The sequence below is a fragment of the Coregonus clupeaformis genome, chromosome 39, assembly GCF_020615455.1.
Source record: "Coregonus clupeaformis isolate EN_2021a chromosome 39, ASM2061545v1, whole genome shotgun sequence".
Classification (NCBI taxonomy): domain Eukaryota; kingdom Metazoa; phylum Chordata; class Actinopteri; order Salmoniformes; family Salmonidae; genus Coregonus; species Coregonus clupeaformis.
Window position 1 is genome coordinate 18758124 of NC_059230.1, and position 875229 is coordinate 19633352.

The 875229-nt window shown below is 43.9% G+C and overlaps 1 protein-coding gene, 1 long non-coding RNA gene and 1 other non-coding gene across 3 annotated transcripts; 1 reads left to right on the forward strand and 2 right to left on the reverse strand.

The window, feature by feature from the left end:
* Positions 1–132503: 132503 nt before the first annotated feature.
* Positions 132504–723837, reverse strand: LOC121554278 (neurexin-2-like). Its single transcript, XM_041867756.2, has 18 exons — positions 723678–723837; positions 593938–595350; positions 523023–523043; positions 450508–450537; positions 395460–395477; positions 250432–250733; positions 226338–226361; positions 213890–214051; positions 202500–202938; positions 200740–201123; positions 198757–198960; positions 195716–195742; positions 172794–172913; positions 170657–171038; positions 168781–168971; positions 140256–140429; positions 132601–132720; positions 132504–132517 (listed from the first exon to the last, which is right to left on the reverse strand). The coding sequence occupies exons 2-18, from the start codon at positions 594647–594649 to the stop codon at positions 132504–132506; spliced, it is 3324 nt and encodes a 1107-aa protein (XP_041723690.2). The 5' UTR covers positions 594650–595350; positions 723678–723837.
* On the reverse strand, positions 679392–679446 carry LOC121554759. The gene has a single exon (XR_005997772.1). It is a non-coding gene; the product is annotated as a U7 small nuclear RNA (small nuclear RNA).
* A 28409-nt stretch (positions 723838–752246) lies between the features above and the next one.
* Positions 752247–752575, forward strand: LOC121554291. The gene is made up of 2 exons (XR_005997656.1): positions 752247–752277; positions 752460–752575. It is a non-coding gene; the product is annotated as an uncharacterized LOC121554291 (long non-coding RNA).
* The last annotated feature ends 122654 nt before the right edge of the window (positions 752576–875229 follow it).

Below are 875229 nucleotides of genomic sequence, written 5' to 3' on the forward strand. Positions count from 1 at the left end.
AAAAAGTTCTATTTTGGTTTCATCTGACCATATGACATTCTTCCAATCCTCTTCTGGATCATCCAAATGCACTCTAGCAAACTTCAGACGGGCCTGGACATGTACTGGCTTAAGCAGGGGTACACGTCTGGCACTGCAGTATTTGAGACCCTGGCGGCGTAGTGTGTTACTGATGGTAGGCTTTGTTACTTTGGTCCCAGCTCTCTGCAGGTCATTCACTAGGTCCCCCCGTGTGGTTCTGGGATTTTTGCTCACCGTTCTTGTGATCATTTTGACCCCACGGGGTGAGATCTTGCGTGGAGCCCCAGATCGAGGGAGATTATCAGTGGTCTTGTATGTCTTCCATTTCCTAATAATTGCTCCCACAGTTGATTTCTTCAAACCAAGCTGCTTACCTATTGCAGATTCAGTCTTCCCAGCCTGGTGCAGGTCTACAATTTTGTTTCTGGTGTCCTTTGACAGCTCTTTGGTCTTGGCCATAGTGGAGTTTGGAGTGTGACTGTTTGAGGTTGTGGACAGGTGTCTTTTATACTGATAACAAGTTCAAACAGGTGCCATTAATACAGGTAACGAGTGGAGGACAGAGGAGCCTCTTAAAGAAGAAGTTACAGGTCTGTGAGAGACAGAAATCTTGCTTGTTTGTAGGTGACCAAATACTTATTCTCCACCATAATTTGAAAATAAATTCACTAAAAATCCTACAATGTGATTTTCTGGATTTTATTTCCTCAATTTGTCTGTCATAGTTGACGTGTACCTATGAGGAAAATTACAGGCCTCTCTCATATTTTTAAGTGGGAGAACTTGCACAATTGGTGGCTGACTAAATACTTTTTTCCCCCACTGTAGATGACGGACAGAGGGGAGGACCAAGATAAAGGAAGAGGGAGAGACAGAGAGCGAATGAACAGAGGGAGGGAGGGAGGGAGGGAGCGAGAGAAGGTGAGAGAGAGAGCAAGAAGGTGAGAGAGAGGGAGAGGTGAGCGAGAGGGAGAGAGAGAAGGTGAGAGAGAAGGAGAGAGATACAGAGAAAGAGAGAAGGTGAGAGAAAGAGAGAGAGAGAGAGCTAGAGAGAGAGAGAGAGAGAGAGAGGGCTTGAAAAAATGGGCAAACAGAATAAGCCAGCACCACTCTTCCCTCTGTGACAGGAGGACAGGGCCACACTATCATTCAGATACACACTCACATGCGCACACACACACAGGCCCCCAGCAGCCATTACCAGGTGGGCTCGCCTAACAGTGAAAGGCGGAGGCACACCAAGGGCTATCTGGGTGATGGAGGTTGGACACCCGGGTCAGGGTGAGTTACGATACGGGCCTGACCCAGACACCTGTCTGGAGCTGGCAGGTGTGGAACCAAGGGAGCATGTCACAATTCACCCGGCCACTCAGCCAGCCGTCTGTGGTGGGCCTAGGCCGTCTACAGTGGGCCAGCAGTTAGCGCTAGTCTAGGGAGAGTATCTCCAATATGGAAAGAGGTGGAACACTTCGCTTCGCAGATGGGTGCTAAAAAGGGAGCTAGAGCTGTGTTAGCCAGTATTAAATACTATTGTGTATGTAATTGCATATAGATACTTGTCCTGAGAAACGACTTACAGCCGAAATGTTGACGATAAGAAGTCCATCTACTATACAAGGAACAGACACACACACTGGACAAAACACTCCCATAGAGACGTGTTTTTTCCACGAAGGTGATGGGTGAAAGGTGTGTGAGGGGTAACTCAACATGATGAAATACACAATGGGCCTGCTACAGCTGCTGCTGGATGTCCCGAAAGACTTAGTGAAAACATACACATACTGAGGCCCAGGAGAGTGTCATCCTCACCTGCCCCCCTGTCCTCCACTTCTAGGTGATGCTACAGTGTAGCTACTCACTCCGCAAGGCAATTCAACTGGAAAAACATCAGTATAGAGACAAAGGCTCAGACACGAGACGTATGTGGCGGGGTCTACAGACAATCACGGACTACAAAAGGAAAACCAGCCACGTCGCCGACACCGACGTCTCGCTTCCAGACAAGCTAAACACCTTCTTCGCCCGCTTTGAGGATAACACAGTGCCACTGACGAGGCCCACTACCAAGGACTGTGGCCTCTCCTTCTCCATGGCTGACGTGATTAAGACATTTAAGCATGTTAACCCCCGCAAGGCTGCTGGCCCAGACGGCATCCCTAGCCGTGTCCTCAGAGCACGCGCAGACCAGCTGGCTGGTGTGTTTATGGACATATTCAATCTCTCCCTTTCCCGGTCTGCTGTTCCCACATGCTTCAAGATGGTCACCATTGTTCCTGTTCCCATGAAAGCAAAGGTAACTGAACTAAATGACTATCGCCCTGTAGCACTCACCTCTGTCATCATGAAGTGCTTTGATAGACTAGTCAAAGATCATATCACCTTTACCTTACCTGTCACCCTAGACCCACTTCAATTTGCTTACCACCCCAATAGATCCACAGACGATGCAATCGCCATTACACTGCACACTGCCCTATCCCATCTGGACAAGAGGAATACCTATGTAAGAATGCTGTTCATTGACTATAGCTCAGCATTCAACACCATAGTACCCTCCAAGCTCATCATTAAGCTCGAGGCCCTGGGTCTGAACCACGCCCTGTGCAACTGGGTCCTGGACTACCTGACGGGCCACCCCCAGGTGGTGAAGGTAGGAAACAACATCTCCACTTCGCTGATCCTCAACATTGGGGCCCCACAAGGGTGCGTGCTCAGCCCCCTCCTGTACTCCCTGTTCACCCATGACTGCGTGGCCAAGCACGCCTCCAACTCAATCATCAAGTTTGCAGACGACACAACAGTAGTAGGCTTGATTACCAACAATGACGAGACCGCCTACAGGGAGGAGGTGAGGGCTCTGGGAGTGTGGTGCCAGGAAAATAACATCTCACTCAATATCAACAAAACAAAGGAGATGATCGTGGACTTCAGGAAACAGCAGAGGGTGCACCCCCCTATCCACATCGATGGGAACGCAGTGGAGAAGGTGGAAAGCTTCAAGTTCCTTGGCGTACACATCACCGGCAAACTGAAATGGTCCACCCACGCAGACAGTGTGGTGAAGAAGGCGCAACAGAGCCTCTTCAACCTCAGGAGGCTGAAGAAATTCGGCTTAGCACCTAAAACCCTCACAAATTTGTACAGATGCACAATTGAGAGCATCCTGTCGGGCTGTATCACCGCCTGGTACGGCAACTGCACTGCCCACAACCGCAGGGCTCTCCAGAGGGTGGTGCGGTCTGCCGAACGCATTACCGGGGCCAAACTACCCGCCCTCCAAGACACATACAACACCCGATGTCACAGGAAGGCCAAAAAGATCATCAAGGACATTAACCACCCGAGCCACTACCTGTTCACCCCGCTATCATCCAGAACGTAAGGTCAGTACAGGTGCATCAAAGCTGGGACCGAGAGAATGAAAAACAGCTTCTATCTCAAGGCCATCAGACTGTTAAATAGCCATCACTAGCATATTAGAGGCTGCTGCTGCCTGTTGAAATCACTGGCCACTTTAAGAAATGGAACACTAGTCACTTTAATAATGTTTACATATCTTGCACTACTCATCTCATATGTATATATGGTCCTCTGTAGCTCAGCTGGTAGAGCACGGCGCTTGTAACGCCAGGGTAGTGGGTTCAATCCCCGGGACCACCCATACACAAAAATGTATGCACGCATGACTGTAAGTCGCTTTGGATAAAAGCGTCTGCTAAATGGCATATTATTATATTATATACTGCATTCTATTCTATAATATTCTACTGTATCTTAGTCCATGCCGCTCTGTCATTGCTTGTCCATATATGTATATATTCTTAAATCCCATTCCTTACTAGTTTTGTGTGCATTGGGTATATGTTGTGAAATTGTTAGATATTACTTGTTAGATATTACTTCACTGTCGGAGCTAGAAGCACAAGCATTTCGTTACACCTACTATAACATCTGCTAAACACGTGTATGTGACAAAATGTGATTTTGATTTGATTTGATTTGCAAGGCAGGCAAGCCACTTGCTGCTTCTGGCATTATTGTATACCCCTGTTTAATACCCCCCGCACACTATCCCCAAAGGGAAGTGAGGTCAGAGAGAGAGGAAGTAGGATTACAGTTCCTGGTGGTGGATCAATGACTCCCCTCTGCTTCTAATGCCTCTCTCCCTACCTCCTAATCCCGAGAAACCTATTCTCCCATACCCACATAATTAACTACACTCCCTCATCCTGACCATCCATAAAGAGTGGGTGTTGGGCCGGGGGGCATCAAAAAAGAGCGTTGTTGAGGAGAACGTGTTGGAGTAATGGAGCGTTCTTATAACAATAGGACTACAGGGATTTAGCAAGCCTGAGAAATCAGTGTTTACATGTGGGGAAATTCACATCTCCAGGATGTGGCTAAGTCATAGGACGGTTATGAGTCAACGTTTTTGAAATTTGTCCTTCACACTGAAGGCGAAAGCCGAAACATCTGTGTATTTTACCCTCACTTTTTAGTTATCTGAATTCCCGGGTTTTACGCACCAAACTACTTTTTGGGAGAGTGCAATGGTGCTCTTTGATTTGGATTTTTCCTTCTCCAAAGAGGTCAGGAAAATAGGACATACTGAATCCCTTTGCTCACACAGCAGGGGAGGCGTAAACACACAAAGCAAGTCATCACTTTTTAACTCCCGGCTCCCATTTGGACGATTTGATAACTTTTTCTCCAAATCAAATGTTAGCCACTTACGTAAGTGAACTTTGTGGAGAAGCTCAAGCTGTGAACTATGTATTCTGCAGATAATGGGACACACTAGCAACACACAGACACTCGATTAGTCAGTTTAGCAACATGATGTAAGAATTACCATCAGTTAGAGTACAGCACAGTATGTATTCTGTAGCATTGCACAAGTAGAGGCTACACGATGTGAAGTTCAGTTTAGCAACTAGTTAACTAGCTAGCAATGGCTATGGACTAGCTAATAGCTAGCCCGCTTACAGTAAGACATATGAGGCTATACGCTGTGTTTTACAAAAAGCTAACTAGCTATGGAGACATACTAGCTAGTCGTTGCTATGGATTAGCTCGTAGCTACAAATAGCTCTGGCTATTTTGATACAGTTGATTAAGTACCTGGCTAAGGTAATGATTTGTTTATAATAACGCAGACATAATGTTATCACTGCTGGGGAAAATAGAGAGAGAGAGAGAGACACATAGCTTATGGTGGGCTGTAATCTAATTGCACCGTTTATGTACTTACTCTTATATTCTGCTCTCAGGGAGCTGGGTAATTAAAATCTATCGGTTTTTCACAAGCCCCACATCCATTTCACTGCTTCCCTTCTGCCTGTACCCAGACATATCCACCCACCATCCCTCATTCATAGCCACACACAGAGAGGGAGAGAGAGAGGGAAGAGGGGAGGAATGAGAGAGAGAACAATTGAGAATCGCTAAGTTCATTACAAGACAAGGAGAGACAAATGAATCTGCTAATAACATCATGGCCTCACTACCTGTGAAGAAGGCTCAGTATCGGGTTGCCACTCAGATACAACAGTGTTGCCAAAGGCCAATGATCTTTCCTGTTCTCACCGCTCACAGGATGATGCGATCATATAAATAAACACGTCTTTATGTAATAACGCACGCATGAGCAAGAGACAGACAGGCGAGGGAAGGAGTGAGAGACAGAGAGAGGGAGGGAGCATGCTGTAGGTAAAAAGGGAGGAGGAGAGGAGAGAGGGGGTGGCATGGTGGAGCATGGTGGAGCCTGCCTGTTTCACACATCTTAATCAGTATGAAAAAGAAAAGAAAATGTATGCACTCACTCTGGATAAGTGCGTCTGCTAAATGACTCAAATGTAAAATGTAAAATCAACTATGACGATGCATCCCAGAGAGAAGCAGGAAGAGGGACCCCAACATTAATAACTGGCAAACCAACTAGCACCATTTCAGCCAATCAGATTGCATATTTCTTTGAACCCATTTTATAAAACCCCATTTACAATACAGGCACAATAAACCACTTCGTCTTGGAGAGAAGACCATGATGGTGGTGTTATCGGGCGATGTTTCCACGTTATTAATTAGCTGGCATTTATCACTCCGGTCTTGCTGCTGAATATTTAAAGAGCTCAGGTTGAGGGGTTCCCCAGGGCACAATAGGTGTAGTCTCAGAAGCTGAATCAGCGTTTGTGTCTGATCAGAACATTAACTGCCTTCAATAGCCACTAGAGATCTCTGAGAATAATTAGTTCATTTCAGGAAAAATACCCATTATTTTTTCCCCAACAACCTCCACCGACATACTCCTATTTTTGTCAATGTAACACCCACCTATCTAAATCAGATACAGTGAGAAAAATATCAAACCGATATTAACATTTTTCACATCTCAGTATCACCATGAGGATGAAACTACTACAGGCATCCTTTAATCTCTCGTTCTCGCTCGTTTCTCAATTCCTTTACATCCCTCTAGCCATCTATCCATATTTGGACCCTGATGCTTCACAGTGAGTCATCTGTCACTGTCTGTCCCTCCAGCTGTGGACCCAGCTGTCCCAGGCAGATGGGCCCTGTCTCCCCCTCACTGTCCCTGGGCAGTGAACTCAGGGAGAAGCCCCTAACCTGGAGCCTTGGGCCACCAGGCCCTGGAGCTCAATCTACCACTGAACCAGGACCACAAGATGGCTGCCATGGGCTATTCTAGCCCTGGTTGAAAATATACAGGTTAAGACGTTGTCACAAATCACAAAAAACTACCGGCGCTGTTGCTAACTAGCATTGCTGGAACCATTGTTGCAAAGTGTTATTGGATATTAGAATCACGTTGTCTTAACCTTTGTCATCTTCAACCTAGAATCTAGCTAAACATCAACACATAATACTATATGTCTGTGTGTCTGTTTGAGATTTTACCGTGACCAAAGGGATCTTTCCTATAGTATCGTTCCATTGTGAGTACTATAATGGGGGGACATGGGAAAGGGGTTGGCTAGGAGTGTGAGCAGCGGCAAAGGCAATTCCAGAAGAATACAAGCTGGTAGTAATCTGCTGCACAGGAGGACAAAAGAGAGTCTATTTTGACAAGGATTTAAAATATTATTTCAATAGGCAATGCCGGCTCAACAATGCTGCCAGCTAGAGAGAGCGGGATGGAGAGAGAGGGAGAGAGAGAGAGAGTGAGGGAGAGAGAGGGAGAGAGAGTGAGCGAGAGAGATGGAGAGAGACAGTGGCGGCTTCCTGAAGGACCAGATTGCTGTGCTCTCGGGTATGAGACGCCACAGTGTTTAAAACGCCAACTGAATCACATCTAATTTATCCCCTGCCAGAAAATATGTGAAGAGGAACTGCTGATAACTGCTGGAAGACAGAGAGAGAAGGGATGGAGAGTGAGAGAGAGATGGAGAGGGAGGGGGTGACAGGAAAAAAAGAGACGAGAGAGGGAGAGAAAGAGAGAAAGAGAGAGAGAAAGAGAGAGCGAGACAAGGGAGGAGGGAGGAGGGAGAGAAAGAGAGAGAGAACAATGTCTAGTACGGCTTATTTAAGACATAAGCTATTCTGGAAGTTTTGTGGGAGTTTAGATTCAAGAAACGGGACGCGGCTATCGGTTTAGGCTCCAGATAGCGAGCGGAGATTCGAGTCCTGTTTCACAGAGATTAACACAGAACACAACAAGAAGTCAACTGAGAACTCCTTCCCTATGCCTCTCTTTATCTACACGAGAGTTCAGAGAAAGATATGCACGCCACACTGAGGTAAAATCACATCAGATACTACTGCTGTGCTGATAGTATTTCCTGTTTCCGATGCCAACAGCCTCAAAAATAAGAAGACACAATTAGAAATACGGACTCTCCCTATTCAGACCCCAAGGTTATTAAATGAAGGTATGATGGTACATTGACTCTTAGTCACATAGCAGAAGTTGCAGCAGTACCCAAATAGAGTGACCTGTCAATGGAGAGAACTGCAGGTATCCTTGTGTTGAAGGTATTCTTGTATTTAATTCCTTGCAAAATTGGACGAATTTCAACTTGACTAATATATACCACTGGAGATCTCTCTTTGCTACAATTTTGACTGAATTCACAGATCTTAGACAAATGTGTTGGACTAATGAGGCTGCAGAGTTCCATATTCAAAGGTGGCTTATAAGCTTTCTGTAATAGTCATACCTCTCATGTTAATCTCTTTCTGAATACAGAATCCACACTGTGAAGTCTTACTGCAAAATCCAGGGAGGACTCAGTGATCAGGTCAAATACTGTGCAGTTTAAGACTGATGCTCAAACTATACCACGACAGAGGGAATTCAGAATGAGCCTCCACTCTTTTATATATCGGTCTGTAAAAGGCCAGCTCAATTTCCTTTTTCACAGCCTCACTTAAAAGTTCATTGAAAATATTTCAACATTGTTTACAGGTCCACTAGTTTATCATTCACTAGCTGTGAGTTTCAGTTCGGTCATAATCCGCTTTCCTCGGCCCATATCAGAAAGCTGGACCACCCAAAGCAGAACACCCACCTTACTCATTCCTTTATCAATAATTTTTCCATGGGGTCAAAAACATTTCCCTCAACTTTCTCTCTGTATCCCTCATCACCTATCAATGTGGAGCCCAGGTAATGACAAAAAGAGGTAGAAGAACTATTGGGTTTGTTATGAATTTCCTTCAGAGCCAGAGCCTGAGCTCCTTTCTGGCAGTGTAGCAAGCATGTCCGCGGCGCAGAGGCTGCACCGAAAATCAGGATTTCAGAGTTAAAGGCCAGGCTGACTGGTGCCTCACTGGAGGTGTCAGACTGGGTTACAAGCCTGGCACGCAGACGCCCGCTATGCCCAGGGAGCCTGGGGTTGAGCTTTAGGGACAGATAGAAACCCAGCCAAAACCTTGAATCAGAACAGGGAACACAGAGCTAGCCTTTAGCCTAGACATCCTTTACTATAGTATATCACACCCTACACAGATACAGGTGCATCAAAGCTTGGACCGAGAGACTGATAAACAGCTTCTATCTCCAGGCCATCAGACTGTTACACAATCACCATTAGCTGGCCTCCGCCCAGTACCTGCCATGAACTTAGTCACTGTTACTAGCCGGCTACCACCAGGTACTCCACCCTGCACCTTAGAGACTGCTGACCTATGTACATAGTCATTGAACACTGGTCACTTTAATAATGTTTACATACGGTTTTACCCACTTTATATATATATATATACACTCCCAGTTAAAAGTTTGGACACATCTACTCATTCAAGGTTTTTTCTTTATTTTTACTATTTTTTACATTGTAGAATAATAGTGAAGACATCAAAACTATGAAATAACACATATGGAATCATGTAGTAACTAAAAAAGTGTTAAACAAATCAAAACATTTTTTATATTTGAGATTCTTCAAATAGCCACCCTTTGCCTTGAGGACAGCTTTGCACACTCTTCATGAGGTGTCACCTGGAATGCATTTCAATTAACAGTTGTGCCTTCTTAAAAGTTAATATATATATACACAGCAATGTCAGAGTCCGGAATATATATACACTGAGTGTACAAAACATTAACGACACCTCCTCTTTCCATGACGTAGACTGACCAGGTGAATGGGATGTATTGGAGTCAACATGAGCTTTTGACACCTTGTAGAGTCCCATGCCCCGATGAATTGAGGCTGTTCTGAGGGCAAGGGGGGGATATTAGGAAGGTGTCCCTAATGTTTGGTATATTCACTCTGACATCGCTCGTTCTGATATTTCTTAATTTCTTTCTTTTTACTTTTTGGATTATGTGTGTATTGTTTTGTATTGCTAGGTATTATTATTGCACTGTTGGAGCTAGAAACACAAGCATTTCACTGCACCTGCGATAACATCTGCAAATCTGTGTACTTGACCAATAAACTTTAATTTGATTGGATTTGATTTGAAATAGCCACTGGTGTGATATTGTAGGGATGTTTGTTATGTTGTTTTGGTCTCAGGTAACTAACATACTGACATTGATAAAACATGAAAGGGCCATCCGGGGAATTTTCCTTTGTTTGTCCTTGTGAATGGAGCCTGCTGTTAGTGGCGTGTGTGTGAGTGTGTGTGTGTGAGTGTGCATACATGAATGCACGAGTGAGTTTGTGTGTACTTTACTTAGTATTCATGTGTATGTCCAGGGTGCGTGTACGTGTGTATGTGTGTGTGCACGCCGCATTTCATCCGAGCCACAAAGGTAAGCAAAGCCTCCAAAATATATCCTTGATGGTGTTTAATGGCGCAGCCCTCTGAGGCGGTTTCCAGTCACCTGTGTCAGAGTCCTACAAAGCCCGTCCCTTCACACCGCCACAACTCTAACCAGATTACACACAACTAGAATTATGGGTCAGGGGCTTGGATTAAACCCATTGTTGGGTGGGTCTATAGGCCCAACCTGGCAACCTCACTGTAAATGCCCCATATCATATCTCTCGATCTATCGCCCCCACTTCAAACACAAACACGCCATACATGTTATATGTATAATAGGATTAGCGTTACAGTTACCGCTAGTGCGCCCCCTGCTGTTAAAGATAGGAAGTTATTTGAGGAAGCGAGTTGAAGCCTAGTCGTGATCGGGAAAAATATTTGATTTATTTTTGACGATATATCGTATTCTTTTGACAATATCACAATATTATTTTTGCGCTAGTTGGCTGTACCTGCACCAAAACTCCAGTATTTTTCCTTAGGTTGTTCTCCATCTTCTTTTTAAATAAGGAGGCAATTTGTTTTCAGCATTTATTTCCATTACTGATCAAACCTCATTTTCTTATGGCTCTCTCTTGTCCCTTTGCAGTAGACATATGGTGAGTAATATCTTTGGAACGTCGAATCGCAATAAAATTACAGTATCGAATCACAATACATATAGAATCGGCACTTAAGTATAGTGATATTATCGTATCATGAGGTCCCTGTTAATTCCCAGCCCTAACGCCTAGATGTGGAGGGTTGAAAGCTCTCTCAGAACTTTGGGAACACGCGGTCTGGGCGCTGGGGAGGATTAAGATCAGTGGTGATTTATTTTTCCGCTTTCTGATACAGTATTCTGTGTGAGAGAAAGGAAGAGAGGAAGAGAGAGAGAGAGAGAGAGAGAGAGAGAGAGAGAGAGAGAGAGAGAGAGAGAGAGAGAGAGAGAGAGAGAGAGAGAGAGAGAGAGAGAGAGAGAGAGAGAGAGAGAGAGACAGAGAGACAGAGACAGAGAGAGACAGAGAGACAGAGAGAGAGAGAGAGAGAGAGAGAGAGAGAGAGAGAGAGAGAGAGAGAGAGAGAGAGAGAGAGAGAGAGAGAGAGAGAGAGAGAAATGGCTCAAGGAAATGTTCATGACATTTCTGCAGTGTGTTGTCTACTCACCTCTGGCTAAAGCATCTGCATTGGAATGCTCAATACTGTCCGTTTTAACCCTTTATATACTGCTTCGTTTAATCAAGCCACAACACATGGGTTCATTAGAAGAAGATCCTGATAGAGACATTGAGTGGGAGAGCTTATCTAATGGCGACCAAAAGGGAAGGTTAAAGGGCTAACTAATTCAGGTTATCGTTAGAGAGGAAACATGCTTTGCATATGCAAGTGTAGCTTTTCCATCAGCTGATACATTTATGTTGTCGATCTAGGCGGAGTACTGTATGTGATGTGCTAAACATTTCAATCACAATATAGATAGTAGGCTATAGTCTTCAATTAAGGAGATGCAAAGTGATTTGATATCCTATTCACACACACACACAGCAAACAGCCTTCCAACCCAAGGCATTTTCCTAGCCTTTGGGGAGTACATTAGATGGGAAGGAGAAGGCGGTGACAGCCATGGTGTAATTAATAATAAAGCAGGCTTTTCAGGAACTTAATGACCTAGAGTAGATACATCACTTTGATTTAATTAAGTCTTGGGAAGAAGCCTTGCTCTTCTGAAGCCAGCAGACCAAGAAAGACATAATGTAAAGACAGCCATTCAAACACGTTGACACAAAATGACACACAAACACCAATGCAAGAGCATTAGTTTGAGAAAGACATGGTGGCAGTGGCTGTTCCTACGTGATCAATGTTCATCATTGATGATGCGTTCGTTTGACAGAGAACACGCATTCTGTCGTTGCCGAGAATACATTCCATTTTCCGAGGCGTTCTCTCCTCGCTCAGGAAATATGAAGGAGAATAAATGTTTTCATTCGCTGAGAAAGGAATCGCGATTTCAAATAGATTTTTCTGTCCTTGAATGAAATTGAAAGTGCCTTTTTGACAAAGGAAAAAAAGAAGAGCAAATAACAACATCAACCCTTGGGGGTGGGGGGGAGAACAACAACTTGACAAGTTGTTGGGTGCAGACAGGAAATTGAATGGCTTGACATTTTGCCTCACTGCTGGGTCTGGTTCAGGAGTGTCAGGTGTGGGGGGATTATTCTGTAGGAGCCCTCGAATGAACGAGTCAATCACTCGACATGCACCCCCGTTGATCTCTGTCAGTTTTACACATCAGCAAACGCTCACTAACAGAGCTATCTCTATATCATGGCTATCCAACCCCGTTCCTGGAGAGCTACCGTCCTGTAGGTTTTCACTCCAACCCTAATCAAGCGCACCTGATTCTAATAATTACCTGGTTGATAGCTGAAGCGGGTTAGTTACAACTGGGGTTATAACGAAAACCTACAGGAGGGCAGCTCTCCGGGAACAGGGTTGGAGCGCCCTGCTCTAGCAAGTGAGAGTAGAGAGGTGAGTTTATATACAAATTTGGAAAAGCGCAACTGTGGGTAGTGGCGTGGGGTATGTTTGATTGTTCACCATCAGTGGTGACAAAAGTACCCAATTGTCATACTTGAGTAAAAGTAAAGATACCTTAATAGAAAATGACAAGTAAAAGCGAAAGTCACCCAGTAAACTACTACTACAGTAAAAGTCTAAAAGTAATTGTTTTTAAATATACCTACAGTGGGGGAAAAAAGTATTTAGTCAGCCACCAATTCTGCAAGTTCTCCCACTTAAAAAGATGAGAGAGGCCTGTAATTTTCATCATAGGTACACGTCAACTATGACAGACAAAATGAGATTTTTTTTTCTCAGAAAATCACATTGTAGGATTTTTAATGAATTTATTTGCAAATTATGGTGGAAAATAAGTATTTGGTCAATAACAAAAGTTTCTCAATACTTTGTTATATACCCTTTGTTGGCAATGACACAGGTCAAACGTTTTCTGTAAGTCTTCACAAGGTTTTCACACACTGTTGCTGGTATTTTGGCCCATTCCTCCATGCAGATCTCCTCTAGAGCAATGATGTTTTGGGGCTGTCACTGGGCAACACGGACTTTCAACTCCCTCCAAAGATTTTCTATGGGGTTGAGATCTGGAGACTGGCTAGGCCACTCCAGGACCTTGAAATGCTTCTTACGAAGCCACTCCTTCGTTGCCCGGGCGGTGTGTTTGGGATCATTGTCATGCTGAAAGACCCAGCCACGTTTCATCTTCAATGCCCTTGCTGATGGAAGGAGGTTTTCACTAAAAATCTCACGATACATGGCCCCATTCATTCTTTCCTTTACACGGATCAGTCGTCCTGGTCCCTTTGCAGAAAAACAGCCCCAAAGCATGATGTTTCCACCCCCATGCTTCACAGTAGGTATGGTGTTCTTTGGATGCAACTCACCATTCTTTGTCCTCCAAACACGACGAGTTGAGTTTTTACCAACAAGTTCTATTTTGGTTTCATCTGACCATATGACATTCTCCCAATCCTCTTCTGGATCATCCAAATGCACTCTAGCAAACTTCAGACGGGCCTGGACATGTACTGTCTTAAGCAGGGGGACACGTCTGGCACTGCAGGATTTGAGTCCCTGGCGGCGTAGTGTGTTACTGATGGTAGGCTTTGTTACTTTGGTCCCAGCTCTCTGCAGGTCATTCACTAGGTCCCCCCGTGTGGTTCTGGGATTTTTGCTCACCGTTCTTGTGATCATTTTGACCCCACGGGGTGAGATCTTGCGTGGAGCCCCAGATCGAGGGAGATTATCAGTGGTCTTGTATGTCTTCCATTTCCTAATAATTGCTCCCACAGTTGATTTCTTCAAACCAAGCTGCTTACCTATTGCAGATTCAGTCTTCCCAGCCTGGTGCAGGTATACAATTTTGTTTCTGGTGTCCTTTGACAGCTCTTTGGTCTTGGCCATAGTGGAGTTTGGAGTGTGACTGTTTGAGGTTGTGGACAGGTGTCTTTTATACTGATAACAAGTTCAAACAGGTGCCATTAATACAGGTAACGAGTGGAGGACAGAGGAGCCTCGTAAAGAAAAAGTTACAGGTCTGTGAGAGCCAGAAATCTTGCTTGTTTGTAGGTGACCAAATACTTATTTTCCACCATAATTTGCAAATAAATTCATAAAAAATCCTACAATGTGATTTTCTGGGAAAAAAATTCTCAATTTGTCTGTCATAGTTGACGTGTACATATGATGAAAATTACAGGCCTCTCTTATCTTTTTAAGTGGGAGAACTTGCACAATTGGTGGCTGACTAAATACTTTTTTCCCCCACTGTAAGTATCAAAATTAAACGTAATTGAAAAAATATACTTAAGTATCAAAAGTAAAAGTATAAATCATTTCAAATTGCTTATATTAAGCAATCCAGACTGAACAATTTTCTTGTTTTTAATTTACGGATAGCCAGGGGCACACCAACACTCAGACATAATTTACAAACGAAGCATAGTGAGTTCGCCAGATCAGAGGCAGTAGAGATGACCAGGAATGTTCTCTTGATAAGTACGTGAATTTGACTATTTTCCTGTCCTGCTAAGCATTCAAAATGTAATGAGTACTTTTGGGTGTCAGGAAAAATGTTAGGCCTAAAAAAAAAAAATTGTAAAGTAGATATACCCCCCAAAAAAGGGGTCTGAATATTTTCCGAATGCACTGTATATGGACACACACACACAAATGCCTTTGCTTTGTATGCCTTCACTTGTCTCCTATATGCACATGAGTCATGACATACCATTACTTATTACTGTACATGTACACAGGCGAAGTAAACTCACATCATGTACCAGTTCAATAATTCACAGGGCTTTGTGATGAGTCTACAGGTGAGGTCATGATCTGACTCGTCCTCCCGAGTGGCGCAGTGGTCTAAGGCACTGCATAGCAGTGCTAGCTGTGCCACTAGAGATCCTGGTTCGAATCCAGGCTCTGTCATAGCCGGTCGCGACTGGGAGACCCATGGGGCGGCGCACAATTGGACCAGCGTAGTCCAAGGTAGGGGAGGGAATGACCGGCAGGGATGTAGCTCAGTTTGATTGTTATAACATTATCGTGCCAATTTTATGGTGGAAACTTTATAATTATATATAACAATTTTAATATATAATATAATAATAATAATATATTATTTTTTTTCATTATTCAATGTACATAAATTTTGTAATCCTATATTAACTCTATAATCCTGCCCTTGTGTAATAAATCAAGACCCTCCAAGTTATTAGGGCAGCCGGGGGGTCATCTTGTTTAATGAGGTATTAGCATAGTAATGCATAAGAGAAGAGAGGGTGTAGAGACTAAAGCAACTAGCGAAAGGCATCTCTGCATGGTCTGAGCTGAGCATGATACATGCTCCATTCCAATCACCATCCCATGGCCAGCAGGCATAATATACTGCATCGCTTATCAAATGCCAAGATGGCACATTTAATTAAAGATATGGCCATTTTTAATTGAATTGGCCTGGGCTAGAAGGCTTAAAGAAATCTCTGTGTGCCGGAGACTGATAAAGTCATTACACTGCCGTCATCCTCAACGGGGTCGGAATAAAACTGACGCATCCGGTTTTCAGGGGAAATGGAAAGAGAGCCTGACTTCCGCTTTTGGACGTTAACAAGGCGACTCTCCATCTTAACTCCTCCTCCACATTTACTGGATCGGTTGAACAGTGCAGAAGAGAACCTCCCGACAGTTTTTTGTTTTCTCGCCAGGACCAGAGAGAAAAAACATGTATCACACCTGCTACTTTAGGTTACACTGCTGTAGTCATCATCATAGTCTGTGGACATGTGTGTGTGTGTGTGTTCCTTTGTTCACCATACACATGAAGCCCACTGCAAAAAGTTACATCTAAGCAAAGTCTAAATATTGACATTTACGTCATCTTATTCAGAGCGACTTACAGTAGTGAGGGGATACATGTTCTTACCTTTTGTCCATACTGGTCCCCCGTGGGAATCAAATCCACAACCCTGGCATGCAAGTGCCATGCTCTACCAACTGAGCCACATGGGACCTTATCTTACATTGAGTGATAATTCACTTAAAATTAGTGGCGTTTCTTCTTGTTGTTTCTTACCAAGCTAAATTATTTAATGTCATTGGCAGATAATTTAGCTTATTTTAACCAAAAAAAGGCAAAATACAAGTAATTTATCTTATTTCAATATCTTTTTCAAGATTTTTTACCTACTTGGGTTAAAATAAGCAATATGATATGCCAATTACGTTAGATAATTTAGCTTAAAAAAACAAAACAAAAAAACACTAATTGTATACGATATTTAGGCTTGCTTAGATTTCACTTTTTGCAGTGCAGTTGTAACGCTGAACATAATTTAAGGATGCGTATGACTGCCTGTGTTATTTGGTCCACCATGAGATATACCATTTCACACATGTAACAAGATTAGAAATACTTGTGTAACGGAAATAAAAATGTGCATATGTTTAATAATCCCCTCAACAATGATTTATCTGAAGCAGTGAGATGCTTGAGAAAGCATCCATAATCCGGTACACACTTTCTCTGTCCCTCATGCCTTCTTTCGTCTTCTTGATGTGTTTGCGGGCATCTATTTTACATGGCTGTGTAAACATGCCTGCTGGTGATTGGATTGGTCTGCCCGGCCCTGGGAGGTCAGTGCTGGCCCCGCCCCCAAGCTCCCTGCAGACGAGACACCCCATGGGTCAAAGAACCTTGAAATTGAAAATGACGTGCTGCTTTCCAGGGAGACCGGCTTTGTTTGGCCCCTTAACAGTCTCCATACTATGTATTAAAAGCTTTTTTTCCTCTCCATTCTTTCTCTCTCACGGTGCGTACGTTTGTATAATTTAATTTGTGAAGCCTGGCTAGGTAATCATTTTTTCCCCCTCTTTCTCTCTCTTTTTCTCTCTTCTTTCTCCCTCTCCCGAGCGCATCGTCTTTTCTGTCGCATCCGCTTTTAACCTCTACAGGATCGGTGTCCCGTATACGGGATGGTTGAGCTAACGTGCGCTAATGTGATTAGCATGACTGTTGTAAGTAACAGCAAACTTTCCAGGACATAGACATGTCTTATATGGGCAGAAAGCTTAAATTCTTGTTAATCTAACTGCACTATTACAGTGAACAAATACCATGCTATTGTTTGAGGAGAGTGCACAACAACAAAAAACTTATCACGGCAACTGGTTTGATACATTCACCTCTGAAGGTAAATAATGTACTTACATTCAGTAATCTTGCTCTGATTTGTCATCCTAAGGGTCCCAGAGATAAAATGTAGCATAGTTTTGTTTGATAAAAATCCATTTTTATATTCAAATGTAGGAAATGGGTTCTACAGTTTGAACCCCTGCTGTCTCTGGCTCCACACACACCCCGCCCGGCCATCTAGATGTGTGAAAGTTAGTGTATGAGCTAATGATCCATCATGTATGACATTCCTGGGAGTGTGTAAACTTACATTTTGTATTACCATATCATTTTTGTATGCTCTCTATAGTTATGTACTTGAAAATGTATCAATTGACCAATTCTGCACATTTGGGCAGACTTGATACAAAATAGTCCAGTATTGCAACGCTTCACTGGATCAATCTGAAACTCTTTCATTTCAAAGATGATGTAAAAAAGTAAAAAAGTAAAAAAACACGTTTTTTTGTTTGTATTATCTTTTACCAGATCTAATGTGTTATATTCTCCTACATTAATTTCACATTTCCACAAACTTAAAAGTGTTTCCTTTCAAATGGTATCAATAATATGCATATCCTTGCTTCAGGTCCTGAGCTACTTGCAGTTAGATCTGGGTATGTCATTTTAGGTGAAAATTGAAAAAAATAAGTGTCCGATCCTTAAGAGGTTAATAAGAAATAGGCAACCTTTTAAAGGTGGCCACTAACTTTGATTCCAAAACCTAATCTCTCTGTGTGACATCCATTCACACATGAGAGGGAGTTGCAACCAACTGCTCTTCCCAACCTCTTTGGTGAAGCGCTATTAATTATCAGTGGCCACTTGGCACCATTCAATAGCTAAGTGGTTGCGTCCTTCCTCTCATCGAAGGCATTTTGCTCAACCATAAAAGCCTTTGCCTCTTCAGCTATTCATCATGAAATGTCCATCCCCCACAATTCTCACACACACACACACACACCACTTCCTGGTTGGCTGATACACCTTCATATCGTGTCGGCGTAAGCTCCCCCTTTTATCAAGGCTTTATTGAAAATGAGAGACGGTTAAATTCCCTTTTGCCCTCCAGCGCCAGATTAAGATATGCCTAGGACCCGGCCTAGGGAACCCTCTAAGACTAATCAAGGGCAATTAACCACGCACAAATAGCGTATTGCCTCCCATCTCGGTGGATCTGGGGGTCACCGCAGAGATGGATACAGTTTATCTACCCCTCCAGACCCTCAGACACACACACACACACACAGGAGCACAGCATGACATGGTTCGACTTAAGTCTATAGGCTATATCAGATCAGAGTAAGGCTTTGAGGACCCCATGGTTAGATTTTTCCCCCAGGAACATTGTCATTACCTGCACCTTTCCAATTACAGTTCAAAGACGAGCTTCGGGGATGCATTTCCTGGAGAGTAAGTGAGCCGCTGCCTGTAGAGACAGGTAGGAAGCCTGGTTGTTCAAACACTGGAACAGACAGCTACCTGGATAGATAGGGTTCTCTCTGGAGCAAGGCATACTATCCACTGGCGTAACGCAGTTTCTCTGGACCCCCCCACCACTGCATCCCCCCAAAAAAGAGAAAAAAAAACACGTGTCATCCAGACAGCTACTCACAAACCGATCGCTGTCCATGGTGCTGAAATTGCGACGTCTATGCGGCTGCATACCTAATGAATCGATGATAGGATTTCTGTGGTGCAAGGGCATGTATAGCTTTGCTTTACCTAATGGATAAATGTTTATTGGAAGGCCTATTATGTTGTAATTTTCTCATGTTAAGCCTAACATTTCGTAAAGCTATATATGGTGTCGCAATGCTGCCATTTCTAAACTACTGGCTTGTGGCAATAAAGTAATTAAAGTTGGAAATTCAAACATTGCAGATTGTAAAATACATTTTCGACACAACAGCATACTAATCATCTACCAAATAGATTTTTTATAATATACAACTGTCCTGTACAGGCTACCTGAACCTGCAGGACATGAGCCGTCCTCACGCTCTCTCCCAGCTTGGATACCAAGTTGTGGTGCGTAAAACCAGTCTATTTATGCCGAATAATACAGTCAGTCCACCCTCAAAACACAAGCGTACTAGGGATTGTTTCATTATGCAGTATACTATCTACAGCTATACAGTATACCGTATTTAGCTGCTATTTATAAACGTTTTATAACAATTACACATAATATAGCCAAACAATGGGGGAAAAAGTAGTTGGCTTGAGGATAAATGCAGCCACTATTTATTGTTAAACTCAGCAGGTTTTAATAGCCTACATGATTTTGCTGCAATATTCAAGGTCAATTCAATTAAATCCACCTTGAGACACTCCCCTGGTGTCCAGAAGTCCTCCTTTTTTGTGTGCAAATGTTTTCACCACGGCCTGTTGGTCCAGGTTGCGGGCTGTTTTCTATACTGAGTATTGCCAACCCAGACAGTCTTTCCTGAGACATTGTGCATTATAGGCCTATGTCCACTTCACTGCACACAATTTAAACTTAGTCTTGAGTGATGCATGCCAAGATATACCAGAGATAAGGGACTGTTGATATTTGTAACCACTCAACTCAAACGCCGGTTCACCAGTATGAACGAGATCGCAAACCGCTTTTTTTGTTGTCTGCCCTCATGAACTGTTGTCCGCTAAATATGATCATCTGTTTGGATCTGCCAATTTATTGGCTATCCAGTATCCAGACGACCTGTCCCCAGAGCTTGCTATACAGTTAATCTCTTTCCGTATTGAGGACGGCAATTAAGGAGAATGAGAGGCTCAATTAAAGATGTTGCAGAACTGCTGTATTTGAAGCACAACTCCGTTCTGCCCAGTTTCCCTGATGTTGGTACAGCAATCAAGCTGTTTTTACCATCATGTAACTGCTGCTTCTGAGGAGAGATCGTTTTCTAAACTAAAACTCATAAAGAACTACCTAAGAAGCATTAGGCTCTCGGTCTGATATGTGCTTTTGAACATCTGAGTAAGCGCCACTCATTGCACTGGCACCGTCGTAGCCTTGACCACGGCATTTGTTCACTGATATCCCCTTATACGTTCAATCAGTTAAATGTTTTATTTTTCAAGGCCTGAGACATACACCTTAGCCAAATACATTTAAAGTTTTTCACAATTCCTGACATTTAATCCTAGTACAAATTCCCTGTCTTAGGTCAGTTAGGATCACCACTTTATTTTAAGAATGTGAAATGTCACAATAATAGTAGAGAGAATGATTTATTTCAGCTTTTAATTCTTTCATCACATTCCCAGTGGGTCAGAAGTTTACATACACTCAATTAGTATTTGGTAGCATTGCCTTTAAATTGTTTAACTTGGGTCAAATGTTTCGGGTAGCCTTCCACAAGCTTCCCACAATAAGTTGGGTGAATTTGGGCCCATTCCTCCTGACAGAGCTGGTGTAACTGAGTCAGGTTTGTAGGCCTCCTTGCTCGCACACGCTTTTTCAGAACCGCCCACAAATTTTCTATAGGATTGAGGTCAGGGCTTTGTGATGGCCACTCCAATACCTTGACTTTGTTGTCCTTAAGCCATTTTTCCACAACTTTGGAATTATGCTTGGGGTCATTGTCCATTTGGAAGACCCATTTGCGACCAAGCTTTACCTTCCTGACTGATGTCTTGAGATGTTGCTTCAATATATCCACATAACTTTCCTTCCTCATGGTGCCATCTATTTTGTGAAGAGCACCAGTCCCTCCTGCAGCAAAGCACCCCCACAGCATGATGCTGCCATCCCAGTGCTTCACGGTTGGGATGGTGTTCTTCGGCTTGCAAGTAACCCCCTTTTTCCTCCAAACATAACGATGGTCATTATGGCCAAACAGTTCTATTTTTGTTTCATCAGACCAGAGGACATTTCTCCAAAAAGCACGATCTTTATCCCCATGTGCAGTTGCAAACCGTAGTCTGCCTTTTTTATGGCGGTTTTGGAGCAGTGCCTTCTTCCTTGCTGAGCGGCCTTTCAGGTTATGTCGATATAGGACTCATTTTACTGTGGATATAGATACTTTTGTACCCGTTTCCTCCAGCATCTTCACAAGGTCCTTAGCTGTTGTTCTGTGATTGATTTGCACTTTTCGCACCAAAGTACGTTCATCTCTAGGAGACAGAACGCGTTTCCTTCCTGAGCGGAATGACGGCTGCGTGGTCCCATGGTGTTTATACTTGCGTACTATTGTTTGTACAGATGAACGTGGTACCTTCAGGCGTTTGGAAATTGCTCCCAAGGATGAACCAGACTTGTGGAGGTCTACATTTTTTTTTCTGAAGTCTTGGCTGATTTCTTTTGATTTTCCCATGATGTCAAGCAAAGAGGCACTGAGTTTGAAGGTAGGCCTTGAAATACATCCGCAGGTACACCTCCAATTGACTCAAATGATGTTAATTAGCCTATCAGAGGCTTCTAAAGCCATGACATCATTTTCTGGAATGTTCCAAGCTGTTTAAAGGCACAGTCAACTTAGTGTATGTAAACTTCTGACCCACTGGAATTGTGACACAGTGAATTATAAGTGGAATAATCTGTCTGTAAACAATTGTTGGAAAAATTCCTTCTGTCATGCAAAAAGTAACTAAATGACTTGCCAAAACTATAGTTTGTTAACAAGACATTTGTGGAGTGGTTAAAAAACGAGTTTTAATGACTCCAACCTAAGTGTATGTAAACTTCCAACTTCAACTGTACGTATGGAAATGAAAAAGGTTAACATGAATGACTTTTTGGAGGGTTACTGTCAAATTTATATATTAAATTAAAATAAAATAGACATTGATGACAGGATCATGGGCCTCCAGTTCTCGTGGACCACCCTGCCTTGCAGGGGTGTCTGGTAAGCCAGTGACACAATCGGCCTATGTGTTGCGTTTTAGATTGGCTAACCTTAGATAACCTCTCACTAAGGACTGGTGGTTGGAAACACACAGCTCCCTTGGAAGGGGTTCTATTTGGAGTATGTGATGGCTAACCTTAGCAAACCTCTAACTAAGGCCTTAGCTGCCACTCACACATGGAGCAGCAGAGCATACCACTTCCCAGTGGTAGGTTAAATGTGTCTGTATATCCTCGCATGACCAGACAACTGACACTGCTACGGTATAAAAATCTTATCAAATCAAATTGTATTTGTCACATACACGTGTTTAGCAGATGTTATAGCGGGTGTTGCGAAATGCTTGTGCTTCTAGCTCCAACAGTGCAGTAATATCTAACAAGTAATATCTAACAATTTCACAACATTCAGTGGGGAAAAAAAGTATTTAGTCAGCCACCAATTGTGCAAGTTCTCCCACTTAAAAAGATGAGAGAGGCCTGTAATTTTCATCATAGGTACACGTCACTATGACAGACAAATTGAGAAAAAAACATCCAGAAAATCACATTATAGGATTTTTAATGAATTTATTTGCAAATTATGGTGGAAAATAAGTATTTGGGAGTTGGTGCGATTATTCGCAAATGAAAGAAACACAAAATAACTGTCAATCTCCCTCGGCCTGGGTCTCCATGCAATATCTCACCTCGTGGAGTTGCAATGATCATGAGAATGGTGAGGAATCAGCCCAGAACTACACGGGAGGATATTGTCAATGATCTCAAGGCAGCTGGGACCATAGTCACCAAGAAAACAATTGGTAACACACTACGCCGTGAAGAACTGAAATCCTGCAGCGCCCGCAAGGTCCCCCTGCTCAAGAAAGCACATATACATGCCCATCTGAAGTTTGCCAATGAACATCTGAATGATTCAGAGGAGAACTGGGTGAAAGTGTTGTGGTCAGATGAGACCAAAATGGAGCTCTTTGGCATCAACTCAACTCGCCGTGTTTGGAGGAGGAGGAATGTTGCCCATGACCCCAAGAACACCATCCCCACCGTCAAACATGGAGGTGGAAACATTATGCTTTGGGGGTGTTTTTCTGCTAAGGGGACAGGACAACTTCACCGCATCAAAAGGACGATGGACGGGGCCATGTACCGTCAAATATTGGGTGAGAACCTCCTTCCCTCAGCCAGGGCATTGAAAATGGGTCGTGGATGGGTATTCAAGCATGACAATGACCCAAAACACACGGCCAAGGCAACAAAGGAGTGGCTCAAGAAGCAGCACATTAAGGTCCTGGAGTGGCCTAGCCAGTCTCCAGACCTTAATCCCATAGAAAATCTGTGGAGGGAGCTGAAGGTTCGAGTTGCCAAACGTCAGCCTCAAAACCTTAATGACTTGGAGAAGATCTGCAAAGAGGAGTGGGACAAAATCCCTCCTGAGATGTGTGCAAACCTGGTGGCCAACTACAAGAAACGTCTGACCTCTGTAATTGCCAACAAGGGTTTTGCCACCAAGTACTAAGTCATGTTTTACAGAGGGGTCAAATACTTATTTCTCTCATTAAAAAATGCAAATCAATTTATAACATTTTTGACATGCGTTTTTCAGGATTTTTTTGTTGTTATTCTGTCTCTCACTGTTCAAATAAACCTACCATTACAAGTATAGACTTATCATTTCTTTGTCATTGGGCAAACGTACAAAATCAGCAGGGGATCTGTCACGATCGTCATTCATAGAGGAGGACCAAGGCGCAGCGTTGAATGCGAACATTTTATTTATTAGAATGATCACACGATCAAAACAACAAAACGAAACGTGACGTCCCTGGTTACATAAACAAACCAACACGGAACAAGAAACCACAAATAATGAATGCCTAACGGCTACCTAAGTATGACTCCCAATCAGAGACAACGAGCTACAGCCGTCTCTGATTGGGAGCCACCCTGGCCAACATAGATATACAACAACTAGAACATAAACAAATGAAAACTCACACCCTGGCTCAACATACTAGAGTCCCCAGAGCCAGGGCGTGACAGTACCCCCCCCCCCTAAAGGCGCGGACTCCGACCGCGCCAACCAAATACAACAGGGGAGGGACCGGGTGGGCACTCCGCCTCGGCGGCGGATCCGGCTCCGGACATGACCCCCACTCCTTCTCTAACCCCCCAAAGTACCCCTGGTCCGGTCTGGCCCTGCTGACCAGAGCTGAACTGAACACTGGTGGAGCGGATTGCTCTAGCTCCGGCGTGATGCAGCACCTGACCGGTGCCGGACCCGCCACCGGTGGAACAGGCACGGGCCGTGCCGGACTGACGACGCACACCACTGGCTTGGTGTGGGGAGCAGGAGCGGGCCGAGCCGGGCTGATGAAACACACCACTGACTTGGTGCGGGGAGCAGGAGCGGGCCGGACCGGGCTGACGGGCGCACCACCGACTTGGTGCGGGGAGCAGGAACGGGACGTGCCGGGCTGACGACGCCGCACCACTGACTTGGTGCGGGAGCAGGAACGGGCCGGACAGGGCTGACGAAACGCACCACTGACTTGGTGCGGGGAGCAGGAATGGGCCGGACTGGGCTGGCGACGCGCACCACAGACTTGGTGCGGAGAGCAGGAACGGGCCGGACAGGGCTGACGCAAACGCACCACAGACTTGGTGCGGGAGCAGGAATGGGCCGGACTGGGCTGGCGACGCGCACCACAGACTTGGTGCGGAGAGCAGGAACGGGCCGGACAGGGCTGACGCAAACGCACCACTGACTTGGTGCGGGGAGCAGGAATGGGCCGGGCCGAGCTGGCGTGCGCACCGTAGACTTGGTGCGAGTGGCAGGAGCAGGCCGGACCGTACTGGGAACACACACCACTGGCCCTACGTGGGGATCAGGAACAGGCCGGACCGGACTGGCAACACACGCCAGTACCTCTCGCCGTGCCTCTACATCTTCCACCCCCTCTTCGACCAGTGGCCCCCGTAACCTGGCGGCCTCCTCTGCCAATCCGCTGGGCCGCTCTGCCGCGGTCTCCTGCTGGCCCGTCGTCCACGGCGTTAGCCCCCCCCTAAAAAATTTCTGGGCGTCTCCCCTACCCGTGGACCAGGTCTCCATGTCCCTCGCCAGCCTTTCGCCCTTCTGCCACAATGTCAAGCCCTTCTCTTCCTCACTCGGCTTGACCCAGTCGAGGAGGCGAAGGAGATCTGTTAGGGATCTCCTGGCGATGGCTCCTGGACACGCTGCTTGGTCACATCTTGGTGGTTTCTTCTGTCACGATCGTCATTCATAGAGGAGGACCAAGGCGCAGCGTTGAATGCGAACATTTTATTTATTAGAATGATCACACGATCAAAACAACAAAACGAAACGTGACGTCCCTGGTTACATAAACAAACCAACACGGAACAAGAAACCACAAATAATGAATGCCTAACGGCTACCTAAGTATGACTCCCAATCAGAGACAACGAGCTACAGCCGTCTCTGATTGGGAGCCACCCTGGCCAACATAGATATACAACAACTAGAACATAAACAAATGAAAACTCACACCCTGGCTCAACATACTAGAGTCCCCAGAGCCAGGGCGTGACAGGATCAAATACTTTTTTCCCTCACTGTACATATATGGACAAGCAATGACAGAGCGGCCTGGACTAAGATACAGTAGAATATTATAGAATAGAATGCAGTATATACATATGAGATGAGTAGTGCAAGATATGTAAACATTATTAAAGTGACTAGTGTTCCATTTCTTAAAGTGGCCAGTGATTTCAATAGGCAGCAGCAGCCTCTAATGTGCTAGAGATGGCTATTTAACAGTCTGATGGCCTTGAGATAGAAGCTGTTTTTCATTCTCTCGGTCCCAGCTTTGATGCACCTTTACTGACCTCATCTTCTGGATGATAGCGGGGTGAAAAGGCAGTGGCTCGGGTGGTTGATGTCCTTGATGATCTTTTTGGCCTTCCTGTGACATCGGGTGCTGTATGTGTCTTGGAGGGCGGATAGTTTGCCCCCGATAATGCGTTCGGCAGACCGCACCACCCTCTGGAGAGCCCTGCGGTTGTGGCCGGTGCAGTTGCCGTACCAGGCGATGATACAGCCCGACAGGATGCTCTCAATTGTGAATCTGTAAAAGTTTGTGAGGGTTTTAGGTGCTAAGCCGAATTTCTTCAGCCTCCTGAGGTTGAAGAGGCTCTGTTACGCCTTCTTCACCACACTGTCTGCGTGGGTGGACCATTTCAGTTTGTCAGTGATGTGTACGCCAAGGAACCTGAAGCTTTCTACCTTCTCCACTGTGGTCCCGTCGATGTGGATAGGGGGGTGCACCCTCTGCTGTTTCCTGAAGTCCACGATCATCTCCTTTGTTTTGTTGATGTTGAGTGAGATGTTATTTTCCTGGCACCACACTCCCAGAGCCCTCACCTCCTCCCTGTAGGCGGTCTCATCATTGTTGGTAATCAAGCCTACTACTGTTGTGTCGTCTGCAAACTTGATGATTGAGTTGGAGGCGTGCTTGGCCACGCAGTCATGGGTGAACAGGGAGTACAGGAGGGGGCTGAGCACGCACCCTTGAGGGGCCCCAGTGTTGAGGATCAGCGAAGTGGAGATGTTGTTTCCTACCTTTACCACCTGGGAACGGCCCGTCAGGAAGTCCAGGACCCAGTTGCACAGGGCGGGGTTCAGACCCAGGGCCTCGAGCTTAATGATGAGCTTGGAGGGTACTATGGTGTTGAATGCTGAGCTATAGTCAATGAACAGCATTCTTACATAGGTATTCCTCTTGTCCAGATGGGATAGGGCAGTGTGCAGTGTGATGCGATTGCATCGTCTGTGGATCTATTGGGTCGGTAGGCAAATTGAAGTGGGTCTAGGGTGACAGGTAAGGTAGAGGTGATATGATCCTTGACTCTCAAAGCACTTCATGATGACAGAGGTGAGTACTACAGGGCGATAGACATTTAGTTCAGTTACCTTTGCTTTCTTGGGTACAGTAATAATGGTGGCCATCTTGAAGCATGTGGGAACAGCAGACTGGGAAAGGGAGAGATTGAATATGTCCATAAACACACCACCCAACTGGTCTGCGCATGCTCTGAGGATGCGGCTAGGGATGCCGTCTGGGCCGGCAGCGTTGCGGGGGTTAACATGCTTAAATGTCTTAATCACGTCAGCCACAGAGAAGGAGAGGCCACAGTCCTTGGTAGTGGGCCTTATCACTGGCACTGTGTTATCCTCAAAGCAGGCGAAGAAGGCGTTTAGCTTGTCTGGAAGCGAGACGTCGGTGTCGGCGACGTGGCTGGTTTTCTTTTTATAGTCTGTGATTGTCTGTAGACCCTGCCACATACGTCTCGTGTCCGAGCCGTTGATTTGCGACTCCACTTTGGCTCTATACTGATGTTTTCCAGTTTAATTGCCTTGCGGAGTGAGTAGCTACACTATTTGTATTCTGCCATATTCCCAGTCACCTTGCCATGGTTGAATGCGGTGGTTTGCGCTTTCAGATTTGCGCGAATGCTGCCGTCTATCCACGGTTTCTGGTTAGGGTAGGTTTTAATAGTCACAGTGGGCACAACATCACCTATACACTTCCTGATAAACTCAGTCACCGTTTCAGTGTATACGTCTAGATTATTTTCGGAAGCTACCCGGAACATATCCCAGTCCGCGTGATCAAAACAATCTTGAAGCGTGGATTCGGATTGGTCAGACCAGCGTTGAATAGTCCTTAGCACTGGTTCAATTTAGGTACAAAAGGAGCCTGCATGTTCCATGATACATGTATTCCATTTTAAACGTCCTCCTGTGAGGTAGTCTTATAAAACATGTTTCTCTTATGCAATGTCTTACTAAACTAACTTAGTGAACCCAAACAGGACACATGAGGAGCGAGGGGAAGGGAGGAGAGAGGGAGTACTGGAGAAATTGCAGACTGCAGAGAATTCCCAGCGCTCTCCTCCCACAGTGTTGGCACAGCAGCGACAGTTTGACGACCAATTAGCAATGAATGGCGGGCAGGTGGAGACCCCTCGGCCTGGCAAACTCTGCTCACATCTCCCTCTCTCTCCTTCTCTCTCTCTGTGTCTCATCCTCCCTCAATGGCCATCCTCTCATCAGGAGAATGTATATCTGGGCCTCTCTCCTCTACAGGCCTGTAACAGCCAGATGGCACTCAGTGAAGTCATGCTGTGTCTGTCTCCCATTCTGCCACTCCTAAGCCCATAAACCCATCAGAGATGGACTTCAGTGGACAGAGTGTCACTGGTGAGAAGGTGCTAGGGCAAGCATGACCGCCTCTAGTTGAGTGGGGGGCCCAGGGTGGCCGATTTCCCTTGTTTACAAGCCTGTGCTGGCTAAAGAGCTCTATATGAGCACTACACAAGGTCTGTGTGAGAGGGATGGTGAGACAGTGATGGAGGAGTGTGGATGAGGAGGACACACTATAAACCCATGACCCACATACATACAGTATGATGCCCTTAGCGTTTGCTGGACAGGGGAAGGAATGGATTCTTCCGTATTCATTACGGAAACGGTTTACCGTTTAAGAACCAAACCGAGAAAACGGAACGAAACGAGGAGGGACATACAAAACATTTTGCAAAATGCCCAGGCCTACCTCAGCACATTAACACATTATCTTACATCACTGCATCGCCCACTATAACATACACCGACATTTTATAATGTGCTGTGTACGTACCCTGTGAATGCTGACTCACTAGAATACCACATAAACAACTAAAAACGTATCATTTTGCTATTTCTACCAACCCTGTGTTTTGACATTGCACCTATCCAAGCCCCTGTGGTCTAGTTCTTGAGTAGCAGTGTTTCTGTGGCCAATAGAAGAGCTCCACAGTGCCCTATCCCTCTACGAGGATTCCCCTGTCTCTAGGCCCTGGTTGTTCACTGGCTGCTACACACTCCATCTTGCTTTACACTAATGGCCGTCATCTAAGCTACCATTCTCCCACGTCTGTATTTTCCACCCCATTTCCCCCACCTTGCCACTCACCCTCGGCTGCTTTGACACAATGTTCCCTCTACCTTTTCCCCTCTGAATCATTCATCAGTGTGAACACAGCCAGGATGTATTGTTGTATACAAACTCACTGCCAATGTCTACTGGCTTATAGTAAAACTGATATTCAGCTGTACTGTAACACAAGCAAATGTTTTAGGGCGGTTGCTTGGAGGAGAGACTAAATACCCACTCCAAGTCCTTTCTCATGATAGAGAACTCACGCTGCAAGAGTACAATGGTATTCTAATATTATGCAAATGTGATTTAGTAATATGCATATAACGCAATATGTATTCATTATGTAAATATGTACAGTATTACTCCTGGGACTGTCCAGGGTTCCAGTTCCCGGTGGGGTTTTATTTTCTACCAAAAGCAGGATATGAATCTGGGTTGCGCTGCGTTGGCTGAACTCCAAACTAATTATATATTCATTTTGGGGCAGAAGCCTCTCCTCCATTAGTATTCTGGAAGTATTTGTGTGTGTGACATCAATCAATCTATTTCACAGGAGCCTGCAGTTTCTCATCAGCTGATATCAATCAAGATCAGGTTAATGGCCGTTCAGCATTAATCCGGGGACGAGAAAGATACTCAGGAAAGCAACACGTGACCCGCCAGCTAAACACACAAATGAAAAAATCAGTGTTGCTGCAAGGGTCAGGTATGGAATGCGTGCATGCAGGGCTAAATACCATGAAATAATCATTCATAGTCACACAAACATGTATTGTTTGGTTGCTGTTTTCACAAATACAAAATAATGACAAATGGCACCTTTGTCCTCTCGAGTGTGCAAACACATACAGACACCCTCACATTATAAACAGGCACTGGGTTGCACGCACACATTACTCTACAGAGGGTCGCATACTGTAGTGTACACCCACTCACACAAACAGCCCGTCAGCTAACACAAGCAGACAGTGCTAGCCCCGAACACACACACACATACACATACACATACATGTATAGACACACACACACACACACACTGTGCCCTGTCGGCGTCAATGGTGGAGTGGCCGGTGCTCCTCATCTCCCCTTCCCTAACCCTCTGGGGAAGGCTATTATAGTCCCACTCCACTATAATTATCCTCCATCTCCATTGCCCCTGGTAGTGGAGGACCTTCTCACAACACAACCAAGGCTGTGATTCACTTCCTCAGCCAGCTAGCCAGGAGAATGAGGGGACATTACATAAGCTCATTATTTCTCAATGAGATGGCAGACCAGACCACATCTTATTGCATGTGTGAGGAACAAACAACAAGCTCACCGGCATGGCAAGAAAACCACTGGCGTAGATCTTTCTCATTGCATATTATGTTCTATGGAGTAAAATCATTGCCCCGCTATTTTCTCTGCTCCATCAACGTCTGTTGTGCTCACCTGACCCACTTCCATTACAAACTCTGTTTGTGATGGGCCCTGCGTGTGTGTTCTGCATAACGCACAGGGAGAAACAGCAGACGCCTCCTGCTACTCCGCAGTATTGTGTTCAAGTCAGGTCAGTGATGCACGGTGCGGTGCTTTTCTAATCATTATTTGAACACATGGCTCACTGATGAATCTGGGGGGCCAATAGGGGTGATCTCTATTGTATTTATTCATGGTATGGATGTCTAGACCAGTGATGAAGGAAGTGACTGGCTTTTAGGGCCCGCAGATAGGCTACACCTGTATATGGCATTCTAGACACGCACAGCCTCATTTAAAGGTTCCACAGAAGACGGTAAAAGGACTGAAAGTAGGTGTTGTCGCAGGAAACTGGACATTTCACAGTTCACAACATAGCGTTATTTCCAGTTACAAGAGTAACCACCCTATTTACCGTCTCCATTCCCTTTCAGTGGCAGCCATTCTGTCCTGTTTCATGATTGGCCCAGTTAAACCAGGAGACGAGACATGAGAGATGCTCTGTAAAAGCTCAGTGCATGTAAAGCTCGGGGGTCGGAAGGCCTGGGGGGAAACGGGGGAAATTATATTTTGTGGGAGTAGAGGGAAGAGCGGCCCGTTCTCCATCACGCCCTTTTTACACGACGGCCGGCGGGTTTTATGGGTAGTGGAGGAGTGGGGGACACTGGGAAGGTTGAGTTGAGCGGGGGGATGGCTGCATGTGATCAGGGACTAGCCAATTACATGAAGTGCAACGGAGTGAAGCTTCGAGCATCCTAGAGAAAAAGCCTCTTGTTCAGACTTCGTAATGAAGGAACACCCAAAGTGTAATTAAAACATGGGGTGTCCTTCAGCGCTGGAACTCTACCCGACGGAACAAATCACTTTAATGTCCTATCAGCCTGGGTCAGAAGTTATCTAAAGCGTAGGAGTGTGCTGATTAAACAGAGCTAGGTGGAAGTAATCACTTAGTTTTTTCTCCATCACCTCATATCTCTGCTTTTTTACCTGGCACTCACTTCGTTTACGTCAGGGAGGGTGTCAGACGACACCGGGACGACGACGGGCAGATTTGCAATGATAAGCAGGTGATGAATCTCTCTGTCCCTTCGCCTTTCACGCTCCATATTTCACACCTTTGAACGTCTCAGGGAATGCCCCCCACTCAACCCGCTCAACCACCCATTACACCCCATAATCACCCTCCATCTCTCTCGCCCTCCATCTCTCGCTCTCTCTCAGAGGAACTTTTTCCTGGCTTGGCCCAGACAACCGCTTGCTTGAAATTCATCACTCCTACACTTGTCCCTTTTCTTGCTAAATTAGACTGTGCCTCTGAGCCATTGGGAATTTTAAAGATCTAGCCTGTCTGATTCTGGTGACAGATTTGGGGCTGCTCCTCCTGAACCTGAAGATAAGGGTCATTCCGGGGCGAACGGGGTCGCTGACCTATGAAGATGGGTTCACATTTATCGGTAGATTCCTCACACCTGAGAGATGAGCCAGTATTTCAATGGTAGGGCTGGGCCAAAATATCATATCACAGTATAAAAAAAATTATAATGACGGTATGCTGGTATTTGACGGTATTTAATTTTTTTGAATAATAAAAGTTCTACATTTGCATATGAGTAGGGCATGACCTTAGGTGGCAACACATTTTAAGTGATTTCAATGGGTCTCTCTCCATTCTGATTGTTTTATACTGTTAAATTCAACTTCAACCAAAAATAATTTTCAGCATTTCCATCAATTTCTGCATTTTCTGCACTCATTTGAGATCATTTCCACACTGCTATGTAGGGCTGCACGATATGGGCAAAATATCTAGGCCTCATTTTTAACCAAATGTTGCAATTGTGATTTTACTTGCGATTTAGAGCAAAACACTTGGGTGAACTGTTGGAATCATGGAAATAGAATGATTATTCTAATTCTATAGTTAGAATATAATAGTGGGCACTTTGAATACAGTGTTGTTTGACATGACAACGAATGAAAATGCCAGGGAGGAGTTAGTGTTTCCTAGGAGACCCTATAATCTTTGGCTACATTTAATGTTTTCTCTTAGCTACTTCATGTAGCTAACATATTCATGCTTTGCGTATTCCTCTTTGATTTAGAAGATACTGTTGCACAAACAACATGTGGATTTAGTTCTACACCATCACTGGTATTATCAGGCTGTATAGCTAATTACGTCTAGCCAGTTAACTAGCGATTAGCATTAGCAGCTAACACGATTTAGGCCCAACTTGCTAAAAAAAGACAAACTAGCTGTTTGCAGACATAAGAAACAAACTAATAGTGTAATTATAGAACGCTAGCGGATTTATATTAAAAAGCAAAGTGAAAACAGCATTGTTGTCATCAACATTGTTGCATGGGCTGCATTGACCATGCAGATACTGAACGCAAATGTCTCCTGGTCGAGGAACAACAAACTCGCTCCTTGAGTGTCAGGGGGCGGGGCTAGGTCTGTGTGGAAAGCGGCATGGAGAGAGAGAAAGCGGAGAGAGATGACTCGAGTAGCAAAGTAAACTATAAAAATGGACGTTACACACAGCGTATCACATTTAACAAACCAAACATTCAAATATCGTTATAGAAGGTAAAGTAAAAACCCAAACTGGTCCGTGCATCAAAACCGGTATATCTTAAAATAAAGTATACTGCCCAGCCCTATTCCATGGCGCATCCAATACTCACTGTTATAGTTATTTTCCGTCCAAGATGTACTGAGGGGTTATGTGTTTTTTCAACCCCAGCCAAGCCCCAAGTGCTCTGCTAAGATGGCCTTGAGAGCATCTTATTTATGACTAAAACTAATTTTAACACCACACTCCCTCAATGGACTGCGTATTAGCCTAGATTAAGTCCTGCAGAAAAGAGGCCCCCCTCGTTCGCCAGCTGTCTGACCGCTGCCATCCCTCTCGCCAGTCTGGCATTACGGCTGATATAAGGCCGAGAAATGTGTTCAGAGATGGATACCATTTCCCTTAATATCCTGCTCCGTGACCCCGACACAAGATCCTGTTAGACAGACGAGGGTTGTAAAATGAAGCTCCCTTGCTGGCTGCTGAGACGCCATTTTGTTTCTGTCTCTTTACAACCTCAAACTCGGTCTCTTTTTTTTTACACTATTTGTTGTTCTTACGCTACTCTATGTGTTGAGCCAACCCCTTCAGCAGTCACTACTGTACTGACCCATTGTCAACAAAGGAGGAGTTGTAAGCACACACACAAAGCGCACGCAGTCACACACAGAGAAATGTAAATCCACTCTTCCTTCGCAATACCACTGTTCATCCTTCACACTCCAATTTCCTATTACAATCTCCATGTTCTCTAACAATTCCATATGTCCTTCACACCAACACCCCCCGATTCCCCTCTTCCCCATCCACAGTATTACAACCGATCTCTGCAAGACAAATTACTACTGCATTCCACTGGTCAGAGTTCTGTGGTTTAGGCCCACTCTGTATTCTCATTCCTGTGTCATGGATTGTCTATGCTGATCAAAAGGGGACCATCACGCTCTCCCAGAAGCTTGGCTGGTGAGTAAAACCCGTGAATTCAGACAAACATAAGGTGTAATGGGTCCGCACTAAAAAAGATGTCGCATAAAGCTTACTTCATATTGGATTTTTATTTTAATTTTTCACTACATCAGGGTTAGCGTACACAGACGTTTCGGCTTTACTTCAGTGTGTAGGTAACATTTTTGATGAATTCAAAACAGCATTTGTAAGGAACAACAGATGATCAGCAGGTGCTTCTAATCAGGGTTGCCACTCATCTGCCAATCAGGGATGTGGCTTTTCTGGTCTACCTGTATACAAGTTAGTCACAAAGAAATACAGAATTATAGGGTATGGGAGCGGGCACAAAGGGCAATTAAGGGAATCAGGCGTGAACCATTCATGAATCAATTGCCTTACGTGTCTGCTCACTTGGATACATTATATTAATTAATGAAATAGCTTACCACAAAGGACAGCAGGCTCAGCCGTTCATAAATATGTGGGGCTAACTCATAAACGATATGCAAAATCTAATATGGACAGTATTCTTGTATAACAGTCTAAATTTGGCCTATAGGAAGGAGGTGAAATCTAGTTCTTTGTTTAAACCGTGTGGAGATACAGAATATAATCTATAAATCCACATGGCTTCTCTTTAGGGTCATTTGTTTTCATAATCACCTCTGCATGGTGGATGAACTTTTTAGATCCCGACTCAACACAATTCATTAATAGAATGATTTTGTTCTATAAAGTGTCTCGCAACTGGCGAGGTGATTATCTTGACATCTGATAGTGGATTCATGTTCTCCAAAGAGTACTTTCAAGGCACGGGATGTTTTTCCAATATAAATCTTATTGCAAGAACACTGTAACATATAAATAACTCCTTTAGTAGTGCAAGTTATACATTACTTTATCTCATAGGTCCTAGAAGTCTGAGGGCATACAAAGTTAGAACATTTCCTTATGGTGCTACATGAGAGGCGTGTACAAAGCTCTCCCATGCCCTCCATTAGGCAAATCTGACCATAATTATATCCTCCTGATTACCGCTTACGAGCAAAATCTATAGCAGGAAGCACCAGTGACTCGGTCAATAAATAAGTGGTCAGATGAAAGAGATGCTAAGCGACAGGACTGTTTTGCTAGCACAGACTGGAATATGTTCCGGGATTCTTCCGATGGCAATGAGGAGTACACCACATTAGTCACTGGCTTCATCAATAAGTGCATCGATGACGTCGTCCCCACAGTGACCGTACATACATACCCCAACCAGAAGCCATGGATTACAGGCAACATCCACACTGAGCTAAAGGGTAGAGCTGCTGCAAGGAGCGGGACTCTAACCCGGACGCTTATAAGAAATCCAGCTATGCCCTCCGACGAACCATCAAACAGGCAAAGCGTCAATACAGGACTAAGATTGAATCGTACTTCACCGGCTCCGACGCTCGTCGGATGTGGCAGGGCTTGCAAACTATTACAGACTACAAAGGGAAGCACAGCCGCGAGCTGCCCAGTGACTACCAGACAAGCTAAATCACTTCTATGCTCACTTCGAGGCAAGCAACATTGAAGCATGCATTAGAGCATCAGCTGTTCCGGACAACTGTGTGATCACGCTCTCCGTGGTCAACATTCACAAGGCCGCAGGGCCAAACGAATTACCAGGACGTGTCCTCCGAGTATGCGCTGACCAACTGGCAAGTGTCTTCACTAACATTTTCAACCTGTCCCTGACTGAGTCTGTAATACCAAAATTTTTCAAGCAGACCACCATAGTCCCTGTGCCCAAGAACACTAAGGTAACCTGTCTAAATGACTACAGACCTGTAGCACTCACGTCTGTAACCATGAAGTGCTTTGAAAGGCTGGTCATGGCTCACATCAACACCATTAACTCAGAAACCCTAGACCCACTAAAATATCTATTGCACTCCACACTGCCCTTTCCCACCTGGACAAAAGGAACACCTACGTGAGAATCCTATTAATTGACTACAGCTCAGCGTTCAACACCATAGTGCCCTCAAAGCTCATCACTAAGCTGAGGACCCTGGGACTAAACACCTCCCTCTGCAACTGGATTCTGGACTTCCTGAAAGGCCGCCCCCAGGTGGTAAGGGTAGGTAACAACACATCTGCCACGCTGATCCTCAACACGGGGCCCCCTCAGGGGTGCGTGCTCAGTCCCCTCCTGTACTCCCTGTTCACCCATGATTGCATGGCCAGGCATGACTCCAACATCATCATTAAGTTTGCCGGCGACACAACAGTGGTAGGCCTGATCACCGACAATGATGAGACAGCCTATAGGGAGGAGGTCAGAGACCTGGCCGTGTGGTGCCAGGATAACAACCTCTCCCTCAATGTGATCAAGACAAAGGAGATGATCGTGGACTACAGGAAAAGAAGGACCGAGTAGGCCCCCATTCTCATCGACGGGGCTGTAGTGGGGCAGGTTGAGAGCTTCAAGTTCCTTGGTGTCCACATCACCAACAAACTATCATGGTCCAAACACATCAAGACAGTCATGAAGAGGGCACGACAAAGCCTATTCCCCCTCAGGAGACTGAAATGATTTGGCATGGGTCCTCAGATCCTCAAAAAGTTATACAGCTGCACCATCGAGAGCATCCTGACTGGTTGCATCACTACCTGGTATGGCAACTGCTCGGCCTCCGACTGCAAGGCACTACAGAGGGTAGTGCGTACGGCCCAGTACATCACTGGGGCCAAGCTTCCTGCCATCCAGGACCACTATACCAGGCGGTGTCAGAGGAAGGCCCTAAAAATTGTCAAAGACTCCAGCCACCCTAGTCATAGACTGTTCTCTCTGCTACCACACGGCAAGCAGTACCAGAGCGCCAAGTCTAGGTCCAAAAGGCTTCGTAACAGCTTCTACCCCCAAGCCATAAAACTCCTGAACAGCTAATCACTACTTGCATTGTCCGTCCCCCCTCTTTTACGCTGCTGCTACTCTCTGTTTATTATCTATGCATAGTCACTTTAACTATACCTACATGTAGATATTACCTCAATTACGTCGACTAACCGGTGCCCCCGCAGATTGACTCTGTACCGGTACCCCCAGTATACAGCCTCGCTACTGTTATTTTTACTGTTATTTTACTGCTTTAATTTTTTACTTAACTATTGGATACTTTTCTTAAAACTGCATTGTTGGTTAAGGGCTTGTAAGTAAGCGTTTCACTGTAAAGTCTACACCTGTTGTATTCGGCGCATGTGACAAATACAATTTGATTTGATTTGATCTACAGGGGAATCATCCTTTTATGAATGCCTATTTTCTCTCTCTCTGACCACATCTGATTTAACCAATATGTTTGATAGATTTCTTGATTGTTGATAGGTATATAAAGGTGGATTCTGGAAGGCAGAATTTAAAGAGTCTGATGATAATATGACAGTGTTTATTGACAATTGACTTGATGCCATTACAGCTATCATTGAAAGTACACTGAACAAAAATATAAACGTAAGTGTTGGTCCCAAGTTTCATGAGCTGAAATAAAATAAAAAATCCCATACATTTTTGGAACGCACAAGAAGCTTATTTCTCTCTAATTTTGTGCACACGTTTGTTTACATCCCTGTTACTGAGCATTTCCCCTTTGCCAAGATAATCCATCCACCTGACAGGTGTGGCAAATCAAGAGGCTGATTAAACAGCATGGTCATTACACAGGTGCACCTTGTGCTGGGGACAATAAAAGGCCACTTTAAAATGAGCAGTTTTGTCACACAACACAATGCCACAGATGTTTCAAGTTTTGAGGGAGCGTGCAATTGGCATGCTGACTGCAGGAATGTCCACCAGAGCTGTTGCCAGATAATTGAATGTTAATTTCTCTACCATAAGATGCCTCCAACGTCGTTTTAGAGAATTTGGCTGTTCATCCAACCGGCCTCACCACCGCAGCCCAAGACCTCCACATCCGGCTTTTTCACCTGTGGGATCGTCTGAGGGGGTTGTCTGTAATAAAGCCCTTTTGTGGGGAAAAACTCATTCTGATTGGCTGTGCCTGGCTCCCCAGTGGGTGGGCCTATGCCCTCCAAGGCCCACCCATGGCTGCACCCCTGCACAGTCATGTGAAATACATAATGAATTTATTTCGTTCCTTATATGAACTGTAGCTAAGTAAAATCTTTGAAATTGTTGCATGTTGCGTTTATTTTTGTTCAGTATAACTATATGGGTTACAGAAAACTGTTTATTTATTTTTTGTTGGGATTTATTAAGTAACTGGTTTCTGTTCAAGCTTTGAACTTGTTTCTTTAGCTTTATTAAGCCAGCTATCGGGGTATCCTCTCAAGCTAAAACTCTCAAGGAGAGAATTTGATTGTCTGACAAATTCTTCCTCTGTGTCACAGATGCGACATAGTCTATGAAGTTGGCTGACTGGCAAACCTCTTTTTAGGGGGAGAGGGTGATAACTTTCAGCTGTCAGTATAGTATTTTTATCTGTAGGTTTTCTGTAAACTGTAGTACTTAAAGATTGTCCCTTCTTTGTAAGAAGTACATCTAAGAGATGTAAAGAGTTAATGTTATTTTCCATAGTGAAGGAAATTGATTGTACTCGAGTTAATGTAGTTAAGATATTTGTTTAATTTAATTTCGGAACCCGTCCAGATCATAAAGCAATCGTCTACAGTGAGGGAAATAAGTATTTGACCCCCTCTCAATCAGAAAGATTTCTGGCTCCCAGGTGTCTTTTATACAGGTAACGAGCTGAGATTAGGAGCACACTCTTAAAGGGAATGCTCCTCATCTCAGCTTGTTACCTGTATAAAAGACACCTGTCCACAGAAGCAATCAATCAATCAGATTCCAAACTTTCCACCATGGCCAAGACCAAAGAGCTCTCCAAGGATGTCAGGGACAAGATTGTAGACCTACACAAGGCTGGAATGGGCTACAAGACCATCGCCAAGCAGCTTGGTGAGAAGGTGACAACAGTTGGTGTGATTATTCGCAAATGGAAGAAACACAAAATAACTGTCAATCTCCCTCGGCCTGGGGCTCCATGCAAAATCTCACCTCGTGGAGTTGCAATGATCATGAGAATGGTGAGGAATCAGCCCAGAATTACACGGGAGGATCTTGTCAATGATCTCAAGGCAGCTTGGACCATAGTCACCAAGAAAACAATTGGTAACACACTACGCCGTGAAGAACTGAAATCCTGCAACGCCTGCAAGGTCCCCCTGCTCAAGAAAGCACATATATAGGCCCGTCTGAAGTTTGCCAATGAACATCTGAATGATTCAGAGGAGAACTGGGTGAAGGTGTTGTGGTCAGATGAGACCAAAATCGAGCTCTTTGGCTGTAACTCAACTCGCCGTGCTTGGAGGAGGAGGAATGCTGCCTATGACCCCAAGAACACCATCCCCACCGTCAAACATGGAGGTGGAAACATTATGCTTTGGGGGTGTTTTTCTGCTAAGGGGACAGGACAACTTCACCGCATCAAAGGGACGATGGACGGGGCCATGTACCATCAAATATTGGGTGAGAACCTCCTTCCCTCAGCCAGGGCATTGAAAATGGGTCGTGGATGGGTATTCCAGCATGACAATGACCCAAAACACACGGCCAAGGCAGCAAAGGAGTGGCTCAAGAAGAAGCACATTAAGGTCCTGGAGTGGCCTAGCCAGTCTCCAGACCTTAATCCCATAGAAAATCTGTGGAGGGAGCTGAAGGTTCGAGTTGCCAAACGTCAGACTCGAAACCTTAATGACTTGGAGAAGATCTGCAAAGAGGAGTGGGACAAAATCCCTCCTGAGATGTGTGCAAACCTGGTGGCCAACTACAAGAAACGTCTGACCTCTGTGATTGCCAACAAGGGTTTTGCCACCAAGTACTGAGTCATGTTTTGCAGAGGGGTCAAATACTTATTTCCCTCATTAAAATGCAAATCAATTTATACAAGTTTTTCTGGATTTTTTTGTTGTTATTCTGTCTCTCACTGTTCAAATAAACCTACCATTAAAATTATAGACTGATCATGTCTTTGTCAGTGGGCAAATATACAAAATCAGCAGGGGATCAAATACTTTTTTCCCTCACTCACGCAGGTCCAATATTTAACATGATCTTTGTAAGGATTATTTTCATAAATAAAATCCAATTAGAATTTCCCCATGAAGAGATTTGCGTAGCTAGGAGCTAATGGGGTTCCCATTGCTGTTCCAAAGGTCTGTAGATAGTAATATTTATCAAATAGAAAATAGTTTTTAGAAAGCACTAGTTGTGCAAGCTCAATTATATACTTTTTAGGCACATCGCTTAAGCGGTTGGAGAAGAAGAATTTGAGGGCCTCCATACCTCCATCATTCGGAATATTGGTACTCTATATAGCAATGAGACATCAAGAGTGAATAGCCAATCTCCTTCGCTAATAACTGATATACTTTGTAGTTTCGTCAGTCAGTGGTGTCTTTTAAATAGGATTGCAACTGTTTGACTAATGGACAAATGTGAAAGTCCACATAAGGAGACACTTTTTCAGTTTATGGAGCCAATACCTGAAACGATAGGTCATAGTGAAGGGTCTGTGGTTGATTTGTGAACCTTAAACAGACCATAAAGGATCAAAACTGTTAATTCCTGTTCTGTCAACCATTTATTTTGTAGTCCTTTATCGAGGACTTTATTCACTTAAATTATATAGTTAGAGGTAGGATCGAAAATCAATTTCTTGTAAAAAAAATTCTCATCCAACATGCTATATATATTTTTTATATAAATGTATTAGAAAGAGTGCAGTGGATGGTTGGATGGGCTTGAGTGGTGCTAAGGACGGTGCAGGTATAACTGAAGGGGACGATGTGGTGGAGGTTGGGGAGGTGGCCTTGCTTGACTTGTCGGTGGCGCATATCCTCCAACCCAACGCTTGCTCCTGTGTACACGACCAGATGTCTGGCTGGAAATCCATTACCTTTCCAATTAACCACAGCCAAGTGGCCCCTGCTCCACTGCAGCCAGCCACAACCACTTCTGACAGGCCGGCCTGATTTAACATCTAACGGAAGGAACAGGGGAGCGCAATCTAAGGGGCGGTGTGTCAGACATGCTTATGTGTGAGAATGTCTGTGAGGGTTGGGGAGGAGGGGAGGGGAGTCATTAAGGAAATAAAAGTGTGTCTCCCTACAATCATCTCCATCGCTTATCTCGCCCGGGCCAGGTAGCGGTACGGAGGGGCCACGAGTAGAGGAGGGTAATCATTCGCTAGCGTTTTTTGATCTGTCTCTGTTATGCACGTCCTGATGCGCCCCCCTCACCACTCCCTCTCCCTCCACCCACGTTAACCCCGGAGCTTCCTGCCGCCGCCGCCGCATCCATCACAGTGCCCCCACTCCCGGCGCTCCATCAACCCCGGGTGTGACAGCCGGTTGAAGGATGGCGGGCTGCTTGTCATATCATATCGGCAGCAGAGCCTTCATTTGTAAGTGTGATAGATCTCCGCTCTGCCCCTCTCCTCTCCTCGTGTGCCTTTCTCACTAATCAGGTTCTAAAGCCAACTGTTGCCTGCTGAATTAAAGGCACTCCTACAGTAAGTGTTCACACTTCACTGAGGAAAGATAGTGATTGCTTTAGCAGAGGTGCTCTCCCTCTATCTCCCTCTCTCTCCATGTGGGGCTGCTGCCAGGGTGTGTTCCTACAACAGATTCTACTACAGAGGTGGAGAAGACAAAATGGTGGATGTGATAGTGAAGCCAATGTCCATAATAAAATAATTAGGTTTTAGTAACACTGCATCAGTTCGCTATAAAACAAAGACAAAAATACCCTAGAATGAACCCAGATAAATGCAAGGCTTCTTTGCCACTTAAGCTAGGGATTTGTGAAACTAAACTTTTTCTTTACAAACTTCTTGTGTGGGCAATGCATGAATAAACTCAAACTACAGGTAACTGTCAAAATAAAGGAAACACCAACATAAAGCGTCTTAATAGGTGTTGGGGCACCACAAGCCGCCAAAACAGCTTCAATGTGCCTTGGCATACACTGTAGATGCTACAAGTGTCTGGAACTCTATTGGAGGGATGCAACACCCTTCTTCCATGAGAAATTCCATAATTTGGTGTTTTGTTGATGGTGTTGGAAAACATTGTCTCAGGTGCCGCTCCAGAATCTCCCATAAGTGTTCAATTGGGTTGAGATCTGGTGACTGACAAAAGCACGCACGCACGCACGCACGCACGCACGCACACACACCCTCATTTACTCATGTGTTTCCTTTATTTTGGCAGTTACCTGTAAATAAGAAATCCATAAACACTGATTCCCCACACCAAAAACTCTCGCAACAAAACAGATGGGGGGTGATCCACCCTGACCACCCAAGAGGCAAGATTTTTCCCTCCAGATATGTGAAGCTGGGTTTACTCCCCCCCCCCGTCTACCCTCTGGGGGCCCTGCTAGAGCGGAGGGGCATGGCTCAACGCAACACTCATTATTATCTGCATTATTCATGGCCACTAATGGAGGCTTGGAGAGTGTCCCACCGGCCGACGCTTAGCAGGAAAAATGAGCCCGAGAGGGGATGAAGAGGGATTTTCTTTTGCCTTTTCTTTTTCCCTGTGTGTTGCGGAGTGCTGATGCAGGGCTTTGGTCCAGGGTGATGAGTAAGAGCTCTCCAGGCTGCTATGTGAGTAATGGGCCACATGGGGTGTCTGGAGGCAAAGGGGGAACTGGGGAAGGGGAAAAGGAGGGGGGGGTCTGCCGCCCTGGACCCTCCACCACCTCACGCTTCCACCAAGACAGAGTCCATAGTCCCTCGCCTGAGCCTCACATTGCAATTCAAATGCAGAGGACGAGTTCAAGTAGCATTTCGTAATTTGAATATAAAGAAAAAGAATCAGCTAAACCTCTTAGTCGCTGCCATTTTTTCAGAGATGAGAAATGCTTTATAAGATTTGCTTTATAAGACCCCAGACTTTAAGCTTAGTCTTAGTCGTAGAGCTCCTAGACTACAGCATGTGAGGCGGCGGCTGCTTCATCATCCTAAGCAGATACATTAGCCTATACATTATTCACCTCCTAGGAGAATGCTCTGATTCCGAGTAATAATGGGGGTACTGAAATGGCACTGCGCCTCTCACGTCTCATATATATTTCAGCCCTTGGTACAAGCTTGTCACGCAAGCAGGAACCTCACTGCTCCTCGCTCCAGAGACCATCGCCGCAATGGAACCGAGATTGAACAGGGTACGAGGGTAGACGGGGTGTGCGCTCGCACTACCCCCATTTTCCATGTATAGTAACGAGGAGGCCAAAATGTTAAACTACAGCACATTAGGCGCACATGTGCAACCATCAAATCGCTCCTTATTTATGCACCAGTAAACAAACCACTTCCTTAGATACAGGGGAAGTGGTTGCGTGGGCGTTCGTTTCTGCAGTGTCAGTTATAGTACAAATCTAAAGAGCCTGTCCCATCTCATTTTCCCATCTGGTGCCATTAGACGTGACATGACATTTTGTCCGTCTCTACCACTATATCTTGGACACCACTCTGGAAATTGTCAGTAAAGAGAAACTGTGCTTTCATCTTCACTGTAGCCTCTGAACAGGGAGAGGCCTGGCAGTCATGTAAAAAAATTCAGTCATACACCATCATCCTGTAGTGCCAACTCAACTCAATTTTCTCTGCAACCTTTTCTACATGACAAAATAATACATAAATCATTACATATATATACATCTGGCCCTTCATTGGACACTGTGTTACCAAACCTCCAAACAAGCTTCAATGCCATACAACACTACTTCCGTAGCCTCCAACTGCTCTTAAACACTAGTAAAACTAAATGCATGCTCTTCAATCGAACGCTGCTTGCACCTGCACACCCGACTAGAATCACTACTCTCGGCGGGTCTGACCTAGAGTATGTGGACAACTACAAATACCTAGGTGTCTGGTTAGACTGTAAACTCTCCTTCCAGACTCACATTAAGCATCTCTAATCAAAAGTTAAATCTAGAATCGGCTTTCTATTTCGCAACAAAGCCTCCTTCACTCATGCTGCCAAACATGCCCTCGTAAAACTGACAATCCTACCGATCCTTGACTTCGGCGATGTCATTTACAAAATAGCCTCCAGCACTCTACTCAGCAAATTGGATGTAGTCTATCACAGTGCCATCCGTTTTGTCACCAAAGCCCCATATACTACCCACTATTGTGACCTGTGCGCTCTTGTTGGCTGGCCCTCACTACATATTTGTCGCCAAACCCACTGGCTCCAGGTCATCTATAAATCACTGCTAGGCAAATCCCTGTCTTATCTTAGCTCACTGGTCACCATAGCAACACCCACCCGTAGTCTACGCTCCAGCAGGTATATCTCTGTGACACTCTGGCTCCACGGACCTTGATATTTGAGCCAGGGTTGTTTAGTTTCATTGTTTGGGTGTATTTCTAGTGTTGGGGATTTCGGGTTGTGCATTTTCTATGTTTGGTTAATTGTTCTTGATTAGTCTGATGACTCCCAATCGGAGGTAACGAGTGTCAGCTGTCGGCTCGTTATCTCTGATTGGGAGCCATATTTATACTGTGTGAGTTCACTTTGTGTTGTGGGTTATTGTTTCTTTGTTGCTGTTAGTAGTATTCAGTATAGAACTTCACGGATCGTCATTTGTTGTTTTCTTCGTGGTTGCTTTAAGTTAATAAAGTCATCATGTTCACTCCGTAACGCTGCGCATTGGTCTCCTCCTTTCGACGATCGTGACAGAATAACCCACCAAAAGAGGACCAAGCAGCGCGTCCAGGAGCAGGGGGTCTGGACACAGGAGTTATGGATGCCTCTAAGGACTTTTGGACATGGGAGGAGATTCGGGCTGGAAAGGGTCCTTGGGCACAACCGGAGGAACATCATCGCCCTCGTGAAGAGCTGGAGGCAGCTGCAGCCGAGAGGAGGTGGTCTGAGGAGGAATATCACCGCCCTCGTGAAGAGCTGGAGGCAGCTGCAGCCGAGAGGAGGTGGTATGAAGAGGAAGCGTTGAGTCGAGGCTGAAGCCCGTGGTTACTCCCCAAAACATTTTTTGGGGGGCACATGGCTTTGGGCGCCTGGGCAGCAGGAGGCTGCCACAGGAGAAAAGGAGAGAAGGCTATCGGATTACGAGCCATTGGCGAGTAGAGGGAGGGAAGTTGTTGTGGCACGGCAGAGAGACTGAAGTGTGTTCCCAGTCTGGTCGGTCCGTTCTTGATCCCCAGATTAAGGCCAGTGGTGGGTGTTCCCGGTACGGTCCGGCCTGTTCCTACTCACGCACCAGGTCCACGATGTAGCGGTCGCCAGCCCGGCCTGAACTGGCCGTCTGCCCAACGCCGTCTGAACTGCCCGTCTGCCCAACGCCGTCCTGAACTGGCCGTCTGCCCAAACGCCCGTCTGAACTGGCCGTCTGCCCAACGCCGTCTGAACTGCCCGTCTGCCCACGCCGTCTGAACTGCCCGTCTGCCTAACGCCGTCTGAACTGCCCGTCTGCCAACGCCGTCTGAACTGTCCGTCTGCCCAACGCCCGTCTGAACTGCCCGTCTGTACTGAGCCTGCAAGCCGCCGTCTGCCGCCATGAGCCTTCAGAGCCGTCCGCCAGACCGGGCCGCTAGAGCTCTCCGCCAGACAGGATCAGCCAGAGCCTTCCGCCAGACAGGATCAGTCAGAGCCTTCCCGCCAGACAGGATCAGCCAGAGCCTTCCGCCAGACAGGAGCAGCCAGAGCCTTCCGTCAGACCGGATCAGCCAGAGCCTTCCGCCAGACAGGATCAGCCAGGAGCCTTCCGCCAGACAGGAGCAGCCAGAGCCTTCCGCCAGACAGGAGCAGCCAGAGCCTTCCGTCAGACCGGATCAGCCAGAGCCTTCCGTCAGACCGGAGCCGCTAGAGCTCTCCGCCAGACAGGATCAGCCAGAGCCTTCCGCCAGACAGGATCAGCCAGAGCCTTCCGCCAGACAGGATCAGCCAGAGCCTTCCGCCAGACAGGAGCAGCCAGAGCCTTCCGTCAGACCCGGATCAGCCAGAGCCTTCCGCCAGCCACGAGCAGCCAGATCCGTCAGCCAGCCGCGAGCAGCCAGATCCGTCCAGCCAGCGCCATGAGCAGCCAGATCCGTCAGCCAGCCAGCGAGCAGCCAGATCCGTCAGCCAGCCATGAGCAGCCAGATCCGTCAGCCAGCCATGAGCAGCCAGATCCGTCAGCCAGCCACGAGCAGCCAGATCCGTCAGCCAGCCATGAGCAGCCAGATCCGTCAGCCCGCCAGGATCCGCCATCTAGTCAGGTACTGCCCCTGAGTCCGGTGCTGCCCCTTGGCCCGGTACTGCCCCCTTAGTCCTGTACTGCCCTTTAGTCCGGTACTGCCCGTAGGCCGGTGCTGCCCCTTAAACCAGTGGGGGGTCATTTGGAGGAACCTACGTAGCGGGTAGTGACGATGGTGGGGTGGTGGTCTAGGCCGGAGCCAGAACCGCCACCGAGGACAGACGCCCACCCAGACCCTCCCGAGACTGTATGCTGGTGCGCCCCGGAGGTCGCACCTTTAGGGGGTAATGTGACACTCTAGCTCACGGACCTTGATATTTGAGCCAGGGTTGTTTAGTTTCATTGTTTGGGTGTATTTCTATGTTGGGGATTTCGGGTTGTGCATTTTCTATGTTTGGTTAATTGTTCTTGATTAGTCGATGACTCCCAATCGGAGTGTAACGAGTGTCAGCCTGTCGGCTCGTTATCTCTGATTGGGAGCCATATTTATACTGTGTGAGTTCACTTTGTGTTGTGGGTTATTGTTTCTTTGTTGCTGTTAGTAGTATTCAGTATAGAACTTCACGGATCGTCATTTGTTGTTTTCTTCGTGGTTGCTTTGGGTTAATAAAGTCATCATGTTCACTCGCAACGCTGCGCATTGGTCTCCTCCTTCAGGACGGTCGTGACAATCTCACTGGTCATCCCCAAAGCCAACAACTCCTTTGGCCGCCATTCCTTCCAGTTCTCTGCTGCCAATGACTGGAACGAACTGCAAAAATCTCTGAAGCTGGAGACTCTTATCTCCCTCACTAACTTTAAGCATCAGTTGTCAGAGCAGCTTACCGATCACTGCACCTGTACACAGCCATTCTGAAATTAGCCCACCCAACTACTTCATCCCCATCTTGTTATTTATTTTGCTAATTTGCACCCCAGTATCTCTATTTGCACATCATCTTTTGCACATCTATCATTCCAGTGTTAATTACAAAATTGTAACTATTTTTGCACTATGGCCTATTTATTTATTGCCTTACCTCCATAACTTACTACATTCGTACACAATGTACATTTACATTACATTTTAGTCATTTAGCAGACGCTCTTATCCAGAGCGACTTACAGTTAGTGAATACATATTTTTTATTTTTAGTAATGTTTTTTTTTTTTTTTATACTGGCCCCCCGTGGGAATCGAACCCACAACCCTGGCGTTGCAAACACCATGCTCTATCAACTGAGCTACATCCCTGCCGGCCATTCCCTCCCCTACCCTGGACGACGCTGGGCCAATTGTGCGCCGTCCATGAGTCTCCCGGTCGCGGCCGGCTGCGACAGAGCCTGGATTCAAACCAGGATCTCTAGTGGCACAGTTAGCACTGCGATGCAGTGCCTTAGACCACTGCGCCACATATATTTTTGGTTGTATTTTTGACTTTATGTTTTGTTTACCCCATATGTAACTCTGTGTTGTTTTTATCGCACTGCTTTGCTTTATCGTGGCCAGGTCGCAGTTGTAAATGAGAACTTGTTCTCAACTGGCTTACCTGGTTAAATAAAGTTTAAATAAAATAAATAAAATAAAAAACATAGTGGCAGTATTTTTCCAACCGCGTTATTTTCTATCCCTTTCTCCTTTGACATTTCTATTCTTCGATCGGTCCGTTGTAAGCTTCTCAAAGGGCATCTTGAACACCTAGCTGTTTCAAATGATACAAAGAGACAAGACGCCGTAAAAGAGAGCCATTTGAGGCTGAGAAACGCGCTGTTTCTCTCCCCGTTACACGGCTCCTCTGATGTTCTGCTGCTCGCTTTCCTGGCTGCGTAATTGCCAACTGCAAATTCTTCCGACTCAGCACTTCCAGTGGGTTGTGATGAGGAGGAATACAGGCTCGTCGGGGCAGAGGCCGAGTCAGACAGGAGCACAGAGGACACAGCCCACCAGGGCTCTGCACTGACCAGCCTACTGCCAAAACCAACCCCAGGGGGTGTAAAGGGAGAGATTGAGGAGACAGGTTGTATAGCCAGTGAGCTGATTACTGGATTGGGTAAGGTAGAGTAGTTGGAATGTGGCCAAGGTAACAAAACAAAGTGACAAGAAGGTATACCTGCATGTGTGTAAGAGAGATGTGGTGTGTATGGGTCATTAGTGTGTGACAATGTATGGCTGTGCATGTGTACGTGTGTGTTACGGTATATGCACAGATGGTATTACCTAAGCTGATTTATTTGTTTATGTTTGTGAGTGCGTGATGAACTGCAACTGTGTTCGCACATCATGTGAATGTGGGTGTGTTTACCCAGGGTTTTGATAGTGTTCGCCAGCGCTTGGTGTCTGAACACATAGCATCAGACCTCTCTGTGCCGCGGTTTGTTATTATTATCAGTCGTCCATATTTACTACTGCAAAAGTACATCTCCAACTGATGCATTTCAGCTCACGCTCCACGGAAGAAAGAATACACAGGTTAAACGCAAACGAGAGAGGAAAGGACAAGTAGGAAGAGGATGACATTCACTTTGACTTTCCCTACAGCAATGCTCTTAAGAACTTCTTAGTATTAACACAAAAGCATAATTGGATTTTCCAAGTGTCCATAGATAAATATTCAGATGTGTTATTAAACTACCTCACGGTATGTCTGCTTCACAACACCACCATGATACTCGATGAGCCACTTTAATCAATACATGGCCATTACATTTGAAATGTTTTTAAAGGGGATTACAGAATTACTCAACTGGTGCACGTCGCAAATGTGGACATTGGACAACACAACAAATGGAGACAGCTGTTGTTCCTGCTTCTGCCAGAAACTCAGGCTCTTGGGTCTTTTTACATTTTAATGGCATTCCCGTACTCTTGTGCTTGTAGTCTAGACATGACTTAAAATAAATCTGTCTAAAGTATTCAAACACATTCAGGAGGGGTATAGGGATGTGGTATTCTACCCCCATTGCTAGCTGTCCTTGGGACACCTTGTGTAGAGAAATTGGTTTGATACAAGCAGCTTTTCTGTTCAAGTCTCAATGAGTAACATTAAGAAAGGGACAGATTGGTCTAAGTCAGGCTTTGTGGCTCTAACCAAGGGTTGATTTTATCACAAGATCAAAGAGAAGTGAGAGGAAATGTATAGGATGTTGAGGATAATTTGATCAAAGAGAAGTGAGAGGAAATGTATAGGATGTTGAGGATAATTTGATAATATATCTCTCACACACACCGATCTGACGCATGTGTACGTGAATGCATGAATAAACTCAAACTACAGGTAACTGTCAAAATAAAGGAAACACCAACATAAAGCGTCTTAATAGGTGTTGGGGCACCACGAGCCGCCAAAACAGCTTCAATGTGCCTTGGCATACACTGTAGATGCTACAAGTGTCTGGAACTCTATTGGAGGGATGCAACACCATTCTTCCACGAGAAATTCCATAATTTGGTGTTTTGTTGATGGTGTTGGAAAACATTGTCTCAGGCACCGCTCCAGAATCTCCCATAAGTGTTCAATTGGGTTGAGATCTGGTGACTGACAAAAGCACGCACGCACGCACACACACACACACACACACACACACACACACACACACACACACACACACACACACACACACACACACACACACAGAGACACACAGACACACACAGACACACCCTATGCTCCTTTGAGACCCCTCTTTCAAAGCCACTGAGATCTCTTCTAGCCATGGTAGCCAAAATAATGGGCAACTGGGCATTTTTATACATGGCCCTAAGCATGATGAGATGTTAATTGCTTAATTAACTCAGGAACCACAACTGCGTGGAAGCACCTGCTTTCAATATACTTTGTATCCCTCATTTACTCATGTGTTTCCTTTATTTTGGCAGTTACCTGTAGATAAGAAATCCATAAACACTAATTCCCCACACCAAAAACTCTCGCAACAAGACAGATGGGGGGTGATGACCATCCAAGAGGAAATGTATAGGATGATGAGGATAATTTGATAATATATCTCTCACACACACCGATCTGACGCATGTGTACGTGAATGCATTTTTGAATCATATTTGTAAGTCGCTCTGGATAAGAGCGTCTGCTAAGAGCGTCTGCTAAATGACGTAAATGTAAATGTAAATATCTCTTACACACACCGATCTGACGCATGTGTATGTGAACACACACACACACACACACACACACACACACACAGGATCAATGTATAGGAACACAGCGAAACCTATATATCCCATAATCTCCCCTGTAAGCTTCTTTCTCTCTTTCTTCCTGCTGCACCTCAAAGGCAGAGACATTCGTATCCCAAAAACAAAAAGTCACCCTCACCTATCTATCTGATTATGTTCCCCCCACCTGCCCCACCCCAGCCTGCCTCTAGCTGGCTTTGTGTTATTTGTTTGGTTCTCTTCTGTTTCATTATGTGTCCATTAGGCCTGCATGGCTTTAGTTGTTCTGCTAATGGAACTCTGATTAATGGCAGGGACAGCTCAGAGCCATTAGCTCCCCGCCTCCCATGAGGGCCACTTACGGCAAAGCAGGAGAGAGGGGAGAGGTCCACTGGGCGTGGGGCCAATGGAGAGAGAGAGGCTGCACTGCAGGGACACACGCTAGCCTACCAACAGGTAACATATTAAACTTTCTAAAGCATCTAAGGATACAGGAGGAGAAAGGAGGGAATGAGAGATGAATTGACTAACTACCCAACAGGTTAGACATAAAGATATCTAATGCTACAGGTAGGCCTACTGTAAGTCATTTCTGACCCATGCTCATTGCTTAGACACTTGTTTCTCATTAGAAGCAACTTTTCTTTGTACTGACTAATGTTCAAATCCTTCACCTGTGTACCACTGTCCACATGGAAAAGAAAAGGAGAGCCGCACACTCTAGGAGCTCGTATGCAATAATTTAATAACCTAATAACTAACGTTTCGACAGACAAGCTGTCTTCATCAGGGTATAATGACAAACACTGCGGGTCAATTGTTTATATTGTTAGGCTATGGTTCAACCCAGCACTCAGAGAAACAACACGACAAAGGGAGTGGAAGAAACAAAATATTTAATCAAAGTTAAAATTGTCTTAGTCCAAAAACAACTGAAGTAAAGGAACAGAGTGGGCTAGTCGGCTCCGGAGGAAGGAGAGGCTGAGGCAGGCAGGCAGGCAGGCAGGCAGGCAGGCAGGCAGGCAGGCAGACCGACAGGCAGGAAGGCAGGCAGGTTGGGAGATATGTCCGAAACGCTCTGGTAAGAACAACGATCTGGCGCCGGTGGAGAGCCATGCCCAGGAATAAGTAGTGCAGGTTGATGAGAGAATAGGATGCAGCTGCGTAGGCAGGAATCACTGGAAACAACCCGCAGCTGCACAGGGAGAGGCAGATCCTGAGCACGCCCTGATCCACTCCAGACACACCCACATAAAGGGGACAAACACACATACAGATACAACAGAAAAAGAGGGGACAAAACAAGGAGGAAGGGAAACAGAAAAGGGAGAGACAAGCTGCCCACATAACAGTACCCCCCTCAATGGTCGCCACCTGGCGACCCACCAGGCCTGTCAGGGTTGTCATGATGGAAGTCCGTGATCAGCTGAGGATCCAACACAAAACGCTTAGGGACCCAAGACCTCTCCTCTGGTCCATAACCTTCCCAATCGACTAGGTATTGGAGACCCCTACCCCGCCTCCGAGAGTCCAGGAGCCTACTGACGGTGTAGGCCGGATGGTCGTCAATGAGGCGAACAGGTGGAGGTGGATCAGCCGGCGGACACAAAAGGCTGGAGGACACAGGTTTCAGTTGGGAGACGTGGAAAGTAGGGTGTATCTTCATGGCTGAAGGCAACTTCAAACGAACCGCAGCGGGGTTAATGATGGACTCCACCACAAACGGACCCAGGTACCGAGGAGACAGCTTGCGTGATTTGGTACGAAGAGGTACGTTCTTAGATGACAGCCAAACCTCTTGACCAGGATGAAACACAGGTGCGGGAGTCCTGCTCCTATCCGCTGTTGTCTTGTTCCTGTCGGTGGTCCGAAGCAATGCTTCCCGAGCGTCGCTCCACACTCTCTGGCAGCGGCGGAGGTTCTCCTGAACCGAAGGAACAGCCAATTCCTTCTCCTGAGCAGGAAACAGAGGGGGTTGATAACCCATGGTAACCTCGAAGGGTGAAAGACCGGTGGCAGAGGCGGTGAGGGAGTTGTGGGCGTACTCTATCCAGGGCAGATGTTTGGCCCAGGATGATGGATGTTGAGCAGCCACACAACGAAGGGTTGCTTTCGAGGTTTTGATTGGCTCTTTCTGTTTGACCGTTGGTCTGGGGATGAAACCCTGAGGACAGACTAACGGGAAGCACCCAAAGCAGAACAGAAAACCTTCCAAACACGGGAAGTAAACTGTGGGCCTCTATCAGATACGATGTCCACAGGTATTCCATGGGGACGGAATACATGTTGGACTAGGAGGTCCGCTGTCTCACTGGCAAGGCGGTGAGGGTAATTTTGGTAATGCTATATAGTGGACAGATTTAGAGAATCTGTCCACAATGGTAAGTATAGTATCATTACCTTCAGACTTGGGTAGGCCGGTGACAAAATCCACGGCAATGTGGGACCAGGGACGGCTGGGAACTGGGAGGGGTAGCAGCAGCCCCGAAGGGGACTGATGGGAGGCTTTGCCCGAGCACAGGTTGAACAGGCTGCCACAAAAGCCCGAACGTCAGTTTCCATTGAAGGCCACCAAAAATGTCTCCTAAGCAGCGTCAACGTGCGTCTCATCCCAGGGTGACCAGCAAAACGGGAGGTGTGAATCCACTGCAACACCTGAGACCGGACCGTCTCGGGAACAAAGAGTAGGTTGGGAGGTCCATCACCCGGTCCTGGGTCCGTGGCAAGTGCAGTCTTCACAAGAGACTCAATCTCCCACTGAACAGCCGCCACGACGCATGAGGAAGGCAGGACTGCCTCAGGCTCGCTGGTCTCCGAAGGGTCAGCAAACTGGCGGGACAAAGCATCTGGTTTAACATTTCTTGACCCCCGGTCTGTAGTGTAAGAATAAAGTTAAACCTACTAAAAAACAGGGCCCATCTGGCTTGGCGTGAGTTGAGTCTCTTAGTGGCTTGGATGTAAGCCAAGTTTTTGTGGTCAGTCCAGACCACAAACGGCAGTTCAGCTCCATCCAGCCAGTGCCGCCATTCTTCCAGTGCAAGCTTGACCGCCAGCAGTTCCCGGTTTCCAACGTCGTAATTCCGTTCTGTGGGTGACAATTTCTTGGAGAAAAAAGCACAGGGGTGAAGCTTTTGGTCAGTGGGGGAGCGCTGGGAGAGGACTGCTCCCACACCTGAGTCCGACGCGTCCACCTCCACAACAAACTGCAGAGAGGTATTGGGGTGTATCAACACGGGGGAGGTGGAAAACAGTTCCTTCAAAAACCCCCTACCGCCTGCTCCGCCTCAGGGGACCACCGAAAAGGACTTTAGGAGATGTGAGTCTTGTAAGGGGTGCCACCACTCTACTAAAACCCTTAATGAATCTACGGTAGAAGTTAGCAAAGCCCAAAAATCGTTGAAGTTGCTTACGGGTGGTGGGTGTGGGCCATTCCGTCACTGCCCGGATCTTCTCGGGGTCCGCCTTCACCTGCCCGCTCTCAATTAGGAATCCAAGGAACGATGTAGACTGTTTGTGGAACTCACACTTCTCTGCTTTGACGTACAGCTTGTTCTCCAAGAGCCGTTGAAGGACTTGACGGACGTGTGACTCATGCTCCTCGGGTGACTTGGAAAAAACAAGAATATCATCCAGGTATACAAAGACAAAACGGTTCAAAAAATCCCTAAGAACATCGTTCACCATGGCTTGAAAACCGCAGGGGCATTTGAAAGCCCAAAGGGCATGACCAAATACTCAAAATGTCCCAGTGGAGTGTTGAAAGCGGTTTTCCACTCATCTCCCTTTCGGATTCGGACAAGGTGATAAGCATTCCTGAGGTCGAGCTTGGAAAACACTGTGGCGCCATGCAGAGGTTCAAAAGCTGAGTTGATGAGTGGAAGGGGATACTTGTTTTTAACAGTTATGTTGTTTAAACCCCTGAAATCGATACAGGGGCGTAACGACTTGTCCTTCTTTTCCACGAAAAGAAACCTGCACCCAAAGGAGACGATCGAGGGACGGATTATGCCCGAGACCAGAGAATCACCAATGTACTGCTCCATTGCCTCTCTTTCCGGTCGGGACAGATTGTATAACCGACTAGAGGGCAAGGGAGCACCAGGAAGCAGTTCAATAGGGCAATCATAAGGCCTATGTGGTGGTAGAGACAGAGCCTTGTCCTTACTGAAAACCTCCGCTAAGTCATGGTATTCTTTGGGGACAAATGACAGATCAAGAGGAGCTGAGGGAGGAGTTGGGTTACACTTAGTGGGGGAACCGCTGACCTCAGGCACTCGGAATGGCAGTTAGTGCTCCAACTGAGAATGGTGTGACGTGTCCAATCAATTTGTGGGTTGTGAAGAGCCAACCAGGGGAAGCCAAGGATTAGGGAGGTAGCTGAGCCAGACATAACTCTTAGCTGAATGCTTTCACAATGATTGCCAGAAATCACTAGGGAAACGGGGGTGGTTTGATGAGTTATCTCCGCGAGGAGGCGCCCATCAAGGGCTGTGACCCGAATGGGGGTAGGTAGTGGCTCCATGGGGATACGAGCTTGTGTAACGAACTGGTGGCTAATAAAGTTATCTTCTGCACCTGAGTCTATGAGAGCTGAGAGTGGCAGGGAATGACTCTGGAAACGTAAGGTTACAGGTACTTGTAATCGGGAATGATGGGTTCAGGATCTAACTCTGGGCTCGCAAGTAGACCCACCGTTACGAGCGAGCCTTGTCTTTTGGCCGCTTAGGGCATGTAGCCAGAATGTGTGTGGCGTCTCCACAGTACAGGCACTCACCCGCCTGAGGCGCCGTTGCCGCTCTGCTGGAGGTAGTCGAGCTCGACCCACTTGCATAGGTTCCTCCTCTGTGCTCGGGATGGAATCAGGAACAAGAAGCTGCCGACTCCGGAGAGGCGAGACTCGAGTGGTTGAAGGCTGGGGAACTCGTCCTCCTAGATGTGGCCGATCGCCTCTCTCCCGACGCCTCTCCCGCAACCGATTGTCAAGCTTGATGGACAGGGAAACGAGAGAATGTAAATCATGTGGCTCATCACGAGCAGCCAGTTCATCATTAATGGCTTCATTCAAACCGTTTAGAAATGCTCCTTGAAGTGCCACATTGTTCCACTTGGAGTCCGCTGCCAACGTCCAGAACTCAATAGAGTACTCTGCCACACTGTTAGAACCCTGCCTCAAATTAAAAAGTATCTTGGAGGAATTACCCACATGGTCAGGATGGTCAAAAACAGTCTTCAATTTAGCAGAGAAATCAGCAAAAGTCAATCCAGTCAAAGTTTGATCTGAGCACACAGCCTCAGCCCAAACCAGAGCTTTCCCTCTTAACAGCCCCAGAACATAATGTACCTTAGATGCATCAGTAGAAAACGACAGTGGTCTCTGCCGAAAAATCAAGTCACACTGAAGCAAAATCCCCGGCACTTGTCCAATTCTCCATTGAACGGTTCAGGCGACGTGACAGGGGGTTCCCGACGGAACGAAGCCTGCCTAGTGTCCGAGGAAACAACTTGGGGTGCATCAAACTGGGGGTCAGAGAGAGATGGAGAACTGATAACAGACAATTTAGAGACGTGTGTAGTTAACTGAGTCACCTGGTTCAGCAGTTGATGATTATCTTCCACAAGAGTCCGAATCAACTGGTCATGCTGTCCTAGCAACGTTCCTTGAGCCTGGATAGCTTGTTGGAAGCTGTCTTTGTTTGCCCCGTGCTGTTTCTCTGTTGGGTCCATGGCCAGATCGTTCTGTTAGGCTATGGTTCAACCCAGCACTCAGAGAAACAACACGACAAAGGGAGTGGAAGAAACAAAATATTTAATCAAAGTTAAAATTGTCTTAGTCCAAAAACAACTGAAGTAAAGGAACAGAGTGGGCTAGTCGGCTCCGGAGGAAGGAGAGGCTGAGGCAGGCAGGCAGGCAGGCAGGCAGGCAGGCAGGCAGGCAGGCAGGCAGACCGACAGGCAGGAAGGCAGGCAGGTTGGGAGATATGTCCGAAACGCTCTGGTAAGAACAACGATCTGGCGCCGGTGGAGAGCCATGCCCAGGAATAAGTAGTGCAGGTTGATGAGAGAATAGGATGCAGCTGCGTAGGCAGGAATCACTGGAAACAACCCGCAGCTGCACAGGAGAGGCAGATCCTGAGCACGCCCCCTGATCCACTCCAGACACACCCACATAAAGGGGACAAACACACATACAGATACAACAGAAAAAGAGGGGACAAAACAAGGAGGAAGGGAAACAGAAAAGGGAGAGACAAGCTGCCCACATAACATATATGGTGTCAAAGGACACACACAGGTGTCTGTAATCATGGCCTGATTGTGGCCTGATATCATTGGTTAATTCACAGATAAACAGAGCATACAAAAAACATGAATAGATAGCATACGATCATAGATACAACTTGGCTACATAGGCCCACAAACATTTACAATGAATAGAAAAATCACAATAATCACAAGAATGGCTTCAAATCAAAGTCTACGTTGAGACCGAAGGGAGCAAGGGTCTTTAAATTAAAGATCCAGGCAGCCTCTTGTTTTAACATTAAGTTGTCGAGGTCACCCCCTCTCCTAGGGAGGGTGACTTGTTCGATGCCGATATAACGTTGGGACGAAATCGAGTGGTTCGCTTCCAAAAAGTGGTCCGCGACTGGGTATGTCGAGTTTTTGCACCTAATGGTGCTACGATGCTCCGAGATTCGTACTTTTAATTCACGCTTTGTTTTACCCACATAATTTTTACCACAAGGACAAGTCAAGTGTTCTACTCCGTTAGCCAACACCTCACCTAAATAGGAGTGCGTTTCTTTCGCCTCCATTCTACTGTCCACAAACATACACATTGACCACTGCACTACACACAGGATACTATTTATCCTAAAAAGAGTTAGGATATTTGCAGGTTTGTAACACAAACAAGTTTCAAAACAAAAATAATGAAACTGATATCACAGCTTTAATCCTCCGAAAAATCAACAAGCACACTACAGCCACTGCATCTCATCTCGACTAAAGCAGACGAAGGGCCTTTCCCCAACCCGGGGGCCAAACAGATGCCTCTTGATTTGTAGATGCGCTCGTGCGATCGTAGAATTCCTGCCCATTTGGGGGCATAACTTTATGCAACATATTTTTGAGCGCGAACCCAATTACACCTTTTTGTTTGACTGAATTCACGGGTTTTACACACCAGCCAAGCTTCTGGGAGAGCGCGATGGTTCTCTTTTGACTAGGCATTTCCTCTCTTTCCTTATATTGTGACCTGATGAGATTCATCAGTAAAAGAGGAGCAGAGAGGAAGGGTCCATCCCTCTAAACCGTGCTCCGCTCAAGACAGTCCAAGCCTTATTATGTGGTTGTTACAAGCCCATTCACAGAAGCAGAAAGGCCATTAAAGTGATTTAACAGAGCGCTAGAGCAGAGTGGGGGAGAGTAGGAAGACCTGTGGCTAAGACACAGACAACAACCATCACAGGGCAAGGTTTAGAAAGAGAGAGAGAGAGGAAGAGAAGAGGGAATGAAGGAGAGGGGGTGGAAAGGGAGGGCGAGAGTGGGTATGAAAAAGAGAGAAAATTAGACATGAAACTAAATGGGTTTTATCGCCCATAAATCTGTCAATTATATCTTGATTTAATTGAATTTGGCTTTTGTATCCTTATTTCCAATTCAACTATTTCACAGTATCCCCTTGAGCTTCATACAATCATTTTGTTGATTACAAAACTATACTTGAACTACATGGGCCTTTTCTTTCTCTATTCTATTCCATGTCACATCTGCAATGACAGGAAGGAGATGACATTGATTGAGGGCTCTCTCTAGCTGACTTGGTAACTCAATATCATGTACCAACGTTCCGCTCAGGCATAGATAGGAATAGAAGCCATATTGCCTGAAATGATGAGAAATGTCCCTGTCGATCAGTTCAGGTTTGACAGAGAAAAGAGAGTGTATTCAGTAAATAACTTGAAGAACATATTTGTTCTGACAGGGCCCCCTGACTTAACGTCAGACGCTGCCATTTGCTGGTTTGTTTTCTCTTCCTGGGAGGTATGCTTGTCGTTGTGCATTTCCCTTGTGGGTTCCTATTTGTCATAATTCATCTTTGGGACAATATTATTCTCTACCGGCGCTACAGAGCAGCTGAGACAGGAGCTCAGAGAAGGAGAAGCTGGAGGGATGGAGGGAGGGAGGAAAGAAAGAAAGAGGGGAGAACAGCGATGTCCTCTAATACTTGCAATCACAGACGGTGGGGCTGGTACGCGGCTGTGCACTCGGCCCGGTGGTAAATGTTATTTGCATTTAGATTTCAACAGAGGGAGTGGAATGAGCCGATCTGAGGGGACAAAAAATCTATTTATTTTCCTCATTTGAGCAACAGATCTAATTTTATGTGGGCTCTAAAAAACAAAACAAAAGAGAGAAGGGCTAGCACATCATGATGTGGATCGACAGCCCTTGAAATAACAAGTTACTGCATGGCCACTCCTCATGTAGGGCCCTATATAATCCGCGATGTGGAGAACGCAGACAGAATCACGGAATCCAGACATTAAAATGGAATTGAACAATATAAATGTTTTTATTGGAACTTTGTAGGAAATCAACTAAATGTATTGAATTTATTAGAAATTAGCCCAAGATTATCATAAGACATTAAGAACTTTCTGAAGAGGCAAAGCAGGAAATGCCCCTCTCTGTGCGCATTTGTCTACCACTTTGTGTAGCATGTGTAGTCATTAGTAATGATGGTAATAAAAAACCTTCTATATGAAATGGTAACTACTACAAAGTACCCTATGCCTACCTGCCAGAATGATATCATGATTATTTGCATCAATCCAGTGGCAATTTGTTCAGCAAACTCTGCAATCTCATGTGAGCTACAGAAAACACTGCTAACCAAACCAGTCTATTGCTGGTGCACACTTGAATTAAAGGGTATCTACACCCAAAAATGAGGTCTCCTGATGTGGTTTAAGCATTGTCGTGGACTTAGAACATGCGTTCTCAAAGTGGGGTCCACGGACCCCTAGGTACTGCAGGGGGTCTGCGGATAGATCTCAAAAGATTGACCGTTTTTTTAATGAATATGACTAATAACAGATTTTGGAAGTTTAGAGGGTGTAATACAATACAATGCAATATTAATAATCTACAATTTATGTTCTTAACCCTGGGCATCATGGTCCTGGGAGGCTCACACAGGGTTATTATATCCACAGTACTCCACCAATTATATATATCGTTTTACATAAAAGCACTGTAATTTAAGCTTGAAAACTACAAAGTTTTCTCTCTGCCTCATGGCAAAATGTGTCGAATTGCAGGATATTGGCTTTTTAAAGCTGTAACAACAAAATCTCTGCCCCATGACACAATTTGTAGAATTGCAGGAAATTTGCTTGAAAACTGTAACATGTTCTCTCCAATGCCAAGAGCTTTTTAAAATGTTTCTTCCCAGGGCCTGAAACTTGGTTTTTCCATCCATACATTGCCGAAGTCATAGTATAACTCCCTGATGAATTTGCTATCACGAAAGGGGTCCCCAGCCCCAAAAGGTTTGAAAACCCTTTACTTAGAATATCACATTTTGTTTCTTTTCTATTTTATAAAAGAGTGATTTTGAAAGCGTAAACTAGGAAAATAATCGTAAAAACCAGGAGAAAAAAAACACTGAGAAAATGGAATTTGGAAAAAAATGGAATTTGGCAAAAAAATTTAATGGATTCTATAGTGTCCTACTCTTACGTTCAAGCCTTGTTGAATCATTTATATTAAGTAAAGAAGACTGCAGGACAAGGTGGCAAAGGGAGAAATAGACGCATGATCATGCATAAACACAGAAAGAAGGAGAGAAGAAAAGACTGGTCTATCATGTCGAAGCATCTGACATGCATGTACGTGCATGCACAAGTGTCCAGCAGCTAAACACTGTGTTACATCTCTCATGAAAAGAGTACATGGACATCATAGCCACTTCTACATGGAAGGTCTCTTGCTAGTTAAAAACATAATATATCACACATAGACAAACATCACACAGAGTAAACAAGCGCATACTACAGATTTGATCAAACTTCATCAAAACACATCTACTTCCAGACCATCGTCTCTCTGATTAGTCTATGTGTGACGGGCGCCAGTGATAATTGGCTCAGTGTGCATCCAACTTCCTGTGCCAGAGTTGGGCTCTGCTGACATCAGGACGGAGGGGAGTGACAGCTTGTCCTTTCCTCTGACCTTACGCCAAACTGTTCTAGCCTGGGACTCAGTGCAGTTTCAATAGGCTCATTACCGGCTGATTCCTCAAATGAGTGCCAGGCTGAAACCCCCTGTCTAACTTCACAGAGATGTCAAGGCGGTGGTACGGACCTGCACCTGCATGCCAACTAAGACCTGTGCTGACTTGGATGTCTGTGTACAGTAGACAGAGGTTTATCATGCAGTCTCCTCTGGTATCCCTTTGGGTTTCAGTAGCGTGTAGAATTAGATGAGACTTATGCCACGTGACCATATGCATTTGAGAGTGTTATAATGTGGCATTATAATGTGGGTTGACTGACACAGAGTACAATACTTACAGGCATTCACTAGGAATGTGTGTAGAATGACTAGGTAATGTACCTTTACCAGACACCTTGCACAAAGCTCCTCCCCAAAATGGCATCACTTACATGACTGCTTTTCACACTTTACAAAAGCAACAAAGTTCTACTCAACGCCTGTGTTCTGTCAAAGAAAACTGAGGATGAAGTGGTTGGTGAGTGATGTATCCAGTCGTCAACACTCTTAAAGACCCATTCATTTCAACAATCAAAGTATGTACTACGTCTGTGTGCCTGTGGGTTTGTACAGGTCACCGTAACCCTAGAGATAAATGTCATGCAGTCAAGGCCTTGTCAGTGAAAACCAATCACAAACACACCAATCATTGCAATAAAATAAGGATTCCTAAGATTTCTACTTCTCTTCATATCTTCATCTTGTTCTCGCTCACTCTGCCTCCCTCTCTCTCCTTCTCTGGCCTGCAAGCTTTTCAAAGAGGATAACAAATCATTTTAACTCACAGATCCTTACAGCCAAGAGTGAGGCAGAAAATGGAGATAGCGAGAGAGAGAGAGAGAGAGAGAGAGAGAGAGAGAGAGGGCAGAGAGAGAGGTAGAGAGAGGGAAAACAGAGAAGACAAGGGAAAGAGTGAAAGCCAGTGAAAAGGTGAACAAGTGGAGGAGTGTGCAGGAAGAAAGGACCAGAAAAAAACAGCTAAGATGTCTGCTTTCCTTTTTCTTCCCTACCAACATTTATGGCTCAAGCAATGCTGTGTTCTTTTTTGGTTTCTTATAGCAAAAAGGAAATGAAAAGACATCGGACTAAAACGCCAATAACGGGAAATTAGGTAATCTCAAGGTCCCTGCTGAATTGCACACAGTCAATTCCACCAGTCTTAAAAGGGCTTAGAGAGACCACAGCCTGTCTGTATACGAAAGAGAAACTGTGAGATACACACACTGCCTACTGTGAAACCCTCTCCTTCTGCTATTCAGACTAGCCAACACACTGCAATCAGATTACTGCTTGCATGCTATGTCGACTGGCAGTGGTTCAGCACTAGTTTGCTGTTAGCATTCCACAGGCTAAATGGTAGATGCGTGGGGAGGAGTGTAGCCTAGTCAATGCTAGCAGCTAAACGTCTTGGATAGTCAAGGAGGTTTCTGTGTGGAAGGCCAAGGCTGTGTACTGGAGAGCTGCCCATCGTTCAGACCTTACTGGGAGGAACAGATGGGGATTTTAAGACGTCTGTCCCTGTGGGGGTTGGCTAGGCGATGCAGCTAGCCTAGCGGTTAGTGTCAACGTTGCCTGGATCAGGCATTGACTACCTGCACGGCATGGGCCTCCTTCCATATGAAATCCCTCTGATCCAAGACAAAGACGTCCGGAGACAGAGCTTCTGAACAGCTGGGGAATGGGAATATCTTAAGTGCACTGTCGATAGCTCTCTCTGTGCATTGATATTTTCATATCTGATCCCATCTCCTTATTTTAGAGGATAGGGGTTAAACCATATGAGAAACCCTCTGAGTCTTGGATAACTCCCAGCAGGCATGCCGTATGATGCCCACCCCTGCTAGCTCTGAAGGTAAAGAAAAACCATAGCTTTTCTTCAGGGAAATGTAAACGGAAAGGGATAAGGAGCCGTGGGTTCTATCAAACAGCATTCTACAGGATATGCCAGGATATGTTATTGACTCTGCCTTGCAGCTTACTGGGTTTACCTTAGTTGTATTACATGTCACATTTAGATGTTTTGCGGCTTAACCATGAAAACCAAACAGGATACCAGACATTCTGTCATAAATGGTAGCTTCTGGACTAGCACTATGCAGCTAATACAACCCAATACTTAACCCAGGCCCCACCTATCACACTAAGTGGCTGTGTGAGGTACATTAAAAGGCATGATGGCAATGTATAATGACAATGATTCAAATGAATAGCTACACAATTATATCTAGAGGGGTCAGAATGTAGAGGACGGAATAAAAACACATTAACAGGGAATTAAACTAGGGCCTTGGTTACAGTGAGCTGGTTATGTGAGCGGCTGCTAAGGAATTCATTATCCAGTTTATAAAGGCGCTCTGCAAGGCCACAGTGGGGAAACAGCAGAGAGCAAACAGTGCTGCTGAGACCATGTGAGGATAACAGCAAAGGCAATTAAGGCACACTGTAGAAACTGTGTGCAAGTGCAAATATGCTCACGCTAAGAAACACTCAAGGACACACACAAGAGCACACGCAAACACATTAATATGCAAACACTCACACACATGCACACCTACAATCACACACACATCCATAATCATACATAACACTATGGCTCATGTAACATACAGTACACACAATCCTCCTTAGCTCAGAGAACCACGGCTCTCCCCAGCAGGTTATAATATAATATAATATAATATAATATAATATAATATAATATAATATAATATGCCATTTAGCAGACGCTTTTATCCAAAGCGACTTACAGTCATGTGTGCATACATTTTTACGTATGGCTGGTCCCGGGAATCGAACCCACTACCCTGGCGTTACAAGGGCCATGCTCTACCAATTGAGCTACAGCTACAGAGGACCCTCTCTTCCCTGGGGTGTGTTGAAGTTTAGGGAGGTTCCAGACCTGGCAGCCCCGTCTCTCCCCTGGGGCATGTGGGCGTCAGCGGGACCCTGGGCCCTCCGCCAGACCCGGCCCGGCTCCAGACACAGCCCCTTCAGCTGTAAATCTAGCCTGCAGCCAGGCACAACCGTGGTCCTGACAGCCCGGGACAGGCCCCTGACAGATACAAATTCCCACGTCAAGCCATCAATTATTTAAAGGGAGAGGGAGCGGGGAGAGGCGACACGAGGCAAGGTGCACTGCCGCAGCACAAAAGAGGGCAAACGAAAAAGAAAAAAAACAGCACTAGTCCTAATGGAGGAAGGAGAGCGGGATGGAGGAGGAAGAGAGGGTAGAAAGAAAGGAGAGAGTCCCACAGGACAGGAAATAGAGACAGCTAGGCTATCAGCCCTGGGACTAAAGCAGGGTTGAGAGGTAGAGCACAGGGGTTCTTTGGGTTTGACGTGACAGCATGAATGGATGAAAGGGGATCTCCACTATAGGGGGAGCTGGGGTGGCGATAGCTCTTGGACAGCAGTAAACACTGAGGTACACTCATTTGGTCTGAATTGATGGAGGTTGGAGAGGAAGGGGTAAAGATGCTGGGGTGCAGTACAACACTATAGTAGTTTGGAATCCACAGCGAGGAGCGTTACAGGGTTCAAACTTCCCTTCACACCGAAATGTAGTTAATTTGTACCCCAAGAACAACATTGGATGAGGAACTGACACTTAAAACATCTCTATCACATACAAGCCAGTTGGCCAAGTTCACAGCAATCTCCACCTCGATCGCCATTCTTCTGCAGCCCATCTCTTATGCCTTGAGTCTTCCCCTTGAGGTTAGCCCTGACCTCTAGTCCACCCCTCTATCCTTCCACCCGGTCTCCCCCTTCACTTCTCCTGATCTCATTGGGTTCTGCTGATAAAGCGGCTTGGGGTAAGGGGGATAACCCCAGGGCTAAGAGCCCTGTTTGGAGGGGCTGAGCTTGGACATTGGAGGCAGCAGCTCCTGTCTGTGTGAGGGGATAAGCATGGAGCTTTGGATCCCGGGGCTCTCCCAGGCTCTTTCCTTACCCAGTAAGGCATAGTGATCTAAGGCAGGGAGCTGGCTGGACGCAGCCCAGGCGAAGAGTGATGAAGCCATTAAATGAAGCCATGGGGAGACCGAGATTGAGGTGGGCCTTGTAATTTGTATATGTGTATATCAATGACAAGGGGACAATGGTAAGGTCAAATGTAAGGTCAAATACAAGCCCGCTTGGCTGAGACAACCAAGTGATTGCTTAATAGAGTCCGGGATACTGCTTATTTGGCCCTCGAATAGTGTTTAACGGTTGGCTAAAAATTAAAATATTGGAAGTATTGAATTTCCCAAATGAATTACATGGAGGGCGGAGGCCCTGGTTGATTTTTACTGTATCAGTAGCTTGGTTTACATCCAATTGGCGACATATTTTTCAAGGAAATATGTACATTTTCCCACCAGTGGTGTGTTTCCACCAAACAGTGCATGATGACGTAGTGCACACACATTTTTCATATATCAAATAAACATCTAAAGTTCAATGCGTTTCCATCGCATTTTCAACTCTACCGATTGTTTTGTCACAAAAACTGTTGCGTTAAATAGCAAATGTGCCTACTCTGGCTGTGCGGGTAGGCCAGTCTACATTATGAGATTATTATGGATAAGAGCGAGAATATGTTAAACGGCAGTCAGGCATCGATCATCATGTAACCAGAATAAGACCATCGATATTTATTGGAAAGGAGCATCAAGATCACTGTGTACTTTCACCACCCTGTGAAGTTCATCATAACTTATTTAATCTGTAGCCTAACAAACTGCATGGTTTCCCGAGCCGTAGTGGGAGGACCACACACCATATCCTCGCGTGACTCCAAGTTTACTTCGATATGATGGTTATTATTTTACATTTTAGTCATTTAGCAGATGATCCAGAGCGATTTACAGGAGGGATTATGGTTAAGTGCCTGGCTCAAGGGCACATCAACAGAGCCTTGCCAGCTCGGGATTCAAACCAGCAACCTTTCAGTTACTGGCCCAACGCTCTAACCGCTAGGCTACCTGCATAAAGGGGTTTCCCCTGCCATTTCTCGCATTATTAATTTTAACGACACAAAAAGATACCACCAAGTCGAATTAACAAATTATCTGTCAGCATTTATAAAATTATACCGAAACGTCCTGTTTCAATCACAGCTGTCGTGATTTTTTTTTATATGACTTTCCTCGCATAAAAACTGTGGATGGAAACGTGGTTACTGAAACTGCAGAAAAGGTTGATTGATTCATTAATTATGGGGCTGTCAACAACCCATTCCTTTCCTTCACACATACAGTGCAGGTCCCCATCAACTTACACAAGGAGCACAGTACTACTATACCAAACAGAGAAATGCGACATTAGCTAGACTTCACTCTGTGGGGTGTGTGCATAAAAGTAAGTTTGCTATTTGTTATTGCGCTTATTGCAATGTGTGATAGCTTAGCTGTGTTTAATTAGTTACCCCTTGTTGTTATTGAGTTATTGCCAATATTATTGTCCACAATAATAAGTCACTACTGTATGTCCTACCCATATTTATAATTTGCTTCATAAAGTATTTTGTTCATCACTGTGAAATACCATTCACCTACTACGTGTTACAGTCCTTGTTATTGTCTATTACTGTGTAATAGACTTCTATTTACTATACATTCCTTTGCTCCTGCTGTTCCTGCTATTGTTGTTGCATGTTATTGCTTGTCTTCATCCATTCATAGTATTCTATTCATCTATGCTTTCCCCCTGCTATTCTACTCATTACTTGTGCATTGTATTTACTGATCTCTATTTCTAGTCCTGTTTAGACCATTCGCGTCGGCATATCATGTCAATTAAATCCTATGTAAATAATAATAATACATCATCTGGAATTTGCCTTGTATCTCTAATAGGAGATTGTTGTCAGCGAGTCACAGACCAGTTCAATCTGTTGGGATATCCTCAGAGAGGGAAGAAGAAAGAGGGGTTTCCAAAGGCCCAAGCCTCCTGTGATGTGCAGATTCACTCTATTCCGTGTTCAAAGTGTACATATTAATTATGAGAGCAAAGCCTAAGTCTCGGATGGCCTCTTTTATTCATGGGATACTGGGATATTTCTGTCTCATGTCTCTGCCGAGGACACAAGGCCTGAATGAGGGAAGGGATGGCGGGAAGAGGAGAAAAGGGCCAAAATATAAATACATGAACCAAAAGATAAGTGAAAAGCAAGCATTCATGTATTGATGAAAGAATGAATAGATACAACAACATGGATTTCCTAACCCCTGTGTATTCAGTGGTGTAAATGTACAATTCTTCACGCGTCTGAATTACATTTGGAGCAAGGTCATGCTGACCGTGTTTGGCCGGTACCTGGCCTCGCCAAATCCAAAAAAACAAGCTTCAGCAGCACCCCTGCTTTTGAAAAATAATCCCACGGGCAGGAGTGTGGTGAGGGAAAAGAGAACAAAGCGCCAAACCGATTCTCCAGCCCTCGCTGGGCTTTAAAATCATCATTTAACCAGGACAGTGAGAGAGTTCGAAAAATTCATGGGTGAAAAGACGACAGAGGGGAAGGGAGAGGAAAAGAGAGCAGTGGGACAGAAAAGTGACTTCATAGATTTGTGATTGGAGGAACTTGCGCACTTGCGAGGCAAGTCAGGGGGGACAATATGTCGCCTGCTCTCTTGCAGTACAATGTAATGAAGCCGGGCTGAGCACTCAATTACACAGGCACTCAACGGCAGCTGGAGAGGAGAGGAGAGGCGCTTTTCCTGTTTTTACTTAGTCCATCAGGTAGAAAAACATGGGAGACTGCTTTATCAGGGCCAGGAGTTTTTCCTGTCTACTCTGGCTAGAAAAAAACGGATGGGACCTAGTTATACAAGGATACACTGAGCCATAGTGTCTCAGGCTATAAATTAACTAGGACACACAGTTTTTAATTTCTTTGGATTATCTTTGGAGGGGAAATTAGAGAGAGTGAAAGAAAACTCATCGTTCTTGTCTAATCGCAAGGCCCATTAAGGACACAGCTCTGAAATCGGTTTGAGTAATTAAAGATGATGAAATTAATGATCATCACCGAGGTTGCTCAAATAAAAACAAACAATGCATTAGTGTTTGATTTATCACGTAGTGTGGGTAATAGAGACAAATAGTTCTTCAGAGATATTTTCATTAGAATGTCTAGATTTTAATGTTTACACAGCACTTGACACAAAGGCAACTTTAGTATACTAGAGACTGATCTAAGGTCCGTTTTGCAGTTTCCCACCCTTATAAGGTTAGGATTAGGGGAAGGTACATTGATCCTAAACCTGTATCAAAGGACAATTTCTAGCCAGATCCTCTTTGGTGCGTCTTAAAATGGCCGCCACAGTTCCTCTAGGTCCTCTTGGCAGCCTGATTCGTCTGTGTGGGTGATGGGTCAGTGCAGCAGTCCGTGGTGTTCTGCCTGTCACGGATGGAGAGAGGAGAGAGATTCTGTGGATGGCTCTTACGCCCTGGCTGCTCTGATAACCTTACATGAGCATTAGCATGAGTAGCGGCCATGCTGTGATCTCTCAGTTTACTGTCTCTGCCATCTGAAATGTGCTCACATTACCTATACATGCTACCACCTGCCTGGCAGTGCCAACAGTCACCCCATGCACCCGCCTGTAATAATATACAGGAACTGTTGTAAAGACAGCTAGTAAACAAGAGTTACGCCAGTTGTTGTAGTTGACAGGTCACAGTAAAGTTACATTCCAATGGCCTCTCGTGTCAGAATCGGATTATTTCTGAATAACATTACACCACCCACTGGTGAGTGATCCCTATGGAGACGAGTCTAAGTGCACTAAGCTGTTTAATAGAATCATATTATCTATGTGGTGCAACAAACTATTTGGTTTTCTTTCACGTTCCAAAATATATTGCCAGGATCTTTTCTTGACCATGTGACCTGATCATCTCATGGCCAAAAGAGATCAAATAAATCATTCTGACAGTTATATATCATAGCACTTCAATCTCCTCTAGAGTATAGTGTGATGTCTTGAGAAAGATAGGGGGAAATATATAGAGTGCCTTCAGAAAATATTCACACACGTTGACTTTATCAAAATGTTGTTGTGTTACAGCCTGGACTTAACATTTATTACATTGAGATTTTATGTCACTGGTCTACACATAATACCCCATTTAATGTAAAAGTGGAATTATGTTTTTCAAAATATGTACAGATTAATTAAAAATGAAAAGCTAAAATGTCTTGAGGCAATAAATATTCAACCCCTTTGTTATGGCTAGTGTAAATACATTCAGGAGTAAAAATGTGCTTTGCATGGACTAACTCTGTGTGCAATAATAGTATTTAACATGATTTTTGAATGACTACCTCATCTCTGTACCCCCCACATACAATTATCAGTCGAGCAGTGAATTTCAAACACAGATTCAACCACAAAGACCAGAGGATTTCCAATGCCTCGCAAAGAAGGGCACTTATTGGTAGATGGGTAAAAATGTCAAAAAGAAGACATTGAATATCCCTTTGAGCATGGTGAAGTTATTATACTGAATAAAAATATAAACACAACATTCAACAATTTCAACGATTTTACTGAGTTACAGTTCATATAAGGAAATCAGTAAATTGAAATACATTGATTAGGCCTTAATCTATGGATTTCACATCACTGGGCAGGGGAGCAGCCATATGCCCACCCAATTGGGAGTCAGGCCCACCCACTGGGGAGCCAGGACCAGCCAATCAGAATGAGTTTTTCCCCACAAAAGGGTATTATTATAGACAGAAATACTCCTCAGTTTCATCGGGTGGCTGGTCTCAGATGATCTCGCAGGTGAAGAAGCCGGATGTGCAGGTCTTGGGCTGGCGTGGTTAAAATTGGTCTGCGGTTGTGAGACCGGTTGGACGTACTGCCAAATTCTCAGAAATGACGTTGGAGGCGGCTTATGGTAGAGAAATTAACATTAAATTATCTTGCAACAGCTCTGGTGGACATTCCTGCAGTCAGTATGACAAAACTGCACATTTAAGAGTGACCTTTTATTGTCCCCAGCACAAGGTGCACCTGTGTAATGATCATGCTGTTTAATCAGCTTCTTGATATGCCACACCTGTCAGGTGGATGGATTATCTTGGCAAAGGATGCTCACTAACAGGGATGTAAACAAATTTGTGCCAAAAATGTGAGAGAAATAAGCTTTTTGTGCGTATGGAACATTTCAGGGATATTTTATTTCAGCTCATGAAACATGGGACCAACACTTGTCACTACATGTTACGCTTATATTTTTGTTCAGTATAATTACACTTTGGATGTATCAATATACCCAGACACTACAAAGATACAGCCGTCCTTCCTAACTCAGTTGCCGGAGAGGAATTCAGCATGAGGCCAATGGTGACTTTTAAACAGTTACAGAGTTGAATGGCTATGATAGGAGAAAACTGAGGATGGATCAACAGCATCGTAGTTACTCCACAATACTAACCTATTTGACAGAGTGAAAAGAAGGAAGCCTGTACAGAATATTCCAAAACATGCATCCTGTTTGCAACAAGGAACTAAAGTAATACTGCAAAATATGTGGCAAAACGATTAACTTTTCGTCCTGAATACAACGTTTTATGTTTGGGGCAAATCCAATACAACACATTACTGAGTACCACTCTCCATATTTTCAAGCATAGTGGTGGCTGCATCATATTATGGGTATGCTTGAAATCGTTAAGGACTGTGGAGTTTTTTGGGATAAAAAAAATAAATAATAATAATCCTAGAGGAAAACCTTGTTCAGTCTGCTTTCCACTAGACACTGGGAGATTAATTCACCTTTCAGTAGGACAATAACCAAAAACACACGGCCAAATCTACACTGGAGTTGTAGAAGACCTGAAAATGGTTGTCTAGCAATGATCAACAACCAACTTGACAGAGCAAATATCATACAATCCAGGTGTGCAATGCTCTTAGAGACTTACCCAGAAAGACACAGCTGTAATCACTGCCAAAGGTGATTCTAACATGTATTGAATCAGGGGTGTGAAGACTTACGTAAATGAGATGTTTCTGTATTTCCTTTTCAATATATTTGCAAAAATTTCTAAAAACATGTTTTCACTTTGTCATTATGGGGTATTGTGTGTAGATGGGTGAGAGAAAAAAATATATTTAATCCATTTTGAATTCAGGCTGTAACACAACAAAAAGTTAAGGGGTATGAATACTTTCTGAATGCACTGTATTTATGCATCATTGCCCCAGGCGTTAAAAATTATGTTTGGATGAAGAGGTAGACCGGGGAATACACTTCTTCACTTAGTCTAACACCTTCAAAGGGGCAAACCTTCCCTCACCGCTGTGCCTGTTTACTCACACTGGCCTGTGTAGATCCTGGCTGCTGTGTAGATCCTGGCTGCTGTACTCAGCCAGGCCTCATCCTGTCAATGTCACGTCGCCCCGCTGTGTTGATTCACACTTAACCACAGCGCACCTGTCACTCTCCTACCTTAATGTGCCTCAGTCTGCTAGACAAAAGAGGTCATCAGTGTATTCTTTTAGGCTGGCTGTGCCTGCGTGTGTGTGAAGGAGAGCGAGAGTATGGGTGTGTGTTGTGTGATAGAGTATGTCCATGAGTGACAGGCACAAGGCCGTACTTTCGTAACAGTTTGCAACTCAAACATCAATAAAGATGTTCCTAATGTTTTGTATATTAAGTGTATAGCAGCAACTAGTCAAGAACAAAACAGTGCAAAGGTAGCAGGAAAACAACAGAATTTTCTTAAATAACCAGAACATTCCCTCATGAACCATAACATCATTAAATAAGCATGAAGTGCACAACCCACGTACTTGTGAAAGGCAGCTTTACCAATCATCCTACTGTAAAGGTGAAACATGGAACTATGAGTGTAAGAGTTACTATGGTTCCAGCATCAATTGAACAGTCTATTTATGGTCCTGCTGGTCCTATAGAGGGATGAGCTCCCCTGACCAGTCTCCCATTAAGGGCTTGTAAGTCAGTATTTCACTGTAATGTCTACACCTGTTGTATTCGGCGCATGTGACAAATAACATTTGATTTGATTTGATTACACCTGAAAGCCCTGAGCCTGTCAATACGCTGAGTATCAAAGAGGAAGTTATTGTTCGAACTAAAGGAGAGAGGCAAGGGGAGATCGAGAGAGAGAGAGAGAGAGAGAGAGAGAGAGAGAGAGAGAGAAATAGAAAACTATAAACAAGACAAGAGGAGAAAGAGGTAAGTAGTGAGAGGGAGGGAGAGAGAAAGAAGGAGAGAGATAGAATAGATAGAAAGAGAGGAAAAAATTGGGAGAGCAGTCTAGCATACAATGGTAAAATCGTTACAGTTGTTAATGATAACCCAGTCTCCTTTCCTTTGGCCAGTCAGCTCGCCGGTCATCACCGTTACCCACATGCCTGTCATTGCAGACTACGCCACTCCTGTCATTACAGACGCTGACGCTCAATCGAACACAGGCGGCTGGTCACTCTGGTCTGGTCTCCAACCATTGATTAACGGAACAGAACGTACCCAATGCCTTCGTTAATGACGGCGCCAAGCCACGCGCCTGCCTCTGCTAAACAACGCCGCTCATCTTTTATTAACCTTTTCACATGTACCAACAAACGGGTGTGATCATTCTACAGTGGTCCCTGCAGCGTACGATCAAACCGGTTTGATTAGAACGTCCAGTTTCGATTGACGCAATAGTCTGCATTGTTTTTTTTTCACAGAAACATTTCGCACAGACACAGTCCTTATGTCCTGAATGTGACCAGTTTATTTTTGGATGCAATGTTAAGATATTCACAGAAGTAGCGACAGCATACACAATCATCCAAATCTGAAAATGTAGGCTACATTAGTCCTAGCTCTAACTGAGGAAAGATTGACATAACACAAGAGGTCATATTTAGAGAACTCTCGGCTGACAGAAACCACAATATGAATTAGCTAATAGCAATTCATCACATCACGGGTGAGCTCACCATTGATAAAAATACTTGAGTAAAACACTTTCTAGTAATCGAAAGTAATCCGACGATGTGTAGTTTGTGCGCGCCGCCATATTTGTTTTTTCGCTTCAACCAAAGATAATAAGAGGAGACAAGATGAGTTTGGTCTGTTTGCAGTATGCATGTTGAAGGGGGTGTGTCATCTAGGATCATTTACTTCCCTTCATTCACTTCCGGAAGTTTACTCGAAAGATGAGAGAACCATTCCTTCACCTCAGTATACATTTGGTCTGACAGACGTTTACGTGACACCCAGAATGCATTGTATAATGTCAACAAACATGGCGCCACACATAACTGGCAAGTAGCTTAGCATTAGCTCATTATAATCAGTACAACCTTCAGAAAAGTATTTTACACACATCATAGGTGTCCATTACAATCTATCCAATAATCAGAATGCATTAGCTGTCACCAGTACTTGAAAACATGCCAGCCAGAAAATGTGCCAGTTCGTGCAAGACTGGGCTCTCCTTGAAAAGAGAAGTTTGTCCGGCTCAGTAAAGCCTCAAACATAAATTGTCTGCAACACTGAAATGGGCTACTTCTATGTGAATTAATGAGGAGGCAGAACACACCTCAATTCAAACTGTTGTTAGAAAATAAAACGAATTAGAAATTGACAAGTTGAAACATAGCCTATAGATAATTAGCAGGCAGCTTGTGTTAACTGTCCTGTTGTGTAACAATCACAGTATGATAATGTATGCACTCACTAACTGTAAGTCGCTCTGGATAAGAGCGTCTGCTAAATGACTAAAATGTAAATGTAAATTATGGAACAGTGTGCATTCTGAAGTCACATGCATAAAACAACTCAAGCTGGGTGCGACCGTTAGAGATATTTGGAACTCACATGTGAAAAGGTTAACATGCCCCAGTAGAGAAGGAGAAAAAATTATTCTGCTAGGGGGGAAACAACAACAATCCTAAAAGTAATCGATCACAATCACAATAGGCGTTTGGCTGATTTGAGATGAGATGTGTTTCCTAATTGGTCCATTTGCCCAGCAGATGGGACTCTCGGTGTAAAACTTCCTGGATTCCTGCCTGGTTGAGGAGTATGTGGATTGTGTGTGTGTGTTAGGGGAGGGTATGTGTGTATGTTTCCTAGTGAGGAGTTTAGATGGTAATTGTTCTCCCACCAGATTCCTGAGTGATTCGCTGAGCGAGACAATGCTAGAGGCAGTGCTTGATTAACAAACTCTCCGACACACTCACACACGTCAACAGAAACATGCAGATGTACACAAAAACACACACTCTCTCGCACTTACTCACTCTGACACTTTCTCTCTCTTTGGATTCCCAGAAATGACAGCAATTACGGACCATATTAGCATGCAAAGGTCTAAACAGAATGAGATGGGCGCTCAGATTGAGCATAGGGGGCAATCAAATGCTGTCAAAGTGGGAAGTGTTGAGTGATACAGCGACACATTCACAGTCTATAGAAAAATTTATCGATGCCTTGACGTCTATCGTGCTTCCCAGATCAAACTAAAAGGCCCTCTAGCTAGACATCAGACAGGGTTTTGAACTAGTGAGTCAGATTTAAAACTATTCACACACACACACTCACACGCAAGCACACGGTCACCTCTTCTGACCAAACACATTTGCAACCTCTCTTTAGCATTGGTGGCCGACTGCTTTCACAATTATGATTGGACAAAAACACACTATTTTTCTAAGGACATGTTGTTGGTTACCTCTGCCAATAGAATTTTTTAGAATAATTATGTAGCTATTTCACTTGGTTTTTAATCCACAGTGTAACTATGTTTAATTACCTGATTGCAGTACCCATTGAATTAGACTAAGGCATACCTACAAGCCAGTGGTGTTCTCAGAATAACTATATCTTCCCACCTTAATGACTCAATATGATCATTTTTTCAGTTCTATTTGAAGATTATATTAAAGCATGTGAGCTATATTATACCCAAACCTCTACTATAACTCCTTGTGGGCAGAATTCTCTGATTTGCTAGTCTAATTTCCATCTGTAGCTCCTTAGGCATAGTCTGGCTCTATCTGTGGAGAACGAGGCAGACGGCAGGGTAAGTCTGCTTGCATCGCACCCCTGTGGCCGGCCAGTTTCAGTAGCATATGCAACAAACAGCCTCGACGCCTTAGGATCACAAACACAAATCTGGGCCATGCTTGACCACACATTCTCTATGTGGCTTAACGCGGCGCATGACATGGGGAATTTAGCCCTTTCAGGATAACACAATGGCCTACACGTGCAGACAATCATGCCCCGCATGTTCGTATGCATGGTTGAGCAAACACACACACACACACACACACACACACACAGACACACCATACAAATAAGCACGCAGCACTTAATTCCTCAAAAACAATCGCTGTGTGTGTGTACAAAACAGAACAAAACTGGCTGAGCTAATGCAATTTCCCAGCAATGCAATCTGTTGCCCCCCTCGTGGCAGGCTTGGAAATGAAGGCGGTGGTGCAGAATTCACATCTTTATCTCAGCCCATTAAAAGCACATCCAAATCCTGCTAGGGTAAGCAGTGCTACAGGGCTTTGAATTGAAACCTATGTGGCTCCTTCAAAAGAAAAGCAGCCCTTCCTTCCTAGCTCCAAGCCTTGGTTCCTGACACAATTGTACGACTCAGTGCTGGGTCTGATGAATCTGACACAGTTTATCTGAATGCGGTGCAAAATGCAGTGCTTTATTTTCAAAAGGAAGAAAGCATTTAGCCAGTGTGGTCGTGTGCCTTTTGAAATAGAAAATGGGTTTTTGTTTGAGCATTGCATGTGTATAAGTATTTATGTTTGCGTCAATGGCATAGTTGTACAGATATTCATCCTGAGGGGATGTAAGCGCTCTCGTCTTGTGCTTGTCATTTTGTTGATATAAAACTGGCATCTTAATAATAACAACTGTAGCACCATCATTACAACGCCCACATCACTCTGACAGTGGTTATAATGATAAACCTAAGGGCAAAACATTCTCAAGGAATCTACAACACACACATGCACGCAAATGCGCACACAATCATACACCCCACCCCACACACACACACACACACACACACACACACACACACACACACTCACATTAAGCACTCCCTGCTGTTTCCGTGCTGCTATTTCCCAGTGTCAGCAGGGGCTGCTCATGTGGGACCAGCAGAACACAGTCAACAGCAGAGTGTGAGGAGGTGTAGAACACCCAAGAGGGGCACTGTAACAACAACGGAACACACTCCTTCTCCTTCCATAATCTGTCAACCCACCGCTAACAACAGCCAACAACAACAAAAGCAGCCTACACCTCCAACACATACCTGGGGCAAGACTTAAGCTGCTAGCTCAATGCTAGAGTGTAGCATTGACATACAGTAAGAGCTCATCCCTATTTACTTCGTATTGACGTAGCTAACATGGATGTACTGTACAATCAATTCTATTAAACGCCTGGATAGGGCTAAGAAGAGGACACTGGACTTAATGTGATGCTACAAAATTCAATGAACACATATACGCTGCTAATCAGCTAAAGCTGACTGGGGGATTGACATCTTTAAGTGCCATCTACCATGGAGCCAAGTCAGCAGCTACACTCCTTTAAGCTACAACCCCTTAGGGACTCGGTCTCAGAATGGACTGGAACCTGTGTAGTAGGTAGAGTGAGAGGGGGTCAAATGCTGACAAATGGACAGTGTGTGCCTGCACCACAGTGAAGAGGGGTGAGACACCAGCTATTCATAATATTTCCCTGGTACTGCCATAGACAGAGGTCAGCTCCTCTATGGCTCTCTCACTCATTTATTCTATAGCTCGCTCTCTCTTTTCTTGATATTCTACTTCTCCCTTTCTTTATTTATCCTCTTTCTCCTCCACTCACCACTTTCTCTAACAGCCTTCCTGTCATTTCTACTTTAGTCGCTGTGACTGACAGTGGCACTAGACTGTAGAGACCCAGAGAGGACAGTGAGGTCACAATCTGCTTCTTAAACAAGCCTCTGGTGACCTAGTATGACCTAAGGTGTGTTCAACAAGGGAAATAGTTTTGAAAAAATAGAAAAAAAACATTCAATTTGTTTTGTGTTAGCCGCGAACATTGGCTAACGTTGGCCAACAGTCTGAGAAGGTAGTGTGCGGCGAACGTACGTTTCTGCTTCGGGGTCTAAACTGTCACATCAAATAATCTATTACATGTAGTAGGAATAGCAATCCTTTTCAGTTTGAATATTCCTGCTAAAAAGCCACAGTAATCCTTACAAAAATGAGCTTTTTGCGGCTTCAAGTAACATTCATATAGTTCAACTGAAATTGTTACTAAGCAATATATTTGCCCCAAACATCACCCTTGTTGAACTCACCTCTTGTATGGACCCAGCTAACAAACATCAGTTAAATGGATTCCTATTAGTCTTGACAAATGTATGCAGCTATTTTCAACCTATAACTGCCATGTATTATACTCATTATATCTGAGATCTATGAGTCATGGGAATTGACAATACCGCTCTGTGAGGCCAGAATGATAATCATATGAATGGTCTGATTGATTGGAATATGCATGGAGGGATGATCCCAATGATCAGCCACTAGGTTTGACAAGGCCCTGATGAGGGGACGAGTGAGTGATGAGGGAGCGATTGACTCTGTCTGCCCCAGACAGTGATTAGAGGGTGTAGGAGGAGGTAAAGATGGCCGCTCTGGCTCACTAGGTGGGAGCTGATTACCTATCCAGCCAGACAGGCAGGCAGGCCTGGACAAAACGTGCCTTTCCTCACAACCGGCCAATAAGGTCCTCTCGTCTGCATCACAGGAGGGGAAGAAGTGGAAGACGGGGAAGAAGTGGAAGACCGAGAGAGCGATACAGACGAAGGGAGAGAGAGAGCGAGAGAGAGAGCGAGAGAGAGAGAGAGAGAGAGAGAGAGAGGGGGGAGAGAGTGTGTGTGTGTATGTGTGTGTGTGTGTGTGTGTGTGTGTGTGTGCGTGCATGCGTGCGTGAGAGAAGTAGGGAGAGCGAAAGCAAGGGAGAAAGAAGCCCATAGACTCAGTCCCCATGATGGAGGGATTAGGGAAGACAAGCGGAAGGCGAAGAAGGAGGACGGTGCGAATTGTGAATCGATGGAAAACAAAACCCCACAGTCACACATCACTAGTGCCACCAACACGCACCGAGCTTAAGAGCCTGATACACAACACATGTCTATGTTTTTGATTTCTATTCCATTTTCACCTCTTCGCTATGAAGATAAGGGGATACTAGAGTGATGTATGACCCCCCTATCCTCGCTCATTAAGGACACGTAGCCACACGCACACACACGCACTTAAGCACCACCACTCATTCTGTTACAAGGCTTAAGACAAATGCTAAGTTACTTCTTCGCCCTTAACGGATCATTGTTCCAGGTTCAGAGGAATCTGGAAAGCCTTCATGGCTTTCTCTCCCAGTATGAGATTACAAATAACCTTGAGATGTAAGGGCAAAAATAAATAACTTCAGCTATATGCATTTTTTCAATGCTTGTCGTGAGTAGCCGCAGGTCCAATTGGTATTTTCTGTGGGTAGTGGGAGGAGGATCGAGTGTTTGATGCTCAAAGAGTGCAAAATGGCCTCCTCTAGCGTGCCCACACACACAAGGACATACACATCCACCGACACAGACACGCACACCAGAACTCTCTCTGGCCCTCTACAACTAGTGTAACTAACTGACAAGCGCCTTCTTTTACTTCCAACACGCAACCCAGGTCCAATGTGAACAGTCAAACCGTGCCACCAGGCACCATCCACTAATTGCAAACTCTTCCCGTGTCATATGACTAGCGCCTATCAATTAGAGAAACTTTCTTTCCATGTCCATGGGCAACGGTGGGATCTCATTTGGGTAGCTCACATGTGAGAGTCTGCTGCTGAGGGAATCGGTGCACGCAAGCTTTACTCAGTAACTAAGGGTGGAGGGTGGACTCACTCTACTGGGAACTTTGCCTATTCCTGTGAGGTAACTTGTTTTTTTAACAGCTAACCAATTTTCCAGTAGTTCACAGGATAACAAAACGGCAAGACAAGAACATGCTATTGGGGTTGTGAAGCACTACATGATTCATTTATAAGCAACACAACTTCTGAGGAGCTGTCTGAGAGTAACACAGACAAAATATTGGTTATTTAATATCAGTATTTGAATTCAGAGTTGCACAGGGCTGACAAGTGGGGAACCATAAATTGTTGAGTCAAGGCAAGCAGTTTTTTATATATATATATACACACACATACACACATATACTGTACATACAGTGGGGAGAACAAGTATTTGATACACTGCCGATTTCGCAGGTTTTCCTACTTACAAAGCATGTAGAGGTCTGTAATTTTTATAATAGGTACACTTCAACTGTGAGAGACGGAATCTAAAACAAAAATCCAGAAAATCACATTGTATGATTTTTAAGTAATTAATTTGCATTTTCTTGCATGACATAAGTATTTGATACATCAGAAAAGCAGAACTTAATATTTGGTACAGAAACCTTTGTTTGCAATTACAGAGATCATATGTTTCCTGTAGGCCTTGACCAGGTTTGCACACACTGCAGCAGGGATTTTGGCCCACTCCTCCATACAGACCTTCTCCAGATCCTTCAGGTTTCGGGGCTGTCGCTGGGCAATACGGACTTTCAGCTCCCTCCAAAGATTTTCTATTGGGTTCAGGTCTGGAGACTGGCTAGGCCACTCCAGGACCTTGAGATGCTTCTTACGGAGCCACTCCTTAGTTTCCCTGGCTGTGTGTTTCGGGTCGTTGTCATGCTGGAAGACTCAGCCACGACCCATCTTCAATGCTCTTACTGAGGGAAGGAGGTTGTTGGCCAAGATCTCGCGATACATGGCCCCATCCATTCTCCCCTCAATACGTTGCAGTCGTCCTTTCCCCTTTGCAGAAAAGCATCCCCAAAGAATGATGTTTCCACCTCCATGCTTCACGGTTGGGATGGTGTTCTTGGGGTTGTACTCATCCTTCTTCTTCCTCCAAACACGGCGAGTGGAGTTTAGACCAAAAAGCTCTATTTTTGTCTCATCAGACCACATGACCTTCTCCCATTCCTCCTCTGGATCATCCAGATGGTCATTTGCAAACTTCAGACGGGCCTGGACATGCGCTGGCTTGAGCAGGGGGACCTTGCGTGCGCTGCAGGATTTTAATCCATGACGGCGTAGTGTGTTACTAATGGTTTTCTTTGAGACTGTGGTCCCAGCTCTCTTCAGGTCATTGACCAGGTCCTGCCGTGTAGTTCTGGGCTGATCCTCACCTTCCTCATGATCATTGATGCCCCACGAGGTGAGATCTTGCATGGAGCCCCAGACCGAGGGTTGATTGACCGTCATCTTGAACTTCTTCCATTTTCTAATAATTGCGCCAACAGTTGTTGCCTTCTCACCAAGCTGCTTGCCTATTGTCCTGTAGCCCATCACAGCATTGTGCAGGTCTACAATTTTATCCCTGATGTCCTTACACAGCTCTCTGGTCTTGGCCATTGTGGAGAGGTTGGAGTCTGTTTGATTGAGTGTGTGGACAGGTGTCTTTTATACAGGTAACGAGTTCAAACAGGTGCAGTTAATACTGGTAATGAGTGGAGAACAGGAGGGCTTCTTAAAGAAAAACTAACAGGTCTGTGAGAGCCGGAATTCTTACTGGTTGGTAGGTGATCAAATACTTATGTAATGCAATAAAATGCAAATTAATTACTTAAAAATCATACAATGTGATTTTCTGGATTTTTGTTTTAGATTCTGTCTCTCACAATTGAAGTGTACCTATGATAAAAAGTACAGACCTCTACATGCTTTGTAAGTAGGAAAACCTGCAAAATCGGCAGTGTATCAAATACTTGTTCTCCCCACTGTACATTTTATGGACACAGACAATTTTACAATAATTATATTTTGTTTGTTTTTTACTCCTGAACTTCCTCTACCCTCAACCTCTCCGATCATTTTCATGATGTCCATCCGGTTTGCTTCTATATGCCATATCTTTCTAACTGTGTTCTTTCACAAAAGCTCTCAACCTATAACCTATATACTTATTATGGACACAGTATGCTTTACATTAGTTATCTTGTTGTTATTAGTTGTTATTAGTCCCATCCTTCAGCTCCATTCAACACTTCCCATCTATCTCTTAACACCAACCATATTGGATTTCTATTTGCCATATATTTTATCAACTGTACAGTGATGTTTCACAAAAGTTCTGAACCCTTCTATTCTTATTGTTTCTACAGATTGTAAATTTAAAATAACCATTTTTGCTAAAAGTATTATTATATTATTGATTGATTGACTATGACTTTTCAGATCACTCAGTAGGGCTATCTGCAGGGTTAGCTCCAAGTAAATATTGCAATCCTTCAGCCATTCCTGGACCTGTGTCCAAAAACAAGCTACAAATGGACAGTACCAAAACAAATGATCTAATGATTCTGTCTCTTCACAGCAAAATCTGCAGAGCTGGGAAGATTGTATCCCCCATAGAAATAACATTCTATTGGTAACAAGAATTTTGTATAATAATTTTAATTGAAAAATTATACGTTTTGAATCCGGCGTCGTTTTGCGCATCAGTTCATAAACACTATGCCATGGAATCGGTACGTCAAAAATCTCTTCCCAACTATTTTGCAATCTATATGGGACGGCTGTCAATCCTTTGGTCCTTAAATGAAACTGGTATACTTTTTTATTTATCACAATTTTCTTTAACCGATTAAGTTCTTTGATGCAGGGCCGACAGACAAGTTCCTTACTTTTTCCCCCTTCCACTTTCCTCTTCCATTTTTGCAGTAATGCTGCAATTATTTGGTTGTAATTTTGGGTAGAGCAGACATTTGCATATGTTTTTGTTAGCTGTATGTGCGACATAACTCCACCAGTCCTACCTATGATATCATTTACAAAGATTATACTTTTTTTTTTCTTGTATAAACAAATAACGTTTTTTTATCAATTAGTATATTTGAGTTTAACCACAATATTTGATGCATTATTTGTTCTGTCGTTTCTGGAGGATTAAATTGAAATTGCAACCAACTTTCTATGGCTTGTTTTAGAAATAGTGATATTTGGGAGATTATTTACTTTTCAAATAACTGAAAGTGAGAGGTTGTAATCTGAATAAAGGGAAAAAGGCCATTCTTGAACATGGGGTGAGACAATCTTACTAATTTGCTAGAGAACCAGTTCGGATTTAAGTATAACTTTTGTATGACTGAAGCTTTTAGTGATAGGTCTAATGCTTTAATATTTAATAATTTCTGTCCTCCGAATTCATATTCATTATATAAGTAGGCCCGTTTAATTTTGTCTGGTTTGCCGTTCAAAATAAAATGGAATCTATTTTTATCATATAATTTAAAAAACTGTTCACTAGGCATAGGCAAGACCATAAGCAAATAGGTAAACTGGGATAATACTAAAGAGTTAATCAGGGTGATTTTTCCACAAATAGACAGGTATTTACCTTTCCATGGTAGCAAGATCTTATCTATTTTTGCTAACTTTCTATTGAAATGTATTGGAGTGAGATCATTTATTTCATTTGGGATATATATTCCGAGTATATCCACATCACCATCAGACCATTTTATTGGTAAACTACAAGGTAATGTAAAAATTTAATTTTTTTGTGATCCAATACATAATATAGTACATTTATCATAATTTGGTTGTAATCCAGAGAGGTTAGACAATGTATCTAGATCCTCTATGAGTCTGTGGAGGGATTCAAGTTGTGGATTTAAAAGAAAACATGAATCATCAGCGTACAATGACACTTTTGTTTTTAAGCCCTGGATTTCTAATCCCTTGATATTATTATTGGATCTGATTTTAATAGCTAACATTTCGATGGCCATAATAAATAGATATGCTGATAGTGGACAACCTTGTTTTACTCCTCTTAACAGTTTAAAACTTTCTGAGAAATAGCCATTATTTACTATTTTACACCTAGGGTTACTATACATGATTTTAACTCATTTTATAAGAGATTCTCCAAAATTGAAATGCTCCAGGCATTTATATATAAACTCCAGTTGTACTTTATCAAATGCCTTTTCAAAGTCTGCTATGAATAGTAGGCCTGGTTTCCCAGATTTGTCATAGTGTTCTATTGTTTCCAGTACTTGCCTTATATTAACTCCAATGTATCGTCCATGTAAAAAAAACCTGTCTGATTAGAATGAATAATGTCAGACAATACCTTTTTAATTCTATGCGCTATACATTTTGCTAGAATTTTTGCATCACAACACTGAAGTGTAAGGGGCCTCCAATTTTTTAAATGGAGGCAAGCGTTTGAATTAAAGCTCAATCAATACTACGCTTGAAAACTTTTCACCTTCTCAACACCTCGAAACATCAAACAGTCTGCAACATCTCTGAGTAAGACAGTCAGTTCTTGTTTCCCCCACCGCCAAGTAAAAACATTTCAGCACAGAAAATTGCTCCCACATAAACAAGTGAAAGCTAGATAGCGCAGCATATCAAAAGCTATACAGACACCCACACTGTCTGTCAGTATGCATCACCTCACAGTGTGAGCTGTCATTCAGTGACACATTTCACTCTCATAGGAAGTTGTCTCCAAAATGGCCACCAACAGTTTCACCAGTTCACACAAACTCTCCCTGGCCTGAATAACTGCAGCCACGCCCATCGATCAGCCCACCCTCTCTCGCTCTCCCTTGACCGGTCTATTGTTCCTCCTCCATCCCCTGTTCCGAGGCACTAGACATCTCCTGCTACCATGGCAGCCAACCGGAGGGGAGGACAAGGCGGCTGATTCATCTATTAATAACCCAGGAAGGCAGTAAGTTGCTGCTAGTGGTGGTGGTGGTGTAGGGGAAGCAGGGACCTACGGAGACCTGAGAGCTGATGAAAGTCTGCTTGGCTCTCCGAGTGGGAGGAAGGAAGGGATGGGACGGATGTGTAAAGAGGACACAATGTCAGAAGGAGAACGCTGGCCATTGCGAGAGTGGGCTGGAAACTTATCTGCCATATTGCAGTGACCCTTGGTGTACTCTAGTAAACTAACTCTTCAGAGGAGGATCTCAGAGAAGTTGTTTGTTTAGCGTTATGATAGAGCATCAGCTCCTAGAGCACCGTTTCCCAACTCTAGTCCTCAAGTACACCCAACAACACAGATTTTTGTTGTAGCCACAGACAAACTCGCTTGATTCAACTTAACGAGGGCTTGATGATTAGTTGACAAGTTGAATCAGGTGAGCTTGTCCAGGGCTACAATCTTAATGTGTACTGTTGGGGGGACTCAAGGCATGGAGTTGGGAAACACTGTCCGAAAGCACTGTTTCTCAAGTTCCAGTCCATGAACCAGCACTGGTTCCAAGGATGTTCCAAACTGGCTCTTCACAGTTAGCTGGCTTTGATTTAGAAAGCTCTCAAGTGAAAATGTTAATCTGACCTCATGCTAAGGCCAAATCTAAGTGACTAACCATATTGACAGCTCGCGTCTCGTTATACATATTTTCCCCGTTACTGGGTCATGACCTCTGTAACACATGGGATCATGTTCACCCCTCTCTTAATATGTCACCATCCCTTTATAATGCCACTGGGTGTTAATGTGTACCCGGGGTCCCTGGAGGTGCGGTCTTATCCGATTAGGCCCTGACTGAGCACTTCCTCATCACCAACGCTGGAACTTCCTCATCTGTCACCCGTCGCCACGGCGCATTGTCAGCCACTGATGGGCCGGATAAGTGACAGGTGATTAGCATCCCCCTCCCCCATTGGCCCTAGCAGAGAGTGGAGGCGGACGGGGTCGCATCGTTAGTGCCAAAGGGGCCGTGGAAATGAGATGTGACTGACGTTCCAGGACATTACTTACACACACTGACATGAGAGGAGAGCCAGGCTATAAATACCAGCTCTGAAGGCATTTTAGACACAGACATAGATGTTGCATGGGAGGGAAGCTCTCATTCATTCTCCCATTAAAAAACGGAGCAATGTCAAAGGTATTACAGTATGTTGCAACGCTATGTATTAGCACTGGAGCAAAAGCCTGCACACCATGTGGGTCTCCAAGACCAAGATTGAAGAAGAGAGTGAAGATCTCATTCTCGCACTTAATCTCTCATTCAACATCTGACCTCTTCTCATAGCAGAGCATACTGAACTGTCCTGTCCACTGCTACTGAACTGTCCATGTTCAGCAAGCTTTTATGTTCAGATGGGTTGAAAAAAATAATAATGGCGGACGGCGAGGCGAGTTCAAGGCCCAATGGCATTTTCCTGCAGCCAGAGCGTAATTAACAAGCGAAAAAAAAAAATGTCTCAGCCTATCGTCCTCTCTATCAGTCTCGCCTTTTGTCTCCCTCCTCTGTAAGTCAGGCCTTTTAAGTCAAGTTGGAGCGGCAGAAACGCTCACCGCGGCTTCCCCCCCTCACCCTTATCGGGCGACTCGACGGAGGCCCCGATTGTTTCTCATGGGATCCGGTAATGGGACCGAGTAATTTCTCATTTGTAATAATATCAAAAAGCAATTACCACTGCCGTGAATAAAAGTCACTGAACAACGGTGGCCATCAATCATCTGAGAGGAAGCATGGGACGAGAGAGAGTGTTTTCAGCTGAGTGTTTCTTTTTTTGTTTGTTCCCTTTGACGGTAAAGTCAGCTGTTTATATTTGTTTGTTGATTATTGTGAAAAGGCAATGACCTGTGGCAGAGATGCAAAATATGCATTTAATTAAGAGTATAGTCTGAGCAAATGTCATGCGGCAACCTATACAGTGGATTGTGACTTGTTTTTCGCTTTTGTATTGGAGTTGTGTGTGTGTATGGGTGAACTCCGATAATAGGGATTTGTTATAGGACCACTCTGACCATCCTTCCTTTTTACATATAATATACAATCTCTGCATGCCCTCCATTCTCTGCCCCCCCCCCCATCTCTCTGAATAATCCAAGGTCTTCATTAGAGCTCTCTAGGTAAAGGTGAAATGTCTGCCACTTCCTAATGCTGTCTGTCACTGTTGTCCCCAATCTCACCAACCACCCTGAAATAAACATGAGCCTGTGGGAGTGTGAAAGGAGAGAGAGAGAGCAATAGGGGGAGAGAGAGACAGATTGAGAGAGAAAGAAAGAGAGATTGAGAGAGAGAGGGGGGGGGCCAAAGAGGGAGAGAGAGGAGGAGGGGAGAGGGAGAGCTATACAGTGGCGCTGTATTACAACATCTTAATATCAAGGAGCAGCTTGTAAATGTGCTTATTTGTTTAAGAGAAGAGACATGAAGCACTAGAAGGTTTAGCTTGTAATGTTGTTATAAAACTCAGGTCACTAGATATCGTCTTCGCAACCATGTGACAAGACACCCTATAATCTTAAAAGCACACATGGATATAATTATGCAGAGCTGAGTGAATGGATAGAGCCACCCTCCCAGCATTTCCAGAGGTCTAATTTTAAAATTGCTATCGACTTTTTTATCCCCCCATATAATCCAAATTAATCCCCCCACATAGCCCCATATATTTAATATTAAATGATAAGATTGATCGTTAGCCTGAAAGGGGCCTTAAGGCTCGTATTGACAAGTTGAAGGGATAAAGTCGTTCATGTTAGCATGCTAGCAGATACCCATAGACTTCCAGGCATTGCACTAACGCTAGGCTTGCAAAACTACCTCTAACTTCCTTCATACTGGACACAGAGACATAAAAATGGTATCCACAAGTTCACCTGACTCTGGGGAAGTAGAATATTATCCATTTAACCCCTTGAATACCCTAAAATAACTACCGGTGCTGGAACCCTGTCAGAGTAATGTTTATGCAAACTGGCAGCATCTAATGAGGATTCTACTCTGTGTTGGACGAGGTGAGTTTTTATATTTTACTATGTAAAGTGCTTTGAACATCTGGAATGGAACAGCGCTATATAAATCCAATGAATTATATTATTATTATTATTTATAATAGTTTAGTAAGAGGCTTTCTATGATTGTATTCGATCATGGGGGGAAAATAGGTACATAAATACTGCAATGTCAGTTTTGTTTGATTCAATTGAATCCACAGTTGCTGACATCTTCTTTCCTTTCCTCGCCACCATCATCCTTATTACTCCCCACCTTCAACCCTTAGCGTGCACCGTGTCTCTCGGTTCCATTTCCTGTCCGCGCTTCATACGGTGACAGCTCACAGCTAGTGTCAACACTATGACACTGTATTGCCCTCACCTCTCCCTCCCCATTTCCTCTCCTCCTCTCCAGGCCCTGTTCCACAGCAGGTCATCCTTCCTGTGAGAGGAGCATGGATGCCATTAACCTTTGTCATGTGATCTCATCAAGGGCGGACACTGAGGTCCCCCGGCGGTTTAGAGGGTCTATTGGAAAAAAGTGTGCGTGTACACGTGTGAGTGTGCGTCTGTCTGCATGAGTGTGTGCGTGTTTGCGTGCACGTGTTTGCATCAGCCTCTGAGAGGCTGTATGGAGGTGACCCTCCCAGTTGATTTCGTTAGCATTTCAGCCAGGCATCCGGCAGTAGGAGGCTGGCCCAGCCATAAAGAGAGAGGGCCACCCGGGAGGCATTAGAACAGAGCAGAGCCAGGGGACAGGACATAATCTGCTGTGTGTCAGCGGGAAAGCCTGATGCTATTAGACCACAACTGTAAGGTTACGACCCCGACACAGGGCCTGAGTGCCCCTGTGTTCCTCTATACGCCCTAGACAGGCTGACCTCTAAGTCAGATAGAGCCAAGATAGAGACGGGCTGATGATGTTGTTTACAGTCAGTGTACTCTACTTTTTCAGGAAAAAGATGCACTTTAATGACTTGATGAGGTTTGTGTCTCACTTGGGCATGGTATGAGAAATACAAAATAAATACTAAAAGTAAAGGCCACATGTACTCTGCCTCTGTCTATCACTCTGTCTTTAGCCCTCTCCCTCCCCCCATCGCTCGTCCTCTCACCCCCTCTCTCCCTCTCCTTCACATTAACACTTGCTCAGTCTCTCTCTCTCTCAATCTGGACATATGAAAGTCAGCAGTGGAGACAGACAGAGATAGGATGATTACTAAGCATGTAGATTCAACAAAGACCAGATCAAGCTACAGAGAGGGAGCTAACATATACCGAAGCCAGAAATTTCTTAACCATCAAGTTTGCCGAAAGAGTAGCTTGTTGTCATCTTTCCCCCTTTGAAGTGTGATCTGACAAACTTGACTTTACACAATCGTTGACATGTTAAAGACAGACAGATCCATGTTTTCTCAAAAGGTTTCAACCATGGCAGAATATGAACAGAAATAGATGACTGCCAATCGTTGCCTACGTGTTTGCATAACCTGTGTGTCTGAAAGCAAGTGAGTGACATGGTGGGAAGAGAGGCAGCATCAGCAGACAATTGAGTGGGTAGGGGCTGTAGGTGAGTTGGAGGTGTTAAAAAAAGCCTGGATGAGCTGACAAATATTTAATCGTTAGACTGGGCACTCCCTCTGGCCACTGTGCCTGGTTCACAGAGGAACTGATGGAGCAGAGGGTGATCTCTACCTGTGTGTGTGTTTGTGTCTGTCAAATCAAATTGTATTTGTCACATACTTCGTAAACAACAGGTGTAGACTAACAGTGGCATGCTTACTTACGGGCCTTTCTCAACAATGCAGAGAGAAAAAATGAGAAATAATAGAAAAAGGAATAAATAAATAAATAAATAAATACACAATGAGTAATGATAACTTGGCTATATACACGGGGTCTGTCTGTGTGACTGTGTGTGACTCTGTGTGTGTGTGACTGTGTGTGTGTATGTGTGTGCCTCAGGGTATCTCCTCATTACCATAAGCCCAGTGTGCCAACACACACCTCAAGGATGGACACAGTGGTAGGGCTGGGCGATATGGCCAAAATAGGACCCTAGGGTGGCAACACATACATTCTAAGTGATTTCAAATGGGGCTTTCTCTGTTCTGATTGTTTTATGCTGTTCAATCAAAGTTCAACCAAAAACTATTTTCTGCATTTTCATCAATTTCTGCATTTCCTGCATTCATTTGAGATAATTTCCACACTGCCACACAGGGCTGCACGATATGGGCCCAAAATCTAGGACTTATTTGCAATTTAGATCAAAACACTTGTTGGAATCATGGAAATAGAAGGATTATTCAAATTCTATAGTTAGAATATAATAGTGGGAACTTTGAATACAGTGTTGTTTGACATAACAATGAATGAAAAAGCAAGGGAGCAGTTATTGTAACAGGGTAGGAACCAACTTGTTGGTCAGTGTTTGTAGGTGACCTTGTAATCTTTGGTTGCGTGAAATGTTTTCTCAGCTACTTCATGTAGCTAACATATTCATGCTTTGCCTATTCCTCTCTGATTTAGAAGATACTGTTGCACAAACAACATGTGGATTTAGGCCTACACCATCACTGGTATTCAGGCAGTATTAGCTAGCTATGTTTGCTCTGACTCAGTACATTAGCTAACTAGCTACTAGCAAGTTGTGGCAAAAATAAATAGTTAGCCGCTAATGCTAAGACAAACTAGCTGTTTGCAGACAGTAAGATACACAAACTAATAGTGTAATTATAGAACGCTTGTGGATTTATATATAAGAAGCAAAGCAGCATCGTTGTCAGCAACATATTGTTGCATGTGCTACATTGACCAAGCAGACTGAAAGCAAGTGGTCTCGTAGTCGAGCACCAACATCTGCGCTCCTTGAGTGACAGGGGGCAGGCCTTGGTCTGTGTGGAAAGCGGCATGGAGAAAGAAAGAGAGGGAGAGCAGAGAGACGGCTCAAGTAGAGGAGTAAAAGCTAATTTATGCTTGATCTGGAAAATGCGGACCGGAGGCTCTGTACGGAGGATGTGACGCAATTGCGGCGCCTCCGGATGCTTGCTGAGGCCAAATTGAGTGCCGTACGGGGATGCCGTGCTCCTCCCAAATGTTTTAACAATGCAGAGGGCTCCATATAGCTCCACATTGACATGATTGGTTGACGGTAGGTGGGAGCGGTACATCCTGTGTAAACACAAACTCACTTCCTTGACAACTTCCTTCACAACAGCTCTGCTCAACTGCTCTGCGAAGTGCAAGAAGTATGCCCTGACTAACTGCAGAGGCCGTATCACTGTAAATGCTGTACGGCCAATTCAGATTCCGGATTGACCATGCAGAGCCTTTAAACTCTAATAACGGACATTACACACGGCAGAGTAGGGTGTCACATCTAACAAACCAAACATTGAAATACCGTTATAGAAGGTCAAGTAAAAACCCAAACCGGTCCGTGCCTTAATACCGGTATATACAAATACAGTATATCGCCCAGCCCTACACAGTGGCCTAGGGTCAACAGACACACTCACTTCTACAATTGAGGGGCAACTACAGTAGGAACCTTCACATACCAAAACTGAGGCTTTTTCTCTCTTACCCTTCTCGGGCAGTTTGGGTTTTCGGAGATGCTTGCCAAGATTTAAGCGCAGCGCGGTGCCAAAGTAAAACTGTGCTGGATTTAAAGTGGAAGGCAGTGTGCTGGTGCTACTGCAGAGCTTGCCTTCGCTAACGTGTTACTGATATAATTAGTCACGACAGCGCCAGGAGATAAAGCATTTGATCAGAGTTGGGAGTCCACAGCTACATTTATATGTGCATCTACTTACAGAGGAGAGGCTGGGACATCCATGTGTGTCTGTGTGTTTGTGAGTGAGTGAGTGCGTGCGTGCGTGTGAGCGTGTGTCCCGATGTGCGTGTGCGTGTATGAGTAAAAGTATGAATGTGTGTGTAGAGTGGTATAAGGGGAGTATGCCAAGGCTATAATAGAACTAGGTCTACTACTTGTTCGTTATGAAGCCATTCTGAAGGTTCATCCAGAGTACCTCATTACAAATCCCCCTCCCGTCCCGTAATCTCCAGCTGTGGAGTATTAGGCCCTCTGCGACATCGCTTACCTGAGAGACGAGCAATCAATAAGGAGAAGCCACATTTTGAATTGTCCACTCCTTTCTCCGCACGATTCCCCGTCCCTCTATCCTCCTCTATGACTATCCTTATCCCTCGCTATCCCCACCCTTATTTTCCCTCCGTTTCTCTTTGTTGTTCTTCTGTATGGATTATTCACAGCCGAGTGCAATTAGTCCAGAGCATACTCACTATGCCACTGGCCTCCCACGTCCCGGCCGACCGATAACCAACAGCCTCATTTGGGCCCATTATTTATTATTTATGACCCATTCTCTGGGTGAACACCGGGCAGCCCCCGAGCCAGCTAATTGCGTCCGGAGCTGATTGTCATGCACACAAAAAGAACTCGCCCCCATAAAGAACAATTACGCAGAGCACCTAGTCAAAAGGGGGTGGGAGGAAGGGGGGATTGGGTTGAAGGGTGAGGGGATGTTGGCTAGTGATAAGTGAAAGCCCTATAGGCACTGAGCTGTTGGGAGTTTCCTTAGGCATGATCATATTCTTGCCAACTGTCCTCAGGTCAATGATCCAGGTCGTCAGGGTGGACATCATTAAGATCAGGTTGACCTGCGGTCAGTATCGACTGATCTGGATTCAGACAGAGCATAGCCTCTCTTTACCATTTGAGTGGTTTTAATAATTACAATTACTATTGGCCGACTACAGACCAGTGTTCCAGATAGATGTTTTGCTTCAATGCCAAAAGCCTAGTGTATTTCACTGCTCCTGGCTGCCTAAGCTTGTTAGCGTCCAGAGTCCTTGAAGGATGACTGGATATATGCAAAGTGACACCTTTTTGGACAGTCAATGGCCCAGTATATGTAGAAGAAAATGAAAACCTGATTTCCCAGTGAAAGATTGCGATAGAGAACAGGACAGAGAGAAAGAAAAGGATAGATTGAACAAAAGATCACAAAGAAGAAAGTTATTGGGAATAAGAGGAGAGCTACGGGTTGGAGAGTACAGAAAGAGAGCAGAGAGAGAAAGAAAGAGAGAATAGAGAGCAAATATGGTAAGAAGGAAGATAGGGAATGCAGCCAGGACAGTAGGGTCATTGAGGAATGTAGCTCGGGACCGTGTGACTCATTAAAGCAATGAGTCACTTCGCTCTCTCACCCTCACACACATGAATATATGAGGCTTGGGCAGGAGCCGCAGCTCAAAGCACTGAGTGACTTCTGAGAGCTGAAAACACATGCTGCATCTCAAACTCATCTCACCTTTTACCCCCTGGTCCCCCCACCACATCTTATCCAGTGACGGGAGTGAGGGGACGAGTTATACAGATGTAAGATCTTAATTTGATCACTATTTTGTTGCTGATAATTGTCCTGCACCACAGGAAATGCAGATGATCTTTGTGACTTACATAAATTCTAATCCACACTAACATTACAGTATTGCACTTTCCATGTAGCCTTTTTTTATTTTTTTGTTATTTAGCAAATGCTCTTATCCAGAGCGACTTACAGTAGTGAGTGCGTACATTTTCATACTGGTCCCCTGTGGGAATCGAACCCACGACCTTGGCGTTGCAAGCACCATGCTCTACCAACTGAGCCACACGGGACCGTGTAACATCACTGACTAAACTTTCAAATCTTATTGCTGCAGGATTATTTTCCTGTGACAATTTAGGTCAAATTAAAATCCTACACCTGTAAGACCAACGCCTACACAAAATATAATCTTCTCTCCCACACTCTCCATTTCTCTGCCTCTCTCTTTGAGAAGGCCCAGAGGTAGATAGCTAATGGCAATAGTAAGATATTACTGAAGAGGAAAGCGAGAGGGAGGGAGAGGGAGAATGAGAGAGATGCATCATATTGCTGTCATTCTCCTCTCTTTTTTCTTTCTCTGTCTCTCACTCTCCTCACTCATTCTGAGAAGGCCCAGTGGAGGTAGGCGAGGGCACAAGAAGGAACTCTCTACCTTTCTTTCACTCCCCTTCTCTCTCTCTGGAACACTTCCTGATGGATTCTCCACTGTCACTGTGATGTAGTTTCTCTCGCTGTACCCTGACAGCTGCTGTAACTGGATCTCATGATGTCACCAAGGGAGGGCGCTGGAGTGGACAGACAGTGATACAGATGACTGATGTCGAAGAGGAGACTGGGAAGTGTGGTGACATTAGCTGGAGACATAGAGGTAGTGCTGAGCGACTAACCAAAATGTTGGTTATTTTTCGTTTTTTTAAACAACTGACATCAGTTAAATTCTTTGAAATCCATTTTGCTCATATTTTTTCTGTGAGCTCAATGCACACATTGCACAGTTTCTCTACCGATAAATCCGATCCAGCCTGAACTGTGTGATGTAGTAGTGAGATGTAGTTTCCAACAGGCCAATATTCTACATAGTTTAGTGCAGAAAATGTGGTAATTCCTGTAACTACAATGACCATAATCCATTGCACATCTACTTGTTCGGTCTGTGTTTTACGCCTGCTACAGAAGAGGGAAGAATGCGCGACCATGAGGTGATATAGAGAGCAGCTGTTGCATCGCAAGGTATCTCTACCTGAAAATACATGTTCTAAGTGATTGATAGCAGGTATTCAGCAGTCATCAGTAGTGGTGTGTGGTAAAATCACTGAGGAAGCCAAGTCAGGAAAAAAATCCATATTACAACCTGTGTTGTGATAATTGCGCTGTTTCCTCTATAACCTGTTAGTTCATATACCTTTTCACCGTGATATATAGGCCTACATTCAACCACACCTTTGTTTCATCACAAAACCGGAGAGCAGCATCTGTCCAGTGAAGTTCACAAACAAACAGTTACATGACCTACTACAGCATGGTCAAGCAAGTTAATGTTTCTGACATTTTTGGACTAGTCCAAATCTCCATCCATGGCTAATTTAGGAAAGGGAAGATTTTAGCTAGCTAGCTAGTCACCGGAGGACAACGACACAATGAGATGAAACAATTCAAGTTTTTTTCTGTAAATTACGTTTGGCTTGTGATTGGCGTAAAGCCAAATCCAAACTGGCTTGCCTTGACACTTTTTTTTGGTGCACCAGGACCATTCACAGTTGAGCTCACTCAGCTTAGCTCAACGCTGATTGGCTATTTTATTTTTTATCAAGGGAAGCCAAATGCTTGCTGGCTTCCCTTGCATTCAATGTTATGGGCAGCAACAATGTCATACTCTTTTTGACCAGACAGCATCAGATAGATGGCCTACACATACTGAGACAGAGGGGCACTGTTTCACTCACTCGGATGCTTCCTCCGGTGAGATACATTCAGCCACTTTTGTGAATTGAAGGAAAGTTATGAAACACAGAGAGACTAAATATATATATAAAATAATCTTGGTACATTTTGGGGGGGAAGCCTGGCTTCCCTTGGCATCCATGAATACACGCTACTGGCAGTCATAAAAGTATGCCTTATTCATAACTACAAAATAGTGATTTTGTCAGACAGCATAGGCAGCAGCTCTATAGAGATGAGATGATGACTTGGAATGAAATAATAAAGTCATCAAATAAAACAAAGATAATATACACAACAATTAAAATATTTTATGAAAGTAAAGTAATGTGAATAAATGATGGTTAATAAGTGATAAGCAGTAATGTGCAGTCACTCGCATAATGGGACTTTTATAAAAAATAAAACAAATCTGTGTTGTTAGAGCATTTAACCCACATAATGCATAGTGCATTAAATATAAATATTTTATTTTAAATAAACCGAAATTGAAAAAATAAAAATAATAATAGAACCGAAACCGAACAGACATCAAAAATAATTAATCGCTCAGCACTACAAAGCGGAGAGAGCTTTTATTTAGCCCTGCCAGCTAATTATCGCAGCCTCATGCGTCATGCTCAAGTGGGATACTGACTTGTTAAGTTATAAGGTGAAGTTGGAATTTGTCAGAGTGTGTGTGTGTCTGTGTGTCTCTCTGTGTGCGTGTGAACTTCCTGACACTTCTTTTTCCACATGGCATATACCCCAAGAGACCAGGCAGTGATGCAATCATCTCCTCCTACACACTGAGAACACTTTCACCTGTCCTCTTCCTCGTCATGTAGACATCTCCGCCTCTCACTTGCTCTTTGTCTCGCAGTTCTTATTACATCAATTCTACCACCCTGTTCTACTTCTTGGTCACAGAAAGTGTTCCACAGGTTTTTTTCCTATTAAGAGACTTGTCTTGGGCTGTGTTCTGAGTTCTGCTGTTGAGATGAATCACAGGCACACAGGGCTTACAGTACAGGGGGGAGGGGGAGGGGGAGGGGAGCGGAGAAGGGGGGTTATAGTACCTGTTAGGTATTCATTATGGGGACATGACGGCTCGTAGATGCCTGTGAGACCACACCACCTGGCTGGCTGCCTGCCTTCCAGCCTCCCTGCCTGCCAGGAACAAAGTACCTGTGAGCATAGGGCCTGCTTCCCACCTTCACTATATCCCTCTCTCTCACACACAGCCAGCTGCATTGCTTAGTTAGGGCAATTCCTCAAAACAAATCTGTGATAGAACTACATGAATAAAAGTTGTGAGTAAGCAAATACATTAACAGTTCATTGCTTTTGTAATGTCGAAACAGTTCTTTGTACTTCTGTGTCAACCGTTGGTCGACATCAGGGATACAAGGGAGATTGTCACATCAGCAATGCAGGGAAGTAGGATACCAGTAGAAAACAGACAACAAAGTAAGATGAAGAAAGAGAGGAGTGATTGAATAAGGCATGAGAGAGGAAGACAGGCGGGCGCTGGGAAGGTTGGGGATGGAGGGATGGGGGGAGTGGAGGAGGGGGGTACTGGCGGTTATGGGGTCAGCCTTTCTTCTTTAAGCGGAATAACTAAAGAGCGACGACGATCTTGTGAGATGAAAACCATTTCAATATTTAATATCATCTGGCGCAAGGCGCCAGCGGGTCCTGAAGTGGGAAGTTTTGATTCATGGCCTTGGCTAAGTGCCTCTGAGGACAACTGGTGTAGAGGGTGTAAAGAGGGCCTGTTGGGATTATATCTACTGTATTTAGAGCTGGCAATTGCCAGAGACCTCATGACGATATTATCACGATACTTAGGTGCCGATATGGTATGTCTTGCGATTCTCACTATTCTAGCGATTCTATATGTATTGTGATTCGATACTGCCATTTTATTGCGATTCAATGTTCCAAACATATTGCTCACCATGTCTGCTGGAGAGGGACAAGAGAGAGCCATGAGAAAACGAGTTTTGATCAGTCATAGTGCTCACCATTTAAAAAAAAGATGGAAAACAAGCTAGAGAAGCAGAAATACCACGCAGGTACAGCCGACAAGTCATAGAATCGATATATAATATTGTCAAAATTAATATTGCGATACTCTATTGTACACATTTTTCCCACATCACTAACTGTATTAATTGGCAATTACTTATTTTTTCTTTTGAATCAGAGGAGAGCTTAAACAGCATACAGACCAGGGGTAGGCAACCCTGGTCCTGGAGTGTTTCTGATTTAACCGACCTGGATGACCAGGTGCGTTGAATTTAGGTAATCACTGAACTGATCAATTAGCTCAGTTGGTCAGGTGTGGTGCCTAGTTGGAACAAAGTACCTGCGGCACTCCAGGAACAGGGTTACCTACCCCTGATATAGACCATGGGAATGTTAGGACTTTCATGTAAATGTGTGTACATTAGGGATGGGCACAGTTAATTGATTAATCGAATATCTGAACGGACATTACTATTCGATGACTTGTGAGAGTATACATTTTTGGGAGAAAACCTATTATACGCCTATTTTAACAATGAAAATGATCCATGTGACATTGCTGCATACAAGTATATACTATGATATTTGACATTCTTCATTTAATAAAACAAACTTTTGAATGTAGTTTTTATGACACGCGCCCCATAATGCACACGTTTCACGTGTATAGCTTGTTGTTTATGTCATGCAATCAAAGCGCCACTACAGTCAGAGGCTCAATATGTAGACTAGCAGTTGAAGTGGGATATTTCTAATCAATGCAAAATGGAATTAAAATGATGGAATTAAGTTACCTTATTTAGGAGTAGACTACAACAAGCAACCAACCGGTAGGCTGTTAAATCGGAATAGAGCTGTTGTAGACAAGGACGGGGAGTGCAGTAAAATAGCATTAATTAGCCTTACTAGCTAGCTAGTTGGCTAACTTAGCTGGCTAGCATAGCTAGCTTGTTTCCATTGATTTGATGCAGTCAAGACAGGCACTATCAGATGGTATGATAGATAACCTATGGCAGCAACAAGTGGTCCTCTGTAGCTCAGCTGGTAGAGCACGGCGCTTGTAACGCTAAGGTAGTGGGTTCGATCCCCGGGACCACCCATACACAAAAAAAAAATTTATGCACGCATGACTAAGTCGCTTTGGATAAAAGCGTCTGCTAAATGGCATATTATTATTATTTAACTAGCGCGAGTATGGCAACTTTTTATATTTTTCCCTCCCGTGTCACACACACACACCAGCTCCTGCCTATCTCCTGCACTGCTGCAGCAGCAAGCAGAGAGCAAGTCGCTCAGGCTGCGCAGCAAGCATATGCCAAAGTTTTAAGAAAATATTTAAAATGCCCATCCCTAGTGTACATCTCCAAGTCACTTCTTTCCCTAGTGCAGCGAGAAGAAGCGAAGGAGGCAGACATCAAACAGCAGGGGTGTAATCATTAGTCCAAAACGTTTTGCAAAGGAAAGCGTTTACTCCAAACTGAAAACATTTTGCAACGAAAATTTGCTTTTCTATTGGAGAAACTCAGGTAGGTCGCTCCCCGTTTCGTTCCGTTTGGTTTCTAGTGAATACACTCCAAGACTGGAGAAGGCACCCCGCGGTTGGAGCTGCTGTTTAAAACGGCCATATTTCTGCCACACACCGCTTGCACTTCCCCTTGTTTACACAAAGCCCCGGCTGGCCTAGGGGGCCCGGGAGGGAGCGCTGGAGCACTTAAAACTAAAAACAAACATCCCTCCCTCGTTCCCTCCATTACATATTCCCCCCGCGTGGAAATTCCAGGCGTTCCGGAATGGACTGGTGTGAACTATACATCACAATAGGGGCACTCTAGTGAGCATGTGCAGAAATCCAAGAGTTTGCATACATGTAAATATACCTACAGGGAATTTGTTTTTGGGGAATATGACCCCATATGACATGACATCAAATTAATATATATGCATCTGCTAGGGTCCCTGAAGTGTAAACGTAAAGCTTTGAGTGTGAAGGCTACATAGACTATTCATGATAGTGTGCTACGTGCTAGCTAGGCTATTTCTAATCTGACTCCACTTAAGTGGTTTCAGAAGAACCATCTCACCTCTCTCACCTTTTCTGAGCAGCATATTACATCACTGCTGACTGACTCAGGCTAGCGCTAATCAAGGTCAGGGCTGTCAGGGCTGCAATAGTGCAAACATCAAACTCCATAGATTAAGCAATGTGTACCTCACAGACCTCAACCCAGATACCACAAAATGGATCCAAGATGGAGGTCAATTAGATTGATGTTCAGTCCTAGGGCTCACTGGCCGTGGTCTAGGCCCATTGGTGGGATGAGAGGTCATTTGGCTTGGGTCCGGAGCCATGGGATTTCAAATTGCTCATTATATTTGAGAGAAAGAGAGAAGGCTACCCCCCAAAAGTAGCACTCTCTCAATGGAACCTCATGACAACTAATGGTGTGTGTGTGTGTGCGTGTGTGTGCGTGTGTGTGGGCGAGAGCGAGTGTGTGCGTGTGTGTCAGAGAGAGATGATTGAGGGGGGTCCAATCGAAACACACTTAATGCTCATACGCTGACTACTCAAGCATGCTATCAGTAGTCAAGACGATGGAGCTTTTGTGCAGTCTATACAGACTCCCTGTCTTTAGAAAACAAAATAATAGTTCTCCCATAAAACAAATAGTTAATGGGTATGAATAAAAAACAGAAAGAGATTTCTGTTTCTGCTCGTGAAAGGCATGAATATATGGGAGTTTGCTTATTTCCAAGTCACAGTGCTTAGCGAGGATAGTGGTGGTAACAACAAATGTCCTCACTGAGGGGCGACATGGAGAAAGATAGACGAGAGAGAGAGGGAAAAAGAAAAGAAAGAGAGAGAGAGAGAGAGAGAGAGAGAGAGAGAGAGATGGACCAGAAAGAACGGCCAGACAAAGGAGAAGTGATAAGTTATAGAGAAAGGGAACAGTACTTGAGAAAAGGGGCGGAGACAGGGGTTGCAGCAGAGAGAGGTTGGGGCTATTTACTGCCAGATTTCACGCAGCGCTTCATTTAATCCGTCAATTGCGTAATTTCCATCCCTTTGATGGGGACGGGGAAGAGGCCCTTACTATCCATTAAGTTAATTACTGGAGTAAAAGTTGAAGGGCAGCAATGGTCGTCGGTTGCCAGGTCTGCTACAGAGATGGCCTGAGGGAGAGTGAAGGAAAGGTGGGATAGGAGGTTGTGGGGAGGGAATGGTTATTACATATACTATAATGTCCACCTTCCCATGCATCACCATGGAAACAATCACACCAACTTGCTGACCGCCACCACCTTCACCAATCACATAATGGGGATTGATGGGAGTTTTATGAGGGTGTCTTTACAACACTGGCAACCCAAAATGTATCTTAAAGTGGTGGTGCCACTCCCCGCTCTCGTCCTGACAGTTAACCCAGAGACGAGTTAATGGTCGGATGGCTCGTGTGTCTCCATCTTGGGTCAAGTCATTAGACATGGCGAAGGGAGAGTCTGAATGTCACTTCAGAATTGCCACTGTGAAAAGCGATGCGCCGACCTCTGTAAGAGACATCTGTCACTCTCTCTGTATTCTGGTCACTTCCTGAGATTATTTCAGTTAAAGGCCCCTGGAGGAGTCCGTGCAGGGAAAGGTCAGGACACGACCAACTCAGTCCGGTCCCCCGTTTGGAATTTAAAAGACCAATCTGCGACTCCTCATCCCCTCATCCCTCCCTTATTTATTTTCATCCTCTCTTCCACTCTCCCTCGTTCAATGCCACGTGGAGTCCTGGGGTGTATTCATTACGTCTTGCAACCGTTTAAGAACCAAACGGAAGCAAACAGAGCAAACAGAACGAAACGGGGAGGGTCCTACCTGAATTTGTCCAATAGAAACTCTCATTTTCGTTGCAAAACAGTTTCCGTTTGGAATAAAAGGTTTCTGTTGCAAAACGTTTAGCAACAGATTAAACGTTTTGCAACAGAATCTGCACAGTGAATACACCCCATGGTTGTTCCTGTAGTCTGTCCTCAAATGATACATGGGCTGGTCCCTGTGCATCTCTCTAGGGTTGCCTCTCTGGGAGCCTCCATTCGCTCTCCTCTTTCTCACTCTGTTACTCTCCCTCTCTGTTACGCTCAGTCTCTTTCTCCCACACACTTTCTCACAATTTTTCCTATCCCTCAATTTACTCCCTTGATCATTTAATCATCCTGCTTTTCTATAAGCAGGCTACAAGAAAGAAACAGACTGCATTACCATTTAAACCAGCCTTATAATGACCTCATCATCTAAAATTCAGGGGACATGGGAGGTCTCTTAGGCGTCACAGCTTATGTACACAGCTAAAACTCTAGGTAAGGAGCTGGTGGACAAGGGGACAACATTAGAATAGCTTTCAGACCCTACTTCGTTACAACCCCACCTCCCTTTCTTTTTAAAGCACTTACTGTAGGAAATGTTGTCAGGGGTGGCCCCAGCAGTGCCCGAACTAAAACACAAGCTGACTGGGCGGCCCCGTGTGCGCCGTGGCTACTCTAATTACAAGCATTTGTCCCATGAATAATACAACACTAAAGCTCAAGCCCCAGACAGAAAAAAAGGGCCAGCCTTACCTCCGCCGCCAGGCAAAAACAAATAATACACTATGGGATTGTAAGGTTCTGTATTTTATTTTCTTAGTTCCCCTTGTGTTCTTGAACGTAGCCCTGTTTCTTTGTGTTCTTGAATGTAGCCCTGTCTTTCATTTTTGTTCATTGATTTCACCTGTGTTAGTTACTCACCTGGTCTCATCAGCTCCTTCTTTAGTTCAGTTCATTCTGTTTGTGCCTTGTGAGGTATTCGTAGTCGTTTTGACTCTACTAAGCCTTTTCCTAGCTCGTTTGTGAGAACCAGTTATAGTCTTCAGTCCTAGTTTTTGATTATCCTGCCTGTTTGCCTACCTGTGTATGACCATTGCCTGCCTGCGACCACGATTCCCGCCTTCTGTGAAGGCGTAATAAACACCTGCCGTGCTCTGCGCGTGAATCTACACATTTTTCCCACTGAGTATTCATTACAGGGTTGAAATACTGTAAAATTAATCTCTGTCAATGACCCGGTTACAAATTCTACCGAATGCCTGCTTTTGGTGGAAGGTGAATTTTAGATTTTTATATTGTGAAACCTATGAAACAATATTCTGGCCACAGATCGTAAAACTACTACACCTGATAATGATGTGTCCTGAACCCTTTAGAGTACAAAATAAATCATTTTGCCAAAAGTTTGCAATGTCAATTCTTCCCAAAGGGGTTAGGTTTCTCTGTGTATATTGTTAAGCCCAATACATATTCAGAGTACAGAGCTGTCTGTACTGTCAACGTAATACGCTTTCTCCATGCTCAAGGACATTGCGCTGTTTTGTAATGCCTGTGCGTCAACCTCACATCGATTCACTCATCCTCAAATGCACTGCAAGAATAGTGTGTGTGGTGATGAATAACATTCATCAATCATTCCATGATCTTCTCATCATTATTACAGCGATAGGAGACACTGATTCAATGGGAAGTGTGTTACAAATGGAACACATCTGACAAGGAGCAGGCAAATGTCCTCAGGAATGAAATTAAAATCTACTGGCGGAGTATTACATTTTACTGATTACTGCAGCTGAAGTGTCTCCGCTATTACAAAATGAGGACACACTGTAAAAGAAAAGGAAGCTTTCCATATGTTAGAGCGAGGAGAGAGAGAGAGAGAGAGAGAGAGAGAGAGAGAGAGAGAGAGAGAGAGAGAGAGAGAGAGAGAGAGACTTGCTGTATTACAGCGTCCTTAAAGCATCAAAAGGAGCAGTTTGTAACTTGTTCATACAGAACAATATATGGGATACACTCCACATTTCTGGGAATAACACCTTTCCATCCCCAATTACATTTACATTTTAGTCATTTAGCAGACGCTCTTATCCAGAGCGACTTACAGTTAGTGAGTGCATACATTATTATTTTTCATACTGGCCCCCCGTGGGAATCGAACCCACAACCCTGGCGTTGCAAACGCCATGCTCTACCAACTGAGCTACATCCCTGCCGGCCATTCCCTCCCCTACCCTGGACGACCCTGGACGACGCTGGGCCAATTGGGTCTCCCGGTCACGGCCGGCTACGACAGAGCCTGGATTCGAACCAGACCACTGCGCCACTCAGCAAAGCACGAACTAATTAGACAAGTCCAAATCACCTATTTAGGTCTTTCAAGAAACCATCTTGGATTGCATTTCACATCTCAAAGCAGTTTTTCAATCAAGAGTACGTCTGATTTCCCCACTGTAAAACATGAATGTGTCATATCGGAATGCCGCTTATATAAATCAATACTGTGTCATTTGTGAATGTTATGTCATTAGGGTGGGTGAATTGATATTGATAATGTTGATAATGTTAATGTTGTCAGAGGACGGCCCCAAAAATGGTCAAAGACCCCAGCCAACCAAGCCATAGACTGTTCTCTCTGCTACCGCACGGCAAGCGGTACCAGTGCACAAAATCTGGAACCAACAGGACCCTAAACAGCTTCTACCCCAAGCCATAAGACGGCTCAACAAGACTGCTAAATAGCTAATCAAATGGCTACCTGGACTACCTGCGAACAGATGCATACTGATGCCACACACATATGCTGACACACACACACACACACTGCTGCTACTGTCTGTTATCTATCCTGCTGCTTAGTCACTTTACCCTTACCTATATGTACATAACTACCTCGTACCCCTGCACATCGACTCGGTACTGGTATATAGCCATGTTATTTTTACTCTTTATTGTTATTCACTGTGTATTTATTCCTTGTGTCAATATTTCTATTTTTATATCTTTATTTTTAACAGCATTTTTGGAAAAGGACCCGTAAGTAAGCATTTCACAGTTAGTCTACACCTGTTATTTTACGAAGCATGTGACAAATAACATTTGATTTGATTTTGATTTGATAATTGGCATATGACTATTGGAAAGGGATTCTGTATTCTCAGTGATCTTAATAGGAGAGTTAAAAATAAATAAAGTGGGCCTCCCGAGTGGTGCAGCGGTGGTCTAAGGCACTGCATCGCAGTGCTTGAGGTGTCACTACAGACCCGGGTTTGATCCTGGGCTGTGTCACAACCGGCCGTGACCGGGAGTCCCATAGGGCGGCGCACAATTGGCCCAGCGTCGTCCGGGTTAGGGGACTCCTTGTGGCGTGCTGGGTGCCTGCAGGCTGGCGGTGTTTCCTCTGACACATTGGTGCGGCTGGCTTCCGGATTAAGTGTGCGGGTGTTAAGGAGCGCGGTTTGGTTGGTCATGTTTCGGAGAAAAGATTGTAATTGGGGAGAAAAAGTAGGAAAATACAAATAAATAAATAAAGTGGACGGGTAAAAAAATAGCATTGATCCATGTTTGATATGATGCCTTGGTGGAGTTTGCTGCATTAAATGGGTTTTGATTTGGAATTCCTAAGAAAGCATCAATAGATGAATGTTCATCTCATGATGGTGTAGGAACCTAGGATTTAGAGTCATGCCATATCAGCATTAAACCTCAATGCATGGAGATCTTCTGTCAGAACAAAGACTGTCACTGAAGATTTTTTATGTGAGAGGAAGAGAAAGCTGGGTTTACAGCATTAAATATTCCCACAGTGAGTCTAACTTTCCCTCGACAGCAGAGGGGTGACTTTGAAAGAAGAGTGTTTTTTTCAGTCTCTCCAATCATCTGTTTGAGACTACAAATCAAAGCAATGTAAATGAACTGATAATGCAGTACGAGACACCCTACTCAGAGTGCACCAATGTATTAACTAGAGCACACACACAATAACCCCACTCCCCTCATTCCACACACACACTCGAATTATGACTTCTCTGAATTCAATTAAATCTGGACGAGTGAAAAGGGCCTTAATCAAACGAGACAGAGGGAGTGCACCGGCTCCAGTTCCAACTGTGTTCCAGTTGAAGGTTAGAGTTTACGGTTTACAAGCATCGCCTGTAAATAAGCATGCCTGTACTCCCGCTGCTCGTGAAAAGGAGCAAAATATCAATAGCATTCTTCTCAGGCTCTCCGGATGGATTTTAATAACTGCAAATGCCGTAAAAATTGACCCAGGCCAAAAGAGAGAAAAATCCAATAAAACGTCACTGGCTGGATCTGTGCAGTTAAACATTAAACGCGGCACAATGTATATTAGGAGGCCCGGCAGAGATCGATTATTTATCGTTTGCCCTGGCCATTATTTATGATCTCACTAGCCTTTAAAATGGCTGTTTGTTTTACACGTTACAGATTCCATTACAGATTTAGTGATACAGCAGGACTGGGGGTTTTCAGGGAGGGGTGTAGGGGAGGTGGTGGGATAGAGTCCTGATGGACAGGGATACACACACACCCTAGCCAGGCCTGGATGGAGGGAACAAAGCAAGGCCAGTGAAGAGGAGTGGGATGAGGGTGTCCAACCTGATGATCTATGAACAAAAATGTAAACGCAACATGTAAAGTGGTGGTCACATGTTTCATGAGCTGAAATAAGCTGAGAAGCTTATTTCTCTCAAATTTTGTGCACAAAATTGTGCATTTCTCATTTGCCAAGATAATCCATCCATCTGACAGGTGTGGCATATCAACAAGCCGATTAAACAGCATGATCATTGTGCTGGGGACAATAAAAGGCCACTGCAGTTCAGTGTCAGAACCGACTTCGATGGCCACTGGCACGCTGGAGAAGTGTGGTCTTCACGAACGAATCACGGTTTCAACTGCACTAGGAAGATGGCAGACAGCGTGTATGGTACTGTGTGGGCGAGCGGTTTGCTGATGTCAACGTTGTGAACAGAGATTCCCATGGTGGCAGTGGGGTTATGGTATGAGCAGGCATAAGCTACGGACAACGAACACAATTGCATTTTATCAATGGCAATTTGAATGCACAGAGATACCGTGATAAGATCCTGAGGCCCATTGTAGTGCCATTCATCCGCCTCCATCACCTCATGTTTCAGCATGATAATGCACGGCCCCATGTCACAAGGATCTGTACACAATTCCTGGAAGCTGGCCTGCATACTCACCAGACATGTCACCCATTGAGCAAGTTTGGGATGCTCTGGATCACCGTGTACGACAGCATGTTCCAGTTCCTGTCAATATCCAGCAACTTTGCACAGCCATTGAAGAGGAGTAGGACAACATTTCACAGGCCACAATCAACAGCCTGATCAATTCTATGCGAAGGAGATGTGTCGCACTGTATGAGACAAATGGTGGTCACTCCAGATACTGACTGGTTTTCTGATCCATGCCCCTACTTAAAAAAAAAAGGGATCTGTGACCAACAGATGCATATCTGTATTCATAGTCATGCGAAATCGATAGATTAGGGCCTAATGAATTTATTTCAATTGACTGATTTCCTTATAGGAACTGCAACTCAGTAAAATCTTTGAAATTGTTGCATGTTGCGTTTATATTTTTGTTCAGTTTAAGATGCCAGGATGTGTTAGCGTCTGATTCCTGACTGATATCCTAAGGCAAAAGTGACATTCGTAGTGAATGGAATGTGCGTTTGAGTGAGGGAGTGAGAGAGAGAAAATAACCAAGAACCCAAGACAGCAGAAAGAAGATGTAGGTAAGCTACGGTGGAAGGTGACAATATTTATTTACCCCATATTCAATATTCAAAGAATAATATCTAATAATAAGTAATAGTCCCAGTCAAAACTCCCCTACAGCAAAATGCCATTATTTCAGGCTGTCAGTGGCTCCACGGACAAATTCTTTCTCCTCCTGCTTGCACACACTGTATCAACCATCATGACTCAGTGAGCAGCGAGTCAGTATACAAATGTATCCATTCATATGAGTCGTTATCACAGCCACAAAGTCATAAACCCCGCCTATTTCTACAATGTATCTTCTTAAAATCTGATTTTAGACCTAACCACACTGCTACCCTTATGCCTGACCCTAATCTTAAATTAAGCCCAAAAAGCACATTTTTGTTTGAATGAATTTATACTATATAGCCGATATGCTGACTTTGAGGCTGTGCCATCTAGTGGAAACCGAGTAATACTGTTCTGATGAGGGTTACGCTAGGCTGACTGGTTGGCTGCAGACATCGAGTGGGGCCTGTGCGCGTGCGTGTGTTTATGTCGGCCAGAAGGACAGAGAGAGACAGCCTCCTTAATGACTTTCTGTCTCTGCGTGTCTGGGCCCACTCTGGCTCCAGATCACTGCACTGAGGCGAACAGACAGTGGAGACACCAACACCACTGACACAGACCACCACAGAGTAACACTCAACCACTAAATGATGCCTGAACCAAACCCCAGGGTGTATGTCTGTGGATTAGACGGTCTCAGTATGTGTATGGTATTTGTGTAGTGTGTGTGTGTGTGTAAGTCGGAGACATAGTGTGAGTATGTGTGTGTGTGTGTGTATGCATGTGAGTGAGTATGTGTACTGCATGCAATGTTCTCCTGAACACCTTTAAACCTGTATATGCCTTGGTGTACGTGTCCATTGATCTGTGTATTGTGTCGGCTCGACCGCCCCGACATTGCGGTGCATTGATTTGCTCATGGCTGTGTGAAGATGCACAGAGGCCTCACAAGAGAGAGAGAGGCCGTTTTAATTTAAGCTATGGAACAACATCACGATAGGACGACCAGGTAAAGCAAACAGCCCAGTGGGAGAGGTAAAGGGAAGGAAGAATAGATGGAGGGAGATGTGGAGGGATGTTGTTGTCCTTGGGTTTCCCCTGCAGTGGAGATATGCTGTTCCAGCCATTGGCTTAATCACTAAGGCGGGGTCGACTTAGCCAGCCCCTTCCTTACTGGGGAGATCACTTGTCATTTCCATCATGTACAGGAAAGGAAACCATTAGAGAAGGAACAACAGCCATGGAGAGCCAATGGTGGGACATTCCATCCCAGCGTGGGCCGAAAATATTTTGGTATCACAGATTGTTCTGGCAATTCTCACAGAAACTTAATTGGGAGAACGGATGTTTGATACAGTGCCTTCAGAAAGCATTCATACCCCTTGGCTTATTCCACATTTTGTTGTGTTACAGCCTGAATTCAAAATTGATTAAATATCTATTTTAAATCACACATCTACACACAATACCCCATAATGAGAAAGCAAAAACATGTTTTTAGAAATGTTAGCAAATTTATTGAAAATTAAATACAGAAATATCTAATTTATATCAAATCAAAGTCTATTTGTCACAAACACGTGTTTAGCAGATGTTATTGCGGGTGTAGTGAAATGCTTGTGCTTCTAGCTCCGACAGTGCAGTAATATCTAACAAGTAATATCCAACAATTTCACAACATATACCCAATACACACAAAGGAATGGAATTAAGAATACATATATGGACGAGCAATGACAGAGCGGAATGGACTAAGATACAGTAGAATATTATAGAACACAGTATATACAGTTGAAGTCGGAAGTTTACATACACTTAGGTTGGAGTCATTAAAACTAATTTTTTCAACCACTCCACAAATGTCTTGTTAACAAACTATAGTTTTGGCAAGTCGGTTAGGACATCTACTTTGTGCATGAAACAAGTAATTTTTCCAACAATTGTTTACAGACAGATTATTTCACTTATAATTCACTGTGTCACAATTCCAGTGGGTCAGAAGTTTACATACACTAAGTTGACTGTGCCTTTAAACAGCTTGGAAAATTATAGAAAATGATGTCATGGCTTTAGAAGCTTCTGACATGATTTGAGTCAATTGGAGGTGTACCTGTGGATGTATTTCAAGGCCTACCTTCAAACTCAATGCCTCTTTGCTTGACATCATGGGAAAATCAAAAGAAATCAGCCAAGACCTCAGAAAAAAGATTATAGACCCCCACAAGTCTGGTGGATCCTTGGGAGCAATTTCCAAACGCCTGAAGGTACCACGTTCATCTGTACAAACAATAGTACGCAAGTATAAACACCATGGCACCACGCAGCCGTCATACCGCTCAGGAAAGAGACGCGTTCTGTCTCCTAGAGATGAACGTACTTTGGTGCGAAAAGTGCAAATGAATCCCAGAACAACAGCAAAGGACCTTGTGAAGATGCTGGAGGAAACAGGTACAAAAGTATCTATATCCACAGTAAAATGAGTCCTATATCGATATAACCTGAAAGGCCGCTCAGCAAGGAAGTAGCCATTGCTCCAAAACCGCCATAAAAAAGCCAGACTACTGTTTGCAACAGCACATGGGGACAAAGATCGTACCTTTTGGAGAAATGTCCTCTGGTCTGATGAAACAAAAATAGAACTGTTTGGCCATAATGACCATCGTTATGTTTGGAGGAAAAAGGGGCATGCTTGCAAGCCGAAGAACACCATCCCAACCGTGAAGCACGGGGGTGGCAGCATCATGATGTGGGGGTGCTTTACTGCAGGAGGGGCTGGTGCACTTCACAAAATAGATGGCATCATGAGGAAGGAAAATCATGTGGATATGTTGAAGCAACATCTCAAGACATCAGTCAGGAAGTTAAAGCTTGGTCACAAATGGGTCTTCCAAATGGACAATGACCCCAAGCATACTTCCAAAGTTGTGACAAAATGGCTTAAGGACAACAAAGTCAAGGTATTGGAGTGGCCATCACAAAGCCGTGACCTCAATCCTATAGAACATTTGTGTGCAGAACTGACAAAGCGTGTGTGAGCAAGGAGGCCTACAAACCTGACTCAGTTACACCATCTCTGTCAGGAGGAATGGGCCAAAATTCACCCAACTTATTGTGGGAAGCTTGTGGAAGGCTACCCGAAACGTTTGACCCAAGTTAAACAATTTAAAGGCAATGCTACCAAATACTAATTGAGTGTATGTAAACTTCTGACCCACTGGGAATGTGATGAAAGAAATAAAAGCTGAAATAAATCATTCGCTCTACTATTACTGTCAGGAATTGTGAAAAACTGAGTTTAAATGTATTTAGCTAAGGTGTATGTAAACTTCCGACTTCAACTGTACATATGAGATGAGTAATGCAAGATATGTAAACATTATTAAAATGACTAGTGTTCCATTTCTTAAAGTGGCCAGTGATTTCTGCAGCTGCAGCCTCGAATGTGCTAGTGATGGCTATTTAACAGTCTGTTTTTCAGTCTCTCGTTCCCAGCTTTGATGCACCTGTACTGACCTCGCCTTCTGAATGATAGCGGGGTGAACAGGCAGTGGCTCGGGTGGTTGATGTCCTTGATGATCTTTTTGGCCTTCCTGTGACATCGGGTGCTGTAGGAGTCCTGGAGGGCGGGTAGTTTGCCCCCGGTAATGCGTTCGGCAGACCGCACCCCCCTCTGGAGAGCCCTGCGATTGCGGGCGGTGCAGTTGCCGTACAGCCATACAGCCCGACAGGATGCTCTCAATTGTGCATCTGTAAAAGTTTGTGAGGGTTTTCTTCAGGCTCCTGAGGTTGAAGAGGCTCTGTTGCGCCTTCTTCACCACACTGTCTGCGTGGGTGGACCATTTCAGTTTGTCAGTGATGTGTACACCAAGGAACTTGAAGCTTTCCACCTACTCCACTGCGGTCCCGTCGATGTGGATAGGGGGGGTGCACCCTCTGCTGTTTCCTGAAGTCCACGATCATCTCCTTTGTTTTGTTGACGTTGATTTGAGAGGTTATTTTCCTGGCACCACACTCCCAGAGCCCTCACCTCCTCCCTGTAGGCTGTCTCGTTATTGTTGTTTAATCAAGCCTACTACTGTTGTGTCGTCTGCAAACTTGATGGTTGAGTTGGAGGCTAGCTTGGCCACGCAGTCATGGGTGAATAGGGAGTACAGGAGGGGGCTGAGCACGCACCCTTGTGGGGCCCCAATGTTGAGGATCAGCAAAGTGGAGGTGTTGTTTCCTACCTTCACCACCTGGGGGCGGCCCGTCAGGAAGTCCATGACCCAGTTGCACAGGGTGGGGTTCAGACCCAGGGCCTCGAGCTTAATGATGAGCTTGGAGGGTACTATGGTGTTGAATGCTGAGCTATAGTCAATGAACAGCATTCTTACATAGGTATTCCTCTTGTCCAGATGGGATAGGGCAGTGTGCAGTGTGATGGCGATTGCATCGTCTGTGGATCTATTGGGGCGGTAAGCAAAATGAAGTGGGCACTTCATGATGACAGAGGTGAGTGCTACGGGGCGATAGTCATTTAGTTCAGTTACCTTTGCTTTCTTGGGAACAGGAACAATGGTGGCCATCTTGAAGCAGGTGGGGACAGCAGACTGGGATAGGGAGAGTTTGAATATGTCCATAAACACACCAGCCAGCTGGTCTGCGCATACTCTGAGGACATGGCTAGGGATGTCGTCTGGGCCGGCAGCCTTGCGGGGGTTAACATGCTTAAATGTCTTACTCACATCGGCCATGGAGAAGGAGAGCCCACAGTCCTTGGTAGTGGGCCGCGTCGGTGGCACTGTGTTGTCCTCAAAGCGGGCGAAGAAGGTGTTTAGCTTGTCCGGAAGCAAAACGTCAGTGTCGTCGACGTGGCTGGTTTTCCTTTTGTAGTCCGTGATTGTCTGTAGACCCTGCCACATACGTCTCGTGTCTGAGCCATTGAATTGCGACTCCACTTTGTCTCTATACTAATGTTTTGCCTGTTTAATTGCCTTGCTGAGTGAATAGCTATTTGTATTCTGCCATATTCCCAGTCACCTTGCCATGGTTAAACGCGGTGGTTCGCGCTTTCAGTTTTGCGTGAATACTGCCATCTATCCACGGTTTCTGGTTAGGGTAGGTTTTATTAGTCACAGTGGGCACAACATCTCCTATACACTTCCTGATAAACTCAGTCACCGTTTCAGTGTATTCGTCAAAATTATTTTCGCAAGCTACCCGGAACATATCCCAGTCCGTGTGATCAAAACAATCTTGAAGCGTGGATTCCGATTGGTCAGACCAGCGTTGAATAGTCCTTAGCACGGGTACTTCCTGTTTGAGTTTCTGCCTATAGGAAGGAAGGAGCAAAATGAAGTTGTGGTCAGATTTGCCGAAAGGAGGGCGGGGGAGGGCCTTATAAGCATCCCGGAAGTTTGAATTGCAATGGTCGAGAATTTTAGCAGCCCAAGTATAACAGTCGATATGTTGACAGAACTTTGGCAGCCTAGTCCTCAAATTTGCTTTGTTAAAATCCCCTGCTACAATAAATGCAGCCTCAGGATATGTTTCCAGTTTGCATAAAGTCCAGTAATGTTCTTTGAGGGCCGTCGTGGTATCGGCTTGAGGGGGGATATATACGGCCGTGACTATAACCAAATAAAATTATCTTGGGAGATAATACGGTCTGCATTTGATTGTGAGGTATTCTAGGTCGGGTGAACAAAATAACTTGAGTTCCTGTACGTTACTACAATTACACCATGAGTCGTTAATCATGAAACACACACCTCCGCCCTTCTGCTTCCCGGAGAGATATTTATTTCTGTCTGCGCAATAAACTGAGAACCCATCTGGCTGGACCGATTTCCACAGAATATCCTGAGAGAGCCATGTTTCCGTGAAACAAAGTATGTTACAGGCCCTGATGTCTCTCTGGAAAGAAATCCTTGCCCTGAGCTCATCGACTTTGTTATCCAAAGACTGAACATTAGGGAGTAATATACTTGGAAGCGGTGGGTGGTGTGCGCGCCTCCCACCGGTTTCACACCCCTGAGTCAATACATGTTAGAATCACCTTTGGCAGCGATTACAGCTGTGAGTCTTTCTGGGTAAGTCTGTAAGAGCTTTGCACACCTGGATTGTACAATATTTGCACATTCTTTTTTTATTTTATTATTCAAGCTCTGTCAAGTTGTTTGTTAATCATTAGTAGAGTCATTAGTAGAGCCATTTTCAAGTCTTGCTTCAGATTTTCAAGCAGATTTAAGTCAAAACTATAACTACACCACTCAGGAACATTCAATGTCGTCTTGTACAGGCTTCCTTCTATTTACTCTGTCAATTAGGTTAGTATTGTGGAGTAACTACAATGTTGTTGATCCATCCTCAGTTTTCTTCTATCACAGCCATTAAACTCTGTAACTGTTTTAATGTCACCATTGGCCTCATGGTAAAATCCCTGAGCAGTTTACTTCCTCTCCGGCAACTGGGTTACTGGGTGACTGGGTGTATTGATACACCATCCAAAGTGTAATTAATAACTTCACCATGGTCAAAGGGATATTTAATGTCTGCTATTTTTTACCCATCTACCAATAGGTGCCCTTCTTTGCAAGGGATTGGAAAACCTCCTTGTTCTTTGTGGTTGACTCTGTGTTTGAAATTCACTGCTCGACTGAGGGACCTTACAGATAATTGTATGTGTGGGGTACAGAGATGAGGTAGTCATTAAAAAATCATGTTAAACGCTATTATTGCACACTATTATTGGACACAGAGTCCATGAAAGTTATTATGTGACTTGTTAAGCAAAGTTTTACTTCTGAACTTATTTAGGCTTGCCATAACAAAGGGGTTGAATACTTATTGACTCGAGACAATTCAACTTTTAATTTTAATCCACTTTGACATTATGGGGTATTCTGTGTATGCCAGTGACACAAAACCTAAATTTAATCAATTTTAAATTCAGGCTGTAACAACAACATGTGGAAAAAGTTAAGGGGTGTGAATACTTTCTGAAGGCACTGTATGCTATTTACATTTGTATCACAAACAATTTGAGAAAATTGTGATTAAAGTGGCCATTTTAGGCCCTTTTTCGAGCTATACATGCATCCAGTGAGACCCCTATGATCCGTGAACCGTACATGATACAGACAACATATTAGTGCTCCAAAAAATTTAGTATGTCTAGATTCAAAAAAATAAATTATCCCATTCATTTATTTAACATTAAAAATATTAATTTGAATATAGCAAAAGCATCCCTTTAGTTTTTTCTTATATTTAGACATATTGTTTGGAACTATATACTCTCTGATATTATTATTTTTGGGACCCATTTTACACATAGCAATGAACCAATCACAACCCTCATTAACCAATCACAACCCTCCTTTGGGATTGCACATTCAGCAAATCACCAGCAGAGGGAGTTCCCTTTGAAACCATTTTCCCATTCACTGTGTAGGTGGTGCTCATATAATTGTATTATTACTTCAAAAGTAGCATAGAGCACACTCTAGAAATATTATGCACTCGTAGAGTAAATTGTTTTAAACAATGTCAAAAAATTCACTATATCAAAAAGGGTACTTTTGAGATATTCATGTTCTTAATGTTTAATAAATGTATGTGAAAATGTGTATTTCTAGACATACTCCATATTTTTTAGCACACTAAGGAGTATAATGACACCAAGATGTTGTCTGTATCTGTCACGACCTCCTCCGAAGCTGCCTCCTCTCCTTGTTCGGGCAGGCTTCGGCGTTCGTCGTCACCGGCCTTCTAGCCACTGCCGCTCCTCTTTTCATAATTCCATTTGTTTTGTCTTGTTTTCCACACACACCTGGTTCATATCCCCTCATCAGTCTCTGTATAAGTATTCCCTCTGCTCCCCATGTCTTTGTGTGTTATTGTTTCCATGTGGTGTCGTCGCTAGCTCGGTTGAGCATTATGTACTTTTGTCGCCGGGATAGTCTCCCGAGTGGCGCAGTGGTCTAAGGCACTGCATCGCAGTGCTAGCTGTGCCACTAGAGATCCTGGTTCGAATCCAGGCTCTGTCGTAGCCGGCCGCGACCGGGAGATCCATGGGGCGGTGCACAATTGGCCCAGCGTCGTCCAGGTTAGGGGAGGGAATGGCCGGCAGGGGATGTAGCTCAGTTGGTAGAGCATGGCGTTTGCAACGCCAGGGTTGTGGTTTCGATAAAATAATGTATGTGCTAACTGTAAGTCGCTCTGGATAAGAGCGTCTGCTAAATGACGTAAATGTAAATGTAATATTCACCCGTGTGTTTTTGTTTTCCCAGTATGCATTGAAGGTGCACTGTATTTGGTTTACACATTGCTGCTAACTGCTGTATTGGACGAATAAACCATATTCTGTGATTCACACCTCCTGCGCCTGACTCCGTCCGAATCACCCACTACATTATCATGTACGGTTCACAGATCATAGGGTCTTAGAGGAGGCATAGGTCTAAAAGGAGCTTAAAATGGCCACTTTCGTCATGATTTTTTTAAATTGTTTGTAATACAAATATAAAAAGCGTATAAAAAATCCTTACTCCCAATGAACTTTCTATGTGAGAATTGCCAGAACAATCTGAGATACCCAAAACATTTTCGGGTCACACTGGCGTGGAATCACCCTGGTTCCTTTGAAGCACATACAGTCTTGTGACGTCAAATGTGTTAAAGATCTCCGAATCTATGGCAAAAGAGTTGGATAAGAAGCCAAGGACATTGGGCCTAGAAGTAAAGAATATTGGTATAAAGAACATTAGCTACCACCACTGTATAGTATTTTTAGGAGGAGTTACTGTGCTGTAGTGTTATCAGTGTTTGCTTGTGGTAGATACATACAGTACAGCTACTTAATACGCTGGTCATGATAGCACCACAATGTATTCCATAAACATAATAGGTATTAACTCATTCAATTTCAGTCGCATTCTTGCAGAGATGTATTTATATTTTTAATATGAGATTTGTAAAGACACGTGTTCTGCAGCTCATGTCTCTTCCTTTTGCAAAGAATGGCATTAACAGGACATCATGGTGTGTTGGGAGTATTCTCAATCACACTAACCAGCTGCAACTGTGTATGTGAGTAAATGTCATGCCGTGCGTATGTGTTGTTTGGTGTGTGGGAGGGGGGCTCACAAAATGCTTGAAGCGACAAAAAGGAAAGAGGGGAAAAAGAGGAGAAATTATGTAAGCTCTCAATCATTTCTTACCTACTGTCAGGGACGCCCCATACCTCCGTCCTCCTCCTTCCATCCCTCCTTTATTTACCCATTCATCCTCCTCTCCTCTGAAAAGAGAGAGAGGTGTATGCCTGCCACTCGATCAACAGCCTCTCACTCTGGGTCTCTTCTACACACAAAGGAAGGTGATGGCCTCTGATGTACTCTGCCCTAGGTTTGGATAGTGGCTGAGGAAAACGTGGCATTGTGCTACATAGTGTAGGAAAGCCATGAATGATGGCTGTTTATATTGTCATTGTATCATCCATCTGAGGTTTATGTCTGCGCCGGCACAGACGTTGGTGACGTCGTCACGTTTATTCAATAAAACACTGTGTGTTTCGATAGAGACTTCCTGTTTTTTGCATGGGCAGTGTCGCATTCCACTGAATCCGCATGTATCGGCCGTTCGCATATGCGGTAGATAGGTGCTTATCAGAGCCTGTGTTTGTCAGACGGCAAAAAGTTACTTTTCACAAAATCGTTTGTCTAGTCCGAACGGTTTGAGAAAAGCGAACGAACACGTAGATGTCGGCTGTTTTGTGCTATGATCCCCCACTGAAGGTTACCCAGTACTGGGAGGTAAACATTTACAAAAGTGAATGGGGGTAGAATGTGCCAATAACAAAGGGGTAAAAAATAAAATAATTCAGAGCTTTCTTTTATCTCATAGATATAGGAAAGACACTTCAAAACCTACTTTTTGCTATCTGTTTTGTCATGTATGAATGTGTTATTTAATGTGTTTCTGTGGGCTAATAGCAGTAAGACCAAATTCAATGTTTCAACAATAAAATAAATCCGAAAATAATTACACCTACAGGGGTCGTAAAATTCTAAATCAAATAGGTAAAAGATCCTATAGAGGGTCATAACAGGTGAATGTGACAGTGACGCAATGCAAGATACAATCTTCCCAGCTCTGCAGATTTTGCTGCGAAGAGACAGAATCATTGGATCATTTGTTTTGGTACTGTCGATTTGTAGCTTTTTTTGGTCACAGGTCCAGGAATGACTGAAGGATTGCAATATTTACCTGGAACTAACCCTGCAGATAGCACTACTGGGTGATCTGAAAAGTCATAGTCAATCTATCAATAATATAATAATATTTAAATTTCAATCTGTAGAAACAATGAGAATGGAAGGGTTCAGAACTTTTGTGAAGCATAACAGTACAGTTGAATAATATATGGAAAATAGAAATCCAATATGGATGGTGTTAAGAGATAGATGGGAGGTGTTGAATGGAGCTGAAGGATGGACAAATAACAACTAACAACAACTAATAACAACAAGATAACTAATGTAAAGCATACTGTGTCCATAATAAGTACAGAACCTTGCAAAAGTATTCATCCCCCTTGGAGTTTTTCATATTTTGTTGCATTACAACCTGTAATTTAAATGGATTTGGATTTAATTTAATGGACATACACAAAATAGTCCAAAATGGTGAAGTGGAATGAAAAAAAATAACTTGTTTCAAAAATAGGAAAAGTGGTGCGTGCATATGTATTCATCCCCTTTGCTATGAAGCTCCTAAATAAGATATGGTGCAACCAATTACCTTCAGAAGTCACATAATTAGTTAAATAAAGTCCACCTGTGTGCAATCTAAGTGTCACATGATCTGTCACATGATCTCAGTATATATACACGTGTTCTAAAATGCCCCAGAGTCTGCAACACCACTAAGCAAGGGGCACCATCAAGCAAGCGGCACCATGAAGACCAAGGAGCTCTCCAAACAGGTCAGTACAGATCAGGGTTGGGTTATAAAAAAATATCAGAAACTTTGAACATCCCACGGAGCACCATTACATTTATTATTAAAAAAATAGAAATAATATGGCACCACAACAAACCTGCCAAGAGAGGGCCACCCACCAAAACCCACGGACCAGGCAAGGAGGGCATTAATCTGAGAGGCAACAAAGACACCCTGAAGGAGCTGCAAAGCTCCACAGCGGAGATTGGAGTATCTGTCCATAGGACCACTTTAAGCCGTACACTCCACAGATCTGGGCTTTACGGAAGAGTGGCCAGAAAAAAGCCATTGCTTAAAGAAAAAAATAAGCAAACACATTTGGTGTTCGCCAAAAGGCATGTGGGAGACTCCCCAAACATATGGAAGAAGGTACTCTGGTCAGATGAGACTAAAATTGAGCTTTTTGGCCATCAAGGAAAACGCTATGTCTGGCGCAAACCCAACACCTCTCATCACCCCGAGAACACCATCCCCACAGTGAAGCATGGTGGTGCCAGCATCCTGCTGTGGGGATGTTTTTCATCGGCAGGGACTGGGAAACTGATCAGAATTGAAGGAATGATGGATGGCACTAAATACGGGGAATTCCTTGAGGGAAACCTGTTTCAGTCTTCCAGAGATTTGAGACTGTGACGGAGGTTCACCTTCCAGCAGGACAATGACCCTAAGCATACTGCTAAAGCAACACTCGAGTGGTTTCAGGGGAAACATTTAAATGTCTTGGAATGGCCTAGTCAAAGCCCATACCTCAATCCAATTGAGAATCTGTGGTATGACTTAAAGATTGCTGTACACCAGCGGAACCCATCCAACTTGAAGGAGCTGGAGCAGTTTTGCCTTGAAGAATGGGCAAAAATCCCAGTGGCTAGATGTGCCAAGCTTATAGAGACATAACCCAAGATACTTGCTGCTGTAATTGCTGCAAAAGGTGGCTCTACAAAGTATTGACTTTGGGGGGTGAATAGTTATGCACGCTCAAGTTCTCTTTTTTTGTGTTATTTCTTATTTGTTTCACACACAAAAATATTTTGCATCTTCAAAGTGGTAGGCATTTTGTGTAAATCAAATGATACAAACCACCCAAAAATCAATTTTAATTTCAGGTTGTAAGGCAACAAATCAGGAAACATGCCAAGGGGGGTGAATACTTTATAGGTTGAGAGCTTTATAGGTATATAGTTTATAGGTTGAGAGCTTTTGTGAAAGAGCATAGTTAGAAAGATATGGCATATAGAAGCAAACCGGATGGACATCGCAAAAATGATCGGAGAGGTTGAGGGTAGAGGAAGTTCAGGAGTAAAAACAAACAAAATAGAATTATTGTAAAATTGACTTTGCGTTGTTGTTCACTAGTTTACTCCAATTAGGGAACGGGTGGTGGGGTTGGAAAGTAATAAAGGGAAATATGTTTTTTTAAATGATATGTATATGTATTTATATGTATGTATGTGTATATGTATGTGTAGGTATGTGTATATATATATATATATGTGGGGGGAAAAACATATGGGGGATTGGAAGTGATGCAGACAATTACATTGATGGAAGTTACAATCTATCTGCAATATTAAAGCTGATCTACCCCCCCAAAAAAACAGTTCTGGTTCTCTCCCTTTACTGCTCTACAAACAATACTTGACAATTGAGCCCACTCCCCAAATGCAAATTAATGAAATCAACAGTAATTTTTGCCATTTTGGTTGTACGAGTTGATCACCGATGCCATTTCTCTGACCCTAATCACAATAGTGAAAGAGCTATTTTCTATACAGATGCTAATTTTTTAAGCATATTATTTTTACTTATTTAATATAATGCAGTGGCAAGCAACCTTGAATCAGGACAACCTCCCAAATGTGACAAAACACCTATATGTGAGTTTAAAGGATCAATCAGCAGTAGAAACAAAGCGTATCCTCCCCGCCACTGTTTCGGTAAAAAGCTGAGGGAGGGGGCTAGAGAAATTCATACACAGAGCTATGATATCGAAATGTATATTGTAACTATGTTTTGTGGCTTTACAGTGTTTGTTTACATTTATTTTGTTTACAAACATTGGACTAAAACAAGCTTATATTTTGGGTTCTGATGGGGTACGACAGTTGAACTAAGCTCATGAGGCATTTATAAGTTATATTTTCAAGAATCAATAGGTACATATCATTAATGTATAAGTCAAAAAATTGATGTAGCAACGGCTGAATGTCGTTTTATAAATGTACAGATTTGCCTTCTGAGTTGCTCAGCGGTCTAAGGCACTGCATCGCAGTGCTTGAGGCGTCACTACAGACCCTGGTTCGATCCCAGGCTGTGTCACAACCGGCCGTGACCGGGAGTCCCATAGGGCGCCGCACAATTGGCCCAGCGCTGTCCGGGTTAGGGGAGGGTTTGGCCGGAGGGGGCTTTACTTGTCCCATCGTGCTCTAGTGACTCCTTGTGGTGGGCCGTTGCCTGCAAGCTGACTTTACAATGATTGTCTTTCATAATTTGGTCAGATATACTTGGATGTGTAGTGTCAGCAATTGTTGCTGGCATGTCATGCCTAAGTTTGCTAATCTTGCCATTGAAAAAATTATTAAAGTAGTTGGCAATATCAGTTGGTTTTGTGTTGAATGAGCCATCTGATTCAATGAATGATGGAGCTGAGTTTGCCTTTTTTCCCCAACATTTCATTTAAGGTGCTCCAAAGCTTTTTACTATCATTCTTTATGTCATTTATCCTTGTTTAAAGCGAAGTGAGAGAAGTCAAGTCACAGAGTTCCAGCCATCCTGTGTTTTCCCACCAGTTAGTAGTTTTGTGTTAGCCACCAAGGCCAGTGTGCATCCTTGCAGATATGCAAGTAGATATTTAATATCTTTCCTGTGTTTATGTCAGTGGATGCACTTGCTGAAATGCTAATTAGGCACTTCTACTTCGGATATGTAGCCTAGGATACGCATGGTGTGTTGTCCCCCAGTGTCTTTTTACAAGCCCTTCAATTGTATACTTTATATGGGTATTTCATTGTGAATTGTATTAAAGGGGGAATTCAAGTTCATTGTGCAGTTGTAGCCCTGTTACGGTGCTATGCTTTGTAGAAGACGTGCGGCAGCACCACTTTAAACACTAATTAGTGGAGTCACGTTGTATGGCGCTGTTTTGTCCTGTATAGCATTAAGCCATTATTTCCATGTTATTATTACATGCATATTGTTTATAGTATAGTGAATTAGAGATTGTATCATGTATACACTGAGTGTACAAAACACTGTGCGACTGTATTTCTCTGTCTTGTCATCATTGCCCTTACCAGCACACGGAAGCGAACACATAACCTAAAGAACACACAGTCCAAAAAGTCCTCACTTACAGTTATAGACAGAAGCCTGTGACATGACAGACCATTGAGGACTCATCTCTTGGCATGTCCAACTCCATTATCTCAGCCAATCATGGCTAGCCAGGAAGGATCATGTCTTTCTCATTATATAGGTCAGTGCTTTCTCCTTGGCTAAACTCGTAATTTAACATTTCATTCATAATTACGAACCCATACGAGTTTGTAATTAAGGCACATGAAAGTTTACGTTTAAAATAAAAAATGAAAAATAGAAGAAGAAAAAAAATGTAGCATCAAATGCCCCTGATCCTGTAACATGCCCAAAATGCAGGGAATTGAAGAACTAGAGAAGCCTTGAGTGGTTGAAATGATGAGGGTTTCCTTGCCTGATCTTAGAATTTAAGGCAAGAAAGCACACACATAATGAAATAAATAGTCTACCCCATCCTTAGCCACAGAATGGACTGTGTGTGTGTGTGTGTGTGTGTGTGTGTGTGTGTGTGTGTGTGTGTCTGTGTGTGTGTGTGTGTGTCTGTGTGTGTGCAGGCACGTGTGTATTCATACAGAATGTGTCACGACAGCCATTCAGGTCTGGCACTCTCACTAATCAAAGGTTTGACACTGTGATCTACAAACCACAACAAACGCAATTGACTAATATAACACGTGAGCTGAGTGCTCCTAGAAATAATTGCTTTCCCGCTGTTTTCTTACACCCTTTTCCTCTCTTCTCCTCCGTCTCTCTTCCCTCCCTTCTTCTCGTTTTTGCTGTGTAGTGAGATGCTATGCCTTTGATATCGCTAGCGAGTGGAGGAGCGGGTCTCGAAGTCATTCCCTCCACCATTTATTGCTCTTTAATATGTGTTACGGTTAAGAAGCAATCAGTTTAGTAATTATGCCATGATGACTTGGAAATCGTCACCATTTCATTCCATTTCACCACACAGCCTAGACCCTGGGCCTTTTTGATTGGAGGTCAGCGTTCAGTCGTGCATGCCGAGAACACGATTGGCCTGATGCTAGCTATGCTAACCTGCCAAAACTAGGCCTACACTGCCGGTAAACTGGCTACCAGACAAATGGGGATGGAGAGGGAAGGTGACAAAGCAATCTAGCTTTGATGGATATATCAGGTTCTAAGAGCTTCAGTGTGTGGAAAGAAAAACCACGCCTACCAAGGATGTAATACATGGAAATGAAAAGGGGTGGTAGATGGAATGGACAGCAGAGGTTGATTGAACCACATTCAGATTACAACTGGAACATATGGAATAGACAATGTTTTACCTCATCTTTTTGATCAGGCTTTGCTGGCAGTTATTTCCATGAACAACCCTTCAATATGTGCATAAAAGAAGCCATTATCCACCATCATAGCCATGCGTGTGACATCACTACTCTCCCAGGGGACATGCCAGTGGTGGCATCCCATTTCTCTACCACTCCACCACCTTGTCTCCTGAGAACCACAAAGTCCATTCAACCACCACCAACCACTAATCCTACGGCGCCCGTGACTCCAACCCAATGTGCTTTTCCTTCCTTACCATTTTGGGAGGCCAGAATTGTCTCTCTACCGTATGCTCCAACCCCATTTCACTCCACTCTCTCTCCGCCTCTCCTTTCATCACTACAGTCCCCTAGTGTCTGGGTCGGAGCAGATAGTGATCCCTTCGCTGTCGATTTTTCTTGTCCCAGAAGATTCTCGCCCAATACAAGCTTTGCATTGTTTTTTTTTTTACAGTCCTGTAAAAACTTCAGCCACGCAATTACACGCGGTTCACGCCGTGTTTTTCGACTAATGAGCAGCTTGATAATTGCTCGGGGCGGGCGCCGTCTCTCAGACGGCCCTGTCTAACAAATGCACTGGAAAAGACATGAGCAGCGGCAGCGGTGGGAATATAAACAACAACAACGAGATGAGAGAAGAGGGGAGTGAGGACAGAAAGAGAGTAAGAAATAAAGAAAGAGAGAGAGGGTGTGATGGTGCTAATGCAAAGCCATTCTTTTAAGGTGCCTTTACGCAGCTCTGGTGAGAAGTGTGTCTTTATTGGATCAGGGGTTCTGGGGAGCGGCTTTTTCTGCTTTCTGACTCACAACCCTGCCTACTAATGTCTTCAGTGTTTACTATTCTGTTTTTAAAGGGGAAAATGGACACAGACAATATTAATATCTCTTTATACTCTCTTGTGCCAACGAGTGTCCAGGCTATGTGTTCCACGTTAAGGTCGCGTTGACCTTCATCTGAACAGAGTACGGCTGCAAATGTTCAGGCTCGAATTTCAAATGACAGAGACAGAGACAAGAGATCTGACCTCTCTAATGAATCTATTTCATTTCAGGCCTCTCAGGAGAAGATTGGCCACTTTCAGAGACGTCCCAGTTTAGTTGGAGGGGGAATGAGACCCAGCGATGATCAGCCAATGATTCCTGTCAGCGTTGCACGATGCTGCATGCATCTCAATAATCAGCTCTGATCAAGAGAGAGACTACTGAGAGGGAGAGAGTGATGCTGCTGCTGGTATGTGTGAGTTATGGCTGTTAAAAAGGCGGTTACCACCAATCTTTTTCCTATAGACCATATATAGACTACACTATTAGCCTAGCTAGAACATGGACTGAAACTGCCTGATTGACAGGACTGATTCTGGGCCTATAGGCACGAGCTAGCGAGATCCTATTGGCGCATTCTAGCATCATCGGCATATTTCCGTTAGGGAACGCCTACTCTGTGAAATGCGCGTGTGCAATAACTCAATTCACCTTTGCACTCCTTCTAAACAACGCGATTTTTAAAAACTTTTGCAAAGGGTAAAGTCTACATACCTTAGTCCACTCTGTTCATAATATATTCTAGTTTTGGGAACAGAAAACTGTATTGAGATCAAATGTTTCAGCGATGAGAACATTTGCAGAATGTCGGCCAAAATACATCTCGTTCCATCTTCTCGCACTGCCCGCCAGTGGGCTTCCTCTCACTACCATATTTGGTACTGAGTGGAAACGCCAAGCGGATGCTTCATATTTAAACATCCAGTGAAATATCTGTCTCGTTGTTCTAGCTGTGCTTATACATGTCACAGGGTAAGCTACATCACCACTCTCCCTACACCAGCAGGCTAACCATGACAATACGCTCACTGAGGAGAGGAAGATGGAGCGCCTCATGGAGGCAGGGAGAGATGGAGGGAAGAGTGAAGAAGGTGGAGAGAAGAGTGCGTCTGAGAACTGGGGTATTGCTGACCGACAGGCAGCACATTTAGTATGCTAGATGGCACGGCGCACAAGCAGCCAGCTTCATTAAAACAATGCACCATGCAAACACACGTACAGACACGTACAGACACAACTGAACACACACACGCACACACACACACACACACACCACACAAAGTATTCTCTATTGATACCATCCCTGAAGGATTGAGAGTGGAAAAACAACGGGTCATCAAATCCATGAAAACAAAAGGATCCCCTCAACACCAGTGACTAACAAGGCCAGACTTGTCATTCCTAACAAACGCTACATATACGCCACCTGAGAACCATGGAGAAAAACATGTGTGGGAGGAAATTAAGAGATAGCAGCATCAGGTTAGAAATGATATGGTGTAGACATGCACGTACACATACACGCACAACCACAGACAACCACCCACGCGCACAGAAAGCTGAAACCTAAGCCACACATTGCATGCACTTCCACAACAGTGCTGTCTGACTCAGTTACTTCTACTGTAGAATATAAAGTGCTCCACTTATACGCTATGCACAGACAAATGGACCAGTCAATCACCTGACACTTCCTCTGAATAAGTTTGCTCACTGAGTGTGTGTGTGTGCGCGCGTACGCGTGCGAGCACAACATGTGCGGTGGAATGTGAAAGCGGCACGTTAACCAATTGCCGTTGTATCTCTCCTTCCCACGCGTTCATCCAACAGAGATATCAGACGTCCATATGAGTCGGCCTCTTCGGCTCAACATGGCGGGTCTGTCAAACAGATCAACTCACTGATAACATAAACAACACCCCTCTACAGAACAAAAACTGGAGGACCTCCAACAGGAAGCATCTCCAAATGACCCCGTTGGATTGCCTTTGTCTCATGCTCAACTAAGTTAGCTCAGCTGGTAGAGCACGGCGCTTGTAACGCCAAGGTAGTGGGTTCGATCCCCGGGACCACAAAAATGTATGCACGCATGACTGTAAGTCGCTTTGGATAAAAGCGTCTGCTAAATGGCATATTATATTATTATATAAAGGAAGGAGCACTTGGTACACGGCGGACTCTTTTTCTTTTCGGCAAATGGACTAGGGTTGATAGGGTTGAATGGCGATAACCCGGTTACCGAGATCTACCGGGATTTACCTCCCAAAACCACTCCCTTTTCCCAGGATAAATAACTGCGAGAAACCGGTAAATTATAATAAATTATTTACATGAACAGCATGGCGTGAAATGGAACTGTTAAATTATATGCAATGTCTAAATATGGCTTCCCTACGGCCTCTGCATGATGAGTCAACGCTCAGGGTGGGGACAGACAGCCCATTCAGTATGGAGCGCAGTTCACAATGCATGTAGACCTAAAGTATTATCTCGTCATGGTAACTTTTTTCCTTGTGACAGGTAGGCCTGCATTTGCTGCAGCATAGCCTATGCTACAGTAATACAAAGACCGAATGCGCGTCTAATTTACCCATCTCCCATCTGGCTTTCGGGGTCACCTTGTTTTTTAATTGTAAAGATTATAATTGTTTTAATTGCAGCTCCAGAATTTAAAACAGCCTATCACTAAAATATTGTTGCTTTAAATCAGTGCACGCGCACACTCTCTCCCAGTCTCTCTCTCGCCATCAACTCCAATTGCATCCAAAATAGAGAATCCTGTTCTAGATTGATATATAGCCCTGTATATAGATGCCCTAGCTTACCTCTTTCAGGTAATACATTCAATGCAGTATTAGCCTTATATTTAGCTAATTAATGATTGGTTATGCATAATAAGCTTCTAACTTATAGCCTCTGTCTCTTGCGTAATATGCATGCACCTGTGCTCCGCTGGCCTCTCCTTAAGAAACGCTCCTTAGCTCTTGGAGTCCCATGCAGGAAAAGCTAGACTAGAATAGCTTGTTGGATATCATTTTTTTTAGCATTTATTATACCAATAAACTATTCGAAGAGGGACACAACCTCTTTTTTGCTGAATGTTAAATACAGCAGCCAATAGAACTCACGGGTAGTTTGAATGAAAAGCAAACACACGATGGTGGTATGCTATGGCAGTTACTTATTCAGACCCCTAACCATTCAATCTTTATGAAGAGAAGTGAAAGCCTTCTGCATCTAATTCTATATTATTCAAGGATGTCATTAGAATGATGAAGACAAGGACAACGAAATTCTGCTTGCAGGAGTCGCTAGAGTGAGATGAGCCAAGTAAAGCCCCCCTACCAAACCCTCCCCTAACGCGGACGACGCTGGGCCAATTGTGCGCCGCCCTATGGGACACAGCTGGGGATCGAACCCCAGGCAGTAGTGACGCCACAACACTGTGATGCAGTGCATTAGACTGCTGCACCACACGGGAGGCAACAAAACCTATTTAATTGAACTGTTGAAAGCGAGGAAGGAATGAAGCAACAATAGAGAGAGAAAGAGGAGGTATGCTAATAACATTAGGGGAAATACTATGAAAGGTACAGTTGAAGTCGGAAGTTTACATACACTTAGGTTGGAGTCATTAAAACTTGTTTTTCAACCACTCCACAAATTTCATGTTAACAAACTATGGTTTTGGCAAGTCAGTTAAGACATCTACTTTGTGCAGTAATTTTTCCAACAATTGTTTACAGACAGATTATTTCACTTATAATTCACTGTATCACAATTCCAGTAGGTCAGAAGTTTACATACACTAAGTTGACTGTGCCTGTAAACAGCTTGGAAAATTCCAGAAAATGAAGTCATGTCTTTAGAAGCTTCTGATAGGCTAATTGACATCATTTGAGTCAATTGGAGGTATACCTGTGGATGTATGTCAAGGCCTACCTTCAAACTCAGTGCCTCTTTGCTTGACATCATGGGAAAATGAAAAGAAATCAGCCAAGGCCTCAGAAAAAAATGGTAGACCTCCACAAGTTCATCCTTGGGAGCAATTTCCAAACGCCTGAAGGTACCACGTTCATCTGTACAAACAATAGTACGTAAGTATAAACACCACGGGACCACACAGCCGTCATACCGCTCAGGAAGGAGACACATTCTGTCTCCTAGAGATGAACGTACTTTGGTGCGAAAATGCAAATCAATCCCAGAACAACAGCAAAGGACCTTGTGAAGATGCTGGAGGAAACAGGTACAAAAGTATCCATATCCACAGTAAAACGAGTCCTATATCGACATAACCTGAAAGGCCGCTCAGCAAGGAAGAAGCCACTGCTCCAAAACCGCCATGAAAAAGCCAGACTACGGTTTGCAACTGCACATGGGGACAAAGATCATACTTTTTGGAGAAATGTCCTCTGGTCTGAAGAAACAAAAATAGAACTGTTTGGCCATAATGACCATCGTTATGTTTGGAGGAAAAAGGCGGCAGCTTGCAAGCTTAAGAACACCATCCCAACTGTGAAGCATGGGGTTGGCAGCATCATGCTGTGGGGGTGCTTTGCTGCAGGAGGGACTGGTGCACTTCACAAAATAGATGGCATCATGAGGAAGGAAAATTATGTGGATATATTGAAGCAACATTCTCAAGACATCAGTCAGGAAGTTAAACCTTGGTCGCAAATGGGTCTTCCAAATGGACAATGACCCCAAGCATACTTCCAAAGTTGTGGAAAAATGGCTTAAGGACAACAAAGTCAAGGTATTGGAGTGGCCATCACAAAGCCCTGACCTCAATCCTATAGAAAATGTGTGGGCAGAACTGAAAAAGCGTGTGTGAGCAAGGAGGCCTACAAACCTGACTCATTTACACCAGCTCTGTCAGGAGAAATGGGCCAAAATTCACCCAACTTATTTTGGGAAGCTTGTGGAAGGCTACCTGAAACATTTGACCCAAGTTAAACAATTTAAAGGCAATGTTACCAAATACTAATTGAGTGTATGTAAACTTCTGACCCACTGGGAATGTGATGAAAGAAATAAAAGCTTAAATAAATCATTCTCTCTATCTACTATTATTCTGACATTTCACATTCTTAAAATAATGTGGTGATTTTAAATGACCTAAGACAGGGAATTTTTACTAGGATTAAATGTCAGGAATTGTGAAAAAACTGAGTTTAAATGTATTTGGCTAAGGTGTATGTAAACTTCCGACTTCAACTGTATGCGTCAGCCTACTAATTATACAAATAGTCCCTATTACATTTCCAAAGTTAAATCAAATTCGCTAGCCTATACTTGTAACTTTGTAGGCCACATGTGCTGCACCAGAATCGCATGTTCTCTTCTGCTTTACCATGGTTTGAACGATGTGCGTAATTCCTGTCCATATAATACAGTATAATACAATACAGTACAGTAATACAGTTCACATTCAAAAATATTAGCCTACTGGAGCTAGTTTCATTTATTTACCCAAGAGAGCATATAGCTAGCTACAGTACATCTATGGGCTTTTATGTTTTTCTGTCTTGCGTAATGTGCAGTTGCCTATATCATATACAGTATGCATTAGATAATGGCACAATTAATTGTTGTTAATGTAGGGCTCATAAAATGTATTTACTATATGGCTCATCAGGCTCAGGTAGCATCAGGTTTTAATTTTCATGCTGATCAAAGAGCCAATCAAGTCCAGACATAATTATATGCTTTATAATGCTTTTGAATGACACTTCCGGTTTTGGTGTGAAATACTGGGTTACCCGGGAGAAAAGTGATTTATTCTTGGGATGGAACATTTGTAAAATACCGGGAAAATATTCAACCCTAAAATGGACGAGAGGAAGCAAACAGGCTGTTCTGTATCTTTGGTGCAACCTCCAGAAGCTAGTAGTGAATTCATCTCTGTTGGTGGTCTCCACTGGTCTTCTGTTGTCTTTAAGGAAGCTCTCATAAATATTTCATATAGATACAAGAGGAAAACTGGAGAGAGAGAGCAGGAGGTCTCCAGTCTGATAAGATTTAGTGTGGTGGAAAACATGTTTATCTTTTATCCAGGTATTGGATTTTTATGTGTGTTTCCTCTCATATAACTTAAATAGAATAGGAAAATGTATACCCATCTTTTTATTTAAATATAATTACCCAAAATACTTTCCAAGTTGCCTTTACCCCAAAACTGCTTGACTCTGTAGTCGGACTCAAACGAGCAGAGCACTTCATGAGTGTAAAAGTAAAATATGAGTCTGTGAGGAGAATGGCTAATACTAGGAGAGACTGGGGAAAGGTACACAGAAGTGTGTGTGACGAAAGCCCGGAAATCCCACATCTCCAGTACATTATAGAAGTACTGGAGGAGATTATGAGCCTAAACAACAGGCCTCAGAACAGCCCTTAAAACAGATAACCTGGGGACTTTATCGCCCACCGCCTCCATGCGTCACTCTATTATGTCCCTTAGGGAACGAAGATGTGTGAATCTTCAAAGAGACCTACCTCCGGATCAGAGGAGGCTGGTGGGAGGAGCTATAGGAGGACAGGCTCATTATAATGGCTGGAATGGAATAAATGGAATGGTACCAAACACATCAAACACATGGAAACAATGTGTTGGACTCTATTCCATTTGTTTCATTCCAGCCATTACAATGAGCCTGTCCTCCTATAGCTCCTCCCACCAGCCTCCTCTGCTCCAGATAGATTGTGACACATGCTGACACATGCCCATGCCAGTAATGGCTTTGGCCTTAACATGCATTTATCAGGCAATTAAGATGATGATTCGACTAATGAGGACATTAAAAGGTGTGTTGTTTTTGTCCAGACGTTGTGTTTCTGTGGCATTTATAGGGGTTTAAGGGAAATATCATCATCGGACCCCAGGAAGACTAGCTGTCGTCATTGGCACCGGCTAATGGGGATCCTAATAAAAATCATAGATCATAAAATTATAACCATCACTGTCAAATATTGTGTGGTAAACTCCTTACAACAGCAGTCTCTCCCGGCAGTTTTGCAGGAAACATTCATATGCCTCATATGTATTCATAAACAGTGAGTGGAGCAACAATGCTTTTTGACATCCAGGCTAGCGTAGGATTTTAATTGAGTGCACTCTTGAAATTTGAAGATCATTTAGAAAATAAGCCTCTCCTGCCCAAAGTAAGGAGTCGGAAACAAATGAACATTATCTCGCTGTGCATCTGCCTCTCTACCAACCAGTGTGTGTGTGTGTGTGGGGGGCTCTTGCCCACCCCTTTCAAATTGAGCGAGGCTCATCTCCTCTGCAGCCATCTGGCTGAAGTGATAGAGTGCGCCGGGCGGGGATCTTACACACACACACACACACACACAGTTACACACACACTGGCTCCCACAGTTCAGGCCTCGCTCCTCTTTACAGCCAACAAGGGGGTCTGGACGGCCACAAAGAGCACAGGGAGCAGGCTAGGGAGAATCATTATGTTAATTTAAGACTCCGGCTGCAGTGAAAATGGCCTGCCTTTCCTATTCAAATTCTTTATTCCTCTTTGAGGGAAATTAAATTGATTTTCATATCTCTTTTGAGGGGCGGTAAGGGGATGTGTGTGGGTGGGTGTTTGGAAAGGGGGCAGTGGGGGTCGATGTGTGTGTGTGTGTGTGTGTGTGTGTGTGTGTGTGCACGTGAGTGTGTGCCTGTATGTCTCAGTACGCAACTGTGTGGAAGGGTTAGATAACATTATTGCTAGTCTTTGACTGATGGTGTGCATGTGATCAAGAGTGCAGTCACGTGTGTAGCTGTGCTTGTGAGATGCATTTTATTATCAGGTACATTTCAACCTAGCTGCCTTCAGATCAGACACGTCTGTTCTCTCAGATGAATGGGATGGATACAGAGAATCCACCTGCACAGCTGCAGCAGAATACGCCCCAGACTGGCCCTTAATGCACCAAAAACGCACCACCGGGGACCACACACACTCTGCAGTATACTAAACATATACCAGCTTCAAAGCGTTGAAAACAAACGCACCGCTAGAGCAAAGGAACTGCCGGTGTCCAACTTTAAAATCACCTGTACGACAAGGAAATAAAATAACTTCAGATGGGATGTTAAAGACTGCTGAGGGTGCCTGGGTGAATGTTGTGTGTGTGTGTGTGTGTGTGTTTAAAGTAATCATCAAGTAACCTTAGATGCCCTAAAAGCTATTCAAATGTTCAACACCTACTTCTTTGAAAAGCATAACACATGTTATCAGTGAAAAAGCTTTTCTTTTCAAACCAATGGCTAGCAAGTTATTTGTGGACACATACAATGAGATATGGAATGTAAAGTAAATGCAGGAGAAGAATCATGCCCTATTAAGAGTCCATTGTAAACCGAACACATCTTCAAAGCAGTTACTATACACTTCTAACCATTACTATTTTGGAATTCACAATGGTATAGGCACAAAGAGCTGGAGAACATCAGTGGCTTGACGTGTACACACTCCTACCTTGTATTGGTGGAGATGCTTGAAGGAAAATTCCTTGAAAAGTGACACATTCAGTCTTCAAAACAATGTTATATAAGCCAAGATAGCTGAAGGATAGTCTTCAAAACATTGTAACAAGGTTGGAACATCACTGAGAACAGGTATGTTCAAGTGAAAGGATGATTACTTTGCCTCTTCTCAAAGATGGCAGTAAAGGAAGACTCTTCGGCTTTTTAGAATGAAGAGACGATAATTGTGGGGCTACGGAGGAAACACAGACAGGAATACAAGAGTGATAACCAGCCGAGCATGCAAATATTCAAACTTATTTAAAGTGAGAGGAGAGGTGAGACCTAGCCAGCAGCCAATAATACGCTCAGTTTAACGAATGGGTGTGAGCATTCCTGAAAAATACCTACAATCAGTCAATTGAGCCAATCAAATTTGATGAAAAATAACACCACTTTTGCCCTTGAAAAACAAGTATTGTACTTAATTATTTTTTAGAACGTTCCGTCACAGCAAACAAAGGAATGGGGAGGTTATTAGCTAGGTCAAGTGGTCTAGTGACTGTGTGCTGTGTCAGTTGGAAACCATTGATTGATGGAAGTCTTCCATTAGACATTGTCAGTACAACTGGTTTAACCAGAACTAAATGACTCCCTAAGTGTTAGTCCTCACTCCTCAGTCACTGCTTTAACCATCTCAGCTCTGCACTTTAGAGGATACGATTAGACAAGCTAATGTCAACGTCGATATTCTCTTGGTTAGGGGGTTGGCGAATAGACTTGAAACAATGTTTTACTGGGTGCTTTGTCATGTGGTAGCCATTGCTATAGAATGAGCTTGATCTCTTGGAGATATTTTGGTTGTTTGTAAATGTGAAGAGACCTAGGGCTGGCTGCTGGAGGGATCACTATCTCCCTCTCTCTCTACACACACACACACACACACACGCTCACTAGCCTCCTTGACCGCTTCTGGGTGTTTTGAGCAAGTAGTGCGAGGCCTCATGCTGGCTCAGCGCCACACACGCCTATCTCTCCAATCTTTAAAGAAATCAGGATATTAAACTCACTAATACCCCCACGGTCTCTGAGCTAGGAGAGCAAAGGCATCGGCGTGCCTCTCCCCCCTCCTCCCCTCTCTCACCCTCTTATCTTTCAAGGAGCGAGGGATGGGATCTCTGTTTATCTCACCACGGCTGTCGTTCACAGGCAGACGTTATCGTCCTCCTCTCTTCATCTCTCTCTTCCTGGAGCGAACACACTGCTACATCCTGGTCCTAATCAGCACCTGACTGTCATAGCCAATCATTGTCTCTCTAACAAACACCATTGACAACAAAAACAACTCCCTCAGCTAGGCAAATTTTTCTACCCTCAAACTTATCATAGGCAAGATAAGATGGAGTGTTCAAAGGGGGTTTGAAGGGAGGGGGAGGTCAATTGATTATGGATCTGAGCTTAACTCCTTAACAAGCTAACAAAGAAGTAGGCCCACTGCTCTATTAACCTTGGACCTTGTCTCTCTGTCCCTGTTGTAGATTAATTTAGCCTGTTGGGGATATTGATAGAATGTCAACTCACTCTCATACAAACAAGTGTAAATCTCTCCATGTGCCCACTAGGGAGGCGCTAAAGAGTTAGCAAATATAGACTTAAAATAGACTACAAAACAAACACTAAATATTACACCTTTGAAAGTCACCTACATCTATGCAACCAAGCCAACCAATCCACCATAAGCCCTACACAACACAACCTTCACACAACATACACAACCTTCACACAACATACATAAAACCCAGCACGGTGACGTCGGCGAGAGATTGTATGTGTACTCACGGTCGCTACAGAAGGAGCCTCCATAGGACGTCATGGTGCAGTCGCAGGAGAAGCCCTCCCACTGCTGGAGACACACGCCCTGATTGTAGCAGGAGTCCTCCGTACAGGTGGTGCTAGGTCCTGGAGGGACAGTTTGGAACACAGGGTCAATATACAACACGCACACATCCACTTGTTATGTCAATGTATGTGAAGACATTGGGAAATAACTGTAATCATGAATCCTAAGGCTATTAAGTTGTCAATATATACAGCCCTACTGCTTTCTTTTGCCGATGTGTGCAAACTGTAATCCCACTGTAGGTTCTAAGGATGCTCTGGGGAACACGTTCAATTCATAAAGTCCTTTTTATGTCAATATGGGAACATAGGGCAATAACTGTAATCAAATCCAGGCCTCCTGTAGCTCAGTTGGTAGAGCATAGCGCTTGCAACGCCAGGGTTGTGGGTTCGATTCCCACGGGGGGCCAGTATGAAAAATGTATGCACTCGCTAACTGTAAGTTGCTCTGGATAAGAGCGTCTGCTAAATTGCTGAAATGTAAAAAAAATAACACTGGTCATTTGGTTCATACTGATTTCATCAAGGCTGGTGGTTAAAAAGTGTTAAGGTTGTATTTTACATTTATTCTGGCGGGCCACAAACAGGCAAATAATGGCCCAGTACAACAGTGGTGTGCAGAACGGCATCTCGGAACGCACAACTAGTCGGTCCTTGTCACAGCTAAAAACAAGAAGAAGCGGCTCCAGCGGGCACACGATCACCAACACTGGACAATTGAGGAGTAGATAAATATCGCCTGGTCCGTTGTGTCATGCTGATGGCAGTGTCAGGATTTGGAGTAAGCAGCATGAGTCCATGGACCCATCCTGCCTAGTGTCAATGGTACAGGCTGGTGGCGGTGGTGTAATGGTGTGGGGAATGTTTTCCTGGCACACGTTAGGTCCCTTGATACCAATTGAGCAACGTTTGAACGCCACACCTTGTAGAATCATGCCCCTAAGAATACAGGCTGTTCTGGAGGCAAACGGGGGGTGTCCGACCCGGTACTAGATGGGTGTACCTAATAAACTGGTCACTGAGTGTATGTTGATGTTAGGGTGGTGCTGGAGATGATGAACATGACACTGAAATTTTTTTGAAATGTCCCTTTAAAAGGTATAAGTCAATTGCATCTACTGGTATGCGATTAAAAAAATGGAAGCTCAATTTATTATTCGACAGGCAAACCTGTTTAATGAAATCCTGCCTTATAATAAAAGGTATATTTGTAAATGTTTTGTTCAATGGTCGGTGCTTTAAAAATAAGTGATTTAAGATAAAAAATGTAATGAAGCCATGGAAAACTTTGCTTATTATAAACTGACTTGTGCACTTGCAAAGCATGTACTTCAATGCCATAATCGTTTCAAGAGATAAACAAAACATGTTACTATTTACACATTTTAAGAGCAGCCCAATTAACCCAAAAAATTGTCTAATTTATGAGAGCGCCAGCCATTTCATCAACATTATTCTAAAATGGCCACTTCAAATGAGATGTCTCCATTTTATCAGTTCATGTTTTAATTGCCCACTGCAGTGATTACTCCATCAATCAGCGCTTAATACAAGAACCCTAGAGGCTCTAATTACACATATTGCTGTAATTATTACTGAAGTCAATCACAATATTATCAGTGTTACACTTCCCTCCACTATCGATCAGGTGCTGCAACAACCAGTGCATATAGTTTAGACTTGAGTTTAGAGTCTATAGAGTATGGAGTTGTAAACTTGTCATTGAAATGCCTTGTGTTTCGGTGTGAGCAGTAGAGTTGTAAACGTCTCATTGAAATGCCTTGTGTTTTTAGTGTGAGCAGGAGAGTTGTAAACTTGGCATTGAGATGCCTTGTGTTTCGATGTGAGCATTAGAGTTGTAAACATATTTAAATGCCTTTTGGAGCGAGGCATAAACCCCCCCTGTTAAATCTGTAGCTGTGTTTTATTAAAGGAATTGGAAGAATGAGCAGCATATTAGCTGCTAGGGCGCTAACAGCCTTCTTGTGTAACCTGCCTTAACACACATCTCAACCCTGCGTAGCAACATGACACCTGTATCTGGAACTAACAGCTTGGGAGAGAATGAGACATCTGTGTATACCCTCCACCCACCCACCCTGATGCGCATCTCCCCCTTCCACCACCTTCTGACTCCCTCCCTCTCTCTCTCTCTCCTCCCTCCTGTCTCGCTCACTCCCCCCCCACCTTCCCTATCCTCCCTCTCACCTTCCTCGGTCTTCCTCCCAAATCCCAGATGTGAGTCAGCAACTCAGCATAGTGAAGAACACAGAGTGAACAGTTGTTAAGCCATAGGCTGCAGCTCTCTGCTCTCGCTGCTGCAGGGAGAGATTAGCTGAGTCAGGCAGCTACAGGAGAACAAGCTGCCCCCTTGACCCTGTTGGATGTCTGGGGATGCAGCCATACAGGCCACCCCCTGACTCCTAACCTCTGGTTCCAACTCCTGATCCACCAGGTCCACTGACCTGCTCTGGAGGACCGGTTAAAGCCTTGGCCTGACATACTGAACAGAGGGTCTGGCTACTGTTGGAGTGTGCATTAAAAATAGTCAGGTTGCAGGGCTGTGCGTGCTTTTGCCAACTCAATGTCCTTTGTTGTCTTGTTGTCATGCTATAGCCCTTTGTGTTTGACATGTCAACAGACATGACAACAGACATGAAAGGGGACTTGTCTAAAGCACAACCACATCTGCCACTAGGCTACACTATCAATAGTAATTTGTATTGGCTTCTATTGAATTTAAACTTTCTATTGGTTTTTGTTATCAGGCTATGGGGAAACGATTCCATTAAAAGAGTAGTTGATGCTATGGAACTTATTGTTACCTCTTACAACCTGCCGTTTGAGATTTTAAGGGAGTAGATGTGATAGCCTAATGCAGTTTTAGATCTCTTTTAAAATGGAAGTAATTGCGCCGTATAACTGTAGGCAGGTAATAAGCCAGGCTGGCAGGCAGAGGTTGCAGCGTTTGTGTTTAGAATGGGAGCGGGCAGCGAGACCTCTGGGAAATCAGACAGTGTGAATGCTACTGCTGCCGCAGCCTGCAGGTGTCACAAACACAATTAACTAGCAGCCAGAGACACCACAACACCGGTGACGTCCGTCCAGCCCAAAAAGCTGAGCCCCTTCCAAATGCAGGATTGAGGAGTCTAGGCACTGCGTAAAATGGCCTGTTTGTAAATGTGTGTCAGAATGATAACAAGTTAAAACTCAGTATTGAGAAGTCATGATAAAAACAGAGCTTGACCAGTGAGCTCTGGAAGGACATGGATCTTTATATTTATTTTAATCTTTACTCATGCTAATACTGTAACACCTTGTCCATTGTCCCCCACTGCATATGACTCTTGTCATGTCATCATCAATTAAAGTTCCAATATCAAATCAAACTTTATTTCAAACTTTATTTGAAGTGCATTTAAAATAGCAACACACTTAAAGCAATAAAAACAAGAACAAACACAAGGCAATAAAATAGATGAATCGAAGAACATAAAACACAAAGGCCTCATTAATTAAAGAACAAGCTAAATATTCAGGTTTTCAAACGGGATTTTAACACCTCAAGTACAGTGGGGGAAAAAAGTATTTAGTCAGCCACCAATTGTGCAAGTTCTCCCACTTAAAAAGATGAGAGAGGCCTGTAATTTTCATCATAGGTACACGTCAACTATGACAGACAAAATGAGGAAAAAAAATCCAGAAAATCACATTGTAGGATTTTTAATGAATTTATTTGCAAATTATGGTGGAAAATAAGTATATGGTCAATAACAAAAGTTTCTCAATACTTTGTTATATACCCTTTGTTGGCAATGACACAGGTCAAACGTTTTCCGTAAGTCTTCACAAGGTTTTCACACACTGTTGCTGGTATTTTGGCCCATTCCACCATGTAGATCTCCTATAGAGCAGTGATGTTTTGGGGCTGTCGCTGGGCAACACGGACTTTCAACTCCCTCCAAAGATTTTCTATGGGGTTGAGATCTGGAGACTGGCTAGGCCACTCCAGGACCTTGAAATGATTCTTACGAAGCCACTCCTTCGTTGCCCGGGCGGTGTGTTTGGGATCATTGTCATGCTGAAAGACCCAGCCACGTTTCATCTTCAATGCCCTTGCTGATGGAAGGAGGTTTTCACTCAAAATCTCACGATACATGGCCCCATTCATTCTTTCCTTTACACGGATCAGTCGTCCAGGTCCCTTTGCAGAAAAACAGCCCCAAAGCATGATGTTTCCACCCCCATGCTTCACAGTAGATATGGTGTTCTTTGGATGCAACTCAGCATTCTTTGTCCTCCAAACACAACGAGTTGAGTTTTTACCAAAAAGTTATATTTTGGTTTCATCTGACCATATGACATTCTCCCAATCCTCTTCTGGATCATCCAAATGCACTCTAGCAAACTTCAGACGGGCCTGGACATGTACTGGCTTAAGCAGGGGGACACGTCTGGCACTGCAGGATTTGAGTCCCTGGCGGCATAGTGTGTTACTGATGGTAGGCTTTGTTACTTTGGTCCCAGCTCTCTGCAGGTCATTCACTACGTCCCCCCGTGTGGTTCTGGGATTTTTGCTCACCGTTCTTGTAATCATTTTGACCCCACGGGGCGATATCTTGTGGTCCTCTGTAGCTCAGCTGGTAGAGCACGGCGCTTGTAACGCCAAGGTAGTGGGTTCGATCCCCGGGACCACCCATACACAAAAAATGTTTTATGCACGCATGACTGTAAGTCGCTTTGGATAAAAGCGTCTGCTAAATGGCATATTATTATTATATCTTGCATGGAGCCCCAGATCGAGGGAGATTATCAGTGGTCTTGTATGTCATCCATTTCCTAATAATTGCTCCCACAGTTGATTTCTTCAAACCAAGCTGCTTACCTATTGCAGATTCAGTCTTCCCAGGCCTGGTGCAGGTCTACAATTTTGTTTCTGGTGTCCTTTGACAGCTCTTTGGTCTTGGCCATTGTGGAGTTTGGAGTGTGACTGTTTGAGGTTGTGGACAGGTGTCTTTTATACTGATAACAAGTTCAAACAGGTGCCATTAATACAGGTAACGAGTGGAGGACAGAGGAGCCTCTTAAAGAAGAAGTTACAGGTCTGTGAGAGCCAGAAATCTTGCTTGTTTGTAGGTGACCAAATACTTATTTTGCACCATAATTTGCAAATAAATTCATTAAAAATCCTACAATGTGATTTTCTGGAGAAAAAAAATCTCAATTTGTCTGTCATAGTTGACGTGTACCTATGATGAAAATTACAGGCCTCTCTCATCTTTTTAAGTGGGAGAACTTGCACAATTGGTGGCTGACTAAATACTTTTTTTCCCCACTGTAGTTTCACAGTACAATGCAAAGTTCCATATAAAAAAGGATAATAAAACGTATGAAAAGTATGATAAACTTGATAAAATATACACAAACAATTATGAATAATCAAGCAATTTAAGAAATACACAGTAGCTTTGCTCTCAAATCCCAATGCTAGGCCCCTTGATTTCTTATAGTTTCACCTCCAAGAAGCCCAATGCCTAAAAAGCAGCCCTGCTTGAAACTGTTACAACCACAGTTACGGTCTCTGTATTCCTTGTAAACTGCACAGTGAGCGATGCAGGGTGGCTGGCAATAACAGAGGCAGAGATACCTTCTGTAGGTTTCATGGTGCAATAGAGTGGGGAAGAGACTAAAGAATGCTTCGAGCACTGAGTCTGAGGGTGGAGTCAAACTATATATCTCACCTGTGTATGATGAGACTGGGAGGAGAAAATAGCTTCAAATGGGGTGGTAAAGTCTGCTAAGGTAGTCTAGGTGAATGTCAGGGCGGATTGGCCGTCTGGCAATTCTGGCAAATGCCAGATGGGCTGGACAATGTTTTTGTTTTTTGTTGGGTGTGCTGGTCGAAATTGAAAAAGATAGCCCATGGGCCTGTTTTTGTGCAATTTCTTTGTTATACTAATCTATAATGAGCATTTGGCTGATCAGTGGGGAACGGCTGGCCCCCCTACCAAGATGGGCCAGCCCGGTTTTCTGACAGACTGAGCTGAGGTCACGCAAACTCATATTCAAAGTAAAACACGGCATCAGCAAAGAGACCTGTTCCAACTCTGTCATCAATTAGACAGCCAAGATCATGTATCGTAAAAAATGGAAAGTACCTATAAACGTAGAAACATCCAGTTTTTTGGGCAGCTAAAACCATGATTTGATAAAACAGTAAAGTGCATTATCCTCATGATTCCTGTAATGTGGGGCCTTCTGCTGTGATGAGCAAGCCACTCTCTTCTCCACCCATGTGCTTGAGAGAAAAATGCAGTCTGATCATTAGAACATTTCAAAATGCAATTGCGGGAAAAACACAGCTTTGAAAGCTTTGTCCCCTTGTCCCTGTCAAAGAGTGGATGGTCTCAGCTTTCTGTAGGTATAATGTATATTTCTCAACTCAATATTCAGCTCAATAGCAACTATTTTACAACCAATATATTTATTTTGGCTTTGTGATATGGAGCAGTGCACGCACAAAATGTGCCCTGGCCATTGAGAGGGCATAGGCCTTTAGGTCTCATGGGTAGTAGCCTACAACTGCAAGTTTTTTTTAGGACATTTAATTTACTGTTGGGATCATGAATACATGGCTACTAGCAGTAGGTATTATATTTAGAGTTAGCGATCTAGTTAATGTGTTTTAAGTTTCCATTTCCTCAGGTGTTGAACCACAAATTAATTAGCCTACGATATTATTTAGTGTACATAAAGATGAATGTAATTCAGCTCAATTGAACAAAACTAAATAAAAGTCCTATTTTTACAGTAAAATATAGCAACTATAGTCTAATTGTCCACCCAAAATTCATGACAATCACTGGATTAGGTTGCACATCAAAATATATTGAATCAAGCATTATTGCTTGGACGTGTTAAGACGAAAACAACGTATTTCTTGAATACCTCAGTAGTCTATTTATTACCGTTCTTAATAAAGCACTACGAATGACTTTAGAAGATGATCACTCATGATTTGGGTCTGACCAAATGATGTCACTGGTGCCACCAACTGTAGAAGTTAGTGGCACCAGTGACACCAGGGGAAAAGGTTAGTCTGGAGACCTGTAATAGTAATTCACACTAAGGCTAGGTGTTGATTCAGGGGAACTGATATACCAAACACTCATTTGCAACATAGCCTAAGACATTAGCTTGGCTTTTATAACGTATAAAGCAGACAGACAGATAACAAGAAGACACACAGAGTAACAGCAGAGAAGATGCTGAGACAGATAGACAGCACAACAGGGAGGCAAACAAAGGTGAGTTGGCGGCACACAGTGATGTGGGCTGGTGTGGATAAAATGCCAGGGCCGGATTCTTGTCTAAGTCTGCCCCTGGTAAATGCCAAGTGTGTGTGTGTGTTATATTGCATGTGTTTGTGCATGCGTTCACGTGTGTGTGTGTGCATACATGGGCATAATGTGTGTTTGTGTGCCTGTGTGTGTGTCCGTGTGCATGTATGTGTATGTGTGTGGTTTGTGTGTGTGTGTGCTTGCGTGCATCCTTGTGCGTGTACAGTATGTGCATGTGTGTGAGCATCAACTCACCGTCGCAGCCTCGCTCCACCTGGCCCACCCTGTGGAGGGCGTCTGCGATCAGGTCTGGCAGTCTCCCGTTGAGGTCCACCGAAGCCAGGCAGCCCTGGTACCCATCCCGGGACGCGATCAGCTTGGGCAGACTGTTGTACATGCTCTTCCCCACGCCACCGATGTACAGCTCCCCTGGAGAGGAGAAGACAATAACAACATGAGGAAAACTGGCCTACATTCAATCAAACTCACAATGCAGAATCTCTCAGGTATGATTTGTAGGGGGGTGGACTTTAAGAAAGCCTCCTGAGAAAGGTATTGACTGGCTATAGCAACAGCTACATACAAGGACTAGTGGTATTTCCAGGTGTATGTTAGGCTATTGGTCTGTAGGAGGCAATACTGGTCCAATAATCATAGTGAAAATTTGCAATTTGTAATCCCACCCCCCCCACCCTTTGTCATTGTTGTTCCGAACCCACAAGTCGTTGTCAAGTTCGCCACCCCCCACCCTGTCCGTTGGTTGGTTGCGCCAGTTGATCTGCCCTGTGCGGAGCTCGCGCGCCCGGTTGCGCCTTTCCCAGTCTGCCCTGTACAGAGATGTCCCATGCCCGGTATCCAAACATACAGTGCATGGCGTGAGAGATGTCGTCACCGGTCGAGTGTGTGTAGCTACCTAGTTTAAATATCAACAGTACAGCCACAGCAGCATAACATTTGATTAACACTTAATTTAACCGACATCATCATCAATATATATATCATTCATATTCGGTCTGGTCTGCGCAGTAGAGAGGCAGAAAGACAAAGAGGTAAATTGCAATCAGCTGATAGCCCACCCTCTTTTCCCGATGTCAATCATGTCTTTAGGAGACACTGTATAGCTTGCTTACAATTTGTGATGATGAGTCAATGTGTTGTTGCAGAAATAAATAGGCATATGCTTACATTTTTTATTTTTGCTACAGAGGCATTTGGTATGTTAGGAATTTCGAGATATGGGGGTAGGTGCCTTTTTTTAAATATATTTTTTGCAGCTGCCCCCTGAAAGGTATGCATGGCCCTGCAGCAAACTAACATGGTCATAGTATTACACCTGATTCTGAGTGTTTCATGTGCTTGCAACTGGCTGAAAAAGTAGGCTATCCTTGGCTATAGAACTGAAGAAATGTATTAGGCAATAATTGTAGCCTAATTGATTGCTTCAAAAACAAAATGAAAAACATCAAGCAAATCTCAACAATGTTGTTGTTGGCTCAATCACCTGCACTCATGTTAGGTTAAAGAAATTGTGTAGGTAGCATTGCATCAGTAAGTGAGCACATAAAGACAGCCTTATGAAGATGAAATTCACATCGTTTTTGGTGACTGAATCTAAACCTGTGCTTCTAGCTAACCTTTTAGAAACCTGATTAGAATACAATAAATTATATACTACAGCCATTATTACAATTTACCTTACCACGCGACCATATTATTTATTCTGTCTGTTGTGTCTTATTTTGGTATTTCACTGACAACAATCCGGTGTTGAATGGCACCCCCGCGCGCTGAATTGTTTCCGCTGTCACGACTTCGGCCGAGGCTGCCTCCCCTCCTTGTTCGGGCAGGCTTCGGCGTTCGTCGTCACCGGCTTACTAACCACTGCCACCCCAATCATCATCACATTTGTCTTGTCTTGTCAATCACACACACCTGGTTCTAATCCCCTCATTAGTCCGTGTATAAGTGTTCCCTCTGCCCCCTTGTCCTTGTGGGTGATTGTTATTTGTGAGAATAGTGTAGCTCGGTGGAGCTACTCGTACATTTTGTTGCCAGGGTAGATTTTCCCCTGTGCCTATGTATTATTGGATTCTACCGTTACAGTGTATTTGCCAGGGATGAGAGAGTTTCCCCCTGTGCCTGTGTCTTTGAGCGCATTTGTGTGTCCACGAAGGAATAAACTCTGTATTCGGTGATTACTGTATGCGCCTGACTCCTTCCATCACACCCGCCTATTTTTAATAGGCACTATGCGCTTGCGTGTGATATAAAAAAGATTGGCTTTGTGTAGCCTAGGTTTTAGTTTTTAGAATGAAAGTATGTGTGTGAGGGAAATAGTTTGTAAACAATCATTGACTAAACAGCTGTGACTGATTTGATGGAATGCCACTCCCACTTGCAACTGTTCATTACTCAATTTCTTCCCGTACAGCAAATGTTTGCTCTTGTTTATTTATCATGCTGGCGTTTTCCAGCACATTCCTACTGCTAGACAACCAACATTATTATACAAAAACACACGCCAGTAGACATTTTGGAAGAAGAGTTGAAGTTAGATCTACACATTCTTTGTCGCCGACAGCGGAATATTTGTGGACTGATTAGGCAAGCGTGCGCATATATATACAATGGTCTATATGACTGTGGAGTTTTTTCTTTCCTAATGTATTTATTCGCCAAAATGGGGATTCTCCAGTTGAAACAATAACAAAGAATCCCCGCCCGTTTCTGTAAAAAGCTGAGGGATGGGGCTGGAGAAATGTAACCACTCAAATGTATAAACAGCGCTATGGATGCATGGACTGACCAGCCATGATATCAAAATTATAGTTTTAATCATTGTGACGTCACGAGAGGCTACACAGCTTTCAGCGGGATTGCTCAAGTAGTGCAAGGAGACAAGGTTCAAACAAAACAAGGATTTTATTATAGGTCTTGGGAAATTAACGAAAATATAACAAAATTCTGTTCTCTTGTGGCTCTTTAAGGGTTAACAGTTCAGGGATGTCTCTTCCACATCCAAAATCATAATTCTCACTCGCTCAGATAACTTTTCCCCAGCCTTACTGTAGTCCACGTTGCAGCTAGTGGCCAACCCAGCAAAAAGTCCTTCCAAATGTCTCTCACGTATTTCCACAGGTGCATATATCCAAAGGTGAGTATTTCCCAAAGGTAAGTATCTCCAAATCCTTATATTCCTCATGGAAGTGGACGTGCAGCACTCTTGTCCTCCAGAGAGCCCAGGTTGGAGACTGTGTCTCTTCACAACCCACACACTCCCTCAGTGTGTCTCTTCCCTTCCCAAAACCTTCAGCTCATCAGCTCCTGATTTGTTTCAGCTGCGTGGGAAGATTGGCCATAGAGGGGTGGAGTTCCCGACCATACCAGCAGATGGAGCCATAGCTGTCTGGGTTTGCAGCCACCTCAGGGGGATGTAACGTCCCTCCAGGACACAGCCTCTCGTGACATCACACATCCCCCTCCTCGGGACCGACGTCCTCGTCGGGGTAAAGGCAGCGAAGAAGGCATCACGCCGGGAGAGGGCGTCCGCATTGCCGTGGTGCTTGCCAGCCTGCTCTCTCTTCAACTCCTCCACCTCTAGGACCAGGGACTCAGCCTCCTGTTGTCTCTCCTTGAGTTTCTTACTGAACGCATCAGCCTTGGTTTTAGCAGAGTTTAGCTTCTGTTGAGCAGCTTTCAGTTCCTTCTCTCTCTCTGCCTCCGCATTCTTCATCTTGTTCTCCAACACCTTGTACTTCTCCTCTGCCTTCTTCTGGACCTCCTTACTACTGCGCAGGGTCTCCTCACACTCCTCGATGGTCCTGCGCAGCCTCTCCAGCTCCTCCTGTTGCTTATGGAAGGAGCTCTGTTGGAGTTTAGCCTGGAGGATATCTAACTCTTCTGTCTTCATGTCTAACTGTTGCTTTAACAAACGATACCTCTCAGCGGTCCCCTTCAGACCAGACAGTTCTTTGTCCAGATTCTGTAGCTCCGTCTCTGTGTCGGTCTGGGCACCTGCCCTCCCTATCAGAGCCCGGGCGGGAGTGAGTAATTCGGAGGATTGCACCGGAGCCTTCCCAGGATGAGTCTTGCCTCTCCGTTTCCGAGGTACTCGGGTTATCCTCTCCTGAGACTCTCTCCAGAGTGGGTAAAAGGCTGGGCAGTCTCGTCCAATTAGGACAGGGACGGGGAGGGAATCAACCACCCCGCCGTCGTGTGTATGGTTCCCCGTGTGCTGGTCATTGTAAGTTCAGTAATGGGGTATTCTCTGGTGTCCCCATGGACACAGGAAACTGGGAGGACTTTCCCCGGGGTCAGACACGTTGGGCCCACCAAATCCTTACGCACCAGGGTGGCCCGGCTACCAGAATCCAGTAAGGCCTCCACATCATGGTGATTCACAGTTACCGGGCAGGTGGGGGGTCGATCTGGGCCGCCATCTACGACTCCCAAGAGCGAGGCAAAACGGTGTGTGGGTGCTGAGCTGGAGGACTCCGCAGTGGGCATAGGTTCATCGGCTGATTTCCCACACTGCCAGGAGATATGTCCCATCTCCCCACACCGGTAACACTGTCGAGTTTCCCCCTCCTGGTGTACTCTTCTTGGACCCGCCGGGTTTCTGGCTCCCCCTGGAGCCGGGATAAGTCCTGACGTGGCTGGGTTCGAGACCTTGGGGTCCTTTGGACGGGTTCTTCCCATTTGTGGTGGGGCCGCACTCCTGGGGTCTTTTCGGGAAGCATTCAGCATCTCCGCTGTGGCCTGGTACTTTTCCACAGCTTCCACGGTCAGATCAGCCGTGGTCAAGGCCTGTTGACTGATGAACCGTTTTGCCTCATAAGGCAGGGGGCGCGTAGGTAACGATCCACCACAACGGCCTCCACCACCGCCGCTGCTGTATTCCTCTGCGGATCCAGCCATTTCCTTGCGATTCGGACAAGTTCATGCATCTGCGCCCGAGGAGGTTGGTCTGGTTGGAAGGTCCAGCTGTGAAAGCGCTGGGCCATACCAAACTTTGTGAGTCCATATCTGCTGAGGATCTCAGACTTCAGGGCATCATAGTCAGTAACCTGGTCAGGGCCCAGGTCCTGGACAGCATTCAGCGATTCCCCAGTTAGAAAGGGGGCTAACAGACCAACCCACTGTTGCTTGGGCCAGGCTTCCCTAGTGGCCGTGGCCTCAAATGCATGCAGGTATGCCTCAATGTCATCGGTAGCTCCCATCTTAGATATAAAGTCACTTGCCTTTATTGGGCGGGTATTTTGGACCACCCTCTGTCTCTGCAACTGCAACTCCTCTGCCTTCAGAAGGTTGGCTTTCTTTTGCTCCTCCAAGAGAGCCACGTTTGCTTGCATCTGGGCTTGCTGGCCAGCAACAAGGGCTTTCAATATGTCCTCCATTTCAGTCGGGCGGGGAGCCTACGGCCAACTTGGAAAACTGGGTGATCAAACCTTCGGGTATCCTCCTCTGACATGCACTATTAACGCTTGAGCGTGCCCGTATTCTCCACCATCTGTGACGTCACGAGAGGCTACACAGCTTTCAGCGGGATTGCTCAAGTAGTGCAAGGAGACAAGGTTCAAACAAAACAAGGATTTTATTATAGGTCTTGGGAAATTAACGAAAATATAACAAAATTCTGTTCTCTTGTGGCTCTTTAAGGGTTAACAGTTCAGGGATGTCTCTTCCACATCCAAAATCATAATTCTCACTCGCTCAGATAACTTTTCCCCAGCCTTACTGTAGTCCACGTTGCAGCTAGTGGCCAACCCAGCAAAAAGTCCTTCCAAATGTCTCTCACGTATTTCCACAGGTGCATATATCCAAAGGTGAGTATTTCCCAAAGGTAAGTATCTCCAAATCCTTATATTCCTCATGGAAGTGGACGTGCAGCACTCTTGTCCTCCAGAGAGCCCAGGTTGGAGACTGTGTCTCTTCACAACCCACACACTCCCTCAGTGTGTCTCTTCCCTTCCCAAAACCTTCAGCTCATCAGCTCCTGATTTGTTTCAGCTGCGTGGGAAGATTGGCCATAGAGGGGTGGAGTTCCCGACCATACCAGCAGATGGAGCCATAGCTGTCTGGGTTTGCAGCCACCTCAGGGGGATGTAACGTCCCTCCAGGACACAGCCTCTCGTGACATCACATCATGTTTTGAGGCTATATAGTGTTTGTTCATATTTACTTTGTTTACAAACATTGGTGTAAAACAAGCTTATATTTTGGGTTCTGATGGGGTACAACAGTTGAACTAAGCTCATGAGGCATTTATAAGTTATATTGGTAGGCCTACATATAATTAATGTATAAATCCAAAAATGTATGTATTAACTGCAGATTGTCCCTTTAAAAGTTTGTTTTAATTATGCCTACTGTATGTTCTGATATGTTGAAAACGGCTATTGGCCATTGATATTCAAACTATCAAAAAGTAGGCCTATTAAATATACAAATAATTGTAAAACATTTTTAAAATAATTGAAAAAGAAAGATTTCTACATAAAACTAAAAAATAGGAGGAGAAAATGAAGTGACCACCCAAAGGGAGGGGATTGAGAAATAATTGAATTGATATAATTTGTAATAAATTAAGCTTTGCAGACATTTGGAACTCATTCCTGTGCTAAAGCCGGACGCGACCGGGAGACTCATGGGCGGCGCACAATTGGCCCAGCGTCGTCCAGGGTAGGGGAGGGAATGGCCGGCAGGGATGTAGCTCAGTTGATAGAGCATGGCGTTTGCAACGCCAGGGTTGTGGGTTCGATTCCCACGGGGGGCCAGTACAAAAAAAAAAAAAAAAAAAAAATGTCTTCACTAACTGTAAGTCGCTCTGGATAAGAGCGTCTGCTAAATGACTAAAATGTAAATGTAAATGTAAGACAGACCAGAGAGGACAAATCAATACAACAGAGGAAACAGACTGCAAATCAGCACATGTAGTTTAACAGTTCAACTCAAACAACATCTGTCAGAAATAGATAAAGTTGCATTGGAGAAAATAAACTAAGAATAGGGATTTTAAGACTACCCTGTGGATATCTCTCCCCCCCTTGAGAAGTTGACATGCTGGCAGTGGCACTTCCTATTGGAGCAGACAGGACTTTCATGTCACAACAGCTGTTGATTCAGGTAGCCTGCCTGTAAACACTGATCATCATAATGGAGTGGACCAGAGGATTGACATTTAGAACCAGCTATAAGTGGTGAGGTATACTCCTGGGATCGTGTTCCACTCTCATCGTTATGGAATAGAGTGCATGTAACATGTCTCCACTGAACTGATTCATGGCATTGAGTTAAGGGGACTGAGAAAGGGTACTGTACACAGGATTGGGATTGATGTTTGATGCAGACACAGTATTCCTGTCAATATTCCTTTGTGAGCTCTTAAATTCACATAACACTGTGTCTTTGGGAGGTGAGGGTTTGTGATTTTTCAAGCCAGAGATTGGCCGTTATTGAAGATAGGCCAATTAAATACTGTCAATCTAAAGTAAAGCCATTGTATTTAAAAAAAATATTATTTATGCATTTACTTTTTATCTGTTTCTTACTCAAATTAATTTTGTTTAAAAAGTTAGTTTTTCTGCTCAAAAGATATTGCAAAAGGATTTGGTGAGAATGCCAAACTAAATTATGAAGAATCAGTACATCAAAACTCCTTTGATGTAAGTACAATAAGAATAAAACAACTATTTTGCTCCTGGCATTTCTTATCATCTCCATTTTTCATTCAGCCTTTATCTAAACCAGGAAGTCCCATTGAAATGAAAAAATGCATTGTGGGTCTATATTTCCCAAGGAACCATTGGCTAAAAGGGCAACCCTAGCAAAATAAATACAGGGCCAAAGAAAATTAATATTTGGCTTTGAGATAAGCAATAAGCCCACTAGGTCAAATAGTGTCAGAGTAATTTAATAAGTAAATTATGGTTTGCATGAATGTGTGTTTGACACTAAATGCATCTCAGTCAAGGCTGTAAGGCATTCTAATCAATACTGTGGATTCATTAGCTGCATAACTGAACAATGCCCTCAAATTGTAGAGAAGAAGAATCGCTTCTCAAATGTGCATTTTTATTGCTGACTTAATCCAAAAAGTGCAAAGCAGTTTTTGAAAAGTTAGCAGACATTTTCAAGAGTAAGTGGACTGACTATAATGCATTCAGTTGAGGAGAAATAACCATTATTTGTGTCAACGATGTAAAAAAACTGTTTTTGTCTGGTTTAGAAGATTGAGCACCCGTGCGCGCGCACACACACACACACACACACACACACACACACACACACACACACACTCACTCACTCACTCACACACAGACCTGTGTGTGGGGTATTGTGTGTCCCATTCCAGCTGCGTTCATCCCTGGGTCCCTTCATTGTGTTGGTAATTGGTCTGTGGTAATTCGTGATCTCACTCTCCATCTCGCTCCCTCTCTCTCCCTCTGTCTGGCTCTCAGCATGCCCACAGAATGTCACCTCTTTTGGGTCGACCTTCCTCTTGCCTGTTAGGAGCACTTACTTTGGACTTTGTGTGTGAGCGTTCTGTAATGTATTTTGACTCCTCTTAGAAACATTGTAAGACATTTGTTGCCAGTGTTTTAGGTCCTATTTGCTTGAGTAATAGTTTTGGGCTACGTATCCCTTCGTGAGAGATAGTAAGAGAGTTCTGTGCTCTATTATGGGTCCTCTGTGAGCTACTGTGAGAATGTTCTGTGCTCCATTTCAACTCTTAGTGTTTTATAAGGTAACAGAGTTGTGGTCAGTGTTTTGATTCTTCTCCCCAGCCCAGGCAGTGATGAATGTTCTAGTGCACAGGTTCTGCATCCCAAATGTCACTCTATTCCTTATATAGTGCATTACTTTTGACCAGGGCCTATTGGGCTCTGGTGAAAAGTAGTGCACTATATAGGGGAGTAGGGTGCCATTTGGGATGCAGCCGGGGTCTAGAGGTCCACCAGAGGGGACCAATTACAGCCTCTCAGACACAGCCGGGGCTACTTCCACTGTGCATCTGCGGTTACCATAACAGCCTCTTAGGGGCCCCTGTGTAGGGCCGCGCTGCATCTGAGCAGAGAGAGGGCTGCTGGGATAGGGCCCCTGGAGGGCCACTACAAGCAAGCTCAGTAACACCTGTGTCTGGTACGCTAGTGACTTCATATTTGAAGTTTGTTTTTACTGTAGTCAAACACTTTAGTCTACACAACTCTTCTATAGTCTTCTAAAAAAAGATTGAAAAACATCTTGTATCACAGCGCTTCTGCTCTTTCTAAAAATCTAATTTATCTGTACTGTATATAACAATATGAATATGTACAGTATATGCCTGCAGTGCCAGGATTGTAGGTTCTATTCCCACAGGGGACCAGTTCGAAAAAAGCATCTGCTAAATTACAATATATATATATATGAATAGTGTTTAAATAGTATTTTTGTTGTCTCTTGGTGTCTTTCCAATATATAACTTTTATTTTATTTAGAATTCAATATAATATCTTATGTTGTTCTTGTCTATTACTGTTCTGTACTTTGTCAAGTATTTGTATATTTGATGTGGACCCCAGGAAGAGTGCATGTGCAGAAGCTAATGGGGATCCTAATCAACTAAACTATAGCACTGACCAACCTCAGTTCACTTGACCTGCAGTCAATCAACTCACTTACAGTATCATATCAATTCATAATGATAACCTCATCATGAAAAACTCCATAGAACATTTTCTTGCCACATTTCCCTAAAATAGACTGCTTTTGTCAAGCAGCTGTCCCTTAGACCAAGGCCACTGTGAAATCCAAAGATACTCCTTAGACACTGTCCCTTCAAATCGTCTACATAACACAGAAACAGCCATTAAGTCTCATTAAATAGTCTATTATGCACCTCTCCCTCCCGCTATCTGGTTTATTGGCAACCTTGTTGATTTCCCTCCAGTCATCACAAGAAGAGAGTATTTGTCTGGCTGGCGCTAACTGCCTCTAATTGACACAAATTGAATGGACGTTGATGCTGACACACACACACACACACACACACACACACACACACACGCTGGATGAATGGATGGCAGAAGCTGTGCAGTAGAGGGCCAAGGCTGGAGGATGTCAATGGGAGTATTGTATAGGAACAGGCAGGGAATCTTTGATTGTAAATTACATTGCAGTTCGACTCAGCAGTGTGCCACAACAAACTGATTGCAGGAAATTAATGTTGTTGCCGCTTGGAGTGTTAACTGATGACACCAAATTATTGGTTGTATTATTATTATTATTATTATTATTATTGTGTCCCATATTGTGCTTGTGAGTGAGTGTGTGACAACTCCACGTGTAGGGATTCAAGTCGAGCAAAAATACTTGACTACCTGCAGGTGAGTTTAGAAATGTAGTTTCAAATGATGCGTTGGAAGGTTAATCTCGCTGTGTTCATTAGGCTACTTTTAATTGGTGACGTGCGCTTTCTGGTTCTCTCTATGAAATCTCGGATGCCATTTTGATCGGTGTTGTTGTGTCTGTCAGAAATGGCCTCCACACAGTACAATAGAACCACAACAAAAAGGACGGCATTTCTGTCACGTCGACGTCCTGCTTTGTGGCAGTACTCAACCCCCTTCCCTTGCTCACACACCTCGACGTCCTTCCGCCATTGTTCTACACGCACGCACACACAAGCACGCACACACACATACCTCAGTGGATTTGTCCTTTCTTTACAAGCCCAGTTCTGAGTGCCCTACATAATGAAATCACCTGGGTGCTCTGTATATCCACTGCCCTCCAGTCTAGTCAAGAGAGGTGAGGGAGAGGATGAAATGGAGGGAGGGAGAGAGGGAGAGGAGGCAGAGCGAGAAAGAGAGAGAGAGAGAGAGAGAGGGGGGGAATGGAGGCAGAAAGAGAGAGGCAGAGGATAGAGAGAGAGAAAGGTAGAGGAAAGCGAGAGAGAGAGAGAGAGAGAAAGCGAGCGAGCGAGAGAGAGAACGAACGCAGGCGTGCCAAGTAGGAGTGTCTCATCTGCTCCAAATCCACTCTCTTTCACAATGACTAGCCATACAGTATGGGTCCCTATGGGCCTCCCTGGCCCACATGGTTCTTCCACCCAGGCATGGTACTAAGTGGGGCATCAGTGAAGCAGTATCCTGGGGAAGGGCATCATAGCTACAGGCCTTCTCGGGCAGCCAAGCCCAGGAGAGAGCAGTCTTCATGGGCCATAAACGCAGTCTGGCTGACACGCATCAAAGCTTTTTATACACACACTGTGTGTGTGTGTATTTGTCTCTCTCTCTTTGTAGTTTGTGAACACACACACACATCCACGTGACACGCCTACACTCTCCAATAGCCTCTCTCCTGTCTTCAACTCCCTGATCCAACAGCTCGGGACAAAAGCCCTAGTTCTCACTCACGTTTCCACATAATACCTCCACAACAGGCCTTCAAGTCTCCAATAGCACAGGCTGTGCCTCCACATTCACACTCCTATTGAGAGATGTTTGTCAGGCATAACTGCTAACAGCCAGACCCTGGGAGCTTTTCAACTGCACTGAATGGAAGCCTCTGTTTAACTGTGACACTCTCCGAGATTGGATAGAGTAAAACTGACAGGCGTCATTACCTGCTTTCTCTCCCTTGCTAAATCTCTCTCTCTCTCTCTCTCTCTCTCTCTCTCTCTCTCTCTCTCTCTCGCTGTCAGCAGGGTGATGGAGGGTGGGACACACGCCTGTTAAAACACAAGTGCGTCTCCGCGACAACGCCCGTCCGTCAAGGGGACATTTTTACTGGGCAGCCCTGTCAGAGGGAAGAGCCCAGCCAATCGGAAGCTGGGGATTTATGACTGATGGGGGATTTGGCCACTGTTGTTGTCTCCTAAATCAACTGCCCTCCCCTCTGCTCGCCTCACTGCGCTGTAGTAGTCAGCAGTATAGGGTGTCAAACTGGATAATGTGCTGCTATCCACTGAGTTGTGGTCAACACACTCTCTCCCACACAAACCAAAACAGAGGGAAAGGCGGCCATTTTGTTATGGCTGAACTACACTGCAAAATCAATGACTCAAGGTAACCCTGAACTCATTGTGAAACGCTTTATGAAACTCTGCTTTCCCCAACCACTCGCCAACCGCGATTCGCTCCAGTGGAAATCGATGTGACAAAAACCAGCACAAGAAAGGCCATTTTGAACAAAGTTTTTGTCCTCTGCTAAACCTTAACCCACAGCTATCCTCAATGTACCTGCTTATATCCCCTAATGGGAGTCATTGATTTTAGGACTTTATTTTGTTACTTGCTTTAACAGACACACAACACACACTTGGTTTCTGCTGTGTCTCTCACAAACACGCAGCAAACACACGTGCGTAAACACACCAAAACAGTGCCTTTCCTCTCCCTCTGTTTTCTAGCAGCCAGCAGGCGAGGAGAAGCGGGGAGGAGGGAGGGAGGGAAAATGGCCACCGCTCTGAGTAATACCACAGTAAATTGTGGTCTACAACAGGTCAGTGGAAAAAGGAAAAACACTGCTCAATCGCAGCACTCAAGCGGCTTCGCCTATCACTTATTTACAGAGCACTGCCAGGGAGGAAGGAAGGAGTGGAGAAGAAAGAGAGAGGGCTAGTAAGATATAAATGCATAATAATACATATTTATAAGCGAGGGAGAAACATTTTATGATGATGTTGATCATGAAAGTTCTGACAATGTTGATTATGTTGATAATCATTACAAAGGGAAAAGAAACTACATCCTAATATGCTCATAGGATACCAATGGAGTTAGGCGCCGTACTATTTATTTGAGATTATTATGCAAATACACGCAAGCTCTGCTTCAGCATATCTTCATCAAATCTCCGCCCACCTTTCACTTCCCTCTCAAAATGGTGAAGACTCGAGATGATTTAATAGAAAGTAAATGAAACACACATATGCACCGATCCTCAGTCACCCACACACACATCCTAAAATAATATGTCTCATACACATACAGTCATCAGTCTGTCAAATAAACTATATGAGTTCATAATATGTACCGTGTACATATTACATAGTTTATTTGACAGACAGATGACTATCTCCGAAAGGAACAGATATGAAGAGGCTGAATGTTGAATGGCGAAAACAGAATTATTTCCTTCCTTCTCCCTCCTACATGCTAATGATAAACAGTGGGAGTAGAGAGGGGCTCCAGGAGCAATTATAGGGCCATGGTCGATACTGTCTCTGCATATGTATGACAGTATGTGTATCTCTGTGTGTGAAGGCTATGTAAGAGGTCTTTCCATTAGGTTGGCTTAAAACTCCCCCTTCGTTTAACAGGCCTTAAAAACAAGTTACGTTTCAACACACAGAGACTTCCTTGGGGAAGGCCGCATGATGTTAGATAAAAATGCACTTCTTCTCTACCACAGTTTTCCATAGGGATACTCTGTGATACTTCACAACTCACATTCAATTACCAGTCCTTTACTCCTCCCATCGCTCCCCCACTGCGAGTGGACCGCACAGAGCTACTCTGTATGGAGCGAGGGAGGAGAGAAGAGAGGGAGGCTACATCTATTTTTCCCACATAATGGAATAGAACTGACATGGTAGAAATGACATTTCCTCTCCACCAGAATAATGGAGGACCAATATCCCCTTTGGACATGCGTGTGTAGCATTGGAAGGGGCTCAATTGGCAGGGTTTTACATGTACATCATGCCTGACACAATGGGATTTGAATGGATGTATAATGTCAATTGTGTTGGGGCCACTATGATCAAGGCTGAGTGTGCATTGGCATTTATGGCATTGTCTTCAATACAGTCAAAACCCATATTGAACAATACTGTTATGTGCTTAAGTTTGTGTAATTACAAGGTTGGCGGGTATTCACACACACACGCAACTCGTACCCCCATCCCCACTCCCCCCACCATACAAAGTAAGTTCACAGTCATACACTGAGCCCCCCACATACACAAACACACTTGGTGTCCCCCCCCCCCCCTCTGGGTTGATGGTCGATAGCCATTACAGTAAGGGGCGCTGATCGATGCAGGCCCAATTTAGCAGCCAGTGGAGGTGTGGGCGGCACATGGCCACAGCTAGTTAAAGACATCAACCAGGACCATACGTCACCACCAAGCACCAACACAACGTGCCCACCTCAGGGACCCGGCCAATCATCTGGTCCCGCTCCTCTGTAACCAACGACAACCAACAAACACCAACCAGTCAGGGTTAATTCCTTCTTGACAACAGAGAGACCCCACCACAAAGACAGAGTAACAGAGTAGTATGGCCTCCAATTCTACATGCTACAGACCTAATTAGTTTCAGAGCACCAACAGTAATAAGACATAGTACAGCAGGACACAATTACTCTCAAGCGTTTTTCACCTTTACTCTGATCTGAACCTAACGCTTGGTGCTAATCGATTCTATAGCGAGAGTGTCATTCTAACTACTGAACATTATGTATTGGCGATGCTAGCGCTACAGTGTGGGCGTCTCCTTAGTAATTATGTTTTAGTACTACTGCAGGTGTCATTACAGTAAGGTTAATTGGCTAAATCGCCATTGTTGGAAAAGAGATAGGTAGTTAACACTTTACTTGACACCCAGCGTCATAACACGTTATGACACAGTCATAACCATATCATAATATGTCATAACAGCTGACATAACTTGTCATAACCTGTTATAATATGGTCAAAACACTGTCATGACATATATTTACACCTTATATTTCAGGAGCAGGACACCTTCTTTTTGACTGATGACTGACATAAGGGCATGTACATGATAGGCCTATCTGGCTTATATGATTCTGATGGTCATAATGCTTCTCGACAGTTTCATAAAGTGTATTTTCTTGGTCCAAGTAAAGTGACACAAGATGGTCATAATGCTTTATGACAGTGTCATGAAGTGTATTTTCTACAATTTATTTAAAATATGATGAAAAAAAACATGACTGTAAAGAATTCAATACAATAACAAAGGATTCAAACGAAAGGAAACTTCTTGGCAAGGAAAAATGTGGGTTTTGACACTCTTACGTAGGTGTCATAACCAGCCATAAAATAACACAATACATGTCACAACAGGTGTAAATATTTGGGTTATAGACAGTGTTATTATGACCATATTATGACAGGTTATGACAAGTTATGTCAGCTGTTATGACATATGACATGATTATGACCGTGTCATAACACGTTATGACACTGGGTGTCAAGTGTTACCCTGAGATCATATTAAACACATTGGTTTTAAAAGACAATCGGCTGGAGTATTAAAGCCGTAATTTCTTCCTACTCAATAGGTCAGCGTGAATTGGGAGCCAAATTCCACATAATACCCTCAATGTTTTCTGTGCAAATATCAGATTTCTCTCTCTAGCAGAGATTAATTAATTATAGTAGCAAGCTAACACTTCCTACTGCTGTCCAACAACAACATTACCTCCACTTCCCAAGCTATTCTAGCATGCCAGTCGGTCAGGTTTTGGGTAATTGAGGAAAACAACACATTTCTCTATCAGCCATTCACCAGTTGAATGGGACAGCGATGGGGAGGTTTATTTCTGCTACGTCGGGGCCACAGCTTTATCCCTGCAGAGAACACATGGCCTTGATGGGGAACTGGGAGACAATGGCTAGCGGTTAGTAGGCAAGCCACAGAGCTAAGGTATAAAGAGGTTTCTGTATTGTATGACAGGATTAGCAGCTAGCGACAGATTAGCGGCCAGCATTTTCGGCGAAAACCCAGCTAAGGGGTGATGAAACAGGTAATCTCAATTTTACCGCTGGAAAGCACATTCCTCATTAATATGTGGGTACCTACTTCTTCCCCTCCCTCCCTCCCTCCCTCCCTCCCTTCCTTCCCACCCTTCCTTTTTCCTTCCCACCCCTCCCTTCACATTTATTTCGTCCTGCTTTGGGCAAAAACACTAATTTATTAGTCCTCTGCTGCTGCTATGGTGTTTCAACAAGGATATCCTTCGCAAAGAGGAATGTTTAGAGAACACGGGGCAGGTAGTACTACAAAAGGATCAGGTGTAACTTATTTAACCCTTTTTTATTTGATTTTTTTCTCTCTTGTTCTGGGTAACATCATTTTTCTGAATAACTTACAAGATCCCTGGTTGTTTTTATTCATCCCCCATCCCTGTATTAAATATAGACAGCATTATCTTTGTCATTGTCTTTCTATTAGCATAATGAGGCTAGGCTATCCCCTAAGGGCAATGTGTATTTTTGGTTTGTGTTTACAGGAAGCACTTCTCAATTAAAATGACCAGCATCATTTACTTCAACTTCATCTTAGGGGGAAGAAAGCAGACCTCCCATTACATTAAATCAAACAGCATCCACAACCCACAGAGAAAACATGTTTTTTGTGTGTCAGTTTGTTACTTCTCTAAAATATGTATGCTTAACCATAGGGGTGTTAGTAATAGGTGTTAATGTGTGTTCCTTTCCTTCTTTCGGTGCTGAGCTACTTTCTAGCCCCTGATTTGGAGCCGTTATTGGAGTGCAATGCGTTAGCGGGGAATGATACAACGAGGGATAGTCAAATCTCTAGAGAAGAGGATTAGAGAACGCACTCTCCTGCTCCTCTCTCTCGACGTACTAGACCTAAAGACAAATGCCAATTTGTTTGCAAGCCTGATTTGAGGCTAATGCACTCTGGTAAGGATACAAGTGGGGACACATTTTAATAGCCTTGAACAATATTTGCGAGAGTAGCTAGCGGAGAATGAAGGGAGAAACAAAAAAGAAATGTCAGGCAAAAGCTAAGCTGCAAAGTCTGATGCATTTTCCTATCTGGCACTAGGGATGTGTTTACTAGCGGAAAACATTTCCTGCCTTTTGATTTCCATTCAGGGCTAATTAGCCTATGGTAATCACAGAGGAGCAGAGGTTAGGGAGAGGGATCATACTGGAGCATAGTAAAGGGTTGGCGGGTCTGAAAAGCCAGTCGGACCACAACAAAGCTACTCATAGCTGGGCACTGTACTAACTGTGTAATTACATGACAATCTGTATAATGATTCTGTATGTTTCTGATACCATATAGGCCAGGGCTACCCAACCCTGGTCCTGGAGAGCTACCTTCCTGTAGGTTTTCGCTCCAACCCTAATCTAGCACACTAAATTCTAACTGGTTCTAATAATTAGCTGGTTGATAAGCTGAATCAGTTTAGTTACAAACTAAACTGGGGTTGGGGTTGAAGCGAAAACCTGGTATGTGCAGTAGCCAATAAAGTATGGCATGGCATGAGAAAAAAACATAGAAGAGTAGGCTACAACACATATGGGATTTAGAAATATAAGAATATTGTGGATAAAAGTAGCTAAAATGCATGTTATTTGCACTAACCTCAAAGCTAACAATGGTAATAGTGATAACCCACTGATTCTATGGCCTTGAAGGCTAATGCTATTGATGTGAGCCAGGTATCCATTTTACATTGTGCTCTTCAGGCTTTCATACACAAAGACAGTGCTCGCTTCATCCTACATCTGTGTTTCTTCAACATCTGTTCCTTGGTGACTGTGCAATCACCACTGCCGCTGCTGCCACATATAAGAAACAAAACAGGATCCACTTCCCCTCTCCTGTGGGACTCCATATTGGTTGTATACAGTGAGGGAAAAAAGTATTTGATCCCCTGCTGATTTTGTACATTTGCCCACTGACAAAGAAATGATCAGTCTATAATTTTAATGGTAGGTTCATTTGAACAGTGAGAGACAGAATAACAACCAAAAAAATCCAGAAAAACATGTCAAAAATGTTATAAATTGATTTGCATTTTAATGAGGGAAATAAGTATTTGACCCCCTCTCAATCAGAAAGATGTCTGGCTCCCAGGTGTCTTTTATACAGGTAACGAGCTGAGATTAGGAGCACCCTCTTAAAGGGAGTACTCCTAATCTCAGCTTGCTACCTGTATAAAAGACACCTGTCCACAGAAGCAATCAATCAATCAGATTCCAAACTCTCCACCATGGCCAAGACCAAAGAGCTCTCCAAGGATGTCAGGGACAGGATTGTAGACCTACACAAGGCTGGAATGGGCTACAAGACCATCGCCAAGCAGCTTGGTGAGAAGGTGACAACAGATGGTGTGATTATTCACAAATGGAAGAAACACAAAAGAACTGTCAATCTCCCTCGGCCTGGGGCTCCATGCAAGATCTCACCTCGTGGAGTTGCAATGATCATGAGAACCGTGAGGAATCAGCCCAGAACTACACGGGAGGATCTTGTCAATGATCTCAAGGCAGCTGGGACCATAGTCACCAAGAAAACAATTGGTAACACACTACGCCGTGAAGGACTGAAATCCTGCAGCGCCCACAAGGTCCCCCTGCTCAAGAAAGCACATATAGAGGGCTGTCTGAAGTTTGCCAATGAACATCTGAATGATTCAGAGGAGAACTGGGTGAAAGTGTTGTGGTCAGATAAGACCAAAATGGAGCTCTTTGGCAGCAACTCAACTCGCCGTGTTTGGAGGAGGAGGAATGCTGCCTATGACCCCAAGAACACCATCCCCACCGTCAAACATGGAGGTGGAAACATTATGCTTTGGGGGTGTTTTTTTGCTAAGGGGACAGGACAACTTCACTGCATCAAAGGGACGATGGATGGGGCCATGTACCGTCAAATCTTGGGTGAGAACCTCCTTCCCTCAGCTAGGGCATTGAAAATGGGTCGTGGATGGGTATTCCAGCATGACAATGACCCAAAACACACGGCCAAGGCAAAAAAGGAGTGGCTCAAGAAGAAGCACATTAAAGTCCTGGAGTGGCCTAGCCAGTCTCCAGACCTTAATCCCATATAAAATCTGTGGAGGGAGCTGAAGGTTCGAGTTGCCAAACGTCAGACTCAAAACCTTAATGACTTGGAGAAGATCTGCAAAGAGGAGTGGGACAAAATCCCTCCTGAGATGTGTGCAAACCTGGTGGAGAACTACAAGAAACGTCTGACCTCTGTGATTGCCAACAAGGGTTTTGCCACCAAGTACTAAGTCAAGTTTTGCAGAGGGGTCAAATACTTATTTCCCTCATTAAAATGCAAATCAATTCATAAAATTTTTGACATGCGTTTTTCTGGATTTTGTTGTTGTTATTCTGTCTCTCACTGTTCAAATAAACCTACCATTACAATTATAGACTGATCATGTCTTTGTCAGTGGGCAAACGTACAAAATCAGCAGGGGATCAAATACTTTTTTCCCTCACTGTATATGTGAGAGAGAGTTGGTGCATTCGTGCATGTGTGGGGCATGCGTGTGTGTCTCTGCAGATGTTCTGCTCTCCATGTGTCCATGTCTGTGTATTGGATAGAGATGTGATGGTAGAGATGGGAGTTGCCAACGTCTCGGTCTGGGAATTGGGCGAGGACTTCAGAAAACCGTCTGAATGTACAATTAGACTAGGGGATTGTGGATATACACATCACTCCCTAGTAAAGGTCCTCCGAAACAAGATTTACACCGATTTCTCTTCCCACCAGCGCTGCGGCTCTTGCAGCCTCTATCCGCTGCAGGCTGGAGCACATCAGACAAATATAATGGCCCGGAAGAGAAATAAGAATAAAACAACACACAAAGCCTAATGCTAGATTAATGCTAGTGAGAGGGTAGTCCCATGCTTTCTACAGGCGTGTGGATTCAGTGTTTATAGTAACGCCTCGGCTAGCGCCGGTGAGCCAAAGAAGACCCACCATGTCGCTTGGCAATGAAAAGGGAAAATGGCTGCCCCTCCTTGTCTTCACAAATTGCCAAGCCTTCTTTTTCCTTTACGGCACGTGTCGAACTCATTCCACAGAGGGCCAAGTGTCTGCGGGTTTTCATCCCATCCTTGTACTTGATTGATGAATCCTTGATAAATTAAGGTCACTAATTAGTAAGGAACTCCCCTCAACTGGTTGTCTGAGTCTTAATTGAAAGGAAAAAACTAAAACCCGCAGACACTTGGCCCTCCGTGGAATGAGTTTGGCACCCCTGCTTTACATAGACAAATAGTTCAATTGGACGTAGGTAATTTCACACATTTTCCAATATGCAAATAAGACTGTTAGCGACATAGGGTCTTTAGTGGGAGGCAGAGAGGCTTGTTGACGACACATGCTTTGTTTGTGACGGCCATTTATATGCCCATACTGAATCTCAAGTCTTCCTCTCCTCCTCGACTTCATATGCACTGATCTGAAAGGACAGGAGAGGTGAAAACCATGTTGCTTACACCCTTCCTGTGTTGTCAGGTCAGTGCAGTTGAAGGCGACGAGACAGAGTAATCTATTTTAGACTATTGAGATACTCTTCCCCAGTTTGAGGCTGTGAGTAATCTCTTATCTTCTGACCCTCATCTTGTTTTTCCTCCCTGGCTCTCTTCTGTCACAAGTCTGCCTCTTGACTGACAGCTGTCACTCTGTCATAGATAGTCACCAATCATGAATAGCCTTTTTGACAAACTCCATCCAAAAGACAGAGATAAAGTATATCATTTTGTCATTTTAGTAAATCATTGGGGCAGCAAAAGGAGCATGGATATGACTGTGGGGATGAGAGTGTTTCATCTACAAGTCTGATCGCATACTTTGAGATCTATATGCATGCAAATCAGGCTGCTTGCTATAGAAAGCCCTCCCTGCTTATACCTGTTCTCTATCCATGTGACTCCTGATTCTTCCCTCTTATCAACTACATCCAGAGGTATGTGTGCTCACTATCCTCCCCATTCTACCTGGCACTGCGCCAGTCCTCTAAAACCGCCCAACTCATGATTAATACAGCCCATTGCACCAGTAATCCATGTACTGTAGATGAAGGTACTGGCAGAGAGAGAAGGACGTACCCCATCAATAAACCATGCCTTGAACAAGCCCAGGTTTGCTTTTTGATCTTTTGACTTCTCAGATCTGCCGGTACACTTGGGAGGGCCCCTCTGCTTCCTTAGCCCCCCTCCTGTCCCAAACTCAAGGTTATCACAGAGACATAAAAGTGAATGAGTCACCAACAAGTCCCCACATTCCTGCCGATGACATCAGACACCACTAAGGGAGACGAAAGACGCACCCATCTTCCTCCACCCCTCCCTCCCTCCCTCCCTCCCTCCCTCACCCCACCCATATTTTTCTTCCACGTCAGAGGGAGCGCTCGCGTCTCCTCTCTCCTAAGCTGGGCCCGCCTCACTCTCCGAGTCTGAATACCACATTGGAGAACTTCGACTTTCTTCTCATCTGGAGTGCAATTACTGCTGGCCCCAATCTTCTGAGCCGTAACAATGGGACACACGATCACACTTAAGTGCCTTTTATCCAGAGCTATTATATTAAAGAGGATTTACCCCAGTCAGAGGTTTTTACCACGTCGGTGGAAGAAAAAGAGGCTTCTCTCTGAAAAGTGATTGTGATAGTCGTCGTCATATCTCTGATGAAAGTCAAGTGTACCTGAGGTATTTTGTTTTTCACCGTCTAACCTCCAGAATAATTACAAATAGAGACATGTCTAAAGGTATCATAAGAACACTTCAGATCCCAATGTGAAACAAGAATTTCAAAAGATCAAGAATGAAATAGATTAAATGTAATCACAAGAAATACAGAAGAAGCTCCTATTCCTCAAACAGGGGTACTAAGTAGGCAGTAAGTCTATAAAACTGTTAGCCTATAGATTGCGAAAACAACAAGCAGATAATACTATCTATGAGATAAGCAACCCCCAAACCAAAATATTTCAACATAACGTAGAAGGATACAACAGAGCTTTGAAATGTTTTACAGAAACCTATACTCCCAACCACACTTTTGACAATGATTTACAGATAGACACATTTTTGAACTGACTGAATTTACCTACCATCACTGAGGAACAGAACGGGTTGCTAGTCTCTGAAATTACCACAGAGGAATTTAACACAGCTATTACTAGACTAAAAGCAAACAAATCCCTGGGTACAGATGGTTTCACCTCTGAATGGTATAAATCATTTAGAGAGCAGATTATCCCAAGTTTACTTGCGGCCTGTAACTGGGCATTTCAGAAAGGTGAGATCCCCTCCTCATGGATACAGGCCATCATTTCAGTTATACTGAAAGAAGGGAAAGATAGACTACATTGTTGAAAATACAGGCCAATCTCGGTCCTAAACTTGGATTACAAACTACACTGAACAAAAACATAAATGCAAAAAGTAAAGTGTTGGTCCCATGATTCATGAGCTGAAATAAAAGATCCCAGAAATTTTCCATACGCACAAGAAGCTTATTTCTCTCAAATTTTGTGCACAAGTTTGTTTACATCCCTGTTGTACATTTCTCCTTTGCCAAGATAATCCATCCACCTGACAGGTGTGGCATATCAAGAAACTGATTAAACAGCATGATCATTACACAGGTGCACCTTGTGCTGGGGACAATAAAAGCCACTCTAAAATGTGCAGTTTTGTCACACAACAATGCCACAGATGTCAAGTTTTGAGGGAGTGTGCAATTGGAATGCTGACTGCAGGAATGTCCGCCAGAGCTGTTGCCATAGAATTGAATGTTCATTTCTCTACCATAAGCCACTTCCAACATCGTTTTCGAGAATTTGGCAGTACGTCCAACCACCCTCACAACCGCCGACCACGTGTATGGCATTGTGTGGGCGAGCGGTTTGCTGATGTTGACGTTGTGAACAGAGTGCCCCATGGTGGCGGTGGGGTTATGGTATGGGCAGGCATAAGCTACAGACAACAAACACAATTGCATTTTATTGAAGGCAATTTGAATGCACAGTGATCCGGAGGCCCATTGTTGTGCCATTCATCCACCGCCATCACATCATGTTTCAGCCAATATCCAGCAACTTCGCACAGCCATTGAAGATGAGTAGGACAACATTCCACAGGCCAAAATCAACAACCTGATCAACTCTATGCGAAGGAGATGTGTCGCACTGCATGAGGCAAATGGTGGTCACACCAGATACTGACTGGTTTTCTGATCCACGCCACTACCTTTTTTTTAAGGTATCTGTGACCAACAGATGCATATCTGTATTGCCAGTCATGTGAAATCCATAGATTAGGGCTTAATGAATTCATTTCAATTGACTGTTTTCCTTTGAAATTGTTGCATGTTGTGTTTATATTTTTGTTCAGTATATATACAGTAAATCTATTCTAGCCAGAATAGAAAATATATCTTACCAGAGCTCATTCACTTAGACCAGACAGGCTTTATCCAACAAAGACAGACTCAGGATAGTATTAGACGAACACTCCACATTATGAGACATATCCAAGAGAATAAGATAGAAGACATTCTATTTGGCCTGGATGCTGGGAAGGCCTTCGATTCTGTCAGATGGGCCTCCCTCTATAAGGTCTTATATAGATTTAGATTCCATGAGGACATTATTAAAGCGTTTCAGGCATTATATGATAGACCATTAACAATAATTAAAATCAATGTTGACCTCTCAAACTAATTTACATTAGAACAGGGATGTAGACAGGGATGCCCTGTGTACCACTTTCTCTTCACCCTATTTATAGAACCCCTGAATCAATGGATTAGACAAAATAATAGCATCAAAGGGATAGATATGACGGGTGTTTTCTGGGATAACCTAACAATCATTCCCAGAACTGAATACACTTCTGGAAGTGTATTGGTCCCTCTCAGGTTATAAACTGAATTTACAGAAATCTTAGGTTATTTAGTTCAAATACAACCCCCTGGCGGACAGCAGGGACAAGTATGGTCTTTAATGGGATGCAGAGTCTATGAAATATCTTGGAGTTCACTTACCTAAAGACATTGCAAAACTGTCAATCGTTAACTACAGGCCTCTGAATTCCAAAATCAGCAGATGTCCTAAGATGGGTCCTTATCCCCTTCCTTAGCATGAGTGGGAGGATTGAGTCCGTTGAGATGAATATATTACCACGTTTACTATATCTCTTCCAGACTCTCCCAGTAGAGGTGCCTGTGCAGCAATTCACGGAGTGGGACAAGTTCATCTCTAGATACATATGGCAAAGGAAACAGCCTAGAATCAGACATAAAACCTTGCAGTTATAAAAAGGGAATTGAGGAATGGTTCTCCCAGTCTAAGAGAATACTATTATGCAGCACAGATAAGGCCACTGGTTTTCTGGTGCAACCCAATCTACACAGCAACGTGGGAGGAAATTGAGTGTGAAACTACCAGGGGAGTGCCAATACAGGCTATGATAGCAGACAGGAAGTTGATAGATAACCTCATAGTTAAAGAGAATCCCTGGATCAATTTACCTTTGAAGATTTGGCATGAAGTATCATTTGAAAGATTCAGAGAAAATGCTAAGATGGTGTCCTATGATATCGATTTGGCTCCCAATAGAATAGATCATCGGTTTAAAGGATGGGCAACAAGAGAGCCAAGGATTAGAAGGTCAAGATTTCTAGAGATATCTGAACCATGCAGCAAAATTATCTCTAGACTATTCAATGGCTTCTTAAAGTCCAAATCTGAAAATACACTATACATAAAAGAGAAATGGGAAAGGGAGGGGATCGTGGTAATTTCTGTAGAGGAGTGGGAAACCTTATGCCAATCACAATTGAAATTAACAAGCTTATTGCCTTGGAGGGAATTTGGATGGAAAATATTATGCGATTCTTCACCACTCCTCAGCAGAAAAGACATCAGGCTAATGGAATGGGATGTTGGAGATTATGTGGCTCTAATGAGGCAAACCATTACCACATATTTTGGGAATGCCCTCAGCTTGTCCCATATTGGCAGGATGTGCATAAATGCATGGAAGCCATATTTAAGGTTGATGTCCCATGCAGAGGTGAGGTCATTACATTTGATCTCAGGGACGCTTTAGACAAACATTTGATTGGGTTACTCCTACTAGCAAGTAAGAAAAAATGGCTACAATTGGAGGTGCCCGTGGCAGATGAGTGGATAGATGTAATAAATGAGATCTATGTGATGGAGAGGCTGACCTCTTCTCTGAGACTACAGATTTGGTCAAAATGGATTGGTCAAACCTTTAAGATCTGACTTTGTTTAATGCTCAAAGTGGAAAAATCGTGTACTGTAATAACATCCCCCTGTTCAACTGTTAATAGTTACTGTAGAAAAAAAAGAGAAAAAAATTCATTGGGAAATGCAGAATTATTGAGACCTTTGAGCTGGAGACTTATCTCCCTCACTAACTTTAAGCGTCAGTTGTCAGAGCAGCTTACCGATCACTGCAACTGTACACAGCCATTCTGAAATTAGCCCACCCAACTACCTCATCCCCATATTGTTATTTATTTTGCTAATTTGCACCCCAGTATCTCTATTTGCACATCATCTTTTGCACATCTATCATTCCAGTGTTAATACTAAATTGTAATTATTTTGCACTATGGCCTATTTATTGCCTTACCTCCATAACTTACTACATTCGCACACGCTGTATATATATTTTCTGTTGTATTTTTGACTTTATGTTTTGTTTACCCCATATGTAACTCTGTGTTGTTGTTTTTAATCGCACTGCTTTGCTTTATCTTGGCCAGGTCGCAGTTGTAAATGAGAACTTGTTCTCAACTGGCTTAACTGGTTAAATAAAGGTTAAATAAAAATACATGTATGACACACTGAATTCCTGAATGTCTTCATTTTTGTTTTATGCGTTTCAACTTCTATTGTGCTCTTTTTCTTTATACTTAATGTGAAAATGCCTCTTGTCCACTTGTCTGGCAGGCAGATTTGCTCTTGGCACCGGGAGTAGGTTTCACTACTCTGCCTAACCTTAACGCAGCCCGAAGCCTCCTGAGCTGGCATACATTTGAAAGCTGAACAAATAGAATAAAAATGAATAACTAACAGTGCGCACGTACAGACATTTGTACAGTCTTATGCATACACAAAGGGAGCATACAGGTACACACACACCAGGACTTTACTGTAGACCATGAGATAGTCAGCAACTTTGCAGCACTTTGAGACTTTTCTACTTATCGTTGCGTGACAGTACATGAAAGACATGTCACTGAGTGACAACCACGAGTCATATCCATGTTAAAGTACCGGCTGAGTGAGTGTGAAGACAGCTCAGTCTTGACATTACTCTATGGGGATCTTTCTTTCATAAGACACAGCTGGTTGTCTCAGTGAGCATTCTCTGCCAACATGGTTGAATATTTCAGACTGTGCATGCCACGGGAACACCACTTAAAACAAAGTAGAATCCCTGAGTAACTCACTGAAAGCTAGAGAGAACTAAAGACAGAAGGCCCAAATGAGGGGATATTGGAGCTATGTGCCCAATATTGACTTGATTAAAGAGATTCTCTGGTACATTTGTATCCTTTTTAGCCAGTAACGTAGTTCTGAAAGTAGCACTTACGGTGCCCAGAAATTGCGTACTATGTCACATATACATTTTTACATTTGTGATTTTAGTCATTTAGCAGACGCTCTTAGCCAGAGCGACTTAATAAGTGCATCGACAACATCTTCCCCACAGTGAATGTACGTACATATCACTAAGGAATTATCATGGTCCACACACACATATACAGTCATAAAGACTTTCTGCAGCTGCACCATTGAGAGCATCTTGTATGACAACTGCTTGATAGCCAACTGCAAGGCGCTACAGAGGGTAATGCGTACGCCCCAGTACGTCACTGGGGCCGAGCTCCCTGTCTTCCAGGACCTCTATACCAGGCGGTGTCAGAGGAAGGCCCAAAAAGTTGTGAAAGACTCCCAAGTCCTAGACTGTTCTATCTGCTACCGCACGACAAGCGGTACCGATGCAGCAAGTCTGGAACCAACAGGACCCTGAACAGATTCTACCCTCAAGCTATAAGACTGCTAAATAGTTAGTCCAGGTAGCTATTGGTTAACTATCCGCATTCACCCTTTTTACACTACCTCTTTTGACTGCTGCTAGTGTTTATTATATATCCTGTTGCCTAGTCACTTTATCCCTACCTACAGTATATGTACATATCTACCTCAATTACCTCGTACCCCTGCACATCGACTCGGTACTGGTATCCCGTGTATATAGCCAAGTTTTCGTTACTCATTGTGTATTTATTCCTAGTGTTATTATTTTTCTATGATTTCTCTTTTTTCTCTCTGCATTGTTGGGAAGGGCCCGTAAGTAAGCATGTCACTGTTAGTCTACACCTGTTGTTTACGAAGCATGTGACAAATAACATTTTATTTCATTTTGATTACAGGTTGCGTTTTGTAAAGCCTATTCAGGTAATCAAGTATATTTATGTTTCATGTGTCCATTCATGTATTCATATTGTGTAATTTGTCTAGTTGATCATATTGTGTTTATTAGTATTTAGAAATGTAACTTAGATGTAATGGGAAACGTCATGTGTATAAGCATGTGAATTTAATGGACTTTGAGTGGATACAAGAAAGAAGAATTCGGCCTTGAGCTGAGCCTCTAGTGCCTGAAGCGATGAGGAATCAGCAGCAAATCACTCCTTTGTGCGGTATGTGTCGTGTACTGGACAGCTATGGAAAATTGCGAGTTGTGCGGGAGTCATGTGCTGGGTGGGAAAGTATATTAGAGCTTTCTGTAACATTCAGATTTGGTGCATTTGCTTATGATACCCTTGGTGAATAAACGTTTGAAAGTCACAGAGAGCACTTTTGTCTCTTGTTCTATTAAGAGGAACAGTATTAGAAATGGAGTACAAAAGTTATCATTTAATCAAGGGGCAATTAGAGTTAAGTGCCTTGCTCAAGGGTACAGACATATTTTTCACCTAGTTGTCTCTGGGATTTGAACCAGCAACCTTTCGGTTACTGGCCCACCGCTCTTAACCAGTAGGTTACCTGTATAGGTGCAGATATGTGCACCATGTCATTGCTCTCACTCTGCTCCGTGTGAATCTTGCCAGTTGTCACTCAAATGACAAGGGGCTGAAGTTCATTGGCTTGAACTTGAATTGCTAGGAGGCTGACCCATATGGATGAACATTTTGGGGAAATGGCACCGCAAAGCTTCCAGAAAACAGTCGCTTTCAAACTAGGGATTTCGTAGCTAACTGACAGTAATTCAGGTCATAGATTATTCATGTATGAGGTACACATTGAAACTTCCAGCTCAAAGCGGGAGGTTTAAAAAATCCTTACCAGTCATCAAAGTTTCTGAAACATGTTTTAAAGAGCCATCCCTATATGGCGTCTAAAACCTTCCCAAAAAGTATACAGAGATTGATCAACATTGTTCAACTCCAAATGCACTCACACACAAATATGCTTGCTTCAGCTGTTTAAAGGGGCAATCTGCATTTAAAACAATAACAAAGTAGACACACCGCCACAGTTTTCATAAACAGCTGAGGAATGGGGCCGGAGAAATATAACCACTCTCAAATTCATAGACGGGGCTGTGAATGCAAGGACTGACCATCCATTAAATCAAAATGATAGTTGAGGCTTTATAGTGTTTGTTTACAATTAAATTGTTTACAAACAGTGGAGTAAAACAAGCTTATATGTTGGGTTCTGATGGGGTACGACAGGCATTTATAAGTTATATTCTCCAAGAATCAATAGGTATATATCATTAATTCAAAATAAAACATTTGGGTGTAGCAATCGCATATTGCTGCTAATAGTATTTATATATAGTATTATATAGTATATTTTATGTAGGAGTTGTTGTAGTACTAATAGTGACAGCAATGACGATAGTAGTAGAAAGGTCAATGAGCCACGGAGGACCCATCAGCTACAGTAGTAGCCTACAGAAAAGGGGATATAGAATAGAGCCCCCTACCTTTGAGGTCCAGGTTGCGGGCTCCATTGGAGTGCTGGGTGACGGTGCGGGAGTCGATCTTGAGCGTGTGCACGTTGTTGGCATCCCGGGAGACCACCACGTTGTGCCACTGGTTGTCGTTGAGCGGCTTGTCCGAGTTACCCTTCATCAGCGACGGGCCGTTGCCGAGGTCAAAGACATAATGGACGTAGCTATAAGCACAGATTGGAAGAGACTTTTAGGAAATAACTCTAGGTGTGTGTGTGTGTGTGTGTATATGAGACAGAAATAAAGAATGAAAGGGACAAAGGGGAAAAGGTGCTTCAAATGGGAAAATATTTATATCAATAACACCTCATCCGTCACAGTCAGTTTGACCAAACTAAAATCAAAATGTTACCCACAGAACATAGCTCTTCGAAAGAGGTATAAACCAGACAAAGCCAGATCTAGCCCAGCAAGCTGAATAATTTTGTGTTTGGCTCTTTTGAAAAATGACCCCAAGTTTCTTCAGTCAAAGACGACTCCATAAATGTTCAGTACTTTCAGGATAGTTAAGGCTGTTCAATGGACGAGGCCAGAGTCCAAGGCGGCAGGGTGAGTCGGTCTCACTCCAACCCAGGTTATATATAAACAGCAGTCTTTTCACTCAGCCCCTGGTGCCTATCTTGGACCTATTATAAAGGGGATGGGGGGGAAGAAAGAGAAAAGACTGCTCTCTCTCGCTCTTTCTTTGGTCGAAGGAGAGGGTGGTGTAGGATTGAAGTGCGCCGGACCTCCAGCTGTGCAATGGCAAGCTGCAGAGCAGAAAATTGCCCAACCTCACATAATGTACAGCCGCTCAGAAATTCTATTCTTCGTCTATTTTAGGTTTTGAAATGTACAGAACAATTTTATTTTCTTCTCAGAAGCTCTGAATATAACTTTCCCCTTCCATTTGCCAGAGGCAGACACGATGGCATGTTTCGTTCATGCGCAAAATTATTTCCTTTTGTATCGTCTGGTGGTGACTAGTTTGCAAGAGCAATGTCTATCGAATGTGTTTATTCCTGCTCTGCCTTGTCTTTGTGTGTGCTGAAAGAGATGGTTGGAGTCCTTGTGTCATTACAATGTCAGGTGGGGAGGAAGAGGGGCAGGGAGATACATGCATCATAACAAGCATTTTTCATAATATAATATGCCATTTAGCAGACACTTTTATCCAAAGCAACTTACAGTCATGTGTGCATACATTTTTACGTATGGGTGGTCCCAGGGATCGAACCCACTACCCTGGCTTTACAAGCGCCATGCTCTACCAATTGAGCTACAGAGGACGATATCTGATGGATGAATGGATGAAAAGCCTGGCGATAGCAGGTAATATAACACTGTTCAGACTGGTGCTATTTCAGGTGTCCCATTATTCAAGACTGCATTCAGAGTTTTAAACAACTAAATTATATATTTTTCAGAACAAATCAATTGTTTTTGTTCAGTCAACATCTATGGGGCATATGGATTGTGTGTACAGCTGGGAAGGCATCTGATATTTACAATGAAGAAAGTGGAATATTTTCTCCACCTTCTGTTTCCTCCCGATAATAAAAACCTGTTCTGGGCATTCAACAGAGCCATAAACCAAAATGATTAATATTGCTCACTGAGAAATAGAGTGAACTGCCTCCAACCAGCATAGATTCATGGAATTGTAGAAAACAAACATATCTTAGTGGAACTTATATAGGACATGTACATCTACATCATTTGTTATGTTTTCATTATCATATAATTAAGATATGCCCACATGGTATACGCCATGTGGGTACAATAAGCAAAACCACATTACGATTTTCAGGGTAAGCTAACATGTCAACACCTATATTTATGTCAACACCAATCAAACGTCCAGACCCACCCTTTGACCAGCTCCACAACGATAAAGTCGCTGCCATCCCCCGAGTTGAAGAGCAGCAGGCCGTCCGATGTGGTGGTCTTGAACTGGAAGAAGAGGTGCATGGAGGCGTAGGCCTGCAAAGTAGCCAACGCTAGATAGCTCGCTTTCGTTCTAAACGTCACCGGATCGGCGATGATGTGGCGCATGCCAAAGCGGGCGTTGAGTTCGCAGTAGGAGATGTCGCCGTTCTTGCACTGGTCCAGGTAGGGCACGCCGTTGACCGTCAAGCCCTGGAGGTGACCGATGAAGTTGGAGGGCACCACAGAGATGAAGCGGCGCTCGGTCATGATGCCCGTCTCAATGTTGTGGAACTCCAGCCGCGTGTGGGCACCCGTCATCTGGCCTGAAGGGTGAAGGAGGACATGGAAATATGTTATATTATAGGCATGGAGCTTTCTTAACCATGTGGCCTGATCAGGAAAAGCTTTAGACACTGGTTATGAAAGAATGGGATGGACTATATAGAGCAAGCTAAAACATGAGGATGATAAAATTACTTTAAAAAAGAGGCTAAAAGCTTCTAACTTAAGTGCAAACCAATCTTCTACTACACTGAACAAAAATATAAATGCAGCAATTTCAAAGATTGTACTGAGTTACAGTTCATATAAGGAAATCAGTCAATTGAAATAAATGCATTATGCCCTAATCTATGGAGTTCACATTACATTTTAGTCGACGCTCTTAACCAGAGCGTCTTACAGGAGCAATTAGGTTTAAGTGCCTTGCTCAAGAACCTTTCGGTTACTGGCACAAGGCTCTTAACCACTAAGCTACCTGCCGCCCCTCATGACTGGGAATACAGATATGCATCTGTTGGTCACAGAGTAGTTGCTGGATTTTGCCCTTTTCCTCCTTATGCTAGCTAGCAGTAGCCACATCAGCAATTATGGAATGGCAAGTTGCGTTGAACAACAAAGGAGCTGATTGGCTGACACTGCCATTCCACAATGGCTGCGGTGGCTACTGCTAGCTAGCATGAGGACAGAAAGGGCAGTTTTCCCAGAAAACTAGCAGTATTTCAATCTTCTCGATGTATCAGTGTGGATAAAGGTACAAATTGGAGTACAGTGGCATATCTCATCCCTGCATTGAGGTAGGTTTTCCGACCCATATCTCGTGTCGGCTACATGGTGTCTTAATGTAGCCATGAATGCCTTCCAACCCCAGTGCAGCTCAGTGTAAACAAGTGTAACGGTAGGGTCGGTATCTTTTGGCAAGGTCTGAGTGAACGTCTGGCCTGAATTAGGACCTGATGAGGGGTGTGGCCAATTACCTCCTACATTCTTCAATGCCCGAGCTAGTAACACCCAATTAATCAACTGTGGGGATGCAGATACAGCCCTTCTAATAAACAATCTATACAGACAACAATTAAAACATTGGGGACATAAAAAAAGGCATGTTATGAAGACTGGCATCTTCACAGGATGCTATAGTCTATGTAGGGCTTCAATTGGGAAGGAGTTCCATATCTTCAGATATGGTCATTAACCACCCTGTGTAATATGTCATATATTTAATTGATAAAATGGTATAAGGCTTGGATTGGGCAGTAACACAGATAATAGGGGTTCCATAATATGAATATCTAGCTACATAAACTTGTTATGAGCCCAGATTCCACTACACCTATAGTATTCCAATCTATCCCTTGGTGATGATGTTGTTGCTTCCTGGAATTGAGCAGGAATGAGCTTGGCCAAGCACTTTATTAAAAATACCTTAGTCCTAAACATGGTCAGCCCAGAGGCCTTCTCTGGGTGGTTTGTGTCCACCAGAAACCGGCAATTTTAGCTCTAACTTCACAGGGTCATTTATAGCCCCAGGTTTCATCATATCTTGCATTCCTCTCACCTATCACCCCCCATCCCTCTATCCCTCCATTCTATCCCCAAGGGGTGGTGGCGAACAGTGGCGAGTGGACACTGACCTTCTGCCATCCCACTATCCCTCCATCTCTCCATCCCCAACCCAAGACTCATCATGCCCCCTCTCTTAATCCCTCCTCTCACCCATCTAACACCCCCTCCATCCCTCCATCCTATCACCCAAGGGTGGAAGAGGTGGAGGCGAACAGTGGCGAGTGGACACTGACCTTCCACCGTGACGTTGTCCACAGACAGCTGGAAGTTCTTTCCTCGGCGCACCACTTTCACCATGTGCCACTCGTTGTCGTTGAGCTTCTGGCCAGCGAAGAGCGTTTCAGGTCCTTTACCTGGAGGGGAAGAGCTAGGGTCACCTACCCAGAAAGGATGTTGATACAGTGTCGCAGCAACTATCAGCCACTAGAGTCCACAGGGAAGATACTATACGGCTAATGGAGAAAACCTGCATGTTTATCCCACACAAACACACAGTACAGTCACACACACACACACACACATAAATACATACATAAAGTAGTATCATACAAGAAGGCATACCGTGCCATGTCTGTCACTAAGTGCACAAAGGTAATATAAAAAAAGATATATGTAAATAAAAAAAAACGGAGACAGACTCAAAAACAGACAACCCAACCTTGGAATAATACAGTAACAGCAGGATGCCAAAGACAAAGCAAAAGGGTAGCTAGGTGTTACAGTGCTACTTATTGAACAAGCCTTTCATGGTAAAGTAAGGATTCAGCCTACAACTGCCATGGACAGCCGAGATGAGTGGTATAACTATTTTATAGCTATCGCCTGTAGGACTCTGTACTAGTGGAGCTGTGTAATTGACGTCTGCATATTAGGACTTTGCCATAGGACTCTTTGCCAGAATGGGTAGAGAAAGCGGGGGCTCAGACTGCATTGGATCTGCCTCTCCTCTCCTCGGTCACTCCCCCCTCTTCTTCTCCGTCCACGGTCTCGCTTCTACTGGCACAGGAGACAAACTGTTTGACGCAGCAACATATGGCGGTGGGAGAAATGCTTATTAAAGACATATTTACTGTAGTGGCTTCTTTCCCCTCTCTCTCACCAACTGAGCCTCGGTGCGATTTATAGTTTTTCCAATTAAACAGACCAATTATATAAAGTGTGGCAGGGAATGAGTGAGTGACGGTGTGAAAGAGTATGGGTTTTTGATGAAGGCAGCAGAACTGAATCCGTCTGTCATTGAGGTGTATTATGGCGAATCGGCACGAATCGCCTTCGGATGAGCAAAGTCATGGTGACGGCTAATGCTAATTGCGCTAGCGGTAACAGTGCTCCGTTTACACATTCGAAGCATAAAAATGAATCTACTAAAAAGGGCAATACATTGAAAACTAACCAACAGAAAGTGGAAAATAATTACTGGCTACGCTATACAATAGCACAGCCTAAGAGGCTAAAACAAAAGGCTGTCCCTGACGATGGTTGACTCGCAGTACGTCACAGTGGCATTCAGCGAGGCAAAGAATGGTGATTATGAGGGAAAATAATGGGTCTGTAAACATAGCCATAATGAGGGAGTCTTCCACTTCACTGCCTGGTGGAACCAGCCCTGAAATAGTACAGTGCCCTGAGGAAGCCAGTACCTTCCATTAACCTTTTACACTCGTATATGGGTTGAAATATGGCATATTTGTGCACTGATAAGTGCCTAAATTGGAACGCAGTGGTAATTACATTTTACATTTGAGTCATTTAGCAGACGCTCTTATCCTGAGCGACTTACAGTTAGTGAGTGCATACATTTTTCATACTATATAGTCCAGAACAGTACAGTCTATTCTCAAATGAATGGGTGGGGAACATGACACCAACTGTGTACTATATTGTAGTAAATACGAATCAAAACTCACATTTGAAATAGGGGTAATATACTGTAGAATCAAATAAGGAACCTTATCATTTAATTGTATCTATCAATGAAAGAAGGATGGGATGGCAAACCAGTGGGAGGCTACGTCTCAAATGGCACCCTATTCCCTGTATAGTGCACAACGTTTGACCAGAGCCCTATGGGTAGTGTGCTGAATAGGGTACCATTTGAGACGTAGCCTCCCACTGGTTTGCCATCCCATCCTTATTTTATTGATAGATACAATTAAATGATAAGGTTCCTTATTTGATTATACAGTATATTACCCCTATTTCAAATGTGAGTAATGACGTCAGAGCTCAGGGTCTCCACTTCACAGCTCTGTATGGGTTTTGACTGACAGCTGTTCAGAACTTGAGCACCGCACGCAACAAGAAGTTGCCCCCATCCCACCTGCTAATTGTCTGAGTGAGGAACACGCTGTATATTAAGAGGACTCTATGTATTTTGAAAGATGAGACGTTGAGGATTATGATAAATAACACTTTGATGTCATACAAGCAAGTCAAACACCCATAGGTCCAAATGTGCACTTCACATTTCCACATCATAAAACTCCTGTCATATACAGTGTCAACATTTATGATTACTATGTTTGTTGCAGTTACAAGGGCGGCAGGTAGCTTAGTGGTTGGGAGCGTAGTGCCAGTAACCGAAAGGTCGCTGGTTCTAATCCCCGAGCCGACTAGGTGAAAAATCTGTCGATGTGCCCTTGAGCAAGGCACTTAACCCTAATTGCTCATGTAAATCGCTCTGGATTAGAGCGTCTGCTAAAAAAAAAATGACTAAATGACTGACAAGATGGCATGGCGTCATACCCTGGGTTGTTCTGAACAGAATGAGCCTATGTTTGTGTATTGTGAAGAAAATTGCAGCAGAAAACACACTTGAATGCACTCATGACTCCTTTCTATGCACACCAAAATTACGATCTGTTTCTCTGAATTGCCCTGTGAATCCCTAACACTGTAAGATCATAGTTTATAACTTAGCATGTTGGCAATAGAACAAGCTTTAAAATGATGCCCACCTGGCCCAGATTGCTATTTATAATGGGACAGATTTGGATTACGTAAACAACAACAGTAATTGTGTGATGGAGGGTATGCAGGGCTGTCTTCCAAACAAAACTACTACAAGTGTGCTTGCTCTAGTTCCTCAACGGCACAGCTAGGAAAGCTGAAAAAAAGCACCTTATAGTTGAAGACTCTTCTTTGAGTCATAAAAGTGCATTGAAATGACTTAGGAGATGTGCATACTTTGGAGAGGTGTGTGGCCACTTGGAGACACCTGTTAGTCCTCTCACTTTTCTTATATTGCACCTACCCCACATTTTCCAGGAATATTCTTATTATGTTACTGAATGTATCCAGTGTATTTTCAGTTTTTGTTAAATAAATGCGGCAAAAAGTACAGTACATGTAAAATGCACATCAAATCAACAGTGTAATGTTTGGATTCAGTCTTGTGTCAGGTAAACTGTTGTGTACTCAAATGTGTGGCACACACACACACACACACACACACACACACAGGAGAACCGTTTTCGTTTTTACCGTTGTTACCTTCTTCCCTGGATTTTTGTCTTGAGCCACACAAAATTGGATAGAGAGACGTTTAATCACACGTGTGAAGTTAATATGAGGCAAAGTCCCTTATTGCAGAGAGAAGGAACGAGAGAGAGAGAGAATAAGAGAGAGAGAGAGAGAGAGAGAGAGAGAGAGAGAGAGAGAGAGAGAGAGAGAGAGGAGAACGAGTTTAAGATAAACTTCTAGAAGGAGAGAGACAGAGAGCTTGCGAAAGAGAGAACGGGAGAGAGCGAGAGAGAGACAAAGGAAAAATAGAGTTTGATGTACAACCAGAGAGCCCTTTCGGAGCCTCTAGAGCAGGCAGAATAAATGGGAAATGGTTCCCCTGGGATAGAGTCCATGTGTTATATATCTGCCACGGCCACAAGAGGCCATAAGAGAGCATGCGGGCTAATTCTAAGGAGCAACAGAGGACACATCAGGCCATAACAGCAGTAACAATGAAGGCCTCAGCGTGCCTGCTGCCCTGGGGGAACATCGAACGAGGTTTGGGGGCAGATAACAGTGCAATGGGCCATATTAGCTTAAAGATAATACACTGTAACATTACTGTAGCTCATAAGCAGATAATAGGTTATCCAATGCCTTATTAGCTTGGAGCTAATACACTGTAAAAGCATGTAACGCTAGTACAGCTAGCTAGCAGCTAATGGGTGCTTCAATCCCCATAATGCTAGGCCTCTGCCACCTTCTGCTTACCCAACTGACCGGCTAATTGGGCCATATTAGCTAGAAGCTACTACACTAGCTAGCTAGCTAATAGCTAATGGGCACTTCAATCCACATGTCATTGCTTTTGCTCTACCACCTGCCTCCTGCCTAACTGGCAGGCTGCTTTAATGCTGATGTTTGGCCATCTTCTAATGGCCAGGTAATGAAGATAGGGAACAGGCTAGCGGAGGAGGGCTTAGTGCTAAATGAGTCTGTAAGCCACTTTAATGCTGCCCTGTCAGCCTTTGTAGAAACAGGGGCCAGACTAATCATTAATAAGAGCAGCGATATTAAAATGCAATTAATTCTCATTGCGATGCCGCTTTCCCTTTTCGCCGCTCTCCCTTTGTCACCGGGATCAATGAGAGAACGCCTCTGATCATATAAACAAAGGATGTAATTCTCTCACTCATTCTCTCACTTGTTCTCTCATTCATTCCCTCTTCTTTTATCTCACACTCCATCACTCTGTCCCCCATATTGTCTGTCCTCAAGGTGGACAGTGGAATCTTTGGTGTTTCAGTTGGTAGAGGAACTTCCAGTTTTAGCCATCTGGTTTAATGTGGATGTCATTGACTGTGTGGAGGACCCATGAGCAGGATGGATGAGATGTGTTACACTCACCAGCTGTTTCCCAATTAACAATAGTTGATTCATCAATTATCACAGTGTTTCTATGTAAATACCCTTGATTAATGCAATCGATGAACACACCCATTCAATCAGTGGCTTTGGATTGCAATGCAGTGCTTCATTCCCACAAGTTAACTCTGGGTCTAGAGACCGGCTAGGAGAAGTAAAGCTCTCCATTTTGGCTCGACCACAAGGGCTTGGAGAGATGGGTGTATTGTGATCCACATTGGACCCAATGTCACAGTTTCTCCCAAACACATTTACCCATTCTTCAGCCACAACACTGTTGACAACAGCGGAACTAAGAGTCTCTACACAGACCTTCCAGACCCAAAGTCTCATCTCAGTCTCACAAGTTTACTCGTTTGAGAAACTAGGCCATCGCGTGGCACAGCCACCTCTACCATGTAACAGCGAATTAACCGTTGGCAGCGCCACATCACTAAGCGGGAGGAATCCTAATGTGGCTGGGAGTCTAATTGGGCCGCAGCAAAGCATTGTGGGCCACCTCGGCGAGCAAACAGCCAGTCTCTGAGAGAAAGAGAGTTCAGGAGTGATCAGCGCTAGCTGGAGAGGGCAGCGAGACGATAGGGCCACGGCATAAGGGGAAGCGGTGGAGTCGTGCGCGATAGCGTCACTCCAGCTAGCTGGCTCACAAATGCTTCATGACTCATTGGGGTAAGAGTGAAACTGTTTCAAGGGGGCCGTTCATGCATGTGTCAATAAAGGAGCCAGTCACCAATGGTTGAGGTCAGAGGGGACTGCAGGCGATGTAAGAGTGTTTTAATGAGTCAAGGGGTTGGAGGGTGGTGTCTGTGACGATGGGATGATGAGATTTAGCCATTGAGAAAATGATAACCTTGAAATATGATGGACTCATACATTTTTTTGAGGATAACATAAATATATAACGAGTCCTTTTGGTGATCCCAACTTGTTTACACTGCTTAACAAAGTAACCACAGGTCAATTGTCTATCGTCTTTCTTAAGGTCCTTACTACCTTTTCATCTTTACAGTTAGCAGAGTATAGCCTATAGTAGTCCATAGGGATTGCCTGACTCAAAATCCATGCAAGAAGAAATAATGAAGAGGACCTAGCAGGACGTTGTTGTAGCTGGAGATTCATCAGTACAGCCATGAGTGGCCTCGCAGGGAGAGAAGAAATCACATTGGGCCTGCATGCACTCTAATTAAAATGGGCGTCAGGCCATCTTTTTCTTCTTGCTCTATTCCCTTGTTCTGTCCATTCTCGGCTCAGCAGCCCCCCTCTGAGGACAGAGGGCGGATGCCGATGCTCAGCACTTCTAAAGGAGAGAGAGAAAGAGAGAAAGAGAGAGAGAGAGAGAGATCCTGGGTTTTCAGCGCAGTGTTGAAAATGACTATTCATATCTGCTGACTGGGGATGATCCTCAGAGCCAGGGCGTGGTGAGGAATCAGACGAGAGAGGAGGAGAGGAGAGATGGAAGAAGGGAGGACTAGCTAACGCAACGCTACATCTATAGGTGTGTGCTTACCGAGATAGACAGATGGCGTAATCAAAATGGAGAGGAGTGTGTGTGTGGTACTTTATATGGATCTATTTCTATTTGTGTTCATGATTACCATAACACATATAAGGTAACGGGTCCAAGGAAGTTCCCTGCAATGTCCCGTGTGGCTCAGTTGATAGAGCATTGCACTTGCAATGCCAATGTTGTGCGTTCGATTCCCACGGGGGACCAGTATGAGAAAAAAAAAAAGTATGTAAATGTATGCACTCACTACTGTAAATCGCTCTGGATAAGAGCATCTGATTAATAATGTAAATGTGTCCATCTGTAAATAATACTGCACATGCACGATTTTCTTCCCGACATAGATGTAAATGAGTAAACACCTTGCAAGGTCAGAGCATGACCACATACTGTAAGTGCAGAGCATGTCCAGACAGTACACTGAGTGTAATGTAAATATGAAGACCACAGGGACCAAGTGCCACACATCAGACTGGGGTTAAGAGGTTTAACAGGAAGCAGCCTGTCAATGGAATTATGGTAGTCACTTGAATAATGGGTCGGTGTACGGGCACTGTACTTTAGTTTGATGCTGGGTGTGTGTCTGCATTTGTTGTGTGGGTGGCATTCATGTCTGAGTGCCAGTCTGCTGGCTGACAAGGTGACACAGGCTGTGCCCTAAAAATACCCTCTGTGACATTGCGCAGTCTCATACTGGGTACAGAGGCACTGAGTGATACAGAAAAAAATGAAGAGCGAGGTAGATAGAGAGAGAGAAAGAAAGAAAGCAAGCAAGATAGTAATTGAGGGGGGAGAGAGGTGGGTAGACGGTGGGGAATCTCAATTGCATACTCCTCGCGTCCTCTTTCCACTCTCCTTGCCTTCTTCTCAAAACCCATTGGAGAGGGTCAGAGGGAACGGACCTCTGGCTTTCTCACCCGATGGGTTTTGGGAAGGAGGCAAGGAGAGAGGACGTGAGGAGGATACAATTGAGAATCTCCCAGGGAGTGAGAGAGGTGGAGAGAGATAATTGAAGGCCTCGAGAGAGTAAGGTAAAGAGAGAGAGAGAGAGAGACAGACAGAGAGAGAGAGAGAGAGAGAGAGAGAGAGAGAGAGAGAGAGAGAGAGAGAGAGAGAGAGAGGGGGGGGGAGAGAGAGAGAAGCCCTGCTGAATGTATAATGCAGGAGGAGGTTATCAGGTCTCTGGCACAGGGAGGGAGACCAAGTCAGAGATGACGATTCAGCAATATGGCTTCCCATACAGATGGCTCCACGCCCAGGATGTCGCATGAGAAAACACTTCACAGGGAAGCTCACAAGTGTGTGTGTGTGTGTGTGTGTGGGAGTAGGCGTTTGTGTGTGTGTTTCTGGAAGTGTGTCTGATGTTCCTGTGTGTGCAATGTCTTACATGAGTGTTTCTGCAAGTGTCGTGCGTGTGTGCGTGTGTGCGAAGCGTGAAGCCACCAGTCTTTTCTCGCCATCCCTGTGGCCCCCGCTGTCCTCTCCCATCTGTTCTCTGGCATCCTCCCCTTCTGTTGTTTGTGAAGAGAGGAGTACCGTCCCTCCATCCCTCTCTACAACTCCCATCACTCTCTCCTTACCCTCATATGGTCATCCTGAGCAGTGCCAACTCCTCTCTTCCTCCCCACCTCTAATCGAGTCCTGGCAATCTCCTCATCTCTCAATCACCCCCCCAACCTCATGCAAGCCTCTCCAATCATTTAATGCACTGTTTATGCTCATGACTGCACCACAGTCATTTGGCTTGGACACTGGAACTTGTGTTGTATTCTGCCTCTCTACGCCTTTCTATAAATACTAGAACCACATTCCATCCATTTATTCAGCGTAGCCACTTGATATAGCCCATCTATGATCATTATGTTTGATTAGTCTATACATTGTTTCGAATGCAATGGCTTCAGACACTGTTGCCATGCCACCTCATGCCTCCTAGTCTGATGCCCAGTCTCATGTTCCTATGATTCTATGGCTCTGCCCCCCTGAGGGTTGCTGTGCCAGCCTGCTATGGAGCAGATGGGTTCGTTCAGGTTGGCATCACACCAGCTGACAGAGCGGGCGTAGCATGCCAACTCGGGTTATGGGCAGGGCATGACCAGAGCGGGTTATGGTACCACTAGCTTCCACCATATGGGCATCAAAGTCATGGGTTATATTAAAGTGGCATGTAGTGTGTGATGAATGATGCCCACATACACAGAGGTAAATATAGATGTAACTAACATACATGCATGCATACATGCAGGCACTCACAAACACATGGACACACTCTCTATCTCTCTATCTCTCTCTCTCCCACCCTGTTTCCAGCCCTGGCTGGGTGCTCATGGCCAATGTTGTCATAGGTTAATGGTTGTTTGCTCCACAACAACCTTCACAGTTGATTACTCATCCCCTGTTCAAACAGCAGGAGGACAGGCTGGCACACTGGCACACTGGAGCCCTGCTGGACCTAACACACTACGCTGTTGTCTGTTAAGCTCATTGCACAAGCCTCAGTGATAACAGCTAACATCGCACAGTTAGCAATTCATTAAAATGTATCTATGAGAAGCTCGTTTCTGGAGTAAATACTGTACTGAATAAGGCAGTATTCAGTGTATTCTACAGTGAGAGAGGGGAGAGAGAGAAAGACACAGGATGCAAGAGAGACAGACTTTTGTATTTACATTAAGAAATACCTAGCTAATAGGTACAAATATGCAAACCAACATTGTTATCCAAATGTCAATCGGTTCCCTTCATCAAAAGCCAATAAATATATTTTTAAAAATCAAAACACATTTGAATGTTATGCTGTATATGCTAGCTATACAAATACAGTGCATTCGGAAAGTATTCAGACCCCTTGACCTTTTGCACATTTTGTTACGTTACAGCCTTATTCCAAAATTGATTAAATTGATGTTTTTCCTCCTCAATCTACACAAAATACCTCATAATGACGAAGCGAAAACAGGTTTTTAGAAATGGTTGCATATGTATCAAATACAAAAAACAGAAATACCTTATTTACATAAGTAAACAGACCCTTTGCTATGAGACACGAAAATTTAGCTCAGGTGCATCCTGTTTCCATTGATCATCCTTGAGATGTTTCAACAACTTGATTGGAGTCCTGTGGTAAATTCAATTGATTTGACATGATTTGGAAAGGCACACACCTGTCTATGTAAGGTCCCACAGTTGACAGTGCATGTCAGAGCAAAAACCAAGCCATGAGGTCGAAGGAATTGTCCGTAGAGCTCCGAGACAGGATTGTGTTGAGGCATAGATCTGGGGAAGGGTACCAAAACATTTCTGCAGCATTGAAAGTCCCCAAGAACACAGTGGCCTACATCATTCTTAAATGGAAGAAGTTTGGAACCACCAAGACTCTTCCTAGAGCTGGCCGCCAAACTGAGCAATCGGGGGAGAAGGGCCTTGGTCAGCGAGTTGACCAAGAACCCGATGGTCACTCTGACAGAGCTCCAGAGTTCCTTTGTGGAGATGGGAGAACCTTCCAGAAGGACAACCATCTTTGCAGCACTCCACCAATCAGGCATTTATGGTAGAGTGGCCAGACGGAAGACACTCCTCAGTAAAAGGCACATGACAGCCCGCTTGGAGTTTATCAAATTGACCTAAAGGACTCTCAGACCATTAGAAACAATATTCTCTGGTCTAATGAAACCAAGATTGAACTCTTTGGCCTGAATGCCAAGCGTCATGTCTGGAGGAAACCTGGCACCATCCCTACGGTGAATCATGGTGGTGGCAGCATCATGCTGTGGGGATGTTTTTCAGCGGCAGGGACTGGGAGACTAGTCAGGATCAAGGGAAAGATGAACGGAGCAAAGTACAGAGAGATCCTTGATGAAAACCTGCTCCAGAGCACTCGGGACCTTAGACTGGGGCGAAGGTTCGCCTTCCAACAGAACAACGACCCTAAGCATACAGCCAAGACAACGCAGGAGTGGCTTCGGGACAAGTCTCTGAATGTCCTTGAGTGGCCCAGCCAGAGCCCGGACTTGAACTCGATCGAACATCTCTGGAGAGACCTGAAAATAGCTGTGCAGCGATGCTCCCCATCCAACCTGACAGAGCTTGAGAGGATCTGCAGAGAAGAATGGGAGAATGGGAGAAACTCCCCAAATACAGGTATGCCAAGCTTGTAGCGTCATACCCAAGAAGAGGCTGTAATCGTTGCCCAAGGTACTTCAACAAAGTACTGAGTAAAGGGTATTTTAGAATAAGGCTGTAACGTCACAACATGTGGAAAAAGTCAAGGGGTCTGAATACTTACAGAATGCACTGTATGGGAGATATTGTAATTATTATTCTACAGTAGTTAAACACTTTCCCTGAAATACAAATGTTTTCCATTGAAACCATTACAGTTACAATATACATTTGCTCCAGCAAACCCCCTGGACACAAACCTATTTCCCTACCCAATAGCTCAAACGACTGCTTGCATACTGTAGCCATTTCTTATGTATGGGCCTTAAATGTAATTCATGGAGGTAGCAGGGCTATGCAAATAATAGCTTATTTAAAGACCCAGGGGTACATTTTCATGATTCACAACCACAAACTATATTAACCTAACTCATTGACTTTCAGATTGTGGAGTGTCTTGGTAAAAAATGGAGCCCTGCACCATTTAAACCGGAAATCATTTTTGGGCAAAGCTGTGGGGGATATCGTGCTGTACTTGTAAATAAACCCTATTCCCATAACTATGACGCTAGCCATGCTGTGTATAACTATTGAATAGGGCCCATATGGTATTGTAGGGGATAATAACAATGGAATGTATTTGTTTTATCATCTGGTGAATAACATTGTTTAAGAGGGGTGGAGGGTGATTGAGATTCTACGATGTACGATGGACAGACTTGCAACCCATCTGGGCATGTCTCTCTCTATGTTTCAGTAATACAACATTCGAAGGCAGTTGTGTACAGATATGCTGCTACAAGGGTTAAAATGGTTTCTGTAGCATGATAGAGGGTGGCTTTACTTTGCTTGGCTCTACTTTTTCCCCAGAGATGAGGATCCGACTGTCTTTGACGTTGATCGCATTTGTCTACTTATCCTGTGATATCATATTTACTATCTGGAGCACTCAGATGAGCGCAGGGCCTATCTCAGATCTAATGAAGTGTGTGTGTGTGTGTGTCTTGTGCAGCCAGCTTTAACGGCGCCTGTCTGCTAACAGCGAGCGCGACCACCGAGATGAAAGACGCCATGAGCAGTGGATAGGGGGGATATAAACACAAATCAAGATCCTCTCTCGCTCGGTTATCCCTCTCTCCATTTCTTTCTCTCCATTCCCCCCTCTCTCTACTCTCTCTCTTCATTACCTCTCTCTCTCTCTCCCTCATCCTCAGAGAAGGGCCATGTTCAGTTGACAAACGTTGTCGAACGCTGCAGATCGAAATGGCATGAATAGAGCCAATGTGGTTCCTTATTCTACATTTCAGAGAGTCATGTTTGTTTCTATATCTGAATGTTCCAAAACGTTATGTTCGGCTGAACGGGCCCCAGATCTCCCTCTCTTGGTTATTTCCATATTGAAAACAAGAGCAGACCTTTTTTCTGCTCTCTCTCTCTCTCTCTCTCTCTCTCTCTCTCTCTCTCTCAAGTAAGTTAGGCTTGCAGTCAGTCGAGGACACTGTAGCATCCTGCCACCACAGCAAAACACTCCTGGCAGCCGCGTCCAAAACACGGCCTGATTAGCCGCATTGGCGAGGGGGGATACGGAGGAGGCAGGGGGACGGGCAGGGCGGTCACACAGAGTATGACCCCCAGCCATGATTATCCATGGCCCGTCGTAGTGACCCTGTGCGCCAATTACCGTGATAAGGGAGAGAGGCGTGCCGGGGGGCTGACATCAGACTGCTCTCCTCTCCTTCTCCACCCTCACTGAATGGTGTGTGGTGCCTTTTAGAATGCACAATGAGATAAAAGCTGTCGATATCTAGCCCATCAATGAAGAGGGCAGACGGCGGGGGGGGGCAAAAATTTTAGTCAGGAAGAAGAGCAATTGATCCTAAAGAGGTGAGAAATGTATCTCTGCTCTCTCTTTCATCTCCTCTTTCTTTCCCTCTCATCTCCCTATCTCTTCATCTCTCTCTCTCGCTCTCTTCGTCTCTCTTTCCCTCTCCAGGAAGGGTCCTGGTGGATTTAGTTGATTTGGACGGCATCTCCCAGCATGCAGCAGCAGCGTTGCCCTGGGTGACCCCATCCTTCTACTGAGGGAGTGTGAACCCAGACAATGTGCTGTTGCTCCTCTCATTACACCTCCCATAACAAGCCAAGATCTAACCTGTCTCTCTGTCAGCCTATTGGGTTGAATGGGCTGCCATCTCACCATGCAGGTTGAGACGAGGGGTGTATCTCAATAGTGTAAAGTGGCTTCCTTTCCTTCCGTCTCACCATATGGGATGAGTACTAATAGAAAAAGGGGTGCATCTCAATAGTGTTAAGTGGCTTCCTTTCCTTGAGTCTTCACCATGATCTCTGATCTGGCATGGCCTAAATGCCAATGAAATCCTTTCACTTGTTTGTGTTAAAAGTATGCAAGGAAAGGAAGCCATGGATGAGTTTTGAGACACCCCAAGGAGATGGTTGCTGTCTTACCAAGCCATTAGGTTAGTGAAAGACGGTACTAGGTGGGGTCAGGTAAGGAATCTTCTGTGGCCCATGCGGGACTAGTGGGCAGGGTGCCCCGTTGCCATAAGTCAAGGGGAGAGAGGTAAACGGAGGGAGAGATAGTCCACGGGCATCGTGCCACCCTCCTTAAGTTTCAACACCGCCACCTTTCACATTCTCTCTTCTGTTGTTGTTTGTCTGTCTCTGTCCTCATCCCTCGTTCTGTATATCTCTCTGAGTAACTGCTTGCCTATTTATGTCTCCTCTCCTCCACCCTTCCTCTCTTTCCTCTTCACCTCCCACCCTTCTCTCTACGTTGCGCTCTGTTTTGGGTGAATAGTGTGAAGTAATTGGTCTGGCAGAGACACAGTAGAGGAACATTTCCAGACAAGGGGAACACTGAGGCCGGTACACAAGGTACAAAAAAAGAAATGCTTCTAACTGTAAGGTCTCAGTCAGTCTTCTGGGCTTATGCACCATTCTACAGACTGGCACCCTTTCAGACTGGGTTTTGACTCTACACATGACCCTTTACTTATGGGCAACTGGGCATAACATCCATTTTGACACTTTTAATAATTGTCACTTCACTGAAGACTAGTTTTCCCTTACTACTGGAGTAGCTTTCAACAGACTTGGAAAGGGCATTTCGGAAAACATACATTAGGCAGGTTTCCATTGACCCTGGTTTATTCGACAAAAGCAATGTCGCAACAAAAAAAAATGCGATATGTGTAATGGAAATGGCAGATATAGGAAACATTTTCTAACCATCGACAACATTTCTTATCCGTTCGACAGGGGTGGATTTTTCTTTTGACACATTTTGTAAACTGTTTTTCGAATAAATTCTGATTGCTGAATAATTTTTTGTCATCATGAAACTATAAAGGTCCAATCCACATTTAATTCTAAATACCTATTGCTTGCAAAATATTTTTTTGCAACTATAAAAATCATGTTTCTTTGCAGGATTGCCTGAATTGCTTCGCCTTGCTTTTCTGGTTGGCTGGCAAGTTTCACCATCCAATTATTTAAGATCTACAGGAGTGCAAGTTTCACCATGGCAAGGACATAATAATTATTAGAATAGGGCAAATATTAGTCAATTATTGCATTCTATCCATGCTGGCTTTCACGGGCTACTTAAGACATGAAACAGATAGGTGGGAGGGCATACAGGCTGTCGCCAATGTATTCATGCACAATTTGCCTAAAATGGGTAATAGAAACACTTCAACCACTACATTTTTATTGGACACTATATGTTTTTAAGAAAAAGTGTTTTTGTGGTGTGATGTCATTATATCCAGCTGTTTTGATCGACACAAGATAGTTAAATGGAAACGCACCCTAGCAGGCAATTGTTGCATCTATTTTAAAAGCAAACGTTCTAAATGTCGACAACAACAAAAAATCACTGGACAATTTAATGGAAACATAGCTAGTGATAGCCTAGCCTCACAAAACGCTTTCAAACTGCTATTTTTATTAAAGTGATAAAATCTACAAAACATCTATAAACAGGTGATATCAACAGCTCACAATAATGTGTCTGTTAAAGCCTGACATCTCCATAAGGAAGGTGTTTGCCTCAGCTGCACAACACATTGATGTGTGACTAGTGGCTCAGCACAAAATGGCTGCCATGTATCACCTAGGCACATGTAGGAACATTTCATAAGGGCATAGGGTGATTCACTGCCAAAATACTGCCTAACGGTTTGAACACACCGACTGCGTCATTGCGCAAAATAGTACGCAGCATCATCAAGATATGTGTGCAACAAAAGTTCAACATTCACCTTCTGCTACCATTTCTGTCAACCCGTTTACTCATACAGTTTGACGCATACCTTCGATAAATCCAAAGTATGCACCACACAGAACACACTGCAACTGCCTCTGCAACGCAATGCTGCAAGGCAAACACAGCATTCCATTGGAAATGAATGTACTTCCGGTGTACCAAAACGCAATGACGCATTCGGTGTGTTCAAAGCGTAACACTGAGAAACTGAATGTAAGCTACAGTGTAGAAGCAATTCATTGACCTGTTTTTCGATGGCAGGGAATAGCAATATCAGAAACGTATATGCAAGTCTTTCGAATAAAAGGAGAAAAGTGGCATTGAAGTTACCCCGATTGCAAAAGCTACTATAAAGATGGCTATGACACGAACATGCAAGCAAGCAAGCACGTACACACACACCGATGCGCACGCACACACACACACACACACACACACACACACACACACACACACACACACACACACACACACATACACACACACAGCACACCCAAGATCATTCCATTTCAGCTCTAGTTAGGAAAATGCCCTGATTATGTATTCCTTTGAAGTTTATGCTTCAAAGCACTACTTTATTAGGTCATTTCTGTTTAACATTTTAAGAGGCATTTGGTTCATTTCATATTTAAACATGCAGGGAGCGGAAAATGTGCCAAAATTAAATGAGAAGAATATGAGGACACATTGATATTTGTGAACATATTCAAAACGTGTCTTACTAATGTTTTTGACATGTTATAGCTCAGGTCCTGATTGTAGCACAGTGCAGACATCTTATGACGTGTCTCTCTGTACATTGCATAGCTAGGAGAATGGTACATTTATTCAAATACATTCCAACTGGTTGAACCATTTCACTAGTGCGGAGCTAGTGCCATTTAACAGAAGTCTATAATAAAAATCGAACAATCATTGTTGATATAATTGTTGATATGATGTTAATTTCCTAAAGAACGTGTCTGATTGGAATGGGTGCAAAAACAAAGGCCTAATAACACCCATCATTGCAATGAGTTTGGCCCTGAAGAGAGTTTAGAGATGATGAGAACATTGAATTAAGCTCTGACCGCCACTCAAGCGTTAAATTGCCTTAAAAGAGAACTGAATTTCATCAGAGCATTGGGTGAAATAAAACTATTATGTCCAAACTTCAAATGAACTGTACTGTAGTGTGGACTACCATAACTTATTTTATACTACTGAATTTTATACAGTTTAATCTAGATATACAGTGGCTTGAGAAAGTATTCAACCCCCTTGGCATTTTTCCTATTTTGGAATTTAAATGGCTTTTTGGGGGGGTTGTATCATTTGATTTAAACAACATGCCTACCACTTTGAAGATGCAAAATATTTTTTCTTGTGAAACAAATAAGAAATAACACAAAAAACAGACAACTTGATAACTATTCACCCCCCCAAAGTCAATACTTTGTAGAGCCACCTTTTGCAGCAATTACAGCCGTAAGTCTCTTGGGGTATGTCTCTATAAGCTTGGCACATCTAGCCACTGGGATTTTTGCCCATTCTTCAAGGCAAAACTGCTCCAGCTCCTTCAAGTTGGATGGGTTCCGCTGGTGTACAGCAATCTTTAAGTCATACCACAGATTCTCAATTAGATTGAGGTGTGGGCTTTGACTTGGCCATTCCAAGACATTTAAATGTTTCCCCTTAAACCACTCAAGTTTTGCTTTAGTAGTATGATTGGGTCATTGTCCTGCTGGAAGGTGAACCTCCATCCCAGTCTCAAATCTCTGGAAGACTGAAACAGGTTTCCCTCAAGAATTTCCCTGAATTTAGCGCCATCCATCATTCCTTCAATTCTGACCAGTTTCCCAGTCCCTGCCAATGAAAAACATCCCCACAGCATGATGCTGCCACCACCATGCTTCACTGTGGGGATGGTGTTCTCGGGTGTGATGAGAGGTGTTGGGTTTGCGCCAGACATACATTTTAGTCTCCCACATGCCTTTTGGTGAACACCAAACATGTTTGCTTATTTTTTTCTTTAAGCAATGGTTTTTTTCTAGCCACTCTTCCGTAAAGCCCAGCTCTGTGGAGTGTACGGCTTAAAGTGGTCCTATGGACAGATACTCAAAATCTCTGCTGTGGAGCTTTGCAGCTCCTTCAGGGTTATCTTTGGTCTCTTTGTTGCCTCTCTGATTAATGCCCTCCTTACCTGGTCCATGAGTTTTGATGGGCGGCCCTCTCTTGGCAGATTTGTTGTGGTGCCATATTCTTTAAAACATTTGATAATGGATTTAATGGTGCTCTGTGGGATGTTCAAAGTTTCTGATATTTTTTTATAACCCAACCCTGATCTGTACTTCTCCACAACTTTGTCCCTGATCTGTTTGGATAGCTCCTTGGTCTTCATGGTGCCGCTTGCTTGGTGGTGCCCCTTGCTTAGTGGTGTTGCAGACTCTGGGGCCTTTCAGAACAGGTGTAGATTTACTGAGATCATGTGACAAATTATGTGACACTTACATTGCACACAGGTGGACTTTATTTAACTAATTATGTGACTTCTGAAAGTAATTGGCTGCACCAGATCTTATTTAGGGGCTTCATAGCATAGGGGGTGAATACATATGCACGCACCACTTTTCCGTTATTTTTTTTGTATAAGTTATTTTTTTCATTTCACTTCACCAATTTGGACTATTTTGTGTCTGTCCATTACATGAAATCCAAATAAAAATCAATTTAAATTACAGGTTGTAATGCAACAAAATAGGAAAAACGCCAAGGGGGATGAATACTTTTGCAAACCACTGTATGATGGATATATGATAAAAGCCAATACAAAGCCAATCATAAAATACTTCAACATACAGTATACATCTGTATAACTTTACATGCCTCCCTTTATACTGCTACATGCTATATAAGACTACATACCTATACATTCCAATACATATACAGTACATATGCATATTTATACCTAGAACTATACTGAACAAAAATACAAACGCAACATGCAACAATTAAAAGATTCATATAAGGAAAACAGTCAATTGAAATAAATAAATTAGGCTCTAATCTATGGATTTCACATGACTGGGAATACAGATATGCATCTGTCAGTCACAGATACCTTTAAAAAAAAGTAGGGGCGTGGATCATAAAACTAGTCAGTATCTAGTGTGACCACCATTTGCCTCATGCTGCATGACACATCTCCTTCGCATAGAGTTGATCAGGCTGTTTATTGTGGCCTGTGGAATGTATCCCACTCCTCTTTAATGGCTGTGCGAAGTTACTGGATATTGGAGGAAACTGGAACACGCTGTCGTACATGTCGATCTAGAGTAACCCAAATAATGCTCAACGGGTGACATGTCTGGTGAGTATGTAGGCCATGGAAGAATTGGGCCATTTTCATCTTCCAGGAATTGTGGACAGATCCTTGCGACATGGGGCCGTGCATTATCATGCTGAAACATGAGGTGATGGCGGCGGTTGAATGGCACGACAATGGGCCTCAGGATCTCGTCATGGTATCTCTGTGCATTCAAATTGCCATTGATAAAATGCAATTTGCTAGTTGTCCGTAACTTTTTTGCTAGTTGTCCGTAACATACCATAACCCCACCACCACCATGGGGCACTCTGTTCACAACGTTGACATCAGCAAACCGCTCGCCCACACAATGCCATACACGTGGTCTGCGGTTGTGATGCCGGTTGGACGTGCTGCGAAATTCTCTAAAATGACGTTGGGAGGCGGCTTATGATAGAGAAATGAACATTCAATTCTCTGGCAACAGTTCTGGTGGACATTCCTGCAGTCAGCATGCCAGTTGCACATTCCCTCAAAACTTGAGACATCTGTGGCATTGTGTTGCGTGACAAAACTGCACATTTTAGAGTGGCCTTTTATTGTTCCTAGCACTAGGTGCACCTGTGTAATGATCATGCTGTTTAATCGGATTCTTGATATGCCACACCTGTCAGGTGGATGGATTATCTTGGCAAAGGAGAAATGCTCACTAACAGCAATGTAAACAAATTTGTGCAGAACATTTTAGAGAAATAAGCTTTTCTTGTGTGGAACATTTTATTTCAGCTTAAAATTTCACTCCGTGATAAAAATCACTGACTCAATGCCACAAGAGGGTAAAACATATTTAAAACGTTGCTTGTTAGTGGGACCAATACTTTACATGTTGCGTTTATATTTTTGTTTAGTGTACACTCCTTACCTATTCAGCCTATACTGTATACAACACTTGTTTTTCACTACCCATGCTAGTATCTGTTTCTCAATCACTGTGCTATGAAGCGGATACCCTCTGTGTTATGAAGCGGATACCTTCTGTGTGATACTGTGTGATACAGGGGAATGCGGAGTCGTGACTCAGAGCTCAGCGCAGGGCGATACACACACAGAGGTGTTACAGCATACAGGTGACACACGCACTGACAGATACAGAGTCTATAAGTTCATGTGCCCCTGTGTGTGTGTGAGAGAGTGCAAACAGCTCTCTTCAGTGTGTGTATATGTGCGTATGTGCCTACGCTCTACTGTGAATGTGTGTGTGTGTGGGATCTTGTGTGTGTGTGTGCAGGTGGACGGACCAAAGGGCGTGACATTTACAGGGGGGTCTTGAGAGCGCCACATTGCTCGCCATATGTCACGACACATATCATCCCAGAGTGCTGTAAGGTGGTGAAATATCACCCTCCATACTGATACAGCAGTTTAACCACTGACCTAACCCGGCTGGCCGACAGGCTAACCCTAATTCACTTCCTATAAAATCAAACTAAGGCTGCGTTTACACATTTCAATTTTTTGCCACTAATTGGTCTTTTAACCAATCAGATCAGATCTTTTGCCTATAATTGGGTAAAATATAATAATTGGGCTGCCTGTGTGAACGCAGCTTCAGTGGGTTACCAGATATGACTAACGGGCAGAATATGACCACAATTCACATAGGGAGTAATTGGCATACAGTGGGGGAAAAAAGTATTTAGTCAGCCACCAATTGTGCAAGTTCTCCCACTTAAAAAGATGAGAGAGGCCTGTAATTTTCATCATAGGTACACGTCAACTATGACAGACAAATTGAGAGAAAAAAAATCCAGAAAATCACATTGTAGGATTTTTTATGAATTTATTTGCAAATGATGGTGGAAAATAAGTATTTGGTCACCTACAAACAAACAAGATTTCTGGCTCTCACAGACCTGTAACTTCTTCTTTAAGAGGCTCCTCTGTCCTCCACTCATTACCTGCATTAATGGCACCTGTTTGAACTTGTTATCAGTATAAAAGACACCTGTCCACAACCTCAAACAGTCACACTCCAAACTCCACTATGGCCAAGACCAAAGAGCTGTCAAAAGACACCAGAAACAAAATTGTAGACCTGCACCAGGCTGGGAAGACTGAATCTGCAATAGGTAAGCAGCTTGGTTTGAAGAAATCAACTGTGGGAGCAATTATTAGGAAATGGAAGACATACAAGACCACTGATAATCTCCCTCGATCTGGGGCTCCACGCAAGATCTCACCCCGTGGGGTCAAAATGATCACAAGAACGGTGAGCAAAAATCCCAGAACCACACGGGGGGACCTAGTGAATGACCTGCAGAGAGCTGGGACCAAAGTAACAAAGCCTACCATCAGTAACACACTACGCCGCCAGGGACTCAAATCCTGCAGTGGCAGACGTGTCCCCCTGCTTAAGCCAGTACATGTCCAGGCCCGTCTGAAGTTTGCTAGAGTGCATTTGGATGATCCAGAAGAGGATTGGGAGAATGTCATATGGTCAGATGAAACCAAAATAGAACTTTTTGGTAAAAACTCAACTCGTTGTGCTTGGAGGACAAAGAATGCTGAGTTGCATCCAAAGAACACCATACCTACTGTGAAGCATGGGGGTGGAAACATCATGCTTTGGGGCTGTTTTTCTGCAAAGGGACCAGGACAACTGATCCGTGTAAAGGAAAGAATGAATGGGGCCATGTATCGTGAGATTTTGAGTGAAAACCTCCTTCCATCAGCAAGGGCATTGAAGATGAAACGTGGCTGGGTCTTTCAGCATGACAATGATCCCAAACACACCGCCCGGGCAACGAAGGAGTGGCTTCGTAAAAAGCATTTCAAGGTCCTGGAGTGGCCTAGCCAGTCTCCAGATCTCAACCCCATAGAACATCTTTGGAGGGAGTTGAAAGTCCGTGTTGCCCAGCGACAGCCCCAAAACATCACTGCTCTAGAGGAGATCTGCATGGAGGAATGGGCCAAAATACCAGCAACAGTGTGTGAAAAGCTTGCGAAGACTTACGGAAAATGTTTGACCTGTGTGATTGCCAACAAAGGGTATATAACAAAGTATTGAGAAACTTTTGTTATTGACCAAATACTTATTTTCCACCATAATTTGCTAATAAATTCATAAAAAATCCTACAATGTGATTTTCTGCATTTTTTTTTCTCATATTGTCTGTCATAGTTGACGTGTACCTATGATGAAAATTACAGGCCTCTCTCATCTTTTTAAGTGGGAGAACTTGCACAAATTGGTGGCTAACTAAATACTTTTTTTCCCCACTGTACCGTATATCTGCGTCCAAAATGGCACCCTATTCCATTTAGGGCTCTAGTCAAAAGTAGCCATTTGGGACGCAGTGGGTTACAGGATATGACTAAGGGCAGAATTTGAGTCACATAAGGAGTAATTGGCATACAGGCTATATCATTAGAATATGTGATATATAGCAGAAATATGATTGAATCTGAGCTGAGTAGAACAAGTTGAGCTTCCACGGGCTAATCAACTTCTTTCGATGTCTTAGGGAAAATAACCTGGATAGTTATTTCTGTGTTCTCTCAAATTACTGTACTATCATTCCTCTCCTGAACTCATACTTTCCAGAAACGTGATTCACCATAAATAGGCTATTCTGCTATTTATTGAGAGATGGCTGTGTGTGTCTGCCCTCTGCTGGAATAGAACTAACACTTCTTCTAAACCCATTTCCAGAAATACACTCTACTTCATGTGTTATTGTGCCATCTAGTGTTGGGTTGGTTGCATGTTGTGTTCAAACCCTGGCAGGGATTATTTGAATGTGTGTCATGCAGCAGCAATAGAGTAAATGACACTATTCATCATCTGACTCTGCCAGTATGCTTGTAGAAATGGCATGAATATATTTATGCTCTGCGTATGTGGAATGATTGTAGCACAGAAAAATATAGATACATACAGATACTTGTAAAAAATGTATACATTTGTGCACTCAATGACAGACATACAAACAGGCAGACACGAACAACATACACACAAAGCAGGTTTCTCATTTGACATAGTTGGGGCTGCACTTACTTCGTCTGCTGACATTTTAACAGTGACAGTTTGCTGTCATTCTCTCACCCTGCGCTGAAATGCATTAGTTTATTCTCATAAATATGTCTGACTACTCTAGGGGGCTGTGCCCTCAATTAGTTGCCATTGAACCCAGTCCTCTGGGCCCACCAGTCGTTTCGCATTATGTATTCTATCTCCAGCACACCTACAACGAATAAACTCATCAGCATGCCCCTGTTCATTTGAATCAGGTGTGCTGGTGTTGGAATACATCAAATATGTAAAAGGACTCGTCCCAAGGACTGGGTTGGCAAGGGCTGCCACAGACTGTCTGAACACAATAGCTGTGTCTGAAATGGCACCCTATTCACCATATAGTGCAATAGCTAGCCCTATGGGCCCTGGTCAAAAATAGTGCACTATAGGGGAATAGGATGCAATTTCGGACACAGCCAATGTCCCCAATACAGAGGAGCTTTACCTGTGTGTACAGTCAGCTATGGGTGAGATCTAACAACTGTACAGTCATACGAACACCCAATAGTAGGTGTGAATTCACCAGTGTTGGAGTATGTGAGCAGAGAAAGTGATAGGGTGTAGATTGGAAAGGGAAAGGATAGAGATATTCCTACAAAGCTATTACTGAAATGAGTGGGAGGGAATAAAATGAAACTAACAGTCAAAAGGACAACAATGGGAGAAATAATTGAAAGAATGAAATAGGAGAGGGGATTGATAAGAAAAATATATAATGGAATGGAAAAGGAAAATCCTAGTGTAGTCTCAGAGGGAGAATAAATAGGACAGAATGATAAGATAGGGTATTGTAAAACCAAAGAGAATTGATTAAAAAGAGAGATAGCTAAGTGAGAGATATAGTAATAGAGTTGTACTTTTATGAAGTAAGGAGAAAGGCAGCATTTATGAGGGACACATTACACAGAAGACAGTGGCACAATCAGTAGAATAGTGATGTAGTCGTAAAAATGCATATAAACCACTTACTGAGGTTACAGTCTATCCTGATACAATCTGGCGGGAGAGAGAGTGAGATGGTGAGATCAAATCAAATAAAGAGAGAGGAGAGAGAAGAAGAGAGAGAGAGAGATAATAACATTTTACATCCTTCAAGGTACATTCTGCAGACAACCAGGCATTTTGCTAGGGGCCACCATCCGGGGACAGAGCTACGAGTCAGGATCACCCTTTTCCTTTCCACACCTCCGTCATCATCCCCCCATCATCCACCCCTCCCTCCATCCACCCTTCAAAACCCACCCAGTCCCAATGCGCTACAGAAGGCAAGCTATTCACTCAATCATTGGTACAATGAAGCTCTATAACACTGTAGGCCTACTTGGTGGCACTCCATGGCAAGGGAACAAAGCCCATTCAATAAGCTGAGGATGATAAATGTACATTATAGATTGATCAGATTCTTGATATCTTGCGCTAGATAGACAAAGAATACATAAGGAACACGTACATCAAGGTCATAAATTCTACATGTATGACATCATGTGTGCGATTGAACGTAGAAACAATGGATATAGCTCACAGATAAGTCGTCTTTGATCGAAATGCATTGTGTTAGTAGATTTGGAGAGACAGATAGTCATCCACCAGATCAGACACGGACATGTTAGTCCAAGTGAGAGTCATTGATTATTAAGTGTATTCATTATTCCTATTCCCTATAGTGGCTTTTATCAGAAATGGGTTAACCGAGTGCAAACAATGGCTTCCTGGCTATGTGATTGTGGGTTAGAAACAGCTTGCCTTTTGTAGCCCCTTGGGTATGGAAACCAACAGCCGCAATATTAGGAAAGGGTGATCTGCACACTCCAGCCACAATAAGCCAAGTGCACACACCTATATCAGGATATGCTATAATATTCTAGATATGCTAGAATATGCTATACAAACATTAACTCAGCTTTATTCTACACAGGTTTCTCTGAAATGCATGTCTTCTGATAGCACATTGTAAAATGGTGGAGCTCTATTATAGAGTTAGTATTCTCTTCTGCCCTCTGGTGGCGACAGGCTGCGTGTGCATGTGGCTGTGGCTGAGGTGTGGTCTCGAGCCGTCAACCGCTACAGAATAGTGGACTCAAACAGCCATGGACCAGGCTCACTGTTATTGGGATTCTGTGGCTGATACTATACTTAAAAGCTAATGTTTCATTCCTCAATGACAAAATAACCTAATGAAAAATAAGATTGTCCACAGCTTGTGTGAGTGCGGTCAATGTGATTGTGATTGAGTTTGAACTAAAGAACAACATGTATTACTATTTACACATGTGTCTAGGTCACAGACTGCAGAATGATCAATTAAACCAAATAATTGTATATTGATCATCTGATCATGCAGTGTCCCTGTACACTGTTTCATATTGATCAGTTAACTAATCTTTAATTATTTTAGGGGAAATGGTAAGCAGTCCTCCTCTGGTTCTAAAACGATTCCACCTCCAACTGAGACAAAATTAATTTCCTCTAAACTAGCTATGAATATAAATGTTGATGTGGATATGACACCTCTGGGTATGGTGTGATTTGGAGACGTTTGGGAGCGAGCTAAGCAGAAATTAAGAAGAGGAACTAGGGAAGGGTGTTCGGTAAACTATTATCTGGCTCATTTGGACACATTAGCGCTATGGATTAGCATTTATCCTCATTAGCTAAGATAAACGATGTGTTTAGCGGGGGCTGATTGTTCTGGGCCAAGGTGGACCTGGGTCTGTGTGTGGGTCCTTTGGCGCAGGGCTGAGCAGCATGGCAAAGGCAGAGTCAGCGACATCACAGGATGTGTGTGTGTGTTGTGTGTGTGTTGTGTGTGTGTGTGTGTGTGTGTGTGTGTGTGTGTGTGTGTGTGTGTGTGTGTGTAGCTGTGGGACAACCCTGGGCTGTGAGCCGGTCTCTCTGACTGTTTGATCCGAGGGCCGCAGACATACAGGCCATTGAAGGGATGAAAAGTTCCATCTTCTGAGCCTTGGCCAGGTGAGAGATGAGAGATGAAAGATGAGAGAGAGAGAGAGAGAGAGAGAGAGAGAGAGAGAGAGAGAGAGAGAGAGAGAGAGAGAGAGAGAGAGAGAGAGAGAGAGAGAGAGAGAGAGAGAGAGAGAGAGAGAGAACAAAGAGAGTGAGAGAAACTTTGACTGTGATAGAGAAATGGAGAAAGTCAGAGAGAGAGGGGAAGTAAAGAGTGTTAGAGAGAGAGAGAGAGAGAGAGAGAGAGAGAGAGAGAGAGAGAGGGAGAGAGAGAACAAAGAGAGTGAGAGAAACTTTGACTGTGATAGAGAAATGGAGAAAGAGTCAGAGAGAGAGGGGAAGTAAAGAGTGTTAGAGAGAGAGAGAGAGAGAGAGAGAGAGAGAGAGAGAGAGAGAGAGAGAGAGAGAGAGAGAGAGAGAGAGAGAGAGAGAGAGATGAATGGAATGGATACGGTGTGGCATTATTGGAGGAACAATCCTCTCCTCTACCACCTCATGTCTCTAAGTCGGTGGCCCACACTCCTGTATCCCAGGATGCACCTGGGCCTTGTTTTTCCCCCACTCCTGCTTTGAGCGCTCTCCCTTCAAGAGATGGAGCGTAAAGCAGCGGGCACCGTTATCAGTGCCATAGGTCACAACAATCTGCCAGGAGTCCAAACTATAGACAAAGGCTTAGTGCTGTGGGTAATATGTTTCTGTATCACTGCCTTCCAGTCTCTTTATTTTTTGTACTCATCTAGAACAATGTCAGAGTAGTATATGGACCGTTATAGCTTTACCATTCTCTATAGTACCCCCTACTGGAGGAGTGTGTGAACAACTAAACCCCTTTATCTTCAGGCTAGTGGTCTCTCCGCAGGGACCACGGGAGAAACAGAACCAGGGGTAAGCAGAGGGGGTACAGGAGTAGATCTACCCAGGGAGGCAGAGACTGGAGACAGGCTTGCAGTAGCAGACAAAGGCTCAGGTTTAGGGGGTGGAGATGGAGCTTGACAGAAGGGGCACGAGAATGGGGTTGCCAAGGTCATGGTGGGGTTGCCATGGGTTACCTAGGTTGACGGTCAGCTTGACCCTGCCACCATCCAGCTCTAGCCGCAGGGTGTCGGCGGACTCTTTGGAGGTGGTGGCCATGAGGAGGCCGAAGGCCCGTTGGGACATGAACCTTAGCACCACGTCCTCTGCCTCAGTGTGCATGGTGCCTGGGATGATGATCTTCAGGTACATGCTGCCGTCGTAGCTCAGCACCGTCGCCTCTGTAAGGGGGTGGAGGTATGGGAAAAAATGCAGAAGCAGACACACATTAAGATACAGACAGACAGACGCACACACATACATGAACAAGAGAATCAGAGAATAGAGATCAGTATACAGTATTAGATTAACCAATACACATTGACACCCAGTGCGGAAAGGACATCCAAGGTTAGCAACGTGTCTTTAGTAGAAACTAGTGAAACCAACTCTAACACAAACAATAGCAGATATATTTTAGATGCATTAACATCATCATAGACACGTTCAGAAAAAACAATGAATGCACCCCCTGAGGCTGACTAGATAACTTCTGAAGAGTTGCCTAAGGAGGGCAGTGTATGTGGGTCAACACATGTCGCCATGGGCTCGGCTGATTCACCATGACTGCGTACTTGCCTTTTATTTTAGATGCATATGGTTGGGAGCACAAACCAAATACTGTATGCTGCTACTGGTTAGGCCACTGAAATCCACTGTAACACATAGCATATCGCTTTTTGGCAAACAACTACTTTCTGTTAAATGAAATAGCAGAAGGTTAGTTTATTGAAGACCAAGTCCCACACTACTCACACACAAATATTGGTCAAACTTGTGGCAGCCAAGCATAACTCTCTTTCACGCCCTTGCAGTATTAGATAGCCACACTAGATGGCAGGGAAGCACCATGAAAAACACAGCTGGCCCATTTGAGAAACAAAAACATTGAACTAAACTGGTACCGAATGACTGCTCTTTCGAAATAAAGACATAAATTCTTCAGGTTAGTTTCCAATCTCACTGGATTATTGAAGACCATGTCCCACACTACTCGTACACAAATATTGCATTAGGCCACTCTGGTCAGAGCGTTGGGCCAGTAAACGACAGGTCGCTGGTTCGAATCCCCGAGCTGACTAGGTGAACAAATCTGTCGATGTGCCCTTGAGCAAGGCACTTAACCCTAATTGCTCCGGTAAATCGCTCTGGATAAGAATGACTATGTGACTTGTGACAACCAAGCATAACTCGCTTTCACGCCCTTGCAGTATTAAATTGCCACACTAGATGGCAGGGAAGCACCACGAAAAACATAGCCGGCCCATTTTAAGAACAAAAATATTACACTAAACTGTCTTTCACTTCGTAAACTGTCCATTACACGTAAATCCTTCACTTCCTCCACTGCCTTAATTTCAATCCAGACTCTCTATTGTGTCGTTACCTTTGATAGGCCTACAACACAACATCCCTAAATTGTGTATTAATTTCACCTCGAAGGAGATGTTACCACTTTCCTTTGATGCTATGACACAACAAACAGCCTACAGCGAATTATAATGGGTTAGACACACGTAGCCGCTAGCAGGTTGCATCACCCCCAGACAGACAGACAGACAGACAGAGAGAACAGCCTTGCACCACCTGGATGTGTGTGACAAGCCCAGATGGTGACAGTAAGCATCGTCGGTCAACCGAGCTCCCCAAGCCTCACCCAACCTCCCAGCAGTTCAGTCAGCTAGCTTCCCTTCCCTGCCAAGCCAACGCAGGCTCCTTCAAATGTCCTTTTACCACACTGCAGCTGGTTGATGCTTTAGAGTAGCACAGGGGTAAGTTAATATGGTCTTATTGTCTAAGCCTATTATGATTAGGTTTAACTTGCTGGCTATAATAACACTTGTAAGCATGAAACCAAATCTAACTTAATCTCCACCGCCTGCCACCAAATGTCCCCATCGTGTTTTGTCACCACCTGTTCCCCACTCCTCCCCTTCCCCAGTCTCCCTGTTTCTCCTCACCGATTTCACAGTTGCTGCCCAGGTAGCCGGTGCCGGTGCAGTCGCATATGTAGCGGTTCCATCCCTCTTTACACAGGCCTCCGTTCCCACAGGGGGTGCTGCTACACCTTTTCTGAAGCTCGCGGGTGCAGAAGCTGCTAACGCCCGGGCAGCTCTGGATCTCGGCCAGGCGGCGCACGTCGCGGCTCTTGCCGTCGATGAAGAGGTCACGGACGCAGCCCACGTAGCCGTAGTTGAGCAGGGCGGTCCAGACCTCGGGGGGCAGCACCAGGTCAGAGCGGGCCTCGGGGAGACCCCCCAGGAACATGTCGCTGTCCAGGTCCAGGATCTCACTGCCCTCGTTGGAGTTGAAGGGGATACTGCGGCTGTTCACCGAGATGGAGCCTGGGATAAAGAGGAGGAGAGAGGTGAGATGAGGGGTATATACATCATGTCAAGTGTGTCCAGTGCTCAATTGAATGTCACTGAGAAAACAGTAAGGTGCCAAAATGTTTTTCTTTCCAGCAAACATCCTTTCAGAAATTAAAAGTAATCCAAGAAGTAATCATCAAGTTTTTCAAAATGTATCGGTCATCTGATTACAATATCTTAGCTGGTAAACGTCACCAATTACAGTTACAGTTTTTTTTGTAGTCAGATTCCATGCAACTGATAACATGTATTCAGTTACTCCCCAACCCTGAGTGTGTACTGTATGTGTGTGTCACAGGAGGCTGCTGAGGGGAGGACGGCTCATAATAATGGCTGGAATGGAGTGAATGGAATGGTATCATGTGTTTGATGTGTTCGATACCATTCATTCCGTTCCAAACATTACTATGAGCCGTCCTCCCCAATTAAGGTGCCAGCGGCCACCTGTGGTGTGTGTAAATGTAGCTGAAGCATTAGGCAAGATAATGTGTGTTAGTAAGGCTGTTTACATGTTGGTACTCTTCTGTTTGCGTGCAAGTGTGATTGAGTGCATGGGATTTTGTGTGTGTGTGACCGTGGTTGAGTGTATGTTGAATGAGAGTGCTTTTGTATGTTCTTGTGTGTTTGTGTTGTGGCTATAGTCGGTTGAGTGGAGGGGAAACAACCCAGAAAAATGCAGCGTGGATGAGAGTGGATGAGACCTGGGTTCGTCTTGTGGCACCCGGCTATGATTTACGACTCACTCTTAATTGTCTATTAAAAAGCAATTACAGGAGGGGCAGGAGTGTGATCAGAGAGACTCCCTATAGTAACACGGCATGCACACACGCACAACACACACACAAAAACATAAGTGCCTATGTGAAAGCATGCATGCATCATGCACACCCCTCAGGGGATGGTACGAGAAGAGATGGATATGACAGGACTGAGAGAGAGGTGGGAGGAGGGGGTGGAGAGGTGTGTAGGAGAATGCTTTTAGACAGGGCTGAAACACAGGAAGATCATCCAAATATTCATAGCCTGTACACGTGTTCTCTATAAAATAAAGTACTTCAGAAGCACAGGAGGCCAGTGCCACCTTAATTGGGGAGGACGGGCTCATAGTAATGGCTGGAACAGAATTAATGGAATGGTCTCAAATACATCAAACATGGTTTCCATGTGTTTGATACCATTCCATTCACTCCATTCCAGCCAATATTATGAGCCGTTCTCCCCTCAGCACCTCCTGTGTAGAATATACACAGCTGTATATATGCAATAGTTTACAAGTGTGTACATTGGACTTCATCAGAACCATAACATTAGGAAGGTATTGTTACACAGCTCCATGTTCATATCCTCACCTTTCCTTCCTTCCCTCTGGAAGTCCACATGGCACCACTCCCCGTCGTTCACCTTCTTATTACTTGTCTTCAACTTGATACTCCCCGACCCCATGTCCATGAGCAGGTAGAGAAACCCATCCATCAGCTCCATAGCAAAGTAGTCTGACTTCATGTCTCGACCCGGCTTCTGCTCTTTAGGACCCTGGGGGCGACCGTGGCTGAACAGCAGCAGGCCGCTGGGTTCTGTGGTGCGGAAGTCGAAGGAGATAGAGCCTGTTTTCTTGGTGTTCCACTTGGGCAGGGCGATGAAGGACTCGGGGGACTCGAAGGTGACGGGGTCCAGGGCGGCCACGTCCTCGCAGCGGAAGACAAGATCTCCGTTCAGGCTTATCTTAGGGTCCCGCTCGATGGCTAGCCGGGAGAGTTCTAGCTTGAAGTCGTTATTCTTGTACACCACCTACAGGGAAAGGGGGAAGGCGATAGAGACATTTTGGGTTTTGGTATGGTCAGCTAATGTTTAGGTTAATGTTCACATTATGTATGCTATGTTAGCAATCATAGACACAACATGAATTTGGGAAAGACAAAAATTATGCATACAAAGGCTAACTGCCTACTTTTATATTGATAGGTTTTGACATTGACACATGCGTCAGGGACTTTCAATGTGAATAAAATTAATGTAAGACAAACTACTCTTTGAATACCGATACCGTCTAGCCTTCTTTGGATTTCTCGGAAAGACAATGTATTCATACAGTTTACACTGCCTTACTATTCAAAACTCCCTTCACATTGAATTTAGCATCTCAAGATCCATTATGCTACAGAGTCACTGTCATTTTCAAATGACTAACCATAGACTTTAAAAGAAGTGCAGCGTTTGTTTGTGTGAATGTGTGATTCATAGTTTAGCAAACTCAATTATTCACAACAGCATTCTTGGAGATATCAAGACGCAGGATGAAAGGAATAAATTAACAGTAGATGTCTACAGACATTAAGCTAAAAGTCTGCATTCTCGTGTGTGCATTCATGATATAGTCGGTGCTAAAACTCTGGATAGTTTCTTAAGCTGTCTTCAGGTGTGTTTCTTTCCTGCAGTTTTTTCTGACAGGTCCATACACTATCCTGATGGCTGTCATCGGAGGAATGGTGTTAGCCGCCCTGGAAAGGTGGCACACTGTGAAACCACTGAAGTGTGCGAGAACACCACTTTTAGAGGGTGAGAACACACTCCGGAGAGCACACACACTCACAAACAGAAATGTGCACATACGCAGGCTCGCAGACGCACACACAAGCCCAAAGTTATTGTAGAGGAGTGTTAGAAAGGTTGCCATTCCCAGCACAGGCTCCCATTTCTTTTTTTCATCTCAAGGCAGTGCAGAGGTACTGCAAAGCCCGCAACAAAAATGGACCAGCTGAAATCTCACGGTTCACTGAAATGTTTTTAACATGAGAACTGGGGAGTGCCTCAACTCACTTCTCCCATTTCAACATATAATACAAGCGGCACTGCAAAAGCTGCACATCTCTGCTTCCCCTTTCCTCCATACTGTGACTCCACTTGTAAAGCTGACATATTTTCCATCATGACTGCAGGCTTGGCTAACTCATTGAGCGTTTGAATGAGCCTGCCCGGAGCGCTAGGCAGGGTTTGCACTTCTATTGATATTCTATTGATTGCATTGCACCAGACATATCTCAAGCAAACCCAGCCAAAGTATTTGATAAACAACAAATACTACTTGAACACAGGTCTGAACTCCGGTAGCTAAACTCCTGAGGTTCTGCCCTGTGGACCTCACAGTTTTGTCATTAGGATGGATTAGCGGCGCTAATAATCCGTGCTAACTCTTCTTTGGCAGTCGACAAACCAGCCACAGTGATCGGACTCAACTCATGGTGTTACATAGAGAGTGAGGGAGGAGGGGGGAGGGATGAGAAAGAGGGAGAGGAGAAAGTGGGCGAGGAGGAGGATGAGATGCTGCAGTCCCTCAAAAAAAGGAACGGGTTAATTGCTGGTATTGTGATATCTGAGATGCCAGAGGGAGGTCCTTCGACCTCATGGCTTGGTTTTTGCTCTGACATAAACTGTCAACTGTGGGACCTTATATAGACAGGTGTGCCTTTCCAAATCATGTCCAATCAATTGAATTTACCACAGGTGGGCTCCAATCAAGTTGTAGAAACATCTCAAGGATGATCAATGGAAACAGGATGCACCTGAGCTCAATTTCAAGTCTAATAGAAAAGGGTCTGAATACTTATGTAAAAAAGGTATTTCTGTTTTTAATTTTTAATACATTTGCAAACATTTCTAAAAACCTGTTTTCGCTTTGTCATTATGGGATATTGTGTGTAGATTGATGAGGATTTTAAAAAATGTAATCAATTTTAGAATAAGGTTGTAAAGTAACAAAATGTGGAAAAATACTTTCCGAATGCACTGTATGTTGACGACATCACAGTATAGTAAGTACATGAGCGGTAATCACATTTTAGATTCACTTTAGAGAGTTTAGAGGTAAGACAGCAATAATGTTTAGATGGATACAGAAGGCTAAGTTCCTGTAATAAGATTAGCAGTTTTTTTCTCTTTTCTGATGTTATTTAACAACTTTTGCCAAAAGGCACAGGGACACGTTTTCTGTAGGAATAACTTTGGGGGCGCGCCCTAGGCAGAATGTCTGTCTGAACCGATGGTGTATATCGGCTTATGCTTTTCACTGTTCTCACGGCTAGCACTAGCGCTGGGCCATTCGTCTCCTTCATGGTGACTGGATTGATTTGTTTTGTCATTGAGAAACTCGGACAGCCTAAGCAGCGCTGCAGTCAGCCTGGCCCTGACATAATCACTTTCACTGATGCTCTCAGGGGCTGAGGACCTCGGATGTGCGTGTGTGTGTGTGGGGAGGTATGTGTGTGTATGTGTGTAGATGTGTGTGTGTATATGTGCGTGTGTGTGTGTGTGTGTGTGTGTGAGAGAGGAAGAGAGAGTGAATGGAGGAGGTTGTTGGCCATAATTGTATATAATTGTCTTGTGGGTTTGTTTATTGGGGGGTTGTTGCAGGTGTGAATGTTAATTTCTGTTTCGGAGCAGGGTCATTTTTGAAAAGGAATAATTATTTTGCTGAAACTATTTGTTGTAGTTGACATACAGGTGCAGTACTTCAACAGTATTCAACAGCTACTTCATCTACTGTTTTCACTTCTCAGGTCAGGAGGAGGACAGGGAGCAAGAGCAGCAAACAAGACAGAAGTAATCACCAACTCCTGCAAATTAGTGTTTCTCTGTTACTCACAAGCAAACTCACACACACAGACTCAAACACACACCACACAAGCACACACCTTTGCGCGACGCCACACACACACACACACACACACACACACACACACACACACACACCTGACTAATTTCCCATTGTGGAGAAGATATGAATTGGGTAGACTGCCCGCTGAGGTGCCTGTGTAAAATATGTCAAATGAGGGCGGGAGAGAGAAGAGAGTTCGGGAGATCCTATCATTCTACCAAGGTGAGGCTCACATGGAGTTGCGGAGAGATAGAGAGGGAATAGGGAGGTGGGGAGAGATAGGGAGGAGAGGGGGGTGCATTCTGCTTGTTTGGGAATCAGTCGAAGAAATACATTTTTAATTTGGCTGTCAAAGCTGGTGTACCAGCAACATTGGAATATACTTAATTACACAAATGCCTGGAGAGAGAGAGGGAAGAGAGAGGGAGATGAGGGATAGGAGGGTGTGAAAGAGAATGATAGCAAGTTGACATGTAGAGAGAAGGAGAGGTAGCAGAAGGGAAGACAGATGGTAATATCGGGGAAAAGAGTGAACAACACTGGAGAGGTAGACATGGTGAGATGTATACATTAAAAATAGCTAGCTAGCGGGTAGCAACACCGCAGCCACTGCTAGCTGGCCAACTATACCAGCTAGCAGTACTGTAGCAACTAAATACATTTCAACAGAACGATTTGATTAGTGTAAAGTTAGCTAGCTACATAGTTGTCTTGGTATCAAAGACAAAGGTGTAGTATAGAGAAACTATCGAGGTTAGCTAGCAAGGTACATTTTCAAACAGTCAACACCGCAGCCACTGCTAGCTAGCCAACATTACCAGCTAGCAGTACTGTATAATTTTAGTCAATGAGAATTTTGCAAGGTAAGCTTCACCTTCTGAACATTCGAGATGTGTAGTCCACTTGTGTAGCTAGCATGACTGATTTTGTGCTAGCTAGCCAACGTTTAATTACTTCTGCGTTATGAAAGGAACTAGACACGGACATGAATGATCCATTGGTAGTTTGTTGTAACCAAGTATTGGTGCTAAACCGTGTGTTATTGGATGCTAGCATGCTAGTTAGCTATGGCGTCATAGGATATGGTGCCCTGGGCAGTTTTCACAGAAGAATACTGTACCAAGTTAGCTAGCTGAATAAACTAAGTTAGTCTATTCCTGGAAACATTGAACTACTGTAGATTACAGCAATTATAATTTCTAAAGTGGAAGTTGGAAGAGTTGTATTTGAGTGTTTCAGTGAAAGGTTAGTGAGGGAGGCCTCGCTTCCCCAGATGTTTAGTTAATTTAATTCCGATCTCCTTTGCATTAGTGTAGCCTTTTCTGTAGCCTGTCAATCCTTGTTCTCTCCTCTCCGCACAGGCCATACAAACGCCTCACACCGCGTGGCTGCTGCCTCTCTAACCTGGTGGTCCCTGCACGCACGACCCACGTGGAGTTCCAGGTCTCCGGCAGCCTCTGGAACTGCCATTCTGCAGCCAACAAGGCAGAGTTCATCTCAGCTTATGTTACCCTCCAGTCCCTCGACTTCTTGGCGCTGACGGAAACATGGATTACCACAGAAAACACTGCTACTCCTACTGCTCTCTCCTCGTCTGACCATGTGTTCTCGCATACCCCGAGAGCATCTGGTCAGCGGGGCGGTGGCACAGAAATCCTCATCTCTCCCAAGTGGACATTCTTTCTTTCTCCCCTGACCCATCTGTCTATCTCCTCATTTGAATTCCATGCTGTCACAGTCACTAGCCCATTCATGCTTAACATCCTTATCATTTATCGCCCTCCAGGTTCCCTTGGAGAGTTCATCAATGAGCTTGATAAGTTCATCAAACACCTTGATAAGTTCCTGAGGATGGCTCACCCCTCACAGTTCTGGGTGACTTTAACCTCCCTACGTCTACCTTTGACTAATTTCTCTCTGCCTCCTTCTTTCCACTACTCTCCTCTTTTGACCTCACCCTCTCACCGTCTCCCCCTACTCACAAGGCAGGCAATACGTTTGACCTCATCTTTACTAGATGCTGTTCTTCTACTAATCTCACTGCAACTCCCCTCCAAGTCTCCGACCACTACTTTGTATCCTTTTCTCTCTCGCACTCCTCCAACACTACTCACTCTGCCCCTATTCAGATGGTAATGCGCCGTCGCGACCTTCGCTATCTATCTCCTGCTACTCTCTCCTCTTCCATCCTATCATCTCTTCCCTCTGCTCAATCCTTCTCCCTCCAATCTCCTGATTCTGCCTCCTCAACCCTCCTCTCCTCCCTTTCTGCATATTTTGACTCTCTATGTCCCCTATCCTCCCGGCCAGCTCGGTCCTCCACTCCTGCTCCATGGCTTGACAACTCATTGCGAGCTAACAGAACAGGGCTCCGGGCAGCCGAGCGGAAATGGAGGAAAACTAGACTCCCTGCCGACCTGTCATCTTTTCACTCCCTCCTCTCTACATTTTCTTCCTCTGTTTCTGCTGCTAAAGCCACTTTCTACCACTCTAAATGTCAAGCCTCTGCCTCTAACCCTAGGAAGATCTTTGCCACCTTCTCCTCCCTGCTGAATCCTCCTCCTCCCCCTCCCTCCTCCCTCTCTGTGGTTGACGACATCCAATCCTCATTTATTAAGTCAAATGACACCGCTGGTCCTGCTCACACTGCCCTACCCTATGCTTTGACTTCTTTCTCCCCTCTCTCTCCAGACGAAATCTTGCGACTTGTGACGGCCGGCCGCCCAACAACCTGCCCGCTTGACCCTAACGACAAAGCCTATTCCCCCTCAGGAGACTGAAAAGATTTGGCATGGGTCCTCAGATCCTCAAAAAATTATACAGCTGCACCATCGAGAGCATCCTGACTGGTTGCATCACCGCCTGGTATGTCAACTGCTTGGCCTCCGACCGCAAGGCACTACAGAGGGTAGTGCGTACGGCCCAGTACATCACTGGGGCCAAGCTTCCTGCCATCCAGGACCTCTATACCAGGTGGTGTCAGAGGAAGGCCCTCAAAATTGTCAAAGACTCCAGCCACCCTAGTCATAGACTGTTCTCCCTGCTACCGCACGGCAAGCGGTACCGGAGTGCCAAGTCTAGGTCCAAAAGACTTCTCAACAGCTTCTACCCCCAAGCTATAAGTCTCCTGAACAGCTAATCATGGCTACCCGGACTATTTGCACTGCCCCCCCACCCCATCCTTTTTACGCTGCTGCTACTCTGTTAATTATTTATGCATAGTCACTTTAACTCTACCCACATGTACATATTACTTCAACTATCTCAACTAGCCGGTGCCCCTCGCACATTGACTCTGCACCGGTACCCCCTGTATATATAGCCTCCCTACTGTTATTTTATTTTACTTCTGCTCTTTAAACTTTTTTTTGTTGTTGTTTTATTTTTACTTTTTTTGTTAAAAATAAATGCACTGTTGGTTAAGGGCTGTAAGTAAGCATTTCACTGTAATGTCTGCACCTGTTGTATTCGGCGCATGTGACCAATACAATTTGATTTGATTTGATTTGATAACCCCGTCTCTCTTCTCCAGACCATTTCCGGAGACCTTCTCCCTTACCTCACCTCGCTCATCAACTCATCCTTGACCCCTGGCTATGTCCCTTCCGTCTTCAAGAGAGCGAGAGTTGCACCCCTTCTCAAAAAACCTACACTCGATCCCTCTGATGTCAACAACTACAGACCAGCATCCCTTCTTTCTTTTCTCTCCAAAACTCTTGAGCGTGCCGTCTTTAGCCAACTCTCTTGCTATCTCTCTCAGAATGACCTTCTTTATCCAAACCAGTCAGGTTTCAAGACTGGTCATTCAACTGAGACTGCTCTTCTCTGTGTCACGGAGGCTCTCCGCACTGCTAAAGCTAACTCTCTCTCCTCTGCTCTCATCCTTCTAGACCTATCTGCTGCCTTTGATACTGTGAACCATCAGATCCTCCTCTCCACCCTCTCCGAGTTGGGCATCTCCGGCGCGGCTCACTCTTGGATTGCGTCCTACCTCACAGGTCGCTCCTACCAGGTGGCGTGGCGAGAATCTGTCTCCGCACCACGTGCTCTCACCACTGGTGTCCCCCAGGGCTCAGTTCTAGGCCCTCTCCTATTCTCTCTATACACCAATTCACTTGGCTCTGTCATATCCTCACATGGTCTCTCCTATCATTGCTACGCAGACGACACACAATTCATATTCTCCTTTCCCCTTCTGATAACCAGGTGGCGAATCACATCTCTGCATGTCTGGCAGACATATCAGTGTGGATGACGGATCACCACCTCAAGCTGAACCTCGGCAAGACGGAGCTGCTCCTCCTCCCGGGGAAGGACTGGCCGCTCCATGATCTCGCGATCACGGTTGACAACTCTGTTGTGTCCTCCTCCCAGAGTGCAAAGAACCTTGGCGTGACCCTGGACAACACCCTGTCGTTCTCCGCTAACATCAAAGCGGTGACCCGATCCTATAGGTTCATGCTCTACAACATTCGCAGAGTACGACCCTACCTTACACAGGAAGCGGCACAGGTCCTAATCGAGGCACTTGTCATCTCCTGTCTGGATTACTGCAACTCGCTGTTGGCTGGGCTCCCTGCCTGTGCCATTAAACCCCTACAACTAATCCAGAACGCTGCAGCCCGTCTGGTGTTCAAACTTCCCAAGTTCTCTCACGTCACCCCGCTCCTCCACACACTCCACTGGCTTCCAGTTGAAGCCCGCATCTGCTACAAGACCATGGTGCTTGCCTACGGAGCTGTGAGGGGAACGGCACCTCCGTACCTTCAGGCTCTGATCAGTCCCTACACCCAAACGAGGGCATTGGGTTCATCCACCTCTGGCCTGCTGGCCCCCCTACCTCTGCGGAAGCACAGTTCCCGCTCAGCCCAGTCAAAACTGTTTGCTGCTCTGGCACCCCAATGGTGGAACAAGCTCCCTCACGACGCCAGGACAGCGGAGTCACTCACCACCTTCCGGAGACACTTGAAAACCCCACCTCTTTATGGAATACCTGGGATAGGATAAAAGTAATCCTTCTACCCTCCCCCTCCCCCCCAAAAAAAGGCATGCAAACACACACCACACATCCACAGCGTTAACTAGGACCAATAAAACAAGGTAAACTAAGTGTATCTCTAAAAGACTCTGGTCCTCTCTGGCTCCGACTCTTCTTTTCCCTCATCCTCCTTTTCCCTCATCCTCCGTTTTCCCTCCCTCTGTTTCTCTCCCTATGTTTTACTCATCCTCTCCATCCTTTTCACCCTCTGTTTCTCTCCCTATGTTTCTCTCCCTCTGTTTCTCTCCCTCTGTTTCTCTCTCTATGTTTCTCTCCCTATGTTTCTCTCTCTATGTTTCTCTCCCTATGTTTCTCTCCCTATGTTTCTCTCCCTCTGTTTCTCTCCCTATGTTTCTCTCCCTCTGTTTCTCTCCCTCTGTTTCTCTCCCTATGTTTCTCTCCCTCTGTTTCTCTCCCTCTGTTTCTCTCCCTATGTTTCTCTCCCTCTGTTTCTCTCCCTATGTTTCTCTCCCTCTGTTTCTCTCCCTATGTTTCTCTCCTCTGTTTCTTTTTTCTCTCTCTGCTGTTTCTCTCCCTCTGTTTCTCTCCTATGTTTCTCTCCCTATGTTTCTCTCCCTCTGCTTCTCTCCCTCTGCTTCTCTCCCTCTGTTTCTCTCCCTATGTTTCTCTCCCTATGTTTCTCTCCCTCTGTTTCTCTCCCTATGTTTCTCTCCCTCTGTTTCTCTCCCTATGTTTCTCTCCCTCTGTTTCTCTCCCTATGTTTCTCTCCCTCTGTTTCTCTCCCTCTGTTTCTCTCCCTCTGTTTCTCTCTTGTTTCTCTCCCCTATGTTTCTCTCCCTATGTTTCTCTCCCTATGTTTCTCTCCCCTCTGTTTCTCTCCCTATGTTTCTCTCCCTATGTTTCTCTCCCTCTGTTTCTCTCCCTCTGTTTTCTCCTCCTCTCCCTCTGTTTCTCTCCCTATGTTTCTCTCCCTCTGTTTCTCTCCCTCTGTTTCTCTCTCCCTCTGTTTCTCTCCCTCTGTTTCTCTCTCCCCCTGTTTCTCTCCCTCTGTTTCTCTCCCTCTGTTTCTCTCCCTCTGTTTCTCTCTCCCTCTGTTTCTCTCCCTCTGTTTCTCTCCCTGTTTCTCTATGTTTCTCTCCCTCTGTTTCTCTCCCTATGTTTCTCTCCCTCTGTTTCTCTCCCTCTGTTTCTCTCCCTCTGTTTCTCTCCCTATGTTTCTCTCCCTCTGTTTCTCTCCCTATGTTTCTCTCCCTCTGTTTCTCTCCCTATGTTTCTCTCCCTATGTTTCTCTCCCTATGTTTCTCTCCCTCTGTTTCTCTCCCTCTGTTTCTCTCCCTCTGTTTCTCTCCCTCTGTTTCTCTCCCTCTGTTTCTCTCCCTCTGTTTCTCTCCCTCTGTTTCTCTCCCTATGTTTCTCTCCCTCTGTTTCTCTCCCTATGTTTCTCTCCCTCTGTTTCTCTCCCTCTGTTTCTCTCCCTCTGTTTCTCTCCCTCTGTTTCTCTCCCTCTGTTTCTCTCCCTCTGTTTCTCTCCCTATGTTTCTCTCCCTATGTTTCTCTCCCTCTGTTTCTCTCCCTCTGTTTGTGAATTGATTGTTTAATCATCCTCATCAGTGCTGTTTTTCGGCATAAGCAACTTTAGGAAGTCAGTCGGCATAAGCAACTTTAGGAAGTCAGTCAGGGTCTAAACTTACTGTTAGTTAGGATAGTAGAATACACAACGTGCAATTTATACATTTGGTAGTGCATCAGCAGTTTTCCTCTTGTTATATCGGTTACTGACCGTCACTCAATTAGCCCATGCCAGCTAACATTTTATAGATTGCTAGGTAAGTTAGACTAGCCAGCTATCTAAACCTTGTATTCATCATGGCCGAATTACTGACCGGGCACGCAAGGCACGTGCCCAAGGGCCCTGACCTCTAGGGGACCCCAAATGATTTTGTTAGTCACTCTCTCACATATCATATGAACGTTGCATAAGTCATGGCTAAATGTGTAGAATTGCAGGATATTTGCTTTTAAACTACACATGTTTCTCTCAACCCCATGGCAAATGTGTAGAATTGCAGGAAATGAGCTTTAAAAAGGCAACGTTTTCTCTCCGCCCCATGGCACAATGAGTAAAATTGCATTACATTTGTTTTAAAAGGTTCTCTACGCTGCCAAGAGGGGGGACAATAAAATGTTTTGCCCGTGAGGTGGGGGGGCCCCTCAACCAAATCTCGCTTAGGGCCCCCAAAAAGCTAGAAACGGCCCTGATCCTCATCTTCAGGAGACAGACTAGAAATGACTTGGGAGGATGAGTCCAAGAAGGAATTTTTCTGATAGCAACCAAAATAATGAAAATGTAATTGTAAGAGAATAATTAAGTTAGAGATGTGATTACTATATGATTCATTAAAACTGATGAAAAAGTAATAACTTATTCAAATCAGAGAACCTTTATGAGGAAATGAATTGGTGCCCTATTCCCAGTCCTTCCTATATAAGTCCTTAGGCATACCAGCGTATAATGTTTTAAATGGAGTGGTGTTTTTCTCATCTTGTTAAGTTGTGGCTTGGAGCCTTATTGGTGAGAAAAACTATTTCATACCAACTATGGTGACTTATCATTTTACTTCCTCTTAGAGTTAGGAGAATAACTCAGCATCTCTGAGAGAATATCCAGAATATTCATTGGGAACTTTTGATGCATCTACAAGCCTGTCTGACTCCGCCTACTCTCTCACACACACTGGCTCAGACGCAGAGAAATGACATCTGTGTAGACTGTTTGTGTACGCGAGCAAGTATGAGTGTGTGTGTGTGTGTGTGTGTGTGTGTGTGTGTGTGTGTGTGTGTGTGCGCGCATCACAGGCAGTCGGTGGTACCTTAATTGGGGCGGAAGGACTCATAGTAATGGCTGGAATGGAATAAATGGAATGGTATGGTGTTTGATACCATTCCATTCACTCCATCCCAGCCATTATTACGAGCCGTCCTCCCCTCAGCAGCCTCCTGTAGCGTACGTGTGTGTGTGGGTGCATGCATGCATGCGTTTGTGTGTGTTTCCCTCCTCGATCCCAGTACTGAACCAGAGAGACACTCACGTCTTTAAGGCAGCCCATGAAGTTGTTGCTGACGGGTGATCCAGGCAGGTCTGCTGTATTGGGACTCCCCCCTATGTAGAAGAAGTCATCTGAGCCCAACATGGTGTAGTCCTCCTGGGTATAACCAGTAGTGGTCAAAATACCATCCACTGATATGGTCACCTGGTACAGGCACGGCCCAACAGAGACAGGTAGGTAGAGAGGGATAGATAGATGGAGCGAGACAAAAAAAAAGAGAGAAAGAATAGAGGAGTGGAGGAGGGGAAAGGAAAGGAAGAAGTTGGATTAAACACTGGCGGTAGGCGGGGCTGTCCCCTACGGTGTGGCGTTACTTGTTATCGATTGGTCGCGTGGGCGCAGCTCAGAGAGGAGTCGCTCGTGAGTGCAGTTGCTAGGGTTGACCACTGGGACGATGCTGTTTTCACTCTCTAGTAAAGTCTCAAGGGTACGACTAGTTTGTGCAAGTATGAATTGCATATTATTTGACCACTTAACAAACTAGACAACTGACAATATGACCTTGCAGAGTCAACCAACTGACAAACCTCAATGCTTGACTATTCGGTCTGCGTTCCAGTCGAACATAACCTCAATCAAGAGAATCGGGGGATAAAAATAACTTTATTTTAATATTTAAATGCCAAAAGTCATGTCTTTTGTGTGAGGTTACGGGAGCGAGCAACGTCTTTGATCACTGACGGAGCGGAAACTGCCAGACGGAATCAAATGTACACCGCCAGGAGTCTGATGGAGGGGAGATAGCTCCAACTGAGAAAAAAGACATTGTTTTCCTTTCATGGAATGTAAAAGGCATCAACCGTCTGTTTTAAAGCTCCCTGAGGCCCTCTGGGGGAAGATTGTCAGCTTTTGCCAGAAAGGCGCCAGGCGCAAAGACATATTCATTCCCTCTTTCTACAGAATGTTAAGTCCTGGGTCTATTCATTAGTATTACAGAGACACCAGAGTATCCTTCAGTGCAGAGTCACTGAGTTGACCTTAATTTGATTATAGCAGAGTTGAGATGAGAGGGGGACTCTTTATCATGTAACACCAGGCCTCTGACTTAGGGTGGAGAAGAAAATCAGATATGAAGTCTGTCCAATTGAAGTTCCTATGCAGTGCGAATAGCTAAAAATACCCAATTTGCCTTGTAATGGACTTATACACTGAGTATACTACCATATCCGTTCAAAGACACTTAAATATTTTGTCTTGCCCATTCACCCTCTGAATGACACACATACACAATCCATGTCTCAATTGTCTCAAGGCTTAGAAATCCTTCTTTAACCGGTCTCCTCCCCTTCATCTACACTGATTGAAGTGAATTTAACAAGTGACATCATTAAGGGATCATAGTTTTCACATGGGTTCACCTGGTCAGTCTATGTCATGGACAGAGCAGGTGTTCTTAATGTTTTGTATACTCAGTGTATATTAGATGTGTTGTTTATAATTGAATGTACAACCATGACGCGTTTTAATCTAATCATGAAGGCGGGGAATAATGTTGAAGATCAAAGTCTTCTCTGATAATATCTGTTTTGTTGACTGAGGAACATTGTGAATGTGTTTGCCGTGGGTTGTGTGGAAACAGAGCAGTGTGTTGCCAAATGACTTGATTTGGTTTGGTTTTTACAGTCTGATACCAATTGATAGTGTAATTATACTAATAGTCCTGGCTAGAGTCCCTACTATGCTCTCCAATCTTTAATATGACATCTGTTGGTACCACACACAAACCAACAGCCATGCTCTGGGTTACTGTGAATAACATTACATTCCACAGTACAAATAGTTAATATTCGGTATATGGGTGGGACTTACTATTCTCCAATCCAGTGATATTTGGCTGTTTGGAGGGGGTAGAAAACAGGTGATTCTTTTATTCTGTATTTTCTCTTAATACAGTACCTGTATGTTGATTTTGATGAGCTATTGAAATGTGTTTTGTTGACACTTACAAATGTCCTCCATTTTCGATCAACTCACAGTACATTGTGTTCTTTAGAACATTTTTGGTCAAAAGATTTCTTTAGCAATGATTAATTCACCTGTCAAATACTTTAAACAGCTTCATATAGATAAATCAACCTTGACAACTGACGATTGACTGCTTTATAATAAAATGTTTCCCTAATCACAGTCAATAACAGACAAGTTGAGTACCAAACTTGGAATACCAACTAAGCTAAAACTCTATGACCATTCACCTTTTCTAATTTCAGCAACACCTCCAGCAACACCTCACACAATACCTATACAAATATGCCTGAGTTAAAAGTGAAAACAGTGCCGTAACCATGGTACCTTGTTCTTTTGAGGTCCTGAAAAGAACCCTGACAACAACTGCACTCCAAAGGTCTCGTCCCCAGCTAAGCGCTCTGCTATTCCTTTTTTTGTGTGGTTGTTTTCGTTTTTTGAAGTACTTCCCTCAAAACAGGGCAACCCATTTTTATGTCTGCTGTCACTACTTGAGGAAAATATATAGAGGCCAGTTTTGGTTGTGCTTATAGGAGATGTGGAAGAGGTGGTGGTGGAGGCAGAGGTGGGAACATCCCTGGTCATCCTGGGGGGCAGGGCTGTCAATATGTTTGCCTGAGGGCCACTTCTCTGGAGGGGGAGGGGTCCTGTGGGGGGGAAGAGACTGAGGGTAGAGGAAGGTCAACGTTACTGCATCTACCGGCTATAAGTCTTTAGAGAAGCAGCCACGACTGGCCCAAGTGATTCCAAGTACAAGTGATCGCAACACACGCTAATCAAAACCGGGGATCCATTGCATTCCAAGTTCTCGATCCACTCACTCTCATAACACAACCTCTTCTTGGCTGCTAGAGTCCATAAAATTGGGGGCAATCCACGGAACTCTGTTTGAACCCCTTTCTATGACAGAATAAGATACCAACTGCAGCAGTTAAGTCACAGTTGGCAGCGGGCCCTGTGTGTTTAGCTGTGTGGTGGTTGGTGGTTGGTGATACAGCGCTACGCTAGCCTGGCACTGGGTCCAGTATTTAACATCATTAGCGGGCCATTAATGGAGGGAGTGTCAGCCAGCTGCCAGCCACCTGTGAGGATTCCAACTGAAAGAGGGAAAATGGGAGATTAGCACTGGTTTTGGGCCCCATCCCTCTCTCTCTCTCTCTCTCTCTCTCTCTCCCTACCTCCCTTCGTTCTGCCTGCCCTTCTATATTCCGAGCCTCTCAGATCACCCATTGACACACATTGATACAAGAAATAGTAACAAGAAGTAATTTCACTGTAGTCTTCATTCAACTACCTTTTCAAAAATACTAAGTGCCCTCCTGGCAATCTACTTACATTTACTATGCTGCTAATTGTTCAAATTTGGTTATCCCCATTTGTCCAGGTGGCAAGATAATGAGTTGAATCAGGTGATCTGGCTTTTGCAAAAGTCTGAAGAATATGAATCTTTCCATGGACTTGAGCAAGATAATAAAATGTCCAATGACCAAAACGAAGAACATGGCTAATAATCAAGGGAGTGTCTAGGGCGTATTGGGAGTGCTACCGTACTCTAGTGAGTTAGGTATGGCCTCAGTCTTCAGCCCCACTGAATAGTGTTGTCTGGCATGATGTTGCTGGTGGTTGCATCATCTTCCACCGGCCGTCATCATTCACTGGCCTGAGACTAAATGGTGATGATAACATCACAGCTCGCCGCTGGTTCAAAGTCCTTAGTTGCCTCAGATGCCCCTGAACCAGACAGTAGGATGGGGAAGCTTGAGAAACAACAGCCCCACAATGTCTGCCTAAACTGTATAACACATTTGACTTCAAGCTTTTTTGTATTATTTCATTATTTGATAAATAATCCAACTTTAAAATACGACTAGAGAGAATATGCCTGGATATTGCTCTTGTTTTTTGTTTTGTTTTTGTATTTCCAACACAAAAACACTTGGAAGGATTGTGTTGTACATAGGTAGCATTTTTTATGGAATCCAACAGCTCTTTCCTACACAGTGCAGTCAGCCCCTTTCTTTACCTGACCTAAAAAGAGATGGAACAGTCAACACTGTCACCATCACAAGCTGGACTCACCACCTGTGCAACCTCTCTCTTTCTCTCTCTCTCTCTCTCTTTCTCTCTCTCTCTCTCTCTCTGACAGGCAAACACACACATGCCGCACATGAAAACACACACACAATTTCAATCTTTGAAAGGGTAGACTGTGAGCTGACTACCCATAATGAAAGTCATAATAGGAGTCTTTGTTGTACTTTATGTAAAACCTTGTTAGGATAAAATCATATTGACGTTTTAAACAAGAATGAAACAAGCCCATTAGACGAATGGCGCGCCAATCAAAGTCAGCTCAACTTCTCAAAGTGCTGCCAAACATCCAATTAGGGTGGCTAACACTCCACTTTACCTTGAACAAGGCCCAAGGCTTTTGTGCTGACACCAGCATTACATGGTAAAGCCTGTTTATACTGTATATCACAGGTGGACTGAATCATGTCTTAATGGCTTATGGGCTACAAGCCCTGATATTGGAGGCTTAGGGGCACGCTTTAGAGGTAACACCTGGCACGGCACCAGACAGGATGTCAGGATGTGTCAAGGCAACAGTGACTACAAGGTAATACCACCAATGTTTCATTGAGAAGAAAGCAATGGGCTAAGGACGAGAGAGAAAAAGGTTTCTGAAGGGTTTTATTGGCTCTTTCTCTACCGCTTTCCTCTCTGTCAACATTAAAGGATTGGATCCAGATTATAGCCAATGACAATCCATTATACTGTAGGTATGTCAGAGAACCAAACTTTTTTAAAGGTATATTCTATAATCCGTGAATACATACTGTATGATCAGCTTTCCTAATGCTGGAATTGAGAAGGAAAGCATCCATTGAGGACAGTGCAGAATCAGCTAAGCCATTTTCACAGAGCTGCACCATAAGCTAGAAGCCCTTGCTCTTTTACCAATGATTTCTGAAAATGCAGACAATGCACTTTGTGTACTCTTAAAACGGGTGGAATGGAGTGGGTCGCTATAGTGTAATTGAGTAAGAACAGATACTCTGATGCTCTCAACCCAGAGGTAATGCATTTAGATTAAGGCGTACTTGCTTTTACACAGAAAGTTTCCTTTTAAAGCAATAATATTACATATTTTGCGATTTTACATCTAAAATAGACTAGCCATAGTGAATTATACACCCTCTTGGAGTGGTGCAATGTTTAGTGTAGTTATCCTACTTAAACTGTGTTGACTTCAATGTTGATTCTCTTGAAAAGTGTGCAAGGATATCATTCAGGGTGTGATATCATGCTTAAATTTCCTCACGTATCCTATTATATTGCAGAAGACATTGGAAATGGATCTGGGAGATATAGTGAAAGGGTGCATCCTGAGGTTTGTGATGGTGGGAAATTACCTGCTTTCCATTTAAATTGCTCAGCCAGTGTATTTATTTACATACTGTAACATGTAAAAGAAATGAAACTGGTTGGCATGCAGAAAAGGATTGAAGGACTCTGGGTAAGCAAGTAAAAACAGGACACATCCACAACTATATCGTTACTGCATGAAGCATGATATAGGACAGTGGTTGGCAACCTTTGTTTCAGCCCAGCTGTAACATGCCCTTAACTATTTAACTACCATTGCTGTCAATTTGATGATTTGAGGATCAGTAGAATATGTGTATGCGTGCTGGACTGGAACCAATGTATGCCCACCCTGCAAGCTAGATAAGACCGATAAATATGTCATCCAGATATGAATTTGTGATTTGATTCTGGGTTGCAGATGATGCTGCAAAATGTCACCCGCTTTTGGTAAAAGTTTCCATCTTGTTGTCACTGGACCAAAGTAACACATATGGGTAGAAATTGAGCACCTTGTCAACCCTAGAGATAATTATACCATACTGATGTATTGGAACCAGGGCAATTCCTGTTCCTCTTTTATTTACATTTAAAAATGCTTTGACAGCTCATTCCTTCTCATGCCAAACTAACTGTGCTCCTCAGCACCGAATATATTATATATAACCTCCTCAATAACACTATAGTAATGCTGCAACCCGCCATTCCATTTAATCTGACAATAGACTAAGCGCTATGTAATTGATTCCCATTACTCAACCGCAATTCCCCTTATAAAACAAAGCATGCAGTTCCAGCTTCGTAAGTATCTAGCCTGCGAATCAAAGGAATGGGGAGACATAAATCCTAACGCGGTTGATACACAGTGTTTTGTTATGCCTCTTTGCAGCGTAGCCGGGTCTTTTGATCGGCACATTGTGTGGCATTCTAAACTGGCTGTAATGACCTGCTGTGAGGACATTGTTCTGAGGACAAATCGGAGTGCTGTCCGATCCATTTCTTAGTATCGTTTCAAACTGGAAAATTAACGCTACATGCGGCTGTTTACGTAACGTTTATTCCAAAAAAGCAATATCTTATTGTACATTATATCACATTGAGATGCCAAAAAGCATCCTGCTATTTTCTAATCCGATGGTATAATCAGTATTTCATATTTTGTAGGCCAGCAATGAAGTAATTTAATGAGGGTAGGAAGCTATATAGAGGTAGAGGATTAAATTAATGTTAGTCTACTATCTAGCTGAGAATTTGGTACAAACCCCTTTCTGGCAAGCACGCACACACACACACACACAAAAGAGAGAGCGACAGAGAGACAGAGACAGAGAAAGAGAGAGAGAGAGAGAGAGAGAGAGAGAGAGAGAGAGAGAGAGAGAGAGAGAGAGAGACAGAGAGAGAGAGAGAGAGAGAGAGAGAGAGAGAGAGAGAGAGAGAGAGAGAGAGAGAGAGAGAGAGAGAGAGAGAGAGAGAGAGCTCCTATTCCTAACCCTCATTACAGGACACAGCCAACTCAAATCCCTCCAAAGCACTGTAGATAGGAGGGTGTGATCTCTGCTGTGTGGTATGTGTCCCTCTCATCCCTGCCAAAGCCCTGATAGAAGCTGTTTACACTCATAGGGCCAGAGCAGGGATTGGCTCTGCCACAAGGTCACAACGTGAACTGCTATTGGTAAACAGAACAGTCTCATTCAGACCTTCATCTTATTGCCAAGTGAAGGAAAGGGATGGTATACTGTCTAACGCCTCATTTATTTTTAATTAAACCCATTCTCTGGCAATAGACAGTGTGGCTGTATGGAAAAAGCACCCATTGATTTGGACCAAATGGGTCAGTGAACCACACACCATGCAATACTGGACTAGTAAGCCAAGAGGTAACTCGACACTGTGGATTTCTAGCTTAGTCTATTCCAACTCAGGATGTTACATTTACAGCCCTGTTGTTTGGCTGGCTATGGGAGACCTCTGGAGTGCAGTTCAGTGTTGTGCTATAATAGCACGGCCTGTGGTGTGCTTGGCTGAGTGTGTCACTGGCTCATTGACCGTGCTGGGCTCTGTGACACTGAGCCACCGCCAGAGAGTTCTCTACTGGATACCCTCTCATCATCCAGTAGATGGGTCCCCTGTAGCTCAGTTGGTAGAGCATGGTGTTTGCAACGCCAGGGTTGTGGGTCCGTTTCCCACGGGGGGCCAGTATGAAAATGTATGCACTCACTAACTGTAAGTCGCTCTGGATAAGAGCGTCTGCTAAATGACTAAAATCTAAATCATGTCAGCATCAGGGACCTACCTGGACAAGGAGCTATAACATACACACATACACACACACACACACACACACACACACACACACACCGTGTCAGAGAGAACACCAGGTGAAGCACCCTAAGTGGCTCCTCTACTGCCTACATTGATTTCCTATGGTCTGGCATAGCTCTGGCTTCTGACTGTAAAAATAGTCTGGAACAAATCCTGGAAACTCAAGAGAGGGACTGCATACTTGCATAGGAAAGTGCATCAAAGTGAAGCCATGCAGGCTCTCTTGGATAGAGGGACTGGGGCGGCATTGTTGTACTGACAGCTTAGCCACTGTATTCCCAGTATGGAAGGTGTCGGAACAATAGAGTGTATAAGCTTCATGTTCCTGGAAACACATGCACACCCCATTTCAAATGGATATAGCGCTCTATGATCCACTCATGCTTAAAGTAAGTAATCATGTAACTTTATTTTCTCAGAGGCAGTGGTGAGTTGTTTGGTTCACCTTTACTTTCACCTTACTACTATACCGCGTAACTTTTTCTGAAGTCACTACTGTAACTTATCTGCTACACACTGTTTGGAGGTGGTGCAACACATTCAAGTTTCTAACCACTTCAGGTAGCTAACCACTTTTAACAGTTCATTGAGGACAACATTGTAAATGTGTTTTTGGTTTAGCATGCACAGAAATTGACAATCTTACCTTGAAAGTAAATCACTTACCTGACTGAAGTGCAGGTCTTTTAGCTAATCATTTCTTACTACTTACCTTTAGAGTTTTTAACTGTTTGAGGAGGCAAACATCATAAAGTCCACATTGACAATTTTCAAGCAAAGTTAGTTATCAGTGTTGAATACACATTTCACATACAGTGCAGTATTAGTCAAATGCAGGGAAAATGAAATGCTTCTCAAATACATCATCCAAAGAAAACGGTTTTCATTGGTCTGCGAACGCAAACAGCCACACGTTCCATGATGACCCCCTTTGACCCCTCGCCCTAAGACAGGTCGAAGGAGGGTGGGGGGTCTGAGCAGAGAGAGGGGTTCTGTTCAGCGAGTAATCCTCTTACAGGTGGCTGGCAGCTGGACTGGACAACTAGCAGTGACTGAACTCAGTGAGAAAGTCTTCAGCCATCAATACGGAGCCTTTAGCTCTGAGGGCTAATCCAACTGATGCCTTCAATTACTCTACGAACCCTGGGTTAGTGAGAGGAGGGTTATGGGGGCTGGGGGACGTGAAGGGAGCGCAAGGGGGCAGAGGAGGGGCAGGGGAAACTAGTTTGAGACCATTCCCGAGTCTTAATAAAGGATGGAGAGAGGAGAGTTTTAGTTGTGTGTTTGGCAGTTAAGGAGTGGGGTTGGAGGGTGAACGGTTAGTGCTTTAGTAAGTAGGGGAGAGTCAGACACAAAAATGGTTGTTAGTACAGTTACAACAAAGGTTTGATTCATACAGTAGTATTAGTAACAAATTGTTTTAGTAATAGTAGTAGTAGAAGTAGTAGTAAAACAAATAGGAGGAGTCTTTAAAGTCCTCTGCAATTTGATTTGACCAACCAGATCAGATTTTCGGACTGAATGCGTGTTATTTTTGTGACAAGGGCTTGTTTTGGTTAAGAAGAAACAAAATGATTCCATCCAAGCTAATAAGGTGGACATGAGCCATGCACTGAATGCCTGGGTGACAACATGGAATATTAAAGGAGTAGCCCATCAGAAAAAACAAACATGAAACAACAGACGCAACAATCAAACCAAACCCCCCAAAAAACACTTTGAGAGGAGGCGGCAATGGGAAAAGGGAAAACCAAACAAAATGGCAGAGGGCACCACTTCTACACCAGACGAATGGCAAAGGAAAAGGCTATGAGGTTAAGGGTGATATTAGGACAAGAACGCCAAAGGAAAGAACACCCATCTAGACACGCGTGCAGACTGGCACGCGCTGGGCTAGAGCAGCGAAGACAACTTTTGGTTAGGATGCAGATGTCTATGATGCTAGCCAGAAAAAAACAGCATGCAAACAGGGTGCATGATTCAAACCAAAATGAATGGTAATATACGATGAGGGAACAAAACCGATGTAACAACCACAAATGTATGTAGTCAACGGAAAAGGGAGAGGGTTTTAAAGAACTGGAAAATCTAAGTGAGGGAAAAAGGCTTCCACTGTCAAAGGTGAATAGAAAGGCGAATGTAACATTCAAATTCCTCAATCTAAGAGCTATATGAAATCCCTTGATTTCAATCTCATTCTATTTGTGTGCATGGGCTAATAACTAGCAGGTGCCAGCTGCTAACAAACATCCCCTACATATCCCTTCCCTTATTTTATGGGTATAAACACATATTGCCACTAATGGCAAAGTGACTCTGAACATACACCTACTGGAGTTTGATTGATTGAGTAATTTACATTAGTTATGAAACCCATAACTGGTTGGAATAACAATAGTCTCAGGCTCGTTCTTTGTTTTGGTATTCCGTAGGCTAGCTTTTCCCCTATGGTTTGCTTCCACTCCCACTCAGGTGCAGTTGTGATGGATGGCTCACACAACCTTCTGTAGGCAACACTCCTCTAGTCACCTAGAAAATGAAAAGCCGTTCCCCCTCTTATTTTTTCCTTTTTTCTTCTTTTTTTTCTAGCAATGTAAGGAGTGAGGTCGTATTATTTGTTTTAGTAAGTAATAAAATTAAATAAAAAAGTGAATCAAAAGAAAACAAAACCCTAAAATAACAGGGGTGGCTAGAGAGTTATGTGGCCATACAGATAATATTAGAATGATTGATATATGTATGTATATATATATATATATATTAGCCATTATATATACATATATGCTTTAATGTAATTGGTTTATAAAAAATTAAATAAAAATATAAGGGGGGTCAACTCTTACATGCATGGGGTGAGGCCAGTAAACTCAGAGGTAACAGAGTTAGTGTTAGTGATGGAGACAGTAGATTGGACACAGTTGAAACATTCCAAGAGATATCCCCCTACATGTTATGCAACAGTACTGGGGAGAGCAGAACCCACGTTTTTATTTAATTGTGCAAATCCAGTGACAGGAAGTAAGAAACTAGCCAACTATAGCTACCTGGAAAGGTAAACAGAACATAATCTCTTTCACTATCTGTTCCATTATGGGTGCTAATCTATGAAGATCTGTGAAATAATTTACTATTGACTAGTTTAATGTCCTTGACTCTAACATGTAAATAACACTCATATTCCACACTTAAAAAACAGAATATGAAAAATGTCTGAAATATAAGATGTCTACACAAATGTTATACTTGAAAGAAAATAATGTACTGTAAATGAGATCTTAATTTCTTCCCTAGAGTTTTCAACTGTTTTTTGGTAAGAAACAAGTAGTGTTAATTGTGTCATTTACACTAGTGCATGGCAATGCTGTAATTCAACAAAATTGCTTATGTAAAGCAATGAAAATGGTATCCTTCTGGGGCATAAAAATAAAAAAAATGGCACGGATTAAAGAAAGGTCTTCTAACAAAACAACCACATCAGTATACATACGCCGACCAGCCTCTGATACTCTCCTTTCACTATCCTATTTCCTTTAGCAAACCTGCAGCAACACTGTCTTTGTTTTCCTGACTCCTAACAGTCTGGTTATAAACAAGAAAGCCTTATTGGCGGACAAGGGGACAATATTTACCATTCAGAGACAATGGCATTTAATTAGGCTGGGTGTTGAGAGTCTAGGTATGGGCTCAGAGCTGATCCAGCTCAGTCGTAAATCACACTGTAGAGCTAATGGGATCGGGTCTTCATTTGAGGCCCTGCTTTACGGCCTGACCTCCTGCCACTAAATAAGGAGGTGTATATACGGACCTGAACTATGAATGTTTGAGTGGGAACCATAGGTCTTGGCACATGCAGCCTCACCTGTAGCAAACTATCAAAATGGATGTCTTTATGCAGCTGGCATTTACCTCTTGCTCTCGTAAAATGAAGACAGAATCAATGTTGTTTTACAAGCTGTACTTCTGGATATATTCATCTGCTGCAGTGCATTCTCGACAAAACCCGTAGATAGTTGCCGAAGGAATAGGTTGAACAATTTAAATCTTAACAATATTAGTGCTGTCAACTAGGTTGGCTTAGTTTTTTAAATATATTTTGTTGCAGTCAATTTAGAAGTCTACTAGGTTAGTCTAGTTGAATAGTATACTGTTTTAGTAGATCGACAAATATTCAAACTTTCTAACACTAAAGACATAGGTCATCTAGTTTCAGACATAGTAGAATACTATCCAAATGGCCCTAGTTCTTAATACCTGCCACTGGGGTTGTAATAGTAGGGGTATTTCTCTGTCAATGGAGTCCGCTATGTACGTTCACTTCAAGTACGCTTGTTGAAAGAAAATTAATAGGGGGGAAAACTCAAGTAAATCATAACTTTTTTGGATAGATTTTGTCATAGTCAATTCAGAAGTTGCTATCTTTCTTGAAAAATAATTCTTTATTTCTTCATACGGATAGTGTTTGAGGAAAACAAAAACAAATAAAAGGGAAAAAAAATCTAAGTAACAATTGTATCATTTTAGGACAGACCTCTTTCAGTGGATAGGTAAAAATGTTGGAAGGAAGGGAGGAGTTTTGGATGGTAAAAAGTGGTAACAAACATAAAGAAGTAAAAGAAAGACGAATAGAGGTGATTTTTTTTCAGCTACCTTGGAATCGATGGAAGTTTGTATTTTCAGTAAGAGCAAACGGAATAGAAAGAGGTAACGGAAACCCAGGGCAAACCAAAGTAAAGACAATTAGAATGATATCTACCATATAATGCAGTTTGTTTACCATAGCGTGTCCAATGCCTGCGTGCTTCAGGAGAAAACAGGGGGAGGAGAAAGAAAAAAAAAGAATGACAAACCGTGAACTCAATAAAGGACACTTCAAAAACGAAAAAAATTAATAAAGGAGATTTCGCCTTTTTGAGAAAAAAATACAGGTTAATTTGAGAATAGGCGATAATAAAGCAACCAATCAATCCTTGAAATGTCAAAAAATTAATAAAATAGGCTTTCTTTTCTTTTCTTTTTTCAATATCATACAAATCATCCAAATAAAGAAATAAAGAAAGTAATTGGGAAAGTTTTTTTTTCTTCTTCGTATTAAAGGGTTGTTCAAAAATAAAAGAGATAAACAATATCAATATATTTGTTAGTACGTCAGTTCGCAAGTTAAGTAGAAAAAAGAACAGATGACTCACATTCCGTGAATGACACAATGTTAGTTATAAGAACTAAAAGGTAAAGGAAAACCAAATCACAAAAGAAAATAATAAATTGGAGAATTCTGAAGCTTTTTGTTAGTAAAAAGACAAGAGTTAGCAAATAAATTTTCACATAGAGGGGTTGGGGGCAGATTGGGGGTGGGGCTTGTTTCTGAGTGGGGAAGGGAATGAAGGAAAAGCAGTTCAGTATTAGTAGTAACCCCTTCTGGCTAGTCTTGGCTGTGGGCGTGGCTGGTAGGAGGGACAAGCTCCTTAGAATCGGTGTTCCATTGCAGGGGGTGTGGCCAATCATATTCCGAATGGTTGGCAGGTTATATTTTTCTAAGCAAACTTTTTCTCAAGTTGCTTTTCTCTAGATCTTGTGCAAGACAGTTTAGGGAGTATGGAGAAGCCAGAAAAAAATAACATATCAAAATGTAAATGATCAAAATTATCACAATAGTTAAAATGACTAAGAGAATAAGGACAGCAATATTGACGATGATAATCAGAAAGTTAAGGATATTCAATTTCAATGGGGTATATAAGAAAAACAAAACAAAAAATGACATTTACTGCATATTGTAGCAGAGAAGAGCGCAAGAGAAAGAAAGAAAGAAAGAAAGAAAGAAAGAAAGAAAGAAAGAAAGAAAGAAAGAAAGAAAGAAAGAAAGAAAGAAAGAAAGAAAGAACGGAAGGAGGGATTGAAAGACATTTTGTTCATTTTGGGATGCAGTATCATTGTGTCTACGTCCTGAAAGAGAGAGATATTCAGTTATTCAAGTTCACTTCCAAAACACCCAATACCCATAACCTCTGCCCCTAGAGAGAGAAACAAACAAAAAATTGACACTGTGTTAGAAGTCAACAATTTATATGCACTTGATGACAAACAGTTGTCTGGCTATTCCTCCCAATTCACTGTGAATGATGACAATGAATGTATGCACCCAATTTTGAATTCGGAAGTTGTCATGTGATTTCTGTATGAAGTCTGATTTTAACCTTAATTCCCAACTAGAGTAGAAAGTATAGCTTTTAATTAGATGACTGTACTTCTCTATGACTTGGTATGTTCATATCTCACAACGTTGTTCCAGACAGAATAAATATAGATAAATGATATACCATATAGTGTTACGTGTGTGTGCGCATGCTTGCGTGTGTGTGTACATTTGTGCTTATGTGCTAATATGCACTACACTGCCTTCCCACTCTGCTGATTTTTTTTAAATTCATGTTGTTTCCAAGTCATTTCAACAAAAAAATGCAATGTGATGATGTTGAATCAACGTGGAAAACTAATTGGATTTGTTGAATCAACGTGGAAAACTGATTGGATTTGTTGAATCAATGTGGAAAACTGATTGGATTTGCAAAAAGTCATCAACGTAAGGGAATTTCTTATTTTTTTTCAACCAACTTTTAACCTAAATCCAATGACATGGTGAATGTTTTTGTTGATTTCATGTTGAATTCACATTAGTTGACAACTCAACCAAATGTAAATCGAAACTAGATGTTGAAATGATGTCTGTGCCCAGTGGGTTGTGGCTTTTTCTGTATGTGCCCAAAGGGTTACTTTGTGTGTATATGTGTGGGAGTGAATAAGAGTGGCAGCTCCACAGTGCCAGTGGGGTTAGTCAAAAAAAGAAGATGGCCGCTCACTGTTTGATCCTGGTCACCAGATCCAGGTAAGCAGTGTGAAGCATCCCCGCTCTGCCGCTAATGATTTATGTTAATCCATTAATTAGGTAAATAAATTCCAACAGTGGGTGTAGCATTTGCATATGTATGCCTCTCTGCCTCGTCAAAGACCCACACTGTGCTTGTGTCTCTAATCGTAACAAAACACAGACACAGATACATCAAACCCAAAATAGGGATTCAAAGGGACTGGGGACGCAAAACAATGGTTTATTAAATAAGACAAATGACGGTCTATGAAGGTGACAATCACTGTGTGTCTTTGTCTAACGGACAGATAGCAATTATGTGAATCATCTTTTTTTTGTGAGAAGCGTGATTAAATATTACGTGTGTGGGGTTTCAGATCCCCCAGTGTTTGATGTCTGAATCCTGAACTTATCTCGGATCTTTAAGAAGTTCTTACATGCAGGGAAAGTCAAGGAATACATGTGGAAAATGTATCTTCTCAGACTGCTGAGGATCTTTGGATGAACATAAAAAGAGAGATGAAAAAAAAAGTATGGAGCGAAGTCAGACTGAAGTCATCCCTTCATCAAAGTTTTGGAGAAAGAGAAGACAAATTAACACCCTGAACTGGCCAAAGTCGGTATAGAGATCTTCGACCAACATTCCAGACCTACACTCCTCCTTTCTCTTCTAACCATGTCATTTTTATTTATTTTTAACCTTTATTTTATCAGGGAGTCATAGCATGACCGCATGTTAAATAATTCAAGGGAAGATGGGCAAAGAAAGTCATAGAGGGAAGAAAGAGGTATAGCTCAATATACCACCTTCTGAAACCATCTGCGATTCGCTAAAACTTTTATGAACCTGTAGAGTGAGAGGGAGAAAGACAGAGAGAAGTAAAAGATGGCAGAGGTCCAAAGAGATTGAAATAGAGTGTTCGAGAAAGAGGGAGACAGAGAGAGAGAAAGGAAAACAGAAGAACAGAGAGACAGAAAAATAACTGTCTCTCACATACACAGGAACACACGTCCCTCACACAGCCCAGCCCTGTCTCAATCTCAGCCTGCCAGTGGGTATACTCAACAAGGCCTCCCTATTTTCAAAGTCTTTAGCTGTGGCATTGATGGCACTCGTCCGCCCTCGCCTTCCCTGTCTGTAATTGACTCATGTGGGACAGGGAAGCAGGGAGGAGATGGTGGTCATTGTTTGCTGATGGGGGATAAAACTATTAGTGTAAACAAGGAGCAGGCCCTGACATATAACTTTTTTTTAAGCACGCTCAGCCGCTCCCATGCATTATTAATGTGGGGAAGAGACTGTAAAGCGCTTTTAGCATAGTTTCACCATTGTAGCCCTCCACTTGCAGAAGGAAAGGAGATAATTGACATGTCTTCTCTGTCAACAGTCTGGGGAAAGTGGCAAATCGCTAAGGCCCAGAAGCAAATGAGATGACAGCCGGATCGTGTTGACTGAGTAGCAGTAAATGAGGTTATCAGGGGTTTGATTTTTACGTACATGTCACAATGGACAAAGTTGAACTGTCACCGTGAGCACAATCGAGATAAATATTTAATGCGGCTGTGAAAAAGATAAATGGTTGGCAGACTCTGACAAGGCCCACTGTAGCATGGGTCTGTGTGGATTTATAACAAGAGAGCTGTAAGAATGATGACCGATTTCATATACATTTCCAATTTAGCCAATAATAGTCAGTGATAAAAAGGGACAGGGATAAATCGTATTGGCTGGAAGGAATGGTAAGTATTTTTCATTAGACCTGAGGTAGTTGAGAGGGTAATGGGTTTTATAGTGTGGAATAAGATTAGAGCACTATTCCTAGAAGAGAGTCTGCATACAGAACTCATATTGAAATGGTCACATAGTTGATCATACAGGGAACAACACATACAGTGCCTTCAGAAAGTATTCATACCCCTTGACTTTTTCCACATTATGTTGTATTACAAGCTGAATTGTCACCCATCTACACACAATACCCCATAATGACAAATGGAAAATGTGTTTTTAGAACTTTTTGCAAATTTATAGAAAATTATAAACATAAATATCTAATTAACATAAGTATTCACACCCCAGTGCCAATAATTGGTAAAAGCATCTTTGGCAGCGATTACATCTGTGAGTCTTTCTCTAAGAGCTTTCCACACTTGGATTGTGCAACATTTGCCCATTATTATTTTCAGAATTCTTCAAGCTCTGTCAAATTGGTTGTTGATCATTGCTAGACAACCATTTTCAGGTCTTGCCATAGATTTTCAAGTAAACTTATGTCAAAACTGTAACTCGGCCAATCGGGAACATTCACTGTCTTCTTGGTAAGCAACTCCAGTGTAGATTTGGCCTTGTGTTTTAGGTTATTGTCCTGCTGAAAGGTGAATTCATCTCCCAGTGTCTGGTGGAAAGCAGACAACCAGGTTTTCCTGTGGTATATCCCTATGCTTAGCGCCATTCCGTTTCTTGTTAATCCTGAAAACCTCCCCAGTCCTTAACGATTACAAGCATACCCATAACATGATGCAGCCACCACTATGCTTGAAAATACGGAGAGTGGTACTCGGTAATGTGTTGTATTGGATTTGCCCCAAACTTAATTGCAGTTTTACTTTAGTGCCTTGTTGCAAACAGGATGCATGTTTTGGAATATTTTTATTCTGTACAGGCGTCCTTCTTTTCACCCTGTCAATTAGGTTAATATTATGGAGTAACTACAATGTTGTTGATCCATCCTCAGTTTTCTCCTATCCCAGCCATTAAACTCTGTAACTGTTTTAAAGTCACCATTGGCCTCATGGTGAAATCCCTGAGTGGTTTCCTTCCTCTCCGGCAACTGAGTTAGGAAGGACGCCTGCATCTTTGTAGTGACTGGGTGTATTGATACACCATCCAAAGTGTAATTCATACTTTCACCATGCTCAAATGGATATTCAATGACTGCTTTTTAAAATGTTTACCCATCTACCAAAAGGTGCCCTTCTTTGCGAGGCATTGGAAAAAGATCCCTGGTCTTTGTGGTTGAATATGTTTGAAATTCACTGCTCGACTGAGGGACCTTACAGATAATTGTATGTGTGGGGTACATAGTAAATCCATGCAACTTAATATATGAGTTGTTAAGCACATTTTTACTCCGGAACTTATTTAGGCTTGCCATAACAAAGGTGTTGAATACTTATTGACTCAAGGCATTTCAGCTTTCATTTGTAATGAATTTGTAAAATTTTCAATAAACATAATTCCAATTTGACATAATGGGTACTGTGTCTAGGCCAGAGACGAAAAATATCAATTTAATCAATTTGCAATTCAGGCTGTAACACAACAAAATGTGGAAAAAGTCAAGGGGTGTGAATACTTTCTGAAGGCACTCTAAGCTATCAAATGACTCGGAGGATACTAAACATAAGGTTACTGAGGGATGTGTGCGGTTGGTGTGTTGTGTGCATGCATGTATGCGCTCATGTTTGTATTTGATTGTCTATTTCATTTTATGTGGCACATATATGTGTTTTGTATGCACCACATGTCACAGCAGAGGTATCAGTGGAGTATTGCTGTAGTGAGATCTACAGCAGTGTGGTCAGGGGAAGCCGAGAGGCGTCTTTCTAGCAGGTAGTTAGTTCCGCTTTCATTCCAATCCTCTCCTTGATACTCCCCTTCCTTCCTTCCTTCCTTCCTTCCTTCCTTCCTTCCTTCCTTCCTTCCTTCCTTCCTTCCTTCCTTCCTTCCTTCCTTCCTTCCTTCCTTCCTTCCTTCCTTCCTTCCTTCCTTCCTTCCTTCCTTCCTTCCTTCCTTCCCCTCTCAACCATAACACCACAGCCTGGGCTCCCAGTAATGGAAATTGACAGAACAGCTCCAGGTGACAATATAAATGTCAGTGCAATTATGACGGAGAGAGAGTTAGGCAAACAGGTGGGGCTGTGTGTGTGCAGCCACGAAAGAAAATGATGGCTAATAGTACCTAAGTAGACATTTCTTCTATGTTATTCCTGTCTCTGCAAGTATCTCTCTCTCTCTCCCTCTCTTTTTCCCCCGATTTGTGTATTTCCAAAATGCTACCTGCCACATGTGTGAGTATGCTCTAATGGTCCAGAGATTTTAAACATAATTATAGGTCTGGTTAAAATGGCTGTAAGATGCAAACTAGGACATGAATAAACATGACAGTTGGTGACAGAGCTGTTAGTGGTAAACGAGGGGCTCTTTCTGAGTGAGAAGGGGTGAAGATGTTAATGTATGCATACACACGCAAACATGCATGCATGTACGCGCACACACACACAAGCACTTGTTTGCACACACGCAGGTACGTACATACACACATGTAAGTTCAAGTGCCATATTAATATGCACACGTACAATCATACAAACTCTATATTAGCAAACAAATGGAAATGGGATGCTATGCAAAGGACATGCAGATCATTGCTATTGAGTTGAATATTGAGTAGCGATTCAAACTAATTTTCATACATGGGCATGAGCTAAATGTCTTTGGCCAGAAGCTCTCTTCGACCTGTGTGCAGAACATCCAGTAGACTCACGACAGCTGTTAGACCGCATGCCATTTCACCCAACTGTTACACCGCATGCCATTTCACCCAACTGTTACACCGCATGCCATTTCACCCAACTGTTACACCACATGCCATTTCACCCAACTGTTACACTGCATGCATTTTCACCCAACTGTTACACCGCATGCCATTTCACCCAACTGTTACACTGCATGCATTTTCACCCAACTGTTACACCACATGCCATTTCACCCAACTGTTACACCACATGCCATTTCACCCAACTGTTACACCGCATGACATTTCATCCAACTGTTACACCACATGCCATTTCACCCAACTGTTACACCGCATGACATTTCACCCAACTGTTACACCGCATGCCATTTCACCCAAATGTTACACACCGCGTGCCATTTCACCCACAGATGAGCCCCGGTGGCCATAATCCTCGATAAATTGCTTTGGCCTTATTGATATGCGAGGGAGGTGCTCGGTGGCTCTGCTATCGTTTGACTAGTCCTTGCTGGTGGGAATGTTATGGGAAATGCATGGTTAACCCTACGAGAGCTGTGATACTCTTTAGACTAGAGAGAGAGGGGATTAAATATGTTATGAGGACAGGAGGTGGTGGTAGTGAAGTGGTTCATGCCTCTTCTGTATGTTAATACAGTGTTAACACTACGAGAGCTGTGGTACTCTATAGAGATACAGAGGTGGACTATGGTATGCGATGAGGACAGTACTGGCGCTGAAGTGGTTAATGCCTCTTCTGTACTGGAGGCAGAAACATAAACAGGCTCGAGATGAAACAACAGCCAGCGGACCGGCCGGTTGCTAGGTGACAAATTACGAGCGGGGAGAGGAGATGCAAGTGAAAGGGAGAGGAGGAATTGATTGGACGACTGTTCTGCATTCTAGTGGCTTCCTCTCTGTGTCGATGAAGGTTGATGCTGTGGGATGGGGAGAGGAAGGGAAGGAGGGATGGAAGGGGAGGGAGAGGGGGGCATAATTGCAATTGTTAGTTTGATGATGCCGAACAGAGAGGGATAGAAAAACAGGAGGAGAAGAGATGCAGAAGAATTTCGAAGAAGCCCCACCATTGATTGTGGTACTGGTTGTTCTTTCTCCTTCCTATGGAATGATTAAATCATTCCTCATCCCATACAAAGGAAGCGCTAGCCTTTTTAAGGCCCTGATTCTCATGCTCCAGTGTGTGTGTGTGGGTGTGTGTCTGCACATGATTATGTCAAATCCAATTAAAGTTTATTGGTCTAGCGCAGGGTTGCCTAACCCTGTTCCTGGAGAGCTACCCTCCTGTAGGTTTTCGCTCCAACCCCACGTGTTACTAACCTGATTCATCTTATCAACCTGCTAATTATCAGAATCATGTGTTCTAGATTAGGGTTGGAGCAAAAACCTACAGGACGGTAGCGCTCCAGGAACAGGGTTGGGCAGTCCTGGTCTAGCGGTTGCAGCGAAATGCTTGTTACTAGCTCCTAACAGTGCAGTAGAATGTCAAACAAGTACACAAATAATCGAAAAACAAAAAACAAGATGTGTGCCTATTCGTGCCTGCTCATGCATGAGTGTGCGTGAACTCTGTACACGCACAGTGTGTCCTGCCTGCAGCACATCAAAGGCAACGTGTTGGAGGAGCTCTGGGCACTGGGAACCCCAGAGCAGTATGCTCAGAGCAGTATGCTCAGCACTTAAGAACAAGACAAATCTGTTTGATCCCACAATTAATCCAATGGCTGAAACCAAGGTCTAATTATATGGGGGAAAAAGACAGGGGATAGAGCACAAGACAGATAGACAGAAAGGGAATGCAAAGAGGGAGAAAAAGAAAGAGAGAAAGAGAGCGAATAGGAAAGATGTTAAAGAGTTCAAATGTCTCAGTCACCAGACGTAAGCTAAGCCTTCTCCCCAGTTCACAGACACATGAGCAGTAAAGACTTTGTTGTTAAGCCACAGAGGGAATAAAAGAAAGCCTTTCCTATTCCCTCGCTCCCTAAACTGTGCTCTGCATCCCAGAGAAGCTTTCTCTCTTCCTCTGTGAGGCCTCCTTTTTCACTGCATGTAGAGTATCATACACATTGACACACATGCACGCACACGCGCACACACACTCACACACACACCATCCCCACACACAACCCTCCCATCCTCATACACTCCCTGATGTCCTGCAGCTCTTCCTGTCTGGATCATGTTTCCTATTGATTGCAGGTCTCCCGAGGGCCTAAGGTGCCTGTTCTGCACACAGAAAGATAGACAGCTCCTGACTGTGCTTACTGTATTACCCCCTCTTTCAGTAAGTGGTTTGGAATGAAACCTAAAGATCCAAACAATGGGATACTGCAAGAAATCTCCCTGTGCCCTTTTTCTGGCAGCAGCAGTATATGAACAGCATGTCTGTGTCTCTTCCCTGTAGCCTATGTGTCATACCAGGTTTAGCTGTCCAGTTGCTCCATTTCCGTCTATTGGTATCTGCATTTCCATGGTTTACATGTCGCAAAAACCAGCCTTTCAGCAAACTTGAAGTACTAGATTCCCCTAAGAAAGCTGACAAATCCAGCACAGATAACATGATAAATGTAATAATTTAGAGCGGAATGAACCCACTGGGCACACGTTGTTTCCAACTCGTTGTTTCCATGTCATTTCAATGAAATGACGTGGAACCAACATGGAAAAGTGTTGAATTGATGTCTGTGACCAGTGGGAATTGACTGAAGCGGGAGAGACGGGGATATTGGCAGAATCACCTTAATGTTCATCCTCTACTGCCGAATCCTAACATCTCTGATGGGGAGTGCTCTATAATCAAAACACAGACGGAGAGCAAACTCAGTGTGGACACTTCATAATGACAGGAGATGTCTTTACTCTCTCACCATATGCCCTGATTAGGGCACTACTTCTGACCAGAGCCCTATGGGTCCTGGTCAAAAGTAGTGCACTATATATGGAAAAGGGTTCCATTTGGGACACAGCCTAGTTGTAAGGAACATGGAGAGGATATTGATTCTTGAGGGTAATACATGTCTGCTATTGTGAACAGAATGAATGAAGGGCATGTTTATAAAGACATATAGGGCTGTCGACAAGATAAATAGACAATTGTGAATACAGAGTTGGTATATTATGTGTCATGTAGTAGATTACATTTGTGCATGACATTTATTTTGTGTCAAACAACAACTTTCTCTTGCTGTGGAAACAGTCAGCTAAGTGTACTTCTGGATGTGAGCATTCGAATGTATAGACCTATATGCTTCCATGCTTACACTCTTAGAAAAAACGATTGCAAAAGGGTTCTTCAACTGTCCCCATAGGAGAACCCAAAAGGGTTCCAGGTAGAAGGGTTCCATGTAGAACACTCTGTGGAAAGGATTCTACATGGAACCAAAACGGCTCTACCTGGAACAAAAAAAGGTTATTCAAAGGGTTCTCTTATGGGGACAGCCAAATAACGCTTTTAGGTTCTAGAAAGCAGCTTTTTTTCTGAGTGCGTAGCCACCCTCCTGTTTGTCAATTCGAATTGGTCCACTGGTCTTGCTGCATGGGTTTGCATTGTATGCATGAATGCTTGTGCTGTAGTATGTGTCTGTCTGTCCAGCAACTTAGCCCTGGAGTATTGCAGCGCGGTCACCAGTGCTTAAAGTCTACAAACCGTACATGATAGTCTCTCATTATGTCAGAGCCAGAGAGAAGAGGAGGAGAAGGGTGGGTAGGAGGAGGGTAAATGGGAAGGGAGGGGACACCTGCCTGCCTGACTGACTCTCTGTGTTTGAAGGAGCCTACTCCATGATGAGAGGTCAGTGTGAACGTCCTTGCCTGTCCATCATCCATATACCACAGGGACCATCCACACTGTTCTCAGACACAGTCTGTTACCTCTCCCCAAACAGGCCTGCAGTACAGCATTTCCTCTCCCTACACAGGCCTGCAGTACAGTATTACCTCTCCCTACACAGGCCTGCAGTACAGCATTTCCTCTCCGTACACAGGCCTGCAGTACAGCATTACCTCTCCCGATATAGGCCTACACTACAGCGTTACCACTACTCACCTCTGGGTGGAGCTGTGATTCTGTGTTAAATTTCTTCTCTTTAGGATTCCATATCCTCTCACCTAATTCTTTGCCTCATTTTCACCATTAAGAAGCTGACAAATCCACATGTTTCAGGTGAGTGGTGGTGGATGAGAAAACACACAATGAGTGAAAAAATAACTGAATGATTAGTCACCAGCTTGAACAGTTTGGGAAGCTCATTGTAACTACTGATGCCGAACACAGTAAAAGCATTTTTAAACAAATGAAGCTAGGCATTAAAAAGTGCATGTGTTTGTGTGTGTGTGTGTGTCAGCATGTGTGTGTGTGTGTGTGTGTGCATACACATGCATGCTTGTGCTCCTACAGATGTGTGTGTGTATATATACAGTCAATTCGGAAAGTATTCAGACCCCTTGACATTTTCCACATTTTGTTACGTTACAGCCTTATTCTAAAATTTATTAAATCGTTTTTTTTCCCTCATCAATCTACACACAATACCCCATAATGACAAAGCAAAAACAGGTTTAATTTTATTTTGCAAATGTATTAAAAATAAAAAAACTGAAATATCACATTTACATAAGTATTCAGACCTTTTACTAAGTACTTTGTTGAAGCACCTTTGGCAGCGATCACAGCCTCGAGTCTTCTTTGGTATGATGCTACGCTTGGCAGACCTATATTTGGGGAGTTTCTCCCTTTCTTCTCTGCAGATCCTTTCAAACTCTGTCAGGTTGGATAGGGAGCATCGCTGCACAGCTATTTTCAGGTCTCTTCAGAGATGTTCGATCGGGTTCAAGTCCGGGCTCTGGCTGGGCCACTCAAGGACATTCAGAGACTCCTGCTTTGTCTTGGCTGTGTGCTTAGGGTTGTTATCCTGTTGGAAGGTAAGCCTTAACCCCAGTCTGAGGTCCTGAGCGCTCTGGAGCAGGTTTTCATCAAGGATCTCTCTGTACTTTGCTCCGTTCATCTTTCCCTTGATCCTGACTAGTCTCCCAGTCCCTGCCGCTGAAAAGAACTCCCCACAGCATGATACTGCCACCAACATGCTTCACCGTAGGGATGGTGCCAGGTTTCCTCCAGACGTGACGCTTGGAATTCAGGCCAAAGAGTTCAATCTTGGTTTCATCAGACCAGAGAATCTAGTATCTTATGGTCTGAGAGTCTTTTGGTGCCTTTTGGCAAACTCCAAGCGGGCTGTCATGTGCCTTTTACTGAGGAGTGTCTTCCGTCTGGCCACTCTACCATAAAGGCCTGATTGGTGGAGTGCTGCAGAGATGGTTGTCCTTCTGGAAGTTTCTCCCATCTCCACAGAGAACTCTGGAGCTCTGTCAGAGTGACCATCGGGTTCTTGGTCACCTCCCTGACCAAGGCCCTTCTCCCCCAATTGCTCAGTTTTTCCGGGCGGCCAGCTCTAGGAAGAGTCTTGGTGGTTCCAAACGTCTTCCATTTAACAATCATGGAGGCCACTGTGTTCTTGGGGACCTTCAATGCTGCAGACATTTTTTGGTACCCTTCTCCAGATCTGTGCCTCGACACAATCCTGTCTCGGAGCTCTACGGACAATTCCTTCAACCTCATGGCTTGGTGTTTGCTCTGACATGCACTGTCAACTTTGGGACCTTATATAGACAGGTGTGTGCCTTTCCAAATCATATCCAATCAATTGTATTTACCACAGGTGTACTCAAATGATCAATGGAAACAGGATGCACCTGAGCTCAATTTTGAGTCTCAAAGTAAAGGGTCTGGATACTTATGTAAATAAGGTATAGTTTTTATTTTTAATACATTTGCAAACATTTCTAAAAAACTGTTTTTGCTTTGTCATTACGGGGTATTGTGCGTAGATTGATGAGGACATTTTTAAAATCAATTTTAGAATAAGGCTGTAACGTAACAAAATGTGGAAAAAGTCAAGGGGTCTGAATACTTTCCAAAGGCACTGTATGTGTGTGTGTTCTCCTGCATGTGTATGAGTAGCATGATCTGCTCCCAGAGTATTTATTTATTAGCAAGGAGCAGAGTGAGGGCAAACATGGGGTCAGAGGTGACAGGTCAGGTCAGGTCAATGCTATCAATATCCTCCCTCAGCCAACCAGGCAGTCAGTGGGGTGAAGGCAGTGTAAATGTAGAGCTCCTTAATGCATAGGGTTCTCCTCACGTCAGTGACAAGGATACATAGAGGTCTCATCTTCTCTGGGGATTACTAGAGCAGAGGTTGGGGGCAATGTCCACTATGACGAAGAAGGTCATTGTGTTGTCCTATAGGCTAATAAGAAATGTCATTACAGTAGCATAATATAATTCCTCTCAAACAATTAAATTCTGGCAATGTACACTCCCCTCTGTATGTAGTAGAAGCTATAATGTTTAATTTGACTCTATACTCCAGCATTTTGGATTTGTGCTACAGTACAGAATGTCACCTTTTTTTGGGGGGGGTATTTTCATACATACAGTATATAAATGAAAGCACTTTATGTATCTAGTGGGCCATATCTGTAAGTGTCATAAGTATTTAGACAAATTCACTCATTGTGTATTAAAGTAATTAAAGGTTTGGTTTTTGGTCCAATATTCCTAGCATGCAATGACTTCATCAAGATTGTGACTACAAACTTGTTGGATGCATTTGCAGTTAGTTTTGGTTGTGTTTCAGATTATGTTTAGCCCAATAGAAACTAATGGTAAATAATGTATTGTCATTTTGGAGTCACTTTTATTGTAAATAAGAATAGAATAGGTTTCTGAACACGTCTACATTAATGTGGATGCTGCTGTACCATGATTACAGATAATCCTGAATGAATCGTGAATAATGATGAACGAGAAAGTTAGAGGCATAAATATCATACCCCCCCAAAATGCTAACCTTCCATGTTATAGGTAACAGTTAGGATGTTTTGGGGGTATGATCTTTGTACCTCTGTAACTTTCTATAGCGGTGTGTGTGTGTTTTACAGCTGTCCGTGTGTGTGTATGTAGTATAGATGTGTTTGTAGTATAGCTGCTCGAGTCTGTGTGGTATAGCATAGCTCAGTGTGGATCATGGTGGTACGGTGGTGGGTGGGTGGGATCAGGGTCTAAATCTCTAGAATCATGTCAGCTTTCCAAACTCATTAAATCTGTTTCACTCTGGTGAGCAAACATGCCCTCGCAGCAAAAATATCTGACCCCTGCAGTGTGGGAAGAATGGCGCTGCATTGGAAAGCGGATGTTTTACGGGCTCCTGACCAATTGTGCTATTTTGTGTCTTTTTTTTGCGCTGATCTTAACTTTTTTTGTACATAATGTTTCCGCCATCGTTTTCAATGACCGAAATGAGCCTCTAGACATTAGAACAGCTATCACTAACCTTGATTTGGACGAGGACTTCTACTTAGAGGCGAAATACAGATTTTTCCGGACCAGGCCCAAATCCCAGACAATCAAAGGAGGAGAAGACAATGCTATATAGAGGCAGGCGCACGGACACCCTGATAAGACTACGGCGGCGAGTGAATAAATAGCCTCTACCCTCTGTTCTATTGGCGAATGTCCAATCGCTGGATAATAAAATGGACGAGCTCAGTTTGAGACTATCCTATCAATGGGACAGTAAGAACTTGTTAGGCCTACTGCTGCTAGGTAGCTCTCTCTCTGCTCTCCTCCTCCCCTCTGTCTGTCCTTGATTGCAGGAGTGAAGTCTGGTGTGCGGGAGTCAGGGTTCCAGCTGCAGCTCATTCACCATAATCACCTCAGCCTTTAAGACCCGGTCAAACTTTCCACTCATCGTCAGATCATAGTCAAGACAACCATATATTTGGAACCTGACTCCTGCCTCCGCTTCACTCCTGCCACCACCATCCTGCTCTCCACTATCGGGCCTCTCCTTTGGACTCACCACGGACACTAGGACATTACGGTACCACACCTGCCCTGACCTGGATCTGTACCCTCCCTGTAACCTGGACTTGCTCTTCCCCATTTATTGGAAACCTGGACTATTGAACATTATAATAAACCTGTTAAAACTTCTCTGGCTTGGTGTACTTGTCTGCATTTGGGTTCTATCCAGTTAAATCATAACAGTATGATCTGACCAACATGAACCCAGCAGACAGTAGCTCGGATACCACCCCAGAGTGCACTCAAATTTGGACTGCCATAGCCAATCAGGGCATTCTACTTGGCCAACATGATACCCTGTTTAAGACGATTGCTGAGGACAGTCAGGTGCTGCTTAATCAGGTTCAATTACTCACCAATCAAGTGTCTGCCCTTACTACCCCTTCAGCCCAGATCAGAGAGCCTTTTGTTCCTGCTCCAGAGCGCTATGACGGGAACATGGGAACCTGTGGCGATTTTTTGACTCAATGTTCGTTAGTGTTTGAACAACAGCCCCTCACCTACGCCTCAGAAAGAGCCCGTATTGCCTACCTTATCAACTCTACTAGCGGTTCCGCTCGTGCCTGGGGATCCGCGGTCTGGGAGAGTCAGTCGGACAATTGCAACGCTTCGTGGCCTTCACCACGGAGATGAGGAAGGTTTTGACCACCCCGTACGAGGCAAGGAGGCTGCGAAACGGTTGTTTTCTCTTCGGCAGGGGGCTCGTAGTGTGGCGGAGATGGCAGTGGAGTTTCGGACTTTAGCAGCAGTGAGTGGTTGGAATGACGAGGCATTACAAGGAGTGTTCATCAATGCTTTGTCTGAGACTTTAAAAGATGAATTGGTGTCATATGATGAATCGCCTCACGCTGGATAATCTTATTTCACTCACTATCAGGTTGGATAATCGGATTCGGGAGCGCCGCCGGGAGAGGAGTGTTAGTTCCAAGCAACCTGTCTGTCATCAACAAACTCCTCCCTGCATCGTCCCTACGGAGAGAGCCGTGTCTTCCCGAGTCGATACGAGGAGCACTGAACCCGAAGCCATGGAGGTGGGTCGTACGGTTGTCCTCAGAGGAGCGTGCACGTCGTATTCAGGCTCGGGTCTGCCTGTATTGTGGAGAAGCTGGTCATTTCGTTCCTTCCTGCCCAGTTCGTCCGGGGAAAAGGGCCGGCTCATCATTTATGGGAGAAGTTTTGGTGAGCCGAGCAGCGGATTCTTCCTCTTCTCCCCGCATTCTGCTCCAGGCATCCCTCCAGTGGCAGTCCCAGAATTTCTCTGTTAGTGCGCTGATTGACTCTGGTGCCGACGAAAGCTTTTGGATAGAGAGTGGGCTCAACAAATGGATTTGGAGACTGTTCCTATGGACTGTCCGCTGCAGGCTAAGGGTCTAAATGGACAATTGTTGACCCGCATTACCCATCAGACTGTTCCTGTTTGTCTTAGAGTGTCGGGAAATCATCAGGAGAACATTCAATTCCATATTATCGACTGCCCACAGACTCCCCTGGTCCTTGGTATCCCCTGGCTCATAAAACACAATCCACACATTGATTGGGTGACAGGTAGCATTGTTTCATGGAGCACATTTTGTCATGTGAATTGTTTGTGTTCTGCTCAGACTCCTGCCAGTACTGTGCCTCAACCTCCACTGGAGTCCATGGATCTTTCTGCTGTTCCTGACGTGTATCATGACCTGGCATCCGTTTTCTGCAAACACAGAGCTACTTCTCTTCCTCCTCACCGGCCTTACGACTGCGCCATTGACCTCCAGCCAGGAGCCCCGCTCCCCAGCAGTCGCCTGTACAATCTCCCGGCCGGAGACGGAGGCTATGGAGAACTACATTCGGGACTCCTTGGCGGCAGGTATTATGCGTCCTTCCTCGTCACCTGTAGGAGCGGGATTCTTTTTGTTGCTAAGAAGGATAAGACCCTCAGACCCTGTATTGATTACCGTGGACTTAACAACATCACCATTAAGAACAAGTATTCTCTGCCTTTGATTAATTCTGCTTTTCCCCTCCTTCATGGTGCTACCATCTTTACGAAACTGGATCTACGTAATGCGTATCACCTGGTGCGCATTACGTAAGGGTGATGAATGGAAGACTGCCTTCAACACACCCTTTGGGACATTTTGAGTATCGGGTTATGCCTTTTGGGTTGTCTAATGCCCCTGCTGTTTTTCAGGCACTAGTCAATGATGTCCTTCGGGACATGTTGAATCGGGTTTGTTTTTGTCTATCTGGATGATATCTTGATTTTCTCAGAGTCCTCCCAGGAACATGAACTGCATGTGCGCCAGGTGTTGCAAAGGTTGTTGGAGAACAAACTGTTTGTGAAGATGGAGAAATGTGAATTTCATGTGTCTGAGACCTCTTTTTTGGGTTACATCATAGCTCAGGGGAGCTGCGGATGGACCCAGCTAAGATCTCTGCTGTCACGGACTGGCCAGCTCCTCTACCCGCAAACAACTTCAACGATTCCTGGGGTTTGCGAACTTCTATAGGAGGTTCATCAGGACTACAGCCGCATTGCGGCGCCACTCACCGCTCTCACCTCTATCTCACGACCGTTCGCTTGGAATGAAGGGGGCCGAATCAGCGTTCGAAGAACTGAAACATCGCTCGCCTCGGCTCCCATTCTGATGCAGCCGGACCCCGACCGCCAGTTTGTCGTGGAGGTGGATGCATCCGACACTGGGGTAGGTGCAGTGTTGTCACAACGTTCTCCCTGAAGATAACAAACTGCATCCCTGTGCTTTTCTCTCAAGGAAACTTTCTCAGGCAGAGAGGAATTATGATGTTGGAAATCGTGAACTGCTCGCCGTTAAGCTGGCTCTCGAGGAGTGGCGACATTGGTTGGAGGGGGCGGAACAACCCTTCATCGTTTGGACGGATCATAAGAATCTGGCTTACCTCCAGTCAGCGAAGCAGCTCAACCCCGTCAAGCCAGGTGGGCACTATTTTTTGGGAGATTCAATTTTTCTCTGTCTTACCGTCCTGGGTCACGCAACGTCAAGCCTGACGCCCTGTCTCGTGTTCATTCGGCTGTTGATACTGGTAGTAACCCTGAACCCATTTTGCCTCCTACCTGCAGTATTGCAGTCATCACATGTGACATCGAGGGGATTGTTAGACAGGCTCAACATCATCAAGCTGACCCTGGGAGGGGTCCTCCTAACCGGATGTTTGTCCCTGAGTCTGCTCGCTCCCAGGTCCTTCAGTGGGCTCACTCGTCTCCCCTTACCTGTCACCCTGGAGTTTCGCGGACCCTTGACTTTGTGCGACGGAAGTTCTGGTGGGCCACGATGGAGGCGGACACTCGAGCCTTCATTGCTGCTTGTACGGTATGTGCACGAAGTAAAAACTCCACCCAGGCCAGCGCTGGTCATCTACGACCTCTACCTATACCCAGCCGGCCCTGGTCGCATATCGCTATGGATTTTGTCACTGGACTTCCCCCTCATCTGGTAAGACTGTCATTCTTACGGTGATTGATCGTTTTTCTAAGTTCGCTCATTTTTTGGCCCTACCTAAACTGCCCACTGCCAGAGAGACGGCTGATATTTTGGTTGAACATGTGTTCCGCTCTCATGGTCTACCCACGGATATTGTCTCTGACAGGGGTCCCCAGTTTGTCTCCCAGGTGTGGAAAGCTTTCTGTAAAGCTTTGGGCATTACATCCAGCCTGTCCTCTGGATATCACCCCCAGACCAACGGGCAAGCCGAGAGAGCGAACCAGGAGATGGAGACCGCACTTCGCTGTGTCACTGGGTCTAACCCTGGGTCATGGAGCTCCATGCTCCCCTGGGTGGAATATGCTCATAACACCTTGACTAACGCTTCCTCTGGTTTGTCTCCTTTTCTGTGTGCTCTGGGTTATCAACCTCCCCTGTTCCCTTCCCAAGAGAGGGAACTTGCGGTACCCTCGGTGCAGTCCCACATGCGCCGCTGCTGCAAGGTCTGGAGGAAGGCCAGGGTAGCTCTGTCCCGAGCTTCGGCGTACATGCAGAGGCAAGCCAACCGTCACCGGTCCCAGGCTCCCGGTTACTCTCCTGGTCAAGAGGTATGGCTGAAGTCACGGGACCTTCCATTGAAGGTGGAGTCGAAGAAGATGGCGCCTCGTTTTATAGGACCGTTCAAGATACTGTCTATTGTTAACCCCTGCGCGGTTAAGCTACAGCTTCCTGCCTCCCTACGGGTTCATTCCACCTTTCATGTTTCCCAGATTAAGCCTGTGTCGGTTAGCCCTTTGTGCCCGCCCTCTCGTCCCCTCCTCCGCCCAAGATCGTGGGTGGGGGGTCCGGTCTACACTGTCCGGCGACTTCTGGATGTTCGCCGCCGGGGTCGTGGTTTCCAGTACCTGGTGGATTGGGAGGGTTATGGTCCTGAGGAACGTTCCTGGGTGCCCAGGAGCTTCATTGTGGATCCTGCTCTGGTTCGTGAGTTTCATAGGTTACATCCTGATAAACCCTGTCGGCCGCCAGGTGGCGTCCGTAGAGGGGGTACTGTTAGGCCTACTGCTGCTAGGTAGCTCTCTCTCTGCTCTCCTCCTCCCCTCTGTCTGTCCTTGATTGCAGGAGTGAAGTCTGGTGTGCGGGAGTCAGGGTTCCAGCTGCAGCTCATTCACCATAATCACCTCAGCCTTTAAGACCCGGTCAAACTTTCCACTCATCGTCAGATCATAGTCAAGACAACCATATATTTGGAACCTGACTCCTGCCTCCGCTTCACTCCTGCCACCACCATCCTGCTCTCCACTATCGGGCCTCTCCTTTGGACTCACCACGGACACTAGGACATTACGGTACCACACCTGCCCTGACCTGGATCTGTACCCTCCCTGTAACCTGGACTTGCTCTTCCCCATTTATTGGAAACCTGGACTATTGAACATTATAATAAACCTGTTAAAACTTCTCTGGCTTGGTGTACTTGTCTGCATTTGGGTTCTATCCAGTTAAATCATAACAGAACTGTAATATACTATGCTTCTCAGAGTCATGGCTGAACAAGGACATGGATAATATACAGTGGGGAAAAAAAGTATTTAGTCAGCCACCAATTGTGCAAGTTCTCCCAATTAAAAAGATGAGAGAGGCCTGTAATTTTCATCATAGGTACACGTCAACTATGACAGACCAAATGAGATTTTTTTTCTCCAGAAAATCACATTGTAGGATTTTTAATGAATTTATTTGCAAATTATGATGGAAAATAAGTATTTGGTCAATAACAAAAGTTTCTCAATACTTTGTTATATACCCTTTGTTGGCAATGACACAGGTCAAACGTTTTCTGTAAGTCTTCACAAGGTTTTCACACACTGTTGCTGGCCCATTCCTCCATGCAGATCTCCTCTAGAGCAGTGATGTTTTGGGGCTGTCGCTGGGCAACACGGACTTTCAACTCCCTCCAAAGATTTTCTATGGGGTTGAGATCTGGAGACTGGCTAGGCCACTCCAGGACCTTGAAATGCTTCTTACCAAGCCACTCCTTCGTTGCCCGGGCGGTGTGTTTGGGATCATTGTCATGCTGAAAGACCCAGCCATGTTTTATCTTCAATGCCCTTGCTGATGGAAGGAGGTTTTCACTCAGAATCTCACGATACATGGCCCCATTCATTCTTTCCTTTACATGGATCAGTCGTCCTGGTCCCTTTGCAGAAAAACAGCCCCAAAGCATGATGTTTCCACCCCCATGCTTCACAGTAGGTATGGTGTTCTTTGGATGCAACTCAGCATTCTTTGTCCTCCAAACACGACGAGTTGAGTTTTTACCAAAAAGTTCTATTTTGGTTTCATCTGACCATATGACATTCTCCCAATCCTCTTCTGGATCATCCAAATGCACTCTAGCAAACTTCAGACGGGCCTGGACATGTACTGGCTTAAGCAGGGGGACACGTCTGGCACTGCAGGATTTGAGTCCCTGGCGGCGTAGTGTGTTACTGATGGTAGGCTTTGTTACTTTGGTCCCAGCTCTCTGCAGGTCATTCACTAGGTCCCCCCGTGTGGTTCTGGGATTTTTTCTGATCATTTTGACCCCACGGGGTGAGATCTTGCGTGGAGCCCCAGATCGAGGGAGATTATCAGTGGTCTTGTATGTCTTCCATTTCCTAATAATTGCTCCCACAGTTGATTTCTTCAAACCAAGCTGCTTACCTGTTGCAGATTCAGTCTTCCCAGCCTGGTGCAGGTCTACAATTTTGTTTCTGGTGTCCTTTGACAGCTCTTTGGTCTTGGCCATAGTGGAGTTTGGAGTGTGACTGTTTGATGTTGTGGACAGACGTGTACCTATGATGAAAATTACAGGCCTCTCTCATCTTTTTAAGTGGGAGAACTTGCACAATTGGTGGCTGACTAAATACTTTTTCCCCCCACTGTACATCTAGCTGGTTTTTCTATGCATTGGAAGAACAGAACAGCAGAGTCCGGTAAGATTAAGGAGGGTGGTGTGTGTCTCTGTCAACAACAGCTGGTGTGCAATCTCTAATATTACATTAAGGAAGTCTCGAGGTTCTGTTCGCCTGACTTAGAATACCTCATGATAAGCTGTAGACCATACTACTTATCAAGAGAGTTGTCATCTGTATTTTTGTAGCTGTCTATTTACCACCACAAACCGATTCTGGCACTAAGACCGCACTCAACGAGCTGTATAGGGCCTTAAGAAAACAAGAAAATGCTAATTCAGAGCTCCTGGAGGGCAGTGATTTTAATGCAGGAAAATTGAAATCCGTTTTACCTAATTTCTACCAGAATGTTACCTGTGCAACTAGAGGAAAAAAAATCTAGATCACCTTTACTCCACACACAGATATGCATACAAAACTCTCTCTTGCCCTCCATTTGGCAAATCTGACCATAACTCTATCCTCTTGATTCCTGCTTACAAGCAAAAACTCAAAAAGGAAGTACCAGTGACACGCTCAATACAGAAGTGGTCCGATGAAGCGGATGCTAAGATACAGGACTGTTTCGCTAGCACCGAATGGAATATATTCCAGGATTCATCCGATGGCATTGAGAAGTTTACCACATTAGTCACCGGCTTCATTAATAAGTGCATCGATGACGTCGTCCCCACAGTGACCGTACGTACATATCCCAAGCAGAAGCCATGGATTTCAGGCAGCATCCGCACTGAACTAAAGGCTAGAGCTGCTGCCTTCAAGGAGCGGGACACTAATCCGGATGCTTATAAGTAATCCCACTGCACCCTCCGACGAACCATCAAACAGGCAAAGCATCAATACAGGACTAAGATCGAATCCTACTACACCAGCTCTGATGCTCGTTGCAGGGCTTGCATACTATCACAGATTTCAAAGGGAAACCCAGCCGAGAGACGCAAACCTACCAGACAAGCTAAATGCCTTCTATGCTTGCTTTGAGGCAAGCAACACTGAACCATGCGTGAGAGCACTAGCTGTTTCGGATGACTGCATGATCACTCTCTCCTTAGTCGATGTGAGTAAGACCTCTGTAGCTCAGCTGGTAGAGCACGGCGCTTGTAACGCCAAGGTAGTGGGTTCGATCCCCGGGACCACCCATACACAAAAAAAAAATGTATGCACGCATGACTGTAAGTCGCTTTGGATAAAAGCGTCTGCTAAATGGCATATTATTATTATTATTTAAAAAGCTTAACATTCACAAGGCCGCAGGGCCAGATGCATTACCAGGACACGTACTCAGAGCATGCGCTGATCTGCTGGCAAGTGTCTTCAGTGACATTTTCAACCTCTCCCCGACCCAGTCTGTACTACCTACATTTTCCATAGTCCCTGCGGTAGCGGAGTGTCAAGTCTGGGACCAAAAGGCTGCTGAACAGCTTCTACCCCCAAGCCATAAGACTGCTGAACAGTCAATCAAATGGCTACCTGGACTATTTACATTGACACACTTTATTATTTATTTTTGTATCTTTATTTTTTGTAATTGCACTAGCTCTATGCAAACTCACTAGACTCACTAGACACACACTCACACATACACACACGCTCACACACACATGCATATTGACACCACACCCACACACACACAGTCACACTTTCACACTATTCACATACGCTGCTGCTACTCTGTTTATTATATATCCTGATTGCCTAGTCACTTTTACCCCTACCTCCATGTACATACTGTATTACCTCAACTACCTCATACCCCTGCACATTGACTCGGAACTGGTACTTCCTGTATATAGCCTCGTTACTGTTATTGTATTGTGTTACTATTTCCTTTTTTATTTAGGACATATTTTTCGTACTTTTTAATCTGCATTGTTGGAAATGGGCTCGTAAGTAAGCATTTCACGGTAAAGTCTGAACTTGTTGTATTCGGCACGTGACCAATAACTAGCTACATGCTTATTCAAGCTACATGACTGCAGTGGCCTAATCTCTGCGTTTGCAGCATGAATGACTGCTATGACAGCCGATACATATTAAACTAGTTGGTCTGGAGAGCTTCCTATGAAAGATAATGCCACAAACGTACTGCGCCATTGAGGTTCCTTTACCAGCAACACAACTTTTCTTTCTCCTGCCTGAGACTGAATTCTGCAGTGATGAAAAAGTCCAGGAAAGTTTGACGCACCTGTTTTCTTTCCAGGGGAGAGGAAGTAAGACTTTGTGTAAATGTTTGCTGCGGCAGTGGACAAAGGAGTTGGTGTTTTTTTTTGTTAATGCATTCACATCAGGCCTGGTTGCAATACGGGGCCATTACAATAGCTATTATTAGGGCTGACAAGCCATTCGTTCCAATTAGAATTACCAAAACACTGGGAGAAGCAAGCAAGGCAAATGTAAGTGAAATTGATTACATCTCACCGCCACTATATGCCAATTGATGACCTGGTATTGATCCTTTGCTTGTGCTGTTTAATTCAATGTGTGGTTGTGTGGGATATACGTGTGTGGGGGTGTGTTAGTGTATGTGTACGCTGGTGTTCACATCGGCTGTGTGGGCTCCTTTGCCTCCTATTGCCTGTGATTAGCTGGTTGTAAAGATCTATGGAGTAATGTGTTTAGATGGGGCTGAAATGTACCGTCTCTTCTGATAAATTAGAAAGCATCACATGTGGGTAAGTACATTACATGCATACATATTTAAGCAAGAACAGCTCCCATTGGTAGTGACTACTGAACGCAGTGTTCCCTATTAGGCTTACGTAGACATAAAAGTACTTAATGTTCTAGATGTTTGTGTACTAGATATCCACCATAATATAAATTAATGTGTGTGATGCTCAAGTACTGGGTCAGTTCTACTTCCTCTGTGATCTCAACTTTGACCCCCTTCCCCCACGTTTGCCCCAATGAGAAGATGACATGGATCTTTGGTTGTTTTTGGAAAGAAAACCATGACAAGAGAGAGTGAGCAGCAGCAATCCTCTGCAGATCTCAACCCTGGAACTGGAAGAGAAAAAAACCAACATCAGGGAAAGAAGAGAGAGATAAAATAGCCTGAAAGATAGAACGATTCAGAAAGCGAGAGAGAAACGCTGCGTAGAAGATGGACCAATCACGTTGTGTCTCTTTACCTGACGCAGGTTGCGGGTGACGCGCACATCGTGCCAGGTGTTGTCGTTGAACTTCCCGTTGACAGGCTCTACCAGCGCCTCGAAGGCGCCCGAGCCCAGGTTGATGACCAGCCACACGGCGCCGCTCTTCAGCGACAGGTTGACGTAGTCGGCCGACTTGCCCGTGTGCAGCATGAGGCCGTTGCGCTGCAGCGTGCGGAAGGAGAGCGTGATCTCGTCCGTGCTACTCTGGATGGGCGTCAGTGACAGGTCGTAGCAGAAGAACTCGTTCCCCTTGAAGGTGGCTACCGACTCTTCCTTCCCTGGAGAGAGAGGGGGATAGAGAGAGAGAGGGATGAGGTTTTACAGTAATTGTTGGTCAATGGAGGACTGAGCATATACATTGCCTTCAGAAAGTATTCATACCCCTTGATTTATTCTGCATTTGGTTGTTTTACAGCCTGAAATGGATTACATGTTTTTTTTTCTTACCCATCTACACACAGTACCCCATAATGACAAAGTGACATTTTTTGCAAATCTATTGAAAATGAATTACATAAATATTTAATTGACATAAGTATTCACACCCCTGAGTCATGAGCTACACAACCACTTTCAGGTCTTGCCATAGATTTTCAAGTAGATTTAAGTCAGAACTGTAACTCGGCCACTCAGGAACATTCACTACCTTCTTGGTAAGCAACTCCAGTTTAGATTTGGCCTTGTGTTGTAGGTTATTATCCTGCTGAAAGGTGAATTAATCTTCCAGTGTCTGGTGGAAAGCAGACTGAACCAGGTTTTCCTCTAGGAATGTTGTTGATCCATCCTAAGTTTTCTCCTATCACAGCCATTAAATACTCTTACGGTTTTAAAGTCACCATTGGCCTCATGGTGAAATCCCTGAGCGGTTTCCTTCCTCTCCGGCAACGGAGTTAGGAAGGATGCCTTTATCTTTGTAGTGACTGGGTTTATTAATACACCATTCAAATTGTAATTAATAACTTCACCATGATCAAAGGGATATTCAATATCTGATTTTTTTATTTTTACCCATCTACCAATAAGTTCCCATCTTTGCGAGGCATTGGAAAACCTCCCTGGTCTTTGTGGTTGAATCTGTGTCTGAAATTCACTACTTGACCTTGCAGATAATTGTATGTGTTGGGTAATGAGATGAGCTAGTCATTCAAAAATCATGTTAAACACTGTTATTGCACACTGAGTGAATCCATGCAATTTATGTGACTTGTTAAGCACATTTCTACTCTTGAACTTACTTAGGCTTGCCATAACAAAGGGGTTGAATACTTATTGACTCAAGACATTTCAGCTTTTCAATTACAATGGATTTGTTTAAAAAAATTACAACATAATTGCACTTTGACATTATGGGGTATTGTGTGTATGCCAGTTACAAAATAATCTGTGTTTAATCCATTTTAAATTCAGGTTGTAACACAACGAAATGTGGAAAAAGTCAAGGGTCGTGAATACTTTCTGAAAGCACTGTAGATCTGGCAGCACTGCTGTTAGGTGTGTTGATGTATTGGTAACGCGCATCAAAAAATATTTCTACAAAATCATGAAACCATAGTGAATAGAGGGAGAGAGAGAAAGACAGACAAAAAGAGAGAGAGAGAGAGACAGAGAGAGAGAGAGAGAGATAAATAATGAAAAGGGTGAAAAGGACAGATGAAGAGGTGTGAGTACACATTCCTTCAGCAACAGTCAAAACAGACAACTCACACTACGGACACATGCCAAGTCCCATTGAAACGGCGGGGAAAGACACCTTTTACTCATGTCTCGTAATAAAACAGAGAAAACATCCTGTCATAACAATGACTAAAGATGGCTCTCCACACAACATGGAAACTCTAAATCTCATAACTCTTCTCATTCACTTCTCAATGACCACGTACCTCTGGGTACCAGGGTCTATCAACAAGCTGCCTTCCCAACTGTCCAGTGATCCACACTGACAACACCGTCTTGTTGTAATTTCCCCATGTCCCCACGCTCTGAGTAGGGGATCCAGTTCCGGTAATGAGGTTTACCGTCAAATCAGGGGGAATCAGGGGGAACCCTCACTGGATTGGATAATCCCATTTATCCCAAAGATGTATTACTGCAAATCACTCTAATCCCTAGACAAATTTCCCAGGGGAGGGTGGTGTCGAGAGGGCCAGATAGATTGAAAGCCACCATCTCCTGAGTACTGAGTTACAATCTGGAGCTGAGAGTGGTGGGAATGGAGGTGAGAGTGGTGGGAGTGGAATTGAGAGTGGTGTGAGAGGAGGTGAGAGTGGTGGGAGTGGAGTTGAGAGTGGTGGAGGTGAGAGTGATGGGAGTGGTGAGAGTGGTGGAGGTGAGAGTGGTGGGAGTGGAGTTGAGAATGGTGGTGAGAGTGGCGGGAGTGGAGGTGAGAGTGGTGAGAGTTGTGGAGGTGAGAGTGGTGGGAGAGGAGGTGAGAATGGTGGGAGTGGAGCTGAGAGTGGTGGAGGTGAGAGTGGAGGTGAGAGTGGTGGGATGCAGCCTTAGGGGATACAGACTTAGAGAGGACATGGACTAATTGTCTATAGATATAGGATTGCTGTAATGTCTCTTATGTGTTAAAATAATGACTTTTCAAGCACATCAATCACTGTGATTTGTATTTAACAAGTCTGATTTAATGGAACATTAAGTCATACAGGCTTTTCTTTTCAAATATCAGTCTTCCAAAATATAGGAACGCCTGCACATACAGTATTGTGAACAAGTACGCACGCAGACACATGCACACACACAAACACCCACAAATGAGGGAGCCAATGAATCCTCCGCTTAAAGAGACAACTATTTAAAGAGGTTTTTTGTTTGAAATTGGAATTCAGAGTAATCTCAGATGAGGCGGAAAGGCATCATGGCGTGGAGGAAAGGAGAGAACACAAGAGAGGGAGAGAGAGACAGAGAGAGAACGAGGGAGAGAATATTACGTTTATTTTTATTTTTACTATTTGTAATTCTATTTGCCACATTTTATGAAGTTGGCTTTAGTTTGCCCAGATATGTTTCCAATCTCCCAACCTCTTAACGACCTACCAAGAAGCCATTTAAGGCTATGAATCAAGTTAGAGTAGCTAGCTTGTCTAACTATCTTAGCTGGCATGCCTGCTGGCAAGGTTGGTAAACGTTAGAAAAGCAAGCAATAACTAAATGTACTGAATAAGACTCACATTCCTTCCAATCTTTTACCCAGATTTGAGCAGAGAATTCTGCATGCAGTCTCAATTTGGTGTTTGTCCCATTTTGTGAATTCTTGATTGGTGAGCGGACCCCAGACCTCACAATCATGAAGGGCAATGGGGTTCTATAACTGATTCAAGTATTTTTTGCCAGATCCTAATTGGTATGTCGAATTTTATGTTCCATTTGATGGCATAGAAGGCCCTTCTTGCCTTGTCTCTCAGATCGTTCACAGCTTTGTGGAAGTTACAGTGGGGGAAAAAAGTATTTAGTCAGCCACCAATTGTACAAGTTCTCCCACTTAAAAAGATGAGAGAGGCCTGTAATTTTCATCATAGGTACACGTCAAGTATGACAAAATCCAGAAAATCACATTGTATGATTTTTAATGAATTTATTTGCAAATTATGGTGGAAAATAAGTATTTGGTCAATAACAAAAGTTTCTCAATACTTTGTTATATACCCTTTGTTGGCAATGACACAGGTCAAACGTTTTCTGTAAGTCTTCACAAGGTTTTCACACACTGTTGCTGGTATTTTGGCCCATTCCTCCATGCAGATCTCCTCTAGAGCAGTGATGTTTTGGGGCTGTCGCTGGGCAACACAGACTTTCAACTCCCTCCAAAGATTTTCTATGGGGTTGAGATCTGGAGACTGGCTAGGCCACTCCAGGACCTTGAAATGCTTCTTACGAAGCCACTCCTTCGTTGCCCGGGCGGTATGTTTGGGATCATTGTCATGCTGAAAGACCCAGCCACGTTTCATCTTCAATGCCCTTGCTGATGGAAGGAGGTTTTCACTCAAAATCTCACGATACATGGCCCCATTCATTCTTTCCTCTACACGGATCAGTCGTCCTGGTCCCTTTGCAGAAAAACAGCCCCAAAGCATGATCTTTCCACCCCCATGCTTCACAGTAGGTATGGTGTTCTTTGGATGCAACTCAGCATTCTTTGTCCTCCAAACACGACGAGTTGAGTTTTTACCAAAAAGTTATATTTTGGTTTCATCTGACCATATGACATTCTCCCAATCCTCTTCTGGATCATCCAAATGCACTCTAGCAAACTTCAGACGGGCCTGGACATGTACTGGCTTAAGCAGGGGGACACGTCTGGCACTGCAGGATTTGAGTCCCTGGTGGCGTAGTGTGTTACTGAGGGTAGGCTTTGTTACTTTGGTCCCAGCTCTCTGCAGGTCATTCACTAGGTCCCCCCGTGTGGTTCTGGGATTTTTGCTCACCGTTCTTGTGATCATTTTGACCCCACGGGTGAGGTCAGCCACCAATTGTGCAAGTTCTCCCACTTAAAAAGATGAGAGAGGCCTGTAATTTTCATCATAGGTACACGTCAAGTATGATAGACAAATTGAGATTTTCTTTTCCAGAAAATCACATTGTAGGATTTTTTATGAATTTATTTGCAAATTATGGTGGAAAATAAGTATTTGGTCACCTACAAACAAGCAAGATTTCTGGCTCTCACAGACCTGTAACTTCTTCTTTAAGAGGCTCCTCTGTCCTCCACTCGTTACCTGTATTAATGGCACCTGTTTGAACTTGTTATCAGTATAAAAGACACCTGTCCACAACCTCAAACAGTCACACTCCAAACTCCACTATGGCCAAGACCAAAGAGCTGTCAAAGGACACCAGAAACTTAATTGTAGACCTGCACCAGGCTGGGAAGACTGAATATGCAATAGGTAAGCAGCTTGGTTTGAAGAAATCAACTGTGGGAGCAATTATTAGGAAATGGAAGACATACAAGACCACTGATAATCTCCCTCGAACTGGGGCTCCACGCAAGATCTCACCCCGTGGGGTCAAAATGATCACAAGAACGGTGAGCAAAAACCCCAGAACCACACAGGGGGACCTAGTGAATGACCTGCAGAGAGCTGGGACCAAAGTAACAAAGGCTACCATCAGTAACACACCAGGGCCGCCAGGGACTCAAATCCTGTCATATGGTCAGATGAAACCAAAATATAACTTTTTGGTAAAAACCCAACTCGTCGTGTTTGGAGGACAAAGAATGCTGAGTTGCATCCAAAGAACACCATACCTACTGTGAAGCATGGGGGTGGAACCACGCTGTACCTTGGTCCGATCCTTTATACAACGAACGTGACAGAAGATCCCACCACCAACGGACCAAGCAGCGTGAACAGGAGGAGCAGACATCATGGACATGGGAGGAGATATTAGACGGAAAAGGATCATGGACGTGGGAGGAGATCCAGGCAGGTATGGATCGCCTTCCTTGGGAGCAGACGGAGACAGCGAGGGAGAAAAAACGTCGACTCAAAAGGTCCCGATCACTAAGGAAGCCCGAGATGCAGCCCCAATAATTTTTAATTAATGTACGCATACCACGCTGCACCTTGGTCCGATCCTTTATACAACGAACGTAACACCTTCATCTACACTGAAGTGGATTTAACAAGTGACATCAATACGGGATCATAGCTTTCACCTGGATTCATCTGGTCAGTCTGTCATGGAAAGAGCAGGTGTTCTTAATGTTTTGTTGTTATGATATTTTGAGAGAGCAACTTGGCATATATAACAAGGCAATTAGATCACTATTAAATCAGAATAATTTGAGAGTACTCTTCTCGACCATTGATGGCCTGATAAATCCTACCCCCGCAAACCTATGTGAAATTTCCTCCACATCTAAATGTGGTATATATATTTCAGAGATAAGATAACCAACATTAGGCTGGGTATCAGTCAAGCAAGACCTGATGAGAAGTTTGATGATATGTGCCCTAGCCTACCACGCAAAGGCACCGTGGATTTATTTTCCCTGGTTGACACAGACATGCTCAGGAAAGTGATATCACAACTTAAGCCTTTTACCTGCCTTCTCGATCCTATTCCCACCACCTTCTTCAAAACAGTTTTTAATTGCATATCTGAAGTGCAAGCTATTGTTCGCTGTTCACAGGCACTTTCCCCACTGCACTAAAAACTGCTATGGTGAAACCCCTTCTGAAGAAAAGTAATCTAGATTCTTCTGCTCTTAGCAATTTTCAGCCAATCGCCAACCTTCCATTCTTAAGCAAAATTCCGGAGAAATTGGTGTTCAAACAGCTAAATGATTTTTTAAGTGTCAACTGGTTTTCGTGCCCACCACAGCACAGAGACAGCCTTAGTTAAAGTGGTAAATGATCTTAGAGCCATCACAGATGCCAAACAGCTCTCTGTCCTTGTACTTTTGGATTTAAATGCTGCATTCAACACTGTTGACTATGATGTCCTTCTGGACAGATTGAAGAGGTGGGTTGGCTTCTCTGGTCCAGTTCTAAATTGGTTTAGGACCTATTTAACCAGTTGAGAGTTTTTTGTCACCCCAGAAAATACACATCACATGTGACGTTCCACAAGGTTCGATGATTCAACAACTGTCTACCAGTCACCTTCACCTCCTGTGTACTCGAGAAAACTGTGCCCAACAGGCGGGGGCAAAGGACACTGTCTACCGGTTTCCCCCGCCTCCCGATAGCATAGCAGGCGGAGGCTTGGGAGACACTGTGTGCTAGCTAGCTCGCTAGTTAGCGACACCATGTGCTAGCTTGCTAGTTAGCTAGCTAACACACGGTGTCGCCCCTGCTTCCTGTGTACCCAAGAAAACCGTGGCCGACAGGCGGGGGCAAAGGACACTTTCTACCGGTCACCCCCGCCTCCCGCTAGGACTGCAGGCGGGAGGCTGGGGCGACAGGTGTGCTAGCTAGCGTGCTAGTTAGTGACACTGTGTGCTAGTTAGCTAGCTAGCACACAGTGTTGCCCCCACCTATTGCCTGCTGGGTACCGGAGAAAACCGTGCCCGACAGGCGGGGGCGAAGGACACTGTCTACCGGTGTCGCCTCCACCTACTGCTAGCTACTATGGTAGGCAGGAGGCGGGGGCGACACTGTGTGCTAGCGACACTGTGTGCTAGCTAGCTTGCTAGTTAGCTAGCTCACACACAGTGTCCTTCACTCACGCCTGCCGAACACCTGCCCTCGCCATCGTTAACAGAACTGTGGGAAAACAGTGCCCAACAGATGGCGGCTAAAGACACTCTACCGGTGTGTACTAGCTATAGCTAGCTACCGTTGTCACCCCCGCCTCTTCTTATTCTGTGGGGTTTATCGGCGGTTGGCATCCAACGCTATGTTGCATTACCACCACCTACTGTACTGGAGCGCCCATGCCACACACCTATGTACCAGAGTCATAGATAAAAAATGGACCAACAGAAGTATAAAGAGGGGTTCCTGGCAGGAATGCCCACATGCAGGAACGCCCCGAATTGCGGGCTGCAGTTGCACCCTTCTCGCTATATCTGTTCCTCTTCATCAGATAGCAGCTTGCGTTTTCACAAGAGGCTGTGTTTACATTGTATATAGAAGGAGGCCATTGGCTGCCTTCATCTCGAGGGGTATGTATGGGAGTTCGGACTGGTTCCAGGTTTAGTAGTTCGGCAAATTTGCCTGAGTGGCCGAGTGTTGAAATATACTTTTTATGAGAAAATGTGCAAGAATTCAAGGTGCCAACAAATGTTATAATCATCATAACAATGTTTTTACGGTCATATACAAAAAAATAATTTCCTCCCTCGACAGGGATCGATCATATTCACGTTTAAAGGCTTCGGCCCACCACTTATCTAGCCTTTGGAGAGAGCACCCACAAACTGTGAACTGTGAAGCAGAAAGAAACCAAGAAGAAACATAGAAATATTGGACGTTGATATATTAAATAACTTACTGGAAACAAAGATGTGCAGTATGTATTTACTACTACAGAATAATCGAGTGCTTAGATAATCAGAGTGAGCTGAACTAGAGGGGAATTGGGACGTATTTTCCTTTGATGTTTATGAACAGAGAATCCTGGTGAGTTAGAATTTAGCTAGCATAAAGCTATATCTGTATTGATGAAAAACTAAAGTGCACATGAAAATTTGAAAATGTATGCACTCACTACTGTAAGTCACTCTGGAGAAGAGTGTCTGCTAAATGACTTAAATGTAAATGTAATGATATTTACAATCTAAAACCAGTCAGGATATTGACATAATTATGTATGCTTTTGAGAGTGATGATCATTTCGATTTTTGAACGTTTTGCATTTGCTCTTGCTACATTGTGCATTTATTTGTATGAGAGTGATTGAACAGTAATGGTGCTCAGTTGTAGTTGCCTTCTCGCAGTGGAGAAGAACGTGGATTTTGCAACACAATCTGTAAATCCTTTTGAGACCTCTACATGTAAAAATAGTTATTATTATCGAACAGTTACTGAAACTTTGTTTTATTTTTTATTTTTTATTAGGGGGTAGATCAGCTTTAATATTGCAGATAGATTGTAACTTCCATCAATGTAATTGTCTGCATCACTTCCAATCACCCATATGTTATTGTTTCTCGCAAATGTATATACAGTATATACACATTTGAAGTCAGAAGTTTAAATACACCTTAGCCAAATACATTTAAACTCAGTTTTTCACAATTCCTGAAATTTAATCCTAGTACAAATTCAAATTAGGATCACCACTTTATTTTAAGAATGTGAAATGTCAGAATAATAGTAGAGAGAATGATTTATTTCAGCTTTTATTTATTTCATCACATTCCCAGTTGGTCAGAAGTCTACATACACTCAATTAGTATTTGGTAGCATTGCCTTTAAATTGTTTAACTTGGGTCAAACGTTTTGGGTAGCCTTCCACAAGCTTCCCACAATAAGTTGGGTGAATTTTGGCCCATTCCTCCTGACAGAGCTGGTGTAACTGAGTCAGGTTTGTAGGCCTCCTTACTGGCACACGCTTTTTCAGTTCTGCCCACAAATGTTCTATAGGATTGAGGTCGGGGCTTTGCAATGGCCACTCCAATACCTTGACTTTGTTGTCCTTAAGCCATTTTGCCACAACTTTGGAAGTATGCTTGGGGTCATTGTCTATTTGGAAGACCCATTTGCGACCAAGCTTTAACTTCCTGACTGATGTCTTGAGATGTTGCTTCAATATATCCACATAATTTTCCTTCCTCATGATGCCATCTATTTTGTGAAGTGCACCAGTCCCTCCTTCAGCAAAGCACCCCCACAGCATGATGCTGCCACCCCCGTCCTTCACGGTTGGGATGGTGTTCTTCGGCTTGCAAGCCACCCCCTTCTTCGTCCAAACATAACAATGGTCATTATGGCCAAATAGTTCTATTTTTGTTTCATCAGACCAGAGGACATTTCTCCAAAAAGTAAGATCTTTCTCCCCATGTGCAGTTGCAAACCTGGCTTTTTTATGGCGGTTTTGGAGCAGTGGCTTCTTCCTTGCTTTGCGGCCTTTCAGGTTATGTCGATATAGGACTCGTTTTACTGTGGATATAGATACTTTTGTACCCGTTTCCTCCAACATCTTCATAAGGTCCTTTGCTGTTGTTTTGGGATTGATTTGCACTTTTCGCACCAAAGTACGTTCATCTCTAGGAGACAGAACGCGTCTCCTTCCTGAGCAGTATGACAGCTGTGTGGTCCCATGGTGTTTATACTTGCGTACTATTGTTTGTACAGATGAACGTGGTACCTTCAGGCGTTTGGAAATTGCTCCCAAGGATGAACCAGACTTGTGGAGGTCTACAATTTTTTTTCTGAGGTCTTGGCTGATTTCTTTTGATTTTCCCATGATGTCAAGAAAAGAGGCACTGCGTTTGAAGGTAGGTCTTGAAATACATCCACAGGTACACCTCCAATTGACTCCAATGATGTCAATTAGCCTATCAGAAGCTTCTAAAGCCATGACATCATTTTCTGGAATTTTCCAAGCTGTTTAAAGGCACAGTCAACTTAATGTATGTAAACTTCTGACCCACTGGAATTGTGATACAGTGAATTATAAGTGAAATAATCTGTCTGTAAACAATTGTTGGAAGAATTACTTGTGTCATGCACAATGTAGATGTCCTAACTGACTTGCCAAAACTATAGTTTGTTATCAAGAAATGTGTGGAGTGGTTGAAAAACAAGTTTTAATGACTCCAACCTAAGTGTATGTAAACTTCCGACTTCAACTGTAAAGCAATAGGCTAGTATGCTATGTAAAGTTGATAGAACTGACATAAGAGCAATAACGGGAATAGATACCCCGGGTATCTCGAGCTCAAATTAGATCAGTGTAGAATATCACTATGATTTACCATTGCTCTAAGACTGTTCATTCGTTTTTAGGGGGTGCTTAGCATAGGCTGTTATTACAGTAATACAAGTGCAGTGTAGCATGTGTTCTTAAATTGGATTGAGTTAAGACTGGGAGTAGAGGGAGGATTTAATAAGATGAAACGCATGGCCGCCTCCATCACGCAACTTGTGTGGCACATTAGCCAACACATAATGAACCCTAACATACTGTTTTTGGGTGATTGCATTATATATAGTCACCTAATCAGGGTAGTTCTGGGGAGGGGGGAGATGGGTAGACCTAGAGTGAGTGTATCCGTGTGTGTGTGCACGTGTGTGTTTGTACCCATTTGTGTGTGTGTGTGTGTGTGTGTATTGTTATTTGTGTTTATTTCAGTCACACACAAACAGCAGGGGGTACTGAGGTGTTCTAGTGGAAGAAAGCATCGCCCCAGAGGTCAGGCTCCCCTCTGCTCTTTCATTTGCTACTTATACACTCGCCTGGCTATGGTGGCCCATAGGGGCCAATAGGGACACAGGGGGCCAAACACCATGTTTATCCACACTTCATTATATATTACCTCATTGCCAGTCCATCTACACACAGTCACTGTCCATTAATCTCCCAATACAGTCATCCAGGCTACCCCTAACGTCCCAAAACATGGAGACTGCATTACAAAGGCAACAGTGGGAAATTGCATTGTATATTAATGCTTCAATAGCCTACAGGGGTATGGGGTATGGGGAATGGCTATCATCCCGTTGCTAGCCCTCAGACAGAAGGTGAAGGTGGCTAACTGGCCGTCCGTCTGTATGTGTGTGTGTTTGTGTGTGCTCAGCACTCGAGCAGTGACAAAGAACAATTTCTCTCTCTCAGGGAAGACATTTGAATTGAAGAGTGTGGGGGACAAGGGGAATCAGAGAGATGGAAAAGGAGCCAGAGGGAGGGAAAAAGAGGAGCGAGGGAGGAAAAGACAGAACAGATTTTCAAATGACTGAGTGGGGAGGGGGAAAGGGGTTGTTGTCATTGCCGAGGGAGAGAAATGAGAAGACAACATGATTGATACGTGTTGTTCAGATCGGCAGCCTCCGTGTTGTGCGCCTCATGGATTTTTCTCTCCCTCTGATATAAATCTAATCTGTCAGCTGTCCTTAAAAATCATCAACGTGGTATTCCAAGCTCAGACGAGCCGATAACTTACTCTGGTGTATCCAAGCAGCCCACTCTCCCTCTTCAGAAGTCACAAACAGAGGCCTTACCCAAAGAATGGATTTGAGCAGGTAACGGTGGACCACTGAAGTGCACATCAGTTCAAACTCTGTTCAAGTGGATCCTAGTTCACCCAGTCCCAAATTAAATAGATTTCTGGATATCAGGATATCTGCATTCTTTGGTATGGTAAGCAACATTCCACAACAGAAACAACTGCAACAAGCCACAAAGTTGATCAGGATTCAACTATAGTCAGACACTACAGTACAGACAGCCCAAGTTCCCAAACTGGGAAACTTTTAAGGGCCTTTGCTATCAGTCTGTACACAAAGCAATGCAACAACGTAAGTTCATCCATGCCAGAGCAGACACAAAACCGAACCCTGACCCTAAGGACAACAGAACCGCCGAATAAGGAAGGGCGTAATTACTAAGGTGTTCTCTCTTGTAAAGGGGCTATCGATTCCCGCCCAAACTGACCTAGCCTGCAGCAGAGCTCACTAACATTAGTAAATCACTGATTAGCTCACGGATCTCTGATTCGATGGCATCTCTTCACTATCGACAAAAGACTCAGAGAACAATGAGCCTCCCCGTCGACCACCTTGCCCTTCTTTTCCACTAGAATAGGTGATTACTGAAAATTGATCTGTAGACTCTGATTGTGTTCCCATAATTAAGGCTGTAATTTGTAGTCTGCTGAGCACGCACGTCTTTGTACAGCCACCCGTTCAATTTTATCCCCACCGCCAGCGCTGGGTTGGCCTTGAGGTGAATATGACCAGCAAACACAAAACACAACAGTTTATTTTTGATTCCAGTGATGCCATCCATATTGAAATGGGTTATCTGTAGTAAAGGATTGTGGGTGGCTGGTATCGCTCATTTTTTTTGTTATCTTGTAAGAGGACTGCCTTTGAGCTATGGATGGAATAAATGCATTATAGGCATGGGGTCAAGGGATGAGGGTTATTTGTGCGCGAATGTAAGCTTTTACACATTTTCTGGTAAGCCACACACACTTAAGCCAAACATGGTATTAAGATTCTTGCATGGTTAGTAAACCTGTCTTCTCAATGATAGTAGCTTATACAATCTGTACATGGATTGTATGGTGTGATTGAATACAGTTATCCAGACATAAATCCGTTTTAGCCCTTATTAAACTACAGCGAGTTATGTTTGAGGAAAGTTCTGGAATACAACTTCCTCATACATGTAACTATGGACAGATGGAATCAGTGGGAAATATATTTTTTAAAAATCTAATGATCAATTACTAACAGTATTGTTTGCATATTCAATCCAATTGCATGTGGATCTATTTATATTTTCTAGCAATTTATTTGAATTTATTCCACAGTGAAATGTTTACCTTGTATGCTATCCAGCAGTAGATGAATGAATATGGAATCATATCAATAACTTCAGTGATGGTTAAACAGTGAAATGAAGACAGATTCAAACAAGATGGCTGTGCTGCTGTATTGAATAATCTCCATCGTCCATCACCACACTACACTTCACTACAGTACACATTGACAGGTACATAAAGTGCCTTTCTAAGTGTCTATAAAGTTTACAGTGCCCAATGGGAAAGAAGACCAGTGAACAAGGCTTTCAAGTACCACTCAGTTTGAAAAGACTCTTGATTAAACTGAATTGGATCCCACCTTTAAATGAAATGTTTAGTGCCATTTGAATTTTAATGGCTATTATTCTGATTGACAGCCATTTTAGGATCACACAAAGAGCAGTTGAGATATTGTAGTGATAAAAAGAAAATGTATGACGTCAAAAAGAGTAACAAAAAATGTTAATAAAAATAACATGCTAAGCCTATGATGTAATAACATATTTTGCTGGTTGTCGCCATTGCCACAAAAATAATGACGTTGACATTCCACTTAACAATGTAAGGCCATTGAGCATGGGGTCAAAGCGACAATTTGACAGTAGTGTGTGTGAGGGTTTTTCTCTGACCTTTACAGATTACACATCCTCCCTGTGAGTCAATTGCTACTTGCAGCCCACACACGCACGCAAGCGCGCACACACACACAACCCACTCTCGTTTCCCTGAGACTGTTGGCATTTGAACGAGTGTTCCCTTTAACATTTTAGACCTATTCCAGTGTTTTCTCTTCCTTGTTCTCTCCCTCAGTGAGGTGACTTCAGGTGGTAAAGGATGAACGAGATGCACTTAGACAAAAGAGGCTTTAATTGCCCATTGCTGGGGTAACCGCCCATTTCTAACCCACCGGCGAAAGGCCACTCTGATGACACTGTGACTCAAATTCGACCTGCCTCTCTCGCTCTCGCTCTCTCTCTTTCTCTACCTCATTTCCTTACTTTTCCTCATCTCCTCCGCAGTCGGGGTCTGGCAGGCAACTATTAGCACAGTGGTAGCAAGTGTACTCTCAAAGCCTGACACAGAGTACATATCACTCAAGCCCATGCTAAATGTAGGCTCAAATGGGTCTGTAAAGACCTGGGCCTGCTTTCCCGATAGCGATGGAACTTAGGCTTACGAGTGTTTTAACGATGCATCTTTCCTACAATGGCCAAAGATGTAACATGCGTTTCCCAAAACACCACTCAGAGAGAACAGTCGCTAAGTGCGTCGTTGGAGCATGTGTCGATACTGATAGGATCGAATGAAAGGCGGTGCTGCTCTCGGATCAGCTTTCTCAATTCAAATCTTACCTTAACGTTCAAATTATTTCACAATACTGACGACGGATCTGCTCCTAGAGAGATTACCACCTACGGCTGCACCTATTGAGGCAGTTTATTTGAATGCTTACCCACAAAAAATGCACTAAATCACAGATTTGGCACATCATTGCGCCCGTTAGGCTTAACATCATGAAATATATTGAGACAAATTACAGACAGTAGCGTACAAGTAGCAAAATAGAACTCAATTCATTGAAATGTGTTTCAATATCATTGAAATAGGCCTATAGCCTACTGTATTTATATTTGAATGCAGTCATCTTGGTTTTCATTTGAAGCATCTTTTTATACGTCACTTGTTTGTATAAATTGCAAAGACATTGTCAACTTTGTATTTGTAGCCAACTTTGTTCTGAAGTTATCGGCGATCACAGAAAGACAGATTAACCCTGTGATTCTATGTTTAGTGGAGATCTTCTGTGTATAAAGTAATGTGGGAGGACAAAAAAGTCTACGAGTGGTCTTAGGCAGACGTTAGATTCCGAGCGTTTTCAAGTGCAACGTTAATAACGATGGTTTTGGGAATCAGCTGGTAGATTTAACGATGCTCCTACGAAGGTTCTAAAGATGAACTTAGCCTTAAGACACTTTTGGGAAACCGGGCCCTGTTCATTAGCTATGTGGCTGGATGTTTGGCAGAGCTCACCCATAAGCTGTTTTCCAGTTACAGTGGCTGTGAGTTGACACACAAGACAGCAACAACATCAACAACAACAGCAACAATTGGTTAAAAATGATGATATCAGAGTTACTTAAGCCAAAACCTCAGCAATTATGTATTGGATGCATGTCCTTTGGTGATCATTTCCCCCCTTTTCTGGGGCCAGGAGTTTTTCCTGATCTCATGTCCTGGTCAGGTAAAACTCTGGGACCCATTCTTAGGCTCTGACAAAATATTGTTATTATAGATAGCTTTCCTTTTCATCAGTGCTATGACTATAGGGCTGGGGTTTTTCTTGTCGGGTCACTTGAATTGGAAACACTCCTGGCCTAAGGTGGATCAAACCCTTTCAAACTACCACAAACCTTCTTATTATTCATTCTGAATCTGATATCAAAAAGTGGCGCAGTGGTCTAAGGCACTGCATTGCAGTGCTAGCTGTGCCACTAGAGATCCTGGTTCGAATCCAGGCTCTGTCGTAACCGGCCGCGACCGGGAGACCCATGGGGCGGCGCACAATTGGCCCAGCGTCGTCCAGGGTAGGGGAGGGAATGGCCTGCAGGGGTGTAGCTCAGTTGGTAGAGCATGGCGTTTGCAACGCCAGGGTTGTGGGTTCGATTCCCACGGGGGGCCAGTATAAAAAAATAAAAAATAATGTATGCACTCACTAACTGTAAGTCGCTCTGGATAAGAGCGTCTGCTAAATGACGTAAATGTAAAAGAGCCAGAGACAACAACTTCAATGGACAACATACTCTGCAGTCTACTATAGCAGGGCTGATCATTATAGTAGTTTGTGTGGTGGAGGAGATTTTCGTGGGCTATACTCAGCCTCAGGGTAGTAAGTTGATGGTATGTTGATATCCCTCTAGTGGTGTGGGGGCTGTGCTTTGGCAAAGTGGGTGGGGTTATATCCTGCCTAGTTGGCCCTTTCCGTGGGTATCGTCGGACGGGGCCACAGTGTTCCCCGGCCCACCCCTGTCTCAGTCTCCAGTAACTATGCTGCAATAGTCTATGTGCCGGGGTGCTAGGGTCAGTCTGTTATATCTGGTTTAATTCTCCTGTCTTATCTGGTGTCCTGTGTGAATTTAAGTATGCTCCCTCTAATTCTCTCTCTCTCCCTCTCTCCCTCCTCTCCCGGAGGACCTGAGACCTAGGATCAGGACTACCTGGCCTGATGACTCCTGGCTGTCCCCAGTCCACCTGGTCATGCTGCGGCTCCAGTTTCAACTGTTCTGCCTGTGGCTAGGGAACCCTGACCTGTTCACCGGACGTGCTACCTTTTCCCGGACCTGCTGTTTTCGACTCTGTCTCTCCCTCTACCACACCTGTTGTCTCGACCTCTGAATGCTTGGCTATGAAAAGCCAACTGACATTTACTCCTGAGGTAGTGATATGTTGCACCCTCTACAATCACTGTGATTATTATTTGACCCTGCTGGTCATCTATGAACGTTTGATCATCTTGAAGAACAATCCGGCCTTAAATGGCCATGTACTCTTATAATCTCCACCCGGTACAGCCAGAAGAGGTCTGGCCACCCCTCAGAGCCTGGTTCCTCTCTAGGTTTCTTCATAGGTTCCTTCCTTTCTAGGGAGTTTTTCCTAGTCACCGTGCTTCTACATCTGCATTCCTTGCTGTTTGGGGTTTTAGGCTGGGTTTCTGTATAGCACTTTGTGACATCTACTGATGTAAAAAGGGCTTTATAAATACATTTGATTGATTTGAATGGATACTCCGAGCATGCGCTGACCAACTGGCAAGTGTCTTTACTGACATTTTCAACATGTCCCTGACTGAGTCTGTAATACCAACATGTTTCAATCAGACCACCATAGTCCCTGTGCCCAAGAACACTAAGATAACCTGCCTAAATGACTACCGACCCGTAGCACTCACGTCTGTAGTCATGAAGTGCTTTGAAAGGCTGGTCATGGCTCACATCAACACCATTAACTCAGAAACCCTAGACCCACTCCAATTTGCATACCGCCCCAACAGATCCACAGATGATGCAATCTCTATTGCACTCAACACTGCCCTTTCCCACCTGGACAAGAGGAACACCTATGTGAGAATGCTATTCATTGACTACAGCTTAGTGTTCAACACCATAGTGCCCTCAAAACTCATCACTAAGCTAAGGACCCTGGTATTTGGCATGGGTCCTCAGATCCTCAAAAAGTTATACAGCTGCACCATCGAGAGCTTCCTGCCATCCAGGACCTCTATACCAGGCGGTGTCAGGGGAAGGCCCTAAAAATTATCCAAGTCTCCAGCCACCCTAGTCATAGACTGTTCTCTCTCCTAACGCACGGCAAGCGGTACCGGAGCGCCAAGTCTAGGTCCAAAAGGCTTCTTAACAGCTTCTACCCCAAGCCACAAGACTCCTGTAGAAAAGTATTTTAATTGTATGTCATAAAACCTATTATTTTGATTACATTCTGTAAGCTTTATGTAAGGCAGGGTTACATTTAACACTATACAAAGTAGACTTTGTAACAAGGCAGGGTTACATTTAACACTATACACAGTAGACTTTATGTGTAAGTCATAAAACCACTAACCTTGTGTTGTTGTCCTGGTCTCCATCTGGCCCACCAGAGGGTGGTTTCTGGCGATCACTGTAGGAACTGTGAGCGCCAGGGAACCAACCTCTGGTGGGCCATCAGCTACTTTCAATATTTTTCATTGAAAATAATATCCCCCTTTTCATGAAGTAGATTTTATTGAATGTCACTCTATTTCAACCAAACCTGCATTACCAGTTCATATCAGTAGGTGTCACTATGCACTAGCTTGTCGAAAAAGACTGCCGCCATGATTTTTGATCTGTATTTGTGAAAGTTATGGTGATGCTAGAATCCATAAATTCTCTCTTTCTGCATTAGCCATTAATCTGTTATGGTTGGACAAATGTGTTCATATTGTCTGTGTAGACTGCTCTGTGGCGGAATTTGTAGTTTTTTTTACTTTTAAGACAATGAAATTGCGCCACAAACATTTGTGAATACTCACCAGTAGTGGAAATAAAATAATATGCCAACATTACTGGACTAACAAACTGGTTAACCTTTTCAGGAACTTCAGTATCCCTTGGCCTTGAGTAGGAGCAGCAGATCGTTTAATCTTCTTTATCCTGTGCCAAACACATTTATTAAGTGAGTCTAAATTATTAACGCTAGCTGCTGGCTGCACGATTGCATCAACCTAGCTAACTAATGTTAGCTAGCTAGCTAGCTATCTAGCTAGGCTACAAAAGCTAGCGTTAGTCATTTTGTTAGCTAGCTATAGATTGGATCGTTCTAGCTAGTTTTAGAGGACGACTAAACTGCTTTCACCACATACAGCGAGGGAAAAAAGTATTTGATCCCCTGCTGATTTTGTACGTTTGCCCACTGACAAAGACATGATCAGTCTATAATTTTAATGGTAGGTTTATTTGAACAGTGAGAGACAGAATAACAACAAAAAAATCCAGGAAAACGCATGTAAAAAATGTTATAAATTGATTTGCATTTTAATAAGGGAAATAAGTATTTGATCCCCTCTCAATCAGAAAGATTTCTGGCTCCCAGGTGTCTTTTATACAGGTAACGAGCTGAGATTAGGAGCACACTCTTAAAGGGAGTGCTCCTAATCTCAGCTTGTTACTTGTATAAAAGACACCTGTCCACAGAAGCAATCAATCAATCAGATTCCAAACTCTCCACCATGGCCAAGACCAAAGAGCTCTCCAAGGATGTCAGGGACAAGATTGTAGACCTACACAAGGCTGGAATGGGCTACAAGAACATCACCAAGAAGCTTGGTGAGAAGGTGACAAAAGTTGGTGCGATTATTCGCAAATGGAAGAAACACAAAATAACTGTCAATCTCCCTCGGCCTGGGGCTCCATGCAAGATCTCACCTCGTGGAGTTGCAATGATCATGAGAACGGTGAGAAATCAGCCCAGAACTACACGGGAGGATCTTGTCAATGATCTCAAGGCAGCTGGGACCATAGTCACCAAAAAAACAATTGGTAACACACTACGCCGTGAAGGACTGAAATCCTGCAGCGCCCGCAAGGTCCCCCTGCTCAAGAAAGCACATATACAGGGCCGTCTGAAGTTTACCAATGAACATCGGAATGATTCAGAGGAGAACTGGGTGAAAGTGTTGTGGTCAAATGAGACCAAAATCGAGCTCTTTGGCATCAACTCAACTCGCCGTGTTTGGAGGAGGAGGAATGCTGCCTATGACCCCAAGAACACCATCCCCACCGTCAAACATGGAGGTGGAAACATTATGCTTTGGGGGTGTTTTTCTGCTAAGGGGACAGGACAACTTCACCGCATCAAAGGGACGATGGACGGGGCCATGTACCGTCAAATCTTGGGTGAGAACCTCCTTCACTCAGCCAGGGCATTGAAAATGGGTCGTGGATGGGTATTCCAGCATGACAATGACCCAAAACACACGGCCAAGGCAACAAAGGAGTGGCTCAAGAAGAAGCACATTAAGGTCCTGGAGTGGCCTAGCCAGTCTCCAGACCTTAATCCCATAGAAAATCTGTGGAGGGAGCTGATGGTTCGAGTTGCCAAACGTCAGCCTCGAAAACTTAATGACTTGGAGAAGGTCTGCAAAGAGGAGTGGAACAAAATCCCTCCTGAGATGTGTGCAAACCTGGTGGCCAACTACAAGAAACGTCTGACCTCTTTGATTGCCAACAAGGGTTTTGCCACCAAGTTTTGCAGAGGGGTCAAATACTTATTTCCCTCATTAAAATGCAAATCAATTTATAACATTTTTTACATGCGTTTTTCTGGATTTTGTTGTTGTTATTCTCTGTCTCACTGTTCAAATAAACCTACCATTAAAATTATAGACTGATCATGTCTTTGTCAGTGGGCAAACGTACAAAATCAGCAGGGGATCAAATACTTTTTTCCCTCACTGTACCTTGTTTTCCATGAAAATGTGTGTTCGCTATCTCATGAGGCAGGCAACCAGGCAGGAAGGCTGGAGTGGAGCGAAGAAAGAAACCAAGCGCAGAGTCAAACAATGAGGTGCTGGTGCAACCAAACATAGTTTTTGAGAAGTGTGGTTGATGAGTCTCTGTAGGCTGTAGCTAGGAGACCACTGTGACTGACAAGTTCATCTACCTGTCGCAGCGAGCGTATGGGTTACCGTGTGAAATCTGAGGGACAGAGTTGTATTCACTAGACAAAACAGAGACAAACAGGCTGAGGGGGAGGTACTATGTCAACTTATTCAATAAGAAATGCCTGCTTTTTTTCTGTTGTAAAACCTTTTTCCAAGTTTTTCTATGACGTGAACTAATGAATACTTCTCATAAACATTCGGTGCTGCTGCTTTGAAAGTGGTGTGGCGGCACCAAACCAGATTGAAAAGTACTGGAGCAAATGCTGTCTCGTCACGCGTTTTCCGGCGGCTCTGGTATCAATGATAGGATAGGCCTATACAATAACAGGGTTCAACATCAGCCCAATACCTAAACAATGCATTGTAAGAGACACATAAAGTGTCCTACAGCAAATAGAGTAAGACATTTCAATGGAGCCTCAAACACAAAGGAAGAGGAACTCAGATGGTACTGAAGCCTGCAGTCGCACACTAGCACTGACAAGGACTATTTGCTTTCATACAATCACTCTTCACACTGGGAAAAAAGCATTATAATTGCATTGAAATCCAGGCCAACTGTCTGTAGAAATACATAAATCGTGTTTAATGAAATGCACTTTTGTGCACAGTTCTTTGCGAGTTACTGTCGATAAAAGCCGAGGGAAATGAAAGGGTTGGGGGGCTGACATTGGGGGGTGGCTGACATTGTTTTCCATGGGTTTGTTTTAATTGTATTGAATCCCTGGCAAATTTCCTGAAGAATCATCCCACGTAAATTGCTTTAGTTAATATGTTAATGTAAAAGTCGCTAGGGGTAGGGGAGGGAGAGGGGGGAAAAGGGCGGTCTGGCTGTGTTGGGGTGACTGCAGGGTTGAGCTGGAGAGAAACAGACACAGAGAATTCCCAACTCTAGGTCAGTCTGGGGCTTTGAAACAAAAGGCTCTTCTATATTAGCGACTTGGTACTGTGAATGAAACAAAAATGGCTCTGAAACTGTCGATGGCTCTAGCTTTCATATCTGTAACCCACCAAAAAACTAGAGTGAGTTTAATTCTCAAAGGGCACATTGATTAAAGATCCAACCATGATCTTTATGCACAAACATCAATGTCGGGTTAAAACGCTTTCCAAATTACGACTTAGTCCTTTCTCTCTCGTTCTCATTTCTAGTAGCAACCAACCTTCACACATTTCAAAGATGGAACCCAACTAGAAACATTGCACTGTGTTAAGAGTGAAGTGGGATATTTGATTCCCTGCTTAGGAAGGAAGGAGGGGAGAAAAATGAGACGAACTGGGCAGAAGTCAATGACGAGACAGAGAATGGCTGTACTTTAAGTTGTTTAACCACTACAAAGTATTAGTGGCCACAGGAGAAGTTGTATAATGAGCAGAAACTTGTTGCTAGAGTGTTGACCTTTTGACCCCATGTATCGGTTCTCCCCGCTGGCTCACAGCGGGGGCGGCTACTGTGACAGCCTGAACCGGAAGTGCGCGGAGACCTGGCCTGGCGGTTGCTTGCTTAGCTACATAATTTCCTCCTGATAACCACATTATCCAACGCATGTTCCAAATACAGACTCTGAGCTGTGATGTTTATGCATAGTGATCTCCCTGTGTCTCTCTCTGAATGTCTCTCTCGATTTGTATCTGACTGTTTCTCTCTCTAAATGAATGTAACACAGGTAATGGGTTCCTCTGTGTCTCCTGTGTATGCTATATTGGTTAAGAGCATCAACAATGTAACCAGTGTAGAAAATGGGGCCACATGCTCGAGTGGCCCTCTGTGGCACACACACTCCATCACTCTCGCTATACCCAACAAATTAGCCATCTTTAGCGACAGGAAAAGGCTGTAAATATTGACAGTGTGCTAACTGTACAGGTGATAGGCTGTTTGTTAAATAACCACGGCTGCATTTAAATTTCACTCCTGACTGCACAATCTGCTTAGCCAGACAAGGTGGTTATGACATCACTCTGGAGTTAGGGTGTGTGTGTGCACTTCCAAACTTAGCAGATAACTTAACAGTACAGGCACATGCACCGTCCCACACACAAATACGGACCCCCAACACCAGGGTTGGGGTCAATTCCATTTTAATTCCAGTCAATTCAGAAAGTTAACCAAATTCCAATTTTAAGCATTGAAGAGAATTGGAATTTCATTATACTTCCTGAATTGAAATGGAACAGACCCCAACCCTGCCCAACACCCACAACCCCCGCCTGCAATCAAAAACACATCCACCCTGACCCCCTTTTCTCCCCCCTTGTATCAAACCATTATCTTCTCAGAACTTGAAAGTGACTTTCACTCTCCGTCGTTCTCCTGCAGACATGGCCGACGTGGGGAGCCCCATGTCAGACTGAGGCCCCGTACCGAGCACAACACTAATTAAAATCTCTCTCTCCTCCCACACACATCCTCTCTCTCTCTCTCTCTCTACTTTACACTTTTCTCACTCACTTTTCCCACATTCGTCGCTCCCTCCCGCTCCGTCCCTCTCGCTCTGCCCTCCAGGCCTGTCCCATAACCCTGATTTTATCACCCAAAATGAATGTGTTCTTTCTCTACCTCCCTGAGCTCTGGTACACAGTCTCTGCTTTATTGGCTGACGGTCAACATCTGCTGTTGGCTTTAACGAGACACTTAGCCTCTGAAGACTGCTAATTAGACATATGAGCCTTTCTTTCTCACCCACTCATCACACACACACACACACACACGGCAGCTAGACTGATCCAGGTAAAATGCAGTGTGTGGGCACTGGATGAGCTCACGATGAGCTGTGTGGTGGTGTGTGTGTGTACTGTATATACTGTGAGTGTGTGTAGGCGTGATGATAATGCGTAGGCGTGGAGACCTGTGGAGACCCTAGGGGTGAGTTGGTTTCCTTTAGCCCAATTAAAGACAGGGTTATTGACAGTGAGAGAGGGTGTTCATTGCAGCGGGTGTGACATACCTGCTAATAAGTCTAAGTGATATAAGTCTGAGAATCCTTCTAACGTACGTAATGAGAGTCGTGACTCTGAAAATCCTTGATGATTCCTTTGTCATTCTTGAACAGTGACAAATCCCTACCACGTCTAAACATTTCCTTTCCAGTGTGATATTCCAAGATAGCGTAGCAGTGCAGTCGTGTTCTCTTGTGTGTCCATGTAAATAGCCAGTTTTTTGTATTTTTTTTGTATTTTACGTATATATTTCCCTATCACACTTTTCATTCTTCTACTAAATATACTTTCCTGCAACCCGCCTCACTCAATGTGGAACGGATTCTATTATTTACTCACCTTTATCTAGAATCTCTAGTTGAAACTAGCCAGCCTGCTAACTAGCTACTTGCTATTAGCCATTTACATCATTTATCAGATGCTCTTAACACCGGATCTAGCTAGCCGCAACCGAATGGATGTCGAATGGATGTTGCTGTAGGCTAATCACCACTGCCCCCGTAGCACCAGTTAGCCTTGAGCTATCCCCGGCTATCTACCTCTCTGTCTACCGGACGGGAGTAGCCAGCTAACCAGCTAACTAGCTACTTGCTATTAGCCACCGTTAGCGGCTTTTTCTCCATTGTCCGTGGCCTGCACTACCTACCAGCCAGCTCTAGCCTGGACTATAATCGGCCAGTCTGCACTGTCTGCACAGCGAGTTATCGACCCAGAACCTATCGGAGTTTCTGCCGGAATCACTGAATCACTGGACCTTTAACACTGGATAATCTCAATTAGCTAGCTGCAACCAAATGAACGTAGTTGTTGGCTAATCAGCCTTGAGCTAGCCTTGAGTCAAGCACATCTCCTGGCTATCTACCTCTCTGTCAACCGGACGGGACCTCCTAGAGTCGACACGGAGCCCTGCCGATCCATCACGACTGGTCTGCCGACGTAATCGCCTGTGGTTTCAACAGGCTTCCCGTTGCGATGACCACGAAGGTCCATCTGCTAGCCCCGGCCCGCTAGCACACGCAAACTACAACCGTGCTTCCTGCTCGCTGTGCTGAAGCACCAATTTGAACTGCTCTCGGACTCACATATTGCTGTTCACTGGACCTTATGATCACTCAGCTGCACAGCTGATGCCTGCTGGACTGTTCCTTTACACGGTACCCTGTCCTGTTTATTCTGTTTAGCCTCAGCCCAAACTTTATCGCCATTACCAGTTGTTGTCTTAGCTCTCTCTAATAACAAATTATCAACGAACCTACCAGGTACAACCCTAAATATGTAAACATGGGCACCCTCATAGATATCATCCTGACTAACTTACCCTCTAAATACACCTCCACTGTCTTCAACCAGGATCTCAGCGATCACTGCGTTATTGCCTGCGTCCGTAACGGGTCCGCGGCCAAACGACCACCCCTCATCACTGTCAAACGCTCCCTAAAACACTTTAGCGAGCAGGCCTTCCTAATTGACCTGGCCCAGGTATCCTGGATGGATATAGATCTCATTCCGTCAGTAGAGGATGCCTGGCTGTTCTTTAAAAGTAATTTCCTCTCAATCTTAAATAAACATGCCCCATTCAAAAAATACAGAACTAAGAACAGATATATCCCCTGGTTCTCCTCAGATTTGACTGCCCTTGACCAGCACAAAAACATCCTGTGGCGTACTGCATTAGCATCAAATAGCCCCCGCGATATGCAACTTTTCAGGGAAGTCAGGAACCAATATACACAAGCAGTTAGGAAAGCAAAGGCTAACTTTTTCAAACAGAAATGTGCATCCTGTAGCACTAACTCCAAAAAGTTTTGGGACAAGTTTTGGGAGAATAAGAGCACATCCTCCCAGCTGCCAACTGCACTGAGGCTAGGAACCACTATCACCACCGATAAATCTACAATAATCGAGAATTTCAACAAGCATTTTGCCTCGGCTGGCCATGCTTTCCACCTGGATACCACTACCCCGGCAACCAGCTCTGCACCCTCCGCTGCAACTTGCCCATGCCCCCCCCGTTTGTCCTTCACACAAATTCAGATAGCTGATGTTCTGAAAGAGCTGCAAAATCTGGACCCCTACAAATCATCTGGGCTAGACAATCTGGAACCTTTCTTTCTAAAACTAGCAGCCGAAATTGTCGCAACCCTATTACTAGCCTGTTCAACCTCTCTTTCGTAACGTCTGAGATCCCCAGAGATTGGAAAGCTGCCGCGGTCATCCCCCTCTTCAAAGGGGGTGACACTCTAGATCCAAACTGCTACAGACCTATATCCATCCTGCCCTGCCTTTCGAAAGTTTTTGAAAGCCAAGTTAACAAACAGATCACCGACCATTTCGAATCCCACCATACCTTCTCCGCTATGCAATCCGGTTTCCGAGCTGGTCATGGGTGCACCTCAGCCACGCTCAAGGTCCTAAACGATCGATAATTGACAGTACTGTGCAGCCGTCTTCATCGACCTGGCCAAGGCTTTCGACTGTCAACCACCGCATTCTTATTGGCAGACTAAATAGCCTTGGTTTCTCAAATGACTGCCTCGCCTGGTTCACCAACTACTTCTCAGATAGAGTTCAATGTGTCAAATCAGAGGGCCTGTTGTCTGGACCTATGGCAGTCTCTATGGGGGTGCCACAGGGTTCAATTCTTGGGCCGACTCTTTTCTCTGTGTATATCAATGATGTTGCTCTTGCTGCTGGTGACTCTCAGATCCACCTCTACACAGACGACACCATTTTGTATACATCTGGCCCTTCATTGGACACTGTGTTAACAAACCTACAAACGAGCTTCAATGCCATACAACACTCCTTCAGTAGCCTCCAACTGCTCTTAAACACTTGTAAAACTAAATGCATGCTCTTCAATCGAACGCTGCTGGCACCCGCCCACCCGACTAGAATCACTACTCTCGACGGGTCTGACCTAGAGTATGTGGACAACTACAAATACCTAGGTGTCTCGTTAGACTGTAAACTCTCCTTCCTGACTCACATTAAGAATCTCCAATCCAAAGTTAAATCTAGAATCGGCTTCCTATTTTGCAACAAAGCCTCCTTCACTCATGCTGCCAAACATGCCCTCGTAAAACTGACTATCCTACCGATCCTTGACTACGGCGATGTCATTTACAAAATAGCCTCCAACACTCTACTCAGGAAATTGGATGTAGTCTATCACAGTGCCATCCGTTTTGTCACCAAAGCCCCGTATACTACCCACCACTGTGACCTGTACGCTCTTGTTGGCTGGTCCTCACTACTTATTGTCGCCAAACCCACTGGCTCCAGGCCATCTATAAATCACTGCTAGGCAAATCCCCGCCTTATTTTAGCTCATTGGTCACCATAGCAACACCCACCCGTAGTATGCACTCCAGCAGGTATATCTCACTGGTCATCCCCAAAGCCAACACCTCCTTTGGCCGCCATTCCTTCCAGTTCTCTGCTGCCAATGACTGGAAGAATTGCAAAAATCTCTGACGCTGGAGACTCTTATCTCCCTCACTAACTTTAAGCATCAGTTGTCAGAGCACCTTACCGATCACTGCACCTGTACACAGCCCATCTGAAATTAGCCCACCCAACTACCTCATCCCCATATTGTTATTTATTTTACTCATTTGCACCCCTGTATCTCTATTTGCACATCATCTCTTGCACATCTATCATTCCAGTGTTAATACTAATTGTAATTATTTTGCACTATAGCCTATTTATTGCCTTACCTCCATAACTTGCTACATTTGTACACACTGTATATACACACTGTATATATATCTTATATATTATATATATCGTGGTCCTCTGTAGCTCAGCTGGTAGAGCACGGCGCTTGTAGCGCCAAGGTAGTGGGTTCGATCCCCGGGACCACCCATACACAAAAATGTATGCACATGACTGTAAGTCGCTTTGGATAAAAGCGTCTGCTAAATGGCATATTATTATTATTATTTATCTTCTGTTGTATTTTTGACTTTATGTTTTGTTTTACCCCATATGTAACTCTGTGTTGTTGTTTTTAATCGCACTGCTTTGCTTTATCTTGGCTAGGTCGCAGTTGTAAATGAGAACTTGTTCTCAACTGGCTTACCTGGTTAAATAAAGGTGAAAAAAATTTAGAATTGTATGAGACACGAACCACAGGCATTGCTAATAGCTCAGGAAACAGTGACATCTCCATCTGTTGCGGACATGCTGACAGGCAGGTAAGATAAGATAGTACTTTATTAATCCCCCAAGGGGAAATTTGATAGGAGGATTGGAGTGCCTGAAAGGTGTGGGATGCTTCAGAATATATTGCTAGTGCTAAATGCATTGCTATTGCTAGCATCATAGCTATAGCAGTTAGCATCATGGCTAGAGATGTTAGCATCATAGCTAGATTGGTTAGCATCTTGGCTATAGGGAGCCTCATACCCAGTGCTTGTTATTACATAGAGTCTGCCATCGAGGAATGAGTGCATGAGAGAACTAGTTCTCACAAGATGGACCCAGTGGGGGATTCCACAGTAGCTGGGCTCACTTTGAGGAATCAATAACAAACGCCATGGGGTGTGTTGCGGGTTGGAGGGAAGAGTGCTAGCTGGGCGCAACAGGACGTCAGTGGGTCATCCTAGCGTATTTAGTCCAGATGCTAATGAAGGGATTCTGGGGAAGTCTCCTGCTGTTTACTTCCCTGAAGTGAGAGAACAGAGTAAGGAGTTTGGGGCAAAACTGCCTTTGATCGCAGTGAATACGCTACATTGGCAGTTTATGTCTCTGCGATGTGAAGATGAGAGAGGGAGACAGAGGCATGGTGCAATGTGGTTGGTGGCTGACGCTGTGGCATTTCAAGGTCCCACAAGCAGGATAAAAAGAGAAGCCGGTCCTTCGTTAAAAGGCTTTGTGGCTTTGTAATACAAAACAGGGATGAGCCAGACAGAAAGGGAGAGAGATGTGTTGAGAGGAATTGATGAGTTAGTGAGAAAGAAAGAGAGAGAAGAAAGTAGCGTGAAAGACAGGTGGTTCTATGTAGAGATATCTGTTGATCTTCCCCTTACGGGCGGACCACCCGCGTCTCAGAAAACCCCACCCAGAGGGGAGAGCATGAGTGTCCCTACACTCCTCTCCCTCACCCCACACTACTCACCCCTCGCCCCTACACTACTCAATAGTGCCAATACAGCCACCCCAACCTCCGCCCATCCCCATCCCCTCTTTTGAAGTTTCCCCCAGACCCTACCCCCTGCATCAATATTTCAACAATATTCCCCCTATTCTTTTTCCCTCTCTCTCTATTTCTCTCCATCGCCCCTCCTTTTCGCGCTCCCCCTCTCCATCGCCCCTCCTTTTCGCGCTCCCTCCCTCACATACTCTTAGCATGAATCTTTCAACAGTGAGATTCCCCTCACTCTCTCCCGCTTACTCTTCCTCCCTTCATCCCTCCGTACCACACTCCCTCCATCCCTCCCTCCTACCATCCCTCCCTCCCTCAAGAGCACTCGCTGGCAGGATGCAGTGTACGGGGAGCCAAAGGAAATCTGACACAGTTAATTAGAATTAATAAAATTACCATTGACAGGGATCTTGTTAAAAACTTTCTACAGGATGAAGGCATGGATTATTTTTCTCTTATGATCCCTTGACAGCGTTTTCATCCACCTATTGAACAATCTCTTCCTCAAAGGAAAAGCACATCGGTGTACCAAATATAAGATGTGTTTCATCAATCCAATAGGGCACCGAAGGTAGCAATTATTGTATATATTTTTTATGATTTGAGATTAAGCTGTGATGCAGAATGATTTCAAATCCCTCTCTCTCCTCTCTCCTCCTGTCACAGCCATTCTCCCCTCCGCCAGCTGTGCAGGGTAGAGGCCCGCTGTGCCAAGTGCCATTTGATTAGACGCTTCCTGGCAACCACAGTAATTGTGCAGACATTTCCCCGCCTCAGCCCTCCTCTACAGAAGATGCATCATCTCTCACTCTCTTCTTCTCCTTTAACTCTCTTTCTGGGTCTCTGGTCACACTCTCTCTTTTTCTCGCCATTTTCTTTCTCTCCCCTGTTTCCCACTTTCTCACCCGTAAACCCAATTATTTGACTGCAATCTACCTTTCTCCTCAACCTGGCCTACATGTGTGAATGTGTGATACTGTCACGACTTCCTCCGAAGCTGCCTCCTCTCCTTGTTCGGGCAGGCTTCGGCGTTCGTCGTCACCAACCTTCTAGCCACTGCCGCTCCTCATCTCATCATTCCATTGGTTTTGTCTTGTTTATTACACACACCTGGTTCATGTCCCCTCATCAGTACCTGTATAAATATTCCCTCTGCCCCCCTTGTCTTTGTGTGTGATTGTTTATTGTGGAGGTTACTATAGCTCGATGGAGCTATATTGTATTTTGTATCGCCTGGATATTCACCTGTGTGCCTTGTTTTCTCCAGTGTGCCGTAATACCGCACTGGAGTGTTTTACGCATTGCTGCGTACCGCTGTCTTACTGAATAAACCATTTATTCTGTGATTTACCCATCCTGCGCCTGACTCCGTCCAAATCACCCGCCACAGAATCACACACCCAACAGCATGGAGTCAGCAGGAGACAGGAATATGCCTGGAGTTGTGGAGCGGGTCTGGGAGCATTCCAACATGCTAGCCAGCTTGGGCGAAGCGATGGATCGGGTTCTCCAGGTCATCCAACGCCTGGAGAGGAGAGGACCCGACCCTTCGGGACCAGCTGAGTGACCGGATCCAGCCACCCCCACCCCAGCACCCAGAGGGATTTACCTATCCCGACCGAGGGAGTATGACGGGACAGCTGCCCACTGCCAGGGATTCCTCCTGCAGCTGAACCTCTATTTTTTGACCATCAGCCCGGCTCCATCAGAGCGGGAGAAGGTGTCCGCCCTCGTCTCCTGCCTCTTGTGGGAAAGCCCTGGCCAACGCGGTCTGGAGTGAAGGAGGAAACGCGTTGGACAACTACGGGGAGTTCGCTCACCTCTTCCGGGCAGTCTTCGATCACCCTTCCGAAAGAAGAGAGGCGTGCGAGCGGCTGGTCCATCTGAGGCAGGGGACGAGGACCGCGCAGGACTTTACCCTGGAGTTTAGAACTCTAGCGGCTGGGTCCGGGTGGAACGAGCGGGCCCTCATCGACCGCTTCCGGTGCAGCCTGCGAGATGACGTCCGAAGGGAGATAGCCTGCCGGGATACCACGTTGACATGGCCATCCGGTTGGACAAGAGGACGTCCTGGAAGGGGCCTGCCCGTTTCACTCCCCTTCAACCCGGATTACGTTCCGATGGAGCTGGGTGGTGCAACGATCCGGGAGAATGAAGGATGACAGCTCCAGTGTCACTCTTGCGGCAAGAGAGGACACTGCTGCACGCTGTCTTCTGGGTCTGGAGGCGGCAGGCAGGGCACTCTCGCGTCACCCCAGGTAGCGCAAACCCACACTTGTTCAGAGCCCTCTGCTCCGCACTTCACCATACACGTCACCTTCCCTGATTACACGGTAGTGCCCCAGTGTAAGGTGCTGGTCAATTCAGGCGCAGCTGTGAACTTTATGGACAGGTCTTTAGCTACTAGTCTATGTATCACATAGGTTCCCCTACCCATTCCATTGCCCATCAAAGCACTTGACAGTCGACCATTAGGGTCAGGTTATGTTAGGGAGGTTACAGCACCAGTCACGATGATTATGCAGGAGACCCATAGGGAGCAAAATGCAGGCGACCAAATTACCAGCCCATCGGGCGGGGGATTGCGCGATAAACCTCCGGTTAGACGCTGTGCCTCCCAGGAGTCATGTCTATCTCCTGTCGCAGGCTGAAACGGAGGCGATAAGGACATACGTCTCTGAGACCCTGCGCCAGAGGTTCATACGTCCCTCCACTTTGCCCGCCTCCTCAAGTTTATTTTCCATGAAGAAGAAAGACGGAGGTCTGCGCCCTTGCATTGATTACCGGGCACTTAATCAAACTACCATTCGCTGTAGTTACCCTCTACCTCTCATCTCCTCTGTTATCGAATCAATGCATGGGGCGCGCTTCTTCACAAAATTTGATCTCCGGACTTCGTACAACCTGGTGCGTGTCCGGGAAGGGGACGAGTGGAAGACAGCATTCAGCACAACCACGGGGCATTATGAATACCTGGTGATGCCGTACGGGTTGATGAATGCTGTCTTCCACTCGTCTAATGCTGTCTTCCACTCGTCCCCCTTCCAGGACGTCCTCTTGTCCAACCGGATGGCCATGTCAACGTGGTATCCCGGCAGGCTATCTCCCTTCGGACGTCATCTCGCAGGCTGCACCGGAAGCGGTCGATGAGGGCCCGCTCGTGCCGTACTCGTCGGATGTGGCAGGGCTTGAAAACTATTACAGACTACAAAGGGAAGCACAGCCGCGAGCTGCCCAGTGACACAAGCCTACCAGACGAGCTAAACCACTTCTATGCTCGCTTCGAGGCAAGCAACACTGAAGCATGCATGAGAGCACCAGCTGTTCCGGACGACTATGTGATCACGCTCTCCGTAGCCGATGTGAGTAAGACTTTTAAGCAGGTCAACATTCACAAGGCCGCAGGGCCAGACGGATTACCAGGACGTGTACTCCGAGCATGTGCTGACCAACTGGCAAGTGTCTTCACTGACATTTTCAACATGTCCCTGACTGAGTCTGTAATACCAACATGTTTCAAGCAGACCACCATAGTCCCCGTGCCCAATAACTCTAAGATAACCTGCCTAAATGACTACCGACCCGTAGCACTGACGTCTGTAGCCATGAAGTGCTTTGAAAGACTGGTCATGGCTCACATCAACAGCATAATCCCAGAAACCCTAGACCCACTCCAATTTGCATACCGCCCCAACAGATCCACAGATGATGCAATCTCTATCGCACTCCACACTGCCCTTTCCCACCTGGACAAGAGGAACACCTACGTGAGAATGCTATTCATTGACTACAGCTCAGCATTCAACACCATAGTGCCCTCTAAGCTCATCACTAAGCTAAGGATCCTGGGACTAAACACCTCCCTCTGCAACTGGATCCTGGACTTCCTGACGGGCCGCCCCCAGGTGGTAAGGGTAGGTAACAACACATCTGCCACACTGATCCTCAACACGGGGGCCCCCTCAGGGGTGCGTGCTCAGTCCCCCTCCTGTACTCTCTGTTCACCCATGACTGCATGGCCAGGCACGACTCCAACACCATCATTAAGTTTGCCGACGACACAACAGTGGTAGGCCTGATCACCGACAACGATGAGACAGTCTATAGGGAGGAGGTCAGAGATCTGGCCGTGTGGTGCCAGGACAACAACCTCTCCCTCAACGTGACCAAGACAAAGGAGATGATTGTGGACTACAGGAAAAAAAAGAGGACTGAGCACGCCCCCCATTCTCATCGACGGGGCTGTAGTGGAACAGGTTGAGAGCTTCAAGTTCCTTGGTGTCCACATCACCAACGAACTATCATGGTCCAAACACACCAAGACAGTCGTGAAGAGGGCACGACAAAGCCTATTCCCCCTCAGGAGACTAAAAAAGATTTGGCATGGGTCCTCAGATCCTCAAAAAATTCTACAGCTGCACCATCGAGAGCATCCTGACTGGTTGCATCACCGCCTGGTATGGCAACTGCTTGGCCTCTGACCGCAAGGCACTACAGAGGGTAGTGCGTACGGCCCAGTACATCACTGGGGCAAAGCTCCCTGCCATCCAGGACCTCTATACCAGGCGGTGTCAGAGGAAGGCCCTCAAAATTGTCAAAGACTCCAGCCACCCTAGTCATAGACTGTTCTCTCTGCTACCGCGACGGCAAGCGGTACCGGAGTGCCAAGTCTAGGTCCAAAAGACTTCTCAACAGCTTCTACCCCCAAGCCATAAGACTCCTGAACAGCTAATCATGGCTACCCGGACTATTTGCACTGCCCCCCACCCCATCCTTTTACGCTGCTGCTACTCTGTTAAGTAAGTATTTATGCATAGTCACTTTAACTCTACCCACATGTACATATTACCTCAACTACCTCAACTAGCCGGTGCCCCCGCACATTGACTCTGCAACGGTACCCCCCTGTATATATAGCCTCCCTACTGTCACTTTATTTTACTGTATATATAGCCTCCCTACTGTCACTTTATTTTACTTCTGCTCTTTTTTTTCTCAACACTTTTTTTGTTGTTGTTTTATTCTTACTTTTTTTTGTTTAAAATAAATGCACTGTTGGTTAAGGGCTGTAAGTAAGCATTTCACTGTAATGTCTGCACCTGTTGTATTCGGCGCATGTGACCAATACAATTTGATTTGATTTGATTTGATTTGAATGCGCCATCAGTCTTCCAGTCCTTTGTGAATGAGGTGTTTCGGGACATGCTTGGTACGGTGTGGTGGTCTACATCGATGACATTCTGGTGTATTCCTCTACGCGCGCCGAGCATGTGTCCCTGTTACGCAGAGTGCTGGGCTGACTGTTGGAGCATGACCTGTATACCAAGGCAGAAAAGTGTCTGTTCTTCCAACAGTCCGTCTCCTTCCTCGGATACCACATCACCACCTCAGGTGTGGAGATGGATGGGAGACCGCATTTCAGCCGTGCGTAATTGGCTGACTCCAACCACAGTAAAGGAGGTGCAGCTCTTTATTGGGTTTACCAATTACTATCGGAGGTTTATCCGGGGCTTTGGCAAGGTCGCAGCTCCCATCACCTCTCTGTTGAAGAGTGGGCCGTCCCGGCTCCGCTGGTCTGCCTATGGTTTTCAGGGCATTCAGTAACCTGAGGGCTTTGTTCTCCTCAGCCCCGGTACAGGCCCATCCCGATCCATAATTACCGTTCGTAGTGGAGGTGGATGCATCCGAGGTAGGGATAGGTGCTGTCCTATCCCAATGCTCGGGCACACCACCCAAGCTCCGCCCCTGTGCCTTCTTCTCTAAGAAGCTCAGCCCGGCGGAGCAGAACTATGACGTTGGTGATCGGGAGCTGTTGGCTGTTGTCAGAGCCCTGACCGTGTGGAGGCACTGGCTCGAGGGGGCGAAACACCCTTTCCTCGTCTGGACTGACCACCGTAACCTGGAGTACATCCGGGCAGCGAGGAGGCTGAACCCTCGCCAGGCCAGGTGGGCCTTGTTCTTCACCCGGTTTGATTTCACGTTGTCATTCACACCAGGTACTAAGAACATGAAGGTAGATGTGCTGTCACAGCTGTACGACACAGAGGAGAGGCCCATAGAAAACACCCCCATACTCCCGGCCTCCTGCATTGTGGCGCCGGTAGTGTGGGCGGTGGACGCGGACATCTCCACCTCAGTGCCCAGCTGGGCTGCGGTACGTGCCGTCTCTTGTCCGTGATCTATTGGGCACACACGTCTCCCTCCTCTGGTCACCCAGGTATCGGCCGTACAGCGCGCTGCCTGACCGGGAAGTACTGTTGGCCTACCTTGGCTAAGGACGTGAGGGTTTATGTCTCCTGCTCGGTGTACGCCCAGAGTAAGGCACCTAGGCACCTCCCAGGGGGTAAGTTACATCCCTTACCAGTTCCACAACGGCCATGGTCCGACTTGTCAATTGACCTCCTCACTGATCTTCCCCTCTCTCAGGGTAACACCACCATCCTGGTCGTTGTGGACCGCTTTTCTAAAGCCTGCCGCCTACTTCTGCCCTGTCTCCCCACGGTCCTGCAAACTGCGGAAGCACTGTTTACTCACGTCTTCTGGCACTATGGGGTGCCAGAGGACATAGTGTCTGACTGGGGTCCCCAGTTTACATCCAGGGTCTGGAACACGTTCATGGAACGTCTGGGGGTCTCGGTCAGCCTGACCTCTGGGTTTCACCCCGAGTCTAATGGGCAGGTGGAACGGGTGAATCAAGATGTAAGTAGGTTCCTGCAGTCCTACTGCCAAGACGGCCGGGGGAGTGGTCGGTGTTCTTGCCATGGGCCGAATATGCCCAGAACTCTCTCCGCCACTCCTCCACTAACTTATCTCAATTTCAATGTGTTTTAGGTTATCGTGGCATCAGAGCCTGTCATGACTTCCTCCGAAGCTGCCTCCTCTCTTTGTTCGGGCAGGCTTCGGCGTCACCGGCCTTCTAGTCACTGCCGCTCCTCATTTCATCATTCAATTGGTTTTGTCTTGTTTATTACACACACCTGGTTCATATCCCCTCATCAGTACCTGTATAAATATTCCCTCTGCCCCCCTTGTCTTTGTGTGTGATTGTTTATTGTGGATGGAGCTATATTGTATTTTGTATCGCCTGGATATTCACCTGTGTGCCTCGTTTTCTCCAGTGTGCCGTAATACCGCACTGGAGTGTTTTACGCATTGCTGCGTACCGCTGTCTTACCTAATAAACCATTTATTCTGTGATTTACCCTCCTGTGCCTGACTCCGTCCAAATCACCTACCCTGTAACATCTAAGAACTAATACAAAACAAAAAATTATTCAGCACCTGATCACGTGAGCTACAATGGGCTATGGGAGTCAGTGAAAAAAGAGAGTGAGTGAAAGAACAAGTACAAGAATGAAAGAACAACACAATAGAGGTGTCGTGACGTGACTTTTATTAATGTGATGACTGTTATTTATCGAATCAACTAACTAATGTTTAATTGTTACCCGATTAAATTAATCATTTAACAATTAACTCATTAGGAATTTCGGGCACCAAGGAAGAAGTTGTTTATAGAGCTACCGTCTCCCAAATTTAACTCTTAAAGATATACAGCTCTGGAAAAAATTAAGAGACCACTGCAAATGTTTCTTAAATCAGCATTTCTACATGTATGACAGCCATTCTACTGAATTAGGTACTGATTAGGTGATCACCTGAACCAAATCTTATTTAACGAGTAAAAGCATAAAAACCACTGCTGTGGTCATCACTATCCTCTTACAATAGGACCAGCTGGATGGCAAAAACAGTACTAATAGTACCTCAAAAAAAATATTAATCAAAAAATAACTATTGACCATGCCAAAAGAGTTGAAAAGGAAAGTTTTGAGTGAGGAAAAGAAGAGTTCAATTCTGGCTTTACTAGCAGAGGGATACAGTGAGCGTCAGATTGCTTCCATCCTTAAAATTTCGAAGACGCCGGTTCATTGGGGACAACAAAGCTACAGACCGGCAGAGGGCGAAAATGACTCTCTACTGACCGGGATGACCGCCAACTCACTCGAATGTCACTCAACAACCGTAGGATGACATCAAGTGACCTACAAAAAGAATGGCAAACGGCAGCTGGGGTGAAGGGCACGGCGAGGACGGTTCGAAACGGGCTCCTAGGGGCAGGGCTGAAGTCGTGCAAAGCTAGAAAAAAGCCCTTCATCAATGAGAAGCAAAGAAGAGCCAGGCTGAGGTTTGCAAAATACCATAAGGATTGGACTGTAGAGGACTGGAGTAAGGTCATCTTCTCTGATGAGTCCAATTTTCAGCTTTGCCCAACACCTGGTCGTCTAATGGTTAGACGGAGACCTGGAGAGGCCTACAAGCCACAGTGTCTCGCACCCACTGTGAAATTTGGTGGAGGATCGATGATGATCTGTGGGTGCTTCAGCAAGGCTGGAATCTGGCAGATTTGTCTTTGTGAAGAATGCATGAATCAAGCCACGTACAAGGTTGTCCTGGAAGAAAACTTGCTTCCTTTTGCTCTGACATTGTTTCCAAACTCGGAGGATTGGTTTTTCCAGCAGGACAATGCGCCATGCCACACAGCCAGGTCAATCAAGGTGTGGATGGAGGACTACCAGATCAAGACCCTGTCATGGCCAGCCCAATCTCCAGACATGAACCCCATTGAAAACTTCTGGAATGTGATCAAGAGGAAGATGGATGGTCACAAGCCATCAAACAAAGCCGAGCTGCTTGAATTTTTGCGCCAGGAGTGGCATAAAGTCACCCAACATGAATGTGAAAGACTGGTGGAGAGCATGCCAAGACGCATGAAAGCTGTGATTGAAAATCAGGGTTATTCCACCAAATATTGATTTCTGAACTCTTCCTAAGTTACAACATTAATATTGTGTTGTTTAAACATGAACATATTTATTTTCTTTGCATTATTCGAGGTCTGACAACACTGCATCTTTTTTGTTATTTTGACCAGTTGTCATTTTCTGCAAATAAATGCTCTAAATGACAATATCTTTATTTGGAATTTTGGAGAAATGTTGTCAGTAGTTTATATAATAAAACGAAAATGTTATTTTTACCCAAACACATACCTATAAATAGTAAAACCAGAGAAACTGATAATTTTGCAGCGGTCTCTTATTTTTTTCATGAGCTGTATATGTTGTACAGTGGGGGAAAAAAGTATTTAGTCAGCCACCAATTGTGCAAGTACTCCCACTTAAAAAGATGAGAGAGGCCTGTAATTTTCATCATAGGTACACGTCAACTATGACAGACAAATGTAGATTTTTTTTCTCCAGAAAATCACATTGTAGGATTTTTAATGAATTTATTTGCAAATTATGGTGGAAAATAAGTATTTGGTCACCTACAAACAAGCAAGATTTCTGCCTCTCACAGACCTGTAACTTCTTCTTTAAGAGGCTCCTCTGTCCTCCACTCGTTACCTGTATTAATGGCACCTGTTTGAACTTGTTATCAGTATGAAAGACACCTGTCCACAACCTCAAACAGTCCAAACTCCACTATGGCCAAGACCAAAGAGCTGTCAAAGGACACCAGAAACAAAATTGTAGACCTGCACCAGGCTGGGAAGACAGAATCTGCAATAGGTAAGCAGCTTGGTTTGAAGAAATCAACTGTGGGAGCAATTATTAGAAAATGGAAGACATACAAGACCACTGATAATCTCCCTCGATCTGGGGCTCCACGCAAGATCTCACCCCGTGGGGTCAAAATGATCACAAGAACGGTGAGCAAAAATCCCAGAGCCACACAGGGGGACCTAGTGAATGACCTGCAGAGAGCTGGGACCAAAGTAACAAAGCCTACCATCAGTAACACACTACGCCGCCAGGGACTCAAATCCTGCAGTGCCAGACGTGTCCCCCTGCTTAAGCCAGTACATGTCCAGGCCCATCTGAAGTTTGCTAGAGTGCATTTGGATGATCCAGAAGAGGATTGGGAGAATGTCATATGGTCAGATGAAACCAAAATATAACTTTTTGGTAAAAACTCAACTCGTCGTATTTGGAGGACAAAGAATGCTGAGTTGCATCCAAAGAACACCATACCTACTGTGAAGCATGGGGGTGGAAACATCATGCTTTGGGGCTGTTATTCTGCAAAGGGACCAGGACGACTGATCCGTGTAAAGGAAAGAATGAATGGGGCCATGTATCGTGAGATTTTGAGTGAAAACCTCCTTCCATCAGCAAGGGCATTGAAGATGAAACGTGGCTGGGTCTTTCAGCATGACAATGATCCCAAACACACCGCCCGGGCAACGAAGGAGTGGCTTCGTAAGAAGCATTTCAAGGTCCTGGAGTGGCCTAGCCAGTCTCCAGATCTCAACCCCATAGAAAATCTTTGGAGGGAGTTGAAAATCTGTGTTGCCCAGCGACAGCCCCCAAAACATCACTGCTCTAGAGGAGATCTGCATGGAGGAATGGGCCAAAATACCAGCAACAGTGTGTGAAAACCTTGTGAAGACTTACAGAAAACGTTTGACCTGTGTCATTGCCAACAAAGGGTATATAACAAAGTATTGAGAAACTTTTGTTATTGACCAAATACTTATTTTCCACCATAATTTGCAAATAAATTCATAAAAAATCCTACAATGTGATTTTCTGGATATTTTTTTCTCATTTTGTCTGTCATAGTTGACGTGTACCTATGATGAAAATTACAGGCCTCTCTCATCTTTTTAAGTGGGAGAACTTGCACAATTGGTGGATGACTAAATCCTTTTTTACCCACTGTATATCGATAACAGTCACTTATTAATCATTACCTCATATCAGCCTCATTCTGAACATCGCATAATCCTTGAATCCGCAAGAACCCTAACCTTACTTATGAGTCACCAATACACAAATTGGCTTAATTATTTATTAGCTAACTAAATAATAACACAGAATACATACATACCTAATACATGAGAAAAGTCCTTAGTGGACTAACAACAGCATGACTGCTTGGTTATCAAAAAGGGAGGGGTCAATAGAAGGAGGGAGAGAGGGACAAAGAGAGTCAAACTTATCGTACATACATTTGGAAACGACGCACACGGTAATCAGAATACTTAGCACCCTAACCACCACCCGTTCGGAGTAAGAAACCAATGAATGTATTTACGGGTATCCATAAAAAAGAGGGAGAGGTAACAGAGACTATTGTGAAGGACTTCTTTCTAACAGCGCTTCAAATCCCACTCAAGGCTGTCGATATAATCCAACTCGAACATGTACACCGTTTCAGACAAAGAGGACAGAGATATGAGCGTCCAATCTTTGCCAAATTTGCTTTTTTTAAGGATAAAGTAATTGTTAAAAGCCTAGGTAAAAGACTTGCTGGCACCAAAATAGGAATGAATGATCAGTTCCCAAGGGAGATTGCAGAACGGCGCAAAGTTCTGTACCCAATCTTCAAGGAAAATAGATTAAAAGGGAAGCGTGTTGCTCTCGTTGTCGATAAACTGTATATTGAAAACCAAATGTACCGCGACACAAAGACTACTCCTGTCAGCTTCCTGCTTCCCCTGTTTGTCTCCTGGCCTCTAGAGGTCAGCTGTGTTCCCCTTTGCCTTAGTTTTTCCTCATGTGTCCTAATTAGCTTATCTATGTCACCTGTGCCTTGTTTCCCCTTGAGTATTTTAGCTGTGTGTTTTCCCCTTGTTTCTCACTTGGTTATTGCGTCCTGTCTATGTGTCTCCTGCTTTGTCCCACCGTATCAGTCCTAGTAAGTTATTCGAGTTATCTTTAGTTTGTTTTCTCCCCTCGGGGAGTTGTTTTGTTTTGCCTCCTGTTTTGAACATTAAATCTACTTACCTGGAGTATTGCCTGGGGTGTTTCATTTGGGTCCTACAACATCTCCTCTGTGGCAAGGGGTAGTACCCCCAGCTCTACACATTTGAGACCGGAGTTCTAGCCCGGCTTGTGACAGAATAACCAAGTCAATCATGGACCCAGAAACACTCAGTTCCCAGGACCTGTTGGCGGTGATCATTCGACATGAGGCTTCTTTCCAGCGCCATGAAGCCGTTCTCAGCCGACAAGAGGAGCTGATGGCTAGACATTCTCAACTCCTGGCCGAAATGATGAGTTCCCTTCACCAGCTCTTTGAACGCCTCCCTTGGTTCTCCCCCCTTCCCCGGTCACCTCCCAGTGACGACAGGCCTTCTCGGTTGGCGGAGCCCCGACTACCACCTCCCAAGCCCTTTTCTGGGGATCCAAGCTCTTGTCAGGGTTTCCTCACCCAATGCTCCCTCACCTTCGAGCTCCAACCCTCAAGTTTTCCCACAGACCGTTCCAAGATTGCCTACCTCATTACCCTTCTTTCAGACAAGGCGCTCGCCTGGGCCTCTGCGTGTGGCAGTCCCAGGAGGCCTGTTGTGACTCCCACGCTGCATTTGTAGAAGAGTTCAAGCGGGTGTTCGATCATCCTGTCAGTGGGCGGGGAGGCTTCCAAGCGCCTACTGTCTCTCCGTCAGGGCCCCCAAGCACGGCAGATTTTGCCATTGAGTTCGAACCATAGCAGCAAGGAGCGGATGGAATGATGAAGCGCTGAGGGTCTGCTCAGGGAGGGTTATCTGAGCCCCTTCAAGATGAGTTAGCCACCCGTGAACCAGCTGAAGATCTCGAGTCCCTCATAGCCTTGGCCATCCGCCTGGACAATCGTCTAAGAGAGCGGAGAACGGCTCGCCGTCAGGTGTCTCAGTCCCAAGTTCCTCTGAGCAGCTCTGTTTCTCCTGTTTGGATTCCGTCATTCAGAGCTGCCTGGCTCCTGAACTGCCCCAGGATTCCCCGGAGAGCATGCAGTTAGGCCGTTCCAGGCTTTCTTCCAACGAAAGGGAACGTCGCATGAGGGAGCGTCGGTGCCTCTACTGCGGGGTTGCCGGCCACTTCCGCCCACTTGCCCCGAGCTGGGAAACGCCTGTCTCGCCCCAGCTACAGGAGGGTTGTGATGGGGAAAATTAGAGCTCCTCCTACTAACGCGGTCCTAGCTATTCCAGCCACTCTGTCCTGGGAGGGCCACCAGCATCGGGTCCAGGCTATGATCGATTCCCGGTGCCGCAGGTGATTTTATGGATGTAACCTTGGCTAAGGAACTTAAGATCCCTACCCAACTACTTCCTCAACCCCAGGCAGTTACAGCCTTAGATGGCAGACCTCTGGAACCAGGAAAGTTACTGAGGCGACTCAGTCCCTGCGACTTACCATCTCTCAACACCAGCAGGAGGAGACCTTCTATCTCATTGACTCTCCCGAGTATCCTATTATCCTGGGTCACCCTTTGGCTATGCAGACATAATCCCCAGATCGACTGGCCTACTGGCACCATTCTTAGCTGGGGTCCCACTTGCCAACTCACCTGCATGCTTCAGAGTTCCTCAGCCCCTAGTACCCAGGTTTCAAGAGTCTGTTGACGTCTCCCGAGTCCCCAGTGTTTACCATCGGTTCAAAGCAGTGTTCAGCAAGGCCCGGGCTACTGCCTTACCGCCTCATCGCACTTATGACTGTGCCATTGATCTACTCCCTGGGTGCTGCCCTCCTAGAGGTCGGATCTTTTCCTTGTCCTCCCCGAGCACGCAGCTATGGACACCTACATTAAGGAGTCCTTGGCAGCCGGCCTCATCTATGCCTCTACTTCCCCGGCTGGGGCGGGCTTCTTTTGTTGAAAAGAAAGACGGGGTCTGAGGCCTTGTATTGATTACCGGGGACTCAACAAGATCACGGTTCGGAATCGATACCCTCTTCCTCTCATGGCCACTGCTTTTGAGCTGCTTCAAGGGGCTTCCATTTTTACTAAGCTGGATCTCCGCAATGCTTACCATCTCGTGCGGATCCGGCCAGGAGACGAATGGAAGACGGCGTTCAACACGCCCACGGGACACTATGAATATCGGGTGATGCCGTTCGGGCTCACCAATGCCCCCGCAGTATTCCAAGCCCTGATTAATGATGTTCTCCGGGATATGCTTAATCTGTTCGTCTTCGTGTACCTGGACGATATCCTCATCTTCTCGAGGTCACTGAAGGAGCATGAGGGGCATGTTAGCCGGGTTCTCCAGAGGCTCCTTGACAATCACCTCTACGTTAAGCCTGAGAAGTGTGAATTTCATGTTTCTCAGACTCAGTTTCTCGGGTTTATTGTCACTCCCGGGCACCTAGAGATGGATCCCAAGAAGGTCAAGGCGGTCCACGATTGGCCCACACCTGCCACGGTCAAGGAGGTTCAACGGTTCATTGGCTTTTCTAACTTCTATCGGAAGTTCATTAAGAATTTCAGCTCGGTGGTAGCCCCCCTTGACGACGCTTACCAAGGGAGGAGGGACCAAGATTCACTGGGGTCCGGAAGCAGCAGGGGCCTTCGAGGATCTCAAGCGCCGCTTCACTTCTGCTCCGATTCTGGTGACCCCTGACCCAGAGAGACCTTTCGTGGTGGAGGTGGACGCCTCAGAGGTGGGGGTGGGAGCCGTCCTGTCTCAGAGGGGTGCGGATGGGAGATTACACCCTTGTGCCTTCATGTCTCGCCGCCTGTCTGAGGCCGAGCGCAACTACCACGTGGGGGATCTAGAGTTGCTTGCGGTTAAACTGGCCTTGGAAGAGTGGCGCCATTGGCTTGAGGGGGCTCAGCACCCTTTCCAGGTTCTCACAGACCACAAGAACCTGGAATATCTCCAACAGGCTGAGCGGATGAACCTCGGCAAGCACGATGGTCTCTTTTCTTTAATCGATTCCAGTTCATCCTGACTTACCGACCTGGCACCAAGAACGTCAGCCGGATGCTCTGTCTCGAGTCTATTCTCCCGAGGTACAAGAGAAGCCCTTGGCATCGATTATTCCGAGGTCTAGGATCGTCGCACCTCTTCAGTGGGAACTAGAAAGAGGGGTACGAGAAGCTCTTGCCCATGAGCCCGATCCAGGCGGTGGTCCTGCCGGTCGCCTGTACGTTCCTCTCTCGGTTCGGGCCCGCGTCTTGCAGTGGGGTCATGAGTCGCCCTTGACATGCCATCCTGGCAGTGCTCGCACACTGGAGTTCCTCCGACGGGCGGTTTTGGTGGCGGTCCATCAAGAAGGACGTGCAGGTCTATGTTGAGGCCTGCCCTGTGTGCAACCAGGGAAAGTCGACACGCCAGCGACCCCAGGGACTGCTCCATCCCTTACCTGTTCCTCGAAGGCCATGGTCACACCTTTCTCTGGACTTTGTTACGGGACTTCCTCTATCCCAGGGCAACACCGTCATCCTTGTGGTGGTAGACCGTTTCTCTAAGGCTGCCCGGTTTATTCCCCTGCCCAAGCTGCCCTCGGCTAAGGAGACTGCGGAGCTCCTCATGAACCATGTCTTCCGGATATTTGGCATTCCCCTGGACGTGGTCTCTGACCGAGGTCCCCAATTCTCGTCCCGGTTTTGGAGGGCCTTCTGCAGGCTTATTGGGGCCACAGCCAGCCTATCGTCAGGATTCCATCCAGAGTCTAATGGCCAAACGGAACGGATTAATCAGGATCTGGAGACCACCCGCGGTGTATGGCGGCCAGTAATCCCACGTCTTGGGCCACCTATATCATTTGGGCTGAATATGCCCACAACACCCTCCAGTCCTCAGCCACCGGATTGTCCCCCTTCGAATGCCAGTTCGGTTACAACCCTCCTTTGTTTCCAGAGGAAGAGGCGCAAGTTGGTGTTCCTCGGCCCAGCGCTTTGTCCAACGCTGTAGGCGGACCTGGAAGAAGGCCAGGTGTACCCTCCTTCGGACCTCCCAGAGATACCAAAGTCAGGCTAAATCGCCACCGCCGGACGGCCCCTAGTTTCCGAGCTGGTCAGAGAGTTTGGTTGGCCACTAAGAACTTGCCCCTCCGGGTCGAATCCAAGAAGCTTTCCCAGAGATACATCGGCCCTTTCCGCATTTTCTAGAAAGGTTAACCCTGTGTCGTATCGTTTAGTTCTGCCTCGCTCCCTTAGAGTTAACCCCACTTTCCATGTTTCACTCCTTAAACCTGTCTTGTCTTCTCCTTTTGCCCCCCCACACAGACCCCCGCCACCTCCCAGGATCATAGACGGCCAGCCAGCCTACACAGTCCGCCGGATACTGGACTCCCGGAGGGTCCAGAACTCTCTGCAGTATCTGGTGGACTGGGAGGGCTACGGGCCAGAGGAGCGCTCCTGGGTTCCGGCCAGGGACATCCTGGACCCAGGGTTGATCCGAGATTTTCGCACCCTGGGGCCAGGGTGTTCTGGGAAGGAACGTCAGGAGTCGTTCCTAGAGGAGGGGGTCCTGTCAGCTTCCTGCTTCCCCTGTTTGTCTCCTGGCCTCTAGAGGTCAGCTGTGTTCCCCTTTGCCTTAGTTTTTCCTCATGTGTCCTAATTAGCTTATCTATGTCACCTGTGCCTTGTTTCCCCTTGAGTATTTTAGCTGTGTGTTTTCCCCCTTGTTTCTCACTTGGTTATTGCGTCCTGTCTATGTGTCTCCTGCTTTGTCCCACCGTATCAGTCCTAGTAAGTTATTCGAAGTTATCTTTAGTTTGTTTTTCTCCCCTCGGGGAGTTGTTTTGTTTTGCCTCCTGTTTTGAACATTAAATCTACTTACCTGGAGTATTGCCTGGGGTGTTTCATTTGGGTCCTACAACATCTCCTCTGTGGCAAGGGGTAGTACCCCCAGCTCTACACATTTGAGACCGGAGTTCTAGCCCGGCTTGTGACAACTCCATGGCTATTCTGAAAGTTCTAATAGCGGAGTCGAATAATGGAGCACCCAATACTAGCCATGGTAGGGACTGTAATAAAGTATTTTATAAAAGGATAAAACGGTATTACAAGAAAAGATAACAAGCAAAATAATACATCTTCAAATACAACTAATTAGAACACATGTACTCAATCAACATAGTGAAGCTAAAAACATAGCGAACAGAAGACATAGAAGGCACAGTATGTGGGTATGTGTGGATGAATGGTGATGGAAGGTGTGGTGTGCGTTTTTGTGTTTGAATAAGTGTGGCGTTAAGTGAGTGAGAAAGGAAATGGTTGCATATCCCAGAACCAACGTGTGTCTGTGAGCAGTGGGTGTGCGAGAGAGCTTTCAATTTTGTGCAGATGAGGGATATACATTTTAAAATATAGTATACATCTAATCTATTTTTTTATTGTCCTATCATGATCGAACAATCCCCAACCCTATATCCTAGACACCCACCTGAGTGACCCATACACCAAAGAGAAGTCCCCATCTGGTTTATGGACCTGCTGTGAGTTGCCTATATGCAGCCTAAACAGAAAAATAAATGCGGTCAGAGACCTACTTGAGCAGCACTGCCCCCTCAAGATTCTGAGCCTGCCTGGCTGGGTTGGTCCTACAAAGCCAGAGCCCCCTGATGGGAGAGCATAATATACAAGGAAATTCTCAAAGCTGCTAATGAGAATCTTGACGACCTTGTACCTAGCCGGTGGGGATTCCGGTGGGGTACCCCCACCCAGGTAGTGGCAGTGCTGGCAACACTGGCTGCAGTAACCCATGGGGAGGGGATCACACTCGGACAATCAGAGAGGGGGCTTATTATTGTGGCCCAAGTGGCACAAAATAATCAAAGGTCTGACTGCACGGAGATGCTTGGGAAAAATGGTTACAATGGGGTACCAGAGTGTTTGTGTCTCAGGTGAAGAGGGTGGATCTGATCTCCATCACCTAGGACTTGACATAGATTAAATAGATTAATCAAATCTCACATTGTTGTCAATTTTTGCTCAATCTTGCATGCTTTCTCAAACAGCTGTAACTATATATGCATTCGTAAATCAGGTCCTTTCTTGAGTTGGGCTCTGGGATGTAACAACCGTTGAGCATCTGATCTTATGGTTGATTGTGGAGGAAAGTGGTTGAGTGTGTTAGAGTATGTGCGTGTATGTTTATCCCACATCTGTTGCAAGGGGGTAAGGATGTTAGGGAGAATATAGGATGAACCACAATAATTGTTTGCTAAAATAATAATTGCTTGTCAAAAATGTAATGTAATACAATGGCAATCCGGGTTATAGGTTCAAATCCTACGCATAAACTGCCAACATTATTACGCATATTAATCGCTAATGATGGAAAATAAGATATGCAAGATATTTGAATGGATATATATTTTGAAATAGCTATATATACATATATATTGAGGTGAGAGCATTGGAAATGCTTTTGGCGGTTGACCTGCTTCTGTTTTGTGGGTGGCACTGTGTGCTGTTTTCGATGGATTTGTCCTGGCCTCTCGGGGGCCTAGGGATTCGGGGGGACGGGGGTGGTATGCTGAACACTGGGATGACGGCCCAACTTCGGATGGGGAGGGGGAGGGGCTTTAGCGGGGGAATTAGTGGAGAACAATTGGAGGGTTACTTAGTAGCAATGCAAATATCATGGTACAGCTATATGGACAGTCAATCGCTATGGTATTTTTTATTGGTAAATTTACAAACATATATAATGATAAACAGATTTGAAACTTGTATCCCATTATGGTATGTGGTGAAATAAGTATAGCCAGTTATAATTGTAATGGCTTAGCAGATAATAACAAAAGAATAACAATATTTACATGGCTCCAAGAGAAGGAATATAATATCTATTGTTTACAGGAAACTCATTAAACAATTCTAGATGAAGTTGCGTGGAAAAAGGAATGGGGGTGCGAAATATACTTCTCCCATGGGCAAAGAAACTCAAAAGGGGTGATGATATTAATTAACAGTAATTTCGATCCGAATGTGCAAATTGTCCAAACAGATACGCAAGGTAGATGAATTATTTAAAATATGTTATTGGACCATAAACAGATATGGCTCATTAAACTTTACGGACCAAATAATGATGATCCAAACTTCTTTGACAATATATATAATAAATTATCAACTCTGCAAGCAATTCAAGACTCTATTATTATGGTGGGAGATTATAATACCGTTTTAAATAGCTCAATGGACCGTAAAGGAAATCACACTACAAACAATCACCCTCATGCTCTTGAGGAAATCGTGAATGACATGGATACATTAGAACTAGTAGATATGTGGAGGCTTAAATATCCTGATCTAGTGAGATATACATGGCGGAGACTCAATCAAGCTAGTCGTCTTGACTTCTTTCTTATGTCATTTTCGTTGGCACCAAAAGTTTAAAAAGCATTGATTGGGGACAGAATGCGGTCGGACCATCATATAATTGGCATATACAATACTCTTACTGAATTTCCACGTGGGCGAGGATATTGGAAATTTAATCAAAGCCTATTGGATGATAACTTGTTTTTAACTAGGACAGAGGAATATATAACTGATTTTTTTCCGACATAACATAGGTACAGCAAATACCCTTACATGCAATTCAGTACTCATCTCTAAAACAAAAGCAATTTAGGTCAAAAGAGTCCACATTAACAAAGGAAATAGAAGGTCTAACAGAACAGATAGATAGCAATAAAAACTGTAACATAGAGTCTCAGCATAAATGAGAGGAAAAACAAAAAGAAATGGAGAAACATTATTCAAGAAAGATCACGTGTAATATATTATAAAAATAAAGCAAACTGGATGGAATATGGGGAAAAATGCACCAATAATTGTTTTATCTTCAGCATAGGAATGCTACCAAAAATAATTTATTGAAACTGGTTACAAATGACGGAGTCACCCATGATTCACCAAATGATATGTTGAACGATGAAACAAAGTACTTTAAGCATATGTTTTCATTTCAGTCGCCTCCATCTCCTCTAACTGAAGCAAATTGTAGAGTTTTTTTTTCTATCGATAATGTAAAATTAACAGCCATGCAGACAGACTCATGTGAAGGTGAAATTACAGAGGAGGAACTTCTGGATGCAATTAAAGACTTTAAGTCCGGGAAAACTCCAGGGTTGGATGGCATACCTTTTGAGGTATACCAAACCTTATTTGATACACTCAGAGGACCGTTATTAGCATGTTTTAACCACTCTATGTAAATGGTACATTATCAGACACTCAAGAAGAAGGTTTCATTATTGATTTCATTATTACTGAAACAGGATACAAGTGGATACAAGTGGAAAATATAAAGATCCAGTCCATTTTAAAAATTGGAGGCCCCTTACACTTCAGTGTTGTGATGCACAAATTCTAGCAAAATGTATAGCGCATAGAACTAAAAAGGTATTGTCGGACATTATTAATTCTAATCAGACAGGTTTTTTTACATGGGCGATACATTGGAGATAATATAAGGCATGTACTGGAAACAGTAGAACACTATGAAAAATCTGGGAAACCAGGCCTACTATTCATAGCAGACTTCGAAAAGGCATTTGATAAAGTACGACTGGGATTTATATATAAATGCCTGGAGCATTTCAATTTTGGACAAGCTCTTAAAATCATGTATATTAACCCTAGGTGTAAAATAGTAAATAATGGCTATTTCTCCTAAAGTTTTAAACTGTCAAGAGGAGTGAAACAAGGTTGTCCACTATCGGCATATCTATTTATTATTGCCATCGAGATGTTAGCTATTAAAATCAGATCCAACAATAATATCAAGGGATTAGAAATCCAGGGCTTAAAAACAAAGGTGTCATTGTACGCTGATGATTCATGTTTTCTTTTAAATCCACAACTTGAATCCCTCCACAGCCTCATAGAGGATCTAGATACATTTTCTAACCTCTCTGGATTACAACCAAATTATGATAAATTTACTATTTTACGTATTGAATCACAAGAAAATATTTTTTTTACATTACCATGTAGTTTACCAATAAAATGGTCTGATGGTGATGTGGATATACTCGGAATACATATCCCAAATGAAATAAATGATCTCACTCACATTTTAATAGAAAGTTTGCAAAAATAGATAAGATCTTGCTACCATGGAAAAGTAAATACCTGTCAATTTGTGGAAAAATCACCCTGATTAACTCTTTAGTATTATCCCAGTTTACCTATTTGTTTATGGTCTTGCCTACGCCTAGCTAACAGTTTTTTAAATTATATGAGAAAAATAAAAACCATTTTATTTGGAACGGCAAGCCAGACAAAATTAAACAGGCCTATTTATATAATGAATATGAATTCGGAGGACAGAAATTATTAAATATTAAAGCATTAGACCTATCACTAAAAGCTTTAGTCATACAAAAGTTATACTTAAATCCGAACTGGTTCTCTAGCAAATTAGTAAGATTGTCTCACTCAATGTTCAAGAATGGCCTTTTTCCCTTTATTCAGATTACAACCTCTCACTTTAAGTTATTTGAAAAGGAAATAATCTCCCCAAAATCACTATTTCTAAAACAAGCCATAGAAAGTTGGTTGCAATTTCAATTTAATCCTTCAGAAACGACAGAACAAATAATGCAACAAATATTGTGGTTAAACTCAAATATACTAATTGATAAAAAACCTTTTTTTTTGACAAAATGTTTAAAAAAGGTATAATCTTCGTAAATGATATTATCGGTAGAACTGGTGGAGTTATGTCGCACATGCAGCTAACAAAAATATATGCAAATGTCTGCTCTACCCAAAATTACAACCAAATAATTGCAGCATTACCACAAAAATGGAAAAGGAAAGTGGAAGGGGGAAAAAGTAAGGAACTTGTCTGTCGGCCTTGCATTAAAGAACATAGTTGGTTAAGGAAAACTGTGATAAATAAAAAAAAGTATCAGTTTCATTTAAGGACCAAAGGATTGACAGCCGTCCCATATACAGTGGGGAGAACAAGTATTTGATACACTGCCGATTTTGCAGGTTTTCCTACTTACAAAGCATGTAGAGGTCTGTAATTTTTTATCATAGGTACACTTCAACTGTGAGAGACGGAATCTAAAACAAAAATCCAGAAAATCACATTGTATGATTTTTAAGTAATTAATTTGCATTTTATTACATGACATAAGTATTTGATCACCTACCAACCAGTAAGAATTCCAGCTCTCACAGACCTGTATGTTTTTCTTTAAGAAGCCCTCTTGTTCTCCACTCATTACCTGTTTTAACTGCACCTGTTTGAACTCGTTACCTGTATAAAAGACACCTGTCCACACACTCAATCAAACAGACTCCAACCTCTCCACAATGGCCAAGACCAGAGAGCTGTGTAAGGACATCAGGGATAAAATTGTAGACCTGCACAAGGCTGGGATGGGCTACAGGACAATAGGCAAGCAGCTTGGTGAGAAGGCAACAACTGTTGGCGCAATTATTAGAAAATGGAAGAAGTTCAAGATGACGGTCAATCACCCTCGGTCTGGGGCTCCATGCAAGATCTCACCTCGTGGGGCATCAATGATCATGAGGAAGGTGAGGGATCAGCCCAGGACTACATGGCAGGACCTGGTCAATGACCTGAAGAGAGCTGGGACCACAGTCTCAAAGAAAACCATTAGTAACACACTACGCCGTCATGGATTAAAATCCTGCAGCGAGCGCAAGGTTCCACCGCTCAAGCCAGCGCATGTCCAGGCCCGTCTGAAGTTTGCAAATGACCATCTGGAGGAGGATCCAGAGGAGGAATGGGAGAAGGTCATGTGGTCTGATGAGACAAAAATAGAGCTTTTTGGTCTAAACTCCACTCGCCGTGTTTGGAGGAAGAAGAAGGATGAGTACAACCCAAAAAACACCATCCCAAAAGTGAAGCATGGAGGTGGAAACATCATTCTTTGGGGATGCTTTTCTGCAAAGGGGACAGGACGACTGCACCGTATTGAGGGGAGGATGGATGGGGCCATGTATCGCGAGATCTTGGCCAACAAAATCCTTCCCTCAGTAAGAGCATTGAAGATGGGTCGTGGCTGGGTCTTCCAGCATGACAATGACCCGAAACACACAGCCAGGGCAACTAAGGAGTGGCTCCGTAAGAAGCATCTAAAGGTGCTGGAGTGGCCTAGCCAGTCTCCAGACCTGAACCCAATAGAAAATCTTTGGAGGGAGCTGAAAGTCCGTATTGCCCAGTGACAGCCCCGAAACCTGAGGGATCTGGAGAAGGTCTGTATGGAGGAGTGGGCCAAAATCCCTGCTGCAGTGTGTGCAAACCTGGTCAAGACCTACAGGAAACGTATGATCTCTGTAATTGCAAACAAAGGTTTCTGTACCAAATATTAAGTTATGCTTTTCTGATGTATCAAATACTTATGTCATGCAATAAAATGCAAATTAATTACTTAAAAATCATACAATGTGATTTTCTGGATTTTTGTTTTAGATTCCGTCTCTCACAGTTGAAGTGTACCTATGATAAAAATTACAGACCTCTACATGCTTTGTAAGTAGATAAACCTGCAAAATCGGCAGTGAATCAAATACTTGTTCTCCCCACTGTATATATAAAAAACATATGGGGGATTGGAAGTGATTCAGACAATTACATTGATGGAAGTTACAATCTATCTGAAATATTAAAGTTGATAAACCCCCCCCCCCTCGTCTATGTCTGTTTACCCAAGCCCTCTTGGAAAGGTTTTGGCTGGGTCTTCGCTCAGCTCACTTGTAAGGCTCTGATTGTCCACCAGAGGTCACAATGTCATTCTCCTTTGTAGAGCTTCTCTGGTAGTGAAGTGTTTGTTAGAACAGAGACTTCTGAGATGGGATTCTCCTTTCTTCCCACCTTGTGTCTTTAGTCAGTTTTCTAGAATTCTTTACATGTACAGCTGCAGACTGCCAATGCTTTTTGGTCTAGTGAGTTTGTCTTCTTCACCTCGTGTAGACATTCAAAGTTCTAACCATGTTCTAACCATGTTCTAACCATGTTCTAACCTGGTCTTTCTGGTCTAACCATTTAGTAACGTTTAGCTCACGCTTCACGTCTGCTGGTCTGATGTGAATTTTGTTACCAAGTCTTTTTATCCTCGGGTAAAAAGGGGGCGTTCCATCACGCCGACACAACGTCTGTGCTCACTTGGGGCGTGGTTACTGACTGGGCAAATGTTTATATGAAAAACAATTATCTCATTAGAAGACTAAAATCACATTCCTATCTTCACCAAAATACTCTCATACTTAATCATACATTTTATACAACATTTAGATGTAAAGTTGACAAATAGAATGTGTACACTTTCCGAGTTACAGCTATTTCTTGATACCATCCTTAATGACATCAGAAAATAATTAACAATATGACATGATTATTCTTTAGATCCCCACTGACCATTCTTAACATTCGGATGATAGAAATATATGTTCCAATGTTCAATATTTAGGGAAAAAGGTTTTGGCAGCAAAACTTTCTCTAGACAAAGGCATTATTTTCTCAATACTAGAGAGCCAGGGAGAGAGTTCTCTCCTGCTTAAATTTACGACCCAGTGTTAAGGTGTCAAGACCGGCACAGCCCCCCCTTCCCCTCTTCTGTGGGTGAGAAGGTCTGGTTGTTGCCAGCCATTTGCCAAGCTGATCTGAGGCCTTTGGATCCTCAGCCAGTAGAGTCATGACAGAGGGATAACTACAAGTGCTAAACTTTCCTCATCAGTCATAATGATCCTTATCTCCCACTGGTTTGGGTGTGTTACATGTTAATTCCATACCAGCCTTTGGCTTCAAAGAGTTGGCGCTGGAGCAGAGTAGAGCTGCAGCCGCATGAGTGCTGCAGTAACTTTTGGTGCTGAGGACCTCTCTCCTCTCTACAGCTCAATCTCTCTCCCACAGCCCTACAGAGGATTGTGGGTAGCATGCCATAGTCATCATCATCAATCAATTGAAAGGCTCTCAGCTAATATATATTTAGAACGGTGTGATATGTCATCAACAAAGGGACAGTGCACTACGTCGCCCATATTTTTCCAGAGTAATTATCGAAATCGGCATCCCATGGTTGTACCAACAGATCAAACTCAGGCTTGATTCTTTATGGTTGTTGTTTTTTCCTCTCTTATCGTACATACGCTCAGAAGCTTGTTAGCATTGTTTTCCTCTCCAGTATAGTGTGCCTTTAATCTGAGTGATGGGATTTTAAAGTATACACACACTGACCACAAGCCTTCCTTTCCTATCACTGTGAGCAAAGCAATTAAGTAGTCTCCTCTTCTCATAGAACAGTGAGTAAGGGTGTGCATACAATTTATTGAAACCTTAGTTGCTGTAGTTAATACCTATGCTTTTATGTCAGTCCTCTGTAAAGGTTAAAATGTTGGTGTTTGTAGTGATTTATTTGCAGGGTAATATCTTTGCCATTTGGACTTGTTTTGACACAATAACAATAACCAGTAGATTTAACAGGTCTGCTCCTTTGACTCCTGCATTGGCAGCAGCCCAAACTGACAGGCATCAGACTGGGTTTCTGACTGCAATATCCTCTGAAATATTCTCGGAACATTCTGGAGTGTGGACGGGAAGGACTCCATCGCCCCTTGAACAGCATTTAAATGTAATAAGAATGGGATTTGCACTATTATCGAACATTTTGTGTGTGTCCTTGTGTGCATGAATACGCCTGTGCGTGTTAGGCCAGTCTAAATGCATCAAGCATCAAGCTGGCAGCTGATTCAAAGAAGACCCACTGGGCACACTACGTCATTTCAACGCGGATAATTGGGTAATATTTGGTTGAGATGTTGACCAATGAGATTACAACCTTACAGCCAAAAGTTAGTTGAATTTCCAGTGTGTTTTCGCTATGCTTTCAACCATCTAAAATCACAACCAAATTCCAATGGAAAAACTACGTCAGATCTTTGGTTAAGTTGTCACCCAAAATGTCTAACTGTGGTTATAAAAAAGCACAACAAAGTTGAAATGGGAATATAATGTCAGATATTTTGTTTATTTATACAGATTAATGTGATATCACTGTGCTTTATCTAATATCAGAACCAAATTACAAATTGCAATTCAGATAACATTAAAAGTACATGGTGCAAGTGATCAATGCTGTTTGAGATTCTACACAGATTATTACAGCAATTGTGAAGATCTCTACAGATCTGCAAAAACCTATGCATGCTATCTTGAACATGCACACTTTATATGATTATATAAGAAGAAATGTATAGTTACAGTAACCACAAAATGTGGCCATGGATGTGCTACTCATTTTAAGGTTGAATGTAACATACGTTTGTAAGATTTACTGTATTACAAATGTATATTGAATTGTGTTTGGTTTACAACGCAACTAGTTAATTCCATCTGAGCCACTGGTTTAATCCCATTCTCTAATCCTAATTGTTATTTTTGGTTGAGTTGGAGACATGAATCCAACATATTTGGATTCATTTGTTACATTGCCAACACGTTAACAGGCTATTTATTGTACTTCAAAAGTGATATTGAATTGTGTTTGGTTGTCAACGCAACCAAATATCAACATTTGAAGGACATGCATCTTCTGCTTGGATAGTCCCATCTGTGCCAGTGACTTGGTTTGGCTTTAATTCCAGTTTGTCTACAAATTAATAATTGATATGTTGGATTCACGTCTCCATCTCAACCAAAAATCTAAGTTATAGAATAGGACTAAATCAAATCAAACTTTAAATGTACTTTAATAAAGTTTGATTTGATTTAGCCCTACTCTTAAACTTAGATTTTTTGGTTGAGATGGAAATGTGATTTCAACATATACAGTGCCTTGCAAAAGTACTCATCCCTCTTGGCGTTTTTCCTATTTTGTTGGATTACAACCTGTAATTTAAATGGATTTTTATTTGGATTTCATGTAATAGACATACACAAACTAGTCCAAATTGGTGAAGTGAAATGAAAAAAATTACTTGTTTCAAAAAATTATACAAAATAAATAACGGAAAAGTGGTGCGTGCATATGTATTCATCCCCTTTGCTATGAAGTCCCTAAGTAAGATCTGGTGCAACCAATTACCTTCAGAAGTCACATAATTAGTTAAATAAAGTCCACCTGTGTGCAATCTAAGTGTCACATGATCTCAGTATATATACACCTGTTCTGAAAGGCCCCAGAGTCTGCAACACCACTAAGCAAGGGGCACCACCAAGCAAGCGGCACCATGAAGACCAAGGAGCACTCCAAACAGGTCAGAGACAAAGTTGTGGAGAAGTACAGATCAGGGTTGGGTTATAAAAAAATATTAGAAACTTTGAACATCCCACGGAGCACCATTCAATCCATTATTAAAAAATGGAAAGATTATGGCACCACAACAAATCTGCCAAGAGAGGACCTCCCATCAAAACTCATGGACCAGGCAAGGAGGGCATTAATCAGAGAGGCAACAAAGAAAACAAAGATAACCCTGAAGGAGCTGCAAAGCTCCACAGCAGAGATTGGAGTATCTGTCCATAGGACCACTTTAAGCCGTACACTCCACAGAGCTGGGCTTTACGGAAGAGTGGCCAGAAAAAAGCCATTGCTTAAAGAAAAAAATTAGCAAACACGTTTGGCGTTCGCTAAAAGGCATGTGGGAGACTCCCCAAACATATGGAAGAAGGTACTCTGGTCAGATGAGACTAAAATTGAGCTTTTTGCCCATCAAGGAAAACGCTATGTCTGGCGCAAACCCAACACCTCTCATCACCCCGAGAACACCATCCCCACAGTGAAGCATGGTGGTGGCAGCATCATGCTGTGGGGATGTTTTTCATCGGCAGAGACTGGGAAACTGGTCAGAATTGAAGGAATGATGGATGGCGCTAAATACAGGGAAATTCTTGAGGGAAACCTTGCAGCTGTAATTGCTGCAAAAGTAATTGCTGCAAAAGGTGGTCTCTTTTTGTCTTATTTCTTGTTTGTTTCACAACATTTTTTATTTTGCATCTTCAAACAAAATAGGAAAAATGCCAAGGGGGGTAAATACTTTCGTAAGCCACTGTACATGTTTAATTTGTAGACAAACTGGAATAAAAGCCAGACTAAGTCAGCGGCACAGATGGAACTATCCAAGCAGAAGATGCATGTCCTTCAAATGTTGATATTTGGTTGCGTTGACAACCAACTCAATATCACTAAATATAATTACTGTGGTTGAAAATTCACCCTCAAAACAACAGTTGATGACTTCTTTCAAATCAAATGAAATTTGATTCCAAGTCACAATATGTTGACAAATTATTTTGAAACAACGTTGATTCATCCAGTTTTTGGCCAGTGGTGAACAACTCTTGCTGCTCTGTTGCCTCCCCATTGCTACTGCTGGCTGCTACACAATGCATCAGACAACCTTCAAGTCCAAAATCCAATAGCCTGATTTAACTACTCAACTCCTATTTCCAGGTTTTCCAGCCAGGCTCAGTGAAGGTTGGCACTGCATGCTTATCAGGCCTAGGTCAGGCCTATCAGGCACACGCACACGCAATCACACTGTAGGAATAAGGTTTCCCCTGAGGGAGAGAAGGTGTTGAAATATACTCAGGACTGAGTCATTTGTCACCGTTCAGAAGCAGGCCCCTGTCTGCTCTCTCTCAGCCCAGTGTGAGCTGGGAAAGTGAAGGGTTTATTCAGGATCGCACAGAGGGAAATCAGAAGTGAATGGAGACTAAGGTTGGCTGCACTCTAGGAGTGGCATTTGGGTAAATTGAAGGTTCAGTGGGAAAGGTAAAAAAGGGTGTGAGTGTGTTGTGTATGAGAGGGGTTTGTGGGCACAGTATGTGCGTATTTGTGTAAATCCAACGACATCTATAAAAATACTGATTGATCTAATCTTCCATGGGAATAGGACTACAATAGCTTAGGTTTACTATCAAAGGACTGGGACAAGCTATTTTTGGGCCAAGCTGTAATTGCTATGGCACATAAAAATATAAATTTTCCATTGACTCTACCTTTTTTATCTCTCATTCTTTTCTAATTTGAGTCAGCTGGTATGGATGAGCTGACACTGTGTGTGTGTATGTGCGCATGTGTGTGTGTGCGCGTGTGTAAACCCCACAGCTTTAAAGGGCTTTGAAGGCAGAAAATCGCTTCTGCACAGCCCTCATTTCTCACTGCCCATTGTTCTTCACACACTCAATGACATTGAGAGAAACAAATGGCACATTTGGCAGGAAAGAACAGGGCCTGTGGAAGAAGTAGAAATGCCAGATGAAGAAAATGCAATAGCTGTCCATAATTTCCTTCATTCTGTAACCATAAATAGTCAAATGTGTGTGTGTGTTGATGTGTATTGTGTGTGTTCGTAGGTATTAGGGGCATATATTTGGGGCAAGGTCTATTCTAGATCTATGTACACATTGATGGATACAGTATGTTACAGATTTGGGTGTAAGGAGGTTTGAGGTAAAGTACAGTAGCGTATTTGAAGCAGACAGCTACTCTACATGTCTGTAAACAGAGTTGGGTCTAGAAAGTTAGGATGTATTTGAGTGTATTTGGGGCAGAATGAGATTGCTACATGTGGAGTCTAAAACGTAACAGTAGCATAGTTTGAGTGTATTTGGGGTAGATGATGATAACTGTACTATAGGCTGTTAATAGAACTAGAGCAGAGAACATATGGTGAATATACACATTCCATCTCTGTGCTCTGTTCTCGACTTATAGGCCAGTGGGCAAGGGTCGCTGCTGGAACATACTGTCATACAGTACACACACACACACACACACACACACACACACACACACACACAGGGTACATTTGACGTGCAGTTTACATGACTACTTGACGTGGATCTACAGGGCAGACGGAGAGGCCGGGGGGGCCCTTTCTATTTCAGGAAACAAACACAATGTCACCTCTACCCTCAGGGCCTGATCTCTGCTCTCCTCTACTCTGCTCAACACTGACAAGCATTCATGTACATTAGCCTTCTTCTGAGATCAAGTTCCACACACAGTCTGTGTGCAGTAAATACAGTAAGTCTGGATAGAGGCCATACAAGATTCTTATAGATATACGGTACTGTAACCACCAGTACGTAGTAGCCGTGAATTAATAGAAACGGAGAAACTAGATTGTTTCCCTTTTTTAGCTCAAGGAAGTCCCTTGCGTCACATTAGAATATATGTTTATGTGATACTTTCTACGTGTGTAGATCTAATGATTCTCCAATCCTTTCTGTGGCTGAAGCAGGAGCTGTGAATTTGGCGTGGTGCTGAAGTTAAATTACTCCGGAGAGTCTTCACGCTATGATCCATTATTAAGGTGGATATGTTTTAAATCGTTCATGAAATAGCCGATATTGCAGCATTTCTGTGTTAGTACCAAGATAAACTTCCACGGGTTTAATAACTTTCATGGCAAATAGAAGCATAAAAGAAGAACGAGCTCAAAAGAATGAAGCACATTTCAAGCCTCTCATTAAACCAATTGTACAGGCCCATTGAGACATTGAGGAGTCCCTTTAAGATGATTTCTAGACTGTTATGAAACCATATAAAATCACTGTGATGCTCTAGTTAGTTACCGAATTATTTTCAGGATGGTTAACACCAGTAATTGTGCAGGTAGGTCACATCCAGCAGTGATTCATGTGTTGTGGCAAACATCATTATTGTTACACAGTGAAGTTGACTGTCACCTTGAGAAGATTACATTTACATTTTAGTCATTTAGCAGACGCTCTTATCCAGAGCGACTTACAGTTAGTGAATACATCTTTTTTTATACTGGCCCCCCGTGGGAATCGAACCCACAACCCTGGCGTTGCAAACGCCATGCTCTATCAACTGAGCTACATCCCTGCCGGCCATTCCCTCCCCTACCCTGGACAACGCTGGGCCAATTGTGCGCCGCCCATGAGTCTCCCGGTCGCGGCCGGCTGCGACAGAGCCTGGATTCGAACCAGGATCTCTAGTGGCACAGTTAGCCTACTGCGCCACTCAGGAGCCCGCAAGGACTGAATAGTGGATGCTATTAGAGCCACGCTGCTAGCTTGTTAGCACATGCAAATGATCTTGGGCTATGATTTTAGCACCAAAGGTACATATGTCAAATCTCTGCTATCAAACTTAGGCTGACTCACGGTTTCTCTCTTCATATGAAGGTGCAACATTCTCTTTCCATTAGAAAGGAAGGTTAAATACATTGTGCCGTTCAGTCAATGACGACCTTCATCAGACAGTTTTCTGATTCTCTATGACCATTCCTCTCCCAGGTGTTTTGGCTGTTGGATTTCTGATTTAGGCCCCATGTTAGCCCCCTACTCCCCTACCCCCTGCTTGTCCTTCCACATCAGCCTGATCTCCCACAATCCACTATTCAGTCCTTGCCAGCCAATCCCCAGCAGCCCACAGACTGGCTGGCTGGCTCCACTGGGCACCGCTGGCATGGGTCCGTGCCCGCCTGTGCTCGCTCTGATGTGTTACTGCCGATGCCAACCACAGAGACTCTTTCAGACAACCACGGAAAATCACCTTCAGGAATCAGCCGCAATATCCTGTCTCTAGTTCAGTCTCTCTATAAGTCCTATGGAGTGGATGCTACACAAAGCAGCAAGCTAACAAGAACAAAAAAATAAACACCCTGCAAGAGAACAACATCTTGCCAAGCAATGCCACGGCATCCACGACTTGAGTCAATCTAGATCAATCACTGTAGTTGTGTTATTGGAGGAAACTGAAAGCAAACTACACTCACTGTTGTAGCGTTGCTCACAGAAGCATGTGCAATACTCTGAAAATGGTGGGAAACCAGATTCTTTATGGGGTGTGGGGTGTTGTGTACATTTTCACTCCTTAGTTGTGTTTGAAGTGCTCTGCCTCGCATGCTAGACCAGAAAACCTGGTGAGCTCTTCAAAAACACCTTAACCCACATATTGCGTTGATAGAACATTTTAAAAATGTGTGGATATATTGTAAAGTGGTTGTCCCACTGGCTATCATAAGGTGAATGCATCAATTTGAGCATCTGCTAAATGACTAAAATGTAATGTAAATGTAGAACAGATATGACGGTGAATACAGTGGTTTTATGAGTGGGTGTGAACCACAGGGCATGAGAAGGGAGTACCACTGTAAAGTGGGCCTCTTGGGGAATCAGTGTGTTTCAGTGTGTGGGGTGAGCTCAAAATATGGGGAGGCAGATAGGAACTGGTTTACTATGAACACTGAGGCTGTACCCGCTTTAAGTTACAGTTTTAACAGTGGCCAAGTAGGCTACTGTGGCTATTTGTTCATAATGTAGGCCTTCCACAGTGGCCTACCATAAGAAACAATGGAGAAAATGCATCAAATAACATTTTAACATGGAAATAGCTGTTCTATCATTCAGCCTACAGTAGCAGCTTATGTGCTGTGTTCAATGTAGGCCTACATTCCATGAGAATAAAAAAAAAACATGCAGGGCTTGACATTAACCTGTTTATCCACTTGTCCTTCAGACAAGGAGGTGACTGAAAATGTTGTTGTGTTGTTTGATGCAAGAAACCACTTTACAAAATAAAATGCATTATTATTATTATTCCCATACCATTATTACAGGGAATAAGACAAATTATGCTACCCTCTGCCTATTGGCTACTTAGCTTATTCAACCCTGTTTCAAAATACAACACTGCCCCTTTAAGACAAAAAAAAGCTACTCACCACTGCACATGCTGTAAACACAGTCCAGTTCAAAGTTTATGGCAAAAAATCCATATTTGGCAATGATCTATTTGCATATAGGCCTACTGCAGCTCTGATTGGTTATGCCGCACCGGTCTGTGTAGAGTACGGGCTGAGGCTTGCATGTCAATGGAATAGAATCCTACTCCGATGCGTTCTGCCTACAACAAAATCTCTTGCATAGTTTGTTTTGTTCCGGTATGTTGCATTGAAAGTGGCTAATATTGCGTTGATTCGATCACAATTGCCACAGTAAAGGGAAATGTTGATAGTGTTAACAGGGAAAACTCTAGAACAGTGGTCACCAACCTTTTCTGAGTCAAGATCACTTTCTGAGTCAAAATGCAAGCCGAGATCTACATCTCCCAAAAATGTTTTACATTAATTCAAAAACATAAGCATATGCAACATTAACCAATTAAAAACAGTACTGTAGCAATGAGATTTGTGCAGTAAGCTATAGGCCAAATACATTATCACCCATATTGGCTTTGCTTGAATTGCCCTGCAAATGCATTGTTGTTGGGGCCATTTTTTAAAGTTATATTTCAAAATTGGAGGTAGGCTATATGATCACACCGGTAATAGATCCGTTGTTGTATTACTTGTGAGGCACAGCTGAGTGAGCATACATTTAAATAATTTGCTTTTTATTTGTATTTTACTGGGCTGATGGTGCCTGCATCTGATGGTCAGTCTCAGCAGAGGGAGAGAGCAGCAGACTGAGGGCCCGCCTCTCAACCTCCCTCCGCTCTCCCTTTCCTCCACTGCCTCTCAACATCCCTCCGCTCTCCCTTTCCTCCACTGCCTCTCGACCTCCCTCCGCTCTCCCTTTCCTCCACTGATACTGACCAAAAAGGGACACCGTCTTCCAGCTGATGGCGAAGCTCTAGTCGCACAGCATTATTTCTGCCTCATGCACAAATTCATGTTCGTTCTCTATGAACAGAGAAAGTGAAATATTCCTCGATATTAAAAAAGACCCAAGCCGCTACTATTAACAACGCACGCCTATCAATACACTTTCCTACTCATTCATTACTGCTGCAGTGCTTATTGTAGCCCTGAGTGGAAATAGGAAGAACGCACATTCTATGGTTTATAAAAGTGTTGAATACAAAGTGTTGACAGTACTGAGTAAGAACTTAAACATGAACTCACTCATAAAAACAGCAGCTCTTTGATATATTTGTTGATAGTCTCTCTAGTCGTTTTTTTAAACTTTTTGAAATCTCACAGTAACAACTTTGCTGTAGCCTTCTGTTACGCCTGCTACTGCAGGCACGGTAATCTGAGCCATCCTCTTGGCCAGCGGTAGGCCTATATTGCACTTGATTTGCTCTCCGGGCCCACCGGGAGTTTGTACCTTCATGCACATGAAATGGTCCAAAATGGCAACAGTTCGACAACCCGGCGCGCAGGGCAGCTGAATCGGGTGCACATACCATTACAAGGCTTTATCGTTGGGTTTTTTACAGAAATGTTTGACGATCGACAAGGAATGCCTTGGAGATTGACCGGTTTGTGACCACTGCTCTAGAATGTTGAATGAAGTTCAATATCGGGCTTCTCTCAGTGGGCTGATATTTCATCTGTGGGGCAGTCCCAGGGCTACTGCACTCCCGCGCACGTGCGCAGCTTAGAGTGAACATTGGTGTTGAACCTCCCTATTTGAAATATGTTTCTTCTTTAAGTAATTGCCTATTCCAATTTTGTGGCAGAGCCGCTGCGAGGAGTTGATAATAATGTTGTATCATCTCCATACAATGTTGTTAGTTGCTTGTGTGACATAATTCTACCGTCCTTGTTTACACTGTCCTTCATAAATATTATACCCTTGTACATTTTTTCCTATAATTCTTTTTCTTCTCTATGAACTATTGGAGTTCAGCCCATTTTTTACAAATGTAATATTTGATCTGCTTTTTTGGGAGAATGAAATTGAAATTGCAGCCAACTCTGTATGGCTTCATTTAAAAGGAGGATACTAAATAGGATTCCACTGTCAATCTATCGAAAATGTACGGTTTTAAGAGCCCACTCTAAAACATAGGATGTGACTATCTTAGTTGCCTGCTTGAAAACCAGTTTGGATTTAGATACAGTTTTTGTATAATGGAGGCATTAAGAGAGAGGTTCAGTGCCTTAATATTCAACAATTTTAACTCTCAACACTCATGCTTATATAGATATACCCTCTTAACTTTCTCTGGATTGCTTATCGTATTGTTATCCTGGAATTGGTAACGCCATGAATAGATACAGTTGAAGTCGGAAGTTTACATACACCTTAACCCAAGATGGCGTAGCAGTGCGGTTGTGTACTCTGTGTGTCTGTGTAAATAGCCTGTTTTTTTTATTTATTTTTTATTTTTCGTACATATTTCCCTATCACACTTTTCATCCTTCTACTAAATATACTTTCCTGCAATTATTTCCTGCATCTATTATTGACTTACCTTTTATCTAGAATCTCCAGTTGAAACTAGCTAGCCAGCTAACTAGCTACTTGCTATTAGCCACTGGCCCTTCATTGGACACTGTGTTAACAAACCTCCAAACGAGCTTCAATGCCATACAACACTCCTTCCGTAGCCTCCAACTTAAACACAAGTAAAACTAAATGCATTCTCTTCAATCGAACGCTGCTGGCTCCCGCCCACCCGACTTGAATCACTACTCTCGACGGGTCTGACCTAGAGTATGTGGACAACTACAAATACCTAGGTGTCTGGTTAGACTGTAAACTCTCCTTCCAGACTCACATTAAGAATCTCCAATCCAAAGTTAAATCCAGAATCGGCTTCCTATTTCGCAACAAAGCCTCCTTCACTCATGCTGCCAAACATGCCCTCGTAAAACTGACTACCCTACCGATCCTTGACTTTGGCGATGTTATTTACAAAATAGCCTCCAACACTCTACTCAGCAAATTGGATGTAGTCTATCATAGTGCCATCCGTTTTGTCACCAAAGCCCCATATACTACCCACCACTGTGACCTGTATGCTTTTGTTGGCTGGTTCCCACTACATATTCGTCGCCAAACCCACTGGCTCCAGGCCATCTATAAATCACTGCTAGGCAGATCCCCGCTCATTGGTCACCATAGCAACACCCACCCGTAGTATGCGCTCTAGCAGGTATATCTCACTGGTCATCCCCAAAGCCAACACCTCCTTTGGCCGCCATTCCTTCCAGTTCTCTGCTGCCAATGACTGGAACGAACTGCAAAAATCTCTGAAGCTGGAGACTCTTATCTCCCTCACTAACTTTAAGCATCATTTGTCAGAGCACCTTATCGATCACTGCACCTGTACACTGCCCATCTGAAATTAGCCCACCCAACTACCTCATCCCCATATTATTATTTATTTTGCTCATTTGCACCCTAGTATCTCTATTTGCACATCATGTCTTGCACATCTATCATCCCAGTGTTAATACTAATTGTAATTATTTTGCACTATGACCTATTTATTGCCTTACCTCCATAACTTGCTACATTTGCACAAACTGTATATATATTTTCTATTTTCTGTTGTATTTTTGATTTATGTTTTGTTTTACCCCATATGTAACTCTGTGTTGTTGTTTTTATCGCACTGCTTTGCTTTATCTTGGCCAGGTCGCTGATGTAAATGAGAACTTGTTCTCAACTGGCTTACCTGGTTAAATAAAGGTGAAATAAAATAAATAAAAACATTTAAACTCAGTTTTTCACAATTCCTGAAATGTTATCCTAGTACAAATTCCATGTCTTAGGTTAGTTAGGACCACGTTATTTTAAAAATGTTAAATGTCAGAATAATAGTAGAGAGAATTATTTATTTCAGCTTTTATTTCTTTAATCACATTCCCAGTGGGTCAGAAGTTTACATACACTCAATTAGTATTTGGTAGCATTGCCTTTAAATTGTTTAACTTGGGTCAAACGTTTTGGGTAGCCTTCCACAAGCTTCCCACAACAAGTTGGGTGAATTTTGGCCCATTCCTCCTGACAGAGCTGGTGTAACTAAGTCAGGTTTGTTGGCCTCCTTGCTCGCACATGCTTTTTCAGTTCTGCCCACAAATGTTCTATAGGATTGAGGTCAGGGCTTTGTGATGGCCACTCCAATACCTTGACTTTGTTGTCCTTAAGCCATTTTGCCACAACTTTGGAAGTATGCTTGGGGTCATTGTCCATTTGGAAGACCCATTTGCGACCAAGCTTTAACTTTCAGAGTGATGTCTTGAGATGTTGCTTCAATATATCCACATAATTTTCCTTCCTCATGATGCCACCTATTTTGTGAAGTGCACCAGTCCCTCCTGCAGCAAAGCACCCCCACATCATGATGCTGCCACCTCCGTGCTTCACGGTTGGGATGGTGTTCTTCGGCTTGCAAGCACCCCCCTTTTCCTCCAAACATAACGATGGTCATTATGGCCAAAGAGTTCTATTTTTGTTTCATCAGACATTTCTCCAAAAAGTACGATCTTTGTCCCCATGTGCAGTTGAAAACCGTAGTCTGGCTTTTTTATGGCAGTTTAGGAGCAGTGGCTTCTTCCTTGCTGAGTGGCCTTTCAGGTTATATCAATTTAGAACTCATTTTACTGTGGATATAGATACTTTTGTACCTGTTTCCTCCAGCATCTTCACAAGGTCCTTTGCTGTTGTTCTGGGATTGATTTGCACTTTTCGCACCAAAGTACATTCATCTCTAGGAGACAGAACGCGTCTCCTGCCTGAGCGGTATGATGGCTGCGTTGTCCCATGGTGTTTATACTTGCGTACTATTGTTTGTACAGATGAACGTGGTACCTTCAGGCATTTGGAAATTGCTCCCAAGGATGAACCAGACTTGTGGAGGTCTACAATTCTTTTTCTGAGGTCTTGGCTGATTTCTTTTGAGTTTCCCATGATGTCAAGCAAAGAGGCACTGAATTTGAAGGTAGGCCTTGAAATACATCCACAGGTACACCTCCAATTGATTCAAATGATGTCAATTTGCCTATTAGAAGCTTCTAAAACCTTGACATCATTTTCTGGAATTTTCCAAGCTGTTTAAAGGCACAGTCAACTTAGTGTATGTAAACTTCTGACCCACTGGAATTGTGATGCAGTGAATTATAAGTGAAATAATCTGTCTGTAAACAATTGTTGGAAAAATTACTTGTATCATGCACAAAGTAGATGTCCTAACCGACTTGCCAAAACTATAGTTTGTTAACAAGACATTTGTGGAGTGGTTGAAAAACGAGTTTTAATGACTCCAACCTAAGTGTATGTAAACTTCCGACTTCAACTGTATGTAAGCTGCGATATTCCTTGATAATTTATCAGGGTAATTTTCCTGTAGATGGACAGGTGTTTCCCTATCCATGGTTTCAAGGTCTTACTTTTTTTTTTTCGAAATTCATAGTTGCCAGATCATTCAACCTTTCTGGGATATGTATTCCAAGCACACATCAACTACACCATCCGCCCATTTAATAGGGAGACCACATGGCAATTTAAAGTGTGTATCTTTCAAAGACCCAATTCGTAATATAGTACACTTATAATAATTAGGTTTTAATCCCGATAAACTGGAGATATTATTCAGGTTCTCGATTAAGGCTTTTAGGGTTGAAATATGTGGGCTTAAAACTAAACTTGAATCATCTGCATACATTGATAGTCTTATTTCTAACCCATTAATTTCTAAAACTTCAATGTTTTCATTGGATCTGATTTTGATAGCTAACATTTCAATGGCCATAATGAAAAAATATTGGTGCTAGAGGGGAACCTTGTTTTAGTCCTCTTAACAATTCAAAGTTCTCAGAGAAGCAACCATGATTTATTTTACATACGGAATAATTATAAATTACTTGACCTTTACCCATCTTATAAGAGATTCTCAGAAGTTGAAAAAGTCCAGGCATTCATAATTGTAGATGTACTTTATCAAATGCTTTCTCAAAATCTGCTATAGAGATTAAACCTGGTTTCCATGCATTCTCATAGTTCTCTAATAGGTGTAGTAGTTGTTGAATGTTATCTCCAATATACACTGCTTGTCGAACATTTCATTCCAAAATGATGGGCATTAATATGGAGTTGGTCCCCCCTTTGCTGCTATAACATTCTCCACTCTTCTGGGAAGGCTTTCCACTAACATTGCTGAAGACTTGCTTCCATTCAGCCACAAGAGCATTAGTGAGGTCGGGCACTGATGTTGGGCGATTAGGCCTGGCTCGCCGTCTGCGTTCCAATTCCTCCCAAAGGTGTTCGATAGGATTGAGGTCAGGGGTCTGTGCAGGCCAGTCAAGTTCTTCCACACTGATCTCGACAAACCATTTCTGTATGGACCTCACTTTGTGCATGGGGGAATTGGAATGCTGAAACAGGAAAGGGCCTTCCTCAAACTGTTGCCACAAAGTTGGAAGCACAGAATCATCTAGAATGTCATTGTATGCTGTAGCATTAAGATTTCCCTTCACTGGAACTAAGGGGCCTAGCCCGAACCATGAAAAACAGCCCCAGACCATTATTCCTCTTCCACCAAACTTTACAGTTGGCACTATACATTCAGGCAGGTAGTGTTCTCCTGACATCTGCCAAAGCCAGTTTTGTCCGTCGGACTACCAGATGGTGATGCGTGATTCATCACTCCAGAGAACCCATTTCCACTGCTCCAGAGTCCAATGGTGGCGAGCTTTACGCACTCCAGGCGACGCTTGGCATTGCGCATGGTGATCTTGGGCTGCTCGGTCATGGAAACCCATTTCATGAAGCTCCTGATGAACAGTTAATGTGCTGATGTTGCATCCAAAGGCAGTTTGGAACTCGGTAGTGAGTGTTGCAACCGAGGACAGAAGATTTTTACGCGCTATGCGCTTCAGCACTCGGCGATCTCGTTCTGTGAGCTTGTGTGGCCTACCACTTTGAGGCTGAGCCGTTGTTGCGCCTAGACGTTTCCACTTCACAATAACAACACTTACAGTTGACCGGGGCAGCTTTAGCAGGGCAGAAATTTGACAAACTGACTTCTTGTAAAGATGGCATCCTATGACGGTGCCAAGTTGAAAGTCACTGAGCTCTTCAGGAAGGCCATTCTATGCCAATGTTTGTCTATAGAGATTGCATGGCAGTGTGCTCGATTTTATACGGGTGTGGCTGAAATAGCCGAATCCACTAATTTGAAAGGGTGTCCACATACTTTTGTATACATAGTGTATCTTCCTTTTAAGAATCCTGTCTGATTGTGATAAATAATGTCTGATAAGCACTTTTTAACTCCATGAGCAATACACTTTGCCAATATTTTTGCATCACTACATTTTTAAAGAGACAAGGTCTTTGTAATGTCCCCCCAAATACTTCTTCTGTAGGAGAGAGATGAGTCCCTCTTTTTGTGTGTCAGACAATTTACCATTTATACAGTGCTTTCAGAAAGCATTCATACCTCTTTACTTATTCCACATTTTGTTGTGTTCCAGACTGAATTCAAAATGGATTATATATATATATTTTCTCACCCATCTACACATAATAACCAGTAATGACAAAGTGAACATTTAGCAAATTTATTGCAAATGAAATACAGAAATATCTCATAAGTATTTCCACCCCTGAGTCAATACTTTGTAGAAGCACCTTTGGCAGCATTTACAGCTGTGAGTCTTCCTGGGTATGTCTCTAAGAGCTTTCCACACCTAAATCTTGCAACATTTGCCCATTATTCTTTTCAAACTTCTTCAAGCTCTGTCAAATTGGTTGTTGATCATTGCTAGACAACCATTTTCAGGTCTTGCCATAGATTTTCAAGTACATTCAAGTAGTCACTTTAACTCAACCTACATGTACATATACCTCAATTACCTCGACTAACCAATAAATGTTTTGCTTCACTAATTTAAACTGTTAGTCATTTAGTAACACCCGCACTTAGATTCTGATGTGTTCTGCTTCATGCCTGAATGACGTCAAGCAGGGATGTCAAATATTAAAAACAACCTAATTAACTAAATATATCTAGGACTAAGGCTAGGTGAACTGAGATTCCCAGTATAGCTTATTTACCCTGACTCATTCCAAACAAGAATGATACACTCTCCAGGACACTGTTCAGGACAGAGGTTATTTTTAGTTAAGTATGGAGTAGAGGTCTTCACGGATCCACCTGTACCCGAGACCTGATCCTAGGTAACAACACATCTGCCACGCTGATCCTCAACACGGGGGCCCCTCAGGGGTACGTGCTCAATCCCCTCCTGTACTCCCTGTTCACCCATGACTGCATGGCCAGGCACGACTCCAACACCATCATTAAGTTTGCAGACGACACAACAGTGGTAGGCCTGATCACCGACAATGATGAGCTTATAGGGAGCAGGTCAGAGACCTGGCCGTGTGGTGCCAGGATAACAACCCCTCCCTCAACGTGATCAAGACAAAGGAGATGGTGGACTACAGGAAAAAAAGAGGACTGAGCATGCCCCCATTCTCATCGACGGGGCTGTAGTGGAACAGGTTGAGAGCTTCAAGTTTATTGGTGTCCACATCACTAACAAACTATCATGGTCCAAACACACCAAGACAGTCGTGAAGAGGGCACGACAAAGCCTATTCCCCCTCAGGAGACTGAAAACATTTGGCATGAGTCCACAGATCCTCAAAATGTTCTACAGCTGCACCATCGAGAGCATCCTGATTGGTTGCATCACCGCCTGGTATGGCAACTGCTCGGCCTCCGACTCCAAGGCACTACAGAGGGTAGTGTGTACGGCCCAGTACATCACTGGGGCCAAGCTTCTTGCCATCCAGGACCTCTATACCAGGCGGTGTCAGAGGAAGGCCGAAAAAATATCAAAGACTCCAGCCACCCTAGTCATAGACTGTTCTCTCTGCTACCGCACGGCAAGCGGTACCGGAGCGCCAAGTCTAGGTCCAAAAGGCTTCTTAACAGCTTCTACCCCCAAGCCATAAGACTCCTGAACAGCTAGTCATGGCTACCCGGACTATTTGCATTAAGGGCTTGTAAGTAAGCATTTCACTGTAATGTCTACACCTGTTACAGGAGGGGGTTGCAGTTCCGGAGCGACCCACTAGGTGTCATCTCCGTCAACCTTAGGCACCTCCTCACTCACAGTCTGGACTAACCATTATCTTATTGGTGTCACCTGTGTCTACCTATTCACCTGTGTATTTATGCCCTCACTTTCCTGTGTTCCCTTGCTCAGTTTTCTCTGCTAGTTTCTCTATGTTTCTGCTCGTCCACCGGTCTGTCCCACATCCAGTGCCAATACGGGTACCAAACCCCCCTATTTCCGGAGCAAGAGGAAGAGGCGGAGGTCCCGTCGGTCCAGGCCCTGGAGGCAGGTATGGGCAGCGCTTAAGCGGGCCTCTGTAAGGTCTAAACATCAAGCCAACCGCAGGCGTCGCCTGGCCCCGGTTTTTCGCCCAGGATAGAGGGTGTGGCTCTCCACGCGGGATCTTCCACTCTGCGTGGAGTCCAGGAAGCTGTCCCCCCGGATCGTCGGGCCATTCAGAGAGATCCGGCGAGTCAACCCAATTGCCTACCGCCTGCAACTTCCCCCCACCATGCAGTACTACGCAGTGTCTGATCGGAGACCTATGAACAGGTACTTGAGAAGTGTTCTCCCTGTTTCGTTATTTGTTTCAGTCTTAGGTAGTATTTCGTATTTTGGCTGTCAGACGATTTTTGGAGACTTATTTGCTCCGCCTTTCTTTTATCGTCACACGTCTGGGTTCGATCTGATATGATTGGTCACGAGTCTTGGGTATGTGTAATTTTAACTGACTTGTCTGGAAGGGCCCATGCAGACCCGAACATGACTGCTGCAGTAGAGAGACAGAGAGAAATGTTATAATTTATGCTGCTGCTCCTGCTTTTCACGAGAGTAGAGTGTGGTGCGTGTAGCTTGTTATTGTTGTTGGCCAATCATAAGTAATCAAAGCGACAATAGGCTAGAAATACCAAGAGCCAACAGTAGGGTTGTTGTTATTTGTAACTGTAGGATGAGAAAGCGCACACACTGCAGTCTCAATTAGCCTAGCTAGCTAACATTAGCTAGCTTCTCCCGGTTTGATGCATTCAAGACAGGTACTACGTAATCATATTTTATGATAAATAACCTAGCTATGGCAGGTATTAGTCTGCTATAGCGCGGGTCGGCTTGGTTAGTTGATGTCTGTCATCTCTCCCTCCCTTCTCCCGGCTCCCTGTGTCACTCGCTCACAGTACGGCCCCTCCCCCGCCTGCTAGAGTGGCACCTCTCTCTCCCTCCTCTCGCGCTTTATCAGCTCCGATTAATAAAGTAGCTTAAGTAGATTTCTGCTGCTTCCTCACTCGGATCCAAACATTTCTGGATCTGACCAGGTCTACACGGAATGGGTCTAATTGTCCTAGGGTCCGTTCGGAACGGGTCTCTATATTTTAAAAATTTAATGATGCATATCGGGTCCGGGTGGGAAAGCCCCATGTCCATTTTGGAACGGGTCCAACTTTTTGGAACGGGTCCTACAGAGGCACTATCACAACATGTCAAATAAACTGTTTTAAAAACACTGATTGAATCAAATAAAGCCTTCCACAAACAGAGATACAAGGTGCAATAATCTGACTCCACCTTGTAATCGTAAAAGAGCCTCATCAGCACACACACACATGCACGTGCACACACACACACACACACACACACACACACACACACACACACACACACACACACACACACACACACACACACACACACAGCCATCACTCCAAGCCATTATAATCACAACAGAGCCAAGGTTTCCATAAAGCCTAACTCTGTAATAATCCTCAACTCTTTAAATATGTATGGGCCAAACATCCACATTCCTCTCTACCTCCCTTCTATTATTTGTCAGCAGAAATGATTTAGCCTCTGGAAGTCTGCTAGGCTGCATTGGATATGTGTATTCAGGAAATTATACGTCTTCTAGTCATCTCCTGTTATTGCATTCTATATAACACCCCGAATCTTCCAAATACTCTAAACAAAACATATTCTAACCCTCACACATTGTAAACTAAATACTATGATCATTGTTCTATATCACAGCTCTCAAATGTGATTGCTGAGGAGAGGATCGACTTCGATTGACTTCAGGGTTGTTGCACAAGAAAGAGGATTTTGACACCCACCACCTCAGATTGTTCTGAAATTGTTTCTGTTATTAGAAACAGGTGGTCAGACCTGGCAATATCAGGATGTAGGATGGGACATAAACCTAACAGCTTCAATGACTAGTTTCTCTGAACAGGAAAAAAAAAAAAACATTACATAGGATGAAGAAACAATCCTCAGAGCCGCAACTCCATACTACTGATACTATATACTCGTTGTTGAGGTGGGATTGGCGTGGGGTGAGGGGGGTCCGTGTGTGGCTTTTGACAATTTCTTTGGATTCCTCATGTCTTACTCAATGTTAGAAAAATTTGGTCGAAATTAGGTTCTATATTTATTTAATATTATATGAATCCTATACACTAAAATGGCCAATTTGGTGCAATCAATTAGGTTAATTTCTCAGAGATCAAATTATATTTCAACAAAATAATGTTGCAGGAACGCTAATCTTATCTGTTTCTAATAACAGAAACGATTTCAGAACAATCTGAGATGGTGGGTGTCATGGCTTGCTGAAATGACATGGAACGACCCTTTACTTTGTTGTCTACTTTACATGTGTGACCCTACAGCTGTGAATGATGGATTGCAGTGTCCACCACTCTAGATCTGATGGCCATGCTCTTAACGTTTAGTCAATCATTCTACCACCATCTTTGTTTGGCTGTCAGGGTAAAGATCACTTAGTAATGTACAGATAAAACCATGTGAACAGGCAGAATCTCTAATCAAAGGTTTCAATGAGAGTTCTAAAATAGCTGAAATCGTTCTAGTGCAGATTCTATGGCAAGACAAAGAGCCAATGTCCTGGATTGCTTTGAATAGGAAAGCACTGTGTCTGATAGCATTGTCCAATGTTTTGCAGAACCATCGAGATATGAAAATATCCTGACTCTGGCTAAATTGAAATGGGACACTGTTTCATTTTTACAATGTAAATTCGTTTTCAAAATGTTTTGTAATTTTGTCCTGCATACTCTTAATTTGCTATTCACCTAGCGTCCCTGTCCTTTAGTGATAGGAAGTCGACAAAAATAACATGGAGCCCCCCAGGAAAGTGTGTGGTTTTGTGTGTGTGTGTGTCTGCACACGTGTGCCTATGTATATTTGAGGAGACAAAAATAAGTTTCTCTTTAAAGTGGCCCCAAGATTAAATTACTTTTGGCGTGGATGGAGGAAAATTTAGAAAATGATTAAAAAATAAATGGAAAAATGATTTCCCATTCCAGCACCTGTCACAATGGGGGAAGAGGAGGCAATGGGCAGACTGCATGCTTATTTGTCTGTGTGAGCCAAAGCAAGGCTATGGTGCTAGCTCATTACAAGTCCTTACCAATTTATCCTTCTCTATCTCTCTGCCCTATCGGCTGGCTGGGGACTCCTGGGCCAGATTACCTAAATGAACTAATACTAATCTCAAGTTAGAGTTAATTACCTTGTGAGCAAACAATCCACCAGCCAGGAAGATAGCCTATGTCCGCTCTCTGAGACAGCGCTGTGTGAATCGGATACAGAGCACTATAGGATTTGTGTGATAGGCTACACTGTGAGTGACCTTGAAGAGAGGGATATTGTTACATTCATGATTTATGTTTTTGTGAAGGAGTTGATTGGTTGTTTGGAGGCGAGATGGACAATAGCATATCATCCAATGGATATCAATCCAACTTCAGCACACATTTGGAGAGTAAAATTATGTCATGAGCAAATACCTGCGATTCCTCTTCCTGTTTTTGTGACCTCCAAAGGGAAAGTCAAGGTGTTTGACCAGTGGCTTAGCCCAGCCTCAGCCCCTAACCCCATCCTCCTATCGCTGTCCCTCCATCCATTAGTAAGCCTGTGTCCCACCTCCCCCATCCCTCTGCCCCCGCCCCAAAGGCTCATCTCCGCCAGGCCTTGAGAGGAGGGCGGCAATGCGCCGTCCATTAGCCTAACTCGCCCATAAATCGCCGGGGGCCCACGCCACCGGGCGTGCTCAGTGCCGCTCACACTCCGCCAAGCGCCACATAATTACATTTCAAAGACGCCACGGCGCTGACCTCCGCCGAGGCAGCCCACGGCGTAAATAACGGCGCCCGTAAATCTCACCACCATGCATCTCACACCCATCTGTCGTCGCCGACTCTTTCTCCTCCTTCTCTTTCTTCGTCACCACTACTGCCATCACTCCCTGTCTTCCTCTCTTCTTCCCCCACTCCTTCATTCTCTCCTTTTCTCCATCCCATGCTATTAGTGGCAAGGCCTCAGTGGCTGTTAAGAGTGATGGAGGAGGTGTTTGTCTCCCCTACTCTGGGTGGCCTTGCTGAGAATGGGCGCCGGGGTGTGGAGGGGTGAGGAGCTAGGACCATAGATAGTAGCAGGAGTCAAGGGAGCACGGGGGCATCGGCTGGGGCACAGGAGGTTCAGAGCTCCAAGGCTACACATCCTGACCTGGAAGCTGCTGTCTTATAAGGGAGCCGACAGCATAGAGATGTACTACAGAGCTCATCTCTTATCTTTGCAAAGCTGCTGCCCATGCTAAAGCAGGCTTTGGTTCATGTGTGCCAACACTGTTGTTGAATTAATATATTCTGGGGGGAAAAAACGTTAACTTTTCCAGCTCTTATCAAAATATACCTTATGCAATTCACTATTAGGTCCATGATAGAGCAGGGGAGACCGAGCCAGTCAGGCCATGCTGTCTAGGTACTGACTGCATAGCACAGGCTCCTGTATGTAGTCTAGTGGTGGAGCAGCAAAGGCAGAGAGGAGGGGAGCCTGCTGTCTTGTTTATGTCCCAGTGGCCTCTCCTTCCCCGCTATCTCTCTGCTATCCATCAGTGAGTGACAAGCCTTGAAAGGGCCAGAAAGAGATAGCACCCCTGTTCCACTCGGAAAGGGGGGGAGTAGAGGGGGGGGAGGGTCACACTATGCCACTTACAGCCTCACATCCCTGTTCCACGCTCACAGGTTTGTTGACAGACCAGGAGACAGATGGAAGTACAGCGGGGGAAAGGGGAGGTGGACAGCTCTGGGTGTGTGTGTGTGGGGAGAGAAGAAGAGGATGGGTGTGGGTGTGTGTGTAAACACGGCTGATGGTTAGCTACTGCTGTGATTATGTTGTAATAGTTGTTCCTTCCAGAGCACAGGTGAGGATAATGACAAAGAGCAAGTGAGGCAATGGACAGGTAAAAAGGCAAGCAATTGTGGGTACACCAATCTAGACAGGAAAATGTCTGCATTTTCAAAGGTGCACAGTTTTCAAGGTCCAACCTAGGACTTTTCTGAACATGCAGTGATCAGTGCATTCTGGTAGAACTAACCAATGCCAGAACAACACATTGCAAGGAACTATTCATGATTGATTTACAATTCAACAGGCCATCCTAAAATATAATATTATAATTGGGACCTCCAAAATCCAAAGGATACTGTTTAAAAAGACAGTGAGAGCACATTATAATAGCTTATGGGAACTATTCTGCCCTTCAGCAGCAGCGGGAGAGCACTGGGGGAGCTATTTAAGGGACGGACCTCCAGTTGATTTCCATTACAGGATTTCAAAGGGAACTGCTGAAGAGGGTAGGGAACCCGCTTACTGGACCCCCGTGAGCACGCGCGCACACACACACATAAATATGCACATTGGGAAGAGGAGCAGACACACTCGAATGAGGTGTAAATGGCAACGCAGTGGTTTAAGGCGACCCACTGGGCAGGTGAGTGTATATTGGAAAATGAGCAGATGCCTCTGACAGACGTGGGCTTAGAGGTGTGTGTGTGTGTCCCATTGACGTCAATACCATGACAAACCTCCTCTGTATTGTACTTCATATGGGTGCCAACACCAACAAGCTGACCAGCGGGATTGAGACCTCCCCACTCAACATGGCCTGTAACACAAGTCCTCTGCAATAAACATGTTCCTATTGAGAGTCTTTAAACTGTTCCGACACCATATCCGGAAAGCCCAATCACATCTAATAAGCACACTAATGAACTATCCTCATTATCTTCCCTCTAATCACGTAACACAATCTTGTAATTTGACACGCTTGATTTATCAAGAATTTCCCTCTCTAGTGCTCAATAACCTGAGCATGTCACCGTATGCAGTGTATAGCGCCACTCTGCACATAATGAGCTGGTTATTGTGCTACCGCAATACAGGCTGAAGCGAGATGGAGGGAGGGGGTGAGGAGAGAGAGAGAGAGAGAGAGAGAGAGAGAGAGAGAGAGAGAGAGAGAGAGAGAGAGAGAGAGAGAGAGAGAGAGAGAGAGAGAGAGAGAGAGAGAGAGAGAGAGAGAGAGAGAGAGAGAGAGAGAGAGAGAGAGAGAGAGAGAGAGAGAGAGAGAGAGAGATCTCTGCTGGAGCCTTGTATGGCGAGCCCACAGTCAAGGTGACCGAGGACTCTGACACACACACACACACAAACGTGCGCACACACACACCAACACAACCCACCACACACACATACAAATAACACACAACTGTCATTTTCTCCCCCCGCCACGACACAGGGGAGCGTATTTACAGGACTGACCCTGTCAGTTGTGTGTTATGTCCACAGGGCAGTCAAGGCAACCTGAGAGTGGTCAGTTTCATAGAGCAGAGTGTTTCTGGGAATGACTGTCATGAGGGATGGTCCAGGAAATAGACTCAAGCACTAGTAATTCTCCTGTGAGTATTAGCGTGTGTGCGTGTGTTGCCAGAATATAAAAGTCCACCTCTGAGAAGCCAGTCTACAGGGAGTCCAAAAACATCTTGCCACTACAGACGTTCCTTGTCAAGAAAGAAAGGAGGAGATACTGCACACGGCATAGGAGGTTGGTGACACCTTAATTGGGGAGGACAGGCTCGAGGTAATGGCTGCTGCAGAACACATGGAATGGTATCAAATACATGGGTTCCATTAGCTCCTTTCCAGCAATTATTATGAGCGTCTTCCCCTCAGCAGCCTCCACTGGTACACAGTGCACAGTACATTAAAGTGCATTATACAAAAGATGTGGAAAGTCAAGGGTCCATGTTAAATGAAAAGGTCAAGGTTTGATGTTCTATTATGCTGTAGTCTTAGATTCATGCTTCTTTGTATGAATTGAAAAATGAAAGTATTTCAAGAAATTTGCCCTTCATAAACCCATATTGAATATTATTACACTTGAATGCGAATTTAAAACGGTATTTACCATTAAATAAAGCCTTTCGACACCCACCCGCATTGTACCACGACCAAGACCAACTCCAAAGTCAAAACATACATCAATCCAATAATAGCAACCTTAACCCATCAATAACATCAGACTGTGCCCACACATTACTTGAAAGCTTTAATGCTCCTTAAAGGCTTCAAGAGAAGTTAGCAACCTCCAACTTTTATCTCTCAGCCACGGCATTCCTGACTGCCTGCCTACACGGGAAGGCAGAGGCGAACATTGCAAATGAAACACAGAGCACAGATGTAGCAGACATTGGGTGGTGAGGTCAGTTTTCATTCACGTTAACACCACATTGTTTTCCCTGAAAAGAGTCAGTCGCTCTCCGTCTCCCTCTTTTTAGCGCTCTCCCTCTCTTTCTCTCCCTCTCTCTGCATCTCTCTCTGTATCTCCCCTCTCTCTCTCCCCTCCCTTTCCTCTATCTCTGTCTATATTTGTATATACACTGCTCAAAAAAATAAAGGGAACACTTAAACAACACAATGTAACTCCAAGTCAATCACACTTCTGTGAAATCAAACTGTCCACTTAGGAAGCAACACTGATTGACAATAGATGTCACATGCTGTTGTGCAAATGGAATAGACAACAGGTGGAAATTATAGGCAATTAGCAAGACACCCCCAATAAAGAAGTGGTTCTGCAGGTGGTGACCACAGACCACTTCTCAGTTCCTATGCTTCCTGGCTGATGTTTTGGTCCCTTTTGAATGCTGGCGGTGCTTTCACTCTAGTGGTAGCATGAGACGGAGTCTACAACCCACACAAGTGGCACAGGTAGTGCAGCTCATCCAGGATGGCACATCAATGCGAGCTGTGGCAAGAAGGTTTGCTGTGTCTGTCAGCGTAGTGTCCAGAGCATGGAGGCGCTACCAGGAGACAGGCCAGTACATCAGGAGACATGGAGGAGGCCGTAGGAGGGCAACAACCCAGCAGCAGGACCGCTACCTCCACTTTTGTGCAAGGAGGAGCAGGAGGAGCACTGCCAGAGCCCTGCAAAATGACCTCCAGCAGGCCACAAATGTGCATGTGTCTGCTCAAACGGTCAGAAACAGACTCCATGACGGTGGTATGAGGGCCCGACATCCACAGGTGGGGGTTGTGCTTACAGCCCAACACCGTGCAGGACGTATGGCATTTGCCAGAGAACACCAAGATTGGCAAATTCGCCACTGGCGCCCTGTGCTCTTCACAGATGAAAGCAGGTTCACACTGAGCACATGTGACAGACGTGACAGAGTCTGGAGACGCCGTGGAGAACGTTCTGCTGCCTGCAACATCCTCCAGCATGACCGGTTTGGCGGTGGGTCAGTCATGGTGTGGGGTGGCATTTCTTTGGGGGGCTGCACAGTCCTCCATGTGCTCGCCAGAGGAAGCCTGACTGCCATTTGGTACCGAGATGAGATCCTCACACCCCTTGTGAGACCATATGCTGGTGCGGTTGGCCCTGGGTTCGTCCTAATGCAAGACAATGCTAGACCTCATGTGGCTGGAGTGTGTCAGCAGTTCCTGCAAGAGGAAGGCATTGATGCTATAGACTGGCCCGCCCGTTCCCCAGACCTGAATCCAATTGAGCACATCTGGGACATCATGTCTCGCTCCATCCACCAACGCCACGTTGCACCACAGACTGTCCAGGAGTTGGCGGATGCTTTAGTCCAGGTCTGGGAGGAGATCCCTCAGGAGACCATCCGCCACCTCATCAGGAGCATGCCCAGGCGTTGTAGGGAGGTCATACAGGCACGTGGAGGCCACACACACTACTGAGCCTCATTTTGACTTGTTTTAAGGACATTACATCAAAGTTGGATCAGCCTGTAGTGTGGTTTTCCACTTTAATTTTGAGGGTGACTCCAAATCCAGACCTCCATGGGTTGATAAATTTGATTTCCATTGATAATTTTTGTGTGATTTTGTTGTCAGCACATTCAACTATGTAAAGAAAAAAGTATTTAATAAGATCATTTCATTCATTCAGATCTAGGATGTGTTGTTTAAGTGTTCCCTTTATTTTTTTGAGCAGTGTACATCTCATTCCCTCCCTCTCTCTCTCTGACACGTGTGACACCGCCACAAACTTACCTGAGCAACAGAGGGAGGTGGAATGAATGAAGATAAAATGACAGAAGAAAATAAGGCAGAGCCATTCAAAGTGACTGCTGTTTATCGTCAAAGGCAGCATCAAAGGCAACATTTGGAAGACAGGTTGACAAGGGGTGGCATATATTAACGGTATGTGGGTGTACATTCGTGGTCAAAAGTTTTGAGAGTGACACAAATATAAATTTTCACAAAGTCTGCTGCCTCAGTTTTTATGATGACAATTTGTTTATACTCCAGAATGTTATGAAGAGTGATCAGATGAATTGCAATTAATTAAATTTGCCAAGAAAATGAACTTAATACCAAAAAAACATTTCCACTGCATTTCAGCCCTGCGACAAAAGGACCAGCTGACATCATGTCAGTGATTATCTCATTAACACAGGTGAGAGTGTTGACGAGGACAAGGCTGGAGATCACTCTGTCATGCTGATTGAGTTAGAATAACAGACTGGAAGCTTTAAAAGGAGGGTGGTGCTTGAAATCATTGTTCTTCCTCTGTTAACCACGGTTACCTGCAAGGAAGCACGTGCCATCATCATTGCTTTGTACAAAAAGGGCTTCACAGGCAAGGATATTGCTGCTAGTAAGATTGCACCTAAATCAACCATTTATCGGATCATCAAGAACTTCAAGGAGAGAGGTTCAATTGTTGTGAAGAAGGCTTCGGGGCGCCCATGAAAGTCCAGCAAGCGCCAGGACCGTCTCCTAAAGTTGATTCAGCTGCAGGATCGGGGCACCACCAGTGCAGAGCTTGCTCAGGAATGGCAGCAGGCAGGTGTGAGTGCATCTGCACGCATAGTGAGGCGAAGACTTTTGGAGGATGGCCTGGTGTCAAGAAGGGCAGCGAGGAAGCCACTTCTCTCAGGGAAAAACATCAATGACAGACTGATATTCTGCAAACGGTACAGGGATTGGACTGCTGAGGACTGTGGTAAAGTAATTTTCTCTGATGAATCCCCTTTCCGATTGTTTGGGGCATCCGGAAAAAAGCTTGTCCGGAGAAGACAAGGTGAGCGCTACCATCAGTCCTGTGTCATGCCTGCAGTAAAGCATCCTGAGACCATTCGTGTGGGGTTGCTTCTAAGCCAAGGGAGTGGGCTTACTCACAATTTTGCCTAAGAACACAGCCATGAATAAAGAATGGTACTAACACATCCTCCGAGAGCAACTTCTCCCAACCATCCAAGAACAGTTTGGTGACGAACAATGCCTTTTCCAGCATGATGGAGCACCTTGCCATAAGGCAAAAGTGATAACTAAGTGGCTCGGGGAACAAAACATCGACATTTTGGGTCCATGGCCAGGAAACTCCCCAGACCTTAATCCCATTGAGAATTTGTGGTCAATCCTCATGAGACGGGTGGACAATCAAAATCCCACAAATTCTGACAAACTCCAAGCATTGATTATGCAAGAATGGGCTGCCATCAGTCAGGATGTGGCCCAGAAGTTAATTGACAGCATGCCAGGGCGGATTGCAGAGGTCTTGAAAAAGAAGGGTCAACACTGCAAATATTGACTCTTTGCATAAACTTAATGTAATTGTCAATAAAAGCCTTTGACACTTATGGAATGCTTGTAATTATACTTCAGTATACCATAGTAACATCTGACAAAAATATCTAAAAACACTGAAGCAGCAAACTTTGTGAAGACCAATACTTGTGTCATTCTCAAAACTTTTGACCACGACTGTACTGTATAGAAATAATGTCACCATTGATGTCAAAGTTATATTATCTATATACCCTCCGCAGGATCATTTTTAAAATAAAGATTTGATATAGTTATTGATTACAGAATTATTTTAATCTATTGTTTGGGCATTTTAAAGAATGTCAGTCCAGTACATATCGTTAAGACTATTCAAACTTCTATTTAATGTCAATAAACACAATTGTATTAATGCATTGTCGGAACATTGTGAATACATCTCAGCCTGGTGCATGTACACCCCCCTCTGTATTTCTTTGGACAGTGAAGCTAAAACCTTTAATTTTGCTCTATACTCCAGCATTTTGCATTTGAGATCAAACGTTTTATATGAGACGACAGTACAGAACGCCACCTTTTATTTGAGGGTTTTTCATACATATGTTTTGTTGTTTAAAAATTAAAGCGCTTTATGTATCTAGTCCCCCCATTTAGCTTGTTTTAGCTTGTCCAAATAAATACGTAGGGGAGTGTATGAAATCTGTTTACAATATATGATAACCTATCCCCAACATTAGAGAATTCCAGTAAAACTGAATCCCAAAAGCAAAATCATCCCTGTAGTGTCCTTCCGATATCAGGGTTGAGCTCAATCCAGAATTGAATTGAGAATATCTCAAATTCCAATTCCATTTTTGAATTTGAATTGAAGTAGTAAACAGGATACAGAATTGCAATTTAAATTTAAATTACAGGAAATAGAATTGAATTCAGTGAAATTCAATGACATTCAAATGCCTCTTCTATTCTATATTAGGTGTAGTGTATACAAATATACATCTTGCCCATAAAACATCAAACATGTTGTTATACAGCACATGCATGTAACATTGTTTAAACAATAGATTTTCAGGACAAACTTTTAAAATGAATGATCTAGGAAAATAAAATCTGTATGTGAATATTCACAGTTATTATATTTCATTAATCACTTTTTAAAAATCAATATGGGGAAAATACTGCATTTACTAGAAGGCATTAGTGTAACCCTCAAGTTGACCCTGAGGCTTCAAAAGGAAGCCAAACAAATGAAATGGTTGAAATATAATTGGCTATTCTAAGCACCCCTCGTTAAAAGACTATATGAACATTGTTTCCAGAGAAAAGTGATGTATTCTTTGGTATCTGGAAGTGTGACCTGTCATATTCAATGAAACTCTCATGTTCTATGACTGAGTGGAATGTCCTTGAATTGCACTGAATTCAATTCTACTTCCTGTCACTCAATCTCAAATTCTACAAATTCCCGTGGATGCCAATTCAATTCGAATTTAAACTCATGAGTTGAATGGGAGTCAATTCCAAAATACTGAATTGAGCCCAACCCTGGTAATTATGTGGGTGGCTCGACACCAGTTGGGTGAACGAGTAATGCCAGCAGCACTAACAGAAGCACTGGGGAAAAAACAGCAGGGTTCCTATTTCCACTACACAGAGCCTGGCAGCTATAGAATATGACACTACATGACTTTATAGGAGAGTATGTTCAATGATTTGAAGTACACCTAATAAGTTGTAATGCAGCATCCTTTTGATACCACATACTATACTGCCCTCAAACTGCATCTGATGTCACTCCCACTGCATTCAAATGGTATATGTGTGATATCATCAAGCATAGCCATCAAACATCAGACATGTATAATGCATTTGATGTCAAGACGCCCATCTGTATGTGTCAGTTTAAAGCATGTATTAAAAACACGTATGTGCTGTATAGGGGTTCACACCTCCAGCTGTGGTGAGAGAGAGGCTGGTGCTGGGCCGCGGGTGTCTGCCCTGCGTGAGGGGAGAGGATGGCTGGGTCCGCCAAGGCTGTCGCCCACCCCGCGCCACGCAGGCACTGGCACAGACAGCCGCATCTCCATGGAGACGGGGGCCTGATGATTTCAAGGAGTGGAGATGAGAATGATGCAAGGGAGGAATGGCAAAGGAGACACACGACAGCTGGGTGGAAGAGAGACGGAGAGAAAAAGCAGAGAGAGAGAGAGAGAGAGAGAGAGAGAGAGAGGGGAAGTGGGAGAGAGAGAGAGAGGAAGTGGGAGAGAGAGTAGAGAGAGAGAGTAAAGAGAGAGAGAGAGAGATATGGAAGGAGAGAGAAAAAGAGAGAGCGGCTGAGAGAGAGAGGGAGGGATAAGGAGAGAGAGGTAGATAGCTGCACATCCCATGCCAGTGACACCCAGAGGGATACTCCTGTTACTAACATCATTTTCTCCTCATCCTGCCTCTCCTCTAGCTATCTCTCCACTCCTCTCTTCACGTACTATAGTAGCCTACCTGCATTTCTCAAAGCCATCATTTCTTCTGTCTCAACCTATCTATCCCATTACAATATAATGTATGTGATTGGATGCCCTCAATATGGATAACCACAGCAGCATTGGAAATACAGTTAAATCCTATTTGCACATGAACAATCGAAAACTACCACAATCTAAAATAGCCACTACTGAGGAAAACAGCTCCAGTGTACAAGCAACTTCCACACCTATCAACCAATACCTTCAGACAAGCACTGACAAAATTGGAGGTAGTGCGGTGAGTAGTGTGGTGAGCTATACAGTGTTAGTGATGCAGACAGATGAGCTGATGCCTATCATCGACTGTAGAGTCCAGGGATCCATATCATCCCACTGACATACTGTACATTCAATAGGTATTAACCTGACATAATATCATACTTAACCGACATTATGTAACGGGTACAGTAAAAGAATATTAACTATTCTCTTAGGACAATATAAAGATTTTTTGAATATACTTTGCCCCAAACGAAGCTCACGCAATATAATAGTTATTTAATAACACTGCATATGTAATGATAATATAATGCCTTTAATGCATACTATAATGTCAAAGTAATAATAATAAACTGTGGGTGCTTCTTTTCTGGGGAATTTAAACATTGTTAGCTAAATGTGTTCAAAACTAAGCCCTCAGCACATTCAGCCTTGACAACATTGCTGAACTAGGGAATGTTTCTCTCTCTCTCTCTCTCTCTCTCTCTCTCTCTCTTTACTGGGGAAGTGCCTGAATAATAGTGTACGATTGAAACTTTACGGGACACACTTGAACTTTGGCCCATAAATACAGACACATACAGTACACTGAGTCAGACAGACACACACAAACAAACGTATACACAAACAAACATATACACTTCACACACACGCACACATACACACACATGCACGCACACAAACACACACACAGATAACAGTTAGTAATATAAACAAATACATCAACACCAACAACAACCATTGTGTTAATCGCTCCAGGAACTAATGTCACGATCGTTCATTAACGAGAAGGACCAAGGCATGATATGCATTCATATTTATTTCCGTACTGAACACACGACAAAAGAACAAAACGAAACGTGAAGTCCAAGGTAGACAAATAACATACCTTTACGGAACAAGATCCCACACAGACTGGTGCCAAAAGGCTGCCTAAGTATTGTCCCCAATCAGAGACAACGAGCTACAGCTGCCTCTGATTGGGAACCACCCTGGCCAACATAGATCTAAACGATCTAGAAACTAAACATAGAAATAAACACAACACGAAATATACACACCCTGACTCAACAAATAACCGTCCCCTGAGTCAGGGCGTGACAGTACCCCCCAAAGGTGCGGACTCCGACCGCGCCACATAAACCTAATAGGGTAGGGGCCGGGTGGGCATTCCGCCTCGGATGTCCGGCTCCGGGCGTGACCACCACTTTCTCTCCACCTCCCTGTTGCGCCCCTGGTCTGGTCTGGCACCGCTGACTGGAGCTGGACCCGACGACGGTGGATCGAACTGTACAGGCTCCGGACTGGAGCCACTGACCGGAGCTGGACTGGGCACCGGTGGAGCGGATTGCTCTGGCTCCGGAGTGGAGCAGCTGACCGGTGCCGGACCAGGCACCGGTGGAACAGGCACGGGCCTTGCCGGACTGGACACACGCACCACTGGCCTGGTGCGGGGAGCAGGAACGGGCCGGACTGGGCTGACGACGTGCACCACTGGCTTGGTGCGGGGAGCAGGTACGGGCCGGATCGGGCTGACGACGCGCACCACTGGCTTGGTGCGGGGAGCAGGAACGGGCCGGACCGGGCTGACGACACGCACCACTGGCTTGGTGCGGGGAGCAGGAACGGGCCGGACCGGGCTGACGACGCGCACCACTGGCTTGGTGCGGGGAGCAGGTACGGGTCGGACCGGGCTGACGACGCGCACCACTGGCTTGGTGCTGGGAGCAGGAACGGGCCGTACCGGACTGGCAACGCGCACCACTGGCTTGGTGCGAGGGGCAGGAACAGGCCGGACCGGGCTGGCGACGCGCACCACTGGCTTGGCGCGAGGGACAGGAACAGGCCGGACCGGGCTGGCGACGCACACCACTGTCTTGGTGCGATGGACAGGAACAGGCCGGGCTGGACTGGGAACACGCACCACTGGCTTGGTGCGGGGAGCAGGAACGGGCCGGGCCGGACTGGGAACACGCACCACTGGCTTGGTGCGGGGAGCCGGAACGGGCCGGGCCGGACTGTGGAGGCGGACTGGAGGTCTGGAGCGGAGAGCTGACACAACCCGGCCTGGCTGAATGCCTACTTCCACACAATATGTGTGAGGCATCAGCACAGGACGTACGGGGCTGTGCACTCGTACTTGCGATACAGCACGTAGCACCGGCGCAGGATATACGGGACCGAGGAGGCGTACTGGAGACCACGAGCGTTGAGCCGGCACACCCCGTCCTGGCTGAATGCCCATCTTCGCACGACACGTGCGTGGTGCTAGCACAGGACGTACAGGACTGTGCCGGAACACACGCGGCACAGTACGTGGCTCCGCATAACACGGAGCCTGCCCAGTCACACGCTTCCTAGCATGAGTACGGGGAGTTGGCTCTGCTCTAACACTAGGCTCCGCCAACCACCCTTTTAGCCCCCCCCAAAAAAATTATTGGGGCTGTCTCTCGGGCTTCCTCCTCGGCCGGCACCTTCTGCGTTGCCGCTGCTCCTCTCTATAGCGCGCCTCCACAGTCTCCTCCCAAGGACGGCGATCCATTCCGGCCTGAATCTCCTCCCAAGTCCAGGATCCCTTCCCGTCCAGGATCTCCTCCCAGGTCCAGGCTGTCTTTTCCTGGACACGCTGCTTGGTCCTCATTTGGTGGGATCTTCTGTCACGATCGTTTAAAGATTGGTCGAACCAAGGCGCAGCGTGATAAGCGTACATATTTATTTAAGTACTGAACACGACAAAACAACAAACAAACGATACGTGAAGTCTTAAGGTTACACAAAACAAACCTATACAGAACAAGATCCCACAAACTAACTGGTGCCAACAGGCTGCCTAAGTATGGTCCCCAATCAGAGACAACGAGCTACAGCTGCCTCTGATTGGGAACCACCCTGGCCAACATAGATCTAAACGATCTAGAACTAAACAGAAAAACACAACATAACACGGAATATACACACCATGACTCAACAAATCAACGTCCCCTGAGTCAGGGCGTGACAACTAAATTATAGACTATGGGAGTACTGGTGGATTGACATTTAAAAAAATAACTTTAAAGTATCTGTCCAATGTTCCAGATTTCTATGAAATATGACAAAAAACGAATAACAATATGAATTAAATAGATGCACTTCCAATAAAGCAGCTTTTCTCTGTGCTCCTGCTTGGCCAGTTAGGAGACAACAGAGTGGTGTGGGTGTATACCGGTCAAAAACAACTGATTTGCCATCTCAGCCAATGAGATGCAAGTGGGGACAGACTTCCCGGCTGCACAAACTGCACAGCAGGCTTGACTTTTCCCCATGCCTATGGCAGCAAACCAAGTCAAATAGTATGGATGGGTTCAGGATTTGGAAACGCAAGATGGAAGGACTAGGGCACTTTACTATAACAGCAATAAATGCAGACTGATTGTTCACAAACGTGAGTTGTTTCTGTCCATTGCTTTGTCAATATTTCTGATATTTTTTACTTTAGCTAGCTAACTAGCTATCTGGCTAGCTGTGCTTGCTAGAAGCTAAGCTAGCTAACTGCTGCTACCTATATCAGTCTACAACAACAGCTAACTAGGTTTCCTCTTGACATCCAACTTTTAGCTACAAACCACAGGATTTGAAATAGAAGGGAATGGTGAGATGGTAGAACCTTTTGGGGATCCAAGTAGAACCCTTTCCAATGAGGGTTCTACATGGGACCAAAAAATGGTTCTACCTGGAACCAAAAAGGTTTCTTCATGGAACCAAAATTGGTTATTCTATGGGGACAACCGAAGAACCCATTTGAAACCCTTTTTTCTAAGAGTGTAGTTGTTGTATAGGCTTTGTCCTTTTTGATAACACGAACTGTGTATTGCTTGGCTTGCTAGCTAGCTTGTGTGCAGTGTGCCCTCCTGAGCCTGTGTCTCCCCTATTCTCCTCGTCGTCAACCAATCACAGTCGCGGCTATCTCGGCCACAGAACATGATGTCACATTGTAAGCAAGTTTCAAGCATTTTTTTTAAACGGTCTGTTTCAAAAAAAAGTTTGAGATGGGTTTTACTTAATGGTTTTTCTCTATGCTTTGACCACAACTACAATTAAAGGACGAGTCAACAACATAATTTGGCTATGATGAGAAAACAGAATATTAGCTTTTAAAATGAGATGAACATTGGACAGTCACTTAAACAATGCTGACAGGCAAAATAAATAAAAATTAAAATAGCTTTACTGATTTGGTTGAGTAAGTTGTGTGCCATGACAAACAAACTAGTTTGGTCGTATTCAGTCTGCCACAATGGGTATATTTAAACGTCACAACTATACAACATATGTGTCAATATTTAGATATAATGAAGTCAATTCATGTATTATTTGACCTTCCCACCATTCATACCCTGTAAGACCAATATATGGTTTTGGTTGAATAATCTTCCCTAAAACCAGGACGCCTCTTACTAATGATACCTATGTAATGCAATGAATCAGTGTATACCAATCCCATTATGATGGATCATGGTTGCACTGAGATTCTACTCTACACTTTGGCCTATTTAATTTTATTTATTTATTATTGGTCATTTACAGTGGGGAAAAAAGTATTTAGTCAGCCACCAATTGTGCAAGTTCTCCCACTTAAAAAGATGAGAGAGGCCTGTAATTTTCATCATAGGTACACGTCAACTATGACAGACAAATTGAGATTTTTTTTCCAGAAAATCACATTGTAGGATTAATTATGAATTTATTTGCAAATTAGGGTGAAAAATAAGTATTTGGTCACCTACAAACAAGCAAAATTTCTGGCTCTCACAGACCTGTAACTTCTTCTTTAAGAGGCTCCTCTGTCCTCCACTCGTTACCTGTATTAATGGCACCTGTTTGAACTTGTTATCAGTATAAAAGACACCTGTCCACAACCTCAAACAGTCACACTCCAAACTCCACTATGGCCAAGACCAAAGAGCTGTCAAAGGACACCAGAAACAAAATTGTAGACCTGCACCAGGCTTGGAAGACTGAATCTGCAATAGGTAAGCAGCTTGGTTTGAAGAAATCAACTGTGGGAGCAATTATTAGGAAATGGAAGACATATAAGACCACTGATAATCTCCCTCGATCTGGGGCTCCACGCAAGATCTCACCCCGTGGGGTCAAAATGATCACAAGAACGGTGAGCAAAAATCCCAGAACCACACGGGGGTACCTAGTGAATGACCTGCAGAGAGCTGGAACCAAAGTAACAAAGCCTACCATCAGTAACACACTACGCTGCCAGGGACTCAAATCCTGCAGTGCCAGACGTGTCCCCCTGCTTAAGCCAGTACATGTCCAGGCCCGTCTGAAGTTTGCTAGAGTGCATTTGGATGATCCAGAAGAGGATTGGGAGAATGTCATATGGTCAGATGAAACCAAAATAGAACTTTTTGGTAAAAACTCAACTCGTCGTGTTTGGAGGACAAAGAATGCTGAGTTGCATCCAAAGAACACCATACCTACTGTGAAGCATGTGGGTGGAAACATCATACTTTGGGACTGTTTTTCTGCAAAGGGACCAGGACGACTGATCCGTGTAAAGGAAAGAATGAATGGGGCCATGTATCGTGAGATTTTGAGTGAAAACCTCCTTCCATCAGCAAGGGCATTGAAGATGAAACGTGGCTGGGTCTTTCAGCATGACAATGATCCCAAACACACCGCCCGGGCAACGAAGGAGTGGCTTCGTAAGAAGCATTTCAAGGTCCTGGAGTGGCCTAGCCAGTCTCCAGATCTCAACCCCATAGAACATCTTTGGAGGGAGTTGAAAGTCCGTGTTGCCCAGCGACAGCCCCAAAACATCACTGCTCTAGAGGAGATCTGCATGGAGGAATGGGACAAAATACCAGCAACAGTGTGTGAAAACCTTGTGAAGACTTACAGAAAATGTTTGACCTGTGTCATTGCCAAAAAAGGATATATAACAAAGTATTGAGAAACTTTTGTTATTGACCAAATACTTATTTTCCACCATCATTTGCAAATAAATTCATTAAAAATCCTACAATGTGATTTTCTGGATTTTTTTTCCTCATTTTGTCTGTCATAGTTGACGTGTACCTATGATGAAAATTACAGGCCTTTCTCATCTTTTTAAGTGGGAGAACTTGCACAATTGGTGGCTGACTAAATACTTTTTTTCCCCACTGTAGCAGACGCACTCATCCAGAGCGACTTACAGTTAGTGAGTGGATACATTTTTCATACTGCCCCCCCGTGGGAAACAAACCCACAACCCTGGCGTTGCAAGCGCCATGCTCTACCAACTGAGCTACAGGGGATCTATTCAGAGACATCCAAACCAGAAAGGTAGAAATTGACACTGATATAGACTCCTATTTACCATCTAATACCCAAATAGAGTATCTGATCAGTCCATTACTGATGATGACAAAAATTGTGATAATGATGATTGCACTTTTAATAATCATGTTTATGCAAATCGTCAACCGTAATTAAGTTATGCATGTATACAGTTCAAACCGATTCTACACTCGGCTAATTGGCTGCCTTTCGATTTCCATGGCAACCAACCACCCTACCACCGTTGCTATAGTCCCCCTCCTAACTCCTCCACCGCACAATCAGTCTCCCCCCTTCTAATTTCCCTCATTACTGCTAAATCAGATATTGAAAAAAAGCAGAAGTAGGTTCTCATACATTTTTTATAATGCTTAACTGAGGATGCAATTTCTCAAAGTCTCTCCTCCCAGCTTGCTCTCTCTCTGATGCAAACACAGCCACTTCTTTCTCCTCAATTAATTAAAACATTAACCCGTAAATGGAGTGCAAACAACACTTAGGGAGGTGGTGGTATAATGAAGCTGCAGCATACAGGGGTGTGATGCCAGGGGGGGGGCAGGGGTGGGGGGTGGGGGGGCAGTGTGTGTTAGTGTGTGCGTGTGTGACTTTGAGTGTGAGTATGTGTGTATGTGTGTGTGTGTGTGTTCACATGTTTGGGCATCTACAGTACCAGCTCCCCCAGAACAGGCCCGTTAACAAGGCCCCCATCAGCTCCCCCAGTACAGGCCCGTTAACAAGGTCCCCATCAGCTCCCCCAGTACAGGCCCGTTAACAAGGCCCCCATCAGCTCCCCCAGTACAGGCCCATTAACAAGGTCCCCATCAGCTCCCCCAGTACAGGCCCGTTAACAGGGTCCCCATAAGCTCCCCCAGTACAGGTCCGTTAACAAGGCCCCCATCAGGTCCCCCAGTACAGGACCATTAACAAGGCCCCCATCAGCTCCCCCAGTACAGGCCCATTAACAAGGCCCCCATCAGCTCCCCCAGTACAGGCCCATTAAGGCCCCCATCAGGTCCCCCAGTACAGGCCCATTAACAAGGCCCCCATCAGCTCCCCCAGTACAGGCCCATTAACAAGGCCCCCATCAGGTCCCCCAGTACAGGCCCATTAACAAGGCCCCCATCAGCTCCCCCAGTACAGGCCCATTAACAAGGCCCCCATCAGCTCACCCAGTACAGGCCCATTAAGGCCCCCATCAGCTCCCCCAGTACAGGCCCATTAACAAGGCCCCCATCAGCTCACCCAGTCGACGTGGAAGTCAATAGTAAAACAGCCAGCCCTGCCGTGCCACACAGACTCATCTGTCTTTTATCAGTGTCTCTCCAGCCTTCACGTTCAGCCAGCAGTCAATAGCTGGAAGAGACTAATCCATAACAGCAGCATGGTGTCTGATACGCACCCAGATGATTAAGTGTGAACAGCCTCCCAGCGTCACAACCAACATCTGTCAGCAGGCCCAGGCAGAGGAGCCTGATTCGCGCTCCTTGAAGGAGAGCGGCACACAGATGCAAACACACACACACGTGTTTACGTAGGCATGTACACTCACATAAAATCAGTTACACACACAGGGGGCAAACACACACACACTCTCTCTCTGGCTGACCCATTTAACACACAGCTGGGTGTGCATCAGGGGTGTTTAGATAAAGGGTTGTTCAGCGGTATGCAGAATAGAGGTGTTTCGCTCTGGGATACAACCTCGCTATTCCTTCGTCTGTGTGCGTGCAGGCATGTGTGAAGTAAAACAACATGCTTCCTTACACAAGGCAACGCAAATTAGTGACATGTTAATAATTTAGCATACGCTCTTATCCAGCGCGATTTACAGGAGCAATTAGGGCTAAGTGCCTTGCTCAAGGGCACATCGGCAGATTTTTCACAGAGTCGGCGCGGGGATTGGAACCAGCTACGTTTAGGTTACTGACCCAACACTCTTATCCGCTAGCCTACCTGCTGCCACGCCTCAACAACCTGTTCGTCTATTTATCCTTTGAACTCCTCCAGGGACTCCAGGTCCTGGAGTTTTAGGTTGGCTTGGAGGGAATTTCAAGACCAGGGGGCTGAGTAATGAAATGAACTTTTTTCATGCGTGGTTCTAATTTTTGCGACTCTTAGCCTAAAACAAGGATTGAGATCTGAGCTTGTATGTGTTTTCATTTCGAGCTAGAAGAGAAGATAGATAAAATGGCAGTTTTCCTAAAATGGCCTTATACACTCAGTGTACAAAACATTAGGAGCTCTTTCCATGACATATTACATGACTTATGATCCTTTATTGATGTCACTTGTTAAATACACTTAAATCAGTGTAGATGAAGGGAGGAGACAGGTTAAAGAAGCCTTGAGAAAATTGAGACATGGATTGTGTACGTGTGCCATTCAGAGGGTGAATGGGCAAGACAAAATATTTAAGTGCCTTTGAACGGGGTATGGTAGGAGATGCCAGGCACACCGGTTTGAGTGTGTCAAGAACTGCAACGCTGCTGGGTTTTTCACAATCAACAGTTTCCCGTGTGTATCAAGAATGGTCCACCACCCAAAGGACATCCAGCCAACTTGACACAAATATGGAAAGCATTGGAGTCAACATGGGCCAGCATCCCTGTGGAACGCTTTTGACACCTTATAAAGTCCATGCCCCGATGAATTAAGGCTGTTCTGAGGGCAAAAGGTGGTGCAACTCAGTATTAGGAAGGTGTTGCTAATATTTTGTATACCCCCCATGTAAATAAGAATGTACCAGTGTTTGAGCCTGCGTGTTGCTAGTGATGTCCACCTGATAGTACTGTAGAGATCACAATAGTGAGTTAGACATCGCTGATTGATGACAAAACTAAGGGCTGCATGATACACATAGTCAAGAGCCTTCAGTGTAGAGCTTGAGGCTTGCACATAAATAGTATCACCATAGTCCAATACAGAGAGAAAAATACAACGATTCAAATATTTTCTGGCGGCAAACGAAAAACAAGCTTTGTGCCGGTAATAAAACCCAATGAGTTTCCTGACAATGTTCTCTACATGGGTGGTGAAGCTTCTCATCCATCCAAAGTCCCAGATATTTGTACGTTTGACTTGCTCTATGGATTGTCCCTCCAAGGTAGTAATTACATGAAAATGAAAATACCATGTATTTTTTTTTTTTGGAATTCAGAAAAAGCTTCAAATCGAATCGTACAGATTCTGTTGAATAATTTTAAAAGCTGTTTGAGCTTTTTCAAATGCCAAAGTCAAACTGCTGCCACTTGAATAGAGAACAGTGTCATTCGCATAAAAATTGTAATCAGCTGTCTCAATGTGTCTCCCAATGTTGTTAATATAGATAATAAACCACAGGAGATCTAAAATGGATCCTTGAGGCACACCCGAGCTCAACTCTACAGTGTTCAACTTACAACCATCTGCCTTAACACACTGGGTTTGATTTTACAGGTAGTTCACAAACCACTCCAGAGCATGACCAGCAATCCCAACACACTTTAATCTCTGCACCAAGACAGTATGGTCCACAGTGTCAAATGCTTTTGACAAGTCTATAAATACAGATACACAATGCAGCTTCCTATCCAGGGCACAGTGAACATCATTCAAACCCTTCAAAGTTGCTGTGACAGTGCCACACCTGAAACCTGATTGTATACCACAAAAAATATTGGCCTTAAGCTGCTTATTGACTAGGGACTCCAATACCTTTGCCAGAATAGACAACTTAGATATGGGTCGCTAGTTATTCAGTAGAGTGGGATCACCTACTTTCAAAAGTGGTAGGTCAAATGCTAATTTCCACAAACTGGAGATTTCATTACATTCTAGGGTGAGGTTAAAGATGCATGTTAAAGGGGGAGCAATGATGTCTGCTGGTAATTGTACTAGGCGGGGGTCTAGACCATCAGGGCCAGGATTTGTTTTGCCGACAATTGCTTTCAGGGCTCTACACACCTCAGAGCAACCCTATCAAATAATCCGCCTGCATCAAGAAAATGTTGATTAAAAGAGTTCAGAATAGAGGTTCTCTCAGTTACCACCAGTGTGTCAACCAGCAGTTGTTTAAGGAGCTGTATATTTTTCTTTGCACTCTAAACCTTTCACTACTTGCCAAAATTTGGAAGGATTATTCCGATTATGAGCAGTAGATTTGAGGTAGAGGGCTGCTTTCAGCTTTTGGGTCATAGCCACACCCTGATTCCGAAGTTGTTTAAAAGCCACCCAATCATCAGCTGAATCAGACCTTCTTGCTTTAGCCCACAAAGCATTCCGTTTCCTTATGATTTCAGCTAGTTCATCTGAGAACCAAGGGTTGTCTCTGCCTTTAATTCTATATTGTTTTGAAGGGCATACAGTGAGGGAAAAAAGTATTTGATCCCCTGCTGATTTTGTACGTTTGCCCACTGACAGACATGATCAGTCTATAATTTTAATGGTAGGTTTATTTGAACAGTGAGAGACAGAATAACAACAAAAAATTCCAGAAAAACGCATGTCAAAAATGTTATAAATTGATTTGCATTTTAATGAGGGAAATAAGTATTTGACCCCTCTGCAAAACCTGATTTAGTACTTGGTGGCAAAACCCTTGTTGGCAATCACAGCGGTCAGACGTTTCTTGTAGTTGGCCACCAGGTTTGCACACATCTCAGGAGGGATTTTTTCCCACTCCTCTTTGCAAGTCATTAAGGTTTAGAGGCTGACGTTTGGCAACTCGAACCTTCAGCTCCCTCCACAGATTTTCTATGGGATTAAGGTCTGGAGACTGGCTAGGCCACTCTAGGACCTTAATGTGCTTCTTCTTGAGCCACTCCTTTGTTGCCTTGGGCGTGTGTTTTGGGTCATTGTCATGCTGGAATACCCATCCACGACCCATTTTCAATGCCCTGGCTGAGGGAAGGAGGTTCACACCCAAGATTTGACGGTACATGGCCCCGTCCATCGTCCCTTTGATGTGGTGAAGTTGTCCTGTCCCCTTAGCAGAAAAACACCCCCAAAGCATAATGTTTCCACCTCCATGTTTGACGGTGGGGATGGTGTTCTTGGGGTCATAGGCAGCATTCCTCCTCCTCCAAACACGGCGAGTTGAGTTGATGCCAAAGAGCTCGATTTTGGTCTCATCTGATCACAACACTTTCACCCAGTTCTCCTCTGAATCATTCAGATGTTCATTGGCAAACTTCAGACGGGCCTGTATATGTGCTTTCTTGAGCAGGGGGACCTTGCAGGCGCTGCATGATTTCAGTCCTTCACGGTGTAGTGTGTTACCTATTGTTTTCTTGGTGACTATGGTCCCAGCTGCCTTGAGATCATTGACAGGATCATCCCGTGTAGTTCTGGGCTGATTCCTCACCGTTCTCATGATCATTGCAACTCCACGAGGTGAGATCTTGTATGGAGCCCCAGGCCGAGGGAGATTGACAGTTCTTTTGTGTTTCTTCCATTTGCGAATAATCACACCAACTGTTGTCACCTTCTCACCAAGCTGCTTGGCGGTGGTCTTGTAGCCCATTCCAGCCTTGTGTAGGTCTACAATCTTGTCCCTGACATCCTTGGAGAGCTCTTTGGTCTTGGCCATGGTGGAGAGTTTGGAATCTGATTGATTGATTGCTTCTGTGGACAGGTGTCTTTTATACAGGTAACAAACTGAAATTAGGAGCACTCCCTTTAAGAGTGTGCTCATAATCTCAGCTCGTTACCTGTATAAAAGACACCTGGGAGCCAGAAATCTTTCTGATTGAGAGGGGGTCAAATACTTATTTCCCTCATTAAAATGCAAATTAATATATAACATTTTTGAAATGCGTTTTTCTGGATTTTTTGGTTGTTATTCTGTCTCTCACTGTTCAAATAAACCTACCATTAAAGTTATAGACTGATCATTTCTTTGTCAGTGGGCAAACGTACAAAATCAGCAGGGGATCAAATACTTTTTTCCCTCACTGTATATCTTGGAATGCTTTATGGAAGTAAGAAAAGGCTAATTCAACATCAGGGATCTATATTCCAGGCAATGTTAAAAACATAATGTAAAAAACCTTGAGTATCAAACTGCTTCCAGTTTCTTTTCATGATGATACGTGGAGGTAGTTTAGGAATTTTACAATCCCTTACACAGGCAACAGCACAGTGATCACCAGAAGCATTAAAACGATGTGGAGTGTTGGTTAAAATAAGATCAATCAAATACGATTTTAGAGGACACTTTGCATTCAACCTTTTACATTGTTAACAATTTGAGTAAGATTATAGGTATTACATAGATTCTTGAGTCAACCAGTCTAGGCTCAGGTCACCCATAAGCACAAATTCTGATTTACCATATTGTGATAATAATTATAAAATACAATCCAGATAGCCAGCAATAGCAGATGGGGATGCACAGAGATTTATATTTAGACAGATATTCAAATTCAAGTCAGAATGGTCGCCGAAAACGTGTCTTTCATTTATATAGCAACACCACCACCCTTAGATTTGCGAACTGACCAAAAAACATTGTAACCATCAATGCCAATGTCTTTGTGTCACGTTCGTTGAAGGACGGGTCAGACCAAGGCGCAGCATGAAATGCATACATGTTTATTAAAAGATAAACACACAAACAAAAACAACGTAACGTGAAGTCCTCAGGCTAAACACAATACAAGCGTCTACACCAGGGTTCTTCAATTCCGGTCCTGGAGGGCCGAAACACCTCTGTTTTTCATCCTCTCCTTCTAATCAGGGGCTAATGCAGACCTGGGACACCAGGTGAGTGCAATTAACTACCAGGTAGAAATAAAAAAACTGAAGCGTTTCGGCCCTCCAGGACCGGAATTGAAGAACCCTGCTCTACACGGAACAAGATCCCACAACTAATGATAGCAAACAGGCTACTTAAGTATGATCCCCAATCAGAGACAACGAGCGACAGCTGCCTCTGATTGGGAATCACACCCGGCCAAACATAGAAACACACAACCTAGAATGAGAACATAGAAATAACAACAAAGAACTCCACACCCTGACTCAACATACTAGAGTCCCATAAATCAGGGCGTGACACTTTGTCAGAGCTAGATTTTTTTGAGCCAGGTTTCAGAAAGCATAAATACATCTTGGTCTGCGTTTTTCTATTCAAATATTCACAAAATCAAGTTTTGGAAGAAGACTTCTTACATTTATGTGCAGAAACTTCAGACCATTCTGACTTTTTAATTCAGATATGTCAGGACATGGGTTAGATTGCACATTTCCTGACAGTAAAAGCAACACAATAATGGCCAGTCTAGATCAGATCTTACAACATTTGGATTCGCAAACAGTACTAGAACCATAGTCCAGAGGAACCAGAGTCTTTAACACAACGTATTTCAAAAGGTGCATACAGTCCAGAGATGGTTAAGTACCGAAATAACAATTCAGACATGTAAACGCAAGTGTGCAGTTTCTCCCATGTCGAATGGGAAAAACTTGCAGAGTTCTCCAGTGCAATAGTGGGGCAAGCATATGGTTTCTCCCAGGACGCAACATGAGAAAAACACTCAAAGTTCTCCGCATTTAAGGAGCATCGAGCCCTTAATGCATTGTCAAGGGCAGACAATAGCAACAATAGCAACATGTTCATTTTTTGCCTACTGTATCAAACAACTTGAGAAATAACCATAAAACATTTTATAAGACTCCTGTCTATAGGCCTATGAGGTTGCGCTAATCACAAATAGGCCTAAGCTACAATAAATAACAATAATGGCCAAATAATACAGATCAAAATGCATACAAGTTCCAGAGTATGTCCACAGGCTAAATATACATTTTGGATCAGAGACCACGGTATGTGCATGTAAGTGTGTGCTGGAGCAGTGAGTGAAGCTCAGGGGAGAAGGGGGTACCTGTACCAGACAGGGGAAACTCTAATAGTTGTAACATCAATATCATAAAGCACATACTGCCAAGATGATGGTGATGGTTCCACAAGTGTTCACACATCCAAACACACTTAGCCCTCTTTATGAGGTTGGGGTACTGCATTTGTCACAAACCCCAGACTTGAAACCTTATGAACACTAACACTACAGGCAGTCGGGTAGTTTAGTTAGTTAGTAGTGCAGTGTAGTTAGTTAGTAGTGTTCAGCTCAACCATACTACCTCCAGTCTCCAAGTTGCCCTTGTGGCAGCAACTGTCTGGGTGTAGCAGAGCACAGCTGCCACACGTGATGGATGGGCCTCATTGTAGCACAGGTTACAAGCTATCCTTGATGGGCTGGACCAACTGTTTATCACTCTCTCCCTCCCCCCACTTCCCTCACCCCCACTTCCCTCCTCTACCTCTATCCATCCTCCTCCCGTTCGCCATTCACGCCCTGGCTATGTGCTTGCATGACGGATGACCAACAGCGAAATGCGCTCTCCCAATACAGTTTTTTCGCCGGCGCACGCTTTTCTTCACCGTTTCATCTGATTGCCTCTTTTTCTTTTCTTTTCTTTTCTCTCTCCTTCCATTTCTCCCTCTCTGCCATCAATCTCATATATAATAGCTGTGTTTAATGAAAGACCAATGTTTTTTTCTTTCTTTCTCTCGCTCACTCCAGTGTTTCTCACAGCCATATACTATAGCATGAAGTTGCCCCTTGACGGTGATGTAAGGCCAGTTTTAAATCCCCCTTACTAATGTTTTACTAAGGCTAAGCTGATCCTAGATCTGTACCTATGGGCAACTTATTCTTGAATCTAAGCGAATACAGACTCAATTTGGGAGGTAGCTCTTGATAATCAAAATCCACAACCCACATTAAGTGGTGGTCAAACTTGATTAATCCGCATTTATCTCAAATCTGTTGCCGAGACACAGTGGGACTGTCTCTCTTTCCTCTCTGTAACACCACTCCTCCCTCCTTCCACTCCTCCTGTCATCCAGTTAGTCTAGTCAGTGAGATGTTAAGTGAAATACATTACGCCTCACTCCTACCAAGCCAGACTTATTCACTAAGAAAAAGGAGAAAAAAACACCTTCAAATTACCAGCAGTCAAACCTAAGGAAACCATCTTGCTAGCATTCGGAGTCTACGGAGCATACATACTATGGATCAGACGTAAATTCTCTGGGGGGTGACTTGATCAACTGAGTCATTCATCATCAATTTCCTGGTGAGGAGCAGCAGAGACAAATTCCCTTCCCGGCACGGGGCCCTGCCGTCCTCCATTATTAATTTGAATAAAAAGCACTACATCAACATTAATGCGGATTGCTAATAAAGTTCAGATCATTCACGTTTTTTGCGGAGATGGATTATCAGAAGTTGAATCAGAATTACATATTAATCATGGAGGTGCACAACGTCGATATCTCTGACACTTATGTGGGGGATGAGGGTGTGGGACACATTGATAATTCAATTCTCATGGTGGGACCATGCTTTCTTATGCGGGTGTTATGTTGTAATTCAAACCATTTTTACTCAGGCATAGCATGGGGCACAGGTCCCATGGCGAGAGCTTGAGCACTATCGAGCTAGGGTCATATACTAACAGTACAGTATGCCCACCTGGGCAGAGCCTTGACAGAGCCGTTAAATATTCAACAAGGCTAATTCAGCGAGCTGGATGAGGAGCTAGGGTTTATTGATTAAAGTTGAGCTGGGGGCGGGGGAGCGAGACGGAGAGGGCAGTCCGAGACTCAGAGTTTTCAAGCCTTTAAACATGAAGAGAGCTATCACAGCCGTTTTACTGCCAAGGTAGTAAACTGGAGTGAAACGGAGTCATCCGAGTTTAATGTAAGGCGCTAACAACATAAATCTTTATCTGAGGCGGAAAGCTACGTACAGACGTCTGGGATTAGTGCCTATATCCCTACTGGACACAACAACAAAATAAGGATAATTACATTGGTACACAGACACACCCCTGAGGGCCACAAAAATACTATGTTAACATACAGTACAGTGCATTCGGAAAGTATTCAGACCCCTTGACTTTTTTCCACAATTTGTTACTTTACAACCTTATTCTAAAATTGATTAAATAAAAACAAATCCTCATCAATCTACACAGAATACCCCATAATGACAAAGCAAAAACAGCTTTTTAGACAGTTTTGCAAATGTATTAAAAACAAAAAACAGAAATACCTTATTTGCATAAGTATTCAGACCCTTTGCTATGAGACTCAAAATTGAGCTCAGGTGCATCCTGTTTCCATTGATCATCCTTGAGATGTTTCTACAACTTGATTGGAGTCCACCTGTGGTAATTTCAATTGATTGGACATGATTTGGAAAGGCACACACCTGTCTATGTAAGGTCCCACAGTTGATAGTTCACGCCAGAGCAAAAACCAAGCCATGAGGTCGAAAGAATTGTCCGTATAGCTCTGAGACAGAATTGTGTCGAGGCACAGATCTGGGGAAGGGTATCAAATAATTGCTGCAGCATTGAAGGTACCCAAGATCACAGTGGCCTCCATCATTCTTAAACGGAAGAAGTTTGGAACCACCAAGACTCTTCCTAGAGTGGGCCGCCTGGCCAAACTGAGCAATCGGGGGAGAAGGGCTTTGGTCAGGGAGGTGACCAAGAACCCGATGGTCACTCTGACAGAGCTCCAGAGTTCCTCTGTGGAGATGGGAGATCCTTCCAGAAGGACAACCATCTCTACAGCACTCTACCAATCAGGCCTTTATGGTGTGATTTAGGCTGTCAGACGGAAGCCACTTCTCAGTAAATGGCACAAAACAGCCCGCTTGGAGTTTGCCAAAAGCCACCTAAAGGACTCTCAGACCATGAGAAACAAGATTCTCTGGTATGATGAAACCAAGATTGAACTCTTTGGCCTGAATGCCAAGCGTCATGTCTGAAGGAAACCTGGCACCATCCCTACTTTGAAGCATGGTGGTGGCAGCATCATGCTGTGGGGATGTTTTTTCAGCGGCAGGGACTGGGAGACTAGCCATGATCGAGGGAAAGATGAACGGAGCAAAGTACAGAGAGGTCCTTGATGAAAACCTTCTCCAGAGCGCTCAGGACCTCAGACTGGGGAGAAGGTTCACCTACCAACAGGACAACGACCCTAAGCACACAGCCAAGACAACGCAGGATTGGCTTCAGGACAAGTCTCTGAATGTCCTTGAGTGGCCAGAGCCCGGACTTGAACCCGATCGAACATCTCTGGTGAGACCTGAAAATAGCTGTGCAGCGACGCTCCCCATCAAACCTGACAGAGCTTGAGAGGATCTGCAGAGAAGAATGGGAGAAACTCCCCAAATACAGGTGTGCCAAGCTTGTAGGGTCATACCCAAGAAGACTCGAGGCTGTGATCGCTGCCAAAGGTGCTTCAACAAAGTACTGAGTAAAGGGTCTGAATCCTTATGTAAATGTAATATATACATATATTTTTTTATTATTATTAGCAAAAATGGCTAAAGACCAGTTTTTGCTTTGTCAATATGGGGTATTGTGTGTAGATTGATAAAAAAAGAAGAAATGTAATCCATTTTAGAATAAGTCTGATTTCTTTCCGAATGCGCTGTATATGTGAAGATTTTAATTTGAAAGAACACACTGCTTCCATATTTGTGTGGAACAATCACAACCATCTTCAATAGATTCATTTTTTGCGCATATTGTCAAATAGACATAGACATCAAGCCATCCGGTCTTCCATGTTAAGAGTAATCACAAAACTGCACATAAGAGAAGGGAATTTATTGCTGTTCTTTAGTTATTTGCTTTTATTTTTTTACTTAACACTTTTTTTATTTGACTTTTTCTTTAAAAACTGCATTGTTGGTTAAGGGCTTGTAAGTAAGCATTTCATTGTAATGTCTACACCTGTTGTATTCGGCGCATGTGGCAAATAACATTTGATTTGATTTGAACATCATATTTTTGTACCCATTAAAACCATAAGAGTCATCACAATTAGATCTTTGGAATAGGATAGACCTGGAATGGGAAAAGCAGAACCGGAAAGATGTGACAGTCAAGTCTATACGAAATGGAGTACCACTCACTCGTATAACAACCACTGTGTTTTTACTCTCACTAAGAAAAATCTAGAAGTCCAGAAAAACCAACTGGGTCATAACAAATGGCATCCATTGCAATAAAAGGCGTCTGGAGATGTGTCCAAGCTATGAGAATATCTCCTTTACAGCAGGGAGGCCTGACCATTTACTCTAAAATGGACACAGCATTATCGACAAACAGACAAATCAACCAAATAACTTCACTGGCCCAACAGACACATAAAAATGACTTTGGTACGGTTAGTCTTCTCTCTGATCCTCTGGCGGACGGAGGAATATAAATTCCCTATTAATATTGGGGGAAAGTTGGATTCATTGTATCACTGTTCCAATGCTTCTGGGGCCCATGGCCTATGTTGGATACAGGGGACTCTCTGGATGGATTCTGCCCATTTTCTTCCTCTGAATCGTGAGCCTTGATACAGGCAGGAGAATAGGTTTTATTGCACAACAAAGGAGCATCCTTCACAATGTGACCCCATTAATACTGCAGCAGGTGAGAGCGTATTTAAATCAGTGGAGATGCTCCTGCTGAACTTCCGGTTTATTATTCGGTCATCTGGGTCTCAGGATGGCAGGGGCCAAAACATGATGCTTTGGTGGGGCACATGCATACCGAGCACACGCACACAAGCACACACGTACACACTCTCGTACATACACAAAGATGGGCGTGAACACACACCCACGTGTGCGAAAACACACGCACATGTGTGCGAAAACACACACAGACGTGCGAAAACAATCACACACTCTTAATCGCCAGGGTGAGCCCTCCCAATGACAGGCTGCGTAGCTCTGTGTATACAGACGGCTACTTTGTACCAACCATTGAGACGGGTGGAAGGGGTGGCTTGACTACAGTTTGAGACAAACAACTTTTATGGGAGTTTTCAAGGCAAAAACAGAGACACAGGGCAGACAGCAGACAGAGGCCAGCTCATCTCAGAACTGCTTGGTCATTCATTTGCTGTGTAATGACTCACAAACACACACAAGCTTTGTAGTAATTAACCTACTTCTAAATATAAGAAGTCAGAAGTCCATCGGAAGCATATTCCCTGTAAGCATGTTAGCTAACAGTACGAGAAACAGATGGACACATGGACGGACGGACGTATAGACCGACAAACAAACAGATGGACAGATGTACAGACAGATTGACGGAAACAACAAGACAGCCGACCTAACAACTGCGCTGCCATTGCCATGACGACGGCGGAGGGAAATGTGCCGTTAGGCTTAACGAGCCCAATGAACCGACACAAAGGCCAATTAGAGCGCCGGCACGAAGCAGAGAGGGGGTGACGTAAGGAACCCACACACCCCAATCTGAAACAACAACTTAATACACAAGTCCCTATTTTACTAACTTCTTCCTTCTGCTTCCTGCCTGTATTACAGATGAGTGACAGTTTATGATTAGCAGCACCACATGGACAGAGAAATGAACACAGCAATGTACACAAACTTGTGTCAGGTTGAGTTGTAATGACATATGCACTATGTTCCATTCTAAAACACATAATCAATTGCTCTATCTTTTAAATTAATTCCCATTCAGGCCCACACAGAACTGTTTCTGTTCAAGTCAGTTTTAACCTTTAATCCTCCGTCATACTGAAGAGCAGACAATTCTTAGGACTAACAGGCTCTCCTTGAAATGATCAGAGAATACAGTCCATGTCTTTTCACATTATTTGGGGGGTTTAGAGGAGAGCAGCCAAATCACTGTGCTTTTATCCCTGACAAAAGATAACCAATCTTTCCCAGAATTAAAGAAAGAGTGAACAGAGACTAACCATTCTATACTAAGTGGGAATTGCAGAGTACTTAATAGAGTATGTTTTTTAGCAGCTGGCAGAGGTACTGAAGACTTTGACTTGACAGAATATCTACAGTAGGTTTAAATGGTTATTATGTATTTTCTGGCATCAATGGGTGATTCTTTGGCAAGAAGGTGAGCATAGTAAATGCCATATGTATGTTATCAGCAAACTGCATGTTTGACCATTCTCATCACCAGGTTACCAATCAGCTTGTCTTCCTCAATCCTGTACAGGCCTATGCACTTCTACTCTAATTACAGCATACTATGAGTCTATGCACGTCTAGCCCAGAGAGTATAATATTAGTCTAGCTCGCACTTAAGATTCAAAAGCTAAATAAAAACTAATTGGAAACTTTAGCCGTATAACTGTCAGTGATTAGCTTTGATGAATTACCTCTGCAGTGAGCATAGAAGTTGGCGGGGGATCAACCTGTGTGTGTGTGTGTGTGTGTGTGTGTAGTGCAGTCCAATCCCTTGCTGAGTTAGACCACCTGTAAACCCCAGTAATAATACCACGGCATCCCAGGCCTCTCTGTCTGTACTGTACTGGGGCCAACGCATCTCCTTTACAATGAGTTATGGGCTGTGCTGACACTAGTCTATTCTACATGTATTGTCTTATAACCACAATTAACAATGCACCACTAGGTTGCCCAATTTAGACGGTCTGGGTGTACTCCCAAAAATGCTAAGTGTAATCGAAAAAGGGATATGTCAGCATTTTTCTTTCTTTTTCTTTTTCTTCGTCCAGGGTCCAAGCGATGTGGTTCTCTTATTTCCTCTCCCCCATCTCTTTGGTCTTTGGCCATATGGAACTCCCCAAGCAATTAGGGAGGTCTCAACAGAGCTTTTTTTTTTTTTTTTTATGGTGTCGGCCAGCGATGGACAAACACCAGGTTTCCAGTATGGGAGGCTAACACAGAGTTGCAGAGTCCAGCTAATGTACAGACTAATAGTTCTACATTTGGGCAAGGGATCTAATCTGGTCGAAAATCCATGGAATTTACAGTGATTTGTCTCATCGAGAAGTTAGTGCATATGTGTGCGTGCGTGTGTGCGTTCGTCCTTTTTTGCAGGCATCAGGGGTTGTAACTGTTTATCGACTCTGTCAGGACACTTGGAAGGAAAAAATAAAAGCCCAAAAATGTTATTTCTGGCTAGCGATGTCAATCAAAAGCATAGATATCTTTTGACACATACAGTCAAGAGTGAGATCCAAATATGGAAACTAAGAGTGGAGATAAAGAGTTCAGATGTCTGTGGGATATAAATAATCAACAGAGACATAAAACTACACAGCTATCCAATACGGAAAAGTAATATATGGCCATATATATCAAAGAACGTGGCATACATAAATAAATATATGATAATATATTTCAATAACATATATCAATCTCACAACCCCATACAAAAAAATATAATATGGATATGTATTTTCATCATGCAAAATGTACTCAGAACATTCGTTTTTTTTGTTCAATGCATTTATTGCTTTGAAAAGTATTCCAGATTTTTTTTTTTTTACATGCCATATATTTAAAAACAATACATACATCTCACAGGTAAGGATGAAATATTTTCTAATTGCATCTACTGTAGATGATACTTGGCATCTCATTTTGAGATTAGATGGAGATGGCGTAGACTATTGTAGGTTTATAATTGATGTACACATTTTGAAATTTTGAACATCTAAGTATGAATGTTTATTTTTATACACTATAGTTGTGGCTGCCCATAAGATTATGGAATCACATTGTATTTATAAAACATGGTTTAGATATTGTTGTTGTAATCAATTACTCTATATGTTTGTAATCCACTATTATTTTGGGCTGAGTCCTCCAAGGATTTCAATTGGGAATCGTAAACAGGTATGTGGTGTGTGGTGGTATGTGGTGTACACAAGCACATTATCTATAGAAAATGATCAAGTCGAAATGGTTATCTGAGTGATACTTACCTTTTATGTTGAAATTGTAAAGTTTAAATGTGTAAATTGATAGAGTGAAAACTGTTAGTGATCTTGACATAGAGATGACTGGGTTTGCGGCTATACAACTTGTACAAGGCTAGCCCATAGAAGAACATAAGAAGAAATAGCACCAGATAATATTCTGGTTTAAACTTATTGATTTATAGCTCCTCTGAGGTAATATTATGGTTTATTTTCTACTCCGTTTACATGGTCTATGCCCTGACATCTCCCCACCCAAGTGTTATATGTTAAACAGTTGTATTTTTTGAGAAAAACTGTATACACAAACGCTAAGCTAACCGTGCTAACGCTAGCCTGTCAAGCCTATAGGGTTGCTATTAGTTTAGCAGCTACCATTAGCTGGCTTACCATTAGCTGGTTTATGGATCATGTAGTTATTTTCTGTAAAGGTTAAAGCAGGCTTCTTTATAGCTACACTACCAGTCAAAAGTTTTAGAACACCTACTCATTCAAGGGTTTTTCTTTATTTTTACTATTTTCTACATTGTAGAATAATTGTGATCAAAACTATGACATTACACATATGGAATAATATAGTAACCAAAATAGTGTTAAACAAATATATTTGATATTTGATATTCTTCAAAGTAGCCACCCTTTGCGTTGATGACAGCTTATCCCAGTTTACATACACTCAATTAGTATTTGGTAGCATTGCCTTTAAATTGTTTAACTTGGGTCAAACATTTCGGGTAGCCTTCCACAAGCTTCCCACAATAAGTCCCACAGCTCCTGACAGAGCTGGTGTAACTGAGTCAGGTTTGTAGGCCTCCTTGCTCGCACACGCTTTTTCAGTTTTGCCCACACATTTTCTATAAGATTGAGGTCAGGGTTTTGTGATGGCCACTCCAATACCTTGACTTTGTTGTCCTTAAAGCCATTTTGCCACAACTTTGGAAGTATGCTTGGGGTCATTGTCCATTTGAAAGACACATTTGCGACCAAGCTTTAACTTCCTGACTGATGTCTGTAGATGTTGCTTCAATATATCCACATAATCTTCCTTCCTCATGATGCCATCTATTTTGTGAAGTGCACCAGTCCCTCCTGCAGCAAAGCACCCCCACAGCATGATGCTGCCACCCCCGTGCTTCACGGTTGGGATGGTGTTCTTCGGCTTGCAAGTAACCCCCTTTTTCCTCCAAACATAACGAGGGTCATTATGGCCAAAAAGTTATATTTTTGTTTCATCAGACCAGAGGACATTTCTCCAAAAAGTACGATCTTTGTCCCAATGTGCAGTTGCAAACCATAGTCTAGATTTTTTATGGCAGTTTTGGAGCAGTGCCTTCTTCCTTCTGAGCGGCCTTTCAGGTTATGTCGATATAGGACTCGTTTTACTGTGGATATAGATACTTTTGTACCTGTTTCCTCCAGCATCTTCACAAGGTCCTTTGCTGTTGTTCTGGGATTGATTTGCACTTTTCGCACCAAAGTACGTTCATCTCTAGGAGACAGAACGCATCTCCTTCCTGAGCGGTATGACGGCTGCGTGGTCCCATGGTGTTTATACTTGCGAACTATTGTTTGTACAGATGAACGTATTACCTTCAGGCGTTTGGAAATTGCTCCCAAGGATGAACCAGACTTGTGGAGGTCTACAAAACAATTTTCTGAAGTCTTGGCTGATTTCTTTTGATTTTCCCATGATGTCAAGCAAAGAGGCACTGAGTTTGAAGGTAGGTCTTGAAATACATCCATAGGTACACCTCCAATTGACTCAAATTATGTCAGTTAGCATCTCAGAAGCTTCTAAAGCCATAACATCATTTTCTGGAATTTTCCAAGCTGTTTAAAGGCACAGTCAACGTAGTGTATGTAAACTTCTGACCCACTGGAATTGTGATGCAGTGAATTATAAGTGAAATAATCTGTCTGTAAACAATTGTTGGAAAAATTACTTGTGTCATGCACAAAGTAGATGTCCTAACCGACTTGCCAAAACGATGGTTTGTTAACAAGAAATTTGTGGAGTGGTTGAAATACGAGTTGGTTGAAATCCAACCTAAGTGTATGTAAACTTACTTCAACTGTAAGTAATATATATATATATATTGGCATATATTACTTTTCTGTATGGGATTGAAGACATATTTTCTTATTTTCTAGTTTTGATAGGCAGCAATACCCCATGCTTTAATAATTCTAAGCGTTAACATACCCAAAATAATACAGTACTCAAAAGCTTTATAATTGAAGAGGACTGAGTTCATCTGCATTATGCAAGTGAGTTCCGTCTAGCACAAATAACAGAAGCAAATGTAAAAATTACAAAGGAGTGACAAAAAACATCTCCATCAACAAAGAGATAACTAATTAACTTCTTGAAGAAAACAAGCATGTTTTCAAGAGTCGGAAAAACCAGACACAGGCCCTCCCCTTACCCCAAATTTCCCCTCAGAAAGCATTAATTGATGCAACAGGAGCTGTGCAGCCAAAGTTCACAAATAAAAGGGAATCATCAAAGCGATCATGGAAGTTATCCTTGAGATCTGTCCAAAAAAACACTGAGCTAAATTTAGATATGGAGAACACCCCTCTCAAATCAGCTGTACTAACACTATGGGAGAACTCCAAATAAAATCTCTCTATCTCTCTCTCTCTCTCTCTCTCTCTCTCTACCTCTCTCTCTACCTCTCTCTCTACCTCTCTCTCTACCTCTTCTCCACCTCTCTCTCTACCTCTTCTCCACGGCAAGGAGAAACTGAATCATCCTCCCACGTTGCCTGCCTGCCTACCCCCTCTCCTCCTCCACTCCTTCTCTCCTCTGCCGACTTCTCTCCCTTGCCATATCCACCCACCCAATAGGTTCCTTACCTGCAATTTATCATTCACTCAACCCCTGGCTGATTCTGCGCTTCCGCACAAATAATGCAGAAGATCGACCCTAATGAAATTCTAATGCCTTGAGGTTGATATGTGGGATTTTGTTTGGATATTAGCATATTTGTAGCATATGAATAAGCAGTTGCTATGGTAAATCAAATGTGCTGTTGTTCGAGGTGTGAGAGTGACAATGAAAGGATGCACATGATATACTGTGACATCTTTTAGAGCATTATGCTTCAACATAAATGCTACTTTTACAGTGGTCCCTCTTGAAGGCACAGATCTAGAATCAGTTTACCCTACCCAACTCTTAACCTCAACAATTACACGACAACACACACAACTGGTCTTATATCAGTGTCTAGGGGCAACTTCAACACACTCCTAACTCAGTCAGATGATATTTAATAGATGGTAATTGGTAAATGAGGTGGAAGACGCCCCTCTGCAGTGGTCTACAGCCCCTATCCAGCCAGGCCTGTGCTCAGCCAGTAACCCACCCTGCTCCCTAATTGATGGAGGAGATGATGAATGGCTGATACTGTTTATTGCGCCCAAATGTCCAACTTTAATTAAATTGTACCTCTCCCATAATTAATTCTGTTGAATTGGATCTTGCACCCCTCCATCACAAACACACACCAATATGAAGAAAAATCATACATAATATCAATTAAAATGTATTTCAAATACATGTAGATACATTTTCATTTTTGCTAAAATGCATGTCACACTTGACAATATTCCAGAAATGCATGGCTATGACATCTAGTCTACAGGGTTGCCAAAGTGGTTCCTAATTTGGCTTCTTGAATGAATCTTTACGTATTGATCAATGGAGATCATTTTCTACTTTGGCAATGATATAATTTAATTTGAGAAGTGAGTAAAACAGTTTGAGCATTCTGTCATGAACAGCACATGTTCAACTTAATAAAAAATAAGTTTTCCCATCTCAAGAGGTAAAAACAAAATTACTTTAGTAATCTATTATTTGTTTTTTTTTATTTAGAATCGATTTAAATAAAAACTATACACCGTACAATGCTCCACAATATGTTGAAGTGTAGGTCTAGTGCTATCAATGAGTGGTATTGTACAGTGGATGGTTAGCAGTTTGCTGTCTCAGCCACTGCCTGTCACCAAGGTAGTACATTTACATTTTAGTCATTTAGCAGACGCTCTTATCCAGAGCGACTTACAGTTAGTGAGTGCATACATTATTTTATATAATGGCCCCCCGTGGGAATCAAACCCACAACTCTGGCATTGCAAACGCGACGCTCTACCAACTGAGCTACATCCCTGCCGGCCATTCCCTCCCCTACCCTGGACGAATTGTGCGCCGCCCCATGGGTCTCCCGGTCGTGGCCGGCTACAACAGAGCCTGGATTTGAACCAGGATCTCTAGTGGCACAGCTAGTACTGCGATGCAGTGCCTTAGACCATTGCGCCATCTCGACAGAGGAACTCTGGACCCCAAGGCTCGATCCTAGGCCACACGCTCTTCTCAATTTACATCAACAACATAGCTCAGGCAGTAGGAAGCTCTGTCATCCATTTATATGCAGATGATACAGTCTTATACTCAGCTGGCCCCTCCCCGGATTTTGTGATAAACGGTCTACAACAAAGCTTTCTTAGTTTCCAACAAGCTTTCTCTGCCCTTAACCTTGTTCTGAACACATCCAAAACAAAGGTAATGTGGTTTGGTAAGAATAATGCCCCTCCCCCCACTGATGTGATTACTACCTCTGAGGGTTTAGAGCTTGAGGTAGTCACCTCATACAAGTACTTGGGAGTATGGCTAGATGGTACACTGTCCTTCTCTCAGCACATATCAAAGCTGCAGGCTAAGGTTAAATCTAGACTTGGTTTCCCACCAAAACTCACGGACCAGGCAAGGAGGGCATTAATCAGAGAGGCAACAAAGAGACCAAAGATAACTCTGAACGAGCTGCAAAGCTCCACAGCGGAGATTGGAGTCTCTGTCCATAGGACAATTTTAAGCCGTACACTCCACAGAGCAGGACTTTACGAAAGAGTGGCCAGAAAAAAGCCAGTGCTTAAAGAAGAAAATAAGCAAACACGTTTGGTGTTCGCCAAAAGCCATGTGGGAGACTCCCCAAACATATGGAAAAAGGTACTCTGGTCAGATGAGACTAAAATTGAGCTTGTTGGCCATCAAGGAAAATGCTATGTCTGGCACAAACTCAACACCTCTCATCACCCCGAGAACACAATCCCAGAATCACGCTGTGGGGATGTTTCCATCGGCAGGGACTGGGAAACTGGTCAGAATTGAAGGAATGATGGATGGCGCTAAATACAGGGAAATTCTTGAGGGAAACCTGTTTCAGTCTTCCAGAGATTTGAGACTGGGACGGAGGTTCACCTTCCAGCAGGACAATGACCCTAAGCATACTGCTAAAGCGACACTCGAGTGGTTTAAGGGGAAACATTTAAATGTCTTGGAATGGCCTAGTCAAAGCCAAGACCTCAATACAATTGAGAATCTGTGGTATGACTTAAATATTGCTGTACACCAGCGGAACCCAACCAACTTGAAGGAGCTGGAGCAGTTTTGCCTTGAAGTATGGGCAAAAATCCCAGTGGCTAGATGTGCCAAGTTTATAGAGACATACCATAAGAGACTTGCAGCTGTATTTGCTGCAAAAGGTGGCTCTACAAAGTATTGACTTTGTGGGGGTTGAATAATTATGCACGCTCAAGTTCTGTTTTTTTGTCTTATTTCTTGTTTGTTTCACAATAAAACATATTTTGCATCTTCAAAGTGGTAGGCATGTTGTGTAAATCAAATGATACAAACCTCCAAAAAATCAATTTTAATTCCAGGTTGGAAGGCTACAAAATAGGAAAAATGCCAAGGGGGGTGAATACTTTCGCAAGCCACTGTAATCACTAATGACATTAAATAAATAATAATAAGAAATAACATTGTCAAAGCAATGAAATTACTATGGCTTTACAATGATGGTGAAAACTTGGAATATGTTTGGGGGATAGTGGGTTAAAATCTTCCTAGAAGTCACAGAGGGTGCACAAGAGGGACATGTCAAAATGTTGACACTTTAGCTAGTCTTTCTTCATATTGAAAATCAGATTGATTGAATTCTCAATGTGGTCTATATTAAAGGGCACATTATTTAATATAACAGGCTTTTAAAATTCAATATTCGTGCACAATTTCTACTTAACATATTAAAGGGACGCTTAAGGCACTCATTTCATGGAACAACTCAATACACGTTAAGTTTTGCCTGTTGGACGTTGGTTGCAAGTTTGTTTATTTATTTGTTCAATAATGTACAGTGGGGAAAAAAAGTATTTAGTCAGCCACCAATTGTGCAAGTTCTCCCACTTAAAAAGATGAGAGAGGCCTGTAATTTGCATCATAGGTACACGTCAACTATGACAGACAAAATGAGAAAAAAATATCCAGAAAATCACATTGTAGGGTTTTAAATGAATTTATTTGCAAATGATGGTGGAAAATAAGTATTTGGTCAATAACAAAAGTTTCTCAATACTTTGTTATATACCCTTTGTTGGCAATGACACATTTCAAATGTTTTCTGTAAGTCTTCACAAGGTTTTCACACACTGTTGCTGGTATTTTGGCCCATTCCTCCATGCAGATCTCCTCTAGAGCAGTGATGTTTTGGGGCTGTCGCTGGGCAACACGGACTTTCAACTCCCTCCAAAGATTTTCTGTGGGGTTGAGATCTGGAGACTGGCTAGGCCACTCCAGGACCTTGAAATGCTTCTTACGAAGCCACTCCTTCGTTGCCCGGGCGGTGTGTTTGGGATCATTGTCATGCTGAAAGACCCAGCCACGTTTCATCTTCAATGCCCTTGCTGATGGAAGGAGGTTTTCATTCAAAATCTCACGATACATGGCCCCATTCATTCTTTCCTTTACACAGATCAGTCGTCCTGGTCCCTTTGCAGAAAAACAGCCCCAAAGCATGATGTTTCCACACCCATGCTTCACAGTAGGTATGGTGTTCTTTGGATGCAAAATATCCTTCTTTGATTAAAGCACCATATGGATCACATGTGGAGCAAAACAGATTCATCATGAGTGTCTATCTGACTGTGTTTGATGTTTTCCTGTCGATGATGCGTGCAGCGAGGCCTCATTAACCCAGGGCCTAGTTACGTTCCCCACGGTTAACTTTCCCTCGGTTGGACCAGCCTAACAGAAACCACAGGCTTGTAGCAACATTAGCATGTATGAGAGCAACACACGGTAACATTAAGGGGTCACCAGTTTTGAATTTGAAAGGGAGACTATTGAAGACAAGGAAATCAGTACACAAACAGTATGCTGACTGAACTTGAGGCTGGTGTCAGGGTGTCATATGAGGACGAGGTGGTTAAACAAAGATGGCTGCCAGTGGCAGGGCCAAGAGTTCAAAAGAGAATCAAAATGCAGCTGTCAGGTACGACACAGGGCCATGTTTGAATCGGTAGGGTGAAGTGGTGTGTGTGAGGTATGTGTGTGTGGTGTGAGGGGGCACACTCCATCCTGGCGAGGGGTGCCACGTCATCCATCACTCCTGTCTGAGTGGAGCGTGGGATCATTAGCACGGGTCACGGCACCCCCGGCAGGTGCAGCGTTGGCGCTGGCGGTGGGCCGCCCAGCCGTGCCAGACGGGACCAGCCAGTCAGCTGCTGCTTCCTGCCTGTGACCGGCCAATCAGACAATAAGCCCATCGCTCCATTAGGCCCCAGTGTTTGTCACACCTGTCTGCCATGATTAGCATTGGAAGCCTTCAATATATAGGTTTCCAGTGCCCATAGACATTTAATGGTGAAGCAATTTTTTTGCTAGCATTTTGATCAACACAGCTGGGAGGAAATGGCTCTTTCTAAGGGAGCTAAGGAGGTATTGTGGCCTGATTATTCAGGAAGTTGACCCGAAGTCCATTAGCAAAAACCCTAAACCCCCATCAAAGCCTCATACAGAGCTCTAGAATCACCAAGCAATTGACTTAATCACACACGGACTCACCCGCTGCTACGCCAGCCAAGAGTGGAGGGGATAGACATGTTTATTTTTTTTGTATCTTGAAAAGAAGCTGTGAGGCAATCAGGATGCAAGTGGTTCTGAAATCATGGCGCCTTTGTTTGGCGGCACCTCAATCAGAGCTGCAATGTGAACACGCCACGCCACCGCCGTCAATACGCCTTCCGCAATTAAAAATTGGCTTACCAACCAGGAAAGGAGGAGTACAATAGCTCTTTGCTCTGCACACAATGACCAGGGGCCAAAAAGGCACTTCAGTGTTTGTCAAACACTCACGTGGAGTGGATTCTGACACTGGTAGCGGAAAAACTACACTATAGGAGATCCTTCTGGTAGTGTGTGTGTGCATATGTGTGTGTGCATGTGCGTGTTAGGGATGTGACCCCGCCCCCAATATTTTTTTTTAACTGCACATTTTTTATCGGTTTTCTGTTCAAATGAAAAATTCACACAATTCTACGTGAATTCACAATTTAGCTGCGCTGTTTCCAGCAACGGGTTGTGTCTCATGGTGAGTCCCTTTCAGATGGTTAAGCATTGCACCTGTACTACCATTACTGTACCTCAATTCCACCTCGCATAATTTGCATTTCCTTCTCATATACCTTCTCAAAGTATTGTCATACAGGACTACACTGTTGTCGCTTGCCTTTCTCTGACATTTTTCCAACTGTTAACAACGATGAAGTAGTGGTGGAGAGTCTACTCCAAAATAATTGATTCCTTGACTCCATGCATGTCGACTCCCGGTGTCGACTCCCATTTCTGATAGTCAAGATTTGATTCCGCTAGAACGGAGGAGATTGATTAGTTGCCTTACTTCCGAGAACTCAAACAATTGCATCTTTCATAGTGAGCAAGCGAAGGATGGAGAGAGAGGGGAGGGGCACAGTATAGGCAGTCAGAACCGTGCACTAGGCCCATCAATCAGGAATCAAAAGCTGTATCTCGCAATGGAATGTTGTATCTCACAATGTCTTGCCTTGCAATGTCTCGCAAATTCAGTAAAGCAGGGCCTATCACCAATGAATAGGCTAGGATACTGAGATGAGCGAAATGCAACACTACGCTCTCACAGTCACACACAGTATCTGCTCTCATGTGCACGGGTTCGCTTCATGCTGTTACAGCGTGGTAGCCAGGGCACCAAAACAGCAGAGACGTTGAGCCTCGCATCCGACGCATATTCGACGTCCTATGCTGTTTACTTTCTGCATCTACATCATATCGCTGAGTCTACCTTTAAATTACCCAACTTTCCCCAGGCCTTCATAGCCTATTGTCTTGTTAGGCTATAACACAGTCCACGGAAAATAATATATTTTGTTATAACTGCACTTTGATTTTAATTTTGAGGGGAAGTTTTCTGGTTAGGGATTTTTATTAACATTAAATATCCCAATTTTATTTAAACTTTTAAATGTTCACGCCGCTAGTGTGTGTGTGCACATACATGCATGCTTAAGTTTGTATGTGGATGGATCGTATAGCCTACTTCCTCCACCTCCAGTTGGGAACGCCACCCGCCACCAGAGCAAACATGCCTCAATGACTCCAGGGCCCTTGTCTAATCAAAGAAAATGTCAACGACTGCGTGGCTAGGCTGATTACATCTGCTGAGAGAAGCTAGTGACTAGACTGAGGGGAAATGGAGGGAGGATTAAATAGAGGGAAAGAGGAGAGGAGGAAAGGACTTGGGGAATACACGGGTGGTTGGGGGTGGGGCTTGCCAGTCAAAAGCACCACCCCTGCCAATTGTACTGATGTTGTTATGCAGGCAATGTCAGATGAATTAATTTAAATATAGATTAATGATGGATGGAACGATAATGGCTTGTCCCCGATACTGACCAATTTAAACCAAGCATTTTATATTAAGACAAAAATCCACCACCATAGTCATCCATTGCGGACAGATCTCAGAGGCGATGTAATCTGATATGGCCATGTCATTATTTGGATGGACTGCAATAGAGAATAGAAAGGTGCGCGGCCCACACTGACTCAAGATGATCAAGATGGTGTGTAATAAAAGGGGAAGATCAGATGATGTAATGTCTAATAAAGTACATTATTAAACTGATGGGGTTATTTGCTCAGACATTTATCTACTCAATTCCATACCGTCTCTGTAAAAAAGCTATTATTGTGGATGGTAACATACCCAGCCAGGTCACCCGTGATAGAAGTCAATATTCGACGTCCTACCATGTCTGAGGACGTCGAGAGATGACGTGGAAACCGGCCACTAGGGGCAACAGTGATTCTTTACTTTCAAGTAGGTTTTCAGTTTTGCTAGGGTGTTGTGGATGGGGATGTGTGTAAGGATCTGCCTCAGGTGACAAAGGTTGCATGTTTGAATACAGTGATAGAAAGTTGTTCTTTAGATTTTTGTTTTAAGCCAATCCCAAACCTTAACCCTTAACTTAACCATTCAGAGTTAATGCCTAACCTTAAGAATTCGCAGTTAATGCCTAACCTTAAGAATTCACAGTTAATGCCTAAACTTAACCTTAAACACTCTGAAATGTTACGTTTGGAACAACTTTGAAATGTACGTTTGAGAAACATGGATGAACGTCTAATTCTGATGTGAGACTGTGAGAGCTTGTTGAACATACCATGATGCCATGCATCACCTAGAAGTGCCATATGGTATATAGTTGTAAAATAAGTAGATTTGACAGTATTCCAAACCTCATTACGGATTAAGATGTGTCACCCAAGTCAGAGCAGCTTTACTGATGCAATCCAATGAAAACATTTACAGCGTGACATTCTATTGACAAGTAGCTATGTATCATATTAATGCTAAAGGGAAGACAAACACCTGTCGCCATTCTCTGACACTCAGGCTCTTTTGAATTACAGTCGTCGCCGAGATGCGACCGCGGCAAATGGAGCCGTATCACTGTCAGACGCTGTCAACAATATAATAACAAAAAGCTTATATTTTCTACAAAGTGACAGGAATGCAGGTTTCTTTTCTTTCGGGTCCCTCCATCTCTCTCCCTCCTCCCCTCCCTCTTCTTCTACCTCCCTTCTTTCTCTTTATCAGGCCCTTGAGCAGAATCAAACTGAGATATGGCATAATGCATTTACAATTTCTCTCTCTCTCTCTCTCTCTCTCTCTCTCTCTCTCTCTCCCTCTCTCTCTCTCTCTCTCTCTCTCTCTCTCTCTCTCTCTCTCTGGGCTCTGCCTCCTTTTTGGCATTCTCTAAGACTCTAATCTAACACCATCAGCTCTGTAATTCCTCTCATTATAGGAGTCAGCGGCTGGCAATCAGAGTTATAAAGCCCACGTCTCCGTCGCTCGGCTCCATTAAATCATTTTTAATTCAGCATTATTCACTGCGTACAGGGGGACCCACTCATAATACATGCAGAGACACAAACAGCGGCTCAGGTAGAGGGAGCCAGGCACACCTGCCCCTCCCCTGGAACATGACACAGTGTTCATCATCTAGGCCTCAGAGAGAGACAGGGTAGATGGGAGAGAGGATACACTGCTGGCAGGAGAAATGGAAGAGATGGCTCATACGGAATATGCAGGTTAACTGTAATTTAGGTGAATACATTTATGGATGTAAGAGGATGTATGTAGAAAAGGGGTTGTGTCAGTGCAATACGGCAAGAGCCAATTCCTTACTAACTAGACCCAATATCAATGTCACAATATCACTTACTAGCATTTTATATACAGTACCAGTCAAAAGTTTGGACACACCTACTCATTGCTGGGTTTTGCTTTATTTTTTACTATTTTCTACATTGTAGAACAATAGTGAAGACATCAAAACTATGAAATAACACATATGGAATCATGTAGTAACCAAAAAATATATATATTTTAGATTTTAGATTCCTCAAAGTAGCCTCTCTTTGCCTTGATGACAGCTTTGCACACACTTGGCATTCTCTCAACCAGCTTCATGAGGTAGTCACCTGGAATGCATTTCGATTAACAGGTGTGCCTTCTTAAAAGTTAATTTGTGGAATTTCTTTCCTTCTTAATGTGTTTGAGCCAATCAGTTGTGTTGTGACAACGTAGGGGGGGTATACAGAAGATAGCCCTATTTGGTAAAAGACCAAGTCCATATTATGGCCAGAACAGCTCAAATAAGCAAAGAGAAACGACAGTCCATCATTACATTAAGAGATAAAGGTCAGTCAATACGGAAATTTCAAGAACTTTGAACGTTTCTTCAAGTGCAGTCACAAAAACCATCAAGCGCTATGATGAAACAGGCTCTCATGAGGACTGCCACAGGAAAGGAAGACCCAGAGTTACCCCTGCTGCAGAGGATAAGTTCATTAGAGTTACCACTCTCAGAAATTGCAGCCCAAATAAATGCTTCACAGAGTTCAAGTAACAGACACATCTCAACATCAACTGAGGAGACAGCATGAATTGCTGCAAAGAAACCACTACTAAATGACAACAATAAGAAGAAGAGACTTGCTTGGGCCAAGAAACACGAGCAATGGACATTAGACCGGTGGAAATATGCCCTTTGGTCTGATGAGTCAAAATTTGAGATTTTTGTCTCCAACCGCCGTGTCTTTGTGAGACGCAGAATAGGTGAACGGATGATCTCCGCATGTGTGGTTCCCACCGTGAAGCATGGAGGAGGAGGTGTGATGGTGTGGGGGTGCTTTGCTGGTGACACTGTCTGTGATTTATTTAGAATTCAAGGCAAACTTAACCAGTATATCTACCACAGCATTCTGCAGCGATACGCCATCCAATCTGGTTTGCGCTTAGTGGGACTATCATTTGTTTTTCAACAGGACAATGACCCAACACACCTCCAGGCTGTGTAAGGGCTATATGACCAAGAAGGAGAGTGATGGAGTGCTGCATCAGATGACCTGGCCTCCACAATCACCTGGCCTCAACCCAGTTGAGATGGTTTAGGATGAGTTGGACCGCAGAGTGAAGGAAAAGCAGCCAACAAGTGCTCAGCATATGTGGGAACTCCTTCAAGACTGTTGGAAAAGCATTCCAGGTGAAGCTGGTTGATAGAATGCCAAGAGTGTGCAAAGCTGTCATCAAGGCAAAGGGTGGCTACTTTGAAGAATCTAAAATCTAAAATATATTTTGATTTGTTGAACACTTTTTTGGTTACTACATGATTACATATGTGTTATTTCACAGTTTTGATGTCTTCACTATTATTCTAAAGAAAAACCCTTGAATGAGTAGGTGTGTCCAAACTTTTGACTGGTACTGTAGGTGCTATAGGAGTTGTCACCCCAAATGACATGACCAGCATATGCATTTCTCTCTATAATCACACACCTGTCTATACTTAGCCAGCACCTGTTACTCCAGTTTCTGACATTGGCTGATGAGTAACTGTAGCCGCCTGCATTGTTTGCACAATCCACGATTGAAACAATAAAGTGTTCTCACCACCACTGTTTCTGTTAAAAGCTGAAGGACGAAGCTGGAGAAATGTAACCACTCTGAAATTCATAGAGCTGTGGATGCATGTACTGACCATCCATGATTTTAAAATGATTGTTTTAACCATGTTTTTAGACTATACAGGTGTTTGTTAACATTTACTTTGTTAACAAACATTGGAGTAAAACAAGCTTATATTTTTGGTTGTGATGGGGTACGACAAAATCAAGGGGTTCATATGATTAATTTATAAGTCAAAAGATGGATCTAGCAAAAGCAGATTGCCCCTTTAAGGTTGGTTTGGACCTTGTGTTCAGATGTCACCTTGATTGAATTATCCTCACCTACACATTCCATTCCCTAGGTTCCATATGGTGTAATGGTCTCCCCTGTGTTCTAAGGTAAATAAAGCTTCCTCACAGTGTGCTTCTCTCTATCTACAGCACTGTGTTTGCTAATGAGGTGAGGATTAACACCACTGAGTGACGTGAGAAAGAGAGGTATTATGTAGGTAATGAGTGAGTGTGTGTGTGTGCGTATTTGTGTAAGTGCATGTGTGTGTATATGTGTGTGTGTGTGTGTGTGTGTGTGCAAGTGTGTAGTGTGTATAGTAATTAGCCAATGAACTTTGAGCCCTATCTACAGGAAGACAGAGGCTGATAAGATACATTAGTTAATTTGCGAAACTACACTAATTGGCAAGTTTAGTCTAAACAGCTCTCCATTTATCTGCTAAATGAGATGACACACAGCATGGATGTTGTGTGAAGGTTGGAGAGTTGTCAGGATTCTAACTTCGTTTACATTTGCTGATAAAAAAATCAATTGTTATCAAATATGTTTTTAGTCACACAAAGGGAGCTGAGATTGGGTATTGAACATTTCTCCCACTGCAGTATGCCAGTTTTGCAGTGTGGAGGATAGATGAGCTGGCGGAGAGAGACCGAATGACATTAGCTGTCACCCCACACACATACACACACACACACGCACGCGCACACACAGGCACACATCCACACCCACACACACTCTGGGGAAAAGGAGGCAGGCTACATGAATGGTTTAATCACTGCTTGCAATTCCACAGGACCCTCCAGTGTATGCGTGTGTTTATCTGTGTGTGGGGGTCATCGCTGGCTGGAATGAAGGTCAAACTACCTTCAGATTTGTGGGAGAATCCAATAGATTTTCTTTGGCACAATCACAACCCTTCACAGATGCAGGTCGGAACGGCTTTGGCATTGAAACAGACCTGCACAGGGACGTGAATACTGCTATAACACAATGTTATTCCCTGTTTATTATGAATGGATTATGAGGGCATTTAGCATTGCAGATTTACTCATCACAATCAAGAACAGTGGCGGCTTCATAAAACACAATTTGTTCGATGTATCTCTACTAAGGGATGAATAGGGAAGTCTGACAATCTTTACATGACTATGGGATGTTTAATCCCACAGGGACTCCATGGGGTGCATTTTAATGAGCACTGATCTGCAAAGGGGAAAGTGATATGGTGGAAGCCAACCAAGGGATTTGCTTTCACCTATCCAGTGTTAGGAAATAAGTGGAGGTGAAGCAAAGGAGATGATGTGAGGATCTATGTCTGTCTGACCCTGCCTCACCATAAAACACCTCTACCAGGGCTGGAGGCCACAGGGGAGGCTGGTTGATTTATACCCAACCAGGTACCTCCATGGCTGGCTTACAATGTGCACCTGCTTCCATTCTGACAACCATCAACCACAACCTATCCAACCTCCATACAGATACCTAAACTCCTGCCATCACTCTGTTCTCCTCAAGGCTGCTATTGGGAGTTTGCAGTGGGAAGAGTGAGGGTTAGAGGGGGTTGAGAGGAAGGAGAGACGGGGGTGAGAGGGTGTTGGCTAACACTCCTGGGGGCATCATCCGACATATTAGAGGAACAGATACAGAGAGTGGAGCAGGAGAGGGGAGCAGTGTTGGCCCTCTGTGCTTTCGTGCTATGAGACAGATAGACCAGGGCTGTGTTAGTTAGGCAACAAACAGAAGTAAACAGACTAAAACAGGCAGGGGCTATCTGGACTTGTCCAACACTCTTAGGAAAAAGGGTTCCAAAAGGGTTATTCTGCTGTCCCCATAGGAGAACCCTTTTTGGTTCCAGGTAGAACCCTTTTGGGTTCCATGTAGAACCCTCTGTGGAAAGGGTTCTACATGGAATCAAAAAGGATCCTTCAAAGGGTTCTCCTATGGGGACAGCCGAATAACCCTTTTAGGTTCTAGATAGCACCTTTTTTTCTAAAAGTGAATAAGAAAAGTCCACTTTCCGTTACAAAACATTTTTACACGTTTTCCATTGTGCCCTAATAAACATGACTCTGAATAGACTTTTAGTAGCAGATCTACTCAGTCTCTATCTGAGTACAGTAGCTTAGTCAGGCCCTGGGAACTGTATAGAGGACAACGTGTTCTCCTCCACCAAAGTTGCATATTCAGTCATGGACTTTGAGATTTATGCATTGCGGGACAGAAAATCTAATTGTAGTACATTCATATTGCATCGGCGCTTTGATTTTATTCCACTACGTATTCAATCTATCTAAATGCCAGCAGCATATGCATCAATGTCCTAAGCGTTCTCGATGTCTAACGTCAGCAGTGAAGCACTTAAAATCTCCCTAAAAGCCCTGTGTGAGATCTGATTGGTTAAAAATAGCCTCCTAATTGTGTGCATGCCAATCAAGAGGTAGAGGAGAAAACAGTTGCTGGGCGGACAGATGAGAAATTGCAGGAAGTGACAGACAGTTAGAGAGAGGGAGTCGGGGCTGTCGAAACTACTCTGCAACGTCTCTGACACACACACACAAACGTGCAAGGAAAAACACACACAAACACACACTATCGCTTTCGTGACATCCTCCGCCGCTCCTCTCCCCTTCCTGGTACTCGGGAGATGTGGTGAGACAGTGGGAGACAGTGGGGGGGGCAGGAAGTGCCAAAAGGATGCTGGATGGGCTCTCTTTTATGATGTCATCCGTCCTCGGGAGAATTGTATTTAATTGGGTGGCCGTTTCACACCTGCATGCCTTTTTAACAAGCAGACCTATAAACACACGTACGTGCACACACACACGCACACTTTTACCACAGAGCACCGGAACCCTGTAAAACTCCACACCAGTCCCTCTGCAGCACAGAATGTCCCTTCCCTTATGTACAAAATTGTACACAAAGTCCTCTATCTGAAGTCTATCTGTATGAGGCAGTTCCTATAGATCTGTGTGGTGACTGTAGGTGCCTCCATACCATATACAGTAGTACAGTCATACACATTCAGCACAGTACTGTCACACAATGAGCTCTCAGGCAGTTCGCCCACTGCTCTGCCAATGTGCTTTGTCCATATCCCTCTGACACAGACGCTATTTTTAAGATTCTGCAGTGTATAGACCAGCATTTCCCAAACTTGGTCCTGTGGACCCCAAGGGGTGCATGTTTTGTTTTTGCCCTAGCACTACACAGTTGATTCAAATAATCAAAGCTCGATGATTAGTTGATTACTTGAATCAGCTGTGTAGTGCTAGGTCAAAAAACAAAAACATGAATTTGTGATATTCTCATCGTTATTGAAGACCGAGTTTGGGAAACGCTATGGTGTAGGAACTGTGTGCTACCTGAGCGCACCCCCTCATGGCTGTCGTGTGAGGCCCTCAGCTTTGCAGATAAGACCGTAAGGGCCCGGACCCCTCATCCATCATCTGTGGTATTTACAGATCAATTCCAGAGCCACATCACGGATTCAGAGGGGCCATTAAAGACTGTAGGAAGGCTGGGAATCCAGCTGCAGGTGGATTTGGACGACTTTGGATTTGGACTACCCAACTAAGAAGACTATGTGGAGCCAGATGGAGAGAAAACTAGTGCAGTAATATTAGATAGATGTATTGCATTGCATTGGGTTGGGTTGGAGTTAGGTTTGAGAGAGACAGTGTAAGTTGGGATAGTAGTTACTGACGAGTCAAAGCAAGAGACAGTAACTGTCTCTTGCTTTGACTTTTCATACTGGCCCCCCGTGGGAAACGAACCCACATCCCTGGTGTTGCAAGCGCAATGCTCTACCAATTGAGCTACAGGGGACTGTGTAACCCACAGACTTCTATCACACTTGTATACAACAATGCTGAAAGCACTCATTGTAGTTAGGTGCAGATGTAAATGTGTGTGAGAGTATTCTTATATAAATACATTAATTTAGAAGACTCATTTATAGAACTTGAAATTGACATTACAGAACAACTTACAGATATCTTGACATTGATTCATTATTATTTTATCTTTATTTTACCAGACAATTAAGAACACATTCCTATTTACAATAATGGCCTACAGTGGAACAACTCTGTGCGAGAGAAAGTGCTATGACAGCAAAATACAACAAGACACAACATAACAGAGCGCCAGTGGTATTGTAGCAGCTAACTGCTGTCCTGACAATGCTGTGTGTCCTTGGTTTATGGAGTTGGAACGTAAACTTACACAACCTCTGAGTCTGGCCTCTACAGCTTTATACGCTCCATGATAAAACTAGATTCGCCATTATTCTGTATGACAGAGAGAGAGTAGACAATCTCTGTCTTATCTATGGGCTTCATTGCTAAGTTTGAAAATATATAGGAGGAACTTCAATCGATTTTCTATGGAAAATCTATCATCTGTAGTGAAGCCCCTGATGCAGAAGACTGCATAAAAATACACTATATGATATATCAACAACATACTGTATATCAAAGCCTCTTAGATTGGAATGCGTTACATACGGTACACACCTGTAGCTAGCAATTTGAAGATGAAACATGCACTCTTCACGGTATAGAGTGGGAATTAATCGGAGTGATTTCTAAACATAGCAAATGAGCAGAGCATCCAATAATTACATCTAACATACAGTCCAATTACTTAACAAGTGTAGATGTGTTTTGAATGCATTTATAACTGGCAAAACCAACAACAACAGCAAAGGCATTTCATCTATTTATTCGACGTCCATGAAATGACAACGTTAATTAAATTACCGTTCATGCAAATCTTTGCTGAGATGATGGACTAGCCTACATGTGGTTACCACTGCCTCTACATAATGATGATCCATTTTATGTGTTTTGCCGCAGGGGAACGTGATTTTATTAAATTCTTCCAGGTTCCATCTTCTGACATTTAACGAACAAAGCCTTCTGAAGCTACGTTTTTGAGTTGGTGTTTGAACAGATTTGGCGACTGTATAACCGCCGTATTGGAAGCCGCACATGGACACTGCAGTCCTTTTTCTGTTTGGCACAAGCCTACTGCAAAATATTGGATTTGGAGTCATTTGTTTGTTCTCTGGGGTGTGTAACATATGCTTTAAATCTGCTGCTGGACGGTTGATTTACTGTTCACCCTAGATACTGTCAATAGGCCATTGATAGTTTAGGAGACAAAAATATCAGAAGTTTAACTTTTTTAAATTTGAATTCGTGAAGCGTTCCTTACTTTCTAAATGGGTAGCAAGCTAAACGATAATGTTAAGCCAATAGGGCGCACAGCTGCGTTTTTGGAAACATAGGCGGTCCATTCCCGAGTGGCGCAGCGGTCTAAGGCACTGCATCTCAGTGTAGGCCGTCATTGTATATAAGAATTTGTTCTTAACTGACTTGCCTAAAAAAAAAAATTCTGCTGAGTCTCTCATTCCTGCTCATAAAACGGGTTTGAACTCTAGTGACAATAACGATGAGAATATCACAAATTCATGTTGGCTATTGGACATCTTATCTGTAGAGACCAAGACACTGCACGCGCAGCGGTCATTGCTCTCTCAGACAGGATGAGATCCATTTGGATTTTGATGCTCTAGTGTTGCGCGTTTCTGAATTGGAGACATACAACCTACTGTATAGTTCCAAGTCAGTTGTGGCTAATGATACTGAGAAGTCTGCTGAATGGTGTACCTATTGTAACACAATTGGACATCTTATGGATGAATGCTTTAAAGGTCCTGAACAGTCATTCGGAAAAGTACTTTCTCTCTCATGGCTAACTACCAGGAAGTTTGAAAAGACAGGCTGAGTGGGTGGGGAGCTTATATTCATGAGCTCACCTTGATTTACAGCTTATTGAAACGCCTATGTCAAGCAACTTGGATGCAGTGAGCAGTGTGGCAGTAAAATCAGCTCAAGCTAATTTGGTGAAACACAAAGCAACTCAAACAATATTGAAATTGCATCAATTATATATATACACTGCTCAAAAAAATAAAGGGAACACTTAAATAACACAATGTAACTCCAAGTCAATCACACTTCTGTGAAATCAAACTGTCCACTTAGGAAGCAACACTGATTGACAATACATTTCACATGCTGTTGTACAAATGGAATAGACAACAGGTGGAATTTATAGGCAATTAGCAAGACATCCCCAATAAAGGACTGGTTTTGCAGTTGGTGACCACAGACCACTTCTCAGTTCCTATGCTTCCTGGCTGATGTTTTGGTCACTTTTGAATGCTGGCGGTGCTTTCACTCTAGTGGTAGCATGAGACGGAGTCTACAACCCACACAAGTGGCTCAGGTAGTGCAGCTCATCCAGGAAGGCACATCAATGCGAGCTGTGGCAAGAAGGTTTGCTGTGTCTGTCAGCGTAGTGTCCAGAGCATGGAGGCGCTACCAGGAGACAGGCCAGTACATCAGGAGACGTGGAGGAGGCCGTAGGGAGGGCAACAACCCAGCAGCAGGACTGCTACCTCCGCCTTTGTGCAAGGAGGAGCAGGAGGAGCACTGCCAGAGCCCTGCAAAATGACCTCCAGCAGGCCACAAATGTGCATGTGTCTGCTCAAACGGTCAGAAACAGACTCCATGAGGGTGGTATGAGGGCCCGACGTCCACAGGTGGGGGGTTGTGCTTACAGCCCAACACCGTGCAGGACGTTTGGCATTTGCCAGAGAACACCAAGATTGGCAAATTCGCCACTGGTGCCCTGTGCCCTTCACAGATGAAAGCAGGTTCACACTGAGCACGTGACAGACGTGACAGAGTCTGGAGACGCCGTGGAGAACATTCTGCTGCCTGCAACATCCTCCAGCATGACCGGTTTGGCGGTGGGTCAGTCATGGTGTGGGGTGGCATTTCTTTGGGGGGCCGCACAGCCCTCCATGTGCTCGCCAGAGGTAGCCTGACTGCCATTAGGTACCGAGATGAGATCCTCAGACCCCTTGTGAGACCATATGCTGGTGCGGTTGGCCCTGGGTTCCTCCTAATGCAAGACAATGCTAGACCTCATGTGGCTGGAGTGTGTCAGCAGTTCCTGCAAGAGGAAGGCATTGATGCTATGGACTGGCCCGCCCGTTCTCCAGACCTGAATCCAATTGAGCACATCTGGGACATCATGTCTCGCTCCATCCACCAACGCCACGTTGCACCACAGACTGTCCAGGAGTTGGCGGATGCTTTAGTCCAGGTCTGGGAGGAGATCCCTCAGGAGACCATCCACCACCTCATCAGGAGCATGCCCAGGCATTGTAGGGAGGTCATACAGGCACGTGGAGGCCACACACACTACTGAGCCTCATTTTGACTTGTTTTAAGGACATTACATCAAAGTTGGATCAGCCTGTAGTGTGGTTTTCCACTTTAATTTTGAGGGTGACTCCAAATCCAGACCTCCATGGGTTGATAAATTTGATTTCCATTGATCATTTTTGTGTGATTTTGTTGTCAGCACATTCAACTATGTAAAGAAAAAAATATTTAATAAGATTATTTCATTCATTCAGATCTAGGATGTGTTATTTTAGTGTTCCCTTTATTTTTTTGAGCAGTGTGTATATATGATAAATCTCCCATTTGGCATGTCTCTTTTGATGCGGTACACAGCAGCACTGACGGATGGGTTGACATGACAACTGCGTCGGCAGTTTGAATGACCCTTCCCCCACTTTTGTTCCATGCTGGCTGAAGACCTAGCTAGCTAGTAACTAGCTAACACCAGACACAGATGAAAGGGAAAATATATAAGTATTTTTGCCATAGATGAATAGGGTAAACTTGTACTTATATTTGCTGACACCCTACAGTCAAATGTTGGCACCAGTAGAGTAGCTATCTAGATATATCAACCACGCCCCTCTGCAAACATGCCTTCTTCGATGTTGGTTACAAGGTGGTACTTATTTAAATTAAGTAAGAGAATACCATGTTACCATCATGTGATATCACCTTGTTCCCTTAGTAATGAATCCAAGTGCTTGACATGGGGAAGGGGACCAGTAACTTTATGATAAAACTTTATCGATGTAGAAGCAACAATTCATGCCTTGGTCCTCATCATGATCTGGTTTCCATCAAATACCATCCAATTAGATGAAAAACATTATTTTGACGCTTCATGACCTTTAAAGGCAAGAGATGCCTGAAATGTGCTGAGGCACAGTCTTGCGCTCCGACTGGCTGATTGTGGGCAAATTACAGCACATTGTGCTTACAAACGATTCATGATGTGGGTTTTTCAATTCACTCCCAAATTGTATTTCTTCAGATGTTCTTATTATCGCCTGCTAGTAGGTGATTTTCTACAGATGGTATACTTTAATCTCTGAATATTATTACATAATTCCCTCATTCTCTGTTTGGGATACATTTTGTTAAATGTAATCCATTTTTTTGATAATGGGTCTAAAGTTACATATTTCAGCTCATTTTATTTGCTGACCAATCCAAAATTGACAACACAATTACTTTTATGACCTGTTTGCTGAAAACATGGAATAGAGTTTCATCAGTTTTTTCAAACTCTTAATATTGATGGATTTATTGTAATTTTCACAGTGCATAGACACGCCAGAACATTTTCTGAACCTATTTGATATAGCCTCTTAGGCATTGTTTCTTAGATTTTCCTATTCTTAGGATTTTATTGTTGTAATTTGCTTCCTACACCATAGGGATGGGAAAGGTATTTGCCCAACACTATATGGATTGTTTTAGAGTGATCTCCTTCGTTTCCAAACTCATCCCTCTCAAATGGGGGGAGGAGTCATTGTTTATCACTGTATATTGTTAGAATTTAGATTTGCAATGATGCTGGATGTTTTTTTGTTGTGCTTGGTTTTTGATTGTTTCCTTTCATCCATCTAGATCATGTGTTCACTAAACTCGTCCTCTTTTTGGATCAGGTAGTTGATGAGATAACTTTGTTGGCTATTTTTTATATTAATGATTTATTTCGTAATCTGTATTTTTTCATACTTTGCAGAATAGGATATCATGTTGATGTGCGTATCTTCACTGTATTGCTAATTCGAATGCTCTCCATGTCTTTCAAAAACAGTGGTGTGTCTGTGAAACAGACTCCTTTGATGGGGCCTGACCAGTCCAGCTAAGCCACACACACCTTGTGATGGAGGTGATGGAAGATTCCACGATGGGACAACTGAACATTCTAGGCAAGGTACCCCTGGAGGCTGATGTTGCACCCTGGTGGGAGGATGCCTTCTGTGAGGAGAGCACCAGGACTTAGACGGCCATGGACGAGAAGTTCATGCAGGCGGCGACCATCTTGTTGAGAGTCTCCACTGTGTCCTGGCAAGCCTTAATTGGGTGGTAGCTATCACATTTACATTTTAGTCATTTAGCAGACACTCTTATCCAGAGCGACTTACAGTTATTGAGTGCATACATAAAAAAAAAAAAAAAAATCATACTGGCCCCCCGTGGGAATCGGACCCACAACCCTGGCGTTGCAAATGCCATGCTCTACCAACTGAGCTACACGGGACCTGTGTAGCTATTACATTTTACATTACATTTTAGTCATTTAGCAGACGCTCTTATCCAGAGCGACTTACAGTTAGTGAATACATATCTTTTTTTATTTATTTTTTTATACTGGCCCCCCGTGGGAATCGAACCCACAACCCTGGCGTTGCAAACGCCATGCTCTATCAACTGAGCTATATCCCTGCCGGCCATTCCCTCCCCTCCCCAAGTTTTTTTTTTGGGAGATTATTCTGGACTGAAGACAAGTGTAACCACGTTAAGTCGTATTTAGTTGAGTCATTCAATAAATGAAAGCTAGAACATTGGTCGCCAGGATTAGATGTTTGTATCTAGTCTCTTAATAATTGCATAACGGTGCAAGATAGACATGTTCATTATAGTCATACTGAGTCGGTGATGCAATGATTCACTATCTTGCTAGATCCTCTAGAGACGTACAGGGCCTGTTGTATTTATTCACATAATAATGGCGTCAGATTGATTAATGTAGTTTAATATTATATTCAACATCATTTTCATCCAAATACAAAATATAGAATATTCATAGACACAGCTTGAAATTCTTATAGGCCATAGAGTACGTATTAGGCAAATGTCAGATAATCAATGAAAAGATTAGTTCCGGTTCCCCGATTACAGCAAAAACCAGGTGACAAAGCTCCCACAAAAGTCTCAGAATTCAATTTGAACTTTCCTACTGACATCGAGTCATGTCACAAAAGTCAGTAATGGTCTCTTAGGGCTTAATCTTACACTTCATCTGAGATATGCATGCATACCTCATATTTTCAAGCACATCTTTATTGACATTGAGTTATGACTTACGCAACAGCCTGAGTTAAGTGCAGTATCTCTTAGGCTTTATCTATAGGGACTACCTCAGAGTAATAATAAAGTCTCCTCTTCCCACTCTACATAATTGTAACTTCTTCCCATATCCTCTCCCGTCAAACTGCGTGGGCTGTATTCAACAGGGGAATAATATTCATTCATATTATGTGCCCTCCCCTCTGCCCTCGTTGACTCCCCTTCGTACATCTGAAGCAACTGGGTAGGTGTTAGCATTAGCTCCCACCTTGTTTCGGCCATATTGATTTCACCTATCCTATCATATCCATGGAAGGAAGGAAGTAAGGAAACTCAAAGGGGAGAGGGGAGAAAATATATTTGTGGAATGAAACACAGCCCCAGTCTCCGTCCCTCCCTACCTACTTAGCATTTGACTTGGGCAGTAGCTGCAGCGCTGACAGTAAGATTAATTGGCTTCATCCCTCTTATTGGATTCCCGATCAATCAGCGCTGGTGAACGCAACTCAACAACACGGTCACCACACTGGAGTCAACAATACCAGATACATTGTAACTATGTTACATTCGTCAGCTGTACAGGGGTCCATGTTGTTACTAACTCTCTGACCCGTAGCTTGGGCTTGACAAATACAGTCATCCCTTCTCACATCTGAGACACTTCATATATGGTGATGCTTTGTGGGATTGAGGATATAAACTTCACGAGTCAGAAGGAGTAGTTGAGTAGAGAGCCGTCTGTGGATGTCAGTGTCTGAACTGGTCTGGGATCAGAAGTCTGCAGAGAAGCCCCATTACAGGCTGCCAAAGATCGTGGCAACTCTCTCTTTTTCTCTCTCTTTCTATTTCAATCTCTACTCTGTCTTTCTCTCTGTTCTGGTGGGAGAGGCATGGAGTTTCCAGCCTGCGGCAAGATAAATCTGTGTTGCTATCCCCAGGCCCTGCTAATGGAGTTCTAAGTCTGTGTGTATGTGTCTGTGTGTATGTGTGTGTGTGTGTGTGTGTGTGTGTGTGTGTGCATGCTTTCGTACGTGTGTGTGTGCGTGTTAAAGTGTTCCACACTGCTCCTTGTGTCCCATGCCAGCTGTTCTAATACAGTCCTCATAATAACTAACAGCTTTTAGAAGCAGTGCATCTAAAGGGCACCAGTGCCAGTCCGTGCCAGTCCATAGCCTTGCCCTAGTTAGCAACCCCATGGTGGTCCCACTAATATCCCTTCATTTCTCTCTCTCTATCCCACCTTCCATCCATCACTCCCTCCCTCCACCCCTTCTCTCCTTATGGAGTCAAATCAGCCTAATAGTCCAGCAATGAGCCTGTAGAGCCACTGTAATGAACCCAAGTCTTCGGTTCAGAAAAACACTCAGAGGATAAACATTATAAATCAATTTATGCAACCAAAATATAAGAACAATTGTAATGTGATATGTTTTAATGCATTGGTAATCACTAAGAAAATCGGGGGTTGACCACAAGGTCAAGTCAAGGTGGATTCGGCTCTCTGAGAAAATATTTTCTCTTGCAGAGGAAATCATTCTCTCTCTGTAATTTTCTCTTTATTCCCCGCCCTCTCTCGCTCTCTCTAATTCGCTGTCTCGCTCAATTCTCCCTCACTATTGCGGTCTCTCCTCTCTCTCGCTCCAATTTCCTTCTTCACTCCTTCTCTCCCTCCTTCCCATCTCCCCCTCCCTTGCGCTCTCCCTCTCCCTAGGAGACGTGGGTTGTGTTAAAAGCCTGTGACATCCCCAATGTGTGAGCAGCTTCAGCTGCAGCCTCCTAGAGTCCCTGCCAGAGAAATGCCTCTGTCACGACAGACACCCAGCAGCTGGGAAGGTGGCCATTTTCTTTCCCCTTACCCGATTAACCCTCACCAAACCAGTACCTAACTCAACAATCAATATCCAACAAGAGCCTGTAGTATTGGTTTATTCATTGATTGAGAGTATAGTACTATGTGTTGTGATGGATTGCAGAGATGAATAAGGCGTATTGAATACGGCAGCGGCTACGTTGGTTAGTGGTTTATGCTACTGTCTTTGATTCCTGTCTGGAAAGCCGTTGGACTGTTTATAGCTGTCTTTGCAATTACACTGAAGCTTATGAGAGCAGATGCTGTTAATCTTGAGATGCTAGCACCAATGAGATGAACTTCGCTCTACTTCTCTCTTATTGCATGTGTACTAAAGCTACTCCCTCCAGAGTGTTGCCATTACTCAGTATCACACAATATCTCAATATGATTTCTTAGACCAGTGAAAACAATCACAATAACAAGTCATATTGTTTGTCACCTGTGACTGGATAGAAATGTGAAATTCAAAGCTGGTAAGATTGAGCGATCACTTTCTTTCTCCAGCTTCCCAAATGAATAAAATGTCAACAAAATAGTTAACATTTACAAGGCAGCGTTTGTCATCATTAACATCAGCATCAGTGCTTCAAAATCATCTTTGGGCTGTGCTGTGTTTCCTAGCAGGCATTTTTAACAGGGTACTATATCCTTAGCTAGGAGTCCTTATGGTGCAGCCGTATGTGACACACGGGCACGGTGACTGGCATAAAAAAAACACCTAAAATGTCAGGACCAAATTACTCGCTGTTTAATTGCTTGCGAGTTAACTCGGTCCCTGTGGTCGAGACAGGATGTTAAACGCCTTAAGCACTAATTATATAAGGTAGCTAGATATCTCATTACCCACTTCAATATGCAAATGGCTGCGGGCTTAGTCCTTTATTGCAATGACTGTTATTCGGAAGGCGGCCATCTTGTATTGGGGTTGGAGAGGAGGCTTTATTGTAAATAGTGAGACAACAACAACTGCAGCTAAGAAATGACTTGGTTTTGAATTACAGAGTGGTTTTCTATATGACAAAAATTGAGCGTGTGTTTTTCGAACGTGGATATACATGTTTGGGTCCAATATGAGATTGATTCGATTAACTGTAATTCACGGCACTGCTATCATTCAGGACATTGCCTCAGCGATAGCCTAGGAATGATGATGGCAATGAAACAAACTCATAAATGAGGGAAGTTATGGGGGTTTTGAAAGACTGCCCTGACAATGAAAGGGGCCATTTCCAAATAATCATATCAGTGCAGTGAGAATACAGAGCTGTGTACAAACCATATACCAAAAGCCAGGATGGAAAAAGCCTAGGTTACTATCATAGGGGAGGAACAAGACGGGGAGAACAAGACATTACCATGTGATAAGCCTACATTGGCTACAAATGTACCAAAATGTCTATTTCCTCTGACAAAAAACATGCCTAACTCATACAGTAGTCTAATACAATTAATGTCACATAACACACCGTTACATGATGGGGCCTTATTCTAAGAGCTGCATGTTTGGAGGAGAAAATGTGTTCTGCTTAGCAGTCCCCCTCACAATGGGCCCTGATCCCGTGATTTATATTCCAAAAGCTGGATGAGTTGACACAAGGCTTTCTGGGTGTTGTGTTGTGTGGTGGAGGCTAGAGGGAGGGCCAATCACTGCTGAGCCACTGTTTGAAGAGAGCCTTCTCCTGGCTCTCAACTATCCTGGAGGTGTTGCATTCACAAACACAGCTAAAATGCAATCCTTTCTGAGCCAATAAGGGATGAAAAAGGAGTGAAGGAGAATTTGGGAGAGTGCGAGAACAGCATGTGGAAAGATTTTTATTGCAATGCCATTTTTTAGGGGGAATCTAAATGAAATTCAGCAAAAGGATAATGATCACTTCTTGTAGTGTGCCTTCCTCTCTTTCTCTCTGTTTCTGGGTAGAAGCAATTACCGTTGCAGTTACCTGCCACAATAGACCTACCTAGGAGTGGTGAGGAATATGATTCTCTGCACAAACAGCAAAATTAGCTTCCATCACATGAATATTTAAATCCTATCAATTGCTATAATCCTTCAATTGGTGTGGTTTGATCTCTAGACAATTGCTGATTCTTTCCTATCCATCTGTGCTTGTTTCTCTAATCATGTGACTTCAGTGTTTGTCCACCCACTCTCCTCTCTCTCCACTCCTCCACCTGAGCAAGTCATTCTAATGAAATGACACACACTAGTGCATACCACTTCCCTCATGAAAGCACTCAATAATCTCGATTGGAAAGACTCGCTCAGCCCAAAAGAAAGACAAGAAAAACCTGTGCGCCGGTACAGACTTGAAAGCCCTCTGAATACGAGGTCTCATCCCTCTCTCTGCTTTCTCTTGTATCCCTGTTGCAACCACAATTACACCTGGCTATAGAGAGAAAGAAAGACAAGACTAAGGAGGTAGAGAGAAATGCTCGCTGCTAACCACATCAACTGGCCTCTCTTTGCCGGTGAAGATAAACTGTTTGTTGTTCCTCCAGGCGTCTCAAACACTCTTCTGGCCTTTGCCTGGTTTTTCTGGTTGCACTGGGAGTATCCCTGGGGGGGGGTTATGGGGGTTGGAGTCTTTGCAGACTCCAGCAGGGCTCTCCTCGGGTGCTTATTTATTTATGCCTGGCAGGGGAAGTGGAGGCACCGACAACATCCCCTCGCTTTTAGAAGGTTAAGTCCCTTAGGCACTTACGTACACGCCTCTGTCTACTTTTCTACTTGCTGAGGTGTCTAGATGCCTCCATCTTGTCTGGATCTCAAGCAGTCTGTGGGCCTTCAGACCTTGACACTTTGAATATGTTTTCAATACATCCTTCTTTACTTACTTCCTGTCCTATCTTCTCCAGCCTTTTTTGCCCAAGCTCATCCACCCCGAACTTCTCACAGATATATCTCACATGAGGATTTTGTGACAACGTGGTGAATTAATAAACAAATCAATTTCTTGGAGAAATATATAAACTCGCTCTCCTTTTTCAGCCCAATAGACTAATGTGAAATAAGAATTCGGCAGCATTCTCTCCCTCTCTGCTTTTAATTAGATTTCTATCTCATGTGGATGGAGGGAGGCTAGGGGATGGTATTTGGGTTTACCCCCGGGTGAGCGTGCCCTGCTAGGCTCCAGTCTGCAGTCAGACAAAATGCCACATTAGTATTCTGGCAGTCCGCTGAGCTCTCTGGCCCATTCGCTCCAGCTGCAGCCCTGGAGACTGGACACTGCTTAACACAACGTCTGTCTGTCAGTCTGTCTGGTCTCTGTATAGCCTCTGGCTCTAACAGACAAGAGTTGAGCTACACTGGCTCTACTGAGATATCCAAAGGTCTGGAATCACAGCAGAGTATCCCATCCTTATCTACAAGTGGCGGGGAGGGTTGGACATGTGTATGTCTGTATTCTAAATATGTGTATTCCAACAACACATACAAGTCATGACCCCATAAAATAGCATATGGCATGTGCCATGTAAACAGCTGCATACAAATGTATGGTATACGTGCCTCCCAGATGGTCATTGAGGGGTAAGGCATTCGTATGCTATATATTCACTATAGCAGACAACAAGGGGAGGGTGGGGTTTGATTTTCACCAACAGAAATAAACAGTGGGCTGTAACCTACAGCATCACAACAAGACAAGCACCATTTTTTTGGTGGGGAATACAAGCAGGTTGTGTATTTACAGAGGTGGAAGGCCGTCTGCTAGAAATGTAGCTCTAAAGACTGTCTTTACAGAACGCTGTTGGATTCTGCTTTACATACAGTACCTCGGGGCTAGCAATATGCAAATTGAGATACTCTCATTTAAAATATTTGAACAGGGAAGCTGGTCAAAATCATACAGATTTCAATCAGTGAGCAGAGAATATGGTGTTCAAAAGGAGCACAATGTGTGGTTGGTGTATGTGTATGTACAGTGTGCATTGTATGTATGTTTATGTATAGTGGATGTACGTGTTGCACATACAGTAGTTGCTTGTACATTCAGAATATATGGCTGAGAGTGGACACAGTTCATTTCATCCAACGTATTCATGGGGGGGTAATATTCTGCAGAGGAGCGATAATAATGATATCATACCTCAACTGAAAGTCACATTGCAGCAAATTGCTGGAAGCTATAGTTTCATCACGTATTCCATTTCATAAATGTTTGTGTGGAACATTGATACATTTCATTAGCCCAGGGTTTCCCAAACTCGGTCCTCGGGACCCCAAGGGGTGCACACTTTGGTTTTTGCCCTAGCACTACACAGCTGATTCAAATAATCATCAAGCTTTGATTATTTGAATCAGCTGTGTAGTGTTAGGGCAAAAACAAAAACGTACACAGAGTTTGAGAAACGCTGCATTAGCCTGTCTATAAACACACACACACACACACACACACACACACACACACACACACACACACACACAGACTCAGTTAGGCTCACACACAAAAGCAAGGGCAGACACTCACACGCTCCATCAATGATTCCAAATTATATGCTGCTATAAAGCTAGCATGCAGTAGCATGTCAGCAGATGAGATACTGACTCAAGGTGTAGTTTTAATGAATACTTAAGTGATGCAAAACACATTAGCAGTATACACAACAACATAGACAAAAAACTTGGATTGCCCATACTTTTTCTCCTTGGTTCAATTACACTTTGGGAAGTAAGTCTGGGAAAAACTGATTTAAATAAATTGCATAGTGGGAGATGGGAGGCAGACAATGTTTTTAAAAGAAAGTTAGAAGTTGTTAGCATATCTGGTCTTAAATGTTTAAGGCTAAAAGCATGCTCTCTAAATCAGGGGCGCTACTTTCACTGGGGACGGGGGGGACATGTTTTATCATTGCACTGTGATACAAAACAAAACACCAGTGTGCTTTAAGACCATGCGGATGCCTCAGAGAGGCCTGGTAGGCTGTTTTCCGGTTTCAGCTGGCTGGATTTAGGACCGCATGGACATCACAGAGCGTGCGGACAGGCTGTGTGAAGGCAAAGCTTCTGAAAGGCAGACCAGCACGGGAGACATGAACAGAGGCAGCTGCTGTCTGTGTTGCGCTTTTTCTCAGGGTTGTAAAAGCAAACAGAGCAGAAACTGGCTACGCTGTAGTTGACTGATCTAGCTGGTAAGGAAACTGCTGTTTGACAGAAAAAAAAAGTATTTAATCCCAGTGCTGAGCTAGTAGTGTAACTGACATGTTACGTTCGCTAATATTTCATCCCCTCTTGACTGAAGTGGATGAAATACTAGCAGCTAGTTAGATAGCTAGTAGCTACCACAGCCAGTTCAGCTCTAGCTAGCCTCTAGCTATCTGTCAGGTAGCAGTATCTAACAGCTGTTGTGTGTATGGAAATGTTTTGTAGCCTTTGTTTTGTCCCGTTTCAACATAAGTAAATTTGATGATGTACCATTAGCCAGAGCTAGCCAAAAGTTGGCTAACGTTAGCCAGCTAGTTCACTAACTTTAGCTATTATTTTTGTCTCAATCACACTAGACCTGAATCAAACGATGAAACCAGCGGCCAAACGATTGAAAACCGATATTCTAAAGTTTTTCGGCGCAATGTGAGTTTTTATTAGCCAGAATAGCAATGTAACGTCATTGACCTGTCAGTTTCCCTAGCTAATTCCCTTTTTACACTGACACGGTATAAACAGCTCTACACTGCTTCACTGACATGGTGCACAGTCAGTACACAACACTATGCTCATAGTTTCTTAGCAGGATCAAATGGTGACAGGTGTCCCTGCAGGGTCAGACAGTCAGGGAAGACCAGTCTACGGAGCTCAGGTGAATTTTGGAGTATATTATAACAATCAGTGAATGGATACAAAGTTCCATCTTGAGTTGATGGGTACAGTCAATTATTGAACTATTTATATTCTTGGATAATATAATGTAGAAATGTAGACTAAGGTAATTCTTTGTCATGCCTCATCTAAACAGGATCAGATGGTGACAGGGTCTCGTCAGGATCAGGCAGCCAGGGAAGACCAGTCTGTGACGGCGCAGAGGTGAACTTTTGCAGATACAAAACTTTATCATCTCTGTGCAGCAAACACTGGACAAGGAAGAAGCTTCAAAGATTGAAACTATTTTAAGGCAGTCTGAAAAACTTCTAAAGTTAATTTCCAAACTGTATCAAGGGCTTTTACCGATGACACAAAACATGTAAAACAAAAATGTGAGGAAGACCTGGGAGACACTATTGATGATGAATGGATACATATATGTTAGAATACCCAGTAATGTTCATATAATGTCAGACATAAATTACTGCAGTTTAAGACCATCCATAGAATGTATGGGCGCCGAGTGGCGCAGTGGTCTAAGGCACTGCATCGCAGTGCTAGCTGTGCCACTAGAGATCCTGGTTCGAATCCAGGCTCTGTCATAGCCGGCTGCGACCGGGAGACCCATGGGGCGGCGCACAATTGGCCCAGGGTAGGGGAGGGAATGGCCGGCAGGGATGTAGCTCAATTAGTAGAGCATGGTGTTTGCAACGCCAGGGTTGTGGGTTTGATTCCCACAGGGGGCCAGTATGTTAAATATAGATTGCAAAATAGTTGGGAAGAGATTTTTGATGTACTGTTTCCATGGCATAGTGTTTATGAATTGATATGCAAAACGACGCCGGATTCAAAACTTATAATTTTTACATTTAAATTATTATATAAAATTCTTGCTACCAATAGAATGTTATTTATATGGGGGATACAATCTTCCCAGCTCTGCAGATTTTGCTGCGAAGAGAATCATTAGATCATTTGTTTTGGTATTGTCCATTTGTAGCTTGTTTTTGGACACAGGTCCAGGAATGGCTAAAGGATTGCAATATTTACCTGGAGCTAACCCTGCAGATAGCACTACTGGGTGATCTGAAAAGTCATAGTCAATCGATCCATAATATAATAATACTTTTAGCAAAATAGTTTATTTTCAATTTACGATCTGTAGAAACAATGAAAATAGAAAGGTTCAGAACTTTTGTAAAACATCACAGTACAGTTGAAAAATATATGGCAAATAGAAATCCAATATGGATGGTGTTAAGATATAGATGGGAGGTGTTGAATGGAGCTGAAGGATGGGACTAATAACAACAACTAATAACAACAAGATAACTAATGTAAAGCATACTGTGTCCATAATAAGTATATAGGTTATAGGTTGAGAGCTTTTGTGAAAGTGCACACTTAGACAAATATGGCATAAAGAAGCAAACCAGATGGACATCATGAAAATGATCGGAGGAAGTTCAGGAGTAAAAACAAACAAAATATCATTATTGTAGAATTTGACTGTGTCCATAAAATGTATATATTATGTATGGGCTGGAAGTAGAGGCCTAAGCGTTGTTGTTCACTAGTTTACTCCAATTGGGGAAGGGGTGGTGGGGTTGGAAAGTAATGAAGGAAAATATAATTTAAAAAAGGATATGTGTGTGTATGTATGTATGTATGTATGTATGTATGTATATATATATATATATATGTGTGTATATATATATATGTGTGTGTGTATATATATATATATATATATATATATATATATATATATATATTTAGCGAAAAAAAAACATATGGGGGATTGGAAGTGATGCAGACAATTACATTGATGGAAGTTACAATCTATCTGAAATATTAAAGCTGATCTACCCCCTAAATCTTTTTTTTTTTTAATAAAAAAAATAAAAAAATAACATTGTTAAATATGTGTATGTGACCAATAAAATGTGATTTGATTTGAGATCCTAAAACTGAGTAGGTTTTGTTGGGGCGCTGCAGGGCTGTGGACCCCTAGTGGCAGGACGGGGTGACCCAGCTATATTGTGTGCAAGTAAAAATAGCTCTAAAGTACTATTAGGCCTATGATATGAATTATATGGAGGATGTACTGTTTCCAGGGGTGAAAGTAAGGCGGTAGGTCCGGTACGGCGTCCCGGCAAAATAAATAGTGGGGGTACGCCGTACCGGTAAAAAGTGAGTCTATCACAATTAAAACAACATGCCAAAGCCTCCTGATTGGCGCAGCGGTCTAAGGCATTGCACCGCAATGCTTGAGGTGTCACTAACGACCCGGGTTCGATCCCGGGCTGTGTCACAGCCAGCTGTGACCGGGAGACCCATGAGGCGGCATACAATTGGCCCAGCGTTGTCCGGGTTAGGGGAGGGTTTGGCCGTCCGGGATTTCCTTGTCCCATCACGCTTTAGCGACTCCTTCTGGCCTGATGTCCTTACACAGCTCTCTGGTCTTGGCCATTGTGGAGAGGTTGGAGTCTGTTTGATTGAGTGTGTGGACAGGTGTCTTTTATACAGGTAACGAGTTCAAACAGGTGCATTTAATACAGGTAATGAGTGGAGAACATGAGGGCTTCTTAAATAAAAACTAACAGGTCTGTGAGAGCCGGAATTCTTACTGGTTGGTAGGTGATCAAATACTTATGTCATGCAATAAAATGCAAATTAATTACTTAAAAATCATACAATGTGATTTTCTGGATTTTTGTTTTAGATTCCGTCTCTCACATTTGAAGTGTACCTATGATAAAAAGTACAGACCTCTACATGCTTTGTAAGTAGGAAAACCTGCAAAATCGTCAGTGTATCAAATACTTGTTCTCCCCACTGTAGGTGTTTTGTAACAGAATCAAAATGTGGGTGCACAGTTCACTGTTGGGTTTAGATGCTGAAATTATTTTGTGAATGGACGAATGTACGGGGATAGCCTTTGTTAAGTGATTGTTTGACAATCAGACAAAAACATAATGAGTGGTTGTGTTTATGCCACATTAAAATGCATAGGCGGCGTGTCCATAAGGCTAGGGGAAGCTTTCCCTAAAGTAAATTGAATTAAATTGCCAAAATGATATAGCCTAATTAGCTTACTCCTGTCTATACAAAAATAAATACAATCATTCAAAATAGGGTATTACACCAGAAAGGATGATTTGACCACAGAGCATCATTAGCTTAAAAAAAAAAAAAAAAAAAGTGGTGGATTATTTAAAAATCGCATAGCCTTCAGTCGGAAGGTCCCGCAATTTGGGCAGCGCACGCTGCAAATACCAAATCGATGATTGCGTTGCAACTGTCAGTGAAAAGCAGAGAGACCCAGCCAGGTGTATCGCAATATTTAAAAATACAATCACTGAAAAACTGTTTGGAAAGCAAATAGCTATTGCTGTAAAGAGACTCCAATCTGTCTTTCAGTTATCGAAATTCTTAACTTAATTGAGCAAACAGTAGCATATCTTATTGGCACCAACGGAGAACATTGGCCAGTGAGTGTGCATATTCACTGTCTTTATCATTGGGTCAGTGCCACTTTTGTTTGTTTTTGAACAATCATTTCCTCCTCCAGGTTAGATGGATGTCATAATTGTATTTGTGTCTCCCCTTTTCGTAGGCCAATTATATGGATCAGACAACATCGTTTTTATTGATCTGTTTGTTAGTGTCAGCAGAGTAGGCTACCCTGTAATTTTTGTAGTATAAAAGAAAATACATCTACTTTCACCCCTGACTGTTTCTGTACGTTAATGTGTAGGTGTGTTTTTATTAATCTTTTGTTTTCCAAAACTTTCCCTTGAGACATAAAAAACCAAAAAGATGGGAAGGAAGTTGTGTTGGGGAGAGAGTTGAGTTATTGACTAGACTGGTGGGGGTCGGGCGTGCAGGTGGCTCAGGCTGTTTGGGCGGTCTGGCTGAAATTTGATATAGAGGATGTCTTAATAAAGACAATCAAAAGTTGTCTTTGTACTTTATTTGTAAGAGTTGTTCATTTGTCAGGCTATTGGTTAAAGGTGCAACACAATATTGATTATTGAATTATCATAGATCTAGTTCAGTCTTATCAATCACTTAAACATACAGTATTTAATAACAATCTCTTACCTAGCTTGATGACTGTGGTCATTTTTGCTTACTTTTTGTTGTTCTAAATAGAGAAAGCTAGAAGGGCCATGGGTCATATTAGATTGTGTAGAAATGCAGGAAATGTGAGGACCCCCAGACCCCCCACCAAGTTATGTCCCCCCCACTTCTAAAATCAAAGTTGCACCCCTGCTCTAAATGGTAATAAACTACAATACTCTCTACTGTTCACTCAAAGCAGACACCACAACAGACACCACTGAGACCCCACAACAGACACCACTCAATTCAAAACCTTTACCAAAACACAGGTCTACTGAGAAGAATTTCTGTCTCTAATAAAGCCCTTTTGTGGGGAAAAACTCATTCTCATTGGCTGGGCCTAGTTTACCCATGGCGTCGCCCCTGCCCAGTCATGTGAAATCCATAGATTAGGGCCAAATTAATTTATTTCAATTGGCTGATTTCCTTCTATGAACTGTAACTCAGTAAAATCTTAGAAATTGTTGCATGTTGCTTTTATATTTTTGTTCAGTATATATATATATATATTTTTTTTTCTTCTTTCATCAGAGTGGGCTGGATATTGAAGTTGTATACACCCTGTCCTATCATATGTCTTCATTCTATCCCTGAACGGTTATTGCTGTCAATTGCTGTGCCCCAACCAGCACATGATTGATTGAAACCTATATATTTCAAACTTCTTTGGATTGCTCACAATCCACTGAGAGCTGCCCTGTGAGGCAAGTGAGCTCCTCTCACCGGCACCAAGGGAGAAACCCCGCAGCCTCACAACACAAATTAATGGTAATTGCACTCCCCTTAAAGTTGTTCTTCACCGGTGTTAGAAAAGTTCAAGTGGCAAATCAATCTCAATCCGTCTGGTTTGAAGTGGCACATTAGGCTTTTGGATACCCAAGTGGAGTGTTGATTATGATTATTATTATTTTGGTACGTTTCTGTGTAAGCGGGTATGACAGCCACATGTAGCCGTACAGGTAAATATCCCAATCCTTTGCACTTTAAAGCATCAAAAATGTCAAAGACACACATTTATTGAATTGTTGCATATATTAATTCTTAGTTGAGTGCATACTCTTAGATTTATATTTGTAACGGTATCTTCATCTAAGAAACTGTTTTCTTTGTTTGACCTTTTTCGATTTTGCAGCTCTCTTCTGGTGCCTTGTCTGCATCATGGTGGCCAAGTGTGCTTGTTAGAGGGTGTGCTGCTAATTGGCATGTCCTATTATCCTGAATCAGAGGGGTGTGTTGGGTCATACCACCTCTGTCCAGCAGAGGTGAAATGGATTCCCCCAGTTAACATGTTATGCTAGAATATACAGTGGGGTAAAAAAGTATTTAGTCAGCCACCAATTGTGCATGTTCTCCCACTTAAAAAGATGAGAGAGGCCTGTAATTTTCATCATAGGTACACATCAACTATGACAGACAAAATGAGATTTTTTTTTTCCAGAAAATCACATTGTAGGATTTTTTATGAATTTATTTACAAATTATGGTGGAAAATAAGTATTTGGTCAATAACAAAAGTTTCTCAATACTTTGTTATATACCCTTTGTTGGCAATGACACAGGTCAAACGTTTTCTGTAAGTCTTCACAAGGTTTTCACACACTGTTGCTGGTATTTTGGCCCATTCCTCCATGCAGATCTCCTCTAGAGCAGTGATGTTTTGGGGCTGTCGCTGGGCAACATGGATTTTCAACTCCCTCCAAAGATTTTCTATGGGGTTGAGATCTGGAGACTGGCTAGGCCACTCCAGGACCTTGAAATGCTTCTTACGAAGCCACTCCTTCGTTGCCCGGGCGGTGTGTTTGGGATCATTGTCATGCTGAAAGACCCAGCCACGTTTCATCTTCAATGCCCTTGCTGATGGAAGGAGGTTTTCACTCAAAATCTCACGATACATGGCCCCATTCTTTCTTTCCTTTACACAGATCAGTCGTCCTGGTCCCTTTGCAGAAAAACAGCCCCAAAGCATGATGTTTCCACCCCCATAATTCACAGTAGGTATGGTGTTCTTTGGATGCAACTCAGCATTCTTTATCCTCCAATCACGACGAGTTGAGTTTTTACCAAAAAGTTATATTTTGGTTTCATCTGACCATATGACATTCTTCCAATCCTCTTCTGGATCATCCAAATGCACTCTAGCAAACTTCAGACGGGCCTGGACATGTACTGGCTTAAGCAGGGGGACACGTCTGGCACTGCAGGATTTGAGTCCCTGGCGGCGTAGTGTGTTACTGATGGTAGGCTTTGTTACTTTGGTCCCAGCTCTCTGCAGGTCATTCACTAGGTCCCCCCGTGTGGTTCTGGGATTTTTGCTCACCGTTCTTGTGATCATTTTGACCCCACGGGGTGAGATCTTGCGTGGAGCCCCAGATCGAGGGAGATTATCAGTGGTCTTGTATGTCTTCCATTTCCTAATAATTGCTCCCACAGTTGATTTCTTCAAACCAAGCTGCTTACCTATTGCAGATTCAGTCTTCCCAGCCTGGTGCAGGTCTACAATTTTGTTTCTGGTGTCCTTTGACAGCTCTTTGTTCTTGGCCATAGTAGAGTTTGGAGTGTGACTGTTTGTTTGAGGTTGTGGACAGGTGTCTTTTATACTGATAACAAGTTCAAACAGGTGCCATTAATACAAGTAACGAGTGGAGGACAGAGGAGCCTCTTAAAGAAGAAGTTACAGGTCTGTGAGAGCCAGAAATCTTGCTTGTTTGTAGGTGACCAAATACTTATTTTCCACCATAATTTGCAAATAAATTCATAAAAAATCCTACAATGTGATTTTCTGGATTTTTTTTTCTCAATTTGTCTGTCATAGTTGACGTGTACCTATGATGAAAATTACAGGCCTCTCTCATCTTTTTAAGTGGGAGAACTTGCACAATTGGTGGCTGACTAAATACTTTTTTCCCCCACTGTACTATGTACAATGCATATATTTAAAACTAATCATGTTAATGATAATACTTATGCTTAATCATGTTTCTGCTTAAAATGTTAGGAAAAAATCATTGATCATTTTTGTGTACAGTATCTTTGTAGCCTACCTGCCTCAGATATTTGGATCTGGCCATTCCCTTTATATTATGTGTGCTAACCTTATGGCTTCAGTTAAACCTTGGAGTTGCGCCTGTTCTGCTATGTAGACCAGTGGAGACTGGTGGGAGGCGCTATAGGAGGACGGGCTCATTGTAATGGCTGGAATGGAATACATCAAATATGTTTGACTCAGTTCCATTTATTCCATTTCAGCTATTACAATGAGCCTGTCCTCCTATAGCTCCTCCCACCAGCCTCCACTGATGTAGACCTCAGTTAAACGTTGATCTATGTTTGAGGCATTAGAACAGTTTAACTTTCATTAATTTACAGACTTTTAAGTGCTCTTTTTATGCACTATGGTTTTTGACTTCCCTTACTTTGTAAACAACTTTAAGTTTGGGAAAATAAAACCGCTAATATTTGCACCCTACCCTGCTTGTTCATCCCTTACAGTGGGAAGGGATGTGTTTGCGTGCACCTGTGTGTGTGTGTGTGTGTGTGTGTGTGTGTATGTGTTCAACTGAATCATGCCATAGAATCATCAGATCCCACATCATTGTCTGATACTCAGCCACAGACATTAAACATCAGTACATGTGTCAGAGCAGGAGCAGGGCTTGGCTTGGGCAGGATCTCACTGGAGCTGAATACCAGCACTTTTTTATACTGCTTGAACTCCTGCACCTCTTATAGAATATTAGCTCCCAAGTATTGTGGAGCTCCTGCACCGAAATATAAACTGTACCTGCACCCAAAAATGAGTACTGGCATCTATTTCAGTCCAAGTCAAGCACTGAGCAAGAGAGAAGGTGAAGAGAGATAGATAGTCCACTTACCGCCCTGCGATGAGTCACCTGTGGGGAGACCGAGAGAGAAGAGAGAGAGAGAGAGAGAATATATATTTTAGTTCACAGATCGAATCAAGACTTCAGTGGAACAAACCCGTTCACCCCTAACCCGACACTAATACAAAGACTGATGGCATACTGAAAGAGAGAGAGAGAGAGATGACGACAGCAATTAATAAGAGCAATCTGCACACTTATATTCCACAGAGCAACACATAATATAAACCCGCTAGCTGTTAAGAGGTAACATTAACATGTGTCTGTGTAAAGAGCTCGGGGCAGTTTCATAGTCTTCCTTGTAAAGAACAGACAAGAAAACATCGTTCAACTTCTCATTTTCAAATGGACCTGTAAACTTGTTCTGTGGATGCGGAAAGACGTACATGTTCATTTTAAATAGAGTCATGAGGGCGTTTATAGACATCATTCAATACCGAGGAAAAGCTGCTTTGCTTTTATTGTCACCATTGCTCCTCTCATTGCTTGTGAATTATTTGGCTATCACACTCAGAATCAGTTTGGGAGAGTACTGGGTGGTAGCCGGCTAGAACAGTGATTAAGGTTCAGGGCAGGTTACTGAGCGGCGGCGGGCTAGTGGTGACTGTTTAACAGTCTGATGGCCTGGAGATGGAAGCTGTTTCTCAGTCTCTCAGCTGTTTCTCAGTCTCAGTCTCTTTTCATCAGAAATATCGATATGCTGCCGGGGTCAAATTCACAATTAGGGAACGGGAGCAGTTCTTTGCCAATTGGCAGGTGTTAAGTGGTTGGTAGGTTTGTGTGTGAGTGTGTGTGCCTGTGTGTGTTTGTGTGTGTGCAGAAGGGTATACAACATACTCCAGGTCCACTGTATCCATTACTAATCCAAGATGGCGTAGCAGTGCGGTCGTTTATTCTGTAGTGTCCTCGTGTAAATAGCCAGTTTTTTTTTAGTTTTTTTGTCTTTTCCGTATATACAGTATTTCTCAATCTCACTTTCCATCCTTTAACTAAATATACTTTCCTGCAACCCGCCTCACCCAATGTGGAACGGATTCTATTATTTCTTTATACCTTTTTATCTAGAACCTCCGGCTGAAACTAGCCAGCTAGCCAGCTAACTAGCTACATGGTATTAGCCACTGTTAGCGGTCTTCACCATTGTCCGTGGCCTACACTACCTACCAGCCAGCTCTAGCCTGGACAATTATTGGCCAGTCTGCATGTCACGGTTTCGGCCGAGGCTGCTCCTCCTCCTTGCTCGGGCAGGCTTTGGCGGTCGTCGTCCCCGGAGTACTAGCTGCCACCGTTGTATGTTTTCGATGTTTGTTTGGTTTTGTCTTATTTGTACACCTGTTTCCGTTTAGTGTTAATTATGTGTCCTATAAGTTCTCGTTTTGTTAGTCGGATGTTGTGTGTAATTGTTCCGCCTGTCAGCAGGTGCTGTGATTGTTTTGCTCCATTGTTTGGAGAGTTTTCGCACTTGTGTGCGCGCTTATTTTATTTTTGGTGTTTAAGCACGGTGTGCGTAATCGCTCGCCTCCGGGCTCTTTTGAGGCCCGTTTGTATTTCGTTGTCGTCTACTAAAGTCTGTTGGACGAAGCTTCTGTGTCCTGCGCCTGATTCCTGCACCACATCCACATTCAGCATTCTGACAGAATTACACACCTACTATGGAATCAGCAGGAGCAGCAGCAGCGCCCGAGTCGTTGGAGGAGCGCGTCCGCGGGCAGGACGACAGGATCCATAAAATCGGGACCGCCCTGCAGGACGTGATAAATACTCTGCACCGATGGGAGAACAGAGGGGTACCCACACCTCCACCTACCTCACCACCACCATCGGCCAGTCCGCCCATCCAAGCTCCGGAACCCAGTGGGATTCGGCTCTCGCTCCCGAGGGCGTATGATGGCACCGCTGCCGGGTGTCAGGGGTTCCTCCTGCAGGTGGAACTCTACCTGGCCACCGTACACCCGGCGCCCTCGGGACACGAGAGCGTTTCCGCCCTCATCTCCTGTCTCACCGGCAAAGCGTTGGAGTGGGCCAACGCCAAATGGAGGGGGATAGACGCCGCCACTATCACCTACGCGGAGTTCTCCCGCCGCTTCAGGGCCGTGTTCGACCATCCACCTGAGGGGAATGCGGCGGGGGAGCGTCTATTCTACCACCGACAGGGGAAGAGGAGCGCCCAGGAGTTCGCCTTGGAATTCCGGACTCTAGCGGCGGATGCAGGGTGGAATGAGCGGGCCCTCATCGACCACTATCGATGCAGTCTGCGGGAGGACGTCCGCCGAGAGCTGGCCTGCAGGGACACCAACCTCTCGTTCGACCAGTTGGTGGACATGTCCATCCGTCTCGATACCCTGCTGGTCACCCGCGGACGTCCGGAGTGGGGGCCGTCCATTCCACCCTCCAGCACCTCCGAGCCGAGCCCTATGGAGCTCGGGGGTGCTGGCGCTAGAGAGAGGAGGAGAAGGAGCCCGAGGGGGGCCGTCCCCTGCACCAACTGTGGCCGTGGAGGGCACACTGCGGCTAGGTGCTGGGGAGGGTCTCCAGGGGGACGAGACAACAGGCCACGCACTGGGGAGTCCTTCCAGGTGAGTAGGCGCCCCACTTACCCAGAGCTCTCTGTTGTGCACCTATGTATACCTGTCCGTTTTCCACATGTTGCACCTCATTCCCAGCATAAGGTGCTAGTAGATTCAGGCGCAGCTGGGAATTTTGTTGATCGGAATTTTTGTGTAAAGTTAGGGATTCCCCTCCTTCCTGTCAATGCTCCCTTCCCTGTACATGCACTAGATAGCCGCCCGTTGGGATCGGGGTTGATTAGGGAGGTCACAGCGCCACTTAGGATGAGTACGCAGGGGGGTCATGAGGAAACTATTCAGTTACAGTGGGGAAAAAAAGTATTTAGTCAGCCACCAATTGTGCAAGTTCTCCCACTTAAAAAGATGAGAGAGGCCTGTAATTTTCATCATAGGTACACGTCAACTATGACAGACAAATTGAGGAAAAAAAATCCAGAAAATCACATTGTAGGATTTTTAATGAATTTATTTGCAAATTATGGTGGAAAATAAGTATTTGGTCACCTACAAACAAGCAAGATTTCTGGCTCTCACAGACCTGTAACTTCTTCTTTAAGAGGCTCCTCTGTCCTCCACTCGTTACCTGTATTAATGGCACCTGTTTGAACTTGTTATCAGTATAAAAGACACCTGTCCACAACCTCAAACAGTCACACTCCAAACTCCACTATGGCCAAGACCAAAGAGCTGTCAAAGGACACCAGAAACAAAATTGTAGACCTGCACCAGGCTGGGAAGACTGAGTCTGCAATAGGTAAGCAGCTTGGTTTGAAGAAATCAACTGTAGGAGCAATTATTAGGAAATGGAAGACATACAAGACCACTGATAATCTCCCTCGATCTGGGGCTCCACGCAAGATCTCACCCCGTGGGGTCAAAATGATCACAAGAACGATGAGCAAAAATCCCAGAACCACACGGGGGGACCTAGTGAATGACCTGCAGAGAGCTGGGACCAAAGTAACAAAGCCTACCATCAGTAACACACTACGCCGCCAGGGACTCAAATCCTGCAGTGCCAGACGTGTCCTCCTGCTTAAGCCAGTACATGTCCAGGCCCGTCTGAAGTTTGCTAGAGTGCATTTGGATGATCCAGAAGAGGATTGGGAGAATACCAAAATATAACTTTTTGGTAAAAACTCAACTCGTCGTGTTTGGAGGACAAAGAATGCTGAGTTGCATCCAAATAACACCATACCTACTGTGAAGCATGGGGGTAGAAACATCATGCTTTGGGGCTGTTTTTCTGCAAAGGGACCAGGACAACTGATCCGTGTAAAGGAAAGAATGAATGGGGCCATGTATCGTGAGATTTTGAGTGAAAACCTCCTTCCATCAGCAAGGGCATTGAAGATGAAACGTGGCTGGGTCTTTCAGCATGACAATGATCCCAAACACACCGCCCAGGAAACGAAGGAGTGGCTTCGTCAGAAGCATTTCAAGGTCCTGGAGTGGCCTAGCCAGTCTCCAGATCTCAACCCCATAGAAAATCTTTGGAGGGAGTTGAAAGTCCGTGTTGCCCAGCGACAGCCCCAAAACATCACTGCTCTAGAGGAGATCTGCATGGAGGAATGGGCCAAAATACCTGCAACAGTGTGTGAAAACCTTGTGAAGACTTACAGAAAACGTTTGACCTGTGTCATTGCCAACAAAGGGTATATAACAAACTATTGAGAAACTTTTGTTATTGACCAAATACTTATTTTCCACCATAATTTGCAAATAAATTCATTAAAAATCCTACAATGTGATTTTCTGGATTTTTTTTCCTCATTTTGTCTGTCATAGTTGACGTGTACCTATGATGAAAATTACAGGCCTCTCTCTTCTTTTTAAGTGGGAGAACTTGCACAATTGGTCGCTGACTAAATACTTTTTTCCCCCACTGTATATCTGATCGACTCTCCTGCGTATCCAGTGGTGCTGGGGCTTCCCTGGTTGATTACCCATAATCCCTCTATTTCGTGGCAACAGAGGGCTCTTAAGGAGTGGTCTGCCCAATGTGAGGGGCGATGTCTGTGTGTTTCCGTGGGGGCGACCTCGGTGGAGAGTCCGAACCAAGTGCCCGCAATGCACATTCCCCCAGAGTATGAGGAGGTAGCACTCGTGTTTAGCAAGGCGAGGGCGACGCGATTGCCACCTCATAGACAGGGGGATTGTGCGATAGACCTCCAGGCAGGAGCAGCGCTTCCGCAGAGCCATGTGTATCCTCAAGAGGAGAAGGGGGCTATGGAGACATACATAGCCGAGTCTCTGAGACAAGGATACATACGGCCCTCCACTTCCCCTGCGTCCTCAAGCTTCTTTTTTGTGAAGAAAAAGGATGGAGGATTGCGCCCGTGTATTGATTACCGTAGTCTCAATCAGATCACTGTGAAATACAGTTATCCACTCCCTCTGATTGCGACTATGACGGAATCATTACACGGAGCGCGTTTCTTCACAAAACTGGATCTCAGGAGCGCCTACAACTTTGTGTGCATTAGGGAGGGCGATGAATGGAAGACAGCATTTAGTACCACCTCGGGTCATTACGAGTATCTCGTCATGCCATACGGGTTGATGAATGCTCCTTCAGTCTTCCAATCCTTTGTGGATGAGATCTTCCGGGACATGCAGGGGCAAGGTGTGGTCGTGTACATTGACGACATTCTAGTGTACTCGTCTACCCGAGCCGAGCATGTAGCGCTGGTGCGCCGAGTGTTGAGGAGGCTGTTGGAGCACGACCTGTATGTCAAGGCAGAGAAATGTCTGTTTTTCCAGGAGTCTATCTCCTTTTTGGGTTATCAGTTGTCCGCGTCAGGGGTGAAGATGGAGGTTTACCGTGTGTCAGCCGTGCGTAATTGGCAAACCCCAACCACGGTTAAAGAGGTGCAGCAGTTCTTGGGTTTTGCGAATTACTACCGGAGGTTTATCCGGGGTTTTGGACAGGTGGCAGCTCCCATAACGTCTCTTCTGAAGGGGGGTCCGGTGCGCTTGCAATGGTCAGCTGAGGCGGACAGGGCTTTTGGGAGACTGAAGGGCCTGTATACTTCGGCTCCGGTGCTGGCGCATCCGGATCCCGCTTTACCATTTCAGGTAGAGGTGGACGCACCTGAGGCCGGTATAGGGGCCATGCTATCGCAACGGTCCGGCACGCCACCTAAACTCCGCCCCTGTGCTTTTGACTCCAAAAAGCTCAGCCCGGCGGAGCGAAATTTTGACGTAGGGGACAGGGAGCTGTTAGCCGTGGTACAGGCCCTAAAGGTGTGAAGGCATTGGCTTGAGGGGGCTTAACACCCTTTCCTCATTTTGACTGACCACCGTAACCTGGAGTACATCCGGGCAGCTAGGACACTGAACCCTCGCCAGGCTCGGTGGAACATGTTTCTAGCCCGGTTCGTATTTAAAATCACGTACATCCCTGGGTCCCAGAACGGTAAGGCAGACGCCCTGTCCCGGCGGTATGACACAGAGGAGAGGTCTGTTGAGCGAACTTCCATACTACCGGAGTCTTGTCTGGTGGCACCGGTAGTGTGGGAGGTCGATGATGAAATCGAGCGGGCGTTGCGTACCGACCCTAGCCCTCCACAGTGTCCTGTGGGTCGGACGTACGTTCCGCTCGAGGTTCGGGATCGACTTATTTATTGGGCTCACACGACACCCTCCTCTAAGGTATTGGCCGGACAGTGCACTGCCTTAGCGCTAAGTACTGGTGGCCAACGTTAGCCAGGGATGTGAGGGTTTATGTCTGCTCCTGCTCGGTGTGCGCCCAGTGTAAGGCGCCCAGACACCTGCCCAGGGGGAAGTTACAACCCCTGCCCGTTCCACAACGACCCTGGTCTCACCTCTCGGTGGATTTTGTTACAGACCTTCCCCCCTCTCAGGGGAATACCACCATCCTGGTCGTTGTGGATCGGTTCTCTAAGGCCTGTCGTCTCCTCCCAATGCCGGGTCTTCCTACTGCCCTACAGACCGCTGAGGCACTATTCACCCACGTCTTCCGGCATTACGGGGTACCCGAGGATATAGTGTCTGATCGAGGTCCCCAGTTCACCACCCGAGTCTGGAGAGCGTTCATGGAGCGCTTGGGGGTCTCGGTGAGCCTTACCTCGGGGTACCACCCGGAGAGCAATGGGCAGGTAGAACGAGTGAACCAGGATGTGGGTAGGTTTCTGAGGTCGTATTGCCAGGGCCGGCCGGCGGAGTGGGCGAGGTATATTCCCTGGGCAGAGATGGCACAGAACTCTCTCCGCCACTCCTCCACCAACCTAACCCCTTTCCAATGTGTGTTAGGGTACCAGCCGGTTCTGGCACCATGGCATCAGAGCCAGATTGAGGCCCCTGCGGTGGATGAGTGGGTGCGGCGCTCGGAGGAGACGTGGAACGCTGCACACATCCATCTGCAGCGGGCCATCCGTCGACAAAAGGCGAGCGCCGATCTCCACCGCAGTGAGGGGCCGGTGTACGCACCTGGAGATCAAGTCTGGCTCTCGACCAGAAACCTACCCCTCCACCTGCCCTGCCGGAAGCTGGGTCGGCGGTTTGTGGGGCCTTTTAAAGTCCTGAGGAGGTTGAACGAGGTGTGTTACAGGTTACAACTGCCTATTGATTATCACGTTAACCCCTCGTTCCATGTGTCTCTTCTCAGGCCGGTGGTAGCTGGTCCACTCCAGGACTGTGAGATAGGAGAGACTCCTCCGCCCCCACTGGACATCGAGGGGGCTCCGGCGTACACAGTTCGGTCCATCTTGGATTCGAGACGTCGGATGGGGGGTCTCCAATATCTCGTGGAGTGGGAGGGGTACGGCCCGGAGGAACGGTGCTGGGTGCCGAGGAGGGACATCTTAGACCCGTCTCTCCTGACTGAGTTCCACCGTGGTCATTCCACGCGCCCTGCTCCGCGTCCTCCTGGTCGTCCCCAAGGCCGGAGTCGGGGGGGTACTGTCACGGTTTCGTCCGAGGCTGCTCCTCCTCCTTGCTCGGGCAGGCTTCGGCGGTCGTCGTCCCCGGAGTACTAGCTGCCACCGTTGTATGTTTTCGATGTTTGTTTGGTTTTGTCTTATTTGTACACCTGTTTCCGTTTAGTGTTAATTATGTATCCTATAAGTTCTCGTTTTGTTAGTTGGGTGTTGTGTGTAATTGTTCCGCCTGTCAGCAGGTGCTGTGATTGTTTTGCTCCATTGTTTGGAGAGTTTTCGCACTTGTGTGCGCGCTTATTTTATTTTTGGTGTTTACGGCTCTTTTGAGGCCCGTTTGTATTTTGTTGTCGTCTACTAAAGTCTGTTGGACGAAGCTTCTGTGTCCTGCGCCTGATTCCTGCACCACATCCACATTCAGCATTCGACCCAGAGCATATCGGATTTTCTGCCGGAATCACTGGCCCTTAACACCGGATCATCGCAACTAGCTAGCTGCAACCGAATGGCTTTTGTTGTTGTTGGCTAATCACCACTGTTCCGAAGCAAGCACCAGTTAGCCTTGAGCCAGGCCCATCTCCTGGCTATCTACCTCTCTGTCAACCGGACGGGACCTCCTAGTGTTGACACTGAGCCCTGCCGATCCATCACGACTGGTCTGCCGACGTAATCGTCTGATGTGGTTTCAACGGGCTTCCCGTTGCGACGACCATGAGGATCCATCTGCTAGCCTCGGCCCGCTAGCACAGGCAATCAACAGCCGTGCCTCCTGCTCGCCTGTGCCGTAGCAGCCACCGAACTGCTCCCGGACTCACCTATTGCTGTTCACTGGACCTTATGATCATTCAGCTACACAGCTGATGCCTGCTGGACTGTTCCTTTATACGGTACCACATCCTGTTTATCTGTTTAGCCTCAGCCCAAACTTTCGTTGCCATTACCAGCTGTTGCCTTAGCTCTCTCGAATAACACCTATGATTGCGTTATGCCTCTCTCCCATGTCAATATGCCTTGCCTATTGCTGTTTCGGTTAGTTCTTATTGTACTATTTCACTGTAGAGCCCCCAGTCCCGCTCAACCTGCCTCAGATAGCTCTTTTGTCCCACCCCCTATACACGCGGAGACCGGCTCAATCGGTGCCTCCAGTGATGGTATTTCTTTAATCGTTACCCAACGCTTAGGTTTACCTCCACTGTACTCATATCCTTCCATATCCTTGTCTGTACATAATGCCCTGAATCTATTCTACAACGCCCGGAAATCTGCCCCTTTTATTCTCTGTACCCAACGCACTAGAAGACCAGTTCTTAAAGACTTTAGCCGTATCCTTATTCTATTCCTCCTCTGTTCCTCTGGTGATGTAGAGGTTAACCCCGGCCCTGTAGCCCCCAGTATAACTCCTACTCCCCAGGCGCTATCATTTGTTGACTTCTGTAATTGTAAAAGCCTTGGTTTCTTGCACGTTAACATCAGAAGCCTCCTCCCTAAGTTTGAGTTTTCACTGCGTTAGCACACTCCGCTAACCCTGATGTTCTAGCAGTGTCTGAATCCTGGCAGAAATGTCCATCCCCAACTACAACATTTTTGTCTAGATAGAACTGCCAAAGGGGGCGGAATTGCAATCTACTTTAGAGATAGCCTGCAGCGCTCTATCATACTATCCAGATCTGTGCCCAAACAGTTTGAGCTTCTACTTCTAAAAATCCACCTTTCCAGAAATAAGTCTCTCACTGTTGCCGCTTGCTACAGACCCTCCTCAGCCCCCAGCTGTGCCCTGGACACCATATGTGAATTGACTGCCCCCCATCTATCCTCAGAGTTCGTACTGCTTTATTACCTAAACTGGGATATGCTTAACACCCCAGCCTTCCTACAATCTAAACTAGATGCCCTCAATCTCACACAAATTATCAAATTATCCAGGCTCTGTCGTAGCAGGCCGCGACCGGGAGACCCATGGGGCGGAGCACAATTGGCCCAGCGTCGTCCAGGGTAGGGGAGGGAATGGCCGGCAGGGATGTAGCTCAGTTGGTAGAGCATGGCGTTGTGGGTTTGATTCCCACGGGGGGTCAGTATGAAAAATAAAATAATGTATGCATTCACTAACTGTAAGTCGCTCTGGATAAGAGGGTCTGCTAAATTACAAAAAAAAAAGAACCTACCAGGTACAACCCTAAATCCATAAACATGGGCACCCTCATAGATATCATCCTGACTAATTTACCCTCTAAATACACCTCCACTGTCTTCAACCAGGATCTCAGCGATCACTGCCTCATTGCCTGCGTCCGTAAATGGGTCCGCGGTCAAACGACCACCCCTCATCACTGTCAAACGCTCCCTAAAACACTTCAGCGAGCAGGCCTTTCTAATTGACCTGGCCCAGGAATCCTGGATGGATATTGACCTCATTCCGTCAGTAGAGGATGCCTGGTTGTTCTTTAAAAGTGCTTTCCTCTCCATCTTAAATAAGCATGCCCCATTCAAAACAATCTGAACTAAGAACAGATATAGCCCCTGGTTCACCCCAGACTTGACTGCCCTTGACCAGCACAAAAACATCCTGTGGCGTACTGCATTAGCATCGAACAGCCCCCGCGATATGCAACTTTTCAGGGAAGTCAGGAACCAATATACACAATCAGTTAGGAAAGCAAAGGCTAGCTTTTTCAAACAGAAATTTGCATCCTTTAGCACTAACTCCAAAAAGTTTTGGGACACTGTAAAGTCCATGGAGAATAAGAGCTCCTCCTCCCAGCTGCCCACTGCACTGAGGCTAGGAAACACTGTCACCACCGATAAATCTACGATAATTGAGAATTTCAACAAGCATTTTGCTACGGCTGGCCATGCTTTCCACTTGGCTACCCCTACCCCGGCCACCAGCTCTGCACCCTCCGCTGTAACTTACCCATGACCCCCCCCAAAAGAAAATTAGCCGTCGAAATTGTCGCAACGCCTATTACAAGCCTGTTCAACCTCTCTTTCATGTTGTCTGAGATCCCCAGAGATTGGAAAGCTGCCGCGGTCATCCCCCTCTTCAAAGGGGGTGACACTCTAGATCCAAACAGTTACAGACCTATATCCATCCTGCCCTGCCTTTCGAAAGTATTTGAAAGCCAAGTTAACAAACAGATCACCGACCATTTTGAATCCCACCGTACCTTCTCCACTATGCAATCTGGTTTCCGAGCTGGTCATGGGTGCACCTCAGCCACGCTCAAGGTCCTAAACGATATTATAACCGTGATCGATAAAAGACAGTACTGTGCAGTCGTCTTCATCGACCTGGCCAAGGCTTTCGACTCTGTCAATCACCGCATTCTTATTGACAGACTAAATAGCCTTGGTTTCTCAAATGACTGCCTCGCCTGGTTCACCAACTACTTCTCAGATAGAGTTCAATGTGTCAAATTGGAGGGCCTGTTGTCTGGACCTCTGGCAGTCTCTATGGGGGTGCCACAGGGTTCAATTCTCGGGCCGACTCTATTCTCTGTGTATATCAATGATGTCACTCTTGCTGCTGGTGACTCTCAGATCCACCTCTACGCAGACGACCCCATTTTGTATACATATGGCAATTCATTGGACACTGTGTTAACAAACCTCCAAACGAGCTTCAATGCCATACAACACTCCTTCTGTAGCCTCCAATTGCTCTTAAACGGTAGTAAAACTAAATGCATGCTCTTCAATCGAACACTGCTTGCACCCGCCCACCCGACTAGAATCACTACTCTCGGCGGGTCTGACTTAGAATATGTGGACAACTACAAATACCTAGGTGTCTGGTTAGACCGTAAACTCTCCTTCCAGACTCACATTAAGCATCTCCAATCCAAAGTTAAATCTAGAATCGGCTTCTTATTTCGCAACAAAGCCTCCTTCACTCATGCTGCCCTCGTAAAACTGACTATCCTATCGATCCTTGACTTCAGCGATGTCATTTACAAAATAGCCTCCAACACTCTACTCAGCAAATTGGATGTAGTCTATCACAGTGCCACCATAGCCCCATATATTACCCACCCCTACATATTCGTCGCCAAACCCACTGGCTCCAGGTCATCTATAAATCACTGCTAGGCAAATCCCCGCCTTATCTTAGCTCATTGATCACCATAGCAACACCCACCCGTAGTATGCGTTCCAGCAGGTATATCTCACTGGTCATCCCCAAAGCCACCACCTCCTTTGGCCGCCATTCCTTCCAGTTCTCTGCTGCCAATGACTGGAACGAACTGCAAAAATCTCTGAAGCTGGAGACTCTTATCTCCCCTTATCTCCCTCACTAACTTTAAGCATCAGTTCTCAGAGCAGCTTACCGATCACTGCACCTGTACACAGCCCATCTGTAATTAGCCCACCCAACTACCTCATCCCCATATTGTTATTTATTTTGCTAATTTGCACCCCAGTATCTCTATTTGCACATCATCTTCTGCACATCTATCACTCCAGTGTTAATACTAAAATGTAATTATTTTGCACTATGGACTATTTATTGCCTTACCTCCATAACTTACTACATTTGCTCACACTGTATATAGATTTTCTATTTTTCTACTGTGACTGTACGTTTTTGTTTATCCCATATGTAACTCTGTGTTGTTGTTGTTTTTAATTGCACTGCTTTGCTTTATCTTGGCCAGGTCGCAGTTGTAAATGAGAACTTGTTCTTAACTGGCCTACCTGGTTAAATAAAGGTGAAATAAATAAAAAATAAAAAATCCATGAAGAAAGAGCAGCCATATTGTCTAGCTGGCTGGTTTGCCCTTTTTCTAAGGGTTTTAGGTCTCTCTCCAAACCTCACACATGGACGCTCACACAGAGACAGGCCAGAACAGATGGGAACCCAAGGTCTTGGTCCTACTGTGTTTCTGCTAGTCCTTGGTATAGGGACCAGGGCCCATGAAGAACCTTGAGTGTGCTGAATGGATCTGACTCAGGAAAGAATGTTATAGCCAGAAAAATGTGTTCGATCAATAGCCTTGGTCTCTGAGGTCTTGTTCAGGGATATTGACAGTGAAGGCTGCTCATCCGTATGGTATTCAGTATGTTATGGTAATAGAATTTTTAAAAACGCTCTTTCACACAGAACAGACACATACTGAACACACGAAAGCAAACACACTCAGGGAGAGAGGGAGATATGGATTGAGAGAGAGAGAGAGAGAGAGAGAGAGAGTAGAGAGAGAGAGTGTAAAGAGAGTGAGAGAGAGCGAGAGAGAGAGAGAAAGTCAAAGACCGTTCTTGAGAAAGAAGAAAATGTACAAAGAAAGAAAGAACAATGAACTAACAAAAATAAAGAAAGGAGACCGAAAGAAATAGAGCTAGAGAAAATCAAATACCCTCACACTGCGATCCCCTGTTCAAAATCCCAGGCAAAACAAAAACATAAAGACATACACACATGGCTAGGTGCCCACGCAATATCACCACATGGCAGCCGCTGCTATCTTTATAGGCCTACAGTGGGATATAGTGCGGGGCTAACTGTGCACTTTATTGGCCGTGTATCACACAAAGAAGTCTGCTGGGAGCAGGGCAAAGCTCGTAATGTCTCCGGTGACCTCTGCAGCACAGTAAATAACCACTGTTAGCTACTTTAGCGGCTAGAGGCTAACACTGGGGAGAGAGGCTCATACTGCGGAGAGAGAGTCTAGTGATCAGCAGCATAGTAAATAACCACGGCTAGCAACTTTAGTGGCTAGAGGCTAACACTGGGGAGAGAGAGAGAGTCTATTGGAAGCTCAGACTAGTGAACAGTACCCCTTACCAAAATGAATTTGTTGCTGCAAACTTCCCGCAGTTTGTGGCAAATTTGCTGCAAACTAAATAGTGTGCCACAAAATGTTGCCAGAAGTTTGCAAATGTTTGCCACTAGTGGTGAATTTGCGGCAAAACTTTGGCAACAATAATATTTATTGCCACTAGTGGCAAAAAGTTTGCCAGAAGTCATTTTTGGTGAACACATTAGTTCCAAGACAGTAACTGTTGACAACCAGTCAGGGGGAGAAGAAAAATCAGTTGCAAATGGAAACGAAGCAATCTAGCTACGTACCAATGTGGTCCGGTCAGTGTCTAACTTATTAATTAAACTTCCTAATAAACATTAAAATGTGTTAGGTAATTGATGCCTGGTTAGCAATGTCATGCTTTATTGGATAGAGTGAAACACATTTTTCTGCTATAAAAGTTTCAACCTGTCAGCGCCACTGACTGGCTAGCTAGTGGCTAGCGCTTAGCTAGTTAACTAGCTTGCTAACATTTACTATCATATTTTTGCACATTTAATGTGAAAGCTAGCTAACTAATGACTTGCCAAATATTTTAAACACTTATTTTTAGGTGAAGATGTTGCTGTCTTTTAATGTCAATATTCTAGCATCACTGTTCAGTAGCATGTTCGCTAGCACATCAGCTAAGGTAACGTTAGCAACAATATGAAGTGACTTGACATCAAAGCAAAACCTCACTTCTGCACATGGATACCCTTCCCCTACCTGTGGTGTTGAAAGAGGCTGCATTGGGAAGAGGATGCATCAACACCCTGGAAAGATGTTTGTGGTGCATTCACACCAATCGCAAAAAAAAAGTGGGGGGGTGGGGGGTGGGGGGGGTTGTAAAGCAACAATATAGGAAAAATGCGCACAGGAAACTGTTGAGCGTGAAAAACCCAGCAGCGTTGCAGTTCTTGACACAAACCGGTGTGCCTGGCACCTACTACCATACCCCGTTCAAAGGCATCTATTGTCTTAAATATTTTGTCTTACCCATTCACCCTCTGAATGGCACACATACACAATCCATGTCTCAAGGGTAAAAATCATGTTTAACCTGTCTCCTCCCCTTCATCTACACTGATTGAAGTGGATTTAACAAGTGACATCAATAAGGGATCATAGCTTTCACCTTGATTCACCTCGTCAGTCTATGTCATGGAAAGAGCAGGTGTTCATAATGTTTTGTACACTCAGTGTATAGAATGAACATTTTAAGTGAGAAGCATAGCAACATCAAGGCAACTTCGTTCCAGCTAACCCCGCTTTTCCAAAGTCAAATTCTGCCCATTAGCTGATGAGTCTACCTTTTAAGATGCCAAAATATAAAATGTTTTCAGTAATTGTTTTCAGTATCTTAATGTTGTTTTTGTTTTGTTTTCTGATTGTTTCAGTGCATGCATTGTTTCAACAAGTTTTGGACGAAGGACTTCCATAGAGCCACCATCTCCAAAGTTTACTCAAAACGGCAATAGTTGTGAAGTTGATTTAGTTTTTGTTGTTTTAGTTATTTCAATGTTATTCATTCTCTTTTAAACTTCCATTGGTTGAAAACTCATTGCTCAGTTATCACTTGGCTCATGTAAATTCTGTAGTTGCCCCTTTAAACATCCTAAGGTTAACATCCCTATAGTGTTCATATCAGTGGCGGGTGGAGGGAGGTGCTATAGGAGGACGGGCTCATTGTAATGGCTGGAATGGCATAAATGAAACGGTATCAAACACATCAAACATGTGGAAACCATTAATTCCATTCCAGCCATTAAAATGACCCTGTCCCCCTATAGCTCCTCCCACCAGCCTCCACTGGTTCACATTTTTCTCACATAAATGTTGAAGCTACATGAAAACATTAAACAATTTATCTGGGAAATATTCAGTCTTTGCTCTTTTCTTCATTAGCATGCTGAGGATTTCAAGGTTAATATTGTGACACTTGGAATAATGTTTTAATTGTGAGATAGATAAGAAAGTTCTATTGGATTAATTTTTATCTGTTCAGACATTGAATATATGTTGTTTAGTATATTTAGTATGATTAGTTTAGTTTTCTTTGTGAAAAGCAAGTTCCTTTAAAGTTATATGTGATTTGGTTTTAGTAGATAAGACATTTCAATGTTGTTATACACAAAGTAACCTAACATAGTAGGCGTAAAAAGATGCTTGAGTCCCCACATCCGTTTTTCGGGGGAAACGGAAGTTGGGTTGAAAATACTGTATCTGCTTTCTGCCGACCCCGCAGAGAGTGTACACAAAGTAATAATAAAAAACGGATGCAATTAGCATATTGCTAATGAGGCGTATGTCGCGCGTCACTACTTCAAAGGAGAGCCATTTCAACGTTTTTTTTACATCAAAATGCATTTTTTGGCAGAAATGCCTTCTGGAACATGTTAAATTTAATGTGGCTTAATAACAAACTTGTATGCCATCTGTAAATACGAATAAAATGGTTATATTACGAGCCTAGTTGGTTTAGCCACAGAAAAAGACAGCAACCTTCCTGCTAGCCATGATTGGCTGAGATAATGAGTGGGCTGGACATGCTGAGAGATTGAGTTTTGAAATCAGTGGAATTAGAGTATGACAGCTAAGGAGATGGAGAAAACACCTGTCTCCGGATTACATCTTCAAAATAAGGGCAACCATGGCATCCGTGACAGTGAGGGAGCAGCGCCCATCCATGTATATGGATAAGAAAGTCTAGCTAGCTACATTTTCAGATATTACACGTTTCTAATTTTGTCAGAAAGTGTACTGTTAGCTAGCTAGCTAACGTTAGCTGGCTGGCTCGCTAGCTAACGTTATGTGTATGATCTGTGTTGTAATATTATTCGTATCTCAGAGCCATTTTCTTTGCTAGTTATAGCCTAATGTTAGCTAGCTAACCAGATTCATGCAGGGTAGTAACGTCATGAGTTGGGATTATGGTTCATTGTTTAGCTAGCTAGCTAGCTACATGTCTAAACAAAAGACTCCACTATGCAAGTAACCATTTCAATAGAATGTTCATGATGTCAATGCGACAACTGTTGATAGACATAGCTGGTAAATTCGCTCTGGCTATCTACTCCGATTTCAGAGCACTCTCATCTGAGTGTGCCAGAGCGCAGAATAACTGATGAATTTACGAAAGCTCAACACCCGTTGAATATGGCCGGTGTCAGTAAACGTTGGCAAAAAAGCTTAATTAAATTGTTGCAAGCAGCACATTACATTAAGTCTATGCAAAGTCAATATTTACAGTGTTGACCCTTCTTTTTCAAGATCTCTGCAATCCGCCCTGGCATGCTGTCAATTAACTTCTGGGCCACATCCTGACTGATGGCAGCCCATTCTTGCATAATCAATGCTTGGAGTTTGTGGGTTTTTGTTTGTCCACCCGCCTCTTGAGGATCGACCACAAGTTCTCAATGGGATTAAGGTCTGGGGAGTTTCCTGGCCATGGACCCAACATTTCGATGTTTTGTTCCCCGAGCCACTTAGTTATCACTTTTGCCTTATGGCAAGGTGCTCCATCATGCTGGAAAAGGCATTGGTCGTCACCAAACTGTTCTTGGATGGTTGGGAGAAGTTGCTCTCGGAGGATGTGTTGGTACCATTCTTTATTCCTGTGTTCTTAGGCAAAAATGTGAGTGAGCCCACTCCCTTGGCTGAGAAGCAACCCCACACATTAATGGTCTCAGGATGCTTTACTTTTGGCATGACACAGGACTGATGGTAGCGCACCGGATGCCCAAAACAATCGGAAAGGGGATTCATCAGAGAAAATGACTTTACCCCAGTCCTCAGCTGTCCAATCCCTGTACCTTTTGCAGAATATCAGTCTGTCCCTGATGTTTTTCCTGGAGAAGTGGATTATTTGCTGCCCTTCTTGACACCAGGCTATCCTCCAAAAGTATTCGCCCCACTGTGCGTGCAGATGCACTCACACATCCCTGCTGCCATTCCTGAGCAAGCTCTGCACTGGTGGTGCCCCGATCCCGCAGCTGAATCAACTTTAGGAGACGGTCCTGGCGCTTGCTGGACTTTCTTGGGCGCCCTGACGCCTTCTTAACAACAATTTAACCTCTCTCCTTGAAGTTCTTGATGATCCGATAAATGGTTGATTTAGGTGCAATCTTACTAGCAGCATTATCCTTGCCTGTGAAGCCCTTTTTGAACAAAGCAATGATGACGGCACGTGTTTCCTTGCATGTAACCATGGTTAACAGAGGAAGAATAATGATTTCAAGCACCACCCTCCTTTTAACGCTTCCATTCTGTTATTCTAACTCAATCAGCATGACAGAGTGATCTCCAGCCTTGTCCTCGTCAACACTCACACCTGTGTTAACAAGAGAATCACTGACATGAGGACAGCTGGTCCTTTTGTGGCAGGGCTGAAATGCAGTGGAAATGTTTTTTGGGGGGATTAAGTTCATTTTCATGGCAAAGAGGGACTTTGCAATTAATTGCAATTCATCTGATCACTCTTCATGACATTCTGGAGTATATGCAAATTGCCATCATCAAAACTGAGGCAGTAGACTATGTGAAACTTTGTATTTGTGTCATTCTCAAAACTTTTGACCACGACTGTATGTCAGCTGTTGTGAGACAACAGTTCCATCTGAAGCAAAGTGAGTGGAGTTGAACTTTCATCCCTTCGCTGACCCTTCCTTATACCGGCTCCCTTGCTCTACTGACGAGTGCTGACCCAGCCTCCTGTCAATTTACTTTTCATCCCTTGCTCTTGCTCCATCTATTTTTAAGCTCTGCTTAGCTGTCAACCTCTCTCACCCTGGAAAAATGTGTGGAGAGGAGAGGAAAGGGATTGTTGGGAGCTAACGAGACAAACACGAATGAATGGGTTGGGATGAGCACGCACAATAGCACAGTTGGGAAAAGAGACGTGCACTTATTTAGGCAGAGGTAACAAACACAGATGCACACACACACACCTAGGTATACACAGACAGACAGACACACACAGACAGACACACAGTATTATAAAGAGATTGGAACGAGACTGAGGAATATAAAAAAGGGAAGTAGCCATATATATATATATATATATATATATATATATATATATATATAGTGACGTCACGAGAGGCTACACAGCTTTCAGCGGGATTGCTCAAGTAGTGCAAGGAGACCAGGTTCAATCAAAACAAGGATTTTATTAAAGGTCTTGGGAAACTAACGAAAGTATAACACAATTCTGTTCTCTTGTGGCTCTTTAAGGGTTAACAGTTCAGGGATGTCTCTTCCACATCCAAAATCATAACTCTCACTCGCTCAAATAACTTTTCCCCAGTCTTACTGTATTCCACGTTGCAGCTAGTGGCCAACCCAGCAAAACGTCCTTCCAAATGTCCCACACGTATTTCCACAGGTGCATATATCCAAAGGTGAGTATTTCCCAAAGGTAAGTATCTCCAAATCCTTATATTCCTCATGGAAGTGGACGTGCAGCACTCTTGTCCTCCAGAGAGCCCCGGTTGGAGACTGTGTCTCTTCCCTTCAACAAACCTTCAGCTCATCAGCTCCTGATTGGTTTCAGCTGCGTGGGAAGATTGGCCATAGAGGGTTGGAGTTCCCGACCATACCAGCAGATGGAGCCATAGCTGTCTGGGTTTGCAGCCATCTCAGGGGGATGTAACGTCCCTCCAGGACACAGCCTCTCGTGACATCACAATATATATATATATATATATATATTTTTACATATACACAGACATGCAAAGTTGAAAGTGGACAAGGACTCGAAAAGAGAGAGAACAAGAGAATAGAGACGCTGAATAAGAGAGAAAGCAAGATAAGTATAATTTGTTTTCTCGAGGTCGGTGGGAAAAGTGTGAGTGAGAGCAGCTGACAATACGATAATACACATTAGGGTTGGGCGGTATCCAGTTTTTCATACCTTCATACAATTTCTGTACCAAACCGGGGTATACGGTAGTACCGGAAATGTACACAAGGGCCGCTATCTCTTAAAAATATATATTCATACCGTCCGTATGTCTAAATACCCCGGTATACCACCCAAGCCTAATACACATTTCAACACACCAAGGGCACACACACACACATACACACACACATACACACACACACACACACACACACACACACACACACACACACACACACACACACCTCAACACAAAGAAGACCTTCAAACACTAACAGGAAAGAAGACCTTCAAACCCAACGGATATCGCAAATTTGATTCAGTAATGACACATTAGGGTTGGGCAGTATCCAGTAGTCATTTAACAGACGCTCTTATCCAGAGCAACTTACAGGAGCAATTATGGTGTAGTGCCTTGCTCAAGGGCACATCAACATATTTTTCAACTTGTCGGCCCAGCCCTCCATGAGAGAGAACATTGAGCTTGATCTGTTTGTGTGCACATAACGCCCCCATTTGATTCTACAATTAACTCTAATTTCAATTGAGAATGGGGAGGAGGTTTAGCCATAGAGTAATCCTCAATGGGTAATAAAAAAGGCATAAGGAATTGAATTGTGAATCTTGTGCAATTTCATGTCAAATGGATTACCAATAATGGGCATAGTTGGCCCCAGTGAGAAGTCCACAGCATTATTCACGGTAGAATCATCGTCTTGTGTTGTGACAGGATTGGTTTTCAGAAGAAGATAAATAAATCCAGCCATCCCCAACATGCCTAGAAATGAAACAGCCTGGGCCCTGTTCACACATTGGTGTCTACATAACTGCATGTGTGAATACAATATTTTTTCTGCTACAAATGGAAACACAGGAAAGGCATCTCTCTCAATTATTTAATTATCTCTCTCTCTCTCGCTCTCTCTCTAACTGTTATATTCAATAAACCTTAATAAATTACAGGACATTCAATTAATTTGTTAATGAAACGCTATACCCATTTCATTTGTACTTTATTCCATCATTGTGAGATACTTAGATGGCTGAATTGAATTGGCTGTTAGTGAAGCTGTATTTCAAAGTCCAGGCTACATTTATTGACTAATTCATTTACGGAGGATTGCATTACATGGTCTCTACAGTAGCTTTAAAGCACTAGTGTACAGTACCAGTCAAAAGTAAAAGCCAATCACGGCAAAGCGTAGTCTTCAGAGGAAGGAAATAAACATCCACTAAGAGAAGCTGTCAATCGGGTTTTAGAGGGAAACAGCAGAGGTGTGACACTGGGTCATGTTCTAATCGGATTGGCTGCCAATAACCAGATTGTTTATGCGATGGTTGTCGCGGCGGCGGCAGAAGTGGAACATGGATCTACGGAACATGGATCTATCTGTGGGACAAAGACAAGTGCATGACATTCAATGTGTCAGGGTAATTTCATCTGCGTGTAGTCTCGTTTGGTCACTAAATGCCTTTTCAACTTTAAGTCTATACTTCCGTTTCAAATGGTTCTTGACAATGTCTTGTGTGTGGAAGTGTGATTGTGTGTGTACGTAAGAGAAAGAGTGTGTGTATCAAGTTGAATTTCATATTCAGAATGATTATATTCAGAATGAATAATGAATATTGTACCCTAGTAAAACTCACTTGCCAAGTCCAAATGTATTCGAATATGCATAAGCAAATTTTTCACTGATAAAGATTGAAACGTGTTAACTACTCATCTACAATTCATGTCAAACAATGAACCTGGAGAGCCTCAACTTGAGAGTATTGTCACGGTTTCGGCCGAGGCTGCTCCTTCTCCTTGTTCGGGCAGGCTTCGGCGGTCGTCGTCTCCGGAGTACTAGCTGCCACCGTTCGATGTTTCTATGTTTGATTGGTTTTGTCTGTTTTGTTACACCTGTTCCTTATTAGTGTTCATTATGCGTCCTATTTAGTTCTCTGAGTTTGGTCAGGTGTTGTGTGTAATTGTTTGTTGTCACGTTGTGTGCTAGTCCGTTTTTCAGTTCTCTCTGTATTTTGTATTTTGAGAGAGAGTTCCGCACTTTGTGCGCCTTGGTTTTACTTTACCGTGTTGCGTAAAGTTCGCCTGTTGCCTGTTGCCATGTGTGGCTTGTTCTTTGGACTTCACTAAAGACGTCTGTTCGAAACCACTGTGTGTCCTGCGCCTGATTCCACACTACCTCTACACTCAACCCTGACAAGTATTTATTACATTCTAGTAAATTCCAGCCAAAACATTGTACATCAAGGTGAAAAGCATTTGAATGTACTTGAGGTGTTTTGAGTTATTGAGGAGAACTGGTGGAATAATTATCATGGTCATTTTGAACAAATCAAAATATATTGAAGGTCAGGGTCCAAAGCAAGACCAAATCTCCACTCCTGAGAGAAGATAAAAGTGAGGCAGGGGGACTGTCTCTGTTGCTCTATCTTTCTCTTGCTTCATCTCTCTCCTTGCAGTCGTTGTATCTGTATCACTCCTTTCCCTCCATCCCATTTGTAAGTCTGTCTCTCTGTAGCAGTCCCCTCCCTCTGTTCTTCTGCAGCTCTGTTTGGTAACTGTCTCTTTGATAGCTGAGGAAGTGATGACCATTGGCCCTGCAGGCTGCCAGGCAGCGCTTAGACCCAGGCAGAGCTAACAAAACACTGGACATACAGTACAGTACACCACTCTGCTAACCGCTAACCGCTAACCAGGAATGACTGCTTCACTCTGAATATAGTCTATTAAATGGGATTCAGGGAGGGAGGAAATGGACCTGGGGTATGGCATCCTGTGAGGACTAGCCATAGAGATGGAAAGAGGCCTCATCATCTGTACCATTATGGCATCTGTGACAGCACCATTGAGGCTATCTCAATTTGAAAGTATTACGTTTTCTTCACGATTGGCTGATCCCTCCTGATGACCCGGTTGGACATAACTCCAACAGGGTCACCAGGAGGGATCAGCCAATGAAGTTGGAAGTCCCACCCAGTTGACTACATTAAAATGGTGGAAGCCGTCAATGGCACTGCCCATGCTAAAACAGCCTTTAGGCCACTAGAGGACTCTATCATTCTCTATGGGAGTAGCGCTGTAGAGAGGGAAAGGGAGTGTGAGAGGAGAGGGAATTTTGGGTGTGATTGCTATAGGTGTGGTGGGGTGATATGTGTTTTTGTGGAGGAAACTAAGAAGAGTTAAGGGACAAAGACGTATGGTATAGGAAACCATATGAGTAATTGAATTATGGGAAGTTATTCAACACTACGTTTTCTCCAATAATGGGAATGTCAATTTATCTCAATCCCATCTTTATCCCTTTGCTTGTCCACCACACGGGATTTTAGATTCTAATGACTCTAGATTATGATTGAAGACCCAAACACAGCTGTTCAAAACCCCCAGTCATACCAACCACAGAGGGAGAGGAATACACATGAAAAAGTAATGCGAACAATGTCCAATTATCCTCTAAAACATGTATCCTTCACTACTGAACCAAGCTCTCCCCTTATAGGGCGATTTGGAGAGAGGAGCAGGTCAATCACTGTTGGGTACTGCTTACAACACTCGCCTGGGTGGGAAGACCGAGGGAGTCAGTCAATATCTGAGCATGGGGAATACTAATGAAAGGGCAACATCTTGTCCGTCAATTTGATGTTGCCTTTTTTCTCCGGTCGTACTCTGTCTCTCTCTCTGTGGAGTTTTGCCTCAATTTGTGTTGTACTAATGAGGCTTGACGAACACAGGAAGACATGACAGGCCTATTCTGCTACTGACGGACTGAGGGAGAGAGCTACTGTAGAATAGTGGTGGGATTCAGACTCCTATTAGGACTCTGTAATTGGCAAGCTGTGTACAATATTGATGGGGTGTAATTAGTTAGTTTCTTTGAAATGACAGAGAGAGTTGTAATGTTTGATAGTGCTTAATAAGTCGAAAGAGTTTGAGAGAACCTATTTTTTTGGAACTGTCGATAAGAGCACCACCGTAGGTAGTGATGTATTAAACTGGAATTGTTGGAACCGTTGTTTACACTTTTGTTACACTATTTTAGCTCCTGGTCAGAAGTAGTGCACTAAATACTGAATAGGGTGCCATTTCAGACTGTTTACCCTTGAAAAGTTATGATCCATCTGCCCTGACTCTGTCGTGACAAGATCACGCATCACATCCTAAGTTAGTGAACTACTCTCAAGTACAAAGCAGTTGTCCAATTAGGTGAAGCTGAAATAGTGATTGACAGTAACACACCTCAAAGGCATGTCACAATCCATATTTTGCTTTGGGAATGAGGGAAAATATTGAGAGAATGAGGCGATGTCAACATCAACTTTCTTCCACCCCCCTAGCCCCAAACTGAAATAGTGGCTATGTAATAATGTAACTATTATATTTGATGAGAAGCCAAACTTATGGTTTCAGGTATGTTACCATGTTGATGCCACACACTTGTGTGTGAGGGGCTGCACTGATGTTCTTCTGCTCTGTTGTATCTGGGAGAAGGAGGAGAGGAGAGGGAGGGAGAGAAAGAGGGAGGGGACCTTGTTGCCTGGTAAACGTGACAGACAGTTTGCCGTCTGGATTCCAGAACCTGAACCTACAGTATTTTGAGGTGTGGTTTGGCAGCAGGAACTACAGACCTGAAAACAGAGTCAGAACGCTGATCTAGGATCAGCTTCCCCTCCCCAAATCCTAACCTTAACCATTAGTAAGGAAAATGCAAAAATGACCCAAGATCAGTGTCGAGGGGCAACTTCACCCTAAACCGAGCCAAAATAGAAGATGGCCAGTTTACCAACTGGTATAATAAACTGTTGAGAATAAAAATACTTTCACATAGCTTTTGAGTCACTGTATGAGGGCTTTCAAGTCACTGTATGAGGGCTTTCAAGTCTCTGTATGAGGGCTTTCTGTGACACAACTTCAAGTGCAGTTGAGAGAAAGTCATATATATATATTTATTTTTTTCTGTCCTTGAGCTGTTCTTGTCTATTAATGTTCTGTATTATGTCATGTTTCATGTTTTGTGTGGACCCCAGGAAGAGCAGCTAATAAGGATCCTAATAAAATACCAAAATATTTGGCGGAATAGAGAGGCAAACACGATTGTCTGTATGTCTACCTGTATGTACAGTAAGTGGAAATTGGAGGTGTGTGAGCATTCTTGTTTGCGTGCATGTCCGTCCGTGCATGAGTCCGTGCGTGCTCTCACCTTTTGTCGGCTATATCCTGGGAACAAGGGAGCTCCAGAAAGGTTAGCCCATATGCCAGGTTGGATAGATACCCACTGCCATAGACACTTACGATGTATTATCAACCACATCCTACAGTATATAAAGAGACAAACTTGCAGTGAATACCACCGAGGCTACTGGTAAACATATCTATACGGCCCCTGGCATTCTGCTATAGGCATTGTGTTAGAAGGTATCCACTCTAGCGTTCCCTATTTAAACCTATAGGGAAAGTGGATACCTAGTCAGTTGCACAACTGAATGCATTTAACCGAAATGTGTCTTGCACATTTAACCCAACCTCCCTCTTCATGTCATCCGTGCCCAGGGAGCAGTTGTTGTTGGGGGTTAACTGCCTTGCTCAAGGCCAGAACGGCAGATTATTACACCTTGCTGTCTTAGGGATTCGAACCAGCGACCTTTCTGTTACTGGCCCAATGCTCTTAACAGCTAGGCTACCTGCCGCCCTTAGGAAATGTAGTGTAAATGTGTTGAATGTTGGTGTGAATAGAAAACACTGAGTGTACAAAACATTAGGAACACCTTTCTAATATTGGAGTTGCACCCCCTTTTGCCCTCAGAACAGCCTCAATTCGGTGGGGCGTGGACTCTACAAGGCGTTGAAAGGATTCCACAAGGATGCTGGCCCATGTTGACTCCAATGCTTCCCACAGTTGTGGGATGTCCTATGGGTGGTGGTCCACTCTTGATACACACAGGAAACTGTTGAGCGTGAAAAACCCAGCAGATTTGCAGTTCTTCACACAAACCGGTGTGCCTGGCTCCTACTACCATACCCCATTCAAAAGCACTTAAATCTTTTGTTTTACCCATTCACCTTCTGAATGGCACATACACAATCCATGTCTCAATTGTCTCAAAGCTTAAAAATCCTTCTTTAACCTACACTGATTGAAGTGGATTTGACAAGTGACATTAATAAGGGATCATAGCTTTCACCTGGATTCACCTGGTCAGTTTATGTAATGGAAAGAGCAGGTGTTCTTAATGTTTTGTACACTTAGTGTATGTTACACACTGCTATTAGAAATTCAGGTTGGGGTCTAACAACAACTGCAGGTTGGTGTTTCAAAGCAAATGTGTCATGTTGCAGTGTTACATAGCCTTGATAATATAGGCGGTGTGGGTCTATATGTGTGTGTGTGTATATATGTCTGCATGAGCGCGTGCGTTGCTAGTAATGACCTTGACTCTCTGTTTGTCTGTCTGTGATCGTGACCTAGTCTCTCTGGACAGCCGCGTTGACTCCCATAATTTTCAAATGCTCCGGATTGCCTAGGGTCCGGTTTGAGACTAATCGTGTCCCACCACCGCTCCCTGCGTTTCACCAGCACTTCACCCACTGATCACCTGCTCCTTGAGCACCTCACCGCTCTCCCTTCCTCCCTCCCTGCATGCCTCTCTCCCTGGCCCCAGCTTCCCTCTCTAATCCCCACAGCTCAATGCTGAGACTGCAGCCTCTTAATTCACCAAATCCCCCACTGCACCCGTCAGCCCATACCTCTCTGGCGTCAACCGTTTCTTATAAACACATAAGTGTGACGCACGCACACACACACTTCTACACACACTCAGACCTCAAACGGGCACTCACACACACGCACACACACACACACACACACACACACACACACACACACACACACACACACACACACACACACAGATATAAAATACTCACACAGTCACACAATTTCAGCAACATACAGTGTTGGCTAATAGCAGTTAAAAGCGCTTCCATTACACCGAAAAACAACGACAGCCACTCAGAAGTCGTGAAACTGATGATGTGTCAGATTTCTAAGTCTGGGTTGTTTAGGTCTGACTACAGCCCCTCTTCTCCAATAATGAGACTCTCTTTTAGTCTGCAGATCTGAGATCTGTCACTGACAAAGAGTTCCATTTTGATTGTTGATTTCATTAAACATTTTGTTTTCATCAAAAAGCTATCTATGTGTCCCTAAGAACAATGTGCTATTTCGGCCTGCCACGACAGAATTGTTGTGCTGAGTCTGTCAGCTGCTAAATGTGGGCTCACAAAGTAGAGATAATTTGTTTTCCCTGAGGAAATATTACAACTAAGAACATATGTAAATAAATAAACAATTTGACAAATAAATGAGCTGTAGGCCTACGTCTAGTTCACAAGATTTAACCAAGCTCTGATATTGACGGGGGATGAAGTACAGTATGTATGTATATGTATTTCTTCAAATCTGATGATAGTTTACCCTCTCACATCATCCACATATTAGTATTGTAGCCCTTTCCTGCAGTCAAATGACCTACTGGCCTCTTGGGTAGAATGTTATTAATAATTGTACAATTAATAAACTGTTGCTGTTTTTTGCAGAATATCCTGTGTATTATGTCAAACTGTTTTCTTATACTTCCGTCTTCTGTGATGTATATAAAGTGTAATATTGGGATGCAAACTCAAAATGTAATACATTTCAGCTTTATATCTGACATGGTACAGGTGTCTTCTTTTTTGTAAGTGTGTGAGGCGTATACTTTTGTTTCAAAGTAGATTTGTTTAAGACTACCAATAAACACTCTTTGTGACCCTGATTTAGCCCACTGCAGTAAAAGGTTAATTAACCAAGCTCTGATATTGACGGGGCGTCAAGTATGTGTATGTCCTCAAATCTGATGATAGTTTACCCTCTCACATCATCCATGTATTAGTATTTCAATGGAGAGAATACGTTCATCATAACATATCCATCAGTTTAATATCAGATTTCTACTTTTGGTGTGTACAGTTTGTGTAAGTATACTTCACAGAACATTGACTCTTATTGAAACTCATTTTAATCACTTCAGCCTATGGATACATCATTCACAGCAGACAGGATGCAATGTAACACCAATAATCAAACCACATTTATGATTCATCCCTTAAATCCTATTCTGTATTCAATATTTCATTACACGATGCAGAATAATCCTCTCGCCCCAAACACATGGATACTGTTTTAAAGTACAGATTTGATCATTTGCTCCATCGGATACATCTCCCCATTATTGCTCTTCTTCTTCCTCTCTTTTTAATTGTTGTTTCGGATGCAACTGACTGAGGCGATCAGAGCTCTGTAACGGACGCTGAGATATGCCTGGAGACACTTGCTAGCCATGTCTGGTTAATTAACCATAACAGCCCATTACGAGGGAGTGTAGGCAGTGGAAAAGAGAAGACAGAGAAAGGAGAGAGAAGACAGAGAAAGGAGAGAGAAGACAGAGAGAGGAGAGAGAAGACAGAGAAAGGAGATAGAAGACAGAGAGAGGAGAGCGAAGACAGAGAGAGGAGAGAGAAGACAGAGAAAGGAGATAGAAGACAGAGAGAGGAGAGAGAAGACAGAGAGAGGAGAGAGAAGACAGAGAGAGGAGAGAGAAGACAGAGAGAGGAGATAGAAGACAGAGAGAGGAGAGAGAAGACAGAGAGAGGAGAGAGAAGACAGAGAGAGGAGAGAGAAGACAGAGAGAGGAGAGAGAAGACAGAGAAAGGAGATAGAAGACAGAGAGGAGAGAGTTAGAGAAAAAGAGAGAAAGGGAGAAAAAAATGGGAACGAAAGGGAGAGAAGAATGTGAGAAAGAGAGAAAATCTGAATGCTACTCCTTCTCTATATATGAAGGGCACTTTGAAGGTTCCTCTGGGGTGCAATATAGTACTGCCTTTCAATGAGCTTTGCTTCAGTGTGAGAGGTTAAAAAACGTTGGCCCCATCAAGGCCCTAACATGGGCTCGTTGTCTTTAAATGTGGATTTTAATCCTTTAATGTTCTGGCCCTAGGCTCATGGGCTGTGGTCATTGTTCTGTTGTATGGCTGAGGCCTAGTGTGTTGATTCAATTACTCAGCTGGTCACTTTAATATCTGGCATTGGTTGATTAATCTACCAATTAATATGGGTGAGTTAAATTGGGATGGTTGTGATTCTCAGTGGTCTTATGTAATACAGTGAATGCAGCGCAGATGCCTTGTGATGCCCTAATGTGGTAATGCTGCTTCCTCGACTACACTCTAAGGGCAGAGAGAGAGATGGAGAGCGAGAGGAAGGAAGACAGCGATAAAGAGAGCGAGATTGAGACAGAAAACAGAGAGAGAGACAGAGAGAGCGAGAGCAAGACAGGAAGTGCCTTTTAAGATTGCAGTGAGTTGATCCTGAAGCAAAATAGAGTCGAGTGTGTGTGTGTGCCTGTGCGTGCATGCGTTTGTGTGTGTGTGTGTGTGTCTGGGAACAGAGTGAATGTATGATTAAGAAGAGGAAACAGGGCAGGAATTACAGGATGAGTCGGGTATGGGAGGCGCATTTAATGCGTTGATTACATATAACCCCAAGCATGTTTATCAAACGAAATCTCTTCATTCGAGACAGCATAAAAATCCCTCCCTTACCCTGGCAACAGTTATTTAAAGAGATGTGAATAAAACTCCGTTTTTATTGACTTACTGCACTCGCTGATGCATATTGAAATGGGGCTAAATCTTCCGAGAAAAGTGTTGCACCAAATAAAGACATTACACTGGGTTATTAATAGGAATGTCTAGAGGGTGTGTGTGTGTGTGTGTGTAGTTTGAGGGTCTTGTGTGTGTGTGTGTGCGCGTGATCATCATGTGACAGCTCTTAATCCAACCAATTGGAGACGGAAACCGTATTGCCTATTGTATAGAGTGAAAAATGAATATTAAATTAACAGTTGAATTCAATTCCTACAGATCAATTAATCTAAGTCGATTATGAAATGCTGGTCTGTTTTCTCATTAAAGCAATAACACTGTTGCCAATTACGAGATTCAATTTAAGCCTGCAGTACTGAAACATGAAATATGTGTGCTGAAATCATATTTGGATTATTAGGAGGGTGATGCAACCATGAACTCATGTAGTAAACTCACACAACCACACACACGCATACGTGCGCAAACACACACACACACACGTGCGCCAACACACACACACACACACGTCATTCTTAAACCCCAGTCCATTGAGTTCAATCTCTGGGTATGTGCATAATTGGAGTGTGTCAAATATTATTTATGAACACAGTGATTTGTCTTCTTTACTTTACTATTCACTTGATATTATCATCACACACTCTGAGGTATCCCATATTACCATCACACACTCCAAAGTATCCTATGGGGGTATCACAATCAAAGGAGAGAAATGTATATTCCATGGAGAACAGACACACACACACACCACACACACACACACAGTTCAGAATAGCGCAACAGGACCTCTGCTTTTCTCTCGACGTCCTCATGGGGGCATTGTTGTAGAAATATTTTGCCGCACGGAGCTGGGGCTATTTTCTGGTAGGAAGTAAAGTCTCTTGCTACCTGTACTAAGACAATCTGGGGAACTTGTATTAAAGAGAAAAATGCTAAAAAAATCAATACTGGAAGTCCCTGCTTCATCAGACATGAACAGTAATTTCAACCAATCCTATCTAAGTGTTGGTGGAGGCTGAAGCATGTTTGAGTACACTTCCTTTCCATTGTTGGTGGAGTATCTGTGATACTGTGCGGTCACTTCCTTTTATAACATGCATAATACTGTGTAACTACTGCAGTTAAACTTTGATTGAATTGAGCCCATATTATGACATACTGAAGGCCAACATGTCACTACCATGTCCCCCCCACATTAAATCAGTCACTATGACGACTAGCGAGAGCCCTTTGCCCTGTGTAATGATGACGTCATCTGATGTCACGTTCCCTTTCCTTCATGTCTCCGTTCACTTCACTCAGCGCAGATAATGAGCCTTTGTTTTGATCAGGGGCCTGGTGATTGATATATCCTGTGTGATCTTGGTTAACCAGCCCTTTTGATCTGCCTAGCCCTCCGTCTCTGTACTGACATTTGCAGCAGCAGCCATTAGTTATGCACTTGATCTGGTTCTGTGCTCCGTTACCTGTTCTCCGGGTCGCACTTTCAAACGCTATAATGTTATTCCACTTGCCTCATTGCCTTTGCGGGTATGCTCTGGCGAGCACGAAAGCACCCACGGCCCCTCTGTGAATTCTCGAATTAGCGAATGGGCTGATTGTGGTTGTATTATTCAGCCCATGATGCTAGTATGGTGAATCCCAAGGATGTTTTATTCACAATATTTGTCAGAGGTCTTTCAACTGCAATACATTTCACTGTGGATAATATAAATGTTGTCTAGTGTATTATATACAGTGGGGAAAAAAAGTATTTAGTCAGCCACCAATTGTGCAAGTTCTCCCACTTAAAAAGATGAGAGATGCCTGTAATTTTCATCATAGGTACACGTCAACTATGACAGACAAAATGAGAAAAAAAAACCAGAAAATCACATTGTAGGATTTTTAATGAATTTATTTGCAAATTATGGTGGAAAATAAGTATTTGGTCAATAACAAAAGTTTCTCAATACTTTGTTATATACCCTTTGTTGGCAATGACACAGGTCAAACGTTTTCTGTAAGTCTTCACAAGGTTTTCACACACTGTTGCTGGTATTTTGGCCCATTCCTCCATGCAGATCTCCTCTAGAGCAGTGATGTTTTGGGGCTGTCGCTGGGCAACACGGACTTTCAACTCCCTCCAAAGATTTTCTATGGGGTTGAGATCTGGAGACTGGCTAGGCCACTCCAGGACCTTGAAATGCTTCTTACGAAGCCACTCCTTCAATGCCCGGGCGGTGTGTTTGGGATCATTGTCATGCTGAAAGACCCAGCCACGTTTCATCTTCAATGCCCTTGCTGATGGAAGGATGTTTTCACTCAAAATCTCACGATACATGGCCCCATTCATTCTTTCCTTTACACGGATCAGTCGTCCTGGTCCCTTTGCAGAAAAACAGCCCCAAAGCATGATGTTTCCAACCCCATGCTTCACAGTAGGTATGGTGTTCTTTGGATGCAACTCAGCATTCTTTGTCCTCCAAACACGACGAGTTGAGTTTTTACCAAAAAGTTATATTTTGGTTTCATCTGACCATATGACATTCTCCCAATCCTCTTCTGGATCATCCAAATGCACTCTAGCAAACTTCAGACGGGCCTGGACATGTACTGGCTTAAGCAGGGGGACACGTTTTTCACTGCAGGATTTGAGTCCCTGGCAGCGTAGTGTGTTACTGATGGTAGGCTTTGTTACTTTGGTCCCAGCTCTCTGCAGGTCATTCACTAGGTCCCCCCGTGTGGTTCTGGGATTTTTTCTCACCGTTCTTGTGATCATTTTGACCCCACAGGGTGAGATCTTGCATGGAGCCCCAGATCGAGGGAGATTATCAGTGGTCTTGTATGTCTTCCATTTCCTAATAATTGCTCCCACAGCTGATTTCTTCAAACCAAGCTGCTTACCTATTGCAGACTCAGTCTTCCCAGCCTGGTGCAGGTCTACAATTTTGTTTCTGGTGTCCTTTGACAGCTCTTTGGTCTTGGCCATAGTGGAGTTTGGAGTGTGACTGTTTGAGGTTGTGGACAGGTGTCTTTTTTATTTTTTAATTTCACCTTTATTTAACCAGGTAAACCAGTTGAGAACAGGTTCTCATTTACAACTGCGACCTGGCCAAGATAAAGCAAAGCAGTGCAATAAAAACAACACAGAGTTACATATGGGGTAAAAAAACATAAAGTCAAAAATACAACAGAAAATATATATACAGTGTGTGCAAATGTAGCAAGTTATGGAGGTAAGGCAATAAATAGGCTATAGTGCAGAATAATTACAATAGTATTAACACTGGAATGCTAGATGTGCAAGAGATTATGTGCAAATAGAGATACTGGGGTGCAAAAGAGCAAAATAAATAACAATATAGGGATGAGGTAGTTGGGTGGGCTAATTTCAGATGGGCTGTGTACAGGTGCAGTGATCGGTAAGGTGCTCTGACAACTGATGCTTAAAGTTATTGAGGGAGATAAGAGTCTCCAGCTTCAGAGATTTTTGCAATTCGTTCCAGTCATTGGCAGCAGAGAACTGGAAGGGAATGGCGGCCAAAGGAGGTGTTGGCTTTGGGAATGACCAGTGAGATATACCTGCTGGAGCGCAGACTACGGGTGGGTGCTGCTATGGTGACCAATGAGCTAAGATAAGGCGGGGATTTGCCTAGCAGTGATTTATAGATGGCCTGGAGCCAGTAGGTTTGACGACGAACATGTAGTGAGGACCAGCCAACAAGAGCGTACAGGTCACAGTGGTGGGTAGTGTATGGGGCTTTGGAGACAAAACGGATGGCACTGTGATAGACTACATCCAATTTGCTGAGTAGAGTGTTGGAGGCTATTTTGTAAATGACATCGCCGAAGTCAAGGATCGGTAGGATAGTCAGTTTTACGAGGGCATGTTTGGCAGCATGAGTGAAGGAGGCTTTGTTGCGAAATAGGAAGCCGATTCTAGATTTAACTTTGGATTGGAGATTCTTTATGTGAGTCTGGAAGTTGAGTTTACAGTCTAACCAGACACCTAGGTATTTGTAGTTGTCCACATACTCTAGGTCAGACCCGTCGAGAGTGGTGATTCTAGTCGGGTGGGGCGGGTGCCAGCAGCATTCGATTGAAAAGCATGCATTTAGTTTTACTAGTGTTTAAGAGCAGTTGGAGGCTACTGAAGGATTGTTGTATGGCATTGAAGCTCGTTTGGAGGTTTGTTAACACAGTGTCCAATGAAGGGCCAGATGTATACAAAATGGTGTCGTCTGCGTAGAGGTGGATCTGAGAGTCACCAGCAGCAAGAGCGACATCATTGATATACACGGAGAAAAGTGTCGGCCCATGAATTGAACCCTGTGGCACCCCCATAGAGACTGCCATAGGTCCAGACAACAGGCCCTCCGATTTGACACACTGAACTCTATCTGAGAAGTAGTTGGTGAACCAGGCGAGGCAGTCATTTGAGAAACCTAGGCTATTTAGTCTAAGTTCAAACAGGTGCCATTAATACAGGTAACGAGTGGAGGACAGAGGAGCCTCTTAAAGAAGAAGTAACAGGTCTGTGAGAGCCAGAAATCTTGCTTGTTTGTAGGTGACCAAACACTTATTTTCCACCATAATTTGCAAATAAATTCATAAGAAATCCTACAATGTGATTTTCTGGAAAAAAAAATCTCAATTTGTCTGTCATAGTTGAAGTGTACCTATGATGAAAATTACAGGCCTCTCTCATCTTTTTAAGTGGGAGAACTTGCACAATTGGTGGCTGACTAAATACTTTTTTTCCCCACTGTATGTATGATACAATATGACTTAACTAACCATTTTTTCTGTGGTTTGTGGTATAATCTTCTTCTGTATTCTGTGGAGTGATAGGGGAACACAAACATATAAAACAAACTGTTTTTCAATAGTACTGTAGGTCAGAGGATGAGAAACTCATTTCAGAGTGATTGCAGTGTCTATGTGTCCTAGGCAAAATATTCATGAAATAGTCATCCTGAAAAAGCCTGTGCAGTTGCACTACTCCTTTAAAGTTACCTTTTGAATGGAAAACTACAATAGACACCTACAATATTCAACATATGCTTCTTGCATAACAAAAAATGATTTATGTTGCTTTAACCTCAGTATTTTTGTCTGTCTCCAGACGAATTCAGGAGCAAAAACTATTGAGACAGAGCGACGCAAATGCATACAAAGCAAGGGGAGACAAGAATCACTGGATTGAAAAGTAGTTCAATTATTTTGGGTGACTGGGTGTTAATGACATGTTAAAGACTTAACTATATGAATCGTGTGCTCAATTAAACATATGGAGTTGAGATTCGCACCTTTGATCATCTCCACAGAGGGAGCCATTTTATGAGTCAGGTAAATGATGACTCTAGCGGATGCTTTCTCAGGTTCAAACCAACAACTACTGTAGGCATGTTGTGGTATTTAGCTGTTTTACTGATGTACTTGTATTATAAAACAAGCTTAACTTATATTAGCGTTAGTATATTAGTATATATTACCATGCTAATTTGTAATCCTCTTTGGTAGTTCTGCAAATGTATATCCATGCATGTTTAAACTTAACCTTACTGTGACCATAGACACTTGCATATTGCCACATACTGTATATTCTATTTTCCATAGGTTTATAATAATATAATATGCCATTTAGCAGACGCTTTTATCCAAAGCGACTTACAGTCATGTGTGCATAAATTTTTACGTATGGGTGGTCCCGGGGATCGAACCTACTACCCTGGCGTTACAAGTGCCATGCTCTACCAGAGTGATTGGTCCTCTGGTGTATGAGCTATGGATATGTCAATGACTGAAGTTAATACATTGTGTAACCTGAAGATGTCACGACTTCCGCCGAGGCTGCCTCCCCTCCTTGTTGGGCAGGTTTCGGCGTTCGTTGTCACCGGCTTACTGGCTACTGCCGATCCCATTCTCATCACTCCACTTATCATGTCTTGTCTTGTCAATCACACACACCTGGTGCTCATTCCCCTAATTAGTATGTGTATAAGTGTTCCCCTTGTCTTTGTGAGTGATTGTTTCATTGTGAGAGCGAGTAGCTCGGTCGAGCTACTCTTCCATTTGTTATTGCCAAGGTGGAATATTTCCCTTGTACAGTTTCGTTTTGATGCTGGGTGCGTTTTATTTATGTATACGGAATAAACTCTGGACTTCGGTGTTTTACCTCCTGCGCCTGACTCCTTCATTCACACCTCGTCACAGAAGGCGGCTGTTCAGCTGAAATGTCTGTATGCTATCCCTGATGCAGTTGAAGCAATACACATTTAAATGAGACTTTTCCCTCTTATTATTATTGGGTATGTGGGGAAAAGAGGTGATCTGTGTTTGTCATCAAAACATATGACTACATTACTGAATGTATACACTGTCAAAAAAGTATTTTGATAGGGAGTAATACTCTTTTGAATAAATTCCGTCTGCTGTCACTAATTGGGATAAACATCACCTTGTGACATTTGTTTGTTCATATTCATATATTGTCTTTGAAGAACAACATATTTGCACTGAAAACTAACCAACTTCTTAGCATAAACAACAACTAATTATATTGTGGTTTACAAAAAGAATAATAACGAAGATTGCTTTTCAACAGCAGTACGTAGTCATATTCCCATACATATGTAGGATCTTAATTTGAGATGAAATTTTAAGCGTGTAGTGTATTGGAGGTTTAAAAAGGCTTTTGAAGTTTGTAATTTCAGACTTGATTTCCCGATCACAGGCACCTGCAGTTTTATGATGCAATAGCAGTCAATCAAAGCATATTAATAGCCTATAACACTACATTTCATGACCACTTTAAATGCGTACATCTCCCTCTCTCATTTAAAGTAAAACACATGTACCTTTAACGTTTAAAGATAGCGCAGGATGTCTCTGTAAGCCTATGCACATCTCATAATGGTGATAAAGGTCTATGGGGAGATCTTCCTACCTGGGAGAGCAGGAGGCATGGGTATAGAGGGTATATGATTGGAATATTCTGAAGATGAAGGGATAGGATCTCGGTGCTGAAGAGAACAGCATGGACCAGGTGTAGCTGTGTGTTATCTCTGTAATAATGGAAGGGATGAGTGTCATGTAAAACCACAAATTTGAGGTCATGCCATGCCAACCTATATGTTTATTTAGTTGTTTTCTGCGTCAGTACAGCATGCATCACAAAACATATAAACGATAGAGTTGAAAACGTGTAATATGTTTGACGTAGATGTCAATCCATTAAGATATTGACCATCATAAGAAGAGTGTTTTATCTGCTGCGTCGCATGTTCTTTTCACTAAGGGACTGGACTATTATTCGGAAATTTGTTTAGAAAATGTGTTTTTATTTCAGTATATCATTTGCATTGAAGGACTACACAAAAAAAGGTGCTATCTAGAACCTAAAAGAGCTTGTCGGCTGTCCCCATAGGATAACCCTTTGAAGAACCCTTATTGGTTCCAGGTAGAACCCATTTTGGTTCCAGGTAAAACCCTTTTGGGTTCCAAAAAGGGGTCTACCTGGAACCAAAAAGGGTTATCTTATGGGGACAACCAAATAACCCTTTTGGAACCGTTAAAATAAGACATCAAGGAGGGTGTTTTGACTCATGTTCAGTATTCTCCTGGTCATGTCTTCTGCCCTCCGTTTGAAACCCTAGTGCCTTTATTCAATTATAGGAGATGTCTCTAATACATGTGTCGACATGTTTCATTAGTCAGTCCTGACTTCATCTCTCTCTCTCGCTTTCTCGATCTCTCTCACCAAAGAGATTAGCTTTCCTTTTATTTGCTAAATGCATAAACATTATATTCCTCAGGATGGTAGGAGGGGTGATTATTTCTGTACATTACATTTCATTATAGTCCGCCAGCTAGACTTTCTAAAAAAGGACGATTAAATATGCACACAGGAAAATTACATATTCAGCTTTCAATTTTCTCTTGGGTCTTCGTTCAACTGCTTCAGAGCACATTATGGAATGGACTGTGGTGTTGAAACAGAGTTTAACTCTTTAGTATCTGAATCGGCACCCACTGACTGCACTTGTTACATGTTGGAGACAATCCAAGCTCTACAGCTGTGTCCCAAATGGCACCCTATAGAGCCAATCAAAAGTAGTGCACTAAATAGGGAACAGGGGGCCATTTGGACTACTTTTATATAGAGAGACGTTCCAATCATAGCAGGGAAATATGAAAGGATTCACTTGAATCATACAAAGCAGTCTTTGATGTAAGCTGTACTGTATGGAAAGCACGTGGCGTGTTGGTCCTGAGAGGTTAGTTAAGAGATTTCATTGTTGTTTCATAGGCACGTTTCCTATGTGGAGCTGAGAGGAAATGTATGGCCCTTATATATCTGAATCTGATTCAAATACGTGTGGATCTCTCCTCATGACATTACAAGAGGGCTGTGTGAGTGTGATGACATCGCCACATTGCTCATTGCCATTCCGGTCCTGTTACATCCATCCCGATGGGTCTCCCTCCGTCCCTCCACCCCTCCATCCCTCCATCCCTCCACAACATATCTGTGTCTTCATCAGTTCCTCCCCGATGTCTAATCCCTCCCTTTAGTGTGTGCGGAGGAGAAGAGAGAGAGAGAGAGGAGCACAAGATGAGCAAATCTGGCATTAACGGTGAGCAATTCTCGTCCATATTTGATCAGGCTACTCTAGTTCCTCTGTAATTACATGCCTTCGGCTGCAGTGATAATAGCCAGAGAAGTGCCTTTGACCAAGCAATACCCAGCCATACCCTCACCTACATGCATTCATGCGCAGACGCACACACTGTCGCACACACAAACACCCTTCCCCACACACACCCTCTTCCTCCTCCTATCTATACCCTTCCTCCATCCTTCTCCTCCTCACTCTGCTCCCCAGTGACCTTAATTACAGGATGTAAAAACCTGACCTGAATCCAATTTCCAGCCGTAGACCAAGCTGCCCTCAGGATTAATGCCTCGGGGGACAAATTAAATTAAAGGCCATTTCTAAATAAGATTTTAAAATATATAAAGAAAGAGACGATAAAAAACAATAGGATAGATTGTAGAAAATTGGAGCTAAGAAAACATTGGGGGTACGTAGGTTCAACCAATTATGGAGGGAGGTGAAAGGGCAAGACCCAGAGTGTATAACATGGAGGATTGGCTGAAATAGGGTTGAGGGGGTTTGGCAACATGTTGTAGCCCAACAAGTCAACGACTATCTCCATCCATCAGTGTGGAATTCTATATTGACATGTTTAGATTGTGTAGTAATTTCAATTGGTCATTGTGTTGATCTATCCATGTATTTAAAGTACCTTGTGAGAATGGAAGCATTATATTTGAATGATCATCTTTATCAAAAGAGTATGGGATGTTTTGATTACTATACAGTAGGTCTACTTTTTCAGATTTTTAGATGAATTGAGCAGGAATTAAATTCTCAGACAGAGCAAGTATGAGAACCTTTGTTAAGGTTGAATTATCGCTTCAGGGTCATGAGAGAAAACCACCTGCCTAACACTTGTCTTTTACTTGAATGAGTGTGAAAGTGAGCGTGTGTCCATGTTTAGAACTGAGCGTGACTGTCAATGTGTGTAACTGTGTGCCAGTGCGTCTATGCCCTGACAGGCGACGTGGGAGTTTCAAATGAGTATGATCTGCTCTGTCAATTTCCCTAAGTGAGGCTGCCAATAATGAGTCGTGACCTGCCTGAAAATACACACACACACACAGACACACACACAGGCACACCTACACACGCAGTAAAGTGCATGCACAAACACACACACACGTACGCACAGACTTGCACGCACACACACACACACACTCTCGACAGGCTGCAGATCAATCTGGAGGACAAGCAATGCACCCCTCCTCTCTGTCACCAAAGCGACTGTTGTCAATCAGCACCATCACTATCTATTATCATCATCACACATCAGATTAAAACTCAGCACCGGACTTCATTAGGGAGTTTAACTAGGGCCACACATATACAGTGAGGGAAAAAAGTATTTGATACCCTGCTGATTTTGTACGTTTTCCCACTGACAAAGACATGATCAGTCTATAATTTTAATAGTAGGTTTATTTGAACAGTGAGAGACAGAATAACAACAAAAAAATCCAGAAAAACGCATGTCAAAAAAGTTCTAAATTGATTTGCATTTTAATGAGGGAAATAAATATTTGACCCCTCTGCAAAACATGACTTAGTACTTGGTGGCAAAACACTTGTTGGCAATCACAGAGGTCAGACGTTTCTTGTAGTTGGCCACCAGGTTTGCACACATCTCAGGAGGGATTTTGTCCCACTCCTCTTTGCAGATCTTCTCCAAGTCATTAAGGTTTTGAGCCTGACGTTTGGCAACTCGAACCTTCAGCTCCCTCCACAGATGATCTATGGGATTAAGGTCTGGAGACTGGCTAGGCCACTCCAGGACCTTAATGTGCTTCTTCTTGAGCCACTCCTTTGTTGCCTTGGCCGTGTGTTTTGGGTCATTGTCATGCTGGAATATCCATTGACGACCCATTTTCAATGCCCTGGCTGAGGGAAGGAGGTTCTCACCCAAGATTTGACAGTACATGGCCCCGTCCATCGTCCCTTTGATGCGGTGAAGTTATCCTGTCCCCTTAGCAGAAAAACACCCCCAAAGCATAATGTTTCCACCTCCATGTTTGACGGTGGGGATGGTGTTCTTGGGGTCATAAGCAGCATTCCTCCTCCTCCAAACATGGCGAGTTGAGTTGATGCCAAAGAGCTCGATTTTGGTCTCATCTGATCACAACACTTTCACCCAGTTCTCCTCTGAATCATTCAGATGTTCATTGGCAAACTTCAGACGGGCCTGTATATGTGCTTTCGTGAGCAGGGGGACCTTGCGGGCGCTGCAGGATTTCAGTCCTTCACGGCGTAGTGTGCTACCAATTGTTTTCTTGGTGACTATGGTCCCAGCTGCCTTGAGATCATTGACAAGATCCTCCCGTGTAGTTCTGGGTTGATTCCTCACCGTTCTCATGATCATTGCAACTCCACGAGGTGAGATCTTGCATGGAGCCCCAGGCCGAGGGAGATTGACAGTGTTTTGTGTTTGTTCCATTTGCAAATAATCGTTCCAACTGTTGTCACCTTCTCACCAAGCTGCTTGGCGATGGTCTTGTAGCCCATTCCAGCCTTGTGTAGGTCTACAATCTTGTCCCTGACATCCTTGGAGAGCTCTTTGGTCTTGGCCATGGTGGAGAGTTTGTAATCTGATTGATTGATTGCTTCTGTGGACAGGTGTCTTTTATACAGGTAACAAACTGAGATTAGGAGCACTCCCTTTAAGAGTGTGTTCCTAATCTCAGCTCGTTACCTGTATAAAAGACACCTGGGAGCCAGAAATCTTTCTGATTGCGAGGGGGTCAAATACTTATTTTCCTCATTCAAATGCAAATCAATTTATAACATTTTTGACATGCGTTTTTCTGGATTTTTTTGTTGTTATTCTGTCTCTCACTGTTCAAATAAACCTACCATTAAAATGATAGACTGATCATTTCTTTGTCAGTGGGCAAACGTACAAAATCAGCAGGGGATCAAATACTTTTTTCCCTCACTGTATATGGTTTACTTAGGGCCTGGAACTGCTGAAGGTCATGTGGTCAGTAAAACTAAACGAATTGCCTTTAGTATACCATATGTACATTGATGTATGAAGGAAATATCCAACTATGATGTAATACAGGAAGAAGGTGAGCGGGTAAGACTACTCTTTTAGGCTACTTTCAGTCATAGGGCCTGTTCAGCATATACTGTATAGTTCTCTCCATCACCATGGTGTTATTATGGGCTGTATTATGGGCTGTGTGAGTGGATGAGGGACTGTAGATTCCCTCCATTTGGGCATGTGCATTGTCAGGGGATTTTATTCCACTGTAGGTTGTTCTGTCAACCAGCTCTAATGTCTCTGCTGCAACTTCTAGGGCTCCAGACCTGACAGGCCCCTCTAAGGCCAGCCTACAGCCCAGAGAGGAGGCACCTAGTGGGGTTAACACTACTATGAAGGGTGCTTAGGAGCTCTTGAGACATCTGAAGTCATACATAGTGTGTGTTTAGATAGATGAAAACTACAACTCTTTGTTGCGTCGTCATCTTTTATTCATTTGCTTTTCTAGATCTACATTCATGAGCCTCATTCATTCCAGTTAATAAAGAAATACAGAATATCTAATCTTTCCGTTTGGCGAGAATAACTAGGGTCTATTGTAAGTTGTTTTATCTTGCAAGTCCAGTCTATCTACAATTAAATTGTTTAAAGTGGTTTATTTTGTGAAGAATGTTATCAAAGTTGAAACATTTACTCATACCACAACACAATGTTTTATTTTCTGGTACATTTATCATCAATTTCATTTTGGAAGCAGTACTTTTTTTTTTGAGTTTTTTTGTCTGTGCCTCCATTTAGTGTTTAAGTATTCTGTTTGGAGTTGATTATGTACCATTAACCCGCAATGACAATCTAAGTGCTGTCTGTTTTTGTCTCTGGCTTCAAGCCTCAACAGATGACAGGTGCGTCAACGGATTCACAAACATAGCTCTAAGCATACATCGGCACATGGGGGGCTATCAGCTGGTAGTGAATGATTATGTAAATCTGCTAGCTAGCTGGTTATTAGCTATGCTGTCGAAACAAACTTGTTTTTACTTCATTTTACTTTGTTCTGTTGCTGACATCTGCCTCTTACCAACAGCCGACTGGCCCCCTTCACTGTCCCTAACAGTGAGACACGAACATGACAGATACAACTAAAACAGTGGAGGCTGGTGGGAGGAGCTATGGGAGGACGGGCTCATTGTAATGGCTGGAATGTGATAAATGGAACGGAGTCAAACATTAACTAAAAAGTAGCCAACAAGCTACCTACCAGTATTCAAACTCTCTGCCCGGTGCCCGTAGCTACACGCTTAGGAGGGTGGGGGAAGGGGAATTTTCCTGGATGCAAGATCTAGTTTGATGTGCAATTTGTTACATTTAAAATTAAAATATTAATTGTTTTAAGTAATTCATCAAATGTTACAAATCCACTGCGAGGGCACTTTTTCATAGGAGGGCAAAAGGGCAGGTGACACGGCCGGTGCCCATGGGCCTGTTTTTTTTATGACTTTTGCACAATTATAATCTATAAAAATAACCTATATTGAGCAATTGGCTGACCGGTGGGCATCGTTCGGCCACCCAAGTTGGGCCGGCCTGGTTTTCTGATTGGCTGAGCTGAGGTGGCGCAAATCTGCATTCAAAGTGAAACGCGCATCAAAGAGAGTGAGACCTGCTCTGACTCTCTCAGTCACTCAGTAAGAACAGAAGATCATGGATAATAAAAAACAGAAAGGTGGTGACAAAAAAGTGAGTAAAAAAAGGCCTCAAGGCCGGCGCTGCTAAATGTTTGAGATTAACAGACTTATTTGGTAAAAGTTCTGGTTCTGCTGGTCTGAGTGCTGTGTCTGTGAGAAATGACAGACCAGCTGCTGCTGCCGCTGCAGCAGAGGACAATGGTCCAGTCAAGGTAGGAAGAAAAAATATATTCATATATTGTATGAAATAGTAGGCTAGATAGGGAAGGGGGGATTCGGGGGAGCATTTAGACACTAGGCTACCTGCAATATACCCTTACAAGTCATTAGATTGGCTTTTATAACACGTAGGTAAAGCAATAGCTGTCACGCCCTGACTCAGGGGACGCTTATATGTTGAGTCAGGGTGTGTGTATTCCTTGTTGTGTTAGTTCTATGTTGTAGAATCTAGTATGTCTATTTCTATGTTGGCCGGTGTGGTTCCCAATCAGAGGCAGCTGTCGCTCGTTGTCTCTGATTGGGGACCATACTTAGGCAGCCTATTGGCACTAGTGGGTTGTGGGATCTTGTTCCGTGTTGAGGTATGTTGTTTGTGTACCTTGGACTTCACGTTTCGTTTGTTGTTTTGTAGTTGTTTATTCGGTTCTAATAAACATGTATGCATATCACGCTGCGCCTTGGTCTGACCCGTCGATGAACGATCGCGTCAGAAGATCCCACCAAACAAGGACCAAGCAGCGTGCCCAGGAAGAGCGAATGGCCATGTCACAGGTGGGCAAATGGTGGTCTTGGGAGGAGATATTTTCGGGAAAAGGACCCTGGGCGAAGAAGGAAGCCCAGGCAGGAGAGGAGCAACGGCAACATGGAAGCTAAAGGGGTGGTTGGGGAGCGAGAGAGAAGAGCCCCGACCACTGCACCCGGTTTGTTTTCAGATTGGGTCCCTACGACCATGGGAAGAGGAGTGGGAACAGTATTACACTGAGGAGTCGGAGGATGACGACGACAACGAGTTTCTGTTCCCTAACTCGTGGGAGCTCCCGGAGGAGTCCTCACGGGAAAAGGAGTGCCGACGACGGAGACCCGAGAGGCAACCCCAATAAAAACATTTTGGGGGGGGGGGGCACACGGGGTGGATGACGAGGCTACAGGAGGCTAAAAGGGAGAAGGAAAGTGTAGAGGCACGGCGAGAGGAGCTTGTTAGGCAGCAGAAGGAGCGGGGGTTAATAAAGGAACCCAGTCCCGCACCTCGCACCAAGCAAGTGGTGCGTGTCGCCAGTCCGGTCCGGCCTGTTCCTGTCCCTAGCACCAAGCCAGTGGTGCGCGTCGCCAGCCCGGCCCAGTCTGTTCCTGCCCCTCGCACCAAGCCAGTGGTACGCGTCGCCAGCCCGGTCTGGCCTGTTCCTGTCCCTCGCACCAAGCCAGTGGTGCGCGTCGCCAGCCCGGTCCGGCCTGTTCCTGTCCCTCGCACCAAGTCAGTGGAGCGCGTCGCCAGCCCGGTCCGGCCTGTTCCTGCCCCTCGCACCAAGCCAGTGGTGCGCGTCGCCAGCCCGGCCCGGCCTGTTCCTGTCCCTCGCACCAAGTCAGTGGTGCGCGTCGCCAGCCCGGTCCGGCCTGTTCCTGCCCCTCGCACCAAGCCAGTGGTGCGCGTCGCCAGCCCGGCCCGGCCTGTTCCTGTCCCTCGCACCAAGTCAGTGGTGCGCGTCGCCAGCCCGGTCCGGCCTGTTCCTGTCCCTTGCACCAAGCCAGTGGTGCGCATCGCCAGCCCGGTCCGGCCCGTTCCTGCTCCCCGCACTAAGACCGGCCCGGCCCGGCCTGTTCCTGCCCCTCGCACCAAGCCAGTGGTGCGCGTCGCCAGCCCGGCCCGGCCCGTTCCTGCTCCTCGCATCAAGCCAGTGGTGCGTGTTCCTAGTCCGGTCCGGCCCGTGCCTGCTCCTCGCACCAGACCAGTGGTGCATGTGTCCAGTCCGGCACGGCCCGGCCTGTTCCTGCTCCTCGCATCAAGCCAGTGGTGCGCGTCGTCAGTCCGGCCCGGCCTGTTCCTGCTCCTCGCACCAAGCCAGTGGTGCGCGTCGCCAGCCCGGCCCGTTCCTGCTCCTCGCATCAAGCCAGTGGTGCGTGTTCCTAGTCCGGTCCGGCTCGTGCCTGCTCCTCGCACCAGACCAGTGGTGCATGTGTCCAGTCCGGCACGGCCCGTGCTTGTTCCACCGGTGCCTGGTCCGGCACCGGTCAGCTGCTCCACTCCGGAGCCAGAGCAGTCCGCTCCACCGGTGCCTGATCCAGCTCCGGTTAGCTGCTCCACTCCGGAGCCAGAGCAGTCCGCTCCACCGGGGTCCAGTCCAGCTCCGGTCAGCAGCTCTACTCTGGAGCCAGAGCAGTTCGCTCCACCATCGTCGGGTTCAGCTCCAGTCAGCGGTTCCAGTCCAGACCCAGTCACGCCTGACTCAGGGGATGCTTATATGTTGAGTCAGGGTGTGTGTATTCCTTGTCGTGACAATAGCCATCTACTAGACATTCATACAGTGTTTTTAATTAAACATCAAGTCATTATGTATTACAATAAAACATTGAATGAATGCATGAATGCTAAATAATCCTAATTAAAATGTTAAAGGTGAAGTTGGGTGATGTCTGTGTATTTTAATTGTTTTCATCAATGTTTAGGCTATTTGCTTTGCTTTCTAAAGCTCAGTGATTATGTTTAGATGCACACTAATAATTCAACATTAAACTGATTATGGCAGTAGGCAGAGTATGGAAATAGTCATGTATACACTCAGTGTAAGGTCAAAATCAAATAAGTACAATTATTAGGACATGTAAACAGTTTAAATCGGCGTTCCAGCAGTGTATTTGATCTGCGCATGTGCTAGTATCAGTAACACAAGGCTCCCTCTTATGCACGAGTGAAGTGAATTCTGAAAGTATGCATCTTACAAATAGTTTTCACATACAAACGTTATATGTCCGAACTTAGAATCAAATAGGCTTCACAAAAATAACATGGTCACTGTGGTAGAACGTTTATTTTATTTGCCGATTTTCTGCATTAACAAAGGTTTCATCAGGTAGCCTGATTTCAAGACGTGTCCATGTAAATAGGATTATTAGAGAAATCGTTCTTCTTGCAATGCATGTAAACGTTTTAAACTAACTATTATAGTAATCTGACTATACACAAGAATCGTATTATTGTGTACATGTAACCGTGCTCAGTGTCGCTTCAGCTAGCAAGGCAACTAGGGTTTTTGAACTGTAGCAGAGAGAAAGAGCTATGTATCTGCCCTCTCATTGGCTAGTATGTTCGCAACTGATCTCCTCCCGCCTACCTTCCATCTTTGAGAATATGTATTTCCATATTATAATATGTTGAAAAAAACTTTTATTAAATTGTTTATTATTTTTTTTCACACTCGCGACCCCCCAAAACCTCACGACCCCCACTTTGAGAACCACTGATCTATAAGGCATTTATTCAGTGATTTTCTTATTTATCTAATAAATGTGTTTATTCATTCACAACTAGGATGTTGCTGGGCACAGTACAGGCAGTGTGGTCCCCTGGTCTTCTGGTCCCAGTGATGATAGGCGTAGCACAGACAGCTCAGCTGCTGCAGCAGAGTCAAGTGCAGTGGAGAAGACAACACACACACTGACACACACACACACACACACACACACACACACACACACACACACACACACACACACACACACACACACTGACCACACACACACACACACACACACACACACACACACACACACACACACACACACACACACACACACACACACACACACACACACACACACACACACACACGCGGTCAATACTGCTGTTCCTATTTACTTTATTGCACATCCCAGCATATTCTGTAGTAATCATAGTATATTCTGTAGTAATCATAGTATATTCTGCATATTGTTATTGTGTATATTCCTATTACCCTTCATACTTCTGTTTTGAACATTTCTCTATTCTCTGGTTGTATTTTTTATATATATATTATGTCTATTGCACTTGAGAAGAGCTCGTGACTAAGCATTTCGCTGCAACATTTACATCCTGTATTCTGGGCATGTGACCAATAAACTTTGATTTGATGACAGCCAGTCACTAATTTGCTAAATAACTAAGTAGTTAGGCTATATATATATTTACTTTTTTGGGGGTCATTTAGCAGACACACTTATCCAGAGCGACTTACAGGAGCAATTAGGGTTAAGTGCCTTGCTAAAGGGCACCGACAGATTTTTCACCTAGTCGGCTCGGGGATTCAAACCAGCAACCTTTCGGTTACTGTCACAACACTCTTAACCGCTAGGGTACCTGCCACCCATAAGGTATTATGAGCAAATGGCAACCTATTAGGCATTTCTTCTGTATTTTTTTCTTCTTTATCTATTAAATGTGTTTATTCATTCAAAACTAGCAACCAAATACTGTATGATACAATATGTACTGTAAAACCACTATAATTAGATCAGGTTTAATATGTATTATTGTTGGGGCAAGGTTTAGTGTCAGTATTGGAGGCCTGTGCCACAGTGTGACTGCATGGGGAGTGTGTGTCTCAGTATGGTGGCGGAGCAGTGACTGGCCTGGGGGACAGGGAGATAGAGCAACAAGATCTCACAGTTTGACTTCAGTATTCAACGTTTGTCCAGGGGGAGTTAACAGTCACCTTTTGACGGTTAAGTTTAAGCATAAAAAAATCCTTGAGAGCATGCCAGGGGGGTGGGGGGGTTGGGGGGTAGGGGGGGGGGTTCTACTAAGCTAACATATGGAATTGTTTAAAGATGGTCATACCAATCAAATTTGCGATTTGATTTGTAATTTTAGGACTGCTTAATGTATAAAAAAAATCTCCATATAATCTCCATATAATCTTCCATTCATTTTTTAAAACTGGTACCCGGCTACCTTCAGACTAGTCTTGTGAGGCTTGTGGGCATCCTGCAACATGTACATCCTGTATTCTGGGCATGTAACACATCAACTCTGATTTAATGACAGCCAGGCACTCATTTGCTAAATAAGTAGTTAGGCTTTTATAAGGTATTATGAGTAAATGGCAACCTGTTAGGCATTTATTCAGTATTTTTTCTTCTATATCTATTACATGTGTTTATTCATTCACAACTAGGATGTTGATGGCTCAGTACAGGCAATGTGGTCCCCTGGTCTTCTGGTACCAGTGCCATGAGAAATAATGCTAGGCTTAGCAGGGACAGCTCAGGGGAGAGTGCAGTGGAGGTAGGAAGAAAACAGAGAGAGAAACACATAGATGTACTGCCAGTTCCTTAATATGTAATAGTAATTAACACTAGGGTACACATATAACATAATAATCCTAAGTATGTCTACATGTAGACACACTTAAAAACAGCGAATTCGTTCATAATTCATTCACAACTAGGATGACGCTAGGCCTAGCACAGACAGTGAACCAGATAATGATGATGCTCAGACCCATCATCAAGTTGAGGAAAGAGAGCAAGCAAGTTAGGCAAAGGCTCCAGAAAAGTCAACACAGGAGAACAAGGAGAAGCACAGACAGACAGAGACAGAGAAACAGTGACTACAGAGAAGACGCAGAGACAGTGTAGTGCGTGCGCTGCGATGTGTTGTGTTATTGGCTGGTGTGGCTAAAATGCTAGGGCTGAATGTTTATCCCAGTCCGCCCATGACTGGCTGCATCACCGCTTGGTATGGCAAAACTGCTTGGCATCCGACCACAAGGCATCTACACCTGTTGTTTACGAAGCATATGACAAATAACATTTGATTTGCTCTTTCCTAAATTATCTCCAAGTATCACCAAGGAGATCATATAATCTAGATCCTATCTCAGGGATTGGTTAATCTGACTCCCAGTACGTGTTCATCTTCTAGGGCCCTCATATTCAACTCTGGACCTTGAAGCCAGTTCCACTGCTTTTTTAAAAATTATTTCCCGCTAAATCATGGACTGGGACACTTTAATTATCATGAAGAACAGAAAACCAACATGCTCCGGACCTCATAGGGTAGGAGTTGAATACACCTGCTCTAGGGAATAAGAGAAAAGCTCTGATCACGTACTGGGTTCAACAACCGCTGTTTGAAGTCGCCTGCAATCAAAAGCTAAAGAGCTGGGAAAATTGGTAATTTGAGCTTATTAGGGTTCTACATTGTTTCATTAGGCCCTTGCTTTTATTTATGAAGTAGCCATTAATTGGTTTGTTAAAGTAAGGAATCCCTCAGGCTCAGAATTACATATGAGCGCTTCAGAGTTCAAATGAGTCCATAGTGAATGAATGGGTTAGGAACCAAAGAATTTTGGTATATAATTTGGTCCGAAATTGAACCGTCAGGCTTTATAATCAGAACTGGGGATCTGGTATTATAATTTCCACACATGAAAAAGGCCATTAGCCTCATTTTAATGTAATGAACATAGTTCAAGATTAGCATATTTTATTGAAATAAAAAAGCATATTTGTTTTAGAAACAAATAATATATACCTCAATTCACATACCATTGAACACACATTTTCTGGCTATTTTGACAGAATACTTGCAAACTTTGAACTATGAAGAACATTTCATAATATATGAACAGTGGTTAGATTAGATATAAAGGCCTATTTCACATTATTTGGAGTCTTGGCATTGAATCAACTAGGCCTACATTTGTTTTTCTTATGTAATGTGGAACACTAAATTCGCCATGACGCTATGGAACCAAATACTGTATGATATAATGTGTACTGTAACACCACTATAATTAGATCAGGTTTAATATGTATTATTGTTGGGGCAAGGTTTAGTGTCAGTATTGGAGGCCTGTGCCACAGTGTGACTGCATGGGGAGTGTGTGTCTCAGTATGGTGGCGGAGCAGTGACTGGCCTGGGGGACAGGGAGATAGAGCAACAAGATCTCACAGTTTGACTTCAGTATTCAACGTTTGTCAAGGGGAGGGATAAAAGTCACATTTTGACGGTTAAGTTTAAGCATTAATTCCAAATGATTAAGGTAAGGGTTAAGGTTTGGGATAGTGTTAGAAAAAAACGAAGAAAAAAAACGAGCGCCTAGTGCTGGTATTGAACACCCAACCCTTGGAGCCAGAGCTAGAGGCTTACGCCCATCTGCCATCACCATCCACAACGCCCTAGTAAGCCTACTTGATGGTAATATCACTCACTGTGGCCAGTTTTGAAAGCATTTCCTGTCATCCTGTGGATCCGGACAAACGTCGAATATCGCCTTCGATCTCGAGTCACCTTGCTGGATAGAGATCAGCCTGTCGAGGCATGGGCTTTGCCCTTCATCTCTAGGAAGGACAGGTTTTGTGAAGGAGTGAGGAATTTATTTTTGCTCTCTTGGCTCTGCAGACTGTGATGTTCGGGGCTGGTGGTGAAAAGCACCTGCACTCTGATCAACCAACCAGCACAGTCGGTCGTGACCTTATTCTAAAATGTATTAAATAAATAAAAATGCTCAGCTATCTACACACAATACCCCATAATGACAAAGCGAAAACAGGCTTTACATTTTTTTGCAAATTAAAAAAATAAGCTCAGGTGCATCCTGTTTCAATTGATCATCCTTGAGATGTTTCTAAAACTTGATTGGAGTCCACCTGTGGTAAATTCAATTGATTGGACATGATTTGCAAAGGCGCACACCTGTCTAAATAAGGTCCCACAGTTGACAGTGCATGTCAGAGCAAAAACCAAGCCATGAGGTCAAAGGAATTGTCCGTAGAGCTCCGAGACAGGATTGTGTCGAGGCACAGATCTGGAAAAGGGTACCAACAAATGTCTGCAGCATTGAAGATCCCAAAGAACACAGTGGCCATCATTCTTAAATGGAAGAAGTTTGGAACCACCAAGTCTCTTCCTAGAGCTGGCCGCCCGGCCAAACCGAGTAATCAGGGGAGAAGGGCCTTGGTCAGGGAGGTGACCAAGAACCCGATGGTCACTCTGACAGAGCTCTAGAGTTCCTCTGTGGAGATGGGAGAACCTTCCAGAAGGACAACCATCTCTGCAGCACTCCACACATCAGGCCTTTATGGTAGAGTGGTGAGACAGAAGCCACTCCTCAGTAAAATGCACATGACAGCCCGCTTGGAGTTTGCCAAAAGGCACCTAAAGACTCTCAGACCATGAGAAACATGGTCTGATGAAACCAAGATTGAACTCTTTGGCCTGAATGCCAAGTGTCACGTCTGGAGGAAACTTGGCACCATCCCTACGGTGAAGCATGGTGGTGGCAGCATCATGCTGTGGGGATGTTTTTCAGCAGCAGGGACTGGGATACTAGTCAGGATGGAGGGAAAGATGAACGGAGCAAAGTACAGAGAGATCCTTGATGAAAACCTGCTCTAGAGTGCTCAGGATCTCAGAATGGGGAGAAGGTTCACCTTCCAACAGGACAATGACCCTAAGCACACAGCCAAGACAACGCAGGAGTGGCTTTGGGAAAAGTCTATGAATGTCCTTGAGTGGTCCAGCCAGAGCCTGGACTTGAACCCGATCTAACATCTCTGGAGAGACCTGAAAATAGCTGTGCAGCAACGCTCCCCATCCAACCTGACAGAGCTTGAGAGGATCTGCAGAGAAGAATGGGAGAAACTCCTCAAATACAGGTGTGCCAAGCTTGTAGCGTCATACCCAAGAAGACTCAATGCTGTAATCGCTGCCAACGGTTCTTCAACAAAGTACTGAGTAAATGGCCTGAATACTTATGTAAACTTATGCAAACATTTCTAAAAACCTGTTTTTGCTTTGTCATTATGGGCTGTTGGGTGTAGATTGATGAGGGGAAAAAACTATTTAATCTATTTTAGAATAAGGCTGTAAAGTAACAAGATGTGGAAAAAGTCAAGGGGTCTGAATACTTTCCGAAGGCACTGTATATCGGCGCAAAGCATAGTTCTGCGATATTGAGCATCAAAGTTTTCACATCCCAGATCTCTGAACTGTTTTGAGTGAAATTGTCTTTCATAACCCATTAAGGTATTTACCTTAAAGATAACTTAAGTGCAAACATCCTGAGACTTTTGTAAATCCATTTTTTAGGGCGTGCAATCACAGACAGAACATTATGGCTCTAAAATGTCAATATAGGTATTCTATCTGAAACTTCTGAATTAGACATATTCAGTTTTTAAAGAAAACTGTAGCTATTTGAATACATAAATTATAGAATAACACTATTTAAGAGGACATCAAATACACTGAGTATACAAAACATTAAGAACACCTGCTCTTTGCATGACATAGACTGACCAGGTGAATTCATGTGAAAGCTATGATCCCTTATTGTTAAATCCACTTCAATCAGTGTAGATGAAGGGGAGGAGACTGGTTAAAGAATGATTTTTAAGCCTTGAGACAATTGGGACATGGATTGTGTGTGTGCCATTCAGAGGGTGAATGGGCAAGACAAAATATTTAAGTGCCTTTGAACGGGTTTGTGTCAAGAACTGCAACGCTGCTGGGTTTTTCACACTCAACAGTTTGCTGTGTGTATCAAGAATGGTCCACCACCCAAAGGGTGGGGGGTGCAACTCAATATTAGGATGGTGTTCCTAATGTTTGGTATACTCAGTGTCCATTAAGACATGTGTTATATTATAATCATCCAACGAATTACTGTCATCATTTACTCTAGTTTCCTGCAGTGGAATGACCAAAGTGCCCTCTAGTGGCCTTATGGATGGAATGTTATTAATATTTTTCCAAATTTCATAATTAATACACTTTTTTTTGTTGTTGCTGAAAATCTGGTGTTTCTATGTCCAACAGTTTTGTTATATTGCGGTATTCTGTGATGTATATAAAGTGTAATATTGGGATGCAAATTCAAAATGGAATACATTTCAACTCTATATCTGACATGGTACAGGTGTCTTTTTTTAAGCCAATAACCATGTGTGTGAGGTGTATACTTTTGTTTCAAAGTAGATGTGTTTAAGACTACCAAGAAACACTCTGCGTGACCCTGATATAGCCCACTGCAGTAAAAGGTTAAGATTTATGACAGTGTTGTTGTTTTTTGCTTGCATGCCATTATTGCTGGCAAGCCTAGACCATACTTAGAGCGAGATGGAAAATACGTGTTCTGATTGGTCCATCTGTATTTGTTCAGGCTTGTGATTGGATTACAGATAGAACCTTATAGCGCAAAGTACAAATGGGTTTATGCAGATAGAACTTTCTAGTTTTTCATTGGTTTCACTTAATTTACTTTTTCAAAAATCTAACTTCACAGACATGAAGAACCATCTAAAGATCAAATATACTGTATGTGACAAATGTTTCACAAAAATGTCAGATAGAACCTTCTAGTCCCAAGGTCTCGCAGTGACGGCAACACGCCTCTTCAATTTGCTCTGAACAAATGTTGCAAGACACAGAAGGACAAGCAGACAAATACACACGTTTACAGGTGCACACACACACACACACATAGTCATTGTCGAAACGAAGACGCTGACAAAAGTGTCTCAGCCTTCAATTGCAAACCATGTCAGTCACTGAAGCTGTGGCACTTTATTCCTGAGCCAAATAGGCTTATCGATCGTGCTCTTTAAAGATGTTTCTGTGGCTTGTTCACGGGGGGACAACCACTGTATTAATTTTAACTACAGTCAATCAATATACGAAGGACGGGGAGACCAAGGGTTGTGTGATTAAACAAAGTCTGATCAGCAGTTTTTCCTTGTTGTATCATGGAATATTTTCTCCCCTTCTATTTCCCTAATAAGTTATGCATAAGAAAGATGAAAGTAGGAGACATTTTATTATTTCCCTACTTGGAATAATCATTAGACCTCAATAGAACGCCTGTGGCTTGGTTAGATCGAAATCAGTACTGTTCAAACTTCTACCTTTTTCAGCCTTTTTTTAAACCTTGTTTTTGAGTTGCTTTTTGCCTGTTTCCCTCTCCCTTTCCTTTGAACAGAGATGTACAGTTTTTGTTACGGTACTCCCCTCCCTTTTTTTCCCACCAGCAGCATCAACAGTTAAGACGTTTCCTGCTCCTCATCGGGGTCAGGGGTTACACAAATGCAAAGCCATGCTCCAAACATGGCCGCAAACAGCGAACGGGAACCGCTAACGCCTTGCTCTCTCTGTAGCCATGAAGGGTTAGGTAAGGATTGGGGGATTGGGGGAAATCTTAATACTGACATTTTGATTCCTCAAGTGTGCCCAATTATCACAGTGTAAACCTTGTGTGCTGAGGCCACACGGACCGAGTAAACAAGCTAACCTGCTTTTTGAGGGAAAATCTGGCTTTTGGAGGGGGAAAAGACTGGCACTCTATAGGCCTACTTAATGACGGTATGTGGGAGAAAATGTCACGGCAGAGCGAAGACGAACCTGTATAGAAGTGAGAGGATTTTGATTCAGTGGGGTCACAGCAGATGTCTGGAGGAGCTGTCGGCGTGCCGTCATTGAGTCACCCAGCAACAGGAACAATGAGGTGTCACTATTTCCGCTTTAATTAGGGTGGCTAAGACCTACAGACCGAGGGGGATCTCCGAGCTCTTGTTCACAACAGGGCTCTCCAGTGACGGCTGGCCCCATCAGAAGTTGTCAATGGCGCATGCAAGGCAGTTAGAGGAGTCTAGGAGAGGTGTTGGAGACATTTAAGGTAGCTAAGGAGTCATTAAAGGGAGGTGTTGGAGACATTTAAGGCGTTTGGCACAGGTGTTTGAACCTTTATGTGTTTAAAGAGCTCAGGGTTGAAGTGTTTCCTTGATTTCTAGCATCCTCTCTCATCTCCTTCTCAAATGTCAGAGGGAGGAGAGCATTGGATCAAGATATCAGTGCATCTGTGATGAGGGTCGAGGTGGGAGAGGGATGGGAGTCGATAGGAGCGAGACGGTTCTCTCCATTCTGCTAAAGGTCAGTGCGATCCCCAGATGATCCCTGCCTGGCTATATCTCTCTCTCTCGCCCATGAACTTTCCCTCTTCCTCCATTCCTGGGTGGTTGACGTCAGGAGGCCACAGTGCAACCCAGTGTGTGGATAAACAAGGCAGATAAAGGTTGTCTGTGTGAAGAGAGAAACACTCTGAGGGATGTGGAGGAATGGAAGGATAGAGTTTAGATCAGGTGTGTTTGCTTGTGTCTTCGTTGATAGTAAAGCTATGGTGAAATGTGACGTCAGAGAAGCACCTTAAAGCAGTTTCATTGGAGACTATTACATGTACATAGCAGCACAGTTCAAACTCATGGCTTTTCAGACATCGTTTTTTCTTCATACATAATTCACAAAACATTATTTCCAGGGATACATTTCATTGCTAAATCAAATAGCTAGCAGTCTTTCTCTGAAGAACCTTAAAACCTCATCATAACATATCAGGGTGCCAAACAATGAGAATGACAGCAGAGTGGTGATAGGAAACTCTGTGTCATTCAACAACAACCGTGTTGCATTAGTAAGAGGGATAACATACAGTTAACATTTCACTTGACCAACATTTTTCTGCAGACACTTTTTGAAAACCCAAGCAAAAGGGAGAACAGAAAAGCGTTACCTGCAGCCTGGGAGGTCGTAGGTCAGAGGTGGTTCCAGGTGAGCCAGAAGGACAGGACAAGGGTGGGACGGACAGTGTGGAGGCACAGAGAGCACAAGGAAGGACATGGCAGGAAGCACAACCAAAACAGAGAGAAGTGAGGGGGGAAGGAGGGTGAGAGAGGTGGGAGGTGCCAGGGATAGGGAGATAGGTTAGGAGGACGGGTTAAAGAAAATGGAGGTCGGGAACGAGGGATGGTGAGGAAAGTGGAGAAGTGAGGAAGAGGAGGAGGTTGGGCAGAGAGTTTTTTTTTTTTTTCCTCTAAAAAGAACCAAAAAAAGGAATGAACCCATACCTTGGTTGCTTAACGTCAGGTGCGCCAGACCTTGAAGGAAAGAACAAAAAAAAGAAAAGAAAGGAAAAAAGAAGGTCATAAAAGGCAACGGGAGGAAAAAAAGCATTGTCACAACGTTGGACTGCAGTTTGTGACAGACATCCTGGGGCAGACTCGGATGTCAGAGTTTCAACTCAAAGGTAAGAGAGAGAGAGAGAGAGAGAGAGAGAGAGAGAGAGAGAGAGAGAGAGAGAGAGAGAGAGAGAGAGAGAGAGAGAGAGAGAGAGAGAGAGAGAGAGAGAGAGAGAGAGAGAGAGAGAGAGAGAGAGAGAGAGAGAGAGAGAGAGAGAGAGAGAGAGAGAGAGAGAGAGAGAGAGAGAGAGAGAGAGAGAGAGAGGATAACGAAAAAAAAAGCAAACACTTCTTGAGTGAAGGTGTGGGGGGGGGTAGAAAAAAAAATGCATTTCATTTGGCGCAACCCCCGAAGGCCATTGCTCACACAAATGCTTTTTTTTTCTCTGAAGTACTTATGGAACACACATATATTAACTGTTTGGCAGCAACAAGCTTGAACTGAATTCTATATGGTATAAATCTGTACTGATCTTAGAGATCCAAGGTCTCTAAAAGAAAGGGTCAAAGATAAGCAGTAAAACACAGGAACAGCCCGTGCCGAAGACTATATATACTGACACAGATACAGTAAATGTTTACAACACAGATACTACACTGTGTTCACAACAGCCCTGATATAGCCTCGACAAATAGAATGTTGGTGAAATCAGGGGATAAACAAATTTGAGTCCAATCATTTCAAGGGGCTCCACAGTTTTGGGGTCAAATTATGTCAACCAAACTGTTACACCGGAACTCAATAATAGCTCTATGGAAATCCGGCATTACTTCACAACAATACATCCCAAGTGCTGACGAAGTCACTTCAGTCAGACCAGACCAACTGGAAACAACCGTAAAGCAGAAAGTCATTACACAAACAAAATAGCCTTGATGAGACTCTTCAGCCACACTATTTGCAACCTGTGAATGGTTGAATAGCAATTCTTTAGTCAATTCTTTTGCCACACAGCTGGCCCCCTGTTTTCCTCCTTGCACAAAACAGAGAGGTACAGGCGTGATGGGAGAGGAAGCTGCAATTCAATAATGAGAGGTACAAGAGGCTGAAACACTTAAAAATAACATAGGGAGACATTGTGTGTGTGTGTGTGTGTGTGTGTGTGTGTGTGTGTGTGTGTGTGTGTGTGTGTGTGTGTGTGTGTGTGTGTGTGTGTGTGTGTGTGTGTGCACAAAATGTTTTCGCTTGACAGAGGCAAAGGTGGTGTCAGACTAACACAGAGCCAGATCCCGAGCAGGATATGAAGAGGCTTCAACATGTTTCACCATATGACACAGACAGAGAGAGGGAGAAAGAGAGAGATATAGAGCAGAGAGAGATCAGAGAGAGAGATCAGAGAGCGAGAGAGAGAGACAGAGAGAGAGATGGAGTTCGCCCTAGAACGAGAAATGACACAGCGGCGCATAAGAGAGAACTGAGAAAGAAAGAGACATGATCTGGCCCAAACATATCAAGAGAGCACATGTTCTCTTTCACACATGCCTCCCTCAAGCTGGGACGATAAAGCAAAAATTATTGACACCAAGCATACACACTTATTGACACCGAGCATACCGATCACTTATCTCAGGCATTTTGCTGATATCGTTCATTACGATAAGTAGCCTATACTAGAGAAATGTGGAGTTTGAAATGAAATAAATTAATAATATGGGTGATTGTTAATGAGACAATTGATGTCAGTATAGAGACAAAGTGGAGTCGCAATTCAACGGCTCAGACACGAGATGTAGGTGGCAGGGTCTACAGACAATCACGGACTACAAAAGGAAAACCAGCCACTTGGCCGAGACCGACGTCTTGCTTCCGGACAAGCTAAACACCTTCTTCGCCTGCTTTGAGGATAACACAGTGCCACCGACGTGGTCCGCTAGGACTGTGGGCTCTCCTTCTGCGTGGCCGACGTAAGTAAAACATTTAAACGTGTTAATCCTCGCAAGGCTGCCGGCCCCACATGCTTCAAGATGGCCACCATTGTACCCAAGAAAGCAAAGGTAACTGAACTAAACGACTATCGCCCCGTAGCACTCACCTCTGTCATCATGAAGTGCTTTGAGAGACTAGTCAAGGATCATATCACCTGTACCTTACCTGCCACCCTAGACCCACTTCAATTTGCTTAACGCTCCAATAGATCCACAGAAGATGGAATCGCCATCACTCTGCACAGTGCCCTATCCCATCTGGACAAGAGGAATACCTATGTAAGAATGCTGTTCATTGACTATAGCTCAGCATTCAATACCATAGTACCCTCCAAGCTCATCATTAAGCTCGAGGCCCTGGGTCTGAACCCCACCCTGTGCAAATGGGTTCTGGACTTCCTGACGGGCCGCCCCCAGGAGGTGAAGGTAGGAAACAACACCTCCACTTCGCTGATCCTCAACAATGGGGCCCCACAAGGGTGCGTGCTCAGCCCCCTCCTGTACTCCCTGTTCACCCATGACTGCGTGGCCATGCACGCCTCCAACTCAATCATCAAGTTTGCAGACAACACAACAGTAGTAGGCTTGATTACCAACAATGACCAAGAGAGCCTACAGGGAGGAGGTGAGGGCTCTGGGAGTGTGGTGCCAGGAAAATAACCTCTCACTCAACGTCAACAAAACAAAGGAGATGATCGTGGACTTCAGGAAACAGCAGAGGGTGCACCCCCCTATCCACATCGACGGGACCGCAGTGGAGAAGGTAGAAAGCTACCGGGGGCAAACTACCCACCCTCCGGGACACCTACAGCACCTCGATGTCACAGGAAGGCTAAAAAGATAATCAAGGACAACAACCATCCGAGCCCTGCTATCATCCAGAAGGCGAGGTCAGTACAGGTGCATCAAAGCTGGGACCGAGAGACTGAAAAACAGCTTCTATCTCAAGGCCATCATACTGTTAAACAGCCATCACTAGCACATTAGAGGCTGCTGACTACAGACATAGACTAGAAATCACTGGCCTCGTCAAGAAATGGAACACTAGCCACTTTAATAATGTTTACATATCTTGCATTACTCATCTCATATGTATATACTGTATTCTATACTATTCTACTGTGTCTTAGTCCATGCCGCTCTGACATTGCTTGTCCATATATGTATATATTCTTAATTCATTCCTTACTTAGATTTGTGTATATTGGGTATGTGTTGTGAAATTGTTAGATATTACTTGTTAGATATTACTGCACTGTCGGAGCTAGAAGCACAAGCATTTCGCTACACCCGCAATAACATCTGCTAAACACGTGTATGTGACCAATAAAATTTGATTTGATTTGATCTGATGGCTACAACCATCAAACGAGTAGTAGTAGTTTAAAAGGATAATAAATAAAAAACTGTGGTGCACATTAAGGTTATAAAGGTATTATGTTTATTGCATTCAGGCACTTTATCGTGATATGGATTTTTGTCCATATCGCCCAGTTCTACCTCCCAGCCAAACAGCCTATGTGAAATGCTTTGTGGGCCTCTCTGAGGAAACAGACAGTAAGACCTGATCATAACTACAGTAATTCAACTCATAGAAAAGCCATACGATTGCATTGGGAAGTCCCCTTCATACGCAAATCGAATTACTGCCACTAAACACATTGAAAGCATAATGAAAATACAAACTTGCCATGAGATTTTTATTTTTAAATCGGACAATTTGATTACGTACTTAATTGTGTTTTGAGTGCAGATGGGAATGACTGACGCAATCCGAGCCGACCAGGGACGGCTGTTGATTGGCTGGAGATGATTGAGTGACAGATGGAAACGGGTCATAATTCTGTCATTAGGAGGGAACGTGCAACCGTGAAATCTCTCTTCCCCTCTCTCGTCCTTCCTCCCTCTTTCTCTTTCTTTCTCTTTTCTCCCTCTCTCTCTCTCCACATCCAGCTCTCAATCAGCCAGCTGCAGCTGCCGTCTGCTCCTCTCCTCTCCTCTCCTCTCCTCTCCTCTCCTCTCCTCTCCTCTCCTCTCCTCTCCTCTCCTCTCCTCTCCTCTCCTCTCCTCTCCTCTCCTCTCCTCTCCTCTCCTCTCCTCTCCTCTCCTCTCCTCTCCTACCCCACTCTGCTTCCAGCCATCCCTACTAAACAGTTCCACTGTTGGGCATGCACCTCAGAATTACTCAGCACTCCAACAAGGGCCCTGGGTTGTAAACAACCCCACCAAAATGGAGGTTTTTAATCGAGGACAGAAATTGTGAGGGATACAAAACGCTACATTCATAGAATACATTAGCATTCGTGATGATTGCAGGAAATTCACAATGAACGTCATCTAAATTTTACCCTACGGCCGTCAACAGTATGGTTATGTCACAGGGAGTAGGGATGTCCTAAAATGGACACCGTACAGCAGTCTCGCCAATACAGGAATGGTATAATCATCTCCGACAGGTTTGTTCTTCAACGACCTTGTCAGACGTCCATCGCTCACCATGTTTACCTAACAACACACAGTGTACTGGGTCCTCCCATCACTTACATGGGAACAGATGTGGAGGGGGACAGAAGAGGGAGGTAAAGGACACACGAAGGGGACAGAGAAGGATTAGAGTCAATCTTCATCATCATCAGTCTTTTCTCTCCTCCTCTCCTCCTTCACTCGTCCATCAGTGGGAACAATAGTCAAATTCTGATGGAGGGGTACGTTGGCTGTGGGGAACCCAGTGGAGCTGCGATGGCATGTTAAACAGTACCGTCCTCCAAGGAGGTCCGCCAAGCATATGGCCACCTCCCTATACATACACCCACAGCATATGTCACACTAACATACACACAGCCCACTGGAATAATGGGTGGTGTGGAAAGGATCGCTCTAATTGGTTGGGTGTGGAACTTTGGTTGGCTGAATTTATCTCCAAAGATTGATTTTGATGTCATATGTTTTGGTAGACAAAGTGGTGAAGGGAAATAGAAATCACCAAGCAAGACATTTTGCCAATTTGCAATTAATATGTTAGTAATAGGTTAGTGCTTCGTAATAACATGTTATACTCTTGACTCGGTTATGTAGGCTTACACAAAATCCTTGGGAATTATACATAAGACCGTGTACTTATAGTTTCCAGTATCATAAACACTGCAACATGTAATGTCTTTATAATGCCTCTGAACATTTCCTTTCGCAGAACAATCCTCTTAGCTATATTAGATCATGAAATTATGCTAGTGTGGCTGGCCACAAAAACACACTCCAGATATTTGTAAAAACATTTGCTTAAAAGATGTCGGGAGATAAGTCTCATTGAAGTCCGAATATACATCTCAGTAGGCCTATGTATAATGCATGCTGTCTTTCTACAGCTCAAGTAATAGCTATAGAAACTCGAGCAGAATTTAAAACCCTTTACAGTAGTAGGGCTCTAGCCAGCAGAGCCGAGGTTAGAGAGAAATATCGGAAGTTGACAGAGGCAAGAGATGGTGATGGATTGATGCTCGCTGCTCTCCTCCTCTTGGCGAGCTTAATTAATTATTCAAGTGGGGTGTGCCTGATATCAAAAGGCTATCAAACAGGATGAAACACGTGTTAAACTCTGACACTCCAACATCAAATGAAATGCGTGACAGGACTGGCATAGATCATCGGACTGTTCCACTGAGGCTAGCTGCTAGCCTGTGATCACAGCTACAACGGAGAGCTAGAGGAGACTCCCTCGCTGATTCTATTACTCCCCTTCTAGCATGCCACTGATGCCTGGATGAAAGGCAACCCATATGCGTCTCTTTCATATGTATTTCAATCTTCTTTGTTCAGGTGTTTCCAGGAATGACTCGCCTTGTCTTCAACGCTCTAGTAAACATCAAAAGATTAACATTTATTTGTATGTGATTACATACTGTAGGTGAGGTACATACTGTAGATCAGCTTTACTATAGCAGATAGATTGTGGCTTCCATCAATGTTATTGGCTGCATCATTTCCAATCCCCATATATATATATATACATACACACACACACACACACACACACACACACACACACACACACACACACACACACACACACACACACACACACACACACACACACACACACACACAACCGTTCAAAAGTTTGGGGTCATTTAGAAATGTCCTTGTTTTTGTAAGAAAAGTAATTTTTCTGTCCATTAAAATAACATCAAATTGATCAGAAATACAGTGTAGACATTGTTAATGTTGTAAATGGCTATTGTAGCTGGAAACGGCAGATTTTTAATGGAATATCTACATAGGCGTACAGGGGCCCATTATCAGCAACGATCAGTCCTGTGTTCCAATGGCACGTTGTGTTTGCTAATCCAAGTTTATCATTTTAAAAGGCTAATTGATCATTAGAAAACCCTTTTGCAATTATGTTAGCACAGCTGAAAACTGTTGTGCTGATTAAAGAAGCAATAAAACTGGCCTTCTTGAGACTAGTTGAGTATCTGGAGCATCAGCAATTGTGGGTTCGATTACTGGCTCAAAATGGCCAGAAACAAATCACTTTCTTCTGAAACTCATCAGTCTATTCTTGTTCTGAGAAATGAAGGCTATTCCATGCGAGAAATTGCCAAGAAACTGAAGATCTCATACAACGCTGTTTACTACTCCCTTCACAGAACAGCGCAAACTGGCTCTAACCAGAATAGAAAGAGGAGTGGGAGGCCCTGGTGCACAACTGAGCAAGAGGACAAATACATTAGTGTGTCTAGTTTGAGAAACAGACGCCTCACAGGTCCTCAACTGGCAGCTTCATTAAATAGTACCCGCAAAACACCAGTCTCAACGTCAACAGTGAAGAGGCGACTCCGGGATGCTGACCTTCTAGGCAGAGTTGCAAAGAAAAAGCCATATCTCAGACTGCCCATCTTAATCTTTTATTTTTACTGGCCAGTCTGAGATATGGCGTTTTCTTTGCAACTTCATAATGCCTTCATAAGCACTACACAAATGTGTTACAAAGCATCTATAACCGTATGTCATGCTTCATAAAGGGTTCATAAATGTGGCATAACTGTGTGACAATCACCAATGTCAAATGTGACATAACCCACTATGTTGAATATGATATATACATGTGCTTTATAAAGGGTGACATGTTGTGCTGAAGGATGGCATACGCTCTAAAGTGAAGTCATATTAGTCACATTACACCTCATCTCGTTCCCAGAAACTTCCGCCCAAATGCGCGGAAGGTCTGGTGGACCAACACATCAAACTTGGTCTTCATTAGTTAAGGTCAGGCTTAAAATCGGATTTTAAGACGATACATTGTGTAAATGGAGAGGGTTTAGCCATAATTATGACTTTGTGGCTGTGTTATCTAGTGACGATGAGGGAGAATGTTCTTGCTAGCAAAGGACATAGCCTGATGACAAATACTTTACTCAATAAGGTCACTCCCACTAAGGCCAATTTTGAATGGTTGATATCCCAGGCATATACACTACCGTTCAAAAGTTTGGGGTCACTTAGAAATGTCCTTGTTTTCCATGAAAACATACATGAAATGAGTTTGAATAGGAAATATAGCAAAATGAATAGGAAATGTAGTCATTGACAAGGTTAGAAATAATGATTTATTTATTGAAATAATAATTGTGTCCTTCAAACTTTGCTTTCGTCAAAGAATCCTCCATTTGCAGCAATTACAGCCTTGCAGACCTTTGGCATTCTGGTTGTCAATTTGTTGAGGTAATCTGAAGAGATTTCTGAAGAGATTTCATTCCTGAAGCACCTCCCACAAGTTGGATTGGTTTTATGGGCACTTCTTACGCCCAGCTCAGCTAATCCCTACCATTGTGACGCAGAGTTGTCAAAATGCTTCAGAAAATGTACATTACATCATGGGCGTCGGTAGTCACAATATAAGTAACCTAATTTATGTCCGTCTAACTGCCCTGAATGCCACCGCTGATCCTACAGCTATTGTGTGCAGTAATCATGTGCCTAAGAACCAGATTTATACTGTTAGCACTGAACCGGTGTACCCGAGGAGGCAGTCCACTGTGTGCAGCTCACCGTGCACTAACATAAAGAACATGAGCACATCTACTGCTGCTAAGCTTCCCAGTAAAGCAATAAAACCAAGTAAGCATCCCAGAAGAAAAGTGCTCAAAATAGCCCACGTTAACATATGTAGCTTAGGAAACAAGGTTCATGAAATCAATAACTTGCTAGTAACAGATGACATTCATATTCTGACTATCTCTGAAACTCACTTAGATAATACCTTTGATGATACAGTGGTAGCAATACAAGGTTATAACATTTACAGAAAAGATAGAAATGCCAATGGTGGAGGTGTTGCTGTTTATATACAGAACCACATTCCTGTGAAGATTAGAGAGGATCTCATGTTAAATACTGTTGAAGTAATATAGCTACAGGTTCGTTCATCCGCCTCACCTAAAGCCAATTCTGGTGGGAAGCTGCTATTGACCACCAAGTGCTAACAGTCAGAATCTGGATAACATGTGTGAAATGCTTGATAATGTATGTGATATCAATAGAGAGGTACTGTATATATATATTATTTTCCCTTAACCCTACCATCTCTCCCCTAATTGGAGTAAACTAATGGACAACAACTCTTAGGCTTCTACTTCCAGCTTATACATACTATATACAGAGTTATCTTTTGTTAGTTTTTTGCCCTATCCTTCAGCTCCACTCAACCCCTCCCATCTATCTTTGAACAGCATCCAGTTTTGATTTCTATTTGCCATATAATTTTCAACAGTGCTGTGATGTTTCAAAAAAATTCTGAACCTTTCCATTCTTATAGATTCTACATATTGTAAATTAAAGATATACATTCTTGCTAAGAGTGTTATTATATTATTGATCAATTGACTAGGACTTTTTAAATCAGCTGCATGTGTGACATAACTCCACCAGTCCTATTAATTATATAATTTACAAAGATTATAATTATTTTTTTTATTTTTTTATATGGGTTTTTTATCAATTCGTAAATTGGAGTTTAACCATAATATTTGTTGTAATATTTGTTCTGTCTATTTCTCATGGATTAAACTGAAATTGCAACCAACTTTCAATGGCATGTTTTTAAAAATAGGGATCTTTTGGAGATCATATCATTTTCAAATAACCGAAAGTGAGAGGTTGTAATCTGAATAATGGGAAAAAGGCCATTCTTGAACATGGGATTGAGACATTCTTACTAATCTGGTATATGACTAAAGAGTTAATCAGGGTGATTTTTTCACAAATAGCCAGGTGTAGGTGAGTTTCTTGTTCCAAGCTATTGTAACGGTGAGCCGTAGCATAACCACCTTAACTGGAATAAGCAGTGACCCTGACATAAACCTACACATAAACATAGCTAGCAGCCCTGTGGGAGGTACTTGACCCAATGGTCTCTGGAGACAATAGGCTAAGCTCTAGTCAATAAATCCAACACATTCTCTTTATGATGTCTTGGAGACCTATAGTAGCTTTGGTTGACTTATACAATATACTGGACAATATTTATTGGTGTTTATAGTTTTTATTTTATTTGTATTCCTACTTTCCTCTAGCAGTGTGTGTTAAGGGTGCCGTGGCTTCCCTGGCAATCCCAAAGGGAACTGTTGACCCTAGGCAAGGCACTTAAGCTAAGCGGCTCTAGCATTAAATCTTTATGATGACTTACCACTTACTGCCGGTCCCTCCAGCTTGCTACAGTTATCATCTGTCAAAACCCAGGGCACAGAGTTGTATGGAAATTTAAATGGGATGCTTATGCGAGAGGTTAGACGGTTTAAAAGAAGATTATAAACAGCAAACTTTTGTTTAAGATTTCCAACCGGTGCAAAAGGGTCGAGGAGAGCGCTCACTAGAGGGAGGTTGGAGAGAGAGATTCAAGGGATTTTCAATCCAAATGTAGACTGTTCCGTAGTGCATTCAAGTATGTGTGTGTGCACACACTTGTCTGTTTTTCCCTGTTCCTCAGGTTAAAAATCATAAAGAAATCATGTTCCCGCACTTTCAGAAAATGTATAGTTCAGGGATTCAAATCCCGTCTCGCACATTTTGTTCATTAAAACACACAGCTAATTTGTCTGCAATATATTTGCAGAATTATTTGCATACTCATGAAGATTGGCAGGGAGTAGAGATTTGAACTGCTTCTGTTTCATCTTAATTAAGCAGTTCATAAATAAATGGAACCTCCATATGGGGAGACAGTAGCTCGGCTACAGTAACTTCAGTGCTAACACGTTGTGGTCCTCTTTAGCTCAGCTGGTAGAGCACGGCACTTGTAACGCTAAGGTAGTGGGTTCGATCCCCGGGACCACCCATACACAAAAAAATAAAAATGTACGCACGCATGACTGTAAGTTGCTTTGGATAAAAGTGTCTGCTAAATGGCATATTATATTATTATATTATAACACTGAGAGGCTAAATGGACCATGATATCCTTGTTTCTGACTTCCAAGCATCGCCTCAGAAACATTTTCATCCAATATACATTTGAACATCAACATAGGCCTACACACTCTCTCTCTCTTCGCACAAACCGATGATGACAGTAATTTACTTTGCTGCAAGATGAATATACAGTATAAAAGGTCCTAAACATTATCAATTGCCAATGTATAAGGGAGATCTAACGTAGAATCCAGTACTGCGGAATCCAACACATGACCCTCTACTTGAGCCAAACACACCTTACAGTAGAGTGCAAGTTTGCTATATCCTGTGTCGGACATGTTCCTTTCCCCCTCCCTTTCTGCTCCTATGCCAGGACTCATAAATTCATATTTTGTAGAACCCCCCCAAGAAAACCCCTCTGATGAATCATTAATCCCTGTGAGTACTGGCATGCTCTCTTCCAGGTTATTCGTCACTTCTGCCTCTTTGCCGTCCACTTTCACCCTCCTTTTCCTATCATCATTTCCACTGGTTCATCACATCCAATAGAAAACACTAAATGTCATCCGCTTCCATTCACGACCGTTTTTGGACAGCCAATGAGACAACAAAACGAGGCCATAAGGCCCATCTGAAAGACCCAGGCTGGTTCCAACACATATGGTGGCTTTCTTTCTTTCAGTCCCTCCCTCTTTTTCTCCCAGCCTTTTCCGGTGATGATAGCCGTAATTGCCTTTAACTCCAACATGTGAAAGACAAGACGCAGTGAGGAGAAGAGGAGGAAGCCAGGGCCCATCTCATGTGCGATATTAGGCAACAGAATGCCCACCATAATCTGTATGTGCCAGAAAAAAATGCCTGAACGCTCTCTGTCTCGCTCTCTCCCACTCAAGGCTCATTTGGCTCTAAATGACTGCACTTTAAGTCAGCCTTTAGTTCTCTTCTCCTCGTTCTTTATTCATGTTTATATGATTGTACTGCCTCCAAATTATTTAGCCTGCCTTCACCTATTGCAGCCTCCAAATGCCATAAACCCGTGCCAACAAAACTGTTGGGCCTCCAAGCTAAAGCTCAGATCGCTTCACTTAGGAAACGACAATAATCCTTTGGGATGTTTATGCAAAGACAGCTACAGCCCGAGCGTTTGCTGATGTTTAATGTTTCATTTTTGATAATTTCTCCCTGGTTTTCCATTTTCCCACTTGCACATTGTTTCGTGATACTAATGGTATTTCGCTGCTATCTGTGTGTGTGTTCTTTTCCCTTCGTTGGATGAATGCTAACGACTGTTTGTGTTTGATGCTAACGTGACGCCACACTGAGGGGGTTTCACTGTATGGCTCCCTCCATGTCTTGTGTTGAGAGGTGAGGCACAGCAGGTAGACGCTCATCAGAACATAATAATGAGAAATTAATGTCCTCTGACTGCGATGACATTTTAATGTTGCGTTGGATCAACACGATTAGTCCGCAAAATTCAGAGCTGCTTTGGAAAGTTGAGTCATTGGTAGAAAGTTAGTTAATTACACCACACATTATCTTAAGTATCTATCACAAGGACTGGAATTCCCTGTGTACTTAAATCGGTATGCGTTGCCTTCGCACAGAGCCTCTGTATGAACTCAGTCAAAGAACATTCTCTGTACTCTGTACAAAGCATATATGTAGCATAGTGAGTTTGCGGTGTTATGGTGTGTTGAATTGATTTATTTTTTATAATACATGCAGTGGTGCTAGAATTAATTTAGTAACCCATATGGTTTATTCATGGTTATGGATCATGGACGGAATACCGAAAACTACTGTATATTTATAAATAATGTGTTTTCATTTGTCTGTTACACTCACACAAGTCCCATGATACCTCTACATGTTTATATAATCCATAGATAACTACTGTATATGAATGTACAATGTCAACATAGGTACTTACACATCTGTCGAGTTGAGAACCAAAGCAGCAAAAAAATGTGTAAGTCTGTCAGTCTGAGTTGATAGCGTCTGCTTACATGAAAGACACATCTCATGTTAGAAATCCATCAATACCTTGGAAGAATACAGCTAATGGTCTTTTCAGGTAATAGTCTTGCTGCTGACTGTCCATTGTACTGTAAAATACTGTGTAAAACCGACTGCTATTATGTGCATCAATAAGGTAGTAGCAGAATCAATGCCCTGTATTTCTACTGAGGACTAAAGGCCCTGACAAACTGTAACTGCAGTAGCAGTGATTTCAACAAACTCAAAGCTGTCTTACCTATCCCAATGGTTTTCTTTTCCCACTGCACTATGAAAAGATAGAAAGAGCACAATGCTCAAGCCAAAGACATAAAGCAGCAAGCAATTTGGGTTGTAGTGCCATATTTGTTAGGGTTACTATGGATGACAGATGGAAGAATGTGTAGTTGAAAACCTGGATGAATTATTTATAGTGGAGTGATCGTGGCAAAGTTGATTGGAAATGTATGCACTCACTACTGTAAGTCGCTCTGTATAAGAGTGTCTGCTTAATGACTAAAATGTAAAAATAATGTAAATGCTTGCCAATACCTGAATCTATCCTATTTCATACTGTACTCCTAAGCAGATGAGTGAAATTAAAGCCCAACATGTTCTACTAGGGAAGTGGTCACCAACCTTTTGAGTCAAGATTACTTTCGGAGTCAAACAAGAAGCTGAGATCTAACGCTAAGACTTCTTTTCAAATCAAATCAAATTTTATTGGTCACATACACATATTTAACAGATGTTATTGCGGGTGTAGCGAAATGCTTTTAAACGTGACTTCAAAATGTGTACATTAACCTAATAAAAACAGTTGGAATGAGGTTTGTGCAGGAGGCCTAATATATTATCACAGCATATTGGCTAAATGCCCGGTCTGCCAATATTGTCAGACCATATTATATTTCAAAACTAGAGCTTTGATAACAAAATAGATCAGTTGGTGTAACACTTGCGAGGCACAGCGGAGCATAAATTGAAATAATTTGCAAATCATTCGCTTTTTTATTTTACTGGACTGATGGTACCTGCATCTGATGGTCATGGTGCTTTCAAGAAAACTGGGAACATGGAAAAAAGGTCAAATCATGACATCAGTGATCTTTAGGTCAGAAAGCCGGCGCTCTGGAAAGATGCCGGCGTTTCGGACTTGGAATTCCGAGTTGGATGACAGTTCAAAACTATTTTCCCCAGTTGGATCTAGTTTTCTCAGAGTTCCCAGTTGTCTTGAATGCACTGAAGTCGGAGTCAGAGATTTCCGAGTTCCGAGTTCTTTTGAACACGGCATTAGTTTCAGCGGAGGGAGAGAGCAGCAGAGGGTCCGCCTCTGACGGTCCCTGCTCTCTCCTTCCTTTCCTCCGGTGAGACTGACCAGAGAGAGGAGACACAGTCTTCCACCTGATGGCGAAACGCGAGTAGCACCGCATCTGCCTCATGCACAAATTAATGTTGTTCCTTTGACCAGAGAAAGTGAAATATTCCTCGATATTAAAAGACACGACGAGCTGCTAATAATAATAAAAACGCAGGGCTATTGATACACTTGGCCACTCATTAATTGCAGCTGCACCATGAGTGGAAGTAGGGAGAAGCACATTTTATTTTTGTAATAGTGTTTAATAAATGAATGAAAACTTACACATTAACTCTTTGCTGTATTCTTTGACAGTCTCTCTCTGGTCATGTTTTTAAAAGTTATGAAATCTCACGTAGGCTAGTATCAAACTTTGCTATCAAATGGTGAATTGAGCTATCCGATTGGCCAGCGCATCAGGCGCACTCGATTTAGCCACAGATCTCCTGGTCCGCCGGGTTGGAGGAGTTTGTCTTTTCAGACAAATTAAATGGTTCAAAATGGGAACACCTTGCCTACTTGGTGCGCAGGGCTTCTGAATCAAGTGCACCTACCACCAACAGCGCAACACTCAAAAAAATCGAATAAAAGGAAGCCTTTATCGTTGGTGGAAGCCTTTATCGCTTTTCTACAGAGATGCTTGGTGATCGACAAGGATGTGGTTGGTGACCATTCTACCAGGGGCTAACCATTCCCTCAAACTGTTTGAGTCCATAGAATCATCTTGTTTAGTCTCTACACCTGAGCTAAAAGCCCTGTACTTTCTGGTTATCTCAAAATGCTAACCCCGTAATTAGCCAAACTGAATAAATACCGGGAGAAAAGCAAAGCACGGAATCTGCCACATCTCCAGACAATGACTCTAAAGCGAGAACAAGCAACAACGGAAAAAAAACCCAGACAGAGTTGATCACAAGAAAATTAAATGGCACTGAACCTTGTAAACAAATATTTAGACAATGTTAAACACCAAGTACAAGGCGGCAGGGCTGCTGTGCTGTGAAATAGTCTGTGCCAGGCGGCTGGGTACAACGTATTTCACGTGTGATGAGGCCCCAACAAAAGAGCCTCACTGACAAACATCTATGGCGAAGCTAAGCCGGAGCCTCCGAATAAACAACATAGGTAAATATGAGCGAATACAATTGGGTGTATTAAACTGTTATTGGTTGTGTTTTTAACTGTGTCTGTGTGGGCTAGTGTTTTTATTTTGCCTTCCCTGAACAGGCTGTGCAGCCAGTATACACGTCTTATCTCATTACCTGCCTGAAATAAACATAAGTACAACAAAGGGAATACAAAGGGTGCTTAGGTGTGTTTAACTATGTGTTGGCCAGTGGTGATTGTTGCTTCCTCGGAATAGATTGTGCCGTACGTTACACAGATCTTGTCCCACCACCGCCCCCACCTGCCTGAAGCCCTGCTAAAGCCTTTTATTGCCTTCATTAATGATGTTTACTGTCAATGTGGAACATACAGTATCACCTTGAGGTGTCAGCAATATTTGTCAAAAGATTATGAGCTAAAATGGAGGGTATACGTAGGGAAAAAGCGAGAAAAAGTCAGTGTTCTGATGATGCAGTATGTTCTAAAAACATTACTGGTACATTGTGTTACTACATTACCTGGAACCTAATGAGAACATTTGGAGAATGTTCTGTGTTGGTTGTTACAGATGTTGTGCACAACATTTTAGTGAATGTTAGAACATTTCAAGGATATTTCAACTAAAACATTTTCTTCAAAAAAATTAAAAACATTTTTATGTTATCATCCAAATGTTAGATACAACCCTAAATAGAACTTAATGGGAATCTTAGCTAATGTTCTGGGAATGTTCCCGGTTTTCTGGGTTGGCGGTTTGAGGCCTTGCTGTAGATGTGTGCACTGAAATGCTGCCGCCCTCACCCCACTGTTGGCATGACAACAGGCTCCTGTTTCCCCTAGCATGACGACGGACATATTGTAGTAGCTGCAAACCATTTCTCTTCAAGTTACTCAGCGCTCTCTCTCTCTCTCTCTCTCTCTCTCTCTCTCTCTCTCTCTCTCTCTCTCCTCTCTCTCCCCTTCCCTTCCCTTCACTATCATTCTCTATCCCTTTGTCCTCCCTCTTTTTTGTCCTTCTCTCTCAAGATCTCCTTCCTCGTCTCCCCCCTCTCGGTCTTTCTCAGCAAGCAATTAAATTCACCATTGTGCGCTTTTTATTACATTATCCCCTTAATATATAGAGTTCTACCCTGAAAAGTCAAGGAGGATTTGCATTTAAAAAAAGGTTATAAAAAGAAATATGAGAACCCAGTAATTATATTAGGAGCTGTTTGATTCAACTGTGATATTCAAATGATATTGCTGTAACCCAGTTCATTTTGGTGCTGGAAAAAGGAGCAAAAATTGCATGTATATGTCAATTAAATAAACCCATACCCTTTCATAAATCTCCCTGCTGTAACATTGCCTTCGGGGGGTAAATCCTTTTTATATTGCCACGAATCCAGAGCTCCATTAAACTCACATTGGCAGCCATGTATTGTTTCAGTGTAAGCACTCTCCAGCTAACGAGACTGATGAAGCCTAGGCAAGTGGAACAGATACAACCGTCTATTAGCAATCGTTTCCTTTAGTACCTTTTTAACCAGGGAGTACGGATCTAAATCTATGCAAATGTCTGTATGTCTCACATGGTTACAAAGTGTATGAAACTGTTTGTTTTAGATTGCTTATTCACTCTTAATTTCTTATTATGAACATACTGTAATCAATCTAATATCTGGTAGTGATTTTGGACTTCAGATTTACAAACAAGTGTTGCCTTTTCTACTTGGCCTTAACCGTCTTTCCCAAAGACAACAGATTGTTGTTCCTGGACCCTGGAGAATAACACATTCTTCATGTGGTGGTAACCACAGGTGCTATATATTCAGGCAAACACACCTGATGGGTGTGTGGGTGGTCTGCCAATGCTCAGGTCAGTACAGGTACACACATACACGCAAATGCATACATACGCACATGCATGCACACACACACACACAAACACACACACACATACAATTTTGGCTATCCCTCCCATGCAAAGGCACTTTTAAATCAGGTAGGAGTTTAGCCAGTCCGATGGAGCCATCTGTCACAACTTCATCTATGGATCTGGCATGCTGTTATAAACCCCCACCATGGAGCCTTGAGAAAAAATTTACAATCTGCTCCTGAACACTATTTTTGTTTTTCTCACTTTTTTCCAAAGGAAGCATCCGTCAAGGGTGTGTTTGATGTGCAGTGGCATTTGTGGTGTTTCGCTTTTGTGTCTTTGTGTCCGCCCCCGGGTTCCGTCCTGACCCACCCCCTCCACCTTGCTGTGGGCGCGGGCACCAGATCAGAGGAACACCAGCTCTTGGCACACTACCTCAATACATGACTGTGGTGGGGTAGCCATTCCGTGACGAGGCGCGGGAGTCAGTCGCTGCCAGATCAGCTCGTTCCAAAGGAGCTGTTGGGAAATTGGATTAGTGGCGCGGAGTGGAAGAAGGCCCTGCACTCTGGCTTTGTCCCTCTATGTACGGGGGAATTTCACACATGAGAAGTTCAGGGCTAACACGTATGATTGTGTGTCTACACAGTCTTACCAGTGTCAGATTGACTCACTGTGTAATTGCTTAGTAAATACTTGTTAATTGTGTGTACCGTGAAATAAAGTGCTACCGTTGTGTGTCTACACGGGATTAGATTCAGGTCAGATTGTGAGAGATACTGGTTTTGTCCCAAATGACACACTATTCCCTCCCTAGTACCCTAATTATGACCAGAGCCCTATGGACCCTGGTCAAAAGTATTGCACGTAAAGGGAATAGGGTGCCATTTGGCATGCAAACATTGATTATCAATGTGCTGTTGAAGGATAATATTAAAGTTTAAGGCAGATTTTGAGAGATACGTTTGTTTCAGACAGTCCAGTCTTACGGTTATCCATTTCAATCAATCCTAATATAAAAGGCCAGTAATTATGACTAATTACTCTATAGCGAGAGCTAGAATCTATTGAGATAAAGATTGATATACACTAAAGGGATCTGGGTCTGAAGAGGATTGAAGAGAGTGGGAATCGATATGTGTTTCTGGATATTCCATCACTATCAGTTACACATAATTAGGGTCACAATGGGAAAATAAATCCAACATCAAAAATATGTTTTTACATTACATTTACATTTACATTTTAGTCATTTAGCAGACGCTCTTATCCAGAGCGACTTACAGGAGCAATTAGGGTTAAGTGCCTTGCTCAAGGGCACATTAACGTCATTTAGCAGACGCTCTTAGCCAGAGCGACTCACAAATTGGTGCGTTCACCCTATAGCCAGTGGGATAACCACTTTACAATTTTGGGGGGGTAGAAGGATTCCTTTATCCTATCCCAGGTATTCCTTAAAGAGGTGGGGTTTCAAATGTCTCCGGAAGGTGGTGAGTGACTCCGCTGTCCTGGCGTCGTGAGGGAGCTTGTTCCACCATTGGGGTGCCAGAGCAGCGAACAGTTTTGACTACATAAACCTTTCATTAGTATTCCCAAACGTCCCATTTTGCAACATACAAAACAGTGGGGATAATGTTGGCATGTTTTAAATCAATCAACGTGCATACATCATGCATGCAATGATCACAAAAGGAAAATCCATTTGGAAAATGCCATGCTATGCATGTGCTCTCTGTTTGGACAAGTAAGCAGATTTTGGCATTGTCACAATGACATGCTGTAATGTCTTTCTCTTTGAGGCCTTAAGTATCTCTTGCTCCTTTGCATGTGTGATGTGAGCTGTGGGATGCATGTGGAGGTGGAAGAATGATTAATGTCATCTCCACTTCATTTCTATGATCAATGGGCTCTCTTCAGGCACGGCACCCAGGTTTGGGGACTTGTGTTTTTTAACAGCCGCCATCTGCCTCTGTCCCAGAGGAACGGTGGAAAGCTGGGCTACCTTCGCTGTTTGCTAGTGTGTGTGTGTGTGTTTACATATGGATGAGTTTCACTTGCTAGCTCAAGGCTGCTGGTGTGAAAATGCTTTCATTCCTTCACTAGACAGGGTGTGCATGTTTTATTAAAAACAAAAAATTAAGTGAGATGTAGTCATTGGTGTGAAGCCGGAAAAAAAAAGGAAATTCACATGAGCACCACAATGCCTACTCCACCCATGCTCTACCAAGGTTTTCCAGCGCACAGCTTTGACCTACTAAAGTAGCTACAGTATGTTGGTCGAATGTTCTTCAAACAATATGTATGCAGGTTAATTAGGATTCAAACCTTCTCAAACAGTCTATAAAAGGCCAGAAACCCATTTAAGCTAATATGGAGTAAACTGGTCTTTATCAAGACAGTCGAGCAAGCTCCTGGAAAATACACAAATAATCAACATGTAGCCTACCCATTAACTATTTACATACATTACTGACTGTCACATTAGGTGGCTCAGAGAGCAAGGCATGAAGTGGCACAAACTGCTTGGTGTTCTGCTCCAGCAGAGGGCCGGTGCTGCTTCTTCCCTTGACATCCTAGTCATCCACCTCGATGGAAACTACTTGGAATACACCAAGGGGACAGCACTGGTGCTGCAGATGCGCAGATTTAGAGGTGGTCATCCAAATGTTTCCCGGGACAACGGTGGTCTTCTCTGATATCGCACAGCCAAGGTGCTGGATGTTCCAGTGGGACCAGAAGATAAACAAATGTATAGGGAGGGCCAGGCACTCCGTTAATCAGCTGGTGTATGCATTTCAGGGAACACAATCTGTCACGCTGCCATTAAGAAGTGTGTCCCTGGGATGTACCGTAGGGGTGGAGTGCATCTGACGGATGAGGGCAATGACGTATTCCTTGAGAGTTGAAAGTTAGTCTCTCTAGTATCCACTGTTCTCTCCTCCGTAGTAGCAAGACACATGCAGTAGTACACACACCACACTCCCTGCCCATTGCCACTCAACAATGCTCTTTTAAGAGCCACTTATTAACTGAAAATAAGCACAACCGTGTGTGGGCTGTTGTATGTGTGTGTGTGCGTGTGTGTGTGTCGGGACTGGGAGGGGAGTGTCAAAACAATACACAAAAGAGAATGATCAAAATGTCTCATCCGCGAGGTGGCTGCAACCTGGACTCAGGGGTAGACGTAACATAGTAAATGGAAATCCGTGACACACAAATTAGTATGATATGTTACGTTTCGTATGGTATGTATTAATTGGGGGATGTCCATCATCCATTTCATATGATATGTGACAATTTACAATTTGTATGATATGCTACAAATTGCAATTTGTACAATATGTTACGAATTTGCTAAACGTATGATGGCTAACATTAGCTAGGTGGCTAATGCTAACGTTAGCTAGGTGGCTAACGTTATCTAGGCTAGGGGTTAAGGTTAGGGTTAAGGTTATGGTTAGGCGTTAGGTTAAAGGGTTAGGGGAAGGGTTAGCTAACATGCTAAGTAGTTGCTAATTAGCTAAAATGCTAAAGTTGTCAGTGATGAGATTTCTGAAGGCACTGTAAGTCTCCAATTTAGGACATTTATTTACATTATGATATGTTCTAATTCAATCCAAGGCAATAACAAACATATTGTCAAATTCATATAGTACAAATTCCTTGTTTAATACAGCTCTTTCTATTGAGAGGTGGCTGTCCCTCTGACTCCTAAACTTTTAAAACCTGACTCCATTATTAAATTGAAAGATACTGACCTAATTAGTAGTTTTGTTCATTTTTAAACATCTTTCTCTGAAAAATGCTGTCCCACTTTTGACATCATTACCAAAACACACACTTTAAAAAACTGTAGAATGAATGTGCTTTAAGCCACAACCCTACAAATATCACCAGGTGATGGGATTGGACTCCTCTCCACTATGGCCACAAGGTGAGTAGTCTGTCTGCATACATTTTGGAGAAAATGAGCGAGAAAGTTGGTAAATCTTAACATATTTTAAAGAAGTTTCACTACCGAACATCTAATATATCAAGAAATATGTCAAGTATGGTATTGGGACTAAAATATATGTTTGCTGGGATGTACATTTGTCCAAATGAAAGATAGCCAGCCATATGTTAGAACCAAAATGGTCACAACCGAAACAATTGACACCATTATGGAGTCTCTGACAGCACGGGCAGCGCCATTGAGGCTATCTCCAATTTAAAGTAGCATGCGCCATGCTCTTCCAACTGAGCTACAGAGGACTACCATGTGGGTAGTGGACAAGTGCACATTTCAGAAAAAAGTATAGAATATTAAGACGCATAGACAGGGGGGCTCCAAACCTTCAAGAGCCCAAACATCTATTTGACATCTATTTGTTTGAAAATACAGGTAATTTCTATTGAAATAATAGTGTTAAAAAAATTTGCAAAATCATTATTTGCATTATTTTCAAACATGAAGTTAAGGAGTCAGGGTTTGGGACAGCCACCTCTCAATATAAATAGTTGTATAAACAATTACTTTGTATTATATTCATTTAACAATATGTTTGTTATTGCCTTGGACTGAATTAGAACATTATGCAAATACTGTAAAGGTCCCAGATTTGGAGACTTTTTTTTGGGGGTGGGACAGCAATTTACATCACTTCTGTCGAATCACCCATATAGTTTTGTGTGTGTGTGTGTGTGTGTGTCTATGTGTGTGTGCATGTGTGTAAGTCTGTTTGTGTGCCAGGGAGCATTGGAGATTGCCTCTGGATAGATGCACATAGAAATGACCGTGGGCGTGCAAAAGATTTTAAGAGAATGTCTGGGTAAGAGTGTGTGTGTGTTTGTATGTGTGTGTGTTTGTGTGTGCCGACGCATGTGGTGTGTGTGTGTGCTTGCGCGTCTGTGTGTGGTCTTCCTCTCTTATCTCCGTCTGCCAGGACCTCTCTGCTCACACACACTCCAAAGAGCTTCAAGCTGTCACTCATGGCATCACGCAGCCCTGACAAATGTCACAGAGATGGGAGGCAAGAGAGAGGGGCGAGTTGTGCTGGGTTCAGCCCCTTTGGTTAGATAAAGCATGGGCCCGGAGTGGAGGGGACACCTGGAGTCATTATCTGCTGCCTCCTGACCACTGCACGCTCACCTCTCTACTGCAACCCCCACTGAAGCCCTCTGGGGAAATCTGGGAAGATCCACTCTCATAGCCTCACCAGCTAACATTTGTTTGAATGTGCGTGTGAGAGAGAGATTTTAATGCTGGCTTGATTTGGTAGCATCAGATGATGGAATTTTTGGGCAGGGCTGATACTCTCAAAGCGTGCGCACACACACACACACACACACACACACACAAACACACACGGGTTCAAATACATGTGTATTTGATTATTTGTTATTTCAATACTTATTTTCTGTGTATTTGAGTATTTCAAATAATGAGGCCCAAATCAACTAGTTCTATTGGAAGTATTTTTTTCGAATAATTTCCTATAAATAGACTACTATTTGAAAGTATTTAGTGTATGTATACATTAATACACTAAAGTATGGTACTGTATTTGAGTCAGTGTATTGAGTATTTCCAAATATACAGTGAGGGAAAAAAGTATTTGATCCCCTGCTGATTTTGTACGTTTGCCCACTGACAAAGAAATGATCAGTCTATAATTTTAATGGTAGGTTTATTTGAACAGTGAGAGACAGAGTAACAACAAAAAAATCCAGAAAAATGCATGTCAAAAATGTTATAAATGTATTTGCATTTTAATGAGGGAAATAAGTATTTGACCCCTCTGCAAAACATGACTTAGTACTTGGTGGCAAAACCCTTGTTGGCAATCGCAGAGGTCAGACGTTTCTTGTAGTTGGCCACCAGGTTTGCACACATCTCAGGAGGGATTTTGTCCCACTCCTCTTTGCAGATCTTCTCCAAGTCATTAAGGTTTCGAGGCTGACGTTTGGCAACTCGAACCTTCAGCTCCCTCCACAGATTTTCTATGGGATTAAGGTCTGGAGACTGGCTAGGCCACTCCAGGACCTTAATGTGCTTCTTCTTGAGCCACTCCTTTGCTGGAATACCCATCCACGACCCATTTTCAATGCCCTGGCTGAGGGAAGGAGGTTGTCACCCAAGATTTGACGGTACATGGCCCGACCATTGTCCCTTTGATGCGGTGAAGTTGTCCTGTCCCCTTAGCAGAAAAACACCCCCAAAGCATAGTGTTTCAACCTCCATGTTTGACGGTGGGGATGGTGTTCTTGGGGTCATAGGCAGCATTCCTCCTCCTCCAAACACGGCGAGTTGAGTTAATGCCAAAGAGCTCGATTTTGGTCTCCTCTGACCACAACACTTTCAACCAGTTCTCCTCTGAATCATTCAGATGTTCATTGGCAAACTTCAGACAGGCATGTATATGTGCTTTCTTGAGCAGGGGGACCTTGCGGGCGCTGCAGGAATTGTTTTCTTGGTGACTATGGTCCCAGCTGCCTTGAGCTCATTGACAAGATCCTCCCGTGTAGTTCTGGGCTGATTCCTCACCGTTCTCATGATCATTGCAACTCCACGAGGTCAGATCTTGCATAGAGCCCCAGGCCGAGGGAGATTGACAGTTATTTTGTGTTTCTTCCATTTGCGAATAATCGCACCAACTGTTGTCACCTTCTCACCAAGCTGCTTGGCGATGGTCTTGTAGCCCATTCCAGCCTTGTGTAGGTCTACAATCTTGTCCCTGACATCTTTGGAGAGCTCTTTGGTCTTGGCCATGGTGGAGAGTTTGGAATCTGATTGATTGATTGCTTCTGTGGACAGGTGTCTTTTATACAGGTAACAAGCTGAGATTAGGACCACTCCCTTTAAGAGTGTGCTCCTAATCTCAGCTCGTTACCTGTATAAAAGACACCTGGGAGCCAGAAATCTTTCTGATTGAGAGGGGGTTAAATACTTATTTCCCTCATTAAAATGCAAATCATTTTATAAAAAATTTTCATGCGTTTTTCTGGATTTATTTGTTGTTATCCTGTCTCTCACTGTTCAAATAAACCTACTATTAAAAGTATAGACTGATCATGTCTTTGTCAGTGGGCAAACCAACAAAATCAGCAGGGGATCAAATACTTTTTTCCTCACTGTACTGATAAAAAAATATGAACGCAACATGTAAAGTGTTGTTCCCTTGTTTCAAAAGCTGAAATAAAAAGATCCCAGAAATGTTTCATAGGCACAAAAAGCTTATTTCCCTCAAATGTTGTGCATCCCTGTTAGTGAGCATTTCTCCTTTGCCAAAATATTCCATCCACCTGACAGGAGTGGCATATCGAGAAGCTGATTAAACAGCATGATCATTACACAGGTGCACCTTGTGCTGGAGACAATAAAAGGCCACTCCAAAATGTGCAGTTGTGTCACCCAACACAATGTCACAGATGTCTCAAGTTGAGGGAGTGGGCAATTGGCATGCTATCTTGCAGGAATGTCCACCTGAGCTGTTGCCAGATAATTTAATGTTCATTTCTCTACCATAAGCCGCCTCCAACATCGTTTTAGAGAATTTAGTATGTCCAACCGGCCTCACAACCGCAGATCACGTGTAACCACACCAGCCCAGGACCTCCACATCCGGCTTCATCAACTGCGGGATCGTCTGAGACCAGCTACCTGGACAGCTGATGAAATGAGGAGCATTTATGTCTATAATAAAGCCCTTTTGTGGGGAAAAACTCATTCTGATTGGCTGGGCCTTGCTCCACAGTGGGTGGGCCAGTCTCCCAAGTGCTTGGGCCTATACCCTGCCAGGCCCACCCATGGCTGTGCCTCTGCCCAGTCATGTGAAATCCATAGATTAGGGCCTAATGAATTCATTTCAATTGACTGATTTCCTTATATGAATTGTAACTCAGTAAAATCGTTGAAATTGTTACATGTTGAGTTTATATTTTTGTTCAGTATACCTTCCAATATTCAACTGAATACTTACTTTGCAATACACTACATTACCAAAAGTATGTGGACACCTGATCGTTGAACATCTCAGTCCAAAATCATGGGCATTAATATGGAGTTGGTCCCCCTTTTACTTCTATAACAGCCTCCACTCTTCTGGGAAGGCTTTCCACTAGATGTTGGAACATTACTGCGGGGACTTGTTTCCATTCAGCCACATGAGCATTAGTGAGGTCGGGCACTGATGTTGGGCGATTAGGCCTGGCTCGCAGTCGGCGCTCCAATTCATCCCAAAGGTGTTCAATGGGTTGAGGTCAGGGCTCTGTGCAGGCCAGTCAAGTTCTTCCACACCGATCTCAACAAACAATTTCTTTATGGACCTTGCTTTGTGCACTGGTTCATTGTCATGCTGAAACAGGAAAGGTCCTTCTTCAAACTGTTGCCACAAAGTTGGAAGCACAGAGTTATCTAGAATCGAATTGTATGCTGTAGCGTTAAGATTTCCATTTACTGGAACTAAGGGGCCTAGGCCGAACTATGAACAACAGTCCCATACCATTATTCCTCCTCCACCAAACTTTACAGTTGGTACTATGCATTAGAGCAGGTAGTGTTCTCCTGGCATCCACCAAACCCGTCGGGCTGCCAGATGGTGAAGAGTGATTCATCACTCCAGAGAACGTGTTTCCACTACTCCAGAGTCCAATGGCGGCAAGCTTTACACCACTCCAGCCGACACTTGTCATTGCGCATGGTGATCTTAGGCTTGTGTGCAGCTGCTCGGCCATGGAAACCCATTTCATGAAGCTCCCGACGAATAGTTATTTTGCTGATGTTGCTTCCAGAGGCAGTTTGGAACTCGGTAGTGAGTGTTCAGTTTAGTTTATTAATTCGACCATTTAAAAAAACAAGCACACATAAAACTTGAAAAAGCCATACATGCACATGAGTAAAATCATCGAGGATAACACACAATAAAGTCTGGGACTTATTTCTATTGTGGTCCTCTCGAAACAAAATGGATAGGCAAGATCCAACACGGCTGCACACAGTATGACAGGGAGATAATAAAACATTAAAACAATGAAGAAGAAGATCTTTCTGATCATTGCAGTTACATCGTAAGGTACATTCAAATGGGCACAGAAGACAAACAGTTTTTTACTTTATTTTTAAAGCTGCCCAGAGAGGATGTCGTTTTTATGGGCAGAGGCAACTCATTCCACTCTGAGGCTCCAGTATACAAGAAAATACCTTTCCCAGCATTACTCCTGAACCTGTATAAGCACACATTAGCAACACCTGATCTGGTGCTGTGATTGTGTGCATCCCTAACATGGGGAAAGTAATCAGTTAGATACCTGGGCGCAGAACCATAAATACTCCTGTAAACCAAACCCAATCTGGGACACCCTAGCCTCAACAGGCAACCAGTTGAGTTCCTGAAAGCAGCTCCTGCCTATGTGAGTATGTGGACTCACCTTCAACACTACCCTGATCAGCTTATTCTGGGCTATCTGCAACCGAGGACAAACAATTTTTACGCGCTACGCGCTTCAGCACTAGGCGGTCCTGTTCTGAGCTTGTGTGGCCTAGCACTTCGCTGCTGAACCTTTATTGCTCCAAGACATTTCCACTTCACAATAACAGCACTTACAGTTGACCGGGGCAGCTCTAGCTGGGCAGAAATGTGACGAACTGACTTGTTGGAAAGGTGGCATCCTATGACGGTGCCACGTTGCAAGTCACTGAGCTCTTCAGTAAGGCCATTCTACTGCCAATGTTTGTCTGTGGAGATTGCATGGCTGTGTGCTCAATTTTATACACCTGTCAGCAACGGGTATGGCTGAAATAGCAAAATCCACTAATTTGAAGGGGTGTCCACATACCTTTGTGTATATAGTGCATATGTATAAGTAATTGAGCTATTTGAAATTGTATTTGAACATGTCTTTACTGCACGCATACGCACAAGCACACACAGCTCTGTTGAGTGTCAGATTAGTGAAGACGCCAGAAACCTTCCGATTGTAATTACAAATCTAGCCGACACATGCAAGAGCGCAAAATGGCGTCCTCACTTTCAGGTCATGACACACACACACGACATTACACACACATCATGACACACACACACACACACACACACACACACACACACACACGTCATGACACACACAAACAACATTCACTCAAATATACATATGCACTGTATCTATATGGCTGTACACCGATGGTTCCTATCTGTCAGCGTCCAACAAGTCCAATTACCCACTTCCTGAGCCTGACTGTCTGAAGATGGCGACACGCCATGACGATTGGACAGCATCATAAATAATAATGACTAGCATCAATTTCCACTGCTAAGATACACCATCACCATACATCTCCTCACTGAGAAAAAAGGCAGGGAAAACACAAAACGGATGCTCTCATTCACTGAGAAAATGATTTATACCTGTCGCACACAGGTGCAAACACCACACACACACAAAGGGGTTTCTCTTGAAAACCTGTTGAGGGATAAAGATAAGAGTGCGTGTGTGTTTGTGCCAATGGCGATTTTAGCATATAAATCTTGGTGGGGCAAGCTCGCCCCATTTAAAGAAAATCTATGCCAGCAAAGCCACTACACAACACTAAACAATACATTAACTGCACTATAACGGTGACAAACTGTGCCAACAGCAGAGCTTTCTTTTCTGCACCATGGAGTGAATCCTTACCACCAATACACCTGGCTATCAGCGGAGCCTTGTCTGGCAGTGAAACAGTTCATTCAGCCTCATTTACTGCCTTAAAAAAAAACATAGCTAATATGGCTGACTTTCTTAAACAATTGTGGTTTCTACTGACAATTGTGATGTACAAACTATGGCATACTGTAAGGGAACGATGAGCGGTTAAGAGGCAATCCGTAATTCCGATAACGACAATGAGCAAGCTAAGACGGATGTAGTCAATTTAACTATTTGTTCAGCACTTAATTTTGAAATCTACAGCAACAGAATTCAGAACATGGGCCGGCCATTTCTACAGTATTCTCCCTGTACACCAAGTCAGAACCGTAGGATAAATAAAGTGAGCATATAAGCAGACAATGAAAGCTCTTACAATATTTGATGATTACATTTCTCTAAAATAGGCTATAGGCTACATGTGCACCACCAAGACAGAACAGTAGGCTATGTTATGAGGGGGAAAGGGACCAGATTATTAGGGTGAGGCACATGAGCTACTAACAGCTTACTACACAACATACACTTAGTATTACTTAGCTACAGTATACATATCTCCCTGGCATATTACATCATTTATGCAGCAGCTTACAAGAAATTTTGTCATCAAACTTTGTCATCAAATTCTTGCATTCTCTGGATTTATGGTGCTTTCAAGACAACTGGGAACTCTGAAAAAAAACAAGGTCGAATCATGACGTCAGTGATCTTCAGATCAGAGCTCTAGAAAGAGGCCCGAGTTCCCGACTTGGAATTTCGAGTTGGATGACCGTTCAAAACGTGTTTTCCCAGTCTGAGCTAATTTTTTCCCGAGTTCCCAGGTGTCTTGAACTCTCTGAAGTCTGTGATTTACCAGTTCCGAGTTTCCAGTTGTTTTGAACGCGGCAGAAGTCATGCTGGATTGACAGCATGGCCAATGTATTCAACCTTTTCTGGCCCATGGTGTTGCATATGAATGTTTAAACGTCAAATCACGTTATATCTACCTTAGATTTATATCTTAGCTAGCAAGCTAGAAAAGCAGTCATCATCATGAATCAAAACGACAATCTACTGGTAAATCCTTTTCAATCCTTGTCATATGAAGAGAAATTATAGATCAAATGTATCGGTGCTCATCGGCCATTGGACATAAACGTTACACAACAAGTTGGGAATCGCAAATTCAACAATGAGTGGTTTGGAAGGAATCAGTTTCTAACTGCAAGCGTTGCAAAGCAATCACTAGCCTGCTATTCAATGGAGAGGGTGTGTTGTCCAAGTCTGGGTTTAAGGGTCTCTTTTCCAAGCTTAAAATAAAAAACATTGACATGCCATGGGCCAGAAAAGGTTGAATACATAGGCCATGCTATCATCCCAGCATGACTTCTGCCGCGTTCAAAACAACTGGAAACTCGGAACTGGGAAATCTCAGACTTCAGTGAGTTCAAGACAACTGGGAACTCGGAAAAAAACGAGCTCCGACTGGGAAAATAAGTTTTGAACGGTCATCCAACTCGGAATTCCAAGTCGGGAACTCGGGCCTCTTGCTAGAACTCCGACCTAAAGATCACTGACGTCTCACTGATGATTATTATTTTTTTTGGTGGGGGGGAGTTCCCAGTTGTTATGAAAGCACCATAAATCCAGAGAATGCCAGACTTTGATGACAACATTTGCCCACAAGAAGGACCGCTGCGCCACATTCCTGTTCAAGTGAGCACAGCACAACAAGGTGAGTCCAAAAATGTATTGTACGCTGCTGCATAAATAATGTAATATGCCAGGGAGGTATGCATACTGTAGCTAAGAAAGTGATACTAAGTGTAAGTTGAGTAGTAAGCTGTTAGTAGCCCATGTGCCTCACCCTAATAATTTGGTCCCTTTCCCCCTAATAACTTAGCCTACTGTTCTGATTTGGTGGTGCACATGTAGCCTATAGCCTGTTTTAGAGAAATGTAATCAACGAATATTGTAAGAGCTTTCATTGTCTGCTTATATGGCCCCTTTATTTATCCTACGGTGCTGACTTGGTGTACAGGGAGAATACTGTAAGAATGGCCCATGTTCTGAATTCTGTGGCTGTACATTTCAAAAGTGCTGAACAAATAGTTATATTGACTACATCCGTCTTAGCTTGCTCATTAATGTCTTAATCGAAATTACAGATTGCCTCTTATCCACTCATCATTCCCTTACAGTATGCCATAGTTTGTACATCTCAATTGTCAGTACAAACCACATTTGTTCAAGCAAGTCAGCCATATCGGCTATGTATTTTTTTTTTTTGGGGGGGGCAGTAAATGAGACTGAATGAACTGTTTAACTGCTAGACAAGGTTCTGCTGACAGCCAGGTGTAGCAGTGGTAAGGATTCACTCCATGGTGCTGAAAAGAAAGCTCTGCTGTTGGGACAGCTTTATGTAGGCCTTAACAGTTTATGGGCACTGTTTGTCACCATTATAGTGCAATTAGTGTATTGTTTAGTGTTGTGTTGTGTAGTAGCTTTGCTGGCGTGCATCTAAAAAACATTGGGAGTTTGTCCCACCAAGATTTACATGTTAAAATCGCCACTGTAAATGTGAAACGCTGAGTGGAACGTAAATTTGTATAGTTTACTTCGCTACTTGAGTCATCTCTCGCCATGCCACTTTCCACACAGACATAGCCCTGCCCCCTGTCACTCAAGGAGCACATTTATTGTTCCTCCTCGACAACACACTTGCCTTGAGTATCTGCATGGTCAATGCAGCACATGCAACAATGTTGATGACAACAATGCTGTTTTCACTTTGCTTTCTAATATAAATCCACTAGCGTTCTATAATTACACTGTTAGTTTGTGTTTCTTACATCTACAAACAGCTAGTTTGTATTTTCTTAGTAAGTTGGGCCTAAATCTTGTTAGCCGCTAATGTTAATCGCTAATGTCACAATAACGCCTCCCTGGCATTTTCATTTGTTGTCAGTTCAAACACTGTATTCAAAGTGCTGTCTATTATATTATCACTATAGACTTAATCATAACCAACTATAATCATTCTATTTCCATGATACCAACAGTTCACCCAAGTGTTTTGCTCTAAATCACAAGTCAAAATGCAATTGCAACATTTGTTTAAAAATAAGGCCTAGATTATTGGCCTATTTTGTGCAGCCGTATGTGGCAGTGTAGAAATGACCTCAAATGAGTGCAGGAAATGTATGAAAAAGCTGAAAATAATTGTTGGTAGAAGTGGAATTGAACAGTATAAAACAATCAGAATGGAGAAAGACCCATTGAAATCACTTAGAATGTACAGTGCCTTGCAAAAGTATTCATCCCCCTTGGCGTTTTTCCTATTTTGTTCCATTAAAACCTGTAATTTAAATTGATTTTTATTTGGATTTCATGTAATGGACATACATAAAATAGTCCAAATTGGTGAAGTGAAAAAAATTACTTGTTTCAAAAAATTCTAAAAAATACATAACAGAAAAGTGGTGCGTGCATACAGTATGTATTCACCCCCTTTGCTATGAAGCCCCTAAATAAGATATGGTGCAACCAATTACCTTCAGAAGTCACATAATTAGCTAAATAAAGTCCACCTGTGTGCAATCTAAGTGTCACATGATCTGTCACATGATCTCAGCATATATACACCTGTTCTGAAAGGCCCCAGAGTCTGCAACACCACTAAGCAAGGGGCACCACCAAGCAAGCGGCACCACCAAGCAAACTACAGGTCCCCTGTAGCTCAGTTGGTAGAGCATGATCGTCGGGAACAGAGGAGGACCAAGGCGCAGCGTTGAAGGCAAACATACTCTTTATTAGTAAATAACCGAACAAAACAACAAAACGATAACGTGACGTCCACGGTCAAACACAAACCACACTGGAACAAGATCCCACAACCACTGTGGGAAAACAGCCTGTCTAAATATGGTTCCCAATCAGAGACAACCAGCAACAGCTGACACTCGTTGCCTCTGATTGGGAACCACTCTGGCCAACATAGAAATACAACTACTAGAAAAACAAATGGAAACTCACACCCTGGCTCAACATACAAGTGTCCCCAGAACCAGGGCGTGACAGTGTCCATAGGACCACTTTAAGCCGTACACTCCACAGAGCTGGGCTTTACGGAAGAGTAAAAAAGCCATTGCTTAAAGAAAAAAATAAGCAAACACTTTGGTGTTCGCCAAAAGGCATGTGGGAGAGTCCCCAAACATATGGAAGAAGGTACTCTGGTCAGATGAGACTAAAATTGAGCTTTTTTCCATCGAGGAAAACACTATGTCTGGCGCAAACCCAACACCTCTCATCACCCCGAGAACACCATCCCCACAGTGAAGCATGGTGGTTGCAGCATCATGCTGTGGTGATGTTTTCCATCGGCAGGGACTGGGAAAACTGGTCAGAATTGAAGGAATGATGGATGGTGCTAAATACACGGACATTCTTGAGGGAAACCTGTTTCAGTCTTCCAGAGATTTGAGACTGGGACGGAGGTTCACCTTCCAGCAGGACAATGACCCTAAGCATACTGCTAAAGCACCACTCGAGTGGTTTAAGGGGAAACATTTAAATGTCTTGGAATGGCCTAGTCAAAGCCCAGACCTCAATCCAATTGAGAATCTGTGGTATGACTGAAAGATTGCTGTACACCAGCGGAACCCATCCAACTTGAAGGAGCTGGAGCAGTTTTGCCTTGAAGAATGGGCAAAAATCCCAGTGGCTAGATGTGCCAAGATTATAGAGACATACTCCAAGAGACTTGCAGCTGTAATTGCTGCAAAAGGTGGTTCTACAAAGTATTGACTTTGGGAGGGGTGAATAGTTATGCACGCTCAAGTTCTGTTTTTTTTGTCTTATTTCTTGTTTGCTTCACAATAAAAAATATTTTGCATCTTCAAAGTGGTAGGCATGTTGTGTAAATCAAATGATACAAACCCCCCAAAAAATCCATTTTAATTACAGGTTGTAAGGCAACAAAATAGGAAAAATGCCAAGGCGGGTGAATACTTTCGCAAGCCACTGTATGTATTGCCACCCAAGGTCACGCACTACTCATAAAGCAAATTTAGAACTTGTATTATTCAAGAACATAAAATACCGTCAAATCCCGTCATACTGTCAAATTTTTTAAAATACCATGAAATTATATTTTGGCCATATCGCCCAGACCTAGTGGGGACTCCGTTCAGGCTTTTTTCTACACCTGCTACGTTAGGTTAGTGTGTGATGCAATTTCCCTCTGTAATGCGAACCCCATTTCATTTCCTGCTCACAGTGGCTTTGCTAGATTAGAATGTTTCTGTTTTGCGGCTGATGGGACTTGACAGACATTTCCATTAGAATCTCTCTCAGTCATATAGGTGTGTTATGCCTTCATATCGGTCATCTGGTCAAACAGGCACGTCCATCGCAAGTAGCAACCTATCTGAAATGCAAAACAGGGAACTGCAACAATGAAGAAGAAAACATCGTTTGAAGCTCGAGAGAGGAGATCCACTAATGTACAGCCATTTTCTATGGAGTTTGAATTCTGCTGCTAGGTAGTCGTAAAGAAGCTGTTTATGGTATTGTAGCTCTGTAATAAATCATTTTGTATGAGAGCTACACTCAAATATCTATTTATCTTTGTGTCTCGATTACACATGCATCCCCCCCACACACACACACACGCACACACGCACACCAAAGGGACCTCCCTATTCCGTACTAAATTGCAAGGGTAATCCCTTAGTGGTGTCCCTAATGCAACACTCAGTAAAGGAAATGGTGGCGGTGGAGGGGAGCAGACAGAGGAGCAGATAAGATAAGCACGGTTTATACAAGCCTGAGTACAACAAATCCTGTATTAAGGGCCTAATGCAAGTATCAGATTGCCAGGTTGTCCTATCTTCATCACAGGCATGATCGCTAACCTCCACCACACCCACCATCACCCCGCCCTTGTCGAGTGTCTTGCCCACCAGTGCACAACCCTCTCTGGGCCTGGACGATAAGAACATTCCCTCTCCGCCTGTTCTTCTCTCTTCTAACCTCTCCTGCCCACTCTCCATTTTTCCATCTGATTCAATACAGTAGCTGAGAAGAAAGTGTTTAAATATGAGGCAAAATAACATAAAATTACAAGAGTTCATTAAACTCCTATGGAGTCAAATTTAAAACTATATTTAGTTTGTGTTAAAATTACTCTGGTCATGGTGTTGATATTTATATATATAAAAATTACACTAAATGGAGTAAATATCCAACTCTCAGAGAGTTGCTTAAATGTAATTCCAATTGCCATTTTACTATTTTCAGTGTCGTTTTTAATTAACTCCCTTTCCATTTTACACTTTTCTGTGTTGTTTTGATCAACTACAGCAGAGTACATTTCTCTGTCAGTTTACCTCCTTTGAGTTATAAGGGTTGTAAAGCCTTATTTGAATATTTCTGAATGTGTCACATTATTGTGGTTGGCAATGTGATATCCAATCTCTGTTGGAAGCCAACTTGCAGGAAGATATCCAATACTTTTACATCACTCACACCTTGCATTACATCACTCACTACTTGCATTTAGAATGCCTGTCAGAGTAGGGAAGAAAATACAGTTGGCTACATGAAGACTACCTACACCATGTAAAGAGGAACAACTCTCACTAATGGTTGCTATAAATCCAACCACTTACGCTTCTTATCTTTGTGTAGCATAAGATCAAAAACAATCAATGTACAGTACATGCGAAAACGTAGACATATATATATTTTCAATAAAAAAAGCTGCAACAGAGCATGCTGGGAAATATAACAATCAGGCCCCTCCCACATCTGTATATGTGGTCTCTGTTTACGCTTATGGGAGTTAAAAGTACTTTGTCCCAATGAACTCCAGTTATCAACACTAACTCCAGGGAGCATAATACTGTCTTGAGCGTTAAATGTAACTACATGTAATCTAAAATGGAATCTATGGAATCCCCGAAAGTAATTATTTATCATGAGAGTACCATAAACAATAACTAGTAATGCTGCATACTCAAAGAAAGGTTAAAATCTAAAATAGTTATGCATTGCTGAGGTGTAGTCACCTTTGAGGACACAAGCTCAAGTACACAGTACAAATATGATACAAATATGAATAAACCTTGAAATATGCTTTCTAAATATAGTATAATCATATTATAACTATAAGATTTCACCTTCCTTATAACTGTAAAATACATATTTGTATGTTTAGTGTTAGATAACATTTGCATAGGTCTCTCTTGATCAAAACATCTGCCCCCACTGCTGTGAACATCACATAGAGCTCTAGCGTGGCTATGACAGAAAGTGTTTGTTTTTTAAATCTAGGAATTATTTTAGATTAATGACTATAAATTGATCTCTGAAACCACTCTCTCCTGCTTCGATGTAAGAATTGCAGGCATGTGCTTTGTCAGTGGCTGTGATGTAGGGTTCTGCCAGGAGTTGATGGACAGTCGGAAGAGCGAATGAAATGGTAGGAGGGACATCTCAGCTTCAAGTGGTTTCGGATTTCACATCCTACAAGCGGACATAATATACTACTGTGTCCGTGGGAACCAGGGCTATCGCTCAATGCAAGCCATTTCGATCTACGGTGTCCACAGATCGATTTATAAGCAAAAATGGCGGTCGGAACCCGGCACCAGATCATTGCAGGTCCACTAAACAGGGCACTATGCATCTAAGAGGTCACAGTAGATTCAATTTAAGCCAACATTTTTTAACACGGATTTCAACTATCCTTGATTTACTGTGTAGCAACCGAATGTTCTTTGAGTAATGTTATCTGTGACTTGTTTCTATCAGTATCAAGTTTAGTACAGCCACCAGATGGGCTCCGGAGTGGCGCAGCGGTCTAAGGCACTGCATCTCAGTGCTTGAGGCGTCACTACATACCCCCTGGTTCGATTCCAGGCTGTATCACAACCGGCCGTGATTGGGAGTCCCATAGGTCGGCGCACAATTGGCCCAGCGTCGTCCGGGTTTGGCCGGTGTAGGCCTTCATTGTAAATAATAATTTGCTCTTAACTGACTTGCCTAGTTAAATAAAGGTAAAATAAAAATCAACTGCCTAAACGTTCAGAAGAGTAGTTTCCTAAACGGCAATTAGCAGTTGAAAAGAATAATGTGTATTCCCCGCCCCTGTTTCGGTAAAAAGCTGAGAGATGGGACTGGAGAAGGATTACATTATACTATTCCAGGTATTCCTTAAAGAGGTAGGGTTTCAAGTGTCTCCGGAAGGTGGTCAGTGACTCCGCTGTCCTGGCGTCATGGGGGAGCTTGTTCCACCATTGGGGTGCCAGAGCAGCAAATAGCTATGACTGGGCTGAGCGGGAACTGTGCTTTCATAGAGGTAGGGGAGCAAGCAGGCCAGAGGTGGATGAACGTAGTGCCCTCCTTTGGGTGTAGGATCTGATTAGATCCTGAAGGTAAGGAGGTGCCGTTCCCCTCACAGCTCCGTAGGCAAGCACCATGGTCTTGTAGTAGATGCGAGCCTCAACTGGAAGCCAGTGGAGTGTGCGGAGGAGCGGGGTGACATGAGAGAACTTAGGAAGGTCGAACACCAGATGGGCTGCAGCATTCTAGATAAGTTGTAGGGGTTTAATGGCACAGGCAGGGAGTCCAGCCAACAGCGAGTTGCAGTAATCCAGACGACAAGTGCCTGGATTAGGACCTGCGCCGCTTTCTGTGTAAGGTAGGGCCGTACTCTACGAATGTTGTAGAGCATGAACCTGCAGGATCAGGTCACCACTTTGATGTTAGCGGAGAACGACAGTGTGTTGTCCAGGGTCACGCCAAGGTTCTTTGCACTCTGGGAGGAGGACACAATGGAGTTGTCAACCGTGATGGCGAGATCATGGAGCGGGCAGTCCTTCCCCGGGAGGAAGAGCAGCTCCGTCTTGCCGAGGTTCAGCTTGAGGTGGTGATCCGACATCCACACTGATATGTCTGCCAGACATGCAGAGATGCGATTCGCCACCTGGTTATCAGAAGGGGGAAAGGAGAAAATTAATTGTGTGTCGTCTGCGTAGCAATGATAGGAGAGACCATGTGAGGATATGACAGAGCCAAGTGACTTGGTGTATAGAGAGAATAGGAGAGGGCCTAGAACTGAGCCCTGGGGGACATCAGTGGTGAGAGCACGTGGTGCGGAGACAGATTCTCGCCACGCCACCTGGTAGGAGCGACCTGTCAGGTAGGACGCAATCCAAGAGTGAGCAGCGCCGGAGATGCCCAACTCGGAGAGGGTGGAGAGGAGGATCTGATGGTTCACAGTATCAAAGGCAGCGGATAGGTCTAGAAGGATAAGAGCAGAGGAGAGAGAGTTAGCTTTAGCAGTGCGGAGAGCCTCCGTGACACAGAGAAGAGCAGTCTCAGTTGAATGACCAGTCTTGAAACCTGACTGGTTTGGATCAAGAAGGTCATTCTGAGAGAGATAGCAGGAGAGTTGGCTAGAGACGGCACGCTCAAGAGTTTTGGAGAGAAAAGAAAGAAGGGATACTGGTCTGTAGTTGTTGACATCGGAGGGATCGAGTGTAGGTTTTTTGAGGAGGGGTGCAACTCTCACTCTCTTGAAGATGGAAGCAACATGGCCAGCGGTCAAGGATGAGTTGATGAGCGAGGTGAGGTAAGGGAGAAGGTCTCCGGAAATGGTCTGGAGAAGAGAGGAGGGGATAGGGTCAAGCGGGCAGGTTGTTGGGCGGCCGGCTGTCACAAGTCGCAAGATTTCATCTGGAGAGAGAGGGGAGAAAGAAGTCAAAGCATAGGGTAGGGCAGTGTGAGCAGGACCAGCGGTGTCATTTGACTTAATAAATGAGGATCGGATGTCGTCAACCTTCTTTTCAAAATCGTTGATGAAGTCATCCACAGAGAGGGAGGAGGGAGGGGGAGGAGGAGGATTCAGCAGGGAGGAGAAGGTGGCAAAGAGCTTCCTAGGGTTAGAGGCAGAGGCTTGAAATTTAGAGTGGTAGAAAGTGGCTTTAGCAGCGGAAACAGAGGAAGAGAATGTAGAGAGGAGGGAGTGAAAAGATGACAGGTCCGCAGGGAGTCTAGTGTTCCTCCATTTCTGCTCGGCTGCCCGGAGCCCTCTTCTGTGAGCTCGCAATGAGTCGTCAAGCCACGGAGCAGGAGGGGAGGACCGAGCCGGCCGGGAGGATAGGGGACATAGAGAGTCAAAGGATGCAGAAAGGGAGGAGAGGAGGGTTGAGGAGGCAGAATCAGGAGATCGGAGGGAGAAGTATTTAGCAGAGGGAAGAGATGATAGGATGGAAGAGGAGAGAGTAGCGGGAGAGAGAGAGCGAAGGTTGCGACGGCACATTACCATCTGAGTAGGGGCAGAGTGAGTAGTGTTGGAGGAGAGCGAGAGAGAAAAGGATACAAAGTAGTGGTCGGAGACATGGAGGGGAGTTGCAGTGAGATTAGTAGAAGAACAGCATCTAGTAAAGCTGAGGTCAAGCGTATTGCCTACCTTGTGAGTAGGGGGGGACGGTGAAAGGGTGAGGTTAAAAGAGGAAAGGAGTGGAAAGAAGGAGGCAGAGAGAAATGAGTCAAAGGCAGATGTAGGGAGGTTAAAGTCACCCAGAACTGTGAGGGGTGAGCCATCCTCAGGAAAGGAACTTGTCAAGGCGTCAAGCTCATTGATGAACTCTCCAAGGGAACCTGGAGGGCGATAAATGAGGATGTTAAGCTTGAATGGGCTAGTGACTGTGACAGCATGGAATTCAAATGAGCAGATAGACAGATGGGTCAGGGGAGAAAGAGAGAATGTCCACTTGGGAGAGATGAGGATTCCTGTGCCACCGCCGCGCTGACCAGATGCTCTCGGGGCATGCGAGAACACATGGTTAGACGAGGAAAGAGCAGTAGGAGTAGCAGTGTTTTCTGTGGTAATCCATGTTTCCGTCAGCGCCAAGAAGTCGAGGGACTGGAGGGTAGCATAGGCTGAGATGAACTCTGCCTTGTTGGCCGCAGAACGGCAGTTCCAGAGGCTGCCAGAGACCTGGAACTCCACGTGGGTCGTGCGCGCAGGGACCACCAGATTAGAGTGGCAACAGTCACGTGGTGTGAAGCGTTTGTATGGCCTGTGCAGAGAGGAGAGAACAGGGATAGACAGACACATAGTTGACAGGCTACAGAAAAAGGCTACAATAATGCAAAGGAGATCGGAATGTAATGAACTAAACATCTGGGAAAGCGAGAGAGCGGAGCCTCCCTCACTTACGTTTCACTGAAACACTCAAATATAACTCTCCCAACTTCCACTTTAGAAATTATAATTGTTGTAAACTACAGCGGTTCAATGTTTCTAGGAATAGACTAACTTAGTTTATTCAGCTAGCAACTTGGTACAGTATTCTTCCGTGAAAACCGTCCAGGGCACCGAATCCTATGACGCCAAAGCCAACTAGCATGCCAGCCTCCAATAACACGGTTTAGCACCAATACTCGGTTACAACAAACCACCAGTGTGTTAACACGCCAAGCAGATCATTCGTGTCCTTGTCTAACGTTGTGTAAAGTTTTGGGTTAGTTTTGACAGTTTGAGTGAGTACGTCGTCAACTTATTCAGCCAGTTAGTTAGCTAGAATAGTTAGCATACTAGCTAGCCAACGAGCTAACCCCTCCTCCCACGGCACGAACACACAGAGAGCCAAGCTAACGTTAACTAGTCACCCATGTCCCGAATTCCCTTGAATGACTCTGGTTACCAGTATGTAAAAACAAAACAAAAATAAATGTAGGTTATAACTTACCCTTAGTAGCTACCAGTTAAGTGCAAAGCTAGCCACTGAATCGATTCAGCCAGTTCGCGTCTGTCCCACGGAGAGAACGCGTCTCCAAATATTAAAGCTAGGTCGTTCCAGCTATTGTTTAATTAGCTATCCAGGTAGCTACATTTCGAGTACAGTGGCTACTAACTACCTAATGTTAACGCTTCAGATAATGAGGTTAGAAAAACAGCTGAATGGTAGGTAGCTAGCTGGCATAATTACAGGTACTCTTAAGCGTGAAATAACATTGGAAACAACTATCCACAGTTGCTAATAGTTACCAGTAGCTACCCGCTAGCTAGCTAGCTTTATTGGTCCAGGTAGTGCGTTAGCTAGCCTCGTGCTTCACCGGGCTCAGCCGAATACAATACTTACCTACAATAATTACCTACAATAACCTACAATAGCTACCTAGATAAACTACCTACAATACCTAACTACAATACCTACAATCTAAATACATGGTTTAAGCTTTAGTCGACACCATATAAGCTTACCTCCTGCCAGAGAGAGACACAACCTCACAACCTCACCCGACCCGTCACACATATGACAGTTGAACTATGCTCACAAGGCATTTATAATATATATTATTTAAGAATCAGTGGGTACATATCATTCATAATTTTTTTTGTTATCAATTTAAGTCCAAAATTTATGTAGTAACTGCAGATAGGCCCTTTAAAGAAGCCCTATCTTTATTGAAAGCCTAATATTGGCCTGTGATTGCAATTACATGACAACTAATCAAGTCAAGAACTGCCGTAACTTGATTTATGATATATCATATTATATGCTTGGATAAAGACATAATGATTTGACATCTATTGACTTTTTTTATTGCTCTGACTAGAATATATAATTTTTCAATCAACATGAGAGCTGTTGAATGTAATGGGTTTGATTGGAGGACAGGCTAACTGATTAGCCACTCATGCTATATGTGAATCATGTTGTGTTGCATCCCCTTCATATTAGCTTGCATTAGCGACTGATTGTACAGATGGAGTAGGCTAACACGGCAGAGGAAAATAACAGGGTTAAAATAAAAAAGTGTACTGGTGTTTGTACGAAACCAATCTGAGTATATCACATACTGACAATTATGTATTAATGGGATGCATCTAAGCATACACAACTACACATATACACCAACAAACACGTGCACATCCACACAAACAAACAAAGTCATATAATGATTGTTATAACATAACTATAGATCTAGATCAATCTAGGGAATGTTCTAAGGGTCTGCGGATAATAGTGAGTGATGGGAGGGGGACAGTTCTTTAGAATTGATCACATCAGTGGGTCCGATCTTTTGTTAAGGCATACTTGTACTGAGTAGGCTACAGTTTATAGATAGGCAACATGTCCCATTGAGAAAATGCTCCTATAATGAGCGCTTCAAACACGTCCAAGGTCCCCCTCATAGACAAAATCGAAAGAACAGCACACTACGTTGTGTCAATGCTACAGTATCTTATATTCTCGGTCGGGGCAGCATGAGTACATAAAACAAGAAAAATAGCACATATTGGATTTTGATCATGAGCAAGGGAGATTGTCCATTGAACACACTGCGCTATTTCGCTCTCAACCATCTCACATTTAAGATGTGACTATAATACTATTGAAAATGCATCTGGCCTCACAAAAGCGTCTTCGTAAGAGGGATGATGAGTGATAGAGAGAAGAGATAAACAACTGTAAATCTGCAGCCATTGAACACATTTAAACGCTGGGCGTTTTAAAGACTTCTTAAATACGGCTTAAATAGCCTATAGTTCCGTGACGCTTTCACATCACACACTTTCCTCCACAGCTGGGCCGCCCTTGAGAAAAAACTTTTATTCTCCAAATTAATTACTATTCACTACATCAACACCAATAAAAAAAGACACCATTCCGAAACGACAGACTGAAAGCGCGAGCGGCTGTCACGCCGTATCACCGTGACAGCGAGAAGAAAAAATGAAGTTAAAAAAAGTCTGATTTAATGAGTGTAATCAGCTCTGCTTTGCACTTGAATGAGAGGAAGAAGGGGAAAAAAAGGGATCTTGAGCAGCCCAACAAAAACCCAATCCAATTTAAAAACTACAAATCCTCGGTGCATCATTTCTAATGCGGCGTTACGTCCAAACCCAATTTCCTCCTTGTTTGATAATAAAATAATAATATGCCATTTAGCAGACGCTTTTATCCAAAGCGACTTACAGTCATGTGTGCATACATTTTTTTACGTATGAGCACACTGCATGAGTAGAGTCTCATCACATGATGAATTAGCAGAGATCACCTTTCTATTTGAAAGATGCAGCCATTCTCTCCCATTGGCTTCACATAAAGTGGCCCGGGAGCTAAGATACAGAGGGAGAGAGAAGAGAAGGAATATGGGAAACTGCCTGGAACTTGTTCATTCATGCAGCCGGTCGAGCTCACGTTCGCTGTTACATCTAGGTTGTAAATATACTGTTTTCCCTTCAATGAAAATCAATACACAGAGATCAGCCAGGCACAACCATGGAAAGAGGGGTTGTGGAACTAACTGTGTGTTGGAATATTATGCTACTGTGCATGTCAACTAGCTCTTTCTCCATGTGCAGCGGTGTTTTAGGCTAGTGGTCAGGGGTGTGATGAGAGGAGAAAGTGTGATGTGTTGGAGGGCCGAGTCCATGTGGTTTTCATGTACGCTCCATGTGGTTTTCATGATATAGCACTGCATATGTAATCCTTAAACCATTCTGGTCAGTGTCCAGGCACTGGCATGTATGCTGAGCTCAGATCCTATTGTGAAACCAATGAACTGTATTTCCCTATGTGCTCAAACAATGCCCTTAGTGCCATAGGTGTTATAGCCTGCCACTGCTGTATCTTCCAGGATGAGAGACACAAACACACACACACACACACTTTACTGCCACATACACTGTTCCAGGAGAGCACTGTTTATGTTTTTATAGCATCATTTATTTTGTGCGTGGGCAGAGAAATATCCTGAAATATTTATCAGGTGTCCAAGTCATTTCATGGAGAGAGCGAGAGAGAGAAAGAGAAAGAGAGAAAGGGAGGGAGAGAGAATGTAAAAGAGGGTGAGAGAGGGAAAAGGTGTCTGTGTGAGTTGAGAGACTTAAGTTAAAAAGAGAGGGCAGGGAATCCATTTGCGTGCAGACGTCTTATTTACAGATGCCTCACCAATTCTATTTGGGCTTTTCCCTCCCTGACGTCAACCACCTACAATGTTTATAACAAATCACAGGCGAGATGACTCTTCTCAATGCTAAGTGTGCCATGTCAAAATGTATCTACATCTCACTGCTACCTCTGAGAACAGTGTAACTTTCAAAAGGTTTAAAGTTCAGAGTTTTACACACATTACCTTTCAGAGTAGTTCTGGACAAATGTGCATACTTTGGGGTACATGTCACGGACAAATTTGATAACCTTTTTAAGGCTAATTTGACTCCTCTCCTTACTCTGGTGGAGAAAGATTTTGAACGATGGTCACTACTCCCCCTATCATTAGCTGGTCTAATTAATTAGGTTAAAATGAATACCCTCTTCAATGTATACCTATTTTTATTCCCCCAAAAAAATTCCGCAAACTCAATGGGATTATCTCACTTCGTCTGGGATAAAAAAAATCCAAGGATCCGCAAAGTGTTCCTGCAAAGGCCTAAACCCTTAGGGGGCATGGCCCTACCTAATTTCCAGTTCTATTATTGGGCTGCCAACTTCCACACATATCATTCCAGCATGGTTGAAGATAGAATATTCCTCATGTATGCCATCCTCACTGGCTGCTTCAGCATATTCCCCTATTCATTCTACTACTTCAGGTTATACCAAAAACATTTTAGTAAAAACCACTCTCAAGATCTTAGACGTCACTTTGGTTTGCAAACCTAGTCATTAAAGGCCCCTCCACTCAGAAATCACATTTTCCATCCATCCCTAGTAGATGAAGCCTTTTCCATGTGGTTCAGCCTTGGCATCAAATCATTCCTACCTCATTCAAAAAGCATGTTCCTATGGTATATAGGATGTATAAAATCACATGTGCAATGTACTGTATTTCAAGCATTGTTTACACTGTAACTGAAAAAATACCAATAAAAATAGTTTAAAAAATAAATCAAGTTCAGGGTTTTAACAATCACAAACAATAATGTTGTAGCAAATTCTTTGGTTAGCGCAACTGGGACTTGAGCCTGGTTCCCTGTGGCATTGTACTAAGGTCGATAAAATATCAAAGTCATAAAACAGAAACATTGTTCTTTTTGGTGCAATACGACATTTGGACTTGCATGAGACATCCAAGTTAGGCATAACAGAAAGTGGTACTGTAAATGTGCAATGAGCAGAAGCCGAGCCTGATAATTTTAATCTGGATCCAGCTAATCAGCCAGCAACCCCAGAGGATTCCTTCACTATTAGCATTATCAACTGATCAATTGATTTCCTAATGATCTCATACACGTGCTAAATACTCTGCAGTGCTCCAGTGATCATTTTGTCAGTGAAAGGCCATAGCCATGCACTGGAGAACAGATTTAATAGATTTATTCTGTGGAAAATACACTAAAAACTCCATAATAAATCAAACACTGTAACCAGGAGTCTGGGGTAAATCCAAAACAGTCTTGTAGTACGGCTACATTTACATTTTAGTCATTTAGCAGACGCTCTTATCCAGAGCGACTTACAGTTAGTTTATTTTTCATACTGGCCCCCCTTGGGAATCGAACCCACAATCCTGGCGTTGCAAACGCCATGCTCTACCAACTGAGCTACATCCCTGCCGGCCATTCTCTCCCCTACCCTGGGCCAATTGTGCGCCGCCCCATGGGTCTCCCGGTCGCGGCCGGCTACGACAGAGCCTGGATTCGAACCAGGATCTCTAGTGGCACAGCTAGCACTGCGATGCAGTGCCTTAGACCACTGTGCCACTCGGGAGACTGGCTAGAATGTGAACACAATTTCTGAATGTGATTCCTTTTTGTCTCAACCATTTCCTACCCTTTCGAAAACGTAAACTTTGGAAGCAAGAGTTTGTTTTCAAAATGCATTGCAATCAGGTTATAACGACCTAAGCCTATGACAATGAATGGTTCTAAAACACCATCCCTCTCACCGTAGGGTACAGTAGCTCTCTTCAGGTAGCTAAAGAGTTGTGGCAAGCAAAGTAAAGAAGTGTATAACAGTAATGAAGCATAATGGCAGTAAGTATATGTGGGAGAGAGAGTTGAAAGGCTGGGTGAGAAACGCTGAGGGAGAGACAGAGTGTGAGAGCCTATGGAGACCGAAAGAGTGAGGGAAATGGAGTCGAGGGAGAGCAAGATAATTCCCCAAAGTGTTTTCTGCCCTACCTTTAAAAAAGTATAGCTTTTAAAAGCTTTTAAGAGACGACACTACAACTGAAAATTGTGAGCTTGTGTGTGTGTGTGTGTGTGTTTGTGGATGAGTGATTGCATTGGAGTATGGGGTTCTGCTTGTGTACTGTACATGCGTGTGCATGTGAGAGTATGTGTGTTCATCCATGCAGCATGTATGACAGCACATATGTAAGCCGCAAACACTCCTCAACACTCCGACAAATCCTCCACTCTGCTGTACATGTTTCATAGAAAATCCCATTCTGTCATGATATCTCCCACCTGGCTGATTCATAATTCAGAAAGGCTTCTCTCTTTTTGGGTTAGATATTCAGGTCTTATTAGGCCATTTGAAAATGTAATGGACCGCATAAGAGCAGTGAAGAGGTCTGTTGACTGTACAAAAGTGTTCTGACACGTTGTAAAACACCTCTCGTACACACAGCGGGATGCCCACCTGCCTCCAGAGAGAGAGAGATGGATAGTGATAGCTCCGTAACTGCTACGGTGTCCATATTAGGACACACGTCCAGGGAAGTAGTGTCAGCGTCAGTTGGAGGTGGTCATAATATGGACACCATACTTTTCTTATTACCTTACAGTACCCTGAAGTACCTTTTCTCATTACACCTAATCATGGTGGTGAAAAGACAGTGTTGTTTCAGTGTCCTTACCTGTGTACAGTAGAGATGAGTCCTTACGGTGATACAGTACAATGCGTGATCTGATGTAACATGTTTTTTTACTTTACATAGCAGTGGCTGATGTCACCACTTTGAGTAAGTGTTGCTGAATGATGACAGTAGCCTGATTGCCAATTGCTTTCATATTAAATGGTATATTGGTCTATATAGTACTGTACTGTTGGCCATGATCCCCGGTCAGTCACTGCATACAAGCAATAGGAATGCCATACAAAATAAATATTGAGTACAACACCTGTGCAACATAGCCACTTATCTGATTTTTCTTCTGCATATAACATAAAATGGATTCTATCTGGATCTGACCAGTTTTCCCACAGTGGAGAACTGATAAACATACCTAGTAGCGGTGAAACACTGTGGGACTACGGCCACTCACTGTCTGGCCGGCATGGAAACCGTAATTACACAGATAAATATCCATAACAAGCTACAGCGTTTGGCATCTCTTCTGTCCACAGTAAAGAGCACGAGGTCAGCAAATAGCAAGTAAATTGGTCTCCTCAGGGTCTTTGGTGGTGTTTACTAAACTAATGGCTGGTGAAGACCGTCTGTCGGCTTCTGTTGTTATCTTATAAAAGCAAATATGGCATTTATTTTAGTTTTGTCTAGGGCCTGTAAGAAGGAACGGTAAAGTAACATTGATTAAAATGTTAGCCATCTCCTGCTAACTGCTATCACTTGTTAGCCACACCAACAACAAAGCTATCAATTATGGTTGGTCGGATCACAGATAGTTGATGGTGAAATAGAGTGAGATAACTGGGTAATGGCAGTAAACTGGTACTCTTCCCTGTAAACGGAGCATTCAGTACTTTTGTTATTGTCCAACTGGAGATCGATGTTTCCAGAGAACAGAGATCAATGTTGTTCACTGGAAATAGACAGGTGGTGGGTCCATCCTGACCTGGCTAGGAGCATGCCTTCCACCTAAACTTAGGCCCTGTTATGCCTGTTCCTATTAACCCAGCCTCCAGTCTAAACAGCCAAACTCCTCAGTCTGGCTCATAAGCCCCTGACACCTGGCCAAGTAAGGCTTATACACAACAACTTGTAAACAAACAAGTTCACATCCTGACGGCATCCTGACCTGTCGCCGGCTCCCTTTTTTTCACTGAAGTAAGACAGATTGCAATAAGCATAAAAGTGAGCTTTTAATTCCATTCATGCTGTGCTGGCAAGAGCAGCAAAGCTGTGCGAAGGCTATAAACGTCAAAAGGGTAACAGTTTTACAGAGAGGCCGGGTTTCTGTAGATAAATATGTGCATATTTATTCTTTGTATCTGCATATCTGCGGTTTAAAGCTTGCTTGGGAAAATGAATGTGCCGATAAACTGTTCACAATTTACACTGAAGGTATCTTAGGTAGGTAGCAGATCGAGACACATTTTATACATCTAAAAGGAGACGGGTTTCTGAAACCACTTTGATTGTAATCTTGTGTTGGGATTATGTGTGATTGTTTGTGAACTCTATTAGGGTAGTCAGCCCAGGTTTTGGTAATGTGAACAATATTGGTTCATTACAAAGGTAAACAGACCAGATCATGGTTCTGCAATCACACATCCCATGAGTGATTACTTGAATATCACTTAAAATACAGGTCCCAGTGTGTGTGTGTGTGTGTGTGTGTGTGTGTGTGTGTGTGTGTGTGTGTGTGTGTGTGTGTGCCTGCCACTCGCAGGGGCAAACATCTATCAGCTGCTTCAGCCTCCTCAGAGGTGGGCCATGGAGAGAGACAGGACAGCAGGGGGACAAACACAATAAAGACATAGTAGAGGAGAGGACAGAGAGGGGTGACAGAGGCTAAAGGCGGTTATTACTTAAGATCACATGGGTATAGCCAGTGTTGTCCAACTCAGAAAAGTTCCTACTGTATTTTGTGCAGTTACTGTATCATGTTTGGAATTGTTTGTGACAAGTGTCGGTTGCATCATGTGCATGTGATCATCCCATTGCAGTGCCTTGCATTTGCAGGGATTTCATTTCATCAGACTTGTGTGAGTACTGGGCATTGGTCCCATTTGTGGCACGATTGTCAAAACAAGGGAATACAGTCCAATTGGGTAAGCCAAATTCAAATTTAGAAACACTCCCTCTGTGAGGTAGTGTATATTGATTAACTTCAAATTTGTTAAGACAACAGTAAACAGTAAACAACAGTAAACGGAACATTGTTTCTCGTTGTGAGGTTATATAGACGGAGCAATGGCTCAAACCAGGCTATTCCTGAAGGTGCTCCAAGGGCCCATTTTAAATTTGCACCATTTGTATAAAAAAAATTAACTCTGTCCATTTCTCAAATATCTATTACATTTCAATGTGACACCAGTGTATTCCGTCATCTAATTTCAGATGCCATTTCAATGTCTATGCCGCTAATCTTTAAATGCCATTTGTAAAGGCGGCTGCCAGATGCAACAATTTCACCTATGCCCTCTCCATAATACCCCATTCAGGCGATCTCATTTGTGGATCCACATTCCCTTTAACATGCCTCTGCCCTCCAGAAATGGGGTCTGGCTCGTAAAAATCAAATAAAAAAAATGACAGGTTTACAGGGTGACACTGAAATAGGGAGAATAGCTATTCAAGCTAGTCTACTCCAGACAACCTTGTGTTGGCAGAAGGCGTCTGACTTATTATGTTACACTGTATGTACAGTGAAACGATAAGGTTATTAAACCTGTTTCCATTTAACATTAAATAAATCAAGGTAACCTAGATCACTCAGTAGATGGACTAATATCCCAGTTGCTTTAACGGGCCGAATATCTATTCTTAAAATGAATACAGTGCCTTCAAAAAGTATTCATACCTCTTGACTTATTCCACAGTGTTGTGTTACAGCCTGAATTCAAAATTGTTGTTTTTTCCCCCTCTCACTCATCTACACACAATAACCCATAATGACAAAGTGAAAACATGTTTTTAGAAAATGTATCTAATTTATTGAAAATGAAATACAGAAATATCTAATTTACATAATTATTCACACCCCTGAGTCAATAAATGTTAGAATCACCTTTGGCAGCAATTACAGCTGTGAGTCTTTCTGGGTAAGTCTCTAAGTGCTTTGCACACCAGGATTTTACAATATTTGTATATATATTTATACACAATATTTGTATAAATATTCTTCAAGCTCTGTCAAGCTGGTTGTTGATCATATTTAAAAATCTTGCCATAGATTTTCAAGCCGATTTAAGTCAAAACAGTAACTAGGTCACTCAGGAACATTCAATGTCATCTTGGTAAGCAACTCCAGTGTATATTTGGCCTTGTGTTTTAGGTTATTGTCCTGCTGAAAGGTCAATTTTTCTCCCAGTGTCTGTTGGAAAGCAGACTGAACCAGGTTTTCCTCTGAGATTTTGCCTGTGCTTAGCTCTATTACCTTTATTTTTATCCTAAAAACCTCTCTAGTCCTTGCCATTGACAAGCATACCCATAACATGATGAAGCCACCACCATGCTTGAAAATATGAAGAGTGGTACTCAGTGATGTGTTGTGTTGGATTTGCCCCAAACATTACGCTTTGTATTCAGGACATAAAGTACATTTCTTAGCCACATTACATTTTTTGCTATTTTACTTTAGTGCCTTATTGCAAACAGGATGTATGTTTTGGAATATTTTTATTCTGTACATGCTTACTTCTTTTCACTCTGTCTTTTAGGTTAGTATTGTGGAGTAACTACAATGTTGTTGATCCATCATCAGTTTTCTCCTATCACAGCCATTAAAAACTCTGCAACTGTTTTAAAGTCAACATTGGCCTCATGGTGAAATCCCTGAGAGGTTTCCTTCCTCAATGGCAACTGAGTTAGGAAGGACGCCTGTATCTTTGTAGTGACTGGGTGTATTGATACACCATCCAAGTGTAAGTTTTAACTTCACTATGCTCAAAGGGATATTCAATGTCTGCTTTTTTTTTACCCATCTACCAATAGGTGCCTTTCTAAGCGAAACATTGGAAAACATCCCTGGTCTTTGCGGTTGAATCTGTGTTTGAAATTCACTGCTTGACTAAGGGGCCTTACAGATAATTATATGTGTGGGGTACAGAGATGAGGTACTGTAGTCATTCAAAATCATGTTAAATGCTATTATTGCACACAGAGTGAGTCCATGCAACTTATTATGTAAACCTTGTTAGGATAATTTTTACTCCTGAACTTATTTAGGCTTGCCATAAAAAAGGGGTTGAATACTTATTCACTCAAGACATTTCAGCTTTTCATTTTTTATTAATTTGTTAACATTTCTAAAAACAAAATTCCACTTCGACATTATGGGGTATTGTGTGTAGGCCAGTGACACAAAATCTCAATTTAATATATTTTAAATTCAGGCTGTAACAACAAAGTCGAGCGGTGTGAAAACTTTCTGAAGTCACTGTATATTGCCACGGCTGAATTTCTGTAGTTCAATGCTTCCCTTGTCTCCCCCTTCTGGGTTTTGGGATAAAATCCACAGTGCGGTTTCAAAATGTATATGGCAAGGTAAGCATGACCGGATAACATTAACAATCTTGCAAAGAGGGAAAGAGTGAAAGACGTAGCAGGGCTATCTGTACCAAACTTTCAATTGTATTTCCAGGACTAGCATTTCATCCCATCCTAAATTGGTTTAGATATGATTATTCTGCCCCCTGGCTGAGTATAGAGAGAAATATGGTGTCTCCTATTTCCTTGAAAGAAGTGGTCTTCACTGATATACACTACCGTTCAAAAGTTTGGGGTCACTTAGAAATGTCCTAGTTTTCCATGAAAACATATATGAAATGAGTTTGAATAGGAAATATAGCAAAATGAATAGGAAATGTAGTCATTGACAAGGTTAGAAATAATGATTTTTAATAGAAATAATAATTGTGTCCTTCAAACTTTGCTTTTGTCAAATAATCCTCCATTTGCAGCAATTACAGCCTTGCAGACCTTTGGCATTCTAGTTGTCAATTTGTTGAGGTAATCTGAAGAGATTTCACCCCATGCTTCCTGAAGCACCTCCCACAAGTTGGATTGGCTTGATGGACACTTCTTACTTACCATACAGTCAAGCTGCTCCCACAACAGCTCAATAGGGTTGAGATCTGGTGACTGTGCTGGCCACTCCATTATAGACAGAATATCAGCTGACTGCTTCTTCCCTAAATAGTTATTCAATTGTCCTGTTGTAGGAGGAAATTGGCTCCAATCAAGCGCCGTCCACAGGGTATGGCATAGCATTGCAAAATGGAGTGATAGCCTTCCATCTTCAAGATCCCTTTTACCCTGTACAAATCTCCCACTTTACCACCACCAAAGCACCACCAGACCATCACATTGCCTCCACCATGCTTGACAGATCGCATCAAGCACTCCTCCAGTATCTTTTCATTTGGTCTGCTTCTCACAAATGTTTTTCTTTGTGATCGGAACACCTCAAACTTCGATTCGTCTGTCCATAACACTTTTTTCCAATCTTCCTCTGTCCAGTGTCTGTGTTCTTTTGCCCATCTTAATCTTTTCTTTTTATTGGCCAGTCTAAGATATGGCTTTTTCTTTGCAACTCTGCCTAGAAGGTCAGCATCCCCGAGTCGCCTCTTCACTGTTGACGTTGACACTGGTGTTTTGTGGGTACTATTTAATGAAGCAGCCAGTTGAGGAACTATGAGGCATCTGTTTCTCAAACTAGACACACTAATGTATTTGTCCTCTTGCTCAGTTGTGCACCAGGGCCTCCCACTCCTCTTTCTGTTTGCGAGTTTGAGCTGTTCTGTGAAGGGAGTAGTACACAGCGTTGTACGAGATCTTCAGTTTCTTAGCAATTCCTCGCATGGAATAGCCTTCATTACTCATAACAAGAATAGACTGACGAGTTTCAGAATAAAATTATTTGTTTCTGGCCATTTTGATCCTATAATCGAACCCACAATTGCTGATGCTCCAGATACTCAACTAGTCTCAAGAAGGCCAGTTTTATTGCTTCTTTAATCAGCACAACCATTTTCAGCTGTGCTAACATAATTGCAAAAGGGTTATCTAATGATCAATTAGCCTTTTAAAATAATAAACTTGGATTAGCAAACACAACGTGCCATTGGAACACAGGACTGATGGTTGCTGATAATGGGCCTCTGTACGCCTATGTAGATATTTCATTAAAAATCAGCCGTTTCCAGCTACAATAGCCATTTACAACATTAACAATGTCTACACTGTATTTCTGAACAATTTTATGTTATTTTATTGGACAAAAAAAAGTGAGATTTTCTTTAGAAAACAAGGACATTTCTAAGTGACCCCAAACTTTTGAATGGTAGTGTATCCGTTAAACAATGTAAACTACGCTTTGGTCCCATTATTGCTCACAGAATTTTTATTTGCCGCAAAATTGAAAAACAATGTAACTGGGAATCAAAATGGCATGCCCATACTCCAATATTTCACAATAACGCCTTTCGATCTGAAGGGCGACCTTTTGTATCCCCCCAATGGTCCAAATGTGGAATCCATACCCTTGCCAATATTATGGACAGTAATGGTTTGAGAACATTCCAAGATTTGAAAGTCACATACACATTACCAGGAAAATATTTTTTTCTATATTTACAACTTAGGTTAGCTACAGTATGCTGGCCTATGGAGTCCCCTGAAAAAACCCAACTACCGAACCATCCAATGATGGGATTAATAAAAACATTATCTGGGCTCCCAAAAGGACTGATCTCTATGATATACAGTGGCTTGTGAAAGTATTCACCCCCCTTGCCATTTTTCCTATTTTGTTGTCTTACAACCTGGAATTAAAATGGATTTTCGGGGGGTTTGTATCATTGATTTACACAACATGCCTACCACTTTGAAGATGCAAAATATGTTTTATTGTGAAACAAACAAGAAATAAGACAGAAAAAACTGAAAATGTGAGTTCAACCCCCCAAAGTCAATACTTTGTAGAGACATCTTTTGCAGCAATTACAGCTGCAAGTCTCTTGGGGTATGTCTCTATAAGCTTGGCACATCTAGCCACTGGGATTTATGACCCATTCTTCAAGGCAAAACTGCTCAAGCTCCTTCAAGTTGGATGGGTTCCGCTGATGAACAGCAATCTTTAAGTCATACCACAGATTCTCAATTGGATTGAGGTCTGGGCTTTGACTAGGCCATTCCAAGACATTTAAATGTTTCCCCTTAAACCACTTGAGTGTTGCATTAGCAGTATGCTTAGGGTCATTGTCCTGCTGGAAGGTGAACCTCCGTCCCAGTCTCAAATCTCTGAAAGAGGTTTCCCTCAAGAATTTCCCTGTATTTAGCGCCATCCATCATTCCTTTATTTCTGACCAGTTTCCCAGTCCCTGCTGATTAAAAACATCCCCACAGCATGATGCTGCCACCACCATGCTTCACTTTATTCTTTAAGCAATGGCTTTTTCTGGCAACTCTTCCGTAAAGCCCAGCTCTGTGGAGTGTACGGCATAAAGTGGTCCTATGGACAGATACTCCAATCTCCGCTGTGGAGCTTTGCAGCTCCTTCAGGCTTATCTTTGGTCTATTTGTTGTCTCTCTGATTAATGCCCTCCTTGCCTGGTCCGTGAGTTTTGGTGGACGGGCCTCTTTTGGCAGGTTTGTTGTGGTGGAGACATGTTGGCTGGGTGTGGTTGGGGGAATGGGATGGGAGGTTGGGGATGGAGGCCCACTTCTTTTTCTTTTCTATTCCTGTTTATTTATTATTCAACTCTATGTTTTTTCTTTATTTTGAGTGGCATCCTACGGGTACAGGTTTTCTAAACGTATAATTTGAAATGGATAATGTACCTGTAACACCCCCCAAAAAAACAAAATAACAAAATTTTCTCAAAAATAAATATAAAAGGGAACACAGATCAGGGTGTTTCATAGGCTATAGAGGTAAGATCATGTTCATGTGGGTGTATTGTAAATTCTACTGATAATACTGTATGAGCAGACTGACTGTATGACAAGTCAACATATCTGGGACATATCTGACAGGCACCCAACCATGTCATTACCTAATCAGTGTTCCTTTTTATCAAATGAATAACATCAAGCCCATCCGTCGCCTGCATAAACACTGACATTATCTGAGTAAATAATGATTTGCCTGCATTTCCAAAATGCTGATTACAACCACCCCCCATTGTGTGTAATGCGGAGAGAGAACGTGAGAGAGAGAGACCTCATCAAATATGGATGAAATGGCTGCCGATGCTCTCGATCATAGTCCTTAATTAGCCAACAGTCAATGTTGAACTTAGCCAGAGATAGAGGGGGAGAGAGGGAGGGGGAGAGAGGGAAAGGGAGACCTAATAGCCTGAGAGATGCTGAGGAAGAGGGCATGATGACTGTACTTTAACTACCTGAAAGTAAAAGTAACATTGACTCCGGCTCTCCTCTTTGAATCCACTGCTCTGTGTGACTCAGTCTGTGTATCGAGAGGGTGAGAGAGTGCAATCAGTAATGGGTGGCCGACGGCTAGCTTTAAATGGGTAATACATGGGCATTATCTACATTATAATCGCTGAGAAATAATGAATATGCCATTGGCTTCTGCATACTGTACAGGTTGGGGTCCTGGTCAGACATTTGTAGTTGTACACTCTAAGAACCTAAAAGGGTTATTTGGCTGTCCCCATAAGATAACCCTTTGAAGAACCACTTTTGGTTCCAGGTAGAACCTATTTGGTTCCAGGTAGAACTATTTTGGGTTCCATGTAGAATTCTTTCCACAGAGGGTTCTACATGGAACGCAAAAGGGTTCTCCTATCGGGACAGCTGAAGAACCATTCTGGAACCCTATTTTCTAAGAGTGTATGTGCATTGGTGTGCAAAAAGTGTCTTCTCTCTTGACTAACATTTTAGCAATTGAAAGAAAAAGAACATTGTTCTTCCTATAAATAGCTCTCGTATACAGGTACACTCCATTATAACTCTTACAGTCTACTATATGTAGTCTATGGTATTTCTTCCTTTTGACAAAGATCAAAGAAGTCTCATCTATAGTAACTGGGCAGAAGAAGACATCAGCAGCCGAGTCTGAGGACGAGTGTCCTGTCACACTGTTTGCACATCCTCTGTTTACACATGCTCCCTCCCAACACTTTTCCTTTCCCTTCGTTTCCCCTTACTTAGCAATATGTGTATTACCATCCCATAGATTTCTTCTCACACAGGAAAATGAACCCAAACAGGCCAACATGCGAAATTAAATTACTCAACTGTAAAAGTTAGCATGCGGGAGAAAGCCAGACTATGGAAGGCTACGTCTGAACCGGGGTTCAAAAGGCCTGGTGTTAACTTTGTCCTCCTGTATCTTATGTTAAAGGGAGTCAGTAAACCTTGATCCTTCTTTGATCTCTCCTCATCAAAGGAAGCCTCAAGGTCAGAGGGAGGCTACATGAGCCAGAGGTGGGGAAGTCAGAGAAACACAGTATTAGCTCTGAATTATACTGTGGGAATATGTGTCATCTCAATGCTGATACAGTAGAGGATATTGGGTATACTGAACATTCAGCAGAACTGCCTGGCCGGCCACTTAGCTGTGCCTTTACATGAAATATTCACAGATAGCGAAAGAGAGAGAGAGAGCGAGAGAGAGGGGTGTGGTGTCGCTCTAGTAATATTCTCTCAGACAAAGTGCAATACTTCAGAATGCTGTCACGTGTTCCATTTTTTTGGGGGCAAAACAAAAAGGACGTCTGTTCTGAATATCTTGCTGAACAATTACCTAAATTGTTCATCAGAGTACTTTACAATGGGCGTCTGAAAAAGCTAATCTGGTGGTGTGGGGGGGACACACACATTCAAATACCTGATTACTGAACTGGAATAATGCTCATTGAGTGAATGCGTTGGTATTTATTTTAAAAGCCATTACGTAAGGTAATGAAATCAGGCACTCTGGGGGCTGGTGGCTCACCACTGGATTAATGTTTACTCCACAATAAAAGGGTGCTGTTGAGATTGTAGCCTTGTTAAAAACCCACTCGTTATTCAGTCGAGAAAGTAGGCGAAAAGTGGGGGGGACGATAACTCACAGTGCGTCGATAGATGAACTAAATTGGCAAAAATTGTTTCGTAATATGGATGGTTACCTAATTAGGACTGGGTCCAGTTGCACCGAATGAACCCTAATTTCAAACTTTATCCTTAATAAGGGATTTGAACAGCAGAGAATCACGCATTAGTATTTTATCTATTTTTCCAAACACTTGTGTTCTCTGCATGTGCTGCCTACCTGCCACATCGTCTTCCACATTACCCATAATGCTGTGTGTCTTTGGGTATTGTTAGTGTTAAGCTCGCTGTCCTTCTGCTGTGTTCTACATTCATAACCAGGGGCTGAAATCTCCAAGTAACAACGCTGAGTCGTTGAGACATTATGTCAGCGGGAAGAGAACTGAACCACTAACTAAGTTAGGTTCTTCTTCCCATTGTAGCTCAAAGGTTAGAAGTCAGGTAGGCTGTCATATGGAACACCCACAGGGTGTGATGCTTTAGCATGGCAGCCACGTCTGGCGACTTTGACAACTAATTTGCCCTAACATTTTACCGAAAAGGTCAGACAATCTTCTCCCCAGGATCATGAATAGTGGATAGGGCTCAGAAAGGTTTGAAGAACCACTGAATAAGGCAGGTGTAAAAGGGTTTTCATTTACTGCTAGGGTTGTAGGAGTGGAGGGAACGCTTGTCAATGTCCAGTTGGGACTTCTGAAGAATCTCTCTAAATCAAATGATATGTTTCGACCCATTTTCTTCAGAAAAGGCTATTTTCTCAGAGAAACTTATGAAATAATCTTCTTTTAAACCCAGGTAAAAGTAGTGTAATTGTCTTTTTCTGAATAATTGTAGGCCATGCACTGCCACAGAATGTGCTGTTTGTTTGTGTCTTGATTTAGCGACAGACTTTACTTGATACTTCCCTATTGTTAGTATAATATCATTGATAAAATGGAACATGGTTGCTGTGGGAGAAGCTACAATGTCCTGCTCTGAGAAGTGTAGCTAGCCACCGGTTTGTCGTGATGACCTGGACAAAAGGCGGGAGATAGCCCTTAGACACACAGATTCCAATAGCTCCAGGAGTCAACCATAGTTAACTGATCAAAAGAAGGGCCTGAGGTTCTTTAAAAAAATCGAGTGAGTATATTTTAGCACTTAAAATCACTTTTTGAAATATCAAAATAGAGCGCGAAAAATGCTCTACAAATAGCAAGACAACCACATTCCCACTCAACAATCCTTACCCCCACACGTCCAGTGTCCATGTTGAGAAGCCTTGATAGGGTTATAGAGTCTTGAGACCTGTAGCTTCTCAATTAACTTACTTTACCAGGAGACTGAGTACTGTATCTCCCCATCCAAAAAATCCAATTCCCAGCAGGCTCTCTGATCAGATCGACGTATGTGTGACATGCATTTGTTCAATTAAAGCCATGGTGGAGAGCCCTAACCAGTTTATTACCTTCTGCCTGGACGACATTGATCAAGCCGTCGAGGTTGACTCTTCACAGTGTGGCGTGACAGCTTAATCCGCTCCCTACACAACTCCCCACTACACACTTGTGTGTTCCAAACAACATTATAGAGCATTCTATACGGTCATAAGCAATTTTCCACCACGCATCAGCAGAAAGAGAGCTAACCAAGGTAAGTGGGGTTCTGGGTTGATTGGATGAGTTATCTGAGATTCACTGGTCTTCTATCGGGACCAGAAAACAACCGGTTGGTTTAATGTCTGTTTTAGACTTTCTTTTAATTTATTTTCATTATTTGATCATTTCTATCCTTAAAAAATAATGAAAATGTACAAAACCAATGTACGACAAACTGCATGGAGACAATATAAAAGGCCAGACACACTAAGATACTACTTGGAATGTGCATTTTGATTCAATGCCAAAGGAGGAAGTCATCAACCAATCAATTATAAGGGAAATCCACAGCATGAGATTAAATTGGTGCATGGAATAACAATTATATAGCAACAGGAAATGTTTCTGAGCCTACCCTCCAACATTTCTAATAGGGTCAAAGTATGACAGTTATATCACAATCTGGCATATCTATCACACACACACACACACACACACACACACACACACACACACACACACACACACACACACACACACACACACACACACACACACACACACACACACACACACACACACACACACACACAAAGCGGTTAGAGCTAATGGTATTAGCTTAGCCTATGTTTAACATTCATTAACACTGAATCCCAGTGAAATATCTAGGCCATGTGTGATGCCAGAGAAAACAGCCAGCCAGGCTGTAGGTTTGATGTGTTAGATCTATTTATCCGCATCTGCCGCCCAGTCTCCCTCTGCCGCCCAGTCTCCATCTGCCGCCCAGTCTCCCTCTGCCGCCCCGTCTCCCTCTGCCGCCCAGTCTCCGTCTGCCGCCCCGTCTCCCTCTGCCGCCCAGTCTCCCTCTGCCGCCCAGTCTCCATCTGCCGCCCAGTCTCCCTCTGCCGCCCAGTCTCCCTCTGCCGCCCCGTCTCCCTCTGCCGCCCAGTCTCCATCTGCCGCCCAGTCTCCCTCTGCCGCCCCGTCTCCCTCTGCCGCCCAGTCTCCGTCTGCCGCCCCGTCTCCCTCTGCTGCCCCGTCTCCCTCTGCCGCCCCGTCTCCCTCTGCCGCCCCGTCTCCCTCTGCCGCCCAGTCTCCGTCTGCCGCCCCGTCTCCCTCTGCTGCCCCGTCTCCCTCTGCCGCCCAGTCTCCCTCTGCCGCCCCGTCTCCCTCTGCCGCCCAGTCTCCCTCTGCCGCCCAGTCTCCCTCTGCCGCCCCGTCTCCCTCTGCCGCCCAGTCTCCATCTGCCGCCCAGTCTCCCTCTGCCGCCCCGTCTCCCTCTGCCGCCCAGTCTCCGTCTGCCGCCCCGTCTCCCTCTGCTGCCCCGTCTCCTCTGCCGCCCAGTCTCCCTCTGCTGCCCCGTCTCCCTCTGCCGCCCGTCTCCCTCTGCCGCCCCGTCTCCTCTGCCGCCCCGTCTCCTTCTGCCGCCCCGTCTCCCTCTGCCGCCCGTCTCCCTGCCGCCCAGTCTCCCTCTGCCGCCCCGTCTCCTCTGCCGCCCGTCTCCTTCTGCCGCCCCGTCTCCCTCTGCCGCCCCGTCTCCCTCTGCCGCCCCGTCTCCCTCTGCCGCCCCGTCTCCCTCTGCCGCCCCGTCTCCTTCTGCCGCCCCGTCTCCCTCTGCCGCCCCGTCTCCCTCTGCCGCCCCGTCTCCCTCTGCCGCCCCGTCTCCCTCTGCCGCCCCGTCTCCCTCTGCCGCCCCGTCTCCCTCTGCCGCCCAGTCTCCGTCTGCCGCCCGTCTCCCTCTGCCGCCCCGTCTCCCTCTGCCGCCCCGTCTCCCTCTGCCGCCCAGTCTCCCTCTGCCGCCCCGTCTCCCTCTGCCGCCCAGTCTCCGTCTGCCGCCCCGTCTCCCTCTGCCGCCCCGTCTCCCTCTGCCGCCCCGTCTCCCTCTGCCGCCCAGTCTCCCTCTGCCGCCCCGTCTCCCTCTGCCGCCCCGTCTCCCTCTGCCGCCCAGTCTCCCTCTGCCGCCCGTCTCCCTCTGCCGCCCCGTCTCCCTCTGCCACCCCCGTCTCCCTCTGCCGCCCCGTCTCCCTCTGCCGCCCCGTCTCCCTCTGCCGCCCAGTCTCCCTCTGCCGCCCCGTCTCCCTCTGCCGCCCAGTCTCCTTCTGCCGCCCCGTCTCCCTCTGCTGCCCCGTCTCCCTCTGCCACCCCGTCTCCCTCTGCCGCCCAGTCTCCCTCTGCCGCCCCGTCTCCCTCTGCCGCCCCGTCTCCCTCTGCCGCCCCGTCTCCCTCTGCCGCCCCGTCTCCCTCTGCCACCCCGTCTCCCTCTGCCACCCATCTATCTCTGTCTCTCTCCCTGTCTCCCCCCATCTCCACCTCTTTTTAAAATTCTAAATGATCACAGACCAAGCCCAGCCAAGTGCAACACACATTTTGTTGCAGTGAGGTTCTAGCGATAATCTCCTTTTCCCCAGAAAAGCGCCCCTTAACGCCTTTGACAAGGAGAGAGATAAATAGGCAGGTGGTTAAAGCCAAGTGACAGCTGTTGGATTTTTGTATTTTTTATTGTGTTTCGTATAAACTGTGATCTGAGCAGCAGACCAAAGTAAACCAAAGGGGAATGGAGGAGAGTCCTAGGAGGGGGGATGCGTCCCAAATAGCATTCTATTTCCTATGGGCCTTTGTAGTAGTAGTGCACTAGATAGGGAACAGGGTGCCATTTGGGATGCACAGAAGCGCTTTCTCTTTAAAGCCTTGCAGATTTCCCCCCTGGTCCTCTGCATGGCGAGCGGCTATTTGATTATTCATTCGATTAATTTATCCAATAGGGGGTAAGTGAGGAAGGTTCTTCAAAGCACCTCCATAAAGTCCCTGCTCACATTAACCCCTCATTATAGCATTACTGTCTATGACACCAGTCCATGTTGGAGGGAGGGCATTGACAGTGGTGGGTCAGATGTGGATTGTCAGATGAAAGGGAGACTGTAGCTGAGGGGAGTTGCTATTTGTTCGCTTCAGGCAGAATTGAGTCGTTCGTGTATCTGCAGAAGGCAGTGGTGGGAAAAGGAATCTATTGTCATACTTAATTAAAAGTAAAGATACCTTAATAGAAAATGACTCAAGTAAAAATGAAAGTCACCCAGTAAAAGTATTTGTTTTTAAAATATACTTAAGTATCAAAATGTAAAGTATTAATAATTTCAAATTCCTTATATTAAGCAAACCAGACAGATAGCCAGGGGCACACTCTAACACTCAGACATAATTTACAAACAAAGCATTTGTGTTTAGTGAGTCCGCCAGATCAGAGGCAGTAGGGATGACCAGGGATGTTCTCTTGATAAGTGCGTGAATTGGAAAATGTTCCTGTCCTGCTAAGTATTAAACATGTAACGAGTACTTTTCGGTGTCAATGGAAAATTTATTGAGTAAAAAGAACATTTTTTATTTAGGAATTTAGTGAAATAAAAGTAAAAGTTGTCAAAAGTATAAACAGTCAAGTAAAGTACAGATACCCCAAAAAACTAAACATTTTTACTTAAGTACTGTACTTTACACCACTGGCAGGAGGTTAAGTCTCTGCAGGTGGGTGGACCCACTGCATCAGGTAACGTCTTTCCTCCCAGCATATGACTGCATTCACACATGTATAATGAAGTAGAACTCCTACGCAAAAAAAATAAAAGTCAGATGTAGGATCTTAATTTGATCACTCTTTTGTTCCTGAGCAGGAAATGCAAACTTGTAGTGTATTCGAGGTTTAAAAAGGCTTCTAAAGTTTGTAATTTTCACTTTCAAATGTCAAACTTGATTTGCCCTAACAAAAAATTTATCAGCCCCTACAAAACATGTCCATTAATTATAATCCACATAATTATTCACATTTCCTGTTGCTGCAGGATTATTTTCCTGCTTTAGCAAACTGCCTCAAATTAAGATCCTACATCTGTATAGTAATCATGCCGACAACAACACTGGTAGCCATTTTACTACCAACACCATTTTCTTTCCAACACCAGAGACAAGGTCCCTTAACAAATATTGAATCTGATCTGTGTTTAAGGTCACATCATATTGTATTTACCTACACATTTTCTGGAAATGAATGAAGAGAAAGTGAAGAGGCGGAGGAGGAGGAGAGAGGGAGGAAGGGGAAGAGAAGGCCAAATACCACAATCAACTGCCATAACCAGCAGAATCCCTGAAGAATATTCCCCCCTTTTACAATGGAGGGAGGGAGGCCCTGAATGGCGACAAAAACGTTGACTCACTCAAGTGTTACTCTTTTTCCATTATGAAATGGAGGGATAGATGGGGGAAAGATGAAAGAGAATAGCTTTATTCCCATTTCCTCCTCTGGTTCGGGCCTATTCATCTGGATGGCCTATTGATCTCCATTTTACCAGCCCATTTCCCTGAACGCCACCACCTGTTTTTCTCAGTTTCACTGCAGCCGCCTGCATGTAACTGTGCCGCTAAATAAATTAGGAGAATATTGTACTGTTTGGGTATACAGAAAGGAATTCCAGTCCATCATCTAGCCTTTATAACTAGACAACCATCAACACCATCCAAAGGAAAGGGCAAACAATGCAATTGCATTTCCTTAAATTGAATATTTACCAATTTCCTGTGTATTGCTGTGCAGAACCTAAATGAAATTCTGAGAAGAACTCGGTTGTACTTAACATTCACAGAGTAGAGGAGCTCTTTCTCTCACTCTTATTTTGAGGCTCTATGAGGAGAGAGAGCTGACTCGATGGGCGCAGATACTGTAGACACACAGAAACCACACACACACACAATCATAGGCTACACACCCCACACACTGGTGAAGAAGGAGAGGACCCAAACGCCAGTGGCCCAATCTCGACCCAGTTGCTTAACAGCACGGTAGCGGGGGGTCCATTTTACTTTCGTAACACTGCCCTTTAGTGTGTAAGAGATGGGCATTCTATCTCTCTGGGTCGAGCCCAAGTGTAATCTCTCCATGTGTCACACGGCCAGGCAAAGACTTCTGTGGCATTTCACATTTTCCAAAAATTACACAGGTAGGGCACACATACAAAGAGTACTCACCTTTCCCACATTGGAAAGACAAGGGGAAAAGGGGGCAAAAAAGAAGAGTGCTCTCCTCTATTGTAAACACAAGAAATAAGAAAGGGGGCAACAGAAAAAGAAGAAGAAGAAATGAAGAAGTGGCAAGCCTTGACTGACTGAAGGCAGGCTGTCTTCTTTCGTCTTGAACCATGGACAGACAAATCTGGTTATGGAAGTGACGTGACGAGGAGTGTCAGGCAGAAAATAGGAAAGTGTCAGCACCCCTCAAAGCGCTTGCATAATAGACGTGCACATGCCAAGCGACTCAAAATGTGCTTTAAGGATTTGCCTCGCGCCTCACTAGACAAAAGATGACCAATTTAGACCTGTCCTGTTGTGAAGGCTGCTTCACCCTCTTAAGAGCACAGACACCCTTTTGATGACTACATTTCAATGGAGTTGCACAAGGACATAGCTGTAGCGGCCTCCGATGCTTTATGTTCCACTTAATAGCTACACTGATTGCTTCTTTGATTATATTTTCAATCATTCAAAGACAGTAAAAGTACATTTGAAATTGCACACTCAATTTTACCCCCTTATAGAGAGTATATAATACTCCATGGTGGTTAGATGAGAGGATATTAGAGTTGGCGCCGGATAATGCACAGATCATTTTGATAGAGCAATGTAATTTATGTGTGTGAACCGTGTTTGACATGACCAGAGTTGAGTGAAAGTCCTTGTGTGACTTATTGAACTCTGGTTTACTTGAATGAGTGTGTCATGGATGTTATGTGGGCATTGTTTGGGACAATGTGCACTGTAGCTAAATCAAGACGTGTCTAGGCATTCATCTAAAAGACTACCATACACCATTATAAAGGGCTGAATATGACCTATATGATCATACACTACATGACCAAAAGTATGTGGACACCTGCTCGTCGAACATCTCATTCCAAAATCATGGACATTAATATGGAGTTGGTCCCCCCTTTGCTGCTGTAACAGCCTCCACTCTTCTGGGAAGGCTTTCCACAAGATGACTTTCTTCCATTCAGCCACATGAGCATTAGTGAGGTCGGGCACTGATGTTGGGCGATTAGGCCTGGCTCGCAGTCGGCGCTCCAATTCATCCCAAAGGTGTTCAATGGGTTGAGGTCAGGGCTCTGTGCAGGCCAGTCAAGTTCTTCCACACCGATCTCAACAAACCATTTCTGTTTGGACCTTGCTTCGTGCACAGGGGTTGAGGTCAGGGCTCTGTGCAGGCCAGTCAAGTTCTTCCACACCGATCTCAACAAACCATTTCTATTTGGACCTTGCTTCGTGCACAGGGGCATTGCAATGCTGAAACAGGAAAGGGCCTTCATCAAACTGTTGCCACAAAGCACAGAATCATCTAGAATATCATTGTATGCTGTAGCGTTAAGATTTCCCTTCACTGGAACTAAGGGGCCTAGCTCGAACCATGAAAAACAGCACCAGACCATTATTCCTCCTCCACCAAACTTTACAGTTGGCACTATGCATTGGGGCAGGTAGCGTTCTCCTGGCATCCGCCAAACCCAGATTCGTCCGTCGGACTGCCAGATGGTGAAGCGTGATTCATCAATCCAGAGAACACGTTTCCACTACTCCAGAGTCCAACGGCAGCGAGCTTTATACCACTCCAGCCGACGCTTGGCATTGTGCATGGTGGTCGAAGTCTTGTGTGCGGCTGATCGGCCATGGAAACCCATTTCATGAAACTCCCAACAAACAGTTATTGTGCTGACGTTGCTTCCAGAGGCAGTTTAGAAGTTGGTAGTGAGTGTTGCAACCGAGGACAGACGATTTTTACGCGCTTCAGCACTAGGCGGTCCCGTTCTGTGAGCTTGTGTGGCCTACCACTTCACAGCTGAGCCGTTGTTGCTCCTAGACGTTTCCACTTCACAATAACAGCACTTACAGTTGACCGGGGCAGCTCTAGCAGGGCAGAAATATGATGAACTGACTTGTTGGAAAGGTGGCATCCTACGACAGTGCCATGTTGAAAGTCACTGAGCTCTTCAGTAAGGCCATTCTACTGCTAAGGTTTGTCTATGGAGATTGCATGGCTGTGTGTTTGATGTAATACACCTGTCAGCAACAGATGTGGCTGAAATAGCCGAATCCACTAAATTGAAGGGGTGTCCACAGACTTTTGTATATATAGTGTACTTAGGCCACACGTCATATTCCACATACCTAATATTGTATCTTAATTAATGTACAGATGCAGTACATGTTGAACAGTGCTCTATCAGGTAGAGAGATGATAGATGGATATATTTCACTTTCTTACATTTTCGTATTATGTGTGTATTGTTTTGTATTGCTAGATATTATTGCACTGTTGGAGCTAAATAACACAAGCATTTCGCTGCACCTGCAATAACATCTGCAAATCTGTGTACGCGACCAATAAACTTTGATTTGATTTAGACTCAGATTGAGAACCACCTCCTCTCCTCCCTCCTTTAGTGCTGTCTGCCCTGTCCAGATTGCCTCCTTCAACTCAATAAAGGAGCAATCCACTTCCCCCTATAGAGGCGTCTCTCTTAAGCCTCTTAGCAACAACCTATGAATTGATCTGCTAGACCAGAGAGGGAACGAAGGAGAGAGGCAGGGAGGGAAGAAAAGGAAAAGGTAATAAATTGGGAAGAAAGGAATACAGATAGACGGAGAGGGGGAAAAACACTGGAAGATAAATGAAATAGGGACAGAGTGGAAAAGTCAGTGGGACAGGAATAGAGAGAGAGAGAGAGAGAAAGAGAGAGAGAAAGAGAAAGGAAGAGAGGATTAACGGGTATTGTATTCCTGACGGGGCATAAATTAAGCGGGGGAAGACGACAAAACGAAAGACAAAGCAATATCAACTCCAAATGCCCCATAACCCCTGGTCCTCAGGGAGATACTTAAAGACCATGTGCATTTTTCCCCCTGTCACTTTAAAACCTCCAAAGCACGACGAATGAAGCAAGACACATTTTCATTTGAATACACTCACGGGAGGGGAGACTTGGGGATTGGAGCGAAATCCCTCCAAAAGCAGAGCCATTTCAAGCAGATCATTTCCATTGTCTTAAATAGCTAGACGTGTAAGTTCAGGAAATAGCACAAATACTATTTGAGAATAGTTAGAATCACATAATTAACAACTTCAGTAAATAATGGTGAATTGGAGAAAGATTGTGTTACTCTTTAATTGAATTTCTAGGGTATTAATCACTTTGTTTCGATGAAAAGTGTCACCTGCTTCTATTATCACTATGTCCAAGTGAACAAAATGGTGTGCCTGAGATAGATAGATGTAGCCTATACTGTATTCCAATGATATTGTATGCAGGGATCTAACCATGGCCTCTTCCCAATGTGGGCCCTGACCCAACAGGCAGCCACACACATGACCGGCGGCCATCTTAGCACAGGGCACAGGATGGGCGTCGTCTGAATGGCAAGGCTGGTGGACCGAGAGCCAGCGAACCCAACTCCCATTCAACATCAAGTGGATCCGGTGACCAAATACAATTAATGGACGTTGAGCTGCCAAAGTCACAATTCATGGGCATCATAGAGTAGCGTTCAAGGCCACACACACACGTTGAAATGGTCACATTTGGAATTGCTGCTCACAAGTGGAATGCCCACTCCTCAGCCTTTTGACTGTGTTACCACAAAAGCAGATTGTGTGTGTGTGTGTTTGTGTGACTGTGTGTGTGAAGGGGGAATTAATCGCCTGTGAGAATGGGCATGGGTTTACTGTGCTCCTCCAGGACATCAGCACTGTTAATCTCAAGGCAGCATCTGGGAGAGTCGATGGATGGAAAAGAGAAGCACATCAATGCCTCCCTCCAAAAGGCTCTGCAGCAATTCAGCAGTACAGTGGGACGCCATTCAGCTCTTATTCACCTGCTCTTTTCCAAGGCGGAGGGAGGGATACTGTTTGTAAAAGGGTTTGTTTGCTTTAATTGTTTCCAAACCCTTCTGAATGAAAGCAGCCGGCGATATGTCAATATGAGAATACCAATAGCATTGTAGGGAACAAAGGGAATGTGGCATAAATTAGATGAAAAAGATGTAAGCGTCTTGGTAGGCTTTGCAGATTAGACAGAGTAGACGAATGGTGGTGGTTATCATACTGGAACGTCATGTTGATACGGTACATGATACAGTATCATTATTTTATTGTTGTTTGAATCTACCGTTTTGAGATACAGTCAAAAGCACCCATAAAACCTAGAGCTCAAACAGGAAATGGTTCCAATCATTTTTCCACCATACATTTTTTCCCATAGGGGATTTTAGAAACAAATAAGGGCTGTGTTTTGTGTAGGCTTACCCTGGCGTGACGTTTTGATAACCATGTAAATCTCTCTCGGACAAGGTGACTTTTATCAATATATTCGCCTGAATTTACCTCCCAAAATTGAAAAAAAATGTTCACCTTTATTTAACCAGGTAAACCAGTTGAGAACAAGTTCTCATTTACAACTGCGACCTGGCCAAGATAAAGCAAAGCAGTGTGATAAAAACAACAACACAGAGTTACATATGGGGTAAAACAAAACAAAGTCAAAAATACAACAGAAATACATATAATATACAGTTAGCTGCTAATGTGGCTATCATAAAGAACTACAAATGCAATGATGATCTGGACAAGACTGCCGAATTGAGGAAAAGGTAAGAAACTCTGGATTAACTATCTAATGTTAGCTAAATGTAGTAATGAATAATTAGGCTACATTTCTTTAAAATTGACAATTCTGTGAACTGTCTTGTGCACGTTTTAAATTGACACAATACCTGTTAGCAAAGGTATTAGCTAGAGATAACATGCAGGAGCTTGCAGGGATTTTGTAGTTTTGTATGACGTCTACTTTGATGCTAATTAGCATTTTGGAATCTGAGCCGAATATATATTGCCAAAAGTGACGTTGTCCGAGACAGATTTACATGGTTATCAAAATGTCACGCCAGGGTAAGCCTACATGAAACACAGCTCTTATTTGAAGTGTTTCTAAAATCCCCTATGGGAAAAATGAATGGTGGAAAAAACGATTGGAACCATTTCCCTGTTTGACCGCTAGGTTTTATGGGTATTATGACACCTCCACTGTGGGGCTCTATACCGTGTCATACTCATAAAGACAAGCCTCTTACTCTGTACTCACTTTGAGCACTGAGCACTCTGTAAGCACTGAGATTAAATTGGGGATCTTTAGCTTTACACAATAACTACGTTACTGGATAGACAAAGCTTCAACTCATAGGTAGCTTGGGCAACAAAAGTTCAAATATAAATACATAAAAATATATAAACTTGGACAAGACATAATTCTCAGAAAATTTGAACAATAATATTCAAAAGTAGGTTAATCCCCTTCTGACATCAGTACCATAATACTCTCTTGTGTACTGTGTTTACTCCCCTGTACCCTCACGGTAGACATATCTAGGAAACATTGGAGTTTCTGGCCAATTTTTTGTCTCTTTTCTCTGCAATAAGAACAAAATCCATAATCTGGTTTGTATCATCCAGACTAATCTCCCATAACTACAGTACAGTCCCCACTCAACCTATAATCCCATATTTCCACCAAACATCAAACTCCTATTTTGTTCCCAAAGCTTATAGATTAACTCTGGGCCTGGATGTCCCAGAAAAGAAAATATCATTAGCTTTGATCAGATTGATTAAGAGTAGTCAGAGTAGTGGGATCCGCTTGGCATGTTCCTCAGCTCCAAACAGATCACTGGGGAACTCGTAGAGACTGTATCTTAGCTGTGGATTTACTCTGATTCTGTATGACTTGAACAGTCTCTGTCTCCATGTGTGTTTGGCTCTGTCTGACCATGGGCATACCATGGCATGACACTCAGAACAAAACAACGTAGATATATAAAGCAGAAATGTAAACTGATATGGTTTCTTTAGCGTTCCAAATAGAGCATGTCTGCTCTACATTATATGTCAATGGTCTTTCTGAGGTGAATACCGGTCCGTTGTAGCTCAGTTGGTAGAGCATTGCACTTGTAACAGTAGGGTAGTGGGTTTGATTCCCAGGAGCACCCATATGTAAAATGTATGCAGGTATGACTAAGTTGCTTTGAATAAAAGCGTCTGCTATATGACATATACGTTATGTCACTGTTTAAGTATATATAAGTGTATATACAGTGAGGGAAAAAAGTATTTGATCCCCTGCTGATTTTGTATGTTTGCCCACTGACAAAGAAATGATCAGTCTATAATTGTAATGGTAGGTTTATTTGAACAGTGAGAGGCAGAATAACAACAAAAAAATCCAGAAAAACGCATGTCAAAAATGTTATAAATTGATTTGCATTTTAATGAGGAAAATAAGTATTTGACCCCCTCTCAATCAGAAAGATTTCTGGCTACCAGGTGTCTTTTATACAGGTAATGAGCTGAGATTAGGAGCATACTCTTAAAGGGAGTGCTCCTAATCTCAGCTTGTTACCTGTATAAAAGACACCTGTCCACAGAAGCAATTAATCAATCAGATTCCAAACTCTCCACCATGGCCAAGACCAAAGAGCTCTCCAAGGATGTCAGGGACAAAATTGTAGACAGTTGGGGCGATTATTCGCAAATGGAAGAAACACAAAATAACTCTCAATCTCCCTCGGCCTGGGGCTCCATGCAAGATCTCACCTCGTGGAGTTGCAATGATCATGAGAACGGTGAGGAATCAGCCCAGAACTACACGGGAGGAACTTGTCAATGATCTCAATGCAGCTGGGACCATAGTCACCAAGAAAACAATTGGTAACACACTACGCCGTGAAGGACTGAAATCCTGCAGCGCCCGCAAGGTCCCCCTGCTCAAGAAAGCACATATACAGGGTCGTCTGAAGTTTGCCAATGAACATCTGAATGATTCAGAGGAAAACTGGGTGAAAGTGTTGTGGTCAAATGAGACCAAAATTGAGCTCTTTGGCATCAACTCAACTCGCCGTGTTTGGAGGAGGAGGAATGCTGTCTATGACCCCAAGAACACCATCCCCACCATCAAACATGGAGGTGGAAACATTATGCTTTGGGGGTGTTTTTCTGCTAAGGGGACAGGACAACTTCACCGCATCAAAGGGACGATGGATGGGGCCATGTACTGTCATATCTTGGGTGAGAACCTCCTTCCCTCAGCCAGGGCATTGAAAATGGGTCGTGGATGGGTATTCCAGCATGACAATGACCCAAAACACACGACCAAGGCAACAAAGGAGTGGCTCAAGAAGAAGCACATTAAGGTCCTGGAGTGGCCTAGCCAGTCTCCAGACCTTAATCCCATAGAAAATCTGTGGAGGGAGCTGAATATTCGAGTTGCCAAACTTCAGCCTCGAAACCTTAATGACTTGGAGAAGATCTGCAAAGAGGAGTGGAACAAAATCCCTCCTGAGATGTGTGTAAACCTGGTGGCCAACTACAAGAAACGTCTGACCTCTGTGATCGCCAACAAGGGTTTTGCCACCAAGTACTAAGTCATGTTTTGCAGAGGGGTCAAATACTTATTTCCCTCATTAAAATACAAATTAATTCATAACATTTTTGACATGCGTTTTTCTGGATTTTTTTGTTGTTATTCTGTCTCTCACTGTTCAAATAAACCTACCATTACAATTATAGACTGATAATTTCTTTGTCAGTGGGCAAACTTACAAAATCAGCAGGGGATCAAACACTTTTTTCCCCTCACTGTATACACACAGTATGGTTTTTATTGGGTATTATTTTCATAAGTGAGGTATTTCCTCTGCCAAACCCATGAAAAGGGATTGGTTGGCAATCTCTGAGGCAGATAGAACTGTGGGGGTTGGCTTAGCAGTGAAAACAAGACAGTGTACACCGCAGATCATCAATCGCTGCCCCCACTGTCTGCCAGCGCAGGCGACCAACCAACCAACAGTGTTCCAGGGGCACCTCGGTCCCACTGACTTTCAAGGTCTTTCTGTATCATCAATCTCCAGCAACCTTTGAACGCACAATCACTGTCACTAATTAGCCCAAAGATAGTGGCGGACCACAGCCCTAAAAATAGGACAAAAACCTAGGAGCAAGGTGGATTTTGGTTCCCAGGCACGAATGAGACAATTAACCATTAGATATCTACCTAAAGTATGCGTGTCCTACTCATACACAACACACGTCTCTGAGGGTACTTATTCACTTCTTAATTAAAACACCATGACTTGGGAAAACACAAATACCCATTACTTGGAGTGAGAGTTCAGACTTCATAATTTTATTGTGTACCTTATTACTGATTTTTGGCAAAGAAAACATCGGTAGCTCTGAACATATAGACAACCCCAGAGCATTTCTTGGCAATAAAATCCCCACTGCTTGTGCAAATGTTTTGTAAACCCAGGGGTGCCACAAGCCTGCAGATTAGAATCCCCTTTCTATTAGCCAATAGCTTTGCATCTGGGACACACCTAGGACATCAGACAAGGGCAATTTTCACATCTAAAAAGCATCCAGAATAAAAAGGAAGCCAACTATCCCTAGATCAATGCAAAATGTCTGCACGGTCCAAAATCTCTAAGAAAATCGAAGGAGCATGTGGAATGACAAGAAATACCACATTTAAAATCCCTACCCTATGGCATAGTCTCTTAGCTGTAAAGACTCGGGACCCCCTGTTCGCTTAATCACTGAAGTGGGACTCTACTGTCTCTGTTGGCTATGATGTCTGATGAATGTTAATGGATACTCAGGCCCTCCATGGCCCTCTGGCTGGTTGGCTGGGACTCCGCTGCTCTCCTGATCACTCTCTGAGAGGCAGTTGTGGTGGGCAGAGCTCTGCCGTCCGCCCCCAGGGCCCCCGGGGAGCTGTGGTAGTCCCTCTGGGGCCGGGGCATGAAACAGATCGCCACGCACCATCGTAGCATGGGGTCAGCGCTCTGCTCCCCCTCATCAGGATCACAGACATGCAAACACACAGCGAGGGAGCTGTCCGCCCCTTCCTAACCCCTCGCACGGTCAGGGAGTGGCCGCACTACAGAGTGAGGAGCCGTCAGGCCGCATCAGCCGGGTAACGTGGGAACGAACAGTCACCGTCCCTTGTTGTCCACCCCCACCGCCACCCTGACATTTTTCCATCAACGGCTTCAGTGCTTCCGACATGTGACCCCTTTGTCACGCACGGTCGCCGCCTCGCCAAACGTGCTCGCACACATACACACACACACACACACGAGGAAGCAGAGAGGAAGACAGGCCTGTGATCCTCGGATTTAAATGCAGCAGGAGAATGTCAGCATCAAACAGGGTCTGTTATACAGCCCTGCACACTCTGTCTGCATATCAAACCCAGGTCACAATTCAAATTGAGTTCACGGGTTGGCCGGCGAGAAAGACAACCTGAGCAAAGACAACCTGAAATATGCTCTCATTCTCTCTGATTCCAATATGCCACAGATTAAACAAACTAGAGCCAAGATACAGCAATGGTAGTAAAACAACTGCAGAAACTCTGATTCATGTTTTGGGGAAAAACTTTGAGCAGGGGTGTGTTTCCATAGCGATTCCCCAGCGAACTCACCAAGGCCCGGGAGAGGGGTAAACCATCACGTAGCGTTCCTGATAGGGGGAAACACGGCACCTCCCCGTCTCCCAAACCTCGCACTCAGCCCTCACCGCATGTGGCGAAGCGCGGTTGGATTAGGCTGCCTAGAGTCAAACGCGTCTGGAACGCTGTGTCTGGGGAGCCATCGGTAAACGCCTTGCTTCACTACCTCTGTCTGACTGATCCGGTTTATGTTCCTTCATTCCCCCCCGGTACTGCTGAGGAAATGACATGCAGGCCCAGACAGACAGGGAGCTACTGCTAATCTTCCTATACATATGTAGGATCTTAATTTGAGCCAGTTTGCTACAGCAGGGAAATAATCCTGCAGCGACAGGAAATGTCAATTATTATGTGGATAATAATTAATGGACATTTTTGCAGGGGTTGATAAATATTACATTTGCATTTACATTACAAAGTTGTCCTTCAACAAGGTGATCAAATTAAGATCCTACATCTGTACGTTCAGCTGAGCTGTGAGCTAGCCTAGCAACAAGCTCCAGGGCATGATGTGGCCCCAAGGGGCCTGACTGGCAGCCCTGGCTCTTACCCTCTCTCCCTCACTGGAGACGATAGTGGAGAGAGCTGGAGGGGAACTAGAAACAGTATCCCACGGTTCACCTGAAGGGAACTAGAAACTCTTCCACCTCGATGACTTATTAGCACCTGATGTTATTCATATAGCACACTCACTCCCTGGTTCACTCACTCATCACTTTCGGAAAGTGCCAACACTTTCACATATAAGAGTACAAAGTACCTACTGAGAATCCATACGTATAGATAGATAAAATAAAATAATCAAACCAAGGAAGAAAATAAGGTAACTTCGAGAAGAATAGGAAGTGTAATTGAGAGAAACCACAGCTTTGGTTCCATTTTTAAAACAGCGTAATTTAGGCCCCCTGGAGTCACCATAACCACAGTCCAACTGCACTGACAATGCCCCTCCCAAGAGGGAGGACACAACAGCATGTAGAGCAACCAACATTGTCATCCAATATCATAGAAGAAGCCATTTTAGGTCTGCAGGAGCAAAATAGTAGCCTTACCTTCGACAGCATACTCTTCTGCTTCATAGGGGCCCAATGAGGACAGGAAGGGGAGAGAGGGAGAGATAGAGAGAGAATACAAATAGATTAGACAAACAGCATTTGGAACAATTAACATATCCTGACATTATTCCAATGTACTAGATATCCAATTAATGACATATCCTGATGTTATCCACTATCACAGAAGAGGTCATTTGCAAGAAGAGAAAACACAATTTGATTTATAATGATCTATCCAGTTCAAATTAAATCCTATTTTTCCCCATGACTTGATTAATAATGATTGAAAAAACAACCAAAATGTAAGACTGGGAATCTGAGGCCCTCTTTCAGTGGAACAGAGGCATATCTCTCCAGTTTCATAATCTAGAGAGAGAGAGTCAAAGGAAGCCAGTGCTAAAACAGTTCCCCCCAGGCTACCACAGACTAGCTCCTTTAATGTCAGAGTGGAAAAAAAACACGCTGCTTATCTAGGATCATCATCATCATGTATCCACTACAGATGCACGCAAGGAGCCTCCAGCGTCCTACTGCATCAAACCCTATGGAGAGTTGAACATTTTCATCCTTTACTTGAGACTGCTGGGTCCGGGCCTTAGCGATGTTTTATTATATCATAATCGATATAGCATTTTCTAGTACATTGTATGCTTGTGCTGTCATTTAGTATTTATGGGAAACGTTATGAATTTCCATTTGAGTCAGTTTGAGCAGTTAGAACAGGGTAAGAGGTCAAACTGGAATAAGGAGTTGGGGAAATATCAAATAAATTATATACTTTCGAACAGTGAAAAGCATAAAAGTATTTTTCATGTATGTACTCCATGTATAGTGTATGGCGAGCCGACCAGAAAGTGCTGTTTACCAGCACTTTAAGATTTGATGACGCCGAGCGTGGCGGCCATTTAAGAATCTGCAACGCACCATTGAGGCCCCAACGTGGTTGCTCAGTGAGCGGCATTCTGAAAACGAGGTCCCTCACTGCTTGTGTCTCTCATTCACAAAGTGCACGTTCCTCAAAAGGCTTTCTTCACAGTCTGCCTACATCCAGTATAACAATTGTGACCTGATCCAAGCCAATTTTGCCAGTTAGGTGGCTTTATTTGATACAGTATGTATGCAGTCTTCCTATCTATGCAGAGCTGCTTTTCTCAAATGCATCCTTTGTTGTGTCATTCAATGATTGGCTGTACATGTATATTTCATTTTCCCAGACAAATATCTACAAGGTCTTCTCATAGAATAATATTTAATTGTTGTCATTATATATTGGGAACACAACAAAGAGCCTGGGTGGGTTGGCTAGCAACTCCAGTTTAAAAAGGCAATCGATGCGTGCGTTTGACACCAGAGCAGCCCTTAGACCTCCATCGCCTCACCCTATTGATTCTCCAATTAGAACACCCACAATGCCACTACAATAGGCGTGCTGCTAGCAAACAAACCCAGACACGGCTAGCCGATCGAGAGCGAGGCATGATTCCACATCAGAGATTAAGCCCGGGCTATAAGCTGTGGGGACCTTGTTTGTCACATGTAATGATTGTTATGATCTCCGGACGTGGTTCTGTCCTTCCCCCTTCCTCCTCCTCCTCCTCCTCCTCTTCCTCCCCTCTTCTGCTGTCATCCCTCTGCTTTAGATGGCCCTCAGCCTTGACTAGACTATCTTTAAGAGACACACTCGGCGAGAGCCTCTGAGTCTGTGTTCAAAGCAGGCAGAGCATGAAAGAGACTTTTCTCCAAACCCACGATTCATCTCTCAAGTAATTATGGGGCCTGTCTAAAAATGTTCCTCAGAGATGGTTAATGTGGATTGTATCCCGTTGTCCAAAAGTGGATGGAGCAGCAAACCTCAGTAGGCTTTATTTTTTAAACTGCAGAGTTAACATTGCTTAGGGAATATCTGGGAATATGATTGGGAATGAAAGTGAAGGATCTGACAATAAAAGACAAAGATAGTCAAACATAAGCTCTTATTTCAGGAAGCTGTGTTCCCCCATTGAGAATAGTAAGGGATAAATAAAAAGCCAAGCAGAACATCATTCCTAACACGTCTGCACCGAATACAAATGCCTTGTGAGTAGCTAAGTCTATACCCTTTAGGGATTGGACACTATTGGGTTTTGACTCTATATACGAACATTACATTACAATTTTCAGGTTAGAGACCGAGATAATAGTGTATGTTTTTATGATACTGTTTCCACAACACCGGAGCTAGACGTTCTCTCTCCCCAGAGAGGCGATAGCATGCTCCCTTGAGAGGCCGTCCTTCCACCAAACGATTAAGATCATTAATTGACTAAAATGCTGTGTTTATGGTCTGCTTTGTAGACGCAGGATGACTCAGTGGTTCTCTGGGGCATTGGAACTAGACTAGAGAACACGTTCTGCATTGAACAGGGAAGAAGGAAAATGTTCTGCTAGTCTTGACTTAACCGATGCTGCTGTGACTATAGTGCTGTGTGTTCCATTAGGTAAAGGAGAAATACTAGCTCAAAGCATTCTGATCCATTGGCTAATGCCTAGGAATGCTATTTCCTGATGTTGCGCAGCCGCGTTCAGCTATGGGTAAACACCAGACAGCTGCAACCTGATTGGCTGAATGCAATACGGTGTTTCATAAGGAAAGTACGCATATTTTCCCAGTTTTTTTCCATTTTCTCACCATTAAATAAAGTTACGGAAGAAATTGAAGCATTTGCAGCCTGGATGGAAAAATGTTAAGGTACGAACCGGTCGACGGGGGATATGTATTGCCGGCTGCATACAATGCGTTTGGACGATAAAATGAAATGACTCAATATCGCCATCTGCCAGCCTTTTGGGCTACCCTTTTTGATACTTAAATATCTAGTGCTTTATTTCTCCTCCACACTAGCTAAGTTTCCATCCAATTGGTGACAGATTTTCATGTGAATATTCAAAAATCCTCCCAAAAACAAAATGCGCATTTTCCCACCAGAGATGTGTTTCCATCAAATTGACTTGTTGCGGATAAAAGGCTGTGCATGATGACGTAGTGCACATAAAAATACCTTTCGCGGTAAAATTCCCATGTTCCGAATCAAAAATGTAATGTGATTTGATATGAAAAATACAAGTCAAATGGGTTTCCATCGCATTTTCACCTCTACTGATGGTTTTCTCACAAAATAATGTGCGTTATATAAGTTATATAGTGAGTGTGCGCACTCTGGTATTGGCAAGTGTGGTCTAGCCAACAGCGCAATCTGCGCGCTGTTGGCTAGAGCGCACGTATAGCCTACATGATGAGATTATTATGGACAAAAGGATTATTTTTATTTGTCAAACGGAAGCCAAGCATCGATTATCATGTCACCAGACAAAGACCTTTAATATTTATTGGAAAGGAGCATCATGCTCATCAAGCTCGTGCACTTCCACCACCCTGTGAAGTTCATCATAACTTATTTCATCTGTAGCCTAATAAACTGCATGCTTTCCCGAGGAGTTGCTCGACCTTCGCCTCTCCCGAGTCCATAGCGATGGGACAAGACTGTAACTACCAATTGGATATCACGAAATTGGGGAGAAATAGGGGTAAAAGTACAAGTTTACTTCGATATGATGGTTATTATATCAACATTTGCTCATAAAAAAGCATTTCCACCGACATTTCTCCATAATTCATTTTTCCCTATTCATTATACTTAAGGCTACAGTGTGTTGCTGTGGCTATCCTACTAAAGATCTCATTAGACAGCAGCCGCTCCACTGCACACCTGACCGCAATCAAGGGCTGGCAGCAGCATTGAAAGAAGACCAATGGTTGCGTGCCATGTCATCGACTGTGCAGTCGGGTATCAGATTGCTATGGTCGCGTTCCTTTGCCCAGGCATTGCTGACGCATGCCAGATCTTACAATGCCTGGATAGGTATTTTAAGTATCAGCCAACCACATCATAAGTTGTAGCAATCTGTCAGTCGATGACACAGCCAATGACGTGGAACGCAAACATTGGTTGATGCATGCAACGTCTGAGCAGGGGAACGCGACCCATGTCATATGACATGGTTAGCTGATGTTAAACACCTATCCAGGCATTGTAAGATCTGGCATTTGCTGCAATGTAGTAGGGCAGGAACTTGACCCATGACTGCTCACACTGGGGTAATGGCTGGTGGGGGTAGCAGGAGGTGCTATGTGTTAGAAGCTTTTGCCATCAAACCCCATGTCTTGTACTGAATTGACGAAAATATGCCACATCCAAAAATCTATGGTCTGTGATTGTTCAGCAGTACCTTGTAGTATACAGATAACACACAATATCACTACAAGCTCTTAGTCCTTGGTCAGCTCAGGAGCAGAAGCACTGAGGCCCACGCTCACTGTGGGAGTTCAAACCCATGGCAGCCACACACCAGCACTACATACCCTAACAGCACACATACAAATACGGCACAAACAAACACAGCACAGCCCCATGGTAGGTCACACACACAAAGCCCACCAGAGACCTGCAACAACAAAAGTCACTCAGAGTAAAGGGCTAGACTGAGGGTTGATCATTTCAAAATGGAGCTACAAGTACAAGACATCACATAGAGTAGTATAGAGTTAGCCATGAATATTCTCCCTTTCTATCAGCAAAGGTGACCACAGAGAAACACTAAAGCCACAAGGCTATGAAAACCCTACCCTTAAATGTTTTGAAATATGATACTATCATAGCCTTGTGTTGATTATTAAAGTAAAACTAACAAGTTATCTTTCATTAAATACGTCTAAGGCCCTCTCCCCCGCCAGGTTCTTCTTCTTATAATTCAACTTCAAATACTAAACCGTATTATTTTAGTGCTGCTGTGTGATTCATTCTTTCTCTCTTCTCTACTAGAGACAGTTTTCAAGGATTCTATTTTGGCCAGCTGTGTGCCAGAAATAGAATTGAGAATTCAAGAGGAGAGAAGCCTCTCCAAGGTTATTTGACTTTATTTTAGCTAGAGACACACTGCCAGAGTAGATGACAGCATTGTTAGTCGCACTGAGACAAGCACACACACACACGCATGAACACATGGAGACGCACACCTGTGAATATGGACGGGCGTGCGCATGCAAACACATGCAAACACACACACACACACTCTGCCTTCTCACACATTGAACAATAGCTTGTCCAGGTAACACAAAAATACCTTGTTGGACTTTGCTCTGACTGCACTTCAATGTCCACACAAAAATGTACAGAGAGTTGTTCTGTGTCAGTGTCTATTCATTTCATTTGATCTCTGGAATGCCTGAAATTGTACAAGCAACAAGCACTCTGAAAAACTATATTGTGGCAAACTCTAAGAGAGAGAGTGAGAGAGAGAGAGGAGAGAAAATAGCGGTTTAACAACAGAGAGAGAGGTAATAGAGAGGAAACATTTAGCTATTTGATTTTAGAATTGTAGGACCCCTTTAGGTATAAAGAAATATATATACTGTATATAAAAAATTATTTGATGAAACATTGAATTTCATTAGCCCATAGGAATTGAATAATTGAATAACAGATTCATACATGGAAAAACAGATAGTAAAAAAATACATCAAAAGGAAGTTTGTTTTAAAGCGTCTGTCCTACAGTGAGGGAAAAAAGTATTTGATCCCCTGCTGATTTTGTACGTTTGCCCACTGACAAAGATCAGTCTATAATTTTAATGGTAGGTTTATTTGAACAGTGAGAGACAGAATAACAACAAAAAGATCCAGAAAAACGTATGTCAAAAATGTTATAAATTGATTTGCATTTTAATGAAGGAAATAAGTATTTGACCCCTCTGCAAAACATGACTTAGTACTTGGTGGCAAAACCCTTGTTGGCAATCACAGAGGTCAGACGTTTCTTGTAAATTGATTTGCATTTTAATGAGGGAAATAAGTATTTGACCCCTCTGCAAAACATGACTTAGTACTTGGTGGCAAAACCCTTGTTGGCAATCACAGAGGTCAGACGTTTCTTGTAGTTGGCCACCAGGTTTGCACACATCTCAGGAGGGATTTTGTTCCACTCCTCTTTGCAGATCTTCTCCAAGTCATTAAGGTTTCGAGGATGACGTTTGGCAACTCGAACCTTCAGCTCCCCTCCACAGATTTTCTATGGGATTAAGGTCTGGAGACTGGCTAGGCCACTCCAGGACCTTAATGTGCTTCTTCTTGAGCCACTCCTTTGTTGCCTTGGCCGTGTGTTTTGGGTAATTGTCATGCTGGAATACCCATCCACGACCCATTTTCAATGCCCTGGCTGAGGGAAGGAGGTTCTCACCCAAGATTTGACGGTACATGGCCCCGTCCATCATCCCTTTGATGCGGTGAAGTTGTCCTGTCCCCTTAGCAGAAAAACACCCCCAAACCATAATGTTTCGACCTCCATGTTTGACGGTGGGGATGGTGTTCTTGGCGTCATAGGCAGCATTCCTCCTCCTCCAAACATGGCGAGTTGAGTTGATGCCAAAGAGCTTCATTTTGGTCTCATCTGACCACAACACTTTCACCCAGTTCTCCTCTGAATCATTCAGATGTTCATTGGAAATCTTCAGACGGCCCTGTATATGTGCTTTCTTGAGCAGGCGCTGCAGGATTTCAGTCCTTCACGGCGTAGTGTTACCAATTGTTTACTTGGTGACTATGGTCCCAGCTGCCTTGAGATCATTGACAAGGTCCTCCCATGTAGTTCTGGGCTGATTCCTCACCATTCTCATGATCATTGCAACTCCACAAGGTGAGATTTGCATGGAATCCCAGGCCGAGGGAGATTGACAGGTCTTTTGTGTTTCTTCCATTTGCGAATAATCGCACCAACTGTTGTCACCTTCTCACCAAGCTGCTTGGCGGTGGTCTTGTAGCCCATTCCAGTCTTGTGTAGGTCTACAATCTTGTCCCTGACATCCTTGGAGAGCTCTTTGGTCTTGGCCATGGTGGAGAGTTTGGAATCTGATTGATTGATTGCTTCTGTGGACAGGTGTTTTTTATACAGGTAACAAGGTGAGATTAGGAGCACTCCCTTTAAGAGTGTGCTCTAATCTCAGCTCAGTTACCTGTATAAAAGACACCTGGGAGCCAGAAATCTTTCTGATTGAGATGGGGTCAAATACTTATTTCCCTAATTAAAATGCAAATCAATTTATAACATTTTTGACATGCGTTTTTCTGGATTGTTTTGTTGTTATTCTGTCTCTCACTGTTCAAATAAACCTACCATTAAAATTATAGACTGATAATTTCTTTGTCATTTGGCAAATGTACAAAATCAGCAGGGGATCAAATACTTTTTTCCCTCACTGTATATCTAAGACATATAAGAAAAATATGTATTTTCTATTTTCATTTTTTTACTCATATTTAACAAATACAAATTGGCACTAAATTACTCACAGTATATATAGTATATACTTCCATTCATTTTTTTTTATGGAACTGGGCTACTTTCAGTTGAGGCTTAGGGGCGTCCTACAGCAAAGCAAAACAACCAACATGAGAATCTCACCTTTCCATAGAGGGGTCATATTTTTGTCATTTAGCAGACGCTCTTATCCAGTGTGTAGTGTGTAGCCCAAACTGTTCGGATGCTACAGACAGAAGTTGGCAGATCGGCGGTACCGACTTCAGACAAGTCCCGAGATGCTTGTGGGGGTCGTAGAGCAAAACATAGAACACTACAGACGTTTTTGTGAGATGACCAATTTTCGAGAATGTCTCATAGTCCAACAAACACCGCTGTAGCTCGGCCACCTTCCGCCGCAGATGCGGAAGGCCGCCATTGGCGGATGCGGTGGATTGAGACCAGTGGAGGCTGGTGGGAGGAGCTATAAGAGGACGGCCCCATGTAATGGTTGGAATGGAATAAATGGAATGATACCAAACACATCAAACATATGGAAACCACATGTTTGACTACGTTCCATTTACTCCATTCTAGCCATCACTGATTGAGCTGGAGCCCTTGCAAAAAAACAGATATCTCTAGCTCAAACAGACAGATTTTGAAGATTTTTTTTATTTATTATACTAATTAGATTTGTGCGGGGGGACGCGGATATTGACTCTAGTGGGTTAAAGAGAGAGTGAAAGAGAGAGGTTTAAACGACAGAGATTCTACTCCAGGGCCTAACAGACAGAGGGGTTGACTCATACGGCAGAATCAGAGGTCAAGAGGAGGTGAGGGAGGGTTAATAACCAGTGAAATGACTGGAGAAGTGCCTCATCTCTGGGTGTCACACCAGTGTATAAAAAATAACAAAGTTAGGGGACAGAGTAAAGACAATGCTTGGCACAAAACCAGGCACACAACCCCACAGGAACAAGGTTATTATTCAAGAGAAAGGTTACAGTGAGAAACAGAGAGAGATGAGGTGAAGACGACCCCCCCTACACTATTACACCGGTCAACTTCCTTTTAACACAAGCTTTTATGGTGGGAAATTCAACTGAGTCATCGAAGGCATATCTAACTAGTGATATACTTGAAGGTAAAGGAGTTACGAGATTAGTGGTGCTAACAGTTTCAGCTAGGGAGAGGAAAACAGAATAACAGGACGGATGCTGAAACGTTACCCAAATCGACGTATGATAATTAGGAGGGATGGGATCATTTGCATGGATTAGAGTCGACTGGGGAGAAGACGGAGCAAAGAGGGTGAGAGAACCAGTAAACTGAGAGGTAGCAAACTGTCTGGAGTTAAATTATACAGTAGTTAAGTGTTTATAAGAAGTGCACTTCAAAAGTACAAAATCAAGTATGAAAGAAGCACTTGGACAATGTTTCTGTTTGTTGACAGTACATCATTTGGGAGAGGGAGTGTTTTCCAAAAGGCTGGAAGGCAGTATCAATATTTGGGCAATGTTCAGCATCCCCAGAGAGAGTAAGAGGGCCAGCTCATGTTTGTTTCCACTGACACCTTCGCAAGCTGCTGGAGGTTTGGTGTGTGTGTGTGTATGTGTGTATGTGTCTGAGAATGTGTTTAACCAAGCAAGCATTTCCGTGGCTTGAGAGAGAGAGGTATTATATGGCCCAGTGTAGCTTACATAATGGCATTCGACTTTTCAACTTGGCTTTTTTCAGTAGATTGAACATTTATTTGAGTTCTAATATAATATAATTCATGTGTCACCGACTTTAAAAAGCTAGATGATGGCCTGCTCTGTACTGAAATGTTTTGCCCTCTCTGTCCAGCTTTTGAAGCCCAGAGAACAGTTTCTCTCCCTGACATGGTAGATGATCAGTGTAAAGATGAAGAGGCGTTGTGGTGGGGGCTTTTTCAAAATGTCTGCCCGCTTTGAGAAGTTGTCACTCGCTGCTACATTGGCAGGTGACACAGATGAGATAAATGCTGTCAACCACAGCAGGGGTTGGCATCATGATTGAGAATCCTTCCAGCCTTGCTGCAGAACCACGGGAGTGTGAAGAAGTGTGTTAACAAATAAACACTCCTGCGGCTTTGAGATGATGACAAGAGCAGTTGAGGTGGATAAGGGCCAGGTCTTGTGAGGAAAAAGCAACACAATAATGTTTGTTTTACCGTAGAAAACTGTAATAATGCTGGTTTTATCATAGTATTTCCTTAATCCTGCTTTAACAATGACCTAGATAAGTTCACTCTGTCGCTTTTGTCTGGTCAAAATCCCCCACTGATTCCTACAAAATGAGCCGAATGAGATTGGATTAAAGAATTATGTAAGGACAATTGCTGAATGATGGAAAATATTGGTATTATTGGATGTAAAAGCCATAATTACAGTATAGAATGTTGATTACAGACAAGGAATACTGAGCTTCGTGAAATATTCCGGCTTCATAAACTCTATCTATCAACTATCATGGAGTCCATGTAGCATGTCAAATGTAAATGAGAAGCTCCTATCATACAGGCACATTTGGCAGATGGAGTGGAATTTCAATGCAGATACTCTACAGTATCTTTCCACTGACTAGAACAAAGGCAAAAAACAAAGAACGCCGTAGAAGAGAAGTTGAAAGAACAAAAGAGTTTGACTTCAAATCAGCATGTCAGTCACAAGGAGGTCTGTGAAACTTGTTTGCTGCTTTCCATCCATCACACATGTAATTAGTGAAAGAAGGCCTAATTGCGCTGGTTCATCAACCTCCCACTGAGGAACAGGGGGAAGCAGCACAGAAGTCAGTCACACTCAAATGAGGACATTCACCCATACAGTACAGTGCAGTAGCACATGCCTGCAATCAGTGTTTCCCCTAGGATTGTTTTCAGCAGCAAAGTTAGTGTGGGTAGTGTGCGTGGCCAATGGCATGGTTTTAGAGGCTCTACTCTTGTCTGCAGAGACAAAATGTGGCTGTTTTAAAGAAAATGTCCTGCAATTCAATATGACAATTTTCAATTTTGTAATTTTATTTCAATAAAAACCTTGAACCCACCTGTCCCAAACTTTTCCTACATATGTGTATTTTACAGAGCACAGAATAACTGACACATTTACGAACGCTCAACACCTGTTGATATGGGCGGCAGGTAGCTTAGTGGGTAAGAGCGTTGTGCCAGTAACCGAAAGGTCGCTGGTTCTAATCCCCGAGCCGACTAGGTGACAAATCTGTCGATATGCCCTTAAGCAAGGCACTTAACCCTAATTGCTCATGTAAGTCGCTCTGGATAAGAGCGTCTGCTAAATGACGTAAATGTAAATATGGCCGGTGTCAGTAAACGTTGGAAAAAAAACGTAATTAAATTGTTGCCAGCAGCACAGTTGCAGTCACCAATGCTCTGGATAACACAAAAACAGCCTAACCAGCTCTGCTAGGGCAAATAAAATGTTCAGAGTGAGCTGTTCTCTCATTTGTGTCCGGAAGTAGCTAGCAGTCAAGCACCCAGTTAGCTTGGGTGCTTGACTGCTGTTGTTAGGTCAGAACGCTTGGATCAACCCTACTTTTCTGTCAGAGCGTCAAATGTGCGCTCTGAATGATCCGAGAGCGAACGGAAATTTATGAACGGCCAATCTGACAATGCTCTGAGTTTACGAACGCCCAGAGCACACTCTGGTACTCCAGATTAAATTTACGAACACACCCGTATTATAAACCAGCCTTTAGTCTTGAAATCTTTGGTTGATTAGTACATAGCCTCACATGTGAATCCTTAAAGAGATGGGTGGGGCTAAAGCTTAAAAGGGTGTGAATGATGCTGAATGGGTGTAGACAAAGAAGAGGTCTCCAGTAGGTACCAAAACATTCAAGGGCCATTTTCTCAAAAGTGAGTTTACAAGTTTATCAACTTTCAAAGCAGAATTACTTTCCATTGTTCCTGAACTGTAGTATATGATATACCATTTTCTAGCTCTGAGTCTCTACTTTTATCCAACGTAAAAAACACAATTTCTAATTTTCTACATAAGACCGAATCGAGCCAGTCGATCACAAATGTCTGCATCATTACTTTTGACTGGTAGTGTATATATACAGTGCCTTGCAAAAGGATTCATCCCTCTTGGTGTTTTTCCAACTTTGTTGCATTACAACCTGTAATTTAAATGGATTTTTATTTTTATTTCATGTAATGGACACACAAACTAGTCCAAATTGGTGAAGTGAAATGAAACAAATTACTTGTTTCCAGAAATTCTAAAAAATAAATAACGGAAAAGTGGTACGTGCATAATTATTCACCCCCTTTGCTAACAAGCCCCTGAATAAGATCTGGTGCAACCAATTACCTTCAGAAGTCACATAATTAGTTAAATAAAGTCCACCTGTGTGCAATCTAAGTGTCACATGATCTGTCACAGGATCTCAGTATATATACACCTGTTCTGAAAGAAGGTGCTCTGGTCAGATAAGACTCAAATTGAGCTTTTTGGCCATCAAGGAAAATGCTATGTCTGGTGCAAACCCAACACCTCTCATCACCCCGAGAACACCATCCCGACAGTAAAGCATGGTGGTGGCAGCATCATGGTGTGGGGATGTTTTTAATCGGCAGGGACTGGGAAACAGTTCAGAATTGAAGGAATGTTGGATGGCGCTAAATACAGGGAAATTCTTGAGAGATGATTCTTCCAGAGATTTGATACTGGGATGGAGGTTCACCTTCCAGCAGGACAATGACCCTAAGCATACTGCTAAAGCAACACTCGAGTGTGGAAACTTAAGGGGAAACATTTAAATATCTTGGAATGGCCTAGTCAAAGCTCAGACCTCAATCCAATTGAGAATCTGTGGTATGACTTAAAGGTTGTGTACACCAGCGGAACCCATCCAACTTGAAGGAGCTGGAGCAGTTTTGCCTTGAAGAATGGGCAAAAATCCCAGTGGCTAGATGTGCCAAGCTTATAGAGACATACCCCAAGAGACTTGCAGCTGTAATTGCTGCAAAAGGTGGCTCTACAAAGTATTGACTTTGGGGGGGTGAATAGTTATGCACGCTAAAGATTTCTGTTTTTTTGTCTTATTTCTTGTTTGTTTCACAATAAAACATATTTTGCATCTTCAAAGTGGTAGGCATGTTGTGTAAATGAACTGAAACAACCCCCTCAAAAATCTGTTTTAATTCCAGGTTGTAAGGCAACAAAATTGGAAAAATGCCAAGGGGGATGACTATTTTCTCAAGCCACTGTATATACAGTCGAAGTCGGAAGTTTACATGCACTTAGGTTGGAGTCATTAAAACTCGTTTTTCAACCACTCCACAAATGTCTTGTTAACAAACTATAGTTTTGGCAAGTCGGTTAGGACATCTACTTTGTGCATGACAAATTTTTCCAACAATTGTTTACAGACAGATTATTTCACTTATAATTCACTGTATCAATTCCATTGGTTTAGAAGTTTACATACACTAAGTTGACTGTGCCTTTAAACAGCTTTGAAAATTCCAGAAAATGATGTCATGGCTTTAGAAGCTTCTGATAGGGTAATTTACATACTTTGAGTAAATTGGAGGTGTACCTGTGCATGTATTTCAAGGCCTACCTTCAAAATCAGTGCCTCTTTGCTTGACATCATGGGAAAATCAAAATAAATCAGCCAACACCTCAGAAAAAAAATGGTAGACCTCCACAAGTCTGGTTCATCGTTGGGAGCAATTTCCAAATGCCTGAAGGTACAACGTTCATCTGTACAAAAAATAGTACGCAAGTATAAACACCATGGGACAACGCAGCCGTCATACTGCTCAGGAAGGAGACGCATTCTGTCTCCTAGAGATGAACGTACTTCGGTGCGAAAAGTGCAAATGAATCCCAGAACAACAGCAAAGGACCTTGTGAAGATGCTGGAGGAAACAGGTACAAAAGTATCTATATCCACAGTAAAACGAGTCCTATATTGACATAACCTGAAAGGCCGCTCAGCAAGGAAGAAGCCACTGCTTCAAAACCGTGTGCGAGCAAGGAGGCCTACAAACCTGACTCAGTTACACCTCAGTCACACAGTTGTAAATTTTTTGGTCCTTAAATGAAACTGGTCTACTTTTTTATTCATCACAATTTTCTTCAGCCAATTTTGGTCTTTAATGCAGGGCCTACAGACAAGTTCCTTACTTTCTCCCCCTTCCACTTCCATCTTCCATTTTTGTGGTAATGCTGCAATTAGTTGGTTGTAATTTTGAGTAGAGCAGACATTTCCATATATTTTTGTTAGCTGCGTGTGTGACATAACTCCACCAGTCCTATTTATGATATCACTTACAAAGATTATATATTTTTTTATTTTTCCAAAAATATAGTTATTATTTATGAAATAGTATATTTGAGGTTAACCATAATATTTGTTGTAATATTTGTTCTGTCTTTTCTGGTGGATTAAACTGAAATTTCAACCAACTTTCTATGGCTTGTTATAAAAATAGCAATATTTTGGAGATCATTTCATTTTAAAATAACCAAAAGTGAGAGGTTGTAATCTGAATAAAGGGGAAAAGGCCATTCTTGAACATGGGGTGAGACATTCGTACTAATCTGCCAGAGAACCAGTTCGGATTTAAGTATAACTTTTTTATTACTAAAGCCTTTAGTGAGAGGTTTTATCGCTTTAATATTTAATCATTTCTGCCCTCCAAATTCATATTCATGATATAAATTGGCCTTTAGATTCTAGAACACCGAATAAATAGAATACAGTTGCAAATAGAAATTAGAATTGGAACAGAATATAATAGAACACAGGCATTAGCCATGCTCCAGGACATGGAAGAGGGAGAGTCTGATGGAGGCATTGAATCTAATGCAGGGAGTGATGTCTCATGGGTGTGCGAGAGCTCTTCTGATGACCCTGACTCTGACAGTGATACAGAGATGCCCCAGCGCAAAATTATGCGTTTGGGCACATCCACTTCAAGACCCGTTGGTCCAGATCAGACCTCTGCGCCGGCTGATGTTCCAGGTAGGCCTTGCCACTTCTTCAGCTTTTTTGCCTAGGCCTAGAGATGCTCAATTGTTGCTCTGACTTACAGCAATCTCGTTTACAAGAAAAGCGTTTACCAATAGCCTACAACCCATATAGGCCTACGCCCAACTTAAGTGCAATAGAATAAAATAATAAAAATAATAAAATACTATTGTTATTATTTGCGTTTTTATTATTAGCCAAATGTTATTATTATTATGAGAATATTATTATTATTATCATTGTTGGCCTGTCACTGCTATTGCTGTCTATAATTATCCTATTACTGGAATCAGGTTATTATCAGCTTACAATTGTTGTTGTTAGCCAGCACCTCGCCTAAACAGGTGTGCGTTTCTTTCGCCTCCAAATTGAACGACAACTTTTACTTCACTACGTTCCTAAAGAAAATTATATACTTTTTAGTCCATACATTTTCCCTGACACCCAAAAGTACTCATTACATTTTGAATGCTTAGCAGGACAGGAAAATGGACAAATTCACACACTTATCAAGAGAACATCCCTGGTCATCCCTACTGCCTCTGATCTGACGGACTCACTAAACACATGCTTAGTTTGTAAATGATGTCTGAGTGTTGGAGCGTGCCCCTGGCTATCCGTAAATTAAAATAAACAAGAAAATTATGCCGTCTGTTTGCTTAATATAAGGAATTTGAAATGATTAACCCTTTTACTTTTGATACTTAAGTATATTTGAGCAATTACATTTACTTTTGATATTTAAGTATATTTCAAACCAAATACTTTTAGACATTTACTCAAGTAGTATTTTACAGGGTGACTTTCACTTTAACTTTAGTCATTTTCTATTAAGGTATCTTTACTTTCACTCAAGTATGACAATTGGGTACAACTGGAAACGCGGAGACCTGGTCAAAGACTAGGAGAGAGTGTGGTGCTGAAGATGATTGATCCTTACCTGAGGAAGGGAAGAAACATCACTACGGACAACTTCTTCCAAAAAAAACAGCCTGCTGGGCACAGTAAACAAGGCAAGACGGAAGCTGCCCCCTTCCGCTAAGGAGCAGGCGGAGCTGTTCAGCACACAGGCGCTGAAAAGTGAGAATGCCACGCTGACCATTTACCAGGGTAAGCAAGGAAAGAACGTCTGCCTCATCAGCACGATGCACCCAACTGTTGCCATCGGGAGAGGCCAAAAGGCAAAGCCTGAGACGGTTACCCACTACAATGCAACGAAGGTATAAATTTTTTCTTACTGTGTTTACATTGATTCTTTGTTTACACTAGCATTGTTTTGTGTAGCCTATAGAACTTGCAAGTATGCATTTAATTGTAGCATATGTTGTACTGTATTGTATTCCAGTGCATACGACTAATACACTTGAATTTAATTTGAAGGTGGGCGTGGATGTACTGGACCAAATGGCGCACAAGTACAGTGTCAAAGGCGGTACCCGAAGATGACCAGTGGCAGTGTTCTACAACATCCTTGACCTGGAGGTCATAAACGCGTCCAAGGCCTGCGCGGTTGAAAAACTGCCACGGATGGAGTATATGCTTCAACTAGCAAAAGAGCTCAGAGTACACCACATGGCTGGGAAAGCTGTGGCACTTGCCTAAGGTCAATGTCTGCAGCATCTGGAGGACACGCGACCAGAACAGCAGCAGAAGCGGAGGTAGCTCCAAGTGCGCAGGCATTGCAAACAGAAAAAATCACACAAAACTTGCAACACTTGCCATAAAGTTGTGTGTGGGATATCCACAAGGAAGGTAGTGATTCCTTGTATTTAACTGTGAGAAGGCTATAGAGACTAAACGGCATGAGCCAGGGCACATTGCATGCTCAACGTTTAGCCAATAATTAGTCATCCCATTCAAATGTGTATGAGCCCAACATTTGGAAAATAAAAGTTTTATTGCTATGATTGTTTCATATATCAGCTAATTTGCAGCATTTTAATGAATTATATTTTTGTCCCTGGTGACAGTCAGATTGACACTATGGAAATTGACATGAAACCGTTTTGTTCCATGTTTCATTTTTTTGTATGTTTAAACCTTTAAAACAACAAAACAAAATAATATGAATTTCAAATCGAGTGTTTGGTGTCCTAAGGTTTCTTATGACATATTTTAACATAACAAATGCATTCATTCAGCAATTTATTATATATTATGGAATATTTACACATTTGAAATATCAACGTCAGAATGACCATCATGGCCATTCTAGTAGTCATAAAATTCCGGCACACATTTTGTTATGGGGTTGAGGGAGAAAAATTGCAGTTTCAAAGCAAATTTCCTGCAATTATACACACTTTGCCAAGGCTTATGCCTTGTCCTTATACTATCTGAGTGACTCAAACATTATAACAAAATCTATGGGGGCCGAAGCCATGACATTTTTTGAATTTTCTTATTCTTCCTGACTGTCTAGTTTGTATTTAGGTTATTGTTAGTTCTCAAAGATGATCTTATTCTAAAATATATTGCTCCATAATCTTTTCTACATACTTTATATGTGGTTTTAGTTGTTTAAGTTTACACTGAAAACCAGATGTGGCACCACAGGTCCCAGAGTGGTGTGGCAGAAAATATATTATGGGGCCCGTAGTTTTTCCTGATCTGGGAACCTGACCAGGTAAAACGCCGAACCTTATACTGTATGACTTCATTAATCTGTTGTAAAAAAAACTATTGGAAAAACTCATGGCCTTGGGGAGGATGGAAACCCTGTCAAACTGCAGCAACATTGTACTTGTTCATATGAATTATATTTTAAAGAAGGGGGGTGTCCTGTACAGACACAGAGAAAGCAACATGATTAGACAATAAAACCGACAGGGCTGAGCTTGCTTTATGCAGGTCAGGATCGTGTAGGCCTGCCAAACTGTAGGGCTTATAATAACACAATAGCTGACATAGACTGTGAGTAAAACATTTTATCAGGCCTACAATTGTATAGGGCAGGCCTACACGATGCAAACCTGCATAAAGCAAACTCAGCCCTGTGAGTTTTATTGTTAATTCCAGTTAATAATTTTGGATTGAAAAAGTCTAGGTAGCCTAGTCAGCCCAAGTTTGAATATAAACCAAATTTGACACCATTCACATTTTCTCACAAGCAAATGGGCTATAAATACAGACCATAAGCGCTTAGTTTACCCTGGCCAGAGGGACACGGTGCATAGTATGGCTAGACTATGTAGCTGCTGTTGTTAGTAGCCTACAGTTGATTTTAAAAAATAGTCTGGTTTCCATGCAATACAGCACGTCAGATCGCTACTGTTTAAGTGTATAGGCTGCAACATTTATGTAAGAGTTTTTGCTTGTGTCTGTCGGAAGTGATGTGTTATCACGCTTGCTAAATAAATACCGGAGGAAAGTGGAGAGCTTGCCTTGAGCTTTGTGCATTGTGCCCGGCCCGAATGATCTGCGATATCCGTGAATCTGATTGGTCAAGACACAGAAAGAGTCTGCAGCAGCACTCCGATGTGAAGGACAGAGATATTGTGCGTGAGTTGACAAATAATGAGGCTAATCGGTCTAAAAGACAGCACTTTGTCCCTCTTTGACTCTTTGCGTCAATATATTTTATTAAACTAAATCAAAAGTGGTGTGGTGCTGCCACTCCTGATTGAAAAGTGTTGTGGAAAATGTCGCCGCTCCACACAGCATTTGCTTTAAACGTTTTACCATTGAAGAAATTATAAAAAATATTATTATTATATTATAATCATTTTGCAGTGATGGCCACGAAATACATATAGGGGAAACACTGCCTGCAATACTACCCTAACTCTCCTGAATGGCAGTTATTGACTGACAAATGGAGATAAAGGAAGGACGAGCAGAGGCTTGAATTCTGTTTCAGACAGGGTGTGTTTGAGATTGCTCAGTTTGTTCACAATGCCTGGAGAAGAAAAATAAATGTACTGTTTGTGTAGTGTGGCTAGACGGTAGCTGTCCTTGCCATGATTTTTATTGTATGCGTATAATTTGTATAATTTGTAAAACGTTGTTTTGTTCTGTAGAGTCTTGTAAGCCCATGTGGGCTGACCGCCGGTAGGTGTATGACACTTATCACTTAACAATCATATCAATCAATTAAATGTAGATGTCCATTTAAAATGGAGAATTGGAAGGGAGCTATTTTAAAATGGACGCATTGAATAAAAAATGGACGTCTACATTGAAAATGGCTACATTTCAAACGTAGACATCCATTTCAAATGTAGACTCCATTTTTAAATATCTCACTTACCTTTCCAATTCTACTCTATATCAAATATGAAAGATTCATCCTACGGTTTCATTCATGTTTCCAGTCAATACAACTCAGAGGTACCCTACCGCGAGTCATCACATTGACCTCTAAGGCTTTTTAATGGTATAGAACAAACTCCACCTTAGGCTAGCATCTCTAACCCCCAGGGGAGAAGTTCAAAGGTCATGCCTATCTCCCAGAGGAGGAGAAGAAACCACAATTAGGCTTTATCAGGAGAGGTAAGATCCAACTCTCCCTTACCTCATCCACCCTCCTTATGTCACTCACTGTCTCTCTACTGCCTCTCTCCTGCTCTCCTCCACATGGATCCCTTGCTTATGACTACTCCACTGAAGGCTCAAGACACATTAGCACATTACCTCCTGACATGTTTTCCTTCTCATATCCTAACCAGACAGGTGATGGAGTGAGCAATGTGTCTAGCCTGTACAGGGTGAAGTCCACAGCATGGCATGTGCTCCAGTGTTGTGTTCTGTATTTTGTGCAAGCTTCGGACGACTAATGTTAAAGACCACTTATATCCTAGGCATAGCTTAATTCCTGTTTTATAAGCTAGCTATTGGATTTCTACACCATACAAGTCAGCACTAATCGCAATGCATATATTGTAGGCCTACGTGGTAAGATTACAATAGTGTTTTTGTTCTAATTAGAAAGAAGAATAACTGTTGGAAATGAGGGTTAGTACTTTCTTAAGCACTATAACATTAAAGAAGAGTAAGTTAATCCATGCAATTAAAACTAACGCCAATAGTAGACTGCCCTCTATGTGATTTGTTATATATTATTATTTTTTGAAAAATGTAGGGTCATGCAATCAAGACTGCAGAGTGTATTATACATTTTAGAAGTTCCAGTATATTTGGAAGGTCAGGGGAAAGGAGGTGGGAGGGGGTCTGACAGTTCATTGATGATAGCCACATATGAATATCGACACCAAGAACCCACTAGGGAGAGCCAACCTTATCTCTGCACAGAGAAAGAGACAGAGAGAGAAGGAGAGACGGACGGAGAGAGAGGAGGAGAGATAGGGGGGGAGGAGAGGGGACGGGGAGAGAGAGTGAGCAAGGGGGAAAGAGAGCAAAACAGAAAGAGATGAGAGACAGAGACAGCGAGAGAGGGAAGACAGAGCATGGGAGAGAGAGGGATGAGAGGGTAAGAAAAGCAGGTTTATCTCTGAGATGTGAAATGAGAGGCAGAAGGGTAGAGGGAGGAGCAGGATGGAGAGAAGATTGTACAGTGGGCTGTAGCGTGAGCAGAGACGGCCTGAAGACAGTAAAAACCATGAATGTAACTATCACATACATTATGCAGATATATTGGAAGCAGCCATGCCTTTTACCTGAACCTGGATTAGTTTAAGCAAAAGCCTAAATGTGGTAGATAAACATACCAAAGAATGAATTCACTGAATCATAACAGCTGGAAACTAAAGCAACTATCCTTCCTGTTTGACAGAAACACATTGTCGCCTACACGGCATGCTCATACCCAGAATGCACTGCACCAATCACAGCTTAGCCCTTTATGCTAGAACGCACGACCCGGGGCGCCCCTGATTTGATTGCAAGGCGCACAGCCGCATTTCTCTTTTAATTGAGGTGCCGTCGCGTTCAGCACACATTCCACTTCCTTAGTTTAGTTTAGTCATTGCCTCGGGCCGAACAAACAACTACACTTTGCAGAAGATTACCCAAATTGGGATGTTGTATAGAAAGAAGTGGAAGTAGAAAAACCGGCAGATCGTTTGATAGAGGAAAAACAGTGTGATAAAAGAAGTCCCCCCTCTCCCTCTGTCTCTCGCTCTCTCATGTATTGTGTTTTCACCATTTCATTTTCTCCTCAACTCTTCTGCCTTCTGTTCCCTCGTGTATCGTTTTAATATATACTCCAACATGTCCTTTCCACCTATTTTTCGATTGTGTTTTTCATTCCCACAATTTATTTGTCCTTCTTATTGCTTTTGAATAACAACACAACCTCACCTCAAGATCTGTTTCCTATCTAATCATCATATTGCTATCTTGCAATATCAAGTTGAGGAAGGTCCTTAACATACCAACTAATGGAATCAGGGTGACCAAAATGGTAGAGTAGGGACAATATGCCCCATAGGTAAGAATACCCTGATTAAATCTCATTCAAACATGTAATGTTCTCCATTTGTCATACGGGGATGTTCAGTGACAATACAGCTCCAAACCCAGGTGAGGCAAAACATACACAGGAGGGAACATTATAGATATTACTACCACACTATGAAGTTGCAATTTCATCACTGACTGACACCCGCTGTGAAATAGTGGCCGACATTTGAAGGACGCGAGTGAGTAATCTACACTCTCAGAAAAAAAGGTGCCAAGTAGAACTATATAGGGTTCTTCGGTTTGTCCTCCTAAGGGAACCCTATTTGGTGCTAGGTAGAACCATTTGAAGAAGGTTTGTCATAAAAACCCCTGTTAATGGTTCTACTTAGAACCCTCTATCAAGGGTTCTTCCCAGAATCATCTATAAATGGTTCTACCAAGAACCCTTTTATCATCTAAATGTTCTTCCTAGAACCCTCTTTGAAGGGTTCTACCAAGAACCCTTTTATCTTTAAAGGGTTCTTCCTAGAACTATATGAACGGTTACATGCTGTATATCATAAGGCCTTTCTTTGAGGGCCTAGTTATACCCTAGCACAGTGGTGTTAGGAAACTCCTGGTTTACAGGCAGCATCAGGCCTTCAAGCCACAGAGTGAGGATATCCAACAACTGGACATTTTAATCACCTGCAACCTGCGTTCAGAATGACTGCCAGGGTAGGGAAAATTGATAAATGAGACTACCTAAACCATCTAAACTGGAACAACCATCTCAGAAACAAGTGCAATAAGTCCAACTACTAACAAGATTCGATTAGTTTAAAAAAATGCATGTTATTTATCTTTGTGTAGCATAAGATCAATCAAGCAATCAATCAATGTTCATACAAAAACACAGATATTGGAACAAACAATTCAAAAAATCAACCTGTTATAGAGCATGCTGGGAAATATGATATTGATGGGCGTAGTTTTGAGTTTTTTACTCTATACAGAGTAAAAATGACACAATCACACCCACCTCTGCTTATTAACACCAACACTTAGGGTATTTTATACCACTGAGTGTTATTTGACCTCTTTACAGAGTTAATTTAACTCCTGAATCAACTTTAGAAATGTTACACTGAAAAATCAACACTCGGTAACACTGGCCAATTTGCTGTGTACAAATATTCCCATACAGTTACAGTTTAAAACATTATCACACCTATCCTTTTAAACTCTTAGAGGGTTAAAGTTAAACACTGAGGTAAACACAAATGCCCAAGGCACTATTTAAAAAAATTATAATAATACAATGTAGAACCCTTCTTGCCAAAAAAGGTTCTTCAGATGAAAATGATTATTGGTAGAACTTTATCCCTCTGCAAATAACCTTTTTGGAACCCTTTTTTCTAACAGTGTAGGACCAAAAATATCAATTTGGAGTCTTAATTGAGAACTCAGTGGAGTCTGAAACAGAGACAGAGGGATACAGAGACAGATGGAGAAAGAGAGTCCCAGACAGAGAGCGATGGAGAAGGTGAGAGAGTTTAGGGCTGAAGCCAGCTGAAGAGAACGACAGCCCAATGATTGAAAGGGGGTTGTGCCGATGAAAAACAAACAAGACCAGAGAACAAAAAGCCGGGGGACAGAAAAAAGGAACAGCGAAGGAAGACTACAAATCTCTTAATCCTCTCTCTCTCTCTCTCTCTCTCTCTCTCTCTCTCTCTCTCTCTCTCTCTCTCTGTGGTTGTGGCCCGAAGTTGAGCGTCGATCCCCTTGTAAATCGCCTGTGTCAATTCAACCTTACAAGTTTTTCCCACTCCCACCATCCGTGTTACAACGGTCAAACCAATAAAACCCCATTCAACTTGTGATGAATTGAGAAAGACTGGAATACTAAAAGGGGCTGATTTAGTGACAATAATTATCGTTGATGATCCTCGATAGTTAGGATTGTGCCAGCCAGCCTTCCCTTAAACATGAAGGGATATTTTGTCAGGGAGTTATTGAGAAGAAAAATATGAAGAATTGTCTCAAAAAAGCTGCCAGCTGCCAATGTCTTCTTGTATTCATATATTTAAAAAAATGGAGTGATAGATAATGCATTGTGTGGGTGTATGACACTGGTTCACACAGCCTTGCCATGTCAATTTCATGAATATGCTGCCAGCTGCCCACTGCATGACACAACGATGCACCAGACATAACAATGCACACAGCAGTAAATACAACATCGCATGTGATGTCTGTAAAGTTGTCAAAGTTGCAGGCACTGGCCGTAATGCTGAATTCTCAAACTTCAGAGGATGGTTTTCCCAGTGTCCTGACAATTTTGTCAAAGTTGCAGTCACTGCACATCATGTGGATCTGAGTTAAATGGGACAATTGTGGTGCATTTTTTTATGCAGCGGCAGACATAACAATTCCAATGCAGACATAACACTGTGATGTTGTATTTACTATTGTGGAATTGTTATGTCTGCCGCTGCTTCAAAAAATGCATCCCACCTGTCCCATTTAAACTAAAATCCACATGATGTGCACTGACTGCAACTTTGACAAAATTCTGTCAGGACACTGTGAAAACGACCCACTGTTTGAGACTTGAGCATTACTGCCAGGGTTACAAAAACAGCTAGGCTAATGGCAGGCGGCTGCAAATCCAGAAAGGTGGCATTGTGGGTTGAATTGCTGATAATGTAATCTCCCAGGTAAGCTATTGTAGCACTCTCTCTTCGTCTTGCAAAACATGGTGACCCCGTAGAGCCGATTACAACTGAAGGAGTCAAGTTAAGCTAATGGAACTTTGTGTGGATCATCCCGGTGGTAGCCATGAGGTAAGGACTAGGGGAGGGGATTACAAAATGGAAGGAATCACAATCATGTTATAGAAAATGAACTAGTACAGGAGGGATAGAAGATATTCCAGACATTTCTGTTCGAAAATACGGTAAAGGACAAACATTGAGCAAAATCCCCTGATTGTGGTAAAATTGTGGTATTTTTTTTATTTATTCTGTCCGCATTGTGTGAGCGCTGAGATTAGAATGTATCAATTAGTTTGCAAGAGCCTTTTTGGTAACACTTTACTTGACACCTAGCGTCATAACGCGTTATGATACGGTCATAACCATGTCATAATATGTCATAACAGCTGACATAACTTTTCATAACCTGTCATAATATGGTCATACCACTGTAATGACCCATATATATACACCTGTTGCGACATATATTGTGTTATGTTATGGCTGGTTATGACACCTACATAAGAGTGTCAGAACCCACATTTATTCGAATGTACTTTTTCCCTACCAAGAATTTTCCTTTCGTTTGTAAGTTTGTTTCTTAAATTGTTTGTTGTTGTTGTTGCTGTTGTTGTTGTTGTTGTTGTTGTTGTTTTGTAATGAATTCTTTAATGTCACGTTTTTACACTTTGACCCTGTCAAAAAGCATTATGACTATACTGTGTCACATTACTTGGACTAAGAAAATACAATTTATGACACTGTCAGGAAGCATTATGACCATCTGAATCATATAAGCCAGATAGGCCTATCACGTACATGCCCTTATGTCAGTCATCAGTCAAAAATAGGGTGTCTTGTCCTGCTCCTGTAATCTGCTCCTGCATTCTTCCCAGTCATCAGCAATAGAGCATTGGGGTTGGTGCGTAATTACAATGATTATTCAATATGGTCAATTTCAGAAAATGTTATAAAACATAAAAATACTGTTGACTATGTGGGCTATGCTGTAATGGAATGTTTTGCCATGGTAGATTTTGTGGGTTTTGACACTCTTATGTAGGTGTCATAACCAGCCATAAAATAACGTAATATATGTCATAACAGGTCTACATATATGTGTCATGACAGTGTTATGACCATATTATGACAGGTTATGACAAGTTATGTCAGCTGTTATGACATATAATTACATGCTAATGTGTTACCTAGCAACCTTGAAACCTGCAAATAAAAAATGCCACTCTTCTCAAATAAAATATTTAAGGTATTTGAAGCGTCAAGCAATCACCAAAATGAATAAATAAAAATATTGAAAAATTCTAAGACAGTACAGTTCACAAGCACCTCATGAGGGCATGACAGTTCTCAATTATAGCCAAGAACACAATGCCCCCTTCCGTAACCCCTTTCAACTTTCGTGGGCAACAAAACTTGATCAAATAAACTTGAATTACATACAGTACGACCTCCTACATTTATTACATGAGACAAGCCTGCCCTCCACATCAATAATCCACCCATCAAACCACATCTCACAGATCCACAATGACAGAGGCAGAAACCACAGCTTTCCTTTCAACGGCCACTGCCTTTTAGAAATATTTAAACAAGAAACAGCCTTCATCTGAAAGAGAGAGGAACAATTTGAGACAGAGTCATCTCTGACTGTGCTTATGGTAATAGCTCCTGGCTTGGGGGCTTGGGTCAGGCAAGGCGAGCCTGTGGTGGAGACTGTCTAACACCAGAGGATAATTAAATGGTTAGTTCTAATTTATAAGAACCTTTGGTGTTCGGCCCCCCAAAGAGACAGTGTCAGCGAGAGAGAGAGGGCCTGTTTTAAATAGTCAGATCTGACATCAATAGGCCTTAGCTGTCTGTTCTTCTGTGCTCTCTGTTCATCTAGAGGATGTTTTAGAAAATAAGGAGTATATCAATGGGAGTCTGAATCAAGACTGTCTGTATTCACACAATGATCATTCTTATTATAGTAACGTTGGAGCTTATCCTTTCTAAAGCATAATACAGTTCCAGTGACACTCAGAATTAGAAGGAAAAGTAAGTCAGCTATATGGTATAGTCAGTGACTGGTGATATAGACCCCATAGTTACAGTGGCTTGTGAAAGTATTCACCCCCCCTTGGCATTTTTCCTATTTTTTTGCCTTACAACCTGGAATTAAAATGGATTTTTGGGGGGTTTGTATCATTTGATTTACACAACATGCCTACCACTTTGAAGATGCACAATATTTTTTATTGTGACACAAACAAGAAATAAGACAAAAAAAGCAGAAAACTTGAGCGTGCATAATTATTCACCACCCCCCCCCAAAGTCAATACTATGTAGAGCCACCTTTTGCAGCAATTACAGCTGCAAGTCTCTTGGGGTATGTCTCTATAAGCTTGGCACATCTAGCCACTGGGATTTTTGCCCATTCCTCAAGGCAAAACTGCTCAAGCTCCTTCAAGTTGGATGGGTTCCGCTGGTGTACAGCAATCTTTAAGTCATACCACAGATTCTCAATTGGATTGAGGTCTGGGCTTTGACAAAGCCATTCCAAGACATTTAAATGTTTCCCCTTAAACCACTTGGATGTTGCTTTAGCAGTATGCTTACGGTCATTGTCTTGCTGGAAGGTAAACCTCCGTCCCAGTCTCAAATCTCTGGAAGACTGAAACAGGTTTCCCTCAAGAATTTCCCTGTAGTTAGCGCAATCCATCATTCCTTCAATTCTGACCAGTTTCCCAGTCCCTGCCGATGAGAAACATCCCTACAGCATGATGCTGCCACCACCATGCTTCACTGTGGGGATGGTGTTCTCAGGGTGATGAGAGGTGTTGGGTTTTCGCCAGACATAGCGTTTTCCTTGAAGGCCAGAAAACTCCATTTTCGTCTCATCTGACCAGAGTACCTACCCACATGCCTTTTGGTGAACACAAAACGTGTTTGCTTATTTTGTTTTTAAGCAATGGCTTTTTTTCTGGCCACTCTTCCGTAAAGCCCAGCACTGTGGAGAGTACGGCTTAAAGTTGTCCTATGGACAGATACTCCAATCTCCACTGTGGAGGTTTGCAGCTCCTTCAGGGTTATATTTGGTCTCTTTGTTGCCTCTCTGATTAATGCCCTCCTTGCCTGGTCTGTGAGTTTTGGTGGGCAGCCCTCTCTTGGCAGGTTTGTTGTGGTGCCATATTCTTTCAATTTTTTAATAATGGATTTAATGGTGCTCTGTGGGATGTTCAAAGTTTGTGATATTTTTTTAAAACCCTGATCTGTACTTCTCCACAACTCTGTCCCTGACCTGTTTGGAGAGCTCCTTGATCTTCATGGTGCCGCTTGCTTGGTGGTGCCCCTTGATTAGTGGTGTTGCAGACTCTGGGGCCTTTCAGAACAGGTGTATATATACTGAGATCATGTGACAGATCATGTGACACTTAGATTGCACACAGGTGGACTTTATTTAACTAATTATGTGACTTCTGAAGGTAATTGGTTGGACCAGATCTTGTTTAGGGGCTTTATAGCAAATGGGGTGAATACATACAGTGAGGGAAATAAATATTTGATCCCCTGCTGATTTTGTACGTTTGTCCACTGACAAAGAAATGATCAGTCTATAATTTTAAAGAGCTCTCCAAGGATGTCAGGGACAAGATTGTAGACCTACACAAGGCTGGAATGGGCTACAAGACCATCGCCAAACAGCTTGGTGAGAAGGTGACAACAGCTGGTGCGATTATTCGTAAATGGAAGAAACACAAAATAACTGTCAATCTCCCTCGGCCTGGGGCTCCATGCAAGATCTCACCTCGTGGAGTTGCAATGATCATGAGAACGGTGAGGAATCAGCCCAGAACTACACGGGAGGAGCTTGTCAATGATCTCAAGGCAGCTGGGACCATAGTCACCAAGAAAACAATTGTTAACACACTACGCCATGAAGGACTGAAATCCTGCAGCGCCCGCAAGGTCCCCCTGCTCAAGAAAGCACATATACAGGGCTGTATGAAGTTTGCCAATGAACATCTGAATGATTCAGAGGAGAACTGGGTGAAAGTGTTGTGGTCAGATGAGACCAAAATCGAGCTCTTTGGCATCAACTCAACTCGCCGTGTTTGGAGAAGGAGGAATGGTGCCTATGACCCCAAGAACACCATCCCCACCGTCAAACATGGAGGTGGAAACTTTATGCTTTTGGGGTGTTTTTCTGCTAAGGGGACAGGACAACTTCACCGCATCAAAGGGACGATGGACGGGACCATGTACCGTCAAATCTTGGGTGATTTCCCTCAGCCAGGGCATTGAAAATGGGTCGTGGATGGGTATTCCATCATGACAATGACCCAAAACACACGGCCAAGGCAAAAAAGGAGTGGCTCAAGAAGAAGCACATTAAGGTCCTGGAGTGGCCTAGCCAGTCTCCAGACCTTAATCCCATAGAATATATGTGGAGGGTGCTGAAGATTCGAGTTGCCAAACTTCAGCCTCGAAACCTTAATGACTTGGAGAAGATCTACAAAGAGGAGTGGGACAAAATCCCTCCTGAGATGTGTGCAAACCTGGTGGCCAACTACAAGGAACGTCTGACCTCTGTGATTGCTAAGTCATGTTTTGCAGACGGGTCAAATACTTATTTCCCTCATTAAAATGCAAATCAATTTCTAACATTTTTGACATGCATTTTTCTGGATTTTTTTTGTTGTTATTCTGTCTCTCACTGTTCAAATAAACCTACCATTAAAATGATACACTGATCATGTCTTTGTCAGTGGGCAAACGTACAAAATCAGCAGGGGATCAAATACTTTTTTCCCTCACTGTATGCACACACACCACTTTTCCGTTATTTATTCATTTGAATTTTTTGAAACAAGTTTTTTTTGTTCATTCCACTTCACCAATTTTGACTATATTGTGTATGTCTATTACCCGAAATCCAAATAAAAATCAATTTAAATTATAGGTTGTAATGCAACAAAATAGGAAAAACGGCAAGGGGGATGAATACTTTTGCAAGGCACTGTATATCATCATAACATTTCCAACAGCATTACAAGTCCATGGTTGTGTGAATGGCCGATTCCTTTGTTTCAAAATACAATCACCCTTGAGAGTATGTTCAATGAGACGAGGGTGAAAATACGTAGTGTTTTTTAGAGAGGGTCCACAAAGCATAATGTTCCGTGTCAAGAACAAAATCAAGTAGACAAGTTCCTGTCATAAAGATTCCTCAGCAGGTTGGACGTGTCTAGCAAATAATCTCTTCAGGTGACAGTCTATTTTTCACAATTGAGTCAAAGAGACAACTTCTTCTGAAGGTACAAATACAATACACTGCCAAATAGGAGTAAGAGTCGGTATTTCAGACAGGGGCATGAACTTCTCTAGATTCTGTCCAGGACCTGTGGTACCCTACCATCGGATAGTCTACAGTTACAAAATAATGACAGGAAATCAATAGTGGCCATCTCAGCTAGTGGCCATCTCAGCTTGTTTTGCTGTGTGTGTTTGTGTGTGTGTGTGTGTGTGTGTGTGTGTGTGTGTGTGTGTGTGTGTGTGTGTGTGTGAGAGAGTGTGTGTGTGTGTGTGTGTGCGTGCGTGCGAGTGTGTGCGTGTGTGTGTGTGTGTGTGCTTGTGCGCGTGTGTGTACGTGCACATGTTCACTAGGTATATTTTGTTTTGATCTAACGGTCAGGATCCCATTTCAGACCCGCATTTGTAGCTGAGTACATAGAGCCAATTAAGGTTCTACGGAAAGCAGAGGCTAGCTTGTCCTCCAGTAGAGATAAAGTGATCAGTAATAAGGCCCTTGTCCTGTACGCTGCCTATCTAACCAGGAACAGGAGGCCCAGTGATGGTTGCAGTCAGACTCTGCTCTGGAAGGCCCTTCATCCTGATTCAACTTTATTTCCATGCTCTTATTCTTTCCTCAGTCACACTTTAAACCAGTGACAACTAAATTAAGCCTTCATAAACCCTATATAAAAGCTACAGTATATAGATGCTTCAGATGTCATTCATAAGCAGACTTCATGCTATAGTGGGTTCACATTAATGAGCTTGTGTTTATTGCAAAAGCACATTGGAAGACTTATATGGTGTATTACATTGACTTCTGTACTAGCTTGGGTCCATGCTTACTCAGCCATGGCCTTGACCTCTATAACAGTAATTGATTATGCTGTAATCAGGTTTAAAACTCCCCTGAACATTACGTAATTGAATTGTTCATTGATACTATGGTTTTACCCTTAGATTCAGGGTGCAATAATTTAGATGATATCTGCCTGCTGCTGCTGTGTTTTGTATTTAATAACTCCCTGCAGGTGTGTGTGTGTGTGTGTGTGTGTGTGTGTATGTGTGTGGTGAGAGAGAGAGCGAGAGAGCGAGAGAGAGAGAGAGAGAGAGAGAGAGAGAGAGAGAGAGAGAGAGAGAGAGAGAGAGAGAGAGAGAGAGAGAGAGAGATGTGGGGAGAGAGAGAGATGTGGGGAGAGAGAGGGAGAGAGATGTGGGGAGAGTGAGAGGGAGGTGGGGAGAGAGAGAGGGAGGTGGGGGAGAGAGAGAGGGAGGTGGGGAGAGAGAGAGGGAGGTGGGGAGAGAGAGAGAGTAGGGAGGTGGGGAGAGAGAGAGGGAGGTGGGGGAGAGAGAGAGGGAGGTGGGGGCGAGAGAGAGGGAGGTGGGGAGAGAGAGAGGGAGGTGGGGGAGAGAGAGAGATGTGGGGAGAGAGAGAGAGTAGGGAGGTAGGGAGAGAGAGAGAGAGTAGGGAGGTGGGTAGAGCGAAAGAGAGAGAGAGAGTAGGGAGGTGGGTAGAGAGAGAGAGAGAGAGAGAGAGTAGGGAGGTGGGGAGAGAGAGAGAGAGAGAGAGAGAGTAGGGAGGTGGGGAGAAAGAGGGAGTGATTGATGTGTGTGCAGGAGAGAGAGAAAGAGTATTAGTATTTTATTAGGATCCCATTATCTGTTGCTAAGGCAGCAGCTACTCTTCCTGGGGTCCACACAAAATATAAAATATGACATCATGCAGAACATTAATAGACAAAAACAGCTCAAGGACAGAACTACATACAGTTGAAGTCGGAAGTTTACATACACCTTAGCCAAATACATTTAAACTCAGTTTTTCACAATTCCTGACATTTAATCAGAGTAAAAATTCCCTGTCTTAGGTCAGTTAGGATGACCACTTTATTTTAAGAATGTGAAATCTCAGAATAGTAGTAGAGAGAATGATTTATTTCAGCTTTTTATTTCTTTCATCACATTCCCAGTGGGTCAGAAGTCCACATACACTCAATTAGTATTTGGTAGCATTGCCATTATATTGTTTAACTTGGGTCAAACGTTTTGTGTAGCCTTCCACAAGCTTCCCACAATAAGTTGGGTGAATTTTGGCCCATTCCTCCTGGTGTAACTGAGTCAGGTTTGTAGGCCTCCTTGCTCGCACACGCTTTTTCAGTTCTGCCCACAAAATTTTCTAACAGTTCTATTTTTGATTCATAAGACCAGAGGACATTTCTCCAAAAGTAAGATCTTTGTCCCCATGTGCAGTTGCAAACCGTAGTCTGGCTTTTTTATGGTGGTTTTGGAGCAGTGGCTTCTTCCTTGCTGAGCGGCCTTTCAGATTATGTCGATATAGGACTCGTTTTACTGTGGATATAGATACTTTTGTACCTGTTTCCTCCAGCATCTTCACAAGGTCCTTTGCTGTTGTTCTGGGATTGATTTGCACTTTTCGCACCAAAGTACGTTCATCTCTAGGAGACAGAACGCGTCTCCTTCCTGAGCGGTATGACGGCTGCGTGGTCCCATGGTGTTTATACTTGCGTACTATTGTTTGTACAGATGAACGTGGTACCTTCAGGTGTTTGGAAATTGCTCCCAAGGATGAACCAGACTTGTGGAGGTCTACCATTTTTTTTCTGAGGTCTTGGCTGATTTCTTTTGATTTTCCCATGATGTCAAGCAAAGAAGCACTGAGGTTGAAGGCCTTGAAATACATCCACAGGTACACCTCCAATTGACTCAAATGATGTCAATTAGTCTATCAGAAGCTTCTAAAGCCATGACAACATTTTCTGGAATTTTCCAAGCTGTTTAAAGGCACAGTCAACTTAGTGTATGTAAACTTCTGACCCATTGGAATTGTGAGACAGTGAATTATAAGTGAAATAATGTCTATAAACAATTGTTGGAAAAATTACTTGTGTCATGCACAAAGTAGATGTCCTAACCGACTTGCCAAAACGATAGTTTGTTAACAAGAAATTTGTGGAGTGGTTGAAAAATGAGTTTTAATGACTCCAACCTAAGTGTATGTAAACTTCCGACTTCAACTGTACATTTAAAATAATATAACAAAAAATGGTCCTGAACTGACACAACACTGAATGAAACAGAGAGACCTACAGTGGGGAAAAAAAGTATTTAATCAGCCACCAACTTCTCCCACTTAAAAAGATGAGAGAGGCCTGTAATTTTCATCATAGGTACACGTCAACTATGACAGACAAAATGAGATTTTTTTTCTCCAGAAAATCACATTGTAGGATTTTTAATGAATTTATTTGCAAATTATGGTGGAAAATAAGTATTTGGTCAATAACAAAAGTTTCTCAATACTTTGTTATATACCCTTTGTTGGCAATGACACAGGTCAAACGTTTTCTGTAAGTCTTCACAAGGTTTTCACACACTGTTGCTGGTATTTTGGCCCATTCCTCCATGCAGATCTCCTCTAGAGCAGTGATGTTTTGGGGCTGTCGCTGGGCAACACGGACTTTCAACTCCCTCCAAAGATTTTCTATGGGGTTGAGATCTGGAAACTGGCTAGGCCACTCCAGGACCTTGAAATGCTTCTTACGAAGCCACTCCTTCGTTGCCTGGGCAGTGTGTTTGGGATCATTGTCATGCTGAAAGACCCAGCCACGTTTAATCTTCAATGCCCTTGCTGATGGAAGGAGGTTTTCACTCAAAATCTCACGATACATGGCCCCATTAATTATTTCCTTTACACGGATCTGTAACGATCCCGGCAGTCTGAGTCGGGTCCTGTCTGGTGACTAGTTTTTGTGTTTCGTAGTCTCCAGTTTCCCGAGGGTTCGGGAACGCTCCGGGGAGCTCTCTTGTTTTCCGCACCTGCATCCCGTCAGCAATCTGCACACCTGGGCCTCATCATCACCCTTTTTAGGCTCTGGCCAAACATCCAGTTCCTGCCGGATCGTTAGCCATGAACAGTAGGTGTACTGTGTATCAGTTCAGAGTATCTTGCGTGAGTTTGTTGTTTTGTACTTTGTTGAGTTTTTGTGTCCTTACCTCCGTTTTTGTTCCACCTGCAGTCACACGTCCGGAACCTTCACCCCCACTCTCTGCCTGATGGTCGGCGGCTGCCGAGCCATCACTGGACCTAGTGCTGCACCCCCAACTACTCATCCACGCCGCCCGCTCTGTCCCTGGATTACTCTGCACCTTTTGTTGTTATCCGAATAAACCCTCACTTTCGTTCAACTCTCCTTGTCCTGGTCTGCTTCTGGGTTCTGGCTGAGGGAACTGTGACAGAACGATCCGGCCAATTATGAACCCAGCGGACCTGGACTCAGTTCGCCATGCCATTACCCAGCAGGAGAAGATGTTGGGCCATCATAGCACGGTACTACAGGAGATCGCGTTGTCAGTTCGGGAACCTTTCTACCGGCCTGATGGAGGTCCAGAACCAACGCCAGTGTCCGGTGGAGGATCCACTACCGGTTTCACCCATCTCGCCTGCCGCTTCTGAAGTTGTGTCCCTCCGTGAGCCCAAGGTTCCGACGCCGGATAAATATGAGGGGGAGCTGGGAGGATGCCGTTCCTTCCTTATGCAGTGTGGATTAGTGTTCGATCTACAGCCCTACTCTTATGCCACAGACAAGGCTAGGATAGCCTTTGTGATTGAGTTGCTGCGTGGTCGAGCGCTGGAGTGGGCTTCAGCCGTTTGGGAACGACAGGATCCCTGCATGGCTTCATACCAGGGGTTCACGGCCGAGATGAGGAAGCTCTTCGACCATTCCGTCCGAGGGAGGGACGCAGCTAGGCGCCTGTTTTCTCTTCACCAAGGAACTCGTAGCGTGGTCGACTTCGTGATCGAGTTCAAGACGTTGGCTGTGGAGAGTGGGTGGAACGAGGAGTCTTTGCAAGCGGCCTTTTACCAGGGTCTGTCGGAGCAGCTCAAGGATGAGTTGATCTCCTATCCGGAGCCTAGTGACCTGGACAGCTTGGTAGCCTTGTCTATTCGGGTGGATAATCGAGTCCGAGAGCGAAGGAGGGAGAAGCAATGGGGTCCGGCCCAATCGATCAGCTTCTCAGTTCCCAGTCGGGTCGGGTGGTGGACCAGAACACGTCGATCATTCTCCACCACAAAGGATTAGTGGAGAGGTCCTCACTCCCGATTCTGAACCCATGCAAGTGGGGCGGCACGGGTTAACCAAGGAGGAGCGTCAACATAGACGTAGGACCAACTGCTGCCTCTACTGTGGTCGCGCGACATTACATCTCCACTTGCTCCCGGCGTCGTCAAACTGCCCGGCTCGCTAAAGTTGGGAGGACTTTTAGCGAGCCAGTTTCAACCTCTCAGTACCTCTGTCAGACCCCGCTTCCCGGCTACCCTTGTGAACAGGAATCAGAGCTTAGCGCTTAACGCTTTTATCGATTCAGGTGCCGATGGAAGCTTTCTTGATGCCGAGTTGGTGGAACAGCTGGGGCTTTCCAAGGAGCAATTGCCGGAAGCCATTGAAGCGACCACTCTGAACGGCAGTAGTCTGGCACGTATCACGATGAGGACTGAACCGGTTAAGATGCGGTTGTCAGGGAATCATTCTGAGATGATTTCATTTTTCATTCTGCCGTCTTCCCATGTTCCTCTGGTCCTTGGTTACCCCTGGCTGAAGGAACACAATCCCACGTTCGATTGGGTGACGGGCAAGGTAACGAGTTGGAGCCTGGATTGTCATGCTAACTGTCTCAAGACTGCCTGCCCCCATTCGGTTCCCAGTCAGGTGATTGAGGCTAAACCTCCAGATTTGTCCCTGGTTCCCGAGACATATCACGATTTGGGGAAGTTTTCAGTAAGCAGAAGGCTCTGTCACTCCCCTCCCCACCGGCCATATGATTGTGCCATCAACCTGGTTCCTGGAGCTGTCTACCCCAAGGGAAGGTTATACAGTATCTCCCGACCTGAACGTGAGGCGTTGGAGACCTACATCAAGGAGTCCCTAGCTGCTGGTCTCGTTCGGTCCCTCGTCATCACCCCTGGGGGCAGGATTCTTCTTTGTGGGAAAGAGGATGGCTCTCTTCGACCGTGTATTGATTATCGGGGGTTGAATGACATCACGGTCAAGAACAAGTATCCCCTGCCCTTGATGAGTTCTGCCTTCGACTCCTTACAGGGTGCTACGGTGTTCACTAAGCTAGACCCTACGCAATGCGTATCACCTGGTCCGGATCAGAGAGGGGGACGAGTGGTTGACGGGTTTCAATACACCGATGGGTCACTTCGAAGTATCAGGTGATGCCGTTTGGACTGACCAATGCTCCAGCGGTATTCCAGAGTATGGTGAACGACGTCCTGAGAGATATGATCGGTCTCTTCGTGTTTGTTTACCTGGATGACATTCTGATCTTCTCGAAGGAACCTTCCGACCACGTCCAGCATGTCCGGCAGGTTCTGCAGCGATTGTTGGAGAATCGCCTGTTCGTGAAGGCCGAGAAGTGCGAGTTTCACGCCCACACTACATCCTTTCTCGGGTACATCATCTCCAGGGGTGAGATTAGGATGGATCAGGAGAAGGTTAGAGCGGTTCTGAATGGGCCCAGCCCGGGTACGAGATTGCAACTCCAGAGATTTTTTGGGGTTTGCGAATTTCTACCGCAGATTCATCCGGGGATTACAGCCGCAGTGGCCGCTCCATTAACTGCCTTGACTTCCAGTATCGGGACCTTCAAGTGGAATCCGGAGGCGGATCGAGCGTTTCTGGATTTGAAGAGGCGATTCACCAACGCACGCGATTCTCTCTCAACCGGACACGCCCGTCAGTTCGCCGTTGAAGTGGACGCGTCTGATGTGGGAGTTAGCGCCATCCTGTCGCAGCGATGCTCCACGGACAGTAAACTCCATCCCTGCGCCTACTACTCGTCGCGCTTTCGCCTGCAGAGAGGAATTACGATGTGGGTAACCGGGAGCTTCGCGGGTGAAACTTGTTGGAGGAGTGGCGCCACTGGTTGGAGGGGGGCGGAGCAACCGTTTATTGTCTGGACTGACCACAAGAATCTTGCTTACGTGCAATCGGCTAAAACGTCTCAACTCCCGCCAGGCCAGGTGGGCGTTGTTTTTCGGACGATTCAAGTTTGCCCTGACGCTCCGACCTGGATCTCGAAGAACGGCAAGGCGGACGCCTTGTCCCGGATGTTCTCCAAGACGGAGGAGAGTGGGTCCAAGACCGAGACTATTCTCCCCCGAACTGCGTCGTGGGAGCAGTGATGTGGAAGATTGAGGAGGAGGTGCTGGCGGCCCTCGACTCAGCCCGGTCCCGGTAACGGTCCACCCGGTCGGTTGTTTGTGCCTGAGTCGGTTCGTCCCTGCTGTCCTCAAATGGTCCCACGCCAGCAAGATGGCTTGTCACCCTGGCGTGGCTCGGACAATGGCGTTTCTTCGCAGACGTTTTTGGTGGCCTGCCATGGCCGAGGATACTCGGGGTTTTGTTGCTGCCTGTCCAGTGTGTGCGCAGAACAAGAGTACCAATCGCCCAGCTCTGGACTACTTCACCCCCTTCCTATTCCCCCGCGTCCATGGTCGCATCTGGCCCTGGACTTCGCCACGGGGTTGCCCGCTCTGAGGGGAACACGGTCGTTCTGACTATCGTGGACAGATTCAGCAAGTTCGCCCACTTTGTGCCTATTGCCAAGCTTCCCTCTGCCTCGGAGACGTTCCGAGATCCTGGTTAGGGAGGTTTTCAGGGTCCACGGTTTGCCCAGTGATATCGTTTCCGACCGTGGGCCCTCAGTTTACCTCTGCTGTCTGGAAGTCCTTCTGTTTGGCCATTGGAGCTACAGTCAGTCTCACATCTGGTTTTCACCCCCAATCCAATGGTCAGGCGGAGAGAGCCAACCAGAAGATGGAATCCACGCTACGCTGTCTGGTCTCTTCCAACCCCACCTCCTGGGCCTCTCAGTTGCCTTGGGTTGAGTATGCCCACAATACTCTCCCTACATCTGCCACTGGGATGTCTCCCTTCCAGTGCCTGTATGGCTACCAACCTCCCCTGTTCCCTTCTCAGGAGAAGGAGCTCTCAGTGCCTTCTGTTCAGGCTCATATTCGTGCGTGCCACCGGACCTGGCATCGGGCCAGAAAGGCACTCCTTAGAGGTTCGGATCGGTATCAGCTCCAGGCGACCGTCGCCGGATCCCCGCCTCCCACCTATACCATTGGAGATAGGGTTTGGTTGGCCACACGGGATCTTCCGCTACGGACTGAGTCTAGGAAGTTGTTACCGAAGTTCATTGGTCCGCTTTGTGGTGGAGAAGGTGATCAATCCCGGTGGCAGTTCGACTCAAACTACCGAGGACGCTCAGAGTCCATCCCACCTTTCATGTCTCCTGCCTCAAGCCTGTCTTCCTCAGTCCTCTGTTGCCTCCTCCGCCTCCTCCTCCTCCTCCTCGGATGATCGGAGGTGGTCCTGCCTACACGGTGCGTCGCATCATGGATTCCAGACGGCGGGGCCGGGGTTTCAGTATCTCGTGGACTGGGAGGGGTATGGTCCTGAAGAGAGGAGTTGGATTCCGCGCGACAGGTCCTTGATGCTGACCTCATCAGGGGATTTCTACCGCTCCATCCTGGCGCTCCGGGAGGTCCGCCCGGTGGCGTTGGTCGGAGGGGGTACTGTAACGATCCCGGCAGTCTGAGTCGGGTCCTGTCTGGTGACTAGTTTTTGTGTTTCGTAGTCTCCAGTTTCCCGAGGGTTCGGGAACGCTCCGGGGAGCTCTCTTGTTTTCCGCACCTGCATCCCGTCAGCAATCTGCACACCTGGGCCTCATCATCACCCTTTTTAGGCTCTGGCCAAACATCCAGTTCCTGCCGGATCGTTAGCCATGAACAGTAGGTGTACTGTGTATCAGTTCAGAGTATCTTGCGTGAGTTTGTTGTTTTGTACTTTGTTGAGTTTTTGTGTCCTTACCTCCGTTTTGTTCCACCTGCAGTCACACGTCCCGGAACCTTCACCCCACCTCTGCCTGATGGTCGGCGGCTGCCGAGCCATCACTGGACCTAGTGCTGCACCCCCAACTACTCATCCACGCCGCCCGCTCTGTCCCTGGATTACTCTGCACCTTTTGTTGTTATCCGAATAAACCCTCACTTTCGTTCAACTCTCCTTGTCCTGGTCTGCTTCTGGGTTCTGGCTGAGGGAACTGTGACAGGATCAGTCGTCCTGGTCCCTTTGCAGAAAAACAGCCCCAAAGCATGATGTTTCCACCCCCATGCTTCACAGTAGGTATGGTGTTCTTTGGATGCAACTCAGCATTCTTTGTCCTCCAAACACGACGAGTTGAGTTTATACCAAAAAGTTATATTTTGGTTTCATCTGACCATATGACATTCTCCCAATCCTCTTCTGGATCATCCAAATGCACTCTAGCAAACTTCAGACGGGCCTGGACATGTACTGGCTTAAGCAGGGGGACACGTCTGGCACTGCAGGATTTGAGTCCCTGACGGCGTAGTGTGTTACTGATGGTAGGCTTTGTTACTTTGGTCCCAGCTCTCTGCAGGTCATTCACTAGGTCCCCCGTGTGGTTCTGGGATTTTTGCTCACCGTTCTTGTGATCATTTTGACCCCACGGGGTGAGATATTGCGTGTAGCCCCAGATCGAGGGAGATTATCAGTGGTCTTGTATGTCTTCCATTTCCTAATAATTGCTCCCACAGTTGATTTCTTCAAACCAAGCTGCTTACCTATTGCAGATTCAGTCTTCCCAGCCTGGTGCAGGTCTACAATTTTGTTTCTGGTGTCCTTTGACAGCTCTTTGGTCTTGGCCATAGTGGAGTTTGGAGTATGACTGTTTGAGGTTGTGGACAGGTGTCTTTTATACTGATAACAAGTTCAAACAGGTGCCATTAATACAGGTAACGAGTGGAGGACAGAGGAGCCTCTTAAAGAAGAAGTTACAGGTCTGTGAGAGCCAGAAATCTTGCTTGTTTGTAGGTGACCAAATACTTATTTTCCACCATAATTTGCAAATAAATTCATTAAAAATCCTACAATGTGATTTTCTGGAGAAAAAAAATCTCAATTTGTCTGTCATAGTTGACGTGTACCTATGATTACAGGCCTCTCTCATCTTTTTAAGTGGGAGAACTTGCACAATTGGTGGCTGACTAAATACTTTTCCCCCCCACTGTATTACTCTAGGCCTACATTCATATACTACATTTATATTCGGTAGCATCTATCAGTTACATGCATACATACCAGCATACATATACACAGGCCTACAAGTTATTTAGGTCAGATAGGGGAGCGGCGTTGTGCCGTGAGCGAGAGAGAGTGAGTGAGTGATAGTGGTGGGGATGGAGAGGGCATCTGTTATGACCTACACAGGGAATGAGCAAACAAACAGGCTGGTAGAATATCAGTACACACATTGAGCAAACATTGAAGCTGACAAATCTCTCATAAATCTATGGCACAGGGCCAGGTATCTAACAGGTTAGGTGGGGTGGAGGGCTAGGGTGGTAGGGGTTAGATGGGTATAATACCGTCACAGTAATATGCCTGATTTTGTAAATCCTATTAGAATAATAAAGATCTGTCTATTTGAATACATAATGAACACTGATTTCCATACCTCATTATAATGTGCAGTAATTGAATTACTTGGTGATGTTCTGAAGGGCAGAAGGGGTTTGTAGGACAGAAGGAGATTTGATACCAGCCCCTTAAAGTGATTAGATTGACTGTAAATGTATTCCTGTGGTCGTTGGAGAGCTTTGTCCATTTCACACATTTATGCCTGTGTATAACGGCAAGGGACACTCATCGCTCATAGACTGGACTTATATACTGTGTGAATCCTACTGATCCCAGACTGTCAGTAACACATTGACTAGGACAGGGGGAGTGTGTGCACTGCATGATGTAGGCTATGGCCATGAGGAGCTCAATATCTGATAGTTTACTGATCCCTTTTCTGAAAACCCTAGCTTACAACTATCTTAACTTTTTATAAACCACATGCCCCACTCTCTCTCTCTCTCTCTCTCTCTCTCTCTCTCTCTCTCTCTCTCTCTCTCTCTGACACCCTGATGAGGAATCTATCTCAATCTCCTTGAAAGGTCATGTGCCAGTAATCTCCTGTCACAGGCATGTTGGTTCCACTCTGCCAGTGTTTATTGTAATTTCATTAGCCCAATCTCTGTTATTCGAATTACGACAACATATTTTGCCACAAATAAAAGTTAATGAGCTTTTATGAAAATTATTATATCCCCCTTTCATTCCCCCCATGCTGCCAGATGGAGGGTGGAAACAACACCCCTCATTTCTCTTGTTCCCCCCTCCATGTAGAAAAAGGCATGGTCCTTCCCAACTTGTGCTCCATATAAGTATTTTTGTGTTGTTGTCACCCATAAATCACACGTATGCCCTTTTCAAGCAGGTCCTTAATAAACAGCACTATCGCTCCTAAACATTGACACCCCCCCTCCATTTGTTTTTACACTGCTGCTACCCGCTGTCTATTATCTATGTATAGTCACTTTACCCCTACCTAAATGTACAAATGACCTAGACTAACCTGTATCCCCGCACATTGACTCAGTACCAGTACCCCTGTATATAGCCTCGTTATTGTTATTTTATTGTGTTACTTTTTATTTGGTAAATATTTTCTTAACTCTTTCTAGAACCGCATTGTTGGTTAAGGGCTTGTAAGTAAGCCTTTCACGGTAAGGTCTACACCTGTTGTATTCGGCACATGTGACAAATACAGTTTGATTTAATTTGATTTGTTAATAAAACTTGAGACAGAAAACGTGCAATTTCTATCGCAAAACGTCCGATGTGATGTCAATTACATCAATGTCCAAAGGTAAGTGCTATAACCACTAAACAACTCAACCGTCCTTAGTCAAACTCTCATCCCATTAACTCAAAGACAGGGGCTGTTCCCATTTCTCACTAGGTAACAGTTACTGATGACACCCCATTCACTCTTACCTGATCCCAGATCAGTTTTTGCTGTCTTGCCAACAGAAAATCTGGGATCAGGCTAGACTCACTCTGCCACCGCCACTCACTTGGCCTTCGCCTCACCTCAATCAGATGGGCTGACGTTGGGGGAGAGAGGAAGTGGAATGGGTGGCTTCTCCACCCTGCCGCGTGGTATTAAAGGAAGTTAATGGGCCGAGATGAGTCCTCCAGCCAGGCGCACTGCACTGCAATTATGAAACGCATAAATAACAAGCCCTGCCTTATAAATAGAAACCGCAGTAGGGGGATACAGCGCTACTGGCCGCCCCACCACCGTTGTTATTGCTTTTGTTTCCAAGCTGAGGAGCATTGTGCAGCATGGTCCAAGAAATTGCAGTACATATTGTGCTCTTTTATCGCTTGTGCAATGATGTCAGAGGGGAAAAAACAGTGTTCGATGTTTACAGTAACTTCTTAGTTGTTGTAATATCGCAAACGGACGTGGCTGTTTCACCATTAAGGATTCCAGCTTTGTCTAGGACAGGGCTGTTCCATGTCAGTCCAGGAGGGCCAAAACACTTCTGGTTTTCATCCTCTCCATCTAATCAGGGACTGATTCAGACCTGGGACACCAGGTGAGTGCAATTAACTACCAGGTAGAAACAAAAACTAGAAGGGTTTTCAGCCCTCCAGGACCGGAATTGAACGACCCTGGAGCCGGTTTCCCAAAAGCATCTTAAGGCTAGGTTAATTGTTAGAACCATATGATCCTAAGATGCTTTTGGGAAACCGGGCCAGGGTCTAGGAGGACACAACAGATGAGCGCAATGATAAAGAGATGACAATGGCATGATTTTATCCGCATACTCACACAGTGTTTACATAATAACTGACTAAGTTGTGTGTTAGTGATTCACGCTTACTTGGCTAATTAATTTACTTAAATTCAAAATCTCACTTGTACTTTTACTGGACTAGCCCACAAACTCAGAATCATATTAACAATCACAGACTAGACGAGCACATATGACTCACTAATATAACGAATAAGCAGAGGAAAAGGTCTTCCATCAGAATCATACCAAAATAAGCCCATTCCAGACTGTACTGACAATGCAATCAAATCATTCCCGAGTGGCGCAGTGGTCAAAGGCACTTCATCGCAGTGCTAGCTGTGCCGCTAGAGATCCTGGTTCGAATCCAGGCTCTGTCGTAGCCGGCCGCGACCGGGAGACCCATGGGGCGGTGCACAATTGGCCCAGCGTCGTCCAGGGTAGGGGAGGGAATGGCCGGCAGGGATGTAGCTCTGTTGGTAGAGCATGGCGTTTGCAACGCCAGGGTTGTGGGTTCGATTCCCACGGGGGGCCAGTATGAAATAAAGAATGTATGCACTCACTGACTGTAAGTCGCTCTGGATAAGAGTGTCTGCTAAATGACTCAAAACAAAAAACAAAAACCTGCGGGTGAGTAGTTGTTTTGGTTGGGTTGGATAGGAATGGTGGCTTCGACGGAGTGGAGAAGGGGGGTTTGGGGATGAAGGGAGGTTTTTTGGGGGGGAGGGGGGCTGTGGGAGGGTCTTGGGTGATTGGGGCGGTGGGTGGCCTGGCGGTTGGGAGCATTGGACCGGTGGCCGAGAGGTCGCTGGTTCGGGTCCCCGAGTCGACTGGGTGGGGGGCGATTGACCCTGGTTGCTCCTGTGGGTCGCTCTGGATGGGAGCATCTGCTAGAGGACTGGAATGTAATGTAAATGTTGAGCGGCTTCACTGCAGGTAGATTGTATGTTTTAAAATTCTATGAAAAAATGTATACAAATAAAATAAAATAAAAAAATGAGGAAAGCAGCAGAGAGATGTTGTGGAGATAAAAGGTTGTGTGTCGTTCTGCAATTAACTCAATTCAAGAAATATATCACATGCAATATATCCCATGCAACTATGCAACATTAGATATTACTAATACCGTCAGCTATTTGTAAATAACAACTAGTCATTCCATTTTAAGTAGACCACAGATTGTTTATCAAAACAAGTTTGTATGCAGATGGGAAATCATTTTACAAAAAACTGTCTCTGAAACTTTTTCCAACTCACATCACAAAACACCAGTGGTGGAAAAAGGAGGACCATGAGGACCATGTTCCTGTCCTGCTAAGCATTCAAAATGTAACGAGTACTTTTGGGTGTCACCGAAAATGTATGGCGGAAAAGTAGATTATTTTATTTAGGAATGTAGTGAAGTAAAAGTAAAAGTTGTCAAAAATATAAATAGTAAGTAAAGTACATAAACCAAAAAAATCCTTAAGTAAAAATCCTTCAAGTACTATTTAAGTACTTTACACCACTGCAAAACATAATATTTCTGTATTTCCAGACAACAGAAATCACAAATCTCCTAATTTTGGCATCCATTTGCCTCGCTCTCGCCATCCCAGCCTCCGTTGTCTGACTCCAGTCCTCTTTACAAATGCCAACACTAGAAAAGCAACTTCCAAAGATACCATATTTTGTTTCCATGGCGGCACTGTTGTGACAAAACCTAATTTACATTTAGTCACATTCATAAAATATAAATTGGTCTATTCTGCAGTAAATGTCGGGAGCTGTACCACTGTTAAAATTGTGAATGTTTTAAATGCATTCCCCCTCTTGTTCTTCTCAAAAAGGCAGCTCCATCTCTGCTGAGTTCAGGACATCCATTTCGGCAGTGTGTGTGTGTGTTTATGTGTGTGTGCGTGTGTGGCTGCGTGTCACAGAAAACAACACCCTTTCCCATACTTCAATCAGACAGTGCCCAATGACACTAAAAACCTTGGGGGCATGGAGACATTGTTTTGGTCTTGTTTATGAGACTGAATGCCGAATGTGATGTGTGGGCTGATGATTCAGTGATTCAGTGAGGGAGCAAGCTCCAGAGGCTCACAGCAGGCTGTGATAAGCAGTCAGCAAAATATAAGAAGCACTAGCAATGTTTATCTCAACTGTTGCAAGCAGAGGAGCAGCACAGTGTAGGACAATCGGTTAACAAAGGAAGATTTGTTGTTTTGAGGAAGAAAAGGGAATGTGTCAGAGTGGAACACCACACCAATCCTTGCACTGACCTAGTAGTGTGAGTATGAGTGTGTGTACCTTGCTCGCTACTCCACAGAAGTCTTCAAACGGCTGCTACCTCTCTGTCTACGAAGACACGCAACAAAGAACATATCCATCTTCCATCAATAAGTATTCTCTCTGAAGTGATCGCCTGGAACAATGGCAGGCCTACAGAGCTCTTGCTCTAATACCCTTCTCTTTGAGCGAAGTTGGGATCAGAGCTTTCAAAAAACTCAGCGAGGTTGGGAAGTGCAGCGGACAAATCACTGCAGTGAAGTTGGTGCCCAGCCGGGCCCCAGGACCGAACGAAACAGCCTGAGAGAGAGAGAGAGAGAGAGAGAGAGAGAGGGAGAGAGAACAGAGGGAGAAGACTGCCTCTTTCTCCCCCTCAGCTCTTATGGTTTGATCACTCATGTATGCAGGTCAGACGGAGTCAATCTAAACTATCTTTATATGCAGGGAAGCCCCTTCAAGCGCTGGGTGCAAAGTTTTCTATTTTTACCACCCTATCACTCTTTTTTTCTCTGATCTCGTTCTTTCTTTTGATTTTTTTGTTAAGAGTGCCCCATACAGTCATTGGGTCACAGACGGTTATGCAACTTGAAAAGTGGGCCAATCAAGCAAGTTGCCCTTAGCGATCACACCTGTGTGTCCTCTGAGCGATGGTGGGATGTAAGTTAACTACCAGCTGAGCAGAGGTGTTGGGGTGTACATGTGTGTTTGTGCACTAGCACATGTGCAGGGCCTTATAAAATATTTTGTTTTTTGGCTGATTCCATTTTTTTCTCTCCCAAATTCAGTTTTCTCTGTTTTGTTTTTCCAGGTTTACGCTTTTACCCGTTTTTTTCAGGTTTCCGCTCTCAAAATCACCTACCAAATTGGATGTTGTAGGTCCAGAACAATGCTTAAACCACATCAGGAGACCACTTTTAAGGTCTGTGAAAAATCGAAGAAATTAGGATTTTTGGGTGTAGTTATTACCCTTTAATTCAACTGAGCATCAGCCAGAAACCTTTGTTTGGTTAGTGATGTTTCTATAGTGCTCATGTGATTTCAGAGTTTGCATAACAAATGGCCACTAGATTGATGCAAATAATCATGATATCATTCTGCCAGGTAGGAATGGGCTACTTTGTAGTTAACATTTAATTGAGAAGGTTTTTGTGAAAGCCTTTCCATCTACCAGAAGATGGTTGTCATGACATTAGCATCATCGCTAACGGCTACACAAAGAGGTAGACAAACACGCACACACAGAAAGGGTCCTTCTTGTGCCGTTGCCTCTTAAGAAAGTTGAAGGAAAATACGAATCACACTGATGCATTTTGTTCATGGCTTATGATAATTTTGGGCAAATTAATACATTTTCTAATAAATTCAACACTTTTAGTTGATTTCCTACTAAGTTCAAAAAAACATTTATATTGTTGAAATTAATGCATTTTCTAACAAGTGCAATACATTTAGTTCATTTCCTACTAAGTTCAATACATTTTTGAATATTGTTGAATTCCGTTTTAATGTCCGTCATTCCGTCTGCGTTCTCCACAACGCAGATTTTATAGGGCCCTACATACACTGAGTGTACAAATCATTAAGTACACCTGCTCTTTGCTTGACATAGACTGACCAGTTAAATCCTGGTGAAAGCTATGATCCCTTACTGATGTCACTTATAAATCCACTTCAATCAGTGTAGATGAAGGGGAGGAGACAGGTTAAAGAAATATGTTTAAGCCTTGAGACAATTGAGACATGGATTGTGTATGTGTGCCATTCAGAGGGTGAATGGGCAAGACAAAATATTTAAGTGCCTTTGAACAGGGTACGCTCAACAGTTTCCCATGTGTATCAAGACCCAAAGGACAACCAGCCAACTTGACACAAGTGTGGGAATCATTGGAGTCAACATGGGCCAGCATCCCTGTGGAAGGCTTTCGACATGCCTCGACGAATTGAGGCTGTTCTGAGGGAAAATGTTCCTCAGTATATACTGTAATTGTATATACCTGTGTCAGCCCAGCATTCCCCTCATCCGCAGTGGGATTTGCATTGCAGCAGTTACCTGTGGCATTTAATGCCAGGGTGCTTCCTGGGGCCACTCAGGCCTGTGTGAGACCAGACTGTGTTATTTACACCTCAGTGGCACTGTACCGGTTTACTGGCTTGTGTCCCTTTCTGCCTGCTTGCTCACTGCCACCTGTATGACATAGTTGACAGTCACAGAAACCAGGCCATATCACAGTAACAACCCTTGTGGAAAGCAAAGGGGAGGTGAACAAACGTGTCATGCATCCGCTCTCTGAGGTGTGTGTTTGTGTATGATCACATGCATGTGTGTGTGTGTGTGTGCGTGTGTGTGCATCATTGCGTATGTTATTAGAATGTGTTTCTGCTACACCAGGAGGCAATTGTTTATATCAAAACATGTCATGACAATCCTGTGTGTCTAAGCTCTTGGAAGATCCGGACATGCTGTGCTAACATCATGCAGCCATGACACAAGAAGAGACAAAAATAACACACCCGTGTAATTTGTGTGTGTGTGTGTGTGTGTGTGTGTGTGTGTGTGTGTGTGTGTGTGTGTGTGTGTGTAAGCTACTTGGAGATCCATTAGATTAGGGTCTTAGAGCTTTGCCCGTTTTTCTCTCTTCAAAAAGTATTGTGCTCTGAGAGTGGTAATCAGCCTCTTAATCGTCAAGCAAGACAATTACAACGTAATTAAACCTTCCCACCGCTCCTCACGTTCGTCAAACCATTTAGTTAGTTCTCTTCTCTCGTCTTCTGTCAGTGTGAAACTGTCTGACACAGATGGTGTCTGTGCGATGTCTGAGTTGCTGGGTTGTTGTGTCTGCATGGCAGGGCTAACACTTTGAATATGAGGGAAAAAGGCAGTTTAAAGACAGCACGTCTCCAGTGCTCTGACCACCCCCTTCCCTGGCGCTGGCTGGCTGGCTGCAAAATGAAGGCAAAAAGGAGAGTACCAGGGGAAATGTTTGGATTGAATATTAAGTACACAGATTAATGGTGAGACTGAATTGATCTCTCTAAATCAATTTTTTATTTATTGTTCGTCTGCTCACGATAACTCTGACGTAGGTCTTTGCATTCTATTTCTTGAAAGGTCAAACAAAGCAGGTATTGCTAAACTTGTCAATATGCATCATAGTATTGTTTTGGTGATTGCTAGTACTTAGCAGACATTTAATTTATTTGCAATATGATTTGGGGTTGATTCTCCCAAAGATGAGAAATGTCTGAAGCTTTAGCATCACCCGAAACAAATTATTTAGGCTTGCAAGATGGCTATTCAGTGCAGGAAGATTTATTCACCTACTATTCCATCGGAGTCTGGCTTCCTCCCTCCATTTTGTTGGAGGTGGAAATGAAGAGGGTCAGAGTTATTGCTATTCAATCACATGCTGAACCAACTGCAGTTTACCGAAATTGCTTACAGGGAAGGAGACTGACAGTTTTCTGTCTAACGACTTGGCGAACACTGAAGGGGAAAAAAGAAAGCCAGCGCCTTTTCATCACAAGAAAGGGTAGCTGGTTTTATCCTCTTGAGAGAAAAAAGAATGAGGTGGTGAATGCTTTGCTTAACTGGCAGTGCTGATGAGAGAAGTGTTGGAAAAGGTCAATACATTTTCCAAAGTTAAACCAGGGAGAAGTCCACTGGTGAAAACCCAGTAATAGTCCCTGTAAGGCTGATCAGACCAAGTACAGAGTGAAACAGTTCCCCAGGCCTGTTTCCCTTTCTTCCTCCCACCTTTGTTCTTTTCCCCTATTTTTCTCTCTTCCCTCTGTTGCCCTTGAACAAACTCATCGTCATTCATAGTCCCCTTTTTTCCCACTAAAATGACTACTCATATTGTTACGTGACCTGTGTGCTATCTTGGTAGACTTGAATTAATTCCAAGGCATTAAACACTGGACAAAAGAAAATAAATAGAAACATTTAACAAAAATAACTGTCACGATCGTCGGATATAGAGGACCAAGGCGCAGCGTGGAAGGTGAACATACTTATTTATTAAATGATACACGAACAAAACAACAAATCGATACGTGACGTCCACAGGTGCAAAACACAAACCAACACGGAACAAGATCCCACAAACACTGTGGGAAAACCACCTGACTAAATATGGTTCCCAATCAGAGACAACCAGCAACAGCTGATACTCGTTGCCTCTGATTGAGAACCACTCTGGCCAACATAGATATACAAAAACTAGACTAGACACAACGAGCACAAAACATAAACTCTACACACCCTGGCTCAACTTAAAAGAGTCCCTAGAGCCAGGGCGTGACAATAACAAAGCACTAAGAACCTAAGCCAAGAGCCAATGGTGTGGAACAGGGTTTATATTCATTGTCATAACTTTGTATTTAAGATAAACCATACAATAAAAACTATAAGGCTTAGTACAATGAAGAAGAACATCTGGCAACCAAATCACATAGAAAGCCATTTATGTCAACAGTAAAACTTGGCAAGCACTGATACATAATGAGATGAACCATCTCATCTCATGAACGACAGTTCCTATGTCACTGCTCCCATGTCAGTACAGTAAACATGTGTACTTAAGTTCATGGGCCCCAAAGTTTATGGGCCCCAAATGTGAAACCGATCCATGGGTGTCCATATTAGGACAGCCTCAGTCTGGACAGAGATAACCCACATGAAAAAAACTACAGTTTACTATAGAATACTACAGTACTTAATATAGAATTCTGTAGTAAACTGTAGTATACTGTAGAATACTATAGTACACACTGCAGTATACTACAGTAAATACTACAGACTGCAAAACACTATAGTTAATACTACAGTAATGTCCTCAAAAACCCTACAGTAAATACTACAGCAATGTCCGCAAAAACACTACAGTCCGCAAAAACACTACAGTAATTACTATAGTATATACTGTATACCCTGCCTATTCCCTCCATGCCAAATATAGACCATTTATTGTGCTCCCTACAGGTTATAGAAAAGAGCAGAAGCTCTGAGCTATCCATTCAGACCTCAGTCCTACCTACCGGTTATGGAACATTTGCTCTTTGAGTATTTTGTCCAGACAAAGCCCCCACTGCGATGTCAAAGATAATAAAACAAAAAACACTATAGTAAATACTACAGTAATGTCCGCAAAATCACTACAGTAAATACTACAGTATACTAGTCTGCAAAAACACTACATTTAATACTAGAATATACTACAGTCCGCAAAAACACTACAGTAAATACTACAGCATACTACAGTCCGCAAAAACACTACAGTAATCACTATACTATATACTACAGATGTTTTACTACTGTATTCATACTATAGTAAACTGTAAATACTACAGTATACTACAGTCATGTCCACAACACTACACTAAATACTACAGTAAAGTCCGCAAACACACTACAGTGAATACTATAGTATTTAACAATAGTACACTTTAGTATTTTCTCATGTGGGAAGGTACAGCCTCTGCCATCATTAGTATCATCCCATCTTGTCCCACTCCCAATCCCATTTGAAATTACCACCTGTCCTGCCCTAGCTTACTGATAGACACAGAGGCCCTATAATGAGAAGATGTTGAATAAATATTTACTTCTCCCTCTGCAGCGTGCAACACTGAAGGATGTGAGTCAACTGTTTGTGTGATTATGGAAATGCGGCGATAAAGGCGTTTTCATCCAGAAAGACGGCGAGGATAATGAAGGGGGTGTATGTGTTTTGATGACTACTCAAAATGGAGAGACAGGATATCAAGAGAGGCATAATTATTCCTTCATCTTGGTATTGTTTATGGATCACGGAGGGTACAAAGCTATTGTATATCCTGGTATTTACGGCGCTGCTGGAATCATCTTTGTGAAGGTTTGTGCTCTACAACATCAATGAAAGCTGTCAAAAGGAAAGAGATCGAGGGAGAGGAGGAGAGAAGAAGAGAAGGGAGCCAGTCACATCGGAGAGACAATCCTCTAACCTCACCTTTTCCTTGTTCTCTCCTTCTGAATAATCTCCTCCATCTGTCTCTATACTGATGCATGGGGAGGGCCAGTGGAAATCCCTCCACCCCTCCCCTCTCTCTTAAGAACTCACTACAAAGGAGACCGGTTTGGCCGTCACTTTCCCCAACACGTGTGTTCTGATTGTCGATATGCGCTGCCCCTCTGCATTCTCAGCATGCTCCCTCAAGCTGTTCCATTTTTCCTGACAAATATCGCCCTGGGCGATTCATCAGATGTTCGAGGCCTATTGTCGAGGTATTCAGAGATCCTGCCCCCCCAAGAGGTGATTATGTTGCGCAGCAACCGTCCACCGACCAATCAACCTAAAGTAGTCTTCTTTGTCGGTAGTCTACCTCCCTCTCATCCCTTTCTCTCCTCCAGACTCCCTCAGCCCTTCCCTGGCTCTCACTCTAGTCACTTCTCCCTCTAACACTGTGGACGCAAAGATCGATGGGTCTCTCCCTGTGACAGCATCAGCTCCAATGAAGAATCTTGACTGTCTCCTTCACTCTCCTTATCAGACCCACTTGCTCAATCAAGGCAGCCATCTTGTTTGTGTCTACACAGTGGCATGTCTTACTAAGGGAATGTGTGTTTTAACATGGAAGCCGGTGTGGGCGGTCTACAAAGCTAATAGTCTGGTTTCTCACATGCAGAGAACATGGAGAGTTCAATCTCAGCTTAGCCGGCAACGAGAGGAAGGACTACATTTTTGTGAAATCCCCTCTTTTGCTTCCCCCGCAAATTGGAAGCCTTCAGGAAAAATATAGAGTGGACCATGTCAGAGTACCACGGGTTTGCGATAAGCCTTGTTTTTCAGCCTCATTGCCTGAGTCAAATTTGCGACGCTGGAAAAGAAGAAGAAGCTCGTATCCCTTACGTCATCAAGTCTGTCTGGCTCCAGCACCATGGTGAGGAGTTCTGTAGCTAGTAACGCAGAGGACGGCAGTTAAGCAGACATATCAGAAATCAAGCCTCATTTCCATGTAATTGGGTGTCACAGCCTGCTATATTAACACCATAGGTGGTCCCGTCTGTTCCGTATCGTACATTTTAAAAAAACTATAATAAAGAACAGGGCGGCAGGTAGACTAGCAGTTAAGAGCGTTGGGCCAGTAACTGAAAGGTTACTGGTTCGAATCCCAGAGCTGACTAGGTGAAAAAGCTGTTGATGTGCCCTTGAGTAAGGCACTTAACCCTAATTGCTCCTGTAAGTCACTCTGGATAAGAGCATATGCTAAATGATGAAAATGTAACTAACAAAACACTAGTTCAATCCCCCAGAGATCACTAAATAATGCCTCCTCCGCCCTCAGATGTTTTTTAAAGGCCCTACTGTTTCCTTCAGGTGGACTCAGAGGGCTCGTTGAGCGCTCGCTTTTAAAGGACCCAAGTCGAGAGTTAGGGTGTCCCTGTATAAATGCCTGATTATAATCATGGGCTAACACCTGTACATATAGACATTGGCTTCTCTGTTACACACTGTGCTATCAGCAGGGGGTTGATGGGACACCGTGGGGGGCTCTTGCAAACGTCCTCGCCATACATAAATATTGTACCAGATACGTTAGTTAGTTTGGCGCTGGGGTGGTAGGATGGGAAGAGGAGATTACAATGCTTTTTTGATTTAATTCAAATTCTGGAAGGAAGGAGGGAGAGAGGGAAGGAGGGAGGGAGGAGGGAGGGAGGAGGGAGGGAGGGAGGGAGGAGGAAGGGGAGGGATGTCGACACACTGTCTTTAAGCTCCTCTGTGAGGTAGTATTACCATCACTCTCCCACGCTCCGATGCCTACACCCTCTCTCTCATCCACCGTTTCCTGTCCCCACTCCCTCTCCATCCTCCTCTTCTGAACATGTCACTTTCTGACTCGACGCACAAACAAGTTGTCCGGGAGAAGCCGCTGGGGTCACCTGATGCATGGCGACGCCGATGCGTTATTAGTCAAACAAATGGTATGCCGCAACAGGGCCTAGCGAGGCCCCTGAGGTGAGACATTGGCGTCTGGTTGACAGAGACTAACAGCACAGGAGGGCTCCCCAACATCTCTTATAAAGAGTCTCTCTCCAGAAGCAGCAGCATCAAATAGAGACAGACAAACACCCCTGGAGTTAAGGAAACAAACGGAGCAAAAGCAAAGCTAAAGTTGACTCCCCAAAGAGTCATGGTGCGGGGACTCGATAAACTCAGCGTGATTGAGATTGAAGTCGCTCAAGTGAAATAACATTTGCTGTTAACATAAGGGAAACACAGTGTACTACAGAGACATAGACAGTGGTAGGCCTAAACTGACCCTACATAGTACAAAGACTATATGAATAACATGATACAAATGAAATGTTGTACAATAAAGAACTAGAATACCTATTTATTCCTTTATTTCCTTGAAATTACATTTAAATCTGAGAAGTCTGCTCACACTCCGTCAGAGCTGGGCCCGATATGGAAGTAGCGAACACATTTCACTCTGGGGCATTTCCATGTAAAAGGACCTACAGTGGGGGAAAAAAGTATTTAATCAGCCACCAATTGTGCAAGTTCTCCCACTTAAAAAGATGAGAGAGGCCTGTAATGTTCATCATAGGTACATGTCAACTATGACAGACAAATTGAAAAAAAAAAATCCAGAAAATCACATTGTAGGATTTTTAATGAATTTATTTGCAAATTATAGTGGAAAATATGTATTTGGTCACCTACAAACAAGCAAGATTTCTGGCTCTCACAGACCTGTTGTCAGCTTCCTGCCTCCTGTTTGTCTCCGGGCCTCTAGAGGTCATCTGTGTTCCCCTCTGCCTTAGTTCTTCCTCGTGTGTCCTAATTTGCTTGATCCAGGTCACCTGTGCCTTGTTTCCCCTTGTGTATTTTAGCTGTGTGTTTTCCCCTTGTTTCTCACTTGGTTATTGAGTCCTGGCTATGTGTCTCCTGCTTTGTTCCACCGTGTCTTTCCAAGTAAGGTTTTCTAAGTTATCTTTAGTTTGTTTTTCTCCCTCGTGGAGTTATTTTGTTTTGCCTCCTGTTTTGTTAACATACCTCTTTCTGAGAAGAACTTTTGTTGGACTATTTGTGAATGGCGAAGAACCTTTGTTTTTACATTAAATCTACTGGCCTGGAGTATTGCCTTGGGTGTTTCATTTGGGTCCTACTACACCTCCTCTGTGGCTAAGGGGTATTACCCCCAGCTCTCCACATCTGAGACCGGAGTTCTAGCACGGTTTGTGACAGAATAACCAAGTCAATCATGGACCCAGAAACACTCAGTTCCCAGGACCTGTTGGCGGTGATCACTCGACATGAGGCTTCTTTCCAGCGCCATGAAGCCGTTCTCAGCCGACAAGAGGAGCTGATGGCTAGACATTCTCAACTCCTGGCCGAAATGATGAGTTCCCTTCACCAGCTCTTTGAACGCCTCCTTGGTCCTCTCCCTTCCCCCAGGTCACCTCCCAGTGACGACAGGCCTTCTCGGTTGGCGGAGCCCCGACTACCACCTCCCAAGCCCTTTTCTGGGGATCCTAGCTCTTGCCAGGGTTTCCTCACCCAATGCTCCCTCACCTTCGAGCTCCAATCCTCAAGTTTTCCCACAGACCGTTCCAAGATTGCCTACATCATTACCCTTCTTTCAGACAAGGCGCTCGCCTGGGCCTCTGCGGTGTGGCAGTCCCAGGAGGCCTGTTGTGATTCCCACGCTGCATTTGTAGAAGAGTTCAAGCGGGTGTTCGATCATCCTGTCAGTGGGCGGGAGGCTTCCAAGCGCCTACTGTCTCTCCGTCAGGGCTCCCGAAGCACGGCAGATTTCGCCATTGATTTTCGGACCATAGCAGCAAGGAGCGGATGGAATGATGAAGCGCTGAGGGTCTGCTTTCAGGGAGGGTTATCTGAGCCCCTTCAAGATGAGTTAGCCACCCGAGAACCAGCTGGAGATCTCGAGTCCCTCATAGCCTTGGCCATCCGCCTGGACAATCGTCTAAGAGAGCGGAGAACGGCTCGCCGCCAGGTGTCTCAGTCCCAAGTTCCTCGGAGCAGCTCTGTTTCTCCTGTTTGGACTCCGTCATTCAGAGCTTCCCCGGCTCCTGAACTGCTCCAGGATTCCCCGGAGAGCATGCAGTTAGGCCGTTCCAGGCTTTCTCCCAATGAAAGGGAACGTCGCATGAGGGAGCGTCGGTGCCTCTACTGCGGGGTTGCCGGCCACTTCCGCTCCACTTGCCCCGAGCTTTCGGGAAACGCCTGTCCCCGCCCAGCTACAGGAGGGTTGTGATGGGGAAAATTAGAGCTCCTCCTACTAACGCTGTCCTAGCTATTCCAGCCACTCTGTCCTGGGAGGGCCACCAGCATCGGGTCCAGGCTATGATCGATTCCGGTGCCGCAGGTGATTTCATGGATGTAACCTTGGCTAAGGAACTTAAGATCCCTACCCAACTACTTCCTCAACCCCAGGCAGTTACAGCCTTAGATGGCAGACCTCTGGAACCAGGAAAGGTTACTGAGGCGACTCAGTCCCTGCGACTTACCATCTCTCAACACCAGCAGGAGGAGACCTTCTATCTCATTGACTCTCCCGAGTATCCTATTATCCTGGGTCACCCTTGGCTATGCAGACATAATCCCCAGATCGACTGGCCTACTGGCACCATTCTAAGCTGGGGTTCCACTTGCCAACTCACCTGCATGCTTCAGAGTCCCTCAGCCCCTAGTACCCAGTTTCAAGAGTCTGTTGACGTCTCCCTAGTCCCCAGTGTTTACCATCGGTTCAAGGCTGTGTTCAGCAAGGCCCGGGCTACTTCCTTACCGCCTCATCGCACGTATGACTGTGCCATTGATCTACTCCCTGGGTGCTGCCCTCCTAGAGGTCGGATCTTTTCCTTGTCCTCCCCGAGCACGCAGCTATGGACACCTACATTAAGGAGTCCTTGGCAGCCGGCCTCATCCATGCCTCTACTTCCCCGGCTGGGGCGGGCTTCTTTTGTTGAAAAGAAGGACGGGGGTCTTAGGCCTTGTATTGATTACCGGGGACTCAACAAGATCACGGTTCGGAATCGATATCCTCTTCCTCTCATGGCCACTGCTTTTGAGCTGCTTCAAGGGGCTTCCATTTTTTCTAAACTGGATCTCCGCAATGCTTACCATCTCGTGCGGATCCGGCAAGGTGACGAATGGAAGACGGCGTTCAACACGCCCACGGGGCACTATGAATATCGGGTGATGCCGTTCGGGCTCACCAATGCCCCCGCAGTATTCCAAGCCCTGATTAATGATGTTCTCCGGGATATGCTTAATCTGTTCGTCTTCGTGTACCTGGACGATATCCTCATCTTCTCGAGGTCACTGAAGGAGCATGAGGGGCATGTTAGCCGGGTTCTCCAGAGGCTCCTTGACAATCACCTCTATGTTAAACCTGAGAAGTGTGAATTTCATGTTTCTCAGACTCAGTTTCTCGGGTTTATTGTCACTCCCGGGCACTTAGAGATGGATCCCAAGAAGGTCGAAGCGGTCCGCAGCTGGCCCACACCTGCCACGGTCAAGGAGGTTCAACGGTTCATTGGCTTTTCTAACTTCTATCGGAAGTTCATCAAGAATTTCAGCTCAGTGGTAGCCCCCTTGACGACGCTTACCAAGGGAGGAGGGACCAAGGTTCACTGGGGTCCGGAAGCAGCAGGGGCCTTCGAGGATCTCAAGCGCCGCTTCACGTCTGCTCCGATTCTGGTGACTCCTGACCCAGAAAGACCTTTCGTGGTGGAGGTGGACGCCTCAGAGGTGGGGGGTGGGAGCCGTCCTGTCACAGAGGGGTGAGGATGGGAGATTACACCCTTGTGCCTTCATGTCTCGCCGCCTGTCGGAGGCCGAGCGCAACTACCACGTGGGGGATCTAGAGTTGCTTGCAGTAAAACTGGCCTTGGAAGAGTGGCGCCATTGGCTTGAGGGGCTCAGCACCCGTTCCAGGTTCTCACAGACCACAAGAACCTGGAATATCTCCAACAGGCTAAGCGGATGAACCCTCGGCAAGCACGATGGTCCCTTTTCTTTAATCGGTTCCAGTTCCTCCTGTCTTACCGACCTGGCACCAAGAACGTCAAGCCGGATGCCCTGTCTCGAGCCTATTCTCCCGAGGTACAAGAGAAGCACTTGGCATCGATTATTCCGAGGTCTAGGATCGTCGCACCTCTTCAGTGGGAACTAGAAAGAGGGGTACGAGAAGCCCTTGTCCATGAGCCCGATCCAGGCGGTGGTCCTGCCGGTCGCCTGTACGTTCCTCTCTCTGTTCGGGCCCGCGTCTTGCAGTGGGGTCATGAGTCGCCCTTGACATGCCATCCAGGCAGTGCTCGCACACTGGAATTCCTCCGACGGCGGTTTTGGTGGCCGTCCATCAAGAAGGACGTGCAGGTCTATGTTGAGGCCTGCCCAGTGTGCAACCAGGGAAAGTCGACGCGCCAGCGACCCCAGGGACTGCTCCATCCCTTACCTATTCCTCGAAGGCCATGGTCACACCTTTCTCTGGACTTTGTTACGGGACTTCCTCCATCCCAGGGCAACACCGTCATCCTAGTGATCGTTGACCGGTTCTCTAAGGCTGCCCGGTTTATTCCCCTGCCCAAGCTGCCCTCGGCTAAGGAGACTGCTGAGCTCCTCATGAACCATGTCTTCCGGATATTTGGCATTCCCCTGGACGTGGTCTCTGACCGAGGTCCCCAATTCTCGTCCCGGTTTTGGGGGGCCTTCTGCAGGCTTATTGGGGCCACAGCCAGCCTATCGTCAGGGTTCCATCCAGAGTCTAATGGCCAAACGGAACGGATTAATCAGGATCTGGAGACCACCCTGCGGTGTATGGCGGCCAGTAATCCCACGTCTTGGGCCACCTATATCATTTGGGCTGAATATGCCCACAACACCCTCCAGTCTTCAGCCACCGGATTGTCCCCCTTCGAATGCCAGTTCGGTTACAACCCTCCATTATTTCCAGAGGAAGAGGCGCAAGTTGGTGTTCCCTCGGCCCAGCGCTTTGTCCAACGCTGTAGGCGGACCTGGAAGAAGGCCAGGTGTATCCTCCTTCGGACCTCCCAGAGATACCAAAGTCAGGCTAATCGACACCGCCGGACGGCCCCTAGTTTCCGAGCTGGTCAGAGAGTTTGGTTGGCCACTAAGAACCTGCCCCTCCGGGTCGAATCCAAGAAGCTTTCCCAGAGATACATCGGCCCTTTCCGCATTGCTAGAAAGGTTAACCCTGTTTCGTATCGTTTGGTTCTGCCTCGCTCCCTTAGAGTTAACCCCACTTTCCATGTTTCACTCCTTAAACCTGTCTTGTCTTCTCCTTTTGCCCCCCCACGCAGACCCCCGCCACCTCCCAGGATCATTGACGGCCAGCCAGCCTACACAGTCCGCCAGATACTGGACTCCCGGAGGGTCCAGAACTCTCTGCAGTATCTGGTGGACTGGGAGGGCTACGGGCCAGAGGAGCGCTCCTGGGTTCCAGCCAGGGACATCCTGGACCCAGGTTTGATCCGAGATTTTCGCACCCTGGGGCCGGGGTGTTCTGGAAGGAACGTCAGGAGTCGTTCCTAGAGGAGGGGGTCCTGTCAGCTTCCTGCCTCCTGTTTGTCTCCGGGCCTCTAGAGGTCATCTGTGTTCCCCTCTGCCTTAGTTCTTCCTCGTGTGTCCTAATTTGCTTGATCCAGGTCACCTGTGCCTTGTTTCCCCTTGTGTATTTTAGCTGTGTGTTTTCCCCTTGTTTCTCACTTGGTTATTGAGTCCTGGCTATGTGTCTCCTGCTTTGTTCCACCGTGTCTTTCCAAGTAAGGTTTTCTAAGTTATCTTTAGTTTGTTTTTCTCCCCTCGTGGAGTTATTTTGTTTTGCCTCCTGTTTTGTTAACATACCTCTTTCTGAGAAGAACTTTTGTTGGACTATTTGTGAATGGCGAAGAACCTTTGTTTTTACATTAAATCTACTGGCCTGGAGTATTGCCTTGGGTGTTTCATTTGGGTCCTACTACACCTCCTCTGTGGCTAAGGGGTATTACCCCCAGCTCTCCACATCTGAGACCGGAGTTCTAGCACGGTTTGTGACACCTGTAACTTCTTCTTTAAGAGGCTCCTCTGTCCTCCACTCGTTACCTGTATTAATGGCACCTGTTTGAACTTGTTATCAGTATAAAAGACACCTGTCCACAACCTCAAACAGTCACACTCCAAACTCCACTATGGCCAAGACCAAAGAGCTGTCAAAGGACACCAGAAACAAAATTGTAGACCTGCACCAGGCTGGGAAGACTGAATCTGCAATAGGTAAGCAGCTTGGTTTGAAGAAATCAACTGTGGGAGCAATTATTAGGAAATGGAAGACATACAAGACCACTGATAATCTCCCTCGATCTGGGGTTCCACGCAATATCTCACCCCGTGGGGTCAAAATGATCACAAGAACGGTGAGCAAAAATCCCAGAACCACACGGGGGGACCTAGTGAATGACCTGCAGAGAGCTGGGACCAAAGTAACAAAGCCTACCATCAGTAACACACTACGCCGCCAGGGACTCAAATCCTGCAGTGCCAGACGTGTCCCCCTGCTTAAGCCAGTACATGTCCAGGCCCGTCTGAAGTTTGCTAGAGTGCATTTGGATGATCCAGAAGAGGATTGGGAGAATGTCATATGGTCAGATTAAACCAAAATAGAACTTTTTGGTAAAAACTCAACTCGTCGCATTTGGAGGACAAAGAATGCTGAGTTGCATCCAAAGAACACCATACCTACTGTGAAGCATGGGGATGGAAACATCATGCTTTGGGGCTGTTTTTCTGCAAGGGGACCAGGACGACTGATCCGTGTAAAGGAAAGAATTAATGGGGCCATGTATCGTGAGATTTTGAGTGAAAACCTCCTTCCATCAGCAAGGGCATTGAAGATGAAACGTGGCTGGGTCTTTCAGCATGACAATGATCCCAAACACACCGCCAGGGCAACGAAGGAGTGGCTTCGTAAGAAGCATTTCAAGGTCCTGGAGTGGCCTAGCCAGTGTCCAGATCTCAACCCCATAGAAAATCTTTGGAGGGAGTTGAAAGTCTGTGTTGCCCAGCGACAGCCCCAAAACATCACTGCTCTAGAGGAGATCTGCATGGAGGAATGGGCCAAAATACCAGCAACAGTGTGTGAAAACCTTGTGAAGACTTACAGAAAACCTTTGACCTGTGTCATTGCCAACAAAGGGTATATAACAAAGTATTGAGAAACTTTTGTTATTGACCAAATACTTATTTTCCACCATAATTTGCAAATAAATTCATAAAAAATCCTACAATGTGATTTTCTGGATTTTTTTTCTCATTTTGTCTGTCATAATTGACGTGTACCTATGATGAAAATTACAGGCCTCTCTCATCTTTTTAAGTGGGAGAACTTGCACAATGGGTGGCTGACTAAATACTTTTCCCCCCCACTGTATAAGCACCAACATGTGAAGTTCATAGGAACATCTGGTGTCAAATAGTGTCTATATTTTTGAGAAATTAAGGAATATATACGTTTCAACCATTTTCTGTCCTAAATATTAGGAATAAGCAAAGGATTTGATATCTGGTCAAACAGATGGAAAAGGGGTCTTAAAAATTCATCAAAACACAATAACGTTGAAGACCACTGCCAGCTAATATCAACATATATTTCGTTTTGTAGAAATAATTTGCTTTGTGTAAACATTACTCTGTGCCTTCAAATTCTGTTACCAAAAACCCACAAACACTATCTTTAAGATATTTTCTAATTTTTCTACCTCATGAAAGTTCACAAAAGTAACAAGTAAAGGTAGTCCTACCAATTAGTTATATTGTTTTTACTGAAATGTATTTGGTTTATGAATTATTAAGTGATCAAAACTCGAAATTCTGTTACCAAATTGAACAATCAGTAACGGAATTACTGCAATTGAATTGGCTACAATGGGAGATCATAGTAGTCACAAACCACAGTTGGGTCACCTGCTACAGTCCTCCCTTCCACTGGCATACTGTTATGTTTAGCTCATTCTGTCGTCTGGTGGTCAAAGCAAGTGTGAAAACAGTCTGGACAACCCTCCCTCTCTCTCTCTGCCTCTCTTTCTTCTCTCTCTCTATCCAGTTACTGTCACCTACCCACAAGCCCCCTCTCTTTCCATTTACTGTAATACCCACTGAGCACTGACCCAAACACCGGCCCTTGAAAAGTAGTTGAAATTTGGTCAGTCCGCCCTGGCCTTGATTTCAATGTCCACAGACGTCGTTATTTGGTACGTTCTGGACCGGCTTTAATTTCAACATCCACAGACTGGCCTTGATTAATCCCAAACATAGACGTCCATGGTTGGTTCAGATTTGGATGAATGGACCAAATCTAAACCAATCATAGACGTCTATGTTTCACAAGTTTGGATAGCACAGTACAGTACAGTACAGTAGAGCTCAGTAGAGTACAGTGCAGTACAGTAAAGTAAAACTAGTTGAGTAGAGTATAGTTCAGCACAGTACACAGTACAGTCCTGTACTGTATAGTAGAATAGTGTTCAGTACAGGACACAGTAGAGCACACTAGAGTTGAGTACACTATAATATACTGCATTGTACAGTACTGTACTCTAATGTACTGAACTATACTCAACTTTTCTTTACTGTACTGTACTGTATAGTAGAGTAGAATAGTGTTCAGTACAGGACACAGTAGAGCACACTAGAGTTGAGTACACTATAATATACTGCATTGTACAGTACTGTACTCTAATGTACTGAACTATACTCAACTTTACTTTACTGTACTGTACTGTATAGTCGAGTAGAATAGTGTTCAGTACAGGACACAGTAGAGCACACTAGAGTTGTACTGTACTCTACTGTACTGTACTAAACTCTACTCAACTTGATTTTCATTTCTGTACTGTACTGCACTGTACTCTACTGAGCTCTACTGTGCTGTACTTTGATGTCCAAAACTTGTGAAACATAGATGTCTATGATTGGTTCAGATTTGGTGTGGTCCGAACCAACCAAATTTGGTCTTGTTTGAGGGCGGAGCTCATCAAAATAACAGTACTGTAGTAGAATAATACCCCTAATATGCAAATATTGCATATTTCTACCTTTGTGTAACTATTTAGGATACATCGCCATGAGAATGAACCCATGATGAAATTCTGTTACAGCAATTCTGTTACCGAGTGTAAATCCACTTCACTTACTGTAGTTCAATAACCCAAAAATATGTTTCTAAGTCAAGGTGTCATGTCATAGCTGACACCCCATTCTTTCTAAAGACATCTTTTAATCTTAAATCAGATCAGATATTTTGGAAAATGTGGTCACATAAACTGAGGGAGATTTTATCGAAATTCTGTTACCAAATTTTGCATCTGCACAGTTCTTCCAGTAAATGTGTTTTTGTAACATTGTCAGTGTAAATTGCAAAAAGTAGACATTGTGCATAGGATTGTATGGTTTGTTAAATTTGGAAATCAATGGTTTTTGTTTGGCATACATTTATATGTGAAAAATCTGAGTCTCTGCGCAATTCCGTTATCATGGAATTGCCCTCTTTCTCTGATAATATCATCCAGCTATTCTCCAGGCCTCCGTCCTTAAGGGGGGCTTTCAGTCAGTTAATTAACAGTCCTCGCAAATAGTCGGGAGACTGTCACTGTAAAAATCAAGACTAATTAAGTTAGTGCTTTCAGTGGAAGTTCAGAAATCCATGGATATAAAATCACCCACCACTGAACACGACTGCCGTTCGGTACTGAGAGACCGTGTTGAGGTGTCGTTTGAACGAGCTATTGGAGGACACAGATAGATATTTGCTGTCTCCATAAAGAAATGGTAATGTAATATCGTTTAGGGTATGTTAAAATGCAGGTCACTCGTGAAGTCGTTGTAATATCCCCCATATCTTTATTCATACGTTTTGTGTGGGAAAAAGCTGACTTGAATATGTTTAAGATCGATAAGTACAGTATACACTTGAGTAATATTGTTTGACAGTATTCCTCCATTTTTAACTTTGATCACATCTTAGTGAGAATTTACGAATTCCCCTATGAATAGGTGAAGAAATATTGTAGTGTTTAATATTTACACAAGGTCTCTCACAGCAGATAATTATAATCATTACTGACATGATGAGACATGAAAATACCCCAACTCACAGCCTGAAAAAAAGGCTAACTTCAAAGACTCCATTTTGTGTCTTGTCACGTCTTGACCCATAACGGGGATGAATGGGAAGTGACACGTGTGACGGGGACGTGTGAGACACTTTTTGCAGCGCCTCATTTTTCCCCCAGTCGCAGACTGATAGTGGGGAAAGAGGGCTGCTTTAATTGCTTGTGCACAGCCATTCTGGCTCTGGGGGTAAAAAGGCAGTAACAGCTCACCTGGGAGAGGAGCAAGGCAGCTGCTTGGAAACATTGCATCGACACTCGCGCTTTGGTTGCATGAACGCTGCCTTCATCCGATGAGCACGAGAAAGACTTATGAGTCAAAACAAACACGTAAGTGCGCACGAAGACGCCGCTTGCCGCTTTTGAGTCGGGCAACTTAACCTTGCATTTGAATCCATTAATGCTCGCTTTGTGTGTCGAAAAAAAGAGAAAAGATCTGTATAAACGAATTCCGACGGTGTGAATAAGAGGAGAGGAATTAGGGGATTAGGAGAATTAAGCAAGTCTCTCATCTGGAGATGTTTTCATGGGATTCGCTTTGGGAATGTTACAAGGTTGGGATTGACGGAGAAAGAGAGAGAGAGAGAATCAGCAAAGACAAAAATCACACAGAAAAAGAGATGTGTATAAATCAACAGTGCAGGCCTTGATCAAAGCATTGCGCCGCCACAGAATAGGGTTTTCATATTCCCGTCTGTTTGAGAATGTTGGGAATCTATCAGGAGACCAAGCAGGAGAGGAGAGAATGTCTCTGTCTCCGTCTCTCTGTCCAGGGGAGAGAAAAAATGCATGAGCTGTGGCGGGAGAGAGGAGGAGATGAAGATGGAGAGAGAGAGAGAAAGAGCGTTGCAGGGTTTTTCATCCTCTCCATCCTCCCATCCAGTCTCATACTCCTCTCCTCTGGAATGAGCAGGATATCCGGCCTGATCCGCTTCACTCTCCCCCAGACTCCCTGGATGGGTGAGATTTCTTTCCCGCCCAAGGGTGAGCTTTGGCAGGGCAAAGCCAGCTCAGCGGCACCCCTCTGTGGGGAGGAAGGTCGCGGGTGGCAGAGGAGCATCGCTCATCCTTTTAATTAAACAGCGGGTCACAAGCTGCTCCTTTTGGTGTGGGCGCTTGTCGTGGCGGTGGACCCCCTAGCTATAACCACACATGAACAGAGATCTGGGGATTGTGGGATTGTAGCGGAGAACGGGGGAGGATAATCCCCCTGAAGTCTATGAGACGATGATCACGCTACTAGATAACCGCCACTGCCACATGCTACTTTTCAAACAGAGCCCAGAGCTCCAAACAGTCAACACAACTGCACCCGCCCAACTAACCTCCTAGGCCTACTGTACTAAATACACAGTTATGTAAGTTGAGCCAATGGCCACCATACCCCATACAAATTATGATTACATTTAGTCCGTTTTATGCATAATATGCATAGAATTTATACAATGTGTCATGCATACGAACTCAAGATTGTGGTCCTCTGTAGCTCAACTGGTAGAGCACGGCGCTTGTAACGCCAAGGTAGTGGGTTCGATCCCCGGGACCACCCATACACAAAAATGTATGCACGCATGACTGTAAGTCCCTTTGGATAAAAGCGTCTGCTAAATGGCATATTATTTTTATTTATTTATAGTGCATTTTTATTGTTACAGAACAGACATTATCATGCCCTGTGTATACAGACGTAAAACAAGCAGGGGTCGAGCTCCCATTGAGGTTCTTGAGAAAGCAGCCAAGGAAGTGAGAGAAGGGAAGAAGTTCATTCGAGCAGCAGCAAGGGATGAAAAAATTGACTGAATGACACTGAAGAGGTTGACTGGTTACCCAAACTCCTTGCTCCGGCCAAACGCTACACCACGCCCATGGACGTTAGTTTGTTCTCTGAAGTGAGTCTGGACCTGAATACCTCTCCGATTATTTCTAGAAGGAAAATCCATTCTAGACCGTCTGATTTGTCCCAGAAATGTAGGCATACATTTAAGATATACGATACACCACACCCCATTCAATGAATTAAACTTTGACCTATCAGCACCATCACCCACTGTCACAGGACACCCTCACCCACTTACCCCAAGGCGGCTCAACTTACCCTGTCCCTAATTTCAATTTACCCCATATTCTTTGGACAAGCTATGTTTTCAAAACTGTTATGTTTACATGAATTCAGATTATTTACAGTGATACACGACATCCTGAAATACATGTATATATTGTGTCTTTGTTAGAAAGAACACTATATTTCCCTTCCCAACCCAGATACAGTATAAATACCTAATAAATGGTAAATATATCTCATCTCCTGCCAATTTGCATTTGACCATGAATCTATAAACATAATGCTAATGACATCTATGGAAATTGCACAATAATCCCCCAGACACTTCATTTCCCCCACTCTGACAATGCACAGGCACTTAATGCAAGGCCATAATCTGTTTCACTTCAGCAGACAACAAATAGGATTTCATATTTTGCAATTACAGCAACACCCTTTGATTATCGAGCGAACAAACCTTGAACTGTGACAAAACCGGCCTGACTGTCTATGGATCCTGCATCTTAAACAGACACTATATTCCACATTATCATTGATTAAGGAAACAAAATGGATGATTTCATAATGGATTTCATGATCACGATCATCTCCTGATAAGTGGGGTGGTCAATACACGTATTACAATATCTAGCAGACTTTCCTTCCACCTTAGCTAAGGGCCTATACATATTAAGCTTCTTTCTTTCTCTAGGTCAGTTGTAGGAAATGGAGGGAAAGTATTAATATCAGGGCGGCCATTTTGCCATAGCTCATTTAACCTCTAATAACCCTGCGTAGTGAGACTTTGGACTCCAAAGAGCTGGCGCTGCCGATAGGGGTGATACTTGAGAAAGGCCAGGGTCATTGTCAATTATAAAAACAATGGCCCATACAGGCCCCTTTTAATTAGAACCTCTGATGCTTGAAACGCCAGGAAATTATTGGTTCACAGGAAGGGCAATGAACGTGTGTGTGTGTGTGAGCATAATTTGTTACATGTAAGAGTATTATATGGTTTATGATTCTGGGTATCAAATATATTTCTTCTTCGTTCCATTCCTTCTCTCCGACTTGAAAGCCATTTCTTTGTGTCAGCCCACATTCTCTCTGGTATCTTCTGACAACTACATCAAAGCTTAGCGGCTCCCAGACCTGAAGCTCAAGTAAGATGCACTGACAGGAAGGAAGAGGGAAATGATAGCACAGTTGAGGTACCAATGGGACTGGAGATTATGGCAGCAGACCCAACCACCCCCTTTCTCCATTCTCCACTCAATAAACTTTCTGAAACGTGAACTTTTATTATAGGTTGATTTGTTTTTCTATTTGACACACGTTCTTGATCATTACCTGACTGGAGAAAAATATTTCGGGGGGCCAGTAAAAAAATAAATATATATAAAAAAGAATAATGTATGCACTCACTAACTGTAAGTCGCTCTGGATAAGAGCGTCTGCTAAATGACAAAAATGTAAATGTAATGTAAAATCGATCAATGTTATCTCTTCTTCAGGAAATGTTAACAATTTTTTTTGCGATTTCTATCGATTTAACATATGTAAAAATGAGCTTCTGGTAAGATACAAGTGTGTTCACACATTTCCTTCTGTATTTCTGTTAAATTCCCTTCAGTACCCAATGGCTAGAAGTCCCCAAAGAAAAATAATCTGGAAGCAGTTCTTTGACATGGCTTATTTTCACAGCTGAGCTAACACAGACAGACATTGCCTTGGTTAGCAAAGCCATTATGTGTCTTAAACCAACTAAAAGAGGGAAAGAGAGACCTTTACATTTTCACCAGCGTGTTAGATAAAAGGAACAAATACACAACTGCCCTGGTGCTAAGGAATAATGACCCAATTTACAGTGCTCAAACCAAAGAACAGCTCTGAAATAAATTAATGCAGACCCAATTAATCTCTCTCCCTCTCTCCCTCTCTTGCTCGGTCTCTCTCTCTCTTCCTCTATCTCCATCTCTACCCCATCTCTTTCTCACTCCAAAGGACAAATGTTTCCTGCAGTCACAGCGGCATCACATTGGTATTCTGCTCTCAATTTAGAGCCAGGCTGTATTTGCTCTCAGCAACCACACACAAGCAATCTAACACAGAGCAGAGAGAGAGAGAGAGAGAAAGGGATCAATGAAAGGGATGGAGAAATAGAAAAACTGATAGAGGTTAAGGGGGAAGAGAGGGAGCGGGGACTGTCGGACCAGTGCCCAGAAAAGACCAGCAGTGGTTGCATTTGGAATTTCTTGAGGTCTTGGCAAACAGAAATAACAGAGCCCTCCTCTCTGTGTGCGTGCCTGTGTGTGCGTGTGTTTATGAGATGGGAAAGGGTTGGTCAATTCCACACACACATTAACAGTGTGTCAAACACATTGTGATCTGACAATGAAAACCTGTACATCTTAATAACTTAGAGCTGGACTTTAATATTAATGACAGCCTAAATGCTGACTTTCATATAGACTACTTCAGATCTCCAAAAATGACCACTTCAGCGGCCGCACAGACTAGATGTATTTTTGATGCAGTGGCCACATCCGCAGGCCTTGAAACCATCAAATGCATCACCTCTGGTGAAGCTCAGCTCTGAATACCATATTTGGGGGGGGGGGGGTATAAGTTAAATGCACACTGACTGACTACAGTTTACCTGATCTCCCAATTTCATCATACTGTACATTGGAGTTCTGAGCCCCATTGATTATAGATGATCACCAGAAGCAGTTAGTTATCTGAATATAATAATACTGTCAAGAACAGTAGGGAAATTCAGGCTTGTTTTGTGTTAGTAGTGAAATAACTATATTATAAACATTTATGTTTGGAAATGCAAACGAACAAAGAAAAGCGAACAAATGCCAACGACACAGGCAGATGCATACAGAATGAGAAACGAGCAAGAGAGAGGCGGAGATGCAGACAGGGTGAAGGGAGAGGTAGATAAGTGGTGCAAGAGAGAGCAAGGGAGCAGCGGACAGAGGGAGAGTGATAGGGGAATGGGGGGATCTGGAAATGCTGACAGCGGGTAAAGGTGAGGAAAAGATAAGTGGTGGGAGTGAGAGAATGAGTGAGAGAGAAAGATAGAAGGGGTGGGGGATGAGATAGATGGAGAGCAGAGATAGCCTGAAGAAAAAGAAGAGATATCAGGTGGGTAGAGGAAACGCTGCAGGATGAACAGAGAGAGAGAGAAGAGAAACAGAGAGAACAGAGGAGAGGGAAAACACAGATAAATCAGGAGATGAGATGTGTCAGAGATAGGAGTGGCAGAGATTTACAGTCAACAGAGTTTGACATAAGCTGACAGGAGAGGAACAGATTCCAAAAGCAAATGGTGGTGAGCGCAGAGAGCAACAGAGGGGGAAAAAATACATTTGGTGGACGGAGGAGAGGGAGAAGCGATGGAGAGATTGGGTAAGAGAGAGGGGGAAAAGGAAGGGGGCTAATTGTAAACATTTAGCTTTGCTTCTTACATTCTGCCATTTTAATATGCATAGCTTTACTAATCTCAAATATAGGCCATACATTACAACACCAACATCCAAAACCCTTCTAATCTTGTGGCCTACGGTGGTCTAGCAGTCTTAACCGCTGCCTCAGGAACACATAGACTGCTGCAACATGGGTTCAAATCTGGCCCACTGCTATTTCAGCAAAAACTCTATCTGTCTCTCCTCTATCGAATAAAGCATAACATGCCCAAAAATATACCTTATAATTTATGAAATACAATTTATAAATCAAATGCCACAATCAACCCTGTCTCCTTTAACAGATAAAAGAGGGGAACTTTGCCAGAGAAATAGCAGCAACAGTCTGTATCGTGCACCTCCATCATGTTTCCCCAACCTCCTTCTCCAGAGATCAAAAGGATGAGAACCTCCATTCCATCTGTTTCTGTTCATTTATCACTCTCATCTCTGTCTGTGCCAAGAGAAGAATGTCCTACATTCCCCAACTCATTCTCCCACAATATAGACATCACACACGGGCCTGCTCTCAAAGTGTGAGTCACTAGCTTCCACTCATAGAGAAAAAGGTTGCTACAGTATATAGAACCTAAAAGGGTTCTATGGCTGTCCCCATAGATCGCTTCTACCAGGTGACGTGGAGAGGATCTGTGTCTGCACCACGTACTCTCACTACTGGTGTCCCCCAGAGCTCGGTTCTAGGCGTTCTGCTCTTCTCTCTATACACCAAGTCACTCGGCACCCTGTCGTTCTCTGCAAACATCAAAGCAGTGACTCGCTCCTGCATGTTTGTGCTCTACAACATCTGACTACGACCCTACCTTACACAGCAAGCGGCGCAGGTCCTAATCCAGGCACTTGTCCTCTCCCGTCTGGACTACTGCAACTCGCTGTTGGCTGGGCTCCCCGCTTGTGCCATCAAACCCCTGCAACTTATCCAGAATACTGCAGCCCACCTGGTTGTCAACCTTCCCAAGATCTCTCATGTCACCCCGCTCCTCCGCACACTCCACTGGCTTCCAGTCGAAGCTCGCATCCACTACAAGACCATGGTGCTTACCTATGGAAGAGGAACTGCCCCTCCCAAACTTCAGGCTATGCTCAAACCCTACACCTCAACCCAAGAACTCCGATCTGCCACCTCAGGTCTCTTGGCCAATGTTCCCTCTAAGCTCCCCTGGGACTGCCGCTCAGAAGAAATATCAGCGTGCCCAGAAAAGCACGAGATTGAACTTCACTCAACTTTCTAGAGTTTTCCCTGTTGGTTAACACTATCAACGTTTCGCTTTACTGTGGGAATTGTGATCGAATCAACACTCAATATTTAATGCAACATACCAAAACAAAACGAACTATGCAGTTTCCCCCATTCTTCTCTGCAGATCCTCTCAAGCTCTGTCAGGTTGGATGGGGAGCGTCGCAGCACAGCCATTTTCAGGTCTCTCCAGAGACGTTCGATCGGGTTCAAGTACGTGCTCTGGCTGGGCCACTCAAGGACATTCAGAGACTTTTCCCGAAGCCACTCCTGCGTTGTCTTGGCTGTGTGCTTAGGGTTGTTGTCCTGTTGGAAGGTGAACCTTCGCCCCAGTCTGAGGTCCTGAGCTCTCTGGAGCAGGTTTTCATCAAGGATCTCTCTGTACTTTGCTCCGTTCATCTTTCCCTCGATCCTGACTAGTCTCACAGTCCCTGCCGCTGAAAAACATCCCCACAGCATGATGCTGCCACCACCATGCTTCACCGTAGGGATGGTGCCAGGTTTCCTCCAGACGTGACGCTTGGCATTCAGGCCAAAGAGTTACTTGTTTCATCAGACCAGAGAATCTTGTTTCTCATGGTCTGACAGTCCTTTAGGTGCCTTTTGGCAAACTCCAAGCGGGCTGCCATGTGCCTTTTACTGAAGAGTCGCTTCTGTCTTTTTATTTTTAATACATTTGCTAAAATTTCTAAAAACATGTTTTTGCTGTATCATTATAGGGTATTGTGTGTAGATTGAGGAGGAAAAAAACAATTGTATCAATTGTGGAAAAAGTCAAGGGGTCTGAATATTTTCCGAATGCACTGTAGATCATTTGTAGTCAGCAATGGGGGAGTGATTGCTTACTACAAGAGCACAATACGTTTGCATTTCTAGACATCTTTGGAAAGCAAGTCAGGTAAAGAGCTTTTTTTTGTCTTAAATGGGCAGTGTTGTATTTTGAGACAGGCTTAAATAACCTAAGTAGCCAATAGGCAGAGGGTAGCATAATTTGTCTGATTCTCTGTAATAATGGTATGGGAATAATGATTCATTTTATTTTGTAAAGTGGTTCCTTGCATCAAACACAACATTTTCAGTCACCTCCTTGTCTGAAGGACAAGTGGATAAACATGTTAATGTCAAGCCCTACATGTTTTTTTCAAAAGTCGTAGGCCTACATTGAACACCACACGTTGGCTGCTACTGTAGGCTGAACGATGGAACAGCTATTTCCATGTTAAAATGTTATGGGATGTATTTTTTCCATTGTTTTTGATGGTAGGCAACTCTGGTAGGCCTATATTATGATCAAGTAGCCACAGTAGCCTACTTGACCACTGCTAAAACTAACTTAAAGTGGGTACAACCTCAGTGTTTACAGTCAACGCGCATCAGAAGTTGCACAGAATCTGTGCTCAGCAGACCAGAAATTTGCTGAGTGATGAAAAAAAGTTGAGGGAACATTGCGCTTGGTCTTCCCATCCCTAAGGGAGGGCAGCTCCCGCTCAGCCCAGTCCAAGCTTTTCTCTCTCCTGGCACCCCAATGGTGGAACCTGCTTCCACCTGAAGCTAGAACAGCAGAGTCCCTGCCCATCTTCCGAAAACATCTGAAACCCTACCTCTTCAAACAGTATCTTAAATAATCCTCCTCACCAATGCACTTGCATTGAGGGAAAATGTACTTTCTATGCCTGTGATATGTGGTTGTCCCACCTAGCTGTATTAGAGCGTCTGCTAAACGACTAAAATGTAAATGTAACATGAGAACCCTTTGAAGAACCCTTTTTGGTTCCAGGTAGAACCTTTTTGGTTCCAGGCAGAAACTTTTTTGGGTTCCATCTAGAACCCTTTCCACAGAGGGTTCTACATAACCCAAAAGGGTTCTTGGTTCTCCTATGGAGACAGCCCAGCTCTTTTTCTAAGAGTGTAGTATGGGATCCTTCCAAAGGTCAAAGGCAAGATTACATTAGAATAATACATACACATTAGCACTGGGGGCTTGCTTGCTTTGCTCTGCTTTGAAGAAGTGAGTTAGCAAGCTTGTCTCTTACCTATATTATGCTAAGGGTTTTTCCTACTACTGAGCCAAGCTGAGCCAAACCAAACCAAACCAACATGGACTGAGCTGTCCTGGTTATGCATTCACCACAGTTGCTGGAACCATGCTAAAAAGCAGCATTAGAAAAAAGGGTATTAGCTAGTTAGCCAGGTCATGGTCTCACCTTCCTTGCAGTACTTCCCCTTGTAGCGGGTGTGTGTGCAGTCGCAGTGCACCTCGCCATACTGGATGGAGCAGAAGCCTCCGTTGAGGCAGGGGTTCTGCTTGGTGCACAGAAACTCTAGGTCACTCTGGATGCCCTGGCTGTTGAGCAGGGTAGGGGGCATCTCGCCCACCTTCAGGTTGGAGATCAGGCCCAGGAATGGGGGCTCGTACTTCACCGTGCTGGACGTAAGGGCTGAGAGGCGCACGTCAGGCGGGATGCCACCCACGAACAGGTCGCTGACCACCGCCATCTCCTTCCGCTTGGACTTGACCTCCGCCACCTTGGTCTCGCCATCCACCATCAGCAGGGTCTCGCGGAAGTTGCGTGTGAGGAGCACCATGTGCCAGCGGTCGTCGTTGACCCGGGTTTCCATATGTAAGGTGGCGGGTTCGGCGCAGTGGATGGCGAAGCGCAGCTGGAGGCGCCCGCCGGCGATTAGGAGCTCCATGAAGTCGCAGTTGCCGCCGTCGTCCAGGTAGAGCACCAGGGCCTTGCTGATATTGGTCTTCAGACTGAAGCTCAGCTCGCCCACCGAGCCCGCCTCCCAACGCCCGTAGCGGGCCCACTGGCCGGGGGCCCCGCCGAACTCCAGCGCCCGGGTCGTCACCAGCAGACTGAGGAACGCCAGGGGCCACATGGGCAAAGCGGGAAACCTCAACCCCCTCGTCATGGTTGCGATCTCAATCCTAAATCCTTATCGTCTTCCTATTGGTTCAAATCCTCCACACAGGGACGTAGCTCGGCCTAGCGTAGTTGCAGCTGTCGTTGTCGTTTTTGTATGTTAAGTGTAAACAATGGTTGATATGTCTGGTTCTCGCTAAGGAGAGTCCTCTAGGCTGGGGAAAGTGTGGGAGAAGCAAAACCCTCACAGGACCCAATTCCAGATTCCAATCCTGCCGATTCAGTAGTTCTCTCTGAATTTGCTCTATTTCTCTGCTGTTTTATCCTGACTCTCTTCTCCGTCTCTCCATTGGTTGGTGCCTCTGGGACTCACAGGGAAAAATGAGGACAGTGGACTGGCAGGGGGAATTTCGTTCCGTCCCTCAACTCAACTCCTTATTCCAAATAGAAATCCCAGTCCTTGGAATCCAGATGTAGCTTTTTAGGAAAACGAAGTCAATTTTGTGGCAAGAGATACTCTCTGTCTGTGCGTGTTTATAGATTTATAGATTTAGTTTTCGGGAAAGGGGGAAAAAGGGGAGGAAGAGAGAGCACTGAGGAGGAGTGTGTCAGAGCTGTCTGGTGTTACATGGACAGCAGGGTACGTTCATGGCTCCAATTGCATCAACCCCTTCCTCTCCTGAAGCCTCCAGTTGGTCCACCACAGCTTAGGCTGGTCTGGGTCCCCTCATTGTCCCCACATTCAGGGATCTGAAAGAAACAGACAGAGAAACCTTATCAGACCACATGTAAACCTGGTGCTTTGTTTAACAGGGGTGCTTTCGTGAACCACACTCACGTGATGAGTAACCTTGCACGAGACCTGAAGATTTCCATTAGCAAATGCCTAGTCTTGTGGCACACAGGAGAACCTGGTTCCAATACAGTCTGACACACATGCATCCATATGGGTTTATTATAGTAGTAGAAGTAGTAGTAACAGTATATGTATACTGAACAAAATATATAATTGCAACATTTAAAGTGTTGGTCCCATGTTTCATGAGCTGAAATAAAAGATCCCAGAAATGTTCCATATGCACAAAAAGCTTATTTCTCTCAAATTTTGTGCACACATTTGTTTACATCCCTGTTCTTTACCATTACTACTTTGCCAATATAGTCCATCCACCTGACATGTGTGGAATATCAAGAAGCTGATTAAACAGCATGATCATTACACAGGTGCACCTTGTGCTAGGGACAATAAAAGGCCACTCTAAAATGTGCAGTTAGTCACACAACACAATGCCACAGATGTCTCAAGTTTTGAGGGAGCGTGCAATTGACATGCTGACTGCAGGAATGTCCACCAGAGCTGTTGCCAGGTAATTTAATGTTCATTTCTCTACCATAAGCCACCTCCAACGTCATTTTAGAGAATTTGGCTGTACGTCCAACCGACCTCACAACTGCAGACCACATGAAACTACGCCAGCCCAGAATCTCCACATCCGGCTTCTTCACCTGCGGGATCATCTGAGACCAGCCACCCGGACAGCTGATGAAGCTGAGGAGTATTTCTGTCTGTAATAAAGCCTTTTTCTGGGGAAAAACTCATTCTGATTGGCTGGGCCTGGCTCCCCAGTGGGTGGGCCTGGCTCCTCAGTGGGTGGAGCTGGCTCCCAAGTGGGCGGGCCTATGCCCTCCCAGCCCCATCCATGGCTGTGCCCCTGCCCAGTCATGTGAAATCCATAGAGTAGGGCCTAATTAATTTATTTCAATTGACTGATTTCCTTATATGAACTGTAACTCAGTAAAATCGTTGAAATTGTTGCATGTTGCGTTTATATTTTTGTTCAGTATAGTAGTAAAAGTTTATGAAAAATAAGCATTGATATTGTAAATGGAGTTCATTTGGCGATCTGCTTTGTAGAGGAAATGCATTTCCTCAGAGACATCGACTACTAGACTGAATGTTCTATACATGCAATTCCCTACTGGTGATTTCTCTGTTGGAAGTCTAGACTAGAATGAGAAATATGTGAATATGTCTGGTATGAAGTTCAACATTCATGTGCATGATTTACTAGTAGCCTACCGGGTATATATCAACAGCCAATCAAAATGCCTCACTCCATCCTTGACTGCCAAGTACAATTGCTCCTAAACACAGGGCATAAAGCTCCATAGCATTGAACACTTACTGTAAATCCATAACTTCATTTTCAATCAGTGAGCAATAAGGCTTTCAATCATTGCATGACATGCACGTGCTATAGAAAACCAACCGTGTTTATATGTAGGCTTTATGGTCTCCACTGAACTGTGCACATACACACACACAAGCATCATATTAAGTCTACTCTTCAGCAGTGTGCCATGGCGTGGAGTCAATTGCTGCCAGGATAGCCACTCTTGACCCTTGGCCCTGGCCTAATCCATTTCCATTATTTCGCAAGTGAGATTTAATTTCCATCGCAGACAGTTCACAATTAAACCCCTGCTTGCCCCTGATCATACTCGCTCAGGCTGCCGTGCTTGACTGCCTGACTTCAGAATGACAACCAATGATGACACTATCCCTGAGCCAGAGAGAGAGAGGGACAGAGAGAGAGAGAGATACTGTAGAATGCCTGTGACAGAGAGAGAAAAACAGAGAGAGAGAGAGAGAGAGAGAGAGAGAGAGAGAGAGAGAGAGAGAGAGAGAGAGAGAGAGAGAGAGAGAGAGAGAGAAAGAGAGAGCGAGCATATGAAAGAGAGAGAGAGGGAGAAAAGGGCGATATTTCTGGAAGGAATGTTTACACGCGCCAGTGTGTCATGCCTTGAGGAGAAAGAGAGAGAGAGAGAGGAAGAGGGAAAGAGAAGAAGGGAGAGAAAGAGGGAGGGACAGAGAGTGAGAGAGAGGTACAGAGAGAGAGAGAGAGAGAGAGAGAGAGAGAGAGAGAGAGAGAGAGAGAGAGATGGCTGATTTATTTTAGTTACTTATGGATGGGAGCCAATGCTAACTGCGTGTTTGCATAAGATCCACTGCTCTCACACACTTCCCCATAAATTAAGCCCTGTATAATAACATCCATAGATCAAAGCATTATTGATATATGGACAGTTCCAGTGCAGATTATGGAGCTGTGACTTCTAATAAGAACCGATGGCAAGGGAGAGAGACACAGCACAGGCCCTCTTAGGAAGGAGGAAGATGCATCTCTGAAAATGCATATCTATATTTAAGATAAAATGCTATTATCATTGGCAAAATCTGACCTTAATGAAATCACTTTATTATGACACACTGTATACTTTGAGAAACAGCTGATATTACAAACCATTGTGATTAGTTTGTTGCAATTGCAATTACAATTGAAAAATGGTGTGTTTATATAATTGACAGTGGGGATTATTTATTTTAATGAAGTGTTATGTATACTCTGTGTCCCAGATGGGTAACTAGAATTGGAATATTCCTTCCTCTTTGCATTTATTTGCATTTATTCATTAAGTTGTTTTTTTACTGTCTGGGAATCTCTGCATGGTGTTATGTAAAGAGGGAACATCTCCTGATTGTGCTGTATTATTTTGGTAGGGGCTTTCTGTTTTGTATGAATAAAAGTGTACTCTATCTTATGGTTATTAGGAGCTCTGCACAGGCTGCCTGGTGATAGTCTCAAATCCCAAGGACAGAGAGGAATAACAAGCCTCAGGAGAAACACTAAAGCCCAAAGGGTGTGTGTGTGTGTATGTGTGTCTATGTGTGTTTGAGAGACATAAAGAAATGTTTTGGGGGTGAAATCCCTATACAGCAGTGGGTCTGTTTTTCAATCCACGGCACTAAAGGAGGCCTGATGTTTTGCATTTTCTCCAAAACACTTTTCTGACTGCCAGCAGGACATCCATTTGGATGTTCCTATTCCTCAAGAACCATGGGTTGATACTTTCTCACCCGCTGTGTTTTTTGGCTCTCCGAGCCAAACCATCTAGCCCAAAGCAAGCTGAAACAGAACAAGAGGCTACGGCAATCTACGCACGTCCCCTGACCCCTGACCCCTTTTCCTCAGCCGAACCATGCCTTGGCAACACGTGAAGCGAACTCTGACCCCATTACATTCACATCATCGCATCGAAAGCCTCGACAGAGCTAGTGGAAAAAAGTACTTCCACTGGTGTTGCTTTCTGTCTTTTCTTTATCCCCTGGTTCAGGGTTTGGAAGCAGACAGTAGTGTTTCATGGGGTTCCAGCAGGGTTAAACTCCTCCAGGCTCTTTCCAAAACCCTGCAGAATCTTTTTTTATCTCAATGGTATCAAAGCTGTGTATCTCTCGCTGAAGAGGGTCAAGGTGTTGGCAGAATAGTGTTCTGTGGTTGTTTTACTTATGGCAGTGGTTTTGGTTATCGTTTGTAAGGATACTATACCGCATGTTTCCATCTCACTTGAGACACACACATACACAAACACATGCAAACAAAAACGTATATAAAGCGAAGCCGGTTCAGAAGGGAAACCCGAGTGCGGTGGCATCTGCTGATCGCATCAGCGGATATTACACCAATTAAATTCACACTCTGCTTACATGCAGTCTATTTAAGACGACCAGTTCTGCACATGGCTTCCTCAATTCCGGATGTCACGCGCACGCATAACGCTGGTGTCTCTTGCTGCCATTGCTGCTGTAACTAGCAGTTACACGCTATGCTTGCCATTTTTGATATCCCACCACCACCCCAGCCTTCACCTGTCTGGGTTCTGTGTTTCTTCCTTCAGGGGATTTGATATCGCATATCGTGTTCACTGCCTGTAGTTATTGTATCATCTTTATATGATGCTTGGCTCTGGCAGTGAGCTACACTGAAGGAGCAGAGCATAACGCCAAGACAATGCATTGTAATCTTTTATAATAAATGGTTAAACATACACGTGTGTTTCCTTTCTGAAATATACTAAGGCTTAGTTAATGATATGCTAAAATACCAATCTCTCGCTCTTTATGACACACACTGAAGCGCTTGGCATCCTAGCGAGGCTGGGGCTATAAATCTCTGCTCCTGAGATGTGTGGCGGTGTCTCTTCCGTCAGGCAGTCTGGTGCTGCTGGGTGCTAATTAACCACAGATCCATGCAGACGCACTCTTAATATTCCTCAATGTGAAAAGAGCGAGAGAGCGAGTGAGTGAAAGAGAGAGCGAGGGAGAGAGCGAGAGAGAGATCGAGAGAGAGAGCGAGAGAGAGAGCGAGGGAGAGAGCGAGAGCGAGGAAAGAGTGAGCAAGAAGGGGTAGAGATGGAGGGAGGGAGAAAGGGGGGAGGGGGAGAGAGATGAGAGGAAAGAGGGAGAGGGAGGGAGAGTGATAAACACTGAGAAAGAGAGGGAGGGAGGAAGGGGATTGGGAGAGAGAGGGGGAGGGAGGGAGGGATATAGAGAGTATAATAGTAATAGGGGGAGAGAGAAAGGGGTAGATATAGCAACATAGAGGGAGGAAACAAGATGAGGGAGAGCGAAATGAATAAAGAGGGAAGAAAGAGACAGACAGTCAGACAGAAATAGTGGGATTTCAAAACAGTAAGAGGGAGAGGAGTGAAAGAAACTGTGGATGCCAAAATCGGAAAGCAAACAATATATGGCACAGTGCCTCAGTCAGTACGATTCGGCAGTGCAAGGCATGAGTTAGTATAGAGTAGGGGTGTGAACGTTTAAACGTTATTACATTTAAATGAAATTAGGATCCTTACTTTAACAAAAATCCCTAACTCAAAAACTGTGTGTTTTCCCCCCACAGAATTAAAATCACAGTGCAGTTATCACAAAACATATTATTTTCCATGTCATAGCCCAATTAGATGATAGGCTATAAAGGCCTGGGGAAAGTTGTGTTGAAGCGCAAGGCTCAACTTCTCCTCAGTTTTGGTGCCCTGGCTTCCACCATGTGAACAGCGTGAAGCGAACCCGTGCACATGCGCAAATACTGTGTGTGACTGTGTGAGAGCAAATTGTTGCATCTAGCTCATCTCAATATCCTAGTCTATTCATTGAAGATATGCCCTGCTTTACTGAAGTTGTGAGACATTAAAAGCCAAGAAATTAGACCTAGTGCAAGGTTCTGACTAGGCAACTAATCAAACTCCTTCGTTCCAAAAAATACTGTATCTTAGGAGTCGATTCCTAGCGGGATCAAATCTTGACAAATAGGAGTCGACACTGGGAGTCAACGTGCAAGAAGTCAAGGAATCAATTATTTTGGAGTCGACTCTTTACCACTACGACGCCATCGTCGTAAACAGTTAGAAAAATGGCAGAGAAAGACAAGCGACAACAGTGTAGTCCTGTATGACAATACTTTGAGAAGGTATATGAGATGGAAATGCAAACTTTGCGAGGTGGAATTGAGGTACAGTAATGGTAGTACAGGTGCATCTGAAAGTTGCGCACCGTGCGACCCAGACTGTTGCTGGCAGAAGTGCAGCTGCATTGTGAATTCACATGGAATTCTATGAATTTTTATCGTTTTAATGAAACCGGAAAAATTATTTAAAAATCGCTGTTTAAACGTTAAGAAATGTTTTCAATTGGTTACATCCCTAGTACAGAATCGTACAGAGCCGGGCAAGGCCTTTTCTCCTAGCTGCTCCTCTTTGGATCAGGCGACTAGCTCTTTGATCAGCCGTAAAGGGGGGACATTGTGTTGTGTTGAAGCCACTTTGCTAATGCTAACGACGGGCTAAATTGCTGATCTGTTCTATTAGCAACTCTTCATAAGAGCAAAATAGAGCAGTCAGTTAAGTCATTATGGGCTTCACAACACAATGTTCCCCCGTGCTCCCCTTTACAGCGGGGGATTTACTTTTGATACGGAAATATACTTAATTGTTAGTTATCTTTTATAGGAAGTACCTTGGCATGCATGTGTGTTTCCTATTTTGTCTGTTTGTGTCTTTGAGAGTGAACAAGAGAGAAAAAAAGAGAGCAATGTCTTGATGATATCCCCTTTAAGCTCATCAATACCCAGCACTTACTACCTGAATGCTTTGTTACATTCCCATTAATTCCCTGCAAGTCCCACTTATCCCGGTGCTCCCTAGTCGACTAGGGATCATCACAGCCCCCCTACCTCCTCCCTCTCCCCCCACCACAGACAAGCCCAGCCACATCACTTAGTTCTGCTGACACAAGTCACTCCAGGTTTGAGCGCTCTTGTAGCTCTGAGTTTCTGTGCACAATCGATGGAGAGACCTCACGCCTGGCTATGGAAGCTTGGTGGTTCTTCGCAGAGACCTTCTGTTGTATGGTAGAGGAAGCCATGAGAAGGCTATTTTAAGTGGAGAGCAATGCTCTACTAAAACACCAAGCGTCCCACCAAGGACGCACACACACAAATGCAAACACACACACACTTAAAATGGAACTGACAGCATTTTAGCAACATCAAATCTTATTAAAAATCTGTTCATATACACTCGCAGGAGGAATATGACACTTAAAAAAAATAATCTGACAAGCAAGCACTTAGATATGGTCATTTTCACGTTTTGATACATCTTTTAAATTTTGGGGAATTACGTATAGTAAGGCATTTGGGAAAATTCTATAGCAATATAGAGTGGGAAAGCGGCCGTGCATTTGAAAAATTTATAGACACTGCAGTAAATAAACCTAATAAAAACATATGTCTCGTCCAGGACTGGAGTCTACGCAGACTGTGTGTCATAGCCATTCAGAGCTACATTATTTACTTTGAACTGTGTGTTACCAGGTAGTTGCAACAGCGCAACTTTAGAGCATTAGAACACATTCGCCAAAAGCCACAAAATACACCTGAATGGATATCTGCAAATATGTAAATACTACAGGTCCTCTTACATTTGGGAACTTTACATTCCTATTGATCAAACAACCAGGAAAAGGTAGGCTCTCTCTCCCTCAGTTATGCACATCAACAACAACAAGATCAACAACTAATGCTAGCCAGAGCAAGATGAGCTCAAATCTAACGAAAAAACATTAGATAAACCCTCTCAGACTTTTTCAGCTAGTTGGCAGTCACAATTGCACTGATACATGATGGGAAATTGTAGCCTGCTCGTCCTTCTGCAGCTTGCCTGCCAATGCATGCTTGTCCCAATCAAGCACCCAAGCTAACTGGCTAAAGTTGGCTAGCTTGCTACTTCCATACACAAATGAGAGATCACCTCACTCTGACTATTTGATTCGCCCTAGCAGAGCTGGTTAGGCTGTTTACATGTTATCTAGAGTGTTTGTGACTAACTATTACTATTTTGACCTATGTTCACTGACACCGGTCATATTCAGCGTTTAAAAAAATATATATTTATATTTTTTATAGAATATTAAAACATACAATCTACCTGCAGTGAAGCCGCTCAACATTTCCATTTCAGACTCCCAACATTTAGCAGACTCCCATCCAGAGCGACCCACAGGAGCAACCAGGGTCAAGCACCCTGCCCAAGGGCACGTCGACAGATCTCCTACCAAGTCAAATCAGGACCTATCGGCCACTGGCCCAAGCTCCCTACCTCCAGGCCACCAACAATCCAAGATACCCTACAGTTCCCTGAGATGAACCAACAAAGTGAACAAAAGAGAAAAAAGAGAACTACAAAAGAAAACAGAAAACAACAATGCAAAAACAAAAGACATCAAGGACAACAAAAATCAAGTCCGACTGTATGCGTTTGAGTGCATGTCTGGCACTATTTACGTGTGTGTGTGTGCACATGTGTGCGTTTGAATGGGAGTGTGTGTGTATGCATGTGTCCGAGCGTACAAGCACCTGCACGGCATCAATCAATCAAATGTTATTTATAAAGCCCTTTTTACATCAGCAGATGTCACAAAGTGCTATACAGAAACCCAGCCTAAAACCTCAAACAGCAAGCAATGCAGATGTAGCACGGTGGTTAGGTAAAACTCCCTAGAAAGGCAGATAGGATGGAGGTAGCAGCGTTTCCCCTCAGTGTCATTCAAACTTACTTTTTTAAACTTTATTTTAAACTTGGCCGTCAATCTATCCCCCACCCAGCAACTCCACTCCCACTTGTCTCCAGTTCCATATCCCAACCCTCAGTTTCACAGGAGGTTGGTGGTACCTTAATTGGGGAGGACAGGCTCGTGGTAATGGCTGGAGCGGAAAGGGTGGAATGGTATCAAATACAGTTGAAAGATATATGGCACGTAGAAATCCGAAGAGGGTGGCTAGCACAGATAGGTGGGATGGGCTGAGGGAAAATGAGTGGTGGTGGCTGCAGAGGGGAGGAAGGCTCATAATAATGGCTGACGGCCAAAGATAAAAGTTAAAAATAAAGTTTAAAAAAGTAAGTTTGAATGACACTGTGGGGAAACGCTGTTACATCCAATGCCTATTTGCCTGAGGCTGATGCCACGTAGGTGTTTGTATGTGCGTACACATGCATACACAAACACTGCCATTCCATTTGCTCCATTCCAGCCATTATTATGAGCCTTCCTCCCATCAGCAGCCTCCACTGCTCAGTTACCCTCAGCCCATCCCACCTATCTCTGCCAGTCACCCTCTTCAGATTTCTACGCGCCTTATATATCTTTCAACTATGCTGTGATGTTTAACATACAATTTGAATCTAAACGAATAGAATACACAGATTGCGAGTTGAAGATAAATACTTTTATTAAGAGTATTAGTATATTAGTAATTGACTTACCAGGTCTCTGCAGATCTCCCAACAATGCTATTTCTAGGGTATATTTTAGATTAATATGATACTTTTCAGCCATTTCAGAACATGAGACCAGAAACAGGCTACCTGAGGGCAATAACAGAACAAATGGTCTATTGATTCTGTATCCTCACAGCAAAATCTGCAGAGCTGTGATGATTGTATGCCTGAAATATTGAACATTTTGTTGGTGGCAAAAATTCTGTTTAATAATTTTAGCTGAAAAGCACAAAGTCTTGAATCTTGCGTTGTTTTATATATCAATTCATACACTCTGTGCCATGGAATCGGTACATAAAAAATATTTAGCAATCTGTATGGCACAGTTGTCAACATCCTGGTCCTCAAATGAAACTGGTATACCTTCCTGTAAGGGTTGGTGTGAGGTGTGACCCAGGTGCGGTGCAGGATAGACAGTAGGCAGCAGGCAAGGATGGTGAAAAAATTATCTCTACTGGTGGTCCAAAAGCCAGGATACAAAACAACGAACTATTCACGAAAACAAATGAGGAGCACATAGGTCTCCAAAAAAACAGGCTGACAGCAAACAATATGAAATACTAACTCTGACTAGAAAAACACAATGACACAGGGAGAACACTTCTCGAGTACCTGTAACTCCGTCACGTGATCCGAGACTGATACATACTGCTTGACATTAAGGAACTAGCAGAGATAACTGAGCAAGGGAACACAGGGAAGTGAGGGCATAAAGATCCAGTCCATTAAAAAAATTGGAAGCCCCTTACACTTCAGTGTTGTGATGCAAAATTCTAGCAAAATGTATAGCGCATAGAATAAAAAAGGTATTGTCGGACATTATTCATTCTAATCAGACAGGTTTTTTAAATGGCCGATACATTGGAGATAATATAAGGCAAGTACTGGAAACAGTAGAACACTATGAAACATCTGGGAAACCAGGCCTACTATTCATAGCAGACTTCGAAAAGGCATATGATAAAGTACGACTGGGGTTTAGATATAAATGCCTGGAGCATTTCAATTTTGGACAACCTCTTATAAATTGGGTTAAAATCATGTATAGTAACCCTAGGTGTAAAATAGTTGTCACGGTTCCCTCAGACAGAACCCAGAAGCAGACCAGGACAAGGAGAGTTGAACGAAGGTGAGGGTTTATTACAGATTCAAAAAGGTGCAGGATAATCCAGGGAACAGAGCGGGCGGCGTGGATGAGTTGTTGAGGGTGCAGTTGTTGGTCCAATGATGGCTCGGCAGCCGCCGACCATCAGGCAGAGGTAGGGTGAGGGTTCCGGACGAGTGACTGGAGATGGAACAAAAACGGAGGTAAGTCAACAATAAACCAACAAGGTACAAAACAACAAAACTAACGCTAGAAGCTCTAGGACTGATACTCAGATAAACCTACTGTTCATGGCTAACGATCCGGCAGGAACTGGATGTTTGGCCAGAGCCTAAGAAGGGTGATGATCAGGACCAGGTGTGCAGATTGCTGATGGGATGCAGGTGCGGAAAACAAGAGAGCTCCCCGGAGCGTTCCCGAACCCTCGGGAAACTGGAGATCACGAACAGGAAAAACTAGTCACCAGACAGGACCCGACTCAGACTGCCGGGATCGTTACAGTACCCCCCTCCGACGAACGCCACCGGGCGGACCTCCCGGAGCGCCAGGATGGAGGCGGTAGAAATCACTGATGAGGTCAGCATCTAGGACCTGTCGCCGCGGAATCCAACTCCTCTCTTCAGGACCATACCCCTCCCAGTCCACGAGATACTGGAAACCCCGGCCCCGCCGTCTGGAATCCATGATGCGACGCACCGTGTAGGCAGGACCACCTCCGATCATCCGAGGAGGAGGAGGAGGAGGCGGAGGAGGCAACAGAGGACTGAGGAAGACAGGCTTGAGGCAGGAGACATGAAAGGTGGGATGGACTCTGAGCGTCCTCGGTAGTTTGAGTCGAACTGCCACTGGATTGATCACCTTCTCCACCACAAACGGACCAATGAACTTCGGTAACAACTTCCTAGACTCAGTCCGTAAAGGAAGATCCCGTGTGGCCAACCAGACCCTATCTCCGATGGTGTAGGTGGGAGCGGGGATCCGGCGACGATTCGCCTGGAGCTGATACCGGTCCGAAACTCTAAGGAGTGCCTTTCTGGCCCGATGCCAGGTCCGGTGGCAACGACGAATATGGGCCTGAACAGAAGGCACTGAGAGCTCCTTCTCCTGAGAAGGGAACAAGGGAGGTTGGTAGCCATACAGGCACTGGAAGGGAGACATCCCAGTGGCAGATGTAGGGAGAGTATTGTGGGCATACTCAACCCAAGGCAACTGAGAGACCCAGGAGGTGGGGTTGGAAGAGACCAGACAGCGTAGCGTGGATTCCATCTTCTGGTTGGCTCTCTCCGCCTGACCATTGGATTGGGGGTGAAAACCAGATGTGAGACTGACTGTAGCTCCAATGGCCAAACAGAAGGACTTCCAGACAGCAGAGGTAAACTGAGGGCCACGGTCGGAAACGATATCACTGGGCAAACCGTGGACCCTGAAAACCTCCCTAACCAGGATCTCGGACGTCTCCGAGGCAGAGGGAAGCTTGGCAATTGGCACAAAGTGGCGAACTTGCTGAATCTGTCCACGATAGTCAGAACGACCGTGTTCCCCTCAGAAGCGGGCAACCCAGTGACGAAGTCCAGGGCCAGATGCGACCATGGTCGCCGGGGAATAGGAAGGGGGTGAAGTAGTCCAGAGCTGGGCCGATTGGTACTCTTATTCTGCGCACACACTGGACAGGCAGCAACAAAACCCCGAGTATCCTCGGCCATGGCAGGCCACCAAAAACGTCTGCGAAGAAACGCCATAGTCCGAGCCACGCCAGGGTGACAAGCCATCTTACTGGCGTGGGACCATTTGAGGACAGCAGGACGAACCGACTCAGGCACAAACAACCGACCGGGTGGACCGTTACCGGGACCGGGCTGAGTCCGAAGGGCCGCCAGCACCTCCTCCTCAATCTTCCACATAACTGCTCCCACGACGCAGTTCCGGGGAGGATTGTCTCGGTCTTGGACCCACTCTCCTCCGTCTTGGAGAACATCCGGGACAAGGCGTCCGCCTTGCCGTTCTTAGATCCAGGTCGGAACGTCAGGGCAAACTTGAATCGTCCGAAAAACAACGCCCACCTGGCCTGACGGGAGTTGAGACGTTTAGCCGATTGCACGTAAGCAAGATTCTTGTGGTCAGTCCAGACAATAAACGGTTGCTCCGCCCCCTCCAACCAGTGGCGCCACTCCTCCAAGGCAAGTTTCACCGCGGAAGCTCCCGGTTACCCACATCGTAATTCCTCTCCGCAGGCGAAAGGCGACGAGAGTAGTAGGCGCAGGGATGGAGTTTACTGTCCGTGGAGCATCGCTGCGACAGGATGGCGCCAACTCCCACATCAGACGCGTCCACTTCAACGACGAACTGACGGGCCGTGTCCGGTTGAGAGAGAATCGGTGCGTTGGTGAATCGCCTCTTCAAATCCAGAAACGCTCGATCCGCCTCCGGATTCCACTTGAAGGTCCTGATACTGGAAGTCAAGGCAGTTAATGGAGCGGCCACACGGCTGTAATCCCGGATGAATCTGCGGTAGAAATTCGCAAACCCCAAAAATCTCTGGAGCTGCAATCTCGTACCGGGCTGGGCCCATTCCAGAACCGCTCTAACCTTCTCCTGGTCCATCCTAATCTCTCCCCTGGAGATGATGTACCCGAGAAAGGATGTCGTGTGGGCGTGAAACTCGCACTTCTCGGCCTTCACGAACAGGCGATTCTCCAACAATCGCTGCAGAACCTGCCGGACATGCTGGACGTGGTCGGAAGGTTCCTTCGAGAAGATCAGAATGTCATCCAGGTAAACAAACACAAAGAGACCGATCATATCTCTCAGGACGTCGTTCACCATACTCTGGAATACCGCTGGAGCATTGGTCAGTCCAAACGGCATCACCTGATACTCGAAGTGACCCATCGGTGTATTGAAACCCGTCAACCACTCGTCCCCCTCTCTGATCCGGACCAGGTGATACGCATTGCGTAGGTCTAGCTTGGTGAACACCGTAGCACCCTGTAAGGAGTCGAAGGCAGAACTCATCAAGGGCAGGGGATACTTGTTCTTGACCGTGATGTCATTCAACCCCCGATAATCAATACACGGTCGAAGAGAGCCATCCTTCTTACCCACAAAGAAGAATCCTGCCCCCCAGGGGTGATGACGAGGGACGAACGAGACCAGCAGCTAGGGACTCCTTGATGTAGGTCTCCAACGCCTCACGTTCAGGTCGGGAGATACTGTATAACCTTCCCTTGGGGTAGACAGCTCCAGGAACCAGGTTGATGGCACAATCATATGGTCGGTGGGGAGGGAGTGACAGAGCCTTCTGCTTACTGAAAACTTCCCCCAAATCGTGATATGTCTCGGGAACCAGGGACAAATCTGGGGGTTTAGCCTCAATCACCTGACTGGGAACCGAATGGGGGCAGGCAGTCCTGAGACAGTTAGCATGACAATCAAGGCTCCAACTCGTTACCTTGCCCGTCACCCAATCGAACGTGGGATTGTGTTCCTTCAGCCAGGGGTATCCAAGGACCAGAGGAACATGGGAAGACGGCAGAATGAAGAATGAAATCATCTCAGAATGATTCCCCGACAACCGCATCTTAACCGGTTCAGTCCTCATCGTGATACGTGCCAGACTACTGCCGTTCAGAGTGGTCGCTTCAATGGCTTCCGGCAATTGCTCCTTGGAAAGCCCCAGCTGTTCCACCAACTCGGCATCAAGAAAGCTTCCATCGGCACCTGAATCGATAAACGCGTTAAGCGCTAAGCTCTGATTCCTGTTCACAAGGGTAGCCGGGAAACGGGGTCTGACAGAGGTACTGAGAGGTTGAAACTGGCTCGCTAAAAGTCCTCCCAACTTTAGCGAGCCGGGCAGTTTGACGACCGCCGGGAACAAGTGGAGATGTAATGTCCCGAGCTACCACAGTAGAGGCAGCAGTTGGTCTTACGTCTATGTTGACGCTCCTCCTTGGTTAACCCGTGCCGCCCCACTTGCATGGGTTCAGAATCGGGAGAGAGGACCTCTCCACTAATCCATTGTGGTGGAGAATGATCGACGTGTTCTGGTCCACCACCCGACCCGACTGGGAACTGAGAAGCTGATCGATTGGACGGACCCCATTGCTTCTCCCTCCTTCGCTCTCGGACTCGATTATCCACCCGAATAGACAAGGCTACCAAGCTGTCCAGGTCACTAGGCTCCGGATAGGAGATCAACTCATCCTTGAGCTGCTCCGACAGACCCTGGTAAAAGGCCGCTTGCAGAGACTCCTCGTTCCACCCACTCTCCACCGCCAACGTCTTGAACTCGATCACGAAGTCGGCCACGCTGCGAGTTCCTTGGTGAAGCGAAAACAGGCGCCTAGCTGCGTCCCTCCCTCGGACGGAATGGTCGAAGAGCTTCCTCATCTCGGCCGTGAACCCCTGGTATGAATCCATGCAGGGGTCTTGTCGTTCCCAAACGGCTGAAGCCCACTCCAGCGCTCGACCACGCAGCAACGCAATCACAAAGGCTATCCTAGCCTTGTCTGTGGCATAAGAGTAGGGCTGTAGATCGAACACTAATCCACACTGCATAAGGAAGGAACGGCATCTTCCCAGCTCCCCTCATATCTATCCGGCGTCGGAACCTCGGGCTCACGGAAGGTCACAGCTCCAGAAGCGGCAGGCGAGATGGGTGAAACCGGTAGTGGATCCTCCACCGGAAACTTGCGTTGGTTCTGGACCTCCGTCAGACCGGTAGAAAGGTTCCGAACTGACAACGCGATCTCCTGTAGTACCGTGCTATGATGGCCCAACATCTTCTCCTGATGGGTAATGGCATGGCGAACAGAGTCCAGGTCCGCTGGGTTCATTACTGGCCGGATCGTTCTGTCACGGTTCCCTCAGACAGAACCCAGAAGCAGACCAGGACAAGGAGAGTTGAACGAAGGTGAGGGTTTATTACAGATTCAAAAAGGTGCAGGATAATCCAGGGAACAGAGCGGGCGGCGTGGATGAGTTGTTGAGGGTGCAGTTGTTGGTCCAATGATGGCTCGGCAGCCGCCGACCATCAGGCAGAGGTAGGGTGAGGGTTCCGGACGAGTGACTGGAGATGGAACAAAAACGGAGGTAAGTCAACAATAAACCAACAAGGTACAAAACAACAAAACTAACGCTAGAAGCTCTAGGACTGATACTCAGATAAACCTACTGTTCATGGCTAACGATCCGGCAGGAACTGGATGTTTGGCCAGAGCCTAAGAAGGGTGATGATCAGGACCAGGTGTGCAGATTGCTGATGGGATGCAGGTGCGGAAAACAAGAGAGCTCCCCGGAGCGTTCCCGAACCCTCGGGAAACTGGAGATCACGAACAGGAAAAACTAGTCACCAGACAGGACCCGACTCAGACTGCCGGGATCGTTACAATAGTAAATAATGGCTATTTCTCAGAAAGTTTTAAACTGTCAAGAGGAGTGAAACAAGGTTTTCCACTATCGGCATATCTATTTATTATTGCCATCGAGATGTTAGCTATTAAAATCAGATCCAACAATAATATCAAGGGATTAGAAATCCTGGGCTTAAAAACAAAGGTGTCATTGTACGCTGATGATTCATGTTTTCTTTTAAATCCACAACTTGAATCCATCCACAGCCTCATAGAGGATCTAGATACATTTTCTAACCTCTCTGGATTACAACCATATTATGATAAATGTACTATATTATGTATTGGATCACAAGAAAATAAAATTTTTACATTACCATGTAGTTTACCAATAAAATGGTCTGATGGTGATGTGGATATACTCGGAATACATATCCCAAATGAAATAAATGATCTCACTCCAATACATTTTAATAGAAAGTTAGCAAAAATAGATAAGATCTTGCTACCATGGAAAGGTAAATACCTGTCAATTTGTGGAAAAATCACCCTGATTAACTCTTTAGTATAATCCCAGTTTACCTATTTGCTTATGGTCTTGCCTACGCCTAGCTAACAGTTTTTCAAATTATATGAGAAAAAAAAAATCAATTTTATTTGGAACGGCAAGCCAGACAAAATTAAACGGGCCTATTTATATAATTAATATGAATTTGGAGGACAGAAATGATTAAATATTAAAGTATTAGACCTATCACTAAAAGCTTTAGTCATACAAAAGTTATACTTAAATCCGAACTGGTTCTCTAGCAAATTAGTAAGATTGTCTCACCCAATGTTCAAGAATGGCCTTTTTCCCTTTATTCAGATTACAACCTCTCACTTTAAGTTATTTGAAAAGGAAATAATCTCCCCAAAATCACTATTTCTAAAACAAGCCATAGAAAGTTGGTTGCAATTTCAATTTCATCCTCCAGAAACGACAGAACAAATAATGCAACAAATATTGTGGTTAAACTCAAATATACTAATTGATAAAAAACTTTTATTTTTTTACAAAATGTTTAAAAAAGGTATTATCTTCGTAAATTATATTATCGGTAGGACTGGACGAGTTATGTCGCACATGCAGCTAACAAAAACATATGGAAATGTCTGCTCTACCCAAAATTACAACCAAATAATTGCAGCATTACCGCAAAAATGGAAAAGGAAAGTGGAAGGGGGAAAAAGTTGTCTATCAAAAATCTCTTCACAGCTATTTTGCAATCTATATGGGACGGCTGTCAATCCTTAAAGAATATAATTGGTTAAAGAAAATTGTGATAAATAAAAAAGTATACCAGTTTCATTTAAGGACCAAAGGATTGACAGCTGTCCCATAAAGATTGCAAAATAGTTGGGAAGAGATTTTTGACGTACCGATTCCGTGGCATAGTGTTTATGAATTGATACGCAAAACGACGCCGGATTCAAAACTTAGAATTGTTCAATTTAAATGATTATATAAAATTCTTGTTACCAATAAAATGTTATTTATATGGGGGATACAATATTCCCAACTCTGCAGATTTTGCTGTGAAGAGACAGAATCATTAGATCATTTGTTTTGGTACTGTCCATTTGTAGCTTGTTTTTGGACACAGGTCCAGGAATGGCTAAAGGATTGCAATATTTACCTGGAGCTAACCCTGCAGATAACACTACTGGGTGATCTGAAAAGTCAGAGTCAATCGATCAATAATATAATAATACTTTTAGCAAAAATGTTTATTTTCAATTTACAATCTGTAGAAACAATGAGAATAGAAAGGTTCAGAACTTTTGTACAACATCACAGTACAGTTGAAAAATATATGGCAAATAGAAATCCAATATGGATGGTGGTAAGAGATAGATGGGAGGTGTTGAATGGAGCTGAAGGATGGGACTAATAACAACAACTAATAACAACAATATAACTAATGTAAAGCATACTGTGTCCATAATAAGTATATAGGTTATAGGTTGAGAGCTTTTGTGAAAGAGCACAGTTAGAAAAATATGGCATATAGAAGCAAACCAGATGGATATCATGGAAAAAAATCGGAGGAAGTTCAGGAGTAAAAACAAACAAATCATAATTATTGTAGAATTTGACTGTGTCCATAAAATGTATATAGTATGTATGGGCTGGAAGTAGAGGCCTAAGCATTGTTGTTCTTCACTAGTTTACTCCAATTTGTCACGGATTCTGCCAAGGCTGCTCCTCCTCCTTGCTCGGGCAGGCTTCGGCGTTCGTCGTCCACTAGCTACTGCCGTTCGATGTTATCGGTGTTTGTTAAGTTTTGTCTGTATTGTTTACACCTGTTCGTCATTATGTTAATTGTTTCCCTTATAATTACCCCTGTCTCTCATCTGTACTTTGTGTGTGATTGTTTTCCCCTTCACGGTTGTCTATTTTGTGAGCGGGTTATTTCCTCCCTGCGTGGAGTTATTTTCTGTGTCCTTTTGGATCATTTTCGTATTAAAAGTACGTATCCGAGAGTTCTGTGTCCTGCGCCTGACTTCGTTTACCGCATCTCACAGACAGTCGTGACACAATTGGGGAAGGGGTGGTGGGGTTGGAAAGTAATGAAGGGAAATATAATTTAAAAAAAGGATATGTGTGTGTGTATGGATGTATGTGTGTATATATATACAGTGGGGAGAACAAGTATTTGATACACTGCCGATTTTGCAGGTTTTCCTACTTACAAAGCATGTAGAGGTCTGTAATTTTTATCATAGGTACACTTCAACTGTGAGAGACGGAATCTAAAACAAAAATCCAGAAAATCACATTGTATGATTTTTAAGTAATTAATTAGCATTTTATTGCATGACATAAGTATTTGATTAGCTAACAACCAGTAAATAATAAGTCATTTAGCAGACACTTTTATCCAAAGTGGCTTACAGTCATGCGTACATACATTTTTTTGTGTATGGGTGGTCCCGGGGATCGAACCCACTACCTTGGCGTTACAAGCACCGTGCACTACCAGCTGAGCTACAGAGGACCACAAGAATTCCGGCTCTCACAGACCTGTTAGTTTTTCTTTAAGAAGCCCTCCTGTTCTCCACTCATTACCTGTATTAACTGCACCTGTTTGAACTTGTTACCTGTATAAAAGACACCTGTCCACACATTCAATCAAACAGACTCCAATCTCTCCACAATGGCCAAGACCAGAGAGCTGTGTAAGGACATCAGGGATGGGATGGGCTACAGGACAATAGGCAAGCAGCTTGGTGAGAAGGCAACAACTGTTGGCGCAATTATTAGAAAATGGAAGAAGTTTAAGATGACGGTCAATCACCCTCGGTCTGGGGCTCCATGCAAGATCTCACCTCGTGGGGCCTCAATGATCATGAGGAAGGTGAGGGATCAGCCCAGAACTACACGGCAGGACCTGGTCAATGACCTGAAGAGAGCTGGGACCACAGTCTCAAAGAAAACCATTAGTAACACACTACGCCGTCAAGGATTAAAATCCTGCAGCGCACGCAAGGTCCCCCTGCTCAAGCCAGCGCATGTCCAGGCCCATCTGAAGTTTGCCAATGACCATCTGGATGATCCAGAGGAGGAATGGGAGAAGGTCATGTGGTCTGATGAGACAACTTCTGTGCTCTGGCACACTCAGACGAGAGTGCTCTGAAATCGGAGTAAATAGCCAGAGTAAATTTGCGAACGGGATAACAGTCATTCAAGTTCAGCATAGCTAGCTAGCTAACAAAGCGTTTCATATTTCTTGCTAGCCAACCAAATGACTGCATTTCTAGCTGTGTAGCCACCGAAAAGCGATTTGAGGGGAAAAAGTCAGTCACTCACCCACTCCTCCAATGACATGACATCCTCCTAGCAGCTAGCTAGCTAGCCAGCTATCTAGCTAACGTTATGCTCTGTGTTTTTAGCTTGCTACATAAACAGATGCGCTAGCCTATTAGCCACGTTATGACTGACTTCGGATCATTGCTTCGCTAGTTTGATTGAATTGACATTCCCAGCCTTAGTTACATTTGTCAGTTTTTTCAAAATGTTGAGTCATTGAAACTGAAACGGTGCATCCCGAACGGAGGAAGCAAACGATGTACCAAGCCAGCTGTGATTTACAACCTGATAGCAATATTTTTAGGACTACCAAGAAATGTATTGATGAATTATATTAATCATGCATTGAACTGCATCCATCTATTCTGTCAACAATACCTTACTGTAAGTCATGGAACGTTAAGCAAAATATAACCTATTTTTAAAACCTCCCATGAAGTTGGTTTTGTAGCATAAACTGGGAATTTGATATTTTTGACTGATATTCTTTGTTTGTTTCATATCTGGAAAGTAGTTCAAATGCTCTCAGTTCCACTTCAAGTGTGGACACACACACACACACACATACACACACTGAGATAGACAGTCACGATCACACACACACACACACACACTCATGAACACACACACACACCCTCGCCAAGGGAGAAGCTGCATGACGAGCTGAGACAGAGGCAGAGACCACCCACTGAGACAGAGAACCTCATCAAGACATCAACGTTTCACAGATCAAGACAACAAAATGGCTGACAGTGTGAAAAGAGAAGTAGAGTTTGTATGACAAAGAAAGGCTCTCAAAGGTCTTGGTAGACAGAGAGAGAGCAGAGAGAGGAGAGAGGCAAGTGGGTGTGTGGTGTGTGTGGGGGGAGGGAAGGTATTATTGAAAAGTGTGTTTGCTATAGAGCGAAGGGACCAGCTCCATCACGTTAATGACACTTAGTGTCTGGAGCTGTATTGCCATTGCAGACCCCTTACCTACCATACCACACACTCAATAGCCCCCACCTTGCACACACACATTCACCAACAAACACACACACCCCTTATGGGGCCATTAGCCAGCATAGGCCTCATCATCGGGCACTTTACGGTGCCAATCATGACCAGGAGAGAGGAATAAGGGCTCTGTCCTATTGCTGCAGAGCTGTCTGCCCATTCATGGACTAACTACCTCTCTCCTCCCACATACCTCCTCTCCTTCTCTCTCTGACACCAACCTCTTCTTAATACCTTTTCTCTCTGATCACCCCCCCTCTCTCTCTCTCTCTCTCTCTCTCTCTCTCTTTCCACATCCTTCTATCCCTTCAGTCTATTCCCCAGCCTAGAGAGATCAACTCTTAGCATTATAAAGGGAGTGTGAGGGAGTAGCAAGGATTGCTGGTTTAAATCATGACAAATGAGTTTTAAGTGCTGCAGACTTAATGCCTGGAGTGAAGGTATCGAGGCACTAGCTGTTTAGGATGACAATTGATTTCTAGATGAGATCTGTCGTAGAATATGAATGTGAACCTATGCAGCTGAGAGGATCTGAGTGTGTGAATGTGTGTGTGTCCCTCTGCATGTCCCTCTGTGCATGGGTAAGTACAGAACCATGTATGTAATCACATGTATGTGTGTTCAGTGATGTGCATGTGTGTGACTGTGTGTGTAGTATGCAGTGGTGTGCATATGTGCGTGTTGGTTAGTCAGTGCCTGAAGATGTTTTTGGTAGCAGAGCACAAGGCTTTTTGGCCATGCCCGTAGACACTCTCTCTCTCGTTCCAATTAAACTGCTTAGCAGCCTAGAGCTGCTCAACCCTTATCTGGGAGGAGAGACAGAGTGGGAGGGAAGGAAAGAGTTGGGAGAGATAGAGAAGGAGAGATGGTGAGAGCGAGCGAGAGAGAGTAGAGATTCACATACTGCATCATGGCATTCTTGACAAGCTACTATATTATAAGCACTGTAGACAACTGCTCTCTTCTCCCCCCTCCATGCATGTCCGTTATCAGACCAGCAGCCAGATAGAGGGATAAGTAGAGGAAGTGAGAGAGAGAAGAGAAAACAAAGACATGGTAGCGCCTCCTATTGGGCTAGAAGGGAACTGATACAGAGTGGTCTATTTTAGGGCCAAAACACTGCTCTACAGAGAGTGGGCCAGCAACACATTCAGGGGCAGCCATCCATTCATTCTGCTCTGCATAATAGCAGAAATCCTGGCAAATGTTGTGTATATTGTCTTGTTTTGGAGAGCAAAGAGATATACAAATCTTTGGATGGAAAACTGAAACTACTGCATGTTGCAGTAATGTCTTGTAGCTATTTAAGTGTGATTTCGTCCATTTTGATTTAGGTTTCTTTACTAGAAAAAATGCAATGCATAACGTCTGTGCATAACGCAGGAACATTGATTCCTCCTCTGGATACTAATTACCACGGATACACCACTTCCATGAGCTGATATCACGCACTCAACATGTGGGATATGGCAGCCATTCCTCAGCACCTTGAGAGCTTTCAGGCGTAAGACGTGACGACACCCCCCATTGCAAAGCGGCCTCCAATTCCATGTCCCCTGGACGTTAATTGTGGTGATGGCGGAAACATTAGATGGCATCTCTCTTTTCCAGAGGGCCGCGTGAGAAGTGGCCTTTCAGCAACACATCACCCAGACAGACAGGCAGGCAGGCAGACAGGCAGGCAGGCAGGCTGTGGAGGAGGAGAGGAGAAGAGGGCTCCCTTTCAAAGAAACATAAGCACCGCCATTACTTTTTTCATGAGCCAGGCAGCAATTAGAATGGAAGGATGGAGAGCTGGAGAGATGAGGGTGGGGGGGTGACAAACAGAGAAGCAGGAGCACAGAGAGAGACAAACGCATGCGCACACGCACATTCGCAGGCACCCACCCACACACGCTCTAGGGAGCATACACTCTTAGAAAAAAGGGTTTCAAAAGTGTTCTTCGGCTATCCCCATAGGAGAACCCTTTTTGGTTCCAGGTAGAACCCTTTTGGCTTCCATGTAGAACAGAAGAGGCTGGTGGGAGGAGCTATAGGAGGACGGGCTCATTGTAATGGCTGGAATGGAGTAAATGGAACATAGTCAAACATGTGGTTTCCATATGTTTGATGTGTTTGATATCATTCCATTTATTTCATTCAAACCATTACAATGAGCCCGTCCTCCTATAGTTCCTCCCACCAGCCTCCACTGATGTAGAACCCTCTGTGGAAAGGGTTCTACATGGAACCCAAAAGGGTTATACCTAGAACCAAAAGGGTTCTACCTGGAACCAAAAAAAATTTATTCAAAGGGTTCACCTATGGGGACAGCCGAAGAAACCTTTAGGTTCTAGATAGCACTTATTTTTCGAAGAGTGTAGGCTACCAGTTGCTGGTAGAATGATATGCACGTGTGTGTCAGACTATTTCATTTTTAAGGATGTTTAGGGCTTTATGCGATGAGGTCTAAATATCACTGTGTGGGTTTGTTCCCAAACCTGTCAAATAATATTCCCTTGTAAGTTGTGGAGCTTTTAATGTGGTAATTTCTAAATCTAATTCCATATTCATAACTGATTATGATTATGGATTGCAAATGGGAAAAAACGGTTACCAATTACCAATTCGAGTTAGCAGCACTACACTGCTTTGAGAGTAGCCTAAGTGCGAGTGAGAACAAATACACCCCTGAAATGCCCACACACCACAATCACCCGGCAAAGAGAGAGAGACAGAGAGAGCGAGAGAATGAGAACGAGAGAGATAAAGAGGAGGAAGAGAGAGCACAAAGCAATTCAGACGAAATTGGCTGCCGTAAATGACACTCGATTACCATCTTAAATATACTGTCAAAAAGCAATTTGCGTCACACATGCCAGAGGCCGGAAATGTGCCCCTTATTGAGTAAGAGTCCCGGGCTATCATTTAGGATCTTGTTTCCTCTTCCTACCTCCAATTTACCCACAAACGTCCTTCCTAACTCTGCACCTGGCTAACGGCAGCCATTTTAGCTCTGTGTGATTGCGGGGGGAACATTGGGAAAGGAGAAAATGTAGTATTCTGAGTAATATAAATGCAAGGAGGACTTAATCAGTTAGGGGTAGTTTAGGATGAAGGATTCATCCATTTAACATAGTTCTTTCCACTCTTCCCCAATGCAATCTCACAGTAGGCTATGTCAAAATAATGAGGTAACAGCAGCCTTACAGCTTGCAGAATATAAATTAATTTGATAAAGGAGCTTTAAAATTACCTCTGTTTTAGACAGTGGTGTAAAGTACTTAAATAAAAATACTTTAAAGTACTACTTAAGTAGTTTTTTGGGGTATTTGTACTTTAGTCTTAATATTTTTGACAACTTTTATTTCACTACATTTCTAAAGAAAATTATGTACTTTTTACTCCATACATTTTTCCTGTCACCCAAAAGTACTCGTTACATTTTGAATGCTTAGCAGGACACGGAAGTTGTCTATTTCAAACACTTATCAAGAGACCATCCCTAGTCATCCCTACTGCCTCTGATCTGGCGGACTCACTAAACACATGCTTTTGATGTCTGAGAGTTATAGTTGAAGCGTGCCCCGGGCTATCCGTAAATAAATTAAAACTAGAAAATGTGGCCGTCTGGTTTGCTTAATATAAGGAATTTGAAATGATTTATACTTGTATTTTTACTTTTGATACTTAAGTATATTTAAAACCAAATATTTTTAGACTTTTACTCAAGTGGTATTTTACTGGGTGACTTACACTTTTACTTGAGTCATTTTCTATTAAGGTATCTTTACTTTTACTCAAGTATGACAATTGGGTACTTTTTCCACCAATGGTTTTAGACCATCTAAAGCCACAAAAAAATGCAAAAGGTCAATGGGGAAAAATTCTGTTGATTGGTAAACCAATTTAGTCTTAAATTGTTTAGTTATTTTTCCTTGGGTACCATAAAAACACCATTAGCAATACAACAAACCACCTTCCACGGACACTTAAAATATGTCCAGGCTCTCCAGGCCCACACTACCTCGCCACTGCCCCCCCGTTTACTAAACAAATCGTCATTTCTGTCTCTGTTCCTTAGTTTGTGAGACATTTTAGGTGCCAAACACATCATATAAATGACATGGGTGTATTGTGATTTTTTTAAACAAAATATTGCGATATAGATCAAAACACTTGGGTGAACTGTTGGAATCATAGAAATATAATTATTTACATTAAGAAACAAAGTGGAAAGCAGTATGGTTCTTGTTTGGAACAATCTGTTGACTGCAGAGGAGGCTGGTGGGAAGTGCTATAGGAGGACGGGCTCATTATAAAATCAAACATATGGAAACCACATGTAGGACTCTGTTCCATTAATTCCATTCCAGCCCTTACAAAGAGCCCGCTGTCCTCCTATAGCTTCTCCCAACAGCCTCCTCTGGTTGACTGCATTTGACCTAACAGAACAGCATGCAAACTTATAGTGAATCTAACAGCGGGGAGGAGGAGCTGCGCTGCTTGAGTGGCAGGGGACGGGGCTTGGTGTGTGTGGGACAAATGGAGTAAACTATAAAAACACACTCAGCCGCGTGTGACATTTAAAAATAGTGCATGCAATAAGGATCACATTCCAATATTGCCATTTCAAGCTACATTTGATTAATTGTGCAGCCCTACAGTGTGCGTCCCAAATGGCAACCTATTCCCTATTTAGTGCAGTACTTTTGACCAAAAGTAGTGCACTATAGATGGAATAGGGTGCCATTTGGGACACATCCTTAAGGTATGATGAACACCAGCCCATAGGAGAGAGACCATGAGAATCTGAGGCACAGAAGCAATAAACACACGTTATATTGTTCTTGCCGTTAAGGGTTTGCAATTTCTAATGACGTTTGGGAGCCAATTTGATTTCTGATGACTAGTGAAAAAGGCAGTAGTGCAGAGATATCGCTTGCAGGGGAGGGTAGTGTGTTTTCTCTCTGGTTTACATTCGCTCTTCTGCTCATATTTTCCCTATAAACAATGGCTTGGCTTACTTTTCATACTAGCCTTTTAAAGTTTAGAAACATGAATGAAGATTTTGTATGGTGTGGCTAATATTATTATTAGCTACTGCAAGCCTATGATATCAATGCTGTGCATCCCGGCACTCCACTGACTCCGACAGTTGAACTTGAGGTGAGCAAGACTGTTTCAGGCCTACCAGAGTTACTTCTATAATCTAACAATATAATGCTAATCTTTATACAAAATATTTGGATCGATAATGCCACCGGCATATCTCTATCTCTCTGGGGTTAGGCCTAAATGTCTCTTCCTTATATATATCGTATATATACAGTTGAAGTCGGAAGTTTACATACACCTTAGCCAAATACATTTAAACTCTGTTTTTCACAATTCCTGACATTTAATCCTAGTAAAAATTCCCTGTCTTAGGTCAGTTAGGATACCCACTTTATTTTAAGAATGTGAAATGTCAGAATAATAGTAGAGAGAATGATTTATTTCAGCTTTTATTTATTTCATCTCATTCCCAGTGGGTCAAAAGTTTACATACACTCAATTAGTATTTGGTAGCATTGCCTTTAAATTGTTTAACTTGGGTCAAACATTTCGGGTAGCCTTCCACAAGCTTCCCACAATAAGTTGGGTGAATTTTGGCCCATTCCTCCTGACAAGGCTGGTGTAACTGAGTCAGGTTTGTAGGCCTCCTTGCTCGCACACGCTTTTTCAGTTCTGGCCACAAATGTTCTATAGGATTGAGGTCAGGGCTTTGTGACGGCCACTCCAATACCTTGACTTTGTTGTCCTTAAGCCATTTTCCCACAACTTTGGAAGTATGCTTGGGGTCATTGTCCATTTGGAAGACCCATTTGCGACCAAGCTTTAACTTCCTGACTGATGTCTTGAGATGTTGCTTCAATATATCCACATAATTTTCCTTCCTCATGATGCCATCTATTTTGTGAAGTGCACCAGACCCTCCTGCAGCAAAGCACCCCCACAGCATGATGCTGCCACCCCCGTGCTTCACGGTTGGGATGGTGTTCTTCGGCTTGCAATTCATCCCCCTTTTCCTCCAAACATAACAATGGTCATTATGGCCAAACAGTTCTATTTTTGTTTCATCAGACCAAAGGACATGCCTCCAAAAAGTACGATCTTTGTCCCCATGTGCAGTTGCAAACCGTAGTCTGGTTTATTTATTGCGATTTTGGAGCAGTGACTTCTTCCTTGCTGAGCGGCCTTTCAGGTTATGTCGATATAGGACTCATTTTACTGTGGATATAGATACTTTTGTACCTGTTTCCTCCAGCATCTTCACAAGATCCTTTGCTGTTGTTCTGGGATTGATTTGCACTTTTCGCACCAAAGTACGTTCATCTCTCGGAGACAGAATGCGTCTCCTTCCTGAGCGGTATGACGGCTGCGTGGTCCCATGATGTTTATACTTCCGTACTATTATTTGTACTGATGAACGTGGTACCTTCAGGCATTTGGAAATTGCTCCCAAGGATGAACCAGACTTGTGGAGGTATACAGTTTTTTTTCTGAGGTCTTGGCTAATTTCTTTCGATTTTCCCATGATGTCAAGCAAAGAGGCACTGAGTTTGAAGGTAGGCCTTGAAATACATCCACAGGTACACCTCCAATTGACTCAAATGATGTCAATTAGCCTATCAGAAGCATCTAAAGCCATGACATCATTTTCTGGAATTTTCAAAGCTGTTTAAAGGCACAGTCAAATTAGTGTATGTAAACTTCTGACCCACTGGAATTGTGATACAGTGAATTATAAGTGAAATAATCTGTCTGTAAACAATTGTTGGAAAAATGACTTGTGTCATGCACAAAGGAGATGTCCTAACCGACTTGCCAAAACGATAGTTTGTTAACAAGAAATGTGTGGAGTGGATAAAAAAAACTAGTTTTAATGACTCCAACCTAAGTGTATGTACATTTCTGACTTCAACTGTATATGTTAAAATATGAATATCATACAGTCGACACCTATAAGCCAATTTATGCTTGATCCAAAAATGTGGTCGAAGGCTGCATATGGAGGGTGTGACGCAATTGTGGAGCCTCCGGAGCCATGCAGAGACCAAATCAAGCTCCGTACCGTATCGCCGTACGCCTCTCAAATTTTGAAACAATGCGGAGGACGCTGATTGGTTGACGGTAGGTGAGGGCGGAAGATTATGGTGGAAAATAAGTATTTGGTCACCTACAAACAAGCAAGATTTCTGGCTCTCACAGACCTGTAACTTCTTCTTTAAGAGGCTCCTCTGTCCTCCACTCGTTACCTGTATTAATGGCACCTGTTTGAACTTGTTATCAGTATAAAAGACACCTGTCCACAACTTCAAACAGTCACACTCCAAACTCCACTATGGCCAAGGCCAAAGAGCTGTCAAAGGACACCAGAAACAAAATTGTAGACCTGCACCAGGCTGGGAAGACTGAATCTGCAATAGGTAAGCAGCTTGGTTTGAAGAAATCAACTGTGGGAGCAATTATTAGGAAATGGAAGACATACAAGACCACTGATAATCTCCCTCGATCTGGGGCTCCACGCAAGATCTCACCCCGTGGGGTCAAAATGATCACAAGAACGGTGAGCAAAAATCCCAGAACCACAAGGGGGGACCTAGTGAATGACCTGCAGAGAGCTGGGACCAAAGTAACAAAGCCTACCATCAGTAACACACTACACCGCCAGGGACTCAAATCCTGCAGTGCCAGACGTGTCCCCCTGCTTAAGCCAGTGCATGTCCAGGCCCGTCTGAAGTTTGCTAGATTGCATTTGGATGATCCAGAAGAGGATTGGGAGAATGTCATATGGTCAGATGAAACCAAAATATAACTTTTTGGTAAAAACTCAACTCGTCGTGTTTGGAGGACAAAGAATGCTGAGTTGCATCCAAAGAACACCATACCTACTGTGAAGCATGGGGGTGGAAACATCATGCTTTGGGGCTGTTTTTCTGCAAAGGGACCAGGACGACTGATCCGTGTAAAGGAAAGAATGAATGGGGCCATGTATCGTGAAATTTTTAGTGAAAACCTCCTTCCATCAGCAAGGGCATTGAAGATGAAACGTGGCTGGGTCTTTCAGCATGACAATGACCCCAAACACACCGCCCGGGCAACGAAGGAGTGGCTTCGTAAGAAGCATTTCAAGGTCCTGGAGTGGCCTAGCCAGTCTCCAGATCTCAACCCCATAGAAAATCTTTGGAGGGAGTTGAAAGTCTGTGTTGCCCAGCGACAGCCCCAAAACATCACTGCTCTTGAGGAGATCTGCATGGAGGAATGGCCCAAAATACCAGCAACAGTGTGTGAAAACCTTGTGAAGACTTACAGAAAACGTTTGACCTGTGTCATTGCCAACAAAGGGTATATAACAAAGTATTGAGAAACTTTTGTTATTGACCAAATACTTATTTTCCACCATAATTTGCAAATAAATTCATAAAAAATCCTACAATGTGATTTTCTGGATTTTTTTTCTCAATTTGTCTGTCATAGTTGACGTGTACCTATGATGAAAATTACAGGCCTCTCTAATTTTTTTAAGTGGGAGAACTTGCACAATTGGTGGCTGACTAAATACTTTTTTCCCCCACTGTATATGGATGTCCATTACATTTCTCAAATGTCCGGTAAATTAAATTATTCCCTGTCATGTTGTCCGGTGCCAAATTTTCCTAAAGGAAAATGTTTTTATGAAGATTTTAGAATATTCACATGAAAATCTGTCGCCAATTGGATGGAAACCTAGCTATCGACACCCTAAAGACTCTGGCAAGTGTGCTAGTCCAGTGTCACTTTGATTATGCCTGCACATCATGGTTCACCAGCAGCACCAAACATCTAAAGAATAAGCTACCAGCCAAACAAGCTTGTAAAATCATTGTCTGCTAGCTGATCATTATCTGCAGCCAGCTCTGATTGTAGTGTAATGAAACGGGCAGGGAGAGTGAGCTTGTCTGTGATGGTTGGCGAACCCTCAACCTTTTGGCCCATAGCCCTGCGTGGCATCGACTGTGCCACAAAAGCATGCTGAAGTTGCAAAGTCGAAATCCACGTTTTTAAAAACAGGCTCGCTACAGTTATTATTTGTGGTTGTAAACATTATGTTTTGTTCTATGAGAGGGAGGGTGTTCAATTTATTTTACAGTACAAGGGGAGGGTCATGTGAAATTGTTTGTAACTTTGGGGAGGGGGTGGATTTTTTTTTATGACACCTTGAATTGGACCAGCCCCTCACCCCCAGTCAATGTTCCCTCAAATGTATTTAGGCACTGAGCGCATTTCAGGTCTGCTGAGCGCAAACTTGAACTTTGTGAAAATTCTGTGCAACTTCTAGCGCACGTTTACTGTGAACACTGAGGCTGTACCCGCTTTAAGTTACGGTTTTAACAGTGGCCAAGTAGGCTACTGTGGCTATTTGATCATAATGTAGGCCTACCAGAGTGGCCTACCATCAAAAACAATGGAGGAAATGCATCCCATTACATTTTTATATGGAAATAGCTGTTATATCATTCAGCCTACAGTAGCAGGCAATGTGTGGTATTCAATGTAGGCCTACATTCCATGAGACTTTTGAAAAAAACATGCAGGGCTTGACATTAACCTGTTTATCTACTTGTCCTTCAGAATAGGAGGTGACTGAAAATGTTGTGTTGTTTGATGCAAGAAACCACTTTACAAAATAAAATGCATTATTCCCATAACATTACTACTTTGCTTATTCAAGCCTGTCTCAAAATACAACACTGCACATTTAAGACAAAAAAAAGCTCAATACCTTACTTGCTTTTCAAAGATGTCTTGAAATGTACACATTTTGTGCTGTTGTTGGAAGCAATCACTCCCCTATTGCTGACTACAAATGATCTATAACTGGGTTAATAACTCACTAACTAGCAAAGGATATGAACAAAATGTGCACAGGTGGCTACATGCAGCTCTTGCTTTGAACTCAAATCAATCTCATCTTCTCACGACCACAGCTGTAAACACAGTCCAGTTCAAAGTACATGGCACAGATCCATATATGGCAATGGTCTATTTGCATATAGGCCTACTGCAGCTCTGACTGGTTATGCTGCACCGGTCTGTGTAGAGTAGGGGCTGAGTCATGTATTTCAATCCAATAGAATCCTACTCTGATGCGTTCTGTCTACAACAAAATCTTGTGCATAGTTCTTTTTGTTTCGGTACGTTGTATTGAAAGTGGCTAATACTGCGTTAATTTCGATCACAATTGCCACAGTAAAGGGAAACGTTAATAGTGTAAACAGGGAAAACTCTAGAAAGTTGACTGAAGTTCAATCTCATGCTTTTCTCCATGGGCTGATATTGCTTCACTCTGAGTGCCAGTCCCAGGGAGCTGCACGGCAGTCTTGGGCTACTGTGAGCCCTCGCACGCCCGTAGCTTAGAGGGAACATTGCCCCCAGTACATTTCAATCTGTCCATAATTTAAAAAATACAATCTATTAATCTATCTATCCAGTAATGATTATTTGTCATAACCACCATCTCCTCCATCCCTCTCTCTTATCCTCCACTCCACAGTGTCATGTTGTACTCTGTCTTTCAGAGAACTACTAAGAATACACTGACAGAGACAAGACCTGACACCTCTCCCAAAAAACTGGAGTAGTTGTGTCGTTTACTGCATTCCTTTCATTTCAAATCACCATCCAGCTAAAACGCATGCGCATACTGCAATTGAAAACCTTGCCGTTTCGTCCTTGGGAACAAAAAATAGCAACAGTCAGCTCAAATAGCCGATTCACGAAGGCAACATAGCACGCCAAACACACAAGACAAAACACACACTGAAATGGATGGAATACACCATAAAAAAGTGTATTTTCAGGGCTGAGTCTGAAATGGCATCCTTTTCCATCTGAAATAGCACCCTATTCCCTATATAGCGGGAATACCTTTGGTCAAAGTTAGACCTCATATACAGTGCCTTCAGAAAGTATTCATACCCCTTGACTAATTCCACATTTTGTTGTGTTACAAAATTGATTAAATATATTTGTTTTCTTACCCATCTACATGCACACACCCACACACACACACACACACACACACAAACACACACACACACACACACAATGACAGTGATATCGTATTCACACCCCTGAGTCAATACTTTGTACAAGCACCTTTGGTGTTGATTAGAGCTTTGAGTCATTTGGGGTATGTCAGCTTTGCACATCTGGATTTGGGGATTTTCTCCCATTCTTCCTTGCAGATCTTCTCAAGTTAGATGGGGAATGGCGGTGAACAGCAATTTGGCTGGGTGTCACGACTTCCTCCGAAGCTGCCACCTCTCCTTGTTCGAGCAGGCTTCGGCGTTCGTTGTCACCGGCCTTCTAGCCACTGCCGCTCCTCATCTCATCATTCCATTTGTTTTGTCTTGTCCGCTCATCAGTACCTGTATAAGTATTCCCTCTGCCCCCTTGTCTTTGTGTGTGATTGTTTATTGTGGAGGATAGAGAAGCTCAGTTGAGCTCCTTGTATTTTGTATCATCGGGATATTTCCCCGTGTGCCTTGTATTTTCCAGTGCGGCTGTTTTGCGCACTGGAGTGTTTTTGACGCATTTCTGCGTAACTCTGTGTTTCAGAATAAAGCCTGTTATTATGTGATTTACCCTCCTGCGTCTGACTCCTTCGAAATCACCTCATCACACTGGGCCACTCAAGGACTTGACATTCTTGTTCTGAAGCCATTCCAGCCTTGCTTAGGCTGTATGCTTGGGGTCATTGTCCTGTTGGAAGGTAAATCTTCATCCCAGTCTAAGGTCGTTTGCACTCTGAAGCAGGATCTCATCAAGGATTTGCCTATATTTGGCTCCATTCATGTTCCCTCTATCCTGACCAGCAGTGGTGTAAAGTACTTAAGTGAAACTACTTTAAAGGTCTACTTAGGTAGTTTATTTGGGGTATCTGTACTTTACTATTTATATTTTAGAAAATTTTTACTTCACTACATTCCTAAAGAAAGTAATGTACTTTTTACTCCATAATTTCTTTCTGACACCCAAAAGTACTTGTTACATTTTGAATACTTAGCTAATCAAATCAAATCAAATGCTATTGGTCACATACACGTGTTTAGCAGATGTTATTGCGGGTGCAGCGAAATGCTTGTGTTTCTAGCTCCGACAGTGCAGTATTATCTAACAAGTAATATCTAACAATTTCACAACATATACCCAATAAACACAAATCTAAGTAAAGCAATGGAATTAAGAATACATAAATAAATATGTGGACGAGCAATGGCAGAGCGGCATACACTAAGATACAGTAGAATAGTATAGAATACAGAATATACATATGAGATTAGTAATGCAAGATATGTAAACATTATTAAAGTGACTAGTATTCCATGTATTAAAGTGGCCAGTGATTTCTAATTTATGTCTATAGGCAGCAGCCTCTAATGTGCTAGTGAAGGCTATTTAACAGTCTGATGGCCTTGAGATAGAAGCTGTTTTTCAGTCTCTCGGTCCCAGCTTTAATGCACCTGTACTGACCTCGCCTTCTGGATGATAGCGGCGTGAACAGGCAGTGGCTCAGGTGGTTGATGTCATTGATGATCTTTTTGGCCTTCCGGTGACATCGGGGGCTGTAGGTGTCCTGGAGGGCTGGTAGTTTGCCCCCAGTGAAGCGTTGGGCAGACCGCACCACCCTCTGGAGAGCCCGGTGGTTGCGTGCGGTGCAGTTTCCGTACCAGGAGGTGATACAGCCCGACAGGATGCTCTCAATTGTGCATCTGTAAAAGTTTGTGAGGGTTTTAGGTGCCAAGCTACATTTCTTCACCCTACTTCACCACACTGTCTGTGTGGATGGACCATTTCAGTTTGTCAGTGATGTGTACGCCAAGGAACTTGAAGCTTTCCACCTTCTCCACCGCGGTACCGTCGATGTGGATAGGGGGGTGTTCCCTCTGCTGTTTCCTGAAGTCCACGATCATCTCCTTTGTTTTTTTGACGTTGAGTGAGAGGTTATTTTCCTGACACCACACTCCCAGAGCCCTCACCTCCTCCCTGTAGGCTGTCTCGTCATTGTTGGTTATCAAGCCTACTACTGTTGTGTCATCTGCAAACTTGATGATTGAGTTGGAGGCGTGCTTGGCCACGCAGTCATGGGTGAACAGTGAGTACAGGAGGGGGCTGAGCATGCACCCTTGTGGGGCCCCAGTGTTGAGGATCAGCGAAGTGGAGGTGTTGTTTCCTACCTTCACCACCTGGGGGCGGCCCGTCAGGAAGTCCAGGACCCAGTTGCACAGGGTGGGGTTCAGACCCAGGGCCTCGAGCTTAATGATGAGCTTGGAGGGTACTCAACACTAAATGGTGTTGAATGCTGAGCTATAGTCAATGAACAGCATTCTTACATAGGTATTCCTCTTGTCCAGATGGGATAGGGCAGTGTGCAGTGTGATGGCAATTGCATCATCTGTGGATCTATTGGGCCGGTAAGCAAATATAAGTGGGTGGCAGGTAAGGTAGAGGTGATGTGATCCTTGACTAGTCTCTCAAAGCACTTCATGATGACAGAAGTGAGTGCTATGGGGCGATAGTCATTTAGTTCAGTTACCTTTGCTTTCTTGGGTACAGGGACAATGGTGGCCATCTTGAAGGATGTGAGGACAGCAGACTGCAATAGGGAGAGATTGAATATGTCCGTAAACACACCAGCCCGCTGATCTGCGTATGCTCTGAGGACGCGGCTAGGGATGCCGTCTGGGCCGGCAGCCTTGCGAGGGTTAACACGCTTAAATGTCTTACTCACGTCGGCCACGGAGAAGGAGACCCCACAGTCCTTGGTAGCGGGCCGCGTCGGTAGCACTGTATTATCCTCAAAGCGGGCGAAGAAGGGGTTTAGCTTGTCCGGAAGCAAGATGTCAGCATCCGCGACGTGGCTGCTTTTCCTTTTGTAGCCCGTAATTGTCTGCAGACCCTGCCACATACGTATAATTTCTGAGCCGTTTAATTGTGACTCTACTTTGTCCCTATACTGACGTTTTGACTGTTTGATTGCCTTGCGGAGGGAATAACTACACTGTTTGTATTCTGCCATATTCCCAGTCACCTTGCCATGGTTAAATGCGGTGGTTCGCGCTTTGCTGCTTTCTGTATCATGACCTCTCTTCTTCCTATGTCTTTCCACTGACAACCATTCCGGTCCTTGACCCTCATCCTCCCACTCCATACCATCAGAACTGACACCCATATTGTTCGCATTCCAGCACAGCTGTTGCTTCTCCAACCTTTTTGGTCTTTTAACAAATAGGGCTATCTTCTGTATACCCCCCCTTCCTTGTCACAACACAACTGATTGGCTTAAACGCATTAAGGAGGAAAGAACTTCCACAAATTAACTTTTAAGAAGGCACACCTGTTAATTCAAATGCATTCCAGGTGACTACCTCATGAAGCTGGTTGAGAGAATGCCAAGAGTGTGCAAAGCTGTCGTCAAGGCAAAGGGTGGCTATTTGAAGAATCTCAAATATAAAATATATTTTGATTTGTTTAACACACATATGTGTTATTTCATAGTTCTACAATGTAGAAAATAGTAGCAATAAAGGAAAACTCTTGAATGAGTAGGTGTTCTAAAACTTTTGACCGGTAGTGTATATAGACAGATGTGTTTCTTTCTAAATCATGTCCAAACAATTGAATTGGCCTCAGGTGGACTGCAATGAAGTTGTAGTGACATCTCAAGGATGATCAAAGGAAATTGGATGCACCTGAGCTCAATTTGGAGTGTCATAGAAAAGGGGTGTGAATACTTATGTAAATGACATAGTTCTGTATTTCATGTTCAATACATTTGCAAAAGTTTCAAAAAACATGTTTACACTTTGTTATTTTGTGGTATTGTATGTAGATAGTGAGAAGAAAAATGTCAGGCTCTAACACAACAAAATGTGGAATAAGTCAAGGGGTATGAATACTTTCTGAAGACACTGTAGGGTATAGGGTGGGGGGGGGGGGTATGTGAATATTCTGGACAGGATCAGTTATGACGTTGAGTAAGAACATTAGAATGAACACTAAAGGGAGGAATTTTAAAATATATATATCATTGGTTGTAACGAAAACCATTATTTTTTTTGTTCTGTTCCACTGTTCAGACCAGCATAATTAAGTTCTGAACCGGTTCGAAACAGAAAAAAGTACTGATTTATATTGTTTCTATCTGTTCCTTTATTAACTTGTGAAATCGGCCTAGTTTTTAAATGTAGCTCATTAAATTACTCCACCAATCAGTACAAATAGAGCAGCTTTCTAAGGACCTGGCAAGCTAGTCGTTTACCTGCTTGATGGAGAGACAAGTGTAGGGCGCGAGCTGCGTCTGAAATGTTGCGCGGTAGGGAGACAGCGAGAGAGAGGGGTAGACATAGAGGCTTGGCTTGAAGCGCTGGGCATCATGATATGACATTATAATGTGTTTAGGATTTTGGTAGTAGGCCTGTCTTTTTATTTTGAATTTTTTATTTCACCTTTATTTAACCAGGTAAGCCAGTTGAGAACAAGTTCTCATTTACAACTGCGACCTGGCCAAGATAAAGCAAAGCAGTGCGATAAAAACAACAACACAGAGTTACAATGAGTTACAACACAGAGATAATGATATACTAGCTAGATACCTACGGTGGAGCGGCTAATATGGAGGAACTTTTTCATCCGAGAGTTGGCTCAACACCCAGGCTTGCTCAACACCCTGGGCCAGAGCTAGCTAACAAACTTGTGTGTGCAGCGGCACCAGAATTCACACATCTGGGTCGTTCCATGGGATTTCAATCACTGTCAGACTGCATCCCTTTTTGATTTGAGCAAAACCTTCCATACATGTTTGCCCATAGTGGAAGTGGTCAGAAAGGGACTTTTATAACCGAAATGTCAAAACATTCAGTTGATAGAGGTGCTCAAGGTTAACCCCAACCCACCAAGAGACACCCATGTCTCCATCGCTGAAAAAAACATGGGTTTTATATAATTTGAAAGCTTACAAACAGGGTTGTCAAACTATTTGATGATTTATAGTTTTTTTAATACAAATTATGTACATTTTTAAGCTTATCTAAGAAATCATATAATAGTTTGACAACCCTGTTTGTAAGCTTTAAAATTAAATAAAACTCAACCGTTTATCTTTTTCAGTGATGAAAACATGGATGTATCCTGTTGGGGTGGGGTATGCAAAATGGGTCAACTTTGAGCACCCCTTTAAGCACCTCTATCTCCTTAATGTTTTGGCTTTCAGATCAAAAAAGTCCCTTTCTGACCACTTCTACCATGGGCAAACATGTATGGAAGGTTTCGTTAAAATCAAAAGGGGTGCAGTCTGAAAGTGATTGAAATCATATGGAACCTTTTTGTAGTTAATAAATCCAGCATGAAACGTGTTAACTATAGTTTCCTTAACAAGCCTAGAAAACTAGCTGGCAGGCAGACACTGGAAGGAGAAGTTTCTGAGTGACAGAGTGAGTGCTTTACATAGGTGCTTTGCTGGCGTTTTTTTGTCAGACTGACAAAATACTCGGAACGTAAAATAACGTTATTAACCAGATCCTACAGTATGCTTTCAAAATAATGGTTATTTTCTGTTTGTTGTGCTGATGATTATTCAATGTTTGTATAAAACATTCACCTGATATTGCAACAACATTTCCAAAAAAATTTTTTTATTACATTACCTGGAAACCTAATAATAACCTTGGGGGAATGTTCTGTGGTAGTTGTTACAGATGTTGTGCACAACAATTTAGTGAATGTTAGGAGCAAATTCCAAGCATATTTCATATAAAAACATTTAAAAAAAACATGTTTTGTTATCAAATTTGTTATGGGATGTTAACTTCCTAATGTTAGATAAAACCCTAGCTATAACTTAATGGGAATGTTAGCTAATGTCCTGGGAATGTTCCCGATTTGCTGGGATGGCTATATTTGAACCGAATGATAAAAGGTAATGGTCCAAAACATTGATCAATAGAAAATCTATAAAAGGTCAAAAATGGCCTTGTTCCAATCAGTATTTAAAAGATGGTCTGGGGCCATAGGGCAAAAGGTCTGGAGACTAAATCAGTACCTGAGTACCAGAGGATTTTCTGTATGTGTATGTGTTTGTGGTGTGTGTGTGTCCACTAATGTCTCTCAGGCCTGTCGCCATACTCCAGAAGTCCCTGAGTCCATAAAGGCATCGACCCATCCTTGGCTGTGAGGCTGAAGGTAATCCTTAAGACCTCTGCTGCAGAGCTGCTCCTCTCTGATCACACACACTCTGATCCACAACACACACCAACCTAACACCCCTCTTCCACACACACACACACACACACACACACACACACACACACACACATACACCATCGCCCATCCCCTTCCTCAGGTTCACTCTCCCGAGACGAGAAGATCTTTAGTGCTTTAGCTTCCATTTCCCCTCCTTTAGCCGTATGCTACTCCATCAATAAGCCCTTATCTGCAGTGCTCACTGTACCTCGTCCACAATAGCACATGCTATTATAAACTCACTGCTATTTATCCATCTTTTTGCTAATGTTTGCCTATATAGCCTATAGCCTATGCTCTTTAGTGATAATCTACCATGATGGCTGTAAAGTGAGTATATGTGATTCATCCACTAAATTAAACATGTTAAGTTCTATTTCCCTATTACACTGGAAATGCCCTCAAGCAAAGCCTGAGTGCATGGTATGTATGGAGAGAGTTGACAGTGGGCCAAGGCTGTATAACGTAAATAAAGGGGGGTGACGGCATTATAACTATTATGATTTGTGACATACTGTGACATACTGTATATGAAATGTGACATATTAATTAACATAAGGTTTGCATATATTCAGACCATATCATTTTGTATTGGAGCCATTATGGCAACCAGTACATTAACTGGCGTTATGTCAATTTACAGTAGTCCATGTACATGCATAGCAGATCCTAATTCAAAGTATTCAGGATACGTGTGTCATGGCAGTGATTTGTGTGAGGTGTGTGAGCAGCCAGGTCACTCAAGATCCAAGGCGAAATTTGACGTGGGTCCAGTTACCCAGGAAGTCAGGAGATGACATAAAAACTGGCCACTAGGGGCAACGGTGAGCGCTACTACCATCAAGTAGGCATGTGGTTTGCTAGAGCGTTGTGGATAGGGAGCTCTGGCTCCGAGGTTCACGTGTTCCATCCCTGTACTAGGCACCATTTTACCTATCCCAAACCTTAACCCATAGTGGTTGTGTGTGTGTGTGTGTGTGTGTGTGTGTGTGTGTGTGTGTGTGTGTGTGTGTGTGTGTGTGTGTGTGTGTGTGTGTGTGTGTGTGTGTGTGTGTGTGTGTGTGTGTGTGTGTGTGTGTGACGTTGGAAAGGAAATAGACCGGTTTAGTGGCTAACAGGTGATCTGCAGGGAAAGGTAGTACCTTTTGGATAAAGCTGTACCCTTTGGCAAGGTACTTAACCCACATTGCTCTAATTCAAGTTCAACTGGGCAAGAAGGGATTAAATCTTACATTTGCCAAGCATCTGCCCCACTTTAAATAATTTCAAAACCTTGAAGCATATTTTGCTTATAGACGTGAAAGGAGTAGTGTATGGACTTGTTATATATTCCAAATATTAAAAAAATATATTTTACTCATACTTTTTACTGCATTGTGTAGGCTACACTAGAAAGCCACCTGCAGCCACTCAAGGACAAGGTCCAACTAGCATCTCTTCCAAAATTCTCATAATTATTGTCACTCCCGCCCCCACCAGCCCTATAAAATGGATGTTGTTCATAGTCTTATCTATTAATCACAATGCCCAGAAGACGCAGAACATCCACCAACCGACCTGTCCATAAGCGCTGCCGCCCCCAGGTGTCCAGGCGTCGCAGGAGAGGAGGCCACAGCAGGCGTTAGACAGGCTGGGTAACCTACCTACCCCTGGTAGTGCAGAGATGTTCAAGTCTGCTTAAATAGAAAATGTGCTTTTAACTAAAACTGTTACGACTTTGACTTTTTATTACTAGATAGTTTAGAGTTTGTTTTAGGCAGTATAGAATTGGATAAATAGGCATATACTGTATAATAACCTATTATGAGGTATTTATTTGTATAGGTAGGCCTAACAATGTAGACTATTTATTTTAAACATTGACACATTGAATCCCTGAAGGGAGGTAGCTAGGCTAAATCATTGGAAATTAATAATTTGATTCAATGCAATCCCCCCTCCTGCAAATCAAAAATGTGTTTTTATGTTCAGCATTTTGGTGTTTGCCCTGCCCCTGTTTCTCCCAGTGCGCTCTGAGTATCCTAGATGGAGAGAAAGAGAAAAATGCAATCATTGTGCAACATTTCTAGATGCAATCGCTCTAAAACACAGTAGGCTCTTGTGGTTTTGGTTTAGAGTCTCTGTTATATGGAACATGGATTGGAATGGGGACATTGGAAGGGGTGGGAGTGAGAGAGGACAATCCACAATTCCACAATCAAGAGTACCGAGAGACAGGATAATGTCAAAATCCGCCGTCGTTGCAGGAAGAGAAAGGGAACAGAAGAACAGAAGAAGAAGAAACATTCAATTCGATTTTAAAAAGCGGCCTCAGCCCAGAGTAGAAACACAAAGGATTCATTACATGCGGATTCGTGTTGAAAGCTGTGGCTAATTCAGCATCTTCAAGAAGGGGGATCTGAAAAGCCAGGGGAATTCAATACGGATCGCAGTCCCACATGCATACTAATACTCCATTAGGATCTCACACACATCTGATGCAGCACTCCATCACTCTCCTTCTTGATAAAATAGCCCTTACACAGCCTGGAAGAGTGTTGGGTCATTGTCCTGTTGAAAAACAAATGATAGTCCCACTAGGCCCAAACCAGATGGGATGGCGTATTGCTGTAGAATGCTGTGGTAGCCATGCTAGAAAATAGTACAATTAAAGAAAAACGCTGGAATGAGTAGGTGTGTCCAAACTTTAGACTGGTAGTGTATATATATATATATATACACACACACAGTATACTATGGATAACACAGGTGTTATGGGATTTTTGTATTTTTATGGGATTTTTAAAAAATGCTCCGGAGTTGAGAATATTGTTATATCCAGAGACCAAAAAGCTGAACAGATAAACATATTTTTGATTTGCAGGAGGGGGGAATTACATTAACTAAAATGAATAATTTCTAATGATTACCGTCCTTAAGGACGGGGTACCGCTATTGTCATATAATGTAATATACAGTAATAAAGCAGCTTAGTCAACCTTGTAAACTTCACCTCACCTTCCTTCCCCACAGACAGACAGAGCGCTGTTAATAACTTGAGTGCCAGTCCCATTAGGTTCCAGAACGCTGTCTGATTAGGTTTAGGAAAGACTGGAACAGACTAGACTGACTGCTTTCTTCATCATCTACCTATGGCTTCCATCTCATCTCTGTCAGGGTAGTTGGGTGAGTTCCAGACTGATTATAGGATGGTTATAGGATGTTTGATGGGGCCCTTAGATGTTAAATACTTGTAGTAGTAAGTAGTTAGGCCAAGTGGGGCATAAGACCAGATTAAATACTTGTACAGACATTGTTATGATTTGATTTGACAATTTGACAATACTGGATGTGCAGGACCTAGTCAGACTATGTGTATCTGCAACACCATAAAGATCCTATAATTCATATTCTATATGTTATTTTATGTGGAACCCACATAGACTCTGTCTATATGCTGAAGGACTATACTTTGCATGCTGACTGAAACAGGGATCATTTGTATCGTATTTAGTCCTCATCGTCATCAGGTCTCTGGTGGCCTCCTAACTCTCAATGCTGCGCCTGCTGTTTCTCAGAACCACGCTATTATTGTTTTACCTCATTTTTTGCCAAGTCAAACAAACAAGGGAAAATGTCATGTTTGCATTTTTCTAATTCTTACATAAATCCTGCCTGTCAAAGGGGGTTTAGGGAGAGATTTAGTGACATTATGCCTAGGGCCATCCTGATAAACAAACTAAACAAACGCTTACAAAATTGGTGGTAATGTGCACTCATAACTTTCATCTCCCAGACCATTGATTGCCCGGCCTTGTCTTCAACATGTGGGGCCGGTTGCATTTCAACAGTTTCGAAATGGGCGAATCAAAAGAGGCCTTCTAACCAGAGCCGGCTCCACTTTCTCGTAGCTGCTGCCACCAAACAAACCCTCATCTAAGCTCAAATTTCACTCAAGTTCTTTCATATGATATAGCCCCATCATATATCTTTCATCGCCCTGCCTACTCTTATCTTTCTTTCTTAATTTTTTTCCCCTCTCTGTGTCGTTCACTCTCTCTTTTCTTTGGCATCCTGCTGCATTTGTATTCTTAAGCTCGTGCTAACCGCCTCTAAGCCACATCCACAACTCAGAGACTGAGAGACTGAGAGACTGAGAGACAGAGAGAGACAGAGACAGAGACAGAGACAGAGAGAGAGAGAGAGAGAGAGAGAGAGAGAGAGAGAGAGAGAGAGAGAGAGAGAGAGAGAGAGAGAGAGAGAGAGAGAGAGAGAGAGAGAGAGAGAGAGAGAGAGAGAGAGATGGGTCTTGGCTGTGCAAGAAACACACTCTCTTTCATCCCAAACTATTACCAGGAGGAAGTAGGGGGAGGCGAGGGGGAGACAAAATAACCTAGTCAGAGCCCAGAATGATAGAAGCTCCACGATCCAAGGCAGAATTGGCACATATTCAGCAGACAATAAGACCGTGTAGACACCTCCCCACGCGAGACCCCAGCCATTATAGGAAGCTGAGTCGAGGTCGGGGAAGATTTCTCTGAGAGGGAATCAATGAATAATAACAACAACAACAACGACAGGAGCCTTAATGATGGCAGCCAGACATGGAAGAAGCTGAGAGGAGGGAGATGAGCTCTGAAAGAGAGAGAGAGAGAGAGAGAGAGAGAGAGAGAGAGAGAGAGAGAGAGAGAGAGAGAGAGAGAGAGAGAGAGAGAGAGAGAGAGAGAGAGAGAGAGAGACAGAGAGAGAGAGAGAGAGAAAGAACGAGAGATAGACTACAGAGCCAAAGCCAGCTCAGCCCCTCTCTCTACACACCCCTGTACCTATCTCACCTCCCCCTCCCTCTACACCCCAAAACAACAACATCATCCGTCCATGGAGTGTCCAGATCAAACAGCTTCTGAGACACCAGCTTCTCTCCACACAAACTGGAGAGACTGCAACTACAAGCGTTTGGGGGAAACGCCGAGCCAGAATGGCGCATTAGACCAAACTGGGCCAACAATGAGGGGTTGGAGGGATTGGGGACAGTGGCGGGGGTGGGGGGTTACATTATATGGAACAGGGATTGGAATGGGAACATTGGAAGGGGTGGGAGTGAGAGAGGACAATCCACAATTCCACAATCAAGAGTACCGAGAGACAGGATAATGTCGAAATCCGCCGTCGTTGCAGGAAGAGAAAAGGAACAGAAGAACAGAAGAAGAAGAAACATTCAATTCGATTTTAAAAAGCGGCCTCAGCCCAGAGTAGAAACACAAAGGATTCATTACATGCGGATTCGTGTTGAAAGCTGTGGCTAATTCAGCATCTTCAAGAAGGGGGATCTGAAAAGCCAGGAGAATTCAATACGGATCGCAGTCCCACATGCATACTAATACCCCATTAGGATCTCACACACACGTACGATCAATGTGCACGCAGGCACACACAGATCCCGGCACACACACATGCACGAATGTGCAAACACACACACATGAACGCAGGTATGCACACAGCGCATGTTTGCATGCACACACACGTACACACACACACACTAGCCAAAGTAATGGCTGCTGAAGCAATGTGATCATATCATGTAAACAAACACGTGTTGCAGTCAATAAATCTCCTTATGCACGAACTACTAAGTGTTCTTAATACATTATCAATGGCACGCTGCTTGGTGTGTGATGCTGCAGGATTCAGGCTTCGTATACATGGCATGTGGATAGACTGCAAATTACATGTACAGCTGGGTCAGCGTTTCTATATAATAGCTTCATCAGTCTCTCAGTTTAAATATTAGTGTGCCTCTTTCTCAATTCAATTCAATTCAATGTAATTTATTGGCATGACGTAATAATGTACATATTGCCAAAGCGTACTTTGGAGATTAAGTGATTCATTTACAATATTAACATAATGAAAATGGCATATAGGAGATGTGCAGGTTGGTCTGTCAGACATTGTCCCTCATCTTATGGCAGGCAGCAATGTAGTGCGCTGCAAACCCACAGCTCTCAGCTTCTTCCCCCAACAGGACAGGTAGCCTATTCTCATCAGAGAGGTCTTTGAAACCTTGAGTAAGGGTTTCAAATTTGGGGAAATGACACTCTGTAATTGTTTTATATTTTACAAATGTTGTCAGAAAATGCAGCTCTTTCTCTCCGTGTGTAATTATATGTCAGACAGTGTTTGCATGTCCCTCTCTACCTGTGTTTATTGCTACTGTATCGGTGTGTGTGTACAAGCATGTGAGCACCCTCAAGTGCAGGGACGGCTTGTTCAATAGGGCGATATGGGCGACGCACTGCCAAACGGGAAAAGGAAGGGATTTTTTTTCTAATCAATTATATCACGGCAACAGCAGTTATCAGTGTTCACGTCTGATCTGCCAGCCACTAAATGTCAAATCAGGCTAAAGTCGTGTTTCAAATGGCCCCGCCCGTTTTTGGGGCGATTTCAGTCAAGTTGAAAATCGCCCAGAAGTCTCTCATAGCCTGTCATGTAAAATCTATTTTTTTCACATTTCAAAGCTTTCAATACATTCTCTATGGGTGTCTGTGGGCTTGCACTTACGCGCTTTCGTCATACGTGACGTAACGTTGAACGTAACTAAGACAATGGCGGCTATCAGCGTCTCTGTTGCGACCTGCAGTGCGGCGTTATTTTATGTTTTTAATTTGTAGACTTAGTTTACAAACATTCTGCCAACCATGGATTTCCAGTGGTTGGTTTTGGACTGATCTTGTTGATCGTGTACATACCCGCTACGAACGGACTAAATAATGAAAACGCTGCTGGCAGCTGAATCCCAATACAGCTGGGAGACTTGGCTGGATGAGTCCCGGACAGAGAAGTGGAGCCGGCCACCTTCACCCTGGTCAGAGCGGACCGCGATCCTGGTAAGAGAGCGACTCTGTACCCGACATTGAACTGCTTTCTGTGTCATTGCGACCTTACTATCAATTCAATTCAATTTAAGGGCTTTATTGGCATGGGAAACGTGTGTTAACATTGCCAAAGCAAGGGAAGTAGATAGTAAACAAAAGTGAAATAAACAATAAATATTAACAGTAAACATTACACTCAGAAGTTTCAAAAGAATAAAGACATTTCAAATGTCATATTATGTATATATACAGTGTTGTTACAATGTGCAAATAGTTAAAGTACAAATGGGAAAATAAATAAACATAAATATGGGTTGTATTTACAATGGTGTTTGTTCTTCACTGGTTGCCCTTTTCTTGTGGCAACAGGTCACAAATCTTGCAGCTGTGATGGCACACTGTGGTTTTTCACCCAGTAGATAAGGGAGTTTATCAAAATTGGGTTTGTTTTCGAATTCTTTGTGGATCGCTGTAATCTGAGGGAAATATGTGTCTCTAATATGGTCATACATTTGGCAGGAGGTTAGGAAGTGCAGCTCAGTTTCCACCTCATTTTGTGGGCAGTGTGCACATAGCCTGTCTTCTCTTGAGAGCCAGGTCTGCCTACGGCGGCCTTTCTCAATAGCAAGGCTATGGTCACTGAGTCTGTACATAGTCAAAGCTTTCCTTAAGTTTGGGTCAGTCACAGTGGTCAGGTATTCTGCCACTGTGTACTCTCTGTTTAGGGCCAAATAGCATTCTAGTTTGCTCTGTTTTTTTGTTTGTTCTTTCCAATGTGTCAAGTAATTCTCTTTTTGTTTTCTCATGATTTGGTTGGGTCTAATTGTGTTGTTGTTGTTGTTGTTGTTGTTGTCCTGGGGCTGTGTGGGGTCTGTTTGTGTTTGTGAACAGAGGCCCAGGACAAGCTTACTTAGGGGACTCTTCTCCAAGTTCATCTCTCTGTAGGTGATGGCTTTGTTATGGAAGGTTTGGGAATCGCTTCCTTTTAAGTGGTTACTATCTGCCCCGTGAGTTCCCCCAATTGTTTGTTACCGTTGTGTACTGTTGATAATCACAAGTTTACTGGAGAACTGAGACCAAGTAGAGACTTTGGACAGGGTGGATATGGTATAATAAAGGCAGTTTATTCAGAGGTAAAGATATCTGGAATCGCGTGCACGGACTCGTGCACGTGTGTAGGTCACCTAAATCATCAGAAAAATTGCCCCTCCTGAGAATTTTTTCAGGAGCCGCCACTGCTCAAGTGTGTATACAGTTGAAGTCGGAAGTTTACATACACCTTTGCCAAATACATTTAAACTCAGTTTTTCACAATTCCTGACATTTAATCCTAGTAAAAATTCCCTGTCTTAGGTCAGTTAGGATCACCACTTTATTTTAAGAATGTGAAATGACAGAATAATAGTAGAGAGAATGATTTATTTCAGCTTTTATTTATTTCATCACATTCCCAGTGGGTCAGAAGTTTACATACACTCAATTAGTATTTGGTAGCATTGCCTTTAAATTGTTTAATTTGGGCCAAACGTTTCGGGTAGCCTTCCACAAGCTTCCCACAATAAGTTGGGTAAATTTTGGCCCATTCCTCCTGACAGAGCTGGTGTAACTGAGTCAGGTTTGTAGGCCTCCTTGCTCGCACACGCTTTTTCAGTTCTGTCCACACATTTTCTATAGGATTGAGGTCAGGGCTTTGTGATGGCCACTCCAATACCTTGACTTTGTTGCCCTTAAGCCATTTTGCCACAACTTTGGAAGTATGCTTGGGGTCATTGTCCATTTGGAAGACCCATTTGCGACCAAGCTTTAACTTCCTGACTGATGTCTTGAGATGTTGCTTCAATATATCCACATCATTTTCCTTCCTCATGATGCCATCTATTTTATGAAGTGCACCGGTCCCTCCTGCAGCAAAGCACCCCCACAGCATGATGCTACCACCCCCATGCTTCACGTTTGGGATGGTGTTCTTCGGCTTGCAAGCCATCCTCTTTTTCCTCCAAAACATAACGATGGTCATTATGGCCAAACAGTTCTATTTTTGTTTCATCAGACCAGAGGACATTTCTCCAAAAAGTACGATCTTTGTCCCCATGTGCAGTTGCAAACCGTAGTCTGGCTTTTTTAAGGCGGTTTTGTAGCTGTGGCTTCTTCCTTGCTGAGCGGCCTTTCAGGTTATGTCGATATAGGACTCATTTTACTGTGGATATAGATACTTTTGTACCTGTTTCCTCCAGCATCTTCACAAGGTCCTTTGCTGTTGTTCTGGGATTGATTTGCACTTTTCGCTCCAAAGTACGTTCATCTCTAGGAGACAGAATGCGTCTCCTTCCTGAGCGGTATGACGGCTGCGTGGTCCCATGGTGTTTATACTTGCGTACTGTTGTTTGTACAGATGAACATGGTACCTTCAGGCATTTGGAAATTGCTCCCAATGATGAACCTGACTTATGGAGGTCTACAATTATTTTTCTGAGGTCTTGGTTGTTTTCTTTTGATTTTCCCATGATGTCAAGCAAAGAGGCACTGAGTTTGAAGGTATGCCTTGAAATACATCCCCAGGTACATCTCCAATTGACTCAAATGATGTCAATTAGAAGAAGCTTCTAAAGCCATGACATCATTTTCTGGAATTTTCCAAGCTGTTTAAAGGCACAGTCAACTTAGTTTATGTACATTTCTGACCCACTGGAATTGTGATACAGTGAATTATAAGTGAAATAGTCTGTCTGTAAACAATTGTTGGAAAAATTACTTGTGTCATGCACAAAGTAGATGTCCTAACCGACTTGCCAAAACTATCGTTGGTAGAGCATGGCGCTTGCAACGCCAGGGTTGTGGGTTCGATTCCCACGGGGGGCCAGTATTAATGTTATTTTTTTATGTATGCACTCACTAACTGTAAGTCGCTCTGGATAAGAGCATCTGCTAAATGACTAAAATGTAAATGTTAAAAAATGTTAAAATGAAATTTGTGGAGTGGTTGAAAAACAAGTTTTAATGACTCCAACCTAAGTGTATGTAAACTTCCGACTTCAACTGTATGTGTGTACGTGCGTGTGTAAGGTCAAGGAGTGGCAAAACCTTGTGGGAGTACTGTCTGGCGTCATCCCATGGGGAGGGGGGAGAGAGAGAGAGAGAGAGAGAGAGAGAGAGAGAGAGAGAGAGAGAGAGAGAGAGAGAGAGAGAGAGAGAGAGAGAGAGAGAGAGAGAGAGAGAGAGAGAGAGAGAGAGAGAGAGAGAGACAGAGAGACAGACAGAGAGACAGACAGACAGACAGACAGACAGACAGACAGACAGACAGACAGACAGACAGAATGGCACTGCAGACAAAGAGAAGCTACTGCTAGCACTCACAGCCATGGCAGTGTTTGTTTATTTGAGGCTGAAACTCTGAAGTAGAGACAAATACCAGCACAGCAAATGGATTCGATTAGCACATTTGATCAGTGCAACAACTGCAGGAACAATGAAGTGGAAGTATCACTGTCATGTATCCCAAATCGAAGGCCATTCTGAGTGGTCAAACTCAGGGCTCTCTCACCCTTTTTTCTGCTACACCTCTGTCTGTCTGTGTACCTGTATGTTCATATCTCTCCCTGTGTAGCTGCAGGTTTTGTACCCAGCTGAAGGTCACAGGCTGCAGGGTCCCACCCAGGCAGGCAGGCAAGCAGGCATGGGAGCCCTCAGGCGTATCCACTCTGCAGGGGTGTTTGGTCTGCAGTCTCCTCCACACACAGCCAGACACAGGCTTCAGGGCCAGGCAGGACAGGCAAGGCACGAAGGGCTGTGGTCCCAGGTAAAGTGCCTCTCGGCTGGGTTCGAGCGCGGCCGATGGTGGGGTAGCTGGTTGGAGCTAGGTGAATGAACGCATAGGGGGGACTGAGGTTGCAGCGAGCGAGCTAGCTTGGCGGGAGCCAGCCAGCAGAGTGTCAAGGCAGATTAAAAATGTATGGCTCTACTCTGGCATGTGTAACAATGAGTGTCCTCATTCGTTACCTGTCACCTCCGGCGACCCACAGGACCCACTGCGACTCACAGCCCTCCAGCAGAGAGGAGAGGGGAGAGGAGAGCCGAGCCAACAAAGGCAAACAAAGAGAAAAGAAAAGAGTACACAGAGGGAACAGATGATATCGAGTTGAGTAAGGGAGGAGAGAGACCGCCGCAGTGAGGGGGGCTAGCAAGGTTTGAGCTTGGGCATTGAGGCCTACTGCCAGTGCTCTTAGTAATGAAGTATACAGTCTAGTACTGAACACATAAAAGGAACAACAGAGTGAAAGTGGCACTTTGAAAACCTGTATTACAACTCATGCCAATATCCATTATATTTGCCACTTGCATATTCACAACGATGACTTAATACTTTGCATATACACAAATTACAACATTTCTACACAATTATTCATGTTGGCTCTCCAAATGCATAAGTGACATATCCATAACCATATCAAGAATAGTTGTATTTCCAAGCAGATCAACTCACAAAACAGTGACTCACAAAGACAGACATCTGAAGCCCTCTCTCTACAACCTTCAGTGTGAAAATGACATTGAACGACTTGTCACTTGTCACTAACAAAAACTTCCAGTGTGTAGTAAACAGGAGTGAGATAGAGAGAGAGAGAGAGAGAGAGAGAGAGTGAGAGAGAGAGAAAGGAAGGAGGGAGGGAGGGAGGATTTTAGAGGAGTTACAGACGGTCACTTCCACACAGCTTCTAATTGGGTGCTGAAGGAAGACTGTTGAAGCCACACAGCTTCTAATTGGGTGCTGAATGAAGACTGTTGAAGCCACACAGCTTTTAATTGGGTGCTGAATGAAGACTGTTGAAGCCACACAGCTTTTAATTGGGTGCTGAAGGAAGACTGTTGAAGCCCCACAGCTTTTAATTGGGTGCTGAATGAAGACTGTTGAAGCCCCACAGCTTTTAATTGGGTGCTGAATGAAGACTGTTGAAGACCCACAGCTTTTAATTGGGTGCTGAATGAAGACTGTTGAAGAACCACAGCTTTTAATTGGGTGCTGAAGGAAGACTGTTGAAGCCCCACAGCTTTTAATTGGGTGCTGAAGGAAGACTGTTGAAGCCACACAGCTGTAAATAACCTCCATGCTGCCATAACGGGGGATGTGGATGTGATGGCGCTGGATAAGAGTGTCAACAGAATTTCACCCTAACATGTTTCCGCAGCGGATGTCTAGGGCCAAAGTGGGAGAATCACGGGGGGGATCAGGGGGGCAGTTAAGATTTTGAGGTGACTGTCAGGGGGGCAGGGAGACATGATACACACACACTCCTACAGTGTGTCCTGTTGTACACCCTCAATCACATAGCCTACAGATATAGGATCTTATTTTGAGCCAGCTTGCTACAGCAGGAAAATAATCCTGCAGCAACAGGAAATGTGAATTATTATGTGGATTATAATTAGCCTAATGGATTTTTTTGTAGGGGTTGATAAAACATTTTTTTTGGGCAAATCAGGTCTGACATTTTAAAGTGGAAATTACAAACTTTAGCAACCTTTTTAATCCTCGAATACACTACAAGTTTGCGTTCTCAGAAACAAATGAGTGATCAAATTAAAAGGACACTTCTCAAAAAGGAAAATTCTTAAAAGGAAAATGTTCAGCATCAAAAGAGTGATCAAATTAAGATCCTACATCTGTACAACCACTGAGTGTGGCAATATTATACCCAGAGTATCAAGCATCTAACCATTGACCACATAGATAATCAAATATGTTTATTAACACATTAACACTTCTGTAGACCTAGTTACTGTAGGCCTACATAGTAAGAATAGAACTGCAGGAATGCAGAATGTATATTTAAACATAAATAAGTGACACTACTAAATTATGAGCTGTTGAGCTTTGCAGAGGAACAAAATATACACTCAATTGAGGGTGTATGAGTAGCAGAGCATTAGGATCTGGGCTGTTTTTCTAGCCCTGTGCTGAATTAGCCAGTTTATCACAGCTTGAGAAGGCAGATCATGTAAAGGATAGACTGTGTGAAACTTGCTTCTGTAATACAGTCATTACAATCAGGGATTTAGGAGATTGCAAAGAGAGAGAGAGTATGTAAGTGTGTGTTTGAGTGGGGAAGGGGGTTGGGGGGCTGGTGCGTGTGTGTGTGTGTGTGCGTGTATAGTTAGTGCATTATTACGCCCAGCATACATACAGGAGGATTAAGCCACCGCTAGGTCATTTTCAGCTGCAGCTTTTAACAGAAACTTGGTCTACGGTGTATAAAGCCAAGCGCTTTAACACACTCCTGAGTCAAGCAACAGCTAGCTAGGCAAATCCCACGAAACACACTTGAATCTCTCGCCATGTCATTAGTTCAAGGCAAAGCATCACAGGTCTGAGGCTAAACCCACGCACCCCACTCATCCTAGCACACGGCTACGTTTAAGACGTAAAGTCATTTCCCTCATATCCTTTCCTCCCTAGCTTCTTAGAAACGTTCCAAATTCTAATTCCTTGATGAGATTCCCTTTCCATTTTCCTGTCAACCGGTCATGCAGCCGGAACGCATCAGAGACATTTTTGGGGCTCTGTTCAAATAGGGAGTCTTTTTTAAATGAGAATCTGACGGCTCCACGGATTCTAATGAAATGAAGTGTCTTGCACATCAAATCCGTTTTGTTCCTTTATTCGCTAATGGATTCAATGACACCTGTAGGACAGAGGTAACGGGACAAAGGGAGAGGACAGTCCCCACACTACGGAGAGATGACAGGAGCTTGACGCGGATCAATGGACGCTCCTAAAGGTAAAATAAGGGGACGACCACAGCGGTCACGGTCATTGTAAATGAGGTTTGACGTTGGACTGTCAAGGTTGATGTTGGTTCACCTTTGGCAGCCATTTTGGAGACGTCCATTGTGGTTGTGGTTTGAGTGTCCTTTGGTTTCTGATTGATAGTAAGAGAAGTATGAAGGTTTGTTTTTTCCAGTTTCTGTACCAATGGTTATCAGACTGGTCCAGTGTAGTGGTGGGATTTTTGTCAATATGGTTTACAGTACCAGATTATTTCAGGTTACCTTTTTTTAATCTGCCAAATCTACCTGGCAGATGTTTCAGTCTCATTCACTACTCATTGTTTCCTTCCAATTCAACATTGGCCTGTTGGAACAAACTAGAGCCTTGCTGTATGCTGTATAGCCACGAGAAGTGTTCCTCAGTCAGTAGCCCTGTTGGTAATGTCAGAGTGAGTCTACTCCCAAACCCTCTAGCTACCGTGATTCAACCTCCAAATAAGGAACTAAGGAACATCGACAAGCCCAGTTCTCCTCACTCACTCACTCACAGTGGGGCAAGGAGTTCAGTGTAGCAGCATGGAATTCTGGAATAAAAACTTAATCTCTCTCTTTCTGGCTCAGTTAAGACTGCATAGGTGTGCTGCTGCTGTTAATACACTGACTCATTGGTGAGGAGGAGCTCTCTCCTAAAGCTCCGGGGTGTGTGAGAGTCTAGCATCCTACTTCCTCTTCCCACTCAAATCGGCTTCCTCTACTCCCCTCTTCTCTCTCCAAATCTCTCTACCTCTCTCTGCCTCTCTCTCTGTGTCTCTCTCTCTATCCATCTCTACCTCTCTCTCTGTCTCTCTCTCCATCCATCTCTACCTCCCTCTCTACCTCTCTCTCTGTGTCTCTCTCTCTATCCATCTCTCTCTATGGTATGAGGGGTAGAGGAGGTGCAGTGAAGGCGTTAGAGGTGTTTGCATACCCACAGCCCTTGGGGTGTGTAGGATCAGTATGAGTGATTGTCTGAGCCCATGGCGTTCGTCGTGCCCTCAACCTTGTACAAAGTTAACACTGAGATAGGGCCCCCGAGGCTTTCACAAATCAATATACTAACAAACACAGAGCCACACACATATACACACAGAATGCATGCACAAGCACAACAGACACACTGCAGTTTTCACACACACTGACAATCCTACATGAATGTGTCTCAGCACATGCACAGACACACACAGACACACACACCAAATGTATGGGGGATGAGAATGTTTGTGTCCGCACGTACTCATGCACATACAGGTACATCATAAACTTGGTCGCTAAGCCTAAAGAGAGACAGAGACACTGACAATAAGTAATGATGCATTGCCGAGGAGCCGTGTAGAGAGTTGGGAGAGAGGGCTGTAGGCATGGAGAGGCATGTAATCTGTAAGATTATAGACATCCCGGCATATGGAGTGGGGAGAGAAATATGGGCACCGTTGAGTTTACGTTGGCGATGAAATCGGGGGAGGAGATAGACGTACGCGGGGCTGACCCCTAGGGGAAGGGGCGAGGGGGGTCGGAGCTCACAGCAAAATAACAGCCAACCATCCCCTCTTCCTCCATTATCATCACTCATAGTCGAGGCGAGTACTCAGGAATGCCACTCACACCCAAAACACACCATCTAGAATATAATACATAGGCTGTGTGTGTGTGTGTGTGTTTGCGTGTGTGTGTGTACAGTATGTGTGTGTGCGCATGGGTGCGCGTGTGTGTACGCGTTTTAACTTATTTACAACAGGGCCAGTTCAAGTGATACAAAATCTTTGCTTTTGAAACATCTAACAGATATGTCAGATTCAGAATATTGCTATTTAACTCTTATGCTTATGAATAATTATATATCAGATGGAGTTCTATATAATGCAGAAGCACTTAAGGTAAATCATTACTGAAGGAAACACCGATCCATGCCTACTAACATCCTGGGAGATGAGCAAAGTGCTGGCTTAATTGATAATTCCCTTTGAAGCTGATGGTCTCCATTATTTATTAACATGGTGTCTTTTAACGATATAAAGGGCCTTGAATGCAGCCCACACAGCATTAGATAGATAGCTTTAGAAAGATAGGCATATTTGCAGTGTTCCAGTGTCCCATTGTCTTAAAGGGGTGTATAGGGGTTAATGTCCATGCATGAATTAGTGTAATAAACCCTTGACAACAGAGAGTGAATAAAATGCTGATTTAATCCTATAGCACTGTCTGTCAATACTACTTGGCACGTTTCTGTGTGTCCCTTGCCTCCACGACAGGATTACGACCATGCACTCTGATGTCCCCCATAACTATAGGCACAATATTCAATCATCCTTTCCACTCCCTTCCTCGATCCATCCATCCTTCTTCCCCTTTTCTCTGGTACTTTCCTCTCTTTTCTCTTATTTTCCCTCCAATTCCATGCTGATATTAAAGATGTCTGGTGGCAGACCCATTCCAGAGAAAATGGACTCCTGACAAAAGGATGAAACACAAGCGAGGAGAGAGATCAATGTAATTGCCGTGAGTGTTTTTTTGTGTTATGCGTTAATGACGTGTGGAGCGCCTAGAAACATAATGAAGCGATTTTCATTTCATTTTCATAGTTAAATTGCGGAGAGAGAAACGGCCACAATACCTGTGTACACAAAGGAGATGTGAAGATTGGATTTTTTCTTGTTATAATCACAGCAATCATTGTTGTATTATTTGGTTTCTACGTGGAAAACAGAAACACTGATGTTGTGGTTGATCACTCAACTCATTAGAGGTGTGTAGAGGAGTGTCTTGTGTTATTAGCTAACCTGGTCTCAGAGCAAAATGTATTATATTTTATATTACGTTTTGCTCTGAGACCAGGTTGCATTAGCCTGGACTCTGATGATCCTCCTTATGAAAGGAGGATAAGTGACAAGATACTATGGTATAAAGGCTAGAATTATTAAAGGGCTCTAAGACTTTTTCTTGTCAATAACCATGTTTCCATCAACAGTTTTTATGCGCGTAAAGTCATACCGTATATACAAAAAAATATTTTGTTACAATTTTAAAAATGAGAGATATTTTGTTCATTTGACATGGTGAGATGTTTTTGTGTCCGTAAAATTAATTTTGCGAGAAATGGTGGCGGAAATTCCAAATATTTATATAATAACCATCATATCGAAGTAAACTTGGAGTCACGCGATGATATGGGGTGTGGTCTTCCAACTACCGCTCGGGAAACCATGCAGTTTATTAGGCTATAGATGAAATAAGTTATGATGAACTTCACAGGGTGGAGAAAGTGCACGGTGATCTTGATGCTCCTTTCCAATAAATATCGAGTGTCTTATTCTGGTGACATGATGATGCTTAACTGTAATTAGAAAAATGAAAATATTCTCGCTCTTATCCATAATAATTTCATCATGTAGACTAGCCTACCCGCACAGCCTACCCACACTGTATCTGCGAGCTATTGGCTAGAGCGTACACGCTAAGACCAGAGTAGGCACATTTACTATTTAACGCAACAGTTTTTCAATGGAAGAGTTGAAAATGCGATGGAAACACATTGAACTTTAGACATTTTTAAATTAAGCTTTTTAAAATAATTTTGTGTGCACTACGTTATCATGCACTGATTTTTATCCGCAGTAAGTCTATTTGGTGGGAACACACCACTGGTGGGAAAATGTGCATACTTTCTTTATGCGGATTCTAGAATATTCGCATAAAAATCTGTCACCAATTGGATGGGAAACTAGCTACTGTGAAGAATATAGCTATTGGATAAGTAGCTTCCCACTGGGCACAGATGTCAATTCAACATCTATTCTACATTGGTTCATTTCATTGAAATGACGTGGAAACAACGTTGATTCAACCAGTGTGTGTCCAGTGGGTTTGCAGTTGTCACCATGTAGCTCAATTGGTAGAGCATGGCGCTTGTAACGCCAGGGTAGTGGGTTCGATCCCCGGCACCCATACGTAAAAATGTATGCACACATGACTGTAAGTCGCTTTGGATAAAAGCATCTGCTAAATGGCATAGTATTATTATAATCACTACTGCCTTTCTGAAACCTAAAGTAATGTCACCCTGGACACAGATATGCCGTGGTCTACGTATAATCTCCATACCTCAGCCTCAACAGTAAAGCTACAGTTTAGAGCAGAAGAGCGATCCTTGTGAAGGATTCTAACGTGTCGGCAGAAAGCTCCTGTTACTTCTTTACCCTCTCCTCCTCATATGCCCTCCTCTGTCAATCAACCGTGCTCTCACCAAGAAGAGATGAGGTGGAAGATATCGATCTAAACACACACACACACACACATTCCCCTGTCTATCTATCCAGAGGGCACCTTTAACTGAACACAAACACATTCTCACTCAGTCGTAAGCGTGCACTGCACGCAAGCACACGCACGCAGGCACACATGAGCACACACACTCCCCATGTCCCTTCTATCTCTATCTGTTAACTCCCACCCTTCATCTTTCTTTGCTAAATACTCTTCCATTCCTCATCTCTCTTTTTAACCACTCCTCTTTCACTCTACTGCTCTTCACTGCTTCCTGTGAGGGAAGTGGTTAATCACACAGTGGCTAACGTTAGTGGATTTGCCTTGTCATCAGCTCTAACACGCCTTCACTCCCAAATCCACTTCAATCACCGTCCACAACACACTGACAAAGACAGAGACACTGTCTGGGCCAGTCTAAAAACCCCTCTTCTCTCCTTCAACAATCAATGTATTATCCAACTGCCAACAGTATCTCTTTCAGCAGTTCATCCCAACACAGATTAGAATGGATAGAGAGAGTGAAAGAGATAGTGAGAAAGGAGAGAACGAGAGAATGAGAGAGAAAGAGAGACAGAGAGAGAGAAGGGGAAACAGAGTGAGCGAGAGAGAGCGAGAGAGAGAGTGAGAGAGAGCGAGATAGAGCGAGAGAGAGAGAGAGAGAGAGAGAGAGAGAGAGAGAGAGCGAGAGAGAAAGAGAGAAACATAAGCCTTCATCCACAATGAGCAGTTTAGCAGTATGCTAAACACTGAGTTTTTGAAAGCAGCTGGACTCCACCAGCGTGTGGCCAGGGGACTAGCTGCAAGTGACCTTGACTGTGTCCCCACACCACACAGCATCCCCATAATGCACAGTGTCCTTCTGGGGAACAGCATGAATCCATCTGTACATGCCGTATTCACATTTTAATACATTCCTATTCCTATCCACTAAGCATTGGAATCTATTAGAGAAGAATAAAGCATTGATGTGCTAGCGTGACGCCTATGCTAGCCTATTGTACAAGGCCGTGTCTTTTCAGTCAGTCTCTTTGCTTGAATCCTATTCTTGTCACTATAATGGGAACAAGCAGGCCATCCTAAGCGGTAGAACAAGTGAGAAGGTCGGAGGGGCAAAGTCAAAATCAGCAGTTGTTTGTCATACATCCAACCTCATTTTGTTCTTTATTTCCCCGCAGACAACGCCACCCATCGAAGCAACATTGAGTCTGTTGGACAATTGAATGTGGGACAGCAAGCAGGTTGAAAAGGAAGATTAGATATAATGAGGAAAGAAAAGAGTCTGTCTGCACAATTAAAGCTTTAATTAAAACAGGCGAGGAAGGACAGTGGCCAAGGAAACCGAGGGAGGGAGAGAGGCCGGCAGCCAATGAATGCAAAGGTTATCGTCCTGGTTGGCAAAATTAAAACAGGAACCACAACAGCATCTGGCACTAGTACTATCTGTCTAGCGTTTGCTGGGTTCAGGGGTCCCTGGGCAGGAGTGACAGGCAGGGGGTGTAAACCTGGCCACGTCTTTGGGGGAATCATAGTTTGGAAGTGATAAGAAGATTACAACTACCTACCTCTTTCAGTTCACCATATCTCATCTCCTGATCAGAGATCTTTTCTTGAATGCTAACCTTGGTGTTTTCAACTGGCTGAGGCTATGCAATACCTATAACCACCAGAGGCCGAAAAGTGTGGAATTAACTTTATTGATTTCAGCCCTGACCTTATACTTATCTCTATGCAGAGCTGAAAATGAGTCTTTGTTCGTTTTGGTTTAGTTTGTTTTCGGTATTGGATATAGCCATCGAATATTCATTCCAGGTAGCAAGCCACGAGATAATCATGTGTGAACCCTGTCGAGACCTTTTTAGTCAATGGCAGGCGGCCATTTTACGGTCAAGTTTGGTCAACCATTTTGTACACAGAGAAGGTGTGGGGGTGAGGGGAGGCTAAACGCTAGTTAAACCACAGGCAGACGTAATTCCATCAGTGTTTTATATGACTGACAACATGTTTAATTTATGATCACGATGGTGAGAGAGCTGGAGAGAGAGGGCGAGAGCTAGCGTGCGAGGGGAAAAAAGAGAGAGAGAGAGAGAGAGAGAGAGAGAGAGAGAGATAGAAAGAGAGAAGCGCTCTGAGTTTCAGCACATCGACCACAATCTCTGTGACACATCACTCAATGATTTCAAGACACTCACTCTCTCTCACTAGTCCGACGCTTAGTACATGTGCCTATGTTGTGACCAAGTCAGTAGAAGCTCCCTCCTAAATCTTTATGAATTGTGCCCTTGTAAACTTCACCGCACACATTTCTCCAGAGAGGAGAGTTGATTTTGTTGGCAAGCCTTTATTAAGAGTTTCCAAAGCCATGAGCTTGAGAGGAAGAGAGCTTCTCATTCGTGGTGCAATGTCAGGGTGAAACTCCTCACAAATAAAATGTCTGATTCGGATTTACCCCCGAGGGCACACTGCATATTTCACTTCATTAATGCCTTGGCAAATTCCCCCCATCCCCCTTTCTCTCATTCTCTCATTCCCAATCTCCCTCGTTCTCTCTTGTTCTCTCCTCTCTCTCATCATGTACAGTATGTTTAATATTCATCATGACCAATTTTCTTTATTTTTGTATATGTCCTCTCATTTAATTATTCAAAACACAGGCAGACGAAACTAGATGATGAGATAAAACTTGAGAAAAAGAGAGCGCGAGAGAGAGAGAGAGAGAGAGAGAGAGAGAGAGAGAGAGAGAGAGAGAAAGAAGAGAGAGAGAGAGAGAGAGAGAGAGCGCGAGAGAGAGAGAGAGAGAGAGAGAGAGAGAGAGAGAGAGAGAGAGAGAGAGAGATTCCAAATTTAAAGGAATGGAACGACTAGGGAGTTGCTATCAGGGAAAAGGGAGGGAAAAAATAAACAGACGCCTGCGGCATCCGTCAGCTGGGTTCTCCGGATTTCTGTGTTCCCCATATGACGGATGTGTCTGTGTCTGGCGCCTACATAGAACATTATACTACGTCTCTGTCATAACGCCTCACTTCCTCCTGCCTCACTTCCTGCCAAGCGGAGGCGGGGATGTCAATGTTCATCATTCCCTGTTTCCTGTTACCATGCCAACCAGGTGGAATGTAAGTGATCCACTCCTGATGCCATCATCACCATTGTACCGAAGACGGAGCGAAAGACGAAGAAGAAACAACAAACAACAACAAGACTGTCAGTCATATCTTCTATAACAACAACAAGACTGTCAGTCATATCTTCTATAACAACAACAAGACTGTCAGTCATATCTTCTATAACAACAACAAGACTGTCAGTCATATCTTCTATAACAACAACAAGATTGTCAGTCATATCTTCTATAACAACAACAATGGGGATATGGTAGGGGGGAGGGAGACAATACGGCTAGAAGATACAGTAGTTGGGGTCGAGAGATGGTAGAACATCTCCGTTATTGATGTGAGGGGGGCGATGGGGGTGTAGTCTCACGCCCGTGGCGGAATCTATCCATACTACTCCGATGGGAGTCAACCTGTATACAAGAGCAATAGCAGTACATCCATTTTCAGGCCCAATAGCAACGATTCACAGAGTTGTACTGTTATGGACATTTTATACAGAAACAAATACTGTGGTTATAGCAATATGGTTTGTTTTACAGTGGATTTTAGGGCGGCCTAACGTTTCATACCTTTCATACTCAGTGTATGGGTAATGTGGGACTCTAATCCAGTGAACCAGTTTGTGAATTAACCTTTTGAGTTGGCCAATACACTATTAGAAAGTATCACTACCCTCCCCAATGACTCCTGTAAACAGACAGAGTACACTGGAGCTCCACCATACTCTAGTTATTCTGTGGGTATGCAGAGCAGCCGCTCATGGGGGGGTTTGAACACACAGCCTGACCCCTTCCCTGCCCCAGCTCTCAGCTGAACCAACTAGATTGCCACATTGCTCCCAGCAAGCTCTCAGGACTATGCGGTACAGACAGTACAGTAGTTTGCACAGGCGTGTCTATGCAATCCCAGACCAACACACAGGTCCAAGTTTTACATACAGTAACCTAGATGTCTAGAATATATATACAAAGTATATTGCCCTTAGACGGAGTGTTTCTAAAGCTTTAACGTTTTGGTCTCTCAGAGACTTCTAATGAGACCATGTTGAAGTGACAGAAAAACATGGTTGATAAGGTGCATCGTTCATGTGCAGTGTATGTTTCTAAATATGCTAAACTGGGGGATTGAAAGGCATACAGTGTAAGCCGTCTTTCAAGTCAAATCAAATGTCCTTGAACTGAAATTGTGTACTAGTCAATGTCAAACTGGGTGTCAAATGAAAGCTAAGAGTCTATATTTTGAGATTGAAGGCATATACACTGAGTGTACAAAACATTAGAACACCTGCTCTTTCCATGACAGACTGACCAGGTGAATCCAGGTGAAAGCTATGATCCCTTATTGATATCACTAGTTAAATCCACTTCAATCAGTGTAGATTAAGGGGAGGAGACAGGTTAAAGAAGGATTTTTCAGCCTTGAGACAATTGGACATGGATTGTGTGTGTGCCATTCAGAGGGTGAATGGGCAAGACAAAATATTTAAGTGCCTTTGGATGGGGTATGGTAGTAGGTGCCAGGCACACCGGTTTGAGTGTGTCAAGAACTGCAACACTGCTGGGTTTTTCACGCTCAACAGTTTCCCGTGTGTATCAAGAACGGTCCACCACCCAACGGAATTACTGCAATTGAATTGGCTACAATGGGAGATCATAGTAGTCACAAACCACAGTTGGGTCACCTGCTACAGTCCTCCCTTCCAATGGCATACTGTTATGTTTAGCTCATAACTGTTTTCTTTCTCTTTCTGTTGTCTGGTGGTGTGAAAAGTCTCTCTCTCTCTCTCTCTCTCTCTCTCTCGCTCTCTCTCTCTCTCTCTCTCTAATTAATTCAGAGCAGATATTGAAAACCTGGTCACATAAAAAACTGAGGGAGATTCTGTTACCAAACTTTACATCTGCACAGTTCCTCCAGTAAATGCGTTTTTGTAAAATGTTCAGTGTAAATTGTTTAAAGTAGTATAGTTTGTTAAACTTTGAAATCAATGGTTTTTGTTTGGCATACATTTTGGCATACATTTTGAGTGAAACATTTAAGTTCAGTTCCTGTGTAATTGCCCTACTTCACACACACACACACACACACTATCAAAACAAAGCAATGAAGTCAGCCAGGCAAAAAACTGCAGCGTTTTCCTTTCCAGGCTGCCTGCGCGGGGGGGGGGGGAGCAAAGACCCCAGCCTTGGTGCCTTGTCCTGAGGAAAGAGAGGGTGAGGAATAGTCTCTCTTCCCTGGTCCTCATGAATTATTCTTATTCCACAGCCCCACCACCTGCACTGTGTTCTGTTCTGTTGAGGCCCAGTCAAGGGGCTTTGTCTGACAAAGCCTTTGATCCCACAACAGCCACGACATACTCCATGATGAGGCTCTTCTTTCAAGCCAGTGTGATATTTGCATCTCTTTATTGGCCTCTTGCCCTTTAAGCCTCTCTCTCTGTCTCTCTCTGTCTCTCTCTTTCTCTCTCTCTGTCTCTCTCTTTCTCTCTCTCTGTCTCTCTCTTTCTCTCTCTCTGTCTCTCTCTGTCTCTCTCTCTGTCTCTCTCTTTCTCTCTCTCTGTCTCTCTCTTTCTCTCTCTCTGTCTCTCTCTTTCTCTCTGTCTCTCTCTTTCTCTCTCTTTCTCTCTCTCTGTCTCTCTCTCTCTCTCTCTGTCTCTCTCTGTCTCTCTCTTTCTCTCTCTCTGTCTCTCTCTTTCTCTCTCTCTGTCTCTCTCTTTCTCTCTCTCTGTCTATTTCTTTAATCTAAACCTCTCTCTCTTCTCCTCTCTAAATCTCTCCCTTGCTCTGACTTACTCTTCTATTTCTCTCTCCCTCCTCCCGCTCTCTTTCTCTTCTCACCCCTCTGTTCTCTCCCTCTCCCCTCTCCGTCTCCCTCCCTCCATCCCTCTCTTCCCCTCCAACCCCTCCTCTCCCTCCCTCCGTGCTCTTTCCCTTCATGCACCCTACTGCCACCCTTGTCCTGTACCATACCCAGTGTTGCCACCAATCTGATGCCCGTCCAATGCTTCATACGCCCCTTAGCCCGTGATGTCTCATAAGTCTATAGCCTCAAAGTAGCTGTAGCTGCCCTCGTTTCAGCACCCACCCTGTTTATCTATTAGCACGGCTGGTCCACAAGCTGCTAGCTTATTCTATATCATACATGCTTTGATACACAGCCACTATGGCTGGTGTTCACAGATGCTATATTAGCCTTATGGATGAAAGAGCCTCCAGTTCTTTTCATTTTTTTCTTCACAGTTCAAAATAGGTTTTTATTACAGTTGGTTGGCCTGAATGAGCAGTAGCGCAGTTGAATAGAGAACAGGCATAGACTGGAGGTGGGGTTGCAAGTGTACAATCACACAAGTGTGCATGCACACACACACACACACACACACACACATACACACACACACACACACACACACACACACACACACACACACACACACACATACACATCCCAGTGATATACAGGGCCTGACCCATTATGTGGCAGAGAGGGAAGTGAGATTTAGCACAGACGCAACACGCTGGCAGGAATGCAGAGAAAGGAGGGCTGGGAGGGAAGAAAGAGCTGGGAGGAGAGGTGAAGAGAGGAGAGGTGAAGAGAGGAGAGGTGAAGAGAGAAGTGGTGAAGAGAGGAGAGGTGAAGAGAGGAGAGGTGAAGAGAGGAGAGGTGAAGAGATGAGAGGTGAAGAGATGAGAGGTGAAGAGAGGAGAGGTGAAGAGAGGTGAAGAGAGGAGAGGTGAAGAGAGGAGAGGTGAAGAGAGGTGAAGAGAGGTGAAGCGAGGAGAGGTGAAGAGAGGAGAGGTGAGGAGAGGTGAAGAGAGGAGAGGTGAAGAGAGGAGAGGTGAGGAGAGGTGAAGAGAGGAGAGGTGAAGAGAGGAGAGAAGGAGGTTAGGTTGTCTGGGCGTCAGCATGTTCTCCCTGATGCTATCTGGGTAATAGTATCAGCCCCACACCACGGCCCCTGGCCCTGTCTGTCCCTCACTCCACCCTCCAGCCTAAGGGCCTCCCGCCCCAGCACCTACTCCAGCTGTATGCACCGATAGCGGGCAAGAGAAAAGGGCCGGAGGGGGGTATGATAGTGCTGTTGGGGGGTAGGACACACAAGGACAAATGATGGGTTGTTTTGTGGGCATGTGGCTGACTGTGTTTTAGCACATTTATTTGGGGCTTTCTCTGTGTAAACATACATGCGATTGTGAGGGTGCACACGCACAGAGACTTGGATATCTCCCAGCTTGCAGGGTCAGTGTGGAACCCACAAAATCCAAACCCTCCCATTCTCTTTCCCTCCCTCTTCTTCCGCCTCTCCCTCTTTCTCATCCTGTCTGTCTCTCCTCCCATATCCCCCTCTCTTTCTCTCTCCTACTGTGCTCCATTTAACTTCACACACACAGTTTGCTACCCCTGCTCCCTCTGAACAGCCCAATCCTCGGCTAATCTCATCTCTATGAATGGGTATGGTGGCGGATGTCCTCTCCATCTCTCTCTTTAGAGATGTATATTAATACCATTAACAATGTAAACATGTAGCCTAATGCTAAGACTAGCCTATACTACCACTCTAGAGTTAAAGGAGATTGCTTTTTATCACCATCATCACGCGGACATACAGTACATGACCTGAACTGATCTGTTTTCCAGATGAAGGTGGGTCAATTATAGGGTAATGTCTGTGTGTCAGAGGACTTATTATGTAGATATTTCCAGTAATAAGTCACAGACGATCCAGTCTGAATTATGACCAAGCCAATACAATCGTAACATCGTAACCCTGCTACATGCCCTCCTCCAGCCCTGTGTGACTCTGTCTATCCCTGCTGAGAACAATGAAAAGGAGAGGAAGGATGAAAGCAACGCGTCTCTAAACGCTGAAGAGAACACGTGTAAATAATTCATTTCCTTTAAGTTGAGTATTACTGTAGTAAAGGATCAGCATGCTGCAAGAGAAACCTCTCTCTCTCTTTCTCTCTCTCTCTCTCTCTCTCCTTCTTCTCTCATTTGTGTGCGTGCATTTGTGAGTGTGAATATGTGTGTTTGAGGTGTATAAGTATAAGAGAAGACGAGACACCAAGTGAATGTTAGAGAGAGAGAGAGTAAAGGGCATGAGACAGAGAGAGAACAGAGGTACTGATCCTACAGTATGTGCCTTGAGCCCCACGGGAACACAAAACCTATTAGCCAATAAAGAGGAAGATATGAAAACAAGGCTGAGGTGACCTAATCAACCTGGCCAGCGAGAGAGAGAGAGAGCTGTGTAAAGGCGTCAGCATGCTCCAGAACGGCTGGCGGCTAGCCAAAGTCGGCAAGGCGAACCGAACGAGTGTGCTCGCATACTACCTTAAAAGACCTTCACTTGAAAAACGAGAAAAAGGCGGCAATAGTACTGTTTGTCCATTTTGAGACGCCGTAGCCAGTATCCTCAAAGTAGTCAGAATTAATCTAAGAGAACTCAAGAAATCTGTCATTAATGTTGATGTTTTTGCAGAGATCTTAGTTGCGCAATTTTACATCTAACTAAGATGTTTGGTGCAGTATTTCTCAATGAGAAATTTTTCATGAAAATGAGTAATCTCTCGTTGAATGACAATAAAGACTTTATTGAAAAATCCCTACTGTTGACCAATCACCGACGAAGAGGCTAGACTTCAACTACTGACTTCAGCTTGCCTCCAGAAAATATGTTGTGTGACCAAATAGCAGAAAAAACTGAACAGAAATGTCAAAAAAATTTGTCATAATATATGCACAAACTCTTCTGAACTGTTTCGGCTGGGAAGCATGCGGACACCTTAAGACAAGGCCCCCTTCTCACCTCACTCCAGGTGCCCTGAGTGGTGCCTGTCTAATACTGTATCAACATCATTTCGCTCACAGTCAATGTCTGCTCCTCTCACTTAATTATAATAATAATATGCCATTTAGCAGACGCTTTTATCCAAACGACTTACAGTCATGCGTGCATACATTTTTGTGAATGGGTGGTCCCAGGGATCGACCCCACTACCCTGGCGTTACAAGCGCCGTGCTCTACCAGCTGAGCTACAGAGGACACTGTGATAACATGTTTTAATGAATTGAGACCTACAGTTTTCACACTTTATGGTCAATTGCTTTAACGTTTAAGTACAGACATAGTAGGCTAACATTAATGCTTAGGCAAATGGCAACTATTACTAAAAGCACACAGAAAGGAAGGTGAAACTGGAATTCACTACAAGTTTCTTACAGTGTACTATGGTGTTGAATGCTGAGCTATAGTCAATGAACAGCATTCTTACATAGGTATTCCTCTTGTCCAGATGGAATAGGGCAGTGTGCAGTGTGATGGCAATTGCATCGTCTGTGGATCTATTGGGGCGGTAAGCAAATTGAAGTGGGTCTAGGGTGACAGGTAAGGTAGAGTCTATCAAAGCACTTCATGATGACATAGGTGAGTGCTACAGGGCGATAGTCATTTAGTTCAGTTACCTTTGCTTTCTTGGGTACAGGAACAATGGTGGCCATCTTGAAGCATGTGGGAACAGCAGACTGGGAAAGGGAGAGATTGAATATGTCCATGAACACACCAGCCAGATGGTCTGCGCATGCTCTGAGGACACGGCTAGGGATGCCGTCTGGGCCGGCAGCCTTGCAGGGGTTAACATGCATAAATGTCTTAATCACGTCAGCCATGGAGAAGGAGAGGCCACAGTCCTTGGTAGTGGGCCTCGTCAGTGGCACTGTGTTATCCTCGAAGCGGGCGAAGAAGGTGTTTAGCTTGTCTGGAAGAGAGACGTCGGTGTCGGCGACGTGGCTGGTTTTCTTTTTGTAGTCTGTGATTATCTGTAGACCCTGCCACATACGTCTCCTGTCTGAGCCGTTGAATTGCGACTCCACTTTGTCTCTATACTGATGTTTTGCCAGTTTAATTGCCTTGCGGAGTGAGTAGCTACACTGTTTGTATTCTGCCATATTCCCAGTCACCTTGCCATGGTTGAATGCGGTGGTTCGCGAATGCTGCCATCTATCCACGGTTTCCATCACCTATACACTTCCTGATAAACTCCGTCACCGTTTCAGTGTATATGTCTAAATTATTTTCAGAAGCTACCCGGAACATATCCCAGTCCGCGTGATCAAAACAATCTTGAAGCGTGGATTCCGATTGGTCAGACCAGCGTTGAATGGTCCTTAGCACGTGTACTTCCTGTTTGAGTTTCTGCCTCTGGAAGGGAGAAGCAAAATGGAGTCATGGTCAGATTTGCCGAAAGGAGGGCGGGGGAGGGCCTTATAACCATCCCGGAAGTTTGAATAGCAATGGTCGAGGATTTTAGCAGCACAAGTACAACAGTCGATATGTTAATAGAACTTCGGCAGCCTAGTCCTCAAATTAGCTTTGTTCAAATCCCCGGCTACAATAAATGCAGCCTCAGGATATGTGGTTTCCAGTTTGCATAAGGTCCAGTGAAGTTCTTTGAGGGCCGTCGTGGTATCGGCTTGAGGGGGGATATACACGGCCGTGACTATAACCAAAGAGAATTCTCTTGGGAGATAATACGGTCAGCATTTGATTGTGAGAAATTCTAGGTCGGGTGAACAGAAGGACTCGAGTTCCTCTATGTTACTACAATTACACCTTCTGCTTCCCGGAGAGATATTGATTCCTGTCTGCGCGATGAACTGAGAACCCATCTGGCTGAACCGATTTCGACAGAATATCCCAAGAGAGCCATGTTTCTGTGAAACAGAATATGTTACAGGCCTTGATGTCTCTCGGGAAAGAAATCCTTGCCCGTAGTTAATTGACTTTGTTAACCAAAGATTGAAGATTAGCGAGTAGAATACTTGGAAGGGGTGGGTGGTGTGCGCGCCTCCTAAGTCGGACCAGCAGGCCGCTCCGAGTGCCTCTCCTCCGCCGGCGATGTTTTGGGTCAGCCGCTGGAATCAGTTCAGTTGCCCTGGGGAGAGCAAACAAAGGATCTGCTTCGGGAAAGTCATATTCCTGGTCGTAATGCTGGTGAGTTACCGCCGCTCTGATATCCAATAGTTTTCCCGGCTGTATGTAATGATGCAAAACACTTTCTGAGCTAACAATGTAAAAATAATACATAAAAAAAAACAAAATACTGCAAAGTTTCCTAAGAGCTAGTCGCGAGGCCGCCATCTTCGTCGGCGCCAGGTAGAATAGTTAAATAAAGTCCACCTGTGTGCAATCTAAGTGTCACATGATCTGTCACATGATCTCAGTATATATACACCTGTTCTGAAAGGCCCCAGAGTCTGCAATGCCACTAAGCAAGGGGCACCACCAAGCAAGCGGCACCATGAAGACCAAGGAGCTCTCCAAACAGGTCAGGGACAAAGTTGTTGAGAAGTACAGATCAGGGTTGGGTTATAAAAAAATATCAGAAACTTTGAACATCCCACGGAGCACCATTACATCCATTATTTAAAAAATGGAAAGAATATGGCACCACAAAAAACCTGCCAAGAGAGGGCCGCCCACCAAAACTCACGGACCAGTCAAGGAGGGCATTAATCAGAGAGGCAACAAAGAGACCAAAGATAACCCTGAAGGAGCTGCAAAGCTCCACAGCAGAGATTGGAGTATCTGTCCATAGGACCACTTTAAGCCGTACACTCCACAGAGCTGGGCTTTACGGAAGAGTGGCCAGAAAAAAAGCCATCGCTTAAAGAAAAAAATAAGCAAACAAGGCATGTGGGAGACATGTGGGAGACTCCCCAAACATATGGAAGAAGGTACTCTGGTCAGATGAGACAAAAATTGAGCTTTTTGGCCATCAAGGAAAACGCTATGTCTGGCGCAAACCCAACACCTCTCATCACCCTGAGAACACCATCCCCACAGTGAAGCATGGTGGTGACAGCATCATGCTGTGGGGATGTTTTTTATCGGCAGGGACTGGGAAACTTGTCAGAATTGAAGGAATGATGGATGGCGCTAAATACAGGGAAATTATTGAGGGAAACCTGTTTCAGTCTTCCAGAGATTTGAGACTGGGACGGAGGTTCACCTTCCAGCAGGACAATGACCCTAAGCATACTGCTAAAGAAACACTCGAGTGGTTTAAGGGGAAACATTTAAATGTCTTGGAATGGCCTAGACAAAGCCCAGACCTCAATCCAATTGAGAATCTGTGGTATGACTGAAAGATTGCTGTACACCAGCGGAACCCATCCAACTTGAAGGAGCTGGTGCAGTTTTGCCTTGAAGAATGGGCAAAAATCCCAGTGGCTAGATCTGCCAAGCTTATAGAGACATACCGCAAGAGACTTGCAGCTGTAACTGCTGCAAAAGGTGGCTCTACAAAGTATTTACTTTGGGGGGGGGGGTGAATAGTTATGCGTGCTCAAGTTTGATTTTTTCTGGTCTTATTTCTTGTTTGTTTCACAATAAAAAATATTTTGCATCTTCAAAGTGGTAGGCATGTTGTGTAAATCAAATGATACAAACCCCCAAAAAATCAATTTTAATTCCAGGTTGTAAGGGAACAAAATAGGAAAAATTCCAAGGGGATTGAACACTTTCGCAAGACACTGTATTAGATTACATACAGTATGCTTCATTTGACCCATTATTAAACATGTAGAAAAATACACCTGGATAAAAATACGCAGGAAGATTTCAGCAAATTGGGAGATGCCCTTGATAATGCTTTGTGCTGAGCAAATACACAGTGATAATGAAGTAATTCTCCATGTTAGGTGATAAGAATGAGTCCATATGCCTGATGGTAATTGATTTCATGATGGTGTTATTTTTACTCTCTCTCTTTGCTTGTTTCATTCACAATCTGATTCACGGACAATAGCATACTTCCCTGAGTGTTTTGAATCTATTACAGTAAGTAAGCAGGGTATCATCATCGATGATGCATGCAAGAGATGCAATCTCAATGTCAACCGATCCAGTAAGGTGTGTTAAAAAAATGAACACTATGCCTTTGAAATCTAACACTGCTGAAAAGACGTAGTAAATAAGGCTGTGTCAAAGAATAGGTCTGCGTTGACAGGGTAGGTGCGTTTAGCGGTGTGTGTGTGTGTGTGTTTGTGCGTGGGCACGTGCGTGTGTCAGACAGTTGAACAGGCTGACTTTGCTTTCTAAATATTCTTGACATCCATAGAGTGGTGAGAAGAGAGACAACACCTGTCTGTACCTGTGTGGACTGGTGCTCAGCGAGAGAGGGTCTGTAAAATATGCATGACAAAAAGACTGCAGGGAAAAGCAGGGTGAGAGTGACAGTCAAAGACACACACGCATGCACATGCACACATACACACACACACACATGGCTCTAGTGTGAACACACATACAAAAATACACATCTCTACAATGCAACACCACCTAACCTTCCTAAAAAGGAGTGTAGGTGTGATGTGTATATACTGTATATGTACAGCTAGAGAGCAGTGGTGGGAAAAGTACACAATTGTCATACTTGAGTAAAAGTAAAGATACCTTAATACCTTAAATGACTCAAGTAAAAGTGAAAGTCACACAGTAAAAGACTACTTGAGTTAAAGTATTTGGTTTTAAATATACTTAAGTACCAAGAGTAATTGTAATTGCTCAAATATACTTTGTTTTTTAAATGTAAGGATAGCCAAGGGCACACTCCAACACTCATTTACAAACAAAGCATTAGTGAGTCCGCCAGATCAGAGGCAGTAGGGATGACCATGGATGTTCTCTTGAATTGGACCATTTTCCTGGCCTGCTAAGCATTCGAAATGTAACAAGTACTTTTGGGTCTCAGGGGAAATTTATGGAGTAAAAAGTACATTATTTTCTTTAGGAATGTAGTGAACTAAAAGTAGTCAAAAATATAAATAGTAAAGTACAGATATCCCCCAAAAACGACTTAAGTAGTGCTTTAAAGTATTTTTACTTAAGTACTTTACACTACTTCTAGAGAGAGATGGGACAAGCTCACAGTAGAAGACGATGGCACTTTCAAGCCCATGACAGGAGAACACACTCAGAGAATCCCATTACGATGTAGGTTTTAGCAGAAGCAAAAGGTTGTCCCTCCCTAGAAGTTGTCCAATCTAAATAATAATTCCCCCTAAAAGAAACCTTCTATCCCTCACCCAGCGAACCAACTCAAATCTTCCCAAACTTGATCTTCTAAGAACTGAAATTCAATTGCATAACAGGTATAAATTAACCGTAAGCGGTGGGAACCATCTACTTTTCTTGAGTTTGAGAAATAATTGATTTTGTGTTGTCGTTCGTGGCGGAAAATGGCTGCCATAAAAAATTGACAGGGGAGTGTCTGAAGCAGACGTTTCATGTATTATTTCATGTGGAATGGGGGCTTTTGTATTGGCTGTTGCAGATAAATAATGGAGAAGGTTTAACCTTTTCCTCCTCCTTCCTCCATCTGATCCTCATGAAGACTGAGTCCCAGTAGAGTACGACAGAGGACATGGGCCTTCGAGAGAACAGAGCAGCTCCAGCACTCACTACTCTTGTGGTCCTTTGTAGCTCATTCGGTAGAGCATGTCGCTTGTAACGCAAGGGTAGTGGGTTCGATACCCAGGACCACCCATATGTCAAATGTGTGCACGCATAACGGTAAGTTGGTTTGGCATATATTGTTAGGATGGAAGTTGCAGCTAGGAAACAAGTTGGAGTGGAGGGTGTGCACTTGTACACACAAGGGAAGGCATTGCTGGCAGGCATGTTTTTGTGTTCAAACACACACAGGAAAATACTTTGCCTTCTTCTCAAAAGGTGCAACCCTGCAGAAAGTGCTCTACTCAAAAACAGCTATGTCAAAAATGAAGTTCAAGGGTCCTTAGCTTACAGAGTAACCTGCCAAGTTAGCTGACACCCAAGGTCTTGCTATCTATCTACACAGCCTTACAGTTCTGCCTAGAGCAGAGAGTTGTACCTTAGGGTTTGGGGAGAAGGAGTTTATGGGTGCGGGTGTCAGACAAAAGGATATGGCAGTTAGTGTGTGGGGGTGTCAGAGAAGACGTGTGCGTGTCAGTCGGAATGAAGTTGGTGGGTTTTCCTCTGTGGTAAAACTACAGCCAAAAGCCTATGCCCTACAGCCAAAAAGCTCACATTTTCTCTACCCCCTTTAGACAAATATGTAGAATTACAGGAAATTAACTCTAAAATGTCAATGTTTTTTGTCTGCTGTCAAGAGGGAGGGCGCCAAAATATGTTGCTTGCAAAATGTAGCTTAGGGCCCCCAAAAGGCTAGGGCCGGCTCTGACTACATGTGTGGGTATGGATGTACGTATGCAGACCCGCGAGCCACTGCGGCCCCCCATGATGAGTTCAGACATTTTGTGGCCCCCACCCCCATCATAGTTGCCCATCCCTGGTCCATATCATAACTCCTAGTTGTGATTTAGTGACCAGAGTGACCCCCATGTCACCAGTCCCTACAGGAGCTATAAACAATTGCTGTTAGGAACCAAGCTGCTGTCTGATAATGGCCGTGAGGGAAAGGTTAGCCAGCGACACACTGACATCCGCTTGCACTTATCATCACACACTGACATCCGCTCCTCAGTTATCATCACTTCTTTTGAGCGATGTCTCTGTCAATCCTCACCCTCTTTGTCTCTCTCTCCTTTCTCTCTATTGTGTGAAGGTCACCCAGTATGTTAGGGGCTCAGAGGTGGTAGAGAGACTCTCTGGCTCCACTATAAGCAGAACAGGTGCTGGAGGAGGTGTGACGCAACGGCCAGTGTCGGACCCTCTGAGCTCCCACACTCACACACACACACACACACTTTCCACATCGTGTTACCATGGTTACAGTGCCCGGTGAGACCTTGTCTCACAGTCGCACACACACACACACACACACACAATAACAAAGGGACACTTGGCCCATCCGTTTCTCACCATCTCCCGAAGGCCATCAGTCTCCCGCCAGAGCAGAGATGTGGAAGGACAGAGGGGGGTGAGAAAGAAAGGGTGGTGAAAAGGAAGGCTAGGTATTAACTGTCGACTGCTCTATATCAAAGAATATTAAAAACTCCAATCCACTCTGAGGTCACCCATTCTCTGTTTCACGTCCTTTTGATGTTAAAATCTCTTTTGCAACTTTGTTTCCGTGGCAACAGTTGTAAGAGGACTACTTCAACCACATGTTGTTGTTGGTGTGACTTCTGCTGCCACTGCTGCTACTGCTGTTGAAATTGAGATAAATGAGAAGGTACCTGACGCAATTGACAACTTCAAAGCTTACCTATAAAGCTTGAGGGCATTTCTGAGGAGTCGAATGAACACTCCTCTAAAAGCACTTTCCCTATACTTAGATTATAACTTCCAAAACACGTTGAACAAAACACATCAAACCAGTTCTGAACACCTTTACCAAGCAAACAAAGAAGCGAGGGCGAGAGGATAAGTGCAACGGAATTGAAACGACTTGCCCAATCAGCTAGCTGAAGTCAAAAAGGGTCAAGTTGCGACACATCCTTGACTTACCTCTGGGGCGTTTCCATGTTTTGGAGAGTTTTCCTCTTGTTACCTATTCAACTACAGGGAGTAAACCATTTTCAGGCTGCAAATCATTTGCCACACTCCACTTGACACGATAGTGTGAAAGTAAGATTGGATGAAACATGCATCGTATCTATCCATAATTTACAGCTTGCACAAAGATTTTGTTAGAGCACGGTTAGTTCAAAAGCCTGTTCTGTGTTTGTGGTGAGCAAAAAGCCTGTCATCTTTGGGGAATATACCAATCTGCTAGAAAAATAAATCACATGGAGCCTGAGAACATGTTTAGATCTCGTCTGAGAGAGAGATGCAAGGAGAAGACAAGGTAACACTTTATGTTAGATAAGCATTAGCGGAAAAACAAAAGACTAACTTATGCAACTACAGCACCTAAAAGGTAGCAGGATCATAACGCTCAAAGCATGAGAGTTATACTGTGAATCCCTCAAGTTGAAGATGTAACTCAATCTTGTAAGTAAGCTGTAAGGTAGTATATCTCTTCAAACTCAAGGCTACCTGATATTGTGCAAAATTCATAGGTGGATGGACTGCACAAGTATGTCTCTTGAAAAAGTGTATATTTCAAATATTTTTTTTTTTACATTTTAGTCATTTAGCAGACGCTCTTATCCAGAGCGACTTACATGAGCAATTAGGGTTAAGTGCCTTGCGACCTTTCGGTTACTGGCACAACGCTCTTACCCACTAAGCTACCTGCCGCCCATAGGAGAGAGGCTTTAAGCTGTTCCACCCAAGGAAAGAAGAATCTGTGATATAAAAAAACATTACTCAAATCTCTCCCTCACTCTATCTTTCTCTCCCTCATCCTCGCTCTCTCCCTCCATCAATCTTCACCTTTTCTCATCAACCATTCCACCTTCTACTGCTCTCCCTTGTTAGCGTTCACTTCGCCACCCATTCTCCCTTTCCTCCTTTCCCCTTACCCTCCCATCTCCCTCACTCCTTCATTAGCATTCCTCCCTCTCTCCTTTCCCCCTTCCCACCTTCTCTCCTTTACCTCATCCACCTCTCCCAGCATGAGTTTATCAAATTCACATCTGGCATGCTGTGTTTCCTTGGCTGTAAGAGCCCAATGTGATTACCCGTGGCTCTATCCCCCAGTCCAACTAAGCTACTAACATTACAACTCCTCTCTTCAATCACACTGTACCCCATCGCTGTCTCTCAAGATGGAGAGAGGAAGGAGGAGAGAGAAGATTAACATTCCAAACAGCCATTTTATTACGAGAGCTGGATCTCTGAATATTGCATCGCCTCACACTGTTCTGTAAATGACAGGGAAGGAGTGAGAAAAGACACAGCTAACAAAATATTCATGTTTATTACCTTAATATAACTGAACGTAGGGAATGAGGTACTAATGTATTCTGGGTATAGTGAGACTCTGAAAGGGCAAACAGTCTTTCTCTCTCTATGTCCTTATTTGAATTGGACAGTGATGGCTATGAAGGTGAAATCCTCTTTGGTACAGTGGATCATGGTTTGAGTCCAATAAAAGTGTGAATTTGTTATAGGAAACCTTGATAGTTAAAAAATAATCCCTTGTTTTACAGCTACAGAACGAGCGCTGAAATTAAATGGGTGTCCACCGTCCACTGTAGCTTTCACTACATGGGCAAAAAAACATTGCTCAATGTTGTAAGGTAAGTGCAGTATCAATGGTAGCCATGTTCAATGATTATGCCAAGTTCTTAATGAACTAAGTGCAGTCCCTGTATTGATAAGGTGTTAGCTTGTACTAATGTTTGATTATGTGGATAAATCGGCTTACTGTCTTCCATTGTGTTTAATCGTAACGAAAAATTGAATACTACTAATGTACACTTAGAAAAAAGGGTTCCAAAAGGGTTCTTCAGCTGTCCCCATAGGTAGGAGAACCGTTTTTGGTTTTAGGTAAAACTATTTTTGGTTCCAGGTAGAACCCTCTGTGGAAAGAGTTCTACTTGGAACCCAAAACGGTTATACTTAGAACCAAAATGGTTCTACCTGGAACCAAAAAGGGTTCTTCAAAGGGTTCTCCTATGGTGACTGTCGAAGAACCCTTTTAGGTTCTAGATAGTACCTTTTTGTGTACTAATAATAGAATATTCCACTTCCAGATTCCTTGTGGTGTAATTACTTTGCACTAACCTTGACAACAGCAATGTATTTTTTCATTAGAACTAACCTCTCTGCTAAAATTAGTAACAATTTAACTGTGAGCAGCAAAATAGAGGTTTACTTGGTTACTGCTTAGTAATTACAGTACAAACAGACTAATCTACTGAGGGTGTTGGACTAAAATGTAAAAATGTGTTTTTTCTCCTCCTGGAATATCGAGAGAGAAAGAGAAAGGGCGGGGGGGTGAAAGAGAGAGTGAGAGAGATTGAAAGAAAGAGAGCGAGACAGAGAGAAACAGAGAAACAGAGAGAGAGAGAGAGAGTAAGAGAGTGAGCGAGACAGAGAGAGAAAGAAGGAGAGAGAGAAAGTCAGAGAAACAAAGAAATCATATCTTATACAGTAGGAAAACCTATCATGCCTGTGCCAGGCTGATCTCGCCCTAGCTGAGTGGTTAAGAAGACGGATGAGGTCGGGGTTGGTTAAGGTTATGTCAGAGGTGCAACTTGAGCTCTAACCTACTTTGAATTTGAAACTCCCCGTGGTGGATATGTGGATATGAGGTATCCGAGGAGGGCTCAGATATGGGTTAGAGCCCCATGTTCCCCTCCGCTCCCCAACCACTGTGGGAGTCTCATTTCCCTGCCTGCATGGGTAATATGCTGGGGATGATCCTACTGGCTCCCCCCTAGGTGAAAATCTAGCTGAGAGGATCAGAAGGAGAGGAGAGTCCTCCCTATAGGTCCTGAGCTCACACCAAGCTTAAATTCAAAGTCTAACCTTATAATGGAAAAGAAAATCTAGCATACATTCCACAGTATTCATAGAAAATAGCACATTATTTCTAAATAGTGTCCACTGCCTCCTGAAATAGACCTACTATCTTATAATCAAATGTAATGCTTTAGTGAATAAAGAGAGCAATATCTTCTGACACCTGTGCACTGGGTATGAGGTCACTACAGCAATCCTCTGAATATGCCAGAGGACTTTGCTAAATCATCATGCACACTTAAACACACACACAAACACACAGCTGTGATGTAATGTCAACCGACTCAACACTGCACCTCTGGAGCATGTAAGAAAACAATTACGCTCACTTAAGCAGGAAAAGACAGAAGAGTACTTACAATGTTATCTTATCTCTCCCCCCGTCTCCCTCTATCCTCTCTCTCTCCCGTCCTCCTCTTTCACTTCCCCCCATCCTCACCTCTGTCTGAGCCCCTGTAGCTGTGCAACGGTGGAAACCCGAGGCAGATCCATTACACTCTCAGTTATTGATGTTGGCCTGCTCCTGGTCCCCTTCACCTAGCCCTGCCTAGCGCAGCGTGGTGGTGTGTGTGTGTGTGTGTGTGTGTGTGTGTGTGTGTGTGTGTGTATGTGTGTGTGTGTGTGTGTGTAAGAGAGACAGAACGTGGTGACTTGGTGGGAGATCTGTTGATGTGCCCTTGAGCCGGGCGCTTGACCCTGGTTGCTCCTGTGGGTCGCTCTGGATGGGTCTGTCTGCTAGATGACTGAATGTGGTGTATATGTTGAGCGGCTTCACTGCAGGTTGATTGTATGTTTTATAATTCAATACAAAAAAGAGACAGAACGAGAGACAAAGAGAGGAAGATGAAATGGAGAAAAATAAAGTAATATTGTGTGAGAGAGAACGAGAGGGAAAGAGAGAGGAAGAGAGAGAAAGCAAGAGAATGAGAGAAAGAGAAAGAGAGAGAAAGTACACAGTGTGTGTGTAGATATGTGTATGTTAGAGGTGGTGGTGGGGAGATGTTATATACAGTAGCTCTCTAACTGTATTAAAGGGTTTCCCTTGTCCATTAAGGTTGGGATGATCTACTGACCCTGTCTGTCTACATCTGTCTGCCTCCGCATCGGACCAATACCTCCCTTCCACCTCATACAAGAGGGGACTTCCTCTCTCACCCATCTGTCTCCATTCTCCATCAAAAACAACATTAGCTAACTAACCACACAGGCTCCAGTGCGCCTACTGTACCTCTCCTTCATGCAGTACTGGACTTGCTCTCCATCCATTATGGATTCAGTTCAGTCACAAGTTAGTGTACAAAAATATTTTTTTCCACCCTTAACCAACTACAATCACCAAGGTTCTACAGTAGGCCTTGTAGAAATACGATAGCGCTGCCAGTAGTCAGACCAAAACACCACCCGAGTACATGAGGAGGTAGCCTATGGTTCCGTAAACAAAGGCACTGCCAGAACTATAGAAGGTGTGTTTCAACCCTCCTCATGTCTTCTTGGTGCAGCTGCCCAACCCCCACTGACATGCACTACTACTGAAAGGTTTGACTCGGCAATAACCATAATGGAATCAATCGACCTAGTCTCTGGACCTTGGGATGTTTGGATATTTCTCTTCTCCCACCCCCTGAGTGTTGTGTTTGCTACAACCTGGCCTATTCCACCTCAGGCTACGCCAACTTCAATGTCTCGCCAAGGGAGAGAAGCTGGGATCAAACGTCAATACGGCCGGGCAGACAGAGAGAATAGAGTTTTTCGCCATTAAGCCCTCCGACTATACAGACTACAATCCAAGGCCCTGACATACCAGGGAGACAGAGACCCTGACACTAACCTTGATATTAACTGAGGTAAAATAACATTGATTCGGATATAACTTTTAGCACGTAAGTTATTAACTTCAAACATTCAAACTGCAGGTAAACATTCAGCGTAGATATTATGTAAGGCGAGAATATACTGGGCATTAGGTGTGTACACAATATGGACAGTTTGTAGGTCTATGGTATAACCTCTACATTGTGTATTCACTGTCATGTAGAGTGACATTTTGATTATTAAACACAACCATAGGCTCAGTCCAGCATGTCCCTAGGTGGACTTCTAATAATGTGCTAGCATCAGCATTTGTAAAGGTAGTAAAAGTAGTAAAGCAGTAAAGTAGTAGTAAAGATGTAAAGGTTGTAAAGTAGTAATATAGGTAGTAAAGTAGTAAATTAGTAGTAATGTAGTAGTAAAGTAGTAGTACAGGTTGTAAAGCAGAAGTAAATGTAGTAAAGGTAGTAAAGATAGTAGTAAAGATAGTAAAGGTAGTAAATGAGTTGTAAAGGTAGTAACGTAGCAGTAAAGTAGTACTAAAAGTTGTAAAGTAGTAGTAAAGGTAGTAAAGTAGTGGTAAGTAGTACAGGAGTAGTTAAGGTAGTAAAGTAGTAGTACAGTAGTAGTTAAGGTTGTAAAGGTTGTGAAGTAGAAGTAAAGCTAGTAAAGTAGCAAAGTAGTAGTAAAGGTAGTAAAGTAGTAAAGTAGTAGTAACATGTTGTAAAATAGTAGTTAAGGTAGTAAAGGAGTAGTTAAGGTAGTAAATTAGTAGTAAAGTAGTAGTTCATGTAGTGAAGGTAGTAAAGTATAAGTAAAGGTAGTAAAGTAATAAAGTAGTAGTAAAGGTAGTAAAGTAGGAAAGCAGTAGTACAGGTTGTAAAGTAGTAGTAAAGGTAGTAAAGGAGTAGTTAAAGTAGTAAAGTATTAGTAAACCTCACTCCATCTCCATCCTTCTCTCTTATTCAGGGCCTAGATGAGGAGGAAGGGGAAGAAGAGGAAAGAGGAAGATAAAGAGAAAACTTATAGGGCCACAACAACTATAATACACTGAGGAGGGGATAACAGAGTGTGGGGAGGGGGAGGGAGGTACAGAGAGAGAAAGACAGATCGAGAGGTAAAAGGTGATTCTTTAAAATGCAATTTTCCTCTTCGCTCCCTCTTTCAAAGGCAGAGCATTGTGTTTATAAATAAGTCAGGAGGACTGCACTCAGCATGAAGTCACACACACAAACACACTGATAAACACACACACACACAGTGATAAACATACAGAAAGACTGCACTCAGCATGCAGTCACACACACACACACACACACACACACACACACATATAAAAACACACCCACTCCCATACACACAGAAACCCACTACTTAACAGATACACAAACACACACATTCCACACACACACACACACACACAGGAGGACCGCACTCAGCATGCAGTCACACATACACACACACACACACACACTTTTATGAATAGATACTCATGAATAAACACACACAACAGGCATGCAACTGGTGACTGACGCTATTCCCATACACACATTTAATAACGCACATTCATAAACACACACAACAGGTATGATAATGCAAAGCAGCACTAATATTGTTGGAGCTAGAAACATTGGCATTTCGCTGCACCTGCAATAACATCTGCAAAACTGTGTACGAGACCAATACATTTTGATTTGATTTAATATTCAATTAACATAACTGCCACACACCTAATCCACACAGGGAGAACAGACAGTGTAGGAGGACTACAATTGTTGCCATGTAAACTGACTGAAATTCTACCAAACAATTATACAGCCTTAATAAATTGTTTTTTTTTTTTTTTTATTAATTCAAAGTTCTTGTAGGTAAAGTATATCCCAAATGAAATATCCCAGCATTTAAGAAGCACAGGCTTTACTTTACAGCTTAATCCCTGTAAGCAAATAATCCATATGATTACTTCAGACATAAAATAATAAGTCATCCAAGAGAAGGGAACTCCATCTGTCATCCATTGTTGTTTTTGGAGTGTGGTGTACTAAAGTACTCACAATGCTCTGTAGAACAAATCCACCAATAGACGGGTGGGTTGTTTAGCATGCACAAATGTGGAGCAAAACATGCAGGGTCGGCTTAGAATCAAAGGATTGTTGACAACATGTAAACTATATTTCCTCTCTAAATCTTTATTGAAAACATAAATCATTTTGTACAATGAGCACTTTTTGTCTCTCAAATACATTGTTACAGTTGTTGGTTAGCTATTTAGCGAATTTTTGCCATATTAGCATAGACGTGACAAGAGTCAAAACACCTCAAAACAAGGTATGTATCGATAACAAGATACAACGAGCTGAAACGAGCCACCTACGATTCCCCACATGCCAGCTTCTTGTCATTGTTGCTAGCTAGCTGACATGTTCGTGACATTCTCAGCTAAACCGTCTATACAGTTATGAAAGCTGAACTAAACATCGCCAAACATCGTCAGGGTAACGATGACAGAGGCTAGTCGTCTGGGTTTACGCAGCAAACCAAGCTAATTCCGTTTGAAAAAGTGTCCCACTCGCCACCGAAAGGACTTGGGGACCTCTGTGAAAAGTTCAGCCGTCTCATCTCTGGTTACCATCTCTACCAGAACACTGATCTGACTGCTGCTACTAAGGCCTAGAAACAAGTATGCATCCTCCTTCCGGTAACACTTTTGGATAGTCCATCTGTAGATGCTCAACAGACTAGCTACAGACTATCAGTAACATTTCAACCAACTATCTACTAACCCTAACCCTAGCCCTAACCCTAACCCTAACCTTAATCCTTATCTTAACCCTAAACTTAACCCTTACCTTAACTCTAGCTCTAACTCTTAACCTTAACCCTTACCCCCTTAACCCTTATTCTAAACCTTACCCTAACTCTAACCATAACCATAGCAAGCAATTGCTTATCAACAGATAGTTTGTTGATAGTATGACCATCTGCAGAGCATCTACAGATGGACTAGCCAAATAAAGTGTGACCTTCCTTCCTTTCATTCTCACCAGCGAGTGAAGATTGAAGCTTACAGAACGGAGCTCTACCTCTGTTCTCCAGCCTGCTGTAAGATCAATAGCCATTTCTTCCCGTCTCTCTGTGGCCCTGATAACTGCCTAGGAAACACAGGGATGACTGTTGAGGGCCAAAATACTCTAACTTGGTTCTGTTTTTATATCAATACGTCATGACTTTTGGTTTGGGTTTTTAATACGGCATGACTTTTGGATTTTAATACAGCATGACTTTTAAGTTTGGATGTTTAATATCAGGCATATGTGTTCTGAGACACCATCAGTGTATCTTCACAGAAGGCAGATCCCTAATGCCTCAGACAGTCTGAGTGTTTCTGATAGAGAAGTGAACCTGACACACCAGAGCTCAAGATAGAATGTGTCTCTGGTTAGGTTAGGTGCTGGAGGGCAAGGGTCTTCAATGGCTTTTCAGATTCAGGCCCTCATAGACAGAGCCTGGAGTTATTCCTGACCATATGATCTGACCAGTAAAAACTGTGGGTCTTATTTTTGGGTCGTTCCATGTCATTTCAGCAAGCCATGACACCCACCACCTCAGATTGTTCTGAAATCGTGTATGCTGTCAGAAACAGAGAAGATAAACATTCCTGCAACAACTAGGGCCCTGAGTTTATCCTGATCAGGTCATGTGATAGGGAAAACTCTTAGCCCAACTCAAAGGCCAACTGAAGGTAATAAACCATCACCATGGTAACACATCTTATTGACAGGTGGTTTAAGGTTGATTATGGGACTCCTGCATTGGTTTTCCCATTGGTTCATTGATTGATTGATTTGGGGGCAGGCAAGTCACTTTCGCCTGCCTGGGAAAAACTGCTGACGCCAGTTTAGCCATGTATCGGCTTCTCATCTCAGTCCCCGACCGTCCCCGGATTGATTGTTCTTGTTTTGCATCTGATAGAAAATGCCACGTACACACACACAAACACACTTAGACACACACAGACACATACACAAACTCCAGCAGCCAGTGTTTAACAAATGGTAAGACTTTATTTGGATAGTCTAAGAGCTAGGGAGACTGAAAGAGAGCAGCTCTCCAGTTGGTCTGGTCTGTGACTCATTGACACCTTTCCTGGTCAGAGGAATAAGGCAACCTCACAGATTTACACATAAGAGGGAACTTTATTTCCAGAGGATATTTGCAATGGACGTACTCCTGAGTGGCGCAGTGGTCTAAGGCACTGCATCGCAGTGCTAACTGTGCCACTAGAGATCCTGGTTCGAATCCAGGCTCTGTCGCAGCCTGCCGCGACCGGGAGACTCATGGGCGGCGCACAATTGGCCCAGCGTCGTCCAGGGTAGGGGAGGGAATGGCCGGCAGGGATGTAGCTCAGTTGATAGAGCATGGCGTTTGCAACGCCAGGGTTGTGGGTTCGATTCCCACGGGGGGCCAGTATAAAAAAATAAAAATAAAAATATGTATTCACTAAGTCGCTCTGGATAAGAGCGTCTGCTAAATGTCTAAAATGTAAATGTAAAATGATGTAGTTCTGTACAAAGATAAATATGAATTAATATACCATTCAGAATAAACATAGCATGACAATGAATTGGTAATCAGATACGACAGCATAATAGCAAGTGTAATATGTATAACGTGATAGTGGCTTAAGCAAAGGACTGTATAACAATATAACACATAGCATCAACTACTATTAACGAGAATAGCAATAGTATTAATAACAGTAAATGTTTCAATAACAACATCACACACTTCTGTCCACGTGGAGAGAGACTGGGGAGGCTCTGACCTGAGCAGGCAGAATGACTGTCAGGTGTCCTGTCCCCCAGCAAACTCCTTGACAACATATCGGTGGCCTGGTAGCAGAGGTCAATAGGAGTTTGGGGAGCCAGTTTATGATCCCCTAGTCTTTCTGGCACCATTGGGAGATGGGTGGAGTGAGCTGCATAAAGTTACAAGACTCACAGGCAGGGGAATCTGTAACAGAGACCTGTGATTAATTAGCTTCTTGTCCCCTTCTACAAATGTCAGACGACTGTTTACATAAACGCTCAGTGAAGGGATGACAATCGACAGTAGCCAAGTCTAACAAGAAGTTACCTTCAGTATCAACCAGAACTCAGTGCTGCGATGGATGCTTTCCAATAGACTGGAACACATCAAGTAAATGTGGGGTCTATTCTAAACTTCTAACACATGACAAAGTACATTATATGATTGACATTGTCATACATCATAAAAGGATAATGTTACTTGGCATATCCTCACGTATGAGTTATCAATTGCCATTCTAATAGCACTGCTAGCTAATACAGTTGTTACCTACAGCCATTATACTAAAAACCAATAGGCTGTTTCAAATCATACAAGTTGCCGCCGGATATGTATAGCATATGCAAAGTGCCTGGGTACCTCAGTCTCTCTGAGTAAAGGTGTCTTGCCAAGGACACAAATAGAGACTTATTCGATTTTAATTAGCCTTCCGTCTCATCTCTCCATCTGCATAAAGAAGCATCTTGGCAAAACAACCAACGAGAGAGACAGGGAGCGTTCATCATGTGAACGCCGTGGCGTACGCCCATTTGGCCCATTAGGCGTTTGATAAATGTTCGCCACCGCAGCAGCGGCGACACGGGAGTGGGAACATCAGAGGAGCGGCGGGCGGCGATAACGACACAGCTACGATCATAAACAGATCTGCTGCTGTGACAACCGTCAGGGTGATGAAAGCAGACAGAGAGAGAGGGAAGAAGAGAGAGAGAGAGAGAGAGACAGGGAGAGAGAGAGAGAGAGAGAGAGAGAGAGAGAGAGAGAGAGAGAGAGAGAGAGAGAGAGAGAGAGAGAGAGAGGAGAAAACGATGGTGAGCATTGAGCAAGACAGGGGCGGAAGGGAGAGGAAGAGACAGAGACAGAGGAGAGAAGATGGGAGAGTGACTACGAATGGACGGAAGGGTGAGTAAGGCGGGACGGGAGGAGGAGGAGAGCGGGGAGAGAGGGAAAGAGGGAAAGAGGGAACTGCACAGCCCCTCTCCATCATCTTAAATGCTCCACAATTAAAGAGAGGCTCTGCAGATCGCATGCAGCCCGGGACTGTCGGAAGGCCCCTGAGCCACGGCTGCCTAGAAATAAGCCTGTCTTAAACACGAACAGCGGGGGAGGAAAGGAAGGAGAGAGAGAGAGAAATAGGGAGTGAGGGAAAGAGAAGGAGAAAGAAGCAAGGGGGGCTGGAAGCAGAGGCTTTTTTAAATTTTCACATCAAATTATAGCAATTTTTTCTCTCTCTTTCTCTTTCTCCTGCTGGACCAGTACACATATAACTTACTTGCTGGAAGTGTAACTAAAGTTAATTAAAGCTCGGCTGCACAGCCACCCCTGCCCCCCAATAGGCACCGCCCACCCCCCTTATCCAATCCACTTCTCTTCCATCCTCCCTCCTCTTCCCTCCTTCTCCACTAAGGCTCATGGCTCTTGTTTGTTAACATGACTAAAGGAATTTGTTATCAATAAAATCACACCAGAGGGCTGAAATCTACTGAACTGTGGATAATGCGTTAAAGCAGTGAGAAAGGCAACACGACTCAGACTTGCGTATTTCCTTCTAAATAGGAGTCAGAGAAGAGAGAGTCATAGAGAGAGAGAGAGAAAGACAATCAGACAGAGAGAGAGAGAGAAAGAGAGAGAGAGAATGAGCGAGAGAGAGCTGAAAGAGAGGGAGGAGAAGCGAGCAAGAGATGAACAGATAACCTTAAGGCCCACAGGAAAAGCCCAACCCAAGAGAAGATCAGTAGCTTCGCCAACATCTCCCTCACAGCAACAGTGTAAGCTGGCAATATTCTGAATTAGGAAATGCGTAATGACCCCAAAAGCCTTTTGGGGTGTTCAGCAAGAGAAAACCATGCATCAACTGAGTCTGAAGAGTGTAGAGTTCAAGATTAGAGAATACATCCTCTGTGTAGTTTGAGGAGGCTTACAAGATAAGTCCTTGATGCTCTTTCGGTCAAATGCATCAAAATAAGCTAGTGATGCTCATTCCCACATGAAAAAATACTATAGTGTATCCTATGGTCGGATTACTATAGTATTCACTGTAGTGTTTTTGCAGACTTTATTGAAGTATTCACTGTAGTGTTTTTGCAGACTGAAGTCTGTAAAAACACTACAGTGAATAATGTAGTATTTACTGCAGTATACTGTAGTATTTACAGTAATGTTTTTGGGGACATTACTGTAGTATTTACTAAACTGTTTGTTTTATTATCTTTGACATAGAAGTGGGGGGCTTTCTCCATGAGGAAACCTACTGGAGAAAAACTAAAAGAACAAATGTTCCATAACCGGTACGTAGGTACAGTGGGGGAAAAAAGTATTTAGTCAGCCACCAACTGTGCAAGTTCTCCCACTTAAAAAGATGAGAGAGGCCTGTAATTTTCATCATAGGTACACGTCAACTATGACAGACAAAATGAGAAAAAAAAATCCAGAAAATCACATTGTAGGATTTTTTATGAATTTATTTGCAAATTATGGTGGAAAATAAATATTTGGTCAATAACAAAAGTTTCTCAATACTTTGTTATATACCCTTTGTTGGCAATGACACAGGTCAAACGTTTTCTGTAAGTCTTCACAAGGTTTTCACAAACTGTTGCTGGTATTTTGGCCCATTCCTCCATGCAGATCTCCTCTAGAGCAGTGATGTTTTGGGGCTGTCGCTGGGCAACACAGACTTTCAACTCCCTCCAAAGATTTTCTATGGGGTTGAGATCTGGAGACTGGCTAGGCCACTCCAGGACCTTGAAATGCTTCTTACGAAGCCACTCCTTCGTTGCCCGGGCGGTGTGTTTGGGATCATTGTCATGCTGAAAGACCCAGCCACGTTTCATCTTCAATGCCCTTGCTGATGGAAGGAGGTTTTCACTCAAAATCTCACGATACATGGCCCCATTCATTCTTTCCTTTACACGAATCAGTCGTCCTGGTCCCTTTGCAGAAAAACAGCCCCAAAGCATGATGTTTCCACCCCCCATGCTTCACAGTAGGTATGGTGTTCTTTGGATGCAACTCAGCATTCTTTGTCCTCCAAACACAACGAGTTGAGTTTTTACCAAAAAGTTATGTTTTGGTTTCATCTGACCATATGACATTCTCCCAATCCTCTTCTGGATCATCCAAATGCACTCTAGCAAACTTCAGACGGGCCTGGACATGTACTGGCTTAAGCAGGGGGACACGTCTGGCACTGCAGGATTTGAGTCCCTGGCGGCGTATGTGTTACTGATGGTAGGCTTTGTTACTTTGGTCCCAGCTCTCTGCAGGTCATTCACTAGGTCCCCCGTGTGGTTCTGGGATTTTTGCTCACCGTTCTTGTGATCATTTTGACCCACGGGGGTGAGATCTTGCGTGGAGCCCCAGATCGAGGGAGATTATCAGTGGTCTTGTATGTCTTCCATTTCCTAATAATTGCTCCCACAGTCTTCAAACCAAGCTGCTTACCTATTGCAGATTCAGTCTTCCCAGCCTGGTGCAGGTCTACAATTTTGTTTCTGGTGTCCTTTGACAGCTCTTTGGTCTTGGCCATAGTGGAGTTTGGAGTGTGACTGTTTGAGGTTGTGGACAGGTGTCTTTTATATTGATAAGTTCAAACAGGTGCCATTAATACAGGTAATGAGTGGAGGACAGAGGGGCCTCTTAAAGAAGAAGTTACAGGTCTGTGAGAGCCAGAAATCTTCCTTGTTTGTAGGTGACCAAATACTTATTTTCCACCATAATTTGCAAATAAATTCATTAAAAATCCTACAATGTGATTTGTCTGTCATGGTTGAAGTGTACCTATGATGAAAATTACAGGCCTCTCTCATCTTTTTAAGTGGGAGAACTTGCACAATTGGTGGCTGACTAAATACTTTTTTTCCCCACTGTATGTAGGTAGGTAGGTAGGAGTGGGTTCTGAACGGAGAGTTCAGAGCTTCTGTTCTTTTCCGTTCAAATATTTTTTATTGAACACACACAAGAATGGTGTATAGGTATGAAAGACACGTGTACAGTTCTTATCTAAACATAAGAGAACAGATATGAACAACAAGACCCAGAGTTCTGGGCACAAAACAAATATTACAAAACAAGACATACAGAACAGGGACAGGTAGAAAGAAAAAGGGTGGATGTAACCCCCCACTTATACTTATACCCCCCTTTATCCCCCTTATTCCACCCTATTCCCCTCCCGACTGCTCAGGTGGCGGGGCCAGCTACACGCTGCCCAAAGGTAGATTACAATATGACAATTGAGAGTGCGTTAAAAAGTACAAATTCACAGCGCCCGACTGGTCCAAGTAAGAGAGGAAAGGCTGCCAGATTTGATCAAATGTTGATAATTTATTGTTCAGAATATATCTAATTCTTTCTAAGTGTACAGTGTTTGCCAATTCGCTGAGCCATAGTTTGGTAGAGGGCGCTTCCCTCTTTTTCCAAAACAACAAGATTCATTTTTTTGCGAAATGAGACTGTAAGAGATGAGTTTTTTGGGAGTTGGTTAATCCGTGTAGGGAATCGGACACTCCCAGGATTATCAGAAGTGGGTCTGAGTCTATTGAAGTCTCCAGAACTTCAGAGAGGACCCCAAAATTCCACACCAGAGCATAGGGCAAAGCAGTGGAGTAGTGTACCCTGCTCAGCCTGACATTTATCACACATAGGGGATGTATCAGGAAATATCCTATGCAGTTTAGTTTTGGAATAGTGTAATCTGTGTAGTACCTTAAATTGTATGAGACGATGTCTGGAGTTAATGGAGCAGGTGTGGACATGCTCCAAGCTATCCTCCCAGTCTGCCACCGAAATGTCAGTCCCTAGTTCTTCCTCCCATTTTGCCTTAATGGCATCAGTAGAGGGTGCGTTAACAGATTGAAAAGCGTCATATAGACGAGATATCAGTTTGTCTGAGGTGGGGCATATTTTTATGCATCCGTCAAACATGGAAGGTTTAGCATTCCCAAATGTTGGGAGGTGTTTTCTAACATAGTCTCTAATTTGTAGGTATCTGAAAAAGTTACTTCTGGGAAGGTTATAAGTTTCCCTCAGCGATTCAAAGGAAGCAAAGGTCCCTCCTATATATAAATCCCCTATGGTACTTATCCCCAACTCTCCCCATCGCTCAAAGGTGTTTTCAAGGTTAGAGGGGGCAAAGGAGGGATTCCTGGCAACAGGGAGCATGAATGATATTGGTCTAAGCTCAGAGTGGACTTTAATTTGCTTCCAGAATCGGACTGTGCTATGTATAATAGGATTGTTACGGTAAAGTGACATCTCCAGATTGACAGGTGACAAAATCACAGCACCAATAGAGAAGGGGGTGACACTCCTCATGCTCCATACTAAGCCAGCTGGATGGCGGGGGGTGCCTCATCCAGCAAAAACGTAACAGCGCAGAGGTTAGCGGCCCAATAGTAAAATATAAAATTTGGGAGAGACAATCCTCCTTCCATCTTGGATTTCCATAGGTGTTTTTTACCTATCCTGTGTGTTTTATAATCCCAGATGAAAGGATTGACAATAGAGTCCAGTTGTTTATGAAAGGATTTAGGTATGAATACTGGTATGTTCTGGTATAGGTAGAGCAGTTGTGGGAGGAAGACCATTTTAATGGCATTAATTCTTCCGAGCAGAGAAATTGGGAGAGTTCTCCAAAATTGTATGTTTGCCTTGAGATTTTGCATCAGAGAGGGGAAATTCTCTTTAAATAGTAAGGAGTATTGTTTGGTAACTACATGTCACGAACAGAAGAGGACCCAAGAGCGCAAGTTCAAATTCAGAGTTCTTTATTCAAGGTTACAGGCGGGAAGAGGAGTCCCAGGGGTGTCAGGGGTCTTTCAGGGTCCTCCTGTGGGTACCTGTGCTCCGGGGGTCACCAAATGTCGGGGGTGTCCAGTCCAAGTGCTTAGTGTGTGTGTTCCCCAGTGATGGAGCGGCGTATCGGGCTGAGGGTGGTGAAACGTCTGGGCACGCTCATCTGGTGGTCGGAGACCTGGGGAACACACACACAACAGCAATATGAATGGCAGGCAGAAGTACAGATCAGGGCTGGGCAAATATCGTGGTGAGAGACAGAAGGCAGAAAGCGAGTTACCGGAGGGGCTGAAGATCGGAGAGTAGTCGAGGTCCAGAAGGCAGGTTGGGATAGACGGGGCAGTAGAACAAGGAGGCAGTCAAGAAAGGATCGGTATCACAAACAGGAGTCAGAGCGCAGACAGGCAGGTTACTGGTCCGGGTTTGAAGACGATCTGACAGGGCTTGGCTGAAAACCAGGGCTTGATATACTGGGAGAGGTAGTGGGGAAATGCAGTTCAGCTGGCAGAGTAATTAGAACAGAGTGAGGCAAGGTGAGGATGGTGAGTGGGAAATGCAGTGCAGCTGGCCAGGTAACAAGAGCAGAGCAGGGCAGGTGGAGCTAGTTAGGCTGAGTAGAGAGAGGGAGGTGAGCAGAGTGGAAGATAATTGAATGCAATTAATGTTGCTACCAGGGAGAGAGAGTGCTCATGACAGGACCCCCCTCCAAGGGACGGCCCCAGAAGTCCCAAGAACAACATCATGCCGGGAGGGTGGAGGGGAGCAGGCGGCGGGTCAGAACTCCTCCGAGCGGTCCGAGTGAATCTCCTCATCCTCAGAAGGAGCTGGAGGGTCACGGTCGGGAGACAGGACAGGCACTGAGACAGGAGCAGGGCGGGCCGGACGGCTAGGAACCCCTCTTGGACGGCCCCCTACGGATTGCAGGCTGATCAGGATGTAGTCGGTGGAAGTCAGTGATAAGGGTCCGGTCCACTATCCTCCTGGCCGGGATCCAGGTCCTCTCCCTCTGGACCATATCCCTCCCAATCAACGAGGTACTGGAGACCCCTACCCCTTCGCCTAGAGCGGAGCAGCCGCCGGACGGTGAAGACAGGACCGCCATCTACGAGGCGCGGAGGAGGTGGCGCCGGAGCTGCAGGGACCAGGGGACTTTCATGGACCGGCTTGACCTTGGAGGCGTGGAAGGTGGGGTGGACCCGCATGGAAGCGGGCAACTGAAGTCGGACCGCCGTTGGACTGATGACTTTCTGCACAGGAAAAGGACCAATGAAGCGAGGGCCAGCTTTCGTGATACAACCCGCAGCGGCAGATCCCGGGCAGACAGCCAGACCTTCTGACCAACCCGGTAAGTAGGTGCTGGGTCCTCCGTCGGTTGGCACCCGACGGCGTAGCTGGTTCCAGACTTCAGGAGCACAGTGCGAGCCTGGGCCCAAGTGCGGCGGCAGCGGCGGGCATACGCAGAGCAGACGGACAGGTGGCATCCGCCTCCTGGCTGGCAAACAGTGGAGGTTGATACCCGTAGACACACTGAAAGGGGGAGAGCCCGGTGGAGGAACTGGTGAGTGAATTATGGGCATATTCCACCCAGAGCAGGTGTTGAGCCCAGGCCCGGGGATTTTGGGAAGCCACACACCTCAGTGCCTTCTCCAGCTCCTGGTTCATGCGTTCAGTCTGGCCGTTTGACTGCGGGTGGAATCCAGACGATAGGCTGGCGGTGGCCCCAAGGAGATGACAGAACTCCTTCCAAAAGGTTGCTGAGAATTGCGGGCCCCGGTCTGACACTATATCCTGGGGTAGGCCATGGATACTGAAACACATGTTCCAGGACCACCTGGGAGGTCTCTTTAGCAGAGGGTAGTTTGGGAAGGGGCACGAAGTGGGTCATCTTACTAAAGCGGTCAACAATGGTAAGGATGACTGTGTGTCCGTCAGAGGGCGGAAGGCCCGTAACAAAGTCCAGTGAAACGTGGGACCAGGGCCTCTTGGGTATGAGTAGGGGTTGCAGCAACCCAGCAGGAGGCTGGTTGGGAGTCTTGTTTCGGTTACAAGTGGGACAAGCTCGGATGAATTCTCGGACATCCCGTCTCATCCCCCGCCACCAGAACCGCTGGCGGACCAGATGAAGGGGTGCGAGTGATGCCGGGATGACAGGCCAGACGGGATTCGTGCCCCCCACTGAATCACAGGTGACCTGAGATTTGCTGGAACAAACAGACGGTTGGGGGCGCTGGTGCTTGGACCTGGCTGGTCCCGAAGAGCCTCCATGACCTGCTTCTCGATCTCCCAGGTGAGGGCCGCTACGACCAAGTGGCTGGGAAGAATGGGAGCTGTCATGGCGGTGGTCTCGTCCTTCTGAAACATCCGGGGAAAGAGCATCAGGTTTGATGTTGCGAGATCCCGGGCGGTAGGAGAGCGTGAAATTGAAGCGCGTAAAGAACAGAGACCACCGCTGTTGACCGGGAGTTCAGCCTCCTGGCTGTTTGGATATACTCCAGGTTCTTGTGGTCTGTCCACACTACGAATGGTTCCTTTGACCCCTCTAACCAGTGCCGCCATTCTTCAAGGGGCGAGCTTGACAGCCAACAGCTCGCGGTTCCCAATGTCGTAGTTGCATTCGGCAGGGGTTAGCCGACGGGAGTAGAAGGCACAGGGGTGCATCTTGCCATCCTCAGCTGCTCTTTGAGAAAGCACTGCACCCACTCCCACGTCCGAAGCATCTACCTCCACCACAAACTGCCTTGCTGCATCTGGCATCTGGAGGATGGGAGCAGAAGTGAAACATGTCTTGAGGATATTGAAGGCCTTATCAGCAGCTGATGTCCATTGGTACGGTTGTTTAGTGCTGGTTAGCGCCGTGAGGGGTGCAGCCACTGTGCTATAGTTTCTGATGAATCTCCTATAAAAGTTGGCAAAGCCCAGGAACTGTTGCAACTTCTTCCGAGACTCAGGAACTGGCCAGGAAGTGACAGCCGACACCTTCGTGAGATCCATCTGAATGCTGCCCTCGGTCACCACATACCCCAGGAATGAAACGGTCTTGGCATGGAACTCGCACTTCTCTGCCTTCACGAAAAGAGAGTTCTCCAGCAGGCGGCGCAGGACCAACCGGACGTGGAATGCGTGTGTTCTGACAGAGTCTTTGAGAATATTAAAATATCGTCAAGGTACACAAATACGAACGTATTTAGCATGTCCCCTGAGGATATCATTCACTAGGGCTTGAAAAACTGCTGGGGCATTGGTGAGGCCGAAGGGCATGACGAGATATTCATAGTGGCCGGTTGGTGTGTTGAACGCTGTCTTCCATTCGTCTCCCTCCCTCATCCGCACCAGATGGTAGGCATTGCGAAGGTCCAGCTTAGTGAATACAGTGGCTCCCTGCAGCAGTTCGAAGGCAGACGAAAGTAAGGGCAGTGGGTAGCGATTCTTAACCGTGATGTCGTTCAGACCCGGTAATCTATGCATGGACGAAGAGAACCGTCCTTCTTGCCGACAAAGAAGAATCCCGCCTCCTGCGGGAAGACGACGGTCTAATTATCCCGGAGGCAAGAGAGTCATTAATGTAGTCCTCCATGGCCTTTCTTTCGGGGCTGACAGTGAATACAGACGACCCTTGGGAGGTGCTGTGCCAGGCAGGAGATCAATCGCGCAGTCATAGGGTCTGTGTGGGGGTAGAGATGTCGCCTTGGATTTGTTGAACACCTCTTTCAGGCTGTGGTAACAGGCCGGAACATTGGATATGTCGGAGGTAGCGCTAGATCCTTCCCGGTGAACGGGCAGGGTGGCCCCCTTAAACAGGTCTGGTGACAACTCCTTCCCCACTCACGGACTGTTCCTGTCTCCCAGTCGATGTGGGGGTTGTGCTGACGGAGCCACGGGTATCCAAGAATGAGTGGTTGGCCAGGTGAGTGTAGGAGGTGAAACTGGATGGACTCCTGGTGGTTTCCTGACAGCAGGATTGTCACAGGGGCGGAGATATGAGTGACAGTGCCAAGATGATGCCCATCCAGGGCTCGTGCAGGAATGGGTTGTGTCAGTTGATGATGGTTCACGCCCAGTTGCTGTGCAAGCTCAGGGTCCATGATGTTTGCTTCGGCTCCGGAATCCACAAGGGCGGCCAATGTATGAGTCTTGTCAGAAAGCTGAAGGCGGAGATGAAGCAGGGTCTTTCGGATGGAGGGAGACTGAAGGCTTGTTGAGCTCACCCGGATCTCCCCTACACCTGGTGAGCTGCGGCTTTTGCCGGACAAGTAGCGACACGGTGATTCTCGCCACCACAGTAGAGGCAAGGTTGGAGCTTAGACGGCGCCGACGCTCCTCGGGAGTCAGAGAGGCACGGCCAATCTCCATGGGCTCAGGCTGATTGAGTTGGCTATGGGACTTGACAGGCAGGGGCTGGACAGAAGCGGTATCGACCCGAGTACGGATGGCAGGTTGACTGAGACGGCCCTTCTCCCTCCTCCGGGTCTGTATACGGCGGTCAATGCGAACGGCAAGGTCAATGGCGGCATCAAGCGTTGAGGGCGGGTCATGGGAAACAAGCTCGTCCTTGATATAGTCCGCCAGGCTATGGAGGAAGGCTTGCACCAGTGCCTCTGGGTTAAACGAGCTTTGACTGGCCAGGGTACGAAAGTCAATGGAGAAGTCTGCCACTGTCCGATTGCCCTGACGGATGGTGAGCAGAGCTTGTGACGCTTCGGCTGTTGGCGAGCCTAGGTCAAAGACCTTTAACATCTCCTCCTCAAAGGCACTGAAGGAGGCACAGGCTGGGGTTTGCCGGTCGAATTCCGCCGTTCCCCACAACGAGCTCGACCGGTGAGATGTGTGATGACATACCCCACCTTGGCTCCCTCTGTTGAGAAAGTCCTGGGCTGTAGTGCAAACTGGATTCGGCAGCTGCTCAAGAATGGTCTTACTTGCTTCTGGTTGCCATCAAAGCGTTCCGGGTTCCCAATCCTTGGTTCAGGAGCGTGGGGATCTGGTGGCAGCACTGCCGGGCCTGCAGCATTGGGACCTCCAGCGGAGGGATGAAGGAGTATCGGTGGTACAGGAACAAAAGGACCAGGGGGGGTGCAGGTGGAGTAGCCGGGCTTGAGAGTAGTTGCAGGGCTTGGGCTAGCTGTTGTTGCTGCAGTTGGAACTGTTGTTGCTGCTGGTTGAATAGCTGGAGAAGGGAAGCGATGTCGCCAGCCATCCGATTTATGTCTCCCTCAGAGCGTTCCAGTCGCTGTAGGGCAGTCCTCTCTGGCTCTTCCTCCATCGTGGTCAGGGAGTGCGCTGGGTCCATGATGGTCAGATCGTTCTGTCACGAACAGAAGAGGACCCAAGAGCGCAAGTTCAAATTCAGAGTTCTTTATTCAAGGTTACAGGCGGGAAGAGGAGTCCCAGGGGTGTCAGGGGTCTTTCAGGGTCCTCCTGTGGGTACCTGTGCTCGGGGGTCACCAAATGTCCCGGGGGTGTCCAGTCCAAGTGCTTAGTGTGTGTGTTCCCCAGTGATGGAGCGGCGTATCGGGCTGAGGGTGGTGAAACGTCTGGGCACGCTCATCTGGTGGTCGGAGACCTGGGGGAACACACGCACACAACAGCAATATGAATGGCAGGCAGAAGTACAGATCAGGGCTGGGCAAATATCGTGGTGAGAGACAGAAGGCAGAAACGAGTTACCGGAGGGGCTGAAGATCGGAGAGTAGTCGAGGTCCAGAAGGCAGGTTGGGATAGACGGGGCAGTAGAACAAGGAGGCAGTCAAGAAAGGATCGGTATCACAAACAGGAGTCAGAGCGCAGACAGGCAGGTTACTGGTCCGGGTTTGAAGACGATCTGACAGGGCTTGGCTGAAAACCAGGGCTTGATATACTGGGAGAGGTAGTGGGGAAATGCAGTTCAGCTGGCAGAGTAATTAGAACAGAGTGAGGCAAGGTGAGGATGGTGAGTGGGAAATGCAGTGCAGCTGGCCAGGTAACAAGAGCAGAGCAGGGCAGGTGGAGCTAGTTAGGCTGAGTAGAGAGAGGGAGGTGAGCAGAGTGGAAGATAATTGAATGCAATTAATGTTGCTACCAGGGAGAGAGAGTGCTCATGACACTACAATTCCAAGGTAGATACATTTTTCTGAAGATAACTTAACTGGAAGATGTTCTAGCCAGGCGGTGTTTTGCAACCGTATGGGCATTAATTCACTCTTGTTCCAATTTATTATGTATCCCGAGAAGGTACCAAACAAATTAATCACCTCAAGAATAGCTGGAATACTAGCTTGGGGTTTTGTTACTTAGAGGAGAATATCATCTGCGTATAGGGAAATCTTATTTAGAGTATCTTTAGTATTATAGCCTATTGCTGAATGAGATCTGATCGCTTGAGCGAGAGGTTCAATAATTAGGGCGAAAAGCATAGGCGACATCGCACAACCCTGCCTTGTCCCTCTGTAAAGCTTAAATCGGGGCGACAGTGATTGGTTAGTGAGTATTCTCGCACAGGGGTTCCTATATAAAAGCTGGATCCAATTTATGAACCCATCTCCAATATTAAATTTCTGTAGGACCTTGAATAGATAGGGCCACTCAACTTGGTCAAAGGCCTTTTTGGCGTCAAGAGATATAACGGCAAGGTCCACGTTAGGTAACCTCTGAGAATACATAATGTTGAAGAGGCACCTGAGATTGAAGAATTCGTTTCTGTTAGGGATAAAGCCGGTCTGGTCCGAATGGACCAATTTGCCATAAAACTGATGGAATCTGTCATTGATGTCTTTGGGGGAGGAGAGTAATTCCCCAGATGCAGATTTAACTTTGTGAATCATTCGGTCACTCACATTTTTTCGAAGTTGTCTGGAGAGTAATTTGTGTGGTTTGTCACCAAACTCAAAATATTTTTGCTTGGCATAGAGAAAAGATTTAGCAATTTTAGCCGAGAGGATCTGATTGTATTTAAATTTTAAAGACATAATTTTTTATATGTTTCTCCATAGATGGATGTCTAGCATTCTCCCTATCCAGTAAGTGAATTTGTGCCTCCAGTTCTACCAATTTTCTTCTGTTTTGCCTACTCCTGGCAGTCTGAAAGGAGATGATACAGCCTCTCAAATACGCCTTCAGCGTTTCCCACAATAATGCTGGGGAAGTCTCTGTGCGTCGTTGGTATCAAAGAAAAATGTAATTTGGTCTTTAAGATGTTCACAGAATGTTGGTTCTGTGAGGAGCTGAGGATTCAACCTCCAGACCCTCTCGTTTGGTACGATGTCACCCAATCTCAGGGAGAAGGTGAGTGGACCGTGGTCAGAGATTATAATTTCATGATATCTCACATTACAGGTATAGGGGAGTAGTTTAGCATCAACCAAAAAGTAGTCAATTCGAGTATATACATTGTGAACATGAGAGTAAAAGGAGTATTCCCTACCCGTAGGGGTTAGAGATCCTCCATATATCAAATAAGTTCTAATTTTTTATGTAGGTATTCAAGAATTCGCTTGAATAGGAGGTAGGGGTTCGCCGGGTAGAGGATCTATCCAAATATTGGTCTAGTACACAGTTAAGGTCCCCTCCAATGACCAGATTAGTGTGGGAGATATCTGGAAACAGGGCAAGGACTCTTTTGACAAAAGAGGGGTTATCAATGTTTGGCCCATAGATACAGAAGTTACATAAGTAGAGTGGATCTCTCCTATTACAATCACATAACGACCCTCTTTATCCACAATAGTGGTTTTATGTAGAAAGGGAATTCCTTTCCGTACCAGAATCGCTGTGCCTCTCGTTTTGGCAGAGAAGTTAGATTGATACACTTGCCCCACCCACTTACATTTAAGTCTGTTATGAGAATTGTTTTTCAGATGGGTTTCTTGCAAAAATATAATATCAGACGAAAGTGCTTTCAAGTGGGCTAGGACCTTGCCTCTCTTAATTGGTTCGTTTAAACCCTTGACATTCCAGGAAGTGAATGTAAGCCCCGCCCTCCTCTCATTTGTAGTTCCTATGGTGGCCTGCATAACATGTAACTCACTAAAAAGGTAAGAAAGCGCACCAAACCATCACGATCAGCATATGTAGCACCTACACCCGAGCAGTATCCAACCCACCCCTCCCCCCCCGCAAGCACCTTTACTCTCCACCCTGTTCCCCTATTTTCCCCAACCTTTACCCCCGCCATCAACCCACATTTAACAGGCATACACAAATAGGACAGAAAAAAATATGAAAATAAAAATAACAAACACATTGTCTGGCCGATGCCAAAAAGCACGGCGCGACCTCGAACAAGATAAAAATAAAATCCCAACTATCGTTCACCTCTCACTATCCTAGAACTTCTACTAACATATGAACAGAGGAGGCACCCGCGCTTAAAGTGTTCAATTATCATCTAATAAACCTAAACAGAATAAGTTGCAACTTAAACATATTGCGCACTTAAGGTTCATTTTGTGTCAATCCCTGAGAAAAGCAAGATGTATCATCACAAGATTCTATTGCTAAGCAATGCCGGTCTAAACATAAACCATAAGTAACCGACATAGACAGCAGTACAGTTACATATTGTGGGTTAGGAGATGGGAACAAGGATTTTGATAAATTGAACGTACCTCCCAATAAAAAAAAATCTAAATCTAAATCTATATATTTTTAAAAAATTGTGATTTATATATACATATGTGCACACATACACATATACACATCCACACACACACATACATACATGTGCATACCTACATACATACACACACACACACACAGACGTGCGTATATATATGCGCACACACACACATATACACACACGTGCACCCACACACATACACACATATATACATACACACACACACACACACACACACATACATACACACACACATACATACACATACAAACACATGTATACATACACATACAAAAAAATATATACATATAAAATAAATATTCTTAAATATATACAGATACATACACACGCATACACATATATACATCCATACACACACATCTACATACACAAACATTCAAACCCCAGAATAATAATCTATACTAATTTAAAATATACACATACATAATACTAAAATGCTAAGAGAAAATAATTATAAAGTACAACTAATTATTATTATATGTACGCACACCTACACAGACACAAGCACCACGGAGGGCTGGTGGGAATCAAATCGTGATAGCGGGCCAGGCTATGACAAAGGCAGAACAGCACAAAGCATCAACTAGCTATCCAGGTGTCTGCGTCTGCCCCTTCCCAACCATCACCCCCAGTCCCCTGCAAGCAATAAATACATGGTAATAGGAATAATGTAAGAATTGAAAAATAAATAACGAAACAAAACAAAAATGGGGGAATATAAGTATATCCATCCGAAAGTGTCAATGATTCGACCTGGAAGGCCTCCCAAACAGGCATCGCTCTAAACCCAGTCGAATGAAAGTGAAATTAACGTTAAATGACAGTTCTGACAGCCCTCCATTGGTCAGCTCAGCATATTACATCTTCGGTAGCCCTTGCTGAGACCGTTTAATACGGTTTCACCCGTTATGGTATAGTATGGGTTCGAGTCCATGAGCAGACCCTAACACACAATGACAAGGCACTCTAACCTGTACGGGGGATTGACATATATTCCTGGATAAACTTCTCTGCGTCCAAAACCGAGGAGAGCCAAATCTTCTCCCCGGAAGGCGGGGTAATTCTTAGTCTTGCAGGGAAGAGTAAGACTGGGCGAAGATGGAGTTTGTAGAGTTTGGTCATGACATCTCTGTAGCCAGCGCGGTGCTTTGCCACATTGGGCGCATAATCCTCATAGACACGAAAGGGGTGCCCTTTATGTAACAGGTTGCCCCTCATTCGAGCCTCGCGCAGGATAAGATCCTTGGTCTTGAAACTGTGACAACAGATGATTACTGGGCGAGGACGCTGGCCTGGTCCAGGCACTGGGACAAGGGCGCGATGTGCACTGTCCAGTAGGGGATCCGAAGCCAAAACATCCGGTCCCATTGCATCCTTCAGTAGCTTGGCGAAGAAGTCGGTGGGGCGAGAGCCCGCCTCCACCCCTTCTGCCAGACCCACAACGCGAAGGTTATGACGCCTGGATCTGCCCTCCAGGTCGACCACTTTCACAGAAAGCCTCTGCACACTATCCTGCAATGACGTGCATAGCTTCTCTAACTCGTCGTGTTGCGTCTGTTCAGCGTTCCATTCATGGGCTACGAAGTGACTCCCGCTCAAGAGGCCGGCAGAAAAGGTGAGCTTTCTCACAACTTTGGGCGCTGGTCGGTTCGTGTGCTGTGTGTGTGCGTTGAGGAGATGTACCGTCAAAGGACTTGTGTGTGCGCCTTGCTGTTATTTGCTGTGTGATGACAATCCGTTCTAAATTTCTAAATTTGTTTGCGTTGAAAACAACGCAAACAGGGGGGAGTATCTATAGGAATTGATAACACTGGGCACAGGGATATTTGGCTTGAATAAATGTAAAGGAGTGTCCAGGAAAAGACAAGGAAATAAGGAAAAACGTATACTATTAGGACGTCGCTGATTTAAGGAAGGCCTCAAACGAGGCGATCATTAAGATGGGCCGTAAATCCTAGGAAAGTCACTAGGTTGACTTTCGGGTCAGTTCTGGGAACTAGAGATTGTGGAATATACATTCAATTGTATGTTACCTCTCGGCATATAGTTGACGAGGTATATGTTCGATGTAGCCTCTCATTGAATATCTGCAACTCAAGGTAGCATACATTTAGGAAGGAATATAAAGGAAAAAAGGAGCGACGTAAGCATGCTTTAGACTATTGTATGAACGGATGCATTCTTGTTTGAATATATGTGTGTGTGTGTGAAAGAGAGCCTATGCGTGTGTGTACATGGGGAGGTCTCTGCTGTGTTTCAGCTGTGTCGACTCATGCTATGATAACATTTATGTTAGAGATATATACATATATATGTTTTGGTTGAGAACAGGGGTTTTAGTTTTTTGTAAGGAAATATGTTAGTTAAGGTTTAAACCTTATGAGTCTCCATTTGAGAGAACGTTTCCATAATTGTAAAAAAAAAAAAAAAAATATGAGCCCCCCGGGAGGAGTTAGGATTGCATAGAGATGATTTGTAATGGATAAGAAAATAACTATAAATCTGCAGATTAGAATAAGTGAAGATAAGAAACTTCTAAGTAGGCTTTGTGTTCTATGTTTTGTGTTGGTTTGTGCGTTTTGTTCAGTGTTACTGTTTGTCTGTGTGGGAAAAAACGGAGGGACAGCTGGTCTGTCTACTGTCTGCTGTTTGGAGAGAGTTGCTTGCGGGAGCTCCTCTCACCATGAAAGCGCACTGGTGAATGAGCTGCGCATGTGTGGGATTTTAGGTATTTAGAGTTGAGCGGAGCGAGTGTGCCACTCCCCTGCCTGCACTGAGCTGCTGTGACACGCAGACTTAGAGCTGCAGACAGAGAAGAAAGAGGGGGACTTTGAATACACACGGATAAAGTATTCTGTTTGATAAGTGGCTGTTGCTTACCTATCAAACTATTTGATTGAGATACATTGAATTTATAAATGAGAAGATATGTTGACGGATAAAAAAAAAAAAAAAAAAATGTTATTGCGCTATTTATAATATTCCTGAGTTAAGCTGTTTGCTTATTTCTTAGCGCGAATGTGAACATAGGTATGTCTAAAAGGGTACTGTATGGTTGAAATAACCCAGTGAGTGCATAAAATACTACATTCTTGTCTGTTTCTTTTGTTCTTCTGTGATGTGAGAAACGAGAAGGAGGAGACAGAGAGAGAGGAGGTGCTGACCAGTGCATCACACGACAGCTTGTGCTGCCCCGGATCCAGTCCAATTAAGGCCAGTACTGTTCTATCCACAAACTTACTTTCCCTTACAGGATATTGTGTATGCATAGAATATTTCATGTTGTGACAATTTTACTTGGCAACAGACTGATCAATTGATGTAATTGAGAATTGCACATTAGGGTTTTTTGTGTATGGGTTGTTTTGATTAGAGTTGTGTTGGAAATCCAGCACTGACATTATTCTGTAAAATTAAGGTAATTGGGTGCTTATTAAGTAATTGGTTTGTGGGTGCTGTAGTGTTGCTGGATTAAAGGTCTTTCTTTTTTGGATTGCTCTGAAGTTGACTAGTTTCCTTTACTTTTCCTGATCGGATGTGGTAAGATTGCCACTAATCAATAATTTGGTAAAATAAAATAAAATAAAAAATAAATTAATAAATTAATAAATTAATAAATTAATAAATTAATAAATTAATAAATTAATAATAATAAATAAATATATTGATAATTCAACCGACTGTTCTTCCTGGTCACATTCCTACACCAAGAGGTCCTAATATGTCCAACTAAGCTAAAATATGCTCAGTCGGTTGCAAAGTTCTTGTGTAAAGAAGTCATAAGCAGGTGGGGACTTCCCGATCGAATATCCTCAAATAGTGGGAAAGAGTTTTGTGGATAAATCAGTGAAATGGATTTTGAAAAAAAAATTGGGTAAAAAGTCAGACCAAAAAAAGTAATGAAAACTAGGGTTGAAGTAACTCTAGGAAATGTTGAATATCTGATTGTGCGATAATTCTTCACGTCTTTACATATTATTGTGATATTTAGTATTTTCTTATGAATCAAAGGGGGGAAATGGAATGTGATTCATTTTATATATTTTTATATTATTTTTGATATTGATGTTTTAATTTGCATGTGTTGTTTTGCAAAAGATACTGGTTGGTGTTTTCTTTTCTTCCAGAAGTATATGGGGAATGTGTAGAGTGGGACTCAAATACTCAAACATGGACAATATGAATGGACTGGAGGAAGTTGAACAAGGAAGGTGTGGAAATGTTCAGATTCCATCATCGACGTTGCATTGAAAGTCGACATTGCTGAGGAGATGCAGTGTGGTGGACTACATTCCAGTGTCTGCAATGATTTATAGACATATTTGCATGTGTAATACATAATTTGTGTCATATTCTTTCTGTATTAATTTTTTGAAGAATGACGGTTTCTGTTGTTGGGTACATGTGGGGACCTCAGATGTTTTTGTTTTTTTCGTGGATGCTTAGGGATATTGGGTCTAGGCAGGGACAGAGATGGGTCGACCAGCCTGAATGTGGACATTTTTGATTGTATTTTGTTTTCTGAGGTTTTCATGTGTATTCAATTGCATCATATCTTAAAATGCATTGATAAAGATTTATAAATTGATCTGGAGTACTTAGGTGGTCACCTGGGGCAAAGGGGCCGTGAGAGAATTTTCCTGTCTTGATTGATTGATGGATATTTGGAATGAAAGCTGCCAGACAGGTTTTTCGCTCTTACACTCCATAAAAATGTGCTTACACTCCATAAAAATTAGCTTACACTCCATAACAATTTGTTTACACTACACAAAAATGTCTATATAAAAATGTGTTTATTCTCCATACATTTTGTTTTATTGCTAAAGTTACACAAGAATTCTGATGTAATAAAAATTGTTATTTGTCATAATCCTATTATTTTTGTTTTCGAGACTTAATTAGTCTCGAAGGGGGGAAATATGTAGTATCTGAACATTCCAGAACTTGGCTCTGCTTGCGGAAACATCTGGAAAGCATTAATATAGGGGCCCCCTAAAACAGAGGAGAGTCTGCTATGTGAAGGTCAGGCATTTGTCTATTCAAATCACGCCATATTATGTTACATAGGATATATACCAGGTTTTGAACAAAGGACGGGGAGAATAATCATTTTTAGATTGGGTTAGTTGTTCTCCGGATTTCTGCAGAAATCTGTAAATTGACGCTGGAACCTTTGATATAATAAACCTTTATAATCAAGTACAGTGTCAAGCGGATTTCTTGTCTACACAGCATATCAGCATCGTTGTCCTGACACCACAGTAGCCTTAAGATCCTCCGCTATAGCAACACGTAGTTCTCCCAAAGCCCAGGTAAGTTCTGTAAGTGTCACGTTGTTACCTGTGCCTTCCGCCATGTCTGTCTCGTTGTTTGGTGGGGAGTAGGCCTCCGATGTGGATTTATTGTCCTTTGGTCGCTTATTACTCAGTATTTTCACATAGAAAGTTACAATATTGTATTAGAAAGAAACGTTTGTTGTAACAAGTGCCATAAAGTAAGTTAGGTTAGATTATTTCGCAAAAAAGTTGCAGGAGCCTCTCACACACAGCCGTTCACTCCAACATGCTAGCTCTGCCCCCCAGAGCTTCTGTTCTTTTCTATAACCAAAGGGAAGACAATAATGATGTGGGTTTTTCAATTACGGGTGGCACAAATTGTGATATGGGGTGCGGAAAGGGCAGAGTATATGCAAAATAAATACTGTAGTATTTACTATAGTTTAAAAATATATATATTTGCAGACTGTAGTGTTTTTGCAGACATTTCTGTAGTATTTACTACAGTGTTTTGTTTGTGGATAATACTGTAGTATTTACTATAGAATTGTACAGTATACTACAAAATGCTATAATAAGTACTACACATGAGGGATACTACAGTGTGTAGTATAGCATTCTACAGTATACTAGAGTTTACTACATAATTCTATAGTAAGTACTGTAGTATTCTATAGGAAACTGTAGTGTTTTTTTTTGTGTGGAATAACACGGCCCATCCATGCCATGGCGGATCCGGCATTTGAACCCTCCCCACCACGTCACAACACACTCCAGAAGCACCACCTGAACTTGTTCTAGGTCTGGAATGACAGTACTTCAGGTCTCAGGAGGGCATGCTAACTTCTGCTACACTCACATGTGAGTACTTAGCTCACTCATCCTGATACATCATGTGAGTACATATGTAGGATCTTAATTTGAGCCAGTTTGCTACAGCAGGAAAATAATTCTGCAGCAATAGGAAATGTGAATTATTTTGTGGATTATAATTAATTGACGTTTTAAAGTAGAAATTACAATTAAAGTGGAAATATTTTTTTTAACCTCAAATACATTACAAGTTTGCATTTCCTCCAACAAAAGAGTGATCAAATGAAGATCCTACATCTGTAGTGAGTACTGCTGATTCAAAGTACTGACCTGCTTTCTACACAGCCTGGAATAGACAGGAGACTGTCTATAAGACAACATGTTCATACTGCATTATGCATTATGACATGCTGCGTATCCTTTCCTCAGACTCAACCAGAAGGGTTTATGCTTAACATCACAATGGCGTGCTAACCCAACCACGGCACAGCACTTCCTCGACACACCCACAAACACACGCACGCTACACACACTGTCTCGATGTACAGTAAAACTACGGAGCTGCTTTCTTTATCCCATCAATGATTTAATCAATGTTACACACGCCAACAAACATAGTCTTTCCACAGTCTGGGCTTCCACACACCATTGTCTACCAAACCCATTGGAAAGCCATTACAAATTAATGTATTGTAAGGGGGGGTTGAATTTCCGCTCACGGAATGCCTCTTTAGCATGTTAAGCTATGATCCAGCATTGGGCTAGAGTTGGGAAAGCTGGCCAAAGAGTGAAGCCAAGAACTGGCGCCAAAAACAGTAGGCAGACATGTGAAGACACTAGGCTACAGTTTGAGCCAAAGATGGAATAGGAATGTGTGAAAGATTAACATAAGAAAGGGGATATTTTATATGTAGCGCTATATAGGCTAATGCTACAATGATGTTATGCAGTATATGTACACTGGAAGATAGAATAAATAGCCACATGCTATTTAGCTGATGTAGATAGCAAGAAATCTGCATACATTTCTCCCCTCTGCTCTGCCCAAGTATGTGTGTGTGTGTGTGTGTGTGTGTGTGTGTGTGTGTGTGTGTGTGTGTGTGTGTGTGTGTGTGTGTGTGTGTGTGTGTGTAAGCAATGGCAAAACAATGTCTGCATATGCTAAGCGTGCGTAAGCGTGGTTTGCATACAATATGTGCGTGAGTGCTTGCATGTGTGTGTGTGTGTATCTTCATGTGTGTGTAAGCAAGGCCAGTGTATTTCGCCTCTCCAGAGGCTCCCTGGGAGCCGGCGGGGTCCTTGATTGATGGACGAGGCCGACAGACGTTAAATTTTCCTAGATTTACACTTGGACTGATGAAGCGATCATCTCCCCATCCACAGGTCTGACGTAAATCCAGCCGTCCCCGCAGCAGCCTGACAACAGTGGGACAGCTTGCCTGCCTGGCAGGGAGAGGAGGAGAGGAGAGGGGGGACATAAACACAGGATGGGTGGAGGAAAAGAAGAGGGGGGAGAGCTGGGCAGGAAGCCAATGGGACAGAGAAAGGAAATAAAACAAATATTTCTTCATCTTATCATTATACGTTGTCAAGGTTTGCAGCACTACCGGGTGCCACGTATAACACAGAAACACACATTCTACACACACACACTACACACACACACTGTACATACACCAACACACCCCACACACAAATGCACACATAAACAAATGCACACAGAAACAAATGCACACAGAAACACACACTGTGTTGGCTCTGAATTGAAATCAATGATGACAATGCTTTGCTTGTGGGAACACACACACACACCCTCCACCCGCCGTCATCTCCCCACTAAGAATGAGCAGTGTTCCATCATAATGCAGCATGCCTGAAACAATATGCCATAAGGCTTCCGTTAATTCAATTAGAGTCTTCACATTCCAATGGGCAGCAGCTCTGTGACAAGCATCATCCACTCTGAAGTAAACAAAGAAAGTACATTCTTATTGTTCAATGCCCGCAGGACTCCATTCCCTGTATATTATCCAATTGTAAATCCACAAATCCACCTACAGATGTAGGATCTTAATTAAATCACCCTATTGCAGGAGAACTTTCCCGCAATGCAGGAAATGTTAACATTTGCAGTTTAGCTCAGTTGGTAGAGCATGGCACTTGCAACGCCAGAGTTGTGGGTTGGATTCCCACGGGGGACCGGTATGAAAATGTATGCACTCACTAACTGTAAGTTGCTCTGGATAAGAGCGTCTGCTAAATGACTAAAATGTAAATATATTTGAGGTTTAAAGAACCAATCCTTAGTTGAAACAATAACAAAGTCTTTGCCCTGCCCCTGTTTCGGGAAAAAGCTAAGGATTGGGCTGGAGAAATGTAAGCACTCTCAAAATCATAGACAGTGCTATGGATGCAAGGACTGGCCATCCATGATATCAAAAGTATAGTTTTAACCATGTTTTGAGGCTATGTAGTGTTTGTTTACAGTTACGTTGTTTATAAACAAGCTTTTATTTTGGGTTCTGATGGAGTATAACAGTTGAACTAAGCTAATCAGGCATTTATACATTTATTCTTTAAGAATCAATGGGTACATATCATTAATGTATAATTCCAAAAATGGATGTAGCAGCTGCAGATTTCCCCTTTAAAAAAGGATTTAGAAGTTTGTAATTTCCACTTAGAAATTTCAGACTTGATTTCCCCTTACGAAAAATGTGTCAACTCTTGCAAAAATCTCCATTAATTATAATTCACATAATAATTCAAATATCCTGTTAATGCAGGATTATTTTATGTAGTAGGAAACTGGCTCAAATTAAGATCCTACATCTGTAACACACACGAGCACACAAGATATCCTACAATTTTCTCAGTCACCCACACTCGCACTCACACACAGACACATATACTCGCACTCACACACAGACACACACACACACACACACAAACACACACTTCAACCTCTGAGTGTAAACTGACCACTCACTCACACAAAAGAAACCCAACAAAGTGCAAAGGTAGAAATGATGGCAACCTTTAATTTGACATCCGACGGGGCCATCACTCTGCTCAAGATGTTGTTTGTCCACTGATGACATCACTGATGGAACACTATGGGCCAAGGGAGGGGGGCTACGCGTTAACCCTTTCCTGACAAACACCCCTCATCCTCTAAGTATGACTGGGAGGCCCAATTCACCCCATGACACTGTTGGTCACTAATAGTCACTCCAGGCCAATGTGTGTGTGTGTGTGTGTGTGTGTGTGTTCTTGTGAGTGATGTGTGTAATGCGTAGCCCAAGAAACTGCTCCTCTCCCCCTCTGTCAGTTTCTCAGTGACGTACCCTTCCGAGCATCACTTCCCAGCCGAGGTAAACACGCTGCGGCAACGGATGACATTTAGGTTGTCGACACATTGCGGCCACACGTATACTAGTGTATCCTTCCACTAACATTTCATTTAATTCTCTATAGTATTCAACATAGGCCACTACGGGTCAGTTGCCCAGACACGGAGGAAGCCTAATCCTGGACAAAACTGCTTCTTATTGAGAAGCTCTATTGAGCAAGATTTTCACTCCAGGACTAGACTTAACCAGGATCCAGTGCATCGGCTCACTCTATGAAAGCAAATGTGTTAAAATAGGTGGAATTCTATAGGGCACTAAGACAATGCTGTATCCAGTGTGCAGTGGAGTGGATCAAAGGCCAAATGCATTTGAAGTCACTAAACTCTGATGCGTTCACGAGACTCACAGGTATAAAGGAATCCTATCGGACATAAAACTATTGTCCATACGCCTTAATCAAAAATACAGCTCTACTATTTGCTAGAAGCTACAGTATAACTAGTATTCAGCAGTTTGAGCGTAGCAGTGACTCTATCTTTTATCTCTACTCTACATACTGCAGGAAATATTTAATGGTTATATGCCCCAGCCTCATATTTTATGGAGCAGAGAGCACCGTTATCACCGCACTGAACTATGATAACCTGGGTAAGAAGGAGGGGAGGAGAGCAGGGCACGAGGGAAGGGAGGGCAGGGCAGGGCAGGTGGGAGGAGGGCAGGGAAGGATGGGGAGGAGGGCAGGGAAGGAGGGGAGGAGGGCAGGGAAGGAGGGGAGGAGGGCAGGGGAGGAGGGCAGGGAAGGAGGGGAGGAGAGCAGGGCAGGAGGGGAGGAGGGCAGGGAAGGAGGGGAGGGGAGGAGGTCTCCCCTGCAATCTGTGCCTGCCTGCCTGCCTGCCAGTCTACAGCGGCTGAGGTTGACACACTAAAACCCCTCACAGGAAGCAGGCAAAGAGCAGAGCAGGGGCTGCCCGGGGAGCTAAGGGCTGCCTCTGCAGTAAACAGAAATATGTTTAGCATTTATCTCCAGTCTGAGAGGTGCTTTCTATCGCTCACACAATTTCTGTGGGTGGATGTATTCGTGGATGCCCTCTCCCTCTCCACCGCTCTTTTTTTTAAAAATAATTCTTTCTCTAATATTCCCCTATTTCTCTCTCTGTGTATAGCCCCTTTCCTACCCACTCTCTCTCCTCTCTCTCTTGCTCTCTCTCTCTGCCCCTCCCTCCCTGTGTGGGGGATGCTCCCCTCTGGGCTTGCTGCTCTCTGACGCAGCGCTGCAGCATATGAATGAGGGATGGCTTGTAAAGGCAGAGCCAGCCAGGGGAACCACAGGGGGAGAGGGGGGTGAAGGAAGGGAGGGAGGATTGGTGGTGGGGGGAGGTGGGTGGTTGGTGAGGGACAGACCCCCTATTTCACCCCTTTGCAGATTGACACTAAGGTCACCTAACGTCAAACCTCAGGGCGCCCCTCACCCCCCTCCCTCTGAAATACCTTCTCCTCTTTTCATCATAACTTTGTTTAATGGGGAAGAGGGTGAACGCTCTCCTCCTCCACCTCCTCCACCTCCTCCCCCTCCTCGAATTACCCTCTCCCCTGCCTGTCATGACAGACATGACATCATTGTGGTCAGTGGGGGTGTGAGGGAAATAAAATGTTATCCTCTTCTTCCAGCTCCTCCTCTATTCCCCCTCCTTTCCTCCTCCTCCTCCACCTCTTCCTCTCCTGGACCTGCTCCCTCCCTCCTTCCTTCCCTCCCCCCCTCCCTCCCTCCCTCCCTCCCTCCCTCCCTCCCTCCCTGCTGAGTCACATGTCAACCTTGATTAAAAGCCTTCCTCGCCCCTGACCGCCTTTCCCCCCACGCCACACACCTTCCGCCCGCCACCGCCACAAATCGGCAGGTCAGGAGCAACTCTACCCCAGTGAGCTCACGACCTTGGCGGGGACAACACACACACACACAATTGTACTCACACACACAAATACACACAAACGCCGCTCTCCTTGCAGTGTGCCCCCATCTGGGCCATCTGTAGGAGTGTGAAAGGCGTCTACTGCCACTTCAGCAGACTGTGATTACCCTTCGCCAGATCACAGGTGCTGCCCAGGGATTTCACCACCATGCCACCCCAAGCCACCATGCCATGCAGGGCATCATCTAGCTCACCCTGCTACAACCTAATAACAGCCTGGTTTGGAATACTTTGAATAACTATAATCAGAAAAACAATTGTACCAAATGTTCTTGGTAAGGGCATGTGGTCAAGAAAAAGTCAGGATCCTGGCTATGAAGTCTAATCTACAGTGAATTACTATAATTTAGGGGTGTGCATCTTCCCTTTCAATGGCAATTCGAAATTACAGTCAAATTAAACTATAGGGCCCAGTTTGTCCAGGTCAGGTCAAGCAGTCAACAAAAAGGTATTGGCAATGATGTCAGATTTACCAAAGGAAGGTTATTCTTAACAACATCATATAGGCTGTGTAATTCGCATAATACATTCAGTTTACACCCCAGGGATACTCTCTAAGCAGTTTACCTGATGTGAAACTCAATGGCATTCGGAAAGTCTTCAGACCACTTGACTTTTTCCACATTATGTTATGTTACAGACTTATTCAAAAACGGATCAACAAAAAAATCCTCAAAAATCCTCAATCAAACTACACACAATACCCCATAATGACAAAACGAAAACAGGTTTTTAGATTTTTTTGCAAAATTATAAAAAATAAAAAAACAGAAATATCTTATTTACATAAGTATTCAGACCCTTTGCTATGTGACTCGAAATTGAGCTCAGGTGCATCCTGTTTCCATTGATCATCCTTGAGATATTTCTACAACTTGATTGGAGTCCACCTGTGGTAAATTCAATTGATTGGACATGATTTGGAAAGGCACACACCTGTCTATATGAGGTCCCACATTTGACAGTGCATGTCAGAGCAAAATCCAAGCCAAGAGGTCTAAGTAATTGTCCGTAGAGCTCTGAGACAGGATTGTGTCGAGGCACAGATGTGGGGAAGGGTACCAAAAATGTCTGCAGCATTGAAGGTCCCCAAGAACACAATGGCCTCCATCATTCTTAAATTGAAAAAGTTTAGAACCACAAAGACTCTTCCTAGAGCTGGCCGCCCGGCCCAACTGAGCAATCTGGGGAGAAGGGCCTTGGTCAGGGAGGTGACCAAAAACCCTATGGTCACTCTGACAGAGCTCCAGAATTCCTCTGTGGCGATGGGAGAACCTTCCAGAAGGACAACCATCTCTGCAGCACTCCACCAATCAGGCCTTTATGGTAGAGTGGCCAGACGGAAGCCACTCCTCAGTAAAAGGTACATGACAGCCCGCTTGGAGATTGCCAAAAGGCACCTAAAGGACTCGCCAGGCCATGAGAAACAAGATTCTCTGGTCTGATGAAACCAAGATTGAACTCTTTGGCCTGAATGCCAAGCGTCACGTCTGGAGGAAACCTGCCATCATCCCTACGGTGAGGCATGGTGGTGGCAGCATCATGCTGTGGGGATGGTTTTCAGTGGCAGGGCCTGTGAGACTAGTCAGGATCGAGGGAAAGATGAAGTACAAAGAGGTCCTTGATGAAAAACAGCTCCAAGGCGCTCAGGACCTCAGACTGGGGCGACGGTTCACCTTCCAACAAGACAACAACCCTAGGCACACAGCCAAGAAAACACAGGAATGGCTTCGGGACAAGCCTTTGAATGTCCTTCAGTTACCCAGCCCACACAAGAACCGATCTAACATCGCTGGAGGGACCTGAAAATAGCTGTGCAGCGAAGCTCCCCACCAAACCTGACAGAGCTTGAGAGGATCTGCAGAGAAGGATGGGAGAAACTCTTCAAATACAGGTGTGCCAAGCTTGTAGTGTCATACCCAAGAAGACTCGAGGCTGTAATCGCTGCCAAAGGTGCTTCAACAAAGTGCTGAGTAAAGGGTCTGAATACTTATGTAAATGTGATATTTCAATTTTTCTAAAATTTCTAAAAACCTATTTTTGCTTTGTCATTATGGGGTATTGGTGAGGGGGAAAACATTTAATACATTTTAGAATAATGCTGTAACATAACAAAATGTGGAAAAGGTATGTACATACACATTACACAAAAAAACAAAAGATTTTGATAATCTTTATCAGAACACCAAAACACTACCTTACACCTCCACCACTTCTGATCTGATCACAGAATTAGCATGTCTCACCCTAATCCCTGATTGTGGCTGATCGCAAGTCTGAGTTGATTAAAAAGCAGTGTGCCGAAGAAAATGCTACTCATAACTTCGGACACTCTCTAGCGGTTGGAGGACTAAATCACCTCGAGCTCAACATTTAAACGGACTGGAAAATAACAGCACGTTTTGCGACTAAAGACACCCTTCTAGCTAGCTGCCACCGATTTTCAGTGCAATTTATGTAAGTTAAGTTAGGTTTTGAGAGTTTTCAAAAAAGCTATATATGTACACATTTTGTGGGACACGCTGCATATCGTAAAATCTGACTACGCGACAGACCACACATCATTTAATATCCAACTTTTTACCTCTGAAATATAGCTAACGGATTTTCTAATGTTGCTAGCTTAGTTGCTAAATGTTGATAGAACTGCTAAGACAGCAAAAAGTAAAGAAATTGTAAGCGTTAGATAATACATATCACAAAAACAGCTGAATGTTGTCAAGCTTTACCGTATCAAAATTGGAATCCTCTGACGGAGGCGTTTTGCACAATCTGCAAAAATGTATTTGGAACTTTGAACCATGAACTTTTTGACACCTATCACTGTTGGCTATGTTTCATCTTACAACAGCTAAATAGAGGCAGTATTTAGTCAAATGTTACAATGTATGCATCAATATTAAACTAATTGGGACACTAATTTTCATTACAGATAACATCAAACAAAAAACGTGGGTACACTTTCAGTTATTGTGAAAACTTTCATCACATTTCAATGCCTTAGCTTTGAAATGTAAATGTTTATACATATTCAGATTGAGTTATCTTTCTAAAATGTGTATAGTATGCCAAGTTATTTAGCTACATGTATTTACCACTGCAGCATGGAGAAAGTCAAGAGGAAGCAGTGGAGTGAGGTGGACATGTTCCATGCCTGCGGGGCAGGGATGGCTATCCGCCAGGCTGCCAAGGTTAGGCATCTTTTGTTTTTAGGAGATTACCATGTGTATGTGAATTTTATCTGCTAGTAACAGTTTTATTTTCTTATCTACCAAGGTGCATGGTGTACCTCGGCAGACCCTGGCGGACAGGCTGAGCGACCGGGTGACCCATGGTTGTCGCAGTGGACCACCCACATTACTTGCACCAGAGGATGAAAATTATCTGGTGCAGTACTGTATCTACTGCGCCAGCCATGGGTCCCCTTCACCAGACAGAGGCTGATGAAATACGTCGACAAAATACGTAGGTATTTGGTGTTCTATGTGTTTATGTATGTAGATTGGTGGACTGACTGTTCTCAATGTGTGTGATGAAAATGTGGATGTGTATGGTGATGCCAAAACAAACATTTTCATCTTGGATGGACAATTATATATTATATTCTATTGTAGGTTTCGACACCCAGGGGAAACAATCCTCGCGGCGGCACTAAGGGAAGGGGTTATACTTCTTTGTCTTCCACCACACTGCACCCATACTGCATACTTTGGCCCTTTAAAGGCTGAGTTCTCCAAGGTAGCTGGAGACCTTAGCCATTTTGACCACTCCTACATGGTAAACAAATCAGAATTTGCCAGAGTATTCCGCTACCCGTACCAGCGATGCAAGGACATGCGCTATGTGGTGGAAGGGTTTAAGAAGTGTGGCCTCTTCCCTTTTGACCCTTCAGCCATTGAAGGGTCCCGTTTAATGCCGTCTCGGTCCCTACCGGGTCCCACTACCGCCTCTCCTGGAACCAGCAGCACCGTGCCGTCCATCAGCACCTCCTCCCCAGTGACCACAGGAGGACCCTCAGGCCCTGCTCTAGTCCCAGCCCCTGCTCCAGTCCCAGCCCTATCTCTAGAAGAGCACCCCCTAATAGAGGGGGGGCTGATAGCAAAGGACCTGGGGCACATCCTTACTGTCCTGAAGTATCGGCTAGACCGATACAGAAGACTCCCTGTGGTCACCACATGCCTCACCGGGGAGGAATACACGCGCCAGTGGCAGGAGAGTGGTGAGAAGGAGAGGGCCGAGGCAGAGGAGAAAGAGCATTGGGCAGCCCTCAGAACACAGAGGGCACAGGAGAGGGCTGCCATGGATGAGACCATTGACGCCATCGCCTCTGCTGGACCCCCCGCTGGAACCACTCCTGACAGCTGCATCACCACTGCCAGTGCCTCCCAGTGTGCAACACCTGTAGGAGCCGCCGGAGTCCCCAGCTGCAGAAGAAGGCCACGTGCCTACTCTCCCGGCCACACCATTGTCGGCCCCTCAACCCCACCATTACAAACACCAGCTCCTCCAAGCCATCGTCGGCGGTTTTGTCCACCACCACCACGATGCACACCACCCCCCCTGTCTGTCACCACCAACACGGCCAACTGCCTTCTCCGTCTCCCCTGGTCACACCACCATAGCAGCCTCGTCTGGTGTCCTTGCCCACTGCAATTTGAATACCGCCACCTCCACAGCTTCCTCCAGAGGTATTGATGTAAAAAAGTTGAAAAGGGTTTTCATGCAACATGCAGTCTAACACTACTTTTTCTCAAACTGCAGCACAGAAAAGGAAGAGAAAAGCTCCACCGGTCACGTCTGTCACGCCACCCATGGCACCACTCTCAGGTACTTCATATCTGTTTTTCTCTCTCTCTCAGTTGTATCAATTACTATTGTTGTTGAAGAAATTCTACATTTTGCAAAACCATATGAATCAATTTGTATTAGTATTAATTTTTTATAAAAGAAGACACCACCTGCTGTGCTCGCTGCGGGGAGCATGATCCGCCTGCAAGCTCCCTTCAGGAGTGTAGATCCGAGGTGACATGGGTGTGCTGTGACTTCTGCCAGCACTGGTTCCACTGCAGGTGTGTGCAGTGGGATCCAGAGGTAGCGGTGGAGATTAATATTTATTGTGATTTTTGTGACAATATAGGGATGGAGGTCGAGATGTAATTGTTTGTTTTGTTTGTGTTCATATTAAATTATTTATTTGTACAAAAAAAAAATGTCTAAAATATAATATATATATATTTATTCAACCCATCTTGTGTATTTATTCCTTTACTTTCCAAGTGGACCTCTGCAACACAAACTCCAACAGTGTTTTCATTGTTTATGTCAATGAAATTAAAGTTTTATTTGATGTAAATTATTAATATTCATATTTTAGTATTCAACTGTTATCTACTTTCTCAAAACATAAGATTAATCTGTAAAACAAATTATGAGACATTGTTTGGTTACAACACTGAATATGTTGGTGAATAACCATTTTTTAAGAGTCCACAGGAGGGCGCACCGGGCTTCGCAATGAAAAGTTGACAGGCAAGTAATTATTTTTTACCGGAAGGCTAGCAAACTAGTCAACTATCTAGTAAACACTTCGGGTACGTGGTTGGTGTCTCTTTTTTGAACAAAATTAAACAGATATATATTGTAATTGAACGCAATAGTAAGGTGGCCAATAACTGGGGACCGTATGCCGATAATACGGGACGTATTTATTTGCTAAACCGCTTATCAAAAAGCTGATAATAGTAGTATTTCCACTGAAATGTCCAACATGCTAATTGCTAACCTGTTAGCTAACATTTTTACGACACCAATAATCACATAACATTGATGGCTTGATCACAAGATAACACTGTTGAAGGTAATATATTTATTAAACGCTGTTGAATATGCCAATAATATGGGGTTCCAGGCTATGTGTGTGTGCATTCCTGCTTGCTTGTGTGTGTGTGTGTTTGCGTGTCTGCTGATGTCTCTAAATCACTCATTATCACAGCAGCACGTCCTCTCCCCAGGCCGTAAACCCCGCCACCGGCTATACACAGGTCAATCATTAATACTGCCTCATGCTGCCTCCTCCGTGTCTGCCCTGGGACCAACCCGTCCACCCGCACTTAATGGATGTTTACCTTCAAAGACCTGTTTCTCCCTCCGTAACACAGAGAGTAAAACTCGGAGTGAGGGATAGAGAGGGAGAAGGAGAGGTAAACAATGGTGAGAGCTCAAATAAGACCAGAAGATAAGGCAGAGAGGGGGGGGGGGCACTGCATCAGCTCACCTACAGAACAATAGGAAGTTCTGCACACACACACACATACACACACAGCAGCTGCACCGCAGCTCCAATCCATCATACACTCCCGTCAGGGAGCTGTTTCGGTGAAGCTGAAGTGCTGAAAGCACAAACTCCCTGCACTGATCTGTCTTAGGAGAGGAGAGTTGGAGTAGGGAGCTGTCCAAGGTGCTGAAATTGGAGGGGCCAGTAAACTAAAGCCACAGCACAGCAAGAGCTGTCCATATATATGTGGTGCTGAATTTGTAATATTGTCCTTCCTGGACTAGAAGGAGAGTGTGTTTGGGAAGGGAAGCTGTCCATGGTGCTGAAATCACTGGGGGCAGTAAACTGAAGCCACAGCACAGTAGGAGCTGTCCATATATGTTTGGTGCTGAAATAGTACCATTGTCCCAGAAAGGAAGCGTTTGTGATGGGGGTGTGTCCATGGTGCTGAACTTAGAAATTAGAGTCCCAGTAAACTAAAGCCATAGCACTGCAGGAGCTGCCTGCATACATATGATGCTGAAATATTTATTTATCCCTTATTTTACCAGGTATGTTGACTGAGAACACATTCTCATTTACAGCAAAGACCTGGGGAATAGTTACAGCGGAGAGGAATGAGCCAATTGGAAGCTGGGGATGATTAAGTGGAGGGACAGATTGGGAATTTAGCCAGGCCACTGGGGTTAACACCCCTACTCTTTTACGATAAGTACCATGTGATCTTTAGTGACAACAGAGAGTCAAGACACCCGTTTAATGTCCCATCCGAAAGATGGCACCTTACACAGGGCAATGTCTCCAATCACTGCCATGGGGCATTGGGGTATTTTTTTTAGACCAGAAGAAAAGAGTGCCTCCTGCTGGCCCTCCAACACCACTTCCAGCTGCATCTGGTCTCCCAACCTGGGACGATCTAAGGAGCAACCCGGCTTAGCTCCAGAGGTAAGCCAGCAGTGGGATGCAGGGTGGTATGCTGCTGGCTAAATATATATGTACATAAAGATATGCTTGCACACACAAGCAGAGCCACGCATGACACAGCACTATCTTTCCCCTCCATCTGTTCATCATTATTGTTCTCCTTCGTCCCTTTGTTTTTCGCTAAGTGAGTCTTTTGCAGTATAATTCTGAATGGGTATTTGTGGAGAAGAGCGGTGCATGGGTGAGAGGAAGTAGAAAACTACTACAACACACCCACACACACACACACACACACACACACACACACACACACACACACACACACACACACACACACACACACACACACACACTGTTTCCACTGGACCATACAGTTAGTCGGTATTGTGATAAATGATGGCGTGGTAATCTGAAACCAAAGACAGGCCGAGCAAGCTGTGCATTACCTACTGAATGAATGAATGAATGAAATGTTATTTCCGTGTCAAATCGCCAATTGGCAACCCATACCTTATGGGATTAATTGACACATAAACAAACATTACAATAATTCACTGTGGTAATTCAGTGACAATTCTTCTTCCAGTGTTCTCTGCAGTGCGCATCGCATAAAGAGTGAAAGAATTAAAGATAAATATCAATACATAATAGTAAATAAGGTTATCCAAACAATAATTATATCCCTAGAGCAGTAAATTAATATACATACATACACACATACACACTGTACATATAAACATACAGTACCAGTCAAAAGTTTGGACACACCTACTCATTCAAGGTTTTTTCTTTATTTTTACTATTTTCTACATTGTAGAATAATAGTGAAGACATCAAAACTATGAAATAACACATATGGAATCATGTAGTAACCCAAAAAGTGTTAAACAAATCAAAATATATTTTATATTTGAGATTCTTCAAATAGCCACCCTTTGCCTTGATGACAGTTTTGCACACTCTTGGCATTCTCTCAACCAGCTTCACCTGGAATGCTTTCCAACAGTCTTGAAGGAGTTCTTTTCCTTCACTCTGCGGTCCGACTCATCCCAAACCATCTCAATTGGGTTGAGGTCGGTGGATTGTGGAGGCCAGGTCATCTGATGCAGCACTCCATCACTTTCCTTCTTTGTAAAATAGTCCTTACACAGCCTGGAGATGTGTTGGGTCATTGTCCTGTTGAAAAACCAGATGGGATGGCATATCTCTGCAAAATGCTGTGGTAGACATGCTGGTTAAGTGTGCCTTGAATTCTAAATAAATCACAGACAGTCTCACCAGCAAAGCAAACCCACACCGTAACACCTCCTCCTCAATGATTTACAGTGGGAAATACACATGTAAGTTGATGTTGAGATGTGTCTGTTACTTGAACTCTGAAGCATTTATTTGGGCTGCAATTTCTGAGGCTGGTAACTCTAATGAACTTGTTCTCTGCAGCAGAGGTAACTCTGGGTCTTCCATTCCTGTGGCGGTCCTCATGAGAGCCAGTTTCATCTTAGCGCCTGATGGTTTTTGCGACTGCACTTGAAGAAACTTTCAAAGTTCTTGAAATGTTCCGTATTGACTTACCCCCCCACCCCCCCCACCACCTTGTCACAACACAACTGATTGGCTCAAACGTATTAAGAAGGAAAGAAATGACACAAATTAACTTTTAACAAGGCACACCTGTTAATTGAAATGCATTCCAGGTGACTACCTCATGAAGCTGGTTGAAAGATTGCAAAGGGTGGCTATTTGAAGAATCTCAAATATAAAATATATTTTGATTTATTTAACCCTTTTTTGATTACTACATGATTCAATATGTGTTATTTCATACTTTTGATGTCTTCACTATTATTCTACAGTGTACAAAATAGTAAAAATAAAGAAAAACCCTTGAATGAGTAGGTGTGAGACAAGCCTATACACAATCTATATACACACGTGCCATTTACCACATAGAAGCGAAATATTTGTACAATTGAATTATTGGTAGCCCTTTTTATTTTATTCCAAGCTTTATCTAAATATTCCGCAAACGGAAATACACAATGGACAAAAAAACATTTTAGTTTCTCCTCATCGCTCAGCCACATAATGCCAGGGTATATCTGGTGCGCTTTCTGGAATAAGAGCAAGCGTATATCGTGGTAGAAAGGGCAATACAGGATAAAATGAGTTTCATTCTCTATTTCTACGAGGTCACAATAGTTACATAGTCTTTCTTCTTCCATTTCACCACAATACCGACATGTATCAATACGCAGAGGCAATATCCCTGATCTTACCTGTGCACATAGCGATCTCTTGCTTTTAGGTAAGTTATACATAATGTATCTCTCACACACAAATTCACCCTTAATCAAACAAAAGGTTCTCAATTTAAGTTTATGATTAATCTCTTCCACCCATTTTTTTTGCATCAACAGTTGTATTTTAATCATATCTACAGTTGAAGTCGGAAGTTTACATACACTTAGGTTGGAGTCATTAAAACTTGTTTTTAAAACACTACACAAATTTCTTGTTAACGAACTATAGTTTTGGCAAGTCGGTTAGGACATCTACTTTGTGCATGACACAAGTAATTTTTCCAACAATTGTTTATAGACAGATTATTTCACTTATAATTCACTGCATCACAATTCCAGTGGGTCAGAAGTTTACATGCACTAAGTTGACTGTGCCTTTAAACAGTTTGGAAAATTCCAGAAAATGGCTTTAGAAGCTTCTCATAGGCTAATTGACATAATTTGAGTCAATTGGAGGTGTACCTGTGGATGTATTTCAAGGCCTACCTTCAAACTCAGTGCTTCTTTGCTTGACATCATGGGAAAATCAAAAGAAATCAGCCAAGACCTCAGAAAGAAATTGTACACCTCCACAAGTCTGGTTCATCCTTGGGAGCAATTTCCAAACACCTGAAGGTACCATGTTCATCTGTACAAACAATAGTACCCAAGTATAAACACCATGGGACAACGCAGCCGTCATACCGCTCAAGAAGGAGACGCGTTCTGTCTCCTAGAGATGAACGTACTTTGGTGCGAAAAGTGCAAATCAATCCCAGAACAACAGCAAAGGACCTTGTGAAGATGCTGGAGGAAACAGGTACAAAAGTATCTATATCCAAAGTAAAACGAGTCCTATATCGACATCACCTGAAAGGTCGCTAAGCAAGGAAGAAGCCACTGCTCCAAAACCGCCATAAAAAAGCCAGACTACGGTTTGCAACTGCACATGGGGACAAAGATCGTACTTTTTGGAGAAATGTCCTCTGGTCTGATGAAACAAAAATAGAACTGTTTGGCCATAATGAACATCGTTATGTTTGGAGGAAAAAGGGGGTTGCTTGCAAGCCGAAGAACACCATCCCAACTATGAAGCAAGAGGGTGTCAACATCATGCTGTGGGGGTGCTTTGCTGCAGGAGGGGCTGGTGCACTTCACAAAATAGATGGCATCATGAGGAAGGAAAATTATGTGGATATATTGAAGCAACATCTCAAGACATCAGTCAGGAAGTTAAAGCTTGGTCGCAAATGGGTCTTCCAAATGGACAATGACCCCAAGCATACTTCCAAAGTTGTGGCAAAATGGCTTAAGGACAACAAAGTCAAGGTATTGGAGTGGCCATCACAAAGCCCTGACCTCAATCATATAGACAATTTGTGGGAAGAACTGAAAAAGCATGTGCGAGCAAAGAGGCCTACAAACCTGACTCGGTTACACTAGCTCTGTCAGGAGGAATGGGCCAAAATTCACCAAACTTATTGTGGGAAGCTTGTGGAAGGTTACCCAAAACGTTTGACCCAAGTTAAACAATTTAAAGGCAATGCTACCAAATACTAATTGAGTGTATGTAAACTTCTGACCCAGTGGGAATGTGATGAAAGAAATAAAAGCTGAAATAAATAATTCTCTCTACTATTATTCTGACATTTCACATTCTTAAAATAAAGTGGTGATCCTAACTGACCTAAAACAGGGACGTTTTACTAGGATTAAATTGTGGGAGACCTCTGATGGAGATGGCCCTATGATGTAGCAACGTACTTAAAGATTTGTGAAAAACAGAGTTTAAATGTATTTAGCTAAGGTGTATGTAAACTTGCGACTTCAACTGTATGTCTCCCTTAATTTCGTACAAATGTTCACAGTCAGACTGTTGAAAAAGGTCACTATTATAGAAAACATGCAGTCCTATGTGCCCTATAGAAATCTCCATATCATTAGAGCCATGATTAATGAAGCAAGACGTCAACAGCAGTCCAACAAGATGATAACTATTAATAATTTATGACTTACACTCAAAAGTGCTGAAGCAAACCACCAGGGACTACTAAAGTTAAGCCAGAAGACTGCAGGCAGCTTACACAAAATCAACCTAAACCATTCCAGGGAGGTTCGCTCAGAACAAAAACTAACCAGCGAGAAACAGAGATACAGTAGAATCAACAAAGAGCAAGATGAAAAGGTTGGAACAATACTGTTTCTCCCTCCATTAACTTTTACTGTTTTCTGTTGCCATGAGGGAGCTAGCCAAGTCTTGAAGATGCATAGTTGGCAACAGAACCACAGGGTTACACACTGAGCAGTGAGTAAATAGAACAATCTGCCGGTCTTGCAGATCCTTGGAGCCTTGGAGAAAATTGCTTGGCAAGAGCCTTGAATCGATAAGCCTTCCGAATAAGTTTGATAGGCTTGGGAGGAGCTGACCTTTCTCTCCACAACATCTGCATTTACTCATTGTGTGTCTGTGTGTGTGCGTGTGCGTGTGTTTCCAAATACACACGTGTGAAATAACGTGAGAAGTAGAGTGGACAGAGATCTTGATGAGACTGGCCCGTAGAGGCAGAGGGAGAGGGGGGAGACAAAATGCAACAGGGGAAGAGGCAGAGGGATATGGGGGAGACAGAATGCAACAGGGGAAGAGGCAGAGGGAGAGGGGGGAGACAGAATGCAACAGGGGAAGAGGCAGAGGGAGAGGGGGGAGACAGAATGCAACAGGGGAAGAGGCAGAGGTAGAGTGGGGAGACAGAATGCAACAGGGGAAGAGGCAGAGGGAGAGGGGGGAGACAGAATGCAACAGGGGAAGCACTAGTATTTATAGAGTCCCAGAGAGGAGAGCTGTCAGAACGGGCACTGATCTGGAGCCTGGGCAAAGGAACCATCTGTGGTGCGTGCACACAAACACACACCAAAAACACATTTGCACCACAAACATTTAGACACACATTTGCACCACAAATTGTACACACACGTTGTGACGTCACGAGAGGCTGTGTCCTGGAGGGACGTTACATCCCCCTGAGATGGCTGCAAACCCAGACAGCTATGGCTCCATCTGCTGGTATGGTCGGGAACTCCACCCCTCTATGGCCAATCTTCCCACGCAGCTGAAACAAATGAGGAGCTGATGAGCTGAAGGTTTGGGGAAGTGAAGAGACACAGTCTCCAACCTGGGCTCTCTGGAGGACAAGAGTGCTGCACGTCCACTTCCATGAGGAATATAAGGATTTGGAGATACTTACCTTTGGGAAATACTCACCTTTGGATATATGCACCTGTGGAAATACGTGAGAGACATTTGGAAGGACTTTTTTGCTGGGTTGGCCACTAGCTGCAACGTGGACTACAGTAAGGCTGGGGAAAAGTTATCTGAGCGAGTGAGAATTATGATTTTGGATGTGGAAGAGACATCCCTGAACTGTTAACCCTTAAAGAGCCACAAGAGAACAGAATTTTTGTTATATTTTCGTTAATTTCCCAAGACCTATAATAAAATCCTTGTTTTGTTTGAACCTTGTCTCCTTGCACTACTTGAGCAATCCCGCTGAAAGCTGTGTAGCCTCTCGTGACGTCACAACGTGCACACACACACATAACTGAAATGTTATTCTGGGTACTCACCAGGAAGCAGAAGCACAAGAGCCGGTTCACACACCGGCCAAATGTTGAATCACAGCAGATTGAAAAGGGAGAAAACTGCTGATAAATATGGACCCATTGGGAAATGAAGGGAATATGGACTTGGATCACAATATGTGCTAAAACCCTATTACCAACTGCTGATAAGAAAGAGACACGGGTCCCAAAATAATGTGATCCCTGATAATCAATCTCTGGATGGAGTTTAGAGGCTGGGAGAGGGTTGTGGGAATGTTTGGGGGACGTTCTGTTGATGAGAAACACCATCAACAGTTATTATGATGAGATCATGTGTGGGCTGATAAGATACAGTGGTAGGTACAGTACATGTTTTGGATGCACTTCTGTGATCCCTTATGTATATTCATTTACATTTTAGTCATTTAGCAGACGCTCTTATCCAGAGCGACTTACAGTTAGTGAATGCATACATGTGTTGTTTTTTTTATATATATTTTTTTTAATTCATACTGGCCCCCCCGTGGGAAACGAACCCACATCCCTGCCGGCCAAACCCTCCCCTACCTTGGACGACGCTGGACCAATTGTGCGCCGCCCATGGGTCTCCCGGTCACGGCCAGCTGCGACAGAGCCTGGACTCGAACCAGGATCTCTAGTGGCACAGCTAGCACTGCGATGCAGTGCCTTAGACCACTGCGCCACTCGGGAGTAAATGCTAAAATTCTGAGCTTATTTCATTACTGCAATGCATTGAAAAGTATATATGCTGGACTATTGAGTTGGATTGGATCCCAAATAATGAATAAACCCCCATGTACTTCAACAGATTGGAGTAAGTCAGCAACGTTCTAAACCGATCAGACTGGATTGTTATTGAAATGGCGTGGAGGGGGAGATGAGGAGAGGAGGAGAGGAGGAGAGGAGGGAGGGAGAGCTGTGACTCGTCTTTTGAGTTATCACGCTCTCTGGTAGAAGCCTCTGACACATCCGGACCGATCACGTCTCTGCTTTTTCCCTTCAAAACCACAGAGCACAGAGCGCCCGGGCGGGCAGAACATGGACTACTATGACACAGCCTCAGTCGCCCCCGACGACCAAAGGAAAAACAACACTGGGCCATTAGAGAAACTCAGAACAACAGAAAGTGACAGTAATACGGGTCATCATGCCCCCTGTCAGAAGAGTTTTACTTTCAGAAAAAAAACATATATATATATATACAGCAATTCGAGGACATTCAATTGATTTTCTTTTTTGATTTTCTGAAATCTTTCGTTGCCAAGACAGGAAGTAACCACTTATCAATTTATACACCTAATCTCACACGACTCATCACAAAGGCGAGGGGATGCAGATAATTGCATGACCTCACTCATTCATCCAATGTCCAATGGTTGTGTGTAGTCTATGAATGGCTGTCATACCTGCCTGTGCTATACTGTGCTCCCTGGTCATCTCCAATCAGAGAACCAGCAGTATGTATGATGGTCTGACGCTGATCAAGGCACGCTCTTTGCACAAACCCAATAGAGGCCATCATCGCCCCACTGGCCCATTCTAAGAGGCCCCATTGTGGCTGGTGAACGCCTCACCCTCTCCTCAAGAGGACCCTTTGTGCTTCTCAAATAGGATTCCCTTGCAGCCGCCTGAAGGGAAAAATGTGCAAGTGTCGCTCTCTCTGATATTGTGCCACACAACCAGTTCGTATCTCAACCCGTATCGCCCTCCTCAACCCCAGACCAACTTTCTCTTTCTTCACGAGTGTGGGAACAATCTAGACCTCATTTCGTCCCAATGAATAGCAGGGAAAGGTAAGGGTGAATTCTGGAATTGAACTACACTGTGACTCGATCTCTCTCGCAGTCTCACAAGGGCATTTTCTGGGTGAAATGAACAACCTATGTGTTCCTTCTTTTCTTCCATCAGAATGGTTTTGTGAAGGTGTACACAGGAGCAGACGACTGATGAGACAGAGAGAAGGGACTTGCTGAGGGAACAAGGAGAACGTATTGTATTGTGTCCTTGGCTGAAACTCTCCATCTCTGAGATGAGTCATGTACAAGCAACTGCTAGGAAATACAAGATCACCGTGATTTAGACTGACTATTGGGAACTTTTCCCTATTCTCTCCGAACTTCCCGGTCCATCTTCCAACTTTTAAGAGAATCCATTTTACATTGAAGGATTGATGGCTTATTTTAGCTCAGACGACATTGGCATGGATTCAAGGCTGTGTCCAATGCTTTGTCACTCATAAGTAGGCAGCTATCAATATCAGATAAATTTAGTGGAGTACAACTCTACTGATATTGAACGTCATCGACTGGAATTGACACAAATCTTAGAGGATGGCTACTACTTGAGTGCCTCTCCTCCAATACACACTGCCCCCAGTACACAATGTACACAGTAAACAGCATACAGTACACAATGCTTCCTTATGACCATAACCATTTCCATTCAGCAGCAATTAACATATTCCATTGGCTCCTCCTGTTGAGGTGATGCGTTGGAAATGAGTACTGAAGACAATCGGTTGCCCTTTCCAACCATGGAGCAGATTAGCTAGTGATCTCCTGTAAGGTTTAGTGTGTTAGCATTGGTATTTGGTTACTGACCCCCTCTATAGCTAACAGCGCTAACAGTTGATAAGTGGTTTATTATATTCTGACCTCTAAATCCTCATTATGTAACAAGTTCTATTTGCGCCTCATCATTATGGGCCAAATGGGATCTATTACCAGCCGGCTCTAAACACTTCAAACACAGTGTGTTAAGACATCTTACCACTGTGACTCAAAAAGGTAATGTCCCCAGGATGCTGGCGAACCTAATAAATCATCAACGGAGCGCTTACGTCACTCTGTTTGCCCATCAGATGCCCTTCCGAAGGCAGGCGAGGTGGAGTATTTTTATACCAGAGAAAGCAGCTGTCTTTTGTACTGGAGGAATTTAGGTTAAATAGCTCGCTGGAGGGTGCTAACGCGATGTGTCACACCTGAAATGCGAACCCCAAACAACCAGGTCTGGTGAGTTCTAAAGATCTGTGGTTTTATGACAGCAGAAAGTGGAGGAGAAGGAGGAGGGAAAGGAGGATGAAAGCATGTAGCCTCCATCTTTATTATTTACATATATATATATATATATTAATGTCCTTTATGCAAATACTTTATATCAAATGTGGCTTTCACTAGAGGTAAATGCTACAAAACAACGCCTCTTATTAATGAATTGGCTATGCGTTGCTGTTTTGGGGATAACTCCGAAATGAAAAGGTTTTACTTCTTTCAACTATTCAGAAAAACCTGTCATGCATGATTAAACCATACTTGTGAAATCCACTAAATGAATTATGACCGAATCTTGGTGGAATTATAGATATTTATTTTCTTTCTGTTTTTACAGTTCAGGGATTTTTCAACTGCGGTCCCTTTGGTGTATCAATTAGAAGACCAAAGGCAAATTCTGAGAATATCGCTCAACAACGTTGTCATTCATCCACCAAAACCCAAAATGTAACATCTCCAAAAAGCTCTCAAACCAACTGCCTACCATTACTCCTTGTGGCATAAATCCTTCCAAGACTACCATTCAATCTCAGCCAGCACATCCAGAGGGAAGGTAACCCAATCAGATCAATCAAAGCTCCACGCTATATTCTCTTTCAAGGATCCAGCCAATCAGTGTGGAAGACAGTGAGAGGTCTTTAAGTACGTTGCTACATCACAGGGCCTTCTCCATCAGAGGTCTCCCATAACTCCCTCAGCTCGGCTTAAATCAAGGAATTGACTGAGACTGAGGCTGGAGCAGACAGAGCAGGCAGGGCACTTCTCCCCTCATCACAGACATATAGACATAAATGAGGGACTGGAGTGTGGAGGTGGGTGGAAAGAGGGTCATTGTATTCCGTACCATCCCCTTATCTTTGCAACTGAAAGTGTCTGCTTGTCTGCCTCGTACCTCCCCCTCAGCTCGTCTGCTCATTCCTTCGTTGGATGGAGGGATTGATGGAGGGATGAAAGAGTAGGAGCAGAGAGTTAATGAGGCAGATTGCGCTCGTCGCTGCGGTGTGAGGGATTACAGGGAGATTACCGTGCCTGATTCTCTCTCTCGTTCCCCTCATTCCTCCTCTCTCTCTCTCTTTCTCTCTCTCTCTTCCTTTCTCTCCCCCTCTCTCCCTCCCTCCCTCCCTGACAGCGATGAACCAGAACAGGAGGTCATGCCCGTGTCAGCCTAGTGATGGCCTAGCGACGGGGCATGTCTCAAAAGAGGTGAGTGAGAGGCAACCCTGATGTCTGTGTCAGGGAAAATGGCAGCTATTCAAAACACAGACGGTCCTCTGAGTGGATAGGATTTCTGAGGCCTCGTGTCTGACATTTTGCTTTATGAACCTTTCCACTACAGCACAATACCAACAAAGTATACTGAAATTATCACATGGTTCATATTTTAGAGATGATGCTCCTCTCTTGCACATTATCAAAACAGAATATAATAGAGTAGAACAGAATAGAGTATAGTAGAATATAGTAGAATAGGTTACAATACAATACAATATAACTTTTAGGTTGTGGGCCTACTTCCTCGAGGTACATTAATAAGTCAGAGTTTCAAAAGGCCTAATTTAGAGGCTATCCGATGTACCAATGCATGCTGATTGCAGAGGCCTTTAAATGAGGCTAATTATTTGAGTTCAAACACTGGCAGATTTTCATGGCCTTTTGTACTCAGGAATAAGAGTGGATAAGAGCAACCAAAGCTAGGCAGAATACCTTAAAATCCACTTTTGCACTCACAGAATAACAAATGGTGAAAAGGTCTGGAACAATTATTCAAATCGGGGGGAATTTGCAATTATTATAAGTCATCTCAACCCACAATAGCAATGTTAAGCACCCTCCAGAAAGCACAGTGAGTAAAACAACAGGGAGGAGGTGTGCACATAGGCCCTACAGTTCATCTTCTGTTGGTAGCACCACAGTGTTAAATATGTAGGCTTATTAGAAGAGATGCTAATTATGCACTGTTAATTGATTATTCACTCACTGTCAGTCAAAACAGCTTTAGAGGACACATAAGTCAATAACATGGTATGAATGCCCTAAAAGAGTACTTCAATCAATAGCTTGTGACAAGATGATCACATTTCAAATGGTTATTTGTTACATTTCCTTTAACACAATTGTGAGATGAGCTGGTCATGCAAGTGACTAATAGAATATTCAACCAGTCATTTGTGATTGTATAAACTTGTTCAGGGCCCTAGCTAAAACCAACCTCCCTGAATAACATCCCAAGCAGAAATAGACTGTAAGAAGAATAGTAGAATAGAAAATGAAATAATAGAATAGAATAGAAAATAATAGATATGAGGAGTGGTACACAGGCCATGCAACTGGCTATAAAATGCAATTGATGCTCTCACTACAGAACGGCCATCATCCCCAATGATTTGTCCCAGGGGTCCGTTTTTGAATTAGGAGCCTGTTCGATAAGCGATATACACTACCTGGTGATAAGCGATATACACTACCTGGCTTTTATGTGTGCGTCAATCAACTCCAGGCCTCCAGCATACCCCTGGCTATCCCCAATGTAGCACTATTGTTCATGTAAAGGTAACCATTAACTGTTATTGAACACAGTCTTTTCCCCTCTCTGATATTGGCAGGGATGGGCAACTTTTTTTTTTAGGAACTCAGTCGGGGTCTCAACTTACTGTTGAAGTTTGAAGAGTAGAATACACAAGGTGCATTTGTTTGTGCATCAGCGGTTTCTCTTGTTATGTCCGTCACTGACAGTCACACAATTAGCTCATGTCAGTAAGTTAGTCTATCAGCCAGCTATCTAAACTTGTAGTAATCATGGTCGAATTACCGACCGGGTGTCCCCCATTGATTTTGTTGGTCACTCTCACTCAGATATCATATTAAAAACTGCAAACATTTCTGTCCACCCTATGTCAAATTGTGTACACTGTCAAAGTGTTACCTGAACTTAAAATGTTCAGTTGGCCCAAACTTAAAATAAGGTTAGGGACACCCACAGTGATTTTAACATACAATGTTTTCAACTTACATATTTGACACACATTGATTACATTGTGCCTGTTCATTTATACAATGTCGTCAAATATGTAAGTTGAAAATGTCCCTAACCTTCTTCTTTCCTAAATGTTTTCAAGTTGGAGCGAAGTTTTGTCCAACTAAACATGTTAAGTTCAGCTAACAATTTTACAGTGCAGAATTGCAGGAATTTAGCTGTAAAACTTAATTTTATTCTCTCCGGTGGCCCCCACCCTGATCAAAGATGACCATCCCTGCCCTAGACGGTTACGCACCCCAGTGGGCTAAGGTATAGCGACACAGTGGAAAACATTTCAGTCGCATTTGCTCATATAATGCCACTCTCTCAAATATGCGCATTTGTTATTGAAAAATGTAAACCATGCTAAAATTATGTGATCTTATATATCTGTTTGTAAGTAAATTCAACTATAATACAATAGTGTTGGATCTTTATCTTTTGCGACCAGAATTGTAAAGCAATGGTTCAGAGACCATAGAATGCGTGTCCTCGGGTGGCCTGATTGAAGGTGTTATGAACCTCATCACGAAAGAGGCAATGAAAACGAATTTAATGAAGCCCATGTTTTGAACTTAAATCTTTCTGTCCTAAGCACCCAAGTCGACCCTCCAGTAAATGAAACCAATAAATGCTTCCTTTCAACGATTTGGAAATGGTGTCACTTAAGAGCTAAACAATTATAAAGTGAATAGACTGAGGAAAATATGGATGAAGTATCATTATTGTCTCATTCTCTGCAGCAAGAAGCATATGACCATGTTTCTGAACTTGGTCCGAAACAGCAGCCTTCTGTGAATGTAGGCTAAATACAGTCTGGGCAATAAAAAGACGCACGCGTCTCACATTGGATTCTCCGATCATCTCATGTCATATTTCAACCATAAGTTGTATACATTTTCACAGTAATCACATTAATCACGTTTTTTTGACCATGTGAACATTTAAACTCACTCTCCTGTGTTCATTTTTTCATCTTCGGAAATGTAGCCTATTCCAAACTCAAGACCCCGCAGCAATGGTAAAAAATGCAAGTGCGAGATATGTTCCCCCCGCCCAATTGGCTTCGGCCATACCAGCAACATGCATGTTTAAAAAGCTATTAGTAATGTGGGCAATCTCTGAAGATACAGCGTGACAATCTCTGGACCCAGAAAAAATAACAGCAGTCTACCCGTTTAGGATATGTCTTATCCCAAAGAAGGACACCGCTGCCAGGCTCGTCTAATCCCCTCCAAAATATTGACCCATTACGCATTATTCCACCTACAGTCACGTATACATTCTATTAAAAGGAAACGGTGCCTTATTATGATGACAACTTACTAGCCTATCTCTTTCAATACAAACATTATTTCAGAACGCCAGTCGACAGCAAAAAGGTCCATAGTCTGACATAACCATGCTCTGATGTTTGTCACGCTGTCTGAACATCCAAATCCTGCTTCCAGCACAGCATCACTATCAGAAAACGCAGACGCATAGGAATTGTGACCACAGCTAAATGTATTGTAAAAAAAAAAGTCCTTACTTGTGTTTTTCTGCAATCCCTCCAGATAACTCTCCAGACTTCAAAGGTGTAATATTCCTGGATGTGCCGCTTATTTTGTTATCCAGTGCGTGAAGCAGGTCAGAATGCTGTTTTTCTTCTCCAGCTAGCAGATGCGAAATGAGCCAGCCCAGCCGTTCCACCTGCAACCGTGGAATAGAAGAGACAGCATCAGCACCGCACTGGAGCCCGCCCACCGTGACACGCCTCGCTCCGGCTAGGCTACTTCCAACCAAGGCAAGGGAGGAGTTGGTGAAATAGCCCCTTCAGTTTTCTATGACTGCGTTTACACAGGTAGCCCAATTCGGATCTTTTTTCCCCTAATTGGTCATTTGAACAATCAGATCAGCTCTGAAAAATATCTGATGTGTAAAGATCTGATGTGATTGGTCAAAAGATCAGAATTGGGCTGCCTGTGTAAACGCAGCCCTGGTGATGCGGATAAGATTCTACTAACTCTGAACATTGATGTTTGTGAAAGAGCTAGCCTATATACCCTACTTCAAGTCTTAAAACAATGACTGAGAATAAGGTTCCAAAATGTTAAAACTTCATATATTGTCAGCTAAAAACAGTGACTCCCCTATGAAAGACATTCAACTGACACACAAGGCCTACTGGCACACCTAGCCTATTTAAAACGGCAGGTGACCTAATCACTCAATTAAAATTGAAAAACTCAACTGCAATGGGCTTGTTAAATTCCCATAAATGGTAAGCTATTTAGTTGATTGTTTTATGAATATGAGGGTACTCAAATCCATGAAATAGTATTTGTATAATACATTGAGCTGGAGAAGAAATGTAGCAGACAAAAAACTATTTATTCAATGTCTAGGCACTTTATGTGAAAGGATAAACATGTATTGCGGTCTTAGAGAGAGAGAGAGAGAGAGAGAGAGAGAGAGAGAGAGAGAGAGAGAGAATGCTTTTTTTTCATTGTACAACTGACAGCAACAGGCTGAATTACACTGGACATTGTGAAAATAATACACTAAAACACAACAAACAAATGGCAGGTCATAACCAATTCATGAAAATAGATGAAAGTAGCTAATGTTCATCAACTGGCTTGAACAGAGCTGTTGGGCAGTCGGCTTGAGCGGAGGGGTCATAGATGTTATGGCCATGGGAGAAACAGTCGGCCTGACAGACAGGTGCTCATGAGCTCTTCATCAGGGAAACCTTGCTGTTTCGGAGCTTGCTGTCTAGTCGTCCTTGGCCGAAGCGTAGCACTCACCTGGGTAATGCCTCGGCAGCTGAAGCGCCAAAGCACACCAGAAAAGTCCCCAGGAGCCTCATTAACCCATCACATCTCTGCACACAGTCCTTATCCTTCAGGAACTGGCAGGTGAAACAAAAAAGCAAATGCTTTGTCGAGGTGAAATCTGAATCTAAACTCATTAGCCAGCTAGTTAGCTAATCAGCCCAACAAGCAGACCTGCCGTCAGAGTCCTGCAACTTAATGAGTCAAGATTGCAGGTTGTATGTGGTCAAAACTCAGACATATAAAAAATGTAAAGTTAAATAAAGAAATTTACAAAAAACTCTCTCTCAAGAGCTAGCTCTCTCTCTCTCTCTCGCTCTCTCTCTCTCTCTCTCTCTCTCTCTCTCTCTCTCTCTCTCTCTCTCTCTCTCTCTCTCTCTCTCTCTCTCTCTCTCTCTCTCTCTCTCTCTCTCTCTCTCTCTCTCTCTCTCTCTCTCTCTCTCTGTCTCCCTCTCTCTCTGTCTGTCTGTCTGTTTTGCTCTCCCTCACACACACACATACACGCACGCACACAAACACACACACGCATACACATGCACACACACACACACACACACACACAAACACACACATACATACATACACACACACACACGTACACACTCTCCCTGCCACTGACAGACATGGGCTGGGGCTGCAGCTCATTAGAAGGCTAGAACTCTAACAGCCACCCAGCCTGTTCTGCTCCAGTCTGGTCTGTTCTGGTCTGTTCTGGTCTGCTCTGGTCTGCTCCGGTCTGTTCTGGTCTGATCTGGTCTGTTCTGGTCTGCTCTGGTCTGCTCCGGTCTGTTCGGGTCTGTTCTGGTCTGTTCTGGTCTGCTCTGGTCTGCTCCGGTCTGTTCTGGTCTGATCTGGTCTGTTCTGGTCTGCTCTGGTCTGCTCCGGTCTGTTCGGGTCTGTTCTGGTCTGTTCTGGTCTGCTCTGGTCTGCTCCGGTCTGGTCTGGTCTGATCTGTTCTGTTCTGGTCTGCTCTGGTCTGCTCCTGTCTGGTCTGGTCTGATCTGCTCTGGTCTGGTCTGCTCTGGTCTCATCTCCATGTGATTGTTACTGTGATTCACTCGTATCCCAAATCACGTCAGCAAATTGTTACAGCTGATGACTTTATCTCAGCACGCGTTCGTATCTCCCCATTAACTTGTTCCTGTGATAGCCGTAAGAGTATATGTCTATATAAAGCTATACAGCAATAATGGTGGATTATGAACTTTTGCTTGGAACTGAAAGAGCAATGGACTCAGACCAGAGAGAAATATGAACTGAAGTTATCTATTTTTAATGTTCCTCTGTCTAATAACATGAACGGATAAATAAATAGCTTTTGCAAGTCAAAGAAGTCTAAATCAGAGGCCTGTGTCTTTGATAGAGAATACCGACCCTCAGTCAATAAAGCTAGACGGAGAGCATCAATCACTCTTATTTAGTCTTATTGGCACAGACATAGAAAGGTACATCAAAATATCATCCAGGGCTGATCATGCTCTATAAGAGGGGAAGTAAGATGAGGTCTTCCACAGATCTCAAGGTCACTAAGGAAAGACTGCCAGGCATAAGAAGGATCATTGCTTGAAAGAAACTGCAAAGCTCAGTATGGGTAAAGATTTTGGTGTAAGGACTACTTCTATATTCAACGTAATCTTGTATGTATTATAAATTCCTTTACAGTTTATTCTGCATCCATATGCTGTAGGACATTTGAGAACACATAAATAAAAAAAAAGAAATACTTGCAAATGCATAAAAGGAAGCAGGCTATTGACGGATATTCATAAAGGATATGCAGAACTCTCATGGTGGTTGTATTTTGCCCAAACCTTATGTGGAGAAATATCTCAGATCAGATATTAAATTACAATAGAGCAAGGTAAACTCCAAAAGCTAATCCCTTTGGAATCCATTTGGGCATTCAGATACACTTTCCCCTTTAAACGACCAGTGTAACCGATACCAAATGCACATGTTCAGGCATTGTGATTTAATATTCTCAACATCAAAAGATTTTGTTGATTTGATAAGCTTTCACTCATGAGTAATTCATTTCATTGTTGGGGGCCCCATTTTTTCTGCCAGTTGCATTAATTAAATTTAAATGTTTCATACCGAGCCTTCCCAGCAGTGGGCCTATCCATTCTTGCTCATCCTTAAAATGGAACAAATAAACTGTGCAGTGTAATCAAACAAAAAAAGCAAGGCATTGCTAAGCCATCCTTCATATTTGTTATTATTGTAATTATAATATCATCTCCCATCCATATTTTCATATGATTAGCTTGACATATTAGGAGCTCTGTGGGCTCTGTGTGCTGGCTGATTGGCTTGCCTTGGATTTGACACTTGTTCTTCACAAAGACAATGCCTTCATTAGCTTATTTGCACTGAGGATGTTTTTATTATGAATCCTGATTAATATTATTAATTAAAATCGGATGTATCCTAATTATTAATACACATTCATCCTACAGAAAGATCGGCTATGTAATGAGATGGAGAGGACTGCCCAAAGTCGAGTTCGCTGCGGAGTCGACGTTGATGGCCTACTCCTTATTGGGCGATGGCCTTAAGTAAGTAAGTAAGTAATACTATTTATAGTTGGAGGTAAGACCCCAGAATACCTTAGTGAGCTTGTCTGGCAATCAAATTTCAGCTCTTATATGTTTACTACACTGGTATCTCTTGAGTCAGTCAGTGTATTGGTCAGTGATCACACTATACATTTAAATAACCTTGTATTTACAGTGGAATCTTCTTCTTCTTTTTTATCTTCTTCGTCATAGTGAGATGATCTCGATTTCTCCCAAATCTTCAACCAACAGATAAGAAACAACAGCACAAAGAACATCAGCGTGCTTCCAGATAGCCACCTCGACATCACAGTGGACACATAAAATGGACCAGAACACTGACACGATGCAAGGTAAGAGAACCCCTGTCGTAAAATCAGTCAGTGTTTCATTGTCTTTGTCTCGTCAGAATCAGGCCAGCAAGATCTAGACCAGGGAGAACATAGTGATACACATTGTTGTCGTCGGGGTGTTTGCGTTGGGGCATTGGGGCATTGGGGTCTCCGAGCCCCGGTCCGAACGACCCACTATCTGCTATCGCCTCCATCGGTGCCTTGCGCTGACAGCAGACAGCAATGCAGGGTGCGAACGTAAGCAATTATTACTCCTGTTTTTTATCCCTCTGAGATCGTGAGAGAGAGTCCTGCAATGGAGAACAATGGGGCTCCTGTGCAGCTCTATCAAGCCAAAGCAAATAAGTGCCGAAGACTTCAACAGTCGCCATATAACATTAAAGAGTGGGTGGAAAGGGGATGTGGGAAACTCGCTTCTCTTTTATTTACTCTCCATTGCAAGTCTTACTCAATCTCTTTGCTCATTGTCTCTCTCCTATTCTCCACCATCCCTCGTTTAATCTCTCTTTCTCCCCCTCCATTCAATTTTATTTGCTTTGCTGGCATGGGAAGTATGCACTAACAGATGGACCAATAAAGGATAGGAAAGAATATTCTCTAACTGGACGATATAAGCATTGTTATTGAAACATTAAATAAGGCTGGAATGTTCCATGTGTCTAGTGAAGAGGGATAAAATCGGTTGCTCACAGGATGGGTAGGCCACTCAAGGTCTCTGCAACCCATTCACTAGGAGGCCATGTCCAATCTCTCTCTCTTTTTTTAAAGGAGAGTGGACATGCACTCTCTTTTTGTACTTTTAAATGACAGAGACAGGTATGAAATAAAGAGACGGAGAGAGATAGAAAGAAGGGAGACAGAGTGGGGCCGGTAGGTGCCGGGGTAGGTGCCAGGATTCGTACCCATGCAGGCAGAGGAATTGTATATGTGCATGCAAATACAGTATACAGTGCATTCGGAAATTATTCCACATTGTTACGTTACAGCCTTATTCTAAAATTGATCAAATTGTTTTTTTCCCTCATCAATCTACACACAATACCCCATAATGACAACGCAAAAACAGGTTTCTATACATTTTTGCACATTTATTTAAAATAAAAAACAGAAATAATACATTTACATACAGTACCAGTCAAAAGTTTGAACACACCTACTCATTCATGTGTTTTTCTTAATTTTGTACTATTTTCTACATTGTAGAATAATTGTGAAGACATCAAAACTATGAAATAACACATGTGGAATCATGTAGTAACCAAAAAAGTGTTAAACAAATCAAAGCAGCCACCCTTTGCCTTGATGACAGCTTTGCACACTCTTGGCATTCTCTCAACGATTTTCATGAGGAATGCTTTTCCAACAGTCTTGAAGGAGTTCCCACATATGCTGAGCACTTGTTGGCTGCTTTTCCTTCACTCCAACTCAATTGGGTTGAGGTCGGGTGATTGTGGAGGCCAGGTCATCTGATGCAGCACTCCATCACTCTCCTTGGTCAAATAGCCCTATTTGGTAAAAGACCAAGTCCATATTATGGCAAGAACAGCTCAAATAAGCAAAGGGAAACGACAGTCCATCATTACTTTAAGACATGAAGGTCAGTCAATATGGAACATTGACTGTCGCAAAAACCATCAAGGGCTATGAAAGGTAGACCCGCCACAGATCCGCCACAGGAAAGGTAGACCCAGAGTTACCTCTGCTGCAGAGGATAAGTTCATTAGAGTTACCAGCCTCAGAAATTGCAGCCCAAATAAATGCTTCACAGAGTTCATGTAACAGACACATGTCAACATCAACTGTTCAGAGGAGACTGTGTGAATCAGGCCTTCATGGTCGAATTGCTGCAAAGAAACCACTACTAAAGGACACCAATAATAAGAAGAGACTTGCTTGGGCCAAGAAACACAAGCAATGGACATTAGACCGGTGGAAACCTGTCCTTTGGTTTGATGAGTCAGAATATGAGATTTTTGGTTCCAACCGCCATGTCTTTGTGAGACACAGAGTAGGTGATCTCCGCATGTGTGGTTCCCACCGTGAAGCATGGAGGAGGAGGTGTGATGGTGTGTGGGTGCTTTTCTGGTGACACTGTCAGTGATTTATTTAGAATTCAAGGCACACTTAACCAGCATGGCTACCACAGCATTTTGCAGTGTTACACCATCCCATCTGGTTTGCGCTTAGTGGGACTATCAGAGGTGGGACAAAGTCATTGTTATGCAAGTCACAAGTAAGTCTCAAGTCTTTGCCCTCGAGTCCCGAGTCAAGTCGAGTCAAAGATGAGGCAAGTCCCAAGTCGAGTCAAAAGTCAAAGCCATCAAGTCTCAAGTCGAGTCCAAAGTCCTACATTTTAGTTTCGAGTCATTTCAAGTCCTCTTAGCAAGCCTTTGCAAGTCATTACAAGTCCTCGTAGCAAGTCTTCTCGAGTCATAAGGCGCAAGTCCAAGTCAAGTCACGAGTCATTGATGTTAAAGTCCAAGTCGAGTTGCAAGTCTTTGTACATTTTGTCGAGTCGAGTCTGAAGTCATCAAATTCATGACTCGAGTCTGACTCGAGTCCAAGTCACATGACTCGAGTCCACACCTCTGGGGACTATCATTTGTTTTTCAACAGGACAATGACTCAAAACACACCTCCAGGCTGTGTAAGGGCTATTTGACCAAGGAGAGTGATGGAGTGCTGCATCAGATGACCTGGCCTCCACAATCACCCGACCTCAACCCAAGCCGAGTGCCATTTTTAATTTCCTTGGTGTAGGTTGACACAGCTGGAGATGGAGCAGACATAGCTGTGTCAATACAGGTGTTTCTGTATTATGTTTCATCCTCCATTGTGCCGTCACATAAGAAGGATGTAAAATGTTACAGTATACTACCGGCTGGTTAAAAACACTCAGCTTTTACCTCTGTTGGCTGCTTATAATGCTGCGAGTAACCACATACACACACAAACACACACACGCTCACACAGAGAAGTGTGTACTCACAAACACACACACAGCCTTGTGTACACACAAGCGCACAGACAAACACGCACACACACACACAACTTGTAGACACACACACAGACTATACAAACAAACTCACGGTTATTCTCTCCCCCAACTTATGTTTAATTCTGTTTCATCTGTTTCCTTTCGCCTACTGTTGATATATGTAGAGTGAATAAATATATAAGCCGACACAGCAGCAAATGTGTTTTTAAGGTAAGCCTTTTTAAATATATTTTCTTGGTCAGGCATGGGTAAGAAACAACAAGCATCATGCACCCACTCCAAACTTTTACATTTAGAATGACTGTATAGAGTACCTTTTTAGGGGAAGTCGCTCTTCAAAACAACAGGAGCATTCAACCTGTCAGTGAGTTTTAACAGTGTCCTGCGCTGTTCACAAACGGCCTCCGCTTTCCCATATCCTATTACAATCTGTGCCTCTACACTACACCCCTCTCTCTTCCTTTCTCTTCCCATCTTTCCCTCTCTCTTTTCATCCCTCCTTCTCCCTCTACCCCTTCCCTCTCCCTTCCCCCCTATCCCCACTCTTTCTCCATCCACCCTCTCCCTCTCCCAAGCTCTTCTACCTCTATCTCTCCAACTACCCTCTCTCTCTCTCCCTCTCCCATCACTCACTGATGGTTGTTTTCATAAGGAAACATAAGAGACTTGTCCTTGAGAAAGATGAAGATAGAAGTGTGGCGATGCAGCCGCTCTCCTGTTGCATTAGAAAGAACAGTCTGCAGAAGAGTGATGGGGCTGGCTCTCAGAGTGAGCAATTTAGGAGGGAGCGCCGTGATTGGGGAGTGGATGTGAATGCAAGATGAAAGGAATGTACTCACTGCACTCTCCCCAACGAGTAATGCCACAAATAGCAGAGCGGCTCTGCAATAGTATGGGGGGAGATGCGTGTCTGTGTGTCTGTGTATGTGTGTGTGTGTGTGTGCGTGCGTGTGTGCATGTGTGTGGTTGTGTGTGTGTGTGTGTGTGGGTGGGTGGGGGATCTCAGTACCAGACCCTAAGGGCACCCTCTCTTACGAGAGCCCCAGAGGCAGGGACTTAACTCTGGGCCCCGGTCCCCCAACACTGGGCCTCTCTCCAGGGATTAATACTGCCGATTTAGCCTGTCAAACTAAGAGGAGGGTTTTACCCGTTGTGGGCCTGTGTGAGTGATTGTATTGCAAGGGATTTGCTTTCTTAAGTAGGACATGGCTGTTGTGTGTCTGCCTACCTCTCTGGTACCCTTGGAATGGCACAGAGGATGGTATGTCTTGGAACACATGCTGGCGGACACATACTGTACGTAGCTACAGTACGTGCTGTGATGTCACGAGAGGCTACACAGCTTTCAGCGGGATTGCTCAAGTAGTGCAAGGAGACCAGGTTCAATCAAAACAAGGATTTTATTAAAGGTCTTGGGAAACTAACGAAAGTATAACACAATTCTGTTCTCTTGTGGCTCTTTACGGGTTAACAGTTCAGGGATGTCTCTTCCACATCCAAAATCATAACTCTCACTCGCTCAAATAACTTTTCCCCAGTCTTACTGTATTCCACGTTGCAGCTAGTGGCCAACCCAGCAAAACGTCCTTCCAAATGTCTCTCACGTATTTCCACAGGTGCATATATCCAAAGGTGAGTATTTCCCAAAGGTAAGTATCTCCAAATCCTTATATTCCTCATGGAAGTGGACGTGCAGCACTCTTGTCCTCCAGAGAGCCCAGCCTGGAGACCGTGTCTCTTCCCTTCAACAAACCTTCAGCTCATCAGCTCCTCATTTGTTTCAGCTGCGTGGGAAGATTGGCCATAGAGGGGTGGAGTTCCCGACCATACCAGCAGATGGAGCCATAGCTGTCTGGGTTTGCAGCCACCTCAGGGGGATGTAACGTCCCTCCAGGACACAGCCTCTCGTGACATCACACATCCCCCTCCTCGGGACCGACGTCCTCGTCGGGGTAAAGGCAGCGAAGAAGGCATCACGCCGGGAGAGGGCGTCCGCATTGCCGTGGTGCTTGCCAGCCTGCTCTCTCTTCAACTCCTCCACCTCTAGGACCAGGGACTCAGCCTCCTGTTGTCTCTCCTTGAGTTTCTTACTGAACGCATCAGCCTTGGTTTTAGCAGAGTTTAGCTTCTGTTGAGCAGCTTTCAGTTCCTTCTCTCTCTCTGCCTCCGCATTCTTCATCTTGTTCTCCAACACCTTGTACTTCTCCTCTGCCTTCTTCTGGACCTCCTTACTACTGCGCAGGGTCTCCTCACACTCCTCGATGGTCCTGCGCAGCCTCTCCAGCTCCTCCTGTTGCTTAGGGAAGGAGCTCTGTTGGAGTTTAGCCTGGAGGATATCTAACTCTTCTGTCTTCATGTCTAACTGTTGCTTTAACAAACGATACCTCTCAGCGGTCCCCTTCAGACCAGACAGTTCTTTGTCCAGATTCTGTAGCTCCGTCTCTGTGTCGGTCTGGGCACCTGCCATCCCTATCCGAGCCCGGGCGGGAGTGAGTAATTCGGAGGATTGCACCGGAGCCTTCCCAGGATGAGTCTTGCCTCTCCGTTTCCGAGGTACTCGGGTTATCCTCTCCTGAGACTCTCTCCAGAGTGGGTAAAAGGCTGGGCAGTCTCGTCCAATTAGGACAGGGACGGGGAGGGAATCAACCACCCCCGCCGTCGTGTGTATGGTTCCCCGTGTGCTGGTCATTGTAAGTTCAGTAATGGGGTATTCTCTGGTGTCCCCATGGACACAGGAAACTGGGAGGACTTTCCCCGGGGTCAGACACGTTGGGCCCACCAAATCCTTACGCACCAGGGTGGCCCGGCTACCAGAATCCAGTAAGGCCTCCACATCATGGTGATTCACAGTTACCGGGCAGGTGGGGGGGTCGATCTGGGCCGCCATCTACGACTCCCAAGAGCGAGGCAAAACGGTGTGTGGGTGCTGAGCTGGAGGACTCCGCAGTGGGCATAGGTTCATCGGCTGGTTTCCCACACTGCCAGGAGATATGTCCCATCTCCCCACACCGGTAACACTGTCGAGTTTCCCCCTCCTGGTGTACTCTTCTTGGACCCGCCTGGTTTCTGGCTCCCCCTGGAGCCGGGATAAGTCCTGACGTGGCTGGGTTCGAGACCTTGGGGTCCTTTGGACGGGTTCTTCCCATTTGTGGTGGGGCCGCCCTCCTGGGGTCTTTTCGGGAAGCATTCAGCATCTCCGCTGTGGCCTGGTACTTTTCCACAGCTTCCACGGTCAGATCAGCCGTGGTCAAGGCCTGTTGACTGATTAACCGTTTTGCCTCATAAGGCAGGGGCGCGTGAGGTAACGATCCACCACAACTGCCTCCACCACCGCCGCTGCTGTATTCCTCTGCGGATCCAGCCATTTCCTTGCGATTCGGACAAGTTCATGCATCTGCGCCCGAGGAGGTTGGTCTGGTTGGAAGGTCCAGCTGTGAAAGCGCTGGGCCATACCAAACTTTGTGAGTCCATATCTGCTGAGGATCTCAGACTTCAGGGCATCATAGTCAGTAACCTGGTCAGGGCCCAGGTCCCGGACAGCATTCAGCGATTCCCCGGTTAGAAAGGGGGCTAACAGACCAACCCACTGTTGCTTGGGCCAGGCTTCCCTAGTGGCCGTGGCCTCAAATGCATGCAGGTATGCCTCAATGTCATCGGTAGCTCCCATCTTAGATATAAAGTCACTTGCCTTTATTGGGCGGGTATTTTGGACCACCCTCTGTCTCTGCAACTGCAATTCCTCTGCCTTCAGAAGGTTGGCTTTCTTTTGCTCCTCCAAGAGAGCCACGTTTACTTGCATCTGGGCTTGCTGGCCAGCAACAAGGGCTTTCAATATGTCCTCCATTTCAGTCGGGCGGGGAGCCTACGGCCAACTTGGAAAACTGGGTGATCAAACCTTCGGTATCCTCCTCTGACATGCACTATTAACGCTTGAGCGTGCCTGTATTCTCCACCATCTGTGATGTCACGAGAGGCTACACAGCTTTCAGCGGGATTGCTCAAGTAGTGCAAGGAGACCAGGTTCAATCAAAACAAGGATTTTATTAAAGGTCTTGGGAAACTAACGAAAGTATAACACAATTCTGTTCTCTTGTGGCTCTTTACGGGTTAACAGTTCAGGGATGTCTCTTCCACATCCAAAATCATAACTCTCACTCGCTCAAATAACTTTTCCCCAGTCTTACTGTATTCCACGTTGCAGCTAGTGGCCAACCCAGCAAAACGTCCTTCCAAATGTCTCTCACGTATTTCCACAGGTGCATATATCCAAAGGTGAGTATTTCCCAAAGGTAAGTATCTCCAAATCCTTATATTCCTCATGGAAGTGGACGTGCAGCACTCTTGTCCTCCAGAGAGCCCAGCCTGGAGACCGTGTCTCTTCCCTTCAACAAACCTTCAGCTCATCAGCTCCTCATTTGTTTCAGCTGCGTGGGAAGATTGGCCATAGAGGGGTGGAGTTCCCGACCATACCAGCAGATGGAGCCATAGCTGTCTGGGTTTGCAGCCACCTCAGGGGGATGTAACGTCCCTCCAGGACACAGCCTCTCGTGACATCACAGTGCATACACATATTTAAAGGCACACACACACACACTCTAACACACACACACACACACAGTCTAACACACACACACACACACACTCTAACACACACACACGCTAACACACACACACACATACTCTAACACACAAAAACACTCTAACACACACACACACACACACACTCTAACACACATACACACTCTAACACACACACACACACACGTGTTCTTGCTAATACCCCCCTTCTGGATCAGAACGAAGCGTCCGTAGTGAATTTAGGCCACCTCCATATTGGCAACCGCTTCTCCATCCTCTCCCTTCACTCCTTCTCACTACAATCAAGAACATTATTGAAAACAAGAAATATTTGTGTCCAAACAACTCCGCCATCCACACACGCTGTACCCAAATTGCCTCGAGAACCTCTTTCCACACGGCACGGAGAGAGAAGAAAATTAATGTTCTCTTTTGAGCTGCCTTGGAAGAAGCCAGAGAAGCCATGGTGAAGAGCTAGTATTGAGCGCTATTGGCGAGAAGATTATTTTGCCCTATCCATGTTGTACAGGGCAAGGGAATGAGATCTGTGTCTGCATTATCGCTTGCTGCCTGATTATCATCAGACCCCTATGGACTGCTCTATATGTGATCCACATGCCCCCAGCACTCAGCTTCATAACTGGAGAGATACAGCATAGATATAAGGGCCAGATAGCTCAGATATGCTGTAGCAGGCAGAAGCTGCTTACAGTGCAGTTGTTTTGTGTGTGTCTAACCCACAGAGTGTTGCAGTGCTCCAGGGTAGTGTTGCCGTGGTGATTGGATGTTGGTTTGTGTGTGTGTGTGTGTGTGTGTGTGTGTGTGTGTGTGTGTGTGTGTGTGTGTGTGTGTGTGTGTGTGTGTGTGTGTGTGTGTGTGTGTGAATTGGAGTAAAGAGAGGCACTGCGGCTCAGGGGGACAGACCTTGAACTCAATGGCCTGATCACTAACATGGAGGATTGGGTTATCTATATTCTAGTGGCTTTTGTGATTTTATAGTCATAAACCTTATACCTGACATTTGACTTGGTCTTAGCTGTCTTATCTTAGGAAGTATTTATGTAGTGGGAACCAATATTTTGACATCTCCTTTAGAGTTATTACAGTGATCCGTGAAAACAAGAAAAACATTTTAAGATGGTAAAAAAAGTAAATAAGGTCATTAATACATCAACATAAGATTTAGTTTCAAATGATAAAAACTTAGATTTAGTTTGAGGACACAGCCTTGCCTCAAATTTTGTTTCTACAGCACACTGACCAGTTATGAAAACACCAGCCCGTGGAACCTTAGTGAAGTAGTAAAACCTTTTCCCTCCAGTCTGGTCATTCTGCTGCACGGTCACGGTGGCAGCTAGTGTTTAGCATTAAAGCTAATAGGCCCTGCTGCTGTGCTAGAGCATGGACACCCTGGTGAACCCCAGGCAGAAGAGGAAGAACAGTTACACAACAGTCACACATAGGTCAGAGGAATCAATGTCCTTTAGGGACCGAGGGAGTAAAGGGTTAAGAAGAGAACTGAACTTCCTCTAGCCTTGTAGAATGGCCCGTGTCTGACTGTAGCTATTAAAGAAAATAGGCTGAGAACAGGAAATATAGCAGAGGAAGACAGAGAAGGAGAAAATTGGCGTTCTTAGTTGAGGCATGCAGGAAGTTGGAGAGGAGATGTCGATGTGGTATTATTTTAGCTGTGACACACATTTACGCAGGCAGACACACACACACAGACCTCCCCCCCTCCACACACACACCAGTTGACCCTGTCTGCTACTCTTGGCCCCTTACCTGGCCACGAGAGAGGGTATAATTTCATAGTGAACTGAAGACCCAGGTAATGCACTCTACTAAATATATTTATAAATAATCAAGAATCAGAGTTGGAAAAACCATAGAAATACTCCAATACTATTAAATGGTCCCGTGTGGCTCAGTTGGTAGAGCATGGCGTATGAAAATGTATGCACTCACTACCGTAAGTCGCTCTGGTAAATGACTAAAATGTAAAAATATAAATGAATGGGTTCAATCATGCAATACGAAGTGAATACATTCACATTAATAGTTCCATTTGATCCCTTGTGTATTAGTTTGATATGTACTGTAGTGTATGAAATAGAAGAGGGCGCAGTACATCCATAGAGAAGACAAATACAGTACATCCCCTAGAACTAGATTTTTACTCCTGAGGATGTGATGATACTAAAAATATCAGGTCAGAAGAGACATCATAGAGTGTGTGATCATATAATATCTCTGTACACAAGGGGAGACGTGATCTCCATTTATATTGATAGTTTAGTTTGCTCTGCAATGTACCTTTTGTATGGGATCAATAATTAATAGCTAGTCCCATGTAAAATCACTCGCATCAATCTGTCTACCTCTTTATGTACATTACAGTGTGTCAGAAACCTAAGAGACAATGAATATACAATACAGACTCTTTTTCCCAAGATGCAACTCAAATAACATGTATCATTGCACCAGCCAAGAACTCTAACTGACCTAAGTATCTCCCTATAGAATGGTATCCCTGAATACAAATGGCTTGGGTCTACTTTCTGGCCCGGTCACCCTTGGAGACTGTAGCTAGTCAGCCATAAACCACCACGCAGCTGAGTGGAGTAGGGACATATCAGTTAGTTGTGACAGATCATATACTGTACACTCTCTTGAATATATGCAAATCAAGGGACATATACACTGAGTGTTCAAAACATTATAAACACCTGCTCTTTCCATGACATAGACTGACTAGGTGAATCCAGGTGAAAGCAATGATTCCTTATTGATGTCACTCGTTAAATCCACGTCAATCAGTTTAGATGAAGGGGAGGAGACAGGTTAAAGAACGATTTTTAAGCCTTAGGACAATTGAGACATCGATAGTGAATGTTTGCCATTCAGAGGGTGAATGGGCAAGACAAAAGATTTAAGTGCCTTTGAACGGGGTACGGTAGTAGGTGCCAGGCGCACCGGTTTGTGTCAAGAACTGCAACGCTGCTGGGTGTTTCACGCTCAACAGTTTCCCGTGTGTACCAAGAACGGTCCACCACCCAAAGGACATGCAGCCAACTTGACACAACTTTGGGAAGCATTGGAGTACATTCGCAAGCCTCCCTGTGGAACGCTTTCGACACCTTGTAGAGTCCATGCCCCGACGGATTGATGATTTTCTGAGGGCAAAGGGGGGAGGGGGGGTATAACTCAATATTAGGAAGGTGTTAATGTTTTGTACATTCAGTGTATACACACACGCATACTCACACGCATGCACACACGCACACACTCACACACTCACACACTCACACACTCTCACACTCACACACTCCCCAATGAACCAGCTGCTAGAGTGCCCCCACTCTAAACCAGGGGCTTGTACTTTTACATCCCTGTCTGTCAGCGACACACACCATGGCCACGTAGTGTCTGTACCGTGGCTGTCGGATATACCTTTAATGTGCTAATTGTACCAGAGTGAGGGAACACCAGAGAGGTGAGGGAGAACGTGTTCTGAATGTGTTCAAATGTCTTTCACTCTATGCCGGGATATCCTGGAGACAGCTCCTGTGGGAGATCGAGGGAGGGGAGGGAGGGAGAAAGGGAGGGGAGAGAGAGAGCAATAGAGAGACGGAGAGAGGGGGTGAGAGTGAGAAAGAGAGAGGGGGAGAGAGAGAGAGAGAGAGAGAGAGAGAGAGAGAGAGAGAGAGAGAGAGAGAGAGAGAGAGAGAGAGAGAGAGAGAGAGAGAGAGAGGGGGGGAGGGGGGGAGAGAAGGGGACAGACAGAGAGAGGGGGTGATAGATAGATATAGAGTGGGCGAGAGAGAGTAGACAGGTTTCTGGGGCATCTGTGCTCCTCATTAGAGAAAACAACTTCCCTTGTGATGCATTAAGGTTGGGATTTGAGCTGCTTATGTTGTTATTGTCATCGTTGTTTTGTTGATTTCACTCACCTGATTTTGGTTTACTGTTCCTCTCTTCAAATGTTCCTGTTATCTAAATCTGTAAGCAGTAAAATCATTTATTGAGAGGTTCAAGATCATGACATCACTGCTACTCATCATGAGTCATACAACAACAACACATACAGCCATCTTCCTCCATTGTCATTGCATCATCTCTTCATAAAACATGGGATGCACTACTTGGCTAATTCTGTTACATATCTGTGTCGGAAGGCCTCTTTACAAACAAGTATAAAAGCAAAGCAAAAGAAAGCAATATTTTTCCAAAATGGATATTATAAATCAAACAAGCTCATTCTTCATGCGTGCCGTCGGCTCCGTGATTAATAATCCAAAAATATCAAGCTGGCAGTGCTAACGAGAAGCTTGGAAAAACAAACAAACGAAAAAATGAATACATTAATGATCTCTGCTTTATCTTCTGAGTATTGCCTTATAAACCTTTGAGGCACCGGAACTACAAATGAGACAATTTTTTTAATGTTTTTAATTCAAAGTTAGAACAAATACCAAACACCGTGTTTTATGTATCTAACTTTTTGCTGAGACGTCAAAGCGTTCAGCTTACCATTCTGTAAACACCCAGGTTTTAAGCTGATAGAGTTAAATTAAACACACACACACACACACACACACACACACACACACACTGTACCAGACCGGGTTCAATTAGTATTTATTATCTTTCAAATACTTTGGATCATTTTGATTGAGCCTGACTGGAGTGCCAGATGGATAGGGTTTTGTATTTTTGGGACTAATCCATTGGTTCCATTGAGCTAGGCAAGCTCAGTCAATTGCAGCTAACATGACTGAAAAACCTCAAATACTATTTGAACCCAGGTCTGTTCTATACTGTACTGTACTATAAAGCCCTTACAACACTTCCTCTAGACGGCCCACTCACTGAATCAGCTCCCACTCCCATTGGGCTGCCATCTGGGACTACATGGCAACCCCACCTTCTGCCCAGTCAGGAACTACAAGCACACTGGGCCAGACTGGACCAACTAACCATAGCTTTATACACCGACATCTCTTAATCATGGAAGGAGACAGACTTCATGGCATATGACACATTCACCTCTCAATAATGCCAGTCTACAGTCAATAGTTGTGCTTCCAATACTCCAAAATGTTTACTGTTTAGGGAGAATATACACTACCGGTCAAAAGTTTTAGAACACCTACTCATTCAAGAGTCTTTCTTAATTTTGACTATTTTCTACATTGTAGAATAATAGCGAAGACATCAAAACCATATGGAATCATGTAATAACCCAAAAGGTGTTAAACAAATCTAAATATAATTTATATTTGAGATTCTTCAAATAGCCACCCTTTGCCTTGATGACAGCTTTGCACACTCTTGGCATTCTCTCAACCAGCTTCACCTGGAATGCTTTTGCATTCTTGAAGGAGTTCCCACATATGCTGAGCACTTGTTGGCTGCTTTTCCTTCACGCTGCGGTCTGACTCATCCCAAACCATCTTAATTTGTTTGAGGTCGGGAGATTGTGGAGGCCAGGTCATGCAGCACTCCATCACTCTCCTTCTTGGTAAAATAGCCCTTACACAGCCTGGAGGTGTGTTGGGTCATTGTCCTGTTGAAAAACAAATGATAGTCACACTAAGCCCAAACCAGATGGGATGGCGTATCACTGCAGAATGCTGTGGTAGCCATGCTGGTTAAGTGTGCCTTGAATTCTAAATAAATCACAGACAGTTTCACCAGCAAAGCACCCCCACACCATAACACCTCCTCCTCCATGCTTTACGGTGGGAAATACACATGCGGAGATCATCCGTTCACCCACACCGCGTCTCACAAAGACACGGTGGTTGGAACCAAAAATCTTCAATTTGGATCCCAGACCAAAGGACACATTTCCACCGGTCTAATGTCCATTGCTCGTGTTTCTTGGCCCAAGCAAGTCTCTTCTTATTATTGGTGTCCTTTAGTAGTGGTTTCTTTGCAGCAATTCGACCATGAAGGCCTGATTTACTGAAGGCCTGTCTCTTCTGAACAGTTGATGTTGAGATGTGTCTGCTATTTGAACTCTGTGAATGACTTATTTGGGCTGCAATTTCTGAGGCTGGTAACTCTAATGAACGTATCCTCTGCAGCAGAGGTAACTCTGGGTCTTCCATTCCTGTGGCGGTCCTCATGACAGCCAGTTTCATCATAGCACTTGATGTTTTTTGCGACTGCACTTGCAGAAACTTTAAAAGTTCTTGAAATGTTCTGTATTGACTGACCTTCATGTCTTAAAGTAATGATGGACTGTCATTTCTCTTTGCTTATTTGAGCTGTTCTTGCCATAATATGGACTTGGTCTTTTACCAAATAGGGATATCTTATGTATACCCCCCCTACCTTGTCACAACACAACTGATTGGCTCAAACGCATTAAGAAGGAAAGAAATTCCACAAATTAACTTTTAACAAGGCACACCTGTTAATTGAAATGCATTCCAGGTGACTACCTCATGAAGCTGGTTGAGAGAATGCCAAGAGTGTGCAAAGCTGTCATCAAGGCAAAGGGTGGCTATTTGAAGAATATAAAATATAAAATATATGAGTAGGTGTTCTAAAACTTTTGACCGGTAGTGTAGATCAATATTCCTCTTACACTGCAATAATTCCCATTTGATACATATTTGATACATATACAACAATTTGAATTGTGTGACAGAAAAATGCACCTAAACCATTTAGTAGTTAATCTGGATTGTAGTCACGATTGAACGGGGACCGACATGTCTCCGAACTCTGATCAGTTCTGTGTAGTTCTGGCCCACAATATGAAGTCAAATGTATGTGCATAACACGTCTTCTTGTGCTTGGTGGCGACTTTCACTCTAATTCTGATTCTGACCATGATGAAACTGTATCTCCTGTGTTCTGACACGGCCTGTCTCTTCCTATCAGGCCACAGTGATGGAGTTTGTCAGACGGTGAGCGCTGAGCGTTTGTTCCTGACTCATACCACCTTCCCTCCTGTCTCCCCTCCTCCTCACCCCTCCTCCCCTCACCTCCTGCCTGTCACTCACGGTCCTCAAAAAATCAAAAAACGTAGACGGACAAAACTAGCAACACCCCAGGATATCAAAGAGAACACGACGTGCAGCCGAGACCCAGACACACCCCACACACACGCACAGACATCACACAGACATTGTAATTAGTAACACATGCACACTCTCACACACATCACACACATATTCGTGCATGCAGTCAGAGACACACACACACACCCGCGAGTGCACACTCTCCCCACCTCGCGCACACACACACACAGATACACACACACCCTTCTCACCACACATGCACACATACACAAATGTCAATTCATGACAGGAGCTGTCTTCTGGTCACATCTGTAGCCAATGTGTTTTTCTCCATCGTGATGTATGGCTCAATTGTGAGTGGTGCATAATTGAAGTGTTTTCTGTTGACCTCCTAATGGCCCATAAAAGTATAATTCATCTCCCTGCAGCTCAGCCTGTAGCTCAGATCGTTTCTGTTTCAACAACAGAGTAGTACTATGAGAAAAGGAGAAAAAGTAAACCTAAATAAAACCCAAATACAGTATTGGAGATCTGTCTTTTTAAACTGTTGGAACAGCAATGAGACAGAAGGACAGGAAAAAGGATAAAAAAACCTAAACAAACCTAAATAAAGCCTAAATACAACATTGGGGATCAAGCTCTGGAGGGAAAGCGAAGGCTCAAATACCTAAAACAAACCAAAATAAACCCAAAATATAACATTGGAAATTTTCCCCCTTCCAGGACAATCACACAGACTTAATAAGCTTCGACAGTGCACTGTGTCAAAAGTGGGAGGTGCTAATTTAAGGAGCATATTGTGTCACTCAAAGTGGTGATGAATGTCATCTTGTCTCCCATCCCACTATCTGCCATGTCAGGAGTGATGTCAACAAACATGTTACCCAGCTCATCAAAGACTCTGGCTAATCCTGCAGAAGCAGGAAGTTCAAGGTTCGGGATCAAAAGTGCAGCTCTATTTGGCTTCTCTTACTGATGGCATGAATATAATATTCCTTTATGACAATGTTTTGTCAGTCGTTTGAAGTGTTTTCCTCGCTTCTTGTTGGAAGACAGAGCATGCGAATTTCTCGCTTTGTTTTTGATAGCTCTTCTTACACCCCGATGGATTGTACCTTCGTCTCGTCTAGCTTGCTGTTGCACTTTAATCAAGGTGATTGTGAATGTTATGGATGCATGGGTAAAACCCTGAACAAGAGAAGTTGGAAAGCTTGAACAAGTCAAGTAACAAACCAAACCGCTTGTTTACTGTTTAACTCAACTCAAAGCTTTGGCTGTGGTTTTCTGAGCTGTACCGTAAGGTTGTTTAAAAAATGGCTGTCATTTAGAGAGGGGGAAGGTGACACGTTGTCCAGACTGTCTACAGAATGTACCCTTGACTGACAGGCTAAGAGGTGTCAGACTCCGACGAGGGGGCGTGGGATTGGGGGTCTCTGCCCAATCACCACCCTCCACTGCAGTGATTGACATGTAATATTTAAGCTGAGGCACATCCTTTCCTCTAACTACCCTTGAAGCTGTGTGTGTCCAGTTTGTCCAGTTGTTTTAGGGACTGTCAACGTGAGTGCTGTCAGAAGCTACCTTGAATCTCATCCCTCCATCTCTGGATATGTTTTCCAACATGCCATAGGCATCATTATGTTCCTTGACATCTGTTTTGTCCTTCTTCTTTGCTGACCCTTCAGGCTGAGGTCTGTAGTCAGCAGAACAGCCAGTGCAACAGTACTCTATCTTTCTGAACTGTAGATAGCATGAGCTCACCCATATTTCTGTGCCTGCATCCCAAATGACACCCTATTACCTACATAGTGCACTACTTTTAACGAGAGCCCTATATGCCCTGGTCAAAAGTAGTGCACTATATAGGGAATAGGGTGCCAATTGGGATGCAACCTGTGTCTAGTCCCCCTACAGAGGTTGGCCTGTGGGGGTGCTAGTGAACACTCAGTGCAGTCACAAGCTCAAATTGGCTACTGGTCTTTCTTTGATATGTACAGGGGACTTTCTCTCTCTCTCTCCCTCTCTCTCCCTCTCTCTCTCTCTCTCTCTCTCTCTCTCTCTCTCTCTCTCTCTCTCTCTCTCTCTCTCTCTCTCTCTCTCTCTCTCTCTCTCTCTCTCTCTCTCTCTCTCTCTCTCTCTCTCTCTCTCTCTCTCTCTCTCTCTCTCTCTCTCTCTCTCTCTCTCTCTCTCTCTCTCTCTCTCTCTCTCTCTCTCTCTCTCTCTCTCTCTCTCTCTCTCTCTCTCTCTCTCTCCCTCCCCCTCTCTCCCTCTCATTATTCCATAGCCTCACCAGATGAGTGATAGGAACATTAACCTGCTAGGCTCCTGTAGGGTGAGAAGGTGGTGAGCAGGAAGGGTGATCAAACCCAGGTTTGTGATCTAAGGACGACCCCTCAGGGTCTGACCCTCACAGGCCCAGGGTAGAGCTGTGATCTTACAGCACCCCTTCTATGCCTGTAGATCACAGCGATTTTCTCTGTGTGTGTATGGTATCTGTTGGAGTGGCTCTGTCTGTCATCCAATGGCAACACATCTCTATTTATATCCCTAAAACATGGTCTTAGGCTGGTCAAACTCAAAATGTTGTATTTACACAGTATCATCGAAAATATACCTTTTCCCATGGTCAGATACAGTTACAGGATAGTTGAACACCAAGTACTGTGGACTCCGTTCACCTTTTCAGAACAATGTGTGTGTGTTTTAGCAGGAAGTAGTTTGTGTACAAAAACACGGCATAAACACCAAAGTGATAAAAGTGATAATTGTGGTCCTCTGTAGCTCAATTGGTATAGCATGGCGCTTGTAACGCCAGGGTAGTGGGTTCGATCCCCGGGACCACCCATACATAAAAATGTATGCACACATGACTGTAAGTCGCTTTGGATAAAAGTGTCTGCTAAATGGCATATTATTATTATTATTGAATCCGGTAAGTGTGATAATTGCATCTCAACATCGCAAATCGCCTCACCCGATCTCACATAGACTTCTTCACTGCGTCCCAAATGACACCCCATTCCCTATGTAGTGCACTACTTTTGCTGAGAGCCCTATGGGCCCTGGTCAAAAAAAGTGCACTGAATAGGGTATAGGGTGCCTTTTGGGACAGACTCATAGATTCCTTATCATCGCTGCTGTGTGGAGAGAAGTAGAAGTACTTAAGGCAGATCTGTTTCTTCCCTCCTCTCCTCCTCTTCTACCCCTCCTTCTCCTCATCAGGTCTGGAGAGGTGAGCATCTCATCTCCTCTCACTCTATTAGGCTAATTAGGGAATGAGTGAGGATGGATGGATGGAAGGAATTAGTAATAGGCGAGAGAACGACAGAGAGCTGTGATTACTATTAAACCACCACCGCTCTTATTGTGCGTTGGTCTCTCTCTCTCTCTCTCTCTCTCTCTCTCTCTCTCTCTCTCTCTCTCTCTCTCTCTCTCTCTGTCTCTCTCTCTCTCGCTCTCTCTCTCTCTCTTTCTCTCTCTCTCTCTCTCTCTCTCTCTCTGTCTCTCTCTCTCTCTCTCTCTCTCTCTCTCTCTCTCTCTCTCTCTCTCTCTCTCTCCGTGTGTCAGTTGCTTTATCTGTCTATCTGTGTGTCTCTGTCTGTTTGTGTGTCTATCTCACCTTTCCATCTCTCTCTCTTTGTCTCTCTCGTACCAATGCACATTTTATTGATATTTGGGAAAAAGAAACTTGGAAAAATTATACTCTTTATTGTAACATCAATTATATTGGAGACAATCACATATATTATATATATATATATATATATATATATATATATATATATATATATATATATATATATATATATATATATATATATATATATATATATCAGATAATGATTGTGTGTGGATAGTGTCTGTATGAGAGACAGGAAGGAGGGGTTGTGGCTACCCAAGAGAGAGAAGGACAATGATTGTCACAATAAACAGTAAACATCAGCTCAGAAATTAGAGAAAAGCTATATTCATAGATACAGTATGTGTTTTTCTAATTAACTGTATCCATCAGTAGCCTACAAACAGGGGGTCAAATGTACTACAATATAATAACCCTGAACCCACAGCCATGCTGGAAGTCATTGAATCTCATATACAGTATGTACCATTGCATTTCATTTCAGTGTAGCTAACTAGTCATAGATATGCATAGTAAGTTAATTATGAGGAATGGGATAGAGCCTATTCATATGCTAAACAGAGAGAGGGAGGAGGAGAAATCAGAAATAAGAGGAAGGAGAAAACAGTGGAGAAGTGAGGGAATACAAATTTGAGAGATGGAGGTATACATAAAGAGTGAAAAGAGAGAGAGAGAGAGAGAGAGAGAGAGAGAGAGAGAGAGAGAGAGAGAGAGAGAGAGAGAGAGAGAGAGAGAGAGAGAGAGAGAGAGAGAGAGCGAGAGAGAGAGAGAGAGAGAGAGAGAGAGATTGCACCTACACACCTCATATAGAACAATATAATCTCTCTCCGAGTGATTCACTGACCAATGTTTTGGAGGCAGAGTAAATGTCAGCATGCGCTGTAAAGTTATTAATGAGAAATCAAATAGAGTTGTTAGCACATTAAAGAAACACAGTCAGCCCGCTCCTTTACATTCACCTGCTTCGGAGGGGATCACACACACACAAGTATACACACACACGTAATATCCTGTTAAAATCATGTATTAGAAACACTACATTTTACTACAGCCTTTGCTGCTGAGCATATTTTGTAATTACATTGCATCAAACAAATGTGTTTCTTTCATGTGCAAACTTCAAAGACAACATATGTCAATCATTTGGGAATCACTGTTTGGTGGAATTCTATAATGTAGTGTCCAGTTAATTAGTTTGACCTTTGAGTTCATGTGAACTGGAGTAACCTGGTTTGGTATAGCCAATGAGAAGCCTTGTTAAATTTTGGGGAAATTGTGTGAACTCTGGGTTTACTTTGCACTGGACTTTTGAGGCTGCTCGCTCGAGACGGGAGGAAAAGAGAGACAACACTGTTGTTGAGCTTAAACTTTGACATCTGTGAAGATACAAGTTCCGTTCTTATCTTACCTGACTTACCTGTTATAAGTCTAGAGAAGTCTAGTTATATATCTATTTATCAAATGTATCTGAATTCGTCTTCTGCTGTGGAGTAGGTAGCCATCGTTGCTTCAAGGGGAGCTAGCCTGCTTTATCGGATTGGGACGGATTGACGCTGAACATCTCTTCTGTTGCATGCAGGACATTTTCCGCCATAGATTATAGCTAGGCATTCGACCTTGGAATTATTGTTTCAGGGGTTTGCTGCTTGAGTAAAATTGGGTTCCCATTCATTGCTGAGTCATTCGTCTTCATTGCGCTCCAACGCGCGCCAACGTTAGTTTGCAAGACTGAGTTTTAAGAGTGCACTCTTTACACTGTCTTAGAGTTTTATTACTAGTAATTATTATTGTGTTGTGTTAGAGATCACTATACTATTAATACATTCTAGTCAAATTGCATTCCGTGTGTTGTTGTATTTTCCTGAAGTCATTATTATTGCATGGGATGGGACAAAATTCTGAAAACAGTAACCTAAGCCTTTATACATCTATTAGTAGTATCCCTAGCCTCTCATTTTTCCCAGAGTGAGTCAATATCATACAAGTTAATTTATTGAGATGTAGGGCTGTGATGGTCATGACATTTTGGATGATGGTAATTGGCCTGCCAAATGACTGCGCCACCGTAATAACCGTTCGAATAGCAAAACGACGGTTATGCAGGTTATTTTATCTTCATGACGGTCTTCATCCATATCCGCCGGTTACACAGTTATACGGTAATTGTGCCAGCCCTACTGAGATGTCCTTTTCACCATTATTCCCATGCTGATTCATCCGAGCCTTGTGGTGAGAGGGTTACACACACAAATGCACACACACACGCAAACACACAGGCATGCACTTTCACACACACACACACACACACAGTATGCACACACAAACTAGCACACACTATCACGCCTATAACACCTGATGGAAATGCCACTCCTGATCTCCCTATCTGGTGGAAATAAATGAAGAAAAACATCTCCTATGCACGGGTTCTGATAAGGACATCTCCCTTCCTCTACGGGCAACCTGTTGCCTGTCGGCGTTTCCCAGTCACAGACAGATCAGCACAGATAAAAACCTCTTCATGTTCTCACACACAGACACACACGGCTCAGGTGGGGTTATTTCCATTATTTTAGCTCTCTCTCTTTCTTTTTGGTGTTGTTCTTATGTGTTTCTGTTCTTATATGACAATAAAAGAAGGAATGTAATTCAAGCCATGCCAAAGCAATTATGGGCATGCAGCACGACAAGCCGCCCGATGTGATGTGCATGATTAAAAAGAGGACCCTAAGCGCAGACACCCCTGAAATTCAGAATAACAATACAAATGCACAGTCATGATAGGGTGTGCTGCCATTTGCCTGAAATCCTATTTAGATAATGTGATGTTGGGGTTGCAAAATGGCAGTAATTTCCCCCAAATTCCCAGGTTTTCCAGAAATCCTGGTTGGAGGTTTCCTGGATTTTTCTACTTATTCCCTCCTGGTTTTGGGAATATTCCATCCAGCATTTCTGAAAAAAATTGGGAATTTGGGGAAAGTTACCGGAATTTTGCAAATCTATGTGAATTCACTAGAACAGATACAGTACGTAAATCCTGCATCGAAAAACTAAACGTATTTCCATTTTTTTAAATGTAGCCTCTAGCCATAACTTGCTTCTTTATACATTAGTAATTGAACGTTTAGTTTGTTTTCATCAGTTGAGCATTCAGTGAGTTTTCCATCCCTTGACGATATCATGTCTTATATAAGACATGTAAACAGGAGATGTATTGTGTAGATGTGAGGCGTAAGACAGACTATCCCACCCCAAAAAACATCTAAATGCTTATTTTTTCCAGAAATTAATTCTTGAACATGTGAACTTTCATGTGGCTTACAGTTTTTCTCAAATGCTAAAACACAATTTCTGAAACATTGCTCCATTTCCTGAAAACATTAAACACAAAACCTAATCTTCAAGCACTATTTACAAAACCTCTTGACTCCTCTCGCAAAATGAAACATTCGCCTCAAAACAGTTTTACCTGTGTTCAAAATCAAACACTGCTCTCAAATCATAAACTAAGTGATCAAAATGATAAACACTCTCAAGCAGTCAGTAAACAATACACCGAAAAATAGAAAACACATTGTTCAATACATACAGTTCTCAGGGAGAAGTACATTTCTAATCTCAAAACAAATTTCATATTTTTCCGTCATTGTCTTTTGATGAACGAAAACATGTTCTATCATAGTAGCTCAAAATTGATCAGAAATTACTACTCTGCTTTGCTCTTTGCAATTTTGTTTTTTGTTCTTCTTCCTCCTTGTACCCCTATTTTTACAGTACTGTACCCTGCATGTCACAAACTTGTCCTTTGTCTCTGTGATACTGTAATTCAGCCTACAATGCACTGTACTACAGTATACAATACTGAAAGGGACAAAAATCATCAATGTGCTTCTTCTTGTCTTCTGGGTCAGGCCAGAGCACTCCGTCGACATCACAAGCAATATTGTCCCTCCTGAGGCAACGGGGGAAGAAGCCTCTTGTGTGCCGTATCTAGCCCTGACATGATTCCTCACCTATATCACCACAGGGTAAATCCATGGCTTGTAGCAGATGTACTCTGGTGTAGGGTTGTCTATCCCTACACCAGAGTAGTTTATCTCCAAGAGGAGATAAACTCCTCAATCGGATTCAGGAAAGGCAAGTATGGAGGGAGGTACAAGTTCATAAACTGCCCATTGATGTTAAACCATTCCCTTACCTGAGCAGCTCGGTGGAAACTGACATTGTCCCACACTATCACATAGGTGGGAATGGGATTCTCATTTAGCTCTTGACCCTGCTGCTCTTGAACCTGCTGCTCAAATAAAATATCTCTTAGATTGGCAATAAATCTTAGAAGGTGTTGGGTGTTATATGGCCCGAGTGTAACATGGTGATGTAGAACACCATGGTTGCTGATAGCAGCACAGATTGTGACATTGCCACCTCGTTGACCAGGGACTTCAACAATGGCCCGCTGTCCAATCATGTTTCGGCCTCTCCTTCTCCTCTTTGTTAGATTGAAGCCTGCTTCATCGACAAAGATGAACTCATGGGGTTTGTCCAAGGATTCCAAGTCAAATATTGTCTGTGTAGAAATACAATATACTGTATGTAGGATTTTGTAAGTCGTACAGAGACAGTGCTATACTGTAGAGTACAATTGTATGCACTTCTGTATGCACTTCTGATTCACATACATTGTATATACTGAAGAGTAATGTCATTCACATAGTATGTCTTAGTACTGTAGACAATCTGGATTACAGTAAATGTTTCTGAATGTACACATACTGAGCTCGCAGTTCTTTCACCCTTGGTGAGTTGCGCTCAAAAGGTACTCTGTATACTTGTTTCATTCGCATCCTGTTACGATGGAGGACACGGTCAATTGTGGAAATGCTCACACTGTCGATTCCCTGGAAGTGTGTGTTGTCTATCACTCGTTCCTGGATTTCTCTGAGTCGTATTGCATTATCTTGAAGGACCATGCCAACTATAACGGCCTCTTGCTCCCGAGTGAATATAGCTGTCCTTCCACCTGCATGTGGCAGCCTTGCAATTCTACAAAAAGTAGTTGTGCAGTTACAAAACATATTCATGCAGTACAATACATACAGTGATTAACTTTACAAATGTCTATTGAAACAGCTGCATATAGTGTAGTACAGTAAATTTGCAATTACAAAAATACAGTAGTATACTGTATCTGTTCTCTTCTCTGAATGTCCTTACTATGGTGGACACAGAGAATTGGCTCAAATTGGGTTGCACTCTAAGTCCTGCTTCCCTCATTGTCAGTCCATGGACAAAAACATGGTCTATGACTGTTGCTCAAATTTCATCAGATATTTCCAGTCTTTGTCTTCCTCTTCCTCTTCGTCCTCCTCTTCCTCTTTCTTGCCCTCCTCCTCCTCTTCCTCCTCATCGCCCACCTCGCATACACACTCGTCCTCGTCCTCTCACATTGTTTCTTCTATCCATTCTCAGACTTTCTCCTTCCCACCTTCAACAACCTGTTTGCTCTCTGAACTGGCTTATATTGGTTGTGTCGCATCATTTGAAACAGGTCACAGTTTTTCTCAATTGTTTACACACAAATACTGGTACTTGAGACACAATGACCACAACATGTAACTCATGCACCAACCCCCTGAACCAATTCTGCTAAACTACAAGCACAATTCCTGCTTTACACTCAAATTGCAGTTCTACAACACACTTTTTTCAAAACACTACACACAAATCTTTGCATTTGGCACAATTTTCATGCAGAAAATCTATTGTTTTCACAATGAACACACTGCCATTCAAATATGCACACTGACTCATCACATGGGCAAACACCTGTCACACAGTTTTACAATTAGCAATCAGAGCTTTAGCATAAAAGGGCAACAGGGGAGCTCTTCTGTTTTGGAGCAATGGATGCCAACATTGGAAACAGAGGCAGAGCCAGAGGAGTGAGAGTAAGCGGAGGAGGACGGGGAGGACAAGGACGAGGACGAGGACGAGGAAGGCCAAGGACCGTAATCTCTGATGAGATCCAAGCCACTTTGGTTGATCATGTGGTCAACCATGGTCTAACAATGAGGGAGGCTGGGCAAAGAGTACAGCCAAATTTGAGCAGGTACACTGTAGCATCCATCATCCGGACATTCCGAAATGAGAATAGGTAAGAAATCTACTCTCACTGGAAAATTGCAGTACTGCATATCAATACAGTACTCAATGAGTACAGTAGTACAGTATTGCCTGTGGATTGTTCTGTAGGACTGTAAAAATAAAGTATGTTTCAAGTATTTGGGAAATGTATTTCTACTTTGTATTTACAGCATTTTACTATTTGTTTGGCAGAACTGAAAGATTACCAACACAAGGTGGTCGGGAACGTGTTCTGTCTCCTGAACAGGAAACTGAAATCATGAACATGGTCCTAGAAAATAACGCCATAACATTACGGCAAATACAAACAATTAGATATTTCGAAATATTGATAGGGTAAGCTATAATCTCAGGATGAAGCAGGTCTACAGGGTGCCATTTGAACTCAATTCAGAAAGAGTCAAAGAATTGCGATATAACTATGTGCAAGTGAGTCCTATACAATCCCACAATTGATGCATACTCTCAACACTGTATAAATTATACATATTTCAGTATTGTAATCATAATGATTATGCTTCACAATAGTGACCACTCCATGTCTATTTCTGATATTGTCATGTGTGTTTCAGAGAGTCCTTGAGCTAGAGGTGGCTGCAGTGGAGCACCAGTTCATCTTCATTGATGAGGTTGGATTCAACCTCACAAAAAAGACGAAAGAGGGGAAGGAATATCATCGGCCAGCGTGCCATTGTTCAAGTCCCTGGCCAGCGCGGAGGGAACATCACAATGTGTGCAGCGATTACCCACCACGGCGTCATCCATCACCATGCTACCCTTGGCCCCTACAACACCGCCCATCTGATCACATTCCTGGACACCCTACACAACACACTCATTCCACCAGATCAGGTAGATGGCCCAGAGCAGCTCAGGTACGTTGTCATTTGGGACAACGTAAGTTTCCACAGGGCTGCTCTGGTTCGTAACTGGTTCACTGCCCACCCACGCTTTTTAGTTGTTTATCTCCCTCCATATTCTCCATTCCTCAATCCTATTGAGGAATTTTTTTCTGCCTGGAGATGGAAAGTGTATGACCGAAATCCACAAACGCGTATACCTCTTCTCCAAGCTATGGAAGACGCATGTGGAGATATAGCAGCTGATGCTTTTCATGGCTGGAATCGCCATGCTAGGCAATATTTCCCCCGCTGCTTGGCCAGGGAAAACATTGCTTGTGATGTGGATGAGGTGCTGTGGCCAGGCCGCAACAGAAGAGAGGATGCAGCATTTTTTATTTTTTTTTACTGTAACTGTATACATTAAATTATTCTGTTTTGTATGTAGACCACTGTATGTGCAACTTTGTGTTGGTTGGGAATGGGATGTACACTGTGTACATTGTTTTTGTGGGAAAAATGAAATATATTTGTTACCGTGTATTTGTGTGTTCTGAGTATAAAAACAATATTCTCAAATATTTTACAACACACTTATGTATGTACTGTCTGTAGTAATGGCAACACTGAACCAAAAAAAGGCCTAAGTCATTATGATGAATGGAGAAGAAGTGTTTTCCATTCATCATAGTGTTTTACATTGAGCACATCAGTGTTCAACTGGTTCTTATAAATGTCTATTCATATGATAGTTTGTGTGTGTCATTTGAAAACAAAATACCATTTTGATAAGAAATAACATTGTTTTGAATGTAAAGTTTCATTTTACTGGAGAATTGAGGGGTTTTGCCCATTGTGTGTGTGTTTTTTGATTTGTGTGTAGAGTTCTGAGAATATGAGGCATGCTTTCAGAAAATGTGTGTAAACAATCGAGAAAAACTGTAAATCAATTTTCAGTGGTTGTGTTCAATCAATGACATTTGTTCTCTATTTGTATTTGATTGTTGCCACTTGTGTTTACCAGTATGGATAACATGTGCATTAGAGTGCAGAATGTGTTTTGAGAATGAGAATGTGTTTAGAGTTTTGCTGAAAAGTCTAAGTGAGATCTGCAAATTATGTTTTACCATGTGAAATGGTTTAAGGTATTGACAACAGACTGCATAATTGCTAAATGAGTCCAGGCAACTGACAACTTTGTTCAGCCAATGGGTTTTAGTGTTTTAGCAATTGAGAAAAACTGTAATAACAAACTCGTAGGTGATCTGTAAATATGAATACCATTTTTTTTAATGAATATCGTTGAACCAGACATTGCAGGGTTTTCTGATGACAGTGGGTAGTGCATACGGCCCAATACATCACTGGGGCCGAGCTCCCTGCCATCCAGGACCTCTATAGTAGGCGGTGTCAGAGGAAGGCCCTCAAAATTGTCAAAGACTCCAGCCACTCAAGTCATAGACTGTTCTCTCAGCTACAGCACGGCAAGCGGTACTGGAGTGCGAGGTCTGAGCTAATGTTAGCTAGCCAACATTAAACCTAGCTAGCTAACTAATGTTGCTTGGTTCCAACGCCAGCTAATGTTATAAATCGTATCTCATTTTGTCAGAAATCTGTTTGTATTGCTAGTTAAAGCCTGCTGTTAGCTAGCCAGCTAATTTGAGCTGGATGGCTAGCTAGCTAGCCAACATTAAACCTAGCTAGCTAGTTGCTTGGTAGCTAACACCAGCTAACGTTATAAATCATTTAGAATTTTGTCAGAAATCTGTTTCCATTGCTAGTTATAGCCTACTGTTAGCTAGCTGGTTGGTTAGCATTACCTACAGATTAATACTGCATCATTTCATGCATGGTGTCTGGCTAGCTAAGTCTATGACAAACCGTTTGTATTGCTAAACTGTATGGGTTGGGATTATGGTTCAATAACTTATTTAGCTAGCTAGCTAGCTTGCTACATGTCTAAACAAAGAATCCACATAGCCAGATGATTACATGGCCCATACATTTAGCCATGTGTTTCTGGAGGTGATATTGCCATCTATTGTATTTCATGAACATGTAAACAGGTCAAGACAAAAGATACCCATCCACTAAGCTAGATGTGTCTGTGGGGTGGTTATAGCCTCTCTTTTACAAGACCCATCAATTTAGCCAGGTGTGTCTGTAAGCCTCATCTAATAATAAAAACATATTTTTGCCTGAAATTTGTCTTTCAGCATCAGCAGAAGACACCTGACTCTCCTCCACCAGTCCTACAAGGAAAATAGTAATTTGCCTCCCATCAAAAAGAGAGACAGCCCAAGCAAGCACAGGTTACAGCTGAAGCATGAGGACTTCCAGCAAGTTGTTAACTTCATCAACAACTACGCAGAGGATAATGCAATAGTCTTACCTGGACGCCACACAGGACAGAAACACTTTGGTGGAAAGCTGCTGCCATCTCATGTGACAAAGGCATCAGTGTGGCGTCTCTACAAAGAATCAATGACAGCACTTGATGTGTAAACCATAAACAACACATATTTGGATTATTTCATTAACCACCTAAATATGATTGCCACTACTATATTGATCTAACATTCTTCATGTGTATTTTCCAGAGCAATGTGTAGTCCAGCTGAATTCCTTCAGATGCCCCACATCTCAAGTACTAAGCCCAGGTCAGACCTGTGCTGGCATTGCTAGAAGAACAACTATCAGGTCTGCTAATCTGCCAGAAGCTGTTAAATCAGCCAAGCTGAAGAAGCAAGGGCAGCATCTCCAGGTGGTTCAGAGTGGTGGAAAAAGTACCCAATTGTCATACTTGAGTAAACATAAAAATACCTTAATAGAAAATGACTCCAGTAAAAGTGAAAGTCACCCAGTATAATTTTTAAATACTTAAGTGTCAAAAGTCAATGTAATTGCTAAAACATACTGAAGTATCAAAGTAAAAGTATAAATCATTTCACATTCCTTATATTAAGCAAACCAGACAGCACGATATTCTTATTTTTTTAATTTACGGATAGCTACACTCCAACACTAGGACATCATTTACAAACAAAGCATTTGTGTTTAGTGAGTCCACAAGATCAGAGGTAGTTTGGGAAAAAAATGGTTTGATCAAATACAAAAGTTATTTTACAGAAAACAAATTAACAACAGACTTTCAGCATGCTTATAGGGAAGGGCACTCAACATGCTCGGCACTGACACAAATGACTGATGATTGGCTGAAAGAAATTGATAGTAAGAAGATTGTGGGAGCTATTTTGTTAGACTTCAGTGCAGCTTTTAATGTCGTTGATCATAACCTACTGCTGAAAAAAACGTAGGTGTTATGGATTTGCATCCTCTGCCTTATTATGGATTGAGAGTTACCTATCTCACAGAGGGTTTTTGTTAATGGAAGCCTCCCTCATGCAAATTCAGTTGAGTGTGGGCAGCCAGCTAGGGCCATTATTGTTTTCTGTTTTTACAAATGACCTTCCACTGACCTTGAATAAAGCCTGTGTACGCTGATGACTCAACAGTATACACGTCGGCTGCAAGAGTAAAATAAATAACTGAGACACTTAACATAGAGCTCCAGTCAGTTTTAGAATGGGTAACTAGCAATAGGCTGGTGCTAAATATCTTCAAAACAAAAAGCATACTTTTTGGGACAAATCACTCGCTCAACGCTAAACCTCGTTTAGATCTATTATTGAATAATGTGGCTATTGAGCAAGTTAAGGAGATTAAACTGCTGGATGTAACCCTAGATAGCAAGCTTTCATGGTCAAAACATATAGACTCAATGGTTGCTAAAATGAGAAGAGGTCTGTCTATAATAGGGCGTTGCTCTGCCTTCTTGACATCTCAGTCGACCAGACAGCTCCCACAGACCCTAGTTTTGTCGCACCTGGACTACTGCCCAGCTGTGTGGTCATGGGCGGCAGAGAAGGACATAGGTACATTGCAGTTGGTCCAGAACAAAGAAGCACATATTGCACTTAGATATACACGGAGGGAAAGTGTCAGTAACATGCATGTCAGTCTCTCCTGGCTCAAAGTTGAGGAGAGGATTGACTGCATCACTATTGGTCTTTGTGTGAGGTATTGATGTGTTGAAGGTACCTTCCGTAGCTCAGTTGGTAGAGCATGGCGCTTGCAATGCCAGGGTTGTGGGTTCGATTCCCTTGGGTCACCAATATTAAAACGTGTGCACTTGCTACTGTAAGTCGCTCTAGATAAAAGCATCTGCTAAATTACAAAAATGTTCAAGCAGTTCGGACACTCATCGGTACAACATAAGACATGCAACCACAGGTCTCTTCACAGAGGCTGGGCAAGGCACAGTATTAAATAGACCCATGACTACAAGGAACTCTCTGCCACCCCAGGTAACTCAAGCTAGCAATAAAACCAGATAACAGAACACCTTACTGCACAAAGGGATCCGTGAAGAGACACAGCCATTTTATATTTATTGTATTGTACTATGCGCTGTACTATGTATTAGACCTAGATATTGTGTGTATGTACTGATATGTAGGCTATGTGTGATGCTTTAAATGTATGTATTTCAGTCCTTGACTAATAATGTTCTATACTATGTATTATGTCATGTTTCATATGGACCCCAGGAAGAGTAGCTGATGCTTTTGAAGTGGCTAATGGGGATCCTAATAAATACCAAATACCAAGTAGGGATGACCAGGGATGTTCTCTTGATAAGTGCGTGAATTTGACAATTTTCCTGTCCTGCTAAGCATTCGAAATGTAACGTATGGAGTAAAAAGTACATTATTTTCTTTAGGAATGTAGTGTCAAAGCTATTCGCTGCTCTGGCACCACAATGGTGGAACAAGCTCCCCCACAACGCCAGGACAGCGGAGTCACTGACCACCTTCCGGAGACACTTGAAACCCTACCTCTTTAAGGAATACCTGGAATAGTATAGAGTAATCCTTCTTCCCCCACCCCTATCATAAGTTGAATGCACCAATTTGTAAGTCGCTCTGGATAAGAGCGTCTGCTAAATGATGTAAATGTAAATGAGTAAAAGTAAAATTTGTCAAAAAATATAAATAGTAAATTCAAGTACAGATACCCCAAAAAACTACTTAAGAAGCACTTTACACCACTGGTGGTCTACCAGAAGATAGTTGCTGACTGCAAGACCACCTGTCAAGACCTGCAGTTATCTCTGGGGGGCCCTACTGATCCAGCAAGCAAAGACATCAGGATGCATTACAGCTTTGATTTTGCTCAACAGGTAAGCAACATTTCCTCCTTTATACATGAGAAGCAGGCATGCGTCTTGTACTGACCTTTGTAGACAGACTGACAGAGATGTGACAATCAATTAAAATGTCTCTTTCTTTTTGTTTTTATATTTTTGCTGGTGCACTATCCTTCTGACCCTATGCAGCCAGGTCCCATATACTTTTAAACTCCTACAGGTGTGGCTTGTTTGGTGTCTGCTTCGAAGGAATATGTTATGATGAGTTTCTAGGGTATCAAGTGATTACGAATGTAAGGATGTACTTAGACACTTTTGATGGGGAGTTCATATAATATATTTAATATGTACCATGGTTAGTTATAACAGAATAAGGACATAGCCCTGCCTCTGCCATCTTCAACTCCAAAACAAAGATCCACTCTCTCTATATATACACTCTGTTACAAGTCTCTTCACTAACATCTGATAAACCTCCATGGGCACTCCCTTTCTTTGATGTTATTACCCTTTACCCCTGTCACTATATCCTGTCCATCAATTATTCTAAGATCAACCTCAGTAATCTCCTTTGACATAAGGAATGCAGACTCTGTGGCACCAAGCCACGTATCTACCAACTCTCCCCTGGGTCACACAACACTATGCAATGACATCATTACAGAATACCACAACAAGTCAACTACTTCATTGATGAAGGCATGTCATCCACCAAATGCAGCAGCACAGTCATCAACTATGTGTACCATTTATTTGCAAACTATGGAGTTGGGGAAACACGTGTGGACCTGAATTGTGAAAACTGCAGTGGCCAAAACAAGAACAAGTTTGTGCTCTGGTATTGTGCCTGGTGGACCATTCACAACCTCCACCACAGTTTGGACTTTCACTTCCTGATCGCAGGCCATACCAAGTTTGCCCCTGACTGGTGCTTTGCACTCATCAAACAGCGCTTCAGAAAGACCAGAGTGAACACCTTGCCAGAGAATGCTGGTGTGGTGAAGGGCAGCACTGTGATAGGGGTCAACAGCTGGTTGGTCTGGAGGACGGTACACAGCTGGTGGAAAGCTATGGCTGGCAAGAACACCTTACTCTGTACTTCAGGCCACTGGCACAAATCAAGCAGTACCAGCACTTCAGGTATTTATCATTGTCATTGCATTGAATGAGCTTATTTCTATTATATAAACTTGGAGGTGAATTGACATTTTAGCTGGTATGCAAGGTTTTAATGTCTTGTCTATTTTTTGTCTATTTTCCTGTTTAACACACTCTGGAGCCTGGTGTTGTTGTCACTAAGGAGCGTTCAGACTCAGTTGGGACCAGGTTTCAGCTGCTTCGCAATGCTGATGTCCTTCCTCCCAGAGATGGTATGCCTGTACAAGCACCACCTGGACTGGCCACAACTCGACAAACGTATATTTTTGAGAAGATCAGGGAGTTTTGCGACAAAGAGGCCATGGACATCACATGCCCTGTACCAAAGTTGAGGGCAGGACAGAAACAGGCTCTCCAAATTTAGACTCCCTTGTTCATGCGTGGTGTGGACAGCCCAGTTCATCACTGGGGGCTAGTTCCCAGTCATCCAGGACATTTGTGACTCGTTTCAGCAAACTAGACGTATGTCGCACGTCACTATTTCACAGGAGAGGCATTTGGAACGTAAAGATGCATTTTTTATCAAAATGCTTTTTTTTGAGAAATGCCTTCTGGAACATGTGAACTTTCATGTGCATTAATAACAAACTTTTTTTTTAATATATATATATATATATTAATGTATATATATATATATTTATTTATTTATTTATTTATTTGCTCCTGAACTTCTTCTACTCTCAACCTCTCCGATCATTTTCATGATGTCCATCCGGTTTGCTTCTAAATGCCATATCTTTCTAACTGTGCTCTTTCCCAAAAGCTCCCAACATACAACCTATATACTTATTATGGACACAGTATGCTTACATTATTAGCTATCTTTGTTATTATTTGTTGTTATTTGTTATTAGTCCCATCCTTCAACTCTATTCAATACCTCCCATCTATCTCTTAACACCATCCATATAGGATTTCTATTTGCCATATGTATTTCAACCGTACTGTGATGTTTTACAAAAGTTCTGAACCTTTCTATTCTCATTGCTTCTACAGATTGTGAATTAAAAATAAACATTTTTGCTAAAAGTATTATTATATTATTGATTGATTGACTATGACTTTTCAGATCACCCAGTAATGCTATCTGCAAGGTTAGTTCCAGGTAAATATTGCAATCCTTTAGCCATTCCTGGACCTGTGTCCAAAAACAAGCTACAAATGGACAGAACCAAAACAAATGATCTAATGATTCTATCTCTTCACAGCAAAATCTGCAGAGCTGGGAAGATTGTATCCCCCATATAAATAACATTCTATTGGTAGCAAGAATTTTATATAATAATTTAAATTGAAAGATTCTAATTTTTGAATCCGGTGTCGTTTTGCGTGTCAGTTCATAAACACTATGCCATGGGATCGGTACGTCAAAGATCTCTTCCCAACTATTTTGCAATCTATATGGGACGGCTGTCAATCCTTTGGTCCTTAAGTGAAACTGATATACTTTTTTATTTATCACAGTTTTCCTTAACCAATTATGTTCTTTAATGCAAGGCCGACAGACAAGTTCCTTACTTTCTCCCCCTTCAACTTTCCTCTTCCACTTTTGCGGTAAGGCTGCAATTATTTGGTTGTAATTTTGGTTAGAGCAGACATTTCCATATGTTTTTGTTAGCTGCATGTGCGACATAACTCCACCAGTCCTACCGATGATATCATTTACGAAGATTATACCTTTTTTAAACATTCTGTCAAAAAATAAAGGTTTTTTATCAATTAGTATATTTGAATTTATCCACAATATTTGTTGCATTATTTGTTCTGTCGTTTCTGGAGGATTAAATTGAAATTGCAACCAACTTTCTATGGCTTGTTTTAGAAATAGTGACATTTGGGAGATTATTTCCTTTTCAAATAACTGAAAGTGAGAGGTTGTAATCTGAATAAAGGGAAAAAGGCCTTTCTTGAACAGTGGGTGAGACAATCTTACTAATTTGCTTGAGAACCAGTTCGGATTTAAGTATAACTTTTGGATGACTGAAGATTTTAGTGATAGGTCTAATGCTTTAATATTTAATAATTTCTGTCCTCCGAATTCATATTCATTATATAAATATGCTCTTTTAATTTTGTCTGGCTTGCCGTTCCAAATAAAATTGAATATTTTTTTCTCATATAATTTAAAAAACTGTTTGCTAGGCGTAGGCAAGACCATAAGCAAATAGGTAAACTGGGATAATACTAAAGAGTTAATCAGGGTGATTTTTCCATAAATTGACAGGTATTTTCCTTTCCATGGTAGTAAGATCTTATCTATTTTTGCTAACTTTCTATTAAAATTTATTGAAGTGAGATCATTTATTTCCTTTGGGATATGTATTCCGAGTATATCTACATCACCATCAGACCATTTTATTGGTAAACTACATGGTAATGTAAAAATTGTATTTTTTAGTGATCCAATACGTAATATAGTACATTTGTCATAATTTGGTTTTAATCCAGAGAGGTTAGAAAATGTATCTAGATCCTCTATGAGGCTGTGGAGGGATTCTAGTTGTGGATCTAAAAGAAAACATGAATCATCTGCGTACAATGACACCTTTGTTTTTAAGCCCTGTATTTCTAATCCTCTGATATTATTATTGGATCTGATTTTAATAGCTAACATCTCAATGGCCACAATAAATAGATATGCCGATAGTGGACAACCTTGTTTCACTCCTCTTGACAGTTTAAAACTTTCTGAGAAATAGCCATTATTTACTATTTTACACCTAGGGTTACTATACATGATTTTGACCCATTTTATAAGAGATTCTCCAAAATTGAAATGCTCCAGGCATTTATATATAAATTCCAGTCGAACTTTATCAAATGCCTTTTTCGAAGTCTGCTATGAATAGCAGGCCTGGTTTCCCATATTTTCCATAGTGTTCTATTGTTTCCAATACTTGCCTTATATTATCTCCAATGTATCTTCCATGTAAAAAACCTGTCTGATTAGAATGAATAATATCCGACAATACCTTTTTAATTCTATGCGCTATACATTTTGCTAGGATTTTTGCATCACAACACTGAAGTGTAAGTGGCCTCCAATTTTGTAAATGGACTGGATCTTTATATTTTCCACTTGTATCCTGTTTCAGTAATAATGAGATCAGACCTTCTTCTTGAGTGTCAGATAATCTACCATTTACATAGGAGTGGTTAAAACATGCTAATAACGGTCCTCTTAGTATATCAAAAAAGGTTTGGTATACCTCGATTGGTATGCCATCCAACCCTGGAGTTTTCCCGGACTTAAAGTCTTTAATTGCATCCAGAAGTTCCTCCTCTGTAATTTCACCTTCACATGAGTCTTTCTGTGTGGCTGTTAATTTGACATTATCAATAGAAAAAAAATCTCTACAATTAGCTTCAGTTAGAGAAGATGGAGGTGACTGAAAAGAAAACATATGCTTAAAATACTTTGTTTCTTCCTTCAAAATATCATTAGGTGAATTATGGGTGACTCCGTCAATTGTAACCAGTTTCATTAAGTTCTTTTTGGTAGCATTCCTATGTTGAAGATTAAAAAAGAATTTTGTGCATTTTCCCCCATATTCCATCCAGTTTGCTTTATTTTTATAATATATTACACTTGATCTTTCTTGAATAAGTTTTTCCATTTCTTTTTGTTTTTCCTCTAATTTATTCTGAGCCTCTATGTTACAGTTTTTATTGCCATCTATCTGTTCTGTTAGACTTTCTATTTCCTTTCTTAGTATAAACTCTTTTGACCTAAATTGCTTTTGTTTTCGAGATGAGTACTGAATTGCATGGCCTCTAAAGGCACATTTAAAGGTGTCCCATACAATAAGGGGATTCGCTGTACCTATGTTATGTTGGAAAAAGTCAGTTATAAATTCCTTTGTTCTAATTATAAATAAATTATCATCTAATAGGCTTTGATTAAATTTCCAATATCCTCGCCCACGTGGAAATTCAGTCAGAGTAATGTATATGCCTATTATATGATGGTCCGACCGCATTCTGTCCCCTATCAACACTTTTTTTTACTTTTGGTGCCAACGAGAATGAGATAAGAAAGAAGTCAAGACGACTAGCTTGATTCAGTCTCCAGTCTTAATAACAAACTTGTATGCAATCTATAAATACGAATAAAAATGGTTAAATTAAGAGCCTAGTTGGTTTAGCCACTGAAAAAGACAGGAACCTTCCCGCTAGCCATGATTGGCTGAGATAATGGATGGGCTGGACATGCCGAGAGATGAGTTCGGATTGGTCTGCCATGTAGCATGCTTCTGCCTATAACATGAGCTGCTCAGTATGTCTAGGTAATCCTTTCTAATGCTGCTTTTTAAAAAAATATATCACGAAGAACTGACACAAAGAAGTTGACCAAGTTTTGAAATCAGTGGAATGCATGGTGGAAGCAGAGTATGATAGCTAAGGAGATGGAGAAAATGTTGGCGTTTGATTGCAAATATGCGGAGGGATTCGAAAAGAGAACACATGTCTCCGGATTACATCTTCAAACTAAGGGCAACCATGGCATCCGTGACAGAGAGGGAGTAGCGTTCATCCATGTATACGGCTAAGAGAGTCTAGCTAGCTACATTTGCAGATATTATATGTTTTGAATTTTGTCAGAAAGTCATTTTCATTGCAAGTTAAAGCGTACTGTTAGCTAGCTAGCTAACGTTAGCTGGCCAGCTCGCTAGCTAACGTTACGTGTATGATCTGTGTAGTAATAATATTTGTTTCTCAGAAAGCGATTTGCATTGCTAGTTATAGCCTAATGTTAGCTAGCTAGCTAACATTGAACCTAGTTGGTTAAATTTAGTTACCTGCATATTCATGCGTTGTAGTAACATTGTGAGTTGGGATTATGGTTCATTGTTTAGCTAGCTAGCTACGTGTCTAAACAAAATATTCCACTATGTAAGTAACCATTTCACTGTACAGTTTACACCTTCTGTATCCTGTGCATGTGACAAATAAACTTAGATTTCATTTGATATAATGTGTGTTTACCAGAAACGGTAATGCGAAGAACAACATGACCTGCACCAAAGTCAAATTAGGATATAACGTTAGGCCAATAAGACCAAGTTCTAGAAATCTCAGATAGAATGCCCTGTTTTTATTTAGTCTCACTCACAACCGTAAGCTATTTTCTGTAATTAGCTCGCCATTAACTTGTATACAATTATCTTGTTGTGAGTTTATTTTCCTTTAATAATTAATATAAATTAGCTAAGTTAAGTTAAGACGTTGTCAGCTATGATTTGGTCATAATTTGAACTGGCTAGCCAGCTAACTTAACGTTAGCTAGCTAACAAGCTAGAAATGAACCAAAACATTGTTTAGAAAGTTGCTTTTAGTTGCCTGGTTTGCTAGATTGATATATCCTAAATTCATTTTTAAACAGATGGGTTTGTTGGTGTTAAAATACACCTGTTATGCTATTTTGGACCACCAGGCTGCTGATTTCATGCAGCCTGTCATTTTTGTGTTTAAACTTTTTCATAATGACAGCGACAAGTTTTATGTCGGACGACAATAGAATGTTCATGACGTCGATAGACTGTCTACAGACGTCGATAGACGTAGTATAAACCAGCCTTTAGTCTTGAAATCTTTGGTTGTTTAGCACATGGCCTCACGTTAATCATTAAAGAGATGGGTGGGGCTAAGGTTTAAGAGGGTGTGAACGATGCTGAATAGGTGTAGACAAAGAAGAGCTCTATGGTAGGTGTACCAAAACATTCAAATGCCATTTTCAAAAAAGTGGGGTTACAAGTTTATTAAAGCAGAATTCCTTTCCCATTGTTCCTCAACTGTAGTGTATGATATACAATGTTCTAGCTCTGAGTCTCTACTTTTATCCAATGTAAAAAACTATATTTCAAATTTTGCTACATAGGACCGAATCCAGGTGGTCGGTCACATTTACACCAGGAGGAAGTCCCTCAACATCACCAAAGACTCCAACCACCCTGGCCATAAACTGTTCTTCTTGCTACCATCATGCAGACAGTACCGAAGCATCAGGTCTTGGACCAACAGGCTCCCAGACAGCTTTGGCTGTCTGTCAATGGCTGTTCACCTGCACCCTTGGATTATCTGCACTGCCTCTATTTTTATTTAACCTTTATTTAACCAGGTAAGCCAGTTGAGAACAAGTTCTCATTTACAACTGCGACCTGGCCAAGATAAAGCAAAGCAGTGCGATAAAAACAACAACACATAAAGTCAAAAATACCACAGAAAATAAATATACAGTGTGTGCAAACGTAGCAAGTTATGGAGGTAAGGCAATAAATAGGCCATAGTGCAAAATAATTACAATTAGTATTAACACTGGAATGATAGATGTGCAAGAGATGATGTGCAAATAGAATACTGGGGTGCAAGTGAGCAAAATAAATAACAATATGGGGAGGAGGTAGTTGAGTGGGCTAATTTCAGAAGGGCTGTGTACAGGTGCAGTGATCGGTAAGGTTGCCATGGTGACCAATGAGCTAAGATAAGGCAGAGATTTGCCTAGCAGTGATTTATAGATGGCCTGGAGCCAGTGGGTTTGGCGACGAATATGTAGTGAGGACCAGCCAACAAGAGTGTACAGGTCACAGTGGTGGGTAGTATATGGGGCTTTGGTGACAAAACGGATGGCACTGTGATAGACTACATCCAATTTGCTGAGTAGAGTGTTGGAGGCTATTTTGTAAATGACATCGCTGAAGTCTTGGATCGGTAGAATAGTCAGTTTTACGAGGGCATGTTTGGCAGCATGATTGAAGGAGGCTTTGTTGCGAAATAGGAAGCCGATTCTAGATTTAACTTTGGATTGGAGATGCTTAATGCGAGTCTGGAAGGATAGTTTACAGTCTAACCAGACACCTAGGTATTTGTAGTTGTCCACATACTCTAGGTCAGACCCATCGAGAGTAGTGATTCTAGTCGGGTGGGCGGGTGCCAGCAGCGTTCGATTGAAGAGCATTCATTTAGTTTTACTTGTGTTTAAGAGCAGTTGGAGGCTACGGAAGGAGTGTTGTATGGCATTGAAGCTCGTTTGGAGGTTTGTTAGGGCCAGATGTATACAAAATGGTGTCGTCTGCGTAGAGGTGGATCTGAGATTCACCAGCAGCAAGAGCGACATCATTGATATACACGGAGAAAAGAGTCGGCCCAAGAATTGAACCCTGTGGCACCCCCATAGAGACTGCCATAGGTCCAGACAACAGGCCCTCCGATTTGACACATTGAACTCTATCTGAGAAGTAGTTGGTTTGAGAAACAAAGGCTATTTAGTCTGCCAATAAGAATGCGGTGGTTGACAGAGTCGAAAGCCTTGGCCAGGTCGATGAAGATGGCTGCACAGTACTGTCTATTATCGATCGCGGTTATAATATAATTTAGGACCTTGAGCGTGGCTGAGGTGCACCCATGACCAGCTCACAAACCGGATTGCATAGCGGAGAAGGTATGGTGGGATTCGAAATGGTTGGGGATCTGTTTGTTAACTTGGCTTTCAAAAACTTTCGAAAGGCAGGGCAGGATGGATATAGGTCTGTAACAGTTTGGATCTATAGTGTCACCCCCTTTGAAGAGGGGGATGACCGCGGCAGCTTTCCAATCTCTGGGGATCTCAGACGTTACGAATGAGAGGTTGAACAGGCTAGTAATAGGGGTTGCGACAATTTTGGCGGCTATTTTTAGAAAGAAAGGGTCCAGATTGTCTAGCCCAGATGATTTGTAGGGGTCCAGATTTTGCAGCTCTTTCAGAACATCAGCTGTCTGAATTTGTGTGAAGGAGAAGCGGGGGGGCATGGGCAAGTTGCAGAGGAGGGTGCAGAGCTGGTGGCCGGGATAGTGGTAGCCAGGTGGAAAGCATGGCCAGCCGTAGCAAAATGCTTATTGAAATTCTCGATTATTGTAGATTTATTGGTGGTGATAGTGTTTCCTAGCCTCAGTGCAGTGGGCAGCTGGGAGGAGGTGCTCTTATTCTCCATGGACTTTACAGTGTCCCAAAACGTTTGGAGTTAGTGCTACAGGATGCAAATATCTGTTTGAAAAAGCTAGCCTTTGCTTTCCTAACTGCTTGTGTATATTGGTTCCTAACTTCACTGAAAAGTTGCATATCGCGGGGGCTATTCGATGCTAATGCAGTACGCCACAGGATGTTTTTGTGCTGGTCAAGGGCAGTCAAGTCTGAGGAGAACCAGGGGCTATATCTGTTCTTAGTTCTGAATTTTTTGAATGGGGCATGCTTATTTAATATTGAGAGGAAAGCACTTTTAAAGAACAACCAGGCATCCTCTACTGACGGAATGAGATCGATATCCATCCAGGATACCTGGGCCAGGTCAATTAGGAAGGCCTGCTCGCTAAAGTGTTTTAGGGAGTGTTTGACAGTGATGAGGGGTGGTCGTTTGACCGCGGACCCGTTACGGACATAGGCAATAAGGCAGTGATTGCTGAGATCCTGGTTGAAGACAGCGTAGGTGTATTTAGAGGGTAAGTTAGTCAGGATGATATCTATGAGGGTGCCCATGTTTACGGATTTAGGGTTGTACCTGGTAGGTTCCTTGATAATTTGTGTGAGATTGTGGGCATCTAGTTTGGATTGTAGGATGGCCGGGGTGTTAAGCATATCCCAATTTAGGTCACCAAGCAGTACGAACTCTGAGGATAGATGGGGGGCAATCAATTCACATATGGTGTCCAGGGCACAGCTGGGGGCTGAGGGAGGTCTGTAGCAAGCGGCAACAGTGAGAGACCTATTTCTGGAAAGGTGGATTTTTAGAAGTAGGAGCTCAAACTGTTTGGGCACAGACCTGGATAGTATGATAGAGCTCTGCAGGCTATCTCTACAGTAGATTGCAACTCCACCCCCTTTGGCAGTTCTATCTAGACGGAAAATGTTGTAGTTGGGGATGGACATTTCTGAATTTTTGGTGGCCTTCCTACGCCAGGATTCAGACACTGCTAGAACATCAGGGTTGGCGGAGTGTGCTAACGCAGTGAATAACTCAAACTTAGGAAGGAGGCTTCTGATGTTAACATGCAGAAAACAAAGGCTTTTACGGTTACAGAAGTCAACAAATGATAACTCCTGGGGAGTAGGAGTGATACTGGGGGCTGCAGGGCCTGGGTTAGCCTCTACATCACCAGAGGAACAGAGGAGGACTAGAATAAGGATACGGCTAAAGGCTTTAAGAACTGGTCTTCTAGTGCATTGGGTACAGAGAATAAAGGGGGCAGATTTCCGGGCGTTGTAGAAAAGATTCAGGGCATTATGTACAAACAAGGATATGGAAGGATATGAGTACAGTGGAGGTAAACCTAAGCGTTGGGTAACAATGAAAGAGATAGCATCACTGGAGGCACCGATTGAGCCGGTCTCGGCGTGTATGGGGGGTGGAACAAAGGAGCTATTTGAGGCAGTTTGAGAATGACTTGGGGTTCTATATTGAAATTGTATAATAAGAACTAACTGGAACAGCAATAGGCAAGGCATATTGACATGGGAGAGAGGCATAAAGCAATCACAGGTGTTATTAGAGAGAGCTAAGACAACAACTGGTAATGGCGCAGTGGACAACTCTTGAGTGGCGCAGTGGTCTAAGGCACTGCATCGCAGTGCTAACTGTGCCACTAGAGATCCTGGTTCGAATCCAGGCTCTGTCGCAGCCGGCCGCGACCGGGAGACTCATGGGCTGCGCACAATTGGCCCAGCGTCGTCCAGGGTAGGGGAGGGAATGGCCGGCAGGGATGTAGCTCAGTTGATAGAGCATGGCGTTTGCAATGCCAGTGTTGTGGGTTCGTTTCCCACGGGGGGCCAGTATAAAAAAATATATATGTATTCACTAACTGTAAGTCCTCTGGATAAGAGCGTCTGCTAAAATGACTAAAATGTAAAAAAATGTAATGGCGATGAAAGTTTGGGCTGAGGATAAACAGGACAGGGTACTGTGTAAAGGAACAGTCCAGCAGGCATCAGCTGAGTGATCATAAGGTCCAGTGAACAGCAATATGTGAGTCCGAGAGCAGTTCAAATTGGCGATAAAGCACAGCGAGCAGGAAGCACGGCTGTTGTTTGCATGTGCTAGCGGGCCGGGGCTAGCAGATGGATCTTCGTGGTTGTCGCAACGGGAATCCTGTTGAAACCACAGACGATTACGTCGGCAGACCAGTCGTGATGGATCGGTGGGGCTCCATGTCGACTCTAGGAGGTCCCGTCCGGTTGACAGAGAGGTAGATAACCGGGAGATGTGCCTGACTCGAGGCTAGCTCCAGGCTGATTAGCCATCAACAACATTCATTTGGTTGCAGCTAGCAAGTTGCAATGATCAGGTGTTAAAGGTCCAGTGATTTAGTGATTCCGGCAGAAAATCCGATATGTTCTGGGTCGATTGCGCTGTGCAGACTGGCCGATAATAGTCCAGGCTAGAGCTGGTTGGTAGGTAGTGCAGGCCACAGACAATAGTGAAAAACCGCTAACGGTGGCTAATAGCAAGTAGCTAGTTAGCTGGCTACTCCCATCCGGTAGACAACGAGGTAGATAGCCAGGATATGGGCCTGGCTCAAGGCTAACTGGTGCTTGCTTCGGGGGCAGTGATGATTAGCCTACAGCAACATCCATTCGGTTGCGGCTAGCTAGTTGCGATCCGGTGTTAGGGTCCAGTGATTCAGTTATTCCGGCAGAAAATCCGATGTTCTGGGTGAATACCTCTAACGGTGGCTAATAGCAAGTAGCTAGTTAGCTGGCTAGCTAGTTTCAACTGGAGATTCTAGATATATGTGAGTAAATAATAGAATATGTTCCACATTGAGTGAGGCGGGTTGCAGAAAGTATATTTAGTAGAAGCATGAAAAGTGTGATAGGGAAATATGTACGAAAAATAAAAAATAAATAAAAAAAACTGGCTATTTACACGGACACACAACAAAGAACACGACACACTGCTACGCCATCTTGGAACTATATCCACATTCACATCACTCTCTCCTAACACTCATACACACACACACACACAACACCCACTCAGAAACATACACACTCACACACACACACTCTCTATCACACACACACATATGCACACAACCACCATATGTTGCTGCTACTGTCTATATTTATCCTGCTGCTCAGCCACTTTACCCCTGATTGAATGCATATAACTACATCATCTATCACCAGTATCACTGATATCATTATTGTTCTTGTACATTTTGTTCTTTCTCTACTGGCATTGACACTTTTTATCTTCAATTGTTATATATTGGTACTTTTTTATTGACACTTTTTATATTTGTATATTAATACTGCACAGTTGGGGAAGAGCTTTCAAGGAAGCATTTCACTGTACTGTTTACACCTTTTATATCCTGTGCACGTGACATATCAACTTTGATTCGGTTTGGTTTGATTTGATATATAGTGTGTTTACCAGAGACAATGTGAAGAACAACATGTTAGGATATAGGCCAAGGTCTAGATAAACCTTTTATTTTATTTTATTTTTTTACCCCTTTTTCTCCCCAATTTCATGATATCCAATTGGTAGTTACAGTCTTGTCCCATCGCTGCAAGTTCCGTACTGACTCGGGAGAGGCGAAGGTCGAGAGCCATGCATCCTTCGAAACACGACCCTGCCAAGCCGCACTGCTTCTTGACACACTGCTCTCTTAACCCGGAAGCCAGCCGCACCAATCCCTTCCGGCCAAACCCTCCCCTAACCCGGACGACGCTGGGCCAATTGTGCGCCGCCTCATTGGTCTCCTGATCGAACCCGGATCTGTAGTGACGCGTCTAGCATTGTGAAGCAGTACCTTAGACCGCTGCGCCACTTGGGAGGCCTAAAGTGTATTTTTACCTGGAGATTTTCCTTATTGTAACCTACTAATTTCACCACGTTTACTACACTACTTTAATCACTCAGTTTAGCACATGGCCTCATGTGAATACTTAAAGAGCTCTCGAGCAAGTGTGAAAAACTTTCAATGGGATTTTCTGGTACTACAAGGTGGAAAACAAGTTAATCACAATTAAAATAAGCATAACTTTGCCATGTTTCCCCCAACTGCAGTGTATGATATATAATTCTGAAGCTCTTAGTCTGTACTTTAATAACATGCACAACACGCCAACCTTGGAAATGGTACATAGGACTCAAATGTAGTCACATTTGTATAAATACACTCCTGAACATGCAGGTGTCCTTGTACAAGTTTTTATTTTATTTTATTTTATTTCACCTTTATTTAACCAGGTAAGCCAGTTGAGAACAAGTTCTCATTTACAACTGCGACCTGGCAAGTACTATAGCAAGTGCCTTTCAGATTGCATTCACTATTTTGTAAGTATATCAACCAACACAACTGTAAAGCACACACTGTACCACAAATTACCTTTATCGTAACTGTTATTTTCTCTGAGTTCAACTTCATTGTTATTGCCTGTACTGCGATTTTGTCCCATCTTTATTTACACTGCCCAACCAATATCTCTTTTTACACCGTTTTCACTCATTTCCCCTTTCTCCTGTCTCTCCAGTGGTTGTCAGTGGTTAATGGATCGCCGTGAAATGCCAGATGTCAGGTTGACAGGCGTGGTGTCACCCCTGTGCCATCACATTGCTGAAGCGACAAGCCGTCACTGTGTGTGTGTGTGTGTGTGCTGCATGTGTGTGCTGCGTGTGTGTCCTGCATGTGTGTGCGTCAGGGAGACGGGCGAGAGGGCTGAGAGGAAAGGCCTGGGGCGAGGGTAGGAAAGGTCAAGAGAGGAATGGACAGAGTGAGGCGGTACATAAAAGGAGGAGAGGAGACAGTGGTGGCCACAGGAAACAGAACAGGCAGCTGAGGAGAGATGATTAAACGAGGAAAAGTGGGGGGAAAAAGAGAGACAGTAGTGTCTGGGAGCAGAAGCAAGGACAGACACACGAAAAAGAGAGAGAGAGAGAGAGAGAGAGAGAGAGAGAGAGAGAGAGAGAGAGAGAGAGAGAGAGAGAGAGAGAGAGAGAGAGAGACCGCGATTGAGAAGGGAAGAGTGGGAGAGAACTGAACGGCAGATAGACTAAAATAACATAGGACAAATCAATGGACCGAATTATTATTATTTTTTTAAGACAGAAAGGTCATTATTGAAAAAGTTAAAGAGAGAACAGAGAGAGGAGGATTATGGGAGATAGCAATGAAAGCAAAGTGTATAGGAATTAAAAGAGAAGGACGGAGAGAATTTGGTGAAGGATAAACTGAGTTCTGTTAGACCTTAGACTTTTATTTTCCTCTGCTCTTTGACAAAGATATCTATCCTTCAGACATGCAGGCTAAAGACATGCCCACAGCCCAACCAGATTCACTGGCTGATACAACAATATATATTCAAATAAGCAGGTAAGGTGTCCAGAGTCTTACAAATCATCTATAATAGCAGTTGCCCATCCGAGATTTGAACCTCTGGCAGCATATCTAGCATAATAATCATTGACCTGTATTCTATTGGCTGATGCAGTATTTGGGTTATTTATGAGAGCCAATAACTCCAAAGGTGTCTAACCCCTGACCCTTATGAATATTGATGAGTATGAAATGATAGGGTTGGTATGCAATCACTTCCTTAGCAACCACACAAGTAAACATAGGTTAACGACTAGGGTAGAACATTTACTTAAGTCAACAGAACACCTCAACACACCCGACGGTGCCAAACGGCAGCACTTACTCTCCGAAGCAACCTTGTCGACTCTCTCATTCGTTGCTTGTTTAGCTGAGAAATGAAAGGTGTGTATTAGTGCACACCAAGGAGAAAAGAACGTATAAGAGCAAAATGTGACAGTTTTAGCCTCGAGACGGCGTTGAACACCAGCCAGGGAGTTGTGTGACTCAAGACGATGTGGCTCCTGACTCACCGACCGACCACGACCCACAGAGACCACAGAGACCACAGCCCCTGGGTGTCCTTGCGATCCATCCGCAACGGAGGACTCATGTTATTGTACTGTATTATATGTACGGGCTGTCAAGTAAGTCAGGTGGAAATGTATATGTAGCTATATGGCTATACACTGAGTGTACAAAACATTAGGAACACCTTCCTAGTATTGAGTTGCACCCCTTATTGCCCTCAGAACAGCCTCAATTCGTCGGGGCATGGACTCTACAAGATCTCGAAAGCATTCCACAGGGATGCTGGCCCATGTTGACTCCAATGCTTCCCACAGTTATGTCAAGTTGGCTGGATGTCCTTTGGGTGATGGACCATTCTTGATACACACAGGAAACTGTTGAGTGTGAGTATAAAAAATATATGCACTCACTAACTGTAAGTCGCTCTGGATAAGAGCGTCTGCTAAATGACGTAAATGTAAATGTAAAAACCAGCAGCGTTACAGTTCTTGACACACTCAAACTGGTGCGCCTGGCATCTACTACCATACCCCGTTCAAAGGCACTTCAATCTTTTGTTTTGCCCATTCCAATCCATGTCTCAACTGTCTCAAGGCTTAAAAATCCTTCTTTAACCTGTCTCCTCCCCTTCATCTACACTGATTGAAGTAGATTTAACAGGTTACATCAAGGGATCATAGATTTCATAATGTAAACATTATGTAGGTTAGGTTATTTAATAGTAGCAGTGTTGCTCATGTAGGACTCTGTAGTCCCTTGGTTGGCTCTTATTTTAGTAGCGAATCATTGCACACATTGGTGTCAGCATTTGACTGACATCCGCTTGACTGGCATAACTCTTTCTTTCTCTCACTCACTCACTCTCGCTATCTTTTTCTATATCTCTCTCGCCCTTGCTCTGTGTGTCACTGTCTCTGTGTGAGTTAGAGATCCTAATAATGAAATTCATTACTACTACAGATAGGGAGTAACACCCTTTTGGAGATCTGTGTCGAAAATCAATCACAGGCAGTTGGAGTGTGGAATGTTCCCCATGGTGCTCTATCTCTGACTCTCTCTCTCTCTCTCTCTCTCTCTCTCTCTCTCTCTCTCTCTCTCTCTCTCTCTCTCTCTCTCTCTCTCTCTCTCTCTCTCTCTCTCTCTCTCTCTCTCTCTCTCTCTCTCTCTCTCTCTCTCTCTCTCTCACACACACACACACACACACACACACACACACACACACACACACACACACACACACACACACACAAACACACACACACACAGACAGACAGATACACAAACAGACACACACACACAAACACAATGTGGTTGATGTGGCCCCGAACAGCCACTGTGTTATTGTCAAAGAAGGGGGATTTATTCTTCAGGTGAGGGTGATACGATCCGTTGGATGACCTTGGCTGCATCTAATGTGTTTATGTGGTGCTAGCTATACTGAGGTTGACAAAACACACCTATTTGATTTAAGATTGCGAGAAGGAGTTTTTCAGGTTGTGTGTCGTCGCCCGCATTGATTTCTGATGTTGAAAGAAACATTTTGATACAAGGTCAGTGGTCTGGATCTGGCTCCCTGAAACTAAAGAGAGGGGAGAGAAGAAAGCTCAAGTATTCTCTTTTTACAGGGTGGAACCCAAACCTACTTTTAATTCCAGAGGGACAGTTGAACAGGGCGCACTTATAATGTGCTATCACCAACCCACGTCAAACATGTAAATGTGCACATATTCAGTATATATAAGACAATAAAGTTAAAGAAAATGACATGTAGCATCCTGTGTTCATTAGCCAGAACCAATATAACAAACCTTATGGGAACCATACTATATGGGGTCAAAGGAACATATTTTACTATTTGATGTGGGGACACAAGCTTAGTTCATTCCTAGAACTTTGTAGTCCTAAATATACAGTACTCAGTAAAAAATGATCGTAAGCTGCCCTGAGTAAGGTTAAATCAATAGAATAAATATCAGTAGAAATAACAGCTAGACTCGGAGTCGGCAGGCCCATTCTTGCAGTTCTGTCTGACACAATCTCAATGTTTCCTTGGGTCTCCAGCACTGAATTACTCGAAGGAGTAAAGGTTGGGTGGTGCCTGAGATTGAAACAGAAATAGAAAGAACTTGGTGAAAAAAGAAGGAGTGTCTATGTGGACCTTACCAGGTCTCCCTATAGAAAATGGTGTTACACCAAATAGAGTTACACTGAAACATTTCCCTCAAAGCATTACCACTCGGTCCCTCCAGGTCACACCTAGACCACCAATGCTTGTCTCTGAAATGCGTAGAAAGTTGACGGCATGCAGTGCAACGGTATGCAATTTGCAGTAATGCGTACATTAATTAGTATCGATCATTCTTTCTAAAGGCCCTAAGAAAAACCAATACGTTGACCAGTCTCAGAAACTCTCCTTGCATTCAGCCTCAGTGTTGGTAAGACCAGGCTCTGTTTGTGTGCCTGTTTTGAGTGATCTCTTACAAATTACGCTAATGGAAGGAACCCCCTAGGGACACTACTGTATAGAAAGCATTAACTTGTTTTTAAGTTGCAGTATTTCCGCTGCATTCGCTTGTTTTTAAGGTGCAGTACTTCCGCTGCATTCGCTTGTTTTAAAGTTGCAGTACTTTTTCTGCATTTGCTTAGTTTAAAGGTGCAGTACTTCCACTGCATTCGCTTTTTTTTTAGTTGGAGTATTTCCAATATTTTCACTTGTTTTAAAGGTGCAGTACCTTCGCTACATTCACTTGGTTTAAAGATTCAGTATTTTCGCAGAGTAGAGACACACTATACAACTAGGGGTTAAAGACTTCCTTCAGCAATTTCTGAACTTTTACTGTTGAAAAGCGATATCCAAGTATAAATACAGTAAAGTACACACACAAACATTTTAGCAAAATAGTGTTTTTAAGACACAACTGCATACTTCAAGGAGTAGGGCATTCAAGGAGTTGGTCTGATGGGAATGTGTGATGTCATCGGCCTCCCCTTTGCTTGAGGAACAAAACAGGAGCAATAGAGAACAAAAGAGAAAAGGTCCATATCAGGGGATATCTTTACATTACACATTTTTGATATTCTAGAGAATACAGACCATTTCCAATGCATATTTTGAGTTTTGTGGATATGCACCATATCCTGATGAATTCTGAATCCAGATGTGTCTTTTAGACATATACAGTACCAATCAAAAGTTTGGACACACCTACTCATTCAAGGGTTTATCTTTATTTGTACTATTTTCTACATTGTAGAATAATAGTGAAGACATCAAAACTATGAAATAACACATATGGAATCATGTAGTAAGTTAAAAAGTGTTAAACGAATCAAAATATATTTTAGCCACCCTTTGCCTTGATGACAGCTTTGCACACTCTTGGCATTCTCTCAACCAGCTTCACCTGGAATGCTTTTCCAACAGTCTTGAAGTAGTTCCCACATATTCTGAGCACTTGTTGGCTGCTTTTCCTTCACTCTACGGTCCAACTCATCCCAAACCATCTCAATTGGGTTGAGGTCGGGGGATTGTGGAGGCCAGGTCATCTGATGCAGCATTCCATCACTCTCCTTCTTGGTAAAATAGCCCTTACACAGCCTGGAGGTGTGTTGAGTCATTGTCCTGTTGAAAAAGAAATGATAGTCCCACTAAGCCCAAACCAGATGGGATGGCATATTGCTGTAGAATGCTGTGGTAGCCATGCTGGTTAAGTGTGCCTTGAATTGTAAATAAATCACAGACAGTGTCCCCAGCAAAGCACCCCCACACCATAACACCTCCTCCTCCATGCTTTACGGTGGGAAATACACATGCGGAGATCATCCGTTCACCCACACCGCGTCTCACAAAGATACGGCGGTTGGAACTAAACATCTCAAATTTGGAGTCCAGACCAAAGGACAAATTTCCACCGGTCTAATGTCCATTGCTCGTGTTTCTTGGCCCAAGCAAGTCTCTTTTTATTATTGGTATCCTTTAGTAGTGGTTTCTTTGCAGCAATTCGACCATGAAGGCCTGATTCACGCGGTCTCCTCTGAACAGTTGATGTTGAGATGTGTCTGATACTTGAACTCTGTGAAGCATTTATTTGGGCTGCAATTTCTGAGGCTGTTAACTCGAATGAACTTATCCCCTGTAGCAGAGGTAACTCTGGGTCTTCCATTCCTGTGGCGGTCCTCATGAGAGCCAGTTTCATCATAGCGCTTGATGGTTTTGCGACTGCACTTGAAGAAACTTTCAAAGTTCTTGAAATGTTCCGTATTGACTGACCTTCATGTCTTAAAGAAATGATGGACTGTTGTTTCTCTTTGTGTATTTGGGCTGTTCTTGCCATAATATGGTATTTTACCAAATAGGGCTATCTTCTGTATACCCCCGCCTACCATGTCACAACACAACTGATTGGCTCAAACGCATTTAGAAGGAAAGAAATTCCACCAATTAACTTTTAAGAAAGCACACATGTTAATTGAAATGCATTCTGGTTGAGAGAATGCGAAGAGTGTGCAAAGCTGTCATCAAGGCAAAGGGTGGCAATTTGAAGAATCTCAAATATAAAATATATATTTTGATTTGTTTAACGCTTTTTTGGTTACTACATGATTCCATATGTGTTATTTCATAGTTTTGATGTCTTCACTATAATTCTGCAATGTAAAAAATAGTGAAAATAAAGAAAAGCCCTTGAATGAGTAGGTGGGTCCAAACCTTTGACTGGTAGTGTATGATATTGGGATTACTCCCGAAATATCACACGTGGACATTTCCTATGGCCGGATATGGACTCATTTGATATCCTGAGATATGTGAAATCCTATTTTCTCTCTTGATGCTGACAAACACTGACTGTATACATAGCATATCTGTGTTTCCATATCTGTGTTTTCTCAGCACATTCATGATATGAAGCTATATTGATTCCAGAAATGCATGTCTTGGCTGAGGTCCATATCTGGATCTTGATGTTCTTTTTGATATCCTGAAAATAAGGACGATTTCTGATGCATTTCTTAATTTTCAACACATGCTAAAAAAAATAAAAAATAAAAAATCCATATTTTTCTTTCATGCACAAATCATTTTTGGATTCCCTCCAGATATCATACACGGTATGGCTGGATATTGACTCATTAGATATCCTGAGATATCTCCAACTGTCATTTTTTTTATTTGGGCGCCACAAATGAGTGTGAAACGGTCGAAATGACAACTGGAGAAACAAAGAAGTGAAAAGCTGTTCAGAGTTAGTTAACGCTAAAATGAGTAGCTAATTTTAGATGTTTTATCTTAGTAACTAGAATCAAGAAAGTTAGCTAATTTGGCCAGCACACTCTCATAAAAAAGGTTTCCAAAAGGGTTCTTCAGTTGTCCCCATTGAAGCACCCTTTTTGGTTCCAAGTAGAAACCTTTTTGGTTATAGGTCGAACACTTTTGGGTTCCATCTAGAACCCTTTATAGAAAGGGTTCTACATGGAATGCAAAAGGGTTCTACCTGGAACCAAAAATGATTATTCAAAGGGTTTTCCTATGGGGACAGCCGAAGAACCCTTTTAGGTTCTAGGTAGCACCTTTTTTTATAAGAGTGTAGGGCTAGCTAGCTATCCTAGGAAATCTCATTATTTGTTAGCTAGCTAGGCTACCAGTTAGCTTTTTCCACCCTATCAAGCCTAGCTAGCTAACAAATAATGAGATTTCCTTCCCTTCAGGGAATAACATTTTTACCCCCTATCAAGCCTCAAGGTTACAGCTAACATTTTAAAACGTTTTGGCATATTTTGGATTACTGGTTAATATAAACTAGCTAGCCAACTGGCAACTTGGCTAGCTAGTTCCAGTTCGTTTTCTCGTCATGAACGAAGCAGGTAAAGTAGCTAGCTACCTTGCTAAGGACAATTTCTGATGCATTTCTTAATTTTCAACACATGCTAAAAAATATATATATATTAAATCCTTATGTGAAATGACACAATTTTGATTCATGCATTGACAGTTTGGAGTGAATCACAGACCGACAGTGTCACGGTTTACTATGCCAGAACCCAGAAGCAGACAAGGACAAGGTACGTTGAGAGAAAGGTGAGTGTTTAATTAATAGATTCCGAGTGAGGCTGAATAATCCAGGGAACAGAGCGGGTGGCGTGGATGGGTTGTTGAGGGTGCAGTGGTTGGTCCGGTACTGGCTCGGCAGCCGCCGACCATCAGGCAGAGGTTGGGTGAAGGTTCCGGGTGAGAGACTGCAGACAGAACAAAAACGGAGGTCAGTACACAGCAAGTAACAAGGTGCAAAACAACAAAACTAACACTAATGGCTCAGAGGCTGATACGCTGACAAACATACTGTTCATAGCTAACGATCCGGCAGGAACTGGATGTTAGGCCAGAGCCTAAGAAGGGTGATGATCAGGACCAGGTGTGCAGATTGCTGATGGGATGCAGGTGCGGAAAACAAGAGCGCTCCCCGGAGCGTTCCCGAACCCTCGGGAAGCTGGAGATTACGAACCGGAACACTAGTCACCAGACAGGACCCGACTCAGACAGCCGGGATCGTTACAGTACCCCCCCTCCGACGAACGCCACCGGGCGGACTCCCCGGAGCGCCAGGATGGAGGCGGTAGAAGTCACTGATGAGGTCCGCATCTAGGACCTGTCGCGCGGAATCCAACTCCTCTCTTCAGGGCCATACCCCTCCCAGTCCACGAGATACTGGAAACCCCGGCCCCGCCGTCTGGAATCCATGATGCGACGCACCGTGTAGGCAGGACCACCTCCGATCATACGAGGAGGAGGAGGAGGAGGCGGAGGAGGCAACAGAGGACTGAGGAAGACAGGCTTGAGGCAGGAGACATGAAAGGTGGGATGGACTCTGAGCGTCCTCGGTAGTTTGAGTCGAACTGCCACTGGATTGATCACCTTCTCCACCACAAACGGACCAATGAACTTCGGTAACAACTTCCCTAGACTCAGTCCGTAACGGAAGATCCCGTGTGGCCAACCAAACCCTATCTCCGATGGTATAGGTGGGAGCGGGGATCCGGCGACGATTCGCCTGGAGCTGATACCGGTCCGAAACTCTAAGGAGTGCCTTTCTGGCCCGATGCCAGGTCCGGTGGCAACGACGAATATGGGCCTGAACAGAAGGCACTGAGAGCTCCTTCTCCTGAGAAGGAAACAGGGGAGGTTGGTAGCCATACAGGCACTGGAAGGGAGACATCCCAGTGGCAGATGTAGGAAGAGTATTGTGGGCATACTCAACCCAAGGCAACTGAGAGACCCAGGAGGTGGGGTTGGAAGAGACCAGACAGCGTAGCGTGGATTCCATCTTCTGGTTGGCTCTCTCCGCCTGACCATTGGATTGGGGGTGAAAACCAGATGTGAGACTGACTGTAGCTCCAATGGCCAAACAGAAGGACTTCCAGACAGCAGAGGTAAACTGAGGGCCACGGTCGGAAACGATATCACTGGGCAAACCGTGGACCCTGAAAACCTCCCTAACCAGGATCTCGGACGTCTCCGAGGCAGAGGGAAGCTTGGCAATAGGCACAAAGTGGGCGAACTTGCTGAATCTGTCCACGATAGTCAGAACGACCGTGTTCCCCTCAGAAGCGGGCAACCCAGTGACGAAGTCCAGGGCCAGATGCGACCATGGTCGCCGGGGAATAGGAAGGGGGTGAAGTAGTCCAGAGCTGGGCCGATTGGTACTCTTATTCTGCGCACACACTGGACAGGCAGCAACAAAACCCCGAGTATCCTCGGCCATGGCAGGCCACCAAAAACGTCTGCGAAGAAACGCCATTGTCCGAGCCACGCCAGGGTGACAAGCCATCTTGCTGGCGTGGGACCATTTGAGGACAGCAGGACGAACCGACTCAGGCACAAACAACCGACCGGGTGGACCGTTACCGGGACCGGGCTGAGTCCGAAGGGCCGCCAGCACCTCCTCCTCAATCTTCCACATAACTGCTCCCACGACGCAGTTCCGGGGGAGGATTGTCTCGGTCTTGGACCCATTCTCCTCCGTCTTGGAGAACATCCGGGACAAGGCGTCCGCCTTGCCGTTCTTAGATCCAGGTCGGAACGTCAGGGCAAACTTGAATCGTCCGAAAACAACGCCCACCTGGCCTGACGGGAGTTGAGACGTTTAGCCGATTGCACGTAAGCAAGATTCTTGTGGTCAGTCCAGACAATAAACGGTTGCTCCGCCCCCTCCAACCAGTGGCGCCACTCCTCCAAGGCAAGTTTCACCGCGAGAAGCTCCCGGTTACCCACATCGTAATTCCTCTCCGCAGGCGAAAGGCGACGAGAGTAGTAGGCGCAGGGATGGAGTTTACTGTCCGTGGAGCATCGCTGCGACAGGATGGCGCCAACTCCCACATCAGACGCGTCCACTTCAACGACGAACTGACGGGCCGTGTCCGGTTGAGAGAGAATCGGTGCGTTGGTGAATCGCCTCTTCAAATCCAGAAACGCTCGATCCGCCTCCGGATTCCACTTGAAGGTCCTGATACTGGAAGTCAAGGCAGTTAACGGAGCGGCCACACGGCTGTAATCCCGGATGAATCTGCGGTAGAAATTCGCAAACCCCAAAAATCTCTGGAGCTGCAATCTCGTACCGGGCTGGGCCCATTCCAGAACCGCTCTAACCTTCTCCTGGTCCATCCTAATCTCTCCCCTGGAGATGATGTACCCGAGAAAGGATGTCGTGTGGGCGTGAAACTCGCACTTCTCGGCCTTCACGAACAGACGATTCTCCAACAATCGCTGATGCTGGACGTGGTCGGAAGGTTCCTTCGAGAAGATCAGAATGTCATCCAGGTAAACAAACACAAAGAGACCGATCATATCTCTCAGGACGTCGTTCACCATACTCTGGAATACCGCTGGAGCATTGGTCAGTCCAAACGGCATCACCTGATACTCGAAGTGACCCATCGGTGTATTGAAACCCGTCAACCACTCGTCCCCCTCTCTGATCCGGACCAGGTGATACGCATTGCGTAGGTCTAGCTTGGTGAACACCGTAGCACCCTGTAAGGAGTCGAAGGCAGAACTCATCAAGGGCAGGGGATACTTGTTCTTGACCGTGATGTCATTCAACCCCCGATAATCAATACACGGTCGAAGAGAGCCATCCTTCTTACCCACAAAGAAGAATCCTGCCCCCAGGGGTGATGACGAGGGACGAACGAGACCAGCAGCTAGGGACTCCTTGATGTAGGTCTCCAACGCCTCACGTTCAGGTCGGGAGATACTGTATAACCTTCCCTTGGGGTAGACAGCTCCAGGGACCAGGTTGATGGCACAATCATATGGTCGGTGGGGAGGGAGTGACAGAGCCTTCTGCTTACTGAAAACTTCCCCCAAATCGTGATATGTCTCGGGGAACCAGGGACAAATCTGGGGGTTTAGCCTCAATCACCTGACTGGGAACCGAATGGGGGCAGGCAGTCTTGAGACAGTTAGCATGACAATCAAGGCTCCAACTCGTTACCTTGCCCGTCACCCAATCGAACGTGGGATTGTGTTCCTTCAGCCAGGGGTATCCAAGGACCAGAGGAACATGGGAAGACGGCAGAATGAAGAATGAAATCATCTCAGAATGATTCCCCGACAACCGCATCTTAACCGGTTCAGTCCTCATCGTGATACGTGCCAGACTACTGCCGTTCAGAGTGGTCGCTTCAATGGCTTCCGGCAATTGCTCCTTGAAAGCCCCAGCTGTTCCACCAACTCGGCATCAAGAAAGCTTCCATCGGCACCTGAATCGATAAAAGCGTTAAGCGCTAAGCTCTGATTCCTGTTCACAAGGGTAGCCGGGAAACGGGGTCTGACAGAGGTACTGAGAGGTTGAAACTGGCTCGCTAAAAGTCCTCCCAACTTTAGCGAGCCGGGCAGTTTGACGACCGCCGGGAACAAGTGGAGATGTAATGTCCCGAGCTACCACAGTAGAGGCAGCAGTTGGTCTTACGTCTATGTTGACGCTCCTCCTTGGTTAACCCGTGCCGCCCCACTTGCATGGGTTCAGAATCGGGAGAGAGGACCTCTCCACTAATCCATTGTGGTGGAGAATGATCGACGTGTTCTGGTCCACCACCCGACCCGACTGGGAACTGAGAAGCTGATCGATTGGACGGACCCCATTGCTTCTCCCTCCTTCGCTCTCGGACTCGGTTATCCACCCGAATAGACAAGGCTACCAAGCTGTCCAGGTCACTAGGCTCCGGATAGGAGATCAACTCATCCTTGAGCTGCTCCGACAGACCCTGGTAAAAGGCCGCTTGCAGAGACTCCTCGTTCCACCCACTCTCCACAGCCAACGTCTTGAACTCGATCCCGAAGTCGGCCACGCTGCGAGTTCCTTGGCGAAGCGAAAACAGGCGCCTAGCTGCGTCCCTCCCTCGGACGGAATGGTCGAAGAGCTTCCTCATCTCGGCCGTGAACCCCTGGTATGAAGCCATGCAGGGATCCTGTCGTTCCCAAACGGCTGAAGCCCACTCCAGCGCTCGACCACGCAGCAACTCAATCACAAAGGCTATCCTAGCCTTGTCTGTGGCATAAGAGTAGGGCTGTAGATCGAACACTAATCCACACTGCATAAGGAAGGAACGGCATCTTCCCAGCTCCCCTCATATTTATCCGGCGTCGGAACCTTGGGCTCACGGATGGACACAGCTTCAGAAGCGGCAGGCGAGATGGGTGAAACCGGTAGTGGATCCTCCACCGGACACTTACGTTGGTTCTGGACCTCCGTCAGACCGGTAGAAAGGTTCGAACTGACAACGCGATCTCCTGTAGTACCGTGCTATGATGGCCCAACATCTTCTCCTGCTGGGTAATAGCATGACGAACAGAGTCCAGGTCCGCTGGGTTCATTACTGGCCGGATCGTTCTGTCACGGTTTACTATGCCAGAACCCAGAAGCAGACAAGGACAAGGTACGTTGAGAGAAAGGTGAGTGTTTAATTAATAGATTCCGAGTGAGGCTGAATAATCCAGGGAACAGAGCGGGTGGCGTGGATGGGTTGTTGAGGGTGCAGTGGTTGGTCGGTACTGGCTCGGCAGCCGCCGACCATCAGGCAGAGGTTGGGTGAAGGTTCCGGGTGAGAGACTGCAGACAGAACAAAAACGGAGGTCAGTACACAGCAAGTAACAAGGTGCAAAACAACAAAACTAACACTAATGGCTCAGAGGCTGATACGCTGACAAACATACTGTTCATAGCTAACGATCCGGCAGGAACTGGATGTTAGGCCAGAGCCTAAGAAGGGTGATGATCAGGACCAGGTGTGCAGATTGCTGATGGGATGCAGGTGCGGAAAACAAGAGCGCTCCCCGGAGCGTTCCCGAACCCTCGGGAAGCTGGAGATTACGAACCGGAACACTAGTCACCAGACAGGACCCGACTCAGACAGCCGGGATCGTTACAGACAGTACCATCACGTTGGGTCTGGACTGTGAGGGACTGCCGCTGACGACTCAATCTGCACCCATCGCATCGTCCATAACAAACAGGGCAGGCAGGGGTATTGAGGTTGTGCAACTTTTATTTTCTGTTAAATTAATAAATTACATTTTCCGCAATGATTGACCTACGTTTGCATCTTTCTAGAAAATATGTGTTGTGATTGGAGCTCTGGATTTGCTATGCTGCATTTTTTAAAACATAAATAGCAGAGATGTGCTTAGTAGATAGCAACTTGGATTAGATATGATGATGTTTGCCTTTCTGTGCCTTGTATAGCCTACTACTACTGAATATGGTGCAAATGTATGCCCAGATATGTCACCTTCATGTGAAGAAGCACAATGATTTTTGGCACCTGAACAGGTAGAATAATTTGGGCACTGGACATTTCATGAGTCAGATTTAGCCCATTTTCGACCAGACATACAGGGTTAAAACATTAAAATATCCATGAATAACATATCATGTAAGGATATGTATTCAAATTATGATATATATTTTTTAATATGGATACATAAATGATCAGGTAATGACTACAGATATGATATATTTCTGAAAATATGTGGATTCGTTCATGCCTAAGTATAAAGGTTTAGATATGTCAGCATGTTGACACATGCCCTTTCCGGAGTTAGAATATTCTACAAATATGTAAGTGGGTGCACGCGCATCAGGTGCATGTCTTGAATGAATCTCACCGCAGATATCTCCCTGGACTCATATGGTAGCAGGGAGTTTTCGGAGGTTTGGACTGGATGCATGTAGAAACTGTCCCACTATGGAGAATATCCTTGCTCCATATATGAAATTAAGATGCATATCTGGAGTCTACTCCTTATATGTCTACTCCTTATATCTAATTAAATGTCGGATATCCGGAAATATGTAGCTAAAGATATCCCATGATATTGATCCTTTTCGCCCAGTGCTGGACCACCTATTGAGATGTGCCTTTTGTTAAAGGAATAATCCACCCAAAACCACAAATTCCTATACATTTACAGTGTTAAATAACACTAATATGTGAGAAAAATATTTGTTGTGAACAAATGTTTAATTTAGTCATTATAATAAGGTTGGTAGCAACATGTGAAAATCTCTCTATGAGCTGGCTGTCTAAGTAGCTAGCTAGCAAACGTAGCTATGCACAATAATAGCAAAGTAATTATCAGCATGTAAAGTTAGCTGTAAAATTGCCTAAACAAACTGCACTATCAATTTAGGAGTCCACAATCTCACCATGTTCAACCTGCAGATCATATGCCTTGCAGAATGGAGTCTGACGTTTGCAACGGCCATGCAACGACACTATGCAATGCACCCTGGACTGAAGAGGGAGAACAATAGGAGAATGTCGTGGACCCTATGTTAAATTACAAATTTCTCGAGGTAGGAATATCGCAAAAATATGATAAATGGCTTAATCAAGAGAAGACAATCTCCCCAATTATGACATCGGAAGGTATTGATGATTTCGCGATCTAAAATTAATCTTCCTATTAACTTCCAGAGTAGTGAGAGTGGCTTTAACACAATGCTAAGTCATGCCGGCTGTATTTCTGCCTGCGTGAACGGCAAAAGCTCAGGAACACATGAAAAGCTGAAATGACTCCGGGAATCGATAGAACATTGCTCAGAGATGCACAAATAAGATATAACATTTAACATGGGTGAATGCAAATGAGGTGGAAATGAGACTGGAATGCCACTTTAAGGAAATCTGCCCCTTCCTTGACCTCATCTGGTCATTCTTGGATTGTTTATTTCTACAGTGTTGTGTTCAGACCTCTGTATTACTGATAATTTGACGAAGAATTTGAGAAAGCACTTTGTTTAGTTGGCAATGGGAAGTTTCTTAAATATCATAAGTCCTTGAAAATGAAAACCCTTGAGACAATGACAAGCGTTTACTTTTCTCTTTCTTTTATAAGTCTGCCACTCTGTCTCTCTCATTCTCTCTCGCGCTCTCTCTCTCTCTCTGCAGTAGATAATAGCTTGTCAGAGAGTGACCCTGCCTTTTAGTAATCTTAAATGCCTGAATCAGAATCCCAGTCTTATCATCGTCTAAAGACTAAAAAAGTACTTAAAGGGTTCCTCTCTCTGCCTCTCTGCTCAGCACCCATCCCTTGCCTCCAGGGCCCATTGGATGAAGTTTTCTGGGTCGTAGACAACTCTTCAATCAAATCCCCAGAGTGCTCTTTTGTTCAAACCTAAAATGATGGTTCCAATTTCTGTTACCTAAGAGTTTGTGGATAAATCAAAATAAAATAAAATGTATTTATAAAGCCCTTTTTACATCAGCAGATGTCGCAAAGTGCTTATACAGAAACACAGCCTAAAACCTCAAACAGCAAGCGATGCAGATGTAGAAGCACAGTGTAGAAGCACAGAGGCTAGGAAAGACTTCCTAGAAAGGCAGGAACCTAGGAAGAAACCTAGAGAGGAACCAGGCTCTGAGGGGTGGCCAGTCTTCTTCTGGCTGTGCCGGGTGGAGATTATAAGAGTACATGGCCATTAAGGCCAGATCGTTCTTCAAGATGTACAAACATTTATAGATGAGCAGCAGGGTCAAATAATAATCACAGTGGTTGTAGAGGGTGCAATAAGTCACCACCTCAGGAGTAAATGTCAGTTGGCTTTTCATAGCTGTGCATTCAGAGGTCAAGAGAGCAGGTGCGGTAGAGAGAGAGAGAGAGAGAGAGAGAGAGAGAGAGAGGGAGAGGGAGGGAGAGAGAGAGGGTCGAAAACAGCAGGTAGCACGTCCGGAGAACAGGTCAGGGTTACATAGCAGCAGGCAGAACAGTTGAAACTGGAGCAGCAGCACGACAAGGTAGCATGTCTGGTGAACAGGTCAGGGTTCCATAGCCACAGGCAAAACAGCAGAAACTCGATCAGCAGCACGATCAGGTGGACTTGGGACAGCCAGGAGTCATCAGGCCAGGTAGAGAGAGAGAGAGAGAGAGAGAGAGAGAGAGAGAGAGAGAGAGAGAGAGAGAGAGAGAGAGAGAGAGAGAGAGAGAGAGATGGGAGAAATAGAGGGAGCATACTTAAGTTCACATAGGACACCAGATAAGGAGAATTTAACCAAATAGGACAGACTGACCCTAGCCCCCCGGCACACAGACTATTGCAGCATAGATACTGCTGCAACCAGGCAGGATATAACCCCTAGGCCAACCAGGCAGGATATAACCCCACCCATTTGCCAAAGCACAGCCCCCACACCACTAGAGGGATATCAACAGACCACCAACTTACTACCCTGAGACAAGGCTGAGTATAGCCCACAAAGATCTCCTCCACCACACAAGCCTGAAAGGGCACAAAACCGGATAGGAAGATCACGTCAGTGACTCAACCCACTCAAGTTGAGTATAGCGAAAAAAGCCTTGCACGACGTGATGCACCCCTCCTAGGGACGGCATTGAAGAACACTAGTAAACCAGTGACTCAACCCCCGTAATAGGGTCAGAGGCAGAGAATCGTAGTGGAGAAAGGGGAGCCGGCCAGGCAGAGACAGCAAGGGCGGTTCGTCATTCCAGTGCCTTGCCATTCACCTTCGCACCCCTGGGCCAGACTACATTCAGTCATAGGACCTACTGAAGAGATGAGTCTTCAGTAAAGACTTAAAGGTCGAGACCAAGTCTGCGTCTCTCACATGGATAGGCAGACCATCCCATAAAAATTGAGCTCTATAGGACAAAGTCCTGCCTCCAGCTGTTTGCTTACAAATTCTAAGGACAATAAGGACGCCTGCGTCTTGTGACCGTAGCGTACGTGTAGGTATGTATGGCAGGACCAAATTGGAGAGATAGGTAGGAGCAAATCCATGTAATGCTTTGTAGGTTAGCAGTAAAACCTTGAATTCTTCCTTAACAGGAAGCCAATGTAGAGGGGCTAGCACTGGAGTAATATGATGTAATTGTTTGGTTCTAGTCAAGATTCTAGCAGCCGTATTTAGCACTAACTGAAGTTTATCATGTTTCAGATTTTTGCAATGTTACGAAGATGGGAAAAACCTGCCCTTTACATATTCTTGATATGTTTTTCAAAAGAAAGATCAGGGTCCAGAGTAACACCAAGGTTCTTCACAGTTTTATTTGAGACGACTGTACAACCATCAAGATTAATTGTCAGATCAAACAGCAGATCTCTTGGTTCTTGGGACCTAGAACTAGCATCTCTGTTTTGTCCGATTTTAAAAGTAAAACATTTGCCGCCTTCCACTTCCTTATGTCTGAAACACAAGCTTCCAGGGAAGGCAATTTTGGGGCTTCACCATGTTTTATCGAAATGTACAGCTGTGTGTCGTCCGCATAGCAGTGTAAGTTGACATTGTGTTTCCGAATGACCTCACCAAGAGATAGAATACATAATGAAAACAATAGCGGTCCTAAAACGGAACCTTGAGGGAACACCGAAACGTACAATTGATTTGTCAGAGGACAAACCATCCACAGAGACGAACTGGTATCTTTCCGACAGATAAGATCTAAATCAGGCAAGACAAATGTGGGTTTCCAATCTCTCTAAAAGAATGTGGTGATCGATGGTGTCAAAGGCAGCACTAAGGTCTAGGAGCACGAGGACCGATGCAGCGCCTTGGTCTGACGCCATTAAAAGGTCATTTACCATCTTCACGAGTGCAGTCTCAGTACTATGATGGGGTCTAAAAGAGTTTCGTATACATCATTTTTCTTCAGGAAGGCAGTGAGTTGCTTCACAACAACCTTTTCAAAAAAAAATTTGATGAATGGGAGATTCGATAGAGGCCAATATTTATTTTTATTTTGCAGGGTCAAGGTTTGGCTTTTTCAGGAGTGGCTTTATTACTGCCACTTTTAGTGAGCTTGGTACAGATCCGGAGGATAGGGAGACATTTATTATGTTCAACATAGGAGGGCCTAGCACAGGAAGTAGCTCTTTCAGTAGTTTAGTTGGAATAGGGTCCAGTAGGCAGCTGGAAGCTTTAGTTTAGCTATTTTCGTGAATGTGTGTCTCCGTTGATCTTAGGTCCTGGCAGACAACTGAGTTTTGGAGAAATATGCAGATTCAAAGAGGAGTCTGTAATTTGCTTTCTAATGATTATGATCTTTTCGTAGAAGAAGTTCATGAATTCATCACTACTTAAGTGAAGGCCACCCTCTCTTGGGGAATGTTGCTTTTTAGTTAGCTTTGCGACATGTATAGAAAATAAATTTGGGATTGTTTTTATTCTCCTCAATTAGGTTGGAAAAGTATACTGATCGAGCAGCAGTGGGGGCTCTTCAATTTTGCACGGTAATGTCTTTCTAAGCCAGTCGGAAAACTTCCAGTTTGGTGGAGCGCCAATTCTGTTCCAATTTTCTGGAAGCTTGCTTCAGGGCACTGGTATTTTCTGTATACCAGGGAGCTAATTTCTTGTGACAAATGTTTTTTTGTTTTTAGAGGTGCGACTGCATCTAGAGTATTACGCAAGGTTAAATTTAGATCCTCGGTTAGGTGGTTAACAGATTTTTGTACTCCGACGTCATTGGGTAGGTGGAGGGAGTCTGGAAGGGCATCTAGGAATCTTTGGGTTGTCCGAGAATTTATAGCTCAGCTTTTGATAATCCTTCGTTGGGGTCTGAGCAGATTATTTGTTGTGATTGCAAACATAATAGAATGGTGGTCCGATAGTCCAGGATTATTAGGAAACATTTAGATCCACAATATTTAGATCCACAATATTTATTCCACAGGATGAAACTAGATCCAGGGTATGACTGTGGCAATGTGTAGGACAAGAGACATGTTGGACAAAACCCACTGAGTCGATAATGGCTCCGAAAGCATTTTGGAATGGGTCTGTGGACTTTTCCATGTGAATATTATCTGCCATGACTACAAGGTCCAATGGGAATTCAGGGAACTCAGTAAGGAACGCTATATACGGACCAGGAGGCCTGTAAACAGTAGCTATAAAAAGAGTTTGAGTAGGCTGCATAGATTTTATGACTAAAAGCTCAAAAGACAAAAACGCAGTCTTTTTTTTGTAGGTAAATTGAAGTTTGCTGTCGTAAATGTTAGCAACACCGCCGCCTTTGCGGAATGTGCGGGGGATATGGTCACAAGTGTAACCAGGAAGAGAGGCCTCATTTAACACAGTAAATTCATCAGGCTTGAGCCATGTTTCAGTCAGGCCAATCACATCAAGGTTATGATCAGTGATTAGTTAATTGACTATGACTGCCTTGGAAGTGAGGGATCTAACATTAAGTAGTCCTATTTTGAGATGTGAGATATTATCACAATCTCTTGCAATAATGACAGAAATGGAGGAGGTCTTTATTCCAGTAAGATTGCTAAAGCGAACACCGCCATGTTTAGTTTTACCCGACCTAGATTGAGGCACAGACACGGTCTCAATGGTGCACGAAATCTAATATTAAGGAAGTCTCAAGGTTTTGCTCGCCTGAGGTAGAGGATCTCATGATAAGCTGTAGACCACCCTATTTACCAAGTTTTCATCTATATTTTTCGTAGCTGTCTATTTACCACCACAAACCGATGCTGGCACTAAGACTGCACTCAACGAGCTGTATAAGGCCATAAGCAAACAAGAAAATGCTCATCCAGAGGCGGCACTCCTAGTGGCCGGGGACTTTAAGGCAGGGAAACTTAAATCTGTTTTACCTAATTTCCACCAGCATGTTAAATGTGCAACCAGAGGGAAAAACAACTCTAGAACCACCTTTACACTAAACACAGAGACGCGTACAAAACTCTCCCTCGCCCTCCATTTGGCAAATCTGACCATAATTCTATCCTCCTGATTCCTGCTTACAAGCAAAAACTAAAACAGGAAGTACCAGTGACTCGCTCAATACAGAAGTGGTCAGATGACGCAGATGCTAAGCTAAAGGACTGTTTTGCTAGCACAGACAGGAATATGTTCCGGGATTCTTCCGATGGCATTGCGGAATACACCACATCAGTCACTGGCTTCATCAATAAGTGCATCGAAAACCATGGATTACAGGCAACATCCGCACTGAGCTAAAGGGTAGAGTTGCCGCTTTCAAGGAGCGGGACTCTAACCCGGACGCTTATAAGAAATCCCAACCCGGACGCTTATAAGAAATCCCGCTATGCCCTCCAAAGAACGGATGTGGCAGGGCTTGCAAACTATTACGGACTACAAAGGGAAGCACAGCCGCGAGCTGCCCAGTGACACAAGCCTACCAGATGAGCTAAATTACTTATATATTCGCTTTGAAGCAAGCAACACTGAAGCATGCATGAGAGCATCAGCTGTTCCGGATGACTGTAGGATCACACTCTCCATAGCCGATATGAGTAAGACCATTAAACAGGTCAACATTCACAAGGCCGCAGGGCCAGACGGATTACCAGGACGTGTACTCCAAGCATGCCCTGACCAATTGGCAAGTATCTTCACTGACATTTTCAACCTGTCCCTGACTGAGTCTGTAATACCAACATATTTCAAGCAGACCAGCATAGTCCCTGTGCCCAAGAACACTAAGGTAACCTGCCTAAATGACTACCGACCCATAGCTCTCACGTCTGTAGCCATGAAGTGCTTTGAAAGGCTGGTCATGGCTCACATCAACACCATTATCCCAGAAACCCTAGACCAACTCCAATTTGCATACCGCCCCAACAGATCCACAGATTATGCAATCTCTATTGCACTCCACACTGCCCTTTCCCACCTGGACAAAAGGAACACCTATGTGAGAATGCTATTCATTGACTTCAGCTCAGCGTTCAACACCATAGTGCCCTCAAAGCTCATCACTAAGCTAAGGACCAAACACCTCCCTCTGCAACTGGATCCTGGACTTCCTGACGGGCCGCCCCGAGGTGGTAAGGGTAGGTTACAACACATCTGCCACGGTGATCCTCAACACGGGGGGCCCTCAGGGGTGTGTGCTAAGTCCCCTCCTGTACTCCCTGTTTATCAATGACTGCATGGCCAAGCACGACTCCAACACCATCATTAAGTTTGCCGACGACACAACAGTGGTAGGCCTGATCACTGACAACGATGAGACAGCCTATAGGGAGGAGGTCAGAGACCTTGCCGTGTGGTGCCAGGATCACAACCTCTCCCTCAACGTGATCAAGACAAAGGAGATGATTGTGGACTATAGGAAAAGGAGGACCGTGCACGCCCCCATTCTTATCGACAGGGTTGTAGTGGAGCAGGTTGAGAGCTTCAAGTTCCCTGGTGTCCATATCACCAACAAACTATCATGGTCCAAACACACCAAGACAGTCGTGAAGAGGGCATGACAAAGCCTATTCCCCCTCAGGAGACTGAAAACATTTGGCATGGGTCCTCAGATCCTCAAAAGGTTCTACAGCTGCACCATCGAGAGCATCCTGACTTGTTGCATCACCTCCTGGTATGGCAACTGCTCGGCCTCTGACCGCAAGGCACTACAGAGGGTAGTGCGTACGGCCCAGTACATCACTGGGGCCAAGCTTCCTGCCATCCAGGACCTCTATACCAGGCGGTGTCAGAGGAAGGCCCTAAAAATTGCCAAAGACTCCAGCCACCCTAGTCATAGACTGTTCTCTCTGCTACCTTACGGCAAGAGGTACCGGAGCGCCAAGTCTAGGTCCAAAAGGCTTCTACCCCCAAGCCATAAGACTCCTAAACAGCTAATCAAATGGCTACACTGACTATTTGCATTGTTGTCGTCGTTGTCTCTTTTACGCTGCTGCTACTCTCTGTTTATTATCTGTGCATAGTCACTTTACCTCTACCTACACGTACATATTACCTCAATTAACTAATTAACTAACTAACCTGTGCCCCCACACATTGACTTTGTATCGGTAGCCCCTGTATATAGCCTCGCTACTGTTATTTTACTGCTGCTCTTTCATTTTTTACTTATCTATTTTTTACTTCAGTTTATTTTAGTAAAATACTTTCTTAACACTTATTTTTCTTAAAACTGTATTGTTGGTTAAGGGCTTGTGAGTTAGCATTTCACTGTAAGGTGAAGGTCACCTGTTGTATTCAGCGCATGTGACAAATTCAATTTGATTTGATTTGATTTGAGCTGACTACACTGACTGTGCTAGTGGCAGACCACTAAGCTGGCAGGCTGGCTAACAGCCTGCTGCCTGGCCTCCACCCTATCTCATTGCGGTGCTAGAGGAAATAGAGCCCTGTCTATATTGATAGATAAGATGAGAGCACCCCTCCATTTAGGATAGAGTCCGTCACTCCTCAGCAGGCCAGGCTTGGTCCTGTTTGTGGGGGAGTCCCAGAAAGAGGTCCAGTTATCTACAAATGCTATCTTTTGGGAGGGGCAGAGAACAGTTTTCAACCAGCGATTGAGTTGTGCGAGTCTGCTGTAGAGCTCATCACTCCCCCTAACTGTGAGGGAGGCAGAGACAATTACTTGATGCCAACACATCTTTCTAGCTAAGTTACACACTGAAGTTATGTTGCGCTTGGTGACCTCTGACTGTTTTAGCCTCAGCCAGCACCATCTTCAGATTAGCCTTTACGTCGGTAAACAATGTATGATCGCTGGATGATTCTTTTTAAGTCTAATATTGCGGGTAATGGAGTCACCAATGACTAGTGTTTTCAATTTCTCAGAGCTAATGGTGGGAGGCTTCAGCGGCTCAGACCCCATAACGGGAGAAGGAAGACCTGAGAAGGCTCGGGCTCTGACTCCGACTCGTTGCTTAGCGGGAAAAACCGTTTGAAAGTTTCTATCGGCTGAATGAGTGACACCGGTTGAGCATGCCAAAAGTATTTATTTCCAGAAGCTATGAGAAAATTGTCCGGCTGCGGGGACTGTGCAGGGGGATTAACACTACTATCTGTATTTACTGGTGGCACAGACGCTGTATCATCCTTTCCTACACTTAAATTGCCCTTGCCTAACGATTGCGTCTGAAGCCAAGCTTGGCCTAACGATTGCGTCTGAAGCCAAGCTTGCAACTTGTATATCCTCACCATAAGGTGATAGTTCTCCTATACTGTATATTAAGAGTACAGCGACTGCAATGAGAAGCATAATGTTATTTAACTTATTTTTTCGGCCGGAGGAGCTCTTGCTGTTTCAGCTACACCAGTTGCTGACAGGTGTATAAAATCGAGCACACAGCCATGCAAACTCCATAGACAAACATTGGCAGTAGAATGGCCCTTACTGAAGAGCTCAGTGACTTTCAAGGTGGCACCGTCATAGGATGCCACCTTTCCAACAAGTCAGTTCGTCAAATGTCTGCCCTGTTAGAGCTGCCCCGGTCAACTGTAAGTGCTGTTATTGTGACGTGGAAACGTCTAGGAGCAACAACGGCTCAGCCGCGAGTGGTAGGTCACACAAGCTCACAGAACGGGACCGCCGAGTGCTGAAGCACGTAGCCCGTAAAAATAGCCTGTCCTCGGTTGCAACACTCACTACCGATTTCCAAACTGCCTTTGGCAGATGCCAGGAGAACGCTACCTGCCCCAATGCATAGTGCCACCTGTAAAGTTTGGCGGAGGATAAATAATGGTCTGGGGCTGTTTTTCATGGTTCGGGCTAGGCCCCTTAGTTCCAGTGAAGGGAAATCTTAACTCTACAGCATACAATGACATTCTAGATGATTCTGTGGTTCCAACTTTGTGGTAACAGTTTGGGAAAGGCCCTTTCGTGTTTCAGCATGACAATGCCCCCATGCACAAAGCAAGGTCCATACAGAAATGGTTTGTCGATATCTGTGTGGAATCAATCAATCAATCAATCAAATTGTATTTATAAAGCCCTTTTTCATCAGCAGATGTCACAAAGTGCTATACAGAAACCCAGCCTAAAACCCCAAACAGCAAGCAATGCAGATGTAGAAGCACGGTGGCTAGGAAAAACTCCCTATAAAGGCAGAAACCTAGGAAGAAACCTAGAGAGGAACCAGGCTCTGAGGGGTGGCCTGGCTGTGCCGGGTGGAGATTATAACAGTACATGGCCATTAAGGCCAGATTTTTCTCCAAGATGTTCAAACGTTCATAGACGACCAGCAGGGTCAAATAATAATCACAGTGGTTGTAGAGGTTGCAACAGGTCAGTACATCAGGAGTAAATGTCACTTGGCTTTTCATAGCCAGGCATTTAGAGGTTGAAATAGCAGGTGCGGTAGAGAGAGAGAGTTGAAAACAGCAGGTCTGGGACAAGGTAGCACGTCTGGTGAACAGGTCAGCGTTCCATAGCCGCAGGCAGAAGAGTGGAAACTGGAGCAGCAGCACGACCAGGTGGACTGGGGACAGCAAGGAGTCATCAGGCCAGGTAGTCCTGAGGCATGGTCCTAGGGCTCAGGTCCTCCGGGATGGGACTGGCTTGCACAGAGCCCTGACTTCAACCCAATCGAACACCTTTGGGATGATTTGGAACGCCGACTGAGATCCAGGCCTAATCGCCCCAACATCAGTGCCCGACCTCACTAATGCTCTTGGCTGAATGGAAGCAAGTCCCCACTGCAATCTTCCAATATCTAGTGGAAAGCCTTAACAGATGAGTGGAGGCTGTTATAGCAGCAAAGGGGGGACCAACTCCATATTAATGCCCATTAATGCCCATTTTGGAATGAGATGTTCGACGAGCAGGTGTCCACATACTTTTTAGCATGTAGTGTATGTCCAGATAAAGCGTCCGGGGTGAAAAAGTTTAATTAAAAACGTTGTGTGAGGACTAAACTAAAACCTTGGTAAACTTGTTAAATACAGAGTTTGATTAAATAGTTATTAAGAGTAAAAAGCGAGAAAAAATCGGCAGGTAGCCAAGTAGCAACAAACAGTACAGCAGTGCGGAGACAACGCGGAAGTGCGTTGGGTCACCAGATATGAGTCCAAGACAAACGATAACAAGAACTCCTTGCTCTTTTAGTTTGGTGGCATTTTGTTTAAGGGGGAGACTGAATACATGACAGGGCATTATCCCTCTGTTTTCATTTATGACAAAGTAACTATATTCTAAAAAATTCTGTATGTGTAATGTAATCTCACTAAGTCTATGAAACATTTATAATGTTTAATCAGAGATTACTGCACCATTGTTGTGTCGTGAATTGTCTGGGGCATGAAAATAGCTCTGGAAATTTGAAAGTCTCTACAAACTGCTATGCATTAGGACATCTGCAGGGGCCTCTGGGAAGGGAGAAGCTAATGGTACATGGGTACACATTTGTTGGCGGCACACAGCACAACCATAGCTGCGGGAAATAGGGGATCTGAGGGTGCTGCATCACCCCTTTAAAAAATATATATTCATCCAAATGTATTTAATTTTTTTCACAAAAGTAGTGCACTGGGCCTTTACTACTAATTTGCAGCACCCCCACCCCCAAACATCTTCCCACGGCTATGAGCACGACTGTATACGCCTGCGGGGCAATCACAGAGCTAAACACAGCACGGTATCCTTGTGTCTCAAATAGGCCTACACGGTATAACCAGGGCTAGGGTATGATGGACAAATATACATTAAAATAGAAGGATAATGCACTATTCTCTCTTACACAAAACTATGGCACTGAACTGAAGAGCAAGGAGTTCTTGTGATCAATAGTCTTGAACACTTATCCACAAACCCTTGGGTTAGAAGAACGGGAAATATTTAGGTTTGAACAAAGGAGCAGAGCACTTGAGAGAGGAACCATTGCAGTCAATGCTCACTGTTTAATGTAGCAAAGGGATCCTGGAGGAACCTTTTTCTGGCGCATGCGGACCACTGAATTTATTTTGCCGTTGTATTTGTTGCACTGCCAGACTCTGAAGAAGATTGTGGTTTTCGGCGATGCTTTATGGGATAGTTATCAACTTGTAAACAATTACCCATTCCTATATGACTATTATTTTAACAGTAATGTTGAATAATACAACATTTGCTGTCAAGCCAGTTACAGTATATTATATGACTGTAGCCTCCTGTTTTAATTCAGATTTTTTTGTGTGTGCTGGTAATGATGTTTGTTTATGATGATTACGTGTCGCTAGCTACAGTATCTTCAACCTAGCCTACACTCTTAAAAATGTTGGGTTGTTTGGGTGACCCAACAGCTGGGTTGCAGGCAATGGGTCACTTGGTTTATTTTTAATTTTTATAAAGAGCCAGGTTGGGTTGTTGATGTTGGGTTATTGATGCTGGGTTATTAAGCTATAACCCAGCGGGTCAGATCAGAAGACTGGAGGCATGGCTTAGTAGGGGCGTGGCTTACAGATAGTACTTTTTGGCCACCCGTGAGAGTAAATGTCATTCCTTTTCATCTGTTCTGTTGTATTGTCTTCACATGTTATTGTTCAATACTGACAGTTTTGTAGCTTCAATGAGGCTTACAGAAGTCTATGAGTTCCTCAAGAGCCTATTCAAATTCTAATGTTGGAATAGTTACCACTTCATTACTATGTGTAATCAGCAATGTTATTATTATATTAGAATATGTAATATGCATACATATTCAAAGAACATTGAAATTTGCAGTGTACAAACTTAAAGGCCAAGTGCAGTCAGAAATGTGATTTTCCTGTATTTTATATATATTTCCAAACTATGAGGTTGGAATAATATTGTGAAATTGTGAAAATTATGATAATGCCCTGTTAGTGTAAGAGCTGTTTGAAAAGTTTCAGCCTGTTTTGATGGGAGGGAGTTTTGGCCTGCCTGGTGACATCACCAGGTGGTAAATTAGTTAATAGTTCCAAGTCTCTCTGCCAATAACCACACATTTTCTGTTTTCCCCTCCCCACTCAGACCACTCCCAGATAGTCCTAGCAAAATTCTTGCTTGAGAAATTGCTAAGAAGCTATTTTTGTTTCTTTTTTTTAAACAATCACGGTAAGGTACTTAATTGTTACCCAGAAATGATTTGATATTGGCTTAAAAACAGCTGCATTGGACCTTTAACCCTTTGACGCGTATGATCACGTATTTATGATCAATGTTGAGTGGTCCCTGCAGCGTACGATCTCAAATATGTGGTTGGAACAGTAGCAACAGAAAGTATGACGCAACAAACACGTCTAAACAGCATTGTTGTCTAAACAGCATCTAAATGTTTTTTTGAACTGATGGAAAATAAAGTTCTTAAACTTCATCATCCAAGCATCACACAGAACACATCCACAGCCAAACTCATTCCATAAATCAGTTTAAATAACAGGTTGTGCTGACAAAAAAACTAAACAAAAGTTAGCGACCTAACAGCTGGACTAGTTTACAATATACCAAATAAAATAAAATAAAATTGTATTTGTCACATGAGCCAACAACGTAGTTTTAAGAAAGAATACTAATTAAAAATCACAAAAAAATACAATATAAAATAATACGAAATAAAAGTAACAAATAATTAAAGAGCAGCAGTAAAAATACCAATAGCGAGGCTATATACAGGGGGTACCGGTACCGAGTCAATGTGCGGGGGCACAGGTTAGTCGAGGTAATTGGGGTAGTATGTACATGTAGGTAGAGTTATTCAAGTGACTATGCATAGATAATAAACAGAGAGTAGCAGCAGCGTAAAAGAGGGGCAATGCAAATAGTCTGGGTAGCCATTTGATTAGATCAGGAGTCTTATGGCTTGGGGGTAGAAGCTGTTTAGAAGCCTCTTGGACCTAGACTTGGCGCTCCGGTACCGCTTGCCGTGCGGTAGCAGAGAGAACAGTCTATGACTAGGGTGGCTGGAGTCTTTGACAATTTCTAGGGCCTTCCTCTGACACCGCCTGGTATAGAGGTCCTGGATGGCAGGAAGCTTGTCCGCAGTGATGTAATGGGCCGTACGCACTACCCTCTGTAGTGCCTTGCGGTCAGAGGCCGAGCAGTTGCCATACCAGGCAGTGATGCAAGCAGTCAGGATGCTCTCGATGGTGCAGCTGTAGAACCTTTTGAGGATCTGAGGACCCATGCCAAATCTTTTCAGTCTCCTTAGGGGGGAATAGGTTTTGTCGTGCCCTCTTCACGACTGTCTTGGTGTGCTTGGACCATGTTAGTTTGTTGGTGATGTGGACACCAAGGAACTTGAAGCTCTCAACCTGCTCCACTACAGCCCTGTCGATGAGAATGGGGGCGTGCTCGGTCCTCTTGTTTTTCCTGTAGTCCATAATCATCTCCTTTGTCTTGATCACGTTGAGGGAGAGGTTGTTATCCTGGCACCACATGGCCAGGTCTCTGATCTCCTCCCTATAGGCTGTCTCGTTGTTGTCGGTGATCAGGCCTACCACTGTTGTGTCATAGGCAAACTTAATGATGGTGTTGGAGTCGTGCCTGGCCATGCAGTCATGAGTGAACAGGGAGTACAGGAGGGCTCACCACATCTCTGGTGAGCACAAGAGACTAATGTAATGTTGTTTAGAAAATAAATGTTTTCAGCTAAGCTAACAACAGCTAAATTCTTTCTAATGGTAGCCATGTTTGTATATGTTTGGCTTGGTGAAAACTCCCTAATCCCAGAATGCCATTCACTATAAGACGCAAATAAACAACGTCAAAGGCTATTTGCCTGAAAAATATTAACTTAGTTTATCCACTTTTCAGCATATTACAAATCGTTGATGTACTTGTTACAGTATATACAAGAACCGGAGCACATCACTTGACAAGTCGTTTACAGTTTTTGACAAATCACAAAGCAAATAAAATGTTTTCACCCCACATATCATCACACCAAATAAAAGCTTACTGCCTAGCCTAACCGTAGCGCGAAAGCTAAACAGGGAAGAAACCATTTTAGGGGGGTTTGTGGGGGGGTTCATTTCATTTGTGGGGGGTTTTCACGTCCATGGGGGGTAGAAATGGGGGAAGGTATTGTGGGGGGATATGATGCAGGAAATAAACTCAAAAAAAGAAACGTCCCTTTTTCAAAGATAATTCGTAAAAATCCAAATAACTTCACAGATCTTCATTGTAAAGGGTTTAAACACTGTTTCCCATGCTTTTTCAATGAACCATAAACAATTAATGAACATGTACCTGTGGAACGGTCGTTAAGACACTAACAGCTTACAGACGGTAGGCAATTAAGGTCACAGTTATGAAAACTAAGGACACTAAAGAGGCCTTTCTACTGACTCTGAAAAACACCAAAAGAAAGATGCCCAGGGTCCCTGCTCATCTGCGTGAACGTGCCTTAGGCATGCTGCAAGGAGGCATGAGGACTGCAGATGTGGCCAGGGCAATAAATTGCAATGTCCGTACTGTGAGATGCCTAAGACAGCGCTACAGGGAGACAGGACGGACAGCTGATGGTCCTCGCAGTGGCAGACCACGTGTAACAACACCTGCACAGGATCGGTACATCTGAACATCACACCTGCGGGACAGGTACAGGATGGCAACAACAACTGCCCGAGTTACACCAGAAACACACAATCCCTCCTTCAGTGCTCAGACTGTCCGCAATAGGCTGAGAGAGGACTGAGGGCTTGTAGGCCTGTTGTAAGCAGGTCCTCAACAGACACACCCGGCAACAACGTCGCCTATGGGCACAAACCCACCGTCGCTGGACCAGACAGGACTGGCAAAAAGTGTTCTTTGCTGACGAGTCGCAGTTTTGTCTCACCAGGGGTGATGGTCGGATTTGCGTTTATCATCGAAGGAATGAGCGTTACACCGAGGCCTGTACTCTGGAGCGGGATTGATTTGGAGGTGGAGGGTCCGTCATGGTCTGGGGCGGTGTGTCACAGCATCATCAGACTGAGCTTGTTGTCATTGCAGGCAATCTCAACGCTGTGCATTACAGGGAAGACATCCTCCTCCCTCATGTGGTACCCTTCCTGCAGGCTCATCCTGAAATGACCCTCCAGCATGACAATACCACCAGCCATACTGCTCGTTCTGTGCGTGATTTCCTGCAAGACAGTAATGTCAGTGTTCTGCCATGGCCAGCAAAGAGCCCGGATCTCAATCCCATTGAGCACGTCTGGGACCTGTTGGATCGGAGGGTGAGGGCTAGGGCCATTCCCCCCATAAATGTCCGGGAACTTGCAGGTGCCTTGGTGGAAGAGTGGGGTAACATCTCACAGCAAGAACGGGCAAATCTGGTGCAGTCCATGAGGAGGAGATGCACTGCAGTACTTAATGCAGCTGGTGGCCACACCAGATACTGACTGTTACTTTTGATTTTGAACCCCCTTTGTTCAGGGACACATTACTCCATTTCTGTTAGTCACATGTCTGTGGGACTTGTTCAGTTTATGTCTCAGTTGTTGAATCTTGTTATGTTCATACAAGTATTTAAACATGTTAAGTTTGCTGAAAATAAACGCAGTTGACAGTGAGAGGACGTTTCTTTTTTTGCTGAGTTTAGTACTATGATGGGGGATTTATCAATAAATGGGGGTAAAACACAAGAGAAGTTTATACGCTAAATAAAAATAAAACAACCGTAAAGGGGGGTCTGACGCCGCGTTCAAAACAACTGGGAACTCGGGAAAAACTAGCTCCACTGGTAAAAATCGTTTTGAACGGTCATCCAACTCGGAATTCCAACTCGGAAACTCAGGCCTCTTTCTAGAGCTCCGACTTTCCAACCTGAAGATCATTGACGTCATGATTTAACCTAGTATTTTTCCAAGTTCACAGTTGTCTTGAAAGCACCATAAGTCAGTCGAGTGAACTATCCCTTGTTATAACATCTTTGATCTGACAGATGCTTACGTGACAACCAGAATGCATTGAATGATATCAACAAACATGGCACCACCCATAGCCAGCAAATAGTTTAGCATTAGCTCATCATAATCAGTACAACATTCAAAAAAGTATTTTACACACATCATATGTGTCCATTACAATCCATGCAAGAATTGGAATGCGTGATTTGTCACCAGTACTTGAAAACATGTGAATAAAACAGTAAATACATTATGATCCATACGTACATATGGTGTGTTACAGCAGAAACGACAACACGATATACAGAAAATAAGCCACTTACTTTGATAGGAACGCACACATGTCCAAAGTCCAATTTGTAAGGAAAACAACCATGAAGGCAATGCGGGCACCAGCCAGAAAATGTACTGGGGGGAAACGTTTGTGCAAGGCCTGTTCTGACTACAGATGTGGTCCTCTGTAGCTCAGCTGGTAGAGCACGGCGCTTGTAACGCCAAGGTAGTGGGTTTGATCCCCGGGACCACCCATACACAAAAAAATGTATGCACGCATGACTGTAAGTCGCTTTGGATAAAAGCATCTGCTAAATGGAATATTATATTATTATGTGCAATGTCTTCATACTTGATCTGTCAAAACACTAGGAAGTGCTTGGGCCCTTGTTGAGTAAAGCCTCAAACATAAATTGTCCACAACAGTGAAATGGACACCTCAATTTAAACTGTTGTTTGAAAATAAAACTTGATAGAAAATAATTTGAAATTGACAAGTTGAAACATAGCCTATAGATAATTAGCAGGCAGCGTGCCTTGGTTTGAGGGTAGCGCTGGTTAACTGTCTTGTTAAGTATCAATCACATTTTGGAACAGCGAGAGCGTTCTGACGTCACACGCATGAAATAACTCACACAGGGGCGAAGGTTAGATATATTTGAAACTAATGTGTGAAAAGGTTAACTTGATGAACAGGAATGGGTGGCCAAAAATAACTATTTGAAAGCCACGCCTCCAATAAACCATGCCCCTCCAATCTTCTGATAGGCTGCGACAATATATTATTTTTAAAAGGTTCAAGATTTAACCCCTCCCATCACAAAAATGTTCCTGTTTGAACCTTTACACAGGGTTTACTTTTTATACCTGAAAAGGTTCCCCTACAGTGGCTTTTCGAGGCCCCTTTACTTATATGAGTGTGCTATACAGCTATATAGCTCCTCTGGGCTGTCCCTTTGGTAGGTTTACGATGAGCAGAACAAAGTTTTACGATGAGCAGAATAAAGAATGGAGGCACACAGCCACACTGCTGCACACGCCGGCCTTATCATCTGTTTTTGCATTTCATCCATGGCCGCACACAAAAAAGGTTGTCCTTCAGACGAGTGGTTAGTTTATGTGTTGCCTGCATGCCGAGTGCCTTGGATTTTCATAGTTCTTATTGATGTTGCCATCTTTTTCCCATCCCGCCATTTTTAACTCACCCTTTCCTCCTGAAACGTGCGTGGGCCATGTTTGTCTACTCTGTTGAGCACCAAAACGGTATCTACAGTTGAAGTCGGAAGTTTACATACACCTAAGCTAAATACATTTAAACTCAGTTTTTCACAATTCCTGACATTTAATCCTAGTAAATTCTCCCTGTCTTAGGTCAGTTAGGAACACCACTTTATTTTAAGAATGTGAAATGTCAGAATAATAGTAGAAAAATGATTTATTTCAGCTTTTATTTATTTAATCACATTCTCAGTGGGTCAGAAGTTTACACACACTCAATTAGTATTTGGTAGCATTGCCTTTAAATTGTTTAACTTGGGTCAAACATTTCGGGTAGCCTTCCACAAGCTTCCCACAATAAGTTGGGTGAATTGTAGCCCATTCCTCCTGACAGAGCTGGTGTAACTGAGTCAGGTTTGTAGGCCTCCTTGCTCGCACACGCTTGTTCAGTTCTGCCCACAAATGTTCTATAGGATTGAGGTCAGGGCTTTAATAATAATAATATAATATGCCATTTAGCAGACGCTTTTATCCAAAGCGACTTACAGTCATGCGTGCATACATTTTTTTTGTGTATGGGTGGTCCCGGGGATCGAACCCACTACCTTGGCGTTACAAGCGCCGTGCTCTACCAGCTGAGCTACAGAGGACAGAGGCTACAGAGGCTTTGTGATGGCCACTCCAATACCTTGACTTTGTTGTCTTTAAAGCCATTTTGCCACAACTTTGGAAGTATGCTTGGGGTCATTGTCCATTTGGAAGACCCATTTGCGACCAAGCTTTAACTTCCTGACTGATGTCTTGAGATGTTGCTTCAATATATCCACATAAATGTCCTTCCTCATGATGCCATCTATTTTGTGAAGTGCACCAGTCCCTCCTGCAGCAAAGCACCCCCACAGCATGATGCTGCCACCCCCGTGCTTCACGGTTGGGATGGTGTTCTTCGGCCTGCATGTACCCTCTTTTTCCTCCAAACATAACAATGATCATTATGGCCAAACAGTTATATTTTTGTTTCATCAGACCAGAGGACATTTCTCCAAAAAGTACGATCTTTGTCCCCATGTGCAGTTGCAAACCGTAGTCTGCCTTTTTTATGGCGGTTTTGGAGCAGTGGCTTCTTCCTTGCTGAGCGGCCTTTCAGGTTATGTCGATATAGGACTCGTTTTACTGTGGATATAGATACATTTGTACCTGTTTCCTCCAGCATCTTCACAAGGTCCTTTGCTGTTGTTCTGGGATTGATTTGCACTTAGTACGTTCTTCTCTAGGAGACAGAACGCGTCTCCTTCCTGAGCGGTATGACGGCTGAGTGGTCCCATGGTGTTTATAGTTGCGTACTATTGTTTGTACAGATGAACTTGGTACCTTCAGGCGTTTGGAAATTGCTCCCACGGATTAACCAGACTTGTGGAGGTCAACAATTTCTTTTCTGAGGTCTTGGCTGATTTATTTTGATTTTCCCATGATGTCAAGCAAAGAGGCACTGAGTTTGAAGGTAGGCCTTGAAATACAGTGGGGGAAAAAAGTATTTAGTCAGCCACCAATTGAGCATGTTCTCCCACTTAAAAAGATGAGAGAGGTCTGTAATTTTCATCATAGGTACACGTCAACTATGACAGACAAATTGAGGAAAGAAATTCCAGAAAATCACATTGTAGGATTTTTTATGAATTTATTTGCAAATTATGGTGGAAAATAAGTATTTGGTCACCTACAAACAAGCAAGATTTCTGGCTCTCACAGACCTGTAACTTCTTCTTTAAAAGGCTCCTCTGTCCTCCACTCGTTACCTGTATTAATGGCACCTGTTTGAACTTGTTATCAGTATAAAAGACACCTGTCCACAACCTCAAACAGTCACACTCCAAACTCCACTATGGCCAAGACCAAAGAGCTGTCAAAGGACACCAGAAACAAAATTGTAGACCCGCACCAGGCTGGGAAGACTGAATCTGCAATAGGTAAGCAGCTTGGTTTGAAGAAATCAACTGTGGGAGCAATTATTAGGAAATGGAAGACATACAAGACCACTGATAATCTCCCTCGATCTGGGGCTCCACGCAAGATCTCACCCCGTGGGGTCAAAATGATCACAAGAACGGTGAGCAAAAATCCCAGAACCACACGGGGGGACCTAGTGAATGACCTGCAGAGAGCTGGGACCAAAGTAACAAAGCCTACCATCAGTAACACACTACGCCGCAAGGGACTCAAATCCTGCAGTGCCAGACGTGTCCCCCTGCTTAAGCCAGTACATGTCCAGGCCCATCTGAAGTTTGCTAGAGTGCATTTGGATGATCCAGAAGAGGATTGGGAGAATGTCATATGGTCAGATGAAACCAAAATAGAACTTTTTGGTAAAAACTCAACTCGTCGTGTTTGGAGGACAAAGAATGCTGAGTTGCATCCAAAGAACACCATACCTACTGTGAAGCATGGGGGTGGAAACATCATGCTTTGGGGCTGTTTTTCTGCAAAGGGACCAGGACGACTGATCCGTGTAAAGGAAAGAATGAATGGGGCCATGTATCGTGAGATTTTGAGTGAAAACCTCCTTCCATCAGCAAGGGCATTGAAGATGAAACATGGCTGGGTCTTTCAGCATGACAATGATCCCAAACACACCGCCCGGGCAACAAAGGAGTGGCTTCGTAAGAAGCATTTCAAGGTCCTGGAGTGGCCTAGCCAGTCTCCAGATCTCAACCCCATAGAAAATCTTTGGAGGGAGTTGAAAGTCCGTGTTGCCCAGCGACAGCCCCAAAACATCACTGCTCTAGAGGAGATCTGCATGGAGGAATGGGCCAAAATACCAGCAACAGTGTGTGAAAACCTTGTGAAGACTTACAGAAAACGTTTGACCTGTGTCATTGCCAACAATGGGTATATAACAAACTATTGAGAAACTTTTGTTATTGACCAAATACTTATTTTCCACCATAATTTGGAAATAAATTCATAAAAAATCCTACAATGTGATTTTCTGGAAAAAAAATCTTATTTTGTCTGTCATAGTTGATGTGTACCTATAATGAAAATTACAGGCCTCTCTCATCTTTTTAAGTGGGAGAACTTGCACAATTGGTGGCTGACTAAATACTTTTTTCCCCCACTGTACATACACAGGTACACCTCCAATTGACTCAAATTATTTTTTTATTTCCAAGCTGTTTAAAGGCACAGTCAACTTAGCGTATGTAAACTTCTGACCCACTGGAATTGTGATACAGTGAATTATAAGTGAAATAGTCTGTCTGTAAACAATTGTTGGAAAAATTACTTGTGTCATGCACAAAGTAGATGTCCTAACCAACTTGCCAGAACTAAAGTGGAGTGGTTGAAAAACAAGTTTTAATGACTCCAACCTAAGTGTAGGTAAACTTCCGACTTCAACTGTATATTTGTCCCGAAAGGTCATCAGTATTTTGTCATTGTTTCATCATCACTCTGTCTTTTGCATCTTGTAATGGCCTTGTTCTTATCACCTTTGTCATCATGAAGGTCTATGATAAGAGTGGCATGTGTGTTTAATCTCACCGCTTTAGTCTGAATATGCATGAATGTCACAGAGTAATGTAGATACATGCACGTCAATTCACCCAGTATCAAACTCATAAGCTGTGATTTATTCAAAGAGAAGCGGAGGAAGACGATCGTTAATATATTCCAATACAACATAATCACAATGAGCCTCCAGTAGTAATATCACCTCGGATGTACTGAAGGCATAACAGTGGTTAAAACCTACACTCTACCTGGTGTCTTGGGGAAAGAGAGAAAAAACATCAGTCAATTCTGATTTCAGCCCATCATTTATTTTCAGGTGTTATTAAACCCCAGCCTTCCCTGGAAAATATTTCCATAATGATTTTCCCTTAGCTTACTACACTCACACGGAACATCCAAGAAGACTCCCAGGCAAACAGGTTATCCCATATTACATCTATTGAGCTGTGAATTTACTCAAAGCTCCACATGATTAATGAAACTTAAACTCCAATACAATATCCTACCCTGTACCAGCGTGGTAACACAACATCACAACCTGAAGCGGTAGGTAGATGAGCTGAAGAAAATCAAGGCCGAATTTGAGCAACAGAAAGAGCAAGTCATCTCCCTCGAAAGCTTATCAAGTGGGTTTCAACTCAATGCAGTCTTCAAATGTGTTCTAGTATGAAGTGGTGTTTCGTGAATCTTTCAGTCTAGGCATAATGTTGGGATAATGAGATTCCTTGTTTCAAGGAGCTGATTTGCCCGACCCCTGTCATTACACCATGCACAGTGTCCATATTAGGACTTCCTCAGAGGACTTCCTAAGGAGTTGGTTTCAGTGACTTTGAGGCTGTCCTAATATGGACACCGTACATATGGATGTGTGGATTCTGTTGAGGAGAAGACTGTCACCACAAGACGTTAGTTGACATGGTAAAGTGGTCTCATACTGTACGTTCTGAGTGCCTTTTTCTGTAATAACAAACCTGTTACGAATGAAAAGATACAATAACAGAGCAAATATGTTTGCCAATCAAATATTGATAAACAGAGAAGCCTATACTGTAACTCATTTGATAATCTCCTTTCGTCATGACTACAGTGTTAAACCCTGGTGATTAAACGGCATATCTAGGTCATCACATACACATACACACACACATCTCACACACACACACACACACACATCACAGTGCTCAAAACAGTCGCACACCAGTCATCATCGCACAGCAAGGAATCAATCCTGTCCGGCACAAAAACTAATTAGGCAATACATAAACACTCAAGGATACATACCCACCAAGATGTGTCTCTGCCTCTTATCCTTCACTGAGGCCTGGGAGGCTGGGGAGCTGTGAGCCTCACACAAACAGATGAATGGAACTCAATATCCAGAAACTCTAGCCCCCATGGGCCTCATCCCTCCCTCCCACACACACACACTCATTCAGGCAAATAAACGAGCATGCACACACATGCATTCATGCACGCACACGCACATACACACATACACACCACGCAGACACACACACACACACACAGTCCCTCCTCCTTGCCAGCTAGCTGTAGCATTGCTACTTTGTCACCTTGCAGTCAATAAGGCTTGAGCCCCCACTGTTGTGCTTCACTATATCACCTGTTAATTATACTACCTTAATATTTAAACAGGTTCGAGGGGAAAAGTTCATCCGGTGTAGGAGAAATAAATGAATGCACTTTGAATGCACTCGTTTAAAGCAGGCCAGCTCCATCCCTTCTTTCCTTCTTCCCTTTGACCCTCCCTGTCTCCATCTCCTTGTTATACTCATCTTCACTTTCCCTCACTCTGTTCCTGGCCTCTCGCTCACTTATCTTCCTCTCCTGGGGCCTCATTTATCAACAGTGCGTACATTTCTTAATACATTCTGGCATACGTGAAGATTCTGTGGTTTGTGTGCGCTACAAATTATTGGGATTTATCATGCTGTTGTACACAAAATATACACGTTTTCATTGATTCAATCAGAGCCATTTATATTCACGAGCGCTACAACCCTGCCTGGAAAACGCCCTCCATTCACATTTTATGGCAACATAAAACCCCTAATTTGCTGTATGATTTGGAAATGTTGGAACTGGGCCATGTCTGTTTCTAAAAGAAAGCGGAATAGCAAATTTGATCACATTTCTGTAGAAATGTGGGCAGAATGTTTAAATCTTTTGCAGTTACTTTTTCCAAAAAAAATGAATGCCACCTTTAGCGATTGCCAAACACTGGCCGCACATTCTGCATGATTGATTGTCTATTCAAACAATTTAAAAGTAAATGCTACAGCCCACACTATGCAAAATACTAATTGTTGTTCAATATTTTTGGTCAATAGATGATTGTGTTTCTATCTCTTGTCTTGGTATGGGCTCAGAGGCTATGATGTCATTCTCCCATCAAATCAAATCAAATCTAATTGTATTTGTCACATGCGCTGAATACAACAGGTGTAGACCTTACCGTGAAATGCTTACTTACAAGCCCTTAACCAACAATGCAGTTCAAGAAATAGAGTTAAGAAAATATTTACTAAATAAACAAAAGTTAAAAATAAAATAAAAGTAACACAATAAAATAACAATAACGAGGCTATATACAGGGGGTACCGGTACCGAGTCAATGTGCGGGGGTACAGGTTAGTCGAGGTCATTTGTACATGTAGGAGTAAAGTGACTATGCATAGATAATAAACAGAGTGTAGCACCAGTGTAAAAACAAAGGAAGGGGATGTCAATGTAAATAGTCTGGGTGGCCATTTGATTAATTGTTCAGCAGTCTCATGGCTTGGGGGTAGAAGCTGTGAAGGAAGCTGTGTTATCTCACAGCAATACTGCGGCCTACCGATACTGTTTAGCCAACCTGTTTATTACTTCCTAGCATGCTTGGCTATTGAATGAGCGATGGATAAATGGTAACCTAATATTTGTCATGTCAGAAAATATTATTATGATTTAGGCCCATGTAATACAACTCAAAGAAACATATTAGACTACATGCTGCTATGCGATTCTTACCAAATGCAAATGCATATGTTTTATCATTAGCGTACGTTTTAATGTTTTTATTAGCCTACCATTATTATAATTCCTGTGTGTCAAACACCTCTATTTCCTCCAAAAGAACGATATTTGCTTGTAATACAACTCTTCAACCACTAGAAGTTGTACGTAAACATGGTCTGAGATTTGCATGGAGATATGCATACTTTCCTGTCAAGTTCAAATTTGATCAATACCAACCTTTGCGGAAAAGTGGCCCATTCAAGGTTTAGAGTCTTTTTAGTGCATACACACCTTCGATAAATGAGGCCGCTGCCTCTCAATCTGCAGGACTGGTTATGGGTTCCTACAGATGGGCAGGCAACAGATACATCTTCAACACAGATGAGTATTTAAGGTCAGAGTCAGCGATGCTCACCTGCATCCATCAATGTCGGTGGGCTCGGTCGGCAAGCCAAGGCCACATCCCACAACTCTGCAGTAGTTACAAATGGATGTGATCGACTCTAGCGCCCTCGCATCCCCTCTCTCTGACTCCGAGTTCTCCAACAAAAACTGTGATTCTCCCAAAATACTTACAGTTTTTTCCAACTGCTTACACACAAAATCTTTTCATGTCACACGATTTTTGAAACCTCTCACTCAAAGTGCAAAACTACACACAAAATCTCCAAAACCATAAGCTATTTCTCAGCCTTTGACTCAGTTGTCAATTGCATAAAACACTTTTTTCAAAACACTACACACAATTCTCTACCTAAAACACAAAAATCTAACAGGAAGTGACTTGCTTTCCTTTTCCAAACCCAACCAATCAAAATGCTACACTTATTCACCAGGTCAAACACACTCTCCTCACATGTTCAAACACTAATTGCTTAACTGATCACTTACCAATCACTGCTTTACTGTAGTATAGGACTGTTTTGAACAATGGATGCCAACAATGGACAGAGAGCAAGAGTTGTAGGAGGGAGAGGCAGGGGACAACAACGAGGACAAATTCAAAGACGAATAGTTGGAAGAGGAGGAGTAGGAGGTAGAGGAAGAGGAAGAGGAAGAGGAAGAAGAGGACGAGGGCAAAGAAGAGAAGGAAGGAGAGCCATCTCTGATGAGATTAGGGCAACACTTGTTGATCATGTGATCAACCACGGTTTGACCATGAGAGAGGCTGGACTGAGAGTCCAGCCCAATTTGAGTCGATTTACAGTGGCGTCCATAATTCGAACCTTCAGAAATGAGAACAGGTATGCAACTATCTAATTACTATTTTAGCATTACAGTAATGTACTGTAAAATACGTATGACTGCATAGTATTGTATGAACATTTGTAACTCTAAGCCATCCATTTACTGCACTGCATTGAATGAATGAGGTTGGTTATCATGCTGTACTACATTTTTGTGTACATTGTTTACAGTTCCTATGCTGAACACATACTGTGTTTGAATTCTGTACAGAGTGGAAAGGCAAAGACATCATGGAGGACGAGGACGCTTGTTTACAGATGTACAAGAGACTGCAATTATAAATATGGTTTTGGCCAACAATGCAATTAGGATTTGAGAGATAAGAGAGCATGTCTTGAATAATGACACCATATTTAACAACATCAATGCTGTAAGCCTGTCGACCATACAACGCATCCTCCAATGGCACCAAGTGACGATGAAACAACTTTACAAGGTGCCATTTGAGAGAAACTCTGACAGAGTCAAGAATCTGCGACATGACTTTGTAGAGGTATGTATGCAACACTACTTCCAATACTTCAGACATACCATATTTACTCATCTGTATATCCTTTTGTCTGTTACAGAGAGTATTGGAGATGGATGCCCATGTACATTTATTTATGTGGATGAGGTTGGCTTCAACCTCACCAAAACCAGGCGCCCGCGGAAGAAATGTAATAGGACAGAGGGCAATTACCAATGTCCCTGGACAGCGTGGGGGTAATATAACTATGTGTGCTGCCATCACTCAAAACAGGGTCCTCCATCACAATGCCACACTGGGTCCGTACAACACCGGCCATATGCTCACTTTTCTGGATGCAATTTACACAATGCTTGTCCCTGATCCAGATCAGGAGCCTGCTAGATTTGTGGTTATATGGGACAATGTTCGTTTTCACCGGGCTGTTCTGGTCCAAAACTGGTTTGCCACCCATCCACAATTTGTAGTTTTGTACTTACCCCCATATTCACCTTTTCTAAATCCCATAGAGGAATTCTTCTCAGCCTGGCGCTGGAAAGTGTATGATTGCCAACCCTATGCCCGCATGCCGCTTCTCCAGGCAATGGAGGACGCATGTGGGGACATAGAGGTTGCCTCTGTCCAAGGTTGGATACGCCATGCTAGGAGATACTTCCCTCGATGTTTGGCAAGAGAAAACGTATCTTGTGATGTGGACGAAGTATTGTGGCCAGACCCAGGCCGGAGAAGAGATGAAGCGTAGCTTAGCACAGGTGACTGCCCCCCCTACCATTTCCTGGACTGCACCCCGGGACCCCCACACACAATTGTGTTCTTTACTGTATTCTAAAGAATATACTTTTGGTTTACATATGTTTATGGTTTTGTTGTATGCTACTGTATACACCAGTAATGTTTGGCCTAATAAATATTTTCTGTTTCTACATTGCATTGGTGTTTACAGTGTACTTGTTACCCCTCTCAGCAGATTACTTTCACTGTAGAACATTGTATTGAAATGTATATAGAAGCCTATGAAAGACCAAAGAGCTTTAGATTTAGAACAACAGTGTTTACATGGTATATCCAAAGATTTACTATTATGAAAGTAGTGTTTGCCATTTGATGCAAATGCTTCATTCTGTGTTTATGGCATTTTGAATGAAGTGTTACAAATTGAAGGAGATGTGAGGCATCCATGTGTGCAGTTTTGGGAATTGTGTGTAGAGTTTTGAAAAAAGGCTACATAGTTTTGAAAACGTGTGTAAGCAGTTGGAAAAAACTGTAAGAGAATGAGCTTCCATCTCTTACTCGGCTGTTTTATTTCAGACCTTTGACCATCTCTTTTGGCTATTAAAGATTGTTCATGGTATCATCACAAGTTGAAACCTTTGAGTTCTCTCTCTGTTAAATGGTTGAACTGTGTACAGAGGGTGAGCTGTGTATTTTTGTCCAGAAGAGATAATAGTTTGACATTCAGCTTTTATAAGCTTTTATGATCTTCTTGAGGGAGAATTAATTTGCTGCCGAGACTATGTGAGTAGGGTGACCTCTTAGAGCTAGAGAAGGTCATCATTAAAGTAATTAAGCAGCTATACCAGGATAAGGTAGCAGGAGATGTAATAATTGAATAATCAGATAATAGAAACTGTTAGATGTGGGAGCATTTTGAGAGGTTCTTATTCAAATATTGAAATGTTAATATTCTCTCTACAATAAAGTGACAATTGTTTTGTCCCCTCTTATTTTGAAGAAAACCTTTTTTCAATATACTGATGATGGTGATGATGATGATGATGATGATGCTGATGATGAAGATGACTGTAAGTCGCTTTGGATAAAAGTGTCTGCTAAATGGCATATTATTATATTATATGATGATGATGATGGCAGTGATTATAATATAGTGATAGCGAACAGTGACAAAAACTACAACCCCGTACAAAGCGACTGATCAGAACACCCACTCATATCCAGTAACAGATACCATATTGCCCACTATCAACAACATTACAGGCCAGCATCATTCATAAAGCCCAAATCCCATTGTGCCTGCAGCAGTAGAATGACCTTGCTTTACCCTGTTTTCACCAGGCCTCCTCTCTGATCCTCCAGCCTCATCTGGCTCCAGATCACACCATCCTCCATGGCCCTGCCTCTTTTTACTCGGTAGGGGTCAGCCCATGCTGTGGCAACCCAATTGGAATGCTAGGAGAGCAGACCACAGTGAAGAGACAGTGAAGCACTAAAACGGCTGTGGGAGTTTAGAATAGAGGACGAAATATGGTTGCGACATTCTGATCATAAAATGTTTAGCATGGTCGTTTAGTAGATGCATGTTATATACAGTGTGGCATGTGTAGGAATTTATTCCTCACCCGTAGCTCGGGTGTTGCAAGCACCATGCTCTAGCCATTTGAACAACACGTATTTTAATTCAGCTCTCATCTTTATGGTTATTGAGAAGCCAGATGCTCCCAGTCTGTCTGCTTTTAGACAAGGTTAAAGATCTTGAAGACTTGCTTATGTGTTCTGAAGCACCATTACCTATTCAGCTGGTGTTTAGAGTACCAGTGTGGATTAACACCCGCCTCAAGGTTAAAATGACATGCTAGCCACACACAGCAAGATGTTACATTACGGGATAGCCTACATGCTAATGTTTCCCCACCACTACAGTAGCAGTTTCCCCACACTGAAGCCCAGTGCAAATGCTAAGGGGGAAAATGAATCCCCGAAAGGCTCCAGATGGCAGGCTGGTTTCCTGGTTTCTGACTGCTCAGCCATTCGAAGAGTGTCCATAAAAGCATTTTGGGGGATAACCCAACACCATAGGCCTGGGCTGCCTGCCTCATACACTGACAGGGGGCAGTGGTGCACACTCCCTGCATACACACATGCACGCAGGCACACACTGACATAAACATAGACACACACGCGAACACAAACACACACACACACCACAGGCGGCTGGTGGCACCTTAATTGGGGAGGACGGGTTCATAGTAATGGCTGGAATGAAATAAATGGAACGCTATCGAACACATTAAACACATGGTTTCCATGTGTTTGATACCATTCCATTGACTCCATTCCAGCCATTATTATGAGCCGTTCTGCCCTCAGCACCTCCTGTGACACACACAAACACCATACCACCATGACCCCAGGGTCACCATGCAGGCTCCAGTGAGTGTCTGCTACATATGTGTCAGATCAAACAGTGCTGCGTGTCTCCCTCTCTCCCCACTGTGTAGATGTGTGTTTTTACACCTCTGCTCGCAAGTGATGGAGGGTTGAGGGGTGTTCTAGAAAGTTCCTCATACAGTGGTGGTGGATGTGCTTTTTTTTGCTTTTTGCTCTGAGCGGTGAAGAGAGAGATTGAAAGAGCTCTAGGACTGGCTGTCAGCTAGCATTAGCCTCCCAGGCAGAAAACAACTCGCCCACAGACTGGAGTCATGGAGGGATGCTCTGCCATACAGACACAACGTCTGCTTCACTGATCAGCTACTGCCACTTCTGCTACTTCTACTGCTGCTACTGCTTCTACTGCTACTGCTACTGCTACTTCTGCTACTGCTGCTACTTCTACTGCTACTGCTGCTACTGCTGCTACTGCTGCTACTTCTGCTACTGCTGCTGCTGCTGCTGTTACTTCTGCTACTGCTGATGATACTGCTGCTACTGCTACTGCTACTTCTACTGCTACTGCTACTGCTGCTACTGCTTCTACTGCTGCTGCTGCTGCTGCTGCTACTTCTTCTACTGATACTGCTACTTCTGCTATGGCTGCTGCTACTGCTGCTGCTTCTACTGCTGCTGCTGCTGCTGCTGCTGCTTATTCTACTGCTGCTACTTCTGCTACTGCTGCTTCTTCTACTGCTACTACTGCTACTGCTACTGCTACTTCTGCTGCTGCTACTTCTACTTCTGCTACTGCTGCTTCTGCTGCTCCTACTGCTTCTACTGCTGCTGCTACTGCTGCTACTGCTTCTGCTGCTGCTACTGCTTCTGCTTCTGCTACTTCTGTTACTACTTCTGCTACTTCTACTACTTCTGCTACTGCTGCTACTGCTGCTACTGCTGCTACTTCTGTTACTGCTACTACTTCTGCTACTGCTGCTACTGCTGCTACCTCTGCTACTGCTTCTACTGCTGCTACTGCTGCTTCTGCTGCTGCTTCTGCTGATGATGCTACTGCTGCTGCTACTGCTGCTATTGTTTGTACTGCTGCTACTGTTTCTACTGCTTCTACTGCTGCTACTGTTTCTACTGCTGCTACTGCTGCTACTGCCACTGATGTTGTTGTGGCCCCACACTGTCATTATCAACACACACACAAAGTAATAAATACAGTCTGAAAACACAGACACATAATAAAGTCATAACATACAAATTGCCAAGCAACACCAACCAAACAGGCACATTGACACACACACAAAGACAGACATAAACAACCTCAGAGGACACTCCCAGCCTCTCTGTCGCTAAAAGCTTTTCCTGACAGCTCTCTCTCTCTCTCTCTCTCTCTCTCTCTCTCTCTCTCTCTCTCTCTCTCTCTCTCTCTCTCTCTCTCTCTCTCTCTCTCTCTCTCTCTCTCTCTCTCTCTTTCTCTCTCTCCCTCTGTTCCTCTCTCATTTTGATGTTATCCACACAAACAAGCAGATTCAACATTTCACCACACCATCCCCAGTCTGCTTCCTCCACCTGTAAACCCCTCTCCGTTCAAAATGTCATCAGAATTGGAAATGTCAGACGAACCACAGAGCTAGCACTTCAGCCTTCTCCCAGACACGGCCATTTTAAATGATTGTTTAGACTTGATGGTCTCGCTCTACACCATTGCTACGACCAGAAAATGGCCACCACTATGATTCAGAGACGGAAGTAAATTCTAGTCTGAAGAGTTTGAAAGAAGACAGAGAGGACATAGAGGTAGAGAGAACAAGTAGGGTGGAGAATTGCAGACACAGTGTGGCCAACTTCCTCCCATGGCCAACTTCCTCCTACGGAGGACAATGTCACGTTAGCTGTGTAGCTCTATAGCTAGCTTACGTTAGCGCTGCCGTCATCCACACACCCTGACAAGCTGTTAACAGTGAAGCTAACCGTCTAAAACCTGCCAGATCTGGGGCTCCTCTCAGGAGAGACAAACCAATTAAACAGAACAACACCAGTCTTATCCAGAGTTTTGTCTTTGTGTTTGCCTCCTCAAACCCCTTCCTCCCTTCCTTCCTCTCCCCCCCTTCCCATCATTCGTGAGAGCCTGTTTAACTTTAAAGGCCGGGGCAAGGGAGGAGGGAGTTGGAGGGTTAGCCTTTGTGGCTTTGTTGCCGGGGATATTCATGGGTAATTGCTGCTGCCCGTCGTTAATGAACGGTATGTCTGAGATAAGCGAGAGAGAGGTTCTGTGCGCTATCTGTGTGGATTGCCAGATAAAAGGACACTTTTAAGATGAGAACCAGCCTCGGCCACATGGCAGCTCCACTCAGAAAGAAAGGAAGAGAAACCAGGGGGAAAAAGAAGGGAACATTCCAGATATACTGTAATTAGGAGGGAGAGAACAAGTGCTAATGTTTGTACGGCTGGACAGGTACTTTATTTCAAAGGAAGGTAGCTGTCTTCCACTGGAACAATAGCAGTCCCCACACGAAATTCACTGTGATAAATGGCTGGTTACTAGTCAAGTCTTGCTTTAGGCAGACATAACTGTATTCGCTCTCATAGGTACAGTAACATTGCTCTACTAAATCTATACTAAACCACTGTAAAAATGCCTGTTTACTTGTCCAGTCTTGCTTGAGGCAGATACAGTAATATTACAGTGATAATACATAATCTAATGCATCACTTCCTCATTGGATAAAGTCAAAAGGTCATCAGGAATATATGAGCCTACAGTAATAGATGTTGTTAGCTAATTATATTGGATTGTAGTCTCCTTTAAAGTTCCTCTCAAAGTCTAGAGTGTCTCTTTAGTTTATATTCTACAGTAGTTTAAAGTAGCATCCCTTAGAGACAACCCACACACGCACACACACTCCCAGGAGACATTGTGGCTGGTGTGACAGTCTGGTAGACTAATAGTTCAGTCATATTTTTAGCGCTGTATCATTTCACTAAGTTCACTAAAGCTAATCCCTGAGTGACACCATGAGCCTGAATATAGAGGCCAGGGGAGGATGGGAAGTGTACTGAAGGATTATGGGTAAGGAAATGTGCAAACATGAAACACTCTAACAGTAAACACTATGAGATTGGGTTGTGCAAAAAAAATAAACAGCAATTGAAATCAGTGAGAGTGTAGCTAGCGGTGAACTGGCTAATGTGTCTAGTACCAGTTTACAAATGTGGCTACGCTAATGTTTTATTAATGTGATATTTAATAGCCTTGCTGTCTGTCACGCTGTTCCTCAGCTCTTTTCATCATTACAAAGCAATTTCCAGATCAATATGTGCAATATGTGTAATACAGACAGACACAGGGCATGTCTTTCTGCTGATGGCAGTGCATTTCATACAGTCGTGATGGGATACCTCAGCTCCCTCGTCTGCTTCCCTATTATTCCCAGCCATGGTCCTATAGAGATTTAATTTAGCACAATCAGTCTGTCGAACAAGGAAGTTAAAGAGTGGGTCATTCCCTAGAGGAATACCTCTAGTGCCGCTTTTGACATCTTGTAGCGTCCATGCTCCGACGAATTGAGGCTGTTCTGAGGGCAAAAGCAAAGTGCAATTCAATATTAGGAAGGTGTTCCTAATGTTTTGTACATTCAGTGTAAATTAAAGGTATGGAGTGATGTAGTGTATGTGTAATGACAGGACTGCAAAGCCCTGCTAGCCTTCTAGGAGGCCCATCGGCACTTTAAGTGACAGAGTCTCGAGAGCAGTGAGGAACGAGGAATGGAGAATTATAAAGGTGAAGTGATGGTGACAGGGTGACAGGTACGTGTGACAGAAAGGGGGGGACATGCCCCTAGGGAGACGTGCCCCTAGCCAGTTGACAGGGTTAGGAAACAAATGTCATCAGTACGGCACAGCACCACGGGCTGGTGATAGCTACATGTCTCCGGCTGGCAAGTGGCAGCAGTTAGAAAGCAGGAGAGGAGAAAGAGGAAGACAGGGAGAGGGAGAGGGAGTGTCAATGTGAGAAAGAGACAGATAGAAGGAAAAGAGAGGGGGCGAGAGGGAGATACATGGAGAGCGTGTGTCAGTGTGTAAAAGAGAAAGAGGGAGGGGGTGGAAAAGAGAGGGGCAGAGAAAGATGGAGCAGAGAAAGACAAGGACAGTGACAGTAAGAGTGTCAGTGTGACAAGGAGAGATGGATGGAAAAGGAAAAGGGCGAGGGACAGAGAGAATGTGGGGACAGAGATAATGTGGGGACAGAGAGAATGTGGGGACAGAGAGAATGTGGGGACAGAGATAATGTGGGGACAGAGAGAATGTGGGGACAGAGAGAATGTGGGGACATAGAGAATGTGGGGACAGAGAGAATGTGGGGACAGAGAGAATGTGGGGAAAGAGAATGTGGGGACAGAGAGAATGTGGGGAAAGAGAGAATGTGGGGACAGAGAGAATGTGGGGACAGAGATAATGTGGGGACAGAGAGAATCTGGGGACAGAGAGAATGTGGGGACAGAGAGTATGTGGGGACAGAGAGAATGTGGGGACAGAGAGTATGTGGGGACAGAGAGAATGTGGGGATAGAGAGAATGTGTCTGAGTGCTTCAGCTTAACAATCTCAGGAGAAGTTAGTCCTGCAGCATTCAAACACAAAGGTAAACACTGACAGTATTATCAACAGGATTACAACATCCAAACAGTTTCCTCGCCGTCTGTCTTGTACAGCCATCCATCCCTCCTTCTCTCCCTCCCTCCCTCCTTCTCTCCCTCCCTCCCTTTCCCCTATCATCATCCTCTCCACTCGTTCAGTTGTGCCGCTCCCCATGACATCATGTTTACTCGTTCTCCAGCAACAGTTTCCCTTTCCCCCTCTTTTCTCTCCCTCTTCTTCTCCTTTTTCCACTTCCATTCTTTCCGAGTGAGTGGCTCGGCCCTTTAATCGTCAGCGGCACCTGTCCCCAGCAGCTTTAATGTCCTCCATCCATCAGAGGTGGATGACGGGCAGCGCCTCACCCCAGTAACGCTGCTCACCGTGGGGTAGGGGAGGCCGTCGCACTGCCTGGGCCTGGATGAAGGGTTGGAGGGGTGGAGGACGGGAAGGAAAGGAAAGGGGGGAAGCTGACACTCATGGTCACCCCCCCTTACGCATGAGTGAGGGTAAGAAAGAGGGGGGCTGTAGAGGACATCCAGGACTGTCCCTTTTAAAAATGATTAATGTGTGTCTCTGAGTTGTCGGTCAATGTGTTGATTGATAAAGACCCACAATAGGAAACACAACCTTTTTCAGTTTTAAAGAAAATAGGTGTTGTGGGCTAGGAATTGTAGTTCTAGTGAGGTTTTCAGACTTGAGCTCTATGACATCTTTGGTTGATAATATTCCGTTTATTTGTTTCATTTCACAATTAGAGCCATCTCAATACTGGGGTTGTCAAGTAGATATCTTGCTCTTCATCTTGACTCTTGGCAGAGATAACCGAAATCGAAAAGAACTCATTAACTCTCGTCAACTGGCAAAATTAGCTCTGCCATCCTCACGACACACAGTCTCTCACATACACACACATCTCTGTGTTGCGCATCACTCATCATAATTGGAGAAATCAGCACAAAATGACCTGACTAACATGAAATGTTTCTCTCCTCTCTCGCCCCCTCCCTCCCTTTCTATATTCCTCTTATCTCTCTCTCCATTTCTATTTTCGTCCTGGAAATGGAGTCGCTAAGGCTGGGTTGGTAGTACTGGAGTAGATTCATTGAGAGGAGTGTATTTGTCATTAATGCATTCATTGTAGAGTGTGGAAGCCTGCATGAGGCATCCCCATCGAATGCATTTGTGTACAGTACATATGTAACACTCTGGCTCCAGGGACTCTGATTGTTGAGCCAGGGTTGTTATTTTCATTTAGGGTGTCTTTTGTTTTGGTTTTGTATTTCTAGGTTTGCCTTTCTGTTGGTTGTATTTCTAGGTTTGTCTATGACTCCCAATCGGAGGTAACGAGTGTCAGCTGTCGGCTCGTTATCTCTGATTGGGAGCCATATTTATTCTGAATGTAATCCAGTGGGGTTTGTGGGGTTTTGTTTCCGGTACGAGTGAGTGCACCGTGGAACTTCATGATCGTGGTTTATTGTTTTGTCGTGTTGCACTTTAATTAAATAAAGTCATCATGTTTATCGGTACACGCGCTGTGGCGTTGGTCTCATCCTTCACACGATCGTGACAGAAAAACCCACCGTACCAAGACCAAGCAGCGTGTACAGGAGCAAAGAGACTGGACATGGGTGGAGGCGCCGGGCAAGGAGATGGAGAGGCTGGCGATGGCCCAGGTGGGCACATCGTGGTCCTGGGAGGACATGCTCGGAGGCAAGGGACCTTGGGGGAAAGATCAAGGCCCTGGCGAGAGAGGAGCATCGGCGGCAGCAGGTTTTTCGGTCGGAAGGACGAGAGGCAACCCCAAGAAATTTTTTGGGGGGCACATGGCTAGGCGGCTGGGCAGCAGGAGGCTGCCACAGGGAGAAAAGGAGAGAAGGCTAACGGAATACGGGAGCCATTGGCGAGTAGAGGAAGGGAAGTGTTTGTGGCACGGCGTGAAAGACTGACGTGTGTTGCCAGTCCGGTCCGGCCCGTTCCTGATCCTCGGTTGAGGCCAGTGGTGTGGGTTCCCTGCACGGACCGGCCTGTTCCTGCTCCCCGCACCATGGATACGGTGCGCTACGCCAGCCCGGCCCGGCCTGTTCCGGCCACTCGCACCAGGGATACGGTGCGCGTCGCCAGCCCAGCCCGGCCTGTTCCTGCTCCCCGCACCATGGATACGGTGCGCTTCGCCAGCCCAGCCCGGCCTGTTCCTGCTCCCGCACCATGGATACGGTGCGCTTCGCCAGCCCGGCCCGGCCTGTTCCGGCCACCCGCACCAGGGATACGGTGCGCGTCGCCAGCCCAGCCCGGCCTGTTCCTGCTCCCCGCACCATGGATACGGTGCGCCCGCCAGCCCGGTCTGCCCTGTTCCGTCTCTCCGTACTCAGCCCTTATGTGCGTTCTCAGGGTCCAGCATGCCCTGTTGCTTCTCCCCGCACTAGCCCTGTGATGCGTGTCCTCAGTCCGGTACCTCCAGTTCCGGCACCACGCAACAGGCCTACGGTGCGTCCCCAGGGCCAAGCATGCCCTGTTGCTTCTCCCCGCACTAGCCCTGTGATGCGTGTCCTCAGCCCGGTACCTCCAGTTCCGGCACCACGCAACAGGCCTACGGTGCGTCCCCAGGGCCAAGCATGCCCTGTTGCTTCTCCCCGCACTAGCCCTGTGATGCGTGTCCTCAGCCCGGTACCTCCAGTTCCGGCACCACGCCACAGGCCTACGATGCGCCTCAGACGGCCAGAGTCTGCCGTCTGCCCAACGGCGCCTGAACTGCCCGTCTGCCCAACGGCGCCTGAACTGCCCGTCTGCCCAACGGGGCCTGAACTGCCCGTCTGCCCAAAGTCTGCAAAGCCGCCCGTCTGCCATGAGCCATCAGAGCCGTCCGCCAGACCGGAGCCGCTAGAGCCTTCCGCCAGACAGGATCAGCCAGAGCCTTCCGCCAGACAGGATCAGCCAGAGCCTTCTGCCAGACGGGATCAGCCAGAGCCTTCTGCCAGACAGGATCAGCCAGAGCCTTCTGCCAGACAGGATCAGCCAGAGCCTTCCGCCTGCCATGAGCAGCCAGATCCGTCAGCCAGCCACGAGCAGCAGGATCCGCCAGAGCCAGCCAGCCAGGATCCGCCATTCAGTCCGGAGCTGCCCCTCAGTCCGGTGCTGCCACTTAGTCAGGTACTGTTCCTTAGCCTGGTGCTGGTCCTTATCCCGGTGCTGGCCCCTTAGCCGGTGCTGCCTCAGCCCGGTGCTGCCCCCTAGCCCGGTGCTGCCCCTTATCCCGGTGCTGGTCCTTAGTCCGGTGCTGCCCCTTAGTCCGGTGCCGCCTTAACCCAGTGGGGTGTAGTTGGGGGGTAATGTGTAGGAGGCATATTAAGTGGGTAATGACTATGGTGGGGTGGGGACCACGACCTGGGCCAGAGCCGCCACCTGGACAGACGCCCACCCAGACCCTCCCCTAGACGTGTATGCTGGTGCGCCCGGAGTGCGCACCTTTAGGGGGTACTGTAACACTCTGGCTCCAGGGACTCTGATTGTTGAGCCAGGGTTGTTATTTTCATTTAGGGTGTCTTTTGTTTTGGTTTTGTATTTCTAGGTTTGCCTTTCTGTTGGTTGTATTTCTAGGTTTGTCTATGACTCCCAATCGGAGGTAACGAGTGTCAGCTGTCGGCTCGTTATCTCTGATTGGGAGCCATATTTATTCTGAATGTAATCCAGTGGGGTTTGTGGGTTTTTGTTTCGGTGCACGGTGAGTGCACCGTGGAACTTCATGATCGTGGTTTATTGTTTTGTCGTGTTGCACTTTAATTAAATAAAGTCATCATGTTTATCGGTACACGCAGCTGCGGCGTTGGTCTCATCCTTCACACGATCGTGACAACATACCCCTCATACCCACGCTGCTTTGGGTTAGTACTAGTAGTACAGATGTAGGATCTTAATTTGAGCCAGTTTGATACAGCAGGAAAATAATCCTGCAGCAACAGGAAAGGTGAATTATTATGTGGATTATAATTAATGGACAATTTTGAGGGTGTGGATACATTTTTTGTTATGGCAAATCAAGTCTGAGATTTCAAAGTGGCAATTGCAAACTTTAGAAGCCTTTTTAAAACTCAAATACACTGCAAGTTTGAATTTCCTGCTTTGCAGGGAAATTCTCAGCAACAAAATAGTGATCAAATTACACCTGTATTTACTGTCTGTTGGGACAAGACCGTGGATCTACAAACTCACATGTACAGCACTTAGGAGAATCGGCTGGATGGATGTCATTTACCAAGCCATTTGGGGACAGCCAGCAAGCAGAGAGCATTGTCACAATTCTTCAACGTCACTGCGGTTTACTTACCAACTCCCTCCAAAAATACAAGCTCAGGGAGCGGAGAGACATGATGAGGTAAGAGATGCCTCAGAGAGGTGCCTGGGATGTGTACGTTATCTCTTTCTCTCTCTCTCTGGTGTCACAGCGGGGGTTTGGGGCAGGGTTTTGGTGGTCAGTCAGGGATGGCAGAAAACATGACCTCACAGGTGAAGAGACTCTCATTGATGTCACAACAACCTCCAAGGCAAATGGAGACATTTGCCATCGCTGCCGGCAACAGAGATTATGGAGTGTTGCCCTTTTAATTACGGAGTGTGGTGCCATCTGTAGATTATGGAGTGTGTTATTATGAGTGAAATTGCAACAGTAGATGTGGGTACAACTTTGCATCATGAGGACCCCCACCATTTCTCCCATTATGTCACAACAGGAAACCTCTTACTCATTCTTTCTCTTGAAGGGAAATTACATTTCTATGGTGGCTCCTCTACAGAATCCAGATACACAGGAAGTGCTTGGAGGGAAATATAGAATAACTTCCTGGCTGCACTGCAGCTATACTGGACTCCAGTCTGAATGGTATAGGTGGTGGTGTATTTTAGGAGGTTTGGAGAGTAACAATCACCAGGCTATGGATGTAACATGTCCTTACAAAGACCTTACTCCATTATTTATTTTTTTTGTCATTTAGCAGACGCTCTTATCCAGAGCGACTTACAGTTAGTGAGTGCATACATTTTCATACTGGCCCCCCGTGGGAAACGACCCCACAACCCTGGCGTTGCAAGCACCATGCTCTACCAACTGAGCTACAGGGGACTACACTCCTTGGTAATCTGCCTGCAGTGAAAGAGATGTCTGGGTATTCACAGGTGTTTTTGTCATGTCTGAATGAAGACCAGCATGCTGACAAAATCGGTCGTCCACTTATCTCAACAAGCCAAGCAATTTGAAAGAAAAGTGGCCGTTTTTTGTTTAACCACAAAAGCAGTCCTCACTGGATGCCTTTTAAGACGTTGAAGAAGAGATTGCCTTGGATCCTCCACTTACCTCAAAAGTACCAAACGTCTTTGAACAACAGACTTTATAATCGATCTGTGAACATTTATGTTTTCACTGAGAACATTAATAACTGGACACCTTGGAGAAAAAAAGGACCAAATTGTTAGAACTCAGTACAGACTACAATATCATATTCTACTACACAATTAACTAATCTAGAGTGTCTCACATTTTAAAAGTTACTGTGAAATCCAGAAAAGGTACTAGAACATGTATTATTTGAACTTATTTCGATATTGCCATACTATCTATTGGGTAAGTGACCCCTTACTCCTATAAGCCACAAAACAACCCACACCCCAAAAGTCAATTCCCACATGAATAATCTTGAAACTGGATCCCCCAGACGTGTCCTGTGACATTGTCTTTGAGCCGTCATGGCTGCCGCTCACAGGGCACCTGGCTAATGTGTTTCAGTGGGTTTCAAAGGCAGGATCGCTTTTCTGTGGAACCACTCAGACTGGTGAAATGCAACATTTCAGGGACCAGAGGTCTCCACCAGCACCAGCCTCCCATATGTCCACACACTACCTCACACCCACACAGACAGTGCATAATACCATGTTTACATACATTACATATACTGTACATGACACATTGATTAACTCTCACACCCTTTCTCACACATACGTTTATCTTACATACAGGCACATATCAAGAGTCCCTTCCTCAGTTGCTGGACACCAAAATACTTAATTAACCCTGAATGTGAAAAGTGGGACAGCATGTGTTTTTCTCACTACGTGTGTGTGTGTGTGTGTGTGTGTGTGTGTGTGTGTGTGTGTGTGTGTGTGTGTGTGTGTGTGTGTGTGTGTGTGTGTGTTTGTGTGTGTTTGTGTGTGTGTGTAGGCTAAAGCCGGCCATGGCGTGTGGACAGCTTGGCTGGTGATCATGATTGGGCTGTCACTTAAAAGAAGCCACCTTTCAAGGTCAGACTCCATCACAGATAGAAGCCAACTGGGCCTGACGTGACCCTGCCAAGGCTGCATGGCTGGGCACAGTCAGTTGTGTGCCACAGCTTCCACACACACACACACACCAGTGGAGGCTGCTGAGGGGAGGATGGCTCATAATAATGGCTGGAATGGAGTCAATGGAATGGTATCAAACATATGGTTTCCATGTGGTTGATACCGTTCCATTGACCCCATTCCAGCCATTACTATGAGCTGTCCTCCCCTCAGCAGCCTCCACTGCCTCCACCCCTCTAAACTGCTGCTTCTGCCAAAATCCTGCTGCTCTCAGCACTGAAAAAAACATGTCTCTGTCCTAATGTGTGTGTCTGTGTGTCTGTCTCACACACACCGAACGATAGATACACACACACTCTCTCAATATCACGCATACTCTCTCTCTCACACGAACACACTCTCACACCGCTCTTTGTCCCTATCGCTCTGCATCTCTATTTCTCTTCCCAATCTGGCCCTCATTCCACCTAATCATCCCCAGCTTCCAACTGGCTCATTTATCCCCCCTCCTCAACCCCTATAGCTATTCCCCAGGTCGTTGTGTAAATGAGAATGTGTTCTCAGTCAACTTACCTGGTAAAATAAGGGTAAAATAATCATTATCTCCTTCTTCTCTGTTTTTCTATTTCTATTTGCACCATAACTTCTCCCCTCTCCTCCCCCTACTACCCACGTCCACCATAGTGCTTGTGAGTCGATTGTTTTTGACAATTAAATGAAAACAGAGGGCCTTTACTTTGGCTAATCTTAGCCGCGTGGCGCTGCAATCAGAGTGTGTTCCAGATGGCCCTTGAGATGGTACTTTTATCTTAAACAGCACTGCTGAATCTTAACAGGCCTGCCTGAAACCTGGATGAAAGAATCTCTCTCCCCTCTCTCTCTTTCTCTCTCTCTCTGCGGCAGCTTATTGGAGCCTCCCCACTTTTCTTAGGTGTCGGTATTCTTTCATTATTTTTTGGCCTAAATTTTTATCTGGGGAAACTCACCTTTCTGTCGGCAATACTTTTTTAGGAGGTTCTGTAATTGACATCAGATGATGTTCTGCTGGGCTTTTGACTGCTCTGAAGAAGCTGCTGCCATTTTGAATTGGACTCATACAAGTGTGAATTCTTGAAAAATGAATGTGGGAAAATATATAATTGGCTAATGGGATATTCCTATCACACTCACAGTAGAAGACGAGCAATTGTTCCCTAGATACTAAGAAGCCTATTAAAAGGACTCCCATTCCCTAAATATCCGTGGTGTTAACTGTATGTGTTAAATCCATGCCTTGATCTAGTTGGATAAGAACAGATGCTTAGCGCTCCCTAATGAATTGAATACTGACTCAGGATTTAGGATATTCATTTAACCGTGGTGTACACTGCGTGCCAGTGCGTGCGTGCATGAGATAATTTGTGCTTGTGTACTTTTATCTCCCTCTCAGTCAGACTGATCGCTGATAAACACAGTCCATGAAGATAATGACCATAACTTCTCCTCCCTCTCCGATGACATCCACTGTTTACTGTCTGTTTACTGGGTTGTAATGGCGCTTCTGGTCTCCCAGCACATTGTGTTCCCATTGACAAGACGTTGTGTACTTCCTCCTCCCTCTAACCAACCAGGGGAGCTGATATAAATATGTACATTTACAAAAATATATATGGGGGATTGGAAATGATGCAGACAATTACATTGATGGAAGTTACAATCTATCTGCAATATTAAAGCTGATCTACCCCCTAAAAAAATACAAAACAAAATAATACAAAAACAGGGGAGCTGACACTAGTAAAGTTGAGACATCCCATCCCAGTTATAACAAAGTGCCTTCCTGCACTGCACTGGGGAATTATAGTTGTAGCTTGCTGGCTGCTGGAAGGTTTTCTTCCATAGTAAACCTTATTAAAATATTAATTTTGACGGAGTTCAGGCTTGTTCACTCCAGGCCAGGAAGCAGTGGCTATTAGCATACAGAGACACTGGCTGGTACCGCTACTTAGTTTTATAATTAGTTGGGGGGGGGGGACGACACACCGGGGAGGTGGTATCTAATAGATAATGTCCTGTACTAGTGTGTGATGATGCGGGGGAGTTTTAATATGGATACTATACTACGACCATATTACATATTACAAGGTCATTTGCTCCAATGTTTGTGTCTAGTACCCAGTATGATAGTATGGGGTGTTGAAGTGATGGAGGACAGAGGGGATTGGAGCATACATCTTCCCACCAGAAGGCAAGCAAGGCAACCTAGGAAAAAGAACCATGAGTTGGGAGGGGTCAGATACCTGATGCACTAGAGACAACATTGTCACTGCAAACGCTTGAAGAGTCAAGAGAGCAGCTGTGCTGGCTAATATTAATACTATGCATGCCAATCTCTCTTTGCTAAGAGTTGAGGAAAGACTGATTGCATCTCTTCTTGTTTTTATAAGAAACATTCATGTGTGGGAAATTCCAAATAGTTTGCATAGTCAACTTACATACAGCACTGACACACACTTACCCCGTCAGACATGCCACCAGGGTTTTTTCACAGTCCTCAGATCCAGAACAAATTCATGGAAACGTACAGTATTATACAGAGCAACGATTGCATGGAACTCCTTTCCATCTCATATAGTGCAAGTCAACAGCAAACCTGGTTTCAAAAAACTATTAAAGCAACATCTCACGGCACAACGCCTCTCCCCCATGTGACCTACTTGTTGTGTGTATGTACTGACATGTATGTGTAACTGACAGATGCAAACGCACACACACACTACATGTTAATGTTTTTAAATGTATGTTGTCTATATTTTGTCTGTAATGTCTTGTTCATTATGTGTTGGACCCCAGTAAGACTAGCTGTCGCCATTGGCGTCGGCTAATGGGGATCCTATTAAAATCGAAAATCAAATGCCTGGACTTTGCAACCTCCTCACCTCTTCTCTTCCACTCTCCTCTTTCCTCCCACACCTCACCCCTAACCCCCTCACTAGGATAGCACTGCCCCTCTTTCTTCCCACCCCTTAGCACTGCATCAGCAGTCAGAGGAGAATGGAAGAGAGTGTTTAGCTGGCTTGCTCTCCATCTCACCTTTTCCAATCACCCATTCCCCTCCCCCTCCCCCCCTCCCCCAGACTGGCCCCCCTCACCCCCCTACTTCTCCTCAGTGCCAGCAGGCAGCGCGGCACACATTAAACCCCAGCTCCACTCCATTACATCTGGTCAACTCACAGACAAATTACTCCAATTTATTAAACCAATTACATGGAAGAAATACTCCACCGCCTGCCTCTCTCTTTCCCCCCTCTCCCCTTCCTTCTCTTTCCCTCCCTGCCTCCAGGGCGTGCGATTTATGTCTCTCTCCTTTCTCCATGCCACCTAACCGCAAAGAGAGGCGTGTTGTGTGCGTCTTAACGGGGGAAGATAAACGTCTTGGCAGTCGTCTAGGGCACTAATGCAGGCCCATGATGATTTGTTTAATGTGCTTATCACTCTTCATAACATGCAGCCAGGCCAGGTAGTACAATCTTTAGAGGCTTGTGATAACGCCCTGTTTGAGGAGGAGTCGGCGGTTCACACACACATTCAAATGTATATACACACAATCACACACACACAAATCTGTTTGCATGTGCACACATTCACACCTGCATGGACTCATACATGCATTGACACACACACACTAAGAGCCTTGCACCCTACACACAAAAAGTTTCATTATAGACACCCCACCATAGCATACATACAGTATTCCTCACTTCTTGCTGGTAGGTGGCTACAGTATGTAAATGGGAGTGAGAGTGGGAGGTTCTCGACACAGTACAGCGGTTATGAAAGTGACTTGTAGAGCCTTAATCCGCTGTATTATCTGTGACAGGATTCAAAGGCAGAGAGGAGAGGGGAGGAGAGGGGACTCAGGGACAGGAGGACTAAGAAGCTCTATCTGGTTAGGACTGGATCAGCTCTCTACTGGAGCACACATACTTTGATCACAGTCAACCCAGGTCTCCTCAGTCCACCACTAAAGGCTGTAATTCAATCTACTGAGGATTGGAGTTTTCTGTAGTGGGATTTTACATAACAATTAGAGTTGATTTGGGTCGAGTTCAAAATGTCACCCTTTTCCCTATATAATGCACTACTTTTGATCAGGGTTGATAGTGCTCTGGATAGGGTGCTATTTGAGACACACACTTGCACAGCAGTGTGGAGGTGGAGTTAACACTTTAATTACAGCCTACAGGTGCAGACACAACATTTGAAAAATCCATTGTTCCATTTGAATACTTTTAGTTTGGGGATATATTATTTACATTTTCTTCAGGCAACCCAAAACAAGTGAAGGATGAAGGACTTACGGCTGTACCTTAAGTTGTAGAAACATTTTCTTTGAATACTTAACTTTGTTGTGGACATACAAAGATCAATGTTGTAAAGCCTCATACGTGAACAGAGAGCAAAGGATGTACTTAGCATTGGTTGCTATTTGGTCAAACGCTGTAGGTTTCAGTTCTTTTAAAGACAATAACATTGCAACCCCAGAAAGCCAGAAGCCTGTGCACATTTAAACAGCATATCAACATCTCATCCAAACCAACAGTAGGTTACCAAAGGTTCATTCCAAGTGCACACCACCTCCCATCCACATCAAACTCAAACCATCAAAATCCCCCATATCAGAGTCAACAAATAATAATAATTCAACACCGGTAGGGTTATCACTAAACTCTGATATGACGGGGACAAGTCTCTAAACCCACATGATCTACTGCTCCATTATTATGAGTGTTTCTGATACTTAACATATCTAGGCCATGGGAGATGAAAATGTATGGTAGCTAATACAAAGTCATCTGTTATAATTATGTGGACCCTGACAGGGAGACCAGCAACTAAAGCTGGACTTTCTAATTTAATTCTGGGTAGAGTTAAACTTGTCAGGGAGCCAGCGGTTCAGCCGGCGCTACTCCTCCTCCGCGGAGTGATTCCTCCTTACCTAGACGCACAAATGCTGACTGACACCCCAATATGTGCTGAGGAGAGGAGTGTATTCGCAACATCCACTATGTTAGAGAGAGTAGGAGAATAAGTTCAGTACAGACCTGGGTTGAATACTTACCTTGGGGCTTGCACTTCTGGGACTATTCCATTGGTACCATTGTAGCAGGCAAAGCAAATCAGGCATCACAGGTATTTGAACGTTTTTGACATTATTAATGTATTTGACCCAGGTCTGGTACACTGCAAGATGAGAAATATACAGTATGGTGTGAGTGATAATGTGTTAGCCAATGTGATGGGGTTCAATTTGATTAAAAGTGATCCACACATTCCCCTGCTTGGCTCAAATGTCAACACATTACTGTATGTCCCGCCTTATAAACACACCTCATGGTATGATGAGCTAAAAGGTAGTTCCTGATGCCGTCTACAACTGCGTGATATGACAACCGGCACTTTGATTAACACCAAACTTATCCTTCCTCTCTCTTCAAACTTCAAAGTGAGAAGTTAAAAGGACCACATCTCTATTAACTGATCCCAGATGCCCCGCTAGCTGGGCTGTGACTGATGCTGTTAATTACTGATAATTGTCTAGACGATGTATCGACAGTAGCTACAATGTGTCGTCTGCCTGTATAGTATGGATAGAACCTTTAGTGGCTATATACATTCAATACCAGTACTTTAAGTGGAACTGAGACCGTTTTAACTACTTTGTAGATATGAAACATACAGACAATCATATAATATTAGTCCAAAATATCAAATTCAAGAGGTTTAAAACAAAGGTTCTATTTTACTCAAAATTCCATTATGTATAGTCAGTGTTGTTGGCAGAATAGAGGGATGCAGTCAATGCATGATTAATATAATTCACCAATACAATGCTTGGTAGTCTAATGAAAATGTGTTGTAAATCACAGCTCGTACATTGTTTGTTGCCTGAAGCCATTCGGGTGATGCACTGTTTTAGTTTCACTAACTCAATATTTTTGACAAATACAGGCGGGCATCAGAATCAAACTAGCATGGCCAATGACCATAAGTCATAATGTGGCTAATAGGCTATCTTATCTATTTATGTATTTATTTAGCAAGCTAAAAACACAGAACCTTGTTGTAGCTAGCTAGCTGCTGGGAGGATGTAATGTCATCACTTGGACTGGATAAGTGGCAGACTTCTTCCCCAAAAAGTTTTTAGCAGCTTTGGTTGCTACAGCTACTGTTAGTTGCATGTGTCATTTGGTTAGCTAGCTAACAAGAAATGTGACTCACTTCTAAACTTGAACGGCTGTTATCCACTGTTAGCATATCTCTTTGTAGTCAGTCAAATGTATTTGGCATTGATCAAATTGGCAGGCAGGCAGGAAGGCAAGAAAGCTGGTAAATCCCATTCAGTTGTTAAAAACATGGGTTATGGGAAATAAGCAGATAACCTATTGGAAGGCAGGCTGCAGCAAGGTGAGCGAGCAGGCTACTATTCCCCATCGTATCAGTGCAACTACTCGCTGAAAAAGTTCAACAGAGTTTATCCAAAGATACTGGTTTCCCCTTTTGTCTGTGGTTTATCCCTCGCTAGATTTTAGCACATCTGCCTCTGCCTAAAATGGCCCCTTTGCAGCTGCCTGTAAACACACAGCTCATAGTGAATGGCATATCCCCGTATTGCAATGGCATATGTGCATATAGGCCAACTGTAGCTCTGATTGGTTATGGTGCACCGGTCTGTGTAGAGTCTGGGCAAAGATGCTTTAGTACGGTCTGGGCCTGGACAAGACTGAATTTTTATTTTTTATTTACTTCGATGTCCAAATGCACCGCTGTTTTCCCATTCATATTACTATAGAATTTTCACAAATACCCGACTCGACGTCATTCCCAAGTATTCTGTGAATGGAGGAAAACGTGAAACTACCATATCTATGTGATCGTTTGTCACAAAATGTTCGTTTTCTTTGCCATATTCTTCCCAAAGGGTTTATATGAACATACTGTATTTTAATGAGATTTAATGGTGCTAAAACACTGTCAGTTCCTCTTTAATGTCCTAGTCATACAGTATATAGGAAAGCAGGAAAAACTCCAAGTTTTTCCTATTGTGTTATGTTGTAATGAAAAGCTCCTAGCCCTAGTCAATCTCCCAGATATAGGATGGCATTGTGACAATAGCAACCCCTTAGAGTTACGTTACACCCTTACTTATGTAAGATGACTGTGAATGCTGGAAGCTGTGTGGGGTGAATCGAAGGCAGAGTTATTTTATACATGGAAGTAGAGTCTGAATAGGGCCGAGTCAACCTCTGGGTGTATTATACAGCCACCTGTTCACCGGCGCTCAGAGAGAGAATGGGGGTTTTATGAGACCCTTTCAGTGCCTTTGTGTGAGATGACCTTCACTGCAGCAAAATTGACTCCACTGACAATATACATCCTGACAGCACTGGACAAAGCCTGTCCATTTCCAGATATAGCTTCTAAATCCATGTTGTGAAATCTGAAAAAAGGGAGGGAAAAAAACAAAATGGCCACCATTGTGCGAATGCTGCTAAAGCTCTTCTGATGTCGCTGCTGCAGCTGGGAGTTTGTTGGCTCGGGGGTTTGTAGTAGTAGTGAGTTAGTGCTGACCTCCTAACACAGGGGCAACGCTGACACTCTGACAGCCAGAGTGTGTTGTCTGCTGCCCGTGACCGCCACCACGTTTTAATGTGTGACTACACCGTCGGCCGTCGAAAGCTAATTCAATGCCTGACCACGTCCACGTTGGTCCTTGGGGGCTGGGAATTGCCGACATATATAACAGATGACAGCTGAATTACGAGGCAGCATATCTGCTGCTCTAAGCAGTACTCTGGCCACCGCTAATTGAATGGAACATTTAAAGGCAGGAATAATGTCATATCTATAGGAAGGGACGAGCTGGAGAGGTACGGCGCCACTCATAAATGTATGCATGGTACAGTAGAGAGATTATAGAAAATGATGTAATCTCTGAACCAGGCGTGATACTCCCAATGTGGCCTAATCTGGTGTCCTATTCCTAATCAAATACCTTTTAGGTGTTCAGTAAGAATGCCTGTCTAGGAGAAGCCGTGGATGTATTTCACACTGAAGGGCACCTTTCTTCCCCACATAGTGCGACACGGACAAATGGAGGAGGCCAGGCTTTAAAAGGAGTAGCTAAAATGCATTTGGAGAGGATTATGGTGATTTAAGATCCTTCCGATTCCCTTTCTCTCCTCCTCTCCTCCTCTCCTCCTCTCCTCCCTCCGGTTTTCACAGTCGGACTGGAACATAATGAAGACACTCCATTCTGCTCTTTATTTAAGCTCTCCATTTTACACACTCCTCCACTAGATAGGAGGTAGATAGTGTGTTTGTGAGAAAAATACTTTGATTTCTTTGTGTGTATGTGTGGGGGGTAGGGTGCATGAGTGTGTGTGAGAGAGAGAACGAGAGAGAGAGAGAGAGAGATATTGAGAGAGCGAGAGAGAGGTAAGAGAGAGAGTGAGGATATTTTACGAGAATGTACTGTATGTGTGTGTGGAGTGTATACGTGTGTGTGTGTGTGTGTGTATGTGTGTTCATGTCTCTCTCTATCTCTCTCTCTGCCTCCCTACCTTTTCTTCCCACCCTCCTGCCTTCCCCTGCCTTTCCTCATGGCCACACGCAATCGACTGAAACGGCAGGTTTCAGCAGGGGGAGAGAGGAGGGGGAGCTGGAAAATTAACGACCTCACATCAGCACACAGATAAGGGCCAAAGAAATGTTGTCAGATGAAAAAAACAACAGCAACCTGTGTCAGACCATAGCATCTCTCCTGTCTCGCTCTATCTCTCCACTCTACCTCCCTCTCACCCTCTCCTGCTTTCTTAATGTGTTTCTGTGCCTCTCTCTCAGTGACCATTTGTTTCCTTTTGGCAGGAGAAGCCAAGTCTTTATCAGACCAGGAAGAGCGAGGGAGAAAGAGAGCGAGAGAGAGAGAGAGGGATTGAGAGGGAGAGCGAGAGAGAGGGAGCTGTCCACTCCACTGGTGCTGAAATTCTGAAATTAACACACCACTGGAGGAGAATGGATGACATACTTTCCACTACAAAGACACATATGATAGTCATCACGACATTCCTACCAATTTACTAATCCAGTTATTCATAAAGGAATAAACCTGAAATCTTAACATCAAATGCAATCTGATGGTTGATTAACTAGGGACTCGGGAGGCATTCGTGTTCACCAATACTGTCCCATTCAGAGGTCAGAACTCACCCATTCCTCATCAATTCTTAACGCACTCAGACAGAAGATAAAGTGGGAGAGAGAATGGTCGGGCTGGAAAGATAACCCTGTGGCGAGAATTGATTGCGGGAGATATATGTTGCCCACTTCTGTATTTCACACGCCACGGAATCGTCCCTGTGGGGCAAATCATGCAGGGAGAAAAGGGGCGAGGAGGGAAGAAACAAAACAAGAGAGAGGGAGTAGTGATGGATGACACACCTTGGGAAGAGAGTGGAGGATAGGGCGATGAGGCTGGAGGAGGAGAGGCAGTGTGGTGATGTATACGCCGAGGAGTAGACCTTGATAATAAGCGAGTCATCTAGATGCGTTAAGTGGCCCATTTAGGAGGTGGCCATTTCGTTTTAGACAGAGAGAGGGAGAGAGGGATGATGGAGAGGAAGACGGACAGAGCGGATAGGAGAGGAGAGAAGGAAAGGAACATACATATATACAGTGGGGAGAACAAGTATTTGATACACTGCCGATTTTGCAGGTTTTCCTACTTACAAAGCATGTAGAGGTCTGTAATTTTTATCATAGGTACACTTCAACTGTGAGAGACGGAATCTAAAACAAAAATCCAGAAAATCACATTGTATGATTTTTAAGTAATTAATTTGCATTTTATTGCATGACATAAGTATTTGATACATCAGAAAAGCAGAACTTAATATTTGGTACAGAAACCTCCCCTCAATACGGCCAGAGCAACACTCCTTAGTTGCTCTGGCTGTGTGTTTCGGGTCGTTGTCATGCTGGAAGACCCAGCCACGACCCATCTTCAATGCTCTTACTGAGGGAAGGAGGTTGTTGGCCAAGATCTCGCAATACATGGCCCCATCCATCCTCCCCTCAATACGGTGCAGTCGTCCTGTCCCCTTTGCAGAAAAGCATCCCCAAAGAATGATGTTTCCACCTCCATGCTTCACGGTTGGGATGGTGTTCTTGGGGTTGTACTCATCCTTCTTCTTCCTCCAAACACGGCGAGTGGAGTTTAGACCAAAATGCTCTATTTTTGTCTCATCAGACCACATGACCTTCTCCCATTCCTCCTCTGGATCATCCAGATGGTCATTGGCAAACTTCACACGGGCCTGGACATGCGCTGGCTTGAGCAGGGGGACCTTGCGTGCGCTGCAGGATTTTAATCCATGACGGAGTAGTGTGTTACTAATGGGTTTTTTTTAGACTGTAGTCCCAGCTCTCTTCAGGTCATTGACCAGGTCCTGCCGTGTAGTTCTGGGCTGATCCCTCACCTTCCTCATGATCATTGATGCCCCACGAGGTGAGATCTTGCATGGAGCCCCAGACCAAGAGTGATTGACCGTCATCTTGAACTTCTTCCATTTTCTAATAATTGCGCCAACAGTTGTTGCCTTCTCACCAAGCTGCTTGCCTATTGTCCTGTAGCCCATCCCAGCCTTGTGCAGGTCTACAATGTTATCCCTGATGTCCTTACACAGCTCTCTGGTCTTGGCCATTGTGGAGAGGTTGGAGTCTGTTTGATTGAGTGTGTGGACAGGTGTCTTTTATACAGGTAACGAGTTCAAACAGGTGCAGTTAATACAGGTAATGAGTGGAGAACAGGAGGGCTTCTTAAAGAAAAACTAACAGGTCTGTGAGAGCCGGAATTCTTACTGGTTGGTAGGTGATCAAATACTTATGTCATGCAATAAAATGCAAATTAATTACTTAAAAATCATAAAATGTGATTTTCTGGATTTTTGTTTTAGATTCCGTCTCTCACAGTTGAAGTGTACCTATGATAAAAATGACAGACCTCTACATGCTTTGTACGTAGGAAAACCTGCAAAATCGGCAGTGTATAAAATACTTGTTCTCCCCACTGTATGTATATATATATATTCACACACTCATATTTACACTTTAATACACACACGCACACCATAAGCGTTACCACACTCACATACACACACAAATTCACATACATTATACTAATCTACACCTACATAGAGAATGCATATACAGTGGGGGAAAAAAGTATTTAGTCAGCTACCAATTGTTCAAGTTCTCACACTTAAAAAGATGAGAGAGGCCTGTAATTTTCATCATAGGTACACGTCAACTATGACTGACAAAATGAGAAAAAGAAATCCAGAAAATCACATTGTAGGATTTTTTATGAATTTATTTGCAAATTATGGTGGAAAATAAGTATTTGGTCAATAACAAAAGTTTCTCAATACCTTGTTATATACCCTTTGTTGGCAATGACACAGGTCAAACGTTTTCTGTAAGTCTTCACAAGGTTTTCACACACTGTTGCTGGTATTTTGGCCCATTCCTCCATGCAGATCTCCTCTAGAGCAGTGATGTTTTGGGGCTGTCGCTGGGCAACACAGACTTTAAACTCCCTCCAAAGATTTTCTATGGGGGTTGAGATCTGGAGACTGGCTAGGCCACTCCAGGACCTTGAAATGCTTCTTACGAAGCCACTCCTTCGTTGCCCGGGCGGTGTGTTTGGGATCATTGTCATGCTGAAAGACCCAGCCACGTTTCATCTTCAATGCCCTTGCTGATGGAAGGAGGTTTTCACTCAAAATCTCACGATACATGGCCCCATTCATTCTTTCCTTTACACGGATCAGTCGTCCTGGTCCCTTTGCAGAAAAAACAGCCCCAAAGCATGATGTTTCCACCCCCATGCTTCACAGTAGGTATGGTGTTCTTTGGATGCAACTCAGCATTCTTTGTCCTCCAAACACGACGAGTTGAGTTTTTACCAAAAAGTTATATTTTGGTTTCATCTGAACCATATGACATTCTCCCAATCCTCTTCTGGATCATCCAAATGCACTCTAGCAAACTTCAGACGGGCCTGGACATGTACTTGATTAAGCAGGGGGACACATCTGGCACTGCAGGATTTGAGTCCCTGGCGGCGTAGTGTGTTACTGATGGTAGGCTTTGTTAATTTGGTCCCAGCTCTCTGCAGGTCATTCACTAGGTCCCCCCGTGTGGTTCTGGGATTTTTGCTCACCGTTCTTGTGATCATTTTGACCCCCCGGGGTGAGATCTTGCGTGGAGCCCCAGATCTAGGGAGATTATCAGTGGTCTTGTATGTCTTCCATTTCCTAATAATTGCTCCCACAGTTGATTTCTTCAAACCAAGCTGCTTACCTATTGCAGATTCAGTCTTCCCAGCCTGGTGCAGGTCTACAATTTTGTTTCTGGTGTCCTTTGACAGCTCTTTGGTCTTGGCCATAGTGGAGTTTGGAGTGTGACTGTTTGAGGTTGTGGACAGGTGTCTTTTATACTGATAACAATTTCAAACAGGTGCCATTAATACAGGTAACGAGTGGAGGACAGAGGAGCCTCTTAAAGAAGAAGTTACAGGTCTGTGAGAGCCAGAAATCTTGCTTGTTTGTAGGTGACTAAATACTTATTTTCCACCATAATTTGCAAATTAATTAATTAAATATCCTACAATGTGATTTTCTGGATATTTTTTTGTCATAGTTGACGTGTACCTATGATGAAAATTACAGGCCTCTCTCATCTTTTTAAGTGGGAGAACTTGCACAATTGGTGGCTGACTAAATACTTTTTTCCCCCACTGTAATTCACATATGCATAACAACGCTCACATACACACACACACACACATTCAGATAAACAAACATGCTGTCAGTGCAGTGTCCGGTAGGGGTCTCTTGATGCGTGAGTATGTGGTAAAGACCATTACATGGAATAATGGCCCATGTACATCATGTGTGTGAGAGCCTGCTGCTGGAAGACTAAACACAGACAGACAGACAGACAGACAGACAGACAGACAGACAGACAGACAGACAGACAGACAGACAGACAGACAGACAGACAGACAGACAGACAGACAGACAGACAGAGGAAGAGAGAGATACAGGAAGAGAGATAGAGAGAGCGAGAGAGAGAGAGATACACAGAGAGAGAGAGAGAGAGAGAGAGAGAGAGAGAGAGAGAGAGAGATACACGAAGAGATAGATTGATAGATAGAGAGAGAGAGAGAGAGAGAGAGAGAGAGAGAGAGAAGGGTGAAAAGGAGATGGGCCTGGAAATAAAAAATGAAGAGGCAGTTGAGGGAAAGATCAGGAAAGAAAGAGAGAGGAGGGAGGGAGGGAGAGAAAGATCAGGAAAGAAAGAGAGAGGGGGGGGGGGGAGAAAGATCAAGAAAGAGAAAGAGCCACATGTCAGTGGCACACCTACACTCACACTGAGTGAAAAGTATCACACATTCCCTTCATACCACTACTCAATTCATATGAATTCATTTTTAATAATGCTCCCATCCGATCCAGGTGGGAATATATTTTGAAAGCGAAGGGCTAGAAGAAAGGTCATTAAGGGCATCCATGCATTCCCATGGTCTGACCAAGCAGATCATGTATAGATTAGTTCTCTATTACAAACTATTATTTCTTAACAGAAATATCTGAATTGTTGGACATTTATCTAAACCAAATAAGCAAAGTAAACTTCGAACAGGTGAATCAACTGAAATCAATAGAAGAGACAGAAAAGTGTCTTGATGCCCCTCGAAGCCAGACAGGCTCTTGTTGTGATCGTATCGCCGTACTTGTGGATGGCTGTGTGTTTTTATTCCTCCTGTTGCCATTCCCACTTGATAAAGGAACCCAATGCCATAAAGAGTATTGTCAAATAGTCCATGTCTGGTACACCACCTAATGAAAAGTAGAAATCAATGGAGAAACAGTTATTCTGCGCAATACAGACAATACTGTGTGTGATTGTGTGCGTGCCCGTGTGTGTGGAGGCATCAATACGACTGAGCGTTTGGCTCAGTCCCTGAGACAACTCTAATGGTGATATTTACTACAGACACTCAATGCTGTTAGATTCTCAGAATCATTTTTATTATCAGGCTGTGTTATCCCTCTACCTGTGGAGGAAAGAAAACTAAGAAATACATATTTCTGGTGGGGGAATCATGTATTGGTTGTGTGTGACTGTGAGTGTGTGTGTTTGTGTACATGCATGCCTGTACATACGTGTGCACATTCTCATACACTCTCACAGCATTCATACATATTCTCCGCAAACATTACTTGCAAAACATATTACATTCATGTCCCCGTTGTCACATGATGACACTAGCGATTCTTGTATCCGTGCAACATGCAAAACAAAGGGATTTAATTAAGATCTGATACTCTTTTCTCCCCTTTCTCCATAGCTGTTGAGATGCCCAAATGGATTCATTAATCAATTTGACTGTCTCTTCATGTTCCAACGGCCACATCGCCAGAACACACACACACTCATCAGACATACGCCAGGCAAAAGCAGCTGAATGTCACACTATAGACGCACCCATCACACACACACACACCCACCGTGTAGACGTTCCCCATCACACACACACACACCGTGTAGGCGTTGGTGCAATAGCCCAAGGTCTCATGGTGCAGCGCTCTTTCATGCACGTCATGTTTGAGCAGAGCAGCCCAGTCCATCAGAGTAGGGGCCTATACAGTACATAAACTGGACGTTTATGGACGTCACAAATGTGCAGAGCGGTACAGTTCATCATTGACAGCCCGACTCAGGCTAGTGAGTGGGGATAGGCGAGGTGAAAAGCTATGAAAGAACACAGAAAACACAGTAGCAAACGTCATAGACAAAAGCTCCTTCCTGTAGGAAGCTACATGAGTGTCAGCTGAATATAGCTACCTGCATAACGCAGGAAGATACTTCTTTACTATATTCAAGTGGTTATCTTGTAGGGTTGCAAGGAAGGTTTACATATGGCTAACTGCATAACACAGGAAGATACTTCTTACTATATTCAAGTGGTTATCTTGTAGGGTTGCAAGGAAGGTTTACATATGGCTAACTGCATAACACAGGAAGATACTTCTTACTATATTCAAGTGGTTATCTTGTAGGGTTGCAAGGAAGGTTTACATATGGCTAACTGCATAACACAGGAAGATACTTCTTACTATATTCAAGTGGTTATCTTGTAGGGTTGCAAGGAAGGTTTACATATGGCTAACTGCATAACACAGGAAGATACTTCTTACTATATTCAAGTGGTTATCTTGTAGGGTTGCAAGGAAGGTTTACATATGGCTAACTGCATAACACAGGAAGATACTTCTTACTATATTCAAGTGGTTATCTTGTAGGGTTGCAAGGAAGGTTTACATATGGCTAACTGCATAACACAGGAAAATACTTCTTACTATATTCAAGTGGTTATCTTGTAGGGTTGAAAGGAAGGTTTACATATGGCTAACTGCATAACACAGGAAGATACTTCTTACTATATTCAAGTGGTTATCTTGTAGGGTTGCAAGGAAGGTTTACATATGGCTAACTGCATAACACAGGAAGATACTTCTTACTATATTCAAGTGGTTATCTTGTAGGGTTGCAAGGAAGGTTTACATATGGCTAACTGCATAACGCAGGAAGATACTTCTTACTATATTCAAGTGGTTATCTTGTAGGGTTGCAAGGAAGGTTTACATATGGCTAACTGCATAACACAGGAAGATACTTCTTACTATATTCAAGTGGTTATCTTGTAGGGTTGCAAGGAAGGTTTACGCATATCAGCTTGCTTTTAAATAGAAAGCTACTTCAGCTTATCGCCAAGAATGGCTCCAACTCACGTTTCCCTGTTAGGAGATCAGTCGATAGCAGGCTAGGTTTGACCCCACAGACAATGATGGATATATAATGCACTAACTCAGATTGTTACAACCTATCTGCTGAGGTACCTTTTCATGTCCATTATAGTGCAAACGTGCTATAGGAAATGATGTTACATATAGCATACATAATACAGCACATGATCCAATTTCTAAATGGTCCCGGACATGTAGAAGACATGGTCTTTAAGATCAATAAATTGATTGCTTTGAAGGGCCATGTGACATGATATTGGCTGCGTCTGAAAGGTATTATCCCCATAGTGCACTACTTTTTACCAGAGTATGGGCCCTGTATAATGCAATATATATGGAATATGGTGCCATTTTCTACACAGCCATCACAGGGGGTTGGTGGCACCTTAATTGGGGAGGACAGGCTCATGGTAATGGCTATAGCAGAATAAGTGGAATGCTACCAAATACATCAAACCATGTGTTTGATGCCATTCCATTCGCTCCGTTCCAGCCATTATTATGAGCTGTCCTCCCCTCAGCAGCCTCCACTGTCAGCCATTATCTATTATTAGGCAATTGTGGATTCAAAAATACTGATACACCTTCTATAGACAAAATTGTCATGGATGGAAATAGTTTGGTGGGATAGTGTAGCTCGTTCTCTGGGATAGTGTAGCTCGTCCATCCACAGTAGATGAAGCCAGTGGAGGCTCCTCAGAGGAGGAAGGGGAGGACCATCCTCCTCAGTGAATTTCATCAAAATAAAAATAGTGAAACATTAAAAAAGTTATCCTTTTTAGATAAAACTAGACTAAATATATTCACGTCACCAAATAATTGATTAAAACACAGTTTTGCAATGACAGTCTACAATAGCCTCAACAGCACTCTGTAGGTTAGCACCATGGTTTGGCTGGAGGACAGCAAGTTTCTGTCCTCATCTGAGTACATTGACTTCAATACAAAACCTAGGAGGTTCATGGTTCTCACCCCCTTCCATAGGCTTACACAGTAATTATGACAACTTCCGGAGGACATCCTCCAACTTATCAGAGCTCTTGCAGCATGAACTGACATGTTGTCCACCCAATCAAAGGATCAGAGAATGAATCTAGTACTGAAAGCATAAGCTACAGCTAGCTACCACTGCAGTGCATAAAATAGTGGTGAGTAGTTGACTCAAAGATAGAGAAAGACAATAGTTGAGCAGTTTTTAACTAATTATTTTCTTTAAAAATGAAGGAGAAGCAAGAAAGAGAGTGAGAGAGAGCTATATTTATTTGCATACTTTTTTCACTTTCACTTAGCTAGCGAATGCAGCTAGTTAGTTTAACCTCCTCAACACCAGGCTCAAAAGGAGTCAGATGCTATGTTAGCTAGCTGACTATGGCTATCCAGCACTGGAACTCTTCCAAGTCAAGGTAAGCGTTTGGTTTTATTAATTTATTGCCATCAGGGCCCGCCGGTTTAACTGCTTGCTGACTGTACTGCATGATTGTGACGAGTTTACGAGTGTGTTTGTTCTAGTAGCTATGTTAACTATGACGTTACAAATTTTGTTAGCTAATATGGTGACAACGATGTAGGCTGTGTGTAGCGGTTAGCGGTTATGATATGAAGGTTTGGCTTGGAAAGTTTTTTTTTGCCTGGTCACAGATAGCTGATGTGATGTGAAAAGGTGAGAGGAAAGAGAGCACATAGATGCGAGAAGAAATTATACTACGAAAAATGTCCATGCTATTTGTATGTGGCTGCTATGAAAGTGAACTGTGTTTGCGTGTGATCAGGGGTGTATTCATTCCGCTGATTCTGTTGAAAAACTTTTCTTAAACAGAAGCAAATGGAACGAAACTGAGAAAAACACACTCTCGTTTGCAACTGTTGGACTAATGATTACACCCTAGATCAGCTAGATGCAGGCAAGAGTGTGCAAGGCGGTATTGAATGTGTCACTGTCTGTCACAATGATTACACACATTTTTCTTTCAACCTGTGCACCTGCAGTGCATTTGGAAAGTATTCAGACCCCGTCCCTTTTTCCACATTTTGTTACGTTACAGCCTTATTCTAAAATTGATTAAATTATTTTTTTTATCATCAATCTACACACAATACCCCTTAATGACAAAGCGAAAACAGGTTTTCAGAAATGTTTACAAATGTATAAAAAAAAACAGAAAGTATTCAGACCCTTTGCTATGAGACTCGAAATTGAGGTCAGGTGTATCCTGTTTCCATTGATCATCCTTGGGATGTTGCTACAACTGGATTGGAGTCCACCTGTGGTAAATTCAATTGATTGAACATGATTTGGAAAGGCTGAGCAATCGGGGGAGATTGGCCTTGGTCAGGGAGGTGACCGAGAACCTGATGGTCACTCTGACAGAGCTCCAGAGTTCCTCTGTGGAGATGGGAGAACCTTCCAGAAGGACAACCATCTCTGCAGCACTCCACCAATCAGGCCTTTATGGTAGAGTGGCCAGACGGAAGCCACTCCTCAGTAAAAGGCACATGACAGCCCACTTGGAGTTTCCCAAAAGGCGCCTAAAGGACTCTCAGACCATGAGAAACAAGATTCTCTGGTCTGATGAAACCAAGATTGAACTCTTTGGCCTGAATGCCAAGTGTCACTTCTGGAGCAAACCTGGCATCATCCCTATGGTGAAGCATGGTGGTGACAGCATCATGCTGTGGGGATGTTTTGCAGGGACTGGGAGACTAGTCAGGATCGAGGGAAAGATGAATGGAGCAAAGTACAGAGAGATCCTTGATGAAAACCTGCTCCAGAGCGCTCATGACCTTAGACAGGGGCGAAGGTTCACCTTCCAACAGGACAACGACCCTAAGCACACAGCCAAGACAACGCACGAGTGGCTTCGGGAAAAGTTTCTGAATGTCCTTGAGTGTCCCAGCCAGAGCCCGGACTTGAACCCGATCGAACATCTCTGGAGAGACCTGAAAATAGCTGTGCAGCGACGCTCCCCATCCAACCTGACAGAGCTTGAGAGGATCTGCAGAGAAACTCCCCAAATACAGGTGTGCCAAGCTTGTAGCGTCATACCCAAGAAGACTCAAAGCTGTAATCGCTGCCAAAGGTGCTTCAACCACGTACTGAGTAAAGGGTCTGAATACTTATGTAAATGTAATATTTCAGTTTATTATTATTTTAAATGACATTTCTCAAATATCTCAAAACCTGTTTTTTATTTGTCATTATGGGATATTGTGTGTAGATTGATGAGGATAATTGTTTAAAATACATTTTAGAATAAGGCTGTAACGTAACAAAATATGGAAAAAGACAAGGGGTCTGAATACTTTCCGAATGCACTGTAACTTGTAAACGTTCATTCATAGGCTAGGTTGTAGCAACCTCATGATGAGTATAGGGAAAATGTTAGTATCATGTAGTAGCCTAAACCTGTCGATTGAGCTGTGTGAATGGAATATGAATGACAGTCATCCAATATACTGCAATATACTGAATAACATGCAACAATTTCAAAGAGTTTACATTTACATTTACATTTACATCATTTAGCAGACGCTCTTATCCAGAGCGACTTACAAATTGGTGCATTCACCTTATAGCCAGTGGGATAACCACTTTACAATATGTTGTTTTTTTGGGGGTGGGGTAAGGGGGGGTAGAAGGATTACTTTATCCTATCCCAGGTATTCCTTAAAGAGGTGGGGTTTCAAGTGTCTCCGGAAGGTGGTGAGTGACTCCGCTGTCCTGGCGTCGTGAGGGAGCTTGTTCCACCATTGGGGTGCCAGAGCAGCGAACAGTTTTGACTGGGCTGAGCGGGAACTGTGCTTCCGCAGAGGTAGGGGTGCCAGCAGGCCAGAGGTGGATGAACGTAATGCCCTCGTTTGGGTGTAGGGACTGATCAGAGCCTGAAGGTACGGAGGTGCCATTCCCCTCACAGCTCCGTAGACATGCACCATGGTCTTGTAGCAGATGCGAGCTTCAACTGGAAGCCAGTGGAGTGTGCGGAGGAGCGGGGTGACGTGGGAGAACTTGGGAAGGTTGAACACCAGACGGGCTGCGGCATTCTGGATGAGTTGTAGGGGTTTAATGGCACAGGCAGGGAGCCCAGCCAACAGCGAGTTGCAGTAATCCAGACGGGAGATGACAAGTTCCTGGATTAGGACCTGTGCCGCTTCCTGTGTAAGGCAGGGTCGTACTCTCCGAATGTTGTAGAGCATGAACCTACAGGATCGGGTCACCGTCTTGATGTTAGGGTGTTGTTCAGGGTCACGCCAAGGCTCTTCGCACTCTGGGAGGAGGACACAACGGAGTTGTCAACCGTGATGGCGAGATCATGGAACGGGCAGTCCTTTCCCGGGAGGAAGAGCAGCTCCGTCTTGCCGAGGTTCAGCTTGAGGTGGTGATCCGTCATCCACACTGATATGTCTGCCAGACATGCAGAGATGCGATTCGCCACCTGGTTATCAGAAGGGGGAAAGGAGAAGATTAGTTGTGTGTCGTCTGCGTAGCAATGATAGGAGAGGCCATGTGAGGATATGACAGAGCCAAGTGACTTGGTGTATAGCGAGCATAGTAGAGGGCCTAGAACTGAGCCCTGGGGTACACCAGTGGTGAGAGCACGTGGTGCGGAGACAGATTCTCGCCACGCCACTTGGTAGGAGCGACCGGTCAGGTAGGACGCAATCCAAGAGTGAGCCGCGCCGGAGATACCCAGTTCGGAGAGGGTGTAGAGGAGGATCTGATGGTTCACAGTATCAAAGGCAGCAGACAGGTCTAGAAGGACAAGAGCAGAGGAGAGAGAGTTAGCTTTAGCAGTGCGGAGAGCCTCCGTGACACAGAGAAGAGCAGTCTCAGTTTACTGAGTTACAGTTCATATAAGGAAATCAGTCATAAATTAATTAGGCCCTAATCTATGGATTTCACATGACTGGGAATACAGATATGCATCTGTTGGTCACAGATAACTTTAAAAAAAGGTAAGGGCATGGATCAGAAAACCAGTCAGTATCTGGTGTGACCACCATTTGCTTCATGCAGCGCAACACATCTCCTTCACATAGAGTTGATCAGGCTGTTGATTATGGCCTGTGGAATGTTGTCCCACTCCTCTTCAATGGCTGTGCGAAGTAGCTGGATATTGGCGGAAACTGGAACACGCTATCGTACACGTTGATCCAGAGCATCCCAAACATGCTCAATGGGTGACATGTCTGGTGAGTATGCAGGTCAAGGAAGAACTGGGAGATTTTCAACTTCCAGGAATTGTGTACAGATCCTTGCGACATGGGGCCGTGCATTATCATGCTAAAACATGAGGTGATGGTGGCGGATGAATGGCACAACAATGGACCTCAGGATCTCATCACGGTATCTCTGTGCATTGAAATTGACATCGATAAAATGCAATTGTGTTCGTAGTCCGTAACTTATGCCTGCCCATACCATAACGTTGACATCAGCAAACCGCTCGCCCACACAACACCATACACGTGGTCTGCGGTTGCGAGTCTGGTTGAACCTACTGCCAAATTCTCTAAAACAACGTTGGAGGCGGCTTATGGTAGAGAAACGAACATTCAATTCTCTGGCAAGAGGTGGACATTCCTGCAGTCAGCAGGAATGTCCACCTCAAAACATGGGACATCTGTGGCATTGTGTTGTGTGACAAAACTGTACATTTTAGAGTGGCCTTGTGTTGTCCCCAGCACAAGGTGCACCTGTGTAATGATCATACTGTTTAATCAGCTTCTTGATATGCCACACCTGTCAGGTGGATGGATTATCTTGGAAAAGAAGAAATGCTCACTGACAGGGATGTAAAAAAACTTGCCCACAACATTTGAGAGAAATAAGCTTTTTGTGCATATGGAACATTTCTGGGATCTTTTATTTCAGCTCTTGAAACATGGGACCAACACTTTACATGTTGCGTTTATATTTTTGTTCGGTGTAGAAATAAGGCCATGCTCATTAAAAAAATAATTGTCCTCCTTCAACTTAAACGTCACCGACAGCCACTGGATGAAGCCGTCACACTGAGTGGCGCAGCGGTCTAAGGCACTGCATCTCAGTGCTTGAGGCGTCACTACAGACCCCCTGGTTCGTATTCCAGGCTGTATCACAACCGGACGTGATTGGGAGTCCCATAGGTCGGCGCACAATTGGCCCAGCGTCGTCCGGGTTTGGCCGGTGTAGGCCTTCATTGTAAATAAGAATTTGTTCTTAACTGACTTGCCTAATATGAACCACTTTACCTTGAAGAGGCGGACGGACGCAGTCATTTTTCAGTAAAAAAATCATTGGATAAAAAAATCGATCACCATAAAAAGCCATTGAGGCTTTATCATGTCGTGACAGAGATGTATACAGTCAGTTTAAGGGCATGGTGAAGAGGAAAGTCATTATCATATGTCACTGCGGGCGACTGCGATTTCGAGCTCTTGTGAAAAAGGATCTCAGCATAGATTATTCAATACGGTTTGTTCAAATGTCAAAAAGGCAATTCCAGTCTCTCCCAGAAACATACATGTCAGAATTCATCAAAATCACCCCTTATAAAAAAATATATAAATCATTAATAAAAAAATCTAACAAAAGTAGTCATATTAATAGCGAGGAAGTCTAAACTCCAAACTAGAAAGAATGCCTTAAAGCTGCAATATGTAACTTTTTGGTTGACCCCACCAAATTCAAGTAGAAATGTAAGTTTTATCTCTGTCATTCTCATTGAAAGCAAGTCTAAGAAGTGGTAGATCTGTTCTGTGTGCGGTATATCCATGCTTCCCGTTCGTAAGTTTATTTTTGCGTATTTTGCTTTCGGTTTTGTACACCAACTTCAAACAGCTGAAAATACAATATTTTTGGTTATTGGAAATATATTTCACAGCGGTTTAAATGGTACAATGCTTGTCTACACTAAACATGTATTGTTTTGTCACATAAACTGATATTGGCTGAACCATTATAATTTTTGCAACCAGGAAATGGCAGAGCGATTTCTGCATATTGTACCTTTAATGTATGACTTCTAAGTCCACAGCTTTCAAAACAGACTGTTTAGGAAGTGAAGGAAGGATGTATTTCAGAAAGGACAAGGAAGAACACAGGAAATCCATTACCCCTCTCTCTGAAAGCTCCTCCATTGCCCCTTTCTCTCTCTGTCTGTCTCTCTCTATGTCTCCTGCTCTATAGAACTCCACTCTACCTGACAGTATGTCTGATCTGCATGTCTATGGGAGCAGGAAGCTCTTATCCACAGCCCTAGAAGGGGGAGAGAGAGATGCCCTGAGCCCCACTAAGGAGGAAGCATGCTGGATGTGAGTGCCCTGGACGTGACTCCCGGAATACAGAAGCAACCAGGAGTTCTGCTAGCTAGAGATTTGCTCGGCAGAGAAAGTAAGTTACTGGATGTCTGTTGATGTCATGTTTTAGTAAGCATCATAAAGAAAATATGATCATTACTTAAAATAGTTTGAGCATCATAGACTATGTAGGACTATCCAAATAAAGTGGGATCTAAAATACTGATGTGAAAGTACACGTTCTGTTTGCTAAATGATTAGCGGATGCAAAGAGAGTACATGCAACATAACGCAATAAACACACAACAAACAACCACAACCCAGCCTGTGGTACTAGCGTGGGCAGGAAAGTGTCAACGGCTGTTGTAAACAACGTGAGAAATGAAAGAGCCAGGGAGGCCCAAAACAATGAGAGGGAAGACGTGGAGAAGAGAAGGGGAAGGATGTTCAAAGGGACATAAACAAACATGGAGAATGGAGAATTAGAACAGGAAGGCAACTCACAGAGGAGACACTTTGAAGTGTTTGTGTTCATGCGGAGAAACTCATGTTTACATGCCTTGATAAGGTAGCGAGCGTTTCATACAGACCTCACGATACATGTTGTTGCTGTGATGTGATGACGAGTACGGAATGTTACTCAGAAGCGCATCTGGAGGGAGGATGTGTGTGTGTGTGTGTGTGTGTGTGTGTGTGTGTGTGTGTGTGTGTGTGTGTGCGTGCGTGCGTGTGTGAGAAGAGATGCACAGAAAATCCATTACCCCTCTTTCTGAAAGCTCCTCTATAGCCCCGCTCTCTCTCTCTTTCCCCCAACCTCCCTCCCTCTCCCCAGCTTCCCAGCTTCCCCGTTGATCCTAACTGGTGGAGAAAGGCGAGGCAGAGGGCTGAACGTGTTCTTCCTTCTGCCTGAGTGAGTGGAGCTGGGCTGGGTATATACAGTAGACCGCTGTGGTTGGCGGCTACTGGTTAGCACCCATACATTATCACAGCTGGGGCTCTCCTAAAAAAAATCCTAAAAACAAGGTTACCTCAGGGGCAGCTGGCAGGTGAGTAGAACAGGGATTTGAGGTAGAGGTGGAGGGGGAAATCTGGGTTAGTCGGTGTGCAGTGTTATAGTTTGATACAACACACCTTTGTGGCTAAGTGGCTAAATGGCTATGACAAGACCTTGGTGATAGGTGGAGATAGGTGGTTAAAAATCAAATCAAATCAAATCAAATTTTATTGGTCACATGCGCCGAATACAACAGGTGCAGACATTACAGTGAAATGCTTACTTACAGCCCTTAACCAACAGTGCATTTATTTTTAACAAAAAAAGTAAAAATAAAACAACAACAAAAAAAGTGTTGAGAAAAAAAAGAGCAGAAGTAAAATAAAGTGACAGTAGGGAGGCTATATATACAGGGGGGTAACGTTGCAGAGTCAATGTGCGGGGGGCACCGGCTAGTTGAGGTAGTTGAGGTAATATGTACATGTGGGTAGAGTTAAAGTGACTATGCATAAATAATTAACAGAGTAGCAGCAGCGTAAAAAGGATGGGGTGGGGGGGCAGTGCAAATAGTCCGGGTAGCCATGATTAGCTGTTCAGGAGTCTTATGGCTTGGGGGTAGAAGCTGTTGAGAAGTCTTTTGGACCTAGACTTGGCACTCCGGTACCGCTTGCCGTGCGGTAGCAGAGAGAACAGTCTATGACTAGGGTGGCTGGAGTCTTTGACAATTTTGAGGGCCTTCCTCTGACACCGCCTGGTATAGAGGTCCTGGATGGCAGGAAGCTTGGCCCCAGTGATGTACTGGGCCGTACGTTAAGACAATACACCTGTGTGTGTGTGTGTGTGTGTGTGTGTGTGTGTGTGTGTGTGTGTGTGTGTGTGTGTGTGTGTGTGTGTGTGTGTGTGTGTGTGTGTGTGTGTGTGTGTGTGTGTGTGTGTGTGTGTGTGTGTGTGTGTGTGTGTGTGTGTGTGTGTGTGTGTGTGTGCGCGTGTGTGTGTGTAAAACTGGACACTGACGGGCTTTGGAGTCTGGTCTGACTGGCCAAACCTCAATGACCTGTGCAACCGGACTGGAGTGGAGCTCAGATGGGCACAGACTGACATGAAAACTAGTGACTGCCTCTGATGCAGTTGTGGGAGACCCCTGTGTTGTTGTGGAGGCGCCTGTCACCCATGATGGAACATCTCATCCTACATCCAGCACAACAGTCCTGGGTATCAGACGGATGCAGCTACTGCAACACTTGACTGTCCTGAGGCTGCAGGGGAATCTCCCTGCTCTGGACTGTGCTGATCACTCTGTCTCTCATTCCATGTACCAGAATGCTGCCATTGGTGACGACATTCTCACCTTTACTGTTAAGGCGAGGCTGCATGTTCTACCCACAAAATCAGGGCCGGCTCCAGGCTCAAGCGACATAAGCGGTTTCTTAAGGCCACCAGGCTGTTAGGGGGCCGCTCATGGCCGAATACCGACCAGGCACACAGGGCAAGGGGCCAGGGGCACTGACCTCCAGGGGGCCCCGATTGATTTTGTTAGTTAACTCTCACTCAGATATCATTAACATGGCATAAGTATTGGCCAAATGTGTAGAATTACAGGAAATTCTCACGTTGGGCCCCCAAAAGTCTAGAGCCGGCACTGCACAAAATACAACCTAGCGCTCTGGTATCCTGCAAACCATGATCCTTTCTGTATTTTACACCCTGAGTTAAATGTAATGTAGTCAATTACAAATGTTGTTAATGGTTGCCGTTCATACAAAGACTTAGACATGACCGCCTTGTCAACCTGGTAGCTACTGAGGTGACACAAACATTCTCTTGTCAGAGCAACCTGGTCTGATATTGATGATAATGTGTTTTCTTGTATGCCGAATAAGACAAGGAATGAGCCGTGGGGGGGATGCTCGTTAGCAGGGTCCCGGTGGTCTGGTCAGTAATGTAGATTGACTGACGGGGAGAAGATGGAGCGGCAAACCCCCAAACCGCCCGGCTCATTCCTCCATGTCAGGACCCGCCAATCGCCCACTGCCCAAATCATCCAACCTCTCCTCTCTCTCTCCCTCTCTCTTTCATTATCTCTCTCTTTCTCATCTCTACTCCTCCTCTCCCCCTCTCTCTACTCCCTTCTCATCTCCCCCTCTCTCTTCTCCCCCCTTTCCTCCTTCTCCCTCTCTCTCTTTTCTCCCAATCCCCTACACACTGAAGAAAGCTGCAAAGCTGAAACACCTGTGTACGCTATCCTTGATGCAGTGAAAATACTAAAGAAAAATTACAAATGAAGTAAGCTTTATGCAACCTCTTTTTGAGTGCGGACTCATCACACTTTCTTGCTCCCCATTCCTCAAAGAAATTCCACCACATAACAATCTCCCAGACGTCAGCCCGGCCACTACTGGCTACCATCAAGCTATTGGTAGAGGGCCTGGTACGCATAAATACCCACCGTGGGATGTTTCTGACTCTGTGGGAAGTAACAGTGCAGTGAACCGGCCTATCCCCAGTTCCCCACAGCTACCTGTACTCAGATAACACTGCGTATTGTTTTTACAACGTTCTTAGCACTTGCTGGAAACCCCCAAATACTGGAGGGCGGCCAGCATTGATAAATAACGGCATTTCTCGAAAGACTTGGAATCCTGAATGCACATTTCCTGTTACAGTTTTTTCCAACTGCTTCCACACAAAATCTTTTCATGTCACACAATTTTTGAAACCTCTCACTCAAAGTGCAAAACTACACACCAAATCTCCAAAACCATAAGCTATTTCTCAGCCTTTGACTCAGTTGTCAATTGCATAAAACACTTTTTTCAAAACACTACACACAATTCTCTACCTAAAACACAGAAATCTAACAGGAAGTGACTTGCTTTCCTTTTCCAAACACAACCAATCAAAATGCTACACTTATTCACCAGGTCACACACACACTCCTCACATGTGCAAACACTAATTGATTAACTGATCACTAACCAATCACTGCTTTACTGTAGTATAGGCCTATAAATAGGTCAAAGGTCAGATTACCTGTTTTGAACAATGGATGCCAACAATGGACAGAGAGCAAGAGGAGTAGGAGGGAGAGGCAGGGGACAACAATGAGGACAAATTCGAAGAGGAGGAAGAGGAGGAAGAGGAAGAAGAGGACGAGGGCAAAGAAAAGAAGGAAGGAGAGCCATCTCTGATGAGATTAGGGCAACACTTGTTGATCATGTGATCAACCACGGTTTGACCATGAGAGAGACTGGACTGAGAGTCCAGCCCAACTTGAGTCGATTTACAGTGGCGTCCATAATTCGAACCTTCAGAAATGAGAACAGGTATGCAACTATCTAATGACTATTTTAGCATTACAGTAATGTACTGTAAAATACGTATGACTGCATAGTATTGCATAAACATTTGTAACTCGAAGCCATCCATTTACTGCACTGCATTGAATGAATGAGGTTGGTTATCATGCTGTGCTACCTTTTTTGTATATTGTTTACAGTTCCTATGCTGAACACCTACTGTGTTTGAATTCTGTACAGAGTGGAAAGGCAAAGACATCATGGAGGATGAGGACGCTTGTTTACAGATGTACAAGAGACTGCAATTATAAATATGGTTTTGGCCAACAATGAAATTAGGATTCGAGAGATAAGAGCGCATATCTTGAATAATGACACCATATTTAACAACCTCAATGCTGTAAGCCTGTCGACCATACAACGCATCCTCCAACGGCACCAAGTGACGATGAAACAACTTTACAAGGTGCCATTTTGAGAGAAACTCTGACAGTCAAGAATCTGCGACATGACTTTGTAGAGGTATGTATGCAACACTACTTCCAGTACTTCAGACATACCATATTTACTCATCTGTATATCCTTTTGTCTGTTACAGAGAGTATTGGAGATGGATGCCCATGTAATTCGCCATGAATGTATTTATGTGGATGAGGTTGGCTTCAACCTCACCAAAACCAGGTGCCGCGGAAGAAATGTAATAGGACAGAGGGCAATTACCAATGTCCCTGGACAGCGTGGGGGTAATATAACTATGTGTGCTGCCATCACTCAAAACGGGGTCCTCCAACACCGGCAATATGCTCACTTTTCTGGATGCAAATTACACAATGCTTGTCCCTGATCCAGATCAGGAGCCTGCTAGATTTGTGGTTATATGGGACAATGTTAGTTTTCACTGGGCTTTTCTGGTCCAAAACTGGTTTGCCACCCATCCACAATTTGTAGTTTTGTACCTACCCCCATATTCACCTTTAATAAATCCCAAAGAGGAATTCTTCTCAGCCTGGCGCTGGAAAGTGTATGATCGCCAACCCTATGCCCGCATGCCGCTTCTCCGGGCAATGGAGGACTCATGTGGGGACATAGAGGTTGCCTCTGTCCAAGGTTGGATACGCCATGCTAGGAGATCCTTCCCACAATGTTTGGCAAGAGAAAACGTATCTTGTGATGTGGACGAAGTATTGTGGCCAGACCCAGCCCGAAGAAGAGACGAAGCGTAGCTTAGCACTGGTGACTGCCCCCGCCCTACCAATTCCTGGACTGCCCCCCCCCCCCGGGACCCCACACACACAATTGTGTTCTTTACTGTATTCTAAAGAATATACACTGCTCAAAAAAATTAAGGGAACACTAAAATAAAACATCCTAGATCTGAATGAATGAAATAATCTTATTAAATACTTTTTTCTTTACATAGTTGAAAGTGCTGACAACAAAATCACACAAAAATTATCAATGGAAATAAAATGTATCAACCCATGGAGGTCTGGATTTGGAGTCACCCTCAAAATTTAAGTGGAGAACCACACTACAGGCTGATCCAACTTTGATGTAATGTCCTTAAAACAAGTCAAAATGAGGCTCAGTAGTGTGTGTGGCCTCCACGTGCCTGTATGACCTCCCTACAATGCCTGGGCATGCTCCTGATGAGGTGGCGGATGGTCTCCTGAGGGACCTCCTCCCAGACCTGGACTAAAGCATCCGCCAACTCCTGGACAGTCTGTGGTGCAACGTGCCATTGGTGGATGGAGTGAGACATTATGTCCCAGATGTGCTCAATTGGATTCAGGTCTGGGGAACGGGCGGGCCAGTCCATAGCATCAATGCTTTCCTCTTGCAGGAACTGCTGACACACTCCAGCCACGTGAGGTCTAGCATTGTCTTGCATTAGGAGGAACCCAAGGCCAACCGCACCAGCATATGGTCTCACAAGGGGTCTGAGGATCTCATCTCGGTACCTAATGGCAGTCAGACTACCTCTGGCGAGCACATGGAGGGCTGTGCGGCCCCCCAAAGAAATGCCACCCCACACCATGACTGACCCACCGCCAAACCGGTCATGCTGGAGGATGTTGCAGGCAGCAGAATGTTCTCCACGGTGTCTCCAGACTCTGTCACGTCTGTCACATGCTCAGTGTGAATCTGCTTTCACCTGTGAAGAGCACAGGGCGCCAGTGGCGAATTTGCCAACCTTGGTGTTCTCTGGCAAATGCCAAACGTCCTGCACGGTGTTGGGCTGTAAGCACAACCCCCACCTGTGGACGTTGGGCCCTCATACCACCCTCATGGAGTCTGTTTCTGACCGTTTGAGCAGACACATGCACATTTGTGGCCTGCTGGAGGTCATTTTGCAGGGCTCTGGCAGTGCTCCTCCTGCTCCTCCTTGCACAAAGGCGGAGGTAGCGGTCCTGCTGCTGGGTTGTTGCCCTCCTACGGCCTCCTCCACGTCTCCTGATGTACTGGCCTGTCTCCTGGTAGCGCCTCCATGCTCTGGACACTACGCTGACAGACACAGCAAACCTTCTTGCCACAGCTCGCATTGATGTGCCATCCTGGATGAGCTGCACTACCTGAGCCACTTGTGTGGGTTGTAGACTCCGTCTCATGCTACCACTAGAGTGAAAGCACCGCCAGCATTCAAAAGTGACCAAAACATCAGCCAGGAAGCATAGGAACTGAGAAGTGGTCTGTGGTCACCACATGCAAAACCAGTCCTTTATTCGGGGTGTCTTGCTAATTGCCTATAATTTCCACCTGTTGTCTATTCCATTTGCACAACAGCATGTGAAATGAATTGTCAATCAGTGTTGCTTCCTAAGTGGACAGTTTGATTTCACAGAAGTGTGATTGACTTGGAGTTACATTGTGTTGTTTAAGTGTTCCCTTTATTTTTTTGAGCAGTGTACTTTTGGTTTACATATGTTTATGTTTTTGTTGTATACAACAGTAATGTTTGGCCTAATAAATATTTTCTGTTTCTACATTGCAATGGTGTTTACAGTGTACTTGTTACCCCTCTCAGCAGATTACTTTCACTGTAGAACATTGCATTGAATTGTAGATATAGAACAGTGTTCACATGGTATATCTAAAAATGTACTATTATGAAAGAAGTGTTTGCCATTTGATGCAAATGCTTCATTCTGACATGTGTTTATGGCATTTTGAATGCAGTGTTACATTATGAAGGAGATGTGTGGCATTTAGCATTTTGTGTGCGCAGTTTTGGGAATTGTGTAGAGTTAAAAAAAAATAAACACAGTTTTGAAAACGCGTGTAAGTAGTTGGAAAAAAACAAATGGCTTAGGGTAAATCAAGTCTTTGACTTTGTCAGATAAGGAATTAAAGGAGAAGATAAACTGGGGATGTAGCTCAGTTGGTAGAGAATGGCATTTGCAACGCAAGGGTTGTGGGTTCGATTCCCACGGGGGGCCAGTATGAAAAAAATTATGTATGCACTCACTACCTGTAAGTCGCTCTGGATAAGAGCGTCTGCTAAATGACTGAAATGTAACTGACTAAATTATTTAGTTTTGGGGATATTAACATTGGGTGATGCATGTTGGATGCAGCGCTGATGCTAACAACCTTCCTCAATAGTGCAGCGACTGGGGAGGAACGTTCAAGGTGGGGCATGAACCAGAAACTCGGTTCAACTCACAGTTATGGGGTGAACACACTACCACGTGTCATGAAGGCCCAGACTTCTTGACAGTAGCCATCGCATGCTTACAAAGAGATATTGAGAGACTGCAGTGAATTCCACTGGCCATATCTGTCCCAATGCATACAGAGCAGAGGTACTAGACGACATGGATAAAAAGGGATGGAACAAGTCGGTGCTAACTCTACCCTAGCCATAATGGGTATGGCTTCATCCCTCAGATAAACCCAACCACCCTGTGTGTGTGTGCGGTATATATCCTCAACCCCCAGCTCAACGTGCATTCTGCCTAACAACGTAATTGTCTTTTGGCGGCTGCTGACGTCCACCAGATCGAAACTACTGTGAAATTGGAACGCAGGCGTTTTGACACAACGCCAATGTTTATGTGATGTCTGTGCGAGGGAGAGGAGGTTTTGGAGAGCAATAGATAATTATTTTCCTCCCTTGTCAGTGGCCACTGAGACAAATAAGAAGGAAGGAATGAGGGAGGGAGAGAGTGACACAAAATGGAAGGAAAATGTGTGGTGGTAATGGTTGATTGTCTTTTGTTAGAATAGCTTTGTCTGTCTAGTCATTGTATGAAATGGCTTCTTTGTCTCAAATGAACAAGGGCACCGACTAGCTAAACACAAATTCATAAGAGAAGATGACTGAAGCCACAGCATTTTAATTTTTTTACAAATACTTTAGCTGCTACTTCATTGAGCTTGCTTGGCACAATGGAACCAAAGGAATAGTCCCAAAAGTGCAAAGCCCACCCATCTGGCCATCCAGGCAGGCTCATTCAAATGCTCAGATCTGTTTTCACCACACACTAACCACCATGCACTGCACTGTACACGATATCCACTGAGGGAAGTACAGGTAACTGCCAAAAAAAAGGTAACACCAACATAACTCCCGAGTAGCGCAGTGGTCTCTCCCGAGTGGCGCAGTGGTCTAAGGCACTGCATCGCAGTGCTAGCTGTGCCACTAGAGATCCTGGTTTGAATCCAGGCTCTGTCGTAGCCGGCTGCGACCGGGAGACCCATGGGGCGGTGCGCAATTGGCCCAGCGTCATCCAGGGTAGGGGAGGGAATGGCCGGCAGGGATGTAGCTCAGTTGATAGAGCATGGCGTTTGCAATGCCAGGGTTGTGGGTTCGATTCCCACAGGGGGTATGAAAAAAAATAATGTATGCACTAACTGTAAGTCGCTCTGGATAAGAGCGTCTGCTAAATGACTTAAATGTAAATAACATCTCTTAAAAGGGACTTGGGCCACCATGAGCTGCCAGAACAGCTTCAATGTGCCTTGACATAGATGCTACAAGTGTCTGGAACTCTATTGGAGGGATATGACACCATTCTTCCATGAGAAATCCCAGCGTTTTGGTGATGGTGGGGGAAAACACTGTCTCAGGCACCGCTCAAGAATCTCCCATAAGCGTTCAATTGGGTTGAGATCTGGTGACTGACTGACTGACTGACTGACTCTCTCTCACACACACACACACACACACACACCTACCTACTTTAAACACCCTATGCTCCTTTGAGACCCCTCTTTCAAAGCCACTGAGATCTCTTTTTCTAGCCATGGTAGCCAAAATAATGGGCAAGTGGGCATTTGTATACATGACCCTAAGCATGATGGGATGTTAATTGCTTAATTAACTCAGGAACCACACGCGTGGAAGCACCTGCTTTTAATGTACTTTGTATCCCTCATTTACTCAAGTGTTTCCTTTAATTTGGCAGTTACATGCAGCTCATAGCACTGTGTCCTCTACCAAAGATCCTGTAAAATGGGATCACGATGCCTCATTAGCTTTAGATCTAACATAATAGCAATTGGGGGGTTCTACTGGGTGGAGGTAGAGAGGGAGAGAGGGAAAGGACAGAGAGAATGGAGCATCATTAAGAAGAAGCTGAGAGTACATCTACCATGTGGTTGTAAATGGCAACAAGTCATTTACGCTGGAGAGGGAGAAATCAAAGGTTGCAAGAGGAAAGGATTAGTGCAGTGGGAGGAAAGCGAGGTCTGAACAGAGCATATTTTCCATAACCAGTAGTTCAGAGCTTCTGCTCTTTTCATAATCTGTACAATATATGATCTATACTTGGCATGTAGGTTTCTCACTTATGGGTGGCACAAATTGTGATATGGAGGAGGGGAATGGGCAGGGTATATGCAAATTAAATACTGTAGTATATACTATAGTAATTACTGTAGTGTTTTTGTGGACTGTAGTGTTTTTGCGGACATTACTGTAGTATTTACTGTAGTGTTTTTGCAGTCTGTAGTATTCTACAAAAATTCTATAGTAACTACTACACATGATTGTGGGATACTACAGTGTGTAGTATAGTATTCTACAGTACACTACAGTTTACTACAGAATTATATAGTAAGTACTGTGTGTGTGTGTGTGTGTGTGAGAGAGAAGTGGATAGAAAGAAATGTAGTGAAAAAAGGGAGGGGTGTGTGTCAGGGCTCAGTATGGAGTGCTAATGGGCCGTTGATTACCTCGCCGTAACCGCAGCAACCAGGCATCAGCGGGTAATTTCCGCTCATGGTGTAACGACTCTGAAATGGAGCCACATTCCGCATTCGATCACGGCGCACACGCTCCGAACGACACTCCGACAGGCGACCACATGAGTCCACTAGCTGGTTTTGGGTAGACGCCTCAGCCTGCCACACAACTGTTTCTACTCAAATGTTTCTAGCCAATTAGTTTTTTTTTGAGATAGAAGTCCAGATTTCACCTCTGAGAGAGTGGGGGAGTAAATAAGGAGGAAGGGAGGGAGATGGACAGAAAGTGGAAGACACCTGGCAGAGGAGTGTCCTCTCTTCTTCTTCTCTTCTTCCTCTCCTTGTTGATGTCTCCTCTGTGAACTGCGTGAGTGTTGCCAGGCGACAGGGTTGCCTGGGAGCGAGGCTTTGATGAAGTCACAGTGTAATAGGACGAGCCCTCCCAAGACAACATAATACACACACACACACACCTACAGCTCCACAGCCTGGTATCCCAGAGCAGTGGATGTGTACTGTGCAGTAGCAGATCCGGCAGCTTTGGGGCCCTATTAATATATGGCTGTGGCAACAAATGAAACAAGCTGTTGCACAGGGAAGTCTACCTCTGTACCCACCAATTACCAACATGGATACTACCTACAGCATGCCAGGCCAACATCTAATATCAAAAGCTCACTTTGAAAAAGGCAATTTCTATACTGTACGTGTATTGCAACCAAATCGGATTTTCCAAATGGCTGATTGTTGGTCAGCGTTGTTTAATGCTTCTAATTTCCTGTCAATCTGTGGTGTGTGGGGAGAGAGGGAATTTGTGTGTGCGTGCATGCGTGTGTACGTGTGTGTATACATGTGTATGCGTATGTGTCTCTGTATGATTGTGGTTCTATTTTAGCCTCACTGTTTAATTAATCCAGTTGATAGTCTTTTGACGTTCTGCATTTCCCTCCATTATCGTTGCTGCCTGGTGTGTGTGTGCTGAAGGAGAGATTGCGATGAATCGCCTTGTGGAGTCCTGTCTCTCCCCCCTCCCTCCCCCCTCCCCTTAATGAGAGAGGGATGGCAAGCATTTTTCCGCCCTCTGTGATGACTTGTCTCAGGCATTTCCTTCATGTGGAGCATAAAACCCTAGTGACATTGAGAGCTCCGAAACATGTCTCTCTCCCCATTGTTGCTGTATTTCATTCCAGACACAGAAGAGGCACATCTATGTTTTCACAGCACATTCAGTAGGTGTTAGAAGTTAGAAGTGTAAATATGACATCATGAAGACATTTGTTCTGTCAATTCACTCTCAATGGAAAGAGTAGGACTACTGAATGTATAGAGGCTCTGTATTCTGTATTCGTTACATGAAACATAAGAACTGACAAACAGACTGGAAATCTCAAAAGCCCGAAGTGAACAAATATCAACTGTAATTTATGTAATGAGACTGGTGATTGGTGCAGTGTAAGGTTGATCACACGTAGGCAAGCTAAATGACCTGAGAATGATACTGCGCCAAAGAAAAATGCACGTGTGACGTCGTGTGAATGATAACGTTATTTGGAATGCTATCCATGCGGCATGTGTGTGAAGGTAAACATTTGTATGTTTAATACCTCCTCTGAGCCTCTCTTTAAACAGCAATTATTTTAAACAGCACTACCTCAGGGAAGGGCTCACTCACAGCTAGACAGGAACACACACACACATAGATCATCAGGGCCGTGCACAGACCTTTGGTGTGAGATAAAAAAAATCGACTTTAAAGAGCAACTGAATGCAATAAACCACTTACCTGGTAGAAAACGGCCTGTGGCAACGATATTAGTCAGAAACATTTATTCTAGTGTCAAAATTGGCTACAAATTGTAAATAGGATAATTTTGGTCATAAAGTCAGTTTAGTCGAAAACTGAGATTTGAACGATAATTAGGGAAAAATGGTATGTTGGACATTTCAATCCTGCCCACAAGCCCACAGCTGGCAGCACCCAAGTAATCATCAGTTCGGAGCACAGCTGCACGTGACCTGATCATAATGCCCATTTGATATCCCTATGAGGCTAGTTAGGGGCCATCAGTAAGTTCCACAATGTACTGTTTATGGGACAATATTTAAAAATGTCGATAGCTCCAAATTTCAATGACTTAAAAACCTCAAATCAACTATAAATTCTAAAAATGCGTATACAAATATTGAAAGCATTTAATGAGACAACTAAAAGATGTACAACATGAAAATGTTGTCCCATTTACATTGTGTAATTTAGTGACGGTCCCTAACTAGCCCCAGAGAGAGGCTATCCATAGTCAAACCAATTTTGCCACGGTAGTACACCGGCTGGCTGAAACTAGTTAAAGAAGTTGGCTAGCTTGCTAGCTAGTATAGGTTACTTTCAGACACAAGACCTGGTTAAACTGTTTGAAGTTATCTAGAAGGTTGATTGGCTGTAACTGTGTACTGTTTTGGCAGAGTAAAAGTACAAACGCCTCCCATGTTCGAACCCACACACACACACACACACACACACACACACACATCAAAGCACGCCTCCAAGACCCAAATCTCTCGTCCTCAGTCGCATTTCCTATTGAGGAGACGTGAAACCGAGGCTAAATCAGGTGGTCCTCTGTAGCTCAACTGGTAGAGCACGGTGCTTGTAATGCCAAGGTAGTGGGTTTGATCCCCGGGACCACCCATACACAAAAATGTATGCACGCATGACTGTAAGTCGCTTTGGATAAAAGCGTCTGCTGAATGGCATATTATTATAAGTTCAGCCCCCTTAATTCCATTTATACATTTCTACTACTCCTGTTGACAAATTCTCCATTCTTTGTTTTAATATAGGCTTGATTTTTCTACAAAAACACACTCAGTCATCACACATTATCGGCTAAGCATGCTAGAACCAAATATGAAAGGGAATTAGGTTAGTATCTTTGATAGAACGACAAATGGGGTGGGTTATATCATCTGATCATCGCTAATGTAGGCTAGATCCAGAATCAGCTGATTAGCTAGGAGGCTATGCTGTCAAATCAAGCTAACTAGTCTTTACTTGATTTGAATGTATTCTGCTACTAACAACAGTCAAACTGCAGTTGCCCCCATCCCTGTCCCTGACCGTGAGACAACACATGCTACAAATCCATGTCACCTACTGCTGGCGGTATTCATTTCAAATTCACCCCTCGGTGCCAGCGGACAGAATGCGACGAGTGCAGCAACACACTGCTGTGCCCGCAGTGGCAGAAGGGCGGGAAGGGGACTTTTTTCAAGATTCATGAGTTTATGAGAAATTATCTAGTTTGACAGCAATTTGTTGCATTTAAAGGCTCATCGGCCATTTATTTCACTGCTATTTTTGGACATTTTAATGGAAATCTATTAAGGTACTTAATTGTTACCCAGAAATGATTTGATATTTATAATTAAACAGCTGCATTGGGCCTTTAAAGTTACAAAAGAGAAAAAGGACCAAAAAATGTATCAGTTTTAAAGAATGCCACCAATCAAAGGGTATCTTCTTTCATAGGAGGGCATTTCAGTACATTCGTATGTATTTCCCTCTCCCTCTCTGTACTACCGATTTCTCCTGTCACATTGTCGTTATGCGACCAAAACAACAGCAATACCACCAGTGACTCTGCCAGGGGCCACAGTGCTACGGGCCACAGATCTGTCAGTGTGACACATCCCCTGGCCCCTGTATGTACCTCCTGTCTCAGAAGACTGACAGGTGAGCAACACACAAGTCAACCTGGAAACTCAGTTGTCTCACATCTTGCTGGGGTGGAGGTATACAGTGCCTTGCAAAAGTATTCATCCCCCTTGGCGTGTTTCCTATTTTGTTGCATTACAACCTTTAATTTAAATGGATTTTTATTTGGATTTCATGTAATGGACATACACAAAATAGTCAGAATTGGTGAAGTGAAATTAAAAAAAGAACTTGTTAAAACAAATTCTACAAAATAAATAACGGAAAAGTGGTGCGTGCATATGTATTCATCCCCTTTGCTATGAAGCTCCTAACTAAGATCTGGTGCAACCAATTACCTTCAGAAGTCACATAATTAGTTAAATAAAGTCCACCTGTGTGCAATCTAAGTGTCACATGATCTCAGTATACAGTGGGGGAAAAAAGTATTTAGTCAGCCACCAATTGTGCAAGTTCTCCCACTTAAAAAGATGAGAGAGGCCTGTAATTTTCATCATAGGTGCACGTCAACTATGACAGACAAATTGAGGAAAAAAAATCCAGAAAAGCACATTGTAGGATTTTTTATGAATTTATTTGCAAATTATGGTGGAAAATAAGTATTTGGTCACCTACAAACAAGCAAGATTTCTGGCTCTCACAGACCTGTAACTTCTTCTTTAAGAGGCTCCTCTGTCCTCCACTTGTTACCTGTATTAATGGCACCTGTTTGAACTTGTTATCAGTATAAAAGACACCTGTCCACAACCTCAAACAGTCACACTCCAAACTCCACTATGGCCAAGACCAAAGAGCTGTCAAAGGACACCAGAAACAAAATTGTAGACCTGCACCAGGCTGGGAAGACTGAATCTGCAATAGGTAAGCAGCTTGGTTTGAAGAAATCAACTGTGGGAGCAATTATTAGGAAATGGAAGACATGCAAGACCACTGATAATCTCCCTCGATCTGGGGCTCCACGCAAGATCTCACCCCGTGGGGGTCAAAATGATCACAAGAACGGTGAGCAAAAATCCCAGAACCACACGGGGGGGACCTAGTGAATGACCTGCAGAGAGCTGGGACCAAAGTAACAAAGCCTACCATCAGTAACACACTACGCCGCCAGGGACTCAAATCCTGCAGTGCCAGACGTGTCCCCCTGCTTAAGCCAGTACATGTCCAGGCACGTCTGAAGTTTGCTAGAGTGCATTTGGATGATCCAGAAGAGGATTGGGAGAATGTCATATGGTCAGATGAAACCAAAATATAACTTTTTGGTAAAAACTCAACTCGTCGTGTTTGGAGGACAAAGAATGCCGAGTTGCATCCAAAGAACACCATACCTACTGTGAAGCATGGGGGTGGAAACATCATGCTTTGGGGCTGTTTTTCTGCAAAGGGACCAGGACGACTGATCCGTGTAAAGGAAATAATTAATGGGGCCATGTATCGTGAGATTTTGAGTGAAAACCTCCTTCCATCAGCAAGGGCATTGAAGATGAAACGTGGCTGGGTCTTTCAGCATGACAATGATCCCAAACACACCGCCCGGGCAACGAAGGAGTGGCTTCGTAAGAAGCATTTCAAGGTCCTGGAGTGGCCTAGCCAGTCTCCAGATCTCAACCCCATAGAACATCTTTGGAGGGAGTTGAAAGTCCGTGTTGCCCAGCGACAGCCCCAAAACATCACTGCTCTAGAGGAGATCTGCATGGAGGAATGGGCCAAAATACCAGCAACAGTGTGTGAAAACCTTGTGAAGATTTACAGAAAACGTTTGACATGTGTCATTGTCAACAAAGGGTATATAACAAAGTATTGAGAAACTTTTGTTATTGACCAAATACTTATTTTCCACCATAATTTGCAAATAAATTCATAAAAAATCCTACAATGTGCTTTTCTGGATTTTTTTTCCTCAATTTGTCTGTCATAGTTGACGTGCACCTATGATGAAAATTACAGGCCTCTCTCATCTTTTTAAGTGGGAGAACTTGCACAATTGGTGGCTGACTAAATACTTTTTTCCCCCACTGTATATACACCTGTTCTGAAAGGCCCCAGAGTCTGCAACACCACTAAGCAAGGGGCACCACCAAGCAAGCGGCACCATGAAGACCAAGGAGCTCTCCAAACAGGTCAGGGACAAAGTTGTGGAGAAATACAGATCCGGGTTGGGTTATAAATAAATATCTGAAACTTTGATCATCCCACGGAGCACCATTAAATCCATTATTAAAAAATTGAAAGAATATGGCACCACAATAAACCTGCCTAGAGAGGGCCGCCAACCAAAACTCACGGAACAGGCAAGGAGGGCATTAATCAGAGAGGCAACAAAGAGACCAAAGATAACCCTGAAGGAGCTGCAAAGCTCCACAGCGGACATTGGAGTATCTGTCCATAGGACCACTTTAAGCCGTACACTCCACAGAGCTGAGCTTTACGGAAGAGTGGCCAGAAAAAAAGCCATTGCTTAAAGAAAAAAATAAGCAAACACGTTTAGTGTTCGCCAAAAGGCATGTGTGAGGCTTCCCAAACATATGGAAGAAGGTACTCTGGTCAGATGAGACTAAAATTGAGCTTTTTGGCCATCAAGGAAAACACTATGTCTGGCACAAACTCAACACCTCTCATCACCCCGAGAACACCTCCCCCACAGTGAAGCATGGTGGCGGCAGCATCATGCTGTGAGGATGTTTTTCATCGGCAGGGACTGGGAAACTGGTCAAAATTTAAGGAATGATGGATGGCGCTAAATACAGGGAAATTCTTGAGGGAAACCTGTTTCAGTCTTGTAGAGATTTGAGACTGGGACGGAGATTCACCTTCCAGCAGGACAATGACCCTAAGCATACTGCTAAAGCAACACTCAAGTGGTTTAAGGGGAAACATTTAAATGTCTTGGAATGGCCTAGTCAAAGTCCAGGCCTCAATCCAATTGAGAATCTGTGGAATTACTTAAAGATAGCTGTACACCAGCGGAACCCATCCAACTTGAAGGAGCTGGAGCAGTTTTGCCTTGAAGAATGGGCAAAATCCCAGTGGCTAGATGTGCCAAGCTTATAGAGACATACCCCAAGAGACATGCAGCTGTAATTGCTGCAAAAGGTGGCTCCACAAAGTATTGACTTTGGGGGGGTGAATAGTTATGCACGCTCAAGTTTTCTGTTTTTTTGTCTTATTTGTTGTTTGTTTCACAATAAAAAATATTTTGCATCTTCAAAGTGGTAGGCATGTTGTGTAACTCAAATCCATTTTAATTCCAGGTTGTAAGGCAACAAAATAGGAAAAATGCCAAGGGGGGTGAATACTATCACAAGCTACTGTAGGTGTGGGGGGATGTAATGTGTGTGTGTGTGTGTGTGCACGCTTGCTCACGTGTGTGTGTGTGTCTCAGAACTCAATGATGGAAAGAGTGTGTGTCTCTCTCCCTATCTATCTCCAACCTTTTTCCCACTATGTCTCTCCACCAGTATTTACAGTATCTTCCTCCCCTTCGGCCTGACAGATGGGAGTGTTTGGGGAATAAACCCGTCACTATTTACCATATTATTTATTAGCTTCACCACCCTGCCCCTTAGCCAGACCAGGCCAAAACACCCTCCACACAGATCACCTGGAAAAGGCAGGATTTATGAGGGCCAACTATTTAGTTGGAGCAATTTAGTGCATTGATCAAAGAGATGTCAGACTGAGCGGAGATTCACCGCAGACAGTGAACTACAGGTTAAGAAAGCATTTCCACCCACTGAGTTGCTAGACATCAAACACTCATCACAGGCTGGAGATGAGGGGGGTTGAAAGCAGGAATAGCCTCATCTGTATGGGAGATGGAAAGCCTGCTTGAAATACAGTTGTAAGGCTGCTAGATCCACTCAGGGATTTTTCGCCCTAATGTAATGGCAACACAAACTCCTAGGCAAATGGAGTATTTTGCCATAACTGCAGGCTACGGATTATGGAGTGTGTTGCCCTTTTAATTATGGAGTGTGAGGCCGTCTGTAGATTATGGAGTGTGTTGCCCTTTTATGTTGAAGTAATATGACAGGAAAGGAGGTGTTGTATTGTGAATAGTCAGGAATTAAGGGTGTTAATACAATAGGTACAGTGCCTTCAGAAAGTATTCACACCCATTGACTTTTCCACATTTTCTTGTGTTACAGCCTGAATTTAAAATTGATGAAAAAATAATTGTCACTGGCCTACACACAATACCCCATAATATCAAAGTGGAATTATGCTTTTCAAAATGTTTACAAATTAATTAAAAATGAAAAGCTGAAATGTCTTGAGTCAATAAGTATTCAACCCCTTTGTTATGGCAAATGATAGATGAATTTGTATTTTTAAGGTAATGACTAAAGGATTTCACCCCAATACTGTATAAATGTGTAAACTGTGTTAGAGTGATAAGACAATAAAACCACTAACAGGGAAGATGGGTAGAAACTGTTGGAGGCCAACATTCCATAGTAAGGGGGGACCTAGAAACTGCTGAAAGCTATACTGTGGAAAGTCACAGGCCGCCTAAAGGTGGGCGGAGCAAAGTTCCTTTGTGTGAAGGTATATAAAAAGGCTGTGTGTGTTTTTAGCGCCAGAGCTCTCATAAATAAAAATGCTGATCCATTGCAGACTGGAGACTTTGTTTAATTCATTATTAAAAACAGAAAACTTGAGCGTGCATAACTATTCACCGCCCCCAAAGTCAATACTTTGTAGAGCCACCTTTTACAGCAATTACAGCTGCAAGTCTCTTGGGGTATGTCTCTATAAGCTTGGCACATCTAGCCACTGGGATTTTTGCCCATTCTTCAGGCAAAACTGCTCCAGCTCCTTCAAGTTGGATGGGTTCCGCTGGTGTACAGCAATCTTTAAGTCATACCACAGATTCTCAATTGGATTGAGGTCTGGGCTTTGACTAGACCATTCCAAGACATTTAAATGTTTCCCCTTAAACCACTCGAGTGTTTAGCAGTATGCTTAGGGTCATTGTCCTGCTGGAAGGTGAACCTCCGTCGCAGTCTCAAATCTCTGGAAGACTGAAACAGGTTTCCCTCAAGAATTTCCCTGTATTTAGCGCCATCCATCATTCCTTCAATTCTGACCAGTTTCCCAGTCCCTTTCGATGAAAAACATCCCCACAGCATGATGCTGCCACCACCATGCTTCACTGTGGGGATGGTGTTCTCGGGGTGATGAGAGGTGTTGGGTTTGCGCCAGACATAGTGTTTTCCTTGATGGCCAAAAAGCTCAATTTTAGTCTCATCTAACCAGAGTACCTTCTTCCATATGTTTGGGGAGTCTCCCACATGCCTGTTGGTGAACACCAAACGTGTTTGCTTATTTTTTTCTTTAAGCAATGGCTTTTTTCTGGCCACACTTCCGTAAAGCCCAGCTCTGTGGAGTGTACGGCTTAAAGTGGTCCTATGGACAGATACTCCAATGTCCGCTGTGGAGCTTTGCAGCTCCTTCAGGGTTATCTTTGGTCTCTTTGTTGCCTCTCTGATTAATGCCCTCCTTGCCTAGTCTGTGAGTTTTGGTGGGCGGCCCTCTCTTTGCAGGTTTGTTGTGGTGCCATATTCTTTCAATTTTTTAATGATGGATTTAATGGTGCTCCGTGGGATGTTCAAAGTGTCAGATATTTTTTTATAACTGTACTTCTCCACAACTTTGTCCCTGACCTGTTTGGAGAGCTCCTTGGTCTTCATGGTGCCGCTTGCTTGGTGGTTGCCCCTTGCTTAGTGGTGTTGCAGACTCAGGCCTTTCAGAACAGGTGTATATATACTGAGATCATTAGATTGCACACAGGTGGACTTTATTTAACTAATTATGTGATTTCTGAAGGTAATTGGTTGCACCAGATCTTATTTAGGGGCTTCATAGCAAAGGGGGTGAATACATATGCACGCACCACTTTTCCGTTATTTATTTTGTATAATTTTTTTAAACAACTTCATTTTCTTATTTCTTATTTCAATTTTGACTATTTTGTGTATGTCCATTACATGAAATCCAAATAAAAATCCATTTAAATTACAGGTTGTATTGCAACAAAATAGGAAAAACACCAAGGGGGATGAATACTTTTGCAAGGCACTGTAAGTTGCATGGACTCACTCTGTGTGCAATAATGGTGTTTAACATGATTTTTTTATGACTACCTCATCTCTGTACCCCACACATACAATTATCTGTAAGGTCCTTCAGTCGAGCAATGAATTTCAAACACAGATTCAACCACAAAGACCAGGGAGGTTTTCCAATGCTTCGCAAAGAAAGGCACCTATTGGTAAATGGGTAAATATTTTTAAAAAGCAGACATTGAATATCCCTTTGAGAATGGTGAAGTTATGAATTACACTTTGGATGGTGTATCAATATACCCAGTCACTACAACGAAACAGGCTTCCTTCAAACAACACATTACTTAGTACCACTCTCCATATTCGTACTCCTGAGTGGCGCAGTGGTCTAAGGCACTGCATCGCAGTGTTAACTGTGCCACTAGAGATCCTGGTTCGAATCAAGGCTCTGTCGCCGCCGGCCGCGACCGGGAGACTCATGGGCGGTGCACAATTGGCCCAGCGTCGTCCAGGGTAGGGGAGGGAATGGCCGGCAGGGATATAGCTCAGTTGATAGAGCATGGCGTTTGCAACGCCATGGTTGTGGGTTCGATTCCCACGGGGGGCCAGTATAAAAAAAATATGTATTCACTAACTGTAAGTCACTCTGGATAAGAGCGTCTGCTAAATGATGTAAATGTAAATTTTCAAGCATAGTGGTGGCTGCATCATGTTATGGATATGCTTGTAATCGTTAAGGACTGGGGAGTTTTTCTGGATAAAAAATAAACAGAATGAAGCTATTAAAGCACAGGCAAAATCCTAGAAGAAAACCTGGTTCAGTCTACTTTCCACCAGACACTGGGAGATGAATTAACCTTTCAGCAGGACAATAACCTAAAACACAAGGCCAAATCTACACTGGAGTTGCTTACCAAGCAGACAGTGAGTGGCTGAGTTACAGTTTTGACTTAAATCTTTGACTTACCCAGAAAGTATCACAGCTGTAATCACTGCTAAAGGTGATTCTAACATGTATTGACTCAGATGGGTTGAATACCTATCTAATGAAGATTTATTAGTGTTTTATTTTTCATGAATTCTTTACAAATGTTATTATTTTTCTTCCACTTTGACATTATAGAATATTTTGTGTAGATTGTTGAAACAAAATGACAATTCAATCAATTTTAATCCCACTTTGTAATACAACAAAATGTGGAAAAAGTCAAGGGGTGTGAATACTTCGTGAAGGCACTGTCAGAGCTGAAGCTACATAGACCTAGTCTAAGTTTCAACCCTATAGGATTTATAAAGGAGACGCTAACCACTGTATCTAAAATGTTTAATCTCTGAAACCGCAATATAACCCACAGAGCATGACAGGCTTGCACCAATGACCCTGCAGTTAGAGGACAGGTGTAATACCTCCTGTGCCATAAAGGTCAAGACCTCTTGAGAGAAGCTGTAGTGTAATACACATACAGACAGGGAGGCATTCTAATAGAACCACATTGACCATCTTCCCACATGTTTGTACATCTCTCTACTGTGCTGGGTGGAGGGCGTATATTTGAGTGTGTGTTAGTGGCGACCTGGGGAGGTGAGGGTGTGTGAGGGTTTATGAGGTGGAGTCCGGGGGTGTGTGAGGGAGTCTGGGGTGTATAATTATGTGCAGATTAAGGGGAGATGAAGCCGCCATGGAGCACCCTTTGATGAATTAACTACTCAATTACCCTGCTAAATCTGTCGCTTTACCACTCTCAGGTTCATCCACACGCACCTCTACTACCCAATCTCTGCCGCCACTCACAGTGTCTCCTCTCTGTTTCCCTCCATCTCTTTCTCCTATCTTCTCCCCCACTCCGTCACAAACTCACTCAATCTTCTCTTTTAAATGTATTACATTTATTTGTTCTCAATTTCTCTCTGTCTCACATATATACTGTAAGCAGGTACTATCTTATTCCTATTCTTGCCTTTAGTGTAATGCATTTTTGCCAGCCTGACACACATACAGGGATCCAATCTGTCCAGTACCTACTCAGTGCTGTAGCTATCCAGGGCAATTAAATGGAGAGCCAGCCAGGTGTCACGACTTCCTCCGAGGCTGCCTCCTCTCCTTGTTCGGGCAGGCATTGGCGTTCGTCATCACCGGCCTTCTAGCCACTGCCGCTCCTCATCTCATCTTTTCATTTGTTTTGTCTTGTTCATTACACACACCTGGTTCATATACCCCCATCAGTACCTGTATAAGTGTTCCCTCTGCCCCCTTGTCTTTCTGTGTGATTGTTTATTGTGGAGGAGAGAGAAGCTCGGTGGAGCTCTGTGTATTTTGTATCGCGGGAATATTCCCTGTGTGCCTTGTATTTTCCAGTGCGCCTGTTTTGCGCACTGGAGTGTTTTTAGGCATTTCTGCGTAACTCTGTGGTTCAGAATAAATCCTGTAATGCTGTGATTTACCCTCCTGCGCCTGACTCCTTCAAAATCACCTCATCACACCAGGCACCTGTGTGGTTGAGTATACAGGCTGTTGAACGATTGCATGTAGAGCCCATGCTTCAGGGTGAATTTCAGGAGCACTGAACTAATCATGGAGCCTACTGTGGTATCAGATAGTGTGTTCCTGTGTGTGTGTCTGTGCATGCTTGCGCGTCGTGCCGCATTTGTGTGTGGCCCATTATCTGACTTTGGGTCTGAGAGCAGGAAGATTGCGGGTCAGCTTCAATAGAAAGGTCAGGTCTCCGATAAGGACCATTCTGCTCTTTGTATTTGGTCGTTTGGAGGAGGGAGGAGGGAGGAGGGAGGAGTGAGGGGGGGGATCACTCTTATCACCCCCCTCACATTGATGGCACACCATGCAAAAAAATTAAACACCTCTTTGTGGAGTGGAACTAAAAGTTGAGGGCCTTTAAAAAAAATCTGAATAACTTCAATGTTTTGAATACTAGTAGACAAGAATTCTGATTCATTGTCAACCATTTACTTCCTTCTAAAGTGTCAATTGCTGTAGAAACCATAGCAACCAGCCATGTTCAAAAATACTGTATAAAAGTATAAGTAGATGTTTTTTCAATTGCAATTCCACAATTGAGAAAAGATTGAGGTAGTCATTGTCTATACATTGGTATTGTGATACATTAAACAATATAACAACAGCCAGTGTTAGTTTCCTTCAAGTTCTCCTCTGAGACAATTAATCTTAGAATTGGAAGATTTGCTATCACTATCACTAAGCAGAAGTGTAATTTTAGCACATGGAAAATTGCATGTATCGCCTACCCACACTCATCCACACACATTTCCAATTCACACATGCGCATAATACACACTTGTACATGTGTGAAATAGGACAAATATCAGCACCCACCTAATTATTCTTATTTATTTATTATCTATCCAGCCTCTGTTGAGTATTGGAGATAACAACGTCCACCACTTTACTACACGTTTATTCCTGGCTAAGACATGGTGGGTAGCAGAAATACATGTCTGATAAAAAGAACGAAAGAGGAAAAAAGGAATGAAAGTGAGAAAGAGAGTGAGCGTGCTCGCCAAGCAGGGGTCGTTCACGGTCGGCCAATCAGCTAATTATCTTGATAAAACAGGTGGCAACTCATTGCATAGGCTCATTATAATGGTGACCGTACTTGAATCTTTGCTACCTTTGCGACTGACATCTCTGCTTTCGTTTCAATAGAGTTGAGTGAAAAATAAAAATGTAATTGTTCTGCGTGGACAGCGCGTCTGGATTCCAGCCTTTAAATTCATTCATGTAAGACCTATTATTGTTTTGTGGAATTTACAGTGGAATTCAGTATTTTTTACTCTTTGTCTTTTCCTCTATCTTAATCAATGGAGCGAGAGATATCCCATCTGTTTTACTATTGTTTCTTTTTCCTCAATCTTACAGCTTTTACAAGTTTCCACATAATAGCCATTTATGGTGCGTGAAAGTTCACATTGTAACACCAAGAAATACACACACACATTACAGTCCCTTTCCACTCACTGCACATGAAGGCTGTAGGTGTTTTCTTATCTCAGCGGCAGTTAGAAGAATCACACAGCAGTGACATTTTTTGTCTATAGCCCTAATGGATTATAATCCCAAAGGTCACTCAGTTTTTCCACAACGATTGCTCACGAAAGTGGAAAAAAGCATTTGGGTGGGGAAAACAGGAGATTGGTTTTGTGGGAAATGCAATCCGCTTGCTGCTTAATGGTTGCCAAGGCAGATCCAATAACTCACATCGCTTAAGGTTTGGACACACCAGTTGGATTGTTGAACATTTGCAGGTGAGAGTACTTAGCACCTCTGAACAGAGTGTTGGCAGTCAATCTTTTCTGTTTTCAGATAACACAGACCACTGGCCGTCAGCCTTGTTAACCCTAAAAGCGGCAACATATTTTTATCCTAAAAGCGCCAACAGGGGTAATTTTTCACCCCAAGTTGGTAATGATTGCAAAGAGACACTGTCTGTCTTAACCTTTGTACACAAGTTAATGGTTTTAATTCCACAAAATAAGCATATACAGTTGAAGTCGGAAGTTTACATACACCTTAGCCAAATACATTTAAACTTAGTTTTTCACAATTCCTGACATTTAATCCTAGTAAAAATTCCCTGTTTTACGTCAGTTAGGATCACCTCTTTATTTTAAGAATGTGAAATGTCAGAATAATAGTAGAGAGAATGATTTATTTCAGCTTTTATTTATTTCATCACATTCCCAGTGGGTCAGAAGTTTACATACACTCAATTAGTATTTTGTAGCATTGCCTTTAAATTGATTAACTTGGGTCCAACGTTTCGGGTAGCCTTCCACAAGCTTCCCACAATAAGTTGGGTGAATTTTGGCCCATTCCTCCTGACAGAGCTGGTGTAACTGAGACAGGTTTGTAGGCCTCCTTGTTCTCACACGCTTTTTCAGTTCTGCCCACAAATGTTCTATAGGATTGAGGTCAGGGCTTTGTGATGGCCACTCCAATACCTTGACTTTGTTGTCCTTAAAGCCATTTTGCCACAACTTTGGAAGTATGCTTGGGGTCATTGTCCATTTGGAAGACCCATTTGCGACCAAGCTTTAACTTCCTGACTGATGTCTTGAGATGTTGCTTCAATATATCTGCTGTCTAAAGGCACAGTCAACTTAGTGTATGCAAACTTCTGACCCACTGGAATTGTGATACAGTGAATTATAAATGAAATAATCTGTCTGTGAACAATTGTTGTAAAAATTACTTGTGTCATGCACAAAGTAGATGTCCTAACCTACTTGCCAAAACTATAGTTTGGTAACAAGAAATTTGTGGAGTGGTTGAGAAACAAGTTTTAATGACTCCAACCAAAGTGTATGTAAACCTCCGACTTCAACCGCCTCCTCAAGTTTCTTCTTTGTGAAGAAGAAAGATGGCGGTCTGCGCCCTTGCATTGATTATCGACCACTGAAAAAGGAGACGATCAGGTTTAGTTTTCCTCTCCCCCTCATTCCGTCAGTGATCGAGTCAATGCATGGGGCGCGCTTCTTCACCAAATTAGATCTCAGGAGTGCGTACAACCTGGTGCGTGTTCGGGAGGAGGATGAGTGGAAGAA

Bases quoted from the DNA above. Each gene is read 5' to 3' on its own strand.
- LOC121554278 (XM_041867756.2), bottom strand. From the start codon at position 594,649: ATGACGAGGGGGTTGAGGTTTCCCGCTTTGCCCATGTGGCCCCTGGCG. The intron at 523,044-593,937 runs GTGAGACCATGA...GCCCCTATGAAG, and splicing joins GGGGAAGTACTGCAAGGAAG to CAGAAGAGTATGCTGTCGAA. The intron at 202,939-213,889 runs GTGAGTGTCTCT...CTTTCCCTGTAG, and splicing joins TCATGGGCTGCCTTAAAGAC to GTGGTGTACAAGAATAACGA.